At 41.4% G+C, this 1,071,254-nt stretch overlaps 20 protein-coding genes across 27 annotated transcripts; 6 read left to right on the plus strand and 14 right to left on the minus strand.

Annotated features, from left to right (window-relative positions):
• The first annotated feature begins 660 nt into the window (after window positions 1-660).
• Window positions 661-7,738, plus strand: mier3b (mesoderm induction early response 1, family member 3 b). 2 transcript variants are annotated; one of them, XM_041937264.1, is made up of 13 exons: window positions 661-666; window positions 1,476-1,500; window positions 1,821-1,966; window positions 2,506-2,628; window positions 2,804-2,927; window positions 3,865-3,938; window positions 4,041-4,113; window positions 4,250-4,398; window positions 4,610-4,691; window positions 5,710-5,804; window positions 5,912-6,039; window positions 6,180-6,334; window positions 6,515-7,738. In XM_041937264.1, exons 3-13 carry the CDS (start codon window positions 1,868-1,870, stop codon window positions 6,988-6,990), a joined length of 1,578 nt encoding a protein of 525 aa, XP_041793198.1. In that variant the 5' UTR covers window positions 661-666; window positions 1,476-1,500; window positions 1,821-1,867; the 3' UTR covers window positions 6,991-7,738. The 2 variants fall into 2 exon arrangements, with proteins under 2 accessions (XP_041793198.1, XP_041793197.1); XM_041937263.1 differs by lacking the exon at window positions 661-666 and having other exon boundaries at window positions 1,418-1,500.
• A 2,821-nt stretch (window positions 7,739-10,559) lies between these two features.
• Window positions 10,560-15,196, minus strand: elac1 (elaC ribonuclease Z 1). Its single transcript, XM_041937300.1, has 5 exons — window positions 14,904-15,196; window positions 13,185-13,391; window positions 12,457-12,515; window positions 11,852-12,062; window positions 10,560-11,170 (listed from the first exon to the last, which is right to left on the minus strand). The coding sequence occupies exons 1-5, from the start codon at window positions 15,058-15,060 to the stop codon at window positions 10,698-10,700; spliced, it is 1,107 nt and encodes a 368-aa protein (XP_041793234.1). The 5' UTR covers window positions 15,061-15,196; the 3' UTR covers window positions 10,560-10,697.
• Window positions 15,197-17,270: 2,074 nt separating this feature from the next.
• On the minus strand, window positions 17,271-32,308 carry me2 (malic enzyme 2, NAD(+)-dependent, mitochondrial). Of its 2 annotated transcripts, none has more exons than XM_041937624.1 (15): window positions 32,152-32,308; window positions 27,563-27,716; window positions 23,726-23,859; window positions 23,416-23,565; window positions 23,031-23,106; window positions 22,558-22,719; window positions 22,240-22,453; window positions 21,530-21,627; window positions 21,083-21,196; window positions 20,843-20,954; window positions 20,427-20,569; window positions 20,171-20,273; window positions 19,956-20,026; window positions 19,290-19,388; window positions 17,271-18,995 (listed from the first exon to the last, which is right to left on the minus strand). In XM_041937624.1, exons 2-15 carry the CDS (start codon window positions 27,674-27,676, stop codon window positions 18,834-18,836), a joined length of 1,752 nt encoding a protein of 583 aa, XP_041793558.1. In that variant the 5' UTR covers window positions 27,677-27,716; window positions 32,152-32,308; the 3' UTR covers window positions 17,271-18,833. The 2 variants fall into 2 exon arrangements, with proteins under 2 accessions (XP_041793558.1, XP_041793557.1); XM_041937623.1 differs by having other exon boundaries at window positions 27,563-27,719.
• Window positions 32,309-35,758: 3,450 nt separating this feature from the next.
• Window positions 35,759-47,093, minus strand: mapk4 (mitogen-activated protein kinase 4). The gene is made up of 8 exons (XM_041937554.1): window positions 46,727-47,093; window positions 45,955-46,130; window positions 40,611-40,755; window positions 38,819-38,901; window positions 38,455-38,533; window positions 37,973-38,192; window positions 37,173-37,338; window positions 35,759-36,706 (listed from the first exon to the last, which is right to left on the minus strand). The coding sequence occupies exons 1-8, from the start codon at window positions 47,091-47,093 to the stop codon at window positions 35,759-35,761; spliced, it is 2,184 nt and encodes a 727-aa protein (XP_041793488.1).
• Window positions 47,094-55,798: 8,705 nt separating this feature from the next.
• Window positions 55,799-62,702, minus strand: tspan36 (tetraspanin 36). Its single transcript, XM_041936876.1, has 7 exons — window positions 62,472-62,702; window positions 59,331-59,522; window positions 59,133-59,207; window positions 58,916-59,011; window positions 57,544-57,696; window positions 57,308-57,391; window positions 55,799-56,683 (listed from the first exon to the last, which is right to left on the minus strand). Exons 1-7 carry the CDS (start codon window positions 62,529-62,531, stop codon window positions 56,603-56,605), a joined length of 741 nt encoding a protein of 246 aa, XP_041792810.1. The 5' UTR covers window positions 62,532-62,702; the 3' UTR covers window positions 55,799-56,602.
• A 2,690-nt stretch (window positions 62,703-65,392) lies between these two features.
• On the plus strand, window positions 65,393-66,250 carry LOC121606651 (protamine-like protein). The gene has a single exon (XM_041937109.1). It carries the CDS (start codon window positions 65,434-65,436, stop codon window positions 66,031-66,033), a length of 600 nt encoding a protein of 199 aa, XP_041793043.1. The 5' UTR covers window positions 65,393-65,433; the 3' UTR covers window positions 66,034-66,250.
• A 2,749-nt stretch (window positions 66,251-68,999) lies between these two features.
• Window positions 69,000-71,963, plus strand: mpeg1.1 (macrophage expressed 1, tandem duplicate 1). The gene is made up of 2 exons (XM_041937209.1): window positions 69,000-69,498; window positions 69,863-71,963. Exons 1-2 carry the CDS (start codon window positions 69,049-69,051, stop codon window positions 71,537-71,539), a joined length of 2,127 nt encoding a protein of 708 aa, XP_041793143.1. The 5' UTR covers window positions 69,000-69,048; the 3' UTR covers window positions 71,540-71,963.
• Window positions 71,964-73,427: 1,464 nt separating this feature from the next.
• On the plus strand, window positions 73,428-76,873 carry prf1.5 (perforin 1.5). Of its 2 annotated transcripts, XM_041937705.1 has the most exons (5): window positions 73,428-73,702; window positions 74,013-74,288; window positions 74,493-74,764; window positions 75,387-75,528; window positions 75,696-76,873. In XM_041937705.1, the coding sequence occupies exons 2-5, from the start codon at window positions 74,019-74,021 to the stop codon at window positions 76,581-76,583; spliced, it is 1,572 nt and encodes a 523-aa protein (XP_041793639.1). In that variant the 5' UTR covers window positions 73,428-73,702; window positions 74,013-74,018; the 3' UTR covers window positions 76,584-76,873. The 2 variants fall into 2 exon arrangements, with proteins under 2 accessions (XP_041793639.1, XP_041793641.1); XM_041937707.1 differs by lacking the exon at window positions 73,428-73,702 and having other exon boundaries at window positions 73,984-74,288.
• Window positions 76,874-76,966: 93 nt separating this feature from the next.
• smarcad1a (SWI/SNF-related, matrix-associated actin-dependent regulator of chromatin, subfamily a, containing DEAD/H box 1 a) lies at window positions 76,967-91,038 on the minus strand. The gene is made up of 23 exons (XM_041936810.1): window positions 90,591-91,038; window positions 89,611-89,746; window positions 89,390-89,519; window positions 89,174-89,243; window positions 88,697-88,791; window positions 88,136-88,237; window positions 87,343-87,421; window positions 86,515-87,218; window positions 85,851-86,047; window positions 84,829-84,919; window positions 84,216-84,315; window positions 83,959-84,018; window positions 82,534-82,609; window positions 82,231-82,366; window positions 81,942-82,073; window positions 81,208-81,303; window positions 80,717-80,834; window positions 80,497-80,612; window positions 79,892-80,080; window positions 79,685-79,803; window positions 79,328-79,510; window positions 78,989-79,098; window positions 76,967-78,262 (listed from the first exon to the last, which is right to left on the minus strand). Exons 1-23 carry the CDS (start codon window positions 90,700-90,702, stop codon window positions 78,201-78,203), a joined length of 3,213 nt encoding a protein of 1,070 aa, XP_041792744.1. The 5' UTR covers window positions 90,703-91,038; the 3' UTR covers window positions 76,967-78,200.
• A 25,102-nt stretch (window positions 91,039-116,140) lies between these two features.
• On the minus strand, window positions 116,141-118,345 carry atoh1a (atonal bHLH transcription factor 1a). Its single transcript, XM_041937857.1, has 2 exons — window positions 118,075-118,345; window positions 116,141-117,807 (listed from the first exon to the last, which is right to left on the minus strand). The coding sequence occupies exons 1-2, from the start codon at window positions 118,343-118,345 to the stop codon at window positions 116,969-116,971; spliced, it is 1,110 nt and encodes a 369-aa protein (XP_041793791.1). The 3' UTR covers window positions 116,141-116,968.
• A 6,931-nt stretch (window positions 118,346-125,276) lies between these two features.
• grid2 (glutamate receptor, ionotropic, delta 2) lies at window positions 125,277-603,512 on the minus strand. The gene is made up of 16 exons (XM_041937698.1): window positions 603,425-603,512; window positions 519,732-519,887; window positions 326,299-326,586; window positions 311,329-311,534; window positions 287,220-287,273; window positions 276,488-276,661; window positions 271,185-271,346; window positions 267,361-267,480; window positions 233,578-233,679; window positions 226,668-226,865; window positions 222,497-222,809; window positions 190,432-190,570; window positions 182,877-183,072; window positions 153,110-153,276; window positions 136,443-136,683; window positions 125,277-125,735 (listed from the first exon to the last, which is right to left on the minus strand). Exons 1-16 carry the CDS (start codon window positions 603,510-603,512, stop codon window positions 125,277-125,279), a joined length of 3,063 nt encoding a protein of 1,020 aa, XP_041793632.1.
• Window positions 603,513-670,664: 67,152 nt separating this feature from the next.
• Window positions 670,665-789,814, minus strand: ccser1 (coiled-coil serine-rich protein 1). 2 transcript variants are annotated; one of them, XM_041937733.1, is made up of 11 exons: window positions 789,638-789,814; window positions 782,111-783,125; window positions 780,919-781,336; window positions 777,437-777,621; window positions 768,623-768,713; window positions 766,122-766,227; window positions 748,501-748,675; window positions 742,717-742,794; window positions 731,872-731,949; window positions 725,979-726,059; window positions 670,665-675,563 (listed from the first exon to the last, which is right to left on the minus strand). In XM_041937733.1, the coding sequence occupies exons 2-11, from the start codon at window positions 783,098-783,100 to the stop codon at window positions 674,778-674,780; spliced, it is 2,988 nt and encodes a 995-aa protein (XP_041793667.1). In that variant the 5' UTR covers window positions 783,101-783,125; window positions 789,638-789,814; the 3' UTR covers window positions 670,665-674,777. The 2 variants fall into 2 exon arrangements, with proteins under 2 accessions (XP_041793667.1, XP_041793666.1); XM_041937732.1 differs by having other exon boundaries at window positions 789,628-789,814.
• Window positions 789,815-790,965: 1,151 nt separating this feature from the next.
• trim36 (tripartite motif containing 36) lies at window positions 790,966-825,260 on the minus strand. 2 transcript variants are annotated; one of them, XM_041936815.1, is made up of 13 exons: window positions 825,178-825,260; window positions 819,397-819,631; window positions 811,568-811,914; window positions 810,646-810,792; window positions 808,589-808,684; window positions 807,613-807,750; window positions 807,268-807,383; window positions 803,952-804,073; window positions 798,422-798,539; window positions 798,114-798,319; window positions 795,606-795,789; window positions 795,049-795,162; window positions 790,966-794,364 (listed from the first exon to the last, which is right to left on the minus strand). In XM_041936815.1, the coding sequence occupies exons 1-13, from the start codon at window positions 825,238-825,240 to the stop codon at window positions 793,995-793,997; spliced, it is 2,256 nt and encodes a 751-aa protein (XP_041792749.1). In that variant the 5' UTR covers window positions 825,241-825,260; the 3' UTR covers window positions 790,966-793,994. The 2 variants fall into 2 exon arrangements, with proteins under 2 accessions (XP_041792749.1, XP_041792750.1); XM_041936816.1 differs by lacking the exon at window positions 825,178-825,260 and adding an exon at window positions 820,597-820,706.
• A 3,662-nt stretch (window positions 825,261-828,922) lies between these two features.
• Window positions 828,923-844,064, minus strand: pggt1b (protein geranylgeranyltransferase type I, beta subunit). Its single transcript, XM_041936817.1, has 9 exons — window positions 843,936-844,064; window positions 843,215-843,333; window positions 841,231-841,295; window positions 840,543-840,694; window positions 840,219-840,351; window positions 838,361-838,406; window positions 836,252-836,436; window positions 835,255-835,363; window positions 828,923-832,743 (listed from the first exon to the last, which is right to left on the minus strand). The coding sequence occupies exons 1-9, from the start codon at window positions 844,061-844,063 to the stop codon at window positions 832,577-832,579; spliced, it is 1,104 nt and encodes a 367-aa protein (XP_041792751.1). The 5' UTR covers window position 844,064; the 3' UTR covers window positions 828,923-832,576.
• Window positions 844,065-844,349: 285 nt separating this feature from the next.
• Window positions 844,350-851,084, minus strand: LOC121607019 (coiled-coil domain-containing protein 112). 2 transcript variants are annotated; one of them, XM_041937669.1, is made up of 14 exons: window positions 851,040-851,084; window positions 850,377-850,498; window positions 849,694-849,815; window positions 849,328-849,417; window positions 848,981-849,056; window positions 848,482-848,608; window positions 847,750-847,866; window positions 847,406-847,543; window positions 845,991-846,103; window positions 845,761-845,887; window positions 845,357-845,524; window positions 844,955-845,053; window positions 844,701-844,819; window positions 844,350-844,578 (listed from the first exon to the last, which is right to left on the minus strand). In XM_041937669.1, exons 1-14 carry the CDS (start codon window positions 851,082-851,084, stop codon window positions 844,548-844,550), a joined length of 1,494 nt encoding a protein of 497 aa, XP_041793603.1. In that variant the 3' UTR covers window positions 844,350-844,547. The 2 variants fall into 2 exon arrangements, with proteins under 2 accessions (XP_041793603.1, XP_041793604.1); XM_041937670.1 differs by having other exon boundaries at window positions 844,701-844,815; window positions 850,377-851,073.
• A 30,528-nt stretch (window positions 851,085-881,612) lies between these two features.
• Window positions 881,613-891,446, minus strand: fem1c (fem-1 homolog c). The gene is made up of 6 exons (XM_041936893.1): window positions 890,082-891,446; window positions 887,017-887,186; window positions 886,721-886,909; window positions 885,770-886,281; window positions 884,333-884,509; window positions 881,613-884,067 (listed from the first exon to the last, which is right to left on the minus strand). Exons 1-6 carry the CDS (start codon window positions 890,623-890,625, stop codon window positions 883,803-883,805), a joined length of 1,857 nt encoding a protein of 618 aa, XP_041792827.1. The 5' UTR covers window positions 890,626-891,446; the 3' UTR covers window positions 881,613-883,802.
• Window positions 891,447-892,656: 1,210 nt separating this feature from the next.
• tmed7 (transmembrane p24 trafficking protein 7) lies at window positions 892,657-896,622 on the minus strand. Its single transcript, XM_041936894.1, has 4 exons — window positions 896,556-896,622; window positions 896,048-896,251; window positions 894,896-895,141; window positions 892,657-894,090 (listed from the first exon to the last, which is right to left on the minus strand). Exons 2-4 carry the CDS (start codon window positions 896,204-896,206, stop codon window positions 893,854-893,856), a joined length of 642 nt encoding a protein of 213 aa, XP_041792828.1. The 5' UTR covers window positions 896,207-896,251; window positions 896,556-896,622; the 3' UTR covers window positions 892,657-893,853.
• Window positions 896,623-898,244: 1,622 nt separating this feature from the next.
• LOC121606819 (RNA-binding protein MEX3B-like) lies at window positions 898,245-904,242 on the plus strand. Its single transcript, XM_041937381.1, has 5 exons — window positions 898,245-899,032; window positions 900,267-900,505; window positions 900,719-900,764; window positions 902,177-902,904; window positions 903,523-904,242. The coding sequence occupies exons 1-5, from the start codon at window positions 898,396-898,398 to the stop codon at window positions 903,931-903,933; spliced, it is 2,061 nt and encodes a 686-aa protein (XP_041793315.1). The 5' UTR covers window positions 898,245-898,395; the 3' UTR covers window positions 903,934-904,242.
• Window positions 904,243-909,481: 5,239 nt separating this feature from the next.
• LOC121606328 (mothers against decapentaplegic homolog 4) lies at window positions 909,482-920,890 on the minus strand. The gene is made up of 10 exons (XM_041936570.1): window positions 920,641-920,890; window positions 918,839-919,255; window positions 917,722-917,896; window positions 917,140-917,394; window positions 916,762-916,869; window positions 916,602-916,652; window positions 915,454-915,637; window positions 915,096-915,264; window positions 914,591-914,729; window positions 909,482-913,817 (listed from the first exon to the last, which is right to left on the minus strand). Exons 2-10 carry the CDS (start codon window positions 919,076-919,078, stop codon window positions 913,606-913,608), a joined length of 1,533 nt encoding a protein of 510 aa, XP_041792504.1. The 5' UTR covers window positions 919,079-919,255; window positions 920,641-920,890; the 3' UTR covers window positions 909,482-913,605.
• Window positions 920,891-1,020,763: 99,873 nt separating this feature from the next.
• On the plus strand, window positions 1,020,764-1,051,892 carry LOC121606735 (transducin-like enhancer protein 1). Of its 2 annotated transcripts, none has more exons than XM_041937239.1 (20): window positions 1,020,764-1,021,494; window positions 1,021,830-1,021,930; window positions 1,023,032-1,023,095; window positions 1,024,792-1,024,836; window positions 1,037,889-1,037,951; window positions 1,038,093-1,038,197; window positions 1,041,193-1,041,409; window positions 1,041,721-1,041,737; window positions 1,044,007-1,044,120; window positions 1,044,254-1,044,307; window positions 1,044,451-1,044,600; window positions 1,044,709-1,044,847; window positions 1,045,341-1,045,540; window positions 1,047,143-1,047,219; window positions 1,047,434-1,047,683; window positions 1,047,818-1,048,065; window positions 1,048,443-1,048,590; window positions 1,048,710-1,048,860; window positions 1,049,129-1,049,205; window positions 1,049,735-1,051,892. In XM_041937239.1, the coding sequence occupies exons 1-20, from the start codon at window positions 1,021,471-1,021,473 to the stop codon at window positions 1,049,840-1,049,842; spliced, it is 2,352 nt and encodes a 783-aa protein (XP_041793173.1). In that variant the 5' UTR covers window positions 1,020,764-1,021,470; the 3' UTR covers window positions 1,049,843-1,051,892. The 2 variants fall into 2 exon arrangements, with proteins under 2 accessions (XP_041793173.1, XP_041793174.1); XM_041937240.1 differs by having other exon boundaries at window positions 1,038,093-1,038,167.
• The last annotated feature ends 19,362 nt before the right edge of the window (window positions 1,051,893-1,071,254 follow it).

Consider the following 1,071,254-nt stretch of genomic DNA (forward strand, 5'->3'; position numbering starts at 1 on the left):
AAAAATAACGACAAAGAAACATAGTTCTTGGTGACGTTTTGATGACACTATATTGGTAATTTATCATTTTAATTAGTTTTCTTAAGAGGCACCCCAGTGTTAAGTATCAAAGTGGTATATATTAGCATTATATTAGTGTAGGCTACACTTTATACTAAAATGACAGCTAATAAACAAAAGAATACAACAAATTGCTATGCTTACCCTATGTACTGATATAACTGATAACCTTACTAGTTTCATTTGAAGGCATCGTGAGCTATACATTTCTTACAGGAATATATAGTGCAAAAAATGTGTGTGTGTAAAATGCCAGGGCTGCTAGCTAAAACTACATTGAGGAGAACAGGAAATCAGCTGGGATGTTCCGAGACCATTCTAGGAATGTTCTCGTCAAATATCATTATGTGAGGCATTAACATGCTCAACGCCATGTTATTGTTGGATGTTAGGTTTGTCCGGGTGATCTGATTTCTAGATCTGTTAATTTGATATTACCATACCGTAGATTTACCTTGTATAAATTATTACCGTTAGTCTGATCAGTGGTTGGTTTGAACGGCGTCACGACTACAACGGTCACCTGGATCTCTGATTGGTTCAGAGCGCTGATCCGGGTACTGCGCTAGAACGAGCCCATTAGCTAAAGGTACCAATATGGCGGAGGTAAGAGGGAAAACAGGGGAGAAGCAATCGATCTTAAATCGATATTTTTAAATTTTGTGTGTTGTATTTTTCAGTTTTATGCTATCGATTGGAGAAACAATGCTTTTTGCCTTCTATGTAGCGTGTTTCGTGACATAATTGTTATTTTTATTCCTCTAAAATATGCTTGAATGTCTGGACTGATCCTTCACTACAAGGCCGCTGCGCCTTCGCTCTCTCAGCTGCTTTGGTGTAGCGGCTGTGTAAATTGATACGTAAATTTAACGTTAGCTTGTTGGATAAAGGAAATAACAGATTATATCGTGGTTGTTATGAATGGATATTTATTTTTCTACACGTGGGCTTAATTAGCGGCACCTATATTGTAAAGACCATTCAGCTCTGTCGATTGCAGTACCGCGCAAACGAAATTAGTGTTTACATTTTTCGATGCATAACGTTAACATTAGGCTTTGGGGTTAGCTTGCTGGTTAGCTAACTGTTACAGGAGCCGACATTGCGAAAGTCGTACTGTTCCCCTCAATATATTTCTTTATTTTACTTAACTCGTCTCCTACGAAAGGATTCATTTTAATTCCAGGGTTTTGAAATTGCATTTGGCTCCCAATTGTCCTCAGTGTTTAGCGTTGCGCCCTGGCTAACGTTGTAGTAGCCACCTATTTCAGGTAAGGTTAGCGGTAAATGCAGCTTTTCTAACCCACTATTTTCTGTGGTCATAATACAGACCACAAAGGCAGTTTTTCTTACTCCGCTTGATTGAATGTGCCAGTTATTGTACTTATTTATTCTCTGGTTTTATTCTTTTGCAGGCTTCCCTAGGGAGTTCAAGTCCAGGTAAGAATACCTTTTGCCATGGAAGTATTTGTATCTGCAGTATATCATGTACTTATTTAAAATGTAGCTATGTCTTAATGAAACAATATTGCATCACAGAAATATGAAGAAAGAATGATATAGTGCTATTGATATAGAATTTGTCAGAAAAAAGGCTTGAAATTGATTAAAAATAGTGTTTTTTTTATTCTAACATAGTAACTGTGTGACTGTATCTTGTCAAGTGTGGTGTGAATGTTTAATTTTCTGAGTAAAAAAAAAAAATATTTATGTGTTAAGACTGACACATTTCTGATTCTTTTTTCCATTCTCACACTCAGTTGGCTCTTTATCGTCAGAAGACCATGACTTTGACCCAACGGCAGAAATGTTAGTTCATGAGTATGATGACGAGAGGACTCTGGAGGAGGAAGAGTCTCTGGAGGGAGGGAGGAATTTCCGTTCTGAGATTGCAGATCTGGAAAAGGTAAACTAATAAATGCACAAAATGCCCTAAAACAGGATTTACCTGTGTAAAATTCTGAATTCAGTGATTTTAACATAGTCTAATCTGCATATGTGCATATAGAATATTTGTATGTATCGTAAATGTGGAAACCAGAGGGCACCATCTTGTTCAAGCAGTAGGGCTGCAAATATTGACACTGTGTTGTCAGTGGAAAAAAAAGCTAAGCTTGTAACACTAGGATGGCTTCACCTTATCATAAAGGCCACGCGCTGATGTGACCTTTTATGATGATGATACGGGGAAGCCGACTGATTTATAGCTGTAGATGCTACAATTAATTAAGGTCAGTAAAGTTTAAGTATATTTACATTCTCTTAATTTTATTTGTAAATTGGCTTTAGCTGAGATTACAGTCTGAGAAGGAATTGTCTTTTTGCTGAAAAAACACATACATACATACAGATCTATAATTAAGTGGGATGCACATGTTAGCTTTACTTAATCTATGATATGCTAAGTTTCCTTTTCTCTTTTTTTTGTTTTTTTTTTTCTGTCAGGAGGGAAACATGCCTTTGGAGGAACTATTGGCTATCTATCGCTACGAGGCCTCAGCAGGCTCCAGTATAGACAGCTCCTCTGGAGACCTGACTGATGAGCTGCCTGACATGACTTTGGACAAGGTAATTAATTACACTGGTGTTGTTATGTAGTCAATTAAGAGATAGTAACTGTGTGAAGAGATTTGGGGAAAATAATATGATGTAAATGTATCCATCCTCAATATGTAATTCAGTTATTCTGTTGATCACCTTTCGTCTGCCCCAGTATACAATGAATATCGTTTTTTCTCCCTAGGAGGAAATAGCTAAAGACCTGTTGTCTGGGGACTATGAGGAGGAGACCCAGTCCTCAGCTGATGATCTGACCCCTTCTGTCACCTCCCATGAGGCTACTGATTTCTTCCCAAGAACACTTCGATGTAAGTGACAGGTTACATGTACTAAAAAAAAATGCTTCTTGCCTGCTTTGCAGGATTGCAGGAAAACTCAGTTTTCTGAAGCCCATGATTAAAACATTTTATATCTTGTTTTGTCCAGCTAACAGCCTAGCACTCAAAGGCATTCACCATTATATGAGGCAAATTAAAGCAGCAAGTCCTCACAATTCAGAAGCTCTAACACCTGAATGGTTGGCAGTTTTACTTGAAAAATTACGTACAATTATACAATTATAGTTGCTGATTATTGTTCTGTCAATTGACTAATCGTTTCAGCTCTAGAAGTCGTTAATACAAATAATACAATCTGAAAATTGTGTGCTTTCCCACATTTCTAAACTTAAGTAAAATAAAAATGTGTCAGCTGCTCTCTTTTGGAAAATTCCTAAACATTAGCACTGTGTTAAGTATATTTGCCAATAATAATAAATAAGTTCTTTTGGGCTGTACAAGCACATAGTAGTACATTAAGTTAAATGTGCAGCTGATTGTTTTCATTATTGATGAGGTTGTCAGTTATTTTTTGAATAATCATTTGTCTATAAAATGTCAATTAGTACAATAAATGCTCATCACAACTTTCCAGAACCCCGTACAATGTTTTAAATCCTTGATAAATGTCTCATGTGATTACTTGCTTATTAAAAAAAATATGCAAATTGTTCATTATTTGCATTTCAGTACTCAGACATTTGCCATTGTACAATATGGCGAGGTCTTGAACCAGTTCTATGTGCAAACTTAGAGAGATTATAGAGATTTGGTTCAAGTTATGTATTAAGTATGGAGGAGGAGATTCAATGACCTATTTTAGTACCGAGACACCAGGTTTGGTAGGTAAAGCATTCATTCACCAAGGAGGTGCCACTGGAATTCAGTGGATGTCAAGGTATTTATTTGTTGTCTGTCTTTTCATCAGCCAATGCTATCTCTGATGGTGATAAAGAGTCAGAGTGCGATGAAGATGGCCCAAGCCCAGAGGACTCCAGAAAGGTAAATGAAACAATCCATTTTGAAAAATGTTGAGAGAAAGTTGAATCCACACTGATTCGCTATACACGCTCTATACCAACCTTTATTTGATTTTTATCATAGGAAATTATGGTGGGAACACAGTACCAAGCAGAGGTTCCTTCTTGCCTCTGTCACTACAAAGATGGGGAGAAAGGTGACTGCTGCTTTTTTTGTTTTCACCTGTATGCCTGACATGTTCTGTAATGTGATGGCTTACAATGTTTCATTCAGTATAAGAAAGACCAAGAAGACAGATAAGGTGACTAATCTTATCTAATGTACTTGCACAGTTTATGAGGATGAAGACGAGTTGTTATGGAGCCCAGGTACATTGCCAGAAAACAAGGTTAGGACTTTCCTGTCTGAAGTGTTGTTACGGACAACGGATGAAAAGACAGGATGTGACAAACCAGGGATGCATGTTCGAGACAATGAACAGGTCAGTCATGTCTTTTATGTATCAGTCCTTTCATGTTGTAACACAATGATGACCATAGTTTTAGCATGTACGTGAGCTCATGCAGCTGACGTCATTTTTCATTGACTTTTTTTTCCATCATGTCCTACTACAATTGTGCTTTGAATTCCTCAGATTATATTTTTCTAAGGTATGTTTTTCCAGTTTTAACCTCTCCATTCTTTCTACATAGGCCTTGTGTGAGCTCGTCAAGTGCAACTACAACACCCGTGAAGCACTAGAGAGATACTGCAGCCGTGTAAAGTCCTCAAAAGGTAAGCAAAGGAAACCTTGTGGGCTCCCAGCCTTGTAAAAAAAATAATGCTTAAATTGCAGTTGCAAAACTTCACAACAAATCTTTCATTTTCATTTGCATGTCTCGCACACATGATCACAATAAACCTCTTGGTTTGGCACAATTGATCAACATGTTGAAATTGCCCAGTAAGATTCTCTGGTACAATTATGATGTAATGTTGTACATTTGTTGTGCCAGCCAGAAAACAATTAAACATGACTCCTATTTGACACCAGTCTCATTTAATAATGCAGTGTGACATGTGCTAATCTTTTTGTGTTAGATTAGATCTATTCTTCTTTGGATCACATTGACAAACATCTCTGAATCTGATACATTATTGGTCCATGGCAAGATAAACGCAATCTAAATTCTACATTCAGAACAAATGGAGTTTTTACATCAGTAAAAATATCCCACCCCATTGGAAGTCAGTGTAATCCCTCTGTTAACAATTCCACAGTAACGTGATGGTCTGAGCACATCCTCTAACATCACTCATGATTTGACACATTTCACTTTGACTTTCACCTTTCACTGTTTGCTTACCTTTTCACATTTTCACAATGTGCACCTGTTTTAGCATAAAATAGAAGCATAAAGTCACTAATTAGAAAGCAATCCATGCAGCTTGCACTGATGCTCATGGTGAATTTTATGTGGCAATTAAAATCCATTCTATACAGGAACAAACAGTATAAACAAAAACTCATTGTGGTGTGTAGCTATACCAATATCTGTTGACCCTTTTGGCCCAAGGAGTGGCAAAAACACAAGAACCACTGTTATACAATCCAAAAAATCCAAAAATAGAAAACAATCCAACACCATAAATTGCCCAAAATAGTTACCTCAGTGTTCATATGTAGAAGTGTAATTCTGGCTTTCACAAAGATTCAATCCTGTGTTTTGATTTTTGGTGGGTATACCCTTTTCTTTGCAGGTGGACTGCTTGTGTGCCAAAAAGTATTAATTTATTCCTGGTTTTATTTCAGAAAAAACACCTCCGTGGTCAGAAGAGGAGTGCAAGAACTTTGAACACGCACTACAGATGTATGACAAGAATTTCCACCTCATACAGAAACATAAAGTGAGTCTCATTTCATGATTTGACGAGATCCTCCTCATGAAAAGGTACACATATAAAGCTTTGAAAGTGTCCTCACCCCTTTTAATGGCTCCTTCACCTCCCCTCAGGTCACAACACGAACTGTCGCAGAATGTGTGGCGTTTTACTACATGTGGAAAAAGTCAGAGCGCTTTGACATCTTTGTGCAGCAGAATCGATTCGGGAAGAAAAAATACAGCAGCTATCCTGGCGTAACGTAAGTGGCAGAACAAGTTTCAGGACACGTGTTTGCATTCCTTTTGTGTTTTTGCTTCTGTTTAATAAAATGAGCTCTGAACAGAAAATGCCTATAATTTGAAAGACCCGTGTAGATGAAACATGTTTCTCTGTATCCAGTGACCTGATGGACAGGCTGGTGGATGAAGCAGAGGGACTGGCGGTGGACAGTTCCTCCTCTGTGTGCTCAGGAGCAGGTGGAGGAGGAAGGCTGGAGACCACCGCAGACCAACAGCTCAGCCTGCTCAACTCCATCACCGCTAGCGACCTCACAGGTCAGTAATGCGACGTTGTTCTGCAGTTATGGATACAAACTTGAAAACAAAGATGATAATTGGATTAAAGGTTTTCCTCATTTGTTAATGTCACTCAGTCAGTCAACGTGTTTCTTTTCAGACAAGTCTCTTATTGCTTTCAGTCATTCAGTGTTAATTGAGTGTCCTGTCTCCTTGCAGCTTTGAGTAACAGTGTAGCCACAGTGTGCAGCCCTGCAGAGGTCAGTTGTTTGGACTCCTACAGCTTTCCTCCACTGGACAGTCTCCATCGTGGGTCCCTGAACCATGACGAATCCCTCGGGTTCCCTTCAAATGGCGCAGACCCCGACTGCCTCAACATGCTCGACGCCGGCTTCTACCACTCTGACCTGGGCCAGCTAGGAGGAGTGTGCGTCAACAAGGACTGCGAGCGGCCCTCCAAGAGACTCAAGATGGCCCTGCCTGACTCCTTTATCAATGACGTGTCTGTGGGTAACCTCGGAGTGGACTTTGAAGCACGACGGACAGCAGCGCACCACCACCGAATCACCGGCGCCAAAATGGCAGTGTCTGTCACAGACTTTGGGAGCTTGGCTGGCAGCGGCGAGCCCAACGGGTTTCTGGGAGCACATGCACGGCACCACACACAGCACACTGCGGCACTTCAGTCAGAGTGATCTTCCTCATTTTCTTCCCTTGTTCTTCCCCTTTGAAAGCCCTTATCCCGCTTGTACATAAGACTGACCTCACTGGAGAATCTGATTTGTTTAAATTCTATTATATATATATATATCTATATATATGTATATGAATATACTTTTTTTGTTTTCATTTTTTGTGTAATATGACATCAGTGATGTCTATCATATAGAACTAAAATCTTGATTTCTCTCAAGAGTTTATATAGCCATTTATTTTATTTTTGTTTTGCGGTCTTGAGATGTGTAACGTCCATGTACAGTGGGGCCCAGAGGCTGCAGTAGGAGAGTTGTGTATCTTCCTCCTTCACATCTACACACAACATCTTCAGAGCTACAATATGTTATCCTGCCATTCTTTCCAGCTGCCAAAAATGGCTTAGTTTTCTGCCTCTAGTGTTAGTATTTAGTTGCTTGTCTTTGTTGTTTGAAGTGGTACTTTTTTAAAAAAATAGTGTTTGGTTTACAGGTACTTTTTAGTAACCACGCTGGTGGAGATGGGTTTTATTTGCCCCCAAATAAGGCTAGACATTGTATGAAGAGCAACACTAGCATGGAGATTAGCTTGGAGATCAGGAAGTGTCATGGCTTCAGCTGCTAAGGCCTTCCAGTTTGGGTTTCTTTTCTTTTGATTTTCTCCTGTGGAAGCTGGTCTGTAGTTTGTCTGCTTGTTTACTTTTAAACTGTTCAGAGTTGCCAAACTGGAACATGTGAATGTTTGCAACAATTCCCTTTTTTTTTTTTTTTTTTTTTTTTTAAATCCCATGCAGTCAGACCCAAATTATAGTCCTCGATTCATAGTTTTTCAATTACATTTTTTTAAACCGGTGAAGAAGAATACCTTTGTGGAGTGACATAATGGAAGTCACTTTATTTTACAGTTGGATATTGGGCTTTTTTTTTTTTATCATAAATATATATATTGTTTGAAATCCTGCTTTCTAGGAGAGTATCAGTCAGACAAGAAAAACATAACAGCAATATTGCAATGCAAAGATAATGGTTTGGTTAATAGTCATTTAAATAGACATCATCAGGCACCGTAATGTATTTATTGCATATACTTTTACCTTTGTGAGATTTTGTTTAATCCTTTGAAATAATGCTTTCACTCATGCTACTATTAGGCAAGCTTAGCTATATGTCCTTTAGTTGTAGTAAAAACAAAAAAAAAAAATTAAGAAGATGCTCTTAAATTAAGTAATGCCATTTTCAGACCACTTAGCAAGCTTGGGTACACCTGCTAGCAGTATTATCTCTTTATTTAAAGCCACTCTCTTTTTGTATTTAACCTCTGCCTAACCTGTACTGTTAGAGAATGCCTTGTATAATCTGGTCGGCGATTTTTTGGAGTCTAGTAGCAGAAATGGAGCTGTTTTCTCTTGACTGAAGTCCATAATTGTGAATTGTAAAGTGTTTAGCGGGTCATCGTCAGTTGATTGGATGCAGTAGTAGTGTTTACTTAATTTATCTATGCATTGTGCTATGAATAATTAGTTTGTTTCAGGGGTACACCATGTTTGTCATGTCCATAGATCTTGTAATTCACCATGGTGTGTGTACAGACAGGATTCATGCCTCTAAACCATCATTAAGTTTGATCAAGTAATTCAGTTTCCAAGCCCAGCACCAGAGAAGATATTCACTTTGCGTTTCATGTAAATAATTAGCAAATAGCCTTTAAAAAGTCTATTAACTGACCTCTTACACTTGTGAATCTGTGTTAATACAAAGGTTTTAATTTGATTCCTTGTCAGAAGGCAATAATTTGTAGATATGTACAGATATTTGGGGTTTTACATTTTACTGGTTGACTTGGTGTTTTAATTTCTTTTCTCTCTTTGGAAAGTCATGATACCCAGACCCCCCCCCCCCCCCCCCCAGGACCCGGCTGAAACCACGCATGCCAGCTGTGTCTGTTTCTCAAGTGTACCACTGAAAACGGCTTTACCTGAAGACGTATTGATATTACTCAGTGTTGCAAATTTGCATTCTAAACTTGCAGCCATGTGTAAAAGACGTTCATCTTTCGTTCCTCAAAAAAATCTTTTTACATGTCGTCGTCTATATTTGTCTTGATGGTAAAGGGATGGCTGCTGCTCTAAGTATGTGGAGAGCTAGTTTCTCTTTTAATGCAATGTGCATAATGCAGTAGGTCCTCCAAGCTCTTCTAGCTTTAGCAGTGCAGTGATATTTATTTCACCTGTGGTTTGTACAAAGACTCAGAAACTGTCAGAATGTAAAGGCCATTAAGTAGTAGAAGTAGGTTTTTCACCACCCTGTGAACTCTCGAAAATGTGATATTTTATTGATATCTCTGGTATGAGACTTGTGTGTGCAAGCAAGCACTAAACAAATTTATTTTATATTTTGTATTGTGTTTTGAAGTTTAAAAAGGAAAAAAAAAATTATGGCAGTTGTGGTTTTGAAAAAGAAAACTCGAGTCCTTTGACGAAAACAAAAACACCTTTGTGAATAAAAACCTGCAAAACTTAAAAATGTATATCCAGAAATATAGACAATCAAAAACTTCACTATGAGAAATGTTCAAGAAGCTATCTTTATTGTTTATAAGAATTGTACATAAACATTGAGTTGTTTTTTTTTTCTTTTGTTAAACATTATTTTGTATTTTCTGTTGTACTTTAATACCTTGTGTACAGATCCAGAAATAAAGCTCTGGAAAAGGTTCGGAGACGATCGCATGTTCTTTATCAGCACACAGAAACTAAATTTACTGATTCATGTGGAAAGTTGTGGGTTTTATTCTGTGAGTTTAGTGTTGATATCGCAAACTGAAAGAAAATACCAGCAAGACTGAAACCTATGACATGATTATTCATACAGTTTCATTTGGAGAATTTGGACTAAATTGGATTGAAATTTTGACCTTTTTTTTTTTTAATGGAATCCAGTTTGGAGAATTATTTAATGCACTGTGGTATATTAAAAAGATGTTAGACTGTCCATCCTGTCATTTAACTTGACAGTTGGGAGTTAGACAGTTCATGACTGAAACGCTATGATACACAGTCTTCATCAACGTTTGCTCCGTTGTCATGGAATCATAGGTTGATTTTCAAACTTTCCAGCTTGGGCATCTCATTCATGTTGGCTTAAAATTTGAGCCTGACAGTGAATCTGGCGATGAAGGCCATGTGATGCTGTTAAAAGCCAGCACAAGCAAGTGAGTTTGGATTGTTTTGTCAAGGTCAAGAGTGACCTGTCCAGCTCAACTTTAAAGCCAAGGAGGATGAGAAGTCTTATAAGTGCTCATGGAAACGGAGCAAAAGCAAGTTGATCGTGAGCTGAGATTGCTTTGCCAGTTTACTCCCATTTAAGTCATTCAGGGTTTATCAATAAAAGACAAACTCGATTTTAAAAAAGCAGCAATTCTGAGGGTACCTGTACTTTGCTTGTGCATTTCCATTTTATAATACTTCTACTCCAAACATGCAAAGAGGAAACCCTTCACATGTTTTTTCCTCTTTTTCTGCTGTTTTAGGTAAGAAATATGGGTTGGCACATCGCGGAATGATAACCAAATCATGTTTGTAATGGCTGAGAAGTTAACTACCTTTTTTTTTTTTTTAAAGTAACTTCAATTTACACCATATAAGGGCGCCGACAGATTCAGTTAGATCTACTACAGGCAATATAAAAGCTGGACCAGTGGTTCATTACCTTCATCTTCTGAGAGGAATGGGCAGAGTCAGAAAATCCTCAGCTAGAGTCACTTCTACACCACTGTCCTGCAGAGCATCTTCTGCCTGTCTCTTGAGCTCTGAGACGTCATCCTGGTCCCCGTCCTTCTGCAGGGAGCAGGGTTTGTACCTCTGACTGAAGTGGTACAGCACCAGCCTCCGAGCGCAGCAGGCCCGAGCCACCGCCGCCGCCATGTCAGGTGTGCTGTGTCCGTGGTCCAGCGCTTTCTCTTGGTGCTCGTTCCCAAGGGTGGCCTCGTGAATCAGAACGTCCGCTCCGCCGCACAGCCTCAGCGGTCCTTCCCCAAGAACTGAGCTACAGTCCCCAAAAATGCAGACTTTCCTCCCAGGAATGGCTTCTTCCAGCACCTCACTGGGCAGAACCACACGCCCGCTCTCCAGAGTTACAGGCTGTCCAGATTTCAGCCGGCCATAAAGCGGCCCTGGTTTCAGGCCTGGGGGACACATTCAGGTGTAACAATGGATCAGATATTCTACGTAAAAATCTTAATTTGAAAAGCAACTACTTACTGTAGCTTTTTGATGAATGTAATGGAGTAACTAGTACTAGTAGCATAAAATGGAAATGCTGAAGTATAGTAAAAATACCTCAAAATTGTGCTTAAATACAGTACTTGAGTAAATGTACGTAGTTACAGTAATGTTATTAAAAAATACAAGCCCTACCAATAATTTCCTCATAGAATTAGAATTACAACAAAGAGTAGCTAAATAAATACATGAACTATCTCTGTTCATCTAATTAGCATGAATTAATATTATATACTACTACACAATAAATGGCAAAAAAGGACAAACTTGATCTTTCTAAACGTGAAAATCGCAACCTATAATGTCATCATTTTTTTTTAAATCATTTTTGACCTGCCCATGCATTCGCCTTCACATCATGTCCTGTGAACTGCAATTCTCTTGTTTTCTTAATAAATTATGTTGAGCTTTTATGCTGATCACGTCCAATTAGAAGCACCAAACTAAAGACACTTAGCTGTGAATCACGGACAACATGCAACTGGTACCGGAAAGGTGTGACTTTACACCTTCTTATCACATTTCTCTAAAATAAATATAAAACAAAGACGAAAGAAATATAAAAAGCTACAAAGTGCATTTGCCTATTTCCTTGAGGAGTTCAGTCTTCAGTCTTCCGGGTAGATCACGCTCTTGAATGCAAAACCCAAAGGAGGGGATGCGGTGAAACAGCCTGAAGGCTTTGACCACGAACTTCTTGTCTTCAAAGAGGAGGTAAGACTCGCTGGAGGCGTCCAGGGAGATCGTCCTGCCCGGCTGCTCCTGTGGGTGCAGAGGGCCGTGCTCCGCCGTCATCTTAACAGACACAACACAAAACACCTCAGATTACGCATAGGAGGGGAACACCATCATAACTCTTGGGCTGAGGAAATATTTTAAACATATCTTTAAATAAATGAGTGGAAGTCAAGTAGAACTTAAGGCTGATTGTCTTAATGGACGTTTAGACATTTTGAATATACTATCCCTTTTTTTGAAAGGGAAGGCATAAAGACAAACCTCCTTTGTATCACAGATTAGAGAAATCCAGAACTGAATCTGACATTTGCTAATAGTCTAATATTGGCATGATGTATCAATACACCAGTCCAGCCCTACTGAAAGTGTATTATGTTGTGCTTTTCCTTATACAAAGAGCTTCAGTGTGATTTATCACCACACAGGAATAACACCACAATCAGTCACATACCTCCAGGCTGAGCTGTCCCTCCTCTGGACTCTGGTCAGCTGTGGGCTCCAGCTCGTGTACTGCAGCAACATATATAATATACCATGAGAGCAGAGTACATTAGAATGAAGTGCAACAACACAACAAAGGCCAGAGGGCCACTTGGAGAGTGCGCCAATCCACACTGATATGCAAATCTGCAAGCGCGACCACTACGTTTGTCTGGATATATTTCTGATTGTGACGATGTTATAATCAGGATGATTGTCCCATGAAAGCGCTAACCACTACATGCATAGGCTACCCCAGAGGATTACTGGCACCTGTGAATGGACTGTGATACAGAGCCGTCGTATTTCTACCACTGGCTATGTTTTGTCACGGTTGAACTTCCCCACCATCTACTGGTTTAAAGATGTATGTCATTTATTTCACAGAGACCAAACACCTTCTCTCACAACGTTAATGAAAGTGAAAAATAATTTGGAATAATAGTAAGAATTTTAAACCTGCTTTTGCAGAAGTTACATGCTGCTCTATGAACTGAAAAAAACTTGCTGGGTGTTATATATTCAGTATCAAGGCATTTTTCTGGGCACGGGGGGCAGCACATTGTGTAGCATTCACACTCAACCTGCAGGGGATGTCTACTCTGCTGCTCAGAATCAAACTGCCCACGTACCATCAGTGTTTTCAAACCTGTAGTAATGTGGACATATGAGAGCTCAGGTTGTACATTCTGGACCTGCCTGCATAAGGGAAGAGCAGCTGTGAGCCCGTGAGGCCAAGCGTCACCCTGAGAAAGTGCCGGAGGCCTCGGGGTCCGTAGATGTCCACCTGGTTCAGGCTCTGCTGAGGGTCGGGGTTGGCGTTCATGCTCACGGTGCAAAGCAGACCAGGCAGACCAAACAGGTGATCTCCATGCAAGTGAGAGATGAAAACCTTGGTGATTCGACCTGGGTAGAAAACACAACGGCTGCTATAATGGAAATGTAGAGGAAACAGGGGACAATCTATCCAAATTAATAATGGGTAATAGATCATGGAAGAAAATCAGCCGACATCAATCATGGGAAAGCCCTCTCGCCCAATGACTGCATCCGCAGTGTAAGAAGAAAAGCGACCACAAGTCCTTCCTTCCAGCACCTGCCAGACTGTTAAACTCCAGCATCTTTTAATGTAGCTCTGTGCTGATGTTGTTTCTACTCCATTATTTTTGATATCATTTGCTAATATCCATTACACCTGTTCTATCTTCTGCAAATTACATATTTTTACTGTGCAACGGTGCAAAGACAGTGTATCTATTTATTCATATTGACAAATTGAGTCATTCTTCACAAGGCAATATTTTTTATACTCTTCTGTATATAATGTCTATTGTTGATTTTATTTTGTCTGTTTTTTGTTGTCATTTGTTGTTTTTCTAGTAAATTTCGCTGGCATGGGATCAGTAAAGTCTTATCTTAAGTAGCGATACTGGATTAAAATGCTGAAATATTATTGCATTAGTCCTTCATTGTTGTTCATAATGTTCTAGACTCTGACAGAGTTGCTGTAATAAGACATTGTGTTAATCATTTAGGTTTTCCTGAGAATAAAAAAACGAAACAACAGATGTCAAGGTCAAGCAGTGGTGGAAAGTAAGTAGATTTACTCAAGTGCTGTGCTTTTTTTTTTTACTTTTACAATTTCTGCTACTTTCTACTTTTCCTCCACTACATTTATTTGATCACTTAAGTTACTTTGCAGATTCGATTAATAACACAAAATATAATCAACAAATAATTTATGATATACTGCACATCTATCATGTATATACATAATATGGATAAGATGAACCCCAAGGTGAAATTCACAAGATACCAAATCTTTTCCGGCTATAATATTAAAGTATTGTCGTATTAATACATCAGTAATCATAATTCAATAATATAATATTGATTATTCTGAATGGTCATTCTACATGAGTACTTTTACTTTATGTACTGTAAGTATATTTTTATGCTAATACTGCTGCACTATTACTTAAGCAACATTTTTCGATGGAGGATTTTTACTTGTAACAGTATTTCTACACTGTGGTGTTGCTACTTTTGAGTACTTCCTTCTTAGCAAAAATACATTTCATTTTAAAGTGTCAGGAGTGAAAATTAACTACCTACAAGTACTCAAGTGACTAGTTTTGTACCTTTCCCATGTTTTAAGTACATCCTAAAATCCTCTGAAAACTGAGTTTAATTTGTTTAACTTAAATATTGAACTGAACTTTTGGAAAGAATTAAAGTTTCAGATAAGTGTCCCCAGCTCTAAAGTTTTCATTACACAGTGGAGAGTTGGGTGGTGGGTGGTGGGGAGTCTGAATAAAACTTTATTCAAAGCTGGTTTTCAGTCACTTTTGATATTTTATTTTAGTTTCCCAGGAGCTGAAGGCGAAGCGGGCTGTGTGAGGGGCTGCAGTGACTCACCGGCTCTGAGTTGGCTCTTCATCAGTTGGGTCTGGGTTCCTTCCCCGCAGTCAAACAGCCAACACTCGCCTTCTGTCCGCAGCACCAGAGCCGAGGCACCGCGGTGAGGAGACGGGTAGGCCGAGCCGGTCCCGAGGAAAGTCACATCCATGCTCATCCTCCCAGAGTTAGCAAGAACACCGGTCCACAAAGTCCTGACCACCACTGAAACAGTGCGCCATGCTCACTGTAAACAGGCACACGCTGATGACGCAACACGAGCGACGGTGGTGGGGCGTTCAGGCCAAGTTGGATTCCTTGGGACTTTCAAAGGTACGGTCAATTAAAATGTATGGCTCTTGACATAGGAACCACACAAAGACCAGCACTGGAGTCAAACAAATAAAATATAATATAAATATTTAACAGCAGGGAAAACGAAACTACATTTGGATGAACAAAGTTGCTCGGTCACACACACATTTAAAATCAGCAGCCAGAGGAACCAGTATGAAACTTTTTTTTTTTTTAATATTCTGCACTTTTAATAGCACATAGGTATAAGCGGCACAAACATGCTGCTCTCTGAGTACAAATGCTGAGGCAAAATACTTCTGTGTAACAAAAATAAACTTCAGAAACACAGACTCGAAGGACACAACACAATGACTATATTAACACACGCACTAAATTTTCCTTATGTGGACAATACTTGTGTGAGCAAACCAGTCACCAAATTCTTACACAACACAGCAAAACCTCATACTGGACAATTAGTCAGTTAAGATGATTACAGTCAGAAAGACACACACTCAATGGGGTTCAACTGTTTCTAAATAATTTCTTTTAAATAAAACTGGTTTAAAATGCATGAGTAGGTAACCTTGCCTATAAGAATGTGTTGAGTGTTCACAACCTCAAGTTGCACAGTCTTTAAGAGAAAAAGCTGCTATGTTTTGTTTTATACTCATAGTGCTGTTGAGTTGTTTCTCAGCTCTGCATGCAGCTTGCTGTGAGGTCTACATCATGGTACACAAAGTGACTATGAACAGACAATGATGTTTGTGCAGGCACTTCAATGCAGGTGGTGAGAAGGTCCTAATACAAGATCCTGAGATCACAGCAGCCTAGTATATATATCAAAACATATTTGAAGACTAATGCATGATATTCCCAATGCCACTGACAACAGTGTGTGTAAGGCAATATGACAAATGAAACAGACAAATGGTAGTTTTAATGTAACTGGCTAATTGTTCAGACTTAAACACATTTCAGCTGTGAGGTTGTGTCCAGTGTATACAGTCAGGGTATCTCAGTCCTCACATTTTACACTAAACACATCATCTTAGATCTTACTTATTATAACAGCCTGCAGCCAGTGTGTTCGAGCACAGGGCAACGTATAAAGGTTGACCGCCAGTACTATCTCACTGGAATAAGTGCAGTACATCAAACTGATATATAGACATGAAGTATTAGGAAGATCTAACTGTAATATAGTTCATAGGATATCTTGTTTTGTGAAATGCATGTAGGAGCTTGAGGAAGTTGTCATCTGCTATAACTGTGGCTATTTAACTGTATGGCTGGTAGGAGATCACTGCATTTGACTCAACTGTTGATGTATACAAAACTTAGACCTGTAACATCAACAAACAAACGTTTGTATCAATAGAGAAACGTTTATCTTGTGAAACTTGACAGAGTTAAAGCTGACTTGTTGGCATTACTGGGTTTAGCATCATCCCTTTAGAATCGAGACCGGTACATTAACAGTGCTGGTACGGATCTTTTCAAGACATGAACATAAGCACAAATTGTGACTTCAGAATGTGAAATTTTGTGTAACCTTTTCTAGCAGGTCTATTTGTCTTTTTCTGCCAATAATAAAATTTGTGAATGGTCCACAGTGTAAAATATGAGTAAACTGCATCATGCACCTCAAATCTGGTAACAACAAAGTCCCAAAAAAATGAGGTCTGCATTGATTTAAAGCAAGGCTTAATACTACTGTTTGACACTGCCTTTTATCAAATTAAATGTAGGACTATTTATTCATATCATGCACCAGTCAAATCTTCTGTTTAATCGTGTCTTATGTTATTTTGCTATTTTTTCTTTATTTTACACTAAATATTGTCTGTTTATATTGCCTTGTCTTGTTCTAACCTGTTGTTTTATGTACAGCGCTCTGAATTGCTTTGCTGAAAGGTGCTATACAGTAAGCTTGTCTTGCCTAAATTTCCATCTATTTCCCTCGCTTGCTATTCCTCCTTCTTGTGTTAATCTGAGATAATGTGACGTTGTTGTAAGTTATAATTAATGATCATGGGTCAATCAGAACAGTTAATAAAAGCCACATAGCAACCTGCCATCACACACGGATGTACTTAACACAACTTTATAAATACGCTTTCAGCAGACAGTCTCAGTTTCCACAAAGGGACAAGGATAGTGAACAAAAATAATCAATATAGAAAATAACATTTATCCGATCATTTGTTGCTGCACACTGTTTCTTTAAATATTTTAAGGATAGTTTCTATATCAAACATAAGCAAGAGTTCATTTTTAGGGATTTTTCTTACCACAACTCATTACTGGAGCGTCAATGACAGACCTTCTCATGAATTTAGAGCATAATGGCCAAAAAACAAAATAAAACAAAACAATTTAAATAAAATAAAAATAAATTTAGACATACATATAAACACAATGCAACAAGAGCATTCCAACAAATAAAATACTGGAGTGGACGTTGGTTCCTTAAGTGTTTTTAGATATACATTTCATTTAATTTCCCTTCATAAAATCTCATCATTTTCAAAGGTGTTTCTTTAAATACTCGCTCCATTTCTCCCCTGACTTATATTATCCCTCTTTCTTCCAAGCTTGAACACAAAGGACGAGTACTTCAACCCTCTGCTCTACTTGACTTTCTCTGATAACCAGTCTGATTTAAACACAGGTTAAAAAGGAGTCTTTAACCGTATGTCTTATACCAGGCATTGGGTGGATCAACACCAGAGGCCCATTTGATATGAGAAAGGCAATGTCCAATGTGTGCATTAAGTTTGGCTATCTCTAGGCTGCTTCATGTAGTCAGACTAGTTGTAAGTGGACTAACCTCTGCATCAGGAGTGTATATGACCAAACACTTTTGCATCAAACTAGAGCCATCAATAAATGTGGAGTGACTACCTTTTCAACTAGGTGAAAAAGATTGTATTATTGTGCATGGCATTTCCTACCAAAGGGGGAACTTACTCCCAGGTGATTTATGACTGAAAAGATAGTGGTTGATAATACAAACATAAATCATAGAATAACTATCTTGTAAAGACCCATTTTAACCTTGAGCAATGGCTCAAGTGTACAGTCTTTGCTTTACTAGCGTGATCTAATTGACTTCATATTTAAATTCAAGTTCAAAATGATGCGAGTTGGGTCTTCTGATTTCTGCTTGCTGAAATACATGACAATCACATAGAATTTCTAGTGATAATTTACTATAATATACCCCGTTCAGATATTTGTTATTTATTTCTTAAAATAGAGTGTAGATCATTCGAATGTATCTCAAAGTTTCAAGAATGAAACCACAGTTCCACACCACCGTTTCCCACCACCAGATGGCCCTCTAGGTGCACTGCAAGTTTACGTGAGATGCAGTCGTGATAAAGAACTGGGATGTGAAGTGAAATGCCATTTCCATTCAAATGCCCTCTTTCAAAAAGACTTTCCATTCTACCTTTTCACAGCTCTAATGAGACTGGTTTAGTGCACATGCAGTAATATGGCAGCAGTAAGGGACTTCTATTGCCTTTTTTAATTAGCAGATGTTTGCACTAAGATAAATATGACCATCTCAAAAGATCTGTGACTGAGAATGGAAAACGAGGAAGAGTGACATTGTAACATGGGGCACGGTGAGGCTCTGGTCTACTTCTAGTTAGTCTTGGGGCTGAAGCTGACACCTGGCCAGTTGTAGGTGTCTGGCAGGAAGGAGTCATAATGGGTGTTCCACACAGTAGAGCGTACAAGGTGGTTCTTGTCCGCGGGCTCAGGGTAGCGGAACGCCATGCCTTTAGCATAGACATACTCCACCACCTATAGCAAGAAAGAGAAAGTTAAGCCTTGACTAATACTGAAAGGCAGATACAAATAGAAAAGGCAGACCCACAAGCTAGACAGACAAACAGCAACAAGTTAAACTGGCCAAACATTACTGGACAACTACAACCAGATGTGACTGTCATCTTGAGAAGTTATTAAAGCTAACTAGCTTTGAAAATCAGATGATGGTAAAAAAGGCTAAATTTAAGCAGGAACAGATAAGGTTTGGCTTATCAATAGCTGTAACATTCAGTCAAAGTTGGCAATTATCATTTTCAGGAAACTTGCCTTGACAGCCATCTGGATAGAGACCTCTCTGATATTGGAGAGAGGAGGGTAGAGTCTGCCCTCTTCCAGCTCTTTATCTGTCAGCTGCTCTGCAAGAGTCTGGAATGAGTAGAAAAATACTTCAAAGCTGAAGATGAAATTCTAGGGTCCAAAAAACAGACATTTAAAAACTACTACTATTGCATGACTACAACACATTTATCTATTGTTTCCCATCAAAATATAAATAGGAATGTGCTTTTGAACAAGACGAAATCAGAAAAATAAGAAGTGTTAGGTGCATGCAAAGTGTCTTCATCAGACAAAACATTTCCATATTGAACAGAGTGCTGGCAACACACACACACACACAATCAGATTTTTATAATCAAATGCATTAATCAATATTATCAAGTCAAATGCAGCCCAGCGAAAACAGAAGAACGCAGATGGAAGAAATGCAAAGCAGGATCAGCCTTTAAAAAGCTCCTCATCTGTTAGTTATTAAGCCAGAGTCTAGAAAGAGAGGGAACAGGAGACATGAAAAGGTTAAAGAGGGTTTATATGACACTACACAGTCTATGCATACATAACAGAGGGCGGTGAGGGATGAGGGTGAGGTAAAGCTGAACTTGAACACGTTTAAAGAGGAGACACACAGAGAAATAGTTAATGGTGACTTCAGACCTTGGCAGCCTCTAAGAATACTGTGTCACTGATGTGTCTCACTCCGCTCAGGATCACAGCCAAGGCCACACCTGCAATGCACAAACAAGAATGTGTTTTAAAACAGACTGCATTTACTTTTTGTATTGTGTTCATCATGCAATGATTTTTTCCCCACATAGCAAAAATTGTGCAAAAAATGCTCATATAAGTATATATTTTCTGTTTTCTGTCACCTGGGAAGATGTAAGCGTTGTTCCCTTGTCCAGGAACGAAGACGCGGCCGTCACTCAGAGTCACCGGACCGAATGGACTGCCACTGGCAAAAAGACATCGACCCTGTGGGACAAAGAAACAAAGGGTGAAAGAGTGATGATGGTTGATGGGGAAAAATGAACGGCCGATAAGGAGGAGCGGTTTGACAGCACAGGAACTCTTAATGCTTAATTTCAGAAGGAAACAAAGGAAAGGGAAGCAGAGGGGACTGTGTACATCAGTGAGTGTGTAGGCGTCCTCTGCTGTGCACTCTGCTTTAGTGGTTGGGTTACTCAGGGCAAAGATGATTGGTCGTTCGTTCAGGGTTCCCATGGCTTTGATGACATCGTGGGTGAACAGACGTCCAGCTCCTGCCACACCTGGGAGACGGAAGAGAAGTGTTGGTCACCCTGTGCTTGTGATCCATTTTTACCACTAAAGCGGAGCCTCACAGCACACTGAGCCATGACAGGAAGATTTCAGATATACATTAAATAGACAGTTGACCTGGTCCAATCTCCTGCCTGAATAAAATGAAATAGAAAACATTGCAAACATGAGCATATTCATTATTTTACTCAGCTTTTGCATATTCCAAACATTACTGCAAGGCAGTGCAGTTACACAAATACAGAAAATGAGAAGTTCCTTACCAATGATGGCTGTGGGTTTGATGGTGTTCACAGCATCTAGGAAGCTCTGTGCATTCCCTGGACTGTCATGGACAAAGGCCTCCTGGTTAATGTCCATTTCCTGCGGTCTGTTCTGGAGTCACAAACAGTACATTTGAATCAATAGAAATATGATAAACCACCAACAGTGAGCCAGACAGGGAGCCACACAGATATCTAATATATGTTTTGGTCATTATTGTCTGTGTCACACGCACTGACCTTTACTAACAAGCCATGTTTATCGTACATCCAGATCCTTTGTCTGGCCTCAGCTTGGGTCATCCCTGTCTCCATCAAGGCCATGACAATCAGATTAGCAATACCAAGGGCAGCCTGAAGAGAAAAAAACCTCATCAACTGAAACATTCAAACAATAAAACTTTAACCCTTATTTTCAAAAGAATGGCTAAGCAGATACACCTCTTCCCCAGAAAGGTTCTGGTCAATGTTGAGAACACTTTTGATTCTTTTAATGATATTGGGCTATTATTTATTATTAATATCACCAGCTCTGGTCAGTAGAGGGCGGCATGGCTCTTACAAAGGGGCTTATTTTCTTATTTCAATATGTGGGACATTCACAATCCAAGTTGGGGAGGAGAAATAAGAAAAAAAAAAAGGCAAGCAAACTCAAATTGACTGATTAATGGATAAATATTATCTTACTTCTCCAGCTCCCAGGAAAAGCACCCGGTGTTCAGTGAGAGGTTTGCCAATGGCTCTCTGAGCTGCTAACAGACCAGCAAGGGCTACAGATGCAGTGCCTGGAAACATGCAGAAGAAGGCAACAGTAAACAATGAAGTCTCTGCCTTGAAGAATTAGGTGGGTGGGATGGGTCTCCGTTCATTTAATGAAATTGTTCAAGTGATTCTGTGCCTGTTATTCAGTCTTCTTAGTTTGACTTTCAGATGTTACAGCTCATGAATGCATTGTTTTCCAGCGGCCAATTCCAAATTTACAGTTGTCACTTTGAGTTTTCAAAACTGTTCCTGCTCACAGCTGCATTATCGGCAGGAGTAATGTGATTTAAAGGTCACTATGTGTTTACTGTAATGGATTATTTCATTCAAGTAAGTTTCAGGTTTCTGCTATTGTATTTTTGTGGTGAAATGAAAGGAAACCAACAGCAGGCTGGAAGGTGGAAAATGAATTAAAAAACATGCTTTTAAAAAGATCCCCAAAGATGAAATAATTTAAAGGACAGGCAATTAGTAGGGATGGGTGGGAACATGCACAACCTCCAGAACGGTTCTTTGAAGAACACCAACTGAACTGTGCTAAACTTACTTGAACTGTTTAATTTTAATGGAATAGGTAAAATGGCATTCCGATAAAGTACAAGTCCCAAGCGCTATGTGAAGGGCTGTGTAAGAACCTTGGATATCATCGTTGAAGGTGCAGTACTTCTCCCTGTACTTCCTCAGGAAGCGGAAGGCATTGTGGTTCCCAAAGTCCTCAAACTGGATCAGTGTGTCCTGCCCGTATTTGTCCACCACAGCTTCCATGAATTCATCGATCAGATCATCGTAGGCTTGAGAGCGGTCCCGCTTCTGGTACAGGCCCATGTACAGCGGATCCTTGAGAAGAGTCTGATTGGAGGGCAAAGACAAACATGTGAAGGATGATGAGGTTTCCTGCTTTACCCAAAGCACATGTACAGTATACAGAAAACATACACATACAGCCCTCCTACCTCATTGTCTGTGCCAACATCTATCACCACAGGCAGACATCTCTCCGGTCTAATGCCAGCACAGGCAGTGTACAGGCAAAGTTTTCCAACAGGGATGCCCATTCCATAAACACCCAGGTCCCCTAACCCTAAAATACGCTCTCCATCAGTTACTACAACTGCCTACAGAAAGAGAGAGGAAGAGGTGGAAAAGAAGTACATCAGTCAATTGCAGATTATCATTTTACAAGCACACAACCGTGAGCAATACTAAACTGGACATTAGCCAGGTAAATGTAGAAAATGTGGACGGTAATAGATAAATGAATCAACTTTCCCTCAATTTACTGAGATATTCATAGCTCTGATTTCTATCTATTAATACTTATATAGCCACAATGTAAGTGACGATCTCTATATTTACAGCTCACTTCTACAATGTTTAGTCTGCAAGTTTAAGAGTTGATAAGGTGGTGAGGTTTTCAGGTACTCACTGCGACATTAGTCTCTGGCCAGTTGTCCAGGATGGAACGGATGTGTCCTTTGTCCAGAATGGAGATGAACAAGCCTCTGGTGAGAGAATTAAAATGATAGTTGACTACTACCATTTAACAGTCATAGTGAGATTATGTCTACTACAAAATAGGAACAGAAGACATATCTCCACTGCAATAATTTCCTTAATATTGTTTTAGTCAAGGCGGTGACACAAATGAACCTGAGGCTGAATTCTCTGCACACCAGCCCTACAGCTGGCAGGAATTTAGAAATAAAGGCGTTAAGTCCACGTTTTCCTTCTTTGTGTTTAAGTCATGAGAGTGCAGTGCTGTTGTCTTGTAGTCCATTTTTGGTTTCTTGATAGCTTTACTACATACTTACTTAGGTCTTCTAAAGATGTGTCCATACTGTGTGCAGGCCAGGCCTACAGTGGGAGTATAGACAATTGGCATCAATTCCTCTATGTCTTCCATCAACACCCTATAGAAAAGCCTCTCATTCCTTTCCTGGATGCCCATCAAATAGACATACCTTTGCGTAAAAGAAGGAAAAATGAGGAAAGAGAGAAGAAAAGTATAGAGGAAGGTATTAAAGACAAATGTCTGATTAATAACAAGAGCTTCATAGCACAGAGGAGAAGATCATACTTTGGCTATACTTTTCCAAGACTTTATGCAAAATATATCCTTACTTCCCCAGGGGATCAGTCATCTTCTTGAGATTATTCTGAAAGCGCATGGCCTGGATGTCCTGAGTCTCCACTTTGGGAGGCAACAAACCATGTATCCCCAATATCTGTCGCTCCTGTAGAGAGAAGGCCATACCCTGCAGAGAAAAAAGTGTGAGTGAGAGAGAGGAGGGAGACAAAGAGAATGTACATAGGTATCTTCCTTGTTTCAACTACTCATTGTTAGAAAATAACTGGCAGTCAACTTCAATGACCTCAGAGTTCAACAGGCAGCATTGTTTTAATATGCTGTGCTGCTGCTGGGCAAACATGTAAATAGGGTCTGCAAACTCCTCAACTCTCAATTATTTCTAATCAGACTCATGTTAATTACACATATTTGTCTAGATTGAATCATACTATTTGACATGCATTCATCTCTGCCTACAGGAAATGACTAATTAAATCTAATTAGTAAAATACAATCTCTGTTGGACGATGACAAAAGAGCAGCCCCTCCATTGACAGTTGGTCTTACAATTGTTAAATATTTTGCCTATGACAATTCTTGTGGTATATCATAAAATATATACTACGATATACTTTATGCAGTATACTGTGTGGCAAGGTAAAAAAATTAGTATGATATAGGCATTTTATATACATCCACTTCACATGTTTAAATATAATCTCTCTGCTTCCAACACGTGCTGCATTAATGTTTCATACTTAAAATTAATGAACATTTCTTTATCAAAATAAAATAATTATCACCGAACCAATTCTCAGAACCACGTCCACAGACTGTGATGTAGTTTTGTCAGCAGAGGGCGCACTATTTTACCTAAGTCTTCACACTTAGGGTTGACATTTTGACACTTAACAGCAGAGGGGCAGCTGTGTAAAAGAGGGGAGACCACATGAAAGCAATTTTGCAGTTGGGGGAAAAGGAGGAAAACAGGCAAGAGAGGGGAGTAGCCTCAAAAGAGCCAAAGAAGAGTCGTCTGGGCAGAAACACCCCATGTATGGAAGAGAAAATGGAAGAGGAGGGGTACTAAGTGTTGCCTTGCAGTGTATGTGTATGTGTATGTGCATGTGCATGTAGGCTTAGAGGCCCATCTCTGAATGAAATATGGGTGTAGCACATGGAAGCCATAATGTCTGGGGCTGAGGAAAGGGCTGATTATTTTGTGAGAATGATGACTGCTAGGGGCTCCCCTGGCAAAATGCTGAGTCATGCTGATGGAGCATTTCACTCCACTCCACTCACCTATTCAGTTCCTCTAAACACAATGCAACAAGCTCCGAAACTCACATATCTACTTTCTGTTTTTCTCTTTCTGAATGGAATTAAATTTTTTTTTTTTGATTTGCTCAAATTGTTGTTTGGATTTGAGTTTTTTGCTAACATTAGATTTTGTGTATGTGTATGTTGAAAGTGAATTTAAAAAGATTAAAGGAATCACAGTCGTTTAAGGATACACAGCATCATCTTACAAAATCTATTTAAATTCTTTGATTTAATCTTGCTGAAAGTGTAATGTAATAAATAATGCATTTCTGCAACACTATGACCTTTACTGCTGGGTTATGATGGATCATGACAATGCAGTCTGCTGATGCCGGTCAAATCTCCTCTAGCAAATAATGTCCCTATGACTAACTAACATGCTGCTGTTATGGTCTTGCATCATGCAGTTTTTGTGTGTATTTTGAGATGAAAGACATGATAAACTAAATTGACTTTTGATGCTAGAAGAAATTCTGTCATCTAAATATAAATCACCACCAGAGAGCAACACTGCTCACAGAAGAGCAAGTCTTAAACCTTCTTCTCAAAGCTTTTCCACACTTTAGTTGGTTTTGCAACCCGAATAGATAAAATGAACACAATGAGGAATCAGGCCAGAAGTGTAATGCGCATACAGTATTTCAAGGACCATCAGCCATCTAGTCTGTGACCAGCATACATGTAGGTTGGAATGTCTATGTTTAGCACAACATGTGCAGTCTAGGCTAAGTTTAGCATAACCTGCACAGAGTAAGGTCACGTCACTTCAAGCAGCAACAGCCTTGTGTTTTAAGTGTCACTTGCAACTTTCACTAGTTGGAACAACTGGAGAAAGACACCTAAAAATGTGATACACATTTGCAAACACTACAAAGAAACTTACACCAGTTGAGAAATCATGGATTGTTTGTCATTTGAAGTCCCCACCTTGCTGCAGTAATGCATAAATGACACCACTGTTGGGTGTAGTTACAGGTGCATGGCAGGGCAGGGCAGGGCAAGACAAGTTTGTTTTTAAATACAAGGCATGTGCTTTACATAAGGCCTAACATCATTAATAAGGTCGTGAGAAGGAATAGACAGAGCTGAATGAAGTGAATAGAGACACACAAAAATGAGAGTAAAATGGGTGAAACAGCGCCTAGTGAGACCTCTACACTGCAGAAATGATAGTTAATAAGAAGAAGTTAGGTTTTTCACCAACATGTCAGACCACATCCAACATTCTGGGTGTGGTCAGAAATCAACAGACTTGAGAAATTCAACCAATGCTTTCTTGCCTTCTGTCAAGATACTCCTTAATCACAAATTATTTTAGTCTGAGCAAAATGCCAAAATGTATTAATTATAATATCATCTGAGCTTTGGGAAGCAGATTATGCCAGCATCTGTCAGTAATTCGAGTTCAAGGCAAAGGGCACAGAACAAATAAAAAAAGTCCCGGTCAGGTTTACGTCAACAAATATATCATTAGTTAGGGAGCTACTTACAATTAGGAATTATGTTGTCAGTTTTATTTACTTGTAATTGCATTGCTAACAATCCTGCTTCCAGTATTTTAAAGTACAGCTTTGGATAGATTAAAATTCCATGATATACTAGTTAAGCTTTCTAAATGCTTGAAAACCACCCCTTAAGCTCTCTACTTAAACCAATTGTTAGAAGATAGGCCAAGTCAGACAGCAAAGGAAAATTAACAGCAGCTGCTGGAAAACCTTTGGCTAGGGGCAAGTAATTCTAGTTTTTCAGTAGTATCAATCACTGCCTTGGAAGAGGATTAACTGATGTAACTCTTGACTGCACTTATTAACGAGACAATGTCTGCACTGCAAACAATTAATACTGCTCTGTGTAACTACATGTGTGCATGATCGGCTCAAACTGTTACTGGGTATTTGTTGATCATTACATGTGAATGTTGGACATATTCTACCTACTGTAGGTATTCTGTTCTTCAGGAATCAATTAAAAATTCTACAAGCCTGCAGAAATTTAAATATATGTGTTCATTAAGATATATAAAAGCATAGTCTTATTAAAGACAGTCTGTAAAACATGTCAGAACCTTCAAGTCAATCCCTCTCTGTCACACTACAAGACAGCTCTCTGCTATTCTTATCCAGGGATAACAGAAATATTGACAGCTGCTAGGAGATGGAGGAGTGTCAGAGAGTTGAAAGGATGGAAAAAGTTTAAGGAAGGGGTACAAGGAAAACTAACCATTGTTAACAGCCAAAAGCCTTGTAAAAAAAATGCATCTTTTAAAGAGACAACATTTTATACTGTGTATACTCCAGTGATAATTTACAGTCCATTTCTCATTATTAATTTATTCATCCTAACTAGAGAATATTATTAAATTCTGACAAGTATTTTGTGTGTCAGGGTAAAAAATAACTGCAATGCATATGCCAATTAGCCCACTGTATAACATGACATAACTGGCATGGATCTAGCACAAATGGGCTGACAAGCTGAAACACACGTTAATGAAGCTGCCATCTGTTCAACCACTACTGTGTGTCTCTTAAAATGCTGACACATACACACAATGTCAGTAATCCACTCACTTTGTTGGTGCGAGGGTTGAGCATGAGAGGCTTGCCCTTCTCTTTGGTGTGTGCCCATCTGCAAACAGAGACACAGGGCCGCAAGGACCAGGTTGTTCTCAACCTGGACAACATGGCGGACAGTCACTGGTCTGAAACGTCAACTGGTGGAGACCTGCTGAAGAAGGAAAGAGGAACAAAGTTGATCCATCTTGATCTTCATGCTTGGATGAATTACTGTTGAATCACAAAAGCTGACCATAATTAGAAGCTGAATATTACTAGCAGGTCTATATATATATATATATATATATATATATATATATATATATATATATATATATATATATATATATATATATATAGAGAGAGAGAGAGAGAGAGAGAGAGAGAGAGAGAGAGAGAGAGAGATATCTATATATATATATCTATATCTTTATATATATATTAAATTATTATATATATATTCTCAATAGATAGATAGATAGAATCATAATGGAAATATTCCTACTTGATGATGTAATTACATCATACTGTTAAAAGCAGTAACAATAAGCATGGCTGAAAGCAAAAGTAACATCGCTATCAGCATCAAGATGGAGTAGTTTGTTCCAAAACTGGGAATGATTACAATGGTGTGGAAATGGTTTGGTTACAAAAGATCAGATGTACAACAAACCACAGTCATTTGAGAGAAGTGCAAGAAGACTATAACAACAAAAGCAGGCAATACAACTAACTTTTTTCACCACCTCATGCAGAAGCACCAGCATCAGTAAATGGAGAGCCAAAAATGCTGCAAGGAGAGCTCAACAGCTATTGTGAGCTCTAAACCAAAACGATTTTTCAGTTTTTTGTCATATTGTCAAGAACATCATCATTGCAGAAATACTCGTGATATTAGTTTAAGGCCATATCAATCAAATTGTTTTGGCTTCTGCCTGTCTTCAACCCATTACCAACATGGACAATAAATTGTGAAACGTGAAATTGTGAAATGTAATGCTGTCGCTCAGAACTGGCTTACCGCAAGATTGAAATCGTAAAAAAAAAACACTCATCAATTTGAATGTTTATGGTGCGAATGTAAAAGAATATTAGTGTCAGCAGGTTGTTAAGAGTTATTGCTTTGACAGTTAAACTAGTCTTGTTTCTGACAGTTAAGACCAGAAGTGCACCACTATCACAACCTTTGAACATACAACATCATCAAAATCCTTATTGCACTTTGATATGACGTTAAGCCATCAGCAGTGAAGCCTGTCGGCCAACTGGGACACACACTATGACAGAAGCCTAGAAATGCTGTGTATGGACAGTGCCACACTCGAGGATTACAAATGCTGACGGCAGTGGCTGGTCATTAATCTGGATGTGGAGAGAAGTGATTTAGTGCGTGATTTGAGAAACGGCGCTTTGAAAGATTGTCATAATCCTTTCTGCGACGAGCTCCACAAGAAGACAAAGAACAAGCTCAATTGTGGTGACATCGGTCGACAGATAGGAATGATGGGAAGACAGATAACATGGATCATAGGACAGAAGCAAGGTCACAGAAATCATAAATGGCATCTGCAGAGCACACCTGAGGCAATAAATTATATTTACTATTCTACAAATGAAGAAGATAAAATAAGCTCCTAAATAAACACACAAAAGCATTGCAGAATTCCCTAATATGCTACCACATCACTTTACACATGAGCCCCTAACCTACTTTCAGTTGCTGTTGGTGGCCTGGAATAGTGTCTTCATTGTAAGAGCTATGCCATGCATGTGACCAGTGATTCACCACTACATTGTGTTATGCTGTGCTGTGGCGGGTGAAAAAAATGGCCAGCTAAAGGTACTCTGACATATCTTTAACAGCTTTGCTTCTCCTTGTGACAATTATCTGGTCTTCTTTAATGTCAAGACCTGACCCAGAGGAAATGCAACTGGACCTGTAAGCAAGTTGTGTGGAACAGCAACGTGAGCATTATTGCATGCATTTTCTCTTTCAGTTCCTTGTAGTGAAGTGACTCAGTCTAGCAGATCTCTGACAGAAGCACTGATTTGAAAATCAAGATACACAATGAAACTACAGTCCACTGCAGTCAGCTGTTACAAAAAAAGCAATTATAAGACAGTATGTTCCATTACAATTTAAACATACTGGCTGTTCACACAGAAAAAAGGCTTGAGCTTTACCTCCTTTGAAAGGTTTCATGGCCTAGAACAACATAAAACTGACCTCAGGTGACACAAAAATAAATCTGGGGCCAGTTCATGTGACAAACAGCACTCATCTGTGCTGTTAATGTTTTCCTGCGATCCGCCATTCCTCACTAAAGCATTCATGCCCGTCCAAATATGTCATCATAGGAAAATATAAATGAATGTAAAAGAAACAAAAGACATTTGAACAAGATGCAGCTACACCAAATAATGCTTGCAAAGGTTATTTTTTATGTGAATCCCTGTGTTTAATCACACTGTGCTGGTCTACTTTTGATGAGCAACTAAGCCAATTTATAAATTACCACTGACCTTAAAATTTCATAGCAAACGATGGGTGTGATTTCCCATTAGCCTATATTTGTTAAAGAACAAATTCAAAGGAAGCACTGTGGTGTGATGATGTGCCGCCTTCGTCGACCAAAATATCTGATATTACAAATAACAAGCATAGCTAGAGCAAAGCAGAGTCTTGGCTTACAACTACATATTAAGGACACATTGCCCAGAAAGCAGTCTTAAAGCGAGGGCCAATGTGGCAGACTGTATGATCAGAAGAGTCCACAGACATTTATATATCTCTGTTGATTTGATATTCAGAGGGGAAACAGCCTTTCTGCAGACTCTTTGAATTCCAGTCTTTGTTGTGTACACTGTACAAGAATATTTTCTAGCTAATCACATCTACTTTTACTTGCCACCTGTTTCTGGAAAAAATAAAGCCTGAACACCTGATGATGAAGTCAGTACTTGATACAGCGGAGCAACTGAACCCTTTTTCATTTAATTTCCTCTCAGCCTTTATTAGTGTGTCAGATCTAGGGAATCAAACGACCTGAGATTGCCTGTAATTGCTTGCTTCATGCTGTCTGCCAAGCAGGAAGATAATTCTGGCGCAGAAACCGCACTGAGCCAGCTTTGTATCACTGTTGGAACAACTAGTGTGAATGCAGTACCTGGATACCTTCCACAGTCAGAAACTGGTCTGGACTGTTTGTAACTGTAATTGTTTGTACACAAATAGTCCATATAAGCCGGCATCCAACCCACCTATAATTCTGCATCTGGATTTCTTCAACCTTAATCAAAATTATAGTGAACTGTTTCATCTAAGATTGTGATGAGATAATCCAGACAAACAAGAAATTAATCACATTTAAGAAGCTGGAATCAGAGAATTTTGACTTTTTTTCCTTTAAAATGTTACTCAAACCAATTAATCAATTATCAACAAAACTGGCAATTAATTTAATAGTTGACAGCTAAATGATTAATCGTTGCAGCTCTTACTCAGTGCCAGCTGAAATGTGACATTTCACTTCATGTATCTCATGAATTATTGGCTTTTTTAATTGTAAGCAGATGAGACAAACAGGACTCAAAATACAATATAGTCAGACTATTAAGTTTTGCATTACTATGTCTGGAGGCACTCTTAATATAGAGATCATTTGTGCAAACAATGACTGCATTGAGCAAAGTAGGCATAATGTAATAACAAAAGATTTCACTCCGGAACTGACTTCACAACACAAAGCCAGTGCTCTCTGCTAGTTACACTTTGCATCCTGTCTTTAACAGGCAATCCATCACACCCACCTGTTTTCATGTGTGAATTTGCATGGTCTGAGAGGTGAATTTTACCAGGATCAGAGTACACTGATATGAAAAAAAGCTACATAAACAATATTAAAGAGCAGTAGTATGATTATGTTACCTTAAATTGACACACAAATGTTAATCATAGTTATTGTAGAGCTGGGTGCGGCTTTACTGACAGATGTTATTTTCCTTCACTCTGGCACACAAAGACTTGCCCATCTTGTTGTCTTCATGTTCTTTTATGTTCTAATTGTGCTTAATTAATGAAATACAAGACATGATGTGCACCCACTCACTATTTCTACCTCAATCTTGTTTGGAGATGGAAGTGGACGGAAGGACTGTCACTGCTGAGTGTCAACATGTAACAACTACGTTTACACAGAAAGAGTACATGGACATGTCAAAAATAACTGTAGCTGCTAACTCGCTACAGTGGTAAGCTAATTAGTTAGCCTAGCAATCTCGTACACGACCACAAACAAAAAGCAGCTAACAACTGCTAACTACAAGCTAACATTTGGCTAGCTTACAACAAACACAGACCAAGCTTTGTCGTTATTTGGGCACCTGTTTAAGCGAACGTGTGAACGGCAGAAAAGCCCACAGTCTTGATGCTTGTAAATGTTTGCTAAACTGACACAGTACTGCGACGCGAAAGTTTTTAGCCTGATGGGTTGCGTGCTGTCATTCATTGAGACCCCCTGCTTGCTAATTCTTGGCTCAGAAACGAGAAGTTCTGAGATGACACACGGACTTTCCATTTCCGAGATAATAATGGCTCGGCTTACCTGCTCTTGAATATTAGATTACTGCGGTTACTTCCGTTAGATAGTTTAGTGTTTCAACAGCATTTCTATCTTCCTTAAGTTCGCTGTAAAACTGCTGCTGTTTGACCTCTCGGTTTGTCCCTTCACGGCAGCCACAGATGCAGCAGAGCTGTGGTAAGGAGAGGAGACTCTCGCGCAGTGTACAAGAGCTCTGCCGCTCACCCAATCACATGTTGGGATTTCCGTCTTGGTTACCGTAAATACTGCAACATGCGCAAGACATTTGGAGAGAAGTGTATCGGTCGTAGTTAATGTAAAAGAAAGTTATCTCACTTTGAGTATATGTGTTTTTAATATTTTTAAAAGTTAAATGACAGCTTAGTTCTTTTGACTTTCCGATATTGGACTACAATGTTGTACAATATCACTACAGATTTAAGTGCAAAAATTTGTGTTTGAAAGAAATGACCACAGCAGCATACAGGCCCACAGCTAATTTTTGCCCCCAGGCCCCCTAAAGAGTTAATCCAGCCATGCAACCTCTCTCTCATAGCACATATTACAGGAACAGTTAGACAACAAAGGGATCAACAGGATCATTTTAAATAGTTTTTAAAGAGGGGAATGATTGTCATTAGGTTTTTTGTTTTTCATTGCATTTCTCTCAGTGCTCTGTGCTGTTTTCTATGTCCTTTCCTGTTGAGTTATGTGTATTTGCATAACAGGCCACTTAGGGACCCTTCCCCAAGTGGCCTGTTATTGCAATCTTGCTTTGGCTATAAATGCTGTTTCAACGCCACAGCAGGAAACATGAGGTCAAATTATAGTTTAAGTATTGTTTTATTAATTTTCAGCAAAAACAGAAACTGCAAAAAGAGATACTATCAATCAATATTGAGCATTTAAAAACCTCACAGCTGTTCTGAAATGAAAAGCTGAGGTGTCCTTGAAGCATGAGTACAAAAAAAAAAAAAGAGCCCACAGAAAGATAACTGTTCAACAAAGTGATACGTAATAAAAACACAACTATTTGAATAGCTGTGAAAGCCATGCAGAAGGGAGGGGATACAGTATGTTACATTCAGCAAGCTGGAAGCATCAAGGTGGACTGAGGCACATTTTCTACATTGCTTCACACACTTAAAAGACTTAAGGTCGGCTCAGTAACCACGTGTTACAGTATGCTTGTGTTATTTGTCAGTGATGTTATTGCTGTCTTAGGTTACCTGCAGAGGAAACTGTATAATGTAAAATGTGATCATTAGACCTGTATAGGACGAAAACTAGACTCATTTAATTAGTCTGACTACGGCACAGCTTCTATCTATTCCTCTAAATAGATAACAGCTCTGGATCAGAAAATGGACAGTTTGCACTTTTTCTTTGCTTGAACACTTTTGTCAGTTCGTCCAGCAGTCTAGCCCAGGTATGGTGAATACCTTTAAGGTACATTATTAAGGAAAATAAACATTGACAATGGTGCCGTCTCAATAGTTGCTGACAAACCTGTATTTCTGAATGTGCTAGTGACTCTATATGTGCTTCATGTCTGTTGTGAATATAAAAGAATGTACCTGGCTTTGCTGTATCAAAGGTTGTACTGTTAGCAATTCTCACGTATGGCTCGACCCGTCGGAAGTCATAGTTTGTTGTGCAAGTATTGATCTGCTCACAACCTGGCTATGTTGGCTATAGTAACGGTGCAAATACTATGGAAGTCAGCATTTTACAATAACTTTCCATGAGTATTAATTGCTAACAGCAAAATATATATATATATATATATATATATTTGTCAGTTTTAACTTTTTAATGTCAGGGTATGAAAGACTGACTGACTGGAGGTTGAATGGATGATCACTCAACAGATAAAACTTATCTTATTCTGGGGTGTTGTAGCTGTGCTGGCAGTGTCTTACAAATCTCAGTATTGTGCCTGTGGCATTACCAATAGCTGGACCCTCATGTAGGTACAGCCCATTGACTGTATACAGTCTGTGGTGAAGCCCCAGCAGAGCACTGCATGTCAGACAGTGAAACCAGTGATGTGGAAGCCTATTTCTTCTTGGGGGCACATGGATTTAGCTGTATTTATTTTTGGCACTGGCTCAACAGAATCATTTTAATTTTCTCATAGTGAGCATATGGAAGTGGCCATATGCTCACTGTTATGCAGCTTTTTCGTTCAACAAGTGGCGTGAATGGCAGATGCAGTTGATTGAGAAAGTCTGGGGTTCGAGCCATCAGCCTTTATCAGTTCATAACTTATATTTGACTGTATCTTTTTACCTGATTTGGTTTACCTTGAAGGGAAAACATCAGATATCGGAATGAATATCATTCTGAGGGTCTACTGTCTAACACGCTGATTAGAAAAGTATCTGAAAATATATGTTTTGGTTATTTCCTGTTCCATATATTAATATGGTTACCGGGCAGCATTGAGGAGTTTTGAGTACAAATCATTTCCTATAAAGGTTGTAAAGGATCTACATTCTCCAAAATATAGGCTACTGTTGTTTGCATCATAGCTTTCTGTGGCTAACATATAGGTGAGCAAAATGACAGCAGATATCTGGCTGTCTAGTACAGAGAGGATACTATCTTTTCAGTCGGTGTGCAGCAGACGATGACCTTGTTTAGTGCATCAGGCAGACAGGATATGAAACTCTTCACGATTGAACTAGAGCAAAGTTTGCTGAATAATCATAAATTACTACCATAAAGCATTCCACATAAAAAAAATACAACTCACTCCAAATGAACAAAAAACTGTGCTCTAGCATTCAACAAAGAATACAAGAATATTTCGGATACAAGAATATCATTAACAACAGTCTTGAGAAATATACTATAGAATTAAATACGACAACAGTTTATACAAGTTTACAAGGCATGTAGCAGAGACAGAGCTCATTAAGTCACTGTGTGTTGAAACAGCAACAAAAGAAATCCTCCCGGTTCGTAATTTGACTGATTATTTTTCAGTTAATACATTCAGAGAAACTTGGAAAGCATTTCCCGTGTCGCTTTCATTATTCGGTGAACATCACCAGTGGAAGACTGTCTGACATGTGGAAAAATTACTGACTGACTGACTGGCTGACACACAGAAAGGGATTCAAAGCAAACCAAGTGATCCCTCTCCAGTAGGTTAGTTATCCAGCCCATGATAGCCTGGGTAACTCTCATCAACAGGCTGACCGTTTGCATCAGTCGCTGTCAAGTCACAGTTTGACCCGTCTTTAACTTGACAAATGATAGCAAACTGCAAATACCACAATCATTAATTAGCTGATTATTTCTGAGTATCCTCATGTAGAACAAATTCTTGATATTTGCAATGCAAAGCATGGTTATTTATATTCAACCCAAATGTTTTCTGACCTCTTATTGCCTGAGAGCACCTCTTGACAAAGCTGCAGGATTTCTTGTGGGGTTTTAGTCACAGCGTGTAGCGTTTCATTGCAATAGTGATAAAAAGACAACTGCTGCTAACACTAAAGTCTGATGTTTAAGCAGCATATTCAACCATGGACACCCCTCACTATGTGAAGCACTATGAGCATTTGGAAGTGTTAACCACGACGCTGCTATTCTGTGGTGGACCTGAAGCTGAAATTCAGCATCATGAGTTGGGAGTCTGTGGTGGTGGAGTTCTGTGCCCTGGAAGCCTGGGCACCATTTTGTTAATGTTTGGCTGTTTGCTTTCTTCCCTCCATCCTCCCTCTTTTCCTTTTTTCCCATCAGCTTTCTCCTTGTTCTGCCTGCACAGCTTCAGCGCTCTGGATATGAAGACGTCCAGGTCGAAGAGTCGCTCCTTCTGCTTGACAGGAAGTGACCCCAAGGAGTCATCATTTACTGGCTGGGAAATGGAGGAAGTAGAGGAAAGAGGTTGAGATACTCGGGGAGGAAAAAGCGGCGATGTGGGGGGAGATGCTGTTTGAGGGGACTGAGGAGGAAGTGGGGAGGTGGGAGATGAGGGGAGAAGTGAGGGTATGGAATTGGAGGAAGAAGTGACAGGAGGAAGTGGGCTGAGTCTGTCTTCGTCATAGTCGGCTGACGGTTGTCGTACAACTTCCGTGTAGTGGAAGACTGGAGTTGGGAGGTCAGTCGGGGAGAGAGGGAGAGGGGGCGAGGAGGTGTAGCAGGAGGGCGAATGTGGCTCCAAAGAAGGACTGAGACTGGGCGAATGCAGACGAGACTGTGTGCTCTCCACCCAGCGAGAGATCTCCTGGAATAAATCCCCCGTCTCCTCCTCTTCTGCTTCCTCCTCCTTCATCTCTCCCAGGTCCTCCACGCTGCCGCCAATAGGCTCAGCAGGCACAGGGAGGCTGCTCGTGTTACGCTTCCAATGAGACAGATCCAGGATCAGCTTGGGCTCTGAGTAGTGTTGAGGCTTGCCCTCCCTCCAGGCAATTTTATCCAGATATGAAGGGGAGCCCACTTTGTAGTCACAGGAGCGACCACAGTCCAGTTCCCCATACCCCAAACCACAGACCCGCTCCAGAGAGGAGTGAGAGTTTTCCAGGAAGCGTTCAGCTGAGCTGCTGTGGGAATATTTGCGTGGGTCGACCTACATGAGATAGATGGGGAGTAGCAGTTGTGGAGGGAGAAAGTGATAAATGGGAAAGATAGTAAAGTGAGAAATTAATTCCAGTTGTATTATGTCCTGAACTGCTTTGACTCTTTCTAATTTGTCACACAGAGCGGAGCAGTGTGGAGGATTACTTTATGGCAAAAAAACCCCCAAAACAAAACGTGATGTTCTCCTCCAAAGAGTGACAGAAAAAAAGTGTGCACAGAAAGAGTAAGGAAAAAGGACACAACAGGGTTTATGAGAAATGTGGTTAATTTTCAATCACTGCCCTGAAACGGTATAGCCTTATACCGTGTCTCAGCCCTGAGCTCATTTGTTGACATGGCACCTTCGTCCTAATCATCTTTACCAACTTCTTCACAACTCTCTTTCATTGAAATAAGATGGTTATACTCAAGTATAAATCAGTCAGTGTGGCGGTAAATAAGAAAGCATATCCAACCTGGGCCTCTTCTAACAGTGAGGTGGAACTGGCCCGGGGGTCCCTCTGCACCTCCTCGTCCTCTGTGGTGTCTCCCAGGTCAGAGGTGATGTGGCCGGGGGGCATGCAGCGACACCTCCCGCCCGACTGCTGCCACGACACATCTGTTGATAAACTGTTCTCGTACCTGCAAGAAGGCAGAAGTTAAGCATTTATGTTAGTCTTGCTGTATTTTCAGTCTATGTTTTGTTTTGTTTTTTTACAGCAGGAACCTGCATCTCATTGTGCTTTGCACCATTTCTCTGTTTAATAAAAAAAAGCACTTTAATTTATAATATAATATATTCTTAGACTAAACAGGTGAATTAGTAAAAAAAACAAAAACAAAAGAGATTCTTTACTAATTAAAATCCAAGTAAGACTTGTAGGCAAATGTTTGATGGATTAAATGATGGATAAAGTGGTCAAAATATTTTGGAGGCTCAGTTTGTCTCCATGCAAAACAATATAAGGTTGAAGGTTAAATTATTTTTAGACTTTTCAAATACTAAATTCTTTTGTGAAACACAGATTAACAGGATTACAACCAAAGAAATGTTTACCCACGTTTTACTACACTGTGTGACAAAAACTACAATATAATTGTGGATTAGCCTCAAAATAGTAATAGTATTTAGCTCCAGTAAGCAGAGAGTCATAAGTTAATTTTAGGAGAAATGCACCAAATAGACCAGACACTAGTGGACAAACTGTAGTAGTGACAGATTCTGATTAAAATATATTAAAAATGAACGAAAAAATGGCATCAGCTCACTACACACCTCTCCCAGTGGATGCTGGAGGCCTGACTGTTGCTGTTGCTGAGGCTCTGCTCGGTGATGAGGCTGTCCTCCAGCTCGTCCTCGATGCGGAAGGGATGCAACGAGGTGGGCTCGTCCTCTGGACAGGAGTACTGCTGGAGGAAGGGATGGGACAGTGCTGCTTCAGCCGTCAGCCGATCCATGGGGTTAAAGGTCAAGATGCGCTCGAGGAAGTCCACGGCTGAGAGGAGAAGAAGATGGGATCAGTGAAGGAGGAAGAGGAGAAGAATTAAGATGTGGTGGCCGTGAAGTGCTGTCTTTCATCATCACAGGGCTAAATTATATGTGTTAGACCTCCGAACCTCGACACACTCCTCTATCATCTCTTCATCCTTCTGTATCTGTGTTTCTTCTCCTCACACTTTCCATTACTCTTACTTGTCATTCTATTTCACACTGCTTGACCTCCCTCTTCTTCTTACTACTCAATTCCCACCGCTCACCTTGAACATCCATTTCAGGCAGCAATTCAGAAAAGGGTTTTTTGACTCTCCATCCATGACTGACGTATGAAGGCATCACCTGGGAAAGGAGGGATGACAGTGGGGTCAAATGTGTACATAATTCTGCTGTGGTTATTCGTTTTTGTACAATTCTTTAAAAGATTCAAGGTGCTCCACTGATTTAATTGCTACTGTAAAGCAGATTCTAGTTGAAAGCAACATCGGAAAGAATGCACATTTAAACTGCAGACTAAATCGTTCTCGCCCAAAGCTGCAAACTGAACATGACAAGGACACCCTGTTGCATATTTAAACAACCAGCTCGGAGACATATGACGAGCAGCAGCAGCCACTGAGGCGTCACCTGTAGCAGGTCCTGCCTGTCCTCCTCTCTCAGCACTGGCACGGTGTCGAGGATCAGCTGCATCTGCTCCAGCTCATGAGCTCCTGGGAGGGGGAGCCGACCAATCAGAGACAAGCAGAGAAGAGACTGAGAATCAGTTTATCTTCTGCTTTCAGTAAGCAGAAGGTGACCAATTAGAGTCAAAGAGAAATAACGAGGAGTTGTGAGCTGTCAAGTGAAAGAAATAGTAAGTAAGGAGCCACTTCAACTTCAACTCTGCTGAAATCACATAAAATGCCACTTCTTGCATCTTAATGGTTTTTTCTCCTTCTCTGTTTAAGAGTAAAACCACCCTGAATCAAATGCGAGTAGAATAGTAATGGTTGAAATTTCCAGCATGTCGTTTTTCTGGTCACACCCAAACTGTGCAACGACATTAGGTATTTTGTGTACTGGGGAATCTTGTTTCCACAGTACAACCTGCTGGGCAGCACTTCTTTGGAGGCTTTATACAAATCGAACATGCATCTAATACTGGCAGACATTTACCCTGATTATGATCCAGTTAAACCACTCTAACCTAAAACATCCATCTGAGTTTGTTGACGGAGATGCTGTCATGCTCAACTCTGGGAAAAATGCATTTAACTTTTGACAGCTGCTGGAGAATAGCTGTTTTAAAGCACCTCATTCGGCTCGGTGCAGAGCGGTCCAATAGCATCTCTCCAGCCAGTGCAACATTTTTCATTTAAATGCTTCCAACAAGCTATTGCACACCAGCAGGTGGTGCTATATCAACATATTCACCACTCCACAGGCAAGCAGTAGTGTATTTGGATGGGACTGCATCACTTCTCCTATGGTAAACAAAAATATATTGTGCCTTCTAAACTCTGGCGGTAAAGTGAAAAGCAAGGCACGCATTTCTAACAGTCGATGTGTGAAAGCAGAGAGTGAACACCAGGGAATGGATGACGCCATCGGAGTTTATGGCACCACCTCGCCTGTGGTGTAGAGGGCTGGTGGAGGTCAAATCTGCCTGTCAGGAGGAAGTACATCTGCTTCAGACAGCGAGAATTTCTCTATCATCATTGTTATTCTGGTCAGGCAAAGAAGTAGCCTGCAGACAGAGAATAAAGTATCTTTGGCCGAGGACACTCTGGAAAGACTAACTCTCCTTAGCTTCACTTGATGTCACCTTGCGATGTTGTCTTTAAGCACTTTTTTTGCATTCCTGCTAAAACTTTACATTAGTAAATGAAGGACACAAAAGATGTGCTTCAATACAACAGAGCTATCTGATTGTACTACTGTACTCACTAAGCCACTGATGTCAGTATTTCATCTTATTTAGGCAGGTGTATATTGTTGCTAAGATGGTCTGGCGTCACTTTCTCATTCGTGCATACCAATACTGAAGATAGTGATGCTCCAAATGTACACGCAAGAGTACAATGTTCACGCTTAAAAACTTTCCATGGTTATCTTTATTGCTAACATCACATTAAGCCGTCCAAATAAAAGGTTTCTTATCTTATCTTTGACGTGCACTGTCCTTTATGGGAGCCAAAACACAATCAGACCACACAGATGTGCCGAATAACAGATATTAGAAAAAGAATTGCCAGTCCCTTGGAACACATTATCCAGAAAGCTCTCAACTTTCAGTAATACAGTATTGCTGCTGAATACTGATGATATGATCACGTTTCATTATGTCATGAAATTAATGATCAGCAATGTCATAATGTTTCTGCAGGACATCAAGGTCATAACGACTGTGTATTGGCTGTATGACAAACAGCTGAGGTACCTGCAAACAGCATGCGTCCAGTGAGCATCTCAGCCAGTATGCAGCCAGCAGCCCACATGTCTATGGCCTTGGTATAGTTGTTGGGGGACAGGAGCAGACGGGGGGAGCAATACCACTTAGTTACGAGACCCTCTGACAGATAGCCCTGGAGAGGCAGGTGAGGGGGTGAGTGAGGGAGAAGCAGGAGAAAGAGAGAAAAAGAAAGAGGTGAGTTAAAAGACAGAATGATATACTGCAGTTATATTAGTGATGAGCATGCAACAGATTGGCTCATTGATACCATTCCAGCAGTGTACATGTAAGTCTGCATGCACGTGTATGAGGTGCTCAAGTTGCTCATATTCATCACCATCCAGCTGGCAGTTTGTTGGTAGTTATATTTGTTGGAATGGAAGCACCGTGAAGTCAGTAATGTCAGCTGCAAAATGAAATTAAAGCTCACAAAAGATATTTTGATTTCCAAATGCAAACACTTCATCATTTTATGTCATCTATGAGGGCGGACGCTGGCTTCTGGATACACTCTGCAGTAGACAACATTACCACGAGTCTCTACCTGCAGTTACCGAGTCTCAGCGAGCCTTTGATGCTCGGCTCAACAACAACACACGTCCTCTCATTAGGCGCTGCCCTGACAAGACCCTTCTCTGCCTTTTACATCTGCAAATGTTCACCTTCTGAATAACACAGATGACGCCGTGCATGGAGATGAACCGCACACAAGGGTACTCACACACAAACCGGGTTTATTCATAATGAGGTGCTTTTTGTTGCAATCATTAATGCTGCCTCTTACATGTCACTCCACCTCTCACTCTCTGAAATTGCTCCACTCTCGGACTTTACAAAATCTATATAAGTGTACTATTATATTTCCGGCCCTTGTATCTCTCCTGAGCCAAACTTTACTGCCCCAGGTTTTAAAACTTGTTGACAGTCATGATATTAGAAGACTAAACAGTGCACAGCAAAAATATGCTTATAATTAGACACATCTTCTCGCATTTTTATATTTCTTGACAGCTGATGGTTAACTTCCTTTCAATACTTTCCCATTTAACTGCTGTGAATTGCTTCATGATGACAGACATAATACAGAAACTGTGGACACATCACTTTTTTCTTACTGGCACACTATTTTCATGGCTGGAAAAGGAGTCCCAACATCTCTGTTTCCACTTTCAGTCTCACCGTTCACCTCTCTCCCTCGCTATCTGGTGCCTCTTGCAGAAGGACTCAATTTAGGACTTATGCCATATAGTCAGCATGGGATTTATCCTGGCCCAGATGAGTTTTCATACTCAAAAGGGATGTCAGAAAGTGATCCAGAAATGGACCTGGGAGTCTTTCCGGGCCAGCTTTCTTACATTACATTACTCCCCGAATACAAGATGTTACATGAGTTGCCTGGTTGTACAGCCCTGCTGAGTAGCTGCAAACATGAAGCAACTTCAGTTTCCCAGCTCTATTCTTTCTCTTCTCTCCCACTCTTTGCTCCTCCTGTGCCGCCTCTCCTTTTCTCGGTACCCCTACGTCATGTGTACCCGCTCTCCACTCCCTCTCTCTTTCCACGGCTCCTCGGCCCTCGCTGCACCTCACTTACCGCCCTCCCTCATCGCGGCCTGTTATCCTCTATGTGTGCCAGCAGATGACAGAGCAGAAACTGATGCTGAGTGCTCAATGATGGCCTGACAAACATACGCTCACCTTGTCGTCTCTCCGTCTGTCCCTCTCTGCCCTCTTCTCTGCTTGTTCCCTACATCTGAGCTCTCCTTTCTGCTTCCCGGCAAGCATTTGACAGATAGTGACTTTCAAAGGGTGGCCATGTTTCATGCCAAAGACCCAACATTTTCAGGATGACATATTATTTGATGATAAAAGTTAATCAGAAAACAGCTTTGGTTTTCAGAAGCTGCTTTGCAAAAGAGAAAAAAATATATATTTAGGCCTCAGTTCCAAGCTGGTTTTCAGCACTCCTTCTTTCCTTCCTCCTCTTTTTTCTTCTCCCAGCTGTCATCACCTCCCACTTTCCCCTCCATCCGCTCCTTTAATCTCAACTCACCTCAGTGTTTCTCTACGTCACCATCGACAGCTATGACTGTTTCCCCTCCCTTTCCTCTTTTCTTCGTGCTTCACCCCATCTGTCTCTTTCCGCCATCATGCTTCACCTCCTTTCTCACCTGTTCCATCCCCCCCTTCGCTTCTTACAGCTCTACTCTGCTACTCTTTACCTGTCTACCCCTGCTGCATCTTTCTGTATGTCTCCCTTCCCTTTCGGCCCCTTCTTTTCTCGTTCTCTTCCAACGTCCTCTCCTGATTCACCTTTCCTCTCCTTCTTTCTTTCCATCCTTCATCCAGGTCATGAATAATTTCTTCTGGGCAGATCCTGCGCTGCCTCAGCAGGTGACACACACACAGACAGAAAAAGCAAAGTTCCTACCGGTTTAGACCACAAACAGCATCACAAATAATGTTCTCTCAGGCTCCGTTTCCTTTCTCTCTCCTCTCAACCTTTCTGTCATCCCTCCTTGCCTGAGTAAATGTTTGTATGTGTAGTCGGAGGCACACATCTAGACGGCTCGTCAAACAGCCTCATTTTGATGACTGCAGAGTCCCAGTGTGCTGAGAAAAACCACTGTGATTACGCACGGACACTGTAAGATACTGTAGAAGCACTAAGACAAGGCAATAGCCATAATAGTTAACTGAAAAGAGGGAACATCATTCAGTTGTGAGTCTAAACTCTTACTGTCCAACATGACGTAATATAAAACCTGATTAAGGTTGACTGTGATGCAGGCACCCTATTTGAGAGCAATATAAATGAGTGACAAAAACAGAGCCACCAGTCTTGCTTTATGGCCTAATATGTCAGTTAATACTGTTTGTGCATTTTCATCACAGCTGAGGTCAATGCTGCCCACGTCCATTACCACAAAATGTTTGAAAAAATGGTGCTTTGGCTCTGCATTATTAAATACAAGAGAGGATGCAAGCACATTCACTGCAGGCATCTGCTTTGGTGTCAACACAGCATCACAAATAGCCCAGCATCATCTTACACACACACACACACACACACACACACACACACACACACACACACACACACACACACATAACTGTGATACTGTAATACAATCGTATGCTAATGAACAATGACAAACTGATGTTCTGCTGGCCAACAGACACATCAGCTGGGACAGACTCCGCTATGACGAACTCACAGCTCAGAACAATTCAAACCATGTCAGCAGTGCTGTCAGCAGTCAGGTTTCAAACTGGAGTGAAATGTGCAGCCAGCACTCTTACTGGTTATTAATGCATCCCTGTTATCAAAGCTTTGAGACTGAAGTCTGCAAAGGAAGAGGCTGATACTGCAGCACCAGGAGAGGGAAAAATACTTTCTGCAGGAGCTGAAATACTGTACTTGTCATGACCCTGGATTTAAAAAAAATCAGAAATGCCATCCAAACACATGCACAGAATGGGGAAGAGAGTGAAACTGAAACATTGTTTCGGCCGTCCTGCACAAACCAGACTACCTTCATCTTGTTTTTGTCCTCACTTTCCTTGTTCCTCCTCTTTGCACTTTTGCTCATCCTCCCTCTCGACCTCCCTTTCTCTGCCTTTGTACTTTTCACCTCTCCTTCTTTCACCCTTCCATGACTCAACATTCCTCACCTTTACTCCTCATCTGCCCACCCCCGACTCTCATCAACCCCTCCTCCCCCCTCCCTCCTCCTCTCCAAACGCACCCCCTGTGTCTGCACCCAGCTGATCCCCAGTCCCGTGTTCCGGGCAGACAAAGATCGTCTTTCACAAGAGCTCCTCTCCACATGCACAGGCCCAAAACACATACACACGCACACACATGCACACACACGCACACACGCACACACGCACACACACACACACACACACACGCACACACACACACACACACACACACATACTGCCCTGCTAGTGTTACAGTATTGCTGTGGGATCTTTGTGTATAATAGAGCAGCACAATGGAGCAGTAAATTGTCACATTAATCTCTCAGAAGCCTTCATCTACAATGGACAGGCTAATCGCAGGGTTTGATAAGCACAAAACCTGATACCAGGTTTAGGAAGACAACATTAATAGCAGGGTCGGACCCAATGTGAAAGACACACATCGGCTGCATCAGAACTTGGGGATGTGTAATCGGAGATGCCAGTCATAGAAAAAAAGACGACTCGGCTGTACTGCAGTCGCAGTATGTAGAATCCTTCGAAGAGGTGTTGCAGTTACACTTCTTGAAGACTGAGATTTTGAAATTCTGGCTGTATTTGCCAAAGCACTTTGTCAGAATCAGGCTGGTGATGTCTACGATGTCACCCAAGAGGACTCCAGACAGACAGATCAATTATTCTGAGCTTCAGTTGTGAGGTGCAGAAAACACGTGCGAAACCCCCTGATTTTCTGCAGGAGGATTCTTTCGCAGCAGTATCCCATCCCATCACGTATCTGTTTCTGCACACAGACAAAGGTTTATGCGCTGTCGGATAACCACACAGGGCTTGAGGAGTTGCCGTCTCTTCCTTGATAACAGCTCTACTTCAATAAGAGGGAGCAGAGATAGTCTTTAATATTACAATACTGTCCCTCGACTCATTCATCAGCAGCAGAACGGCTCACACTGCGTCGGAGCAATGAGGAGAGTGAAAAATCCTCCAAACTTTATCAACTTTTATGACTATTTATAGCATGATTAATTTGTGAAGAACAAGTATCAAAAAGTACCATTCTCTAACAAAATCAATGCAGCCAGAACCACGTGCGCAGGTCCACACTTCTATGCCGGCTTGTCCTCTGAAGATTATGAATTCATGAAATTAATCTAAAACTTGTTAAGAGAGCGTTAGCCTAAAGAGAGTAATGATCACAGGCTTGTTGGCCTCTAGTCAAAAGAACGCTTGGCACATCTGCTACATTTGCATGCCCCAAAAAAGATCACTAAGAGTAATTAGGTTACGGCTGGAAATATTTGTACAAGCATTGCTGATTATTGTAAACCCCCAGCTTATACAGTATGTCATGTTCGGTCATAAGTCAAAGTCTTGAGCACCGTAAAAAATCAGACATCCAGCTTCTAGTATACATATAAGCCAACTATCCTAATTTCTAAACCCAAGAAAGGACTTTTTGTGCTTAGATGGACATTTATAAATCAGATTACTGTTGAAAGCAGAGCACTTACAATAGTTTGTACACCACAGATTTCCGTGGCGAGAGTTAACACAGTGTGTAAATGTCCTTGCAGTGTATCACGTGTATGTGTGCAGTGGGTTTCCTTGTGCGTTTCTCCTCTCTCACCTTATGAGAATAGTGAGGGTCGACTATCCTGGCCAGCCCGAAGTCTCCAATCTTGAGCAAAAGTTGGTCTGTGTTGATGAATATGTTGGCAGGCTTCAGATCTCTGTGTAGGACATTAGCAGAGTGGATGAACTTCAGTCCCCTCAGCAGCTGGTAGAACAGCAGAGTAGCGTGACCTGTTCAAGGGCAAAAGGTACATATCAGGATACACCAAACTGCTTCTATTCTCACAATACTTAGTTCTCAGTCAAAGCATTTTAGCAATTTGCAAAACATACCTTTATTTTGGATTCTACTGTGATTTACTTATGTGATGATTAATTGAGTAAAGTTAGTAGAGTTAGATAACTATCCACATTTGAATCTGTCAAAAGTGACATCATTTAAAACATAACATGAATGAGTGAAGGAAAGACTTTATGAATGAGAACATCTTCTAATGTGTGGCAATGGGCAAAACTATTTTGCACATATGCCAAAATGATGTCTCACTCCAATAGTTACCTAGCATTTTATGAAGGCAAAACAAACAAGCAAAGGCCTGAATGACTGTAATGTGATTTTCCAATGTGTGAATTGTGGATGTGGATGATAAAGTACTGTCTCAGAAGCTTTGCTGCTAAATCCAACAAATCACAGTGTAAGCAAAGCCAGCAGGGCAGCGACAAAGCACCATACTGTAGCAAAAATGCAACTTTAACTCTCAAAATTAAAATAAAATAATTATATTCTGTTTATTTGCAATTTTCTATTTCCCTTCTGCTTCCCATACCTGTGTGTAGTGGTCCTTGTTCCAGCAGCCGTGCCAGATCGGTCTCCATGCACTCCTGGACGATGTACAGGGCACTCAGCTGGGTTGGGTCTCTGGGCAGTGGTCGTCCATATGGCGCCAAAACCTCGTGAACCCTCACCACGTTTTCATGGTGCAGCCGCCGAGTGATTTTGACCTCCCGCAGGGCGTGTTTCACTGTCACGGCATCACGCATCACCAGTTTTTTAATTGCCACCCGCTGTCCAGTGCGCTGGTCCAGAGCTGAGAGGACCAAGCCTGTGACGCCCATGCCAAGAGGCCGGAGGTCAACAAAGTGGCCACCCAGGTCAAAGCCATGGAGGAAGAGGGGGGCATCTTGTCTGGCCATGATAGCTCAATCTGGAGGTGTTAGGAACAGATGATAGATAGATTCAAGGTACCTCAAGATTGACTATAAGTGCTTTGTTATTGTTTTATGCACATAATCTTGCTGGTGAGTCCAGAGCTTCAACTAGAGACCTGATTTTCCTCTAGGTAGCTGGTGCATGTTAGATGTATGTTCTCATGTAGACCCACATTCAGTGCCAAAACAAGTCTGGTGAGAGGTGATGGCAGTATTAGGGGCCCACAAACCTTCCAGAAGGATTATTTTATCCAGAGAGTTTTCAAGCTGTGCTCTGTGTTGCAAGCAGGTTAAAAAAAGGAGTTATTTCCTTCAGGGCTAAGAAGTGTCTTTGTGCATCATCTTCACCTCCTCTCCGGGTCCTGTGTGGGCAGATTCTGATCAAATCACCCTTTTTCTGAACCAGCCGTTGTTAATGTTCTCCTGAACTCAAGCTTGGACAAGGAGTGTTTGAGCAACAAATGGGACGTCAGAAAGCGTTGAAACAAATTAAACCAGGGGAGAAGAAATGTAACAATGAGTTCGGTGATCTTGCAGCTACAGGTTTATTCGGGTGTTGGTAAAGCATCTACAAAACATGTTTAAAAAAACAGATTTTCCCTTTGTCTTCCTCTTGACACTTGATGTCTTTCTCTGCCTCCACACATGCTATTTAATGCTGTAGCCTGCTGCAGGGATGCACCTCTAATCTCTTGCTGTATTTTTTTTTCACGCGCAGATAGTCAGAATATCAGTGAGTCTTATTAACACAACCCAGGGCAGGGGTATCCATAGAAACAGCCCTCTGTGAGCCTGATCCCGCTCTTAGACATGTGTAGATGCATCATGGGACAGCAGCAGGCGGATGGTCGGCTCTGCACTCCTCTCTCCCTTCCGCTCCCTGCACGCTCCGCTGTGTTTCTTATAAGTCTTTAATCCTCATCGACCAGTCAAAGCCTTCGATAGCGAGGCAGGAGGAAGAAGGTGGGGTTGTGTGAGTTGCATTCAATGAGACTCTGTTGGCTCCTCCTCCTCTTCCATGATACCAGAGAGAGTGTCTCAGTCGGTCAGCCACTCAGACAAGTTCATTCAGTGTGAGATCCACAGTTGGACGGCAGTCAAATCCTGGACCTGCGGTACTCTCTGTGTGTGCATACGTGTGCATGCGTTTAATCCCTCAGTAATCTGCTTCCTGTTGCCTTCTCATGAATGTAGGGATTTCAGCACCAGGCTGAAAGGCTGTGGTCACTGTGGAAAGATACTGCTGTTAGCTGCGTCGCTCAACGCATCTGCGGCTGCTGCTGGGGAGGAAGGGAGGAAACAGAACAGAGAGTGACACACACACACACAGAGGAGATGAAGATGAAAGTTACACAGCAACAGCGCCAGCGTGTTAACAGGGTCTGTTGTCGCAAGAGAGTTACCATTACATAACACTGAATGGCAGTGTAACTTAACCTACACCAGCAACTCAATGTGCTTAGAGAGGATAATCAATGAGGCTTTAATATCTGCTATATGATGCTGCTGACGTTTCAGAGCAAAGAGACTATTGGACAGGATGGGAGGGATTATCACCGCAGCATCTCTTTTCAGCGGTGGTCTACTTTTCTGATTGCATCACACAGTCCAACTTTATTTGGTCTCATTTTAAGTTAAGCAATATAAAAGCGAACGAGTCTTTTAGCTTGTTTCCCACCCCTTGAAGGGTCGTATAGTGGTAGAAAACAAAAGCACTGACTTTCTCTAAGCCCTAGATCCCTGGGCTGTAAGACCTCAAACAATCCATCAATCCATAAAACAAACCTATCTGCTGTCAAAGGCCTGAGGGCAGGCGTGAGTATCAGTCCTCCCCCTCTGTTTATTTCTAGAAATAGGGGGATGTGCGCTCAATAACTGGAGTACAACTGCTCCTTAACGGCAGTGCAAAACAATTACAAGCCACACTCCGTGCTCATGTTAGCCTCAGTCTGGGCTGACTGCTGAGAACAGAGATACTGATGGAGAGAGGGAGCTTTGACAGTGGTGCTGGGTGGGAGGTGCAGCGCTGGGCTAACTTAATATATAATGCATAACCAGTGGGGATGGCGCTCGGTGTTCTCTCTGTGTATTTATTTTCTATGTTCCTTCAGGTTATGCAAGGAGAATACATATTATAAATGAGAATCTTTTGCAGCTTCTCGATGCAGTGCAGCAAAATGTTTTTATTTGCAACTGTGAAGCCTGCTGACAAAATTCTTAGAAATATCCCACTGCATATAAATAGCCTTTAATTTAGGTTAATGCAGATAAATTAAACTATACAATGAGCCAGTATGATGTCAACAAATAGGTGATAGATGGGAACAGACAGGGGCTGTACTGTGGCTTTGTGCAGCTGCCCCTGCGTCCCTGACTGTTTGCTTTCTCTTTTTCTTTGACTCTATTTACTTCCCAACAGGCGTTGAGGCAGTTATAGTTTAGATGGGAAACGCTGCATCCTCTCTGCACACTGGCTTCATGCAGCTGCCTTTGTGTGTCTACTCAGACTCCAGTAACGCCCCTCCGACAGAACAAAAACAGTCAGATTGAAGTGCATCTTAATAAAACATAAAGAGCCCATTTTCGAAAAAGTAAAAAAGAAAAAAAAAGTGCAACAGCGACAAAGAGCCCCGTCCTCCTTCTTTTCCCCTCCCTCAGCCAGCTTCACGTTATCTTATCTGCCTCAGTGTCTGTGCGATGTGCAAGAACAAGAGGAGGAAGAAAGAAATACATGCAAAGATAACAGCAGCCATCCGTACTCACGCAGCCGCAGCCCGCCGTCCAGAAACAAAGATCCGGGGGGAAAAAACGACAAAAGGATGTGAGGGATAGAGAACCTCGGGAGCAAAGAAAGTGAAACACGACCGCATTATGTGTGTGTGTGATTTAAATGATACGGAGGGGGGCACAGCCGGTACGGGTCGGCACCGGGGGCGATCCGCCGAGATGAGATAAGCCAGAGGCGGCTGCTATGGAGCCGGGCACTGTGGGCGACTGTCCGCTCTCTGTCAGCGCTTCGGAGGAGTGATCCGAGAGAGGGAGGAGAGGAGAGGAGAGATCACCCCGATCCAGATACATCTACGAGACCTGAGTGGCTCACACACACTCACGCACTGCACCATGGATGATTAATACTCTCTCTCTCTCTCTCTCTCTCTCTCTCTCTCTCTCTCTCTCTCTCTCTCTCTCTCTCTCTCTCTCTCCTGGACTCCCAGCAGCTACCCTGACCTCACTTAAACCTGGGTCGCTTTTTGCAGGAGTGCTGGACCTACTGATCTGCAAAACAGCCCAAACCAGCCTCCAGCTTATTCCACCTCGATTATAACCATAGTCATCTCCTGACATGAGCAGGATAGGTGTGAAATTCCTCCAGCGAGGAACCAAGAGTGGAGCCCTTTGTTCATAGTGAATGAGTGTTTCGTACAGCAGCAAGGATGCCACCACATGTTAAGGAGAATTAATAGTGTGTTCAAGTACAAGAGGTCTGGAGAAAAGTCGACACTGCGGGGAGACACAGTCATACAGGGAGAGAAAATGAAATGTGTAAGCTTGTATAGGCATGTAATCTGGGTGAAAGCGGAGATGCCATGCTTGTACTTTGAGCCAGATCTCACTGGAAAATGCAAATTTATGCACCACTTTTTCATCAACATAAAAAGAAAACGAAAAAAAAAGAGAGAAGCAATTCTTATTTGTTGTCTGATATTATTTTTAGTCGAGTCTATCTGACCTTATTGGCCAAAACCCCTGTTTGAAAGTCTCTGTCAGGCAGCAGCTGTATCTCTGACTCAGTCAGTTCAGACATGCTGTTATTCCACCAAACTCCATTAGCGAAATTAACTTTTTTTTCAGGTCAATGATCATCACTAACAAGAGGGGAACTTAAGACAACAAAACTGTGCAAAACTGTGACAGCAAAGGAAAAATCTACTCTTACAATTTGATTTCCAATTTGGAATGAATTTTGTAATGTAGAGTTTCAGTTCAGTTTGTAATTTCTTACTTTTCCCTAAACCATTATTGAGGGCAGCTCCAAAAAACTGCATGAACTTGATGTACTGTGTGGGCAGTCGGCCCTCGTGAAGATGGAGAAAGCAGGAGCAGATCAAAAACAGAAGTTTCCGCCATGTTTGCGATGTCTTATGGCTGCGTTGTATAATAGTCTGTTGACTTACAAAGTCCTGCAGCCTGTGGTGAGGAGAGGGGTCTCATGAGAGCCAGCGCAGCGAGCGAAGGAGAAAGAAAGAGGAGATAGGTCATGGTGAATGGAATGATGATTATGCTGAGGTGCTACAGGATTAACAGAGAGGAGATAGAAAAGAGACCTAAGAGCCACCCAATGTAATGAACCCAGAGTAAAGAGAAGAGCAGAGGAGTCACAGGGGTAGCTCTGAATTTTATGTGATATTTCTGTCTGATTAACTGACAGAAACGGAATCCACAGCATCATGTGACCCTGAGAGGATAGTGTTAAAGACGCTTCTCTGTTATCTCTCACCAACCAGGAGACCACACACCCTTTTTGCTCCATTTCATCACCCTTTTAGTTGAATTTTACAGGTGTGCTGCAGAAATCTGCTGAATAATCAGCTTAATGCGAGCCATTACATGATGGGTCAGTGGTCACATTGTGATTACAGAGGGGGAGGTTGTAATCAGAGAGCTGCTGCTGTTGGAAAAATGAAAGTGACAGAGAATTGTTCATCCCTTCCCCAACAGCATGCATGGAAGTGCTGTACCCCCTCTTCAACAGACCTGAGGTGAAGCTTTTAGCTTTACGTCCTCCAGGTGTGCATCTGCTCCCTCTCCTGTGCGAAGATAAGACGGGTTTACAGATGGAATGTAGTGAAGAGGAAATTGTCAAATACTTTTGTTGCTTCTGAGTCAGAGCAAAGTCTGCTTCCAGATGTTTGTGTAACATGGGAACTGCCATTTTGGGATAAAGGATGAAATCTTTTTTTTTTTTTTTACCTTCAAATTGCTCAGTGCTCGTATCATTACATGGCTTAGCGTCAAAATATCACTGCTGACCCAGTCTCCAGCCTCATGTCAGCATCTTGATTTGGTGATGTGCTTCTGTCATGACTTGGACTAATAGTAGTGCAGTTGAAAAGTATAATCGCGAACACTTCCTGGCGTCTCCGGTGTGTGTGTGTTTTGGGACATCTGCGATTTAGATTCCCAAAATCTCCAGGGCAGGAGCTGCAGAAGTTATGTGATAAGTCCTTAAAATGCAAAGGTAGCTGGAGGTAAAGGGGAGTCAATGGCCATTAAAGGTCAGCCAAGAACAAGCCTATAAAATCACTGGCATTCACTTTTAAATAACTGCTCACAAGAATACAAGCAGAGAAAAAGAAAAGGGGAGGGATCAGGAAAGAAAGGCAAGGAAAAGAGACAAAGAAGCAGTCAGGCTAGTGGAACATCTCTTGTAAATACTTAAGATGTGAAGATTAAGTTTAGAAAACTATAGATAATGTGGGTCATACGATGATACTGCTACTGCTCATTTAATTCTCTCGAGTCTTTGTTCTCTGTGTCTGTTTCTGTTCCTCTTCTGTATTTCTGCCCCCTCTAATTAACACTGATAGCATCTGACAAATGGAGACATCACAGTGCCGGTGGTGGGCGGCTGTTTACGGAAACACACACACACACACGCAGGCGTGTATGTTGTCAGCAGCACCTGCTCCTGGTCTTGACAGTGTGTGTTATTATTCATGGTTCTGTCCTGAGAAGAAAGCTGAAGGGAAAGAAATTCAAATCAAACCTTGACACAGCACTGATTCCTTATTTGTTTGTATTACTGTGCCCTAAAAAGCATAAAAAGTCCCTCTTTTTTCTTACATATGCAACAGATATGTAAGAAAACAAAACAAATCCAGACAATGCATTCAGCATTACAAATGTAACATGAGTCATTAAGGAATTGACTTGAGAGTCCTTGGATTTCTACTCAGACACACAGAAATTTCCTCCCTGCCCTTGTGTCGATCTGCCTTCAGCACAGAGTGAACAGCAGTATAGTGTGTGTCCTCCTCAGGTTACCGGCCTCCAACAGATCCCCGGCTAAGTAGGGAAGGAAATAAATAAATTAGAGGTCAGGCTGAAGTTTCCCTGTGACAACATCTGGCCTAGTCGGCTCGCTTGGTGTGCGTTTGTGCTGAATTTTTTTTTTTTTTTTCCAGAGAGGGGATGGCCCAGAGAGGAGACAGACGAGGGCTCATCTGTAGGTGTGCGAAGACGACTCATGAGGGAATAACAAATGCTACAACGCACAATCAGCTCTCACACCCCACTGAATCCAACACTTTTCAGTTCCCTGTTTTTACCTTTGATTGGACAGAAAGTGAAGGCCAAGCACGGTGGTGTATTATTGTCCTTGAAGGACAAATGCAATATTTAAACGTGCAGTTCCTTGATTTTGCTGATGCAATTCAGGCACTCTTCACTAGGGCTGCCTCTCTGGAAAGGGAGCGTGAGGAATTGGAAAGTCAGTAAGTGTGTACTGTTTCATGTAGTATGCATACAATTGGGAAATACTACTCCATCATAATATCGTGCATTTAGCTCGACAGTCATGCTCATATATCCATCGCAGTTCATAACGTAAAATATGAAGTAAAAAGAAAAAGAGGACTTTGTTCGAACCCTGCTCTTGTGGGTAGGAATAGCCAGAAGAGCATGCTGGCTTGCATACTGCAAAATGAAACCAGATTCAGTCGACCATCCTGGTATTTTCTGGCATACTGCATTTGACAAACTAATTATTAGGACTTATCAAATCTTTTTCTGGCACACCCAACAGTGTGGCAGCATAGGTTTTGAAATGCAGCATTGTTTTTAAGTGTAAAATTTAGATCTGAAAGCCAGCTTTGCAAACTGGAGGAGTGGAGTATGAATGAAGTGGGCATCTGGGGATGGAAGTGAGGGGCTGATTAAAAATTATCCTGTTGCATTATGGGAAATATAGGCTCCAGATGGTGATCCGGGAGCACGGCTCACTCCAGCAACTTGTTAGTACCTCAAATTTATGGAGGACTTTCTGGAATAACCATTTAATCAAGAGGTCAGTAAGGTGGATGAGCTTTTTTGGACAAGCTTGTCTTATTTTCCTGTATCTTTTTTTAAGAAAATCTTGTTTATAGCTTTCCAGTCACATAACAAACCAAGAGAAAAAACCCAAATAAGCCTTCGCCTCACTGGCCTGTATCAAGCAACCTGCCAATGTTTCAGAACAGAAAACCTATAAATATCTTGGTTTGTGTTCTTGCATAATGTACTGATAATCTACACTCAAAGACAGCTGCTCTGTTCAGATTAATTTGCATTATTCACAGTACATAGAGCATTACTGAGAAAGAGCACTATCTAGCCTGCTGCACCACCTGATATTAAGGGTTAACACTTGAGATACTACAGAGCGGGGGGAAGTTGAGAAAAACAAGGGCACAGAACAGAAAACAGATGGGTGGTCTTGGTAAGAGATAGAGATGCAAATACACCTCAAATGCAGAACACAAACAGGTAGAGAAAGACGCATGACAAGAGAGAAAAGGTGAGCTGAGAAACAGAGATAAATAGACAGGAGAGCGAATGAGAGACAGGAGGAACAGACAGTTTGAGGAAGGAGAGAAGAAAAGGGGTCTCAGAGCCGACAAGGTTATCTAGCCATGCGTGCGCCAACAGCTCTCTGTGAAAAGGACCATCCTGTCTAAATGTCAACACAGCCTGGAGCAGTGAGGATATGCCCTGAATAAGATATGCAGTCAAGAGATATGAGAGGGCCACAGAATGAGACAGGGCAGCGGGGGTCATTTACATCAGCGCATGTCAGTAACACAGCAGCACGAACACACACAGAGAAGAGCAGTTCATTGAAACTCAAAAGTACCAAGTGGCATCAAAGTTTAGTCAATATGAAGAGGATGAATAATTGATGACAAAAGGATCACTGAGTGTCACTTTAAGCACTAAAACATCTTATAATCATACTTAAACCATTGTTTCTAAACTAAATTCATGCAAATTGTCCTTAACTCTAACTCTAACAACTGAATGACAACATATGAACTCTTATATCTTCTACTGCCCCCACAGAGAGTACACACTCGTGCTTTTGAGCTCCTTCACTACCTCAACTGCTGGTTTAGACTTTAAAATGCAGAACATGTTCTCTAGCACCACCTGCAGGATGATGTTTGTTGCTGCACCTGAACATCCAACAGTGACAAACATCGAGTGTTGCAGTTGATGCTGATGGTTTCTGTGTATTACAAGAAAATGTGTTTGGTGCACAGCTGGTTTGAATTTATCATTGATGAAAGAGTTCAAAGGATTTTAATGAAACTAAAGGTTGAAATTATCTAACACCTCAACAATCCCTTCATCTGTGCTCCATGGTGACAACAGTGAGTCTCTATTTATTTATCGTTTAACAAGGTTTATGTAAGATGAACACTGCTATTTTCTGTATGTATGGCACTAAAGGCTTCTTTATCAGCAGAGTCATGAGGTGAGAGAGAGAGAGAGATAACCAGCATGTGTCACGTTTAATGTCATGCTCTGAATGTACATCTGCAACACTGGACTGCAGGAAAATAACCGTTTTCGTAACATTAAAAAAATTTGAAAGACACAAAAAACACAGAGGACAATACAATCAGGTGACGTAATGGCACCAAACTCGAGAGTACTGGGAAATATTCATCTGTTTAATTTAGAAACATAACAAACACAACCAAAGTCAAACTATGTAGTTAACTGACCATCACATTTTATATATGTATATATATATATCTCAACAAGGCATTAAACTGCTACCCTTGTGTTCACAATCACAAAAAGCTTAAAATATAGCTCGAAGTCCTTCATTATGGTACATTGCAAAGAATAATGCTCTTTAAAAGAGTTTCTACATGATGCAGCAGAGTGAGAAAACTCGGCAAGATTTCACCAACACAGTGTTCTTCTCTGTCAGCTTTTCTCTCCTGCGATGTGACGGCCGCTGCACCAGGTTGACAGTCAGCATTAGAAACTAAAGGATGCTTTCGAGAGTAAGACTTTGAGCAAATAGAATCCAACAGGGATCAACATTTTCTATCAATCACTTTCAAAATGGTATTTTGTGCTATTGTCACATGTGTGTTTTCCCAAAGGAAGGCCATAGTTGGGCTGAGAAAGTACAGAAACCTTGGGCAACCAAATGGAATTTCGTCAACAAGCCAAAAGTGAAAGCAATGTCCACATTCAGCAAAATGATTAAAGAAGTAAGATGAACATTTGTGCTGATTTCATCTATGGAGGCACGCTCTGAATGACCGCCTTCAGACTGAGACAAGGTTTGCCACATGTGTATACATCATATGTCATTATCTAAATAAAGCTTAAGGTCTGTGCAGTGATTGGCCCGGACGCTGCTGTGCACTGTTGAGTGACGTGGTCGGCAAACCTAGTCAAGCAAAATGAGGAGGTGGTGGGTGGATGCAGGAAGTGGCTCAGGCATAGAGAGGCTGGTACCCACTCCTCCGGTTTCCGCTTTTACAGGTGATGACACATACGCTCAGCATCCCAAAGAACTGCAACAGGAAAGATGAAGGCAATCAGACGCGAGCTCTTAAAATTAATCTTCTGGAGCTTCACGTGTTCATGGGACAAACTCAAGTAATTTCACCGCTGTCAATGAATGGGTTATTCTTGCATCTTGCAAGACGTGTCCTGCCGAACAATCAGGAAGTCATTCCAGTCTGAAATTTTTATCCTTCAGCTTTCTGAGGAAGCTCGCTTTGAAAAGCAGAACTCAATCAGTATCAAGTATAGCCCTGAACAGACCTATCATACTTTCACATGAGTAGAGCTCAAGACAAGAAAGGTTCTATTTGAGTACAGTACAGAACATTAATACCTACAGTCTGCTGCCTGTAACACCCAAATTTCGCTGGCTGGGGATTGATAAAGTCATATCTTATCTTACAACTTGGTTTTCCACTCCTGACAAGACATATCACACAAGTAGTGCTTGGTGAGGAAATCCATGCAGTTGGGATGTACAACATGGCATAGAAAGGAGTATAATATGTAGGATACAATCTCTCCAAAAAGATCCACCATCTGTTGCATTGACTGATGTGTGGCTCACTGCACTGTGCTAATAGAGAGAGGGATTTACATACAAAGGCTAAACTGTATGTGACCATTCTTACCTTGATGATGGCGAAGCCCAGAATGACCAGCATGGCGTAACTCAACACACCCTGCAGGAGGCTGTTCAGCTTGGGCTCACAACCCTAAAAGACATGCACACATACATACACAGTCAGTGCACATACTGCACGCACACACATGGGAAATTTCTGCTCTTGCTTTATTGCCTCAGAGGTGGGAGATAATTACATTTCGCAGATTTAATTCACTTTACTTCATTCAGTGTATGATTTACCTCTTGGTTAAGCAGGTCCGGTTGATCCAGTCTGCCAGTGCACTGTGTGGCGGTGGAGTTTTTACAGCAGGACAGAGGCACCGTGTTGTTGTGGCTGGTAAACCAGGTAGTGTTGGACCAGCTGGAGTAATTGCGGACACCACAGCAGTTTAGCTGTACAAGACAGAGAACAGACAGAAGTTAATACAGAAGCCAAGAGGAGTCCAAAAATACATATGAGTGACGAGTGACACCATGCTGGGCTCATACAGCTTTTAACGAGTAAAATTCAAGCACTTTTCAAGCACTTTCAAGGTACCTAAACCAAAAGTTTCCATCCTCTCAAAAATCCTTTACACCCACAGCAATCAATGTGCTGTACTCTGTCACTTCCTTTAATCTACCAGCTGCTCAAATTAACTTTGATTGTATGTTTGGATCATGATTTTTTTAATGTTTGCTGATTTTGAGGGCAGGAGACAACTAACAAATATGAAGACAGGATCATTTAATGTAATATATTAAAACTTTTTCTAACCCTTAAAATTAAGCATTTTCCAAATTTTCAAGACTTTATACAAAACCTGAATATGACACCATATCATCAAAGTATAATAGTGAGTGAGTTACAGCACTGAGGTTATTTGGGGATGCTTATTTTTCGACTTGCATGCTTTCAATCCACCTTCTTTGTCTTGTTCTTAAATGAGCAATTTCCTGAATGACTTTTGGCAGACACAGAGGTGTGAATTTGGAGCATCAACAGCATGTAGGTGGAGAATGATGCAGGAGGTTTTTTATGTCCTCATTGTTGAAGACATTTTAGCTGTGCAACAAATACCTCAACATTAGGGCAGGCCAGCATGAGCCATGTACCATGACATGTTGTATTTGACCATACACAGTACCAGGACATTGATATAAAGCATGTCAACAAACCAAACCAACAAGCCAAACTCTTTTCAGGTTGATGTACTTTTGCTACTGCATTAACACACAAGAACATTTTGAAAAAGAAAATTATTTGTTATAGAAACAGGTTGAGACTCAAAAAAGAGCATAAATCGATATAAAATCACAATAATGTGACTTCTATCAGCTCTACTCAGTATCATATAATGTCTACATCTGACCAGTTATCCACTGGAATAACTGCCAACAAAACAGAAAGTAGACTGTGCTTTTAGCTGTTGTTGTTTTAAGATGGTTTCTTTTTTTCGTCTTTAAAAGGCAAGAGAAGAAAGAGAGAGTGTGGAGTAAAGAGAAGGTACAAGTGAGGGAACTGAAAGCGGCCGAGCGGGTAAGGGTGAGGCCAAAGCAGAAGATGCGGAAGAGATTGAAAGTGCAAGTGAGAAGACAGAGTTATTTATATGCAGTGGAATGCAACACCAACGTTTGTCTGCAGGTAGTCCACAGCTTTGGTCTCACTGTTGTCTCCATTGTATTTTGAAAAGACGCCATTCATGGAGCCTTCCAGGTCTCCGCTGATCTGGAATGACGGAAAGAAACAAAAAAAACAATGTTGACTGTATGAATATGGCTTAATATCTAATACAGTTTACCGTCAGCAGCAAACATTGTGTGACAGACAACATGTATCTGTGACTCACCTTGTTCTGGTAGATGAAGCTAAATACCAAAGCAGCCACTTCAGCCGCAAAGATCGCCAGGATGATCAGAAAGAACTGCAGAGGAAAGAAAATGAGAATGAACGAGAGGACAAACAAAATCTAAGTGAAAACAATAACGAAACATAAAAGTTGATCAGTAATGATGTGACTGAAAATGCTCCCTCTACACACACTTACAAAGCTAAGGCCGACTTTGGACTCCTGGATGGTGGCGCAGCATCCCACCAGTCCGAAAATGAACATCACCACGCTGACGCCGATGATGATGGCGGCCGGGACCAGCGTGTACTTGTCCTGAATGAAGCTCTCAAAGTTGTCATAGCTCTTGATCACGTAGGTGCCGACGTAGGCCAACGCCGCTCCTGCAGCCTGCAGGGAGAAGACATCAACATGTCGCACGTCAGAACGGTAACTCACAACTAACAGGTTTGCAATACGGTTTATGGTAAAATAGATTCAGTATTAAAATATATCAAAGAAATTCTAATTAGATTACCATTAAATTCCCATTGTTTCTGTATGGTTTATATAGCTAATAATCTGGGAATAAACACAAAATGATGATCCAGTGAAATGGACACTACTGAACTGTATACATTTGTATCAGCGTATGTTTTTTAATTACAGATCATTCTGCACTAGGTAGACAGCTGAGAGCCAAATTAAGGCACACTCTCCTAATCTGGACGATTTCTGCTCTGGTTGTTTTAGGTCTGTGCCAAAAGAGTCAACAATCATTAAGTAAAGGATCATTGAGCTTTTAAAGCCTCTGCATTCTCAGACTGCAGACACAAACATGACAAAAAGAGGAAAGAGCTATTTTTCAGCGGTTTTGTTCTGTCTGCATGACATACTGCAGCTAAAAAAGACACGAGAGGTGAGAACACATGACCTAAATAGCATCAAATACAAAGAGAACATGGTAGAGCGTGCTAAAGCCCTGTTAGATAAAGCACAAAGAGAATTCTCTCCTTTGACTATCTGCTGTGATCTCACGTGATGAACACAGGCTGGGAAGGTCACCTACGGTCTGTCAGATGTGGATTAGGCATCGAGTCACACCATCATCACGACTTTTCAACGAGTCATGCTTCAGCAGTGAGCTCCCCGATCATAAGACTGCATGTATACGGGCCAATTGCGTGTGTATGCGGTACAGTGTTGTGACTGTGATCTGGTCACAACCCCCCCCCCCCCCCCCCCAAAAAAAACCCTACAGGGTCAAACCTACAGAACCTTCAAGAAGAGAGGAAACAGTTATGAAAACGATGACTCTAAAGTATTGATCTCATCATCAACACTCCTGAGAAACCTTTGCCCTGCGAAACTCACTGTGCCAGAGTGGCTTTAAATTCCACTGTGTGATAAAAGAAGATCAATAGTGTCGGGGTGGAAGAGAGACAAGCAAACAACTGCTGAGTGCTGAAAGCTCCAGTAATGCTTCAGAAGCTAAACTGCATGTTACTTTCTACTCTAATATGGCTGTTGTGTAAACACTGCCTGTATATGAGAATATGCGATCAGCTAAATGTGCCTTTCCATTATAGATGGAATTTTTGTGGCACTACCTGCTTAAAAAAAAAAAAAAATCCCCTACTTCTGGTGTCATTGTCAGTTTTACTTCCCCTGTAACGAGGCGATTTACAGATTGTGTGCTGGCTTTCGTTCATGCGCGAACAAACATTCATGCTGCACTTTAGCCTCATGACTCATTTCTCTTAATCAGTCCACAGTCACGGGATTCCTGTGGGGTAGTCCCCCCCCCTGTCTTGCCCCCATCTCTCACCCCTAATCTTCCCAGAAACTCTGATCTTGTGCCTAAGAAGCAGCACAAAGAGGCTTACACAGCATATAGAGCCCATGCACGGTGCCACCTCTCTGGAATGTGAGACGGCGATGCTTCTGGATCTGTGGGGCCGATTTCAGTGGGCCCCTGCACGAGAAACGTACTAGCACTGTGTCTTAGACCACACCACCACCTTTTAAACTTTTGATTTTCCACTTAAATCACCTCATTTGCTTAGGAAAAAAAGAGAACACCATGTTTTATCGCAGCACCAATTACATCAAATGGAAAAATTGTGATCAAGTGGATCATTTCAAGCACATTTTCACTCAGTTCCCTGCAAAATATCTGGTTCGGCAACTTAAAAAGACTTTCAGTGACCGTTTGTGGGTTTTTACAAATGTTCATGTGCATTTTTTTCCTAAAAAAAACATCTCTTCTACACCCAAGTTACAGTTAATCAGGTTCAAAATGTGCACATTCTCATAGTGTAAACCTTTACAGTTCATCCATGTCCTTAAGAGGCTGTGTCGGGAAATTCAAACAATGACACAAAAACACGACATCCCTGCTGTGTCTAACAGAATCTAACTGCTATTTCAGACTCTTGGACTGGTGAACCAGAGGAAAAACCAAACAGGGATGCTAACTTTTATATCCTAATACTTGTCTGGTTTAGCTCGACAGACTGCAGCTGCTGACTAATCCAGAAGTGAGCGACTTTTAGAGATGTAGTTGCATTTGAACCACTTCGCAACTAAAAACCTGTGATGTATGTGGCAGCTTTTTGCCGTATGGCAGGGATGTGTTGTTGTGTGTAAGGCCTAACTGGTGAGGAAAAACAACACACACTTAAAATCCTAGAGATGAAACTCGTGTTTAAAGATGAGGACAACTTGTGCGAGACAAACACCCAGGCAGAGCATTAGAGTGGGAATATAGAATAAGGAAGTAAATGTGTGTGTTCTCTTGCAAGTACGTATACACACACACACACACATAGGCCAGCTCTCTCTCTCAGACAGTAATCATATTACAGAGTGATCAGTCACAGACACGCAGAAACGTTTACTCTGACCCTTCATAACCCATTTTCCTGTGTGGGAGACAGAGAGCTGGTAACTGGTCGCCTGATATGAACTCTCGTCAAATGAGTCGAAGTTAAAACTGGCTTCAGACCAAATGTTACAGTAAAATCAGATGAATCAGCCTTCCACTGAACTCGGCTCCACTGAACTCACATGATTGGGAAATATTACTCACCGCCTTCCTGGAATGGATTTCTTAACTAATGAAATGCGCAGATTTGCCCTGTTTTATGGGACAAAAGATGCGAGGAAGTGATGGCGACCGTGCAGGCTGGAAAACTAGGCCAGGTAACCAAGATGTTTATCAAGTCGCAACTCTGACTTAAACACAACGCAGCGCACAAAACATTAACACGCAGCGACGATACTGTTCACTCCGTCCTGGAGAGCCGCCACCAGTATGAGCTGAAATCTCTGCAGGTGGAGAAAAACACCGCCACTTACCCAAAACACCAAGCTGAGGAAGAGGAGGATGGTCTTGGAGGTGAATATTCCGCAGTCCATGGTGTCGGACGGAGCTGAGGGAGGCCTGTAAAGCTGCTGTCCGGTTTTTATCTCGCACGGCGCCGAGCTGTTCTTGCTGCTCCGGTCACAAGTTCTCTCAATCCGTCCGTCAGGCTGCGGTGACTCTGATCACATGGTCACATGCTTCTGGGAGGAGAGAGATGGAAAACAGGTCTGTGCTGCCCTGCAGCTCCTCTGGCCCCCCGGCGCTGGGAGGAGGCGTCACGTTACGCACCACTCCCTCGGAGAAGGGGCGGAAAACGTTAAGGATGACACACAGACTTTAATGGTGGAGATAACGCTGAGGCTGCTGTTCAGTACTGGAGACCTTTTATTATGGTTTGAACTCTTGTTTAGGTGAACACGTTTAATACTGAGCAATGATCACACTTTCATATTGTTTTAATATGCATTAGGATGCACTTTCATTTGATATTTTTGATTACTTATTAGTTATTTGGTTAGTTAGTGCATTTTTAATAATTAATATATATTTTTTACAGTTCTTTAGTAAGTCATGACACAGCAAAAACCACCCCACAAACCTCCAGTATCTGCGCATGTATCCACTACACGATGGAGCAATGACGAGGCCATAGAAAGGGTAATTGATTGGATGACAGTGATAATCCCCTCCTCTGCTCCTCACTTAAAAACAAACAACTGATTATAATCTGACACACAAAAAAAGCGGACTTCTGTGGGAATTTAGCTCTCCAACACAGTGGTTTTATTAAAGCCACTTCAGTAGTGAGCCACAGTGGCTGAATGCTGGTGATTTAATCCACTGACACATTTCCATTCAGCAAAAGGAGTCACTTGCATTACATCACATGTGCAGATGTAGACTAGAGCACCATAAACCAATTACTCTTTGCTCAAGGAAGTTAAAGCTTTGGTTTGATTATGGGGGCAACATACCAGTAAACAAGCTCAGATCTAAACTGTGTCCACTGTAGTGTTAAAGACAGTGAAAGGGTGTGTGTCTGTGAGGGTCTGTCTCCCTGTGGAGATTCTTACATCTTTATCCGATCCGATGTATGTCCGCTTCATTCTCTGTTGTCCTCTCCAGCCCTGTGTCAGGGTGGACTTGAAAGTTTCCACACTCCTCATCTACAGAGAAGAGACTGCAGATAGTTTGAATGGGTGCCAAACACTCAAAACACTTTAAAATATATAGAGGCCAACTGCATTTTTAATGAACCCATTTTCACTCACTCCGTTGTATATCTCTCTCTCTCTCGCTGTCTGTGTGTGTGTGTGTGTGTGCGCGCGCGCGCTTGTACGTGTGTGTAACAGGAGGAGGCGCTATCAGTGCAGGACAGAAGGCAGCACTACATTTGGCAATCATCCCTCTCTCACACACAAACACACTCACTGTATCTCATGTATAAACACAGAAGGGGAAAGAAAGTGCGAAAGAGAGCCAGAGATCATTTAATTTCGCAATCCATGTGTCCACTGCCCATCTCCAGTTTAAAGCTGGTAATGCCAAAGAGGAACCCACATGCTGGGTCACGTTTAAAGATTTAAAGTTTCCTTTTGCAGCTCAAAGTCACAGAGGTGCAGTTGAAGTGCTTTAAAGGAACAATCTGTGAACTTTAAGGTACTAATGTTTTCTGCTGTTTATAAAGACTTGCTCTTGTCAGTAATGTTTGTAAACACAGCAGAAAACAGCCTGCATCTGTAATAATAATGATGATGATGATGATAATGATGATGATAATAATAATAATGTGAGAATCACAAAAGATAGATTTTTAATCAATAAGTCAAACTATTGAACCATATGTGTGAATATACCTGTAATTTGGTCATAACAAAACTACTGATTCACAACCACGTGAAACAACACAAAATAGTTGCAAATGATCTCAGTAAATACTGTAATTTTCATAATAAATCTGTTTATATGCTAAAGACACAGTGCGTTAAAAGCACATAATGGAGTTTTTTTAAACGTTTTTTATAGCACTATATCCAGTTGTCAAGCCATATACCTGCACTTTAATAACAACTAAACCCGTTTTAAAAATGCATACATGCATAATAACGTGACTAAATCCATCACTGGTCATTTTATTCAGAGCAAAACAGCTCAAAAATACCCGGGAAATTACTCATAAATTCGTTTCTCTGGCCGCCCCTCCTCACAGGCTGATAACTTTTTCTGGCTGAGGTCCATCTCCCGCCGCACAGAGGATACGGCATGACCTACAGAAATAATTTCACTAAGATATATGACATATGATGACATAAAAGTAACATTTTCTCGTGTTTAACTTTTTACACCTCATACTTCTCATTAAAACTATCCTGCTTCTGCGCTCCAGGATTGTCAGTTCAGGTCACACTACAGTGGGTCTGCAAGGCAACTGTGTTTCTTTGGTCATCTTCAAATGAATTTAATTAGCAAAAACGGCTGAAATGAAACTAAGTTTTAGAGCCAATACTTTAGCCTCATTGCTATTTAATCTTATTTAATTATTAAAGTCTGTAGTTGATTGTTTTGGAAGTGCTACTTTGTTAAAATGTTCAAAATACGCGTCTGAAATTACACTTTACAACTATCAGCTGTGTAATTACGCACAACAAACTTTAATACCTGTTATTAAATCCCTTAATAAAAATATCGATATAGAGAGTTAAGATCACACTGATTCTTACGATATACTTTGAATCTGGAGTTCTTACACTTTACGCACGGATTTTACGGAATAATCCAGATGTAGAAAGCACAAAGTTCGTCAAGTTTGAGTGGGAGAGACGAGCGCGCGGTGGTGGCGAGGCTCACTCTACACGGTTCTCACCATGGCTTTAAAAAAAGCAAAAGCTGGCAAGAGGGCCCGCAGAGATAACACTCAGACTTACCCTCACTCACAAGAACAGAAAGGCCAGTACAATGTCCTCCCCTGCGACTGCTTTGCCCTTGGCGACTCCGGCCAAATCTCCCAAAAAGAGAGCCAAAGAGAGGAAGAAGACGAGCCCCGCCGTGTCAGACCTGATACTGAAGGCCGTGTCCGCATCCACAGAGCGCGGCGGCGTGTCCCTGGCAGCCCTCAAGAAGGCTCTGAAGGCCGGAGGGTACGACGTGCTGAAGAACAGAGCCCGAATCGTCATCGCCATCAGGCGCTTGGTGGCCAACAAGTCACTGATCCAAGTCAAGGGCACCGGGGCCTCGGGCTCCTTTAAGGTGAACAAGAAGCCCCCCACACCTCGAAAGAAGAAGGTGGTGAAGAAGAAGAAGCCAAAGGCGAAAAAGGTGAAGAGGGCCACCGCCAAGAAAGCAGCTGGAGGTGCCACTCCAGCAGCCAAGAAGTCACCTAAGAAAAAGAGGAAGGCAAAGAGTCCTAAGAAAGCCAAGAAGCCTGCTGCGGCCAAGAAGCCCGCTGCTGCCAAGAAGCCCGCTGCGGCCAAGAAGCCCAGACAGCCCAAGAGTCCTAAGAAGGTCAAACGCGGGGTCACTAAGTCTACCAGGACCAGAGGTGCTGCTAAGAAGTGAAAACTCTCATGATGGACGCAGAATGCTGACCAAACGCCTCTCTGGTGGCGTTGAACTTATGTGTGGACTAAACTTCTTGAACTTGAGTTTGCTTTAGCTATTTTACAGTTTTTCTATCAAAGAAAACACTGAACCTGCTGTTTTTACACCCCTTCCCTGCCACTACCTGCGTGGTCTGTGAACACTTGAATTGCTAGAAATAATAAACCTATTTCAATTTGTACAGCGTATCGTGTTTTTTTATTATCTAATTTTTACACAACAACATAACTTTGACACACTGGAAATGGCCCCCATAGCATTTTAAATATCATCTGCTTATGCAAGAACTCTCTGTGTAAGAACACAGCCTGCTGTACATAACATTTAACGGAGGAAGTTGATATGCAATTCTATTTTTAAAAAAATCTACTGTGCATTCAGAAATCTTGTTGTTGTTGTGCGTCTGCGCAGCTGCCAGTTATGGTGCATAATGATCATGACAAATCATGGCTAAGGTGTTTGTCAGACTGCATGATGGGTGCATGTACTTACAACTGTACAGGTGTAGGCAGGTTCTTGAGACCTCTGCATATTACTCTCAACACAGAGTTGATTTTAACACACTACCACAAACCACACTGTATTCATTTGAAAGATTAGATGTGCGTCTGCGCATCTGACAGTTATGGCGCATAATGGCTAGTTAGCGTGTGTAATCTGAACGTGCTGCTCACGACTGAGTGGACTATCGAGTGTCTATTATATGGGCAGCAGTAAATGAACAAGTGGGCGATTTCGGACCCAGTCTTGATTTGCTGGATTCACACTGACGCTGGAGAACGCTCGAGCGCGCGCGGAACGTTTTCTAGTAGCGCCTTTACGCACCGTTACGCACGGGAACCAGTCCTTCCAGAACTGTTTATTCACGCACATTTTAAGACTAAAAAGTTTGCAGTGAAGCGGCGGAAACAAACAGCTATGGTGGTCACAAATTAGGGTGAATAAAACGTGTTTACGGTGCCCTTAAAGTGTCGATCTGTCACACATTTGCCCGCAGTACATTACAAGCTTTGCCGCGAGCAGGGAGGTGCGAAGAGTTTATTGAAAATAAACCTGGATTTGAAATCCTGTAGTGCAGTATGTAAAGTTGTTGTTGTTTGCACTGATATGGGAAGAATACTGGAAGGAAACAGGCCGGTCATTAAACTGCAGCTGTGTGCAAAGCGCAGCTGATCGAACAGTGAGACTGGACGGGCGTGTCAAGCTGTGTTCGTTGGTGTTCCTCTTATCTCCTGCAGACAAAACACACGGTGGGGGCTCAGTGCGGGGGAGGCGATCGTTATGCCGGGCTGATGAGTACAGGAATGCCATCCTCATCCGAGAATATGATGGAATTTAGGCAGCGGACGAGATAGTGAAGAAGTGAGGTCTCAAACCCCTGAAGTGAAAGCAACTTGTTCAATATGTGATGACTCACTAAGCTGTGGAGTTCTTCAGCTGTGTGGTTGCGTGTTGCCATCTAGCGGCAGGACTCTGTACCAGTTAATTCGCTGGATTTTGCAACGGTCTGTTGGATTTCTCCTCCGGTCAGTTTAAACTGCAGTAGAATCTGGAAGCTGCGCTGTAAGATGTTCTTGTATGCAGCCCAAATTGAACTCAGCATCGGAACTTCTAATTTCTAATGAGATATTTTATGTGGAGATGGAGCGAAAATTGAAAACAGTGTTTTGAAGATAGTTAATAGAAATGACAAATATTTCTGTGAGCTCGCAAAGATGTAATTTATCAATTCATTACACACAAAAATAAAGCAGTGACATAATAAAGTAATATGTAAAAAGGCTAATTAACTAATAGAACATGTAAATCAAGAGTGCAAGTATCTCACATTTGTTATTCTTGTACTGGCATTTTACAGTTTTTTCAATTAATATTTTGAGACCATTAATTCAGTCACTTCTTCCCCTTTATGATCCAGCGTTGAAAATCTGGAACAATAGCCTGTAGATAAGGTTAAATGTATCGGGGTACTTCTGTATTTTTGACCTTATCATCTGTGGTCATGTAAGTCTTAACTTGTTTTTCATAGGTGGAGTGTTGCAGACGCGGGGGGTGACTCAGCCAGAAATTCTCCGGAGATTCCCAGTGACATACACTCATGTGACAGTTTACAAACATGTGAAAACACAGCAGTACTTCCTCTTACTATATCTTATTTTCATATATGCTTTCTGTTCCCTTTGCCAAGAGGAAGCAACCGTTTTACCTTTTCCTCAAACCTATAAAGGCTATGTGAAGCAGATAATTATCAACCGAAGCAGTGCACCTTTAAGATTTTGGTCTGCTTGGTTTCATTTTAAAGTTCAGTTTCGTTTTTCCCTTTTTCTCAGTCATTCTCCTGGGCACATTTCAGCTTACTTTGTGTTTTGTCACTCATTTTGCTTTGAAACTCTGGCTGTTTTCTTGTTGGGTGGGGGAACAATGACATAGAGACAAAGTGAAGTAGAACTAAAACATGTTGTGGTTGACAGGCAAAAAAAAACAACTCCTGACTATTGTGATTCTATTCCTGACAAATCATGGCTAAGGTGTTTGTCAGACTGCATGATGGGTACATGTACTTACAACTGTACAGGTGTAGGCAGGTTCTTGTGAGTTCTGCATCTTTTAACACACTACACAATCCACACTGTACTCATTTGAAAGATTAGATACCATAAATCATGTAATTGAACACTGGTTTAAGGCTCATACGAAACCTTTCCTGTTTCAGGTTTTCTGAATAAGGAGGTGTATTTATCTTTTCTGTTAATAAGTAATAAGTAAGTAATAAGTAATAAGTAACCCTTTGCAGTGGTCTGTTTTAGGCAGATGCAGATTTGCAAATGAAAGCAAAACCACATCTTCCCCAGCCAGTTCTTAAACAAGGTGTTCCTGTTTGTCATATGATATTGTGCATAAGAGGAGGAGGAAAGGAGGAACTTAGCTTGAGCCTCATATTCGGTCATCCTAGCCCTTTCTGACACAGGCACCATGAAGGCAGCAGTGAATCTCCTGGCTCTCTTTCTCCTTCATGTCTGCTCTTCAGTCCCTGTCAGCCGCCCCACCAACTGGCTCAGACAATGTCGTGCCTCCACCAACCTCTCCATCACAGCACTGGAGGTGCTGCCAGGTGGAGGCTGGGACAATCTCCGGAACTTGGACGTGGGTCGAGTCATGAACCTCAGCTACTTTCAGTGCCAGACCACTGAGGATGGGCTTTACCTCATCCCGGATGAGGTGTTTGCCATCCCGCACAAGGAGACGGGCGTGGAGACAAACTCAGAGATAATCAGCTCGTGGCTGGAGCAGAAAAGCTCTACGTCTCAGACTATAAACGCAGACGGCTCCTTCTTCTCGGTCCTGAATGGCAAATATTCGACAGAGAACCAGAGGATGAAAACCCACCAGGTCAAAGACTCTTCAACTACAACCAGAGTGCAAGTAAGTTGTTATTTTCAATAGTTTGGATGAATCAAATAAAAAGCACATATACAGTAGCTGTGGTAGCAATTTTGGATCTGTGAAATATTTTGTGCATGTATAAAACAAGTACTACTCTAGCCTGGATTACTACTAAAATTGGTTGATAAAAATGTTTAGTTCCTTTATATATTTAACAGACGCAGTGCACATTAAACATTTTGAAGTAGAGCCAGAAAGCCATTTCTTATCTGTAGTTCCTGGTGTGAACGATGTCGCTTTAAAAAACAAGTAAAGAAAGGGAATAGAACATTAATAAGTAGAAATAAGTATGGCAGATGTTAAAGAAACAAACTAACATGATATTTAACCTTTTTTCTCAAAGGTTCGTAACTTCATCTACACAGTTAAGGCTTATCCAGACTTCACTCTGGACGCACGCTTTGCTCAACAAGCCAAAGAGATAGCCGACGCCATCGAAAACAACCAAACAAGGAATGCAGAATATCTCTCAGAGAAGATGGTCTTGGATTATGGGACCCATGTTATCACGAGTGTCGATGCCGGGGCTACTTTGGTGCAGGAAGACTACCTCCGTTCTACATATGTGACGGACAGCGTGTCGCAAAGTTCCACCATCACGACACAGGCAGGCTTAAACTTTTTTGACAAACTCAAGTTTGACATAAGCAGTCAAAGTACGCAGCAGAGCTCATCGCTTCAAACATATCAGTCCAATATCCAGTACTCCCTGATTCAAAGCCACGGTGGCACAGCTTTCTATCCTGGCATCACTCTGCAGAAGTGGCAGGAAAGTACCAGGAACAACCTGGTTGCTATTGATCGGTCTGGATTTCCCCTACACTACTTCATAAACACCAATACCTTCCCTGATCTGCCACAGCCAACAGTTGGCAAAGTGGCTCTTGCAGTGAGTCAGGCCATAGAGCGATACTACAAGATCAATACGCGGCCTGGATGTGTCGACGTTAACTCCAAGAACTTTAACTTCCAAGCCAACCTTGATGATGCATCTTGTGAAGGCCCTGCTACAAACCTCAGTTTTGGTGGTGTCTATCAAGATTGCACTCAACTCAGCTCAGATGCAGGTCCACTATGTGATGCCCTGGCCCAGAAAAACCCTGAAACAGGTTACTTCTCCTGTCGTTCGCCGTACACCCCCACTCTGCTGAGATCAGAAGTGAGACAGCAGGGTTACACTTCATATGATTGCTACGACCAAAGATATCATTGTGGGTTTTTAGGCCTTTCACACTGCCATCGCAAGGTGTGTCAGGACAACTACCATGTTCGCTCTGCTCGTATCAACACCTACTGGTGCTCCGTAAACGGAAAGGCCCCAGACAACTCAGGGTATCTGTTTGGAGGCATATACAGCCCCTCGCTCCTGAACCCCCTCACCAATGCCAAAAGCTGCCCCCCAAACTTCATTCCAGTAAAGTTCCTCTCAGATGGCCAAGTGATCTGTGTGAGTAAGGACTATGAAACTGCCACCAGATACTCAGTACCATTCGGAGGCCTCTTCAGTTGTCAGTCAAGCAACCCGCTGGCCGGGTCCCAAAGTCGCTGCCCTCCCAAGTTCAGTCAGCATCTCGCTACAGTGAGCGACGGCTGTGAAATTCTTTACTGTGTCCAGTCAGGACTGTTCACAGGTGGGCAGCTGCTTCCAATCCACCTGCCTCCTTTCACTAATCCTTCACTTATCAGCATGCAGTCCACAAACACTGTTATGGTGATGACTGAAGGAGAAAAGAGCTGGGTCAGAGTGGGGCAAACCAAGGCGTGGAAGCTGGCCAAACCAGAGGAAATCCAGGACATTGTACACCAGCTTAACCCAGAACTGAATCGGAGGTCTAGTGGGGAAAAGGTAGGGGTAGCCTTTGGGGTCATTGGTATGATGGTGCTTGTGGTCATAGTGGCAGTAGTCCTGGTGAAGAGGAGGAGGAGGCTGTCTGGGTTTATGAGAGCCAGAGGCTACGTGGAAATACGTGAAGAGGCAGACAGTGAAGAAGGAGAGGGAGATACAGGAAGTGAGGCTTAGAGGCTCGGCTCCCAGCGATGGAGGTTCATCTGGTCTGATGGATTTTGTTTTCAACTTCCTTGCTGATGGTCACCACAGAAATCACTGTCATGAACCTTACAGGAGTAGAAAATGTTCATGCGTTAAGGGCTCCTACTTTAAATCTGTTGCACTTTGAATGATTAATTATTCAACTGAAATGTCTATTGAACCAATTAGTAATTCACATTGTCACATTTTAACTGCTATGAATAGTAATTGTAACAGTTAACCAATACATTTATTGGTAGATGTTTTTTCAGACAGATGATGTGTACTTTAAGCCAGTGGTCCCCAAACTTTTCTGTACCATGGCCCAGTTTAATGTCTGACAATATTTTCACGGCCCAGTCTAAAGGTGTAGCAGATAAAAACAAAACAAAATGATAAGATCGGCATTAAAAACTGTGGTATTTTCTCTTAATAATAATAATTACAATAATAATGAACGTAAATCCACTTTTTAATCATGTCAAGAGGACCTGGCTGCAGACTGGGACTGTCAGGCACCTCCACTGTCAGTACGGGAAATTATTTTTTCTTTCTGTGCGGCCCAGTACCAAATGACCCACAGCCCACTAGTGGGCATAAGTAAACTTTGTATTTTGCAGCTACAAATATTTGACTACATCATACTATGATACATTTAAGAACAAGCAATGTGCTTTGAAATCAGCCACTGGCACAAAACAAAAAGCAGAAGTGACTTCCAAAGGCCACAGTGAACCAATACTGCCCTCATGAGGCAAAGCCAATGTCACATAGAAAATAAACATTATTATTCAGTTGAAGAACTTAAATGCTTTGTTTGACTGCACATTTGTAAAGCATGTTGCTTAGAAATATCTTTACAGATGATTGATAACATTTTGTGTATGTATGTCCATAAAACTCTTCTGCACCGCACTTAACCTCTAATTAAAGTTGTGTAAACCAATTTAATGGATCTATGTCTTCATGTGTATATTGTATTTATGCTCAGCACGTCTCTGTTCATATAAAATGCCGTAAATCCTCTAGAAATAACTCAGTTTGTGGTCACTCGACATAAGCGTGTCACATGTCTACGTGAGTTGGTCTTCAGCTTAACAAATGGAGTCAGTCACTGAGCTAAATCCAAACACATTTAGCTTCGTCTTTTGATGGCCAAATCATATTTACACCATAGTATTAGGGTTAGTGCAAAATGCAGAAGTCGCAGTTGAAGTGAACACTCTCTATAACAGCATGTACAAGTCTGTAAATGTGGCACCAGAGCACATACTGGTTCTCTAAATAAAAAGTCAAATCTGGGCAGAAACACAAATCTTCCTCTGTCTCATGTTGAATGAAACTCTTGCACAGAGTGCAGAGACTTTACAGAGAAAACCACCGACATTCCACCCACATCCATAAATAGACAATGGCAAAGCTGACCTCATGGTGTTGGTAAGGTTATCAGTACACAGACAGGCCGGCTCAGACGCTGTAAAAACACGCACACGCTCACTCTAACAGACACACATGTAGTCCACACATGTACTGTACACTCACATGCACGTACATACACATACATATGGCCGTTTCCCGTAAAGAGTGCATCTTTCCTCTCGTGGTAATACAACAATCTCCCTCCCCCAGACACACACACACACATGCACGTGCACACAGCTGTGAGGGATTCATAGAGCTGGGTCATGAACATCAAAACAAACCCACTCATGCTGAGGAAATTGCTAAGGCCTTGGGGAAAGGAGGGGTGGAGAGAGAGAGAGAGAGAGAGAGAGAGAGAGAGAGAGAGAGAGAGAGATGCATAACCCTGAAGCAGAGGAACTCCCTCCTTGGTCTTTTTCATAAGGCGGAGGACAGACAAAAACAGCGCACCCAGCAGGCTTTCAGCTCGGCTTGTAAGCAAAGCTGAAGCTCTTTCAGCCGTGATTTCATTTCCACCAGGATCAAGACTTTAGTCAGTCTACAGTTCATCGTTTACAGTGAGCCGTGCAATCGATGGGGTTAGCAAACACAGTGAGGCGCAACTAATGTATTTTTCTTGGCTGTTACAATCCGGAGAGGAATTTCATTTGGCAAAGGAAGCGACAGTCTGACAATTCCTTCAAAGAGGACGAGGACACAACCTGAAGGCCGGTGGATAACACACAGTGCAAGGTAAGACTGTGTGTTGTCTTGTATCCGTCTGTTGTGCACGTTTTTAGAGTTGACACAACATCTGTGGCAGGATTACTCCAGTTTATTAAGCTGAGAGGATTAGAAGCCCATCTACATTTTCTGTAGAACAGATATAATTCATCTTTGTTACTAGATAGTGTGTAACCAGCAACAACCCTGCAGTCTGCTCACTGGTAAACCTGTGCAAATGTGTTATAACTATAATACAAATAATGTAACTGCTTATCATTAAATCATTAAAATATAGACTTTCATGACTTTCTCACCCTCGGTGTGTGGTTACATTCAGGGAACCATGCCAGCAGCAGGATACCAATGGGGCAATTTTGCCCTGTTTACACTGGCTTTACTGGTCATGTTGGAGGTCTGTGGGGTCCAGGGCTGTCGCATTGGCTCAGAGTCTGAGTGTGAGAAAGCCCCTTTTGTCCCTGGCCACAACCTGGCAGGGGAGGGTTTTGATGTGGTGCGGATGCGTCGAACAGGGGCATATGTCATCAACGTCAAAGGTCAGCTAGCGGACAACCACACCTGCACACTGTGTCCAAACCGCTTCCAACAAGGACAGGTGAAAAGTGTAAAACTCTTCTTACTCTTTTCCATGGTCTTCAATCAAAAATTCCTCCACTTAATTCCATCCAAACCACTTCTTGTCTTAGTTGCTCCTCCCGTCTTGTGTTTTTCCTCCTTCTGTTCTATTCCACACTTCCTTTAACCATTTTTCCCTCCACCTGCATCCTACTCTACATCCTGCCCTTTCTCTCCTCCTCAGATTCAGAGGCTCCCTGCAGCAGTGCTCGACTGGCGTCCCTTCAGCCGCTGCAGCAAGCAGCTTTCCAGCGCCCTCCATCACTCTGTGGACTCCCTGCTGCGCAGCGCCAACTCCCTGGTTAACAACAACTGGGACCTGGGTTTGAGTTTAGATAATATCGGCAAGGCAGTGCTGGGAGGAAGCCGCTCAGACTTGGCAAAGTTTGCCCGATCGCAGCACAGTGTAGACAAGGCCACTTTTGCCATCCATGAAATCAGTTGCACCTACTACAGGTAAAGAGGAGTGGCGTTGGTAAAAACATTGTTAATCTTTTTTTTTTGCTGAGGGATTATGCATTTAGTGAGACTGATATTTAGCACCAAAAATATGTTATGGCTTGCAATGTAGTACTGTTACATCTATATCCATATTAGAGCATGTGAGGAATTCTGGATTGGGTACATCTAGATACTAAATGTGAATGAATATAGATATTATTGTGGATATATCTGTCAGCTTAAGAAAACCTGAATCCCATATTAATTACTAACAGGTATTAAATTCAAATGTGGCTCATTTAACATTAGAGTAATGCTATCTGCAGATAATAGCTCATTGTGTGTCTTTCCAGCATATAAAGAAGGCAAAGGTTTTGTTAGCATATGCAGGTCACAGTTTATGATTTGAGGGATAATTTAGATGATGGCTTGCACATGTTTGTTAGGTTGTGAGCAGCACAGATTTTGATGAATGGGTCACTTGAAATTATTTCAGGAACAAGCGGTCGACAAAAGAAACATTTTTTGCAAAGTTACAACAGCTTGAACTCAACTGTTTTTTGTCGGTCACATAATAGTCAAGATTATGTTCTCATAGTGTTATGGCTGAATTCCACATGCCTTTTGTTTGTTTTAGCTACAGGCTGGCTGATCATCCCCAGCTGAGTGCAGAGTTCACAAAGCATCTGAAGAGACTCCCACAGAGTTTAAATACAAGCCGGGACAGAGCTCTATATAGACGGCTGATAGACACCTATGGAACGCACTACATACATCAGGTAAGGTTGATACAGTGTACTTTTCCAGCCTTTCACACTGTAGCACTTGTGCTGCAGAGCATCTTTTTGGTAGTTAGGGTTAGGGAAGATAATGACGTTATGACATACGATGACCCTTCTTGGTTGATCTTTCAGCCTTCATTTCATTATTTGTTCATGTCTTTTAGGTCCAGCTTGGTGGGAAGGTGAGACGAATCACTGCCTTCAGGACCTGCCTGGCCACACTGAAGGGCTTCTCGGAGTCCCAGGTCAAAAACTGCCTGAATGTTGAGCTCCGAATGGCTCTTGGTTTCCTCCCTGCCAACGCGTCCTTCTCCAACAAGTGCGACAACCTCCTGAAAGGTAACATGACCATGGGCTTCTACCAAGGCTTCATGACCCACAAGATTGAGGTTATCGGAGGAGAGAGGTACTTCCCCGACATCCTCTACCAGCAGGACCCATCTGAGGCGTATCACAGCTGGATGAACAGTCTCCACGACAACCCTGACGTGGTCTCCTACGCCATCTTCCCACTGCATCATCTGGTGGAGGACTCACAGATCAGTGCAAATCTGAGAAGCACTGTCACAGAGTATATCAAAGACAACCAGCTGAAGGACGACCAGTTTGGTTTCAAGAACTGCTCCCCGACTCCCAACCTGGATCACCACTGTTGTCCTCTACGGGCTGGCAGAGGAACTCTCAGACTGGTGATCCACAGGGCAGCAGGTCTGAAGGCAGACACCTTCACGAAAACGGACGCCTACGTCAAGATCTTCTACAACGGCATGTACGAGGAGACGGAAACGGTCATGGACGACAATAACCCAGTGTGGAATGCCACTTATGACTTTGGATCAGTGGAGCTGGGTCAGGAGTTGAGGTTTGAAGTCTGGGATAGAGATGTGCTTTACAATGATGTAGCGGGTAGATGTGTTGTCTTTCCTGAGCGAGGAACTCGCTCTCTAAGCTGTCAGCTGAGCAAAGGTGTTCTCTACTTCACCTACACCATCAAATGTGACGCTCACTTGACAGGATTCAGGTGTGGACGATACTCCCCCAGTGCAGAGTAATGTACTAGATTACAGTGTGTTAATGTAGATTTTAGCATAGTTTTCATACGTTAAACTTTCAAGATCACATTTTCTGCATTTTAAGTGGAAACATTTGTCAACATAGGGGTTGCCGAACAAATTTACCCCCCTTTTGTCACATATAATTTCATAGTGAAAAATTCTGTAAGACTCCATCCAAAAAATGTCATCAGTTGTCTTCTAATATTTGTAATGTCTCAATATTTAACAGTATTAACTTACCAAAGTCAAAGCCCTTGTGCATCCATTGTACACGGCACAATAAAGTGATTTTGATTTGGGACATTTCCTGTTGTATGTCACTTTGAGTTGTTTTGAATTTCTGTAGGCATGACCACACAAATATTTATTCCAATTTTTTTATTCAGTTCAAACAGGAGCCTTAAAAACATACAAATAACTTCATTAAAGTTTTTACAGTAACACTTGGACACTCACAACACTTTAGCCACTTACACAGTACATGAATGCAGCAGCTACTTCCTCAAATCATCATCCTCGTTGTGTCGCTTGGCTAAGATGTTTAAAGGAGAAGTAAGAAACAATTCAAGCACCATATTTATTAAAGACATTCTATTTCATATTTTTGTTTTAGTTTTTCTAGTTTTATGCACTAGAAAATCTGGAGTATTTGCGTATTAAACACACCAACTACACTCACACAACCATGTATCTTCAGTCAAAAAAGGTCAATCGGTCTGCCTTTGTTGAAAAACTGCCTTAAAATATGACATCAGGGTGAAACTCAACACATTACACTTACAGTGACAGAGTACAATTTTCCAGATACTTGGCCGACGCTTTGATGCAACCTCAACTGTCAAAAAAGTTTGATAAGAAATGGTAGCGGAGGAAATCAATGTGAATGGCAACATTTTCAGTGCAGTTGTCCTACCTGCTGTTCAAATGCAAAAAAAGTTTTGATGTAAATTACTTTTTTCAAAAATAGCTGGCAAGACCCAACACTTCCTGTTATGAAGGATAGATAAAAAAAAAGACATTTTCCATTCTGCATGCATCGCCTCTTTAGAAAAGTAAGCACTATTTCCTGACTAGCATTTTGAATATTTCATCCATCAAAGATTGCCAGTGAGCTTCTTTTTCCTGACCAGCAAACAGTAACTTCACCTGAATGTGAATGATATAAGACTGTGTGGGTTCTCTGAGCTTAAATGGCGATACTTTCCTTCAGTCAACCACGTTTGAAGGTGTACTCGTACACATGCTGCATTCCTGACAGTTTTGACTGAACTTCTAAACGCCACCTTCTTTCAAGCTTCTGCAGCTTGAGACCACCGCATAACATATGGAGTGCATAAGATTTAGAAAGGCAAAATCTTTGTCTTGCCTCTATAATCAAAGTAGGAGCAAAAACTGTGAACATGTAAAAATAGTGTTTTAGGCACAGCTACCATGCTACACAGTAAAACAGATCTCATCCTCAGTACTTTTTCTCATGGCAGCATATGGTTCTCAGTAGTTTTCTAGTATAGACACTAAAGTATGTGTTCAGTCGGAACACTCAAGTCTGCCCAGAATCACAGGAATGCCATCAAAAACATATTTGTGCAGTCTCAGCTTTCACATGTTCGTGTATCACAGTCCCAGTGAGGCTTTGAGCAAAGATGCCATATCTTCAGGTATGGTCCCCTCAATACCTAAAGAAGAAATTATTTTTTTCCATTTGAATATAATTCAGAAGGTTAGGGTAAACACAAGTCAACTGGTTCAAACATTGTGTGTCAGTAAATATGACTAACAATTGCTACGTACCATTGATCTATTGCCTATAGTTCTAGTGTTCCAGTGCTTGGCGGCACCTGGAAGCTTCTTTATGTCTCTGTTCTCCATACTAATTTGTACTTCATTTACCTAATTTTGTGAACGGTTACTACACATTGTAATTTCACTATTGGTATTTCTATATAGTCAATATCCACTGCATGTCTGTGTTCTTCCTGGACTGATTTTTGACTGACTCCTTATATTATTTAACAGTTTTACACACTTATTGGCACTGTATTTACACAGGAAGATTCCTGGGACTTTACTCAGATCTTACAATGTTCAACCAACTAATACTTGCTCAGGGGTTAGGGGACAATATTTCATTACTGCCATCTCTAAAGGGTGAGGATGTTTTGTTCTTTTGTTACTTGATGAACTCTTAATCATTGATTTCTTAACACTGTTATTTGAGGAGAAAAGTTAAAAAGGGGGAATATTAAATGTTCTATAAGAAAGACTACCTAAAGAAATCACCATTGCTTTTTGTTTTTTTTAGTTATTTTGGTTGCCAAGTAAAATCTTATCAATTTTGTGTATTTATTAGAGAAACAGTGTGCATGCAGTCAAGAAAGTGTATGTGTGTGTACACATCTTACCCCGTTCAGCAGCGGTCATGTCCTGCTCCAGTTTTAGTTTCTTCTGGCCCAGCTGCAGTATGCAGTCCTCTATGCTGTCCTTACTGATCAGCTTAATCACCTGTACGGTCCTGACACCCACAGTGAGGTTTATTAGTCACTACAGTGATTCAACACATTAAGCACAGTTCTGAAGGGCGACATTTTTTTTAAAGGTCCTGTAAGGGCAATTAATACCTAATTAATCTCATGAGAATCTGCCGGCATATTGCAGAAATGCCTTTGGTCTAATTGTTGACATGATAGGAGTAACAAACTCATCTCCTATGATCAGACTATTATCTGCAGATTCCATCTTACCTTGTCTGGCCAACACGGTGACATCTGTCCTCGGCCTGTTTGTCATTGTATGGATTGCAGTCTATGTCGTGTAGGATGACAACATTAGCTGAGGTTAGGTTGATGCCCAGGCCACCAGCACGCGTTGACAACAGGAACACAAATATATCAGGATCTGTGTTGAACTCATCAATCAGCACAATCCTACAGGACAAAGAAATCATATTAGGTCATTACACGTGAGTCAATTGGTGAGTTGAAAGTTGAAGTTGAATATAATTTTTTTTCAGTGTAATAAAGAGATTAAGATTAAATGCTTCATGATTCTGCCTTGCTGGCTACAAACGATCTGACTTCAATGTGCATTACAACTCTGACCTGTCAGCTATGGGTGTAGATCCATCCAGTCTGACGTAACGATGCTTAAGATGTTTTAGCAGCACTTCCACAATGTCCAGCATCATGGTGAACTGACTGAATAACACCACTCGGTCTCCCTGTAGGATTAAAGGGAAAAAGTGATGCTACATGACATATTTCTGGGCAAGACTGCATGTACCACGCAGATGAATCATTTGTATTTACTTTGTTTTTCAGCGAGGACAGCAGCTCTGTGAGGTGATGGAATTTCCCAGAGTCAAGAAGTAGATCAGTTTCAAGCTGGTAGGAGCTGATGGAGGAGTACTGCTGGCACAGACGATGCAGCTCAAAGTCTGACATCACTTCCATGTCCTCCTGGATCAGAGCAGGATCTGCGTCAAAGTGAGTTGGCTCCTGTGGAGGGAAAGAAAGAATGGAGGGGGCATTTAATGTGAGGGGGCAGAGAAATACTCCAAAAATGTTGGAGAAGGAAGAGTAAAAAGAGGAACATTAGGGTAGAATAACTAACAAATGAAATATTGAATAATTCAGACTATACACATTGAAAATACAGTCTAAAGCTAACACAAAAATGCTTTGTCATCTCTATCTTGTTGCAGGGAAGTAAATTTGGCACTAACACTGTCAAGATGAATATTTATGTATCTATGTTATTTAACCATCCAAACACTTTCAGAATGCAAAGTGATTTGAATGCTTGTGTCATCAGCTAGCTAAGCCTCACAGCACAGCTCAGAGAAGACTGTTTACAAAACACAAAAAACAGAGCAGACAAGACAAACAGGGGCAAGTCAGGGAGTAGGACTGACCTTGAGCATGAGTTTGCTCATGGCTTTGAGCTTTTCTGTGGTATAGTACTGCCTATGGAGCAGAGGGTGATTGGCCATCTTCCTCAACTGCATCATCACGTTACACAACTGGCGCGCTGCAGAGAGAAGGCGCGAGGGGAATTATTAGCCACCCATCTTTTCAGTTATTTGTTCAAAATCATTCTGCATTGCTCAACAGCGAGCAGAAAATCAGGCTCACTCTCGCCGTTGGTGGAGGTCTTGAGTTTTTTAAAGAGGGTCTGGTAAAGAACCTGCTGTTTCTCACTCATTGAGCAGGACTCAACCTTTTCTTCCTTGCCTGGCAGCTGCTTGAGGACCTGGAAAAAAGAAAGACCATTGGTTTTTCACAATACTTACACAGGCACCGACATAAGTGACAAATGTTGAATAAATTAAGTTTGTTTTAATTGAGACGCCCTAATTCCTCCGATTAATGGACAAAATGCTCACTGTATTATGTACCATCACAGCTTTTAACATAGTTGAATGCAGGGGAACCAAATAAAACAGATAAATGAAACCTTTACCTATATTTTTAGTGCAGATTTTTAGAGCAAAAAAATGAAAGCATTTAAAATTTTTAACATGAAGACAAACATCATCTTTATGCCAGGTTTCATTACAAAACACACTGTACACACGCATAATATTTACAAGATACAAATGAGCAACTTTGCCAAATGAACTTACCTCGTTTTTGACTCTTCGGAGGATAAAAGGTTTCATGATGAGTTTGGCCTGAGAAATACGATCCCTCTCAAAGCGGCTCTGCTCCTCGTGGGATTTCTGACACGTAAACGCAAAGTTAAACACTTGGGACATATGATCCAAATAATTCCTAAAAACTATTGCATTTTTCTGGGCTGGTTATATAGACAAAACACTGTTAGAAAACAGGAAATAATGTCATGGGACTAAAGGACAGTGGGGGGCCTGTAGATACAGTCATGGTAAGAAGTCAAAGCAAAGGCGTATTTATAAGTAATATATGACTAATTATAATTAAACAGTCAGTTTACAACATAAAAACGTGGTGCGCATGAGGGTTGGACAACATGTAAAAATTTTACAACCGGCCACCATCAGCCCAACAACTGGTGATTGCCAAAGTTTTCGCACAGATGCGTGTCTCCCACGACCCACAAGTGGAGAGTTTGCCATGTTTCTGAGCCTTTTAATATATTAAATAAACAATCTTGACTCACAAAATATTGAGAAAAGAAATATTCTTAAACCTTGCACAACCAGACACCTTGAGAATTCAAGTTATTCTCTTTCACTGGCTTATCAAACAAACAACAACGTCCAATCGCCCAACTCAATCGTGCATGCAGTTATTTGGTGCCATCCAGTTTCAAATGACATCGCCGCCATCTGTCCAAACACATTGAGCTTACAGTGTAACACGCGTCTCTCACACTCACCATAGAAAACATTTTGGAGAGCTGTGTGGTGGAGCTAGAGAACAAAGAGGGCATGATGAAATTCAGGAGAGACATCAGCTCTAAGAGGTTGTTCTGTAAAGGAGTTCCTGTCAGCAGCAAGCGATGCTCTGCCTGCAGGGAAAGAGAGAAAGGGACATCCTCAGCTGCTTTGTGCAATACTTCTGGATATACAGTAAAGGATAGAAAGGCAAAGAATTCTGATGACAGATATGAAGACGCCACAGAAATTGGTGGTATAAAATACATCACAAAATGTCATCGAACTAACGTTAATAGCCATGAGGTGACGGTAACGCAGAGAGTTCATGTTCTTCAGCATGTGACCTTCATCAAACACAGCATACTTCAGACTCAGCTTGCGGAAAAGGCTGCGGTCGTAATCGTTTCCTATGGCCAAGTTATACCTGTAAAACAAGTCAAACGCAAGCAACGCAGGATAAAACAAAAGGAGTCATTCACTTTGTGTTCAGGTGTGACTGACGAGTTTCTCGAGGAACTGACAGTCTGCAAGGAGCATCTCAACTGTAATAATCTGTAAAATATGAGAGGGTGTGTGTGTGCGTTTGCTCACGTGGTCACAATGACGTTGAACTCAACTTCCCCGCTGAGGATGTCATGTCTGAGGTAGCGGCGGTCCTCCATGGATCCTGCGCAAAACATATGGGTGCATGCTCTACTTTTGTCTCAAAACTGCGAGAATCTATGAAAAGAGCCTGAATCAGGCCAGATACAGACCAACAACAGCACCACATCAAAACAATTCATGCACTGATAGTAATTTTACTGACACTATGTTCTATATTTGTTGTGTTGTTTAAATGAGAAAATCAATAAAATGTAAGTTCAAAAAAAAAAAAAAAAACAATTCATGCTTTCTTTAACTAGTATTGCCGTCTTACAGTTGTACGCCTCCACCAACCAGTCAAGTTGCAGTTTACGTCCATGTCTGTCCAGACTCACATTTTATATGTAGTGAAGACTTTGAAGGAAGTGTCATTTTTGGTGAAAAGGGGGTCATCACTATATTGACTATTTTCCAGTGGGAAACATGGCGTCTTGGCTTAGAGACTATTTTAACAGAGGAGCACAGAGGGCTGATAGAGAGCTTCATCACATGGAACAACAACAATCACGTGAAACTCAACATCAGACAAACCAATGAGTTTGTGGTGAACTGCATTGCTTCAAATATGGATGCTGCTACAAAGAGGATACAAACTGTTAAACCATGGATGCTTCACACACATCTTCAGCCTGTCAGCACTGAAGATCTATACAATCAGCTCAGTTCCAATGCAGACACCCAAGATTAGTGTCACCAACTCAGTATGTGACCAGATGTGAAAAACGGTTGCAATCTCCCCTTCTGTTCCTGAGTTATGGTGCTGAATAATGGCCAGAAAATTGTTTTTGCAGAACATTACAATGTCACAGTGAAGTTGACCTTTTGGATATAAAATGTCATCACTTCATCATTTTATCCTGTGAGACATTTGTGTGATATTCTAATCAATTCATCCCCCAGTCCAAGTGGATGTTTGTGCCAAATCTACAGAAATTTCCTCAGTGTGCTCTGAAAACATATTGCCTTCAGCCACAACAGTCGCCAGTGTGGAGGCATAAAATGGGATTCGTGGTGTCACAGAGGGTTCCAACAATGAGTGATGAAATGAGTGCACACACAAGAAGCTTAACCAGATATAGAGTCAAAATCATAACTTCCCTGAGATGAATACCTTGCTTCAAAGGAACACAAACTGCACTCTGGTGGCTCAGGGTTTCATGAGAATTGGACTTTCTGGTTTATGTTTTTTCTGCATACCAGCGCAGCTTCTTGCTGGGTTTTGTTACAGTGCTGCATGAACACTACACTGAATCCCCTGCAGCGGTCTCTGTGCACGGTTGAAAGTGAACACTTAAGGTGTCCAGATCAATTGCAGGGATCTCATTAGGATAGACAACACTTCATTGTGATGAGATGAATAAGGGGTCTTACCATAATAGACTAGAACTTTGAGGCTTGGACACCACAGCTTCAGCTCTCTGACCCAGTTGTCTACAAGAAAGAGAGAATGAAATCCACATAAATCACTAATAAATAACTGATTTTTAACCACAACTCACAGTGCTTTTTCCCAAAAAAAAAAAAAAAAAAAAAAAAAAATGCGTGTAAACAAGTTCTTCACCAACAGACACAACATGCAGTTATGCTAAACGTAATTATCCGAGTGTACACTGTCAGGAGATCATTACCCAGTGTGGAGGACGGCACAGTGATGAGATGAGGACCTTCTATTCCATTCTGGTATAGCTGGGACAGAAATGCAATAGCCTGGATAGTTTTCCCCAAACCCTGAGAGAGATGGAAAGACACAGAGTCACTCAGATATCAAACACAAAGAGACAGAGAGTTTAACAAAGAGCCAGGTGGACAGAAAAAAACAAGATATTTGAACATCTGTGTTTCAGATCACATACTACCTGTTCAAACAGCAAAAATCCTGACAGACTTCAACTGCAAGCAGTGCAGCTTGACTAAATCAAATCAAAGCTCTCACTTCTCTCACAGTCTTCGGGCTAAAACAACAAATTTTATATCCTGTGCTGTTTCTTTGTTCCCTGTACTTTCTCATTGTTTATTCACCTGCAGGTTTGCCATATATCTACACAAAACGCTCTGATACCAGTACAGCAACACGCATGGTGATTTAAACAAGCTGCGAGCGCCTGCTGTGCCGTTCGGCTTATTAAATGTTTACACTCAGTGTCTTTCATTTGTTTTTGACTTTGGGCTCATGATTAACACTTCACAAATGTTGGTAGATCACCCTGTTACTTCCCACAGGTCCCATGCTGGTTGCCTTACCATTTCATCAGCGAGGATACCACTCAGTTTGTGCTCATGCAGAAGCAGCAGCCACTTGAGACCAATCAGCTGATAGGGCTTCAGCTGGAAGCTGAAAGACAACCAGGAACAGCCTGAGAACAAGACCTGGATTCCTCACTTTCATGAAAACATGATGTAAGTCACTGATAAGTCCATGCATGCAATGCATTTATGGAAACAAAAGTGTAAAACTGTTGACACTAAGTGAAACAGTCGCAGGGCCCTCCCTCAACCCTCTCAACAAGGGAACTCAGGTAGAGTCGCAGATACAGTGATGGATGAAATTCATTGTGCTGGCCTCCCAAAGTGCGGATTTGAGCAAAAAATATTTACAAAAAATGTGGCAAAAAATAAAGTCCATGGGCAACAGTTCACATGTAAATAAGTAGATGTTACTTTCTCTGTAAGGCAGCAGAGACTGACCCCTCCACATATGAGGAGGCCTTTGTTCTACACTGAAAGATGACTAATGGGGATCACATACTCTGTGTGGGTGAGTATGTCGCAGTCGGCCGCCCCGTCACTGAATAGAAAGTTAATTGTATGAGCATGAATCACAGAGAGAACTCCTTAAAGGTCTAGTGTGTAGGATTTAGCAGTGAGGTTGTAAACTGCAACAACATTTGGAGTGAAACATCCTCTCAAGCTTGTCATGTCTGAGCTTAAGGCTCACTTACAAGGCTCATGTTTTTAATGAACTTTTTGTCTGATGTGGGCATTGTGATGATGTCAGAAAATGCTCCATAATCAAGATAAGTTAGAAAATACACAAGTTTGTGATCATCACATTTCATCTTTTATGTCATCGTATTGATGCTTCCTCAAAAAAACGTGCGACCAGGCTTTACAACAGAGCAAAAACAAGTCCTGAGTCCTGCAAACTCTGCAGACACCTCTGTGGTCATTTAAAGAGCTCTGGCTGGGCAGATGACTACACCTGCGATTTTTTTTATTTACTAGTTTAACCACTAACTTATGTGCATATGACGTGTTTTACTCACTTGCTGTTGAGTACGTGGGGCTGTTTCATGCTCCCTGTGCCCTTCTCCATCACCTCAGTGACCTGTTTGACCATTTTTGAAGAAATGGTCTCACATTTGGACATGAGCCCCAGGACAACCTTCCGCTCTTTGAGGACAACTCTGCAGCCCAGCAGTAAGTCCTCAGAAAGTCCATTGTCCTTGTGGAAGACATCAATCTGAAGAGGAAAGAATATGCAGCTATAATCAAGCATCTTACTTGATCTCAATCTTAATCACTGTTAGTAATTATTGGTAAATACTCCAATAAGTCATTTCATGACCTGACAGCAAATACATCACTGAATTTACTGGTGCATCCAAAAGTAGTCGGCCCTGCCTTACCAGGTTTATTATAGCTACGATCAAGGCAATAATTATTATGTACCATTACTGTTAATATTTACTCTCTACTGACAGATGCTTGGAAAACAAAATGAAATGATAAGTGTATGAGGTGACACATATCAAGGAACGCCTCTACACAGAAGACCATGGTGCAGTGCGCTCAGTAAGTTAATACAGTGTGAATGAAACTTCACAGATCACAAAGCCATTTTCACAAACGCGTGCTTTTTGTTGTATCTGACATGATGGAATCACCTGAATGGTGTCTATTTGATGAAACACACACACGCTCTCTCACCAGGCTTTGCCAGCTATCAAAGGGTCTCAGTTCCACAATCTTCTGGGCCTTTTTAACCGAGCATCCGGCAATCAGCGACAGCTCATCAATTGTTGCATTTTGGAAGAACGTGATGATCTCCTTCTTCAGTTCTGTCATGCCACCTTTAGAGTCCAGCTCATCATCAGAGTCCTCAAACTCACTGCTAACGGTGTCCTCTTCGCCGTCATTTTCCCCCTCAGAGCTGACATGTTCATCTGAGGCCCGCGCCTTCCTTTTGCTCTCTGCTGCCTGTTTTTTAGCTATACTGGTCCCACTGGCAAATCTGGACAGCATCTGGGCAGTAGAGGAGGAGGAGGAGGAAGAGGAGGAGGACGGCTTCAGGGAGGAAAAGGTAGTGGCTTTCTTGACAGAGGAGGACGAGGACGCTGAATCTGAACTTTTTTTAAGCCATGTAGACAGAGTGGAAGTGCTACTTTTCTTTTTGGAACCTTCTCTGTTGTCCGAGTCTGAATCGTCTTCACTGTCCTTTGTAGCGTCTGAGTCATCTATACTCTCCTCTGTTTCACTAATATTTCTGTGGTCCTTACGGTCTTTCCTTTTTTTGTTGTCTCTGTGATCTCTGTGGCGGTCCAACTTTCTGTGGTCCCTGCTTGACTTGTCTTTGCTCTTCGATTTACTGGATTTCTTTTCTTCCGTCTCTGGTGAGCTGAAGCTGGTATTATCTGACCAAAAAAAATACATTAAAAAAATCAACTTGAGCCTGAATTGGTATCAGAATCGGTGAAGAACACGCAAGTTAAAAGTACACATGTACAAGAGGTCAGCGAATAGCTGTTTTGTTCACACCTGGGTCTGAGAACATCTGTAGAACCTGCAGAGCATCCTCAACATTCCAGTCATGTTCCTGCAGCACCATCCGCAGCTCCTGCAAGAACACAGAGCATCAGTTTTCCTTTTCTCATTGTGGTCTGGCATGGCAAGTCATTTTCTAGAATAAAGCATTATTTCAAGCAGCTGCAAAACAGATGATTGAAAAGTATTCTATTTTTCTCATCACTGCATCATTGGACAAAGATACAACATCAGTTTTTGCTTAACTAGATTCAACTGAAAAGATAAGGCAGATATTCTGTAAATTCTGCCATATGAAGAGGCTTTGCTAATTGAAATTCAAGGTTCGCTGTTTTATCCTCACTGCCTAGATCTAATAGTTGATGATGAGGTTCAGATGATTGGTGTGTAGCAAACCACCTCAGCAAATCACCTCCCCACAAACGTAATCATTCACTGAATAATTCAGTCACACACAGTTAAGCCAATGATTGCAGTGCCAGATGACACACTGAAGAAAAAACAAATACACTGTTAAATAGGAACACGACTAAGTTGTGCATGAGTTGTCATAAACTGGCGGGAGCTGCTACAGTGCAAGGTAAAGCTGTGACGAGAGGTGAAGCCTTTTCTTCCTCTGGGCTTGAGTTTTATCAGAAACTCATCAGCTCAGTCACACAGCCAGTGTACAGTTATCATTATATGTAGAGTGTACACACAGATTGAGAGGGTGGGATCACATTGGACTAAAATCAATTTCTACATGAAATGGCTTTGTGTGTCACAGACAGGGACAGAGTGTTTTCACCTCCTTGTCCTGGTCTGGAAACTTTTTCTGAAGTCTTCTAACCATGGCTTCCTGCTTCTCCCAGCTTGGCTCTTTGCCTTCATCATCTTCTTCAGCAGAAACCTTTTGGTTTAAATACAAGACAAGTAGATTCATAGCTCAGAGGGAACAAGCCTTTACCACTTACATTCAATAACTACCAACTGAACATGCATTTGGCAGTGAAGGAAAAACCAAAATAGTTGTGTAGATTGCTTAAGTAATCATCATTAATCAATATCATTGATAAATATAATCATCCCTATTTGGAACTTGCAGTTTGTCTGCGGTGCATCAGCCTTCTCTTATCAATATTTGCAAACAGCTTGTTGGGCAGAAAGAACAACAAACCTACAGTAATGTTTTTATGCAGTGTATGATAAGTGTAAAATCTACGGTGTTATAATGTTGGAAAGATGCAACATGGCTGTAAAACACTTAAAATGGTTTTTCTAGTTCATTTGAATTCATTTGACAGGATCTTAAAACTTGTGTACATGTTAGACCATTGTTTTAAACCATGACAAACATTAGTGCTCTTACCACTGACGACCTCCTCTTCTTGCTGGGTTGAATCTCACCACTGTCCTGAGAACTGCTGGATCCATCCTGCTTTCTCTTCCTGCCTTGGTCTGGACCTGAAGAGACAAAAGAGCCAGTGTTCTCACAAGTAGGCAGCTGATTGAGAAAAGTAGGCAGCTAGACAGGTAAATTTGTGCTTTTACTTCAACATTTTTCCCATATTTGGATTTTCTACCTTTCTCTACTTGTGCACCAGGATCAGTTATAACCTCTTGTATAAAGTTTTGGATTAGCTTTATGCCCCCATAAATGAGCCAAACATTGTTGAATATATCATAAACAAAAAAGCATGGTTTTTGTGGGAAGCTGATGATTTTTCTCCAACAATAAACAAAGCCCTCTTTATGCTAGAAGGCCTACAAGAAAGTGTTTCACTCTTGTTCATGTGGAATCGAGCATGGACTGTCATTATGTGCTTATGAAAAAGTAATTACTTACCTTCTTTATCACCGAATTTTAAAAGGCATGCAGCTACAGCTCCGTCCAAAGTGCTCGTGGTCCCAATGACCTGAAAACAGAGTAGAACAAGGTGCTCTGAACAGGGAAAATCTGGAGATTAAAAGGGTTTGTTTCTTATGAACAGTGCCCAAATTATAGCTGGCTTATGTGTTCTGTGCTGAAAAGTTGCAATGCCGCTGCTCTGTCTTAACTCACCCCCAGCAGCTCCGTCCTCGTTAACTGAGGAAACATCTCCTGTAGCCTGCTCACTTTGTCCTCCAAGTCGTTGTCCTCGTCATCTGTATGATGCGTTTCCACATTTTTGGATGATTTCCCTGTGGAATTCCTATACAAGACAGACAACAAAACAGTAAAAGAGTACGACTCAGCATGAAAGAGAAAAAAGTAAAAATGTTGCCATTTTAGTTTACACTTACTTGCACTTCCTGGTTAGTGATATTTTGGTCTGTGTTTCAGAGAGCTCATCCTCCTCCAAGTCAATTGTGAGGACTTCTTCAAAAACCACTCCTCGGGCATGGGACTTTGGTGGGGCTTTGACAGGTTTCATCTGAGCTGGAAAGCAAAATAATATCATCTTGTCTTGCTCATTCGCAAAGTTGTGAATGTTCTGATCCTTGCCTTTCATGTGAGAGTATGTGAGAGATTCTGTAGGCTAGGCCTCTCTACTATTTTGATGCAACTGTTCTTGCTGCGAGTGGGATGATAACAGCAGAAACTGTTGCACCTGAGAATGATGGGCATGTCTTCACAAGTCAAAACCAAACTCCAAAGTAATGTCAGCATAATAACAGTGCAATTAAACTTCATTTTATTGGGCATTCGTCTACTCCAAAAGACCACTGAAGGTAGAGATTACAGATGGTGGATGTCTCTGGTAAGCTTAGAAAGCATGTAACAGTTGCTGCTTTGGTCAATATGCCCATATGTTTCTCTTTATGACCTATTTACACTACAATTGGGTGATATATTACAAGTGAGACCTCGTCGTAATATTGTTCATGCCAGTTATCTGTATCTGGACTTTATGGATGCCAAGTAGACTGACATTGTCTCAAGGCTCCAACAACCATCTCTGGAGTACCTTCACATTATTGGTAACTTCCTGACACACTGCTTTCAAAGTGCTGTGATATTTGACTTGGTCACTACTGACCAGCGACAACACAAGCATATAAACTCATAACAATAATAAAGACGTTGCAAATTTACAAAGAAAATTATGTGTATGTGGGTTTCCTGGACGTCAACCACACTATAAGGTGGGAAATAGTCCGTCTGACCTGCAGCAAAAGGGAGCATGTTAATAATAGCCATGTTAGTTACTACTGCTACTGATAGCATGCCTGACACATCTGGCTAACATCATTGTAAGCTAGCTTTAACATCTGCTACTTACCTGGCTTGTTCTCCTTCTCAGACTCGGGACTTTTGGAGCCGAGCTGGTCTTTGTTCGCTGTCGTCGCTGCCTTCTTGTCAAAACGAAAACGGTCTAGATTGAACCTGCTCATTTCAACAGTATGTTTCGTGCCTGACTGCGTCAGCCCTTTGTCTCTTTATTGCCAGCAGTATTTTCTCTGTCCTGTCGCATGAACCACAGCGTTCCCGTTAGCCAGCGTGACAACCTAGCAAGCTAACTAGCGTCGGATGTTAGCGTTGCAGCCAGGACAGCACAGAAAATACGGCGGTTTTCAGCTGTGTCACTGCTGCGTTTTCACCCGTAAGAGTTTAAAATGGTTCGATTAATGAGACGTTGGTTTTGTATCAAAGACAGAGTCCGACCAGAGTCCAAATAGGCTTAATGTATCGCGACTACAACCGGTTTCCCGCGAACTCCAGCGGCCCTGGAGAATGCTATGCCGGCTATGCTCATTGGTCAGAGCAAGGGGTGGGCGGAAACTCACGGGTACGTCAAGATAATACACTGTAGCCTACTTCCGTTTCTGCTCAAATTCTGTTTTCATTCATTAAAAAGCCTGAATCGCTGTACATCCATTGCTTGTATTTCCCCCCAAGACTTGTGTAATTTACTTAGCGTCGTTCAATATATCATAAGGTACTATGGTGTCACAGTGTGGTAAATGGTGTTTCTCATTCGTGGGGGGTAAAGAATTGGAGGTTAACTATCCTGAGTCGGTCCGACATCGCTTATGAAAGGTGTGTGGTGATGTAAGGAAATGCATTAAACCGAAGATGGTTTGTAGGACTGAGTGTCGCCTGATGTGTCCCCATTACTGGTCGGTATGGATCATGAACCGTATCCCGACATTTTCTGAAAATAAATAACTTCCCTCTTCGAAGTGTAGAGCCTGATGGTGGCGTGTAAGTGACAGGAATATTTAACCACGCCCACGGTTTCTATAGGTCCTCCCATCATATTGTGTAAACATTATAATGTATCGTTTAATTAGCATGTACTGTTTTTGCGTAAAATGTGTTCAGAAACCACATCCAGCTCTCAGTCTACAAACCTAAGAGTCAACACAGTGAGCCCCTTTAACTGCCTTCACCCTGCGAGGAATAGCATGTTGGGTAAACAGGGTGGAAACTCCACAAAATGAGTTTGTTCTTTTGTTTTTAAATGATAAGGTTTAGCCTTTGTGGGTACAAGACAAAAGAGCCACAATTCTGCAACAGGGACGTTGATCTTCTACACAGCAACAAGGGGCTCCGTAAAACTGCCCTGAATCTGTAAGAATTCAATCTTGCATCCTGGATGCATAATGAAAACAAGTGTGTTGGCAGTTATGGAGGAGATAGCTGGTTTTGTCAGTGAACAAAAGTCAGATGCATCCCTAATTTGCTTTTGGGAAGCTGAAGGAAATTGAACGTAGATGATGAAAATAAATCAATCTGCGCTGTCGTTCTAATTTTTGTCACCCAATTTGTCACATTTTCAATAAAATTAAATTAAACCAGTCTCTTTCAATAGACTTTTTCTCACAGTGCTCATTCTGACTTGTCAAACCAGAGTACCTAATAACACCAACAATGACATATTCCGTAATAGCATGGAACCACAATTGCAATAGCACACCTGGCAGGAATGCAGCCATGATCAATGGTTGTTTCTCCTGTGTCCTCTGTGTCTAAAACTTGACAGTTTTGTATGAAGTAAAACAGAACTTTTTTTTTTCAATTCAAAGAAACCCTAGACCTCTTCAGCAAAGCTACAGACTTCCTCTTCCATATTATTTTAGTCACATTCACCTGTTTCTATGTGTTGACCACTAGATGCCACACTAACATGAGAAACTGACCCTACCCTTCTGGTGAGTCAGAGGCTGTCATACATTCACTGATCAAAGGGGGGCAGCAGATAAACATTGTCTGAGATGGGATAAGGCAACGTGTGAGCATTGAATACTGCCCTTTTCTAACTTCTTCAACTGTGTATGGATGTGTTTTGTATGATACTTTTGTAAGGACAAATACAGAACAATAATAATTATACATTGTATATGGGGTCCTATACTTTTCTAGTGATAGCATGCTCTTACAGAAGAACTCTTATGTGCTGATGATGCCTTCTTCATTTAAGAAAAGAGTTGGGCACGTTCACTAACAGATTAGTCTGCTGAAGCTGATAACAATTACAACAAATTCAAATGAATGGCTTTTTCTTACACAGGACTGTATCAGAGTTACTATGTTAATTTTTAATTGTAATGGACTCATGATAATACGTTAGGCCTACTTCCCTCAGCCATTGTATCTCCTTCCTTCATACGGTCTTGATGGTCAAAGTCAATGGCAACCCACCAACCCCACCCCCACCCACCACCCCTACACACAAGGCTTGACTGCCTCCAGCAATTTACTCTTCAGTATTAGCGGCATTTCTCAAGATATCAAAAATAATAAAGGAAAAAAGCACTTCCGCTGATGGTTTGCTTGCTGATTTATGAGCCATTCTCTCTGTGTGATCAGGAACAAAATAGGATGAAAAGTTTATTTGTCTGTACTTCATACACAAACTTCAATCTTTTGATATCCGCTTCTCTAGAATAAACTGAAAGTCAAATTTATTTACAAAGTGATTGAATAAGACACAAAATCTAATATCAAATTATACATACATACAATGTACAATATATTTCACTCTAACTGCATGAGCCTCCTGTGTTGTCCCAACCCAGTTTTCACAGATGTGTAAACGATGAGCGTGCTTACACCTGTAGATTTCGCTCAGATACAGTGAATATATTATGATGATGAGGTTGGGTCCTCTCATCAGAACACAACAGCGCCATCCTGCCGCCTTACTGTCGCCCCCAACATCGTCATGGAGACCATGTAAGTTAATGCATGTGTGTATGTGTGTGTGTATTTGTGTTCTACCCAGGGCACAATAGGCAGACTGACACAGAGTCTGATAGGGGTCATGACCCCTCACAGCGGGAAGCTCAAACTGTGGCTCCTTGCCTTCTCCTGTCCTCCTGGTCAAGGTTTGTATGTGTGTGCCTGTGTGCATGTCTCACATCTGCATTGGGATAGACATTTAGTTGTTGTTGTTGTTTTTTGTTTGTTTGTTTCGTTTTATCAGGGTTGTCGCGTACGTGTCTGTCTACTATGTGAGAGTGCATGTGTGCATGGAAACACACACACCCATACGCTCAGACAAGCAGGCGCATAGACAACAACACAGAAATATAAATCACCAGGCCGTCCCAATGCTGAAGCAAGTCATTAACATGCAAACACACTCGCGTGCGCACACACACACACACACACACACACACACACACACAGTGATAAAATCAACAAATATAAATGGGTAGTGTGCATACTTTAATGTATGTTTTGGCTAGAGGCGATAACTGAGATGAAAGCCTGGAATCATTAGCACTGGAAAGGGGAGGCAGGTGATGATGACATTCTGCTGCTCTTGAAAACAAATTTTCAATCTAACATCAATAGTCACACGAAATGCATGCATACACATCACTATGTGCACACGCGCACACACACACACACTAGCACAGACAAACTCAGGTCCACTGTGTTGTAGTTGAGCATGCATACTGTATGTGTGATCAGTTCTCATACTGTACATGTATTTACTGTATGTGTATGCATGTATTATTCATAAAGCTTGCATCTGCATATCATTTGTGTTCATTATGTCTGCCTAACAGTTTTATATTTCAGGCCTATGTCAAGTGCATGTGTATCTTCATGTGCTTTTAAGGTTGATCCAACCATGGTGTCCCAGCGGACTCGTCACAAAGTCTGTCACCACCCAGTCACCATGGCGCCCAACTTGGCCGAGACCCGACGGCGGCAGGGAGCACCTTGTCACCGTGGTAACACGTCTGGGATGTTACCCCCACCCCCAAGAAATACACAGAGAGACGTACACACACCACCCCACATGAAGGCTCTTTCTAAGGGCAGAAGACATTTCATGTTAAAAATAATTGTAGCCCCAACTCTGACTGATATGGTTTGTGGTGAGATAGATAGATAGATAGATAGATAGATAGATAGATAGATAGATAGATAGATAGATAGATAGATAGATAGATAGACAGACAGAACCAGCACAGCACTGTTGATCCCTTGTAGTATGACAAAAATACACATCATATTTCCGCTGTTGTCATACAAAAATAAAAATAATAATAATAGGTTGGCAAATTTTACCAAAAACTCTTCTCTTTCCTTGTATTTGTATTTCTCTTTTTGTTGTCTTAACTTTACAATCTCAGAAAATGATCATGAGCACACACAAACACTGTTTTCCAAAAATAGAGACGAGACATCTAAAGATAACATGAGACCTGAGCTATCGTTGGCCAAGTTTGAACACTGAAAGTTACAAATACAAACCAGTGTGCTGTGCTGTGTATGCTGCTGGAGATAATGTTAAAAAGTGACTCCATGTCTAGCAGCTCCACCGCTGCTGGACTGTTCCCTGCATCCACAGCCGATGACAAGAGAAGCAATGAATGAATAGAAATGTATATAACTGTATTTGTGATGTACTGAGCATACAGGTGAATGGTGAACTGCTGCAGCAGCTGCGTTAGAAGTTTTCACACATGTGGTGACTCTTGGTTGAACAAGTAAACGACGGTAACTGACTGAGTCAAGCAGACCACAACTGCTGTTTTCTGTGGAGGCAAATCACTAACTTTCATCATCCGCCTTTCAAGCACACGGGGGTCAGTGCTGTGATAATGATAGAGATATCTGTAGAGTATCACTTTAACCACCTGTCTCACTGCACCACTTTAAATTTTGGCTAACAATATCATACCAGAACATAACTGAAGCTTAGTTCACGCAAGACTCGTGATGATTTTAGGCATGGTCTTGTGTATGATTAGTATGATTGTTGATCCATGAACATAACGACCACATAGCAACTGATAATCTGTGTATTTACTAACTCATACTTAATTCAGCCTATACATTAACTTTGCTGTATTCTAGGTAATTGAACAAAACTTCTCTCTCAACCAAAGGGACTTGAGTCCATAAAAGTTCCTCTGGATGCCTCCATAATTTACACGTTTCTGTGTTGAAAACACCCTCAAATCCTCTTCGATATCTGCTGTCAGATAACTTACTCATTTGACTTCTTTTGTGGCGCTTTTGTTAAGTCATCACTCATGCGACCACTCTCTCTCTCTCTGCAGGCAAAGAGAAACAACAGCAGGGGAGAATTCCCATGTTGCTGGAGGTGATGCTGCCGAGACAACCCACCAATCACGGAGAGACAATGACTGATCCTCCTGGCTGCCTTACAGAACATCAGTCAAACTGAGCTTTGTTAGCGCTGCATTCCTCTGTATTGTCCTCCAGCTTGCAAACCCTTAATCAAACAATGTTAATTTAATATACATCATAAATTTGACATCTCAAATTTCTTCCATGCATCCATATTTTGATGCTGGGAGCTGTTCATTTGTTTTATCACGATCACAGAGTTAGCTATGATTGTGGATTATTAGTTAGAATAAAAGAAAAGTCTGGCACAACTAAACATTTGCCCTTTGTTTTCCACTCTTTTCTATGGCAGCAGGAATCAGTGCTGCAGTCAACTTTGCTGCGTCTGTCACATTATCGCAGTGTTTTAATTAAACAGAAGGAGACGTGCAGAAAGACAGGGGGACAATGACTGATCCCCAGGCTGCCTTACAGAACGTTGTTCAGCCAGAGCTTTGTTGGCACTGCATGGCTTTGTCCTCCTGTCTGCAACTGTTTGAATCAAATGATGCCAATTATGTCTCTCTCGTTTCAACATATAACAGTGTAAGCAATGGAATTCAATATTCTACTTGGTGACGGGCTTAAGTGATTTGGAAAATGTATATATCTAACAGGGCAAAGCTGGATTGCTTGGTGTAATGCAACTCAAAACATGGAAAGTCAAGATATCCACTCCCACAAATGACACCAATATTCACCTTAGTTGCATTTCTCACTTTTTTTCTTTCATTTTTAGGCTGGCCTTGAGGTGTACTCATGCTCACCTCTGACCAGCAGAGGCAAAACGGCGAGCATGCTACCAGATTTTAATTGAACAGGCTTTGATCACTGCAGTGCGTGCAGGCCGACCAGCCAAACTCTTTTCACATCATGTCACAGCTCTGTTCATGGCCATGCACCATCGGGCACCAACGGCAAATGATTACTATTTGTCTATAATAGTCTTACTTTTGGTGTTCTGGGCTGACTTCTTTTTCTCCTTCCACTGCTACAAAAGCTCGTCCGTTTGGGATTTCACTGAACAAAGATACCTGGAGTCACAGCGAGCATACAGACATTTGCTTGCATTATCACATTTAACAGCGGTTTGAGGGACTTTCCAATCAGAAGGTCACTTCCAGTCTCATAAATGCAGATGCAGATGCAGAAAAAAGCGTGCATCTACGAGATGATGCCAAGTTTTGAGCTCATTTACAAAGTTGCCGTGTCAGAAGAGAAGAGAGGCTGACAGGAAGAGAATGAAAAACTCGTTAAGCTTTTCTTTTAACTGGCAGACAAGCTGAGACGACTGTGACTGTGTGTGTTTCTGTGTGTGCGCGCATGTGTGTGTCCTGCTCTCTCTATTCTGTAAACTGACAGGGAGGTTGAGACGACTGAGATGGGAATGTCAGCACAGGATCAGCATCCCTGCTGGTGGACACCAGTTGGGGGTCCGTCTCCTCTGGGATGCCGCTGCATCTAAATGCGTGCATGTGATAAGGCGTGTGAATGAGTGTGTGCGTGCATTTTGACTTATGTGTGTACATCATAAATACGTGCTCGTCTCCGTGAACGTTAGGGGCCAGTGTCTGGGCCTTTTGTGGGGGGTTGGGGGGGTTAGCGTGGTGACAGCCTCAGCTGTGTTGAATTGTGGGAGAAAAAGAGCTGACGCGACGGGAGTTGATGTCTGACATGACCCCTCTCAGCGGGCGCACCGCGGGGAGCTGGGAGCTGCCGCTGACTGAGTGTGTTTGTGTGTCTGTGTGTGTGTGAAAGTGAGAAAGTGAAGGGGAGCGATGGAGTTAGAAAGTGAGCAACAACAACAACAACAGAAAAAACTTTTCTGTCAGTGTCCTGGTACATTTTCCACCACGAATCCCGATTTCTCTGACACACAACACTCTCTCTGTGAAGCACCACCTTTGATGGACACGACACCGGACTTCGCCTGCTGTGTAACCCAATCTTCTCCGGCCCTTTCCTACCTCCACCTTCCATTTTCTCTCCCTCCATATCATATACCTCTCCTTGACCTTCTCGCTCTTTGTTGGTGTCCCCGTGCTCCCTCCTTCCCTCTCTCCCTCCATTCCTCAGCCTCTCCTGAAGGTGCATTCAGGGGGGTAAAGTGATCTACAGGGTGCTATGCTGCAGCTTGTTGCACTTGCCATTCTCTCTTACCCCATTTTTTCATCTCTATTTGTATCATACTCTTTCATTCCTCATCCTCCTCCACATTCCCAGTTCAACAAACACACACAGAAACACACACACACCTACGTCCCTTTCTATTCACCGTCCCTCCTCTCTGGGTCCACTGCTTTGCCATCATTCTCTGATAAGTGCCCACAAAGCCCCCACTGTCTAGTGTGACCCTCCATTCTTCCCCCATCCTCTCTCTCTCTCTCTCTCTCTCTCTCTCTCTCCTTCACTCTCCGTCCTGGAGCAGCCAAGCATGAGGTGAAGAGGAGGGGCCGTTTATCTTGTGCACACACCCCAACTTGTTTTACCTTCACCCCCTCTTCTCTCCTCACTTTCTCCCCATCATATTTTTTTTTTGTTTCCACTTGATTTATGCTCCGGTCACATCCTCTAACTTTTTTTTAACTTTCCATCGTCCTCTGTTTCTTTGCTCTCTCTTCTTCGTCTAACTTCCCTCCGCTCGCAGGGAGACTTTACCCCCCCGTGCTCTCACAATGGACGCTGATGCTTTTAATGTGGGACAATGGGACTGATCTGAAAGGTTAGCCAGCCCTTTGCACTGTATCCCCCTGCACTCTCCTCCCTCCACTGATCCTTCTCTTTCTTCCCACTGCCACCTACACCTGCCTTTCATCCCCACCCAACTCCATGATCCTTTAACTCTCATTCATTTCTTACTTTTATTTCTCCTCATTGTGCATTTCATATTTGATTTTTACTGGATTTGTTCTTAGTTTTATGTCAGTATATCATGACACATTTTGCTCATGGCAGACATACAGTATATAGGTTAACAAAAGACTTAAGTTGTGTTCAGATCAACACAGCCACAAAGTCCCCTCTTTCATTTCCACGCAGATGCAAAGTGCCCCTGCAAAAACAATAAATAAATGCAGGGCCGTCCAGCGAAAGATTTGAATCTGCCTCATCTTTTGCCGCAATGCAATGTGGCATCATCTGGCAGTCCACTGCAAGGGCATGTTCCTGCTAGATTACTTTAGATGATCACACAAAGATGAAAGCAAGAGCTGTAAAGTCTTGCTTCATAGAGTTTTAGAGTCTGATAAACCTTCAAACTCATGCACATATGACCCAGAATGGATTCTGATTTGGTGCATTTATAGATTCTTAGAGAAAACAGCAAGTTTCTATACAAACAAAAAGTCAAGTCAAAATCAGCTTCCAGAGTTAGCCCCACTGAAAACGGTTTATTTTCTCAAGTCTGTCGCAGCCTGGTCCTCTAGCTGTGATATTTGTAAAGCTTAATTTCCTCTACTAATCATTAAAAGTTAATTAATCCAAACCAAGTGTTTGCGCTCATCACGCTCATCAAGTTATTTGTTTGTGGAATCATTCTCTCGCTCCATTTCCAAGTCTTTCCTTTTTTTTCTCTCCTTCCCTTTCAGCCCCCGTCCACTCCTGTCAATCAGCAAGCCAGTCAGTCAGTCAGTCTGTCTGTCTGTCTGCCAGCCATCACTCTGAAAGTCTGAGTATTACTAATGGGTCTTGTTAGCCACTTAACTGCCTACCCTGCTCTCTCCCTCTGTGTCTCTAAGTATGAACAGAATAACCCTAATGGTGCTCGTTTGCCACTCCACTGCTCTCCCTTATCCGCCCATGGCTTTATCATTGCTGATCAGTGTACCTGGAGATAAGTCTCTGTGTGAGTGTGCAGTATCCTCTTCCTTGAGCTTTTATCAGTCCTGATCAGTGTACCCGGAGTTCTCTGTGAGAGACCCCGCCTGAGAAAGGTCATGTTTTCATTCGCCCCGATCGGTCGGCCGACCGATAAGACAATTTGTCAGGTGGAAATCGGAGAGGCCTTTTTTGGTCGTCTGGGGGAGACAGATGAAGGAAGGAGATGGAGCGGTGGAGACGGGGAGGACGTAACATGAGGTGAAAAGAGGTAAAGCATGTAGAAAGAAAAGTGGGTGTTTTCATGATGGCCCTGTGGAAATATTGCTGCTTACAGCTGACTGTTCGCTACGCTCCCTCCGTCAAACAGCAGCAATGATATATTAGCGTCCATAAGCAGTGCACACTGGTCTTTTCAAACAAAACAAAAGTTTAATGAATAGATTTTTTTTTTTTTTTTTGCTCTCTGCTGCTCGGTTGCTTTTCTGTTTAAAAGAGTGAAACCTGATGTTTGAAAATATTAACAGTGCAAACACAAGCATAAATCTAACATAACTTTTGTGTTGCTTGTACAGTAAGCAAGTTACAAGCTATTTGGGCTAAATGAGTGAAAGCTATTTAGCAATCATCATGCATCATGTGCATCTGCTCGTTCAATTTCAACTGGACTTCACTGTCTGCCTTCGCTAATCTCTACTGTAAACATTGCAGCGGCCATTTATCTTCTTGAATAGTGCTGTTGTAATTAAATTGCCGAAGCGGGTCCAGCAATTAGCCTGTGATGGAAGTTTGATATGTCAAACAGTTTAGCCACCTCATTATTATCCCCAGTTAAGCACAATGAGGATCAGGATCTCCTCTTGTCTCCTCTGCAGAGTAATGCTTGCTGCTGGAGGAAAAGATTAAAACCATTAGAAACTATGATGTCTGTCATTGTCATCTTCCCACACTCAGTGTCTGTCCTAGATTAGACCAAACCAAAAACAAAGCAACACGGTCACTCCACTGTGCCTTCTGATGCCTTCATGGAGAAGTGAGATGAAACCAGCTTAGCGTGTGAAAGAAAGTGCTACTTTTCGAGTGGTTACTTCTGGACCTTTTCATCAGTATTCACTCCCTCTCCCTCAGGCTTCCCACTCCGGCCGCCACAAATCTAATCACCTCCTCCGCAGACTCACACAAAGCCTCCAACAGTCCAGCCACGGCCCCTTAATCGACATGTTATTGCCCACAATCACATTTGCAGCACAGAGGCAAATCTGCACAGATGCGATTGTGTCGGCTGCTAATCCGATAACGCCCTGCTCGCTTTTCTTTTACTCGGCATCTTTCATCTTCTAAAACAAGGTGACAGTGTTTTAATTTTCATTCTTTGGGTTGCTCTCCATCAATTTAGCTCACTGTGTGTGGTGGAGTTTATGGAGCGAGACACATGTAGGTGCTGGTTATTGTTCAAGCTTTTATTTCTCTCCTGTGGGAAAATGAAGAGCAGGGTTTTTGGTTTAGATGTGATTAAAACAGGAGCTTTCTGTTATTGTTTATTCACACGGGCAGTGTCTATTGGATCATCCTGGTAAGATTTGTTCAAGTCTGGTGGTTTGGTGCTGATTATTTGGCTTTGATAACTGATGTCGGTCAATGGGGGTCAGTACAATAGTACAATAAACGTGTTTCAGAAGGCAAAGACCCCACTGCTGGGTTGTGGTGGGAAAGATAACCAGTCTTTGTACTCCGGGGAAGGAAAATGGCCAATGAACACAGTGAGGAATATGAAAACTATTTTGAAGGAAGCTATAGATAATAAAAGCAGAGCGTGTATAATTTGTGTGCCACCTGGACAGTAAGTCTTTTCACTTTGAGGTCTTCTGTACTTCTGTTGTCTTCTCGATGCGTTTACACGTAACGGTTGAAGAACAGTTCAGGACAAAAGAACATTCAGGACTAGATCTAAAAAAGAGAAGACAAAAAAGAAGAAGCCATTAAGTGCTAGCAAGACATCAAGTTGTCTCTCAACAATGCCTTCGATCTCATTTCCTAAATTCAACAAAGCCGCTGGTGGGAATCCATCCTGTAAGTCAGACCGACACACAGACTGACGAGAGACAAACACAGACGGACTTCAACAGCTACTGACGCTGTTATTTTCTGACCCCTGCCTCCAGTGGTCTGACAGAAAGGACCCTAGCCAGGGGTGTCCATTGTGCTGCCTGCAGGATTACTTGCTCCCCCAGGGGTCCTGCCCCTCTCCGTCTCCTCTCGTCCCACTGTCCCACACACACACGCACACACACACACAGACATGTCAGCACAGTTTAGTTCTTTATATAATTCATACATTCCGTCTAAAATATACAGCAATCATAGCTCTACTTGAATTGGCACAAATTTCTCTTCTTGTTACCACACGTGGCAAAAACAGTATGTTCATTTTGAGTTGCTAAAAATTGCCCTTGCTATCAGTGCTAACTATCTCCACACACTGTACAGCGCACGCATGTGCAAACATGTACAAATCTGTCAAGAAAAGAGAAAGAAAAACAATTTAATGTTCTCAATTTTATCATAGTTAGGAAACACTAGAGGTTCCTGTTTTAGTCCGCAAAGAGTGTGAGCGCACATACTCACAAAAAGACACACACATACGTTTACCTCGTCCTGCCTGGTAAAGTGGTTAGTCAGGTGGCCAATGGACCATCTTTTCGATGACATGGGTGGACCTCTCCGCTCTCTGGGGGAGGAATGTATGTGTGTGTGTGTGTGTGTGTGTGTGTGTGTGTGTGTGTGTGTGACCCAACCCCGGGTCTCCAGGTCAGAGTTCCTGACACACGCTCACACCCAGCGGGGCGATAAAATAATTAACTCTGACTGTGATTGACAGACAGTTCATCACATTGACACACACACACACACACACACACACACACACACACACACACAGGGGGAATTGCTTTCCCATAATCAGCAGCGCAGACAAGACAGATGAGCTGTGTGTTTCTTTGTTTCTCACAGTTTAAACTAAAGAAAATGACTCAACTATGAATTTTAAATAGTGAAATAAGTGACTGTAAAATAATGCTGATGCATTGTCGTCTTTGCTAAACAGATGAAAGATTTTTAGTCCTCGTGGGCTGAGTGTGCGGTAACTACCAACGTTATTTCATCTTGCAGTTGCAGCCAGCACCTCTAGCTCCGGCACAGAACACCATAGACACACATATAATTAAACAGTACATGCATTGTTTAGGCATGTGACTATGAGTAACCTCTGATATTTTGACCTTTGAGCGTTAATCTCCAAACTTCTCATATTACATAGAAAGCAGCGGAATGACTCAAAACCTCTTCATCACCCTGTTATACATGTCACATGTGGTCACTTACTCATAACTCTTGTTTCTTTCTATTCATCCTTGTCATATTTTCTTTTCAGACTGTCGCATTTGACATCTGTTAAATTCCTGCAACATTCTGTATCATACAGATAAAAAAAAAAAATAGAGATGCTGAATGACAGTCTTGAAATGCAAGTCTACCAAAGCCCATATTGTATATTGCATAATTCTCATTCAGCATTTCTTGTGAGGCTCACCCATTACGTTCAGCTTATATCAAGAAAATGACATTGTTTAAAATGTGAAGTGGCAAAGGAGCAAATGAAAGTGGCTTAAAAGAGAAAGAAATAGGAGAGAGGAAAAAAGGGAGTATCTTGTTCTTGGGGGTACTGTAACACAGACAGCTCTGTTTCAGATAGCATGTTCACCTTTGAAGGGTGCACTTAAAAGTGTGGGTGTGTGTGGGGTGGAGAGGAGGCGGCAGTAAAAGCGGGTCTGGGTGGGTGCATAGGGGGATAACCTGTGGATTGAAATGGTGTGCCTCCCCCTGCCCGCCCTCCATCCCCTTGATTCTGAGAGGCCGTTTTTCTCCGCGGCCACAAAGGGAGAGGGGTCGGATTGCGCCGGCGCATTCACCGGCCCACTTTGTTTTCAAATGGTTTTGTTTAGTTGTGACACCGTAGACACCCAACACCTTCCAAGAATCCGAACTCTTCTGTGGGGGAGTACAGAGGGCAGGTGGGTGGTGTGCAGGCGTGAGGGGAGAGGAGGTTGTAGAGGGGGAGGTATGAAGGGACCAGAGAGGAGGAAATTTGGGGTTTGGAATTTGTTTTTTGGGAATCTGGATTCAGCTGCAGCAGCATCTCTCTCTTACCCCTCACGCTGCCTCTCGCTCTTCCTCTCTCCTCATGGTTTTCTGCCCCGACTCTTCTCTAAATGATGTGTGTTTTATCTTTTTCCACCCCCTCCTGCTCTGGCTCCTGCGCCCCACCCTGTTCCACACTGCTCTCTCCCCTGCCCTCTCCTCCAGCGCTCCCTCGTACCCCGAGGCACTCACACTGTTTAATCTTTTCCACCTCTGAGTGTTTAAGCAGCTTAACACAGCAGGATCTGGACTGCTCAGCCTATGGTAGGCTGTTGCTTGACAGCTAATACAGGACTAATTCTAGGCTTAGCCCTCACTTTTACATGGCACTTTCTGCAAGATTATTGATGTGAGAGGAGAAACTCCAACACACATGTGCGCCGACACATTCTCCTCCAAGAAGCCCAAGAAACCCAGTGGTCTTATTAACTAAACCAAAATGAATTATTTTCTTGAACTGCTTTCAAGGGGTTTCTATTCCGAGCATAAGATTTTGCCTTTTTTCAAATAATTATTTTCACTATTCACACCTGTAGGTTGGGGGCACTGTAGGAGTAATTCTTTTGAATGGAAGAAGAGATGCATTTGGTGAAGTTATTTAAAAATGTAAATTACATGTTGTTTTATAAGCCCTCTTTTGGTTTATTAATGCCAAAAAACAGCATAATGTCACAGTTTGGCTTCCGAAAAGTGATAAAATGATAATAATTTGTGTACAGAATGCATTCTGTCCTATTCTATTCTACTCTACTCTGAATAAGCATTTTGTTTATAAATGTAAGGGTTTGTCTATAACATTATTTCTATTCAATAGAAATAGAAATAATCTGTACATTTAAATGAAAAACATCATTCCATAACGCATAGGGACAGCCTTTGTACATGCTTCTTGACATGCTTGACAAGGCAGCAATACCTGAGCTCACAGGGGCCATGGAGTCAATTGCTACACATAGGCAGTGCTTTGAAGGGCAGGGGTGCGTACCGTGCCGGGCTGGGGGTGGCACACACACACACACACACACCCACACACACACACACACACACACACACACACGATCCATTCCACAACCACACACACTACATCCCAAAGGGCGGATGGTGAAGCGGCGGGCAGCAAATCCGACCTTACCACACACCGTTCAGCCAGGGGCAGCTGAGTTCACCTGCTCTGCTGTTCACTCTTTGAGAGGAAAAAAAAGAGGGCATCTGTGTTGAGTGTGTGTGTGTGTGTGTGCGTGGGTGGGTGGATGCTTTTGAGCGAGACTGCAAAAGCAGCAAGATAGGAAAACTAAAAAAGATAGAAAAAAGAGAGAAAGAGAGTGTGTGTGTGAGAGAGAAAAAGAATGGATAAAGAGACACGGAAAGAGAGCAAGGGAAAGACTATCTGCTGCATTAACCTTCCCCTCCACAGTGCCAGTATAGAGCCTTTTCTGCACTCCTCTTTCAGCAGGGGGGGCCCAGGGGACGGTAATGCTAAGCCCCACTCCATTCTTCCACCAGAAACTTTGATTTCCTATTAGGTTCCTCCTGATGGGGACTGATGGAGAGAGGAGGGGAGGAGAGGAAGGAAGGGAAGGACGGACGCCGAGATGGAGGGCAGGGGTGGAGAAAGCAGAGCGGTGGAATAAAAAAGTCAGACGTGGCCAAAAGCGGGACAAAAAAGGAGGAGAGGAGCAGAAAAGGGCGGCAAAAAACAGAAAGAGATGCAGCGAGTGCAGAGAGGAGGAAGAGGGAGAAGAGTGAAGATGAATAGGGAGGGCTGGCCGCACATCACATGCTGTGGTGGCAGGATGTCCGCTGTGGGACACTGGCTGTCCCTGTCCTGGGTACCGAGGCCATTGTTTACACTCAGCCCATTTAGCACTGACCTTTTCTAGCTGGCAGACATGCAGACTGAGGGGTGGAAAGGCACACTGAGTGGCAGACAAGTCGGTATGCAGACAGACAGGTGAGAGACAGTGTGACAGGTTTGTAGGGATGCACAATACTCTCCAAAGGATGCAAACCTTTAAAAGCAGGTCACAAATATACAGTAAGATTTTTCTAAAGGCAAACTAATTAGAAGCTGTGCACCGCTACCTAAACAGGAGGAAACTGTAAATTGCTGGAGGACTATTGTATTATTAGGTGGGCTGTACAAGCAAGCATTTGTCGGACTGACTCAAAATAAACTACAGCGTCCAATTCATCATAATGAAGAAACAAAGCACCCAGTGCAGTCTAAACTATGCACGTTTAGACTGCAAAAACAGTTAAGCAGAAATTCACAGAAAACTGTGTGGATCATTTATCTGTATTAAATTGTTTTTTTGTGGAACAGTGGAGCTCAGTGGAACAGAGGAATAAGATAGATCAGGATTTAGCTGCACAGACACTTCCTCATGGATCACTTCATTGCTGGTTCTGGTCTTTTCACTGGATTTGTGGCAGTTATAAAAGTACAACCTATCACCTCAAATCGTTGCATTGCATGAGCGTACACAGTGATTTTTGCCTGAACCAAGTCTAGGATTGCACAGAAGCACTGAAAAGACCCATATTATTATCACAATGCATGGGACACACGTATGTGGCCTGCATTTTGTGTCACAGTACATGACCTCCCAAGAGGGCCATGCAGGAACAAAAACGCGATCTCTAGTTCAGCCGATCTCTATTGTCGCCTCACTTCTCTTACAGATTTTGCGTAGTTGACCCCATTATGAAGACATTATGAAGACAAGTATAGAGTTTTTCTGGAAGACTGGAGGATGTATGGCTGCTTTAGAGTGACACGTGGCACATTGAGAAACTTCCTTTTCGGGCAAAGATTCACCTCAGAAAGTCAGAAAAGTACCTGAAAATTACTCAACAAACAGAGATTAATACAATAAACTTCTGCAGAAAATAGATTTTGTGGGGGACAAAAGAAATGGGACCCTAATGGTTATCTATTAAAACAACGGCAGCTACTTGCTGATGGTTATAATTCACCAAAGCTCCTTCCACTACAGGCCCTGTTGATGAATTGCTCTGCAACATTTATGTGTGTTTTTATGATAAGTAGTTCCCATGTCATGTGTGGGAAAGAGGGATGAGACAGATATTAAAGTCGTGTAGGCGAGACAGAGAGATATGGAGACAGAGACATACAGAGAGAGACAAAGGGGAGCGGGAGAGAGGTAGTCAGAGGGAGAATGATTGATTGATGTGGTCAGTGAGGCGTCACTGATCCCCTCCACCCCCCAAATGAAGAGGATGTGGATTGGCCTTAATGGTGTGAAAACAGGCAGACTGCAGCACTAATCTGGGAGGAGGAGGAAGATAAGGACAGCCAAATCAGTCCCAAACAAACAGTCAGTGAGATCAGAAATTTCCCGCGCTTGCAATAAAGATTTTCTTTTCTCTTGTACCTTTAACCCTTTAACCCTTTAGTGTCATTTATTATTCTTTATGTGTTTATAGTTTAAAGCTTGCATCTAGTGGCTGCGATGGCATTTCATGTTTTCACAGAAAAAAACAGTCTAAGATTTATGCATTTTAATGACACTGAAGTATTAATACAAAGACAAATATCTCACTAAAAAGGCATTCAACAGGTGGAATATGAGCCCGATCTCACAGTCAGTCAAACAACCGCTGTTTATGTGTTTGTGTTACCCTGCAGAGAGGCTTGCTAATCCATTACAGCAATAGGAAATGTCTCACTATATTAGCTGTGTTATCCTGCTGGGATCTTGTGCTTCAGTAAGGGTCCTTTACTCTTTAAGACGCCCTGCAGGCAGCCAACAGACAACAAACATACTTAGAAATGCATAGAGTTAAGACCATCTTAAGGAGGTTTAAATTCAACAGTCATAATTCAACATTAAAAGCAGCTCTCGATGAAGACCTGAGTGTTGGTATTTCAGTCATTTTCGTGAGGGTTGAGGTTCATTTCCTGTCTCATTGAAAGGATCCGTGTTAATCCAATTCCTTCACTGTGGGAAGCAGTGTGCCGTTGTTTTAATCTAGCAGGGGGCTTGTTGTTTCTGAATATGCCCTGCAGTGATTGTTGTGTGTAAAAAGACCACTCAAGAAATACATGATAGCACCACTCCTCTGTTAAGTGGGTGATGCGTGTGATTGGGTGGGCTTTACCTCAGGACTCAGAGTCCCTCTGATTACTGAGGGCACAGATACACAAGCAACACTGAACCACACATAATTACTTTGGAGACCCTAAATGACCAAGATTATCTTTTATTATGATTTCAAATAGCTGTGTTACAGTTGTAGCAGTGGGATGGTACCAACTAGAGTTCATCATCATGATTCAGGACATATTATAACACCTGTTTGACAAATTTGTTTAGGCACTTAAGGCTTATACTTACCAAGTTTTATTAAGTCTAAGTCAGTTCTTTCCTATGAGGCTTCTGGTAAGATTCTCATATACAAACTTCCAACTTTGAATGGTTAATTAAACATTTTGTTGCAATGTGAAATCAAAGTGGTGACAATTATATTGATGAAGAATTTGTTATTGCTTTCAGTTTTCAACATACTGTACTAACTCACTATGCACGTTTAGACTGCTAAAACAGTTAAGCAGAAATTCGTTGCATTGGATTATAAATTACGGTGGCCCTGAGAGTCAAAACACAGCAACATTTCACAAAGCACAATGACAGCTCAGAAAACATGAGAAATATCATTGTGTTTGGTGATGTGCTTTACAGAATGGACCCTCAGAGCCACCGTAGTAACTAGTAATCCTATTCATAACAGGACATAATTAAATAGAGCCCAGCGGTGAGGATGAGCAGCACTTACATCTGTAATAGAGAAAAAAAAAACAACAATAACAGGGGTCTAAAACTAAAAGTTTAACACAGGTTGAAAGCATGACGATATCAGAGTTTTACATGACATGAGTTTACTATGTGTTGCCTTAGAAATCACAAATGGTTTGAGAATAAATATTGAATGTCCTGAGTCTGGTGGTGAACCAGCTGAACTTGGTTCTTGAGGTGAGACAGTTTAACACATCAGCGTTGGCATTGTTTGAAGCTTAATGCTGTAGCATTGAACAGGAACGTTATCTGATATACCTGGCCGGTTTATGCAGAAGGCCAGAGGTGTGTGAGTACATGGCATGTTGACAAAACCGGAGCCCAGACGGAGCTCATTCTCTATGTGATTGTGTGCATATGTGTGTGTGCTTTTGTGTGTGTGTTTCCACCTGTGTGAGTGCCTCTGCATTGAGTTTTTGTCCCCGTAAATGCACTTGTGCCATTCTCCATCTAAACTCCTGTGTCAATCTTAGTCACCAAATCTCAATTGCTTGCTTTTCAGTGCACAGAGATGGCTTTCCACGACCCCATTGTGGTCTGCCTCCTTCCCGGATCGCTGGCTGAATGGACAGATTGAAAAGAGGGGGGTGAAAACGATAGGACATGTATCTCTAATTGGTAAGATGGAGGAAAAGATGTGCATGTGGAGGTATGTGTGAGCATGCACCAGCACCACTGCTCAGGTGCACCAGAGAGAGGGAGACAGGCAAGGTGAGGGGGTGCGCTGTGGCTGTCTGTGCTCTGCTGTGTGAGTGAGGGAGGAAGGCTGTAAGCGATACCCTTGTCTGTTCCCTACTTGCCCCACTCTGAGGCTGCTCCACCCTGGCCAGCCCGGGAAAGAGTGGGGGTCCCCTGGGAACTGGACAGGACAGGGAGACGGAGGGGGGGAGCACGGAGGCCAGGCTTTCAGCCACTATGAAAAGGAGCGGAATCAAATACAAGCAAAATCTCCTTCAATATACTGTATCCCTCACCTGAGTAGGGCAGCTAGCTGAAAGGAGATCCGCAGGGGCAACTGTACAATGGGCCAAGGGAGGACAAGAGAGGAGAGAAGATGTAGTTAACTTAACAGGTGAGTGGGGGCAAAAAAAGCGAGAAAGGAGAGAGACCCATCCTCTGCTACCTGCTGCACATTTCACTTATTTAGATATTCTGCCTTTGGCCTTCGCACTGACACGGAGACAGAAGAATGGTGGTTGCTTCACGGTTACATATATGTGCTGATTTAAAGGTTGAACATCGATCCCGCTATCACACTTTTTTTTCCTCCTTCCTGGACAGGCCGCCAGTGTGTGTGTTCGTGCAACTCTGCAAGCAAATGTGCCAACCAGCCCAAAATCTCCAAGCCAAAGCAAAGTGGATCTGATTATGCGAAAGCTAAGACTGGGTAGAATCCAGTTACATCGATATAGTCGGATGCCTTTTTTCCTCAATGTTATAATACAATATTCATCATGCTGGTTTTGTTGTTTCACATCTTGAAGGTCAGAAATGGAGGATGACTTAAAAAAAAACCTTGAATAGAACATACGTTTATTGAAATTCTTCACATTTTCCTTTGCTTTAATTCGTAATTTAAATCACTTTAAATTAATTAATTAAACCTTTTTGTGCAAGCACCTGATATAACACCAAAACAGGGTTTGGTCACCTGGTTACAGACCTGACACTGGTGACTCATCAGACTGACACATGGCTCATGTTCTTGTACGAACACATGTTGGTACAGTACACGTGAATCTGGCAGGCTGCCAGGGGAGGTTACGTGTGGTCAAAATGACATGCGGTGTCGAGTGAGTGGGTGGGTGTGAAGGTGCTGGAGAGACGCTCACGCTCACGTGTTTGAGGACACACGTACACACACACACACATACGAGAACCGACCACTCTGCACTCTCACCCTCTCACACACCTCTCATGTTCCAAGGTGTGAAAAAGATGGAAAAGCACCTCCAGCCAAATCACTTCCGAAGCTTCCAGAGGTTTCTTTTCATGTGTGCAGAGTCAGTCAGAGTGAAGGTCTCCTCTCCAGCTGAGGAGGGCTGGCCGCACGCTCTTGGTAACCCGACCCTGCTGGAAGTCATACAGTGTCAAAGGGAGTAAATAGCCTTGCAGTTGAGGTGTTTCCTATTCAAAGTATCACTACACTACACACAGACACACAAGGGGTGCACACACACACTGCAGCTGAGGTGTTTATATTGCAAATATGATGCCAAAGAGTGACTATAAGAACATCACAAAAAGATTACAAGTTTTTGGAGGCGATTTAAAAGATACTGATGGCGCATGCACACAAATGCACACATGGAACAAAATGCACACACACACTGACATCAAATAATGTGCATGGAAAGACACACACATCAAATCTTTACATCCTCAAACATGCAAATCTACCAAATACACTTACTCACACACACACACACAGACAAACACACACAAAGCCATGTAACTGATTCCGCAGGAGCATTGAGCACGGTGGATAATTGGTAGCACCATTGTGCTGCTCTTCAATGGCCCGGTTACCCAAGAAGCCTCATGTCCGTGTTCATGTACATTTGCTTTGAAGGTGGCGGACACAAAAAGCCGAACCCTGCCCAGAACAAAGCCCTGGGAGACCCTGCTTCACCCACAGATGTCTTTCATGGAGAGAAGCGCAGAGATAAATGATCTTCTTCCTTGTGTCAGTGTGTGCGCGCGCTGTGTGTGTGACAGCGTCAGCGTGTGTGTGCAGGTGGACATGCTTTAAGGGACGGGCCGCTTGTCATCACTGAAACCGCAGGATGTGTTTTGTCAAAATAGTTTAACACCTCCTCAGAGGATGTAATGGTCCAACTTTGGGACCCTTTCAAAAGGTTGAGCTGCACATGTGTCACATATTTTAAGTTATGTCAGCACAGTTTTCGATTTCTCTTCATTATTCATTTTGCAGAAGACTTACTGTCATGTTGTTGGTTGTTGCATTTACATATATATTACATATAAAATATCGGATATTTCTGTAGTTGCTGATTACCCTCCAGTATTTGACTTGTTCTCTGCAGCAGAATGGTCATAAACAGAGAATTTGGGCACCCACTCTGTTTCAGCCATTTAGCAAACTTGTTGACAAACTTACTCCAAAGTTAGATTTTTTTAGCCATTCATTTGCAATGATTCTTTCCCAAATAGTCACTCCTGCAATAAATAAGCAGATATTTTACCTCTTCCATCACTTTTATGTCATTCTCAGTTTCTAGCAGCGGCTGTGTGCTGCTTCAGAGCAGATAAACCGAGGAGGAAAACGACTAAGGGTCGTGTTTTCTCGCTGTAATTAAATTGCTTGATTTACACATGATTTGATGAAGCTTCTTGTGCCTGTTTAAGTGTTTTATTTTTGATGAGCAGATTGTGCTGAGTTCCCTTTAAGTTGTGTTATGAATTAACTGAACTTTTTACTAGAACTGTTTGTTGTAACTGTCTTTTTGTTGAGAGTCTCTACTGATGATAATGTTTTTAGTTGTGTGTTTTACTGTAAACTTTGTCTGCAAACCAAACTTTGTTTACAGAACAAAAAAGTTAAATACTCAAATGTATTTTACATTTAGAATGAAGGTCACCATGGCAATAATAATGCTCCAAGATCATAACCAAATGGATGTATAAATCAGCTGATGTTCATTAGACATGATGAGTTTACAGGCTAGATATTAACTTGTATGCATTTTTGTCAAATATCCAAAAAAAGAAAAAGATCAGATTATAACATTTTGCAGTTTCCCATATAACGAACACTGACACCTGAGCTCATCAGAATCCAGTGTAACTTTTACTTTCATTATCTATGTGACTCATGCTCTTCCTCTAATTTCACAATAACAACATCTCACCAAAGATAACTGAAGATACAAATGCTACAATTTTTGTGACTGCAAGCCATGGCACGTCCAAGGAAACACATTAACAATTAATAGCATGACTGAGCTGGAACATGCAATGCAACAGGTGCTCATTGCATCACAGCTGCATTGTGTGTGTGTTTGTGTGATCACTATAGGTTACGCAACAGTACATCATTATATGGGGCTGTGGTGGCAAATGAGAGGTGAGGGTTTCAGAGTAATTTGAGGGAAAGGTTGAACAAAGGGGTGGTTATCTATCTATCTATCTATCTATCTATCTCTTGCTTACTTGTCGTCCTTGTAACCACCCATCATGTCCCCTGTTGCTGTTGTCTCCACTCTCTCTTTTTAACTCCTTCTCACTCATTATTCTGTCTCTATGTGCCCGTGGTGTCCTCACTCGCCACCCTCTCCCGCTCTCTCTCTCTCTCTCTCTCTCTCTGGGACAGCAGATGGAGACTATGGCCCAGTTCTACCTTTTGTTCTGGGTCCCCAGAGAGACCCGTGGCTTTTTGGACAGCACACAGCTCGGCTCCCCGTATCCCATACAAAATGCAAGCGCCTTTCTTTTCATTAAGAAAAGGAAGCTGTGGAATGCACATATTCTGAATATATTTATTGAAATGAACATGACTTCAGAGTCTTAAAACATATTCAACGCACCTCTTAACTTCAGATTGTTTGTCAGCTCCTGGCTGCACTGGAACTTTAAGTGCTAGTTTTTCATGCAGAAAACCAACTTTTATGTCTGATAATGCTAGTTATTTTATTTCCTGGGGTGATTCCTGCTGGCTTTGAACTGTCTACTTTGCATAGAGCATGCTGTCAATACCCTGTATGGTTGCATATTTGTAGTTGCTTTATATTTTCCACTTATTTGCCACAACAAGGAGTTAAAGATAAAATTCCTCTGGATACGTAGAGCCTCTGAGTCTGCCACTTGTTGTTAAATGCATTATGACCTGTGATGGCTAAGACTTGTCCTTATGAAGGTGTTGTGGTTTGTTGTAGGAGGGTAAAGCAAGAGCTGGAGCATACAGACAGGTAGAGGCCGATAAAGTCAAACAAAGACTGTGAAAAGACAAGGGAACCGTTGTGAGAGTGGAGGAGGTGTGCAAAAAAGCTATTCCTCCCTTTTCTTTTTCTCTTTTACTGGCAACAGCACACACACGCGTCAGTGCGCCTCAGGTCCTCTGTATACACCACTCTGTTGTTATTTTTCATAACGTCCGTGCGTAAATAATTAATGTGCGTGAAACCTCAACCTGACCAGCGTACCACCTGTTGAACATAGGCTGTTTTTACCTCCCACTTTCTATAGGTAGGCTACCACCGCTGTTTTAAGAAATAAAGCCTGTTAGCGGACATTATTATACAACCATCATTTGGACCGTATATATATGCAAGCCTATTATTTCAGAAAAGCGTTCAAACAGACCTAATTCAGCTTTCTAAAATTCAAAGTGAGACAAATGAAGTCACTCCATTCATATTAAACTGAGGATGTGGAGATAGTATCAGCCTGTTAGAATTTGCGCATCATGATTTTTGCGGTGTACCATGAATCTTAAACGCAAATATTATGCAAACTCGCTTCAAAGCACAGGCACTGATATCCACTCTCCCCTTAACCACATTTGGTGGTTTTTTATTTGCATAGCGAACGAACAAACAAAGTCTGCGCTGATAGAAAGGAAAATGAAGGGGAGTTCCAATGATCGTTCAGATGAAAGTATATTTCACTACTGATTGTGGCCTCATCCGGTTTTAATCATTTTAAAGCCCTGCTACGGAACCGCAACAGACACTGTGCTGCTGTTTTTCTTCAGCATCCCTTTAAAATGTTTACAGAAACTTGATCTCATCTCACCGCAACACGAACTCGCTGCAGATGGCTGTCTGATCATACCCAGATACACTTCTACCTGCATAAATTCTGTTAATAATTTAACACAGCATCCTCATTATATTTCCCTTTATTCCATGCCTTCAAGAGGCGAGCAAAGGGGCACGGATTGTGATTGGCTGAAAGCAGTGGGTGGGAGACAGGGCAGTGACAGGTAGCTCACTTTCATAAATAATTTCGTATTTTGCGTTTTGTTTTTTTTTTGCACCCCCGCCCCATTGTCCGCAAGAGTTTTGAAACACACAGATGAGTCGCAAAAAGTTGGAGAAACAGAGAGAGAGAGAGAAAAAACTAACTTCGAGACAGTTTGCCAGAGCCAGTGTGAGCGTGGTTCGCGCGTCCACGTCCACGCGCGCGTTTGTTTGAGTTGATGGAGAAAGAGAAAGAAAGGAGTAGAGAGCAGGAGGTGTACTGACGTGTGTGTGTGTGTGTGTGTGTGTGTGTGTGTGTGTGTGTGTGTGTGTGTGTGTGTAGGTCTTTCTTTAGTCGGGAAAGTGTGTTCCCTCTCGAGTCAGGTCCTCGGGGACACGGTGGGGACCCGCGAGCGCTCACCAGCTGACAGCGCGTGCTTCATTGAGGCCATCCAACACCTCGGCCCACGAGCCTGCCAACAATAGCCTGAAATTAATGCACACTCCCCATTACCAAATCTGGTATTCACCAAATGGACTACATGGCAACAGTTCAAGAACAAAAAAAAAAAGAAGTTTTCGCCGACTGCGGAGAAGATTGTTGCAAGAAAATAACGTTGTGCTGTAATTTAATGCAGCGTTTCTCTGTGTCAGAGCTACCACAAACATTACACTCAATCACAGGACAGTATAGGCCAGGAGGCGCGTGCACCTGCAGCATATGGCGAGCGAGCGCGTGTTGGACACGTTTCACGTCGCTGCTAGTTTACGATGAATTAGGTCTACGAAAGAGGAGATCAAATGTCGAAAGTTTCTTTAATTAAATGAAAATGTCTGCTTATGTGGCTTTGTAGCCTACAGATCTTTCCCCCACACCACTTTGGTCGACAAAAAGTAAACTTTTATTTGTTATTATTATTATTATCCCGAAACCCTACAAGGATATTAAAAGGTCTTAATTTACTTAGGCTACGTTTTAACAAACAAATAAATTATGATATTATACTGTAGAAGTGGATTTCTTTATATGTAATACATGCGATTCCGAGAATTAGGTGATACAACCGTTTTACTACATTTTTCATTAGTCTATTTTCATTAAAACTGTATTATTATTATTATTATTATTATTATTTTTACTACTACTACTACCTGTTAGTGGTCGCTATAGTGTTGAAGTCATAAGCCTCTTCTAGAATAACAAAACCTAATACTCCTGACTTCATTTACCAACCTTAGCTAACAACCAATTCGACCTAATATTATCATTGATATTATTATTATTGTCATTACTGGAAAACTTTTAGATGGAAGTATATGATCAAAATGTCATTACAAAACAATTGCATGTCTTTATTTTGATTTTAACACTGCAATTATAGAAAGGCGCGTGGAAACAACAGAGACAAAGAAAGATTACATTTTCATTTACCTTTTTATTCCCAAAATCAAATTACATTAAACATAACAATAAATGGCATAAAGATAGCTTTTCTTCCAGCAAATTTAACTATGGAGTTATAAAAAGCAAATCAAGTGAAAAATATCAGCAATAAATACATGTCAATTAATCTCATCCAGTGAAAGCAAAAGACACACAAGTTCATCTGAAGATACAAAAGAAAGTACAAAAGAAGGCAGCAATGATGGCTACATTAAATAGGCTATTTGTATGGAATTGGCAGTACTACACTAGCAAACAAAGCAAAACAATATCGTTTATGGTTTGAAAACAAAAGTCGCATTTCTCAAGCCTCTGGCTCGTAAAGGTATTTTTAAAGTGCACATCATGAACTTTTGAAGTTGTAAAACAAAATACATTATACGTACAAATTGACAAATAAAACATAAATCACAACAAAAATGATATTGTAGCTACAAAAAATGTTGTTGTTTTTTACATTATCAAATATAAGCAATTATCCATAAAGTTGTGATTTTGCGGAAGACAGATTTTTGGTCGGAGTAACGTGGGAGATACCCATGGCAGTGCTGCGCGCGACATGGCAGAGGGGTCTTCCAGCCACGTCTCCAGGGAAACTGGAAATTATAGGCTATACATCTATTGGCAGAACCGAATTAGGCCTATTTCACATAAAAAATAATGTTTCGACTATGCAACAAGTTGATAAAATAGAATTATTGTTAAAAATTGAACATGACTTTTTTTTGAAGGAGCACAAATTTCTATCTTCTTAAAATGCATTTTGTGAGCAACAGAGTATGATTGACACGGTTTACGGACATTACTTTGCTGTAGGCTACAGTGAACCTTTAATATAGTCTGTTATTTTTTTTTTATTTCTAATCATTCAGAAAGAAACAGTGTGGTGGTGGTGGCGGCTGCGAAGCTTCAGTTCTGAAAGGTCGTCTTCCTCACTTGAGTGGAGCTCCATCGCTATTTCATCCGAGTCACTGAAGTGGGAGTGTGGGGAAAACTCTCCGTCGCTCCGGGGAGACTCTTTCCTCCCCCCTCCGACCGGTGCGAGCGAGCTGCCTGCCCGAGTGGAGGGCGGCGGAGAGGGCGAGCGCATCGCTTCTTCAACCATGGCGGAAAACGAACCGTCGTCGTAGGCGGAGCGGAAAGGCATCCCGCTGATGTGGACAGGTAAGCTGCCACCTGAGACGGACGCAGCCGCCGCTGTCCTGCAGGTTGTAGGGGACGGGGAAGCCCTGTCCTTCGCCCCGTCAAAACCAGCGGCGGTCGACAACACAATGTCACACTTTGGCGAGTTGCTGTTGCTGTTTGCGACGTCGTTGCTGCTGTTGCTGGAGGAGACCGGACCCTGGAGCAGCTCAGCCAGCGCGTTGATGTAAATCTGCGCCATCTGTAAAGTTTCATACTTGGAGAGCTTCTTGTCGTTGTCAAACGCCGGGATGACGCTGCGTAGCTCGTCAAACGCGTGGTTAAGCCCGTGCATCCGCCGCCTCTCGCGCGCGTTGGCGGCCACGCGCCTCTGCTTCTGGACCCCGTTGATGGGCTTGCTGGACGGGGCTCTCTGTCTCGTGGATGCGTCCTCCTCGCACCCGGTGACCGTGCCTTTAAGACGGCACAGGTCCCTGACTTTGAGCGAAGAAGAGGAGGGGCTCTTGGCAGTTTTTCTGTAGCTGGGAGGGCTGGGATGGCCCGAGGACTCCGGGGAGCCACTTTCTGAAAAATGAAAACAACAACTTAGTGACCTGGCCTGGCTTGACAGCAGCCTTTAACACATACATAGGCTTATATGTGTCTGTTTCTAGCGCATAAAAATGTCTTGATTGTGTAAAATAAACTTTGCTGGAAAGAAATGCCTATTTGAGACCCTCAGTGCATGCAAAACGACCTAATCATTAAATTACCCTGTATGTGATGGTGCACTGCAGGTGATGTTGCTTTGAAATGTTGTCCTGAATGTCATTTCTAAGCAGCGTGTCTCACCGTGGTAGGAGCCGGTACTCGAACAGGGCGAGTGCCGCAGGTAGTCGGGTGAAGTGGCGTGTGCCGCGCAGGTGCCAGAAGGCTGCACCAGAGCCAGCCAGGCGCGTGGGTCGCTGCCGCTGTCCACGAGCGTCAGTCCAGGTTCGTAGCGGGACTCCTCGAGCTGCTGCTCTCCGCCCCTCTCCACCACTCTCGGGCTCTGTTGCCGCGAGTCGAGGACTGCCACCTCCCGTGCGCCTTTGCTCCACTCTTCCACGCTTCGGACATCCATGTTTCCAAAAAGCCCCAAAAGGTAAGTAAAGTTAAGCGGACTAACAATATTAGGGGGGAAAAGTTGTTGGAGGCACGCACTGCTGTGCTGTCGCAATGTGTAAATACGACTGTCGCGTGCGGAACTCCTTCTCTGGTGTCTCAAGGCGCGGCGTCGGTTTAAAAAGCGGCACGCGTCTGGGAGCCCCCCTCCTCGCGCTGGTCGCGTGTTGACGTCCAATGAGAAGTCTTGGTAAAGCCCGAGAGAGGTGATTATGGCCCCCTGAAGCCGCAGTGTTTATGATAACGTTACAATTTAAGGAGTGTTTAACGCAAGGGAGGTAAGGGGAACCTCCCACAGGACGCACGTGCATGGGGTGGTGACGGTTTTAGGTGAGGAGCGTGGACGGCGCGAGACGTGCGCAGCTAGGACAGAATTCCTACCTGTCCGCGTGTCTGTCTTCTCAGGAATGACAGCGGGAGAGAGGAAGAAAGGAGAGGGAGCAGAAAGGGTTATCCTCGGCGTAATGGCTGCGTTTCAGTTTGTGTGCATTGGCAGCAGTGAAACCACGATCAGTTCAACGTTTTTTCACGAGAAACCCCTGACTCTTCTCAGTTCAATACACCTATCACAGTCATAAATAGGTAAGACTCAAAGAAAATATTTTTGCTCAGGTCACCTCAAGGTAGCATATACAAGCTATACAAGCAGTATAGATTATTTTTAAGTTTAGAAAATAACTGCATTTCATCCATCAGTAGTGCGTGGACGAAGTTGTAGAGTTTAAGTGTAGTTTGAAAAGTGTGACCAAAACAAAAACAAAAACAAAACAAACAAACTTTGGCTAAGTAAAAATTGTCCAAAAGTCAGCTGGAGAAAAAGGATGCCCCCCCCCCCCCAAAAAAAAGGCTCCTGGGGCTCGCGCGCTCATTGTCAATTCATTCATTCTAAGATCATCTACAGTTTCCATTTTTCTTTTGTAGCGGGTCTAAAACCTTTTGATCCAGCTCTCGGAACGCCCTGTCGGTAAAAAGGGCTTCACAGGGAACGGAAACATGAGCAGGGGTCTCGCGCTCAACACTGTTTCCGCACTGACACGAGCTGTATGTGGCGCGCGGGTGCAACTGGAAGCCGTGAGGAGAAAGTAACACGCACGCGTGCACGCACACACAGGTGTACACACATCCACACACACAGAACACGATGCGCACTTAAGCTGTGACAACTTCTTATTTCCAATATTCACCTTGGAGTTATATTTTTCAAACCTTTATCGGACATTTTAATAACAGCTGTGAACACAAGTTGAAAGGAAAGAGTGTGTTGCTTCAGGCGACACAAATTAGACAAATTAGAGCTATTAAGGGAACCACCTGCAGTCTACTGATCAAAGTAACCATGCTTCGTGAAATGCAAACTTTAGGTCTAACCAGGGAAATGAACAATGGGGTAATTGCTGGGTAGAAACTGGCTATTTAACCTATATGCCACGGTCTATTTAGGAGAATACAGCCTCAGCTATATGCTGCATACAGTAGCCTAATGTGTGAGGCACAAAGACCGGGGGGGGGGGGGGCAAGGTTGGCCTGCCTGTTACTACCCCTGCAGTCCCAGTTTTGTCGGTAACATTAAATGACCTAATCACAAAATTCAGACCAAAGGAAAAGACATTATAAGCAGTAAGCCAAGACTATTAAAGAGGCAACTTTAAAATAAAAAATATATAGAATATATAAAATGTATAGAACTTCTTCTGAATCGTTAAAATGTGGGGTTTTGGTGGACGAGCCTCCTCCAACGAGCAGAATTGTGGGAAAAACAGTTTGTGGGAAGAAATCCTATAATTTCAGAGATAACCCGACATCAGTCTTTTCTATTTTTTATTCATGTATTCATCATGGGGACGTCTTGCAGGCTAGAGGTCTGGCGCCGAGCGTTCGCCCCCTCTTCCCACCTACAAGCCCCCCATCCAACGGGCCGGGCCGGGCTCCTGAAGCTACCGACAGGTTGGATATTGTAGCTGGCGATTATTAAAGTGTCGCAGCCACAATGGAGACTCTATGTTCCATTGGTCACGCCTGGGGGGCTCCTCGAGGGAGGGGGGGGGCGCCCATTCCAATGCGCGAGAGGAGTCTGCGTGCTGCCGCTTCTCATTCCCGTCTCCTGGGAGACCGGGGCGCGACGGGCACGAGACTGGAGTGAGGGAGTTCAAAACTTGACTGCAGCCTTCCCCAAATTCACCAAATCCATGATGCTGTTCTGGACACGTTTTTGAAGCTCTAAAATTAACTACAAGGAAACTTTCTTCTTGTCTCCAAACTTTGAGTTTGGGACAAAATCAAGATCATAAAGTTATTGAATATTTATTTTAGACAGTCATTAAACCGAAATATTGCAGTTCTCATTTTTACTCCCCTACCTTATTTGATTGTTAAAAACTTAGTAGTAAAAATATTATGTCGTACTTTACATACAAAATATATAATTAACCTACAAAGTATAATGTATTATTATGCATTCAAATATTACAATTAAATTCACCCCTATCTGCAAAATTAATGCTACTTACATGTTGACACAGTAAATGTTGATCAGTACTAATCCAATACTGTATGATTAAGACCTTAAGTACATTTAGCTCCTAATACTTCTGCCATTCTACTTAAGTAAAATTAGAAATGCAGGACATTCACTTAAGTATAAAAAAAAAAAAAAAAAAAAATCTAGATAGCTCTTCCACTATACTAAAAATCATTTATATTGTTGTGCCCTTAACAACTTTCTGTAGTCGGTGCTGCTTTTTCCCTGAAACTATTAAGACGTTTTAAATGCAGGTGAACTCTCAATCATAAAGGAGGGCAGAATGACTTCAAGTGTATAAGTTTACTCTTCAATGTAGGGGAAAATAAAAGATAATCATGACAATGATTACAGCTCTGTGAAGATGTTGAGTCTGGTCTCTCCTCTGACTTAGTTGTTGCTCACTTGTGTCCAGTTAGATTCAAAGCACCATCAACATCTGATTAACTTCTTTCATTCACTTTAAATATTTTTTTTGCCAATATCCGTCATTCATCTTGCTGCAAAGCACAAACTGAGTCATGTCTGAGAGAGAGACAGGGGGACCTCTGGCAGTCGGTGGAGCTAAATAGTGCCACTCTCTGGTTAAAATGGATAACTGCAGTGCAATGCTCCATTGAACTTGACAGCAGTCATCCTCAGCAGTGTGTCTATCCAGCTGTTAACAGCAGTATACAGGCCTTTGAAGTGATGGCCTATTTGAAGTGAAGGACACAAAAGCTTAGCTCATGCTTGAACGTAAAATCTATTGCACACATAAAATCAACCCAAACCCATTTCAAAATGGTAGTTGGAAATTGTGTTTACTCCTTTACTCCTACACCCAGCGCTCCCTCATTAAATCTATTAAGTACCACAAGGAATGACATCCGTTCCAATTCATTGTTAAATGACATCCTGCATGTGCTAATCAATTTTACTGGTGTATTTGTTTTGGATCAATTGGCTCGAATAAATGAAAGGTCAAAATTAACACTGTGACATGCAAGTCAATAACCCCCCCAAAAGCAAGGTTAGTTGTTATTACAGATGTTTTCTTTATCATTCTTCACACAAACAAATCAGATGTCCTTTGTTTCTTAATGATACAAGCTGATAAAGTAATGATAATAAAATAAAAGAGAGAGTGAGGGGAGAATCCATGCGAAAACTCTGCAGGTAAAGCTGTAGACTCACCAAAGCATGAATACTTACCAGTATCTGGGTCAACTTACCAGTAAGATGGGACTTGTCCAGAATTAGAAACCATTTCCACCGGAAAAAAGATAGAACACAGAACACTGCAGAGAGAAGACATTTCACCATCTTTTCTAAAACTTTCCATAGTTTTCTCTTCAGATTGTTTTGCCTCTGTTCACCAAAAGAAATCACCACTTGTTATGTGTGAGGAGCTTCAGTGTGAAACTTTACTTTTCTGAAAGGTTGGTCAGTAGTGAGGTGCCTGTATCTTTTTATTTTCTGGGAGTTTACAGATGTTTGAAGTGAAGAAAAGATAAAATACATTTAATGAGACAAAACTTCACTTTGAGAAGTCATTGCTGTGTTTTGAGGGTGGGGCCCCATAAGAGTATTGCATTATATTTGTGAAATGTACCACATTTTATGCAGTATATAGATCTAGATTAGCAAAAACAACAAATACCATCCCACTGTAGAAAACCTGTTTATTAGACAAATTATACACAGAAAGCTTTGCCACTTGTAACAGAGGCCCCAGTTTGTTCAGTTTTTGAATAATATGCAACACATACAACAAAATAGGCCTATATTAAATACTGTACATCATAAATTTTTGAAAATTATCAAGTAAATCCTGTAGTTCTATGTATGAAATTAAAAATGTTAACAGATAGCGCAAGAGCAAGTTTGTGCATGCTTTCTTTTTAATCAACTTGCCACTTTTTGTTATTTAGCCAGCAAATAATAAAATGAACTCAGGATGACATGAGAAAAGCAGTTTGTGTTGATGTGTTTATGTTGACCATGGGCGGGACAAGGGAAAACCAAACGCAGTAATGTGACTGCTAAACTCAACGCTAAAGCTCGTCATGATATACTCTTTTCTTTTTGTTAAACAAAAATAGCATCAACATGTAAAATATACATTTTTATAATGTCTCTTTCATTTATACTAAATAAAACCTTTTAAATGTCTGTGTCCTATTTGTCATTCAATAGCCATACTGTAGCCTAATATAAGAAAAGAATGCCTAAGAATGCTTGCTTCAAAACACTGTGGCTTGACTGAGTTCTCTACGCACAACATTTTGCAGTTTTAGTTCTTAAAGATAACAAACTGAAAACTTGTTCTAAACAACTAACATTATCAATTATTAATACAGTGTTAGTGAAAAAGATTTGGTTCCATTTTACCACCCCGCCCCCTAATCCACAAAATATTCCTTTAATGCTCTTAATGTACTGTTCCCCTCTCCCACCCCAAAATGCACCTTAATGGTCTCATTTTAATTAATTGGCACTTTAAAAAGAAAAAAAAAGAAGTTATATAAACAGTACCCTTAACATTACAGATATGAAATAGAAGTATATTTCGGACTCATCTCATAAAAGGCAGCCATTGGGTTTCCGATGGCCATTGACTCTTCGTGACATTCCAATGACCCTGAAGCACAACCACTGACTTGCTGCTCTAGAATGATTCCAGTACACGGTGATACTTTGAGTCGTCGGGAGGGTACCGCTAGCGAGTTGACACGTAAGGCCTGCATTGAAGATGCTGTTGCAATGGCTTCTCCTCAACACAAAACAAACTCCGTTTCACCACTTGAACCTGATACGAAGTGACTGATGAACTCGAACATGGCACGACCTCACAGAATGAGCTTTTATCTTTTAAACACCCGGGCCATGGCAGCACTAAATTAAGCAAAACAAAGAAAAACCCAAAGTGAAAGTTTGAATGACTTGATGATGCAAAACCAGAGACTACAGCACTCATTTAGCAGTTTTTCAAAGTTTGCTGAGAGAAAGGAAAACAAGTAGACAGCTCAGAACAATGTTATTTTTTGTACTTCCTGACCAAAACACATTCCACGCATTAAAATCTATTTTTTCCAAAAACAAAATTCAATAAAAGACATATAATAAGCGTAAGCTTTTTGAAGTCTTTCGGCTTGTCTTTTATGTTTTTTTTTTCTTTAAGTTGTTTTTTTGTATCATCCCTTTTTACTATCCCTCTGAGAGTCTGATTAGAGGATCTCACCTTGACTTGAAAAGCAGATAGCACAGTACAGGTGAGAAAAGGTCAGATCTACATACAATCACTTACAGGTCTGTGGGCACTGGTACAGTGCAGTGGGATTGACAAAGAGTCTTTAATGTGCATCAGAATGGTGAAAACAGTTTCAGGCTGATGCACCAAAATGGCAGAAGTAGTTTAAGATCGACACACCAAACTGGTGATTCTACAGTGTCATATTGTTGCACTGTCATGGCATTTCAGCAGATTCCAGACCAATGCACCATGATGGCGTCTGCACGTGTTCAGCTGCAAAGTCTTAGTCAGGCCACCGTGTGGACCGTCTTCGAGATGATCACACATTTAGAACCCCAGATATCGGTAAAACAACACCAGAGAAGAGAAAACTCAGATTGGACTCCCACATCGTGAAAAGGCAGAAACTGGAGAAGTGGAATCTTCAGATATCCACGGAGAGGGGGCCTTTTCAAAACTACAAGGGGCTGCTGTATGTATTCCAAGGGCTACAGACAAAACTATTGTTACATATGCCTTCATAAAATAACTGCCCCATAATTGCTTAGTAGTGTGAACCCCCTGGAGTTGTTTGATGGCTAAAGACACCATCAGTCATCCACCAGTGGCAGCCCTGGCGCTCACAGGTAAACAGAAGTGCTTCCTGTGGTTGGAGTACTATAAACTAAACCCTCCCAGGTGGGGTTTAGATAATAATAGTCAGGTCATTTCAGCAGATCTCCATTATATGAGGCAGTCCTCATATCATAAAACGGAAACAATAAAAAGAGATCCCCTTTCACACATATCCCTCAAAATAATCCCCCAAACAATCACAACAACAACAACAATAAAGCAAAGATTCAAGCCGCCCCCCGCCCACCTCCCTCTTTGCACCTCACCAGCATGGTTTGCAGGAGGATAAGAAACCCCAACAGACCTCCACCTCCTTCGCCTTCTCCACATACAAAATGGACACCCCGGGAAACACCCAAGCAGAAACTGAAAACATAAAGACTCCTATGTACACGGATCTCTATCTTCTGAGCCATATTGTATTTGTTCTACTATCCCATGACCGACCCTCGACACCTCGCCTCCTCCTTCTCTTCTACCTCCTCCTCTTCCTCCTGAACCAACCGCATCCTTAGCAACTCCTCATATAGAGGTGCCCCTGTCTGGATCATTGCCATATCCAAAGTTGGGTCCTGGACCTGTGGGCTGGTAGGGGATGGAGGACATTGTTTTAATGGGGCTGCGGAAGAAGCCACCGTTGGGGGCCCTCTGCCTGAAAGGGCCAACTCCGCCAGTCCGGTGGTCCTGGAGGACGCTGCCGCCACCGCTACCGAAACCAGCAGAAAATCCAGCAGCGGCTTTGGCAGAGAGGCTGCGGCTGAGGGTCTGGATCTGCTCGGGGATGAAGGTGGTGGTGGTGATGTGGGTGTTGCGGAAATCGCTGATCTGCTCGAGTGCCTGACGCGCGGCAGGCAATGCATCCATGTCAAGGGGTGTTAAATCGACGGAAGAGGTGGAGAATTGCTTGTGGGGGCTTTCATCCTCGGTGCACAAGCTGTTAACCCGGCGGTGTAGGTGCTCCAGGTCGATCTCCTTATCGTCCTGCAGGTTGGGAGGGGCAGGGAAAGGAGTAGGATGGAGAAGACAAAGCGGTGGTGGTAAATGGAAGAAGGGAAGAATGTGAGGTGGGAAGGAAGGATGAGAAAGGATGAGATAGCAGAAAGATCCAGGGACAGACAGGAGAGAGGGATGAGGGAACAGTAGGAGAAGGATACGAGAGTCGGAGGAGAGAGATGGCGAGAAGTAAGATGAAAGGGATGAATCAAGGAAAGTTGGATAAAGGAAGAAAAGGAAAGAAGGGAGGTAAAGGAAAAGGAGTGAGGGTAATGCAAATTGAGGAGTAAGGAAATGGAGAGTACAGTGAAGGAAACAGAGGAGAGTACGTGCAAAGAGGATATATTTTGAAAAAGAGTAAGTGGACAAGGATGGGGTGTATTTGTATTCAGCAACAGGGATGCCATCCATCCGACCAATATAAATGGATAGTAAGAATAACAGTGAAAGAAGGGAAGGCCGTTGGACAACGCACATGGTGGAATGATGAGGGCAACATGGCGTGCATGTGGCCAAAGAAAAAGTTTTGGCATGATAAAAAAAAACAAAAATCAAGTTTAATTTAATTGCAACAATTAAGTGTGACAATGAGAGTTGAGCGTGACACGAAATTAAAAGTAATGAGGAAATGTTCGATGGTCACAGGGTATCATGGACGTGACAGGAAGCAGGGAGAGCAAAAAGAGAGGAGGGGAAAAAATGGAGGGAAGGATAGAGAAGCACACTCTGAGCTGTGGTCAGGAGAGAAACATACACACACTTCTACAAGGTCTTTAAGGGAGTGCAGATAATCTGGAATACACACAGAAAGCACGCCGCCATCATGCTGTGTGCTCTGCGATTCCAGGGTGCTGGGCGCTATTGTCGATATAATAAATAGAATAGAGATATGAATGAAATATAAATAGAAAAATAACAACTTTCCTGCTTCTCGTTCATTCTGGCCATCATGCCAAAAAAATTCACATTGAGACTGACATCTCATTTTCAAGAGAATTTTTTCCAGGCCACATACAATTCAGCTCTTATGCCTTATTTATCGACTGCACCATAGAAAAGCTTATGTAACGTCTATCAAACAGTGTTTGACAGCCTTAACAATTCCACCTTAAGACGAAGCACAGACATTAACTTAAGCTTTAACTTAACTTACAGTATAAGTTAAATGAAACTTATTTGGACTATATTCACATGTAAATAACTTATCCACATAGTCTAAAGGATGGTGACACTTAGTGAGAGGTGTTGTCATGCTTTTACTGGATAGGGAAGGGTGGTGCAACGGAGCTGGGTTTGCAATGAATGAGGTGTGGATATAGAGAGGAGAAGGTCTAGGTGAAAGGTGTTGGAGAGAGTTTCCAAAACTTTTTTGAAATTTTTGCCACACAGACACACAGACACACAGACACACACACACACACACACACACACACACACACAGACAAACATACACAGACACAGACACACACTCTCACACACAAACACACATGGCAATGTGCTTCTCGAGCTTTGCGGATGGTACGAGTCTCAGAGGTAGGTGGTGGGAGGTGTGTGTGGAGGGGGGGTCACATTATTTTAGGTGTAATTTTGGTGTTTTACACTTCATGGAAATATTGTTTGAGTAAAGTCAAACAGGGTTCTGTGAGGAAGGGAGTCACATTACTAGGGGTAAAGACAGAGTTACTGACCGTGTCCTTCAGGTCTGGGGGGTCTGGAGGGGGCTCTGGACCTACTGTATGTAGCTCACGGACAGAGGGGACCGACAGCGGTGCCCCCTGGTTGCCATCTAAGGAAGGGACAGCGGAAGGAAGGAGAGGACGAGGGGGCGCTAATGTTTGTCGTGACACTATCATACACACACTGAACGTTAGAGGGAGGGGGTATCGAAAGGGTAGAGTTGGTATCAAAGAAATGACGAGAAGTGAGAGAGAAGAGTGAATCACAAATGGTCAGTCGGCTGTCTGTGAAAGGAGACTAATGGGTAGCTATGAGGAGTGACCGAAAGGGGCTGAGGCAAGGAAAAGCGGCAGGGCCTGAGTGCATTTGTATTACTGTGATGGAAGGTGCAATGTTTTCCTCCATTATAACGCCCACTGTATTACAGAAGAGTCAACACCATCACCCAAATGATAACGACCTATACTGACATAGATAAAACAATACATCTAGTCTGAAATGTAAATATACATCTGTAATTTATTGTGTTATGCAAAGGCCTTATTTTGGACGACAAAACCAAGTTTAGACTAAAAAAGGGTTCTTGGCTTCACTTTCTACTATGAGGTTTTGTAAAAAATCTCTATGTTACATAAAATAAACACTCCATTGCAGGGATATACCCGCACATATAACTTTAAAGAGTATGTAACTGTGATGTCTAGTCACAGATAAAGCTCTATTTGCCTCTAAATAGAGAGACAACACCCTCTAATGGCTGAAAGGCATCATTGCACACATAGTGAACTGGCACCATGCCAGGTATATAAACGATTTTGAAAGAGGTACACTTGCTTCCAGCAGAGAGCTTTGCTCCTCTGTGAACACCAAAGTTTGAGTCCTGCTCCTTGATGTCCATCATTTCTCTTGGTACATTATCATTCATATATTATGGCATGTCAAATAGCATCTATCTTCAAGCATTACTAACCAAAGATTTATTTTTATCCTCTATTGTATGTATAACCTTGGGGTGGGAGGTGAGGTGGTGAAGGTGGTCATTCTCATTTTGGGGGCGAGCTCGGAGGGGTTGGTGGGTTCGTAGGAGTGCTGCACGATCAGGGCGCAGGGAATGTCGCAGCATGCTGGGGGCTGGTAATGGGTGGCGGTGGGGACAGTGGTGTTGGCGGTGTTGGGGGTCTGGTTCTGGGTCTGACCGCCCAGGGCAAGAGGGTGCTCGTTGGGGCTGTGAGGGCACGGATCGGCAGCTTGCCTGGCAGATGGGCCATCTGCCTGCGTCTGGTGTGAGTGTGTGTGATGTGCGAGAAAAAGGAAGGAGAGAGAGAGAGAGAGAGGGAGGGAGGGAGAGAGTGAGAGGGTGATGGGAGAGAGATGTGGAGTAATTCATATAAATGTGTTTGTGTGTTTGTGTGCATGCAAGTTGAGTGGGAAGATTCAAACAAGCCAGAAAAAAAAAGAAGCCAAACAGACACACCGGCAGACACACAGGCAGATAAACGTCAGACGGGCGGAGACAGAGGAGGGATGAGTGACAGACAAGATCAGGCAGATGGAAGGGTGGCAAGGTGGAGGAGAGAGAGAGAGAAGTCAATTGGAGAGACAGACGGGTGGGGGGTGAGCGAGAAGAAAGACATGGCAGTCAGTCAGCACACACAAGTTAAGCAGGTCGTTCTGTGTTGTGTCCTCAGAGAGACATTCACACAGTCGTTATATACCTGGAAAGGGGAGATGTTTAAATGCCATTTTGTATTGCTCTCTCCCTCTCTCCCCCTCGCCCGCTACACCCCTCAACACAGAGTACTTATCTACAAAAACAAAACAAAAAGGCAATATGAGAGCTTTGAGCCACAGTGAGACAGATCATTATGTAGAGTTAGAACGAGTAGGCCGGCAATTCCCATCCGAACCACAAACTTCGAAGAGCTCAGCTGTTTTGGGTGTACCAAAGAGGATGATACACAAGGAAGTGCCCGCTCTTCTCATGCTAAATCTATGGATTATGCGAAATATCAGACATGGTCAAAACCACAGATGTTACCATTATGGAAGAGTTCTGACAATGACAATTATTTCTGTTCTGTCAATAAGCAGCATTATTAGTCAGTCTCACTTTTGACCTTTTGGAGATGCATTTGATTCCAATGACAGAACTCCTCCATACAAACCTCTGGTAGAACATATATAGGCCAAAAAAGGGTAAAGCAATACAGCCGCCCTGTTATGAATGAAATGGGCCTCAGACACTCATCTGGACATAGCTTATCAATAGAATCAAGATGTCAAATTTTTTGACTAGCTTCCAAAGCAGTGTTAAAGACACCATTTTTCCATAGATTCCACAGCACTATCATTATGAACATACCCAGGCACCAACCCAGAATGAGTTTGGATGCTTCTGAGCACAGTAAAAGAGTAGCAATACAGAGGAAGATGACTAATTTCCAAAAATGTAGGTAAAATGCATATTTATGTGTCACCGAATGGAATATATTCATGATATAAGAACTGTAGTGCCCTGTTGTCATCATTCATTTCTTTAATGCGTGAACGATGTCTGGATTTGTGAGTGCATGGGTGTATAAGCCCGGTAGGTAGCAAACTGTTCACGAGAAGCAGACTCGTAGATAAAGATGTCAGCCATTCCACAACACAGAACCAAAGCACAAACACAAACACTGACATAAAGCCCACAGTCAAAAGCAGCTACCACAGCGTTACAGCATACAGTATGAATGCAAAGGCATGTACAGACATGTAGAGTATGTAATTATGTTTTAGTATGTATAAGAAACACAGAGACACAAACACAGCTTAGTTGTATTAGAGTTTGAACAGCGGGTTGTGGGTTTTCATGTATGCAGGAAGCATGTGTGTGTGTGTGTATGTGTGGCAGGTGGGGATGGTGTTTTGGTCACAGTCTGATGGATGAGCGTAGTCATGATCGGTGCCGGTATTTAATGGTTTGAAGTGAACCGCATCCATCTTGAGTTGCGTGTCGTTGAGAGTAAGATCCTTGGCTGCCGCCAGTGGGAGAGGGGACGGCGATGAGCTGAAAACCACCGGGGCTTATGAAGCATGTTTATAACAAAGCCGAACAAACGCATGTCTTGCATTCATGGGTTCATGATATGGCATATCTGACACAAAGTCTGAGCATTCGTTATACTGACACAAGCCTGGCATGACGGAAGAGGCGCGCTAAATGTGAGGCAATGATAAAGTGTCTGCATGCAGGTGAGAGTGCGTGTGATACTGCAAGAGCGGCCATATTGGGGAAGCTGTTTGTCATCTTCGGGGAGGACAAATGAGGGTGAGTCTATTGATCTTCGAATTAGAAATGATCAGCACTGTCAGTGTACCTTTGAATTGATAACCCACAGGTCTTATTCAACCAACCCAGTGACAAAACTGCTCTCAATACGCTTCAGTCCATTTCACGTTTGTGCACTTTCTCATTTTAGATTAAGCCAAGAGGAGAGTTAGATCGGACAGTATGCAAGCTCTTTTAAAATGTTCCATGCAACACTGTGGTTTTAATGGTGGTTCAAATGGAATATTAAACTCATAATAGTGCAGAAAACCATGCAAATCACTATGTGGCTGGTATTAGCTTACACAATAAGCCTAAATCTGTCTATCACAATACGGTACCTCACTGCGTTGGAGTGGGGCATTGGGAGTAGAGTCCTCATGCCAAGTCTGCACTCCCAATTCATATTCCTCGTGCCAATGTATCTTGCTAAGCCAAGTTTTCTAGACCCACGCATAAAGAGTGGGTCACCAGGCTTTCCTATTTTATCCGAAGCTTGCAAATATGCAAAGAGATCTGCATTATCTTGGCTCAGTGTGGTGGTCTCAAGTGGTGCTAACATTCACTGTGACAGCAAGACAGAGGCCAACGAGTTCTTCATTTAAACTGACAGAGAACGAGGTGTCTAGCGGAGTTAATTACAAGCTTTATGGTTTGCTTCACTTTATTAATTTAACTTAAGGAAGTTGGATGACATTAAATACACTAGACTTACTCCACTGGCCATGACTAAGGCCAAATTGCATGCAGGGGCAGAGTTTTCCCCGGTCGATAAAAATGCAACATATGCAGTTTATCTAATTAGCTGCTTTGAAGTTGACTTAAATTTGTCTTCCTTCCTCCACTGAGTCAGGACATGCTGCAGTGGTCCCAGCTTGACTTTTCTCCTACTCGCTTCTCAGCAACCATCTTTGCAGCTGGTCGCCCACTTGGAAAAATTATGCACAGATGGTTTGAGATCTGAGTTTGGTAGTCCTGCTGTTTTTACATGTGACAGGATGATTATAGAAAGAAATAACAAGGAATATCTCAGCCTTATGCAAAACTTTGATGAGGTGAGTTGCATTTTTAAGTTGCTTTTACTGACAAGTTGTTGGTTTTATCCTTGAAAGAAAAAAATTTGCTCGACGTGTTGTCCAAAGTCCGAAGGCAAAACAGCGTCAGAAAACCACGTCTCCTCAAAGGCCTCCATGTTGTTGTGCTCGTGTTGTACACATGAAAAGTGATGGCAGCAGTTGAAGCAGCAATGAAAATAGAGAGCTTGAGAGAGAAGTTCACATTCTGCCTACTCTCTCACCCCCACACACCTGGCCACTCACTGGGTGAGGTGGGCGCGCTTGCCGAATTGCTGGTTCGGAAAGTTCCAAAAATTGTCGGATGCAGCCATCCCCAGCCAGAGAGCAGTGGGTGCAGGAGGTTTCAGACGCTGTTTGATGATCCGACAAGCACTTTGTTTGAAGCATACTGAGCCCTTGAGGTTCAGTGGTTACTCTGAGCCAACCTTGAGCTACACCAACAGAAATCAATAGCTCAATGCTTTGATTGGGTGAAGGATACATGTCAGGGGTCATCTATCAAAAACAACTACGGCTGACTGAGCCAACTTCATTTTCACCATGGAAGCACAAAAGGGGATAATCTAATGATGAAATATTACTTTGCACTTTAGTTGGATCTCCCATCGCTGTGCTCCCACTGCTAGCCCAATGCTTTGTTTTGATTTGTATTCAAACAAAATGTTGCTCTAAGCATAAGGAAACCAAGTAACTTGAAAAGCACAGGCCGCTTTTATCATCACTCAATGAATCACTGGACTAAAAAGAGCATAATCATTGACTGGAGATACATACATACGAAGTGCACCCTGTCATCCATTTGCAACTTCTAAATCATTAATCGTGATTTCCATATGTCAGTTACTGCCTGACGGTTTGTTATGCAAAACCTCGAACAAGATCTACACAGAGAATCAAAGACTATCACCGTTTAAATCCCTGCTGTCCCTCCTGCTCACTGTTGCGACGCCACTCCTGCGCTCAGTCAGGGGCTGATTCCACTGGCTGCTCTTAGTGGCTAATGAAGATGGTGGGGGGCGTGTGTGTTTGTGTGTGCTGCAGTTGAACCACACTGTGCTTAACATGACTTTGGGTTCAACCTAATGTTTGGTGTCTTTGTGGCTGCTCGGTGGCAGACATGACTACTGATCTGAATGACGGATTAAAGCTGGTAACTGAGCAGGGGGCTGGAGGTAGGGGGTATATGGTGTGTCTGTCAGCGTTGCTGCCTGATCAAGAACAAAATGTTAGTCGGGTGCCGGTGTTGCAGCATATAATGTCGGACCCTCCAGACATTATTATAAATGTTATTTTGTGACCCAACATGTTTAACAGACCTATTTCTGGCTGAGCTGGGAGCAGCAATGTGGTTTCACCTGACTGGGTCTCAGAATTGATGACTGTGTTTCTTATTATTGATTGCTTAGGCACAGAATCCACAGAGAGATGTATACTCTCTGTTTTAATCATACTATTGGATCTCTACATGATAGGCGGGAGCATGGACAGTAAATACATATATATAGAGAGAGCCATATCAAAGAAACTAAATTAAGCCTAAGAAGACTGAACCGCACTCAGTCGGCTGCTGAACATGTTGCTCTATTCTCACTGCAGCTTGTAGCCAGTTTAATTGCACATCAGGCCAGATGCACCGGGATCGTGCACGTGGAAAGCTGATTGAGATAGGAGGAGTCTGCATGTGACTTTACAGCTCCTGCAAGTCTAGCCTTAAACTAATTCACTTTCTAAAGAGGAAAGAGGAATCCACACGGAGCGCAAGCAAAATTAAACAATTAAATAAATCAATGAGCAAACAGCTCAGACGACAAGTGATCAAATCACTTGCTGCTGTTGAGCAGTTGCAAGCAGTTTGCAGGTGGTGTATTGGACTGCAGTCAACAGAGCTGTGTGAAACTTCCAAGTAGTTTGTGAAACAAGCCTGTTTACACTACAGTGGTCATAGCTGATAAGGCACATCAATTAATTCACCTAATTGAGTGCAAAACAAACCCATTTCAGTTTTGTTTGTCGTATACCTACAAGTATTTCTGTCTTTAATGTAAAAGATGCCACAGCCACTCAGGTCACATCATTACTATCCCTCGGGACAGTTCATTGACAATTTCTGAGTACAAGACATCTTACCCCAAAAGCGAAAAACTGTAGTGATGTAGCAATGCAATAATCCGAGATAATGGATCAATGTTCGACCAGGAGCAGCTCATTTAATCATTTGGAACCTGTGGTTCATCGAGTTTTCATGTTGAAACTTTCCTCTAAATTACTTTCCAGATGATTGGTGTTATCAGTCTTTTATCATGAAAAGTAACCTGATCCGACACTAAATCATCCAGGGTAGAGCAACAATTTCCATTCCCATCTTTTTGTCATCTTTTCTAATTTATTCTTGGTGGAACTTTAAATTAGCATGACACCAAAGATTAAGGAGATGGGACAGGCTTTTCTTACTGGTTTCTGGTAGTCAGAGTCATGCAGAGATCACTCAGACAGTCCTAATTAGAGTAATGGCCAACCTTTTTCCCCCATTAAAGCTCATTTTGGTAACCAGGCAACAATATCTATAACACACTATGGTAAACCATTTAGAACACCTATTGTCTGATTAATAGTGAATAGGTCTCATGATTCTAAGGGCTGGAAGTTGAATAATAGGTTCAGAAACCATTGTCCACAAGTTAAGATTAGCCTGCCTTTATCAAATGGCAGTAATTTACCTGATGGCAAAAATGTTTTCTGCTAAAATGAATCTGTGCTGCCTCATGCCTAATTTGTTACCAACACATAAATAATTAACTCTAAACTAAAAGTGAAAATATTATTTCACACATAATTACATTTCTTTCAGTTCATCAGAGGCATGTTTTGCATTCCAGATTTGCTACACTTTGCTGCAATTTCACAGTTCTGTTGAAAGTTATTTAGTTGAACACTTTCTCCCTCTGTGTTTTGATAAACATAGCAGTAGGCATGGGAGGAGGCGAGGTGGGGTGGCGCTGGAGGTTGAATTGGAAGGCTTGTCAAATCCCTTTGTGGATAAAACAGCGACTGAAATGGAGAGGTTGTAACAATGGCTAGCACTCTGTTACGTTCTGGTGAAAAGGGCCTGAGCTTGTGTACTTACAATCCGTTAATAGAAACGCAACTATACAAGTTGCCATTTGGGGCTTTCTTTGAAGATGTTACCATTCTCGTCTACGGAGGAGCAAACAAAGCCAGCGCATCACAACAGACTGCAGGGTTTCTACAAGGGGAAGATGTTGGCAGAGCCACTTTGATTGTCTCAAATGATATCCCTGCTGAGGTGATCAACCGCACATAGGCTGATTGGATATTTCACAGGGCGCTGCTGCTAATTTACGAGGTGGAGTGTTGCCACTGTTTTGGAGAGAACGCTGGTATAAATATCCATGTTTAATATTGTGAGTCAGTGTTTCTGACTCTGCCTTGGTCAAGGCACACTGCAGCATTCCAACAGGCCCTCAGGCTGTTTTTGTATTCTGCTTTTAACGTTGCCAGCGTCTTCTTTTCTCCCAAACATTCACTTTTCTGAAAAAATAAGTGGTTGATTACCCTGCTGACACTGACGCATTTGCCTCAGTTTGAATTAATCGACACCATCAAAATAGTATTAATAAAACATGAAAAGAAAGAGGTGAGATTATGCAGGACACCAGCGGTAGCAGACGACTGAATACATTACTGGATAAATGTAGAATAATGCTACTGAATTATCCATACTGAGGATCTGGATTGTGATTATGCATTGTCAGGCTGGAAAGAGATTTTTTTGTGTGGGTACAATGCAAAGGGGTCTTGGGAGAGTGTGTGTTTTCACTTTGATGACATGCAGCCACATCAGCTCATTCACAGTGCCTAAACTCCCCCACTATGTGTGTATAATGTATGTATGTGAATCATGGATATGTCACCCGGGCCATCTAATATGATGCCACAGCTAATGTTACATATCTTATTTGGCATCAGTATAAATTGTACTTTAGATCAACTAATGAGGACTGAGAAGGAAAAACACTTGAGTAAGACGAGAATATCTCTTTGCTCAATAATTTTGATTGCAATTTGCAATTTGAATGTAGCTTTAATTACGCAAGCAATCAGAATTAGCGACATGACAGGATGCTTTATAACCTGTCCTGTTTGACCTTTCTTTCCCTTACTAGATTTATATACACAAAAATATGCAAAGATCAATGGCAGTTACATCACTGGAGATCTAATGGAGCACCTCCAGGATTCTTTTTGACAGAATGTGCATGTGCTATCAGGATAGTATCGCTGATGTTGCATGTGTGCAAATTTAGTTCTGGGGAAGTGACATTGTGAACAAGGGAGGATTTAAGAGGTTTCAGATGCTGTCAGTGTCCCAACTCCATCATGAAGAAGACCTCATATCTCTCTCCCTCATGCATCCTGACTTGGTGGAGTTTTTTCATCTTTTCACCCTTGGCCACAAAGTCTAAAATTTGCATCAAGTAATTGCAACCCATAAGCTAAATCCATCATCAGTCCCATCGTCATCTGCCCACTCTTACTTTATTTTACTTGGGATCCATTGTGGGCCCTAAAACTCCCTGTGTTCCCCTCTGAGTCACCCATCAATGTCCCTACCTCCTTGGAGGGGACCCTGGATCCCTTCCTCCGTGACCACCAGCTCTCCACCATGGCAATGAGGCAGGAGAGAACCACTCCGGCTGCTAGGACGCAGAAAACGCCAGCGAAGCTGTGGATGTCCAAGGCGTTCCCGCGCTGTCGTGTCTGGACCGAACTGTAGAGGTCGCAGGGGCTGTCCTTGGGCCACCACTTGAGTTTCAGTATATCCATGTCCCCGTTCTGCTGGAGCTCCAGGATTCTAGGATAAAAGTAGGACACACGAGCATGTGAGCATAGAGCAATGTTAGCCTACATATCAGTCCTCTAATGTGAAATCAGATAGTTTACAAATCTTTGTTTTTTGTAACTCCAAGTTTCTGGAAGTTGAAGGAGGTCAGCACAAACAGTAAGCATACATGAAGAGGCAGACATACATGAATGAATGTTTAGATGCATGAATGAGCAACAAGCTAGCAACATTCAGAAGAGTAAGATTACACTGTCCAGAATGAGCATTGTTACTACGTGTGACAGCTGATGGCGTCTGAGTGTCATTTTCCAGATAAGAAAAACAAAATGCCTAAAAACAGTCATGGAGAATGAAAGATATTAGCTCAAGTCAATTGCACAGACCCTGACAACACTGCAGCTTTTACTGCAGTTGCTATAACTCATCTGCTCCATTTGAGGGCAGTGTTTGCCAGTGAAAATCCTCCCTGATCCCTGACAACCATATTGGGCTGTCAAACTCATTATGGCTAACATTAATATGTTTTGCAGCACAGCGCGAGTACACTGCCACAATGTCATTATGCAGCCGCGCTTTAGTCCCACGATTGATGGCTTCAGAGAGGATACAGCTCAGAGGTTGATGGGGTCCCTCTGTTAGCCTTCAGCTTATTATTTAACTGGGTCGTTCGTTTTGGTTTGGTGGAGAGCTGCACACACACAGACAGACAGGCGTACAGAGGCTCTGCTAGCATTCGGCTGGATATTTAACAGGCGATGGAGGAGAGAAGGGCACATGGAAAGGGAGAGACAAAGAGGAAAAAGGCACTCTGGGAATGTGTGGGTGTGCATGTTTATACATATACCTCCCTCATAGGCATAAACACACAAACACAGACAACAAATAGATGCAAATAATCCCTCATAGATACACTAAGCCACCACACTGGCTAACACCAACAGGGCAGATGCACATGAACAAAGTCACAAACTTGATTGCATGCATGGCCATGCAAACACACATATATGTGCATAGAGACAGATGTTTGCAATTATCCGCAGAACTTCCTGGGGGCAAACGCCTCCAATTTCAATGACAGCATGCTGATATGAATGACAGTGCCCATCTCTCATCTTCATTTTCTCCTCATACGGAATACGCAAATGGACTGAAATCAATCAAGAAATGCAAATGAGCCCTGTAGACAGTTTACATGATTAATTCCATCCAGAATAGCTGGAAAAAAAAAAAAAACATGGCTCATTTTAATGTTATTCAGCTCAACAGATTCAGCACGTCATCCCTTAACCACGTCACTCTCATTTAGGGACACCCTCTTATCACTTCCGGGGTTCTGCTGAGCTGTAGGAACTGGGTAGCTACATGGTTAAAATGCCAGCTGTGGTTGCAACTGATGGGAAGGAATGGAAATAGAGGAGAAAAGAAGAGAAGAGAGGAGGAGACAGACAATTAGAGAATAAGAAACTCACTCACAGCAAATCCATCAACAGTCATTCTAATAAGAGATCATGTCCGCCAACTGCAAGCTTGATTGCAGGATTGTTTGGCTCAGATCAGCAATGATTAGCGCCAAGATTGACTTTGTGTAGATGATATGCAATATTGACTCAAAACAAATCCAATCAAACAGATCTGCCATAGCGTGAGGCAGTAGTAGTATAGTGGCAGCACTGGCCCAGTTGTATGTCCTGGTTATTACTCCACTGGCATGAAGAAAAGGTAGTCAGTGCAGAACTCCCTCATCTCACATCAATCCTGCATCTGTTCTTTTTTAGTAGTGCAGTGGGCCCTGCTCCATTTCCGTTGCTAAGTTTCTTTTGGACTGTGATATTGTACTGTATAACACAGGACTTGTGCCCGAGTGCTGGATTGCTGGAAGAGCAATAGAGCAAAAACACTTTGCTGTTGCACGCAGGGCACACTGTTGATATGCCTGTTGACATGGATAAGTCTAGTTTTTTGAACAGCACCTGTGTTTAATCAAAATTTAAACAGCATCCTTACGAGTTTGTTCCTCTCTGATGACAGTATCACAGAAAAATCACTGTTTATGAAAGTTAAAACAAGCTTTTTCCCTCCCGAGAAGTGATGCTCCTTTCATACAGTACTGACCTTTTTATCTGTCACTTTGACAACAGATGCTTCACACACGCACACACACACACACACACACACACACACACACACACACACACACACACACACACACACACACAAACAGGCCTGCGCTCTGGCAGACGGCTTCAGAGGAAGACGGATTACAAGCAGGCTAATGAGATGGAATAAGAGCGATCCAACCTATCAAAGAGGCCAGGCAATGTTTTGTCAAAATATTTCGTGATTTCTTGCTTGGAGTTGAGCCAACGTCTGAAGATTCCTTGTCTGAATTGATGTCGTCTCATGTTTGTGAAAAGAGGAGGCACGCTTTGGAGTTGCCGCCTGTTATCTCTGCTCTGGAGTTGACTGTTCTCATGTGTCACAAATGTCATGTTGCACAGGTTTTTGTGTGGCACTTAAGGAGCGGCAATAAGCAGTGGCATTTTCTTGTTTCATCCACTTTAACACTTGTGAACACAATTACTATAGACAGTAAATGCCTTTGTGACAAAATTATACAAAAGATCTTTATTGTTGACCTTTGAGGGGAAACAAACACATACTGAAAAAGGGTAATTAACATTTCTTTGTTGCAGAGAGAAATAACGATACTGAAACAACCTTGATTCCAAAAAAAGTTGGGACACTGTGTAAAACATTTGGAAACTATCTGACAGTTTTACAAAGTGTTCTTGAGCCCATGTAGTAACATCCTTTATACAATCATGTGTTCACAAAGTGGTGAACCTCGCTCCATCCTTGCTTTTGAACGACTGAGCCTTTCCAGGATGCTCCCTTCATACCCATTTATGATACTATGACCTGTTACCAATCAACCTGTTTACCTGCGGAATGATCCAAACAGGTGTTTTTGGAGCGATCCACATCTTTCCCAGTCTTTTGTTGCTCCTGTCCCAATTTATTTAAAACGTGTTGCTGGCATCAAATTCAGAACAAGCAGATATTTAGTTGATGAAGTAGAACATTAAATATATTGTCTTTGCACTGATTTCAACTGAGTATGTGCCAAAAATGATTAGCAAATGATCTCATTCTGTTTTATTTATGTTTAACACAATGTCCCATTTGTTTTTGGAATCAGGGATGCAACTGTCAAATATCCCATTGGACGCATGATTACCTGATTTTAAATAGGATCTTGCTGCATGTTGAGGTTACTGGCTGTATCTAATTCACAATCTGATGTTCAAATATAAATTCAAAGACTTACTAAATGCCAAAATTTCCCCATCTTATTCAAGACAATCAAAAGGATGCCAAACAAAGCAACAAAGAATAACTAAAAGGCTCCCCAACTTGATCAAAGATCAAACAGATCAAAACATAACAACAAACATTTCCAAAAGAGTGTTTCATTAGAGGATTTTTAAGGCTGTGACGAAGCTGGGTGTAACTTTGAGGGAGGACAGAGCAGAAAAGATTTGAGATTCAGGACAGAGTGCTTTCTCTCTCCCCTCTATTACGACCCCGTCTGCCCAAGGAGCTTATCATCTATCATTCTGCTCTAATTGGCCTATCAGAGTTATGCAAAAGCTGCTTCCCCGACAAGCCCTCGAATCCAACCCTAACACTGACATGCATTTACAAGAACACACACGCAGGTATGCACACAATAGCTAGATTTACAGTGCCTTAGATTTATCTCACTGAGGCTAAGCTGCCGTTATCCTTCCCACAGACATGTAATAGCAGGATACTCACAGGAAAGAGGAGAGAAATGATGGCCATGCTGGCAATATTATGTGATGCTTGCTGTCAGGTTTTTTTTTCCTACCATCATAATTCTAGACCATGCCCAAGTTTGGACAGATGGTGCAAACCCAGAGTGAAGAGGAAGATGTTTACATGCTACACTACAGGGACCTTTTAAACGACAGCAATCCAGACACAATAACTCAGATCAATGTTATATGAGCTTGCCGGAGTAATTCTGCTTCTTCTGATTAAATGCACTAGTCCAGAGCTCGGTCACTTACAGGTTACGTGTGTTCAGAATGACCCAACACATGTAAAAACCTGCAGATCTTTATTAACTCATGGCAGCTGCTAGGCATGGAATACTACAAATTTGGCGGAAAAAGCAATGATTATTTCTAAACGCGCAAAAGAGGTTACCACTGTTCTTCATCTATCTCTATCCCATGGCTGACAGGCAGGATGAAAGGCCACCGTGAGCTGCCTGACAAAAACATGGGTTGAGTCAAAGGTTTCCTGCAGTACAACATCTGTCTAGATCTCTAATTTGTCTGCCGCTGTCTCACCAAACGAAATACAGCTTCCCTCGAAAAACACAAAGGCACCCGAATTTACCTGTGCACACACATATCTGCACACACTCAGCAACACAGACAGACGTGTAAATGTCTATCCACACACTCAAAGTACACTACAATCCTGCAAAATGACAAACTGACATAATGAGAGCTAGGAGTAGCTAATCAAAGTGTGTGTGTGTGTGTGTGTGTGCGTGTCACAGCCTTTATGTCCTCATGAAAGATCCACTACATTACACATAGTTTGATGGAGTTCACGAAAAAGCACAGGAGAAGAAATATGACAACTAATTTATTTCCTCACAACAGCAGCGCTTTCTCCTGCACAGTTATCCAAAACTTTTTCTGCTTTAATTCCGGTCTGAATATAGAGAATATTGAACTGAGGGAGGGTACACTTAGATGTGTCTCTTAGCTTTATTCTTCCTTCAGGGGCTGTTAGTTGTTTTTTGCTCAAGGCATCATCAGTCAGCACTCTGCTGCCTGCAGTATCAGGAAATAGACCACGTTAATCACCAAAAATAGCATCTACTATATATCATTGCAGTCTGACGGCATACAGTGCAATTACTAGTGTCATGTCCTGCATACGGGGGCTGCTGTTTTCATAGCAACTGTACATTTGCATCTAATTAAATGCATCATCGCCAACTAAAATGTACAGCAAATGTGAGTTTCAACCTCAGTGTCAGCCACATGCATAAGGGAAGTGACGTGTGCGTGATAGGCTCGGTGAAAAGTAATAACAGAATAAATGTCATTTGTGTGCCTATCTCACTGGCCTTTTTTGTCTGCAACAGCTGTCCTGTAACTGTGTGTGTATTATCAGATGACAAGGGTTTGGTGTATGCATGCATGCATCTTAATGCCTCTGTGAAACAGCTGGTGTGCTGTGCGATGCATTAAAACTGTGTATGTGTAATGAGTGATCACCTTGCTTTAAGATCGTTGACTTTGACTGGGGAGATCTATAATGACTGTAACAGTCCCACTGGCTGTTAAAGCAAACGAGCAAGGGTTGCCCGTGTGGTGCAGGGCAACTGTTGTTTGTCTGTGTGTGTGTGTGTGTGTGTGTGTGTGTGTGTGTGTTCGCGCTCTGTCTCTGCCTCCCCGTTCTCTCCGCAGTGGCCGTTACTGCGCGGACTAGATGTTGCCATGGCAACTCTATGGCAGCAGCCTTGATGACGGGATGATCACACGTTATTAGTCGACTCAAGCCATTGCCTCCCACCCCACACACACACGTGCACGCGCGCGCACACACAGACACAGACACACACACACACTACAGTGATTTGGATAAAGGAGTGAGGGGCAGAGGCCTTGAAGAGAGGAAGAAGGGGAAAAAAGCAGAGAAAAAAATGTGAAAGATGGTGTGAATTCTGTCAGGTGACAAAACACATTCAAGGTAAAAATATTATACTGAGATCACAGAGAGAGAGAGAAGGAGAGAGAGTAAGAGAGGGAGAGAGAGAGGGAGAGAGAGAGTAAGAAAGGGAGAGAGAGAGGGAGGGAGAGAGGAAGAGAGAGAGAGTAAGAGAGAGAGAGAGAGAGGGAGGGAGGGACAGGGAGTAGAGAGAGAGAGGGAGAGAGAGAGGGAGGGAGAGGGAGAGAGAGAGGGAGAGAGAGAGGGAGGGAGAGAGGAAGAGAGAGAGAGTAAGAGAGGGAGAGAGAGAGTAAGAGAGGGAGAGAGGGAGGGAGAGAGAGGGAGGGAGGGACAGGGGGTGAGAGAGAGAGAGGGAGAGAGAGAGGGAGAGAGATCAAATGAAAAATGCAGGAATATAGGGGATGTGTGAGTAACATGGAAGCTAAACTGCTGCTATCAAAGTTGTCAGAAGACAGTCGTGTTTCAAACAGGGTTCAGCCTTTCATGGTCGGAACGAGGAGAACCATCAAGTAATCTTCACGTGTTTGGCTCATCAAAGTATTGTGTGGCCCTTTATGACTTTCTGTTCTTTCTTTTACTTCCTGTGGAAATCCTTCCAAACAAAGACTTTATGATCATGCAAAATGGGGACATACGTCTCCTTATTACCCAAAGACCGGGCTTTTAGGAGCTAATTTGACTTCATCTGACAGAAACATCTATTCATAACAGTTTTAATGAACAGCCCCTAATGGTATAAATGATGTCCCTACTGGAGTGAAAATGGAGTGTTATGAGATTTCCCACTGTGTTGCTGCACCACTGCTGGAGTGTGGGGAGTGTCTTTCTAACTCAAATGGATGGTGGGGCTGTTCCAGGCAGAGGCTTCAGGCTACAAAGTAAGTTTTGAAAGCCTGTTATCTCAGCACCTGGCAAACTGATCCGTTGACTCATTGGTATTGATCAGCTCAGCTATCAACCCCCTCTAGATATATTATGGCTATTTTCTGCTATGGGGCAGTAAAAATTGCACTTATTGCCCCTTTAAATGCACTGTAACTCCATATATTGTGTTGATTCTGCAGTCTTCTCCCAGTCAAAGGCTTTTACAGCAGTTGCAGCCTGTTAAAATGCAGAGCCGTATGGGTTAGATGATCAAGCATAATATGAAACAGTTCAGTGAATTTCAGAACTGGCTAGATAGACCTCTTAACTGTTTCTGTGAGAGGTGTTGAGGCGTAGTGCGTCATCGCGGAGCACACTGCCATCTGAGGAAAGGCAGAATATGTCTGCAGCAACTAGAGCAGTCTTCCTCTTTTATAGGAATATTCTCCTCCTGTCACCTCAACAGCACACACATTTTTAAGTTGGAGACGGTGAAAAGTGGAAGTTGTGAGGTGAGGTGGGAAGAGAACACGAAGACGAGAGGGAGAAGAGATGTGAGTGAGTCGGAAGATGGAAAATTGAGTGAGAAAATGTGAAGCAAAAAAAAGAAAAACACTGGCAGTGTGCTCAGTCTGGATGGATGGCTGACAACAAAATAATGCGGGAAAGGAGAGAGGATAGGAGAAGAAGGCCGGGGAGGAGTAAAGAGAGGAGGATGAGATGAGCGAAATGAGCAGGAAGGGGGAAGACAAGGGGGGGTGAGAGACGGAGGTGTTACGCTAAAATGAGTTTGTTGCTTGGAGATGACCGTTGACTGTCAGCTTCTTAAATGAGAAGAACACTGGGTTGACAGCTCAGTTACTAGCTGAACACAAAGCTGGCAACATCAGCGGTCTCTGGCTGCCTCTCTGGTGTTAGCCTCACTGGAAAACATGATGGAGAATAATGTTCACATTATCAAGTCAAAAAAGTATCCAAAAGTAGTTTCGCTGTAGTTCTGATGAATGCAGGGTCAGCGTAGTTCAAAATTTTGCTCTCAGAGTACAAGCACGCCTTAGAAAAGCTGTGATTTGTTTGGGAAATTATGTGCACTAAAAGATGACAGACATTTTGGCAAAACCTTGCGCACAGATTTCAATTACTCTGAGTAGGTATGTCAGCAAACAACACACTGAAGTATCCTCATATGCTGAATCACCACAAGCTAAAGGTCTGCTGAACCTGATTTTTGACCTGCCGGCAGAGACGAGGGGGAATCAATAAAGCATCAGATTATCATCAGTACACTGTGTTGCAATTTGCTATGTGACCAGCCTCAAGAAACACGCCAAACCTGTCAAAAATACATTACAAAGGGGCACACAATCAGCTACATACTGACCTGTGCAGCAGTCACTTAGTTTATTTGACCAGATCTGTTTGCCACTTTTGCAAGCGGGGAAGTAAAGACCGCAGAGAGGCTCAGTAACATCAACGCAGTCAGTGACAAGCACCTGCTCATGATTATTCTCTCCTTGTGTTTTAGTGAAAAAAGAAATAAAAGTAAGAGAAGCTGAGACTGAAGCACACTGACCCACATCCACACATCAATACCCCAACGTCTGGAAAGTCTGTTTATTCAACCACAGACTGCTGGAGTTGTCTTAGACAGAAAAATATATTATTCCAGCACTGGTGGTGCATATTGGAGTTCACTTTTGAGTGGGTTTTATTTTGGTAGCAGATATAAAAGAGTGAACCACAGAAGTCTCTCCAGCGACCTTCCTAGTCATAGACTGGGTATTTTCACTGACTCATTTTAGTGGCAGAGATAACATGCTGACCTCTATCTCACAGTTAAAGTGTGCACAACTTGGTTGGATATTGAGGAAATTTGCTGATTTTCTAAAGCTGGGTACACATTACAGGAGAGCAGCAAGAATTGTAGCTGTCCCAGACACATTTGAGAGGCTGGAACATACAGTTGAACTGTCTCAGACATCCTGGTATTCTGAAACACTTCATTTTGACATTGTTTTTACAGAGGAGTACAGAGGAGAGCTTGCAAATGGTGCAACAACGATCACCTGAAGCTCAACATCAGCAGAACCAGTGAGCCACTGGTGGACTACGATGCTTCAAATATGGATGTTGCTGCAAAGAAGCTACAAATTGTAAAATGTGGATGCTTCGTGCACATCTTCAACTCGGCAGCACAGAAGATCTCACCACTGTTTGAAGGTGGAGACCCAAGATGAGTGTCACCAACTCAGTATGTGACCAAATGTGAAATATGGTTGCAATGTCCCCTTCTGTTCCTGAGTTATGGTGCTGAATAATGGCAAGGAAAGTGTTTTTGCACAACAATATGATGTCACAGTCAAATTGACCTTTTGGATGTAAAATGTCATCGCTTCATCATTTTAACCTGTGAGACATTTGTGTGACATTTTGTCATAATAATTGGTGTGTGAAAACTTGAGTTGTGGCCAAAAACATGTTCTTTGAGGTCACAGTGACTTTTGACCACTAAAATCAGTTCATCCTTGAGTCTAAGTGGAAATTCCCTCAAGACATTCCTGAGATTTCGTGTTCACAAGAATGTGATGGATGGACAGATGGGTTGATGGATGGACGGACAACCTAAAAACATAATACCTCTGGTTACGGCTGTCACCAGCAGGGAGGCATAAAAAGCAAATCCAAGCATTAGATTGTATGGCATACTTTTTGTCTGGACCAAAGAGTTCGTTATATACATCAGTACTTTGGTAAGACAAGAAATTAGTGAAACTGATGAGAACTAGCTTGAATGGACGTATGACCCATATCCAAGGATCCCAACATGCACTGGGGGATATCCCAACATGCACTGCTGCAAAGGCATAACAACACAAAGAGCACGGTCACCACAGGCAATGTCCCAACACAACACCGTCCTACTCTGTGCTAATCACTGAGCAAACATCTTGCCCTTTCAATTAACAGTGTGTCACTATAGCAAAGCTGAAGGAACAAGGTAAGGGAGGTCATTTACCCATGAATCTTTGGTCCCTCAAATAAAGTTTGCAAAGCTTAATTATTCCAATTAGCGCTCTCAGGGTTCAATGTCATATACTTTGTCAACAAAGTTTTCAATTAAGCATCATTAAGCTGCAGTGTGTGGGTGAATTGGAACCAATTATCAAGCTCAACTATGAAAAACATCAGACAGAAGTCAAACAGTCATTAACCATCATTAACACATCGAAAGAGTGAAGGAGAGATGGCGAGAGAGACAGAGAGAGAGAGCCACATCCCCATCATTAATTAGGAATAATAAAGATTTAATGAATGCACTAAAGTGTGTGGGCTGAGTTTTACTGTGATAGATTGGTAGAAAACTGACAGTTTTTGGGTGAGAAAGCTTCGACAAAGACAGAGAGAGAAGGAGAGCAACAGCAGATTGACACGTGACATGAACAATGTCACTTGTAGAAACACTAATGCACACATTTGAACGCATATGCACACACACAATCCATCTTTCTTTGCTCACCACCCTTGGAAAGAAATGCATTATTTTCCCCCATGGATAGTGATTTCCATGGATTGGAAATTGAAGGCTTCAGAGCCTCCAGCTTAACTTGAGCTGACTGCGTGGATGAGTGTGCGATGGAGAGGGAGAGATGGTGAATCAAATAACTCGCTTTTTAGCTGTTGCCTTCTTCAGCAGGAGCCTTGATCATGCCTTATTTCGATTATGCATGTAGCCGATGGTACTATGGTACTACAAAGAGCATTCAAAATAAGGTGCAGCCTTCTCAAAATAAACGAATGTCAGTTGTTTAAATCTAAAATCTAAGGACTATTCTTTAACCATTCTGACAGTCTTTGCATTGACTGAACTCATATAATATCTTTCCTTCCCATGGGATCAAAATAGAAATTTGAATTTTGAGTAAATAATACATATGACATATACAGAAATGGACAATACACTGAATTAATCTCTAAGAAAGAGAGTGAGAGAAAACGTTTCTCAAGTTACTATGTTCCTTTCTCAATGTCACCAATCTCATATACCTGAGGTTATAGCAGACTTCACTGGAGCTGCAAAGAACTAATATGATAATTATTCACTGTCAATTAATCTGCTGATTATTTTATTGGTAAATTGATGAACTGTTCGGTTATTAAAAAGTGTTTATAATGATTTAAGAGAAAGGGAAGCTGAAAATGTTCATATTAGAAATGCCACAATGACAAAATGTTGACATCTTTGCTTAAGAAATGACTTAAACAACTATCAAAACAGATTCATTTCATATCAGTTGACCAATGAGTTGAAGAACCACTTGTTGAAGCTCTAGTCGACTTACTGACCTAATTTTGGTTGCTAATTATGTCATCAGTTTTGTATAGTCACTACAGTGAGTTGTCACATGTGTGACTGACAGGCAGTAAGCAAAGCTCCTTAAAAAGAGCTGATCTGATTTACTTTTATGGCTCAGGTGAAATGAGACTATTGGCTGATCACAAAGACTTTTTTTGGGGGTCAGAACATTATATCTACTGTATTGACTCCTCTTGTCTCGTTAAGACGTTTCATCTACAGTAATCCTGATCAAAGTGGCTCTTCAAAAATGCCTTTATGAGAGAGAGCTAGTACCCCAAGCCCTCCTCTGTTTACAACCCTTCTGCTGGGACTAAAGTGTGAGATTTACATGCGCAAAGGCAGCTTTTAAAAGCATTTATATGTGTCCTTCAATGGTGCAATTTAGTTTATGTCGATCATATACATTTCTAAAATAAAACTCCACTACATGATCCATTAAATTTCACTTTCAGGTTCGCAATAACCAAACTTTCATAAGTCAGTTCATCAACAGTTTTTTAACTATTGCTGACAATTTTACTGCCATGAGTGCTGCTGAGAAAAATGCTTGGCAGAATACCGAAAGCAACACAAACAAACAGGTTTTATGAGTTCTTTACAGTTTACTTCGTATTCACTGGGAGCCAGAGCATTTTAGTATCACTTAAAAAACAACTTCTAGTCGAGGATTGCTTTCATATTGGTAACACATCACTTACTGTGGTTGGACTTCAATTTATCGTCTGGATAGGATATGAAATAAATGCATGAAAAAGGTAAGGTAAGGCCACAGAGGGAACAATGAGGAAAGGATGCATGGATTGCTGGATTTAAGACTGAGATAAAGACAAGTCTGCACCAAAGAGAGGACAAAAGGAGAAAAAAATAAAGAATGCTGATAGTTATTACACACATACAGGATGCATACCCCTTGACCTTGCTACCTTGTTTATGGGTTTAAACAAGTATCAATAAGGGAGACATACTGGCTGAGGTCTGCAGGAAATGACTCACATTATACCCTCAACAACACAATAAGGAACTTTATCAAGCCCTCTCTGACTCGAGACCTCAAAAAGCTTCAATCCCTCATAGCTGTCCAAAGTCCGAGCTCATTTTCCAAAGAAATCAGCGCTGATGGGCCATAGTTTTATTGTGGTTACTTTCATTCAACCCAGGCCATGAAATGACAAGCCACAGGCTAACAGGCTAATGTCATTTCTACAGAGTGAAGCCAGCATGTGCTGTACGCTCACAACAGCAATCTAACCCATGCTCTCTGAGGTATTATGTGTCTGTGATTGCGGCAATGATTTCTCGCTCTTGTACACGTCATTTGGGCCCTCAAGCGTACCATTCAACATTCACTGCCATGGTCCCCACAGAAATACAGCGTACCACCGCTCTATTTTAGAAACACTAAACTATCAGCCCTGAGGCCATGCTTGCCTGCAGCCAGGTAATAAAACAACAATATGAATGTAGCTTTGCTGCTGGATTTTATGTAACAAGTGGTGTGACCATCATCAAGTTCATATGTAAGATGTGGCCTCTTTGGTCACCTAATGTGAACCTAAATTGAAAAGTAGAATTATTATGAAAACAGCACTGCAGCGTGATATCGTACTAATGAGCATACAATTAATTTCCTCTGAAATGTTTATTCCTTCTGACATTTATCTTCTACTTTCACTGAATTTGCTGCCCTCCCTACACTTTAAATTCTGCAGTCCTGACCACAATCACTAACAAAGAGGCACCTCATCTATCTCGCAATCGAAATGTAAAACGCAATCATGTTCAGTATGCACAACAAAACGTCTGGCCTGCATCTTATCTTCTTAGACTGCAGCACCCTCAAGATGTCCATCTCCTATGGATTAAATCTTCTATTCTAAATTTTCACATCAATGCCCGCAGACTCACACAGACAAAAATAATAGATGCCTGAGAGGGAGGGCTTATTTTTATCTTATTTTATTTTTTTTACAATCTTGCCCCTTCAGCACTTCAAAACAACTTGTCAGGAGCTGTCAGTTTAAATTAGCGGACTAGCCCTTTACGCTGCTGTTTTCTGACTCTGGTAAATCTGCAGGCTGTCTCCATCAATCACTGAGCAGCAGTGCCCCCACACATGCAAGCACATACGCAGTCGCACATTATTTGCTCGACAGTACTGACAAATACACCCAGATCCACACACACGCAGACAGGAACACAGACAGACAGTGGTGCTGCACTTGTACTCTGGCAATGGCTTCTTCATAATAAACAAAGTGGTAGAAAGCGATGAAGTTGTAGCAGTCTGTCTATTTCTACAGACACTGCCCTTCTCTCTTTCTCTCCAAAGTGTCAAAGCAAATAAATTCTTTTTCATCTCATATCACCTCCGGGGACCTGCAGATAGTAAACACTCTTCAAGTATGCAGAATGCGCGCACACACACACACAAATACACACGCACGCACGCACAAAGTAAGTACTCCTCAGAGTTTGCTGATTCCCCCTCCAATCACACCATTCACTGACTATACGGATCTTAACAGACTGCTGGTCCAGTGTTTATGTTTAATCTCACTCACTTGTGATGGTAATATGTTGGAATAGCGCTGCCTTTCTTTTCTTTTCAGATACATTCATCAAAACCACATCAAAAATGTAATAAGAAACCTTAGAAAGTAAACTGTAAAGTTCCTCTGAAGAACAAATGTGTCTAACTTCAAATTGTGCTGAAATAAATTACAGTTCCAAAGTGCACATAATCCATATATTTGTTCTTTTCAGTTTTAAAAGGAGAAACAGAGTTCTATTTCAGTATAACAAAGTAATTTCTAGTTTATGCACTATGCGCCTCACATGACCATTGTCTGCTGTGGTTGTTACTGCTGTAATCATATCAGCTAGACGACCACTGAGGGCATGGATAGGAGCGGGAGCATCAACAGTTTGTGGATGTTGTTTTGGAGTTTAGGTTTTGGTGTATGATGGGTCAATGTAATACAGGATGGCATCATCAGCATAAATGAGAACTGGGAAATTACTACTACAAATTTAAAGTCAATACATAGGGACCCGATGTTGATTCTTGTGGAACACCTTTCTAAGTACTTCACACAAAACAATCGCAAGGAACCCATGGAAAGCAACTTATCTGAAAACAGCCTTATACAGATCTTGATATAAAACATGTTCTAAAACAAAGACAGAAAAGCTTGAGGCTGCAGTCAATATTTTTCTTCTGCCATGCCACATCAAGACATGAAGTGCCAATTGTAAAAAGACTAAAGAAGTGCCTGACAGAATATTCTGACGCAGGAGCTGCAGTGTCTTTACACTGAGACTGTGGTGTCTGACACCAAGAGCAGATACATGTGGCTGTACTGGCATCTGAGAAGGGATAGGCAGGCTTAGCAGATGTTAGCTGCTTATATAACTCCTCCCATTAGCTGCAGTGGTTCTGGCCGGCTTTTTCCCCATCCAGCCTGCAATGTGTGTTACTGCTTTAGAAATCTACTTTTAGTGGATGGGATCCCTACAGCACTCCACTGACAAGAACAAAATCATGCCCATCTCATTTCTGTAGATACTGCAGCTTGTGTCATTTGGTAGACTTAATAACACTCAGGCTTGTACTCTAGTTCCACAACATTTCCCCTCAGTATTTTGGAAAGGTGCCATCACAGCATTCTGGGCATGTTGCTGTGGACAGAGATCGTGACTGACCGCTGCCATCAGATTAAAAACAAAAATCCTCTCTTTCTCAAGTCTGTATATGCAAGACTAGTGGAGTGTTAGTGTTCAACAATAACTGTGGAGAAGCAGAAACCACCAGAAATGTCGATGGTACGAAAATTGATTATGTTCTGCAGTGGTGGTTGGTCTGGTTATTGTGAGGAAAAATACAATAACTCAGTAAACGATTTTATCTTGAACAAATAGAGGCGTGCCAGCCAACACAAATCCAACTGCAAACATTAGGTCTCTTGACTTGTTATGACCAGGCCACCAAAGATAATCTAGCCAAGTGAAAAATTTGTCTCCGTGCCATCAGGGCATGACCGCCAATACAATGCCTGTTAAACCTCCTCTTTGTGCTTCATTACTCTGTATAATACAGATTGTCAGGATGAAAAATCTCAAAATAAAAGCAAAGAAAAACAAAACAATTATACCTCTGTAATTATTTCTTTCTCCTGATACTTTCTGGCTGTTTTTGTTTAAACCGTGGGGACGAGTATGAGTTTGAAACTGTCTTCCAGAGAGACTGACATTGCCCCCGAAATAATAGGAGGGAATTGGAAACATGGCCTGTCAATTAATTGCTTGTTTATTTTAATAACAGCCATGATAGGCAATATTCTGAAGCGCAACACTCCACCGGATATGGAGCTATAAACAGGCAGGCCTAGTCGCTCACACACTCTGTAAAGTTCACACAGCTTGGCCCATGCACATAAAATGTGTTTCCATCTCTTACCACGCACAGACACAAAACAACACTGACAGACTATTTTACATAATATAAATTATGACAGCTTAATGAAGGCATTAGACATTTCTGTTTTTCCCTCCTCTTGAAATGATCTCATGCTTGCTCACAAATAAAACCAACACGACTCTCTGTTGGGATTCAAGCAATCCTTACATGGCCTTCACAGAAACACTTCACCTCATGCGAGTGAACCTGCAATCTGGTGATGTGGTTTATGTCGCAGCGCTGCGTTAAAAATTAATGCAAACAAACAAACAAACAAACAAGGACACTCGGCATTGTGAAGCAGCAGTTCAGCAGCTGACAGGAGAAGAGCGAACGACCTTTGTGTGGTTACCGAGCTTCCTAATAGTCATAAGGGACAAGATAAATAAGAATAACTTCAGATACTTTCTTGATCCATGAGATACCTTGAACAAACAAAACGTCCACTGTGTGCTCCAGCAACAAGACAAACAGCTGGGATCAGTTTGGCTACATCCACGCTGTTTACTGAAGACTTATTTGCGAGGCAATGTTGTCAGACTTGCTTAACCTCAACGTGAACCAGCGGTTTGTGCTGAGGCGAAGCAACCAAGCTGCACACAAGCTGTGAAAGTGCCATTCACCTACTTCCTCTGGAAGATAGATGTACAATTTAATCTGCTGTTTTCCTGGTGTCTGACCTACAGAGGAAATTTTGTAAGCAAGAAGAGGGGCAAACTTTATGGGAGTGGCCATTTTTTATTTGGCTGAAATGAATTTGGAGCAATAAAAACTTTCATGACTTCTCCTGAAATTATGCATTTTTTTCCTAACTCGTCACGAAAGTGGGGGATATATCTCAACCTAAAACTGAAGATAAAATGACCGTGTGGAACAAAAGCGGCGTCTCCATCAATGTGCATCTGAAACATGTCTTTCAAATATCAAATAAAATGTAGTCAAGGATGCTGCCGACTGTTGTTTACTGTTATGACTCTTACCTCTGGGAGAAAATGTCCCTGTAGGGGCTGCCGTGCTGCATGGCGATACCGTATCCACGGTCTGGTGCGTTGTTGCTGACGGTGTAGAACGAGCAGTCCTCATCATTATTAGCGACGTACTCCAGCACTGCTGCGTCCCACACAAAGCCAAAGCGGCCGTACTTCACCTGAGAGGAAACAAAAAAAGGAGACATTTACACAACAGTATTCACAAAGGTGCATCTTTACCTCAGGTCACAGAGATGAACCTTCCAGCCTCCAGAAAACTGACCTATGTAACAATTCTGTCATTTAATTTTAGAAACAAACATAAGTGGAGGCATATTTAACCCCATCCTGTCCTACTGTATATCTGTGTTAGCACTGTATGTCACTGCCTGATGTAGACTCACACTTTGACACAGACTTTTACTTGCAGCAGTATTTTATATGCATCTATTCCTTGTACATTTCATTCCTTTTCTCTTGGTTATATGTACTTACAGAGCTTGTACTTTCTGAGCTCTCCCTGTGTCTATATTTAGCTGACCTCAGCAAAAGGGATATGAGTGTATGAAGGTCTTTGATTCAGTGTCTAGGTGAGGCTTCATCACCGAAGAAAAGTGAATGAAAGGTACAGTTGAGAATAGTTTTTATTCGGTTTAGCTAAGCCTTGATCAATTAAGAAACGCTCTATAAACCTACTCTTTTGTGTGTCTTTGTAGATTAGCTGAATCACGGTTGAGTCCATTCAGCATAGACACTGTAGAGGTGATCCATGAGGACTGACTCACCCCAGAAGAGAGATATTTCATAACCATTGGCATTTTTAGTCCATAAATGCAGTATTGCACCAGCAACTGTAGGATGACAAACTTTACAGCACAGCAACTTCACTGTTTAACATTCCCCAGACTGTAGAAGTGTGAATGGCCTGTTGGCTCAATCATTATAGCACCCTATGTGGGATGAAAGTGCCGTGTGTTGGATATTTTTCTGTGCATGTCCTTGTTTAGTATGTGTATGTGTGTGGGTGCGTGTAAAGTGTGTGCCCGTAGCTTGTGCTCGAGAGGAACAAGAGGGTCAAAGTGACTCAAGGTGAGAGCCGCAGATTGTTTTGTCAAAGTTAAGGTGCCTGTTGTTGACATGGCGTCTCGTAAACATTCAATAAATCTTTATTTTCACGGGAAAATGAAAAGTGGAGAACAAACAAGCTGGCTGTGATATTCACATCCTGACACCTCTTCTGACGATTCACTCAAATAGGCACACGCACATTTCTTCCAACACATTACTTTGGACTTGGTGTGTCATTAACTTTAATGGAGCTTTATGAAATTTTCAGACCCCTCAGTCTTTGCTGTGTGTGTTTGTCTGTGTGTGTGTGTGTGTGTGTGTGTGTGTGTGTGTGTGGGTGTGTCACCTAAGTTCAGCTTATGTGTGATGACTAATGTCTGAGAACCGACAAGACCCTCTGATTGGGTAATTTCACAGTCTGTAGTCCTCTGAAGTGTATACGGTGTGTCAGTGTGTGTGTGTGTGTGCGTGCACGTGTGTGTGTGTGTGCCATAATTCACTGCAGGGCATCAGAATGGTTCATTCTGCTCTTTACAACCTTAAAAAGAGTGGAAAGAGCACTTTATTACTTTGAAGAATAATTTTATGGCTTTTCATTATTGCTTTTGAATTGGAAAGATTATGGGCTTTGTGGAAAGAAAATTAGTAAAAAATCTGTTTCAACTGCACTTTTTTCTCTCCACATTTGGGTGAACAGGGCTGAAAATAATCATTATGCACTGTATGTATGAAGCGACCTCTGATGTCAGCCACACAGAAAACACAACAAAAGCTGTGCTAATCTCATGAGCATAGTCATAGTCCTTTGGAATTAGTATACAAATTCCAACAATGGAGCAAAAAAAGTGTCCATACCAAGTATACTGCCTTTTTAAGAAGAAGTCAGTACACAAACACAGCTGCTTCAGCATGAAAAATGTTTTAATTTAAGCTAAGTTTACACAGTTTGTCTTGACAGGATTTCTGTCATCATATATAGTAAATTAAAGGTCTCTTTCATCGCTGTGCTTACAAAAACGAAACCCTTAAAAAGCATGAGAAAAACACCAATTACAAAGATTTACTTGTTACAAAGTCCCTGTATTATAAAAGACCTGTGGTTTGGTGGTGAGACAACACTTTAGTTTACAAGCCCTCATGTGTTGATGCCTTTCAGAGGCAAGGACAGAGTGGAATTAATGTGTTCAGTTCAATTCATGAGCCATTTGAGAAGAAGCAGAAAGGAAAATGAAAATCACTGGGATGTATACTGCTCTCTTCATTGGCCATTATGAAAAAAAGAGTATAAACTGGAGTCAACATGAGATGGAGAGAGTACTGCACGTTATAACAAACACCACAGGCCCAAAGGACTAAGGGTAAAAGAGAATATGTTTTTAAATGAATTTTGCTTTTCCTGCAATTACCAAGTCTCCTGCGGTTTCATGTGTTCATTTTTGAAATGAACAGCACAGGACTTAAGGGATGTGAAACCCTTCACTAGTATTTTCATGATCAAAAGGAGGAATCGTGATTAATCTTATATTATTTTCTATGACAGAGTCTTTCAGCCGTGGGTTTGGGATCTCACATGGGACCACTTGATAAGTGAGGAACTGTTCAAATGCACCAGTCTCTACGTCACAGGACTTCAAGTGCTGCACGTCTTCTCGCAGCTTTAATCCAATTAAACTGAACTCAATAAAATCATCAGCCAATGCCAACGTAGCATGCAATAGCATTAAAAGGAAGAATCCCTACAATGAAAATGATGCTGGAGCCTCTGAAGGGGAATGCTCTTGCCTGCAGCTGCAGCTGTGTTTTATAAACAGAGACAATGTACGTATCTGTGAAAAGGGACCACTTGATTTGATGTGCCAGAACAAGTACTCTACATGCAAAGCACCAGTGTAATATTGGCTCAAGTTTGATTAATTACTGAAGGCCAAAATCATAATCGGGTACCATAAAAGTGATGTGTTGAAGGTCAGCTCCCCCCTGTTGCTGTGCCGCCTCTGATTGTGATCGTGATCGTGAATATTTGAGCAGCTCCCCATTTCAGTTCGTAACTTTCTAACTGCTGAGAACTTTGGAGCTGAAAAACACTGTTATTGGGCAGAGCAGCCTGAGAAAGCCTCGGAGCATGTTCAATCTACTCGTATTTTGTTTTGCCTTTCTCTTTTTTCATGGCACTTCTTTTCCAACTGATCAACAATGCTGTTGCTTTGACATTCACAGCTCATATCCCTGAGGTTTGCAGCCTGCTTGCGTCCAAACGATGAAAAGGAAAGAGGAGAGCGTTGAAGAGGGTAGAGACTTAAGCTCCACCTTGTATCTGTCGCTGTAGGAAATGTAAGGTCACTGGCAAAAAGAGATGGATGAGCTCTCTAGTTTGGTGAGGACTCAGCAGGATTGTCGATGCAAGGCAGCTTTTTACGCATTTGCATGCACAGGGGAACCTGGCAATGGGCCATACTCCAATAAAGGTGTTCTGCAGGTTAAACAGTTTACATGCACCTTTGACACCCTGTGATAGAATTTTCAAAAGCTGCACTCTGGCATGTTTTTTCTGACACTCAAATCCGTATTTTAACTTTGTAATCATGAAGGCAGGACCTCATTTTCATAGCAGCTGAGTAACAAACAAATACACTTGAGAACAGTTGAATATTTATGAAATATGCAGATGAAATACAATATTTTGATGAAAAATAAGCACAACAACTTACATTTGTGTTGAGAGTTCAAATCTGATCTTTAAGTGTCTGTGCCAGAGGTGACAGTAAAAACCAAAAGTTGAAAGAGCAAGATGTTTACAGGTCGCAGTAAGTCTTTAAATACTGGAGTATAGTGTGACCTGAAAACTGTCATTAAAGTGAGGCGAAATGCTCATGCATCAATATGCATCTGTACAGAACCAGGTTACTTCTGAACATTTAAAAATAGTGACTGAGTTTTGGCTGCAGGGGAAACCACCAGACTCTGCAATCACTCCAGGGAGTATTCTGCAGGTACAGTATGAATAGATGGAGGTAAACACAGCTGTAGAGGAGGAGGAGGAGGGGAAGAGGACGAGGTTGGGATGTTTTTTGCTGCCTTTCAAATTGGAGTCACCGGTTTACACATCAGCAAACTGCAGATACTGAATTGGTGATTTGGGGCTTAAAAGCCATATTACCTGCATGAAGAGATTTCATGTGTCATTGGAGGTTCGTGCTTGAGGCTTGTGCTGGCTGTAAGATGCTGGATGGAGGGTCTGATCATCACAGATCAACACCATCCTCAAAACCCCCATCCACAATCTTTCCCCTTGTTACACCCTGCTTTATCTACGTACAATATGACATTCGCTTGCTTGTATGTTTGGTAGATCACATATTCTATTCATTTGTATTTTCTACTGAGGCACGTTTCCTCACACATGTCATTTCACATACTTTTTGGATCTTATCACAGAAAGTTCGCCTCTCTGCTCCAGAAACTACACACATAAAAACATTATTAGTTCTGGCTCTGAGTTTCTTAAGGTCAACCCCCCCCCCCCCACACACACACACACACACACACAAAACATTTGAAAACTTTTGTCTCAGCAGAGATGAATGTCTTTTTTTTTTCCACTTGCTCAATAGCTGGCTATTGCATCTGGTGCGCTGATCAAATCTAAACAGGGAGCCTCTTTCTCAGAGGAGGGGATGTCCAACAATAGAAGAGAACAGCCTGTTTCTCACTGTGCTCAACCCTCAAACAAAAGCCTCAATCAACAACTCCAAAAAGACTCTTTATGAACACAGCCCACCAGTGGGCTATGCTCATGAGGTATTTTGGTGCTAAACACAACCTTTTAAGTAGCATTTTAGAGTTTCATAAAACCCCCTCTCAAATGGGGGAGATGAGCTACTGCACTCCCGTGCACACTTGCACGCTATCATTAGATAGCATCGAGAGACCTTTTTAGCACTTTCATTTGCAGGTACATTTGAGTGTTGCAATCTTGGAGCCATGCAAATACAACAACCAATGTTATACTGGTTGTCGTTTGCAGGCCTTTTCTCAAGTGAACTCTTCATTAAGTTTGTTCACTTTGCGGTCCTCACCTGCCTGAAAATGTCTGTGCTTTGAGATTAGGTTATCATGCACATGCGGTACTTACATTATATGCATGCAATGTTTACCTCATTGCTGCATCTCAGATATGTGCATAAAATAACACACACACACACAACACACACTACACACACACCTTTACTTCTCTTCCGTGTCCAGGGTTGTGATTTCAGTCGTGCCAAGGTAATTATCAGAAGCTACTTTCCACACACACACTGACAGACACTTTTGGCGACAATCACAGTCAGACACACAAAAACACACACACAATTACCTGCAAACACGCCTCCTTCCAGACCCCCTCCCCACATACACACACCATCAAACATCCACCAATGAATCCTAAACACTGCATTGGATCTTGTTTATCCCTCTCATGAGTGTGACATGGACAGCGTAGTCTGATCCATAATCTCTGAAGTAAAGCCATCTCAGCGTCTCTCTTCCTTGTCCTTCCTCTGTTTTCTATCACTTGCATCGCTCCCTCCTTCCATGGGTGGGGGGGTATGGAGGTGGGGGGATGAGCCTAATTCTGTTCCATTGTTTACGTTATGTGTGTCTTGTTTATCAGCTTTTGTGATGGCTGAGCTCCCTTAATGAAGCCATAACACCACTGAACCATGAGCCTGAAATATGTTTGCTGCAGCACTGATTTATGTGTTTTTTTTTTCAGGCAAAACAGGAAATGGGGAGTAGTTAAAAAGAATCTAATTATTCATCATTTTCTTCTATTACTAGACCTAAATAATCTAGTACAAACACAGTTGTGACTAGAATGTTAACATGTTGTAGAGCATCATTTGAACACAGCCGATGGGGAAATTTATCAAAATAACCAAAATAAAACGGAAGAAAAGTACTCCAATGATTTTATGATAAAGTTAGGAAATAAGTATACCACTGCAACTATACAACAGTAAGAAGAAAAAGCAAATAGTGTTATACAATGCACAAACAACAAGTTTGACGTTGGAAAATGAATGGTTGGTCAAATTAATGATCCAAACACTACATACCAGACACAAATGTCTGGTAAAATGTGTTTTGTTTTATTCTGTCTGGATTCATTTGCTGGTCATTCAAAGCCCTGCAAAAGAACATTTTGACAACCTTCAATTAAGACATTTTGAAAATCTAAATGGTCGAGGAAAAAAGCTGCTCAGCTTTCAGCCAGAATCACATTACCCAACCCTGTCTCCTACAGCACTAATATTATTGTCCATGAAATTTTCATATCTCCATCATAGCTAACCTTAATCCTAACCCTCCACTAAGTCCACTATCTTTCCCTAACCGTCACCAAGGATTTACCTGCCTGACCTTAAACATACTGAATTAGATACATGAAGTTGCCACAACACAACCATAAAAAAAACAAAAAAAAAACAATGTAAATTTCAGGCGTGTCCAGTGTTGCTGTGAAAATCCTTTCAAAAGAGACATAAAAAGTAAAACAGCAAAAAAAGGAAGATGTAATTTCAGTAGCACACTATTTTCAGGGATTCTTCGCTTTCATCAGCAGTAACTTTGGATCGACAGAGTCGTTCAGAGTCTGAATAACAGAAAAAACATTTCCAAATGAGGTCCACACAGTCCACTTCCTCCTTGATCAGCCAGCTGGAGCAAAATGAAAGAATAAATAAAAGTTGATTCACTGGGGCCACCTGCACATAATGTATATACATACTCCTTGAAATGAACTCATACACATTATGACTTATAGACCTCTCTCCAGACGATGCTTTCCAAATATATTACAGAACCGAATCCAATGAGCGCCTTGGCGGGTTTCAAGAGGTCCGTCTATCTCATCCATAGTTCAAATAGTTTGGCTTCAGAGTCTAGTCTGCTTAAACTTCAAAACTCCAGAGTCCACTCTCTCTTCTCTGTCTATTTCTCTCTCCTCCCCTCTCTCAGAAAGATCCCTTCAAGGGCGCCCAACATGCAAAAGGAATAGCAGATTCTTCAACTCGCTCGAAGTTTAAACTCAAACATATCTAAAACTGTATTTTTCCTCATCCATAAATGACATCTTAGATTACAAACACTTTTAAAGTGGCACATAACAAATCGTCCCCTAGTGTGAAGTCAGTGTCTTAAATGTTCAGTATTTAGCCTTTAAGCAATGGATGTGAAATGTTTTACACATGGGAGGTTCTGCGCTTTGTTCTTTCCAGTGGGAGTACACTGATGAAGTGGCTGGAAAACAGTGAAAACTCATGGCCATAATAAAGACGGACATTTCTGCAGTTTTTTATTCATGCGTATCTTCGTTATTGAGCGTTATGTTATCCACATGGATTTGTGATAGCTGCACATCTTTATCCTCACAGCAGACAACAGTCCATACTCATTACTTTTAAATCTCAGAGTGAAATAATCAGATTTAAACAGAGCAAAAGCTGCTTTGATCACGGCTGGAGACTGGAATCTGTGAAGATTTTTATTTAAGTGTGGCATAATAAATTGATTGTTGTCGGGAAGTTTGATATTTCATATCTGAACATGGTGCTCATGCGTAATGACAGGCAAGATAGGCTGTAGTGTAGAAAGCACCAAGAAGCCCTCTGTAATTATTGCCTTCCAAAACATGACATGAATGTTTTATGATCTGACGCCGCTGCGGTTAAGGTTTGGTTAGATTTGAACAACTAAAAGTACTTGGCTAGGGTCAGTTTAGGGTCATGTTTAAAATAAATCATTGTTGACTGGTTTCAGTTTAAAGTCAGACTGACTTCCTTACAGCAGAATGTAACGTGACAGGATTTCCCAGCAAACCAGCTCATTCCAATGGAACTGTCATGATTACAGCATTTCCTTATTCATTCTGCATTTGATTATTATTTTTGGTGAACTATGACCCAAGAATTTACACCAATGGCAAGCCAACCTGACAGTGCTGACCTTTAAGGGAACGGAGAGCCAGAGAGTCACTGTAACTTGTTAACTGCTTGTCATCAGTTTATTTAACTCCGTCCAAGTATAATCAGCCAGTTATTAGACACGAGTCGTTTGGCCATTTCTTTAAAACATTTTAGTGAAGTTCAGTCCCGAGAAGACAAAGTCAGGGGGAGTAAACAGCACAGCACAGAGAGGAAAGGAGCTGGGGGAGCTGTTTTGACTGACTGGCGCTAGCATGTCCTGACTGGCTAGCATTTTGCTACAGTAGTTTTAAATATGTTGCAAAGATGGCTATTAAATCACCCTCCAAACACAACATTATGCCACGTCATAGGAACAAGTGTGGAGCTTTTGAATTACATGATGGAGACTATAAGATGCCAAGAGTTACAGTTTCACTGCAGGATTAAAGATGGGTTAAATTCAGGATCCTGTATTATACTCCAAATCTCTCTCTCATCTGTCTCTCTACATATCATTTCTATCGGCTCCAAACTGCTTCCTCACACCCTACACTTGCTGCATAACTCTGCATGTGTTTTCTTGCATCACTCTCCTTTGACTTTGATTTGTTTGATTTTGAGAAACGAGAGAGAGAGCTGATGTGAGACTGACACAGAGAGAAAGAAAGCAACAGCCCAGAGACAAGCTCACATCGACTTCTACTATCTTTGCATCTCAGGCCACAAGCAGCAAAGATCTGGAGCTTGTCCCAATTTATAAACATTACTGATAGTCTCTCTCCCTCCCTATCTGTCCCTCTCAGTCTCTCTCTCTCACTCACACACACACTCACACATACACACACATGAAGCACGGCCTTGCAGACCTACAAACGGTTTTGTTAAGCCGGCTCTCTCTCTCTCTTGGATTGTTCCCTCTCCGTCTTTTTCTCCCCACATGCTCTGTGCCGCCTTTTTTATTTGGGCCTCATTTGACAAATCAAGAGAGCGTTACAATGAGAGGCTGCTCCCCAGCCAAACACCCCCCCTCAGCCTGCGTCAGCTGGCTTCCTGCGAATATGTGAAGGTCTGAATAAAGATAAGATTAGTTGCTCGGCACGGAGGAGAGAGACGGCGCCTCCCCTTCCATCCCATCGTACTGCATCAGTGTACGTGAGGAAGGTTGTTTCAGGACAGTTTCTCTTGAAATGTATGAGAATGTGTAGTTGGAGTGTTTTATTAGCAATGATAGAAAATGAAATAAAGAGGATAGAGTAACTATGTACAGTTGCTACATTACATTTATTTTTTGTGACTGTATATTTTTGACATGGAAAATAAAATACTAAAAGCACTATAAGCAACATAAACATTATTTTTGAATTACATCAAACCCCTATCTATTTACAACTTTATTTTGTAGTCTGGTGTTTAGCAGAGAAGCGAGAAGTGCAGCACGATCCTCTCACATGCCAAAGTCAGAGCCGCTTTACTCGCCATTCTCTCATGATCAACGATCAATTATTTCCCTCCTCGGAGAAGCTAAATGCAAAAAGACGATGATGAACGCCTGGTGCGCAGGTGGCATTAATCCCTCATGAGGCGTTCTGGCCGACTGCTTGCTCTTGTGGCAACAGTCACCTCCATCCCCTGAGATGCACTATGACAACTTCTTCACTCCCTCTCCTCTGTTTTCTCTGTTGTTTAATTATCCTCAGCTGTCATTAGTCCTCTTTGTTTCTTCAGGAAGAGGGAGCAAAATAAAAAGAAATTAATCGCCTATTGCCACGCTGTATGCAAATCTTTGCTCAGACCCCGTTAAGCCGATGAGAGATGTGATAGTGGAGAGGAGAGGAGTAATTGGAGACAGATGTTGGAGAGACAGATCATCCGAGACGGATCAGTGAGTCAAAACTAAGATGCCACCCTTAATAGGATCTGGCAGAAAAATTATTATTTCTTTCTGTTTCCTTTTCATCTTCTGTTTGTTCAACTGTACTTTTCATAATGAAGTCTTGTGTTACGTTTGCTTGCCTCTCAAAAGTATGAATCATTCCGTTTTGTTCATGGTCTTGTGCACTTGTTTTCTCAATCAGATGATGTGGGTTCATCCACTTCCTGGGTACCTGCCTCGCTTGTGCCCCATCACCCAGCAACACAGCAGTAACAGCGGGAACTACACAGCCCACAATAATGACAACACAAAGCTTGTGAAGCTACTAATTACATTAATTATATCATATTCTACTTTATGTAACCTGAAGAACTGTTTAATCATGTGTTGAAATTAAACAATCAAAACATTTTTGTAACAAAATAAACTGAACAACTTGGAAAAGTAGCTGCCAGCTGGGTGGCTGGTAAAATCACATGATCCATATTTAATTATGTCTTCATATGCCTGTGTGCTCAGACCAGGACCTCTGCTTTAACAAAGCGTGTGAATGCAACCCCAGAAGGTCACTGCAGGTCAAAGGTTTAATTGGGATTTGCAAGCCTGAGGAAACTGAATATGTACGAAGGATGAAAAGCAGCAGGATTAATTTATCTCCAATTACATTTTCTAATTTGGCAACAAAATTATGTTGCAGCGCTCCCCTGTGTTAAACTGTATTTCGTACTTAAGAGGAAATTTTAATTGCATTGCAAGATTTTGTCTCCCTGAGAAAGTACAAATCTGGCGTTTGTTCTGATGAGTTGCTTTATGATGTTTTCTTCTCTTTTCTTAGGACGTATTGTGTGCTTTTATTGAAAACCTTGTCTGTGAACTACAGTCCTCCCACTGGGCAATAGTATTCCAGCTCAATCTATTCTGCATGAAGCAGCTTATCTGATGTGCATTGTTGCTGTACCCCAGGCGCATAATAAAAAGGCCATTTCAATAAATACGGACAATAATTTACTCCTCCACTGGTCGAAAGGCTAAAAATACATCGGTGCAACTAATCACCATGGGAGACTCAGGAGCAAATCACAGCTGGATTGAAGTCATTCAGCTGTGTCATGTGCAACCAGCGTTTGTTGTTCAGAGGAAGACAACTGGAGCAGAAAAGCTTCAGATGGATGTTGCACTGTGAAGTTTTCCAAGATGGCTGAACGACTGTAACACTGGGCGGTAACAGACCGGACGGATTCAAAGTGGGCAAAGTTGGCGTTTATTAAACAGTTTCAACGCAAAGCAAAGAATAAAAGAAGGAGAAAATCCAAATTCTTGTTGTTTCCAGAAGAGGAGCATGGTTTATCATTAAATGGCAGACTGTTGAGAGTAGTGGTAGTGGTGAAGACAGGATGTTAAATTGTTGCACATCTTAGACTATGGCTCTGGTCCATGGCTTTCTTAGCTTTTAGCTTCCTTCGTCTATGAAAGGAACGAGATTGAGACAGACAGCCAAGCACACAAGCAGAGAAAGCAACAAAGATGCGGCCTCACAGAGAAGTCTTAGTGTAACCGTCTCCGTCTGAGAGGAAACAGCTGATCTGTGACCTAACGTTCGTCCTCAAACAAATAAGTCTTAAGTAATAAGTAAAGCCAACAAACCAAAACATGAACAACACAAGAGCAAAAGTTTTGAAATACCGAGGCTGGCAAACACATGCAAAATGAGCACTTTCATTTTGCATTTAATTTTCTTTGTTTCTTTGATCTCCTCTTCAAAAAAAAAAAAAAAACAACAAACAGACAAAAAAAAAAATTAAAGAATCAACATCGTCAAGATCACTGCACAGCAGGGCAGCCAAGTGGAGGAACGCTACGGGGAACAGAAGCAGCTTGAAAGAGAGAGACAGAAAAAGAAGCGAAATCTGTCCATGACAAACAGACGGTGACAGAGTGAGACAGACGTGAGTGCAAGTTAAATGTAAAAGAAAAAAAAACAAAATACAAAGCATGTCAAGCCCTGCAGATGAGAAAGAGAAAGCTGAATGTGCAAGTCTCTGTATGGATTCATCTCAGAGTCATAAGCATATCAATAAGCTCATTACTAACACCTGGAAAATTCAACATTATTACTGCAAGAAGTGACCTTCAAAACATAAAACACAAGGCCGTGAGGGCGCTCACAATCTACACAGACAACAAACACAGCACCTCTATTTGCATGCAGCCTGTACACGTGACTGCTTTCAGGTTGAAAGACAGAAATGAAAGTGGTCCAGAGAGCTTTCCATCTCCACCGCTCGCCGCGGCGCCAGTTCATCTGTGACTGTACAGATGTGTTTTTTGAGCTGTCTCTCTTATTTTTTCTCTGTCCAAAAGAGTAACCAAGGCACTCTAAGGCGGCGCATGCTCTCTCCACAACCACACCGTATGTGGAAACTATGTTGTCCTGATTCCTCTCTGCCATGTGTACTTGAAATTCTACAGTGAAAAACACAAAGCCCTAAATCAACCTTTGATTATTGAAGCAGCAGTTCAGAGCAAAGGATGAGGAATTCAGACTCTTTAAGTCGACCAGACAGAACAGGTTGTGCAAAATGTGTCTGTCCATCCATGTATTTTGCATCCACTCATCAATGGGCAGGTCCTCCTCCAACTGGTCTGCCACTTTGCCTCCATCCGCTCGATCAAGCTCGGACACACTAAATGTGCGATCCGTGTCTGCCACCTTGCTCCTCTCAATGTGGAGGATCGGTAACTGGCTTTAAGGTCGCCCCAGATTATTGAGCACCTCAGCCTGAATGACTCCAGACACCCTGTGGAGGAACCTCATTTGGCAGCTTGCAAATGTCTGCACTCTGGTGCTCTCCAAATTTCATTGGTAAGTGTCAGAAAGAGTTGATTGAAACTTTGCTTTGTGGCCTCCTTCATTGCCCCAGTCAACCGCATCTCAGCAGTCACTGCACTTGACTGAAACCCTTTCTTTCCTTGAGGAACACAGGCCATCTACAGGTCTTATCAACCACTTTAATTTCACAATTACACCCTTGCTTGTGTTAAGGGTCAGCATAGATGCATGAAATCATCCACTGTGAGAAAAGGCCTGCTCCTGATTTGGAGGGCGCAGGACGTCTTCATCGAAGAGGAGCCGTGGCCTTTGACTGGAGAGGGCTGATCCCAAATGCTTCAGAGACAGCACTTCTCAGAGATCATAGTCCAGAAAAGCCTAAAGCCAGTGGTGGAATGTAATTAAGTAGATTTAATCAAGTACTGTATTTAAGTACAAATTTTAAAAGTTTACTCGAGTATTTCCATTTTATCTAACTTTAAACTTCTGCTCCACTACATCTCAGAGGCTAATATTGTAAGTTTTAGCGACTACATGTGTCTTGTCTACATGTTACCTCTCAGATTCCAGTTTTTCATACCGTTCCTGTCTAGTCAAAAACATGTATCTCCAAATGTGGTGATTATGATTAAGTTGTTTTTCTGATTAACTGCTAACCCATACAAATTGAAAAGATTCTCCTGCTTCTTAAGATAAATAATTAACATAAAAAGCCCATCTTGGCTTAGCTGGAAAGATGAAAACTGGCCTGTTTTTATGAGGGAGCATTTTACATATTTATGTGTGCGTACATACAAGGAATTAGACTTTTTAAGCATTGCACTCAGTCAAAGTACTCGCATCAGAAAAAAGCCTAATTTCAGCCCAATGAGGACAAAAGATTAAAAAAAACAAACAGAAGATTGAACAATAAGTTAAGAAGCACACAAAAAAACAGTATTTACAAAGAATGATGTACTTTTACTTAAGTAAAAGATCTGAATACTTCTTTCACCAGTGCTAAAAGCACAGTGAACAGTACTTTATGACACCATGGTGAGCACTGCAGCAGACAGGATCCAGGATGTTTTCTGCCAGTTTAACATCTTAGCTGCCAAAGCAGTTTTGAGAACATAAAGGCCTGATTAAATGTGGGCTGCATTGTTCAACCCACCACTGAGAAGCTGCTAGCTCTCCTAAATTAAGTTCATTAGCAATGGTTGAGTGGTGCCTTTTGGCGCCAAATGGTCTCAGTGCAGGCCCTCCACACCACCAAGGAATAACTACTAGGGAAAACACTGGCACATATTGCAGTTGGATTCTGTGCGCGCACCAAAAGTTGCTTGTTAGGCTGAATTTCCGTGGAGGCTTCGGGTTATCATATCACTTTTACATTAAAAAAAAGCCTTGCATATGTTAATATCGAAGCAACAGTCTGATTTGGAGGAGTTTTAATTGGAACCCTGGGAAAGAAACGGAGGCAAGGAGAGAAAATGATGACTGATACACTCAGATGCTTTTCCAGCAACAGATTTAGGTGCACAAGAGCTCTCACACCATCAGTCACTGTAGCTCTCTCTACTCCCGAGGGTAATTAAATGGAGTGATTTTTTCTCTCAACGTTGCTATTTATCCCAGAATAATTTGAATTTCAGGAGAAATTTCACCTGCGCAACCTGAAAATACGGTTGAAGTAAATGAACGTCAATAAGCCTGACACAGAAGACCAGACATCAGAAAGGAAAACCTCACTATCAGGCTGACTGACATACTGTGCCAATATTTCACAACAGTTCCATCAATGTGAGTGGCTCCATAGCTGCACTCACACAAAATTAATGAACAGCTGGTGTTTGCTAATATGAATCTTCCAGATCATACGGTCCCCTTGGTCCTCTGAATTTGTCTAAATTTTAAAGCATCTGCCATTGTAATGCTGCTTGGCCATCCTTTATTCACCATGGTCCTTCCAAAACCATGGTAATGTTAACACTGACCCCTCAATGGCACCCAGTCACTCTTGTGCAAACAGTGAGACAGAGTGGACATTTTCTCTGTCTTTACTCATCCAGTCAAACAAACATCTGTCAGAAGGAAAGAAGAGATCAGGCACTAGATTACCCAGAAATCATTTAGTTAAACGTATACTGTTCACAGAAACCTGCCTCGGAGTTCAAGTCAGACCTGAACTGAATGTTAACACTGTTGCTGCAAATGCTAGTTTCTGCCCTCCCAGGCTGTAGGTACACTCAGAGATGCAAGCCTTGCAGTTTGATGGGGTCTGCTGTGAGACTGGGAATGAGTTTGCACCGAAGGTCTGCACTTGGTCATTCCAGATACATTTCAATGTCCACACCCAGTGCACGAAGGGGGCAAGTGCAGCGGAAATGATCTATCGACAGGGCAAGTCCCTGTATGTGTGTGCGTGTGTGTGTGTGTGTGTGTGTGTGTCTGCACCTGCATGCATGTGTGGAGGTGCAGACAGACACATGCTTCAGATTCTACCCAACTTGAGGTGTGACCTTGACACGAGAGATTATTCCACCTGCTAAGCCTAAAGCTACAACAGTCTTCTCTCTCCTTTTCTTTCTCTGGAGATGCCTTTCAAATAGAATAACAGCTATACAGTGAAGTGTTGGAGAGAGAGAATGGATCAAAAATAAAGGACCACACAATGGATGTCACCATGTTGTGTGATTAGTTAAATTAAAACAGCCTGAGAAGCCTTCTGTTCTCTTTAGATGGCCAGAGGTCGTGCTACTGGGAACTTAAGTCTGATGGCTTTATGAGAAAAGTTTTGGAGAAGTGGTGCAGTATGAGCAGGGCTCGCCCGACAAAAAGGCTGTTCTATTTAGGCTCTCAAGTCATTTTTTTCCCCTCGGGGCACACTGACTGCAAATCATTCATTTCTTGGTGAGTTTCTATTAATATTCTTCAATTTGATTAGATCCCCATGGATCACTCACATTTTTTCAGAAGCTACGTTCAAGTTTTTTGGGAGGTAGCATTGGTGCCACAGAGGTCCAGATAATTATATAACAAAATACTTCACACAGTCAAAGATGATGTTGGATAACATATAGAGTTAAGATGTAGGCCTGGTCTGGAGTGTATTTTCAGCAGCAGACGTTATTGACTGAATATAGGAATACTATAGGAATACTGCAGGCAGCAGTGTGTCCCTATGATCCTTTTACTTTTCTTTGCAGTCTGTCACTTTGATGATGAAGGTGACACTACTCTATAGAGTGAACAGGCTACAATATTGCATAAAATTGAATATTTATGGTATATAGTTCAGAGAATATTATAGATCCAATATGAAAACTGATAGAAGAGAAAAACGCACAATTACAAAAGTGTCTGCTACTTCAGCACCACGGACAGCGGCATGGATTTATGAACACACAGCACAGTTAGGCTGCTGATATTTCAGTCAGCTTCTAACTTCATGAAATAAAGGATCAATGAGTCAGGACAGGGGGTTAACAGGGGGTTGCATTTTGGTCATTTTGCTGACAATTGAGATGCATCCACCCTTAAATTACCTACTGGAGACAGTATGAAATTGTTTGGGTAGGGAGGAAGGCTAAATCTCAACTTCGTGGCAAAAGCAAGACCCTCACAAACCTTACTCACAATTTATTTGGGCTTTCCTCTGACTGTATATGAACATTTATTGACTTGTAAGCTCCTTTATGCACAGCTGATTTGGCTTCTTTGCACGGTGAAATGAGCAGCTGTTACCACCGTGACTGAGTGAGTGGAAGTTGTTTTAAAATAATAAAAACAAACACGATGAGACGATACTGTAGCAGGTACCTGACTGTATGCTACAAACCAATTGCATGATGCCTGAATCTCACAGCTGGGTTTCTTAGAGACTCAAAGTTAAGTGGGGCACAATTACTGAGCGGATATTAAAAGGTAATATCAATGCGTTGTTGTTGTCCACTTGACAGTCAGATGTAAATTAAAAGCAACAGAGCCACAGTCTGATATCAGTACAGGGATGAGTAAGGTAAAAAAAACAAACAAACAAACTACATAATAACCAAGAATCACAAAACTTGCTGAACTAATATTGGTTTTTTTAAACAGCACGTCTTGTTAGCCATCGATGCTGCAGAGAGGGCACAAATTTTCTGCAATGACACCTCCCTGGCACAAAATGCCCGTTCTGTTTTTCATCTCAAATCTATCTTGAATTGTGAGATTATTCTTTTTGACTCACAAACTTCTGCCTCAGTCTTTTCTTTACGATATTTCTTGCCTCCACTGTCAATTTGTTTCTGGCTTTTCAGCCACATGCAGAAACACTGAATATTACCACGTCCGTCAGCTTCTTCCCAGTTTGCATGACTATGCCTAGGCTGGCTGATGAGGGTAAAAAATGTAAAGTGTTGTGCGGTGTTACATCTTTCAACGAGTGAGAATGGGTTACAGATCTCATTATTGATTACAGCTCCTGCAGACATTGGGACTTTTTCTCTCCTGCTCTTTCTTTTCCTTGTACTACTTTAGAGGAACCTCTGACTTTAATTTTTCCTTCACCACCACTCTCTCCCTTGTATGTCTTCCTCCATCTCTCTCTGAAACCATTCTCCCTTCGGCTTTACTCCAAATCCTTCCTCCCTCTCCCCCTAGTTCTCCAGACTGTGATGCATGGCTGTCTGTGTTTTCCAAAAGTCCATTAGTTGCTGGCACTAGGCCGCCTGCTCTCCCACAGACAGAGATAAAGACGCAGAGCATGGCTGCCCAGCGAGCTGCATGAAAATGAGAGGACAGTGGAGAGAGAGAGATGGAGGGAGACGAGGGAGGGAAGAGAGAGAGAGGTGAGGATGGATGAGAAAACACCTTGACACTGGCCCCATGCCCAAGAGCAGAGGGGTAGAGAAGTGAGTATAGGAAAAAAAGAAGTAGGAAACGGGAGGATGATGAAAGGAAAGACAGAGACACAAGAAGGAGGAGAGTGAGGGAAAGACAAAAGCAACGGAAACAGAAAGAACAGGGGGCAGAAAAGAGGGGAAAGAGGTGAGAGAAAGGGGAGTTGGGGCAGAGAGAAGACTGAGGGAATACAGAGGAAGAGAAGCTTTCCATTGAGAATGAGAGCAGTGATGACAGAGGAAGACAGAAAAACGAGGGGAGGAATGAGAAATGGAATGTGCTGAGAGTTCAGTGAGGATGAAAAAGGAGGGGTCAATTCTAACTAGATATCCCGCCACCAAAACCATTTATATCATGCCTCCTTCTTCCCCTGGCACCCCCTACTTTGTCCCCCTAATTTATCTACAATCCAGTAATTGAACTTCCAGCTTCCTACTCAAAACAAAACGCAGGGGAGCTACGGTGATTCATCCTCCATTTTTCTATTTTATCCACTTTTTATCTTGGAAATTAAGATGCTATCTAATGGTTAGCTTTAGGCCGCAGATCTGGCCAGACATGACACACAGCATGCAGATGAAAAATGTGTTGAAAAAGTTCTTCTTTTCTCTCTTTCTTTCAGCAGGGCCATTTGGTGCTTTGATTAATACTGTTGTCTAACTTCAGCAACTTTTCTCTTTGTGTTTCTATTGGCCTAATTGCTTTTGTGCTGTCCTCCATATTTCTCTCAGCAAATCTTGGAGTGCATTTTAATCTCCTACAGGCCTCTTAAAGTACTAATAATGTGTATCTCTCTATCTTGGACTTCAGTAATGGACAAAAAAAGGATCCAAGACAGTGACAAAAACTTTAAATCTATTGCCTATTGCCTTAAAAAAAGGTGGCTGAAACATTCTAATTGTATGATCAACAGCTGATTTAGAACTGAGGTCTACTTCCAAGTTCACGGTGTTGTCTAGCTTGAAAAATCCAAATTCCTTTGTCTGTATCGCTGTGTTTTTCAGGTGATGTGACTGCGTTTAAGTTTCTGTCTGCTTATTTTCTCTGAGCTATGTATATGTCTGTGCTACCGTTTTCTAGCCAGACATGGCCATCCAGCGTCCTTTGCTGTCTCATTAAGGTAAGTCTTGTTAAGGGTGTGAGGGATATCATTAAGGCCATGAAGCTCATTATTGGCTGTCTGCTACTAGAAAGAGATGCAATCAGAGTCAAACTAGTGTGTTTAAATCAAACAGAATGAATCACGACTCAGTCAGACTTCAGTCATCACTATGGAGCTGTTAAAATAAACCCCAATCACACTCTTACTCAAAACAAAAACCATACTGTATTACAGGTTACAAATAATGTTAATGCACTGAGCTGCGTCAATGCTTAGAAGTTTAAGGGTTCAACTTGTTTTTACTTTTTAGTGACATGTTAAAGCACACCAGCAGGACATACTCTAAATCAGGCCTTTGTGTTTTCTTTAGATTTTCTTTACAGCTTGTTTGAGTTACACAGCAATGAATCACTTCAACCTGGAAAAGTGGAAGATGAAATTAGCCACTCGCTGCTTTCCTGTGTTGTTCTGCACCTGATCAAGTAAAGAGTGTGAAACATGTTGGAAAGATTTAAGCTTGTGCAGAGGGAGAATTAAAATGCGAGAATGTTTGCTGCAGGGACTGCAAATGTATATGTGCACTGTTGTTGCAACCAGTATATCAATGCAGTAGAAACAGATTTAAGGAGACTTTGGTGTAGCTAATGTAGCTGATGGACTGTGCTGACAAGTTTAAACTAACAATGTCACCTAGTAAAATGAATTCTTATATTAAAAGTGCTTTGGCTTACTTGTGTTAAGGCCATTTCAGATCTCCCCTTCAAAATAACTATTTGAAGTGACTCGACCAGCATGGAGGCAAAGCAAAGCTACAACTCTGAGTGAACTCATTATTGAAGAAAGCTTCTGCACAACGGGAAGGGACCCATTGGTGTAGCACTGCTCATTAGTGGAGCCAGTGCAGGTTTACAGATGCACTGGAGACACCATCCTTTAATCTCTGAATTATTTGATTTGTGTTACTATAATTCTATTAAACTTTCCAAGACCGCCCCAATCCAACAACAGCACTGGTCCCTTGTTAAAACAGCAGCTTAACGCCAGCTGAAGATGGGTTTTTTTTACTTCCAGAGGTTTAATTGCTCACCCCGTTGCAGGTTGTGTAGGAGCACACTCCAGCGTGTACCAGTACACTGTGACTTCATCGGTGAGTGGGGTCACAGGTGCAGCAGAGTACACTTCTGACCACACCTAACAAAGTGATAACTGAACCACTGGGGAACACTGCTTTTCAGCCTGCTGTTAAGTTACACTTCAAAATAGGTTTACATGTAGAACATATTATCGTATTCATGGTAAATCTCTGAAAAGTGTAAAACTAATGTCAACCAATGAAGGAAAATTCGGCCAGATTTGGCCCATAGGCTGCTGTTTAGGCTGTCTTGTTGTGGATGGCTAGTGGAAAACAGAACAGAAAGAGAAAAGTCTTAAGTCTCTTATGTAGTAGAGTTAAGCAGAATTTCAATTTCAATGCTGCGTTCAATGCTTCCTCTCTTTCACTCTGTCTTTGAGTAGCCATAGACCTGTTTCTATAATAACTTCTATCGATCTTTAGAACAAGTACAATAACAGTACATCCCTGTAGGAGTATTCAATCCCCCAATCTTAGTTTATCTCAGTGAGACTACAGGCTGACGGTAAGCTCATTCTCGGCCGAGACTCACAGGATTGAGACTAAAAATACAGAGCCTCCGCTGTCAGATATTCACTGTGTGTGTAGGCATGTCTGTCTTTGTGCAGGCACAAGGCATGCACACACACACGCGCACACACACACACTCAATGTAAACATGCAAGTGCACACACACAAATGCAAACATACAAACACCTACACACGTGGAATAAAGCATCACATTAATTGCTGTCTCCATCCACTGACTTTCATTGATTTCTTTGTTAGCTGCTGTAATTATTACAGACACAAGGGGTACAGCACTGGACAAAAGGGAATAAGAGAAAAACAGGCAGAGAGAGTGCAACAGAGGAGGAGGGAAGAGGGAAGAGGGAGTGAAAAAGAACAGAATCCAGAGTAAGAAGATTGTGTGGGTGTTAGATGGATTCTTGAGTATTGGCCGGTAGAAGAGAGGAACAGATAAAAAGGCAATTAGGCTTCATTATTAGATATGGGGAGATAAGAAAATACAGATAGGAATACAGAAATAGATAATACAATTATTTCTTTCCATCCTTATTTCACTTCTTTGTGCGGTTACTAAAGCAAACATTTATTATCTCCTCGTCTCACTTCCCTCCTTTCTCTCCCTCTTGTCTTTTGACTCTATCACATCTCTCACAAACATGTCAGTTTTTAATCAATCGCCGCAATTGCCAAGGGTGGTTCTAATCTTTCTCCCTCTCTCGCTCCACTTTTTTATCGAGCGTCTATCATTCCCTTATTCCAAATGTCTCTTTCAATCCTTATAATCCCCTTTCTTTAATATGGGGAGTAAATTCTCCTGCTTCTCATCTGCTCTCCCTAAATCTGAGTCACAGCACAGAAACACTGTCATCACACAGGCACAGAATTGTAACAGCAGGAAAATATGTTTGCTGTTTGGGCTTGTTGTGTTGAATCCTAATGAGCTATCAGACTCTGCAGGAAAAGAGCTTTCTCTTATTCCTGTCAGGGTGATTTGCACTACTAGAAAATAGAAAATGAGAGAGCCCAGCAGCCAAAAGGCCATTTTCTGGTCTTAGCGGAGGCTGGGTTATTACAGAGGATATTGCAGCAGTCATACCCAGTGACAGATATATATCAAGCCAGCATATGCCTCTGCAGAGATCTCATTCAAATCCAATAAAATACATGACAAACACATAAATATGACATTAATTTTCAGAAATCTAATAAAAATACTCTTGTCCCAGTCTTCCTGTCACTGCACTGTGTCATCACACTGGCTAAGACACAAAATCCCGCAAGTATCTCCTGACTTCAAAAGACAAACCAAGAACAAGCGAGAAGGAAAGCAGGGAATTAAAGGGGCGGCAAAGAGGAAGCACAGGGAGGATATGGTATGTTAGTAGGCATGTTTTTTTTTAAGAGATTCAAGACACATAGCTTTAGGCAACCTTAAGACCTGAAAGCTTTGTTCATGAAAAGTCAGCCTCCCTCTCTCAAAGAGACAGTGAAAGGAATCACAAACACAGAGTCTGTGTCCTGCCAAACGAACACAGCTGGGCCACCCTGCTCGGTAACCTAGGCAACTCCCTGACCAATGGCTGGTTGGCGGGAGGTCTTTAAAGAACTGTGACACTGACACAAACACACAGACGCCCAGAGAGCACCGCTGCCTACAGATCTCTGTTGACTGTGATTTGAGAGGGTAAACAGGTGTTAGAGAGGCCTCTCTAAGTTGAGAGCACACCGACACATGTGGACAGACACACACACACGCACACACACGCACACGCACACACACACTGTGAGGCATCTCATTTATATGCTCTGTTTAAACATCTTTCCCCATCCATCTTGCTTAACATTGCTTGGAGATGGCAGCGCAGTGTCAAAATCCTGAGACGCATCTACATGATTTTACCTACGCGTTTTTTTTCCCCTCCATTAGGGAATAAGGACAGTGGTGAGACGACAGCTGGAGGGAAGAAAGAGATGGAGGAGGGGGCCGGGGAAGGAGGGGAGAGGAGAAAGATAGAAGATGAAGAGTACGGGGCCTGTGGTCTCTCACCATCACTCTCCCATGCCGTCTTCCCAAAGCTTAGTCTCTCTCTGTTGTGTTTACTTCCTAACAACTACTCCCTCCATTAATCTCTCTCTCCCTGCACTCGTGTCATCATTCTCACCAGTCTTCCTATTTCTCTTCCTTCTTCTCCTTGTTCTTCTGCCTGCATCCCTTTATCACCCTCATACTTCCTGTATTAGTCATTCTTCTCCCGCCTTCTGTCTGTCCATGTTTCAGCCCTTCTTCATTTATTCTACTATATTTCTTTCTCATCCTGCCTCTTACATTAATATAATAATATAAGATGCAAGTAGTGAAGTTTATAGTGACGAAAAATATGACCTGGACCACTTAACGCATCATTGTCATTGAAGGAGAGGGCTTATTTGTAGTCAGACAAATTCTGCCTCTCTCCGTCTGTCTCCCTCTAAATCCTCTCTCTAATGTCTGATTGTGTGTTTTTTTGTTCTTGTTTGATGGCTTTTAGCCCCACTGATTAATGCACCCAAGAATCCATTAAAGAGACAGAAAAACAAAGTTTATGTATTAGTAAAACATGGTGTTAAATCCACCCACATCCTCTGTCTCTGTGCTTGTTCTCAATCTCCTCTCTTTTTTCATGCATCTTCCACATTCTCATTCCCTCCATCGTCCTTTCCTACATTCCGACTCCATCTAAGTCTCTGTCGACAAATTCTGTGCCCCCATCCATCCCTCCATCCTCCCCTCTTCTTTCTCACCCATCCACAGTAGCTCCCTCAATCTACAGCCGTCGCTTCTCCCTTATTGCTCTCTCTTTCCACCTTAGATCTCCCAATTTCCTCCTTCCTGCTCCCCGAGCACCCATTCCCCATCCATATCATCTTCCCCTCCTCCCTCGATCTCTCCTCTGCTTTGTCTCAATCGCCCTCCGGAGTGCCGTGATGGCCTCACCCAGGGCTGAAGGATCTAAGCAGGCCTTGGTTGATTTACCATCGGCTCTATCTGTCGGAGGAATCAGCGTAATGTTTATCATCATCACCAAAGTCATTATGGCAAATTGGTGAACGCTTATAGGCCCACATTACACAGCTCCTTCCTTCCAGTTTCGAGACGTATGTAGAAGAGGTGAAGAAATGATGGTAATTTTATCATAATTTCAGTAGTCATTATGCTAAATGGGCAGATGGTGAAAGGGAGATATAAAGTGATGGGCTTGTTACAGAATTGAGATAAGCATACTTAAGACAAGGGAAGAAATTTGCCAATAGTGACGAGAGGTATCAGTAAATTGCCAACATTGGCCAGAAAGGTTAAATCCATGTCGCAGTGTCACAACATTAAACTAATTAAAGGAGGGATATATCAATTGAATATAAGTGATAATACACCCTGAATGAACCCTGTGTGTTTCTGCTGATTGGTGTGACCTTGTCAGGTGTGCAGGTCAGATCCACGTCAGCAGGCTCACACACAAAACACATTTCAAATTCAAATCAAGAAAAGGTTTTTTCTTGGAAAAGGTAGTTCTACAAACTAACAGAAATGTAAAGCGCCTTGACTGCGGTAAATTTCCTCCATAAAGTAAAATCAAAACATGTACATATGTATGAGGCATGTAGCTTCACACTCACTGCTTCCGACACACCACTGCCTCTTTTTTCCCCTTCTGCTTTCCTCAGTCTCAATTGCCTGTTAGATACATGCATGGGTGAAATTCTGAATTATCCATATTTGGCCAAAGGCTTAATTGTCCTGTTTAAAGCTGTTCAGTTCAAGGATATGTTGGAAGAATAGTGATTTCACTGCTGCCATATTTAGCCATCAAAGTGTTATATGTCTTTGTTGAAGAGGAGGACCTTTACCGTGCTTTCTTTACTTCAAGCCTTGACTTCAGTTAATGTTGCAGTGAAGGTTTCATTACAGTTTTTTCTCCGTTTTAAGAAGCTCCCATCAATGTAAGACTTGGGGGTAATGATAATATATTGTGCGCAAGGACATGTGGGAAAAGACGCATTTTCTAAAGTGGAACCTTCCCATAGTGCAGCAGAAAGTCACACAGACAGAAAATCATTCCAACTGGCACTCCACTCAACTCTAAAATCACTCAGCAGTCATCAGAGACTCTTGAGGCCTGTCAGGGAGTAGCTGTCATATATTCACACTGGGACACTTACATCAACTGAGTCAGGTATGTGTGTTCCTCTGCACCCACGTGTGTGTAAGCATGCAAATGTGAAAATTTTAGTGGTTTGTGTGTCTAGTGGTTTGTGTGTTTCTTCGCATATATACGCGTATACGTGTGCTGTGCGGTGTGAGGACTTAAAAGCCACTCAGAGGAACATTTCCATTTCCCATTCCTGTATATGTTATCGTCTCCTGTGGCAACAGCTGGAATCGACTGTGAATAGAAAAACATCATCATAGGATGAAACGCTTTAAAATGAGTGTGTATGTGGCACAACGTAGTGTTGCACAACTATGCTATTAATAAAAAACAGTGGAGAAGACAACTTAATTTTATGGTTCTTTGTTGGCTGAATCCAAACATAATGCATTCAGATCTATATGCATCGAATAACACATGCAACAACATGTTACTTGAACATAAAGTAGTCCCTTGTTGCAATATTGCTATAAGGTAGAGGACATATAACTACAGTATGTATATGGTAAAATGCACACAGAAAAAAAAAACAGTATGATATGCTGGATAACACAGAGCTGGCTTTAATATTATTTTAGCTGAGGGAGTTGCCATGTACTGTCACTATATTTTTTCATTTTTATGACACTTATGTGATGCCTCTTATTATTAGCACATCTCATTGTGGTCTGTGTCAGTGATTTACAAGTTCCAGTCTAGGGGTTTGCAGAGGTTAAGTAATTAAGAGGGTAAGTAACTGATACTTAATTTTAGTCATTACTTTTACAACTCAGCACGACAGTCAAATGCTGAGTTGTCAGAAGCTGCTCAGCTAAAAGGCCCGCCTAATAACATCACACGCACAAAAAGGACTGGGAGAAAAACACTTACTTCTCCCTCTCGAGACTGTGCAAGAATAAGTAGACAGCAAAGTTACGCATTGCCTTAAACGGAGGTGCCATTATGTCAAACAGTGACATACAGCACACTCGTCTTTGATATATATGTGACACCCAGTTAATGAGATATCAAGTCTGAGGTGCAACACCTCTTAGTTTATTGAACGCCTTGATCACTGACTGAAATAGGAGGGACACTTATATTACCCTGTGACAAGCCTCAACCTGCAGCATTTTCCTGGCCTTGTGTGTGTGTGTCAGTGCATGTATGGTACAGACGTGAGTGGTGTGCACATGAGTGACGCAGTGTGTCGGTGTATGTGTATGCAGCACGCTACTTTTCACATGTGCATGTTTGTGTGTGTGAGTGCTTGCATGCATGTGTGTGTGTTTGTGCATGAGCAGTACCAGAGACAGTCAGATGCTGACCCGTTCTGACATATAATATTATTCCGCTGCAGGGAATCGAAACTGAAAAGGAAGAAAATCCATAGAGCACAGGAGACAACGGTGACAGAGAGGAGCAAGAGGTTTATTGTGAAAGAGAAAAGGCCTGAGAGAAAGAGTGAGAGAGGAAGGCAGAACACTGCATCAGGAAAGGAGAGAGAGCATGACACTGAGGGGAGAAATATATCAAGTTCTTCACCTCACAGGAATCAAATATAGCAAAGGGACTGGATTGAAGCAGACAAACACATCGAAATAAATCAAACGGAGACAGAGAACAAAAGATGTCTGAGTCTGACTCACAGGCTCTGTTAATGACATCATGACCTCCCAAATAGCCTCTGGCTTGACAGTGCTATTCCAGGTACTGTTCACTGGCTTCCAAATATATTTGTCAGTATGAGAAGAAATCATAATAGGTTGAATGTCTCCACTTTGAATGATTTTTTTAGGTGATTGTTTCAGTTTCCTAGCCATTAGGTGTGAACTCAGGCTTAGTTTATAGGTCTCCTTTTAGCCGACCTTGTGAACAGCAGCTAAGAACAAGAGATCATTTAGCCTTTGACACCTCCTTTATAGTGGTAAAATATAATTACATTTTCTCTGAGAAGAAGATTTGTGTAAGATTTGAATACTGAAAGTAGAGGATGACATAACCAGCCCAAGTATAGTCAAGTTAAATTTACAGTGATAGTACTGTGTTTAGGAATCATCAAATAATAATAATTAGAGGTTCACTGGAGGTTTAAACATACAGTCAAAAGAAGCAACATTGTTGCTGACGATGTCACTGCAGCAGAGAGGAAACATCAGCTGGTGTCACAATGCAGCTAAGAGAGGGGGACGGGCATCAGTGTACCACTAGAGTGCACCCTGTAGCCTTTAACACAATGTAGATGAACGAGAGCCTGACAGACAGACTGAGGGTGATGCAGAAAGGCAACATATAGAGAGGTGGAAAAAGAAAGAGGAAAAAATAGAGAGGACGGCAAAGTTGGGTAAATAGATAATCAGAACATAGAGAGACAGTAACGCAGATAATCGGCGGTGCAGTGAAAAGAGATGCGGGGGCCAAACAACAAACACAAAGGCAGTGTAGAATAAAGAGAGAGGTGGGAAGAAAGCATCAAACCAAGAAAGGCATGGTGAGAGGATGGAGGGAGAGGAGGTCTGCCTCCTTTGTGCCTCCTCTCTCATTGCTGCTGTGCAGTGCTTGCTGCAACGCTGGAGGTGTCGCCTCTGTCATGTAGAATTTACCCATGAAAAGCAGATCGTCTCTCCGTCCTGCCTCTGACCAGCCTTTCATCCAGTTATGTCTCTTGTCTGTCCTGGCTGTTTGCACCCTGCTGCTGTTGGGGTGTTGGCGTTTACACTGCAGCACAGGAGTTCTGCACCCCTGGCAGGAGGAGTTTTTCAGGCTTAGGGGCGGGGACCCTGCAGGGCAAGCTGACAGGGAGTGGGGCCAGAATGGGCACCATAACTGGAGCCGGGAGGACCGGGCTCAGCAGCACTCCTAGTGAACACACCCACACAGGTACAGAAAACAGCCTCCTATACCAGCTCGTCCATTTGTCATTAAATCTTTCTCCATTTAGTCTGAAGCTGCAAAGACCACGCTAGTGCATTAGCAAACAGCAGACTGGGGCTTTACATTTCCCCAAATGTGATGTCTGTTAGTGTCACTGTAAGCATCATGCAAACTCTTTCCACGCCACACTAAGGCTGAGCTGACCTCCTGGATATTGCTGTTGTAGTGAAACTGCAGTCACCTGTTAGGCAGCGGTGATGCAGCACTGATGTACACACAGGGTGGAGCTGAGCTTTCCCACCATTCCCTGCAGCCAGCCAGTGGAAAACAACAGAAGGTTTGATTTCGGTCTTGTTGGCCTTTTGTGTGATCAATCATCACAAACCATGCCGCTTTCTCATATATTGCAATGCTGACATATTCTAACATGGATTTGAAATGAACAGCTAATCCAGCAACATCAGTAAATGACAACGTGCTAGTGTATGATGATGACCCGGCTTCATGCATGCCCACACAGCGCCTCACTTTTTTAGTCTTGCAGCAGAAATATTAAAATTTAAAAACTATTTTAGAAAATTCAACAGGATTTTTGTCACGCAGCAATTAGTAGATTTATTTTATGGATACTTCAAGATAGCTTGTAGGATTGCAAATTGCAGAATTCTGTGAGCCCTGCACTGAAGATATGAACATTTTTGTTGGTTATCAAGAGGACACACATATTTTGCTTTCACACACACACACACACACACACACACACACACACACACACACACACACACACACACACACACACACACACACAGAGACACACACATTTCTGTTTAGCAATGAAGACTGACTGAATGATCAAACTACTGATTAGTTATATGTGCTCAATTAACACCTCTGCCAACAGGCAATGTGCGTGAGTGAGTGTAAACAGTTGTGTGCTTTTTACGCTGTTCTGTGCTGCATGTCTCTCATCGCTTTAAAAACACCACCCGCCACGTTATTTACTCCTCCCAACACCTCCAACGCTCCCAATGCTGGCTACAGTTCAAGTTAAATGGGGAGGAGGGATTAAGTGAGACCCTCACTGGAAGACAGAAGGGCGAGGCAAACAGAAAGTAGGATGCGTGCAAATGAGATGCAGCAGTCAGGTATTTATGATGCTGGGTAATCACCGAGGGAATTAAGCATTTAACCATGCGCATGCTATCTGTGCATCATTAACATCATTTAGATAGATTTATCCCCGTCAGCAGAGACCCTGCAGCATGAGCTGTGTGTAAAAACAGGACTGAGGCTGAGCTATGTAAATAAGGACGTGCTTTATACCATATAAATATTCAGTCTGCCGTGACCACCTAATGTAAACAGTGGGCTGTATTGGAAAACCTCTGATTTAAAAAAAAAAAAGAAGACACATTTTATCGCAATGGTGAGTAAGTATTTTGTTGTTTTGCAACAAAACCAAGAAAGAAAGAAGAAACTTATGAGCAGGCAAACAAAGAAGCATGAAAACATTTGCTTCATTGATCAAGCCCTGTGTCTTATTATTTAAAAATTTAGGGGGGGAAAAAATGAGCTGGATAAACAAATGCGCCGGGTGTTTCTACTAGAGGAGACATTTTGGTTCTCGTCCCTACTGCTATCATTACATCATATAATGGTTAAATTATCCCTCTGTGCACAACAATGTGAAGGTATTTACCAGCTGCCCATGTTATTCAGTGACAGCAGCACTTGCACAGTGTGTTGTGCCTTTGTCACATGACTTGTTTTATGATTGGTTCAGACATTTAGCATAATGCTGGGCAGCAATGCTCTCAAGTGAAATTGCTCTCTGGGCGAGAGAGATGAATCTTCCCGCGCGATCAAACCTTGAGACCCATCTGGTTTTCAGGGCAACAGCGAATGTCAATATGTAGGAATTCTAATTCGATCCCTGCTCACTTCATTTGTGGAAAGGAGGTTTAATAAGATTGATTAACTGTAACTTGAATGACAACACTGGAAAGATGTGTAACACTGTATACACAGCATGTTAAAAAGACTCACTACAAGTTTGATTCAAAACTGTAAGCCGTGGAGACTGAAAACAGAATTTGTGCAAATGACAAACCTCCGAGACTGATGTGCTTTTGTCCTTCAGGTTTATTTCACAGTATAAACAAAGTAAATGTGTTCTAAAAACTAACAAGGTCAGATTTTGGCAAAATATGGCTTGAATGTGAATTCTTTGCACTGTGTAATGAATAATTGTTTTTGATGTTGCAGCCATCCTGCACCTGGTCCCCTGTATTCAAACCCCATAACAGGAGTCATTGGACTCCAGTGTGATTTTTTTCTAATCACAGTGATTTTACATGTGTCACCGGTCTGTAGTTTGGAACTGACGACTAATTAAAAAAACGACCTACCTTGCGAATGCCTTCTTTGGACTCCTCGACGTTATTATCTCCTCCTCCAGTGCGGTTAATCATGCGCCACATCTGGGAGTACATGGGATCTCTCTCGAAGGGGTTCATAGCCTTGGAGCGGACCTGATCATATACTGCGGAGTCCAACACTGTACCATAAGGCAACTCTGTCTGCTTGGATAAGTCCTGGAGAGACCTGCAGAGAGACAAGCAGTGAAAACAGATTTTTCCAGTTATCTACTCATTGTAAACACCGTGCAGACTCTGTCTGAATGGTCAGCTTCACATCGCACGTGAGGCTCAGTTCGTCCCCTGGACATTACTGCTGTGGAAAAACTGCAGTCCCCTCCCAGCGGTTCTGCTGTAGTTCTAGCAACTTAGGGTGTAGTAATGCCATGTATTATTTTAGTATTAGCATTAGTATTCCCACAGATGCGAGAGTTAGTTAAGCAACTTGATATAGAGTGTGGCAGTTTTGGGGTAATGGAATTCATGGAGGTCAGAGTGCACCTAAGCTTGGTAAAACGGCAGCTCTGATGTCTTGCTTAAGGACACTACAGAGCAGTTTCAGCCTCCTATCTGTAAACCTCAGCCTGGATTTAAAAACAACAAAAAATAATCGTTTAATGTATATTTAGACTAAAATTAGAATAATGCAAAAAATATAAAAAGTATGGCGACCGCTCTTTTGCCGTTCACGACCCTAAGCTCTGGAACTCTCTTCCACCACAGTTGCAGACTATCTCTGATCTTAATGCTTTTAAATGTCATCTTAAAACGCACTTGTGCCGCCTGGCATTTAATGCTTAGTCTCCTTCTGACTGTGTGTTTTTTAAAATTCTTTTTACTTGTTTTAAATTATTTTATTTTTTTGTTGTTTTTATTTTTCTTTGTTAAGCGTCTTGTGCTCCTTTTGGATGTTGGAAGGCGCTGTAGAAAAAAAGTTTGATTGATTGATTGTTTGAAGAAACAAAAAAGAAGAACAGCATTTGCCCATTAATTGACCTGATTAAATCCCTCTTAGGCTATGGCCACATAAACACATTTTCAGTTTAAAACAGCTTTTAAAATGGCACATGATTGCACGCTGGGCATGCACATGTTGGTGTGTGCTGTTTGCCTCCTGTGTATGAAGGTAGTGGCAGCATGATAAAACACAGAACTAAACTGCACAACAGCTGCTAGCAGAGACAACAAGAGCAGCAAAGTCTGTAATTTGTTATCCATGTCGAATTAACTGCTGGTAGTCAAGGCCCATATATATATATACATATATATATATACAGGTTGATGTTGTTTTATTTCTTCAAGAAAAGGGTCACGTGATAGGGGCTTGACGAATCAGGGAAGTGCACGTCATGACTGACAGGACCCAATCAGAAAGAGAGCGTGTGATCGGTGTCATCGTTCCAAAAGGCTGTGGATGTGGAGTGTGGATGCATCCTTACAGTATGCTTATAGGAGGGAACACAGATGATCAAGCCTTTGTTAGTGTCTTGGCAACCTTCAGTAAGATGTGATTGGTCTGTATCGGAGGCCATTGAACAGCATGAAGGACTCACAGTTGCCAGCTGCACAGTAGTTCACACCATCTCCTCTCCCACAAATGAGTGATTTTATCTACTGTAAACTCTCCATGGGCCAACAGTGGGACTTGGCAGTGACATGTAATTGACGTGGAATAAAAAAAGAAAAAAAGGAGATTGGGCATGACCAATGTGAGGAAAATGGGGGTGTAACACAGTTTCGACACCAGCAGTGAGTCAACAGTGCTGCACAAGACGGCATGCTAACTAGCACACTTGATATCTACAATTAGAGCAAGAAAAAGGGAGACACTAACAAAGAAATGGGAAAAAACACAAGTCAGTCTGTCTTGTGATTTCCTTTCTTATTTCTCTCTCCTCCCTCCTCTTTTGCGCTAGCCCTCACCCATAAATTGCCACCTCTGGGGGAATACACAAGCTATTGTTAATTATAACGCAACAGTGCTTGGGTTGCCTCTCAAAGAGTTTGGCCGCTGAGAAATGTAATGGAGAACCATTACAGGAACTAATTACGGCTTGTTTGTTAAGTAGCTGCTACATGCCACCCATGGATTTGAGAGTCACACATTTGTTAAAAAAAAAAAAAAAAAAAAGAAACCCAACAACAACAAAAACCATGCACAAAAAAGCACTCCTGTCTTGTTAATGAAGAACAACAAGTGGAAAGTATCGTCATTAACTCAGCTGTAATACACCCACAAAGCAGATTAAACAATAGGCACATATATAAGTAGGTACTGGTTGCATGACTACAAAGCTGCTCGCTCAGACAAAAACACATGCACACACTAAATAACAAACTGAGACTTTTTGAGGCTCTTGCGGTTCCTCTCCAATCTCTCATGGCCTCCTCAGCTATCACGCTGACCCGCTCCGAAAAAAGCGGCTTTGAAGATTTTAATGAACTTTGCTGTGAACATGAATCTTTTATCGGTGTCAATTAATCTTTGGCCTTAATAATCTCCCCTCTCCACCACTCCCCTGTGACTACGCACGCCTGTCAGCACACTCTTTGGCCAGGATTCCCCCTTTGCGAATTGGTTTCACTGGGTAGTAACTCTGATCTTGTTATTTAATGGTGTGTGCATGTGTAGCAGAGTGAGAGAGGGAGAAATATGTCATGTCTTAAACCTGGGTTTAGGTTTTAGTGAGACAAAAAAGAAAATCTGCATTAAAACTGCGTTTATAGTGTTTTCATCGAACCTTTAAACACTCTGACTACGAAAAGAACTTTGTTAACGATGGAACAAGACAAGAAGATAACAGAAGAAGATATAAAGAGTGTGTATGCTAACCAGACGTTCCAGATGGTTTGTTACACAGAACCATCTGGGAAGTCATCCATGGAAACTGTTTGGAAAAGAGCAGGCGCTTTCAAAAAAAGGTACTTGGCAGGTGATTGGATGAACCATCTGTCCATCATCGTCTATCATGAACTAACTTCAACCAATCAGAGTATTGAACCATTTGACTTAGTAGGAGAGCATATCTCTTGCCGTTGCCTGTCTGGAGAAAAGCGAAAACATATTTTCCATGGAGGAAAGTCTTCAGTGCTGTTCTCTGCTGCTCGCCAGTTCTGATATAACTGATGTTATAGCAGCATCAACGCTAGCCTCATTAGGAGCAGCCATTGTTCTTTTCAAACTAACAGCAGCTTCTCTGGCTGTCGACACACCTAAACCACGTCCGCCCGTAGCTGCTAGTGGTTCCTCACAGGGCTCACAGGCAATGCAGAGCTGGTTTGATTCACCTCTATTTAGGGAGACATCTTGAAGCTCAAACCCCGTAAAAACCTTGACAACAAAAACATCTTTAAAAATTTATCAGGGGAATTACGTTCTGCAGGTTTCAAAACCGAACAGTGTCTTTCCAAAATGCTCACCATAACATATGTGAGAAAAAAAAAGAAATATAGTACCAAATGTTCATCCTTAGATAACCCCAGGATGCAAAAACTCCTGGAAAAGAGTCGTAACTTTGTTGGCTTGCCCTGCTGTGGGTAAAAAAGCACTAGTACGATGGTGACTTCCCGTGACCTAGTGTGAATCTATGGAAATATGGAGGGACTTCATGCCATTTAAGGAAGGATTTAGAGAAAACTGGACAAAAAGAATGAGTATGAGAGGTGTTTACAATAATTCATTTTAATCAAACAATATTAAACGTCTGGATTTTAATTAAAAAAACACTGCCATGTTGTAGTCGGATTTATTACTGTGTGTGTGTTGTCTTATGGAGATATGTATATGAATTATGTGCTTAATTGTGTTTTGGGGTGTTCTGTGTGAATCTAATGTGTGTGTGTGTCTATATTTGTGCACATGTCTGTCCTGTGTGTATGCTGGCTCATTTTGCAACCAATTATATTCCCCCTAAGCAGCTCAATGAGCAAGTAAATGGAGTGAACAGCAGCTGAATGTATCTCATGACAAATAAGTGTATGTATGTGTGTATGTGTGTGTGTGTGTGTGTGAAAGAGAGAGAGGAGAGAGAAAGGCTAGACAAAGATTACTTGCATATTAATCAGTATATACAGCATGTGTGTGTAGCTGCTGTATGTTTTCCCTTTCCTTCTGCATATGTGATCATTTGGTCAGTTTTGCTGAAATGGTGATAAAATGCTGTTAGGAAAGAAAACTTTGCAAAGCTAAAATCTGTGTAAACCTTAAAGGGAACATTGCGCAGCACGGACTTTGTTTTTTCATTAGTTAAAATAGAAAGATAATGGTGGCTCTTCTGCAGGGAAATTAATTTGGGCAAAGGCTGTGGAGCCTTGATCAGTTCATTGACTTTTTAATAAATGACGTTTGAAGCACTGCAGATGGCTGTGCAACCTTGAACAACAAGCACAACATACAGCAACTATAACAACCACTACACATAACAAGGTCTTTAGAGCACACTAACTTAATTCCAAAGCTGCTTAAATACATATTATCTGTAAATTGCCTGTTTTCTTTGTACGTATCATATAATTTAAGTATTTGTAAGATTTTTAATACTGATTATTATTATCTATATCTTATTGTTGGTCACTCTGAAGCCTTTGTGTTGGTATCTACAGTTATCCAGTTGAGAATTATGTTTATTCTGTGCTTGCTAATGCATCAACTCTGTGAAAGGGTAAATGTCGACTGCTGCAATACTGTCACAGAGACCCTGCTGCAACAATCCCGGTCTCACCAACAGGGGGCGATAAAGTGACAGTAAATCTTGACTTCATGGCCCTTTAGGAAGACTTGCAAGACTTAACCAAATGAGCTGCTGCCAGTGAGACCAGTGGGACCATGCTGCTGTCTTGGCTGAAGACTGGGATGCCACATACAGAACAGTCACCAGACACCATGATGCTCAGATATACACGAGCACTGTAAGCACACAAACTCCTGAATGACTTTATTGGCAATCGTTAGCAACCGTCACAGATGACATCTTCTGGGAGACAGAAAAGGAAGATTTTTATTCTCAATCCATCTTTCAATCTTCCCACCCCGACCAGTTCTTCCGCTCCATCTATTTCCTCTCTTTACAGGTGCCACCATTTTCTCACTTTTTTTAACCACTTCAAAATCCATTTCTCATTCGGACACATCGCCACGACCCAAACCCTTCCCCTCTCTCCTTTTATGTCATGCTCCACTCCCCTCTTTTTTCTCCCTTCCTCTCTCCTAACCCCTGCCTCTCTCCTCCCCTGTTTCTTCTCCATCTCCTCCGCTCCTCCATGCCATTCTTCTCTTCATTTCCACTTTATAATGTTTATACCGTTTTGTCTCCCTCTTTGTATCTTGCTCTCTCCCTCCCTCTCTTCACCACTCTCTGCTGCCATCCCTCACTGTTTTCCTAAAGGATTCACACTGAAATTGAGGGAAAACATCCAAGCGTGAAATAGTCCAGAGAGGGTTCTGAACGCTCACTTGTTATTTCATTTCCAGGATGAAACAAGGGCATTAATACTTAAAAACCCTGTCTGTCCTGACGGCTCACTGAGACAGCGATGCCTCCATCCGTCCCCGGCCTTCTCTTCCTTTCCTGTCCGTGCATTCGCTTGCTTGCTCTTTTCCGTACTTTACTAATTCACTGTCCCAATCACTCATTCACAAAACCATTCATCTCTCAAAGAAGGTGTTGTTATGTTTTACAATTATTCTCCGTGTTCCCTCTCACCACCCACCCCACCACCCATCTTTGGAGGCCCAAGGCCATGCGGGTGCTTAGGGGATAATTATGCCACTAATGACCCCACAAGAGTCAACACATGAAAGATAATGCAGTAAAATTTATGGAAATCCTTAATTAGCTCAATGGATGCTGAATGAGGCGGTAAACTGAGTGGCACTCATTAACGACAGCAAAATTAAGCGAAAACAACAAAAAAAAGAAAGGATAGAGAAAGGAAAATAATAAAAGCGATTCACTTTAAATATCTTGTAGACAGAAGGACTAAAGAAATAACGGGAAAAAAGAGCAGAGAACAAGGTAAAGGGAAAAGAAGGAGAGAGAGGAATAGAGCAGAAAGAGAGGGGCAGAGAAAATGAAGGAGAGACGAACTGACAGAAACAAATTAAGAGACAGATAGTGATGAGATTTAGAGAAATAAATGTTGTTTATTCCAAAGCCAAGCACAATTAACTGTGGCACTGCCGGGCATAGCGGATGCTTCGGCATGCTGATTAGTCCAATGAGAGATGAGCGTTTCCTACTGCCACCAGGAGAGAAGCAGGCAAACATATTATCACAAGGATAGATAAACAGAGGGCACCGAGCTTAGGGAAATAATGTGTGTGTTATAGTGTATGTGTGTGTGTGTGTGTGTGTGTGTATGGGAGGGCTCTTCTCTGCCCCTAGCCCGCGAGGAACATGCAAAAACACTCTTCTTACTTTCTTCCACACTTTCTCTCTCTCTGTTTTTTCTTATCTTACTATCTTCATCACTGGACACATGCACCCCACCCACTCACTCACTCACACACACACACACACACACACACACACACACACACACACACACAGTCATGTTTCCATCACTTTTGGAGACGTCACATAGTCATTCATTTCCTGGAGACTGACCATTACCATGACCACTACTTGCCTAACCTTGACCCTTACCCTAACCTCAAACTAAACCTAACATTACTTGAACATTAACTCAAGTGTTCACCCTTAAATGTAATAATTCACATTACGGGGACCTACCCCCCAAGGAAGGCGAGTCCCCACAAAATGAGTAATACATGTCCACACACACACATGCACAAACGCAAGCACACACACACACACACACTCACAGCACACACATACACTGATATATCCAAACTTGAGGCAGACAGGAAATTACTATTCCACAATGGGGTGAAGGGGGAGGGGGGCACAGAGGGCGTGAAAGGATGAAGAGATGAAGGGAAGGAAAGGTTAGGGAAGTGTGTGTGTGTGTGCATGTGTGTTAGTGTGTGTGTGTGTGTGGTCATGTAATACTCATTTTGTGGGGACATAAATCTGTTTACACAGCCACACTGTGGGAACTCGCCTAACTTGTGGGGACAAAATGCAAGTCCCCATAACGTAAATCATTCCATTTTACACTTGGGGAGACTTGGGTTCAGGCTAGTGTAAGGGCTAGGGTTAGGCAAGTTAGTGGTTATGGGTATGGTCTCCAAGGAAACGAATATAAGTCTATGTAATGTCAAAAGTCGTGGAAATCTAACATGTGTATGTGTAGTGTGTGGGTGTGTCTAACTGCATGCATACACACTTATATAAAAAAGAAACCTCTCAAGATATATATATACATACACCTGTTGTGTCCTGGGTTTACATTCTTTTGCATCATGAAATGTGCAGATGTGATATGCAGCTTTAAATTCTAATTAAACATGATAGGTAATAGTTAACAGATTTCACTTCTTCATAATACCAACGCTAACATAAATTGCAGAACTTTTAGAAATTAAAGCTATGGAACCAGATTTTAAAGTCACTGACAACTGGGACAAAATGAGTTGGCTACTTACTGTATGGAGTTCTCTATGCGTGTGATGGTGAGGAAGGCTGCTAGGTTGGCAGTATACGAGGAGATCACAATAAGAGCAAACATCCACCAAACTCCCATCATCATCCTCGTAGCTAGAGTGGTGTAGGGCACCTCTCCACCTTGATGAAAAGAAAGAAAGAATAGAAAAACAAAGACAGTTAAAACCTGCGGTAACAGAAAAAAGGTGTCACATCAACACATACAAGCATCTCTTCGCTGCAGAAGGAAAAGCTGTTGAAACCGCAAAGCACATCCTGAAAGATTATGTCAGGATTAACAGATCTGAACTTCACATTGCATAAAGTGAGAGAAACTGCAGAGAATTGAATCTATGCTCTTTTAGAAAGACATCATCATTATCTTGATAATGTATGTGATGACATTTATTAGTGAGGCAAAGGTGGCCTGTGCAAACTGTCTTTAACTCTCTGGAAATCCAAAAAGTCTTCATGTTCAATCAGGAGGCATGTTTGGGACACAAGTTAAAAAAAATGTAGGCTGTTATTGCAAAAAATAACAAAATCATCTTCAAGCTTGATCAATTTGAACCGAATGTGTACATATATATATAAATTTAATCAAGAGAGACAAGGAAAGATTTTGTAATCGAGGGGCATTGCCCTCAGCAGCCAGATAACGCCCCTACCCGTGGTGTCCAGACACAGGTATTGGTGGTGGCTGATGAAGATGATGAAATGATGAAGCTGAAGATCTGCAAAGACTGGGTGGTGATGGGGAGATGGACGGAAGCATAAAAGAATTAAGGCAGAGAGAGGATCATAATGAAAAAGACAGCAGCGAGATGATAGGCTGAAGGGGGGGTCGCGACTGGGTAGATGTGACCAGCTGATGAGAACAGTTAATATCTCAATTGACAGCCACTGAGGACGACAGCTAAAGAAATTATGAGTGAGCTGTGAGATTGTGAGTGACAAGCTACAGGCCTAAGCATGCAAAAGAATAGTCGTTGTCACTGAACGTTTGCTGGAGCTTCACATATATATGTATACACACACACACACACACTTTTGCAATGATCCCTCAAATGTACATACGTACATAATACCCTGATCAATAAACTTCATTGAGAATTTAATAATTGTAAATTACATCAAACATCTTCTTCTGCATTGTTCTGTAAAAACTACCAACAGATCTGTGATAGGCCAGATATCAGCCAGGCTCTAAACGCTTGTCAGGTCTTCCCATTAGGATTTAATACCGCCTGGAGGACATCACAATGAAAAGTGGCATGTCCGTCTTCAAATATAAAACCTCCTTGCCCCCGCCTTGCGTTATAAACAGCTTATGCGGCCTCGTGCTCTGAAAGCTTGTTGTGCTTCAGTAAAAAGCTGACTGCCTTGGATTCGTGTGAGCTTCAAAAATGGCTGTCACTCTCACCCTCACAAAAACAGGATCTGTATATTTGTGCATTAACCAGGAAAGAAATAGCGCACATTTATCTCTGGCTTTCCTATTGTGCTCGGGGAGATTGTGGGCTAGCCTTTCGATTCACACGCAACCTCACACGCATTTATGCAAGCTTACTGACAGTCATGCATGCACACATTTAGGTATGCATGCCAAACACGTGCATATGCACAGAGTAATGATTGATTTGCAGCCACTGAGATAATCATATCTTTATTGAAGGCTGTTAGAAATTAGCCTCATTCATCCTCATGGCAGGAGATCACCGTTACGTCGACTCAGACCAACAGACGCTCTCCTCGCTCCCACTTCCTTCAGCTCAGACTCAATAATATATGTGACACCCACGTAATTCCATGTTCCCTTTATCTCACGTCCTTTCTCCACTGTATTCTTGCTTTTTCCATCTTCCTTTCAGGGTCTTTCTGCATTGCTTATAGCATTTGATTTAATTCAAATTTGTTATCTCTCTCCCTCTCTCTTTGTGGGTTTACTTTCTCAGGCAATGCATTTGTTGTTGACATCAGGTTTTACCACAAGCCCGAAGGCAGAATAATGTGTAGTACTGTACTCTACATTCAGTTCAAATAATCCCTGTGCATGTTCGCCTGTGTCCTATTCTCCCATATATCAGTTTATGCCATATGCTTTTATGCAGAATTACGTGATATCTTGAGTTCTGTTAAATGTAGTAAAAGAGTGTTGATCTTTTATGGTTCTTTGAGTATTTTCTCTGCAGAGAGCCACATGTACAGTACTGTGGTTATGAAATTATTCTTTTTGTTTCATCTGGCATTTATTTTATCAGGTATCCTAACTGAGATTGACATCTCTTTTTGAAGGCAGATCAGAGAAGAACAGAGGAAAAAGTCAAATCCGGATTTAGAAAAAACACACAACACAAAAGTGCAACTTCTAAACTGTGACTCACTTCATCTCTGCATTTCTCATTTAAAATGCCATTCAGGCTTATAGAAAGTTATGTAAGTACTTATAAACATAAAAAATAATAATGCAAAATATCTGCTTTTGCATCAAATAGCTTTCAGAGAAAGACGATCTACAATACATGCCTATCAATTATAATAAATATGTAAATAACAGTTTTGATAAAGTTCAAGCAGTTAACTATTCATGAGAAATTAGTGCAGTTTCAACCGTGGGAAGATGAATTGAATCTTTTCCAAGGATGAATGCAACCAGCAGGCACAGATGCTTTTTCTCATAATGTGGTCTGCCAAAAACGTCCAAATATATGCCAAACCGTGACTGCAGTATCTTGCACTTCAATAGCTTCTGAAACATGACCTTTGTGAATCATTCCACCCGCAGAAGGTATTTGGGGATTTTGGGTTTCACACTGGCAATATCCATGGAGGACCGATTTAGTTACCAGAAAAAACCTATTGTCAGGTCTCAGAACTATTTTCATGTTGATTTCTGGCTGCACAAGTGAGTTTTATAAAATATTTAATACAGTTGGGAAAATGGCTGCTGTGTTCCGGCATCTGAATGTCCCAAAAGTTGAAGGCGGGCAGACTCGTGTCAGGTTCTTTCAGATGTTTTATAGTTCGCTCTGTCCCTGGACAGTGTGTAAATCAAATCAAGATAAACTACAACAGACTTCTGGAAAAGGTCATTTCGTTTCCTGCTCTAAATATGAGTGCGAGTGTGTGTGAGAGAGCGAGAGAGGTAACATCTTTGTAAGTGATCGTATAAACTTGGATTTATGAAGCTCAATAAAACTGGACAATGAGAAGTGCATTGAAAAGTCCCTTAACATGATTTATTTAAAAAACGGTCTGGCATTGATTTTAAAGGTGCCAAAATGTCAGAAACTTCTCTCCCCCAGTTGTTTTCCGATGGACATCAGCTCTTAAAATGTTGCTAAAATAGTCAGTAGTACAATTGTTGGTGTTCCTGTCATGCTGTCGGTGTCTGTCTTACTCTTTGCTCCTGTTAGTGAAGAAAAAGCGTCCACAGTTGAATATACAGTGTAGCTGAAAATCATTCACAGCTATCCTTTCCCCAGGTGATCGTGGTTTTAAGGTGGTTTATTTCCCTATGGTTGACAGTGTTTCCATGGCGACGTTAACTTGTAAATAGTTCACGCATTAACATTACACTGAAAACTTGCCATCAGCTCCTAAATTGCAGATACACGACTTCTAAAAACCTGTTTAAATGTACTTGCAGGAATATGTCAGAATGCAGACCTTTGAGAAATAAGTTCGAGAAGCCCATCTTTCATACAGAGGAATACACCCAGATGGATGTCACCACTGAGCGAGAATACAGGCAGTCAGCGAATCCTGCATGTGGGTGAGCAATTGAGTCGTGTCATGTGGATGTGTGCAGGATGCAAGTATGTATAAATACCTTTCGTGTCTTTTCAGAAAAAACATCCTCTCTCGGCCTGTGACTAAGCAGCCCTGTAAAGCCATGCTGCTGCTTGCACACAACCTCAATATAGTCTGAACTCAAAATAAGGTTTCAACTTAGAGAGCGACCTAACCATCCTAAAAAGAACGTGCTTCCAGAATAGACGACATCTGATTGGCTGGAGTGATGACCATTACAAGGTAATCAGGTTAACTTGCAAAACAATACAGGTAAAAGTAGAGTGAGAATGCACTGTTGGAATAACTGTTTTTCTGTACGGTTCCCTTCAATGAGGTTAACCAGGACTCTTAATGGTAGCTGTACAGTGGCTTCTCTTTGTAGGACTTGAAACAAAGGAGCTTCTCTTCAAGTCGTCCATCAAGGCACCTTTCAAATCTTCCTGTGGCTGCTGCTGTCAAAGGTGAGTGAGTGTATGTATCTCCACTTGCTTGCATGTGTGTATATGTTTACGAATTCTAGAGGAGGCATAGGTAGCACGCAGCAGCTTTTGTGGATGCAAGCTCAGCAGCTTCAAAGGCACCCTGTTGTGTCCCCTCGATGTAGCTCTCCATTCTTACCACCAAGTCTCTCCTGCCTCCCTTCTCATTCTCTGCTGTGGTCCTCTGTGGCTGCGGGCAAACAGCATTTCATGTGTTGTTCCTACTCGAAGTGGAGAAGCAAAATCACTTTAAAATATCTGAACTTTGGCAGCTAAACATTTTGCATATCAATTTTTCATGTATTTTTCCTGACTTCAAGGTCGCCACCGGTCTTCATTTGTGTCACTATTGTTAGCAGGCCCTAATTGCCGACTTACTTCCTGTCTGCCTTCTTCGATCGACTGATTGACTGGATTGCTGGATGTCGACATAACTGATTGGTTGATTAGATAGCTGGCTGGCTGGCCGGCTGCCTGGTCCCTTGACTATGACAGTGACTGACTGATTGACTTGCTACATTGCTGGTCTCCGAGCTGGCCGACAGACCTGCTTTCTTATCTCGAGGCGCATGGCTCTGCTGTCTGAACTGACTGTATGGTGATCTTTTACGAAAATTCTCTGGTTTTTGTTTTTTTCTGATAGTGATCTGCACTTCTTCCTTTTTAATGGTAATCATTAGATGATCTTTATTTTAGTCATCCGGGGAAGCATATTGCTAAGCCTTTAATATCTTTTCTGAGTAATGCTGTGTTTGACATAAATACAGTTAGATAAAATCTGAGAGCTGCCCCGTACCATGACACGAGCTACAGTCTCCCACTCTTGGCCCCTAAGCAGTTTGGCTGGTAATTGTCACACCGCGGTGACGTCTGTCTCGTCATGGGGTTTTGTCTTGTCATTTCCTGTTTTATTTTGAAGGTCTAACTCTCCTCTCATTTCAGAGCACTTGCCCTTCCTCATGTGTCCCGTGTGTCCGCCCCGATCACCTGTTGTCTCCACCTGTTCCTGATTACCCTCCATGTGTTAAATAGTCTGCGTCTCCCTTGTCTTGTGCCAGTGTGTCTTTGTCCGTCAGCGATTCACCCGAGCCTGTCTTCTCCATTGTCCTTGCCACAGCCACAGCATTGATCATTGTCTCTTGTATCCTCTTCGTGAGTGTTTTTGGTTTGTAATTTTGATAAATTAGTTTCTGGTTTCTTTTCTTAGATTAGAGTTTAGCCGAATTGTTTTCCTCATTATTGAGTGATTTTCTGTTGGATTTATTTTGTTATTGTCATTCTAGTCCCTCTGTTTATTAGGAGTGTATTTTGAGTTTGTAGTTTTTCTTATCTAGCTTCGTTAAGTCATTTCCGTGTTCATAGCCCTTTGTGTTTTCCTCCTTCGGGAGCATCTTTTGTTTCTTAATTTTCATAGTCATTGTGATTAATTGTTTTTCCTCTTAGTGAGTGTTTTCTGTTTCTTTGTTATTTTCCTATATTATAGATATATTATTGTGATAGCTTTTTGCCTAGAATAATTTCATAGCCTATTTGTTTAACACTCAGCGAAGTGGTTCTTGGGATTGTTCAATAAAGAACTGTGTGAGTAAATCTCTGCGTCTGAGTCCTGATCTGAGTCCCAGCCTGACAGTAATTAGTAATTCCACCTCTCTCTAATCCTCTCTGCCTTTATTAAAAAATGCTCTCAGACATTTCATCAGTCTTATTTTTTTATTCTCATCTCCTAACTTCCTTCCTTTTGGCTGATGTCATTAAATGAACACACAGTCACAGAGTGTGCCACTGTTTCATTCCTATTATATGCAGTCTGAAGTAAAGAGGGAAAATAAAAGCTAAGGGAAAGATAATCAGGAATACTGAAACAGATGACTAATTGACTCAAAAAAAGCAAAAAATCATAATTAGTTTTAATGAAATATTGGAATCTACATACTTGTTTCAATCAAATCACCACAATATAGGTATCAAAGTAATGTGGTTTACAGGATAAAACTGTAGTACTGATTTCATTTCCTTTCCCTGATTGCAATTGATCCTACATTGTTAAACATCTTGCTGGCAGTCAAATAGGATAATTTAAGGGGGGAAAAAAACAAGAAAGAAATAAATTCATTCAGCCGAATTCATCTCTCTCACACATGCATGCATGCACGCATGCTGCACGCACGCCGCACGCATGCACGCAAGCACACACACCTGGATATTTAGCAAGCTGCCTAAATATCTATATAACAGGAATATCAAGGTATCAGATATATGACAGCACAGGACAAGGCCCTTGTCCTTTAGTCTTGAGACAAACTAATCAGAGAGCAAAGATGATTGGGCCTTGATCCTGGGTGTACTAAATCTGATGGAGTGACTCAAAGGTCAAGACATTTTGTTCAGAAAGTGGCACAAGGTGCAACTTCTTTAATTTGCACATGTGTGACGTTACTTTTACAGTATGCTGGCCCCGCACTAGAGGATAGTAATAATAGGATAATAATTTGTGGTCCACAAATGGCAGACACAGCAACAGAAGCATAAAATGCAATTGTAGACCCAACAAAACTATAGCTAATAAATAACAATATTTAAATAAGCAATAGGCTATTGTCCTAAATTATAAATAAGTTTACTTTTGATGATTACAGCAGCAGATGATGCAGCTCTGAGCTGAATACTGAAATTATTTAATTACAGTTCAGTGATTCAGTCAGTACTCTTTCAAAGGACAGCATCATCATTGATGCCCTGATGCCAGTTTTTATCCGACTGACTGCTGAAAAGAGTCTTTCAACAGCACAGCTTATTATGGATAAGGTGACGTGGGCCTGCAGGAGATGGTTCATTTTGGGGAATATATCAGTGGGGCATGTGCTGAGCACCTCAACAAGTGATGGAAAGGCCCTGTCTGCTGTGACCTTCACTACCAACACTTTATGTTCTGCATCTTCCACAGCTGTGGAAAAAGCATGTGCGAGTGGGCTGTATTAATGCATTGTCACCAAAGGTGTTTGACCGAGGCAAGCAAGCAGGTGCGACTTTCATAAACCTGTACGTGTCCGCCTTTAAAACAAGTGTTCAGTTCCATGATCTAGTAGAGTGTGCTGTCCTGATTGGTTGATGCCATTCTTCTGGTAACACCTGTTGACTTCTTGATTCTTTACCGAATGCTTCACTCGTATGCCCACTGGCTTTCTGGCGAGCGCTGCAACGGAAACCACGATAGATACCAACAGATGGCCCGTAGCCAACTCACCATGCGTGGAGACCAAAGCCCCAATGTCTCACAGAGCGCAAACAAAGCTTAACAGCCTGCTGAGGACATAACTAAAGAGTGGTCATTCCTATTCACTTTGAAAGAGCAACAACAAACGTGGAAACTCCAACAACTGAGCAACCAGTGGTGCGACTTCATCAGTCAGGCAGGGACAGACTTCTGCGTTTATAGGGAGAGGTTTATCTTCTCTCGCAGGAAAACATCCATGTTAGTATAAATGAGACAGAGGGGGGTCAGTGGCTGAACAAATTGGTGATAAGGACTAGCTTTGTTACAGTGCATGGCCTCTATACTCTCTATGCATGCTGTCAATGTAAACAAGCACCTTCAGTCACTCGTACATTGCGCTGAAGTGTGGTGAGAGGTGCTTGAGGCTTCCACTTGTCCAGACTCGTGGCTCTGCAATCTCATCCCACAATAGCATCAGCAGCAGCATGTTTGAATAATCAATATCTCTCTCTCTGCTTTCCTTTCTACAACTTTAGACAGCGCGGAGGGTTCACCGTGGCTGACCACAGCACTCTGGATCAACTTCTATCAAACGCAGCATCATTTTTTAAAATCTACATTCCTGCTGCCAACCGCTCTGAGGCTTCTCTTCAAAGTTACATCATCACTCTCGCTCATTCTTGGATGAAAGAAGAGCAGTTTATTAGAGCTTTTTAAATGAGGAAAGGAGAGTTGGAATATGCTCAGCTGATGTCAGCTCCCAGTTGGAATTACTTGCAATCTTGCAACAAAATGATGTAACTTTTTTTTTTTCCAACTACAATTTGGACAACCTCATTCTTTCACAGCTCTCAAAAGTATCGAGCCGAAGGACGTTTTGACTGCGATAGGTTCACCACAAACATTTGAAAATCCACTTGCAGGTCGATCTCTGTGAGCAGCAGGCAGTGTTGGCATGATGTGTTTACACAGAAAGTACATATCAGAAATAGAAATCAATAGATTTGATGTTTTTTAAATGACAAAGAGAACAAATGAATTATTTCTCAAAATACAGGTTCTGTTGTAAAAGCTCAATCGTCAAAATACAGATGCAGTACGCTACATGCACAAGAGCTGTGTGAAATGGAATATAAATTATAAGCTGTGTAATGATGGATCATTATCCTCTCAGTCAGTGACATTAGCCATGTGTTTTTAACAGCTGCACCAATCACAGTGGTGGTTGACCACACTGGCTTCTCCAACTAAGAGAACAATACTGTATTCCAGGAGGTTCAGACAAGCCATGCACAAACATGAGGCATTAAAAATATGCCACCAAAGGCAGATAATGTGACTTTGGATGTTTATTTACATTTCTGAGATACTGAACTTCTGGTCCTGTCACATTGTTTTTCATGCGTAATATTGCACATTTTTATTTTGTAACTCAATGATCCCCACAAAAGCTGTTACTGACAGCTACTGACTGTGTAGGCTATAATAGATTTAGAAGAATTGTAACAAAACAAAACAAAAAAGATGAGAACAGTGTTTCATACAGGCTACTAAAGCAGTGGTGGATGACAGTAGCTAAGAATCAGTCATTATTCTTTGAGTTGAATACAGACTCCTTTCCTTTACTTGCACTGCATTTGTAATTTAATGCCAATCTAAATTCACATATTGAATGGAGAGTTTTACATCAAAATCAATCAAAGGGTTTATTTACATTATTCAGAACACACACACTGCACACTGTGCACAGCACATACATACCAAAGGGACAGGCAAGCAGCATTTCATGGTCAGGAAAACACCACGTTCACTGTAGCACTGGCAGAAAAATACTGTGAGAATATTTGAATCTTAAATGATTGTCAAACGTAAGCATAAATCATTATGACAAGTTTCAAACTTTCTTCTGCTCTCTAAACAATCTGACACAATATACTTTGCCAATCATGCAGTTTATAAAAAGTGAAGGTCTTTATATTTTCTCTAAAGCACTGAAGGCAGCTTTTCACATAGAATTCTGTAAAGATGTTTTCTCAAAGCCTTAAGTCTCAAAACAAAATAACGATGTCTACAGTCTCTCACGCTCTCAAAAGACAGGAAGCTGTTTGAAGCAACAGCGTCTCATTAAAGAAAGCATTTCTTCATTATCAAAGCCCCCAAAGGTTCCATCAAATGTCAGAGATATCAGACATGATTACTTATACCGTGTGATCACACGTTGTACTACTTTGTCAACTTTGAGTGAAAGAGGGAGAAAGCAAATAACATAAGGGAAGTTAAAAGTTGAAACCCACAATGTGTGAGTAGAGCCACTTCAAGTCGTGAAAAACATGTTTTCAAGTCTAAGTCAAAACACTGCATTTTATCTGTGCTTTGGCAAATGCCATAATCTCCAATATCTGCAATTAGAGTGTAATGTAATTAACACTTTTCCAGCATCTCCAGGCGACACAGCATGCTTGATTATGATAAACCAGGCTCCTGAACTCATTCAAGCTCAGGTTTCAAAGTAAATAGAAATAACAGTCATTATAATGACAGTATTACCACGTGAATACCAATGAGTTGGAGGTGCAGGACTCAGCGTACCGAAGAATCTCTAACAGCCCTGACTGCTGGAAAAACATTTTGGGGCAGTCTGAATAATCTGATGATGAAAGAACTTTGGGCAGTCAAAATATAGGCCGTACTTTGGGTGCTATTGATTTCTTTTTGTTTGTGTTCACAACATCAGGAGCTTCACGAGGCAAACAAAATCAAAGCCAAACACACACGCACTCGCAGAAAAAAACACATAAACATAGGTCTACACGTAGTCATGCGTTTGTTTTGAGTGAAATAAACAGGGACAGCCGGAAACGGGGATGAAAAATTAGTGAGATACAGGAGCTGCTGTTTCCTGCAGGTTTGGCGCACAAAATAATTCTATAAGCCAACTCATCTGCATCAAACACATTTACCGTGTTTCTCTGCACCTCTGGTTTCTCCCCCTCCTATGCCCCCCTCCCTCCAGCCTTGTTGACATGCTGCAGTTAAAGGTAGCTCCAGATGAGTGCAGCTTTGAAAGCAGCCGAGCGGTGGGCACATCCAGGAGGGTTTTATATGTATGTGGCTTTCTTGTATAGCTTCAAATCTCACCACTGAGCAGGCACCTCCACTGCCTCAGATTATTCCCCTCCAGTGTCTGATGACTTGCAGGAATCGTCTTTTTTTTTTTTTTTACCATTTCTCCTCTAGCACTTCAATCACCCTCAAACTGATGGTGTCCCAGTGATTATAAACAACTCGGGAAAGACATATTACGGTGTTGGTGCCAGGGTGAAGAGGGAAAAAAGTGAGAGAATAGGAAAAGTGATGAGGAGGATGACAATGTATACACCCCTTCTCCAGCTCCTCTCCTGCCTCCTGCTCTTCAATCTCTCCACTGTACATGTGCCACCTCTAATATCAGCCAAAGCGAGGAGGGATTTTCCATGTGGTTAGCAGTTTTTTTCAAGCCATCAAGAGTCGTCATTATAAGGCTCCAGCAGCAGGCCAGTAATGTTGTGGATTTGAGCTAAGATGCATGAGGTTCAAGATTCTGAGACGTGCCTAATGGTATCTCCCCTCCCACCATGCTGTGCGATTTCCTATAAGAACCTTAGACCCTCATCAAAACATGAAGGAATATAAGTACATAACAAACAGCAGCATGGTAACAAGACAACATCTGCAAGATTTCTGTGTGTGTTTCTGGAATGATTGCTTTTAATACAGTTTCAGGGAGAGAGCTGGGATTAAGATGAGAAGTGTGAAGGCAGAAGGGTAATGATGATGGCTGTGTACACATGTAAATGCACATATGGAATATTAACTTTCTATTATCCGAAAGCTGGTGTGAAAGTTAGTCTTCAGCTCATGTAATTTCTAGCTAATTGCATTTATCTTTCCAACAGCAAGAGGACTTTTAAGAAAGGAAAAGTGATTGCTATATGAATGACATCCAACATTTTGATTGTGACAGGAGAGGTCTTGATTACACTTAGCATAACAAATACAAATTACAATCAGCAACTTGGCAACCAAATTTCTGTCAACTTGTCTCAGGATTTCCTTCCTCCGTTCTGAGATATTGACACTTCAGCTGTAGGCAGCACTTAAATACCTTGTGCGTGCACACGCTGCTCATACGAATGCACCAAATAAATCAATATTATTTACACACTAATTTCATTTTGTTATTTGACAGGGACAATATATGGTATATTGCACCAGATAAAAGCTAATTCTCATGTGTGGCCCTGAGCGGCGTAGAGGTTGATGCACAGCAGAGAGAAGTTTAATCTCTACTGTTCGTGCACATAAAGCTTACATACAGAGAATAAATATATATTATTTCATGTATAATTTATTTCCCTTTAGTACTAAGTGTAATGTGTGAGAGGAGTGTTGGTATTATGGTAATTGCTTCAATAAAGTCATTAATATTCATGAAGGCCGTATTAATATTTCATATTGGCAATGATTCACCTCTGATGTTGACAAATTGCTCTGGACCCTGTTGGTACTGACATGTTCACAACATACAGACACTCGTCTGCAGCAGCACACTAACACAGTAACATGTATTTGAATACACGCGTCACGTCTGCGCACACATGAAGTGCACACACACGCTGAGATATGCAGAAGTATGCATGCGCTACATGGTGAAAAAACGCCTACAAAGATTTACATTTCAGGCTCTGGAAATGATTGTGTGTAAATATATGAAATAAGAAGAGCGAGTAGGGCAGAAAAGTGTGACACAAGCAGGATGACAGTGAAAATGATATGCAAACAGGTTTGGAGACTCTTTACACTGATTTCTGGAGAATATTAATGGCATAAAGCTAAAAAGCAGGTGTCAACGACTGATGGTTACAGACCAATAATTTTAATAATTATTTTAATTTTGTTTTCAATATCTTTGCATATAAAGTATGTTTGGAACTGAAAACAGGAGGAGATCAAAGAGAAGAGAGAACCAATATGTACGTGGGGGAGGAAGAGGTTTTAGAAAAAGCCAAACTGGTGGGGAGACCAAACCAGAGATCATCTAAATGGATTAAATAAGGTCTGTGTGTGTGTATGTGTGATATCCAAGTGTTTGATCTAGTTGCATGCTGGGTAAACACACCACATTATTACTGCAGGACATAGATATAGACTTTTCAAATCACCTTGCCCCCCTTCTGGAAAAGTAATGTACAGAAAAATCCCCAAGCATCCCCGACCACCGTTCCTCTGATCGACTGACGTGGGTTGGTGAAAACTCTGAAAAGGCTGTGCAGTGTCAAGTGTGAATTATTTGGATGAGCTGAGAAACGCCCTGCAGAGCCGTAGAGCCTCCGCAGTGTGAGTTTAAACGACAGGCGGTGACACGTCGAGGGAGGGTGAAGATGGCCTTTTCTCTCAATTGTTCTACTGAACGAGGCGTGAGCTAATTTGAGTTTTAATGGTGATGTTTTGATAACCATACCTCGGTTAACATATTTTTTGATTGATGTTGAATATTTTTGGACATTTTCAACAGAAAAAATGATTTTGCTTGATTTTGTGTGCAGTTGGTCTTTGGCCTCCTTTCAGAATTGGAGCTGCTGCTCCGGGGGCTCTCCGGCTCTGCAGGTCAATGATATTGACAAAGCTACAAGTAGCAATAGCAGAGGCCGAGTAATCGACCCGTTCAGAAGGGGCGCTTTTTGATCAGGAACTGCACCAGTCTTTCCAGCAATTAAATCTTTCATTAATCTTCAAATGTGTTTTTTTTTTTTTTTTTTAAACAGTAAATGGGTGAAGCAGTGTCACTGGTTTGACTTTCTGTGGATTCAGGAAAATACTTGCAAAATGTAGCATCCTGATATGGTACTGAGCATCAGCAAAGTAATGAAAAGAATTAAAAAGTTAGAAATAGAAATCAAGTAAATAGAATCAAGTCAAAGCTATTATTATCTAAACAAAACAGTTCCATTATACAGACACAGAGTGGCTGATTGTAACTATATCAGAGGAAAGATAACAGTAATTGTAAAGTTAGGAAAATGACAATTGTACTCCATTGTGACTTCTTTGGCAATTCAACTTGGAAAAAAATCTAAATTAAACTCTGATTGTTTCACTGCAGAACTTAATTCATATATAATGCATTTGATTAAAAGCTTGCCTTTTTTTTATCACAATAAGGTGACAAACTGAACGTGATATTTCAAAGCTTTTTGTTTCATTTTTTGCCTCTTTCTATGCAAAAACCACACCAGTGTATTTTGAAGGATTAAAAACAAACCACAACAGACCATATTTTGACAAATACCACAGTTTGTAAAGCAGAAAGCTGTTTTGGTATATTTAAGATGTTCTGGAGACATACACAGAGTCCTGCAGTCTGTTCTGAGGAATGTCTGTCTCGACTCATTTCGGCATTTCAACTCCCAGAGAACAAGTTCCATTCTGGATTTTGAGAGTAATACGTCTTTACTTCTATCTCTGCAGAGTTGACGTGTCCAGAACATGACTTGAGTTGAAAACCCACAAGAGTTCACATGTGTGTATAGGGATATGAGTTTCAATATAAGTTCAACTGGGGGAAAAAAAGCTATTCAAATTTTAGAGAATCACCCTTAGGGGGGACGTTGAAATAGGGTTCTGTCCTCATTGCGGTTAGCTTGTGGAGGCCGGCTCAATTTCACAAAAAGGGAGCAAATTAAAAGATTGAAATGCAAATTATTTCCCACTTAGCTGCGCTTTGGAGCGTTCTCACCATGCAGATATCAGCTATGTCTGCATGTGTGCAAAATAGGGAGACTCTTTGTGCTTACGTCTACATATTGTAAATGTGTGTGTGTATTCAGGGGAAACAGATAACACTTTACAATATTTCATTTCACCCTTGTTCCTATGGAAGATAGTACAGTTCATGTTTCACATCAGGACGAAAAGGAGAGCAGGGAGTGTTTTGATGGCCTCTTGCTGAGAATTGAAATTAATTGGAAAAGGCAACTTTGTAAATCGATTTTTCCAGCCGTTTGCTTTGGGTCTCCCTCTCCTGCACCCTCTCTCTCGCCTTCTCTTGTTGGCTTTGAAATCTTGCTTGTAATGACGTTATTTTGGAAAAGCACTACATCGGGAGAGTCGCTGGAGCCCAGGCAGAAGCATACTGCGCCCAAACAGCTGCACTTACTCACCCTCTCACCACGACATAGACAGGCAAACCTTTCCAGTATTTGCAGCAATAGGACAACTGATTCCACAATTCTGTCTCTTCTATCACAGGAAAGGAGGATGCCGAACTCTGTTGCATCAGTTTTGGAGAGTTAAGTATTTTTAAAAAAGCTTGTTTTCTCCTTAGGCCCATCTCTGGCTGCACCAATACTCTGACGAGAGGTGTGTATATGGTTCAAGTGGGTCACACAATGCCAATTAGAAATGAGACAGAGGGTTTTGCACTGCATTAGCCCGGCGCGCTAACAATCAGAGGAAATGAAAGTAAAATGGAATAAAGGGAAACTTCCCAAAATCTCCTTTCATTCTGCGAAAATCAGTTTGACTTTGCATATCTCCTGAACATGTCTGCACATAGTTCTGTTCTTGGTTTTGACTCATCAGTCTTGCTTGACTGGCCAGCACTGGGAAAAAGCAATATTAAGCTTAATGGCTAGACATGAACAGGTACTACGGGTGGTTCATTATATTATTGTGCTAACGTGTCTGGCTGCTGATATGTGTGGTGTTATGGCCAAACATGTAGCCCAAGAGGAAAGGCTTATTGGCAATTATAAGCTAATTGTGCTGTGTGCTTGTTGGCCAGCTGCCATGTTGTGGGTCTAAGATAGATAATGGCCAGTCACATTGTAATTCTTATTAGTGAGGAAGCTTTATGGGTGTCCAACACCTGCAAATCATTCTCTCTGAAGAAGGAATGATTAAAATATACATCAGGCTTTGGTTTGGTTTGCAGCGTGCTGTCACTACTAGTTGGCAGGGCAAGCAAGTATGTTGGGCGGAGCACAGTTAGTCTTTAAACAGACCAGTTTCAAGTCTGAGCTTCATGCCAAAGCAGACCACATGTCTGTAGATGGACATTATTACATTTTTTTTTTTTGTTGCCCAGCGATGTATGCCTTCTTTCCTCTAGTTTCGTAGCAGATTTTACACAACAGATCTTACTACAGCTGTGCTCAAACAAACTATAAAAAACTTTTTCAGAGGCAAAATGTGCACAGCATACATCACCTCAAGATTGGTTTGTTTTTTATTTTATTATTTTTGTGACTTTAAGTTGCAGTACATTGCGCTTGCTTGTTAGATACCTTGTTTACCATATTTTCTACAATTTACTCCATTTTAGATCACGCTGAAAAAATATTTCATTTGCCAAAATGATCCGAAACTTAACTACACTCACACACACTTAGAGAACTTGTGTGTGTTCCCTTCAGAGACAACTTGCTGCATCATCACTTGTAAACATTCATTAAAACTGTCTGCTTCTTGGCCTTGGAGAGCTTTTTCTTATTCCCTGGGATGAATGAAGTTAGAGCAGCCAGCAAAGTTCCAGACTGCACTGGGCCATGTGTGGAGACCAGCGATAAACCCCTGGTCTTTTTCTGTGTGTGTGTGTGTGTGTGTGTGTGTGTGCGTGTTTGTGTGTGTCTGCATCTGTATGCATGTATGGCTTAGCGAGGTAACTTCCTAATGCCCTCCCAGAATGGCTGGGATGAGTACTGCTCTGAATACGCACGCTTCAGGGCTGCGCGTGTGTACCATATGCAGAAATTGCTTGACATTGGACTTATTACAGAAACGCTCATTTCTCCTCTTCTCTCCTCCTTTCTTCAAGCTTCATCAGCACTTTTGCCTCCTTTTCACAGTTGAAAGGAACACAAAAATGACAAAGTCAGCAGAAATTTATTTGAGCTTATTTACAGGCTGTGTTTCCCTGCTCGCCTCCTTATATATGGATCAATACAATCTGTGAATAGTATCAGGGTTACTACAGCCAGCGGGAAGTCAAGGCTGTGTGAGAATGTGCTCATGTCTATTTGGCACTTCTGTATACGTATATGCTTATTTGTAAGGGGGCAAAAGTAACGACTTTTCCTCCAGGAACAGAGAAAATTCACACACCAGTGTGCAGCCAATTCGTAATAGCTGAAGGTTGTTTAAAAAGTGGTGATGGATGGAACTATTTATTAATATCTTACCCTGACAGTTTTCATGGGAGAACAGGAAACATGAGCAACAGAAAACTGCGTGGAGGATGGAGGATTTCTTTTTAGTGACTGCCCATTCTGGAAGGCATGCAAGGCATATACTTTTTTTCCATTCAAACTGATGATGAATCAGAAAGCACGCCTTAAAAGAATGGAGCCAAAAAAAAAAAAAAAGTGGTGCAAAATAAGTTAAAAACAAAAGTTTGACAAAAACTATTCCAACTGTTGTGGGTGTCTGAAACCAACAGTAACTTGAAACTTCCTGTTAAACAGCAAACAAACAGACGTAACACCAAACCAGTCAGATTAGATCTCTCTAATCTCTCCTTCTATTTCTCACCCAAATACACAAAGTGCCAACATGCGTGCGTGTCCACCACGCACACACGTGCACGGGGAAATCAGCGAGCAGCTTCAGTGCTGTGGTCTCATTGAAGGTGACCGCATGCAAACTGTGTCGTGTTCTATCAAACCACTAAGACCATGGCTGCCTCTCTGAGTGCGACTTCTGACAGATGGCCCGCTCAGCAATTTTCCCTTGACTTGGGCAATCTGTGTCTGTGTCTTCCCTATGCGCACGTACTCGAGTCTGTGAGTGTATTTCTAAGCTCTTTCACTTGATAGTGATTGTGTTTGAGTTGCTCATATTCAATTTTAAGACTGTCATTCTCAATATTTCACACCTCGCACCCCCCCCCCCCCCCCCCCCCCCCCCCCCTCTCTGTGCAGACATCTTGACTTGCTCTTCCTCTTCTCTCAAGGGCAGCATGTCCACACTTACTGTGGATATTTAGACAGGACTGCAATTTCAGAGTTTTCCCTCTAATTAACCATTAAGTCACACATAGCACATACGACAGTTTTGCCGTGTTTGTGTCCCCTTTTGAGGTTTTGACCACAAGCAGCTTTCTGGAGCAAAATTTTGATGAGCGGGTTCCTGTTTTGTTTGTATCTCCTGTTTACCAGCACGGGCACAAGAATGAATGCAAATGCAAATATGAAATGAGCAGTGGCATGCATACCCACATGTGCGATATACCCATAATGAGACACACAGCACATCAGTGCAGAATTGTCACTGATCCTTGTCTTTTTGTACTGGCTACAAAAGTGTTTCACTTTTCCACCCCCGTCTCCAAAACAGCACATGCAGGACAGAGGCGGTGGATGACAGCAAGTCTATCACCCCGCTTCTCGACACCTCATCCCCACAAGCTGAGCTCTTACAATCTCCACAAAGTTTCTCTCTATCTCACTTTCTTTTTTTGCCCTCACTGTTCCCCATCTCCTTGTCCTCTCCCTGCCTCCACCTCACCAACCACGTTCCGGTTTCTCTGCCATTGTTCCACTGAGTTTTGTCAGAACAGACAAACATTATGACTCAAGAGCACAGAGTTTAAAGCGATATCGATTATGGAAACTCAGTTAAAAGTCACATGCTGCAATTAACGCTCTGATCTTCTTCTTTTTCAGAAGTTGGGGTGCATAATTGCATTTTGCCACATTTGATTAGGCTCTGAAGTGGTCCTCATCTCTTGAGAACAGAAAGGTAATGTGAAAAAGAACGTAGCTAGGTAAGACCTCAGAGAATAGTTTTAACAAGTGCTCTCTTTGCTGCTCTCTCTTCCCGTTGTTAAAAAAAATCCTACACTTCTAAATACTGTTTTCCTCTCAGTTTCTGTCGTGTTTATTTTTTTTACTGGGGACCAATAAAATGCAATTTACCATGCTCTCACCCTCCCTTCTCACCTCCGCAGACATCACATTTCCAATGAAAACTGATGTTTCCTCAGAGACAAAGGCAGAGAGACACACACACACGCACACACGCACGCACACACACGGTGCTGCAGAAAATCACACACACCCACAGAGCCAAATCTATCTACTGTTCCATGGGCGTAAGACAAAGGTTACTGGCCTTTAATTCAACTAGTTAAGAGGAAAACATTCTATTCATTATATTCCATCACTTTCCCCTCAATTTTAAATTTGTTCCGTTTAGCCCTGGAGCAAAAATGTTAATGCAAAGCTGTTTATTATCTTACAGTTCAGTTAGACACTGCTTTAAAAAGAGCAAACAACAGAACAGTCACGAAAAATGACTTAATTATTGTTATTACAAACTTCATACAGTCTAGCAGCAGAACTAGTTTCAGTTGAGCACAACGTTTTACTAAACAACATTAGTGGGCTTATGATAAAACACTTCTTTGATTTAGATTCTGATTGGATATCATAATTGTTACTCTCCTCACCCAGGAGGTTAAGTGAAGTACAGTAATCTACTATTTCAAGCAAAAAAGTACTTGTTGTGTACAGATATGCCGGTGTCCAATGTCAACGTTTGATCAAAAAGGAGACAGTTAAAGAACTAGTGTGTAGGATTTCGTGGTGAGGCAGCAGACTGCAACCAAGTTAATACCCCTCAACTCACCCCGCCCCTTCAAAGCATGTAGGAGAACCTACGGTGGCCGGGAAACGTGAAAAACCCTCTATTGCCAGAGTCTGGTTTGTCCGTTCTGGGCTACTGTAGAAACATGGCGGTGCGACACGGCAGACTGGAAGAGTACTTGCTTCCTCTGTAGAATTAAGAGCTCATTGTAAGGTAATGAAAACACAACAAATTGTTTTTTTTTAGGTGATTATACAATAATGGAAACATAGCTATGAATATTATGATATTCTATTTCTGCCGTATTCTGCACATAGATTCCCCAAAATCTTACACACTGGTCCTGTATTATTATTAGGATAGGATTAGGATTATTATTATTATTATTATCCTCAACTACTAAAATTTCAATTATCAGCCCCATCCTAAAAGATGGTTACACAAAAAATGTATGATGTGCAACCTCATTGGAAATCAAAAAATCGTTGACCTTGAAAGCCGGGTGAAAAATCAGCTTTCGTGGAGATTACCTGCATTACAGTAAACACAGTAGCAACAAAAATTAATAAATAAAATGTTTTTCTCAAGAAAAATAAAATAGGACAGCACTAACAAGGCTAACACACAAGCCAGATGCACCTTAGATGTGTGCAATAAATACATGTTCCAATACCTATTTTCTACTGCAACACAGATGTCAAGCAGAGGACATATGTTGCACAGCAGTGTGTACAATGCGTTCTCCACATAACTCTAATGAAGGCAACTGCACTTGCATTTACAGATACACATTTTACAACTCAAAAGCTGAAGAGACACTGCGTATCACACAGAGACTGACTTCACGCATTACAAGCTCCAACTCTCTGATCACATTCAGATTCACAATTCAGTCAGGAGGCAAGTGGTGTTACTCCTTCTTTGCATGTGAACCACATGTTGTCCCTTTAAACTGTCAGTATGACCTATCTGTGTCCGACAAGACTGATATAATGATGTACAGCAGTGTGTTATTATGTGTTCTGGTCTGTTCTTGCCCACGAGACGTCCTCTGTATCCACCTCCTTGCATCCCTTGTCCACTCTCTAGCTTGTAATGTATTCATTTCCAGCCGTAACACCAGCTAACATGTTGGTTTGTCCACTGTGAAAACTTCTGGCCAAACCACCCTTTTCTATTATTACATAGTCCTGCCTCAGCAGTCCCTATAATGACTGACTGCACACTAACAAGGTGTCAAACAAGGTGTGCAGCACTCCAGTCTCCTACTGTTTTATCTCTTTTGACTGACTCCTTTGCTCTTTCTTCTTCCATCTGGCTGCACGGTTTTGGAGTTTTGCTGGGGGCTGGCAGAGGGGGGACTGCCTTGTTAACATAAATGACCACATAAATCTCGCAATTATCTGGAATCACTGAGGGTTATTGAGGGAAATCACGACTCCATTCTTTGGCATGCCCTTTGTTGATGAACAAAAGGAACCAGCAGATCTTTGTCTCTATTGTCTTTTTGACAAGTGCTAGTTGAAGGTTGCATCATTCTCCATGTCTTATTGCTCCAGTAAGCGTCTAATCCATTATGTGGCATTTTTAAATATATTGTGAGCTTTTACAGGTTTTATTCAGGTGTCCGTTTCCACATTTATCCATCAGATACCCCTAAACAGCATGTAAATCCTGAGAAGGTTACTGTGAGCATCTATCATCTGTGAGCAAGAAGAAATTAAATCTATTGTTCATTCCACTTGCATTCTGCTCAAAGCCTGACCTTTACAACACATTCACTGGAATAAAACATAATTCACTTGGCCTGTTTATCGTAGGCAGTTAACAACAGAGAGCCCAAAATAAATATGCTTGTATTACAATTAAGCCGCCCTCCTCATTACTGTCCTTGCCAGCTACAGCTTCCCCGACTCCCTGGTGAAAGAATCTGGGTGGAAAAAGACAAGCCAATTTTAGTGTGCTCCAGGGTGGCTTTGACAGATATATATTTTATGGAAGGTACAAATCTTCAGTCTGCATCACTACAATCTGCACAGTAAAACACAGGCGAGGATGAGTCTTATATGAATCCTAATGTTTGCAGCGTATCTCTCACTCTGTCCAGGCCTCTGTTTGGGGTCTCCGGCTAAATGTGACATTTACTGTAAGAGAACAGCAGGAGACACTTTGCTCATGCAATTTAACCAGCATGATAAAACATTTAATGTAGAGAGAGAGAGTGAGAAAGAGAGCGTTCACAGCATGTGAGAGTCAATACATACATTACACTCTGACATGTATAACACATGCATGCTGGGTAATATGTAAGAAATGTTTTAGCCAGTGGTTCGGTGGCTGCACCTTCCGTCACCACCAGCAGGAGAGAAGCAGAGTAATTAAAGTTGAAGGCCAAATCTGTTGGCCTATGACAACAATCAAAACACAGAGAGGGGGCCCATTTACATTTTCCGATTGCTCAACATGCCTCTTAGTGCAAGGACTAAAACTGTTGAAATTCACATTGTTATGCATATTGAATCTGTCATGTCCTCTTTTATTTTTAGCAAACGCAGAGGCTCGAAATCCATGTTTTGTGTTGCAAATATTCACATCTTTTAGACTTTGTGATCAAATTTTGGCCATTTCCCATGTCACCTAATTATGGAGAACTCTTGAAAGTGGACTGAAGAGAAGTGCTAGTGGTGGAGGAAGAATTCAGATTCAATTATCACTTCAAGTGGCTATAATCAATATTCCTACATCAACAGGGGATTATTTGACTACTTGTATGTGAAAAGATTGCTCATGGTGACAAATGTATAGAGAGCTCCACCAGACTGAGCATCTGTTGGCACCTGTTCTTGCACCATGGACCACCAATGTGTGTGTGTATATTTTAAGCACTTGTCTTGTTTTATCTTTATTGGTGCCTTGTTCTCACCTTAATATTTTCAGACTGTGAGAAACAATATTTCGATCCGTAAGTCCTGTGCACACAGCCAAATCGACAATACGGCTGACTTTGACTTTGAGAATTATCACCTGACTCTGCAGTTCCCTTCAGCTCTCCAAAGCTTTGTAACATCTTTTTATGTTTGGTTTTTCCAGCTCATAACTTTACTGCTCTGGTTCATTCTCACCGCTCTATGGTGTCATTTTTGGCCACAGCAGGAAGCTTTTTCAGCAAAAAAAAGGCTTGCATATGCTGGCTGCTGAACGCCAAATGACAAACACAGATTTAGTGTCTAGCTTGTGCACACAAAATGGAGCATTGAGCAGTGAAAGAGCAAAATTTTCCCTCAGGAGTTTGTGAAGACCAAAGCAGAGACTAACAATTCATGAGAAGGACACAGACATGACTCCAGATAAATGCCAATGTTGCTTATACAAGTAAAAGTACAGAACATCAACATGTAGGCAGCATTTTAATGTTGTAGTCGGTCCCAGCGTTGCTAAGTATAACTACTTCAGAAATCTACTGTTAGGTCACTCACTCCTTAATAATGTATCATATTTAAAATGTTTCCATGGCTGGAAATATCAGTAAGAGTACAAGTACTATAAACGAGGAAATATACTTAGTTACTGGGGTTACGGCGGATGGATTTACAGACTGCATGGGGGCCAGAAGGGTTGAAAGCAGATTTGAGCGGGATGTGGCTGAACTAGTAACAGCTGGACCTCATCACATGTGAGCAGTAAGAAAGTAGTGGACAGAGGGAGGGCGAGTGGAAAACGGGGGAAGGAACGGAAGCAACTGTGACAGAAACAAGAGAGCACGGAGCGGAAGAAAGAGCAGGAGAGAGAGATGCATTTAATGGAACTGCTGAGAGACGGTCTCTTTTCACAGTGGCACATCTCTGTAGCCAGAGAGAGACTGAGAGGGACAGAAAGAAGAAAAGAGGGAGGATAGATGGAGAGATAGTGAGGCACAGCGAGGAGGGACGCGTTGTCCTAAAGTTGGGTCCACTTCACAGCAGCACAGCAGAGTCGTTAGAGAGGGATAATGGATTAGAGGGAGTCATAAAGAGAGAAAGAGAGGGAGAAAAAGAGAAGAAGAGAGCAGGAAAATGATGATAACGTTGGATTCCCAGCAGTATGGCACAGCAGAAGCAGAGATAATGATGGAGGGAGAGAACCATAGAGTGGAAAGAGAGAGAGAGACAATGGGGAGTGCTGAATGTGAACGCAGCTCACGTTGACAAAACTCAGCAGTAAGTAGAAAGAAGTAGAGAATGGAGAGAACTGAAGGATGAAATACAAAAGGAGGGAGGAAGGAAACAGAGAAACAATTTGGTTTTTTTCTATATGGTGCTCCAACAAGGCTGTGAAGAGAACACACACTCTTCCTCCCGCTCACACACAGGCATACTCACGCATACAGACGGATGGATGTGCAGCAGGGGACAGCGGGAAAGAGGAGCTGCAGAGTGTGTGAGAGGAAAATAAAAAAGAGAGGGAACGGCAGAGAGATATTTAGAGCAGCAGATGGAAAGATGAAAGTGTTGATTATGGCCTATGGCCCTGACTGTGTGTTTGTGTTTGTGTGTCTGTGCAATTTTTTTCATACAGTGACAACTAGTCATTCACAGTGTGTGTGTGTGTATGTGTGTGTGTGTGTGTGTATTCCCCACAAAGTTAGCTCTAATTGAGAGACAGCAGCTCTCACGCTGACAGTGGGGCGGCATGCTAAGATAGCACACACATAATGCACACACACACAAACACAGTCTGTTTCTCCTCAGTGGCTTTTTCCTCCCCTACTGGTTAGGACATTAATTAGGGGAGAAGACCAGAAAGCGAGACATAAAGAGAGAGCGACTGGGAAAGATTTGTGAAAGACAAATATTCAAAGTGACACCAGAGTTTTGCTTTTGACTGTTCTGCTTTAGCTCAAACATTGCTGGCAAAACTTCGGAGTCAGGACAAGCCAAGGAGGACGTGGAGAGATGGCGAGACAGATGGAGGGAGACAGGGAGGTATCGAAACAGGAAATGGGATGGCGGAACAGGGTAACGCGTCCGTTCTCACACTCTGTCTCTCTCAGTTTAATTTTTCTTCTACTTCAACAAGTCCGACTTGCATAACTGCACCTCTCCCCCTCCTACACAGGTTACACGTCAGCAGAGATGCCGCCATTGACTGCCAGCTTCCGTCGCCTGTTTGCACATTTCAATTACAGAAAAGTTCACAGTCCATTTGCTGACTGTGGCCACTTCAGCTTTCTTCTCGCACACAGAGTGCGGCTTTGGACCAAAAATGCATGAGGAAAAAGGAACACTTGAGAAAAGTATCGCCATTGTTGCCATTTCCAAATGTGATCTGTTGCACATGATCTCTGGCTGTGGAACACACAACCAGAGCAACACCTGAGGGCACTCCAGACGGTGGGCTTCTGGTGTCAAACTGGCCCAGACACCTCTCTCTACAGCAAGACGTTTTTCTTTGGACTGCTAAATTATCAGTCCACTGCTTTTACTGCTACTTCTTGGCTTTCTGGTGCTTTATCTTTCTTGCCTCCTTCTTTGAATTGTGTTTTTCTTGCAGCACTTTGAGGTTTGCTTTTAATGAAATGGATCGCAAATTAATTGCATCATTAATGCGTTTACTTGGGATATTCAATAGAATTCTCCAGATGACTCAAACACAGTAACAAATGGTCACTTTAATTTGCCTTTGGTTTTATTCTTCCTCCAATATCCGTAGAAAATGATGTTTAATCCACTTTACAGGCTGTACAATTTGAACAGCATTATCATCTTCAGTGATGAATAACACTTTCAATCCACACCATGTACTGTACAAATGTGTCCTCACAAAGGCTTTTTTTTTTTTTTTTTTTTTTCTTTCAAGCACATTCTTCTGTTCCTGCTGGTTTACAAATGCTTAAACCACCGCATGAAGTAGACACTTCCTTATCAGCACTTCTGCTCTGCTTGTCGAAAACTTTACTGCAGCTTTCTTCTGACCACCCTCCCCTCAACTCATCTAAACTGCTGCAGGCTGTCTTGTTTTATATCTTTCTGAATTCCTGCATGTCACCCTCATCCTGCTCCCTCCCCCACCTGACTGCCTGTGGGGGCTCATTTCAAAACCAAAACCTGGTGTACAAGACTGCAAATGAGTGCACATTGCCATCCCTCCAGGCCATGGTCTGTCCAGGCTCTACATACCAGCCAGGTATGCCCTGCACTCTGCTAATGTTGTCTACTTGGCTCTCCTAATAATGTGACCTGGTAATCACTCATCCCAGCCTTGACTCACCTCCCTCCTGGCTCAGAAAAATATTGGAAAGACCTTCCCACCTCAGCCAGGGCCAAAGAGCAACCCGACTGAAGCTGAAAATTAATCTCCTTCGGAAACATTTCACATCCTCTTTAAATCACATCCTCTCATCGTCCCCTCTGCACCCACTACTTACATACTTCATCCCGTCTTTAGCTCTTATTTAAATTTCGTGTGATCACCTGCAAATGATTTCCATCCCCATACTCCTGCTTTTTTCTCTGTCTGTGTTCACTGCTAAAACACACAAATCACACTGCGTTGTCAGCAATGTGGATGTGGTCTGCTTTGAAAAGAAGACCAAAACCACAATCAAGTTGTGAGCAACATCCAGGACAGGTGTGTGCTGACAGATGGTCTGTCCCATTGGCTGCCTCAGTTGCATGTTTTTGAGTTAAAGTTGCTCAGTTGGTATTCTACACAGCAGGAACAGCATCTACCTGCGTGCTACATGTTAATACTGAATTGTATTTCTATAGCCTTTTCATGAATCTTTTGAGACCACTTGACCTTACAGTTCTCTCCCTCACTATGGTTTATTGCTTTTCAGACTATGTACAACTTTTTGCTGATGTGGTGTCTGACCTTGTTCTGATGGAGTGTGCTGTATATCCACCTTTTATATCCTTTACCTGCTGGTTGCTTGTAAAGTTAGCATTGTACAAATTTATGTTCCATCTCCTTTTCTGCCTCTTTGGAGGTAAACGATCACAGCATTTTGTTAATTTTAACGTTGGCTCAATTACTAAGCTGACGTTGTAATTGTGACTTGTGACTTTTTAGTTATTCTTTCTGGATTCCTGCTGGATTTTAACAACATTTCTGTGAACCATTGTTTAATATTAATTCTTTGAGGTGTTTGAGGAGATACTGTATTACTCTTGAATAATAAAACTACATCTCTGATGTTGTGGTTGACAAAATATAGAACCGAGCAGCAGATTTTGTCAGATGCAGTCCTTCCCAATGTGTCTCTTTACTTCCTCCTCTCTCTCTTGCCCTCTTTTTGTCTCATTCACTCTCCTTAAGACCAATTAGACATACTCCATGGAGTCTAGACATTTTTTACCACTGTTCACATTCCTTCGCTCTCTCTTCCTTTATACATCTCTACGTCTATTGGCACAAACACACAAACAGCAGCCTGAGAGACCTATGGGTGAAGCTGTAAACAGGTACTCTAGCCTTGATAAGCAAGAGGCAAGGAGTGCTGAAGTAAAAAAGAGAGAGGAATCACAGAGACATGTTTGAGTATTCGCTCTCATCACTCATCTCCAGCTCCCTCCTGCTGTGTGTATGTGCGCGTCTTTGCATCTGAATCAGTTTTCTCTAAGGGTAATATTTCAGGGTGAAGCACAAAGGTCTGGGACATTATACAAGTGCTGTGAGAGAACTGCTCTGGGAATATTCACTGTGTATGTGTGTGTGTGTTTATACGCTTTTGACACTGACTTTTTGAACCTTTTTTGAACCTGCGTTTGTAGTTTTTCAAATTAAGCCTAATTTGTCAGTCAAGACATACAACCCCGTTTCCAAAGAAGTCCTGACGTTGGGCGATGTGTGGGCTCGGAGCTCAGCTTGTGAGTTCCAGCCAAGAGGGGAAGACACTCAGTTCAAGTGTTCAAGTTGTTCAGTGGCACACTTAAATCTCACAAGCACTCACACACTTTGTGGAAGTAAATGTTTGTTCACTGACGCATCCAGGCACACAGCCATGGGTGCAATGGTACAATTTTTCATAAGAAAAAAACATAAACAGAAAGTAGCAATACATCGCCTGTTCCCCTATAACACTGCCTTCCCAGGAGTGATTCAGTCCAGCTGCCCCGAGTGTGTCCAGCCCCTTCTCATTCCAGGGATGTCAAGTGCTCTGTCCCTGCTCTGTCATGCTCCTTGCCGTCCCATACAGACAGATGGTATCCTTTAGCATCTGTATGAGACACACTGGGCTTTTAACCATCTCCACTGTAAACCCATCCATGGCAATACCATACACCAGAGAGTCCAACATTATCTCATCCCAGAAACGCTGAAAGCCTTCCTGCTAGAAGGCCTTTCAAACATGTGGTTAATGTCATAAAACTGCCACAGTTTGACTAAGTTTAGGCAACAAAACTGCTTGGTTAGGTTTAGGAAAAGATTGTTCACTTTAGGTTTCTCACAGGACACTGACCCTGGTCTCCTGGGTGAAAGTTGGACCCCTCCATCCACCTCACTTTCCCCCATTTGCGAACTGTCTTGCTCTTTATACTACGTAACTTTGTTCTGAGCATTTTCCGCTGATGGGTTTTTATCAGTTAATCAAGGGTACACACATGGTATGCACATGGTACCCTTTAGTGTCTGTATGTAGTGTATTTATTGCATTGAGAAGGAGACCAGGCTCATGCGCAGTTCCAACCCTGCATACGGACCACTGTCAGCCACCCAGTGGCAGAATTCTACAGCCAAAAGGCATTCTGTCTTCACGAAAGGAGAGTAAGAGAGCATGCATGAGTCAAAATAGGCCTCACTACTTTCCAAGCACAGGAGTCAGCCTGGGTGTTACAGGAGGCAACATCCTTCTGGTTAAAAGCCATATGAATAGTGCCAGACAAGCAGAGGCCAGTAGATATCTATTCAAGGTCTTTCCTGGTCCCAAAGAAAGGGGGAGAAGGTATACAGCCCATCCTGGCTATGGGTACCTTAAAGAAGTATCTCAGGACACACATGCTCACACTGGCTGAGCATGTTAACACCGAGACATAACATTGCCTTACTGGGTCTGACATTGTATTTGGCCACTTACTTGACCCACCTGTCAGTCGAGAGAGCAGATGAATTTAGGTCCCACTGTGGCACATTTAGTCAAAGAATGAAAAAAAAAAGTGTTGCATGTTATGCATGTTAATGCCAGCCTACTGGGCTGTAGTGGTGTGTTCAAGAGCAGAACTGTGAATGGGGTTTTGAGCAGGCATCTCCATTACACCTATAACAGATATTTTGGGCTATTAGCAGTGTTTCTAATCCTAAAACACTGTCTCAGGTTACTTCAGAAGCACATGTGCTGGTGAGAATAGACAAAACAACTGTGGTGGCCTACAGTAACTGTCAGGGAGGTCTGAATTCCTGGCACTTGCATTATCTGGCATGCAAACTGGTAATTGTCAACTTCTCTCTTTGCCCTGTTGCACAGTGACCCTCCCTCTTAGGCAAATGTGCATATAGTTTACCCCCATCTGAAGCTGGTCACCCTGTGGGCCTGGCCTGTGAGTGGTTTAACTGGAGAACTACTGGGCTATTACAGAGGGTCATTTTCATGATGACAGAACGTCATTCGCCAGGTCTCCTTATTGCTGTGAGTAGAGAGTGTTCGAGGATGGTGTGCTTAGTCACAAGAAACTCCCTTTCAATGTTCAATTCTGTCCTCTCTATAGTACTGAATTGACAAAAATAAGTAATTTTCCACTATGATGGTAAAACAGCAGGCCAGCATCCCTTTGTTTGTCAGTTTATGAAAGGTGCACAAAGATACCAGCACCAAGCCAGTGTCACTCTCTTGGGATTTGACTGCAGTTCTGGAGGGCCTCATCAGCCTTTTCAGCCACTCGAACACACACATATGAAAATGCTTTCTCTAAAGGAGGCTTTGCTGTTGGCTTCAGCCACTGCTAGATGTGTGAGTGATATTCATGCTCTGTGCATCCTGCTTGCATGTGGTTCATCCCTGGGAACCTTGGGATCACCTTGAGGTCTAATACTGTTTTCATCCCAGGGGTGGTCAATCCTTACTCAATCAGTGGACCCGGCAGGTTCTCAGCCGCCATTTTACGGGTCTACGGGACAGCAGCAGCTGCATATGCTGTGTCCAGTCCGCACTTTGCATACTTATGTGGCAAGAACAAGGTCCTTCGGAAAAGGAGACAAGTTGTTAGCAAGCTAGATGGTCATCACCAGTCACACTTGAAAGGTCTTAAAAGTTGGATGTCATGTCTGCAAGCCTTGCTCAGGGCTCCTTGGTGGAACTGGCTAATCCACACGCTTCTGCGTGAGGGAGACTGGCGGTCAGTCATCGAAATAAGCTTGTCTAGCAATACGGCATGAGTGAGATTTCTCACTAGACGGGCCTTTTTCCCACTGAGGTGAAGTGAGAAGATGTGTGCACCCTTTGAACGATGAGTGACTGTGTCGGTCATTTATAAAGACGCTGGGTCCTGACATAAACCTAAGGTTTTTGTGTGTCTGAAAGAGGAGAACAAAATGGTTGCTGGGATGGAGGTAAACCACATTCCGGTTGTGAAGGTCAGCCCACTTAGCCTCGTGGAGGTAATCTGGTCACACTTAGTTAATTTTGTGAGAGATGTTTCTGGCTGGCCAAGTCAGAACTAAATTGCCTGTGGCTAAAGCACAGGTCTTCTCACACGAACAAGATGCACCTGATGCCACACACAAAGACACACACTTAAACATACAGTCCTGTACACACACACACACAAAGACAGGGCAAACCCACCCTTGAAGAATTAGATCCTTTCTCTCCCTTTTTTCTCTCTAATGATGCCATGACTAAAATGTTAATTACAGCTAAAAAGAGAAACGATTGCGAATATCAAACAGCAATTAGCATGTATCATCATCATCATTACCACCATTAGCTGCAGCACAAGATGGAGGATTATTTACCAAACGGTGGAATGCTCATCAGTTCTGTATTCAGGGCAAGAAATGTTTCACAGGCAGCATTAAAAACAAAAAAAAAATGAAAAAAACAAAAAAATTGTCCTCTTAAAATTTGCATAATTAATGTAGCTTAAAAAATTAACTATTGCAAGTCCTGGAGCATGATAGCAAGAGCACATTGTGCTCATTGGAAGATAGCAGTGATTTATTTATTAAGCTGCAAACCATACACATGCAAACATAACAACAGGCCTATGACTACGAATATATTTAGCATCTCTCTTTCATATTATACTCAATAGAGATATGAACACTCAATGAAACACATGATCCAGTTGGAAAACAGACATAATGTGATCTTATTTTTTCCCTCCTCCCATTGCCCTTTCCGCTCCCCGTCATGGCTCTATTCCTGCACTGATGAAATTTAAATCCTTCCCTAGGTGTCAATTGTCTGATCTACACACCTGAGCACGGCCCGATGGACTCTGGAAAATCTTTGGCTGGATAATCAGGACGGGTTCATTATCCTCCACTCAATCCATGTGAAACACAACCTCTCCTCCCCTTTTGTTCTCATTTGACTATATTGTGCTCAAACATGAAAGGTCAGTCCACACTTATGACACCCAGAGGACAGCTATTAAGCTCAAAACTCAGATTCTTGACGTTAGATTGCTTTGGCAATCACAATTTTTCTTCTATGTCTCCCTCCCATCCCATTATATCTCTATTTTTTACCTTTGTGATGGACCCTGCAAATAAAGTATGCTGCCGATGGGTTTACAGTGGAATTAGTTGAAAGCCTGGTGCACAGGGGGAGCCAGCCTGGGTGTTTCAGGAGGAAATATTTGTCTTGTTAAAAGCCATATGAATAGTGCCAAACAAGCCGAGGCAAGAGGGTTTCTATCTAAGGTATTTCCTAGTCGCAAAGAATGAAACGATATACAGCCCATTATGGATATGGGTGGGCTATGGGCTATCTCAAGACACACATGCTCACACTGGCTTTAGTTTTGTGGCAGACGGGAAAAATAGCATGTTAACACCGAGACATAACATCGCCTTTCTGGGTCTGACATTGTATCTGGTCACTTACTCGACCCACCTGTCAGTCGAGACAGCGGATGCATTCAGGTCCGCTGTGGCACATTTAGTCAAAGCATGAAAAAAAAGTGTTGCAGTCATGTGCGCTTGCACTTGACTGCAGGAAAGTTGTGACAACTGATGCCAGCCTATTTGGCTCTGGTGGTGTCTTGACGGCAGAACAGTAAATGGGGTTTTGAGCAGGCATCTCAGTTACGCCGATAACAACTACTTGGAGTTATTGGCAGTGTTTCTGATCTGAAAAACACTTTCTTACGTTACTTCAGGGGCATCGTGTGCTGGTGAGAATGGTCAATAAGACCACGGTGGTCCAGAGCAACTTTGTGGGAGGTCTGAATTCCTGACAGTGGCACACTCTGGCATGCAAACTGATACTGAAGAGTGATGCTCATCTTCCCTCTGTCCTGACCCTCCCTCTCGCGTCAATGGATGGATAGTTAATCCCCCATCCGGAGCAGCTCGCCCTATGGGCCTGGGCTGTTCGTGGTTTAACTACTTGGTATGTTGTTAGAGATGCTATGCTGCTATGGCAGAAATATTAAAAAACACAACTGTCCATCTTCTGTTTGCGGAGCTATGAAAATCTACAAGTCACGGTCGATGACTCCAGAACTATAGAGCTTGACTTACTTCAGTAAAAGGCAAACCATAATGTCTGTCAAACCATAATGTTCCAGTTCACCGTCTATATGTAATTTCATCACAACTGCACATTTTTTCATGCATAGAATCTCTAATTTGCACAAGAAAACTAGGCCACAAGTGTGTTATAAAAAGTATTGACAATACCATCACAGCCATCACTCGCTTAATGCCTGATCTAACCATTCAAAAATTATTCATTCATTAATTCATCAGGCAGTCCTCTTTTGCTTCCCCACTCTTTCCTTTCCTTCCACTCTCTCTATGCCATTTCTTTCTTACCTTGTTGTACGAAGGAGCCGTACACAAACCACATGGAATTGTACAGTGTTGTCGAGGACACAGATCCCATGGGGAGCCGGGGTGGGTTGAGCCAGTTGAGCAAGTACACAAGGATGCCAATGAGGAGCACGGTGCCCGCGATGCACGCCCACAGTGACAGGTCAAAGGGCGCCAGGCAGGCAAACATGTCCACAGTGCGTTCGGCCTTGCGCAGCAGAACACCCACAGAATAATCCATGTAGCGCGTGGTGAAGTCCACGACGCTCTCTCGCTCAGGCGTGATGGTCAGGGCTGAAAGTCCCACATCGGCTCGCTGCAAGAGGCAGAGGGTAAGAGAGGAATGTGAAGTATCAACACTGTGAAAATGTGTAGGTGAGGAACGCAGCTGAAAAATGTGGACTTTGGTACCCAGAGATAGGTAAGTGCTTTAAGTCCCACGATCTAGATTAATGCATTAACATGCTCAGAAACTTTACTTGACTTGGAGACATCTGGGCCGTTAGTAGATAAGCAAAAAGCGTTTTTTGAGAACAAAGCTATTGTCGACAATACATATTGTTTTTTGTCCAAAGTAAATGCAAAAATACCATTAGGGAGATGTCTTTTATTTTGTTACAAGACTTTCAAAAAAAGTTGTCCAAACACACTCGTATACAGACAAATGCGTAGGAGATAAAGGCTGGGTTCAAAGTAAAAGAATCAGCTCCTGCATACTGTCAACACTCTGAATGCAGAAAACATATTTCTCCTCACACAGACTGACAATGATTTCCAAAGTATTTTCAATATTTTGTGTTGCTATACTAGTAAAAGTAGACAGACTGACATATTAACAAAGAGAAAACAAAGGTTAGAAAGAAGAGCATGCCTTAAAGTAAGTGTGTGGATACTCTCATGTGCATTACCCTCCGTTTTGCTTCTGTACACCACATAAGTATGTGAGTACTGTCTTGTAATCCCACTGTGAGCCCAGCATGGACTAGGCATCTTTTGATGCATGACTTTGAATCATTCATTCATTACTCATTCATTGATCTGCTTTTGTGTCAGTATGCCTCCACAAACATTTAAACCATTTCTCATCACTTTGAATTGTTGGAATTTAAAAGAGACAACTAATGATTGCTTTAATTATTTACATGTAAGGCTTTAAGTAGGAAAAAAAGCTGCCAGTGAGTGTGTCTGCCAAGAAAAATGGGCTGAGCTCAGCTTAAATGCGGAAACAATGATGGCTAATTAAAATGTTTTCAGTCCCCAGTGCTTGGCTAGCAGCTGTAGACATCTGCTTGTACCATAACAAGGATTTAAGATGCTGCTGTGAGCTTGTGCATGTGTGTTTGAAATCCGTACTATGCGAGAGATGGCACATTTTATGAACTTGGTTGATAATGATATTTTCTTTGTTGCTACAAGTAACTGACAGTAGCAGGTTAGATTCTGTAGGCAAATGCTAAGCCCCACAGCCACAGCGCACACACACTGATTGCACGTTTACAGACACACACTGGCATGCTTACCCACCACACACACATTCATATCCCCACGCGCACACATAGACAAAACAAACAATATTTTTAATCCACTGTGGGCAAAAAAAATCTGCAAATTTCACAGTTGAGTGAGGAAACAAAATGCTTAAATGTGCAGAAATTGTCACTTACACTGCATAAGAAGAATATTGGGATAAACCCTGCAGGATGCCTGTTGGTTGAGACAACATGACGATATGCATGCACGTGTGTGTGTGTATGTAAGTATGGGTAGGGATGAACTGCCATGCTGACTGCTGTGGTCAGTCAACATGGAAACTTCCAGAGGGCGCTCTGGGTAATAATTATCTGGTATAATTGGGTTTTTGGAGAGATAAACCTTGCTGCTGACTGATGAGGAAAACAAAATTATTTGCATGTTCAGTGCGTGCCTGTGTACACATAAATATGCATTGTGCTTGAAGCATTTCTCTATCATTTCGGGGGGGGGGGGGCACAAGTATACAAGGTCAAGGGAAGGAGAGGAGTCTTAAAAATGCTCAAGCCTGACATGCAGCCAAAGGCGTGGAAGACTCGGGGGGGAAAACACTGGGGAAAACACTGTTGACTTTGACCTGTGGAGAGTGAACAACATGTGCAGCAGCTGAGTGCAATTCAGGAAGGACATCAGAGAGCTTTGTGCACACATGCAGATGAGCATGCACTCACACAAACAAATAAACGCAGTGGGAAGTGTAATTAAGACCAGCTTAGTCTGTATAGCAGAAAAATGTTTTTATGATAGTTAAATTGCTGTAACAGATAATCTACTTCCTCAACAGTAGGTTTGTTTCTATTGTTGCATTAATGTCAAAGTGTGCTCTATTTCATTAAAGGGATATCTCCCATCATGACAGCCTTTTGTGTGACAGATGTTTACAGTGGCTTATCACCTCGCTGCACTGACCTCTGTCAGTTAAAAGTCTGAACTCTGACCACATCTTACATTAGCTGTGTCTAAATTTCATTCTACATTTTCAGTGTGGTGTAGGTTCATTAGTCGTGAAAGCAATACTTTAGAAGTTAGTTTCGGGATTCAAGGTATTTTGTCTTCCCTCCATCTGGCAGAGTAAGTGTATAAAATTTCAAAGAAGAATTTAATTCCTATGGCGAGTTTAGCAAATTTACTTTAACTAACTTAATTTACTTACTTTTGGCATTAAATGAAAAAAAAAAAAAAAACACGAACAAAAAAATGTTATCGCTGTCTTGGCTTTTTGTCGCATCCCATTTTAAGAATCCATAAATTATTTTGGGGACAAAGGAATGGCGTGACTCCGACAAACTGAGGTGAGCTCAAGGCTTAATGCTGGCGGGCCCCCGCATGACAACACTCGATGAATGTTTTAAGGAACCAAGGCCCCAGAGGAACAGAGACGGTCTGAGTTATTCAGTTTATTGAGATGCTTCTTGTAATGTTTCCATGTGTTTGCTTTGCATTTGTCTCTGTAGCAAAATAAAATGTTCTCTGCCTTTTCTCTGAAAAAGAACAAGGTATGACAGTGAGCGCAAAAATCCTGCATGTGCTGGGAGTCCTTTAGGTTTTAGTGGAGATACTGATCCCAAAATGTTTGACTGATTGTGAAATAAGAATTATTGTCACTGAGGCACGATACACAAGATCTCCTTCATTTTGTTCTGCTTGCTTGCTACTGCTGTTTCTGCAGTAACCAGTCAAAGATGATTAGATGGATTATAATTTCAAACATATTTAGTACTTTGACAAAATAATCTTCAACATTCAGAACTGTTTGTCAGTGGCTACTAGAAAAGCTGCCAATGTCAGTGTTGGGATACAGCTACAGCATGTTGGACAACAGAAAGGTTCTTCATCTAAACTTAGGAAAATAAACCTGGGAGCACAAAAGATTGACCTGCAAGTTCACCAGCAGTGAAATTAGTACACTGTGCTAATGGATTTCAAAGGTGGCGCTCCCTCAAGTAACCTGTATGCTATGGCTGCTGTGTTATGGTTAAAGTGCATCCAACTGCACCAAGTTATTTTCCTCAAGCTATAGGCCTCGCTCCAAATTTATAGCTTCACTCTCTCTTGAGAAACAGATTTGCTGCTTTTCCATTTTTCATTGAGGAAGTTCAAGTGTCTGTCAGTAGTTATGCAACAAGTACTTAAGGATACTTGAAGCTAGTCAAATTATTATAAAGTTGCTGTGGTTTCACCAATATGAAATATTGCATCTTCAAACCTCTGAGTTCAGGCCCTCTCTAGTCCACTTTTGACTACATGCTGTAGGACCAAGTGAAAAAGTGTCTCTCTCCAATTTTAAGAAGAGTTAAACTAATTCAATGAATTAGCCTATTTCAAATGTGTGAAATGACACTGTGACATGATTCTAGTGGGAACGCTGAGATGGGACTCGAGACTGTGCAGGATCAACCTGAGGGAGGTTATAGACCTACTTAGCAAAAGCAATGGCTATGGGATGTGCATGCAAACACACTTCTCCTTGTGTACTGGTATAGTGTGTGTGCAGAAATAGGTAAAATGTACCCCTCTGCATATTCTCTCTGCAGGGTAAATCCTCATTTACCCAACCCATGCCATTGCTCTCCAATATTCATATTTATTGTTCTTGTATTGTAAGTGTGTGTTTGTGCATGTATGTAGATCATTTTCTCCTCACCTTGAAGACCAATTCACCCATCAGTCCGTTCCATTGACCGTCAGGCTGCAGGCTGCCGTATTTGTGGTCTGGGGCGACGTAGATCTCATACTTAAAGCCCAGATAGTTGGACAGAGCATCCAGGACGTCAATGGAATAGCCCTGGTACTTCTTCGGCTTTCCCAGAACATTTTCTGACACCATTACAAACGGCTCCTCCTGGAGGGCAAAGATCAATCAGTGCGTCAGTAAGTCAGTCAAGCAGCCAATCTATGCACAAGTCATTCAGGCATTAAATCACCCAATTATGTAAGTAGCCGTTACACCACCACAGATGCTCACCCTAAAGGTTGGGAGAATGTCTGAATGCCTGCATTACACACACAGTACAGAAAGGTCATTTTCAACACAGCCTTATTCACACTGCTAGTGAAATTGTAAGCAAGTTCACAACCATCCCTCTGGAGTTTACATTGTAAAAAACAATTTGTACGGTTGAATAAGTTCCCATACGCTCACAAAATTGAAGTCTTTCATGTTTTGCATGTTTTGGACTGCCTCACAGCTGTGTTCTTCTTCCCTTTTACTGACACATTACTATCTTTGAAAGCTACCTTACCGCCCCCGACCTTAGTATGCGGTACCATCTTGTGGGGTTGGGTGCAAATGGGATTTGTCACCCCTCTGACATGTGAAATGTCACAGCCCGGGTGAAATCCCACCCCTGTGGGTGAAGTGTGTATCACGTCTCCCTCTCAAGCATGGGCATCCTCGTTCCCTGATAGAATATGAGATGCTTGGGGAGTCATTAAAACACTGCTCTACAGTGCCTCTAGTGCCCAAAAACTTCACTGTCTTAAATGAGCAGTTACTACACTCTAATCAACAAGAATCAGAAACTGCAGAAATGAAATATCATTGCTAGCAATTTTTTCTTTTAATCAATATAATAAAAAAAGAGCACAACGCACAAGAGAATCAGCGCTGTTGCCAGAAATAACTCTGCTTTCTGTTGTTGCTGTGAGGGCAAACCAGATGCTGACAAATATACCAAAACAGAAACAACAACCTGCTGTACTTTATCTCTGTCCATGTGTGTAAATTCTTAGTTACTGTAAGTGCTTTCTCTTTTTTTGACTGTCTATTTACGGTTTTCAGGAGAAAAACAAGAAGAATTCCCCGATCTTTTGGCTAGGCTCCCAAAGTTCCTGACTCAGCTTTCTTTTCATTCACAGGGGGAACCGTGTTTAGTAATTTATTTAAAACATGAGCTATTTAACATTTTGAAGTGAATTAAAATGTTGAAAATCAATAATCGCATCATGCAATTCAGCAGATGTGTTTTTTATTGGTTCATTTTTAAATGCAGTTGGGACGGCTGAACCTCTTGTTTATCGATATCACCATGGCATTTAAAGGGCAGCTTCCTGTTGAGGTTAAATGACATCCAACAATGCTGGCATTTTAGGCAATTAAGTGAACACAGCACAAGGAGAAACAAGGAGAGCAGGAAGCGAGTGGGATGTTTACTTTTTTGTTTTTACTGTGCTTGGATTGAGCGTTCCATCGAGGTGTTTTCTCCTCAGCTCTTGTCTATTTCATGGCCCAAACTCCCTCTCCCCCTCTCACTGCTCTTTTTCTCTCTTCTTTAATAAATCCCTATTGATGAGTGAAATGTTTTAGGCCAATATGTCTTGCAGATTTATGAGGGTCTCTGTGTTATTGACTGAATACTGGCTGCACATTAAGCACACACATCCAGACGCACACACACAGGCGCAGGCTATGCTGCGCATTAACTTGGCTGTTTCTAATCCTTGCTAGCTGCCGCTGTTCAATAAGCTATTAGGCAGTGAGTGGACATGCATGCCAAGTCCCTCTCTCACTGCAAGCACCCATCAATCAAGGTAGGAACACCCACTAGCACACACACCCATAGATACTGAATAACTCCCCAAGTACCACTGATTGCCTACGTGGGTACCTTAATAAACAAACATAAACATGGAGGGGAAACCCCGTTGTACTCAGGAACAATAACACAGTCGGCCATTTGCCCAGGCCTTTATACTTCCAAAAGGTGAATGTTCACATTAGAAGCTCATTTCCAAGGTAAATCATGCATTACATTGCTATAATGGTGGGGTTTTTTTTAAACATAATTGGTACTGTTGAACACAGCATGGAATTTGGATATCAAGGTTTCATTATCAAGCAGCATACAGGTTGTAAGAATATTATACATGCAAAATTTTTCTGCTCAAAGTTGTATGTGTGTTCATGGCACGTTCTATATCTGAAGAAAAGGAAAAAATAAGTCTTAAGAAATCTAACAAGCTAGATAACTTGAACAAGGGGGATGTTATAGCTTTACCAAGCAATGAAAGAGGAAAAAGACTGAGACCAATTCAGCAGCACAGACATGTTTGATGTGTCTTGTAAAAACAGAAATCTGTGCCTTACAAAGTACAGAAAAGTAGTTGGTTTCACTTGTCAGGCACGACAGCATATTGATTGAAAAATTGAACTGATCCTTAAAAACCTCCATTTCCATTTCCTCTGCATGTTTTCAAAATAAGATTACAGCTCCATTTCCTCTGCATGTTTTCAAAATAAGATTACAGCTCATGTTCATTGATTGTATTCCAATTGGCATTCCAAGCACAGTGAAAACACACACATGCACCCGTACCCATACTGTACACATGCACCTGGATCCATACACAATGCCCACCTACATGAGCTTGCAAGGGAACCATTTAACACACAACCAATAGCAGCAGCAAATCAATACAAGGGAAGAAACTGTGCATGTGCAACTCTGTGTAGGTGTGCATATGTGGGGGTGGGAGTGTTTGAAAGTACTGAGGGCATGTTGGAAGGTAAAGGACTGGGAGAACAGAGTATATATAAAAGCATCTCGTGTCTCTCTAGTGTCTCAAAGCCTACCCACGATTTTAGCTTAGCTCACTGTTCTCTGGCAAGGGCACAGGTTGTTTGACACAGATGTCATTTCAAGTTGGCTGTACAATACATGCCAGTTCTCTCCCTCACTCAGACATCAACATGACCCGCTCCTACACATGACTAGACAAATGCACCACTAGCTGGACCATAACTGTTCTTTTTGGCTTTTTATCTCCACTGGGTGTAAGCCTGGAAGATATCATGGGTTTGGTCGTGTGTGTGTGCTTTTTGTCTTTCTGCAGCCTGTCTCGCATTCGACTGGACCCATCAGCCTAATATTTTCAGTGCACATTTATGCCTGTATGCTCAAGGACCTCTCATGGTTCCCGTGATTCACAGTTTTTGAAAAACCTGTTTCATGAACTGTTCTGTTTTACAGCGCTGTTATATACTCCTCACGCCTCTTCACCGGCCGGTTGGGGCTGCAAATGATCAACAACTGCTTCAGTTTGGAATCTTGTTTCCACTCGGGACAACATAGCAAAAAGCTTTTTAGCAAAAGGCTCGGCCAAAAACAAGGTTTACCTTGTCTGCTGCAGGCCACATTTGGGCTTTTTCACGGCTCAAAAAGTGACATCCAGAGAACGGTTTGGCTTCATCTTGAACCAGAGCTTCTGCAGATTAATTCCATGCCTGATGATCTGTACCACCGTCTTGACTGTATGCCTGGTGGAGATCTACAACTCTACTGAGAGCAATCCTCTCATTTAACTTTGCAAAACATGGTGGCTGTTTGGGGAAACATTGTCAATTCTCTGTGAAACTATGCAGCCAAATCGTTTCAAATAAATCTTAACTAAAATAAATTGGCCACAGAGTTGCTGAAAAAATGCATAATTTCTAAAAATGTGGTTTCAGGAGTTGTACAGGTTTTGACTTTTGAGAGGCAACGAGTCATGTAATCATCTGAACTCAGCCAGTGAGCTATATCTTTCCTATAGCTCACTGGCTGGTCTGACTTTGAGCTGCCGGGCTCAATCGATACTCAGTCGATGGTTTCCAGACTAAAATCTTGTAACGAAAAATTACCTTGTGAGATGTCGTCTGGCTTTGTGATGCTAATCTGTCTCTCCGCCGTCTCCTTTCTCTCTCTGTTGTTATTTTGCAGCCCCTTCCTTTCCCCCTGCCACCCACCAGCTGTGATACACACCATTTGGCATCTTTCCACACCGCAACGTCTCTCGATTTCCCTAAACATATGTCTGGGACACCTCTCTCCCTCCATTCCATCCATCCATCAAGGCTACAACACTTGTCATCCTTGCAATATCATCTAACATCCTTCTATATCCAGCAATCCCTCTCTCTGTCTTTCCAATATTGCTCCCACCTCCCATTCCCCTCCTCCCCCCTCCTCCTCTCCTTCCTCTAATTCCTTTTAAACAAGTTCATTCCCTGTCTCCTCTTGACTGGAAGTACCACATGTATTCTCAGTGCTGCTCGCTGTTTTTGGAGACATGACTGGGACCAGGAACGGCAATTTTCCACAAAGACTAAGTAATGGCATTTGAAGAGTCCTCTGAGGGAATGCTGGGAATGACAGTCATGTGGTGATTTGCAGCAGTGAGCAGTTTCAAAACACTCTGTGGCTTTGCCCGTGGAATTGGTGTAAACTATATCTTGAAAAGCTCTGCCATTCTCTTTAGAAGATTAGATTTCATATTGTTATAAAAATGAATTTTTCCTCCGTCTCTGTTGGATAAAGATGGAAGACATGCAGGGCAAATAACAGAGAAGCCATCCAGATTGGGATGCAACAGCTAAATCTTGAACTTTGTGACTTCTGATTTGTAGATGTAGATGGTGCACTGCGGGTTTTGCTCTTCATCCCTCTTTCAACATTTCAACAGGTGCCACATTTTTATCAACTGGAACACACTGCTGTTGTTAGTCTCTGCTGCGCCCCACATGCTTTCGCTGGTAAAATTGAAGTTTTCGGGGCGCCCCCATGGTTTAGGGATTAGGACAGAGACCATGAACTGCGATGTCCCTGGGACCTTTGAAACATTTCTCTTATTTTCATTGTCATCTCTCTACTTTTGCTATCTAATTAATCTAAAAAAAGGCCTTTTTAACAGGGGTAAAAAGTCCAAGGGTAATTTTTTTTCCTTCTACCAGGCCTCAATGCAATACAACACATTTTTAATCATAGTACAAATGTGTAATTAAATGTGTGGTTCTTGTGTGCTTTATCATCCTCCAAAGCAAAACTTTAGGTTCAATTGGGGAAAACACTGTGAGCACTTTTTCATTATCTCCAAAAATGTGAACTCCAGTTAAAAAGGGACATCTTTGGCCTTTGGCTGCATATTTGGGCTGCAGTAGCTACATTCACAGCTTGCTACTCATAAATGTGGAGTAAAACTGGAGAAATAAAAAAAAATCCGCAAAAAATGAAAACTCAGCTTGGTGAGAAGAAGTCAGTGAGAGGTAGTTTAGAGGCGTTCTGATTTTCTGAGTATTACATCTAAAGGAAATCATGTTGCTGTCTGGTACACATCATTTTAATGTGACTGTTTAAAGGCTTCAAATTAAATTCCCAGTTGCAAAATATCAATTTCAATCACATTTGTGACCAAAATGGTTACATTACTGAGCCCTGTAGAGGGACATAAACACATAATTATAGTGATGTAGCCATCCCTTGGTAACACCCATTATACAATCAATACAGTCCCAGCAAATCAATAGTATTGATTGAGAGTCATTGGCCCTAATAGCAGTATGATCTCATCACCATTTACCTAATCGATAACTGTTCAGCAGTCTGACTGACAGAACAGAATGAACACATTCCATCACAGGTTAATGTTTGTCTGCGTGCGTGTTCACACACGGTTGTGTCTGCGTTACCGGCTAGCCACTAAGCACGGTATCTGTGTGAGGCCGTTGCACCGTACAGACAGAAAACAGTTATATCAGAGTAGGAACAGCCCAGAGCAACACAGAACAATCTGTTCCAAAGGTCCCCTCAGAAACCGCACTTCATGCACACACACGTAGACACACAAACACACAATCAGGATGTGCCTTTCAACCATTCTCGCATAAAACAATAACAGTACATCCGGGCAGCACCCTGCACATTTCACACTGTTTCTATCTATTTCTGTCTCCAGGCCCTCATGAGGCATCAGTCACAGCCAGAGGTACAGAACATGAAGTGTAGAAAGAACAAGGGAACACAGAAGATAAATGTGGACATACATTACAACTATAGGAACGACCCTACACTGACGATGGGAAAAAGGGCGATACTCAAAAACACAATCCATATTCTTTTCCCTTTAAGGATGATGAAAATCAAAGACTGGAAAAAAAAAAAAAAAACAAAGGGAAAGAAAAAGGGATCGCCACAAAGATGTCTAGCATTATCTCTTTCTTCTCTGCTTCTCACTTCAAAGATGGGATATGAAGAATTTACAGCAGTGAATCTTTAAAGCACTCATGGGATGTACTCAAATCGCTGCTGCAGGCAAGACAGACCGAGCCGGAGTCTCACTATCATCAAGACTCTGACGGTCTCTCTCATCTAGCCGTCAAGTGTCAAAATGGAAGCTAATGAAATGATGACAGCTTGGTCCATTACTAAACTCACCTTGTTGCATTTTATTTGTTTCACCTTCTCTGACTCCTCACTTTCCTCTGAACACATTGTCTCATAAATGTTTGCCTGCCATTTTTATTCCCTCACATGAGCCCTCAATCTGTCCCTCTCTACATCTCCGCAGAGACAGTTGAGTGATGGGCGGAAAAGTAGACAAAAGGACGGATTTACAATAGAGCAAAAGGTTGAAGTCTGACATGCCAGCGCCAGCCACCACAGTCTGTCTTTGATTCTTCTGGGTGAACCGCAGGACAATTTTCAAACAGGGAACGCTGAAACAGGTCTTTTTTTTTTTTAACGTATGGCTGATTGTAAAACGCAGGATAATAAAAAAACAGAGCGGTCAGCTATACTCACCAGAACAGTTACAACTCGTAGCACCACACCTCTCATGTTATTTTCCAATTTCCTGTCTGTCAGAGTGCCGTTCAAGCCGTGGACTGGGTCCCACGTGGCCAGCTGCAATGGGCACACACAGAAACACACAAAACAGTCAGATTTGCATCGTGGATGCTGTGAAGGGTTTACAGACAAGAAAACAGCAAACGCACATCAGGAATGCTTATTTAACATTTGCATGCTTGCTCTAAAAAGTCAGAACAGAAAAGAGATGTTAAAACACACTCAGGTCAGCAACTTGATAACTGAAAATTTTATCTGCCAATGTCTACTTTCTATCATGTCCCACTTTTGCACATTCTGTAGATGTATGTCAATTTATTTTACTAACACCCAAATGAACTGTACCTGTGAAAATGATGGTGATTTTCTTTGATTCAAATGCGCTTTATGTATCTGACCCAGACTTGCATCATGACCTTCCAGTCTTTTCCCCCAGAGCACATTATTTAAGTCGCCAACCCCATTTTCTTCATCTATGTGCTGCCCTCTCTGTTCAATATAATATTTTTTTTAGCTTCAAAGATCAAACTAGCCTGGTTTCCCTGTAGAGAGCGAGGCAGTAGGAAAAAAAGAGGTGATTTAGCTGTCTGCTATCCAAAGACAAACACACACCACAACCACACATCCACACTGTGATACACACAAAATTGCACGGCGTGATTTGTGCTTAGAAGAAAACACAAACGCACCAGAGAGAAGCAGAGGGCATACTGCAGAGGGAAATATGGGATAATCCATTTTTCTAAAGCCTGAAGTTACTGTTGAATTTGCAATTCTCTGCCAATTCTGATCAATTCCCTTTTGGGACCGATACTTACAGTAAAGCTTAGCTAAAGTGGTTGCTTTTTCACGCCCCTCCATTTAGTTAACATTTCATATCCTGTTTGAAGTATTGTTGACAGAACAAAAAGCAACAGTTTAACTCTAGTAGGATTACTTCCCTTAGCATAATCATGAGCAGGTGTTTGCATGTAGTCAACTACTGCCTGATTTCATTGATTATACCTTTTCTCGGGCTGGTTGATTGACATCTCCACAAACTCTACTGTTGCACCTGTTGCAGTGGGACAATTTTTAGCATTTTTGTTTGTACATTCAAATCGGTGACCTCTTGTAATGTCCAGCAGAGCCCAGTTTCAACTTGAAGTAAAGTCTAATCAACTATAACTAAGAACAGAAGCGCAGATGTGTAGGACCTTTAAAAAGGTTTGTTCTGAGCAGGGGGTTATTTCCTTTGAGTCATTTCCCTGCACAAGCATGGCCCAATATATCCTTATATTCCAAATTATGTATTATTCCAATTATTATTAAAGCATTGCTGTGATTTCGAGGATGCTGCTTTTTTTCCTGCATTTTATATGACTCACACACACATTCAGGTAGATTAAACTACATATTATCCTCGTTTCAGCCTGGAGGGGGAGATGTGGAGCTAGAATCTGAGTGTGACTGCTCTCCCACACACAAAATCTGTATTCCCCATTTTTGTTCTTTCTCTATTTTATTACATGGAGAAAACAGAAGCATTTGTAATCTTCTGTTTGTATGAAAATGAGGCGACTAACCTTTATTCTATAACACAGACAAAAACTACTGCTGTATTCTTCTCATGACAATCCTAATGTCACCATAGGCCTTGATCAGAGTGAGTGAATGTCTGTGCGCAGCCTACTCTTTCCTCACAGATGCTGTCTGCAACCCTTGCCGGTTTTCTTACTGTATATATGTGCTGTGTACACACGTGTGTGCCAACAGTCGTGAACTTACAAATATGAGAACGGGGGTGGATGTAAAGTGAAAAAGATAAAAAGGAGACACAAAGAAGAGAGACTGGACATACACGAGAAGGCGAGAGGTAACATAAACAACACTAAAGCAGAGGAGACATGGGGATCTCAACAGACGAAGAAGATACTGATGCGTGGTGAGCCGTGATGATGAAAGACATTGTAAAAGGTGAATTTACAGCACGGCAGCTCTTCTAAGTGCTTGTAAATACATGAGCGTGTATAATCAATATAACATTAGTGGCGCAGCCAAAAGCGAGATGCTTTGCATTCTTACTGAAACGCACGTGCAGGAAATAAATCCTGCCATGCATGCACACATACTATACAACCACAAGCAAGAACTGATTCAGGCACACAAACACATACTTAGTAAGCCAAGTAGATAGTCGAAAATAGTTCAAATGGATGGTGCAGATTGGCCAAACATACACACAAATCAAGACAAATCACATAATTAGAAATCATGCAGTTAATGATGCATGATTTTCAGCAACTATTTTTTGGATTAGCAGCATGAACCATAGAGCTGACACGTTAAATTACTTAACATTGATCTGACTGCCACCGTGTTGATTTTCACAATTATAGTGTGACATAAGATCGCCAGAAACAGGTGAGCACGAACACAAAAGAGTTCAAGCTTGTTGCCCCCCCCCGGGAACACACACACACACACACACACACACACACACACACACACACACACACACACAATATGCCTGTGTTGTCCTTCAGTAACAAGCAAGTGACAAACCTGGTATGAACACTAAGGCTACAACACTGAAAGAATATATATTTGAAAAAAAATATATGAGGGAATGTTTGTCTCTTTTCCAGAACCTGCTGTGCACGCAGAATACAAGTCCAATAAAACAAACCAACTAAGAAGAAAACTGCATCCTATTGCAGGTATCTGTTACAGATCAGCTTAGTTTGGCGACAGAGAAACAGCAGTGACACCAGACTTCTTCGAGTGGGACCGTGGGAAGTGCTGATAAATAAAGAACGACAAATGCAAATTGAAATGGTGTTGTAGAGCGGCGTGCGCTCCCCTATCAGCCTATTCAGCTGTTTACTTCCTCAAATCGTGACCCGGCCTTTTGATAGTGGGGCTTATTTGTGGCAAAGCCCTGAGGAAAAGGTAACCAACAGTCAAATATCCGGGAAGTAAGTGAGCCTTAGCAAACACACCTTGTAACACGCTCTGTTACAGGCTTGTTCTGAGTTTAGCTTTGTGAAACTGAGTCCCAACCTGGAACCAGATAAGATTTATAGCTAATGACAGAAGTACAAAATCAAAACAGTGTGGTTTTGTTTTATTCGTCTTTTCTGTACAGCATCTGGAAAACAATAATTGCATTGCCTTCTGCCATAATTTTAACCTAAAGCAAGGAACTGAATATTGATTCCTCTGGACTGCGTTAATAAAATAAGGGCTTCTATAAAAGACCACTTTGAAAACTATGTTGGCCTCTTAAGCCTGTTGCTCCAGCTATTAGTCCATAATAATAATAACAATAATAAACAGTTGTTTTATGATGACCAGCGCATACTGTTGTAAAGCTGTATTATGTTTTACTAGAAATGTTGCTGCATCTGCATATCTCTGCAATGAATGTGGTGAAAAAAATGTTATCACTGACAGAAATGATGGCCTGAGGAAGGTGTACAATACAGAGTCACCAGCCATTTTAGCAGAAATTATCATTCAGGATTTTTATATACTACTGGACCTCTTCACTGATCCGTTTCTTTTGGATCTTTACTTGACCACCTCATTCATTCATTCCTCTTAGAAAAGTTCATTATAGGCGAGTGTAAATTGTGCAGAGACCTATCAACATTGGTGCAATTTCTTTTTAACCAAATGTTAATAAAAGCTACAAATCCTTTAATTCCCTTTCACACTGTTATCTGATATTATGTATTCTATAGTTGCATTTCACAGACCAACTTGCGAATGTGATTGAATGAGGAAGAGTAAGGAAAGGCACAGAGGGAGAGGAAAGCAAGTCAGAATGAAAGTGCCTCTCCACAGTATTACAACGAAATTGGCGATGCTACATTATCTGAATATCAATATATCCACTCTATATTTATATTGTTTTGACTTTCATATATCGGGAGAAAGTGAAGGCAGCCTTCTGTGTGTGTGTGTGTGTGTATGTGTGCATGTGAGTCCGGGGCTGAAACAGCAGCCTGGCTAGCAGAGTGGCCTACTGCCTCTGCTTATCTCCGTGGCTCCAGATAAGGGCTCATTTCCCCCCCGACAGTATGAAATAAATGTGCATTTGTGTGTGAGTGTGTGTGTGTGTGTGTGCATGTTAAGTGAATGACCCACTGAGCTTAGGCCATTACCATGTAGACTCAGGCTTCAAACCAGTGCCATTAGCATCCCACAATGCTTTTCTTCCAATTCATCTAGCACTATCGCTATTTCCCTTTCCTTACTTCCCTCTGTTGCTCATTTACTGCTCTCTTTCCTTACTTTCTTCTTCTTTCTCCCTGTTTTCTCTCATCTTACCGCCACCTTTCCTCTGCAACAACGTTTTGCTAATGTAATCACCTAAATCTGATTCTTCTTGTGTGCATGCACCCAACACACACAGAAAGATAGGTTCAGGACTCTAAACAAACCTCAAGGCCTTATAATCAGAAGCTGTAGAGACATATTGAGATGGGAAAAAATGTTATTTGCTAGCAAATGACCATCCCTATTTATAACCCAGCTATATTAAAGCCAGCCAGCTAGCTAGCACTATACCTAAACTTCACTCTCAGCTGAGATGAAATAAAAAAAATATACAATATGTTCTTACAGCACTTCCCAGTTTATACAGTACTACTCAGTACGCCAAACACACAACTTTAAGATAACGTGTAGCCAAGCTAGCTAATTAGCAAGCTGACAACTAAATTCACCCATCCGGCTGTTAGCTATGCTAGCTTACCCACCTTACCTTAAACAAATAAGACGTGGCACATTTTCAACTTAGTGGCAGACAGCAAGTGAGCTATAAATTGTATCCTGCAATGCTGCGAAATGCTAAGCTAACCTAGCTACTTATCGACTGATCTTCTGCTGCTAGCATCTATATTTAAATACTCAAACTGCGACCAGCTTTCAAAAGACTATAAGAAATTTGCTATTAACGTTACAGATCGCCATATTAAAAAAAAAGAAACCTCATTTACAGGCAGTTCTTGTCATTAATACTGTTCACTGCAAAAAAAACCCTCTCCCAAAGCTTGAATTCCATGAATATTAATATGCGTAAAGCCATCAAGAAATAAGTCTAGCTATTAAAATGTTTTTACTGTCATCTTTTGTGTCATTAGAAACATCAAGCTTAATGTGATGTCAATAAACTGAAAGACAAGACAATATGTAGCACTGGTAATTGTAACTTTAATGTTTTATGTGTTTCTCAGGGGGAATCAATGTTGCATCTGTAAGAACAAACAGATATTCAAGCAAACAATAAGATATAAATGTGTTGATTTATTCATCTCACTCTCACTCGCAGCCGATGTTGCCATTTTGCAGAAGTGATGAGTGAGATTTTGTACATCTCACAGCAGGGCATTATGTCTTTTCATCACGGCTTGATGTTAGTTCACGTTGTTTCCTCTAGTCATTCGTTTTCATTAACTTCTTCTGCAAACTTTGCAGCCAGGATTCATGTTTTTGTTTTGTTTTCCTCCAGGGAAGTCAGGGAACGATGGTTATGTACCAGTGGGGTAATTTGTCCACTTGTGTTTTGTGGCTATAAAACACCTGCTTTAAAATATTGCTCCAAATTAAGCAAAATAGCCAGTGATGCTACTCATCTTGGTGACTGTGAGTAGTGTGTTTTTTTTCACCATTCTGCATCACCCTTTCAAGCAGCCCACATTACTATAGCCTAATGCTGAAAAATCTGGACAGTAACCTTCCCACCATACACACACACAGACACCCAGACACACATATGGACCTCGGGCACTTCAAGGGATGTGTATCCACACACATTTAAAAGTAATTGGACCATCGACCGGTTCTGTGTGGGGGCCAGAAGAATCATTTGCTGTTACAACAAACCCTTTCACTCTACAGAACTCACCCACCCATCCTACACACACTCTTAGATGAGCACATGCACATATATGGACTCACAATCACACAGAATGTGCCCCGTAGCCTGATCTCACAATTACTCAGGATTATTTTGAGGCTTTGTGCATCTCTAAACTGCCATGTGGCAAACACATCAAAGCACACTGTGCAACAAACTGTGGCTTTCGGTCGGGTTGTTACATACATGAAACGCAATCGATAGCAGGTGACATTTTGAAGCAATGAGGCTGGGAACAGTGTATAAAGCACTGACGGAGAACAGCCACTGCAACTAAATCAATATGCACAGGATTTTGTGAGAAGTAAAACTATTAGAAAAGTATGAATAAATGTCAAAAATCTGTCCTCAAATTACTGCTGGTAGACAAAAAAGCAGCTCCCCATGAAATTGGACCTGGGCAATTGCCGTATTAGCCGGCGCACTTCCTCTCACCCCACATCATCAGCTCCACCAGTGGAGCGAGTGGGAGAGATTTGATTTTGGGCTTCCTAATGCAGTGCAATATTGAATTGTTAGTGCAGACTACTCTTATCTCCTTGTAGTTTATCTGCTTTTCACCAACAGCTAGGAAAATATGAGTTTTTATCCCTCCATTCATAAACTGTTTTCTCTGCGCTAACCTTATTTTATCTGCCAAGCACTGGTGTGTCGCTTCCAGCCTCTGTAGCTCTGCAACACTCCTTCTGTCGTCTCTGCCAAGCACTCATACGTCTGCCATTGCAGCAAAGAGACAGTAGCCAGGCACGGACACAGACAAGCTGCTGAGCAGTTTCACTACTCCTGTTTCCCACTCTCTCCTCCAGTGCCCCCCCTCAACCCCCTCTTTCTCCCCTGCTGATGAGTAACATGTGTGTCAGTGCAGTCTCCAAACAGCTTGCACACCAAGCGTCCCTTCTGTCCTCTCCCCTCTCTTCCTTTCCTTCGATCCCTCTTCCAATTCTTTTCAGCCCACAAACCCTTTCTCTATCTCCCCCCTCAGTGTCTCTACCCCTCCCCCCCGTCCATCGGCGAACAGAGAAGGGACAGTTTGTTGCAGCAGGCAGTCCAGGCTGCACTGGTATCAGTGCTCTGCACCACCAGCTGCCTGATCTCAACCTTATAGTCCTTGTGCTCATCCATCCTGCTCCCTAAGAAAAAAATAGTTCCCTTCCAAGCGTACTCTATTCTGCTGTCTCAGTGTGTGCCCACGCAGGTCTCTACCTCCATATCCGTGTCTCAAACACTTGTACGAAGTATATTGTCTTAATTCCTGCCATTTTGACTTGCTTGCTGTATTTGATAGTTTCTATTCTAAATTGTTGATGACAAAATTAGAAAATACAGAAAAGTATGTCCTATTATAATCATTGTGTCCTTGATAATGAGACTACTACCTGGAAAGCAATTATATTTGATAAAGCTACTTAGATAAAGTTCTGCCCAACTGCCTGCTTCCCGAATAGAGCTGAATTTCAGGGAAACAATTTAAACAGCAAAAAAAACATTTTGGGCAAATTACTGATAAACTGTGTAATATGTAAGCTAATGATGTAAATGGAAACATGGCCCATTAGAAAGGGGGTTGCATTATCTCCTCTATTGACAGGAAAAATAATTATATTGTAATTTTAAAAATGATTTTATAACTCAGAAAAGATATTGGTTGGATGTTTTCTGTCTGTCTGTCTGTCTGTCTGTCTCTCTCTCTCTCTCTCTCTCCTACACACACACACACACCCCAGCACGCACGCAAACACACACACACACACACACACTGCAGTCACTGTTGGAGACATTACAGACTGATTGATTTCCTGGAGACTTGCCTTTTATCACACCCCTGACCACAACTTGCTTCACCCAAACCCGAACCTTTAACCTAAGCCCCAAAATCAGCTGTTTTCCTATAAGGGACACAGCTTTCATCCCCAATTGGAGTCCCTAAGCTAAAGAACATTGACTGGTCTAAATGTAGCTTAAGTCAGAAACAAACACACAAACATCTTTCAAAACAGCCAGTAAAGGTGAGTTAGAGATGAAAATCATGGTATGGGATTAGACTTAAAAACAGTATAGAAAGCAACCCGCCACCTCACAAACTACCCAACACATCGTCATACACTATCGTCATACACGCCAGCTGATTTCACAAACTTCTGGAAGGATGGCCTCATATTTGTGAAGTCAGAGCACACACTGTATGTTTCTCACTGAATGTGCATATGCATTGCTGTAGTTTGACTACAGCTTTGAGTATATTTACCTCTAATTCTGGACAGTTTTTGCCTCCATATAATCACTTTTGGTGCTGTTGCTGTCATTCAATCAATTAAGTGCCTTTGGAGGAGCTCCACAAGGTAAGAATATCAAATCAAATCAAATGCAGGATGAAACTTTGCTCTCATAGGGCTTTACTTTGGAGTGGTACTCATATTCTGCAGCTCTGATTGGATTGCCCTATATGAAAGTCATTATGAGCTTGATTTGTGCCGTGTATATTATAAGGGTATGTTTGAACTGTCAAGAGCCTGAACTGAATTTTTCAACTTCCTCCCTGAATGTTTGTAGATTACATGAGCACATTCCAATCAAAAAGCTTAGTTACACTAATTGGAGAGAGAGAGAGAGAGAGAGAGAGAGAGAGAGAGAGAGAGAGAGAGAGAGAGAGCTAACCAGCATTTGCCCATCATTCATTGCTGCCAGCTCACAAAGTTTAAACTGGAAATTTAAATATAATTAAATTCACACTTGCTTTTAGGAAATTATTTGGATCTGAACATTGTGAAGTAGCAGCAGACCATATCAGCTACCAACCATAGCTAAGATTTTAACAATCAATGAAACATCAAATCTTGAATTATAGCTATATCTGAAGAACCTTATACAGACACTACTGAAGATAACTTTAGTTCTCTAAACACTTGTCTAAATACAAGTGTCCTCCTCCTCTGGTGTACTTGTTATTGTATTGAGACACTGTAGAAATGAAGTCCAAATTACTGTTCATATATTTTTGTCCTATACATTTGCTTTGCATACTTGGCACCATGATGAACAAATGAACAACTGATGGCACAACGGCATTTCTTAAGTCGACACATAGTGCCATATCTGAGCATGTTCTTTACTGTGTCCGTTAAAGTCCTCCTCCACTCAAAAATCTGTTTTTTCTTTTTGCTCCTGCAGTTGAATGTTTGAGCTTCACTGTGCAGACTTTCACATTCACCTATTAAAAGTGGAAAGCTTCTCTGTGCTGTGAAGAGGTGGGCCCATGGGCATGATTTGTGACATTTGGAAGCCAATCCTGGTCCAATATTCAACTTTCACTGGTGTGAGGCCTCCACTCCGAGAAAGGTCTTCTCAGTAGAGTAGGAGACATCTCCTGTGAAGTAGTTAAACTTTTGAATTGACAAATATTTGCATAATAACAGATTTAAGGAGGGAGAAGGAGAAGGTGCAATTTTAAGCATTTTTACAATATGGCAGAACTTTTTCTGTGTAAAAGCCATATCAGAAACACATTAGTCAAAGTGCAGTGTTTTGTGTACATCTTAAAACATGTCTGGAGGGGATCTTTAAAAATTGTCAGACAGTAGGAGAAGGAGAGTTGAGATGTTTTCCCTCTGCCTCTGCACATCTAGTTGACACAGCACCAGTCGTCAGAATAGATCTATATAAAATGCTGGACTGGACTGGAGTCGACAAGTCAGCTCACTATAGTTCACAAAAAGATCTCTAGCACCTTCCTATGCCCCACATTATGTCCTATGGCAAACCAGCTGAGGGTTTCAAAACTGTTGATTTTAACAATAAGTGTTAGTAATTGTAGTCACTTAATGTATGTGTAATGTTCTTTGGTGCTTTATGAATGTGGATTTCTTGTCTTATGCCTAGAGGGCTTTGGCTGTGTAAGAGAGGGTGCATGCAAATGACTGTAGGTCAGTGTCTGGATTTGGTACCGGCGAGACATGTTCCAAGGTTAAACGGTTGAATGGGGAATTTTGTGAATATCTTTTTGGTATTTGGTATTTCCCTTCCCCTTCTGCACGGCAGTGGTGAGAATATGAGAGCAGTAAGAGTTTGCAACAGAAGGAGAGCTGGAGTGTATTGATGGCAGATGATGTGTTCAGGACATGAAGTAATAAACTGTACATTTGGATATGCCGGATCACTCCTACACTGTCATTCACTCTCTCTGCCATGCACACGCACACGCACACACAACCACACACAAACACACACACACACACACACACACACACACACACACACACACACACACACAGACCATACAAATTGATCATTACAATAGCAACAACAGCAACTCCTGTTCTGATTTCCCAGATGAGCTGCAAGCTGTTTTATTGTTTGCTTGTATTGTTGGGAAGGTATTTGTGTGTGCGTGCGTGCGTGCGTATTAGAGAGGGATACACAATATTTTGTTTTGTGAGGATATACAATTCAAAGTTTCTGCTCTAACATGTTTTTGAACATCAAACTTTAAATGACTGAATTACTAAATAATTAAACTGCATTATCATTTAATATATTTCCTGTCTGCTTTTAATTGAATAAGAGGACAATGTTTTATTAATATTGCCTCAGTGGAACTACTGGAACATCTCTTTCAAATCAATTAACCTCTGTGTTTGAGATCTGTTTGGCAAATGAGAATATATTTGTTTGTGTCACAACTAAGCTACATATAAAAGAGTTTTGTGGGCATCTCATCACAGAGAAATGCATAGCAATTTTTTTTGTTCACCTCTGTGTGAGTTTATTGTTTTTGTCTTTCATGTTGTCTTGATGGGAGGTGAGAATAAGACAGAGGCAGACAGAAACTAAATGACAACTGGAGGGCAGACAGAGAAAGTAAGACAGAGACTCAGGGGTTAAAAGAATAAAAAATGAAACAGGGGCAATGTCATTTTAAAAAGATGTTTCCCCCATAGGAAAATGAGAGAAGAGGTGTCAGACTGTAGGGTGTACCGATGAGGAGAGTGATGGAGCACTGCTGAAAGCTGGAGGATCCGATGGGGAATATAAGTGTGACCTGAGAGGGGTTACCTGAAAAATTCTTCGATAGTGTTAACAGGAGGAGAAGTTCTCAACTTTGTCTCTTACACTTTCTGTCACTCTCCCTTCTCTTCCTCCCGTCTATTCTCCACGTCTGTCTGCCTGTCGTTTGGGATAAATGCAGGCAGGTAGACACATGGCTCTATTTACGTCTCTGTCCTCTCTTTGCCATCAGACTCAGGAATACATAAATTGCTCCCTTACTTTGGCATGACAGCGTGTAAATATCTACACCTGTCACTTGGTAAATGCCGCCTTTCTCTTGTAATATCTGTTTAGCAGGACTTTACACACATATAGCTAAAGAAGCATGCAAGCAGAGATTGCATGCAGATGAAAATGTATGCAAACCTACTTGTGTACTCAAACACACACACATAAAACACACAGAAACGCATGAACAGATGAAGAAGTAAATCCATAGGGAGTGTTAAGTGAAGATAAGCGCAGCAGGAATAAGCCAAAGTCATTAAATACCACTGGGTTATAAATAATACATGCCACATACATGTGGGGTTAGAAATTATACATGCACATACACGCTGCGATATCATAATGGAGTGAATGTAAAATGTCCATTAGAATTACGGTTTTAAACCATGAGAGAGGCGACACGTACAACATGATTTTACTTTTGTCTGCATAACCTTTTTTCAATCAAATTTGTGAGGGTGGTACTTGAAAAAGTGCCGACTAATCCGTGAACATGGGCAGGCTTTCATTCAAACTACCGCGGGCGATTTACATCTTCAGAAGAATTAAGGCACCTACCTGGATCGTCACAAAAACTTTGTGAATCACTATCTTAGAGAAGCAGAGACCCGTAATCCTGCCGAAACCTTTTTTGCAGGTACTACATAAAGCTCAGTGACAAAGCTTGAAGTGGATGGATTTCTGTTTAATAAGTAGCGCACCAGGCCAGTTTTACTGCGTTAATGTCTCCGTCTTCTACGCCTTCGTCTTTTTCATGCTCTTTTTTTTTATCGCTGCTACACCAGTTGATTATATATTGGAAAGGTGCTTCAAAAAACATGCCACAGCAGGAAGAGTTAATAAAAACTGAATTAAATGTGTATAACCTCCACTGCTCTTTCACTTTCAATCATTTTATTGAAATAAACAGTCCATAGGCAACATTCCTATAAACACAATCCAGCCTAGGGACATGTGAAAATAGGAAAAATACTGGGGCAAAAATTCTAAACATGCATGCATCAGAAGAGCATATGTTTAATATGAAATGTCTAAAAGCAGAATAGCGTACTACTTTCATTTGTTCACAATCATTCCTCACTTACATTGAAGGAAAATTCAAGAAAGCACTTCTAATTACATGGCTGCTTCGAACAACTGAATTACTTTTAATTGTTTTTGATTGTTTTATCACTTTTTCTCATTCAAGCTGATATTGTGCAACTATGCCTCCAGGACACACAAAGCACTCACTGTTAAATACCACTCACGAGCAATCTCAATATCAACACCTATTAGGTCCTGCATTTGCTGTGACCCTGCCCTAACTACCTGTTAATGATTTCATTTTCTCCGTTGAATCCAGCAGTCTTGCTGAGAAAGTAGAAAATTACATGCAGCAAGTCAATTTCCACAACGTCAGCTGCACTCTGACAGTTACCCAGTGTGTCAGTCAGTCAGTCTGACAGCCAGTCAGTCCATTCAGTGCTGTGGACTGTAACTCAGCTAGCCAGTAAACTGGTCACTCAGTCAGCCAGTGAGTGTGACTCAGTTGTTAAAACCTTGACAGGTCTGGTAGACAGCTGACTGCTGGGCGTCATGTACTGTACCTCTGAGGAAACGGACACTGACATCTTCGGTCTGTAAGAGTGTGACTGCGTGTGTCGCACGTGTGGACAGTTAGGGGCTATTTTGCAGCCATTCTGGCACAAGGATACACTTGGCGCCCTTCACGTCTCAGCTGTCCGGCCCTTACACACACACACACGCGCAAACACACACACACACACATTCAGCCCTGTCACCCGTCACTCTGATTCCTGCTCTTCACCGAGGGCCTGTCTCTGAGCCCCGTATGTCCAAAAGCAGTCGTTTCGTTGCATTAACACATCTCTTGACCTGCCGTTAACTGACACTTATCTATCAGGAAAAGACAGCAGGCACAGAGGAGCACAGAAAGCAGAGATCAGGAGGCTGGGGCATGAATGAATAGATGGATAGATGATGAGAGAAATGCGATAACAACATTCACAGGAGTAGACGCGTGCACTGGAGGGGTGAGGGTGAGGTCAAGGGACAGTCAACAAAAAGCTAGGTTAAAGCGACTAGGAACAGCGCTCTTAACAACACAAGGCAGCTAGGAGACAATAAAGTTGAGCTAATGTGGTATTAAGAGGTAGATCCACCTTTTCACATCAAAAAAAGAATTAAAATTCAGGACACATGATGCTCTTCCCTTTGTTCTCACTTATTCCCTGCCGACGGCCTTCCTGCCCAGAAAAACTAATTTATACTTCCAGGTGCGCTCCCCTGGGAAGGGCAGCTTTTACCCACTCACATCATGAAATGTTCAAGCAGTAAATGTTTGAAAAATGCTCTCTGTAACACTGATGAATGATCTAAATTTGAAGTTCATGTCCTTGAATAAAAAAAAAAAAACCTCATGCACCTTAGTGGATTCCAAACCCTAGCAAAGAAAGCAGCATGGTTTGACTCATTCAGCTACTCACAACCACATAGTATCTACTAGTACCTAGGATTAGGAGTGTGCACAGAAATGATCCTGATGGCATACGAAACACCATAATAACAAAATGTATCTCCATTGTGTTGAGAAAAGTGTGCTTTGCCGAAGGCACCGAAAGCTTCTCCTCCTTGGGTTCCTCCTTTAAGTCCCACTTCACCTTTTAGTTGCAGCAACTTAAAAAGTGCTTGACCACTGGCTACGGTTTATTTGACCACAGAAAGATGTTCACATTCACACAGAGTCATAAATTCACATTGGAGAGCTGGCTAGAACCACAATCCTTTGCGCAGTTCCACTGGAGCATTTAAGGTTTAACAACCCTGTCCTCTAGAAATTCCATTTATGTACAACTAATTTGTTTTGGTAAATATGTTTGAAAATGTAATTGGTATGTGGATTATGCACAACATTTTTTCCACAGAGCAAAATACTCCTGCGCCTTCATACTGCACAGAAGTTGCAGGTAAGCGGACGGGATGTCAGGATGGAAACAAAGCTCAGGACTTGCTCACTGAAGACTGGGCGTCACATACTAAGTCCTACATTTGGTCGGGGTTAAAAAAAGGTAACACAGAGTTTTACAGATATTGTGCGTTCAGTACGCTACAACTTGGTAGATGCATTCACTAAAGACCTTTAACCATCTGAAATTTCTAGGGGACAGGGTTGGTTTGGATACCTTACTCAAGCACAACCCAGTAGGAGATGTTGACAGAGCCCTAACAAATGTGTTATCCTTACATGTGTCCTTCACAACCTGCACTGAGCGGATGGAGGCAGCCAGCAAGTAGATGGAGGCCAGCTGGTGTAAACAGCAGCAATAATCAGGAGAGAAGTTGGGTAAACACACACGAAGTGAGCAGACTTAATCCTCCAGCGAGTTAGCTGTGGTAGCGACATGGGGAAGAGGAGGGAGTTAAGGAACTTTAGGTGGTGCCCAACGGTGATGGTGTTTGTGCACAGTAAGCTCGAGTGTGTGTGTGTGTGTGTGTGCTCAGACCGTTTGTGTACACAGTATGTGTAAGTCTGTGAGCTATGTCCATAAGTGTATTTTCTGTCTCCAGTGTTCATGTGTGTCCGCTGCTATGTAAATATCTCGCGTGTGTATGTGTGAGTGGCGTGTGGGTGGGTGTGTATTTGTGATCCACAGAGGCATGCAGTGCTAGGCAGACTCTGGCTGCTGTAATCCGAGGTTTACACGCTGTAATGCTGCTGAAAGCCTGCAGGCCTAGCTGGCAGAGAGAAAGAGAAGGAGAGCAACAGCGAGAGGGAAGGAGGGACATTATAGAAGAGACAAGAAGGAGCGCCGATGGGAAGGGCAGACATAAGAGTCAAGAATTAGATTGATGAATGGAGGGAGAAAAGTCTAAATGGACAAAAGAGAGACAGAGGGACATAAAATGTATAGTTAAGATGAATACATGCAGCAAGATTCATTTGAAGAGAGGAAGAAGGTGTTTGATGATAAGAGAGAGAGATACTATTAATTTCCACACTAATAATAATACTTTTTTAATGGGACGACAAATGGCTAAAAACATGAAGAGAAAGAAAAGATGGGGATCAACTTCTGGGCCCAAAAATCCAAGTTTTGTTGTTCTAAAATAAATATATTCACTTCTTGATTGTGTGTAATTTTTTATAGACTTAATCTGCAGTGAGTATATCTTAGTGACTGTGTTACCGTGCTTTGTTCTGTGGTTCCATTTAAAATGGTCACTAACAGAAACAGGGCAAGACCAACAGTTTCAATAATTAATGGTGATGCATTCCTTTGGTGTGTGTTTGTGTGTGTGTGCATATGCTGTTAAGCCTAGCAAGATAAGGAATAGTCAAGAATTAATTGTGACTGTTTCTTTCCTCCCTCGACCCTCCGGCTTCCTATTTTAGGTTGCAGGAGTCATGTGAGTTTACCTGTCGGAACTTTTCTGCCCACACACCATCTGGCAAAGTGCTTCAACTGAATGACGACATTACTTTTTCATTTTTTTTTTTTTTTTTTGCAGGAAACCCATTTTCTGTCTACCCTGACTTTCTGTGATCTTTTACTCGAGTTTGTGATTAAGCAACATCATTACACTCATGACATTACTGTATTACATTCATTTGGCATTTTTGTCCAAAGTAACTTCACGTTTCCCATACACATACTAAAAGAGCATGAGTTTAATGCTATTGGTAAAATAAGAAGAAGTATAAGAAGTATAAGAGTATAAGAAGTATACATCAGTGATTTGATCAACCCTTTACAAACTGTACTTCCTTGGCTGAAGCACAACTGAATAATCAGTAATACTGACGCATAAAATAAGTGGAAGTCAGAGGTGCCAGGAAGTTTTCTTCAAAACATTACTGCTACTATGACTGGACCGGGACAATAATTCTGGCCACATTCACTCCATTCACAACTGACCGTGTGTACTGTGAGTGTTTGTTGTTGTTGAAATATTTTTTCTGTTTACTGTTCATGCCAGTAACACATCTTCTGCTTTTAGTTTCCAAAATAAAATCTGTCTGCATTTCTTTAAAAAAGCCACGTCTTCAGTTTCAAGAGTTAGTCAATTGCACTTGCATAATTGAGGAAACAGGAATAAATATTCATATTATATATATACAGTACAGGCCAAAAGTTTGGACACACCTTGTCATTCAATGCGTTTTCTTTATTTTCATGACTATTTACATTGTAGATTCTCACTGAAGGCATCAAAACTATGAATGAACACATGTGGAGTTATGTACTTAACAAAAAAAGGTGAAATAACTGAAAACATGTTTTCTACACTCTTGGCCTTCTCTCGATGAGCTTCAAGAGGTAGTCACCTGAAATGGTTTTCCAACAGTCTTGAAGGAGTTGCCAGAGGTGTTTAGCACTTGTTGGCCCCTTTGCCTTCACTCTGTGGTCCAGCTCACCCCAAACCATCTCGATTGGGTTCAGGTGACTGTGGAGGCCAGGTCATCTGCCGCAGCACTCCATCACTCTCCTTCTTGATCAGATAGCCCTTAAACAGCCTGGAGGTGTGTTTTGGGTCATTGTCCTGTTAAAAAATAAATGATCGTCCAACTAAACGCAAACCGGATGGGATGGCATGTCGCTGCAGGATGCTGTGGTAGCCATGCTGGTTCAGTGTGCCTTCAATTTTTAATAAATCCCCAACAGTGTCACCAGTAAAACACCCCCACACCATCACACCTCCTCCTCCATGCTTCACAGTGGGAACCAGGCATGTGGAATCCATCCGTTCACCTTTTCTGCGTCTCACAAAGACACGGCGGTTGGAACTAAAGATCTCAAATTTGGACTCATCAGACCAAAGCACAGATTTCCACTGGTCTAATGTCCATTCCTTGTGTTTCTTGGCCCAAACAAATCTCTTCCTCTTGTTGCCTCTCCTTAGCAGTGGTTTCCTAGCAGCTATTTGACCATGAGTCTCCTCTTTACAGTTGTTCTAGAGATGGGTCTGCTGCTAGAACTCTGTGTGGCATTAATCTGGTCTCTGATCTGAGCTGCTGTTAACTTGTGATTTCTGAGGCTGGTGACTCGGATGAACTTATCCTCAGAAGCAGAGGTGACTCTTGGTCTTCCTCTCCTGGGTCGGTCCTCATGTGTGCCAGTTTCGTTGTAGTGCTTGATGGTTTTTGCAACTCCACTTGGGGACACATTTTAAGTTTTTGCAATTTTCCGGACTAACTGACCTTCATTCCTTAAAGTAATGACGGTCACTCGTTTTTCTTTAGTTAGCTGATTGGTTCTTGCCATAATATGAATTTTAACAGTTGTCCAATAGGGCTGTTGGCTGTGTATTAACCTGACTTCTGCACAACACAACTGATGGTCCCAACCCCATTGATAAAGCAAGAAAATCCACTAGTTAACCCTGATAAGGGACATCTGTGAAGTGAAAACCATTTCAGGTGACTACCTCTTGAAGCTCATCGAGAGAAGGCCAAGAGTGTGCAAAGCAGTAATCAGAGCAAAGGGTGGCTATTTTGAAGAAACTAGAATATGAAACATGTTTTCAGTTATTTTACCTTTTTTTGTTAAGTACATAACTCCACATGTGTTCATTCATAATTTTGATGCCTTCAGTGAGAATCTACAATATAAATAGTCATGAAAATAAAGAAAACACATTGAATGAGAAGGTGTGTCCAAACTTTTGGCCTGTACTGTATATATATTTGTGCATGCTGTTTTGCACTTGGCATTTGCTCAGAGCTCTTATTCCACCTGTCAGAAAAGAGTATTCCAGTATTCAGCCCTGCTAGTACGGTTCTACTGTTTTAAACACCAAACACATCACTTGCTTGTGAAGATATCTGTAATTTCAGAGCATTTAGTGGCACTGTCCTCCCAGGCTTGTCTGCTTCCAATGCACTCCCTCGCAGCTCTACCTGTTCTCTTTCTCTCGTGACCAATCATGTGTGATGACAGACAGAGATCATACCACCAGGTTAAAAAACAAGGCACAGTCTACAGTTCTGAGGGACTGTAGATGCCCTGTGTTGCTTTCTCTTTGACTGACCTATTTTAATCTAGCATTTTTAACACTGGCCTGACACTCCAGGCCAATCAGCCTGCCAGGCCAGTGGACATTCTCCCAGTTGTCCCAATCGTCAGTCCAGGTCTAACTGCTACATTAAAAGACTGCCATACGTGCAGAACGCCGACAAGCTCGCAATAATATGCCTCTGTTTTCAAAGACCGCAGTTTCCATCCTTCAAACTGCAACCTGATGCTGGCTTTTACAAAAGTGTGCACTTAGGAGAGCTTTTTTGAAGAGCAAGTTTTCAGGAGTGGAAAATACTGACTTGTTGTGAATGGAAGGCTAAATACAGAATAGGGTAAACAGAAAAAAGAAAGCATTACCACAGAAGCATTAGTGTGGATGTGGTCTGAGGCTGGAGGATTAAGACAGAGATAGACAGACAGACTATAGGCATAGCATAGATAGTCACACCTTTAATATATTTTGAGTTTTGGTCCTAAAAGGGCCTACTGCAAAGTCAGGGAAGGCAGAACGAGGAAAAAGCGAGGCACAGAATGAGATGACAAGAACCGAGATGAGAGGAGAGGAAATGAAATGAAATGAGAGAGGGAGGGCTGACAAGAGGTGGAAGAAGAGGAAGGAAAGATAGACGGCGTATCAAACCAATGCAAATCTGTTCCCCCGACTGTAATCACTTTAGTATGTGTAACCACACACACACGCACACACACACACACACACACACACACACACACACAAACAGGAGCGTACAAATCCTTCTTGCCTATGGTTGCTAAGCCACTGGTAGATTACTCCACGATATGATGATTGTTTGGTATCCAGTCCCATGACAGACTCAGATAGCCTATGGTGTGACTGTATGTGTGAGTATGTCAGGGAGGGAGAAACCAGGGGCAGCAAATTAAAATAGCAATAAAAAAAATAAAGACAGATTGATTTCTTTATTTTGTGGAATTTAACACAAATATGTGAACACATACTTTAGAGATCTTTTGAAATAAAGTGAGTAAAACTCTACGGTCGAACCGTACACATTCTTAGGACTCTGGTCTTATTTCAAGGTCAAGGCATTGCAGCGACTGATTGGACCAACAACACATATTGATTGACAGATGCATGCATTCACTATGGTTTAATTCATTGATCCCTTTAAGGGACATAGCGACTGCATGCTATCCAAGGTTACACTGGGCAGAAGGCAAGGAAAACTACAAGGACTACTACCCTGTTATATATGTTTACACTGACAATTGTGCCTACAGTATAGGCCCTTGTTTAAGGTCATGCTGCAGCTTTAATGAGGAATAGATGCATGCTGTGTACCATATCTTGGACCATAACACTATGGGTGTTTCCCTACTTATATTTTCTTACTAAAGTGGCTCTTTGGGGGTTAACTGCTGCCTGGGGAACTTTTATTATGGTAAGTGCATGTGTGATGAAAAAACTTCATTCTGGAAATGAGGGCTTAGTAATTATGAGGGGAATAATTGGCTGGTGTTCTTAATAGCTTTGGGCCAATATTTACTGATTATTCAGTGGAAGAGTGAAGGGGCCGTGATTGGCCTCTAGAGGCAGGATTACACCTAAGAACTGAGGTCATGCAGCTACACTTTGTTTCTCTAACCCTCTCTTTAGTGCGCTTGAGAGTCTCAAAATACTTCTTCCTGTCAACACTTAAGAGAGCAGTTTTAATTTCTTGCTGACTTCACAGTTTAGGATCACAGACATTATTTGAAAAAATTCTTGTTTTTACAATAGCGTTGATATTTATACACAGGGACAGAAATACTGTGAAGCATTTCCTGGAGTCTGACCATCAAGTCAAGACTTTCCATACAGGAAATGGCGCGAGCTGTCGTGATTGAGTGCCTTTCCTGTTGTGATTCACTGATGAAGTGGTGACTAAAACCTCTTGCTTGCTTGTTTTAGACAGGAGGATTACGTGCCTGGTAGTATAACCGAGTTCAGGACAGGATGTTGGAACCGAGACCGTGTGAGACTGTGATGGGTCCCATCAATTCACACAGCTCCTTCATCAGTTCCATCATTGCAGCAGCTTCTGTTGGTGCCGTCGGGAATACCTGTCAAAAAGCCTGCACGGATTTAGCTTGAAGAAAAGGAGGGAAGTTATGGGAAATTTGCCAATTTCATGGAGAAGTAAGGTAATGTCAGCTAATGCTATTCACTCATACCTAAGTGAACACCTGCCTAGTTCACCGCAGGTTCTCTTTATGCAGCTCAATTTCTCACTGTGCCTTTTTACTTCCTCACACCCTTGCCAATTTGCTGGTCTCTGGCAGATTTATCAATCAGTCAATTTAATATCATGAGGCTGCAATTGTCTGACTTGAGTATCTTATTTTCAATCTCAAGGAATTCTTTCTTAATTTTGCTTTACTTGACCCTTGTAGCCCCACACCCTTATTTGACTCATTGTTCCATTCTCTTTGTACCTTTCTCTGTCTTTCTACCTGCCCACTCGTCTGCCTGTCTATGTCGTTAGTATTCTTCAGTTGCAGGGCAGTGTAAATATTTCTAGCTGGGCGGCTTTGCAGTACTGAGCTTTGGCCTGGCGGTGTCCTTTTCCTGCAGAGAAGCAAGACCATATCCCTGAAAAGCACGATGATTCACCAGACCTCTATTTTACCTTTTTCCTTGCTCGAGCATTAGCATTAACACGTGTTCTGGCCTGCTCCTGTGCCATATTTGTCTCTGTAAACACTCGCCATTCTGTCCTCTACCAAGTTTGCCATTCACCTCACTGAATCTCTTTCTTGTTCTGTTGTTCTGTAATCCTTGACCAATACCTCTGCCCCTAAAATGCTTCTTTCCTCCCTCAAAGTTTCGGCTGAGTTCCCCTTCCCTCCCCTCTCTGCAGGCTGGTTGTCTGCCCCTATTCACAAAGCTGTGGTGTGTTTAACACGAGGACACAACCTTGGTGTCAGACGCCGCTGCTCTCTCACTCTCATTCCTTCTCCCACTGATCCCTCCCTCATTCTCTGCTGCCACCTTAGTAGTGCTGTGTTTACAACAGGGTCACAGGCAATTAGGCCTCCTCCTTATCTCTCCTTCACATCCCTGCTCCTGCCAATATATTCATCCATCAATCCATCAGTCCATCCCTTCAGCCCACCTCATTTCCCTATTCCTCTTTTTTCCACTCTGTCCATCCATCACTTCCCATCCTCCCTCATCCATCCATACATCTCCCTGACATGACTTAAATAAAAACATTAGCTTGAGGGCTGAAACATGACTGCTCCTTCATTTTTTTCTCCTCCCTCCCTGCATCCCTCCTCCTGTCCTCCCACCATTTCACACTGCAGTCAGACCAGCGCCCCACCAATTTCTTTTTATCTGCCTGAATCGCTCTTCTTCCAGAAATGCTTACTTTTCTCTCGACCTAACCCAAAGTAATGTTGTATTAATAGCATGACATCCCAGATGGAGAGCTTGGGTGGATTTCTTCTCCCTGCCTGAATGTCAACAGTGTTTGTACACAGTGGTCTGATGGCCAAAGGTCATAAACAGAATTCTACACGAATTTAGAGATGTATGTATGCTGTTTTCTGTCTACACGACTCAAAGATTCTTTTAATACTTCATGGTTTTAAGAAAGGGGCTGTTAAAATGCAGACAGGGACATCCCATACTTCACCGCAGGAGAGTGGAGGAGCAAATCAACGGGGTCAGGGTGGGTGAAGGTGGCTGGCGTCAGAGATTTATAATGCTGACTTCTTGAGCACTCTTCTGTATGCTCCTCTTTTCAGGCACCGGGTTTACACAGACAGCTGTGCCTACAATATCCCAGAAATAGGTAGAAAACAAAGACGCACCGCCATTCTTTCATCCTTCCTTTCTTTCATTCTTGCCTTCTTTCTTTCCACGAGACCCTGGAAGCACATTGACTCCCGGATTGTTTGAATGGTGGCACACAGCAGAAACTTATAATATGCGTGCACCTATACAGTAGCAGCGTTTTCTTAAAAATCAGCGTGTTTAGGCTCGGCTCGCTTATGTCACCGCACAGAATCTGTCTTGGCTGAGACATGAGACGGGATTGACGGCGGAGCATCTGGGGAATAAAACTTCTTCTGGCTTGTCTTAACAAACAGAGAAGCAGACGAGTGGCTGCCGGGCTAGTGTTTAATGTTACCCATACTGTTTACACAACGGGTGTTTTTGTTTGGCACCACAATGAATTTCCCAATGGGGTTTGTGTGACAGCAGGTAATAGTTAAAACTGCTGTGTCCCACTCCTCTGTGTTTTCATATTTGTCTGCTTCCCTTACTTGCTTCCCTTATTTCTCTCTAGCTCGCTTCCCATTTCTCTCCATCTCTCTCTAGGCTTTTTGATATCTCTCTTCTCTTTCACATATACACAGACACATACACAGCAAAAAAATTTGCACGCGCTGCCACACTTAGCTGATCCAAGGACACCGGAGGCAGTTTGTCAGCTTCAATTAGTGTCCGGTGTCCACTGCACTGTGGTCATCCAGAATATAACTTGCTGGTCAGTGCATGTGTGTTCACTCATGATTGACACGACCTTCCAGCTAAAACAAATCGGTGACATCAATCATGCCGCAAAAGAAGCCGGCAAATACTCAAGTATGCATGAGTTCACAGAGGTAAAAGCTGTTATCGCGAAAGGTTGTAAGAATAGCTATTTAGTACTCCTGCCCCAGCAGCACTTCAGAGAAGGGCAGGATAAAAGATAAGACTGAGAAACTGAAGCCTTAAAGGAGTACGCCAGCATTTTGGGAAATATGCTTGTTTGCTGTCTGACTGGGAGTTAAATGAGAAGATCAATATCAATTTAATCTCTGTGACTTCAGAGGCAAGATTGGTCCATGACAAAGCAGGGGGAAATGTAGTCAAAACAAAAACAATATATCTCGCCGCCATGTCCAGGAGTCACCTGGGTTTTGCTCCGAGTGTTTACAGCATGAAAAGTCAGCAGCTTCAGTATGAGACTAATGAGACGGTGCCTGCTTTCAGTGGGACTAGCTGTTGTTTGCCCCAATAGGTGAGCTAACTGTTTGTCTGCATGTATTCATGCAGAATTTTTTGAAACCTTTGATTGAGCTATACAAGCTGCTCGTCTGTAGCATTGTTTGTGCTTACCTCGGCTGCACATGTCTTGAACATGTTGTTTTTGTACTAAAAACAGAGAGGTGAAATGAATATCTATGCATTCATCTGACTCCACAAAGAAAAACACAATTATGTATGACAGGCTTACTCACTGTACATCAAACCTTTGCTGTTGCATTATCTCGTTACTGAAAATGGCTTTGCTAGTTTTTACTCACTTGATGCAGAGGTCGTTAGATGGCAGGGGTTCCACGTAAAATTAATGAAGGCTTTCTATAGCAAGCAGGAAACACTGCAGCTAAGTGTTGCAGTGAACGTAGAACTACATGTTCATGGCTGCAACATTGTGGACTGGTTGTATTTAATTGAAGGTTAATCAAAAGACCAATGACGGTAGGGAGCAATGAGTTCTTAAATTGACTGGTCCTGCATCCTGGCAGATTATATCTGTGACCAGATGGAAACAACCTGAAATCACTGTACAAACGCAAGGGTTGACAGGGCCTTTGTGGCTCTGACTTTGCACACCTGGGAGAGGTCATTCAGATTTGTGCCTGCAATTTTCCTGCACATTCTAACAGTCCCATCTAACTGTTCCTCTTTTTCAAGGTAAGTGACCCAAACTAACAAACAAATTAAACAAAGAATAGAGATTTAAAAAAAAATCAAGACTACAGCACTCTCAGAAAGGTGGTTTCCACATTAAAATTTCTTAGAAATAAAGTACAACAAGCACGAATGGGCCTTTGTACAAACAACGTCAGTATTTGGCTCAAAGGTTAACTTGTCATCAATTACTTTCCCCAAACACTTGAACCAATGACCATCTTCGACAGCCTGGCCATAAAAAACAGCTTCTTCAGAACGTCAGGTATCATTTCCTTTGTTTTAGACACATTTATGTCCAAGTGATTGCACCAGTCACAACATTCATCTACCATTGGACTACGGTCAGTTTCATCGTTGCTGAGCAGGGACACAATATCATCCATGAACTTGATGAGATTAATTCCCTCACGATGAAACTAGCGCTCTTTTGTATATGACACAAATAAAAGGGGTGGCTATTGAGTTTCACTTTTTTGAAACCTGTCAGTTACAAAGTCAACAAACAACAAATTAATCCAGGGTGGATGCTGTGGATGCTGGTCCACTAAAATGTGCGGTTGGATACAGTTAAATGCTAAACAGAAGTCATTAAAAAGCAAGAGTGCACAATCCAGGTGATCCAGGACCTTATTAAGTGGGATGCCTGTGGCATCCTCACACCCCCGTGTGCCTTGTAAGAAAACTGGAGTGGATCCAGTTTTGTCTGAGTTGTACCCAAAAGCTCCTCTTCTATAATCCCCTCAAGAGTTTTCATGACAACAGAGCTAAGTGCCACAGACCTAGAGTCAGTGATTCTGTAATACTGGACAAAGGTACAATCACTGAATCCTTCCAGAGACAGAGAACCATATGGATTCTAAGCAACTTCTTGAAGATGAAGGAAAATATATCAGACAATGGTTCTGCACAGTTCTTATCTGGACAGGGACTTATTCTCTCCTTCAAAGCCTTTTTTTTCTGTGATGGCGATTGTTCCAATGATGTTGAGACTTCATACATGCTTGGGATCATGTCAACCTTGATTGAAATGTTCTCAGCAGGTCAACATTGAACTGTGTGGCTCTTTGTTTGTTTGCCTCACCTCAACACCACCTAGACTCACCTTAAACATAAATAATCAAAGGAATGTCTCAGAACATAGCTAACATAGAGATCAATCAATACCAATGATAAAAAGAAATGAGAGTAAACTGGTTTTCATTCAATTTGTTTTTCCTAGGATAAATTTCAAACCATATGATGGTATTAGGCTACGCATTGCATAAAAAGCAAGGATAATCCAGTATGAGAGGCAGATATAATGGAAAAAAAGACAAAAATGGAGAAGATAAATGGAGGAAAAGGACAAAGAGACTCTCTGACTCTGAAAGAGATTCTCTGTGTATGTATGGAGGGGGAGACACACACACACACACACACACACACACACACACACACACACACACACACACACTCCTATCAGGTGAGACGACCGGGAGGGAAAGAATTGGAGGGGAAAAATCTGTGAAGCAGGACAAATCAATGACGTCGTCTCTTCCCTCCCTCTCTGCTCCTCTGTTCCTCCCTACTGTTTCTTTTCCCTTTCCCCATCTCCCTCTCACCCATGCATCTTTTACAGCATCTCCTCTTCTCCCACTTCCTGCTCCCTCCATTCTTTCCACAATCTCCCACCTGCCCTGGAGGTGAGGGAGACATGTTGAATAAAGATACATGCAAATCTACCTAATAGGACGGAAAATTGAAGGGAAATAGGGATCTTTCCCCTTGGAGATATTTTTTCTTTGTCGCTATCTTTTCGCCCATTCCCTCTTTGAGTGTTTTTACCCACATTTGCTGTCTCTTTTCCTCAGATTTATTTATTTAACTTTAGTTCCAGTCAAACTTACTATCTGTGTCTCATTTTTCTGACTCACATAATGCCCATCTCTCTTTCTGCCTTTGTTCTATGTGACTCATCGGTACCTCCTCTCTTACCTCCCTCTCTTTTCACATCATCCTCTCTATCTCGCCCTGCAGGACTTAGTTACATAATTGTAATAATCAGTTCCAGTGGTGATGCCCCTCATCTAACCTCCCTAAAATAACGCTGGCTTACTTGCCCTTTAGAGCTGCCTCCTCACTATTCTCCTCCATGATTAGAGCATGCGTGAGAGGCCACTGTACACAAGCTACATGCTGTGCGTAGAAAATCTCAATTTATTAAACACCTTATTATGCCCATTTCCTTGTTAGCAACCATGGCATATTAGATATTATCAGAAATCTTGATCTGGCCTTCAAGTCTTATTTACTACAGTTTCACTAATCTACAGTTTAAGAAGTTTACACAGACTGTTTATAGACTTTTTCATTAAACTATAGCAGACAAATGCAGCTACTTGTGTATACTTACAGTCACTGCTTCAGATGCACTGATGCACACATTTGCGTTTAATTTTGGATCATATCAGAACTCATTTTTAGCTATTCTAGCTGTATGGCTCGCAGGATGATGACGTTGGTCGGTCCGTCAGTCCATCGTCAGACTGAAAAAGCAATTGGATGGATTGCCAAGAAATTTTGCCCAGACTTTCATAGTGCTGACAGAATGAATCCCATGAACTTTGACTTTTCATCCGGTGCCAGCAGCAGGTCAAAGTTTTCCCTTACCCAGTGAAACATTTCAACATCTACCTGAATGATTGGCATGACAATTTGTACAGACATTCAGAGGATATACCCTAGTGACTCTGATGAGGTCCACGTTTGTGGATTTAGCTGAATGTCTTGACAGCTACTGAATGAAGAAATGGAATCAGGTCTAAATTTAAATTTGTCCAATACTTTCGTTTATCAGCAAATGCCTGAAAAACCTCAGCAGCACTTTCTGTTTTGTGCTTATCAGTTAATGTTTACATGCTAACATTCAAAACTAAGATGGAGAACACGCAGTGTTATTGCATGTTAACATTGTCACTGTTGGCATGTTAGCATCAAGCACTGCTGTGCCTACAGACTCTGCAGTGGCTGCAGACTCCAGGTATGGTAGGTAGCATTAGTTTGGCCTCCCAACCCAGTAAAAGTCACTGCAAATATTTCAGACATGTTGGATTTCACCAGCTGATGTCTGGATGTACTCCTGAACAATGAGTAGAAGGCAGCATCTGAACAGAGACCAGCTACAGGATATTAGTTCGTAAGGCAACAACAGGTGAGTGTTTGAGAAGGAACAAAAAACAGGGAGAAGCTGCTATCCACATGTCTCAGGGTTCTGCGTTGTGTCAGCAAAGGAGCTGGTGCTTCCTCCAACATGCCGAAACAACAAACATACAGTACATGCCATTCATTAAACATATCTGAGCCTGTTCCTACATGGAGACTGTTCTCATAGACTACAATGTCAATTCAATAGAGCTGAAACATGTTAATTAAACGATTTATCTCCTTCTGGGACAGGTGCTCACAAAAAGTCATGACTATTCTTGACACGAGGAGTTAAAAATACAGAGAAGCCTGTCTCAGATTTTGTTTCCAATCCCAATCTATATCGATCTATCAATCAATTAAACTGTCGCACGTAATCATATAAGGTGCAATCACATGAAACGTAATCCTTAAATTTGTGTATTGATTCTCCTAGTCTTATTCTTGCAGCACTTGGTGTAAATATCCTTTCGGCAGGGTAGAGCACCACCTATTGTATGCTCAGCCAAATGAACCACCCTCGCCATACCAGCCAGTGCTACTTCCTGTCAGGACATTCTCGATGGTGCAGTAGAGTAGAAAGTGCCTGAGGTGAAACAGTGAGTCAGTATACAGTGCACAGGTCAGGCTGTCCATGATGTGGCTACCAAGGTTCAGGAAGCTGTCCACCCTCTCCAGCGAGGACCCACTCATATTAAGGGAGGGCGTGGTTCCCTCCCTGCTTATTCTCAACCACTATCAGTCCACTGTCAATTCCTTAGTCTTGCTGACGTTCAGGACCAGGTTGGCATCCTAACACCAGCACTCCAGGTCCTTTACTGCCTTCTGTTAGGTGTTTTCGTTGTTATCTGTGATCAGGCCCACCACAGACACAAACTTGCAAGGCCATTGATAAGTTAATTCACCAGTCTGTGGAGAAAATCTAATCTCTGTGCCATTTCATGAAAAAGGAATTGAACAGTTTTGTGTGTAACTACGGCTTAGCCTTATGAAGGAAACTCTGTCAACAATAATGAACTCTGTTTGGACCTCAGTTGAAACGGGTGATGTCTGATAGCAAATCCTCTCTCCATGCATGCGTATGTGCTCAGTGGAGAGAGGAAACCCAGTCTTAGGTACTGACGGTCATGCAGGCTGACATTAATTGCCACACAAAGCCAAAAGGGTTAGCTTAGCATTTCCAAACATGCCAGAAGATTTATGAAAGTTTCTGTGTGTGTGTGTGCGCATGGGCTTTCGCGCATTCCTGAGTGAACCGCAGCTATTATGTGTGTTTGAACTGGTGGGCACATTAAGCCATCACATTAAAAAAAATGTCTTTGAATCGTTCAAAACATGTAATGGAAGAAATGTTTCTCGCATGATGACAGGACTGCGAGGGGGCTTCCAGGGTGCCACGACTCTGAAGTCACTTAGCGTAATTCACCACATTTGTCTGTCAGATGAGACTGGAGATGATAATTGAAGGTGACCTCAATTTAAGAGCACTGCAGTTTGCAAGGCCATTGATTCTTGTAAAGAGGGAGAATGTTTCTGTCCCTCTTCCAAAAGATGGAGAATATGTGCCGATGTGAGAGAGAAAAGCGAGCATGAGCATGTGAGAGAGAAAGAGTGTAATGATTGTGACTCTATCATGACCTGGTCTATCTCGTGTGAGGGATCTATAAAGATTAGGTCATCTGTCTCCTTTCTAACTGTCTCTCTGCCTCCTCTGCCAGTTTCATTTTACCTTTCTCTTCTTCACATGTCCTCCTTTCCTTAATCAAGCACTGTATCTGTCTTCCTCCATTCCCTCATCATCCTGCCTTTCTTCACCCCGCCTTGCCACAACCCCTTTTTTTTATTGTGCTGGTTCTAAAGTGGCTCTGATGCCATTTTTCCTTCTCTGAAGTCATTTAAGATGTCGCAGATAGCTAACAAAGCAATTACACATGACAGACTTGTCGCCTCTATATAAGAGAGCAGTGGAGCCTGGCATGCCTGTAGATGTATAGTGACAGAGAGATATAGGCTCCCATGTATTGCCGCTGAAGGTAATGGAGCAGAAAGTCAATTCTACCACAGTGTAGCAGTAATAATTAAGACAATCTCAGGTGTCAGCTATTATCATTATCACTAGACAACTGTATGCATATGTGTGAAGTATGATCAGGGTTAATGTCATAAAAACGGGATTGAGGATTGAAAAAGGTGGAAGCAGATTCGGGAGAGGGGAAAGATTCATAAAATGGCAGGAAGGATGGGGGGGCAAAGTGGGAGGGGAGTTTGTGCAAAAGAGAGAGGTCTGCAGAACTTAATTAAGGTTAGAGGAAAACAAAACCAAAAAAAGCTGGATTGTGTGTCTGTCATTAGTGAGACTCTCAGCAGGGATAAAAAAGAAGACTGAAAGAGGAGACAGAACAGTGAGGGAGGACTGAAAAGAAAGCTCAGGTTAAGTGGTAGCCTCAACAGAATGTAGAGTTAATACCATAATTAGGGGAGTATGCGTACACGGTTAATGGAGTGATCAGGCAGACACGCACTCACTTTACACCTCAGTATCCCAGTGGTTTTAATGCACAGTAGTGGTGCCTTTCAGGCTTTTTTTTTTCATAATTCAGAAATCTATGTAGACACTGAATGGCTCATCTATATAAAATGCATGGGGGATGCAGCCATTATCCATATTTTCATATGACACGACAGTGTTGTGGAAGCAGTCGGGTACAAGAGAAATACATTTGTCTTCATATGGTATGAAAGTTCATGCAAATGCTGTCGGAGCTATAGTGGGCAGAGAGAGAGAGAGAGAGAGAGAGAGAGAGAGAGAGAGAGAGAGAGAGAGAGACAGAGACAGAGATGATCTAAAATTTATGCAGAAAAATAACCAAGGTTGATTTAATCTCTAGTTCAAGAGTTAAGACATGTTTCTTCTTGGGAAGGTCATTATCAGCTGGCCACAACTGCTAAAAGACACAAAATTACCACAGACTAAAGGCTAAATAATGGAAGTAACAGAACAAAGATTGCCCCAAGGAAGGTTTGCAAATTGTGAGTATCAAATATTTATCAGATAAGCCTTCTATCATGTAACCCGTGGGGAATGTTGAATACTGTACATGCTCATGTTCAAATCTAGCACTGAACATTACATTTAAACTAAAGTATATTTCCAAGAGAATTTCAACAATTAAATGTATGAGGAAGCTAATACAGCAGCCGCTTCTCTGTGTGTGATTGAGACGTAACTACTCCTTGATCCATCAGGAACTTTTAGTGCAATCAGTAGGAATTAATTGAGAAATGTATTTGGCTCTTTCTGATATTCCCTGACCTGTGGCTACTATTTCGAAAACCCTCTGCATTGCGAGATGAAATACATCACCATCGCTTCAAACCATGTTATTAAAGTAAAGTGACTGCAGCTGCCGATCGCTTCATGTTGTTCATCGTGATTGCAAGCAGATTCATGAAGTAATACACTCACCAGCCACTTTATTAGGTACACCTTGCTGGTACCAGGTTGGACCCCCTTTTGCCTTCAGAACTGCCTTAATCCTTCGTAGCATAGATTCAACAAGGTACTGGAAACATTCCTCAGAGAGTTTGATCCATATTGACATGATAGCATCACGCGGTTGCTGCAGATCTGTCGGCTGCACATCCATGATGTGAAATCTCCCATTCCACCTAATCCCAACTTCGAGCTTTATGATATGGTGCGTTATCCTGCTGGAAGTAGCCATCAGAAGATGCATACACTGTGCTCATTAAGGGATGGACATGGTCAGCAACAATACTCAGGTAGGCTGTGGCATTGAAACGATGCTCAATTGGTACTAAGGGGCCCAAAGTGTGCCAAGAAAATATCCCCCAAACCATTACACCACCACCACCAGCCTGAACTGTTGATACAAGGCAGGATGGATTCATGCTTTCATGTTGTTGACGCCAAATTCTGACCCTACCATCCGAATGTCGCAGCAGAAATCGAGACTCATCAGACCAGGCAACGTTTTTTCCAATCTTCTATTGTCCAATTTTGGTGAGCCTGTCCGAATTGTAGCCTCAGTTTCCTGTTCTTAGCTGACAGGAGTGGCACGCGGTGTGGTCTTCTGCTGTTGTAGCCCATTTGCCTCAAGGTTCGACATGTTCAGAGATGCTCTTCTGCATACCTCGGTTGTAACGAGTGGTTATTTGAGTTACTGTTGCCTTTCTATCAGCTAGAACCAGTCTGGCCATTCTCCTGTGACCTCTGCCTTGTGGGCATTTTCGCCTACAGAATTTTCTCATTTTCTCTTTTTCGGACCATTCTCTGTAAACCCTAAAGATGGTTGTGCATGAAAATCCCAGTAGATCAGCAGTTTCTGAAATAATCAGACCAGCCCGTCTGGCACCAACAACCACGCCACGTTCAAAGTCACTTAAATTACCTTTCTTCACATTCTGATGCTTGGTTTGAACTGCAGCAGATCGTCTTCACCATGTCTACATGCCTAAATGCATTGAGTTGCTGCCATGTGATTGGCTGATTAGAAATTTGTGTTAATGAGCAGTTGGACAGGTGTACCTTATAAAGTGGCCGGCGAGTGTAGTTCACCTTATTACTGTTTTTCCAATAAACCAAGCCTCAGCAGTTTATAATGTAGTTAGTATGTTGCCAGATGTGTACAAATAACACTGAAAAAGACTGTTTACTTATGGCTCAAGCCACTTTTGTCATCACATGAAATGAAAGCAAAGGTATTACTGTCCTGGTTACCTCCAAGTGACTGCAGGGCGGAAACACTGCAGCCATACTGGACCACGATATTTGGATACATTATAATAAAAAGCCATCTCCACTGCACAGCGGTGATTCCTGTGATTAACCTGAACATTAAGTAGCGTCACTCAAACATTCATTACATAAGGCAAGACAGTTAACCTGGGGTGAGAGCTACAGGGTTACTTTTCATAATCATCAATTTACACTGAGGTCTTTTCATGCTAAGACTAAAGAAGAGAATAGAATAAATGATTCTGTATACGCAGCAGTTCTTGTCCATCACAACAGAAGGGGTCTGAACTGATATTTTAAAGGCAATTTCTTGAGCTTGACAGTTGCTCGTGCGAACATGGTAACACAGGTATCGGAATGCTTGAACAGCATGAGACGGCTATTTTCTTCTGCTGCCCCAGGACTTTAATTTCCTTTTAGCTTTTCCTTTGCATACATTAATACACAAACTGGGTTAACTAACCTTTTTTTTGCCTGCCTGACATACAGTATATCTGCACTCCTTTCATTGCAGGTCAGATGCCCTATATTAACACCATTTTTCAGGGCTCCACATTATTAGGACAGACACGATTCAGCTACAACAGTAAGCTAATATGCAGGCACTGTGAGAGGAATATTAGCCTCTCTTTAGTCATTTGATTCCATATATGAATTTAATTGAATCCCAATGACAGACCAACAAATGTTTGGAGTATTAAGGGAGACTGTGGCAGGAGTACTGTATAACAACTGCCTTAATTCCCTCAGAAGTAATTATGCTCTCTGATTAGGGAATTGTGCCAAAATGTAATTATGCTGTGCTTTAAAGATTCATTTTGTCTGTGATGGCATGCTGCGTTATGTTGGTGTCTCACCACATTATCCATAATCACAGCTCACTATCTCAACTGTATTTGTAAAGAGATCCCTGTGGTATGGGGTACAGACACTCTGTGTGTGTGTGTGTATGTATGTGTGTGTGTGTGTTTGTGTGTGTGTTTGTTTTTGTGATGTCTGTCTGTCTAATAGAATTTTATGAAGGATTATATATCGCTAGTCTGAGTGTATTTTAAGCCATATCGACTGTTTTCATACCTACAAGAGGAATAATTCAGGTAGTAGTGTGTCTCTACGATCCTCTCCCTCTTCCCCAACTACATGCTGGTACTTGTTACGCTGATCATGAAGATGATTGTACTCTATGGAGTACACAGGGTACCAGTATTTAGTATGCATACTATATAGTTTATAGAATGTTACAGATCTGAGAGAAAATTAACAGTAGGGTCGGGCCTTAGAGAAAAAGGCGCATATGCATACAAACACATATACAATCAATAAGCAAATAGTATCATGAATATGTGTGTGCGAGCCTGTGAGGGGATGTCTTTCATAAGGCCTTAAAATTATAATGCATGTGAAATAGCACTTGAAAATGCTTGTAATTAATCCAATTAACACCACGCTTTATTGAAGGTGAGGAGAGTTACTGGGCTCATGCTGCGTCTGACTGGTGCACAGAAAAACATACCAAAAAAAACACTAGGAAAAAAAAGTGCCCAGATACAGTAAAAATTACAGGAGAGGACTGTGAAACAAAAGAGACAAAAATGCAAAGACGCTTTAACTCCTTCTTTGCATTTGTTCTGCTACATACATAGAAGGTTTAGAGAAGAAAATCCAGAAGTAAATACAGAGAGGTAGCAGGGCTTTACTCTGCTACAGAGGGGTGACATCCACAAGGAAAGAATTACCTGAATAAATATGAGATGAAAATAATGTAGAGAGCAGGTGCAGTGAAATTCCCTGGTAAACCCAGGAATTATGTAAATCTACGCGTTAGAGCAGAAATTATTCCCCCTTCACCCACAGCAGTACAGTGCACAGGGGCTCTGTTATAACTACTTACCCTGCTGACTCCTCGTCCCCTGTCTTCTCCATAATTTGTTCCCAGGATTTCAAAGAAGATGTTGGGGTTAGTGCCATTGTCAGTGAACTCCAGGAAACTGGTGAGGCCGCTCACTCCGAACTGCAAGCAGAAGATGGAATATTCTTATATGACTGTTCATTTTACTATTATTGTTGTTTGGTGAAATTGATCACTGAATTGTAGTGATCATTGTTGGAATAATCCTAATCACTATAAACATGTCAGTTCTCATCAGTGGTGCAATATTCTTTTGGCTATAATGGGCCTCATCATTAATTATCCCTGTAAAATCTGACAATAAATTATGTTTTTATCCTTGCTGGAGACCAGAAGTGCTAATGATCACAGTGAAGCTGAGACATGAATCATATGTCTCTCCTTTATGAAATGATTATATCTCATCAGTAAGTACTGGCACCGAATAGGAGAATGTTTTTATTAAATATGTGTTGTGTAGTATGTCTGCACATGTGTGCATACTTTGTCTGTGTCCTCGGCAGGAAACATTTGGGGAAATATGTTTTGCCCTTGGTGGAAAATCCCACTTTAGATTTGTTGCAGTGTTGTGATTTAAGTACAAGGCTGATGAAGGAATCGTGTGTTTGGAGCCAGTGGATATGTTTTGCACTCGGGGTGTACAATGTCCTGTACAGAGAGGTAGATTTACTCACAAGCGTACACACAGACACACACACACGGTGTCAGTCCCCAACCTTTGCCCTGCCTCCCGGTAGTGTGACCTGTCAGTGAAAGTGACACTGTGCCTGCTTGGGGGAAGGCGAGGTGTTATACTCCTTAATATGATTCATGCTCTGTGTGTATGTGTTTGCACCTGTGTATATGACACACTGATTGTGCAATTTATGCGGGGCAATCTGGGCTACAGTGCACACATGTAGACATAAATAGACACGTGCATAGAACATGCACACCTTCAAATCATTTTTATTGTACTGCAGTTATCATCACAACTCAGAAATTACTCAAGGCACAAGGCATGATAAATAATGTTAAGTAAGTTAAGATGAATCTTTTCCATGTTTTTTTTTCATTATTATATATTATAATTGTACAATTTAATTGCATTTTAATTTTAATAGTTAAGTTTAATGGAAACAGCAACTTAGCAAGAAGCTACAGGAGCAAACAAACTGCGTGGTATCCAGTTATATATCCAGACATATTTGTGTGGGCACATCTCTGTGCTACCTTATGTTTGTGTGTTTACATGTCTCATAAGGGGGAAAAAAAACGGTTGCATAAGTATCTCATTTATGTGTGCATCTATATGATATAGTTAATAAATGTTGTTTATGTGCCATTTGGTATATATTATAACCATTCAAAATAATTTTGTTCCCTGGTGTCAACCAAACACACACACACAAACACAACCATACTGTCTCCCTCAATAAAATACATTTTTATTTGCTTCCTTGTAAGCTGGGCAGGGGTGAAACCAGCTCGGATACTGTTCATTGCCTTTCATAATTACTCAGTTAATTGATGTTGGCAGCTCAGTATTGGCACAATGCATTCACAACAATTATCTTTCCTTTAATTGCACCTGATTTAAAGATGCCACTGGGCCCCTTGAGACTGAGAGAAAAACAGAGAAATGAATAAGAAACAAGACTTGAAAGATGTTTTTTTATGTGTGTAAGCTTCTTAAAAATAAGATAAAAGCGAACAGCTCTGCTTTTTGTAATAACAGCAATAATTAATCTGGAAGAGTTAAGCTTGGACTTTGAAATGGTCTCATGGGCCCTGGCTGGACATCTTGGGTTGCATTGCAGTACTTACTGTGCCTTAAAAGAGATTAATAAAATTGTTAAATGAATCTGATTTACTGAACTGCTGGAGTCACTTTGACTAAAAGGTGGATATAAAGCAGCCAGTGACAGTGTAATGACATGCAGTCAGCTAACATCTTAAACACAGCGCGCACAGTAACAGCAGTTTCACCTGCTGTATTTTATTCTCTCCTCTGAATTTGTCAATGAACACTGAACAACAACATCAATAGAGCGCCTCGTCAACAGCTGCAAATTAGTATTTATCATTAACATAATGGCCCCACATACCAAAACGCTGATTAAACACACAGACACGCGCAGTAAGTAAAGCACACTGCTGATACACTGTAAAATGGAAGAGATGCCAGACTGTTGAACTCAACTCTATTAGTGCTTTGGGCTCTTTAACACAGTTCTGTTGAGACAGCCATCAGGGTTGGTTTAACAGCCGGGGCTGGCTGATGAAAGTGTTGCCAAACCCCAGCCTGATCTCAAGGTGAAATGCAGAGATAGATATGAAAGCCATTGCGCTGCATTTATTATTGTCTGACACTAATCCTAAATTAGCATTTCACTTGGCTTCATCATTCAGTCAAACTGCCATCCCTGGAGTAGTTTTTTTATTGATATCAAAACAGAGGGCATTGATCCAATTGGATTTAACAGTGATGAAAGTGTTGCCAAACTCCAGCCTAAAACTCAAGGTGAAATGCAGAGATTCATAAAATCACAGCTGCAGGATGAAATCCCCTATCTCCCAAAAGTCAAGTGTTCAGGAACTGAGCAAAACTTGCTGATTGATGCATGTGGATTTTTTTTTAAGGTATGCAGTCCTTTGAATTCGTGAGCACTTGGGTCATGAAGTCTACCGAAGTAATGAACAAAAATTGGATTTCCATGTTAGACGAACAATACAAAAATGGTAGACTTATTTAAAGCCTCCTCCATGTCATTCTGCATCCCTGGAGGGGATTTTAGTTAAGATGGCATTGTATAAATGAACTTGTGTGTGACTGCATCTTGGTGTTTCAACCAGAGTGTCTCAGCTGAGGAACAATAGTGCCTGTTCTCCAAAATTTCATGTAATGAGCACAATGTCTTGAAATGCAAATACATGCTCCCTAAATGAAAAGAACAAGAAATGTGTTTTCCCATCCCAAAAGATACACATCTAAAAATAGGAAGAAGTCTGAAATTGTACTTGCATGTCGTAATTGGGATGGGCATATGCTTTATTCCAACTGTAGTAATCAAGACTCAGCTCCTAACTCACACGAAGGCGTTTTCTGCTGCGAGTAAAGACTTCATTTTTGGCAGGTATATTGAGAATACTTTTTAGAATAACTACTCTTCTTTTTTTTTTCTTTTCTTTCTGAGACAAGGTATTTATAAGCTATTTTCAAACTGGCACGCACACACCTAGTACAAGCATCACACAGCGGCACAGCACTGCAGGAGGCTGATGAAACAGATGGACAGTCCACAAACTGAGATTAGAGGCAGGTGACTTTGGGTCGCAGAGATATCAACATTTCAAATAGAAATCAGGAAATAGGGAGCGTTTAAGCATCAGCTGAATTTTGTAAATCAGATTGCATCAATTGCCTATACTGTTTCTTTTATTTTATTAAAGACTCATGGTTGCATACTTCTGTACGTGACAGTAAGTGTTGGCTAGTTCAGCAATGCCCTGGTTGCCCCTGGATCACATTTGTTTAAAACCATAGGAAATGTTTAGGAACATAATAAATAAGCCATGGAGATGACTTGTACTGTTGGCCAAGATTTCTGTAATATTATTTTAAGGTTTTATCTGAGCCTACTTTTATAAATATGGAGGTGTTATTCAGTTCTCACCTTTCGCACATGTTCACTCCATGCCTGTGAATCTCATCCTTATGGAGATGATCAGGATTTTATAACTTACTGTTATACTCACTGTTGTTAGAATACCTTCCTGTAAGACTTGAGGGGAAAGTGTATGTGTTTTCTTCTGCATTCTCATACCTTTTTGACAGTATCCAGCATGCTCTTGCCTCCCTGCCATGGTTTGGAGTTCTTCCTGATGCAGCTCAGACTGGCCATGCTGTGCCACTTCCTATCCTCCAACTTTCTGTGGAAGGTATTGGCCAGCAGCAACACGGTATCATAAATGTAGCGGTTGGTGATCTACAGAGAAAGAAAAGACAGAAAGGCACAGAAAGAAAATGAGACAATGACGCAGATATTTTAATTTTTGCTGAAGATGCTCTGTTTGGGACATTGCTGTGATACAATTTATGACAAGAAACTGACACGATCATTAGTCCAAAGGGCCAGTGTGCTTCAGTTTGAGAGCCTACTTTTTATTTTTCCTTTGGTTATTGAGCTGGAAATGATGAACCATGAAAGAGCTGCAAATCTTAGAAGTAAGTGGGAGAAATAGGCCAACGAAATGAAATGAAAATGAGAAGTTAAATGCTTCACTTGCATTCATATCCATCTGCATTTCGATAAAAAGGGGAAAAAAAGCAGCCTTGCTTTGCAACTTTCTCTCTATCTGCCCAGCTCCCTCTGAACCAACAGTATGCAGTATGTTTCCTGCACCTGTAGGGCATTACATTGGTAATTTCACCACAAACATGGCTGTCTTTTGGCATATTTGCACATGTGCGCTCATACCTACAGACACACTCTCCCACAGCAGAAAAGCTTTCAGGATGACATTAATTAAAATGTATTGATAGGTCCTTGGCACCACAAAATAAGATAGAGAGGGGCGGGGGGAGATAAGGTGAGGAGTTTATTCAGTCTGTGATGGATCGTTGTGTGATTTACCGAGCCTCTTGTCTCCATGTTAATGAGAATATAATAAATAGATTGACTGCATGATGATGCTATGCACACACGCACACGCAAACAGACATGCGGGTGTCACACATACATATACACACTCGGATTAACATGCGCAAGAACACACAAACTTGATAGGAGCAAAAGCTATAAGGCTAATGCCTTTCATACATCAAAAAGAGGTAGGGCCTACACACTCCTTTTTCTTTTTTAGACAGAGATACTGACAGCACAAGCACATCCACACACACGCACGGGCCTACACAGAATTAACTGTATTTAGCATAAGTACAAATAAGTAAAGTTCAAATGACAAAGGTTATTCTGCATCTCTGCCATAAAAACTGATTAATTTAATAACCTTCAGAGATAAATACAAAAAAGAACTACCGTATTTTCCGCACTATAAGGCGCACCTAAAAGCCTTTAATTTTCTCAAAACCCGACAGTGCGCCTTATAATCCGATGCGCCTTTTATATGGATCAATATTGGTTAATTATGGCTATCGTGGTCAGGGGGCGTGGCCGAAGTAACAGCGGTAAAAGTGTAAAGGGCATTCCATTCTCTGCGTGCCGTCATCCTTTTACTGGCGCGTGCAGTCAGCTGTCAACCTGAATAATATTATGACTATTTCACTGAACTAATGCGATTTCTGCTCCTGAACCTCAGCCCACAGGGTCTGCCCCTCAGCGCTGTGCGCCGTCACCTGCATCTTTACGCAGGATCGTAAGCTGTCGTCTGTGAGCGCGCGTGTTGTTTGTTTCAAAATGAACAAACCAAAATAAAATACATTTTAAATAAATGCTCATTAATTATTTTCAGGAGCCGTGGGTTGCGACCCCTGATCTAGTGGATGCATAACGCAACCCCAGACACAGTGTTTACAGTGTTTAGCAGACAGTACACTGACATGACATGTATGCATGTCTACTTGAATGGGGAAAAACGCTCCATGCATCCACATCCAGAGACATCCCATTATTATATTTGCACTGTTGTGTTCAACAGGAACACACACAAACACACACAAACACACACACACACACACACACACACACACACACACACACACACACACACACACACACAAATTGCATTTGTAAATGTACCCGACTGAGAAATACTTTCTTTTTTGCATTCACTTGATCTGGACTCGCTCAAGGCAAAGTCTCGTTCTGAAGTCTCGCAAGATGTGACTTCTGCTTACTTGTTTGTCGAAATCAGCAAAATGTTCAGCCACTGAAAATCTTTCAGATAACACTAAGCTTTGTTCTCTGCACAACAAATTCTTGCCAGCACTCCCCTATCTAACTCTTACACACACTTCATTTATGTTTCTGTGGGGTCCTTTGAATGCTGTTGCCAGACACTTAGAATGTCAATCTGAGCTGACCATCAGCGGCTAAAACAAGCACTTTCAGTGGATGTACTCGGATGGTGTGTCATTGCCAGGAAGGATTACACCGCAGCCTGTTTGGTGGCTGCCGGCTGCAGCGCTTTTGTTCAATATCGTACCAATTTCAAAAATTGTTGCCCCCATTAGTCACTTAGACACAAAAACATGGGAAAATAGGGTCTAGGTTGAAAAGTGCTGAAGTTTCCCTTTAATTACGGTTCCTTGTCAAATAGTTTACTGACTGACAAAAGAAAAGCGAACGTGTCAAGTTTATCTCACAGCTAACTTTTCTCTGGCTTTCTTTCAAAGTATCCTGACTTTCACAGTTTTGTCTCCGTCTCTCTTGCTGTCTTTGTCCGTCTATCATTCTGCCTCACTGTCTCTGTGCTTATTGCTTTTTCTCAGAAAATTAAAGTAAAAATCTACTGCTCTATGGGGAGCTTGAATGATCAGTGGGTTCAGCACTCGAAGAGAGCATTATATCTCTGTGTGTGTGTGTGCTTGTGTGGTCAGCCTGAGTTGATATGCTTCAGTGCAGTGTGAAATTGGGCTTCTGGGCCACTCTCTGACCGCTGAGCTGATCTGCTTCCTCTCTCTCTCTCTCTCTCTCTCTCTCTCTCTCTCTTTCTCTCTCTCTCTCAAACTCAACCACTCACTCAGGCCTGCACACACACACATACACACAGGACACAGGACCGAACATGTGTACAGCGTGTTTCGACTGTGCATGCACAATACCTTGTTACTCTCACACAAACATGCACAAACACACATTGTCCTTGACTGAAATGAGTAACACTCACATGCGAACACACATACATAAACACATGCACGCCCTTGGCCCTCCACAGTAGAATGAACACGAACGGCTGGACCCCACCCAGCAAATAATGAACATGTCGGGGGGGCTCGATTCTTGATAATAGCTTTTCACACTTGAGAAGCATTTGATTCATATTAGCAGACACGAGGCAAGCCTTATTTACGTACATTATACCATGCTTCAGAGCCTCCAGGAGTTAACAATGTCTTTATTTTGCATATTGTATTGCAATGCTCGAACCAACTCTAGGCTTCAATCAACCTGTTAGATGATTAAAATAAAATGTAAAAAAAAATATATATATATATATACATACACACGTATTTAGCTGATTTTTAACCTTCCAGGTATTTTTTTTTTTGTTTATTTTTTCATTTTATGATTTTATTTTAATTCATTAAAAACGCAGAAACATGCATTACGCCCAGTGATTACAGTGGATGAAAGCCCAGAGGAGAACTGTCTCAGGACTTGAAAGGCAGATATCCACATAAACATTAAGACCACGTTTCTGTTTTCAGTGTACTCCCAACCTTCATCAAAAGTGTTCCCCTAGGGTCTCATGCATCCACATAAATCAACAGCACATTAATTCAATTTCATATTTTTGTCTTGACACATAAATAAGAGTGTGTTCCCTCTTCTCCGCTCTATTTGATGGCAGCTTGATGACTCACATACAAACAAAAAGGGATAATAATTGCATACATATTGCCACCCTGGGGGATCATATAAAAAAATCAAACAGGTAATAAGTAGTGAAAATATGAAAGTGGAGAAAAAAAAACCTGTGCTTTCCATGACCATACGATAAGATGGTCTAAGGTAAACATACATAAGGGTGTGAGCCAACTTTTCTCAAAATGATTGATGTTCCAGGTAAAAAAAAAAAACCTCACAGGCACAAGATGCGACAATGTCAAACCAGCAAGCCTGGTGTAATGGGAATCTGGCATCAGGAGACATGCTGAAGTGTCAAACTAAAACACTGGGAGCAGTTTTGAAAAGACAGAAATGGAGCACCAGAGCAGCTTTTAAATACATAAGTAGTTTGAGACTTTGAGTTTTGAAATGTTTTGAAATGAAAGCCCAGAGAGCAGTGTTTAAACAAAATGCAAAGAGAATCTGAGAGTATTTCAGAAGATGTGTGCATGTACATCTAAGACATACGAACAGATCTGAATGTCTTGATGGTAATAGGACTTTTGTGTTGTGTTGCATATTCAAAGCCATTTAATCTTACGTAAGGTAGAGTATAGGAAAACAAAATTAACTCTGTCTCATTTAAGGATTATTTAAGAAAACATGAAAATGCAACACGTCAAGAAGAAAAATAGCTCAGACATTTTCCAAATTACATGATGAAGTTGTTCATGTCCGTGTGAGTGATATCACCAAAAACCAAGTCCTGTTTTTCTTCTGAAGTCTTTCACACTGATGGACTGTGTTGTGCTGATTATAGAGCTGTGTTTTTATTGGGGGCAAAGTTGCCCTATAATGCAGTCGGCCATCAATTGACTGTATTCCCACTGGACAACTCTCTCTGCTTCAAGTAAAAGAAATGACTGAACCTAATTAAATGATGTCTTGCTCTTTGGTCATCTCGATTTAGACTGAGATCGTTTTCTTTTTCTGATCATCCCACCAGTTAATTAAACTGCAAGGGGACAAAAAGCCAAAGACCAGGCCAACAGCAGCTCCATACAGTTGCTTTGGCACTTTGGCTAGCACTGATGTTAGCGACTAAAGTTTTTCGTTGACAAGTCAGCCGGCTTTTCGGCTTGCTGTGCGATAGTGATAAACATGCACTCTCAAATTTTTAAAGTGACTTAGCATGTCAACACCCGGGAATGGTCAATTCAAATAAAATAAAAAAAAGATATATTTTTTGAGTGAGTCATCTGCAAAGACAAATAAGATGAATTTTGCATACTTAACAATATGTTGCAAGTGAATGGCAAAGTTTGTTGATTTTTTCTGGAACATTATGCAGTTATTTCAACACACAATTAATTGATGAGTCTAATTACTGTTGCTGAGGTCATCTGAATATTGTCACTTCTTTTTACCTACCTGCTACTTCCAATCCACAGCTTTCTTCAAAAGTCTCATAGAACACCGCTATCTTATTTCTAAGTGTTTGTGGCTGCCAGTTACCGAAGTCAGTACGAGACTTGAGGTTGTTTTGAACATAAAACCAGTATCTTTATTGGATTTGTTGAAAACCACTGACCTGCCTGATCACCAAACCAACTCACCTCCAGCTGCTGAGCCTTGGGGTTTTTAGGGTCACAGAGAGAAGTGTTAATCCTGTGGTTGTGTTTGACACAGCGCTGGGTCGTGTTCTGAGGCATGGGGAACGTCTGGCGCACCAACGTCAGTCGACCGATTGACTTCATAACTAACTCCTGCAAGTCGTAGTCTGAGATCTCCTGAGAGGGCGGAAAGAGGAGAAGGGTGGTGGTTGGGGCAGGTGAAGGAATGATAAGGGTTCAGAAAAGGAGAACGAGTCAGGGAGAGAGGAGAAAATCAACATCAGCAACCCTGATTTGTTTTTTGCAGAAGACTTCACAGTGATCATTTTTGACAAGAACACTACAAAGAGCAGTAACCAAAACAAATATTTGGTTGGATACCACTCCACAGAAGCCCCTGTGAAAGCTAATTGTGTCTAATACATACTCAAAAGACATATTTTTACATGATTTATGCCTTGTTTTATATGCTCTACATTTCCCATTATCACCACATTTCGCAGGTAAAGAACAATGTCTGCATCATCGGTAAAAATAGTTTTTAGATATGAAAGGGACATCTTTAGCAGATGGAAGGAAGGAGAGAGGAGAGTAAAAAGAGTGTATGTGTGTGCCTGTTATGTGCATACATGTGTGCTTGCACGTACTCTGCATGTCCTTGCAAAACCTTGGGGAGGAATCATTGCTAATTTTAGCCCTAGGACACAATTTCTCTCTCCCTCACCCGTCCACAGATCTCCATCCATCCTCTGCAAGTGCAGAGGGTCATGTGGTGACGAGATGAGAACTGACGTTTATCGTCCCTGGTGGAGGTAACACTGCCACCAACCGAGACAGCCTTTGCTTTCTTTCTATAAGTGTGCATTGATTGTCTGCTGTGTGTGTGTGTTTGACTGTGTTTCGTGTGTACGTGCCAGTTTATGTGTAAATCTGTGAGTGTGTGCATGTGCATATGTTTTCATGAGATTGTTCATAAGCCTTTCCATCAAGCAAAAGCCTTTTGATTCCGTTTCATTTGCACATGGCAGCCCACTTGACAGGATGGATGGGACTCTGCCCGCAGACCATACACATGTCATAAACAAACCATCTCACAGACCTGCTAACCTCCTGTTTTTCCCGGGATTCTCCCGAATTTTACCCTTCCCTCCCACTGTCCTCGTTTTAACATTTAACTATAAATCTCCTGTATTTTCAAACTTCAAAAAAAAGGCTGGGAGTAAAGTTGCTTGGAGACCACCACCTATGTGATGTGTTTCCTACATTCCCCTCCAGTACAGCAGGCGGCAGTACATGGAACATTAGCTGTAACATCCATTAATGAGGAGTCATTCAGTCAAATGGCAACCATGAATAAAACACAAAGAAGAAGGATGAACAAGAGACTGATGGAGCACCTGCCAAGAAGGCCCAAGGTTTGTGCAAGCATCTCTCCAAACGGGAGGAGGCTTACCCGTACTTAGCGAAGAGCAACATCACACAGAGGGAAAAGTGACAAATCTACCAAACATGAACATGCCCAAAAAGGCACAGAAACATGCACCACCAATGCCTGTATTTATACCATCTCTCTAATCCATTGGCGTTATCACCCTCTAATGCCAATTCACTTGCCAGTAGCCCCTCTCAAGAGTACAACAGAAGCATAACGTGAAAGTGTACATGTCCTTTACACATCAATAAACTAAGTGCTGAATTTATCTGCCCCTTTGTTTTTTCATTTATGTAATGCAGCATGTCACTTTCAAACAGGTACCTGATTCTGACCACCAAATTGTAGTCACTTAATGTAGGAACTATATAATCCAATCCTTGTTGCCCTAATACTTTAAAGCACGTTGTGACCTAGTGGTGATTTTAGGATTTACTGTGCGTACCCTTGTCTACATGTAAGCAGTATGTGGACAGTGGTAAGGGTGGTGAGATGGAAAATTTCCCTTATTTTCAAATCCCAGTGTTGACAGGTATGATTTCACAAACTTCATATTGGTGAGGGGTAATAATAAAGGTAGCACCAGCTCATTGACTAAGCTCAGTAGATTTTATTCGAGTAAATGCAAAGTTCATTAAAACCTATGAGTCTTGGAGGGATGTGATCAATGGTGATTAGAGGTGGTATTACACAGGCTTCATTGGTAGAGCTGTACTGATCTGCTTTCATTAGGCTGATATATCAACTTCGCTCAATATTCACAAATATGCATTTGCCTCTGAAATCAAACTGATGCTGTTTGGATCAGCTGGTTCTGATTGAAAGATTCACACAGAAATTGTGCCTCACCACTTTCTTCCTCTGCTTTCAAATCTAATTAGATTTTCTTGTAATAGTTCTGGGTCTACAATTCATTTGACTTATTTCAGAAAAACAAAAACAAAATAAATGTGTATCTATTCCTTGAAGAAAAAGTAAAATAATTGAACAGGTTTAACCTTGTATGAATGCCTGGTGCTCTGAAGTAAGCCTATCTGTTTCTAAACAGTTCAAGTAAGGAATCCATTTCCTGGCTTTCAGGGGTAAACGTGGCAAAAACCCCAAACAGTTGCTTACATAAAAACCCCGAAGGGAACTGAATTACAAAGCCAACAAAAAAAGATGCAGGACAGAGAGAAAATGCTGAAAATTGCTAAAAAGGCAGATCCGTCGGCCAAAAGAGAATTAAGATTCACAGCAGGCAGTCAAGGGCATGCAAAGAAACATCGGCAGGCAAGAATTATCCAGAGTAACCCACTCAGAGGACCAAACTCAAACTAATATAGATGCACCAATGCACAAGCATAGAAAAACACACACACAGACACACTCAACCTTGTACGGAGAGGATCATTTTAAGATTTGTCCTCTCATCAGGTGTTCGTCCACCTTTCGTCCTCTGTCACTTTCTGTTAGTCTCTTTGTTTCTGTCTCTCTGGGGCCAGGCTAAACAGACTTCACCCAGTATGACTTACACTGGTGGCGTGCTCTAAAAGCTGCTAGCCTTTTAACAGCTGAGGCAAAATTAATGTGACACATACACACACATTCTGACATGAAGAAACACACAAAATCACACATGCCGTCACGTACAGCACATCCACACACACACGGGGGTCCTTGGAGGGAGAAGGTTCTGCTGCAGAGTTGACATTCACCTCATATTATCAAACTGCTCTTTTTTCATTTCTCATATAACTTCCCTCAGGCCACTTTCTGTCAACCTTACATGGGCCTCTTCAATCAAATCAACACATTAAAATGAGGCCAAAATAAATAACATGTGAATGCTCTCTTAACTGGTCTAGTGTAATTTGGTATGTAAAAATTAAAACCTAACCCAAACCATTTTATTTGGCCATCAAAAACAAGCATGAATAATTTCTTCTGATTGTTTTGGGACCTCACCACATGGGTGAACAAAGGGAGGCCCACATGTAAAAACACAAGCCTGAACAACAAAATGGCACGAAAACCCTGTCAGGTTTCGCAAATCTCACTTGAGTGTGAGATTGGGCTTGGATCCAAATCCTGGTTTCCCATTGGATAAGCCCCAATGGACTCAGGGGAGTCCCGAAGACATCAAGTCACTACAGGACATGCTTGTTCTTAATCAAATGTTTGGGCTTTAACTAGCCTGGGCAACAGTCCCCCAACTCGCTGGACGAATAACAGAGTGCGTTGTGTTCATTGAACACACTTAGATCCTAAGAAAGATTGCGATGCAACCAGCGGTGTCAACTTGCCTGCAGAAGTAAGATACTGATTATACATTTTCCTCAAGAAAGATAACTTCTACACCCTGTTGTCTTTCAATTACGTCAACTCGCTGACTTCTCCGCTGCTAAATGAGGACCAGACCACCGGCAAACCCACCAGAAAGCATTGCAATGGCCCCACCATTGTCTGAGCTGACCAGACACAGGACATGTTAATCGCTCCCCAAAGCAGCCCCAAGAAAGAGGCTACTGTTGAGGCAGACAGGTTAATAATAGTGTGTTATTGTAAGTTTAATTGTTGTGTAAGTTTTACTGTATCATTGTGAAATTAACAGACTGCCATGTTGTTTTGTTAGTGTTTTTTTTTTTGTGTGTAAAGCCAGTAAGCTGAACTTTATCAGTTAAAGGACCAATGCCACGGCTGGCGAAACCTGAGTTCAAATGCTGGATTCATGAGTGAAAATTATTGTGTCTTTCCATCACAGTTTGGACTTCTTTTTCCTCACTTTAAGTGTCTTTCCCCCTCTTTCTTTTACTAACACACAAAATACACAAATCCACGTGCCTGTACACACATCCACACACACACACATCTTACATGTACAGATAGTGTGGTAGCATAACTCAGCTTTGCTCCACACCATCTTGTTGTCTCATTTCCCCCTCTCTCTCTCTGTCTCTCTCACACACACACACACATGCGCGCGCACGCACACACACACACACACACACACACACATATGATGTGGACAACAGATGTTTATTGAAGTATTATTGATTGTTGATTGGTGATGCTAAATTTCAATAAACTCTGTTGTCCTTTAAAGGAGCAGTTGTCTATGTGCTTATGTGTTGTAATAACATCTGGTGTTGGTGGTGCACTGCTCAGATTTAGCCCTTGACTGTTCACATCATAAATGTATAAAAGTACTCAAATATTGGCATTTAAAGTAAACATCCCTTTATGAGACTGTTTGGTTCTTGGTCCCTGATCCCAGTGTGGTGCAGCATAATTATCAATCTCTATTAATAATTTTGGTTACATCAATAACTATCACTGATATTTACTAATAACCACACTTGCCAAACTAGTTGCCAACATTGCCTAATTAACAGCTTGAGAAAATCATCATACCCACCAAGTGCCATATCTAGTCATGCCTAGTTTCCAACCTATTCAATCATTTAGTCCTAATCAGCATTTGAACATAAGCAGCATTACTGTTAGTCTACCCACTGTTTCTAGACAAAGAATAAATGATTAAATCATTCAGTGCTGAGGATGTTTGAGTCCAACTACCTGAAACCAGAAGCTTTATGGCTAAGTTGTAACCCCCAAATGCCCTGCAGTTTGTATCTGGAGTGAATCACGAGTTGTTTACTCCATAAACTTGAAGTTTTGTTCTGCAGGCATCCCCATCAACCTCAACCCATCACCTCTCTTTCCTTCCCTCCATTCCCCAAATCCTCGTCTTTGGTGTTTTATTTCAAGATGAGAGCCAAAAGTAAAAACACATCCATCATCCTCAATTCTTCTTGGCACTTCTTCCCTGACCCCTATACTTCGTCCTCCGCCCTTTCTCCCCTCAACCCCTCTCTTTCTCTACGTCTCCCCACGAGACACCAAATCCCTCCTCCTCTCTTATCTAAAGATGAGGGGGGAAAAGCTGGCTTTATTAATTCTTCAGCTCTTTCTTTCCCATTCTCTCCTTTTCTGTGAGAACACCAAATCCCTCTGTTTTGCTCGTATTCAAAGGTTCAAAGTTGTGAAAAACAAAACAAAGCAAATCTGGAAAAAGCACATTTCATTTCATTTGCCCTCTCTTCCCTCTTCTCCACCTTCAGCAATTTCCCACAACAATCCCTAAATGTCTCCTCCGGGTTTGACTCTTATCTGTCACCCTCTTGTTTTGGTGCTTTCCTCTCATGTTAAGACATGTATGGATTGGGTGACCTCGATCTGTTTTGGAAATACCCTGACTGGATGTGTCTTCATATCCTAAAATACTATCAAATGGAGATGAATCTAATAGGACAAGTGTCACACTTGCCTCAAGCAAGACACAAAATATCCTACAACTCCAGGAGAGCCGCTTAGCAACAACAGTATTCTTAGATGGCTGCAGTCACACTGGGCAACTTCAAGCTGTGCACAGAGTGTGCACAGCTTGTTCTCCCTCCGCAGGAACTTGTGTTGCTGTAAATAAGAATGCTCTTTAACTTAGCAGAGACTAAAGCCTGACATTACTGTCACTTTGTTCTTTCAGGATGTTTCCAAGAACAATGAATGACACTGACCACCATACATCTTTGGAGATGGTTCAATGGGTTTTCATAACGTTTGCAGAAGATGATATGATCCTTCAGTCACATTCAAAGCATGAACATGTCCAAAATCTCAGTTACATGGCTTTCATAGGACATTCCAGCAGTGATATGTGAAGAGCCAAAACGTCAGAAAAAGGCAGAATCTTGTCTCACCACATTACCATATACTTTCCCTTGAGAGACAAAGAGGCAGAAATGAATAGAGAGAAAAGGAATAATGAAGGAAAGATTGTGAACAGCAACAGGGAAGATCAAGAATGATATCATGACAGAAAATGAAAGACCATGAAGAGATTCAGAAGGAGCAGTGGAGTTACCCTCCAAACTTAAGAGAAAGACAGACAGAAAGAGAAGCCATGAGTGCCCCTTATTATTTCTTCTCCTCCTCCTCCTCATCCTCTCATCCTGAGCAGAACGAAGAAGATGGGGAAAGGAAGGATGATCAATTATGAACTGTGAACACCCCCTCAGTGGGGCTGTCTGACTGCTGGCTGTAGATAAAGCAGAGTTATGACAACCATACAGTGGCCCTTCATCCATAATAAACCACAGGGAGGGAGAGCACTTTCACACATAGGAATATTCATTCTCCAAAGAACCAGTACTAGAAGACATTACGTATGACAAAACATTGTAGCCGCTCATCCATTTTAAGCACTCTGCTAGAGGACTTCACACGGCCCATGGGGGGAATATTGTGTCTACAGCCGAGTAGTCTGTGACTAAATTTCAATCTTGATCTTGATAAGCAGATGTCATGAAAAAGAGGGGGTATGAAGCTTTTATTTAAATTATTTCAAGGCATTCATGATTTTTGGTAAAGTTATGGTAAGGAAAAGACAGAGCCCCATCATGCAAAGCTTCCTCATGAATGCCTTTCCTGGCTTAGCATAAACATACATATGTAATTCAAGTTGATTCATACACTACATGTCAGAGAATCCCATTATTCAATTTGTCTAGAGCCACAGCTGGGTTGCAGTGAAGCTGATGCAGAGTGAAAACAGTTATGGAGCCAATTTTCTAGGACTATAATGAAAAGAATCATTAGCTTCTTCTCAATATGACTGAGGAAAGTATGATGTGAAATGTTTTACAGCATGTTTACAACTCTTGTTCGCTCCGATCGCGGGCAGAATAAATCAGAAAAGTAGAATGACAGTTTACGGTTCATTGGCATCCTTCACTATTTAGAAAAATAGATCCTATAAAGAGATTTCAGAAAGTTCAGAGCAGATACTTATTCCAAAGTGGCAAAGCGTAAATTGGTAAAGTGAGATAACTTCATCTTATTGTACTTCACGTCACCTTGTTCCCCCTAATCTTCGAAAGGCTTCTCCCTTAAGCTCTCTTTCCTCCACCATCTCCCTCCTGTCCTTGCTTCACCTCTGGACATCTGCTGTTCTTCCACCTCCTTCTCCCCTCTCCTTCTCCTCTTCATTGCCCAAGTGGTCACCTCTGCTATTCCAATTCTCTTCTCTCAAAACTACTAAAAACACAATCCTGCCCATAAATACCATGGTGAGAGCAGCTGGGCTGAATATCAGTGACTAGCTTTCAAATTTTAGTTTGTTAAATGAGCAGTGTTTGTTTGCATGTGCAGCTCATCAAGCTATCGCACATACAGGCTACATTTTCAGAAAGTGCTGCAGCATGTGTACAGGCAGCACCAGAGAAGAGCGATACTAGAATGTAGCCTGAATTTAGACCCAGTTTTGGTCTCCTTCCATCATTCTCACTTTGCTCGACTGATTCTCGCTGTATTTTAAATGACTACTTAAACTGTGGTGTGACATTTTTTGAGAAGCAAGCGAGCAGAGTCTGGGAGCGTCATGCCAAAAACATGAGAGCTGTCAACGCTTTGGTGCAAATGGGCAGAGGTAGTGAAGTCGTCAGACAGTGGGACTTTTGAGACTGTAAGTGTAAAGAGATATAGTAGTTGATTTGAGTTTAACAACATTAACACTACCAGCCTCTACTGTTACCTTGCAGACTTGCCTGAGTAGGAGTGGTCAGTTGCCAACAACTGTCTTTTTGCAATGAGCTAACTACACGTGACTGTATCAAATGGTAGCCACCAGCTAATGCAATGCTGAAACCTACATACTTTTACAAGAATCGCAAAACAATTTAATCTGGTTGTCTCTTGACATTTGTAAATGGTCTGCACTTATACTGCACTTTTCTAGTCCACTTTGACCACTTGAAGCGCATGACACATTCACCCATACACACACTCACACACCAATGGGTTGAGTATCTTGCCCAAGGACACTTTGACATGCAGACTGCAGGAGCCGGGGATCGAACCACCGACCTGCTGACTGGTGGACAGCCCCCTGTACCTGAGCCACATTGGCCCATTTGTAACTTTGTGAAGTTGAAAGAAGCACAGAGAAGGAACACAAAGCTCAACTGTGGCATTTTATATGTTTTTCATGTTATTTTAATCTATAACTATAATAACAGTGAGAAAACATACTTCAGCAATGTTCTACCATTGATAAAACATTAACAACTGAGGGAGCATTGGCCTGCCAGACTGCATTTCACTACTGATTCCTCAAAGGCAGCAGGTACAAAGTGTTACAGGCTACATGCTGCTAGACATGCACGCAGGCTGCAGAATGACATGTTAAAGCTCCCAGAAAGCTAAGCAAAGAGCAGGTTGCTCCCAGGAAGCCTGAAGAGTGTTAGACAATACCAGATGCTTGACAGGATGCAAAGCAATATGAAGGCAGTCGATTAGACAGCGAGATGTGAATTTAGCCTACCGTGCAGTCGAGTAATGATAGACTGCTCAATAGGCTGCTTGACATTGCCATCTGCCAAAGTGTGCAAAGACAGTCTCTCAGGAAAGTGTACGACTCGCTTTTTTTAAGTGAGTGGTAAAGTCTCTAGTGTTACATTATGAATTGCACATTATAGTGTGTCGTCTATTTCAATTAGCAGAGGACACACATTTAAGTGGCATAAGGGTCCTCTGTGAAGTCAGTAACTAATACAGAGTGGTTGTTTGGAGCAGACTTATCCACATTTTTGCCTCTGATAAGTCTGCCATCTTTATTAAAGTGCAGGGGTGAGGCTCAGTCTTTTCCCTCACTCCCTAGATGTATTAGCATTTGAGAAAATGCAAAAACAATACTGAGAGGTTGTCTGAGGTACTTGCAGAGATTGTTACTGCAGCCTCTCTCACCCATATCAAATATGAAAAAATAAAAGCCTCCATATAGCAAGGCCGACATTCTAAAAGCAAACATCACAAAATAATGATTGGCTGTCCCTGCAGCATTAATGGATGTCATGCATACTAACATTTGCTTCAAACAGAAATACTTTCTTTGCATAACTGAGCAAGTAATAGGACTGCTGAGCCTTGTAGCATTTAGCAGCTTTGCAGGCTGTGACTTGAAAAAGGAACAGAGAGAGAGAGAGAGAGACTACAGTATACTAAAGCATCTGAGTATCTTTTCTTGTTTCGTACCAAATTAGGTTTTCCATTGTTCCTACAGTAAATGTTTTTTGCACTTCCCCAATATAATCCGCTTGTGTCTACGGTTGTGTTTGAGCACTTGCCCTTGTATGTGTGAGGACTCCCTGCTGTGTCCTGCCAGTTCACTGTACTGCCCAAGGCTACCAAGACAGCGCATTAGCTAGTGGTGTACATACACACCCATACACACCCAAACACACACACACACACACACACACACACACACACACACACACACACAAATGTAGCTGATCCTGCTGCTTTTGAAAAAGGCACTTCTCATGAGGCAAGATCAAAGATGTGTTCCTATTCAAAATTAATCTGAATTTACAGCCAATGTTAAAGTTTAATTATGTTTCTCTTATGACCCCCCCAAAAAAAAGGGAAATCACAGGATTAAAGGTACGGTGTCTGGGATTCAGTGGCATCTAGCGGTGAGGTCGCAAAGCAACTGAATGCCCCTCACCTCACCCACAACTTCCAAGCGTGCCGGAGAACCTACTGTGGCCACTAAAAAAATGTGAAAGGTGCTTTTCAGAGCCGGTGTTTGGTTTGTCTACTGTAGAAACATGGCAGTGCAACATGGCAGACTCCATGAACGAGGCATGGCTCCCTCTGAAGATATAAAGAGCTCATTCTAAAGTAACGAAAAAGCAGTGATTCTTACTTGCAGGTGATCAAACATTAATGAAAACATACTAATGAAAATGACATCTGATTTCTGCAAATATCCCCCCTAAATCTTACACACTGGACCTCTTAAGTTGTACAGTTTCAGGAGAGTGACTCCAGTATTTAAGTGGTAATACTGATTTTCAACCATAGAAATAAATGCTCATGCAAAGGAATTCCTCCAAGGTCATCTTTGTTCTGAAACCTTTGTTTGTGTATAGTGGATCGATCTCAAATAAGTGGTGAGTATAAACACTATAAAATCTTTATTGTTTTTGCCCGTGACGCACAGCAGCGGGTGCTCGCTGAAACAAACTAAATTGTCCCTGGTCATCAAATTTTGTGTGTTTTTGGATGAACTCCTGTGAAACGAAAAAAAAAAAAAAAAAGAGTCAAAAACTTTTTAAGCTCTCCGCTCTCCTTCAAACACCCAAGACAATGAGGAGAGTTCTGGATCTAAAAACCATGAATATTCCCAGGATAACTGAAACAATAAGGTGAACTGAAGGCACGCCCAGTCCAGGGTCTATAAATCATTTCCATGGCACTCACCTCATTAATCAGGATCCAGTGACAGTCGAAGGCCACCAGGTTGGTCTCCACCACCTACAACAAAACAAAACACACCATTGTATTCAGAATTGAGCCAAGTTTGCATTAATTTGGCAGAAATAAGCCGGCTTTAGATACACGACTGGTCAAAATAAGGATAGACAAGCAGTCTGTTTTTTTTTTGTTTTGTTTTAAAGAAAAATAATTTCCTCTTTGTCGCCTTTAAAGATATTTTCTGGCTCAGATAATGTGATTCATGCTACCTGAAGTGTGAATATTACGGAAAAGAACATTATGGAAATGTGCGAGGCTGAAACCCAGTGTGGAGCCTCGGCATAAGTGATTTGAGAAAACTTGTATCAAAGGTGCTCAAGGTATCATTCAAATATCTTTTCAAACACATGCAAATATGGCGACGCTCGCTTGTGTGTGACAGAATACTCACAAACACACACACACACACACACTTAAATCTCAACATTATAGCTTTCCTCACTAATTTATGCAGATTAGACAAACTTCTGAGGGAACTCACTTCACTCTCTTCCGTCTCTTAGTCACACATGTGGCCACAAATACACTCCTCAAAATAGTATGTGTGGCACAGGGAAAAAAGAAAACCTTTGCCATGAATTGTTAATGGTGCCACTTAAATATTTATACGTGTCAACTTTTAACCAGTGAGTACACAAATGTTAAACACTGCAGAGAGGACACTTTGAAACGGTGCTGCGTAGGTGACAGCACAAACAGGGCGAGGACATTTGGAAGTCCAGCCACACCGACGGGACTTTTGCACATGCATTTCTGTTACGTCATCCATTCCCTTTTATAGAGCAGCGAGAGCTTTCTTTTCGGTCACCCTCTGCCTGCTTCCCCCTGTTATCAGTGAACCCTGTCAGTGTCTAACAATCAATCAATCATTTTCTCTGACAAGCGTGAGGGTGACATCTCTTTACTCACCCCACCCTTCTCCTTACGCCTCCCCTTTCTCCGACACCCAGCATAAATACATACATAAGTGGAGCACATTGGGAGAACATCATCTCCTTTAACGACTGACAGTTAAGAGACCTCTCTCACACAGCTGGGAAGTGATTAAGTTTCATTTTAACAGTGCATATGCATTGTGTTGTGTGTAAAGGATGCATTTACAAAGATTTAAACCAAATAGAAAAGTTAGAAAATCTTTCTTAAGAAGAAAACACTACTGTTATTTACCCGCTCACTTTCTGCTCTTGCCTATCATCTCTATCGCGTCTCTTATCCTCTACCCACCTCTCTCTTTATAAAACCATTTCAAGGCGTATCACTCCATCTGTATCATTTACTTTTCAACAAGGATCAAGGCTCAGTCTTGTTACCTTGCTTTTGACTTTCTTTTGTCAGAAACACTTGTTTCTGCCTCTCACCTCTTTCGTCTCTCGCTTTCTCCCACCCAGCCCTTTAATTTTGTCCTCTCATGTTTGCTCCTGCCTCACTTCTCATCCCATCATCTCCACTCTCCTTTAATTGCTCACTTGTTCACTCACTGACTGCACCCGCTCCATTCCTTTCCTCCTTCTCTCCACCCTCCCCCACACTCCCCTCCTCCCTCCACTCCTGGTGTAAAAATACAGTGCCACTCGTATATCATTAGCTATAATTGTCTAGGTGACTATAGCACCGTGTGTCATAAAACACTTTTTAGCCGTAAACAAAAGGCAACAGCTGGAGAGGGTGACGGAGCGTGGCTAATAGTGGTTTAATCTCCCACAGAGTCTCTATAAAACTTCATCATTATAACAGCGACGGCTGCCGTAAAACACTCTGTCTACAGGAAACATTGTTGCGACACAGACAAGCAGCAAGGCAGGAAGGAGAGTGATGGAGAGAGATGCAAAACAAGATTTTTGCCATAATTTTTCTTGTCTGCCAACAACTCTGTCCGTCTCCCTCCCTCATACTGAACTTTGCATAACAACATGGCACGAAACTACACAATGAGAATCATCAGAAAAGTGGAGGCTATGCATCTTTTTTGTCATGTCTTGTTGTTTTTGTCTGTCTGTTGTGAAAACAGAAAGAACAAGAAGTAAAGGAGAGAGAGAGAGAGGGAGAGACAGAGAGAGAGAGAGAGAGAGAGAGAAGAAAGGACAGAGGTTTGGCAAGCTATTTGTCTGTTCTCCATTTCTCTGCCTGTTTGTCTTTCTAGCTTACCGTCCTCATCCCTGTTCCCTTCCCTGGGTGCTCATTAAGATTTTAAACAATACACACATGGGATTTTGGGCAAAACTGACTTTTTAAACACGATAATACAAAAATGAGCGTGTGCAATTCGGGAATGCCAGTGGGTGTGTAAAATAATGCAAATATGTATATGTGGATGTTGTTTGCTCGTATTCAAGTGCTGGTGGATGCCAGTTTTCCTGTTCTCCCATTATAACTTCCCTCTGGCAGCCGTCTGGACAGATGTTTCAAGCTAAAAGGGCAGGCTCCTAACGCTGGACGTGACTCCTCTGGGGCTGGATCTGTTCAATACACTGTCTCTCTCTCTCTCTCTCTCTCTCTCTCTCTCTCTGTCACACACGCACACAGACAAGCACGAAACACAGGTAGAACAAATATCGCTGCTAGCATGCAACACCGCCTCGTTTGTGTGCATGGACGCAAACTAACAAGCCACAACAGTCATGATAGCAACTCAGTGCCAACATGGCAGGTAGGAGTCACTTGGGCGTCGTTCCCTTAATGTGACCACAGTGATCCTTCTGACCTCTCTGCCAGCTCCACAAAAGCTTCATTCCTGCCCAGCTCTCACTCTCTGAAGACAGAAGATCAAACAAACACCAGCTCTGTGGTCCGGGACAAATCCAATCACTCAGTGTCAATATAAGTAAGTCTTTCCTTAAAACCTGCAAACAGACAGACAGGACTAGGACTGATCTGTAACATCATACCACTGTGCACAACAGTCTCACATGTGTTTAAGAGTGGCCACGGTACGGCCAAACATCATTTTGATCATATCACCTCTGTCCACCTGTCAGTCCTGAAGGGGTCCAATAAAGACAAAATCATTGATTCTGGCATGCAGAGTCAGAGTCTGCTGCTCATACCACGGCTTGACTTGAAGAAAGCAGGGCAGATTTCACAACATTGTCTTCACACTTTGCTGCTCACAAACATAAATAAATTACATCAATGCACATGTCAAAATTGAGACACAAGGAGACAAGAATAATTACAAACACAGAACGTCTCTACATGTTTTTTATGTCTAATATACACTGTGTAGTGCACAGTATATCCATGTATATGGCTGTTTGTTTTTCTGTGTGTGAGAGGGTAAGAAATATTAATGCAAAAGCAGATACTGCCTTGGTACATTGTGGGGGAAGCTTGAAGAGGGAGAGTGGGCGTTGCTATTGAATAAAGTGCTCTAAATTGAAAATTAGTTGTGTAATTTAATTTCATGCACTATTTGTGATCAAATCAAGCAAACAGCCTACAGCCCACCCTCCAAACTCGGAATATCCAAGCTTCACACTTAAACATGCAAGCAAAAGCTGTGAAAGTACGATCACACACACGAAAGTTACACAAAGACGAACATGTAAAAACGCAAGCGTGCACTTGCACAGAACCGTTTGTACAACTGCATTCCCTCACAGTCACTGATGCATTATTTGTTCAGAGACAAGTCATTTTCCTCGCTGTACTATAGTGTTTTGCATCCATTGACACAGTCAAAAAATGACCATGCTATCAACTTGGTCCATCCAAGCTGCTTTTTTGATGACTGTAATTAATCTGTGATTCTGTGTCTGCATATGTGCGAAGGAGAATAAGGTGGCTGTCTGGGGGCTTAAGGTGAGGAAGTATGATTACTGCTATCGTCTGAAACCCCTCATTCCAACTGAATGCTGGGAGATGGAAAGAGATAAATATACAGAGAAACTAGAACATCACAGAGGTGGCAACTGGAGAGACGGGCAGAGATGATATGCTGAGAGAAAAAGGAGAAGAAAGACAGAGGTAACTTGTGTTTTTGGCACCATAATATCCAGAAATTACAATCAGTAATCACCAATGTTGTGGTGTCTGTCTTTACTGGACTTCCTGTTGATGAAGTGCCAGCACTTGAGAATGCTACAGAATATGACGTGGATGGAAATATTAATATACACACGGTCTGAATATGATGATTCATGAAGATTCTTTGGAGAATGGAGCTGTTTATTCTTTGAATACTCGGGTAAACACTCAGCTTTTCACGTGAACCTAGTCCACCTAGTGTCCACTCTCTGTTTCTGCCTGTTAGCATGCATATCCGGCCCCTTCCAAGGCTCTTGACAGCTTCGTACCAATCAAGTTTTACATGTTCCCATTTAAACACTCCCTTTCATCAATTAGCGAGCCATGTAACCTCTTTGCGCCTTCCTCTTTCCTTCCTTTGCTCTCTCTCACCTGATCAAAGACTCTTTTTTTTCCTGTATCAAACTTACATGTCTCAGAAATCTGTTGCAAAACACATTAAACAAATACCTCTGCTGCACAAAATAAGGAGAGGAGTTTACCCTCTCGTCCTCTGACTTCATTTTGATTCAGCCCATCTCTCCTATTCAATCTCCCCCTCTTTCACCGTTCCTGTTTATGAATCGAGCACTTAGTGCATGCTAACTGCGGCATTTTCTCCCTAATACATCATGACTGCTGCATGTCACCACTGCCATTTCGGCTTAATGTCACTTGCCTCACTCACGTTACTCCCACAGCGAGCCTTATGCATGTGTGATTGTGTGTGTCTTGATATCAAGCATGCGTGTACATGTGTGTGCATATTTGTGTGTTAAAAAGAGATAATGCCAAGCTGAGGGCGGTTCATTATGACACTACTTTGCTCTATAGATTTTCATACTTGGCAAAGGAGCACTGAGTTCTGATTAATGGCGTGCGAACAGGCAAATACAAATACACACATGCACAAGCGGGCACTCCATTGGCATGTATTCTGTTTCCACACTAGCTGCTCAGACTGCTAATCTCCAAACCTTATGTTTGTTTTTCTGCTGCCATGTTATATGGATAAAAAGATACAAATGTGTATCCACATTTACACTAATATGCATCTCATTAAAAGAGATAATAGATAGAGCAGCTTGTCATGTAGAGACATAAACTCACCCAACTCACATCTGGGACATGACAGCAGTGGCCAAAGCAGTGAATTGTTGTGTTCGATAGTGTTTTACACAAGCTGTGCAGAAGGCATCCTGCCCATAGACAGCTAGCAAATACACACAGCCAAGAACAGCAAATATTGTGTTTAATTTGCAAGACATCTGTGTGTCTTGTCTACAGGTTATGCTCATGTTGCTTCATAACTATTCGTTGCAAATGGGATAATAGCCCACTCAGGTATAAAAGGTAAGCACTCATTGAGATAAATGGCATAAAATTAATAACTCACTATGCTTGATAAATCAACTATTTATAAAACAACATAATATGTTGATAGAGGTTGCCAGAGAGAAAAATCAAATTTAATGCAGATCACTCCTTTTGCCTCCAATAGCCACATACCTGATAGTGCTGTTGTGGAATATTTTCCATTTTTTATTTTGTTATTTTTAAACTTTAAACTCTCCATAACCATATATTTGAATATATTCTTTGAGTACATCATAGCTAGTTAATATGTGCCCTGATTTATCCAACAAAAATGGATGAAAAATAGGTCAGGTTGGCTCTGCAGACAGCATAGAACTTATAGAACTGTTTATAGAGAATGCATCCCATTTAAAATCTAAGATAGTCGAAAAACAGAGTTTTCTAAATAAAATTACAGGATAAAAAGTGATATTTCTTCAGGAAACAGAGGGCAATATAATAGTCTCGGTCTTGGATGCAGTGGACCATACCATGACACGAGTCAGAGGGGTGTCAGAGGCCTGTGTGATTCCTCCCAACAACTAATGACTCTAAATAACAACCATTAATGTCTGTTTAATTAGCCTGATACAGCCGTGGTCACACGTCAATGATCCACAGTGTCTATAAAGGTTGCTCTTGTATGATACTGAGGCAGAGAAACAGAGCGATATTGAAGAAGGCAGATTGCGTCTGCGTGTGTGTGCGTGAGTTTTTTAGTGATTGCTCAAGAACATTGTCTCTGTGCAAACCCCGTTTGATGAGGTCTCTTCCATCTCTTTCTCTCTCACCCTCACGCACCCACACCAACTCCAACAGAGAGCTGTCACACTCAACAAAAGCCACCAAAGCTCATCTTGACAAGGTCTCGCCCTGCTCACCAACACACCATCGGCATTATTGATCAATCACTCACTTTCTGATGAAAACAAGGGGGAAAAGAGCAGCAGAGTCATTCCCTTTTATTTTTTTTGTCCTTTCAGCAGACAATTCTCAGCAGTTATAAGTTTCTCTCCCTCTCTATTGCTGCCCATGTCTCCTCTCTTTCCCTCTGACATATAATATCATGCTAGGCCAGCGAAAGTCTTTGAAAGTATGTACTATGATGGCAAAGGGTAACAGGGCCAACATGCAAGACATCGATCATCCTTGAACTGCGTTTGCTGGTTTCTGTTTGTCTGTGCGTGCGCAGAAGCACACAACACCTTGTATGTGTGCGAGTGTCGGCCTTTCAGATTATTGATCAGACCACAGATCCGAGCTCAGTCTAATCCACAGAGAGAATTTATAACAGACCCACACACACACACACACATACACCACAGCCAGCCCCAGCAAATATGACGATATGCAACCTGACATTTAGATATGAACAGATCAATGGCTGGAACAAATAGAATAAGCTGTCCTGATAGATCTAAGGTAAACAGTTGTGCCTGTGTGTGTATGTGTGTGGGTTCATGTGTATGTGTGTATGTTCCTTAATTGATTTACGAACAGCTTCTTCCAGAAGAGCTTTTTTTTTCACCTCACACATTCAATTTTCATATCCATAACTATTAAACATTCATGTACCCATCAGTTACGTGCCCAGTTACAGTAGGAAACTGGCTAATACACTGATCCAGATTCAGGTCACAGTCTGCATTTAAAACCAAACCAAAAAAGTGCACTTTTGTTTGTTTGTCATCTAAATATCAACTGAGCCTCTCCAGGATGAGCCTTTCATACCCAATCATGATACTATCACCTGTTACCAATGAGCCTGTTTACCTGTGGAACGTTCCAAACAGGTGTTTTTGGAGCATTCCACAACTTTCCCACTCATTTGTTGCTCCTGTCCCAAATTGTTTGAGAATAAACAGATATTTACAAAAAGACTATTGAGTTGAGGAAGTAAAACATTTAAAATATTGTCTTTGTACTGTTTTCAATTGAGCATATGTCAAAAAGGATCCTCAAAAGATCACATTCTATTTCATTTAGGCTTTACAGAGTGTAAAATCAGGTTTAGAACAGTATATGACGTAAGCCCCCAACTAAAAAATATCTTTACTGCAAGCATTAACGAACTATTTATGGACAAGTTAATGATAACTAAATAGAATAAACATTTGCATGCAATGATTAATAAGCTACTACCAGCTCAAACTAAACACAACTCTTCTCTGTGTAGACTATTTGATAAATATTCTGCACTCTGGCTTCACAAAAAGCCACCGGGTTTACAACAGTAAAATGTTTAATGAGACTCTGTACGCTTAAGATATTTTATGAATCCAAGAACGAGCCAGATGTTGTTGACTCATCTTGATGCGATATCAATATAACTTTAAAAATAGAATATGAGCCAAAAGAACAGACAATCATCTTTACATCACAGGCTTTTATTGGCCTCTGTAAAACATCTTTATGACAACTGCCGCAACAAAAAAAATAGCCAGCATTAGCTCAGTGGCCCAGCTGACGGTGGGTCACGTCAGTGCAGAGGAACAAAGAGGGCAGAAGAGAAGAGAACACAGGTGACTTAACCCGGGCCCTTAAATATCAGAAGCCATACCATCTTAAATTGCCTATGGCAAGGTGAGATGAGAGGACTGAAAGGTTGCCTGGCTGACAGGTCTGTGGTGCATGTGAGTGAGACAGATGGAGATGGACAGATAGACAGACAGACAGGGAGAAAGAAAGCTTCTTTACCTTTATGTGTGCATGCTTGTATCTCTGTGGTAGAGAGGGAGAGTGTGAGTGTGTGCGTGTGCGTGTTGTTGTGTCTGCTGCACTGACCGAGCTGCTGAAGTGTTCCTGTGAGCCAGCTCTGTTTCTACAGGTTGACAAATCTTTGACCCAATATGAAATGATTCCTCTACCTCTTTTCACCCGTCTGGACTCGATCCATCTGTCCATCTGTCAACCCCTCCACCCCTCTCCCTGACTGCACTTTATGAATCGTACACCGCAGGTCAACTGTTCATGACACCAGATGTAGGTTTATCTTCACAAGTGTCAATCATACACAAAGGCACACACATACAGTGCATGAACGCAGGAAACTAAACCACACACACTCTTGCTGGAGTACAAAATGCACAATGCGCTGCACCTGTACACAAAGGGTTTCACCAGCTATGTTAACTATGCTATGTTTTTACAGAGCAGGACCGGGCAGACTGCAGAGGGCAAAGCGCTGAAATACACCAAAACAACAAATTCACAAAGGCCATCTATCCCCCTGCTGACAGATAATGAGTCCGTTGATCAGCAGCAAGACTATTAATCAGTGAGAAACTCATGATTAAAAATATCAATAAAAGAGAGAGCAAGCAAGGCACATCATTTAAGCTCCTGTTTTATATAATAACAAAATGCTAAATCCTTGATCATTCAGTTTCTCTTGCCCAGTAATCAATGAGAACATGTTTATCTCTGACTAAGCGAATCCCATTTTCGTGATAATGAATAAGTCAGCTGTTGTCAATCTAGTGAGGTCAAAGGGTAACGACAGGGCTTTGCCGAAAATTCAACGTGGGAACACCCAGGTTGGCCTAAGAGTAGTAGCATTTTTTACATGTGGGGTCATGATGAGTCATATTTATACATGGGCTGAAGGGTTGGCGTAACAAACTTACATGAGCCTTAGCAGCTTCCACCGGGAGGAGAGGGGTCATATTAGTTCACTCGATGAAGGGTTGGTGTTTGAGTGAGTGAGCTATGAAGGGAATAACCAGCTGTATATGGTGGAGGGCACCAGCTGTTATGGCCCTCAATTACACATCTGATCTGGCCTCCAGGGGTTGAAGCATATGCTGAAGCTGTCAGCCAGAGGAGCTGACCCCACTGCGCACTCCTGTTTTACAGGTAAGTCTAGAGGCTGACTGTAGCATAACATTTTAATTCATTTTAATTAAGAAAATATTTTTTTCTCAGCTTTAATTGATAAAAAAGCTTTACATTATAATGCTAGAAAACCATTTCAAATGGCCTTAGAAATGCTGAAAGGGGAATGCTCTCAGCTGTGAAATTGAGTGGCTAATTTCATATTTAATTCCTTAAATCTAAAATTAATTGACCTCTAGATATTGTTCTATTGTTGAAATGGTTTTGATACTTCTGTGATGTGCCTTTATTGCTTTGATCAGAGTTAATAGCCTATACAGCATCACTTTTGCTTTGCTGAGATATTAAGCAGCCATTTTGCAGCTAATTAACCTTTCCAGAAGAATAAAACTCTCAACCACATATGCCATTTTTTACTTTAGAGGAATTCATACTGGAGTGGGGATGTATTTCAGCATAATAAAGCAATTTTTAAGAGTCGTAAAAGTAATATGATGGACACCAAAACAGACCACCTAGGGCAATGACATAGTAATCTACGGTACATAACCCTGTTTATTCCATTGATGGACAGGGTTTTTCACAATAAACTATACTAAAAATCTCAGTGGATGTGCACACCTTTTTCTCTCAACTCACTGACTGGCTGAACTGCACATGTTATGCTCAATTATGCGAAGATACTGAACAACATCTGGCAGCATACTGATAGATTGCTGCACTGAACTTGACTGATGTAAGCCATTTAAAAGCTGATGCAACACAATTTGTCTGCAGCTCAATTCTGACATAGATCTGTAACAAGAGAAGTATTTCTAGCCGTTACCTGTGCATGAGTACTTTGTCATATGCCTGACAATGCTAACTTGTATATACAGCATACCCACTGAGATAAACTAAAAGATGTCATCAGTGAATTCAATTACACTCATTCACAATGGAGAACATGTATCCCTTGCTGAGAGCAAGTGGGACGTTTCATAAATAAGTTATTAAACACAACTCTGAAACAAAATGCCTTCTGCATAATCGAAGCCATGGGGCACTGTGCCCTGAAATCAAAGCAGAGCTGAGATAATAGATCAACTGACCCTGAAGACAGATTTCATCCTCTGCCCTCTCAATTATCAAATCATTTTATTCCTCCATTTCCTGCTGGGCCCTGCTGAAGGGAGACTATCTGACCCTGAACCTGACCCTATTAGAGAGAGGAAAGAGAAGGAGATAACATGACAGTCTGCAAGTGGGCAAACAGGAGTTTCAAGTGTGTTATTTGTGTGTTTGTGCAGTGGAGACAGAAAGAGAGACAAACACATCCTCAAGTATATACAGACGAGAGGAATCCACAGTGTTATCAAAGCACTGCCAAACAGTCTGAGGAGAGCACAATGGTGAGTGATGGGGACAGGAGAAAGTAGAAAAAGAGAACAAAGTGGAGGTGAACAGGGAAAAGAAGGCCGGACAGGAAAGCAAAGAGGCGAGGTGAAAAACTAAACAAGGCAGCAGCAAATGGGCTGACAGTAACAAAAGTGGTGACTGCTTTTAATCCACCTCATGGACCAATCACTAACTTTGAAAATGCTGAAATTGTGTTGCAAAATGCAACATACAGTCCAAGCTGTCTCAGATACCACACATGACAAACGGACTAATCGATACAGAACAGAATGAATGGGTAACTTCTACTTACAGAAAATCCATCAGCCACATACACACCACTCAAACCCTCACTTGTGCAGACAAAAACACACACTCGCGCGCGCACACACAGCAGAGGGTCTCCATGGGTCGCAGTGTTTGGAAATTGGACTGTGAGTGTGTGTGCGTGTTTTTCTTGACACAGCATAGCAGAGAGTTGTCAATTTTCATCATGCTTCAGACTTCAGTTCTAGCTGCAGTAAGCAAGATTCAAATCGGTTATACAGCAAGATGCTTGAATTGGACCATGACAAAAAACCACATACAAAAATGAAATGAAACATGAAAAAGGGTTTTGGGGAAGATTGCTGTCACAGTTACGAGGAAATCAAACCTGACTGTTGGTACGGAGACTTCAAAGCAAGGCGCGGTCTCTGGTGTAAAAGTCACACCTTGTTACATAGAGAGGACATTCATTCTCAACAAAAAGAGTCAAGGAAAGAAGGTTCTTCACAATTTCTTAATAATAATAATAATAATGATGCTTCCACAGTTAGACTATCTAAACTACAGTTCTTAGATCATGGTTTTCTGTCAAGGATCCATTAACTTACACACATGGTGCATGAGTCATGACGACATGAAAACTTGATTTAACTCAGCTAAAAAAATATTTTTGTTTTTAAATCTAGTAATCACAAGACAAACTCTTTCAATTACACAGGCGGTTCAGATATATTCAGATATCTGCTGGAGGTTTGTAAGGACAATATTTGTGCACTTTGCAAAACCTAAAAAAAAAGAAACAAAGAAGCACACAAATGTGTTCCACCAGAGTGTAGATGTCAGGTGCTTCTCTTAGAAGCTACTTCTGTTGTTTGTGGCCATTCAGTCAGACACAGTAAGAGGCTTTTGGAAAAGAATGCCCTCCTCTCTGTTGTGGGTTGTTAGCAAGGTACTGTACTTAGAGCAACTCTGTTGCTTCTATTGAAACCTTCCACGCTTTTATCCATTCCTGTTCCTTATCCCAGTCCATGAATATCTCCCAGTGTGTCCATTTTTCTCTCACAAAAACTGCCACTTTTTTCATTTTCATATTTCACTGTGCGGCATCTCTCTCCGATCTCCCTTTTTTTCACTCAAGACAAATCCAATTTCACATCTACTACATCTTCAATAGCATAAATCCCATTAAGAACTGAACACAGGAATTACCAGAGGACGCAGCAGTCCAAAACATGTTCCATAATCGAGGCAGCGGACGCACGGTGAGGATAGGACAGATGGAGGGAGGCCATTTATTTTTTTCATCCCTCTTATTCTGTTGTTTCTCTATAAACACCACACTCTCACCTCTTTTACCCATCTCATGAAAATGTATAGCTTTGTTGTATTTCTTCTGTGAGCCATCATTAGATATAATGATCCGTGGCCTGTCATAAGACCCGCACATGTAGAACAGTTACACAACAGTGTGTGTATGTGCGTGTGCGCACGAGGGTGAAGGGAGATAAATAGATAAAGGAAAGATAAGCTAATAGAGATGGAAAGACGATGGCGGAAGAGCAGGGAGCTAGAGGATGCTTGTAGGGCAAAGAGTCCATGAAGAGCGTGTAGGTGGGGTAAAGTGTGTGTGTGTGTGTTTGCACAAATTTGAGTGTTTAAGTATGTGGCAGGGAAACACAGGAGGGGGAGAGAGAAAAAGACAACAGATAAGCACATTGGCAAAGTGAAAAAAAAAAGTGTGATGATAAGCGCTCTCTGTGTCACACACACACACACACACACACACACACACACACACCACACACACACACACACACACACACACACACAAATCCGTATCATCTCTAAAGCACTTACTGGCATCCCCATTAGTGGCTGTACTAGCGGCAGTCAATAGCGCTAACCTTTGGTGCGTCTTGCACACACACGCACACACGCACACACAAACAGCCAACCTTTCAGTCCTTTAGCAGTAATGCTCTATAATCATTGTGCTTCCAGCTCCATGTGCACAGATAAAACCTTAATGTCATCACACATCACACATGCGCGCAAACACACACACACGCACACAAACACACTGTTTGTTGAGATAAGGACATAATGCCATCTCTGTCTGGTGATAAAGTTCAAGGAGGGAACTAGAGTCAAGCCCTTGACGTGCCCTTTAAATGCACTGGAAAGTAGAAGGTAGAGGATGCTGTCTGTCTCTCTTCATGGGTCATGTCCATTCTGTGTGTTTGCATGTATTCATATGCAGTACATATATGATGACACTGCCTTAAAGCTACGTGGACAGCCAGCGAACCCAACAGCCCACCGCCTTGCGTTTTAGCTCACTGCCGTAGGCGTGTGTGAACGGGTGAATGAGAGACACTGCGGCAGACAGTCGAACCGCCTGGGACGTCGCAACAAAAAGACGCGAGAGTCAGAATTTTCTTTTGCCTCCTCTTGCACAGTTTAACAGCTTTGATGACATGTTCTGGAGCAGAGACATGAGCAGAGCGGCACAACTGTAAAGATGCCAGAGCAGAAGAGAAGCGCTTTTGGACTGTATTTCAGTGAATCTGCAACCATTGAGATGTCATCCTCTGTTCAGGAGCATAATACCAAATTAATTACACCTATGGGTATGTGTGGGTATGCCGCACACTCCAGACTCGCAGAGTCCACCTTCATTGCAGAGTAACAATGAATAGATTCATATGTACAATACCATTTGTTGGAACAATAAAGTCTGTCCTTGTTATTTCCTCACAAATCACCTAAGTGCACTATGAAGGTAATGGAAAATCAGCAAGCTATGATTGGTTGGAAAATAGCAGGAGTTCTGTGATTTCTGACATTTTGTCTGATTGACGATATTTTGAAAATGCATTTCAATTAACTTTTCTGGCCTAGCTATCACGGTTGCTACCCACAAGCCTCTGGCATATGACTAACACAGAACATTTTGCTTATTGTAGTGCTATCATCAATGCTGTAAAAGTTCAGGATGACTACTTTCCGTACAAATGTGTGCGTGTGCTTTGAGGAAACCATACATGTTGGCGCTGATGATTGGTGTGTATATATGTGTGTGTTTGACACAATTTAAATGGCACTTTACAAAAGCTCCTTAAATACCAACATGCAGCACTTTGCTTTGGAAGACAGCACTGCCTCTGTGTGCGTGTTTACAATCTTTCATTGAATCGTCTTTGTTCTCTACTAAAGGGTATCCTTTTTGCTTCCACCCCACTACTATTTCTCTTAGCTATTCATTTGTTCTTCACGTGTTCAGCCTTCACACTCTGCATCATCCATTTATGTCTCCTTATCTGTCCCTCCTTTACGACCTACCCGTCTAAATCATTTTTCTACTGACCTCTTTCAAGGAACAAATACAAATTTCAAAGTCATTATGTCATGCATGTGAGTATTAATTGGAGATTGATGCAAAAGCCTGCAGCAATCTGTATTGTAGCTGATAGGAAGTCCATTAGATTGTCTGAAGTTTTGTAAAGTAAGTAAAGTCACCACATTTATCAATTTAAATGTATTTGACGAGACCTTAATCTTTGTTAATCCCTACCCCTCTTTGAGTCGGAAGCCTCCCCGTCATTTTTCGTACCTCACTTGATCCCCCAGCTTCCTTCCCTATCTCCCTACTTTCACTTAGCTTCATCGCTTCTCTTCTTAAAATGAACTTCAGTACCCTTCTGTCCTCCCTGTCTGTCATTCCATCATGAACTCCTCCGCTCTGTTCTCCTGCATGTCCCGTAATTACAGGTGTCTACAGTTGCTCCTCATGCTCCATTGCCAGAGCAAAGACGTCACAGGAACGACGCATATTCTGTGTAACCCAAAGATGAAGAAAATCTCAAAAAGTCAGGGAATTCAAACGACCCACAAATCATCGTGTTAATCACTGTCATTTTCTACCCTTCAATTTATTCTGACAGTGCCCGTCCAACCCACTGTCCTCTATAGCTGAGTGGTTAACGTCAGAAAAGTTCAGTAAGAGTTGACTGTAGACCGTTAACAATGGAAAACATATTGGCCTTCATGTGTCAGTAAGCAAAGCAAAAGAGGAAGCAAGGAGAAAGACACAAGAGATAGGAGCATTTCGAAGATTGGATTCCAACATACTGAACCATAGTGTCATCGACTTCTGGGCTGGAACGCCTCCAATTTCCCTCTATTTTAAAAGACACTGACATTTAGTCAAATAGTCCAGAGATACAGTTATTCCCAATGTAAGAGTACACGGCATAATTAACAATTATCAGTCAGACAGATTCTAAATCTACAATAAAGTTATTAAATCAAGCAAGACTATAGCACAGTGGGATACAAGGCGCTCCAATATAAAAGACTGAGAAACAAAATATTAATAAAAAGATTGGGGAATGATGTTAGATCAATTTGTCTCTTATCCCAGACTGCAAGATATAATATAATATAATATAATATAAGATAAGATAAGATAAGATAATATAATATAATATAATATAATATAATATAATATAATTTAATATAATATAATATAATATAATATAATATAATATAATATGTCTTGAAGAAAATGTTGGCCCTTTTTTGAATGTAACTGACAGCCCACATTGTCTTTCACAAGCATATATTTCATGGCCCTTGGGACCAAAATGAATCAGAGGTAATTCATTATAAATTGTGGAAAATTCATGCACAGGGTGTTGATAAGAAAATACATATTCATCAATGGCAGTGGAGCAGGGCAGAATCACAACATCTGATTTAAGGCTCCATTAGCAGTAGAAGCCCGCTAATCCCAACCCCTCAGGGATGATTGTCGAGAATGAATTAAAATGTATTTTAAAAGGTGATCAGATCTGTGCGAAAATTGACCATGACCAAGAAAATTGCTCTGCATGAGACAGATTTCATATTTAACACAGCATATTTTTGAGTAGGGCTTCTTTACAATACCTGTGGGTAAGGTTACAACTTCAATTTGAATATTCCAACCAAGTCTAGCATACTTTAGATTCATGATATGTCTCCCTATCATGACATGAGATTTCCTTTAGAGACCAGCTAATTATTACATTTTGTTCGTGTTTCATGTTATATTGAGGGTACTACAGTCACAGAATGAATGAATATGTGCTCTGAGTGTAGAGTGTAGATAAGATGTGTGGTGATGCTAATTTATTTAAATTGACCAATTATTTGCATCATCTGTGTTGCTTTCATTGAAATTGAAATCAAAATATGCCACTTGGTGGATAAATTCAGTAGAAATCAACAGATTTAACAATGAATGAGTCACTTTGGTCTTTCAGAAATACAAATTAATTGGGGTATGGTGGCCAAAATGTGGGGCACCAAGGCAAAAAAAACAAACAAACAAAAAAAAACAATGGTGCAATAACAATAAATTATAATTACATATTATGAAGACAAAACAGTATACAATCAACAATTGGAGACAGTGTACTGAAAAACAGCGTCAGATAACCTTATCAGTCTGGAGCAGCAATGTTGGGCTAGCTACTTGGAAAGTGTAGTGAGCTACGCTACCACTAGCTCTATATGAGATTAAGCTTCACTACAGCAAAATATAGCAAGCTAAGCTACTAAGATAAGTCACTGCTATTTCCATGAAGCAAACTCAAGCTTGCGTGTCTGTATTCCTCTGCAGCAGAGCCACTGCAGGCATGAGCCCAAGGATTGGTACGTGATGTCATGGTCGTGGCGTCACTTTAATTGAGACTGCAGAAGGTTCTGCTGTTTTTGAGCTTTAGAAATGCTTGGGAAAATGCAACTTTTGTGGATGCTTAAGCACTACTTGATGAATACAATAGCTAAGCTACTGAAAAGCTATCTGATTCAGAAAAGGGTGATGCTACCATCATAGTACTGAGACGTGCAGTTAAAGAAGAAACACTGCCACTTTTAAAGCTGGTGCTGCTCCAACAGTGTTTAGCAGCTACAGAGCGTAAAAAAAAACATATACACAACTTCTGAATGAAGCATCACTCTAGAAACACAAGATAAAATGTGTCACCTCAACTCCCTACCAGCATCCACTGGTTAGTTGTGCTATTTTAGTCAGAAACGACCCTTGGAGGCAAACATGCTGGTTGGTAGATCAGTTACACAGTGAATGGAACACCAACTCATAACACTATTAAATATTAATTAACCACGTAGCATTAGGTAAAACAATAGGGCATCGACAGTAAATTTATTGCATTCTTTTGGATTTTAATGCAAAGATATACATGCAATGGATGTATATCTATCAACAACTGAATCTTACTGAATGCCGTACACAGATAAGGCTCAACCAACCGAGTAAAAAGGGTTTCGAGTTTACGATAGTAACGAAGTAGCAGCTGTACTTTTAAGTCCACAACAGCCAGTTCAAAACAGGACATCCTTAACTTTTGTGGTAAAAGGGGCATTATGGCCACACCCCAGGGCATCCACGTTACTGGCTGCCTGGCGGTAGTATAATTCCTGCCCTGAGAACATCCACACACACTTCCAGGATGCCATTTTCTGTCCTCACAGTTACTATAGTAACTACTGCACATCTGCTGAATCAGTCAATCTTTCTTGTGCTGTTTGTTTGTAGAGAATATGATTGACAGTTAAAATGTAATTCTCACCTCAACAAATATTGTTGTAATAATTGTTTGATGTTTCATATACTCATACAGTAAATCTTTGAATGTCAGACCTTTCAGTGTTTAAAAGCACTCTGAAATTGAAATTAATTTCAGTGGCTCTTTGGAGGAGTACTTTAAGGTCTAGGCAGACAGGTTTGGTAGGATGTTTCATAGACTTAAAAAAAATCGTTATGACTTTAGCATGATGATCATTGAACTGGAACTGGTACACGGGGTGTTGTGCTACACTTTAAACCAAAAATGTAAATAAAGCAAGGGAAAAAGTGCACACACAGAGAGAGAAAGTACAATCCTGAAGCTATGACAGCCGACGAACAACTTTTTCAAAACACAGCTCCCAGTAGAGCCACCCACCCACCCCGACTGTAACGACAAAATTCCACCCACTGGTTCCTTATCTTCCAAATGCCTTTTCTTCAGGCTATTCCAGACATGGGAGGAGAGGATCATAGATCACAAGGCCTTTACCATTCCTGTCTGAGTCTGAGGACCTGTCAGCGAAAGAAGAATTAAAGAGGCCTGGAAGTATGATCAGAAATACATAAATAAGTAGAAAGCTGTGCCAGGTTGGTAGTACAATTCATCAAGTGACTGAGCCAAGGCAAGGAAACAGTCAGCAGTCTGAGATGTATGAAGATGTACATGCTGCATTTTGTGTTGTGTTGTCACTGAGTCTCACCATGTCCTGGTGACATATACACAACATAATTCACATGATATAATCTTAATCAGTCTCTGGTCAAACATTAAGACCAGCTCTATAATTGAGTATTTTCTGGTTCTTTCAGTCATGGAGGATAGTGGACAGTGTTGAGAGGAAGCTTTAATTAGGCAAAAACTTTTGCAGTGAATACAGCCATATTCAGTGAATACATTATTCAACATGTCTTATACAGAATATTTTCCTTCATGTTTCATTTGCGACATCTGTCATCTGTGGCATAATCTCCAACCCATTTGATGGCCCTTCAAGTAAGAAATGTCAGTTAAAGAGAAAATAGTCCCAAAATGGCAACGTTTTAAAATTTTAACGCCCTGAGATCAAATGGCAAAATTCATATTTTCCACTTCTTTGCATATCTAATATGAAGTCTCTCTGTGTGTGTATGCGTGTGTTTGTGTGTGAGAGAGAGAGAGAGCGAGACAGAATTCGGTCTGAACCAAATTCTGACTCAAGGCAATATCATCTAATTTTCAAATACTTGTGTTCATATACTCATTCACTCATCATTTCATGGCACTTCTGCCAAGAAAATGCATGAGTGGCAAGAAAAAAAAGCGCAGACTGAAACGCAGATGGACAGAGCAATGTTTTAACTTAACATCCTATAAACGCAAATTAACTTTGTTGTCTTTAAATCAAGGCGTGTGAAAATGGCTCTGGCAAGGCTGTGCATCTATTAGTCAGCTTCAGTTTAGGCTGCTATACTGCAGGTTACACTCCTCAAATCCTACTTCAACAAACACTAACAACCCAGAAGTCAAAAACACTACTAACACTATGGCTGCAGCTATAGTATTTTGGAATCCCTGGTATTGCCTCGACAGTATATTGCCTTTACTGCACGGTCATAGTCACCATGTGTAGGTTTTATGCATAATTCATGACTAGAATATGAATATGTATGAATTTACTCTGCTTTTACAGGATTATATACAGTTTTTGTTATTTTGCTTTGTGCTTCAGTAACTAAGCATCACATGAGAAAACCTCAAATCAACAATTACAATGATTTCCTTTTCTTAAATCCATCGTGTTATTGGTCTCTATGAGCTGAGTGATTCCATGGAAACCATTCATAACTCATGACAAGCAATATTCTTAATAAGACAATGGTCCCAGGGCAAGAAACCCACTTTGCTCCTCTTGCTACACGAAGTGGGAGGAACAGGGAGATGTATGAACTGACACGGAGCCTTGCTGGCAGAGGCTGGTACGCTCACCCACATGTACTAGCCCGAAAAAAGGCGACAGAGCAAGAAAATGTTAAATAATGCAGAAAATTGAATGAGCGTGCGGGTCCTGAGAGGATATCCGTGTGCTTGTGCTGTGAAATGCATGGATAGATGCATGGTGGAAGACATTCTACAAGCAGAATCAAGCAGATGTTAGACTATTTGTCCTGCTGGGCTGACATCACAACGAGGACATAAAAGTCACAGTCAGGTAGCGATGAACTCATGGTCACTCTCATTTGCCATCATGGTTTGGCTCGAAAACATCCGTTCTTGCATTTCTAGGTTTCCACATGTGGTCTTCATGCATGCAGCCATCAGCTACAATACTCACTCCCTCTGTTGTCCACCGTCAGTCCAATAAAACCTGAGTTTTGGCACACAAGCTGCAGAGTACGTCATGCGTTGAACTTTTTGTTCAACAAATGCATACAAATATTCAGCAAGTGCGGGTTGTTTTTAATCGAGAGATATCACAATGGTTAAAGACAGAATACCAGTCGCCTGCATTGATGGTGGCAGTTTAAAAAAAAAAATCTAAACAATCAATGCTTGTTCACCACATTTAGTTTTAAGATCTGAATTCACTGGATTATCTCCCTTCTGTATTTGTTTCTGTCTTTATCTGAAGATTACTTGGTCCTTTATTTTGCTTTGTTTCTTTTTATATCCTCTTAGCTAAAACACAGAAGTTGTCTTTTTTCACGGCCTTCAAAAAAAGGAAGCACATACTGTACGAGTTAGATTTAGGTGCGTCCTTACACTCTCTTCATTGTCTTTCATCCTCTCTTCACTCTCTACAGCCTGCCATATCTCTCACCCCCTCTTTCTCTCTCTCCTTCTGACAAGCCTCGTAATTTTGGAACCGCTTCCAGTTCATATCCAACATCAGGGCCTAATGCATCTGGATGGGAGGAGCTTTATGTGACAAATGACCCCACAAATAACTCTGCAAGAGAGAAAAACAAGGCCCCAGTGATCTCTCCCTGACTCCACGTGTCTCTCTGTCCATCTCTCGGCCCTTGTATTTGTCTTTCTCTCCCTTACTCCTTGCTGTCTTGTCAGGGAGAGACAGAGAGATACGCGATCATCAATCTTACCCACCAATCTTTACCATGTCCTGACACTTCATCTCAGAAACCCCTCTCCAGCTGATGTCTGACTAAATTAGATTAAAAGACTGCTTTGTCAACCTTCCTAAAGTAGGGAGAAAGAGACAGAGAGAGACAGAGAGAGAGAGAGGCTTGAAAAAACTCATTTGGGTTTCACTCACACACTGAAACGGAGGCCAACACTTCCGTATGGTACAATAGCCAAACCAATTTTACACACCTATTATAGATCAGATCTCATTGAACAAATGGAGTGATAGTAAGGATGCATTCAACCACCAGTTTCCAAATATATCTAGTCCTTTTCACTGGCCTTATTTTCAATTTAAAATGAGTGACCCAGTCATCTGTGTTGTTTTGAGGGTGGTTGGGGGGTGGGGGGGTGTCAATGAGGTGAGTCATGTGTAAAAGGACACAGATGACCAGAACTAGAGTCACCATGTCGGTGGAATTAGGTTAAAGAAAACATTAATTATGAATTTGCTATTCCATGTGTGTCCGATACAGGCAGTGAGTGCATACCTCATCTATAATACAAGTGATGACAGAATGGTCATACAAGTGAAAAATAACTTTCACAGTATCACAATATATCAGGGTATTTCTGCAATAACAACATTCTCGTTGATCTGACAGTTTTTCTTCTCTGATATTCTACTGAAGTCGCTCCCCATTTTGATCTAACTCCTCCATCGTAGAGCTAGTGCTAATCTTACTTTCACTTTCAGCCATGCTTGTTGTTGCTGTGCACCACGGTATGACACCATTATATCAACAAGTGGGAAAATTTTCATTCCCACGATATATATTTCTTTTTTTTTATCATATTAAACATGATCCCAATATTATCAGGAATAATATGATATGGCACACCCCTACTTTCAAGTAACTTGTTTTGTTGTTTATAATGTTTCTTTACTATTTTCTCATTTTGCATTTGTTTTATCAAAACATTTAGCCAATTTTGCTGCTGAGAACTTGGTGACTTGGTACTTGGTAAACATCCATTAGATTATTGCAGATGCACTGGTTCAAGTTTGACCTTCAGAACTGACTACAGTAAACATTTAAGGATGGCAAAGCTGTATGCACAGTGGTTATATGCAACAAGGAATACAACCAAAAGCAACATCTGATCGCTTGTGTGACTGATTTTGTTGACTTGCTCAAATGTGGACAATTTGCCTGTTTTAAGTGTGTTTATTGCTGATGTACGATCAGGATTCTGCACAGGATGTTTAGTTTTGAAAACTGACTGGCGGACAGCTGCTTCTGGGATGCTTCTGAAATGTGCTGAATCACAAGCACTGTCTGGAACGGCCGTGTCAATGTGATGTCGCAGTGTCGACTGATCTCACCAGTTCAGTTGCTGCTTAAAACACCAACATAACAACAACAAGAATGAAAACCAAGACTAAGATAATAAGACTCAAGTCATAAGGAATATTCATGCTGCTGTATCACTGCTGGACATGTATGTAAGTAGGTAGTCGCTCCCAACCTGCTAGTTAAAACGGATAAATAAAACGCTCTGTGTTGTGAGTTTGTTTTAGGGGTCTTTCTGCTCTCTAGCGTTCAAAAATCACTTAAGGCAGGCTTAAAGGTTTCCGTAGCACGTTGCAAGCGTGCAAAACCTTGATGAGACACATTGTCATAGTCCTCACAGGCACACAATAACACGCCATCTTTCACCCCCTCCCTGTCACGCCTCCAACCAAATTAGATTGTGATTGCTCTTTCCGAGGTCACTTTTAATTAAACTGAGATGAGAACATGACACATGGGATTAAGCCCCATCCTACCACGTCAAATTATGAATTCATAACTAATGCTAGAGCCTATTGCTTTCAACCATGACCTCCATATCATTTATGCATAAGAGCAAAAGGAACTCCCCAATTGTCTTCTTCTGCACAGATAAGAGCATGATAGGAGGGAGTCGGGGTGGTTTGTGTGTGTTTAAGGCTACATGTGTGAGTGTGGGAAGAGCGTCCTTGAAACATGTATGTAAGAAAATATATATATATCTATCTATGTGTGTGTGTGTGTGTGTGTGTGTGTGTGTGTGTGTGTGTGTGTGTGTGTGTGTGCGCACCCTAAATACAGAAGAGAAGCCTAGAGAGAAATGTTGCTATCTTCATTTTTCTGAGTGCCATGCCATGTTCAGGGCACAATGAATAATGCTCCACTGGACGTGGAGAGGAATGGCTGTTATAATTGGAGCTGATCTGATTCATTGTTAGAGACGCAGAGAGCTTACATCCATGGGACTGGTAGCATGATTAAAGCATGTATGGCCATATGAGGGAAAATCCCTTCAAAACACACTTGATAACCTATAAGACCTAATTGTCAAGTACAAGCAGGACAATTGTGTTAATGTGCACCAACTGAGCTTTGACAAGTCCGGGATATAAGCTCATGTGAGACATCTAAATTTTGACAAAGGCCGATCCTGCCTTACATCACTTCCTCACCGGAAGCAATGCAAACGAGGGAACATCAGATGAACTGATCCAACTGAAGATGTCCTAACCTCCTCTGTGCAGCATCTCTGCGCAGTCTCGCGTACTTCTTCTGTCTCCAACCTGCTCAAAGTCAAAATCGACCCTGACGTACATGATGTTTTCGTTTTCCCCTCCAGTCAGCACTCAACATGGATGACGAGAGACTTATTAACGGGGTTATGGAGGCGGCACATCTAATATGATCCACAGCACCTTTTTATGGGAAGTAAACTACCGGTATATAGGAACAAGGCTGAAAAAAGGTAACTTAGCAAATGTAAACTTACTCATTTGCAGAGGGAGAAATCACAAGTGGCACCAGAAAAAAAAAATCCCTACAGAGTCATATCAGCCTCAATATTAATAAATGCACACAGAAGGATTCACAAATGTATTTTGGGATTTACATATAAATGACTCCCTCCACATAGATATTTTTCAATTCACACAAAAAGAGTAATTGTTTTACATAAACGTAAAACAAATCCACATATAAAAAATAGGGTTTGCAAATGTATTTCTCATGCACACACACATTTCTTATTTTAAATAAACGTAGCAGCAACTCACGCATTATGTATTGAAAAGTATTTGTAATTTTGTTGTAACATTTATACACAACCTGCTGAAACTGCATTTACAAACTGCTTGTAATGTGTGGACTTCACTGCATTTGTGTGTGTGGGGTTTATGAGACTCCTCAATGGGGAATTATCTGTAGCCAATCAGACAGCTGCTTCCACTTCAGCCAATCACATTGATTTTTTTATCCAAGAAATCAATTCCTGATTGATTCCAGCCCAGTAGGAACTGCACTAAACTGCGTAATCCACAAGACATGCTAACCTCTCAACAAATAGGGCTGTGAGGGTTTTATCTGGCCACTCTCACACTGAAGAAGAAATAATAAAAGCTTCAACTGCTGTTTCTGGTGTATTCCACATTGTTAAAGAGAACACATGGGACCAAAAACCACCGTCCTTACCTCAGTGATAAAAGCCTTGGCAGTAGCTGGGCTCATGAACAGCACGGCTCTGCGTAGTGTATCCCTGTAGCGATGCAGCTCTTCCACACGCATTGTTCTGAAGAGACTCGTGATCATCATGTTGATATTTGACTCCACCTTCTGAAGGGATACGTCCATTCCCTGCTGAGAGGTCCTGTCCAGGAAATCCTCGATACCACGGATATCTGGAGAAAGAGAGATAGAGGTAGAGGTGAGACGCTAGCTGGGTTTCCGTTCACATGTATCGCAAATTTTAACCGACTTCCAAAAAAAAAACGGCAAAAGAATGTATGAATGCCTTTTTCCATCCAATACCATTATGTGATTATCAGGAGTTGGTTCATCAACTTAAGCAACAGGTGGTGCTAATTCTCCAGCTAGAAAACCATTATACCATTGCAGAAGAAGAGAGCACAACAAGATGACACAAAAAGCGTCAGTCAAACCTCAAAGAGTGAAAACTAAAGGTAGAAAACATGACGCATCTGGTTGTTTCATGCATTTGTGTGAGGAAGCTTACATCAGATCTGTGCGGAGCGATGAGGAGATGTTTGAATGTACAGTAACTACTACTTCTTCTTCTCTTGGAGCGGAAAAAGCTGATGAGTAATGTGAGTTGAATATTCGCTATGTCAGAACGTATTTGAAAAAGGTGTCTCCATCAGAAATGAAGCGCATTAACTTACATTCGGCCGTTTCCATCAACCTTTTCTAATGCGATACTTTAAAATACACATAGAAATATGTTGAGGGAAACACATCTGTATTTGGCTCAAGAGGAACTTACGCATTCCTTTGAAAGTATTAGGCAATAGAGGACAAGCAGAAAGACAGACAAACACCTGCTCAGACACACATATTTAACATAAATATCAAGATCATCACTGATTACTTTATACCATATTCTCAGCTGCAGCTGATTGGTTATCTCTCTGCATGAATAGGTTCAGTAAATATCTCTTACTGGCAGTGATTCCTTGCTATTTTATCCTTTGTTTCAATCTGAGATGAGACTTCTGTTTCCAGCACTGTACATCATCACTGACTCTCTCTTATGCATAAACAAACAGTCATGAGAACAAAAGCATATGCTGGTGACTCACCGGAAGTGAGAGGCATGCTTTTGCCTTTCTGGAGTTTTGATGTTGGCACTTTGGTCTATTGATGTTGACAGCAGCAACAGACATATAGCACCATTATGGTTTAAGTACGCTTTACGGTTGGAAGGGAATTAAATGTTTTTGTGGGTGTGTATGATTGTATTGAGTATAGAGTGAAATTGAAGTCATGTAACTGAAGAAAAAAAAAAAAACCTTAAGTTGGCTTTTATCACTTGAATTTCAGATAAAGAGAGTGTTTTGTTGTTGTGCTGAATATCTGCCAATATCCATGCTGTTCGAGCCAAAAAGTGTCCCATTTTGCTGAATCCCTTCTATAGCCCTGCCGGGACACTAAGAGAACAAACAACTATTGGCACTGTTAAGAGTTTTTCATTATAGAACCAAACCACTGTAATTATCTCATTTAAAAGTTATTTTTGTATGATAAATAAAGCTGGATGCTGGTGTCAGGATTTTCGGAGCCTGGACTCCTCTATTCTTAATGAGCTACATTGTAGGTCAAGGTAATCCTAATTAAGGCACTTTGGTTGAGACCACTGCTAATGATGTCGGAGGATGTGTGCGTGTGCGTGTGTGTGGTTATGTAAAGCAACTACCTAATGATGTATTTGATATGGAAAATGGATGACACTGTCGTCATTGCCCGTGTCATGGCTGAGCAATTAACTGGATTGATTAGACTTGTTAAGGGCCAGAGGGCTGGGGCGATGGTGAAATTGCATCAATGCCAAATTTTAGAGGTTTAACAGCGTATTAAGAGGAGAGAAACTATGCAACAGTACTGACTCAGAAAGGAATGAATTTAGAAAGAGGACAAATGAAATCCTGCGCCCACACATACGCACTGATCCTAACGAGGAGGCTGCGAGTTTAGAAGGTTAAGCAAGGGCAGTGGGAGACATTTTGGACAGTTTGTGTGTTTGTGTGTGTGTGTGCCAGATATCACATCAATGCCTTTTCCCACCCTGAGCAGATTAAGAGAGAACGTTTTCTGTCTTTCAGCAACAACAACATGACATGGCGAGGAAGAACATGACAGCAAAGTAATTGTTGTTCATGGTGGAAAGTTGGTTTCTTTGTCTTGCAGCTTCACTCCTTTCACATTTTCTTTTCCCACGCATGAACACAGCAGCACGGGCAGACAATACACAGACGACACATGCAGAACTCCAGAGGAAAACAGCTGGACGCCTAATCCGTTTACCGGGGAGTTTCAAACTGTGTCTCTGCGTGCAGATATGCATGTCATGCTATGTTAGCACGACATAGAATGAGTGAGTGCTATTTTTAGCTTTCATTTTCAGTACTGAAGTACTTAACCCTCATGGTTTGTCTATTACGTGTGACATTGCTGTTGTATCTCTTTGTGTACACGTGCTGATGAGAAGGTGGATGAGCAAACACAGACATCGAGATGGCATCTTTAATGGCCAAACAAGGCTGCTCTAATCAGTCTGGAGGCCGCAGAGTTATCAGATCATTAAGACCTAATTACTATTATTAATTAGCAGAAATAATTTGGAATAGCAGTAGTACTGTTTAACTATATTATCACTGGCAACACAATCATCAACACCAGTGGTTAGACTCCTAATGAGCTACAGAACATGAATCAGCTGTACAAAAACAGTCAAACACATACTGTACATGCTCTGTCCTTTACACCAGTCTAAACAGATTTAATCTTAGGTCTTAAATCTCCATATTTATCATGCCGTGGCCACTGCCATTCATAATCGATGGTGCCTCGCGACATAAACATTCTACACCGTCTGATTGTGTTCTCTGTGGTGAGAAAGCTTTGTTAATTAACAGAATCAAAAAGCTTTTGTCAACGGAGCAAGAAAAAAATGAAATCACGTAGAGAAACCAAACAGCATAATATGTGCCTGCTTATTCATATGCATGTTAGGCTTGTTCCTCTTCTTGTTTTACATCGCAAAATAATTTATGCCAATCCAGTTTTCAGGAACATGTGCTTACTAATCAACCTCTGTCTACAAACTTTGTCTTTGTCTGTGCTTTATGTCACGTCTGCCTATTTTTAGCGGCTGCATTATGGGCCACTTTGTCGCCTCGTACTTGTTAGTGCGCCTGTCAGCCATCCTCTCTGTCTCCTTGCCTGCAGACTGACTTAAGGGTCGCTCTGGCTTTATTTGCCATCATCAATCCTTTCTCCACCGTGGTTTAGAGTACAGGTTGTGTGTCTAATGCATTCGCTTTGCTCCACTCTGTGAGGAGCTTAAAAAACAAATCCAACTGTCTCGCTCTGTACAGCTCATTCAGATTCACTGTATTTGTAAATAACTTGCCCAAGCCATGATGTGTAGCTTAATGTGAGAACTACTGAGATGCATATCAAGCTGTAAACATCATTAAAGAGTAAATTAACACCCCTCAAGTTCTCACCTTGCTGCAGTGATGTGCTGGTGTACTTCCAGACCCTGTGACATCACTGGGCGTTGTTGCAGGTGCAGCAAAGCACATGTCTGACCACACCGAGCTATTCCGATCACTAATGCTGGGTGTGGTTGGTATTTCCAACCAGAGAAAGTGGCAAAAACATAGCTTTTCAGCCTGGTGTTAAGTTACTCCTTAAATACTTTGTCCAAGTATTGCAGTATGCATTACCATTAATATTAAAATGTATAAAAGTAATAGAATAATTACAATAAACAACAAAATTAAGGTGATCCTTTGCAAAAAAACACGTAGGACAGTGTGGGGTTTAGTGATGATGAGTGACATATTCGCTGCTGGAATGTTTATGACCACCACCTTGAAAAAACAAGGCAAAAAAAAGTAGCTGACTCTCGAATGCAGACATATATCGATCCAATTTTACACACAAAGCATCTTCATTTCCTCCATCAAAGTTTGGTTGAGCTCCTGCCTTCTGCCCTTCAAAGGAAGAGGCTTGAGCATGTACTCCCCACTGCTGAGCGGATCATTGGCTGTCAGCTGCCTTCCATCAAGGAGCTTCAGGACACTATGGCGGATAAAAAGATGGGTAAAATTGCCACCGACCTTGCCCACTCAGGCAATCATCTGTTTGAGAAACATTCCTCAGGGAGACAGCACTGGTCCATTAACACCATGATCACCCATCACCTCAACAGCTTTTTCCTCAAGCACTGTCATCCTACTCAACTGCTCCTCCAAAGTCTCCCCGCAGACATACTGTACACCGCCACAGTCCCTGGCCCTGGCCTCTTCATCCTCATCTAATAGCAATGACTGCATTACTGCTGCCATCATATTGCCTGACACCTAAGTGGTTGTTGCAACATTTTTAAAAACTTTTGGAGTGTCTGTATGACCCTGAGTCACTCCAGGTTTTCTCCCACCTTCCAACATGCCACTGTGGAGCATTGCTTTGGGTGTTGTGGTAAACAAGTGGAACTGAAAAGGCATTTTGAAAAGAAAAGTCAATCCGCTGGAATGGTTTCCATGATTCCTTATGAAACAAGGTTAACGTTTGTGTTGTGCAGTTCTCTGTGTGTCCCTTTCCCCAATTTGTCAGGCTTCCCCCACCGCCCCCCCATCCCATCTATCCTCCAAGTCCCTGGCTCAAAGTGAAAGCTAGAGTTAATGTAGTGTAGCAGCCAACAGCACGCAGGGATTTCACCTGCATGTACCGACCAGCTCAGTGGTACTCTGCCTGTGTTCCACCACTCCTTCCTCCCCTGCTTGCTTTCCCCTCATTCCTCTCTCTTCCCTTGGCTTTTCATCTGAAACCTCCCTCAGTTTCCCCTATTTGCTTTCTGTTCTCTTGGGCTGAATCTCACTTTGAGAGTGTGTAAGTCCAAGCTGTTATTCCACTCTGAGAGGCAGGCTCTGTGTCATGTGTAATGACTGTCAATTCCACACTGGAGACCAGTGTGCTTGTTTCCTTCAACTCTGAAAGTGATTTTTAACTGAACCTTTACCCCATAACATAAGGAATGGCTGACGTCTCCCAATGCTTCATCCAAATTTAAACATACTTTTTATGAAATGCAAATAATCTATTTTATCCTTTCCGATTTATTAAAAGTTAAATAGTTTTGCAATTAGTCAGTTATTTGTTTGTGCACTGCAAGGAAAAAAAGATTAACATCAGACTCTTCTTTCATTATTATGACTAGTCACCATAATGTACATGATTTTAGGTCCACAGATACTTCCTAACAGGAAATGAGTTATGGGAAATCTAAAGACAGCAGTTGCTGGAGCCTGCACTGACAAACCCCTTTAGAGGAAGGGAAGCAAAGGAGGAGAAAACATTAATATGAACTTTACACTGTGAAGAAATGAAATGGGCAGTCTGAAAGGAGGCGTTAACACATCCGGCATTAGAGGAGATTCCCCTGAGTGTGGTGTAAGAGGGAAACATCAAACATCTGCAAATGAGATTCAGCCTATGTAACTCCCTGGTTGTCTGTCAGAGACTGGCTGCTCCCCAGTTCTTCCTCTCTCACTCTCTCTGCTTGAATTACACATCTTCCTCACCTTCAAACAGGAAGGAAAATACCAAACTTTGGGATTGTACACTTTCAGGCCTTTCTCCTTCCTAACCTTCTGCTCTGTTTCTACGGCCGTCTCCCTGCCGGAGGCATTCAAAGTCTGGGCTTGTAACTTTTGCTATAATGCTGTTGGGGAATAGCCAAGCATAACTGGTAGTGACTTTATAAAGGACGAGGCACTGCCCGTCCATCCATGCATCTGTCCATAGCGACAGCTTGAAGGATCTACCAGAGCTACCGAGCTTTTCAATGATTGGCGTTCGCTCTCCTGCAGGGAGGGGAGCTTGATCGCCCATTGTCCACATCATAATTTTTTGCTACTGTGGAATCTGTGCTGACACAAATTAGTTTTGCTCAAGTGGCAAGGCAAGCGGAAGGAGGAGCAGGGGAAGCTAAGTGTGACCTTGCATCACTTTTTGATCCATTTAATGGCAGAGTGATGTTTTACATGATAAATTTGGTCGGGGCCAAAGTGGGTAGCAGGGTAAAAATCTAATTTCAATAGACGGCGGTACATTTAAATGTTTTGTATCAGTATATTTTTTTCCCCAGTTGTGCAGTATTATTGAAAAATTGCAATGGAGTAAAACATCTTCATCTATTCATTCAGTGTTTCCTGTTTCATTTTGATACTTACCTCTCCTCACCTCCTGTCTTTGTGTGTGTTTCTCGCCTGTTTATCTGCCATGGCCTGATTGATTTCAGCTGTTCCTCATTATCCTCCCCTCCCTGCTGAATTGATTCTGTGGGTACATCTCAAGTCTCTTATTTGATATTTCCTCGCTTGTCACTTGAACCTGAACTCTTTCTGGTCCGCCATCTTGCAACCCATCCTAAAGCTCTTATTTCTACTCCAAGGAGTGCCACGGCTGTGGCCATATTCATATTATATACTCTTTTTTATGGTGGAGAGACCTCTTTCCTGTGTGAGGGTGACATGTAGGGGTAACTGCCATTTCTGAGATAACCATTTTCTCTTGTTTTTGTTTAGTCCAGGGAGTTAAGACCTTGGATGTATTTTAGCTTGCTTTAGGGTTTAGGTAGAACTTTTGGGTCAGCAGATTGTTGCTTATGTTATTTTGGCTTTGATTTACCCTGAAGTCAGGCTTCAATGTTTGTAAATAGTACACTCACTGTGTGTACCAGTTAATTGCTCACTTTTTGCATTGGGTCTTGCCCTCTGTCTAAACTTTATGTTGTGCTTTCTGGTTCAAAATCTAGTTACAAAACTGTGTTCATCATAGGTCTGAACAACAAAAAGACCACAAAGAACTTGCTTTCTTATTAGAAAGATTTCTCTTCTCATGGTCTGTTATTTGTATAGCTTTTATTATTGAGACAGTTAAAATCAGAGAGAGTGGGAGAGCCTGTCTGTCAGTGATAATCACTTTTTATCACATCATTTATCATCATTTCCATTCAGTCACGTGTGAGGCTGATTGGGATATGGCTTACATAATTTTAATTTTACTTGAAACATTTAGCCTAATAAATTATTTCCAGTGTTCAAAAGACACCATAATCATCTTCTGGGTTATTAAATAATGCTTTCACATTCAGAATATCAATAAATACAGACGGAATAATGAATAAATAATATAAACGCTTTCTGCCAGTAGAAATGGTTCCCGTGCCTCTGAGCAGGACGTAGTGCACAGTAGAAATACAAAATGCAGGTTGTTATTCATGTGCAGGTGTTTGTTAAACAGGTAACAGGTTAGAGAGGGAAAACCGCGCTGCTCCTGCGCTGAAAATTCTGTTACTTTATTAGTATTGGTACAGTGCACATGTGCAGACACAAATGCATTAAAAGCTTCAGAAACGGACGTCGCATCATGTGATGCTTCAAAAGGGAAGGACGTCTCATTTCTCTGAAAACATATGTCTGTGTTCCTTCTCTCCTCGCACGGTTTCCTTGTGTCTCTCCATGCATTCTCTCTCCATGGGGGAGGGACTAAGAAGAAAGGAAAAGATGCAAGTGAGGGAAACAGGAATACAATTTAGACTTGGGGTGTTCCATGTGTGTTCCTCTTCCTATGTGCTAGTTCCTCTTTGTACTCCTTGCCAAGCTTTCAAGCCTTTAAATAGTGTTTTTGGACCTTTGCTATGTTTTCCCTGGACATGCTGGCATGCCTGCATTTGGACTCTTGATTTTCGCCCGCTCCCACTTGGATTTGTTTGCCTGCTGGAGCTGTCGTCTCTGGTTTTGACCCTTGCCTGCCACAATATCCTGTAAGCCTTTTGTACATTACCTTGTTGTAATAAATCACTTGAACTGCGTCAGCTCCCACCTCTTGTTTCCCTGGACCTTGCTTACACGAGCGTTACACGAACACGAGCTAGAGTTTAATTGCTCTTGTAGTTCCATTAATGACCAAATGAACAAAAACAAAAGTGCAGGTGTATTTAACACACAGCAGGTTTAATATTTGATTATTATATTATATTTTATATTTGATTATTTCATAACATTGAATATCAGTGGATATAATTAAGATTTAGTTATCCTGGCCAATAAACAGGCCTTTAAAGGCACCATATTCACAACTCAACCATATTTTCAGGGTATGCATTATGGACAGGGAAGATTAAAATCTTCAATAGAAATGTATTTTAGTGCAATTGCCTGTCATGCTATCTTCCTCCCGTTTTGTTCTGCTCTTAGACCAACATCCTTATCTCTCGGCTTTGTCTTTCCCTTCAGCCTCTACCTCTGGCTATCCTTATCCCTGCCTCAGGCATTTCACTGTTGTGTGGCTCAAAGGCAGTGGTTCTTAAAATATAGATTGAGCCGCAAATGGTATGAGGGCCTGTTTCACGTAAGCTTCATTCCTCAAGTTGTGGCAGAAAATGTTCAAGTATCCAGCCCTAGGGATCTGTCCCTAAACTTGGGAAGTTTACCTCCATATAGGAAATCAAATGCCTTCGGCCCTGAAGCATCGGTAGTCTTCCTGGCTGCCTTTTGCTCTTTAAATCCTCTATCGCTTCAGATCTAAGTGCCTATCTCCGTCCACCACTCCTTTGCTTTATTTCCGTCCTTTTCTTCCTCACTTCCACTCTTTCTTCTCAAAGCCCCAGGCTTTGCATTCCCAGAGTCCCCAAAGAGAGCTTAACCAACACTTGTAAAAAACCAACACCCTACAAACGGCTTGGCACCTTTTAGGTGTGCATCATCTTCCCTATCTGCCCAAATCTTCCCCGGCTTTTAATCCCCCTCCACACCCCCTTCTCTACTTCGACTTGCCTCAGCTGCCTCCCATTCTTTCTTCTCTTCTTCCTTTTTTATGAGCTATTTTGATCTTGACCTTCAAATGCCCTGAGCCATTTGACATTGTCTAAACTGTACATCCCATTTGACGATTATCAGTACTCAATTAGACTAAAGGATTTTAGATGCAAGCACATTCTCCTCCTTGTCGTCTGGCTCTGTTGTTGCTGCCGGAGACAATCAACTGCTATTCTAGTTGTTGTGCCACTGTCCACATCTATAAAGAAGTCAACTCCCCTCTGAATGTAAATAAATGTACATATTTTATTTATTTATTTATTTATTTATTTATTTAAGTATTGACTAGCTTGTTTGTGTATGTCACCTTTCGTCCTGGGTCTGTGAAGCAGAGGCGGCTGTGTTTTTCTTTCTGCTTATACAAACTATTCAGGAAATACAGATATGAGCTAAAAAAAACAAGTGCTGTTACAGTAATTACAAATGTAAACACAGTGATTGTTCAAGTTTGGCAAAACTTGAAAACATGTCAGTTGAAGAAAAGCACGTAAATTCTGAAACGCTTCCAGTGGACGCACAAACACAATAAAACTACATAGAAGACTAACCCAGGAGTTCCACCAGGTGGAGTTCATAACATCGCACATGCAATGCGCATTGCACATGCAAAGCTGTGCCACAACAGGAACATGAAGCAGCAACATACAGTGGACACCCTGTCTCACACAAGGTTAAACTGAAACAAAAAAACAACAAAGAGAAGTTTAAATGGCCCCTAGTCTTCAGCATGACTTGAGTATGGTAAAGTGAGACATGGCTTCCTTAATTCACTTCTCTCCTTTATGCTCAGGTTTACAAAAAATGTCACCTATGTGGCTATATGGAAAACTTTTAGCGTCTTAGGTTTTGTCCTATAAAAATGTCTTCAAAGTAGTCTACTGCACCTCCATATTCTTAATGCTGTCAGATCCTCATTTCTCTCCTTGCTTTGCTTTGGTTTGTCTCTCCATTAGCTTTCTCTCTTCACTTTTCATCGCTAAAGGCATTTCACCTCCAGTGTCCTCCAAGGATGTAAACTACTACTCTGGGGTCATGCCTTTTTGTAAAAGGTTTTACACCCTCTTCAGTTGTTTCAGTGTTTATCTGCTTGCCTGACTGCCTTTTCCTCTGCCCAACCAAATCTGCTATGCCTTTAGATCTCTGTCCCTATCCCCCTTCTGCTTTGCTCTTTCTGTTTTCTCTTATATATTCGCAATCGCTCTTATCTCTTTTTCCCTCTCTTGCTCTCCAAACGATTTTACTCTGGAGGAGACAAAGTAAGACATGACCTCCCTGTATAAGGCTTGTAGATCTTGGTGTTTGGCTCATGAGTGTACCGGTTTGCCTCCATTCCTCTGCATCTTCCTTTATCATCAACTTTCCCACGTCTCTGTTGGCATAGCTTTTATGTGTTTTTCACCTCCTGTTTCACCTCCCACCAGTGACCCCCCCGCTTCATCTCTGGGCTTCACTCCTGTTAAAAACAGATATCCATCTACACATCTATGCATCCATCTGTCATCATCCCTTGTTCTCTTTCCCCTGTGTCTATAAAAAAACTTTATGTTTGTCAGTGTCTTCCTGCCCTCTTCTATACTCCCTCACCTATTTTGTCTTTTCCAGTTCAGATGTAGTTCAAACATGGCAACTCATCACTTCCAGGTGAAGTCTGGCATCTGAGTAAAAGGCTTATGGATTTGCCGATGTTTGGCTCATCAACCCTCCTTTCTTTTTCCCCTTTACATTGTCACCACAAGTCACCTGTGCTTTTTGTGTCTCTATTGCTTTAAGTCATGTCCTCTCAAAATATTGGCTGTGTGACACAACAGGCATGCACCTGGCAACTTCAAAGATATCATAGTTTTAGAAAAAAAGGCTTCAACCTTCTCTATATTTCTAAACATGACAGTTGATGGATAATTTATCATCAAAAATATGATGTGTCAAATGTCTAAATATGTCAAATAGGTGACGATGTTAAATAGGTGAATTTCAGGAAAGTTTTCAAGCAGTGATCAATAATTTCACTCTCGTCTGTCCTTTATTCAGTATTTTTTCATTCAGTGGAAGTTGAGCCTTCACAAAAGGAAAAATCCCAGAAGTATCCTCCCCCAAGCACCTTCCTATTCTCAGTCTCTGCTTGATGTGCTCCTATATGAAGCCCTCAGATAGATCAAATGTACAGTGGCATTCCACCTACAATGAGTCTTCCTAAAATGAAACCTTGACATTTCAAATTTCACAGTGAATTTTTTCATCAGTGTCTTCACTCTTTCAAGGTCTACATGTGATCCGTTTAAGATAAAAATCAGCTTTTAAGCCCATTTCTTCTTTGACGACTTTTTCTCCTATGCATGAAGCATTTTCAAATTTACTTACTTCTTTCTTTCATTTTTCTCTTCCTTTTCTTATGTCTGTTTCTTCTGCTCATTAAATGCATCAGCCCTATCTGTCCTGTTGCGTATTTTTCTACTCCACCTCCACAAAGGGGCACATGCATCACAGCAAGGTGACACCAGCATCGGCAGGCACAATGCGCGACACGATCCCCATCTTTGCATGAACCCATGAGATCAGAGGTTGACATTTTCACACCGTCCACTTTGTGATGAAAAGGAAAAAAAAAGGAGGAATGAAAAAGGGAGTTCTCCATTGTTCTCATTTGGCCCATTATCACTAATGAGCAAACTGTTAAGAGGGAGTATAAAGAAGAGAAGATAGAAAGAAGGAGCTAGATTTCAAGGTATGAAATTTTGTTTTAAAGCCATTAACATGCATCATTAGGCAGCACAAAGCAAGGTGACAGAGACATACTAAATGGACATGGGAAACAACCTGAACTCCAACCCATAACACTTCTAGCACGTCGCACAGACCCTGAAAACTGCAGCACCTACGGACTGCATTATGACAAACCGGGCCTGGTGTAAATGCCAACGTCTTGATGTGGAGCCCAGTTTACCGTATTGATTTCACATTTAATTTGGAAACCTCTGCTAAAATATTTATAACAACAGACTCAATAAAAGAATATATACTCAGCATGCAGGTGATGGACAACAGACATGAGGACGCAGCTGGCATTTTTGAGTCGCCTCATTGATCACCACGTTCTCGTCTTTGTGAGGTGACTATCTGTATCCCATGCGAATGCATCTAACTGCTTTATGTTACAAAGCATTTGAACAAAGCACATTTGTCCAAAATATCAGCACTTATTGTTTTCTCCTAACGCAACCTAACAAGCATCACACTTTTAAAACGGCTCTTGCGTTCAGCTATAACCTTTTACTATTGTGCCTCAGGCCCCTCTCGTCATTGGCTAAAAGCAAAACAAAACAAATCATCTTAATGTCAACAGCGTTATTACCACTAAGTGGTACTTCCCACATTTGCCCAACGAGGCCAGTGTTGCTGTAGTTCTGACCGGATTATGGGCAAGGCAGGTACTCACAAACATTTTCAATACATATCAGTGTGAACGCAAGACACCTGAGGAAAGACTGAAAAGACAAAGAAAAAGAGTGGGAGGCAGAAAAAGAAAAGAAAAGAAAGGATGATGGAGCAAGAGGGAGAGATAATAGACAGAAAACATGTGTTCTCAGTGTCCGGAACGCACCAGTAGAGCTGAAAATAGGGATTGGGACAGTTGCACAGTAGCTTCATTTGAGAAGACACACTCGACTGTCTGTTCTCTAAAGAACTCTCCTTGTACAGAGACGAGGCCTTTTGGGAACATTGCTATCATCTTAAAAGGCCATCTCTCTACCTCACTTTCTTGCTCTCTCTCTTTTGCACTCTTGCTTTCTCCCTTCTCTCCTTGAACAGGGGGTTAGGCCATTAGGGAACAATGGTGATATCTTTAAAGGGCCTTCTGTGGCTGTGAGAACAGCACTGCCAAAACCCAGAGGATCCATGTGCTGAATCAGTGGTCACAGAGCACAGAGGGGATAGAGCGATTTAAGTGGTGTACGAACATGTGTGTGTTTGCATGTGTGCATGCGTATGTGTGTGTGTATGGGGTCTGTTGTGTAGATATTTTGTGTGAACTGTACCACATTTGGGGGATAAATTCAGGATTTAAACCCGTTGATTGAAGGTTGTCTAGCTGGGGAAGAACTGGGGCTCCTACTTTCAGTCTTGATCAGGGTTAGGTTAAGGTTAGAGTAAAAGCCTTTTCCCAACAGGCATGAATATATTTGTTGGTAATTTGCATGGAACTTTAAAGAAGTTAATTTCATGGTGCGAAATGGAAGCTTTCACAGTCCTGCAGAACTTTTGGTTCAGAGGGAAAATAACTAGGAACCACATCCATTGCTTCAGATTTCAGCAAATGGAAAAAGGCATCGGCCAACAAAAAATCCTGCAGATAACAGTTTGATTCAATAACGTGCAGTCAAGCACACATCCAAGCAAATGTGTGCTAACAACCTCTCTGCCATTAAGGAAAGAAGCTGTCAGATCCGGATTCAGCATGGTTTGAAGTACTCTGTGTGACAAGATTTCTAAATACATTTTTAAACATATGTTATCACATCATTCATCATGTGTCAGTCTGAAATTGCAAAGTACATTATATAGGACTATATTAAGTACAACAGTAATACACTTCAACTGTATTACTATGTTACTGTATACCTGCAAAATCTACCAATTAATTTAACAGTAAAAATTCTCTTTCCATGACCTGCTCAGCATTGATTTAATCAGTGTATTTACAACACTGACGTCTGAGGTGTGAGACTACCATGTCCAGAAGGGCCACATTAGCCACTGTTCAATATCCATCCAATATAAACTGCTTGGTAGAGCTCACTGGTTAGAGCACACTTTCATGACATATTCAATACACTGATATAATGCTTTAACGCCTTGGCAGATTGACTTTGAGCCTGCAGAATGTGTTGCAAAACAATTTCGCTGCAGAGATCTCATTGGAGATCAATGCACACAACATATGAATTGTGTTAATTGACTGCAATGAGTGAAATGGAGGCCCATTATAGCAATAAGGATTAAATCAACACTGAACCATACATCACAAAACGACTGTATTGCTCTCCATGGTCTGAAACTTTAAGGTGTGTTATACTTCTGTCCACCCACCAAAGAGTGATGTCACAGCTGGTGTTTCCCATTAGCTAACAAGATACTTGCGTTGATATCACTCATCGGGGGGCGATCTAAAATGTGACATGCTTTTACGTTTCAGTCCATTAGGAGCAATGCAGAAGCAGTGTTCCCCCCTGTATGACTCAGAGATTAATTATACTTACACATACAAATGACTGGCCAAAGAGGGCGGAGCAGGACCATAAGACCTTATTGTCTGACTGTCAGTCAAGGCAGGGAGTGCAAACCAGACCAACACATGCTCTTGACAGTATGACATGAGCGCTCTGTGAGTTTAGACCGAGTTTGTGACCCTGCTTCCAAAGAAACAAGATATGATGACGCTAATTTGGTTGGGGTCAGAAAGGACACAACATGCACAAACACACCGACACATTATGAATACACCTGTGCACGCACAGAAAACTGCAAAGCCATTTTTCTGTAGAGGGGAGCCAAGAGATGGAAGAAACAGAGTGGCACATTATAGGAAGGGACATAGGGTGTTGCCAGTCTAATGTTAGAGTTAATGGACTGGAAAAAGAGAGAGCGAAGGGAAAGAGAGAGACGGAGAAGTGCGGTAAAATGAGACAGCATACACACACGCAGGCAAACTGATGTGTCACGACAATGAAGATACATGTGTGTGTCTGTTTCTGTGCATATGCATAGACATGTCCATGTGGACTGCGTGCCTGGGTTTATTTGCCAGATACAGAGAGAGAGAGCAAGTTTCTATACATGCATCTGTTAACGCTCTAATGTCCTACCTGCTGAGAACCAAACCATTGATATTGTTACATTATTCATTCAAAATTCACACTTTTCATAGGTCTACTGCGTGTCATCTAACTCATGTCAATGATAGATTTCCCTATAATTGTCAATATAAGTATATTTTTAATGAACACCGGTAATAACGATCATTAGCTGATTATTTCCTTACCAAAATCAGAGTCATAGAAGAGGATGAACTTCTGCCAGCTGTACTCAGACACCACTTGCATGATGACCTCATTGAGATAGACAGGTGGGCGGACCATTAGGGTGTAGTCATCTGTTCCAGGGACGCGACCGGTTGGCGGGCAGGCGGAGCGGGGTGTTCCCGCTGGGGAGCGCTGGATAAAGAGGTGGGGGATGTGCATGGCATCGGCCAGAGTCTGAAGGCTGCCCGCTGACATGCAGCCGATTGAACTGACCAGAGCCAGGATACCACGGTTCATCAGCTCACAGGCTGGATGGAGGGGACAAAGATGGTGAAGGGAGGGGGACAAACAAAAGAGGAACTTGTTATTTTTCAAAGCAGACAAAGGAAATTATACTTCTCATTTTATGCCAAAAATCACCAGTGTTGAAAACATCTGCTACATCTGTGGGCAATACCAAGTCATAGTTTTGATCTTAGTAATTATTTGTGGTAAGAGCGCACCAAGGCAAATGATTCTCATTCTACAAGTCATCACAGTACAGCACCGGCTGAAAGAGTTCCTGCTTGATTCCACATGCACTGCGTAGTTATTTTGAGGACCAAAGCTGCGAGTCATACACAGCCCGCTTTGTCTGAAAACAGCAAGGAAGGAAACTTGATGCAGAGGTGTACATATATGGGTAAAGATATACAGCAGCAGTGCAGGATCATATTCGGAACAGGCAAAAACCCACTATGACACAAGAATGGATATTTTTTCCAAGCTACCACTATTGTGAGTCACTCTATAAATGACTCAATTAATGGATAAGTCAAGTCTTAGTCAAAACAACAATACATGTATTGGAAGAGAAACACATGAAACCTCTATGATACGATTTAGCAGTGGTCCCCAACCCACGACTGGTACTGGTCCGTGGATCAATGGGTACCAGGCCACACAATTATTTCCGTTTTATTGTTTTCTGAGTCCGAACAATCTTTTATTTTGAAAAATCTTTCATTTTGAAAAATGGCCAGACTCTCTCAGTTACATCTCGGTCACTTGAGTGCGCAAATTTAGCCCACAAGCTAGCAAAATGAGTAAAAAACAGACGTCTTTGGAAAGTTTCTTTGCGAAGTGGAAAAGGCCCAGTGAAGAGAGAGAAGAAGAGCCTATGACTTCCAAGAAAAAGAAAGCTTTTCACAGACATTACCAGGAGTCCTACTTGAAATATGGATTCGTCAAGACAGGAGATTTTTTAAAATAATTTATTTAGGGGGCAGAGAGGATGTTACCAGAGACTTTAATGTTATATTCATGTTGTTGGTGCAATGTAAAGAGGAAGCTTCTGATAAAGTTGCATACTTTACGTTTATTATTCTATTTATTGTATTTATTATTGTTATATTTTACAATAAAAACACTCTACCTACACCCCCTCCCCTCGGCGGTTAAATTGTAAAGCGTTGACCGGTCCACGGTGATAAAAAGGTTGGGGACCACTGTGATATTGGATTAATGCATCACCAAACTAGAGAATTTGTTGATTTTTTTTTTTGCCATTTTATATTCTTGAATTAGAGTCAAAGCAAAAAAAAAATGATAGTTTTCCTTGTTTCCATCCACTCTCTGAGCCCTGTTTCCTATTTTCCAAAAGCAACCATCTGCTCAGAGCAAACACTAGTCTAGCTATTGAATCCAAGCTAAGTCAGTCAGTGTGGCAGAGTCGTGTCAACATCCACATTACTGACTGACCTTCAGGCTACTTCACGAACAATAATGATACAATATAAAGCAGTGTAGTCTAGAAAACTATAAAAGCATGCTTCTATAAAAAGTGTTTTCAAAGCTGTTTTATAAAACCATGCTGTAAAAGATGCCCTTCTTGCCAGACAGACAGACTGTCCACAATCCCCCAGTTGTTTGTGCTCTACTGCCTAAATGCTCCTCAGCTCTGAGACATTATCTGTGCTCGTTTCTCCTTCTCCTACCTTCCCCGTTTCATCCTTCCTAGACCTCTAGTGCTGTCAAAAACACCTCTACCTCCTACCCTCTCAACCCACTCCCCTGTTATCTCCCTTCTTGTCCAAAACAGCCCCTCTGAGTGCTTACCTTTCAGCCCCAATCATTTCAAAGCTGCAGTCTTGCAGTGATTTTCATTTTAGTTGCCTTACAGCACCACTGAATGTTGTACACTGTCCTCAATTTGGAGTCATCTGCCTTCCTCTTCCACCTCCTTTCTAACATCCCTTCCTCAGCACCTTTTCCATTCCACCCACCAATCTTTTTCGCCATCTCTACTTTACTAGCCGCTTTCTCCCTGATCTCTTGTTTACCCTCATGGCAACACAAACAGCCACCGATCCTCTTTCCTTCTCTCACTTCAGCCATCCTTCCATTAATCACCTCTTTATTGCTTATTTTTTGCACACGTTCTTGCCTCTAAGTCTGCTCTTCCATTACTTTTACCCACAGGGCCAACCCTAACCCTTCCCTGACTCGCCACCCACATTTTGCCCTAATGCTCTTGGCCCCATCCCTCATTCATTCTCATCCTTATTTCATCCCTCACGTCTGCTCCCATGCTGCTCTCTGTGTCCTCCACTGTGTGCTAAGCACCAGAATGTGTTTATTTCACTTCTAGCTGACTAAACTCCTGCCACTGAGTCACTGAGTGAAACAAAAAGTAGTAGGGGAAAAAAGTTTAAAGACAGTACTGTCAACACAAACACACGCATACGAAGATACGCACACACAAATGGTGCAATGGCAAAGTACAATGGCAAGAAAGCACAATCTAAAGCACACAGTCAGCCTGAATAACGCCACACAGACTAATCTGTCGACACTGCAAAAATAAAGCCAGAAAAAAAAAGAGAAGAGAAAGGAAGAAAAGCTTGAGGAGACAGATCCATGGTGCTGAGAAAAGCAGAATAAAACCTTGTATGTGTGCATGCATGTGTGTGTGTGTGTGTGTGAGAGAGAGAGAGAACATGAGAGCTATACAATATGACAATGTCTCCCGTGTCAACTGGTTTGCTCAAAAACAACCTAATGAGCTGGATTTCAAAGCGGTTTGTGAAGATGAACCCACAATTGTGACGAATTCCGACCATGTCCATGTTCGTCTGTGCATGAATGATGCACAACATGGCGTCTGGTTAAATTCTTTTCTCGGTTAATTACATAGTGTATGCATTACTGGTTTAATTTGGATGCATTTGTTTTGAAATGTACGAGTCATACTTAAACTAAATTCACGTAACGCTTTGTCTTAAAGGGTCTGCTTTTTTTTAAACAAACAAACAAATAAAGCTTAATGCACAAGGTTAAAGACACTCTGGAGCTGGTGCACTCAAAAAAATCACAGCTTCTGAGGTAAACTGGTTACGGTTGTCACTCAAGACTTAAGTCGCTTGGTGACATAAATCTAATTTGGAGGTAATAGCTCTAAATATATGAACACAAAACCCATTCTGTAATTAAATGGAAATAGATTGTTTCCTTCTTAACAATAGCTAAAGGGCTATTTCATGCAGCCGTTTCCTCTTGCATTGATGTAGATGATTAATGAGTAGAAGCTAAAGCAGTTTCAATCTCACTGCCCATTGTGCAAGTCCACATTTTGAGGAATTAATTATAGTGTAACAATATATGATTAAACTCCACTAAGTCTCAGCATACTGCTTAGTCATGGCCATTATTCTCAAAACCAATGAGCCCGGGATTCATCTTCTCTCTACTATCATCTTAATGCTTGAGCATATGCCTGTGGGTGTGTGTGGGAAGGTACACCTGTGGATTTATTTGTGTGTACATTATGTGTGAAGCCACTTATGCATGTGAGTCTGCATTTCTATGAATATTTTAGCTGAATAAGCCAGTCATGTGTCATAAGCTACATTATACAGATTCCCCTTCCCTATCATAGCGGTCATGCTAACGCTTTAGCTGCCTTGCTCTAGTCTAGCTACAGCGCATTAGCTTAGCATCATCAAGGCTTTGGCTAATGGAAGGCTTTGCTAATCCTCAACTTATTAGGGCACTTTGGAGAATTAGTGCCCTCATCCCCTTTACATCACACACTCTTAATTCTGCAGGGGGCTTGTGAGCACTAGGCTCATTAATGCTTTTCGCTAATGACTTAAAGGGCCCGTTCACTAACCAAGCCCAGTGTTACATCACTCTGAAGTAAGCAACAGTTTGGAGGAGGAGGGGGTTAGAAATGCTGGTGCAGCAAAACATGTTTGACATTACAGAGAAAGAACACACTTACTTACATAATGAAAGACTTGAAAGTATCGAAAAAATTTAAGAAAAGTCCTGCCTGAGTGATTGAGTTGAATGTTAAGCTCTGCAGATGGATATCATTTCCTTATACCTTGCCAACACTCCACAGAGTAACAGCTGTGTACAATGACTGCGCTTGGAGCACAAAAACAGATTTGAACTACAGAAAGAGAGGCGTGTAGGAGGGCACACAAATACAAACCATAGCCATTTGCAGTTTTTCACCTATCATCCTGTTCCATAGCCACCTACTAAACCATACTTGCACACCACCACCATCACCGCCAACCCACACGCAGCCACACTCACGCATCTAAAGCCCTCCTGTACATGAGCCCTATACTGACTCATGATAAATCATTCTGGGATCAATCTGGCTGAAGCAGCTAGGCCCTGTCAAGCAGTCATGTAGAGGCGTTTAGTTGAGGGGTGTACATGTCAGTCACGCAAACAGACATGTGCACATTCAAGTGTTCGGACTGTCAGCCACAGGGATTACCCTAGGACTCATCTACTTCGTTAATTATTCTGCTCTGTGTTTATTCATTTGTCAAATTTGGGAGGTCAGTTAGGTCTATTAGGAACTCAACACCTTGCAACATAAGATAATTGAATCACTCCTCATGATTTTTCACATATTCAAATACTGTTTATTGAACTGCTACCTCACCACGGTCTTGTTAACACACAGACATTTCTTATGCATGTTCTGTATGTTAGTCTTCACTGTACATGTGTTGTCCTGCAACAGAGCATGTTATTGAGCTCTGTCTCTCCAGCTTGTTGGTCTGTCAGAAGAAATGGACTGCAAGCACTTCACCTGCATTCAGGTGTGACCGATTCCTCTCTCTATCTGCTTCTCTCCAAGCTGCTCTCCTCCCACCATACATTCACACGCACTTTATCACACTCATACCCGGTCCTCCAGTCTCTGTGGGCACAGCGACCAAGGATGGAGAGGAGAGGAAAGAGAGAGGGGTACAGGAAGCAAGGAAATCAATACCTGAAGAAAACCAATAAAAGAGTGTCTGTATGCCTGTGGCTGTACAACATTACTCGTGCAAGTTAGACACTATAAGACACTATATAGAGACAGCAGTTTTAAGGGTTAATATGTAAGATTTCCACTTTGTCTAAAAAGGAGTCACGTCAGATAGGTCCTCATTGGCAATGGTTTGTCTAACAATGAAGACCTTCTATGACCCCATGCTGCTTCACACAACATCAAACTACATCTTTTGCTTTCAAGGTATTCATTGTTGTGCATTTAAAGAGTAAAACACATTATGCATAATCCGTAAGACACTGTTTAGTTTGTAAAGTTTTCATTTGGTATACCTTGAAGTATCACTGGGCTGCTATTGGCCAAAAAGCATGAATAGGATGGCCGAAATTAAAAATACACTTAAACTGTGCCATACAGTAAGGAGTGATTTCATAACAGTAGCCACTTGCCTCATTATGACACCTGTGTGGAAGTACTTCAAGCTAAATGAGGGGGGAAAAGCTAAACCAGCAGATGCTAAGTGTTGACCGTGGCGAGGGTTGAAGCCACTGCAGCAATGAAGGACTTCAAATACTGTTAAAACGTTCAGATGAGTCAAGCGCATATCACTTTACAAGGAAAACACAAGTTAAATGTGAATGGATTACCAAGAGCATCATAATTTAAGTACAAAACAGCACACAGTAATGCACACTGATGTGGACATTTTGTTTCTAACACATTGAAACTTCTGGAACTTTAAAATAGATATTGGACCCCAAATGAGAGGCAGGTCTTCGTGAGGCTGGTTCTCAAAAGCTCGGCAACGAAACTTCAGTTTAAGGTCATCGTGGAATTTGATATCACAATTTGGACTTAATTTCTGATATATTACATTCTATCAAAACCATGTTGAGAAAGTTAGATTAAATAAGAAGACTACTAAAGTCTGTTGCAGCAGGGATAACTCAATACGTTTTCAACTTTCCAGGATCTGCTGGCTTTAAGAGGACTGCGTAATCACAATCAAGTGTTTGATTTCATCAGAAATTCACTGACAGAGCGAAAGGAAGTCCTAGACGGTGCCCACAGCACTGCCATAGCCAAGAGTATATCTCCGTGTCGAGAGCTGTGTGTGTGCTTGGATGACCTACTTGTGTCTGTGTATTGTTTCGTGTATTGTTCCACAGCTCCAAACTGCTGCCATGCATTGTGCCACACACAGCTAAGCGCTGAGTGGCAGAGAGACGCGCTTACTCACACCGCTGGCAGGCTGAAAATATGCTGTGCTCTATATATGCCTCTGCGTGTCTGTGTGGGCCATTGCTTTGCTGATATACACTCCTTGAGGGTATTAGCACTTGAATTAATGTGGTCAGGGAGGTAGAATGAGCAAACGATAACATACCCTTTTCCACTTTGTTTCTCTTGAAATTTATCACTCTAAGTTCTCTGACTTCTGGCACTTTCTGTTGCTGAAAATACCAGACCGACGATTTCTCGCAAACACAATCTGTTCTTATTCCTGCCCCCAGTACGCCTCCCCAACTCCTACCCCTGTTCCCATTAACATTTAATGGACCCCCGTTGGTCCCTTCATCTTGTCACATTTAACATCATCCATTCCTCTCTAGCTCTAGTCTTTGTGCCCCGGAGATGTATACATCCTCTCTTTCATCCCGCCTCTTTTTTTTCCTCTCTGTAACTCTGTCTGTGCCTCCTCTGCTCATTCCCTTCAACTGCCCCTCAATTCGTACCCTTTACCACTCCAATGTATTTATCCAGTTACTGCGCTCACCGTTATCGCACTCGCCAGATGAATGCCCCGTCTCCCTTTTTTCCAATCCTCATCTCTCTCTTTCCTTTAAACTTTCACTCTGCCACTATTCCTACTTGGCTTCCTCTCGTCCTTTTTTTTGTGGACAACCCCTTCTTTCACACTATTCATCTTTCTACCTCGTCCTATTTTGTGTTCGCTCCCTCCGCCACTCCCAGTATATTTTCCCTGGTTTTTAGCTCCAAGTGTTGTTGAGCAGAACAGAAAAATGCCTCCCTCTCTACACCCTGCTCTCCTGCCTCTTCTGCTCGCTGATCTCTCCTTCCTTCACCTTTTGTCACCCATCCAGACTCACTCAATCCTTCACTCTATTACCTGAGATTGCATGTACAGTAGATCATTCAGGGCCAGTTCATTTTTATCCTTCCCTCCATCCACCTATTCATCCATCCATCAACTCAATTGTTTGTTAAACCCAATTAAACTGCACCATGTGCACTTTTACCTCAAGTGCCTACTTCATTCTCTCTTATTATTCTGCAGTCACCTTTTCATCAGCCAGCCCGTACTATCTTTCACTTATCCTTCCTTTTTAAAATCACTTTATCCATCCAGTCCACCGACAGTAATCCACAAACCATTAACGGTGACACTTTCTATGAAGACCACCTTCTATGAAGTGTGTTATGGGGGCATTCAAAGTCAATTACAATGCATTCATAATGCTTTATGACTACACTCATAAACACACATAAAGCTTTATCAACGGTCATGAAACATTATAGATGTGACTTAAAGTGATTTTTAACCTCAAGTGTCTTATGGATGCTCTTCACTAGTTACAAACTTGAGGTTGACTGATGGGGCTTATGACAGATTATGACTAACACACCTATACACAACTCAGCAATCAACTGCAGTAAGGACACATGGTACGCTACAATAGTCATTCTATGCATTAAGTAAAATGAAGTACATACTGATGTATTTAATAATGCAGGCATCATCGTAACGTTTCATTGCAGGTAGTAAGTAGTGTAATGCATGTTCATGCATTTAAAAGAATCTATGCTACATCTTCAGTGATTATTACGTAAGAATCAAAACTTCATCTATTCTTCACATCTCTTTTGCTTCCCTTTCATTTCCCTCCATCTCTAAAGTGTCTGCTCCACATTCAAGACCTTTTTGCACAAAGCCCAAAGGGAAAAAAGGTGCAGTTTTTATGCACATTTGTCTTTCTCAGCAGGCCTTGTACAAGTTTTCTAAGAAAAGATCTGCAGAAGAAAAAAGACAAAGTGTAACGTCTGAACTTAGACCTCCTCCTGTGCTTTATGAAATGGGAGAGAAACTCCATAGCCTCCATGTAATTGTTTTCATTGTTTTCTGTCCTGCTGCCTTCTCTCCTTTAGTATCATATAGACCACTTTTTCTCCTGATGCTGATAACACACATTACACACCCACCGTTCATATTCTTCAGGTTGGCAGCAGTTTTCTGCCATGTGCTTTTTCCCAGTTCTGTACCTGCTACCCACCTTGTCACACTAAATTATCAGTGGCTAATGTTAGTGGCAGATCTTTTTCATGGGTCACACAGATTTTTATCGAGCACAAAGAGGGTCCAGAATCTAAATGAAGTGCACTATGATCAGACTTTGTGTGAAAGGCCTTGAATCTCTTTGGCTCACGGTGCAACAGTTTATCCTCTTTCTCATTTCTTCTTTCCTTAGGCGATTCCTCCCTCCATCCACCCTCAATCTGTTCAAAGAGAAATGACACTGTATATATCTTTGTGTCCGAGCTCTATCCATTGTGAAGTCAAGGAGATGAACGTGTCCCCTGGGAAAATCCACAGCTCGTCTGTTTACAGCCTTAAGGCGTTTACTGCTATTGCTTCACCAGGACAGGTCTACGCCCCTTTCTCTCTCTCTCCTCCCTCACTTCTCTGCATTTGCACTTTGATTTTTCTTTTTTCTTTTTCAAGCTTCAGTAGAATTTCCAGCCCAATAATAGATTCTAATGTGAACCACTGGAAGCCGTTTTCCAAAAAGGGAACACACACACTCACACACACAGTATGTTAGTCTGCATGTTTATACTGTACAAATTGACTGTTGTCTACCCACAGTCTCTCTCTCTCTCTCTCTCTCTCTCTCTCTTTTATATTCTCTTTGTCAGCTTGGGTAATGACCCATTTGTCAATGCTTTAATCATATTTAGAAAATGGATTGGTTGTTGTTCGCTGCTAATGACTCGGTGTGTATCTGTTTTCATTGCCTGTGCACACGGCAGATGTCATATCTCCCCCACTTGGTGTCTCAATAGTGAACTGCACACAGGTTTGTGCGCGCATGTGGGGAGCGTGTCTCTTCTGTTTTTCAATGTGCTTCCATGCCGGTGCACACACGTCATTGTCAGGAGGTGAGATTCTGACTAGTTTTTGAAGGAGATACTATGTGGCAGTGAGCTTTCTCTTCCGCATAAGTAATATTCAACTGGTCTTCAGCTGTTGACACTACCCACACAGACCAGCTGGCTGATTGCCCCCTATAATGAAATTGGGGAAGTGACTGTACATAATCATTGCGCTATTCATCTCTCCATCACACATAATATCTGATCAGATTTTGATAAAATGCTGGACGTGTTGCACCTCAATGACTCCAATCTGTGCTAGTAAACACTGCAGTGATTGGCCTGAGGGCCAGAGGAGGGCGGGACATGTGTGTTTACTTGCAGCTGATTGACCCAGGACTATATTACTCGTGGGAAACAACATTTGCTGATTTCTGAGTGGATGGATGTGTCTCTGTGTGGTAGTCCACACACTATATGTACAAACACAGAGAGCTGTAATGTTGATGGAAAACATTAGTGTCATACAGTATATTAAACATAATATTTAGAAGTGCTACCAGGAAAACATATTCCTCACTGCTATGCTGCATTTTGCACCTCAGACAGCAGCATGTTGAGTGATGAAACAACTTAATTAGCTGCAGCTGCACAGACATTTGGAAGAGAGAGGGAAGAAATTGATTGTGAAGTGGCAAGGAAGAAGATGAGTAAAAGAAGAAAGGGGATTTTTTATTGTTCTATAGAGAGAAAGTTAGGGATGTGCATTTCTGAAGAATTATGGAAATGAAGACTAGAAAGAGGGACGGAGTGATTTTTTTAATCGATGTATTACGGTAAAGAGCTCTGGAAAATGAAGGAAGGATTAAAGTCTGTAGAGAGAGATGTAGACAAACGCAAATCAGCGGCCAGGACATGGAGAAGGTGAAGGCAAAGAAAGGGGGGATGGAACAAGAGATGGATGAATTATGGAGAGACTGTGGGGAACTCCATAATTATACATGACTCAATCAGACTTACTTCAATGAGAAAGAAAATGCCTGCTCCCTCACTGACAGAGGTGGGAACAGAGTGAGAAACAATAGAGAGCAGTTGACATGCATGTAATGGAAGGTTAGAGTGATTAACTAAACTTAATTAATTTAATAATTTAAGTCTTTCTTTGTATTGAGTAGGAAGAGGAAGAGATCACAGTTTAATTCCTGTTGATTAGAATAAACAGCATGCAGTATGTTTCACACCTATATTGGATATTTAGCCACCATCTGATGGAAGTGTTGTTCACTGTACACAGCAGTTTTAACTGCTTTACGCCCACCTTTGAAAAATTTTGGAAACATTTTTTCCTCTGAATTTCCTTACTTCTCAAAATCATATATATATGTCGAAAATACTATCCAAACCATGAAATGGATAAATTACGTCATGCACATGCATATGTACAATTTTGCAAACACACACACACACACACACACATACACATACATACGCTTATCAGGTTTTGTGCCTGTGCACATGTGCAGCAGGTTCATATGGCTGCTGTTCTCAGTTGAAAAAGAAGGTTTTTAGAAGCAATGAGGTGAGTTGTGATATGATATACACGTATATATACACACAGCTGTGTTTCCATCACTTCAGAGGATTACACTGACTTACATTCATTTCCTTGAGACTTACCCAACCACTTACCCTAACCTCAACCCAAGTCTTTGCCCTATTTTTTTAATTTATGTAATGGAGACTTGTGTTGTGTTCCCATTAGGATGGCTAGTCCCCACAATGTGACTGTGTAAACAGATTTATGTCTTCACAACATGAGTAATAAACATAAACACACACATACAAACATACACTGGCAGAGCTAATGTATGCATCCAGCTGCCCGTGGCTGCTTGTATCAAATTCCAAATCCTGGTGCTGGCACACAAAACTGTGAAGGGATCTGTAGCCCCTTCCCTCCAGGCAACTATCCAGCAATACATGCCAGCCAGTGTCTTGTGTTCTGCCACTACAGACCTCTTTGCTCTCCTTTCTTTGTGCTGGGCTGGTCAGCACTCCACACGGTATCAACTGTTCTCTCTCCTGGCTCTCTAATGGTGCAATGACCTTCCAAGCACATTCAAACTAGCAGCCAGTCACCATCTTCCCCCAAAAGGTGAAAACTGCTTTCAGTAGAATCTTGTCAAAACCTTTGTCACCTTTGTCAAAATTAATGCTAAATTTTTTTATCGTTTCTTTTCTCTGGATTTTATTCTTACATGATTGCTCTACGGTCACACAGAAAAGGCACAACAACATTTCTTGTCCTATACATTTAATCTTAATGCATTTACTAAAAGACTGTAAGACTGCATTAGCTAATAATACTAATGGGAATGTATGCACAAAGGCTTTCCATATGTCAGCTATCACCCTCCATCTAGTCTAGTTCCAAGTTCTAATCATAAAGTACATTTGGTAATAGTTCTTTGTGGCTTTTTGTTTTGTCTTTAATGAGATGAGATTAAATGACACGACATAACATGACTGGTGTCCTTTTGTGAGATTTATCTTAACAGATGGTGAAAGACCGAGAGTCGAGGCCTGTTTTTTTTTCAGTGTTATCACGTTTTTATGCACTGCTTAAAATAATGAGAGAAAAAAGTAAGCATGTTAATATTTAAAATGAGCAGTTTAGTGAGTTTGTGAATATAATAATGTGGAATAAGTGCCAGAGAAAGTAAATAATGCATTAAATGTACTCTTTGACTCCACAGTCAATCAATCAATAAACATCTTGGTAATGGATTTCCCACCGTAACAGGTATTTTCACAGTACAAATATGCCGTCTTGGGTTTACTGTAAGAGAGAGCACAAGAATGAGTAGAAATAAGAATCGTTTTTTAAAAAAAGTTTAAGTATATATTTAAATAAAATAAATCCGAGCATTATCTTCCCAGAATTCAGTTTGCACCATTCACTATTAAAGAATTATCTCATTAACAGTAGGTGCAACAGCGCTGTGCTGTGCTGTAATCCTGGGTGCATGTGGGTGGGTGAATAGAACTCACAATAAAACGTGGCCATTACAAAGCTGTGAAGTGCCCTTCTCTCAAATGGGATGCAAGCAATTTCGAACAGCGCTGTTGCAAGTCCTGGCTGAACAGTGGAATGGAAAAGTTCAATTCTAAATGGAAGTCAGCCTTATATCCTCATTTTGCATCTGAATCTGCAACAAACTCAGACCTCATTCATCCGTTCTAAAAAGTGTGGCACAACGACTGAGAAATAGATTCCTAAAGAGTGTTTTGCCTTTTTACATGTGTCTAAGTATGTTAGTGTGCATGTGTGTGGGAGATAGAACAGGAAGGTCGGGGTACTTGTTGCAACTCTGGAGCCTCGTAAGCCAAATGAACAACTGAACATCAGTGTGTGGGTAGCACACTTACAGTAAGTGAAAGAGACATAATTACCAACCAGCAAGCACAGCAAGTTAACTGGATGGAAGCACAGAGATTATGTAAATTACTGAAGTAATAATGCATAATTAATTCTTTCCTTCACAGAAATGAACTGTGACAATACATCAGTTGCTAATTGACAGGCGCTAATCTAAAATCTATTATGTTAGCAGGAATTTTGAGGGTGTAGTTTTAGCTGAACTGTGTTGACACTGCTACCTGCAATACATCTAATATTAATATTAATTTCTGCAAAATGCATACCACTTTTAATGATACAGTATACTGTAAAAATCAGCTTTGTCTAGGTATGTAGCTCTGAGTGTTAAAAAAAGCTAACTTATTAATGATGACCTTTAGGCCTTTAGGAGATTTTTCTGAACGTAAAAATGAATAGAAATGTGTGGAAAATAAAATTGATATGGCAGTACTGAGCTGGTAGACTCTTTAAAAGTAGTTTTTATTTTTTAATTATGTTTTTTTTTGTTTTTTTTGGGGGGGGGGGGGGACTACATCCACCATACTGTGTACTTGGAGCCACATACCGTGCACTCCAGCTCTATGCTCAGTATTTTTTTTGCAACACCTGATATAAAAGCCTTCCCGATTGGCATCTATAAGAGATCAGACAGTGAGACAAGGGCCATCCGGTGAAAGGTTATTTGGGGTTATAACACTACTCAACCTGCTCATGATGAAAAGAGAGAGGGAAAATGAAAGGGCTTTGAAGTGGTCGTGCTACAGCTAAAGGCTACATTCACCTTTTCATTTACAAAGGAGTCAGATGGAGGGAGGGAGGGGAGGGGAAGGTAAAGAAAGCTGACAGAGGACTGTGTGTGAGAGAAACAGAAAAGAGAGAGAGATTAATACAGCCTGACACATATAAGGTTAAGGCAGAGGAAAGAGATGCACACAAATCAAGATATAAAGAGACAGAGAGAGAGGGAGAGGAAAACAGAGACAGCAGAGAGAAGAGCAAGACGAGATGAAAGAGCAGCACATCTGAGTAACTACAGGTACAGAACAGAAAGAAAGTGAGAAAAATGCTTTTTTATGATGCCTTCCAATAGTATTTGGACACTCTTGCAAGTCTGTTGATATGTCATTCATGCCAAAAAAGCATATTGAATTAAACTGAACAGGCCCCACTCTGGCAGATAGGCAGCACAGCACTACCCTCATTTCTGTCACATTTCTCTGCGTCTCATACAGACGCATAAGGTGTGAAACGTACAGAGCTTTCAACCTATCCGCTGCAATTCAGGATGCTCAAAGCAGTGGAAACGAAGTATACAGGAGTAAAAAAAGTCTGTGCATGGAGAAGGTCAGGGTCGGGGCTGATTTTTTCTAACTTGAGTACATAAGCGAACTTAAGCAACATGCTTAACTTAACATCACATACGTAAACTTATTAACTGTAACTCAAACCATGGTCTTTTCCTAAACCTGACCAAAGTGCGATGTTTCACATTGACCTGGGAATGAGAAGTTTGCTTGTTCAAAGGGGTGCGCACAGATGTGTGTTATGTATGTGTTTGTGAGTGTGTTCTTCAATGCACCACACTGCTTTTCTAAACTGCAGCTGAACTGGATATCTAGAGTAATACAAACTACAGACACAGAGTCTGGTACACAGCGTACACACACTGTACACACAACTGATGCCCCAGAAAACTAAATTGAGAAAAATATAAAAGAGTTGCACCACAGCCAAACCCATGCCATCACTTTCTCTGTCTCTCCCCCTCTCTATTTCTCTTTCTCTCTCTCCGCTGACAGCATGCGTGATAACTTTTATGTTGCTGTAACAAGAATGAATGAGCTCAGAGGGAGGAAAAAGTGCATGATCGTGGGTGTGTGTTTGCACATGCTTGTTCTCAGATCTTTCTTTTGTGTGTGTGTCTCTGTTCATATACTGTATACACTGTGTGCATGATCTGTGGCTGTGTGCAATGACAGATGGCAGCCCCCCCCGTGAGGACCTAGAGAGAAGAGGAGAGCAAGGGACTGATGTGCTTCAAGTTGAAAAGCGACAGCAGAATCTGTGAAAAGTACTCAGTAAAGCCCGTCCGCTGTCACTCTGCTGATCCATATTTGAATGAGCGTGTTTATAGCCAATCACACAGCATGAAAACATTAACAAACAGACATACTTTGTGTTTTCGGGGTCCTCAACTGTAGTTGTGTTTGATAAATATCCATTTTTATTAAAGCAGCTGTCTGATTTGGCTTTAATGATTGCAATGTAAATCTGCGATGATCACATTGTGATAGCTGTCAGCCTGTTGAAATGCTTGCACACATTCAGTCTGTCAAGGCCTTTAGCCTAGTCTGTTTTCTTCCCACTCTTTCTTTTCTGTCTCTGTCTGTCTTCTAGAAGAGCACTGAATAATGAACTGTTCAATGCCACACGTCATTCACTTGCATAATGAAAACTGACCCTGAGTTTGAGAGTCAAGCAAGTGCCGTTTCACTATTCTCTATCTGTGTGTGTGTGTGTGTGTGTGTGTGTGTGCGTGCTTGTGTGCCAGTATGAGGCAGATTGTCACTGCAGGAAATTGGCAGGAACACAATTTGTCAGTGTATGTTGTACAATAGTTGTCAATTTCAATGTTCAAGTCAACCTTTTTTTTTTTTTTTTAATTTGAAAAATCATTGAGGGCATGCCCTGGTTTCCAAAGATTAGAACAGCTAAAACAGCATAAACACACACAGAAGAGACAAATGAGTGGAGTAGTTTAAAATCATGGTCTTAAACTGACCAAGAGGTCAGGCGGTAAATTTGGCTAAGTGTGGTAAATTTAATAGGTGTTCAAATGTGTTCAGCACAAAAAATAAATGCAGTTTTCCCTAAATTGCTTGCATTTGCATGAAGGACACTGAACATTAGCCAATTCCTTGAACGGATCAAATCATGACTATGGGACCAGTTTAATAAGGAAGTGATGTATGATGGCATGTCGCCATTAAGGGCTTTAAAAATAAGGCGTAGGAAACCAATGCCTGTCCCATCTTACTGTCAGAGATGCCCACCCAACCTTTCCCTACACAATGCGATGAGTACAATAACTGTCAGCAGTAATGAATCTCAGGGCAGAGTGACAAACTGAATGTTGAGCTTTTAGGAGCGGTGGCAGAGACAGGACCCAGTATTGAACCTTGTGAAACCCCCTTTGACAGTGGTAGAAACTCAAAACAACCATTTCTCTGATCTCCCTCGCTGATTGCTAGCTAATGACTCCTGGACTTCAGCTCTGATTGAGATACTGGTAATTTTGGTGGAGACTTATTCAAATTCACATGCTCAACTAACATGTTTGTGTTATTGAGAATAACATTGCATTTAAAACAGACTGAATATATTCATTAAATTGTTTCAGCATGCTGTAACAAAAGGAAACTGTATACAGGTGGGTGTTTGGATCTAAGGCATGCAAAAGATTAATGGCTTATGCATTAGTCCTTACAAATGCACCTGTATGTATCTATGTGCATGTTAGGGGCTGTCCTTTGTGGATTGTCCTGTGTGTGCCTTGACTGCGTATCTGTAGTTTGGGGGAAATGTTACTTGCATTGCTTGAATGTGCTGGTGGGAAAGAGAGAGAGACAGCGGAAAAAAAAGGTTGAGCGTGCCAAATATATTCCCTACTGCATTATGTGCAGTCGCCATCTTTGGTGTGTACTTACTATGACTTAAATAATGATTGTTCTGGTTGTCAACTAGTGCAAGAAAAATCTTGTGCTTAATAATAACACTAATTTAATTTTTTATGGTAATGTGTACAAAATACTGTGTGATACATGATGATATGACATGACATGATACAAATGTAGTGTGAATATGGGTGAAGTGCATGTCCATGTAGGTCAAGTGAAGGTCAACACTGACAGACTGCTGCTGCCCTTTTCTTATCTGATGATGCGACAATAACCGTGTTTCCATTGTGGTATTGCAGGGAAATTTTGAAGTATTACATTAGAAAAAGCAGAATATTTGCTTTTTTAGACTTTCTTAATTTTGCTAAAAGGTTTTGGTGCTTGCTTGAGGTGACTTTACCTTTCTTGAAAAAGAGTTGATGCGCTTAATGCGAGGTGGAAACACCTTTTCCAAATAAGTTCTGATGTAGCGAACATTTCACTGGCAGGTCTGATCAACTCTTTCTGCTCTGAGAGAAGATGAAGAAGAAGCTGTCAAAAAACCCTGAGGGCCTCTCTCTATTTACCTCTCATAGACGGCCAAGCCGACTGGTTTTGTTTCTTCGTCTTCTTTGAGGTTTATCGCCAGTTGTCTAACAACTTTGTGACTTCTACTTCTTCTACTACTGTTCATTACAGCAATGCATATCAGAGCCTATACCGCCAATTTCTCATTAAACTGTGCTTCGCGTAGTTTTGGTTTGTTCACTCTAAACCAGTTGATGGAAACACACCTACTTAGCATTTTCATTTTTGCAACATGTCCAAAGTTCCCTGACAATTAGATGGCAACAAGGCTTATGCCATTAAATGTGTTCCTAAGCAATATGGTCTATAATGGCATCATAATCCAGAAACTCTCCAGTCTCTTGCTGATTTAGTGTTCACAAAGGCCTCCATTAAAACCTAAACAACACCTAAAACAAAAGCAGAGAATGGAATCTCATCAAGTAACCACATAACTTAAGGATCGCATTTGGAAAAAAGGAGAAGCTGCTGGTGGCACTTACCGGACACCACCAGCAGAGATTAATTGGACGAAGTGTTAAACTGCATGTCAGTAATGGAAACAGATACTCAATAACAGTTTGAGTTATTAACTTCTATTGAATTGCACTCCCCCACTCAATTGCAGCACTGTTTTCACAGGTTTGGGTGATATTTGTTCCTCAGACAACAGCAACTGGGAGCAACAGGAGTAGATGCGAACTGCTTCAACACAATGACAACAATAACAGCTTTTAGCGCTGAGCTGCAGAGTGGCACAAACAGCCAGGTGGAAGTGGGGTAAGGAGTGAACCTCCACTGCGAGTCAGACAGCTAGAAACACACACGGGCACTAATGCACTGACACACAAACAAACGCACGCGCACAACAATTAGTGACAAACATTGTAATCGCATCTCATAAGGGTAGCAGAGACTCATTAAAATAGAAATGGGGGGGGGGGCTACATCCACCATACTGTGTACTGACAGAGAATAACAAATGCCTTTTTTTGGTGCCTCATTTCTTAAAAATTAATTTGAATGTGATGTGTTTACCAAAACACTGATTGCTTTAATGAGTGCCACATTGTTGAGTGGCTGTTTGTGTGACCCCCTGACAGAAACTAATTGACTTTGAGGCTAAAACTTTGATTGGAAATGTTGTCTTACTGGAACGTCCCTCTGGCAGAACTGAATAGGGAGTTCAGTCAGATTTTGGTGAAAGTTTATAAACTGTTGTCAATGTAGAAATTCTTCATGTTGCTTTGCATGATGTGAACTGACGTTTGGAATAAAGCAAAAAACAAGAAGTAAATTGCTCTGGAAACTACGAGAGAGAAATTGATTATTTTGTCTTAATTTGTTATGACTATGCTACTAAGACAAAGCAATTAACAAAAGCAATCACACACACTCAAGGTCATTGTCTAATGTTGAGGCTATAAATCATTTTATATGAATGATTTTCATTTTGCTTGACTGTTTCACCTTTCTAAACAAAAAAAGGGTATAGTAGAGTGGTTATTGTCATGTTCATTCAATTCAATAATATTTGAAATAAAGTGAAAGGACTAAAATGAACTGCAGGTACTAAAGTGTGTTTTCAGAAACATGGCACTCATGGAATACGATATCCAAAGCTTTAAAAAGTCGATCAAAAAGCACTCAAATAGAGGCTGAAATCTTTAGTTATTTACTATGACTGCAGAGAAACTATTTTCATTTGAGACAAGTGCTTATTTTTAGTTGTCACTGCTTTAGAGTATATTTGATCATATTTTAAGTCTCTCTTGTGCCTTGTCAATTTGTGACTGCTGCTGTTCGCTGTTTGCAGTACAAACTCAACACTTCCTAAATCTCCTGCTCATCAAATTAAAACCAAGGCAGTGGTTCAGGGGGTGCAATTTCTTTTTGTTTTCACAGAAGGCTTTTATTGTGAAAGAGGTCATAATGAGCGAATCTTTGGTGAGTGTGGCATAACTATATTATTGTATTGATGCCAGTAAAGGTGAAAATCTGCTGAATTTACCATGCAAGCCATTAGTACAGGTGTCAATTTGACTGGTATCTCAGTGACTGAGGGGATCTGGTCCACGTGTGTTTGTGTGTGCACATTCAATGTTGAATGGCTATAAATCACAACTCAGGTCACTGCTGTTTCTTCTTCCATTAGCGTTAATCGCCTCATAATGCTACTGGATGTGTTGCATACTGCTAGATCGATGAGCTTGATTACTACACCCCCGGCTACATCACACACACACACATGCGCAAACACACACACACACACAGAAAGACACATCCACTCTCCGTTTGGAGATAGTCTGTCTCTTGTGAGCGCAGAGAGCTCAGTGAAGGAGAGAGATGACTGTGGGAGAGAGGAATGACATAAAGAAACAATGGAGGAGTGGAGGTGGGCGAGTTAGAAACTGAATGACAGCACTGTGACACAGTAGAGAGACACAGAGTGAGATGTGATAGCAGCTCAACAATGCTGACAGAGGGGGAAAAAAAAAAGACCAACCAATTAGGAGTAAAAATCTGGTAATTAAGACAAATCATCGAGAGAAAAGGCGATTTCAGCTTTGCTTTGAAGCAGAAACTTGCCCAAAAACAAAACGGGAGTTCTGAAGTTTGGCTACATCTGATTCACAGAACATAATGAACGATGAAAGCGGAGGAGGTCTGGCGTGTTGACAGTTGATGACAAGCTACTTGAACAGTGTAATGATTTTCTCAACAACGCAAGAACAAACAGTAAGGGTAATTGTACAATTATGTATGCCTATTTATACCATATACCAACATTACTGAATTGTCATTGACACACATATGTTTAATCTCAGGTGATAACCTGTAAACATAGTTATCCCTTAATTAATTATCCTACTTAATGACTTACTGAGTCACTGCTTCGTTACTTCATTACTGGCATAATTACTGGTTGTAAGAGTTATCACTCTCTACTTAATTTTCTCTCTGTCCATCCAGCATTATCAATAACAATCAAAAGCCTTTTTGTCTTTTTTTTTGTTTGTCACTTGCACAAGCTCATCAAAGGCATGCTGGAGGGAAGACTTGACTGTAAGGCGTTCTCACATGATTAACCCGAACATGGCGATCAGAAGCACAGGGAAACACAGCACAGCCTAAGCTTTTACAATAAGCTCAGAAGAACAAAAGCAGTCAATAACAGAAGAAAACATCTTGTGTTAATGTTGACAGTTAAAACCCTAGAAAATATTCAGGAATGTTCCTACAGTGGTTGCCAGTGAGAAGGGATGGAATTACAAATGAAACAGATTCGTGCAAGAATGGATTACAAACAGAATAATTCATCCAGCTATTTTGCAGGGAACACAGGGATTTTGAAGTGTGGCTGAGCTTCTGTTTGTCTATTGTTGCCTCACCTAAAATGGCCTGTTAATCTAGCTAATACTTTCTCACACATGTATGCATGCATGGGATTGTGTTTGCATGTGTGTCTGCAAATCTTATGTGTCTGTTTGTCACGTAGGGTGGAGAGATGACTGGTAGACAATAACGCCACCAAATGTGCTTTTCAGGCGACATCCTAATTTGTCACACTAATGTGACATGTACATATGTCACTGCAGCTTATGTCAATACAATATTCAAATAAAGATGAAAAGAGACACATTCTGAGCATTTACAAACGTGAATGTGCAGAGGAACATGGAAACATATAGACACTTTATATACCATCATCAGAAAACACAGGCAACAACACATGCAACTAAACAGAAATAAAAAACAGAAAATCTGAGGACAGTCTGTGTATACCAGCAGCCAAGTCTACTCCATCTATAACAGAATGACCAAGGCTTGCATGCAACTCAGCTATCATTACCATCTTTATCTCTCTGCCCTGAAGGCATAAACAGAGCTTGATTTTTAAACAAAGATTGGCAGAGGGCCTAATCTACATCATCAGTTTGACTAAAATCCAAATGGACCATGTGGTGATGAACAGCAGCATTTGAATCCCAATATATAATCTGAATGTATAATACATGCAAATATCATGCGATGCGGAATTTTACGAATGAACAGGTGCATTACTGCCGATGACAGTCAAATAACAATTTGCTTTTCCTGTTTGTGTCTTCAGGGAAAATAGAATGACCTCGCATTTCGCAGCACGCTAGTTTACATCCTCTCAGATACACTTATTCACAGCTAAAAGGGTCTCAATAGGTCTCTAATGGAATAGGAATCATTTCCCTGGGGACAACTTTGCGAGAGTATATGTTAATTCTGTATATAATGTATATCCTCTAAACGCATAGACTATGAGGTATTCTTCCTGTTCCTCTTATAGGCAAGTAGATGATAAGCGATAAGACTGCAACACCCTTAGTTTTGACACATTGAATAAACAGCTGGAAACATCACACGTGTTGTCAATAGAAGAGAGGACCATGAGATATCCGATTCCATGGTTAAAAAAAAAGTGTAATTAGAGGCCAATTCCACCAAATTTTAATTAAGTTCTGTTTCAGATTGACTCTTGATGGGACAGAAGTAATTTCAAAAGCTCACTTCATGGTTGTTCGCTTCTGCTAAAGTCAGTTCAAAATGCACGACGTGAAAGGCCTTAGGGATGCACATTGACATAATGCCTTTGTCATGTAATGTTATGTATTATAAACAGCACCATAACATTTATTTATCTATTTTTTTATATTGTTTTGTAGCTTGAAATGTAAAAACTACAGTCCAGTGCATGCCTCCATATTATTCACAATACTTACTTGGCTGGTTTATGCTTCTGTCCTTGCCTCAAGCACTTTTCACTTGAGAAATCAAATTACTTTGACATATTCAAAATTGTACATGTGTAAATGTAAATATGTAAATGAGTGTGCGTCCTGTAGTTATTTGCATGCTCGTGTGTGTATATGCTGGCATATATGATGATTGTATGCCAGAGTCATACTGAATCGAGGAGAATAGACACACACTTGCTGCTCCCGGTGCCCTAACCCCTGTGACCATCTTCACCTATTTCTGACCTTTGTCTCTCCCTATTATTCTATTCCTCCTCACTCCCTTCCTCTCTCTGCAACTCTTATGTTTCCTCACTGCTTTTTCTCCATCTTCTCTATCATCATGCAGCCACTGTTTGCTGTTGTTTCCCTCTCTTCCCACCCCCTACCACCTGTCTGTCTCCCTCCCTAAAATCTCTCCTCTATAATCTCTCTCCCGCTCACTCCCCTCTCCTGCCCCGCTCTGCGCAGAAACCAGACAGATGCTAAGGTTTAATGCTTTAATTTGGCTGGCTGTCAGCCCTTCAATCTCTTTGATACTTGTACACCTAGTCCCATCGAAGACACTGTGATCCAATTTGGGCAAGCTGGCATTCGCTCAAACAGACAGGGGTTTGTGAGACGGCACAGTTTTTCCTCGGTGCTGTTTGGGTGTGTTGGCATGTTTGTCGGGGTGCATGTTTGTATTTATTTCCCTGCATGTATGTGTGTAGCTGTGTTGGTGGGAGGGCAGAGACACAAAGAGGAAAAGAGAGAGATTTGCCATTTGGCAGCACAAAATGTCTCGTACACACACGAAAGCAGACACTAGCACTAAAAATACACATGTAATTAATGCTGCCAGTTTAAAGAGTGCAATGTTTGAAATGTTTAGAGAAACAAGTACAACCCTGGAGCAGCACAGCACAGTGCTGTGAGTCATCTAAAAAGGGGCTGGAACAGAGTAAAAATTCTCTATCATCATGCTGTAATAGGAGGAATACATGAGGAACAGGTGGAGCTGGGGCAGACTCCAACAATAGCCAATCGATTGAACTGGCTCTTGTAATTCAAAGGCTTTCAAAGTTGCGGACACCCGACTGTGACATACTGACAGTGTTCTAATGAACCAAGGAGAAAATCCTGGCCAGACTCAAAGAGCAAGTTTATGTTTTTGTCCAAGAGGTACAAAGTTCCAAGGTGCAATTTTTTTTTTGTAATTTATATACACACAATGCAAACAGCCTAAATATTCTTTTAAGGGAAGGTAACGCCCAGTTCACACTTGAAACTAACATTTCAATGAACTTGAGGGACAATGAACCATGTTTCCAGTGATTAAAGCCAAATGTTTTATAATTTTTTTTTTTACTTTCATACATACATTTTTGTGTTTATTTAAAAAAAAAATTGTGGAGCTAAGAAGATTGAACATGATAAGTCTACCAAAAGTCAAACCATATAGCAGGTGGTGTTGGGAAACCTAAATAGCAGCAGTCCAACCTTTTTTTGGTCCAGAAAGCACAATCAGCGTCTCCATGATGTCTCCATCCTTTAAATACACTCCTGAAGGTTTCCTCAGAAACTTGGCACCTCTTACAGGAGTGTAATGGGTTGGTGTGTAGAAAAGCAAACGCTTTGTGCATTTCTTTTTTGGAAGAACACATGCTTGTTAACTAGATTTAATCAAAGGAGCCACAGTGGATGGGTATAAATTGATGGATGGATAGTTGAATTACAAGCAGCTGTGTATGACAATATTGAAAAGAATCACCCATTAACCTAAATGGGTACAGAATCTGTGCTAGTCATATTGCAACTGAATTTTGATGCGCACTTAAAAGACGGACAAGGATTTGCAACCAATGTGGCAAAAATAAATTAAACCAAATTGTTATGTAATTTTGAATCAGTATGTGCTCCTCTGCCAGTAATAGCTCAGTGCACCTGTGTTTGCACTGAGATTGCTGGCCAGGAAGCACAGGCTTAGTTTCATTCCAATGCAGCGCACAAAGCAACTGTGTTAACAAATGCACAAACAGGTACAGACAACAGGAAATCAAATGTAAGTGTTGCAGGTCAATTTTGAGTTATCTTGATGAATACTAATTAATGAAAAGCCATATCTTCCCTTTTCCCCCTGGGCTTAACTACCCACTGTGATCCAAACAAACAAACAAAAAAAAAGTGTCTTGTGCGTGATAAAACTGGCAGGAAAATGGCGCAGAGACACAGAGAGACTCTGTTTATGTATTTATGTCCTTTTCCTCGGGCGTCACTGAAAGCTAACATTTTTATGTTCCAATCCATTTTACTCTGCATAACTTTCCCTTGTGTGTATATATGTGTGTGTTATTCCCACAAAAGACACTTTATAAACTGCCACAACTTGTTACGGCCACAAAAGGAACTTTTTACCTTATGATTCTATGTTTTTTTTGTTGTTTCTTTTCCCTGTCTGAATTAAGTTTTAAGCTTGTAACGGCTGACATACATTTTAAGTCCCTGTGTTGTTTTTCTGAATATGACAGCAGAAAAACAACTTTTCTCTTTTAGTTGTAGACATCAAGGCGGGAAGCTCATGTTAATAGGACAGTCCTTGTCCAAAACATCACAAGCAGAAGAAATGCTCCCAGCACAATAACATAAGAGTAAGCTTAGCTGGAATATGTGGCACCAACTAAATCATTACCCCCTGAGAGGCCGTGACTCAGTTTGGGCAGGTCGACAACTGCCTGGGGGCAGGTGTGTGTGTTTGTGTGTGTCACGGAGTGTCTCAATGTTTGTAACAAGGAAGGTGAAATCATGCCAAATCCAAATGTCAGAGAAAGACAAACTAAATAGCAGGCAGAGAGGGAGGGAATTTCACATCCAGTTCATAAAAACAGGATTCCAAGGGGAACCGTGCATATACAGAGAAGAATAATACTTCCAGAGCAAGAAAGGGCAGAATTTTTCTCATAAATCAGTTGTCAGCCTGTACATTTCCTGCCAACCTGTGTGCATCCTTCATTTCACCACAACCCTGCAACCTCAATACTGAGCAGTTTATGGTGGAAGGAATAAAAGATCTCTTCTCTAACAGTTGGCTTCACTGAAAAACATCCACCAATTCAGGGGAAAAACAGTAAGGTGGTTCTGAACAAATGAAATTCAACTGACAAATCTAATGTATAAACTATGCATATAATTTTACTGCAGGAATACATTTAGTCCCTCCACAGGTGGTAACCTGCACTAAAGATAATGGACACAACCACAAACTGGAGGTACGTGGCCGATGATGTGCCGGTGTACACTTGTGCACATGTTTTTTCCTCCCTGAGACTTATCTGTATTTTCTTAATATAAAACTGACTGTAACACAAACAGCATTTTTTATTGACTCTTTGTTTTAGCCTGAGACGTCTTGTTTACACACACAAAGCTTTTTAGCCATGTCAAAGAGTAATGGTATTCACTTGTTTTGTCTTGCTTTTTTCTTTAATTGCAGAATGAGTACTTAAGCTTTTAAGGGCTGATGTAAAAATTCTTCTTTGTTTGGGCTTTGATTGAAAAACAAAAAGACAGCAGGCTTATCTAAGAGAAACAACCCATGTCCAGGACAAATAGGCAGACTAGAGAAAAGAAATAAAGGAATATATAAATTAAACCACAAGGATGACTTACTACTTGAACGTTCAAAAATGGTGCCACCAGATATGAACACACATAGATATGGATCCTGCCTTTAGGGGATTGTGTTAACCCCCGCAACATGACAACTTTGTGTGGAAATGCTATAATAGCACATGAACATTACCTTGTCCCACAACCATGAGAAAATTTGGGATGCTGTGGGTCATAGTATGACTACACAATATGAAGAGAGAGAGGGAGTCTGAGCATGAAAGAGGGAAAGAGTGAGAGCTCTGTGTTGCCATGGCAATGGCATTTTTATTGTAAGTCCTACAACTAGCACAGCTGGAAATAAAGCATGTGGAAGTCAACTACAGTAAGGAAGAAAAAGGCAAGGCATCGTATTCATGATTTTACCCTTGGCGCTGTTGTAACCTAAATTTAGCCAAAAGGGAATAGTACTAACTCCATGTGTTTGGAACCATTCAACCTTTTTGCAGAAAAAAATGTTAAAATTAGGCAGCCTCTATAAGTCTAACTCTAACTGTAAATGTTGATGTGTCTCTCCGTCTACAGTGAGAAATGATGTTAATATGACATACCACAGATGTTTTCAGGGACAGAAGGAGGCACAGATTTGGAAAGGGACATACAAAAAAAAAAAAACATGCATGATTACCCAGAGCCTTCTTAAAAGGAGGAACCATGTTGTCAAGACCAAGACCACTTGAGAGAAATACAAAGGCTCCAAGCTGTGATACAACTTGCTGCCAAAAAAGAGATCAGTCATTCGGTCTGGCCCATTAAGCGAGTGGCAGAGCGATCAAATAAAAAGCCAAGTACAGGTTAATTCTTCATGAGAAAGTTCACTTCTGAAGACCTTTGACTGGGGAGCTGGCAATTGTTCCAAGCAGGAAAACCATCCAAAGCATAAGGCCGACTGTATATTGGAAGGGCTTCTTAGGACGGACCAGCCAAAGGCCTGTGGAAGCACAATACTTGAATGATAAAGAAAAAGAAAAAAAAAGGCATCAAATCCGTTCAGCTCAAATGGGACATTTGCACCTCCAGACCATTTACAAGCTACTTTTGAAAAACCTCCCTGTTACTTTGTTAAGGTCGAACACTGAGTATGCTTTCCACCTCGTAGAAAGTGCCAGACAAAAAGGAAATCGTTTTTCCAGTTTGGAAGCCATCCTGAACTAGTCATAAGTACCATGAGACTGTGAACCCATTCACGCTGTAGTGCCAACATCTAGCCATCCTCTGTCATGTACTTCAATTCACTCCTTTTCGCACCCGTCTGCATTTGTCGCTCTCTCTCTCTCGGGAGTTTAAACTTGTCATCCAGGTCGATGAGTTGTATTCCCCAGTGTAAACTGAACGGTCTGAACCATCAGCCTTCGGTAATTGCTCTTTGCTAAACACAATTTCCCATTTGTTCTAATTGGGAGCATTGTGTAATTGAATTAATTTTCCTAGTAATCAATCAGCTTGTGTCAATCAACGTGTCCAAGTTCATTGCATGTGTCTGCCCGTGATTCTGTCTGTGTCTGATGGTGTCCATGGCGATGCTTTTACAAAGTGTGGGTATGCTGTGTGTGTGTTGAGTGAGGCACGTGTAGATGCACACGTGGGCCCACTTTCATATCTGACCAAGGAATTCTTCAGCTTAAATGTTACGACAACGTCATGCCCTAACCTAAAATGATACGTAACTGTTGATTGTAAGACCGTCAGCAAATGAAATGCTTCCTCATGCTCACTTAAGCTTCAATATGTCACTGCCGTCTTTCAAGTCCCTTCAGCTGAAAGCGCAGCTCTATAGTGTGAGTGTCCAACACGAGTGTTCCTTACTTATGTTTCTCTAATGGGATGATTTTCATTGGCAAACTGTGCATAGTACTAAAAAGGATGCAGTGCTTCTCTTAACAGGCAGCAGCCCATCCTGTAAATCAACACAGACGAAGACAAGAGAAGATTTTCTGTTCTACCTTTTATTGGACCATGCTGAGGGTCTTTGCAGCTGCCTCTCTTTCCTTCTCAATCACATTTCCCCTGTTCCGCATTCCTTTAGCTTCTCCCCTTTCTTCCCCCTGTGTCAAACTTATTTCCTCACTTTTGTCTCTTCGCACAATGTAATGCTGAAATGCGATTTAAGCCTCCCCTACTCAGAGATTTGGAAACTGCACCTTGTGCCATGCTTGTCTGCCGCCCTCCCTCCCTCCCCCGATGAAGTAAGCCACATAAAAATTGAGCATCTAAGAGAAGAGGAGAAGAGCAAACAACTGAGACAATGTGTGGAAGCAAGAATGTAAAGTCTGGATGCTGGTGTGTGTAGCACTGGAGAGGTACATTCTTCCATTTCTCCTCTCTACAGATCAAAGGCTTGACCACTTATAACAGGTGAATAAGCTTCTGTCTGTATATGTGTGTGCATGCGTTCACGTGTGTGCTCCTCTGACCTTTTCATGTGGGTGTGTAATAGGTCAATGAGACCTTTCAGACATCTGTCTTCAAGACAACGGTCTCTTTAGCAGTCCGAGCATACACACACACAAACACACCTGTTTGAAACAAACTGACCATACAGAGCATAGAAAAGCTAAAGAGGGGAACATCCAAAGTGGTTTCTTTACCCAACTGCTGTAGAGATGTTTTGAATCACACTGAGTATTGGGTAAAATGGCTTTTGAGGGCCACAGTAATTTCTCCCATTTAGTCTCTAATATTCGAGAGATGGCTAATGGCTAACATTTAACTTCCAGGATGCGCTGCAATTGCCATTTGCTTGATTATACAAGATTGGGCCCTGTACAGACTGGATGAAACAGGATGGATACCACATTTTGAAGTCGAAGAAAATCAGACACTGTAAAGTCGTGCCAGTGTATTAAATTAAAGCCTAAAATCAGCCATTGACAGAGGGTAACAATTACCAGTATTATTATAACTCACACAGTATGGTACCACTCTAAAATAACAAAAAATGCTGTTTTCACTCACTAATTAATGTCAATCAGTTCTACTTTGCTTTCCTTTCATAATGAGCTACTGTCAATGAAACTGAACATTACAAGCCTTCCGGGATAAAGGAGGATTGTGTCCTTTAAATCAGTAAAAGGCTTTTCAAACATCAGTAAAGAAAGTGTTGCGTTTCATTGACAATAGCTTAATAGCAGAGAGATGACCAAATTGGGTAGTGAGAAACATATTTCTTTTAAAAAGAGAATTTGAGAGCAGAAGACTGGCGAGTGTGGCATGATAATGTTGTTGTAAAACTGTGCAAAACTAGAGAAATATTCTAAATACAACATCTGATTAAAACAAGAGCAGATAAGAAAATAGGGAGGTTCGTTTTTAGATTATGATAAAATATACTCATAAAACAAGGGAAATTAAATATAAAAGCCTGTCCCGAATATAAGTCTGGAGTCTTTTTTTGCAGTTCAGATAACAAAAAATCCATACTATTAATTTGTCAATTTCAGGTATGTATCATCACATAACAGTTGAGCCGGCTCCCACCATGAGAGGTTATATAAAACATATATCATTAAAATAAGGTAGTGTGCAACTGAAATTTTGGTTAGGTTGTGGCAGGTATTGTGTTAAACTTTCATGACATGGATAAATTTCCTGAGTCATATGAAGATTTCTACTGTGAGTTTTTCTTATTAAACCATAATTACCTTTTCCAGACCAAATTGTGTTCTGTTCCCAAACTCCTTAAACAAACGTCTAACAAGTATTTGACACAATGAACCAAACTAAATGGTGTATCTAATTTGTGCTCTTGTCATTTTACGTAATTTGTCATACTGTCACAAATTCCCATTCCCGGCAATGAGTCTTGTTCATTTCACAGCACTTTCAGAGATTCATTTGCATCCTCTGTATTCCTAATCAGTGTTTGGTTGTGCACTCCTGTGGTTTCCTTCCTTCTTCTTTCTTTCTATTCTTTTCTCCTGTGTCCATCGCCATCCATCTATCCTTCTCCTACCATCCCACTCCATATGTCGCTACAGCCACTTTATTCACCATTTGTGCTCAGTACATGAGCTGAATCTCAACAATGTGGAAACTCTTCACTTCATTGGGTGTCTTATCAGTGAAAACACAAGAGCTTTAATTAAAAAACAAAAACTTTGCCACACATAACTGCACAGAGATGGGCTGGAAGATTGGATGTACCTGTTTGTGTGTGTGCATATTTTTTATGTATCAGTGCAATTATGAAAACATTTACTTGTGTATTTGTGTGTGTTATTTACTTGTGTTTTGATGCATCAGTTTCATCTGTAGCATTTTAATTATAACACATATTTCTAATTACTTTTATATCGCAGCAAGCGTTATTATAATTCTATAAGTTGTCATGCATGCATTCCTCTCATCACAAGGACGTAATGTGTTGGTAGCGCGTTAAAAACCATCATGATCACAACAACATAGACTTGGCAGTGATTGAATGATGTCAAAACCTTCTCTTGAAACTCCCCATGCGAGTATTTTCAACATATGATTAACATGGTCAAGAGAAATCCATGTGTTTTGATGCATAATGGTTTTGATTCCAGGATCCTGACTACTAGAGACCGGAGAAGAAGGGAGAAGAGGTAGTAATTAAGAAGAAAAAGCCGACATGAATGAGAGAATGACAAGGCCATTAAGGCTGCAGTGAGGAGCAGAGAGAGGAGATAGGACCCAATAGAGCTGTCTCCTTCTTCTTAATGAACTTCGCTTGCCTCCACATGGTCTTTAAAAAAATACTGTCTACATCTTATTTTTTTCCAGTACCTTTCATTCTCTTTTACCCATGTTTATTTCTGTGCCCTTTATTGAACATATCCATGCCGCTGTCTGTCTTCATTGCTTCAAATGGCATAAAGGAGTTCTTTCTCTCTGCAAAATGAAGCCAAGCCAAGAAAACAGGTAATGAGCATCCACCGTGAACAGCTGCAGGGAGTAATTCAATGGAGAGATCACTAAACAGAATAGTGTTTGCTTTAATTTTAATTCAGGATCACTCACATTATAGTTAAAAGTGGGCCATCTACCGCTTTCATCACCGTCACTGATGTAATGCTCTGCCACGACATGGATTTTGCAATACTGTCATTATTATTAAAAATGATGTGCTTTACTGTGGCTGCAGTACCATGCAGGTAGAGGGCTCTACTGGAGTTATATCCATAAACTACTATCTCCCTCGCTATGTTGCTGACTCCAGCAAGACAAAGATGTAGAAGGGAGCATTACGAGCAATGCATGCCAATTTCTCTGTTGTTGGCTGCAAGAACAGCACGTTGACAGTCTTCACCGACTCCACACAACAGCAATGCTATATGTGTGCGCTAATCGTCTTACTGACTTTGAAAAAAACAAAAACCTAATGCAAAGAAATGCATCTCACCGAAGCACCCTGGCACACAGGTGGAAGCAGCGTTTGCCGATTCCATCTATAAAAACAGATTTCTGGGATTGTATCGAGCATTAGTCTCCCCAGTGACACAAAATCACACACAAGATCTGGGATGCAAAAATACTCCTCCTTAAAGGTAAGATTACCACAAACACAACAAATACACAAATTCATCAAAGCATGAAGACAGCAACTTTTGACACTGCAGGTCCACGCAGAGCGCAGATGATGAAAAATAAACAGGGTTGTTGTGCCTGTTTTTGTGTTGAACTTGAAATGATAATTTACTTTTGTGCCACATTTAAGGTAGCTTAAATGAATCCCCATTGAATCTCCATATATCCTCAAGCCTTGCGCATATGTTTGGTATGTTTGGTATCCTGGTCAGTTTAGCAATGACATTTTAGGTGTTGATGAAAGAATTATCAAAGCGGAACACATTAATATGCATTAATCTATATGGCTGGAATTAAACACATTTATGCTCATTAGTACAGAATGAGTCAGAAAAGTAGGTTTGCGTGCATGCTGGGCATCTTAAAAAAATGCTTTCCCCAGATTTTAGCAGTCATCAGAACATTTTGCTGGCTCAATTGGTCTCCATTCATGAGGGATTCATATTAGCAAAGTTCTCTTGCATAATTTTCGGGTGATTAGCAATCATTCTGTGGCTTGGGTCTGGTAAACACTACTATAATATTGAACTCATTTGTTTATGAAAATCCAGACAAATATTCCACAACATTATTTTCGCGCAGAGCAGAGGCAGAGTACACAGTGGTATGATATTAGCTTTGGGAGAGAGTTTTTCATGTTAACAATACTGATGAGAGCAAGATTTTAATTTTTGAAACGTGTGGAGCTTCCTTTTAGAGCTGGTAGCCTCGTTTTATTGCATGTTTACGTGTTGTCTACCAGTCCTTTGAGACAGTTAGCTGGCTGCATAGACATGGAGAAATGTCTACACATTAACAGTGTAAACATCTCAAGGACTGACAAGGTTTCACTAGAGACTTTAGTGTCTACACACACACACGCACACCCACCCACGCAGGCACTACTGGCATGCAAGCAGATATACAGTACGCATGGCAAACACGCTGACAAAGACATACACAAACAAAAATCATACATACTCCAGTTCAGTAGATTTGACCATCACTTATTCTGGCAGTTGCATTGCACGACGTGCCTATGGGAAACATTTCTAAATACATTGTGGAAAGCGAATGGCAATTCTTGCAATAATGAAGAGGAAAACATTTGCGCCTAGTTCAGATGCTTCTGTAGACCAAGAAGAAAAAACAAACTTAATTTGCAATGCTTGCCCTGGAGAGTCTTTGTGCCATATGGTCCAAACGCTGTTAAGGATGCCTTACAACACTGCCAAAAAACATTTCTCCAGGAAAACAGAGGTGCAAACACACACAGTTTGACTCTCACACCCGCATGTAGCACTCTGACTGCCCTGTTGTGTTTTCCTCTCAGCGCATGGTACCCTGCTCCCTCCACCAGCTCACTGAACTCTGCTCCTTCCTCCACTTGCTCTGCATCCCTCCCTCCTGCCCGTCGTTGCATCACTTTGGCTTCCCCTAACTCCCTCCAGGCATACACACACTTCCAGCTCTTTCTCCTTCTTTTTCAGTCTGATCTCACAGGGGAGCACTCCTGTCCTGCTACTATTCCTCCTCACGGTTTATTTTGCTTCAGGCTCCCCCCCCTCACCAGCTCAGCAGCTACACCTCTTCCTTTGCCTTCCTCTCTAACCTTCCACTTTTCCACCTTTCCACCAGGAAATGTCTGATCCCTTGTTCTCTCAGGTCTGTCTCCAATATGATCCTCTTCCGATTCTCTCTCTCCCTCTTCTGAGAGGCTTCCCCTCCTGGAATTGCCACCTTATTGGAGTTGAAAGGTTTGGGTGCCCTCATGACACTGTGAGCTGTATTGTCTGGAGTAGTAGTTCCCGGTAGGATCTCCTCTGGAAAATTGGTCCCAGGAGAACTGCCAGATGAAGATGCTTAAAGAAAGGACGTGAGCTGTATCGCCTGAAATGGGAAGACCAGAGCTCTCACCTGCAGCTGAGCCTGGGAGGTGTACGTTCACAGATGAGCACCAAGCAGTCAGGCGTTCAGTGTATGGAGCTCAGTTATGCTCTTCCCGAAGCAACACCGTGGGCTGGGAAAAAAGACACCTAAACTTCTCTGCTTAATGCGCTGTCACTACAATCCTGTCCTAGATAAGCAGACAAAGATGGATGGATAGAAAACCCTCTGTGTTTTGTCTCACTCTTTTCTCACATCCAACTCCTTTCCCTCCTATATTCTTATTTCATGTCTCTCAGAGTCTCTCTTTACTTGTTCACATCCAACAGCCTTCATCTCCATTGTCATCACATCATGAATGGAATGGCATCTCCTTACTTGTGCCTCCTCCCCCTAAAACCATTGACTGTATAAGAAATAATGCATGGTGCCACCGTGATCACCCATTCGTTTTGACACACCCTGTGCATACCCTACTTCCTCGTCTGTTTCTTTCTAAGCAGGACCATAATTTACAAAATGAACATCATGCTGTGTTGAGGAAGACTTCAAACTAGAGACCATAAATTTGTTAGGATTATGTATAATGAGGTAATAAATCAGACAGCGGATAGCTTTTTGCAGTGAGTGGAGTTGCCCCCTGCTGGCCATTAGAAATAATGCAGATTTAAGGCGCTAGCGCATTGGCCCTGCTTTTCAGTCAGTTTCTTCTTTTTCTCCCTGGCTTTCTTCCTCCCCTGCCTCCTTTCCATTGCCTCTACTTCACTTCGTTCTTTCCTAAATTCAGATAGAAAACTGTCATTTCTCTCATGACTTCACACTGAGCTACTCACCCTCCCACCTCCCACCTGCACCTCAAACACTGTGGCTCAACATGCATTCCTGCCCTGCCTATCCCCTTCACTTGTCTGCACACTCCTCTCTCCTCTCCAGTAGTTTTCTATATACTCTCTTGCTCCGAGGCTCATTCACACTGGGTGTGAGTTCGGCTGACTTTCTGCCCGTGCTAAGCATGCGCCACCGCTTTCTCTACATCCCTCTCTCGCACCCTCTCTCTCCTGTCCTTTGTTCAAGTTCACACTCAGCTGGCCTCCTCTTCTCCACTAGTTGCCACTTGCTGTGTCCTCTTCTGCACCTCCTGGTTATCACTCCTCCTTCACCATCTTAGCTCCTTAGTTCCCCCTCCGCTTTCTCACTTCGGTCTCTCATCTCCCCCTTTCTTCACCAGTGAGCCTAACACTTCACACTGAGCTGTTTTCTGCCTCCTTTAAATTTTCCATCCTTCATTTCCTCCTTCCATCCCTCCCTAGCTCCTTCCTTTGGTGAGAAGCATTCCACTTCAAGCAGTGCATGATAGGGGGCCAGACAAGTAGCTAAATGCACCGTGTACTGTTTGCAAATAATACTTTCACTCACTCCGTACATTTGGACTCCCTTCATATCAGACACTACACTTGCCTACACATACAAGTACACGCAGTACTGTAACAGCAAACTTTGCAACCCTTTGTCTTCTGTCACTGTCTCCATTTGTCTCTCATTCTCTCCCACTCTCAACAGCGTGTCCTGCTTGGATCGTCTGTCCCATCGCAATCATTACAACAGCGCCTCCACCCCTCTCTTTCCTCCCTTGGTGCTTTTATGTCATTACACAACTTTTTGTTTCATTTTTTAGAAGCAAGCTGTGCCCACCATCCTTCCACACAGGACTGCCAACATACCCTTGAGCAAAGTCATTTTCCGCCAACTGCTCTGATTGAGCTGCTAATGGCTATACTGGATAGCCTTCAGGTGTTACGTATGTGCATGAGTGCTAGTCATGAATTATCCTGTAATTTGAAAGAGCTGCAGAACATCACTGTTTCTAATCCTCTAGAAAACTCTATAATGTGTAAAAATGAAAACGGAATTTCCAGCCATATCTTGTGAAACACAAGGCATTAATCCAGTGTAAATCGGCATCTTCGTGATATTGGGATATATTTTGTTTGCTCGGATTTCTATTTTTTTCTGCGTTAGTTTTGGAAGCTGCAGTGAAAATTTGAATAAAAGCCCTGGTAGCATTTTTGGTGGAAGTTCAGAAAGCTCATCATCATGGCCAATTCAGTAAATCAATCACTAACTCTGTGAACTTGAGTTGAACACAGACTTAATGTGTTTGCGTATAGAAAATCCTAAATCACATGAACCCCTACAGGTAATTGCAGTCCAGAACGAATATGACTAATGTCTGCAAAGTGACTGCTATGACAGGACATCTGTAATGTTAATGAACAGTTTTAATGGAATTGGAGTTCTCTGGAATCAGTTCCTTAGTTTGCAGAGAACAGACTGTCTGCTGTATTTTTGAGCTGTTACAGGAGGAGGTTCCTCATGTCACCCTGCACAATTACTGACCCTAAGGTATTTCAGAGTTCCTGTGTTTGACTGATGTGATTTGCTGCTATCTTCTTATGTCCATGTGATCCTGAGGTAAATCACATCCCACCCAAACAGTGCTTAAGCTACCAGCTCCTGCAGTGGCAGAGATCTCCTCTGTTAAAGAGATGCCTTCAGGGGATGGACATGTTTTTTTCAGAATTTGGACAACGAAGCAAAATAATTCATATGAAGAGAGGAAATTTAGTAGCATGTGCAGCTCTGTGTGTGTGTGTTTTGTGTGCAGACATGGAAGGAAGTCCGCATGCCTGCTTCTCTGTATGTGTGGCCATCCTACAGACACGTTCAGTTAGTGCCCTTGGACACTGTTCACGACATTAACATTTCACCAAACTTGAAGTGACTAAAAGCACAGCAGAGTAACAGAAGAAATATTCAATTTTGAACTGCACTATTGGACCAGTGGTATTTCTGAGTATCTGTGTGTCCACATATCTGAGAAGTATGCATATGTATGTCATAATGTCCAAGCACTGGGGTCAGTGACTGTAACAAGATTAATGGTTGACTGAGACAGAAGTCAATTTTCTGTCTAAAAACAAGCTGACGGCCTGTAAAGCATCTCTCTCCTCTCATCTCTTCCAATCCCTTCCCTTCTCTCTCTCTCTCTCTCTCTCTCTCTGGTCTCTACTCTTATTATTGTGGATCCATCTCCCTTTCTCCTTCCATCTTTCTCTCTGCTCCACTCCACTGGGAGCTCACACAGAAAATAATCCCTTCTCCCACAAGCAGCGACATGCAGAAAATAGTTTAACAAAGCTAATTAAAAAGTGAAGATTGATGTATATGTTCATAGACTGAGTAAGGGATCGAGGTAGCAGAAAAAGGAGAGGGTGATTTGTGGGGAGAGGTTGTCTGAATGACTACAATCACTTAACTTCACTGCTTCCATGTGTGTGTTTGCACACACACACAAATGTTCGGCCGTGCATCGGCATAAACAGGATCACGGAGAAACAATGCTCAGTGCTATATGCTCACGCTGGTGTGCACTGTCACGCACACGCAGCATAAATGATGATATATCTTTTAATGAATGGGAAAGCATGTGAGAGGCAACAGTGCCATCACAGCAACCATGAATGCTTTATGGCTATTTAAACAAGTCAATTTCATGCTAATGTGACCACTGCTTACCATGCTAGAAAATTATAAACAACCTTCTGGTGTGGGAGGAGAGCTGCGAGCGGGAGGGAGCAAAGTGAGCGAAAGAAAGTAGACAGTGACACAGAACAAAGAGAAAGATGGAAATCTCTCATTTTGCCGTTGTCTCTGTGTGTGTGTGTGTGTGTGTGTGTGTGTGTGTGTGTGTGTGTGTTTGTGCATGTATGAGTGTGTGCACTTGTTTGGCAGCTGAACAATGACGGCTGTCATGAAATATAATAAATGAATGATTAGCTTCCTCAACACAACATCTTCCTGACTGTGTCTTTTGATTGTAATTCCCACTCTAAATGTATGTTTATCATTCTTCTTGTAGACACAGTCAGAGTCCACCAATAACAGAGAACAGAGTGCACTGCAAACACCACGGGTCTATTCTGTTCTCTTTCCCGCAGCACCTCCTACTGCGTCTTGTCTCAGTCCTTCTTCTGTCATTCTCTCACTCTTTCTCTCCTCTAAAAAAAAAAAAAATCCACCAAAGCAACTCTTCAATTCTACAGGTGAACTCACAGAAAACTTAACACAAACACACCTTGCTCGGGCTCTTCTTTATCACCGCAGCAAAACAGAAGGAGGGTTCTTAAATGTGCTGGAGGAGAAAAATTCAGCCACTGAATCAAAGAGGTAAGATTGTGACTGTGGAGAGAGGGGGGTTGGCGTGGAGCCATAATATGAAACAGCCGAGCTTTCCTCGAATCATTACACAGAAAGCCATGGACTTTTTATGAAAGCAGGGAGCTGGAAGAGAAGACAGAAACAAAGGATGGTGCAAGAGAAAGAGGGCAGAACTGAGAAAAGCACGAGATTGATATTCCCAAATACAGCTATGCAGATATAAGATGTGAAACAATCAGGGATCATTCTATTCTAGAGTGAATATTAGCAAGACAAATCATCCATGATATGCCTATCAAATCCCATTTGCTGATATTGTACTGTGTAACACAGCTCTGTGAGTAGAATACCATAAGGATTACATGGGTTCTTCTTGTTCTCTCTCTTATTTTGCTCTCCACCTCTCTCACTTTCACTCTCTCTCAGTCCTCTGGAGCCCTAACATTATACAGCATAATGGAATATCGACAGAGTCGCTCTATTGTGCTTTAGACACACACACACACACATTCACACACGTTGGTCCCCGTTTTCTATGCTAAATGGGAACCAATGTGCGTCTAATGTGAAGGGGCATTAAGAGTATGGCATGGTGTATCTGACGGATCGAATATTGCAATCTAAACGTTATCTTTGTGTGAGGTGCAGGGCTGAATCCTTGATGAGGGCACTGCACTCACTAAACACTAATTTGCACCGTCTCTCTTATTCTGTCTCTGTCCATCAATGTCTCAATGCTGCCTACCTCACAGACACATCTATGTTTTTCTCTCTCATCTCTTCAGTCTCTTTATCCCATTTCAGTCTGTCAGTCTGGTTCTCTTTACAGTGTCTCTTTTTGTCACTCCTCTCTCTCCCTGCAGATTGCCATGGTAACAGGTGAGAGAGGCTCAGGTTGAGACCAGAGGTCGTTGTCATGAGTGTGGTGTTAATTGGTCATTTTCTTGAGATTCTAGTAATGTGTCACATTAAAGTACCAGATTTATCTGTCTTAATGATTGACTTTAATATTGCCCTGTTAGCATTAAACTTTGAACTTTCACTAACTTTGAAAATATTAAACATCACCAATGAAACTTATACATTATAATTACACACCTAGATAAACGTGCAAATAGGGTGTAAATATATGCATACATAGTGTATGCATTTTACTTTCCATCATCCTTTGCACTCAAGTATAAAAATAGTAATCATTTAATGACTTTATGACTATGTTTTCTCAGTTGTAGAAAGGAACAACAAGTAGCATTTGATTGCACAACCCTGTGTTGTAAAATGATAAATAAATAAAGCCTGTATTATTGTTTATTTTTATACACACAGGCCAGTCATTACTCGTGCTACTAAAGCCTGTGCATCCGATAAATTAATTCAATATTTTGTCACATATGTATTGAGACTGATTGGATGCTGGTAACCAGGACAGATAAGTTGAAAGAAATGTATGTCTGAAAACAATTTAAATGAAGGGGACAAAGGAATCATCCTATTTTCACAAGGCAACATGTCAAAGTGAGGGTAAGATGATGTGACCCTTTACATACAGCATAATTGATCCATTGTGTCTCGGCTCTTTTAGCGATTTCACGACTCAGTCTCTCACAGTATGATGGGCAAATGTGTGGAAGCAAAGCAGTCGATTTATATAATTGTGCAAGCTAAGTAAAGAAAGGCTAATGATGATTGGGTCAAATGGAGCAGAATGGAGAGAAGGGTGTTTGTAGGTTTCTATGGGTCAGTCATTCTCTTACAGCAACAAGAAATGAAGAGGATGAAAAGTGTAGGTCAGTCACTCCTTTCATGCTTTCAGTGAACTGACAAGAGAAGGTTATTAGTTGTTTCAATAAACAAAACCCATTAAAAAGCCACATTTAACACATTTTCACATGCATTTATTAGTTCTATCTTTTAATGCTGTCAGTAGTGGTATATAAATACATTTCCCCAGGTATCATACTTAATTACAATTTTGAGGTACTTGTACTTTACTGCATTTCCATTTTGTGACTTTATACTTCTACTCCACTATATTTTTGAGAGCTTTAGTTGTCAGTTGCCTTGCAAAATCAGATTATTAATCCAAAACATAAATTAACTAATAAATCATGACACATTTTTTACGGATTAAGACACTTGGCAGTAAATAAAGAAGTCAAAATTATCCAAATTTTTAACCAGCTGCAACATTAATGATGCTTACACATTAATGCATCAATAAATATAATCCATTTATATGATATAAAATAATCTGAAATGGGTGATTCTGCATAATGTGTATAAGTATATTATGATGCCAACATTTACAGCCCAAATTCCAAAAAATGTTGGGACACTGTGGAAAACATAAAAAAAAGTGTGTGTATTATTTCTGTATGCATGGACTGTATGAGAGTAAGTATTTTTACACTGTGGTGTTTCAGTAAAATAAAAGATCTGAGTACTTCGTCAACCCCTGAATGTTACAACGCATAGTAGTTAGTTTTGCTCTGAGGTTTCATCTCTTGAAATCTATATCTGCAGGCTGTGCATTCATTAAATATCCCCCCTTTTCCTCCCTTACTCCCCCAGCCATCCCTCAGTTTTAACTTTCCCTCTGAAGGTGCTGTGTGCAGCTGTAATGACTTGTGAATCCTAAATATCCAAACCATCCATCCATTTATCTCTTCACTTATCTATTCCTCCACCCGTCTGCCTATCCATCCACCCATTTACACATTAATCTCTCCATCCATCCATCTCTTTGCCAGTTTTTCATTTACTTCTCTCCCTGTATGGGCTGGAAGATGAACTGTAGGCCTGCAGGATTAATGGTCACCCACGTTTATGATTTCCCTTCACAGTCACTGACCCACCCATCTCTCCTGTCTGTTCCCTGCTCTTAGCGTCCTTCCGTCATGTCCCTGCAACCTTTTGAATGCTTCATTTTCATATCCATCAGCATGTGCATGCAAGTGTGATTATGTGTGTGGAAGAAGCAGCAGAGAGGATACCGTTGTCATAGGGATGAGAGGAGGCACAAGAGGATGAGCTGATGAAAAGATGAGAAGAAAGAAGGTGTTAAGGTATGAGCAGGATAAATTAGCTGCAGGTGGGATATGAGGAGGGTTTATGGGATTTTCTTAATGTGTGCCCATCTGTTGCCTGTTCCAAAAGTATCATATACTTCACTTTACATGAAATTTGATTCAGGAAACAAGAAAAGGGCCCGAAGGATGAAAAGAGAATGAGTATATGCATATGTGTTGTGTTTATGTATATTTCAGTTGTTGCATTTCATTGAATTTGCTTGCACTGAAATGTTCCATACAAATTGAATTACCTTGGTCACTACTTATCTTTGTGTATGCTTTATGTTTGGTTTGTTGCTTCCAGATGTTTTGATTTTGTCATTGTTACTGTACACACTCCCAACCACCCCCAAAAGGCGCATGAACAAGCAGACACCTGTAAAACACATACAACAGGAGTATGTGATTCCAAAGCCTAATGGGAGTATATGTGAGTGTCTCTGTTGATACAGAACACAAGTTGTTATGTTAGCTCAATTTAATGCTTGACTACTCTATAATCTTCAGCATGTCAGGAAGAGTAAGTGGTCGAAAAGTGCGAGTTATTATCCCCGAGAGAAAGGTCACGACACAGGCCATCCAATACCAGCAGCCATGCAGGTTATGACAAAATATCTGTGTTATTTGGTGTCATCAGTTCTGAGCACACCTTCCACAAGTGCATATGAACTGTTGTCTGAGCCATGCTGAAAATGCATTTTATTGCCCACCCAGCTTTTACTCAATTCCTGAAAAGGTGGTATTTTGGAGATGCTAGACTTTAGCCATGATGATATAGGAGCAACAAAAGAAACACAAAATGCTGTACCCATATGATGAGCCACAGAGTACAAATGTGTACTTTATTGGTGATATTGTTGAATATTTTATTGTACTTTTGAGTGCAAGATTTAGTGTTTAACTGTTTATGTATGCATGGCCTGTATGTATGTATGTAAAAACATAGACTGAGTTCCTGTGGTATCATCTGTTTTCGGATTATTTCAGTTTTTTCATCATCTCTTATCAGCCCTTTTTATTTCTTAGCTATACATTACATGGAATATCTTCAGTGTAAGCAGAGGAAGGAAAACCTTCGGCAATTACATACATGCAAACAAGAACTACTTCCCAAGTGCTGCTATCTTATAATGAGTACCAGGCTCATGGTGCATGGCTTTACTGGTGGGTTTTTGTTTCTGCAGTATGTTTTTTCTCTCTCTCTCTCTCTCTGTGTTTGTGTGTGTGTGCATGGACTTGTTGCATGTGCATTATTTTGCTTTGTTCCAGTGCATTGGCCTTGTATGTGTACAGATCTGCTCTATTATGTTTTTCTTTAAATTTCTTAGTCCTTTTCTTAGCTATTCTTGGTATTTACTCTCAAATAACGTCATGCAAACCCAACAGCATGAGTTGTGCTTTGGTGCCAAGTATATAATCATTTTGTTTTGAGATTGATTGTTGATTAGTTAATGCTAGGTAAAAAATGTTTTCCTTTGTGAAGTTGTTTCGAGTCAGACTTGTGATAAAAGGGTGTGGTATATAAATGAGGAATTTAAATTAGACTATTACCCGCTCCCTGGGGTTTCCAGAGATTACTCCCCTGCAGAAATTCAATAATTTGTGAGTTACTTTTTATCTAATTATTCACAAATTGCATTCTCACCATAGCATATTGCCCCAGATGCTGCAATGCCTGCCAAGTTTTCCTTCTCTGCAGCATCTTTGCTTGCACACAGTTTGAGAACTATTATCTGACATGGCAAGGACTCCCGCGTAATCTCATCCTAGCCTTATGCTGACGCATGCCTAGCCAACCAATCGATGTGTACGTTACAAGGAAAAATTACCTACGGCTCACTCGAACAGTACTTGCTAACAGTAACTTGTGGTTGCTCTGGCACCAGCCTATCAGAGGGCCCGAGGCTAAACCACAGAGTTGTATATAATCCTTCCTATGATCCCAGTCTGTTACTCTGGGCAATGAGCCTCCTGAGATGATTTATGTATCTGTCTCTACCGGAGTCTGCGGAATCTTGCTGGAGGTAGTGAACGAGAGAGCTGGGAAGATTGAGAAAAGAAATTAAGTTTAATCACAAATGTGTTTTTCTTTCTTTTTTTCGTTTTCCTAAATCTTAACTTTCTGCCTAGAGGAGAAGGGCAAAGATGTGAGACAAAAGAGGATTAATATTAAAAATATGTTCCCCTCTCCCTCATATCTCTGTTAAACAACCCATTGAAAAATAAAAGCACTTTTCCCAAAAAAAAAAAAAGTTATGTAACTTTTTGAGTTAACATAGCAACCTTAAAAAATATTTGACAGTTGGCTGATTCTGCTTGGTTCACCAGCATTACTTGTGAAGTTGTGCTGTAAAGAGTTAGAGAGTTTTATTGCTCTCAAAGCTGCGTAACTTTTTATCTTACCACTTCAAGGACAACTCACATGGACACACACTGTCCTGCACAAGGACAACACCCAAATCCCTTTGTGCTCTGCTTCTTAGTAACTTGGCTATCCCTTGCATAGGGATTCTAAATCGGCTCTAATAGTCTTATGCTTGCTCCCAAAGGACACTGATGTGCTATTTGAGTATCTGAAGCACCCTGCTCGGTGCTATGCTAGTACCTAAGCTTTTGAAAAACCATGGGAAAAGCCTGATGATAAACAATGACCTAGCCCCAGCTTTCAGAGGCTTCTCACAGCTCAGTCTTGGAAAAGGAGCTGTTGATACACTTCTGAGACACCTCATATTCTTAGACACTGACACACACAAACACACACACACATGCACCACTTGGCTCTGAGGAGGGGCAATCGATAGACTTTCAAGCTCTGCAGATTCATTGGAGGTGATCCACATTTACTGTTCTATATTGTAAAATTAAGGAGACACAGACTGCTCTCACAGATGTGGAGTGTACTGACTGGGCTGCAGGAGGTGTGTGTGTGTAAGGAGGGTTGGGGGGGAGCGCTTGCAGACACAGCTGTAAGGAGGAGGAAGGGGAAGGGAAAACAAGGACGACGAGAACCACAAGCAACACGTGCAAATGTGCTCTCATACACATCTACTCATCTTTGCAGTATGTGGATTCACGCCCTCAATCATATTCCCTGAAGGAACATTTACACTCTTTTCAACACCATACATAATATACTACAGTCTGTTGAGCTCTATCTTGGAACCAGTACGCAGACAAATTAAAATAAATGACTATTTCAGTGTTTACTCCCGGTTTCGCCTTGATTCCACCCTCTCATTCCCACTGTCCCATATTTGACAGATAGTACAGCATCTTTCAGATTAAAACTCTGGAAAATAAATGTGAAAAAAAAATCTAATTCTCATCTGATTTTGGAGGCTGTTTGCAAAGACAGCTTTGGTGAGTTGGTTGCCAGATTTCTGATCACAGTTGCCAGGTGTTTGGATTACCAGTATTGTTTGCTGAGAAACAAGTGGATCAGTCCTGGGGTAGAGATGAAAAGAATATTGCTCAGTGGAGTTTCTCCTCACTTATTGTGTTATGGAGAATCAACAATGCAGTATAACCACTGCAAAGGAAAGCAGTTGACAACACCGAGTCAGACTAGGGTTAGTGTGTTGCCTAAGTTACTTGTATTTAATATGAGTGTATCCCCTTTATCTACATCGATTGCTCACATTAGCAAATATGACAGGGGGCATCCAGTCCACTCTAGACTGGTTTTACCAAATGGGTCTGTGTGGTGTGCATGCCACCTGCACTGGCCTCACTAGATGTCCATGCCAACCTGATGCAACTGGCACCAACAGAGATCAGCTGCCCTTTTAGCATGAAACTACAGAATACATTGAACACAAAGTGAGACAGAGCTGAACTTACTCATGTGGCACAGTAAATATGCAGGACGGAATATTTATTCCAAACCAGCCTTCACAATTTTGACCATCGGAGGAAAGTATGGTAATTTCAGGGAAGTAATAATAGGTATGGAATCGGAAAGGTACAATATGAAACCACAGCATTGACACAGGATATTTAAAAATGTCTATAAATATTTGATCTCCTCAGACACGAATTTTTTGAGGCTGGTGGCTGCTACAAAGGAGGAAACTGAAGACTTATGATACATTAAGATACAGTCTTCATGTTCATAACCAAAAGTCACTTAAGTCAAAAACTGGGAGAAAAGATGGCGAAGGACACACTCAGAAGGGTCAGACTACTGTGAACAGAGTCTAGAGTGTGCACTCTGACATATATGCCTGTCATAGAAAGAAAATCACAGGTGTAACTAATCAAATAATAACGGCTGTATTCAATTAGGTGCTTCAATTCCATGATGTTGATACTGTGCATGATATCACACTGGCATGACTTACGAAGACACTTTAGTGGAACAAGGCCATTGTGAATATGATTAGTTATATCTGCGCTTTTCCTGCTTTGAGGCTGCTATAACCAAACTTATTACCAAATTAGGTACAGTCCAGAACACTGTGCCTCCAGTGCATAATGTACCTGTTGCGCTACATTTCAGAGTGAACACTTTATCATTGCTTGAATAACAATAATGACTTTGGTTTACTTTTTCCCGGAGTTGTCTGGCATGGGAGCATCACTACAGTAAAAATCACGGATCAGTTTATTTCTGCTATCACACAGACTCATTAGTCAAAGCTCTCCAGTCGGAGAAATGAATGATTGATAAGTAAACACTTACACTGCATCCCCTTACTCGAACTTGCAGTGGGAAATCAATGTTTCTTAGTTCCTTTGAATGGAACTTTTCACATTCACACAGATCAATACCTAACACCCAATTACAATGTTCAATTTGACTGATTAAAAAAAAACTTAACTTGGAGCAATTATGGAGCTGTAGAAAAAGTCGACGCCACTCTGATGGCAATTACTTTCTAAATGCACGAAAACAGTCGCCCATTGAAAAGATGTGAGTGAGCATGAAAGGCTGTATAATGTGTTATCAAATTAAATGAGCCCTTATGCAATAAGATGAGTAAGCAAGCACAACGGCCTGCATTTGTTGTTTTTGTGTGCTTCATAACAGCACATTAAGACGTCAAAGAAAATCATGGTGATAGAAACAAACTTTCCATTGCCTCGGAGTTTCCTCACTGCTGTTGATTCGAAGAGTATGTACGTGTGCACGTATCTGCGTAAGCACCCTTTCAAATGATGCCTAGCCTGTAATGTTGTGCGATAGTCTAGACAAAAAGCACTCAATTAAACCTCTCCAAGATAAAATGCTCAGCATTTCATGCAGTCAGCTCTGTGCCTTTCTGTATATTAAATTCTTTCTTTTTGTTTCTTTCTTCTGAAATCATCCAATTGAATGAGAAATGTATGGCTCAGGAGGATTTGCAGAGATTAAAGTTTCGCACAGATGGTCTGTGAGGCATGCCGTATACTCTATACACACACACATATCCATACTGTTATGCTCACTGTGTGTTTGTGTGTTTTAAAAAACAGTGTTAGATCTTTTCTACAGTCCTAACAGTGTAACTTCATCACCTCCATCACTGCGTCTGAAGATCTCAGTCCCATTCAGATCAGGTTTGGCTGGGCCAGATCATTCCTGTTGTGAGTTAAAACATCTCTTATGTGACATCTTTCGTTGCTCTTTCATGTATAGTGTCGGGTGAAATATTTTGGTAAATGGAGCAAACATGTGAAGGTGGATGAATTTCTACCAATGCACTTCATGTAACACACTGCATGTGTATCTTGTCGCAACAACAGTAAACATATACCTGTCAAATATTAACCGGATGTTTGGTGCAGACTCACGGGATGAATCCATGATGCTAGAGTGCAGATCAATTGCTCTAAGCATGTTTTAATCAGTTTGTTACAGCTTTATTAGGCTCAGACTAAATCTGTCAGAATAACAGATATGTCTGCTGTCATAATGAATTCTGATTGACATATAGAGGAGTTTAATGTTCCTGCCCAACCAGAATCGGGATCTTGAAGAGCAAGATGTCGCCTGTGCAGCAGTCAAGAGCTGTGAGTTTCTGATGCTGTTAAAGGTTCATCACTGTCGAGAATAAACCTCAACACTTTAAGTTTTAAAGGAAGCTTGTTCAAAAGTTTTTGGCAACATGCAACCACTCCCTTCAAAAAAAAGCAGGGACCTGCTGAGAGCGTAGGCAGGCTGAGTCACAGGCAGCAAGTCATTTAGAAAACACTACATACCATAATGGTGCTAAAATTCACAAGTTAGAAGGAAACAATGGTAAGTTTTGGTAAAGATGTAAAAACTGAGATCCACTGTATTTAGAGGGGAGTGGACACGACAATGGAAGAGGCTTATATCCTGTGGCAACGTGTTGACATGACCATCTTTCTCAGTACAGTTATTCCTGTTTCTAAATATTTTGATTAACTGATATGTTCTTTGAATTTTCCTTTGTGTTACCTCTGACAAAAACACACCATCATTCATTTAAATTATAGTTTGTGTCAAAACACTTCAATGTCAGTCATTCCCAACTCCCACTCTTCTCTGAAAATGGACGTTTGAATCTTCAACGCTCAGTCTCAAGAGGTATTTTTAGTCCAAGTTGTCTTCCAGTGAGGTTCTGAGATCCTTAATGAATACAGCCTTGACCCCTGTCCTCCCATTGTACATATATGAAATGTGTGTGTCTATTTTCAGGTTGAAGAAATGCAGATGTGAGGCGAAATGAAACTAGCGAGCACAGAGCGGCTTACAGTCCTATATTTAGTTTGAACAGAAGCAGATCCAGAGTCCTCCTTTAAAGCTGAGGCAGGTTGACTCATCCTACTACCAGATCGTCTGAAAGCGTAGTTCACAACCTATATCTACCCACTGCACTACCTGTCTCTCCCAATGTTTCCTGTTTGTTGCTCTCTGCAAGGCACTTTGCACACTGCCAGCCAGTGAGTCATAAGCCTGTGCAGAGCAATTTTTACACACACAGCCTTATGCACACACTCTCGTATACACACAGAAACTAAGGTGGAAAAAATTAAGATGGATAAACCCAGACCGGCACAGCACAGCCATGCATATGCATACACACCCAACCACCCACATACCCACACACCCACACCCACACAGACACCAGAACATGCAGGCTTCACACAAGAATCCAAGCACTCCCTGTGTCACCTTAACCCAGATTAATGTTTGTTTGGCTGCACAGCTCAGTCGACCTTGCCAGGATTTTCCAACAGCCGGCCCACAGGTGCATCAGGTTAACACTTAATGGGTTTGATTTACAAAACAAGGCAACTTTAATAGCCGTTGCACTGATGTTGGGCTGATGTCTTCAAAAAAAAAAAGAGATCCTTAAAGAACAGCTGGCTCCACAATCAGTGACTCAAATTCTAATTTTACACACACGTATGTCAGGACAGTAAGAACACTGGTTGCTTGTGACATCCCATCTAATATCAGTAGCCACAACTCCATCCAGAGCTCAATGAGGAAACAGAAACAGTCAACATAAAACATACATACAGCATAAACACAGAGCTGTGTCTTCCCAGACATGCCCATTCACATCATAAGTCCTTCTACAGCAAGCCTCGGGTTAAGTCCCAAGTCTGAATAAGCACATTGCAAATAAGCACGCAGGTCTTCCAGGTTTCTAAATGCTGATCATGCACTAACTGTCAAATGAATTTTGCCAAGTTGTAATTGTGCTGCTGACAGTGTGAACACATAAGACATGAGAAAACACTGTTAGTGCGGTCAAATCAGCATTTTCTTTATATTGAAATAAACAAGTGGCTGTACTGGAACAACAATGAGTCATGCCCATTTGATTCAGTTCCTTTTATGTTTTTTTAAAAGCAGTTCGTACCCTACAAAGAAATAATGAATCATTATTAACCATTATTATTTATTTCCGGCCCGGGTCCAAACTATGGACTTCCGACGCTACAGGGAGGAAGTCACTTGATGACAGTACTCTCTGTAATATGTGGGCTGTTCTGATCTGGACTGCAAATACCACTGGTATTATTTCAGTCTTCATACACCACATCCTGTTGATTTTGATGTGTAGTACCTCTTTGTACGTGGACAACTTCCCTGTGACATTCAGAAAGGTGTTTCTTTTGGATGGTATTGCAATGCTATTATTAGTATTATTATTTGTATTATTAGCAGTAGCAGTAGTAGTAGTCGTATTGTGAAGGAAGTGACATGGCATGTGGAATTTCTGCTTTTGGATCAAGATACTGCACAGAGCACTTGCAGTAACAGTGATGGGGAGTGTGCAGAGAACGTCTCCAACCTTTTTCATGAATCTCAGTGAGCAACTGTGTCTAATGAATACACAATGCTGCATGTCACCATCCATGATTCAAGATAGCAGAAGAGCAGGCAGAAAATGTGATACTGAAACTGCACTGCATCATCTGATTTGTATCAACACTCCACCCTCTATTCTGCTCCAACGCAGCGCAGGCAATAGCATGGCAAGGTACAAAAATATGGAACAGGTGTCCACAGGGAAAAGAAAGAAATAAATCGTGTGCCACTTCACTGGTGCAAGGTCACTGCACTTGATCATGGCCAGCATGAAATGAGGGACCATAAAACAGCTTAATGCAGGAAGCCCCAAATAGAGCCATCTCTGTCTGTGCTTTAAAACAAATGCACAGTAGGAGCCTGTTTAAGAACTCCATTGTCAATCAGATGCTCCAAATTGAAAAAAGGTGGATTGCGTATTTTTCATACCTGAGTGACTCTGATTGGGTTGTCTGCCTGAATGATTGAATGACCGATTGGCTGGATGATGAGGTACTCTCTTTTTAACTTCACTGAGAGACTCTCCAGGTTGTGCAAGGTAGGAAGACGAAGGAAAACTGATTGCTGGAGTGTTCAGTAGTAAAATTAAATTATTATCTAGAGTATAAAGCGATTGATATTGCTGTGGTATTACCATTTTGATCGTTTCTATAAAACATGAATAACAGCACTCTCAAAAATGTCTAAATATCTTAAAAACAAAAACATACAATACAGTTATAAAAAGATCATGCCCAGAGAAGTCAGTCAGCTGTTCTTAAATAGTTCCATTCCGCTAAGTCCCTCTTTTCCTGTCTCTGTCTTTCCTCCATTGTGTTTAATCATAAGTCCATTAAACTCTCTAAGCCTCATTATGTTTTTGAAACAGTTACAGGAATACTCTGCTGCGGAGGTTCCTCCAGCCTCCTATTGTGGATGTCCAGAACACATGTTTTGGCTGACTGCCCACTGGCTCAGGCACATTTACAAGGTTTTTAGACTGGAATGAAATCCTGCGTGTCGATGTCAAGCCACTGCACATTATCAGGCAAAACTCAATATTTCATTTCACAACATGGGAGAGCAAGTGTGGCCTCTTGCTGTGAGAAGAGAATGAAAGGTCAGAAACTTTCTGAGATATCATTTTTGCTCCACTCCACTATATTTTCCCTCTACGGTGACAAGCTGCTGCAACAACTACCTGTGCACATCTTACCAATATTCATGTCAGAACATCTGCTGCACGGTAATGATGTGGTCTGCTCAGCTCTCCCCTGAGAAACACTGACTCTGTGCGCTACAGTTCCACTTGGACACGGATACAGATGGAAAAAAAGATCTCCTGCTCAGCCTGAGATAAGACGAAGAGCGGAACTGAGAGAGCTAGCGATGAGAAAGGAAAAGGTGATAAGGTAAAGGGCAGAAAAAAAGAAAGAAAGAAAGAAAGAAAAATACGGAATGAAAAAGGTGGCCGATTATCCTTGTGCCACGTGGAGGTCAGTCTCTGTCTTACTCAGTGTACAAGAATGAACTTTTATCCTCCTTTGAGCATTTAGGAACACCTGACTGCTATGCAAAACTCAAATCTGAATAATAATCAAGTTGACGCTTCAGGTGTGTACGTCGTGGTGTGTTTCTGGAGTTCTGGCAAGTCCCTGCTTGTTGATTCACTCTCCCGTTTCTTCTATCTTGCCTATAAATCAACAGACTGACACGGAACATCACATTTCCTAATCTGAATATGCCAATTATTTTCACTAAACAATAACATCCGTGTGTGTATGTGCAAAGGCGTGTGTGTGTATGTCGGTGCGTCCCTGCAGGGTGGTGTGTTTCTCCTGCTTCCCCATCTATTATTTAAGGCATCATACAATATTTATCTGAGGTTTGTCTCTCCAGTGCCACAGAGTGCCAGTGTGTTCCCCTTGCAGTCTGTGTTTGGTGCTGGTTACTCTGGCGCCTCTTGACAACTCTGTGAACTCACCAGCATGCCAACAGGTTTTCTCATTGGCCGAATGGGATCAAACTTAAGATAATGAGCTGAGGATTAAATGGCCGCATGCCCATAATGATCAGGTCATTTCTGAAATGTGTTTGCTCCTGGATTGTGAAGATGTCTGGGATAACGTCGGAACTGCACAAGCACAAAAGTGTTCATGGTTTGCAGGTCCAGGCTCCCAGACATTACTGGCCAAACCTTTTACCATAGCAAGAGGAGCATTTGTCACCATGTCAATATGGTGGGAAACTTGCAGTTATTTTGTCAGAACTTCACTGCACCAATATCAGGAATCAGACAACGGTTCAAGTTGAAAGAAAATAAGATGTCAGGATTTCTTGTTTTGCAGTTGGTCCCTTGTGGCCTACATTTTCAGTTGTCTCCAGTCCCTCTTTCACTCCACTTTGATGCAATTTAACCCAACTGTCCTGCACTTTCTTCGGTACAATTTCTACATTTTTGGGGTGGAATTTTGCCTTTACTCGTCTGCTACGTGTTGAGACAGAGGAAAGATTTAGATAGCAACTAATCAACTGGCCATAATACAGACAGGAAACACGTAATGTGCCAGAATTTACACTCACAAGATTTACCCAAATGTGTGAATGAACACACACACGCACATGCTTGCAGAAGACACACTGAGAGAACACACCTCCCCAGAACAATAGCATTGTTTGATGTAGTGCCAGTTCACACAGTTAACATGCTACCTTCAAGCTTAATTGCTCAATTAAATTAATGAGTTGGCTCCAGAACACAGAGAAAAAGACATAATACCATTACCATCCATCCCCTCAGATACTGTAATTATTGAACAATACGTGTCTCTCTGTTCAGTCTATTCTCTCTCTGTCTGTGTCTCCGCTGATGTCTCTCAGTGTCTCTTTTAGGAGGGTAGTCACTTTCTGGAAAACTACAGTGTGTCATTTGGAACAAATTTAGTTGAATTGTGTCTTGGGGAACACAGTCTTGGAAAAGTCTCAAATCTTCTAAAACCATTCCTGTACAATTAGCCTAAAATGCCGAGCCAAGACATACCCAAAGTAAACTGAAAGCTGTTCTCGAGCCATTTGGAGAACATGCATGGTTTTGGTCTCTTTTGAAATGTAACACTGTTTTATCTATAACAGTCGGAATCGCTGTAAGTGCTTCTGGCACTGACGATGAAGTAGAAGGTTTTCATTTTCGCCTGAACTTCCTTTTCATTTTTCTTTTTTTTTTTAGCAAATAGATGCCTGTAGATGATGATATCTAGGCCTTATTAGCTTGAAAACACAGTGGTTTCACAGCATGAAGAGTCACCATAGTCCAAGTTCAATAAAAACTTATAACAATACCAAAGAAAATGAATATTTTACACATTTATAACCGTTTGTCCAGGCATTTTCTAAAAAAAAAACAAAAAAACAAACAAACACAAAAAAAAACACAAAAAGCTTTCAATGGATTATTATAGTGTTTCGGAATAAGTATTTCACCGGATTGGATCGTCTGGTGCCAATGTGAGCAGACTATTTTTGTCTGAATTTTATCAGTCGGTGGATTACTCTGAGTTTCATTGATGAGATGCTGCAATTTTGTAATCGTTTGTTTGTTGGTGGCATTGATTGTACCTGCGTCTGCATCTGTTTCCAACAATGTGGGGCAAAGTACTTAACACTCCAGCTCGCCAGAGTGTTAAGAGTTTAATTGGGACTTCATAAGCTTCTCCTGACATACAACAGGGAATACAGGCTGGTGTTTATAATGAATAGTAATAAATGGAGCAGTTTCTCCATGCTGTCAGTGCCATCGCTATGATTTCTTGTGCACGCTTAAATGCATGTACTGGAACATTAGAAAACAAATACCACACATTTCCTCATATGTAAACTAATTAGTGAGCACTTATTGAAGAATCACAGAGATAACCTTTGGAGCTGTGTCACAGAGATTAATTAAACTGCGGGTTTATGGTCTGATGTTTTTAGCTTTTATAGTGCATTGTAAGCATTTACTGTTTTTTAAGCTCTCTCTTTAAGAAGGTATAACTATGAACCAGATAGTCTTGTTCTAAACCTGATGTAAATTTAAGTATAAATATGTTTTGTTCACAGATTTTACAGGCACAACTGATTCTCGCTGAATACCAGCAGATGAAACAACTTCACAAATGCAAACACTACGGTTGATGGTGTCGTTTTTGCTGTAGTTAGATTATGCAGATTGTTACAAAATGCAGATTTAAAAAAATCTGTTCAGCTTTGAAGGAAAGGCATAATAATTCATTTCAAAAAACTTACTCCGGTGCCACCGTGTATTAACTCAACTGTCAGCTTCTCTTTTGATGTTGCACACTAGAACCAAATAAGCATACGTATGGATGAAAAAGTATGCAAACAAACAAACCAATCAAAATCTCTTGATTAAGCCACTTGCAGAGTGGTTGCTCTTATACAAAATATTTCCAAACAAATCCACTTGGGGATGATGGAAAGAGCAGCAGCCAGCACGTAGTGAAGTGGGGGATTTCTACCATGGGTACATCTCAACTCTCTGAAGTGGTGTGATACGCAAGAGCCACTTCTGGGAGGGCTAAACAACATTTTTATTCTAACAAATTCTTTATAGGCTTAGCTCTTCTTTTCAACTTTGTTGTCTTTGAAGTTGAGTGTTTGTAGTGCCTTCTTTGTAACGGCTGCCATTACACCGCAGAAGCATGTAATCTGGACCTGGGAGATAAATACCATGTAAAATGAAAGCAGTCTAAATAAAGAAAATGAGAAAAATATTACAAAAGCAGTCCTCCCCTGTTTGTCACATATACAGAACCTTTAATCCTGCATGTGCTTGTGTGTGAATGCTCATGCATGTCCCTCGTGCCCTCTCACCCCTCACGTTTACTGGACAAACACATGGTAGTTTTCTCATTAGCCAGTCTCTCAGTGTTTTGTTCATGCCACGTTAAAGGCCCTGCAGCTCGCAGACAGCTCGGTGTGTTAAGTGCAGCGGTCATAGTACATTATAACACATTCATGTTCGACTGCAGTGCCTGTATGTGTGAGCGACCGAAACAAAGAAGGAAAAATTCAAAACGTCTGACAAAAACTCGCTTTTTTAACTGTGCTGGGTGTATGTGGCAGAAATATTTTGGAATTGTGATTTTTATATCCTGATTATAATCCTCCTGCACATTCACACAATTTTTCCTGTCACCATTTTTGTAACATGGCAACGACATGTCTTTATAAAAATGTAAAAACTGACCTGTTCAGTGGGTGGTTGCAACAAAATAATGAATAGTGCTTACCCTTAACAACGCTTCAGAGCACGTTTACATAATACATAATCCTGAATAACTTTGGAGGTCATTCAGAGTGCACATCCCCTCAAATATGCACTGACAACAATGCTTTTTCACTCTTTCCTCTCACACATTACACATGGTTCTTCACATCAAGGCTGATGTAAATGCACTCAACCACTCAAGCGTGTTTTCCACATACAGTTCTGCACAGTTAACTGGTTCAGGTACTGCCTTCTACAAATAATGTCTTTATGCTTTATGCTATTCTTAATGGTGTGTATATATATACATATATACGTGTATACACACACACACACACACACACACACACACACACACACACACACACACACAGAATGAAATGTGCACACACACACAAAAACAGACAGACCCGTTTCTTCTTTTTGTCTGACCTGGGTTTACTTTGCTAATTATAGTCAATATGGCCACACACACACACTCACAAACACACACTGCAGAACAAGGGTGCTAACTACTTCATATTCCTCATTATGGAAAACATCTCAGTCATGTACCATCTGGCCTTACACCTAATACCAGTCTATTGCCTGAGATCAAAGTGTCCGCATGCAAGTGTGTGTGACACTATAATAATGACTTAAGCTCCATAAGGAATATACTCTTTGAGCGTTGTGATTACCAGTCACACTACTTAAATATCTGGAGAGCTTTACGATGACAACATGACTCATTTGTTAAACTAACTCATTTGTACATAAAGAATGGTCAATATAAGTCATGAAAAACACTTTAAATGCAGATTAGACAGCAGGTAGTGATTACGGCCGTTTGGCACCAATGTTCCCCTGTATATCAAATGGAATTTTGGCATGCATTTCAGGGTTTGCAGTATATTTGCTGAAAAATTTATAAATGTGTCCCAACGATGTCTGAATTATACATCTCAAGTGTCACTTGAGGTATCTGTCATTATGGAAAATGTGCTAAAAATATACGACAAAGGTTAACTCTCTCCCTCCATTTGCCAATGATGGGGTTCGCGTGAGCATACACATCAAGTGGGTTCAGTATTCATGCCTGTGCTTGTATGTCTAAGCAAGATAATATGAGTCCAGATGGTCCAATCCTGCTCCTGTCTTGGAGCAGCAACTGAATGGCCTCATCACAAATCCTTGCATTAAAAAAGCACCTCTCTCTTTTTGAATGCAGCATGGGAAAATAATTGGGAACAGTTGTAATCCTTAAATTAAAAAATCCGGCAGATGTGTTATTCAAAGGAAAATACAAGTTTTGGCTTTGGCTTAGCTTAGCATTGCTGACTGACTCAAAGGTTATGTAAAAGGACAACCCGGGACAGACTAATGAAACACAGTGGGAAGGTTACAGGGCAACATCAATGGATGAGGTGATAACTTAAGAGCAGTCAGTAGGTTGCAGAAAGAGAAAGAATTGTAGGCATATAAAGAGATGAGCCTTTGACAGATCAGGCTCCCTTTGAAATGGTTCTTTCTACATACTTTCTTTTTACTTTAGCATCAGCAAATTTCTCCATTGAAAATACCCAAAAGTACAAGGAAACTTGTTGCATTTGCCATATTGCTGTGAAAAAAGAAAGTATGATATTTTGGGAGGTAATGCAGGTCAAACAATTGATTGAGTCTGTACAATCTGGTTCATCAATTAGGACAATATAGGATTGGTCTTCGTTGCATCGTCATTAGGCGAGTTTTAATATAAGTCATGTATTGTTACAGTTATTATTGTGGGGATGATTAACTCTTGAGCAAAAACATTTAACATAAAAGAATGTAGTTTTCCTTCAGCTCCCACTGCCTCCAATTTGGGCCTCTGAACACATTCATTTGGTGAAGCAAACCAAATTTTTCAACTAAACCATCAACTATATTTAGATTTTTCAAAGACAAAAAAGTACACTTCATGAATACAGACATTTAACAATTAAGAGAATCAAAAACAATTATAATAGAATAAGAATAATTAAAAAGAATAACCTGACATTGTCTATTTCATGCTTGAACCCATGGACACCAGCCAACTGTGGAACAGACACATTCACTCTGCAGTGGTCATGCACAAGTGAACACACAGAAGGAAGTATTTGTATTAAAACTGTGCCTGTGCAAACACAATCCTACACACACACACACACACACACACACACACACACACACACAAATGCAAGCTCAACCACTTACTTACTTACGCTTGTACATATGTGAACATAGAAAAATCTGTTTACAAGTCATGCACCACAAATGTTACCCAGCTGAAGTGATGCATATGCAACTTGCCAGATGGCATGACTGTTTTTCCAACATGACAGCCCAACTCCCGAGCAGTCAGCCAAATCTACCACAGCTTTAACCATACATAACACACTCATCACACATATATGTGTGTGCACATGTACACACGAGCACAAACAATGTACACTGCCCATATATTTTAATGTAGAGGCCATAATTCATGATTTAACATGTGTCAAAAACCCAAAATAAAATACTATATTTTGATTCAAGCATTACTTCTGTATCAAACCAGTGCTCGGGGAAAGACAGAATGGGTGCCTCTTCTTGGAAAAGAGTCAGATGATATCTCTTTGGCTGTGTGACATGCTGGATAATGTTGTGTTTTTGGCTTCAGGGACTGCTAGATTTTGCAACCGAAGAGGGAACAATACCCTCAGAGACGCGCATAGGCAAGCACACACGCAGGCATGGACAGGCGTGCACACACACTTCTGCTCTGGCCTGACATCCCCTTACACCCTCCCGTGCCCTCTTCGCAGTTTTGAAATAGCCTTGCAGTAGCTAGCAGATGTCGCTGCACATAAAATGACAGGGACACATCCGAGGGCAAGCTGGCTTTTCCTTGCTGACAGAGCTCTTTTTCCACCGTCTCGACACGCACACGCACACACACACACACACAAGTAGGAAAAAGACACATGATCCAACAGTGTGGTCATCAGTAGGTCAACAACAGGTCGTAAGTCCCTTTAAGGGATTAAATAATATATCTGCTATAGAGAAGACATACACAGGCCAAGTTTTACGTTTGAATACTGCCATGAATGAACGATGGACGACGCATCTGCACTTCCTCCCAGGATACAGATGCTGCCATCTTGCCCTGGTAATGTCATTAGGAGCCAGAGTTTGCATAGTAATGATCAGGGATGGTATCGAGGTCACGCTCATACACTGGCCGACTCAAGCGCGGGTTAGGATTAGCTGTCAATCATGATGTTACACCTCCTTATAGTATCAAATAAGTAATTAAAACCAAACGAATCAGAAATATTCACAGTTAAATGTACATTGGCATGATAAGAATGACTAAAATGACAGAAGCCATCTTTGGTTAGTTTAATATAAATTGTAGTGGGTAGTACAAAACAGTACAATGGCGGAGCATGTTTCCGTGCCTCTTGGGCACGCTAATGCCCAGGGAGACTTGTTGCAGTTCCCTCCACGGAGAACACGAAAATCCATGTAAGACTCCTTCTGTTTGGTGAGATACTTGCCAATCTTTTAGCCTTTTTGGCAGGTACTCTATCCCCCTCACACTCATTCTTCTTTTCCCCTTCTAGTTTTATTGGCCAGTGCCGTTTGAGTGAGTGACTTCTCGTCACTAGATGTTACAGCGAATCTCCGACTTGGCCTCTTGTCAACATACAGCCAATTTTTTTTGTATGTTTAGAACGGCTAAAAATCTGCAAGATTTATGCGAAAATATTTCAACGCGATTGAGATGTTTGGGTTTACTTTGAGGAGCTGTCATGCCGCTCATCTTTTTATACAGTCATTGGTTCTAATTATAATCTGTTTGCTTCTTCACTACATGACTTGATTGATTTGACTTCTGGAAGGCGTATGTGTGAATGCATTAAGTGTGAGTGGCAACAGCTTGTGATGGCAGACTATTAACCGCAAGAAGTTAAGATGATGGTGAACCTGTCAGAGGCTCTCCTCCCTCCCAACCAGCCATAAGGCTTATTACCTCGGGGCAACATAACATGTTACTTCAAACTTCACCTTTCTGCTGCCTTGTCAATAAACACATGAACTGGTACACTTCAGCAAATTCAATGGCTGCTTGGGGCTTGAAGGAGATACAATTTCCAGTAAAAATGATGCCCTATGTAAGCAATAATGCACAAAAGGATGTTCTTATAAATGCAAATCTTGAGCAAGATGGAGCTCAAGCTCTGTTTGCCCATGGTAGAGGCCAGGTTTACACCATGGTGGTTTCCAAAAAATAAAAAAAAATAATAAAGAAGGAGGAAAAAAGTTTGCCATCAGTTTAACTCAGAAAATGTATTAGTAATTTTCCTTGAAAAATGCGTACTGTTGCTATGGTTACCTGCACTTTAATATACCCTGTGTCTTGCTTTATAACAGAGGTTAAAGTATTAACATGAACTTTGTTTGAGATGTTCAGACATGCAATTTTAAGATACATTTGTCAGTCAATCACCAACATCTTTTTTCCCAGTGACCATGGTGTAATATGCAAATTCTGTCGAACCACGCCAATTATGCAGCCTAGTCAGGTGTGCTGCAATCTAGATCACAGCTCTGGGCAAAATCTCTTTAGTCCTGTCAACTCTAAAATTCATAATGAGGAAATTCAGTCGCTCCAGGCTCCAAACATACTTTCACTCTTGACATACAGCGAATGAGGACTGCTGCCTATTACTGGCCTTCTCACCGATAGTTTATTAATATTGCACTAAATGATGAAGATAATAACTTCTGTAAAAGATCCAACCACAGAGTTCCTGCTGTTCACCCATCCATCAAGTCAAGTGTGGGTGTATACAAGTGTGTGTGGGTGGATGGGTGGAGGATGACTCCCGAAGAAGAGTTTCTGCTGTCCCTTCATCCGTCAAACTAAGCAGCATTAGAGGAAGCTGTGTGTCCCATCAATTATTCTCCTCAGCACATCTATTATTGATGACTGCTACTTAAAATAAGACTCTGAAGGACTGACAAGGCACTGAGCTAAGTGAAGGCTCTGTGTTTGCTCGTGTGTGGGTTTCTGTGAGTGCGGAGAAGTTTGTGTGCTGGAGTGCATATGTCTGTGTGCGCAAGGACATGCCATTCAGACCTTCATGTGAGCTGCTACAGCAACCACTGGCAGGCAGGTTAAAATGAGAAGAGATGGCGAATATGTGCCAAACACCTGCAGTCTTCCTGCTGGGTCAGTACTTGTCAACAGTCAACAGTTGATGCTCCTCTAACTGTTGGGCAACACCACACAGATGAGAGCGAGCCATACTTGTAGATGGGCACTGTCCTACATCTGCTATGCCTGATCTTTCTGGAGTCTGTTTCTCTACCTCCACCTACGCTGTTTCCGTAGTCCTCACATAATGCAGCACAGACCTCTCTCTCTCTCTCCCTTTACTTTCTCTCATCCAATCCCCTCCTCACTTGGTCTCCAACCATGCAAACATCCCACGCACCTCTGTCTCTCTCCCTGCCTCGTTATGTCTTGTCTTTGAGCTTGCCTACAGTCACCTTCCTTTACCTGCCAAAAAAGGCAGAAATTGAGCTAATCGTTATTGTGTTCACGTACCTTAAAAAGCAGATCAACAGTGAAAAGCTGTCTGTTTCTCCCGTTCCAAGCCCTTTAATGTGTTTCATGACGGGGGGGGGGGGGCACCTTCTCTAAGATCACTGATTTTAGCTCACAGCTTCAGCAATTATGCTTAAATGGCTGAACTAGTTAAACAGAAGTATCACTCATCATCAGCACTGCTATAATCTTCAATTTACATGCAACCAGACTTCTTCTGAGCACATTAATTATGGTAAGAGTAACAATCCAATTTTTATATAAATCAAACAATTAACTTTATTTAATTTTCAACACTTACTTCTCCAATACCTCTTGAGTTCTTGGACCAACATCAAAATAGCTTGAATAACTTGCTTGTGCATTAAAAAAAGACATAAGTTAATCAATCTTTGCACTTTATTCCAAACCTGCTTTGCTCTGTCTGCTGTAAATCCAAATATTCCCCAGACATGCACAGTTGGGTTTCCAGCCACTGTTTTAGAACAGTGTGTGGTACAAAACAGGAGGGAAAACTCAGCTCTGTGCACACTCTCCTCCTGCTCTCCTTTCTTTTCTCTTTCTCTCTGTCTGCCTCCCTCCCTTCCTTCCTGTGTCTGGTCCTGTCTTGTCTCAAAGCATGCCAGTGGCCATGTCTCCCCCCGTGTGGCCAGCTGTGTCACAGGTGATCCATCACCACAGGTGGAGGTTTATTATTGGCCGAACCCCATGGGCCCGCCGATCCTGACAAATCAGCTGTAAATGCCAGCCCTCCGCCGAATGCTCTGATTGGTTCTGACAGGCACAGCGGGCCTTATGCCAGCTTCATGCCCCCTAGACCCCAAAAACCAGGTGTAGGCAGGTATGTGTGTGCGTGTGTGTGTATGTGTGTGTGCGTGCCCCTGCCTTTCTTTTCTACATTATTCAGCACCTGCTGTTTGGGGTTTGTGTCTCTGGTTTCTTTCTCTTGTTCCTTTGGCTCAACAGTACACAGTATAGTGGTCAGCTGAATGTGTGTGTGTGTGTGTGTGTGTGTGTGTGTGTGTGTGTGTGCGTTCACGTGCCCATGTGTAAGTGTCACAGCACACTGTACCCTTTACGCCGACATGCACATTCAGCACTTTTCTGCTAAAAACTCAACCCAAACCCAACTTTCTTATGTGACCTGGGTTTCCTCCAGAAAACTTTTCTGCTTACCAAACTTCAGGAGTTACACAAACTTACACAAGCCCTCGTCAAAGTTTGTCACTTTTGTCACACTGTTGACTTTTTTCATTCTGCTGCAAAGATATTACGAAATATTATATTGTGCATGGTCTGTTTTTTCTCATATTACTTCACCAGGCTTTTTTAATGTAGTTTCGTTAATATAAAGAAATGTCTTTGGGTAGTGAGAATTCTCTACAGAAACAACGCAGACATTTTAAAATTAATTTTCTCCCACCACAGGCCGATCTGTATGGAGCTCCTTTACGCCAGAGTTGATGATCCACTACATCAAGCCGTTTGCACAAGAAGGCAGGCATGGGACGGAAGTCACGCAGTGCTTCACATAAACTGCTGTGTTTACTGCCAGTTCAAACAGGAGCCAAACGATGTGGACAGTTTCGCCAACATGATTCCATTACTCTGTTTGACTAAAGGCAAGGTGCAATTTGTCAAAGAGAAGGGTGGGGTTGAAATGCTTTATTTGAAACAAGCGCCGTCCATTCACATACAACAGCAGTATATACATTGTAATACTTTTTTCCAAGAAATATTGTAAATGTCAGTCTTAATGTAAAAAGCCTGGTCCAATAAAACTGAAAGAGCGAGACTGAATGAGTCGCCCAGGGTACGAATCACACACAACCTGAACCTGTTTAAAAGGTGTATTTATTTTGCCTCTGTAAGGGGCTCAGGTGGATGTGATGTGGTTTGTCAGGTGGCTGCTGAATCTTATCGCTTTGCTGTGACATTTAAGTTTACAGCTTATTCAATCAGTTACAGATCCTGTAGTTCAGGAAAAAAAGCCATATTTGTTTTCAGGCCCTTTAAACACTATGGTATAGATTTCTGAGTACTGGTAATGAATATAAATTGTCAGTGCCATGGAAGTTCAAACCAGAGACCAGACTGCTGTGTCTGAAGGGAAGAACAATTGCTCTCTGTGGCTGTTTTGAGCTTCGGCACTTCATCCAACATGCTCTGTTGGCTACAAAATGCAAATATTGGTCAGGTTTTCTGGTCAAAAAAGACCAAAGGTGAAAACACTGTATTATGTTTGTCCCACAGGTAGTTCTTTGTTCTGTGTCAGCCTTTTTTCACAGAGAGGCTCACATTACACTGTAGAAATCGATGCTATACCTTTGAGGTGGACCATGTAAGCAGATCACTGGACACAGAAAGTATGTGTCTCTCACACTTACGGTGAGAACGTTTGGTTGAAAATAGGTAAGATATGACACAACTAAGTTTTGCCTTCTTAAATAAGCATTCGTCTCTGCATTCATTTGAGAACACAAAATGATACAAATGAAAGAAAATAAATCTCTTCATCCTGTAAGTGACAGTGTTCTGTGATTCTTTGTTTTCCATCTGTCTCCCATGCATTTCCACATTTTCCATACATTTTTACCGCATTATGCTCAAAGTGCTCAGATGTCAGTATTATGTATGGATAAAAGGGATCAAAGGCATTCCAAATTCATTTTAAAAGGCTTTCATCTCCTTCCTTATCATTATATGAAGTTAGAACCAGCCCTGTTTAGAGCTTTCCCTTCATGATAGCCTCATAGAAAAAAGACAGCTTTAAAGCTGCTTTTTGAGGGCCTATGATTCATCCGTTTCTGCAGGCTAAAAATAAGCCTCTCTGATGCCAAGTAAGCAATAAGTAAGTTACAGACCATTTACCAAGGTCCTGGGGCCAGGGAGGACGGCAGTCATCACAAAAAATCATGTGTAGGCTGAAATATTTCATTGTTTCACATGAATATGCCATCAATACGCTTGTCAAAAAAAGTGATTTATATAAGGGTTTTCTGATCTGCCACCTCAAGGTTTGAGCAACAGAAGCAACTTGGTTATGGGTCGAGACAGATCGTGGTCAGGGGTAAAAGAATGATGCAAGCTGTGATCCCTGGTGTCCAAGTCAATTTTGACACATATCCATCCACCCAGACCTCCTCCATAAGAGTTTTTATTGCACAGCGATAACACTGCGCAACTTCAGCTCTTTGCCCTTGAGAAAGAAATCATTATTAGCCTGACTCCAAGAGGCGGCTTGAGAGGAAAATGTAAATAAGTAGTTTAACAACGGTTTGAACGTGTTGGAGATGCCCTGGAAAGCAGTACGGCCCTGGCTTTGTCTCACCAAGTGCTCCTACAATAAAACTCTAACTTGGGAATGTGACACCAGCACATTCACACATCCCTCATGTGTGGGACTGTGTGTGAGTCAGACTTCAGCCCACTCTGGCAGCAGGGGGTCCCAGTCATATGTGGTGTTAAACAGTTAGACTTCTAACAGTGATTAGTCGCTTCCAGCAATGATTGCACCATGTTTTTATCAACTCTTCTTTTCAAAAAAAAAAAAAAAAGTGAAACTCAAAACTAAGAATCAAGGCCACCTATCCAAGTGTGTTAGTCAAAATAACAGCTTCTAAATGAAAAAGAATTAGTTGTCAACTCAAGGAAGTAGAGCTTGCCTAATAGTGTTTACCTGCTAATGCATGGCAGAGAGGGTGTTAAAGGAAGAGGTAAAAACAAGGAGAAAAATAATGGAAACACTTATCGTCTTCCTGCCATTTTGAAACATATTTAATTTTTCCACATCCTGGTGTTTGATCAGCTCTTCCACTGACCAGAGGCTGAGGTAAAACAAGCAGCATGTGTCATTTGTTTCAGAGCCATCATTATATCCAAGGATTGCAAATGGAAAGCATGTGATTTTGACACTGGAGATTGGGTTGAATTAACATTGATTTTCTTCTACCATGCCTGTGAAGCTTGCTGAGACCTAAGATGGAAAATCCTTTTAGTTGCCCAAATGTAACCATAATAATTGAGCCTGGTGTATTTTATTGCTGCGGATGGGTCCACATTTGAGTTAACTGAAAGCCTGCTGCATCTCATATAGAAGCTAAAGGGTGCCTTGTGTGTCTTTATGAGACAGGAATGAGAACAGATTGAATAATTGAGACAGCAGCTGAGAAAATACTCATATGAGACATTTTCTGGGCCACTTATATGGGTTACTTTTAAAAATCTGTAAGAAAAATTTTAGTGCTATGCAAAGATCTCAAACCTGTTAGGCCTGTCATGAGGCTTTTTGATTGGTGGGATTTATTCTGTTGAGATTTGGCTGCGTCTACATAACTGCAGACATGAAGTCAGAAGATCTTAAGGCCTAAAAGAGAAGCGAGCATGACTAATATTTAATAAAGGTCTAGAAATACAGTCAGGATGAATCGCGCCACATATTCAGTAATTTCAGTTGCTGGATGGATTCAGCATATGTTACTGATTAACACAGCAGGTGTCTAATGTCTTCCCTCCTCGATTAGAGCGGAGTGATGAAAATCACACAGAAGGACAACTGCTTAACTGAAGGGGGACAAGAAAGAAAAGCTTTTGCCTTCCTGTTAAGAGTAAAATTTACATTAGTTTTGTTTGAAAGTATAATGATAATGTTTCTTTCTATTCCTAATCAAAAAAAAACTAATGATATGGGGATTTTGGTCTGGAACCATGGAATAAAAGCTGCCACAGTGGTGTTATTAACTGTATAAAGGGCAGCAGTAACATACAGGGAACCCCTTAGTCCCCAGTGAACTGTTCCTGGTTTTCAGCCACATTGGTCCTCTATTCTCACTTCAAACAACAGACATACACTCACCCATGAACCCAAAGAACAAAGAGAAACACTGAGAAAACGTGTGAGCAACAGAGACTCGAGATTAAAGATATAAACGGCAGATAAAGACAGTGAGAGGAGCAGAAGGAGGAGGAAATAAAAAGGTAGAGGAGAGAGGGGTGAAGAAAAAAATAAAATAAAGAACAGAGACACAGAGAGAAGACAAGTGTGAGGCCATTAAGGGAATCAAAACTGCTGGCTTTGCATAGCCAGTGATGTCAGGGAGAATCACTGGGGTGATGAGACAGACAGCTGTGTGTGTGTGTGTGTGTGTGTGTGTGTGTGTGTGTGTGTGTGTCATTTGGGAGTAGAGCAGACAAACAGCTCCCTCAACAAAAATATGTCTTTTTCCGACAAAAAAAAATCTAAAACTGCATTTTGTGTCATTTAGCCAATATGTGTGTGATATATATGTGTGTGATTTTCTTGATGACATGACACAGTACGAGGTATAACTTGCCAAAGATTTGGCGGTGTTATGCTCAGCCAGTGCAGTCTGTCTGCCCGGTCTTCATGCACTTCTTAAACATAACCACGGCTTGTTGTACACCTGATCTTTTGTAACCAAACCTCTTCCACACTGCTGCAGTCACTCCCCTTTTATGGAACTAACTCTTCCACTGTGGAGCCGGTAGCAATGCTTGTTGTTTTGGTGCACAACGGTATGACTTTATTACATCAGCGTGTTGATATATTGTCATTTTCACAATTTTGTTTTAGCATATTAAAAATTATTCTGATATTAGTGCGAACAATCAGATAAATATGTCAGATGTGTACATGTAGCTGCTCATAACTGCATGACCACACAGCAACAATCTTGAACATCCTCATAAAATGAATGCAGAATTGTTCATTTGTTGCATTAAAAATGATGCAGCTGGCTTGATTTTACATGTCAAAGAGAAAAGGAGGAGGAGCTGAATAATGCCAGCTTTTTAGTGCAAGCTGAAGAGACGAGAATGTGAGTAAAATATTTTCCTCAGGTTCTAATTGTGGGAAAACATCAATAGCTTTAATCTGCTTTTAGTGAAGCCTTCTCTTGTTAAAGTCTTCCTAATGTTTTTAGGTTTTTCATTTACAGCAACCTAATCTGCTTTGTGCAGTCTGTCTAACATTGCCAGAAAATAGCTCTGTCAGTGCATTGTAGCCAGTAGATTTAGGCGTCAACTTCTTAATTTCAGAATAAATCAGGATTTTAAATTCCCTAACTCTCAATTTGTGGGCCTAACAGAGATTAAAAGAAGCCTGCAGTCAGCTGCACCCGGTATCCACCGTGAGTAATGATGTACTGTATTGTACACACTTTAGCTTGTGTCCATATTTGTGTGTGTGCAGACGCATATTTATGTGTCACTTTTCATCATAATAACCCTTTATCTATTGTTTATGCAGTGCATTATTCAGTTTAGAGATGTGTGCATTTTGTCTTTTTAAAAGTGTGTCTCTAATTTTGTTGACTTTCGCCAAGTTAAAAGCCAAAACCTGTCAGTGGAGATTAACTGGAGGCCTAATGAGATTGTTTGGGAGTTAAGTGACTAAAGGTCACTGTCTGCACAAGTCTCATCAAACAAAGAGGCTGTTAAAGTAGCAGGTTTTCAGTGAACTTTATAATGTGGCAACGTCAAGAAAGAAAATGTTATATTAAATGAAACAACCATTAAAAAAATGTCTGCATTCTGCACACTTTGAATTTAGGCTGCATGCTCTTAATTTGAGAACATAGTTTCTGCATTTCAAATAGCACACTATTATACCGTGCAGTGCTTCATTCAGTTTCTTCATCAAAGATAAGTACGGCAGATGATCATCTTAGGTAATCAGAACATGCCACGAGTCAGGAAAAGGGAAGTGTGTTTGTGTGTATGCAAATGTGTGTGTGAGAGTTGTCTTTTGGAACCTTTGCAAATCCCTTTCATGTGCACCTCGCAAAATCCCTCACAGCAGGAAGCAGAAACACACAGCAGAGGGATAGTTCTTGATAATACATGCAAACACACGCATGCACGCACAAACACACGCACGCGCGCGCGCACACACACACACACACACACACACACACACACACACACACACACACACACACACAGCCGTGTTTCTGTCACTTTTGGGGACATTACATAGACTTGCATTCATTTCCTAGGGTTGAACCTAACCCCTTCCCTGACCCTCACCCTTCTTCACCTTGAAATTGAATCATATACCACAACTCACCACAACATGAGTAATACATGGCCACACACACACACACAAACACATCTGTGGCACACCTGATATTGTCGCACTTACTCTTTTCCTCTGGTTTGCTTGAAAGGAAGTGGCTGAAGACTAGCGCCACTGTAGGGTGTGTGTAGTACTCATGTTGTCGGCACATAAATCTAGATTAGATTAGACTTTATTGAGCTCACAATGGAGAAATTCACTAACACGGACACATTGTGGGGCCTTGCCTCACCTGTGAGGACAAAATGCAAGTCCCCATAATGTAAATCATAAATTTTAGGGTGAAGACTTGGGTTAAGGTTCGGGTATGGTTATGGTAAGGTTAGGCTTAGGTTTAAGTTAGGGTTAAGCAAGTAGTGGTTATGGTTAAGGTTAGGGTAAGTCTGTGTTTGTGTGTGTGTGTGTCTGCGTGTGTGTGTGTGTGCGCGTGTGTTTGAATGATGGCATCATTTGACAGGACACTGAACAAAGAAAAGGGAGGCTATTAAATTGTTTGTCCTGATCACAGATGAAGAACAGTATTATATTTTAGCTTTAGCCAAAACCAAGAGCTGATTATGGGGACACCGTTCCAGTACATTGCTTATATGTTTTTTCAATCTAAAAGATAATTTAATTATGGAATACACCAAAGAGTAACTGCGCCCAAACAAATAACATTGCTTTCACTGCCAGCGAGGAGTAAGAACATGCTCTTTCCACATCCTGTGTGGTGGTGTGTAACTGGGTGTGGTTAACTGTAATCAGACTTACAACAGACAACTGAGTCGGTGCAGAAACGCTGTCCCCCCCAGACTCCCGCAGTAAAAGTTCTGTCTGAATGCTTTGTTAGAGGCAAACATCTTCCATGTAAATAAGCAAATGAAGATTCAGTTACAGCGTACCTTTTAAATCAAACAAAGCTCTACACAAACAAAACTATCAAGCACCAAACTGCAAACAAGCGGGGCAATGAATCACAGACAAAGAGCAAATGCAAAAAGGGCAATATAAGCAAGTCTTGATACATTTTTTTAAAAAAGCCATTGAATTGAGCAATCTAACAGTGACTCAACCTCATCATCCTCATCACACTGTTCACAATGTCTGAGGGCATGTGAGTAATATGTGTGAAAATGCTTTTTTAATAGGGTTTAGCGATGCACACTGTCTCAGCGGTTAAATGCAACTGCCTTCTGTCTGCAGGGAGGAATAAGGGTGGCATTCACACCTCAGGATACTAACATTCTCTAGTATATTGCTCTGACATAATGAGTGTAGGCTGGGTAGAGAATAATCACGACCTTTGTAAAACACAACAAAGTTAAAAAAGGGTGAGGACACGGCAACGCTGAAGTCATTTTATTTGGAAATATCAGAGCAGAGTGGAGTGGGCTCTGAGCTTTGTTTTGTTCGCGTCTGGTTCACAGGCAGCAGTCAAAGAGACACTTTAGTGCCTCTGAAGTTTCATTGTAAGCTAATAATGAAATGACTGCAGCTTGCAAAAAAAGTCTTGTTTCTGTTTATCAGGATTTATTCAGCAATACAGCAGGTTTTTAATAAGCTCTGAAGAAACAAAACACAGTCACAACTTTTGCATGAGCTGCTGCACAAGCCTCCACGGTGAAAGTGAGCGAGCCACTGAAGGCGATTTTTTCATTCTATATCATCCTCCTGAGCTGCTGATAAATACTTCCCAGATGAATATCACCTCTATCTGCTCAAACGTAAAGAGATTACCTTTCACTGGGGGAAAATGTTCACCCCACATCGCTCCCTTGATTCTCTTAAAAATACAGAATAAAGCGATCAGACTTCCTATCATGTACACAGCGTGGCTAAAATTAGAACCAACCTGTCCAGACACTGCATCAGCATATTTAAAATGGTTGCCACATGGCACAAAATGTCTTCCCTCCAAGGGGATGGAGAAATTAAGAGGCTCAAAATCCCAGCAGAAGCAGTAATGGCCTACTGATTACCTCAAGCAGAAGCTATAAAATGTTGGCTAAAGCCCACACACTGAAGACACGTGAAAGAGTGCTTTGACTTCTCGTCTGTTGGTGCAGACGTAGTGAAAGAATCCCACTGTTAAAGATAAGTTTGCTTGTGTGGGGAGAGCATGGAAACACCACGCTCACATGAGAAATCTGACAAGGTGCTGGCAGTGTGATGACACTACACTAACAGGTGTAGGAGACATTTGAACTCTTGGCTCTTACCTTGTTGGAGAGAAAAACAGGAAGCGATGGGACAAACAGAAGATTTGGGAGTGAGGGAGAGGAGAGACAAAAAAGAAAAGCAGAATAATGTTAGACTATTCTTATCCAGTATTGCACACAAATCAACTAATCACTTTATTTATCAATCCACTGAACAAAATAACACACATAGGTACAAGAGTGAGTGCAAACATAGATCAAGTTGCATTTGACCATCCGTTAAGATGATCCGTATTTTTGTAAAAACTTCTGAAAACTATTCTAACTTATTTAGTGCTTGCATACGAGAAAAGTTAAGCGTGACTTACAAGTTCAATTTTAGCAGAAAATCCGATGGATCCCATGGATGCATTATCAGGAACACCAAAACCTCCCCAATTATTAAATTAATGATAGAAGTAGTGCTTCTAATTGTTTAAAATACCATGCAGCTGAGGCAATGCTGATATTTAAATTTTCTGTACCCGTTCATGGTGTTAAGAAGCTGCTGTAAATGTTCAAATAAAAGGCCGCCCAATGGTTCAGAGTCACAGGCTGCCTCACAGGTTCACATTAAAATATACAGAGAACATACAGCAACGGTCGAGTACAGACGTTACGAAACAATGCAACAGCTACGTTTAAACCTGACACGAGAATAATCTCTGTAATTGAGATCACTGAGCCTGTCATCCTGCAGAGAGTATGGTCCTCCATAATTTGAGTGCAAATTGAGCCAGATGGTATCTTTAGCCCAAATGGCCTCAGCATGATGTTTTTCTACTCATTGTTAGCCAGTCACTTATTGCTGCATGGTCAAGGTTTCCTCTAAGGTATTAAGTGGACTGAGTTCAGACTAAAGGTGTAATTAACAGAAACGAAACCATCTGACGCCGTCGCGGGAAGTGTCCAGTAAAGTGAGATGGAAAGAGATACATCTTCAGTTTTCAAGGTGGTAAAACTTGTTGATCATGTATGCTGCTTTTCAACAGTTCACTGTTTTGTCCTCTGCCAGAATGTTGCACACACAGTCAGCACAACAATGAACCTGCACTTGAGGACTGGTAGTGTTTGACTCAAGGGCACATGGACAGCAGCAGACGCGACTACGAGCATGCACCGCCCATCCATTTTCTCGCTCATTCGTTTCCCCCAACCTGGGTATTCTGAGTGGAAGGTTGCTGGTTTTCTTTTATTCACAGGTCTGGTTCTTTAGCCTCCCTGAGCCTCATCACTTAGGTACCTAATCTAAAAAGCTTCCCAGACACAAAGGTGAGTGCTCACAAAGAAGAATGTAAGATAACTACGTAACCTTGCACTCCGCTGATTCACTGAATCATTCTTCTGTCTCTATTGTCAGATACCTTCAAAAACAATTCTCTGCCTCACTTACTGGATTTCATATCATAATTTTCAAAGGGAAAGAAGTGGGCTGGGAATATGTTTCCCAATTCCAGTTACTTTCTCCTTGTCTCTCTTGTGATTGCGTCTTCAGACATGATGTCAAGACACGATGCACAGAGTAACTCATTGACTTTCTTCTCCCTCTGGCCCAATACACAAAAATAGGGAATCGGGACAAATAAGCAATGTTACCACCACAAAAGTCCACAATACTTCTATAATGCAATCATTCAGGCACCTACCGTGGGACATAGCCATGGTTAACATATGTTTATCCAGGAGGACACATTCTTTGAAAGAGATGTTGCTTTGATGCAAGATAGGATAAACAAACATCAAACAATCAGGCATGCTCCTTGGTGTGTGTGTGTGTGTGTGTGTGTGTGTGTGTGTGTGTGCAGGAGTGCTTGCGTATTCACTAAATCACTGCATCCTTTCAAGTAGTCGATAAGATTAACATTACTTGAGCCCCCTGTCATCGACTGTGGCTTTCGTAGCCAGCATGTATGTTGAGGATGAAAGGCGTGGATCAGTGCTTTTCATGTGATTCAGGTTCTGCACAGATCAAGAGCTTCAAAGTGGATGTGAAGTTAAAGACGAACTCACGGGGCATGATGTTGTGTGCATGAGCTTGTTCTTTTTCATATACTTAAAGTGTAGTTGTGCATAGTTTAGTTAGGGGAGGTCAAGAGGTATAACCCTGGCACCTAATGTGTGTGTGTTTAATGTGTAATTAATGGAAGACAGCATGTAACAGATCATTGGGGGGAAAGTAACGCCACCTCTCACTTATCTGGGTATTTTTTCCGTCCTCCACGCGTCTCCAATCCCCACTGGTCCTGTTTTAGAAGCAGAGTGTTCCGCCAGTTGAGCTTTGTTGACTTGTTCAGATCATGTTAAATTGTTCGCTTTCTCTTGATTTTTGTGCTTCTACCAGGGGTAAGCAGGCTTCGCACTTCAACTGTTTCCTTTTTTTCTTAATTATGTTTAGTGTTGATGCACAGTCGGGAGTCTGCACAGGGTTATTTATGTTCCTGTGTGTAACCTCCTGTCTGGCTCGATCTGCTCTGTGTAGACTGACGTGTCGTCCATCAGAGTGTTGAAAAGCTTCTCGGACACTTCTGATGTGAAGATGCTACTCAACAGGTGGAAATGCACCCATTGACTGCAATGGCAGCGATTAACTTCGTCAAACCGTTACACGCCCAGTGGAAGTTGGGGGTTTGTGTAATTCCTGTCGAGTGTCCTGTTAAGGCTTTGTTACAGCTCAGCTATAAGTTCCTCTTTACAAAGAAAATTTTGTCAGAGAGATATAAATTTTATTGTATGTTTATTAGGTCACAGTTAGTGGTGGTGTTGTACTGCACTGCATTATATTAAAATGTGTTTCTAATATTCTTCACGCCTCATGTATATTAATTAGAAACACCTCTCAGTACAATGCAGTTCAGTTCCGCTGCATTCAACTACAAACTACAACTATCACAATAAACCTGTAGCAAAATTAGCACCTCTGTGAAAGTGAAACTGAACATTATTATTATCTTTGTGAAGGTGGAATTCATGGTTGAGCTGTTCTATTGGACTGCATTAGTCACTGACTGTATAATGCATGAATGTATATTTATATGCAGGAACACATAAACTGTAATGCTGGTTTGGTCATGCCTAAAGGTGGGGTGACTCGAATATCAATAATGTTGACAATGTTGATATTCGCTGAAATTCGGTGAATATCAACAATGTTTTTGTCCAGAATGACTCACTTCACCTTAAAAGATGCTGGCTGCATTTTCAGGTGATAGACATGAGTTCAGAATGATGTAAATAAAAAAAGAAAAATCCTGATTTATCTGCCCTGTGTTTTTAGTTTCTCACGCCTATATTCAGCAAATCTATTTTTCATGCTCATTGAAGTCATCAGTACATTTGTTTTTAACATTTCTTTGCCAATAAACTGAAGAAATATTCCAGTCCACTGGTTTCCTCATTAATAAACGCATACCCAATTTTTTCCTCATAATTGACAATCTCCAAAAGAAGGGTCCATGAAATTAATGTGTGAGTGATTGTGATAAATATAAGCCCTATCACATGCAGGTAGAGACTGCTATAGAAACTGAATGACAATCATGCAAGAACAGTAACAGCATAACAAGAAACACACACAGAGTCAAAAGTGCAGTTTATTGTTGTTCATCATTAAAATTGGATTTAAATGGATCATGATTACATTAAGTGCTGGGCCCACCGTATGCGAGTGAGTGAGGACGTTTATATCATCAATCAGGCAATTTACAGGCCAGTAAAGTGGATTGTTGAAGGAGCAAGTCCCTGTGGTATAGCTTGTGTTAGGAGAATTGAACACAAAATGCATTCATACCTCAACACACATACAAAACATTGACACAACTGTGTTCTGGCATGGGCATGTGGCCGAATTTATCCAATACAATGTGTATGTGATATCAGTTACATTACCGATGCCTGACTGTGGAGAATTAGAAGATTGCACATATGAAAGCAACCAGAAATATTGCTTCGTGCCTGTTGTGTTGCCTGTACGTGGGAATGCATTCTTCATTTGCATCTCTTATATGCATACAGGCACAGCACATCACACGCTGCATCAGAAATGCATTTCTCTCTTCAGCAAAGAGCACTGAGAAAGGCAATCCAAGCCAACGGAAAGTCACCCAGAAGAGGAGCAAAACAGGAAATAAGATAGCAAAGTTACTGAAAACTTAAATCCAGCTTGCTGATCCCATACAACCTTCTGCCCCCGATCAGAAGACCAAAATCACTTCAAGTCTGTATGCGTGTGGATGACAGGGGAGGGTGTTCAAACCTACTTCAGCAGTGTTATCTGTTTTAAAATGGCCCGTGGAGACAACACACACAAATTCACACACACATAAACCTCAAAAAAACGCTTGAAGTTGATGCATCTTAAATGTTTTAATTATAAATTGCTGTGGCATCTGAGGAGGCACGATCTGTGGACGGTTTCCTGTCTGTTGCCACTCAAACCGTACACTGGTGGCTTGAAGTACTTTGGCACTGAGTGGCGGAGGAAGAGAAAGAACAAGGAAGAAGGGCAAGAAGATGAAGGACAAGAAAGAGAGAGGCAGTTGATAAGTTGCTGAACCTCCTCCCAGTCCACCAACAACAAAGGGTGACAATGAGTGAAAGAGAGAAAAAATAAAAGGGATATTAGCCCTGAGCAGAGTGATAAGAGAGGGATGTAAGCGGCTTCCTCTTATCAGTCCAGACAGAAACAAACCCAGTCCATTCCAGCCCACAGCAAAAAGACAGAAAAAGCCCAAAGACACACAAAGATATACATGCACACATACACGCTTTTACTCCAATAGTCATCCAAAACATCCACAATATCAGAAGAGAGGAGTATTTGTTTGAGCTGAGTAAGCAAATACGCTTTTTTTCCCTCAAAATGAGCCGTAGATGTTTGACTGGGAGCTCCCTCAAAAGAAGCGTGAAAACAACTCAAATATGTTTATGTCTCGTACTATCTTGAAGAGATTGAAATACTGTGTTTGATGCCAGTTCCAGTGTGACATGAACAGCATGCATCGGGCCGAGTGTGGCTGTGCTACAAAATTGGATGTGGCTTTCGAGCGGCGGCGCCTCTGTGCTGGAGCGGTGAAGTAAGGGAGAGCCTGCCAGACTGCCCATCACACATACAGCATGTTTGGAGACAGAGGGAGAAAAAAGAGAATGAGAGCATGTGTAATGTTAGATCACAAGGATTCCATATTGATTTTAGTCTGGCGGTGCCTCAGGTGTACAGTTAAGATGAACAGGATCAATGCACTGTAGAGGTAAAATGGCCAGGGATGCAACCATTTATCCAATACATACACACCTCTCTCACTCCCTCACACACTGTGATGAATACTCAGTACATAGCAGCTGCATATATATGTGAGGAAAGTATCCCCATTTTAATCCCTTTACCATCAAAGCCAGTGTTCAAGCATGCCAATTATTTTTTAACTCTTTTATTATGTTCTTTACACATTAACTCCATTATGTGAATATTCCTCGAGGGTCGCTTTAATCTGCAAGGTCTCACAAATAATACTTTTACACTTGATAGCCAGTCAACCTGATAACAGGCTCAAAAGCAGTCTGGTAATATAAAAGAGCAATCAAGACAAGTTTAGTTCAGATATTACACATCTGGTTTTCACAGATGTTCCCCAAGTGATTTTATACACAAGTATAACACCCTAAATGACTGACTCACAGCCTTACAAGAGGATTGAGCCACATACTGTTTAGATTTTGAAACAGGAGAATCCTACTTATTAAATTAATCCTGAAATTAATTTAAGTATGAGACACTCAATTGTATTGAGTCATTTGTTTAGCCTAATCTTGTTTATATTGCAGGGACCTCAAGAGCCTTTCAGCTAACACAAACACGAAGTAGTGGCAACAACTGTTTGAACGACTGCTCTTTCCACACTTTTGTCACCCACCTCTATGACTGCCCCAGCCCTTCAAACACAGTAAGGCAGACACTGAATGGCTCACTTGAGGGCAATCTGCCAGGTTATCACAGTGGGTTTGGTCTGATTATCATCACCGGAGCCACTGCCGATCAGGGTCAGAGCCCTAATTGCAGTGGATTAAAAGTCATGAAGGCACACTTTAAAATACTTTGAGCTATAAAAACCACAATATAAATATAAAACACTGTAAGCCACAATCTGGTCTAGAGAGTAGCACTGCTGTGGGCACCAAGTGGTGTTTAAGCTTTCTTGTCAATGAATTCAGAATCAGAAGATGAGTATTGATGCCAAATTTACAACACATAATTGTACCTCTGTCTCTGAAATTGACTGACAACTGCTGAAATACGGTTTCTGGTAGTTTGGTTTAAGTTAATAATGTTTGCAATTTCAGGGATAAAACAAGCCTATTTTCACCTGTGGAGGCAAACATTTTCCATCCAACTAATCTACCACCCAAGTCTTCATCTATAAATGAGATTTATCCTTTTGAAAATATTACTAATTATTGATTTACTGTCTCACACAGGCAGTAGATAAATGCCAAGGATGGTGTTTCAAAAACAAGGGGTGAGTTATTGTTTCCCTGAGCCAGTAGCAGTTTTTAATGCCATATCACACAAAATATGAATTAAAAAAAAGTCTTTAGAGCAAGGAGTGGTACACATGCACAAGGCTCACATTGATCTCGAGCCAATAACAACAATAAAAAAAGCAAAAAAAAAAAAAAAAATGCTGATATGAGATTAATTTGAAAGAGGGAGTAATATAAACATGCATGTCTGGATTTTTTTTTTTTTTTTTTTTTACATGCATGTATGCATGAGTTTGCATATGGTTGTGCGTGTGTGCATATTTTGACACGGTGCACTTGGCAGCTGAAGCTAGTTCTGATTCTGTGTGCCAATCTCTTTTGAGTGGGGGTTAATAGCACAGAAGGCTGAATGACAGACCCTTCCAACATTCAATGGTTGTTTGGCTGCGGAAGTGTATCTCTTGCCCAAATAAGCTTTTCATCAGCCAAATCATGCAATGACAACTGGCTTTATCATCGCATCCATTCTCAGTGTTGTGCGAACTGCATCATATAGGAAGAGAGGCTGGCGTGGAGATTCAAAGCAGCTGCAACAGTTGAGGTTTGAACAAGCCAAATTCACAGTTTGTAAGATTCTTGCAGAGATGAGCACTTTGGTTTTACATGAATGTTAATACTGACATGATAAACAAAGGAATTTGTTTATGTAAAATGTACCATGAAGTTCTGGGGTTGGTTCTGCTGACCAGCGATTAAGAGTCATGTCATGAATGTTGGTTGAAGATCAAGAGGGTAGAGGAAATCTGTGACTCAGAATACGTTTTTCTACGTTCTTAAAAGGCTCTGCTAATGGACTACATCAAGGCTACAGGGGACAGATGATGGGAGCAAGTGGACACGCACACCAGTGTCAGCCACTGCCCAGCTTTTATCAACCAGCTGTGCTAGAAATCCCAATCACTATCTGCAAGACAATGCAAAGTCAAATGAGCCCATCAAGCCAACTGGCCTTGTGCCCATTACTCTCATCCCCCACTGTCAGTCTGCTGTGGAGTGCTCATTAAGCCCAAAGAAAAACGCTATGAGAGAAAATAAAAATGCTCCCCTGTGATTCCCCCTATTTACAATTTCAAAAAGCAGTGAGGGAATAGTAGTAGGTTGCTGCTGTATTAACTCAATTAGAGGCTCAGTGTGTGTGTGTGTGTGGTTGTGTGTGTGTGCGTGCACGCTCTGTCCATGCGTGTTTTGAGCCTTAGCAGACTGTCAACGTGCAGGAGATGAGCTGTAAGGTCAGACTGAATTGCTTCTCGATATGAACACATTTTCAGCCTTTGACACATGCTGTGCACCTGAGCGCCATTTGCTTTAATCAGTGTTTAACCATTGGTTCTGTGTCTGCTTTTACAAAACATGCTCATCTCTCAGCTTAAGCCACAAGTGTTGGAGCAGCTGTATGCTGTTTTTGATGTAGGCTATGTTAGACTAAATGCTGCTAATACATGTTAAACTTCATATTTTCAAATCAGCCCTTGGCCCAAAATCAGTTATTAACCACAATCTTTTACATGACTTTACGACTATGAATGATGGTTAAATCCTGTTTAAGCTTGGTTATAATTTATATAATTTACATTATTTAGTCTGAAAGTATGATTTCATATGACTTACATTAACATTCATGAATAACAAAAACAGATGGTGTGAACTGGAAACTTATTCGGATGAAACAAATATGATTATCCTCCACTTCTAGAAGTTTAAAATACTTTGGGTGTTAAGTTAGGTCTACTTATGAACTAGTGACCTAGAGCTTATCGGTTTACCCACAAACAAAAAGAAAGGAGCCGGAGCTTAGCTCAGTATCTCTCAACAAACTCCATTAAAGAAAGGCAGAGAAAACAAACATTCACATACACTAAGACGTGCATTCAAAGAGATACACAGCCCTGCATACATACACCCACAGTCACGTGTGTGTTTGTGCGCACTCTGTTCCGTGGTGGGTTGACAGAACTGGGACAACCAATTGTGAAGTTAAAAGACCCCATAAGGCACAGTGTCTACCACCCCATGTTTAGTGCTGGCGGCTGAACCAGGCCATGCTCTAAGTAATGATGGCAGCATGTGGCTCACAAGAGGGTGCTTTTAGAAGCTAGAACGTCTGCAGTGTAGTGGTTTGTCTTCCCACAGAAACATTTAGAAGTACACACACACACACACACACACACACACACACACACAAATTTGGGTTTTCAAGGGTTTAGAAATCAGTATAGTATCAACCTCTTTCTCAAGTATACACAAAGATCCTTACATGAACTCAGTAAATACACACAGACACACATACAGACTACATATTCGCCCCATACAGTTTATCCATAAACCAGACTGCTTTTAGCACTTTTTGCATCATCCTATGGACACAAAAAGGGACAGTTTCAAACAAAAAATGCTTTGTTATTCTGTGTTATATGCATGTGGTTTTTGTATGTGTGTGTGTCTATGTGTGTGTGTGTGTGTGTGTGTGCTAGAGAGGCAGAAAGATTTCTGTCACTGTATAGTTGTGTTTTCCATTATGTGCCCCGTGTTCAATGCTTCTGTGGAATTAATGTTATTAAACATATTCAGTTTACTTTCCCTCTATGGCTCAAAGTAGCAATTAGCTGCACTTTAGAAGAGATAACAAAAATTCAAGTACTCCTACATAAAGGGGTGGGTGGGCCTAAGGCACATTAAGTAACTGTGAAGGAGTGAAAATTAAGGTGATATATCATTATGTGCAGGATGAAAGGCTTTGTGTCTGAGGAAATAATAATTTGTGTCATCCCATAGGACACAAGCATTGATAGAAAAGTACGGTCATGTCAAATACAGCATCTAATTTTCCATATACTTTATGAGTCACAATACAACTAGGCTTCCTGCAGAGGCAGAGCTGCTATATTCTGTAAAGAAAAGGAAATACATCAGAATATCCATGTATGTGGCCAGTCATGGGTTCAGCAACTTTACCTCTTTTTGATTCAGAATGGAGATATGTCTAAATTTTAGACACGGGATGAGACTATAGTGGAAATACATTATCAGTAGGTGTGGTAGCAGCTGGTATCAGTCTCTCACAAAGTCGCACGGCACTGCTTGACCACTGCTGACATACCCCCTCCTGTACCGCGCCTCTGCAGGCAATCAAGTTCACAGCATGTCAACAAAATAGCAAACGGGCAGAGGTTAGAAAAAAAGGATGTGCACCTTGACAATAACACACCTTTGCAGGCACAAAGCCCTGTCATGTGCTGTATACCATTATAAAGATCGCTATGTGAGTAGCATTCACTTTGTAGTTAAAGGTCCCATGAAATGGCTTGGAGATTGTATTTTACTTCCATGGTGTGATGTTTTTCTGCATGAAACAGAGCATTGGAGGGTGGGAAAAGAGGCAGGAAGGGGAAAGACTACAAAGTACATACCAATGTGAACTCTCACTCTACTGACGGATCACTCGCTTTCTTTTGTATTTTTAACCTAACAGAGATGAGTTTGGGCATTTGTATTTCTTTCTTCAGAAGAGCAAATAGAATCTTTGCATTGCACAATGCAACCTTTTTTCATCATCATCATCTAGACACACCTGTAAAAATACAGAGAAACCAAGTTGTAGCTTATGTAATGTCTTGTACATGCCTCTCCATGCATATGATTTTCCAGAGTGACCCATCTGCTCATCTCTGTCAACGTTCATCTGACAAAGGTGGCAGGACAGTCTGGGACGATAACACCCAGGTGGCAAGAGAGGGGAGTTAAGGATACTTGTGTCCTTATCTGACACACAAACACACACACACATGCACGCACGCACACACACACACACAAACACACCAAACATATAGTTGTCATAAAAGAACATTTTCTATTTGGTCTTGTAAGTTGGAGGTTCTCACAGCAGATGTGCACATCACAGCAAAGCAAGTGTCAGCCACACACATAGCTGCCTGCGGTCAACTTCAACTGCAGTCAACATTTTTACACCAAGTGAGATAACTTATCTAGTCAGATAAAATCCAAGACTGAAGCATGTACACTGAGGGAACGTAATCAAGCTGCCAGTTCAATGGAAGCATTCCTGTGTTCATTACACTGTGAATGTATGTTTGTGCACAGATGTCTTGCAAGATTGCTGGCAGGCATAGACGTGGACCTCATTACCCAAACAAAGTAATCAGTCATTGAATGCAGCACATTTGGCATATGATTCTGCACATGCAATTATCTGTATCTATGCTACTCCATTCATTAGTTCTTACATCAGTATATGGTCATTAACAACCTTATGAACTAGGACCTTCTCTCAATGTAGAGGCACATCAATATTCAAATGCTGTGCTTTGCATCCTCGCTCTCTCACTGTGTGTGTGTGTGTGTGTGTGTGTATGCTTTTCTATCTTTCCATCTCTCTCTTACACCTCTCATCTGTTTTCAGATCCTAACACTGTGCAGTGGAAATCACTTCAGACAACCGAATCAGAACAATTCGCATATAGCCTATCAAAGAGGTCTTACGATTGCAATGGCTCATTCATATTCATGAGGTCACGGCCAGGCGGGTGCCCTCATTGGCCCTGTCAAGGCTCAAAACACGCCTCTGCGATCAGAGCTAACAGCTACTGGATGGCTCTTCATTAGCAACCATATCCCTGTTGACCCAGTTGCCAACGGTTACAGATTCTTTCTCTGGTTGCACACGTGGTGCGATTCAGGGTCCAAAACTGAAAGTGGCTTGAAACGAGGTGCTCTTGATCTAAACTGCAAAGTAGTTCTGCAGTATTATTCGTGAGATAATCTTGTACAATATGCATGAGGTGTTCCTTGTTGGCGAAGCTCATTATTTTCACCAAGCTTATTAACTTTAACACACAGTGCTTTCTTTATCAAGTAACTTGTGTGGTTAGATAAACTCTTTTAATGACTCTGCTAACCATTAAACAGTGATTGTTTTACTGTCTTCAACATCCAAAAACACACTAAATCATGAGTGATTTAATGCACTTATTGACTGTATATGACTGCACAATCAGAATCAGAGAGGCAAGATACAAATCTGAGCTGTCAGTTTTTAGTTTCAAAGTATATATCTAAATATGTCTTTGGGTGCGTCCTTGGTATTTGAAGACCTTATCTACTAATGAGAATGAGTGTTAGTTTGTTTTAGGCGTAATAAATCAGTGTGCAGTACAATGTGGACTGTATAAGCTGTAGGGACAGGTAAGAGTACTTTTCCATAGCCATTTCTATGAAACGCATGGAAAAACACCTGCAAACCCACCACCTTTCAGAACAGGCCACAGAGGGTGACCTCAGCTGCTTTAGAAACTTCTATTGAACAATCTTTTGGCATTTGAGCTTGGGTGTTGTGAGCGAATGCCATCAAAATTGACTGCACATGTAGTTGTGTGTTATGTGTTGTAAGGCGTTTAGCGTAGATCATAGACTTTGGTTTGCCCCAAGAGCACAAAAGTGGGAGCAACACCAAAGACAGTGAACAGGATATAATATGTGTGACATTTGTCTAATTTTTATGACTTACTGGCCTCGCAAACTCGAAAATCACTATTTTCAGTACCACCACAGAAATCAAACAAAAAGGCATCAATGTTGCTTTTCTGATAGTCAGTGGATTATAGTTATTCTCTTTTCATAACTGTGTGACAATTAAACAAGATTTAGTTCCGGTAGTAAGTATTAATTTACAAAAGGGAAAGATTTGGCTGTTCAGAATAAAGAGAACTCTAGGACGGAGTCCTCAACTACATTTTGGCCAGACATTCAAATAAAAAAATAATGCATTTGAGTCTAACTAACCTTGTTAATATTTTCACCTTACTACAAATTAATATTATTGCCATGACCCTATATCACTGTGAACATACTCCAAAGTATACACCAAAAAACAGGAAAAATCCAAAATGATAACCTGACACTAGAAAATGCTGTAAGGCTTCAACCAAGGAGGCAGTCTGCTAAATACAAAACCCACAGTTCAGCTACCGATGAATGAGTGCTTATCTTAACAAAAAACTCCCCTTCAGGATCCCAGAAAGAAAAAAAAAAGGAAAGAAACAGGAGAAAATCATTTTGAGACTCAATACAACAGTTTGCCAACGAAAATAATCTTGTGCCTAATAGACAAGCTTTGTGATGCTCTGGCAGCCCTGCTGTTACCTCCCGTAGTCTGGCCAGTACGCTGCTGTCAGCTCCAGGGAATAACCAGCCTGGGAGCCGAGCGTTGTGACGGTGGGTCCAGAGAACAGAGTATGGAGATAGAGAATAATTTGATTCTGCAGAATATGTGAACTATAAATTATGGATTTTTGGCTCGTCGTTGGCGATCACAATCACGTTCAGGACTGACTGGGCCTCTTCCGCTTGTAAGTAACATTAGATGTGCAAGTTTTCTAAATCATCAGTATTCTATGGGATGGATGCTTGCTACCTCACAGCAGCTGCTGATAAATTATTGCATCAACATTGACAAGTGTTTTCAACGTGGAGGACTTTATGCCTTTGTTAGCCATGGGAAACAATTAGCCCTCAGATTGGGGTTACAGTGCTGTGATTTGAACTATCTCTTGGTAACAGTAGCACAGTGATCTTTGTGTGTACGTTTGTTTGTGTGTGCAGCTGCATTATACAGTATGAGCACTTGAGCGTTGTGTGATGCAGAACACTAGCCTTGAGGAACATCAACACAACTCAGTGAACAATGAGGAAAAATGTGCTATCATTTGTCCACCTACTTGTGCTACACTGAATATGTCACCACAGCAAGGAATGTGATGCCTTTTGTCAGGAATATGAAAAGGTTTAAAATAACTCTATCATTCAGAACCTTCCACACAGACAAATATCAAGTGATACAGAAGTGGAACTTGAATACTGGAATGCACGTCGCTCACAGCAGCATACTTCGGCAGGATAATAGGATTCCTGCCATGGGGTACCATGTATTTAGAATAGCCCTGTGTAATCCTGCCTTACAGTGCCCTACTGTAGATGTACAGTGTAACAAAAATGGCAAATGCCCCATGCAGATGGAGCCCTTGGTGTACTTTTTCATACCTGCTACACTATTCACATTTCTATCCGAAGAGGAATTTCTAGCGGCTTCCAACCAAGTAATTACTACACAATTTCATATTCTATTACTGACCGCAGTAAAGAGAGTATAACATGATTTTTCTCAGCCCATCTCCTGGCAGTGGGGCCAGAGAAGCAATTGTGCAGCATCCATATATTCTATTACAAGAAGGGACTTCTTTAGTAGCTGTGCTTATTGAACTTGGAAGATCCTCACTAATTAAATGCTAACTCTATGAACTATGCAAGGAAGAGGGGAAATAACACACAATATCATACTCTCTTCAGAATATACTGCTAATAAATGTGACACAACAGATGGTATATAACTAACATGAATGTTTCTATTCAAAAGTTTAAGAGTGATGTAACAACTCGAATGACCTCAAATGAACAATGTAAAATGATCATCTGTTCAGAACGTAATCGCATCACACTTTCTCATGTTTCTATTCAGAGATGATCATTTGGGGTGTGTGTGTGTGTGTGTGTGTGTGTGTGTGTGTGTGTGCGAGGGAGAGAACGAGAGAGAGATGCCATCTCCAACATAGAGCCTTCACTTAGAGGGCAAAAATGCCTCAAATGCAAAAAGCAAAAGTTAATCTGAGCAGTGTGTTCAATTTCATACAACTAAACGCCTACGCTCCTGATTTCTGGAGGCACACGGTTGCTGAGTGTCATGGTTATCAAACAGGAAACACATGCGTGCATGCATGATATTTAAATGTATCTGATCTAGAGACTCTTAATCTCACTGCGAAAGCATTTAGGCCTTTTTGATAAAAGTGTTCACTTTTTCTATTTGTAGAAAGTAATTGATTTTCTTGCAGTGCCAGCATAATGCATTCTGCCTGCCTTGTTAGACCGTGCAATATGACTCATATCAGAAGATGTCCAATTCAAAGGTAAAGATAAGGACAAATAGAACACAGGATATAGAACATTGTCTGTGAAGGGACTGTAGAGTGTGCAAAACTATTATCTCCTCTATTTTATTCTATCCTGTTGAACAAGTTCTCTTCTGAATACCTATAGGTGCATAAATCAATGCATGCATATGTATGTAATCATCCAAATTTTACAACTATTGGTTGGATAAACCATTTTTATGTCTAGTAATACTGTCTTTGGTAAAAGGGCACAGAAAAGACAAACTTAATGTGAAGGAAAGACACAAAACATTGCTTATGAGCTGAACTTGAAAGCTCAGTAATGCCATTGGCAGCCAATCCAGCAATTACTCCTAACCGCTGTGGAAACCACTTAGTGCCTCTCTCATGGCAAATGAGTGCTAAGGAACATTGGTTGGTAGACTGTGATTTCCTGTTGGGAGAGTGCATTATGTATGATATTTAGTATATCTTGCTGTGCAATCTACTGCCATGTTTTGTGAAAATGGCCACTAAAGGGAAGAGGCAGCAAACAGAGGCACTGACCATGAGCTCACTGACTTTACCCTTATGCGGTATTCTAGAGAAATCCAACTCTAAGAGCAGCTGTATTCTCCATCTTTGTTCTTTTTTTCTCCCTCCCTTTCATCTTTCTCTCCTCCATTCTTAAAGAATAAATGTGGCTTCATTTCATGTCAGTACTTTCAGTGCTCAGTGGAGGGCTGATACCTGCAGGGAGTGTGTGTGCATATGTGTATGTGTGTGTGTGTGTGTGTGTGTGTGTGTGTGTGTGTGTGTGTGTGTGTGTGTGATTTGGGAGCATGTGGTAGTGGTGGTGGTGGGGAGGGCTGCTTTAGGAAACAAAATATGTTAAGGACACACAAGGCTTAACATGTAAATTCTCGGGTAAACCATTTACACGTGCCTCTTCACATGGGCTCAAATGACTCTTTTGGCAGCACCTTGTCTTTATCTTCTTTTATGTATCACTCTCTCACATTCAGGCTGCTTCTCTGTCGTCCTCTCGCTCCATTTTCACCGTCGCCTGCACATGCTTACTCCTTATCTACTTTTCTCTTCCGTCTTCTTTTCACTGGCTTCCTATCTCTCTGCTGATTTCTCTAATACACTCAACCTCTACACATAGTTTTGCTTTCTCTCCACCTGCCTTTCTTGCAATCTCCACCTATTTAAAGATGCTTTATACGTACAATGATGTGGCTTGCTGACTGATAAGCAGTGATTAACGTGTTGTGATACAGTGATAGCAGAGGATAGGAAATTACGTCAGCTAAAAACAAATTACACAGTACAAAGTACATGTCAGACCTTTTATAAGAGACAGTTGGGGCACACAGTGGATGCATTGTTGCTGCAGCATGGTCCTTTTCATCAAATATTTACATGCTGCTTATGTTTAGCCATCAGTGCTAATGCTACCATTTTCAGTGAGAACATAACTGTTTTGGGACACACAGACACCACTGGTATGCTCTTTGACCAAATAATGCATCATTTTATGAGCCTCAGCCACCCACAAACAGGGGGAAGTTTAATTTGTCACTCCCCTCTCCATGCCATGCTGAGCTAGGTGCTTTCCTGTGGAAAGTGACATGCCTGAAGCCTGGATGTCAAATAATAATGCAATAAATATTCTACATTCACCTAATAATCCATTCCACGAGAGTCAGAACTGCATAGGATTTCATTACTCTGTTTTCATTCTAAAGTGAATATTTCTAATCTTGCAGCTCATGTCTAGCTCCAGTAACAAACAGCTTTCTGTAATAAACATTCACTTGACAGTTGTTTGCAACAAATAAAATCAGATATTGTTTTTTTTTTCTTCTTTTTTTAGATATAGTGAGACACATTTTGTTTCTCAGACAGGTGAGTGTCATAGTGCTGACACTGTTATGCCATCAGTGGTATCAACAGTGTCTTAGGGCACTGAAAAGTAATAGTTGTGCCTGCTTCTGTCTCTGTTGTCTTTATAAAACCCTACATTTTAGTCTTATGCAAACAGTTAAGCATAAGCATGAGCATCTTTTGATGGAACATGCTTCAAATTACTATTCGGCACCTGTACAGCTTTGCTCAGGAACAGACTGTTCCTGTTACTATCTCATACATTTTGTAACAATGAAAAACTTCTTGCTGTCTCTCTACTTCCCCTCTCTTTATCTTTTCCTTTGTTCTTCTCCCTTCTGCAAAGTCTACCAAATGTATGAACACCTGCTTTGTAGCTGACATTTAAGAAACATCTCATCATGCTGCCAAGTCTGATCACAGCTTCAATCCTCACCATAATATGAGGGCAGAGCTTAGACACCCACCCCGCCTAACTTCCCTCTCTTGCAGCTATTTTAATTACACACTGACATTTACTTTTACGGGTATGAACACAGGTGAACACAGTGGCGTACACGTATGCATAGAGTATACATACTCGTGCATTCATGCCCATGCACAAAGCCACATGCACCCATTTATCCACATGAAGCCCCAAAAGACATCTGTAATTAAATGTCACATTTGCGCTGAGCCTGGCGTTCTAAAACATGGTTTGAATTACAGTAAAGCAGGTGGGGACCCCACTAACAATAACATCAGTCAAAGTTCGGGTTGTTTGCGTAATGGTAACACATTTTTACTCATAAAATATTGATGTTAATATATAAGAATTCAGTCAGTGTCATACTGGTGTGAGCACTGTTGCTTTGCATTGGCACATTTGAACTTCTCCAGTGAGCTTTTTTTTGTTTTGTCTTTATACACCAAGTAGATTCTTCCCATGAGATGAGAGTGCAGATCTGAGCCAGGTGTGTCTGAGGGCTGGATTGAGCAGACTGGGTCATAAAAGTGAACATTCTGAACAACAGTCGATAGGCTGCAGGTGGGTGAACAGCAGCTAACTTCATCGATTATTAAAATCTTCCAACATGCCGACAGGGTCAGTCAGGATCGAATGTTAACTGATGTTCTGTATTCTTCTACAAACAGTTCAGGTTCAGAGGGTGAAATTGTTTAGAGTAAAGCAGCCATCCTCCCGACAAGGTGAAAAGTTTAATTCTGTTTCCTGTTTTCTTCTGCCCTGTTTTGTTTTTAACTACAATTTTTATTTTTGCTGCTTAAATGTCCCACAAGATTTGCTGAAGTGACATAACTGATATCACTGGAAAAAATACTAAAATGACTGAAAGCAGCCTCTCTATTCATTTAGGTAAATGATTAAAGAAAAAGTCATACACCAATAGAACAGAGAAAGAAATCACTTGGACAGGTGTTTTACAGAAAACAAGAGGCAATATAGTCTACAGGGACCAGTAGAGGTAGAGTGGAATGTCCACGCAGGTGTGGGCTCAACATCGGAGAAAATTATTTGTTCTGGTGGGTGGCGGGTGGATGATTTATGCGTACCCAAGGGTTCGGATTATGTCGCAGCCGATTCATGCATCACCATCTGAGGGCATGTGAGTTGTTTATCGCTTGTGGCGCTCCTGGCCAGTTAAGAGGAGTGAGGAGTCAGTCAATGGTGGTTAAACACAGCAGCGTACAACGTTATTTTTACAAAGATTTTGAGTTACTGGAGCCACGAGAGGTCTTTGAGCTAACAGTCATGAACGTGCACAAAAAATGGTAGGCTGATGGGTGCAGCAGATGCGAGATTAGCAGCAGAAAGACATACATGTGGACAAAACGCATGATCCCCTCCAGGCTTACGGCTCAAGGGAGAAAATAACCAAATGGCATGGATTGAAAAACAACACCTCTGAAGGCAGACTGCGATTTGAACCCTATTCAGAAATAAGGAGAGAAAAATGCTGTGGGAATTCAATTATTTTTATCATGCCACTATCAGCTGCCAATTTAATGAAGACAGTGATCATAGTTCAAATTCATTCGGTCAAAATGGGCCGTTGTGGCTTTCACAGTTTAAATGAGAATGAAACAATTTAATCACTAAGACTGTATCTCGCTCCACACACATAAAATAACCGATACTTCTGTATGTTGTAACTAATGTCAAGGTTACAAATTCCTTATTAAGCCTAGCTGCCAAAAGGCATTCTTGCAACTACAGACCTTTTTCCTCATTAGTTTACTGAAGACAACAAACAGGTTTGAAGTGAATTTTCTTTAAGCACTTCATTCAATTCTTCAGTTGTCATTGAACAAAATGGTGCCAGTTTCTCTGCTGTTTTCTACCAGTGTGATCTCCCTCTGTGCCCTTCAGCAAATCAAGGAGATTTCCAGCAAAACAAAATGTGAAATATTCAAATAGATGCAGTAATTATTTATTGATTTTGAAATATACCTGTAGCATCTCAAGGCTTGTCATAGAAAAACTGACAGAAACCCTTCATTCAATTCTGACACTCCTATCTCCACCCCAAACACTGTTCTATTTAAGTCAGCCGTAACAAGTGGGAGAGACAGGGCTGCATATGAGTAACATGAGACTGATTGATTGGCCATTTGTCCATGTCGGCCTTCATCCTTTCTTTTTTTTTAGTGCGTCCATCTGTATGATGACAGCCTCTGCCTTATTCAGATCTATTCATCTGCATAACAACAGCACAGGCGAACACACACATGCAGTATATGAATAGTAATTTATTCAATCCCATTACATGGAAGTAAGGACAATCAGGCGCACACAAGAGCACCTGCAACCTTTCCGTCTCTGAGGCTCACCCGAAGCCCTCCAACTCATTTAAATATACATGCACACACACATACACGTGCACACACACACAGACAGACACTCAAGTAGCCACATACACAGACGGACAAACACAAACAAAGGTGGATAAATGGTAATCAGATTGTGATTATGGGTCTCTGTAAAACAATGGAGACAATGGTCAAGGTGTGCCAGTGCTTTCCACACTATTCTAGAAGCTAATTCCTATCTGTATCATGCAATAACCAGCTAAATAAATCAGGTTTGGTGTGTGCTTCTGTGGGTGCATGTGTTTTGTCTTTACGTGTGTGTATGACTAAGAGGGTGACAAGGTCTGAATGATTAATGGTCACTGTACAATAGGAAACATTAAAAGAAAGTCTGCAGGAACACACAGACACACTTGAAAAGTAATGAATGCTCAAGCAGCAGGTGTTTAATATTGACTACACACCCTGCATGTACACAGTTCTCTTATTTAATCTGTGGAAATTCTAATTTCTTCAACTGCGTCTGTGTGTGTTTGTGTGTGTGTGTCTGTGTAAGTAATCCCAAGGAGGGCAGAAGCGAATAACAGCTTTGAACATGAGCTTCATGCAATTAACTGTGAGCTGGAGCAGATAGACTCCACAGTCAATACCTCTTGTAATGCTGGCAAGGGACATAAATAAAAAAGAAAAACTGTTTCTCCCGTGTATAAGCGTGTGTGAGTGTGAGTGTGTGCATGTGAACGTGGACTGCAGGGAGCTGGCAACACCTCTCCAGGCTTAGGGAGAGGTGTGGGATGTTAATGGTTGTGTGTTAAGGCAAGTGCTGTGGGATGTGAGTAAAAGAAGTAGTACTCCTTGTGTGCACACAAGCGTGTGTGTGTGTGTAATCACTAAAACAACTCGGACAAGCCTGGAAATGAAAGTGAAACTGTGATGTGGACAAAGAAGAGAGGAGAAAATGGAGGTGGCAAACTGCAACAGCTGAAAAAGAAAAGTGCATTTTGTATTTTGATTGGGGAAGAAGAAAAGGACATCAAAGAGGAGAATGAGACCATGCGGTGAGACACAGAGAAAAGGTGAGCTACAGTGGAATAACGCACTGTAGTGAAATACAGTCTAAAATTCTTGTCTTGAGGGACACGAGTCCCTCAGTTTAAAATGCATGCACATCAGCAAAGCAATCAATTAAAAACTCTCTCTCTCTCTCACACACACACACACACCCACTGAAACTCTTTCTCTCATCCTCACATAAACAATCTGCCCTATTCTCCACTCTGGCCTTACATTGATTGTTTAGAGCTGTGGGTTCTGTATTGATTTCTCTTAATCAGTTTCAAATGAACAATTATGGCCATGTCACCAGCTGTTACTTGCAGCTACCCCACAACAGTCTGTCTGTCTCCCTCAACAATGGCACATATCCTGTGTTATAAACAATAAATAAATACATAGATATTTTCATGATTACCATAATTAGATTACTCCTGTTTTCTAAGTTACAAATGAGGACATGCTGTGTATTTTAAACAAGAGTGCAAAAAAAAAACCCAGTATTAGGAAGCAAGCAAAAAAAGTAAAATTTATTCAGAGCATTTTATTATCATAGATTATTATTTCTGAGTCTCTTCTTTTAAGCTTTACTACAGTGTGTGATTTCCTGTTAGAGCCTCCCTTTTCAAAGAGATTGGGATGAGTGGAGCCCACTCAGTAAAGCCACGGATGGATAATAGCCACTATTCATTTTTAGCATACATCTGAGGCAGCTGATTCATGTAGGGTACAGAACGCTCAGGTGCCTTACACATATCCAGTACATAAGAATGTCTAGTTATCTCTCTTTGTTTTTCTCCTTTAAAAACACAATTGAAGTGTGCAACTGAGATGAACCATCTTTGGCAATGAAGTCAAATCCAGATGGCACTAACTGTCAGGTAAAGTAGAACATGCCCAATAACATCTGCATTTATTGCTCTATAATCACACATTTCCAACCACTGAGGATGAGCCCTGATTTGGTTCGGCGATACTCACAGAATCCCAAACTGTGACCTAAAATATTATTGTTCTTTCAGTCTGTGCCTCAGCCTTTGCTCTGCGTTGTGTGCGCGTGGCAACACATTCACTGTTACACAAGCCCAGTCATATTTGTCTACCATCCTGTCTGCATAGTTGACAGCTTGTTTATCTGTCTAAGTCTACCCACAGTCTACCCTCCACACCTAACAAGCCCTATTCTAAATTCTAAATGTTATATTCTAAATATTTTTCCCAGCGATATCATACCGCTGTGTTTTATCATGCATCAGAGTTTGTTCCTTTCCTGCCTGCTTCTGCTGATCTTCATTCTTGCTAACCTGCCTGAATGATTGCCATGCATTGCCACCATTTCTTGCTCTCTGCTTAAAAAAATGTGGAATTTATAACGTATGAAGAACTGAGGGGAAATTACTGCTACTACTGGTTGCAATTGCAGGGGAGTACAGTCGAAAAAAAACCTGGATTACCCCTCTGATGTAATATATAAATGCTTTCCCTTTTAGCTGATTGAGCTGCTGAGTATTATTCTTTGTGTGTGTGTGTGTGTGTGTGCGCGCACACTCAAACACACACAAATGTGCATACATGTGCATCGCAGCACATTTGTTTGAGTTTGTGGGTATGTGTATCTCGTGTGCCGGCTGTGAGTGTGTGTGCGTGTTGTGTGTGGGTGAAAGAGAAAGAGATTTATCCCTCTTTCCAGGACCTTAGAGAGCAATTACTTCAGCAAATCAAGCCAGCCCAGGACCCAGGAACTGAAATAAAGTCTGATTGTTTTTTATTCCTCCTGTTGTTCTGTATTACTGCTCCCTGGTGAGAATGAGCGGCTAGCCACTGTACAAGTCCAGACTTACTGCTCTACTGCTGCATAATCCTACTTTTCCAAAGAGAAACTGTTTGGAATTTGAGAGAGATAACACACGTGTGCAAACCTGAACATATAGAAGAGAGAATGGAGAGTGACAAAGAGGTTATTTACTATTTTTATTGATGCTGCCTGTTACACCAAATTTCACCAAGCTTGGGATTAGTAAGGTTGATCTTATCTTATGGCTACATAATGTTCTGCTCTTTTTTTGCATGAAGAATGTGAACATGGTATCTGATGGTGAAAGCAAAAAAAAGCAAGGAACTTTGCTGAAAATGGAGCTGCTACAATTATGGTGGACAAAGTGTGAACATATGTAATGTTTGATTTTCTCACCTTTTTTCTTTCCTCATCTGTCAGGAAGGTGGGGACTTAAGGGGAAACTAGGAGGGGAACTAAGAGGGGAACTAGGGGTTGAACCCAAATGCAGACAAAGGGGACGTAAACTATGGATTCCAATTAATAAATGAATTTATTAAACACAAAACTAATTCAACATAAACCAAATCTCGGGGAAAACACAACTAACTTGGAACAAGACACTTAGGACACAGACGAGACTAGCAACTGATGTTAACATAAAACATGGCATGACAAAGACAATGCAAGAACACACATACATGAAACATGACAAAACTAAAACACTATGGCTACAAAACTAGAAAACCAAAAACGCTCCTGAAAGGAGGAAAGCACAAAGGGCTATGAAAAAAAGGGAACTGACCAACTGAAAGAACTAGATATGAAAAACTAACTCAAAATATCTTCCTAGAAAATGGAGAAACTAAAATCTAAATAACAAACGTAGTCAAACAGAAAATCACTCTTACAAGAGGCAAACAAATCGGCAAGGCTATAACTATGAAAGGAAAATGGAAACTAGATTATTAAGGTTACAAACAAATATCAGGAAAGGACTATGGGTTGGAAACTCAACTAACGCAGACAACACAAGGATGGTGGAGCACTAACATAAAACAAGGCCTAAACAGGAACAAAGACAAGAACAAGACAAGAAACAAACTTACGGGAATTGTGGCAAACAAAGGACAGAGATAAACCAAGGAGACAATCACACAATCCACGGCACAGACATGAAGAAAAACAACAAAGCACACTCACTTACAGGCTAGGGCTAAATCAAGGAATCATGGGCTACAAGAATACATGGGCTTGGCAAGAGACATAGACAAGGTAGTGTTGACGACGACCCGACAAGGACAAAGGGGAAGACACGGACTTAAATACACTAGGGAGGAACACTAATGAGACACAGGTGGAAACAATCTGACAATCACACGGGAGGGAAAACACAGGAAGTAAAGCAACCCAAAGACACAAGACATGAACCTTCAAAATAAAACAGGAAGTAACCAAAACCAGGCAAAGACAAGACACAATGGGAAGCTTAACAAAATACAAACAAGACATGGCAAGGATAGAGACTAATACAAAACATGGCATGACTGAGACAAAAGTAACTAAATGAGGCAATGGCAAGAATCAACAAGAGAAACTAAACAAAAACGCCGTGCATGGCACGGGTCATGACAGAACCCCCCCCTTAAGGGACAGATTCCAGATGTCCCAACATGAACAAAAACAAGAGTCCAAAAAGTTCAAATCCAGCAGGGTGGGTGGAGGGGGATCTGGAGGAGGGACTTAAAGTCACTCTGAGGCAAAGTCCAAGAATCAACAAGAGAAACTAAACAAAAACGCCGTGCATGGCACGGGTCATGACAATCTCACTTGCTGACCCTGACACAAATGCACTTACTTTTTGTATTTTCTGTCCTTTTACTGCATTCCTACATTGTGTTTTTAATTCTGCAATATTTAGTGTTTTTACATTTCTTGCTCAAAAAAAAAAAAAAAAAAGACTCAACATAGAGTAAAACATCAGGAGTGAAACAGTCATCTAATGCACATGTCTGACATACGTACACTGAATTAAAAGGCAATCACCAACATTGAGACCAGTTTCGGATAAACAGAGGATGACCTCAATCATTCCAGAACTGTACAGGTGGACTGAAAATTTATGTAAAGTAGGCAGCGAGTGAATATAAGTTGGAGTCAGGTGTCAAGGGAAAAGCAATTAGGGGGTGTTAGGGTTAAAACGTCTGTCGAACGCAATGATGAAAGGACTGAGCAGAAGACGAGAGGAGCAACGATAAGTGAAAGGGAGTAGACAGGAGGAGATTGAAAAAGGGGAGAGGAAGGGTGAGAGCATTGTCGGGAATAATTGTGAACAGGATGTAGATGGGCTTAGACCAGGCATGTCAAACTCATTCCATAAAGGGCCGTGTGGCTGCAGGTTTTTGTTCCAACCAAGGAGGAGCACACCTGGCTGGAATCAATTAATCAGCTGGTCTCAGTCTTCAGCTGATAACTAAGTGATCCCTTGATGTTGATTGGTTGGACTGGTGTGCTCCTCCTTGGTTGGAACAAAAACCTGCAGCCACACGGCCCTTTATGGAATGAGTTTGACATGCCTGGCTTAGACATTCCCTGCTGTGTGTGCGTGTGTGTGTGTAGTGTGTGTAGACCACCGCTGAAAACAGAAAGTCATAGAGGACACTAGGGAGGAAACTCAGGCAGTCATTGGTTGTTTGTCGCTCTCTTTCTTTCTCTATCTATCAATCGGTCTGACTTCTTATATGGAGCGTCCCTTTAGTTTCTCGGGGGTAAAAAACTCTCCTCTGTATCTCTCACCTTAATGTATTAACATTTGTGTTGTGTGCTATTACATTAATATAATTTAGTCCTCGGGGCTCGCTTTGGCATCAAAACCTCTCAGCGTTTCAAACGGCTCAATTTAATTTCAAATAAATGGATTTCAAATATTTTATTTAACTAAGCTGCAATCCTCCCCAATTTTAAAAGGTTAATATCCCAAACAACCATTTTTCTTGCTTCACCGTAGTATGAACTATTTTCACTGTCATTAATTATAGCAATTATATACTCATGTGTCAGCAAAATAATCTGTTGCAAACCTTAAATTTTAAGCAAGACGTTTGCTCTAAGTTTTGTCACTTAAGAGCAGACATGATTTGATAATGAAGATAATACTTATGCCTTCTCGGTGTCTTCTTCTCTCCTTTTCTCTCTCTCTTATCTTCGCACACACACACACTATAGTCAAGGAGCTGCCAATCAAACACAAATATTCCCTGTGCAATATGTCTGGCTACATAATTTGCTCTTTCTCAGGCTGTGAACCCCAATAAACTCTAATACCCACAAATCCCCCTGGCCTCATGTCATGCCTTATTGGCTGCCTAATTCACAGAAAGAAAGAGAAGAAGGGAGAGACATGGAGCAGAAAGCACATTAAATTGCTTAAAAGAGATAGAGAGAAAAAGAGTTTATAGAAAAATGATGCAGGACAGATAGAAGGAAATTAAAGGGGATCATCAAACCGTGAAGCACTCAGGGCACTGTGTGAGCACATCTAGCCAATCAAGTGCAGGCTAGCCAAAGGGGCCAGATTAGGACTGGCTGGTAGAACCAGGGTTATTGTTGGCCAATTAATGCCGGGGCGTGATTGTTTGGCAGGCTTCCTCCCTCTCTCACACCCACCCACATCTCCTCCTCCACTCTTGTATTCCCTCTGGTTGAAAAGAACAGAAGATGAGGCGGTGATGATGAAAGTGAAACATGGTGCCAACGTTGCAATGGTCTCGGGCTAAAGAGAGGAAGAAAGTGGGTCAACGCTGACCGTGAGAGAGGTTGGGTTGGGGTCAGCTGTAATCCAGAGTTTCTTAGCAGTCTCTGGAGGTTATTACTGGTCCTACAACTTGTGAGGGTACTTCTGTTTTCAGTCGTGTCCCAGGGATTATCTTGCACACAGATAGTATGGTTTGCCGTCTTAAAACATATGGGCCTTTACTTCAACAAGCAATGGGTTTCAAAAAACCACAGAGATGGCAGAGAGTGTCTTCCACAGACGAGACAAACTCGTTTTCTTCACATGGACCATGCTGTGATGCCAGATGAATTTTTTTTACCCCTCACATTTTTCCACAGCTCCCCTGAGAGGCAGGTGTTGCCTTTATGACATATCATGTTGCAAGCCTCATCTTTTCACCTGAAAATAAAAATATGGTGCTAAACACCAGGGACGTTCACATGTTTACTCCCAAATAACACTCTCCATGTACAGGGGCCCCAACCAACCAGTCTCTGGAGCAGCAGGAACGTGTGACGTAGCAGGAGGTATCCTACCAAAAATGTGGAGGGAAGCTTCAGCCCACACAGCCCTCAGTTTTTTTTTCATTAATTACTTTTGTTGATTATAATCAAAACTGCATCAGTTAGTGTTTGTTTTGACAAATAGCTATGTTGACTGCAGAGGGACGCCGGTTCGATTCCCCCACCGGACTGGCAGAGAAAATTGGGTGTGGTGAAGTCTCCCATCCCCCTCCATTAGCCGGCGGATGTGCCCTTGAGCAAGGCACTTAACCCCCCAATATGCTCCCTGGGCGCTTGATTGCAGCCCACTGCTCCTGTGTGTGGTTCACTGCATGTTGCATGTTACATGCGTTTCGTCAAGCAGTGATGGGTGAAATGCAGAGAGTAATTTCCCATAGTCGTGGGATTAATAAAATAAATTGAATTCAAATTTAATTAAAAATTCCTTTAGATATCTTAGCACAAAGCAAGGACAGACAGCTCTGTCATTAGAACCACTGAAATGGATATTACAAACGTGTAAAACACATCGTGAAACATGGAATCTAGGGTTGGGTGCTATCTTAAATATCTCTGACCTGACTGATCAGCTCAACAACCCGCCATTGCTGGTATATATTAACAATTGACCCTGCAGATGTTTGCCTGTTAGTGCAATGTTCTGAGTGGGTTTAACCTCCCACTGATGACAGTTACGCAGTGTATATGTCCAGGGCTTTTACGGTAAAAGGTAGAAAAATGGAAACGGTGAATCTATAATGTGCTTAGTAATGTTGGAAGCAGTAAAAAGTAATGATGTCTTGGTGATGTCAGACTACAAATCCTCTAGTTATTATTTTATCATTTCCTCAGTAACACTTTTACACATTTTCCCCTATTAAACAGAAAAATACAACTATATATGTACCTTCTGAATTCAAGTTTCTCTCTTTCACTAAACTAAGACGAGCTGAACTGCCAAGTTACCTCATCATAAAACACCCTTTATGAAACTCCACAGAAAAAAAAATAAAACCCAGCAAAACCGTCTTGGTTAGTCTTTCCACTGTTCTGTCACCGACTCTGGTTTGGTCGAAATAAACCCTTGATTCACTGACTTAAATGTGAAGATAGTCTGACTTTACAGTGCTTTCTGCCTCTCTATACCGTTGCTGTGCTACTGGGTTTGGTCACTAAACAGAGTCTGTGACTGCATCGCAACCCTCACATGGTCTTCAGAGGCAGATCATTAAATTAGGAAAATAAAGTGACCTTTCTCTGAAAAACGTGTGAAGCTGGTGTCTGAAGATCTCATTTGAAACATGGGAATTTGGATGATTTCGTTAATAGCATGTGGTTATTTCAGCTAACCCTTTGAGGAATATGAGGGTGAAGCTTTCCGTCATAGAGACACTGCTGCTGTTTAACAGGAGTGAATGGTACTGTAGAAACAAGAACTGCATCCTCTTCCCCCTGCGCTGCACTGCTCCTTGCATTTATACTGGAATTCAATCCAAATCAAAATGTGATTCAAATGCGCAGCAGAGTAATCAGGGCAAGTATGCACAGCTGTGCCTCTTTCCGTTGGCAGGACTCGGTTGTTACACCTGTTTTGCCTTGTAAACCAATGATCTGCTTAGTCAGGGTACTGGAAGGGTGTATTAATAGGCTATAAGGAGGTTCGAAAAAAGGGGAGAGTGAGTATTACTTCCCATCCCCGAGGAGAGAGGACAGCAGCGTGGGGGATGATGCCAAGTATATGCTGCATCTGGAAGCATGAGACAAGAACTGTGGGCATTGGATGTTGAGTGTCTGCCAGCTGACAATTGTTTAGACAAAGACAGACGGAGGAGAGCCCTCCATCTACAATCTGCTGGCTTTCTGAGATTGTGAGCTGAACAGAAGAATGCAGAGGACAGAGGAGGAAGATGCCAAGCTCTGCTATGCCAACTGCTGGATTCGGGAGCCTGTTGCATCAGCTGTGACTCAGTACAACAGCGGCTTGATTATTGCAAATATGTACGCGGCTGTATGATGCTTGTTGGTAAAAATATAACAGTTAGTCAGAACTAAATGTGTCACACGTGTTTATCCTTTCCAGAGGCCCTGGCACAGCTAAAGCCAAAGAGATGCACGCACAGATGATTAAAACAACCCATTCTATATAAAATGCACACGTTTGAGGAGGTATTCTTTTAGATTTTCCAGAACGCATGTAGGTATTGCTGCTACTCGGTCTAAAATAGATGTTCTACCTTGAGTTTAAAATTGGCATTTTCCCCCTGTGAGCTGTTTTATTTATTCTCTGTTTCAGTGTTTTAGTTTTAATGTTTGTCAGGTTGCACTTATCTTTTTATTTTCGCCACCTGTCTCTCAGTCCTTTGCATTCTCCTTGAGCTCATTCGCTCATCTCTCGCTGCTGTCCTCCCACCTTTCTTTCAATCCCTTTTCACTCTATATTACTCTGTCTTTCACACACACTTACGCCATCCCGCCTTTCCCTCCCATGATTAATAAAGTTTCAATCAATCTCAGTCTTTGCAACCATAGCATTAAATAAGTCCATGTTCAGTGGACAGTTCAGTATGGACAGTGTAGTCTATCCATGTGCATGTACGTATATTACGTGGATGATATTCTCCTTCTTCGTACATCAACGTGCGTTAGTGCATAAATGTCTGCAGGGAGCAATTAAGTGCTCTACGCAACTCACACACTTGAATGCTCACTGGGACGCACAGACAAGCACACTCACATACCTGCATTCATCAATCAGCCTTTATAAATAACTTCATCATATTGTGCCCTAACAACCAGAGAGCAATTGTACACATGCACATATACACATACACACACACTCACACACACATTTGCATTCTGGGCCCGAGCCACTTCAGTATACGTCTCTATCAGAGTGGTAAATGTCACAGATAGGGGGAGGAGTGAAGAACCAGCAGTGTGTATGTGCCTGTGTGTGTCAGAAGATAGTGAATGAAGTGAAGAGCTGGCAGACAGTCCATAAAGGTTAATTAATATGGAGACTACTAGCTGCTATTACACCAATAGATTTTTCATTTACGCACGCACGCTGAAATGTGGTCCTGAAGAAGGGGTCTCTCATCCGACACCTCTCCTGTTTGTATCAGACATGTTGTCCAGACAGATGCTACAGTGTTGGCAGAAGTGTTGTATTGAAATGCGTCAAATAACGGAGTGTTTACCACAGCTCTCACACCACCAAATAAACAACACTGATGCAGCACCAATTAATCATATAAACATTACTCTGCAGGGCAGCAGTTTCCATATACAAACATACAATTACAAATACAAATCAACAGTCTTGCAGGGTGGTGTTAACATTTTGATGTATTTCCATGTTCCTTTTGAAAATTCCTGACACATTCACACTGTTTCTGTTTCTTTCCTACATCTTGGGTGTAGCTGCACACTAGTGGAAGATATCAAATCCTACGATCGTGCCAGTGCGCATGTGTAGCTCGAGATGGCAGACAGGACAGCCTTTAAGTCATGGAAGTATTCACATTTTTTTGAATTTGTGGGTAACAGGGACAAGAACATGACAGCGAAATGCAAACTGCGCCTGGGTGATAAAGTGTCTGTCAGCTGCAAAGAGTTCTACTTCAAACTTGAAGAAGTGCCTGAAAGCTAAGCACTCAGGTATCCTCAGTTTCTATTTTCCTACATGCACCTCAAATAATTCATCTGTTTTCACTGCAGTTGAAATGCAAAAAAAATACATGTTGCAAGACCTTGTTAGGTGATATGAATTAAGCCCTGGTACCCACTTGATTATATGTTTACCTGAAATCAAACATAATCATTATCAAGACCTGTAAAGGGGATATTGCCTCTGTTATTCCTGTTATCAGTATTACAGATAACGGGCTGTAGCCTTGGCTATGCAATGACAGTAGAGATAATATATTTAAAAGTAGATGCATGGTAGGCTACATGCAATTTAATCAACATCCAAAAGGAATCTCAAAGGGATTTTGTTTTTTGTACTGCAAACGAGTTAAATTAAAGTTACTTTTTAATGGCAGTTATCTTGTAATGTACAAGTTCCTAGTTTAAAAGCAACATTAGCCAACACTGGACATCACACGTCTCCATCCTGGTAAACGGGATGTGCATGACCCAGGACAAGAAGGCTTTGTTGCGGGTGATGAAGATAGCCCAAAACATCACTGGAGCTACTACTGAGCATTGGTGATATCGGTGAGGTGCCTGCACAGAGCCCAAAGCATATTGAAAGACGACACCTACACAGCAACAGCCTGTTCACCCTGATGCTGTCTGGAAAATGATACAGAAGTATCCGCTACCTTACAATCAGACCACTGAGCCCTAAGCTGTGAGACTCCTCAACTCATCCACTGCACTCTACCATAATAATTTAGATTTTTTTTTTATTTTTTGTTTTGTGAAAAGCATAAAGTTACTACAACTAGCATTCTGTTATTCAACCCTGGGCTGGAAAACAAATAAATAACTGCACAGAGGCTCTTTCTGAGTGTGTGCGTGGGTGGTAGGTATCTTTCTGTGTGCTGAACATTTAATTTAAAGTGTATATGTTGTAGGAGGTCAAGGCATATTTGCATTGGGAACACTGATCATTCTCGTCCTCTTCATTTTCTGCGTTGTAAGGAATAATTATGTATCACAATGTGTAGGATGAATTATTTTTTTAGTGATATATATATTAGCAAGACTTGCGTTTGCATATGACAGTGGAGATAAGAGTATATGCAGTTATGTTTGAGGCACATAACCAGCATACAGTATGAACTGCTTGTCAGTGGGTACTGTATGGCATTTTGTGGAGATTATAGTAGGGAATCTTATCTCCAGTGGAAAAGCTGAGATGCAAATACTTTCACTGCCTTGATGTAAAACTTTCATTTTAAATTTACATACATGCAATCCAGAAAAGCCATTTAGAAGGTTTGTGATAATCAAATGGAGCGTGGACACGCAGCTACAGTCCTGTCAGAGGTTTAACGTCTGAACTGTCACATGGGGAGAAAAAATTGCGTTAAGAGCCAAATCCTGCATCAGTTGGGGTGGATGGAAGTCCAACATCACGGTTAGTCTTTGTTCAAGTGGCTTTCATTCCACAATGTATTTTTTCAAAGCAGGTTTGTTTCATTGATCTTCTAAAAAGCCAAAGTATCCTCTCCAGTTTTAGCTACATGGCTATTTGCACTGGCTACTAAAATTCTCACACCTTTTCATTTTGATTAATATGTGTAACAGCTACTTTGTTAGCATTCAACAGCTGCAACTGCCCATCCTAATGAAAGAGCGCTGTCGTTTTAAAAGCTTCTAAAAGAATAATTTAAAACTTGATGAGTGAGTGATCGCATTTTAAGTGAGCTTTTGGGGGCATGTTGTGTAAAAGGTTTGGACTTTACCAAGTTAAGAAAATGCAACGCATTTAGCTGTATTTAGTAGGTTGAAGAAATGTAGGGCCATATGATTTATGTGATGCATGAAACACGAACCAAATCACAGAATTTGATCATGAAAACGAAATCAACTGTAAACTGCAAAATATCGCAGAAATTGAGAAAATGCGGCTACAATTTATAGAAAAGGCTAAGTTCGATTTTGGTCAAGCATTGTAAACAAGAAGTGAGAGCAGCCCTCTGTCATACCTGCCAGAATTCAGAAAAACTTAAATGGAAAACACAGAATCTGGAGGAAATTAAAACAGATTCATGGGGCCCTAGAAACGCCAGGGACCCATTCAGCCTTCTAGTTGACGAGAGTCATGGCCAGCACTGACGTGGCTCATCCAAGGAAAGACCAGACCTGAAGTGGGAGGAGGCCAGTAGTCCCGAAAGTCAACAACACAGAACAAGAGAGAGGCTGATTGTTTATTGACACACACTGGCTGCCTTGGCAACCCACAGAAAACATTTTAAATCTAACCTTTTGCACTCTGCCAGACAACCTGTGAGCAATTTTCTACACTGAACCATCATTTATACAGTGCTGTCACACAATAGCATCATCTGCCCATTCGGTCCTCTTTGTTAAGATGGATACGCCTCAGACTGACTCATTGCCTTTCCCTGAGTACATTACTCCTCTCTCATACCCACAAACACTAAAAAGACAAATCCAGATGATGGACCGCCCATAAAAGTGTCCAACTAAGTTCACTGTACTTTTGAAATGCTAAAGGTCACAGTGAATCTAATGTTGGCAGCATAAAGTTGTGAAGAAGATTAAATCTATTACTGGCCATGTTCTAAGGATAAAAACCCTAAATTGGATCTGAAATGGATGAACCATTCACCACAGGTGAGAAAATGAACCATTTCTGCCATCTGAATTGCATTTGTTCAGCATGAAATATATCTTATTTACCAGCGGGCTGTTTTTCACTTGGGAATGGTCATCTGGTGGGGAATATGGTGGTGGTGAGTCATGATGGACCAAAATGGAAAACGAGAACACAAGCCGATGTGGGACGAACTCTGTGACAGTCTTTGAGGCACAGGGGAGAGAAGCAATGCATTTTTACTTGTTCTAATGAATGTCTTTTCCTGCATGCAGGATGTAATGATATGTAATGATAGTGTTGTTGATTCAGGAGGAAATTGTATTGGTTTTGCATAATATTTGATTGCTGCACCGTGCAGAAATACAGCCGCTCCATAATCAATGGAACAATTCTTTCATGTCCTATTTTGTGTCAGAATGTGGAAATAACAGCTGACGTCGTGGAGGCCTCACCGCAAAGAACTGCCTCACTATGTTGACAATCTAAATGAGACTTACTTCAACCATTTCCACCACTTTCCTGCTTTCTTGCCTACCTCCGCTTTGGCCGTATCACTTTTTCTCCTTCTTCTTCTACTCACAGGAATCCACAAAAAGATTATTGATAAAACAACAGGCTACTGAGGACCAATCTAAAGTTGGATGTATGCATTAAAACTATAGTCGGACACTGAAATGGGGAATCCCTCCAAATCTCCCTCATGTAATGAAGCAATCGCCTTGTTTTCTTTCGGTCCCGCCCCTGTTATTTCTCACAGGTCTCACTCTCACACTGATAAATGGGACTGTAGGTTGACAGATGAGAGCTGTTCCTGCTGCAATGTAAAATCCAATTCTTCACTATGTCAATGCAGCCAAACACATAACACACACTGCTACACACACATACATAGGGTCTATCCTTTTTTCGAAGTTGGATGCTAGGTTTCATCTTGGAGAGTTGATCATCAACTATCCGAGATTGTGTCGGGTTGAATTCTCTAAGTGTCACAAAACAAAGATTTTTCATACCTTTCAGAGGGTGTGAAGCATGGAGCTGGCAGGGGCCTGGCAGCGTTAGTTTATTAGAGAAAGGCGACGATGATGCCTCATCTTCTTGACACTTTGTGCTAATTTGGAGGATTCATCTCTCCTGTTTGCTGTGGCTCTTTCATTGTTTGACATCCCTCTCTCTCTCATCTTCATTTTTGTCTTTTCTCTTCCTGTGGAGCTGCTCTACCTTTTCTAGACTGGTGTTAAATACAGTTATATTCTAATGATGTGTATTATACACCTGTAACGAGCCACAGGTCTGTTCATCTTTTAAATCCTACTGAAAAATAAAATGTCATTTTACAAGCAAGTCGGCTTTGTTGTGTTACAAAAAGAGTGGTTTGTACCACAGGCCAGCAGCCAGAGAGCTTATGACACAATTGGTCACATAATCAGCCTTTAGTCATTTTAACCAGCTGCGTATTATTAAGTTGATAGAATATGCGTTTCTGCCAAACAAGCCGGCCAACAACTGCAAAAACAATGTGCCAACCGTCCAACCACTACCCAGTAAAGACTAGATTAGTCATAGAATGAAGGACTGTAAATGCATGCAGCTACCTAGAGCCTTCAAATCAGCCAGCAAAGCAGCCAGTCAATAAAAGTCAGACAAGCCAAGCAATCAGTGAGCCAGGCAGTTTCCTATCCTGTAAAGATTGGATTAGTCACAGGAGGCATGGCTTCAGCAAAGCCACTGTACCAGCTGCCCTCCAAGTTGGTAATGTCAGAAATATCTTTCAGTTCCAGCAAACCTGACAGCGTCTCCCAAATCAACCTTTTACCATGGCCAAAAATAGACAGTCAACACAGCTATAGCTCCTGTAGCTCAAAGAATGTTACACTTGATCTTCTTGAAGTATATACATTTTCTGTGCATAGCATGTTGGGGCTATAACTACATTTTGACTGTTTAATCACACGCAAAGTGATAATAATGCTGACCTTTGACACCTTTCCAAACCTATATACAGTATCTATGGGGTCTCACTGAGACTGTACACGCTTTAGCATAAAACACTATATATTGATATTGAGACAGAATTTTCTTTAAGTTTGATTAAATTTGACCAGTAACTACACCATCACTTTGCAAATACATTCAATGTAATTCAAATGACATTTCATTGACACCACTGAGTCCCACCAAATCACAAATCACATTTAAAATGAAAAGTTCGGACGAATGTCATGACTCATCTCAAATTCATTTTCAGTGAATTATCTCAAAGCCGAGCATCACAGAAAACATTGGAGATCTGCAGCAGCCTTCATAACAGAGAAGTATTATAATCTATAATGGATTCCATGCTCAATTATTTCTTATGCAAGAGGAAATGGAATTGGTTGGATAAAACATTTTAGAAACCAAATACCCTAAATTAGCCACTTTGAAGGTTTAGTTGAGACGTGTCTTTCATTTCATCATTTCAGTTGGATTCAGTGTCCCACCTCAGACTGTTTTAGATTTTGACCCATCAACATTGCGGATAAAAGGATTTTTCTCCACAGGGTGTCTGGGCTCATCCAGGGAGACTGAACGAGACATCTGCAACAAGTTCGGATAAAAATCCCAGCTCTTTGTTTTGAGGGGAGCCTTTTGAGGTGGTTTCAGGCATCTGATTGGGATGCCTCGTGAACACTTCCCTGCGGAGGTATTCTGGGCACATCAAACTGGGAGGAGAGCCTGGAGAAGACCCAGAACAGACCTGGGAATGCCACGGGATTCTGCAGGAGGAGCTTAATGCACCTGGATAGCCAGCGAGACAAAGAAATACCAGATACATTTCTCCTGAGTCCAGAGTCCAACTTGGAACACAAAGTAAGTGTTTGTTCTTTTTTTGTGCGTCACTCTTTATGAGACACTGCAAGACGGGAACAAGGGAAATCAATAGGTCTAGTCTCTGTCTCCGTCAGCCCTTTTCATACATCTTTTTCACTTCATTTTCTGTGGCGTCCTGCACTAACTGGTCATTCTACTGTAAGCAGGTTTTCCCTTCCATCTATCACTCATTTCTCTATTACATTTTTATGTTTTTACCAACTTGCCATGTATTTTGATCAGTTATCATGAATCATGAAGTTTTCTTCACAGGCAATGAATCACCAAGGATAAAGATGCTTTCTGTCATTATACACAGATAATATTTTGAAGATGTGCAGATGGGCAATTTTGCCGTCAGCCAGGAGGAGAATTACAACTGAGATAGCATCCACGTGGATAACAACAAAGAGAGCTATGAAGAACAAACCAGACCATCTGTTCCCTGCCTTACAACCATATTGCTGTGTATTGATGATTACAATACAACCTGAGCTAAAATACTAAAAATAAATAAATTAATAACTCTGGTCAAAACTGAGTTTGGCTTGTTGTTTAACAAGCAGTCTTTTTTGACAGGTGCCAGATGACGCTGCTTTGCAAGAGTCATGCTGTTGTTTCTCAAAGATAATTACTACAGGTCTATTAATGGGCACAGACAAAGAAACACACACACAACTTGTTCTTTAATTTTCCATCTCTTATGTCTGACAGAATGGCGATATTTTGCACTGAATTATTACCAGCAACAGCGACTTGCACACTTTCACTTACAGATTAGTGACATTGATTTTCTCTGCCTTGCTTGATTGAAAGTTGCAAATGAAAACATAGTTACAGTAAAGGCAGGTCAAGATACAAATCTTTTAAAGTATGTCTATGTTTGGATTTCTTGTTAAACTTGGAGTCTACATATCAGTAGTAACAGGAATGCTTGATCCTTTGTTCTATGTGTGTGTTATCAGCAAAGACAAGACAAGTGATTCAGCAAGCAGAAATGAGAAACATTATATCACAAAGCTTCAGTGTTCTAACTGGTGTTTTTATTGCAAATTAAGGATTTTGAACTCTGCATGTGGAACAATTCCAAATGCGGCATTTGTGCCTTCAAGACTAGCAGATGTCAAGAAAGTTGTTTGGAGGCTACTGCGTGAACTCTGTGGCTTACATGGGGCCAATCTTGCGCAGAAGAAGTACTCTTTTAAACATCTTTGATTCTCGTTTGTTTCGGGGCCTCTTTCTAATAACCACGGCAGGGCTTGCAGCAAACCATCCCAGACCTGAGGTCGAGCTCACTTCTCTCCATCACTCCATCAATGAGATCTTGACAAAGTAGCTGCTGGGATGGACAGGGTGATGAAAATAGAGGAAAGGGAGTGGGAGACTGAGCCAGAGAGAGAGAATAAGCTGTGCAGGGAGAGAGGTAAGAGAGACAACAAGGAAGAAAAAGCTATCAGTGGCACAAAAAAAAAAAAAAGGGAGGAAGACTGTCTGAAAAGAGAGCTTCAGAATCAGAGAGGGACTGGAATGGGCAACCGACAGGGAGTAGATAGAGTGATACACATTAAATTCTAGCTGTGAGTGTTTACCAGAGGAGCCCATGGCTAGGGGTTTGAGCTAAGTGAAAAATAACACAAAGCTCTAAAATATATGACTAATACATTGAAGGCATTTATTAAATACTATCATTTGACATTGCCAAGAGCAATAATGTTGTGTGTGCCCACCTCTGTTAAATATGAATGTATGTATACACATGATTACGCAGCTTTATAGAATGTATGCCCTTTTTTTAAAATAAAATGCTCTCATCAGTCTCTTTGTCTCAGGGACGGCTAATACTGACTGAAATGAACAGTGCAGGCCCATCCGCCCCATGAATGCATGCATCACGACGCACTTTTGACTCTCTCGAGGGTGAAGGCATGGTAGCTGTGTTAAAATAGCCATGATATACAGTATTAAGGCATCCAACAGAACAAGCATCAGGGCAGATGAGGGCAAGGTGAGTGACGGTGACAGGCCAATTCGACGGCCTCACCACGACAATCCCATTGCTTACTCCATCACTTCCTTTTTGCAGCCTTATTCTCAGTCAGTCTAATGTGCTCTTCCTTTTCTCTGTCTCTCTTCTCGTTGAGCTGCCCGGCTATAGACTATGCTTGTTTATCTTTTCCTAATTCCACTCGTCACTCACTCTCTCTCACAGGCAGACAGATCATTAGGATTAGGGCTCTGACACTGCCTATCCCATCAGATGCTGATCGGCCACAGTGGCAGAGTGTGGGAACCAGAAAATGAGCTCCTGGCAGATAATAGCCTGCTCTGTACCTTACATCAGACGAAAGAGATTGAGCGGGAGAAAGAGGGCGAGTGAGAAAGGGACGTCTCTTTGACACTCATATTTAGACTTTAAAGGACATTGCTGTTCTATTGAGAAGAGTTGTTTATTCATTGAGACGGCAGTGGTCTCGGCCATTCGTGGCTTCTCTTCATCAGTGACAGCAAAAATGAGAATGAATTACTCCTGCTTAGCACAAGGGAATTGGCAAAAGGAGTTTGTTTTTTTCCAGAGAAACTACAGCATGATTTATTTGTTTTTTGTTTTGCTTTTTTGGTTCTCCTGTGGGTTTAATGTTGGGAAGCCTGAATTTAACCAACCAGCAACCAGGTGTACACTTTCCTTGCTTTACCTTGAAATTAATGCAGTCCTTTTTAACCTGAATAATTTATAATAATCTATGCTGTCTTGAATTGTATTGTGTTGTGGTGGCTGTAGTTTTGGCCCACATGCACTAAATACATCTTTAGAGTATCTCAGCTCACCTGGTCTGGCTGTAAGACTATATAGGCCTAAGTCTCTCTCTCCCTTGGCTTCCACAATGTTAAATTTTACTGTATTTAGTTTGTCTTTACTTCAATTTCTTTTTGAAATATGATAAATAAATATACTATCATATTCTCTTCTCTCAACTTATGTGGTCTCTCCTCCTTTGTCCAGCCTTGAGCCGGGCTGTGACAGCACGCAAAGCAAACTCAATCCTAGAGCTTCAGGTGGAGCACTGAATGGTTTGTGATTGGCAACTGAATAATGCGAGCTGTGCCAAGACTAGAGGGAAGAGGAAAAAAGCAGATGCAATCAACTGATTTGAAGGAATCACTGGGTTGTATTTTTGAAGTTGGAGCGTATTATATAAAGCAATGTTAACATACTTGCATAAACGACTAGGCTGAAGCCAGCAACTACACAAAAGCAAGTCTCGTGTGAAAAGCATCCGGTCAGCCTAAAAATGTTTAATAAAGCACACACCCATATAGCTCAATGCAATGTCTATGCGATTATATAAATTCAGTCTATCCACAATGTATAGTTTAGTCTTTTTACTATAATAAATGTCTGCAGTCCTATAAGTGCAATACATCAGTTGCTCAATGACTGTTCAATGGCTTTACATATTGCCTCTCCCAGTCCAGTCCATTCCAGTTCAACAACAAGATCGCTGCTAAGTTAACTTTTTTAGCACAGTGTAATAGCTCTGTGACAGTGAGACCACTGCAGAGTAAATGGTTAGACATGTGCCTACACCGCACAACAAAATGCGAAGGCTTTGTTGATGGAACCAAGGTTCTGCATTAACAAAAACAAAAGTTTAACAAAAAAAAAATGATTCAACTTTCTCAAATGCAAGGAAAAGAAATGAGTTTCCTTTAAAAGAATGATGTGAGGGTTGGCTGTTTGTTAATCATCATTCAGGACCAAATTAATCTGGTCTTTGTTTCACAAGTAAAGGCAAAGCTGGCTCCGTCGGCCTGAATGGGAGCTCTGTGCCGGCGATGAATGGATGAGCTTTAGTGATGTTGTATACAGATTTGTGCAACTCTTTATGCACAGTAACCATGGATGAAATGGGACTGGTAATGGCATACAGGAGAGCACGGTGTAATGAGCAGGAGACATTGCACCTCCCAGCTGTGCCATGCCAGCTGACTAATGTGGCGTCCCTTGTAACAACCATCCACTGACTCAGTATAGCTCTAAAAAGGAAGGTCATCTGTGACATGAGCCGTGAACAGATGAAGTGTGTGTGCAAACATGTCTATGTGGCAATCTGCTAGTTGCGATGTTGTCATGCAGGGACATACTATATGTGCATACATGAAGTGCATCTTCAGCCTAGTTTGTGTTACGGTGCAAGAAGAAGCCTGCGAATTCTGTGTAGATATTATCTTATGTTCCAAATGACTAAAACGGTCTATATCAATGGCCTTGGATCAAAGCTTTCTTACTGGGAACTGTCTACAGCACTCACTCAAGATGTTCATTTCAAGGGGTCAGACCCTAACTATTCAACTTGGTGGTTTATTTTCTGAAGATCCCCCTTAAATACAACCAACTTCCAGATTACTAAGGAACTGTTGGCAGTTGGTATCTCTGAACCCAGTTATCACTGTCGAACGGCACAATAGCGCTATCCTTCATTAAAATACAATATACTAAAAAGTCTGCAGATATTTCACGCAAACTGTCAGCTAGAGGCTTTTAGCAAAATAGGGAGGAGCACTCACCTCACCCAAACAAAGCACAGAAGACACATATGTAAGTCTGCAACTCTACTGTGATGCATTCTGGAGTCCACAGAGGCAAACTTTTATATTGATGCTGGGCTAAAAAAAAAAGCTTGGATGCTAAGACGTAAGAAGGCAATACAAATTTTACATGTCTTTTCTCTTAAACAGGAAACTGTCCATGAGGCAGTGGTTCTCACACTTGGACCAAGGTTTGGGAGGCTTATATATAAAGACTGTGTGTAGTTCTAATAGGAATGAACACTATTTGTAATGCTCTATTATTTATTTATGTTATGCTTAAATTGGCCAAAGATGTTTCTGCTGGGAACACTGTCAGAAGTCATCAGTTACTTAAAAGCACAATGTACAAAACAACAGACTGCTTGATGGTGTACTGTGTTACAATCAGGTTCATCTGCGAGTCCAGGCCAAAATTCAGTATTTTCTTTGGAACCATTCTTTCATTGAACTACTTTGAGATTGCTCAATGATCAATATTAGATTTTTTTTTTCTCTTACTGAAGTATGAAATGTCAGTTATTAAATATTTTTGGTAAGCTGCCAAACGCGCAAACAGATTTCTAATTGGAAAGCCAGTTTAATTGATGAATAACAGAGAGCACAAGCCAGCAAGTACAGTAATTGAGCTATTTTGTCATCATTTAGTTAAATAAAGTATAAACACAACAGAAAATATTTTCCCTTCAGAAAGTCCCGCAGCACTTTTCTAACTACTGCTGTACAGATTTGTGAATGCATTTGCTTGATTGCATATTCCTGATCACATTATACTCACCAACTATGCTACAAATAAAAACAAATTAATTTTAAAAGTTTGCGACCTGTGACCCACAGCCAGCACCACTGATGGGTGTGGTCTGTCACTCTTGTATTCAATCCAACAGTGACATCACTGTGTACTGACTCACACTTAGACATCTCCGCAGTTTTCTCAAATCTCATCAAGGTAGTTAAACAAGGCCAAAAAACCTACTATACTGATCTGTGCACTGTATTTATATTTCATAATAATGATCAACATCAATGTTTGACAAAGCTTTCATGATCTCCACCAAGATAAAGATATGCCCTGTAAATCAGGATGAGATGGTTTTTGAGTTTAGGCCAATTCTCCTTCTACAATCTAAACCAATTAGGCCTGGGTGCACAATAGCATAATGTATGATAATATGAGCTTTGAACACTAACCCACACATAACTGCATTGTTCTCTAGTGCCTACATAGATAATAGCTACACTTCATTAGACTAGTCAAGACAATAGGAGGAGGATGCTTTTTAACATCTTTTAGGACATTTCAGTGCTGTTTTCAATCAATGAAATAAACTGATTTTTTTTTCCTTTTTGCAAAGCTTGACTAAGGTTTACACATAATCAGCCATCTACGTAATTTTACAGTGCATGTTTCTATTCATCTTATAACACCAAACAAAACAATCTTTTTGTTTTAAGCAAGCCTCACTTAATGCACACTCACACACACATGTGTATATATATACAGTATATATATATATAGCTCAGATTATGAGCTTTCTAGTCCATCAATCTTAAGTACACTGCATGGCAGCCAACATTCATGAAAAAATTAGTGACCTATCATCTGGTAGCATGATTTCTAACTCCTGTAACAACCAACTGAAGGTTTTGTTGCTTCATTAAATCCTTGCAAGAAAAACAGCCTACAATGATGATTAGCCTCTAATCCCTTAAGGCTAAATGGTAATTAATCATAAGCATTCATGCATAATTATGAGCTTTCTGAATGTTTGTTGTATCACATCAACCTTTTTTAATGTTCTGCCCCACCCGGGCAGTGATTGGGTGCTTCATGAAAAGTAACATGGACGATTGCATCAATTTTATGAGAAGTTGAACATATTTCAACAAAATGCAGTCGAGAACGCAACAGAGCCAGCTAGGCAAACTCTAACCTTGCTCTTCTTATCACTATTGTCTTCTGTTTCACTGCTACAGCTGCAAGACCTTGACTAACAGGTGATACGGTATCGCTGGGCTCAAATGGGCTGCTTTCTGCTGCCAGTGCCTTCAGGCTCACTAGGCTCAGGTGATTGACTGGTAACAGCGCGAAATGAATAATTTGTTATTTTAAAACATCAGCCAAAGGGAACTTCGACCTCTTCTCTCTCAGCTTTTCAGCACCACCTTGATGTTTTTGTCTTGCTCCACTCTACCATTTAGCCCAATGTTTAAAATTTATCCACCACAGGGATGTGAAAGGGCTTGGGTAAAGTTAGGTAAGTTGACAGATGTAACTTCAATTTCGGTGGACCGGCAGCTCACTTATCTGGGCCAGTCAGACATACAGTTGGTTATTTTCATTTAAGCAGAGCTGGGGTAATTAGTTTATTCATTTATCTGCCTACTAATACAGTACTGCAGTTCAATGGAGCGACCTGTGTGATCTTGATCAACACACAGATGTATAAACTTCAGCATTATGTATATATGTATGTATGTATGTATGTCATTATTATGCACTCAGTCCAAATTATCTAAGTATACAGATCCTCACATGTTGCTGGGAGAAGGATGAAAATCCTTGAGAACATTCAGTAATTTACCTGACTATGATCAAAGATGCCTTGCGTGGATCAATGCACCGAGAAAAGGGATGAGAGTTGGGATCATTATACACAAGATGAACAAAGTCATGTAGTTCACAATATATGGCTACTTCAACAGATTTAGCAACTGCAGAAGCAGCCCAGAAATGGCTGTGTAACATCATTAATGTGAGATAAAAACGTGCAAAAACATAATCACTGAATCTGCTATTCTATTAGCACTGGTTCACGAGGGGCTGCGACTGACAACACAACGCTGTGTATGCACAAACCTGTGCCCCTTTTCTGGCTGACATTGTTTCCTGTGTTTCTGGTGTTACACAATAATAAAACTAACAAAATAATAAAAATCTTAAATCATCAGGTTTATCACCATATTAGCATCACTTGCACCATAAAGGATTCAAATTCAGGTTTCTCATTCCTGTCCGACCTTAATTCTCTAAAAACTTGCTTGCATTTTACAGAAACTGCATTCATGAGCCATTATTTTGGATCCAAATTTCCCATTCATTGGTCATGTTTGCATTGGCAAATGCAGGAGCAACTGTGGAGGATGGAGTGGTACAATGGCATGCTATGTGTTTGCCTTCGATACCTGTCATCCAGGTAACCCATCTAATATGGCCACTGGCATTTTTATTAGCCTGGCTACAATCTCTTTAGAAAATGTCTTTTTTTTTTTAGGGTATTCAATATGAATGTCCTGTCTGATAAAAAGTTCTGCAAGTTGTGTAAGTTAAAAAAAATAAAATAAAATAAAATAAAATGTAATTGGTAAATCTGTGTCCAGAAATGCGGGCAGACCAAATTTCTCGTCCTCTCACTCACCACCTTCCCTCCTCCCGCCCATTTGCCCTTTATCTGTTTCTTATCTCACAATACCTTTGGAAAGATAAGTTTAAACATTAAATTTGGCATCTGTGTTGAATATATATTAAAAGCCAAGTGCCTGTGTGTGTGTGTGTGTATACGTGTGAGTGTGTGTGTGTGTGTGTGTGTGTGTGTGCATGTGTTAAATTATGGATGTTTGGGTTTCGGGAGGCGTAAAGGTTTTTAGAAGAGGTCTTGCTGCGAAGGCCAGGGGAGTGGTTTTGCCTTGCTGGTTTGTTTCAATGGCACACAAACACACACATCTCCCAGTACTCCTCCCAAACTGCTGATGCTCTTAAAGTTGCTGGCTCTGGGATACAAGCAGTGACAGTAGCTTTGCTCAAGAGGAACTTGACATGCTGCTAGTGGTGTTTGTTTGTGTGTGTGTGTGTGTGTGTGTGTGTGTGTGTGTGTGTCTGTGCACAGTGCGTTCATGTTTTGCTCAGTGATGTCAACCTTCATCAAGTCAAAACATTTTTCTAACCCTTAGAGCAGAATTTAGACTAAACAAACTTATACCCTATTGTACAGGCATTTGGCCTGTTGTTTCACTTGAAAATGTCATAAAATGTTTTTTTTTTCCTGTTTATTCCCTTAGTAGGCACCTTAAAGTTGTTTTTCTTTGCCATTTTCAAGTGTTGTTTGTCCTTTTATAATCACTGTGAACAGACTATTTAATAATTAAATAACGTGATTATCTTGAACAACTTTCCACATAAAATCCTGTCTTTCACATTGTGTATATTTCAGTCTAAACCTTACACTCAAATCTCACACACTGTATTAACACATTCAAATGTAAAACACAAAACACGGTAACATTACCTTCAGAAAATACCCTGATAGCAGCTTCGATGGGAGATGCTTTTATGCTTTTGATTACCACGGCAATGTTATCAATAGATCTCTGGCAGGCAAGTAGACTAAAGTACAATACAATAGAATGAAAGAAATGAGATTCATATCCACAGGGTTGTAAGAGGTGCACTGACAAATGGAAGGGTTCACGTGTCTGGTGTCCTATTCACTTCATGAAGCACTGTTGTCAGACACTGGAATTACAGACGCACAAACCAAGACATTCCTTTGAGTGACAGGATTCTCTGGAGCCTTTCCCAGCTTGTTTGTTGAAGAAACGCCAGTCTCATGTAAGTCTGATGTCACACAGTCGTCTTATGTAGCATCACTGAGACATCAAAGTTAAAAAATAAACTGTGCGAGCCCACAGAAATACATGCAAGCATACACACACATTAGGCCCTTTCTCCGTCTCGAGCCGTCCAGCCGTACTTGACAGCAGACACATTTGGCCTGGAAGATGGCCACAGTTATTAAAGCAGGGAAACTGTCATCCAGAGGAGAGAGAGATAGAGAGAGAGAGAGAGGTGTGTGTTGTGGACATGTAGTACTGAAGTTGTGGGGACATGAATCTGTTTATTACACAGTCACATTGTGGACCAAAATGTAAATCCCCATAACATAAAGTAAAAACTTGGGCTAAGGTTACAGTAAGGTTAGGGTTAGGCACGTAATGTCCCCAAAAGTGATGGAAACATGACTGTGTGTGTGTGCACGCACGCGTGTGTGTGTGTGTGTGTCTAATGTTATTCATTGGGGAATACAGTATCAGTGCAGTGAAAAGGTAAGTGTGCTGTTCAGTGTTCACAGCCTGAGGGCATCTTCTCTCTCTCTCTCTCTCTCTCTCTCTCTCTCTCACACACACACACACACACACACACACACACACACACAAACACACTCTAAGCACCCTCCACAAAGTGCTGATGCTCCCGATGTGCTCTTCTTAATACACTACCACTATCTCTGTCAATAAAGTTCTTTGTGTGTCAAACAGCTTTAGCACCTCTGGTCCCGTTAAAGGTAATTTCAGGAGCCGATAGTTTGAGAAACCTGCCTGAAATATTTCCGAACGCCCAAGTGCTATTGGAACCTTTTGCATTTCCTGTCAGAGCATCGCCCTCAACCTCGCCTTCCACTTTGCTTTTCTTCCCTGGAGAAAATGGAGAGCGTGAATGTGTTGAGTCCATTTTTCCTGATATTCTCAATTCTGTTGCTCATAAAGGCCCATTGAGATACATAAATGGCTGTAGTGCTCCAAAAATGGGTTGGAAAATGCCTGAACTGTCTTTTTCACTCTTTTAGGCTGTCTGTCTCACTCTCTGTGGCTCCGCCTCACATTGCATTTCAATAGTCAGGTAGAATGCACTCGGAGGAAGGGAAGGACAAAGCGAGAAAGAGCAGGGGGTAACAGAGTGATGAAGAGTAAGTGCCTCATACTGCATGCTAATGCTGACTTTCTCGTTGCTGTGGTGCTTGGACTGAATTAATTTATATGACTTACCAGCATGTTATGATCATATAATCTATAGATAGATTCATTTCTAAACATACATTTTACTTTACAGATGTACTATACGTTTGCATTACAAGACCTGTCAAATGATTTCTGGCTCTCATACATCATTTGACCAGTGGTAGAGATGAGATATATGTAAGATGTGTTTTTAAAATATAAGAACATAAAAACCTTTGTCACACAGAACTTAGCCTTTGGTCTTCTTGGGGTTACAGTATGTCGACACATAAAAAGATAAAACTGAATATGCAAATAAGGTAAAAAAAAAAAAAATACCACACAATATAAATAACAGCACAATGAGAGATAGACAGAGACAAAAAAGCCTGGAGTGGAGATCTATAAGAAGGTTTGCCTATAAAGATGCCTTTTTAGAAACTGCTTGAATCGATGGGAAACGATGACTCCAGAGGGCTGAGGCTAAAACAGGAAAGGCATGGGCGCCTTTTGTTTTGCAGTTGAAGCGGGGCATCGATAAAAGGCCGAGATTAGAGGATCGGCCTGGTCAAGAAGTGGAATACGGAACCACGAGATCAGAAATGTTACTGTGGGCAAGGTCGTGCAGAGCCTCATAAGTAATCAACAGGATCTTGTATTTTATTCTCAATTTTACAGGAAGCCAATGGAGGGAAGCAAGAACGGGATAATGCGGGAGCATCGGGTAGCTCAAGTTAATAGCCTGAACTAAATGTTCCCGGTTTAGAGCAGCTTGACTGAGACTGTGTAGGGAGAATTACAATAATCAAGGTGAGAGAAAATGAAAGTGTGACTCACTAGTTCAAGATCTGTAGAAGACAACATGCAGAATTTTTTATGATGTTTCTTAGCTAAAGAAAACAGGAGTGAACAAGTTTCGTCACATGTTGGTCTACAGTCATGTACTGATCAAAGGTGATACAAAGATTATTTGTGATATATTTCAAATTGGAGTGAAATGGACCTATAAACTGATCAACTGCGAGGGAAGAATTATCAGGACCAATAAAAAATGTCTGTTTTGTCAGGGTTTAAGTAAAAGAAATTATGAGATTTTGGTGGCAGCTAAGCTATCAAGAAGAAGGACAGTTGATTCAGGTTATTGGGGTTAGCAGATCTGTGTATCATCGGCATAACAGTGATTTGAAAGCGGCTAAATAAATTACCCAGAAGAAGCATGTACAATGAAAGAAAGATTGGTCCAAGGAGTGACCCCTGTGGGACACCACACAGCAGAGGGGCTGCTGTTGATATGGACATTCGAATATTTGTAAAATAGGAATGCAAACATTTTAAAGCTGTATCCAAAGCGCCAACACAGTTATGCAACCAATCAAGCAAAATGGCATTTCTAACTGATCTGGGAGACAGATCTGGGATTGAAACGTTGCCTAATTATGGATTTGTGGTTCGGAGACAGTATGCAGGGATCACTCTTTTCATCGATTAATTGTTTTTTTTCCATGGCATAGTGTTTGCCTTATCAGTTAAAGGTGATCTGTTATTCAGAAATGATCACTCCCTCCTGATGACATGAATCCATGGACCAAAACCTAGCAGTTAGCTTTTCTGGTAGGTAAGAATACACTGTTGGTAAAATTAACTGTTCATTACATTCACAGTTGTATATTAAAGTGACTGGGAAAACTACATGAATACTCTTCAGTTGGTAAAATGTTTATTTGAAGAAATACCACAATAGTTTTTTTTTTTTTTTAACAGGCCAGAATGCCATCCATCCATCCATTATCTTCCGCTTATCCGAGGCCGGGTCGCGGGGGCAGCAGTCTAAGCAGGGATGCCCAGACTTCCCTCTCCCCAGACACGTCCTCCAGCTCTTCCGGGAGGACCCCGAGGCGTTCCCAGGCCAGCCGAGTGACATAGTCCTTCCAGCGTGTCCTGGGTCTTCCCCGGGGCCTCTTCCCGGTGGGACATGCCTGGAACACCCTCCCAGGAAGGCGTCCAGGAGGCATCCGGTAAAGATGCCCGAGCCACCTCAGCTGGCTCCTCTCGACGTGGAGGAGCAGCGGCTCTACTCTGAGCTCCTCCCGAGTGACAGAGCTCCTCACCCTATCTCTAAGGGAGCGCCCTGCCACCCTGCGGAGGAAACTCATTTCAGCCGCTTGTATCCGAGATCTTGTTCTTTCGGTCATGACCCAAAGTTCATGACCATAGGTGAGGGTGGGAACGTAGATTGACCGGTAAATCGAGAGCTTTGCCTTTCGGCTCAGCTCCTTCTTCACCACGACGGACCGGTACAACGACTGCATTACTGCAGCCGCCGCACCGATCCGCCTGTCAATCTCACGAACCGCCACCTTATTGTTGAACCGCCACCTTATTGTGGTGGAGGGGTTTGAGTACTCGAATGATCCTAGGAGCTATGTTGTCCGGGGCTTATTGCCCCTGGTAGGGTCTCCCAAGGCAAACAGGTCTTAGGTGACGGGTCAGACTAAGAGCGGTTCCATAGCCCTAATGATAAAGTATAACAGACCTAGGAAGACCACGTCGCCCGGATTGGCGTTACCGGGGCCCCACCCTGGAGCCAGGCCTGGGGTCGGGGCTCGCAGGCGAGCGCCTGGTGGCCGGGCCTTTGCCCACGGGGCCCGGACGGGCACAGCCCGAAGGAGCGACGTGGGCCCGCCCTCCAGTAGGCCCATCACCCGCAGGAGGGATCAGAAGGGGCCGATGCGATGGGATTTGGGTGGAAGTCGTGGGCGGGGGCCCCGACGGCCCAATCCCTGGACTCAGAATCTGGCAATGGGGACATGGAATGTCAGGCCAGAATGCTTCACTGAAAATCAATGGGAAAAATAATCAAACTGAATTTGTACATCCCATAAACTTGCAACAAGTTGAAAAAATTGCTACAACTTAAAAACTAATCAGAACATTCATCAAGAAAAAAACACAGAAAACATGCTCACACAGAACATAAAAAACTATATATTTTTTTTTCAAACTCCTCATTGCTCAAATAAACAAACACCCAAACATGAGGTCTGCTTGACAGATGCAATTTGTTGTTTGCATGCATTAATAATCATCATGCTAATTAGTAGTCTGTGTGCATGTGTCTGTGTGCATCTGGGTTAAATGGCGGATTAGCGAGAATTAAATCTGTTCCTCTCCAACACGCAGGAGCCAGCAGAAAGAACACCAGCCCTTGAATGATGAAGTCGCAAATAATTCTTTTCTCTATTTTACAACCGCTCTTCTTACGATGACGCACTCAAATCATTTCTTTCTGCCCTGTTCAGTTTCATTAATTCCTGTCCTCTTCTTTTTTTAGGTTTGTTATGTTGTAAGTGCGATCGCCATGAGTAGACGCAATGAGATGTTTGCTACTTGAGTGACGCTCAAGAGAAGCTGAGAGAAGTGTGAGATGACAGCAAAACAATGAGATGGCAACACAGCTCATCTGCTTAAACAATAAGCTAATCTTTGCAACATTTTCTATAAAGTGAATCTAATACAGCTCAGCCGCTGCTTCTCTGAAACACTAACTTTTACAGAGAATATGTACTCACCTCCTTTCTATGTTGGGTATTAGCTGTGAGCTGAAGACAGGCTAACACGGGTTAACAGACAGAGCAGCGGTACAAAAACTTTTTACAATTCTAATCTCATCTGAATGGAGGGAAGAGAGAGGGATGGTAAAGACAGAAACATTGAGAGAGATGAGGGGCGACAGAGGAACAACAGAGGAAAGGATGCAAAAATTTGGACAATTTCGGAAAACAAATCAGAAAAAAAAAAGACCATCTGCACGCGTCCATATTATCACACGGGCACATATACACACATGCACGCTCACAGTATTGCGACTGGGATTTCAAAGCAGCGAGGACGGCCAAATCTGTGCTCAGATGATGGCACGGTCGATACACTGGCATGCCGGGCGTAACAGCACAGGGCGAGGCTTGCTGTGACTATATGAGCGTGTGGTGTGAGTGTGTGTTTGTGAGCTTTGCGTGTGACAGAGAGTGTGTCTGTGTGTTGCTGCCACAGCAAAAAGCGGTCAAGCTGTTGGATTTACTAGATAAGCATTCTGGATGGCTGCTCATGGCTGAGGTCTTTACTCGCACACAAACACGCCGACACACACACACAGGCTCCAGAGATGATGACAGATCTGGCTATGATACACATGCGATATGAAACCTGGTGTTTCAGCACAACAGAGGTTTTACTGTGTGTAGCCACTCAGATCCAGATAAGAACTTATTGGATTTGTGTGTCTTTGTGTGTGTGTGTGTGTGTGTGTGTGTGTGTGTGTGTGTGTGTGTATGTGTATGTACTGCTAGCATTTTGTTGTGACTGGAGCCCAGAAGGAGATGGAAATGGAAAGTCAGAAGTGTGAGTGCGTGCAGAGATTTTACTCTGCAAGTTTGAGAGATGTTTTAAAGACTGTGCTCCTCTCTCACTCTTTGTGGTCTTTGCAAAAAAGTATTTGTAATAATACCTTAAGTATTTTCTTAAATTATTTTCACTAAAATACACCAGCAACCATTCATTAATGAAAGTAAAGAGGCAGAAGCAGCCTAAGACGACAGACTTTGACCCTTCTCTACATCATTGCCTCAGGACAGATGGAGGGACCTTCTGACTGAAGAGCCGTTGAAAAGTATTTCATAACATTTTCTTTTCTTCCCCAAGCTCCTATCAACAGCTAATAACTGAAAATGGCACTAAATTAACTCATACACTGCAAAGTTATCCACACGGAAACACATAAAAATGACATTATCTCACTTTATTTAGCCAAAGTATTTGATGTGTGAATTCCTGACCACCAGAAGGGAAAACTGACACATGAGAGTCATTGTTAATTACTGGGACAGCCAATGATGGCAGTTCACCTCTCAGGAACTTCAAATGAGGATATAACTAGTGAAAACGGTAAATGTTGCGCCAAAGTGAAATATCACTTTAATTAGTTCAAAATGTAGTGCGTGTCTACCCGGAGGGAACACAGCGGAAAACTTTCAGGGCAGTTCAGCCTGATGATAAAAGCACTCAGCTGAGAATGTCTCCTCCTGTCTAAATCAACAGAAGACACAAACATGCACATGCACACACACGCACTCACACACACATACACACACACACTCAACTTCCAAAACCCTTTCCCCGGATGATGAGCATGGAGCGTTTTGTCAGGTGCTTCATTGCGGCTGCAATCGGACTTCACAATGAGCCACTTGACTCAGTAACTTTGCCTGACTTTATTATTTGAGACAGTAAGTAACACTGAAGCACAAGAGAAGTCAAAAGTGTTCTGCTGAGCTTTGATAGGGTTAAATATATGATAGAAAGCCTACATTTGAAGTTCACCCTAAAATAAAATAAAAGCATGCATGCTATGAGTGAATTGCAGGCTTACAATTTTAGATAATTCACTAAATACTGGGCAACTCACCTGATGAGGAGGACTGTGTAATATTACCAAAAGCTCCAGAACAGCTACTTAGAGGTTCAATGTGTAGGATTTAACTGCATCTACTGATGAGACTGCAGATTGCAACTAACTGAATAGTTGGAGAAACTACGGTAACCGTGAAAAATGCTCTCTGGAGCCGGTGTTTGGTTCGTCTCTTGTGGGCTAACTTGGCGATGCAACATGGCAGACTTTGTGGAAGAGGACCCAATCCCTCTGACATAAAATTCTCAGTCCAATAAAAACACTTTTATTTTCAGGTGAATGTTCACTAATGAAAACATACTTATGAGTATCATTTTCCATTTTTGCCATAATATGCTAATAAATGCCCCTAAATCTTACACATCGGTTCTTGAAGGAACCTCCTGGTGACATTGTTTTATCAAACTCTCTTCCTTATCTAAAGATGAGAACACAGGCAAGAATTGGTGGCAATTTGCACATTTATACATTGAATTTTATTAAAATCAAAAACAAACTGAAAGCTCTCCAGTAGTGTGCCTGCACTGTGTTCATGTGCTTAATGTTTTATCAAAGATTCTCTCAAAGGAAGCTGCCTGAAATTGCCAAATAATGCAGTTTCTTTATGGACACAGCCATGCAAACAAGCAGACAGAAACACACACACACATACAATTACAAGCTACACCCACACACACCAGCTGTTTCTGAATTAAAAAGAAATTAATTAAATTCAACCTTGGAATGGTACATTTGGAGAACACTGCTGGCGCTGTCAGATTCACTTGCATCCGGAAAATGCATCCACATAAAAAAACCCCCTTAATTTTACAAAAAACATCAACTGAGTCTTTAATTTTTGTAGCGTCTGTCACATTACATGAGTAAATATTGGTGTTTTTTAAATGGGATGCTTGATTAATTGAGTGACTACCCACTACATCTAAATCCTTAAGTAATATGTCAAAAAGCGTACTGCATGCGGAAATCTCTCTTCATAAATAACCTGTGACGGATTTTCTCTCACCATGCCGGTATCAGAGTGGAAATCTCACTTTAAAGAGGGAAAAAATAGAAGAATAACAATTTCCTCTTGGTTTGTGAGATAATGCGGGTTGTTGCCAAGGAATGATAATCTCCTATCTAAAAAATGATTTGGTTTTCCTGTCTGGCATTTCTCATATCTCATTTCTCTGAAGCAATATGTCTGTAGATGTTAGATTACAAGAAAAGAAAAAAAAACACAGATGGATATCTGGTTACAGGTAAGCACTTATCAGTTGTATGCGATGTCTGATCTTCATCCATGCATCATGCATGTGGGAGTGTCGGCAGTAAAGAACATGTGGACCGTGGTGGGTCTGTTATAATACAGTTGATGGATGAAAAGATTATTGCTCGAGGCACTGGCGCTCTGCTGCTCCGCATGTGTCTGCACATGTGTGTGTTTTCCTATTCATACAATAACGCTCAGACAATATACTAACTGACCTCCAAACAACTTCCTCTCCGCTCTTCCCCATCTCCCTATCTCCAGCTCATTTTTCTCATCCATGCCCCTGCCCTCATTTTTCACTCCTCCTTCTCCTCCCCGTCCACCCACACTTCCCCGGCTATAATATGACAATACCTCACAAAAGACCACACATCCCTCTGTCTCGCTCCGTCAGCCATGTTTGTAGCACCTAAAATGCGAAATGATCAAGTGACTATTAATGAGCTTCATCTGTTGAATTACCAGAATTCACACACTCGGATTGTTGTTTGATTGATTGAAAGGCTGGCTGTTCACTTGTTTAATGGTGATACAAATATCACTAAAAGTCAAAGCGTCACTGACTGGGGGCCACATTGTCTGCCAGGTTGCGGATCTGACTAACTGGCTAAATAACTAGCTGACTGAGACAGGAGAGGATGGTGGAGAGAAGATACCGGCTGACAAACAAACAGAAACACCGCCAATATCTGTCCTCTCTGCCTGACACTCGAGAGTGAGGGTCTGTCCGTATGATAATGGGTGTCAGACTGTGATTAGACGTAATGAGGTGTGCGTGTGTGTGGATGCGTGAATGATGTGTGCATGCCCTGTGCTTTGTGGTGGCATCCATGCATCCAAATGGGTAGAGGGGAGAGAGATGTCAAAGGGTAGATTTAAGAGTTCCTGCAGCAATTTTCTCAACCATTCCACATCTATTTCTGAATCTAGCTCTGGGGATAAATACCATACTAGCATTTAGCTCCAGCAAAACCCTCTTTCCAGATACACACGCACACAAAATATTGTGCCTCACAGCTAGATAATGGACAAAGCTTCAGAGTTTGATTTGTCAGTTGATGATTTAATAGCTGAAATGGATAAATGTAATTCTTGGAAGAAGAAGGAAAACACAGCCATTTTTGCCCTGAGAACAAGAATTATAGCAAGCTGTGATCTTTTTTCTGAGGAAATCAGATTATAATTATGCACTTTTATGTTTATAAGTTCTTGATGGTTTTTTAAGGTAAATGGATTGGGGGCTTCAAAGAATCAAGGCTTTCCAGGAGTTGCAACAGCAAATCTGACTTGACATACTATGCAAACAAAAATAAAAAATGTGTCATTTACAAATGCCTTGTTTGGATGGCAGTCAAAAACAGTACAGCTAAGCTGCAAACCAACCTGAAAATCTTATATATAAAGAAATAAAATGTCACAGCAAAAGAGATCCCTTCAGGGCAACTGCCCTTTCATGAGATGGCAGTGTCACAAAAAACTCCAATCATGTAGAGCAGAACTGACATGCAACATTTTGCCATGTTATGTTTCCATTTTAACTGAGTCATGTTTGATTTTGGCTGTGTCACGTTTCATACAAGGTTGTTTCTGTCTTGTGGTATGACTCATGGTCTAAACTTCCCTGTTGCAGTTTTATGCTCAGCCTAACAAGCAGCTGTATACACTGTCTCATTATGTTCTACAATGTGTGAACCAGCCAATAGCTAATGTAATAAGAATGCTCTCTGCCAATGATAGCTGTGCATTAGCATAATGAGGACATCATCTTACAGCGTATGCTTTTGTTGTTGTATTTTTATCTACTGTATGCACAATTATTTGCTGCAGCAGTGGATCAATGCAGTTCATCTCCCTGCCGAAGCAACAGATACCTCTTTTTAAAGAGGGAAATCTTGCAACTGTGGGATATGACCTCATGTTCTTTAAGTGCTATAAATGATTCTCATATAGTGGAATTATGATTTCATAACTTGAGGTCAGAGGACAAGAGTCTAAACATTTCATTTGGATTCTACAGGCTGGGAGAGTCCACCTTTTCCATGACATTTACAGTGTGCAGTAAAAGAGGAGGACACCACACCATGAAAACTTGCAAAATACATCACAAAGACCACACCTTTGTATTATGTAATTCTGTCTGCTAGCAATAGTTTATGGCCCAACAAAATAACTTCTAATACTTAGTTAATGAACTACAGAAGACAATAACTTCACAATACATGCAATCCAATGCAGCAACACTACTAACTGCAGCCTCACAAATGAGAGTTGAATTAACACTTCTCTGACAAAGTCTCAACATTACCGACAATAAAAAAGCTTCACAAAGGTTCCATTTATGACAGTGCTTTTGTACTGAACTGCATTAGATTCTACAGGTTTTAACGGTAAATGGAAGCCACCTGCTATCTTAAATGTGTCTTTGTACTGTAGCCAACTGTTGCATCACACAGCAAGGCTGTGAAAAAACTCATTAAACCATATACAAAATGTCTCAGATAATCTTATCTCTACCTTCCATAAATCGCAAATTTAATTATGTGGCGCTGACATCAAATTACCAAGGCAATGTATGTCAACGAAGGATAGATGAAGCATAAATCTATGGTGGGCGATGTCTGCCACTGCTTCATTTACCAAGTTAATCTTATACTGCCACATGTTTTTTCAGAACCAAACTGTTATTAAATGGAAGATGGAGTAAAGGCCAAGGCACAAACTCCTGAAGTTTGGGCTACACGCAGCACACTGCAAACAATATACACATGCAATGCATTAAGGCCTGTACGGTTGGTCAGTGCAGTGGTTCGTCACGTTGGCCTTGAAACTAGTGACATAATGTTGATGGCAAATGATGCTAATAACAAAAAAATAAACAGGTTTACTCATTAGTGACCAGTGCTAGTAGGCCTACGGGCTAAATGCGGAATTTTTACATCAAAAGATATTCTGGCATCGATGGTGTGTTTCCCTTTCATGTTGCATGATTTGTGCCCTATGAAGTCTCAGCCTTGACTGAAACCTGTCCTCTGGGTAACTGTCAGTTGACTCATGTTGACATTGAAGGCTAAGGTTAGCATAATGGTTAACTGAGTGTGATGATACACCTTAGGGCAACCAGTGATATGGAAGTTACATGAAAGCAGGGCACTTTACTTCCTTCCTACCAACCACATCCTTCAGCTGTCACCATATACTGTAGATAGCCAATTAATTGCTGGCCTTCATGGACAACAGGTTAACTGGTTTCACACAGTTGGTTTCCAATTAATTCCGTATAGTCTGGGGTTTCCAATTTGTCTAGTTTATTCACATGAAAGAACTGTAGTTAATAACAAAAAACAATCAGCAGCTCTGGAGCAGTATTGAATACAATATGGAAGACTGATGATGGAACTGTTGCAATGTTGTGGAGAAATTTGTTCTTCAAAACCATCATCATCATTCGATCATCAAAATGATTCAGGAAGTTAAGCTATTTTAAGATGTTTAAGAGACCATATTACGTTTTTGGGTTCTTCCCTTCCCTTTGTGTGCCCATGTCAAAGGAAGCCATTCTCTCCCACAAAAAACACTGTTCCTGAACTGCCTGAAAAGCCTTGTCAATAGCCCAGCCTTCATTTCCATTAATTGACTACATCTAAGTGCAATCAGAGCCCACTGGGGGGTGGGGCCTTAAGGTGACAGGAGCTAAAATGGAGCATTTCAGACAGAAGGTAATTTTAATGTGCTTCAGCGATGTACAGTTTGAGAAACGTGCATTTTTTGAACTACAAAGCATCAAAACCTCCACTCCAAAAAACCTGAAAATTAGCATAATATGTCAACTTTAAGGAGAGTGGAAAAGAATGAATAACTGACATTTGTTTTCTTCTTTTATCAACAGAAAACTACAGCAACAAATTATAGAATAGTATGCACAACTTTAACTGCTGATGCCGAGAGGCATAATCCATCCATCCCTAAAAGATCGAACGTTTGCTGGAATTTGAACCTGGGTCAACTGCTTTGTAGATAGCACCGCCACCTGCTACAATATACTGACATGCACACACACTCATATAGACACTAATACACACTTACCTTTGTTTGAGACCAGTGACATCAATGTAGACAGAAGGCATGAAAGAAAGAAGGAGAAAGACAAACAGAGGGTAAGATTAATTCAAATTCTGCAGTTCAGCTTTTCATAGACAATAATACGATGTTATTGATGCTATAGATGTTAGTCAACAAGCCTTTTTTATATAATGTAGATTTACATAATAGAAAGTGGCTGTAATGATATAGATAAAGCTGAACTTGTACCTTAAACACATGTGCAGACACACAAGGACACACACACACTCAATATTATTACAAGGAACAAACACAGCTTGGACTGATGTATAAGGTCAATGAATGATCTCATGTCGAAAGCAAATCTTGCACAAAGCACCAACTTTAACATACTAAATGCTGTTGACTGTCCACCCATCAGACATACTCATCGCCTCTCCCACCACAACACATTCAACACAACACCTATACATGTGTGTACACACCCACACAAACCACACAGACAGTAGGCCATTTGCGACATAGCCATTGATTTTTTTCCCGCAGCCCCTAGACAGTCAGTGTAAGGGAGGGAATCAGCAGAATAATTGTTAATTTCCTGCTCTGCTCTATAGTTCAGTGATAGAGAGGAAATTCTGCAGACATACACAGACAGACGGGAGGATACGGACACAGACTGGCAAACAAATGGAGAGATGAGAAGGATAATTGTTAATTTCCTGCTGCGGTCGTGACAGTTTGATAGACATTGTGGTACACGGATTGTAAATTTTTTTACTCGTCTCAACTTAAAAGTCATATATACAGGAAGATAACAGAAATGATTGGAATACTATTACTAGCATCTTTCAGTCTGTTACTGCTTTAAGCAATTTCCATCCCTTCATTTCCCTCTCTCTCTCTATCTCTTAACTTATTTTGCTCAGTCTCCCTCCCTTTGTTACACTGTCTGACCTTCTTGAAAGATAGAGATGGGATTGCTGGTAATGATAAATGTTTTTAATTACTACTCCCTCCAAGGAAAAAAGCGATTTCAATTCATTCTTCCTGTTTTTCAAAACCTTTGTCTTTCTTGTGCTTAACATACCACAATGCAAGTGCCTTGAAAGAAAAACCAAACCCTTCATAAACAATTCCTGAGCTCATACCCCCTGGGCTTCTCTCTATAAGGGATAGTGACTGTCTGACGGTGGAGGCCTTTTGATCTGTGTGCCTCTTTTCCCACTCCTCCGCCTCCCTCTCAATGCAACGGACTCACTTTTGCCAAGATGCAAACACCAAGACAGGTTTCATGAGCCCAGTGAGTTTTGTGGTTTGCTTGGCTTAACTGAAGCAGCCGCAGAGTCTCCTTCTCTGTGTCTCTCTGTTATGTTGTGGGGTGGTCATTAAGCGTGTGGGCAAGAGAGACATCTGTTCCAAGTCCGATTTCCTGGTTGTAGCTGTATATCTAATTGCAACGACTTGGCAGTGTCTCTGCCAAATGTTAAGAGTAGAGAGGACTACCGCTTTCTTGCGCGTGTGTGTGAGTGTGTGTTTACAAAAACTACGACAGAAAGCACAGACAGGGATACAACAGAGGGCTATATTTCCTTACAAAAAAAAAACATTTGAGTGACAAAGTGACCCGATTGCCATCTGAGGCAGACAAATGATGATGTCCAGGAGTGAGCGTGAGAGAGCGTAGTAATTATGTGTCAGTCTGAGTGTACAGGTTGTGTGGATACCTATATTTGTGCTGTGCTGAATAACATTTGAAAAACCGAACAGATTTCTAAACACTTAGACACAATGGAAAGCACTCAGGACCACTCAGGAGAAGAATTTAACTTTACATCTTCATTCTATTACTGTAATCATCAAAACACGGCAACTGTTGACCTTTGATAGCTAAAAGAGCTTTTGATGTAGTTAGTCCATTTGAGGGGTGGGGGAAAAAAAGAAAACAGTTTTTCATCATATTTCAAAAACACAGGAGGAAAAGTAGAAAATGTCAAGTTTTTTTTATCACAGGAGCTTTTAAGGGATAAAAGAGATAAGTGTTTCAAAAGAGGAGCTTTTTGAGAGAGTTAAAAAGAGAGAGAAAAGGAAAACCTCATATATACACTTCACTGTACTGCAGTTGGGTGGTCATTTGTTTTCAGTATATCCCTCTGGGGAAATCTACAGTTGGGGACGCAGTCTGGAGTTTAATAAATAGCATTAGCTAATAAAGCTGAGCCAGCATCTTTCACCATAGGATCTTTCACTGTTTTGAACTACTGTGTGTGTGTGCATGATGTGTGTGAGTGCATGTATACCGGCGTGTGCTCGATATGTGTGTGTGCAGTATGTGCACGTGTGAGAGTGTGCTCGCATTCAAGTTTTTGCAAGCACACCCTGTATTTGTGGTTGTGTATTGACATCAAACCAAGGTTGTAAAGTGCTGATGTGACTTCTAGCGCCGCTCATATAAATCACATGCGGGAACGCACGTGACTGCAACGATGGACTCCATATATATTTAATGTGCCAGTTCGCAAGGAGGAAAGGGCTTCAACAAGGGCAGCTCCCAAGTCAAGGTTAAAAGTTGATGTTCTCTTTGTTATCCTCTTCTAGCTTACTTGCATGCTAACACACACACACACACACACAAGTGTGTTGCTTTCTCTGATCTGCAAACTGTAATAGTGGCAAGGGTGCACTTACTGCTGCATTCTCTCACACACACACACACACGCACACACAGACACACACACGCACACAGGGATTGCCTTCAGATGATGAAACCGTATGAAATGGCTCTTTTTTGGAACTAATGATTCTACAGTTCCTCCTCAGAACTGATGGGTCCAGACGGTCCTGATGTGCACTTTCAGAACAAGATTTCTGAGCTCTTACCAAGTTTTTGGAAAGAGCATATAATTTACTATCTACTGATTGGATTTTAGTCAATCCAGATCATTTTTTCTCTGTCCGGAACACTTAAAGCATGCAGACAGTGAGACACCCACTCAGAAAAACATATCACAAACAGACACAGAACTGTTTTAAAGGATCACTGTGTAGGATTTAGTGGCATCTAGCAGTGAGCTTCCAGACTGCAGTCAGCTGAATACCCCTCGCCTCACTCGGTGGCCGCAAAAACCACTAAAGGCATTCACCAGAGCCAGTGTTCAGTTGTCTGTTCTGGGCTATTGTAGAAACATAGCGGTGCAACAAGGTGAACTCCATGACAGAGGACCCGATGCCTCAGTAGGTATAAAGAGCTCACTAAGGTAACAAAAAGACAATGATTCTTATTTAAGTTGATTGTACACTAATGAGCTATTCCATCCTAGCTTCCCTTTCACTCCCAATAGCACCTCCTTCAAAGAAATCACATTACCATCCACACTTTAAAGCCTCAGTGAAAATATATTAATAACGTAGACTCTCAAGGATTTAGGAAAGCCTATAATGTATAGCATTGCTACTGGAATTCCATTAAAATTGTTGCACGCAAGATGTCTAACACATGCAGTCGAAGACAGAACGGGACAAAATGTGTAGAGACATGATTATCCCAGTAGGTTATGTGATAAAGTAATTCTTCAAGAGATGAGAGCTTAGACAGAGTTTCACATATACTGTATTTACAAGACTGAAGGGGAACTCTCACAGTAAGATTATTATTATTATTTTTAGTGAGAAAATCTGTTGGAAGGAAGTCAGATCTACCCTCAATCACCACTGCAAAAAAGCATGTCTTGTCGGTTATGAAATCACACAAAAACAACACATGTTGGATTACCAACTCCAGTGTTGATACCTTCAAGGACATTCTTCTCAACCTTTACTTCTAAGCTGCCTCTGCTTGCATAAGTGTGGAGGTGTTTATTTACGGTGTGAAGATCAATGCTAGCCTCAAATCAATAGCTTCCTGGGAACCTGTACACTAGCTGCCTATAGATTGGGCTCCATCAATCTCTCTCATCCTCCTCGTCTTCTTGTTTCTACTCTTCTCCTCACTCATTTTTTATCCATTTTTCCTTCATTGTGAAATTGATAGTCTTCATTTTCTCTTGAGCAGTTTTAGACACCCTATTCATCTGGCTGGCCATCTTGAGACTGCTACTCATTCTTTTCTGCTCTGTTGTTTCACTTTCCCTCTAAGATGGGGACACAACACCGGACCGTCAGTTTCAAAACTACTCTACCTGTCATTTCCGCAGCAGTTAATATCTCTTGGACCTCATCATTTCCTGGGTGACATGGCAATAACAGTCACACCAATGGCTCTGTTTGGTAGTCGCGGTTCTCTGACTCTGACTTTTCTCACTGCGGCCACTCACATCGTTGGCATCCACAATAGAGTAAAAAACCCCTCTCAGTTTTTTTTTTCTTGTTATGGATTTAGTGGTATAGTCTTAAAACGCCGCACAAAAATCAATGAAGAGAGTTTTTCTCATTTTTTGGCAAGACTCCCGCCTGTACTATCAATATGTTGGTGTAGTACACAGGCAACAAAGGGAGATGATGTGAGAAAACGTAATGAGATTTCAAGCCATTCACTCAAACAGTAGTCAGTAAGATATGCAGGGGTTAAGTCAGTGTAGTTGTGAGGTGGAGGTAAAAGCAAGCCATCATTTTTACTGCCATTTATAACTTGAAACTCAAGTACCAAGGTCAGTGACGAGCAAAGATACGGATATTCTTCACACTCAACTGCAAGAATAAAAGACAAAAATGAGAGCATCCACAGTGGAAAAACAGGAATATAAGTAAACCAACACAGCTACATGCAAACCAGCATAACTGTACTTTGTTTATTCCGCCTTTCCAGACAGGAGGAGGAAACAAATTAGCTGACTGCAGCGTGTGCATATTTGACTGTTAAGTGGTTTGATTGTTGTATATTCGTGTGATTATCATGAAACATTGACCACAGAGAGAGGCCGATCCCTGCTGCTAACAATAAACGAGCCTGTGCACATTATCATTCTTTCAAGCACCAACACCCAGGAGAGGACATCACGGTCTGAGCGTTGTTTGAAATCAAGCACGGGCCCTCTCATCTATCAAGGCTGCATTGACCCATGCCAATGCCTTTGAAAAATGGCCACCAGGAAGTGATTGATCAGCCAGCTGTAACTGCAATCAATCGGTCTGATTGCGGGGCTAACTAGCGTAGAATATGCATGATGTATGCTATGGCAGGTCAGTCATAACATGGCTGGTGTGATCGAAAAAAGATCCACAGGTAAAACATGTTAACATGTTAGCGAGAAATGTTGCATTTTGAGACACGTTATAGTTACTAAAAAAGCATACTCAAGCAACCAAAGACCTAAAATTTCATAGGTGTAGGGTTAAGCGTAGGAACCAATGTCTTAAATGACTGCATCTTCATTAAACAAACAATCATATACCCATGCAGGAGGTTTACGTAGCCGCTAAGTACATGAAACGGGCATATTGTACGCTTTTAAAGGCGGGTTTTTATAGTCCAGTGCAGCTCTCTAAGTCTCTTCAAAAACACAACAACAAAACACACCCATAGATATTGTAGTAGCAACTTGTTTTACAAACTGCAGAGTTGCCATGTCATATGAAAGGGTCAATAGCTGCATCTGCTGGGTTTGTTGCTGCTGCCTTTGCTGGGTTTTTCTTTTAATGGAGTGGAAATATTGAGCTTGTAACAGGACAGTGAGTTGATGGGATAGACCCAGCACTCGCCACCTGTTCTCCAACTTTGTACTCTCTTTTCTCACAGCTGAAAGCACAACAAGCACACATGGTTCTGACATTGTCCCACACCTGACTCAGCATCCAGATTGTCTTCACACTATATGTACTTCATCTTCATTCATGCCTACTGATAATTGTTCATTAATAGAGAGATTGAATAAACATTGTGATTCCCATAAGGCAACATTACTTGTGCTAGCACTGGTAGCAAACATACTTTGGAACGAAAACATTTTTTTCTCTGAATTTTTTAGTTCAAGATGGCTTCAACGGGGAAAAAGACTTCTTATCTCTCACTTTCCTGATCATCTTGAGCATCTGCTGTTTGAGTTTGAGTCAAAGCCCTTAACCCCAGTCCTTCCTCCAAACAAGCAGGACCAACCTGAAAGAGAGGAACTGGCCAGCTGTCGAGGATCACTCCAAACAAAAGGGAGGCAGCATATCAACAGGGTAACCTCTAACTGCTGCTCACTATACTCTTTGCTGTAGCTATCTTTGGTTTTAGCAAATAGTTGCTGTTAGCTTGTTAGCTTAGTTAGCCATGCAGCTAGTGGCCTTACAAGCTGACTGGAGAGCTTGGAGCACTAGGGGATTGTGGGTGTTTACACCAGGCTCAGCAGCCTCCAAGTGAACAAGGCCAGATCAGGATTGAACACAGCCTCCAAGACCAACGAATGCCAGTTTGATTACAGGGGAAACGGTGCCAAGGTGATTTACAGCGGCTCCAACCATGACTCTGACTCCAGGGACGATGAAGTCATGGCAGGCTGGGAGAGCCGTGGACTGGGAGAACAGCAAGAGGAAGGTCACAGCAGTTAATGCAAGAGTAGTAAGACGAAGAGAGAAAGTGGCTTTGTTGAGTTTTATTTTGTGTTTGTCGAGTGTGTTGTACGATGAGTTAAACCTGGCAATTAAGCCCGTCTTAAAACAGAGAAACTTGAATTCTGAAGATGTACAGATTTGAGTTTATTTTGTTCATTTATTTGACTAAAAAAGCTGAGAGCTTGTAAAATATAGCAAACTCGCCACTTGCTTACATCTCTACCGGCTGAATGGACTATATTGTGTATCCCTCCTTGACTTACAAAGTAGTAGCATGGATGGGATGTATCTGTAACATTAATTTGGGTCTGACACATTTTACTTCCGCAACATAAAATAACGAGGTCAAAGCAGTTGAGGAGGTTTTTAAAAAATGAATGACATCGCGATTAAATTATTCTGTAGCAATTTCAGCGACTGAACTTCTTTGATTTCCCCATAAAGATGTCAGGGGATAAATCTGAAGGAAACAAAAACTAATATTTATGGAAATACCAAAAAATTCATACTGAAAACACTGCAAAACTACACACACGCACACACACATGGGGACAAGCTGCCCTGCTGGGTTATATGACTGAAAACCAACTTCAGAACAGAATGTTGATTACTCGGGTGACTGGAGAGATCACAACCACAGAGTAAGAACAAAAGAAAGCAAATAAAAGCTGGATCTGGAAGAAAAATGTTCATCTCCCATACTGTATGGTACTGCTTACCTTTATGTTTTTTTTTTCAGGCTACTACAATTGAATAACATGCAGGTATGGTTTGGCTAAAAGAAGGGCAAGTTATAGGCTCTACCCTTATAAGAAGTGCTTCTAGTGCACTTTTCTGGTCCAGTTATCTCCCGTAGAGGATCAGGTCAATACTAATCATTAATAACATGGTGATCCTGTTTATCTAGACCCTCCATCATAATACAGCATGTTAAAAAATTTTATTTAACCTTCCATATGAGCATAATTGAGGTTATTTCTGATTGGTCTAGCTGCGTATAGGGGTGTGCTATATCACATCATATCATTCACAATTATCATGGTATAATTTTTAATATGATAAAAAAAAAAGCATATTCATCGTAGAATATATCAAATTCATATGTGGCTGAAAGTGAAAGTGACACTGACACTGGCTCCACTCTGGAGGAGTTAGTTCCAAGAAAGAGGAGTGACTAGTGTGGAAGAGGTTTGATTTTAAAAGCTCAGATGTCCAACAAATCATGGTAATATGTAAGAGATGCAAGAAGACAAACAACCTCAAGTAGAAGCACCCAGTTGGGTACGAGCCAAAAATCCTGCGAGGCCATTGTCAGCCCTAAACAAAAAATATTTTTCAGTATGTTGTCATAACGATGTTATCGCAGAAATACCCTCAAATACCATGGTATTATCTTAGCTGCATACATCTATCACCAGTCTTACTGCTTATCAGCCACTCATGTTGTTAAGAGTGGCATGGACAGCATCATGGAAGAGAGGTCACATCTCCACAGTTAGACATGAGCCACTCTCAATCGTTGCTTGCACAGTGAATGTCCCTCACTGACTGACTGTGACTGACTTGTTGAAATGCCCAATGTGTAATGAGTCAATGAGTTCAATCAGTCACATACGAAACCGCCAAACAAATGTTTCATCATCAGATGAAAAGCAGTGGCAGACAGAAGACCCCTCTCCAAGGAGATCTTTTCAGTATCATCAGTGGTATCTGTATAGCTGCTAAAACTGCAGTATTTTTACAGTAGCCTGATGGCAAAGGGACATACAATCCTGATTCCAAAAACACTGGGCAGCAAACTAAAACAGAATGTGATCATTTCATGTCAACAACACTGAAACAGGTTGGGACAGGAGCTACAAAAGACTGGGAAATGTTCCAAAAACACCTGTTTGGAACATTTCACGGGTAAACAGGTTGATTGGTAACAGGTGATGTTATCATGATTGGGATCCTGGACAAGCTCAGTCATTCACAAGCGAGGATGGAGCGAGGTTCACCACTTTGTGAACACATGATTGAATTAAGAATGTCACTACATGAGCTCAGGAAGACTTCATAAACGCTATTCTTTTGCATGTGACTGCATTCTGTTTTTATTTACTTTTTACAGTGTCCAACCCATTTTTGGAAACAGGGTTGTACTATCTAACTGGATCCTCAGTCCACTGCATGTCACACCCCATTTCTCTCGCTACACATTTCCTGTCTCTCTCTACACTGTTAACTTTCAACTGAAGGCGAAAAATAAATAAATAACGTTTTGAAAAATTAAATGTAGAGAACCAGTGGGGTGTATCCCCCTGACAGGCTGAGTGACAAAGAGATTTCATACTTTCCAAAGAGAATTAAGTCATTTCTGAGAATGATAAGATTGATTTCATGCGATGTTATCCTGTACATGCTCCCCGTACCTTCTCCCTACCCCATGCTGCCAGCGACTCCATCACGTTCCTCACAAGTGGTTCACCCATCTTCCTAGAAAATGAATGGGAGGCTACCCTGCCATGCGTAGCTTCAGGCTCTTAATGGTTACTTTACAATAGGTATTGACAACATTATTAATAAAATGTCACTGGAAGTGGCAGATACTCTATTTACTACACTACATCTGCAGTCTCTGGCTTCCTCTAATAGTTGTCATGGGAAGCTTGCAGTCTATTTGGCAGTGTGAGTGCACAGATAAGTTTGTGTGTAAGTGAAGGTTTTTTGCCACATATATAATGGCGAATGGAGGGATAATCGCTTGAAGGGGGGTAGGTGATGTCCAGAGGGAGAGTCAAGGAAAACACTGTGAAATGGATCTGCTCAGGAGGAGGAATGACCTCCTCACCTCCTTCTCTCTCTCCCCCTCTCATCCCTCTATGACAAAATGTTGCCTTCTAAACTGTGCAATCTCTTTGTGTCTCTGGCTCTACATCACTGTCTCTCAAAGCCACTCACCCTCTCCAGCCTCTCTTTCCTCCCGGTCCCTTGCCTGATTGCCTTTCCATTAAATCACAGCAACACAGCATTTCCACATTTCATACTGGTTTTAATCTTTTAAGAATCTACTGCCCTCCGCAGCCCAGAAACATTTACGAGGGTGGTCATAAAAGGGCTCAAACAACTGCTCAGGGACCTGATCTCTCATGTCGGTGCTCATAATATGACACAGGAGGGGACAGAGAGGGAATGGCTAGAAATTATAATACGAGGAAGTCAGAAGGGAGGAGGAAGATCGTAAGTGTATTTTATATCAAGCTGTCAATCAAAGTGATTGTTGGTTTCAATGGGTCAGTGTGGCTGAAGTGGTCTTTAGAGAATATAGAGATTATAGCCACTATACTATTTTAGGCCAATCCTGATTTTGATAGTTGAGAATCTGATGATAAAACATTTGTTTGTGATGGTAAAATAAACAGGCGATTTTGCAGGTTGACAAATAAACTTGTGCTCTTTGGTGGCCAAACCATGTAATTAATACTAACAATTAACATTCACAATTTTTAACAATGATTGTTACTCATTATTACATGTTAAGACATTTCTTGGCTTTCAAAATGTTCACTGCTAAGGGATCCAAACTGCAACTCCAGTCTGTTTATTCCCTGGACAAAACATTTGACAAAATGTGGATAAGCTTGTGCTGCACTAGTTAGCATTCAGCTTAAGTAATATTTTCCTATTATCACCAGCAACAATTTATCATTCACAGTGGTAATTGCTGCTGTTGATTTGTGCGCATGAGAGCTGTGCCACATTGAATATTCATAAGAGACTGATAATAATACTGTATTCAACTTATTCAAATTAACATTTTCCTCTTTCACAAACTAATGTGGAAGGAGAATACATAAGCATGCTGCGTGTGCAAACACACACACACACGTCACTCAGTGAACTCTCGAGCAGAAAGGCTACGGCAGGAACTCAAAAGTACAATGTTTTTGTTACTAGGTGTGAAGTGGTGTCATTGAATAGTACTATTTTCACATAATATATGTACACAAACTGTAATACTTCTGCAATTATGAAACAATAAGGTACAACATATAATGCAATGCAATACTGCAATTGCTGGTATTGGCACTGTTTGTGGGGCTGGTTTTGCACACATTACATGTAATTACAGTAATCATAACTCAGTTAACAGAGCTGGTCACTCATCAATCTTTCAAACTGCTTTTGGACTGAAACAGATGGAAAACAGCCCATTTAAGAAGTTTTCAAATGCAAGGAATTTGCCTTGGTGTTGGGCTGCATAACAAATACACATATTATTGTAGCAGTCAAGCATTGAATATCTAATATGTAAAATATATATTATTTGGGGGAAAGCTATACAGTGTTTATGAGTGATAAGATAGAATGTGCAAAATAAAAAAAAGCTTGTGGTGAAGTCCTCTATAAATTCATGAGCAGGAGAAACACAAATTACTCCCTTTAATAGCCTGTGGCCTAACATGTGGCTTATAAGAAACAGTAATAGAATTTACTTGCAGAAATAAACTTGGCTGTCAATTTATGGTTCAAATGATAATTTGACTGAAGCACCCATAATGACAAACCCTAACACATTTATACAGTTATTACCAACAACATACAAGCATTGTTGATGGGTTACAATAGTAAATATAAATGAGAATTATATTTATAGAGAAATACACCAGCTGGACCTAAATTAATTCCCTATTAAGTTTGAACAAGGATTCACTCTAGGTAAATTGAAGTTCTCCTGCTGCGTGCTGCAGCACGAAAAGCCAAAATTAGAAATTAATTGTTGGTGTGAAAATAAATCACACAAACAATTTCACCAAGGTTTTAACAAATTGACCATTTGAATAATGTGATAACACACTCCAGCAAAGTATCTCTGAACCAGAGAAGCTTGCTCACTTTCTACAACATGGATATTGATGCATTGCTTCCACCACAGAGGCCAAATATGCTAAACTGCCACATTATGTCCAACTTTTTTCACGTTTGTTGTCTGCTTCTCTCTCCTGTCTCTCCCTCAGGTGTGGCACCTTCTAGCAATATTGACATCTAGCCTGCAGTATGAATTTGCACACACACACACCCACACACACACCCACACACACAGATGATTGTAATGGAGACAGAGTCAGCTGCTGCCACAGCCACCTTTCTAGACTAGTCATAAATAATTTGGGTTTCAATACCAGTGATGCCTGTAAGAACCTTTGACACCAGAACATGACTTTTCCTCCCTGACACCAACCTCTGAGAAAACAAGACACCCACCAAGAAAAGCAAGACATGAATAGCTGCCTCTTCTCATCTCTATAATCTCTCTCTACTTCTCTCACACTTTCACAAACTCCCTCTTTTTAGGCGCTTTATGCTCCCTCTCTCTCTCTCTCTCTCTTTATCTGCTGCTCACTGGGGAGTACTGCTGTATGGTCTGATTGAGGTGAAAATGTGGCGCACATACACTGATTCAAACTGAGGGCCAACAAAGAAATTCTCAGCATGTGTCGGCTGATTGAATGTTCAAAAAGGAATAAAAAACACCCATGAAAAAAACAGTTTCATGTATCTCAGTGGCCCTCAAGACAAAAAAATATTTATATTTAGGTTTGAACTCATGCAAATTGACACCTATGTGTCAATATAAATGGGATGTATCATATTTGACTCCTATTGACAGTAGTATGAATGCTGGTTTTTATTTTAGTTTTTTTTTTTTTTTCCCAGTGGAGAACGTGGACAACCACATACGCTCTGGGCTAATTATTGGGTTAAATGGGGTGGTGGGGCATCAACGGTCTAAAGATTTTATGCTTCCATGTAAAACCAGTCAATCCAGAAGCCCTCTTAAGCAGCGTTTCATATTCATAACATGTTTCCCATCTGGCTGCAGGGTGCTAACCGATTGAAATATCACACAGTCTACTCTAATCGCATTACTCTGCTCATAGAGCATTCACACTAGGCACACAGTGTGAGGCTCCAGCCTTTTGATGTTCTACATTCACTGACTGGAAGGCACAGAGCTTTCTGACTGACAGTCTGACTGAATGCATGAATGAGTGACTCTGTTTGGCTGGACGACCACTAAACTGTTTGACTTACAGACCAGAAGTTTGACTGTCTGACTTACTGGTTGACTGACTGGCTGTCTGTCAGTGTGTATCGGTGTACTGTACATGTAAACACAGGGTAGCTGGTGAGTGTGGTGATCGCTATCCAGTGCATCTTTCCAGATTGGAAGATATAAATATTTGGGTTCACTGGTAATAAAACGTTACATTTACAAAAATAACATATGTGCGCATTTAAAATATATATTCTCTCTAGTAGATGACTACTTTGAATCCCAAGATATCTTTGCCTGTCATGCTGACAACTTTAAGCTCCAGCTAAAATGCATCATGTTGATGGGCTCATTGTATGGTTTGCAGAAAACCTGTTAATATTCACAAACTACAGTGCATCAAGCTGTCAGAAAGTGCCAAGTATAATTTATTTCACTGAATTTAATGGGGTGAAATTAAAAAAAATCTATCGGCACGAAAATATTAAATGTCAGGATCATAATACACTTTGTTGCAGGACCACTGTGGCACGTGACATAAATTTATATACAGAGGAAGTTCATGGTATCCTAGTACCCACCAGAAACTCATCAATCACAACTCTGCAGTAAATGCCAAAGGAAAATTTGATGATTAAATTATGCTTCACTTCTCCAAACACACTGACATGTTTTTCATGTCCCTTGCTTTTTCTCTCCTCCTGAGGAAAGGGATGCTGCAAAAGTTAGTGTACTGTGAAAATAACTGAGTGTACCAAGAGAATACGCTTACTCCCACTAATAAAAGTCAGTATACAAGAACAGTTTTTCAAAAATGTCAGTGTTGGTGTAAATGTACCTAGTAGCACGACAAAACCACTAATCTGGCTGTGTATATACCGGATGACGGGTGGAGGAAAGCTCAGAAAACGCTAGCTGTGTGTGTTTGATTTTCAACCATTTGTCTCCCTTCCTGTCTCTGAGTACAATATATCTGTCATGACAAAAGCTACTCATTGTCTTTGGAATTGAAAATAATCTTAAATATTTTTTTCTTAATAAATTTGTTTTTTAATGACTGTTTTCTATAACAAATCCCCTCAGAATTGAAGAATTGAAAACGAAACACAACAAAAGCAGCGATTAAGACACCTAATTTAAAAATTAAACTGTATGTGCATTACTTGCCCAACGTAATATTAACACCTCATTCACAAACAGCACTCTGCAATGTATTTGTGTTTCTAAGGCTTGATGGACAAATCCCCAGTTGGATAGATCTCTACAACATAGAATTAGACTAATCCTTATATATCCTTCAGTGTAAGTGATAGTGCATGTAATCCAGAATTCTGCTTTATCGGTGCCAATTGAGGTCTTGTATTTACTTTATACCAATGCATAGTCCCAGATGAAAGGCTTTTCTAATCCAAGACTTGGCTGTCTATTTCATTGTTATATTTATAGACAGTTCCTTTAAAAAAGATACAAGCCTTATCATGGATGCACACATTCTACTGTTTAGCCCCACCTAATTTTGCAGTTCTCATTCACGGCAAGACTGGATCAGTGACAATGAAAATGCCAGTGCATCTCTCCAAAAACACACACACACAATGGAGTGGCACTAGCTGTAGTTGGTGCTAGCCTAGTGGCAGCAAGTTGTTCCTACTTTGTGCTCATCTTATCGTTGTATGTTGCTGTCATGTCAAACTTTCTTCCATTTCACTTCACTTGACTCCACTGCTGCGAAGTGAAAGTCAATATTGAGAAACTGGGAGGACTTTTTCCTGATTTCTCTTTTGTTTATTTCAGTTTCTGAACATGAAAACTACATCTGTGGCTATGGAGGTATATCTTACATGCCAGTAAATATGCTGGGCAAACTGACTCTCTTATCCAGAGCTAAGCCTCACACGGGGTGGAGCAGAGGTGGCAATCCCACATGGCCAGAGAAAGCGATACAGGCTCTCCTTTACCCCAGCCATCACAATGTAATTAGACACAAATGCTTGGGGATGGATCAAAAACCTTTAGATACACATAATCATATTTCCTTTTATTTAGACCTATAGCAGTCAGCTTTGGAAGGGATTCTTGTAAATATCTGGATTCCTGTTGGTCACTAAGGGCGTCCCACAAGGCTCCATTCTGGGCCCTGGTCTGTTTACCAGTTGTGTTGATAATATTGTCTTTTCGCCACATGAATGTCAAATAAATTTTGAACTGGTGATATGGTGCTTCACATTCACTCTTGTCAAATAACCATCATTTAATGCATCCTGTATGATACTTTAATGAATCCCATTTATGAAAATAAAATGATATCTACCATGCATAAAGATTCAAGCTATAGAATAGGGGTCGTCAACTACATTTGTTCAAGGGTCAGAACTTTCAAAATACATAAATAAATAAACACATTTATATAGGCCAAATTAGCCTGATATTGTTTGATATTTCCACTTTCTTACAAAAATAATGTTATTTTCATTCGCCAACATCAGTGTGAGCAGACTCAAAAAACATGGAAAGTCCATAATGATAACAGATACTTAACAAGAAAATGCTTTCAGAACTCCGCCAAGGATTCAGTGCGCAATATGATACAAAACAGAAATGAGCATGAGCTCCACTTCAGACAACCTTGCTAAAAGTCTGTGAAAAAAGCTTGGCTTCTTGTGCAAAGAAGATTGTATATAATTACAGTTTTCGTCTGAGTTCTGGATTATGGGAATCACAGATATGCAACTGCTTCCACTCAGCCTTCCTGTTTACCATTTCGCTCTTGGGTTCATTACTGGTGGTAATTACAACACTCATCACTGCATCTCATATGATGAGGTTGGTTGGTCTTTTTTGACAAATCCCTTGTCAGAAAATTGCCATCATACATCTCATCTTTGACTGTTGTAGAACTCTGGTACATATTAATGTTGCTCCAGTGCCTGGCTGATGCTTCAGGTACTCCATGCCAGAACTAATTCTAAGGATGTCTGTGTTCACAGAGACTACAGTGGCTTATTACATAACCTGCAGTCTCTACTAAAGACCAAAACACTTGATTATTTCAAAACTAATAACCCCTGAAACATCCTTTTTTTTCTGTTTGTGACTGTTTATAATATTTCTTATATTTTAGTGAAACTGCAAATAGGGATGTTCTGCCGACTTGTATTGTGTATGAATTAAGTAAATAAAAATACCCATTACTTTCACACCATCATAACCACCAACTTTCAGACTGAGTGGGAAAGTAAGAAAGCTTACTTTCGCTTGAACAAAATGTGATAAAACCTGCTACTGCTGCTATTATTATAATCATAACATATATGGTAGAACAATAACAAAAATTATTTAAAAAAGAGCACTACAGTTTGTGCTCACTGTGGTAGCTCTGTGCTTATATCATTTGCCAAGGGAATGTCCTTGTCCTGTTGTTTAATTTTCACTGGCAGGATGGTCAGTTTGTTGAGTGGTATGTGCTGTACTGTAAATATCCATGCTGAGTGCCATTTTTTCCCATCACCAATCAACTGATAAAGAAATCTATGCCTGTCTAAGCCATGTTAGCATGTCATGGCATATATTAGCAACAGAAGCCTCCAAATATATTACTGTTTCGGAATGAAAAGCCACTTTGGCACTTAAACAACACAACTTGATTCTGTTGTTTGATTTTTTCAGGGTTAGAACAAATCTATGCCATGTTTTCTATAACCCATTGTCTGGAAACATAAAGCTTCTAATAATTGAGAATAATTGTGAATGAAATCAGAAATAAATCCCTTGAACCCTGCAATGATAAAGGCATTATGCAAAACCTTTGGATTTAGTAGTATTATATAAACAGTATAAAGACACATCTTATTGAGACTATTATAAAACCCATTACTGAGAATAGTCAACATGTCGTTCACTACTCTGTCACAAATGGTGTCAAAGCCATATGAGACTTCACTATAAAGGGCACATGAGCACATATAAAGGAAACCATATTCATATAAACAGGAACAAATCAGAATGTCACACAATTCAGACAGTACGACTTGTAGATGGAGTTTTCAGCAGCAAAGCAAATCTATTGTTTCTACAGATTGACCCAAATGACCCCAATCTGAGTTGCCATGGTTTTTGCACACCATAATAATCCCATTTTAATCAACTCTCCGGAATAAGGAGGGGGAGTGGATTTTGTGTGTGTGGGTGTTGAAGCTATTTCTTCTTAACAAGTAATATGGTTTGAGAACACTAATCAAACTGTTTTGTCAGGGGCTTTTGGGCATGTGCTTTAATGGGCAGGCACGTTTCGATGTGTAAGTGCATGTGAGTTGCGATGTGTATGTGTTCATAACTACAAATCCCCACCCCTACACCACCACCGCCAACAAATCCATATCAGCCACGTGAGTGACAACATTCCTGTCTCTCTCTGCATATGTATGTGAGTATGGACACTACACTTGCAACCAAGGGTAAACATGTCATCAGCTCTCTTCACAAAAAAAAAAAATTTCAAGGACAAAAAAGAACCTTGCACTTGATTTTTGAGATTGAGATTAAGATCCAGTGGTTGATTGCACACTTCTAAATAATATTATATATATACAGTATAGTCAGTGATCAATGGATCGGTCTGTAACAACTCAATGCAAAGTATATGCCAAATGACCAGCATCTTTCTACAGCATCCCAGAGCGGACAAACCAAATACAAGCTTTATGGAGTTTCTTGGCCACCATTAATTCTCTGACACGCTAAAAAAGGGAAGAGTGAGGTGAGGGGTATTCAGTTGGTTGCACTGCATCTGCAATATCACCACTAGATGGCAGTAAATCCTACACACTGGACCTTTATAATATTACAAGAACGTATTAACGTGGGAGTGCCGTGTGGAAAAGCAATATAATCACTGTGTATTCATATATCTATTAAAAACCTTTAAGCTCAATTCAATGCATAATGCCACGTCAACAGAGCTGATAAGAATTTGCCTTAGTGCAAACACACACATTAATAGATAAAACATATGAAATAAGAATGGCAAAAACAGTTACGACATTTATACATTGAAACATATATATATATTACAGTACATATATGATCGAGTCCTAAAGTGCTCTGTGCTGCTACCTTAAAGAGATTGTTGCCTTGTGTTGTTACCTACCTAGTGTTCATTTGTCAAGTATCAAACAGCCTCAGGTAGGGATGCACGATAACTGTTTTTTTAAACCCATACAGATAACTTTCAGCTCCTAAAGGCCGATACCGATAACCAAAAACACACACATATACCTAACATCATGACATCAATACCACGAACAAAACCAAAAACAGTTTTGACTCTTTAAATGAAGAGATATTCATTTTTCAAATGAAAAACTATTGGCAAGCCTCTCAAACATGTTCTTAAAGCTATCAAACAAGCCTATTTGATATCTCACATCAATTTAAATAAGGTGCATTACTTACTGATGTAAAAAATAAAGGCCCCTTGAAATTATTCAAATACATGCATCAGGATTACAAACTGAAAAAGTGCATTCCAGAAGTTTACAAAAAATAAATATACATAGAAAATTAATGCACTGGTACAAGTTAGATTCAAACATTTCTATTTAAACAAACTGAAAAAGTGCATTCCTCAATGACAACAAAGATAATGCACAGTGCATATTGTACTGACAGAAGTTAGAAGACGGCGCTCTTAAATACTCAATTCTGATTGGTCAATCGCGAAAATTCTGCAGTGTTCCTAACAGTCGTAGACTAAAGGGGCAATCCCTTAATGTACCAAGCTCAATAACAAATCGCGAGCTGATTTGAGTGGCATAATATGGAGCATTTTCCGTGCATTATTTTTAATTTGTTTGGAGAGGACCAAACACTTGCAGAATGATGTCCCCAGCAAAAAAAGACGAGAAAAGTGAAGAACAACGCTGGACCGACAGGAGTAGCGATATTAAGACACAAAAGACTTGAGGACGCAGAGATTGACCAGATTGAAGCCGACAGACACGAAAAAACACCAAGAGAAACACAGCATGGACAATCGGTCTGCTAAAAGACAAAAAATTAAGACCGAGGGAAGGTCACAGCCAGTGACCTCAAATGGTGTGCGTACAGCTCTTTCGAACTGTCCCAGTTCAAGGGTGGTTTTGTTGTCACACCACACTGTGACTGAGAAGGCAAGGACACTCTCCACTGTAGCTCTGTAGAAGTGCAGCTTCACCTCTCCATTCACATTGAACTTTTTAAGTTGGTGCAGAAAGTGAAGCCTCTGGTGGGTTGTTAATTGGCTGGTGTTGACCCCCTACTTCAGATGGAAGCTTTGGTGTAAACTGCTTTATTGTATCTGCCATCTTCTCCCTGTTTACCATTTCGTTCTCAGGTTAACTACTGGTGGTAATCAAACACTCAGTGCATCTCACATGATGAGGTTGATTAAAATACAGAAAATTATCTATGTGTAGGTGCAGAATTGTGTACGTTTTTCATTGTTTCCACATTGACTGACAAATGGTGCATTTCCATGACTTGATGTAGAAAAAAAGTCAGCTGACAATCCCAGCTCTTGAAATGTTAGAATTACAAGGATATTTTAAAGAAGCATGTTGAATCAGTCAATGAGCAGGAACGATTCTGCATCCATTCCGTTTTGCGCCATTGAAAAAAAAATGTTTTTAGTCACTGGGAGTGCCACGTAAAAAACAATATCGGCATTCACACAGAATAATGGGAATGGAAGATACTCACTCCTTAAACATAAATGGGGTCTTTAACAGTGACAGGTCTTACTTCAAATGGAGCTGATTCATTTTGTCCCCATGCTAATAACAGTATATAACAGGAACTGACCGCCTCATTGATTTTTACTACTTTGTAGAAATTACACGGCTATTTCTTTAATCAAATTTACTAACCATCTTTTACAGTAAAACGGTAGCATGTGCATTGGGCTGTAGTGGCAGTTTCGTCTCCCAGCTTCCACATTAGAGAACGCTAAAGCCAGCCAGCCAAATCAACAGCACCTTATTAACCACTGGAACTGCAATACAAAGTATTCCCTGATGCTGCTCCTGTTGGTCCTCTTTCAACCAATCCAGACATATCAGCTACATTAATACCAACAACTAACACACGGTCTGGTAACTGGCATCAGCTAAAACAACACAATGATTATCTTGCCAGCTGTCTTGGATTTTTTACATCTGTGCCATTGTTGAACGTTTAATGATGTTTTAAGTTCTTAAGTCATGCCATATAGTCGCTTATACCACTACTACTACAGTCGCTTACAGTTGTTTCTACTAATCAAAAATCTCGTCCACCTTAAAAAATCTAAAGTATAAATTTTGTTCTTCTCCAGTGTTGCTGGACACACAGGGGCCATTCACTGAGGATATCCCACAGATCTAAAACAAAAGAGGAAAACCACAGGCATCACACAAACGTGACAACAACACACACACATACAGATAGAGATAGAGAGAAAGAGAGAGTTTCCAAAGAAGAAGAAAACCACAGGAAGAGCCCTGGTGATCTGGTGATTCACTGAAGAGGGGACACACTGTTCAAACTTTTTCCCTCTGCCCCACGGTCCGTCTCTCTCTGCATGAAGGACAGAAAAACACTGAAAGACCCCCTGACCACAATTCAGACTTGACAACTCCATTGAAGTCATTCAGCATTTTCTCCACATACACACATACACACATACACGAATACACACACGCATTCATGTCCACTGTCCACAAGCCGGAGAAAAGAGTAACTATTTAATAATACTCTTGTGTTCCCAGGAGATCTATAAAGTCTGTGTGCGTGTGTATGTGTGTGTGTGTGTGTGTGTGTATGTATTGATTCAGACTCCTCCGGTCTAACTGGGTAATTGCCTTTTAACCGTAAGTCATGACTGAAGGACACTGTGGGGACCTGTCATAAATGGAGTGAGAAAAGGAGAGGAAACGAGAGAAAGCAAGAGAAAGAATGACAGTGATTGGTAGAGAGAGAGAAAGAGATGGAGACACTAACAATAAGCCAAGGTCTTTCTTCATTCTGCCTCTGGTTTTATGTTAGCATTCAAAAAAGCAAAGGGAAAAAAAATCAGCAGTGGGAGGTGGGAGGGAAAGACGCTGAGGACATGTTGTATATGGACTGCTCTGAAAGGCCATTTTGCTTTTCATTTCCTCACTTTTTATTCTCCGCTTGCTTTGCTCTATTTTAACCATTCGTTGAATGGTGAACTTTTCTTTGAAATTCCTCGAGTTTGTCACTGTGTCCTGGGGATGTCTTTCACCTTGTTGTCTTTCTCGGCTCCATTTTAAAAACAGTGGCACCCTGTCTGTGCTGGCTTTTAAAACAGGTCTGACACATGTTCTGAGGTCTCATCGGCCCATCAGATGTGGGAGGGCGAGAAATCCTCTCTCTGAATCCTAAACGTCCAAACGCCTCTGCACTGATAGACCAGATGTAATGATGTATGAAGGGGGCTGGTAATTGGAAAGCGACACAGACTTGACCTTGAAGCCTCTACCGACAACGATGTCCAGCGAACTCACTGGATAAAAGGTAGTATTCAAAGCTACTTAGACAATTTGACTTTGGAGATGCTACATTTACATAAATATTCAAATTACCAGAACACATGTTTGCTTAAATGGGGATTTCCCCTGTAACCATATGTGACAGACATCTGCCTAACCCTTTAACCCAAACAGAAAAAGTGGTAAAACGACAGTCAGCACCACACATGTGTTGCGCCATGACCGATCGGCTTACAGTAAAGCAGCAGACATGCCTCTAAACCGTAAAATCACTTTAGCACTCCAATGCTAACACACGCAACACACATACAGACACAAAGGAGCATTCTGAGTACAGTAGTGGGCAATGCTATGTTAACTGCTTCTGCTTTGCTTTTGTTTCAGAATTCAGACTGTAGTACAGCATTCAGTATTTTATTATTTCACTGCAGTAAAGGAGCACGCATGCAGCCTGCTATTGCATTTATTAAGTAATGGATGTACATATTATTGTTCAGACCGATAAACTGGACTATTAATTATATGAGTGCAAGGGTTTGGTGCCATTTGAATTTGAATTATAACTCTAATTGTTGCACATAATCAGGTATAGATTTAAGACTTGCATGGTGGGCTGTAAATTAACAAGGTCACGTTACACAATTTGAAGATAATCTAGAAAAAATATATATATATAAACCAAAAATATGCATTTACCTATCAAGAGTCTTTGTCATTTTAAAGATAAAAGATTTTTAATTGACTCTTTCTTTTGAGCTTCTGACTTTGGTTCATAAGTAGCCTCATCCTCTTATGGGGTATCAGATAGTGGAAAAATCATTAAAAAGGACTCAGCCCTTTGCGGCTGTCCAAGAGATAAATGCTGCAGCTTGGTGGGAAGAGGTGACAAGGGAGCAAGCGTGCTCCAGGCTGGCCCTGTGGTATCAATCTGTGCAATGTTAAAAAGTTTCTCTAGGCTATGAAGCGTCGTTTGCACACTAGATTTTGGCTGCTCTGACCTCTTTAAGCATTTTAAAAGATCCACCAACACAGGCTGGGTACTGGGTATGAATCAAGCGGCAATGGGAAGATGGAATAGAAGGGGGCTTAGACGGAGAGCTTTGAGTTGAGGGGTCATTGTGAAAATCACAAATATAAAATTCTAGCATATTTCCCAACGACAGAAATCTAAAGGTGTAAAATGATCCCTCCAGGTCTGTATGGCATCAAAAAACACAAATCACTACTTAACTGTGATGTCTTTTATAACATTATGTCAAAAGCTGCCTTGCAACCTTCATGTACAAAAAGAATTGGACACTTTCTGTAAATTAGAGAAGACTTCATTATGTTTCAGTTGAGCATAAGACAGTAAGACATAAAGCAGCACTTAATTACGCAGCCCAGCACTGCACTACATCTGTCATTGGCCCTCAACCTTTTCCACAGTGGAAATTTGGACACTTCCTGGTAATTACAAGTCAGGCTCATAGCATCAAAGGTAAAGTACCAGCTCCAAAAAGGTTCTTACTGCTGGTTAATGTACTGTTTTAATGAACACTAAAGGCGCAAAGGGAATCTTGCTTGTATAAAATGTTCCTGTTCTTTGCAGCAGGAAAAAAAAAAAACCTTTGAGCTGAGTAATTCTCTAAAGTAGGGTTTTGCTATGTTTTCAATGCGGGAAGCAAACTGTTTACTCTAGCCTCACCATAGGACCCAATCTCATTAAAACACACTAGTAGTCACATAAAGAGAGGCCCCATAACCAGCCCTGAGATCCATTTTGGGTCCTGACTCACAGTCAGAGAGATGTTGCATTAATCCTCAGATAACAAGTCAAATATGCCCTCTGTAATAATTACTATATACTTAAAAGTTTACAATAGGGAGGTCAGAGCACAAAGCAAACTGAAGACCAGGGCCTCTGGTGCTGTGGAAATTGAGTGTCTTGCTCAAGGACAATTCATTGGGGCAAATGTGACAGTGCTTAGTTCCACCTGCTGGCTTATAATTATCTCAACACCTGACAGAGCGTGGAAACCCATATCTGTCGGCCTGTTTGGTCGGACTGTTTCATTATCTTCTCAACACATACTCTCTGTCACTACCCCCACATATGTCTCTCAGAATAGTCATTACACTAAATAAGTGTGGAACTAATCATCTGTTTAGTTGAGTGTGTCAACTTTAGTGTCCACAGTGAAGAGTTGCCTTGTCATATTAAGTAAAGGCTGTCTAACAAATGTAGTCTTGGACTCACACTCTCGCATTTTCTTTTTCTCTCTCACATGCACAATACCAAAAGTGTTTCCCTGACTATTAAACAGAGCAGTCAAGCATTGTACTGGCAAATAGGTGCAGAGAACGCAGGCTGTCTTCAGGAGAAAGGAATCATCAAAAAATATGTTTTACTACATTTACATAAAACCATACCTTCTTCAGATTGTAGTCATAAAACCTTTCCGTCTTAGACAGTGGAGGGCCCCGAGGAGGAGACACTAATCTCACGCAGGCCTTATAAAATCCTATAATATAATAACTTTGCACACTGTGATGATTAATTACAATGTCTTAAAAACTGGAATATGAACTCATAATGTAATGATACTAATAATGAAAAAGTGCCCATTAGCTATAAATTACCAGTGGATAATGTACTAACATGTCACGTTTTATCTTTTTATAATATAAAGCGAGTTTCAAGCTGGTGGTGAAAAATGTTTCATCATATGATGTGACTAGATATTAAAACATCATTTCTCTTGATATTTAAAAAAACATGTGACTAAATTGCCAGCTGGTCAGTGAATTCTGACCCTTAAAATTGAATAATAGGATAATAAACAGTTCTGGATGTGTTAATTATGGTATTTCAGGGCCGCATTCAAACAAAACAGGCCACAAAGTTTCACAAAGCTTAAGTCTGTATGAGTTTTTTCTCATATTCCAATATATTCATTGTGTGAGGGTTTAATTACATTATGCAGTTATTACAGTGGGTATTAAGGGTTATTGTAGCAGAAAGAGTTATTAGAATATTGGCCCATATAATAAGACCCTGATTATAAGTTAATGACCCCTATATTCTCTTTGCCAACAGCTGTTTGGGTACTTTTTAAAGGCCTCGCACAGCTGCAAGGCTGCTTTCACTTACCCAGGCTGATTTGACCTCTGCTCAGATTAAAGGTGCTGGGCATCACATGAAGTCACCAGACTCTATGTCCCAGATAGAGTGATAAAGGTAGAGTTTGTCCCACCCAAGCAGGTGAAACAAACCTAAAAGGAGAGTGAGGAAGACATTCTAAACAGGCCTGATCACTCAAATTAAATAATCAATTATTTAACCTGTGTGGGTATGCCATGGGTGGACAACGCCAGAACTCATTTGCATAAAAACAGCAAAGATGAGAAAATACACCCTGGTGGTATTTCAACTGGTGGGGTAACATACATGTAACTGTTATTTCCCATCACAACTGCCACTCATTTCTACCAGGAGAGAGACAGAACTGAGGAGAGACAGAGAAATACAGTGTAGCACTCATAGAGACACAGATAGTGACAGAGTCAGGCAGAGAGAGTGTGTTGAATAATGAAAGCACAAGTATGTCTTGTAAAATGTAACATGAACCCACCTTTTCAAGTGTAATATCCAGAAAAATAGACTTATATTCAGGCCCGCACGATATATTCTGAGTTGCCTGCAGACCTTGAATAAAACGAAACCCTAAAAACTAAATAATAGCCGTTGTTTAATAGAGTAATGCTTTGTAATCACCCTTTGGTCCACTAAAAACCTCTGGGGTGTCATTTGTTTTATGAGTGGAGTTTTTCTGGCTAGAACAGGCTAGAAAATTACTTTGCCCCAGAATACGAATGTGTAAAGATGCCACATAATTTAAAGACTCTCAAAAGAGTTTTTGTGTCTCCATCCGTGCACATACGCTTGCAGGTGAGTGTCTGCATTCGTGTGCCCGTGCCTAAATTGTCAAGGTGCACATCAGTGGAGGCATGAGTCAGACGTGTAAGTCAACACATCCCCCTGTTAACCAGTTCACCCATCAGTGAGAGGACTCTAATTTCTAAATGGTGCCTGCATGAAATGAGATGCAAGTGCATTAGGAAGGTGCATTCAAATGACTCATGGTGTGTGTGTGTGTGTGTGTGCACGCGTGTGTGTGCCTAGTGGGCAAGACACAAAATGGAATAGTGTGTATGGATGAGTGCATGTGTGACACTTTGTGAACCAACGCTATGCCTGTTTACCAATGCATGAGGTCAGCACCCAGTGAGAGCAATCATCAGGGCTCTTACTTAGAGAGAGGCTCGTCTCTGTTGGCCGCTTATTTGCCTTCACGTCTCCTGTTGCAAAGCACATGCATATTACTTGTCAAACTACTGGGCAAAACTGCTGCTGCTGCAAATTCTGATACCTGTATGTTAATGAACAGTCAAACTGCCAACTGTATAAAAAAAAAAAGATTTCAGGTCAAAAAATGTGTTTTTCACTTTGTTATTCTAATTTATTTTTCTTTTTTTATTCTAATGTCAGGTCCATTTCTTTTTTACAGTAAAAACTGCAGGAAATGCTTCAACAAAAATATTCTGTATTTATCTATTGTCATATCAACGGTTTAAATTCCTGAAAAACTGAATTTTTTGGGAATAATCTCATAAATAGTATAATACATAATCTTCTTCATGCTGTGTAAATTAAAAGTCATTAATTAAAATCAACAACACACACTGCATGAGTCTATATTGGTAATTCCAAGTGAGTGCGACTGGACTTGAAATACGATGCAGTCATAATCACTGTGAGACGACTACAAGTCTTCTGGTGGATGACCTTCCTTTCGTGGAACATGTGAGCTGCTACTCTCCAACAAGGCAACATATATTACAATACTCAAAAAACACCACTGTAAACAATCAAAATAGCCTAAACAAACTCAACAGATGTTCTCACCACCTCACCTGACACCAGCACAGCTAAACGTGTAGCTGGAGAATCAAGACACACAGCATCATTGAGTTATACAGCCTAGGGCTACTCTGAATTGGAAAGCTTTTGAGCTTTACAGCCAGGGCAGCTTATGTTTTTTAGAAGTAATAAGTGCTCTGAACCAGAAAATTTACCTTTATGCTCAGAAAATCCAGTGAGCGTTATCCCAATTATCCTCGTCAATTGATTCTCGGTGGAGATGTACTCTCATGTAACATCACAGATTTAACAGAAAGACAATTATACCCTTTCTGTTGTTGCTGCTAGAGGACAGAAGTGAATCCTCCCTGAGAGAGATTTAACAATCACAGAGAGTCAGAAAAATTATTTGAACACAGCAGGAGCTAAAAACAAATATGGTGTCGACCAATACTTCAATGTTCAAATAATGGAGTGGCCATTGCTGAGGTGGCAGTGTGGGCTGGTCAGTCATCAGGTTGTTTTTTTATCCCCTCTTTATCCTGCCTACACATCCAATTGCACTGAATCCCAGAATTTATTAGAGCTGCAACAAATAATTATGGATCAATCAACAAACAAAATTTTTTATTCAATCCTTTGGTTTATAAAGCATCAGCGAATATCAAATAAGCCAATCACAAGTTTTCAAAGCCCATGGTGACGTCCAAAAAGGACTTGTTTTATCCAACCAACAGCCCCAAAACCCAAAGACATTCAGTCTGCTTTCATAACCAGAAAATATTCAAAACTGGACGCTGGAACAAGACAATTTCTTGACATTTTGTTTAAAAAAATGACCAATTAGCCAAAATTAAAGGAGTTTAGGATCAATGACTCAATGAATCCTTTTAGCTCTACTCTCCTTCAGTGTCACTGCATGTATGTCACCTTGGATAAGGAATATGCTAAATCAAAGCAAAGTGATGTTAGAATACAGAAAAATAAATCAATAAACAAATAAAAAGAGTATGCATGTCTTTTTTTTACATCTTGCAACCAGCAAAAAGCTTATTATCTCCCACCAGATGAAGAAAAAGTGGCAAACAGTTCTGCATTTGTCTATATGTAGAGTCTGTGTTTGTGTGTGCTTATGTGCAACCGAGAGAGACAGAAACAAAGAGACACAGTGGGGGGAAATAAATTAGAGAAAGAGAAATTCAACACCGCAGTGGTCCACCCCAAAAATCATCTCATCTTTGTGCCAAAAGTTTTCCTTCCAGCCTCTGTGGGGACCCTCATCCTCCAGGTTGAAGCCAAGTCCCATATTAGATTTATCCAGTGCTTCATCAACAGTGACCACACACACAATCTCTTGTCACACAAGTCCACCGTGCCCTCTGAATGCCATGCACACACAAAGTTGACAAACAAAATTGGATTCTGTAACATGAAGATGACTGCAGACAGAAGCCATCTCTCCATGGGCTTTATGAGAGGTTCAAAGGTGATCCGGACCCACAGGTATGGACAGAGACACTGCTGCCAGGGTGGGTGTGTGTGTTCATAGTCTCATGTCTGCGTCTGTCTGCCTATGTGTGGCTCCTGAAGTGATGTCATGTGGCCGAGATCCCATAGTCAAGGCTGCAGAGGCTGTTGCCATGGTTTTAGCTTCTGAAGGCTGTTGTTTCATAGCAGAGGGAGGGAAATAAACACTGTATAGAGTGACTCATCCTGAAAACAGCCCTCTTTGCGGTGAAGCCACACAGTATGATAGTGTTTATGCATGTGTGTTTGTGCATGTGGGTGTATATAGATGTGAATCTCCTCTGAGCCCCGTTTTTAAAGTTTGACTGTGTGTGCGTGCGCTTGTCTATGAATGACTGTGTTTCTACATGCAGTATGTGTGTGCTCCCATGTGTGTCTGCGTCTCTGTCAGCCCACCATGTAGACAGCTTAGATAAAAGGAGATCAGAAAGCACAAAAGACAAAAAGACAGAAATGACAGCAGGGAAGAGAGTGGGAGTGAATAAACAGGGCAACACATGAACATCGGAGCAGAAGGAGGGAGATGGAGACAGAGGGGAAGGGACAGAGAAAAGGAAAAGAGGAAAGGAAAACAAGAATGCGAGAGGAAAACAGATAAAGTAAGGAGGCCAGAAGCGCAGAGAACACAGGAGGAAAGCACATTGAGCCATGAAGACTGAGAAAGAGAGAGCAAACAAATAGAATGGAAGAGCTGGAGGTAACAGCTCTCTCCTCACTGACCCTGATAACCACACAAACACATACACACTGCCTTGGACAAAACAGTGCTAAACCACTGAATCACAGAAAGATAGCTGCCAAACCCGCCGACCTGCAGGGCATTATCTGGTGCAGAAGGCGCCCTGGCACACAGAGGGCGAGCGATGGAGGCATTAACCATGCATAAGACAGAGAAGGCTATTGATACCGAGCCAAGAATATGCCATTCGTATTACCCTGACCTGTAGGGTCCAAGCCCCCACAGGCCGTGTCAGTGACTAGAACACCAACTCGGCCAAGCAGGTTTCTTGGCTTGTGACCCACAAAACTAAATTAATATATTGGTATCTACTGCCAGTGCAAACAAGCACAAGATGAGTAATTATACTAAACTATTTTGTTTCCATTTCTGCTCAAGTCAATAATTGAAGGCAGCCAAAAGGATGCCTACAGTATGTCAGACCAGAGACAAAAAAATATTTATGAGTTGTTCAAGGTGTGGAATGATTTTACAAAACACGCTTTTTTCCATTTAGCTCAAAAAAGTTCAACCCGAAAATATAACCTTGCAACCTCCTGCGCCACAGTAATTCCCAAGCTGATAACCGCTGTGCGAGGCCACTGCAGAACAACAAAGAGATTTGCCCCAGACGGAGGAAGCTGGGGTTAAACTACTGAGTGGCTGCCAGAGAGGTGCCAACACAGAGATGTGCTGGTATAGCCTGTTCCAACCGTATGCAGAACAAGAGCCCCAGTGGGCAGGAGTTATCATACTACCTCTGCCAAGAAGAGGCCAACATGTGCCAGGCTAGCATAGGGCAAGAGCGATACTGCAGAGAGAGAGGAAAGCTGTATCTCTGCATGGTATAAACAGCTTAACCTCTGCCAGGGAGGTGTCACCCTGTGCCAAGCGAACACAGAGTAAGGGAGTAGAGACGCGCATGCCAGGGAGGTGACAACCTCTCCACTGGCTACTGTAAAAATGCCACAGGGCAGAGACGGACAGGTCAAAGACAGCTCAACCCCTGCCAGGGACATGCTCACTAAGGTGGCAACTCTGTTTGCCTGAAGGTATAACCCCATTCCTGTCAGGGGAGATGAGGCTGCAGGACTCCAGCTGGGAGGACTACTTTCTGCAATATGTCACAATTTTCCATATGGACCAAAACACTTTCAAAACGAACATAAATGCGTTGATGTTGTTGTAATTTATGTACATTAAGAGTCAATTAAATCACAGATTAAAGACAAAAGACAAGCTATTTAGTGACAGCGTCACAATACGATGGCACCGCAGTTTAACAGAGACACTGAACTGGGCAGAGAGAAGGTTCCCTCTGAGATTTGGCCTTTCTACTGTGAGGCACTGCCAACTGCACCGAGGAAGGGAATGCTGCAGTACAATAGCATGATGTGTAGCTCTTCCTGGGACCCTGTGAATGTAATGCTACAGTGTAAAGAAAATGTAGACCAAAAAAAAAGTTACAACTTCATTTAACTGGTCCTACACCTGCAGGACTAAGATGAAGATGTAATTTGGAGCAAGACCATAAAATGGATTCACATGTGGATATACACACACGAAGGCATTATGTTTGTTGCCATGTGTGTCATTATCAAATGCCAGTTACAGTCAAAGGACCAGCCTAGCACAGATTCCAAAGAGAAAGGGCATTTTTCAACACAAGACATGGGGAAATGCCAATGAACTGGGAAGAGAGATGGCACCTTTGTAAGAAAAAATGACAAGATAGAGAGATTGAGAGATAGAGGGCCAGTGTGGATACATCCAGTATCATCGTCAGCCTGCTACTAAACGCTACAGCTAGGAGAGACCAGGTGGTAAGGAAAGGTCAGCGAGCTCCACTCTGGCAAGAATGCAAAGATGACTCAGTGTTTTCCTGTGCCAGCCTGGAATTAACTGGATACTGTCTTTACCAATCTGACATTAACAAGGGAGACTCAGGGTCAGATTTACGAAGTCTTTTGCACTGTGGTTCATATGCATTCTGCACAAAGAGATGCACATGCTATTTATGAAGCAGGTGCACCGGCCTGGAAGACCAGGTTGCCTGGCATCAGAGGTGCACCATGCGTGTAATAAGTAAAGTGTGCCTCTCTTCTTAATGCATATGGAGGATCACGAAAATGAGGGGAGGAGATGTGATAATTGGCTGATTGCACACTTCGCTGGAACAGAACATTTTTGAGGGTGAGTTCGACGTGGAAAAAGGATCTGCTTCAAAAGGGCAGGTGCAGAAAGTGCAGGAGCGCTGAAAGGGAGGTTGTGGTGGGCAAGAGAAAACTTAATTAACCCGTATTCTGAGGAAATCTAAATGATGGCAAACAAAAGGTGAGCGCACCACAAAAAAGCATCCAAGGTAGCTGTTGAATTTGATCATGAAAGCAGATTTCCAAGAAAAAGAGATCAGTAATGATGAATGGCCACACAATCTGACCATCTGCTAAACTTTTTAGTTGAGCTGTGCTTCACTTCAAAGCATCAAAAAACCTGAAAGGACTTTAATGGAAACCAGAAGTAATTCAGCCTTTTTATGTTCTTTATTATCTTTTATTCATTTTATCAACCAAGATGATCCTGATATTGTGGGTCTCATCACGTCTCAGGTGATGCTGCATTGTATATTCAAGCATGCTATGTTTTGATTCTCTGCTTCATTTACCTCATTCACAAAATGTAACTACTCCAAGTTGCTATTTGCAAAATAAGCCGCTGCCTTGGTAGCAATAACACAGTACAGCTTACTGTAATTTAACGCAGCACCTGAAAAAAATACTACAACTACTCAACAAAACTGGAATGCTGTAAGCATTGCAAGCATAACACATTCTCTGATTGTTGCTCTGAAACTGTACAGGTGTTCATGACATTGTGACCATCCTCTGCATGTCTAGATTTCTCCCATGGCAGTCAAATTAACAACAAGAAGTGTGATGACACTGGCTGTGAGGCACATCACCACATAGAGGCATCCTTCACACACACACACACACACACACACACACACACACACACACACACACACACACACACACACACACACACACACACACAAAGCTGCGATCCTGCTAATGAGACACATATGGACCTCTGATCACCATGGGTGTCTCTGACATTTGTCTGCCCCAACAGTCACTGAACATTTCCTGACATGCAAGCATTGCTATCTGTATTTGTCTGAACTTGCCAGAGAAAGACGGGAAATATTTTTATATCCATCAGTTGACTAAACAGTGTGAATCTCATCCTCTGCATTTTCACAATAAAGGAGAGGGAAAGGAGTCAAAAATTGAGGTTTGAGGCTTGAGGTGGCTATAAGACCAGCCAGCCTGACTGTGACCATGACTCATGACCGTGATAGAGACAAATGCACACACCTCACAAACAAATATGCACATTTGCTTCACAGAGGAAAAAAGAAGTAAGGAAGAAAGACAAACCAAGAAATATGTCCATGAGAGAAAATACAAAAAAAAAAAACAACGCAGTGTGAAAGTCAAAGGCTTTCTGACTGATATTGATTGATTATAGGGGGGTATGTATCAAGAAGCAGTCAGGAGGAAAACGGACAGGGTGAGCAACACATCCACAGAAAAGGGAGCACTGTGCAACTGAAAGGTAGGTTCATTGATATTGATTTGTGAATTAGCTAATGAGTTGACTGAGAAATGCTGAATTTATTAGGGGAGGCAGAGAGGCGGGTTGAGGGAGCACAGCTGTCACACATCCATCAGACCCACTCTGGGAAAACCTGGAGAGTGTAAATGAGTGTGTTGCGGATGTCTGCATGTGCTTGTGCAATTATATGTGGTTTGTTTGTCTGGGAAGTTCAGAAACAATGCCTGTGTCTGTGTGTGTGTATCCGTGCATGCATGCATGCATGTGCAAATGTGTGTTATTGCCTGCCAAACTCTGCACCTTCATCACTTGGCCATTTATCCATCTGACTGTCCATCTGTCCACTTGTCTCTCTGGCTGTTCATATATGGGTCTAATAAGGAGGTTTTTGAATATTTTGGTGCTGTATTTTGTATATAATAAAACCAACTAATTCAGGTCCTTGTGCTGGGATCCAAACACCCTGCTAGCACGTATTAGTGATAAATCTATACCTGAATTAAATATTAATAAAATCATGAGACACCAAAATTTGGTGCCGGAAGACAAGGCATTTTTCGATATTTGACAGCACTGAAGCAATTCAGTCAGTGCCATTAAAGAATCAAAGATTGGTACACAGCCCTTCATCTAACAGGTCCAGGAGTGTGAACATCTTTAGCACTAGTACCAGTGGGAACGGAACTTTAACCCTCGAAACATTAGCACTGTAATTTCCTCCTGAGCCATTTCATGAAATCCCATTTGAAATACAACCATCTCAAATTTCATTTGACTCGTACTTAAAATGTTTCAGAACAACACCTGCTATGTATCACTACAGTGAAGGTCTGGCAAGTCTCTATGATGCATCATCAGTGAGTAGAGGCAGTCTGGTGTACAAGGAAATGCATTATATGTCGGTTATACAAAGCATTTGAAAAGGTAAGTTTGATCTTCTGTCAGCATTTTTATCTGTTTAATATAATTTCTGTGCACTCTCCTTTCCTCTCCTGTCATTTTTAGTAACTAATCGTTTTTAAGATCTTGTGTGTGTGTGTGTGTGTGTGTGTGTGTGTGTGTGTAAGTGGCTGCATGCTTGTTCAAAGGAGAAAAGAGAGCAGAGAGAGAAGAGAAATGAAATATTGTGCGTCCTACAAAGTTTCAACACAAGAGCACGAGAGGATTGTGTATGTGTGCGTGTGTGTGTGTGTGCGTGTGTGTGTGTGTGCGTGTGTGTTTGTAGTTTGGGGCTAGTAGAGGATTGCACCAAATGCTCCTAATAAGCCACCAAGGGTGCAAATTGGAACACTTCTTATCTCTCCAACTGTCTCAGTGTCAACACTTTTCCAAATCTCTACAGCTGGGGATAATTTTCAGTTACACATAAACACAGGCAGTTAAAGACACAAAAAAACCACACAAAACACTGCAGAGATGTACTGGTGGTTATCCAAAGGCCAGATCATTTTCAGTTTGGATTCTGAGCCATATGATGATAAACCCCCTAGCACGAAACTTCATGTGGTCTTTTTCACTTTCCTTTATCCAGAAAAATGGGTATTCAGCCCTTTAATGCATACCTCCAGTCTTTAGCGATGGAATACATTACACCCAGTCTAATTAATTCATTTCATAGAATTAAGCACTAAACTCCCTGGTATCCCTCAAAGTATTTGTTTGATGTTCGAATGTCAAAATGTTTACAGAAAAGGGCCCACGCGTGAGCACTGAGGCCTGAGGAAGAGCTCACATATCAAAACATTGTCTGTCTCTTAAAGAGAAATAAATTCTTTATTTGGATCAAAACAGTGTGCAGGCCTTTCTCCTTTGTGACAGATGTCAAAGTGCCAGAAATTCTAAAAGTAGTTCTTCTAACTTATAGAGACCTGAGGTGTGAAAAGAGCGTTAAATTTTATATTCACAGTTTGCTGGAATGAAGTGATGGCGGGTACAACAATGAAAAAAACTTTGTTTATATTAGCTTACTGTCGCAGTAACATGGTGGTGCAGCACATGTGTGTCAAGTTTGGTGCAGAGCAGCATGTTTTTTGACACTGGTGGGTTCTGATGACTTACTCTGGAGAAAAAGATGTATGTGACGTCACTGTTTATTAATCAGATCATCGAATCATCTAAAAGTAGAACTGGTCTTAAGACTTGTGAAGCTGGTTCATACAACACGAGTTGAATGGATTGTTTTCTTGAGCAAAGTTCCAATTTGGGGACGCTAAAAGATCTGAGGATCCATGGAAAACCTTGGGCTTCGGCTGTTGTGGTTGATGGTGCCACAGCTTCCAAAAGATGAAATATGCTCTGAAATTCTAAACATGCACATGCATTTAAGGGTTAAAGTATTACTGCTTTATAACTGAATAAACATGTCACCCTATGAAGGTTTAAGAGGGCTTACAGTTAGTTATAAAAAAAACTCTTGACCTCATGAAACTCAACCAAAAGCTCTACAATAGTTTTTGATCCCAACCCACAATTTTAAGAAAATTACTACGTAGAACCCCTTCAATTGTTCAGGTTACATCAGTGTCACAAGGCATCCGCCCCCCCGACCAATTATCTCCTTTTGCACAAGACCTCCAGTTTCCATCCATCTTTCACACACACACACACACACACACACACTGGTTATCATCCACTCGAGCCTCCTCTTTCTCCTCGGACTAAAATGGGATTCCCTGAGATAAGCAAAATAAATTTCGGCAGCCAGTTTCCAATAAGTTGCACACTTAAAGCAGGAAAGACTACTTAACAATCCAATCAGGATTCTGCTACTCCCAGAGCTGTGATTATCTGATACTAGACTCAACCTGGCTTCATGTCTTTCAGCAGCATCTATTAAAAGGTCATGTCAAAACAATACATAAATATACATACAACATCCCGTTCCCGATCAATAATTAGTCATCTTTTTTCAGTTTCTCAATTTCATAATAGTCATATGTTGGAAACAACCATTATTGTAACTTATTTGTACTCAGACCAAAGCTTGTCTTTTTTGTAATATCTAGCTACAGAATGTCTGTGAATGTGTGTCCTATGAAAACCTGCAGCAGTTTAATTGCAGAGTGGCAGATGAGAGGGGCAGTGAGGAATGACGCATTGCTCACTGGACACACATGCATGTGTGAGAGATGTCTGTCGTACCAGTAAAGCATGCTTTGAGTTGCAGTGATTCATGTGGCTGTAGCAACCAGCAAAGGAATTAGATAGTTACAAGATGCACAAGCAGTTCGAGGATCAGCTTCTCAGCACAGCTCAACAGCATCACTGTCAGGTCAGAATGCATATTATGTGTCGCTGGCTAAAGTAACGTGACAATCCGTTCATACCAATGTTAGATTTACTGTTGTTAAATTACACCATTTATCTTCATTTAGCATTTAAAAGGGTGCTGGGTTCTGCATTTTGTACCAGTTTCTGCAGAAATAATGTGAACCTCTGTGTGCACCAAACCCTGAAGCCATCCAATGGCAGGTGAAGAGGATGATGCTGGTATTCAATGTGTAATACAAACATGCATCAGAGGAGAGACACATGACTGTCGAGACTCCCCCCAAGCCAACGTGAAATTACCAAAACGCCAAAGTGTGGACAAAAAGATGGGGGATATCTCTAAACAGATGCAAGAATCTGAGAAGAACTAAAATTCTTGAAACATTTTCTGACCACGTGTTTCAACAGGCAGTGTGGGAAAGACATCTGATTGTACATAAATGCCCCCATAATGTTGTAATAATAATAATGAAACATGTCATAAAATGAAACAGGTCATAAAATCATCAGGTTATAAAAGATACAGCTAAAAAGCATATAAAAACATTTAAAAAAGACAACAGGTAAATAGAAAAGAACAGGAGATGACTGACTTGCCGACCTGATGTCCTGAGGCAGATCAGTTTGGAGCCTGTATATAGGCACGACACACACACACACACACACACACACACACACTCCAACACTGTATATGTGACCATGGTCACTTATGTCCAGGTCACAACCTGAAGGCTTTACAGCACATAAATCATCTTCAGCTCCAATACATTTAAGTGGTATCGTAGCAACTGGAAACACAGGCACAATAGTGGCTTCAGGGAAGAGTTTGTAGAGGCTGATATTTTTCATAAAGTGCCAAAGCTTTTTCTAAGGCACCTCAATCTGATTCCAGCTGAAGAAGAAGGAGACACACTCACACACACACAACATGCAAACACACAGCAGACACATAGAGTACATGACAAATGAAGCTCCTTGTGCACGCCTTTTAAGTCACAACCACAGTTTCCTGCTGCCTCGAAGCTCCATCAGCTCATTTCTGTCTTCATCCAATCACAACCTGACACGCTCACCTTTAGCCAATTATCTGTAAGCTGTCTAACTTTCAATGTGCCTTTCTCTGCTGTCATTCAGCTGCATGTCAGCGCTGTGGACCTTCGGAGTGGAAGCACCTAATGCAGTGGACGGCTTCTTGTGGTGATCTAACTTCCTGCTGGGGCCCAGTGCCAAAGTTTATTCCGACCTGTGTGTCTTTACGGTCCAGTCTGTAGGATTTAGAGGATATATTAGCGGAAATGGAAGTATGTTTCCATCAGTGTATAATCACCTGTTTTCTTTATCTCAGAAGGAGCTGATCTTTATATCCACAGAGGGAGTGGGTCCTCTTCCACAGAGTCCACCATGTAGCATTGCCAGAATGGATGAACCAAACAATAGCGCCCTACAGAGAGCGTTAAGTGTTTTTAGCGGCCACCATTGGGGAGGGGTATTTAGTTGGCTACAATCTGCAACCTCACTGCTAGATGCCACTAAATCCTACAGCCCAGACCTCTAAGTGAATTAAGAAAAATCTATACAAATGCAAGGTGTTAATGGAGACAAAGATTCAGGATTTCATGTCAGTACCGTCTTCACTTTGACAGGATCCATAAGAATTGTCACTCAAAACTTACTGCTTGTTAAAAAAAACTGCACTTGTACCGCGCATACTTTCATATATGCAGCATCTTGACAGCATCGGCGTCAATTTGCTGTACATTTTCACAAAAATCCTGCGGAAGACGTTTTGACAAAACATCTGACAGACATATATGCCCACACACACACAGTCTTGCTTTTCCAGTTGAGAATGAGTGAGTAACGCGTGTTTTACAGCTCAATGTGAAAACTCATCAATCACTGTTTGGTGTGTTCTGGGAGGTAGAGAGAAAGACAGATCGTCTGTTATAGAGAAAATGAAAAGATATGAGCGGAGAAAAGAGAGAGCAAAGAAGAAGCAGAAAGAGGGCAGACAGGCAATGGGAGAGAAAAGCAGTTAAAGGCATGGTGCAACTGTAAAGTCATACACCTTGTCCAAATAAGACTACAGGGAAAATGTAGGCTGACAGTTATCGTGTAGCCTTGTTTGAGCTTGGTTTGGTAAGCAGACTATTCAGTAAACCCTTGGTTACCCTTTGTCAGCAGTAGGCGTGCAGCAATAATTCAATGCTCCTATTAAGGCCACATAATGAAGATGTGCTTAGCTCTGTTCAGAAATGTAGAGGAAAACAGACAACGTTTAGATGCCAAGAATCTCTCTGATGGAAACCAGGCTAATGAGTGTAACTCAGATGGCCCTATCTGGATTTATAGCAGCAAGGCTTTTTTCTTTGTTTGTTTGTTTTTTGTTTTTTTTTTTGGAAGCTGTGCACTTCCTGTCTGAGTCTTTATTAAAAACTAATCAAGTCAGGAGTCAGACTCAGAACTGCCAAACAATGCCAAATGTTGATGAGTTTTCAAAAATTTCCAAAAATTAACAATGGTGTCAAAGTAGGTGTGATGGTGTTGAACAGTGTTCAGAATCAGAGATTCAAAAATGCTACAGGAGGGTGTATTAACTCAAGTAAAAGCCTGATTCCAAAAAGTCTGAACGCTGTGTGAAATGTAAATAAAAACAGAACATAATCATTTGAAAACTAACTGTATTTATTGACAACTGTTTTATGAAGTGTTCCTGAGCCCATGTAGTAACATCCGTTATACAATCATGTGTTCACAAAGTGGTGAACCTCGCTCCATCCTTGTTTGTGAACAACTGAGTCTTTCCAGGATGCCCCTTTCATACTCAATCATGATACTATCACCTGTTACCAATCAACCTGTTCACCTGTGGAATGTTCCAAACAGGTGTTCTTGGAGCGTTCCATAACTTTCCCAGTCTTTTGTTGCTCCTGCCCTAACTTGTACGAAACATGTTGCTGAATCAAATTCAGAATAAGCAGATATTTACAAAAATCAAATGAAGTTGATGAGGTCAAACATTGAATATATTGTACTTGTACTGTTTTCAATCGAGTATATGTCAGAACGAATTCAGCAAATTATCCCATTTTGTTTAATTTATGTTTAACACAGCGTCCTTTTATGAAATCAGGGTTGTGTAACAGCAGTGCCATTTGGAGGCATATTACACACTGTTAAAACTAATAACATGGACATAATGGACTGGAATCCAGATCAATTTGATCAGAGAAACCATTTGTCCATGACTACTAAATACACACAATGCCTGCTGTTACCAAGGCAACTCACTCATTAACAACCTTGTAAGTGTACCATCAATGTTGGTTGAGGTTTCTTGCTTTCTTTATTCCCTTTTACTTCTTTTTATTTATCCAAAGTAAGGTGATGGACCACAGATGCACGCCCTGATCCACAGCTGTACAGATTTACCAAGAATATTACGGATTTTAACAGGCTATACTATATGTTTGTAAATGGACTAGAGAACGTATTTTTCAGCACTGTGAGTCTCTTATCTCCAGGCTTTTGTCACTCCCTCATTGTGTGCTTCAGTGTTTGATCTTAAAATACAACAGCTGCTCACCTGCAGTCACTCCTTCATGTAACTCACTCCTATTAACTACTATGGGAGCTGAGTGACCAAGCTTCTTCTTTTTTTTTTTTTTTAACGCACGCATGCACAGTCTATTCATGGTAACGGTGATAGGCTCTTTGGGACCATTTATTACAGGCTGACAGAGGACGGTAATGACAGCGGAGAGGAAATGATGTAAAAAGATACAAGAAATCAAAAATACAACAAACGCAGAGGACCCAGGGGTTCTCCGGGCCCACCGGCAGGACTTCTAACAATTCTCACAACCAGGTCCCCTTCTCACATGAGAGGAGGGGGGAGGGGAGAGAGAGAGAGGTGTTGGGGGGTACAAGAGAAGATGAAAGAAAACAAGTACAGCAAAAATGAATCATGTCTGCAAAAAGGAACAGGGAGGAAAAAGTGGGAAATGAAAGCGGAGCTGGATGATGATGTTGTACGATGACAAGTTGGATGATGATTAGGAGGAAAAGGAAAAGAAAGGTAAGAACAAAGAGAAGAGGAGGTACGGAAAATGAAAAGACAGGGACGAGGAGAATAACAGGTAAAATTGTCAGCAAGTCAAAAAGGGACAAAAACCATATAGACAAGAGAAAAACAAACAAGACAAAGAGAAGTGTGAGAATGATTCGCAGGGAGGAAAGATAAGGCCCAGACTGAAAATCACCTGCATCTGTGGCCCCAAGCGATTCACAGGAATACTCAGGAGAAATTTAGTGCCACCCATGCTGTGATCTTCCCTGCTGGAGTGACAGCTTCCCATATGAGAGTGAGGTGTGTGCGTGTCTGACAGGTGGACTGATTGAGGTGTCTTCATCACAATCCACTCTCTGATTCCCTCTGGCTCCCCAGACAAAAAGAAGCAAAGACCGAGATAAAGAAAATGAGACTGACAGAATTGCCTGCATTCAAAAGCAATAGGCTAGTACAAATGTGCAACCTCATTAGCATCATGACTAGTTTTAATCCAAAAAGGGGGAGAGAATGAATGAGAGTAAAACAGAGCAATGTAGCTCATGATTAGATGTACTTTGTCATAACCTTCACGGCAAGACGGAGACAGAAAGAGGGAGAGAGGGGTTTGTGAAAAAAGATGCATTGACTCGAACTAATGCAGTCAGTTACCCAGTCTCCTGAATGTGAAACAAAACTATACCGAGGTCTAACCAAATCACTTGAGAGGTGTTGATTTACCACATTGCTCTGATGAAGCTATCTGATCACGGTTCTACCTGGATGCTCTGTCAAACTGCACCTCTTTGGAGTTCACGGAGGTATCGGCTCATATATTCAGTACACAGGGGTTAACTTGTAATGCATGTCAATTTCAGCAGCGTTCCAAGTTATGCCACACAGCCATGACAGCTTCCAATCAGCTGATACACAAGGCATCCTCAGCCTGCTGTGCCAGCTTAATAAACCAATACTTTCTTCAGGTTTTTGGGCGGTTGACTCTAGCTATAGCTTGTCCTGGGGTATAGAAAAAAAGTTTATAAGTCAAGATCAAAATCTCATCATTTTCTGCTGAGGCAATAATATCTGCACTTCACAAGAAATGCCTACATGTTATTTACTATCACTATAAATAAAATCAACATTTCAATTTGTCTATTTTTATTTGAAACCTGGGTAATATTTCCTATGACCGTTCATCAACTCCAAATCAGAGATTTTTAAAGAGAAGAGCTTTTGAAAAAAACTATATACAGATTAACAACTGTGTCCTTTTGGGTACACAACATGAGCCTTAACCCTGTCATTGCAACTGCGACATAAGTCCTCTGGTGCGCTGGTTAGACAGTGAACATGACTTTCCACTCAGTACGACACAGGTTTCTTGAAGCAGACTGACTTACAGGACATGTTGTTTTTCTGCACACACCTCAATTCTCCCTCTGTTGTCTTTCAATTGGTTTAGCTCTTGAACTGTGTGCTCAAGTTGACCGAAAAATGGGAGGCCATCACAAATAGATGACTCACAGCTGCCCTCATATAATTAGGCCTGATATTCAGCCATTAGTGTTTTTGTTTGTTTTTTTTTAACAAATGAGCTTATTGATGTTTCCAGCTTTTACAAATTTAAATACATTTATAGAATCGTTCCTTTTTTTAAAAAAAAAAAAAGCTCTAGATTCTTTTGTTCCATACCTTTGAGAGATAGAAAAAGAAAAGAGACATGAACAGAAAACCTATCGGCAAGGTGTTTCCCCAATTCCTAGGATAGACAGAGATTCAAAAATTTAAATAAATTAAATTAATCTTGTATGAATATAAAATTAAATAAGAAAATGATGGTGACAAACACTTATTGAGAGAGGGTAAACAGAAATAACAGCACACTCCTTTATCTCCAGGAGTCCAGGTCTGTAGGTGATTGTATGTTACTGAGTCACCTAAGTGTCTCACAATGTTAGTCCGGAGTAAGTAATCAGTGGGTTCCACCTCTTCTTGAACACAGCCATTTCGAGGTTGAGCTTTGCTGTTATTTTTTCCATTATGTACACTTTGATAAGTCGCTCTTTCCATTGATCTATGGTCGGTGGTAATGGCTTACACCAGGACACAGTTATCATCTTTGCTGCCACTGCTGTAAGGATTTTGAGAAGGTACATTTTTTCTTTACATAGAAAATCATGGGGGAGCACTCCAAGTATAAAGATCAGCGGGTCCTATTTTATACTAATATGTAAAATGTTAATAATTTAGCCATTAGTCTTAATTGATTTATCTCCATTAGCATGGACAGGGCACTAATGAGCATCCTTGTGTCCCTTCATGCATTTGATAGAATACCTGCAACTGAATTCAGGTGAATTTCCAAAAGTAAAGAAAATGACAGTGATAGATAGATAGATAGATAGATAGATAGATAGATAGATAGATAGATAGATAGATAGATAGATAGATAGATAGATAGATAGATAGATAGATAGATAGATAGATAGATAGATAGATAGATAGATGTTCATTCTTTCTCAAGTTTGCTTTCCTCAAGTCAACTTGGTGAAACACTCATAGGTACAAACCGTAACCAATAGGGACTTATTGACTGATCTATTACAGATAAGGTAGCAAGGCATTCACAAACAGCATGGCTTCTGATGAATTTCAAAGAAATTCAACATCAATATTTTTGGTGTGAGAAAGTTTGCAACCCAGACTAAAACAAACCCAGCATTAATGTGTCCTAAGGCTTCCTGCAGACATCAAAGAACCTGTACCAGCCGATTAGACCTGGAGGTGGCGAGGAGACATGGTGGACCAACCAACGTTGCAGCACAGTCACATTTATGAGTAATCAGAGGATGGTTTGCATTGATTCAACCTGCCAGCACTCTAACTTTGCCATTACAAATTTTCATCAGTGAACTGCATAGAAAAATATTGATTCTAAGAAACTAAATATTGAGAGTGGATTTTTTGGAGAATTGCAGGCTACTCAAGTGAAAATGCCCTTTAATTACTGAGGGTCTCAATAATACATGAAAATCAGCATTAGTAACACATTTACTCTCTTGCCTCACTTCTGATGTTATTCTGCTTCTGGCGGGATTCAGGGAGCGTCTTCACCTCTCCTCCACTGAGCACTGCAAGCTGGCACATTTCTTTCCTGAGATCAAAGAATTGCCACACTGCAGACATTTCTTTCTTCCTGCTGGAAAAAAAAGTATTCATTGTCTGTATCAGACAGCTTCGTTGATCCCCACAGAAGCACTATGGGAGAGATGTCTCTTTGATAGTGCGGGTACAACAGACCTCCAGCAGACCTATGACCCATTTATGTTAAGATGGTTCATTCTCAAGCCAAAAAAGCTAATGACAAAGTCGTGTAATTATCACAGTAATCACCTCTTTACGAAATGTTCCTGCTGGTGGTATTTTCATGAAAACTGCCAGATACTGTTTGATGGAAGAGGCTTATTGGTTTGTTAATGGCTTTCAAATTACAACTGGTCACTGTTACAGGCCATTAAAGGTCATCAGTTCCTGAATGGCCTTTTAATGCGATTTGGTGACTAGATATTAGAAGATTAAATTTGATTCTGCTGTGAGCGGTCATATTCTTCATGCACAGCATGGCGTGGAAACACAGATTTGTCTAGGAGGACGGAAACAATCTGAAGAAATCAGCTTTTTATATTCGTACACTTTCCGTGACTCTTGGGGTACTTGTTTGTTTCTTTCCTGTGGTGATGTGAATTCCACTTTACAGTTTGTTGTGCTATGTGCTGGGCTGAGCCACACTAAGTCTTTTTTTCTTTCTTTCTTTCTTTCTGTTTCAGAAGTCTAAGGGTTGAAAGGCACAGACGCAGTGCCTGGAAATTGGAAGTCATGCTTCCTAATCCCCTTGCATTTGAATACACAGGGGAGAGTATAGAGTCACACGCACTCAGACACATGCAGCTACCTAACAAAGAGGGGCGCACAGAAAAAAACACTAAGGCATGTACCCAACGAGACACATCCAGACGATGCCGTTTTGAACATACTGATTAAGCACCCAACATTCACACACATGCAATAATGCACACAATCTGATTACAGAGGAAGCAGTGGATTTGGATGTAGCCAACAACAAAATTATTATTATGAATCAAAACATATTATGAGGGAGGGAGGGAGGAAGGATGGATGGCAGTAGGAGGTAGAGGGACAGGAGGGAGCAAGGGCTCAGAGAGGGGAGAGAGAGCCACAGGGCCAGACGGCGAATGAATGAAAAATCAAGAGTGAGAATGAAATACAGGGCGAGAGGAAGAGAAATATTGGCTTGCTTTCACACACACACACACACACACACACACACACACACACACACACACACACACACACACACACAGAGGCCTTATTGTGTTTTAATGCAGTTTAATGGGGCCCATTCTCCAGGCTTTGGGGAAGTGCGACCAATTCATTACTATGCTGTACACACAATCTTTCAGAGCCAAGGCAAGGAACTGAGAGAGAGAGTCAGCGAGGGCGAGAGAGAGAGAGAGAGAGTGCATCAGTTTTTTTCTCTCAACCTTGACTTATATTGTGGGCTTCTCTCCCTCTTTCTCTGTCTCATTTGGCCTTTATTACACAACCAAGGCTCTTCATGTCTCTGCTTGAATGACCACACTGGTCTTTTTGCATGTTTTATCCTTTGTATCACAAATTATGCATGCTTTCCATTGCTGCTGATCCATTTTCTAAAGAATGTAGTTGCATTAAGTTTTGCATAAGCTTTGTAATTTAATGGAACTCTTTAGGCTTCACAACTGACGTTTGTATGTCCGAGCACTGAATAGTTTCACGGAAATGTCTAGTGCTCATCCATTTTTCTTCTGTGACCAGTCTGCCAAGGTTGGCTTGGTCACACTCCACTTGCCTCTGCTGCCCTTGTCCCTGCTTAATCACAGCCCGACGTGTTTCATCTGCCTTGGCTCTGAGTGTGCTGCTGTCAGCACAGAAAACCCACCTGCACAGCCTGGACAGCTATTCCCAGCATTCAGGGGAAAACACCAATGTTTCATCTTTCAGTGCTCTCCTCTCATGGTGTTGCATTTGGATGACGGCAGCGGTGAGCAGTATGGTGATGGTCTTTCTGTGCCCTGCCTCTCAGACCATAAACTTGACACACCATCATTCCATGCCAGCAGGCAGAGGCCCGGGATAAAATTGTTGTGGTGCCAAGCCTGTTCTTTCCAACAAACACAAGAAGGCAGTGCCCGGGCAGCAGCGCAGCAAATGGAGACATCACTGCTCTTGAGTTACTTGTGGTGGACATTTCTGAATGACATTATTGCTGTAATGTCAAGGTCGACACATTCACTGGCTGTACACTTGCTAATTCTGCTAAGTGCAAGATCAGAAGAAGTCCATTCCAGCAATGAGGTGGGACCACTTCAGCCAGACCTCACCAGAAAAACATGAAAACCCATGTTACGTTTATCATCAGGTGGCTCCTCCAATAGCCAAACAAACACAGGACTTTGACCGAGGAAAGAGCTGTCCGTGTCAAGTGTGAAACCAAAAGTCAGTGCTGACTTATTTTAAGTTATGTAGCATACTTAACATTAATGTTCTTAACCCAAACCATGATCTTTTTCTAAACGAGCGTGGTTGGTTCGTGGGACTCCTGAGGCAGCTGACGGGTACCGGCAGGCCAAGCATGCTGCGGCACGGGCAGTTGTTGAAGCAAAAACCCGGGTATGGGAAAAGTTCAGGGAGGCCATGGAGGAGGATTACCGGTCGGCCACAAAGATATTCTGGCAAACCGTCCGGCACCTCAGAAGGGGGAAGCAGTACCCTGCCAACACTGTTTACAGTGGAGGTGGGGAGCTGTTGAGTTCAACTGGGGATATTGTCGGGCGGTGGAAAGAGTACTTTGAGGATCTCCTCAATCCCATTGTCACGCCTTCAGTAGAGGAAGCAGGGGCTGGGGACCCAGAGGTTGGCTCATCCATCACTCAGGCTGAGGTCACCGAGGTAGTTCGGAAGCTCCTCGATGGCAAGGCACTGGGGGTGGATGAGATCCGCCCTGAGTACCTCAAGTCTCTGAATGTTGTCGGGCTGTCTTGGTTGACACCCCTTCGCAACATCGCGTGGCACTTGGGGACAGTGCCCCTGGACTGGCAGACTGGGGTGGTGTTCCCTCTATTCCAAAAGGGGGACCGGAGGGTGTGCTCCAACTACAGGGGGATCACACTTCTCAGCCTCCCTGGTAAAGTCTATTCCAGGGTACTGGAGAGGAGAATTCGGGCGATAGTCGAACCTCGGATTCAGGAGGAACAATGCGGTTTTCGTCCTGGTCATGGAACACTGGACCAGCTCTACACCCTCCACAGGGTGCTCGAGGGTTCGTGGGAGTTTGCCCAACCAGTCCACATGTGTTTTGTGGACTTGGAGAAGGCATTTGACCGTGTCCCTCGTGGCATTCTGTGGGAGTAGCTTCGGGAGTATGGAGTCCGGGGCCCTTTGCTACGGGCTGTCCGGTCTCTGTATGACCGGAGCAGGAGCTTGGTTCGCATTGCCGGCAGTAAGTCAGACTTGTTCCCAGTGCATGTTGGACTCTGGCAGGGCTGCCCTTTGTCACCGGTTCTGTTCATTATTTTTATGGACAGAATTTCTAGGCGCAGCCAAGGGCCGGAGGGAGTCTGGTTTGGGGACCACAGGATCTCATCTCTGCTTTTTGCGGATGATGTTGTCCTGTTGGCTTCTTCGAACCAGGACCTCGCATGTGTTGGGGCGGTTGCAGCTGAGTGCGAAGCGGCTGGGATGAGAATCAGCACCAAGAGAGATCCTGCCTCAAGTGGAGGAGTTCAAGTATCTTGGGGTCCCCCCGGAAGAGCTGGAGGAAGTGTCTGGGGAGAAGGAAGTCTGGGTTACCCTGCTTAGACTGCTGCCCCCGCGACCCGGCCCCGGATAAGCTGAAGAGAATGGATGGATGGATGGATGGATTTGTTGGACCACTGACAGCAAAACTCCAGTTGTCAGCAATCAGACCCTCTCTATTAATGTTTGGGAATCAGCCAGGACAAAGACGACATCCTTTAGTGGTGAGCCTCTGTCTGGACAAATTTTAACACCTCTGTTTGGCTCCCGCAGATCAGCATGGAGTGAAGTCACTAACAGAGCTTTCCATGTAGACGGCCATTCTTGGATGATTGACCGACGTTCTCTCAGGATGTGGTGGAAGTATGCTGCATGTTTTACGGGTGTTTTTACTCAGATTGCACCTGTATGACATGACATGAGTCACACAGTTTCAGGCTGCTTCTGTGTTTCCCGAGCACTGCAGTGCCATCCCTCTTGAGAGGGATTTGTTAAGTGTCAGGGAAAAACCTATTAGAGGCAGACACTATACTATTGATGCTTAAATGATGATGATGATGATGATGATGATGAGTGAATTCTAACACTCAGTGGACAGAGTCAAGTCAGTGGACACAAGAAAGACAGAAAGAAAACAGTCAGCAGTAATGTGAAGTATACAGAATTTCCTATAAATGTGGTATAAATTGAAAATATTTTACCAAAATTGGTCATTTCTGGCTCTTAAAATGTTCTTCAAATCAAGTATAATGACAAACCAAGTTATATTTACACTGCAACACAACAGGGAAGGTATAATCACCTAACAAATACCTCATTACTGGTCTTCTTGTTGCTAGATTTTGAAGCTACCTGTTGATTATCCAGGTTGAATTAATCAAGGTCAGAGAAATGTTGTACAGGTAGTTTTAGCACAGATCTTCTGTGTAAGGAGGCCACCTTGGGGATGAATTTATCCACTTACTCTAAGAATCATGTTTGCCAGGCAAAATTAGCTTACTGAAAAGCCATCAGGAATTTGACTATCCATTAAAATGGTCATTTTTTATTCAGGAGGAATTAAAGTGGTGTCTTGCAGTGGTTCCCCAGCCTGGGAATTTGGACTCCCACGCGTGTCAAAACATTAAAAACGATATTACCTTGAGCTCAAATCAAAGAGGATGTAAAATGATAAAAGAATCTTTGAGGTTTTTCATTGGAACAAATCAAGTGAAAAGGCAGGAGAAAGAAGAAGGAGAAAATAAAAACAGTTCACTGGCACAGTTCAACACATAATGTATAAACTATTCCAGATTTTTATATTTGTGCAGCGGGGCTTTGATAGAATTTCACATTTCCTGACACAGTTCAAACAACTGATTACTGAATGTATTTCTTCATTCTTCAACAATTTCTGTAACAAATATAATGACGAATAAATTGTGACAACTATTCATTATGCTTATTTATATATCAGCAACTCAATTCATTAACTAATGCACACACACTGCATGTGTTAACTCACTGGTTGCTGAAACACTGTGCTGAAATGAAACTTTCAACACTTTAATACACTCTCTGTATACAGATGCTGAGCATATTGCTGCCTCAGGGATACACACACACTCTCACTAGCCACTCGCGTCTCTCTCACCGTCTTGATCTTCCTTCGACTTACACAGTCAGTGCACAAAGCAGAGTACAGGGTGTAATTCAATTAAGCTCTGCAGAGTATGAGAGCTGGCTGGTGGTTTTTATGACCCATCATCTCAGTCCCTCTTGTAGGGTTAGGGTCAGTGGGCTTTTTTCAAAGTCTTAAAGACTGGAGCTCCCTTCAGACAAAGCCCATACAATTATCACAGGTAAATCAATAATACTATAACAATATTGTTTGTAACTTTTGCTATATTTTAAACCTCACCTAATGGCATTCTGTGGGAGTAGCTTCGGGAGTATGGAGTCCGGGGCCCTTTGCTACGGGCTGTCCGGTCTCTGTATGACCGGAGCAGGAGCTTGGTTCGCATTGCCGGCAGTAAGTCAGACTTGTTCCCAGTGCATGTTGGACTCTGGCAGGGCTGCCCTTTGTCACCGGTTCTGTTCATTATTTTTATGGACAGAATTTCTAGGCGCAGCCAAGGGCCGGAGGGAGTCTGGTTTGGGGACCACAGGATCTCATCTCTGCTTTTTGCGGATGATGTTGTCCTGTTGGCTTCTTCGAACCAGGACCTCGCATGTGTTGGGGCGGTTGCAGCTGAGTGCGAAGCGGCTGGGATGAGAATCAGCACCAAGAGAGATCCTGCCTCAAGTGGAGGAGTTCAAGTATCTTGGGGTCCCCCCGGAAGAGCTGGAGGAAGTGTCTGGGGAGAAGGAAGTCTGGGTTACCCTGCTTAGACTGCTGCCCCCGCGACCCGGCCCCGGATAAGCTGAAGAGAATGGATGGATGGATGGATGGATTTGTTGGACCACTGACAGCAAAACTCCAGTTGTCAGCAATCAGACCCTCTCTATTAATGTTTGGGAATCAGCCAGGACAAAGACGACATCCTTTAGTGGTGAGCCTCTGTCTGGACAAATTTTAACACCTCTGTTTGGCTCCCGCAGATCAGCATGGAGTGAAGTCACTAACAGAGCTTTCCATGTAGACGGCCATTCTTGGATGATTGACCGACGTTCTCTCAGGATGTGGTGGAAGTATGCTGCATGTTTTACGGGTGTTTTTACTCAGATTGCACCTGTATGACATGACATGAGTCACACAGTTTCAGGCTGCTTCTGTGTTTCCCGAGCACTGCAGTGCCATCCCTCTTGAGAGGGATTTGTTAAGTGTCAGGGAAAAACCTATTAGAGGCAGACACTATACTATTGATGCTTAAATGATGATGATGATGATGATGATGATGAGTGAATTCTAACACTCAGTGGACAGAGTCAAGTCAGTGGACACAAGAAAGACAGAAAGAAAACAGTCAGCAGTAATGTGAAGTATACAGAATTTCCTATAAATGTGGTATAAATTGAAAATATTTTACCAAAATTGGTCATTTCTGGCTCTTAAAATGTTCTTCAAATCAAGTATAATGACAAACCAAGTTATATTTACACTGCAACACAACAGGGAAGGTATAATCACCTAACAAATACCTCATTACTGGTCTTCTTGTTGCTAGATTTTGAAGCTACCTGTTGATTATCCAGGTTGAATTAATCAAGGTCAGAGAAATGTTGTACAGGTAGTTTTAGCACAGATCTTCTGTGTAAGGAGGCCACCTTGGGGATGAATTTATCCACTTACTCTAAGAATCATGTTTGCCAGGCAAAATTAGCTTACTGAAAAGCCATCAGGAATTTGACTATCCATTAAAATGGTCATTTTTTATTCAGGAGGAATTAAAGTGGTGTCTTGCAGTGGTTCCCCAGCCTGGGAATTTGGACTCCCACGCGTGTCAAAACATTAAAAACGATATTACCTTGAGCTCAAATCAAAGAGGATGTAAAATGATAAAAGAATCTTTGAGGTTTTTCATTGGAACAAATCAAGTGAAAAGGCAGGAGAAAGAAGAAGGAGAAAATAAAAACAGTTCACTGGCACAGTTCAACACATAATGTATAAACTATTCCAGATTTTTATATTTGTGCAGCGGGGCTTTGATAGAATTTCACATTTCCTGACACAGTTCAAACAACTGATTACTGAATGTATTTCTTCATTCTTCAACAATTTCTGTAACAAATATAATGACGAATAAATTGTGACAACTATTCATTATGCTTATTTATATATCAGCAACTCAATTCATTAACTAATGCACACACACTGCATGTGTTAACTCACTGGTTGCTGAAACACTGTGCTGAAATGAAACTTTCAACACTTTAATACACTCTCTGTATACAGATGCTGAGCATATTGCTGCCTCAGGGATACACACACACTCTCACTAGCCACTCGCGTCTCTCTCACCGTCTTGATCTTCCTTCGACTTACACAGTCAGTGCACAAAGCAGAGTACAGGGTGTAATTCAATTAAGCTCTGCAGAGTATGAGAGCTGGCTGGTGGTTTTTATGACCCATCATCTCAGTCCCTCTTGTAGGGTTAGGGTCAGTGGGCTTTTTTCAAAGTCTTAAAGACTGGAGCTCCCTTCAGACAAAGCCCATACAATTATCACAGGTAAATCAATAATACTATAACAATATTGTTTGTAACTTTGCTATATTTTAAACCTCACCTAATGACAATGTCAATATATTAACACCGTTTATGGGTGCAGTGTGTAGGATTTAGTGGAATCTAATGGTGAGGTTGCAGATTGCAACCAATTGAATACCACTTCCGTCACTCCTCTCCTTACATGCATGTAAGAGGCGGTACTCGCAAAAACAAATTTGTCCATTCTTGGCTGCTGTTGAAACATGGTGCAACAACATCTAACTAGAATAGATTTTGAACCCACTAGTCTTTAAAACCTTCTCATGGTTTAAATTGTAACAAACCATTTAACTGCTCCCTATGAAGTTGCATGTGACGGGAACAAAAGTACATAATGCAAAAACACAGTGGAAGCGCTGTCATGAGCATGTCCAACCAACAGGCAGCAATATAATCCGAACCCTAAGCCACATTGGCCAGACTGTGTGTGGACGAAAAGCCAGAACGTATAGAAAAGGCTATGTTTTGGAAAATACCAGAGGATGTATTTGTTGAGTGCATTCTAGGTTCATACAGTGGGTCTCAAACACTGCTGTCACCTCTTGCACCCTCAATTTGGCCATGCTGTTTGATTCATCCATCTGCAACACAAACATTTCCTAAATGGTGTCGAGCATTTCTTTGTTTAGATCCAAAGGTAAAAGTGGAATGTGGTGGGCGACGGTGTCACTCAAGAGTGGGGGCTTGGCCACATACAACTTTCTAAAGGTCCCTAAGAAAGAAGACTTCCACAAAAGTGTTTGCAAAAAGCAAAAGGAGTCGGTATAGTGCCTTGGTTGCCTTCACATTCACTTTGAAAAATCCCACTCTTCATCACCCCTCTCTATTGTTGAAATGCCTCTCGTTCTGTTTGAACAAACCGTGGGTTTACATGCTAACTTGTCATGTTTGCCCTTAAAGCTGCAGTTAAGATTTGTAGGTTGCATGCTATCATTGGGTAGCACTTTCAGTGCAAATCAAACACTGAAACCAAAGTGAGAGACTTGAACAAGTCCAGGTAGTCCACATTGATTTGCAGTATTCATGACATACCAAAGTTTTCTTATGGCTGCTCTTTTCCGATTGCTGTGCTCCTTCTTTCAAAAATTGCACCATTCTGTTTTTTTGTCACAATTAGTGTGACAGCCCATAGTTAAAGTCTAAAACACCGTAGCCAGTCCATTCTCGTGACTGATGTGCAAACACTGATGCCTCACTTTCTTTAGAGCTAAACTTTCACAGCACATTTCCTGGCATTACAACAGAGAGAGTCATCAACTCACACAGAGATACATGAATGATTATTGACCTGGTTCACCGTGTCTCCACTTTGCTTTCCATCATTGTTGCAGAGTTTACCATATGCGCAAAAGGAAAATAAAACCAAATATGTGCAACTTTAAGAATCCAATTGATAATTTTATGGCCTGGGAGAGAGTGCCACACTGGTGTCAGTCTGTGTTGGTGAACTTGTGAGCATACGCAGTCTGGGATGTCAGCTACACGTAAAATCTGCAGGTGCTCCAATGCAAAATGAATCAGGACAGCTGGTAAAGGTGACTGACATCCTCTGAGGACAGAGTGCACACAAGCATTCTGTGGCTGCAAAAAAGTCCCTTCCCCACTAAGTGCCTGCAGTCTCTGCAGGACATTGATAAAATATGAATGAATTAGATGCTATACAAGGTTATTTCACACAAAATAAATGCCAGGTTACCTTTTAAGAAGCTTTACCACAGGTACAATTCTCCCAGAGGAAATTTGTGATCAAATCGCAGCTTGATGGATGCCAAGAACATGCACATACACAGAGAGAAACTAGAAAGCCATTAGTGTTCAACAGACAGCATATCAGAATCCTCTAACCACTGCGGTCCCATGATAATACATGGCAAACGCTCTGTGCATCCTCTTCTCCCATCCTCCAGAGTCGCTCTCATCTTCGTCCTCAGTCTTTCCTCCCTCATCATCCACTCCTCTCTCTTTGTACTTGTTTTCTCCTTTGTCCACCCAGTCATTTCTTCAGGTACTTCTCACTCTATTGACACTCCTTTTCCCAGACCTCTCCTGTCTTCCCCAAAGCTCCTACACCACCTACCCAGTCCTCTTACCAAGACAACTATTTTGCATCCCTCTCCTTCTTAGTTTTGTTTTTTTCCATTTTCATCCCTCCTTGCACCTCCAAAACCACCTTCCAAACTACTAATTTTCCTCTCAACCTTTCACAGTTGCAATTTTTACTGACTAAATTCTCTTTTCTCCTCTCACTTGCTCTCCTCTTCTCTTTTGTTCTTCGCTTTCAGAATAATATTGTACTTCATGTCAACTTTGAGCATTTTCTATCGTTGTCTTTGCCCTTTTCTCCTGATTTGTTAATGTCTTGTGTCACTGTTCGCGTAACTGAGGTGATGGGATCGGATACCTCTGAGGCAACACTACACGTCAACTTAAACCTCCATGTCCTTACCCCCCCCTCTTCAGACTGACACAGACACACACGCATGCACACACACACACACACACGTCTTTTCTGGCCTCTCTCCTCCTTTCTCCACCCATCAATCCTCTTCTGACTCATTCATTTAATTTTCTATTCCTCTATTCTACCCATCTGCTCATCTTCTATCGCTTTGTCTACTCTTTTCTCGTCTCAGGGAAGGACCCTCCTCCCCATCATCTTCTCACCACTCACCTTCTATAACCTCTCAACCCTCTGTTGTGCTCCTCTGTCTTGTCCTCCTTTCGCTTTCTCTCTCTCCGACTCTCATAAGACCTTCTGGCTAAAAGGTGTGAAGGAGGAACTAAGTGCTTTCTCCTGTCTATAAACAATGTCCTTTATGCCTGTGTGGCTCTGGGCCTGCCTGGATGTGGGAGGGAAAGAAGGGAGATGTCGGCAGAGATTTATCCATTGCTCAATCTCTTTGTCTCAATTTTTCTCGCACCCTCTCTTTCCCACCCTGTCACCTTCAAGTGAAAGAATGGCGAGCAGTGGAAAGAACAATGAAGAGGGCGCAGAGAGACAAGAAACCTAACAGCCTAAAGTTGTCAAGGGATAAGGGGACGGCACCAAGCACTTCAGCACACAGTTTAATCAAAGATGCATTGAATGGCTGGGCCTTGAAGTGAAAACAGTAAACATAATTATCACAATTATTATCATTTTTAACTCATGATCACAGAAACACTAACTGGGAAAAAACATTTTTGCATGAAAAATCCTTGATGGTATTTTAACATGTGAATTTAAAACTAGGGATTTATGCTGCATAATCAATGCAGCAATAACCGTGTAATTGGTGAGAAGAGATATTTGTACTTCTCAGGGGAAAATGATCAATTTCAGAGCTGTCGATTTACACTGGAGGGTAGGGCTAAGAAATACAGTCACAGTAAATACAGGATAAAGATATCAAGGTCTTATTTCAAGTCAGCGCTGCTTCCAGTGTTGAGGGTGCTCATCAAAGACACTTCAGCAGCAATGTGATTTCCCATAATAAAGTTCAATTCTAAAATCTGTGGGATTTGCACATCTGTGGGTATGTGTACACATTGTGTTGAATGCAGTGCTGACATTTCAATCATTATTGACGTCTTCATGCAGAAGGGCAACTAGTACAACTGGAAGAGGCAATTTAGCAGTCAAACAGCTTATTTCCCTCAGCCACTGTTCCTCTTCACCTCTCCCAGTTCTCTTCCACAAACCACAGAGGGTAAGGCTCATCTTATTTCCTTCTTCTTTTCCCCTCTGCAACTCACTCTTATTTCATCTCTCTGCATCTCTAACTCGCTCTCCTTATCTCTTTTTGTGCTTGACTAGGGCTGTTGCCACTGCATTGGCTCTTCCAAGCATTTCATTAAAGTGCTTCTCATAGCTCACTTCTCTTCACGTTCACCTGCCTGACCCTGAATCTCTGTTGTTTGTGGATTCCTGTGTGTGCGCAGTACCGGCATGTGTGCAACTAAACCCTGGGGAACAGCCAGCAACAGTTTCAATAATGGCCCAAAAAACAGGAGAAGTAGCCTGGATAACCCTCTAATCTGCTCGCCTCTTCAATTTCTGTCCATCTCAACCATTCTCATCCAGGTGATTTACACACATCACTTTGTCAAGGAGAAAGAGTAGTTTGAGCAATCACTCTGGTAACTCTGTGGTCTGACTGACAGTTTGTCAACTAGGCGTCAGACATGGGCCAACGGGAAGCCTGTAATAATTTCCATCGTGATAGATGGAAAGACACAGTGTAAAATGTGGAGGAGAAATAAAAAAGAAACATGGTCAGACAGAGAAATGAGTCAGACAAATGGCAATACACTCATTTTGTTCTATTTATGCAACAAGGTGAATGAAATTCTATGAGTTTGTTTTGCCATGATACACTTTTGTAAAATGGTATTCGAACAAGACTACAATTGAACAATATTCTTCCCATAATGAATCAAAGAAATCTCATCAGACATGTCCCCTCCTATGTGTGTAAGTCAGGAGCAGCAGTAAATGAAAATAAAGGCCACAGAGGGAAGCGTGACTGAAAGACACAAAGAGAGAGAGAAAAAGAAAAAGAGAGAGATATATTGTATAGAGGGAGACTGAGGTTGGGATAGTCTGGCAGTGTTGCAGCAAAACAATTAAAATCTCCCTACGGGGTGAAAGGGGTATGCACATGCACATGCACGCACACACACAGTCACACGCACAACAGATGAATTATTCTCTTTGTCCCTGGACACAGAGCATGTCCCCACATTTTTGGAACAGGAAGCAACTCTCCTTGTGTGTGTGTGTGTGTGTGCGTGCGCGTGTGCGTGTGCGTGTACTTGTACAGCTATCTTTGTGACAACCAATTTGAGTCTTAGACGTTGGGACTGAGGACATTTTTGAAAAGTGAGGGCCTGTCCTCACTTTGGGACAAACCTTCAAAAGGCCGTTTAGAGGTTGAGACCTAGTTTTAAGGGTTAGGTTAGAATTAGGTTTAAGTTATGATTGGGTATAGGCATTTACTTGTGGTGGTTAAGGTTACAGTGGGTGGGGGGGGCAGGGAACATGCATGTGCGTGTGTGTGCCAGACATTTATCTAGATGGAGACAGTTTCATGCACAGACATGAAGACACTGCCAGGCGCAGTGCGGATAAAATTCATGGTCTAAAACATGTCGATTATTTGCATCTCGGTTTTGTAATACAGTCAGCTCTCATGCCAATAGAGCCTTGAATTCAATTGTGCTGAATAAAAGCAGTGGGACCACAAGAGAGCACTTTATATCCAAAAAGCATCAAATCAAATCAGGAAAAGTTTTTTGGCTGCTCTCTGCCTGTGTAGTTTATGACTCTAATAAAACACGAGCATTAGAGTTGGGTGGCTTTCTATTTGTAGAGTGTATTGTGTGTTGATGTGGGTGCACTCGCTCTGTCAGAGTATATCAGTGCTGTTTATTAATTTATTGAGTATTTTGTCCACCGGTCAAACAGCCCTCCACCCAGCCAAATACTCTTAAGGGGGAGTTACTTTCAATTGATATTGTCCAGTGAGTAATGCTGTTTCAGTCTGTGTTGTTATTAGGGTGTGTGTGTGTGTGTGTGTGTGTGTGTGTGTGTGTGTGTGTGTGTGTGTGTGTGTGTGTGCACATTTTCATAGCTCTGTGTTGTGGCTTAGCAGATAATCGCATGGATACAGCAGTTTAAAAAAAAATAAATTAACAAGATTGTCAAGCTAAATCAAACACCACTTGAGATCATGTAATACACTCAGAGAGCTAAGATGAGTATTCAGATGTAAAATGAGTTGCTGCACAGTTTGCAAAACACCAGTGAGCCGTTATGTTGTAATGAAGATGTAGCAATGCTGTACATGCAATCAGATGGAAACAATTAAAGGGGCAGGCTCCCAAACAGAATCAAAGTGAATTAAATTAAAGCATTTAAGGGCCACTCAAATATACCACAAAATTCTTAAAACAAATTGCATTCACTTATCCAGCAACGATACATAGAAAGCCGGGACCATTTTACTGCTGAATCAGAACTTTTACTTTTGATGCCAGAAGTACATATTGCTGATAATACTTCCATACTTTTACTGAAGTATTTCTGACACACAAATATTATCAGTATTTCACCTTTAAAAGTGTGGCATTATTACTTTTACTTAAACAAAGGACCATTTGTGTTCAGCACAACAGCATCTAATTTACTTCTGACAGAAGTCCAAGTATTTTCCTATGACCTGAAACTCTGTTGGCTGAGATGCCTCAGGTCTGATAGCTCTGAGGGGATTAGTTAAGATTTGACAATTATAAATGGCTGTTGAACACACTTAACAGTTTGTTGGGCCATCTTGTTTAATACTTAAGTGACGCTGCCACCAACCTCTCAAAATTTCTCACAAAGGGTCCATGTATGTCGTTATGGTGCTTTGTTAAATGTTTTTTGTTAGCATCACTCGAATATGGGCTTGCTTGAACCCTTCGCCCTTCTTATCCACTTGCCTTAAATGCGACGTATTTCCAAACAGCACTCCAGTTTTCTTTGCCAACCAAAACTGGTCACCGAGGCTCTGCACTTGCCATCCTTAATGGCTAGCAACGTAACAAAGCCCACAGTATACCACGGCCTGCTGTGAGCTATATTCAACCAGAGCAAACGAGGCGAGGGATCAGAAGAAGACAGCACTGAGAGTGAGAGGAGGCGGGGCTGTGTGGGCACTGCAGCGGTGTGAGTGTCAACTCGCTGTCAGAGAGAAGAGAGAGCGAGAAAGTGCAGCTGGTACCAGCGCATCAATAGTGCAGAAAATGAGTATCGAAACAGCTTCAAATATTCAGAATCAATATGCATAGAAAAATCTATATTACACTATTACAGTCACAAATAAGGCAGGGCTTGGCTAATCTTTTAAACAGCTTGATTTGTTGTATTGCTCAATGTTACTGTCACAACATGCAGTAATATGAAGACAGGCAGATCAGCCTGGCTTACATAATGGAACCATGTACAAAACTAGTGAAACAAAAGCAATGCTGTCAGATGACTCAATTCTCAGATGCGCTTGTATCTCTTATTGTATTTTCACTGGATTGTGTTCAACACCGTAACACAGCCAGAGAGGAAACAGTGATGTCTGACAGCAATGCCAGGGACTGTTGTTGCTGTGCTTGTGCATGTAAAAGTCTATACATGTAAAGGTTATCAGCCTCCGAGTGCGGGGTTATTCATGACCATGTGTCAGTGCAATATGTCCAGCCGTCAACACCATCTCACGCTAGTTCATTGTCCATCTGCACTATGAGGGAAGGCGGGAAGGAATGATGTCACTCCAGGAGGTCTATGTGCTCTCTCACCTGGTCCAAAAATTTTTGAATGTGAATATAAAGGAAGTATTTCATGTGGAGTCTTAAGGGCAGGAAGAAAAAAAAGGCCATTCACAAAAATGAAATGTAGGTTTCAGTTGAAGGACAGTGCTGCTTTAAAGGAGAAGCCACAACAAAAATAATTTCACGGTGATCTTTTTCCATCTGCAGTGAAGGACTGTCTGTGTATTTAGGAGAGGGGAAGCTGGCTGTCAAGCTGCCACACAGACTGGCACAAAGACAGAGAGACAGAAAGAGAGAAAGGGGGTGAGTGCACTGGTCAATGCTCAGCAGGGGCAGGAAGGAAACCTTTCAATAGAGATGCACTTCTGAATTTTATTCAGATGACACTTTCTATCTAGCAACCAATCAATCGGCCTACCACCAACTGAGCAATACACACACACACACACACACACACACGCACGCGCACACACACATACACACACACACACACACACACACACACACACACACACACACACACACACACACACACACACACACACACACACACACACACTTCCTGGAGCCTTACCTAATCATAGCCATTACTTGCCTAACCCCCTTACCCTGACCTTAGCCTAAACCTAATCTTATCCTAACCGTAACTCAAGTCTTCACCCTAAAATTTAATGATTTAGATTATGGGGACTTGTGTTTTGTTCACCTAAGGAAGGCGAGGCAGCGACTGTGTGTAGGGATTTATGTCCCCACAACATGAGTAACACACACACACACACACACAGACACAGACACAGACACACACACCATTCAAAGCCTCAAATGTCTGGTTGGATCTGGTTTGTCCCCAGCTGTCAGCTGCTGGACTCAATCACACACACATGCACAAACAAAATAGCATCATATTGCCTCTTGTAAAATGTCAGTGTTGCCATGGCTACGCCCCTCTCCCAACCAACACCCCCTGTGATTAGTAGGGAGGTTAATTGAATTGATGCAATTTATCACTGAATAAAGACAAAGACTGACAGAGAAAATGATGAAGCTGGAAAGAGAAATGAGGAAAAAATGGATGTAAATGCATAAAGCTGAAAGGACAGACAGGTTAACATCTTTGTAATTTAGCTATGACTACTCCAGAAAAATGAAGGATAAATCTAGTGAAGGGTGAACAGAAAAAATGTCAGTGCATTAAGAAAGCCACCATGTGCTTGTGTGTGTGTGTGTGCCTGTGTGTGTTTGACTGTGCACACAGCTGTTTGTTCGGCAGGTGAGATAAATGGACAAATGACGGGAGGATGGCAGCAGAAGGAGGACTTCCAGGCTCCGAGTGATGGAATGGCCTCAGAAAATGAGATGTCTTTGGTCTCTATGGCAGCTAACGAGACTGTTCTGCGCATTCACATCAGAGAACGTGGACACAAAGATATGGAGGATGGGCACGGATGGAAACATGGAAGAATGACACAAGGAAGGACTATGTGGCATAAGATTGAAGGAAATTGGCTCCAGTTTCCACAGTAGCTAATTGTCATGTGTGCAACTGTAGTGAGGGGAAACAGAATGTTGAGGAGGGTTGAGAGGCAGAGAGGAAGGAGGGCAATGACCTACAAGATGGCTGTGTTGCTTTTTTAGATACAAGTAATAACATTAAGTCAGGATACAAAGGCAGCTAGGTACAGCTTTTAGTGACTGCATGACATGGATTGGCAGAGGAAGGCTAATGTATAACAAAAAAGAAACACGCTGGTTTACAGCAATGGGACGTCAAAATGAATAGAGATCAATGGTGTAGGTTTGCATGTATACGGTAGGGACATGTCCCTACCAATATTTTGGGAGGACAAAATTGTTCCTACAATATTTGCAAACTCATTTGCATTATCTTTGGATTGAAGTCATGTTAGATCATTTCAACGTACCCTCTGACAGGCTATTTGACTTGTTTGCTTAGCTGTGGTTTTAGGACGATGGACACCGCTGAGAGAGAACGGTGCCAGCTGCAAACAGCTGTCTCAACGCACCACCCCCTGCTGATTTTGACGGATAATCTTTCACACATTGAAAACATATTTAGCGCTCTGCTAGTGCTATGTTCATATGTGAGTGTTCTGATGAATAAATGTATTCTTTGACTTTAAAACAGTAGCCTTAGGGCTTGTGTCCATATAGCGTTTTTCCCTCTCATCGCACAAGTGCTTCATCCCAGTGCTCCCCAGTGCCCTGCCAGCACTTTTCTGCCAGAGAAAAAAGCTAAATGGACACACACTCGTATGTTGCTTTTATTTAGCTTTACTAAGGCGATTGCATGTTTGCTACATGGTTATTGCATGGTTACTGATTTGAATGATTATGGTCCTCCCGATGTTGAGACCACACCTACGGCCCTGCAGTAGATGTTTTGGTGTTTGATGGTAAACATCTTCAAATGCTACCATATATGAATACTGGAGTCTTGTCTAGGGAAAGCCTGAGAAGACCACAGTGTAGCTGAAAATGTGACAAATGTCTTGTGTCCGGAGTGCTTAAAGTCTATACTGAACTGCTATGCAAACCTAAGAGTAAACACGTGCTGACACTGTTTCCACAAATTATGCAAAAAGTTACATGACTAAGGAAACAAGGCCTCTTTTCCCACTTTGTCTTCTAACTTTATTGACTTACTTCCTCTCTCATACACATAGCCAGAAACAGTCAGCAGTCCGGTGCAATTTCATCTCCTCAGTTAACAAGTTCGAATGTGTCCTCTGAGCCATGTCTTTGGAGGACACTGAATCCTTGTTGTGTTAATCAAAAGTAAATGAAATAATGCTGATGAAGCATGATGGAGCCTACACATTCAACAGGGGGAGATGGTTGAAAGTACTGCATTTTTAAAATAAGGGCTTGGTTCAGTATATTAGGAAAAAGCCTTTAAAAGTAGTTTCCAAAGTCAAGTTTCACGACTAATCAAATTGTTTTTGTCTCTTTCCATGGGAGACTCGGCTGCACCCATTATGAGAACGCAGCAAAGTACAAATATATTGTAAATAGAATGTATTATTGCAAGCTCTCAATTAGGGGGTTTTTAACCTGCATGCTTGACATAAAAACTGACTCACTCTAAGTGCTGAACCACAGAGTATCAACAACTCTGTAGCTCTATGCAGCTTTTAGCCATGTTTCACTGTCTGAGAGCATGAAACGGCAGAGAGCTAGAAATAAACCGTGGCTAAAGACAGTTAAATATCCTGCAAGGTACAGACATACATTTTTTTCTCCTCAGGGGTGAGAAGGCTAATACGTACTTGGGCCAGTGGGATTCTCATGCTGCCAGCTGGCTGTGGAGACTACTGTTTTCACATCGGCCAAAATGAGTTGATACCCATAGTGGCTGTAAATGTTTAATTTAGCTTAAAGCTTTGTATCACAAGTCAAGTGTTTCTGATGAGGAGCATTCAACAGTGGAAAAGTGAAGCAGAAAAAGAAAGAACATTGACAGGCCTCTATCCTAGAGGTTTCCTTTTTCAGCAGCCTGTAGGTGCCTCATCCTTCTCTGTTCTGCTCGTACTGATACTTTTGTTTATGTCTGGATTACAGACAGGCTCCACTAGAGGAGGGGCTCTTTTAAATCTTTTAAACGGCACATTAATGTTTCATGAAGGGAAGGGATCATCTAGCACTAAAATATTCTGAGGAAAAATTCAAAATGCCTTGATTACAAGTCCTCCATTTCTTTGCATTCTGAATGAAAATCCTGCTGCCAAAACAGATGAGGATGGAGAAAGTGAGTGCCCTTATGGTACGTGGCTTTTGTTTTTTGTTAATGTGTTTACATTATCGCAGTGTACTCATCAAGTTGACAAAGTCTGACTTAGTTATTCTCATCACACTCATGCAGTCAAGGGTTTCTCGCACCCTTAAGGCATTTGCTTCGTGCTGACTTTAGCACTATATCACATCGTTCCTGCGAATCACAAAGAGTTCCACTGTGTCAGAGTAGATCAATTGAAAAGGCGACAAATCTTCTAAATATACATTTCAGTCACTCTAATCCATTGAAACTTTAATTAAGAATTTAAGAAGATGGAGCATGTTATTATCATTTTTTATACGCATTCCATTTTGCATTAGCAGCCCTAATAATTAATCTTCACCACTCCTGAAGCATTTTCATTAGGATCTTTTGTGTCACGTTTATACAAGCACATTCCACCACTTCCCTTGCTTGTGAATGTGTTTGCTGTTTTAGTTTTGTTCCCAGTGGAAAAGGTTAACAGCCCACATGCCTCTTGTCACTCTGTATACTAACACCACAGCATCCCATGTGTGTTTCCTTAGCTCTGCCTATAAATAATCATAGAAATTAATGTTCTACTAAAGCAGCTCTTGTAATGCCTGCCCAGCGTTACCACAAATACTGAGAGAGTTGTCCAAAGTGTTAAGATTTCAGTCAGACTTTTCTTAAATTAGTAGCACTGACGCATGCAATGGAGCACCTCTGGTGTCATGCCTGTCACTCAGCACAGAGTCATATCACTTGGAAAAGCGACAGGTTAGCAAATGAAAAACGAACATTTGGGGAAGGCCGTTTATTCGAATCGGTGTGCTGTTTGGTGCTGTCATGGTGCTGAATCTTCTTAGCAACCATTTACAGCACATGCATATGATGTTTCAAGGAGATAAAAAATCAAACTAACGTGGAAACAAATGAACACGGCTTTGCTGCAGGGCTGCAACTAATTGATTGGTCAGTTCTGTGTTTTGGTTGTTTTACTGACTAACAAATGGATGTTTAACCATCATTGATTTGTTAGTCAGTAAAATACAGCGCAGTTTGTTTAGTTTGACCACAGTCCAAATCCCAAAGAGATTCAGCTGTCAATGATATACATCTGTGAAGCTGGAACCAACAAATGTTGCAACCGGTTTTTAAAATTGGTGGCAATTTAAGAAGCCAAGCACGTTAGTATCTGAACACATTAAGGTGAGGGATGTTTATTAGAAAATATCTCTTCCCCTTTCATTGTGAGGATTTTTGTTCTGGTTTTAGTGCTGAATTCTGCAGCTGTCTACCCTGTCTGCTGTATAATCACTGAGGGCATTAATCATATTCTTAGATTTCTAATTCATGAGCTGTCTACCTTTGAGATTATTTCTTTAGTGCATGAAATAATAGTCAAAATTAAACTAATCCTCATTTTGATGGCAACTCCCACATTCCGTTTCGAGAGACAGGGGTTAAAAACAACAAACTAACAGAGTCATTGATGCTGACAGGGTCTGTCAAGACCACGTAGGTTTCAGTGCAGTGTGCGGCTGCGCACAGCCTCATGAAGGTGTGATGGGATTTTAATCTGTGTGTATGGCAGTGTGTGCATGAAAGTGGCTGTGTGCCCTGTGTGTCAAGACTAAGCGGAGATGAAAAATAAGATGAGACAACTATTGAGTTCCCTCCCTCCTGTGATCCCTCCCCCTCCCACCTTTCCAAAGACTGTTATCCAATTAGGCGATTCTCATTGCTTTAATCGATGGAGACATGAACGGGCACACATACTGGCAACCCCCCCCCCCCCCCCACCCCCCCCCCCCCCCCCCCCCCCCCCCCCCCCCCCCCCACCCCCCCCCCCCCCCCCCCCCCCCCCCCCCCCCCCCCCCCCCCCCCCCCCCCCCCCCCCCCCCCCCCCCCCCCCCACCCCAAACATACACACACAACTCCACCTGTTCTCCTGAGAAATGTCTAGCCTTGTTACTATGGAGATGGAGGGGAAAGGGTGTAGGGAGTGAAATGTGAATATAAGTGACAGGAGCAGATCCACAATTAAGCACCATGCAGGAGATAGAAAGGGACGGAGAGGGGAGGACATACATATACACACACACACACACACACACAAACACATACACACACACACACACACACACGACCCTCAGGGCAGAGAACACAGTAAATCATTTGGATAAAGTATTTCGATCATTCTTTTTAATTCTCTTTTTTTCCACTGTCACGTGGTCTGCATTGTTAGAGAAGTGGTTACTGTGATGTGCCATTTTATATTTCTCGCTTCAGTATAATGTTTTATTGCTTTGTGGATAACAGGATTTTTTTCTAGAAAATGGAGGGCAGGCGTAACGAAGCGCTGCAGAGACGTAGGCTGGACACAGATGGGGGCTCTAACTCTTTATCCTCCCAGCATATTTCTCAATTCAAACTAGAAATTATCCTGTAATAATCAACATTAATTTCTCTCATTGTGCCACATTCCACTATGTATTAAATTATACTAGTGAGTCAGAGTGAACTGGGCTAGTCATGCACCTATGAAAACCTGCACTTATTTGTGGTGATTAATGGACCAAAATAAATGGACGGATTAAAAAAAGACTCATAATCATAATCATACCGTGTCTGGGGAGTGGCGTCGGTGTGCTTGTTAAACACGAATTAGTTTGTTTTAGCAAGTTGAAGTTGATTAAATGTGAACTTGCTGAATAAACATGCAAATCACTCAAGGTACGGTATGCAATCACACTCTTTTGATCATACATTTGGCCACATTTGCCTCTATATTCTGAGACATCATCACATCTACAACAGTCCACTCTGAGCTTCTGCTAGACCTGTTGCTCTCTCTGCCTCTCATGGTTCCCCACACCAGATGAGAGGGCTTCATGGGACTGGAAACTAATCCCACCTCCAAACTGCACCTACTGAGCTCTGCTTTCCACAGAATGTCTCAAGTGCTGATTGCATAATGAGCTTCTGCCTTACTAAATCAGGTACTAATTACACGTAGATTGCCAGGACAAACTGAATGAAAGGCAAGGTGCAAATTACTGCTATATACTTTCATGTATGCAAATACTAGAGAGGATCTGTGGTTCATTCTGCTATTAATCACACTACAGACTGCAGCAGGTTCGGACAGTTTACAAATGAATAGCTATAGCAGTCCTTTCATTTGTGATTTTTCTAGCTACACTTTTACAACTTACTGCAGTATATTACATATTTTGTGAGCAGAATCTAAGATAGGGAGAGGTAACTGTAGCATGTTATTATTTCATAATTTATATCTACTTGCAGTAATTTCAACAAACAGATGCACAAAGGATGAGTCTGGAAATTTCAGTTATCTGTCTAATATAGGAGGTTCACAGATTAAGAGTGTTCAAATTTCAAAAATATTCAAATCATATAAACTGATGTAATCAACTGTTTTTTGTTTCTGCTTACAAGGGCACCAAGCAAAGCAACTGAGACCGTAGTACATGAGAGATAGACAGAGACAAAGACAATTGATTTGCCAGCCAAGTTACCAGTTAGCTAGACAAATACACAGATAGACAGGCCGATAGGGAGACAGGCAATCAATTCATCAGCCAGCTAACTACACAAACAGACGGGCAAACAGACAGACCGGCAGGCAGACTGGCATGGAAATGAGTCAGGCGGTCTGTTCAGTATCAGGAAGACAGGGAAGTATTCATTAACCCTCCCACAAATTTGGACAGACCAGTCAACAGGCTGAGGGACTTGGAGGCCTGCAGGAGTTTAATCAGTGAGGGATAAAACAAGAAAAAAATGTGAGGCAAACCTAGTTTGTCATTGAAAAGTAGCTGGTTGAATGTCATCTGTCCTCAATAAATCCTATACTGCCAATAGATACTGTACTGCATGCTCTCAGCTTCTCCTTATGAGCTTTCTACTGTAGCCATCATTACTAAACAGTGTTGTACCTGGCAACTCCGAGCTGTAACTGTGTCTATATTCATGAATGTGATGTATGAGACTGCTGAAAAAGAATGTGCACGATCAGCGAAAAAACATTCCCCGAACTGAGGAAAAAAGTTTCAAACAACAAGTTAAGGAATAATTCCGGCACAAAGGACAACTCAAAATGCACAAAAATGTAAGCCGGGCTAAAAAAGAACAGGAAAACAGAAAACGACACATACTGCAGGATTCGGGAACCTGCTGTTGGCTCAGTCTGCGCGGTCAAAGAGCAAGCGTTCAAATGCTGCCTCCTGCTGTGCTGTCACATCATACTTCACTAGCTGTCTCTTTTTCATACAATGCTGATATCCTAAATAAGATACTTGAGATGCAAGCTGCTCGCTGTCCTCAAAATGAAAAAGGAAGAAACAAACACAGACATTTAGCCCACGTGCACACAGAGCCCAGATAATAGAACTACTCAGGTTGGGACTTCAAAGAATTACAGCCTGACTACCAAACAACATTGCAGAGCCCTTGTATCAAAGCAACCGCCTTGTTTGTGTACCTCCTAGAGGTACACAAACAAACCCCCCCCCCCCCATACACATACAGTAAATCCACACAAGCTAATCTCTGAAGAAGAGCTACATGTTACAATGAGGCCACCATTGTTTCCTAAAAGGACGCATTCTGATTCCTGACTGAAATGCAAATAAGCTCACAGATGTGTTCTCCCAATGCTCTCCTTCACTCTCTCAGCCAAGGCTAATGTAATGTGTCTGTGTCTGTGTTTATTTCAGTGTGTAGACGGGTGTTGATAATGGGGTCTTCGTATTTGATTATCAGTTAATTAAATCATTGAATTGATACCAAGTTAGGGCATTTTTCATGTTGCCTCTTTAAATCCATTGGCTTTGGTTAATCCGAAGCCAATAAGACAATTCTGCCAATTGCTGAGAATGGCATATGATAAGTTTCAAGTCATGTAAGTGCAAAAATGTATGGACAGAAAACTGTTTTTGTCATATTTCTAATAGTAACTCCTGTTGCTACCCTCCTTCTTCACCAGTTTACCTTAATGACTGACTTTCGAGATATTCTGTACTGAAAGACAAACTGCTCATTCGGCCGTGCAGTTCAGGATGCAATATTTAAAAGCATTGTGCAATGTTGCATTTTGGAAACAGGCTTTGATACAATTTTTGAAAACTTTAAATGAATCAAAAAGTGTTTTGCTTGTCTGGTGGATTGAATCTGGTGCCAAACCATGGTTCACAAGAAATATTTGATGTGTCTACAGAGTCAGAAATAGATAAATAAAATGTGCTAGTGTTGGTGTTGGTGTCGTTCCTCTATAAAATGGCATCATTTTAAAAGAAGCACGAGTATCAGAGGAGGAGAATGAAAGAAAAAGCACATGAACAACGTGCAGCTGTATCACACCAAAAAGTAAGTACTGTGTTAGCATTCAACATATCATTTGCAGTATTTCAGGACTGAAATGGTTACAGGGATAAAAGTGAATGTGCCACTGAGAGTGGCTGTTTGATGTGCAGTTCTCCATGTAGTGCTTGCTGTGTTTGAATATGTGCAGAGAAGTGAATAGTTGCACTGCCCACAACTGCTCAATTGATTTCTTGTCACCTTTACTCACAAACCACAATGATTCTTCACTAAGAGTGTGCTGATGTCTCCTCACCTGTTTTGCGAGTGCTTCTGTCATGCCAGTCTAAATGTGCACGTATTTTGTGCATGCTTGCTTGTTTGCATGTTGTTGCTGTGTCTGCTCGCGCCTGCCCTGCAGTACTGAACACCAGATCACTGTAATGCCATATCACCACCCACACAGCCTTCCCTAACTTTCTGCCTATTTCTAATGATACATTTGCATCAGAACCAGACAGCATCATTTGCAGTTAGAGTTTATTTAAAATTTATCTGGTTAATGTGTTCACTTTCCTGTCAAAGTGAATGAAAAAAAACACTTTAGCTAAAGTATTGCAAGGCTCTCGTAGTCCATTGCTCTGGTGACCTCATTCATGATACATGTGAAATAAAACAGCTTCTTGTGAGGGACTTTTGATAAATTAATCAGATTTGAATATCAACTAAATGAAATAGAAAACATTTGCTGAACAATACGAGAGCACTGACCTCATGAAGTTTTGTTACATGAGATTCTTTCAAATAAAATGCTCAATTTAGAGTCAAGCCTGTTGGTTTTGCTTGTGAATCAGCTGCTACATTACATAACTGTTTGACAGGCAGGCATGAATATCCCAATCTATGTACACACAGATGAAAATGAGTTGTGTAGACTAGTGTAACCACTGTTTGACTACCATATATCAACATTCCTGAGCCAATTTCTTGTCAAAACTATATTTGCATAGCATAAACTGGCTGTCAACATAAACCACAACCGAAGTGGAAAAGGAAATATATAAAACACTGGCCTGTCCTCAGCTGACAGTGTGATGCAGGTCAACTCAGAGGACATGCAAGCCATGCATGAAAATCTAGGGAACATTAAAGGCAGAGGCTGATTTTGTGCCAACTTTTTGATGCTGTGTTTGATGCATGAATTCATTTCCCTGCCTCACTGTTCTCAATTTATGGAAGGGGTCAACAAAAAAAACAGAGATAGGACTGCAAGGAGGAGTTATGAGACTGAAGTTACTGAGACTTAAGTTCTGCATTCATACTAAGATCAAGATTGTCCTTGGACGTACTTTAGTTTAAACACATTTACATTTGTTTTTGCAATATTTGCACCGAATCCTTTTGGAGGTAAGTACACTGGAAGAGTTAGAAGAGCAGACAACCCACAGGGCTGAGCTTAAACAAGATTAGAACCAAAAATACAAAAAAAAAAAAAAAAAAACATCATGAAATTTAGAAACTGTGCAGGGATCAATGTTGAAGTAAGCCTTTTCATTTCAGTCTGACCCAGAACAAAAGGGAACTCTGCCCAGAAGCAAACTGATGTCCTCTTTTTGAATATACTTTTATACCAACACAAAAGCAACTGGAGAAATTTGACTTGGAAACTGATGCACCTGCTTGTTGCTCGAAAAGAGACAAGATGACAAGACAACACAAAGGTATTATCATCCTACCTTCTTGCACAGCCTGGAAGGGGTTGTTCCCATCAACGAATTCCACAGAGATGGTGATCTTCTCCGTCTCCAAGATCTCGTTGTTCAGATTGAGATCTGCCACGGCAAGGCGGAACACCTCGTCATCTTTCCGTGCTGACTCGTCAAAGATGGCACCTGTTGGCAAGGAAGGAAGCAGGAAAAAGAAAGAAAAACTTTTACTCAGTATTAGGGGACTTTGGGAAAGGAAAGACAGAAATATTGTAAGATGGAGAGGTTCAAAAGTATGGATCCCACAAAGGTGAGGTCTCAGGCTCAACCTTCAACTCCATCCCAGATGGTTTATCTTCGCAGCAACTTCAATCTAATTTCACCTTAGAAAGTCCCTCCAACATTTTTAAGTAGAAACATATTCCAGTTCATAGCAACATCAAACAGTAGAGAAATTTAGGTAATATATCTACATTGACTGATGACCACTTGAGCAATAGTTGAGTAAATATGAGACGGTATCTGGACATAAGGATGACATCTCGAAACCTCCTTTAAAAAAACAGATTTTGGGGGAAAAAAGCCACATGTTCTGCCACATTTGGAGGAACCTCTGATCTGTTATTTCATTCTCATGTGGAGCACAAGTATCTCGCCCCTGAACTGGGACCCAGCGTGAGAAAGTCAGGGTGTGAGGGAGAAACGGGTTGACATTATTGCTCATTCTAAGGTCAAATACTGCCCAAGGGCACACGGAGTCAGCCAAAATGGTTGCTGCACAAAGGGAAACAGAGGAAGAAAAGACTGGTGAGTGCCAGTATCTGTAGTGGCAGATAAAGTTCCCACAAGTCAATACTAAATTAGTCACCAAAATAAATGTCAACCTGCAGCATTGCTGAGACAGAAGAATAAGGCAGCACCTACGGCTGACTGGCTGGTAAGGATTTGGTCTCTGCTTTAGTCTGTTACACCCAATTAACCATGTGTTATCTATTTCTCTCTTTCTTCCCTTTTAGCCTCTCATTTCAACCCAGTTTATCCCCTGAATCCATTGGGCCACTAATTGTATAAGCCAGTGCAGTGAAGCGCTGCTAACTGTATTTCACTGACCAGAAAATAAGCGTCATATTGTTGTGTGTGTATGTGTATGTGTGTGCAAGACACTGGTTGCAAATTCCATTATTAACCAGGCAGGCTACATTGGCTGAGGGCTGTTTTGTACCACATTTAGAGGCCTGTTGCTGTAAATTGGTCTTGTATAGTTCAATGCGTAGAGTCTAATGCTAATGCTGCTGAGGTTATGGTCCAGTCCAAACAGAAGCCACACGTATGAGAAAATATGCTGTCTCGATAGCATTAAGTGCAGTACTTTGGGAAAAATCATTGTTAAAAAGAGTTTAATTGCTCTAATGTGATATGATGAGTATCCCATTTCCAGGGAAGTGTCTGAGAAATACTGTTTCTGCTAAATTAGTTGAAGAAATGTGTCAACTATGCCCTGTGCAGGTTACTATAAAGTAAACAAACAGTGCAGATGGTAAATTGAACTGGCATAGACAGCATTCATCCAACAAATCTGAATCTTTCATCCTCTCCTCTACTTCAAATGAACTGTTGATCGCATTTAACTTCTGAAAGACAATTAATTTCAACACGGCCTTTACACACCAAATTCCGAACCAACTGCTGTTTGAAGCAGTTAGGAACGGTATGCTAACTGCCACTTCATCAAAATGCCTCATTAAGTATGCGTCCTTCAATCATTTGATTCATCAGCATTTGGCAACTGTAAATACCCTCCCACTGATTGAGTCTTGGATGTTTTTATAATCATGCAGTATAGATGAGGTGAGACAAACAGGCCTGGACAAAGCGATAAAGAGTGAAACACAAAGGCTCATTAACTATTCCATTAGAGATAAATTATGAATGGCGTTCCAATCAGCTTGAAGATGACACTGCAGGGGAGGGATTGTACACATTTAAACGAGCTTGGCCACATAGTAGGACAATGTTAGGTTGTCTTTGTCTAGAGGACAAATGCATGGACAGAGGAGAGGAGAGGAGGGCTGTATATATGGCTTCAAAACTAATGCTTTAGAGAGGGAGTCGGACATTGATCAGTGTCTTTTGAGCTATGATTGGAAATTAAAAACCAGAACCTTTGAGAACCAGGTCGAATTCATCTGGAATCATGTGCCTTCAACCTTATCAATTCCTTTTATTGGTGCCAGCCTGTTTGAGAGTTGGACATGCAAGTCAATGACGCAAATGGCCACGTTCGAGAGGGTTAGGGTCTCTCTCATACACTAAAGTCCAATTCAGCCTTTCGTGCACATGTATTGGCGAGTTTTTTCCAGTTTGGTGCCTCACACACTTCAACATGAAGACAAGAGGAGGTGAGATCAAACAGCCAACCCTCATCCCGAGCCACAACCTCCCCGTAGTCAAACTCTTGCGTCTACACTGCTGGAAACTTGCAACAAGAAATTGTCCAAAAAACAGTCCAAGGTGTGGTTTCATTTCACAATGAACGATAACAACACTGTTCTAATGTCTGCAAAACGATTATTTCACATAAGGGTGGAAAAAAAAGCATTAAGCTGAAAGAAACATCTTTCTTCTCATCATGGACATAAATGATGGAAATGTGATCTATTTAACACTCTATGCACGAGTGCCACTGCTTCCCAATCGTGCAGCACATCCATCACAGAGGGTAAATATCCTTTGTTGTAATAACATGAGCACCACGCAGGCAGGCTGAGCAAATTTCTTCTCTGACTAACAAATCCTAAATGAAAATGCTGTTCAAATACTCTTTCATTTCATCCATTTCAGATAATCTCAGACTGTCGCTGCAGCTAGCTGTCAGGCTCTAGCCAGCTCAGCAAAAATTGATTATGAATCAAGGGAATCAATAAAGAATCGGAAATAAACTGAATTGATAATAGGGCTGGTATCAACAAAGTCTGATCACTTCCCATCCCCCTTAAAAAGGAGCAATATTTGCCACATTGGAACTGTCATTTTCCCTCCTTTCTTCTCTTTCTTCCATGTTTTCTTCACCACCTACAGTTTCTTCTCTTTCTGTTTGACAGCTGTTGCACATGTGCAGTGATTCATCAGCTACCTTTATGTGATTAAAAAACTCCACTGTTTAATCTAGAGACAGTGAGGAGGCATACACAGACAGAAATGCAGTTGTTAAAATAGACTCATCATTCAAATGGTGTTTTCAACATGCTCTTATGCCTGAAGGTATGTGGATAAAAAACAACTCATCCAGTAATCTAAACACGAATCATGGTGGTCAAGTGTGGCAATTTGGAATATGCACATAGCCGGTGTACGTTGGAAGTGGCTATATGGGCAGATATTCTAAATGCGTATTTAGTAATTCACATGTTGTGTGTGTGTGTGTGTGTGTCTGTGTGTGAGTGAGTGAGTGAGTGAGTGAGAGAGAGAGAGAGGGAGAGAGAGAGAGAGACAAGTAAAGAGGAGAAAGGAGGGTGGGTGAATGAGTGCTGTTCGCTGCGTGTTATTTTCGAACATCACTGCACGCTGATTTACAAACACAGACACACGTGCATCCGCACACAACGGGTCCTGGCTCTTCCTCCTCTCCAATAATGTGATTGTGAGCGCAAAGGCAAACGTCACCACATAAATCAACCAGGAAATAAAAGCACTGAATCTTGCTTTACACAGACGCCCCAAGGGCGGGCAAACAGGCACGCACATGCACAGACTTACCCTCACACACACACACACACACACACACACACACACACACACACACACACACACACACACACACACACACAGCATGTGGTCAGCAGCACTAAATCACCAACCAATTTCCAAACCATCCCTTCCATGACAACAGCATTGTCAACAACAGCCGTTTATTTGAATGGCCGCAGCATCCAAAATTAAAGGCTCCAAATTGTTTGGTGGAGAGGTATCGATCAAATGTCTGCCACTGGTCAAGTGTTAGGTATTCATTTCCTCGTTTTTTTCTACATCGATAAAGAGGCAATAAATAATGTGTTTGTCTACTTACTGCCAAATAACCTCTTGGGATGGATGAGGGATGCTAGAAGTAAAAAGAAAAATGAGGAGGCGAGTGTGGTGTCACAATGGAGCACAAAAACTGATAAGTCTGAGAATTTCCATCTACAGTCTTTCATTGTACTCTTAGAAATCAGTTCTGAATCTCAGTAATGTTATCTCTGACATATTATCTCTTTTTTATTTACAGTATTTAAGTTTATTTAGAGCAAATCCTCTGTAATTCATTATCTATCAGCCAAGCCTTTTATGCACTGATGAAAACATGACACAAAGGAAGCATCTGCATAAAATAGCTTCAGCACTTCCTCCTCGTGATTTCAAAATCTTTAAATACAAAACATTACCTCGCACCATCACCATTACATCCTCTTTGATATTCAATGAAACTGTATTAAACTGACAAGCAGACAAACAACACGGATGAAAAAAAACATGCTAGATGAAAGGATGATGACAGGCTAATGAGCCAATATGTGGCAAAGCAGGTCTTCCTGGGGCTTTCATATCAGCTTAATTCCTACCATAGCATACTGAGCCACGCGCTCTTAATAGTCTGGTTTCCACAACAGCAAGACTAAGAGTCAACAGCCATGCCAGCAGCTCAGTGAGGCAGTGTTTAGGCAGTGTGGTGCTTTGAGCTTATTGATAACATCAGCATGCTATCATGCTTAGAATGACAATGCGAACAGGCTGATGTTGAGGTGTAATGTTTACAATGCTCACCATGGGAGTTTCATGTATTTTCTTAACATTTGCTGATTAGCATTGAACACTCACTACAACTCAGACTAAGTTGTAAGAATATCATCATGAATACTGATATTCAGAGTAAGAATATCAGTAAACAAACAAAACAAAGTATTGGGTGAACGGAAACTGATAATGTCACCAGATGAAAAGTGAACGCATCACTGACGTGATGACAAGTGATCCTGAGAGGATGAATGTGTGAAGCAAATTTTATGATGAGCCATTTAACGGTTACATTGCCATTTAAAGGAAAAACCACAAATGTGAAACTCATGGTGGTGCTAAGGCATCATTAAAGTCAGCGGGAAACTTCCTCTAGGAACCATCCGATGCTTGTTGAGACATCATACAAAAAAAAAAAAAAAAAACGCCAATGTGAACATTTAGAAGTATTTAAGATATTTCAGTCTGAAGCAGTCTGAAGCAGTGGACCAAGGACTGACACCACCCTCCATGGAGTCATGCCAGAATCATAGCCAAAAGAGTTTACCCTGGCTCCTTTTATGACCTGCTGCACAAAGTTCCAGTTGGCCTGGAAGCAGAAACATGACTATATTAATTTTAATCTTAAATTTTTAAAGGGGAATAATTCATCCAGCTCAGCCATCCGAATAACTATATAAAATCAGATAATGGCATTCAGGCAGACAAAGACACATTGTTGAACGTACAAAACACAGCTCAATTTCCTTATTAAATGAACAAATTAGGATGGCACGTCATCCGATGCAGAGTTATTATGTTCCCACACTCTATAAAGACCCAGTAATTAAGCCCGCTCCTTCTCAGGATAGTCATTCGGCATGAGTGAGGGAATGATGGTTAAGAATGATTTCATGGTAAAAGGTGAAGGCAACATGGACGGAGCAGTCGTTAAAAACAATAGATGTTTAACAGCTGAAACAAAATGAGTCTCTTGTCATTCATTCGGTTCGACTCACATTTTTAAAGCTGGCATCTGCTTGTTTTTTTTTTTTCTAAAAAAAGGTAAAATGCTAAATCCCTCTCCATCTGACACTGTCTCTACACCTGCCTCCTGGCCCTATAGTCTCATTCACTTAAGCTCTTCTCTATTGTTAGACTCCACCCCCCTCGCCCTCCCTATCTGCACATGCATCTGCCTGCCTCTCTTTCGCAAAGACGACTCTAAAAAGGGCACTGATGATTTCTGAATTATTGTGGGGGATCCATTCTTCTGCCTATCAAACAAACTCACACACATGTTGTTGCAGGTTGGAGCTGATGACGCTAATGTGACAGGAACACTGACGAATGACAAGGATAATGACTATGGAGGAATACACACACACACACACACAGGTGATGGATCGCTGATTTATGACAAGGCTGGACCAAAGTGTTGCCGTCTCAATGTGATGATGAAAGCAAGGTGGTGGTGGCGCTGAGTGATGATGGTGATGAACTGGGGAGGTTATCGTCCTGCGGTGTCAAATGTCCACAAATGCGCACTCTCTCTCACACACACACACACACACACGAGAGAGCACACAAAGACTGTTATTTACAGCAGTGATGTGAGCTGGAAGGGAGTGCGTTTCGACACTTGGGAGGACAGCCCAGAATTAATGTGTGTGTATGTGTGTGTGTAGGGGAGGGAGAGGACAAAGAATTAATGGTAACAGGGGAGCAGAGCAAGCCAGTGGCGTTTGATAGGAACAGATATGAAAACACTTCTAACATTTATCATACAGGTTCTCACAAGACTCTCACGCACACAGTGTTCAGACAGTTTTGCCAGGTATAGGGAGCAGTAATCCATTGTGTGTGTGTGTGTGTGTGTGTGTGTGTGTGTGTGTGTGTGTGTGTGTGTGTGTAAACACGATATAGTAGGTCAGCAGAATAATCTTGTGTACTTCCGGGACATTTTGTAGCAGGAATGTTGATATAACAGCAGCTCTACCAAACACACTGAATCATCCCATACAATGTTCTGGACCTTTGTCCTCATGGTGTTGCAGATTTGAAAACATGATAAATCTATTTTGTGTCTTTGCAAGTGTACAAGGCATGTATTTTGCATATAATGCATATTATCTGTTAGAACATATGGGGTTGTAATTACCACACTATTGGAAACCAATTGTCAGCAGGTCAGAAGCCTTCGTTACTGTGTTAATGGGGCTTTATGAACAGCTTTCTGTATTTGAGCATACTTGACCTGTGTGTATGAATGCTGCTGGATGACAGTGGCACGCCTGAGATTCCAGTTTTTCCTCCTGTGTATTAATGGAGAAATCTCCCAGGTAACCTGATTTGTGCAAGAAAAATCATCCTCCTACATATTTTTCACCATCCCCCTCTCTTCCTCCCTCACCTCACTTCTTTCATTATAGGCGTTTAAATTAATTTTCCCCATCGTTAAGGAGGCGAGCAGCCAGGAGAATTTGTAGTCATAGTTCAGCAGCACTCCAGTCGTTTGCCACACTGTCACACAAAGCTGTGCCAAGGTCGTTGCTATCTCTACCACGTCTCTCTGCCTGCCTTACCTTTTCCCCTCGCCTTATGGAGACAGAATTCAGCCTGACTGTTTCTCTTCTTTGTTGAGACCTACTGTAGACATCCAGGGCTTTGCTTTCTCCCACACAAATGAACATACTTTGAGTAGGTGGAGGATTTATTTTGTGTAGCCATTCATTAGCCAGCAAGCTGAAAACATTTTGTTAATAACCAATTCATTGAAGGCACGTTTAGATTCAGTGGACAACTGACAAAACTATTTTTCTTTGTGTTTCTCTTCCTGTCAGTGCTTGGCTGGTTTTGGTCAGGTCTGGCTCATTTGCAAACCACGGCTGACTCAGCTGCAGTCCAGCCGGGCTCGCCTGGGATGTTAAAACAGTAGGTGGTGGCTGTGAGCCAGATTTTTGAGTATATCTAAGGCCGAGCCAAGGTATCAGTAAATGATAATTAGGGTGATAGCAATGTACCGTCTAAATGGCCTGAGTTGTATATTCAGTGTACCTGTGTATGCCCAGTATAGAACAATGATTACAGCGTTATGCTGCTTCTCTACATTCTCATTCATATCAACATGTTGCATAGAAACTAAAAGAAAATGTGCTTTGCAGCTTTGAATGTTCCTTTGTCTTTGTCAGCTGCCTTTTTCCCCTCATTCTCATTCCTGCTATAGTTGACCCCGTCCTCTCACTTTTAACCTTTTTCTTGACTGATTTCTTTCCCATCTGTCTCTTCTCTTCTTCCCTTTAATATAACACCTCACCTCATTCTCTTTGTTCTGCCGTTATGCTTTATAGTTCTATTCCACCTATGCTTCAACCAATTTCCCTTTCTCTGCTCATTTATCTCCACCTCCTTCCCTTTTTGCTCCTCAATTCTCCCCACCTCCCAGTTCTCCTCCCCCTTTTGTACATCCTTTTCTAAATGCTTTTATCCTTCCCTAATCATCTCTCTGCTCTCACTGCTCTCTGCCCTCATCCTCTCCAACTCCCTCTCCCTTCCTTGTTCAGTGTGACGCCCCGCGTGACATTTAATCCAAGCTTGGCTTGGATGGCCTTGATGTCTTTGAAGAAAGCTGTATGTATATACAAATGTGTGCATGTTTGTTAGAAAAACAGGGACGGGGAGAGAGAGATTTCATTAAGAATGATCTGACATTTGCTTTAAAAGTCATAAAGGTATTTGAATTTTTATATCATGCACACACTGCCAACCATTTTCCAAAGTATAGCTATTTGTGTTGTTCTAGCTGTTGAAGAAAAACACTTTTTACATGTCAAAATGAAAATCATCTTGCAGGGATCCGTAATCCATCACAGCAAACATGTTTTCATCTTTATTTTGCAACAGGTACATTGTCATTGTGTGGAAACACAGATTAAAGCCTTGACACCCTGACGGCTGTTCTCTGCTGTTACATGTAAGTGGTGGTTGGAAGCTCCAACAATAGGATCAGGTGGTAGAAATGCATTCATGCTATACTGTTGGCAAATAAAAGCCAAAGGGCGGACGACAAGCAAACCTTGATGTCAGTGCTTGGATGCGCTGATCCAAACCTGTGCTTTCAGCTGAGCTACCGTGCAAATAAAATGTATGTTTACTGGCTTCAATGCCAAGTAAATGTACATAAACCTGTGATGTTTTACTTAACTAGTTAAGCAAGTTTCTAGTTAGGAAGCCTTGGGATTGTTTGTTTGTTTTTCATACTGAGCTATAATCAACGGGAAAAATGTGTAATTCAGAGAGTCTAACTGAAGTGTTACGCATGGGCAAACAAAAGAATGAGAAGTGGACTTTAACATAAAAAAAAAGGTCATATATTTGCCTTTAACAATGTCAGAGGATTGTGACTGCAATGCAAAAAAGCAGAGAGCAAGCAACTTAGAGTGAAAGTGAGAGAAAAGAGACTGAAGAGAAACAACTAAAGGGAAGATGGAGAGAGGGCAGAGGATGAAGAGTGAAACGGAAACACGTGTTCGTCTTTCATTTTGTTTAAAATGTAAACATACCAAACCGTATGGGAACTGAACCTTCAAATCTGCTTTTAAAGCAAGAAGCTTGTCTTTTTAAGCACCTTGAGTCTTTAAGCTCACTCTCCTGATTAATGCCGAACATTTGGGAGGATTTTGCCTGAAGCGCTGGTAAGAGGCTCCAGATTTGTACACATCATAAATGTCATATTATATTTCAGGGAGGAATGGATTTTGTAGACCCCCCCCCCCTTGGCCTTATTCCCCTTGCATACTGCGTCTCTTCACCATCTTCGGCCTTTTATATTTCCTCCCTGGTGCCCTGCAACCCCGTGCTATCAAATCCTATCCTCTTCTCAATTTCCTATATTTTTAACTTTAAAACTTCTGAACTCTCCTCCCCTTTGTCTCTCTCAAGCTTTCTCCTCTTACACACTGCTCTCCTTCTTACCATTCTCTAACTCCTCTCACGGGCCTCTTTAACCTTCTCATCTTTATCCTTCCATCACATGCTTGTCCTCTGCCTCCTCCACATATTCACACTTTTTTTTTTCCATCCCCACCTGCTGACCCTTATCCTCTCATCCCATATCTTTTCAGTCCTCCTTTCCCTCCCACCCACCACCCTCTTCTGTTGCTCCTTCCTTCATCTCATCTTATCCCTTTCGTCTCCTCGCCGGCTGGCTCTTTTTCACCCCGTTGTGCTCATCCCCCCTGTCCTCCTTGCCCTCTACACCCATCGTGCATTCTGCAGGGTGTGCTGTTCATCATTACTCAAGCAGCTCAGTTGCTAAATTGTCCTCATTCCTTTCCCTGGTGATGCTGCTGCTGCAGCCATGCTCCTCTGGTGTAGCTGCGACTTTAAAAGGAAGGCAAATTCCCCACAGGTTTTACTGTGCACGAATACGATCAAGCGCACACACACAAGCACAAGAACACTTTCAAATCCAACTGAAGAAACACTAATACGGATGTGCATACAGCCACACACATACACCAACACAAGGGCACAGTTTATTTCCTTCATAAATAAGCCTCCCTGAACCTGGTGGCCAGCAGAGATATGATGGCTCTAAATAACCACTAAACAGATGGCCTATGATCAATATAGCAATACTAATGCATCATCAGTACTGCACTTATGTGCCTTAGCTACTTTTTTCTCTTTAATTAACCCTCTCTTACTAATTTGTTCTTTTTCTTTTTTATCATCAATCCGTCTGCCCACACACAGTAAAGCAGAGTTAGTACCACTTCCGCTGTCCTCATTTTCCCTCCATCACTTTCTCTTTCTCCCTCTATCATTCTATCCATTTATCTCTCCTTCGACCTCACATTCTTTCTCTCTCCTCTGCCCTCACTGTCCCTCTATCATACTCTCTCACCCTCTCTCTGTACCTCTCCAGCCCTTTTTCCCTCAAGGCCTCTCCTCAGTACACTTTCACCCCCATGGAATACCTTCTGTTCCAAACCTGCATCCACCTTGCTCAAATTCATTACTCTCTCTCTCACACACACACACACACGTTCATCACCAGCAGTGAGCAGTGACTCAGTTAAAAAGTCATAAAGAGCATAATAAAGCTCCTCCATCTGCAAACCTATTAGCAGTGGGCAATCATAGGGGTCACACAAGCAAGCACGAACTCACTGACATGTTCACACGCACATACTGTTCACACAATAAAAAAAAAAAAACATGACACACAGACTGTTTTCATGTGAGGTCAGGTGGTAATAATGGGCTCCTAATTAATGCTAGTGTTGCATTAATAGATTCATTACAGAGACATCACTCTCAATAAGGACATGGTGGATGGATTGTAAAGAAGTGATGTGTGTTGTGAGCTTGCAGGATCAGGATATAATTCAGAATTTATCATAATCAAGGATTCCTTCCAGTTTGAGCTGTGCAAATTCAGCAGTGACTAAAACCATAAGAGAAAGAAATGAAGTACAAATTACCTGCTTTGGGTCTTTCATTTGGGATCAAAGAGAAATGTTCGGCGGTATTCATACGCAGCGGGACTTCAGGACACATACCATCAAGAAAGAAGCAGCTAATGTGAATGTGACATGAGAAGCTTTGTGTGTGTTTACTGCACTAATATGACTGTGTGTATGTGATATCAGGTTAATAAATCCATCAGGCAAAGTCTTTAGTTGGCCTTAAGAGGTTCATATTTCACTATATGGCAAATTTTTTTCTTGCTGCATCTTATAAGTAGGGAGTAACAGTATCGTCAGCTAATGATACAAGATACAGAATTCACAGTTGAATGCAATCAAGACATTCATGCAAACACGTGAAACAATCTGTAAAAGATCATTTGCTGATTTCTCATTAGGGTGTGCAAACTATTGATTTAAAATTCTTAGTGGTTGTGGTATTCAGTGGTGTAGTGCAGGGTATATACAGGCATGTGTATACCCTGCACTACGTGTACCCATGTATTAATCAGTTGATATTGCTGATTGGCTTGTTTTGCCTTTGTTAGGTTTGGGTTTGGGTAAGAATATTACGGTAAGACAGGAAGTAGCTGGGATCCTTGGAAAAAAAAATAGTCTGCAGCCTACCTTCCCTGTTAGTTTACCTCAAGTATTCAAATAAAATATGGCCTGTTTAATATCTAATAAATGAAATGAACACAAAGATGGAGTGACATACTGAAACAAAAATTTGCTTTCAAACAATCTCAAGATGCTACATCGGTGCCATTAGGGTTAGGGGCTTAAATTAAGAGTATTACCACTTCTCCAGGCACCACTGATTGTAACTGAATCAAATCATCAGGATTGATTCTCGTGGAATATGTATTTAAGATGAAAAAGTGCAGTTATCCATCACAAGTTTTATTCAGAGACTAAGATCCATTTCAGATCTGAGCCCATGAACCCAATTTTCCAGGCAATCAAGTTGTTTTTTAACCATGTCAAAAATGGCTTTGTCAAAAAGGCTTGACAGGATGGAAAAAAAACAAAATTAAAAATCCTCCATAGCAGAAAGATGTTTCAAGCAATGAAATATTTGTTTTGAATGTTTTCTCGACTTCGACCACAAATGCTAAGGCATGTGAAAGGTGAATAATATCATGGTGAGTGCAGATTTCTCTCGACAGTGATCAGTCACTGCTGCGGCTGCTGCTGCTGGCGGCTTGTCAGGTAATTTTTTTCCAGGTTATCATGTATGCATGCAGACACGATGGCGAGCACAGGCACTCACATCAGCGAGGGCCAGAAGCTGCCATACTTCCAGCCATTGGAGTTCATTTAAAAGCCAGTACGTCAGCAGAACCTCTCGACACACACACACACATGCAACAGCTCCAAGTGGCTGTTGTTTTATTCATCACTGCAGTAAGGTGGGTGGCCCTCAGGATCCAACACCCACAGAGCAGTGTACATGAGGTATGGGTGGCAGAGTGCATGTCTGTGTGTGCATGTGTGTGTGTGTGTGTGTGGATGTATTTGTCTGCGTGTGTCCGCCATACATTCACACTGTGAATCACTTAGCACAATCTTCAATCACTCCCCTGCTTGTAAAAAAAAAAAAAAAAAAAAAAAGTGGGTGGATGGGTTTGCATGGCTCTGCAATTTACTGTCACCTGTGTGCTTCACTTGAGCCCGAATTTAAATGGAGAGGTGCTTGATCTTCATTATCCCACACAATGGAAGCTGTCTTTTGTAATTTTCTCTCCCTGGTCAGCCAGTGTCTGTCATTGGGGGGTCAGCAGGGAGACAGCTATCACAAACACATTTAGGTACACATGATAACCCCCCAAAACAACATGCTTCATCTTGAGCTTCAGAGAGACTCACAGCAGGCAGCAATGTCACCACATGACATAGAAGACTCTGTTAAGACTAACCAAACTTTTATAGCAAAAACAACACTTCAAGACCCATTTACAGGCCATATGCAGGGACAAGATGCCCAAAAAAAACACACTGCATTGTTAGACATTTTAGGCCTTTCATGATTTCACAGGAAGATAGTAGAGAGTTCAGTAAAAGCTACAAGGGGAATCACTGGCAGCTACAAACAACAGGAAAGAGCTTTTTTTCAAAATTATTCACTGATATGCTGAGTAGAAAACACATTAAATTGACACCATCTGATGTTAGGCTATAATATAGACAGCAAAATTGAAAAAAATACAATTGACCTTGATGTACTGACTGCATTCAAAACAGCTTTCCTGTTCAACCAGGAAGCCATTTATCAGAACAAAAGCTAAATTTTCCAAAGGAAGAAGAGTGAACAGAGCCAGAGGTTGTTGTCGTCTGCTCACATATGATAACATACAAGATGATAATTCCATGCTCAAAGTCACCTGTAGTGCTTCATGGGAGTATTTTACTCAGCTGTTTGGGGTCATCTGGAAGTACAAACAGAATCAAAAGCTGATCTTAAATTGAGGAAGTTTTAGGTAAAGTCTGGGGTGACTGCCAATGTATTCAAGCTTCCAATGCTCTGGTGACTACTGACCACTGATTAGCGTTTGGCATCAGTAACAGTGGGAGGCTGGTTTACAAAGGCTGATTTGTTATGTGAATGTAATGCAACTGTGTGGTGGAGGGAGATAAGCTGATTGCAGGTGGTGCAAATGACCTAATGTTCATGTTTGAACCTCATGTGCTTTCAGAGTCGTTTGTTGCCCCTGTCCCATCTTGTTCGAAATGTGTTACGGCTACCAAACTCAAAATAAGCAGATATTTATGAAGATCAGTGAATTCAAAAATTAAATATATTGTCTTTGAAGTGTTTCCAATTGAGTATATTTTCAAAAAGGATGAGCAAGTTATCATATTCTGTTTTATTTGTTTTACACAGTGACTCAACTTTTTGGGAATTACAAAAAAATCGCATGTAATTTCAGTATTAGATCCCTCTGCAAATGACTCCACATTACCCAGATAGGCAAATTATCCATGAAACTGAGCATTCAGGAGAGGGTCAAATTTAGGCCAGTAATTTGTGTTGGAATCACCTTTGAAACTAAAAACGAAATAATCTAATTTCACCTCCTTGCAACACGTGTACACACACATAGAAACACACTACAGAGATTGGCAAACTTGAGTAAGAGTGTGGGAATAAGGAAATTTAAGTAAAAAAAAGACAGAGAAAGGGAGTAGGGAGCGGTTTATGGAAAGACAGAGAGGAGGAATGTTATAGAGGAGTAATATAGCCTAATCCTAAAATGCTCCATTTCATAATTTAGGAGATAATCATGTGATACACATTTGTCTTTTTGAAACTCAGCCCCATGAATAAAAATAGCAGCTGAAAGCAGTACAGAGAGAAAAAATAAGCACCCTGTTTCTGCAACAATCGACAGACAGAATTATGTTGGAGGCATATTCATTTTGAGATTAGTGTATTTCCGAAGCAATCTGCTATGCACCACATGCAAATTAGTCCAGGAGGTTTGCATTTGAAATTCCAATCTGCTTTACCAATCTGTTTCGAGTCCAAGTTCTCCATCACATTCAGATTTAGTCTTTTTGGGGGGCTTTGATTAATTCCTTGACACATTACCCAAAGGAAATTCAAATTTAGTGCAAATGATACCCCCTTGAACTTGCCTTGTAAAGAGATCTAAGCTTGGCAAAGACGGTCAGAAGAGTTGGACATGCTAATGGGAAGCTGTGGAACCCCATGTCCATTAGACCCAGAATGCACAGTGCTGAGAAGCAGAAGGGCACATGGGACTCTTAAAAATCTGAAATTGCATTACAACACTACTCCTGATTTGAGCACCAGCTATATGGTCTCACAGCATCAGATTTAACCTTTGGGAAAACGATACCCCATATCTTGTCTATTCACTTCCTGGGAGTCCCAAATCATCTTGCTCATGCTACAAGATATTCCTTTCTCTCTCAAATGCAAGATTAGCAGCCTAGTTTCCCTGAGCAATTTCATCAACAAGAACACCTCAAGTCAATGTGTGAAAGCTGTGCAGTTTCCTTCATATATATAATTCAGAGTCTTTACAGAAAGAATTTTAGAGCAGGAACTTGCACAACCAACCACTTGGTTGAGGAATATGAACAGACCTGACAGGGAATACAGTCACACATACACAGGCATAACATTAACATGTGTCTTCTGAAGTGAAAACTCAATATTTTCTAGACAGATTCTCAGTCTGTTCCACTGGCAACATACATGACAATGAAAATGCATTGCAAAGCACAGATTTAAATACAGACCAGTACAGACAGTGCAAAATCAACTGGGAGCTCAAGGTGCATCCCAGTGGGACTGTACCGGACGGCTGGGCTGCCAGAATATACACTATGTTTTCAAGTCAATACTTACCACAAACCATGCAACACCTTATAATCTTTGATGGTACACTTTTAAGACATCGAGCTGAGGCATCACATCCAACAGCTGTGGGGAACACTACGACCACTAAAACAGAGACCAGCAGCTGTCTATGAACATCAGACCAGAACCTGTCACAGCATCGACTGAAGAAGTGTCGAAGTCATCACCCAGGAGTCAGTGGACGGCTGGAGAAAGATCAAAGGCCATTCTCATCCAACACCAAAGAACATCTTTGAACAAAGGCAGGATTTAAACAGAGACTGCTGTGAAACGAGATGCTGCAATAGTCATTTCCTGTATCACGTGGCTTTTAGGAGACCAACAGCAGGGCAAAGTCTATTCACACCAATGAGAGACGTGAATGTGAGCACAGACTATGACTGATTCTTTCGCACCATTGTCACCAAAGTAAAACATTCACAAGTAAGCCATTTTTCACAAGCCACACATTTTCCAAACCAAATGACGAGAAAATTAACTTTGCTTGAGCTCTGTCTCAGCACATTCTACCAAGAGCTGGGAATCTGGAACAAGCAAGCATACGATAGCACATTAAAACGAGCATCAAAATAGGGCGCAAAGTTGGAGAGGGGCCTGTACTCAATTTGGAGACACAAAGCGTATACCATCAAATACCACTGGCACAGCTTTGAAGGTGTCATGTTTTATTAGAGATCATCTTTGATTGAAACCACCACTTGTTTTCACATGATCCAAGTTCCACAATTAGATCATATAGTGACACCGCCCAATTCACTGATGAAGACCCCCCCAAAAAAGTAAGTAAACACAACTATTACACTGAAGCTTAAGCTATTATTCTCTCTAAATGTGAAAAAAATCACGCAGGTAGAGCCAATATTAATTCCAATTCTCTTTACATCCTTACCAAACATTCTCCTGTGTAATCAGTTTCTCATGCTCATTGTTTCACTAAATTTGGGGTTCCTCCATTCTCTCTTTACCTGTTGTGTCTAATGTGCCTTCTTTTCTCTCTGTCCCAGTTCTATTATTGCTCTTTCTTCTTTAACCACAGTGAATCTGTCTCCCTAATATTTCAGAAAGGCAACCTGTGTTGCAGGCAGCAATCGCAGATCAAAACAAATACAAATACTCATCACAAGTGTAGCAGTTGAAAGGCTGTCTCTTAAAAAGAGCTACCAATATGACCAGACACACACAATTTAATTCCACTAATGTCACCAAACTTCAGATGATATTTTGTAGATTGTATTTTATAGATTGCTTTGTTTGGCTTTAAAGATTTCCCTCCCGAGACTGAAAAACAGGTGCAACAAAAACCAAGAATACCAGCAGAAAATCAATTTCTGCCCTCACTCGAGCCGGCTTCATCTCTCTCTCTGTGGTTCCCTATATGATGAAATGTAATTCTAATTAGCGACTACTTACAGAGGATTAGAAAACCAAGGCATCAGTATCAAACATTTAATTAACAAACTGTAAAGGACAAAGTGTGCAAGTCTACTTCTGGTCTCTCCGGACATGGCTACTATTAGAGAGACGGAGACGTCACTTTGTTTTTATGTGGTTAAAGTTCCACAGAATCGTAGGTACCAGTGCTTAGACAATTTCTCAAAAGTACAGTGGGTACTGTAGCTTCTTACTCAAATATTAGCTCTTCCATTGCACAAAGGTTCCTGGACATGTTGGCAAAGGAGCAAAGCAAAGCTAACATAATGCTGGATGTCGCATATTTCAGTCTTTTGTCTGATGAAACACATGCATTTCCATTTTCACCAGAGTAACTGTCCACAGCAGGCTATGGTTCATACTTTGATGGAAAGCCAGTTAAGCCACATTATGCATGTTGTTCCCTCCTGTTTTCCTCAATATTAAGCCATCCTTGAACAGTGCTAATAGCTCAACAGTATTTTTTTTTTTGGTTGTAAGATTAGTAACGGTACGGAGTAATGGTAAAAGAAGAGGTAGCAGTCACTGATCAGACAGAGAGGTTACCTCAATGAGTGCTGACAGCAGTTTGTTTCCAACAAACGGTCACCGACATAAATGACACCTATTACTATTTATGCTGTATGGAAACCACTTGTGCCGTGAAGCTGTGACCACGTTTTCTCACAGGACTCCAGTCTGCCATAGTATAAACATGATGGTAGAAGGTGGCAATCAATGATTTCCCATTATATATGTTCTTGATACCCAAACCAGCCGTTCCTAATTTTACCCTCTCCATTTGTCTGTCTCTCTGTCACTTGCCCACATTTGCCCTTGCCAGCAACAGATTAGTTTTGTTTTTCACAGGCTGAAGGTCTAGCAGAGCAACTTCAAACCTACTCCATAATGTATGATGGCGAGAAAGCAGACATGGTGGGAAGGTGAGGGAAAAGCAGAATGGAGATCAAATCAGAGGACGAGAAAAAAAAGAGGTAAGAAATAAGAACTGGAGAAAGCAGAAGAAGGGAGAGATTTATTCGCCTGTGGGCCTCATGACAGACGCCAAACTCATGATCCAGGTAACACATGACACAATCAAGCAACTATGCAAAGTTGATTTCCTCCCTCTCTCTTCCAAGAGGCAGAGAATAAAGGAGTTCTACAAGAGAGTGGGATGCAAAGATGAGGCAGATGTCATTAAAAAGACAAGAAAAGTCAAAACCGTATTGAGAACATGGAGGGAGAGGAACAGGAAAAATAATTAAAGAGAAGTTAAGCAGAGTAAGAGGAGGAAGGCAGATCCTGGAGAGTAAGAAAGTAAACCAGGGAAAATGTCTTCACTCACTTGGGGTAACATTTGTTTGTGGGAATGGATCTGTGTATTTCCTCTTAAGAGCTGGTTGTAGCGCCTCAATGATTCAACTACAGAGAAAATGCCACTGTGCAGAAAGTCTGACAAATGCTACTGAGAAAGGTTCAGAAGAGAGCTTCAAACTGTCTACGTTATAGTTATTATGCTAGATGCAGCAAAACTGATTCTAATCGAGCCATGTTTGTCATCCGTCTAAATGACTGATGTCATGTAGATCAATAGATTAAAAAAACAAAAATATCTCCAAAAAGGCAAAGAACAAAGAATTCATGTGCTGTGATGTAGAGTTAACAAAATCACATATTTTCTAGTGTGTTTCCATCCATACTATGAAAATACTTTGGGTTTGAGTACTGATGTTCTCTGAAACTAATCCTTTGGTGGGTGATACAGTCTAAGACAAAACTCATCAGTAACCTGGATAGCCTATTTGTTCATTTCATCAGCTACTGTGTAACAGTAAAATAGCTTATTGTTTCAGTAAACTGTAATGCAGTAATGCAGCCAGGAAAGCCAGGAAAATGCAACAAGTTAAGATCACAGAAGTGTAATAACCACATTCCCAATGGATGTCTAGTTCAATCTAATGGAAGATCTGCACACATTACCTGCTGTTGAGTGTCCGTGCGATAGCAGAGAGCATCAAAGCAAACCTTCAATCAGGGATACATAGATGAATTTGGTGTCTCATCACTTATGGGACAATCTGCAGACGCTATCCCTTTCATATTCACTTGGTTTGCAAAGACAGTGGAGAAGCAGGAAGGGAGATGTGGAAGGGAAAGCTCTGGTGAATTCAGTCACAGTGTAGAGTCACGTAGCGGCAGATGCACAAACCATTCAACTCTGTTCTGTGAGGGAAACCTTTGTTTTGTGTGCCAGGCTCTGAGCATTAATAAAGGTGTTGCAATGCTGTAAGAGATGTTTTTGCCTAGTTCCTAGGCAAGTGGAATTTCAAAACTGCCACAACAGTTCCCCAAGTAGTAAGTTTTTTCTCATACACAGACACAAACAAAAAGATAAGCAAAACCGAGAATGCATCTCATTAGAACGCATATATGTAGAGGCTCTGACTAACTACTGCACTGCATGATAACACTGTAAAGATTGTGTTTGTGCTGGTGTTGATTCAGCCTGCAGCAGAGACACTTAATTGACGCTTCAGTGGAGACAGGAAATCGTACTGTACAGCTAGAAGAAGATAATTTAAAATATATAAAAAATCAGGAGGAGGATGGCTTTATTTCCACACCTCGCATGTGAGTCTGTCGATTATTGAAGAGGCGTCTTGAATAACAAATCACACACTGCCGTGTTCTTTTACCATTAGTGGTGTGAAGGTCTGCTTAGACGGAGGAACTACAGGCTAGCTTATGCTGGAACCACTGCATGTTTTTTTTTTGAGGTAGTTTCACGCCTTGAGCTTGCCTTCTGTTGTGAACAGAATCAGGTGAGAAAGTTGTGCTAAGTGCCTCTGGAACAAGCTCAGCACACATTAATTCTCAGCCATCCTCTGTATTCCGTTCAGCTGTGTTTTAATGGCCGATGGTGCTCATGTGGAATGGTGCTGCCTGTGCTGTAATGATCTGAGTTGAGCTGTGTGTGTCTGCGTGTCTATGTGCGTGTGCGTGTGTGTGTGGTGCAGCGCTATGTACATCATGAGTGTGAATTTGCGTGTTCATATGATCAGGGAGGAGACAGCTGAGGAAGGGCGAGTGTGTGTGTGTGTGTGTGTGTGTGTGTGTGTGTGTGTGCGTGCGTTTGACGTGAACCCTTCATGTATGCTAAGTAGTTCTTTGGTAGATTCTCTGCTCGTGTGTGTGTGTGCGTGTGTGTGTGTGTTCAAAGGAAGCAGCGTTCTCATTACACAGGGGCTTCTTTAAAGATCGGGGGGGGGGGGGATGCAAGCAGTCATGTTTTGTCTAGGAAACAGGCATGTGTGCCCACGTATCATTCTTTGAAGCACTAACCCTTGCATCACATTCTTTTCGAGGAGAACATGCAAGCGGGAGGCGATGAACTGGCACAATGGTGACACACAAGGTCAGAAATCACAAATGGTCTTTTGATGACATTAAATGCTAAAGACGCACAAGCTGCCTGCTGCTTACTCATCACAGTGGATCAAGAGAGGCGAATGGTTTTTATTGTTTGAGCTCATTTTAAGCAAAAAAGACTCCCCACTTCCTGCACAGCGTAACAATATTGTGCAGAATCCAACACACTATGACTGAGTACAAGATATTCTGGAGCATTTAATCATTGCGTGTTTTAGTTGTTTTCCCCCCTAGTGGTTTAGTGCACCATGCAAAGCATGCTGCAGCAAAAAGTCTGTGCTTGTTGAACTTCAAACCGCTCGTGTGCTGACCTTTGATAATGTAACCAATGACTGTGGGCAACAGTTTTGTGATCTACAGTAGCTGCTGCTCCCATTTAGAAAAGCTTTTAAGTACATTACCTTGAGCATTAGCAGACTGGATTTGATATATTGCCACACAGTGCATTAGAGAGGTTTAACAATACACTGTAGAAAGAGGTACAAGTTTATCAAGATCTTTGGTTTATCACAATATTGTGAACTTCTCATAACCCTTTCCCTTCTCATTCTCTTCTCCTTTCCCCCCTCGATCTTAGACATGTTTTTTCCTCCTCAGCCCTGATCTTACTCCGTCTGAGTCACACATTCTGACTTTCTGCCAGTTTCCTCCTTTCAACCTCTTCGTTTCTCCCCCTCTCTGTCTACTTTGCTCTCCTCTCTCACTGTCCTCCACCGTCTCATTTTTAACACGAGGATGAGACAGAACTGTGTCGAGAGAGCAGGTCGCAGTGAATGCTAAATTCACATTAGGACGATTTGCATCACGAAGGCACGCGAGAGGTTAAAAAGAGACCCGACCCAGTGTGACACAAGCAGACAGATTCATGTCAGACACATACTCTCCTTCCCCTTCACTCTCTTCTTTGCCCCCAACCTTAGACATTCTTTCACTCTGATTCTCACTCACTCCACTTTCTCTCTAGCTAACTCATCTCCCTCTCTTTGCTTGTCTCCCTTTCTTGCTATTCCGATCACTCTTTTCAGACTCTAATACCTATATACTATAAGCTATTTCGTAATGTGTTTTCTTCAAATAGGATTCCAAATAAATGTACACTTGGATAAAATAAATACATATGTATTCCATATATAATCCTCACTTTCAGTATAAGAAGCTATTTTCTCTGCTACAGTGGAAAAATTGTCAACACTGTTAGGCTGTGTAAGCAATGCAGCTTCTGTAAGCCGTAGTAAAAATCTCCTTTAGGAAACATCACAGCGGTGAATGCAGTGGAAGACATATAACATGCCACTGTGATTGGTTAAATTCTCTTTGCACCTGTTTAACAAAGAAATAAATAAAGGAAAAATAAATCTTAGGTAATATTTGGATGGTTTGTGAATATATTAATCTTATGAACCGTGGAACTGAATGTCATAATGTCTGTTCTGTAAAGGTAAGAAATGAAATTACTGACATTTTCAATTCTATCTGTTGGTCACTCATGGTGTTTAATGGCATTGCCAGGTAAGCCAGTGGGAACAGACTGTTTATTGTAAATATGAGTATTTAATCGAAATACTAATATGAGTTAGATGAGCTCTCCCTACAGTTACTGTACTTCACCATGAATTGTGGCCCTTTGCGCTTCCTGTGGCCTCTCATTATTGATTATCAATGCTGCATCTGTTTTAGAATCACTGTGTATAAATCACTTCACTGTGACGACCTGCTTTTTATCCCACTTTTGAGGGGAGATGTTCATAAAAAAAGCTGGATGGTTTGAAGCAAGGGACTGTGGGCTGAGGGAGAAAGTGGGTAGAATAGATTTTCACTCGGGCATAACTGCGATGCTTTAAGAGTGTGAGAGTAAAAACAGCAGTTGCAACAAGATTTAAAGGGAGGGGGAAGGAGAGAGAGAGTGCGTAAAAGTAGGGGAAAGAAGGAGTACAGTGGGGCAGGTTGAAGGGACAGTGTTATCCATCAAGTGAAGTGTCCAGCCCTATGAGTCAGCTTCCAGCTGCACACTGGATCTCCCTGTCGCTATGGCCCACGGAGCTATTTTTAGCATCACACATCCACCCTCAAGCACAGGCACACACACACACAAACACACACATAGGCATACTCACACACAGATGCATTGACGCACGCACACACACAAAGTCACACACAAGCAATCTCACATCCCAGATTCCTGCTGCCGACAAACAGATTCCAGTCACACATTGCCAGACACAAAGAGATTAAAACAGACATGAAGATTGATAGAAAAAAAGAGAGAAAGTCAAACACCCAGACAGAGATGAAAAGCTAAAACGCAGAGACAGACAAAGACCAAACTGTGTGTGTGAGACTCGAGGATAGCCCAAAATCAGGAAATCCTTTGAGAATTACACGACAGTTGTAACTTTATACAGCGGCTGTTCGTGTAAAGACTGAGCAAGGTGAGCAGGGAGCCATAATTAGTCAGTGTGCTTAACTACACTGGAAAGCAAAGAGAAAAAGGAGTCAGGGAGAGGGCAAGACCGGCTCATTTAGCGACAGACTGAGATAAAAAAGAGTTCTAATTAGCCAGTGTAACGCACAAGGACAAGACTTGTCAAACTATTACAGTAGCTCTGAGCAAAATTCAAAAAACAAACCTTGGACAAATGGTAAGCTCGCATTTCAAAATCTGTCTAAATAACGTTGAGACAGAGAACGTGTGAACCATGCTGGACCGCAAGAAAGTTGTCACATGCTAAGTTTCCATCCTTTCGTCAAATAAAAATAAGCCTAAATATCACATAAATGGTCTTATCAAAGAAGATCAATATATCTTTATCCAATTTGAGCTCCAACAGGGTAAATGTGAAACTAATCAAAATCAAGGCAAGTTGTGTAACTGCTTACTCAGTCATAATAAGCCCAACTGGTAACATCTCCCTCCAGTTTTTTGATTTAATAGGCTAAATCTATCAACTGAATCAGAGTTCAAAGAAGTTCCCAATTCCTCCTCCTTCTCATTCAAAAGAGGGCTACATGAAAAATCAGTCAAAACTTTATTCCAGTTATGTGTGTACAGTGTGTGTGTGTGTGTGTGTGTGTGTGTGTGTGTGTGTGTGTGTGTGTGTGTGTGTGTGTGAGTGCATGCGCTTGGGAGACCTCAGGCAAAACATCCCAGATGATGTTTCAGAAACCCTAAAAACCATTTAAAAGTAGAAGGCAGCTCATTTTCTTCCTTACTGCACCGCAGAGAGAGAGGGAGAGAGAGAGAGTGTAAAAGAGTGAGAAAGAGAGTGACCCAGTTAGAGAAAATTTAAATAGGGATTCCATTTAGAGGGCCACATTAATTGGAGCAGATGCCTTCTCAATTATTAAGAGGCCTCCAAGGGTGTTAGCACGAGCTAAATTTATCCCGCACGGCTTTGACTGGGCTTGTCCAATCTCATACAGCATCTGCAGACAGAGAGAGGAAACATGCATGGTGTTTCATACACCAGTGAGCACACGTCATAGGCATAGCAGCTCGCTCACTCACACACACAAACACAAAAAGAGACCAAACTAGCGCTGGCATCTTTTTATGTCCACTGTTTGCACTGATATATATATGCACAAGTGGCAGAAAAAGCAAAAAATATGGATGGAGACCTACGCACAACAACTCTCCTAAAACCTTAGACTGTGCATAGACTCACAAACTGCCCTAAAAGTATTCCCAAGAGAAGAGGCACATTCTAAAATAATCTCCCAGTGAGTCAATGGCCCATCTCCCAGTCTCCATCTCTAGCCATTTGAGCCATAATAGCTTCCTAGTTTCCACGAACCTGCGCTGTAATGAACCAGCAGGCAGAAACTCGTCCCGTGAGGATAACACTAGTGCCCCGACAGAGCACCGGACAAAATAGCAAGGGAGGGAGAGAGAGAGAGGAGGAGAGTGAGAGACAGTTCTGCACCATTTCATGAATTTATTAATACCTCTCTCTTCTCCGGTGTCATGAAAGAACGAAAATCTGAAGAGATTCAGAAAATGACAGGCTCAAGTCTGACATGAAGATGATGTGGGAATTTCTTCCTGACTGAAGATGAGAGGAGCAGTCAGTTTGTAATTAATTCATTGTCTCCATGACGCAGGCCGGTGGCCACAGGATGGTGAAGAGAACTGTATATAGCACGCCTCCATGAGAAACAATCTAAGTAAACTCGAGGCATCACTCCAGAGAAAATGCCTCCAGGAACACTAATGAAATTGTTTTGTTTTCCACTCGCCCCCAGCCAATTTTTCACCACCTAGTGCACAAATGCCTGCATTTTAAACAAGTCCAAAATTAGTTTCCAAGGCTTTCTCACAGGAACTGTTTGGTCCAATGGCTGACAAACCCATCGACATAAAAGTTAATGCAAATAACATGCAAAAGATTCCTCATGTGTTTGTCAAAAACAAATGCACTTCATTTCTGTTCATTTTTGGGGGTGACCTTTGATTTGTATGTCTGTTCTGATGTGGAAGAAGTTTGAGGTATCCAGCTGTGTCATGTGCCAAATATAGCAGTGAGCCAGGCCGTCACTATTTGGTACTCAGCATCAAAGAGAGGCATTGGGGTTACAGCAGACTTGTGTCATTCTAGATTAAACTGACTGAATGAATGAGGACTGAATGGGGAACACACCACATCAATTCTTTCAAAGGGCCAAGTAAACTATTTAAGAAGTCTATAACTGAGAAATCCTATGTTTGGATGAATACATTAATACATAATAAACACATTTTATCCATCATCCTAAAATTTCACAGGCATTTTCCTGTTAAAATCACAGTTTCAAATCATGGATATTTGCACAGAGGAAAGTTCACCCAGTCAATTCAAGTATAGAAAGTCATTACAAGAACACTTTTACTTTTTGTGCTTAAAGTATGTTTGACATAAACCTTATAAAGTGTTCTCCTAAATAGATGCCATTAAGTTCTATTTAAATGTGTTAAAAATGGATGTACTAATTCTGCAATTCTTAAAATAGTATTTCAACATAAGCTTATAAAAAGAAAATTGTAAGTGTATTGTAAATGGTACTTTCAAAAATTATACTAACTTATTCTACTCTTGAAAAGTCAAACTATTTTCAAGTCCTCTGTAAAATACTCATTAGCATGCTTGATTAAAGAGTGCTTCAATTTCACTTGATTTTAAGTAACTTTAAGCACATTTCCAACACACTGGTAATATATTACAATTGTACTAAAGGTGTCTGAATGCTCATGAATCATCATCAATGATTTTCACTAGTGCACTTCAGTATACTTTAAGTTTGTACAAAGCTGTGCCAATTTAGCAACTATTTACACTCAAGTATTACTCAGGTAGCAATCTAGGACTACTTGAGTACAATAAAGTATGCCTGAAGGTGACAAAAATAGCAGAAAGTGGACTGAGTACATTCTTCAAAAAGTTTAGGGTAAGTATTTTTTTCCCTGAAGCAAGGACTTATTGATCTCTTAAGTGTTCTAATCTTTAGCGTCTATCTCTAGAAAATGCAAGCACATTCCGACACTGGTGCACAAAAGGTGCAACAAGAAAAAAGTCTTAATCTTACATCCTCAGTTTACTTATTGAAAGGCATTACAAAATCCAGGATAGAATGTCTGGGAAAACAGTAGGTGATCTAACCACTTTAATATTTGACTAGCACGTCAATGACTAATTTGTGTTCTTTGCTAATAACACACCACGGAGAGTTCAGTCAAGGTTGTTAGAAGCTCTTTGTTATTAATAACGAGAGGAATTAGAAATATTTTCCAAAACGAGATGAAACATCTGTGCCTCATGCTGTTCTTATTGAGGAAATGAGCTGAACTGCCATACACTGAGACCCAGAGCATGATGTGCAATTTAATGCTAATTTTCCGCCTATTCACTCCACGCTACTCATTACATAGACAACTGGTACTCCACCTAGATTTATAGAAGCCAATTAATCTGTGTCAGGGAGGTGAACAGAAAGACAGCGCAAGGGAGACGGGAGGGCACACGCACTCACACATGAACACACAAACAGAAGAAGTTTGCCTTAGATGAGAGATTGAGAGAGCTGTGTTGGTAATGAGGCCAACGTGAGTCAATGTCTGGATGTGGGAATCAAAGTTTTCTAGGTTCTCTCTGGAAGCTGTTAAAGGTAGAGATGGAAGGAAATGAAAGTCTTTCACACCGACACGCCTGCCTTTAATCTAGCACACTCTTATTCTGATTTCCCCCCCTTCCCCTCACAGCCATTTTTAGTATCTCACACTTATCTTTATCCACTGTCTCTCTTCTTCATCCGCCAGTTTCTTTTTGTCTCGCTTCCTCTGCCATGTGAGAGGCATCCAGCAGAGTGGTGAATGAGGACGAGGTCAGCGAATATCTGGGCCATTCACCGCCTTTGCTTTAACATCCACTGTCCATTTTCTCTCTCAGCTCCTCCTCTAGACCTTGACCTGTTCCCCTCTGTCCCGCTCTGCTCCCCCTCCTCCCTCCTCCCTCCAACTTGCCTACTTCCCATTTTGGAGAGATTGATGACCATGATGCTTTGCTCTTGGGTACTTCATGAAGAAGGACTAGATAGTCAGGAGGCCTCACTCTATCTCACACTTTTTCCTCTCCTAATATACTTTGCTTTGGTATTGTCCGTCTCTTTCTTGCTCTCTCTTAGTCCTCCTACCTCCTCACCTCCTTCTCTGTAACCCTTTCTCACCCTCCTTCTCCCTCCTACACTGCCACTATCTGTCCTCTTCAGTCTTGGATGACAAAACAGCTGAAGACAATCAATGTTTAGCAGGGTGACATACTGTATCTCTCAGCACATCTGTGAGTACGTTCAACCCCCCTTCCCATTCGAGTGAGTGGCATGGCCGTAAATTTGCTTTATGTTGTCATTACTTACTTGGGGAGAGCAGGCACCCTTCATGGGAAGCGCTGGTGGCGTTCAGGACACATGAGTTACGACTAGGCGCAAGATCACATTTCCTGACATGTAAATGCTGCCTATACAGCTATGAATATATGTACACACCCTGACATTTACGCAGAGCGGCGTGCGAGCCAACTCACGCACACCAGGCGACATACATGTGGTCAGGTGCGCACACCATTGGCCATGTAATGCCATGTTAAGGGAGACAGAGGGTGGGTTGACAGGCTGTACATAAGTAAATGGTATTAGTTATTATGTCCATTACTGTTTGCCCTTGAAACTACCCATCCATTTTATTGTGTGTGTGTGTGTGTACATGTGCATGTGTTTAAGGATGTCAGCGAGTCACTTTTATGAATACGGGGATGTTTATGTATGCATGGGTACGCATGTAAGTTTCATATTTATCTATTTTACATTCACACAGATAGCACACATAAGCATAGCATTTTCAACCAATGGTCTGATTTTACTGATCACATTACTAAAAGCAGAAGCTAATTTGCACATGCTCGAGTTTCATCCTTGCCGTACAACCCACCTGCAGCCCAGGAGCTACCGTATCGTAACGAATAATGGTTATGGCCATGGAGGCCACAGCAAGTGTGAGAAAGAACAGACGACAGAAAAATGGCTTTAAAGGCAATGTCCTTAACAGGTTTATGGTTGGATAAAAAATGGGTTGAGAGGAAGATGCAAAGGAAAAATAGACAAAATTAATAAGTCTGTCCAATAAAAACCCCAGTCCAATGTAACACATGACAAGCAGTAACCACAAATCTCTTTGTCACTATAGGCAGCATATGATGAGGAGCGACAAGGAGAAATTGCATTCTGCACTGTGACACTCTGCCAGTTTTTGCCTCTTTGCTGCCTGTCTGTTGGCTTGCACACTTCTTGCCATCCACTGTCTGTGACTTTCACCAGCAAGCTGTTCATCACCCACAAGACTCCTGCTGTGTGATTTTTTTTTCTTTCTTTGACACATTAAAAAAAAAAACTGCCACACAAATTAATGAGGAAAGTTTTCTGATATAACTGAAATGAGTATCTATAATCAGGCCACATTTAAAGTTACTTGAATTCCTCACCCAGTGTCTGAAATGAACTTTTTTAACTTGCCAGTCAAGGGGACTGGTAGACGAAAAAATCCACTAATCAGATGTATATTTTACTGGTCAGAATGCTAAATGCATTTTCGCATTTTCGTGTCACATATAGAGTGCATTTGTTTCAGACCATCTCATTTAGACAATAAGGCACTATGTTGAATACAAAAAGAGGCCAGAGCAAAGTCTGACGGTTGTAATGAACTTAAGCATACTCATCAGACTCCTCACTCTGTACCGCCATCACCCTGCTCTTTGTACGGTCCATGAAGTCTGGCCTCCTGGTCCTGACACAGTCCTGGTGCCGCAGCATCACAGCTTTTGTGAGATCATACTCTCTGATCTTTGCAGAGGACAGCTGGACTCCTTGTAAATACTGCTATATAATAGCTATTTAATTAGCCTAATGGTGGCTAGCAGCAGACCAGAGGTAACTGGTAGTTTAGCAGAGTAGCTGAAGTCCCACAAGGTAAACGAAAGTAGAAGCGCCCAAGAGGCAGTGTTCATACACAAAGAAACACATTGTGTGTGTGTGTGTGTGTGTGTGTGTGTGTGTGTGTGTGTGTGTGTGTGTGTCAAACTCCCACAGAGTAGCAGCATGCCTGTACATGACACCAATACATGGGAGAGACTCTCAGCGATTTTTTTTTTATCACATGACATCACATATTGGTACATTTACCTGCCAGTGTGGCAGCCTTCCGAGATTTACTTGTCAGATGGAAAATCTACCCACATTTGGCGTTTGGCGGATGTTAAAGAAGAATAGAAACTGAATCTGTTTATTCAGATCTGTATTCATTAGCGTAACACACATATGGGATCCACTGTTAGTACGATACGGGATATTGTGCCTGCAGCACAGACAACTGAATGGAGATTTTTTTTATTTTCTGAAGCAACTCGAAACGTTTTTGTGTGTATGTAGCCTCGTCGTGAGCGCTCTTTTCAACCAGAGCGTCTGGTGTATCACCTTGGGTTATGTGGATAAAATTTTCGTCATTCTATATAATTAAATAGGTTTAATGCATTAGAGAAATGGCAGGATAAAAATGCAAGACATGCTTGTGTTTTATGTCAAAACCCCAGACACAGGTAAAAGGTGCTACTGAAAAGAAACAACATCTCCAAGGCTTCTCTTTTCTTTGCTTGAGAAAATAGAAGCAGGAGAGCACAAACAAAAAAAAAAGGACGATTGGGGGAGGTTGATTGAGACCAATACCTCTTCAAGACTTTGAGTCAATGACACAGCACCCTGCTGCAGATCTCTTACACCCCCTGCCTCCCTCCTCCATGCCTCGTCAATTTGTTCAGACTTCATGTCTTCGTTCAGTCTGTACACTTCATCACCCTGCTTTCACTCTGCATAGAAACGCTGATCTCCCCTTGTTTGTTTGTTCCTTCAAATCTTCTTTGCTTTCAACTTCTCTTTCCAAATCTCTCACTCTCCCTGTCTTGCTGTTTTACTACTTGCCTTACAATCCTATTTTTCTTTGCTTCCATCTTATCAGTCTCTGGTGTACTGCAGCGATCCCTGTTATTTCTGTACCTCCTATTCTCTCTGTTGTCTTTAGACCTACTTTTGTACTCCCACTCCTCTGAAGCCCTCATTTCCTGACTCACCCTTGAACCTCTTCCCTCCCTCCACAGTACCGATCCAAAACAAATTCAAGAACACACGCACAAACACTACTGCTATTGCTATGCTTGTTCCATATAATTGAATCAATTAAAACATGAGTTAATTTATACACTGTTCATGTCCCAAATCCACTAATTAAAGCTAACAAGATACAAAAGGGTGTGCTTTCATATGCTGACATTGAGCATATGCTTTTAAAGTCTCCATTTCTTTAACAAGTTTAGGTTTTAAGTTTTGGATCATAACAACATAATGTCTCTTATATATGAAAAATGAATCTAATCTAATCTAATTGTGTGCCAGCATAAAGTCTATAGTGCCTATTTGCATGCAAACAAACCCACTTGTGCTACTGCAGAGGAAGTTGCGTTCATGCAGAGAAGGGAGTGCTATCATGAAACTGGTTTTGGTATGAAATTTTTAACCGACCAAATGCATCGAGAACTATTTTCATGGTTTCAGTTGGCTCAGGTGCGCACACAGAGCAGCCCAAAATGATATGAAATCACATGGTCAAGAATTTCTGGTTTTATTTGTCGTTCATGTGTGACATTATTACCATGGCCACTGGCAGGAAGGTATTTCAAATCATTAGCATTTTATGCCAAAGGAGGAAGTTGCTGTGTGCACCAGCAAGTTTATCTAAACACTAACTCTGTTCTTACATCTACAACAAACAACATCTATCACATATGACACCATGAGGAAGTAACATGGACTTGAAGCATTACTTTTATTGTAGAATTTAGAAAATCGTACCAAAAATTGAGTATACAAAGTGTATAATGTATCTCCTAGCAGGCAAAACGAAAGTGTCAGAGGGTTTTTGGATACAATCAAGATCACGAAACTAAATCACAACATCAGTTTACACGTGAGTAAATTAATTCAATAAAATATAAGTGGTCACCTCAGACAGTAGACCATATTGACAAACATGGCTGATCTTTCTTTGCTTCTTGTTTGATGCGCTACTCGTGTGACAAACCATGTGTGAATCAGTTCAGACCCAAATCATGACTGTGTTTAGTTAATCAAAAGTTAGCAAATAAATGAAAATGTGTTGCTTCAATTTTTAAGGTGAATCTTCTGTCTGTTTCTGGCTGCCAAGGGATATGTGGGGAGATGACACAGCTGTGTAGTCATTAATGTAGTCCCCTGAAAGATCCATGTGAGAAACAAGTGTTGAAATAGCATTTTGTTGGTATTCTCTCTCACACGCTAGTTTCTAAAAATGCATCTTGTGAGTCAGCCATTATATAGACTGCAGTGTCTCCCTCGTGTATCAGTTGTTTATTTTATGTTCACACATGCTCCAGCATGACTAACAAAGTTAATTGTTAAACAGTTAAAATATAAATGTTGATTTTCAGTATTAGTTGGTGGGTGTAACCTGGCTGCTGATGTTGCTTCTTCAATAACCCGATTGCATTTCAAATGCTGCTGAATTGTGTGGCACTTTGCAGTGTGCATCAGGGTTTTGGTGCTGGTCCATGTGCCGGGCCACGTGTCCTGGAAGATTTTAATGTCCTGGACAAATAGGGGCAATTTCGGTCAAATATTATGCGTGTTTATGGACCGTATTTTCCCATATTGTTGTGTGTAAGTGACTAAATAGGACACAGATTTTTTTTATTGGTTCAGCATTGAACGAGAGAGCTGCAGTCATGAAAACTGAGTGGAACGTAATTCCTTGGAGCGTTTGCGCACTGTCAAAATATGTCTACTAAAAGTGTTTGTTTTTGCCATTGACAACCTCAGATTGTTATTCTAAGTGTCTTAAAGGGATCCTCTTCCATAATGTTGTCAAAGACTGCGACCCTTTTTTGTTAAACCAGGAACAGCCTTGACATCGCTCTCACTGAAGCCACCAGATTCCATTTAGAGAAACAGTCATTTTATCATGAACTGATTAAGAACTTAGGACAAAGAACAAAGAAATAGTGCCAAATCCCATTAAGCTTTGTAAATCACACCTGAGTACAAGATTTGCTTTGAATCCAAATCCCAGCTTCCTACTGGACAAGACCCACCTGGACTCGGGGGAATCCCTGCGATACAGCCATGACGTCATCATAGATATAAGATTCAACGCTCCTTGCTCTACTTCACTTTTTCCACTGCAAATCGCTAAGGGAGACTCCTGCTCCGACCAGACCCCAACACAGTATACATTTTATCTTACTTCCAGAAATGTTCCATGCAGCTATGCTTAACTGCAGAGAAGATGAGTATTTGGGAAAAAAACAACAACAACAACAAAAAAAGCGCAAACATGCAGTTACGCTCACAAAGCTAATTGTGAAAAAAAGACATATCAAAGAATTAAGAGCAATTTGTTCTCTACATTACTATCTTGAACAGGTTGGTGACAGGATTACAAACTAAAATGTTGAAATACATGTCAGTCATGATCAAAGTGGTTGGGGTCTGAAGCACAGGGGCACATTAGTGGTTTGAGCTCTAATAGTCTCTCTGCAGTCGGTGTTGAGAAACAATGAGAAAACGTCCCCACAGCTGCGTCACCTGAGCTAATTACAGATGGGAAAAAGTGTGTCGGAGCTGGATGCTGAATGATCATGCATTCTTTACCATCTTATTCCTATCTGACCTATTTCTGGTAAAATCATGCAAAGTGGTTGCCTGGTTGAGCTGTGTTTTCTTATTCCTCTTATTCCTACACTCCTCCCGCTGTGCCCCCTTTTCCTAGTAGCAGGGAATCGACAGGAGCAGTGTTAACATTTGCTTGTGTTTTTCTCTTGATTAATACAAACACTGTCCACCACAGGGCTGTGTGTATGGCACACACTGTGTGAGACAGATTCAAGAAAGAAAAAGCTGCTTTATGTGTTCAGTCCTTTGTGTATTTATTCATGCTACTAACACATGTCCCCCATGTGTGTTAATCTGCGTGGTTGCGTAGCCCTGCTGATGGATTTTGACCATGTCAGTTGCAGTGACTGTGGAGCAGTTTGCATAAAGAAATAATTAACACTCTAGATGGCACTGTGAAGTGGAACTCTGTTACTACCTGACCCTCTTTACCAAGGGACCAGCAAATTGATTTTTTTTTTTTTTTTTTTGCAGCTAACACTTTATTTATTAATGTCTGAATGTTAGGTAAGGTCCAAGTAAACTGATCTTCCAGCAGCTGCCTCTTCAGGGTCAGTTACACACATTTAAAATTTGGGATCAACCCACAGTCTTTTACTGTGGGCCACTGGGCCGCTACGCCGAAGCTGCTGAGGGGTTAAGTGCCTTACTTACTCAAGGGCACCACTGCGGCAGAAGAGAGCATGATTCATTCAATTTCCCCATCCAAGCCCAAGCCTTAGAGGTTCAAGGCTTTGATATGGAAACCTTCAAATTACAAGTGTGCTTGATGTAAAACTGCTTCCACAACAGGACAGGATAACACAGAAACCACATGAATATCATCTGAGAAACTAAAACTGTAGATCACAGTTAGTAATGGCAAGAAGTAGGTCTGGTGCCGTGTGTCAATTCCTCAGGCTGAATAATATCCTTTACAGAAGGGTTTTAAGGGTTCAACACATTATTTCTTTAACTGCATCATTACACTGCCAGTCTCCATTTGAGAGAAACACTTACTGTGCTGGTCCTGTGCGCCCTGCACAATTAAGCTGCTGTGCGTGTCTACAGTCGTACTAAACACTGTTGCTGTAGCTACAAGTGGGGCTGGCGAAATATATGATTTATGTGTTTCATAATCACCAAAACTGACAATATTGTAAGATATATTACAGGTGAACTCCTTTTTTCCATTTAAGTGGGGAATTCTGTGAGAATTCATTGAACCAAAGAGTACTGCAGCTTTTAGGAAATACTGCTGAGTTTTTGTTCTCTGCAGCAAAGGCCCTGAAGAGTAAAGAGGCTTGTGATGAAAGAAAACCAAGTCAGAAGCCTTTACTTGCCAAAAATTTAAATGCATCCTGATAACAGGTTTTAAACGGGTACACCTAAACCCACTGGTTATAATGCCGTAATATTAAATGCATTTACATTTTTCATAATACAATGAAATGCAGTGGTTTTCTCCTGTCACGGCTTCCTTTGTCAGCCCTTTACTTTCTGTGCCTGCTACTCTCACTCAGAAAGTGATCAAGCTCTCTCAAACTTTTTCAGAAATTTGACTTTGCTTTGAGGCCAAGGCCCTTTGAGGTCTTTGAACACTGCTGGAAATGCACCACTGTGTTCAATTTCTTTTCAGCCAAAATATCTGCCCATGACTAAGGTTTGAATAGTAAAAAAGGTTTGAAGATTCAAGATTATTCCTCTGAGTGAGTCAATTCCATTCACACCTTGAAAGCAGATTTGGGGGCTTAGTCTTAAAGCTTTGCCATGATTAAGGACTAGGAGGGAGAGGGACAGGCAAAGAAAGTGAGAGAACGAACACCAAAATATTTGATGAAATTAGAATTGTTGACCCTGAGTTATTTGCCTGGTTTGTTGATATATCTAAAGTCAGAAGCACATAAAACACACTGTGCACACACTGCAATCCCAGAACTATCAACCCAATCTGTCCGCCCTTCAGACAATCTACAGAGGCATCTTAATAAAACTTTTAAAAGCTGTAATTTCTTTGAAGTGGAAACTTGTTCTGTAGATGGCTTTGTATAATCCCCCAATTCACTTGCTTGCTGTACTGTGAAAAGGCCTGTTTCTAGTGCAGATAGTGAGTGCGTCCATCCACACTGAGAGCTTAACCACAACATCTCAGACCTCTCTCTTTCTCCACTCTACCTCACCACCTGAAACACACAAACTGTTGTGCCCACACACACATTAAATAAAACGTCCTTTTCTCTGGCTTTTACCCTCCGCAGCCACGCCTTGTGCTCTGTCCACTGACCAGTTTTTGTTTCTCCCACATGGTATCACTTGGTCAACCTGGTCTTATAAAAGATTCACAGACCGTTTACATGCACCAAATCACACCGCATGCATTATGCAGTGCAGCTAGCGGTGTAGCTCGCCAATCCCCTTCCCTTCTGCTCGTTGCACTTCTTTCTTCCTTCCCCCTTTATGCAGAGACCTCATGACTTCAAACCCTTTGGTTTCTTTGCCCCTTAACCCCCTCTTTGCAACCTATCATGAAAAAGCTGCTCTCTCTTCCCCTCTTGTACCTTCTTCTTCGCTGTTGCACCCTCTTTCCATGCAATTTTGCTTCCATTGACCCCATGCTTCTAATTTCCCTCCTACTTTCCTCTCTTCCTACAGCTAGAGGTGAAAAGTTAGACTCTAATACTGCTACATAAGAAAAGCTTCCAGCATAGAGCTAGACCACCCTCTGAGCTTGATCTGCAATTCTGTTTTCTCTCCTTCGCTCACTCTGTTGGCTTCTCTCTTACATCTTAAATCTCTTTTCTCATCTCCTTTCTGTTTCTCTCTAACTGTTTCCATCTGTGTATGACAGTGAGTCATTTTACTCAGCTAATATTGTTTTCTATCATTTCAGCATCTTCACTGGTTCATCCTCATCTCCACACAGGCTCAAACTGCAGAACACAATGTGAGATTAGTCAAACAAAGACAACAGACCCCGACAGCCCTTAGGATATCATTCATCTTGATGGTAATGCTGTTTTTGCCTGGTCCTTGGTGACCCTCTGTCTTTCCTGAAATAATGCCACAAACTGCAGGCTCCTCTACATGTACAGTTTAAGTTAACATGCACATCAGTGAAAAAGTCCTAATTCATGTTGAAAATGTAAATCTATGCACTCAAACATCATCCAAGACTATGACAAGGTATGCAAATTAATGAAATGTAGCACCGAAAAAAGTTAATCTGTTTTGCTATCTTAAAGATGAGTCTTGACCAATGGCTGACATTTAGGAATTAGAAGCAGGAGAACGAGGAGAAATTCCCATATGTTCTCATCCTCCTTGACTGTTACACTACTCAGAAATAATGTTTTCTTTTTGTTGTGACTTGCTGTTGCTGTTTATGCAAAACCATCCACCAGGTTGTTGCATTAAGAAGTGGACCAGAAAGAGTGCAGACTATATGTATAACACCTGCAATCACAATAGTTTCTCTTCTTACTGAAAAGAGGCCTCTACCGACTACATCAAGGTAAAAACAGGAAAACAGCGCCTCACAGATGGAAAAAAAAAAAAAAAAAAAAACAGCCTGTGACACTGCAGTGTAGGATGGATCTAACAACAATGGGTTCCCGACTGCAAGACTAACCGCAGGCCACAACCGGTCAGTCAAAGCACAGATAATAGATGAGACAGACTGTGACAGGTTGAGACAATGGAGTGTCGGATAGCCTCGGAAATTGGTCTATAAGCATTGGTCGTATGTGGTTGCTGGACACATCATGAAACATTAGACAAAGCTGTAACCTGAAACAGCAAACACTTGTGTGGATTTTCAGTTCCAATATGTAAAATATCCTATAATAGATTCAAATCTTCTTGCCATGATTGTATTTCAGTGTCCACACACCTTTGAAGAAACAGTAGCACTGTACTCTCGTAACAGCACTTAACGATATCAAAAATACTAATTTATGGATATGCTTTTGCTAAGCATCTTTGGACGTGCATAACAACAATACAATACATTACATACTTATTTTATCAGGAAATAAAAATAATCTTCAGGACAATTTGATTATTTTAGACTCATGATTTAATGTTACAGTAAACTACGATTTTAAATAAAAACCTAACTCAGTTTGGATTTTAGAAAACAGGACACGTAACCACAAGATTATAAAAAATCCAATTTTCTTCTTTTTTATCAAGGATAGTTTTAACTAAAATTATCAGATAATGGATTTGCTGTTGCTGTTGTGACGAATGAAGATGGCAGTGACTTTGCCCCCCGCTGCCACTGCTTCAATTCCCTCGATCCTGTCAATGACAAAAGCTTGTAATGAAACTCTGACTGCAGCAATCATTGCACTGGCCTAAGCTGACCCAGGGACAGAGAAATAGTTACATGTCACACATCAGATATTTCTCTTCAATCTGATGCTGGACCATCGTCGTCTTCCCAGGTTAAACGTGCCAGAGGAGCCATTTCCAGGCATGGGCCTACAAACATGCACAAAATGCCTGTCCATGTGTTCCCGCACATACACATTCACACTTTGTCCTTGGTGTAAAACAAATTATATAAAGCTCTCAGTGGGGAGTCCAAACAGACCAAAATGACGCATCTGCACACACACACACACACACGCACGCAGACACAGCCCTAGATATCACATTGGGTCATAGGAGTCCCAGATAAATGCAAACCGCTAATCAGGCCAACCAAAATAGAGCTCATCATCTTTGGGTTGAAATGAGGTTGAGACTGAGGTTATCTTTGGCTGTCCTCTGGGCAATCACGGAAAAATCCATTCGTACTGGAGAAGCATTGATGGCGTCAGTTCGTAATAACTTGTATGTGCTGTGGCACATAATTACATGATCTGTATCAAACTGACAATATTGCTCAAGCCTTCAGGTGGTTAGCTTGCACACCGAGGGAAAATGGCTAAATTGCTTTAAATTGACAAACTGCGCCAATAAGCCTGAAAATTGTGAATACAGCCAAACAAAATCGATTGCTTAGCATCATACTTTGTTAAGTTTTCTGAATCCCTGAAAGGCAGTGCTATCATTTTGTCTGACCGTCCATGTTTTACAGCAACGAATGAGAATCAACCAGGATTATATTTATGCAACCTACATACAAAGTTGGAGACATTTTGAGGCATAGCTATAGCGAGGCTAGCAATACTTTGTTGTGTAAGAGGCTATACCTGCGGCTCATTTGGGCTAGCAAGGGGGATTGAACAGTGATTTAGCAAGGAGGAATATTAAATTTCTCAGTGTTTTTTCTGTAACATAAAAGCAATAGGAAAAGGCAGAATACAAATGATTGTTTGGCATCACACACATTCTCCATGATTATGCCAGCAAAAAGGGGTTGGAAATAAGTATTGCTTTGTTTTGGGGTGCAGATAAATAGCCTTACTCCAGCTTTTTAAATGCCTAGAGACAAGCCAGAAAAGGGCAGGAATGTCATGAGCAGAACCATTTATCACGGTTATTCAATGTATATACTGCAGAAAAACCTATTTTGTTCCCACATAATTAAACTGGCAAAATGGTAAGAAAGAAAAACATGATTTGTCACTGTACTCCAACATAGACATGAAAGGCTAATGTTCAAAAATATGCTGCATTCATGCTGTAAGGGCTTTTCAATGAAATACTCATTTAACCATGAAATCTGTGGCCTTTGATTTGACGGCATATCAAAATACCTTCCAACAATGACCTTAAAAGTGGCCTAAGAAACCATTTTAATATCAGCTAACAAAAGCAAGCAACAACAGAGAAAAAAGAAAAAGAATCACCATTTTCTGACAAATGTCTCCACTCGTTTGTATGTAGGAGACCATAAAACGCACAGAGTACAATTTCTTGCTCAGATCTATATTAATTTGCATTATGTTAATATAAGAAATGTGCATCATCTGCTGACAAAGAAGCCTATACATAGTGATAAGAGGGGAACAGTGTATTAACATTTAGAATTAATGTACAAAATACGGTAAATTAAATAATAGCAAACTGCTGGATTGCTATGAAGGTTGTTTCTGCTTATTGCTATACAAATTAGTGGATTTACATTGTGTAAACTGTTTTAGAAAGGCTCATACTGCAAGTCAGTACCACAGCTAAAGCCTGATAACTAACAAGTCCAAACATAAACTAATTTTATTGAGGCTGGTCCAACATCGTTAATCTCTCTAACTCTCTTGTTCTCTCTAACTGAATCACCTCAGCTAAAAGCAACCTGCCTTCTCTCAGTGGTCGACCCAAACGTGAGGTCTGGCAAATATCATGCTACAGAGTTTATACAAATCAAGATCTCAATCAACTTTACTCCAGTCCGGGTGCTTAAAACGTCCTGGTCCTTTTGTATGTACATGAATCAGCGCTGAATCCAGTGTGTGGTCTCCTCTTCGTCTCATCTCATTTCTGAGAAGATTGGGTGGGTGTGATTTACGACAGCACTGTACATCTTCTTTATGTGCTCTCGATAAGGCAAAATGTCTCGAACAGACGTATGTAAATGAAGGATAGGAGGTTGATGGTGAAGAATGGAGAAAACAGAGGGAGAGACCCAGAGCAGGAAGGAGAAGGAGAGGCGGAGATAGAAAGAGGAAAGGAGGGAGAGCTCTGAGGTAAAGAGTCAACGCACAACCACCAACACTCTCAAAAACACCCGTGGGACTTGCTCCACAACCTCCAGTGTCAAATAACACTTGTTCAAGGCTCTTAAGCTCTTTGCTGCTCTCACACTCAAGACTTTCTCTCCCTTTCAATCTCCTTCACTCTCTCTCTCTCTCTCTGGATCAGTGGTTTTTCCTCTCACACTAAAGGGTGATTCATCCATTAAGATTATTGATCAAAACAATCAGAGAGCAACGGCGAGAACAAGAGAAAAGAAAGAGAAGAGGGAAAGAATTGAAGCTCGCTACCGGAGCCTACTAATCTCCCAGAGAGATGCACCCACAGCTTCCTCCATTAAGTGCCTGACGGAGTTGAACTGCTCCTGAACTTACAGCATGAGGAGAGCATTACATTTAACATCATCCGACACCTCAGAATGACGGAGGCACATCTCAAACTAAAAATATTCAATAACATGTGTTTAAAAAGGAAAATGATTTTGCTGGTATGGCTCCATTTTGTTTGTTTTTGAAGCCAAGATGATTTCGGGGTGGGGGTGGGGGTGGGAGGTGAGGAGTGTGCACCTAATACACACCCGTAGTGACTGGAATTTATGGAAGGTCCATGAAATACTGATAGTGTCAAGCCCCTCAAAGAAGAAAAAAAAAGTCAACACTATTTTGTGTACATTAATGTGTGTGTAAGTGGATGCACGTTCATATTGGACTATACACAGACAGTACACCAACAGCAGACATGCACAGACAATATACATCCCGCTTTGACTGAATGATAAACCTTTCAACAGGCTGCCGTGAATAAGCCATTCCATTAACGTTCCGTCTCTGAGCCGAACAATGAGCCTCCTCAACTATGACCAATAGAACTTCATTACTTCCTATTGTGAGAGAGCCGGGCTTCCTATAACATTACAGCAGCGTGACCTTGACATCTTGTTAGAGCTAACATTAAAGTTTATGGGCACCGCCTATGGTGTTTAACTATGTCTGAGATATATAGAGTCGGCTCGTATGGATATGAACGGGGGTGGGGTGGGGTAAGAATAAGAGGGGAGTCACGAGATCACAGATAGGCAATTTGGTTTAGCTGGTGCAAAAGACTGAAGAAGTGCGCCGTTGTGTAGAACAGAAATCTCATTTGTTTTAAAGGCTTATGAACCACTGAGAAGCTCTGAATTAAAACACCGACATAATACCCTGTCGGCTTGTCCAAGATGATTGCTCTCATCCACAGCCACTGGCCAGTATTTCAGCTGCTATATTGTGAGCTACTCAGCGTTAAGTTGCTCTCTGATGAATAAAGATGGCACATTACAAATACAAGATTGACAGATTGTAAAGCTTTCTCGGACAAACTCGTGATCTTGCGCTTTATAAATGAACTTGAACCAGGTACGTACGCTATAAACGCCACATAATGTGGAGCTAGAATTATGCCTCGAGAACTGTCACATTTAACTGCAGCTAATTTCTTAAATAATCAGGTTTATGCCACATTGCGCAACATAGAATGAACACAAGCCTTTATTAGTCTCTATGCCTCAGTCCCACTTGTTCGCAGCAATTACAATGAAATGTTGGCCTGTGATTAGAGACAAATTAAAATGCCAGTGTTGCAAACCAGAAAGAAGACTTCGGTATTGTTAAGTTGACAGGCACTGCTATATTAAATTTATATCACAACGGGCATGGGTTTATGAGTATTAGATTTATGCACTTATAGGCAGAAGGAAACCTGATTGCACTTTTACAATGTCTGTGGTTTAAAACAGGAAAAACCACCTGTGGGAATGAAAGTGGTGCGTACTTAAAGACTGTCATCGGCTACAGAACGCAAACGGTATCAACAAAGACTCTCATCAAGCCAGAATCACAAACAGAACAAATGTAAGAAAACTGAATTGGAGCTGTAGTACATTTCTAAGCACATGCCTTCAGAGAGTCAGTTAATATTTCAGTGAATCCAAGGGCAAGACTTGCACAGCTTCTGTGTGTTTAAAAGAAAATAACATTTACGTGTCAGAGTTCTCATCAAGTGCAGGCTGCGATCAAAGCCTGCAGAGCCGTGTGTTGACAGAAGAAGAGAGCAAATGTCAAGAAATGTCACAATTGTATTACACTTACAGAGCAGCGGTATTTCTGGCTCGGGATATACTGTGCAATTTTGTCACTGCTGTCAATTCTTAAAAAAAATATATTTAAGAATCAAATTTTCTCCGGTTCCTGCTTTATAGTTTGGTGTTCTGTGTTATTCCTGAGGTGTATGCTCAAGAGATTTGTGCTCTTTAAGAACTCTACAATGGTGGTATGGCTTTGTTGACGTGTATACTCTTCCAGTGGTGCTATACAGACCAAGGTTGTGTTTCTCTTCTCCTCTGCCTGCGTGTCTATTCCTCTGTCTGTCTTTTATAAAGCATGTCTCATGGCTGAGAGAAAGCCCCTGAAGGACACTAAAAAGTGCAGACATTTCAGTGTCTAAAAAGAAAAAAAAATTGCAAAGCATTAGCATCACAAAAGGAGAAATGGCAGCTCTGTTGAGACAGCGAGTCAGAGTGAGTGGGTGAGGGAGTGAGTGAATGAGTGAACTATGTATAGGAGTAGAGCACTAATTAAAGTGCCTGCCCACTCAAAAATGTTTTTTTCCTGTAAAGTCGGATGTTTGAGCTTCTTTGTGCAGAATGATGTATGACACGAGAAGGCTCACATTCAGCTACTTAAAGTGGAAAGCTTTAAGTCTAGTTCCACATTTAGTTCCAATCAAAGGAGGTGGGCTTGTGAGCATGATTTGTGACATCATAACTAGTCTGGAAGCCAATCCTGGTCCAATATTCAACTTACAGTGTGATGTGGAAACTTGAAGCCTCCTGTGCACATAGACTAAGAATGGACTTTTCAATGAAGTAGGAGACATCTCATGTCAAACAATTAAACTTTGGAAATGAAAAATATTTATGTATTCATAGAATCAGAATCAGAATTGTCTTTTTTGGCCAAGCATGTGTGCACATACAAGGGATTTGACTGATTTAAGCATTGCATTGAATCAATATACTTGCATATGAAAAAAGGACATGAGCTCAACAAGAACAAAAGACAAAAAAGAAAAACAATTAACAATAAGTAGTTCGAAAAATATAAAATATACACTAAACAATCTGAAAATGTACATAAGGAAGAAGCTTTGGATGTAATTTCAAGGGTTTTAGGTGGAGTATTTTTTATGTATCTTGAAACAATGTTTAAAGCAGTCTTTAAAGTGCAAGAACATGCTACATCTCCTTGGCAGTGTCATCTGTGTGTGAATTTGAGTCTCTTTCAGCATGGCCTCACTCAACTCATCCCTCTCTGAACATGAAAGCTTGTATTCCTAAACCTGCCAACCAGTCTGATGATGCATGGCTAAGAACACACACACACACATACACACACAGTCACACTGATGTGCGTGCACACGTGCACTGACAGCCCGACTCCGCTCTGGATGGAAAGTGGTTCTCAAAGAGCCCCGGGTTTTATTGAATTAGATTAAAGGGAATACAAGATTTGACATATCTGGATTTGGTGAAGCCGCAACAACAAAAGTGCACATTTTGCTAAGGCATTCTCTGTATTCAAATAGGATGTGGAGACCAAGAGAAAATTGGGCACTGAATCCTCTAAATAAATTTCAAAAGGCAGAGAAAAGAGGCCTGCTGTCTTCTCAGTTTTTGAATTCCAGTCACTTATGTTTAGACTCCCCAACTGTGTAATCTGGGACTGGCACACAGAGATGGGAGATTCTCCGCTGTTCAAGCATTTATCACATCGCTTTGAAGAGGAGATTTGGTGAATTGCCTCATAATTCTTTTAAATGACTTGTTTATACAGAAATGAACTCCACTTGACTTGATGGCTCTGAATACTTTTGATTGGTTAGTTTGGTGCCGACAGTTTTCTTCACATATATTAAAACAATTTTCCCTTTGACTGAGCAATAACGTGCTATATGAAGTCCCAGTCTTTTCAATGACTAACTTCCAATTTGTAACTTCAACCGCTGTCTATAATCATACGCACCCCCTGAGTGACTGAGGCTGATAAAATGTGCCGCATATTTCTTGTTGATGCCACATTCCACCTTCAGAGGGACAAAATAAAAATCAAGAAATTTGAAACGTTTTTTTCATCAGTGCAAAATTTCATTGGAAATATGACCAATTTTGCCTGTTTTCCTGTCTTTTTAAAATGTTTAAATATTTGTGTTGCAGCATATTACCTGAGGATTTATAGCATGGCTACACATAGAGGATAAACTTGAACTGCTTTAGTCTGTTACATTTTCTATATGTCTACTGTTATGTACACAGCCTATACTTTACAAAGGTACCGACAGCAATCATCCACAGTGAAAGGACTTCCAAATACTAAATCCACTACGAGCCTTTTTAAATGATAAACTAGATTCTGTCGGCACACAGTTGCAATGACAAATTTCAAGGGTATTAAAGCATCTCACCATTTCAAATGAAGATGCAGTTGGAAGCGAGACGATTAAACCTTATTAGTTCGGGGAAATCATTGGCAAGATTCCTCCAAAAGGGAATACGCTTTAGCTGTGTTCCAAGGAAACTACTTTCTACTTTCTCAACAACTCTCCTGTTGTAATACTAATTCAGACAAGGCATTTTGTTTGCTTGAATACTCACTTGATACACTTGCTTTGTTGGAGTACCTACTGACTACAGAAAACAATTTTCAGCATACAAGGCTTTCACCATGTTTATTGACTCTGTCAGCTTTTTTTTGCTCTACGCGTCATCTCTGGAGCATGTGGAAGCATTTGTGTGTGTGTGTGTGTGTGTGTGTGAGTGTGTGTTTGTGTGAGTGTGTGAACAGGCGAGTGTTCCTTTCAGTTTACTGCATTCACAATGGTATGTTGTCATAAGTGCAAAAGTGCAAACCAATTTACCGACAATCAATACAGATTTACTCCGCTTTATTCTTTGTTGTCACATTGGCTCTTGAGAGAGAGCTAGAGGGCACACACACACACACACACACACACACAAATGTTTTTCCTGCTAAAGAGACAAAACCACAGCTCTCTTTCTCCACTATCGATATTTCTACATGGAAAAGTCTATATGAAAAGGAGACGGGTCAGTTTATATTGCAACGTTTTCTTTAGATGATAACTTTAGAATGATCATTAGATACTGTGATATTGATGATTCTGTGGTTACAAAAGATGTAACATTTACCATACCTTCAGATGCCTGGATGTGAAGATTATGTGAGTAATACAAACTATACAAGAGTTGAGTTTTATCAGCTGTTTGTCTCATATGACAAGTTCTGGCAATTAGGACGTTGAAAACAATATGCAATCGAATGGCACCTTGTCCTTTTAGCGATATTTTCTCCATTCTAGCTTTGACTGTGGGAAATCAGCCTGCCAGAATAATATTATTGTGAATATGCGGCCATGTCTTAAGTTGTCTTGCAAGTCAATTGTGTTGTTGTTTTATTAAAGACTCTGTTGTGTTCTACAGGCTATAAATACAGGGATACGATGTGCTTCTCACAATCTTTACTGGCTCACAATTTCTGTGGCAAATGCTTACCGGAAAGTAATTTCCTCAGTTGACTGGTTTTCATTTTGTTGTCCATAGATTACCAGGCGGGCTCGGTGGCGATAATTTACTTTCGGCATATTGTGCTGGCCTCACTACTCTGTTGCTTCCATTTACGTTGTTTCGTTGTATTTGAGACCAACATGTTGGTTTCAGAATGGGTCTGGTCTTCAAACAAGTATCCCAGGGTAACACTGACTATTAAGTCCCAAGATGGACAGATTTTAAGGACTAGTGATAAAAATTGGACTGAATGGGAAATCCACAGTTGAGATATTTTATTGTTATCAATGTGCTCTGGAAGATGAAAGGAGGAATGATATTATTGTCGTTAGCAGCATATAACAGTCCCAGCCAACGTGTCTCAGTTCCATTTTGCTGCTCTGAACAGAACAGGAAGTAATGGCCAGATAAAGGGCTTTTCCCCCTGCACTCAATCTCTGTTTCGGCTTTCACTTCAGAGTGCATTGCTGGGCAGCAGTGCTCACGTTTCTCTCCATGGACCTGTATGATTAAGCTGCTGCTGTTCCTCTGCTACCTCTTACTGACAACACAGGCCAGGAGGAATACCTATCTTAACTGTACAGAAGAAGAACAATAAAAAAAAGTCTTATCTAAAGATGCAGTGATGCTGCCTTAAAAATGTTACATTAGTTACTTTAATGTCTTTGAAACTCCTGTGCAAAGCTGTACAAGCAGCACTTTTTAAGTCCATTTTAATTCTTTCTGACGTGTTTGTGCTGGGTCAATTTGCTGGTCTTTCAACTGACCATTCTTTTTATCGATCTTTCCCTGGCTGGTTCTGTTAGCTGGGGATTAGTTATGTAAAATTTGTTTTGTTAGCTGCAGAACACAGGTCTTTAATGCCCCCCTCTCTAGAGATCCAGAGGAAAGTATGCAAGGTTTGCCTGACCATCTTGTTTTTGTTTATTGGTACAGAAGGCTCACAGTGACTCGAAGGAGAAACACACATTACAAAGAACTGTGTTTTATACCCTCGTTAATGCTGATCCAGCATCAGTGTTTAATCTGAAGTCAATGTCATCTCGAACTAAATGGGGCTGCAAAGGTTTCCAGCATAGCAAGTCACAGAAAAAGCTGCTCTTAAATAAACCAAACCAATTAACATCAGTCTCTTCTGGTTCATGTTTATTGTTGAAATTTTCATTCCACACAAAGTACAACTGCCTTGTCATCAGGAATGTGTTTTATCGACTGATTGGAAGAGGTTTGATTTTCTTCTCTTGGCTTGGTAATTGTTAGCACTGTAAATTGCAGCCAAACTTAATATCAGACTAAAAAGAGCTGATATCGACGTTCTGCTCAGCTGGCAGGTTACCACAGAGTCCTGTTGAATATAAAGCAGCACTGATTTTATATTGTGTCAGTGTTAATTTGATGTTTACTCAATGAGTGAATAACACTGATTGAAATAACATCGAACATTGGTGGTGAATCAATATTGCTTCAGGGTGCAAAATAGATGGGAAATGGAAGTGTTGATGCATTTATACAAATTCTGTGATCTTGCTGATTTCATGTTACGCTGCTATTTTTGCCAAGGGAACAAACAGCCCACTTATTCAACTGTTGGGGCTGAAATGTGATCCTGATTAAAGGCAGCTGCAACTGTGCATGAGGTCGGGAAAATGTAGAAATGCGTTTGCTTCTCTGTAGATCTCTTGAAGCGTACTATTTTTGAGTATAATTAAATGTAATACAAAGTATAGCTGGTTTGACTCGTCATGCAAGGTTTCAAAGACTTTCCTCTCTTACAGCAGAGAAAAATAATAGAAAGCAAATTGGTATTTGAACCAAATGGCAAATTTCACACATTTTACAGATGTAAGCGTACACTTTGTCACCAACGATAAACAGGAAAGACACAGCCATACGCAGCTATTTTTGCAGAGGTTTTATTCCTCCTTCTGTGGGTTTAAAGCATTTAGAGAGGACACACTGACTCTAGATCTGTGCCAAAAGGCAGCTTTATCCATGACCCCAATCACATTGGGATTTCCTGTGAAAAGTGTAAACTGTTACAAAAAGACCTGTGGGTCACAGCTGTGAGCTGAATCAACAGTCAGAATTCCTCCAGGCCTGTTGAATTCTAAACAGCAAAGCATATTCACAGGAGTCATCTGTAATTTCAAATGTGGCTTAAATCTAAATCTTAAACAAAGGGCCATAATACTTGTACACACTGGGAAAGAGAGATCTATATGTACACATAGATGTATATGTCTGTTTGTCTGTCTGTCTATAACATAACTGATGTACTTTTTAAAAAAAACATCAGTTCAGCTCAGAGTTTTATTGCTGAGCAGATAAATCATAACTGCTAAGTTTCCTTTTTCCAGTATGATTGTCAACAGGTTCATAGTTCACATATGCTGAGAAGACGAGTTTTCATGCACTAAAATTGTGTGTCCAAACAAATTGAACAGCTGAAATCATATGAAAAACTAGCAGGAACAGAAGTGTTCTGAATTTATCCCAATATTATTAAAAACAAGTATACAACAAATATTTTTTGAATGGTTATGAGATCAGCTTGGATCCCATTCAAATAAAAAACCAAAACAAATAGATCCCAAACTCTACAACTAATTCTGCAGTGATTCCTCTCTGACCACCATCCCCACCTTCTCCTTCACGCCTTTGTCAACTCTGTGTTCAATCCATCTATCCATTGTCTTCCGCTTATCCAGGGCCAGATCGCAGGGGCAGCAGTCTAAGCAGGGATGCCCAGACTCCCCTCTCCCCAGACACTTCCTCCAGCTTTTCCGGGAGGACCCCGAGGCGTTCCCAGGCCAGCCGAGCGACATAGCCCCTCCAACGTGTCCTGGGTCTTCCCCGGGGCCTCTTCACGGTGGGGCATGCCCGGAACACCCTCCCAAGAAGGCATCCAGGAGGCATCCGGTAAAGATTCCCGAGCCACCTCAGCTGGCTTCTCTCAACGTGGAGGAGCAGCGGCTCTACTCTGAGCTCCTCCCGAGTGACAGAGCTCCTCACCCTATCTCTAAGGGAGCACCCCGCTACCGCCGGAGGAAACTCATTTCAGCCGCTTGTATCCGAGATCTCGTTCTTTCGGTCATGACCCAAAGTTCATGACCATAGGTGAGGGTAGGAACGTAGATTGACTGGTAAATCGAGAGCTTTGCTTTTCGGCTCAGCTCCTTCACCACGACGGACCGGTACAACGACCGCATTACTGCTGCCGCCGCACCGATCCACCTGTCAGTCTCACGCTCCATCCTTCCCTCACTCGTGAACAAGACCCCAAGATACTTGAACTCCTCCACTTGAGGCAGGATCTCTCCTCCAACCCAGAGGGGGCAAGCCACCCTTTTCCAGTCGAGAACCATGGCCTCAGACTTGGAGGTGCTGATTCTCATCCCAGCCGCTTCACACTCGGCTGCAAACCGCCTCAACACATGCTGGAGGTCCTGGTTCGAAGAAGCCAACCGGACAACATCATCCGCAAAAAGCAGAGATGAGATCCTGTGGTCCCCAAACCAGATTCCCTCCGGCCCTTGGCTGCACCTAGAAATTCTGTCCATAAAAATAATGAACAGAACCAGTGACAAAGGGCAGCCCTGCCAGAGTCCAACATGCACTGGGAACAAGTCTGACTTACTGCCAGCAATCGAACCAAGCTCCTGCTCCAGTCATACAGAGACCGGACGGCCCATAGAAGAAGGCCCCGGACAACTCTGTGTTGTTAACAATTATGTGCAACTGAACACAAAAAGTTAATTTAATAACAACATGAGTCTGATTTTGTATCTAACTTAGCATCATTATAGAGCTGGAACCTTTGTCCCTCCTTTGTGAAGCACCTTCAGCATCATTTTGCACATCTGAGCTCCATCTTTGGACAGTTCCACACAACTGTAAGGCAACATCTGTACAAAAGAGTGTTCATCTTTTGCATGCTCACAGCAGACCCTTCAACAGTTTGCATGAAGGGCTGGTCAATGTCAGGAGACCGCAGGTGCAGGCAAACACAATGACTAACATAGCAATGTCAATATCCAACCAAAGAAAGAAACCATTATAAGCCAATATCGACAGGCATGACAGCATTTCCTTACTTCTTTTTATCCCTCAGGATCACTATGACCATGCTGCCTCATTTAATTTCCACAATCTCTCTCTTCTCTCATTCTACTCTATCCTCAACAATTTTCCTCTGTCACCTCTCTACCTCATGACATTATGTCTATTTTCTGAACAGCTTCCCTGCTGAACTGCATCCATCTTTTGTTTACTGATCCCTCTATCCCTGTTTCCACCCGTCTATCCTTTTCTATTCAACAAAATTCCCTCCATCCCCTCCTGTATCATGTGAATCCATCTGTTTCTTTCAGTCTATCATCCACCCCTCATTCTCTGATCCTTGGTTTTTTATCTGCCTATCTTTAGCTCATCTACGCTCTGTCTATCCTGCCTGCTTTTATCTGTATCAGAATGCAGGGACCCGTACTGGCAAGTATGGCTCACTTTCTTAGCATCCATCTCTTCATAGATGTCAGTTGCAGACTTATCTCTAGTTGTTTTTGGATTTCTCTTTTGTTCTGATCTCTCTTTTTTCTTTTTTTCTTTTTTTTTGGGGGGGGGGGGGTCCTCATTCCTCATGTTCTCTGCCTGTCATCTGCTTTGTCCACTGTGACTGGCCACATTAACTTCTGCCCTCTCATGTTCTCTTTGTTTTGTTCACTTATCTGTGTGTTGTTCATTCAAACATTCACTTAAATGTAGTACTATGTGTAACAGAAGTTTAACTGGATTTAAGTTCTGTCCCTCTCTTTTTGCAATCATGTCCCATCTGCATATCTCGCCTACGAACCATCTTTCTCTTCAATTTTTCCTTTCGGTCTGTGCATCATTCTCAACTTATGTATCACTCTTCAGAAAACTGCTGTTTTCTTGCGGTGGATGAATATTCCAGTTTATAACTGTAGAGCTACATCATCTATTTCTGTAATTTGAACCATTCTTCTGACCGGTAGTTGCACTGACTGTGTAACATTGTGTTTACTACCTGTCTAATTGTCTTGTCCAGTCAGACTTAGTGACCGTGTTCACATATCTCAGCAATTGCTTTACTGAGTGCAATGTTAACAAAATCAATAGAAATTATAGCAAAAAAAAAAAAAAAAAATGGAAAGACCCAGGTTGCAATAAACTGGAATAAGATAAGATCAACTTTTTAAATCTGTCTGTGTGTGTGTCACAGTGGAAATAAAAATATACATGCATTGTGTAGTTTTAAGGAAAAAGGAATGTAATGTTGCACAGGTTATAGCATGGATGAGACAGAAGGATGTTGCAAAGAAAAAACAGTATGTGTGTGAACACAGTGCTACAGTTAGTCCCAAAAATATTTGGACAGTGACACAAGTTTTGTTATTTTAGCTGTTTGAGAAAACACATTCAGGATACAATTATATCATCAATATGGGCTTAACATGCAGACTCTCAGCTGTAATTTGAGAGTATTGACATCCAAATTGGAGCAAGGGTTTAGGAAATACAGTGCTTTAATACGTAGCTGCCTCTTTTTCAAGGGACCAAAAGTAATTGGACAATTGACTCAGAAGGCTGCAAAAAAAAAAAAAAAAGGCTGAATGGGCTCTTCCCTCGTTAACCTGTCGTCAATTAAGCAGTTAAAAGGTCTGGAGTTGATTCCAGGTGTGGCATTTGCATTTGGAAGCTGTTGCTGTGAACACGCAACATACAGTCAAAGGAGCTCTCAATGGAGGTTTAACAGACCATCATGAGGCTGAAAAAAAAGAAATCCATCTGACAGATAGCAGAAATGTTAGGAGTGGCCAACAGTTTGGTACATTCTGAGAAAAAAAAGAGTGCACTAGTCCAGATTAGACTTTGCCAAAGAACACCTGAAGAAGCCAGCCAAGTTCTGGAACAACATTCTTTGGACAGATGAGACTAAGATCAACCTGTGCCAGAATGATGGGAAGAAGAAAGTTTGGAGAAGAATTGGAAAAGCTCATGATCCAAAGCACACCACATCTTCTGTAAAACATGGTGGAGGCAGTGTGATGGCATGGGCATGCATGGCTTCCAATGGCACTGGGTCACTTGTGTTTATTGATGATGTGACAAAAGACAGAAGCAGCCGGATGAATTCTGAAGTGTATAGGGTCATACTTTCTGTTCAGATTCAGCCAAATGCAGCAAAGTTGATTGGATGGCGCTTCATAGTACAGATGGACAATGATCCAAAACATACTGCAAAAGCAACCCAGGAGGCCTTTAAAGCAAAGAAGTGGAATATTCTGCAATGGCCGAGTCTATCACCAGATCTCAACCGATTGGGCATGCAATTTCACTTTCTCAAGACAAAAATAAGGCAGAAAGACTCACAAACGAGCAACAACTGAAGACAGCTGCAGTAAAGGCCTGGCACAATCACAAAGGAGGAACCCCAGCGTTTATTGATGTCCATGGGCTCCAGACTTCAGGCAGTCATTGCCTGCAAAGGATTCTCAACAAAATATTGAAAAGCAACATCTTATTTAGGGATATGTTTATTTAACCAATTACTTTTGAGCCCCTGAAATGAGGAGCGTTTGTATAAAAATAGTTCTATTCTAGCATGCAATTCCTACATGCAACCCCTTGAATTAAACCTTCTGCACTTCAATTCAGTTGTAGTTGTTTCATTTCAAATCCAATGTGGTGGCATGCAGAGCCCAAATCATGAAGATTGTGTCACTGTCCAATTATTCCTGGGCCTTACTGTACATTATACAAAGCTTGAGCTGCATAACCTGATGGCTGTTGGAATGAACGACCTGCGGTAGCGTTCCTTCTTACAGGGCATCTGTATTAGTGGTCCAGTTTAGTTTGTTGTTGAGGTGCACACCCAGGTATTTCTACTCCCCCAAGGTGTCTATGTCCAAACTCTGGATTCTCACTGGTGTGATCTGTGACCTCTTCCTGCGGAAGTCCATCACCATCTCCTTGGTCTTGCTGGAATTGATGTGCAGGCAGTTCAGTCCACACTGATCGACAAAGTTGGTGGCAACTTCCTTGTATTCCAGCTCACTTCCCTGTGATGCACGTCCAACAATGGCTATATCATCGGAGAACCTCTGGATGTGGCAGCTGTCCATGTTGTGTCTAAAGTCAGATGTGTAGAGGGTGAAGAGAACGGAAGAGAGCACAGTACCCTATAGAGACCCTGTGCTGCAAACTGCCGCATCCGACACACAGTCCTGAAGAATGCCCCGAATGATCCTTCAGAGCATATCAAAGTCTGTGCATATATGTTCGTTCAGTATGTAGGTTTGACAGAGAGACGCAGCAGACATAATAGGTCCTTAAAATTGTTCACAAAAACTTGAAATTTAATATCAGCTCTACAGCATCCTTCTGGTCGGACTGTGCATGTCATGAATTCAAGGCTTCATCTGTGTTTCCTTGCACAGAAAATGAGAATCACTTCCTATTCACCTACGACTGATAAGCATGCCAATTTCAATGACAAAAGGCCCATCTTTGTTTCTGGAGAGTTGAAACTGTCATCTACAGTGAATAAATATCTTCTCAGAGTGGGTGTCTAAAGTGTGTGAGGCAAAGGGCAGGGTTATCTGCATCTGTGTTAGAGATGTGACCTGAACAGGAGGGGCCTTCCTTCCCTCAACCTCTCAAGTTGCAGAAACACGTACAAACTAAACAGCCAGACTTAAGCAAAGAGACAGAAACAGGCTGAAGCAGTTAGTCAAACTGTTTTGTCACTTAGCCGACAGCCACATTACATGCACTCTCATCTTGCACGTTTCCTTGCATCTCCTGTCGCATTTGGCTTCTCCAGTGAAATCAAAAGCCCTGTAATAAGATGGAGATGCTGCCAACTGCAGTCATCCCTCTGGCTCTGACAAGCAGAGAGACGGGCAGGCATGCACCCAGGAAATTACACAGACACACAGTGTAGATAGAGAAGCAGAAAGATGACCAAAAAAAAAACAAAACAAATATGCCAATATATCTATTGTGATGGTCATTTGGCTGTAACAAATAAGTACTGGCAGAATTTACTCTGCCTGCATGCTTAAACAACTAGACTTGTGGCTGCATAAGTTTTAACACATTAACTGCAAATTGTGTAGGCTTTGTATCACCCTTAAATCCTCCAACATCTCAATCTATGAGAACTAAGTTATAATTACCACCAGTAAAGTAAATGAATCCAGTTATGTAAAAAAAAAAAAACACACACACACACATTAGGTATCACTAAAAAAACGATGCTGAAATTGTTGAATATCGAGCTCTGTCAAGCGTACAAAGCAACATGCTCACATTAATGCACACACATCTACAGAAGAGAAGAGAAACACACACACACGCACACAAACTGGCAGTTCAATAGCCCATCTGAGGAACAGTGTTCGTCTAATCTCAAGTTGGATCGATCTTAATGTGACAGTTTCAGTAAACACTTGGTCCTGTGGGGACAGGGGCTGCACACAGCACAGCCTCACAGAGTTTTGGTTTATCAGAAGGGTAACATTACTTCACAGTATGTACTGTACACACTGACACACACACATTTCCAGAAGATTCGGTCTTTCCATACATCATTCCAAGGGTGTGACAACAGTTCTCTTTTGTTGTCAAAATTGTCACTGTAAACTAATGAAGGCACAATTCTGGTCTTAAGTCTGTATGCGCAAGCTAGCATGCATGTGCATGGCAGTATAGCATGTGATGTAGCTCTTATCTCCTGACTGTATGCAAATGTGCATGTCTATACCTAAACTATGTGTTTGGGAGTGAGTGAGTGTGTGTGTGTGTTTGTGTAGAACTGTCAAAATTCATTAAAGCTGCGATAGAAACTTGTGGAACATGAACTCTAATGGGACTATGAGACAGATGTGGTGACAGTTAGATTGCCAACTTGAAAATCAAAGCAGTGCACCCCATGTGCCAAAACTGATGGACAAGCTGTCACTGAAAGACAGCAATAAAAGAGGTGGATAGAAAACACAGCAAGCCAAAGTCTTAAAAAAAATAAATAAATAAACTTGGGACCATTATAGGAGCTGGATTAAAGAAAGACAACACGTCTACAAGTGTCCAGTGTCGACTCTGAAACTTGTTCCTGATGTTCCCTGGTGAGCGAAAATGAATGACACTGTTTGATAGACCCACACTTGTCAGACAATGCGCTGTTCAAGGACAGATTTCGGATGGATGGCTAGAGACAAAAACTTCATAATAGCTATCTAGAGACAAAACTTCATAATAGCAGCGCTGTCACTGATTGATGGAATCTTCCCTGATGGGTGAGACAGTCCTCCTTTCATACACGTAAATACACGCAAGCTCACATTCCCCTTTAGAGAAACACCCGGTTCCCTCTGACGAGCACCTGGAACAGCACTCCATACCTTATTCACTGCTAACAATGGTGACCTGAATATGTCGCTACCTATTCTGAGATTACTACGACACTGGCCACTGAATGATGAGCTGCGTTCTGAGGCAGAAGCTCAAATCATACTATGGATGCTGCCACAACTGCTGCTCTAAGCTATTCCGCACTGCAGAAGAACAGTTTTCTCTTCATTAGTGTGCATACTGGTGTCCTTATGAATTCTATAAAAAGTTAGACCAGTCAGCCGACATTCTGGGGAACCATTAGTTACAATAACACACTCTAAATTCAAAGCACTTTTCTCATTTTGGCTTCAAAGTCATGTTGTTGGGCCTCAGACAGCTATATAAGATGTTATGTGACAAGGAGAATATTTTTGTTTTGCCTGTTTAAAGGCTTTCATACAGTTGATACTAAGGTTGGATAAATTCCCTGTGGTCAGTGGTTAGGTCGTGTTGCCTCACAGCAGAAAGATCCTTGGTTTCAATCTGGTTTCTGGCCAACTTATTGTAGTGAGGAGTTGACATTGTATTCACATGGTTTCCTGCCACAGCCCAATTGACCTGAAGACTTAAAGCTGCCCTAGATGAGAGTTTGAACGTTTCTGAGTACCGGTGCTTTCGCTTATCTTAATCCTTTCATCAAATGCATGCTAGAATAGGCTCCAGACCCTGTGACCCTGAATAGCTAGCGGTGCAATAAAATGGCTGCCTAATGTACATCCAGGTGCTAATATTAACACCAAAAAAACTTGAAGTTGGAATTAAGAGTAATCATCTCTAAAGCATTTTTGAAAGCATTACAGCCAACAAAGTCCACGCAGAGTGCAACTTCAAAACTGACAAATTGAAAAATGTGCAGAAGTGACAGACTGTGAATATTAATGGGATATGATGTAGGTTCAAGCAGACAAGCTAGTGTTTTGAGTGTGTTCAAGTGTGACAGAGTGTCTATTGGATGACTATATTTAGTCGCCCCCCCAAGCTGTGACGAGGTTTGATTCCTCTGTGCTTCATTTTAAATGGACTCTTCTAAAAGAATTATCTGCTGTCACTACAATTCTCTATGGACACTGAAGACCGTATAAAACACTTTATCCCCCATAACACACACAAACATGCAGACACATTCGAGATGTTCACACACACACACACACACGCACACACAGACACACACACATACACACAACACGCACTTCATTTGTGCACACACAGCAATGTCTATTGTGCACACGTATGCGCAAAACATCACAAATTTCCCCTTTTCACAATATTACATGTCCAGAAGGTAAATGATACTGTAAACAACAATAAAATCAATGATTGTGTTACTGCAAAACATCATTGCAGTGGAAACTAACAGCTACTTCAGACTCTCGTTAGCTGTTCAGGAGATGGAAACTGTTTATTGCAACAACTTGTATCATTGCATTGGGTAAGCTATATGCTGACGGTGATATAAACTTCAGATGTGCCTCTCTTATTGTGCAGCATACAGAGCTCTGCAGTCCGACGCCAATTTTCTCAACCGCCACTGCACTGTTGCGATAAACGTTAAATCAATCTCTTCTGTTTTGTGTTGTTTGTTATGACACCTCCTCTCAGCTCACACCCAGCTTTCCTGGACCTCTGACACCTCACAAATAGAATTTTACTGAGAAAGCCGAGCGGGTAAGAGAGGGAGTACGACGCAGAGATAGAAAGAATGAAAGAAAAAGAGACAGTATGTGAGGGAAAGTGCAGTGGAGACTGAAGAACAGGGTGAGGGAAGAGATATGACAGAGAAAGCAGGGAACTAAGGCAGAGAGAAAAAGAACAGTGAGGACGAAGGATGAAAAACTCACAACAAAGAAAACAAATAGCTGATGTTGTGCTTACATTTCCGTCTCTCCATTTATCAACCCCTGGCATTCTCCCACAGTGATTAACTTTGTTCTCTAATGCTTTGTAGTTCTTCCTGTCAAAGCTTTTCTTTTTTTTACATTTAGGGCAAAGAACAAAATAAATAAACAAAAAAAAAGGTGATTTTGATGTTGCTGCTTTTCATTTCTGTTTGCCCCAAGCTGGCGACCTTGGCTTTGAAAATTATGCATTTGAAAATCTTTGGAAAGTAAACAAGAGAGACTAACAGAGGAAGAGAATAGAAAACAGATGCCGGGATATGACAGAGGTGCTGAATTTGGCTTTGGGAAACAAAAAACATTGATATGCTGAATTGCAGCCAGCACTGGGTTTATCTTGTATCACTGGGGATGACTGTTCCACATGGATTCACATCCATGTGTGTATGTATATATATATATATGTGTGTGTGTGTGTGTGTGTGTGTGTGTGTGTGTGTTTGATTAGACCTACCAAAGACAAGTGCAGACACCACCTACATGTACAAACGTACCTCTATTTAAAAACCCCTCCCTATCAGTATCAATCATTCTATTCTAAACCAAGCCACGCGTTTGCTATACGTATATATGCATAAACACAGCAGACCGAACTGAATCTTGAGGAGGGAGGAGATCCTGTACAAAGACTGAGCAGAGAATTACAGCCCGCATTGACAGCAAGTGAGCGAAATGAAAGAAGGAGAAGAAAAAAAAGAGGTCTCAGGTTAAAAATAGGGAGAGATGAGCACTACATTTACATGCGCACTAGAAACCAGGTTATTGGGAGAAATCAAGTTAAGGCAGGGACACGGAGAATGGCTTTACATCCTCTGCGATAACAAGGTTACTATAAAACCTGTGTTCACATGCAACGGGTCAGTAATCACATTTATTCCACTACTACTGTTATATAACACTACCCACTACTATTTTTAAACCAAGGGTGGCATATTTTGACTATATCAGTGATGTACTACAGTATATCAATGCACCGTGTATGATGCACAATGAAAAGCTTTTTTTTTCTTTTGAATAAAACCATTTCAAAACTGACAGCACAACTAATGGGTTTCTTAATCCCGTACCCCTTCAGGAAACCATGTTCTTGTTTTCTTGAGGTTTCAGAAATTACATTACTGCAGGAAGCCAACAATAACCAGGTTTCGTCAGTGCTCGTAAACACAGAGGGAGACAGAAAGAAAAATACAAAAACAGTGACATAAGAGAAGATGAGAGAGGTTTTAAAGCAGGTATACAGAACAGACAGAACTCCAGTTGATTTATTCTGTCATCCTCACATCACATTAAGTCTCATAAGACATTTAAATTGTTGTAGTCAAGTCTGATGAGAGCAGCACCCTTATTTCTACCATTATGTTCATTTTTTAGAGTCAAGCTTTGCGCTTTGCTACGTCAGGTTATCAAATTGACATATTCTAGTACAGTTCATTCATTGCTTTTGAGTCCAAGCTGTCTTGTATGAATTTATATGACATCAGACATCATATCCAAGCTGAACTAACCACAATAAGCTGTCCAAACATTGAGGTAAGGGTTAAGGGCAAACATCATTAACGGGTATGTGTTAGGTAATTCTAATTATCTAGAAATGCCAGCCTACAACAGTAACAAATGTCACCAGTTAGGTTAGCACCTTATGGGATGGACAGTCATTTTGACAATGCAAGGTTGCTTGCACCAACATGCAAGGACATATGTGATTTGACATTATAATCATCAACAGGAAGAAATATTAAAAGTATATATATATATATATATATATATATATATATATAAACACAACAGCCTGTGTATGACACTCACACTAAAATGTTATGCATGTGGAAACATGTCACCCATGGAGCATCACATTTTTAAACACACCCAGCACAGACTCATAAAGTTCATCCTAAAATGTTAATTTGATTCATAAAATTAAGTTATGAGGTAAAAAATAGTGCTGCTCTCACAAATAATAAAAAGCTTGATAAACTGAAATGTAAAGTTTGTCAAAGAAAAAAAAAAAAGCTTCATAATGCTACGACTGATAACTTCATATTGTTCATTAAGGGATTAATTAAGAAGCAGGGTTAATCTGATTCAGTGTTATCGGCTACATTCATGTCTTTGTTTGGTGTAATCTGGTCCACCAACTGCTGAGAACAATCCCTGGGATGCTCACCTCAGCTCTCTGCTGCTTTGTGCCCTGTATCATGCACAGGTTGTTGTTTTCCCTTTTACTTCCCACTGTGCAAACAACTCCAATGAACAGGGGTCCTTGACACTGCAAACTCCCTGTTGCTTAATTAAACCTACAGATGACTGTCTTCAATGGCCAGCAACATACATAAAGGCTTTGTTTCTTAATTACTTTTACAACCCACATTAATCAACATTTCTTTAAATATGGCAGTGTTAGCCAGCCAGGTACTTTTCAACTGCTGACCTTTGGCAGGATCATCTCAAAACAAATAAAGTTACAGGAGAAAAAACACTGACACGGCTTAACGAAGCTGACTCACTTTAGCTGCACTCCTTCTGTGCAGGTGTCCAAAGCAAACACTCGCAGTTGCTATAACAGCAAGAGACACGATCCCTCATCAGCTTCTCATATGCAAACTCTGACTGCTGGGCTATAGGTGCCATTCCAAGGCAACCATGTAACTCTCAGTGCAGAGAAAAAATAAATAAATAGCGGTGAAGAAAAAGCAGCTAAAAACTGCATTGTTTGGTGCTGGCCTTGATCCAGGCACAGGTCTAGGTTCAAGTTCAGGTTAAGGTAACAGAGGCTCAAAAGCAATGACACAAAGCAACATTGATGATCAAGTGGAAATGGGTTGGTTAAATACTGCAGGTCTGATGAGGCAAAGTGGTGATAAGCCAGCAGGTGGGTGGGGGAGGTCAGGTCACTGGGACACAAGGGAAAGTGGTTACTGCAGGGTAGGAGGGAGTGGCTGCAGTCAGAGTCAGTGGGATGACTGGGATGGTTGGAGGAGTCAGAGGGCATCAGGTGAGCAGGTAGAGAAAGGCAATGAAGTGAAAATGCAGCTGAAGAGGGGCAGAGAGGCAGAACGCGACCAAAATGTCGGGCACATGCTGGCAGACTGAACTTTGCACACAGCTTCTTTTTATGCTCAATGCACTGCGGCCAGGCATGTGCTGCATGTGGATATCTGTACTTTCTGTTCACTAGATATACCGGGTATATTATTTCTCACTGTTTTCATCTTCTTCTAAGAATCTTGCAGTTCGTGTCTGCTTCCATCCCGACTCTTTCATCTGGTGTGGACTCCATTAAATGGCAGACCTGGAGTTTAAGCAAAAAAAAAAAAACTGCCTTTTTGATCAGCAGCATCTTGACAATAGTCTGAAAACTTGTCAAATTCAATCTAGCTTGCTTTGTACTGCTGGCTGGGTTATGCTGGGCTGTATATTCACTACAGCACTACATATTTCCTAAATTATTTTCTCCCTTTAACAACAAAAGTATTAAATCTTCTGATAAAAAAATTTAAAAAAAATGTGTCACTAACTCTTCCTCCCTTTCCCAATCAAAGTCTTTCTTTTTTCTTCTAAATCCTTGGCCGATGACTATTTGCATGTTGTAGTCTTATAATCTGCAGGTATAGTTGAAGTGCTGTGAGAATGATTTCCCTGGATGAATCAAGTCTCTCACGGTTTTTTAAAGATTTTCTCACTCATGCACTTGAATGATGTGCAGAAACCTTCTGCCTAGTTTTCTTTCTTCTGTTGTGTGAAATGATAGAGCAGACTGACACAATACATTCATATATCTTATAATTCTAATATGAATTCGTCCATTTTAATATTAATCTGTTAATGACTTATTCATTCTAATTGCCCTCAGTTCTCCTCAGATCTTTTTAACTTTCCTTTTTCATTTTCTCATTTCTCACTCCTAATGTCTCTTTATTTCTTACCTCCTCCTTCACAACCCTCTCATGCCCTGCTCCATCTCACTTTTGTTTTCTCATCTTCTTCTACCCTTCCGCTCATCTCTCTTCTCTTTCTCTCCCACTGCAGTGAATATAACTTAGAGGTAGAGAGTAGAATGTGAACCGCTGACTACCACTGTGGACAAAAAAGAGTCTACAGTTTACTAGAGAGACAAAGTAAATTACAGGTATTTATAACAGAATCCAGAGTTTGGGATGAATTCCCAGATTAGCGCCCTCTGAGGCCTCAACCTGTTTATACCCATCAGTCAGTAAACAAAGGGAGGAGAAAGAGAGGACAAAGCTACTCCAGAGGCAATCATAATTTAATCCAAATTAGCTTTAATAAACACTGGGTAATCAGCAAAGACAGAAATAATAAACAAACCCACACTAAATGAAACCTAGTGCTATTTTTTTGCCACTACAAGAATGTCTCACTTTCACCATCTCTGTCAAATCTCTTCATTTCAGCACTTATTTGTCATTCATTAGTAGCATTACTGTTTTTTAATGAACACATATACGTTTTTTGTATAATGAAAAACAAGTGTGAGCCATGGTGAGCAGAGAGATTACAGTCAGCAATCATCAAACACATGCAGACAGACAGAACTTACATTGCTGCAATTTGAAAACCAATTTCGCTGTGAGACTGTGTAAATCTGTGAGGCCACCAAGGCCATTTCCTCCTTCTTCTCTAATGTTGACTCTCATTCCTGTTTGCCACAAGCATGATTCTTCCTATCCTTGTCAAATGTCAGTTTCACCTTTTTAATGACAGCACATGTAATCACATTTGTTCAAGAGATGACTTACTGTCATATGAAAAGAGCTAATCATAATGACGGTACACACCTGACTGCATATCTCTGCCTCACATACATTCATGTTTACAGATCTTTCATCTCCATCTACTCAATAATTGCTTTCAGCTTTTCTGCAAACAACTCTTACCCTCTTTTACTTCTTCTGTCTCCCTCTCTTTCCCTTTCCTTCCCCTCTCATCAAGTTACTTCAAGGACCACTCCTGTTGCTTAGTTACTTATGAGAAAACCACATTGAGAAATAATCTGTATTGAAATTAAATGAAATACATATAACAATGACACAACTATAGTTTTAGCAGGTCTAAAGTTAGAACTGCACCTCTTGTTTTGCAGTCAAAAACAATGAGCGGTGACAGTAAGAAGAAGATTCAAAGTGTTGGCTGAAATGATTACTATTGCTACTTCTGTGCTTGTGCCATCAGGTACAGGACTGATGTGAAAAAAAAAATTAAGAAGTAAGTGGGCAAACACAATGCTAAACATACTGTAGAAATGGAACTCATAGAGATGGAGGTGAGTATCAGTGAAGGGTTTAATAGTTAGTTGGTGAGGCAGACCACTGAGCCACCTTTTCTGCTAACTCATCGTGTTCCCTTGTTAATTTCCACTAACTTGATGCCCTCAGACATACCTTGAGTTTTAAATGAAACTTCTGGGAAGAAGCTGTACGTACATTTAGTTGAAAATCAGTCAGTTTTTTAAATTTGACATCAAACTAACATTTCTCATAGCCAAAATTCACATCCAACTGATCATCCAACCTCGCCTTTCTCGTTCTGCCCTGCAGCTGTTTTCACTCCATGAGCTATGGAAGTGGAGCATGTTTTCAGTCTGTAACATGGCTTTTGAGAAATTATGCATCATGATGGAATCATATGCTATCGAATATGGCAGCTCATCTTATCTGCATACTATGTGCAACATCAGCAAAGTCCCAACCTCGCGTTCTCTCTCTGCCAATCTCTTTTACATTCCCTCTCCTGTTTCTAGCTGTGGTGTAATACCCTCCCTTCCAACTCCTGGCTGGGTTTCAGTGCTTTATTTTTCAGTGTAACCATGAAATTATTCTGTGCAAGCAGCCATGTGGGTATTACGGAGTACATAAGAAAAGTTTTGAATAAAAAAAGAAAAATGAAATAAGATAAGTTTTCAAAGATCATGAAAACTAAAACTCTCATTGTTTCTCTTTATTTAAAGAACAGAGCTCATAAATGTCTTATGAGCATCTGCCTTATCTCAGCAAGGCCTGAATAAGAACTGAAGGACTGGTAAATTATTTCTGACATCTTTATAAGGAAAAGAAAGACCATGTAGCTGTATGAAGCAAATTAGCACTGTGTATTGTCAAGGAGATCACAACAATGTTCCACTTCAGTAGTGTGGGTCACATCATAACAACATTTGTTTTGGCACTGCTGTACAAGTAAGTATGTGCAATATGTTGCTCACGGCAGTAATTTGCTTTAAATTGACAATGTGTCTTAATGCAACATGTTACATTGCTATATTAGCCTGCAAATTTCTCTTTGGACATTAATAAAGTACCTATCTATCTATCCATCTATCTAGTGTTGATAAAGGAACAAATGGAGACATAATTTATTGTAATGACAGCACAATGCAAAATTCTCTTCTTGATGTCTTTCTAAACAGTATGGTAGTGGAGTACCCACACTGGAACAGCATCTGGGAGCTGGTTGTAATCTCATAAAAACAATGAGGCTACAAAGTAGGCCCATGTCCTACTTTGGTGAATCTCAGTAAATATGTCTGTGTCAGTAAATAAAAGGAGCACAGCAGGAGCACATTGCCAGTAACATTCATGCAGTGCAAAGAGCACTTTTGATGTTGAGGATGACCAAGCTTTGTACCTGTTTTCCCTACCTGCTCAAACCACATCAAAGGCATCTGATGCGTGCCAATACAAAAGTCTGGCCTGTCATTTGGTGGACGATCTATGCTTTCCTTCTACCAAATACAGCAGCATACAGCTCCTTTGGTGAAACTAATGCAAAGAGCCAAAGTCCTCTATTTTTCTGGCTAAACCCTGACACAATGCACTCTGCATCACTGAGTGTCATTCATTTGTGTCTGTCAGCATGAGAACTTACAACAAAGAAGCGTTTCATGAAAAACAGACACACAGCTAGAGAGATGTTCGAAAGAGAGAGGAAGAAGAAACAGGCAGACAGGTGATTCCATTCCCAGCCATGTTTCATTGACCTCAGGATGACCCTGTCAAAGATGCTATCAGACATACAGACACACCAAAGAAAACAGAAGAAATCTGAGAAGCTTTTTTCCCTTTTTCTTTGTCTCCTCTTTAACCCTCTGTTACCTTTTGGCTGTGCCTCCTTGTTAAGTCCACCCAACTTTTTGTTTGAAATTTTATGCCAATGAGAGACACTGACAAAGGGCAGACGAAAGAAAAAAGTGAAGGTACATTTAAAGTGGCGGCACAGATGAAAATCAACAACATCTGGTGGCGAAAAACCTTCAACCCTTTTCCTTGGTTCAAATCGTTTGTGTATTTTATTAAAGCTCCCCTGTGTTATAACATAGATGTGTTAGAAGTTTGTTTTTATTTACAGATTAGTGTGTTGCAATTCTACGTTTACTTGGCTGTGTTTGATTTTTTATGTGACAGTTCCCCCCTAGGACTTTAACAATTTGTTTAGATGCTTGCATATTAAAAATGTCACAAAGGCAGCGTGAATCTAATAAAGATTACATACTTTAGTTAATAAAGAGTTGACAGCTAACTTTGGCAGCATGTCAAAGCTAATATTAATATGACTGGCAAACATATGTTTGTGGTATTACCCTTGAGAATGTACACAGTGAGTGTGTTCAAGTACTGAGACATTAGGTCCATGTCATTGTGCCTAAATTCTTATTTGAGGAAATGACAAAAATTGCTACTCTGCACACTCTAAATTATCTTGTTGTGGGGGTGGGGGCGTAAACACCTGATGTGTTCCTCCATATGTTTTTAGATAATTCCTTCTTTCTCTTCTGTGCTGGAATTAGCTAAATTACTAAATACTACAATTGAAATAATGATCGTCAGATTTTTGTGATCTGTGTGAGCCACCAGCACTGCCTGGCTTCTGAACAATAGTCATTAAATAACAAGAGGACTTTCAAAATTTAGGAGCGGAAAAAAATGGTAGCAGCATCTACCTTAGACTGAAAATGATGAATTATCCTGTGCTGTTTTTGTGATCAATAGCCAAGTAAGGCAGATCAGGTTGGATCTCTTAATAGTCATCACACTTGATGCCAATGACAAGCGCCAGCAGCACCTAGCCTGGATGTTGGCAAAGCACGTAGCTGACAACGCCTCATCAGGTCTTATTAATGTCCTGCCAAGACAGATGACGGAAGAGACTTACCAGCCTCGTGAAATTGCAGTCACTGGTTACATTTACAGAACAGCCTCCCAGGTCAGCTGGGATGATTCTTCACGGAAATATTAACTGTAATAAGAACTCATTTAAACCTAGAATTTTAGATAAATGCAACATAGTTTCACAGGTTTAAAATTAATAACTTACACTTTGACTGGTTGTGTGCTAAAATGTAAAATAAAGATGTTTTGGATTGGTTTGGGAAGACAGCCCTTGGCAGATGTCTCTGCAGGACATTTACATTTAAAAGCTGTATTTGCTTTAAAAACACATTCAAAGCCTGGAGGATGAGCATTTCATTTCACAGCTTTCTTTTTGCTCCTTCCTGTTCTATTGGGCTGACACCTGTTAAAAAAAACTTTTTTCCTGTTAAATTCTTCACTTTATTGTTTCCTGTTTACTTCCTCGAGAGCCGCTTGCACCTTCAGGACAAACTACCAACTAAAAGGTTGTGACAACTTATACATGATGCCATTAGGTTAGTTTAAAAATATAATGAGGGAATTGCATTATAATGTGGAGTTACAGACAAAAATATTCCAACATAATGAAGTTATTAAATATTATGCTTTGAGCAGTGGTGAGATCTGTTACAGTCGAGGTTGCCCTCTGAGAGGATACACAAGAGGATGGCTTTTTCACATGAGGAATGTATTCACATTTTTTTCCCATCAAAAAAGGTCATGACACCCTCTGGATCTTCCAGAAACCACAATTCTGAAATTAAACTACTAATCCAACCCAGATACGTAATCACAGTCGAACCATGAAATGACCTATAAGTATCCTCCGCAACTGTCAAAATATTTCAGCACAGCAGGGTGTAGAACAGGACCTTTCAAAAGTTGGTATTATGAGAAAGAGGGTCTGCTTATCATTGCTATGCTGAATATTTCCACCCAAGGCAGCTGGCACAGGCAGAAGCCCAGCTCCACCGATATAAGATAGCGGTGCTGAAAGAGCATGTACTCTCCCACTCCTGTCTCACTCAGCCAAAGGCATTCCCCTCAGACTACAGTCACTATCCATTGCATAACAACCTAAAAAAAGCATGCACATAAACCAGAAACATCCAACCATATGTCTTAAGGCCACCGCACAAACATGTTGTTCCTTCTTGGAATAAAGTGCATGATATGTACTCATTTTTGGCTGTCCAGGACATCTTTTCTCCCACTGTGTAGTACCAACTAAATCAACGAAATCCTCCCAATACCTGCTGCTGTGAGATGACAATTGTTATGAAATGTGCATTACAGCACAAAACACTGAAAGAGAAAACTACTTCACAAGACTTTTTCGTACTCTTTTACTACAATATCTACTGTGTCCAGGTCTATTAATGCAATGAATAGCAATCAATTTGATTTAACACAATATCCCACAACTTTTTATAGTTCTTCTGCAGGACAGTCTCCATATGCAGCGCACTTACACAAGGTAAGTGGGTCTGACGGAGGCTTTTCTCACGTTAGGGCTAAACTCCTCCTTGTTTACAATGCTTTACCAAAAACAGACGTAGGTTTTTCACTGTTTCCAACAGAGTATCTGACTCCACGCATATAGCCATGAGGCCTTGAACTAACTGGCATCTTGCATCTGTTGGCATGGTTTTACTTCTGAGAGTCTGTGGAAGTGATGATCTCTTGCTAGCTCGATTGTTGTATGACATCAAAGCATAGCAGTATAGTCTGTTTGTTTTTTTTTATGGCTTAGGCACTGTGAAAAATGCTTATGTGATCGTGAAACCCCTAATTTTTAGAAACTGCATTCACATTTTAGCAATTTCCATGATATTCCATGTTTTACAGCTCTTTCCAGTTTTATAATGAAATTCCACAATTCTTACCATCGACAACAAAGCCACCACACTGTAAACAGCACTTAACTACCTGGGCCTCTCTTTCAGATTTTTTAAAACATGAATCGAATACAGAGATTCTTGCTTATGTCTCGTCTGACTTATAACTTCCTAGTTATTATAGAATACTTAAACTGAACCAGAGAGACAGGTTTTAAGATGCAATGACAAAAATGCAGATAAGGGTAATATCTCGGCCTGGAGCATAAAGAACAGGTCATTACCACCGTTGATTGTCAAAATGACAATGTGTCAAGTTCAGACTGCTGCTTTAACATCTCTTTGACGACTTGGAAGAAATGTGGATGAGGGCAAATCAAATGAACCTAATGGGAGCTTTTTTTAACATTATTTCAAATGAGCAGACTACATAATTAGCTGCTGTTTAGTCACTTCCCACTGGAATGCACAATGTTGGCTCACTTTTCACGTTTCATGTAACCTCTTACTTTGACACTTTCTCTCTAGTGAGGCTACATTTCAACAGTGCTGGAATGTCTCCCCATAGGAAACTCAGGCCCATTAACCATTACGCAGCTTTTTTTTTTTCACTTCTATATTGCGTATATTCACACACATATGCTCCATTGCACACACACACACTGACATGGACTGTACAATACATGCACACACATGCCAGTACATACCCAGGCACACTTTCATAATACATTCACAGTATGTTCAGACATGCAAGCACACACACATTCAAACATACTGTACAGGGCACCGTGCACTGAGGTGACCCTTATAGTACTCACACATACAGTATGAGAGCATGCACACACGCCTGATTTGGTTTGACTGCACAGTAATGCACTGGGGTTGGATGGCTGTCCAGTGTGCATAACCCTCGGCAACTACATGGAGATGGAAAAATAAGACTGTCTGTTCTCATATTCTGCTTCTCTACTGAGCTGCACAGCCAGACAGGACCTAGGACAGGAGTGTCTGTGTGTGTCCATAAACAGCTGACTGCCCTATGTCTACCACTCCTCGACTGGACTGTACATCTGGACTGTATTCATCCATACAGACACACAACAAATACACATTTACACTATACACAACATTTGCAGTTCAGCAATCACCCTTCAATCTAACAATTCCAGTCCCAAAACCCATTAGAAATTTGTTTTATCATTTTTATCACATTTGTTTTAAATGAAGGGAAATCATATTTCAAACTGCAAGGTTAAACTTTTCCATAATGGTGCAGCAAGCGGTGATGTATTGCTTCAGTACATATTTGTACTACCTTGATGTCACGTTAAACCAGGACATACTTAGTTGACATCATGTAGTAATCCACCTGAAGCCTTCTCCCGTGCATGTGAATGCAAATGAGCAGAACACAAATCCATGGCACAGTACACAAAAATGTTCACACCATCACTACAGTATGACCATCTGCAAAAAGGAGTTAGCATGTGATCATGCATTCATTTTGGCTCTATTTTGCCATCTAAAGTGAATTCCACTTGAATTTTGTGTACTGACTTTGGACTCTTGCTGCCTTGTAGCCACAATACATACTAATCCACTCTTGCTCTCCCTCTCACAACTAAACCTTTCCTGAATTACAGCATTGTCCTATTGTGCATGTCCCGTTCTAAGCTCTGCTAACTCCCTTAAATGTGTGTGTATGCGTGTATGCGTGCATGTGTGCGCAATATAGTTTTTGGAGAATGACAGATAGACGATTTGGGATAGGAACATAAATCAGAGTGACCTTTCCTTACAAGCATTTATATGCATATACCGGAAACGCCCACTCATACTCTCTCCTGCACACGCGCACACACAGGTCACCGGAAATCAGTGGAATTAATAGGACCAAAAACAACAATATCCTGGCGATTAGAGCTGGGACCTTCAGACTAAAGAGGATTTGCAGCTTAACTTTTTAAGATTTAGCTACAAGACTTATGCTCAGGACCACAGTGTAATTGAATAAGACATTTGCATAAGGATTACCAGTACCCAGTTCTAATTCTTTTTATTTAATACCGCAAAGAGATATTTTCAGTCAAGTGTATAATGGTTATAAATAACAAAGGTAAAGTAAGCACACACACTCTCTCTCCCTCTCACTTTGATGTGCGTTGAAGGGTGAAAAGAGTAAGCAAAATAGATTCCAATTACACTCATACGAACGATGCCTTATGGCTTATATTATGGTGTCCAAAATGCATCAGTGGTGATTTTACTTGGTGCATCTAGTGTAAACATTTCAAGGGTCCCACCTCCTCTTAAATGAAGACAACACATCGCCTTGAGTACACAGCTCTCCCTGGAGTCAAAACACAAAGGAAAGGCTACACAGCAGTATCATATAACTTCTCATTTTATGGAGACTATCCGCATAAACAAGGCAAGCTGGAGGCTCAGCAGGCAGAGACATGGGGAAAATAAAAGGCGTAGTACAAATAATTAAATACATCTGCATTAGTTAAATACAGATTTGAGGAAAACATGAGGGAAAAAAACGGACCTACTGTATGTGCATGTGTACTTTTCACTTTGTATTTTATTTGATTAAATAAACATTTTGCTTCATGATACAATGTGTTTTATTTCATTGTTATTATTGTGGAGCTGCATCTCACTGGTGTGGCTTCGTAGGACACTTAAATAAATCGAAGCAATTGTTAATGTTAGTTGCACTGGGCTGCTATTACAAGTGAAAATGTCTGTTAAAAAAGATCCACTGTGATCTGTACCAGCACAAAAATGTGCGAGCAAGTGAGCAGACCTGCACATTTCAAAACAAAATGGAATGATGAGGATGGCAACAATTATTTCACATTACTCACTATTTCGATATCAGTGTATCACCACCAAAGTTAGCAGTAACAGATAATTTAGTTCACTGCTCAATCAGTCAGGCAAACCAAGTATAATACTTAATTTCTGATAAGATCTCTCACGATGAAACCTGCAGACAGCAGGCAAATACAAAGACTAAGGAAAGGGTAGTGTGTCAGTACTGAAAAATAAATTCAGTAAAAGGTAAATGAAAGCCAAAAAAATTATGAACAGCTATGCCAAATGAAGACAGACAGGCAAAAAGTGGAATGACAGGGCAAGTTAAAGCAGTTTAATTCCTCGATTGTAGCATAAAAGAGAAGAAACCAAGGAGCCTAAGCCATTCATACTATATAGATTATTTTCTAAGCAGCAGTCTATTGTAATAAGTAGGGACCAAAATCTCACTTTGGAGCATATGCTTCTGAATTTAGGAGCACCTCTTCAAGCTGAACTCATACTTATACTGATACTCATACACACTGAATTATGTCTATGACAGCACTTTACAAGTGGTGTTTGTGATGTGATGATGCACGATAACTGTTTTTTAAAACCGATAAAAAATAATGCACAGTGCATATTGTACTGACACAAGTTAGAGCACGGAAATACTCAATTCTGATTGGTCAATCGCCAAAATTCAGCGGTGTTTATTTCTCGATAGACAATCGGCTGCTCAGGAATTCCTAACAGTCGTAGAGTAAAGGGGCAATTCCTTAATGTACCAAGCTCAATAACAAATCACCAGCTGATCTGAGCAGCAAAATATTGAGCATTTTCCGTACATTACTTTTAATTTGTTTGGAGAGGACCAAACACTCGGCTAGAGAATGATGTCCCCAGCAAAAAAGACGAGAAAAGTAAAGAACAACGCTGGACCGACAGGAGAAGCGATATTAAGGCACAAGAGACTTGAGGACACAGAGATTGACCAGATTGAAGCGGATAGACACGAAAAAAACAGCAAGAAAAACACAGCATGGGCAATCAATGTGCTAAAGACTGCTTAGTGGAGACAAAACTGGAGACAGATTTTTCAATGTATGATGCTGAACTTAGAAATCAGCTGCTGCGGGTCTTTTATCCATCAGTACAAAATAATGGCAAACCAAACTCTGTCGTCAGCAATGTCTCTCTCAGGTCTGGGATATCCCGTCACTTCTCTACATTTGACATGATTTCGCTGAATAACTGTAAAGATATAAGTTATCGTGCCTGCCGGCCTGCACACGGTGAGAGGCGGTTGCTTCGTGTTTACTTTCAGAGCCGCTGCGCAGTGAGAGCGGTGACAGACGAGAGTAGGCTCATTTTAAATCAATAAAATATGTTTTAATCACTTTATTGAATGCTTTAGTAGGAAGCCATGTTCTAAGCGGGATAATAAACCTCGACAGGATGACATCTTTTATTCATCCTGAAGGAAGATACATTATCCCTTAGACTTATATATGTAAACAAACTGAAAAAGTGCATTCCTCAATGACAATAAAATATAATGCGCAGTCATACTGTACTGACACAAGTCAGACTTGTCAATGTAAACAAACTGAAAAAGGACAGTCCACAGCAGAGGTCGGGAACTTTTTCTGGCTGAGAGAGCCATGAACACCACATATTTTTGAATGAAATTCCAGGAGAGCCATACAATATGTTTAAAACTAAAAATACAAGTAAATGTGTGCATTTTATGTAATTTCAACACTTTTAAAGTACAATAAGTCTCTGAATTCTTTTTAATAACATTGTTATGCTGTTGCTAATTAATGATGAGTATTTCTTACCATTAGTGCGACTTCTGGTTTCTGCATGGTTTTGCTGATGGCTTTGTAGTCTGGTTGATATGTGGTGAGGTTAAGCTTCATGCAGGCGTTGAGACTTTATTAGTTAATTAGTTAGCTGACAGCGGGATTAACAAGCCGTAGTGCGCCCCTTTGCTCATGCGCACATCGACCGCTATTTTCAACAGCAAAATACGGCAGCCTCACTTAAACAGTGCCTGTCACTACCCGATCTGCGTTGCCTTTGTGATTGATGGGTAGATAGATAAATAGATAGACACAACGACATGTATGTTTGCCACTTTCCCACTGAAATGACTGCGAACCGGCTTTCTAGTCGCTGGCTCGCGCGTGCGCAAAGGATTTGTCTGCGAGCCAGATGCGGCCGTCAAAAGAGCCACATCTGGCTCGCGAGCCATTGGTTCCCGACCCCTGGTCCACAGTAAGTCAAGAGCCATCACATCCATGATTAAATCTTCAATAACCTTAGCCCATGGGTCATCTTTGGCAAATTTCTTGGACTTTTCGAAAGCCTCGCCGATGTGTGTAAGTCCCCAGTGGCTTCTTTGCGGCTGGCTTGCCAATGTTAGCATCTTTAGCAGGCCGGGCATCCTCATACACTTTCCAAACCCGGTCAAAGCGGTGGTTATGTTTCAGGTGGCTGATCAGGTTTGAAGTATTAAAGCCTGTGCTATGTCTCCCTGCTTGTGAAACTCACTTGAAACGTTTGTGACGAATAACCAGTGAACTGTCTGTTTCGGAAACTTTGAAGAAGTCTGAACTCTGTTTATGTAAGCACGCTGTGCTGCATCCTGCATTCAAGGTGTAATGTACATTCCCACGTTACCTCGTTTGCTAGTCGTTCTTTCAGCCTATTAAGTTTCATGTTTCTATTTTTTAATGTGTAACATGTCGAAAAATACTGCAAATATTAATTCAAGTCAGCAACTAACAAAATTATGACAGAGTTAACAAGTTGTTTTTTGGCATGAGATGGTATTCTTGATTAGAATTTCACTGCATTCACTGCAGGCCATTCGGGTCTCATAGTGGGAGCGAGGCACTGCCGTGCTGACAAAAATATAAATGTTATCGAGGCTATTCGTCATGATATCGGACTTATCGGAATTACATCATAATTTCCTGTTATCGGCCCGATAATTATCGTGCACCCCTATGGTACTTTTTCAAAAATGATAAAATCTCTGTTAACTGTACATTTGCTTGTCAGATTTTCAGTTTTCTAGCTCAAAGTGGCACAGATGAAACAACAGGGAAGAAAATCAACTGGTCCTAAATCATTACGATTAAGATTATTACAAATGTGTTGGTAGGTGTTCTGTGACTTTTTCTGTACCAGTGTTGTGTGCAGGTTTTTTTGACAAAAAAAACTATTAGGACTTTTCTTTTTGCTGTGGCATCCAAAGAGGTATCAAAGTTTAAAATTCTGGTACTGTGACAATATTAATACAGAGATTGACAGGAAGCAATTACTCTGACTCTACTTGCAGAACAGACTTTCCCTCTCTTACTGTATAAATGAGTACAGCTATGAAATGTTCTGTCAGAGAGATCCAACACTATGTATGAAGCTGGTAGAGAGGAGAACACCCTTCAGGTATTCACTGAGAACAAAAAAGCCAGAAAAAGAATGTGCAAAAGAGAAACGGAACATACGCTTGAAGAGAAAACAGTGAACACATGAATATTCTGTTGATTGTAGGTCAACAGATGGTTAAAGAGCTTGGAGTGAAGACGGTGCATGTGGACAGGAGCAGTGTGCAGAGGAGACAGGTTGAGACTGTGGACTAAAGGAAAAACAAAAGGGGGGGTAAGAGAATGCGAATGGTTCCTGGTGTGGAATCATGGGGTAAACATCCCAATGTGATTCAGAAAAATGTTATGTAAAAAACGGTAGCAAATGGCATGACACATTCACGAACCACATGCATAAAAAAAAAAATCCACCAGCAAAACATTTCCCTGGACCCACCTACTGCACCTTACGTTCAACCCTTTTAATCTGGGTGCTGTAACTATTAGACTGACTGTGTAATCAGCACAAAAATGCAGCCATAATCAATGTGCTAGCCTCCTTGCTACCTGTCCCGATGGAATTCACTGCTGTAAATAACAATGAAGTTTTTATTCGACCTGCTCTAGGATACAAATTTGCAAGCTATTATAAAGCTGTGAATTATGTCACATTGGGGGCAGGTGAGAGGCATGCACTTGTAGATTTATTCAGAGCTACACACAAGAATTATACATCCACTCAGAATAACACATCCTGCATATTTTATAACAATACCTGTTGTGAGATACTGTTGTATGCTGATGAATTGTGTCTTTTACAAATGATTAGCTGTAAATCACACTTTTGAGACATGCCAGGATACAAACCTGAAACAGTGCAAAACAAACAAGCATATATACTGTATATCTGCAGCTATACAGTTAGACCTTTATCAATTCTTATCACGCAGTGTTTGAATGGTCCAGCACAGCCAGCTCTGGCTCCCTTCTGTTAATGTCTGTCAAACATATTTAGTAGAGCTAATGTTGCTTGCTCTGCATGTACTGTCTACATAAGCATTTCACAGTATAGCTTTTTAGCCTCAGGATCTGTGTTGTTGCAATCTACTGAACGCTGATCTGCATGGATGCACATAGAAGTAATTTGAGTGTAGTAAACATGTGGAGCAATATGTAGTTCACTCACCAAGAGTGTACATGTGAAGCTTTTATAACATGGAAGTCAGGGGACAAAACTGTGAAATAAATAAAAAAAGGGTACACTATATCCATTGGTACTGTATTTGTAGTGAATTCTAATATATCAGTTTTGGACCACTAGCAGAGCCCCTGGAGCAATGAATAAAAAAGCAGGTATCATCTGTTTTCCCACATAATGCGCATGTGCACAAGGACACGCATGCACATTATGTGCCTATGGGCACAGTGATTTGTGGTTTATGTGCACATTCCATATGTTTGATAGTACTTAACTCAGTGCAACCCAAACAATGTTTGCATACAATAAAAAAAACATTCAGAGTACAGTTATCTTTATACATGTGTCTTTATAAGAGATGTCTGTTGTTACATGCAAGACATACTCCTGTGCATTCAGTTTGCTCAACAACATCATTCTGATAAAAGAAAGTGTGAGCCCATATATAAACACACACACACGCACACACACAGATATCCAACAGTGCATTTCGCGCTCTGAAACCGCTGAAGGCAACAAAAATAAGTGTGAATGTGTTTCAGACATCCAGTTACACTTGCTGCAGTGGGTCACTTAATGAGGGCTACAGCTGCGGGGGTGGGGGTGGGGGGGTCTCGGAGTCAGGTCATTCCAGCCATGACTAACTCACAATTGGATTAGTTGAATCTAATGCGCGGTACAATACATTGCATTAACAGGACAGAAAGAGGCTGTGCATAATGTAGCATCCATTAAGTTCTCACCTTCTCTCTCATTTCTGATTTAAGAAGTTGAATCACAATTTATTCAGGTCAACATGAGTGACTAACCACAGTAATCTAATATTGCAGGCATGAAAGGTAGTGCCAGCCTTTAATAATTAAAATGGCCAAGAACAATAGTGGTCAGTTCTGTTTCTGCATGCTGAGGACATAATTTTCAAAATCCAAACATGCAAACCATATGCAAATGCGTGCTCTGACTGATCTCTCCCACTCGTTTTGTTGATTTTCTCTTTCAGACTTTAAAGGAAGACAAGATTGAAAGCTACATTCCAGATGGGCACATGCAGGCAGCTTTGTAACGTGTTGCCAAGTGTGTCAGACAAACAAACAAACAGCACATTACGATTCCATGACAGTGATTATCAAAGTGTTTAACACCTCTCAGTTCTGATGCATGTTTCTGTAATCACTGACAGCATATTAAATATCAAGGAGAGGGAGGGACTAAAGAGAGAGGAGAGTGATGGAGAGAGGGAGAACAGAGAAGGGGGGGGCGAAATATAAGAAGAGATACAGTACAGGTACAGATAATAGAACAAAGGAAGGATTGAGGCAGAGGTAAAACTCAAAGAATAGAAAATAAAGGAGAAAATGGACCAGCTGAGGGAGGAAGATGAGAGAGAATGAATAAGACTGAAAAGTGAGACTGAAAAAGAGTGAAAGACGAGAGTAAAATAAAAAAGTGAAGGAGAAAATACTGTAGAAGAGTGAACTAGTAAAAAGAATCTACCAGCACGGTGGAAATTCACTTGATATCAGGCTGGGAAGAAATGAAATGACCAATATTCAATAGGCACAAGAGCACACACACACATGAAGATAGACAATACAAAATGTACAGCTCATCCAAAGCAAATATAGAGCACAGCAGAGAAGTACATCTGGAGCTATGCTGAATTTGAATTTCAACTTAGTCATTTATTCCAACTACTTATATCATCCCTTTGCTCTGATCCTGTGTGTTTGTAGTCCTTCATATAGCAGGTGGTTTGCATCAGCAGTCTTTTCCCACAAGCGGTGCAGTGGCTAAATACAGTGTTTACTCAGAGAAGCTGCAGGCATAATATTTGCCATTTGCTATTTTTCATAACACTGATGTTTTGGATTCTCCATTCGCAGCAGTACAAATTATTGCTGAAAAATAACATTAAAAAATGATTCAAGAAGGAAGACCATAAGCTCGACCTTTGTCAAGTGAATGTGAATGCTTCAAAAAAAATTCCAAATGAATAAAGTAAAGAAAACACTGTTCCTTGGATTTAAAAATGTTGTACGTATGTGCATATTGTTTTGTGAATGTGTGTGAGTATTTCTAATTCCTGTGTTTGTGTGTGAGTGCACATGCTATAGTTTATGTGTGCGTGTGCACATAGTGGAACAAATGCGTCAATGCAATGCTTTCTGTGTTTTAGAGTGCTATGAAAAGCAGCCTGCCCATGATCAGTTGTAGAGGAAATAATTCATAGGAGAAGCACTGCCAGCAAACTAAGCTGGCACTCACATACACATACACGCGTGATGACACGTAAGTATACACACCCTCCCACACACCCTGGCAAGTGCCCATACAGAATGCAGTCCGAAGAAGATGTGCTCACAAACGAGCTTCTGAGATGCATGCAAGCTCTGGCAGTATGAACGCTGCTTAATGTATGACCATGCTCACACACATGCATGCCTGAGATGTTCAGACAAATACAGAACACACACACAAAAACACATTTCGTACACATTCAGGGCACCCTCTGCCCCAGTGAGACGCAGTGCAGATTGCTGGAAGACTAAAACAGCATTTGTGTCAGCAGAGATACGGCGAACAAGGCCGTGAAGAGGAAAGAGAGCGAGGGAGGAGAGGGCAGCTGTAAATACTCACTCAACTGCAAGAATGTAGGAAGTACAGATAGGAAGAACACCATACAAGGACACTTACACCCACATACAGCATATATGTGCATAAAGCACAAGCCACAGAAATGTACAAACACACACACACACACACACACACACACACACACACACACACACACACACACACACAGACAGACAGACAGACAGACAGACAGACAGACAGTCATGGTAGTGCTTAGTCCATGACAAGAAAATTCTACTTTACTTTAAAGTTTCTCTCATCATTAGCATGATTACATACTGTAGACCTAATGCACCAGGTATTACTCAGCTACATTATCCAGAAAACCCAGTAAATATGCATCCCAAAACAAGCCTCTATACTGGCTACGGTTGTATGAAGAGCAACCTTTCAGCCACTGCCCGGCATCTGTATCACAGCTATCTTTTCTGTGCCCAAGATAAACAAACAGAGCAGAAAATGTAAAAATGTCTTCGTTTAAAACACAACGTTAAGAATACAGAGCCAGAGACAAAACGTACCCTTACATTTTTAACATTTTGGATGAGTGTGTTTGTCGTATGTGTGTGTGTGTGTGATCTTTATGCTTCTGTGCTCACAGAAAGTTCAGGTCAATCTCCTCAAAACGAAAACTGACACTTGTTCTTGTGAACAAAGATTCTTGTCCTCAGATGACTTTCAGCGTGTGTGACTTTGCGTGTGACGACTGGATAAACACAAACGAACAATACAATCATCCGGGAACACGGGCATGTGTTGTACAAGTTCTTCCCAGGCCATCTGGTCTGTTCTACCTGCATCACTGACTGCTGCGGTGAGATGAAGCACCTTCGGCGGAGGCTGCACTGTCTCTCCTCACCTACATCTGCAGTCAACCTCAGACAAGCAATCATACTTTTTCTCACAGATACCTGTCAGTCCATCTCAACCTCAGAAATACACACACATATATTCTCTCTTTCCCCGTGTCTCTGTGGCCTGGTTAAGGGTTCTGCCTCAATGACCAGGTACAGACATCAGAGAGCTGCTGTCTGTCTCTTTCCTTCACAAGAGGATGCACAACAGTCTCAAGTATCACACAATCATACACAAACCAGACACACATTTTGCACCCCTGTAAATCATATTCACACACACATAAAACTCCACTGTTCATCTGTACAGGTGAGGTGCTAAATCTTCCCAGGAAAAGAAAGCATGGACCAGCACATCTGTCAACACTCATAGATACATAACTCAAAATATGTGAAGCATTTAATACACACTGCCTAGTCCCCACCCGTCTGACTCAGTGCGTAACTGCAGATTAAAATATGTGTGCATGCACACACACAAACAGAAGCTGAGAGTTCAAAAGAGGAAGCGATGTTGACAGCTGTGAAACTCGTAGACAAAACCAGGCAGGAACAGCCATTCACACACACTAAGATGTTTAGAAATCCTTCTCCATGGAAAAGACTAGAATAGCACAAGAGTGAAAGAAAAACCAGGCCGTGCCAGGACAAATCTCCCTCTCCGTCTCTCACCCCCTTTTTTCCTCACCCCACAAACAATGGAAACCTCTCATTCGCTCTTTCAACTCTCTCCATCTAAATGACAGAAATCCTCCTCTTTCAATCACCGCCATTTCGGGACAAAGCCCCGCACACATGCATGCATACACTGCATAGATCCAATAATCTATGGCTGATCCTCATCACCTTAACTGAACTGGGTGTTCCAAAGGATAACACAACTTTTTCTCTCTGTCCCCTTTCATCTAAATGACGTGGGTCTCCCAGAGCTTACCTTGTCTACAGCAGGAAGCTGAGAACGGCACTAGGTGTCAATAGATGAAAGGAAACATGACCAAGCATATTTCTGTTATGCTTCAATATGTACACGTGTTGACAGACACACAAACTGTACATAAATTTGAGGGCAATCTTCATTCAAATGTTGCTAAAAATGGATTACCGTTCTAATTTTGTGCATCATTAGTAATGTGGTCCACACACCATTTGTTTAATGTGCACCCAAAGAGTGAATCAATGTTTTGCAGATCTAAAAATGCCTGCAGTTTGAAATCTGACAATGAAAAGCCTAAAATTTGTGTCATCCAGCTGTCATTTGTGTTACAACAGACATTGTGGGTCAAAATATGAATGCTAAGCAACAGCACTAAAAAGCTGGCGCTGTAATAATGGATCTCACTGGACCCCAGTAATTAGTCTGATGTCACACTCGGCCCAATTCTGCGACCACACATGCTGGTTTTTGGTAGTCAAATCTTGACGAACTGCGTTATACAACACACAAAACAGCAAGTAATAACATAAATACACATGCACCGCTATCCTCTTTTCTGCAGAGCATCAAGCCTTAAATGCACTTAATTCACTTTTGTGAAGTCCTTTAATGAAGTGTCGAATGAGAGGTAACACAGTATGTTAGACCTCCAGAATATGATTTTCTCTGTTTTCTCCCACACTCAGTATTGCTTGCTGTACATTGTCACATCAAGAAAGTACTGTATTTAAGAAGTGTTGCAAGGTGCTTTTACAAATGATCTGACACAAACGGATGTAATTTATCAATGAATCTTCAAAATTCTGGGCCAGAAGTTATTTGGCAAAAAAAAAACAAAAAAAACAAGCAAAATGGTAAAACTCAACAATGGCTGATTCTGACATGAAGCTTTCTCTAATGCCTCTTCTCACACTGTGTGCAGTACAAATTTCACGGTGTACTGCAAGTTAAATGAAGGCCAATCAGTCTTGTATTATGACTTTAGGTATAACATAGTCAACAGAGCCTATGACAAAGCATGACATGACACAGGTCATGCAAAATCAGCTTAGACTCTCCTCCATTAGTAGCTGCACAATTGCATCATCTTACAAGCGGTTGTGGGGGATTGCTTGCAAGGAAGAAATGTTCTGCCTTTCTCTTTGTCCCAGTGTTCTTTCTTTTATTTTCTACTTTGCTGTGATCTAGCCAGGAGCAATTAGAAGAGACATAGGCCATAACCATAGAGGGATCTGTGATATGTTGCTATATAAGATAAAGACATTGTGTCACATGTAGCCACCTCATATTCATTTAAATTTTCCACATCCTTGGCATTTGAAATGTGTGAACAACTATGAATAGTATTCATCTGTAGGCTCAGACCAAGCATTAAATCTTGTAAGTACAGCCAGGACAAATCTAATATACTGTATCTCAGTGATTGGTATCAGAATTGTGCGTTGATGTGGTTGAGAGTGAGCGAGAAGTGTGCCAGTACACAATACATGATTTGAGCAGGGGTGAACCAGGCTCACTCGCTGGCTTCTTCCCCTCATCCGTGATGCATGGTGAGCCAGTGGATGCACTCTGACACACTGCGTAGCTAAAAACCAGTGCGGCTCCCAAGTGAGGACTTAATCTGGCTGCATAAATCACAGTGACTTTCCGAGTGTAACTAATCAAGAACACACACAACCCTACATACTTCCCAACTATGTCTCTCTGCATGTCTCCCTCTCCGTCCGTCCTTCTCTCACACACGTGCAGAATCCATACGAACCCCCCTCATAAAGCAGAGGGCCATTGCCATGCAGCACACGATGCAGTGAGGACCAAGAGGCAAGCGGACTCCCCCCTTCCTTCTGCATGCTGATCATTAGAGAGAGAGGGAGAGACAGCGAGAGAAAGACGGGCGAGGCAGCGGTGCCAGCTCGCCAGCAGCTCAATCACATTTAATGCCTGGACAGTGCAAGATGAAAATGTCTGGCGGTCACTGTCGTTAATATCGCCAAAATAAAGGCAACTCTGTGGTAGGACGGTACAGGTTTGCAGTATAGATAGCTATAAAGGGTAGATGATGACAACACAAACTCTAGCTTCACTCCCTTTGTTCCTCCTGGTTTCTCTCTGCCTTTTACTTTCAGGCTGCCATCTTTTCTCCCTTTGATATACATCTCTCTTTGCCTGTCTCTCTCACTCTCTCTCTCTTTCCATCTTTAGCAGCAACAAAGAGATTAAAGGGGGATTACTTCTGACATGTCAATGTGATGCGCCTGCTGGGTATAGTACTTTTTTTCTTTCTCATGCAGTCCTAAGTCAATATGATGCGCGCACACACATGCACACACAGGCAGGTCAGCATTGCCTGTGTTGGAGAGAAGATCGAGACAAAAAAAATGGACTTCATGGACGAAAATTATCTCCACTTGCAAAATGCTGAATTCTGACATGCAGAAACTACTGAATTGCAATTGTGGCTCCTATTTCGTTTAACAATACCACCTTCTGTGAGAAAACAATGACAGCAAATCATAATATGCTTGCTATACTTGTGTCCACTGTATCCACACCCTGGTTTATCTGCTGTTTCCAAGCTTTGCTGAAGACACGAGGATAAGGGGGGATGAGTGTGGGTGAGAGAGAGGCAGAATGTGAAAAGAGAAGTAATGTTTTTGGTTGATAACCTTTTGTTGTGATTCAAAGTACTCGTGGCTAACAAGGAAATGAACTATTGATTAGATTTAAGGTGGAGGGAAGAGAGAAAGAGGGGGGAAAAAAAGACACAATGATTGAAATCACACCAACCAACCGCCCACACTGGTCCTTTGTCCTCAAACACACAACACACTCATACACTTGCATGCACAACATACGCTTGTTTATGCAGGCGGGGCAGGGGGGGGGTAACCGATAACACATTGCTTAAATGGAATTGTAACTAACCAGAAACACAGTCAGCCAACCAATAAACTACCCACAGCATTCACTGTCTATTCTACTAATTGGAAACCACTCACTGGCTGGGTTTCCACTACAGGGTCAAGGAGGAATAGCTGGCTTTTCTTATTATCCATGTCACTAAACTCACTCCTTAAACATATATCTGGGATTTGTATGGATTATGTTGCAAACTGGATGTGATTTGAGAGCCTCTTCTTCTGTAAATCCCATGTTTGTTGAGCCTAATTTTACCTACTGACTCTGGGCTAATACAGTGTACAACACTATATCTCTCCATCTTTACTATTCACTTTGTATATAAATACTGTACAGACAGATAAACACAAAAACTGAATATTATCAAAGCACTGCATCTAGTTATGTTTGCTGTTGAGTATACAGTCTATATGTGTAGTATTTTGGGGTGCTAATGAACTGCTTACAGTTATACGGCAGACTTACAGCAGAGCTTAATATAAACATATAAATAGGTATTCTTATTCCTAGCTTTGACTGTAATGAATGCCAGAACCACCAGTAAGGAGTCATTTTAAACACCAAGCAAATTCATATTTTCAGAAAGGTTTAGGGGCTATTGCTCAATGAGAAGAACCAAGCTTGCACGTAAATATGCCAGTACAGCAGACACCTCAAGTAAATTTACATGGTATTGGTCAACCTCCTGCTGAGAACCTGGAGCCATGAGACTCCATGTGTGAACACTACAATACAGTACCAGTTGGCCTATATACAAAGAATAGACCCCAGCCAGTGTACATATAAAGAACCTTGACCCAGTTTAGGTTGCAGGGACCTCAGTGCAGAGAGCCCACATAGCTGAAGAGCCTTGGTAAGCTTAAAAATGTCTCATAACCATGCAGTTTTAGTCATCTTGCTGACAATCAAAAGAAACTTAGAGTCAGTGAGCAGGTAAAGTTTGAGTGTCTTGCTGTGAGACACTTGCAGAACATGTGGCTGCTGCTGGGATCAAACCATCCAGTCACAGGGTGATCTGTCGAACCAGTGGATTACACTGCCATCCCCCGTAGTGCTACAACCACAGCTTACAACCCTGTATGTAGGGGAAGGCTTCTGCACCAGTGTGAATTTACTACTCTTCTCCATCAGCACTTTCCCTTGTACTGCACTAACCTTTCCTGTACAACCTAATCTGTGTATCTTCAAACAAAAAAAAATCATCACAGTGGGCAAGCCAGTTGCACTATTCATTCATAACACAACACCTGTAATGCTTGGTTTCCCCAAGAAGAGGTTTCAACCTGGTTTGATTGGCAAGCCACGCTTTTTCCATTGTCTGCAAATGAGATAACACACATTCACTTTCTACTTGACCTGTGTAAATCTCATCCATTTGGCCATGCTGCTGTTGTAAGTCTGATATGAAGCATCAGCTTGGTCTAGAGCCCAGACACAAACACCTCGAACTGATCCAGCTCTTGGCAAAATGTGTCCAGGTAGCCACTAGATTGGCCTGGGGTCAGCTCTGTAAATCAGCTGGCCAAGGCCTAAATGGATCAAACGGGCCAGTCCTCCCTCCCTGGCAGGTTAATGCAGTGGCTTGGATTGGTGGTTTACAATGTGTGGCATGTGTGTATGAGCGTGTGCGCTTTTGTTGAAACATGGATGTGATCTTGGCAATGTGCATAATGCGGTCAAATAACAGTTCAACGTGGACAGGTGCTTATCTTTTTGCTGCTGCTGCGTGTGTACATGCCCATGTGCGTGTGTGCGCTGTTTGCTCTTCACTCTCACTCATGCATCTAACACTGCTCTCTCTCTGGTCTATCGCCCATTCGAGGCCACCGAGTTGTGCAACGATTATGTGTGCCCACCACCACCTCGCGTCCTCATCTCATCCTGCAAGACACGCTCTCCAGCGCCCCCCTCCCCCCTCCTCTCTCCCTCCCTCTCTCTCTCTCTCTCTCTGCCGGAGCCGGAGGCGCTGCTACACTGCCTGAAAGAATACGCTCCCCGATGTCGAAATCACACTCAACACAACAGTGCCACACTTTGCCGGTGGTGGTGGAAGGCGGAAAAGACGTTAGGACATAAAACGATTTTTTTTTTTTCGCTGGCGCTGCAGTACCTCACGATGGAAGGTGGTAATGCCACTGGGCTTCAGGAAAATTTATACGTAGAAAATGTGCTACCATCCAGGGTAATCCGTCTGCCACACAGGGCAACACCACGCCATCCTAAACCACCTGTTTTTCGCGCATCCTGTGCGCACACAGATACTCAATATGAAATTCTAGGGAAACGCTGCACTCTGTATGTGCAGTCCCTTTACGTGGCATGCAATGATTTTATTGATCAATTCATGTGGCTATAGATGCTATCACCGCCCGGAACTAACAACTACAAAAAACTGATGCTCAATAATCACCCAACTGGAATGCAAACTTCACTTTTGTAACGATGTCCATAATGGCGCATAACAGATCTAGTTCGCTATTTCACCAGTAATATAAAGAAGTGGATTTGCCAAAATCTCTGGTGGGGACCCATTCCGAGTATGGCATCAATCCCGTGACCGCAATCATCTACATTCATATGAAAGCCCACGAAATACCACAGAGCGTCAACTAAATCACCAGCAATGCTGCGCTTTCAGCAGCGCAGCGCATATCAAGGCTGAAGCATCCAATCTGTTCCCTGAGAGACGCACAGAGAGCCTTATTGTGGCCGCAAATTACAAGAGGGGAAAGGCGCAGTAACTCACCGATGTGGATGATTGAATCCGAGAGCGCCGACTTCCACTCCTGGCTCCAAAAAACGGCAGCGAGCAACATAGCCGAGATAACTTTCATGTTGTCCAGAGATATTTCCCCCCAAAACCAGAGAAAACCACAGCTCTCTGAGTGAGAGCGAACAGAGTTAAAATCCCGAGAACCGGAGCTTTTTTTTTTTAGTCCATCTGTAGGGCGGTCAAGGAAATTCCCTGAAATATCTGCCTTGAGATGTTCCTCTCTTGACGCTTCAGTGTGATGCTTGTCTGTAGAGGAAAATAAGTAGAGATTCCCGGGTTGTCACAGACTGGTACCCTGTTGAAATCCCTCCCAACACTAAATCATATTCTGGACGAGTGGAGAGACGCTGAGCCGCAGAGAAAACAAACCGCATCCAAACGCCGCCGCGTTAAGGCGAACTGAGGGGCAGGAGGATGTGGCCGCTCATTTAAAGGAATAAATCTTTAACCATTCGATGACGTGAGGGAAAACCTAGTTATCTTGAAAAGCAGGTCCTGCTATAATGACCCGTGATTCCCAGCCTTTCAGACCTGGCGACGCAGTTTCCCTCCTGCACCAATCACCAAACCAGCAGCGGCAGCCTCAACGGACCCAGCCAACGGCCAAAACTTCCATTTTCACAGGAAGCTTCTTATTTTTCCTTCACTTAGCCCCGCTTTCAATATCACCAACGCCGGGACACACAGACGAACACTGCGACTTTTGTTGGAGGGGGAAGCAATGCCAAATGGAGAAAAAGCCTTGTCACATGGCATTACCACGGAGAGGTACCATATTCCGAAATTGTCTCTAGTTTCCCGTAGAGATGAGAGAGACACCGGGATGCAGAGGACTCTGAGACACAGAATTAAAGAGCTCCAAAGCCACACGTCTTTCCTGCGTCAGGAAGGGGAAAATGTAGGCTCGGCTATCTGGAGAAAAATTAACCGAGGATGCGCGCAACAACACTCCGCACTCTGAATGCGGGTACTCGCGTCGGCGCCAGCACGCACGGTGGCTGGTGAAGAGGAGGTATGCCGCGTCCGTGTGGGAGAAAGAGAGAGAGAGAGGGAGGGGGGGAGAAAGGGAGAAAAGGAGAGAGGAGGGGCGGGAGGAGACCTAGGAGAGAGAGAGAGAGAGAGAGAGAGAGAGAGAGACAGAGAGAGAGAGAGAGAGAGAGAGAGAGAGAGAGGTAGCAGCAGTTGCCAGCCGAGGCGCGCATCCACTGTCTGGAATTACCTTGGAAAAAGAGAGAGTCGAGATGTGCCCGTCAGAGCGGGCGGGGGATGCAGAGGGGTGTCTAACAGAGAGACAGACAGATGAAGAGAGGGGGAATCTGCCAGTCGTAGCTCTGCCACGGGCACTCAGGCATCCATCGACCCGCTGTCTACCTCTCACCTCACCAAGAGCTGGTGACGGGGGTGCCGGTTGGTTATAACTCGTGATATATCAGGTTATCTGGGTCGAGCAACTCATGTCCATCGACTTCACCTGGCAGCTGTGTGGTTTGGGTACAATCCTGTACCACTCTCCCACAGATCACTTCTATTGTTTCTTTTATTTGAATCAAATATTTTCCCTGTATTTGTCCACCATATGAAATCTCCTCTCTTCATCCCATACAAACTTATTTATCCCTGCTGCACCTATCCTCCCATCCTTTTGTCCATCTATTCTATCCACACACACACACACACACACACACACACACACACACACACACACACACACACACACACACACACACACACACACACACACACACCTATCATCCATTTATCCATCCCTGCCTCCCTGGAGGTCTGGAGTCTCTAGGGTTCCTTTTAATCTGCCCCAGACCTTGGATTAGGGATTAGGATTGTTGGGAGCCTCGGGCTACCATTGGACTGACTGTTGTGTACGCATTCAAGGAATAGGAGATTAAACTGACAGTGATACTGATGCTGTGAAAGCTGCTCTCACTCCTCCTATTTGACGCTATTGATTTATTATTAAATGTTTATATAACCACTCACGTTGAAGGGGAACATCTCTTGTTCGGTGAGTGAGCAGTATCTGAAAATACAAAGATAAGAAAAAGCAAAAGGTAACGTAAACAAACACAAAAAAGAAAGATAAAACAGGATAAAATACTTCAATTCCGCAATGTCCAATGTTTGCACTTGCATCAAAATGAAATCCTTACAAAATGTGGACTCAATATCGTGATACTGAAGAAATGATTGACTTCTCAACAGTGACAGAAGGCATGCAATTTATTTTTCACTTTCGGTTCTTGTTCGACTCAAAAAAGACAAGTTGTAAATAAGTTACAAGTTTGTGTCTTTGTGGTCACACTGATTTGTTCCCACAGCCATGCAGGACCTTTCTAGACCTCTGAATAATATTCAATCACATAAGCATACAAATGTGCACACTTACTCTTTAAAGACCCCCTCCTACTAAAATCAACTTTTTAACCTTGTTAACATGTCCACATGGTGTTTTTAGATGCAAACCAGACAAACAGTATCACCTCACTTCAGGTGACAGTCTCACAAGGACTCAGACAGTCAGTAATTCATACATAACATACCTAGGAACCAGTCCTGTGAACTTGCGGGGAGGGCCCATGGTGAAATGAGGGGTATTGGAGGAGAAGCCAGGTGTAGAGATGTATCAGTATTGTTCATATCGTGGTGTTCTGTTTTTGGTTGCAAAGTTGGAAAAGGAGAAATGATGTGCCTTACCAGTTACCAAAGATTCTGAAAACCAAAGTGGCAAACTGTCGCCTGCAGTAGACTTTTTCAGAGCACCGTTTTACTACCAAATTTATAATGAATGTCCATCCATTTATCCTGGGGGCACAGGGGGTCCAAGCCAACGTGTTAGTGAGGCAGTAAGTTTATTTTTTCTGTCTTTATCCAAACAAATCTGCAGCATGCTAGATAATGTTAGCCGACGTTAGCCTGCCAAGTTACATGATGACTCATGTCAAATGCTGACAGGACATTTTATACGGCTTGAGAGTGTTGATGAAGAAAGTTACAGCAAACGTTACTCAAAACATTTTCTCAGATCACTCAGCCGCTGATGAGGTTTGTGTTTTATAAGTCGAAACTGCAGGCGAGCAGTGGAGGGGTGGTTGGAGGTAGACGGGGGCACTACTTACAGCCGTACATACTAAATGAAAGCAAAGGTGTAGAGTTTAATCTAAGACAAAGAAAGGTATGAAGGGATTTTTCTTCAATGTAAAGAACACTTCTAAACATGTAATTTGGAGGAGCAGAGATGAGTTTTTAGGGGTTTAATAAATACCTGGAGAGCAACTTTAAATTTATGCCACTCTCAGGCATGCGTACCAAAACTCTTGCTTATAAATTGCAAAAAAAACTATTTTGTGATATTCACATTATATCAACAGTTTGTCTACTGTACATGCCAATACCCTAGATTTACGTTTCTGTTTACCTCCTGTGGGACCATTTTACTTTCACAAAAGGATCTTTGAGAGTATGATTTTGTTTCAATAAAAACACCAAACACCAAATCCTTGAAAGTTGGTGTCTTGTGCTCAAGACCATTTGGGTAATACAAGTTTTACACTCAGTTAGTGCCTTACGGCAATGTTTTACTTTTACAGAGCTTTTTCACCATCTCGTAGACTCTCTTCCGTGGGGACCCATTGTCACCACCAGCAGCTCTCTCTTTTGCAGCTCTCACTCTTGATAACTGTAAACAAAATTAAAAAGGCAAAATTGTCTTTGTGAAAAGTAGGGCCATGGACCCAAAATGAAATCGGGTAACTCTCAGTCACACAAACACAGTCTGTGTATGTGTATATGTACATAAGCTGCACACAAAGGATAAAGTGTTGCATAGTTTGTGTCCGTCATGCAACATTAACTACTCAGGCTTTGTGCCATTAATGTGACATTCTTGTTCATTAAAACTGCTAATTGGAAGAGATGTGTATTAAAGTCAAAGATAAGAGAGGAGGAGAAGATGAAGGTACCTGCAATGAGGAAAGAATAGAGTTCAAATAGAGGTAAAAAATAAACAGGAAATAAAGGCTTGTGTCACCTGAAATCAACTGAAAGAAATGACAGAGACAAATTTAGACAAAAATATGTTGGTTTGTAACAGTGCATCCAGAATTATGTCTTCTGATTCCACAATGAATGATTATTTTCATATTTATTTTTCCCACTTGATTGGATTTACAAAATAGGTTATGCATTCCTCATAATTCCCCTGGATTGTAGTGTGGATGTACGTATTTGTTGGATGCTGGTAGAACATATGATTCAAAGAATGCAGAGAACCCACTTATCAAATGTTGCTCAACAGTTCCTTTACTGGTCAAAAACTTCACACTGTACCTTTAATGGAGCAGTTGTTTCAATACTAATGTACAGTCAGCAGTGGAAATTCAATAAGTACATTTACTATACTTCAACTTAAATAGGTTTTTGAAACATATGACTTTTACTTGTAAAAATAATAATAATAATAAAGGTAACAAAAAACTGGGATGTGTTCCATGTCTGCCAGTGAACATTTTCCCAAATGGATGGAACCTATTAGTTTCATTACCAATTACTTATGCTTAGTGTCCACTTCAATATATGCCATGTGAAATGCATCTCCACCTTGTTAGGGGAGAGACAGTTCTGGATGAAGCAATAATGTATGTTAAATGGTCTAATAGGTTATTATAGACATGTCAGAAAATGCTGATGTGAAATTTTACCGGAATACATGGTTCACTACGACTAGCTAGTGGGAATTTGTGGATACCATACGTGGACAGCACTGAGGATAATTCATATGGGTAAGACACCAGTTTCTTGTTTGTAGCAATTGCTTTTGCTGTGGAAACCATTTCTTGTAAAACACAGTGCTCAAAAGTAGTTCTCTAATTTATGCATAGGATTTTTCTTTTTAGCAAAATGACAGAAAAACGCCTGGAGCCTATTTTTCTTTTTAACATTCTGAGAAAAACACAAATATTGTACCAGTTCACAAATATGGAATGAGAATTCATATGTAGCATTCATATGTATATGATTTCAGAGTAGTGCCATAGTAAGTGTTTTAGGGTGCTGGACACTGTAAGTACAGCATAATTGTATGAAGCTTGTTTTTATTAGTTCATTAACCCACTAAAACATCTTTGATTGATTAACCACTTAATTAAGAGTACAGCCAATAAGACTGTTAAGTAATTAGTGAATTTCACACTGATGTTACAGAATACTCTCACTTTCCCACCCACTTTTACTGTTATTATTCACTGAGCAAAATACAAATGAGACAAACATTTTAAGATGAAAAGTCTTTTAAAAGTCTGTAGGCTCCTCCTTTGTTGTTAAACGGTTGCTGCCCTTTATCCTGTAAGCTGGTAGAAGAGTCACCTTGAAAGTGTTCAAGGCCGTGTGAGTGAGATTCTATCTAGGTGTTACAGAGGATATACCAGTAAAAGCCTTTTGATGGTCTTACAAGCCTAAAAAGGTAAACATACACACTGTTCAGGAAAAGCAGACAGACATGCATCTACGTCTCAGAGACAAAGAGTAATCCAGGTGTGAGCTGAGTGGCTTGTTAGTATGCATGCCTACTGCTGTCACTGCATCTCAAGGACATTATCTGCCTTGAGGTGGGGGGGGGGTGGCTACATGGAGGTCTGCATCTGTATATTCATATGGACATGGATGTGAGTGTGAGTTAATGTCAGATATTCCATACATTGTATAAAGCAACTATGGCTCTCTTTATGTGTTGCCACTGAAGCCATTAAGTGACAGGGCAGTAAAAGACAACATTACTGTGTCTAAAGCAAAACCTGCTATCATTCTGTGCGCGTGTGTGTGAGTGTCTGTTCCTGTGTACATGTATGTGTGTTAGTTTGTACGTGCTTTCACACGAAAGACCAGACAGCAATTATTAAGCCTGAGTACCATCAGACACTTTCAAATGGCCACTCACAACCCAGAGAGTTGACTTATTCTCACACGGAAGACAAATACAACAAAGATCATCACAACCTGATTATTTGTGTATCCATTAACAAAACCAAAGCAGCACTTTTGGTCTTTTTTGGGTTTTTATGTTTTTGTTTTAACTGCCAGTGAAAGTTGACATGTGTCAAACAACAGAAGAATGGTTGGTTTGTTTTGGTCAACAGTCGATTATTATCCCTTTTCCTTTTGTGTGGTGATGCAAAGACTACTGAATTACAAAGCGGAGTTGTTTGACACTTGCAAACCCAAACCCGATTCTCTTTGCAACTTAACTGATATTTAGTATCTTGGTAAAAATAATTTGGTGCTTGCGTAGTTTAGAGGTGGGTCACATACGGGAAAGAGTAATATCACCAAAGCCAAGCATGCTAGGTTATCCATCAGCACCCTTGCCAATGACTCACCACTGTTCTACTAATAATGGGATTTACCTTCTTATTTATTTATATTTTGTGTTATCTAGCAATATTTTAGAGGTGCTTTACCTGTCCACCTACCCATTGCTGTTGCCTGCTATGGCAGAAAGGGATGTGATTTGGGGCGTCACAGGGCCCAATCCAATCCCAAGCAACATGGCATTATCTCCCAACTGTGGCATTGAAATCACACATACACACACCACACAAACACACCTTTATCGACCCTTTCTACACACACACAGACACAACTTAAATCTAAACTCATCTTAAATGAATAATTGATACACTCAAACGAGTATTTCCTTATCTAAGAGTGGAGAGACTATAGGAGAAGGCAGGCAAGTGGAGACAGGCAAGGGAAGAGAACAAAGGGTGAGGTGAAAGAGCAGAAAACAGTCAAGAAATTTTGGTCTATTCTTTTTTTTATAAATATATGAGGTTTGGGGATATTTCTCACGGAGCAAGAAAAGGTGTGTGCTGTGTGAAGATAAGAAATGTGATCAACGCTTTGACCTCCATGTTTTCTGTAGGTACGTGTGTGCATTGTGTCTGTAGCATTTGCATAGTAAAACAGCCGGTTAGAATCTTGATTCCCAAGCATTTTGCCTGTCGTTAATTAGTTATTCACCTCTCCATCAAATGTCTGGACGTAAATTAAGTTTTCTGAAGCGAGCCATTAAATAAAATCCCTTTATACTCTTATTCCCCTTGACCCAGGAGATGAAGAAAAGGAGTATGGTGAGGAGAACTGGGAGGGTTGGAGTGGGGGTGGGATGGGATGGGTACTGGCAGGCAAAGATTGAAAGATTGAGAAAACATAAGAAAGACAGAGAGAAAGAGGTAGATCCTAGCCTGGGGCCTTGGTATTGAACTAACTCAGGGTGCCGAGTGTAGGTTCTCAGGGGTAATTATACAGGAACACACCTTTCTTTCTCTCCCTCTATCACTCCCTCCCTTTTTCCCTTGGATTTTCCCTCCTTGTATTTCTAATGTTTATGACTCTCAAGTGCAAATGAGGAAAGGAACATTTTCCCATTGCGATAATGAAACGGTGGATTTTAGTCTGACATAACATTTGCAGTTCAAATATGTGATCGGACAACTACAAGACTTCAAACTGGTCAAGTGTGTCCCTGTATTAATCCCTCATTTATTTTTCCTTTCCTTGTCAAAGAAGGATGTTTTCACTCAGCAAATCTGCTGCAAAGCAAAAACAAACAAAAAAAAATTCTAACTATTAAAGAGCTAAGGTTAAGGTCAGCCCTCTGTGGGCTCGAGGGTTAGAGGGAATTATTCACGACCCTGTCTTTGAGTGAAAATGATTATTTCAGCTCTTGCAGCATTGTCACAAGTCACAAATGCAGTTTGGGGAGCTGTCTTCATGTAATGGTGCTGGAACGCTCCGCTAGACTTCTGTTCAGCATTGAAGCTGTCCAGTGGGGTGGTGCTGAAATTGAACTGAAGCAGCCAACACCTATTTCCATAGAGCTTCAAATATCTAACATTTCCAGTATAGCATCTAGTATAGATCAATAACAAATACTATATAATGTTGCATATTAGACATGTATGTTGAATGGTCACGTCATTAATAGGTTTCAGTCCAGTTCTGGCCACTCCACCTTTATCTACCCCCTGTACCTCCTTCATGCGTCACGTCTGTCACATTAAGGGCTGTCCAAAACTATTTGGTAGGGAGTGCAAGTGGAAAATAAAATCATCTAACTGCAAGTGTACATCAGGGCACTCTTAACCATACTCCACTAGCCGTACACAAAGGCAAACCTGCCAGGGAATGGCCATGCACTTAAACCCTTCTCCTTACACTGTCTTTTTATGGTAGACAAAATCAAAACATCTAGTGGAGTTTCAAAAAATACATGCTGTGTACCACTGTCTTTGTACATGCAGGCATCAATCTAAGAAGTGCACAACTTAATTTATCACACAGGGTCACTGCTTTACATTTGAAACATCGAAGGGGGAAAGCAACATTATGTAATTGAAGCTGAACAACCGAGGTATCAGTATCCATGGTGACACCTGTCTGCTGCTCACAGTCAAGAATGTTGAGTGTGTCCCACACATAACCTTTTTATTCACACCCTCTTCTTAATACAGAGTGTCCTCTATCTGTGCAAGTGTGACTTCACGTGAAGTGACACTCCACATTGAAGTGCTCATGGGGAGGGACTGATTAGGCAAAAGGCCTGATGATGACTTGCAAAAGGAAATTAAGCTTGTGTTTCAAGCACTGAAATAGAATTTTATACACTGAGGTAACAAAATTTCAGTTAGCGAGGTAAGCTAAAGTTAGTGCTTGAAAACGGCTAAACTGTGTTGGCTTTGGCTTTAGGATATAGGACTGAAATACACAGTATAGATACTGTGTCTCTCTGTATGCCATCATCTCCGCCATAAGCCTATTATTAGGCTCCAGCAGTTAACAGCATGGGACATATCCAATATAGTGTTAAAACTGAGAAGTGTTCACTCTGCAGTGTTGAAGGGTAGAACTTTTTTATCAGACTCCAACAGCCCACAGCATTGGAACATTCCCATGTGGATGCTGTTGAAGTCAGGAGTGCTACATTCCATCCATTTAAAGTGACTTACAGCATCACAAGTGCATACATTTTACAAATGGTGCCCGGTGGGAATGAAAACATACACTGAACAGGATCATTGACTTGTGCCTGTGGGGTTACAACCACATGATGGTTTTCTGCATGCTCTCTATCAAACCAAATGTCCATCAGGTACTGTCAGGAATCTACCGAATGCATGCACACAATGTCAGAATGACGTTTGACTGCTAACATTCAGCTCTACTGTATTCAGTGAACTGATCAGCTTCTATTATACCGTGTAATGGAGAATTTGGCAAGAGGAAGCTTTTGCAAAAATATCCCAGTAGCCGTCCACCAAGGGTGGAAATTTAAAACCTCAACATTCAGAAATATCGCATAGGGAGCTGTGCTCGCTCAGTGGAGCTAAAATATGGTAATATAGGCCATTAACATGTGATATTTGGTGGATGCTTTTATGCTAAGAGGCTTACAGTTCCATGAGTGTGAATCTTTTAGCATGAGTGACCCCAGTGGGAGTTGAACCCCTAAAACTACAAATGCTATCCCGCAACCTTCCAGATACTTGGTCTGTGTCTTCAGTTGTCCTACAAAAACTCAGAATTTAAAAAGAGAAAAGGTTTTCTAGTTATCTTCTTAGCTTCATTGCTGACACAAGCAATCAAATAACACATTATAAACTGACAAATGCATTCACGTATTGAGTAAACATAACCTTGCAAGATCAGAACATCATGAGAGCTTGGTTATCTCTGTTTTATACCATGGCCATGGACAATTCTCAATTCTAAGTGGCTGGAAGTTGTGAATTAACTGTTTAAGGAATCCCGAGGCTCAAGAACGATATTATTATGTGTAAACGGTACAGAAAAGTCAAAATTACTTGTATGAGTAAATTAATGACTGATATGTTAGATTTGATGATATACAGCATTTTTGTTGGCAAGCAGCCATTGCACAAGCAGGAGAATACTCTCCAGGGCCAACCTTCGCATCCATGTCAGCCATTAAATGTATGGAACTTGTCAGGTGTTATCTCATGTGTCTGCAGCTGTCAAATGAAAAATAAATACATAAAGCTCTGGGCTTTAATGATTTGTGATGGACATTTGTGTGTTTGTATAGACTAAACAACTACTTCTAATTATTTAAAAATTATTTAAAAATACGAATATTTAAAAATATTTGAATGATTTAAAAAGGAAAATATTTAAATATATATTCTAAATGAATATAATAAAATCATATTCATTTTGAGCCCACTACTCTATATTTAATTTTGGTGCTCCATAACAACTGATGTCAGAGAACTGTCGACTGTTATTGGGTACAGTGCTAAAACAGTGAAAATATTCTTATTCATACTTTGATCCATGCAACCAAAGAATAAGGTTTACTTTATTGTCCTGGTTTTAAAAATTACATCATTTAAATTTCCCACTGTCAATCAATATGCATTCATACAAGGAAAATGTATATAAATGGCGCTGGTAAAAATGTAAATTACTGTAACTTGTTGGTAACTGTTGTCTTCTTTAAGGCTGGCATAGTGCGTGTCCAGTGTGTAATGTTGTTGCCATTTTAGTCAAACCCTGTCTGAGCAATGCATGGCTTTTGCTATTGCTGAAGATGATTCTTGTGTTGCATGCATAAACTACCTCAAACAAGAGTGCCACAATGTCAAAGTCACTGGCGTTTTAGAAGTAAATAGACATGCTGTATGATAAAGCCATTCTATATCAGTACTCCTACACTCAGGAGCATTAGAAACCATCCCCTGCTGCTCTCTGTCACAGCTCTATTGCAGTCCTTGGGTGTGTTGTGTAACACTATCCAATCTAAAGCCCATTATTACATTAAAGCAGCTCACTGCACAGACAGGACCTATAGAGATAAAACACACTCTTTATCTGAAATCTCTGTGCATGCTCAGTCGCAACAACTATGTAACTAACTGTAAAGCACAGCATGGATTATATAGAAAATCCAAATTTTATTATACATACAAAATAATTCTGACACAACCTTGCTTTACCCTCTCACCTATCGTATCACATCATTTGAGTTATTTCTTATGCTAACCTCCCACAGTTAGCATTTTTCCCCTGCCCAATCCATTGAATACGGAAGGCACCATAGTATCTTGGCACTGTGACTGCTCGGGCATTTTCAAATTCAGTACACTGAGAAAGCCAAGAGATCAGCGGGTACTGCATGATGTCGTGTGATATTCAAATGTCAAAACAGATGCAGGCCTTCATTCATGCAAGCATCACATGTCAGCATTTGTTCAGTCATTGTGCAATGTGGACAGAAGGTGTTAAGCATCTTGATGAATGCTGCTGTCTTACATGACCAAAAGCATCACTTTCTGCCAGTAAAAGCATTAGAGCCGCCTACTGTGGCTTGTGCTGAACAACAGATTGCACTGTTCTGTTCTGGTTAAACTATGGGATGAACTGAAGTGCAGCACTGTCCATCCTTGGGTATTATTGCATTCAGTTTTATTCAGCGTCTTTCCTCAATGTATGAACTACTTGACCAAGCAGAGATTGTTTACTGTACAAATAAATTCACGAATAATACCATAATGCATTGCTGTTACGATACAAATAGGCATCCCAAATGGAGATAAAAACTCTTCTCTTCAGTTGGATTTCCTGTGTCTATTCTATACACTAAGTTACTGACCAAAAATAACTTGCTAAACCTTGCAGAAATCCAACCAACAGTCCAGTAGGATCCAGAACATTTCACAGGAGCTCTGTCTGCTAGTGTTGTGACATTCACGAACGAACTGGTTCTTTTGAACGGCTCGTTAACATGAACGAAGGGAACCGAGTCGCAGCTGGGAACCGCCCCCCCCAGTTACATGGGGAGGAGCGCTGCTCAGCTGCGCGATGTTTATTAGATATGCAAATAGCATCACGCCACGTTGTGCACGCTGCCTTCACGTGAGTGTGCCAGTAACAAAACAAACAGACAAACAAAGAAAAAACAACAACACAGAAACACATGAATGCCCCCTGCCTTGGAGAGCCACAGCAGCCAGCGGTCTAAACGAGGAGAAGCCAAAATGAGCCAATTAAGGAAACGAAGCAGCATTTGGATGTACTTTTCTCTCGTGGCAGACAGTAAGGCTAAATGCAGTATTTTAAGTCAGGCTCCACAAATAATTTGCACAGAAATTGATTGTAGCCTGCTTTGTTTTTTAATGTTTATACGTGTTCAAGTCTTGGTTTACATACATACACAGAATTTGTACAAAGGGTAATTCATGTCACAGCAGAGTGATACGTAGGGCTGCAACGATTAGTTGACGTAATCGATTACGTCGACAATAAAAATTTGTCGACGCGAAAATTTAAGCGTTGACTAGTCATGTATGATAAAAACACACAGTCCGCTTCGTGCTCATATGTAACTTCAGTGCACTACAGGAAGGGGGGAGTATCGCTCGCCGTTTACATCGAGCAAGGAACATGAGAAAAATAAATGAATGAATTATGCCGGAACATTCAGAGGGAGAGGCTCGAAATCTCCGACCTAAACTTTCCAAAGTTTGAACATTTCACAGAAAATAATCCAGCGAAATACGTGAAATGTAAAATCTGTGAAGCTCAACTATCATTTCATGGCAGCACAACGGCAATGCACGAACACCTTAAACGACGACACGTTGCAGAGTAGATGTTTTTTATTATGGCTCGTAGGCCATAACAAAAATGGTGAGACAGGTTTGTAGTAGAGGTTAGAAAATTTACTTAAATCATAAACCAACTAGACAATGCTAACTGGTTAATTAACCGTCCGCCTATGATGCACGTACATAATAGGTTTGTGTCGTACGTCTATCAGTCAGAAGCTTGCTGAGGGAACGCTAGTTCACTCACGTTAATGCGTATTTCACGGCAGAAATCAATGAATCAGAGGCGAAGCTGCTTTGACATACATAATTTCAGCCCCTGTCGGTACTAGCGTTTATACTGAATTGTAAACATCTTTCACTTATCAACTGTGTGATTTGGAGCATATTAATTCCACATTTAAGCTGTAAAAAGTCAGTGATAATTTGTTTCAGGTATTTTAACTGCCAATTGTCAAAATGGATGTTTTGTTTTATTTATTTCTTTTTTTACTTTTATGGAATTAATTGCTTTAAGTAAAAGCAACTCCTTCATTGGTTTAAACAGTATTGTCTCTATAACCTGCAAGGCTGGTTAACTGCAGCTTTTTTGAGTTAGTTGTTTACAAAGATTTTTTGTTTAATACCACTTGCACTTTAAGTTTGTATTATTTAATTTATTTATTTTTTGTTGTGGTCACAGTGATATTTTATGTTCAAAAATATATCAGCTGTTACAGATACATGTTTTATGTGTCATTATTTTAATATATTTATTATATTTGTTTAAAAACGTAATATCGTAACGTAACGTAACGTAATCAATCATCATCAATAGATTAGTCGACAACAAAAATAATCATTAGTTGCAGCCATAGTGATATGGAATATTTACAATGAATCCAGATCAGACTTTAAAATCTAATCCACACATGTCAAATAAGGTTATAATCAATATTTCAGAATAATTCAAACTCATATTGGTGGGATATCTAAATTCATTCCTCCCAGTGATTATTTCCAAGATAAAACGAGTTAAGGCCAGACTGCCTTCTTAAAACTTAATAAATATAAAAATGAGCCAAATGAGCCAGTTTTTTGAACGGCTCCTTGAAAGGAACGGCTCACCAAGATCCCCTCAGCCATAAATCCCATCTCTACTGTCTGCTGAAGTATACTGTTGAAAATTGGATCTTACTGTCACCCTACTGTCTCATCTTAACTCTAACACCTTCTTTCAAAAAAGAAAAATAAGAAAAAAAAAACAGTGGCCATGAATAGTTGTTCAAACTCTTTGTGATGTTGACATGTCATTTTAGCTCAGAGCTGTCCATCGTGTTAATTTGTAAAAAAAAAAAAAAATCAATGGTAAGTGGTAATAGTGCAGAAGTTTTTAAACTGGGAGCTTTCCTACCCTCTCTTTTATCATGCCTAATTCCATTCTACTAAAAAAAAATTTACATAAATGCAAAGGGCTATTTTGCTTCCCCACCACATGACCTAGGGTAACTGTGACTGACAAGTGTTATGGACCACTGCAACGACTGGGTTGGACCATGAGCCCACACACATTCACAGATATATATATATATATATATATATAAATGTATGTGTGTGTGTGTGTGTGTGTGTACCCATATATACTGTACATACTACTATAAACATTCTATACTATAATATAATATATATATTATAATATTTTATTATTATTATTGCTATTGTTTATTTATTTATGAGTTTATAACATTAACAGCACACCATTAAGTCACATTCTGAGCCAAAGACCGATATCTCCCACCCACTTGTTATTATGTTTTCTGCTCTTTATTACGTCTTTATTTCTATTTCTTTTTTACTTTCTTTGTACTTTCCCCCATGTCACAGTTTCCTGTAATCTCACCTTCAATAAAAGAAAACAAAAAAGCAAAGGGCTATTCAATGTGATTGGAGCTGAACCTGGAGTTGTAACCTGCTGTATTTCTATGACACAACACCTAAATTATGTAAACTGTGCCACATATACTGTATGTATAATGTGCATCATAACAGCAATACATGTTGAGCATAAAATTGCTGGAATGTTTAAGCACTGCTCAATATTATTGCTAACTTTTCACTATATTGTTTACAGGACACTGGCTCAATTTCCTATCTTTAAGACAGTCAGAAACATAATGTAGAAAGACAGCTATGTTGGAAACAGATTTTCTGTCCAAAGTTTAGTGAACTTAGACAGCATACTGATTAGAGTGTATTGATTTATTTTGGACAGCCAGCTATTTCACCTCTTTGTGTGTGCACTCACTCACTGCTACTTAAATGCCATTGCTTTCTCTGTTTAATGTAGTCACAGCTGGAAACTGCCCTCTGTGATGTTGATGAAAATGAGATTATCCATTTTTAGAAACTAGCGGTATATAATATTTTCAAACTTCTCCCAAAACAATAGTAAAAAGCGTGTCTCTCTCTCAGTCTCTCTGTGGTGCTGAAATTTTTTTGTCTGAATGATACTGTCACACCAGGGTACTGTTTAGCCATGAGTGATGCTGAAACCCGGAAGTTAGCTTCCGCTAAGCAGCCACAAAACAAATTATTCCTGACTCCAAAGCCAACTCTGACTGTAAGAAGCACGTTGATCCAGGAACATCAAACTGGAGCAGCTACTCAACATGCTTTACTTGGTCATAAGTATAAAATATGAATGAAAATATGAATAGATGTCCCTAATGCTGAGGTTTTGAGACATTGTATGCATCATCGTTGTCCAATAAATTTTAATACAACCTCAGGGGGTCTTGTCTATTGTCCATGTCAACTGGCTTATATGAACCTATTACAAGATTTGCACTCCCTGCAACATTTAATGTGTTACTGGAAGGGATTTCATGAAGAACCCAGCTTGAGATCAGCACTCAAGACCAAATCCTGAAAAAATTTCCAAGCCTGCCTAAGGCACCACCTTGGCTGAAGTCAGCACTGACAATGTGTCATCAAAATCCTCTCAAGGATGGGATAGGATGAAAGTCGATTGGTATACCTTTCAAAATCTGTGAAAATAGCAACACTCCGTGCAAGTCCAGCTAGCGCTACGCAGAGAACAATGGTAGCAAATCCTTTTGGATTGATTTAAATGCTTTGCTTGCTTTTGAACCATGTCCTGCCCTGGTATTCCCAATAAAGTAGACTTACTGTTTTATAAGTCTTTTCTTTTTACTACTAGCAGAGCAGGCCTATGTTGACTACTTTTGTCAGAGTACTATAGGCTACAGTTTGTCTTTTTTTTTTATCTTTTTTATGTTACATTTTTGTAATCTGATAAACTAATAAATAAATAAATATGCATATGTATGTGTGTGTGTGTGCGCAATTGCAAAATGCAATTTTGCAAACCAGATCCAAACCACATTTGTAGGTGGCTTGAAATGCTTGAGATGCATCTCAGTCCGAATACTCTTGCCACATAAAAAAAGAAAACTCCAAGTCATCACTTGCAACACACAACAACAACGTCAAATTCAGAGTGACTGAAGTACATCAGAGCGGCTGAGCATATTCCACAGTGTTAACGAGCAGAACAGTGGGGAGGACAACACAGAGAACAACAATTAAGCACTGTGACTCGACAGCATGATTTTTTTGGAGGGCCAGGTGATGGATCTCCAATTCTCATGCTTCTGTGTTGGAACGCTGTGTTACAAGCATACATAGATACTGGCACCTACGTTGTTACCTGATCAACCCATGCAGTTACGATGGTGATGTCTGGACACACACATGCAATCAGTCACTTGCGAAAAAACAGTTCGGACAGTCACAGTGTGAACAAAGCCTAAATGTTCAAACTAAGGTAGTCACAAAAATGTTGCTTTTCAGGAATGCCTTTGTATTTGCCAGGGGCAAGGTACCAGTTCTTCTTTGAATATGTCTTAAAATTCAAAGCTACTTTAAAAAGAAAAGCTTCTAACAGGATTGGTGGATATTAGCAGAGAAATGGAGCAAACCACCAGCTGTACAAGAGAGAACAGTAAAAGCAAAGATGGCAATTCTCAATTAAATCAATTTAGGACGAGTGTTAAATATAAAATACTACATTACATTACATTTTTGATATGAAGAGGCATATCCAAATTGTTCTGTTAAATGGATAACGAGAGGAGAGTTTACTTTAGAAACATGATCCTTTCAAAATGATTTGCATAACACAGACCTGATCAAAGGTGTTATTAAAGCAAAAGAAAGGACATGTAGTCAATGATGAACACAGGTTGGCAGAGCCCAGGACAACAGATTGAAGCGCTCTTTACAGTCCCTGCTCCACACTGTTGCGCTCTGTTAATAGCAGGCTGCCCCAGCTTTAGTCCAGCTGCGGCCCACTTTCACTTTCATGTTGCTCAGGCACACAGTCCTGCACCTCCTCCATTCCTCCTCCAACTCTCCCTGTCTCTTTCTCTCTCTGCAGTTTCATATCTCTCATCTTTCATTCATCTTTCCCCATCTTGCTCTCCCCATCTATCCCCTCTCTAAACTCCTCTATTCTCCCTGTCTCCATCTCCACTGACCAGAGGGCCATTAGTTGATTTCATTAGGGCTATAAAACAAGGTCGCCCAAACAATGATGTTTAGGAGAAACAAAAACAGAAATTGTAAATACTATTGGACAAATGTTGATGATATCACCTTTCAGGAGTGATTTAATCTGAATCGTATTTCTAACATACTGAAGGTTTTTGGATTATGCTTTAAAGTTATTAGAATCCATAATTACCAAAAAATCTGGTACGGAACATATGATAAATGAATACAATCAAAACTAAATCTTTGGTGGATAAAACCAGAAGAAAAATGGTGAACATCCTGAAAGGCAGCTGACATGATAGAGAAAAATGGGTCATTTGCTAATTGTTTTTAGCCCTTGTGCTCTCACTCTAGTTTTCAGATTCATTTCAAATCTCAACTAAATTAAGGGAAGCTCACTGGTTAGTCCTTTCTTCCTCAGTCTTCTAGTACATCACCACCACAACTGGTGAAAGAAATGTGTGCCAGAGGAACTGTGACCCTATTCCCCTGTGTCAGTGACTCCCTGTGTCTACTCTGTGAGATGCACGCAATAATGGTTGTGAGGAAGCTAAATACAACCTACCAATCATATCCATGCTAGAGCATACTTCCTTTATGCCTTACATTTTAAATAACCAGCTCTTACATTAAAATCTTATTTTAAAAGCTATTATTTGAAAATGAAGCTGACATTTGTCTATTCCCGCAACATGGCTCTTGACCCCCAGCAGTCAAGCAAAAACCTGTCTGACTTCCCATGTTTTAAAGACGTCACAGACTTAGTGTCTGTCATCATGTTCTCCACCCCAGGCTGAAGAGGGTTTCGTTCTAATGTTTGAAGAGCGTGTATAAGGCAAGTTTCTCGAGAGATGGCTGATAATATTCACAAGCTAGATAATCAAACAATGCAGAAAGCTTCCATCCATCAGTGAGCTGGAAGAACTCTTGCTGGCAGCTGAGCCTCCTGAGGGTGGCACTGAAGAGAACGTAGATTTTGGTGAGCTGCTCAGTTTTAACACATCGTGCTGGAGACATGACATGTAGTAATATCATGCATCATGTCCTGACAGCTACATATCAGCATAATCTTTAAACATTAAAGCTGGACTGAAGTACAAAAATGTAATTGTGAAACATTTTAAAGGACATTCTATATATACTGAACAAAGCTTCAAAGCACTGACGTATTTGACTCAGCTGTTATGTTTATTAGAGTAGAAGACATTCTTGTGTTGATGCTGACCTGCTACTGTTTTTGTTTTGGATACGCTTTGGGAACATGTTGCCATCGTTGCAGATGTACTGAATTCTGTTGATGATCCACATAATTCAAGTTTGTTCATATGTATAATAACAACTTTAAAACTTCAAATCCCTTGGGCTCTAAAAGGTTGGACAAAATACACGCTATATGTTTTACGTGAAGGATTTTTACCCCAATCCTTAATTCCTCTTAATATCGATCTTAATAATCATTTGTGTGCTCCTTCGGGACATCATGCATTAAGGTTGTAATTCGATAATTATCAGTGATCTGAAAGTATTTAATATCTCTCAAAATGAATATATACTGTAGTATTTCTGAAAATATTTATTACAGCTGGGAATGTACTTGAGCTCCAGAGTAACACTGCATAAAAAGATGAGATATCCTGCATTTAAGAAACAATTTCAGACCACAGCCCAGGGCTTCTCAAAGTCCATAGGCCGGTCCTGATGCAGCCCAAACAGTGAGTCAATCCTGACCCAGCCCAAACTCAGTGATTGTTAATAGCAGCCCATGGGTCATATCCATTCTGTACAATATCAATAAAGTCCAAAAATACATGCGTCTAACTCACCATTGGAAGAGGTCCAGTCTTCACCATGAGTGACAGCTGACTAGCTTGCCAACCCCTGGTGACAAGCCAAAAAGCCCATAATTCATAGTCACACCTGCTCTACAAAATGGGATTATTCACTAACTTTATCCTCTGTATTCCGTAGACCCACCATCAAACCACTCCAAAGCCAGGCTGGGAATTCCCTGGAGCCAACAGAAGAACACTAGCCAGACTACAGGAGGTAACTCCAAAGTTGCTGAAGAATCACAAAGCTTGTCTATTACACGCAAGAGGTGTCAGCTGGGTTTATTTTCTTTGGCCAACTGTTGAATTGAGTGTCAAACTGAGTATTTGTGTTTGCTTCCTGGGATCCCTAAGAGGAATCTTTTTTCCCCATTAGTCATTGGTAGTTGAACTGGGTTTTTGTTTTTTAGTTGTTTTTTTTTTATTGAGCAGAGGTCAGAGACCTTTCTCTAGTTACGTATCTAGTTATTAGCATGGATTTTACATGTTTGTAGGAATCTATTCACACCGATACTCACAAAAATAACATTAATTTTGTTAGAAAGTGAAAATATTAAAACAATAATGTAACAATAATTTTATTAATAAGTTTGAGAACCCCTACCATAGACCATAAGGTGGCTTTAATTGTGGTTAAACATCCCAATTACACAGTATAGAAGCAAAACAAACAATGATGAATAGTTTATGTATCAGCCACTGACTGTTGGCTGCTAACAGCTGGCTAAAAGAATTTAATTCTGCCTGTTATGTACATACTTTCATTTACAGGTTGTCGCTATGACTCCTGCTCCACTGCATCTCTTCTCAATGAACTTCATTACATTTTTGGTGCTGGAAGTTATATCCACACTTAATTTAGACTGACAGCCACGCCAGGCTTGTTTTTTGACTGTTAAAAACACAGCATAAAAATCACATTTAAGATACACATTAACTTCTTTCTAATTTTTAGAAATGAGATCCGAGTCTATGCTGAACAATATTAAATTATTCTAACATGCTGCTTTTGTTAGAATGCCAGATTATTTGTTTAACTGATAAGAAATTTACCAAAGAATAAACTTAAAAGTCTGTTTTTACATTTGGAGGAAAATTTACTGAATTTACTTTTTTTTCCCCAAGCAGTATACTAGAAATGATGGTTGATTACTTAACAATGTATAGGTAAAACAGTTGAAAAATTGTTTTAGCCACTGTTAAATTAAAATGCATAAACCTTCTCTCAGAGCCTTCCTGTCTCTTGAGATATTGAGGTTTCTTTCACTCCTCTAACAAAGACACAAGTCTTTATCTTTGTTCCCTATTGAGTTGTTAGCTATCTAAATCGAATGGCAACAGATTGATTGGCCATTCCTGATTTGCTCATACTTAATCCCACCATGTCTAGCAATTACCCCTGCACAAATCCACAGGATGTATTTCTCTTTGGAGCATATAAACCAACTACAAATTACCATTTTGTCTAAACACAGAAAACACTGTATCCAATTGGACCATCGATTATATTCTGACATTACACAGACTTCCCATCTTTCCTTTTTCCCCACTTCACACATCAAAATTAGATGTTGAGTCAGGGAGATTACAGACTATTTTATGGGTCAGTGGTGTGGATGCTTGTTGCATTGTCTCATGATATGGTCTGCAGTCACCAGTAGTACTTTCAGCCAACAGCAGAGGACTCTGTTCCTGCTATGTGTCTGACTTATATCCTTAGTTCTAGTCATAAACACTATTTAAGAGTTGATGTATGGAGATAAACTGGGGGACACTCTTCTGTAAAATCTGTGAAGGACAATCCTTATGGCTTTCACCTTAACACAACCTGTAAATTATGTTTTTCTCTCTTTATTGTGGCACTTGAAAGACATCTGAAGGAAAACTATTTTCCTGATTACTACCCCATTTGTTAAAAATGGACAATTTGTGGAAGCAGAGTTCAGAGCCAAAGCTAGGAAACAGTCACTTTTCTCATCACAAGAGTAGTAAATAGTAAATAGAGGCCTTGTGATATTATCTAAACCTCTGGCCTGTTGCTTAGCACTTCAGATGAATACAGCTGACAAGAGAGGGAGCCAAATGGCGCACCCTAAGGAGAGCAGGAAGTGTTAAGCCTCTTCAAAGCCAATATAAAGCCTACGTGAAAGCATAGGGCACTCCATTCTTTTTTTTGTTTGGGTTTGTGAGGATTAGACACATCTACAGAGATTTTTTCTAAAGGAAAGCAATGCTCAATGTTCAGTTTACAAGATTCCCACACAAAGAATTCTGACAAGAATGGTAAGAACCAGGTATTTTAGATAGAAATAAAACCTATATTTATAATTCACAGCTGAAAAACAAACATAATACTATTTGAAGGGGTGCGCATAAGACTGACATGACTTTGTAATGATACCAGAAAATAACACCAGTCAGGAACATGAAAAAATCTGTATAGGTGCTTATGACTGTTGTAATTTAGTGTAATGCAGTCAATTAACCCTAATCCCCATTAAAAATGACATGACAGTCCAAATGAGACTTTATGTCACTTGATAGCAACAGTCAAACATTCAGAAAGACTCCTTCATGTTCATGACAGGTGTCATTTCATGGTTATTACGGTATCATGTCAGTTCAACCCTTCAGATAAATTTTCACCAAAACAAATTTCTCTGTCGTGGTGAAAACTGTGTAACTCACTTTATGGTAAGCTTTTTGAATCAAACCTATAACCAAAATAACATTTGTTTCTTGATGATAAGTCCAATCCAAATCTATTCATGAAAACATTAAAAAAAAAAATGTGTGGTTACAGCCACACAGTGACAGTCACTGACAATAACTGGATGGGTCCAGTGCACCATGACGACATAAACATGAGTTCTCTGAGATGTTTAGCTACTTCAGAAGGAGGAGCAAAAAAACAAGGAAATACGTTCCATGGCAATCAATAGTGCCAGAAGTAAGACTTACAGTTTCATTAGATGGTGAGGAGCCCAAAGATTTTGAGGTTTTAGAGAGAATCTTCAGCAGGCTGGATAAGTAAGGCAACAGCTTTTGGGAGGAAGCTTTGGAGGAGATGGGTGGTCTTAGTGAATTGATACCATATCCAAACTGAAGGTTTTCTTCACAGATGGTTGCCTGGATGTGTAATAACAGCACCAACAAATACTGAAGTCCAAGTAGCCATACTTTGACAAAGATTTAGGTCAACAAGTAAATAAGGAAGTTTGTTATACAATATAGCAAAGGCTAAGCATTTTTGTGCGTCCGTGCTGGTGACAGTTTTGGCCAGAAGCATTATATTTTTGGGTTGTCCTTTCATCCATTTCCCATGCATGCGATATCTCAAGAACACCTTAAGGGGATGTCTTCAAATTTCTACAAATTCAACATTCAATTGGACTCAAGGATGAACTCTTTAGATTTTAATGGTCAAAGGTCAAGGTCATCTCATTCTTGCAAACATGAAATCTCAGGAATGCCTGGAGGGAATTTCATTACATCTGGCACAAACATTTACTTGTACTCAAAGATCAACTGATTAGAATTTGGTGGTCAAAGGTCACTGTGACTCAAGTGCATAATTTTCATATGAAGAGTGTGTGAGTACTGAATAGATTTTGCCTATGGGTGTAAGTGCTTTCTTTTTTATGTGGAGTACTGCATTACACAACACTGTAGCATTTTTAACCTGATGGGTTTTCACCCTATGATTCATGATGATGTTATGTTCACAAGCAAACAAACAAATATGTAGATACCACATTGCTCAATTATGTGTCTTTAATCATTTTCATTTAGTTAATTTGCCAGAAATGACAACATTTAAGAAAACTGCTTTCTCCGTGCTATATTATCTGTGTGTGCATGTATGTGTTTTGGGATGACCTCTATACCGTATGACTCTCACTTCAACATATACAAGGGCAGGCCCTGAATAAATTACACGTAGATGTGTGTGTGTGTGTGTGTGTGTGTGTGTGTGTGCGTGTGTGTGTGTGTTTGCCATTAGTGCTGAGGCAGAAAGGGACACAGGCATACAGGCCTTGAAGGACTTTACAAGTAGCATCTTTCTCTTTCGTTCACTTCTAAAATCCATGGAAAGCTCAAATTTACTAACAGAAATATATGGTCAAAAAAAAAGTTACTTGCCTACAATGCATACAATGTATTATTACATTATGAACAAGAGTGTAAGAGTTTTTAAATGGTGCACAGCAGGTATGGTGTAAGAGACAATAGTTTTGTTCGTGGGAGGAGAGAGTTTAGTGTTGCGCTGACAGGATTTATATCCATGGACCCTTGACTTATAAAAAAGGGAAAAAAAGGCTAGTGTGGCTACTTGTGAACAAAATATACATATATTAATATTAGGATTTTAAGCGTTTTGGTACCATTTTGTTTGTTCCTGCAAAATAAGAAAAAGTGTCCTTCTTGCTTAAATGAAAAGGTTTAAAATTATTAAAGAAAAAAAACCACTGTAGGACAGTAAAATCAAAACATATGAGATCTCAGTTAGATCTACTCCGATAGAACATCATAAAAAGAACACTCTACAATTTGTATTTTTGCCACTTTTTCACAAAAGCAGCAGAAAAGCCAGTAGCAACACAATAATGTTTAGGGTTGAATGCTGGTTGTAAATCATGATGTTGTAACCTTATGTTGAAGAGGCAGCCTTAATAAGTATGACACTGCATAGACTCCATCAATGCTATATTGTATGTAAACAGGATTGAATGAAGCAGCTTCTAAAGCAATCCATGTGAACAAGTCTTAAGTTCGGTTAGTGCAGTCCGTAAACACAGAGTCTGTTAAATGGCCTAAAACATAAGCTCTTATTGGACATCATTCACCCTCTGAGCTGGTGCCAAACATATTGTATTTTATGCCTGAAGTTATCAGGACTGATGAATCATGACATTGCAACAGAGAAGTTCTGCTGCAGCCAGGGCGGCTGAAGTGACCACTTACTGTACCATACAGAACAATAAAAGGAAAATATTTTAAGTGGCTTGTCCTGGCGCCTCAGTGGCCTCGGGGCTGTATTTTGTAACTGATGTCCTGGATTCCAGTCTAACCCCTTGCTAGACCACTAGCGTATCAGACACGTTTTTCACTTGAACGTCACTGAGCCACAACCTCTATCCCATGTCATCTGCCTCCCTCCTCCATCTTCCCTTTTTCTCTATATTTTCAAACTTCAATGTCTATGACAGTAAAAAAAGAGAAAAAGAAAAGAGCAAAATGAATTGCCCTTGAGCCTCTGGCAGCATTGTCAAATGTATATACCACTTCCTAAACTGGCCTAAAAATTCCCTCCACTAATATTTAGTATGCCATTATTTCAAGGGCATTTACATTAAGGGTAGCGACTTACTTCGTAAGTGCTGATACATCAGGGGCTGTCTCTCAAAGGAGTTCATTTTCCAACAACATGCATGCAGGCAAACACACTCAATCATAGTCACAAACGCAATTGTCTGACAAAGCCAGGGGAAGGAACCTACTTCCCATTTAACTTGTTTCTATGCTTTCTGTCTCCTCATTGGCTTGACGTGATTAATGAGCCTTCCCTACCTCACAATCACTCAGGTGACTATGGAGTGTGTGCGTCTTTTTGCACGTGTCTGTGACGCTCTCTCAAGCACTGATACACTGCGGCATTAATCAGTAAAAAAGAAAAAGACTGAGATAGAAGTGTGTCAGAAAACAATGGATCAACTGTATTATTCATTCTGTACCCATCTATTTGTCATGATTCTGTTTTGTTTTGTCGAGTAACCTTTGCAGATTTTCCTACTTTAGGTATTATGCCCTTGGAGACCCTTTCTAAAGGTTGATTGTAACTGCAAACCAATTTTGCCCCCGCCCCCCACAACATACCAAACTGTTGTTTCTATGCAATACAGTACTAAGAATTCAGCCTTTCTACTGATTGTGTTCATGGTTGGGTTTCTTGTCATTATCTCTCTGTTTCCTTCCCTACTCCCTGTGCCTTTTTGCCCCAGGTCAGAGAGGTGGCTTTGGTATTTGGCCCACCTTGTGGATTGTAGCGAGGAAATGCAAGCCAGCCAAAACAAACTGCATCACCAGCTACTGGCAGGAGGAAAGAAATTGTGTACCCATAATTTGCTTATGGTTTGCAAATTAAGGGCTGAATTTGCTCCTAGCTCTATTCTGCATCTGTCTCTTCCTTTCTTTTCCCCTAGCCCCTCCTCCCCCTTGACGCCTTACTCCCTTTCTTCCTCTGTTTTCGAGAAGAGTTGCGAGGAAAGTAGGCTATTAAATCCTTGAATATATGAGGCAGAGAGGGTATCAAGCGCTCATGTAAATTATCCCAATATTTGCATCTGGGTTTCACTGCAAAAAAGGTCCCCACCACGTCTGCAACCCTATTCCAATTTCATCCACCGGATAATTGTCAATTCAACCAGGAGTGTAAATTTTACCAATACCCTCCCATCAATCCTCTCTCTCACATATAAGCTCATATTCCCTCTCCCTCGTTTGTTTGCCTGAATGACTTGTTTCAGAGAGAAGGAGGGAGGTAATCTGGTTTCAAAATTTACTATTCTCATTGCCACCCCTCCATTGTTATTGCTCCTTACTTAAAGATGCTTTTCTGAGGCGATGGAGGAGAGGAAAACGGAGGAATGCTGGATGTGAGGGGAAATATTTGTGCTGTTACTTAAATATGTGTGTATATATGACAGTTGCAGTCAAGAAAATTGATGGTTATCATACCGTATACAGTTGATAACCTGCGGTGTTGACTTCTACTGTATTAGCATTATTTTAAGAAATATTTCAAGCTATATTAAGTTTCATATCTGTCAGGGCATAAATGTATGTGAAATTATGATAAAGCATCTGCTAGACCAAAAAAAACCCTTCCGTTTTCATTCCTTTTAGACTCATTGTAACAGAAAATAATATTATATATATATATATACTGTGATATTTTCTGAGACGATTACCGTGAAAATTTCATATCATTGCAACCCTAATGTGTATGTGTTAAACCATAATACAACAGTATCAAAAGGGTATTCACCCTATTAATATCTTTGCCTTCAGGCTTTTTTTTCTTCCTATCCCTCTACTCTCCTCTGGTCGTTAAAAAAAACATATATATATACATGCTTACAGGCTTACAGATAGCTATTGTTCAGATCTGCTCCATTAAAAGACTATGGAAGCCTGAAAACAATATCCCCTGGTGTCCTTGTACAGTTTCAAGTTATCACACTGACAAAGACATAGTATACGGTACACACCCACCCACACATATGTATGCAGTGCCAGTAGTCCTCAGGTGATAGAGAGATGGCTTAATTGTCTGTCTAGCCAGCTGACCCTGAAAGCTATAGAAAAAGTGAGGGAAGCATGGCTGAAGGAGGAGCAGGTGAGTAGAGAGAAAACCAACTGTCTGATCTTTTGGGCCTCTGTCAAATGGACACTGGGATACACCGAAGTCGTGGAGGACTCAGTGATGCACACTGATTCCCAACCACTGATAAGAGCTGTGTCTACTGTGAGATTGTGGCTGAGGATAAGGGATAAAGGTTGGATGGCACTTTCTAGGTTTGACAATTGTGATACAGTTTTGATTGCAAAGAGATATCCTTTTTAAAATTGACCTAAACAGGAAGGTCAGAGTGCAGGTTTCATGTAAAGGGATGGTAGGGTTGGGTGACTGGATGACTATGCGGGTGATTGGCGAATGGCTGAGTCCATCACCAGCTGGGGCTATTGGTGATTTGTCATTTTATTTTGCAAATGCAGTGTTTTGCCTCTGAAGAAAGAGGTTTTTTTTGCTTCTGTTGGATTTGAGTGAAGTGTGTTTTACAACAACATCGACATAGCAAGGCAATTAAGCTAGTCTTAGTCTGGCAAAAATTACTCGAATTCAGGTGTATGATTGCATTTTTTTGTTGTTGTTGTTGTTAAATAAGGAACGTAAGTCTTACAATATCTCCTTTCTTGGCATTTTGTGAGTTTAGTTTGTTTATTCATTAGACTGAAAAGGCTCAGAAATGCAGCAAACCTGCCACTTGTGGGCAGGTGGTGGGGAGACACACCTGCACAAATACATTAGGCTTGTTGGGCTGACAGTAGCTGGTTGGAAAATCCTAACATTTTGCCCAACACTAGGGGATGGCAAACTATTTATTTAATAGGGCTGGCTCTGTAATTGAGCTAATTAGGCATATCAATATGCTGGATAAATTCATTTCTTTATATAGTCTACCACTGACCCAGCAATACACCTGGAAGTACAATAACAAATCCCTATAGGCAAATGAACACAAGCAGTGTGGATTCATTTGATAAGCTGAGCTGGCATTGTTCCACTTTGCCGTTTTAAGCATGTTTTTAACTATTAGTGTTAAGTCAAAGTATTTTAACAAACAAATACTTGTTCTTCACTAGAGAATATGTTTAATACATAATACTCAGTTTTCAGGACAAAGAATTAATAAGGAGGTGCACTGTGACTACAGACTATCTATTAATTGTTACCAAGGTGAATGTGGCAGTTAATTGTCGTAATGATTTTAGGTATTATTTCCCAGGCCTTGCATTAAATCCAGCTTGTGATCACAAGAATATCTGTTAATATGCTGCTTTACTTCTTACACTTAATGTTTTTTTTTATTTATATCATTCTTAAAATCCAAGAAATTAGTTTTGAGATTTAAAGTGTTTAAAAAACAAATCAACATTTGTTGTGCAAAAACTCTTTAATTACTTCAAGGGACTTACCCCTGTGTCTAGAACGCAAACGAATAAGACGTTTTTACTTGCACATGTCACACAACATATACACTCTCATTTTAATCTACGCAGCTGTCAGCACCAGCTCCATAGAATCAGCGGACAGCTGTGTAACAGCAAGCTGAAGTGTTCATTTATGACACAAGTCTATGTTTCTGACTTGAAGCAAAATAATCTTTCTGCAAAAGGTTCCTTGTTCTGTGATTCTTCAGCTGTCATGCATGCACTGCACATTTCAGGTTGATCCACAGAGTTTCAATGATGTTTCGGTCAGGGGACTGTGAGGGCCATGGTGACACCTTCCGTTTGTGCCTCTTAACGTAGTCCATTGTGGATTTTAAGGTGTGTTTCAGATTATTCTGTATTCTTATTTTCATCTTCAACTCCTTTACAGTTTGATGTTTGCTTCTAGAATTTGCTGGTACTTAATTGAATCAATACAAGCAGTTCTCTCTGAAAGTTTTCTTAGTCTTCCAGACGTCAACTTGACCTTCATCAATCCTGTTAACTGCCATTTCTTACTTACATTATGAAGTGAGGAAACAGCTACCTGAAAATGCTTTGTGGTCCTCTTTTAACCTTCTCCTGCTCTGTGGGCATCAATTATTTTAATTTTCAGAGTGCTAGGCTTGAGGAGCCAAAGTATTTATAGAGCTTTGAAATTTGCATCACCTGGCCTTTCCTAACGATGACTGTGAACAAGCCATTGACCTAACAAGCTGATTAAGGTCTGAGATCTTGGTAAAAGTTGTCTTCGAGCTAAAATCTCTCGAGGTGCCCAAGCTTTTGTATGGTGCTCCTTTTCTTTCACTAGAATTGTACAAAACAAAACCAATACACTACTCTTGCTTAAAATATTATAAAAGAATGTTAAATCTTTAACTTTAGGCCTTTTGGAGTTTGTCTTCCACTCACGTAATATGTTTTTTCAGTGTTTCATCATCATTTCATCTTTCATCATATTATCTTTATCCTCCTGTTATTACCTGACATTTTGTTTCTGATGGCATGTTGCATTTGCTGTGCTGTTGTAAACAGCAGCCTATGGCAATGCAATGGAGGTTGAAATATGAAAATAGCCTAATTTGCCATCAGGTTCAGTGATGAGTTATGAATGACATAACAGTCAATCACATGTATCAGTCTTAATGGGAAAATAGATCAGAAATACTCACACATATCAAAAGAAAACTGCACACAGCACAGAAAGTTTGGTTGTTCCTTTGCTGCTCAATGCTTTGAAATGTGAGGAGGAGACGGAACCAGTAGAGACAGTTGCTTCAGTATTGCATGAACGCTGTCGTCACATGAGCGTGATGATGACGCTACACTTGCACCCAAGACATGGGGCCAGACGGCGCATAATCAGGAGCTCATTTGCATTGTTCTCTGTCACTTCATTGTGTATCAATGTTGCAAAAGCAGCTTGTTTACGGTTTACTGTTCACTGATTACTCTTCCCTATTACCCCAGGAAACATCATCTTTAGGTCTGTGGTTATATCAGAATAAATGTTCCAACTGATCTATGCTGACAAAAATGATGAAAAACATCAATACAAAAAGGAAAATTATGAGTCTTATGTATATTCTTCCTTATATGAAAAGATGATTTGAACAGTGTTTGTGTTACATATAACTGCACAAAGGAAAAAGAAAGTGTTCCAGGTCACAATATGATATTTTGGGACTTTATTTTGTTTTTAAGAAGAACTGCACGATATACATGTTTTTTGATTTTACTTAGTCATGAACCGAATTATGATAATGTACAAGGTGAGTGAAGTTCTTTGTCATTAGAACCGTTAAATTCAATCTGACCCCATCCCTCTCTGATGTTTCTGCAATTGTATGTAAAGGGAAAACGGCGACTCTATATTTGACTACATCAATGGCTGGCCAGGTACACTCTGCCTGTAATGATATTGGAAGACTCATTCTGACCCCTGCCTGTTTCACTGAATACTCAACAATAAATGCAGTTAATTCCATTGTGCTTGGCACCATAGTTTTAGAGAGACTAGGGCTAAGCACGTGGAATGGATTTGTCTAGGACAGTAAACTGAACAGGATAAAATATCTGCTTAACTCTTGCAGACTTCTGGTAAAGTCAGGCATGGTGAAGCAGCTTATGATAAAATTAACTGTTGAATACATGCTGGATTGATTTGTCATGGCATATAGGCCTCAATGATGACAGCCAAGATGAAAAGTGGGCAGATCATAAATCCGTCTAACTACATTAGACACATTCAATTAGCAATATAACCAGTGCTGTTAACTTAATTTTAAATTCAAGTATGCAATATTATAGTGCTAAGGTTACTCAACTTGAAGAATTCAGCCATGAAGTAAGAAATCTCTGTGAAAGACAGAGACAGACTGGGATAAAGTTTTACAGGTAGAAAGTAAAAAATATGCCAGGAGCTTCCAACAATTGCTAATAAAATACAGGGACAAGTAGCTGGGGGGTGATCAACCCAGTAAGACCAGTCCAAAGGGTTAAAAATCACTGTCAATAATTAAATGATCCTCATATGCAGTAGAGCACTGTTAGCAAAATGTGCTCAATCTTTTCACACACCATCATGCCTTCACTCCTCTGAGTGAGTGCTCCATTTATCTTGTCTACCTAATGCACTCTGGTTAAGTCCTTTTTCCCCACCGCCTGGTGCATTTTCTTTTTCCCTGACTATATATTATGTAGATAATGAAGACAATAAGAGTAATGAAGGGGGTGAATCCTCATACCTTTAATGTGAAATTATATAACTTTTGTAAGAAAAAATAACACTCCCTCTTACAGAAGAAAAGTTGGATTCACAAGCAATAATATGAACTGTTGATCCATTCGATAGAGCCAGGGTCTCTGTCCTTAAAACCGTCTGTATAACAGACATTTAAGAGCCAGTTTGTTACTTAATGACTTCTCTATGTTTACAATACTATGTTTCAGCATTACAATATTACTGTGGGATTGAAGGAAGAGGGCAGCTGAACATTCAAAAATAAGAACCAGTCAAAAGCCCTCATACAGTGGCTGATTGAATAGTGCAAATTGTCAACATATGTGATATGATGACTAAGCAGATAAGCAGATAGGGCGTTAACAGTCAACAGAACATCGCTACTCAAATACATATCCTCAAAACCGTCAGACAGACTCCAATAACAAATATCCCCGGAGATATTTTTTATCATCATCCTCATCACAGTGAAAAAGAATTACCACCTCACAGTTATATGTCTCTGTCACCTAGTCAAGCTGCACTTTACATCCATGTCTGTTCAGATGCGTACGTACAACCCCCAATCCAAATTCATCAACTTGATTAATTTTTGCAACGAAAGACTGGGAAAGTGTTGGAATGCTCAAAAACACCTGATTGGAACATTCCACAGGTAAACAGGTTCACTGTTAACAGGTGATGGCATCATGATTGGGTATGAAAGGAGCATCCTCGAAAGGCTTTAAGTGTCATCTTCAAGCGATGACATTGCAGCACACTTTGAGGCTGCAGCGCTCTCACTAAATACTGGACAACTTTCAAAAATTATTATCTCTGTTCTTCACTTAGACAAAATAGGGTCCATTAACGCAGACAATATTTGACCCAAATTACTACCATTTGTACAGTACATTGAAATCTTCCAGGACACAACTGGCTGAAAGGTGTCCAGCATGCTCCTCAGGGGGAAAATAACCTGTTAGCTACCAGTTACCAGCCGAAAACAAAATGAGCTGACACAGACATCTCTAGCAGCGTCCTGAAGTTAGTGGTCAGACCAGTGGGAATAAGGTGAAACAAAAGTTTGTTTTGGAGGTGACTGAAAGACAACAACTTTAAAAGAGCAGGTTAAGAAACCTGCGAGGCCCAAACACATCATCAGCAGGGCCTTGCAAAGACACAAAAACACGCACATGACAGGCACAAGCAGTCACACACACACACACACGCACACAAATGCACAAATGCACATGGGGAGATGCACAAACACTAATTCACTCACTCACGCAGACACACATCAGATTAGTGGAGCCACAGGCTCTAAAGCCACAAACAGCAGGCACTTAATTGAAGCAGGCAGGAACCAAAGAATGTCCTGAGCGTGTCAAATGCTTCCCTTGCCACTGAGATTGTGACACACTTCTGAACCAATGGGTCATTATTATCAAATAGATGCATGACTCACTCGCTCTCACTCTCTTTCATCCCTCTCTCTCTTTGTTTCCCCCTTTCTTTCATTATCAATAAGACACATGACTGCTCACAGTTGCAAAGCATCAAGGGAGCCATAAAACAGGTCAAAATAAATATTCTCCAGAGACATGCTTTAGACTCAGAATGGGATAGGCTCTGATGGACTAAGGAGAGAAAAAGGTGAAGTCTGTGTGTTTGTCTGTATGTGTGTGGTCATGAAGGAAGGTGGTACTACACTGTGTACCCCAGAGAGTTTTACAACATTTTCATTGTCACTGTTTAACTTGTGGATTGGACGGTTAGACCCGTGGACAAAGACAAATCTTTCTAACCACTGACAGCAGCAGAAAATTGGTCTGTGAGTTTTTTGGCAGCTCACTCTACCAAGGTGATTCAAAGTACACAAGCAGTGTGTTCAGGTCTTGGCTGATGCTGTGCTGTTACATCTCTCTCTGTCCTCACATTATGATTGCTCTGTTATCGTGTAATTGCAGATTAGTTTGGTTAATTTAGTAAGGCACAGCAACAAAAGCTGACTGAAAATATGGAGAACCTTCGCATTACATTGTAACAATTTGAAATAAAATGTGGATAATATTACTTCAATACCAGTGATGGTCTATCTGATAATGTGTCTACTATTTCCCTCCCTGATTGCATTTCTTGCGGTGTCTGCATCCATCTCTCTCTGATGTGTCAGGATGTGACATACTGTACAGTGTAAATATTTCTTTATTGCACATGATTAGTTACTAATTTGATATATGTTAATTAATTAATTCTCATCTTACAGGCTCCCACTACAGTATGTGAGATAATGTTAACTGTCTCATGCAATTATTAATGCTATATAAATACTTTTTAGGTAGACTTCTTGAAATAATTGCTTTATACTGCATATGAATGAATACACATTTTCCATTTTGTTGTGATTCCTGCTTCGTAAAGCGGGAGACCAACAGCATTTACTGCTTTAGGTTGGCCAGCTAGACACGGTTAGTTCTCATACATAGTGAAACTCTGCACAAGCATATATTTGAACCAAGCAGATGGGATTAACAAAAGCAACAAAAGTTCAACATTTCACTTGTTTTGCGCTAATGCATTTCTCTTTGATTCATGCAAAAACCAAACCAGACCAGAGGGTGGGAATAAAGTTGTTGAGCTGGTAAAACAGGTTAATTCAAACACACTAAACAACATCAAATAAATGCTAGGTTGTGGTCTGAAAACCACAGCTTTTAACTAAATTGAATCATATAGATCAGTCCGAAAATGAATTACATTAGATCCTTTGATTAATCTCCTAATCAAACATGATGGACAAGCAACCACTGACTGCGGCGCTTTATCATACGTGAATAAATAAAGACTTTAATTGCAACAAGCACCAAACAACAGTGTAATTTAATATCTGTGCCCTAAGTTAGTTAGTTAATGATGGCCTTCAGAAGTTCATTGTTGCACAAATTATCAACAAAAAGCTGTAGCTGCCCCAGTCTTTAGCCAACACAAAATAAACACAAAGTCTGCACAACTAGGTGTCAAATAAGTTAAATTGTACTACGATAGTATACAGTCAATTACACACATGAGGTGACCACAGGCTGTTAGAGGGCTGAGGTGCTGTGCTACCACTGGCATTGTGTGTGGAGGTGGGGGGATTTGGGGAAGAAAACTTGATCAGATCAGTTTTGATCATTATTATTACTATTGATAATACCCATAAAGCTTAAAGACTAAATTGACAATAGCTAAATAATTGTTTTATTATTAAATTATATTTATTCATAAATTACATTCACCAAAAGTTAAAAACGACCGAACCGTCCCGTCCAGCCCGGGACTGGATTCCAAAATTGTGAGGATCAAAGAGAAAATATTGCGCGGTCCCCACTATTAAAGCAACTGAACTATCAGTAATCGCCACCATTTATGACTCTATTTACTTCCAAAATGAGGACAAACTCGCTGCACTGTTTAACATTTATTGTTTCACATTTCTTTTTTTACATAACTTTTCCTCATGCCTTTGCTTAACATTTGGTTTTTATTTCAAAGTCTCAACAACAAGCTTCAAACCAGTAGACTTGTCAGTACAATGTTGGTGACTACTAGTTTTATTTTCTGTTGCTCAGGGCAATAAATTGATGATGGTGCATACAGTAGATGGGCTATCGCAAAAACACTTGCATGTCATGAATTCACAGCGTAGAAAGTCTACGAAAACATTTACAATGCAAGCATAGTACTTAACTGACAGTCTTCTTGTACTTATTTGCTACCTATGTAGCAGTTTCATACTCAAATAGTGTTGAAGGAGTAAGTCCTACACCTGAAAATGAGCTAGCATTGTTGCACTTCCTTGTCTTGAAGACAGTGGGTTGTTGGACAGGTTTTTTGCGGTTAACACAATGCTTACAAGTGATTAAATGATGCTATAGGAGGGCCCAAAGATTTGTAAAAACCTGGGCAGCAGATGCAAGACTCAAGTTCATTGAAGACTTCATGGACATCCATCCCCCACATGATTGGACACTCTTTCTGATGACAAATAATATAACTCTTAATTAAAACAGAAAACAGATCATTTTAATTTTATAGCGTAACCTTGTTTTTTTTTTTTAAATAAAATAAAATAAATGATGTTCCATTTTTGAAGATTACCTTGCTGAACAAAATGTTAAAGTATCAACTTCTGTTTGTCACAGAGCTTATTTTCTGTAAAAATCCAAAATCCAATGTAAAAATCCCACTGTCGGGGAAACCAGGGCGATGCCAACTTCCGGGTCAGTCTACAAAAATCTGGCTTCCCTGCTGCACACTATTAGTATGGTGAACATCGTTTAATCAGTGCTTATCATCATGAATTAGTAAACCAGTTCCGACGTGATGTTAGGCACCGCTTTCTACTTTTCTACTTTTCAGTGAGATCTACGCCATTTCATCAAAGATTTCACCCCAGGCAGTGGGTGCCAGAAGCCCCCAAATAAAATGTAAAATGCTTAATTTTCCAATCCCGTGCATCCGCTCGAATAATGGCAGGAAAAACTCTAAACAAGTGAATTCTACACCAAGCAGTTATCTAATTGTAAATACCAGCCAGTAAGTTATTTTTTTAAGATGATGATCAAAAAACAAACTCATAAGCAATGAAACATTTTTCTTTATCCATTAAAAAAACTCAATACTATGGTCCCTACTTTTCCCCCTAAATGCATCACAATCATGGACAAGACAGAATGACTGAAAGCCGTTTTTGCTGGCTGACACTGCTGTTGACCACTCGACTGCAACTAAAGGCTGCAACTAAAGCCAAGGAAAAGCCCTGCAGGCCACCTTTTTGAACTAAGTCAAGCTGGAAATACCAACATGATTGTGGTACATTACTCAACAATCATATCAAATTATATTCTACCATTCCAGTTCATTTTCTAATGTGAAGCAATCAGTGAATAACAGATGTATGGCCATCACTCATTAAATATATTTGAGAGAAAGAGAACAAGAATGCTCACTAGTCACGACAGAATAAGGTGTAGTTTCGTTTATAGGTCAGTAAATCAGCATGTAGAAATATGTTGATTTTTGCACAATTAACAAGCAACAGAACAAGATTCATTAATCATCAATCAATTAATCATCAAAGTAAAATACTAAGGTCACTTTACAGAGATGTAATATGCACTGAAGTGATTTCAACAGAGGCACAGAGACATTCACTCATCATTTGGTAATAAGTGAGCATTCACTAGAGGTTGGGACAATTTTAGGTCATTGTCAGGTACAAGTGATTTACCTAAAATTCCACCACTGATTGCAGCCAGTGCCAGTGGGGTACACGAAGCAAATGGAGAGGACGTGTGGCACAGAGCACCATTTTTCAGACTGCTCGGTGGGGCTTTACATGATCCCTTTTTTTTTTTTTTTGTTGTTGTTGTTTTGTTTTTCTACAAAAGTCTATAAATACACAAAAACAGAGCGAATGTTCCATAACGGAAATTATTCACATGAAGCAGCTCTTTGGAAAGCTGTCACTGAATAACACAGTTTTGTTCTGCACCAGGCTAGTGCTGTTCAGTTTTTGACCAAAACTATTCCAGAGGCTTGTAGAGGCAAATGAATGCGTACATTTCAGCCATGAAGTTTGTGTGGATAAAAGTGATAGTGATTGATTTGGCCTGCTGCTCTGAGCAGCTCAGTCTATGGGAGGGGGGTCTGGACAGGGTGAAAGGAAGTATCACAAATAAACAATTAAAATCAGTTTGACATGAGCGAGCAAACATAATATACAGTCGATAGTTGGTAAAGAGCTACAGGTAGACTGAGTTAATCCTTCGACATCATATGACTAATACTCTTGTCTGTAGATGTGAACTGATCCGTGGATCACCGGCTAGATGACAACAGAACAAAGAAACTAAGAGACACAAGTACCACACTGGGCAGAAGATCACACACCACTGTATACATGTATCGCAGAAATGTACTCTGGTGCAACTCAGGATGTATAACACTGGGCAGCATACTCAGACATTCTTGCTTATGTAGTACTTTGTAGTTCATTTTTCAAATAACTAAAATAAAAATATTATTAGGTGAAGTGCCAGACGAAGGTCACTTTACCTGACAAGGTAGACCTGCAGCAGTGCAAGGTAGACATTTCATGTTTTGTTGCACACATTTTTTATAGTTTAAGAAGCAAGGACACTCAGTGGGGCCTTAATGATGCAAGGGCACTGTGACCGAGCTCCGTAGTCTAAAGCTGTCTTAGGGACCCTTTGGAAGTGCCCAAGCACCCATACCTCACTCTCCTTGCCTAATGCAGCTACATCACATGATGGAAGAAGCACACCTGAACAGACCAAGACCCCTCTGGACAATCCCTATTCATTTTTTGTCTGTGGATCAGTCTGACACAATGCAGGGAGTAATGGAACAAGAAGGAGCAGTCACAGTGGGCTGTTAGATAAAGGCCTGCAGGGGACAGGCTGCACACCCACAACTTCACAGCAAGGTAACAAAATGCTTTCAGTTTCACTGTGCCCTGCTGCTTGCAGACTCATCATAAAGTCAGATTATGGTGGGAGAAGGCCAATTGTAGCCTGTCTTCATTATTAAAAAGACAATAGTTTGCTTTACTGTCCCCAGAATTCTGTGACCTGTAGTCGACCTGTAGTCGCCAAATCTACCAGGACTGAAATCTGCCACTTGAACAGTGTTATTGCCTGTTGTGGTCATCTAAGAAAACATTAAATTGCCATACCATCATAAGGAGGACAAAGGCACAACTGTAGCTTCACAAGTGAGAGAACAGATTAAGGGGAGAAGGTAGATAAAGACAGAATGTGTCCTCCTGAATATTTTTACTCAGTTATGTAACATTTTGGCTTCTAAAATCGGGATGAGTGGGAAGTCACACATGAGAATGTTGTACTCTATTCAGCCAATAGTCCATCTTCACAAGGCTGTGTATTACTCACCTTAAATTTATCTTCAAAAACTTCACTCGTGCATAGAATAAGCTGTAATTTAATTTTATTAATCTTCACCTTGGCTTGCAAACATTTCACATCTCACATTCATACATTATAAACAGCTCATGGTGTGTGGTAGGTGCCTGCATGATGTTTGAGCCGTAACAGAGTCGTGTGTGTATGTGTGTGTGAGCTAGTGTGTAGGGGGGGATCGCGTGCATGATCTTGCCTAAAGCAGCAACACTGCAAGGACCACAGCATGGGAGGTGGTACAGGTAGTGCTGTATTTCTGGCTGTATCTGGCATGGTTTAATCTTGCTCCAGTTTTAAAGCAGTTCAGGCTCTGACAGCATACTGCAGGGTACGACCAGACTCTTTCCTAAAATATCGACTGTGTGATAGCTCTGTTTTAGATAGTGTGCCATCATTCTTTGTCTTCGAGTATTATGTTGCTGTATTACTGCTGGTTTCAAACTTGGATAAGTACATTTTAAATGTTACTCTGCATGTTTTATGATGTTTGACCGTAATGGACTTGGACAGACTGCTTGAGGTCTTAATTATGATTTGTTGAGAATAATTTGCTGTGTCTTTAACAGTTCATGTCTCTTTGCCATTTTCTGGCATACTGAAAATGTTGTGGCTCACACTCTGATTCAGATAAGAGACCTATAATCATCATCATCCAAAACAGACATCTGAACCCTTGTCAGACTATATTGAGTCACATTTTAGCAGCTGAACAAGTGCTTCATCCACACGCATTCACTTGCTTGATGTCTATTATTTCCTGAGACTAGCTGCCAGATGTGTAGGTTATCACAGTGGTTGTGTTTTCCAAAGCAGGGACACTTTATTATGATGCAGAATCAATCAAGAAACAATTAGTTCAATCACAGCTTGTTTTGGCACACAGATATGTCCTAAATATTGAGTCAATTAAATATTGACTACACTAGTGTAACAATCATCAAATTCAATCGATGCAGCTCATTTGTTTCACCTTTCTCTGAAGTGTACAGCCCGATCACGCAAGACTACCGTTGTTCTGTGATATAGCATCTGCCATTTTAGTTTAGATGAACTTTCCCTGCCTTAAAATGAAACTTGTATTAGTTTATTCTCACACATACTGAATGATTTGTCTTGCCTGTTTCTCAACACCAATGCCGAAGGACAAGAGATGAGAACTAAGAAGTTTCATACTGGTAATTAAAAAAAGAAAAATCAAGACACTGTACATCAAATCAGTCGGTTGTTTGTATGGACTCTTCTTGTAAACACAAATGAAAGCACAACATACTGAGCCAGATAAGAATGGACAAAAGACACAATGTTGGAGTAAAGAAGCCAGCAGACTCAAATAACAAGATGTAGTACTGTATGTTACAGCACACAAAGGAGGAGACAGTGAAAGAAAAAAAGCAATATTTCATTGAGAATGGCAACATGATGAGCAAAGATTTTAATATCTGTCAAACCAGTTCAGCCTTGTCATCTTTGCCTCCAGAAACAACACATTTAGATACAAGCAGCTGTTTTTATACTATCACTACAATATGATTTATCTGTGATAATATATATAATATTGACAATATGAAATTGTCTCAAAAACCATTATATGCTGATTATATGATTATGACCACATAATACTTCATTGGATATTTGACACACTCGCCTACAATGTGATATCTGTTTGTTTTTGACTTTGAACTTTGAACAAACAGAGTAGGAGTGAGAAAGTAAGACAGACAGGCAGAGAGAAATTATTTCACACTTGGGTACCAAAGCCTTAAGGCCCAGCGTTTCCATATCAGTGTGGAATTTTATGAGGAGAAAGTTGCAATAAAAACTATCTGCATTAAAAATCTAAGTTAGCTTTTAAGAACTGTGAAAAGGTAAGCCCCTCAATTTCTAATATTTATGAGATAAATTCAAAAGCACCTGTTGGCAACAGCTCACTGGCTACGAAGCATTAACCTTTGTCTGTAAGAGGTGGTGAGACATGATCAGTCTTCAATAAGACACACATGCTTTTTTAGTGGCTGCAACTGCAGCCGTCATGAAATCTAGAAAGTACAGATTACCTTGGACTTGCACAGCCAACCTTAATACCACCATATCAAAAGGACACAAGACTACGCAACTGCATACACACATGCATGCACACAAGCAACATTCTGTTTTACACACATCAAAGCAGAAGCAGAAGAGCCTGCGGTCCCACTCTTCTTATGTTTGGTGCATATCGATGTGCATGGGTATGAGAGTGAGAGTGAGTGTGTGTGTGTGTGTGTGTGTGCGTGCGTGCGTGCGTGCGTGCGTGTGTGTGCGTGTGTGTGTGTGCAGGTGTGGGGGATTTTCTAATTTCTCAGTGGTCCTTTCAGGCCTGAGGCTGTTTCTCTTTTCAAAACTTCCAAAAAAAGAGAAAGAAGTGGGTAGTCCATCATCTTCGTGGATTTTCGTCATAGTTACCAGAGGATATAGTCACATTAGCTCAAAATAACAAATTATGCATCGTTATTTCTTCAAAATAGGGACGGCTGTGTCACATATTTGATTTGGATATAGCCCATTTCATGAAATAATGACATAAAGCATGAATACTGTGATACATGTTTTTCTATTTGAATTATTCCCCTATTTCTTGCACAGATGAGAGACCATTTTAAACCATCTGTCTGACAACAGATCACCAAATTTGTCCAATTTGCAAATTATCCCACAGCTCAAAAGTGCAACAGTGTCCCTGTGTGACTTTGCAGCAACACTATGTGAACTTTCCAATCCATTAATCCGTAATGGATTACTGTGGTGGTAGCACTGACATCATTACCCTGGACTGAAAGCAGGCTATTTTACTCAGATTACTCTGATCTGTGTGTCTGGGTAGCTGTATATCTGTACCTTGGCTTCTCTTTCTGCCAAAATCCTTGCTCTACATCCATGCATGCATCCATCCATGAGATAAATAACTCTCCACTGTTTGACCAACATTAAGGATCACGAACTAGAAATTCATCAAACATATCGTGATGGACTGATTGGTGGATAAATATTTATTTGATTCAACTTGAACATGTTGCCAACACAGTTGCCTCCACAGTGCTAGACTGTCAGTGGCCTATAAGATTTCTCTTTCTTTGTCATCTGCTCTGTGGCCTTAGGCTTGATCTGACTTTGTGTTATAATGACACCATTCACACAAAGACACACAATCTACACAAATACAGATTCTGAACTAGCAGAAGCCATATGGCAGGTTACTGGCCTGCATAATTGGCTTAAACAAGAAGCAGTGTGTGTAGTGTGTGTGTGTGTGTGAGCGTGTGTGAAAGTGTCTGAGTGTGTACGTAGGCGGCCTTTCCTCTCAGTCGCAACAACCCCGTCGATAATCATGCAGCAAATGAGCCTGCTGTCACTGCTGTGGTCCCCTGACAGAGCTGCTGCAGCTGCAGAGCACCCCACACATACACAAAGACACCACATTGAATACTATACAGTGGCTCAATACACACTCACACACACACACGCACGCACGCACGCGCAGCTGGTCTTACCTGTTGTAAGATGTTAAAAGCAGTTCATTGATACTATGTTTTTACGGGATTGGTTAACAGCATCATTTAGGTCCTCCTTCCTGTTTCTACTCCAGATTTTGGAGTTACAGATTAATTGAAGATCATGGATGTCAGATTTGAAGATCAGAAGACCTTTTGATTAGAGGTGATTTCCCAGTAGACAGTACAGCAAAATAACCTCTGGTGGCTTTTGTTTTGCTTCACACATCCATAGACTCAGAGGTTTGACACTTTGTAGCAACTGGGTGGAATCTGGACGTTATCAAATCTGCCAGATGAAGCCAACTTTCTTTACACACGAAGATGGAATTTAGAGTTTCCATGTACAAAATAAAGACTGTCTATTTCGAGCTAATGTCACCAAAATATATGCTTTCTTTCTTAAATGTTTAAGTCACAGGTACAGAATTATAAGGAAAAAAGGGATTCCAGCACTGACTGATTTGCAGCTTTGAACTGCACAAACAAGCGTTGCAACACTTATTGCATCTTCATCAGAGTCAAAAATCATAGCTGTCCTCTAACTGAACAGCACCTGATTCAGCTGCATACTGCTGAAAGATGTGTTATAAATCTGTGACCACAAAAGATGTTTTCTTTTCTTGTCAAATCCAAATTAAAGGTAACATTGACCAAGTAAAGATATATAGCATCAATGATTCAGCAGCAAATCTAACTTAACTTCCTTGTTCAACTTATAAAATCCTGTTAATTATTTTTACTTCAAAAGTTAAATAGGCCAGAGGACATGGGTGGTGATTAAGTAACTGTCTTGAATTATGATTAAGTGTCCTGAAAGGTGAATATTTACATTGAAGTCTTCAAAGCTTTCTCCTGGGGGGTGGGGGAGCAGGACTTACGACTTCAGTATTTCTAAAATGCTGGAAACAGCAGGGAAAGAAAGACAGATTATTACGGTGACCTGAGTGGCAGCGGGTGTTTCTCTGAAATCAAGAATCCTATTTCCACTTCCATCTAAAAATCCACAACAGTCTTTATGTTGTTTCCAGAAAGTTTCTGCAGATGGAAGTTGCACCAGCAGAAAAAGTAAGGTCTGTTGGACTATACATTGACGCTCACATTATGCCAGCTGGAGGAGCAAGAGTGTGCTTGGGAACTGGAGGAAGAGAGGGCGAGAGGAAGAAATGAAAAGAGAATGGTAACAAAATTAAGCTCTTCAGTGTGCCAGTTTCCTCTTACAAGCCAAAAATGGCCCATTATGTTTAATATTTTGAGTCTCGGTGGGGGAGGAATAGAGCAGAGATGCCGAGTGGGCCGCCTGGAAGAGTCATCGGTGGTTAACAGTATCGTCAACATAATACCCCACCATCTGCTTCCTGTAAAAGCCCAGGCTAAATTTGTCTTGTGTTGTACACATGGTAGTCCAGTAGCAAAAAGCAGAGAGACACTGAGTGGGCAACATGAACACCGTAGAGTACGTTAACATAAAACTATGCCAACTGTGTTACGCCAACTGCCTAGTTCAAATAGAAAAAAGCCATTCTAAAAATGTCATCTGAAATCTGCTATGTGTTCCTCTGTATTTGGGAAGACAGCAGAGCAGTGGAGAGTCAAACGATGTCTCTGTGTAAAGAAGTCGACCCATATCAGAAAAAATCTCTGGTTTCACACGCAGAGGCCAAAGTGGAGAGTGGAAGAACACACTGTGGGCTGACAGGGCCAACAAATGTGAATCACTATGAAGAGGATGATGCAAACTTGCACATATCCTGAATTGAGTGCTGAGGGTGGTGAAGGATTGGTGAGGAAGCTCCACTGCTCGTGAGTGTGATTGAGCGCAGTATAAAGCCTCAAGCTGAATCATTTTGTGGATGCCAATGTGCCTACAAACAGCATTATTTGTGTAGTTGTAACAATTATCCTGCCTAAAATTTCTCTGTGGGGAAGCTCGCATGGCCTAGGAGCAAAACACTCGCCCACCATGCAGAGACCTGGCTTCAGTTCCCCGCAGCTGTGCCTCCAGCTTGATGGTGTGTTCCAACAAACAAAAGTTGGCGCTGGTCAAGGGTGAAAGTCAATACAGGATCATGTCCTCATTGAACGACTGATTCCTCCTAGGTGGTTGGGGCTCTTGTCCAAATGGGGAATATGAGTCGGAGAGCATGAACCTCAGCATGCATCACCCCCCCTCAGTGAAGCTCCCCACTGTTAGGTGAAAAAAAGCAGCTGGTGACTCCATGTGCATCAATCCCCAGGCCAACAGAGTTAGATGTTGTGACGATGACCACAATACAGGTAATTGTTGAAATGGGGAAAAGGGGAGTAACTGAATATTTACAATTATAAGACAAATACTTCATGGACTGAGTGGGCCAAACATTTTGCCTCATTTTAACATCTGAGCAATGAACTAAAAGTAGAGATCAGAGTTGTTAGAATAGTCTTGCCCACCACCAAAAATAAACTTATATATTTAATATTTTTGACAAACTGTAATCAGATTTAGGTTGACTCAAGTTCATTTGTGTATAATATTAAGAACCCCCTCCAATGAAAACCAAGTCACTTCATGATCATACTAATGATCAGAAAGAGCCAGGGGTTCATATGTTACATGCCTAAGGAATCAATAATCAGCTTGTGGGGTGGGGCTTTCCGAGGGGTATCAGGGGAGAAACCAGGTGCAGCTGCATGTTGGTATTTTGCAAGCAAGTTTCACCAATGGCAAAGACATGTTTTGTTTTCAGTTTCTAAGTTGCAAAAGGAGGAATGGTGGGCCTTCGTGTATTATCGAAGAATCTGAAAATCTGCCATATAGAGATTTTTTTTTCTATTTTCGATTCTATTCTTCTGCAGTGTGCCAGATAATGCTAGCAAAACGTCTAAATATGTAATTTTGATGAACACAGATGACTTTTTAGGGGTTTAATGAATGCCATTTGAACATACAGTGGAGGTAGAAAGTGTTCTACTGGCAGCAAAATGAATCAAACATGTGAGATGAATCAAGATAAACTTGCTCACTGAAGCTTGAAGACTTCCTTAGATAGAGCCAGTTTTACTGGGCCTCATAAATGTTGAGGCTGCGTGTCAAAGGGATATTGTAAACTAAGATGCATTTTACTTGCCCACTGCAACTTCTTACATCTTCTAGCCAGCAGTGATGTGTCTGTGTTGTTTGTACTGATACTGTGTCTGAGGCCTGTTGATAATTATTAAGCAGTATGAGTGCCAAATGCAGTGCCAAAGAGAGGCCACTGACTGATCGAGTCACTGATGAGAAGTAGGAGGTTAATGAGAGGCTTGTCATTGCATTCCTTGAATGGTAACTCAAATGGCTACTTGGGCAACCCACTGGACCTCTAACTGACTTATCTTGCCACTAGTGTGGTGCCTCTTCCAGGGGATAACAGTAATTGATGTCGGCACAGGTGGGCTAGAATTGCAGTCTCCTGCAGGGACCCAAAATTTAAAAGGAACATTTTTCAATTCCCGCCTTTCATTTTGTGTCTTTAGTGTGGCCAAGATACTCGGCACTATTACTTGTAAAGATGTATATAAACTGCTGAACAGCTTAATAGACCTTTTTGCCCCTTCACCACTGACTAGCTTTACACTACTATTAAGAAAATACTTCACAAAGCAGGAGCCAAATAGTTTCCAAGTGCTGCGAGTCTAATCAGAAAAATCAGTTTGCTTAAATACAGTTGGTAATCAATATTTTAAATTGCAAATGCTTTTCAAATTTGCATGTCTTATAACGTGAAAGTCATAAATAAATACATCATCTGCTTTTCTGTTTTAGTTTGTGTACCATGCCCTACTGAACTCTATTGTAAAGCAGTGGCTACCAGTGTGATAACAGCCTTATAACTCAGCAGTCCAATTGGTGTGGGAAATGTCAGTAGGAAAACTACAAAAACAAAGACCGATTTTGTTATGAAGCTAATGTTCATTTTAGCAATGCCTTGTAATCTCCTTGGACGTATGACTGAAATAAAAAAGGGAAACAGTTCCAATAATCACCTTCATATTTAGAGAGGTGTCTTCTATGAATCACATGCCATGCACGTCAGTGAGATCTCGGTGCAGCACACTTTTATCTGTCTTGAAAGATTGATGGGCTGCTTTGGGTTTAGGCACATGCGAAACAGCCAAGATTACTCATATGGGCTGCAATCATCTCACAGTCTAAAAGAGGCATGTTGAGGTAAAAATTATCCCTCACTCCTTATTCGCATCGCTTTGCAACTGGAAAGCAAACTATGCCAAGAGTATACAGATGGGCATCTCTTTGTGTCAGTGACAGAATTAGGACTAAACCAAATGCCTAATGAACAAAGTGGAGGTGATATCATCGTGAACAGTATGATGTGACACACCCCTAATCTACAATATATTGAGTTACAGTAACCTGTGTTAAACTTTGTTGCACCGATATTAACCAAGAGAGAGAGAATATTTCCAAAAGCAGGCTGGATACAGCATGCTAAGCTATTCACACTGAGAGGAAACACTGATTTTTCAGACGCCCTTGCTTTGATCTAAAAGAGGTATCAGTAATCCACATCCTCAGCAGTTTGCCACCTCCTCTGTAGCTCACCTACATCTTTAACAACCACACCATCTCTGCTTATCAGTGTCACCACATGCCAATAAGTCTGCTCCATTTTCTCTCACTGACTGGCTTTAAGTTCTTATTAAGGGAAGGAACGCATTTGCACATGTTGTGTATGTGCAGTTTGTTTCCAGTTGGATCTTTCAGGTGGCTTGTTCAGCACCTGCATTAGCTTGAGTTGTGTCTGATTTTAGCTCTCTTATTTTAGAGCAGCAAACTAGCCCGATTTTAAGTGGGCTGGCAGGGAGTGGGCCTGTGTGTGTGTAATCTCTGTAACTTCAGGCAAGAGAGAAGGTTGCGGCTGTGTACCAAATGTGACTGGCTGCCTGCTGCGTTGAGTGCATGTGTGTCTGCCTTTGCAGCAAAGTGAGCAATGCAATAGCCTTTTGGCCATGCAATGCAATAATAAGGTTTGCTTTGGACAGTTAGGGGGGACAACAAGAGTGATTTGCTCAAAGAGATAAAGAGAGAGATAGAGATAGGAAAGGGACAATGACAGAGAGAGAGATAGGGAGGAAGAGCAGAAGAGAGAGTAAGAGACAGATGGGGGACAAAGCTAAATGGATCCAACTCATCCCCACTGATTTTGACAAATGGCACAGTGACAGCGAGAGATGACTGCGATACACACACTCTCTTACGCTCTGTCTCTCTCACGCTCTGTCTCTCTCACTGTCGTAGACGACGCAACTGAAGGCATCAATGATCAGGTGTCACAATGACAAAAATGCTTTAAGTCCAAACTTAAATTCAACCAGAACAGTAAAGCAGATTCAAGTGGTAGGTAATTGAGAGCAGTTTGAGACCCGCACACACACACACAGATATAAACACCACCCACTTCCTTCAACCCTTCACTCCAGGCTTGCAGACATAAGGGAAGCGTGCCTGTCACAGCACACTAAGCCAACAGCAAGAAGCCACAGTCTGACTGAGTGGTCTGGCAGCGCTTTGGAAACTGTTATTGATCTGTCTAGAAGTCAACAAGAAAAGTACTGGACGAGGTAACGTCTCGTGCAACTGCTTAGATGGTGCTACTTATGTCCTCTTCTAACACTTGTGATGCATGGTGTGGATCCAAAATGAACAAAACTGAGGTTTAGGGACATATGTGATTTGCTGGCACCAGTGACCATACTTCAGCCTCCAGTGGGGCTGTCGTTTTTTTCACCTCACAATAAAATATGCATGGAAGTGTAAGCTTAGCAGAGGCAGTTCAGGTTAAATAACATGTAATCCTCGCAGAAAATATGAAATAATGGGTTGAGGAGAGTGAGTATATGCAAAATTAAGATAATGCAAGACTAAGGACTTCAGGAAAATTACTTATTATTCTTCAGACCACATCTGCACAGGCTCCAATCAAGCACGCGTCACAGACGTTTCCAGACAGACATTGTGTCTTATCACAGGACAAACGCCACAGGTGTAATTAATAATAGAAATTATGGCTGTATTCAGGAAAACACGGTATGCTTCACAAGTTCAAGCAATGTAAGCACGCAAACAGATGTAAAGTTAAGGTTATGGGGTTGGTCAGTTCGGCCAGCCTTCAGGAAAGAGGCACAGCGAGATAAGTGAAAGACAGGACTGTGTTTGCCTCACCTACCGTTGTCCTTCATGCCTGCAAAGTGTCCAGTTTCCAGTCAAACCTGAGGTCCCTCAGCACTGAAGACTCCACTGATATTTTGGCCAATGTCCAGCTCTCTCCCGTCCACAGATATTCCAACGTAGTCCTCGTTTTGTACCCAGACACAGTCCAGTTTCTAACCGGCCTCCCAGCGGGCTGTACATTCTCCGTAAATATAGTCGCCCGTTGCTGCTAGCATAGCTAAATACTAGCTAGCTAAGTTACCGTTAACTTTCCCCAAAAAACACGGCTCATTAGCAACGGCAGAAAACTCACTTACACTGTTGTTTCAGCTGTCTCACGTTCAATTTGTATGGGTCTCATTGGAGTTCAAGCTCAAAGTGCAGTAGCTTCTCCTGAAAGCTGTCCCCAGGAAAACAGTCCTGAACGCGGTACAGTTTGCCGGTGCTAGTGGGATGGAGTTACTCTGCTAATCAAGTCTGGTTCCCGCTCCCACAGTCAACGATAAAGTGGAAACGCCCCCAATCACCTGTCAGCATGTCGTCACTCCACCTGCTGCACCGCTGGAGACCTGAAGAAGCGAGAGGAAAACTTACAGTGTGGTTTTCAAGAAAGAAAAATGAATACAGAGACAACTGACTGACAGGACAGTCAAATTAAAAACAGGAAAGAAAACATAGAGTTAAATGACCCCCAATTATAGAAAAAATAGATGCAATAAATTCATTAAAATATTTAACAACCAAGTGGAGATTTAACTCAAGTTATTGTGATTACGGAGCTAAAAAAAAATGGTGGCATAGAAATTTGACAAGAAACTGTAAGATCGGTTTTTAAAATCAGAGACCCCATGGCAACATGATGTTTCATAAGCCAGAAGATATACAACAGACTTTAGAAAAATAGCTTCATCTAAATCAGCAGAACCTTCGGCCAGGACAGGCCTCATGGAGTCTCTAGATTTTCCCAAACAAAATAAATTGGTAGCACAAGAAATTACAAAAGCAGAGACTGATAATGCCACATGGAGACTTAAAGCAAAGACAATTAGGGCCTTACTGACACATATGCCTCAACAATGTTTCAACCATGTTCTTTAGACTGGAGAGACTTCAGTGTCTTGGAAACACGCTGGGATAGGCCTATTTGTGATCCCAAAGGTGGGAAAGGCGAGGACAGAATGCTGCTAATAGAGACCTATCTGGTAACTTGATGCAGAAAAGGTTTTCGACTCTTTTTATCAGGTGTTACAGTGTTTTGGCTTTAATGATGAAATTATAGGATGTCTTAAATCCATCACTCGCCCACTGACCAGATTAAAATAAATGGCGATCTCTCAGGGGCAGTTTCTCTAGAACGGGGACGCCATCAAGAATGGCACTTAAGCCTCACCCTCTTTGCATTATTCATTGAACCACTTGCTCAAGCAATTAGAGAAGCTGTTGAAATAACAGGAATCCCAGCACAGGACACGTCCGTAAGCAGATGGCTTTCTTCTGAATCCAGACTCGAGCCTTCTGAAACTCATGTTCCACTTTGAACAGTTTGGTTTTTATTCAGGATATAAACTACATAAAACCTAAACCCTTTCTTAGAATTACTCAATTTTGAATTTTGAATGAAAAACTAAGAATATTAAATACTTTGGTGATAACATACCAAATGATGTGATTAACATTTAAAATATAAGTTACTGGTCTATCAAAGAGGCAATAAAAACAAGCAATTGTTGTTCCTCTTTCAGTCGCTACCTGTTGCGATACTAATGGAAACTAATGATTTCCAGATTTATATGAAATGGCCTGAAGCTAAGGATGCGACTCAAAACACTAGTTACTAAAAGAAAAGGGAGGAATGTCTCTGCCATGCCTGGAGGATTTCCTATAAAGCAGCACAATGAAGATACTTAGTCTGCTGATGCAATGCTAATTACAATGCAAAATGGAAAGAAGTAGAATTAAGTCGATTGGATATCCCCCTTCAATCCTTATTGGGTGATAAAACTTCTAAGATCCCGCATTAAGATAAATTAAGTTGCTGGACAATTGCCCTTCTCAATATCTGAGACAAAGGATGGAAAACTGGGGAGAAATGCAAGGCTGTTCAAATGTGTGGCATGTGATAGAGATTTTAAACCTGCACAGCTGGATTTGAGGTTTAAACAGAAAATCTGGAAAGGCTTTACATCATATTGCTTAATCTCAATAATACAGGCTTGGAAAGTGTCTGATATCTCACTGACACCCACAATCTAGATAAACAGACGTTTACAGCCCAGTCATCACTTCAATAGAACTATTAGAATTAATGAGTGTTACGGCCACCTGGACAGCCCAGGCAGACGACAACACGACAATCAAGAAATGAACAAGTCACAGTGGAAGTGAAAAAAAGTGTGGTTTATTGTAACAAAAAAAACACTCAGGTGGGGGAGGATGGGACAAAGTGATTGTGCCGAAACAAATGAAATAAATATAACAAAAGTAGGCCTGACTGAACTGTCTAACGAAAATAAGACACAAACAAAATGCCTACCTGACTTGTCTAACAAAGGAACATCTCAAAAATAATACAGGGGTGGCACAACCAATATACCTAGTGAGTTTAGACAGTGGAATCACCTGTGTGTGTGTAAAAATGTATCGGGCACCCACTTACCTAGTCCCAAATAGAAAAGTAACCTCCCACCACAGCCAAAAACCACCACACAACTAAACAAATGCAACATCAGCACAAGAATGGCGAGAGAGCGAGAAGGGCCAGCAACGTCCTCCATTTTAAAAGGTCTTCCCCTCTGTGATAGGCCAGCAGGAACCAATCGCAAGCAGGGCCAGCCCACGCAGGTGTGTGTATTAGTACTGTAATCACCTGGAAAGAACACAGGGAAGGGGGAGAAGAGACACAAAAAACACAGTGCTGCTGTTGCACGTAACACCCCCACCCATATAAGTCCAAACATTAATGTTTGGAACCAAGCTTACAGCACCTAAGCCTATTCCCAGGCAGTCCCCCATCCTACTACTACCCAGTCCTACCCTTGCTTAGCTTCCAAGAGCAGACAAGATCAAGGGTGCATTCAACACCACTTACATACACAACTACAATGCACGTGACAAGGCATCAGCCAGGACATTCTCAGATCCCTTTTTATGACGGATTGTGAGGTTGAAATTCTGAACAATTAGGGACCAACGCATCAGACGTTGGTTGTGATTTTGCATCCTGGAGAGAAACACGAGAGGATTATGATCTGTGAAAACCTGGATAGGCTTCACACTGGACCCGAGATACACCTCAAAATGCTGCAGTGCAAACAGTAGGGCAAGAGCTTCTTTTTCGATGGTAGAATACTTGAGTTGATGTTTGTTGAACTTTCGTGAAAAGTAACTCACAGGATGAGCGATGCCCTGGTGGTCTTCTTGCAGAAGGACAGCCCCAGCTCCGACTGCACTGGCATCAACCTCCAGCTTGAAGGGCAAAGAGAAGTCGGGTGCGGACAAAACAGGAGTGCAACACAGAAGACTTTTCAGACTTTCAAAAGATTGCTGACACTCACTGGACCAACTGAATGGTTTTGAAGGACTGGTTAAGGCGGTCAGTGGAGCGGCCACAGAGGAGAAGTTCCTGCAGAACCGGCGATAGTAGCCAGCCATCCCCAGGAAACGACGCAACTCTCTTCTGGTGGTAGGAGTGGGGAACGTTGTGATGGCAGAGATCTTCGCATCCACAGGACGCACCTGTCCTCGTCCAACCTGTTGGCCAAGATAAAGCACAGTGCCTTTTCCAAATTCACATTTGGCAAGGTTCAGAGTAAGAGAAGCACTGGAGAGACGGGTGAAGACTTCCCTCAGTGTAGTCATGTGACTAAGCCAGTCATCTGAATACACCACAACGTCATCCAGATATGCTCTGCAGTTCGAAACACCTCCCAGTACTTTACTCACTAGCCTCTGAAAAGTAGCAGGTGCATTGCACAGACCAAAGGGCATTACAGTGTACTGGAGGAAACTGTCAGGAGTCACAAAAGCCGAAATCTCAGAGGCACACGGAGTTAAAGGAACCTGCCAGTATCCCTTTAACATGTCAAGTTTACTGACAAAGTGTGCCGGACCGATTTCATCAATGCAGTCCTCAATAAGTGGTAGCGGATGTGCATCAGGAACAGTGACAGCATTTACCTTGCGGAAGTCAGTACAAAATCTTGGACTTCCATCAGACTTCGTATCAAGAAGGCAAGGAGAACTCCATGGACTGGAACTTTGGACTGCAAAGCCATTCTGTAGGAGATAGTCAACCTCTTTTCTCATGATTTCTCTCTTAGTGGGATTGACCCGGTATGCATGCTGTTTTATCGGTGCTGGGTTTGTCAGAACAATGTCATGAGCAATAACAGACGTTTGTGAGGGAATGTCATTGAACAAATCAGGGAAATCACCGATGAGCTTCTGAACATCACAACGCTGGTCATCAGAGAGATGAGACAAATAGTGGGACAAATCGGACAATACTTCAGTATTACTGAGTCTTGCCCCCTGTGGTGTAGCACTGTGCATCACCAACTCATCATCACCATCTTCATCAAGAGAGCTCACCTTTGAGATGGAAGCCACAGGTGAGACAGCAGTCTGTACATTGTGATCTGTAGATGACTCATTCCGGGTTTCTCTGGAGCAGTATTGTTTCATCATGTTGACATGACACACTCTGGTCCGCCGCCTGCGATCAGGGGTTTTGATGATATAGTTTGTGTCACTGAGTTTTTTCTCTATAACATAAGGACCAGAAAATTTTGTTGAGAGGGCAGTACCAGAAACAGGCAAGAGAATCAGGACTTTGTCACCTGGCCGAAATGAGTGGGCTGTCGCTCTCTGATCGTAGTGTTTTTTCATCTTCACCTGGGAAGAAGTCAGGGCCTCTCTAGCCAAAGAACAGGCTAGCTGGAGGCGATCCTTGAGCTTAGCAACATATTCTGGAATATGTGTGACCCCTTTTTCTGGTGTGATCAACTGCTCTTTAAGGACCTTCAAAGGACCCCGGACCTCATGTCCAAACACTAGCTCAGCGGGACTGAAACCTAGTGATTCTTGTACAGCCTCTCGAGCGGCAAACAAAATGAATGGGACACCTTCATCCCAGTCCTTCTGAGACTCAAGGCAGTGCTTGCGCAACATGGATTTCATGGTCTGGTGAAACCTCTCAAGTGCTCCTTGGCTTTCGGGATGGTAAGGACTGGATGTCTTATGTTCAATGCCTAAAGTTTTAAGCACCTGGGCAAACACCTTAGACTTGAAATTGGTCCCTTGGTCTGATCGAACCACTCTCGGCAGACCAAACACTGTGAAAAACTTTACCAAAGCCTTGGTGACAACTGGAGCTGTTATTTTCCGGAGTGGTATGGCCTCTGGAAACCTGGTGGAAGCACACATCACTGTTAGTAGAAATTGATTTCCAGCCTTAGTCTTGGGCAATGGTCCCACACAATCAACAATAACTTTTTCAAATGGCTCTCCCGTTACTGGAATGGGGCAAAGAGGTGCAGGGGGGATAACCTGGTTGGGCTTCCCTGTAACTTGACATATATGACAAGTACGACAATGATGGACAACATCAGATTTGAGTCCTGGCCAAAAGAAATGTTTAAGGACTCTGTTGTAGGTTTTCGTCACCCCCATGTGTCCTGACCATGGATGGTCATGAGCTAAGGACAGCACCTGCGAACGATAAGCCTTAGGCACAACAACCTGGTAAGGTGCACTCCAATTTGCATCTTCCTCCGAAGCAGTGTTAACCCAGCGACGCATCAACAGGCCATCATCATAAATGTAGGCAACTTTCTTCATCTTGGTCTCCACAGGGCTGAGAACAGAAGAATGACATTTTGAAAGTGTGGTATCACCTTGTTGTGCTGCAATGAATTCATCTCGGGTAGCTGGTAGTTTCATAACCTCCGGACTGGAAGAGGAGGATGCAGCATCTGCAGGTTTGATAGCGTTTGGTAGCTTTACCCAACTTTCAGACTCTTCCATCACAGCATCAGGATCCTGCTCAACAACCAGGAAAGAATCAGACAAGTCAACACCATATTTCTTGGACTGGGCTCTGGTTACCACACATGCAGGAAAGATTTCACATTTCTGGGTTGTGTTGTCGGACTCGAGGTTTAGATCGGGACTGTCTACTACCTCGGGGACTGGCACAACCTTGTCTCCAGCTATGTCATTGCCAAGAATGAAATCAACACCTTTAATGGGCAAAGCAGGAAGGACAGCCACTTTGAACAACCCACTGACCAGGGAAGACTGAAGATGAATTTTGTGTAGAGGAGCAAGTACAAAACCCATTTCAACACCACGAACTACTGTACTTGAGTGACATGATGATTCAGATGATAAAGGCAAGATGCCCTCTAGAATAAGGGATTGGGCACTCCCTGAATCCCTAAGGACAGTTACAGACTGTTGATCTTTTGGATCTCCAGTAAGTGAAACAAAGCCCTCTGAGATGAAGGGTTTGAAACAGGGATCAGGTTCATCATCCTCCACGTCATCTTGTGACATTTCGGTGTCTGGAAGTGAAACAGTCTTAATCAGACCCATGGCTTTTGGTTGTGAGGAGCTAGAGGGAAACTGTTGCTTACGCTTTAAAGAAGGACAATCAGCGATGACATGACCCTTCTTGTGACAATAGAAACACTCACGAGTGTCTCGAGGGGTTGATTGTGGTACCTTAGACTTTTCAAAAGGAGCGTGGCCAGATTCGGGTCTCATGGGGCGAGACATTGTGACTCTGTCAGGACGGGAAGAAGACATGAACACATTTTTATGTGTTAAAACAAACTCATCAGCCAAGACAGCTGCTCTAGACAGTGTAGTCACTTTTTGTTCGTTTAAGAAAACCACCATCCTCTCAGGCAAAGCATTCTTAAAGTCTTCTAATAACATCAGCTCACGAAGAGATTCAAAACTGTTCTTGACATCATTAGCACTGCACCACTTGTCAAAAAGAACCCCCTTTTCTCGTGCAAATTCAACAAAGGTTTGACCACATGACTTTTTGTGATTTCTGAATTTCTGCCTGTAAGCCTCTGGCACAAGCTCATAGGCACGCAAAATTGACTCCTTCAGCACATCATATTTTAAACTATTCTCCAAGGAAAGAGACGCCACAACCTCTTGTGCTTTACCGACCAGCTTGCATTGAAGAAGGATAGGCCACATGTCCTTTGGCCACTCTAGTGCAGTTGCAATTCTTTCAAATGCACTGAAATAAGAGTCAACCTCTGCTTCTCGAAATGTTGGGACCAGAGCAATATTCTTACTAACATCGAAACTTTGTTTGTGGAAAACTGTTTGTGAAGGTGCCAAATTCTCAGATGTGTGTGCCATCACCTGCAACGAGGAAATTCTCATGGCCTCTACCTCAAGCTGCCGCAACTTGACTTCCTTATCAGCCTCTATTTCTAACCTGCGAACCTGCAGTTGGAGGTCATAATCTGCTTTCCGCCTGCTCTCCTTTTCCTGTGCCTCTAGTTGAAGGCGAGCTAAACGAACCTTTAACTTGGCATCGCCACTAAACCCATGACTTTCTGGGGAGAAAGGCTCAAAACGAGGCAAGGTTGCAGGAGGACCCTCATGGACAGTCTTATCCACATGAGGTGTGGTCTGTGCAACCTGCTGTCCCCCATCATCATCTGGCACAGAGGAAGCACTTGGTCTGGCCACAGAAACTTCCTCTGGAGGAGCCTCAGCCTCTGCCTGAACAGAAGCAAGAGGGTCTGTAAGGACCTGTAACTCCACTAGCTTCTCTAAAACTTTATTTTTGATCTCCTTTTTAACACTATACTTCTGTACAGGAATATTAAAGTGTGCTGCAATACATAACAAATCATCCTTGCGGCATGAATCAAGTTTTTCAAAACTAGGATCATCAATAAAGTCCTGCAAACTAAAGCTCATGCTTGCTCTCAATCACACAACCACTTTGACTCAACAATTCTGATTGTCATAGCTCAGGAAAAAAGTATCCCGGACGAGCCCCCAATTGTGTTACGGCCACCTGGACAGCCCAGGCAGACGACAACACGACAATCAAGAAATGAACAAGTCACAGTGGAAGTGAAAAAAAGTGTGGTTTATTGTAACAAAAAAAACACTCAGGTGGGGGAGGATGGGACAAAGTGATTGTGCCGAAACAAATGAAATAAATATAACAAAAGTAGGCCTGACTGAACTGTCTAACGAAAATAAGACACAAACAAAATGCCTACCTGACTTGTCTAACAAAGGAACATCTCAAAAATAATACAGGGGTGGCACAACCAATATACCTAGTGAGTTTAGACAGTGGAATCACCTGTGTGTGTGTAAAAATGTATCGGGCACCCACTTACCTAGTCCCAAATAGAAAAGTAACCTCCCACCACAGCCAAAAACCACCACACAACTAAACAAATGCAACATCAGCACAAGAATGGCGAGAGAGCGAGAAGGGCCAGCAACGTCCTCCATTTTAAAAGGTCTTCCCCTCTGTGATAGGCCAGCAGGAACCAATCGCAAGCAGGGCCAGCCCACGCAGGTGTGTGTATTAGTACTGTAATCACCTGGAAAGAACACAGGGAAGGGGGAGAAGAGACACAAAAAACACAGTGCTGCTGTTGCACGTAACAATGAGGAAACCAAAATGAGTCTCATCAGTGCTTTCATTGATGCAAATAACATCCACGAGAAACTGGCATCATGGATATACTCACATGTACAGTCTTCTGAGAAGCATTCGACTTTATATGTTAAAGCTAAACGGGAGAAGGAGGCAAACAAAACCCTGACAGAGCAAGAGTGGTTAAACATATAAAACACAATCCACCACCACCTCCAGTTCTGGCTGATGGAGAGAATTTTCATAGAAGAATATTGTCAGGTTTTTTATTCCTCCAAGATGAAAAATATTTACAGAATGATTGACCAGAATCTGGGCTGTGCTGGAGACGATGGAACAATTCAATGGCTTTCACATATTTTGCAAATGTCCAGCAATCCAGTCCTACTGGCCAGAGATAGAAACAGAAATATTCAAGTCAGTGCTGGGTTTCGAGATGGATTCGAGTTTTGTCTCTGTATACTGAGGTAATATTCCAAATGAATTTAACGCTCAGGACATATATCTTGTTAAAGTATGACTCGCAGCTGGTAAAAAAGCAATAACTGAGAAATGGACAAAGAAACAGCAAACAAAAGAAGGTGGACAACGGCTGCCAAGGAAATTTATGACAATGGAGAAACTGACCTTTCCTCTTTCCAAGAGTTTGTATTTTTAATAATTAAGTATTGGTCCGAACAGTTGTATGTCTGCAGAGAGAGAGAGAGAGAGAGAGAGAGAGAGAGAGAGAACAGATAATGTTTTCATTTTGATCTGTTGGTGTTGTCTTTGTATGTTTCTCCTTCTATTGGGAGAGTAACCCTTAAGGCTAAGCTAACGAGCTGTACTGTTTTACTCCTGCTGGCCTGTGCAGTTCTATCATTATGTCATTATTATCACCGCCCGCATTACTAATGCAACACATATACCTGTGAACCATCATCGGCTGTGATATCTCAATCATCATTATTAAATGTCAGAAAGATGATCAATGATTACTTAATTGCTCTCATATTGAAAGAGACATTGCAGAGTGTCTCACAACAAACAGGGAAACAATGACTGGAATGTAAATAATGTGCCTTTGATTTTCTGTAGACAGCAAAAATAATAATTCAATCAGTGAACGGCAGAAAGAAACAATCTTTTATTATAAGGTTTTGTCTCTGGAGTATGCTGAAGGTGTGCACATTCTCACTGGACAATCTTCTTTTATAAAAAACAGTTTATGAAGGAATAAATGAATTAATAAATCTTTATTATTGAGCGCCGCATATATCCATGCCCGGCCGGCATGGGCTTACAAGACACCATAAAGTCATACAAGCCAGGACCAGAGTGCAGCGTACACGTTTCCAACAGCTTCACAGCTAAAGCATCTTTCACGAACCAATCCTCAGACCATCATTGAGTACAACAAAATTCACTGACAGAAATGTTTGCCAATATGGTAGTGCAGGAGAAATCAGGATGAATACTGATTAATAATAATCTGTCTTGCTTTTTTTCCAGGCCTTTGTGTGGGAAATGGTGTATGCATGTTTTTTGTGCATACGAGGTGTTGATACATCTTGACAAGCCCGGAGGCACGAGGTTTCTGGACTCAATAATGCAGACCCACACGACAGCAGGGTTTTCAAAAAACAATGATAAATTTATTAACTGAAATCACTCAGGTTGTAAGACAAAATAATTTAGGCAAGATATCAAAGTACAACAAATTTGCGCTAAGGATAAATATGACTGGTAAATAAAACTAACTATGGTACAAAAAGGCTTGGAGAAAGGTAACAACAAAAGGCGCAAAGCAAGACTAAGCACAAGGGCTGGATAACAAAGTACAACAAATCTAGACAAATCACAATGGCAAGGTAGCAATGTTCAACAAAAGATATAACACTAGACTAATGGCAAGACTTACAAGAATAGCAGGAGACAAGGATCATGAACGCAAGATAGCAAGGCAGTACAAGACATGGCACGAGACAATCTGGCACAGGACAAAGGGAGACGCGGACTATATATACACAAGGTAACAATGAACAGGTGGAGACAATAAGGGCGGGGTAGACAATCAGACAGGCAGGAAACACACCGGGAAGTCAAGGGCCTGAAACGAGAGGAGAGTTAGGTTTCGCAATAAAACAGGAAGTGTAAGACAAGACATGACGCTTGTGAACAAAACACATTAACACATCTGACGAGACATGACACATCTGGCCTCTGGGCTTCACTTGACCTCGACCTTGCAGGTCGACGACCAATAACAGAAACAACACGACATACAGAACAGAACTATGACACATTATACAACAGCACATAACAAAGGAGGGGGGTATCCAGTACAGTGCCTCACCATTAATTAAAATTTTTATTTATTATCTGCATACATTTAGTTTGAAATCATGATCACAGTTGAAACACCTGTGCTACCCCTGTCCCTTCAGGTTGTGCGTGCTAATGGTTCTAAATCTACGATAAGCAGTAATGGAGACAAAGCACAGCCTCGTCTGGCGGAGCAGTCAAGCTGAAAAGGTGCTGAGATTAGACCGATGCATTTAGCTGATGAATCAGGTTCATGATACAGTGCTGTAATCCATTGTAAACACCTCAGACCAGAAGCATAAAAGAGGTGTGGTCACTCAATTCAGTCGAATGCTTTCTCCGAATCCAGTGACACTGCTACCACTGGATGCTGGAGAGAGCTGGCCACAGAGGTCAGGTCACATAGTCCCCAGAGGCCTCCTCATATTATTGAATTAATGCTGCCTATTTGGTCCAGGTGAATTAAATGGATGCAGCATTTATAGATGTTTTTCTAATATTTTTGCAAAAAAAAAAAAAAAATGTACCCAAATGGTCTTTCCCAGGTTTGGGCAGCAATGATATGATGATTGCCTGTACTGTTTTGTCTGTAAAAGTTTCTTTAAAGGTGGACCCATTTTTAAAACATGTCAATGCACGTAAAATTACGGCATGCTGTCATTTTCCTTTGAATACTCTATCATGTCCACTAAATCTGCCTTGTTTGTGTATATATAATGAAAAATAATTGTTTCTTAGAAAATGCTTTTCAGCATTACATGAAGCGTGTAATGCGTCTTGTCTAAATAACCTATTTTTTCAAATTATTTGCCAAACCAGTGCTAGATGGGTCAAAATACACTTTTTTATGTGCATGTCAAACTGATTCTATAAAGGGCCGTGTGGCTGCAGGTTTTCATTCCAACCACGAAGGAGCACACCAGGCTGGAATCAATTAATCAGCTGATCTCAGTCTTCAGGGATAACTAAGTGATCCCTTGATGTTGATTGGTTGGCCTGGTGTGCTCCTCCTTGGTTGGAACTAAAACCTGCAGCCACACGGCCCTTTATGGAATCGGTATGACATATGTGTTCTATCCAATCCAGCTCCTCTGACAAGAATGCAAGAAAATGCAAGATTGTCTAGTCACACCAATAAATGAAAACAATAAAGATTAGTTCAGGACAGTCTGACTTGGCAGTATGAGTTTGAGAGAGTCTGATGACGAGGCATCAATGGATGTGAGGTTGAAGGTTACAGCGAAATATCAGGATGACCAGTCGGAGTGTCTCTGTGAGCGGAGCAGTCTCTCTTTGTGAGCCTCTTCATAATATTTGACCTGCTCCTGTTTTGACAACTTCTTCCACTGTGGACAGACGACAACACACGGTCAGCACACACTGACAGTGTGCTGACAGTGTGCTCTGCAGTGCAAACTCCCACAGTGCAGTTGTGCCATGAAATGCTGAAAATCCTCAGTTTGAATTTGTTCTCTGTACATGTGACAATAAATGACAATCACGTCTGCATGCATGTCTGCAGAAAACTTTTACTAAGCTGTCATGAAGTCTGTAGCATGTCTGAAACATATACTGTAAACACACACTACCTAGTTACCTTACCTTTGAACTACAGATCATGAAGTGGTCACAAAAAAGGACATTTCGATCAAAACTGGCCAGATCTCACTTACACTGACCGGGAGGTGTTCAGTGGCGGAGCAGCAGAGAGGGAGCGAAAACACCTGCTGCAATTTGGCAAAGATATTTTAAGTAATAGAAAGAGTGTGTGTGAAGATACAAACTGAAGCCCAATAGCTTTGTTCACTTGTGTGTGTTTGCTTGCATGTGTGTGTGTGTGTGTTTACTTACATAAATCCACCAGGAGGCAGGTTCTGGTCCTTACCTTCAGGTGGCCTCACCACTGGCACACAGACTGAAGGCACAAACACACTCAGAACAGGTGATTAGACAAGCTGCAGTGGTGTCATGTGTTTACCAGGTGTGAGAGTTTCTCCTCTGCTGACTGCTTGAGCCGTAGTGACATGTGTGGAGTGACGAGACTCGGAGTCATGCTAGCAGCTGTAAATAGGCTCAGCAGTGTGCACATGAAAAGCTATGGGGCCTTGTTAATGCAGCATTTAATGAGTTCCAGCTTATTAAAGCTAGATTCTACCTCTGACCTGTTATCATAAATGGCCCAGTCACTTAAGTGTTATTTAAAACATCCACCTGTGAACTGTAACTTTTAGATTTCTGATTATTAAAAAAAATGATTTGGGAATTCAAAGTGGTCTGTAAATGCAATCACTAACGATTCCAAACATCAGTGGTGGATTTTACTGAATAACAGATGGCATTTTGGGTAACAGAATGTGAAGCCTGTTTCACATCCAGCCACAACACTAGAAGAAAATCTAAGAAAGCTAATTTAACCTGCAAGTCATTTTGAACTATAAGATGACACCTGAAAATCAGACAGCCTTGTTTAATTGTTTATTTGACCTAACAAATATGTGTATTTGAGCTACAAGACTGACTTCCATTGTAATAGCTCTAAAATGTGTGACTATTGGAGTCTTGAACTGTAACTGTAAGACACACATCCAGAATAAGATGTGTGTGTTTGTTCTACACACACTGTTTCAGCATTGATATCATTCCCTCACAGCAATGCTACTAAACTGCACTGCACGGTGTCCACAACCACACAGCGACGATAGTTCAGAGTGTGTGCGATTAACCAGGGTCGAGCTGGGTGTGGACGAGCAGCGGGGTGACTGGCGGCTGCTGCACTTGGGTCATCCTCAGACCACTGATACGGCAGGTAGAGGAGCGAGAGAAGGCTACAATAAACACGTTCAAGAAATTATTTCAAATACCAACAACACACAATTTTACTGTGAACTACCACAGAAGACAATTTCAAACGCAGTGCCCAATAAAAACAACATAATGAGCATCACAGGAACATATGTAGTCTGGAGGGATTTTGTTTGCTTGCTCAGATAGTTTGTGTGAATCCATCTTCAGTAGTCTTGTCCAAAGTGCTTGTGTGATAATGAGGAGACTCTGCCAACATACTGTACACTAAAGCAGTACTCAGAGGCTGATCACAGGAATGGGAAAGACACCATGATACAAGTCTTATGATATGCCTAACCTTTAGTAGCATCTTACCCACCCCTGGCTAGAAACACCTACGTGGCTGCACAGGTGATCAGTCTGCATGATGGCTAGAGCATACAGTGGTCCTTGATGATGTGAGCAACCTGCCCAGCGTTCAGTCCTGGAGCAGCCATTAATGAACTTGGCCGCTGAAACCTGTGTGGAGCTGTTCCCACCATACCCTCGGCTCAGATTTTCCACTGGCTGAGGGTGGGTGTCGAATCCTTGCCCACCGGGAGGAGGAGGAGGTGGAGGTGGAGGGATAGTGTGTCTCCTAATATTTCACCATTCCCCACTTCGAGCGTGGAAAGCACGTTTCCCCACTCCATCTCCTCCACAGCACGTTCAGAGCCTGCGCTGTAATCCATCTCGCCGGCAGATGTGTTGTGTGCTGTCTCCTCACAGTTTGTTCCCGCCGAACACGTCTTGAACGACTCTTGTCTGATTCCCTCTGAAGGTTACTTGGCTCCTGCGACACATGCTGATAAGAGGCTGCTTTTAAGGCCCTTCTGTTGGGAGTAACATTAGATATAAAAGCAGCAGCTGGAAACTAGATTCTCACGGCGAAGATGAGGAGGAGAAGCGTCCGCTGCTAAAAGAAACGCTACGATGAAAACAAAAAATGTTGCTGGACAGTATATTTCTCCGGCTGAGAGTGACAGACAGAAGCCTGAAAACTACTAATAACGACAATAATGACTGAATTAGTCATATCAGGAAAAGTAAACGAGTACAAACACATATGTGACTGCAGGGAAAGCTCCCACTGTAAAAGCATTTTCTTATGTACAATTATAAATTAATTATATTTCATTTCATTACCGAGGGAAAAAAAAGAAGCGTAGAAGTACCTACTTACCTACTTTTGTTGAGGCACATACATGTTTTACCTGACAGCTGGAGTAAACAGTTGCCTTACAGATTCAGATAGTAAATATAATCAAAAATACATTGTGTTATTATATGTTTAGCTACCAAGCAGGATATAAAGTAATTGAAATTTGCACAGCACCTCTCATTTATAAAATGCAGCTCAAAGTGTTTTATAAGGTGAATATAGAAAATACTATAGTGTTAGATAAGCCAGCATTGTCAACTAACTGTCATTCCAAGCTGCCCTTCCCAAGAAGATTTTTTCTTCTCTCCTGCAGCCAGGACCTGCACCCACCACTGTGTTAGGAGGTGGAGCCTCTGGGTTCAAGCCGTAAAACTCGGAGGGCCCGGCTCACTTGGAGTGGAAGGTCATTCTGACCCAAGCCCAATGCATAATGGAATATGTGGTTCAGCAGCCCAGTTAGATCATCTACCACCACATCTACTTTCAGGCCCGTTATTCTGAGCCTTTTTCTTCTGCTGCACGATGGCAGAGGAATCACACTTGTTTTGGATTATTGACAAGAGAATCTTCCTTTTTTAACTCATCCTTTACAGATCCATTTATGGGAAGTTATATATACTGTATGTGATCTTACATTTAATAAACACTCTACCCACGCTGTAATATAATCATAGTGATGTTTCTTTCTGTCATGAGTATCTGTCATAACTGACAGAACTAGTGGGGGCCTGCAAAGATGTACAGTGGTGGTCAGGTGATGATCTTATTTGTGATACAAGCAGAACTGCAAAGTAGTAGATTCTCTTCAGCCGTCACCTTCAATCTGAAGTATTCCTCTTTTGGCTCTGTCTGTTCAAATTGTCTGAATTATCCAGCTACTGAACATCGAAAGATGCTGTGTGCTCTGTGTTTAAGGACTTATTTTGTACTTCAGCTTCAGCTACTTCAAGCCACTTCCCTCTCAAATTCAAATCTTTTCATGAAACACAACAGCATCCAAATCCATCCAAAATGCTTCACCCTCAGGCATCATATGAAATGTTACAGACTGAAATAGTTACTTACTTCTTCAACTTCTTCCGTCAGACCAGCTGTCCACTTAGGTAGATTCATTCCCTCAGTGGTTGGACTCTGAAGTGTCGCCAGCTTTGAGAAAACAGTGATTAAAAATCTGACAAAAATAGCAGTCTCACTTTAAGACAAGATTTGTGTCATCTCGAAAAGTTTGTCAGTCTGTGAAACATGCCGCCAGCAGTCAGCAATCACAGAGCAAAACAAAATGAAATTCACACTTTTACACTCTAACTCAAAGCCACCTGCACCTATCAGTCTACAAAGCTGCAGATCTGAGGTCCTCAGCTACATTTTATTAGGGTCAGAATTTGTCTGAGCAGAAACTCAGGCTTCCTCCTCCATCCAGACTTTCAAATTTAAACAAACAAACAGAAAAAATTTAGACCTAATTAGCCTATTATTGATTCACATTTTTACTTTTTTTTTTTTTTTTTTTACAAAACCATTGGTATTTTTATGAGCCTGTATCAGTGTGAACAGACTCCTGCAACAAAATCAAATAGAAAATCCATGATGAGGACTAGATGCTTCATTAGAAAATGAAAAAACTTACACTTGTCCGCCAAGGAGGCCGTCAGTGCTCAATACAAAACCCACAGCTACCAATGAGTCCTTATCTCAACTCCACTTCAGAGAAATTTGCATGCAGCTTCTTAGTTAGGATGTAAAATGACAATTGGTTATTATTTGCAGGTTACAGAGGATGATAAATGTTGATTGCACAACCCTAAGGGAATCAGAAGGTTTCTGTCATTTTTATTGCATTTTTAATTGCTAAATTTCTCAATCACCAAAAAGATGGAGGTGTGGCTTGTATGGGTAAATGTATACGGGCTGTTTTTCCCAATTTAAGGTTGGCGGTAGAACTGTGTGAATGGGTGTCTGTGTTGCTCCCAGCCTTGGCAGCACACTTGCCTCGGGCATGTAAAGAGCTGACCCATTGAACCGCTGAGACAAATCCTTTTTAAACAAAGAGCAGAACAATGCGGGACAGCCCTGTACAAGGTGGAGCAGCCAAGCTGTGACCTGGGACTGCAAAGTTAGAAGAGAAAAAAAGAGGTAACACTTTCGTATACAGTAAGAGATTTACAGGGTCATTTTGTTGTATGAATAAGGTCACTAATGAAATACTGTAGTATAACGTGTAGCCGTTCTCCCCTTTTTCTTCTTTAATTACACAATAAGAACACAGTTGTTTACACCATTTTTCCCTAACTTCAGTTTTGCTGCACAGCAATGTACCCCATAGGTAGGAGCTTAATGAACTTTCCTTTAAAATGCTCAATTGTTACTCCCTTGCTCCCCATACTCTCGTTTTCTTCCACTGTACCCACATTTAAGTGTCAGTTGGAACCAGTCAGCACTTTATTGGTAAATGATTCATGATGCAATGTTTGCTGCAGGCGATGCTCTTTAAAATGCTTTAAAGAGCATCGCCTGCAACAAACACCCACATTTTTTAACCTATTTAAGTCAGGTCAGCTGCATAGTTTTACCTTCTAAGAGACACTACTTAGGCCTGATAGAGGGCCACGAGAAAGCTATTTGTTTTCCAGTTTCATATTGAGCATTTTATCGTCATTCTGTTCAAATTAAAGGTCTCATTTTGTGTTTCATTTTATTTTGACCTTTTTCTGTGCAGTCATTAAGCACAAAACCAGCATCCTGTAAACTCTCCTGCAGCATTCCATAAAAAAGGGAGTTTTGTGGCTCATGTGCAGCCGGCCATAATAAGGCTTGCCTGCTGTGCGCCGAACTGAAGTCGCAGACCAAACTGTGGCACGCCAAACAAAATCAGTAACGAGCCCGCTGGGTTTAGGCTGGGCTGCTTGATTTCAGTTTCACCAACTGTTGACTGTGAGATTTCATTCCACCTTTCATAAAACTTGTACTTTCCAATGGATTTTTTTCTAAGGGTGCAATCAACGGTTATTGATTCATATTGAATCCATTGATTTGTGCTGATTGTTCGCTTGTGTTATTTGTCAAAGTTTTCTTAATTAATTTTAATTTCTTAGTCTACATTAGCCATGTGTAGATTAGTCCTAGTCAAGTGAGGAAAACACTGAAAATCACCTGTAATTAATTTACCAGAATACAAAGTGCTACCTTTAGCTCAAGGCGGGCAGGCGATGAGTGTCAGAGCAGTGAGACTGATGGCAGGTGAGGATAAGCTGGGAGATGTTGAGCAGCAGGTAGGCAGGTGGAGGTTTGAACCTGAAGTGCAAGGAAGCAAGAACTAGAGCAAAAATGCAAGGAAAACTTAATATTGCAGACTAATCGATCTGGCTGCAAGTGAACCGGGGTTTAAATACTGCATGCTGAGGACATGATGAGGAGCAGGTGCGCTGGCTGATGCAGTCAGGAGGAGCACTGGAGCAGGTGAGGTGGGAAGAGGAACTCCACGCCCACAGACACTCAACAAGCACCGAGCAGGAGGCAAGGTCTGGGGCTGAAACATGAAGCCAATGTGGAAATATCAAAAACTGCAGTTTCTCGAAAGGCCACTTGAGGCCGGCTCCAAAAAGCTTAAAACACAAGACTTAACTGCAGAAATAAACATGATGAGAGTCTGAAGAAACAGTTCTGCTGTCTATAGCTTATTCCCCTGCTCATGAAAACTGTATGAGGGTGAATTTTTATTATATCTTACTTGATTAAATTATATTAAAGCTTAAAGTTATGTATAATTATGGGCATGACTGGTGTGAGTGACAGCAGCTGCTAGGTTTCAGCAACCAGGCTTCAGTCAGCCGGCCTCGCCTCCACCCACACTCCCATTTTTGGATTAACAGGGAGTTTGGCGGAGTCAGGCGCTGCCAAGGTGGCGATGGCCGGAGCCACCACACTGAGCTTCACAATGGCTCTTGGCACAGACAGGCAAGAAGACAGAGAGACACAAACACTGGAAACACCAGGGAAGGGAAAGCAGGACAAAGACAATGAAAAGGGAGGAAAAAAACCTGAAGCCTGAGCCATGAGCGTGAGGGATAGAATAGCAAAAAGCAGGCAATGCAAAGATTTGACGGGCTAGAAATGGCCCGTGTGCCATTTTTGCTTGATAACTCACTTGAACAGTTATCAGTGATCAATAATAATTCTGCCAATCAATGGATCAATTTATCCTTTTAGCACTTGACTTTTTGGACTACATACCAAACACCAGAAATGCTAATTTTACAGCCTACAAAGGATCCACCATCCACAGTAAAAATACCCATCCTGTCTGTATGTGGCCTGATCTGTTTGGACTTCAAAGCTCTGTTAATCAGTAGTGTGCTTACTGCTGACCTTCTGTCAGATCAATTACAGCAAGTTAGAATCAAAACTGCTGTTTCTAATCCGGTGTGCTTGTGTGTGTGTGTGTGTGTGTGTGCGCTCTAGTCAGCCAGTTATAACATCACCAACACTAATTGAGTGAATCCAGAAATGAGAAGCGTGCACGGGTCCTCCCTAAGGGGTAAACAGTCAAAGTCTACATCCCACACACACAAACGCATGCACAGAAAGTCATTCTAACGTAATTGATTTTCTAAACACTTCCATACTTTATGGTCACTGCCAAATGAAAACTCACTCAAACAGGTTGGAGGCTAATGTCAAATGAGGTAAAATTACTTCCATCTGCACCCGCTGCCGTGTGCAACCTTTTAAAGTCCACTCGGATGTTACAGCTGCAAAAGTTTTTCTCATCTGAATCTTTTAGAGTGATGGCCCCTAAGATTTTATTCTTTATTCATCACTTTGTTGTACGTTCCACTTTCAGCCTTTGATTTTGTTCATTCTTTTCTTCGGGGATTTGTACAGTGAAATCTACCCAGCCTGAGAGACGGAGCCCAGGTCTGATTGATTCGCTGCTTTATTGCTCAGCTCTTCTTTGGTGGTCGGCAGATTTATTTTCATCGCCTCGGTACATCCAATGAAAAGCACAACATTAGTGATGGAAAATCAAATCATAATCTCCACTAAATGTTTTCATCACTTTTATTTGTATTAAATATTAACAATAAGGAGACAGTGGACAAAAATCTTTTGATACAACATTTTTCATGTGAACTAACAACTGTGGTAATGACAAAAAAAATCTTGGACAAAAACTGAAAAGAAATACTTTGGGTAAACACACACTGCAAGGTTTTTTGGACAACAGATAAGCCCATCAAACAGTTCTTGTCAACAGACAAAACTTCTAAACTGCTAACTGGTCAGAGGCTCACAGTATGAGTTCACCCAAAAGTTTTATATGCCACAGACTTCATCCTGAACTGAAAAAAGCAGCTTAAGTAGATTATCATCATCCACTTTTCTGACACATTTAGGCAAAAGTTTGTCCTTCAAAGTCATCTCAAGCAGAAATCGTCATAGTGCAAAGGCTGGATTTCAGAGCAGGGACAGGTTGAATCAGCGATCCTACACCAAAGCAAGTCAACTGGCCTTTACATGTAAAATTTAGCAAGTTGGTCTGATTAGTTTTCTGATGTGTGATTTACTGTGTAGCCTGAAACACTTTGGTAACACCTTAGACCTCCCACTGCATTTGAAACAAAATCTTCACTTCTATTGTTGTGTTTTAGTCTGTTGTGTGCCAGCAAACAATGTTTGTGAACCCGAGTCTTAAGTGTCATTTACATGAGCCTGAAACGATTGTTTCCATCAACAGTGAGCATTAACAGTTACAATAATTTATGTACAATTATACAGTTCGGTTTCATTATTCACAGAATTCATAAAGAAACAAACATTATTACAGTGAGCACATTAAAAAGCTAAGACAGCATAATAACTGTAATTCATTAAAATCATAACAATAATATGATGATTATTATTATTGTCATTTCCATCATGATGATCATCATGACTGCTATCTTTATTTGTTAGTGCCAAGATGCTTTTAGGAAACTGGTTCTATGGCAATAAATATAAATAAGGCAGCAAACAATAAATAACTTTCCAACAAATAAAATGTCTTAAATGCACAACATGCTGCTAAATAAAGTGAAGAATTGAGGTTTGTGAGGTGTGCCTGCTTCATGATTACAGGGTTCCTGGACCCTCGTTTCCCAGCAGTGAAATTCAATATCAGTTCATTCTTACAATGTGACAGGGAGCAATGTCTTTTTAAAGACCTCAGTGCAGTGCCACGTTTGAACTGCCATCTCAGATGTGGCTTTTTCCCTTTCATGATATGTGACATTAACCAGCAAATTACCTCTGTGGTTTGCTGATCTGAACACAGCTGAAACGAGCACAGCTGTCTGAGACACGGTGAAAAAATTAAACCTGAGTGGGCAATGCAAACAGGGCCAAATACTCCCTTATGGTATTTCGCATGGTGTCAACTACATTATGATGCATGCACTGACACGGGATGTAAATAGCAGTTCTTCACAGGTCAGCCAGCGACAAAACATTGTTACCCTCGACCTGTAAACAAACCAAGCAGGGAACGCTCGGCTCATATTACAGCTGCGGTTCTCAGTCCAGATCCTCGGGAGTCACATCGCTGATGGCCGTCTAGCCTACCAGGTAGTTAATTGCATTCACCAGGTGTAAAATTATTCCCTGATTAGACAGTTGGAATGAAAATCAGCAGCGCTGCAGGTCCCAATGCACAGGACTGAGAGCCACTGAAACAGAGTCTGTGATAGGTACCCTGTATGACAATATAAGCTGTGGGTAAGCAAGCTAAGCAGGCGAGAGGTGGGAGAGAGGGAGAGGGAAGATTACGGATTGAAAAAGAAGAGCGGAATGTAAGTTTGCATGCAGGAGAGTGGGATGCTGCGAGACAGGGGCTTGGAAAGATTGAAAGGGAATGAGGAGTGGATCGATGCAAAATGAAGAAAAAAGGGGATAAAAAGAAGAAGCAGTGTGCAAGTGAAGCAGAACAGAGGGAGAGTTGTAACTTCCACCGGTGGGAGCAGTGCTGTCTCCCTTCAGGCTTTTCTTCACCTCTACCTTCCCTTCCCTTATGAGGTGTGCATTACAACACACACATACAAGCACACACACACGCAGACACACACAATTTATACAACCTCCCTACAGCCAGGTGCCGTTTATAGACAGACAAGGTCAACAACTTCTTCAAAATCTAACATTTTCTGTCGACGCCAGGAGCCGTGAACTTCTGGCCTGTGCTCAGCAGCAGGCTCCCGCCTCCCGGTTGACATTAAGAGATTTGTTTGCCCTAAAGCCTACGGGGAAAAAAGGGCTGCTCGACGGCCTAGTCAGTTGAGCAGAGCAAATATCATATTCAACAGTGGCAGATTGAACAGGTTGTTATCCAGCCCAGTTGTTCATAGATGTAGAAAAGGTGGGTTTTCTCACTTGTTAAATTGTGACATGCTTTGTCTCTAAAGTGTGAATGATGCTTTTCAAATCATGGCAGTTACAATTCATGTAAATCTCATTCAAAAAGCAGTTGTCCTACTGTCAAAAACAACGTAATTGCAAGCCTTATTGTACCAAATGGCGACTCGTAAGGTCAGTTTTTTTAAAAAAACCCCAACACATCTGAGATCGGGACGATAAAAGAAGGCTAACATATAAGGACTGGGTATCAGTTAAAAAAAAAACCAAAACCTGATGCTGATGATTTTACAAATGGGATAGTTTGTAAAATCATGTTTCTGTTTCTGTCTTTTCATTATTTGATCAAGCAGAGAACTTCCTTTGCAATATTTGTTTTGTCATTTCCCTGAAGCAGAATCAGACTCTACTCAATTGATTGCCTCAAGAAAAATTGTCACAGAAAACATGTCAGCCAGCCGAAATGCCATTACTTCAAACATGTTTTCGTTGAATCCTAAAAAATGGATAGTGACACTTGTCGTTTGGGAAAGCACCAGTAAGTATTCCTTTTCAATACCCAGCCCTTAAGAAGACCTGAAGGGCTTCATTCCAAAACCTTGATACTTGTTTTTTCCAATTTTGGAAAAAATACATAATGCTGCTTGTGCCAAATCTAAAACTCTTGTTGTCTTATGTGTTCAGTAGTGCTACTTACCCGACTCAAGTGTCATTTTGCCATTATACTGAAGTGCCTATTCAAATAGCAGACATCTCATTTTAGAATGAAACTCTTCATTTCAACTTCTGTATTGGACTAATCCAACACTGCAGATACACTGACTCTTGTATATAATGTGAGTAATATCGCAACATTGTATTTCTACAAAAAAGCGGTCCAGCATTAAACGAAAAGTCCACCTAATGTCTTATTGAAGGGAGCAACAGGGCAGACATTCGGCTCTCAAAACACTCAGGATTGATTCCCTTCTTGAAACAGCGAGGTGAGAGTTGATACTGAAACATTATGAAAAGACTTTAAAATTCACCCAGATCCCGCTTCTGTTGCACTACAAAATGCTCACCTGTGTTGTCCTTAAATTTTAAAAAGCATGCAGTAAAAGGGTCATGGTGCGGACGTTCCTCTAAACAGGTATTTTCATCTGGAGTTCTGTTGGTGGACATCAAGGAATGAAGAGCAGATGTGATGTTTGGCAATGTGAGAATATATCCTAACCAGCACAAATTATGGTCAATCCCATATTTCCTTAAGCAGCACGTGGTTTTAAACTGGTAAAAATTATCACATAAATGGATAAAAAATACATCTTTAACAATGCACACACAAATACATACCTCATCTCTTCGTTCAGTATTAACGGCCTGTTATTTGTGCAGATTGTGAGGCAGAGATATCACAGATGATGTCTCTGTGTGAAAGCGTGTATTTAAGTGTGTATAACTAGGTGTGTGTGTTTGCATGTGTGTGTGTGTGTGTGCGCGCGCGGATATGAGTTTGTGTGTGTGTGCACTTTCTGTGTCTGTGGGCGTAAGCACATCTAAACTGTCAGCATGACACAACGTGGGTGTTCTGATAGACGGGTGAGTGCCTTTTTCATACTCACAGTGTGTACATACTCTGTGTGTGTGTGTGACCTTGCGCATGAATGTGTGTTCAAGTGAGCGAATCCATGAACAAAATGTCAGCGAAGGGTTGGTCTGGATTGTAAGTGTGTGGTTGATGATTCCGGGAGTCAATATGGCTGCTCGTGTTTGGGATGGCGTAAATGTTTGTGTGCCCTCAACTGTCTCTCTGCGTCAGAGCTTGCAGCTCTGAGGTGTGTAGGGAATGTTGGAGGAAGACGTTTTTACGACTGTAGCTATGCAGAGACAGGGGGCCTCGAGGTGGTTGTCCTAAACGACCCGTAAACGTGGAGGAGGAGGAGGAGGAGGAGGAGGCTGAGGAAGGAGTAGGAGGTTGAGGGGCGGCTTGGACGGACGATGAGATGCTTTGAGAGGGGCTCCCTCTGCTTGCAAGACTGTGCAGGCTTGAGGAGGAGCTGGCCCCGACTGCACGGGGGATATGGCTAAGGGGATGGTGCTCTCCTCCTCCTCTCCTTACCCCACCTGACAGACTCATTCCACCTCCTCCTCCTTGAGTTAAGGACTCAGAAGAGGAGGACACCCCCTCTGGCTGCCTGGAGGACAGAGATGGAATCGCGGAGTGATGAGCAGCCGCTGAACCGGAGCCTGGTTGTGGATTTGAAACTTGAAGCTGGGCTGGAGTGGTCGGTGAGCCTTGAGCTGACACTGCAGAAGTGGTAGAGGACAGGCTGGAGGAGCCCGCAGCCACATTTGGAGCAGGGTTATGGGCTGTGGGCTGTGCCAAGACACCCTGGCAGCGGCGCTCCTCCCTGGCAGTGTGTCGTTCGGAGGCAGGAGGCCGGCCGTGCAGAAGTGGATGGTGGTGGGGGAGGTGCTGGTTAGAGTGGTCCCCTCCGAGTGCTGCCCCCGTACCCCGCACCACCCTTCGGTCCCTTGGAGGCAGGCTGCTGCCGAGTCCTGACCACCGGCCTGGATGACTGGCCTGAGAGAGAAAGACAAGGAGAAACAGGAAAGAGACGGATGTTAAAGAGACTATAGCATTTACTCTACCTTCTGTCTGCCAGTCAGTGTCAGATGTGAACCTGCCGTTTTTCAAGAATTAGTCACTCACCATGTCTCAAGAGAAAAAAATGAGACAGAGAGAGAGAGAGAGAGAGAGAGAGAGAGAGAGAGAGAGAGAGAGAGAGAGAGAGAGAGAGAGAGAGAGAGAGAGAGAGCACTGTTGTGTGTTCAGTATAGATTGTTAATTGGGTGACATTTGGAGAACGATCTCTCTGAGCTCCTGCAGCTTGTTCTAATTGTTTCTAAACCAACCGGAACCCTGCTCACTAAAGAACAGGCGCACACACGCAGACACGTACACAAACATTCAGAGAGAAACAGGACAATTTAACGTGTGCATGTATAGAGATATGCGCTCAAGGCATGCACAAATCCCACTCACAAAGCAATGGGATTTCACTCTCTCTCTATCACACACACACACACACACACACAATGGGGAATATGGCACATAAAGCTAGATGGCAGATACAGAAGCCACCTGTTCTCTTTTACACTCCACTGCACCCCCTTATGCAACATATCTCATCACTGTCCCCGTCTCTCTCTCTCTCTCTCTCTCTCTCTGTCTGTGTCTCTCTCTCTCTCACACACTCACACACACAAACCACAAACCAAAGCCACACTGGGACCATGCGTACAATGCTCACCAAAGTAACACAACATCTTCCGACATGGAACCTCATGGGAGAGAAAGCTAAGTTGACATTTGCAAACACAATGGATGTGTGTGTTTCCTTGTGTGTGGGGTGCTTCTGTATAAGCATGTGTTCTGTACAGAATACGCGCACGTACTGTGACTGTGCGACGTGTGTGTCAATACGCATGTTTGCGCGTATACACGTGCATATATTTAGTGCCCGTTCGAATGAATGCTTGCTTGTGCATGCAAATGCAATGTAATTACTGTGTCAAGGCTGTCTGCAGAAATTTGGCGTGAGAGCTAGAAATGTAATTAGCCAGAACACAGCTAGCTGAATAAGTTCAGTGGAACAGGGGCTATGCTAATTCAATGAAACTGTTTCTGTTCATGAGCTAATACGGTCAACCTGGAATCAAATTAAAGAAAAGAAGTGAGAGAGAGAGAGAGAGAAAGAAACTGGATAATTGAGCTGTGATGTATGATTGGCCAGTGTCACAAGCATTTCAAGATAAAACGAAACACGGAAATAAGGAGTTATCTAATTTGCACCACAGACACCTTCCTGCTGATCTTTTGATACAACTTAAATTTAGTCAGTTTCTTAGTTTTAATCTAATCTCATCCCACTTACTGACATGCGTTTTTTCTATGCATAAAGGTCAACGCACGCTGGCGGTGGTGTGTGCTGCGCTTATTTTCCTTGCAAATTAGCACTGGCTGTTTTGCGAACAGTCCTGTTTACCCGTGTCGACGCGTGTCAACACTTCAGACACGCAGCAATCTGCTTGCATTCACTCCCTGAATCAGCCCACCTCAGCTACCCTAATTCGACAACCTCCTCTGTCTGTGTGACACGTTGAGTGTGACTTTTTGGTGAACATTGAGCTTCGTAAGTACATGTTGTCAGTTTCATGCTGGTGATTCGGCTCAGCACTTTCTATACTGCTGGATTTTAAAGTACAAATTAAGGTATCATCTTTAATTAAAGCACACACTGGGTCAATAGATTAAAAAAATATTTTTTTGTACATGCTATACACCTTTAATGAATAATTGGACAGAATGATTATATTTAATAAAGCAGTCCTTTTCATAAAAAATGAGAGTAGTACTAATTATACTGTGTTGGAAAATTCTGTCTGTGCAATGGCTTGTGAGAGTTTCCAGCCCCTGAACACCACCAGACTTTTAATATCTTACTGTGAGGTGCTATTTCTAGCTTTTTTTGCATTTCAAAGTATGAAAGGATTCTATGAGGATTTAGCTGTGACTGTGGTGGGCTCTAATTTAGTCTGAGGCAGTACCGAGTACAGGGTGGGATAAATATGATAAATAAACAAGGTCACAATAACAGTCAAAAAAAAAAAGAATAATAAGTGAACAGGGTCAACTTTGCTTTAAACCTTTCTGTTCTCTTCATGAGAGAGAAAGATTTTCTTTTCTGTCTTAGGAGTAGAGAATTCCCTGATTTTTTTTTTTTTTTTACATAATAATGTGTAAGTCAGTTCAGTCAGGAATGTTGGCTACAAAGGCCTTGTATATTTGTTAATGATGCCTTAATCAGTTTATACTTCATGCCTCTGATGCTTGTACTTCACTACCTGCAGTACACAGAAACAGTAAACCTGAATTACAATCTGGTCTTTAAAAGCTGAGTCTCTACGTCCTTTCATGTCCAACTGTTGAAAAAAACCACAACAGCACTCTGCCAAAACATCAAACAGTGTGTCGCTGTCTATACAGCTTACTTAAAGAGCTCTGGGAGTGTGTCTCTGCTTTCTAATGGGCTCTAATGGGTGGATAAACACTACAAGACTTCTTGCCGATTCCTTGATCTAATTAAGAGGAGTGAGAATTTCCATTCCAGCCAAATTTTCTACATAGGGGTGCTGTGAAAAACATGAGGGAATTGCCACGCCGTTGAATATCCACTATGGTCGTGGAGGTTTATGTGGGACGGCTTAATTAGGGCTAAATCGCTAATCTTCCAAAAAAAAAAAAAGGAAAAGAAAAAAAAAATCTGGGGTGTTTTTCAACCCTCAGATATTTGAGAAAACAACAGAAGGTAAGGCAAGAACAGTAAGATACAAATTGGCAGACAACTTTGAAAGAAATAATTACCAGGCGCAGTACAAAGAGTTGGTTGTAAAGACACATGCTCTGTATCAAAGACACATCTCTTATCCAAGTGTGGAAAAAAGAAATTAATTAAAATACAACTGGAGAACTGGGGTAAAGCCGGGGCACTGTGTGTGTGTGAGAGAGCACAAGAATAAGGAAGGAAGAAGAAAGGTCAAGCCCAATGAAACAGAGGAGTAAACAAATTGAGAAAGAGATGAGAAGATGGGAGAAAAAGAGTAAGAGACTGGTGAGAAGGTGATTAAAAGCATAGATAAAGCAAAATGAGAACAACAGTAGAGCAGGCGACAAGGCGCAGAGAGGAAGAGCGCAGGACTGATTTACAAACTCAGGTGTCCTTTCTCAAGTACACGCTCTGCGGCAAGCAGGCTGCCTCTTCGCCAGTGACAGAACGGCCTGTGTGCGCGCAAACACTCTGGAGAGCCTCTCTCACACGCACTGTCCTATTAATACACACACACACACACACACACACACACACAGATACATTAATACACACACACACACACACACACACACAGACACACACACACACACACACACAGTCCTATAAATATACACACACACGCACAAGCACGCACGCACACACATAGACCTAGGTAAATCAGAGTGATTTAAGGAGGCCCTCTCCTGCAACCTTTGGTTTTATTGAGCAGTGAAGAACACAGCAATGTAGTAATGGCCAAGCTTGCATAAAAGAGCTCCTTAAAACCCTAAAACATCCCTGTACAATGTTTGCCTGTCTTAGTAATTTTTATACTGGGAGAAGAGAGGGGGTGGGAGATTTACTTCACAACTTTTGTTCCCCTTAAACAAATTAAAAATAAGTTATTATAGAGAACATAACAGACTGCAGCCAGGTGTAACACAGGCCCAATGTAAGCAGAAGTACTTCTGTAACTAACCATCAATCACACACCATGGCTCAGTATCCCTGCACCCCCACATCTAATTTTAATGAAGGCCATGGGGCTGAAATGAATTGAGCCCCAAAAGTTTCCCACTCTTCACAGTGAGATTAGAGAGGTAAAAGTTTGCAAATGTAAATTCTTTATATTCTTTGACACCCACGTACTCTGTGAACAAAGTAATCCGGTGGTTCTTTGAAAGTGTGAAACGTCGGGGTGTTCAGATACAATAACAGTGCGGTACACCCACACAGATGGTACTCTAAATCCTATTTAGAATATAACCAAATACATTTTCCAACTGTGATGCGTGAGCCCAAACCATCCCACTTCAGCCTATCTACCTTTATCTCAACAGACAGTCTCATTTATATTCATTTGCATATTTATGTCCAGTATGACAGTTGGCAAAGTGCAAAAACACAGGACCCAAACTGTAAATCTGATCTTGTCTCTTTAACCACAATGATACTGATGATATTGTTACAGGGGGACTCAAAAGACAAACTAACGTCATGGAGCATTCACAGGAAAGGTGTGTACAGCAGAGCCTCACACATCAACTGAAGACACTTTGCTGCATAAATCTGGAACAAACAATCAAAGAGTGACACTGCAGCCATCGCATACCTTTACTTTGAACTTGCCGGTTTTCTTCAACACACATCCCCTCATGGAGTGAGCCTCTTCTACAGCCTGTGGCAGCATCCTCACTCCCTCTCTATCCTCTGCCTCTCCTCACTGTTTTCCCATAGAGTCCTCCCAATTTTAAAACCACTGTCTCACTCACGACCTCACCACTCTCTGATTTTTACGCAAAACTGAACTTACATTATATGATACAGGAAGCACATTAAAATTCAGGAAATGCAGTAGTACAGTAGTAAATCTGCCACAGATCAGGAGAGTAATTCCAGCAAAGTAAGAACAGGAGAGGACAGAACAAAACAGGTGAATGATTTTAGGGGTCAGAATTAATACTGTGAATTACTGGACTGGGCAGGAAGTGCAGGAAAAGACACAAAAACAGGGCGAAGACAGAAAAGAGCATTGCACACTGCCATCTTTATTGTTGTTATGGTCAATGGACCATATTTAGTTACCGGAAATTATCAAGTTGTTGAAACTGAATTCTAAAAGCTATGAAAGAGCTGAAAATTAGGAACAGGGTTTGGTTGTTGACATTTAACAAGATTAGCTGATGTTTGTTTGCTAAAGCACTTACAATTCAGTATTTCTTTTCCTTTCAGTCAGTGCTAATGCTCAAGGGTTAAATGCTTTCAGCTGTTTGGGTATTTGAATGTTGGAGGTTTCGTACGCTAACAGCATGCCAGCATGATGTGCGATAACATTGTTCAATAATGCAATGATATGACTTAAAAATATTCAAATGTGCATATTATCTATACAGTTGTCTTCCTGCTTCCATAAGTACACTGCTAACATAGACCCCAAACACGGAATAGTCTATACCCACTAAATAAAGAAATGAAATTAATTATTTTGAACATGCATATATTTTTCGGCCAAAATGTATGCATATCGACTATGACTTTAGTATTTACTTATTAAAAATGCTGCAGTAAAGATTTAATTTCATTTTTAAAAGAAAATTTGCCCATGCAGAAATGAATGGGATTGTTATGACTTTAGCATCCAATTATTTCAAATGCTGTAATGAAAGAAAAATAAAGTAATGACAGCTGTAGGCCTATGTATTCCAACAAAGAAAATGAGACGAGATTTTCTCATTTCAAACAACCTTCGTGGCCATTCAAATATAGAGCCCCGGTTTATAAGGTGCACCTGAATGCATCATGAAGTCCTTGTGTCTGTGTCAAACTCGGGCATGAGAGCAGGGGCACCTGTAAATGTCACCAAAATGAGGTTGAGACTCTCAGCATCGCTTTTATTACACGACTATTTTGGTACACACATTAACCCGCCAGTGTGGAAAACAGCCTTCTGAAATGTACTCGCAAAACCGAAGCACTAGTCAACAGTTCGGCAAGTTGATGTCTGACAGCCTGATCAGATGGTCCAGGAAGTCCAGGAAGCATAAATATTGCCACCAAGTCTGCTCTCCTTCCCCATCTGTCCCTTCTTTCTTTCCCTTGTCTCTCACTATCTTCCCCTCCTTGACCTGCCTTCCTCTCTCATCTCTCACCTTCACCACCACTCTATCCTTTCTTTTTTCCCTTCTTCACTCTTTCTTTGTTATGTAACGTGGTGCTTAAGTATGCCAGCGGCAGGCAGGGCTGAGCAGAGCCTGACAGTTGGAGGATTGATGGTACGCTGCTGCGGTCTGGGGACCACACACACAGAGACAGAGAGAGAGATAAAGAGGTGGAGGGAGCTAAGTTTTGCTTTGTTTGTTTTTGGTGTGGGTGTGGTGACAGTTGGAGTGGGGTTGGGGTTGAGATGATGAAGAACGATGGACAGGACCAAAGTTGAGCTTCCATCGCTCTAGCTGTCAATCCAACCCCACACTGCAGCAAACCGCCAAGCAGCTGGCTGGATGTCACATCCCGGACCTTCCTGCTGGCGGCACTCACTGAGAGGCAGGACACTGATGGGATGTACTGCGCAGTTAATCGGCTCACAAAGTGACCAATCTTCAGTGCTGTCACTGTACTACTGCAAAATTATCTACATTAGGATGATGTTATATTGAATAACAGCAGCCAAGCAGAGTAACCTACTGCAACCCAAGTATCAAACAGGGGTGTGTGTGTGATAAATATTTAGACTTACAATATCTCAGACAGGACATCTCCACTGCATATCAATGTGGCTGAAGGCCTGAATATATTACACTGTCTGAGACTGAGTCATCACTTCCCTATTTCACTACAAAGAAATTTGGAAAAGAAAACAAACTTATTTACAGCAATAGCCTGGGGTTAAAGCTGCAAATCTTATAACCATATATATACAGTACATAAGCCATCACACGCACCCACAAATCAAACACACACTTGGGAGTTGTGTGAGATACTTGGGGGGTACATTAGCCACTGCCACAAACTTGATGCCTCTGTCATATGCCAGGTCTTCCAACAGCAACTCATGAGAAACTGATGTGCTGTTGTTGGTGCACACAAACATCAATTATTTTGTGTTTCTCATCTGATGCGAAGAATTCAGATTCAAAGCACTTCACACACACACGGTGCAACCCCATTCTCTGCTGAGCACCTGGGGAGAGCAGGGCCGGTGTGGCAAATACTGTATAATCAAAATGCAAATTAGTCCACTGTGTCCTCTGATGACTCTTGGTGACTTTTTGAGCAGCCATTCACCATTGTTCCTTTTTTTACAACTAGAAACACTGATGGAGACGTCGCTGAGCGAGAGAGTGACATTTCCTTCACCTGGACGGGCTAGAAGAGCTGAACAAACAACCTGTGGTCGTGAGCTCACTTTTAACCATCGATGTACAATTATTTTTGGCCAACTTAACTGTCAACAACAAAACAAGGACCAAAGCCAAATTTTTCTAATGCTGACCATCTCGAGGTACTTGATATCATCACAGGGAGGAACATTAGTGGGGCATTTGAAGTTTTAGTTGCATTTTGTTTGTTAATATTTTTGATTGCCTGAATATAAAACCCTGATTCTAAAAAGCCTGAATGCAGAATGTGGCCATTTGCTAATCCATTCTGATGTATACTCAGTTGAACGTACAAATATATACAATATATTTAATGTTTGACCTCATCAGCGTTATTGATTATTGTAACTATTTATTATTCTGAATATGAAGCAACAACGTTTCATACAAGTTGGGCCAGGAGCAACAAAAGACTGGCAAAGTAGTGGAATGCTCCAAAAACACCTGTTTGGAACATTCTACAGGTAAACAGGTTCACTGGTAACAGGTGATGATTGTATAAAGGATATTACTACATAGGCTCAGGAAGCTTGCAAATGATTGCATTCTGTTTTATTTACATTTTACACAGCAACCCAACTTTTCTGGAATCGTGTTATCTGTGTATCTTGCAGGCACACAACTGACTGACGGCCAATTACGTGTTGCTTCGCAACATCAAGATGGCTGTGGGGAATATGGAGGGGTGTCTGATGCGATCCCTGCCTAAGACTGGAGTTGCCTCACTTGGGTTTGATCAGAGGTTCTAAGTCACTACTTATGATTGTCGATGTTGAGAAGTGTATAGCCCCAGGACTTCAAATTCTTCCCAGAGTGGAAAAGGCAGGCTGGCAAGCCAGTGCCATGCTGTGGCCAGGAGGCCTAATGAGGTTTCTTGAGCAACTCTGATGGGCATAGCTGCTGAGAGTCTGGCACTGATCATCAACCACCATCCCCAACAGGTCTGTGCACAGACATACGCATGTGTCTGTGTGTGCGTGTGTGTAATCATGGCGAAACTCATCGACCACCAGCCTGAGCCAATATGCTTGGTGAACACTGCCCAGACCCATAAGCAAGAGAAGTGGAAAAGGGAAGTGATGAAGGAGTAAAGATGAGGGAAGGAAATGAGAGAGGAGCAAGGGAAGGAGAGATGGGAGGCAGAGAGTGAAAAAGAATAAAGGAGAGGAGGGAGAAAGGTGAAAGAAAGTGGGATTAAAGAGAGAAAAGAGAAATAACATAAGGTGATAAGAACGGGTCAAAACAATAAGGGGAGGGGATGACACGCAGGTAATAGTGAGGTAAAACAACAAAAGAAGAGAGGAGAGGAGGAGAGGATAGCAAGAGGGCAGATAGTCAGATGGATGAGGGGAACAACAAGGGAAAAAAAGAGTAAGAGGTGACAGCACAGACCCAAAGTTACTAGAGATGAAAGAGAGAGATAATTAGAAAGCTATAGTCGGGTATAAAGGGAAAAGCAGAGAGATTGTACGTGTAATAGAGGCAGCATCAATATACGGCAAGAAAGAAAAACAGCTGAAGTCATTTCAACAGGGAGCTACGTTGTGGACTCCGGAGCAACTAATGTGTCAACATCAATTTCAAGGGTCCCATTACCCTCCAAAGACAGAATCGCCTTCATTTTTCAATAAAATATCAGTCATGAAGCAGATTTTATACTGTCTAATTAGCAAACATTGACCTCATCACAAAGTTCAGCACATGTACACCAACATCCCTGCAGGGGTAACACCAATACGACCAAAAGCCTCTATCTTTAAAGGACTGCTGGGGATTACGTGCTTGTCGTGTGCTGCTGCTCATTTTGGCTCAGTGGGGCTGGCTGCCTGATTTAAGTCATAAAAGCTCAATTATCCACAACACAATTACCCATTAAGCCTCAAACACCCATGTATCCATGTCACCTTGAACATAAAAACCGCCATTCGCAATCCATTCACCTTTACAGAGAAAAAATAGACAACCGTCCCCATATCCATGCTTGAATCTTTATCTGTGTCTAGTTATACCATCTTGGCCCTTCTTCTCCCTTTTTCTGTTTTCTCTTAATTGTTTATGAAAAAATGGGACATAAAAATAAAGCACGACTGACATTGTACTGTTACTTACTCAGTCCAAATTTAACTGGCACTCCTCCCTTTACGTCAGGTGATGCTTCACTTCTTGGTTCTCAGGATTGTGACTTCTCTTGGAGAGCGTTGCCATGGCAGTTCAGTCTAACCTGCTTTCCTATCCAAAGACAACCAGGTCAGATGAACTGGAAACTCTACATGGCCTGTAGGTGCGAATGTGTTTGTCTGTCAACGTGTGTTAGCACTGTGACAGACTGGCACCCAGTCCAGGTGAGACCTTCCTCGAAGCCAATGAGTGCTGACGGACGATCCAGCCCCCTACGACCCTGAACAGGTTTTGCAGGTTTTAGCTAATGAATAAATGGTTTTATCTGTTCTCCTGCAAACAAAACCTCTGCGTCCACCTGACTTTATCTCCACACTAGCATGTGAGGCTAATTACCCCTCCTTCAACTGCACTTCAACTGTAACTGGATTGATTGCTGCACCAGGCTGCTCCCCCAGGTGTCAACACGGTCCCTGCTGGTGCTGTCTAATTATTGCAGAAGCTGCGATCTATGCTCAGCATTACTCCCAATATGTTCCTGTAAACTGTCACTACTGCTCACCATGTGCATACAGCTATTCCGTCTGGATTAATGCTCCATCACTGCAAACCTACCATTCCCACAGCTCAGAGATGTCACCAACGGTCATTAAATACCCCAAACTAACACTGTAACTTCTATCTGGACATCAGATTGTGTTGGCAGCATTGCTTTACCGAGGGTTATCCTCACAATGAGGAACCCTGGCCACACCTAGAGTTGGACTCTTTGTCAGAGTCCATTCCCTTGGCTTGACTTTCTTTGTCCAGCTGAGACCTGGCAGTAAACCTGAGATTATTCCACCTTAATCAGGATACCATTGTTGGCTTCTCCTCCTTCTACCAGTCTCACCCTCCTGGCTGCGGGGGCGGGAAAGCTGTACTGTCCCGCTCTATGCCCAAGGCTTCCACTGTAACACTGGAATTACCTGCATGCATGCCCATTAATCACTGACTATTGCGCACCCAAACATCTTATTGCACTTCACTGTAACTTCTCTTAACTTTTTAACTCTGGCTATTCCATGTCTTTCCACCGGTTTCCCTTCTGTGGCCACAAACTCGTCTTGTTTTGGCTCCCTGTCAAGCCATGACAGAAAAAATATTATTTTATTTAGACTCACTGTCACAATCCAACAGTGCACTATCCTTCCAGTTGAAGCATCTGGGCCTGGAAGTTTGTACTCAAAACGTATTCTGGCTGGTGCATCCTCACCGGACTCCTCGAAAAAACGTCCAACTCTTCCAAAACTCACTTCATTGTCATGTCTGATACACCGCACCCAACAACTTTAGGATACTCCAGATCACATATACCATGCACAAACTGGACCCCTGTACATCTGTCCTCCATAACTACAACCAGTGCTCACCATCAGTGGGCCTCCTGTCCACCTGTACCACCCAAATCTACAAATCAGTCCCTTTGCCTTCTGAATCCCAAATTCTCACCATCATTGTGCAAGGTTGACCCGTTTCAGCTTTACATAAAAAAAAAACACAATGTATGTCCTCCTTTTCTCTAATAATGGAAATTCTGTTTTAAAACATGGATAAATATGAGGCTGGTCTTAAAAGTGGGCAGAATAAGGTGTCAAGATATTATTATAAGGTAATGTTTCCTTCTTCATTTTTTATTCTTGCCATTAGTGTGGGATCAATAAAGTAATATCTTGTTTTATCTTAATGAGGCATTTGTATATATCAGTTAAAGGTTTTTACAACTAAAGAATAAAGGGAAAAATGCAAACAAAGTACAATAATACCAGAATCTTTAAAAAGCAAACATCAACAAGAAATTTAGTAGCTAAAGCACAGAACAACTCTTGCACACTCTTCTATTCAACATATTCTTTTGAAAAGGTATATAACGCAGTTTAAGTAGAGTGTTGAGACTTGTCCAACAACAAGCTCATTGGGAGGCCATGGGTTGGCAGTGTCAGTGTGAGAATTTTGCAGATGTTTACCTCTGCATTGTAGTATACTTGCAAATGTGTGTGGACAAATTTATGAGTGTGAAAGAGAGCAGCAAGGTATAGGGGCTCAAGAGCTTAAGAATAACAGGATAAGATTGACAACCTGACAGTAAGGAAAACAATGAAGATTGTAGCAATGACAGTAAGGACTGTCAGAGCGATACATCATGAGGGAGAGCTCAGGAACTGTAGCAGCAGTGGTGCTGATATGTGGCTGTAAGCATCTTCACACAGATGTGTACATCTGCATATACAGTCTGTGTGACTGTGTGTGTCTACTGTATATGTCTGTGTGTCTGAGAGCAGTGGGGCTTGCAACGCAATGGTGAGCGCTGATGGAGCATGAAGCTGACGGGAGCCAAGACTCTTTTTCTCTGTCTGCGTATATCAAAGCCTACACCAGACGCAGCAGCACACACACGTGCACCGACTGATTACAAATACTCATACACACCCATGCAATTATGTGCTCATACTGTAGCAAGTACACACACACAGAAGCAAGCGCCAAACCTTATTACCAACACATACAGTCTCACTACAACACACACACACACACACACACACACACACACACACACACACTCTACTACCCTCCTGTCAGTTGGCACAGCTGATAAGCTGCTTTCCCGGTTTCTCATCTTGTTCTGTGTGACAGCCCAGGAGAGCTGAAACAATACAGGAAATCTGCGAGGTGGGGGTGAGGGAGAAAAAGAGATATTGGAAAATGAAGGATGAAGAGGAAAGTAGAAATAGAGAAGACAAGAGAACTCAAAGGAAGAAAGAAGAAATGAGCAGATTTTCCATCAGATGTCTGCGCGGCCTGATGATAATGTTGCAGCTGCCACCTGTGTCATCACACTGAGAACAACTGACTGCCCTGCTGCACCCACACTCCACTCAAGACGACACAGAGAAGAGGAGAGAGAGGGGGGCTTCTGCCATGACACATTCAGGCAAGATATTTCACACAAGCTGCTCTGGCGGATCGACTTTGTGGCCACGAGTACAGTGCTGCGGCAAATTGCTGAAAATGTGCTTTATAATAGGATATCATATATTCCTTTCTTCTTTCCTGTTCGGGCTGGATAAAACATTATGCTTTACCTGCAGTTTATATAATCACCCAACGTATGAGAAATACATTTTCACTAGAAAGCCTAAGTGTATCACGAGGACACAGAGGTGAACATTTTGCTACCAAGCTCATTTTTGTTGGCATTCATATGATCCTTGACACCTCAGTCAATGGCTTAACATTAAAATCCACATTTTTATGCTTGTTTAGATAAAACGCAGTGACCATGCACTGGTGACCTCCATGATAAAACATCGATTTTCTCTTTGGTGAATTTGGCCTGGATTCTCTTCTCTATTATGCATCTGTCAGTGTGCCATGACAGGGAATGCACTGCTTTAAAAGAAAATACGATTAGCTGATTCGATTGGCTATGACTGTTGCCAACCTCTAGCACACCTACAATTAATTCCTCCTAATTCAACCCATTTCACATCTGCGCCCCCTCTGCGCCTCTGCTGCATCAGCACCTCGGGTCATGAAATTAGCGAGTACCTGTTTGTCACAGCTAAGTGAGCATGTCCACATTGTGGGTTTGTGCAACAGCATGGGCGCCATGCACCTTGATTCACAAAAACAAACAAGCCCCACTTGGTCAGTTAGCCCCGGAATTAGTGACTATTTGTACAGACAGTAAACACAGAAGACAATGTCAACAGTTTTTATAGAGGCCATTTCTTTGGTAGAAAGTAGTTTCAGTGAAAACTGTTCACAGTGACATCTGTGGAGATCCACAGTTACAGGGACATTCTGGAAAGACATGTTGCTGTTGAATCTTTTAAATATCATTTCATCACTGTTGTGAGTACCAATAATGAAAGTTCATTCACCTCCATATAAAACCCAAAGCACAGATAACACTGAAGGAGAATTCACACGTCTGGACAGGGATATATGGGGATGGGGTTCGACAGCATTTTATTGAATCTGAATCCAGCACTGAATCTACTTATGTTGGCATGGTGAATATAGTCACACAGTCAGTCTTGTTAAACACTGAGCTGCCTAGTTAGCATATTTGTACATGTTGCACTTTTTTTGCTTGTTTTTTTGCAGATGCATCAGAAAGAAGCAAAAACAACGATGAGAGATTGTGAATGAAAAGCTTCAGAATCTGGGTATTTTACCAACTTGGTACCAGATCCAAAATCGAACCAGCTATCAGAACCCATTCCAAGGAAAATAAATGATGACTTATGGTGAAAAAGATAGCAGTCTGTTTTTTAAGTCAATACAAATGGACTTGAGTTATGTGCATTCAGTCTCTGCTAACTTCTGTTGAATGCAGCCTACTATTGTATTTTTATATGAAAAATCTGTGACTTTTTATTCTTGACATTGTATTTTTTTCTTTCTTTCTTTCTTTTTTTTTTACTTCAAAGCCTGGTCTCGATATATCCCACAGGCCTGAGCTCCCCCGACAAAGATACTGGCAGCTTTACTGTGAAACATTTATTGATGAATGGTTGTTAAACAGAGTGCAACTGTCTGAGCACATGAAATACAATGACAAATTTAACTAGTTTGACTGTTCAGCACACAGCATTCGCAAAAGCTTGAAGTCCATTAGTGGATGCTTGTCAACAGTTTACTTACAGGGGTATATGCATGGGCTAATATTTCACTTTCTGTTTCTTTGTATGGGTGGACAAATAATACAAAAAGTTGTAACCGTGTTCCCTCATTATTTGGGCAATCCATCACATTATCTGTGTAAATAGAAACACCAAAGCAAAAAGTCACTGACAGGAGATCGACCTGTGCAGTCGTCATTGGTACATCAGAAAGGGAAGGACGTCTCAATTCATAAAATAAGTTTATACACAGTCTCTCCACTTGTGCAAGGAGAAGGAGACGATTACCACCTTATGAGCGCTGCAAAGACCATGGGGGCCTTATTACTCTGAACATAACACAAACACCCACTCACACACATAGACTTGTCCATGACTCTTCTATCATTTAATACAGATGCTCCAAAGGGGAACACTGTGTCAGACTATCCAGAGCAGCCGAACACTGGCACAAGCAATTCGCTGAAGGAAGAAAGAATGCAGTCAGACCATCATAAGCATGAATCATGAAATGAGGCCATCTTTTCGAGCAAAGATTTATGGCAGAATTTCATGTCTATAAACACAAACTATGCTAGGATGAGCTAAGCAGAATAGCAGTTGCACAGCTCCAGATACACTCCAGACTCCAGAAAGACAGAATTTTTCCAAATGAGACACATTTTCCAAATGAGGTTGGACACGGAAAATGAGTTTGCAAAAGTTATTTTGTTCTAATTATGTTTTAATGAACTATTTTTGTTCTGAATAATTGAATCTTTTCTCATATAGGAGCCACAGAGATCATTAGCCTACATTCTACATCGGTGTTGTCATTGTTTCTGGACTGTCCCATTTTTAGCCTGGTTATCGGCAGATGCATTAAAAGGCAGTATTTAAATCACTGCCCATTGCGTAGCAGTTAGGGTGGCCACAGACCAACCGGCCTCACAGGGAAGATTATCTGCAGAGAGCCACAGCGCAGCAGCTGTAAATACAAATCTGAGCAAAACAAGGGCTGAATAATTTTCCAATACCTGGGAAACACAGATTGTGCTCCATTCATCCAAATGTGAAAATAGCGAGTAAAAATCACACTGGCTATCTGGTCTGTCAAGGCATCGCATCTGATTCAGAAATATGGCACATCCATATCCGGCAGAAATTTTGTCAAACAGTGAGAAGAGAGTATTTAACAAATCTGTGCGATGCTGAAAAAAACAGTTTACAGATTAATCAAGTAATTACTGTGTGATATGTACAATAAATGACAACTCCTGTTATTATATGAGATAACTTTGAATAAAATGAAGTCGCTAAATACCAAATCTCTCAAAGAGACACGCAAAGAGAGAGGAGGAGGGAAAAGGACTGAGAGAGGAAACGATCTCTGTCCTCCAAGGCTCTTTGGAGTGGATCTGTCAACTGTCACTCCTGGTTTGAGTGGTGAATATGCTGCATATGAGGGTTTGTGTGTATTCGTGCATGTGTGCACACATGGGTTTGTGTGTGTGGTTGTGTAGCCTATGCGCGTTATCGGTGAGTGCAGGTGCACGCACCGGAAAGTGTCATGTCTCATATCTCTGAGTACCTGAGGGCCTTGAAAGTCCGACACTGACTATCTGTCCGTCTGTCTCTCTCCTGACTTATCAAACACAAGGAGAAACAGCAGCAAAGAGAACACAGACGGAGGAAAGAGGCAGAGGGACAACACAAAGAGAAGACAATAAAAGGCATGAAAGAGAATAGGTTTATGTGCATGCAAGAGTATTGATGTAAGAGAAAGAATGAGGAACGACAGAGATGGAAAGAAAGAGATTCATTCTATGATTAATCATTCTCATTGTGTCCCTGAAAAGCACCGAGGAAAGAGAACTGTGGGAACCGGAGAAACACACAAAGACACTGACTCACATACACATGCATACACAATCAAGCAGAGCCACAAAGGTTTATGAAAGTTTGAGCAGCGATGTTACTGAAAGTTCGTTAAATTCCCCCTGTTCTGAGGACAGGGCCAGAGTGACAGAACACACAACACACACAGCGAACGTTTCAGATGAGGTTGACCGCCTCTCAGTTTGTCATTGGACATATAAACACATTCACTGTGCACACTCTGAGTCTTGTTCTCTTTCGTGAAAACAAATTAGACCCACAGTTGATTTCTGAAGAGATTGCCCTTGAGTTTAAAAATGCTGCAAAACTTAGCACGTGAAGGAAAAAATAAAGCGCAGCACAGGAAGAGAATTTGCCACAATTAAACAGAAACGCAGGAAAACACAGAAAACACTCAGACACACTTCTCTGACAGATTGATGTTGATGGGAAGTCTGGAGACTCTGCTGGCTGCCTGGCAACCTCACAATGCCAACAAGACTCCAGGAAATCACTGTGCCCACCAAGAAATACTCCAGCACACAACCCTCCATAAAACCACAACTTGGAAGATATAATGTATTATTTAGTGAGCTTTAGAGATGCTGGGAGGCACCTTTTGATACCTTTGGACGCAGTCAGGCTGGCTGCTTGGCCCTGAGTGCAGTCATGGTGCTAAACTGAGCTAACTGGCTGAAAGTGGTATTGATAATGTCTGAGAAGGGAAGTGGATAAGCGCACTTCCCAGAATTTCAAATTATGTCTTTCAATAATGAATTTCACATGAACGTAAACTGGAATGGAGCAAAAGGATCTTTGGGTTTTCTGACTTTCCAACATGCTGCAGCTTCAACTTTAACCACCCACACACGAGCAAGCACAGGCAACACGAGGCATATCCGCTGGATAGTATGCTCCACATGGAAACTTCTTCTCTTGGACATTTGAAATCAACACAAAAGAACCAACACCTCGACAAAAGTGTGTGTGTGTGTGTGTGTCCGTATGTCTAAGTGGGCAGAGTTCCCTTGCTCAGAGGGGGACAACATGAGAGACCATGACAATTTCAGATTTCATGTCATCACTGAATATTCATTTGCAATATTTGTCTGTGAAATATTCCGTCTTTGTGTGTGTGTGTGTGTGTGTGTGTGTGTGTGTGTGCGTGTGCATGCATGTGTCTCACCATTTTGCCTTTAGGGCATCCGGAATGTGCAGATTCCAAAAGAATAGCTCATCAATATTCATGTGAGTTTATGCTTTCATTAATGTTGCAGCAAATTGTCTCAGATCAAACTCACAGCTTGTATCTGCGTCCACACTAGTGTATCTCACAGACAGACAATGTGTGTGCGTGTGTGTGTGTGAGAGAGAGGGAGAGAGACAGAGAGAGAGTATTACAGAGAGGGAGGGAGATGGAGAGAACAAAGAGAGGGCTAGAACTGCTACAGATGGCACTATGTTTCCAGCAGATGAAAAGGAGACTTTGAAAAAAGAAGGGAAAAGATCATACAGATGAGGGGAGAAGGAGAAGGAAAAAGGAGGAGGTCAAGAGAAGAAAGAGAGAAGAAAGACTGACTAGGAAGGAGAAGAGAGTTAAGTTCTAAAGGTATCTGTCCTACTTTGGTTTGACTAATGAACCCAAAGTGTCCTGAATCTGTCCTGAACCACCGGAGGCCCAGTTAGACCACCCGGTGCTGAGAGAGAGAGAGTGTGTGTGTGTGTGTGTGTGAGTGTGTCTGTGTTTCTTCTTCCATGTGTGTAAGCCTATGAGACATCTTGATGTGTGTCTGAGTGAGTGTTATGCTGGATGTGTGCTTGATTTAATATGCTCTCTACTGTATACCGAAGCTGTGTGTGTGATCTCAATGCCCTGCGTGTGTTTAATGAACCACTGTCCCTTCTAGTCATCTGGCTTCATACCAACATGTGTAAGTGAGCAACACACACACATTGTATTGCCATGTATCATTTGACATCAACTTGCTGTACGACCTACAAGGGTACATCTATGCCTGGGGTAGCACACACACACACACACACACACACACACACACACACACACACACACACACACGCACACACACACACACACACACACACACACACACACACACACACACACACCATCTGCAACAGAAATAGCTGGATCATCTAATGTCCAGGGAAAGAAGACAAATATACAAACACACACAGCACAAGTAAGGACTAAAGGGTCTTGTTGAACAATAGTGATAAAACAACCACAGTTGCCGGCTCCGAGTCAAAATCTCTTGTCAGCATTTATTTGTCCGCTCTCTGTATCCTTTAAACAAACAATCCCCAGCGCCTTGACATGTTTCTGCATGTGTGTGTTCATGCTTCCTAATCTCTACCCTCTTGGCACTCCGTGCATGATTAACCATGTTCAAAGAGGACGACTACGAGTTAATGAGAGTCATGTAATTGGCTTTCATGAGCTAGATGGTGGATATGAAGCTCAGAGAGAGACTGAAGTATTGCATCTCATGTTTGAAACAAGATGCCATGGTAGTGGCCTGGTTTCTCAAGTTTATACAGTGACGAAAGTCAATATTAGAAATGGTCTAAAGATCTTTGACAAGATTTCTCCACATTTTGTGTTGTTTATTAAGAAAAAGGGGCATTTCTGTGTATGATTTGTAGAGAATTGGTCTTTCAATGTGCACTGTGGTGTTGCTGTGATGAACTTTGATTGCAGACTAAAAGATAACAACAAAAAACTGCAACATTCACTCTACACTTTACTTGCTGGTCGAATCAGGAAAGTGTTTGGTAAGGTTTCGTTTTTTAAGCACAGTAGCAGAAATAAAATCACTTTGGGAAAGTACTCATAGCACCAGTTTTAAAAAGAAATTCATGGATAAAATGGATTTCATAATGTTTCCATCATAATTTCAGCTGTACCCACATTACAGGTAGAGGTGGTTCAGCTGACAAGATGATAAATCATTTGTTAACTGATAGCAAATCTTATCAGTTTTTCTGCTCCACTGAAATTAAACAATTAATTGGATTTAATGCCGCGAAGTATCTGTGGGTAACCAGCATCAATCAATCAATCAACTTTCTATCAGACACATCTATCTTTAACAATTTAAGCATATCCAGATTGCACTTTAGGCCCCAAATGTGTAACAAAAGGAAAGAAATGCAACTTCAATTAAAAGCTGTATGTTAACTCTTATTAATACAGTGAGCAGCTCTGAATAAGAATACTTTCTCTTTTCCATTTCCAGTACAGACGCTGGGTGGAAACTGGCTTTAGCTGGTTCTGACAATAATAGGCCATTTGTCTCTTTCTGTGTCTGAGTGCTGTATTTTTGTTCATAATATATGTCTTGCATCTTGTGCGTTGCCTCAGCTGGCATGCCAACAGGTCTTTCCACCAACCATCATCTCCCTCTGCCTTTTCTATACACACAGATGTCTTCAGGATCTTAAATGCATGAAGCTTATATTTTCTCCTCTCTCCTTTGAGTCCTCCTCTATACTTCTCCTTCTGTGCTAATATGTAAGTCCCATGGCCTTTTCTCCGGATCTCACAGATGAAGCTCAAGCTAATTGCTTTTTTAATAGCTTGGAGCATGGTTTATTGTGTGTGAGTGTGTGTCCCTGTGTGGATTTGATTGTATGGGTGTGTGCATGTACAGCGATATGATTACTGTAACTTGTGTAAGAGGCTGCTGGAGTTGAATGTTTTCTCATTTTTTGTTTTCTATCAACATGCTATTTGATGTTGCTCTAAAGCCTCATTGTGATTTATTTAGCAGCTTGCCATAGAGTGAAGTGGGAAAATATCATTTTTGTTTTCCACTTCTAATTCTTTCAAAATTATTGAATGTAACTCTTGGGGATGTCTGCGTGATAGAGTGGAATGAAGAGGATAATAATACGAATAGTTTTTCGGTTTCTTACAACTCTTTAGGGCAATATAAAATCTGTTACTTGTCTTAATCGACCTGCCTACATTTCTTCACAAAGGATACAGGATGAGGAAACTCAAACATTCAGTCCTGAGCACAGACATGTCAGACAGAGGCATGATATATTAATGTGAAAAAAAAAAAAAAAAATCATCATGGAAGACAAACGGGTGACAGAAACAAAGGCAATGTGTGGCAAGACAATGAAACACGACATAGTGTCACTCTGACAAAGAATAAAGGTATAAATAAAACACAACCAAGTTTCAAAATACATTTTTAAAATGACAAAAAAAAAAAAAAAAAGGATTGTGGTTTCAAGCAGTATGTAGAACAGTGTAGAGCTCTGATACGGGCCTCTCTTCAAAGGCAAATGGCCTTTCATCTCAGCCTGCAGAATCTCTAAAGCACTTGAATGCACACACATGCGCAGCCTATAAAAAGTATTTCATCCCCTTTGGACTTTTTCATGCGTTAATGTTTACAAAATTGAATCACAGAAGATGTAATTAGGCTTTTTTTTGGATAATGATTAAAAAAAAAGATTATTTGATGAGGTGAAAACAAATCTATACAAATGAACCTAAATTAAGAACAAATAAAGCACTAGATAACTTACTGCTTAGGTATTTGCTCTCTTTAGGATGACACACCTTTTAAATCACTGCACAGTCGTCTTACTCTGGCTGTTTGAGCTCACGTTGGAAATATTCTGGAGATTCTGTGTTGTCACCAAACTCTTTGGACTCAGAAAGATGATAAAGGTGTAAATTTTCACACGCTAACAAGTGCAACAAAGCTAACAGGAGAGTGAAGAAGATGTCAATCAAGCACAGTCTGTATAAACCCACACAGTAATTAGCTAGAATAATTGAAATCACCTGTGTGTGTGTAATTGTACTGCTATCTTTGTGAGAACCAATTTGAGTTATGGACCTCGAGCATGAGCACATTTTGGCTGGTCCTCACATTGGGACAGACCTTCAAGACCCTGAGGGTTCAGACTTGGTTTTAAGAGTTACGTTAGGGTAAGGGTAAGGGTTGGGGCTAGGGGGCTAGGGAATGCATCATGTCAATGAGTATCCTCAGAAGAAAAGAAGAATAGACGTTCCAGCACTTCAAAATATGCTTTTGAAAATCTCAGTTAAAGTAATGACAGGTATTTTCTGTAAGTCATTGTGTCATCTATCTTACACACACACACGCACGCACGCACGCACGCACGCACGCACGCACGCACGCACCCACACTTCATTACACAATTAATTTCTGTTTCTCTATCCTGCTTTTCTTTCTACCTTTTCTACCAGACCAGTTGCTTTAACTGTCTTGGAGCATACCACGGACAGTGTTGAAGATGATGCCAACCGATGATGATACAGTAATATATTGATATAATACACAGTTAAAGGCAGTGGCATGGAAAGGGTTGGGAACCTCTAGTCAGAATGTCTGTCACTGTGAATAGTTAAAAGAGTAGAACAACAAACGTTTGGGAACCCCCACGAGATTTGAGCACTTTTAACTAACCTTTACCACGGGTTCTGATCTCAATCCGCTTGTTACGTTTATGGTTTGATCACAATCATCGTAGGAAAAGGCTAAGTGACTAAATATCAAAGATTTATAAATTCCTCAAACCTTGTCGTGACAATCCCATGGGCCATGGGCTCCTCTAAGTAGATGCACAGCATTCTGAAAATTAAGATAATTGATACCCACAAAGGTATAAGAGAGGAACATCTTGATGAATTTTGGGAACAAGTCCTGATAAAGTTATACTAGAATGCTTTGGTTGCAGCCTTGTGTTGCAGCCTATGGCAAGGGGAACATTTCACTGGTAAAGGGAAGAATTGATTGATTTAAATACCAGCGAATTCTGCAAGCAAACATTGCACTGTCTGTAAAAAAAAAAAAAAAAGAAAAAAGTTAAAGGATGGCTTCTACAAAAGGATCCTAAACACACCTCAAAATCCAGAATGGATCACCTCAAGAGGCACAAGTTGAAGGTTTTGCCATGGCCCTCACAATCCCCCGACCTAAACGTCATAGAAACTGTGCATAGAGCAGTGCACTAGAAGCCCTTTGCAGGGAAAAATGGACAAAAAATACCCCAAACAAGAACTGGAGGCAACAAAAAGTGTTTGCTGCGATGCTTGCAGTATGCCAGTGCTTCAGTCCAAGCACCGGCCAATAACAGGCTTCCACTGCGGTTTCTTCCTGTTTTACTCCTGTTGTCAGGACTGTGGGCTGTGGCGCTCTCCAGGGTGCTGATCCTGCTGCTGAAAGCAACTAGGGAGCTATCCTGGGTGCTGCTTCACTCTCTCTTTCTCTCTCTCCCTGACCACACCAGCGGAAAGTTGCTTCTAGCTTAACTTAACTTGTATAATCATTGACGTCACCTGTTTCCCCACACACACAGTGTGCTGTTTTCAGCACTCTAGATTGACAGTCGCCAAGTCAGATTAGCTAGATAGCCTTGTTGGCTGTAGCCTTTTTTGTTTTGCTAAGACAATAAACTTCCTAAACACGTCCTCTGTCTCCTACCTTGCAGAACTGCACTTTGGTCCTCACTGCATTCTTACATATTTAAGGTTACTGAGAGGCTGAATCATATCTCAGAGTAAGGCAGAAGCCAGGAAAAACTCTTGAGAGATCCATCATGTGCCAAGCACTCAAAGCCTACTCATTATTCCAGCGCTGGGTAATTCAGTCAGAAATTCACATGACAAGCACATCTTCGCTCTATGGGAATAGAAAGTACCAGAGCCATCATTTTAAGTGATACAAGCACGACCAATTAACACGGAATAATTCGGGAAACCGTGAAGTCATGTAATAGCACATCCTGGTGCTCCTACCATTATCTGCATTGTTGTAAACCTTGCACAAAAAACAGCGCCTTCAAGTGCCTGCTTTAGGAAGTCTTTCTGAGGGCCTTCAGGTAAAACGCCCTGGAGAAATTTACAAGCACTGTATGCTTACACTAAAGGGACTGCAGCTTCCTTTCCACTGCTGCCCATGGCAACTCTGAGATTTTCCGTCTCTGTCCCAATTCTCCAGCTCCTTCTAAATATGTGTCCTAAATTCTCTTCCTTCCTGACAAAGTGGGTGCTCTAATTTACCTATGCTGCTCTTGTTTAATTTCTAACAAATGCCCGCTCGTGCCATTCCCTTTTATGGGAGAGTTAGTAAATGTGTGCGATTGGTGTGATCTCTTAGCAGCCTCATGTAATTTTACGCTTTTTAAAAACTGTGAATAAACAGCTAAAACATGAAATGCATTACAAATTGTTTGGGCAATGACACATAAACGGCTGTCCACTTTACCCAAAATGAATTATCCAAAAATTGCAATGATTGTTGTAATTCTATTCTACTCCATCTGTTCCCCATTTTGGGTCCCTTTGAGGACACAGTTCAATTCTATAATCTATTCATACAGAGAGGGGGGAAAAAAGAACCGACTTAGTTACCAATCTTATAACATTTGGGCTGTAAAGTAGTTCATACATGTGAATGTATGCATGTGTGTGTGTGACGTCAGCTCCCAAAAAACTTTCCCTGACTTCTCTGCTATATTAAGGGAGTCCTTTCAAAATAAGGGTAAAAAAAGGCTCATTAATGTCTGAAAGGAGCCAACAGACTGTCTCCGGCTTCTCCCTTCTCTCTCAATCACATGATAACTGCCTGATACCAAAGGAAACTGGAGAATTATTAATTGCTAAATTTTCTTCTTCCTCTGCTCAAACATATCCTTTTGAACTTCATCTCTGTCATACTAGTCTTTCCTAACCAACCACTGACTACAACCTCTGTATATTTAAACTGAGATTTCATAAGCAAAACCTTAAAGGTTATTTAGGTCGCACATGTACATGCATGTGCAATATTTTGTGAATCAAAGACAATGGAGAGTTTGCCATTCATGACTGAGCTTTATAAAATCAAATATGCCTTCATAGCTTGAAGGTGTTCTTGCTGTATCGATCTTCAATCATAGAAAAAAAAATCTTCCATGAAACCAAAGTGGGAATTTGGTTGTAATTAAGGCGGAGAATGATGATAATAGCATATGCAAATACCTTTAAAAGGATGGTAATTTGGAGATTTGTTTTTGTTTGTACTAAGAATATCAGTGTTGATTTGACCTTTTGAAATATTTTTCATCCATTATCTATCAATAAAAAACACATTAAAGCTCTTGAGTCCCATTTAGTCGAGAGCGTAATGAACTTGTCCAGAAAACCCACAGCAGCCGATGCACAATGACTCACTGCATCACTCAGAGTCGCATGAAACATACCAAGGGCATGCAAATTTGAAGACAGCCACACAGTAAGTGGGAAATCATCAGTACTTCCCAATGATGGTTATCTCAGGGATTCTGAAAGGGATGGATTGATGCTATACTGTGCAAGACTTTTATTCAAAATGCACCTGTCAGCCATCAACACAGAAGTGTGTCACCTTGTCTAATAAAAAGTATGTAAATTTACCTTAATTTCACAAATAAAATTCAGTGCCGATACAGTCAGTGATTGAAGATCCTCTCTGCATTACAGAAGGTTACTAATCGCAATAAAATATCAAAACACAAGACTTGCTCCGAAGTGAGCACTCTTTGGCGAGAAAGTTGTTGTCAGCAGATTTGAAATCTTCTGTCTCTCTTGTTGCTCTCTTGTTGCACATCAAAGTTGTTGCATCAAAAGAACAAGGACTCCCACACAACTGAAATTAGTCAGGGGTCACATCCTGCACAACTTTCATGAGCAATCTATGAGACGATTCAGGCAGATCAACACGACTGTTAGCTAAACAAGGCTTCCAGATGCCTGGGCAGGCCTGTGATTGGACAACCACGGAGAGGTGAAGGGAAACTGATGAATCTGTGTGTCCTGATTTATTGACTCCTCAAACATCCCTCATGCCTCAGCTGTCCATATGTTTACAGCAACATTTTGAAGTGTGAAAAATAAGAATGACTGGAGGATGGAGAAGAAAAGGGTTTAGGTGGCATCCTACTATATCTCACCCGGACCTGTGCTGCATCTTACAAAGAGCTGCACCAATACTACATAGTTAATCCATCCACCCACCTAAAGCCTCCCCCTCAAACTGACAGAGAAAGAGTTCAAAAGGGAGTAAGACAGAATTACTAACAGACCTCATGTTGCATTTTCAGAGAGTGATGCAAAGCAGCTTGACATCAGTTCTTTAACTGGAGCAACCACCCGTTTCAGGATCAGTGTAGAACTTACTTCTTAGATTTTGGAGAGGGAAAAAAGGATAGAACACTATCTGAAATGGGGATGTTGTCAGCATACAGTATTTTAATGTGAGAATATGTGAGTGGTACTACTAACGCACTGCCCATGAAAGGCCTTGACTGTACATCTTTAAATATACACATATCTGTATGCATGCACTGAGAGAAAGCTCTGCTGCACCTGCCATTTATTGAATGATGCACATAATGCTGCATTGAAAATGGCATGCCTTACTCCTCTCCATCTCTCGCTCTTGCATTCTATTTCATGATTCTTTTGATTCCCCTATTTCTTTTCCCCTGCTGTGTGTGTGTCACAGTCTTTCACTCACATGTCACACGCTTTCATGTCCTTTGCTTCCAAGACATTCTAATCTGTATATTCCACAAATAAATGAGTGAGTGGGTGAGTGAGTGGTGGAGTGTGTGGGTGAGTAGGAGGCCAGCTGAGTCAGTGGTTGAGTTGACAGGCTGGTGGAATTTGGTTGGGTGCAGATTTGGCTTGTGGGTGCAATGTAATGTCCTTGTCCTTAAAAAATAAAAAACCCAGGCAAGGCGGGTCAGTGCAAACACACTTAAAGTTGATTGTGGAGGGTTTTTCAAGCAAGTTCAATGTCTCTCAGAATTGATTTTCATGTCATACTGACATAAACTGTAAACAATGTGTTGCCTCAAAATGCCTCTTGAACCGACCAGAAGTTCAAAACCCAACATTCAGTTAACATTCAGGAAATCTTTATACTGGAGAAGCTGGAACCACAGAATGTGCAGCATTTGACTTCACAATTACTGTAACGATTACTCAAAATTACTAATATTGTCGATCAAATAATTGAATAATTGTGTAGTTAACAGATCAATGCATGGTTCTTTAACTCATGACAGTACCAATAAGGCCATGCCAGCAGTCTTAATTCAACACTTAAGACAAAAGCAGCAGTGGAGGTCTGAGGAACTGGGGCATTAAACTTGATCCCTCTGTGTCCTCATTCAGCTGTGATGTACTGGTGCGACTAAAGGAAATATGACATTAGACACGTAAGACATGCAAAAAAGACAGTACTTTGAATTTGTGTTTATGTGTCAAAGCTTGAAAGTGAATTAGCGCAAAAGCAAAACAAAGAAAACAAAACCAAACACCTGGAGGTGTAGCAGCACAACAGGTTCCTGCAGACTGACAGACCAAAGGTGTCTGATAGGTAACCTCTCCGTGTCTCATATCCAGACCTCTGTCCCTCCTCTTCACATGACCCTGTGCACCAATGCCAGCCTGTCTATCTCTTCCTCCTGCTCTCGCACTAATCCATCCATCATTCCCCTTAGCCTTACCCTAATTAATACTCTTTGTCTATCTGCTACGCTCTCACTCTCTCATCCATCTATCCATCCATCACCCTTGCTGGCCGGCCCAGGTCATTACCCACTGTGATGATGGTTTTGTTGCACTAATTAGCCTAATTATAGTTGTCAGTTATAACCTGGTCCTCTGCAGGGACCTTGTGATCCTACTGTGACTCTATCTGACCTTGGCCACTGAGTGTGCGCATGTGTGTGATACCTCTGCACCCATGGCTGACCTCAACACTGCACGGCACTCATTTTGTCCTTTTCTCTACTTCGGTAGTACTTTCTTTATTCGTCCTTCAGTTTATTTTATCTGCTTTGTTTTTGTTTCCTCGCCATCCTTTTCTGTCCCTTTTTTCCCACTTCCTATCATATCTGTCATTTGAGGTTAACAGCACAAACATTACTACTTCACTACTAGTCCACTCAGTTCTACTTTGTTCTGTGCTGCTGGTGTTTCACATTTTTGTGCTGCATGCTCTCTACCGTAATCTGTTTTATTCTTTCTATTTTAAGGACTATAGTGAATGGAAGTTGTGAATGTCGAGTTCAATTCATTCTATAAAAGGACTTTCAGGAAATGTAACACACCCACTGCCAGCTATAATGGAGGCCAGCAGCACTTGAATAACAATAGGTGTGAACAGTTTATTGCATTTTTTACAAGTACAAACTGGCTGTCTCCACATAATTCAATGGATGGTTAATTTTGGCCATAAAATTATTCTGCTCCTATTGTTCACTTGCTAACGCATCAGCAAATGTGTGTGGCTTGTTTGGGTTGCTAGCAAGGTCAAAATATAATAACAAGGCTCAAACTAAAAAAAGGTTCTCAGAAAGGTAAAAACAAGACAGGATAGTGTGTCAGAGTATCACGACATGTTGGTATTTTCATAACGAATGAATGTGCCTCTATTTTATAGAGGAGAGGTGCGACAGAGGAGGAGCTCATGCAAATGAAAAAATGCAAGGCGAGCTGTTGGTAATTTGGTGGAAACTGGGTTTTTGACCTGGTGCTGAGAAAATCCTACACTGCACCTGGTCTGTTCAGTGACAGAATGATGTGCAGCAAATACTTAATGATGCTGAGTGACAGTAATTTAGTCTGCTCTTTTAGAATGTATAGAGATTATGTGTGCTGCATATGCAGCCTGTGAAGTGCAGCAACACTACACATGATGAACCGTTGTGGTTACCTTTGGTTTAATCATGTACAATCAACACGAGTTCGCTGCAAAGTGACCACAGGAACATCTCTGATTCTGAGAGCATCTTACTGGTAGGGTAACTTGGTCGTCTGCCAGTTAATGCCGTGCCAACATTGGGTGAATGAGATGCATTAGGATGCATTAGAAACACACAGAGCAGGAAAAAACTGTTCACTTTCCTCCATACAGCAATGAATTTGTTGATTTGTTGTGCCGTACATTCACGGACTGAACTACACTTGAATATTACGTCCCTTTTTGGAGATGACAGTTTGTATTTTGTTATCATTCTGTGAGCTAGTTTTATCCTTTTTGCCACTGTTTTTGCCATAGATATTTAAGACACATGAGATGAGCAGTTAATCACCTCATCCCTCTGATTCACAGTTTATTCTGCCAGATTCTGTCCTGCTTTGGTGCACAGGGTGCTGCATCTATATAACAAGTACACTTAGATACGCCCTCATTGTCCTCGTGTGCCATGACCCTGTGCTTTGCGCTGTTCTTTGCGATTGCTCTCTCAAAATAAAGCCTCTGATAAAAACACTTTCATACATACATTCAACAGTTTTTCACAGAACTCTTTTTTTCCTGCCTGTATGTTTAACCATGAATTCTGCACAATTTCAAACTATGCCATGTTTTTTTAATTTAACAGTGGCTTTAGAGGGCAGTTTTTGCACTAATCCGTGCTACATGCCATAATTATGATTAATGAAATACTTTACAACTTCATACAGCCGAGCGCAGTGTGTGGTTGTGAGGGAATGTATGTCTGTGGCAGCTTTTTATGATGATATATGTGATGTGTATAAGTGATTTGAACACATAACTTCATGGGTACGAGAGCAGGGCCCCACTGCCACACTGTATCAATCTTTATGAGACTCTTGTCTAAACATGGGGCATCTCTTCCTCATTTATGTCTTTCATTTTTCCTTTTTATTTTCTCTTACTGCCTTAAACCCCCTGGAACCACCCACCATCTCTCTCTGTCTGGCCCTCACTCATTTCTGCTCTCTGCGTGCGCTCGTCTTTAGACCCCCTCCCATCCCTCTCTCTCCCAGGCATCTTTCTGCTTTCATGAAACAGATGTCCCTTCATTAATAAAGACCTGGTCTACCACAGTAATGAAGGAATGAGCAAGCGTGCATAGAAGAGAGGGGAGAGGAAGAGCACGGACAGATATTATTTAACACGCGCGCGTGTGCGTGTGTGCGTTATGCTACAAATCAGAACACATCGCACTATATATGACTAACCCACTTGCCTTTTCCATCCTGTAGGCAAACACACCAACATGTAGACACATTGGCTGGCCAGCTAGAAACAAGACACTTAATTTCCTGAATGTTTTAGCTCTATTCTAATTTTGTATGGCCTGTCTGGTTGCTCTTGAATGTTACAAACACATTTCCACACCCCTGTCAGCTACACAAAACTTTAAAACTGAGGAATTAATTATCTAAAGTGGGAATATTGTGCTATGTCAAATAAAAACCCTGCAATGAGCTTCACTGTCCAGCTATACAACAATGTCCACGACTGGAATAAATAACCAAATAGAGAACATACCTGAGGCTGAAGCATGCACGAATCCCTCGTACCCAGGAAAGTGTACCCTAGCTAAAGGAAGTCTTTGGTTAGTTTCAAGGAGAGTTAAAGTAGCTTCCTGTTGTGCTCTAAGGATAATCTCATGTCTTTTCCCCTTGAGACCCCCACACACTGAGACACACCAGCTGTTAGCCCACTCTCACACACCAACAAACATCTTCACACCAGCAAATACACAGGATGCTTGAAAGCACACACAGAGACACGCACACATGCATGCACGCAGTTGCACAAGTTTAAATAACTGCCCATGAAATTATCTGCTTAAAGCTCAATGCGCAGTCTACTAATACTGAAGATGAATCAATCGATCAATTTTTAATTCTAGAAGACTTTAAAGTGACTTGCTGTATGGCCAGAGGAGATCAATCAACCCATGAACTGAGAAGAAGGGGCAGGCAGAGGTGGGGAGTCAGGGGGAACTGAGGGCTTCAAGGGCCAAAACACTCAACTTAATATCGTGTGACCTCAGTTTTTATCTCCCTCAGATCCACTCTAATTCCAAAGGAGAGAGTCGAATGCCCCCGCTCTAATTTCAAAGAGCGACTTAGTGGCTTTGTTGTTATCTGAAAGCTGACTACCATTGTCTAGCATTGTGTTTGGTCCTCTGCATTGTTCTGCTTTTTATTTCTTTTTTTTTTGCATTTGTCACATTCAGTCAGTGATGCTGGTCTGTGCAGATGCACAGCTGTGTTCACTAAATCCTATTAAATGCAGAAATTGCGGCATGGTCCTCGTTACACTCATTATTCTCTTCAAGGTAGTCCGTTCAATTTCTCAGTTTTATTAGTGTTATATATGTGTAAGGCTACAGGCAGCACATATAATAGGCCTAGATTTGAGAAGCACAATTCAAAGTACCGATTTATTGTGTCCGCCTGCAAAAATCTAATGCCCCACCGTTCGCAATAGTTCTGCTGCTTGGTCTGTTCTCAGAGGTGAAATATTTCCACCACAGGCAGATTCATGCAGCTCCAAACCAATTACGCTTACAATCCTCCATGTTTTCTACAGTAGACCATTTGCCCAGCATTGTTCTGTGTCTTGACTGGACAACTGAAAAGCAAAATTAGACTCTGACAGTTTCCTCCAATACAGGCTAATGTGCAGAGTGGACCCTGTTATCTGCCTAAGCTCACTGTCGAACACTGTCTCATTCAGCCGATAGAAATATCATTAGAAATGGCTCCAAATTTACTAGATGACATAAAAATGATGAACTGAGGCTGCGATTTAGCGAGCTAACATTGTTGCTTTACACAAAAGTCACACAATGACCTTTTACATTGTACCTCTGCTAACAGTGTGATCTTCATTACAAACAGCGAATTCAGCCCAAACAACATTAAATAGACATTACAGGAGCTGATTCATACTGGAAGGGAAGACAAAGATAACGTAGAACAAGCATATCAACTCCTCCAAGGAACAAAACATAATCCCTTTGATGCATTCAGGTATGTCTGATACACATATAATGCAGCATAATGTGTACAGTGGCAACAGCAAACACAGATTTAGAAATAGTGACAAATTTGACTTGAGATGAGATATGACACCTAATTCTGCTAACAGGGCAATGCAATCACAGTTATGCAAATAACCTGCCATCACTCAAAATGGACAACCTGTGGCTTCACTCAGTATGTATTACCTGCAGACAGGTAGTTAGGGCATGCAATTCGCTGCTGAGTCACACAGATTGATTTCTACAAATCAAAAAGAGAATCATGTACAACAGACAACAAATAATAAATGTTGATTAGGAATCAACAAGAAATGATGAATGCTGATTATTATGGCTATTTTGAGTGCATCAAATTTGACACGATATAATCATCAAAATCTAATTTTCACATTGCATAAGCAGAGACAGCCGATGACGCTGGAGTCTAAGTTAATAAATCTATCTGATGTTTTTCAATTGACACGTAGCATGGAGCTCGGCAAAGATTGAGACTTGAAATCAGCATCTGAAGATTAATGAGAGTTGCTTCTATTATTATTTTACAGCTAGAAATCACCAACTTAAATCCCTGCTCAAATCAATAAAGGGTAAAAAAAAAAAGGGTCTCGATAGTCTAAAGTGGCTGTTTTGCTATAATCATCACTGTCTTCTCTTTTCTTTCCTCCTCTTTTCTGTATCCTTACACATACTGTTCGACTTTACATGTGGAATGTGACTTCCATCTTTGGAGAGGGAGGGAGGAGAAGAAGAGAGGAGAGGAGAGGAGAGGAGAGGAGAGGAGAGGAGACTTGGCAGGGATGAGAAAGCCACTTGAGAGCACTGAGACCTACATAGTATTAGATTGCTTTGGAATACACCCACGAGGTCACATTTACCATAACAAAGGTAAATCAAATGTTCAGCTGTCTTGATTGGAGAGAGAAACAGGCTAAGCAATGAATGGTTAGATAAATGATGGATAGATGGCAGATGGCACATACAAACCTGGGCCAGTTGTGAGCTTATCCCTGCCTAGAGGGCGAATAGACCATTACATAGTCTATGGCCTGCCAGACTAGATCAATCAATTACAAAAAATAATGGAAAGCTAAAAAAAGAGCAAGATTTCATATGGATTTCATACCTTATTTCTATGCTGGTGCCCTTCATAACAGATCTGATATAAAATATTGAACATATAGCTTGAATGCAGTAATTATATACATTGGGAGAAAACAATTTTCAGACCCAGGTTTGCAGTTTGACCCAACCCAGACACCCATACCTGTTTCATTCCTCGGTCATACCATGCTGCTTACTGCTTCCGGACAAATGGAGGTAGACATGTATAGATGAAAAACATAAGAGAAGACACAAGAGAAAATGGCGTAGTGAGATGAGTAGGATGGAACATGGGCATGGAATGCACACAAATGAATACAAGCACATAGATGAACATGGATTGAGAGCACGGAGGTGTGATGGAGTGAAGTAGGAAACAACACACACAATCCTGTACACGGACTGAAGACCGGATGCTCTACGTTAAATTAACTAAAAGCTCTACACATGTTGCTATTTAGAAAACATCACCAACACAGACACAGACAATAGTCACTTAAAAGCTTTATCAAAACAGCTGTGCTGACTCTGAGAGGAGTAGTTCAGGAGACTAAGTGTACTTGTTTATGTGCAGAGTGAATGCAATGAAGTGATGACACGTGAGCCATTAGAGATCTGTGTGATTGCCTGCTTGTGTACTGTATGTGTGCAAACCACATTTACCAAAGGAAATACAGCAGCCGAAGAAAATGGCCCGTTTTTTTATACACGTACAAAAAAGCAGTATGGTAAGAAGTGGGTTTAAATTGAATCTACAATACAGGAATGCTTTTATCAAGAGCAGTTAAGTCTGCCTCAGTTAAATGTACATCATTACCCTCAAACCTAAAATACACAAACACACATCCATGCAACACAGACGTAATATAATATATTCGCACAAGAACCACACAGAAAAAAATGTATCAGTAGTTATTCAGAAAACAGAAGAAGACAGGTGTCAGGAGTGATACTGATCTGAAAATGGAAAGTGAGGAATAAGAGTGAAGACAGACAGACATACAGACAGAGAAAGAGGAGCCATGAAAGGAAGCAGCACTTGGAGAGGATGCCAAGACAGTAGGAGGTCTGGAAAAGGGACAGAGGAGAACGGTGGCAGATGAGAGGAGGATCAAAGACCAGGATGACAGGATAAGGAGTGGAGATGCCAGCTCAATTTAGGATTTATGAAAATGGCCTCATACCCTATATATAGGTGATGAGGCACAGTCAGTACTTTCGTCAGTTCAGCAGTAATTCTATGTTATAGGCGCAAAAATGACTGTAGCTAAAATAAAAAATAGAATGATGAATATACTGCCATTTAAAATGCTCAAAATTGGTGAAAACCTTTAACATAAAATGACAAGCATGCAAATATGTCTGCTTAAGTTAATTATGAATAACAAAAGTTCACAGCTAACCACCTTAGTGACAAAGGCTGTAAATTTAGGCATATTTGTGGAAAATATGAGTGCATGGAACATACTGCACGTAGGGATGGATAGCAGCCAGCAGCCAACCAGACTGCGGCTCCCATCCTCCACAAAGGAGCAAGCTAAAACCGTTTCAGAGCAACATTCATCTTTAAAGGCAGGTTGCAAGTGCTCATAACACAAGTTCATGAGATTACAGCCGATGATATTTGAAAGAGAGCAATTCTCATCTGGGACACCCTCTGTCTTATTTGTCATTCTCTCTGGCCGATTGAACACAAACTGTTGCCACCACTTTTTCTGTAAGAGCTTGCAATTGAAATTATGTTCCTTTTTTGGTTTAGGAAATCAACAGGAGTGATAAATTTCAGTAATTTCCTTTTCCTTTTTTTGCACCTCTCTCTTGCTAAAAATGCATATCAATTTGATAGGACCAAACAGGATCATATAGGATGGGATATCTAGTCAAATTGACTTTTTCTTTCATGTATAATCTAGAGTCAACTCCTTTGTAAATACACCACTGATGGTGCTCAAAAGCCATATGCCCTTTGAGCTGCACTGATGTTCTGCTTCAATCAAAGGCACAAATAGAAAATAATGCAGAGGACAAAGTCTCTGATTGGAAAGAATTCTCATTACAAGTGTGGCCATTTCATTGTTGCACTCACAACTTGATATGTTTAAAGCTGTATAATATCCAATGACGAACCATTATGAATTAATCAATTAATCATTCAGTCACTGTTAATGTGTGTTAATGGGAAGATTACTTATGAGGAAAACATGACCAAAAAACACAGAGTGAAAATGAGCAAGGAGTGAAGGAGGTGAGGGAAGGAGAGAGAGGGATTCCTCTTGACGCCCGAGTTAAAATGTTAATCTGGTATCAACCTTTTGGAACATATCTAAAGGGGCTGAGAGCCAGCAGGCGCGCGCGCGCGCACACGCACACACACACACACACACACACACACACACACACACACACACACACACACATACTGCAGTCAATCTCTGGGCCCCTAATTATGTTAACCTGCCACTCAAATAAATTAATATCTGACCACAGGTGTTGTTGGTTGGAGAGTTGGGGAGCTGGGAGGGAGAGAGAAAATGATGGGGAGAAAAAAGGACAGAGGGGAAAGAGAAACAGGTGGCAGCTGAAAAAAAAAAAAAAAGGGGATGGAGGGGTTGACAGAGAGTTTGAGAAGGAGAGGAGAGGGAGCCAAGAGGCAAGAAAGACCTCTCTTCATTCATTACCGATAAGAGCAGTTATAGGTCACAAAATGACACATAATGCAGACAAACTTAGGGCCACACTTGGTAAGACACACACACACACGCACTGGGTCCTTGTCCTCCTAAAGCCTCACAACTTTGTCACTGAACAGAATACTGCTTTCATCTGTCTTTCACCTCGATTTTCCACATACAGTATCTGACTTGCCTCTTTTCTCTTCTGTCATGTTTTCCATTTTTATCGCCCCTCATCCTTACCCGCTCCCCTGCCTCACAGATCTATATCCTTCACCTTGTCTCTTTTTTCCCCCTGAACTTGAGTCCCTTTCCTCTCCTCTCTTTACCTTCCATTTCCTTCTCATACTCTCCTTTTGATTTCTCCATTTTGTTTCCACCATAACCCTGTCCAATCCTTTTAACTCCTTTGTAAGAGCTCTGCATGTAAAGCTAAAGGAGATCGTGGCTTGGAGGTTGTACAGCAGCTGCTGAACATTGATGCTCAAACTACTACTGGACTTAAGAACATTGGACACTAAACTCAATCAGCAGCTGTTGATGCTTATTGGAGCTCATCTGATTTTTACTCTTCTGCACTCTTTTTTGTAATTTTAAATTCGTCCTTCATTTCCTTTGTCCTGGACTTGACTGCTTCTCCTCATTTTCTTTACTTCCTTTCTCTCCTCACATCCCTCCCCCTTCCCATCCTGTCCCCTTCCTTTACCCTCTCTGTCACTCTTTCTCCCGGCCTTCTCAAATCCTCTCCTCATCTTTCCGATTTCCTCCGATGTCCTCCCTCCCAGTCTCCTTCTCCCCTCCTGTCCTTCTGTCCCCCTCCTGCCTACTCTGGTGTACCCAGTGTCATTGTTCAGATAATTATTTATTAACGTGTTTATGCCGCCACCATCCCTGTCTGTTGCTGCCATCTGTGCCCAGTTAGGTGCCCGCCTCCCTGCGCCGTTCTGCCCTGCCCGTGGGGGAGAGAGCCATACATGGGGGCACAGATCAGAGACACACAAACACATGCGCACACACTCTCTTTTTCTGTTCTTCTTTCTTTGACACACAAACCCACACTCAAACACCTTCTGCTGACAGCCCCCTCTCTCCCCTGTGCTGCTCCTGGGGCTAGGTGGGGTTAGCCTGGATGAGAGGCACGCAGCAGTAGCCACCACAGTCCCTTCTGTCCTGTCCTGTTCTGTTTGCTTTGTTCTCCTCTGTCAGCACTCGGTATAGAAGTAGGAGGTGGTAGCAGGAGTGGTATTACCTTGATAAAGTTATTTAGAGGGCACAGGAAGAAGGCACATTTAAAGCACATTAGGCAAGAAATTATGGATTGCCTGTGAATTTTTCATCAAGCGTTAAGGGCCATGTAAGGCAAGGAAATGCACTTTATTGTTGCTGCTTACTTTTTGTTTATTTCAAGTCTTTTTCCCCCAGTGCCAAAAAAATCATTGAGCTCATCATAGAAGCACAGCTGTTATTTAAAATAGATGTGCTAGGAAGCTGTAAATAGCTTGTAAAAGCTTGGACTGACTGTAAACATGAGAAGAAGAGTTGGCTTCCCTTAAACAAATCCAGATTTGGGTTTAATGCAGTAAGTCCTTCAGTGTTCAGCGAAAAGATATTTTGATTGAATACAACATATTGCAGTAATGTATAACATGTTAATGCAACCTGGGCCCAATCCTGAAGGATTTAAGCAACTGACTGAGTGCCATGCTCACCATGTTGTAAAATGACAATGGAAGGAGGAGGGGAGGGGGGCAAAGAGAGAGGAAAGAAAACACGGAGAGAAAAGAAGCAGGAAACAAGGAGAGGGAGGGAGACAGAAAGATGGAGGGGGCAGAGAAAGCCTGTGGGACTGCAGAGGGATTGTGATCATGCATCCTGGATCTCAATAAGTAAACAGAACAAATATTCTCCCTCTCTTCTCCTCCTTCCCTGCTCTTCTCACAAGCCATTCCAAGTCCCCTGCCGTCCATTCCCTCATCACGATCTCTATCTGTTGGCTTCTTCGCTCCTTGGCAGTCCTCTCTCTTATCTCCTCTGCTCCCAACGGCAGCTTTCTTTCATCCCCTCTCTTTTTGCTCCATTTCTCGCTGCATTTCTCCAGCTCTCACTCTTTTCTCAGCATCAGGTTTTTTTTCTCTTTACATTCCTACCTCTAACTAATCTTCCCTCTCTATGTCACTGTGTCTGTCTGCACGCATGCACAAGTGTAACTTTCTCTCTCTCTGGGTAGAAGCCTTGGAGGGAGGCTGGCAGAGGAGGTGGTCTTGGTGGCCTCTATCAAGAAGCAGAGAAGAGCGAGGAGTGTGGGTACCTCCTCGGGGAGAGTGCCTCATTAGTGTGAATGGGACACAGGAGAGCATGTAGAGACTGTGTGTATATGTGTCTATTTGAGTGCCTCTGTCTATAATTAGGAGTCACAGCAAGAAGGGCTGCGGATCAGAGTTAGATAAGTGCTCTGGCAGCTAGCCAGCATCGGAGCTAGCCTCATGCGAGCACATAAACATACACACACACACCCCACACAGACAGCTCCCACCTCTGAGGTTCTTGTATGGCAGCACAGCGTGGTTGTTGGGAATGGTTTCGCTTCCGCCTCCCTGAAAAGTACCACCTGCAGATGGCAGGAGCCAGTTGGATGCATCCAGTATTACCTTGACAATATCTGTCCCTAGCTGGAAACCACATCCACAGATGAACACACCCCGACACCTGTACTTTCTCATCTGCCCGTCTCAGGCAGGCAATAACAGAACCGTACTGGGTACCTGAAATAGAGGATCAAAGCTGTGATATATCCACACATGCATCCACGCACACTGAAACACTCAAAATAGGGAGTCGTTCTTGCCTTCATACAACCCCAGAAGGGACAACTCACATATGTGCAATACACACACGCGTACACAACACTTCCTCCAGCATGCAACCTCCACCTGGGTAAAGGAATCTTTAATCTCGGCGTGACTGCCACTGGGCAGGCTAGCATACCCACGCAGACTGACACAAACACCTGCTTTTTCACTCTGTCCTCCTGCTACCCCTTTCTACTATGTTGCCACTGTCCACCACCCTCAATCCACAATCATATACACTAACACAAGCACTGACTTAGCTTTGCAACGAACAAATGCAGATGCATGTTTACAAGGCACTTAAATGTATTCACAATTCAAATGAATTCACAACATTTCATAAAGCTGTGGTCCGTCTGTAGAGCCTCCTCTGTCCGGCCTTTATGAGGCACTGCAAAACACATAACTCGAATGTAACAGTCTATTACTTTAGTCAGAGTTTTAAGACTGTGGAATAGATGTAGTGTGTGCAGCTTTATGATGCCTGGACTTCAGGTTAACCTCTCAGTGCCACACTCTTATTTATCTGGAGGATGGAAAATCCAAATTTGGTGGAGCCGGAGGGGAGCTCAGCTGTGGTGAATGAGCAGAAACCACCACAGAAGACTGTCACTGCCTGAGAGGCAAATGTGGCCCCAGACTCTTTAACCCTGACGACTTCTTGATGGAGCTTTAATTTACAAAATGGTAACCAAGACATAGATAAAAAGAGGTGCAATTAGCCATCGCTATGAAAATAATACTGACTTTGTATTTCTAAAGAGAAGTCAGGGGTCTCTTCAATTGTCTCACAGTACATGCAATCTTTGTCTTTTTGGCAAAGCACCGTGTGGACATTATAAGAACTGCATCATGAGGCTCTTCTGGCTTCAGCAGTCAGCCATGGTGGTTGACATTTAGTTCCACCTTGCTGAATAAATGAGGTTTAGCTCATTTATACTTGCCCTGCAACAGGTCCAGAAGTGACTAATAATTCAACAGCACAGCATTACTGTCAGTCCTTGAGGAGTTTAATGAGCAAAAAGAATGACCAACACACACACACACACACACACACACACACACACACACACACACACACACACACACACACAGGATGATGACAGATTTCTTGCAGCAACTTTGGATGTTTGTGTAAAAATAACTCAACGACACATACACAAACAGACAAACATACACTCATACAAAGGCATGGAAGTGCGTAGGTGCCCTTGCGCAAATGGAGCAAACAAATGAAGCTCTAATGGCTCTTGCTGTCTCTTTACGCTTTAACCTTCACACAGGGGTTACTTCCCTGAGAAGCACACATGCGCCCACACACACACACAAATATGGGCAAACCACAGAAACAGGTCCTAATTTATGGTTAACATTAGATGTGTCCTTACTGAGTGCATGAATGTCTGCGTCTATGAATGTGTGTGTGTGTGTGTGTGTGTGTGTGTGTGTGTGTGTGTGTGTGTTATGCGAGTGTGATTGAGAGAAGGGTGGTTAAAGCCCATATGGAGGTCACGGGTCACACAGGTCAATAAAAGGTTATAAAGTGCTGTGACAGGTGGGGTTGCAGTTCGTAGTGCAATGGCAGACAGGGTTAAAGTTCACACAGGAAGAGAAGGGCTGGGACACTGCTTTCACATGTCAGTGCTCTAAACCCTAAAGCATGCAAGCTCAACTTCAGCACAATCCAGTACAGTGCAGGTAGGTAGGCAGGAAGCAGGTAATAGACATGAGAAAGAAAGAACACTTTATTTAGATTTCCTCTGTGGAGGCGTTTTCACTTCAGGAAATTCCTGAACTCCCCTGCAACATAATATTTTCTGTGCAGTGTTTCACACTATGGTATTCAAAATGCAAACTTTTCAGACAGTCTGCAGCCTGATATCATGAGCTGCTATTTTCACTGCAAAATTACAAGATCACGTCAAGAGCAATTCTTTTTTCTTTTTTTTATGTTGGCAGGTGGTTGATTAATTTCCATTAGTCAAAACAGTCCCACAAAAGGGAGAAAAAATAAAGTGCTGTGATTTGCAAATCCCCGATTAGTTGGTTAGTTGTTAGGATGCCATGTGCCAGTCTCCTTTATAGAACTGGACAGTGCAAATAGCATCTGATGAATACAGGATGTATGACTACAGCTAGCACATTGGAGCAAAAGACACATTTTGGTTCTTTTTACATGAGTTAGAATCTTTGAGGTGTGCTTTACTTGGCATTTGAAGGCTGAGCTTCAAGAATATGCAGACCGGAGTGCACTTCACCTTGTTCAATATCTGAAACCATGTCATTTGTCAGGATCATCGGCTTAGAACAGAAATGGTCTGCACCATCAAATTACACTAAAAAATAAATCATCTGTACCACTGACTTGTGCTTGAACAGAGATTTTTGTACTGACTTAAACCACTGACTTAAACAACAGACTATATTACACTGGCTTTTACATTGACTTCTAACAGACAGGGCTGTTTTGTTGCATTGACTCATACCAGAAAAGGGAAGATCTTGGCGCCAGATCCTTTAGGGTCACCATCACTTGGGGCAGGATTATTTAAATTGGGTACAATAGGCAGCATTCTTGTCTACATTACAGGACAAGGCAGTGCAGGTGGCATTCCTCGCTCAGAGGGTCTCCAGACAAGGATTGATTAACACATAAACTGGCACATCTGAACCTATCCACAATCATTTCACTTCACATAACCAGCAGTGGATTCTGTGACACTTTAGTACCATCTCCTTTAATGTACATAGGTCAGGCTTGTCAAGGGCAAGATATAACAGGATTTTTTGCTATAGCCTAAAGACTTTTGTAACACATTCTACATCAGTAGATATTATAGTATAATTCAACGTAAACTAGTTATTGATTAATACAGAACTTCAGTGTGTAAATCACAACTACACTAAGCGTCTCCAAAAGTAATGGAATAAGTGCTCTATTAGCTGATTTGTGAAGTAAAACAATTGTAGATGAGAGTTTAATCAGCCTGCGGAGCCACGTAGATTAATCAAGCCTCAGTACAAAGACCCCCTGTTCTCCCATCTAGCACGGTACATTAAGGTAGACAACTACAAGACACAGTCACGTCCAGTCAGGTGATATCAGAACAGAGACACTCACTCAGTTGTCTCCTTGACGACAAAGTGGCGCTCCCGTGCGCCTTGATGCCCTGGAAACAGAAGACACGTTGACACAAAGAGCAACCAATAAAAAAACAGAGGGGACGGAGACAAGGAGGGATTGTTGTTAGATCAGAGGAGGAAGCAATACTTTACTTTGGTATACTTCACAGCAATCGTAAATCAACCTCCAACACTGGCTGCCCCCTAAAGTGCATTTATCAGTGGGAGACTGTCATTTCCCATTACGTGTAAATAACGACAAACTGCTCTTTGCAAAGTGAACAAATACAAACAGTGTCACTGATGCAAAGCAGCTCATAAAGATGAATGCTTGTTCATTTTCTCATCTGTACGGTCACTGTTATAAACACACTTTTCATGTGACTCGCCCACATGCTTAGTTCATTCATTCATTCATTCATGCATTCACTCCCTCACTGCATCAGTACAAGTCTGCTACTGTCTATTAAAAGTCCTAACGATGTGCACATGCTACACACTGAACGAGGATTCTTGCCTCATTTCTGTAATACTGATGAATGGTGTAAGGTGCTTTGCGTCAGTGACACCAATTTTGACGAACAGAGGAAAAAATAGAGCTCGTGGGTGACAGTGCAGCAAAGTACAGGGTTTAAAAATACTGGTGGTTTGTTCTCATCGCGTTCCCACACAGGGCTGTTCTTCGTGTACCCACAGAGCAATTTGCTTGCCAATAACTACAAATGTTATTCCGATTCCACGACAATGAGCTTAGAGGCCATGCGACAAAGACATGAACTGCAAACATATATGCACAATGCCAAAATAACAGCATTTCCATGGTATTTTCCTCCACATAGTCAGCAATGTTATCCATATTCATGTTGTACCAGCAGGCAAAGGTCTATTGCTGTTCCTAATTATTATGTTTTCAAAAACTACATTAGGAAACACGATTAGTAAACACTGCGTCCCCTTTTAAGGTACCAGAGAAAGCACAGTTGGTCTGTAAACTTGCATTTAAATGAGAATTTATTATCCAGCTACTGTAATAGTAAGGTAATTTATTTTGAGGACCCCAATATGGTTTCTACATTAGTTTAGTTGTTTTTATTTTAAAGTATTTTTAAATAATATAAATAAATGTTACAGTATACAGTAACATAGTATAAGTACACCAAACTTGTATGGCTGTAGCATAGCGACTGTGTTAATGAAACTGTGGTTAAAGGATCAATGTGTAGGAATCACCAGACTAACTGCTAGCTGCTACTCACTATACTGTTTGCTGGAGTTACCTTTGGTTGTAGCTAGTAGCTGCTGGGAGGTGGTTATCTCTGTTGGCTGTGCAGTTAGTGGGCCTATTGCTGGCTGGAGCTCAGAGCACCAAGCACACGGCCGGATCGGGACAAAGCACAGACTCCCAAGACTGAAGGAAGCCAAAAACGGGTATTTCTTCACATTCCGTTGATAATGATTTTTGGAATATTTCAACTAAAATTTTGGCCATATTCAACACATTCCTTTGCAGGAATATTTTGTCTGTGTAGAAAAATAAGTATATTTGTATCCTTGACGAGAGTTAGATGAGAAAACTGATACTACTCTCATGTCACCTGAGCCAATAGCCTCAAAAGAACACACGCCCAGCTCTATAGCAGGCAGATGGAAAGAGGTCTTGAACAGTAAAAGTTGATGGTCACATAAAAGTACAATAAAATACCCTATTCCCATAGACACAGCCTTACTCCCATAAAATAATGATCCTTGTTTAATAAAAATAAGCATCATAACTATGACTGACCTTTCTTGTTTGTCTATTCCCTATCATTCTAAATACTCCCATAAGAATGACCTTGCGGGATGAATACTCCTGTGTGAGTTATGTATAATAATCATCAACAACCCCCCCTTAAATCATTTGAGTTAACTTATTCCCACAATGTGAACAAGTGAATGCCCGAACACACCTCTCTCACTGGGGCGTAAATATCAGTCACCAAACAAAGTAGAGAGTAAAAGTTATGTTCAAAAGCCACAACCAAGACTCAGTTCATGGCCTTAAGCAAGGGAGGAGAGGAGAGGAGAGGGTTAACAAGAGTTGGAGAGAAAATGTAATAGAGGATGAGCAGCGAAAGGGAGGGGCAAGGCAGGGTGAAAGAGTAACGGTAATAAAGGAGATGAGGGAGAAGTGGGAGGGAGAGAATGTGAATGGAGAGGTATACAGGTGAAAGGCCGACCATAAAGATGAGAATGTAGCAAGGCAGAGCGAAACGATATAAAGGAATGGAGGAGGAACATGTGAAAGAGGCATGATGGAAAGCAAGAGGGGAAAGATAGGAAAGGAAAGAAAAAGTAAATGTTTGAGATGAAGGACAAGCAGTCTGAACGTAAGGGATGGCAGGGAAAGGGGGGTGGGGTGAAGATAGAGGATGGAGGGAAAAAGGTGGTAAGGGGCAGGGACAGAGAAAGGAGGAGCAATATGAAGATGGAGAGTGATCAGATTGAGGAAAATGCATGAATATGTGCAGGGAGAAAGGATGGAAAATCAAGGGCATTTTTTACAGAGGGGCACAAAAGAGGAAGAAAACAGGGATTAAGGAAATCATAAAGAAAGGGAAGAAAGATGGAAGGACAGGAAGACTGACAGGCATAAAAAGAAGAATGTATAAAAAGTCTAAGTAGGGCAGAAAACGGCCTCTCTCGTGCTCAGCCCGTATCTCCTCCTCTTTCTCTCTATCCTTCTATCTTAGTAGCACCATTACTCAGTACAGCTGTACAAAATGATCTAGTTTACAGGAATAGGAGTTGGAGACCTACATAGTCACAATCAGCTCTGGACCCTCCATCCTCCTGCTTTAATTGGCACAGACGTAGAGAGCACTGATGACGCAGGCTCATATGATCTGTGTCATCATACATGTTGATTCAGGGTTCCCCAGCCCCAGGAAGATACACAGAAGACCAACCAGTGGCGTTCGTTAGGAGTGCTCTCTCAACGGGGGGTCTGCTGAACATGCTCTGTGTCAATAACAGGTGGACATACAGTAAGTTAAAGGCAAGCTATACCAAAGCCATCTCATTCCTCTGACCCTCTGGATCAATAACAATGGATAAAAACATCCCCAGAGCGAAGGCAAAGAAACAGAATCGATGGTTGTTCTGCTTTAGTTTGTACAAGTGTTGTGACAATAACTTTTCACACAGCTGAAAGGTGTTAGGAAGTGATATTACTGACACCGAATGAGAAAGCCTTTGTAAGCCGTTAACTGTTAAGGAGCATTGATGGATATGCAGCAGGGCTAAACTCAGATTATGTACCCTTTCATTTGTACTTCAGACTTTATCCACCTTTAAAACCTGAAAAAAAGCCTGAAAAAACTCTGACCTGAGTTCATGTACGATCAAAGTGATATTTACTGATCACAACAAGCATGACTTTATTGACACTTACTTGTTGAAAGTTGTGAGTGCATCAGTCATGAGGATTAGCAAATAATGAGGTACTGTGTAACATGACGACCTGACAAATAATTCCAAGATAAAAGACCACTGGGATTCAGAACAAATGAAGACATCTACTGCCAGCTGGGGACAAATCAGTGCAATGACAATTGTCCAGACAGCTTTAGTACAACGGTAGCTGTATTGGATGAAAAATGAAGAGCTGTGTTTTAACAGATGTTAAGCACACACTCCATTTTAAACTCTGAGGGAGCCTCTATGTGCTTGTTTTCTTGATAAAGTTGTTTTTTTCAAGACAACTTTAAGGGATTGTCCTCCACAGGGATGCAAAGTCATATCCTTTGCTCAAAGATTTCCATCTCGACCTTAGGTCTTTTGCAGGGTCACACGTGGACATATCTGATAATCCAGCTCCTATTTTTCATGCCCTGTCTTGGCATGAGCTGTCAGTCATCGTATGTTTGTCTAACATATCATTATATCTAACAATTTATCTGTCACAGCTGTGAGCAGTCTCGCAAATCAAACTGAGAAATCTGCTGTTTAGAATAACAACTGCTATCAAAACTAGGCACATATACAAATTAAGATGGGTATACTTAATGCACCAATTATTTTAACAGGTTTTTGTAGCACAGTTTTTTTTTTTATCTACTTACAACTAGTAGCTGCAAAATAACTATATTAATTTACTAACCTTAATATTTATACATTTTTATGATTTATAATGATGCCCTGAGCTAAAGAGGCATTCATTTCCCCATTTACACACAAATAGGCAAAGACTCACACACATACATCTGGACTCTAACCTGGCTTTTTTTGTTGTGTTATCCTTCATATGAAATTAATGTCTAGCCCAAAGAGCTGATTCCTTCGGCGCATACAATAAGTCACTCCGCACCTCACTTCTTTTGAGATGGCGAGAGGAGAAAAACGGAATCGGACACAAAGAGGGGAAAATCTGCATGATCTGCTTAAATGTTTCTCCATTCAAATGTAATGGCCCACAAACAGACGGTAAACGATCCGCAGCGATCCCTCCGCTTCTCTCATTCTTTTCAGCTACTAAGGAGAGAGGGGATGAAGAGAAGGGTGCGTGCGATGCCAGGAGAAAAAGGGAGGCGAAAAAAAAGGAAAGTTGCATAAATCTAGGGAGAATAGAAAACGACAGAGAAGAGAGTGAGAAAGACAGAGCGGGAAAGTGAGCTAACCATCAAGAGCTTTTGATTCCCATAAAATGTTCCTTTTAAGAATGCCCATGAAATTAGCTCGCTGAAAGAAAGCAATCTCAATCGATTCAGTCCCCTCTAAAAAACTTTCAAACAGCCACCATACCTCCAGCTCTTAAGAGTCTCTGCGGGACATAAAATAGCTTTTTGCCTTTTCTCTCTAACCCCACTCCTTTTTTCCTCTCTGTCTTACTCGTCTCAGTTTTCCTTTCACCCTACCTGCCATCTCTACGCTGGCGCACTGACAGAAAGTGGAGAAATCTTTCAGTGCAAAATTGAAAAATGGGGGTCGGTCAACACATTTCAATTTGTGTTTGGCTCTCTCACTAAACTGCCACTTGTCAGCTTCAGGTGGATATCTGGGTCTTGCTTAGTAGCGCTCTTTATGAGGTCGCAGAATATTATAAAGTATGTAGTGCCCCTGTTCTGCACACATTGTATCTGAAGACTGTTTTAGTATGTGACCTACACAGGGTCAAAACCACTATATATAAAAAAAAAATCACTTCCAATGTGCCCTGTCAGTGTGTACTGTCTGTAATACCATAATATAATAAGGAAACCAGTGATGGAAAGATACTGCATCTGCTGATGGATGCTCTATTTACATTTGAGGATTGAAATTTTTAATTGAGGTTGTAGATCAAATTCACGAAGCTTTATTTTGCATTAAGCCATTACAGAGGTCCCATTTTCTCACCTCACATTCTCACCCATTTACTGCTGCAATCTGCCATCATAAAATCAGATTTGGCTACATTTATAGCTGAACAAGGTCAAGAAAAGACTGGACTGACATCTGGTAGATTGAGAGGCATTAAGGTTTTGTCAATATACTGCATATTAAATTGGTTTATGTAGGCAGAAATAAAAAATAAGAAAAATATTGTAGGAGGAATGGGGAATATAGATGTTTGATAAATGCAGAATAGTCCATTATTACCTTTGAGAATGCAGCCAATTTCCATTTACTAACTACAGCTGTGAAAACTAACAAGACAATCTAAACTGTCATTGATCTGAGCTCAAAATTAAAGCAAACAAATCATTTAAAGCACATGAGGGTTTGTCAGTTAGGAGGGAGACATGCACCCCAGTAATCCAAACAACCTTTTCTTTTCTGGACCTTCCTAGAACTCAGCAATTGACAAGGTAGCCCTGTTAAAGCTGAAAAAAGAGGAACTTTGAGGTAAGTTGGCCTAAAGTTTTGGGATAGAATGTGGGGGCCAGGAGCTGTTCCTAGGACAGAGTGTCCAACGGTGGGGAAACCAGGGCAGGAGAATCCCTGATGGACTCCTGGAGCCCTGGAAACCTGGCTGAGGAGGAGAGGAGAGGAGAGGAGAGGAGAGGAGAGGAGAGGAGAGGAGAGGAGAGGAGAGGAGAAGAGAGGAACTTCTGAAAGCTAACTTTTGCACTTTCAGGGATCAGCGAACAAAAGCAAGTGGAAGACAAGGAGGAGGACAACGGAGTGAGGGAAAAGTAGTAGGACGTTCCAGAAAAGGAGAGTAAGGTAGAGGGAGAGAGGATGAGTGAGATGGTCGACCTCGTGAAGTGGCAGAGGTGGCAGAAATAGCTGCCCCACTTGTAGACACACTTTCTGTTGCTAGCCGACTGTCCTCGATGCACTGGGGTAGCTAACCCATATAGGCCTGCTCCACGCCGCAGCATGTCCCACACACTCAGTCCCTCTCTCTCTCTCATACACAGTCACGCACACATGGGAGGGGAGGGGGGAGGCTAAAATCAGGCCGCACATGCTGTAGGTACTGCTGAGTTAAGTCACCTGTGCTGCTAGCCTAGCTTGCTAGCGGGCAGCCAGCTGCTCCTCTAATTAAGAGCCCAACTACTCAAGGGGCCTGAGCATATGGAGCCTCTATAGCTAGGTACTGGTTTTATAATAGCAACGCCATACGGTGGATTGCTGGCCAGACTTTTTAAGATGGACATAGACTATTAGGAAAATAATGTTATTGTGGAACTGACCAAACACTTTGCATTTGAAGAGTTTAGGGTCAGTTGAGAATACTACAATACCTCCAACATACTTCCAATTCTCTGAGACTGATGAGAATTTTGGAGTATTGCCCGAGTCTTCTTTAATGCACCAATACGGTATATCTGGTATGCTAATATCATGCTGTTTTCCACCTGCAGAGTAGATGAGACACTTAGTGGCACCACTTGAATTCAAATGATTACCCGCCAATTAATCAAACCACTTCACATCAGAGAGGTGATATAATTGAGTGAATCTTCAAAGATTAAATCTCTCCTCATATAGACTGCTGTAGGAGCAAAGAGAGAGCTCCTTTCTCACTACCCTCCTGGTGAGGCAAATCAAGGTGAAATTCGTTTTAATCAAATTAATTGAAATTAATCAGAATGTCAGGGAGAAAAAAAAATCTGCAGCTTCTCAATATACCAGGCCATTTTTTCTCCCTTTTTGGCCACAGAACGTCTGGACAAACAGTTATAAAGTGAGTGAATACAGCAGTTTTACTAAATGCATACTCTGTTAGAGGCAACATCATACTGATGTGCAAATCATGCCATGTGAGGCATGACACACATCGACAACACATAAATACATACAAACAACCACAACATTGAATGAATTATAATGTCTGAGGCATATATGTGACCTATTTGACTGAGGTTACTTTGACACTTTCAACAGCGATTTTATTGACTTTGCTGTCCAAGGCCAGGACTAATGGCTGCTTCACTGAACAAACACAAACTCACACACTTGCACAGGCAGACACAGAGGCAATGACACATGGCCATGCATACAAATTTGCACACTGGAACAAACTACACAAAACAAACCCACACCTTTTCTTGTTTCAGCCTCCAGTACCAACATACAATTATGTGAGGCCATTTCAGGCTTCATTATGAGAAATGCATTTGTCAGTGATTGCAAACGGAGCACAGTGCAGACATATGCGTGTGTGTGTGTGTAATGTGTGTGTAATAATGTGTTTGCATGCCTGAAAAAGTGAAAGAAAGGAACCTTAAGCGTAGGGAAAGAAAAAGAAAAAGAATGATGACAGTTATGGGAAAATGATAGGATTCAAGGCTGAAACTTCATGCACACGCAGTCAGCAAAGTGGCATTTTCCTGAGGTGCAGTGAGGTGTCTTCCTTGCCTGCACCTGTTTTGACGACTTGTCATGCACCGCACAGTCAAAGTCGGGGGGCTTGAGACTAGCAACCCGCACTGCACTGCTATTTTGGTGTCAACATTGACTGCATTTTTGGCCATTGGCCTGTGTGGAGCTGGTTAATAGTGCACTGCGCAAAGGGCACCTAGATGTGAATCTATTTTAAAAATTTTAGTTACATGGACCTTTCTAAAATCACACAAACTTCTACTACAATATGTATGTTTTGTATTTCACTTTTTTCTTGCATGCTTCGAACAACAGACAAATTTACTGCATATTCATGACCAGAATTTAGTTTAATTTCTATTTTATACTAAATCTAGCGAGGTGAAGATTAATGTCTGGTTCTTCAACCCTGATCCATAACAGCTTGCACGTATACTGTAAAGGCCTATCCATTTAGCTGATTGACTCTCTTTATTGTGATCTGGGGATGGCAGGTACAGTATGTGTTCCATTTGTAGTCTATAATTTGAGTGGTGCACATTATTAAAGCATAGATGCACACACCAGATCCACTGTGAACACCTTTATCAGATCTTGTTCCGCCACCACCAGGATGTCACATAATAACCAAACAAAGTCCAAACATCAAATTGGTCTTTTATAGTTCGATATTCTACTCAGGCTGCAAGATTATGGAGTACACGACAGCCCATGGAGGCAGTGACATTTCACTTAGCTGCATGAAAAATGTGAAGACAATTAAATCCTCTTTTTTTCCCCTCTGAGTCAGAGAAAACACTCAGGACCTCCTTGTTTCCAAGGGGGCCTGGCAAATGTAGCGCCCAAAGCTTCGCATTTTAGTGGCAATAAACCTGTAGCTGCAATGAGCAACATAATGTGGCAGAGCAGAATCATAACTGATCATTTAACTGTGTTAGTTTATTTCATAGTTACTGTGTATGACCCTCCTCCGTATTCTCTAATCCACTGCAAAACTATCATCATCTTCATCATCATCATCATAACAATAACCAAACAATTTACAGCTAATTACTTTGTCCTATGATTTTACAGAACCAGTGCAGGTAGAGATATACTGCTGCTCACATGCAGGCATTCACATCAGGAGGATATCAGAATCCTCATATTAAGAATTTTACTGCTATAGAGCAAATTATCATTTTACTAAGTAAAATAATAGCGTTCTGTGTAGCAAAAAAAACAAAGTCACAGAAGTGGAAAAGTCATTTGGTGTTCAGCAACACATAGATGAAAAAGTTTTTCTGTTACATGCAAATAATGCATGTATTTTGCACTTTGACATTGCCTGAGAAAAGTCAAACATTACCTGTGTGTGTGTGTGTGTGTGTCTTTCTGTATGTGTGTGTGTGTGTGTGTGTGTGTGTGTGTGCGTTAGTGTGGGTACTGTGCACCAAACTTGCTCACACAATGACACAATTCTTTAACACCATTTCTTGCCACCTTTATACGCAGGATTAAAGGTATAAAAGAACTTTCTGAGGAGAAGATGAAAAAAATGTTTTAAAAGAGAGAAACAAAGAAACAGACCCCAAAGTCTGCTCCTGTTTTCGTTTCAGGCAGCCACATTTAGACACTCATCCATTAAGTCTGCTGCGTTCCCATACTGTCAGCCCCTAGTGAAGCCAAAGAGGCCATGTCAACTGAGGGCGTTAGGCAGGCAGGTAGGCAGGTAGGATGCAGCACAGCACCCTCTCTATGCACTGTGGGAATTGGGGAAGGTGTAGGTAGTGGAATATAATATGAATGTCACTGCAGTGCAACATCTTTAGAAAGAGTAAGATGGATTAGGGCTTTAGCTCAATGTGAAAAGATGCTCTTAAAGAGGTGGGAAAGAAAAGAAAGACCGGTGGAGAAATGGCAGCTGTGGCTAAGCATGAAAAACACTGCCACAGATAGGAAAACAAAGTAATGGGATAGAGAAGAAAGGGGCTTGCAATCGTGGTTTTTGTTAGAATCGAGCTTCATTTAGTGATATGTAATCTTACAGGTCCAGGCGTTCTTACGTAAAGCATGTTTTCAGTGATAGAAATGGGCAATGCACTGTTTGTGTCTCAGAGAGTCAGTGAGAGAGAAAGAGAGAGCGACAGAGAGAAAGAGAGACAGAGAGAGAGACAGAGAGAGAGAGAGTGAGAGAGAGAGAGACAGAGACAGAGAGAGAGAGACAGAGAGAGTGTATCTCACCTCTGGCCCCATGTGTTCTGTCTGTGTTGTGCGGTCAGTCATTTGGCAGTCTTTCATCTTCAGGACAGCTTTGGCACTCTCCTGCATACGAAACAAACATACACCCATCAGTTGTGTCCAAAATCTCATAAAGAAAGAACATCAAATACAAATAAATCAGAACAACTAAATGCTCTCCCAGCAGACGTATGCCTTGCCTCTGCTCACAACATTTAGTATAGTGTGCTTCCAAGCTTAGATAGCTATCAAAAGAAAAAGAAAAAAAAACTGCAAGTCTAAAACAACCTCAACAAACCCAAATCCCTTTTGGCTGCTTCTCCTGGAAATCCAAGAGGTCATAAAACTGGGCTGAATAGGGGAGGAACTTTTTCTACAGCCAAATATTGGAGCAGGGACCCTCCTCAAAGTGCACCAGTGGAGAAGAATTCATAAAAAGTGACAGCGAGTGCTGGCCAGCCTGCTAGAAAGGTCCTTCTAGGAGATAATTAATAGGTTTCCTCTGGCAGATTTATAGACGGAGGTGTACAGAGAAAAGCGTTGGTCCTGTCCTTCAAAATACAGCACTTTTACCTTGACCACGAACCTGCCAATTCATGTGTTACCTCTATGTGCTTATTTTGAAAAGGCAGATTGCAAACACTGTGAATGAGACGAACCCAGCACGATTTCCACCAGGAGCATTTTATGACGATGTCACTAATCATTTTGACATGCTCGCACTACAACGCTCATGGGCAGGGGAACAGAATGAGTAGAAAGTTGCAGTGCCTATGAAATATTGAAATTTATTAACTCTGATTGAAATTAATCATCCAAATTAAGACAAGGTGTAAGGATGGGTTAATGGTGAGGAGAATGGAAGAAAGTTAATGATAACATAGCTCTAAACCTGAATATATACTATCTTGTTCAAATCCAGCAGATCTGAGCTGACATTGAGTTCAAAATCTGTTTTCATTAGTCATGCCCATGCCTACATGAAAAGCAAGGGAGGCTATCCACAGCTAAATGTTGCAGTTGGAGCATGGTCCTTCAACAAAATGCACCAGCAGCGAGAGGAGAAAACTCATAAAAAGTGACAGGTAGTGATGGCCAGCCAGCTAGCAGGTCCTTCTAGGAGATAATTAATAGGTTTTCACTGGCAGATTTACAGACGGAGGCAGAGCAAGGAGAGCGTTGGCTATGAGCTGCCCTTTCCTGCACTTCAACTTAGCTGCGGCAGGCATAGTATCCCTCACGCATAGAAACACATACACCCTCACAAATGTTCACAAGTGAATGGTCCCACAATGCACAACTTAATAAATTTGAAGCAATGACAGAATGACCTTTGTTCCAAGGGCATACGGTGCAGATAAAAAATAAGGTTAGGCACCAAGGATACAGTTAGTAGTATTAGATAATCTATCAATACACACACAAACAGATGTATGGCTTTTTCTCACAAAAACACATACACACACACTCAAAGAATCTGTGCACGTTTGTGCATGCAAAAGCAATTGCATGCCCTAAAGACTGATTGCTGAATCCGCGTGTGATGTGGAGGAAAGAAAATTGGTGGCTTCATCATGTCACCATATGGGAGAAAGAGAGGGAGAAAGAGAAAAAGTGTCGGGGTAAAGAGAGAGAGAGAGACAGAGATAAACAGAGAGAATGATCAAACTGCATCCACTTAGAGACTTCTGGTGATATTATGTATTTTTTGGTATTATGAACAAATCTTATGAACAGACCAAAACCAACACTGATTTGATTCTGCTAACAAGTATTGTTTGTGTAGCCTGATCCAGTACAGCTTACTCCTTTGAGCCATAGACCTTTATTGTTGTCCAAAAACCATTAAAAACACATCAGTGAGCCACACTGTTGCGCTGGCTGACACGTTCCTCCATTACCATGAACACGAGCACTGTTGTTTGTTTTGATTAAATCCCCCCATGCTGCTGCTGTAAATACTCACTACCGCACCAGATCTACAGCTGGAAATAGTCCCTAACAATTTACTCACATTTGCTAAGAAATACAGTTCCTTGCTGTTTTTGGAAATGAATCGATAGATCTGTGACCTGTCAGTATCTACCTGTCCGTCTGTATTGAGAGACGGACTGCTAGACTGTTGGTTTGGGTCTTTTCACTGGACCTGCCAGGTTCAAGTTTAAATGTTAACTGTGAAGCTGCCAGGTTTGTTTTTTGTTGAGTATTAGGAACGTAATTTGCAAATGCACCCAACCTGTGCTTTAAATCAAGGTCTTGCCTTCCATCCCTAAGAAACCAGGTGAAGCGGATGACAATTACACAGTATGTGTAAAATCACAATTACAAGTAGACTAAAGGTAAGGTGAACTGTACAGTTAAGTAAAATGTCTAGTTTAAATTATACAGATTAAATAAAAAAGGGAAATTGTTCCGCTGTAAACAACAACCCATAGCAGGGGTCCTCAACTACACTTGTCTGAGGGCTGGAATTTCTCAGAGCAGACACTGTGGGAGCTGGAGCTGGAATTCAAGAAAAAAAAAATGTAATTCATTTAGGCTGATTAGCCTATTGTTCAATATTTTCACTTTCTTACAAAATGAATGTTATTTTTAAGAGCCTGTGTCAGTGTTGACAGACTCCTAAAAAACATGGATAATCCATGATGATAATTAGATCCTTAACTAGAAAATGCTCTCAGATCTCAGCCAAGGAGGCAGTCAGCACTCAATATCAATCTCAACAAAAAAACACCTCTTCAGGAACCCAGGGAGCAAACAAAAACTCTTAATTTTGAGACCCAATGCAACAGTTGGCAAAAGAAAAATAAACCAAAGTGACGAGCTTCATGTTTCTCCAACAACTCTGGAGTTACCTCCCGTACTCCGGCTAGTGCACTGCTGTCGGCTCCGGGGAAAGGCCAGCCTGGGAGCCGAGCAGTTTGATGGTGGGTCCACGGAGGAGAGAGGATGGAAGTGGAGAACAACCTGATTTTGTGGAATGGGTGAACTATGAATTATGGACTTTTTGGCTCATTGCCAGGGGTTGGCAAGCTACTCACCGATCTCCACTGGTGAGTTATGTTAGATGCAAGCATGGTCCAGGCCCAACGTCATGTTTATATGTCTGAGATTCACTGAGTAGCCACTTTATTAGTTACACCTGTAAAATCTAATGCAAACCAATACAACAGTTCAGACATAAATTCTACCCTTACAAAGATACTAATGCTCAGTTTTTATTGTGGTTCGCAGAAGTGCTGAACTGGACTGCATTTTATTGAAATATGTTTTTAATATTCTTCCCCCTGCGTGTCTGCCCATCGTTGGTGGGGAGAAAAACCTTAGATTGCATTAGATTTTACAGGTGTGCCTAATAAAGCGGCCGCTGAGCACAGATTTCCATTAACACTTATCTCATTCATAATCATGTTTATTTACTCCCATGTTTTCCATCTCAGACACACAGAGAGAGATTGAAACCCACCAAGTGCTTGAAAGAGACAGTCTGTGAATGTGTGTGGGGGATATTTCTGGGGACATTTTTGACAGTCCCTGGATCAGACTGATAAAAAAATATTAATATAACGCAGCCATAATTCCACTTGTGTTTTTCATCATCAGTCATTTGGTGCACCAGCCCAAGAACACATCAAAGTTCCTGACACATTTAGGGGAAATTTATTCTGGTTAATAACCTTCTTGATCACACCACTATAATCCTTTGACAATCTTAAATCTTTATCACAGCTAAAAATATAAGATCCAGCAGCCTCCAGACAGATCAATCAACCTGAGCCACTGAAGACTGCCCACATCACATTTCTTCGATAACTTCTAATGGGCTGGTTAGAGTAGTAATTTCTAAAGTGTTTTATTTAATGAATTCCATTTACTTGTGAAAGAAAGTGATGATTAAATGTTTAAGTCATTATAGATTATTACAGGCCACGATGTGTATTTATTAAAAATGGAACTAACTACAAGAAATGATTTACTGCAATTGAAAAGGTGTTTTATTCTGCGAGTGTACAGTATGTTACGTTTCCTGTCGACATGAATTTCAGAGAGGGAAATTATTGCTCGATGACCTGTTAACAGCTTAATACAGCTCCTTTCTAGAGTGGGTTTCGTACAAGAGAATAGCTCCAGGTCCCAGTGGTGGGTAACTGCAGAGAAACCTGTGTTTTGGGCTACCTGTGCATGTCGCTTTCTGAGAGATCCATTTAAGTCCTCAGGAAAGTCTGAGGTCTGAATACAAATGTGCAATAACTCCACCATTACGTGCACACTGTGCTGAATATAGCCCACAAAGAAAGAGGAGAGAGGAGGATAGGTTTTGCTGATAGGAAGGAAGCAAGAATGCTATCACAGTCAAAAGAGGACAAAAGACAAAAAAGGACAAGAGAGAAAAATGAGATGCGAGCGCCAGAAAGTGATCAAACAAACAGATGCCAAATGGGACTCAAGTCAGTGGGTTGGACTGGCATCTCTTACAACAGCACCATAACACTGGCACACTATCCTGCTGAGGCCTGGCATAATGTCTGCATTACATTGCTTTGATAGAACAGGTGACAAATTACAGACTTGTAGATGACAAACGATGAAAAACGTTGCCGTATGGAGCAGTTTTGCAGATGATCCAACTATCGAGCTTCCAACGGGGTGGGAAAAAAAGCACAGACAACACAATATATTTTGCATGTAAATCCCTACATTTCCTGAGTATAATTTGGTTATTCCAAACATCCAAACATGGAAATGACTCAATGCTTCCCATCTTTGTCTACAGGGACAAATTTGTGAGAACATTATACTTCTCTCTTGGCTGCACTGGAGTCGCAGTAATTCTGCTATTACATTAAGTTGGCGGGAACAAGCAGTTTACATTAACAAAGATGAAAAAGATGGGCTTTCTGGTGCCACGCCATGTGATATTGATGGTGTGACTTTGAGCCAACTATAAAGCCATTGTCACATTCATTTCCTCTTTGTGGCCTTTGATGGTCAGTCTTTCCCGTCACTCCCTCTGCTGTATATAGTCTCACACAGCAGAGCGTCAGAGGAAAGGCCGGGTTTGCTCATTCATTAACAAAAGTAAAACTTTCCAGTTCTTTGAAATGTTTTTTAACCTTTCTAAAAAAAAAGAAGGATTGTTTAATGTTTAAAAGGGAATGAAAAAAAATTGCGCTTCAAAGGCAATTAGTCTTTAATTTATACCCGTAAAACAAATAATTTAAAAACATTCAAGCTATTTCAATTATTAATTTCAAAGTTTAGAAAAACAGAGACTAAGAGAAAGAAACTGTGACAGAGATAAAATTAGATGAGCAAGCCTCCCATTTCTCAATGTCTGAGAGCATGAGTTGCTTCTCTTATTAGTTTCAAAAACTTCATAGCATTTTGGAAAAACATTTTGCTTTACTAGATTCTTTTATACTGTATTTCCCATAACTGAATATCCTGTGTGCATATAGAACCATTTGTTATACCAAGATGTCAAAACAGAGCTGTCATTTTTAGAGAAATCTGGTTTGGTAAATGCTTTGTATTTCTTTCAGAACTATGAAATAACAAAACTCCTGACAATAAAATCAACATTTAAATACATTTACCTGCCTTAATAGTACTACCAAATAAACACATGATCATTTTATTCTGTCTGGGCAACTTGTTCATCATATTTTAGCTCCCCAGTGAATACTGTGCAATGACTAACAGTCATTTTGAAGGTCAAAACACCAACCCAGGAAAAAAGTGTTTTAAAAGACTCAAAATGACTTTGCAGAAATGGTACACATGGTGCAAAGAGGAAGTCAGAAATCAATAAAAATGCTGATTATGTTTTGTTATGTTTTGACATTCAAAAACAAACCTTCCTGTTGTTATGTATCTGCTGGTTGATGGAGCTTACCAGTTCATTCTGCAGTCTGAGAATCAGTTCATCTTTCTCTCTCAGTTGTTGCAGCAAGGCCTCCTCTCTGCCGGGATCCTAAACAACAAGCAGCGAGACACCATGTTACACATTACGCAGGGCAATGCAGACAGCAGTGATTTATCCAAGGGTCCAGATTCCCGCAAAAGCAATACATAGAGCCTAAGAGGATGACAACATGGGAACGTGTTTGTGTGTGTGTGTGATTCTCTGGCTGTTCCCATAAATGTTTACGTGTTTTTGCAAGTGTTTTATGTGCATTTATGAGCGTTTGTTACTGGTCTTGCTAGTGTGTGCGAGTAATAAAGTTGTCATGTGGTGCACGCAGGACTGTGATCTCCTCTTTACTCTACGTCTCTGTGATAAACTTAGTGCGTCCTATGGCGGTGCCCCAGAGAACACAGCACTTTAACATGACCTTGTGTTGTCAGGGGACATTACAGTGGGGAGGATGGAGAAGAGCAACAGAGGCAGAAGACAGAGGCGAATAATAATAAAAATAACAACTTTATTCCTATTGCATTTTTCAAAGCAGTGCTTCACAGCAAACACAAAAGAAAAATGTCTCATTTTAAAATGTGTTTGATGTTTATGTTTTTTGTCTCCTTTGTCCACTGCACAAATAAGTTCCTCAAGTAAAATTAGTTGCCAATGACTTGTGTTTAAAAGTCACTGAAGCAAAAAGAGAAAATGCCCATCCAGATTTTCACCGTCAGGGTTTTCTAAAGCCCAGTCATCTTTAGACCCTGGCTGGACTGTCCAACACCCAAGGGGGGAGCTGCCAGAGGATCCCAGGCTACACACCAGCTCCAGGGGAGGTCAGAAATCAGAAATCTAAATAAGCTCCAGACGCAGCAGTTTTCATTAAAATATTCAACTTCATTCTAAAACACAGCAACACACAGTGAGGAAGAGAAAAGAGAGAAAAAAGAGAGGAACAAGAGAGCGAGAGAGGAGGAGCGATAAGAGGGCGAGAATGAAATGACAAACAGACAGACAGACAGATGGTCATTACCTCTTCAAGGACATAAAAGCAGGAGAGAAAAAACGAGGGGCAAGATAACAGGAGGAAAATGGGGGGGGGGGGGGCATGAGGAAAGGGGGACAGTGATAGAGAGAAGGAGAGGACAGAGAGGGCCTGAGGCGGAGCATGATGGTCTGAGACCGTGGGGAGCCATCTAGCTAAAGGACAGACAGAGAGTCAGAGGGAGACCACAGGGAACCATATAGCTACAACACCGTCCTTTAAATGACCTCTCTGAGGCACGGACTGCTACTCTGACATCAACATCCAGAAATGTAAAAGTGGAACTTGTAGACGGTGTGTCATACCATGTATGTCGTGATGTTGGTAAACAGCTAGGAATAGAAAAAATAAAATAAAATAATTAAAGAAGCATAAACAATGGTTATATTCACTACACAATAAAGACACTTGTTGAGTGAGGAGAGAGGCTGATTTTCTGGTTTTGTTCTATGACCTAAAATCCATCACTAAATACCCTATTTGTGAATTCTGAGACTTTTATAGGCATAAACGTGGCATTTTTTGGGCGATTTGTGAAGACTATCTTGCTGATCATCTTGCTCAACAAAACAAAAATTGTTCACGATATCACATTTGTTTTCAGTTTTTTACAGCAGTACATGACAATCATTCAGAATGATTCAATTATTTTATACAAACTGGACTCAGATAAGCAGCAGAAAATGGATAGATGGATTAACCAATGATTAATTCAGCCATTAAGTTCAACAAATCGGCACTTGCCTATCATGAGACAATGAGCTTTCCAGCAACTGTAGCCAGCAGTAGAGATAGCACTTGCTACAAGTCTGGCAAAAATGTCTTTGTATCCATTTTATGACTCACATGGCTTTCTACAGCAGGCAAGAGGAAACGTTTTTGTCAAGTAAGACTTTATTTCAAGGTCTTAGAATTCCAGGCGTTTTCATTTAATGTACACAACAACTTGAATTCCCTTCTGTTAAAAGGTGCCATATAAATAAGCTTGTCTTTTCTAGACCTGCAGATTTCCTGTTAAACCCTGCTTACGCTCTCGCCTCTGCATACCGGCCAATGCTTGACATGAGCCTCTGACTTTCAGATGGTTGGTTTCAGGAAATTATAGAATCTGACGTAGCCTCTGCAGTTTGCCGGTGTGGAGGGAGGGTGTGTCTACCACTGTTGGACCATCAGACAGCACTTTGTTTAGAGCATTACTGTGCCGTGAAGAGAAAATCTGGTCTCCTCAAAATTATATCAATATGCACTTTCCATCCTGACTTGACAGCTAAAGAGGTGGTGGCCATTTTTTCACAATTTTCATGAATGATAAAGGCCAATATACTCAAGACCTGCAAACGTCTCAGAAAGTTTTGATGGGTTTTGTTTCCTTGCTTCCTCAATTTACAGGTCTAATCGATGTCTGGGAGCTAACATGGGCAGAAGATAATGGTCAAGGAGGACAAAGCTAAAAGCTTCGCTAAGTGCTTCCATGGTGATAAAACCAATAAAAGAATACCTTTCCCACTAGGAAACAGAAAAACAATTAACAAAAACAAAACCCTGCGGCACTGAATCAAAATGAACTCTGTTTACCAGGCTTTACAGGGGAGGTACCAGTGTTTTTTTTCCTACTGCCAGAACACACGCAGACAGACAGCACAAAAATTACCAACATGAGATTTAGAGGGGACTGAAAAACCACTAACATGCTGTGACAATTACTACATTAGTCAGACTCTAAAATTAATCTCACCCGAATAGGACTGAAGGCTGTTCTAAATGAGCTGTCTGGCAACAACTGCACAGTGTGTCTGCTTCCGTGCCCTGTGTGTACGTGTATGACACTACATGTCAGTAGTCGTGTCTCAAATGTTCAGAACAGGCTTATGACTAAATCCATGTGGACTTCATTGACTTGTGTGGTTTGTTAGCGGGTCAGACAAGAGCTTAAGAGTATAAACAGCGGGAAAACGAGGGAGATGGCTATTTTAGGTAAAATAGTCATTGCTAAGCAGCCCTACCATGTATAACCCTGCACAAATCATTCAAAAGAGGGAAACACTGACAAAGCTAAGAGCAAACTTTACTGCTGAAAAAAGCACCACAATGTGCATTAAGTCACCCATCAGGTGGCATTCAAACCAATTTTTCAAGGCTGGATTGAATAGAAAAGGCTGTGGACGAAAAGTGGGGCATACAAATTTATTTGTAATGTGATTGGAATGGCCTCAGAGGGGATAAATCTGATCAGAATCATTGGAGTGCATCCACTTTATGTGATTTTGTATAGAGGTTGAGCCACTTTACGCTTGCAATCAGCAGCAAGTTGAAGAGGGTACGAAGATGAATAACATTTTCCTTGTTAGAAGAAATTATTCAATTTGTTAACTTTTTTGAGCAACACACATTTGAAAATATGAGGGCTGCTTTTATTATTTCAACACCATTTTCCTTCAATTTGTTTAGCAAATTGCCTATTTCTTGAAATTAGGGAACGGGTGTGAGAAAAAAACAACATAATGAAATGCCTTCTCCTTGTTATCTTTACACCAATTGACCCAACATCAATCTATCCATCCAACTTTGCACTTCTTGAACCACAAGTGCTTGTGATTCGAAGGGGTTAGAAGGGATGTAAAATGGTATAATCACTGAGACCATACATGACTGGAGTGTCACTACATTTTCCTACTTCACTTCTAACAGGATGACAACATACAAAGGCGTTTGGAGGTGTTAGCAATAATATATAAAACGTAACAAAAAAAGAACAGAAATGAAGCAAAAACAAAACACAAAACAAGCAGGGCTCATCTGAAAAGATGAGCTTTAAGCTGCTATTTAAAGGTCTTAAGCCCAAAGGGAGGCAGTTCCAGTGTTGTGGGCAGCTGTTTCAAATGCTCAATCACCTTTAGTTTTTATTGTAGCCTAACAGCCAAGAATTCTTGGTTGGAAGACCTAAAAGAAAACCCGTTCTACGAGTGGTGTAGAAACCACTGTAGGCAGAGACCACGCAGAACTCCATATGTGATCACAAGAATCAAACTGAATTCTAAGTCTATCAAATCAAAGGCAAGATATGTGAGCTATGATGATCTCCAGTTAGACCTGGATTAACAGGAGCTCCTGACATAAGTATATTAAATGCAATGAACAGAGAGAAATAATCATTTCTCAGCTCATCTTTATACATATTGCACACATGGCTTCATATTATATCAACCACCAAATGTTCCTTGCACACAAATTACTAATTACTTTATACAGATCTGACCATGTCTGAAAAAAATGCCAGCATGTAAATTTTTTTAAAAGGTAAATTTTTTTGAGCAACGCAAAGCCTGAAAAACAAAAAAAAAAAGTCAGTTTGAGCCATCAACCACCACTTTTTTATTTGAAAACTGTTTCTGAAAAGGCTCATTTTCTAAAGCACGTCACGTGTTTGTATACTAACTGTCAAAACAGTGCACCCTTAAATGAAGTAAAAAGCAACATATGTGATATCTTGTATGGAACTGGAGAACAAAAACTTGAGTACAGAAAGTGCTGAAATGTAGAATGCTAAAGCCACTGAACACTGGATCAGCGTGATACGAGCCTAAATCTAACACGGCAGTCCTCGGTGTGGTTATATGTTGTCTTGTGTGGCTGCTTGGACAACGTACAGTAAAGTATGTAACTCTTCATATTCATGGCTGGATGAGGAAACATACAATCTCAAAGATAAATGCACAAATCTGTTCACACACATCCAGCACTGAGCTGCCTACCTGCGGTTTGAAATATTTGCCCTGTGTCTGTATCTGCCTGACTTACTATAATTATGACTTTAACAGCATACTATTTATGCACAGTGACAGAAGAGGGCGAGTGAAGCAGCGTTAAGAGAAAAAAAAATAACGAGAGGAGGTGATGAAAAATGTGTCATTTGCACATACACATACGGTATCATGCCTTCAAGAATGTACAATAAAAAACTGTGACCTTTGTCACCTGTCTTTATTAATTACTGAGCTGTCACGAGAATCTAACCACCAGGTCACCATTATTTCTCAAGTATGCTATGATGGTAAAACGCTCATTAACACTTTAGAGCAAGGTACACATATTCACCATTAACGCTACTAAAATGCACGCTAACATAAGTGACTAGTCAATGGTGAATATGTGTACCAAAAAGTGCTAGCAAAAATCCTATACATCTGGACACTTGGCGCTGTAAGCATCCTATATAAACTGGAGGACATGTTGTGTCTGGTGAACAGCAGAAGTCCTGTCACTGATCTGTCCCAAGCACCTCAAAAGGCTGCAAAACTGACACCTCACACAGAAACAGTTAGATAACCTGTCAAACCCGCTCTGTAATATTTACGCTGTTTGAAACAGAGGAGAGATGGCACCTGCCTAGATGTCCTGAAATGTAGCCACTGAGCTGCCTTTTGTGAGGAATTATCAGAGACATTAAACAGAGCAGAAGAGGTAATAAAAATCATGCTAAATAAATGAAGTGAAATACTGTACTTCTATTGTATTTCATTTTGCAGACACAGGAAGCCACAGACACATCAGTGCTGATGTACAACCCCGATTCCAAAACAGTTGTGACGCTGTGTAAATCGGAAATAAAAACAAAATGCAATCATTTGCAAACCAGCTGTGTTCAGTGACAAGTTTTCCGAAGTGTTCCTCAGAATGTAGCATGTAGTAACATCCTTTATACAGTCATGTGTTCACAAAGTGGTGAATTGCTCCATCCTTGCTTTTGAACGACTGAGCCTTTCCAGGATGCTCCTTTCATACCCAATCATGATACTATCACCTGTTACCAATCAACCTGTTTACCTGTGGAATGATCCAAACAGGTGTTTTTGGAGAATTCCACAACTTTCCAAGTCTTTTGTTGCTCCTGTCCCAACTTGTTTGAAACGAGTTGCACCAAAGTCAAAATAAGCATATATTTACAAAAATCAATGAAGCTGATGAGGTTAAACATGAAATATGTTGTCTTTATATACTGAGTATGTGCTGTGTTGCACAAAGACAAGCTTTAACTATGGCTTAGATCTAACAAACAGCCAGACTTCAGAAATAACACAAGTATTTTATTGTCATTGTCATTGAGTGTTTGTCTGTCCAAGCCTTTTAATATATATATATATATATATATATATATATATATATATTACTAAGGCATAACTGCAGTAAATCTCTTTCACTCTCGCTCCACGTCCCAGTCATGTTTTCCTTTTATCAGCATGTATCATGGATTGTAATTTCAGAAACATAGCTGTTCAGTGCTGAAAAAGACTCGGGTAGGCTAGATGACTTGAAACTTTTTGGTCTTCATTTTTAGACAACTATCGCAAAGAAACATTTAAGTCTAAGAAAAAAGAGAAGCTAGACCTACTCTAACGGAGTAGCTCAACCAGCCCCAGACTGAACTCGCTTTTTAAGATACTGCCGTAATTAATAATTTGAGATGTAAAGGGCCTTTTCAAATTTCACTATAAAGGGTTTTGATTTTATCTCAAGAACTCTAGAGGACCAGACATTTAACAGAAAATGTGGATTTCAGGACAGAAAATCCTGAGAACTCTTTTGATCACCTCTCCCTCTCTTTCACACATTAACACACTTCAGTTTGTGACAGTTTGTGTGAGAAACTGGCCATCGTAGCTGTTTGTTACAAACAGGGTTTGGGGAAAAGGTTATCTGGAACGAGAAAGCCAAAAAAAAAAAAGACAAAGACGGAGTGAGAGATTGATGGATGAGAATGGCAGTCTGTTTTATGCTTCTGCTTTTTCTAAAATGCCATTTTCTTCATCTTTATATATGTTTGCATGAGTCAAACATGCATAGTGTGTATGCCCATGAAGCTTGCATCTTTAAATGTTCTCCTGCATGCATGTATATTTTTAACCCTCTCATACTGTTGCCGTGGAGTTGGGAACGGTCTATAATTCTAAATTTGCAGTCGTTATAATTATACATTATTAATTGCTAATCATGCAGCATCTGACACAATGATAAATGTTTCACTATAAAAAGATGTTCCTCATGTCTGCTAAAACAAAGGTGAACGTACACAAATGTCAATTAAGTATGGAGAAAAGTTGCTGTACTCAACTTTTTTTTTTTTTAACACACTGGTGCTCTGAATACACCTCTGGCAACAACTCTAGTGTGAGATTTTCAGTCTTGGAATATACAGTAGAACATTTTAACTGGGACAAAATCTGGCAGAAATCGTGTCATATGCATTGGGTCTAAATTAAACTAGGGCGCACTGTGACACTGCAGCCTCTCAGGTGGCTACCGTAGATTATTTTTACACCCGCAGAGTCGTTTTCTGGAGTGCCAGGACAAATTCTCTTCTTCTCGCCCCTCCCTCAAACCCTCTTTTTCTTCTTCCCCTCCTTTCCCTCTTCCTCCACCGCCCTCCTCCTCAAACTCTTCCCTCCTTTTCCCGCACTCACCTCCATCTCTTACCCCCTGCTATTCATTGTCTCCTCTTTTACTGAGTGATCAAACTTAATGTCATCGAACTGAATGCGTTCAGTTTTGTATGCACTGTCAACTACAGCTTCCACATTTTCCCCTAAAGCCTTTCTCCCTCATCCCCTCGCTCCTCAATCTATCTCACAGTCAAGTAGAACAATATCCTATTCTCAGCATTGCAACTATTTCCTCATATTCAGCTTCTCCTTATGCAATATGCCCTCTCCATCTTTATGTTGTTTCTTTTCTGTGCCTCCAGCTCTGTCAAAGGGTTAGCCTTTGCCTCCGCCTTCGTACTTATTCTCTTCCATATATGTGTGCGTGTGTGTGTGTATATATATATATATATGTATATATCTCATTCCTCTACCTGCTTCCATCTCCCGCCTAACCTCAATTCCTCCAACTCTTGCTGCTTTCGTGCTGCTCTTTTTATCAATCTCCATGCCGCTGCCACTCCCTCTCACCCTTTGAGAAAACCACAGTCCACTCCTGATCAGCTGAGCCGACATTCAGGATATGTAGGATGAATGCTCCATTGCTAATGGAGGGTGGGGGGGGGGGGGTTGCATCCTTACAATTGAAAATCAAAATAGAAGCTTACAGATTTGCTTTCAATCACTGTTTGTGAGCAAGAATTTTGTCCAGATTTTCTTAACACTTGGAGGCCAGCTGGTGCTTGTTCTTCAGTCAAAGTTTGGCACACACATAATTTAATAATCTGGTCCTCAGCTTTGTTAATATTGAACAATGAAGTGAAAAATATAAATCAAATAAATAAAAATATTCAAATTTCTTCCACCCTAACAAAGTTTCACTGAATATCCTGTGACATGTTGGAACATTTTAAAGGACTCCTTAAACGTGCATTACTTCACCAGAGGCATTCAAACCATACAGGATATATCCAAAAGCTCCAGGAACAGGTCAAGTAAGTGAACCTTGCTTTGAGAATAAATTTATTACAGATACTTAATGTGTTCCCAAAGTCAAGAATGGACCTCCATGCTCATTTCAAACCAGTTAATGGATGACTGCAATGCAAAGATCGTCCGCCTTTACTACATGGACTGAACCTTGAGATCCATCTGTATGACTGGATTATTGCACGTTTTCTATGTTTTATTTTGGTACTGAACTGAATTTATTGCCTCCAGGTCAAGTCTTTATATTCGTAGTTTGGGCCGTTTAATCATACATTTGCCCTCCTTTTTTCTAACCTCTCTTGATCCCACTCTCCCAGTTGTCCACCTTCCCTGTCTGTCCATCCGTACATTCCTGCATGGGAGAGTGTGGGCCAGAGCTGCTGTCTTCATGCTGTGTCCCATCCTACATTTTTAATTTTTCCTTATCATCCAGCTGCCACTAATACTCCATGTAGGTCAATAAAGAGGGCATGCACTTGAACAAACACCCTCTTTCATACACACACAAACACAAAATAAAGCACACAAACTAAGACACAGTGACAAACTGTACCAACAAAAGGTACTGTGTGTAGCCCTGTTTAAACACATGTGCATGCACTGAGTCACACACTGAGTACAGCAGCACTCTCAATAAACAGCCATGCTCAATATCTGTTGGCACTGTGTCAGACACTGGGGTTTTAGTTTGTGGTTGCGTTTTACTGGACTACATTTTAAGGGAAGGAGCAAAATATCAGGCTCAACTTTTAATACAATGCAGATCAATAAAACACCACCACATGATTTAAAACTGGACCACAGAGTTGAGGAGTCTTCATCCGTTCTGCTCCTATCTCCTCTAACGGTCGAACAAGAACTCTGCTGTCACTCAGCTAAATCTCAGAGAAAAGCCCTCCCCTGGTAAACTTTAACCCTGCTCACACACACACACACACACACACACACACACACACACACACACACACACACACACACACACACACACACACACACACACACACACACACACACACACTCCCCGCAGAGATTAATAAACCTCATCTAGATGGCACAGCTCTGATGGACTAGGCTGACAGAGGGGGTTTGGGGCCTGCCATGGCAAGCAAAGCACTTTGCTCCTCTCTCATTCAATTTATCTCCGCCTCACGCTTTTTATCGCTCTTCTCTTCTTTACATTTCCCTCTCCATGGCCCTCCTTGACTTGCTCCTCTACTTCCTTTCTTCCTATTTGATCTCTTTACGATTCATTAGAAGCTGGTGTGGAAAGAAAGGCTGTTAATTGTTGTGATAAGAGTAAAACCGAAGGAGACACACGGATCAAAGGAAGACTCAGTTTATATTTTTGATCACAGACAGGCTGCTGCGCTCTTTTAATTCAACTAGCTGGCTCAGTGTAGTTGAGGGCTGTGTGAGTAAATGCTGCCCAGTGTATAGTTTGATTCAAAGCACAACAGAGCTGCGCAAAAATACCACACTGAATGTGAAAAACCATGGCATAAACTATATTTTGCTGTCACATTTTAAAGCTGTGCTGACATTGTGCGTTTCTATTAATCTTTTTCTTCATTCTAGCACACACTACATGTTTTAATCAACACTTCTGCACAGCAAGAGCCGTCAACTTTTATGCTCACACTGTTCGCCTCAATTGACCAGTTACATGCTGCTCACAATGAATGTAAACATGGAGCCTCCAGTCTGTTTTGTCCATTGACAGTTCCTACAAAGTTTACTCAAACAAGATAACAATGTTGACAAAAAGAGAGAAAAGCTGCGTTCCTCGGTGCAAGTCTACTATGAACAGAAAGAAAGAAGAAAAGAGTGAACTATGGAGCTGCAGATGGCTGGAAGATGCAGACAATATGTTCTGTGTTCTGCAGCAAAGTTCAGTTTTATATCACAGCAGTCTCCTGACTACAGTTTTAGCTAGAACTTGTAAAAAACTACTGCAATAACAACAAAACAAGCTGACTAAAGTTCAGAACAGATCTTTTGACAGAAGCCGTGTAACTGTTCAAACTGCAAGATGGCTGATCAAAATTCCTGACCTGCCAGATATCCACCCAATCGTCCGAGAGCCGGATCATTGATCATTCAGACAATTAATCAGAGGTTGTGACGCCCCTCAAGCTGCTTGTCAAACGACAACTAATCTGGAAGAAATTCAGGCCAATTCTAAAATTCTTTGGGGGTGGCCAATTCAGGACATTAAATCTGTTACATCAGAGAAACTTGCTGACAGATGGCAATGATATGAAAGCTGGTCCAAACCACTCACTAAATACTCAGTAAACATTGCTCTTTTTCTCTCAAACAAAAACAGCCAAAGTTTTGTATTTGTATTGTCCATTTGCATAAAGCAACATAAAATTGTCTGCTTTAGGCTACCTTAAATGGAAGGGACTTTTCACTGCAAGGGCTGATGGGTAGAGACTGAAGGCTGCTGGCAGGACTCGTCTCTGTGCTCTGCAAAAGACAAAAACATGAATATAAAAACAACATCAACAGGGGGTTTGTGTAAATGCACTGATAAGCCAGTGATGTGCACAGAATGATCTTTGCAGGATCAGTATCACTCAATACTCATCTTGTAACAAAACTAAGGCATCTGCAAGTATTTTTGATTTTAATTCTTGCAGTTTCATTTAGGTGCTAAGAAATACTGGCAAAAACATTAGAGGTCTGGCTACTCATTCAATAAGAACATAAGAGGGAGCTGTAATATACTCGCTCTATGAAAATAGGGGTTCATTTAAGATGCAGCATCCTAAACCTTAGTGTAGTAGCAACGTTTTACAGAATATCTGCAGCGCAATATTACACTGAGTCCATTAATCTATGTTTGAAGCACCTTTAGTTTACAAAAATGTAGGATAGTTGGTTTCAGAAAATTTGGCAGTACATATCAATAAAACTCCATGATGTAACTTTTTTATTTTTCAGCATGTTTCTTACATAAGCTCTGTGTTTTCTAAAGCCAGCTGTGATCAAACACATTTTGGCTCAGCTCCTCAACAACACGTGTCTAGTGGGTAGAGAGCAGGGGCAGCTAGAGGGGGTTCCAAAACACACACACACACACACACACACACACACACACACACACACACGCACACACACACACACGCACATACGTGCACACACGCGTACACACGCAAATGGTGCGTGCATTCATCTGATAAAGGCTGCATGCACTGTCACATGCAAACATGCATGCAACCATGCACACTTTCATGAAAAAGAGCAGAGGCTGGCCAAACTGTCACCTGGGAGGACTTGATAGGACAGATGGAAAAGTGGGAAAAGATAAAGTCGTGTCTTCAGTAATGCATTCATAATGCAAGGTAAAGACATGACAGCACATGCAAGGAGCTAACTACAGGTTCCAAATACTTGGTTTTCTGATATGGTCTATTTCTTACCATCTGTTACCCTCTTGCAGATTTATAAGCTAGCCAGTCGTCGTGATGTGAGACAAATGACCATCAAGGCAATCAAGGAAACTTAAAAAGGTGCACTCTAGGTCAAAATTCTGATTGTTTGAGCATATTTTTGGCCTCTTGTCAGAGTTTCGATGGTAAGAAAAACATCAGAGCACAGCATAAACTTGATGGTTTATTGGTTTGGCTGACCTTTTAAAGAAGCATACCTCCCTATCAGAATTATAGGTGTGTTATGGCGTCAGGCCCTCAATGTGTCATCTGTGATCAATGCCTTTCCCTATGTAGAGAGACAGGCGCACACTCACTGACACCCAAACACACCCTCTCTCTTTTCTCTCTAACACACACACTCTCTTTAAGGTCACCCCTGTCCCACAGGCCTTAACACACAACTGTCCCCACAATTAGATGTGGTTCAGTAAAAAGCCTTTCAGATTTAAGAATGGGGAAAGCTGCCTGGGAGCTCCAGATTTAATGACTTGCACTACCCAGAAGCTAAATGTCTAAAGATGATGAATGGCCTTAGAAAGGAAAGCAGGTTTTGTAGTTTGATACACCCCTTTAATCACATTCATACATCAGTTAAATCAAGACACAAAAACCTTCAAATAACTCAAGGTGCATTCAAGCCCACTCACTCTCACTGACATTTGGCTTCTTATCGGTAAGCTGCACTATTAGCAACATACTGTCTTCCAATTTCGTAAGTTCTTTGGCAAACACAGGGTGATTGCTTTGAATATGAAATATCAACTCTGCTTGGGCATTGCTGAGTTTTCTCAGGAGTTTCTGTTAAACTAAGGCCTTCACCACACGCACACAGATATTTTGCAAACTGAACATTTCCCTCTGCCTGTGGGCCTCCTGTTCACAAGCAAACTGAGTTTTAGGTCACTAAAAATGAGATTTTTGAAAATGTTGTTAAGTGTAGATTTTTCAAAACTCTGGTTTCTGTGTATCTGTGTGTACGTGTGAAACAAATGACAATTGTTGCTTTGTGTAATGAGCATGCGTCTGAAACAGCAACAATGGTGGACAACTGGTCAGTTCACACTTGGTTAGAACTGTTGATGGGTAGCATACTAGCCAGCTACTATATGTCACAATTCCACTGCTTTCCAAAAGCCGGTGTAACGGTGGGTGCAGAGATGAATGGCAATATTTGAAATGTAATGAACAGCATTTTCTGCTACATTTATCACATCCACCGTTATCCAACACTAGCTGTTGAAAAGATTTGGTAGAGGCAGCAAGATTTAGCTGCTGCCACAAGTCAAGCAGCAACCAGGGGGCAAGAGTCACTGGGATGGACAGACTAACAACTAACTGGGCCTGGCGGTGCATGTGTGGATATTGCACAACCATGCCCACAGACTGTGTACTCTGTAACAAATGGGACCGTCACAGTTTTGCTAGAATCCACGGCTGACATTGACAAACGGGGATCACTGTGTTCGGCAAAACACTAATGCACACACAGACAGTGGCATTTTAGAAATGCTCCTCCTTTAACCAATGGGAGAAACTTCTGAAAGACAAAGAAATCAAGCATGGAGGCTCTACAGCTAGCTTAAAAATGCTCATTTGACGAATATGATGTCATGTGTAATGATCAGTGTTTGGGGGCAGCACGTTACAGTAAAATATTATTTTCCCAGTAAGGAAGGAATATAACAAAGCTACTTACAAGATTTGTGTAACATTATTCTAATTAACATATTGTGTTGTTGTTGCCACCAGACCAGACCAGGTTATGCTGAGGCTATAGTAGCAATAGCGTTTTTACAAACAGTAATATAATGCTTGTTGTGCTTTTGTGACTATTTTGGTGAAAGTAATGCAAAAGTAGTGTAATCAGTAAAGTAAATAGCTGTGTTCCATGCTCTGTGTAGGACACTCGCGTTCATGTCATTTTCTGGGTCATTCTTAAACCTTAACTACAGGCAGTAGAGACAAATGAATGAAAGAGACGGAGGGATGCATCAAACTTAGGTGGCCAAACTTACCCCTTGTCATAATCTTTTCTCAGCAACTGAGAAAGTGGCATAACTTTTTAGAATGTTTTCCACTGATTCCCACAACTGTGAGACTGTGCTGACAACTGTGAGACTAGTTCATGAAGATGGCTAAAACAACTGCTCTTAGCATATGCATTTCAGCATAAAAATGTTGTTTTCTTGTTTGCTGTCTCAGCTGGCAACAACACTTTAAATGAAGAAGAACAAGTAAATATGAAAGGTCAGTGCTCAGTCTAGCTTGAGACATAATAGATTACTTGGTTAAAATGCAAGAAGATGGCTACTAATCCCTATGTTTCTATCAAAACTGCTGCACAATCCTGACTGTTTGTTGACTTGTGTCATTGTATTTGTACATTGTACATTGTCACTTTGCAATTGGTATTTTCTTTTTTTTAATTAGGTTGTTAAAGTGGGCTACCATACAAAGTATATTTTAAGAAAGTTTTTGAAAGCATCTACAATACTTGCTACAGTTGTGACTGTTGGCATAAAATAGAACAGATGCAGAAAATCTGGGAGATAATGAGATAAATATTGGACTTTTGGCGCCTGGCTTCAGAAATGTTACATTACACTGCATGAGTCATTCATGGTAATGTTTGCCTCTTTGAAAGCATCTCCAGACTTTGCAGTTGTTCTGAGGATGACTGGAATGGAACTGTGCTGTGTTATGTGTGACATATGAAGCTGACCAGAGTCTTGACTGACATTTAAGAAAAGAGAAGAGAAGTTAGGGGCGATAAAGTTAAGGTAAACAAAGGAAAAGAACGGAAGATGTGGGCTCAATACCAGAAGGTCAAGCAAATAATATGCAAAGCATCCAGACATGCCGAGTCACCCTCCCCTTGCTGCAGAATGGATTACATCTACTGATGGAAGGTAACAAAATTTGCAAGTTAATGACACAACAGAGCAAGCAAAGAGGGCAAAGTATCTCCTCTTTCATATTCATGTTCTACTGCTGTGTACTCTCTCTCTCTTGCATCCCCTTCATTCTCCCCATCACTACTCTAGTTTATGTCTCTCTCCACTAATTATCATTTTATCATTTTCATGTTTCATGTCTCTCTCACACTGGTCCAGGGACGGGAAAAACAGAGAAATGAACAGTAAGGAGAGGTGAAAGCCATACATATGTCTCTGTGGGCTGTAATTCACAGCTGGCTTTGATCTTAGTTTAGAGGTACTAATGGCGGGGTGTTAGGGAAGGTCTGGTCACCCTTTTATATGTCTTTTTGTGTGTTTGTAATTGTGAGTGTGGGTCCGTATAATATCGCTGTATTTGGTCAGTCACCCATGTAGATTACAAGAAAACAGCAGCCAGACTAATGGATGTTCTTTCAGCTCAACTTCCAGAGTTTAAGGTGTTACGAACATCCCTCTTTTGTATGTAAATGTGTCATAAACCCTCAAAACAAAGTGACAAAGGGTGTTAGTGAAAATGTGTCATTTTCATTAAAAACAAGACAACAAAGTATATTAAACACCAGCAAACTCCAACTTCCAAATAACCAGTTCTATTGACGCTGTGCTTACACAACTTTGAAAAACTTGAGCAATTGTTTAGGCTTCAGCCATTTTCCAAAGGAGTGTAATTATCACTCTGGCCTGGTGTGAACTGTACTCTAACTAAAATTGGAATTTACATTTCTCAGTTGATTGTATAATTTATCATTATGACTGAGAATCTGCCCCAAGTCAAGCTCTCTGCAAATTGCAATTACCCCAAATAAAGCATGCGAATCACATTTATAACAATTTCGTGTTCTTTAAAAAAAAGTCTTAATAAATGATAAAAATTGAAATGTTCTACAAGTTAAAAAGCTAGAATATTATGATGTTCTATTTACTGCACATTCTGGTGTGAAACAATCCCACAGTTAAAAAGATTGCATGCACTGCACAGGGTGGCCATCAATATGGTTCCCTGGGTTTTACATTTAAACCCTGAGCAGCTATTTCAACGTGTCAGTGCTTTACTAAGTGACTATTACAGCTAATCACGTCTACAGTGGGCTGGATGTAATTTTACTGGTTTCCCAACTTTTACGCTGAGATGGCCTCATAGCCTGAGGTAAAACTTTAGCTTTAAGCAGGTTAAAGCATTTAAAGAGCAGAGTGATGCTCTGAAACAGGAGGAATAATGTGCGGCGTGTGAGTGTGTGCATATAAAGAATGTGATGGAAAACCCTCAAATAAGCCTCTCAGTTTCCTTCTCCAAATGTAGAATCTGATTAAATTAACAAAACAAAATGATTACAGAGACCTTTTAAAGGCGGAAAAGCATCCACTTTGAGATGATTTCATGGAGCTGAAATAGAGCTGATTAAAACACAGAGTGAAGAATTTGTCTTTAGAGCGCTGTACAGCCTTGGTTCCAAATGCCTATTGCTTCATATTGTTTGCTAACCCTTTACCCTTACTGGTTTAAAACAATTTGATGCATGTATAATTTAATCAGAGAAGGGTCTGTCAGTGAGGTATAAGAGGAATAACAATGAATTTCAGCTTCTAGTCGTCTTATTGTTGTGCTCTGTGACGCTGCATGCACCAAGTGCCACTTAACAGAATGGCATTCTGGGATGAATCTTCATCTTTGGAGTTGATGTCATAATCTGAGTATGAACCCACGTGAAGAAGAGTCTGTATGCTTGTGTGTGTGTGTGTGTGTTTGTGTGTGTGTGTGTGTGTGTGTGTGCATATCCCACCTCCTGCAGTGTACGTCTCAGCCTTAAAAGCAGGGTTTTGACAGCAGTACAGTCCTGCTGCATCAGTCTGAGCGGAAGGGTTTCCAGCCCTGGAGGTAAGGGCTCATCTTCCCTCCCTGAACCAGGCCCCAAGCTCCAGTCAGCAGGCAGCAGGCTGGTTGGACGGCTGGGCTCCCTGGAGGAGAGGCAGAGTGAAGGGGAAGGAGAGAAATAAAGAGATTTCATGTTAGTGTGAGTCAGTGTGAAAACCTGATCATTGACCTGTCTTCACTGCTGCCCACTGCTCTCCACAGGCAGCCAGAGGAATCTTTCAAAGGCTCACTGACTTTGGTTGTTACTGATGATGTGGATGATACATTACACAGTAATATCAACATATCAGCACCTTCTGAATAATCCAATAGTTCACAGAATCCAGTGCAATATCAGGTGAGTCCAACAAAAATGGCCTATTAAACAGTCAATTGCTCAGTAATATGTAACAATTAGATGCAAAACAGTAAACCATATAATCTCCTACAGGCTTTACATAAAACATAGTGAAAACACAAGGGAATAAGATCAACAGAAGTAGGATTTCTACGGGGGTGGTCGATGGGATAACAAAGGTCGGATGGAGACCAAGACCTGCAACATTCAGAGTGCATAGCAGCAGCTCCACTGGAGCCCCTAGGGACTCCATTTTAACGAGCACTCATTTCTGTAATAAGTCTGTTTTAAGATGATTTAAAACCGACGATACTGAGGTGACAACACACACCCACTCAAACGGATAAAACACTAACGGCGCATACAAATGCATGCATGTGTAGACACACGTACACACTAATGCATTCAAAGATCAAAGACCATCTTCTAATCCTACGTCTCACCATCATTATCAACTCAAAAGGATACTTCATTGTCAAGAGCTTTGATTCATCATAGCCCATCGCAGCTGTGTGATCCTTCTCACATTTTTTTGAGGATTCTTAATGTAGTGTTTTGTATTGTTGTATGCCCACAATTATTCTTTTGCAGGAACAATGCAGCGTATGTGTTTGTGCTTGTGCATCCAACTGATTGTGTGTGTGTGTGTGTGTGTGTGAGTGTGTGTGAAGCAATACCTTTTTAATTAACAAAGCTTTCGGCAGTGTGACAGACAGAAGAGATGAAATCTCTCTAAAACAGACAAGTTCATAAGTCATCGCCCAAGGCCTGATTATTAACAAGCCTCCAAGCCCAATGTGAGTCTCTATTCCTCTGCACAGCTGTGACACTCCTGGTGTTGCGTGAGGTTGGACACACGTGAACACAAACAACAGGGGGAGATCAACCGCAGCACTGTTTTAATTAACTGTCCCATTTGAGAGCACAGTCCATTAAACAGTAAACAGGCCTCTGGAGCAGTATGTCTTTGGTCTCTGGTGCATGGCCTCTGTTCCTTGTCTCACCTTCAACACCTATTTAGTGTAGCAGAGGACAGATACTGGGAGAAACTTTGAACAGTAGTCAGGGTTGATCAATGTCACAGGAGTCCTCATCTTTCTTTGCCTTCCAGCCAACAGTAAAGCTCAGCTGAAGCACCACAACTACAAACACCGACCTTATCTATAAAAACTATATTGTCATAGTCATTCATTGCTCGGAGCCCACTCTGCTTGTTCTGTTAGTTTGAGAGTTCAAGTTTTACCTGAAGCCTAATTTTTAACTGCTTCTGATGTAAGACTACTTTAGATTCCACCAGACATTAAGACAGTCTCAAAACAAAGATCAAGCTCTTCTTGTTTTGCAGTTTCAACCGTTTTGAAAGAAGTACAGCTGAATAACATATTTTGGTCCATTACATCTTGCCTGGCGCCTCAAACACTCAAAATGTCAAATTCATCGAGAGATCAAATGCAACAGCATACTTTATGATAGTTTTGTGCGATTATGATTGTCATTGCATAGCCATGTAGCTCTTTGTAAAAATAACCTCCACACTTGTTATTGAATTGCTGAAAACTAAACCTTTAAAAAGAGCCACGTGTTCTTTTTCCAATGACAACAATTAAAAGGCAGTCAGGTTTTCAGTCAATAAAATGTGAAGATGACCCTCACTTGGACCAAAGAGATTTTTCTAAATGTCAAAACTAGGGAGACAACAAAAGCCTGCTGAATCTTCAGCTTCAAGGCCAGTGGGCTCTGAATGGGGAAAACTATTAGCAATGCATAGATTATGTTTCTTCCTCAGAAGCACACAATGATAAAACTTAACTTTCAGTTTTGTCACGTTCATTGTGGTTTTGAACCCGTCGAAACACAGCAGCATGATATAAACTTTACTACAGACGGGGAACATTATCGAGTGCAATTAGAGCAATTCCTGATTACTTACTTAACCATAATATTAGAATGAAGCCATAAATGTTATATAAAAGGAAAGAAACAGTGTAATTTGAACAGCTGTGACCACCTGCATACATGTCGGTGTCTTCCTACAAAGTTTGGTCATGTTTCCTGAAGGCCACTTCCTCCACTTCACCCCCTATCTGCCAATTGGCATGAACAGTTAATCAGCTGTCCTTTGGCTCATAACCAACCATTCCATTGAATCTTCCATCGCCATGCCTCCTTTCAGCCATTTGGCATGAACATAACACACACCTTCAACCATACTCCTGACAGCAACGCCAAATTTTGGCCTCTGTGGGTGAAAACTGTGGCTGCCAAAGGGTGGGGAAATTTTCTCTGGATTGACCAAGCGACATGGCTAAAGGCTAAAAGTGACAGTGAACAACATTAGCCATTTCAGGTGGTAAAAGAAAGCTGCCATCAAGAAACTGGAAAGACAACTACAATTAAGCCATAGATAAATCAAACAGGTTTTAAAATTCCTGCATTAACATTTCTCTGCCAAGTTGTGATATTTTGACAGAGGTGCATAAAGGGGGACTGTGTATCTCACCTTCATTATGACATTTTCAAAAGGTGAGCTGCGAAATACCAACCTCCTGTCTGAAAACCACCAAGACAACTAGCAGGCTCACAGTCTGCATATCAAGAAAAGGAGGAGAGGGACGGTCGGCAGTGAACAGAGGCATGGGTGCTGAAATCAGGAGCTCTTTATCATTAAGAGACTGTGTTCATGTTGACTGATTGATGACCATTTAGACGGAGGTGGGAGGAAATTAAGATGCTTTTGTCCCGTTCTCACAGAAAAATCATCAAGTGAACAGTACGTACGAACATTAAGTCAGACAGCAAACTCTCCAGGAGAGATGTTCTTTGAGCAAAACAAGACCATATCAGTAAAATATCGATCAAAATAAGCCACTCCAAAGACGTCTCACTGGAAAGGTCAGACTGAATTCCTCCCTTATTTGCCCTCATGCTTTCTTCTTCACTGGTCCACCATCCCACCCCACTTTCTTCATTTCACTATCATTCATTCACCTTCTCCCCCCACCCCTCTTTCTCACTCTGTATTCATCAATCTGCAACCATGAACCGCTCCACCAAGCTCCCTCTCTCTTACGTTACTTTGTTCTTCCCTTCTCCACCCCAGCCTACCCAGAGCCCGAGCCCGAGTCTTCTATCAGCCCTCTCCTTGCCCCTTTGTCTCTTTTTTCTCCTTATCACTTTGACAACCTCTACACTAACCTGATGCAGTATCAAAGCCTAAGGGGATTCTGCTTAGCACCTCTGACAAATGTCGATGAAGGCTGCTGTCTTTTAAGGACAGGTGAGCTCCGTCTGTCAAGCAGCCACGGGTGCTTTACTCCCCTTTAAACTATATTCTTTCAAGCCTTTGTTCCTGCCTGGCATCTCAGGTTGGAGTAAACTTTCTTCATTTATTTCTCTGTTGCTCCACCCTGCTATCTAGGTGGGATGAACTGAGTGCAAATAAATGACATGCAATCAATCATGCCCTCTTCTTCCTGACAGCTTTTGTCAAGTGGCGCAGTGGTAGTGCGACAAGAAAGGTTTTTTTCCCTCTCAAAAGTTGTTTTTTGTTTGTTTGTTTGTTTTTGTTTTTCTATGTCTGTGTCTCTCTGAGCTTGATGTTCTTGCCCTCTCTCTATCTTTCACCAGGGTTTCAGGTTTGGGTTCTTCCTTAACCTCTGCGCTGCACATCAAATCCGCAGAGCGACAGGAAAATGAGTGGGCGAAGGGTTCAAACAACATTCTCCGCCTCTCCTGAAACAACAATCATAGAGGTGCCCTTATGCAAGGCATTTACGGTACCAGGAGACGAGAAGTGGAAAAATTTCTGGTTAAACTGAGCAACTGAGGAAAATGTGTTTTACTGTAGGCAACATGTTTTTTTTTTTTTTTAAATGGGAATACAGTATGTACCACTTAATAGTACCTTCATGGTCACTTCTGGGGCCTTTGTGATGCGGTATTGAGTGGAAGAAAAGGAATTTTGTACTATTTTGCTTCTATTTCAACAAATTAGTTGACCTTATTGCTTATGAATAATATCCATCTGATGATAATTTGCAATAGAATTTTATTGTAAGTCCTCGTAATATTAAGTGCGAATAAAGGAAATAGTTGATGTAATAAATCCTTGACTTTGACAACAAACACCAAGGTTCATGTTGCATTCTGTGCAGGAGGTCAGTTTTTCCATTTCCAATATATCTAAACACGACCACAATGTTGGCAGTATATCTGCCATTTGTACCAGCAATGGGCCACTTTCTAGACAGATGTTAGCACTTTCAGCGGTTTGATATTTTGGACCTGAAATCTTCCGTCAAGAGTTTCATCAGAATAAACTGAGCAGGATCCCTGTTAAACTGAATGAAACCAAGGTTTCATGGAGGAAGGAACAAAACATAGAACGGAGTGACTGTTTCAATGACAGCAGCCTTGGCGAAGACTGCCAAAGTGCCTGTGTGTGTGTGTGTGTGTGTGTGTGTGTCAGAGTATATATTTTTGACTGCAGTTACGGAGTAGACAAAGTCGTTTCCCAGCTAAGAATCGTCTGCAGATAATTACGCCACACATACGTGCAAGAGCACACATGCGCACCCACACCGACACACACGCACGCACGCGCACACGCGCACACACACACACACACACACACACACACACACACACACACACACACACACACACACACACACACACACACACACACACACACACACACCATGGCACGGCACAGTCGAAGACAAGTCTGTTCAGTGATGATAGATGTTATACAGGCAGGGAGGCCGTTCCTCTACTCAGGGTCATCTGTCTTTTCACTGTCATGAGCTGATAGGCCGACACACTCACCCCATTTCTCTTTTTTTACAACTTGTGTTCTCTCTCTCGCTCTCACACTCTCTTACTCACACACACGCACATGCCCACACATGCAGGCAAGCACGCACACATGCACACATACAGTCGCGTTTCCATCATTTTGGGCATTACGCAGACTTACATTCATTTCCTGCAGACTTACCCGAACCATATCCATAACCACTACTTGCCTTACCATAACCTTAACCCAAGTCTTCACCCTAAAATACAATGATTAATATTATGGGGATTGCGTTTTGTCCCCCATAAGGAAGGCAAGTCCCCATAATGTGACCGCGTGAACAGATTTATGTCCTCACAACATGAGTAATACATGGCCACACACATGCACACACACACAGCCCCGCTGAGTAGGTTGTATGTATGTGCATGCAGAGAATAGGACTTGGTGATAGAAGTTAATTAGAAGATTACACAATAAGACAACGTCCTAATTTTAATTTATATAGGTGTAGTAGTACACCGACTAGTGGCTGAAACTGGTACTGCATGACCAAATCAGTGTGAAGTTAATTACAAGTGAATACATGGCTAAAAGTGCAATTAAATACTTTCACAGCCTTTTCAGAATAATTACATAAAGGAAAGCAAAAGTAAGTGTGAAAAATGCCTCCTTCCTTTCCATTGTATTTTTTATTTTGCTCCATCTTCTATTTTCTTTTCTCCTTCTTGCCTCACCCCTTCATTTCTTTTCATCACACTTTCTTCTTTTCTTGCTCACTTCTTCTCTTGTGCTGCTTTCTCCTCACCTCTCAAACACGGTTTTTCCCCTCTGTTTTTCTCTCCCTTTCACTCCCCTCTCCATCCTTCTGGCTCACCCCTCTCCACTCAGAGGCCATTTCTCAACAGCAGAGTTACAAGTGATCCATTTCACCAACCTGAAAAAGCCAATTATCTGCGTTTTTATGGCTTTCATTATTTTACCACTCGCTGTGTTTTATTACTGGGCCGTTGGCTCCCCGCACTGACACATGCGTGCACACACTCGCGAGCACGCACGTTCACAAAAGCAATAAACAACACAGAGCCAACAACGAAGACACACTTATTGCTATACGCACACTTAGATGCATGCGTTTATATAATGTTAAGTTAGTGTGTGAAGTGACAATTAATGACTGCTACTCAAATAAATTACGTGTGATTGAAGTGCATTATCTTTAGCAGCAGTGAAGAGGGGTGGGCTGCACCCTTGTCAATCAGCTATATAAAGACTGCATTGTCTCATGAATAAAAACAGTAAAGGGCACTTTAACACTGAGACACGGTGATAAAGGCAGTCGGTTCCCTATGCCAACTTTTTCACCATTAAATTTTTACTGACAACCAGGAATATATTTATGAGGACAATGCAATATACAGTACATGTGTGTATGGCTGCGTACATGTGTGTAACGCAGACATCTGTGTGTCATGCATGCACAAGTATAACAGTATACCACAGCTATTGGAGAATGATCACCCTCATTTGTCAGTGCTTCTTTCCATCTGACAGACACAGTGTGCTCATCTTTATTCAGCACCTGAGGCTACGGATGTTTAATGCTGCCATTAAACTCATCTCCGACATAAAGTGCATCTGTGACTAAAGAGTGAGCACAAGCCAAGCTCCAGGCAGTGAATCTAATGGTGAATTCAGGTCTTCAGACACAGAAAGGGAGGGAATATAAAACAAATGTAATATGGCAGGGGTAACTTTCTGATTAACCTAATTGCCCTTTCTGCTTTCCTTTGCACTCTGCACTCTGATTCTGCACTTGTTTTGGAAGAAATTTGTACCGCCTTCCTCTTTCTTCAAGCGTTGCTCTACTCCTGCCTCTCACTCAAATTTTCTCTCGCTGACTTTGTATGTACTATCTTCTGAGACTACTGTCCACTTGTCCACTGCCTTGACCTCTGTGAGTATCATAATGCTAACCCCATACAAAGGGGCTAAGACCCACCACACTAGCTTTTGTGGGGGAGCAACCATCTGGAGTTATCAGAGCAAACTAATTACTATCAAAACTTCTTGTTGCTTGGAGAGATCTATTTAATACTTGTCCCATGTGTCACATTACATTTTCCTATTTAGGAGAACACTGCTAAGCCACATTGCCCAAAATTTTATCCTGTGTGAAAGCCTTAAAGCAATCTTCCACTAAAGTAGAACATTCTCACTTTTTAGCACAAAAACCCTGCAATTATTTCACAAAGACCATGAACAAAAGTGACTGCCCCAGGAAATCTGAGACATGCTACTCTATACATTTTTGTGTAAACACTGCAGGCTTTCTGCTACTGTTATTTAATGATACTAGTGTTTATTCCACTGATTTCAGAGTATCTGTGCCTTTTTGCAATTCTCAATAATAAGAATGGGCAAAAAATAAAGCATGACTGCCAAAGGTGACAATAGATCATAAAAGCAACCACTGGTTGACTGAGGCTGATTTTTTTTTCTTTACAAGCTCAAAAAAACAAATCCATGTTAAAAAATGCAAATTCTCCACCCAAAGGGAATCATTGTTTGGAGTGCATATTAATGTTCATCTATTCTATTCATGACTTAAGGACATGATAATTTTACGCTAGTTATTCTAACGCCACGATAATAAACGATCAGAATTTCAATTACGTTATAATGTGTTGTGGTTGTGTTTATTCAGGAAACCTCAGCCTCATTATATTTTACCTGACCCTGCAGCTACAAGAAGTTAAAAGTGCAAAAGCTGAGGTGAGACTTATTAGAAATATATCAGCAATGATACTGTACAGTATTTTCACCTTAGGTTGCTAATATGTATCACAGTTGTGAGTAGATAAGATTATACTGTTGATCCAACAGTGAGACGCAGAGGTCACATTGTTATACTATGCATTATAAATGTAGGTTTCTGTAGTAACATTGAGGAGAAGTACACTGAAGCTGCAAATTCCCAGTCTAGGGTATGTGTACGGTAAGTGGACAAGCAGAGTGTTGGCTAATGTTTTATGAGCATGGTCTGTAACAACATCAACGGCATCAAAATAAATGAAAATGTTCTCTCTCTCCTTTTTGTCTCATTTCCTCTAGTCACTGTCAGACTGCCTAATTTCCTTTCAGAGAGCCAAATATATTGTTTAAGATGAGTCATAATTCTGATTTGTTGTTATTTTGTAGTGGCATTGTTTTCAGCACCATGACAAAATAACAGCACCGATGAAGAAAAGCTCCCTTGCTGAGTCATAGCAAGGAACAGATGATTAACATGACGTCAACCCTGTATTCGTAATCTGCACTCAGGTCAGATCCATGTCAAAGTCTCACACTTCATATTCTCATTGACAGCAATTCTAAATACGTTAACCAATATCCCCTTATTAATTCTGCATCTTTTAACCTTCATGTTTTTTGAGTTGGTGCACACAAACAAAATTTCCTGTTCATAATCACCTGCATAAACTCTGATTATGATTAAATGAAATGGAAATATGCCAAGGCACCAGGAATAAGCTTCTTTAATCCAGGATATTGTGTGCTTGTCATCAAGTGGTTTCCATGGCAATACAAATATATGTTGTATAGTCATGTATAGAGGGATGCTGGTAAGCAAGATATGAAGATGCAAATAAATTGTTTATTCAAATTAAGACACTAGTTGCCTAATTAGGTATTATGCATACAGAAGGCTACAAAGACAGTAAGTGGAATCTTGCTTTGATAGAGTATTCTACATATAATTTACTGTATCCTTAGTGTGCAAAGCCAAGTTTACCAGTGCTGGGAAAACAGCTCTGTCTCTGTCGAAGTTCAAAAATACGCCCACGGTACCTCTAAAGCTCAATTAACACATTGTATCTCTTTTGTTTGATCTGCACACAAAACAGAAATGCAAAAACAGTACTGTGTGGTTTTCAGTGGAGTGCTATAACTGTTTCTTCATAAACAAAAGTTTATCCATCCATCCGGCACTTCTGTCTCGCATCTCCTGCTACAGCGTGGGTTGCCAGATATGATCAGTGAGCACAGGTTTTAGTTTTAGTCTCTGAACAGGCAAAATGGTACCAAACCTGGCAACATCATTGTCACGACAAGCCTTAAGGATGCTGTGCACAGTCGCTGCATCCAGCTGTTGTTTGCCAAGAAACAGTTACAGCACATCACTCCCCCCTGAATCACAAATTATTGTCTTTATACTTCTGCTCTGAGCTAGGCTAGCTGTCTCTCCCTGCTTCTAGTCTTTATGCTGAGCTACGATAAACATCGCTCCACTTGGTGCACATATGAGAGTGATATTATCTAACTCTCGTAAAGAAAGTGTAAAAGCATACTGTGCATCCTCAAAAGCTCCTTTTCAAACTGCCACGTACTTAACAGTGAGTGACAGGGTTGAATGAAACAAATTAAAAAAGAAAACAGAATGACTAAGATTATGTTTAAAATAAAGAAAATAGTGCTCATCTATTATGAACTGCTAGCTGCTACAGCACAGACAGCAACTAAGCCCAAACATGAATACGACTACAATACATATACAATTATATACATACAATTATATTAGTAACCAGTAACCAGTGCATGCTTTTGTTGTCAGTAATTTAAGGAATGCGTTTCAAACACAACAACATTTGAATGTATTACTGCAGAATAAACATTTTAGCATTTTGCTGCACATTTTCCTCTAATCTCTACAATATCAACAAAATCTACATACGGTATGCTAAAGTCCAGAACAAAAAGAGATGAGAGGCTGGCAATGCATGAAGAGCCAAAAAAAGAGTGCCCCTGTCTTTGTTATTCAAATATCCTCCAAAACCTGCGCACATCGAAGTTCAGGCAGATAAAACACTCATGTCATCTCTTAACAAACGAGAAACAGCGAATACCACTTAAATAATTGCTTTCATTCCTGGATAGACCACAAAGTAATGGAAAGCGAAGAAATGACTTATTCATTGCCAATCTGATGTTTTCCTCTGCGTTACAAATCAGAACCGCAAGTTCTGACTCAAAGCAAGAGGGAAAAACCCGGAAGCCAACACTAATTAGTCTCCCTGTGTTGAACATTTAATAAGCCCAACAGAGTAATGAAAATTAGAAGCTAAACAACAGCAATGGGCTACAGCATGACAAAAGACGCACACTACAAGATTTTTATGTTTAGCCTATTAGGCTGGTCTGAAAATTAAAAACGTCAGTGCATATAGCCATATCTTTTCCTCAGAGACTTCTGAAGAGCGTGATGCTCAGCTAGTACAAGTAATCTGTGGGCACGGAGTGTGAGAACAAACAAAGCCATCTCCTTAAAAAGAATGTGTCGGGAACAAAATAACAAATCTTCTTTCACATGCATTGTAAAAAAGTCCAAAAAACACAGATTAACACAAGATAAAAGACTAAGTTTTGTCACTGCTTGTTGGATTAACAAATTCCACACCATTATATACCAGCAAAACTGAACAGAGAGGGAGGGGGATCGACTCTGTGTTCCCTCCAACTCCCAATGTATGCTGTGTGTGTCTGAAAATCATGCTGCAGTGCATTTATCTGTCCCCAGCTCCACTCCAAGGCTCAGCTGGATTCTTTATGCTTGTCTATTTTTATAAAAGTGCATGTGTGCATGTGAGTGAATGTTTGTAAGTAGATGGCTTACTGTAGGAGGAGATGTGTGTGTGTGTTATTTTTGCTGACTATATTAAGTCAGGTGGGATTAGGGAACGACTTGGCTGATATACTTCATGAATCATATTAACATTAAACAAATTTGTTCCTCTGTTTATGTGTGTATGTGAGCAAATTCTATATAATCACGGATTACAAGTCTCGATGGGAGACTTCAGGCCCGACTGAGAGTACATCACTATGTGCCATATCAAAGCAAATGTGAGAGGGGGGTGTCTTTTCTAAGATAGAGAAGAAGACAGAGAACAAGCAGAGGCCTTCTCTACACTTCTCTTTGCTGCTCAGTGCTGCCTAGCTGCACAAGTACAAGTACAGTCTTTCTTATACTCCCCTCTCGGTTGCAATATATGCTACATTTAATTAACAAGACCCAGCTAATTCTGTTTCAACTGCTCCTCTTCTCTTACATCCTAATGGACACACATAAAAAACAAAAACAGGAAAGACATTAAACCCCCAAACTACAAAAGATGGTCACTCCGTGTACAATGATTGCAGAAGTGACTCTGTATAGCTTAAGGCATGTAGTAGGAAGACATTCACAGCTTTTAGGTAGTATACTTATTATGACTCGGCAGCCTGTTAAACGAAAGTCCCGGCAGTGTGATATCGAAAACACACCTTGTGCATTTTGGGGAATATAAACAGGAGAAACAAAATGTTAACTCTGAAGTCATCTTTAATTAAGTTGTCAGTGGAGAGGACTGGGATCTGTCCATAAATGTTGACATTTTTCTAGCAAGTCCTAAGATGCCAATGCAAGAACAGGTGAATGTTAGAGCTATATGGGGATTGAGACTTTCAGTCCTTCTACCTGCGCATTGACAGACAAGGACACCTCTTGAGTGTTTGCATGTCCTCTCCTCAGACTGTTTGTCTTCTGCAGGGTAATCAACGGCAGTGAAAAGAGAAAAGGGAAAAGAAAAGAGGAAGGGAAGAGAAGCACTCAACAGGCAGACCGCCGTTACCATAGAAACAGGCAAGCTATATCCCAACTGTCAAGATTTAATTTCCTCTGTGTCTTTTTCTATAGGAGAGACGAGGGAGAAGTCAAGTCAATTTTATTTATATAGCGGCAAATCATAACAGAAGTTATACAAGGTCACTTTTAGCACAGGTCTAGAAAGTCTTTACGTCGCTATCTTAACACAAAGCAGGTATGAAGATACATCACACAGACAAATATTCAGTAGTCACTGGACTAATGTACCCTCCGCCCCCTTTTCCACCAACCAAAAGGCACTTAGGCACACTCATTAGTGTCTTATTGTCATATAGTGAATATGGGCAATATCATCTAAAGTACTGCAACTGGCAAAACAGCTTAACACACCAAAGAGGGCTTTATGTAACACAGCACATTAAAATAAAATACTCATCGTGCTATATTTTTAAATATTTTTGGCTCATCTACATTATGTCAATATGTTACCCTGTATGCCTTCATTAATTTGGTTCTTTCAGCATCTAAATATGAAATGCAAGCATTAGAGAATAGCAAATGAAGCTGCTGTGTTACAAGTTCATTCGAGAACAACACTGCACTACTCTCAGCTAAAATCAACCTGACCCAAATCTGACTTATTCTAAAACCCCTTCTTCCTCTTTCTTTAATTGCTTTTCAACAAAACCTTTGTGGTGGACATATTTCTAGTCACGTGTCATGGCTGGTTTCCAACGAACGCAGATGAGATTTTCATGCCAAGCACACATGTTGTGTAAGTAGCAAATGTGCTCACGCCCACCTGTGCGCACATCGGCATGTTGGTGTTGAAATGGGATGTGGTTACGTGCATTGTTGGTGCATTGTTATCAGGAGGGAGCAGAAAGCGACTGCACCATTGGCCATTAAGAACCTGGTCTAAAGGGCCTGCTATGGCTCTGTGGGTAGGGTGGGTTGTCCACTAATCAGAGGGTCGGTGGTTCTATCCCAACTCCTCCTGCATGTTGAAGTGTCCTTGGGCAAGACGCTGAACCCCAAATTGCTCCTGCTGGCTGTGCTATCAGTGTGTGAACAGGCGTGGCATGTGTGGCCAGAGTTGTAAACGGTTGACCAGTCAGTAGACTAAAAAAAACCTCTATATAAATCCAATCCATTCTACCAATTAAGTCAATGGCACAGTATTTTACTGCTATTCAATGAGGCCATTATGCAGGTAGTAAGATCCTCCCAAGATCTTACTAGCTGAATACCTCAGGGAACTTTGGTGGATTCCTGCTGCTCCCATAAATGGTCTACTTTCACTTTGTGCAGGAGCAGATCTGATTCCAGCAGCATCTTGCAGAATCCGCCATTTAAACAGCAATGATCCAGGTGCAGGCACACCTGGCTTTTAAAGGGAATGCGAAATGACACTCTGATTGGTTTAATTCAAATTACGGCCAAAACACACCCATGATAAATATTTAGCTCATACCTTTGACTGCTATAGCTTTGTTATTGTGGTTATGAATGCTTACAAAGTAATAAACACACAGTAATAAACAGCGATTTAAATGCCTGCCATCAATATCATCCAACTGTCATACATCAAAGAGGAGGTGTGCATGCAAGACTGTGTGTGTGTGTGCATGCGTGCATGCGTGCATGCGTGCATGCGTGCTTGCGTGTGTTTGTGTCTGTGTGTGTGTGTGCCCACGTGCGTGCGTGTGTTTAGCAGATGTTGTGTGCAGCCTGTCAGGCAGCCAGCAGTATCCTGCAGCTGATACTCTCTCTGGACAGGCTGACTGACTGACAGGTGTGTGTCTATTTACATGTGCATGTGTATGTGTGTGTGTGTGTGTGTGTGTGTGTGTGTGTGTGTGTGTGTGTGTATTTGTGTTTTCTTGTGTGTGAACAGAAGGGAGCTTGCTTTGCCTCCAGCAAATCAATGTCCCCTCGAGGGAATGTGGAACCTGAGACAAAGAGCAAGAGAGACGGAGAGAGAAAGAAAGACAGTGAGGGAGAAAGAGCAAGCCCTGGGCAAACACATTTTGTGCTCTTTCCCCTCCCCAATCTGAACTTATTCACTCAGACTTTACCCATTTTTCAGTCCAATCTGTCTGAAAGTGTTATGTAAGGAAAAATCAGTGAGGATGTTGAGCTAACACACTGGGAAATTAACCCCTGCCAGCAGCTACGTGTTCATCAGGGTAAGAAACTTAGACCTGGCTCCATTATGTGACCCGTCGCAATGTTTTCGGAGTCAAAATGGATCAAAACATGTTGAACACTGGCATGGATTCACAACTCTGGGCTTTTTTTCCCCACTTTGAAATCAAAAGAAACAAGAGTCTGAAAGTCTGTCTATGCCTCAATGGTGTGATTTGTCTTCTTTTTCTTAGTATAGCTGCACTTTCCATCCAGTCTTTTTTTGTGTTTACTGAGGTTAGTCTGCTGCTCTGCACTTCAGCTACAAAAACTGCTCCCTTGCTGTGGAGAGGTTAACTGAACAAACTCTTCCTCCTAAGCCCACTGTATCATATCACTGTCTCACTAACAGTAGCACGCACGCACGCACGCACGCACTTAAGTGCAAACTGTTGGGTTGTGATACAGGTGGCACATAAAAGAGGAACTAATTAGGTCATTGAGATGAGAATTTACTGCATATCTTTTTGCCCAACCAGTCCACATGTGCTTTGTGGACTTCAAGAATGCATTCGACCATGTCCCTCGTGGCATTCTGTTGGAGGTGCTTCGGGAGTATGGAGTCCGGGGCCCTTTACTGCCGTCTGGTCTCTGTATGACCGGAGCAGGAGCTTGGTTCGCATTGCCGGCAGTAAGTCAGACTTGTTCCCAGTGCATGTTGGACTCTGGCAGGGCTGCCCTTTGTCACCGGTTCTGTTCATTATTTTTATGGACAGAATTTCTAGGTGCAGCCAAGGGCCGGAGGGAGTCTGGTTTGGATCTCATCTCCACATGATCTCATCTCTGCTTTTTGCGGATGATGTTGTCCTGTTGGCTTCTTCGAACCAGGACCTCCAGCGTGTGTTGGGGCGATTTGCAGCCGAGTGCGAAGCAGCTGGGATGAGAATCAGCACCTCCAAGTCCGAGACCATGGTTCTCAACCTGAAAAGGGTGGCTTGCCCCCTCTGGGTTGAAGGAGAGCTCCTGCCTCAAGTGAAGGAGTTCAAGTATCCTGGGGTCTTGTTCACAAGTGAGGAAAGGATGGAGCGTGAGATTGACAGGTGGATCTGTGCGGCGGCAGCAGTAATGCGGTCGTTGTACCGGTCCGTCGTGGTGAAGGAGCTGAGCCGAGAGGCAAAGCTCTCCATTGACCGGACAATCTACGTTCCTACCCTCACCTATGGTCAAGAAGATTTGGGTCATGACCGAAAGAACAGGATCTCAGATACAAGCAGCTGAAATGAGTTTCCTCCGCAGGGTGGCAGGGTGCTCCCTTAGAGATAGGGTGAAGAGCTCAGGAGGAGCTCAGAGTAGAGCCGCTGCTCCTCCACATTGAGAGGGGCCAACTGAGGTGGCTCGGGCATCTTTACTGGATGCCTCCTGGACGCCTTCCTGGGAGGGTGTTCTGGGCATGCCCCACCGGGAAGAGGCCCAGGGAAGAGGCCCCAGGGAAGATCCAGGACACGCTGGAGGGACTATGTCGCTCGGCTGGCCTGGGAACGCCTCGGGGTCCTCCCGGAAGAGCTGGAGGAAGTGTCTGGGGAGAGGGAAGTCTGGGCATCCCTGCTTAGACTGCTGCCCCTGCGACCCGGCCCCGGATAAGCGGAAGAAAATGGATGGATGGATGGACACTAGCAGCATGGCTGTGAGGATGGAAATGTCAGTGCGCTGGTGAGTTGGTCCACCACTCTGGTCCAGACTGAAATACTCCAACGTATCAACTATTAGATTTAAATTTGGTACACAGGGTCATGTCCCCCACAGGATTAATAGTAACAACTTTGGTCGTACACAAACACTGTATTTAGGGCCTTCATCAGGTCACAATTCAGATCACAGATTCAGCATTATCATTGCGAGCATGTAAGTGTGCTGACAGAACCATTTAGCTCAAAGCCCAAGTACAGTCTCACAAAGCCACTGGCATGGCTTTGAGTTTTGGTTAAAAATAAGTCTAAATATTATGGGTCATCTCAGAGTAGCACTACAAAGAGGTTTGAGCATTTATAGCTATACAACTCAGACACTATTCCTTCATCCATCCATTCATTCATTCATTCATTCAACCCCTTGATCCGCTACAAGGATACTATTATAATTCACTGTCTCTAATTTGATTGAAAGGGATGGAGCTGTCTCCTCATATTATGGCATTTCTAGAACTGCGAAGCTGCAGTCCAGGCAAACTCAATCAAATAGAATAAAAGTGGTTTCAGACAAAAGACATTTTAGCCTTGACCTTGTATACAGAGAGGAATAATGCAATGCAATGCAATAATGCATATTTGTGTGTGTGTGTGTGTGTGTGTGTGTGTGTGTGTGAGAGTGTGAGTGTGTGTGTGTATGTGGACATGAACGGTCTTCTAATGCTTTCAAAGACAAGTGGAAAAGTCAGTTTAAATGAAACAACCAATGAACGGTCTGACACAAACCTTGGATGGGTTGAAAAGGTTGACTCCCAACTTGCCTGATTCACTGACACTGTCTAGACACAGAAAATGTCTCTCTATTCGGTGAAACATTGAAAGAGAAAAAAAGAAGCCAAGGCCGAGTCCAGTGTCTCAATGGTGTAGTGTAAATCCTTCAACCTCTACTTCAAAACCGCCCACACAAGTTGACCCTCAATGTGTCTGCAAACAAAGTAGATCATAGCCAGTTTATTGAGGGGAGTACATGGATAGACACAAACTTTACTCAATGGGTGCAAGCAGAAATGAAATGAATTCGACCAGGGAGTAGAAAGAGGAGAACTGAAGGTAAAGTAATAATGATCTGCTGGCTTGTGAGACACATCACCGGATGATACTACTGTAATACAACTCATTTATATTACACGCTGACTGCATAATACCAAATAAGCCTTATCCACAGAGCTCCTGAGTGTGTGTTTACGTTTATGCATCTTTGTGCAGATGTGTGTGCCTATCCAGACCTATCCTGCTTTGTCAGTGTAGAGAAGAAACAAGTGGCCGAATCAGATATGGAACCATCCTTAGCATTGGCACTCGAACACACAAACAGAAAGTGTTGCCTTTCAGCCACCGGCTACTGGGACACAGAGGAGAACAGAAAGACAGCTTGCATATTCATTCGAAGAGAACTTATTTATGTATTTACCCTTCGTCTTTCTGAGCTAGAGTCTAATTTCATCTCCAAGGGAGAGACCAACATTAGATATTTTATGCATTTATAGAGAACATTCAATATCAGCAATTCAAAGAACTGACAATAACCCTTTCCCTCTTTTTCTGTCAAATGGCAAGGTAGTGTGTGTGTGTGTGTGTGTGTGTGTGTGTGTGTGGTGTAAAAAAAAAAAGCTCTATTGTAGCTGTAATGTTATTAAGATATACTGTACAGAGGAGGACTGCCCCTATGGCCAAGAGGGTAAGTGCATCAAAACAGATCCTTGAGCCATTCATATGCTCCAATTGTATGTCAGTGAATCCTGTTTTAGGGCAGCTAATGCTGACAGGCCATTTTTCTCCAGTCTTTTCTGCAAGTGATTGTAGTTCTTTAATGTCTTGCCCATATATACACAAATACACACACACAGACACATACACGCGTAATTTTTACATTTACCTCTGATTGTTTTCTTTGCCCGGGATGCGATCTCCTGATGGATCCATGGGGGAGGGGAGCAGATTGAGACAGGAGGCCAGGGACTGACTGGAGTCTTCTCTGGACACTGTGCACCCAAAACAAAAGTTGATAGTTGATATCCTAATTGCAGTTGTCACTTGAACGATGTATAAAACAAAAGTCATGTCACAAAGTAGCTTATTAAAATTCAGTATTGATGGGTTTGAGTAATGATGATGCATTCAGTTGTTTAAAAAAATGACGATATGACTGCTTTTAATAGCACATTTGACAGAGGAGTGTAAGAGAGTTTGGAATAAAAGTTGGTGGTGAAGCCAACATTTGGCATTTCTTCATGTCTTTTAAAGGTCTACAGTCTCTCTTTTTGTCCCTGTCTGATTCCACAGGGCATGAGTCACAGTTGCGCCTGGAACACAGAGCCCTGAAGATGAACACTGTTGGCCGTAAATTTGCTGTGAACTGCTTGCTTTTTAATAAAGGCTTCAACAAGCCACCTGAGAGAGGTAAAGTTAAGGCGTGCTAGTGAGAGTGTGCGGGTGCGTAGCATGGGTGTGTGTCCAGTTGCGTGTGTCTGTTTGTGTCTGCATGCGCCTGTACATCTTTATAAGTACGTTTGCATGTATCTGGTCCATCTACTTTGTGTATACTGCCTGAATGTGTGTGTACAGGTGTGTGTGTGTAAGTGTATGTATTTAAATTTGTCCCTTATTTCTCTGTGTGGAAGAACCTTACTCTTCCATCTCCGGTACAAAGTCTTAGTCCCTTGACTTTATGAGAACAATTCATCAAACCTTTAATTTCATGCAACAGTCTGCAAACCATTAGGTCTAATGACTGAGCATGCACACTTGTGTGTTAGTGTGTATATTAATGATTGTGCCTCCTTTAGCTCTGCATCATCCATAGCCGTAAGAGAGGTTTTAAATTTGTGTGTGTGTGTGTGTGCATGTGTGTGGGTGTGTGTTTGCGTGGGTGTGTGAGCACTCAGTTCAAACCCCTCCCTCCCAAACCTCTCCAGCTCCCATAAGCACAGGAAATTCAGTTTATGAGGTCTGAGGCTACTGTTGTATTCTTTAGTCCACAGTGCTTCTGAGCATTTTACTTTATTTGACTGCAACTGTAATATAGCGTGAGTTCATCTGGGACTCAAATATTGCCTGGAGATAGACGGATCTAACCTCGCATTTATATATAATTTGACCCTGAGATCTGTTAGATGAGAGTCGAAACTAGACATGCTCACACACATGATGAGAGTCAAGCTGAGGGTAAATGTACTATTTTTACGGTAAAGCATGTAATCCCTGTATCTGAGGAATGTGAAGCACAAAAATGTAGATTAACACATTTTAAACTTGTGTTTACTGAGCTGAGTCATTTTATTCATGAGCCACCGACTGTCAGAGTCAATGTATATATTTAGTCTTTGCAGTTTGATGTATGTTAATATGAAGCGAACATTTGTGATCTGAGCTCAACAGAAACATAATCAATACAGACAGTATATGCAACAGCTTGTAACTTTGCCCATGATAAAATAAGAATAGTGCTTGCAAACGCAATCACGCAATCACTTCATTTCACATACATCTACTCACAACAAGAGAACAGTGAATTCCTTCTTAAGACATGAAAATGTTCAGATAAATTGTATTAGGTCCCTCTCAACACATTAATATGTGGTGTGGTTACAGCTACCCACCTCACTCATTCAGTTAAATTATTTCTCATATAAAAGGAGGTGTGTGGCACTCCATGTTGAACTGTGGCAGAGCACAAGCAATAATTCTCCTTTGACAGTCACTTTTCAACCATGAGGCAAGTCAAGAGGAGTGTGACTGAAATGCCAAAACAACAAAGGAGATAAATCGCTGTAAATGAGGCAGCTACATCAAAGTTGTGTCACATGTTAACAGAACCAGGCAGAGTACTGGTTTCATGTTTTAAGGTGATGGAATAGAGGTGGCTTAATGAGGTAAAAGGGAGACAGAGGGGGAAGAGAGAGAGCGAGGAAGAAAGCGAAGAGGGGGGTGAAGAGAGGAAAAGCAAGAACGAAGGGAAAAAGAATGAGACAATGAGAAAATATGAGCAGACATCGCTTGAATAGAAGGAGAGATAGATGAAAGGCAACAGTTTGTATGTGACAGATGCTCTCAAGATTTGAATGCTCAGTTTTTAATAACTCTCAGCTTCTTTTCAGAGGAACAACAACGCACAGAGGAAAGGAATACGTCAGGGATATAAAACAAAAAAAAAAGAGGCCATGTATTTGACCCAGCTGCTGATAGCATTGATTCTGTATTTGACTTAAACCTTAAACCTATTGTACTACAGTAATCATAAAGTGAAAACCAGCACATTAGTATTTAAACAGATGCAGAAAATCAGCTTGCTTTATACAGTTGAGAGAGAAAAAAGTGAGCTGGTGTATCATCTGTATCTTCTAATGGTTTCCCCCACGCACTTGCCCAGAAAGTTACCGTGTCGATGTCGCTGATCATCAGAGAGGTCCAGGTCTAACATGAGATCATCTTCATCCAGCTCTGAGGAACCCAGGTTGTTTAAAACGTCCTGAAGAGAAAGAGCAAAACCCAAAAAACTTAAAACACACAATATATACCTGACAAAACTGTTGATAATAATAAGATTGTTCTGTATTTGCATAGAGGAAAAATACTTTTGGAATTGAACTTTTTGTCTAACCATGTCATTATGACCAACAGTTTTAATCCAGCACTCATCATAACATTCAGATAGACAACCAGAGAGATTTCATCAACATTACCAATCATATCTGTGTTATTTTAGTTATTAGGTAGGGTATTAGGATATAATTAGGTAATGGGATGTTTTTTCACTGTGCCTGCACTTAATGAGGTATTTAGTCCCTCATCATTGCATCCGAGCTCATGAAAACATATTGCTGCTCCTGTTATGTGGGGATCATTAGGGTTCGGTTTGAGAAAGCAATGAATGTGCCAAATGAGGATGTGGTTTTGTGCAACATCTGTCAACATTTCCAGTGCTTCTCAACCAAAAAAAACAAAAACCTGCTGAACAAGAAAAACTTTGCAAATCAACAGTATTTCGCTCTTCTCTCACACTGACAAAGAGACAAAGAACAGTAAGTATACATGTGATTTAAAATGGTATTCACGATCAAGACTTTCAAAAGCATTTGTCCCAAGACTTTAACTTGTCATGAATCGAACAAACTGCACCATCATGTTCATTTACCTCACAGAAAACAGGGTGATGTTGACCAACACGACAGCGCTGATATCCTTACTGAAAAAACTAATCTACTTCTACTAGGGCAGCATGTGCAGAAGCATATAGCATGAACACTGATCACGGAAAGGCTATATATTTTACATTCTAGTAACAAAAAAAGAAAAAAAAAGAAATCCAAATACTCAACATGAGAACCTTTTTCTTTAAAAGTTGATGAATGCCACTGAATTCAAAGTAGGTTATTCAGTTACAAGTGTGATGGAGTCATTGCAAAATAACTTCATTTAAAGTAAGATAATCTGGACATAACTATGTGCAAGTGCACTTTAGTTTGGTGTCTGAGTACCCAGTGCCACATACAGCAGATCCCCCTGTTGGCCTCATATCAAAGCCAGAGGTATCTCGTGAAAGACCATCGAATATAGCTTTAAATAAACTCAGGCGTCAGTGCCAATGTTCTCAAAAATCCAGCAATAATAATGATTCAACAATGCCATAAAAATCTAAACCTCCCTCCACCAGTTTTTCAATGTTAGAAATTACTGCTAAGATTTTCCCATTTATCCACATGACAGCTGGGAGTCTTGTTTAACCACTTACTGCCCACTACAAAATCTTCATTTATAATCTTTCAGTAAATGTGCCCATGTTTTTGATATTATCATGAAGTTTCAGTGTTGCATGAAGCCCCTTTCAGTTCAGTTGCATTTCAAAAGTCAATACTGCCATCTGATGGGCATCAAAGGAAAATCCACTGCCTAAAAAAAAGTAGCTACCAGAATAAAGAGAGCAAATAAATGATTAAAACACTACAAAGCATTCCATAAGAGAACGTATAATCATTGTACCTGTAAAAAGAAATACTTGTAGCAGGGAGCTTCACTGGTTTAAAAAAAAAAAAAAAAAAAAAAAAAGGCCAATGCTCTTTGGTTGAACATTTTCACTGAATTACATATGCATTTACACACACAGACACACACACACACACACACACACACACACACTGTTGACACACATGTACACACACACACATGAAAGGTGAAGAACTCTCAACAGCCAACATGAGCTGCTCTTGCATGATAATTTCACTATTAGGAGGTTTCTTTCCATTTACTCTGGACCCAAAAGGAAATAATATTTGCAGATAGTAGTCGTCCATGTTTGATTTAGTCTGCATACAATGTAGGTGGTAATAATGAGCACCACAAAGATGCTATTTTTCTATGCCATACGATACACTGAATTATCCCAATGCAGCAAATCTCACCAGTCTAGTTACTTCACAAGCCCAAAAGAACTCATTATTCATTATGAGTACTGCTTTAACCTGGTTCTGAACATATTTTTCCCCCTGAAACAACCTTTCAGACAAGGCGAAATGAAAATGAAAAGTGGATGATGCTTACTACAGGCTTTCAGAGCACTTAATATTGGTTTGAAAGGCCTTGTCTGAACCTTTGTGCACTTATATAACGACAAACTTCAAACAAAGCAAAATATCAACAGCCAAAATCTATTATGCACCCATCTCATGGAGTATCTGTTGATGCAGATGGATCAGAAAATCCAATGACCACCTCTGTTCCGCTCTCACCACTGTTGTTCAGACATAAAGAATCTCACAGGCACACCATGTATTGATCTCCTCCCATCTGAGTGCAAAGCCTCGATGCTTAGTGACATGCTTAACAATCAACCACAAGTCTGTCCATTTTTATGCGTGTGCGTGTGTGTGTGTGTGTGTGTTTGTGTGCGCGAGAGACAAAGATAGAGATGAAGGAAGAAGCATTTCCAAATAGCTAAATCAATGTTCTCTAAGGCCATGCATACATGAAGAAGCCATCGTGGTGTATGTATGAATGTGTTACTGTTATTTCACCAGATACTCTAAGCAGTAAACATCAGAAAAAAACCCTGAATGCATTTCAGTGTAATGCAATTGAACAGAAGACCTCATTTCAGGCTTTAAAGCTAATAGCTAAAAGGTATTGGAAAAGAAATGAAGACCCATGCCATGTGATACTATTGCACACAGACTTCATTTGAAGCTAAATTACCCATTTTAATGTGCCCCTCTAACCACAGAAATGTGTTAATATGATTTTATAACCCAGAGATGTCACCTTTTTACCTCGCTTATGTGATTTGAGTGAGTATAATCCTTGAGTTAATAGCGATAATATCAGATTCAGGTCTCATTAAAAGATGGCTCCATCTCTTAAGTGCCAAGCAGAGTGACATACAAAACATATGAGGAAGCGGAAGCAAGAGGGTCTTTCCATCAAGGCCACTGGTTTCTGTTCACATTCTGTGGAAATCATATATACAGTGTATGAAAATTACATTTATTTAGTGCTTTAGGGTGGCAAATGCATTAAGATCAAGGGTGGAGAGATTTGGCTTTGCAGCCAGGTATTATGGCTTCTAGCGATGGAAAATATATGGACGAACAAATTACTTTCATTCTGTCTCAGCAGACACTTCACAGTCAGTTGTGTTTACAATGTGCCTGAGGGAACAAAGGATTGTATGTCCAGTCAAATTGTAAATCCCTTTGTGGAAAGAAAAGAAACTGATTTCTTACACACATCATCTCAGTCACATCACTTGACATCTGTTATTTTTTTTAACAACTATGTACTCCTGTCAGCACAGAATAATCACTCATCCCAGAGCAAAGCAAACAGCCTTTTCATATTAAACAAGCAATGCAATTTAAAATGTAGGAAAGACCAATACTAAATCCCAGTGCTTTATCCTGTTGACTGACTTTGTTCACCACAGAATTCATATTTTCACCATGGTCGTAAATTTGAGGTACATATTTTAATTCAGGATTCCTCCCACATACTGTAAAGTCTACAACTTCATGAGAATATTGTGTGACTGATGCTGCTGAGGCAGAAAATATGACTACAGCCATGAGTGAGATATCTACATTTCCTACTCCCGCAATATGTAGTCTTGACGTGATGAGGATTTCTAGTAGATTAAGTACTTAACAGGGACATATTGGAAGGCGTCTGAATGTCTATTGACCTTTTTTACAGCGGACATTTTAACATGCAAAGAAAAGCACACAGAAAACAACTTCACTCTATTTGGTTGCAGTTTCCAGGCCCTGGTATCGTGCATGCTGGGTCAGAGGAACAGCTTAAAGTACAGCAAGGCCTGATTTTGCTCCCCATTTTTGTCTATGCAGAACGAGGTATGTATTCGCTTCCGGTTGAAACCTGACCTGCCTTTTTCATTTCCTGCAGAGCTCAGCTTGAACTTTGACCTGTGGAATCACTAGGTTCCTCAATGTCACACGAGCTAGAGAGAGCGGGCATGACTGACCTCTAATTCAGGATATACTGCTTGTTTATAGTCTTGTTTATAACTGCATAGTGAGATAAGTGAATGCAAGGACAGTGACAGAAACTCAAGACAGTGAAGTGTTTGATAAGAAGCTGTATTTTTACAGCTTTCTAGAGTGCTGCTGTTCACCTGCTAGCCGTGCTCGCTCATTTTATGCTCATAATCCTACTCACGCTACTTCCTATGCTGCCTGCGGTTTGCCACACCAAGCTAATAAATTTTGCCTGGAGAAATACAGCCTGAAAGCACTTTCACTTTTCACTGGGACAAACCATCATTTGTTATCTGTTATGCTACACCTGTGCCTGTTCTGCAATGACTAGTCAAAATATCAGCCATTAAAAACGTTATATTGTTGCCTCGGGTGGTCACAGAAGATGGAATGTAGATGTACGCTCAAAGCCAAGTAATACATTTTGAGCACTAAAAGTATATTTAATGAAACAGAGCCTTACATTTACTAGAACAAGGTAATACACAATACCAGCTTACAATTAAATCTGAAGAATTTTGAGCCAACTGTCTTATGAGGTTACTCTAGACAGTCATTTCAAAATAAAGCAGAAAAATATACTCTGAAGACTTGAGTGCATCAACATAACCAAAAAGCTATTAAAAGGATAGTCTTTGAGCTCTGTAGCCACACTGCTGTGAATGAAAAGAAGTTTCAGTGAATATTAAGAAACACTATTAAAGCTTGTTTCTGCAGCAGTGGTAGTCAATTCCAAGCCTCGAGGGCTGGAGTCCTGCAGACTCTTGTTCCTCTCTGATAGCTAATGAGCCCCTAATTGACTATCAACTCCATTCTTTCCAGGTGCATTTACCATTGTATTAGCCTCTACATGGTTCAAATTAACACATTCAAGAATATGAACAAGAAGTTCTTGACATAATCACTTTGATATACATTTACCTAATGAATGCATGAATGTATGTGAACCTGCTGTTATTCTGGTTACAAAATTGGTCCATATCTTAAAAGAGGTCGTTTAAGTTGTTCAGTAATATGCAAATGAATGCACTATGATGACTGTTTATAAGAACACAAAGTGCACAGGCGATTGTTCACTATACTCTGGCTTCAAGGGCCCACAGACCTTGATAGTGAAATATAACCCAGCTTCTGTTCATTTCCTGTTTCACAAGTTGTCAGGCAGGGCTGTATACTAGTCAAGAGATACATTTGTTTATCAACCACTGCTTTCAGAGCTGTGCTGTGTGTCCAGGTTTGAAATTTAATTTGATTTTATGTGTTTATGACAATTATTACTGCTTTTATGTGATGTCATTGTGCATAGTGAGCATTCAATACCTATATTTTTAAGCATCTTCATTGGTTTTCGATTTTAAAACCCAGCCGTCTGGTTGTGGTTATTAAAATTATTTTTTTTGGAGGAGTGAATCCTTATCTGTTGTATGATTAATACAAGTGTCACTGATGATATCTAGCCTTTACAAGGCAGCAATCAGGCTGGAGGATATGAAAACAAGAGGCGCCCTGCATTCCAACAGTGTCTAGCAAGCAAGCAAGCAAGCTGAAAAGCAACTGCTGATATGCACAAGTAACAGTCAAAGTAATGAATGAATTGCAGTTGAACTTTTCTGCCATATATGTCAATCAAACTACAAACAAATGTGTTTGTGTGCAGTTGACAAAAAAGAATTACTTAGGACGCTCCCAAGAAATTCTCTCTTATCTCAGTCAGCCCGCCTCAATATTATCATAGCTGTCATTGGGAAACTTATGAGCAACCAACACTGTGTACGCTGGTAAAATAAATCTCTCACAGCATCCCAAAGGGGTATCAAAACAACAATAACAACTGGAAATGAGATCACCAAACAGCTCAAGCAAACACAGCTTTGCTTTGCCTCACAGAGGTACCTCATATTTTATCTCTGAATTCGACAAAGTCAGTCATTTGTCACTGCAAAACAAATCTTCATTTGCTTTATGATAATTATATTCTGCCTGGGCTGTCATGACGCAGCAATAATAAAGCACATCCAGCATACTGTTTGGTATAGTGAGCTTTAGCCTGCCACTGTTTTGCTGTGCGCAGATGCCATGTCCCACAGGCCTCCTTAACACATAAACATCACAGTCAGCCACATTGTACATGCATAAACCATGAGCAGATGGTTCCCGCACTAGCTTTAGTTATGTATTTACTTAAAAGATATTACTGTTTGCATACTGTGACATTGTTCATATAAGCTAAAAGTGTCCTCTGCTAACCAAAGTTTTACAAAGCTAAAAGAAAGAGAAGTGGCAGTGCATAATTTAATCTAAACTCCAAAGCTCCTGCATCCTCTGCACGACTCAGGTCCCTGAAGAACCCTTCATAGGCTGGAAGAAGGAAAGGATGAGATTTCTGAACGTTTGGTGAAGTGTATGTCAAGAAGCTGAAGAAGACTAAAGTACATAGCAACGTGCTTATATCCCCACCCTTTTTAATCTCTTAGTAAAAGCCTATAGTCCCTGGTAAAATAAATGGGATTGGCTTTAACTAGCTTTCCTCCCACAGAGCCTCCTCGTGTGTGATGTAAGAAAACCACCCCATACACAACAGTGGCTATAGCCTTTCTCCAGAAACAAATGTGGATATAGCTACAGCATACATCAACAAAGACCAGTTCCATGTTTGTTAGACAGCCTAAGCTAAGAAACAGGATATACAGTAATGCTTAAATCCTACAGATGATTGAGGAAGTTTTTCAAAGTACTTTATCCACACTCGCACTGAACTTAATTTCAGGGCTTTGCCTTAAATAGCTTCAAATGTAAGAAACCAAACTTTTATTATGTGCTTTTCAGATTTATGTGTACTGTACACACTCAGGCAGCGGTATTACTTATTTAAAGATTCTTATGCTAAACTTGAGCTGTTGGATAACTGTACTGAGTGACACATTAAGACTTGAGCTGCCACTTTGTTATGGCAAAGTCAGTACAGAGCTGTTGATCACTGTGTGGGACATTTCCCACTTCGCTCTCTTTATAGTGCATTAAATTACTTGCACATCTCAAAATTAGGTTAAGAGCAGTCCGTTTCTGAGATTACCTGGATCCTTAATTACCACTAACACTCTTAATGTAAACAGTCAATTAATTTCTAAATAAACCCTTTTAGCAATTATTTCAACATTCTTAATTTAAAGTGAGTGAAAATTAAAAGCAATACTTTTGTGAATCAAAGCTGCACAATACCATCCAGTGCACTGTGGTCGGTTTTGCCCAGGGGGTACCAGAGCACCTCTCGTATTTACATGGCCAGAGGCATGGGGGACTTGGTGAGATTAGAAAGGATCCCTTATCATACAGTACATTATAAGGGAATTTGTTAGCAGCTGGTTATAATTGCGGACAATTACAGCGGCAATTTGGCGATCCAGTGTTGAGTCAGGAAATTAATAGTATTGTCCTGGATGTGCAGAACTGTTAAAGTTAAGGGCAGATGGTGTCTCTTTTTAAGATGGATTCAAGTTTGTGAAAGTATGCATCTGTGTGTAATTATGCACAAATCCCAAATGTGTAGTCACTTTATAAATACCATTATGCAATGCTTTATTTTTGACACTATTCTGCTCCACACCTTACCTCCCAGCACAAACTGTTCAGTGCCAGTCCACTTTTAAAGGCATCATTCTAGTCACACCATCAGTCACTTTAGGGTTAGGAGTATTGTGACACTGAAATTAACAGTGTGTTATGAACAATATCTGATTTGAGATGTTAGCAGGAACTGAATATTATTCAGTATTACTCAGTATTAAGGTCAGCTTAATATTCTGCATGCTATGAATGTTTGCACAGCAAACATTGTACATTAAAGAACGCAACTGAAATACTTAGAAACAGCGACACGACAAACAAGAAGCTCCTGTATGTACATTTCACCCTGATGACAGAAAGCACAGAAAGACACACACAAGTGCAGACAAAGACCCTTACACATGAATATGGCTTTTGTCCCCAATTGGACAAGCCTTCCCTGAGACTTTAGACTGAAATCTGTCCCAGAACGTAGGCTATGTCTAAAACACACCAACAAAGAAACATACATAGAGAAACAAACATGCTCTCCAACGAAGCTACCAAAGGTAAAGATGGATGGTGTGGCTATCCTTCTCACTTGTTTTTTTCTGTCTTGGACAGATTAATTTTCTCTCCTATAGTTTTATTTCCTTTATTAAGTAGGGCAAATTTATTACAGCCATGTAACTGCACAGCAATGGATATCCATCGGTCATTTTTATCTCTATTTTTATTCCATTTCTTTTTTCTATTCTAATTCATTTTCATATTCCTCTTCATCATGTCTTTAAATATTGTTGAAATGTATTTATTTCCCTTTTGTAAAGTACTTTCATTTGCGTCTTGAGAGGGTTTTATATAAATAAACTTGACTTGCTCTGCCTTGCCTTGCTGTGGGGACTTGGAGAGGAGGAAGTGCCCACACTAAGCTATTTAGTCGAGCTAACTACATGTGATTGTGTGAGTGTGTGTGTCTAGGGCCCAGTTATGCTTTACCTAAACAACTTAATTACAATGCAAACTGTTACACACACACGCCCACACACCGAGCATGACCTAAATTTTGTAAAATAATCCATTTAGATGATCAACTTCAACGGCACACACAAGAGAAAATCACACCGACACATGTACACACAAAGAGATAGAGCTCAGGACCTACCAGACTCCCCAGTTTGGATGATGAGGAGTTGTTTCTGTGTTTGAGCAGACCACATCCTTCCATGCCCGGGGCATCTCTGTGGTTTCCATGGATACGAGGCCCACCAGCCCCCTCAGACGAGGAGCGCAGACGTCTTTCCATCCGCATCACCTCATGATAGGGGCTGACACTGCTACACAGAGAGGCTAGAGGGAATCAAGAAGTACACAAAAAGTGATAGAGAGAAAAAATTAATAAAGGTGAAACTGTTGTAACAGTGATTCCACAGCCAACTGGTAGCAGTCAGCCCTATTTCCTGTAGGAAAATGTGTTGTTTGTTTTTATTAAACTCAATGACAAAGCAGCTACTTCTTATTCAGCATTATTCAGCATTAAAGTTAAATCTGTTATGAAGCTCTTTAGTCATACTGATTTTGGTCAAATGGTATTTATACCTGTTTTGTATGAATCACATTGCTCTGAGCACCACAGAGCTTGCTATGCAACAATAAAAGTGCATAATGAATAAGATTTCAGGGGCAATACTCCTCAGTCAGACAAACAGGAGATTGCTATAATTGCTCTTTTTTGATCTACTAACAGATCAACACATCCTCTCATTGAGCAACATGCTATAAAACATTTTCTGAAGACAGCACTTCATAGTCTCTTCCACTTATACACACATTAACACACGCACACACACACATTCATACACAGTTTCCGATCTGTGTATGTGTGTGTCGCCTTTCTTGTCTTTGTTCTAGTGTGCTTGTCAAAAATGAGCATGGATATTCGCAGTTTGGGCTTCGCACTGCAAAACAAACCTCTGCAGAAGACCCATGATCACCTCTGCAGAAGACCCATAATCACCATGTCTCCAACCATTTTACTAGAGGTTCAGACCATTTCAACCAGAAAGGAAAATCAGACCTACAACACATGGGAGCCCACATACCAGAGGCTAGTGACACTGTTTACCAAAATGAATATTTTAAAACTGTTGTTGCAGAGTCCAACAGACAAGCTCGACTGTTATCTCTGTAGTCTGTCAGTAGCTACCAATGCCTGGAAGCTAAAATTTCTGTATAAATCAAAATTCAGCACATATTGCAACAAACTGTGTGTGTGTGTGTTTGCAATCTGACATTAGGCCACTGATTCCACACTAAGTTACTGCTAGCAGGTGATTATGCAGTCATGCCAACTTTAAAATACACAACAGCACACATCGTACAGTTACATCAGTCCCAGTTACAGTTTATACAGCAGGATGAGATCAAACTGAGCATTTCAACTAGAACTCATACTTCCTGCAGCAATATCTGTGCTGGAATGTGTATAAATGGAATTGTAATCCTTGTTATTTTGTTGAATACTTTGACTATGATAGTGCTATGCTTGCCAGCAGAGCATAAATAAAGTGACATGTCTCTATCGACACTATGCAATTATCAGTTGCAGCAACTAAACTCTGATTCCTAATTACATGGTTACTTAGTGAAACCATAAATTTGCTAACACCCCTCATGAATTTGAATGCTCAATCTTTTCCTGAAAGGATAATAAACTCAGCCAGAATTTCATGATTTCCAGTGTTTGATCCAAGCGACAACCTTCAGGGCTGAAAATGAAGCCAACACGTTAGTGCCAAAAACTGCAGTTCCTCAAAGTTCCTGGCCACTTGAGGCTACCACCAAAAACAAGTCAGTCCCCACAGACCCTGGCATTAAAATGCCCCACTTTACAACCGAAACAAACATGTTTACAGCCTGGTATGAAAAATGTTTTTGTCTCCTAATAGCTTATTTCCCTGTTCATGACAACTGTGCAGGGGGTGAATTTTTATATAACTCAACTTGTTTAAATTATATTAAAGCTTAAAGTTATGCATAACGATGGACATGGCTACTTTCTAGCTGGCAGGTTTCTGCAACCAGGCTTCTTTTGGCCTGTCTCAGCCACCCACGCAGCACCTCTTTGCCTATTTTTGGACTGGTGGAGTCAGGTGCTGCCAAGATGGCGACAGCCAGAGCCACCATCACTGTGCTTCTCAATGGCTCTTCAAAAACCTGCAGGTGACTACATCCATGTTTTATACAGTCTACTGTCTGAGTAAAGTGTGCCATGATGTAAACAACTGTTGGAAAGTAGAGCAATGGACTGCAGCCTTATGGAGATTTTTTTTGTTTTGTTTCCAGAGAAGCAATATGTTATAGCCGCTGTCGAAGAAGTGAGGAGGACAGTGACAAATCTTTGGTCATAGAATACATTTTCAGTTTGACACACACGCTTTGTCTTCTGTCATCCCACAACTGGCACTGATTTATTAGACTGAGGCATTTCTTCAGAATAACTGTCTGATTTGCTACTAGTAGGAGGAGTGACAGCTACAAGAGTGAAGTTGTAAAGGATATTTGTCGAAACACTGTTGACTTTTACCAAACGATGAATCACTAAATAATTTTGAAGAGAAACCATTTAGTAGTTTTCACTAATCAAGTGGAAACAAGCTGAGTGAGACACAAATATGACAACACTTTGATTGTTATTAGGCCAGTTTGCATCACCTCCACGTAACGGTTTCCTGTGGGAATCTGTTAGAGAGGCTTGCTAATGAACTCCCACAGATTTTCATTTGCTATGTTGTTCACACTTGTGCAGTCGTGCATGAGGAGGTAATAAAAAAAAAAAAAAAAACAACACTGAAGGAGCAGGAGCGTGGTTTCACTTCAACCACCAAATAAATAACTTTCGAATTTTGGTAGAGATTATTGCGAATTTATTTGAAGAATATACAGATAACAGTGACATATCATGATATGGGTGATATCATATTTATGAATAAACACTACCAAACATATCACCGTTTGTTGTGTCAAAATGTAGAGTTTACAGGACTGCAGTGAGGCAGCACTGTACACAGTGATTTTCTTGATGTTTGATTAATTCATTACTTCATTAAATTCATATACAGTATAACTTTAGATATAACCCTTGGGAAAATATCAACATGTCCTCTGTTCCTCTTTAAACCACACAATGTAATTAATTTTTATGATAAATGTACTCATGCAATTCATATAAAAGTGAGCGGATGTGTAACCAAAGAAAGCATAACTTATGTGTCATACTAGCAAGCAACAGGCTACATATGTATGCAAACAAATCTAACTGCATGGCAAGAAGTCAATAGTGTTGCTGCCTTTGAGATGACATACCTGGTCAACAATTTCACGAAGCCCCCATCACAAAAGAATGTCAAACAAGCATTGCATTGCAGCTCCCATTGAGCACTGCTGTATGATATTTGAGTCAAGTCAGTTTTGTTTATAAAGCCCAGAAAATGCCTGAATGGGCTTTACAATCTGTACAGCATACAACAACCTCTGTCGTCGAAAGTGTATGTGTGTGTGTGTGTGTTTGTGTGTGTGTGTGTGTGTTTGTGTGTGTCTGCCTGTAAATCTGTGATCAACCAGATAGTGTTTGCATGAGTTTCATACCTGCATGTGGTTTCCTCAAGTGAGAGGACCTGGGTTCGTGACAGCCACAGAAGCTTCCTCTTTCTTGAACAGAGAGCGTGTTTCTTGCCCTCCTTTCCGATTGCTCTGGGTTAGAGTGGCAACCCTCGCTGCGCACCACGCACGCCTCGCTCTCACTTGTGGTCTCTGTGTGGTAACCTGCCTTCCTCTCCTCGACCATCTCCTTCCTCTGCTCGGCTGACACCTCTTCCCTCGCTTCCTTTCTCTCCTCCTCCCGCTCCCTCCTCTCTTCCAGTGATTGCTCCTGCAGAGGTAGGCAGGGTACAGCGGTCTCGGGCTCCGAGAGGGAAATGGCAGTCTCGTAGTCGGTGTTGTTGGCTGTGCTGGTGTCGGGGAGTAAAGGTTTCTCAGTGCTGGATTGGGCTGGAGTGAAGAAAACCTGTGGAGAGGACACTTCCTTGTGTAAAAACAGAGCAACAGCACTTTAAAATGTTACATTCAAATCCAACGACTGTGAATTTCAATAAGGCTAAAAGCAGTTTAGAGAAAGAAGAGCCTGCTTTAGAACTCATTTAGTAGGTGGTTATTTGTGTCCTCAGGCAGCAGTGCGCATGTTTAGATAACACAGTCATACAGTATTTACTCTTCAATGGACTAAGTAGAGAGCTTTGTCTTTGCAACTGCTACAGTGGGTAAATGGTTTCCTTCCTGGCGTTCCCTCCTTGACCAGGAAATAAAATAAAATAAATTCTTTGAAGAAAGAAAAGTTGTGAGGCACAAAGGTGTGAAATGTGGAGAGCAGTTTGCAGACATGCGTAGGTTTTATTTTTCATGCCTTAGCTCTTTCAATAAAAGGACTTTTCATGCCCAGTGCTCAATTTTTATGCTACATTTCACAGGTTCCACACAGTGGTCATAAATATTCCTCTTTTATGGGTTTCGTTCTTGACATCCAAGGGCACCTGTAGTTGTACTGTCTGTTCCTGAAGCACTAATACTGACATCTTTTCACAAATAATTTCCTGTTAGAACAAGCAAAAAGATTTATTGTTCGGATAATTTAGTATGCTTATCAAAACGAAAGACATCCTGTTACAGTGTGATTACAAGCAATCTTTTAACATGAAATGAGCTGTGTGTCCATACTGGTGATTTGATTGCAAAGCAACTTCAATGATTCAGAAAGACGGAGCAAAGAGCATAAACAAGTTACCTGAGAGGTAGAAACAGCCACGCTTAAGTTCTCTGGAGCAGGTGGGGGGTCAGGTGGAGCTGTGTCAGTACCCAGCCCAGGCACAGGGGCAGATCCTGGGCCTAAACCAGATCCAGGGCTGGGGGCTGGCAGAGCATCCACCTCGGATACAGAATCCTCCGTGATGGGGATGAACTCTGAAGGGGTGATAGCTGTGGTTCGGTCCTCTGATATCATAGGAGACTGGAGCGAGCTCTCACCACCAGCACCAAGCAGCTCGCCTGGCCATGACTCCGGGGTGACCCCTCCTGCCCCTGGAGTGATGGTGGTGGAGCTTGGAGGTTCCAGATTCACTTCTGGAGGTCTGTGGTGATCGGAGGTCCGGGAGAAGCGGTGGTGAGCTGAGAAAGATTTGGGCAGCAGCTGTTTCTTCTGGCGTGAAGACCGTTTGTTGGTATTACTGCCAGCACTGTAGTCATCGAGGAACCCAGAGTCGTCACCCTCATTGGCCCCTGAGCCACTGATGCAGTTTATAAAGACATTTCGATTGGCTGTGGAGGAGGATGAGGAACCATTCTCAAAATCCTCGGTCTGAGAGCGTGTGATTTTCTTCTTGTGGCTGCCGAAACCGAATGAGTGACGTGACTTGGGGCGTACACCACCTTCACTGAATCCTGTTGACAATGACGTTGTTATTGTCTGCTGGTTATTTCCGTTTGAGTCCGTGCCCTGGGTGAGCGGAGGTGTGAGGTTTAGGTTTATAGGCTGGACACGTGGTTCACTGTTCCGTTTAGCTGTGAAGCTGAGAGACGGAGTGCGGAAAAGGCTGCGGCGCTTCCCGGTGCTGCCAGAGCTGGAGTTGGTGCTGGAGGGGGATGAGCTGTGGACGCCATTTCCCACTCCGCCTGAAGACGGAGAGGAGGGGAGAGACTCCTGCCTCTTACTGCTGCTGCGGCGGAAGATCGGCAGGCGCGACACAAGCGTGGAACGGCGTGAGCCTGATTCACCCATCTAGATGCTGAGGCAGAGGGGAACTCTGAGGGAACAAACAAACATAAAACGTCATTTAACGTACGTAACTTGCATCAACATAGATTCACATTCAGCATGTACCCAAACAAAATCCTGGCCATTAAGAGTTTCACATCCTGCTGTTGGTAAGTGATAAAGCACTCGATTATTGTGACAACCACAAATTCAAGGTTCAATGATTTCTCATTCTACAAGACAGTAGTTTTACACAACACAAGACAAACAATTATTTTATGGTGGAGTGCAGAGGGTGAGTTGACGAGTCTCAGCCTGAGGAAAGAAGCTGCTCTGCTGTGGTACAGCAGAGGACATTTCAGTAGATAGCAGCAAAGTGAAATCTGAATTCTAAATCAACATTTGAATACAGCCTGGTATTTCTGCACAGTCGCAGATGAACATTAGGCTACAGTAATATGATTTGTATTATACTACATGTAGATTCAGATTTTGGTGTTGGCTGCACAGGATTGTTTCTTACTCATGTGATCCAGATTCCAATAACTCCAGAGTGTCCAAACGTCCAAAACGTATTGAAAAAACATAAATGTTCTCATTTCCAAACTTCACATGCTTTCATCTATTGAGATATTTAGCTTCAGTGCATATTTGTTGGCATCTAACCTTTTCTAAGAGCAATCTAACAGCACCATGAATTACATTTTTAAACCAACAATAACAAAAAAATCTGTTTCGGTTTACTAATTTAATCTGATGAATCACTTTATTCAAATTAAGGGTTGCTCAAGGATTTTCTCCTTTTTTTTAAAGTGATGGTATAATAAAATATGACAGACATTTTGAGCTAAATTCAAAAGCTCCAATAGCTTTGAATGCAAAAGAAAAATGACATTCGGCACAGCCCAAGTGAACAGGCAGTGGCTGGGGTGGGTATTGCCTTTTAATATCCTTTGTGCTCTGTGCACCTTACCGATATCACTGATGCCAAGAACTTGGCGTGGGCCTTCTTAAGTTTCCTTCAGAAGTGCAGCCATTTCTGAGCTTTCTTCACCTTTCTATACAAATTCAGATGACCATGACAGGTTCTCTGTGATGGAACAGCGCGTAGTATTTTATACTAGTTTTAAAAAATCAAAACAAGGAGCTTCAACACACGGACTGTTTGAAGTGAGAAATCGTATATTAAGAGATCACATTTCCCACGCTCAGTGAGTCAGTTACTGCTGCATCTTTATCCTGCAGATGCTTCTGTTGCAAATGGTGTCATATGTTACTTTTGTTATTCAGGCATTTGTAGTACACATGTAAACAAAAACAGTGAGGTTCACCCTGCTGCTGCTGCTAGACTCCCTGTGAAGTTTCTGTGATGAAAACATTTCAAAATACAACAGTCTGAAATTTTTAAGAAGCAAAACAGAAACTAATTTCCTTTTTTTAATAGATATAAACTGTGACCTGAAAATATCCAGCATACTGAAGATGCTTAGCTGAGGTGCAGTTCTGTTTCTGGTACATCCATACATGGTAAAAATAAAGATAAGGCTAATGTTATCACAAGGATGTGAAAGGTCACAGAGGCTGAATTTGTCATTCAATCAACTTGTATTCTGACATATTCTACTAAAAAAGAGACATCGCAGTTATTTTTTATATTTATGCTGAAGTGAAACAACATGATCTGTAACAAAACACAACATTTAGACAGGTACACAGGGCTTATGCTTATCCAAACATTGTACGTTCTAGATCAGTCTTAATCTGATGTAAATCAAGTGTGTAATGCATGTGACTACTGCAGGTATGAGACCTGGAGGGGTGACTTCTGTTGAACGAGGCCCATATTACAATTAACATTTATCTGACAGCTGAGACGTGAAGAGACAGAGCCGACCCACAGGGACAGCGAGAGGGACAGAGAAAGGGGAAGACAGTGAAGGCAGACTACTAATTATTCATGTGTTTGCAGTGGTTCTCACCACTCATACATACAAGTGCTGATTCTGACACAGCCATTTACTCTGAGTTTCCAAGAATTTTGTGTACGAATTGCTTAAATCGGTTACCGACTTTTTGAAAGCAAAACATGAAAAAAAAGGCAAAAGGCAAAGTGGGAGATTATCATCTTACACAAAAAGTTCCATGATAGAAGAGAATCTCTGATAAAAGACATTAATCATCTGGCCTGTGGCTCAGCTACAGTAGGAATATTAACTACCCTCTCAATGACATTGTCTCTCCCTGACAGTAAAAAAGCGAGAGTGTCAGAATACGACATTGTGCCTCATGTATTCTTCATTTCCGAAGGTCTCACAACAATTTCACTATCTGAAAGCCTTAGTAAACACTCTGCATGCAGGACTATTGTCTCACTGCTTGTAAGAACTAACCAAGGTTCTATGCAATTCCATGAAATTCATTTCGGTAAATACTCACATTTTCATTGTTTTCTGCCATTAATTAGCCTAACAGTGACTATGTAGTCCTCGTAACGTTGAAGACGCTGCCTCTGTTAGAGCTACTGAAGTGTTTTGTTTTCGATCTCTGTGTAATAAGCTTACATTAACACCCTTTACTGAAGTGGCTTAGGAGTGTGCCACCTCCTTGAAAGTAAATTTGATCAGGTTCTAAATACACAGTGAGGCAGTTTCTATTTTCATACCGAGTTACTGCACTGTAACATATGAAAAGGTCCACAAATATTATCAAAAAGGTCAATGCGGTTACAGTAATGACATAGTAAACACTGCAATGAGACACACGCACATAACAAAACGCTGCTACGCTTTGCTCTGTCTGTCCTGGATCACTTGAAGCTGCCTGTGCAAGTCAAAACACACTGCAGCTTAGCAAAGCAGCCTTGTCAACACATTTGAGACTTCCCTTTTCGGATGTTTAGTGGTGTTTAGCTTCTTATCACCACACCACCACCATTTGACCAGGTCATAACACTCTGGCCTGGCTCATTAAGCCAAGTTAAGACATCCAACTAATTGGACAGAAATTTAATCAGACTGAAAACATGTGTTATTTACCTTATATATCAGGATATGAAAACCCGTGGTCTCTAGATGCCAGGCCTTGTGAGTAGTGAAATGTCAGAAGGATACATGCTCACATTACTCTAATGGACATACAAACAAATGTATATGGCATTTTGGCACTGTACATAACCTAATGCAGCTACGTCACTACTTCATGCCATACCTCAACATGAATCTGCCCAGGATAGAGCTTACAAAAAGAGGTAGAGGACAAGTAAAACTACACAGATGCAGGAGTTTACTACCTCACTGCACAAGAAGTGAGACTACCTGTGTTAGAGAAGAGCAAAACTCAGTTCCTCTTCCCTTTGTTCTATACTGCAGTTAGTGACAGTGCTGCTGAGTTGAATAACAAAGTATAGAGCAAACACAAAGTGATTTGCTGTGTGTTTGCCTGACTTCCATTTGAATGTGGACTTAACTGAAATAAATTAAGCACATTCAGGGAGGACGAGACAAATATATTTCTAAAATTTACAGATACTGGCGGCAGGTATCTAGAGTGCTTCATTTTCTGAAGGAAGTTGAAGGAACTGTGCACATTCAAAATGATAAAATGCTAACCAAACGAATGCTGCTAAAATAATGGGTAAACAACACAATCCCAATCAGCACCGATATGTGGTGCAGCTTTGGCCAAATACCAACTTAAAAAGAGTTGTTGTTAATATTATCAGCAATTGTGCAGTACAATCATACTGATGATTATAGAGTTATTTTTCTAACTCAAGCACAGCCTGTTGCAGGGCTGCTCAATTATGGAAAAAATCATCCTCACAATTATTTTGGGAAATACTGAGATCACGATTATTTAGCACAATTATTCACTGATTTTGGAAACATCCTGCATTTAATAAACTTTCAAAAAATACTTAATATGTGTCTTAAGTTGTTTTTATTTGGCATTTAAAATCCGTTTTGAGGTACCATAACAGCACAGGCAGACGTGCATCAAAATCCAAGCTGCAGCTGGATTGATCAAGTTTGCACAAACAAGGGCTCACTAGACAAAGTGAACTGAACTTAACTTGCCTGGCTGAGAGTGAGTTTGGGCTTTCAAGGAGCGTTGTAAAGGAAAGGAGTTTACAACACAGGACATACGTAGAGCATCATTGCAAAACAGAATGCAGCACAATAATTGTCTGTCTGTTTTGTATCTCGATTATCTTGTTTTCATGACCACTGGAAGCCAAAAATGTAATTGAAAATAAAATTCAATTAGTCGGACCGAGTCCTATGCTGTTGCAATGCACATACAACAAACAAAATATGTTGGTAATAGATTGTTTTGAATTCAGCAGCTCTAGGAGTTCAGGGGAGCCTCCTGCCATGCCGCTAATGATCACAACATATGCCAAATAAACCGGCTTAGCTTGAAGTCTTTTTCCCTGCGCTGCTGTGTAGTTGGCATTGTCGTATCAACACACTCCACAGCCTGAGCCCACACAAGTTATATAATAAACCAAATTCCCATCTCCAGGCAATTTTACACTGATACATGATTACATGTCAGTTTGAAAGAATTAAAGGTGTGTATGGGGTAGGAATAGCAGGGTGTTTCCTATAAAACAGGTTCTTGATGGGATCTTTTTCACAACAATATCCACATTAAATGCAACGCCATAATCTTCTACTACATGTAATGGAAGATTAGGTAACACTGATACACATTGTACTGACTGAATACAGAAAATAATATGCTTCATACAAACTGGATAATGATATTGTATCTTGAGATTACTCTAAATGCTACACAGTGGCTCAATCATAGACTCTGTAAGTTTAAGTATTCATTTAGCCCGGGGGCATTTGCTTTTAGAGGCTGTTTATTTTCTTAGAAGGAGTTAGCTGGTTTTCCATGATGGTGTGGATGACATCATCAAAACTGAATCTCCCAGGGTACTTTGGCAGCTCACCTGGTAAAGTGTGTGCCCAGCAGCCCAGGTTTAATCCAACACTTCGCCATTTGCTAATGCACCCCCCCCCTCTCTCCCCCCTTCCCGTCTATCTGTAATAGCTCAAAAAATAATATATAAAAACCTAAAACAGTATTTTAGGTAGAATACTGCTACATTGAGACATGTGTAGATAACGTGGTAATATATATGGTACATCAGCTGAATGAAATTTACACAGGAATTTTGAGGAAAACAATATTACAATAATATGGATATGATGACCAAACAGCTGTTCATTTAATTCAAGACTACAACATTAAGATATCTGAGGAAATGAAAATTAAAAGGCCAGAAAATACAAAAATAAGATACATGTAAGTCTGCATATTAAACTAAGCAAATTCCAAAAATGTTTTATCATTTATCATCTTGACACTGTATGTGTTAACTATGAAATCTATTACAGCAAAGAGCTCAATGCAATGCAGCTGAAGAAAACACATGCAAATACACAAAACACAAGCAAAACACAAGCTAGGACTTTGACAACACATACGTCACATTGAGAAATCCATGCTGCAGATAAATAAAAGAAAACAAGCAAACTGAGAAGAACAATCACCAGTCTGACAACACATACATAGAGAAACATGCAGCAAACTGGAAAACACAAGCAGATACAGAAATGCTGGAACAGATTAACACAAAAAACCCAACAGACTCAACAACTACAACCAATTCAACAGGACACTGTTGGATGCACTACTGAGTTCTCAGAAACCATATTGCAGATGGCTCATGTTAGTGAAATGAACATTCAATTCACAGGCAGCAGCTCTGATGGACATTCCTGCAGTCAGCTTTCTAACTGCACGCTCCCTCAAAACCTGTATGATAAAACTGCACATTTTAGAGTGACCAGCCCGATGAACACCTGTGCAACAATCCTGCTGTTCAGCCAGATTCTTGATATGCCACACCTGGCAAATAGATGGATCATGTTGACAGAGAAGTACTCACTAACACTGGCTTGTGTGCACAGAAAAGTCTCAAATCTTTTATTGCAACTCGTGAAAAATGGAAGCAAAAGCGAAAGTGTTGCGTTGACGGTTGCAAATATAATGACAGCTAGCGCCTGGAGCTTACTCCACGTTTAATGTCCAACGTTACATCTAAATCACAACAAGGCAAGGGCCTTGGCATTTTGTCACTGTGTGCTTACAGTATTACTGCACACACAGTTCATTCTGTCAGGAATTAGCTGTAGCCAGTCACCAGATTATACAGCTATCATGAGCTGAGATGCACACATGTTAATGTAAGCAGCAGTCGCGCGGAGGGACACCAACAACTGTCAAACAGGAACGTCAACAACGCTTTGACGGCTATCGACCTTAAACCCGGACTAGCTAGCTGTGTCCGTCCACTGACAGTCAACCGTTGCGGCTACACTCTGGCGCTAATGGTGCCTACGACATTATGTCAATAAAATGCAGTGCATTGCTTTCTGCAAGCTACAAAGGTCACCGGAGGAAACACAGTAGCAGGCACCGACCGGTGGTTCAGCCGGGCTGGCTAGCAGGCAGCGGGCAGCCGTCAGTTAACGTACCGTACGTTACCTTCAGCGGATTCCCAGGGTCTCTACCGAGGCCGCTCAGTGCGGAAACAGCCGGTTATATCTTCTTTTTGCGGTCATACGACTTATAAAAACCCTACATGAGGACAGCTGGAATCGCACAATGGTACTGAAACCGTACTGAGGTAGCACCGTGTGTTGCACTGACGCCGATATTACACCTCAGTGACGTGGAGTCTCCTTCCCTTCTTCGTCTCTTCCGCGTTGCAACGACAGGCCGCGAGCGTGCACAGCGTGACGTCCCTCCTCCTCCTCCAACCGCTCAGCATCCTTCAGCAGGTGGATGAGCGGACAATTCACTCTCTCTTTGGCGAATATCATCAATAAACCCACCCTGAGGTGTGTCATTAAAATCAATTCTTCCCATCCACAGCCCATTAAATATTAGGATTTTGACTGCTGCCTTGTAGTGAATGGATTTCATATTCACTTTGCTTCCCAAAAATATCTATTTGTTCCCCTTTCGTATGTTAGGATATGCTTTGTTGTAGATAAGATGAACTTGATTGCTCCGACACACAGAAAGTGAAGTATCACTGCAGCCATAAGTAAGATAAAAATAGAAGACTGTAAAATGAAGCATGAAAAAAACAAAATAAAAACTACTTAATGCTATATACCAAACATGCATTTGAAACAAAATTGTTTTTAAAAATGTGATGAAATTAGTCAAAAAATTCAAATCAGGAGGCTGAAGATTAAATGCAAAATTCAATTTTTAAAACATGAAAAAAAAACACTCGTGAAGGACTAAAATCTCCAGAATGCATATAGCAGTTAGCAGTAATAACATCAATATACAAACACAGAATTAGCAAAGGAGTAATTAATTACATATGTTACTGACAGTGTGTAAAGACAGCTCCAGATCTTAAGGAATTCTGTCTAACCTAACCACTCCTGGATGCAAATGTCTAATCCCAAATGTTCCTCAAACACATGAACTAGTGAAAGAAGCTAAAGATTAAGGATTTACAATGCTTCCACAGTGCACAGGTATGTAAATATGGACGATCTGTGTTTAGAGCTCAAATATGCATTGCATGCAAGACATTTCTGAAGTATAAGCATTCTGTAAAGAATAATGGGGCGGGGAAATATTCTACATCTAAGAAGATTAGACTGTTAACTGGCATGAAGTAATGTTTAGAGGTTGTAATTTCTGCCAAAGGAGGTGTTACTTAATGGTACCTAACAGGCTGCCAGAACATGTAAATAAAAGAGCAATTATACATCTGCACAAACGTGTAAACAATATTAAAGAGACAAAATGGATTGAAAAACACACTAGTTTTATTTGACGAAATCCCCACACAGCAAATTAAAAAGTGTAGCGTTCCCAGGAATCAGAGCAAAGAACAACATTTCCACATCTTTACATACAATACATACAGAGACCCACCACTTAGCCTACACACCACATCCGAATCCCCTGGAGGAATCACACAGGGACAAATGCACTGTCACTAATTTAGAATTAAGAAAATTTTGAGTATTGCAGAGGAAAAACAAAACAAGTAGTGTTTAAAATTCACTTTGTATCAAGGAAAAGCCAATTTAAAACCACAAAATAAAATTGTTAACAGTGCATATTGTCTTCATCTATTCTACAAGCCTGTTTAATAATATTGCACACACATCTATGATACACACCTGCAGAGCCAAACAGTCGCTGACATGCTACAGATTTTTAAAGTGCTAGCACAGAATTAGATTAAGAGCCAGCCTGCAAAATATTTGGTTCTAGGTTCATCACTGAAAAGCAGGCTAGGATGCATTTTAATTCAAAATCAGATGTGTATATGTTGAGATTACAAGCCTTTTTTTTAAAATCAGATTTCTATAACTACATACTACTGTGCTGTGGCCCCGAGCAGAACAAAACCAATACAAGAAAACCACCTTAAAAACCAAAAAACCAACATTCAGCTGTATGTTCTGTAATTAAAAGGGATACATTCTGTGATGGAAATAAAACCTTTAACCTGCCCTGCCAATACATAAATGCATAGACGTGTTTTAAAGACGCTGAAACAGTCAGTTTTCAAATACAGGAATCAGGATTCAGGTCTGTGATCTCTGAGGGTCAGAGTGAAACAACGGATGGCGACACCTGTGAGACGAAATATGCGCAAAGTCACAGAAATCCAGTATTTCATTTTGAGACTGCAGAACATGTTGACCAGCTAAATGTAAGAGCATGAGTTTATTAAATGTTTTTAACCCGAAAACAACGAAAAACATGTGTTCCACACTCTATAACAAAACATTTAAACTGACTAATCAAACCAACACCACAAAAAGAAAGAAAAGGTTGTTAGTACCGTTTGAAAAACACTCCCTTAACAAAGGCAGCTGAACAAGGTTACATGTTTACAGTAATTTCCACCAATAGTGATACACATCTCTTTCAAGTTCACAAGCAAACACCGATTGATAACATTTAAGATGTACTTTATTTCACTGAAAATAATATACTCTGGATTAATATGTACATGGAAGTTAAATCAAACATTTTGAAAGACCAGCTTATTATCTGAGAATTAAGAGAAGGCGGAGATATTGAACTGACGGCCACGGACAAAGCTGCAAATCAAACCGAACTCGTTTCTGCGAGGAAAGGTACAGTAGTTAAGGTTTTCCAGGCCTGACGGATAGAGGTAGGTAGCACTAGGCCCCAGTCAGGGCCAGAAACCTGAGAAAACACACACACCGATTACCCTAACCCTCCAGAAATCAAAATATACATGAATGTACACACAAACCCATGTGCAGGCACATTTACAGTATACGTCTATACAAAAACCAAGTGTGGTTGCCAGGACAACAGTCTGTCTGGTGTGCTCTCTTAGACGGGAATATCTGAGCTGATTCAGTCAAAGCCAATAAACCACTTAGGTGTCTGTCTGATAGCCAAACTCACCAGTGATAACTAATTTGCTACACTTCATGCGTCTGCACTGCAAGTAAACGGTGGTTTTGATAGCAAAGGTACTGAACAGTGTGTTTAGTGATAGCACTTTCTGTAGGAACCTGAATAACTGTGTTTTTTGTGTTTTTAAACTGTGTTTAAAGGCTGCTGGAGACAGAGCTGTGTGTTGCACTTCGGACAGCACCAGAACCAACACGCTTTGGTTGTTAGTGACTTTGCAGCTGTCAAACTGATGTTGACTACAAGTACACGGTCTTCTGGTACCCGGCTGGTTTTGTGATGTTGAAAGTCACATTCAGTGCTGTGCAAACAGTGAGAGGCTTTTAAATCCAAGTAACTACTCCAGGATTCATGTTTACGTCAGCAAAAAGTGAGCGTCATTGTGAGACATCGATGTGCTGATTATGTCGGCAACACGTAAAGTGAAGAAGCTAACTAGGTAGTGATCAAAACGTGATGATTGTGAAGTTTATCATGTGCGAGGCTTCTTTCATCATATTGTGCAAAAACAGCTCAACAAAAACTGTGACGAGGGAGGAAAAGTAGTGTTTTTTGTGATAAAGTCAAGAGTAGATAAGTAACAAGTCAGAATGAATACCATTAACTGTTCTAACTTTGACACCAGTGTCTGTGATCAAACTACCTACAGTAAAAATTCACATACAGTATTTATGCTGATAACTATGTCCATAATGCTTGTGCAAAGACACCAACATCTGCTTGCTAGAGCAAACTAAGTGAGCCATTCCCTAAAAAAAAAGGCACAAAGGCACTAGCTTTAAAGTAGCTACAAGGCTCTCTCAGGTCCACCAAGATTACATCTAAACCTATGCTGCTACATTTAGACAAAGAGTTACAGAAAGGAGTCAAAGGAACAAAGATCACCCAATAATTAATACACACAAAATAATCTATAAACATAAACCCGGCAAAAGAGGAAGTGTAAGTGTAAGCTCGAAGGCGTTTCATGTTAAAACAATAAAGATTTAAAGTAGCTGCGGATTAACATTGCAGCCAATTCCACTACAATACCAGCTGATCATAGCTGGCAATTAAAACCAGGTCAAATACAATTAACAGATACAGAGACTTTGGTATGCAGAGAAGACCTTTCACATACCATACACCAGCCTCTGAAGACCTTTGTATGTGGACACTAATATTCAGTGTCATGCTCTTGTGTGTGGGTCATACATTATACATGCCAATTCTAAACAGGCCAGTCTATGGCAGAGATCCCATTTTCACATTTAGGACCAAGGACCCTGATCGCATCCGCCATATCTGACCTTCAGAAAAATATTTTGGATTGTACTCCATCACCCTGTCAATAAAACTTGCTCTTTCCAGAGCGTGCCAAAGATTAAATAGATGCAGGTCCTATTGCATCATCACAGGCCATCCCTCCTCAGAAGGTCAGTCTCTTGGCGGTGGTGAACTCTTCCAGCTGAACTTTGCCGCTGCCCATGAGGCCAAAAGCCGGATACATTGTTCCTGAACAATCCACCTGCCTCTCATAAAGGCACCTCATGGTGTCGGCATCGTAAAAATACACCCGGCATGCGTCGTAATCGAGACATACGCCCAAGCGCTGCGGCAAGGGAAGGACGCGGTTGCCGGGGTCACCGGGCGGTGCGCTTGCCGTGGAAACGGAGGAGGATGAAGAAGCCTTGGGGATGAAGAGTTTGCCCATGCCCAGGGTGAGGAGGGTGAAGGGCTGGGAGAGCTCGTAGCATGTGTCCTCACTGCCGCTGTCATGGCCGCTATCATGGTCATACCTGGTGAAAGAAAGAAGAAGAAGAACTGGGGGGTGAGATGGGGACAGAGACATGAGTTTTTAAGCTTACATCAAAGCCAGAGTCAATATCATGTGCAAAAGAGAAAGCAGAGTGATTATCTCTGCCACAATTCACAGTGATACGATTGGTCGATGTAGTTTGATAGAAAGAAAATAGTTTCTACATGAAAGTGCTCACAACAGTGTAGATGGATAAGTAGCACAACAAGTAAGACGGGATTTTAGGGTGAACCGTCCCTTTAACGTTAATATTAATATGTTTTTTGTTTTTTTGCTCTATTCCTCTCAAACAAGGGCTTCTCAAGTATTTTCTTCAGAAAAAAAATGCATGCTCAACCTTCTGATGACTAGGTGCATTATGAAATTGCCATAGAATTCGAATGTATTTGCGTAAATAATGTGTTCCTTTACATGCTTTTCCACGAGCTGATCCAGTGAGAAAGGCAGGCTTTGTCTGTGAGTAAGCTCTTTACGAGTTTATACTGGTTCTCTTACATCACAGGATTAGGTATGACTCAAACACACTTATCACTGCTCGCGTCTGTGTGTGTATGTAAAGATAAACATGATTTGTACAAGTTAGTCTCACCAAATGTTTAGTGATTGTGGAGGCATTGTAATTGATAGCGGTGTGTTGCATACGGAGGCATGTGCATGCGCTTACCGTGGGCTGCTGGTATCTCTGGGATTGTGAAACCATTCAAGCAGCTTTGAGTCAGAGGCCACTCCGACTTTTACCATGTAGGAGTACGGTTCCACCTTGAAGGCCCAATAGTGTCTGCAGAACAAACAGAGCAATTACATCTTTTTACTGCAGAGCCGTGAATTCTGACCCAATGATCCTCATTTTCTGCTTTGTCCCCAAACATCCCCGGTGCAAAAATCTCCTCCCAGTGATTAATGAAACATCACTCTTTCTGAAGGGAGGAGGACAGAGATGGAGCAGAAATGACAGTTTAATAATCCTACCACCTTGTGCTCGAAAATAAGGTTCCATCTTTGCTCCCTCTCTCTTGAATATTTTATATCCAGACAGCCCGAGATATTGATAGTCTAAAGAGTGCCACTAAGCTTCCACATTGTGTGCTGCGCTTCCTCTGTGTGCCTGTGTCTTCTATCGAGGCTCACTGCGCTACAGTAATTTGTTATGTAGCAAATTAAGGCTCCTGCTGGACACATCTTCTTAGTACAAAGTCCCAGTGTTGTCAGTTTTTGGCATACCTTCCCTGAGAGATGCCTGTGTCCCCAATTATGTAGTCTAGTCCGATGTAGCTGCCCGTCTGCACACGATCTGCTGCTAGGAGGAAGGCCATGCCTGCGACGTTCTCCACAGTGTCCCGTCGCTTGTTTAGAATGAGCCGCTCCGTACTGAAGCCACACTTGTCGCTGAACAGGAAGCCAAAAGCTGTATGTGAAGAGATAGAGGGGGAGCGAGCCACAGGATAGGCAAATGACAGGAGACAAAAGGATAGAAAGGTGGACAGAAAGGAAGAGGAAGGTGGAAAAAAGAGAAAACAACAACACAGAAGAAATTGGGTTCGTGCAAGTGCATAGAACTTGTGCAAAACGCTGTTTAGTCCCTATGTTAGAGAATCAAAGGGTTGGAACTAGGTAGGTGGCAAGAGCTGACACACGAGGGCGCTAGAGCACAATCTTAAGGAGCTACACAAAGACCTACTTACCCACATCATCACACCATGAAAAATAACAGCCTAGTGAAACTCACTAATTTCTTATGTGGAGCTACCATTTATATGTTTCTCATCTGGATACCATAAATGCATTCTATAAATAGTGTATGGGCCAAAGGCCACTGTTAACATAATCCAGGATACATGAAGGCTGGCATGATTATGCCTGTTCACTCAACCATCCCATGCAATATGAGCTCTACGCTGGGGAAGACCAGTTAATTTGCTATTGTTAAGGGAAGTCCCTCTAACAACTAGGTCATGATCATTATAATAATATAAGCCTGCCTTAAGGGTGACCAGACAACAATGCTGCAGTTTTATGTGAAGTTTTGTGGTACAGATGCACGAATACTGACAGCCATCCTGTCAGGCTAAACTGCCTCAAATCTAATGAGCAGTCAGCAACATGAGCAGAATTTTGGAACACATACAATTGTATTCTCTAATTATGAGATTTGGACTAAATTGTTTCCGTTTCTGGCACCGGTCATGTGCACTGTTCATCAAAAATAATGGATCAGCTTGGCCGATCTTGTAAGTGCTGCCTTTGAACTGGTTTCATTTTTCAGATGAAAAAGTGGCAGCTACATCCGTGTTGCAAAAGAACCGGCGACATTTGCTTAGTACTGCAAATTGATGCTACCAGTCATTTAATAAGTAGTAAAATGGGGGCAAACATAATTGATGCGGCGTGAAATTAGTCCCAAAGCAGCGATATTTTAATTTCACAGCCAGCAGCACCTGGGACAGAAAACTGTCTCAACCATAACCAGACCTTGAAATCTGCGTGTTCAGTAGCCATGGGCTCAAACCCACAACCAGCATTTAAACATGCTGGTTCCAGGTTAGGCTACTCACAAAATGACTCAACATCAGGAATGACAGTGCTGACAGGCGAAACTCCAAGTGCTTACATGTTGTCATGTCCTTCAAATTTTAAGCAAGGGTACGGCTGAAAAGAAACAGCGTCTGTGACGATCTCTCCTCATGCTGCGTCATGAGTAGCGGTGTGTGCATGTTTCGCCCGCTGCGTTTCACCCTGGCCTGAAATTTCACCTCATTACTGACGCACAGTGAATCCAACTGCTCCGTCTTACACGAGCCAGAGAGCACAGGAATGTGGATGCTCCAATCACAACGCTAATGACAAGGTTTGTGCAGGACACAGCCGTATCAGATCAGGGAGTGACGTGTCATGTATGCATGCGTGCAGCAGGCTGATTTTGATGCAGGCTCCTGCCCCAGGAGGGGAGAGAAAGAAGTGTGTCAGAAGTGACACTGGCAGAAAACGCCTGTGCAAACCCCAGACTTTTACATTCACAGTATGTATAATCAGCACAAGCATGCAAAAGTGAGGCGAGTATAATGATTGCCAAGGAGGATATGAATCAAAGAGACACAGTTCCTCACTGGGAGGATATGATTTGAATTCAACTTCAGCAGATGGTTGGGCGGATGATCGCTTTTAATGAATTCCACCTTGCGTCTGTCAGGCAAGCCAAAAATGTCGGCAACAGATGCAAGTGCAGGTTTCTTTTCCAAGCTGTACGACACAATCCGCTCCCACACACTCAGACAAAAGCTATACTGGTTTCAGCCATCTGAAACGCCGACGGCATCACCATGGTGATGAACTAAAACACCATTGTTGCTTCATTACGTCCGCCGTGCATGCTACAAAATTTAAAAACAGAGAAGCATCTGTCAGCTGATAATCTTCCAAAAATCGAGCCCGATGTAAAACACTCGGAAGTGCTCTAACAGTAAAGGGGATAGAGGAGCTTAGCTGCTGCCTTGGCCAAAAAGAGGCCCAATAACAGGGGGCGGTTCTCCGACACACAGAAGCTTAATCCTCTACATAATAAGTTTTTCAGTTAATGAGAGCGCTTAACATCAACAACAATAACACAGCTTTCATTTCATCTTTAACTTCACCAACATTTTCACGTGACACCTCCCTTTCTCCTATTCCCTTTTCTACTGACTTCCAACTAAAGTACACACGCACACCATGGAGGAAACCTCTCAGGCTTACCAGGTGCAGGTGGTGTGTGGAAGGTGACCTCGGGACTGTAGGGGCTGAACATGGAGTTCCTGCAGCTTCGGACCCTGAAGGCGTACAGGCTGTTAGGGTCCAGGTCACACACCACAGTGCTGGGGCCGTACACCCTGTCCGTCACCCTCCAGACACCACTGTCCTCGCCGTCCTCCTGGGACGGGGACTGGCTCGGGCCTCCGACTCTGGAGAAAAAGATTAGTCAAGTAATTTCTTCCACATCCCTGTGGCTCTACGCAGACCTCCACTCTTCTCTTGCTGTTATTTCTTTGGATGTTTGCACCCACCTGCGGTATTCGAGCATGTGGTGATCAGTTGGTAGGTGGTCATCGGACAGCCTCCAGCAGATTGAGGCCTCGTTATAGACTCTGCTGTTGGACAAGTCAATGAGAGGAGGGTCCGGAACTGGAGAGGGAAGAAAGTGGATGGAGAGAAGAAAAGAAAACCAAGTTAACCAGTTAGTAAAATATAAACCAGGGATGGCAAGACTGTCAACACAGGTCGTCCCCCAGCTGATTATGAGTAAGTAAACAAGTCGACATTGTGTTTTTAGTTGTGTTTGACATGTGTGCAATATGCAGCCAACAAAATCAGAATTCAAGACAAAGCCAAAATTGAGCAATACAATACTTTTTTTGTCCCAAAACAAATAGATACATACACATAAAATACACATGACAGATGTTAATGCTGGAAAAGTCTCTGGTGATTAGCAAGACATAACAGATCTTAAGCATAAAGGGAAAAGCTACTATGAACACAAGGAAATTCCAGTAAAATCTGTTGTGTCTTAATCATGCTTAGTGTAGTCTTTCAGCTCAATAACTTGGGGTTTAAGCAAATGCAGCAGTGTAAGTGTGGCAAAGATTAGATTTGTCAGGATCAGGACTATCCACTCAGGACAATGGACAAGACTGTTTTGCATAATGTAGCCTGTTAAGAGGTTTTTTACATAGACTCACTGCCAGGAAATGCACTTTGTAAAGCACCACCACTTCCTCCTCTTCCTCTCTCCTGCTTTCACCTTCACTTTCCACTTCCTCATCACATTTATTATCTTTTTTCTCCTCTTGGTGGTCGTTAAGTTTTCAGGTGAAGCATTAACCTGCTTAGCTCTGACTTTATATGCATCTGCGTACCGACAGCACAACTTCCCATTAGCCCTTCTCACTTATGTCAACAGCATCTGCTCTGTAATGAGTGTGTTCACCTCATCATTTACTGTTGTCTCAGCCCAGAGCTTGGTTTTCTCCAGAAAGAGAATCACATTACTGGAACCATGTAGGTCACAGTCTTTCCTCTCCAGGATCCAGGCTTTTTTCTACACACTACATTCACTCTCCTTGTGAGAATCCCCCTCCTCATCTCCTTTGTAATATTTCCTATTGTCTCCATCTTTTCACATTCCCACTCACTCCCTTTTCTCAAGCCCTTTTCCCTTTCATACAGATTCCCCTCTCTGACCAGTGTCACCACTGCCGCAGAGCTTTCTGAGCCTCCAAAGTCACTTGGCTAATCCTCAGTCTCCAAAGTCTTTTTCTCCCAGGAACATGAGCTCCTTTATGAGCTTGTGTCCTCTTATAGCCTCATGCATTTCCATGTGCAACGGCATCGCCATGTTGGGAACATCCTGTATGTGCAGATCCATTATAAAGTACGTTATTAGATAATGTAGGAAACACACAGATTTCATGGTGTCTTGCGTTCCTTCACTAGCCGTTAGATCCTCTTCTGTTGATTTTCTAGCTATCCCAAACAAAAAGAAAACTGGGGTGCAGTTTTCTTCAGATATGCTCCCAAACTGTGGAACGGCCTACCCAGAGACATGAGAGAGGCAGGCACTTTTAATCATGTATGTTTAACCTTTTTCGAGCACCACTTACGATGTGCGTGTTTAAGGTGGTGTCTCACATGCTGTTGCAGAATGACCTTTAATGCCTCTAAATGTCTTTTTATTTGTTGATTATGCCTTTAAATGCCTTGCTTTTGGATGTGTTTAAAGGTCATTTAAAAATCAGGCTGTTTTTAAAGGACCTTTGGAGCATTTTCTGTCCTTTTTATTAGCTGATGATGCTTTTAAATCCTTTATTAGTTGATCTGTCAAGTGGCTTGCTTTCTCTGCAATGCTAAGTACTTTTATCCTGACCTGCTTTTTACTTAATTGTGCTCTCTATTTTTATTCCTTATTAAATGCAAAGCACTTTGAGCTGAGAGTTTTGTATTGAAGGCGCTACATAAATAAAACCTCTATGATTATGTTTTTTCTTGTTTCTGTTGCCATGCCTGACTTTTGCAACTGTCATTTTATTTGATTTTTGGCGTGACAGGGAGAACGGATGGAAAAATAAGCTTATAAGCAAACTTTGCCAACAACTGGCTCCAGTCTTGTTTTGTCTGTTGACCAATGGGCAATTTATTTTTGAATCAGAGCACTCAAGACTTGTATTCCCTCCTTCATAACCCCTGTAACAACACAATTACACCTCCTCCTCACTCTCACGTTAGAGGAGTGGTAAGCATGGAAATGCTTATTGGGTTATATAAATAATGGGTTACCACTCCCAGTGTAAATCACATACAGGCATTCTAACAAGCAGCTACCCTGACATGTTCATGTTTTCACCTGTTTTCAACAGATGAAAGCCAAACAGGGCCTTTAGCCATCCAACACAGCAGGCAGCAGAGCAGGATTGATCATATACAGGACAGACTGCTGCCAGACAGACAGCACTAACTAGTTTCTCCCTTCCACTGCTCCCTCTAGAAACGTCAGAGGACTGGACTTTCAGCGTGTCATTTCCTTATAATCTGCTCAAATACACTTTTATCCCGTGCAGTAATCTCTTTAAGAGGAGGTGTCAATAGTTGAAAGAAGTGCCATTCTCAGCCTGAAGTTTTGAGGAAGTACCAGTTGGAAACAGAAGACAAATGGGCATTTACACTTGACAACACAGTCTTTCACAGACTCTCGAGAAGCAGAGCATGGGGTCAAAACCCGCAGCAGGGCCACAGCTGGGTTAACATGGGAGAGCACAAACACACCGTTATCCAAGAGGGGAAGATAAGACTGGAAAAACATGGACAAGCTATAAGGATTGAGGAACACACACGGCTTTATAGACCAACATAGATGTGGTTTCAGTTTCCAACATAATGGATGTACAGTATAAGATCTTAGGGGCACTATCCAGAGCCACTACAGTGATTCTTCATTGATGCATCATTTGCCAGGACTTCAATTTAATTACTGCAGTGTATAAATGCCTCCACAGCTTCTTTTGTCTCTATGCGCCCAGGCTAAGAGCATCAATATGACTGCCATCAAACTGCTGCATGCAGCACTTTCCCTAAAGGATGCAGGGCTGATTCATTTAGGGTACATTTTTAGATGAAAAGCCCATCTTCTCCAGTATAGGGATTATAGGAGAGGCTACAGAAGCAAACATATGAATATTCAGTCATTTTAAAACAGTTCAGACTGAAAGCCTAAGATGAGTAAATGATCTTTTTACTGTGTTTTCTCATGGTAATACTCATCTCAGGGTATTGTTGGACTGCAGAAAAGACAATGACAGTTTAAAATAATTCTAACATTCTCATGTGCAGGTTTTAATGACACAAACCAACACCACAAAAAAATCATAGAAAAATGGACAAGAATGAATGAACCAGAATCAAACTGCTGTATTCTGTGAAAGCTTTTTAGTTATTTCTCTTCACATCAAGTGTAGACTTCTTCTTTTCTTTTATTGGATCTGTATTTATTTCTAATAACTACTGTACACTTATTTAAAAGAAAGTACTGCATTTCTCTTCCACTGGCCCATGAGTCTGGACAGAGTCAACCGTAGCCTCTGAGATAAATCTCACATCACTGATTTTAAACAAACCAACAGGGCTGCTCTCCAGCGTAGCAACAAAAGCCCACAGTCACAAACCCATGTCACTCACAGCTTTGTTTGTCACCAACACTCACTGAGACAAACAGCCCCTAACCGACCACTCGAGGGATGCTGGCTCGACGCCAACGAGACTTCATCTTTATCTACGATGTCAGCGACGTTTAATCCTTCAATAATTTTAACCTTTTTTGAATGCTAAGGTCTGGAAGCACAGCTGCCACTCAAATGTAAACCATTTACACAGTACTGACACTGAAGTTTAACATTTACATCGTTTTTTCCAGGATGCCCCCAAACCTCAGACACTAGTCAACAGTCGCCGATGACTGAAAGAGCTGCCACGACTAACTGTCTGCAATCGTGACATTAAATCCTGCTCTGCCCCGAGTCACTGACACACATGTTGTCAGGTTAGCCGCACTACAGGCATCTGAAACAAGCCTCAGCCAGACGCAGCCAAGTGTCACAAGCTATCACTCAGTTGTAATGAGTCTCCCAATCCCATCATCATGCAGTTAAGGCAGGAATGTGAGTAAGGTAGATCCAATACAAACAGTCGCTCTGCTTCTGTTAATGCCATGATGTTCATCTGGAGTGTGCATAATGGTAGTGCAATTCCCCAGCTTTAGTTTAGCACGTATACAGAATTTTAGCCATGTTAAGAAACACCTCAATTTAACTGCGCTCAAGGTTTTTGAGTAAATGTTGCAACATGCATATCACTCCAGCTGTTTTATATTAAAGATCATGACCTTGTGAAGCTCTGATGTTGCCTCTGACTCATCTTTCAGCCATTATCTACGCCTCCTTATTAAAAAATCTTTGCAGCCTGCTCAATTATCTGCAGACTTTTGATCTTTGCTCTTGGAAACCTTTATTGATCATTTGTTGTTGTGTCAGATAACATTTTTTTGAACCTACCAAGCTGTTCAGCCCTTTATGGCTCTTTTAGACTCTTGAAATAAATGGTTGTTTGCACTCTGACAAGTTCTTTTCACAGCAACTCTCGGGAAGACACAGCTCCTGAGTTTGTGATGGAAAAAAAATCACCTGCGCTTTGACGGCTCAGTGCTATGCTGCAATATAATCACATGCACATTCCTCTTGGCTGAGCATTAGAGTCTGCTACAACGTCTTTATTTTGCCTGAAATAGTGTGGAGTAGTATGCCAATTTAGTCAGAAGTATGTATCCCTCCATCCCTGGGAAACTTCTACCTGAGCAGTCTTTACAGAACAAGCCTTTGTAAATCAGCAGACCAGAAGAAAGCCTCACAGGGCGGTCAAATCCCCTATGAGCGTGACCCGGGTTGTTTATGCAATTTAGATTCAAACAGGTGACCTCTGACCTCTTAGCACAGCACAGTTCACGGGGCTGTGCTTGTAATGGAAAGGTGATGACAAACAGCTTATTGTGAGCGTACGTCCGGTGCTATTTTGTTTTAGTAACTATCTTAAAGTGCCAAAGCTCTGCGCTACAAAGAAAGTTTTGTTGTGGTCTCGAGGACACGTGAACAAAGGCCGTCCTCATCTTCAGAGATGAGAAGAGGCAGAAAACGTCATCATATTCTGTGGACATGAAGTGATGGTCACTTTTTCCAGCCACTTGTGGTCAAGCTCTTACTGCAGCTTGTCCTTTAACACAGTATGTATCTGTGAGACATACTGTGTGGAAACACTAGAGTGGAACAGTGTATGAGAACATAGAACCCAGGTCATAAAACAGGCTGAATACATGCAAACGTTTCATGATTCAAATTGGGAAAAGACTTTCAGGTTTAATGTCAAATATTTGAGAGCATTTAATTAGCTTGTTCTGTATAACCCTGCAGCAGTAAATATGAAATCATCCTTGTTCTCTTTAGCTCACTTTCATTTTCATCTCACACCACTTATACTGAAATAAATGTGTTGTACCTCCGCCAAAGCACATCTCTTTCAGTAGAGTTTCCTCTCTGGACGTGTCCAGCACAAACTCATCAAAGCAGGGGTCAGCAGAGGGTTGGAAGGTCCTGAGAGACTCTGTGGCCTTCTGGATCCTGAAAGCACACAAGGCAGACATAACATGATTCGAATATCTATCACTGAATGGTTGTCTTAGCTCATAGAATGACTTTTGAGAATACAGCACCACTCACTGCAGCCTCTCAATTATTTCAGATATGTTCCACCATATTTTTAAAAACAATCTTGCACTCTTGCATCATTTATGTATTTGTATCTATATTTATGTTGACTTTCATAAGTGAAAAAAGATTAAAAATCAAGTCCATACCCACAGCAGAAAACTGTACAGGCCACAGTCGTATCATGCTCTAGAGAGCAAAAAGGTTTCCTGATTATCCAAAGCTGCTAATGGAGATCAATTAGTCAGCTTAGAGCAGAAGACACTCCAGCACACAGCGACTTGACTGGACACTGCGGCATAAGTCTTTCCTGAACTGCCCTTGAGTTTGGTAACCTCTGTGCACGTGGCTGTGTGTGTTCCTGACACACTCCAGTCACCCAAACACATAATCAGATTGATGCTCTCAACACTAAAATAAAACAGACCAAATCCCACTTATGAAATCCAGGGACACACAGGCAGGCATCATAATGAAGTGTACTGTATGTGGGCAATGCTAAATGAGTCATTACAGACTTCAGGCAGTTCAGGTAATCAGGTTTAGCTTCTGTAATTTGTAATGAATTTATATCTCGTGATCATTACTAAGCTGCTTAATTATTAATTTGACCGTTTAGTGCAGTTTACAGTCAGGAGGTTAGTGCAGAAAGCTGTGACCAATGATTTGTGGCTCAGCTTCCTGTTGTTAGGTTGATGGAGGACAACCTGAAGATATCAGAGAGATGTTAAAGTGCACTGGACTAGTCCACTCTAAATTACTGTGACTGACCACTGACAAGTACTTTGAGATTTTACGTATTATTTTACAGAAGTAGTACAAATAACTTACATATATTCACTGCATTGACGCCTTTAGCTTTTGCCTAGTTTGATAATCTCTAACCTCTATCACATGAACTTAAGCAGGTTGCACTGTTCATTGATCAGTGTTGTGATATGATTGCTGGCTATCATTGAATGTGTTGACATGCGCACTAGTCCTGGATATGACTGGATTTTTGGAGCATCCTATGTTTTGCACATGTAAACAGCTTATCCCGCTTTCAGAAACCAGCAAGCTGTGGGATGTGAACACTGTATCCAGCTTTCTGAACCTTTCTGAACCTCATAGTGGCTGAAACGGTGAGGAGACACAGCTGCTGGCAGATGATCAGAAACCTGGATACTGGCGTGATCATGAATACAGGAAGATGAACATGTTCTAGGGATGTGGAGATTCACCGATTCGTATCGGTGGTCCGATATAAACGTTTGCGATGCGACTGCACCGGTAGAATGAACGTGCATTTATTTACCTGTGAATTCGCGGTGCATCTCTTCTAGCCTGTCTACACCGGCAAATCCCATTGTTAAATCGACTATTTCTATCTATGTTCTAGTATTTTCAAGGCAACCTGAATGCACCATCGCGTCCCCAGTGACGCAAGCAGGTGTTGTACACAACAGACAAACAAGGCAAACGAGAAAGACGATAGCCGCAACGAGATATTTAATGCACCAAAAAAGACACATTAATCAAACGTGTGGCAATACTTTGGGTTTTTTTAAGCGAGGGGGTCAGCGAGACAAGACGCACGCAATTTGCAAACAATGCCGTGCGGCTATCAAGTACATTGGCAGCACGACGCAACAAGCGTTCCCTCTGAACAAGTGTTCAGTACTGCTGGTGACATAGTAATAATAATAATAATAATAATAATAATAATAATAATAATAATAATACATTTTATTTGGAGCACCTTTCAGAACACTCAAGGACACTTTACAGAGCGGGTAAAACACAAATAACAAGATAAATACAAGCAGAATAAAAAAAAAAATAGTGACTGCTCAGCGCACTTTGCTATTCCCAGAACATGTAGACCAGTTAATATTTCTAAAGAAAAACCTGAAACTAAGCCATATGAGGTAAATCAGTGAGGTGTTTGCAGTAAATGGCATTGTTTGATTGCCAGTAGTTGATGTTTTTTGCTTACATTGTGAGCAGTTAAGAAAGGCTTGTTAGGAAATGTTATTTATTTACATGTTCAATTTCTTATAGAAATTACACCAATACGTTTTCCTCCTAATACACAGGAGCACTATGGACATTGCAATTTGGAAAGAAATACCTCTATTTGAGCCCCTTGGTGAGAGTATTGTTTACAGCAGCTGTTACTGGCTGCCAGTTATAGTTTTATTTTTTTCCCACTTGATTCTGTAAAACATTGTTATTTGATTTTCATTCTTTGTAAGAAATCAGTCAACTTACTAAAACAAGCACATCATTCTGGCAGACAGTAGTATGTGTTGCTGGTCATGTTATTTGCACTATTCACATGGTTAATACTGTGCTTTCTGAAACGGTTTAACTGTGAAGTTTTATACATTTTGTATAATTATAGAGACAGAGAACATAATTGGGAGTTAGGAGTGCTAATTATAAATACAATTGAATGCTCTGTCTACTGAAATATGTCTTTTTTAAAATATGATTTATTGGTTACTCCATAAAAAAACAAATATTAAATACATCCCTCAAATCGATACAGAGAGTAAAGCAGAATTGTGCTATTGAGGTAAAAAACCTGATGTTACTATTACTCTCTCATACTGCAACTAACTGTATTGAATGATCACATCATATCGAAACATCCTTTTATAGTTAAGTCATATCGTTATCAAATCATTTTTGAATCGCATCGTATTGTGAGCAGGAGTGAATCGTATCGCATTGTATCGACAGGAGCTTCAGTGTATCGTAACTGTATCGTATCGGTGTCAGCGCATCGAGATGCATATCGAATCGGCCTCAGTGGTGGAGATATACAACCCTAATATGTTCATATGTTGCATGTAACGGCGTATCCTGAATATAGCCAAAAATAGGTTAAGGCTAAAACCAGGACACTAATGCACTTGTAAACACTTGTTTGGGATCATATTGTGACTGTGTAAGAGAATAAACAAAATTAAATCTCTCATGTGAATCAACCAAAACTATAACTATGTGTGTACAATCCCACATCTCAGAGAAACAAGCTAATTAAGAAAAAAAACTATGTATCATCATTCATTTCTATTAAAATGTTGTGAAATATGATTGTCAGCGTCAGCCAACTCTACCTGATGTGCAGCTGCTTTGCAGTCTGTACAAAGCAGGACTGATCCGTCTCTTTCAGCACCTCCTGCGCATAGCCCACTAGACCACTGTTCTCCAGCATGCCCTGGTACTCCTCCACCTGGGCAATGTTGATAAAAAGTTGGGACATTTTAGCATTTTGTAATTGTTATCATTAAAACATGGGCCTTTGTAGTGAATAGCGTCCTCAGTAAAAATAATAATAATAATAAATTAATAAAATGAAATAAGGCTATATTTCTACAGGTGAGAATATGATGAGTAAAGGATGCATGCATGTATGCAGAGGATAGTTAACAGAAATGAAATTCAGTCCTGATATTCCATACCTGGGCCTTCAGTTGGTCCAGGCGTCGGTTTCGAGACTGTTCGATGGACCTCAGCATCTCTGATTTCCTCTCCTGCAGCGTCTCAAACAGACGGTCAAAGTGCTCGTTGGCTCGACGCTCTGCTAGCTGGCCATTTTCCTTTAAGAAGAACATCATTTTGTTACGTTCTTCTCATACATGTCTCCCCAAATGCACACATCAAATTCTGATAACTGTGTATTAGGTGGTCATTCTCCTACAATGAAGCAGAGGCTCAGAAGGTCACATTACACAGCTAAAGAATAAAGAGAGACACATTAATGGATCAAAAGAAGTGTTTCAAACAAACACCAAAAGCGTAGGCGCATACGAATGTTAACATCAAAATGAAAGGGGAACAAAGCTCTGAGGCCGAAACCCAGACATGCATGAGGGAAACTAGTAGGCAAAGCCTGTGTTTCCTTGTTTGTGTGGTTTGCATACTGTTTGTTTAGTGACCTTCCTTATTCGTACACAGAGAGTGTGTAATTGTTCCTCAACTTCGCAGACTGGTTCTGTGAAGGCTATATAAATATTTGTATTCTGTGAGAAAAGGGATTACCACATATCATTGGTTCATCCTGCTTTCTGGATGCAACAAACTGACCATTTCTCTAAGAGTTGTGATTTTCACAGAGATAGGAAAGACTTTGGGAACTGCTCATACAACTAATGAGAATCCTCTGGGAGGAGGCAGAGTAGAGGGGGTCACAAAGCAGGAAATATTTGAGATTATTTAAGAAAATGGCTTGAAGAGACACCAAATCCAGACCTTTTGCCTGTTGATTGACAATTTCAATGATTCATAAATGCAAGAGTATTTTATCTTTTGGCAAGTAAAAAGATAATAACAATAAATGAACGATTTTTAAATGAGATAAAACCTCTGCAGAGCATGCTGGAGTAGAGAGAAAAAAGGATGTTGGAGTTCCAGCAGCGTGACTCAGCTCTCTCTCACCTCGGTCTGATTGATGAGCAGATCAAGGTCTGTAATCTGAGCCCTGACTCGGTCCTCTTTGCTGATGAGGTAATGGATACTCTTGGCCAGCTTCTCCTGGTGAGAGAAAAGACCAGCATCATATAAAGTGAGATTCATATGGTCTTAAAACACTGAAGGACGTCCCCACCCGCACAGCACTGAGATGACAAATAGGATATAATTTACACAACTGTTACAGAAGAGATATCTGCCCTGAACGCTGCATATATACAAAACTTTATTCAAATTTGTGCCATTTTAAGGAACAGAGTGAGACTGATCAATTTCTACTCATGTTGTCACGTTCCCAAGCATCAGCTGTGACATGTGTCACAACATTTTCCCTCTCATCTTACTTTAGGCTGCAGCTGCAGTTGTGAATATTGTATTTCCTTATTGACTACAAGTTCTGGACATGTGCAGAGTGTCCTATATGACCCGGTATGTCTCAGCGTGAGAGCCTGTTTCAGTTGGTGCAGCATGTCAAACAGCATTCAGTGCAGTATCACAATGATATGACATTGCATTACTGCTTAAAGCAACTGAAAGCAACACTACTTCCTGGCTGACGATGCATTCCGGGAATGTTTGGGACATCTGATACATCTATCGGCAATTTGAAGATACAATGCACACAAAATCATGGGGAACAAATGGTCTCATCAAATATTAAGCACCACATTGTTTGTGTCAACAGAAGACCAGCAGATTGAATTTCACACAGATTTTGTCTCAACTTGCTGAAGCACTGAGCATCACTTACAATAAACTGGAGAGTTCGTGCCAACAGGATTAAATTACTAGTTGATATATTTCTCTTAACACCTATTCTCGTCAAGGTTTGATGTGCGTTTCAGTTGCCTAGAGCTTCCATAGCAACCAAACAGTCCGAAAACACAATCTCCTGACATTTCTGTCTCCACATAAGCTAAACCAAACACTCAGACTGATCGAAATTAATTCTACTGAGTGGCAAAATCTGATGACCACACATGATACCAATTAGTTTGAACCCTGTTAGTCAGGCTGGGTTTCAGTGTCCTAACAAAGGAGTCTGGCACATGCCAGCACAGGTACAGGTCAGCCATTAATATCCCAGCAGGAGATGAGAGATTCAGGGACCAGTCAATGGGTGATACAGCACAACAAAAAACCTGCTCTTAAGGTTTATTGTTAAATAGTTCAGCTATGACCCAACACTAATCCCACTGAATGGGATGACATTACTCATGAACAGGCTTTTACTCAGTTTCAGGTAATTAAATGCGGTTCTGTAAATCTAGTGACACTGGGCTGAACTTCTGAGAATAAATCTGCCTTGAAGAGATCTGATGTAAATTAAAGACTTTAATTACGGAATAATGTGTAAGAACTGGCCACCTGTCCAAGGTTGCTCCAAGCAAACAGGAGGAAGCAAAATAAAAGAGTCACTGCTAGCTGCTCCTCTTTGCTGAAGCTATCTTTGGCTGTAGCCACTCTGCTGTTAGATAGTTAGCTCAATTAGCTGTGCAGCTAGTAGCACGAAGCTAAGAAAGCTTGTGAAATATAACATCGGCCAGCTGAAAGTACGGACTATGGAACTATTGCCTCTTGAGGAACTAAGTGGCATGAGAAGACAGAATAGGTCGCAGCTAGCTAGTTAGCATGCTAACTTCAGTAGATATCCCTGCAACACAATAGATATGTCTTTAACATATCAGAACTGTTGCTTCTTCATTTTCTGTTGATCAAATTCTGACCATAAAATTCGTACCTCTAATCAGTTTAGCGTCATATGACAACAAAGCCTTGCACACTCTATTGCACAATTGGCTGCTCTGCTTGCCAATGTCTCCATTTCAAGTCTTTGTTAACAGTGGCATTGTGTTCAAGCTCAGTTCAATCCTTCTTATCATGAGCCAGTATTGTGTTACAATCCAAATTACTCATCAGTCCTCACAGATAACAACAAAACAAATTCCAGTGTATTCAACAGATACCAACACTCACACACCCAGCCTGTCTTTTCTCAAATAGTAATCATCTGAATGGTGTACCTTGAGGATCTTGTAGGCACTGCTCATGGTGGTGACTTTGTGGTTGGCGTGGGATCCTCCCAGCTTACACAAGTGACACACGGGTCGTCTGCAGACCTCACAGTACATGTTCACCTTCTCCATCTCGTGCTCTGGACACATGAGCACCTGAAGCATTCAACAGAACGACGAGTTAAAGTCACAGACGAAACACACACACATTCATGCATGCACACTTTTACTGTATTTTAACAGCACTTGTAACTCTACGGTCATCAAAAACAAGCAGTAGTGAAACAGGAAGATGACCTTAACTTAAAGAGTATCTAGACTGCTCTATGTGAGCCATTTCCTGAAGTGTCTGAAAATAGAATTTAAATCAGCACTTTTTTTTGCTGCCAAGATCCTCATCAGAATTTATCTGACATAGCAAACAAACAGATTGGAAAGAGCAATGCAACGTGTTGACAAAGCCGATCCACTCAAAGCAGTCACAGGAGCAGATGTACTGTACAGAAAACTGTGACATATAATGAATTAATCTGCTCATATATTCTGATGAGACTATGTCAAAGTGGGGACATTTGGATGAATGTCTCTAGTGTGTGATTTAAGCTATGAAGTTGACTAATCACTCAACTACACCATGAATGGGAAAAAATCCTGACCAGCAATTAACAATCAGGAAAACCAGGATAATGGCTGATATCAAGCTGCCTGTATTCACATTCTTCTTTTCATCTGATTCCTTGTCAAACGTGTTCAATATCTGACCATTTAAAGACTGTACAAATCTATATATGACAATTTTTAACTCAAGTGACATCTTATCTCCCTTGGAGAAGTTCATAGTCCAACTGAGGAAAAATCTTGCTGTTGTGTCTAAGTAATAACAGATAAATAGAGAAAAAGGAGAAAAATACCAGGCAGTGGCAGTACTTGCCTTGGGCCTAAAGTTTGTGGTGGGACCAACATACTCATGTTGAGCCTTGGGCGTGCCCCACGGGTGGTGCAGCTTGAAGCACTCGTTGCAGTAGCTAGCCTTGCAGTCCATGCAGCTCTTCGTGGCCTCCTGCAGTTGTGGAGGCTTGCAGATGTTGCACATGATGGCGACGGCTGCGCGGGCGGCCTGGCGGTAGCGCTCGACGATGCTCTCCAGGGTGAAGTTACGGAACAGCATGCTGATGCCGCGCTCGCCGAGGTCGATGTCGTGCTGGCAACCCGGGCACGGGATGGTGGTGACCCGGGGAGTCACGGACCCTCTGCGCCACCCCGGGGAAGAGATGGAGCCTGGAGGCGGAGCGGAGGAGGAAAAGTGAGATGGTGTGCAATGTGGAATCATAGCCTTCGGTCACCCAGTTTCTAATATTGTCTGAGGCCCTATTTTGACACGTGAACAACAATGAACTTTAACTTGAAATTACACTGAAGGGAGAGTTTAAAGTCAGATAAGGGCTTTGAAAAATGAGAAGCCCCTTTGTGTTTAACAGATTCTGGGCTGAGATTCCCAATTTCAGCATTACATCATCTGCATGACTTGCCAAGTATGATCTTACAGCAAAAATGCCTTTCATAGTTGATAATGCCTTCACAAATAGGGCCTCAGTGTGTCTCCCTTTGTGCTCTATTTCCACAATGACCACCACTCCAGAAAGACACAGTCTTTCACATCAATGCAGGCAGTTTATCGAGCAGTTGTCATTCAGGGAAATAAGCCCGGGATGAGAGACTCTCCAACAGCACTGGGGCAGACTGAAGAGTGATGGGGTTCAGGATAGTCATGGGTGGGATGGCATCCTTGGAGCTTATAGAGACACTGTATGAGATTTACAATTCAAGTCAGTCACCATCACAAGAGTGAGGAGTATTTAAGTGCTCACAATGATCTGGACGAAAAGGAAATCATTCTATTTTCCTGAAATGAGTGATTGAGAAAATAAAAATATGACAAAACATCTTCTTCTTTTTTTTTAAATCAAGCACTGCAACTTAAATTATACTGCCATTGAACTTTAGCATCACATGTCCAGTTCAATGCATCAACACTTACTTTCACGATAACAAAACTCCTCTTAAAGCAACACGGCTTTCAAGAGCTTCTTACAATATTGTGCTTGTTACTGATGCAGCAGCATCGTAACAAGGCAGCAAACACAGGAGCATGAGGTGGAAATACAGGAGGTGTTACACAAGGTCACATCACAGGCACGGGCAATGGGGATCGCAAAACACTGTCACTACACGCTCAAATAAAGCCGGCAAACTGAAGACACAACACAGCAAAATAAATTACAAAAATATTGCTTCACGTTTTTGGGGGACAGGGGAAGCGAGGAGTGCTGGATTTATCTCAGTTTGCAAGCCAGAATTTCCACTTCGTTTCCGAGGACCTGGAAATTAAATCAAACACTCCTCAGGTAAGCGAAATACAGGAGAACTATTTGGGAAAAAAAAGGTGAAGCAGAGGGAAAAGCAGTGGCAGAACAGCAAACATATAAACTGTGTGATACAGGATGTGTAGCCATGTGCATGCCATGTGACATGAGCTGAACTGAAGACTGACAGTGCAGGGACAGTTTACTGCCTGGAGGCCAAATCTGTCTGATCTGACAGCAAGCTGAACTCCTGAGCTTCGTTTGCCACATGTTGAGCACCCTTCCTACCTGATTTCATATGACACAGGTGAACCTTGCACTGTGGTGTGAGACTATGACGAGAAGCTTGTCCCGATGATGGTGATGAAGGTGACATGGTCTTGTTAGGACAAGTTGAAATCACTGGATGTACGAAGAAATCTGGCACAAAGCCTTCATATTTCAACCAATGAATGACCCTGCGAGGACAGCGAGCGCATGTGCGCGTGTCCTTGTTCATGTGCGCGTCGGGATTCTGCAGACCGACTCGGGTTCTCTGGTCGCGTGTGTGAGCGGACAGGAAGCATACAGGAGATGCCTGCAGCCAAGTGTGCACGTGTGCGTTTGTGTGTTAGTCTGAGAATCTGCAGAGTCGAAGGCAGAAACTGACGAGTCATTGCAGAGCAAAAGGGGCTTGTTTCGCTTTGTTCCCTGCACAAATCTACAGACGCAGCTTGATGCTTGAACATTTTTATGATCGTCTGTCACAAAGGAGATAAAGTTTTACTGTAAATGCGATCGTGTCTGCACACTTAATTGAATACTTTTAAAAACGGCCACTTTGAGAGAATCTTGAATCCAGGGACAGTTTATCATTTAATTCTTCATTGAATGCAAATAAAAGGCTGTTTATTTAGGCTTGCTGAATGTTTTTTAACCATGCTAAATTTGTACTGACATTTAGTTGTGTCAGTGGCTGCTCGAAAGGGATTTGTATGATCGCAGAATCTATCAAAATAAACAGGAAATCCAGGAAATGTTTCCGCATTTCTTACCCAAATGTAAAATCTGAATCCTGTGTTAAATCGTTCTTTGATAGGCTGAAGGAATATAAGTCACTTAAGGTTTGAAATTAATTCTTATTTTCTCCTGATTTCCTTTTGTAAAATTTATATTGGTTATTACTGATGGAACTACGTCTTCATTGTTTGCTGCTATTTAATTTCCTGGTAGTTCCTATTATCATTTTGAGGGGATTAGTGTAGAAAGTTCATTTTGTGAGAGAAAATTTAAAATTTTCCCTTAAAAACATCCACTGAGCATGTCAAATAATTGCATTAGTTGGCCAACAAAACGAGTATTCAATCTTGTTTTACTTGGCTGGCAATCTGAAACTTCACAATTCATCATGCCCAAAATGATTAGAGGTAAGCTGAAACAGGTCTGTGTTCTTATAAACTGTTTCTCAAACACTAATGATTGTCGAGTGAAGCGTAAACAGCACCCTGAAGGCACAAAGATATCAGTCAGTAAAAGCCAGTTAAGAATCTTAGCAAGTCCAAACATATAGTAGGTTTTCCCTCAGTGTGTGTGTGTGTGTGTGTGTGTGTGTGTGTGTGTCTAACTCAGAAACAACGGAGTCTAACAGTTCTCCAGCTCAATAAAGCAGCTTTACTTGTCACCATGTTTTACGAAATGAATGCAAGGCTTAGCTAGTGTACAGAGACACACACACACACACACCGGGGGTCCCGGACACACTCACATACACATTCCTGTCCCACTTCAACTCCTTGGAAACATCCTCACCCCTTTCTCACTAATTTCAGTCTTTCAAATTCCTCTTTGTCACTTGCCAACCTCCCTGTCGAGGACTCTACCTCCCTTCGATCCTCCTACTTTACTCCCCCGTTTTAGTCGTCCCCTCGTATGCTGACGCACCATCACGTTCAGGTTTTCACTGTTCCTCTTTGCTTTCAGTCATTTGTTCCTAACCTACTTGCAAAAGTGAAAACCAAAGTTCAAATTTAACTTTCAAATGCCCTGTTAATCTGGGTTTTATAAAACATAGATCACTTTTATGCTCAGTGGACGTTTTTAAGAGGCACTGCCTTTTAATTAATTTAAACTATAATTACCTGGCATTGATCGTATAACAAAGCATTAAAAACATGCTTTGCAACATTAAATGCAGGAACTCGCTTGGAAAATCTACTTTTTGCCTCCTAGTGGTGTGAGGTTGCATGGTTGTGTTGCCAGGGCTAAAGTGGACTAAGTAGAGAAAAGGTAGAACCAAACTAGGGTTTCACAGGGGTTCTAGTAACACTGTACTCACTACTACAGCTAGTCAAAACACGGAGGCCGCGTCTACCTCGACTTCCAAACGACCTTCGCACTGTGGCTGCAAGCAATGAACAGAGAAGTGAGGTGAGACCAACAAGTAACATGAAACAATACAGAACGTGAAGTGACGTGTGACACCAGTTTTTTCCTTTAAAACATCGTGACACTGGAAAAACAAAGCCAACTCAAAATTAACTGAAGGAAAATCTGTTAAAAGAAAAAGCAGTTCAGAGTGAAACACAAAACAGAGCGCTTCAAATATACATACAGCATGTGAACAGTTATTAAAGCACAATTAACTCTTGATCTGTGCACTCATTGACACACGGTCGATATCTGTGTGACATTTTGGGAAACACGCTTTCAATTCAGTTCAATGAGAAGAAAAATATTCATGTTTGTGCACCAAATATGAAGCTAGACCCAGGAGATGTTAGCTTAAGGACACTTATTAACGTTAAGACTGGAAGCAACTAGCTTAGCAGTCTGAACAGTAAAAACAGCTTCCTACCAGCACAGATCAAATGAGATGTAGTCATTGACTGTTGTTCTATGTTTTAATACACACATTTTAAAACATTTAAAAGTAAGCCTGTGACAGTGTTTTTTAACCAACTCCTGGAGCTAGCTTTAGCTCAATCAGCTAGCTACAGCTTCTGTTCGTGACAGCTGCCATTTTAGCTGACAAAAAAAATAATGTTTGCAGCTAGAAATATGAAGCCTTACTACAAATTTCAGAAGGTAAAGCTTGACAGGCGTAGCAGCCACAACTACAGGGGCCAGGCTTCGTCATTTTTGTGCTACGCTAAGCCAACCATCTCCTGGCTGTAGCTTAGCATTTAGTATCTACATGCATGAACTGGTGGCAAGAAAACGAATGAAAATATTTCCCAACATGTCTGACTATTCATTTAGGAGCTCTTACGCCAACTTTAACGTGCACTTGTCAGGAGTTAGCTGTTGAACATAAATGCATCATGCTCACTTTGAACCCCAGAAACATAAAATAAGATGAAGCTGAGAAAAGATGCTGATGAAGAACCGTCTTCCTCTGTCCAAACACAGCAGGCTTGTCCAAGCTGCACACTGGTAAATATAGCCTTAAGTCTCCTCTTTCTCTCCCTTCACCTAATCCCTCATTCATTCCTTGCAGGCAGGTTGCATGGCTACCAGTGATGTGATCTCTCAGTGTTGGAGCCGCTTGGTAGAGTTGCTCAGCCGTTGTGTTTGGGAGTTGATGTGCTCATAGCGTACTTCAAGGTTCCCTAAATATTCTTAACACACGGGGAATTTGTGTTTTGTAATCTGCGGATTAAATGCACTTAACATGGGAACAACCTCACTTAATAATCCCCGAGGGAATTCCACTTGTGCAAAACAAGCGACTAGTTCACGTTGACAAAATGAGATTCTGCTACATAAACTACAAATGAATTGAAGTTTAAAATGTCTTAAAGCAAAAGAATGGGAATCTAAAAATGACAGAGACGAGCGCCATCTTTGTGCACAGGCAGGCTTTCAGCAAGGCGTGAGATTTGTTTACCCAAAGGCAGGATTTGATTATTTCCTACAGCCACAGATGCAGTCCTGCCCGTGAAGAATGAATTCATTCACGGTGGAGGGGGGGGGGGTCTGAATGAGGGAGGCTGTGTTTGGGAGGCCGGTCTCAGTGGATCTGAACCATGAATGGCTGAATAGCTCCCAAAAAGTTGTTCACCTCACTGTACCTCTGGAGATCCTTCTCGCTCTGGTTTAGATTCTTGGCGTTGCTCTGAGGCTACTTGGCACTCACTTGAAATCACTTGCTGTATCCCAAATCCATACAACACTATATAAACTAGTCTTTGGAGATACTGTTTGCTCAGTTAGCATATGAGAAATCAATATACTTAACAGTTTATACTGATAAGAAATTATCCAATACTTACACCATCAGACGTCCAACTCCAACTTGAATGCTACTGCAAATTATTCCTCACCAAGAGAATTATCTGGCTTCCTCAGGTGTTCCTAGAGTTCTTTTGCTGTTTTTTTTCCATCACCATCTATAGTTAGGTGTAGTTTTTTCCTACATTTCCTTTGTGCCTTAGTCTATACCAGCGCATACTCAAAACTCACATGTTTTCAAAGCCTGCTCAGACTAAGTGTGTGGTGTGGATCTGGGATTCAGCTACTGAATATGCAAAAGTGTCTATTTTCAGCACCAAGCTGAAAAATGCATTTTAAATCTTAAATCACCAGTAAAACTATAATACCAGTATATAGTTACCATTTATAGCCTCTCTGCTAGGTCCTGAGTGGTGTCCCAATTCCATACTAACTACATACATACATACATTATGTTATTACTATAAACCACATACTATAGTATACAGCTTTGAAGTTAGCACAAAATATGCAATTATGTTAATTATTCTATATATGACCATAAAATTATGTAACATGTGCAATGGCAGCCATCACTACCAATTAAACTTCAGAAAGAGATTTTTTTTTCTATTTGTATATATTGTTTTTAAGATATTTTTGTCTCACCACCATCGAGTAGCATGTCCTTCGTGCACTGCATTGTGGGACAATAGTGTACATGAGCTCTAAAATCCAATGTTTTTGTGTTTATATGTATGCATACTGACCATCCAGACCATACTTGTTGTCACTTTTCCAGTATGAACACTAAAAATCTGCTTGGAATTAGCATGTAGCCTGAGAGTCGGACACAACCGCGGTTTTGTCGGCAAGAGGACAAATGAGGCGACATCTTTATGGAAATGGCCTGCAGCCCAGAGCTCTCAGAAGGCAGAAAGGCAGCCTTGTGCTGCTTTCAAGGCTTGGACATTGACCTGCTCGAGCTTGGCTTGCCATGTGTTTAGCAGAGAACTTGAGAATATTGTGACAGGCTAACTTAGCTACCTGCACCCCCCTCTACCCCCACCACCTCCCTCACCACAGCTTTCCCCTCCTCCAGCTCAGCTTGGTTTTAAGAGTATAAAATGCCTTAAAGGAGCTTACAGATGTGCTTTGTTCACTTTTGTACACACAACACACACACCTATGGCTCCATATCCGATTAAAGGTGGGGTGGAAAATGATAGCTACTCCACTCTCTGTTCCTTAACCATTTTCAGCCCTTGCATGATTGAAGGGGATGTTTGATGCCCCTGGGCCATTAGAGGCAGACAGTGAGATGATTAGGGCTTGAGAGAGCTTGTCAACATTTCTTTTCTTTCAGCAGACAAATCTACAGCTTGTCAAGCTCCTCCGCCGTCTCTTCAATGAAGCCCGTAACAGCAGAGAGGATTAAAGGAAGAAGTGATGACTGACAATGTTATGGCTGAGCAGTAAATTTACTAAATCATTTTTATGTTTGTTCTCGCTATCTAGGACAAGTTCGGGAGGAGGGACTGTGTCTGGGCCAGGCTAAAAACACAGATATCACACAATAATGCTTGGCCCATTTTTTTTTTTGTCTCGCTCAGAGTTTCCATACGCTTAGTTGCCCTCAACCTTAAATTTGCATTGGCATTATTGGTTCATGAAATGCTCTTCACAGTGACACTCCACTTATTGTTTGTTAGGACATAGAATATGCCCTTCAGTCTCTATTTTTAACCACATATTTCCTTATTTGAGAAACATTTTCAAGCCTTGTCTATAGAAGGGTGGAGCCATTGAAACCTGTTGAATGCACAGATTGCAGCAGCACTCAAAGTTAAGGGAATTGGGAGGAAGACAATGCAACAGGAAGTTGGCATCAGTGATGCAAAACTCATACTGACATCCGTTAAAGTTATCACAAATGGACTAAGATGCTTTTAATACTTGCATATCCTGTGTAACCATCGGCCGATTATCAGCTTCCATTAGCTCACATAATCAGGCCGACCGATCGGCCTGACAATAAACGAGCACTGCTCCCTCTAATGCTTCGGCATGCTGCTGTGAACTGCTTTCAGCTTCAGAGATCCACCTTCCCCGCGCTAAGCTGCACATGATGAAATCCTCCCTGTGAAGAACACACTCATTCAAACTACAGGAAAGTTTGAGACTTTATGTTCCTTACCCCGAGACCCACCTGATCTCACAAGCCTGTCTAGCCTCTCCATGGAGGGGGAGGGCACCCTGGACCTGGGGCTGCCCGGCAGGGAGCACTCGGAGCCGGCATCGAAAGAGTCCTCGTGGTTCAGCATCAGCAGCTCCCTGACACACTTGTGGCAGACGCTGTGCTGGCAGGGCAGGATCAGCGGGTGGGTGAAGAGCTCCTTGCAGATGGGGCAGATCAGCTCCCTCTCGATGTTCTTGATCGGGACCTGGCGACGGAGGCATGATTACTGAAAGCGGCCTCATCAAATTGCACTTTCACACTTTTTTTTGCAGGAGGCACAGCTGCTGCCATCCTTTAACACACTCGAGCAAGAGAGGAAGAGGAACAGAAGGCATCACAGATCCCTGCGAAATAAACTCAGCAACTTCAGGGTTTGGAGGCAAGGATGCAGCTGTCTTTGATTCTTGAAACAATAAGCTATTATTAGGACGTTTCAGATGCAGCTGAAATGGGCCCATTGTCTGCACTGTGAGCTGTGGCAACATTTTGCTGTGTCACTGAGGTGGGGGCTTTGCTTTTAAGTGGGTAGATTCAGGTAAGTGTGAAAGGCAGGGCAGTTATTTCCTACCTGAGCATACATACAGCTTTACTTTCAAAAGCACTGACACAGTCACAATAAGCGCCTGGCAGGCTGTCTTTACCATGTTTCTGATACATTACATAAGACAGGATTAAGCCCGGCTAAATATAGACAAACAGTGAAATACACGAATCCAGCAGCTCACGTTTCAGCATTTAAAAGACGGGCGGAAAGGCGACAACTGTCCTCACATATTTACCGACTGATTAGTTCATTTACTTCAGGCGGTGCAACACAAAGATCCCAGTAAAGTCCATCTCTGCTTGAGCAGACGTTCATTGAGGAGGAAAAAGCCTCCGCATGTGCAAAAAGACAATACGAGAAGGAGAGAGGAAGTTTGAGCAGAGAGACACAGCGCTGCCCACAGCGAGCCGTTTCAGAAAAACTGAGGCTCGAAGCGGTCATGAATGGACAAACACTGGCTGCAAGTTCACGGCTCTGCTCATCGTGCGCAACTTTTGTTTAGTTTTTTTTTTCTACAATGTCCGCTCTGTTTATACGCGCAGCGGAGAAGCCACAGGCTGCTAAACAATGACGAGCCGAGTAAACGTTTGCACCATCTCCCACAAATCCTCTCCTTTCCCACTTACCGCAGTCATGCTGCCACGCCGCATCTCTGCAGACATGATGAGGCGGAATTATGTCTAACCGGCCGGTCTGTGCGAGTGGAGGACAAGCAGCTCCTTCTGCGGCGTTTCTGTGCTCAACTTCTCGGACGCCGGCAGGAGATGCCGACGGCGACGGCCGAGTGAATTTAAATAGAGTGACGCTGCTGAGAGAGGCAGCGCCGCGGTGAATCAGCAGCCGGGTCACCGCTGCGGTGCACGCAGGCAGGCGGAGCGCAGAGACGGGGGTGGAGAGAGGAGAGAGGGGCGGGAGGGGGAGCGGGGGTGGGGGTGGGGGTGGGTGAGCGAGCGAGATATACAGCGAGAGAAAGAGGAGGGGGGGTCTCCATGGGAACCACTGCTGCCTTCATGTGCACCTCGTAAACTTTAAGTCATCAGTCCCACTTGTCGCCCACTCTCTCATCAGGCTCAGGTGAGTGTCAGCGCTGTTTTGCATCTGATTAAAATCTGCGTCATTTCCCTTATTTCAATAACAGTAACAACTATGCAGCAGGAGTGGAAGAAATATTCAGCATCTTCTACAGACATAAAAGTAGCAATACCACAGTGTAAAAAATACTCTCGAACGACTGGATTCAAAATCTTACTTAAATAGGCCTAAAGCATCAAAATATGCAGAAAGTACCAAATGTAAAAGTTCTCCTTATGCAGAATGGGCTATTTCAAGATCATATATAGTTTCTCACAGGATTATACTTAGTCATGCATTAATGTGTTCATCACTTTAATGTTGCAGCTGGTAAATAATTCCAATTATTTTACATATTGTTAACCTATTATGATATAATATTTCTGAGTTGATTTCTATTTTTGTATTAATAATTTCAATCTTTAAAGTAGCAAGTAACGAAAGCTGTCAGATAAATGCAGTGGAGTGAAAGCGACATTTGCCTCAAAAATAAGCACACACGTAAAGAGGCATAAAGTGGAAATATTCAAGTTAAGTACAAGTGGCTAAAAATGTAAGGAAATGGACTTAGTTACATTCAATCACTGTCTTTTAGTGAGATAAAATGGCTGAACTTTATTTGAGCTAACTGCTAACATGAGCATGCACACATCAGAATCAGCTTCAGTGTGAGTGCATTCATGAAATCTGACTCCAGCTTTACGTTGCTCTCAATATTACACAGAGAACAAGTTATAGGAACATAGAAACAGACACACAGCTAAGAACAAGGACAGCAAAGCTCAACAAAGTTACAGAAAAACTGAACAGAGAACTATCGCACACATACAAGTAAGTATACTGATATTGAATCGGTAGGATTATTCCTGGGGACCATCAATATCTGGACAAAATGTCATGACAATCCATCTAATACGTGTTGGTATATTTCCTTCTCGACCAAAGTGATGGACCAAACAACAAATTATTTCGACCAATTGTAGGAACTTGAAAGGGATTCATACACAGCATTAGCTCCTCTTCTACACAGAATGAGTTTACTGAAACAAAAATACTTGCAAATATGAAATGAAGAGACAAACAAGGACATTTCAATAAAAAAAAATGAACTACAAAAATTGTTCTTGGGGGAATGGGAGCAGGTGTTGGGTAGAGTGTGTTGTGTTTGCAGGTAGCAGAGTTAGCAGCATGAAATACAATTCTTATACTTGGAGCAGCAAAAACAAAGTGTGTGCAGTTCTATGAAGCAAATACAGAAGTACACGAGGTTGGCAGAGGGACTGACGCATAGTACATTATTTGTTTTGGTCTGCTGAGGATGGTGGTGATTGAAGGCTTTATATAATATATATGTGTGTGTGTGTGTGTGTGTGTGTGTACTGTATATCTATCCACCAGCACTTAAAATCTGAAATTAAACCACGATATATGCTCTTATGTTCCACACATAATTTTACCAAGCATTTATATGAAATAGTCTACTGTTTTCAGAGTGACTGAACTGACTGTAGGCGACTGTATTGGACCCTCACATAAGATTTGTATAGTTTATAAAAGGGCCCTGTGTAAGGTGTAACTTCTGTTCATTTTATAGTCTCTACTGATTTCAGAGTAACTGCTATTATGTCAGGGGATTTATGATCTGCTGATCGCTTGCTGCAGTGGGTGCACAGTTCATTTTATTCTACACTGGGGCCCCCTAACAGGTCAACCCGACAATGTTTTGGTTAAAGAACAAAATGGACCATGTAACAGTTTTTTTTGGGGGGGAGAGGGAGGTGTAGTTCCTGTAATGTTTGAATTAATCTACTAGCGAAAGTGTGCACAGTCACTGAAGGCTGACTGTTGAGTCATTAACTTCTCCAGCAGCCTTTGTTGGCAGCAAACGATACAAAAAAGTTTCAGTCAAACCTCTGCAGCTGCACAGCTTCAATCTCACTGGAGGCAGCAGAAATTTCAACAATATCCAGATTTCTGTCTGATATCTACTTTCTTGGTGGGACCCATGGAAGTAAAAACAGATGGGAGAGGATATGTGTTTGTCTTCCTGCTAAAACATCCAATGGCTGCATCATTTTCAAAGTATGTGATCTATTTTCATTCTCAGAGCAAAAGATTTCTAACATTTTCACAACTGGCTACATTTTCTGGGCATGCAACAAAACATTATAAAGGAGAACTTTATCAAAATTAACATATATTTAATATATAAATGGGTTCATAACCACAGACTATATAACCCTTGACCAAATTCATTGAATATATTCTAATGTTTCACAAAGCCTTTTAGAAATTTAGAGGCACATTGTATTAACTTTTGAGAACCCCAGACTCTCAACAAAGTGTCATCAAGAAAGACACCATGATGTCTGTACAGCCTCTTATGCATTTAATACTGTAACATATAGAAAGAGACCCACCAATGAATCTCTCACAATATTACCATTGTTATATACTGTATTTATACTTGTCGGCATCTTAACTCTGCTTATTCTCGCTGATCATTCTGCGACTAGAACTAAGAGTAAACTCTGTTTCTCTTTGTGCACAGTGGGCCGATTAAATTTTAAAATATCACTGAATTCAGCGGGTGTAGCAGGCCACTGAGTCAGTCTCGTGTACAGTCTGCTCTGTTTTTTCATCTCACACATGAAACACACACATGAAACACACACACGGCTCATGCATGCATGGATGAATCTCAGAGATTGTGTGAGCAGGAGATGCATTTCAACACACTGCCAGTCTGAAGGGGTGAAGACCACCCCCCCCCCTCTCTCTGCAGACACACACACACCTCAGTAACCCAGTGCCACGTCTGACTGCACAGCTGCTGCCAAGTGTCCCACATATTGACAGGAGTCTGTGATCTGCCTGCAGCGCTATCTAACCATACCAACACACTCAACGACCGAAGCCTCTCATTAAACTCTTTATGTTCACTTTTTTTCTTTCCTAAGAATAGAAGAGAAGCCTCTAAGCCAAGAAGCCTAGACACAGAATAGAATACAATAGAGAATGTGTGGGTCTTTCTATAGGTTATTCTTTTTGTTAACAGAAAAGGGTCTATTAATACCTCAGATCTTTTTACAGTAACCGAATAGAGTGATGGGGGTATATCACTACTTCATAATATGATGTAAAATAATAGCGCAGGCTAAAAACTGCATCGTGTTGGCATTAATGTGATCAGAGTAGCAGAGGCCCACACCTGACATATTTTACAGGAATAGAACAGAATAGAGTAGAATACAATGTTACAGTAGAGTGCAAAGTAGAATTGAATACATGTAACTGAACATACCAGAATTAAGGGAAATATCATTACTTATAAATATACTATGAATATATATATATATATATATATATATATATATATATATATAGCTTCATAGCATTGCATTGGTTTGATATCAATATGATTAGAATAGCAGAGGCATACACCTGAAATCCTGTTATAGAAATAGAATAGAATAGAGTGGGTGTGGGTCTAACTCAGCTACAGACAATTCCATCGATAGATAATCTATTAACACCTCAGATCATGTTGTAATATTATAATATTGTAGATAGTAGTATGATATAATACAATATGTCAATGATATCAATGAATGGAAAGTGTTGGCACTAACATAAATACAATACAATACAATACAATACAATAGAGTGCAGAGTAGAAATGAACATAATTGAATTAAGGGATTTTATCATTACTTATCAATATACTATGAATCATGGTATAAGTGGTTAATAGAATTGCATTGGTTTGATACTAATACGATTAGAATAGCAGAGGCATACACCTGAAATCGTGTTATAGAAATAGAATAGAATAGAATAGGTGTTGGTCTAACTCGGCTACAGGCGATTCCATCAATGGATAATATATTAACACCTCTAGCTCATGTTATAATATCCGAATATTGTAGACAGTAGTATGATGTAATACAATAGAATATATATGAATGAATGGAAAGTGTTGGCACTAACATGAATAGAATAGAATAGAGTGGGCAGTGGTCCCTCTCCACTCCCTGACAGCCCTGCAGGCCGGCCCGGCGCTGCTGCTGTCGGAGCGCGCTGACAAACAGACCGCTGCTGTCACAAGGACCATAAATCATCCGGATGAGACTCACCTCGCCCCGCTCGATCCGCTCCACGATGCTGGCGAACTCCGTCATGTCCTCAGAGTCCGACATGGTGATGGATGTGCAGTGGGCAGGGCGGCCGGCAAACAGGGAGGATAAAAATGTAGAAAAACACACACAACGAACTGCTGCGGATTAAAGAAACAGGATCAGCAGCTCCACCGCTTCACGGGGGAGGTGAGATAACATCAAGAGGGAAGAGCCGCTCCTCAGACCTCCATCACCATCCTCTCTCCTCCCTCCCTGCCTGCGCTGTTGCCGTGGCGTCTAAGGTACATGCGCCGGCTGCAAGGAGCCAGTTTTCTTTTAGTTTGCCTCATCTTGGAGGAGAAACCCCGCCCTCGCCTCTCCAGCAGCCTACTGTACCATCTCCCTCCTTCTCCCGCTACATCATCCCTCAGCGGCGATGTCTCGACTCACAGAGCGCTTTGTGTCCTCCTGATCTGTCATTTATCAACCTGTTTTTATCCACCAGTCGCTAGAAATACTCACAGTAATCTCAGATGACAGATTAAAGGGGCGAGGGTGGGGGTCTTAAATCTGTCAGTGCAGCAGTCGGTCAACTTGGGCATTTACGCATGGCTGGCAGCGCGCTCATGTGTGCGCGATGCTTAAAGTGGGCCGATTTCTGCTCATTGCGACCCAAATATGAGGCTGCATCTCTACGGTCTCATTATGGTTTGTTTTCTGTGGTTGAGGACGACTGTGGAGGAACAAGCCCCAGCGCCTCACGTGTGTGACGGGCTCAAACAGGGACCTGTTTCACGCATGAGCCGGAATGTGAGGCGACTGACCGGGTGAGGCCGGATTAAGTTCGTGTTTATAATTTTTCTGGCAATGCCACTTGTTCCGCGTCACCAGATGGCCCCATGGCTTCATGCAGACATATTCCGCCCCATTGAGCACGTGGAGGGGGCGACAAACGGGCAGACCGCCCCGACGGAGCAAACGGTGCATGACAAAACTAATAACTCCTAACTAACTGTCCACAGCACTGAGATGATCACTGTTCACCAGGGTGGAGCAACATGGCTTGATTTTTGGAAAAGCGGTCATCTCCATTGTGAGATGGAAAATCTGAAAAAGAACAAAAACTGGGCTAAAATTCCACCACCTGCCACTTTCTGATGAGACGTCTCTTTTAAAGGTGTTCTATGTTGTAATTAATGGCTTTAAATAATTTACTAATGCTTTATAGATCAGTCAGCCATCATTTAGAACAACTTGGGTTGCCAGGTTGGGAAGGACACTGTGAGTCTATGCTGGCAATGCCAAACACAAAGTACAGCTGATGAGGCTGATAGGCAGGCACATGGTCATAAACCGAACACTGGACAGCTCTAAAGTCTGACCCGGTGATGCTCTGGATGAAAAATTGAAGGATTGCCAAGGTTACGAAGGAATCCCAGCAACGAATTTCTTGGGAATCCACCCAACGGTTGTGGAGAAGTTTCATGGCAAGGCAAATCTTAGAGGCACCACAGGGAAAGTCAAGGGATCACAGAAGTCACTGTGATTCATCGTCTGGGAACCATTGATGCACCCCTTTTTTTTTAAATAATTAACTCATCCAACAATTAACAGCTTATAACAGACCAAAAAGCATTATTAACTGACCTGTTAACCATTTATAAAGGGACTAGTAACAATCCTGAAACTCTGTGTGAAGAGGTCTCATTATTAAGTGCAGCATCCAGCACTTCATGAACCTTTCAATAGACTCTTGGGGCGAACATGAGCCCAGTGCTCATGTGTAATATCTGTGGAGATGACACTTGACTGCCCCATAAAAGAACCACATAGCCGAGCCACGGTGCCCCCTGCTTGACTGAATAATCAATAGAACGTATTGAGTAGTGTGTTTTACTAAGTAGAATTGATTCAGGTTAAATAACTACAGAGAGAGCAGCTGTTGCCTGAGCACGTGTAAGTCCATCCAAGGGCCTGCAGATCATTAAAAATGAGTCATTCCTTCACATGATGCAAAGCAGCAAACGCAATGTATTTGTGTGCTTGTGTTCAACAAACATCGAAACAACAGTGTGGAAACATCAAGTCCTCCTGGGTTTGCTTGTGCCTGACACGTGACCTTGATAACGAGGTTAGCATCAGTTTGTTTTTGTTTTTTTTTATCTGGAGTGGTTTGAACAGATCGCAGGAAACCAGATTTGAACTCTTTTTACTTTTCTTCTACTCAGCCTCTCCTGCTCGGAGGCGATATAGGGTTATGTGTCTCATAGGAAAGTCTGGCGCCACACAGGTATAAGTTGACTGCTCAACAGGGGACCAAAACCACACCCAAACTCCAGCTGCAGCTGGCTGTCAAGGCAGCCTCTCCAGGCGATTTTAATCTGGGTTGGGCTTGACTCACAGGGGAAGAAAAGACATTTCAAACCTTATTTTTCCTTTTTTTTCAAATTGCTTTCCAAACTTGAGAAAACATAAAATGTGTGATTGAGTGCAGTTTAAATTTTTAATATTCTGTTCATCCTGAATGGATATCTAAGTGCAACTACACATTTGTCTGGATCAGATTACCCAATCAGTGCCAGCAGTGAAGTCAGCGACTGTGCTATGCAGCTCCCAGGTGGGACTCTATGTGTGTTTGCATGTGCACCCTGTATCCAGTGCGACTCCCCTTCCCCCAAGGCTTTTAATTAAACCTTAGTCACTGACCGAGCAAAGAACAGGGGGGGGAAAAAAAACATCATCAGACTGTGTTACTGTGAAGCACAAGTCATCCACGTTGCAGATGAATGAAAGGCAAATTCAGAAAAACGCTGACAAGTTGTGATCTTTGAAGTTAAAAATAGAGCATCAACAGTTCTGTGACACGCAACCACACAGTCTACCATGAAAGGAAATAAGGACCGGAGATAATCATACAACACCCAAATTTCCTTGTAAAAGAAAAAGGACTGTGGCGTAGGCTACTTACATCTTGAACGGTTACAGAAAAGGATGAGCTGAAAGACATGGAGGCACGATACACTCCTGTTATGACACGTTAGAGATGCATGTAATGTCTCATTTCTGACTAGAGGCAACAATGCCTGCCTCTGATTTGACTTCTACATATTATCTGAGCGCAAAAGCCCAGGGCTGGAATTTAAGAATGATTCTAAAAGGACCAGAAACGGGGCCAAACATTGATCCAGATCTTATGGGTCACCAGAGGAATGAAGATATTTTATCTTTCTTCTTTCCGTTATGCAAGGTCACTGTACCTTTGGATGCAAGATGTGAACAGACCAATGGTTGTATTTAAAAAAAAAAACAAAAAAATAAAAAAAATAAAACATGATAGATTTCGAAGAACAAGTGATTGTCTTTTCTTTTCTTGTGGTGCAGATCTGGATTAAGATTTTGTTTTCGATTTGGGGGATTTCTTAAATGATCTGGTGACCCCATCAGGCCACGGACGAGGCTTCAAGGAAACAACCGGTCTAAGTTTCTAAATTTACTGTGGATTTTCATCGCTTGGTGATAAATCTTAATGTTTTTGGTGACTCAATGACCTTTCCTCGTAGGGCCACATTAGGACATTTAAAACAAGATTCAGCAAAAACTAATGGACATTTTGCTCTTTTACTTTGCACAAGATATCACAAACTAACTTTTCTGCTGCTCCCGAGAGGAGAAAACACCTTTGAGTTGAGGTCTGCTCAAGAGAGAGCTTGCAAAACATCTAAGTCACACACAAACACACCAAAAACAGAACAACTGTGAAAGTTAGTACGTGTTTTTATTCACCATAAATACAGTATGCACCGCCAAGCTAGAATCAACATGACTGCCCTCAACTTCAAAGCTCAAGTACTATAATACATCACATAGCAACATTTGCATATCCAATTCGCCTCACTGTCTCTCTGATGTAGCTGTAAACATTTTTCATCTTGAGCACTTGCACAATAGAAGTCACATATTTATAGACATTTACATATTTATCTACACTCAATATTTCTACAAAGCATAGAAAAAATAAATTCCATTACATTTATTGTTACATTATTTATTATTACATTATGTATACAGTATTAGTTGATGATAGAGCAAAGGTTTGCGACCATTTGTGGCATTTTGGCTGCATCTCATTAAGACTTTCACAGTCCTTTTAACATCACTGGAACCAACACAGCTTTCGCTGCAGCCATGTTAAAAGCGCAAATCCATGGTCCCCCGTTTTCATGCTGTGGGACCGAGAGCTTCGACAGCGTGACGTAGCGAAAAAAAGGGAGATGCGATATAACGACTGCAGAGATGCAGCCTTCATCTGCAGTAAGTGGCAGATCCATCCATCCAATCTTTCATCCCGTTTAAAGTCGAGTAAGCATTTACGAGTTCTGTCTCCATAAACTCTTCCCTCCGTCTGGAAATATATGATCGCAGGATGGGACAAAGCCAGATTCTGGTAAAAATGACTTCTACCAGTCAAGCTGATGTCTGATTGGATAAGTGAACTCTACAAAGACAGGAGGAGGAAAAACTGTTTACAGAGTAGGTGTTACACTTCCTGAATGTTTACAAAGAGCATACACCTTTCCTCCCCCCGCTCCGGAGAACACTTCTGCTCAGTGCCTTTCTTGATAGAAACAGCCAAGCTAAGCCCAACGCTGTACATTTCAGGAGCATTCAGAGAGCAGTGACCCAGAGCAATGCTAGGTGAGGCACATTTCAGCATCAAGTTTGAACGCCTGGTCTTGCTATATGACTCAGCCTACATAGGCTAAGGACAGGACCCGGCCGCTGGGAGTTGTGTAAGCAGTAAAAGTCTCTTCAGAGGATGCGTGGAGGACGTGGTCTTTCTTTCTGTGCATTTTTCACTCAGGGCGACTCAAGATTTACTTCAGATTTAGAACATTTCATAACTAAGTAGCAAAAACGACAGATACCAGAAATACTACATGTTGACTACTTCAAAAGCTAATTCTGTTGAGATGTAATTTCACATGATTTGTGTGTCTGAGGCTCCATTCAGCAGCTGCAATTAAGTCATATCTGAACTTTTCCAAAGGTGAAATTATAAAAAAAAATAAAAAATGGCAGAAATCGGCAAGATCAGTAAGTGTAGCAAAGCCTATTGTCTTAGGCAAAATGGTAACATAAAACATGTATATAAGTGATGCAGTTGGCCAAAAAGAATTTTTTTTTGCACCAAAACAAGGCTGTATAACACTGAGGGTTTGGTTGGGGTTCAGAGAGGAGATTCCAGCCTCTGACAGTTTACGTTTAATAATGGATGGGTCAGATTATTTATTTATTCACCTCTCCGCCCCTCTTCTCTCCTTCCCTCTGTCTGCCTGCTCTGTTTTCTACGTCAGAAAACGGGGGCAACCTGGCGGGAAGGAAGACGAGGCCAAGAACAGCTTCATTTTAGGTGGTGGAAGGGAAACCACAGAGGCCGTATTATTTTTAGATGTAGTCAGAATTGATGCTACACACAGTAGACTCCTGCAGGTAACGTGTCACCGTGTTTCTGACCTGCTGTGATATTGTCTGCTGGTCACTCGTCGTCTCGGGGAGCAGGTGTCTGCTGTGGCAGCAGTCTTATAATGAAAGGGTGTGGCTTCTGTAGGGGGAAATGTTGCTTGCTGGGAATTAGAGCATTCATGTGATGAGAAGGCAAGAACAGCCTGAGATCTGCTGAGAATCTCAGTGCCTATGTGTCACCATGTTTGTATCTTAGTACTATTTCCAATTTGTAGCTCAGCTAAAAGGCGAGAAGGCTGGAACGTCGCTACAAGCACCTGTGCAGACAGTGGGTCGTGCTTCAGAGAGTCCAGAGGTGCGAACCTGGCTCAAGTCTTAGTGGAAGTCAACATTTTACGACTCAAGGGCAAGTGTCCAGCACGCTGCAGAGCAGTTATTTTGTGTAAGCCGACTCTTGCTGGCGCATTCTGCTTGCGTGCATTGTTCTTTGTTTTTGCCCTGCGTCCTTTTATGCTCTGAAAATAACAAGTCAAATTCCCAGTGAGGCTCAAAAGAATACATTTCCCCAAGTTATGATACCACTGTCTCATCTTTTCCTATTGATTTCTGGCTGGCCGGTGCCTTGCAGGGATTATGGAAGCTGGTGAAGGAGGGTAGCTCGGATCACTTCAGGGTTTGCGAGTCAGGGGACGCGCTGATAAAACTGACAGCTTCTACCTTGCAGGAAAGAAGGGATGTTCCCCCTCTTACCGCATTCCCTTAAGAGGCCCAATCTATTTTTCTGTTAGCCTCAAGAAAAATTAGAAACCAAATTACATTTTCTGTGATCTGAAATGATGACGCCTGTAGTGGACCTCATTTTTTAAATCTTCTGTCTGGGATAGATAAGTCATAGATTTGGCCCTTGGGGTGGTTGTTGGCTCTTAGCTGACATTTCCACGAATTCCACCCCAGCAGTTCGATTATCATTTAAATCTGTGAACAAAGCCTGCAGTGGTGAAACTGAAGGAGATTCACCTGCCAGGCTGGTATCACCTTTGAGATCGGAGAGCTCAAGGCTTTCAAGAGGTAAGGATGGAGATGTTAGGAGGGGAGAGAGGCAAAAAAAACTCTGTACAGGGAGGACAGTGCCCTTTGTTGTCTGAAAATGTATGGATGCTAATCTAAAGGAAAGATATGGATTTGTCTCAACAGTTTCCAAATTTCCCCTCAAACTCACCACAGGGGCCGTACTGGTTTGTGAACAAAAATGAGGAACTTATTTGTTATATTTCTAAATATATGAGACATTATTCGGCGATAGCAAACACATAGCTAGTCGATTCACCTAAAACTAGACCAGCAAACTCAAAGAGTGAAGCCGCCAGTCACTCCTGAACCAAGACACAGTTTAGACGTCCCCTCCTCGGGGTCCCCGTCTCAGATTTTGAATCACGCTTACTTTGAGGATGCCTCTTACGTCCATGTGAAGTGAGTCAGTAGTGTTCATCCTTGGCTAGGAGGTTTACAGCAGATTGTGTTGTTGACTATGATGAGGCTGAGGAGCAGGAAGCTTCCAAAACATCATTATCGAAAAAGTTTGTAAAATTGAGGCATTGAGGAATTTGTTCAAGTCTCCAAAGACTCAAAAATTGACTTTCTGGCACATAATTTACTCCCACAAACCACAATGCACATTGTTATTTACTACAGTCTACGAATAAAAAGGCAGCAAAAAAGAAGTGTGGCATATATTGCTTAACAGAAAAGTCACTTTAAATGGACTTAAAATGAGCTCCGCTAAGTTACTTGTGTGTAACTGGAGCCCAAAAAAAACCTTCCTGATTCCTGAAATGATGAGGCCTCTCAAGTGAGGGGCCAAACGTCTTCAAGACACACAGCAAAAGTCCAGTTGCCTTTGACTGACTACTGTTACTGAACCTGTTCAGAGCCAGAGCTGTGGATCATCATGCTGTCAGTGCTGTCTGCTGCAGCTGCCAGTGTTGACCCTCCATGTCTGCTGCAGCTGCTGGAGGTGTTGAAAGGCTCTCTGGGTGATGTTAAGAGCTGGGTGGACCTTCCTCAGACTGGGTTCTCCGATCAGAGACAGACCACACAGCCCTAAGTAGGCATGGAGAGGGTCTGGTGGGCAGGAAAAGGAGGGAATGGGGTACAGGGGAAGACAAGGGGAGGAAAGTGAGAGATGGTTAACATGCATCACAGCAGAAGCACCTGGGTGTGACAGGCCTGTAAAGCCGATCATAGATAAGACGATGATGGTGTTTGTCACCTCGCTCTCCATTAGTGAATCGATAAAACTATAACCTAATTTCCCTTGAAAAACATTGTTATGCAGAAGAATTGTTTATGCTGTACTGCTCCTTTAAGATGATATTAATAATGTACAAGTTGGCCCCATGACCTTTGTGTCCCCTGGGACCGGAGTAAAAGCTGCGCAGGCCAGTAAATGGAGCAGTAATTGAATTATAATGAAATGACAGATCACTGGACACAGACATCAAAATCAATCAAAGCACCATTAGCTGCATGAATCAGGATTCATCAGGACTCACATTCAAGGTTGTACAGAAGACATGTCTGGATCAGGCCAAGGTTTTAGGTGAGATTTGATTAATAAAATATTTTTCAAGATTTAGATCACAAATTGTGATATATATGGCAGTTGTACACAAAGTGACAGATGAAACAATCAAATTTATGTTTTGGACTCTGGCTAGTTCAGAATAATTCATTTGAACAACAGAGCTTTGCAGAACATTAACAAAGTAAGACCACAATATCATTCCACTGATAGTTGCTTAATGATAATATTGAGTTATCACCCAGCAGCACTTCAGAGCATCGGCCATTTATCTTTTGATTTTGATAAGAATTACTTAAACCACATGCTGAACTCAATCTAGGATTAACAGAGGCAATCGTTCCACTGGAGGGGGTGTAAGATAAACAGTAATGGGCTCGTGCGCCCTCTTGTGGCCATCGGATCCGCTGGACTTCAGATCATGGATCCGATGGATTTTTCTAAACTCTGCGGTGAAATCAAGCCGTCAGTACCTGGATGGTTTTCTTTAAACTTGCAACACCTGATTTTTTTAGCCACTTGGGGTTAGCGGAAAAGTGATGAGCACAGCACTGCATTATACAGAGAGACACATCATCACCTTTCAGGTTGATGTGGTGAGCTTGTTTGCAAACATTTGCTTATTTACACATTCAGCAGTTACGGAGCAACATTGTCATTAAGTTGGAGTTTCTGTCCACCTGCCGGAAGTCCAATATTCACTCACTGTTACCTCTGGTTTTGGTCTCTACCAGCTTCTGAGGTAAATATCTGGGTCTTTAGCTGCTCAACCCTCCACTGTGTCCACCCGCTAGTCCCAGCTAGACTTTGTCAGTCTGCTGTTTGGTGTGAGCAGGTCATGCACATTGAGTTTTTAGAGCGTTTTTGCTGAAAACAGCTGCCTGCTGCGATCAAAAACGACTGCACGAGAGCGGTGAGAGCGAACCAAACAGTAAATATGTACACAGCAACAATGAACTGAAACTCCATATAAAACTTCATAAAGCAGGGAGGAGCTGCCGATTCAGGTTATTATTCTCTGTGGGTTCATCACTATAAGCGCCCTCAAAGCATTCCCTCAAACGTGCATCATTAAGGGATGGCTTTGTTGCTCATGATCACACAAAATTCACCATTGTTGGACCATTCCACTGATCATGAGATCCGACCTATGCATTTTGACAACGATAGACTGTCTGCTGTCATGGTTATACAGGCAGAGATGCTCAGACACAGTAAGGATTAGGCTTTCCTCCATGTTGTTTTGGTTGTTCGGTACATTTTCACCAAGCAAAGAGCTCGGTGCTGTGCTGTTTAGCGAAACAAAAACAGTCCCTTCATTTCCTAAAACTCACTTTTGTCCAGCAATATTTACAAAGCTTTGTCAGCGGAGCATCTGTTTTGCTTCATTATTTCTTCCAACATGTCTTCCCTGCGTTGTTCCTGTAATGTGAGCAGCTCGATCTCCCGTGTCCTCGGGCTGTCTACGAACAATCGCCTCATCAATTACACATTACAAGGGCGAGCAAGAACACACCACTGAAGTTTCGGGTTACAAGAGCTTTTCCACTGATCTCAATTGAAAACTGCCAACCACAACTCCACCCTGACCTCCCTGCACCTGTGGAGGGCAGGGTAGAAACTGTTCAGCCCAAAGAGAGGAAGAGGAAAAACTGAAACTGCTTAGTTCTACCACCTTTTTGTCCTTGAGATCTTTGAAGCTATGGAAAAATCAACTGCAACAATATATTGGCCTGAAACCTCTATGTAGTCTGTGTTTTGTATGTTTCCACCGCATGGACATTAATCATGCCATTCAACTCCACTCCACTCTTGTGGCCTTTACAGCAGTATAAAGGTACACAGGATTTGTGTCACTCTCACCTTGACAGAAATCCCCCTACAGATACAACAAATAGCAACACAGACACAAGACCCATATAAACAACCATGGCAGTATTCTGTAATTGGCTTTCCACTAGTCTCTTTTTATTTGCACTCTGTCTGATACCCCTGAGCGTCTACTGCCTGATGGGCCTGTAATAGCCACCTCTGCAAGCCAACTCATTTACCTGGATGGCTGTCCGGCCACTTGGCGAATCCCCCCACCAACCGATCCTGCGTGGACAAGATGAAGCTCCTGTTCTTGTCAAAATTCGTATACTGGAACACGTCTAACAGCTGGGACGGGAGAGAAAGTGAAAGAAGAGGGTGAGGGGAAAGGGGGGGTGATGGGGGAAAAATTTTAGCATGACAGTTGGGAGCAGACATTAAAACGAAACATATATACTTCATATAAATCAGAGAGTTGTTCATTATTTTGAAATGGTTCTTCTTACAGTTTAGAATATATTTTCAATTGCAAAGACACTGAGCATGTTGTGTTTCTCAAGCGAGATATTATTGCATTCAATTTTACAAAGGTCGGTGACTGCAATCAATGATAAACACGTGATATTTTCTATACAGGTATTCAGATACTAGTGGAGAGAACATCAAGTCTCACTGTTTGCCATACTGCACTTTTGCCATATACAAATATTTTGTATGAGTATGCACATTTGTCCCTCTGGCACAGTTTTGGCCCAGAAATTCACACTTTTCCTGCATTGTATTTGCTTATGTGTGCGTGCGTGCATGTGTGTGTGTGTGTGTGAGAGAGAGAGAGAGAGAGAGAGATAGAGTGTGTGTGCATCCCTGGCTTACTCATAGCTGTTTGCAGTTTAGCTCAGACTTTTCTGCACAGTGTGTGCATGTATGTACCTCTGGCAGAGTTCTGACCCACATGCTGAAAGGTTTACTCACAGTTTTTTTGGGTTGTTCATGTATGTGGGTTTGAGAAGTTAAGCCAGTTGTTTACGCAGTGCGAGCATATACAGTGCTATTTGAAAAAAATTTAATAAAATAAAAAATGCTCCATGTTATTTAGTGCATGCCGACTCATCTCTCACCCATGTGAAAATGCTGCAAAAGTGCTGGAAATCTGAGGCAAAATACTTTAATGCACTAAACATGTTAATGCAGGCAGGAGTGTATCTGCGAATTTGTGTCTGTTACACCAGTCTGTACCTCGAGCGTAGCTCCCACCCAAAAGGAGTAGCATGTGTCTACAGGTTTGTTGGGGCGCCCATGGAAGCCGGTCTGCTGCCTCATGATACACCAGCGTCGGATCCTGTCCAGCTCCCGCTGACTCAGCGCCTCCTCCAGTCGACCCATCAGACACAGAGAGGCTATGGCGCAGTACGTCCAGCCACCTGGACACACAGGCAAGCAGGTGCATGACACATCCATATGGTGGTATGGGCAATTTGTAATACAAATCCATTTAATCAAATGAGAGTACTGATTTCTGACAATGCATTAAAATTGAAAAGCCTCGGCATGTTTTCATGACTGACAACTAGATGACTACAGGGCACTGCAGTAAAAACAGAGGGTTTGTCTGCGTGTGGGCCCTTTCACTGCCAAATATTTGATTAGCATGCTGCTACTTTAAACCTTTCCTTGGGTGTTATCGCAACGTGAAGCGACTGTATATTTCCTGTGAATATACAGAAATGCATGCTGATGAGGAGAATGGCAGAATTTTAATACTTTCCTAAACAATAATTAGAGACTTCTGAGTGGAATAAAGATGCTTTAGACAGGGACTGATGGCAAAGCGTCTTTACCGCTAGAATTATACAAACATGAGTGTGTTCGTAGATTGATGACAGGCTGTTATCAGTACAGCCACAAGTAGCAGCTATCCATCACCTTCTACAACCCAACTGTCAACTGTTTTCATTGTCACCGAGCATTTAAATCATCCCTAAACGTTACCACTTGGCCTGGCTGCTTATCTGTGCTTGTGTGTGAGGGAGAGAAACAAAGACAAGGTGGGGTGAAGTGTGTGGGTCATGGGTGTAAATCTGCCAACGTGTTACACTCGCCTCCAATCAACCATGTCTAGCCTGCTATCTGCTGGAGGCACGGGAAGATCAGAGGGGATAAATATAAATCTGGATCAAACAGCTGTGGGAAATCCAAAACCACTTACTCCTACAGCAGGTTGGGGACAGGCATATGCTTTATAACAATTAAAATACATTTTAAATAAAAAAAAAAGCTGCTTTTTGGCACCCTTTTCTATGAAGATGAAATTCTTCACACCTAAACATCACTATTTTTCCTTATGGGCCACAGTACATTATCCATGGAAATTAACAACTGGGAATTTTTTTGTACATTTAAATTGCAAAAAAGTCTGTGTCTTCAGAAAACAAGATGACGCAGCCTAAAGAAGCAGAAAATGCTGGAAATATAGAGAACGCAGTGAGATAAAAGCAGAACACTGAATATGTACATACTGAGAAACTGAATTTCTTTCCCTGGCACTCAGCATCTGTGACACCATGTTGAACACGGTGGCTCAAACACAATTATCTACAAAAACAGTGTACGAGTCTTTGCACACTGTGTGGGAGGTCTCTGCGCTGAACAAACACACACTTCAGGGGTGGATGGGTAATGGGCATCTACTGTATATCTCTAGTGATGTGTAATCAGCCCCCAGACAAAGAGTTGGCTGGCTTGCAGAAGAGAGCCGAGTCTCAATGAAGCCTGTAATCATAGAAGTTTATCGCAAGGAAGGAAATTACCAGGAGGCACAAGGATCTGTCCCTTCAAGCAGTTTTTAATTCTACAGATTCCATTTATGCATTCAGTCCATTAACAGATACGCTTCCTGCCAAAAATGTGACTATGGATGTGTTCCAAGCAGTGCTTAAAATATGTGTGTGTGTGTGTGTGTGTGTGTGTGTGTGTGTGTATGTATGTGCGTAGGAGGAAGGCTTTTGTGTCACAATAATAAGGTTTAATTTGAGTGGGGGAGGCATTAATGAGGACAATGTATCTGCAGAGATTTTATTGGCTAATCCTTTAAACCAGTTACTCCCATCAGCCACTTTCATGCCCTCTACCATGACACAGCCAACGCACCCACAAACGTTCTGATCTCATATGAACCTTTTGGCTTGAAATTCAAAGTGTTGTTCATGAACCAGGCTTTTAATTGTGGGCTGTGGGCACAGTTTCACTCCTCTCCCCTGACCTGCCACACCACCTGATGTATGTTCAGCTTTCAAAGTCACATTTCCAAAATCAAAGTATAAACAGTTAGAAGATGATCGTACTCACCATGTGACTCTCGCCCAGCTCCCTGGCCAAACCCATTGTCGTATGACTGTGCAGAGCACAAAGAAAAAAGCCATTCAATTAGCAAACTATATTTTATCTGGCAAGAAAGGCTAATGAAAGAGATTAGTGTCAGAAGAGGCTGAACTGCAGACATTTATTCAATGCATTTATTAATACTGAACCTATATTTAAAAAATATATATATATATATATAAATATACACATTTTAACACCTACACCAATAGACCTTCCCAGATGTTTTAACTGGCTTCGTAAACTACAGAATTGCTCAAATGAGACGTGTCATTGTCAAAATGAGTCTCGAGGCTTCCCATTTGTTCCTACAAGTAAATGCATCATCAGCTTGCTAGCTTGTTGTATTTCTTTCAAATCTTACTTTCTTTCTTGTATTTTGCTGTGTTGCAATCGCATTTCAGCAGTTACAAATTGCATAATCTCATGAAGGAAAGAAGACCACTGAGAAACAGCACAGCAGAGCTCTGGGTCCTGAGGATGAGCAGAGAAACCACTTCTTTACAGATATTGGTAAGGTGATTAAAAATAACACAGATCTAACTTAATTTTTCATTTGCCATTGTTTAGCTGAACTTCCTATTACTGTTCAATCTCTTATTATTATTCAGGCTTTAGTTATCCACATTTGCAACCTTTTGGAACTGCTTTCTCAAAGTTTGAGCATCAGCTTGTACCTCTAACTCCAAAAATCTTTTGCAAGAAGTGGTAACGGTCCCAGATGTGTTTTTTCATTATAGTCTACACCTGTTTTTTCTTTGACAACTACGAATCAACTTTCTAAAAAAAGATTGCCTATCAAAAGGAGGACACACAAGTTCAAAAACAGATGGCTGCCACTTGGGAAAACCTAACAAGGTTGAGTCCTTGTCTGCTTGTGTGTCTGGTCTGATCAGATCATAACAATAAGATTGGTAAACGGATACCTGCCGCCACCCAAATGTAAGTGAAACGTCAGTGCAGCTGGTAAACTTGTCTAGTGTTCCTGGGCTTTTCCACACAAAGCCACATATCATCTGGTTTCTGCTTAGATGATAGATACTTAGATGCACCAACAACCAACTTGCATTGCCAAAGACATTTTCAGAATCCACCCACCAGCATGTGGCCAGTGGACACATATACTTTTCAGACATGATTCACAGTTATTTGTTAACTAATCAACAGAGCTGTCCCTCTCTCGTGTGTGTGCGTGTCTGTGTGTGAGAGAGGGCCTTACACACCCTAAGCTCAATAAAGAAACTACGTCACGAAACGGTCATGTGTTAATGTCAAACTTAAGCGAAAGTTTAGAGATGAACGGGACTATCTCCCAGCTGTGGGGGACTTGAGCTGTACAAGAGACTGACATGACGAGCGTGAAGACAATACCTCACACGAACTGCTTTGATGTACAGTAAGCCACATCTGATGGAAAACACAAACACTGAGGCTAAAGTAAGGGTTGAGTTGAACATCAGGCAACAATTGGACAAAAATATCACTCAAGTGCCACATCAGAAACTTGGAACATGTCATTTGTCTGCTAGTGGGGTGGAAAAACCTCTGCTGCAGCTTTAAGACCACGATGCACTGCTCAAATCCCTCCTTCCAGTTATTAGAAATAAAATATTTCTGGGCAGCGTGCCACTACTGAAGGTGGGTGGTCTATTCTCCCCATTCAAGTGGAGAAGCACTGCAATGAATGGTGCAGAAACAGGGGTTGTACCATTAGGGGGCAGTCCTGTTGGCCAGGAATACAGGTCTCATTGTATCCATTCATTAATGGTGCAGCAAAAACTTTAAATTCTCCCCACCTCATTCTACGTTTTTCACATCTACTCACCAAACTTCCTCTGATGTACTCTATGGCCTTTTGGATGTCCATGCCTGACCAGTCGTCCAGCATGTAACAAATACTGGCTGCGCAGTAGATGAACCGTATATCATTTTCACTTCCTTCTGGCACAGCGTAGAAACTAGAAGCAAGAAGGCAGACAGACATAAAAACATAGAGTTACAAGAACAGTTCAAAATCAGCCAAATGTCTACATTCAAAATTTGAGAGTTAATGTCAGTCCACATTAAGACTGCTAGTGTTCACATGACCTCAGGTGGATCTGAGTCAGAGTGCCAGTGCAAATTTGTGTGTGCGTGTGTGTGTGCTGACCTGCCATCCTCCAGCTGCAGCGCTCTGAGACCAGCCAGACAGGCCTGTTTGTTAACCCGGCTCAGGTCGTCTCCCAGTATTAGCAGCGAGCACAGTCCAGTGTAGGTCATGGCTACATGGCCACTGTCATATGGATGGAGCACACCTGGACCCTAATGAACATATGAAAATGAGATGTTATTCATACAATCACAGTAGACAGACAAAAAAACAAGAGATTAGTAGTTATTAAAACCAACATCTGGAGAAGAAAAAGCGGTTTAAAAGCAATAACAGAAGCAAATAGATCAAGTATTTAGCCAAGTACAGACAGCTAAAATAGACCTTCTGGGGGAAATCACTTGGGTTGACATTGCTGTTACATCTAAAAACTATGTCTTCATGGGGATAGAGAAGTATTACCAAATGTGAGAAATACATCTATTACAATGACTGGTGATATCACAGCTGCTGGGATGATGCTAATGAAACTGGGAATGGCCCAGACCCCCTGATGTGAAAGAACAGATTAGTACAGTGAGATTAAAATGGCTTAAAAATCAAATATTTTTAAACGGATTAATGCTAAAAAAAATAGAGAAACCATGGGATCCCAGCAGTCAATACCCAAAACATATCTCTAGGCACAATGTCTGGTCAAATTTGGCATCAGGTGTAAAAGCAGTGTTGGGGTAAGGAGGGGCAGTACCTTAGTGCTGTAAGGAATTCCAATATGTGACGATCCTCGAAACCCACAACGACTCAGGTTGGTTTCTGGAAGGCATAACAGGGGGAGGGCAGGCAGATGTAATGAATACTCATCATTGTGTAATGGTTAACTTCAGGAGAAACCGAAATAAGAAAGCACACTCTCACAAATAAGGTCTCATTCTTTGTATTGACCTTCAGCAAGGTTCTGCAAAGATGCTCAACTCGCCACAAAAAAGTGTGCTGCTGCCATCTACTGGCCATAGTAAAAAACTTCACATAGAGCAGAACCCAGTGAGGAGAATGGCATCAAACATCAAGGAGTGTACAGCATGCTGCAAACACAATTCCAACATATGACAACCTAACTACAGAATATTTTTTACATGTGTCAAAAGTCATGTGATCTGACCAACTTGACTGTCTTATAATACATGATCATGTTACACTAAATGATAGCAAGTGTTATGATTATGTATTCTTGAGTTTTTAACCTTCGTTAAAAAAACAGAGAAGCTCTACAACATTCATTTATTTTCAGTGTGGTAATGTTTTAAACAAAACTGTCTGCTAACTAGCTTTGATTTGAAAATGGTGCCTACAACATCATCAGGGACAGGGGGCATGTGGCGTCGATGCACACACACATTTTACATAGATTAACTTGACATACACATACTAATTAATTCAACACACCTGCGCTCAGTTGGATTGCAAAGACATGCCCATCAACAACTGTTAAAAAGTCTCAAAAGCTTCAAACGTCAAATGTACTTCCATACTGATGATGCATTTGGAAATTTTTAAGTGCCTCCCAAGCTGTATTTTCACACCTAATCACAAGAAACCAAGCAGACACCAAACATATGGCGGCAGCAAAAATGAGACCAATCAAGCACAGCTATCCCAACGTGATTTCTGTTGATGTCTTGAATAATTAACTAACTGGGCATCTAAACAGATGGCACAGAGTGGCTTGTTAGGGACAGAAAAAAACAAGTCATTAAATATTTAGAGTCCAACTTTCCCAGATGAACAGAGGTACGGTTGGAACAGGTTAGGTGAGGAGGACACCTGGAGGCCAGTATCTGTTTCACAATCCAAGAAGAATAAAACTATTTCACATAGACTTTGAAGTCTGACAACTCTGAAGTTGTCTGAAGCCCTCTAGGTGACCTCCCTCTCTGTCTGCCACCCTGACGAAACCATAAACCCTTGCACACACTCTCTCTCACGCACACTCTCTCTCTCTCTCTCTCTCTCTCACACACACACACACACACACACACACCAATTTACCTTAAATTTTGTCATTTCCATATGAAACTCATTTAAGCTTTACATGTTTTTCGTGATCTGATCGTTCACACACCACCACCTGCCCCACTTGAAACCTTGGATGCCTGTACCAAATGTGCCCATTACAGCAATAAAGAGCATTAGTCCTGCCCCTTCTAAGCTGGCCCCTGCACCACTAGTCTCTCTCCCTCAAAACATTTTTTTATAGACTGCTTCTTTCTTCTGTCTGTCTCAACAGCTGAAAGAATACTGAGAATCCCTGTCCTGCCAAGTGTCAGAAAAATCCAAAATCCTGGACATAATGACAAAGACAAAACAATGATTACTCTGTTTGATACAGCTCCCAGAAGGCTTTGACTGCTCTACCTTTAGACTCAGGGGTTAACAGCAAGGAAACTGGGCTGACATGGACTCAAGCATGCTATTCCAGCTTCATTTGCTCAATAAGGTGCTCAAGAAGTGTTTTTATGCAGAGGATGTGTTGTTAGCATAGCTGATCATTATGACAGCAGTTTTTTGAATCCCTGTGTCAGAGGTGATTACTTCATTCAATTTAATCACGATGGAGTTATTTGCTTTTGATTTGCTGCTTTGTGTTAACCTTTTTTGTGTCATTCTTATTGGCTATGAATAACTTCAGCTTATTTACAGTCAGGTGTAAAGAAATGAGAAGATATGAGACTTACGATCATCTGTGGGCAGAACCTGTAGTGAGTAGATCCACTCAATCAGTACATTTCTATCAATCACATCCAAAGCGTCCAGCACGTCAAGACCAGACAGGGCAAAGAATATGATAGTTAACCTGGAAAGAAGGCAGAGAACAGTCTTATTTCTTCTATTTAATACTGATGGATGTAAAGACACACATATATAAGAACCGTTACAAGAACGAATGCATGGTTAGAGCTAAGCAACAAATCAGAGGCAATGTAAAGTGTGGCAGTGAACACACACATGAGATTGCTGGGTGATAAAACACAACTCTAAACGATGTTTGTTTGTTTTTTTTGTTTTTTTTTTACAAAAGAGTCTGATTAGCCGATACTGTGGTTCTCCGTCTAACTGGAGAGATGTTTCTAAGTTGGCAAATGAAGAAACTGACCAACTTTACAGTCCATTTCGCATGGAGTTCACTTTCAAATGAATCTTATTCATATAATAAAAACTACTAACAATGACTAATGAGCTTCACAGGCCGTCGTGCCTGGCTGTACTATGTTTCCTGTCTCACTACATGTCGGTCTGTCATAACTTCACTACCCTAACTGACATTAGCAAGGACGCTAGGCTAAGTAGCACTAGCCTCCATTTAAAACGGTTGAACCCTAGCTAGCTTGGATGCTAGTCAAGTTCTTCCATAGAGCATACAAATTAGAGCAACATTTTTTATTCCAGTAAATGTACCTGGTTGTTTCCAGCGAGGCGTATCTCTCAGGTAGCACCTGAAGCGTTCTCTGGAAGAATCGTACATGTCTATCTCTTAAAAAGTCTATTTGCTCAAATTCTTCAAACTGGCTCTCCTCTTCCGCCATCTTCGCATCCGCACCTATGAGGAATCTTTTCCGGTACGGTTGTTTTTCAAAATAAAAGCTCACACAGCAGCGCAATGTAAGGAGAGATTTGATTTCTAACCTGTAGATATTGCACAGACTCATCTTCTTATATATTACTTTTGGACATTTTTTGAATACATATATTCAATAAATATTGCTTGAAAGCTGTGAAAATCAAATAACACACCGACTGTTACCAGTCCACCATTTTATCAGAGCCAAAATAGATCACCAGCAACAAGAAGTTGTGAAATTTACACAAAACTGTAATAACACGCTTTTATTGAAAATAAGAATTTTGCAAAATGTAAAATAATTTACTTAATGGATTGTACAAAACTACAGCAGCACACTGTAGATTCAAATAAAGGCACAATCTGGTTGAGGTACCATTGTGTAAATTTTAACTAAAATTGCACTGAATGTATTTAAGGACTGCTCAGTTGGCCTCCACAGCTGCTCGTCACAGGCCTTGTCTCCAGGTGGGAACAGCTCTGCAACAGAACAACAGGGATTTCAGTGATTTAGCAAGCAATCACACATTATCACCCAAAGCACTACTTAATAGAACCAGAACTCGGTGACGGTACAAAAAAAAAACCTGGTTCATTCAGACCTGTGAAACATCTGTGTCACAGGCCCTGCTCCTGAAGGTCCAATGTGTTTCATTCGTTCCTCCCATCCCTTAGTGGGACGACTAAGTCTGGAGGAGTCTCTGCTGACGTGACTGTCTACCTGAATTAAGAACAAATAAACATTGTAACCATGTTTATTAATGATTTTTAGATTTTGCGATTAAAACAGTTTTCTTCTTGTTCTTGATTCTGAGAGGAATTGTGACACGACTGACTAGTACACTGTGCAACTGACCTTCTCCTTCAACTTGGCAGCGATTCTCCTCTGTCTGTCCTCTTCCTCTTTTTCCCTCAGCTGTTTCTCCTGAAGCTTTGCCTCCAACTTGTGAAGATCCTGCAGAAAGACAGAGACAAGCTTTGTAATTTACATAGTATGCTTCTCATCTCCTAGCCTGGAAACCAGACAAATGTCCAAGCTCGTGTCTTATTTGCTTTGGAAGATGCATCTGGTAGCCCCCCCGGCTCAGACAGATTTCCATGCATCCGGGTCCGTGTCAGGGATATCACGACTGTTTATCACATATGGGTGGTGGAATTGGTCTGGTGATGCCAGATCACATCCCTGAAACACATCACAACCCCACATGACAAAAGCCATGCTGGTCTTGTGTTTCTCGGTGATCTCTACGATTCGTACCCTTTCATTAAAGCGTTTGATGCCCTTTGCTGCCTCCTTTCTCCTCCTCTCCATCTCCCTCTGTTCCTCCTCTCTCCTCTTCCTCTCCTGCTCCTCCTCCTCCTCTCTCCTAAGTCGTAGCTGCTCCTCAATGGTAAGCTTCACTTCGAGCTGGCGGCGACGCTCTTCCTGATAGACAGAAATCATTTTGATTGGTAAAGGTAAATATCCGCTGAGGGCACCAACCATACACCTATTTATGCCAACCTTTGCTCTGTGTGTGCATTGATTATCATGCTAAATAAATCACCAAACACTCATAAACACACAGATAAGCACGCAGCAATACAGAAGCACTATGTCTGCTGATAAATAGCCAAACTGCAGTTGAATGACTTCTCACACAAATACATGCACAGAAGCACCTTTGCCTGTCTTCTCATTTGTTTCTCCTCAGCCATTCTCTGCTCCTCTTCCTGCTCCTTGTTTCTTCTCTTCTCTTCCCTCCACTCCTCCAGTCGCCGGGCCGCCTCCCTCTTCTCCTCCTCATTCCTAAAACAGGAGAGGGCAAAGCACACTAAAACAAACGTGACACGTGGACTCAGTGTCTCCGCCTCGTCTTTCTGTTTTTAAATCTATTCTATTTCTAACTCACCTGTGTTGGCGGGCCTGGCTCTTGGCCTCCTTCTCCCTCCTTTCTGCCTCCTCCTGACTCTGTATCCTGGTCTGGCGTTCACGTTGCTTGTTGGCTTTCCACCGCTGAATAGCCTACGTATGGTAAGTGGTAAAAATGGAAACCACATAGTATTTATAAGACAGTACCACAGCTTCCAAAAAAGGTCTTTCTGATCTCCTGGCTATGCCATGTTTATACAGAATGAAGATGATTCTAATTAAGTTTAAAAGCACTGCAGGCATACTATTGGAAGCTAATCAATTTATAGTAAAGGTTATAGTAAACTATTTTTTACATGGTTCATACAGTTTTTTAAAGAGTAAAATTCAAGCACATTTAAAACTATTTCAAGATACCTAACCTACAACTTACCAGATCCTTGAAGCCTTTATCGCCACATCTATATTATTAAAATGAATGCAATTGCTAAAAATAAAGTTTGCAGAATCCCTTTATACCCACAGTAATCAATGTATATTGGCACTTTGTTTATTTTTCTAGCAGTTCAGATTAAGTTTGACTATATGTTTTGATCATGATCACTTAATGCTAGCGAATGCTAGTAAGGGATCAACCAAGGACTTACAATGAATGAATTGTTTCATTTTAAATATTGACATTATTTTGATTGTGAAGTGATTGTGACGATGAACACCAGATTCTGTTGAAAATCAAGCATTTTTCAAGGAGTATATTCAAATTTAAGTATATTCCTAATTTTGAAAACATAACAGTCAAACAAAAGCATTTTCCAAACCCTGGCCTTTCCAAACGACTTCATATGACCCCTGATTGCACTTCCAACCTGGTGGAGTAAAGATGACTCTGCCCATTTAACTGTTTTTTTTGTGTGCAAATTTGTCACTTTTCAAATACTCTAGTGAAAAAGCAACTTTGTCAGCCACCCACAATGATGCAGCTGTTCTTTGAGCCAATCAAAGGCATTACACAACAGGCCTTTGTCAAATCTGCAGTGATGGTAAACAGTTCATGGTTATTAGCACTCCTCCATTCTGACTTGAGGTGGGATGATAATAAAATCACTTCCAGGGTGTGGAATTTGGTTTGACTGCCTCCAACATTTTAGTTAGATATGCATTTAATTAGAACAAAATAGTCAACAACTGAATTTTGAAGGTATTAAAATTATATATATATATAAATACAGAAATGACGAACATCTGTTTGGGTTTTTTTATTATTCTGACAAAAATTGATTCAATTCACTTGTGATGTCAAGAAGCTTTAGCGTAGGGAAGGATGTTGCGCTTTTTCTTCCTCTTCATTTTCACATGCTAGTTCTCATGAGCTTGTGAGGACTGCTGTGTTTACCATGTACCTATCCAAAAGAGATTTCCTACTGAGCTCATACATGTTTTGTCACAGTTCTCTACCTCTCTCTTTCTGTCCTGCAGGTACATCAGCTCCCGATGCCAGTCCTCATGTTGCTCTATCTCCTCCAGTGTTTTAGTGGGAAGGTACAGTTTGGCCTCTTTCCTGTAAGCAGGTTGCCCACTGTGCTTTGTCCAGACCTATAAATCAAACAGATTAAAGTAAGTCAGACAGGAACCTTTGATTTGGCATCTGCTGAAGTTGCCTGAGGCAAAACATTGAGCGCTGTTTGTTTAAGTATTGGTGTTCAGTGCTTGTGTGCAATGACCTGCAAGTGAAAGGTGTCAAAAAAAATTCCATTGCAGCACAACTTATTAAAAGAGACCAAATGACAATAATGTCTTACTTTAAGAAAGGCTTGGTGGTCATACTGGTCCCAGCCACCACAGAGGCCTCCTGTCTTCTGCAGGAAAGCTTCCATTGCTCTGACTTCCGCAGGGAGGTCTCTGTCAGGGGGTTTGGTCTTGTGGAAAAGATTAAGCTATGATGAAGTGCTGCATGGCTGAGAATCACACACATGTTCTCTTTTGATAACACTTTATATTAAGGCACACATCATCACCATTAAATAGTTGCTTATTAGCATGCTTTTTTAGCATACTGGCTCTTTATTAGTCATCATAAACCACTTATTAATGTCTTATTCTGCATGACTATAAGTGTTTTCACTAAACAGCCTCCAAATGACTGCTTATTGATCATGAGAAAGGAAGTTGTGCATGAATTATGATCTTAATAACCTGATCCTAAACCTTATAACCACCAGAATAAGGCATGAATGACTGCTTTATAATGAATAATAAACAGCCAATATGCTACTAATATGCAAGCCAATAAGCGACTAATTACTGGTGAATACATGTATAATATAAAGTGTCACTACATTTTATTATGATTTCAGGAACAATCCTGCATGCAGAGACATTTTATATCTGTCTATGAGCCGAAATGCAGTCAAATCTTGTCATATTTATTTATCACACTTCTGTACTCAAGCAGAAACTTCATTGTCTTTTCATTGCATAAATGATAGACAACAGATAAAATACAGAGAGTGGGAAGATGAGGGTCGACAGACCTTTCCAGCAGGAGCTGTGGGTAGTTTGGGGTCTGATTTGACAGCAAGACTCCAGTTTTCAATCTTCTTCTCATAAGCTGTGATCTCCTGTCTGCATGTCCTCTCCTCCTTCAGAAGTTCCTCAAAGCTGAGAGGAGCAGGGAAACGCAAAGGAAAGCTATTCACAACATTTTTATTACACTATTCATTGCCAGTGTGAAGCAAACACTGAAGAGTAGCCATTACTTGACTGCCTACTTGGCTGTACTCACTTTTGTTTGCTTTGTCTAGGAACACTCTGCTGGGGTGTTTTTACTTATTTATCAGGATTTAAATATGTACTGAATTATATTAAATGTATTTATCTCATTTTTATGATATTGTGCTTTTCATGTACAGTTTATAATAAGCAAGTTAAGTTAAGCTAAATGTACCATTTATTATTGTGTTAAAGTGCATTACATTTTATAGGGTTTATACTTTTCTTGTTACTAAGTCAAATCATTCTATATCCCGTTACCATGACCGCTGTTCCTCTTTTAGGGTGTTAATTGAGATTTCCACCTCGGACATTATTTCCTTCAGTCTTTCAATCACTGGAAATCCAAATAGAAATGCAGAAACATTATTAACAATTGTATACATAAACATAAACGTATCTTATTTTCATTTGTACACTTATGCTATAACAAACACCATGCTTTTATTGAGCAGTGCATATCTTATATTGATATGGCAGAATGGCAAAAATATTGACATCAATAGTGACAAAAAAGTACTGATTGTCTCACAACATGGTTGAATGAAAAATAGAATAAAATTGCATGATTGTTTAAAAGGTATTGTGAAGATAGATACAAAACTTACACTCAGCTGTTGGTTTCACATCTATTAGCTGTCTCTGAAATTTCCTCACACCATTATGAATTTTCACTAGCTGCTTTTGAAGATTCATCCCTACAAAAAAATGCAAAGAACATTATGAATAGCAGTTTTCATCAAAGTGTTGACGGTGGATGTTCCCTTTAACATCAGTTTACTGCTATGACAAACCTTCCATGAAGCAGTCAGAGAGGGCCATCACAGGCAAAGAATCTAATCTAGATATAAGTCTCTTACAGTAGAGTACGTTATACCTCATGGCAATAATACTGACTCAGAGGCCCTGCCACGCTAGTACATTTAAATTTCTAGGGGAAATGTTAAGATATTGTAATGCAAAGAAAGACCCACTTTCAGCATTTCTTTCTTCCTCCAGCACTTTCTCAAACTCTTCCAGGTATCCAGACACATCTGTCCAGCCATTCCTTCTGCATTGAATACCCAGTGTCCTCTCCTTATCCAACATTTCAATTCTGAGGAGAAAGAGGAGAAAAGTGAAATGGTTATATTACATCACTGACCAGTGAAGAGACACTGATGTTTACTCTTCACAAAGCTCAAAGACTGATTTAATGTGTTACAGTCATTAAGTTATTACTTACATTGACACAGTACAAATAAGGAAATGGGCTTTTACTTTTCTGTTTTCAACTTATTATTACATTATTACACAATAGTATAACATGAGTGTTATATGTCTTGTTTACAGTGGTGACTCAGCAGCATCAAATCTGCCCCTACTATTGCTGAGCATGTATAAGAGAATAATACTTCTACTTCTCATACAAGGGATGTGTGTGAAATAATTGGAACTAAAAATTATATGCAAACACAGATGAAACACGGGGACTAAACCAAACAAACAAACTTATAATATTATGTGAACCAATGCAGTAATCTTGCAGTAAATGGCATCTTTTGAAGCTCATATGGCAGTTTTGTTTGGGACATTAATATGTGTGTGGTGCTGTTGGATACTGTATCTCTACAGTAAAGGTTAAGTTCATGAAGACTTAGAATAACTAGTTTCTTACTGCCTCCTGTTCGTCTCTGCTTTTTTGAGAAACTGTGCAGCTTTCTGTCTGGCCAGCCTGGGATCCACACTGTCTGGGGATGACGTGGAGGGCTGCTGGACACCGGAGTCTTCCTCTCCCTGCTCAAATTCATTCAGTTAAGGAACAACAGAAAAGCTAATCATAATGTAATATATAACAACAATCGCAGGAATAAATGTAATCCATTTTTTGATTCTAGAGTTCCCCGACGTTGCGTCCGATAATACAAAACTGCTTTCTTCGTCGTTTAGAACCAATGCACCGTATGTAACTAAGTAACAAACCTGGCATCCATTTTCGGACAGCTAGTCAATAATTGTAGTAATCCGCCCTTTTGCAAAATACCACGGAAACACCCCAATAATCATTGGAATAATAACAACTGTACATCGGATTGGCAACAGTATATCTGTGGCCAGCGAATGTATACTAAAACCATAAAGTTAGAAACCGGTTTCCCTCTCCTAAAACGAAGCTAACGTTAGCTAGCATTGGTTAGCTAGCTAATCAGTCGTTCAGCTGTTCCATGTCTGCTGCTTTCCCTGAAATTTTACACATTTGAGACGATTAAAATGTTGCTAACAGCCATACAGTATATGTCAGTTTAAGAACAAATGCAGGAAACAGCTCTGTTATAGCTACCGAACAACGTTTAGCAGGGCACAGAGTGGTTGCTAGGGTGGCCATGTTTAGGTGAATGTGTAAATAAAACAAACTTTATTTAAAAAACACACGCACGGCTGGCAAGCACTCCTGTAGTTAGTGATTCAAACCAGCAGAGGACGCTGCAAATGGTTAATCGGCTGTATGAGCCTGAAAGACTGGACCAGACTGGAACATGTTAGATCCAATTAGGGCTTGGTGATTGGGCTACATGATGAGAGGCAAACCTGCTGTAACCTGGAGACTGTAACCATGACGACAGACTTAGATTAACCAGAGTGCTTTACCTTCACCAAAGAGTTTGTTTTCATGACCACAATCTTTCCCTACCATTAACCATGTGGTTTTATTGTTTAGCCTGAACCCTCAGGCTCCTCCTGTAAGCTCACTTGTTTTCCATGAGATAATTAGACTGAATGGTTGTAAAATAAATACTGGAATCAGCCTTTAAAATACCCTCCATAAGTTTTTACTTGTTGAATTTTAACTCACACCAGGTTGCAAAACTTTTCCACTTGAAAGTGACATTTAATTTGATTTCTGCAGCCCAGTTCCTGAGAAACACCTGAGTGTACCCTGCTACAACTAGACGGTTAGAGTTACCTTTGCATCTCACTCTCTCAAATAACTGCCCAAGGCCTTGGTTATTTCTGTAACAGCCTTTTTATAATGGCCAACAGCTATAATTATTATGAGAGCTGGCCAAGCGACAGTCAGGGAGAAAAGAGGAGCGAGGAAGACAGAGTGAGAGGGAGTATAAATAGAAACCTAAATCCATTATTGAGTGCAGATTTTGGGGATGGTCTTTCCCTTGGGTGCAGAGGCAGAGTTGTCATCGCAACATAAATAGTAACTGCTCTCCTTAATGAAGAGTGTTACAGTTTCCTGACTTCATCATCAGCCAAGGGACTCACTTAATTCGATAAATGAGACAATCAGATGAACTTTCCACTGGTTGGCATAATAAATCAGACAAAACATGCTGGTGTAAAGGAGGGGATTTCCAGACAAGGCACAAAAATGGGCACAAAAATATAAATGTCACAGAGATATTAAATTCAGGTCAGCACTACACTACAAGTATACAATGGCACAAACTGGAAATACGCGAGTGAAGTACAAATATCTGAAAACTGTAATACATGAGTGACTATACTTAGCACCACTGCGCATGACAAAAAATTAGCTGAGTAAACTCTATCCTTTGAAGAAGATAGCAACAGTATAAAGGTCTGGAAGAACAAATAAATGGGTTTAGATTTCAATTTTTTTTTTTTTAGTTTAAAATTAATTTAGTTCTTTTTGACACTTTCTCTCACAAGAGGCAAAGTGTTTCCCTCAAATCTTCTCTTACACTGAGAAGAGAAGGTGATTTCAGAACTGGCCCAAAACTTAACATTCGTCTGAACTTTGAGTTGAAACACTTTATTCTTGACCTGCGGGGACTAATGTAGAATAGGTGATACAGGCAAGAGGCAAAGTGGGGAGGAAAGAAAGACTCAAGCCTATTTGGAAGTGTTATGAGACATGATCCCTGTAAACGGAGAGGTCAGTTTTGCATTCATTGACAGACGAACGCTGAGCTCCCCTCCAGCCATTTCTTTGAGTTAGGCCCGCTTATTTATGACATCTGCAACCGTGTTTATTTGTGCGTCTGAGTTGTGTCCGTACTCGTGCACCACTGAGTGAACTGAGTGTGTTAAATGCGTGTAAACCTTTCCTCTTGCTGGCTGTCAGACCGTTACTAAACGGGGGTTGTTTTCAGTAAACATGCCGGCTTTTATAAGGGTTAACTACGTGGTCAAACACACATAAACAACATGCACACATAAAAATGCACACCTGTACACACACACACACACACACACACACACACACACACACACACACACACACGCACAACTTGTTCTGACACCTGACTGGTGCTGTAATTGTATACAGTGTTAAAAAACATGATCTGGCTACGTCCTGCACATGTTAGTCATGTTAGACTCAGGCAGGCAAATGCACATGCACCCGTGAGTGTGTGGCCATGTTTTACTCATGTTGTGGGGACATAAAACTGGTTACACAGTCACATTGTGGAGACTCACCTTCATTATGGGGGCAAAATGCAATTCCCCACGATGTAAATCATTACATTTTAGGGTGAAGACTTGGGTTTAGGTTAGGGTGAGGTTAGGTTTAGGTTAAACTTAGGGTTAGGGTTGGGCAAGTAGTGGTTATGGTTATGGTTAAGGTAAGTCTCCAGGAAGCAAATGTAATGTCCGCAAAAATTATGGAAATACGTGCGTGTGCATGCGCGTGCAGATCAGTACAGTCCTTGAGCAGAGTGTGGTAGAGAGAGATCTTGGGAAGGCAGGGGGGAAGTGATCAGACTGATTTCTTCTCCTGCTGTGCATTCATACTTGTTCCCTCTCTGTTTCTCTCTGTGACGTCAACTCATCAGAGTAACTCATACTTGCAGCTAATTCAATATGTGTGCTTATGTAAGAGCACTGTCTTGTCACATGTCAACTGATGAACTTCCTGTCTGTCTGTTTCTCCAGCAGCTCGTATCTTTTGTCCTTATATATATTGGACAGTTTTACATCTTCAGACCTCTGAAAATGACTGAAATGTAACAATGTGAAGATCAACCTCACAACTCTGACTTTTGCAGCGCGTGACAAAGGGGTCTCAGGTTGACTTTGCTTCCATGTGAGGGTACAGACTGATGCAGAAAGAAATAACACTGCAAGGTTAGGAAAGATAGCCATGAATTCTTGGCATAGAGACCGTTATGATCCCCTGAGTTTGATTCCTGATTACTCCAGCAATCCTCTGACCTTTCATCTAACACCACCAGCAGGTCACAGCGTCCACTTGTGCAGCACTTCAGCTCATACAGGATAGCTGGAAGGGAGCTTTAGTATAAAAGCACATACTTATTACAGCTATTTGGATGCACCTGTCTTGAAATGTAGATTTTGTGGCATTTGCATGTATGTTGCAGCCCTAGAAACCTATTTAAAATTCAAGTAACAATAGCTTTCAAACATGCCCAAGCATCATTTAAGAACAAACACAGCAGCTTAAATATTTTCAACCTTTCAAAAACAACACATTTGATAACAGCTGTAAAAATAAAATGTATGTAAAATTGAACTGGTGATACATTCATTATTTCTTACTCACTGAAACTTTGAAACTTTATCCAAGTATTGAATTATACACCCAAAGAGTGAGCTACTGTATATCAGTGCTTCCAGGAAGTTAAGCCCAAATTAGAAGGAGCATGAGAGGCTTTTGACAACCCTGAATGTCACTCCTGTGTGAGTGAGAAAAGTGAGAGCGCATCACTCTTCAGGTCACATGACGTTTGTTTGGTTGATTGGATCAGGAAAGAAGCAAAACGTTCTGCTTATGATCAGAAACCTCATAAAAATGTCACAGCTTGGAAGCTGCACGGCTCCCTTTTGATTGCCATGTCACTTAAATCATCGGCCATTAAAGCGATGCTCTTACCCGGAGAGCCTCTCACATATACACTGTGACATAAGTCCTTACTTCACCCACACACTCCACAGTGGCGGCCTTTAACTGCTGTCCTCATACGCCCTGCTGAGATGATGTTATGTTCCTTTTCTAAATAGGGTGATGAGGTGCTCAATCTTAGATAGCATTTTTATATACATATAAAACAAAAGAAATTTGAGATTTAAAAGTTCATTTTTGACCCCAGATGCCCCCCAATAACATGCACCAAAATGTCTGTTTCAAGCTTTCGATCGTAGCACATTGTCTTTATCATCTTTCAAGACTTTTTACATTGCATCAAGACTCCCATGATTTCAGTTTGGTCTTAACGAATACTGTAATGCTCCTCATGTATTGTGCATCCAAGTTAATGAGAATCAGCACCTTTCCAGTCACATTCAGCCTGAATACAGTCTTAACTCAAAGGAAAAGTTTGATATCAAGAAATACTGTTATTCATTTTCTTGTTAGATGAGAAGATTATCATTCTACACCTTTCATGCCTGCGTTGTAGATACGAGGCTGCAGCCAGGAGACGGTTAGCTTAGCTTATTTTAGCATAAATACTGGAATTATGGGGAAAAAGATGGCCACACTCTGGTCAAAAGGAACAAAATCTGCCTACCAGCACCTCTAAAAAAAGCATGTGAAGCTCACTAATGAACATCTTGTGTATTTAATGGACACAAAACTGAAAAGTGCAAAAATGACAAATTGTGGATTTACTTCTTCTTGTGTTTTGCGTAACTGTCCCCAAATCAACGTGTCTTTTAAGCAATGTCATGTGAAAGTGTTTGTCCACCCAAAATGTCCCTGCTGTAAGTACAGTACATCGTCTTCGCTGACTTCTAGTTAGCACAGTAAATCGTATTAGAGTAAAATGTCATGCCGTCTGTTAAATAAATGAGCAGCTGCTGTAGCCTGGCCCCTGTCTGAAGGTATTCTACCAGCTGATTAGGTATTAACTAGAGGAAAGTGAATGAAACAGCATGTGGAGCCTGGGAGCTACAGCTCTGTCACTGAGCACAGTTAACTTCATGCCCTTCTTTATGTTTCTGTCTGTGTGTGTGTGTGTGTGTGAGAGAGAGAGAGAGAGAGAGAAAGAAGTGCTAACGTTACAGAGATGACCTATGGGGGCTTAGAGAGAAGTTGATTGCAGGCGTGCCACTCAGGGTTCACAGGGTGTACATGCAAGTGTCTGTGTGTGTGTGTGCGTGTGTGTGTGTGTGTGTGTGTGTGTGTGTGTGTGTGTGTGTGTGTGTGGTGGTTTAATGAGCAGACTGGCCACTTCAGTCCAGGGCTGCTGGTGTCACCCAACCCCGGGTGTTTTATTAGGAGGGGTAATGCTGCAGTCAGAGCAAGTTCCCCTTTACAGGGAGAAAGATAACATCTTGAAGATGGTTCAGCAGCAGGAAAGGACACTCTTATGGGTGGTTCCCATTTATTTTTAATTTAAACCCCCCTCCTCACTTTTGCACCTTTGAAGTCTGACAGAAGTTTGATCCTCCCTCTGTTCTTGGAGGAGTCCTTGCAGGTTTGTGTCTGTTCATGCCCTAAAGGATTTCCATGCCCTGAGGACTTCTGAGGTGCCAACACGTCAGCCACTGAGAGCAAAGGTTCAGCAGAAACATGTGAAGCACTGTGAAGTGCTCTGACTGACAGGAGCTTTGATGGCAACTTGGGATTCCTACTTTTATTCTGGCACGTGGGCAGATCAGCTCTTGCTCTCCTCCCTTTTGCCAGAGCCACGGCCTCTTTGAGGCTCTCTGTGGCCAGAGAAACAAACAGCAAACAAACGCAAGCAAACACACAGTACATGCAAGACACTGTCCACCTGAGCCCATGTAGTAACATCCTTTATCCAATCATGGGTTCACAAAGTGATAAACTCGCTCGATCCTTGCTTGTGAACGACTGAGCCTTTCCAGGATCCCAATCATGATACTATCACCTGTTACCAATGAAAGTCTGTGTGACTGGCCAGCTGGCTAGTTAGCTACTCCCGCATGCGCTTATTGAGCTTCCCAACTCCAACATTTTTTCAATTCGTCAACAGTTTTTGTAAATCTGCCAATATTCAAAATCTACACAAAAATCGAAACTTGCCTCAAAAATTCACAGAAGTGTATTTAGTGAATAGCATCCGGGAGATTTTTGCTGAATCAGTATGACACACCAGGCGCCTACATGGCATAGTACAGATTATGCTTTTGTTTATATACTGCACACTACATGCTACAGTTTGGCCAAATCAGTACGTACTGCTAGTTCAGTTGGTGGTTTCGAACACAGACAAAAATTGTTAAAAGACCATTCCGACGTAAAGACCATCCCAGAGTGAAGTAAAAGTGCCATGATGCCCCCTGCTGGCTACAAGCAAGAATGCACATAGCATGCATAGCAGAAGCACGTTAATTACTCGTGAAACGCAGGGTGTAATGTACAAAGTGTACATACAGTGGAAACATGTTGATTACACATAGAAACAAAAGACATTAATACATTTGTGACCACACATTGATGGCCGTCAAGAAAGCTGTGCCTGTGTTTGCATGCAGCCGAGGGTAAAGATATGAAGACAAGGAAAACAGCTAAATGAAGAGAAGAGAGAGGACGAAGAAAGGAAGATGCAAAGGCCTGGACTGAGGTATCAGCTGTATCTGTGTGATCATGAGTAATGGACACCAGCAGCAGGCTGGAGCATCTAGTTTATCCTCTGGACACTGGATCTGTCCCTGGCAGCTCAGGACCAGAGCACAACACTGTCAACGCTTTGTGTGTGAATGATCAACTGCCGATGAGTTCAGGACAGAGAGAGTGTGTTAGCGCAGTGTAGTGTACACATGTAAGTCATTATGTATCTGGGTACTAGAGATGCATGCCATCATTGTCAAACAGACAAATTAACAATATAGGACAAGGCAGAGGAACAAAACAGAACAGAATAGAATGGAAAGGAATATTAAAACCTATAACCGGAAGTTTAGATGAGCTTCAACAAAAATCTGCATAATGTATTCACACATTTGTTGCACGGCTGCAGTTCCGGCCATGACACAACTGCTCTTTTATCTGCAGCCACATACTCAGGTCTGTGCTGGACTGCAGAGGCCCCGTGAAACAGAGTGGAAAGGCGCAGTACGTGGTGATTAGATAGAGGAGGAGGCACCTTGTGGAATTCGTGGATTCTCAAACGAGCGTAGGCGGGCCCGATGAGTCAGTGTTGCTTTGTGGCAGATGGTTTGGCATTGGCAACAAATGTGGGCACAGCCAAGCATTTAGACTGATCAAGAGGAACTGCTGCTGTACAAGGTGCACTCTGAAAATGAAGGCGATTTTGTCTTTGTCGTAGCGCGAATGTGTTGGGAAGAGAGGGAAATCGCCTCATTGAAAGTAACAAATACAGATAATAACAGGAATGTTTTGGATTTCAGCGCTGATATAAATACCTCGGTCAGCTTGTAGAGATAAGGTTTCATGATAAGGGCAGACTTTGAAATTTATCCTCTCATGTTTGCTGAGTCATGTTATCTGACTCTTTCCTTCCAAGCTGTTTCGTACAGTAAATCATAATGAAAATACTTCCTGTATGTATCGTACGACCGCCGCTTCATTCTAAGTACTTTATCACTGTCAATGTCTGCAACCCTAACCTGTCTGACATAAAAACAAACCTAACAAATTATTTGTGATGACAAAATCAGTCCAACGAAGGATACAGACAGGGTCTTCAGGGAAATGAGTGCATTTTCTGTTCACCAAACTTCACACTTATATAAACTGAGGCTTATTTCATCATCAATTAGGCATCTACAAATTTATTAAAAATCTTGCAGTCTTGCATCTCTGCTGGACTTGGCTGGGCCGCTACAGACGAGGAGCAGTTTATAACTTACTTCTTTTGGAAGAAAACTGGCTGAATTTCACAAAAATGCCTTTGAAATGCAGGTTGCGTGCTGCCTCGTGTACATTTTTAAGGTAAAAACAGGGCGGTATTCCCCATTAAAAGTGACTTTCACTAAGGTCAGTGAACCCTCAGTGACCCTTCCAGGTCAACAGATATGTGTGCGAGTGAAAAGGAAGTGATGAAGGCAGGGTGATGAAGTTCATTTATGGTTCTCAGTATCAAAGCAGAAGTCCTGAGCTTCACACGGTGTAAATGACCAGCGCCTGGTTTCTAGATTGTGAAGTAAGAAATTCCTGATTAATCTGTGTGCAGAATGGCCACCGGGTCTGTCAGCGTCGCTGCTGCCAGCTGTCACTGTCTTCAGGCGATGCTTGAGTTTCAGGATGTGTACTCCTGCTTATGCTCGTGTCTGGACAGCCACCAATATCAGCTGCCCAGGTTACCCCAAATGCCCCATGTAGCTACAAAGCATCAGTCCATATTTATTGCCTCCTGAGCTGACTATCTTTAGTAGAGAAGGGGCAGCTTGCTCTCGATTTGCTTTCATCAGAATGAAAACTATCCTGGCACACAGGAGATCAAACGAGGCAACAGAGGTGTTAACAGTCCTGTTGTTACGGATAACATTTAAAGACCCTGACAACTCATTTCAGAGTGATGAAATATTTTCTGCCAGCGTTTTTGATAATTTCTCATGACAGATTTCAGGATTTTTTTTTTTTTTTTTTTTGTCTGTGCGCTCACTGGTTTGAAGTGGGCGGGGCTCCGATTGAAAAGAGAATGTCATGCATGCATGATTCTGCACCAATCAGGATTCAGCCACATTTGAATGTGAATCAAATGACAGTGGATGGGCTCTTTGGTCACTGCTGATCAAATCTGATCCATCTACTTATGCACAAGAATGATGAAGGAGATTTCTTCTTCTTCTTCTTTTTTTAAACTTTGATTGTGACTTTTATGGTCACGTAAAATATTTAATATCTAATTATTAATTAATTTAATTGTTTAATTTCAAGGACAAATACTGAAAGTCTGAATGAAGCTATATTTAGTTTATATTTATATATTTAAACTATATTTAGTTACCCTTTTTGTTATGTAAACATGGCAAATGTATTGTTAATGTTTTTTTATTAATAAAAGAAAGATTGATTGACAGCAGCTGGCTTCAAAAGGCGGCGCCATCATGAATCCCAAAAATCTAAAATATAACAGACTAAAAAGCCAAATCTTCAAGGATTTTAACAAATAACACAATAACCACAACTTTTGCATGAAATTCTCAATTAATGATGCCTATTTTTGTAATATGTAAAAATGAAAAATAAAGTTGGGGAAAAAAATAAAAAATTAATCAGAACTTATGTTAGAAATAAGGAAACAGCAGTCGTGCAACAGAACAGAATGGCCCTCGTACTGTAAGGACAGTTAAAAATCAACCCTAACCCTAACCCAAATAAAGACAACTAATTACAAGACAAAGCTAAACTAAATTACCATAACTAAATAACTAAAGTAGTGTGTGTGTGTGCGTGTAAGTGCGGGTGTGTGTGCTTCTACATGTATGTGTTTCTTCAAATTATTCCTTAACTGTCTTAATAATATTCCCATTGACTGAGCACTCAATCCAAAGTAAATAGAGTATCTGCCTCTGTGTGTGTGTTTGCGTTGCTTGCATATGTGTGTGTTGAATTTGTGTATTTGTTGCCATAATCACAGCCATGCCAGCTAATTCTCCCTCTATTTATATGAGTGTTGTTTTGACAGCTGACTCAAAGTGGAAAGTCTTGGTGCCAGTGTGCTTGGAGAGCAGCAATCTCTTTCTCTCTCTCTCTCTCTCTCTCTCTCTCTCTCTCTCTCTCACACACACACACACACACACACACACACACACACACACAAACACAATAGATAATTCATCGTTTACACACACACAATCAGCACCCTCTGGTCCAATCAGTAAGGATATGTGTGTGTGTTTGTGAGACGGGGAGCGAGAGCGAGGCAGAGGCCGTGGTGTCCAGTCCAGATCCGTATCAGATTCAGACCACAGTGATCCCCATGTTAATACCCTGCCTATCTATTTTAGCTGCAGGGGCTCTTATGTAATCGGTCACGTTTTCCCAACACCACTTTCTCAGTCACCACCTTCTTGTTTTACATTCAGCAGGTGCTCCTCTCATCCACAGCGATGCACTGTGCGAGCATTAAAGTAAGCAAGAAAACAAGGTGCAGCGCTCTGGGGAATCAGTGCGGAGGGCAGATCCATCTCCATCTAAATCCTGTTTAAGACGGACACTGTTGATAGATTTACTGCCCCGGGGCTGAAAGGGCTACAACGAATCAGAGATGCAGCAGTGTTCGAAACGAAGCACAGGCTTTGAGTTCAGCAAGTATTCACAAGGAGTTGATGTTTGTATTTGATCTCTGGAGGGTTGAACGCTCGGTTCATGTGAGCAAGTGAACATACGCTCAAACTGGTGGGGCACTTAAAAGCTGCACTGGGATGCCTCAACATGTTGGTCTGGGTCCTCTTTCAAGTCTAAGTGACGTGACAGTTTGATTTGTGTTGGAGCAGGAAAATAATGTGAAGCACAGTAAACAGCGCTGAAACATTTGGCTTTAAGGAAATAAGGAGGCAGATTTTGACATAGAAAAGTTAAAAAGTCCAGCATACTGAAGGTGAAACACTGCCACAGTGTATTTAAGATTGCAAGAAATGAATATTTTTTTAATTCAAAAACCGTGGGGTCATAACAAATGGCTTGTTTTGTCCAATCGACAGTCCAAAACCCAAAGACTTTCAGTTTACAATCATATAAAGCTGAGAAAATCGGCATATCCTTGTACTGCAGAAGCTGGGACCAGACAATTGTTGACATTTGTGCATAATTAAACAACTGCCTGTCAAATTGTTCCCTCAGGTCGATTGATTGACTTATCATTTAATAACTTGCTTTCTATTATGTCTTTAAACCCAGTTTACTGCTAAAATCCTTAAAAATCAAAGCAATCATGGGTAAACAACTGACCTCCTGCCCAGTATATACTGTGAATCTATGAAAGGCCATGCAGTCATCCAAAATGCTTCATCAAAGAAGAAGCTAATCTTCTCAACTAGCTTTGCACTACATTTGCACTGTGCACTAACTAACTAAATTTAACTGCATTTCTCCAATCAACAAACACATTATCACAAATCAGATTTGTGGGACTTAAGCGCTAAATTTAGCTGCAGTTCATGCTTTTACCCATTCAGTGCTGGAAGATACATTCTCTGACTGGGAAATTCACAATGTACCTTGTTCACATATTTGGGTGCATATCTTTTTACAGTATAAGCTCAAATGTATCCACATAGAAAATGAAGTCTCCTCTTTATCATGAGCGATGAATCTTTGTTTTGTTTGTTGCTCATTGTGAAAATGAAGGTGGGAGTTAACCATTTGTTGAGTCGTGATACAATAAATCTATCCACAAAGAGAGGCAAAATTTCTCTCCTGCTGCCGTGGTGACCAAGGACACAAAGAGTGAGAGAGAGAGAGAGCGAGAGGAAGGTGAGGAAAAAGAGAAAAGATGGAGTGTGAGGAGGTGGCAGACAGAGCAATAGACAATGACAGAGCCAGATAAAGGTAGAGAGTGGAAATAGAAAAAGTAAGGAAACGCTTAACGAGACAATAGGCTTAATTTCTTTAATTCTCTGCTTTGTTGCTGCTCTCGGGAATGTGCGTCACCATTATTCTACCTGTCCGTCATGTCAGTAAAACCTCAGTGCGCTGAAACAGGCTGAGCGGCACATGGAGACAGGCAGAGGCATGGGGAGAGGAGAGGTGTCTGGTGACTGGTGACTGAGGCGAGTTCACCTGCAGGTATTCGGAGATGGAGGAGCACGATTAATGTAGGACAGCTTTCCAGCAGGGCATTATTCAGCCCTAAATATAGACAGGACAGAAGTAGGCTGAGCTAACAGCGCTGCCAAAAGGCCACGAAAATAAGCCATAATGTGGAGACTTGTGTACAGTGAGTGAGAACTGTGTCAGATATGTTTTAGTCTGGAGACTCGGGTTTAATGTGTGCACTCATACATTTAACCCTTGTCTTTGTCTGACTTTATTCAAGCCCAATATATGGAAAAATACTGAAGTGGTAACTTTTGCTTTGCCAAAAACTGAGCTGGCAAATGATGATGAAATGAGCATTAAGCGTACATCATAACAAACTAGAAAATTCCCCCTTGGAAATTTTGAAAGGGACACGGGGTGCGTTCGAGCCGACAAAATTATCTACGTTTTAAAGTTTGAATGAAGTCTCTAGGACAAAGTATGGCCGAGCAGCGGACAATTGAAAAAGGCTGAAATTTGAGGAAATTTCCCCATTCATTTCTTATGGGAAATTTATCGCAGTTGTTTGCGTCTTACGTCGGCCTTCGATGGTCATAGCTCGAAAACCGTAAGAGATATCAAAATGTGCTGAGGGTCATTTTGAGCCGACAAAATTATCTACGTTTTAAAGTTTGAATGAAGTCTCTAGGAGAAACTATGGCGAAGCAGCGGACAATTGAAAAAGGCTGCAATTTGAGAAAACGGCAGATATCAGAGGTAGTCAGTCCCTGATTAATGAATTGCTCTCAGCTGTGTTTCTGTGGCTTTCTCCTTGTCTGTCTCTGTTGATCACCTCAGCTGTCTGTGTCTGCTTCTCTCCTCTGCTTCATGTCTCTGTTAACATGAATTAATGAACTGAATCAATAAACATGAATGGAGCTAATGCTAACGGAGCTAACAGAGCTAACACTAACTGAGCTAACAGCTAAAGGTGCGAATATAGCTAACGGCGCTAGCGCTAACAGAGCTAACTGTGCTAACAGAGCTAACGGCGTTAACAAGGGGGCGGGGGGATGGGGTTTTCATTATGCATTTGTCTGTGTGTGTGTGTTTATGTATCTGTCGTTGTGTGTGACTGCGTATGTGTGTGTCTTCGTCTGTTTGTGTGTGTGTGTCTGCTTGAACTACACAAGCAGCCCAACCAGCTCCTACATGGAGATGTGTCTGGTATATGTGTGTCTGAATGTGTGTGTGTGTGTGTGTTTGTTTGTGTGCGTGTGTAACTTCTGCCCCACCTGCTGATAATTACCTCTCTACCTCTCCCACTTTTTACCTGTTCCTGTTCAGTTTTGACGTGCTTGTTTTTAATCACTTTTTAGCTGTTGGTTAGCCCTGCTTGTGTGTGTGTTTGTGTGACTACTGTCTCAACCTTTTTGGCAAAGCGCTTGGTGAAGCTGAGTTTAACTGTTTGTTGGATGGAGATTGTTTTCAAACAATGCCCTTGTTTTGACTGAGCTCGTTAAGATAATCATTCTCAGGCTTGTTGTCCTGCAGATGTGTGTGCGTGGGTTATTGACCGGTGTGTGTGTAAATGACAGTTGCACCTGTTAAACTCCTCCCTTGAAAAGCGGCTTTTTCGCTGTCGGTTTCTTCCGAACAACTTGCGATTGTGTCAAAACCGTAGCTGCTATCAAAAAAACCGATTACACTGTGAGATGCGGACAAGTCTGGGCCAGATGTACGTGTGTTTTATGTCCAGATATTCTTTAGAAAAATGACAAAATGGTCGACTTAAAAAGACTCTGCGACTCAGAGAACAGGAGTTTGTATTGTATGCAGTGAGATTTGGGTTCGGCGAACCTCCTGAACTAAATCCTCTGGTGAGAGAACCGTACCTCGTATCAGAGTGTACTATAGATCATCGGACTCCCGAGAACTTCCTGAGTCCGGCCATCTCCTCGTTTTATTCCTGACACAACAACTTTTCGTTTTATGGCGATCTAAAGACAGGAGGCATTTCTGCTTTGCTCACAAAACAGCTCTGAATTTTAACATGGGACTTAATGGGAGAGCAGGAGGGAGATGGCTGCACAAAACGTCTCACTATTTAAATTCAGTAAGTCTCTCGGCTTTTTCGAGGACATCACACGAAAGAGGACAAGTTTGTCTACAAAATGAGCCCAAAATTATGCGTGTAGAGTGTAATTTGTGGCCGTAGCGACGAGAAAAAGAGAAGATTTTCAGATCGTTTTTAGACTCTGTGCCACTCTAGCACGCACTCTAGCACGAACATTCCGCGCAATACACACCCATTATAATCTCAAAATTTCCCGCCAAACGATCACTGTCATTGAACAGTGACTGATCAAAAACTATAGGACCAATCAAAATGTGGATGAACACACCAATAGACCAGACTTGGGTCTACATTTTAAAGTTGAAATGAAGTCTCTCGGTGAATGTATGCCTGAGCTACAGATGTTTGAAAAACTCCAATTTCAATCTTGTTTTTTTCACCGGTCCCATTCATTTCTTATGGGAAATTTATCGCAGTTTTTCGCGTCTTACGACGCGAAAAACTGCGATAAATTTGAGAAAAGTAATAGCACACCGATCCCGAACAATACGCACGTTTTGATATATAATTTGCGAGGGTTTTCTCAAAGCTGCGGGGCGAGTTTGAGGACGAAAACTTGGAGGAAGATGAAAAATAATAACTAGAAAATTCCCTCTGGGAAATTTTGAAAGGGACACGGGGTGTGTTCGAGCCGACAAAATTATCTACGTTTTAAAGTTTGAATGAAGTCTCTAGGACAAAGTATGGCCGAGCAGCGGACAATTGAAAAAGGCTGAAATTTGAGGAAATTTCCCCATTCATTTCTTATGGGAAATTTATCGCAGTTGTTTGCGTCTTACGTCGGCCTTCGATGGTCATAGCTCGAAAACCGTAAGAGATATCAAAATGTGCCGAGGGTCATTTTGAGCCGACAAAATTATCTACGTTTTAAAGTTTGAATGAAGTCTCTAGGAGAAACTATGGCGAAGCAGCGGACAATTGAAAAAGGCTGCAAATTGAGAAAACGGCAGATATCAGAGGTAGTCAGTCCCTGATTAATGAATTGCTCTCAGCTGTGTTTCTGTGGCTTTCTCCTTGTCTGTCTCTGTTGATCACCTCAGCTGTCTGTGTCTGCTTCTCTCCTCTGCTTCATGTCTCTGTTAACATGAATTAATGAACTGAATCAATAAACATGAATGGAGCTAATGCTAACGGAGCTAACAGAGCTAACACTAACTGAGCTAACAGCTAAAGGTGCGAATATAGCTAACGGCGCTAGCGCTAACAGAGCTAACTGTGCTAACAGAGCTAACGGCGTTAACAAGGGGGCGGGGGGATGGGGTTTTCATTATGCATTTGTCTGTGTGTGTGTGTTTATGTATCTGTCGTTGTGTGTGACTGCGTATGTGTGTGTCTTCGTCTGTTTGTGTGTGTGTGTCTGCTTGAACTACACAAGCAGCCCAACCAGCTCCTACATGGAGATGTGTCTGGTATATGTGTGTCTGAATGTGTGTGTGTGTGTGTGTGTGTTTGTTTGTGTGCGTGTGTAACTTCTGCCCCACCTGCTGATAATTACCTCTCTACCTCTCCCACTTTTTACCTGTTCCTGTTCAGTTTTGACGTGCTGTTTTTAATCACTTTTTAGCTGTTGGTTAGCCCTGCTTGTGTGTGTGTTTGTGTGACTACTTTCTCAACCTTTTTGGCAAAGCGCTTGGTGAAGCTGAGTTTAACTGTTTGTTGGACGGAGATTGTTTTCAAACAATGCCCTTGTTTTGACTGAGCTCGTTAAGATAATCACTCTCAGGCTGGTTGTCCTGCAGATGTGTGTGCGTGGGTTATTGACCGGTGTGTGTGTAAATGACAGTTGCACCTGTTAAACTCTTCCCTTGAAAAGCGGCTTTTTCGCTGTCGGTTTCTTCCGAACAACTTGCGATTGTGTCAAAACCGTAGCTGCTATCAAAAAACCGATTACACTGTGAGATGCGGACAAGTCTGGGCCAGATGTACGTGTGTTTTATGTCCAGATATTCTTTAGAAAAATGACAAAATGGTCGACTTAAAAAGACTCTGCCACTCAGAGAACAGGAGTTTGTATTGTATGCAGTGAGATTTGGGTTCGTCGAACCTCCCGAACTAAATCCTCTGGTGAGAGAACCGTACCTCGTATCAGAGTGTACTATAGATCATCGGACTCCCGAGAACTTCCTGAGTCCGACCATCATCTCGTTTTATTCCTGACACAACAACTTTTCGTTTTATGGCGATCTAAAGACAGGAGGCATTTCTGCTTTGCTCACAAAACAGCTCTGAATTTTAACATGGGACTTAATGGGAGAACAGGAGGGCGCTGGCTGCACAAAACGTCTCACTATTTAAATTCAGTAAGTCTCTCGGCTTTTTCGAGGACATCACACGAAAGAGGACAAGTTTGTCTACAAACTGATCCCAAAATTATGCGTGTAGAGTGTAATTTGTGGCCGTAGCGACGAGAAAAAGAGAAGATTTTCAGATCGTTTTTAGACTCTGTGCCACTCTAGCACGCACTCTAGCACGAACATTCCGCGCAATACACACCCATTATAATCTCAAAATTTCCCGCCAAACGATCACTGTCATTGAACAGTGACTGATCAAAAACTATAGGACCAATCAAAATGTGGATGAACACACCAATAGACCAGACTTGGGTCTACATTTTAAAGTTGAAATGAAGTCTCTCGGTGAATGTATGCCTGAGCTACAGATGTTTGAAAAACTCCAATTTCAATCTTGTTTTTTTCGCCCGTCCCATTCATTTCTTATGGGAAATTTATCGCAGTTTTTCGCGTCTTACGACGCGAAAAACTGCGATAAATTTGAGAAAAGTAATAGCACACCGATCCCGAACAATACGCACGTTTTGATATATAATTTGCGAGGGTTTTCTCAAAGCTGTGGGACGAGTTTGAGGACGAAAACTTGGAGGAAGATGAAAAATAACTAGAAAATTCCCCCTGGGAAATTTTGAAAGGGACACGGGGTGCGTTCGAGCCGACAAAATTATCTACGTTTTAAAGTTTGAATGAAGTCTCTAGGACAAAGTATGGCCGAGCAGCGGACAATTGAAAAAGGCTGAAATTTGAGGAAATTTCCCCATTCATTTCTTATGGGAAATTTATCGCAGTTGTTTGCGTCTTACGTCGGCCTTCGATGGTCATAGCTCGAAAACCGTAAGAGATATCAAAATGTGCCGAGGGTCATTTTGAGCCGACAAAATTATCTACGTTTTAAAGTTTGAATGAAGTCTCTAGGAGAAACTATGGCGAAGCAGCGGACAATTGAAAAAGGCTGCAAATTGAGAAAACGGCAGATATCAGAGGTAGTCAGTCCCTGATTAATGAATTGCTCTCAGCTGTGTTTCTGTGGCTTTCTCCTTGTCTGTCTCTGTTGATCACCTCAGCTGTCTGTGTCTGCTTCTCTCCTCTGCTTCATGTCTCTGTTAACATGAATTAATGAACTGAATCAATAAACATGAATGGAGCTAATGCTAACGGAGCTAACAGAGCTAACACTAACTGAGCTAACAGCTAAAGGTGCGAATATAGCTAACGGCGCTAGCGCTAACAGAGCTAACTGTGCTAACAGAGCTAACAGAGCTAACGGCGTTAACAAGGGGGCGGGGGGATGGGGTTTTCATTATGCATTTGTCTGTGTGTGTGTGTTTATGTATCTGTCGTTGTGTGTGACTGCGTATGTGTGTGTCTTCGTCTGTTTGTGTGTGTGTGTCTGCTTGAACTACACAAGCAGCCCAACCAGCTCCTACATGGAGATGTGTCTGGTATATGTGTGTCTGAATGTGTGTGTGTGTGTGTGTTTGTTTGTGTGCGTGTGTAACTTCTGCCCCACCTGCTGATAATTACCTCTCTACCTCTCCCACTTTTTACCTGTTCCTGTTCAGTTTTGACGTGCTTGTTTTTAATCACTTTTTAGCTGTTGGTTAGCCCTGCTTGTGTGTGTGTTTGTGTGACTACTGTCTCAACCTTTTTGGCAAAGCGCTTGGTGAAGCTGAGTTTAACTGTTTGTTGGATGGAGATTGTTTTCAAACAATGCCCTTGTTTTGACTGAGCTCGTTAAGATAATCATTCTCAGGCTTGTTGTCCTGCAGATGTGTGTGCGTGGGTTATTGACCGGTGTGTGTGTAAATGACAGTTGCACCTGTTAAACTCCTCCCTTGAAAAGCGGCTTTTTCGCTGTCGGTTTCTTCCGAACAACTTGCGATTGTGTCAAAACCGTAGCTGCTATCAAAAAACCGATTACACTGTGAGATGCGGACAAGTCTGGGCCAGATGTACGTGTGTTTTATGTCCAGATATTCTTTAGAAAAATGACAAAATGGTCGACTTAAAAAGACTCTGCGACTCAGAGAACAGGAGTTTGTATTGTATGCAGTGAGATTTGGGTTCGGCGAACCTCCTGAACTAAATCCTCTGGTGAGAGAACCGTACCTCGTATCAGAGTGTACTATAGATCATCGGACTCCCGAGAACTTCCTGAGTCCGGCCATCTCCTCGTTTTATTCCTGACACAACAACTTTTCGTTTTATGGCGATCTAAAGACAGGAGGCATTTCTGCTTTGCTCACAAAACAGCTCTGAATTTTAACATGGGACTTAATGGGAGAGCAGGAGGGAGATGGCTGCACAAAACGTCTCACTATTTAAATTCAGTAAGTCTCTCGGCTTTTTCGAGGACATCACACGAAAGAGGACAAGTTTGTCTACAAAATGAGCCCAAAATTATGCGTGTAGAGTGTAATTTGTGGCCGTAGCGACGAGAAAAAGAGAAGATTTTCAGATCGTTTTTAGACTCTGTGCCACTCTAGCACGCACTCTAGCACGAACATTCCGCGCAATACACACCCATTATAATCTCAAAATTTCCCGCCAAACGATCACTGTCATTGAACAGTGACTGATCAAAAACTATAGGACCAATCAAAATGTGGATGAACACACCAATAGACCAGACTTGGGTCTACATTTTAAAGTTGAAATGAAGTCTCTCGGTGAATGTATGCCTGAGCTACAGATGTTTGAAAAACTCCAATTTCAATCTTGTTTTTTTCACCGGTCCCATTCATTTCTTATGGGAAATTTATCGCAGTTTTTCGCGTCTTACGACGCGAAAAACTGCGATAAATTTGAGAAAAGTAATAGCACACCGATCCCGAACAATACGCACGTTTTGATATATAATTTGCGAGGGTTTTCTCAAAGCTGCGGGGCGAGTTTGAGGACGAAAACTTGGAGGAAGATGAAAAATAATAAGAAGAAGAAGAAGAAGAAACGCGCGGGATAGTAATAAGTGACTCGGGGCTACGCCCCGAGTCACTGGCTCCTGCAGCTATGAAATAGCTGTAGGAGCCAGTGACTCGGGACGTTGCCCCGTGTCCCTAATAACTAGAAAATTCCCTCTGGGAAATTTTGAAAGGGACATGGGGTGTGTTGGAGCCGACAAAATTATCTACGTTTTAAAGTTTGAATGAAGTCTCTAGGACAAAGTATGGCCGAGCAGCGGACAATTGAAAAAGGCTGAAATTTGAGGAAATTTCCCCATTCATTTCTTATGGGAAATTTATCGCAGTTGTTTGCGTCTTACGTCGGCCTTCGATGGTCATAGCTCGAAAACCGTAAGAGATATCAAAATGTGCCGAGGGTCATTTTGAGCCGACAAAATTATCTACGTTTTAAAGTTTGAATGAAGTCTCTAGGAGAAACTATGGCGAAGCAGCGGACAATTGAAAAAGGCTGCAAATTGAGAAAACGGCAGATATCAGAGGTAGTCAGTCCCTGATTAATGAATTGCTCTCAGCTGTGTTTCTGTGGCTTTCTCCTTGTCTGTCTCTGTTGATCACCTCAGCTGTCTGTGTCTGCTTCTCTCCTCTGCTTCATGTCTCTGTTAACATGAATTAATGAACTGAATCAATAAACATGAATGGAGCTAATGCTAACGGAGCTAACAGAGCTAACACTAACTGAGCTAACAGCTAAAGGTGCGAATATAGCTAACGGCGCTAGCGCTAACAGAGCTAACTGTGCTAACAGAGCTAACAGAGCTAACGGCGTTAACAAGGGGGCGGGGGGATGGGGTTTTCATTATGCATTTGTCTGTGTGTGTGTGTTTATGTATCTGTCGTTGTGTGTGACTGCGTATGTGTGTGTCTTCGTCTGTTTGTGTGTGTGTGTCTGCTTGAACTACACAAGCAGCCCAACCAGCTCCTACATGGAGATGTGTCTGGTATATGTGTGTCTGAATGTGTGTGTGTGTGTGTGTTTGTTTGTGTGCGTGTGTAACTTCTGCCCCACCTGCTGATAATTACCTCTCTACCTCTCCCACTTTTTACCTGTTCCTGTTCAGTTTTGACGTGCTTGTTTTTAATCACTTTTTAGCTGTTGGTTAGCCCTGCTTGTGTGTGTGTTTGTGTGACTACTGTCTCAACCTTTTTGGCAAAGCGCTTGGTGAAGCTGAGTTTAACTGTTTGTTGGATGGAGATTGTTTTCAAACAATGCCCTTGTTTTGACTGAGCTCGTTAAGATAATCATTCTCAGGCTTGTTGTCCTGCAGATGTGGGTTATTGACCGGTGTGTGTGTAAATGACAGTTGCACCTGTTAAACTCTTCCCTTGAAAAGCGGCTTTTTCGCTGTCGGTTTCTTCCGAACAACTTGCGATTGTGTCAAAACCGTAGCTGCTATCAAAAAACCGATTACACTGTGAGATGCGGACAAGTCTGGGCCAGATGTACGTGTGTTTTATGTCCAGATATTCTTTAGAAAAATGACAAAATGGTCGACTTAAAAAGACTCTGCGACTCAGAGAACAGGAGTTTGTATTGTATGCAGTGAGATTTGGGTTCGGCGAACCTCCTGAACTAAATCCTCTGGTGAGAGAACCGTACCTCGTATCAGAGTGTACTATAGATCATCGGACTCCCGAGAACTTCCTGAGTCCGGCCATCTCCTCGTTTTATTCCTGACACAACAACTTTTCGTTTTATGGCGATCTAAAGACAGGAGGCATTTCTGCTTTGCTCACAAAACAGCTCTGAATTTTAACATGGGACTTAATGGGAGAACAGGAGGGCGCTGGCTGCACAAAACGTCTCACTATTTAAATTCAGTAAGTCTCTCAGCTTTTTCGAGGACATCACACGAAAGAGGACAAGTTTGTCTACAAAATGAGCCCAAAATTATGCGTGTAGAGTGTAATTTGTGGCCGTAGCGACGAGAAAAAGAGAAGATTTTCAGATCGTTTTTAGACTCTGTGCCACTCTAGCACGCACTCTAGCACGAACATTCCGCGCAATACACACCCATTATAATCTCAAAATTTCCCGCCAAACGATCACTGTCATTGAACAGTGACTGATCAAAAACTATAGGACCAATCAAAATGTGGATGAACACACCAATAGACCAGACTTGGGTCTACATTTTAAAGTTGAAATGAAGTCTCTCGGTGAATGTATGCCTGAGCTACAGATGTTTGAAAAACTCCAATTTCAATCTTGTTTTTTTCGCCCGTCCCATTCATTTCTTATGGGAAATTTATCGCAGTTTTTCGCGTCTTACGACGCGAAAAACTGCGATAAATTTGAGAAAAGTAATAGCACACCGATCCCGAACAATACGCACGTTTTGATATATAATTTGCGAGGGTTTTCTCAAAGCTGTGGGACGAGTTTGAGGACGAAAACTTGGAGGAAGATGAAAAATAATAATAATAAGAAGAAGAAGAAGAAGAAACGCGCGGGATAGTAATAAGTGACTCGGGGCTATGCCCCGAGTCACTGGCTCCTGCAGCTATGAAATAGCTGTAGGAGCCAGTGACTCGGGACGTTGCCCCGTGTCCCTAACTAGAAAATTCCCTCTGGGAAATTTTGAAAGGGACACGGGGTGTGTTCGAGCCGACGAAATTATCTACGTTTTAAAGTTTGAATGAAGTCTCTAGGACAAAGTATGGCCGAGCAGCGGACAATTGAAAAAGGCTGAAATTTGAGGAAATTTCCCCATTCATTTCTTATGGGAAATTTATCGCAGTTGTTTGCGTCTTACGTCGGCCTTCGATGGTCATAGCTCGAAAACCGTAAGAGATATCAAAATGTGCCGAGGGTCATTTTGAGCCGACAAAATTATCTACGTTTTAAAGTTTGAATGAAGTCTCTAGGAGAAACTATGGCGAAGCAGCGGACAATTGAAAAAGGCTGCAAATTGAGAAAACGGCAGATATCAGAGGTAGTCAGTCCCTGATTAATGAATTGCTCTCAGCTGTGTTTCTGTGGCTTTCTCCTTGTCTGTCTCTGTTGATCACCTCAGCTGTCTGTGTCTGCTTCTCTCCTCTGCTTCATGTCTCTGTTAACATGAATTAATGAACTGAATCAATAAACATGAATGGAGCTAATGCTAACGGAGCTAACAGAGCTAACACTAACTGAGCTAACAGCTAAAGGTGCGAATATAGCTAACGGCGCTAACGCTAACAGAGCTAACTGTGCTAACAGAGCTAACAGAGCTAACGGCGTTAACAAGGGGGCGGGGGGATGGGGTTTTCATTATGCATTTGTCTGTGTGTGTGTGTTTATGTATCTGTCGTTGTGTGTGACTGCGTATGTGTGTGTCTTCGTCTGTTTGTGTGTGTGTGTCTGCTTGAACTACACAAGCAGCCCAACCAGCTCCTACATGGAGATGTGTCTGGTATATGTGTGTCTGAATGTGTGTGTGTGTGTGTGTTTGTTTGTGTGCGTGTGTAACTTCTGCCCCACCTGCTGATAATTACCTCTCTACCTCTCCCACTTTTTACCTGTTCCTGTTCAGTTTTGACGTGCTTGTTTTTAATCACTTTTTAGCTGTTGGTTAGCCCTGCTTGTGTGTGTGTTTGTGTGACTACTTTCTCAACCTTTTTGGCAAAGCGCTTGGTGAAGCTGAGTTTAACTGTTTGTTGGATGGAGATTGTTTTCAAACAATGCCCTTGTTTTGACTGAGCTCGTTAAGATAATCATTCTCAGGCTTGTTGTCCTGCAGATGTGTGTGTGTGGGTTATTGACCGGTGTGTGTGTAAATGACAGTTGCACCTGTTAAACTCCTCCCTTGAAAAGCGGCTTTTTCGCTGTCGGTTTCTTCCGAACAACTTGCGATTGTGTCAAAACCGTAGCTGCTATCAAAAAACCGATTACACTGTGAGATGCGGACAAGTCTGGGCCAGATGTACGTGTGTTTTATGTCCAGATATTCTTTAGAAAAATGACAAAATGGTCGACTTAAAAAGACTCTGCGACTCAGAGAACAGGAGTTTGTATTGTATGCAGTGAGATTTGGGTTCGGCGAACCTCCTGAACTAAATCCTCTGGTGAGAGAACCGTACCTCGTATCAGAGTGTACTATAGATCATCGGACTCCCGAGAACTTCCTGAGTCCGGCCATCTCCTCGTTTTATTCCTGACACAACAACTTTTCGTTTTATGGCGATCTAAAGACAGGAGGCATTTCTGCTTTGCTCACAAAACAGCTCTGAATTTTAACATGGGACTTAATGGGAGAACAGGAGGGCGCTGGCTGCACAAAACGTCTCACTATTTAAATTCAGTAAGTCTCTCAGCTTTTTCGAGGACATCACACGAAAGAGGACAAGTTTGTCTACAAAATGAGCCCAAAATTATGCGTGTAGAGTGTAATTTGTGGCCGTAGCGACGAGAAAACGAGAAGATTTTCAGATCGTTTTTAGACTCTGTGCCACTCTAGCACGCACTCTAGCACGAACATTCCGCGCAATACACACCCATTATAATCTCAAAATTTCCCGCCAAACGATCACTGTCATTGAACAGTGACTGATCAAAAACTATAGGACCAATCAAAATGTGGATGAACACACCAATAGACCAGACTTGGGTCTACATTTTAAAGTTGAAATGAAGTCTCTCGGTGAATGTATGCCTGAGCTACAGATGTTTGAAAAACTCCAATTTCAATCTTGTTTTTTTCGCCCGTCCCATTCATTTCTTATGGGAAATTTATCGCAGTTTTTCGCGTCTTACGACGCGAAAAACTGCGATAAATTTGAGAAAAGTAATAGCACACCGATCCCGATCAAACCGCACGTTTTGATATATAATTTGCAAGGGTTTTCTCAAAGCTGCGGGGTGAGTTTAGGGACGAAAATTTGGAGGATGATGAAAAATAATAACTAGAAAATTCCCCCTGGGAAATTTTGAAAGGGACACGGGGTGCGTTGGAGCCGACAAAATTATCTACGTTTTAAAGTTTGAATGAAGTCTCTAGGACAAAGTATGGCCGAGCAGCGGACAATTGAAAAAGGCTGAAATTTGAGGAAATTTCCCCATTCATTTCTTATGGGAAATTTATCGCAGTTGTTTGCGTCTTACGTCGGCCTTCGATGGTCATAGCTCGAAAACCGTAAGAGATATCAAAATGTGCCGAGGGTCATTTTGAGCCGACAAAATTATCTACGTTTTAAAGTTTGAATGAAGTCTCTAGGAGAAACTATGGCGAAGCAGCGGACAATTGAAAAAGGCTGCAATTTGAGAAAACGGCAGATATCAGAGGCAGTCAGTCCCTGATTAATGAATTGCTCTCAGCTGTGTTTCTGTGGCTTTCTCCTTGTCTGTCTCTGTTGATCACCTCAGCTGTCTGTGTCTGCTTCTCTCCTCTGCTTCATGTCTCTGTTAACATGAATTAATGAACTGAATCAATAAACATGAATGGAGCTAATGCTAACAGAGCTAACAGAGCTAACACTAACTGAGCTAACAGCTAAAGGTGCGAATATAGCTAACGGCGCTAGCGCTAACAGAGCTAACTGTGCTAACAGAGCTAACAGAGCTAACGGCGTTAACAAGGGGGCGGGGGGATGGGGTTTTCATTATGCATTTGTCTGTGTGTGTGTGTTTATGTATCTGTCGTTGTGTGTGACTGCGTATGTGTGTGTCTTCGTCTGTTTGTGTGTGTGTGTCTGCTTGAACTACACAAGCAGCCCAACCAGCTCCTACATGGAGATGTGTCTGGTATATGTGTGTCTGAATGTGTGTGTGTGTGTGTGTGTGTTTGTTTGTGTGCGTGTGTAACTTCTGCCCCACCTGCTGATAATTACCTCTCTACCTCTCCCACTTTTTACCTGTTCCTGTTCAGTTTTGACGTGCTTGTTTTTAATCACTTTTTAGCTGTTGGTTAGCCCTGCTTGTGTGTGTGTTTGTGTGACTACTGTCTCAACCTTTTTGGCAAAGCGCTTGGTGAAGCTGAGTTTAACTGTTTGTTGGATGGAGATTGTTTTCAAACAATGCCCTTGTTTTGACTGAGCTCGTTAAGATAATCATTCTCAGGCTTGTTGTCCTGCAGATGTGTGTGCGTGGGTTATTGACCGGTGTGTGTGTAAATGACAGTTAATGACACACCTGTTAACTGAAAAGCGGCTTTTTCGCTGTCGGTTTCTTCCGAACAACTTGCGATTGTGTCAAAACCGTAGCTGCTATCAAAAAACCGATTACACTGTGAGATGCGGACAAGTCTGGGCCAGATGTACGTGTGTTTTATGTCCAGATATTCTTTAGAAAAATGACAAAATGGTCGACTTAAAAAGACTCTGCGACTCAGAGAACAGGAGTTTGTATTGTATGCAGTGAGATTTGGGTTCGGCGAACCTCCTGAACTAAATCCTCTGGTGAGAAAACCGTACCTCGTATCAGAGTGTACTATAGATCATCGGACTCCCGAGAACTTCCTGAGTCCGGCCATCTCCTCGTTTTATTCCTGACACAACAACTTTTCGTTTTATGGCGATCTAAAGACAAGAGGCATTTCTGCTTTGCTCACAAAACAGCTCTGAATTTTAACATGGGACTTAATGGGAGAACAGGAGGGCGCTGGCTGCACAAAACGTCTCACTATTTAAATTCAGTAAGTCTCTCGGCTTTTTCGAGGACATCACACGAAAGAGGACAAGTTTGTCTACAAAATGAGCCCAAAATTATGCGTGTAGAGTGTAATTTGTGGCCGTAGCGACGAGAAAAAGAGAAGATTTTCAGATCGTTTTTAGACTCTGTGCCACTCTAGCACGCACTCTAGCACGAACATTCCGCGCAATACACACCCATTATAATCTCAAAATTTCCCTCCAAACGATCACTGTCATTGAACAGTGACTGATCAAAAACTATAGGACCAATCAAAATGTGGATGAACACACCAATAGACCAGACTTGGGTCTACATTTTAAAGTTGAAATGAAGTCTCTCGGTGAATGTATGCCTGAGCTACAGATGTTTGAAAAACTCCAATTTCAATCTTGTTTTTTTCGCCCGTCCCATTCATTTCTTATGGGAAATTTATCGCAGTTTTTCGCGTCTTACGACGCGAAAAACTGCGATAAATTTGAGAAAAGTAATAGCACACCGATCCCGAACAATACGCACGTTTTGATATATAATTTGCGAGGGTTTTCTCAAAGCTGTGGGACGAGTTTGAGGACGAAAACTTGGAGGAAGATGAAAAATAATAATAAGAAGAAGAAGAAGAAACGCGCGGGATAGTAATAAGTGACTCGGGGCTACGCCCCGAGTCACTGGCTCCTGCAGCTATTTCATAGCTGTAGGAGCCAGTGACTCGGGACGTTGCCCCGTGTCCCTAATAATAAGAAGAAACACGCGGGATAGTAATAAGTGACTCGGGGCTACGCCCCGAGTCACTGGCTCCTGCAGCAGAGCTGCAGGAGCCAGTGCCTCGGAGCGTGCCCCGTGTCCCTAATAAGAAGAAACGCGCGGGATAGTAATAAGTGACTCGGGGCGTAGCCCCGAGTCACTGGCTCCTGCAGCAGAGCTGCAGGAGCCAGTGCCTCGGAGCGTGCCCCGTGTCCCTAATAAGAAGAAACGCGCGGGATAGTAATAAGTGACTCGGGGCTACGCCCCGAGTCACTGGCTCCTGCAGCAGAGCTGCAGGAGCCAGTGCCTCGGAGCGTGCCCCGTGTCCCTAATAAGAAGAAGAAGAAGAAACGCGCGGGATAGTAATAAGTGACTCGGGGCTACGCCCCGAGTCACTGGCTCCTGCAGCTATGAAATAGCTGTAGGAGCCAGTGACTCGGGACGTTGCCCCGTGTCCCTAATAAAGAAATATTCTAAGTTTTTTTTTTTGTTGTTGTTGTTGTTGTATGGTCCACACATAAAATCCAATTTTTGGCCAAAAAGGCATACACACACAGTGGCTTTACTTATGTTTGGGGTCAATTAGTCCCTCACGAACGTCTTATGCATAAACTATTATGAAACTGCACTTACATTAGATTGAACACCAATCACAGATGTGCCATATTTAAGCATGTGTTACAGCTGGAGTCTTTGAGAAATAATGTGATTTTCCATAACAGACTCGTGACACATGCCATCAGTTCAAAGTACAATTTCTAAGCATTTCTCATAAAATAAGGGAAAGTTCTAATGTTATTGCTGTGATTCAACACAAACACATCTTAAAGGATAGTTTCACACTTTTGAAGTCTATCTTTCTTACAAGCCATACGTGCTTCAACACTCTGCATCCACTGCATCTGTGCTCCAGATAATGACAGGGGTCTTCCTTTTTATTACAAAACTCCCACTTTGTGCTTCCACAAACAGCTGCAACTGAAGAATAGTATGAAAAGAGGGGATTTGGAAACAAAATAACAAGTAATTTAGAAGATGTAGAATGTCAGTTAAAAACTCATATTTATCTTCAGCTGAGAAACTTCAGCTGAAAAAATGCATTTTTACCTTAAATGTCCGACCATCATTTACATTGAAATTACTTTAAGAGGAGATCTCTTAGCCCCTGGGATGCATTTCTTTGTATGGCCACTTGAGGCTGGCTCCAACAGCGAGTCCGTACCCATAGACCCCATATTGAAATACCCGGCTTTGTAGTAGTAACAGGCATGTTTAGAGTCTGGTGCAAAAAAACGTTTTGCTCTCCATAGCTAATTTCCCTGTTCATGATAGCTCACACGTTAAAATTATATTAAGTCTTAAAGTTATGCTTCGTGCCTGTTCATATCTACTGTCCATCCTTTAACACCAAATGTATCCTGCTCAAAGACAGCTCAGTGAGGTAGATTCTCGCCAACTTCATGGCTGGGACTTCATGGGCAACCCTCTGACTCACTACGCCCCCTCCCCGCTGAGCTGACAAGTGATTTTTCTCAAAAATCTGGCTTTTATGCACACAGTCTTCCTACATACGCACCTTCCTCGGGTGGCACAGAGCTCATTGCAGCAACACTCCTCTCTTTCTCTCTCTCTCTCTCCGCCTCTTTTAATCTCTCCCTCATTATGTCATCATCTAGTTCGACACAGAGCTGATGGCACTGTTGACCTCCAGTGCCGGCGTAAGTGGGGCTGCGCCACGCGAACACTCACATGTTCTGCACTGTGCATGACAAGCCTCGACTTGTTCCAGGCACTGAGACCCAGAAACACTCACACTATATACTTCACAATTACTATCACTGAGAGACGTTAACATTCCAGCTGGAGGAAATCTAGGTTAACTGATCTTAACACAACTGAGAGAACAGGTTGGAAACAAAGAAGAGCTACGGAGATGAGGGTGAAGCCAGATTGATTTTGCGACTGGCATACTTCCCAGTAATATGTTACTCCTCACACCAGGCAAAAATAAATAACCATGTGTCCCCTTTCACCTCGTAATATCCTTGCTATCTTTAGCACGTAACTCTGGGTGAGGCTATGATAAAGCAGAGCAGCACAGTTCAATGACACTCCACAGAGTGTAAACCACATCAAGTCAAAAACACATCCAGGAAGCATCCAGTTTATACCCTCATCTCTTTACAGCTGGTTTCCTCAGGTTAGCTCGGTGAAGTACAAGTTGCAGTTGTGTTCCTGTTATGAAAGGCTGACAGTATACAGTATGGTTTCAAAAGGCTGCATGTTCAAGTCATCAGAGGTTGAAGAATCCTAGTTTAAAGATAACAGAAAGGACTCACAGAAAGGTTTGTGATGACACACTCAGATGGGAAAAAGCATCTACCCAAACCTGCTCTGTTCTACCTCTGCGGCCCTGCACACATACCTACAGTGATAGTGACCCATTAAGAAATTCCCAGTCTCCACTTAGCTAGAGATCCTGCAGTGACTCATCAGGGAACATTCAGGATAGGTGAGACATTCTGGGCCCGACTGCTGCTGCTGCTGCTGCTGTACATGTGGAGGAAACAGGTGGTGAGATTCTTGCTGTGAGGGAGGTGGGGGTGGGAAAAAAAACCTCATGCATTTGAACTTGTTGATGATCAAGACGTATTCCCATTGTGACTTTCGGACAGGATAAGGCTTTTCTCAATGTGAACATACAGTACATCTACAGCAATGGCAGTGCTGAAGCACAGTGGTGCTTTGAGTTAAATGCTAACACATCTTACTTTAGGATGCTAACATTTGCTAATTATTATGACCAAAGATGCTCTTTGACAAAATCCAGATCATTTGGCTCAGCTCAGCAATACGGCTCTTTGTTTAGTACCACTTCTGGTTTCTATAATTCAGCCATATTTTGTGATGTATGTGTGCTCATATATCACTTAAATTATTCAGTGTAATTACACTAAACCAAATAATTTTAAGAATACCATAATTTTGTATTATACTTGATATAAAAAGCTTAAGTAGTATCAAAAAACATCAGAAACTAGTAAACACATGAACTGAATGTTTTATTGGTTGTTGGAGACCAGCGCTGTGCACACAAGTGTCTCACCATGCTTTAGCCTTAATATCATTACCATTACTATCGTATTAAACAAATATATTATTGGATCATCCTCCTCTGTTTGAATTTATTTATAAAAAATAAAGAAGGGAAAAAAGAGAAATCAGCTGTCAGACGGGGGGTCTGACAGATCTCGTTCACTTGCTCACAGAGTCGACTGGTTTCACTGACAAAACAGGAATTACAGGTAAGGACGATGGGAGTGAGTTCATTTTGCAGGTATTTGGTCATAAACCAGTGTCGGACGCATTAAATCTCTGACACGAAGATGCTGTATGAAAAATGACGTAATGACCAAAGTTAAAACAATTCACCCAGAGAGGAACAGGAATGTCTGTACCAAATATCATGATAATCGCACTAATACCACCATTTCACTGAAAACCACAAATGTGCAACAGCTCAGTGTTTAAACATTTTTGGACAACAACAGAGCTCTGCAGCACAGAGGGCTAAACTTCTATATATCAGGCATTAAATGCAGTGTTTGTTAGTAGGGTCAGTACAGTTTCGGTCTTTTCCTGGGATTTGTCGACAAAATGACAATGATAGAGTATCACTAGCCTTATCATTTTGATCTCATTTGTCGTATCTGTGCCGAACAGCAAATTGCTTCTAATTTCTTGTACTATGGCCAAAGGTAAACATATTTGGTTAGTTCCTGTGACCGAGTGGGCAAATAATGTCAGTCAATCTCTCAACAAGGAACAAACAGTCCAATTTCTCTGCAGAGCACCCAGATAGCCACTGTTGTTGTTGTTTTATTGCCTTTAAGGAGGGAGTCTTAAACAAACAAGCCATAAATCTGCATGTTTTTATTTGGGACACTTCTTAGAAGTGACTGGATGCACAACATGAGCAACTGGCCCCCCACAATGTCAAAGGTTTCTCTGGACACATTCCAGTCCAGAGGGGTCCTCTGTCCACCCACTCCCAGCTCAAGTATCTGGAATGAGTCTACAGCTCAGTGACTCTGCAGTAAAAGCAGCAGGAGCGTGGAATGGAAATCCATAAATACAAGTAGTTAAGAGCACAACCGCCTGTTTGAAAGGTAACACGTGGTAATAAATTATTTTTTCTGCCTGACAAAGTTATAGTTGCTTTTGAATATTTCTGTATTACTATGAACCTTTGGAAGCAATACATTTTGTGTACACACTGATCAAACTAATTTGTCAGTACCATCATATGAATTTCCCTCAGGACTGATCGCAGCCTTTTTCCTTAGGAAATACTGTTTTCCTGATGGGAAGGAAACGTGCAGCTTGACTGTCTGCCGTCCAAATGAAGCCATGGGAAATTACCGTAAACTCAAGCTGAAATGTAGACACCTGAACAAGTCGAAAGACATCATCCCATAGAAACCTAAACCTTTGCTGAAATTCCCATCTACGGAAACAGACAGAATAAGGAAATAAAGACATTTGAGAAGGAGACATGTGCAACATGGGTTTATTGTCAAACTGGTTATTAAGACATGAACTTGATTAATGCCATATCAAATCATAAACTCCACTGTAGTAAAGTGCAGATTCAAATCAAGTTGCCCTGGGAGTCCTCATACATTTTCTATGTCTGCTTTTGAACTGTCAGATTTAATAGACTGCAATATGAAACCTACAAATTATGAAAAGCCCTTTTTTTTCCAACCCACACATCTAAAGCTAATGTGCAAACAAGATAATTCACAAGCTTTACGATTCTGTATGTTGCGGCGTCCTCCCACTCGTTTGTGTCTTCAGTTCTCATACAATTGGACGAAGGTTGTACAAAATGAGCAGAACTACCCTAGCTGTAGTCTAGTTTGGAGTCTAGGAGTTCTTGTGACAGGTTTTCTGCAGTGACTGGTTGGTTGATATGCTGCTGCTGCACATGCACAGTGGGCCAATGTTGGTAAGTTACTCATGAAAAGATCGACAGCATTTAAAGGTATACTATGCAGGAATTGTCAGTTACTGTCTGTAAACAAAACATCCAAACTTGGCCCCTCCTCGTGGGCTCAACGCCACCAAAAGTGCACTGCTTGTATGTATGCTGCAAGCAACTGCTGTAGAAACTTTATCTTTGTTGTAAAAAAAAAATAATAATAATAATTCTGCGCCGTGTCCACCATTTTTGTAGCTTCCTCTTGGATGTGTAGCATGCTGCTTCCGGTCTGTCAACTACTAGCTACCTTTTTATCAAGTCCTGACCTCATCCGTGCGCTGTTATTAGCTGGGGGCTAGACACCCACTGCCAAAAGGTTGAAGCCCAGAAAGAAAATACAGGCAGAGGGTAGGGTCTCTGCAGATGAATACACTATCACACACTTCAGAGGGATTACTTTTGTATGAATCTATTCATTGTTTCTGGGGAAAATCCTGCATAAAATATACCTTTAAAGGTCGTCCATGTACGAACGTCCAGAGGTCACTTCTGTGTACCTGCACGCTCCAGCGGCTGTAGACAGTTAGTTTGGCCACTGTGGTTTTTAGTGGCAGTCATGTGCATTATGGAATCTCCATGAGCGCCACCTCACCAAACTCTTGTCTTCAATTTGTGTAAGCTCAAAAAAAAACCAAAAAAAAAAAAAAAAAAACACTCTGCATACAAGGAACACCTGTGTGGCAGTCACTCTTTCACACATACAAACACAATCACTCAAATTCATTCACCCTTCTTACAACAATCAGTACAATGGTTTTGCATCCCCCCTTCTGAGCGAAGTAAGGGACACTGAAGCAAACGGCAGCAATGAGGTAAACACAAACTCATGAGATATTGCACAGACAAGTGCCGGCACAGAATACAACAGTCTCTCTTTCCAACAGCCTAGCCTGTGCATAGGAAGAATAAAGCACTTATGGTGTTCGCAGACATTAAACCCTTCTTGTAAAGCTTTGTTATACACTAAAGTGGGAAAGACAAATGAGTCTAGAATCCACACACCTTGGCAGATATCCAGATTTGCATGACAAAAACTAAATGTATTGTAAAAGTACAAAAAAAAGAGTAACCTAATGATGACTGAGGAAGGGTCCATGACTGTTGGCAACAGTGATGGGACAAACAAAAAATAACCTGAAGTCCCAGCATATGTAGAAATGCCTCAATCCTTGCTTTGAGAACAGAGAAGCAGGCAAAGTTGAGGCTGGGTTGGAGCCAGCATGGAGAAAAATCTCTCAAGTTTCATTCAATAAATAGCATAGTGGAATATGCAAAAAAAAAAAAGAAAAAAAGAAAGCAAAAATACGTAAACCCCTTGCTCAGTTCATCCAGACATACAAACTGTGTTTGTCCATGTTGCAATCCACTCCTAATATATCCCCACAGATCGAGCTGTGACCAGTCAGAGCTGTGGCTCAATGAAAGAGCAAACACAGGAAGAAAATAGTAGCTCATTCCTCCATTTACTCCAGTCATTTATCAGTTTATCCTGGTTGCATGAGGACATTTTGTTCACACATATCTTCAACTTCATAATCTTCAAATTGTGTTTGGATTGCAAGCCAAACCCACAAAATTGTGTCTTTCAGCACCTCAAACACCTTGTGGGTCAGGCGTTGACCTCCTCAGTCTGACTAGTCCACTTGATGTAATCGCACCTTCTCTTTTCATCCATCCATCCACTCCCCTCCACTTCTTCATGATCATTATCTGTGGAGCAAGACGAAGGCCTCTAGTTTCTCTGGGATGTTTCCCCGGTAGTCGAGGCTGTGCTTGATGATAGCCCTGGCGGCTAGGCACTGCAGCGTGGTGTGGTTTATGGGCTGGATCACATTCCTAGACAGCTCCTTCTCGTCCAGGAGGTCGCAGGCCGTTTGCTGGAAGGCATTCGTGCTGTCAAAGTGAGTCCCGCATGAAATCAGCAGGTTCATGATGTCGGGGTGACCATTGGATGCGGCGATGTGAAGGGGACTGGTGGGTTAGAACAGAGCTGCTGTAAGATTATGCTACAAAACATGTTACCATTAGTCTGGTTTGACATGTTCTTGATGTTTGTTTAACTGGTGGCTGTCTTGATGGTATATGATGGTGCAGTTCAGGAGCTTATTAGGAAAATTTTTCATTTATCTTTTCTACTTTGTTGTTTTTATTTGCAAAAATTAAAACCAGGTTAGGGAATGAACACAAAATCATGAGAGCTGAAACTAGAGTAGTAGGAAAATTAAAACAAACAGACCTGTTGTCATCTTCATCGCGGCTGTTAACATCTGCCCCACACTCGAGGAGGATGGAAGCGACTGTGAGGGATGGGAACTTGCAGACAGGATAGCGGCCCACACAGGTGGTGTTGCGGTCAACTGCCAGGTGTAGTGGACTGTAGCCATTCTTACCACATGGCTGGAGCTTCAGGAATCTGCGAAGATGTGGAAAGATATCAACTTCTCAGTCAAGGAATAGCAACAAGGTGACAATGCATTACAAACATCATGATAACAGCACTACGCAAATACAGGACAATGTCCCAACTGTGTAACAATGTGGACTTCAGGTCTGATTTAACTATTGACACAGATTGAGACAAAAGTCATCTTTATGTACATGGTTCATTGTAGAGGTGGGTGGGGGAAAAACACATAAGAAACTCAAGTCTTACCTCCTACAATTCAGAGCTGATTCAAAAATCAATTTTCAAAATGTCAGTGTGATGTTGATGGAACGAAAACGCTGGAACTCAACTAATCTTCAAAGAAAAATGCACTTGCGAGCATTTTTAGATTTAATGATTAAAAATTGCCTTTGTGAGATGAAAGCAAAGTATACTGTAAACTTTCTACGCCATCACTCAGAACCTAAACTCAGTGAAGCAGTGATAAGCAGTAACAAATGAGAGCAGCTGATCAACACACACTGCGGCATTAAACAACTTAAACCAATTGAGGTGAAGAAAATAACTGTGCTCAGTCTGTTTCACCTGAAAAACCCTGTGCCTGCTCACGTCTTGTACAATGACGGCTTTCCTCAGAGCAAACGGTGCAGCAGAGAGGCTGCTCGCCACTGCTGGAGGCATAACATTAACAACGCAGCGAAGCGCTCCCCCTCATTTTGTTATGCATACACAGCCATGAGAGTGTAAGATGCTTTTAATTTAACCCATTGTAGTTTTTTCAAATAAAAAGGTGGCAGATCATTTATCTTAATTGCCATTTATCTTTCATATTGTATTTCAATGGACTAAGGACACCAGTGAATGGTTTAGCCCACAAAATACTGGAGCAAGACACAACAGAGAGAAAACAGTGTTCTCTTGTCGAGTCATTCAATCGAGAAGCTAATCTGAATTGAATTCGACACCCAATAATTGGAATCGAATTGAGAGACTCCCAAACATTCACACCCACAATTAATTGATACTAATTCACAAAAGGCCTGTGGCAAAAGTGGAATGCAATCATTAGTTCACTGACACTCTCCTATTTGCTGAAAAAGGGGATGTAAAAATGCTCTCAGAGACGTTTTCAGAAACGAGGTCAAAGAAAATCACTGCCACAAAACCAGAATTCCCTCAGAACTACCATGGATGACATCGTCAAAGTGGATGACGTTGCTCAACATTTGAAGATTGTCCTCACTGAAACAAACTGTTGCCAATACAAGTAATTTACATAGAACCCACCTATAGATGGTTTCCTTCTTGAAGTGGTCCTGCTCCGCAGTACATGGCACCTTCTCTAGAAGACAAATTAGGTGCAGGATGATTGACAGGGCCTTGCTGAGCTGGGCAGGGTCAGGAGGCATCGGCCCACTTTGTTTAACTGCCCGCTCAATCTCCAACACACTCTTGGAAAGAATCCCCATCAAGTCCTCAAATGACACAGATGTCCCCAGGAGGCCCTTGGCCCTGTCCTGCAGCATGAAGGAGAAGAGCTCAGCGAACGATAGCAGGCTGGAGGCGGTCATGGGGCTGAGGGGGTCCAGGTTGCTCTGCTGCATGTCCAGTGCATACTTCCACAGATTGATACAGCGCTCGAAGTTCCCAGAGTCGGCGTAGACAGCGCCTCTGTAACGGATATAGTAAGACGTGTCTGGATGTTGTGGGCCAAGGATTCTCTCACGGATGAGCAGTGCCTGCATGCGCATCTCATCCGGGTCAGATATCAGCCCATCCAGCTCTTCTCCATTTGTCACCTTGGAAAAGGATTACAAGGTCAAGACAATGGCAGGGTGCAGCAGTTTAGGCAGTCTATGCGATATGCATGCGATGAAGTGAGGCTTTGAAGAAGCAAAGAACTTTCAGACCTGATACTGGACTGCTGCAGTGGTTTCTTTGATACACACAAATCCTGCATAATACATACTTTCTCCCTATGTGCCTGAAAACCTTTTTTTTTGTGAAAAAAAAACAAAACAAATATGTGCAGCCTCTGTCTCCAATGTAAGGAATATAATGGGCAATTTTCCCTGTACAGTGAATTAAAAAGCACTCTGCTTGCTTAAGTGTGCCTTGACCAAAATATGACAACGTCAGCAATAATATAACAAAAAAAAAATCTCAGGAGCATTTTATGCAATGCAGAATCACACAGGGGTGGCGCAAGGTGAAAGACAGAATCAAACTAATTCTCACCTCCCTGGCGTAGTCATAAGCCATGATCAGCTGCTTGGGTTCTGGTTTATGGACAATGTTGTTACTGTCCATATACCTGAGATCCATGGCTCTCTTCCAGTATTTTAAAGCTCCTAGCAGATCTCTCTTCTTGTCAACAAATGTGGCTCCCAAGAGCTCCAGGGCATCAACACGTTCCATGTGGCTTGTCTGCAGAGGAGAGAACGTACTTCTTAACTGATTTAAAACATCATGCCTTTCACACAAACACGCACACACCTGTGCAGACAAACTCTCCAAGTGACAGAAGCCCTGACCTGCTGGTGTGTTGTCAGATCATCTACGATGTTAGTGTGGCCTGTGACGCTGGCAGAGAGTAGGGGGGTCATGCCATAGCCGTCCTGCTCCATGGACGCTCCATACTGCAGTAACATCCGCATGATCTCTAGACTGCCCGATTCTGCACAGTCATGAAGTGCTGTGTTGCCTGTGAACACAAGGGGACACATGTCTTACAACAAGCTACAGACTATTATGATTTGTGAATTCAGACAAAGACATGCCACTGCACAGAAGCTGGAGTTCAGAGACGAGTATTTTGATGCAATGCAAAGTTTGTGTTTTTATATTTTAATAAGCACTTAAGATTTACTTGAAATATACTGAAACTCTCAACAGTTGACTGTTTATGGTGGCCTTTCTGCCACAGGCATAGTTATCAGAAACAAGTAGTGCTATACGACCTGCAGACACATTTGAAGAATGTATATCCATGCTTTGGGAGAAAGCAATTAAGATAATATTTTTGATTTTTTGGTGCTAATAATTGGAGCACTAATTGCAAACTGGTCATTAGTAACTAGAATATGATTAGATGTGGTATAATAAAAATAAACTCAGAAAACATTGTTCTTGTTTCTACATAGAGACGCAGAGAATCGTGGAGCTAGAAGCCAGCTGTTTACCCAGGACACTGTCTTTTCTCTTGGAATATATTCAAAATGGCTGCAGACCATCTGATACCAGGATTATCGTGGATGCTGCCATTGAGCTCTTTGTTACATGCTCACTTCCACCCAATGATTACCCATTCTGGTGCAACTCAGGTCATACCACCTCTAGTTGTAGTATAGTGGGTAAACCAGCTGAATAGAAGCTTTTTCAGGGGGAATGTCAGCTCAACTGTGAAAAGGCTTTGCAAAGATTTCTCCATTAGATAATATACCATCATCTGGCACCGTGCAACATTTTGAAACAGTCTTTGAGCTGTTTGCTTTAACTTGATGGGTGTGTCAAATCATAGGTAAAACAGCCTACACATAGGTTGCCCCCTGACATCTTTTCAGTGTTTTATGGATAAAGCAATAAGACCTTCTGCATCCAGACAAAGCATTAGTGAGTAACACTTAAGTTCTATATATAGTGTTTCATAACAATTGTTACATGAACACAAGAGTCTGGGTTAGAATACAACTAAGCCTAAGCATGTCTTGCCTGTCCTAGTCCTACAAGCTTATCTTTCCAACAGGTTACTCAGTCCTCAGGGTCAATCATCAACAAAAACATTGTAAAATTAAAGATTTCCTCAGCTGGCTCTTCCTGGCATTAAAAACACAGGTAGTTATTGTTCTGGAGGAAAAGTTCTTGATTCAATGAAGTTAAAAGAATCATCATGTCCATCCTTACAGGCCTATATATTAAATGTACCACTTTTGCGTAATACAGCTTTGCTTTCACTTGCCTCTAGTCTGGCCACTCTCACTACACTGAGGCTAATCCATATTCACGCAGACGAGACCAAACAGGATAAATCAGGGATTAACAATTATTTATACTCTAAAGTTTCTGCCAAAACTAAACTGATTCTTTTTTTCATCTTACTCTTGACAGAAGACAACTTGGGGACAGCTGCACTGCAGCTTTTCCTGCAGTTTCCTACAGATGGATGGGGCAACCTGGGTTAACATTGTAGAAAAATTGTTGAACATTGGTGTTATGGTTTTGGGTGGCTAAACACTTTCAAGTGATAAAACATTTAACGTTTTAATGATTTTAAGATATTAAAAAATGTCTGCTCCAAAGCAATATTATACTATTTCATCATTGTGCTGCAATACATTTTCCAAAGTGCCTTCTTTGGGACTTCCACAAAAACAGCTTCCAGCAGAATTGACGATTTCTTTGGTAGGGAGGTATGTTCAACATCAGTAGTTTTATATGGTGCAGGAAATTTGTTGAGCTTTACTTGTCTGAGTGATAAATTCACTTCCACAAACAAAACAACTTAATCCAGAAACTTAGGAAATCCTTTCCACAACCAGGGATGAGTCTGAATACTCAGTATGTGCCTCCAAACAGAATTTAGGCTACCTTAAGGTCAAGTAAGGAGGGCAGCTTTTTAAACAGTTCAATCGGCTGCGATTGTGGCGCCATGACCATTTTTTTCCTACCATGCTTGCCTCCCTCCATCAACACAATGTCCATTGTTTTTGGAAATTTGCCACTTCATATCTAATATTACACATCTACTCCATCCTGTTGTTTCAGCTGTCATGGGAAAGGCAACAGTCTGAAGAATGGGCTAGTTAAGAGTGCTTTCCACCACATTCATCACACATGATGCTGTCAAACTCATTTGTAAGCACATGTGCTGGTTTGTGCACATTAGAGCGCCTGTCTCCTCCTGGTCAGTGTGTGTGAAGAAAATTGGTCACTTTTGAGATCCACTGTAACAAACATGAATTTAAGATAACCACGGCTGCTGTGCTCCATGGAGGAAGGAACAATACACAGTTTCCAGCCTTCTTAACCATCTACAGCGGGGCCAAGTGTTTAATATACAGACTTAATTTAAGATAGGATATCACTTAAATGATTTTCTTTTCAAGCAGTCCTGTGGTCTTATCCCAAAAAAGACAATACCCAAAAAACAGATGGACATAAATACCATCTAAGGAGAGAATAAGATATTTCAGGCACACCCATAGAATCAGTCCAAGCTGACCTAGTTATCATCACAGCTTTCCATTACGGAACCAGGAGTTCATTTTATTCTGTTGAGTCACTTCAAATGGAAACAGGCAAAAGCTTTCATCATTATTGTATACTGTTGTTCCTTACTGGTCATAGCAAAGCGTACATTTAGATCTGTGCGCAAAAGCCGTTTTTTTCTTTGATTTTAAAATTCCTTGCTATGAGGTCAGGTCCACACCTTTATCATCTATTTAGCATTTGTCAAAGTGACGGTAGAATAGAAAATTCAAACCATATTGAACTCTGCAATATACAATTCTGCTGAATAAGTTTCTTATTTCAGGGTCAGTGATATTGCGAATAAATACTGTTGGGTTGCTGCTGACAACGGAGTGTGCAACGCACTCACCTTTTACACTTTTCCTGTTGACATCTGCACCTTTCTCCAGCAAGTACTGCGCTATATCCTTGTGTCCCTTGTAGCAGGAAATCATAAGACACGTGTGGCCGTGTCTGTTGGCCACCTCCAGGTCAGCTTTGTGCTCCACCAAGTATTTCACAATGTCCAGGTGACCATCAAAGCAGGCTGCCCTCAGGGGTGTAGAGTTGGTGAGGGTCGTGCTGTTGACAGATGCTCCGTGGCCCAGCAGGGACTGGACCACCTTCAGGTGACCTGCCGCCGAGGCGGCCCAGAGAGGGGGCGCTCCTTCGATGGTCTCCCCGTCAAAGTTCACTGACCCACCGACCTCAACAGGAGCGCTGCAGCACTCCAGCAGATACTCTACCAGGTCCAGGTGGCCGTACCGGGAGGCCATCAGGAGCGGGGTGGCCCCGTTTGTCTTCTCGCCCATCAACTTGGTCACCTCGTGTCCATCTTTGTTCTCCAACAGTTTCTGAAGCAGACGGAGCTTACCGTCCCTGGCTGCGTTAAAAACCGCTGTCTTTAAATCCATATCTGTGAGTTACTTTTACTGTTAACGTTAAATAAAGAGACAATGGCGTCCGTGGAACAATCGGTCAGCGATAACTCAAGGTGTAAATGAACGTGGCTATGGGCTGGTGGTGCTCGGGACCTTTTGTTTACAAGCTCCGACTTCCTAGCTAAAGGTAAACCAGCTAGCTAGCGTTTTGGTTAAAAAGCCCACAGCAATTCGTGACTTTCTAAACTTCGGCTTTCAAAAATAGCATCACCTGTCCGTTATAGGAATCTCTAACTCTATTAATAACTCAGACGTTTGAGACGACCCTTGGTCCAGTAATACATTTGTCGCCGAGTTAGCAAGGTGGCTAGTCAACTTCCTTGATCAATTTAGCTAACCGACTAGCTCTGCTTACCTCAAATACTTTACACCTCTTTATTGATCGTTCAACCGATACTCATCCGCTGACATTTCTTCCCCTCCAAGAAGCTCTCCTCCACTAGCTCTGCTTCCTATGTATGTCATTGTTTCACAACATACTCCTGGGACGTTATTTATTTTTGCTTGCGGAGGGCCGAAATACAGAAATCCACCCCCACCCGTTACGCCGTGCTGCTGTTAGCTTAGCCTGGGAAAACGACGTTCGGTCTCTCGTTCGGCCAAACAAGCAGGGGATATCCCCGGTATCTGCGTGGTTTTTCTTTCGCCCACACGTCGAGAAGAAACAACAGACGCTACCCCCAAAACAGCGAATAATAGTCGTCCATGTAGCCGCTCAGTAAACTGGCACGACAATATTCTCGGCGAAGGAGAAGGTAAATAGGGAATGGCTATCCACCCACGGCTCAACCGGATGATCACGACTCAGTTTCTGTCAAATCGTAAACCCAACGCAGTCTTTTTTCTCCACTAGCGCAAATGATTGACGTGTAAACGACCAATCACAGAGCTGGTACACTCTTACGTGGCCAATAAAAAAATAACAAGAAAATTGTTGCTTTTTTAAGTTCCAGTGACTTTACATAGAGATTACTACGAATGGAAAGAGGAATACGACGTCAAAAATATGTTCAAAGACGTCCTCTGTGTCTGTCGGATTAATAAATATTTTGAAATATTGAATGGATGCAAAGATGGCTATTATGGCCTTGAATATACCACTCCCTACAGGAAAAAACAAGCATGACCAAGGGATGTACTCCATTAATCAATCCCTCACTGAAATCCAAGTGTTTATTAATGATAAGAAAATCAAGGCATACCCCGACATTTTAACAGAAAGTTTATTCAGCCAATCAAATAATTTAACAAGCTCCCAGAATGCCTCAGAGCTTATGTCCAAAAATGACGTGCCAGTGCACTAACCTGTAAATGCACCACCTACCAAAGCTTACAGTGAACATAAAGCAAGAGGGGAAAGCATAACAAAGGAAGCAAAGCCAAGCCAGAACTAATAAATGGTAATAATAATAATAATAATAAATATGGATCTAGATAGTTGTTTTCAATGTCTCTGGAATCAGTTCTGACAGTCAAACAACACCAAACTATAAAGTCAAAGTAGTGTCATGTTTTTGATCTTCTCCAGTGGATTAAATGCAAATCTAGTTTGTTGTAAATACAAAAGTTGTATTTTTGACCAATTTCTCATGCCTTCCGCCTTGCCAGAAGATGAGCTGATCTCAGTCAGATACACTGTTTTGTACTGTAAAAATTCTACAGGTGAACTTCAAAATGACCACATAATACCATGGCTGTATTTAAAACCTGTCAGATTTTGTTTGCAAATTAGTGGATAAAGAGAGAAAGAATGACACATTGACTTTCACATGAGTCCCACCTTAAGCAACACTACCAGGTTGAACTAAGTCTAAATCTTAATGAAACTTGCATGTTTAGAAGTTTTCTTTCAGTATTGCTGATTGAATCAGATGATGAAAAACTGAAAAATGACATTCATATTATACAAAGACACATTCGATATAAGCTATCCAAATCTTTCTTCCTGCACCTTTAGAAAATTGAGTAGTCAGAGGGGACAACATTTGAAATTACAACTACAACTCAAAGTTACTAGAATGATCTTATATTCAAGCAATACCTTGCAAAACATCAATTTTACAACAGTGCTGTAAAAAACAAAGAGGACAATATCAGCCCACAAGATAAACAAGTTGTTACACTTCCAATAGCAAAGGCAGAATTAGATTTAACATTGCAAGGGAACCACTGAAAGACAAAGATTTCATAACAAGTTGGTGCACATAAAACTGCCACTTTAGACCCAAAATGTGTCATCTTCAAACACAAGAATAATATGAGTTATTTTTGTCCCCCACCACACTGAGTCACAAAGATGTTATTAAGAAAACCCAACCTATAATTAGAACGTTTTAGGAAATAATTCACCTAGGTGTGGTCAACTTGGCGCATTACTTTCCCCCAATGTATAATTTAGAAAATTTAATCTAAAATGCAAAAACTGACTTAACCATCTGCATCTCTAAATTCAATCCTTCAACCCAAATACAAACCATTTCACTATTATTAAAGGATGGCTTACTCTCTGTATAGCACACTCCCCTCTCAACTCTCCTAAAATGGCAAAGCTGATAAAAGCAAACACAATATCTAGTCTCTCACTTAATACAGTGTGGTTTAATAAGAAAGAAAAAATGCAACAGATTTTTAATAACCAAATCCTTTGCCTTGCCTTGTTTTAGAGACCCAATGAACTGCAGATACGAAAAGAAATTCTCAACTCCATACATGACACATTAAGTCAAAACTTTCACCCCCTTGGTTCTTTCAGTGCACAGTTTGGGCTGAAAAATGGAACAGATCAGGGGGAGAGAGGGTATGAGATGATGGGGGTAAAAAAAGACACAAATAAAATAAGAACACATTTAGAAATAATTTCAAATATTTAAAGTATTTAAGGTTTACTTTAACTATATGACCAGCTGCTTGAACTGCCTCAAATACAGATAGTTACAAGCGACATAAACAAGCCTTTCTCCAAGCTTTCTCTTTTACCCCTCAAAAACATTTTAAACACAGATAACCTTTTTGCTCAACACTCATTTGCATAAAGTTGGTAAGAATGCCAGTGCTGAATGAAAATGACATGTCAGATTGTACGACCTGGCCGTTTGATATGATCCAATTTCAGATCAGCACTGATATTCTAACTCACTCTAAGCACACGAGCCAAGGTACGGATAAAGACGTGATGAGTCAGATCCCAGGGTTCAGAGAGTGTTACGATCCAACTCGTGTTGTAGTGGTCTTCTTGTCAGAGAAGAAGCTTCTCAGCAGGACCACCTGACTGATGCTGACCACCAGAAGGATAATGGCTTCTCCGATGGACCAGAACGCCACACGGGTGTTGAGGTCCTCTGCCCGACTGCGTCCCTGGGCCTCACGGAGGCGGAAGTGTGTCTGGTAGTCGATGACGGACTTCAGCGCCTCATGGATGGACACGCAGGCTGATTCCATCTGGAAATCATAATAAAATGGAAGCCAAGATCAATACAAGATATTTAAACTGAGTCTGGAAATGAATGATTGACCAGCTAACAAGAAGACAATTTTAACTTCGTTTCCCAGCTAGAGGGAACTTAGGTAACAAAAAATTCCAATGTTAAAACAACCCACAACAAAATGAAGCGACATAAATTTAAGCTTTGGATTTGGTATCAAACATCTAACTAGTGGCTATAAATGGCCAGGTGTGGTAGTGAGTGCAAAAGCCTGTGAAAATATAATCAAATGTCCAGTTTGGATCAGTCACTACCATTAACACTTTGGTGAAAACATAATGGGCACATAAAACATTATAAATTGTGTTTACTGCAGTAAAACCTGCAAGAACTGCAGGTAATAAATGATTCGTACTTAATAAAATTATGTCCATCCTCGTTAAAACTCTAGATACTCGAATCGACGACTAGACAACAGAAGATCAGTATATAGTGCCGAGCACACCCAGACAGGTGTTTCAGTCATATAAAGCAGGTTAAACCTCTTTTCAGGTTAAAATTGGGTGGAGCTTGGCTGGGAATTTGCAGAGGTCACAAAACGACACATACTAGTAGGAAGTGTAAAGGCTTTACTTGTTATGAGTAAAAGAGTTGTCGTAAAAGAGTATCTTTTTCCTGCGACACATGCTGTGTAGAAAATGAGTCTGTAGTTTCTTACTCAGATAAAATGAACCAAATATGGTCTTCTGTCAGAGCAAATGTACAAGTGTATGCTATATACTCAGTGATAAACCTAAGCTTGTGCAAGTTTATAATCTTACCTGGGTGAGAGCAGTGACTCTGTTCTCATTGGGGAACAGAGGAGGGTCATCACCGACCTGGAAGTCAAAGTAAACCGTCTTGTGTGTGAAGGTGGAGAACTCATTACTAAAGCAGAACTTGTAGGTGCCATTCTTGGCGGCTGTGAAAGTAAAACTGTCATATTGCTTCTTCATCTCCTTGTAGAGTGTAGTGCCATCTGGGTCTTCCAAACGACAATCCACATCATAATGGCCACCGGTCACCACCTAGGAGAACATAAAGACAGGATGACCATACCTTTAGTAACATAATGACAGTGTTTTTTCAAGCCAATATGAATTGTGTCAAGTTGTACAGACACCAAGAAGATGGGCCAGACAATATTTGCAAATCTCATGTTGTGACTGTCCCGTCCAAAGCAGTCAAATGTTACTATAAGTATTTTACTAGAAAAAAATTCTATAGATTTTTTTAATATATGTTTTATAGATGTGATAGTTTTAGCCATAGTTAGGCATAAAAACTGTGAATGACAATATATACATTCATATATAATTATGTCACCATACAATTTATGAAGAGACTATGAACAATATAAATAATAATTTATTATTGCTCAGTCCTAGGAAAGAAGCAACACAGTGGCCTGTGGGGGTTTGCTATTGTGCAATATCAGTAATGATGGCTCAAATGAATTGGCTAAAGGCCAAATAATGTTCTAAGGCAGGTGCAGCAGACAACATGCTGATTCAAATTACTTTAGTTTTAATATTTTCTGTGAAATGACTGCGTTGCAAATTTCGTCTTATTACAGAAATGGAAAAAAACAACTAAGAACTGTGCTGTTAGATCACTGGTGTGAAGACTACAGGACTTGAAAATACATATAAATAATATGATTTACCTTATTGTAACAAAATACACAAAAAAACTAACTACAACTGGAGCAGCAATTATCTGACTGATAAATTATAAGTATTTATCAGTCCGATAATTGCTGTCATAAAGCTGTCCCTAGCCGTGGGATGTTAATGATCTTTCTGTAATCTCTGAAGCCAGGCATTGCCTTCAAGAGTACAGTCTTGACATTGTTCAACTCATGACAAATAACAACTCCCCATTTAGGACGACTGATAAAGACTTGGATTTGGGCCCAGAGAAGATCCACGCACCTGAAATTCCAGTGTACACTTTGTGCCGATGATGATGTCCTCGTAGAAACACTGCTTTGCGTTGTCTGGTAGCTCAAAAGTTAGCTCGGAGCCCAGCACCCACCCACAGAGAAGCTGGGCCCACAGCACCTGCAACAACACCCGAAAGGATCCGTACATCCTGAAGACCGAGAGCCAAGCTTCAAAGTAAAAACCTGAGGGAACCTGCCGACATAAACATTAACAGATGTCAAACTAAAACTAATACCGAGGGTGGCAAAAACACAAAAATGGTGACAAAGCAAACCCGGACATTGATACTGGCGACAAGTTGTTAGCTTAAAGCTAACTCGCTAGCGGGCTGGCCTTCATATTCCAGAGACAGAAATGCCTTTGGAATTTGAAAAGGTTTCTTAGGGCTAGTGTACTCGTGTATTATACGCGCATTGTGGTCATTGAAGGTAAAGTAAATTCAAACATTAACATTTCGTAATTCATTATTTTGTTTCAGTCAGTATTAGCTACTCACCACAAAGTGCTCACCCGGATGCGACTAATGCTAAGAAACGTATTACAAACGTGACACGGCATTGGCTGTCATCCGTAAAAGCCCGCCCTTTGCTCCCTCTCATTGGTCAAAAAGAAGAGGAGGAGCGTTCGTGAGATCATGTGGGTCACGTCCACGTACTTGCGAAGCGTATGTTCCCTCTCGCAGTCAGTGCAATCCAACGTGGCTGTTGTGTTGGGCAATTTAGACAGACGATATCATAAATTTACGGAAACCGCTGGTATATTGACACGTATATGAATCAACAAAAATCTACAAATGTAAGACCTCAAATGATTTCAGTTGTGACTGTAGTAGAAGTCCAGAATCATTATCACTGTAATTTAATATTTCCTCCAGTTTTACCTGGGATCCCCAATATTATTTTAGGCACGTTTTTATATGACTTTTATAGGCTACATCCACATGAAGGCATATGCTCTTGATACTTTGGATAACTATAAATGTGTCTCCCCATATTGCTATTTTTGGGCTCTCAGAAGGCTTCAACCATACATCTCCAAACAATTAGATGTTATAGCTTGCACTTCCTTACAGGCAAGACGTCATCTTCCCCCTCGCTGGAAGTCGACTAATGCTCCCTCCAGGCTCAGTGATATCATGTTCTTTCTAAAGCAAGGCAAGATTTGCTTTGCTTTTTGTGGACTTCGATTTTGTCTTTTATGGAATTACCTGTAATTATGGCTTGTTTTCTTTTGATCCACTGATATGCACAGTACTTGGATTGTATTGTTTTTAAACTGCTTCTATGTTTTAACTGTGATTCTCATTGTCAAGCTGCCACTGTATTCTCCTTTTCTCATGAGCCATATTTCTGAATAAAAATATTAACAAAAAAATAAAGGAAAAGAAAAAAAGCCCTGTGCTTCTAAGAACTGATTGTGTATCAGATTCTACTTTTTCATTGGATGTCTAGCAACCCAACAAACTTCAACGTTCTCCTCAGTGGATGAAGTTCCTACCTGTGGATGGCACCTGTGTTGGGGGCTGGCGAATGCTTTGTCCTCTAAAGTCGTGGTCCTACTTGGTTTTCTTCGCACCAGCATTTAGTTACAAGGGGAACAGTATCTCTGGAGACTTCCCCAGAAACACCCGTGTCTGAGAAGAAAAAGAAAAAGAAGAAAAAAGAGACTGCTGACTAGAGAATGTCATTAAAGACTGAATCTTTATTTTTGTGTACAGCTTATTTTTACTCATTTTACTCTTCATCTAAAGCTAGTTGATGTAAGCAGCTTTTTTGTTTTTGTTTTGGCAACAAAGCAGGTTGGACTGCAATGAAATGCTTATTGGTAGCCATGGTAGTTGACATTAGGTCAGGCACACACTGGTTTATAAGATGCTTCTGCATAGCTATCATATACCATCCTTGCCCTCAAAATAAACACTATAATAAAACTTTACTCCTTTTTGTTTTCTCTTTATCTCTCCTAGTACGACTCTGTGTAGAGTGTATGCCAAAATGTCTGTCTCTATTCTCTATTCTGGCACCCATATATGTATTCAAATATTAAACTACATTTTTCTCATGACACCAGACTCCTGCCTGATGCGCGTTAAGTGCGTCTTCTTGACAGTTGTGAACACACGACTGACCCGAAAACAAAGTCTCGCGCGAACCACGTTCGAGATTACAGTGTAGGGAGGGCTGCATGGAGAGCTGGAAGACAAAACAAAAGCCACACATTTCAACCAACAGGCGCTGGTCGCTTTTTAGGTTTTATTTTTTTATACATCAAGACAATTTCGATCATTTATCCGCATAGATTACTGTTTGGCGACAATAATAGAAAAGTGTTGCATTATGCCTAGTAGCACGTCTTTGCTGGAGGCCGACGAGGGAGAGTCCGAGGTCCCGCCGCCGCTAGTGCACGCTTTCGCCGGTATGGGCCTTGAGGAGCACCACGGTACCCAGAGCCAGAACCCCGAACAAGCAGACGAAAGCCTTTCCTTTCACCACCCCCACCAGCTCCCATCAGTTTCTCGTTTCAACCTCCTCGGTACGGTCCTAGATTTGAAACCCCTACCTCTGCATCGACCACCCTCGGGAGATGAAGCGAACATAACGGCAGCGCCCGAGGACGAAGAGCCAGAAGTTGTAGCCGACTCTTCGGGCTGCACCGGTAGCTCATTGCTAGCGCAGGCCCACCTCCACCGTCACCTCCCATCGGGACCGAGTGGCTCCGTGATGCCGTCCGGGATGGAGCCGCCGCACGTCGAGACGGTCTTGTTGTACAACGGAGACGAGCGGGATGATACTGTGGTCGGCGGCACTGCCATACCACCGGCTAGCAGCTTGGCACTGCTACCCTCTGGCGTGTACGGGGAGTCGGGCTACGAGGCCGAGCCTTCGCTGTTGTGTCGGCGAAAGAGCGTCAACACAACCGAATGTGTGGCCGTGCCGAGCTCCGAGCACGTCGCGGAGATCGTCGGCAGGCAAGGTGAGTCTTTGTTGTCTTTCGAATGGCTTTGGTAGGATTCATTTGCTAACGTGAAGTTGCTAATGGGAGTTTGGTGCAAACTTGTTGGGAAGATAGTTCAGGCAGCTCTCGAGTAAGCAAAACAAAATATACCCAAGATTAAAAAGAGGACAGAAGTTGAATGTAAAAACAAAATGATTTAGTGATTACAAACTTATGCTAGAATATAAAGAAAACGTAAAGTTACTATGGAACATATAGCTAGCGAAATTGTAGTTAATTTTGTCGCAAGTGATGATTAACGTTAGCTGTCTGGTTAACTTGTCACTCGAACTGCTAGCATCAACGAGTAACTAACACGCTATTTTGCATAATTAGTTAACATCTTTATAGGTTACAATTTTCATATAAGACAACTGGATCGTTATGTATAGAATGAACATAAAATGACATAATTAAACTAAACTCGGATTTAATTAAAATCTCCAGTTTTGTTACAAAAGTCAACGTTAGCTCAAAATCAGCTAAGTTAGCTTAGCACTCCTCCTAACTGGGTCAACGGCACCGTCGTGCACCCTTGACAAAAGTTTACATCACAAGTTTTGTCAGCCAGCCGTTCCCTCTGTGTCTTCTCGCTTTAACAGCTCGACTGTATTATGGATGTTTTGTCTGTGCTTCACTGACAATGAGCGTGTCCTCAACATTGCCTTGTCGAGCTCAACCACGCTCGGCTTTGTCTCGGAGGAGAACATGAAGAGTTGGTCACCATTGCTTTGCCACATCAGCTGTAGGTTATAGTTAGCTCCGTGACTTAACCAAAGACTTCTGAGATCCACTGACCACTGCTGGCTTTTCTGAGATACCCATCGCTTTTATCTGGTCTTTCACATAAACTTTACATAGCTCAATAGTAGGGTTGGGAGAGTGCTGTTATGTCGGATTTGAGACCAGTTGGGGGAGGGTGCACAGACTGCTGTGTTGACAACAACAGGAAATGGCTCTGTTAATGATGTTGGACTCTCAACCACAGCTGAAAGGAATATTTAATTTATAAGCTATGCAACTTTTAAATGGCATTAGTGACTGCCAACTGAAATTGTGTTTGCCATGATCCTTTATTAGTTTATCTTGGCGATATTGAATATTAAACTTCTGTATATGTATGTTATGTAATTTGGTTAATAAAAAAAAAACGGAATCAGAAATAATCAAACTTCCCTGTCTTTCCTTTTCTCTCTTAAACCTGCCCCAACAGGCTGTAAGATCAAAGCACTTCGAGCTAAGACTAACACCTACATTAAGACACCGGTGAGGGGAGAGCAGCCTGTCTTTGTTGTGACAGGGCGCAAAGAAGATGTGGCTATGGCTAAGAGGGAGATCCTGTCTGCAGCTGAGCACTTCTCCCTCATCCGAGCGTCTCGAAACAAGACGGGCCCTCTGTCTGCTGTCACCGGTCCAGGGACCCCCTCTCTACCTGGACAGACGACCATTCAGGTCAGTGAGCTTGTCATTATGAGTCATGGTGTCCTTGAGTGTTAAAGACATGAAACGGACATTCTAATGCAGTGAATCACATCAAGAGCAAATAAGTGCTGTGTATGTTACCATGCAAGCACATTTGTTTGATAAAAGAGGTTCTCTCTTTTATGTTTTCAGGTGTTTGTCATTTAAAGTGTGTGTACTTACACTGTCATTTCAAACCTACAGGTGCGGGTACCATATCGTGTTGTAGGGCTGGTCGTAGGTCCCAAAGGTAGGTGTTTAATTTATCCTGTATTCAGTTAAATGTTTGCTCTGGTTGCTTGACTTCATGTTTGAAAGAGAGTTCATTAGATTTCAGCTTTGGCATTGGTTTTTATTGTACAGATTTTTATCGTGAATGGAAAAACAGCAAGCTTTTATGACACAGGTGTGTGTCAGCATACACCAACAAAGCCAAATTGTAATTTAGTCCAATATAGTCCATACGTAGCAGTTTTTTGTTCCTTTCCTAGCATTTAAAGGCAATTGTGAATTGTCTAATGGATAACCTAATAGCTTACAGCTTCTCAAAGCATTTTAACATGCTCAGCCCCACTCCTGAAGGTTATGTTTTACTGTCACCCAGGCTATAACCCCTTGCCCTGTTGACATTACCACCTCAGTGTCAGAAAGCCCTGGGGTTGATTTGTAAATTGAACTGCAGCGGTTCTCAACCATGTGCCATTATGTTGGAGATGGTGAGGTAACAATTCAAAATGACATCAAATTAGAAAATGATGATGAATCGCTATGCCCAGCACACAGAAGCAAGAGGTAGTGAGTGATTTTAATACTCAATATTTAGTGTTTACAAGCTTTGTGATAAAGTGTCTTTTACTTGCCCATTAATTGTGCCACATTTATTTTGAGAATGGACTCCAGGATTTGTTTCTGTGCTTCTGTGTTTAAATGTTTACCATTGAGCCACATGTAGAGGAAATGTAAGACATTCATTCTTGTTCAAATGTATAGTGTTGACATTTGAGAAGATTCCTACACTCGAGTGGAACTCACGGTCTTGTGGCTGGGTGGTATGTGCTTTAGCCTGCTGAGTCACCAGGACGGACTGCAGTTCAGAGCTATAATTATTGCACAGCTGTGCTTCTTCCAGTTTCAATGTCAGATATCATTGTTATAAAAAAATAACAAGTGTGATTACTGAAACTATATAATGCTGTTCATGTCACTGTGCAGTCCTTAGTATTACTCTGCCAGGATGAATTTTGTCAACTTGACACAATCAGGTCAAGCTGTAGAAGAAGTGACAATGAAGCACACAGATCTGTTCTTTTTTTTTTTTCTTAAATGCCTTCCTTTCGGTGACAGCTGTGCTGCTGGAGCAGTTATATATTCAGGTTGCCCGTATGTACTGTGCGCCCATCCCATTCTTGTGAACGTGATTTCTCAGGAGTGCCTTGAGATAATGTCTTCAAATTTGGCACAAACCTTCACTTGGACTCGAGGATGAACTGATTAGAGTTTGGTGGTCAAAGGTCACTGCGACCTCACACACACTCATTTTTGACCATAACTTATTTCATATTTTGTATTTTTTATATTTTCCATTGCCTTTGCTGTTTGCAAGGGATTAATAATGTAGATCTTAACTTAAGAATTCATGCTTGGTCTGGTCATGTCTTTCAGGGGCAACCATCAAACGTATTCAACAACAGACCCACACTTATATCGTAACGCCGAGTCGTGACAAAGAGCCTGTGTTTGAGGTCACCGGGATGCCGGAGAATGTGGATCGGGCGAGGGATGAGATAGAGGCGCACATTGCCCTACGCACAGGAACCTGCGGAGGCATTGAGGCTCCTGGTGTAGACAACAATGACTTTCAATTCAATGGCACAGACGTCAGCTTTGAGACGTCTGCAACACCAGTTGGGTTGGGGGAGGCTGGGTGGCTTCATGCTGGTGCATCATCACCGGGTGGTGGTGGCTTGCTCCCAATGAGCGTCAACGGTACTCAGCGAATCAATAGCAATATTAACAGTGGTGTCAGGATGTCTTCCACCTACCGCAACGACAGCTCCAGTTCCCTGGGCAGCGGCTCCAGCTCAGTTGATTCTTTCCACGGCAGTGGGAATGGTAACCGGATGGCAGATTTCAGCCCGACCTGTGTGTTTAATGCCAATGCTAACAACAACAACAGCAATGGTGGCAGTGCAAGTTTCTGGTTTGGTGAGAGCCTTCTTCCTGTGGGGTCTGAGGAGCTGGGCACCCTAGGAGGTGGGGGCTCTTCATCTGGATTTGACCCACTAACCATATCCACTGCCCAAACCTCACACCCTGGTGCACAGCCACACATCTGGAGCCCCTTTGTAGACCACCAACCCCTCCAGGCCTTTGATGCTCGTCAGCCTCAGGTATGTGAATTTCAATGTGGGCATGCAGTAATGGCCTCCTGTGTAGACAGTAAAGAGACACCCCACAGGTCAAAACAATTTCAGTGTGAGCATTTTTATCTTTTGTTGTAGACAATATGAATAAAATTCAAGCATCAGAACTGTGATTACTATTACAGTTATAGATACACCAACTGATCGTCTTACATACAAGCAATCTCTTAATTATCTTAAATATGTAATCGGAGAATCAACAAAACATTCGGCCAAAGTCTATCTGACTGGCATGTACCTCTGTATTGCAGTTTAGTATTTTGATGAAGTTGAGGCCGTTAGTATTCACGATAACATGTATTTCTATTGCTATTGCTAACTATCTTAATCACAGTATTGTAAACTCAGATTTGGACACATGCATGGATTGGGTAGCTGGTAGTGCTCAACAAATTTTAATTTTAACAAAGATATTTGGCTAGTCCATTTGTATCTACTGTAAAACACTGCAGTGACACTGACAGCACAGAAGCAGTAATGATCCATTACGTTGATATTTATGAAACATTTGTTTTGAGGAATTTGAAGATGCCGTGTTTGTTATGAAGATGGTCATCTAATGATTGTTGTCATCGATGTCTCCAGACCAGTCAGCCCGGGACGCCCCGGCTCTCTCCAACATTCTCTGGGACAGAAGCCTTGGAGCACCCTCAGGCCCAGCGTGTTCACCGAGGGCCCCTTGGCACGGCTGGGACCCTCGATGCCCACAGGTTCCCCTCTTACAGCTCGGCCTTCTCCTCTTCCAGTGAAAGCACCGCCTCCTCTTCCTCCCCTCCTGAATCCTCCCTCTCCTATCGGCCGGGGATCGGATCAGCAGTGAGAGGACAGGAGATATGTGTCCACTGTATGGATAACCAGGTGATCGCTGCCTTGGTTCCCTGCGGCCATAACCTCTTCTGTCTAGATTGTGCCACCCACATATGCCAGGGTCCAGATGCTGTCTGCCCTGTGTGCCTGTCCCCGGTTACACAGGCCATTCAGCTACGTAATATGTGATTTTAATCCATTTACCTTGATGGCTGATGAGGGATCAGCCTCCCCAACACTTCCAACCCACAGTATGCGTGGGGAAATTACAAAACTGACCCCAAATCAGTGTCTAGGTTTGTCCTCACCCCGGTTTTGTCCAAGCTGGTGTTTGACAGAGGTGAGGAAGAATAGGTGAATAAGGAATGATCTGTATTTAGGGCATGGGTTAGTGTGTTCAGCCCGTTCATGTGCCTGCTATTGTGAAGTCTTCTTCCTTAATTGATTGAGTGATTGATCAGTGGGAGGGTTGGAAATCCTCTGTGTAGCATTGGGTGGGGTGGGATGGATATATATATATATATATATATATATATATATACAGAGAGAGAGAGAGAGGTTTTTTTTTTGTTTTGTTTTTTTGCTCATGATTTTTGACTTACATTTTCTTCTCCCTGGAAATCTAGTTATCAGTTTCTGCCTGCCTATATTTTATTAAATTTTTAATGGATTCTATTGATACATGATGTTGACTTTTTGGTCAAAAAATATTTTTTTTGTCTGCTACAGTTGTTTTTATGTGCTAAATTATGTCCCAGCCCCTTTGCCTTTTTATTATTGTGCTCATGGCAGGAAACTCTGAGACAAAAAGAGGAGGTGAGCATGTTTACATACAGTAAGTCCCACATACGAGTATGTATAAATTGACAGTGTTCTCCTGTTTACCACAGAAATTGAACGCCTACTGTAGTAAACTGGATATGCTGTGCACACGCCACTGTATCCTAGACAATTTGCAGAAATATTATCAGGCTAGCGACGTGTATCTGCATTACTTTAAACAGGAGTCGATGTTTACATGCTCCAGATCATAAATCAGAATTTTTGAGCATCGATAAGACTAACAGCACATTGACACGCGCGCAAACACACCCACAGAGTGGGTCAAACCCGCAACCGCAAAGATGTCACACTCCAATGGCAACCTCTTCTTTCCCAGATTAGAACCAACAAGTGGGTAACATCTTTTTGTAGAGTACCAGGATGTTACACCACTTCAGTATCGCCGCGTTGCTTTCCATTTCTACTTTGAAAAAAAAAAAAAAAAAACTGTTTACAGTAAAGTTGTGCCTAATTCTGTTCCAAGTACATAAAAAGAAACAACTGGTTCAGCGGACACAGTGTTGCTCTGTCTTAAAACAAACTTGTGGCCTTTTCGGAAAGCCTGTAATTATCTGACAACACTATCTACAAATCCAGATTTAGGCTCAAAAGAACACAAGCATATAGACTGAGGTCTTAATTTTCAATCCCTTAAATGAATCTTGGTGGAACCAAGGTTGTATCACTGGGATGTTTTCTTTTGCTTCCCATTTTGTTGAGCTTTTTTCAAGTATTTAGCGTCTTTTTTTTTTTTTTTTTAATCTTTTTAGCAACAAACACTCCCATTTAGTTTCTCTTTAATATTTTTTCCCTCTTTTTTTTTTGCCTTTATCTCAGTTTCATCCTTGTTTGGGAAACCATGTGCCGGTTTTCAGCTAGGAAGATATGCACAGCTCTTACCTTTTGGTAACATTCCTCCTCCCCATTATCGCAGACACTTTAATAGACGGTTTAAGTTTGTCTACTTAATAGTTAAACCTCACCTGGGAGCTAAAAGAGCCGTTGTTCTTATTAAACTATGAAGACAGCCGTCATCTGGAACAAATCCCCGTGCTGTACGGACGACTCGCTGACTTTTCAGCCATCCTTTTCTTTCACTTGAACTGCTCCACCATGTGGCTGTGTCGTCACAGCCATTTTGTGTCCATGTTGGTCAGCAGCCAGCAAAACAATTCCATTGGGATGCAAAATCGAGAAGAAGGCCGCTCATGGCTTTACTCTGTTTTTATGCAATCCCATGTCTTGTCTACCAGGCCTATGCAAAAATCGTCTCAGTATGTTAACTACTCGAGGAAGCACTAGATAAATGAAACTCCTCGGGTTTTAATTACAGAGCTCAAACAATCTCGGGCTTAAGTTTGTAGACAGACATATTTTATTTTTTTTTTCTACCACATTTTGGTCTGGGTTAACTTTCGTTACCTGCTCAAATGCGCTGATGAAACGTTTCAGTGGTACACACTTGGATACTTCATCAGCCCATTTGCTGTTGTCCTGTGCCCTACTAAACACAGCGTTCCCCCATATCTTATCATACTATTGACTGGAGGGACGCAAAACACGCTATGATGTGTTGTTTTGCCCTCACCCCTTCCACATGTGTCTGTCCGTTCCTCTGCCTGAAAAGTGAAGAAAAGGTACAATTTGGTGGAAATCATCTCAAATCTTAGCTTTAAACACCAGTGTCTCTAGACTTTGTTTTTACAGGATTGAACAAGTTGACGGACATTTCGAAGGGGACGCGGCTTCATTTCATCTCGGACTGTGCTGACACCACATAAGGTCAATACTGTTGCTTTACTGTGTGGACATTGAACCGCTCCCTCTAGGTTTCCAGCTGTAAACAGTATTTGGGAGTTATTCCATCACTGAGCTCTGTTTCCTAAATATCGCCTCTTTCGTGGATGATTGAGCCGTCTTGAGGAAATGGAACCATCGAGTCCCAAAAGTGCAAAAAAACCCATCTGCTTCTGCCCCCTCTGGTCTTCTCTCCGTCCTTTTTTTTTTTTTTTTTTGACTTCTCTCTGATCTACGAAGGGTCGATCTCTCTTTGCTCTTTCTCCCTGAGGGAATGCAATACACTGTCAGCCCTCAGTTTATTGACATGAATCTATTGACATTTTTGTGTATGTATTATATAATATTACTGTTAATGACTGATATACAGAATTATTTTTATTTTGTTACATTTCATATATACATAAATACAGCTATATTAAAATGTTTACAATAAGATTTTTACTTTTTTTTTTCACTTTTAGTGATTAAGTGAATGAAGACTTGGAAATCCAGAAATGTTGCAGGAGGGTATCAGTGCTATCTGCTTGTAGTCTAGTTATTAGTTTACAGTATTGATGATGATAATAGTATTGATAGCTGCCATTTAACCTAGTGGAAAATGGAATGTGCATCACAAGCATGTCGTCATAATGTACCGCCAATGTAAAACGTCACACTGCAACTGTAAAAAGGCCAAGGATTCAAGCTGCCTGTCATGTCTGTACGCCACCAAATTAAGAACGGTATACTGTAAAATGTATCTTAGATTATCTATATATAAATACATATATTGTTAAGTTGTACCAACAGTTCAAAGTATTTGCTAATTTTACTACACTTTTGTTTTGTATATGTAGGGGGAGTCTTATGGCATATAAATTCTTCAAATTGAGTCAGGAGTTTAAAAGCAGACTATATTTTATAACGGCCTTTTAAGTTATTGCGGCCAAAGCACTGATATTATATATTTGCTGTAAAGAGAATTTAAGAGTTTTATTTTTCTGATATTAAAGTTACTTAATAAAGACGGTTTCATTTAAAGCCATGTCAGACCACTGTGATTCTTTCATTATTTAAAATGCTGACTTCACACTGCTTTTTGACCTATTTCGCCAGGTTTTCAACACGAGATAATTTCCTCTCCCTCATTTTGACATATTTCACTAATAAAAACCAGCTCTGTACTTAAAACCCATGCATGAGCATGTGACAGCCCTGTAGGACTTGTGAACATGATGTTGCCACCGTTCTGTCTTGTGAACAGTGCTTGCAGAAGGCTTTTGTAAAACAGGCTCCTGGCTCGGATTCTGTTTCTTTGCTCGTAGTTCCTACCACAAGACAAAGTCGCTGTAACCAAGAAGTAGCTTATGGAGTTTATATTTACATGTCAGAGGGACAGCTACAGAAAAGTGCTGGTATTGAGCTTGAAGTTAGCCACATGACACAGTGAGGGTTTGAATCTGAACCCTGCTGCCTTGGGGCTCCATCAGTATGAATACAGGGACACACAATGTCCCAGTTTGGCTGTGAGAACTCTTAAATATTGCATGAAATATGTTCATGTGAACTTGCAGTGTGTGAGGTTAGGATTTAAATAATTTCACATCCTGATTGAGCCTCAGACAACTTGAAGCTGCTGTGATTCCATCAGGCATGTTTCAGTTCTAGCTGTCATATAGACCAGTCGGGGCATGATCCCGTAGTTGAAGCTGAACCATGGAGAGCAGAACACACTTCTTGTTTGTTTGCCTGAGCTCTGTCATCCCGTGCTGTCAGACTGCAGGCCTCTGTCTACACAGAGTTAAAAAGAAGTCTGCAGGGCTTTTTCCTATCATGCTCTTTTTCTCTGGAATCACTTCCCTGTTGGTATTAGACAGTCTGACTGTGTTGAGGCCTTTTAATCTAAGCTTAAGACTAATTTTTCGTCTCAGCTTTCAATTAGTGCTCATCCTTCGATACCCCAGACCTTCATCCTCTGACATCTAACAATCTGACAATTTTAGAACAGAAGACCAGATGCACATGACTGAGATTAAAATGAAAGAATTTTGACCAAGCCATTTTTGAGGTAACTGCGAAAATGTGATTGTTACAGTGTCACCTTGTGGCCAGTCAGTGTCATTACATGTGCCTGAGTTGTGGGTGGAACTTGCCCACCCGCCATTCATTGTGTTTCTAGGTCTTCCATTTTTTGTTGCGCAATAGTCCATCTTCAACTTGATATGCACCCAATGAGCACTTGAAATAACACCACATGCCTGACTCGCCACGTTGTCCGAAAGTAGGACATGGCCACCTGAACCCTCGACATCTGTAACCCCCTGAGATAGGCACTTACTGACCGCACCACAGGGAAAACATGGTTTCCATACACCTTTCCACAACTTGATGCTGTGGCATCACATGTGCAAAACTGGGGTATTTTTCTCTATTCAAAGTTAAATGCTTACATTAGGCAAAAAGCAGGTTTCAGGTCTATTGTCAAATATTTGGCGAAATAAAAAATGTGCATACCGTACTAAATACAGTGAGACACTGAATGTCACTGTGGACTCACCATCTGACTGATCTGAAAACCATTTGAAACGTGATATCTACCATCCAAAGAATGGCTTAAGTCAATTTTGGCAGCACCTCAGTGTAGATTTGAAGATATATTAATTGGTTTTGCATAGTTTGAAAAACATTGTGATGACTACTGAATTGACCATAGATTGCTGTGACACAACATCACACATCAATGTGTGAATGCGCTGAAAATATTTCAGGTCTGTAGGACGTAAACATGATCTTTGGAGTGTGAAATATCTAGAAATTTAGATTTATTGTAAAATGCCGTACTAACTTTAATCAATCATTAGCAAATTTTATGCATTTTGTGACTGTAGATTTTGTACATATCCATGCAGCTGATTACTAGATAGAAACTTTTCGCATTTGTGATGCCCACTAGTGGCAGAATATCCCAAGACTGTGCAGTGAAGCTTAGACCCAGTATCAGAACACTTGCATCAAGTTTGGTTTTTAAGTGCTTCTGTAAAATTGAACTTAAAGACACAGGTCCAAAAATGTAAACCCATGTCACCCTCGTGAACATGCAACCTTGTTGAGAAATTAAACAGGTCACCACTTAGAGAATACCACTCCATGTTTAATTACAGACTCTCACATAAGAAATACAGGTAAAATTTATATCTGCAATCTGTCATAGTAGTCAACATCAACTCAATTGAGCTGTGTCTTTAGGCTCCTATAATAACTGCAAGTAATATAAAAACATCTGTCCACCTTTAAGCACAACAGAATATAACATATTTCTCAGAACTCAGAACTCAGAATCACTTCTTTCAGTTAAACATATAATCATAAAATCTTCTGTTTCCTGCCATTCAATCAATCAGATGCATAATCATGTGAATAAATCCCAAAGTTGGACTCTTTCAATCCCTGACGTAGGAAAAACTTTTTTTTGAAAATACCATTCAAATTATAGTGAAATAATCAAAGATGGGATGCAAAGAGGGGCAAAGCAAATGAATAGCAAAGTGGATCATTTCCTGTGACAAACAGACCCCAAATTCAACTAAACCTTGAACAAATACAATTTGTCTTTTTCTATTTCAGCTGTTACAAAGACAGCATGAAAAAAACTGGAACATAAATGCAAATTCATTTTAAGAATTTAACAAGATTACCAGAAAATAATATTCCATCTCACAGTTTGGTGTGAAAAAAAACAACAACAACCAGGAACAGAAGTTTGCGAGTAAATGAAATGTGGATCCAAATGAATACAGTGGAAGCAAAAGTTTGAGCACCCCTGGTCAAAATTTCTGATAGTGTAAATAGTTAAGTGTTAAAAAAAAAAAAGAAAAAAGTTTACACTCCAAGAGATTTGAGCTCTCAGATAACTTTTACCTTAATCAGCTTTCTGGCTTGCTTGTAACAATCAGCAGCCATGGGCTCCGCTTAGAGGAGCCCATGGCTGCCTAGCACTCTGAAAAGAGAAATAACTGATGCCAGCACAGCAGGAGAAGGCTAAAGGAAGACAGAAAAGCGTTTACATGTAGCTGTTCTTTAGTTCATAATGTAACTAAGAAAAGGCAGTTAACAGGAACAGTCAAGGAGGAGGTCAATTTGAACAAGAACGCTCTCTGAGAGAACTGCTCGTAGGTTTGCAAGAAAGGCAAATCAACACACCTCAAAATCCACTATGGACTACCACGAGGATCAAGCTGAAGGTTTTGCCATGGCCCTCACGGTCCCCCGCCCTAAACATCATTGAAATTCTGTGGATAGACCTGAAAAGAGCAGTGCACTAGAAGCCTTTTGCAAGAAACAATGGACAAAAATCCCCCAAACAAGAACTGAAAGACTCTTAACTGGCAAACAAAGTGTTTACAAGTTGTGATACTTGCCAAAGGGGGTGCTATTAAGTATTGACTGTGCAGCTGCCCAAATGTTTGCTTCTGGCCCTTTTCCTTTTATGTTATTTTAAAACTGTAAAAGATGGAAATAAAAGGGCAATCTTGCTTAAAACAATGAAGAATCTGTCATCTTTAACCTAATGCATTCTGGAAATGAGGTAATCTCTTACTCACTTAGTTGATCACAGTAACAGAAATTTTGACCGAGGGTGCCCAAACTTCCTCATGCCACTGTATGTGTAATCTATAACAAATGCCTTTAAAAACAGAGTAACAGTTGTATCACATGCAGGACGGGGCAGAGGGGACTCGTGTCTAAATCAAATGATTTCTGTGCCTCAAACTACCTTCACCTGTTTCAACACCTGCGAGAGAGAAAATATGCTTGTACTCATTTTACCTCCAAACGCAGGCTGCACACTAATAACTGATGAGTTGCTGCATTTGTACAAAATTAGGTCTTGGAAGACAAGCTGCCTTCTTTAGGAGCTTAGCTGCTAAAATGATGCGTTTATATCATTAAATTAGTTAATTTACATCAGTTATGACAGTTATTTCCCCCTGTGTGCCTTTAATGCTGTTCTCATAAACCAGGAACACACAACACACCAGTATACAGCAGGCACTGGTTTCTACTCTCCTCAGATAGTCCAGTCCCCCTGTGTAATGCAGGGCAAAAGAAGTACTCCATTTTAAAAAGGGGGGTCAGGATAAAGGGGTCTATTTGCCATTAAAAAACATGCAAACATTGACATGCGTTTCAAAACAAAGTTATTTACATGGATTAAAAAGAAAAAAAAAACTGCAATCAAAAAGAGAAGGACTGCAACTCAGAACAGCCAAAAGAAACCCTACGGATGTGTAAATGCCTACAGAGTGAAAGGGCAAAAGCAGATTTTAAAAAGGTGTCTTAGTGTTACATATGTTTTCAATACAAATGCATCACAATGTTGCCTCTGCTCACAATCCTACATCAAATATAAACCAGCCTACTGACTCCCTTATTCATATCGCAGGACAACCACCTCACAATAAGGGTTACTGAATTAAAAACGAGGAAAAAAGTAAAGTGCTAAAAATATAATACAAATCAATTAATAAAAGTAACAAAATAAAATCAAGAAAATATATCAATATTGCTGGGAAACTGTCTTAAATTCTCTTATCTTTGTAAACTATACACAAGAGACCTGGATCAAGTAGTATATAAGTGGGCTGCAAGTCATAACATATTTTAGTACAAAGATTCTCAACTGGAGAGTGTCGGGTATGCTTGGAGAAAAAAAAAAAAGAGTAAAATTAATATTAAAATCAATTAAAGGAACCTGAAAATTAAAGTAACAGGGGCAAAGTCCAGCAGCTGACTGGACATCTCACTCTCATGATCATACCACACTCACAGCATGTTTCTGAGCAATTAGTACTTTGGTTTGCCAAAACTTTGATAAACCCTGTTCATTGACCTGTGATTAAATCTCAGACACCGAACATCAACTGTCCTCCTCTTCTCTGCTTTCTTGCTCCAATCTTACTGAACCAAAGGCAGCTGTTTTTCACTCTCAGTGTTAAAGTGAAAAAAGGCAAACAGTTTCCAGTAGCTGTATGAGATTCATTCTTTGTGGCAGCATAAAAGAGGGCGTTCTCCAAAACAATAAACATACCTGAAACAGATGGAGGCGACCATGGTGGAGAGTCACCAGTGATGGATGAACACTTCAATGAGCATCTTGTCATCACTTATGGTTATTTGAAGGAGTGGAGAATTGATATAATCACTGTAAGTCAGTGAAAACAGATATATTGTATTATCAATGGGTAGGATGCAACGATGTCATAGCACCCCTAAAAAACCTGCATTAGTGTAGCTGAGAGGTGTGGAGGACATTATTGTCTGACTTCAACTGCGGCTCAACCTTCAGTCCAAAATATTGTTTGAGATTTGAGAAGGGGGTGGGGAAAAAAAGATTTGTCCTCAGACACCCACCAAATCCACAGCCAGCCTCTTAGGTCCAAACCTGTAGTTTGACAATGTCTGACCAACAATAGTCCACAGTCTGTGTGTCTTTTCATTCTCTGTGATATTCGTGGATGGCTGTGAATGTCTAGCATGACCGGATCCAGAGGGGTGGTCCCCAGTCCTGTTCAGTGGCTGAGAGGCAGGGATCAGCATGGTGTCGTGCTCAGAGTGCTGCTGCTTTTCTACTCAGCCTGACAGCTGACTGAACCTGCTCGTCATCCCAGGTGTAAAGCAGTCCTGTTATCAGCTTCAATGAAAACTGACACAGCAGAAAACCAGCAGTGCTCTGGTGCCCAGACAGTGGACATGAGAGCCTTTCTGCACAGCATCTCACCCCGACTGCCGCAGGGCGCTCAGATGTCCTTGTATTGTTCGGTGAATCTAACGTGTCAGTAGTTGGTGGTTGTGGACTCTGGGGACGCCAAGTGGTTGGTGTACATTCCAGTTTCATGGGATCTGCAGGTCATCTATGTGTATGTTGTGGTGCTTTATAACTGTAGTTATATGTGACGTCTTTTTCTAGTCCTACAGTTCATCATTCTAGTCATCACAAATCAAAGCCATTTATTAAACATATAGACAAATATATCTTTAATATATGGCTTTGGCTCATTTTAGTGTCACTCTTGCTCAGAAAGTAAAAGTAGGGGCCACAGTGCACAAAGGTGCCTCAAACACACCTGAAAGTATTTTCCATGTGGTACAGCTTCAGTGTCACCAGCTGTTTCACTGGCCTTTCCATGCAAAACAGTTCACTGAGGAAGACTTTCACACTGCAACTATATGTTGCAGTGTGATGCTGCAGCTGTAAAGACCTCAGTCCAGAGGCTGTGGATCTGCTATAGGCATAGTGTGCAGAACCTCGTCCAGTAGCTGCAGGGCTCTGTGCAGGTGGATCTCGATCCAGCAGGGGGTCTCCTTGATGCTCTGGCGAGGGTAGTCGGGCCCCCAGCCCTTAACGAAACTCATCCTGAGAATACACAGCCTCCGGAGGTCGTCTACCCCAATACCGGCTGCTGCTGACAGACCTGAGAGGACGGGAGGAGAGGCATTCAGGTCAGGTTGATGGTGCGCATGTGAGAAACAAACTCAACACCAGATGTGCTTTTCATTCAGATGTGAATAAATATTCATGTAGTCATATTAACCCAAGACCCAAAAACCAAATCAAGTGTGATTTCAAATGAGTAGGTGAATTATTTGTCGATCAATTGAAAATGAATCTGCAATAATCTTTTTTGACAATTTATTAATAGTTTGAGTCAACTTTTCGGGGACAAAAATCACTAATTGTGTCTTCGCAAATGTAAATAGTTGCTGATTTCTTAGACTTAAATGCCAATAAAGTGAATATCTTTGGGTTTTGGACTGTTAGTCAGACAAAACAAGCAATCTGAATTTGTCGTTTTTTGACACGGTTTTCTGAAATTATAAAAGACTGAATGATTAATCAAGAAAGTTATTGGCAGTTTAATCAATAATGAAAATAGTTGCAACCCTACTGTTAACCACAATGAAAGAAACAATTTAGAGGCAAACAGGATAGGGAAAACTTTCAGCTTCATTTTTTGGCGCAATGACGCACCAAACACTCCAACAGAAATCAATATAATCCTCTACGCTGGAATAACAAATTGTTTTTGCCAGGTAATAATAACTGAATGCAAATAAGGCTGAACATATGAGAATTTCTCATTTCTTTTCCTTCGTAAGTACACAGCTGGAACCACTGCCACACTGCTTCTACTTCCCACTGTCTGTGTGTGACTGTGCATCTGGATTTGCAGTTACAGTATCTTACTAATAGCTGGAGCGATCCCTCCTACTGATCCAGGCCCAGGTATATTTCCAGCCACAGCAGCTGCTTGTGCTGCAGCTGCTGCTTGAGCTGTAGCAGCCTGCTGTTGCATCTGTCTGTGGCACTGACGGAGGTCAAACACCTGGCAGGAGAGAAGAGACTTTAAACACTGTACATTCAGCAATAACCCCCCTGCACAGGAGAAAAATCACCACCACAGGCTGCCAATCACCCCATTTAGAGCTGGGCTGTGTGGAACTGCACAAATACCTCTAATAAGAGACATGAGTGGAAAAGAAGGGAAATGTGGCAGTATGGGGAAAATGTTTTGTAAAATACACACATCTACTGTATAAAACCAGTGTCAATAAAGGGCAGAATGCCTGAAAAGACTGAATGGAAAAGGATGTTTGGAACTTGCACTTAGCAGTTTCTCCAAGAACATTTTAGCAAATGTCAACCTTGAGTGATGTCCTCTTTTTTACAGTCCAGTGAATCATGTCCCTACCTTGATGTAAGCGCTAGGGTAGATTTTGTGAACAGCGTCTCCAGGGGCTCGGCCTGCCTCTCTGTCCAGGTAGTAACTCTGAACAAACACTGCGTGGTCACTGAGGCATCGCACCCACACATCTCCCTCGCCCTTACACTCCAGCTGAACCCCCTTGCCAATGTGAAGTCTGGGAGCGAGGAAAGAGGACAGGGAAAGGAAAATGACAAAGACGTCACATGTTAATTTTTGTTATCAAAGGAGCCTGTTTCTATTAAAAAGAAAAGCCCTTTAAAATGTAATGTTACTTCAGAAAGTACATTAGCAGTAAGGCTTTAACTGTTTCGCTCTGAATACTGGGGCTAATTGTGCCACCTACCTTGCTCTCTCAATAGCCTCAGTGCGATGTACGTTGCTGAGCTGGCCCAAACAGAACCTGTCTCCTCCTGAGGGGTCAACATATCCGTCCACTGTAACTATGGGGCAAGAGGAGGGCACCTTAAACGTCTCCCCAACTTGAACGTCCATCTCAAAATAGGCAATGGAGCACCAGTAGTCAGGAGCTGAAACAGAGGGAGGAACCTGATGTCAGTGATTTTAAGGCACAAATGATCAGCAGTGCTGCCACTTGCTCCTTGTCGAGGTAATCGTCAGCTTTTGTTGAAGAATTTAAATGAAGGAAACGAAGTAACATTTCATATTTAGAAAGTCTAATGACTGAATGTTTGATGTTTTCATTTGATAATGGTATTTTAAGTTAGTCCATTTAATTTATATAATACAATTTAAACAAAAATACTAAAAACTTTTGATTGACTATATGCCATAACATAATGGTAACGTGTAAATTTGCCATTTAGCCAATCAAAGAGTTTTTGGCTTGTGATGACAGCGTCTGCGCCATCATCTCCACTGTTTAGTCAAAGCGATTTCTTGTTGTAATGGCTGTGGCCAAAATAGTGCTGGTGCTAACTTTACAGTGAACAGGACTTTTTAAATGTTTACACATTAATGTACCATTACTCTTCCACGATATGGAGGAACAGAGAAGACAGAATGCACTACGGAGATCACTGCTACATGATATATATAAATATCCGACACTTCCACTGCACAGACCCCACAGCCAGCATTGGCGGTTTTGGACGGGAGCCTGTTGGACCAGTACTTGCAGGTAGCCTTCCCGTTATTGAATTTTTTCAGGCTTACAGGCCCATGTGGCTTTAGGTTGAGGGTTATATCGTTGCCTGTTGGTTTGACATGATCATGACACGTTTTCATATGGATGGAGATTTTATTTAAACAGTGCTTATGTGGATGGGAGTTTTTTTTAGAACACAGGTGGAAAAACCCCATTTTTAAAATACCTGTGTATGTGTGGACCAGGCCTTAGAGGCAGGTGAAAGGCGCGACACTGCCCTCAAAGAAAGATGCACTGTTTGTCAAGTCTGTTCACATGTTCTCTAAATACCAGGACTGAAAAGACTCTCTCCAGGATTTATATATTGGTGGGATGTGTCTTCTCACCTGGATGATTGGATATAGGCGGTTGAAAGGCGAGCTCATTATGCACGGGCCCTGAGAGAAACAAAGAGTAATGTCAGCGATTAACCACTTTGCAAAATAAGAAATGCAAGTATATAATTTTGTCCGTTAACTTGCATATGTAGTAACAGTGTGTACTTACAGTAGTGTGTAGGATGTGGCATAGGAGGGTGGTGCTGTAGATGACCGTTAGTGTGGTGGGGTATGTTGGGGGTGAAGCTGCTGTTCCTGGACCAGGTTGAGCTGGCACCTGAGGAAAAAAGGAGAACAGAAGTCAGGCATCCAGAGATGGACTGATAAAGAGTACAACTCATAATATGCTGGTCTCACCTTCACTAACATTCACGGTAAGAATTCAAGAAACCGAGGCAGAAAATTACTTTTAAAAATCTAAATTCAAAGTAAGATGACAAAATCTTAGACTGTCAATGGCAGATAAATATTGCATGTACAACCATCCACTGACACATGGACAAACAGACAGGCCCGCACAGAGGGTTATTTTAAAACTGTATCATACTGCCTGATCCTGCAGCGATGGCAGGGAAAGACGATGTTGAAGCAGAAGTGGAGGCCTCAGCAGGTGGGAGCAGGTTTGGGCTGGCAAATGACTCAGACGGGGCTGGGCGGCTACCGGACGGGGGGTGCTGGATTGTCTGGATGGAGTGCCCTCCCTCGATGGAAGGCAGACTCTGTGGCCCATCAAAATCATACTCATCCTTAACCATCAGTGCTGAGCTGGGTCCAGAACTGGTCAGTGTCAGACCTGATAAATCTGTGGACCGGAGAAAGGAAAGAGGTGGAACAGGGAACTCACAGTGCCGGCTTCTTATCTACATCACTGATAAACATCCCTTGTGATGCAGACTGTGGGCTGGCTATGTCTAACAAAAAACAAATGACAACAATTGCTAAAACACAGCATTTATATAAATTTCCTCCTTTGAAAGGTCTCAGTTCACTTCAGTGTGTTGTAACAAACACAAAAACTTGGGACACAAAATTTCTTATAGTTCTGTTTAGTTTGAATGGGTTGTATCGAACCTCTTGTACATTTTAAAACATTTTACAAACACTGGATGAAAACCTTCCAGTTACTCACCTATTCCAGGTGACACCACTCTCTCATAGTGATAGGGGTTGACACACACATTGTCACACTTGAGGTCAAAGGCAAACTGGCAGTATTTGACGTGCTTCAGTTCATTCTTATGCAGGTCAGGCCACCGCCACAGCCGGGCATAGATAACATGAGGGAAGCCTTTACGCCCAGCCACCTGGGAACAACAACACATGAAAGAATAAAAAACAACAGAGTTCATTGGCTTGAAAACTTACTGTCCATACAGCTGAGGTCAAACACTCACTACACTGTAGTGGTGAGTGGCATGTCCAACTAGACAAATACACACAGGTCAAAATACTTTTAATGATGGCTCCAGAGCAACTTTGGTTAACTGAGAGGTTTCCTGAACCTTCTGATCTTAGCTTTATCCTGTTAATTTTTGTGCTAAATTTATGATTATTCCCTTTTAGAATCACAGCTTGTAATGTTTATATTGGCAGGTTTTTCATCTCACATTCTGGATGCTGTTAGAGCTGAAACAGTAAGACGGGTGCCAGAAAACTATTTTGCCAAGTTATCGTTTCTGTGATTTTGCAACCAAAAATGCCAAAAGTTTAGGGGTTCCAGATTCTCAAATGAGGGGATCTGATGCTTTTCTTTGCAATTTATGATAGCAAACCGAATATCTTTGGGTTTTGGACTGTTCTTAGAACAAACACATGCTATCTGAATATGTCATTGTTCTCCTTAGGCTCTGGGATATTATAATGGACATTCTATGATAAAAATAACATGCACATGAATCTTTACTGTGCTAAAAATAGTCAACAGATGTAGTTCTAAATGTTTTGCTACAACAATAACTACACAATACAACACAGGAACTATTGTTAATGAATGAAAAAATCTGTAATGAGGCTAAATGGTATTTGATGTTTTTGTTGAAATGTAGCTTAATAGAAACTGATTCTGATGCTTGGATAGTTCACTGTAGGTGAAAAAGATGAGGAAAAAATCTCCAAACATGAGCAGATGTATTATTTACCTGTGGCTGTCAAGACTAATCAATATCACTGAGCAGAAAGGAAACTGCATTCGTATTTATGTACCTGTATGTATTTAATAAATTATCCAGATAACAGTACTGTCCTACCTGCAGCCGTCCATCAAGCGTCCTCTGAATGGTGACACACTTGCTGGGATGGGCCCCATTGGTGGTGATAGCTGTGATGAGGGAGTCCAGCTCGTCTTTTTTCTCCTTCAGCTTTTTCACCAGGCTTTCGATGGCCCGCTTGGCAAAGGTCTCGCTCTCACCACCCTGTCTGTGGCACATCAGGCTGTGCACGATGCTCAGGCAGGCGTCGTTGCTGGTAGGTGTGTTGGTGATGGACATCTTGACTTCTATCTTTGACTGCACTTTCTGAGAATATGTATGTGGTTGACACACTTTCACATAATCAGGAAGCCAGGACAGAGGTGATGGTGGTCTTCAGGGGATTGATAAAAAACAACTCAGCTGTAGTGCCTGTGACCAGAAACCTCTCAGCACCAGGAAGACAGGTGACAAAATCTGAAAAGAGGGGATAACATGCAAGTTTGTGATGAAACGTGTTGATTCAACAGTATGCTCGTTTTGAAGATACAGTTTGTGGTGCTGTTGAGTTGAATCTCGTTATACTGAAATATCTTCGCAATATTCTGCCAACCTCAATGAATATAAACGTTTGAAACACCTGCACGTTGTACGTTGGTGCAGAACAAATCCAGATTAGCTTTCCGACGAAAAAACGAATAACACTGAGCTATGGTTAATGTTTTGGTTGTGAGTCTCGGGGGTTGACAGAAGGCATGGACCACAAAGTATAGCTCTATTTACCTAAGTTGTTAGCCGTATAATTACAACGCTAGCTCACCAACGACCTGATGACATGACGAAGCAGCAATTTTTACATTTGCAGCTGAATCTAGAAAAACCCGCAGCTGTTTTGGGGTAAAAAATAAAGTTGAAATAGTTGTACTCGCTCGCCTCTTCTTAGCTAGCTAGCGGCGCCACTCTGGCTGCTCGTAGACCAGGGAAGCTTCATGAAGTTACTGCTACATTAACCGGAAGTCAACACGTTTTATCGTCAAATTAAGGTGACTTTTTTTAAAAAACCGACAGCACAAACCATGAAGCGTACTTAGCAACATGAAACTCGGTTGCTGGTGACAAACAAATATTTAGGATATCGAACGTTGTGTAGAACACAATAGGAGGCATATTACGACATTTGATATCAACAGCAAAGATGGTCATACACGTTACAAGAGGTGCTTGTTTTACAATCCATAACAGTATTTTCAAACCATCTACTGCAGGCTGTCGGTGCTCTTGAAGAGACACAGAACACCATCACAAAACATTAGTATACCGCCTTCTTACCATGATTACAAAACCTGACAGTAAATTAATGGCTTTGTATTGCAACTATGCCTAGCGAACCTATTTAAAACTACTTACACATTTAATATAAAAGGTAAATCACTCACAACGTATTTCAAATCATTTTTACCTACGACTAACATCTATTGTAAAATTTCTTTAACTACTCTATGAGGAGTTTAAGATGCTCTGCGTATTAACGCGCAAGTAGGATTTTATTTTGAAGAGCCTAACCGGAAATATGTGTTTTCATTAAAAACATTTGGCATTCAATTTAGTCGCTAACTGCTACTGAAAACATCAGCTAGCACTGATTGTTGATAGCTAACGTAGCATGCTACTATGAGGTTAGCAGGCGTGTTTGTTTATAATGGCCAGTTCCGCTGCACAATAATTTGCCGACCATTTTGTTTAATAGCTAACAACAAAATAATTTCATACAATTGTGAATCACTTCGGCTGGTACGTCGTCGCTATTTAGTTTTAAAAAGCAAACTCATTAAAGCTATGTGAATACCTAGCACTTAAGCTACCTGGAGTTAGCTGGTGTGGCAGCTAGCAGAAGAGCCCTGCTTCTGTACCAAGTTACCGTGCCGACGGGGCCAGCGGTGGGGCTGTGTGGATCCTGTAAACTTGCGGGATTATCCTCATATATTTCACCCGCTGTTTACAAAACCATGGTGAAGAAAAAGTCCTTGTCCGCAAGCTGCAGTCTCACATCCTCAAAACTCATGCGCGAATCAAACCACAGTCATAGCTCAGATTTCGTGTCAATGGTCAAGCCCCGACCCACTTCACTCGCTTCTTACACTATTGCCTTCAATGGCGCTATGCGCATGCGTGAAACGAGAGGGGGTTTGTCAAGCGTTCACACGGTTCGTTGTTAATAAATACTGGAATACCTCACGTACTGTTCTAGCTGTGAAATTATATATTTCTATTATTTCTGCAAATTTCGGTATTGCTATTACCACCGCCCCGACTTGTATTGCTTCTGCATCCACTTTTATTACTGCCTACAATCATGGCATCTAATATTATAACTGCTACAACTCTTTTAACCACATTCTTCCTACATCTATTTACCTGCACTTAACTGTCACTTACCTACTACCTTAAAGATAATGTTTTCTTTCCTTTAGCTGACACAGTCCAGATGTCTTTTTGCCTTCCAGTTTGCCACTGGTGTTGTACTGGAAATCTCCCAGTAGCGGAAAGCAATTCAGCAGATTTGCTGAAGTGCAGACTTAAGCAGTCTGCGCTTCTGGGGCATGTACTTCACTTAAGCATTGAATATAATGCTACTTTATACTTCTACTCTAACTCTGGTGTACTATTTTCTACTTTAACCCCTTTTGAAACAAACTTAAAGTTTGTTATTCACTGTGGTCCTTTGGAGTGGAGTTTATTCTCAACGATTCACACACAAATCTCATTGTGGACAGAAATGTTTCATGCGATTTAATGTGAATGCAGAACAGCAGTGTCTGGTTTGTTCCTAACTTCAAAATACTGCTTCCAAGACTACAGTAGATAAAATGCAGTATTGTATGTCATACTTAATGACAGTTTCATATAGAAATACATGTAATATGACAGAAATATATATGATAGAAATGCAGTGGTTAACGCAGGTTTTTTTTTTTTTTGGCTCCACAGACCTTTTATCTTACAATATACCAGTCGTTTTCGATTACAAAAACTGTTTAAATTCACTAATTATATTTCCTATAGTGATAAAATGAGTAATTATATTATCCATGTCTTATAAACTAATATTAGAGTACATCTACCTAAAAAAAATCTATGATTCAAAATGATTGACACTAGTGACATCTGTGGTGTGATGGGTCAAAACCGAGCTGCATAGATTTATGATAGGATAAAGACAAAAACTCAATTCCTTTTCATAAAACTATATTTATTTTAATCAGAATTGCAAGTGCAAATTGAAAATTAAACCATAAACTGAACATTGAAAACCAGTATGGTGTCAGGCAGATGTGTGTAGTTGTGTATGAACCATAAACTAAACACTGAAAAACAATGTGTTTTGTCTGAACCACAAATTGGACTTAGAGAGATAATATTTTGTGTGTGGTGTGTGTGCGTATGTGTGTGTTGTTTACATGCATGAATCACAGTATGTGATGGTTTTAGTGTGCTCCTTGCAAGTGTGTTTCTTCCATGTGTGACAAGTGGTGCTGGTTTTCCTGTCCTTGTTGGAGGGGCAGGACTGGCACCTTTTTCTCTTGCTCCCCTGGAATCCCCTGCCTAGTTTCTATTGCAGGATGCTGGTATGTGTGTAGATATGATCCAGTGCCTCATAAACAGTATACCTCTTGCTCATGTTGACTGATGCTCCAACAGAATGCAACTGATAATATCTCACCCAAACCCTGTTTATATATGCCAATGTTTGTTTTTTTTATTCAAAATGTATTAATATGCTGAGAAAAAGTTTGAGTTCACGTAAGGTGAAGAGGGTGTATGTGTGTGTGTGCGTGCGTGCGTGCGTGCGTGTATGTGTGTGTGTATGTGTGTTGTGGGGCACACTGAGCCATATTTGATCCACAGCAACCCACAGCTTTTCAGTAAGGCATACAACAGCCGATATTCTATGCTGGGTCAAATTTGACCCGTAACACCACAAATGTCACTTGTTTTTTTGACCTTTAGAATTTACTAAAATGGTGAAAATCAATTTTGTTGCATTAAAGTAGTTGTGTCTGAGGATTAGATGAAGCCTCGTTCCAGTACAAAAAAGCAAATGGTACTTTTTACACCTAAACTTGAAAACGGGTCAATTTTGACCCAAACATCGTATCAGGGTTAATTGTCTATCATCTGTGTTTGTCTTTGTTTCCCTTTGTTATTGCTCCCTCTTTAGCTCTCTCTTCTCTGTTTCTTTCTTTCTAATAAATAACTGTCACTGAGGAAGTCCAGAAGGCAGTCATCTTCTTTCAGCTCGCTGTGCCTTGCTGTCCTTGTCACTTGTCAGTTGTCCTGTATTCCTTTTTCTCTTTCCCACTCAAAGTATTGCTCATCTCTTTCTCCCTCCCTCTTAGACCAGAAATAGCCACTTATTGCTTGGCCTTGTTTTTGTTTCCATTGAGCATGTGCCAGAGAGAGCGCCACAGAGAGATAAATGAGTTGGATGCAGAGTTGACAATCTTGATGAATCACATGAGACAGGGGATGCAGAATAAGAAGAGCGAGAATTTGTCTTTGTCACAAAAACAATGCACAAATATGTTGATAAAAGGCGATGTGGGCAAATTGGAAGACAAAAATCCCTCCTGTCAAGGTATAAATACATACAAATACTTCCCCAGGTGACCAGCAGAGGGCAGTAACCACCAGCAGATAAGCTCTGCACTGGCGTCCTCTGAGCAGGGCTGGTAGAGATCAAAAATCAAACAGTGAGATAATTTTATGGTGAGTTTTATGCTTAATTTGGTGAGAAGACAATTGGAATTAATGCTCTGTCTTCTGTTTTCATGCAGCGAATGAGTCCGCTCAATTGCGGACAAAATTCTTCCATTGTTGTTTTGAATCGGTGCCCATGAGTAAAACTAACACAGAGATCAGCGTCAGAACAGCCGTGTGGATTTACTGATACGGCGCTGGAAGGTTGAGCATAAATATTCAGCTTTAGATTTAGTTAAGTTCCGCTTTTCAAGCCAGTTATTTCATTTCTGGCATATTTTTATTACATTTACGAATATTTTTACTTTATTCTAGTATCTTAATGTTATTTTATAATCTTTCTTATTATCTTGTTTCTAACATGGGGGTTGCAATGCAAATTTCATTGACATGTCATGCTCTATGACAATAAAGAAATCTTGAATCTTCAACTCTCCGCTGCACCGTCATCAGTACAGCCAGTTGTGGAAGAAGAACTCAGTAGATATTCTACTTCAGTATAAGTGGCAATTCCGTGGAAATATTCATATAAAATGTGAAATACGTGTAAAAATACATGTAAAAACTCTGCATTCAAAATCTAACATAAAGGAAGTAAGTATTAGCATCAAACGCAACCAAGCACAAATTAATTATGTAAAATGGATCGTTTCAGAATGATATTGATCACTGCATTATAATTATACATGAATTTGTGAGCACAGCTAATGTTGCAGCTGGTCAGAGCAGGGATAATTTCACCAGCTTTATATAATATACAGCGAGCTTTATCCAGAATAACACATCATGATTTATCAGCTTTTTCATTAATAATATGTTGAATCTGAAAAATAACAAAACTGTTTCTCTTGACATTTAAATCAGAAATATCCTTTAAATATAGTTGTTGTTGCACATTTATTTGATATTGACAATGCAGATATAAAGAGAAGATGGCAGCTGAGGTGGTGCAGTGAGACGAAGGGGCTCAAGCTGCTCCATCATCGCTGACCAAGTGGCGGACCTCTGTTGTTTGTCCAGCCAGTAGATCTGTGGCCAGCTGCAGTTGTTACACGAAGGCGTTGCTGCAGTCTGTGTGTTAGGCGAAGAGTTCCATCACATCTGTGTGTGAGGCGAAGAGTTCCATCACATCTGTGTGTGAGGCGAAGAGTTCCATCACACCTGCCTGTGAGGCGAAGGGCTCCATGACATCTGTCTGTGAGGTGAAGAGTTCCATCACATCTGTCTGTGAGGCGAAGGGCTCCATCACACCTGTCTGTGAGACGAAGGGCTCCATCACACCTGTCTGTGAGGCGAAGAGTCCCATCAAATCTGTCTGTGAGGCGAAGGGCTCCATCACACCTGTCTGTGAGGTGAAGGGTTCCATCACACCTGTCTGTGAGGCGAAGAGTTCCATCACATCTGTCTGTGAGGTGAAGGGCTCCATCACACCTGTCTGTGAGGCGGAGGGTTCCATCACACCTGTCTGTGAGGTGAAGGGCTCCATCACATCTGTCTGTGAGGCGAAGAGTTCCATCACATCTGTCTGTGAGGCGAAGAGTTCCATCACATCTGTCTGTGAGGCGGAGGGTTCCATCACACCTGTCTGTGAGGTGAAGGGCTCCATCACACCTGTCTGTGAGGCAACGGGCTCCATCACACATGTGTGTGAGGCGAAGGGTTCCATCACACCTGTCTGTGAGGGGAAGGGCTCCATCACACCTGTCTGTGAGGCGAAGGGCTCCATCACACCTGTCTGTGGAGTGAAGGGCTCCATCACACCTGTCTTTGAGGCAAAGGGTTCCATCACACCTGTCTGTGGGGTGAAGGGCTCCATCACACCTGTCTGTGGAGTGAAGGGCTCCATCACTGCTTTGTGCACGGGGTTCACACGCAGTCTCTTGGCTTGCTGACTGACGTTCCTCCTCGTCCTCTTTCTCTTCTTGCCCTACACAAAAACAACACATAAGACTGAGGTTAGTGGGGAAGAACAAAACTATTTTCAGTAACTTTGTGTCATCAGCTGCTGTGGTGCGAGGGAAACATGTGTGAGTTGTGTGTTAGCACTGTGTACATACATAATTATCTCTGGATGACCAGTCGGGGTGCAGCTCTGCGTGGAGCCGTCGCTCTTTGTCCGCCTCTTCATAATATTTGGCTTGCTCTTCTTTGGATAGGGACTTCCACTGTGGATAGACGACAACACGTGGTCAGCACACACACACTTAAAAACAGGACTTGGCCACACACACAAAACGGGAGCAGAAAAGCATAGGAACAGATGCATAAATGTGCTCACAGATCCACATTAACGAGTGCAGGCTTGTCATAGTAGAGGAAAATCTGTTCTGGGAGCCTGACTGCAGTCTGTGGCTGAAGTCTGTGTAACACTGAATGTCTCAAACATAGAAAAAAATACTTACCCTCCGTCCCAGGACAGTGTTCACCGCCGCACTGTCAGTGATGTTCAGCTCGGCCACCACATTTGGCCTCTGCTCTTTCCTGAACAACATGAAGGCATTGGGTGGTTTCTTGATGTGCGGCTCATCTGCCGGTTGGTTTTCATGCTTTCTCTTTCTATAGGAATACAGGGAAAAAAACAAGGTAAGCGCACACACACGTAAAACTGTGCGAAAAGAAATAGCAAGCAGTGAAGCAAGCAGAATAACACAACACAGAGGTAAAACTCACACTCCTCTGAGCAGTGTTGTACATTAAAACCTTTTAAAAGAGACGTATTATAAAAATATTCATGCTTGTGTTTTGGTAGATGAAGAACACTTGCAATCAGCTGCAAGAAATCAAATATTAAGGTGACTGTAATTCTATTATATGTCTGGTTTATTTATGGTCGTCCAGTTGTTGACCACTGCCGCAGATCTTGAGTCAGTCATCAAAAACAAAAGTGGATTTTGATCAAAACTGTGCATATCTCACTTACTTTGACGCAGAGGTGTTCGGATGTGGAGCAGCAGGGCCAGATGTAGAGAAAACATTTGCTGTGAGCTGGTACAACACCTCTCCATTCCTACACACAGAAAGAGAGACAGATGTATTAGATAATAGAAAGAACATGTGTGTGTGTGTAGATAGATAGATAGATAGATAGATAGATAGATAGATAGACAGTGAAATAAGTGAAAAATAAGACTATAAAGAACAAACTATACATAATATAATATAAAAATAGCGAGCAGTAAAACGATTATATACATAATAATAAAATAGCCAAATAGTAAACAGTAGTAAAAGGATTGCACAAAAAAGAATATCAAATGCAAAATGAATATCAAAATAAGAATATCAAAAGCAAACATTAGTGGTAAGAAGTATTGAATTATTATTATTAGATTTTTTTTAGCTGTTATTTAGCTGTGTGTGTGTGCGTGTGCGTGCGTGCGTGCGTGCGCGTGCATGCGTGCGCGTGCGTGCGCGCGTGTGTGTGTGTGTGTGTGTGTGTGTGTGAAGATACAAGCAGAAGCTCAGTAGCTAGTGTTCACTGGTTTGTGCTTGTTTCTATTAATGTGTGTGTTTCTTACAGCGTTCCAACAGGAATCAGGTCGTGAGGGTCACCTGGCTGCATGATGTTGTGATCGTACAGCAGGGCCCCCCCCTGGTAGATGACGGGAGCAGCTTGGCCAGCGTTCACTCCCGGGGCAGCCTTCATTAGGTTTGGGTGCTCCAACCAGCGTGGAGCTGCTTCGACGGGGACGCACCCACCGTTTCCCTGGCTCAGATGTTGCCCTGCCTGAGGGTGGGGGGCATATTGGGGATGAGATGGAGGAGGTGGAGATGGAGGCGGAGTGATCGGTGGCTCTCCCAATATCTGTTCAATCGCGGCCTCCAGAGGGATAAGTTCTTCAGATGGAGATGGAGGCGGAGTGATTGGTGGCTCTCCCAATATCTGTTCAATCGCGGCCTCCATAAGGGAAAGTTCTTCAGATGGAGATGGAGGCGGAGTGACCTGTGGCTCTCCCAATATCTGTTCAATCGCGGCCTCCATAAGGGTAAGTTCTTCATCCCACTTCATCCCCTCCATGGCGGCATCAAAGTCCGCGCTGTAGTCCATTTCCGATCGTTTTCTCTGTAAGCTCTACTTGTTAAATCCTCTCTGTCTGAAATGTGTAGCTCTCTAGTTCTCCTTGACGATACTCGCTGTTCTCTCTCTGTAGGTTGTAGACGCGCTGAAGCAGTAGTAGTATCCAATCGTCGTACAATTATCGCAAGTTGGGTCGTATTCATACAACTCTGGCTTAAAATCTCTGACGTCATACATCAAAGTGCCTGCGCTCCAACGCTCCAGCTGGTTGCCATGGTGTCCAGCACCTCTCCATCCATGGTCAGTTCAGGCAGTCAGTGATGGAAAGTAACCAAACACAGTTACTGAAGTGCTGTGCTTAAGTACAGTTTTGAGGTGCTATGCTTTTTACCTCACAAGCTGCAACATTAAAGTGGTGCTTACACATTATAGCGACTTCAAAGAACAAAGAGTCGCTGAGAGGCTGAGGCCGGCCTTCCGCTTGTTTGACGAGCTTAACGGAAAAAAAATCACTGAAATACGAAAATATATTTGACCTTTTTATTTGCGAAAAAGAATGATCAACTTATGATATCGTGCACAAACTCATAATCAAAGTGATCACAGTGATCAAAGGAAATAGCGGTCAACAAAAAATACGGCGATCCTGCTCACCCTCCCTCACTCTCTAGCCACACACGACAAAAAAAAAAAAAAAAAGGTGAGCAGGGGCTTATGTGTAACATCCCCGCCCATATCCACTTGACCTACATATTCACTTATCAATAGAATCACACAAACCTAAACAATAACAAACACCAATATTTCAACCAACACACCAAGGAAATCCCTTCAAACTCATTCATGGCTCCCACACACATACACAGGCCTACCTATTCATTCAAATCCAATAATATAATATAGAATTTTGAAATGGTTTGTTCGTTTCAATTAAAGTTTCTGCTCGTGCATATTCACTCTCAAAAATCTTCACTGTGGGAAAATGTGCTAATACATTATAATAAAGTTGCACCGCATGGCAGCAGCTTTGAGTCGACACTCAGCCTACGTTGCTGCTGTCAGCTTGTCTGTTATCATCTGCTCCGGGTTTGTGGTGATGAAGGATCACATCGGGTCTCATAGCCTTTGTCCAAAATAAATATGTCAGGTGTATGAGAGAGAAGTCAGTCTCCTCTGGGTCACTGTGCTGCTAAAGATTTCCTCATCCTTTCTGCTCTCTAATGCTGCACCATACCCCTTGCAGACAGGAAATGTACATGAAATGAAAGGAAATGAGGCACAGCTAGCTGTGTGTCCAGTGATTATTATCAAAATGTTCCAAAAAATCTGGGACAAAACGCTGAAATATTTACAGGTGTTCAAATGAAATGCACCCTACCTTGAATAAATTTCCATTTCTCTAGAGTTGAACATTGTTGGAAACATTTGGCATGATTTTAGTACACAAGTAAACAAGATATATAAGAAAGGTCAAGTCGTTTTTAGACATTTTAATCATATCTCTCAGTAGCAGTAACATACTGTATCTATCCATGAATGGATATGAAATAAGTTGATTTAAGAGCTGTTAAATCATCTTATAATAACCTGTACAGCTGCATTCATCTCATTTTCCAGACCTTATTCTGTCCCTGTTTTATGAAGGATGTATTTCTGACTTTCTTCTCTGACAAGCTTTGCTTTCTTCATCTTTGAGTTTGATCAAATGCGATGAAAAACCAATCAGCATCGCGCATCGTGTCCTTTGAGAAGAGCCATCCCTCACCTGTTCGTCAGCTGCCGTTGCTGCTCTTCATCCCCTGATCACGTACCAGCACAGCAGCTCCCTGTGAGCAATTTGCCTCATTTATCGTAACTTATGCAGCATTAAAGCTGTTTCTCAAATCATATAACATACATGTTGTCACCGGAAAAATGATTGTTTCTCTTTTTTTCTTTTTGTAATAAACAGTGGACGATGTTGAGACAAGCTCCAGAAAACGACCAAAACAGTGTGTTCCTTATTTGCTAAATGGTGGATTCCTGATCGATCAGTAAATAAATTATGACCGACCTAAATCCTCAAGTTTATTTTGTTGTCTTTTGAAAACGCTAAAATAAAAACACAGCAGTTTGCTGTAAACTGTTTCCTCTCCACCTGAACGCTGGTCTCACTCCACAGGTGCGTTTGTTTGCATTTTGAGTCGGTGGATTTCAGCTTTTTTACCACCAGCTTCAAGGTTATAATACATGACAATTAAGCAGGAGTGTTACGACAACAGTATGTTCACATACAAGTTGACACTCCAAATGTAAAACGAAACCTGCTCAGGTCTTAATGGACAGGCCACTAATTTCATCCCTTAACACACAGAGATCCAATATTCAACCGTTTTTACATTAAACTGTGTTTGCTTGCTGACTGATATTTCGATCCTTGACTCCACTTCTTCCAAACTCCTCCAAAAGAAAAAACGTTTCAGTGTTCAAAATCCAGATTATAGACTTCATATAAAAGCCAAAATATTCACATTTTTATAGTCAGAATATGAGCTGACTGTTAACACAACTGGCTACAAGTGCCTGAAAATTGCACTGTACTTGTTCACATTTAACCACCAACACAGATCAGTGCTGAAACACTGCGCGCAATGCGCACAGTTGCGCAAACATCGGCTCCAGCGCTGTGGCTACAGTGGAGTGACGCACGGCGCTTTCACTTGTCGTGGACACAACATTGCGCATACAATTCTGCTGCCGAACACACTTAAGCGTATTTAAAATCTATTGATTTGAGATGTCCGGCACTAAAAACACACACTGCGTGACACTGGGAGGATAATTCACTAATTCATAAAAGTGGTGAAGCGGCAGAATAAGTTACTTTTCGGATTAAAGGTTGAGTCTTTTGTACTTCGGTTCCAATCACCCAAACCCTGAAATGTAATGTGCACCATAGTTTCAAACAAAAGCCTGTTTGAAGTTGTGACCACACATCGCGCTCATCATAGAGAATCAAAGCTTCACAGCCTCTTTCTTCTGTCTTTTGAGGACAAGTGTGCAGTTTGACTTATGAATGAGATCATTAACGTCAACAATGTCCCTTTATTGTTGCTGCTGCTGTCAGTTAGCATGTCAGGGTTTAGACTCGGGTGGTGTTGAATGAAAAACTGATCACAAATCACCTAAATATTGATTGTCAGATCAGTAAAGAGCCATGGACGATATTATAATTTTTACATTTGCTTCTATAAGAACAATAGTGAGTTTTCCTTTATTTAAAAAGTTAACCGTAAAAAAGACAGAAATGTCCAGTTATTTATATATCCTGACATTTCGCTTGTTTGTTTATGTGGCACATTAATTTTTATTGTTCATGTTTTCTGTTATTGATAATAGTATTTATAGAAAAAGTTCAAATGGTCTCTTGTTCGATTTATTATTATTGTTGTTGTATATTCAGTGGGCCACTGGATCAACTACTTTTTTAAAAACAAATAGCCTAACAACATCTTTGCTGAATATTTAAGGAAATGATATTTATTCATATCTAATCAGCCTCAAACGTATTAAATCCATGCACAATAGGCCAACAATGGCAGGATCAGGCGCTTGAAACTTCAATATAAATCAACCAGTAATTAAAATGCAGAACTGAAAATATCAATCCGGTTTTATTTCATTTTTTGGACAAATTATTGGTCGATGCTACTGTAACCCTCGTTATGTTATATTAACAGAGCACAGGTAGGTGATGATCAATGAAAGTAGCTGGACCAGTATCAGAAGACACTAAGCCGTCAACAGCCAGTGTTTATGAACATCAACAATGACACAGAAAACCACGAGCTGAGTTTTTTCAATTATTATTAGAAATAACCAAAACAATTTTTAATACAACAATACTTTGAACAATGAACAGAAAATAACAAATTTAATAATAAAGCCGGCAACGAAGAATAAGAAACCCTGTGTTCCCAACGTTGACTGTTCTTTCGTTGGGGCCTTTTCGCAGTTACCATCAGTGTATCAATGTCTACTCCATCTTACCACACAGTCTGTGAGGGAAGGGGGAATCAGACAACTCTGCACACCTTAAATAACAATGGTTCACTTTGGCTCACCACCCAGTTCACACTGGGAATCTCCGGTTCTGGGATCTAGGACTGAAGTTCATACAGTCCCCAGCAGGAAAGTGATGGGGTATGGCTCCAACCTTTTCCAGCCGACCGACGACACCAACACACCACGAGGGAATCCTGGGTAAACCTAAGAAAAAAAACGGACCTGTAGATAGGCCAGACAAGACCCAAAGGGCTTGTTACATTCATTTAGTGTCTGTGCAAATCATTTTAATTTTCTCTATTTCTCCATGAATTGTTACCAATTAAATCCACTCCATCTTGTATTAACCCTTGTATTGTGTTAGAAAGCTGCCCACGTCTTTTGTGTTGGCAGGTTTTTTTTTTTTTTTGGCTCCACAGACCTTTTATCTTACAATATACCAGTCGTTTTCGGTTACAAAAACTGTTTAAATTCACTAATTATATTTCCTATAGTGATAAAATGAGTAATTATATTATCCATGTCTTATAAACTAATATTAGAGTACATCTACCTAAAAAAAATCTATGATTCAAAATGATTGACACTAGTGACATCTGTGGTGTTATGGGTCAAAACCGAGCCGCATAGATTTATGATAGGATAAAGACAAAAACTCAATTCCTTTTCATAAAACTATATTTATTTTAATCAGAATTGCAAGTGCAAATTGAAAATTAAACCATAAAATGAACATTGAAAAACAACGTGTTTGTGCGTGTGTGTGTGAACCATAAACTGAACATTGAAAAACAGTATGGTGTCAGGCAGATGTGTGTAGTTGTGTATGAACCATAAACTGAACACTGAAAAACAATGTGTTTTGTCTGAACCACAAATTGGACTTAGAGAGATAATATTTTGTGTGTGGTGTGTGTGCGTATGTGTGTGTTGTTTACATGCATGAATCACAGTATGTGATGGTTTTAGTGTGCTCCTTGCAAGTGTATTTCTTGCATGTGTGACAAGTGGTGCTGGTTTTCCTGTCCTTGTTGGAGGGGCAGGAGTGGTAGCTTTTTCTCTTGCTCCCCTGGAATCCCCTGCCAACTGATAATATCTCACCCAAACCCTGTTTATATATGCCAATGTTTGTTTTGTTTATTCAAAATGTATTAATATGCTGCGAAAAAGTTTGAGTTCACATAAGTTGAATGGGGTGTATGTGTGTGCGTGCGTGCGTGTGTGTGTGTGTGTGTGTGCATGCGTGTGCGTGTGTGTGTGTGTGTATGTGTGTTGTGGGGCACATTGAGCCATATTTGATCCACAGCAACCCACAGCTTTTCAGTAAGGCATACAACAGCCGATATTCTATGCTGGGTCAAATTTGACCCGTAACACCACAAATGTCACTTTTTTTTTTGACCTTTAGAATTTACTAAAATGGTGAAAATCAATTTTGTTGCATTAAAGTAGTTGTGTCTGAGGATTAGATGAAGCCTCGTTCCAGTACAAAAAAGCAAATGGTACTTTTTACACCTAAACTTGAAAGCGGGTCAATTTTGACCCAAACATCGTATAAGGGTTAATTGTCTATCATCTGTGTTTGTCTTTGTTTCCCTTTGTTATTGCTCCCTCTTTAGCTCTCTCTTCTCTGTTTCTTTCTTTCTAATAAATAACTGTCACTGAGGAAGTCCAGAAGGCAGTCATCTTCCCATCTTCTTCAATTCTTCCCCAGGTGACCAGCAGAAGGCAGTAACCACCAGCAGATAAGCTCTGCACTGGCGTCCTCTGAGCAGGGCTGGTAGAGATCAAAAATCAAACAGTGAGATAATTTTATGGTGAGTTTTATGCTTAATTTGGTGAGAAGACAATTGGAATTAATGCTCTGTCTTCTGTTTTCATGCAGCGAATGAGTCCGCTCAATTGCGGACAAAATTCTTCCATTGTTGTTTTGAATCGGTGCCCATGAGTAAAACTAACACAGAGATCAGCGTCAGAACAGCCGTGTGGATTTACTGATACGGCGCTGGAAGGTTGAGCATAAATATTCAGCTTTAGATTTAGTTAAGTTCCGCTTTTCAAGCTAGTTATTTCATTTCTGGCATATTTTTATTACATTTACGAATATTTTTACTTTATTCTAGTATCTTAATGTTATTTTATAATCTTTCTTATTATCTTGTTTCTAACATGGGGGTTGCAATGCAAATTTCATTGACATGTCATGCTCTATGACAATAAAGAAATCTTGAATCTTGAATCTTCAATTAGTTTCTCTCCGCTGCTCCAACACCGTCATCAGTACAGCCAGTTGTGGAAGAAGAACTCAGTAGATATTCTACTTCAGTATAAGTGGCAATTCCGTGGAAATATCCATATAAAATGTGAAATACGTGTAAAAATACATGTAAAAACTCTGCATTCAAAATCTAACATAAAGGAAGTAAGTATTAGCATCAAACGCAACCAAGCACAAATTAATTATGTAAAATGGCTCGTTTCAGAATGATATTGATCACTGCATTATAATTATACATGAATGTGTGAGCATAGCTAATGTTGCAGCTGGTCAGAGTAGGGATAATTTCACCAGCTTTATATAATATACAGCGAGCTTTATCCAGAATAACACATCATGATTTATCAGCTTTTTTATTAATAATATGATGAATCTGAAAAATAACAAAACTGTTTCTCTTGACATTTAAATCAAAACAATCCTTTAAATACAGTTGTTGTTGCACATTTATTTGATATTGACAATGCAGATATGAAGAGAAGATGGCAGCTGAGGTGGTGCAGTGAGACGAAGGGGCTCAAGCTGCTCCATCATCGCTGACCAAGTGGCGGACCTCTGTTGTTTGTCCAGCCAGTAGATCTGTGGCCAGCTGCAGTTGTTACACAAAGGCGTTGCTGCAGTCTGTGTGTTAGGCGAAGAGTTCCATCACATCTGTGTGTGAGGCGAAGAGTTCCATCACATCTGTGTGTGAGGCGAAGGGCTCCATGACATCTGTCTGTGAGGTGAAGAGTTCCATCACATCTGTCTGTGAGGCGAAGGGCTCCATCACACCCGTCTGTGAGGTGAAGGGCTCCATCACACCTGTCTGTGAGGCGGAGGGTTCCATCACACCTGTCTGTGAGGCAAAGGGTTCCATCACACCTGTCTGTGAGGCGAAGGGCTCCATCACATCTGTCTGTGAGACGAAGGGCTCCATCACACCTGTCTGTGAGGCGAAGAGTCCCATCAAATCTGTCTGTGAGGCGAAGGGTTCCATCACACCTGTCTGTGAGGCGAAGAGTTCCATCACATCTGTCTGTGAGGCGAAGAGTTCCATCACATCTGTCTGTGAGGCAAAGGGTTTCATCACACCCGTCTGTGAGGTGAAGGGCTCCATCACACCTGTCTGTGAGGCGGAGGGTTCCATCACACCTGTCTGTGAGGCGAAGGGCTCCATCACATCTGTCTGTGAGGTGAAGGGTTCCATCACACCTGTCTGTGAGGCGAAGAGTTCCATCACATCTGTCTGTGAGGCGAAGGGTTCCATCACACCTGTCTGTGAGGTGAAGGGTTCCATCACACCTGTCTGTGAGGCAACGGGCTCAATCACACATGTGTGTGAGGCTAAGGGTTCCATCACACCTGTCTGTGGGGTGAAGGGCTCCATCACACCTGTCTGTGGAGTGAAGGGCTCCATCACTGCTGTGTGCACGGGGTTCACACGCAGTCTCTTGGCTTGCTGACTGACGTTCCTCCTCGTCCTCTTTCTCTTCTTGCCCTACACAAAAACAACACATAAGACTGAGGTTAGTGGGGAAGAACAAAACTATTTTCAGTAGCTTTGTGTCATCAGCTGCTGTGGTGTGAGGGAAACATGTGTGAGTTGTGTGTTAGCACTGTGGACATACATAATTGTCTCTGGATGACCAGTCGGGGTGCAGCTCTGCGTGGAGCCGTCGCTCTTTGTCCGCCTCTTCATAATATTTAGCTTGCTCTTCTTTGGATAGGGACTTCCACTGTGGATAGACGACAACACGTGGTCAGCACACACACACTTAAAAACAGGACTTGGCCACACACACAAAACGGAAGCAGAAAAGCATAGGAACAGATGCATAAATGTGCTCACAGATCCACATTAACGAGTGCAGGCTTGTCATAGTAGAGGAAAATCTGTTCTGGGAGCATGACTGCAGTCTGTGGCTGAAGTCTGTGTAACACTGAATGTCTCAAACATAGAAAAAAATACTTACCCTCCGTCCCAGGACAGTGTTCACCGCCGCACTGTCAGTGATGTTCAGCTCGGCCACCACATTTGGCCTCTGCTCTTTCCTGAACAACATGAAGGCATTGGGTGGTTTCTTGATGTGCGGCTCATCTGCCGGTTGGTTTTCATGCTTTCTCTTTCTATAGGAATACAGGGAAAAAAACAAGGTAAGCGCACACACACGTAAAACTGTGCGAAAAGAAATAGCAAGCAGTGAAGCAAGCAGAATAACACAACACAGAGGTAAAACTCACACTCCTCTGAGCAGTGTTGTACATTAAAACCTTTTAAAAGAGACGTATTATAAAAATATTCATGCTTGTGTTTTGGTAGATGAAGAACACTTGCAATCAGCTGCAAGAAATCAAATATTAAGGTGACTGTAATTCTATTATATGTCTGGTTTATTTATGGTCGTCCAGTTGTTGACCACTGCCGCAGATCTTGAGTCAGTCACCAAAAAGAAAAGTGGATTTTGATCAAAACTGTGCATATCTCACTTACTTTGACGCAGAGGTGTTCGGATGTGGAGCAGCAGGGCCAGATGTAGAGAAAACATTTGCTGTGAGCTGGTACAACACCTCTCCATTCCTACACACAAAAAGGGAGACAGATGTATTAGATAATAGAAAGAACATGTTTGTGTGTGTGTGTAGATAGATAGATAGATAGATAGACAGTGAAATAAGTGAAAAATAAGACTATAAAGAACAAACTATACATAATATAATATAAAAATAGCGAGCAGTAAAACGATTATATACATAATAATAAAATAGCCAAATAGTAAACAGTAGTAAAAGGATTGCACAAAAAAGAATATCAAATGCAAAATGAATATCAAAATAAGAATATCAAAAGCAAACATTAGTGGTCAGAAGTATTGAATTATTATTATTAGATTTTTTTTTAGCTGTTATTTAGCTGTGTGTGTGTGCGTGTGCGTGCATGCGTGCGTGCGTGCGTGCGCGTGCGTGTGTGTGCGTGTGTGTGTGTGTGTGTGTGAAGATACAAGCAGAAGCTCAGTAGCTAGTGTTCACTGGTTTGTGCTTGTTTCTATTAATGTGTGTGTTTCTTACAGCGTTCCAACAGGAATCAGGTCGTGAGGGTCACCTGGCTGCATGATGTTGTGATCGTACAGCAGGGCCCCCCCCTGGTAGATGACGGGAGCAGCTTGGCCAGCGTTCACTCCCGGGGCAGCCTTCATTAGGTTTGGGTGCTCCAACCAGCGTGGAGCTGCTTCGACGGGGACGCACCCACCGTTTCCCTGGCTCAGATGTTGCCCTGCCTGAGGGTGGGGGGCATATTGGGGATGAGATGGAGGAGGTGGAGATGGAGGCGGAGTGATCGGTGGCTCTCCCAATATCTGTTCAATCGCGGCCTCCAGAGGGATAAGTTCTTCAGATGGAGATGGAGGCGGAGTGATTGGTGGCTCTCCCAATATCTGTTCAATCGCGGCCTCCATAAGGGAAAGTTCTTCAGATGGAGATGGAGGCGGAGTGACCTGTGGCTCTCCCAATATCTGTTCAATCGCGGCCTCCATAAGGGTAAGTTCTTCATCCCACTTCATCCCCTCCATGGCGGCATCAAAGTCCGCGCTGTAGTCCATTTCCGATCGTTTTCTCTGTAAGCTCTACTTGTTAAATCCTCTCTGTCTGAAATGTGTAGCTCTCTAGTTCTCCTTGACGATACTCGCTGTTCTCTCTCTGTAGGTTGTAGACGCGCTGAAGCAGTAGTAGTATCCAATCGTCGTACAATTATCGCAAGTTGGGTCGTATTCATACAACTCTGGCTTAAAATCTCTGACGTCATACATCAAAGTGCCTGCGCTCCAACGCTCCAGCTGGTTGCCATGGTGTCCAGCACCTCTCCATCCATGCTCAGCTCAGGCAGTCAGTGATGGAAAGTAACCAAACACAGTTACTGAAGTGCTGTGCTTAAGTACAGTTTTGAGGTGCTATGCTTTTTACCTCACAAGCTGCAACATTAAAATGGTGCTTACACATTATAGCGACTTCAAAGAACAAAGAGTCGCTGAGAGGCTGAGGCCGGGCCTTCCGCTTGTTTGACGCGCTTAACGGAAAAAAAATCACTGAAATACGAAAATATATTTGACCTTTTTATTTGCGAAAAAGAATGATCAACTTATGATATCGTGCACAAACTCATAATCAAAGTGATCACAGTGATCAAAGGAAATAGCGGTCAACAAATATACGGCGATCCTGCTCACCCTCCCTCACTCTCTAGCCACACACGACAAAAAAAGGTGAGCAGGGGCTTACGTGTAACATGCCCGCCCATATCCACTTGACCTACATATTCCCTTGTCAATAGAATCACACAAACCTAAACAATAACAAACACCAATATTTCAACCAACACACCAAGGAAATCCCTTCAAACTCATTCATGGCTCCCACACACATACACAGGCCTACCTATTCATTCAAATCCAATAATATAATATAGAATTTTGAAATGGTTTGTTCGTTTCAATTAAAGTTTCTGCTCGTGCATATTCACTCTCAAAAATCTTCACTGTGGGAAAATGTGCTAATACATTATAATAAAGTTGCACCGCATGGCAGCAGCTTTGAGTCGACACTCAGCCTACGTTGCTGCTGTCAGCTTGTCTGTTATCATCTGCTCCGGGTTTGTGGTGATGAAGGATCACATCGGGTCTCATAGCCTTTGTCCAAAATAAATATGTCAGGTGTATGAGAGAGAAGTCAGTCTCCTCTGGGTCACTGTGCTGCTAAAGATTTCCTCATCCTTTCTGCTCTCTAATGCTGCACCATACCCCTTGCAGACAGGAAATGTACATGAAATGAAAGGAAACGAGGCACAGCTAGCTGTGTGTCCAGTGATTATTATCAAAATGTTCCAAAAAATCTGGGACAAAACGCTGAAATATTTACAGGTGTTCAAATGAAATGCACCCTACCTTGAATACATTTCCATTTCTCTAGAGTTGAACATTGTTGGAAACATTTGGCATGATTTTAGTACACAAGTCAACAAGATATATAAGAAAGGTCAAGTCGTTTTTAGACATTTGAATCATATCTCTCAGTAGCATTAACATACTGTATCTATCCATGAATGGATATGAAATGTGTTGATTTAAGAGCTGTTAAATCATCTTATAATAACCTGTACAGCTGCATTCATCTCATTTTCCAGCCATTATTCTGTCCCTGTTTTTTTAAGGATGTATTTCTGACTTTCTTCTCTGACAAGCTTTGCTTTCTTCATCTTTGAGTTTGATCAAATGCGATGAAAAACCAATCAGCATCGCGCATCGTGTCCTTTGAGAAGAGCCATCCCTCACCTGTTCGTCAGCTGCCGTTGCTGCTCTTCATCCCCTGATCACGTACCAGCACAGCAGCTCCCTGTGAGCAATTTGCCTCATTTATCGTAACTTATGCAGCATTATAGCTGTTTCTCAAATCATATAACATACATGTTGTCACCGGAAAAATGATTGTTTCTCTTTCTTTCTTTTTGTAATAAACAGTGGACGATGTTGAGACAAGCTCCAGAAAACGACCAAAACAGTGTGTTCCTTATTTGCTAAATGGTGGATTCCTGATCGATCAGTAAATAAATTATGACCGACCTAAATCCTCAAGTTTATTTTGTTGTCTTTTGAAAACGCTAAAATAAAAGAACAGCAGTTTGCTGTAAACTGTTTCCTCTCCACCTGAACGCTGGTCTCACTCCACAGGTGCGTTTGTTTACATTTTGAGTCGGTGGATTTCAGCTTTTTTACGACCAGCTTCAAGGTTATAATACATGACAATTAAGCAGGAGTGTTACGACAACAGTGTGTTCACATACAAGTTGACACTCCAAATGTAAAACGAAACCTGCTCAGGTCTTAATCTTAATGGACAGGCGACTAATTCCATCCCTTAACACACAGAGATCTAATATTCAACCGTTTTTACATTAAACTGTGTTTGCTTGCTGACTGATATTTCGATCCTTGACTCCACTTCTTCCAAACTCCTCCAAAAGAAAAAACGTTTCAGTGTTCAAAATCCAGATTATAGACTTCATATAAAAGCCAAAATATTCACATTTTTATAGTCAGAATATGAGCTGACTGTTAACACAACTGGCTACAAGTGCCTGAAAATTGCACTGTACTTGTTCATATTTAACCACCAACACAGATCAGTGCTGAAACACTGCGCGCAATGCGCACAGTTGCGCAAACATCGGCTCCAGCGCTGTGGCTACAGTGGAGTGACGCACGGCGCTTTCACTTGTCGTGGACACAACATTGCGCATACAATTCTGCTGCCGAACACACTTAAGCGTATTTAAAATCTATTGATTTGAGATGTCCGGCACTAAAAACACACACTGCGTGACACTGGGAGGATAATTCACTAATTCATAAAAGTGGTTAAGTGGCAGAATAAGTTACTTTTCGGATTAAAGGTTGAGTCTTTTGTACTTCGGTTCCAATCACCCAAACCCTGAAATGTAATGTGCACCATAGTTTCAAACAAAAGCCTGTTTGGAGTTGTGACCACACATTTCCACACATCGCGCTCATCATAGAGAATCAAAGCTTCACAGCTGCCTCCACCTCTTTCTTCTGTCTTTTGAGGACAAGTGTGCAGTTTGACTTATGAATGGGATCATTAACGTCAACAATGTCCCTTTATTGTTGCTGCTGCTGTCAATTAGCATGTCAGGGTTTAGACTCGGGTGGTGTTGCATGAAAAACTGATCACAAATCACCTAAATATTGATTTTCAGATCAGTAAAGAGCCATGGACGATATCATAATTTTTACATTTGCTTCTAGTGAGTTTTCCTTTTTTTAAAAAGTTAACCGAAAAAAAAAAAAAGACAGAAATGTCCAGTTTTTTTATATATCCTGACATTTCGCTTGTTTGTTTATGTGGCACATTAATATTTATTGTTCATGTTTTCTATTATTGATAATTGTATTTATAGAAAAAGTTCAAATGGTCTCTTGTTCGGTTCATTATTATTGTTGTTGTATATTCAGTGGGCCACTGGATCAACTACATTTTGAAAAACAAATAGCCCAACAACATCTTTGCTGAATATTTAAGGAAATGATATTTATTCATATCTAATCAGCCTCAAACGTATTAAATCCATGCACAACAGGCCAACAATGGCAGGATCAGGCGCTTGAAACTTCAATATAAATCAACCAGTAATTAAAATGCAGAACTGAAAATATCAATCCGGTTTTATTTCATTTTTTGGACAAATTATTGGTCGATGCTACTGTAACCCTCGTTATGTTATTTAACAGAGCACAGGTAGGTGATGATCAATGAAAGTAGCTGGACCAGTATCAGAAGACACTAAGCCGTCAACAGCCAGTGTTTATGAACATCAACAATGACACAGAAAACCACGAGCTGAGTTTTTTCAATTATTATTAGAAATAACCAAAACAATTTTTAATACAACAATACTTTGAACAATGAACAGAAAATAACAAATTTAATAAGAAAGCCGGCAATGAAGAAAAAAAAACCCTCTGTTCCCAACGTTGACTGTTCGTTCGTTGGGGCCCTTTCGCAGTTACCATCAGTGTATCAGTGTCTACTCCATCTTACCACACAGTCTGTGAGGGAGGGGGGGAATCAGAAAACTCTGCACACCTTGGATAACAATGGTTCACTTTGGCTCGCCACCCAGTTCACACTGGGAATCTCTGGTTCTGGGATCCAGGACTGAAATTCATACAGTCCCCAGCAGGAAAGTGATGGGGTATGGCTCCAAGTTTTTCCAGCCGACCGACGACACCAACACACCACGAGGGAATCCTGGGTAAACCTAAGAAAAAAACCGGACCTGTAGATAGGCCAGACAAGACCCAGAGGGCTTGTTACATTCATTTAGTGTCTGTGCAAATCATTTTAATTTTCTCTATTTCTCCATGAATTGTTACCAATTAAATCCACTCCATCTTGTATTAACCCTTGTATTGTGTTAGAAAGCTGCCCACGTCTTTTGTGTTGGCAGGTTTTTTTTTTTTTTGGCTCCACAGACCTTTTATCTTACAACATACCACTCGTTTTCGATTACAAAACTGTTTAAATTCACTAATTATATTTCCTATAGTGATAAAATGAGTAATTAAAGTATCCATGTCTTATAAACTAATATTAGAGTACATCTACCTAAAGAAAATCTATGATTCAAAATGATTGACACTAGTGACATCTGTGGTGTTATGGGTCAAAACCGAGCCGCATAGATTTATGATAGGATAAAGACAAAAACTCAATTCCTTTTCATAAAACTATATTTATTTTAATCAGAATTGCAAGTGCAAATTGAAAATTAAACCATAAAATGAACATTGAAAAACAACGTGTTTGTGCGTGTGTGTGTGAACCATAAACTGAACATTGAAAAACAGTATGGTGTCAGGCAGATGTGTGTAGTTGTGTATGAACCATAAACTGAACACTGAAAAACAATGTGTTTTGTCTGAACCACAAATTGGACTTAGAGAGATAATATTTTGTGTGTGGTGTGTGTGCGTATGTGTGTGTTGTTTACATGCATGAATCACAGTATGGGATGGTTTTAGTGTGCTCCTTGCAAGTGTATTTCTTGCATGTGTGACAAGTGGTGCTGGTTTTCCTGTCCTTGTTGGAGGGGCAGGACTGGCACCTTTTTCTCTTGCTCCCCTGGAATCCCCTGCCAACTGATAATATCTCACCCAAACCCTGTTTATATATGCCAATGTTTGTTTTGTTTATTCAAAATGTATTAATATGCTGCGAAAAAGTTTGAGTTCACGTAAGTTGAATGGGGTGTATGTGTGTGCGTGCGTGCGTGTGTGTGTGTGTGTGTGTGTGCATGCGTGTGCGTGTGTGTGTGTGTGTATGTGTGTTGTGGGGCACATTGAGCCATATTTGATCCACAGCAACCCACAGCTTTTCAGTAAGGCATACAACAGCCGATATTCTATGCTGGGTCAAATTTGACCCGTAATACCACAAATGTCACTTTCTTTTTTGACCTTTAGAATTTACTAAAATGGTGAAAATCAATTTTGTTGCATTAAAGTAGTTGTGTCTGAGGATTAGATGAAGCCTCGTTCCAGTACAAAAAAGCAAATGGTACTTTTTACACCTAAACTTGAAAACGGGTCAATTTTGACCCAAACATCGTTTAAGGGTTAATTGTCTATCATCTGTGTTTGTCTTTGTTTCCCTTTGTTATTGCTCCCTCTTTAGCTCTCTCTTCTCTGTTTCTTTCTTTCTAATAAATAACTGTCACTGAGGAAGTCCAGAAGGCAGTCATCTTCTTTCAGCTCGCTGTGCCTTGCTGTCCTTGTCACTTGTCAGTTGTCCTGTATTCCTTTTTCTCTTTCCCACTCAAAGTATTGCTCATCTCTTTCTCCCTCCCTCTTAGACCAGAAATAACCACTTATTGCTTGGCCTTGTTTTTGTTTCCATTGAGCATGTGCCAGAGAGAGCGCCACAGAGAGATAAATGAGTTGGATGCAGAGTTGACAATCTTGATGAATCACATGAGACAGGGGATGCAGAATAAGAAGAGCGAGAATTTGTCTTTGTCACAAAAACAATGCGCAAATATGTTGATAAAGGGCGATGTGGGCAAATTGGAAGACAAAAATCCCTCCTGTCAAGGTATAAATACATACAAATACTTCCCCAGGTGACCAGCAGAGGGCAGTAACCACCAGCAGATAAGCTCTGCACTGGCGTCCTCTGAGCAGGGCTGGTAGAGATCAAAAATCAAACAGTGAGATAATTTTATGGTGAGTTTTATGCTTAATTTGGTGAGAAGACAATTGGAATTAATGCTCTGTCTTCTGTTTTCATGCAGCGAATGAGTCCGCTCAATTGCGGACAAAATTCTTCCATTGTTGTTTTGAATCGGTGCCCATGAGTAAAACTAACACAGAGATCAGCGTCAGAACAGCCGTGTGGATTTACTGATACGGCGCTGGAAGGTTGAGCATAAATATTCAGCTTTAGATTTAGTTAAGTTCCGCTTTTCAAGCTAGTTATTTCATTTCTGGCATATTTTTATTACATTTACGAATATTTTTACTTTATTCTAGTATCTTAATGTTATTTTATAATCTTTCTTATTATCTTGTTTCTAACATGGGGGTTGCAATGCAAATTTCATTGACATGTCATGCTCTATGACAATAAAGAAATCTTGAATCTTGAATCTTCAATTAGTTTCTCTCCGCTGCTCCAACACCGTCATCAGTACAGCCAGTTGTGGAAGAAGAACTCAGTAGATATTCTACTTCAGTATAAGTGGCAATTCCGTGGAAATATCCATATAAAATGTGAAATACGTGTAAAAATACATGTAAAAACTCTGCATTCAAAATCTAACATAAAGGAAGTAAGTATTAGCATCAAACGCAACCAAGCACAAATTAATTATGTAAAATGGCTCGTTTCAGAATGATATTGATCACTGCATTATAATTATACATGAATGTGTGAGCACAGCTAATGTTGCAGCTGGTCAGAGCAGGGATAATTTCACCAGCTTTATATAATATACAGCGAGCTTTATCCAGAATAACACATCATGATTTATCAGCTTTTTTATTAATAATATGATGAATCTGAAAAATAACAAAACTGTTTCTCTTGACATTTAAATCAAAACAATCCTTTAAATACAGTTGTTGTTGCACATTTATTTGATATTGACAATGCAGATATGAAGAGAAGATGGCAGCTGAGGTGGTGCAGTGAGACGAAGGGGCTCAAGCTGCTCCATCATCGCTGACCAAGTGGCGGACCTCTGTTGTTTGTCCAGCCAGTAGATCTGTGGCCAGCTGCAGTTGTTACACGAAGGCGTTGCTGCAGTCTGTGTGTTAGGCGAAGAGTTCCATCACATCTGTGTGTGAGGCGAAGAGTTCCATCACATCTGTGTGTGAGGCGAAGGGCTCCATGACATCTGTCTGTGAGGTGAAGAGTTCCATCACATCTGTCTGTGAGGCGAAGGGCTCCATCACACCCGTCTGTGAGGTGAAGGGCTCCATCACACCTGTCTGTGAGGCGGAGGGTTCCATCACACCTGTCTGTGAGGCGAAGGGCTCCATCACATCTGTCTGTGAGACGAAGGGCTCCATCACACCTGTCTGTGAGGCGAAGAGTCCCATCAAATCTGTCTGTGAGGCGAAGGGTTCCATCACATCTGTCTGTGAGGCGAAGAGTTCCATCAAATCTGTCTGTGAGGCGAAGAGTTCCATCACATCTGTCTGTGAGGCGAAGAGTTCCATCACATCTGTCTGTGAGGCGAAGGGTTCCATCACACCTGTCTGTGAGGTGAAGGGTTCCATCACACCTGTCTGTGAGGCAACGGGCTCCATCACACATGTGTGTGAGGCGAAGGGTTCCATCACACCTGTCTGTGAGGGGAAGGGCTCCATCACACCTGTCTGTGAGGCGAAGGGCTCCATCACACCTGTCTGTGGAGTGAAGGGCTCCATCACACCTGTCTTTGAGGCAAAGGGTTCCATCACACCTGTCTGTGGGGTGAAGGGCTCCATCACACCTGTCTGTGGAGTGAAGGGCTCCATCACTGCTTTGTGCACGGGGTTCACACGCAGTCTCTTGGCTTGCTGACTGACGTTCCTCCTCGTCCTCTTTCTCTTCTTGCCCTACACAAAAACAACACATAAGACTGAGGTTAGTGGGGAAGAACAAAACTATTTTCAGTAACTTTGTGTCATCAGCTGCTGTGGTGTGAGGGAAACATGTGTGAGTTGTGTGTGAGCACTGTGTACATACATAATTGTCTCTGGATGACCAGTCGGGGTGCAGCTCTGCGTGGAGCCGTCGCTCTTTGTCCGCCTCTTCATAATATTTGGCTTGCTCTTCTTTGGATAGGGACTTCCACTGTGGATAGACGACAACACGTGGTCAGCACACACACACTTAAAAACAGGACTTGGCCACACACACAAAACGGGAGCAGAAAAGCATACGAACAGATGCATAAATGTGCTCACAGATCCACATTAACGAGTGCAGGCTTGTCATAGTAGAGGAAAATCTGTTCTGGGAGCCTGACTGCAGTCTGTGGCTGAAGTCTGTGTAACACTGAATGTCTCAAACATAGAAAAAAATACTTACCCTCCGTCCCAGGACAGTGTTCACCGCCGCACTGTCCGTGATGTTCAGCTCGGCCACCACATTTGGCCTCTGCTCTTTCCTGAACAACATGAAGGCATTGGGTGGTTTCTTGATGTGCGGCTCATCTGCCGGTTGGTTTTCATGCTTTCTCTTTCTATAGGAATACAGGGAAAAAAACAAGGTAAGCGCACACACACGTAAAACTGTGCGAAAAGAAATAGCAAGCAGTGAAGCAAGCAGAATAACACAACACAGAGGTAAAACTCACACTCCTCTGAGCAGTGTTGTACATTAAAACCTTTTAAAAGAGACGTATTATAAAAATATTCATGCTTGTGTTTTGGTAGATGAAGAACACTTGCAATCAGCTGCAAGAAATCAAATATTAAGGTGACTGTAATTCTATTATATGTCTGGTTTATTTATGGTCGTCCAGTTGTTGACCACTGCCGCAGATCTTGAGTCAGTCACCAAAAAGAAAAGTGGATTTTGATCAAAACTGTGCATATCTCACTTACTTTGACGCAGAGGTGTTCGGATGTGGAGCAGCAGGGCCAGATGTAGAGAAAACATTTGCTGTGAGCTGGTACAACACCTCTCCATTCCTACACACAGAAAGAGAGACAGATGTATTAGATAATAGAAAGAACATGTTTGCGTGTGTGTGTAGATAGATAGATAGATAGATAGATAGATATACTTTATTTATTCCAAGCTGGGAAATTGCAGTGCAGCAGCAGCATTACACACAGTGAAATAAGTGAAAAATAAGACTATAAAGAACAAACTATACATAATAAAATATAAAAATAGCGAGCAGTTAAAAGATTATATACATAATAATAAAATAGCCAAATAGTAAACAGTAGTAAAAGTATTGCACAAAAAAGAATATCAAATGCAAAATGAATATCAAAATAAGAATATCAAAAGCTGTTATTTAGCTGTGTGTGTGTGTTTGTGTGCGTGTGTGTGCGTGCGTGCGTGCCTGCGTGTGCGTGCGTGTGTGCGTGCGTGCGTGTGTGTGTGTGTGTGTGTGTGTGTGTGAAGATACAAGCAGAAGCTCAGTAGCTAGTGTTCACTGGTTTGTGCTTGTTTCTATTAATGTGTGTGTTTCTTACAGCGTTCCAACAGGAATCAGGTCGTGAGGGTCACCTGGCTGCATGATGTTGTGATCGTACAGCAGGGCCCCCCCCTGGTAGATGACGGGAGCAGCTTGGCCAGCGTTCACTCCCGGGGCAGCCTTCATTAGGTTTGGGTGCTCCAACCAGCGTGGAGCTGCTTCGACGGGGACGCACCCACCGTTTCCCTGGCTCAGATGTTGCCCTGCCTGAGGGTGGGGGGCATATTGGGGATGAGATGGAGGAGGTGGAGATGGAGGCGGAGTGATCGGTGGCTCTCCCAATATCTGTTCAATCGCTGCCTCCAGAGGGATAAGTTCTTCAGATGGAGATGGAGGCGGAGTGATTGGTGGCTCTCCCAATATCTGTTCAATCGCGGCCTCCATAAGGGAAAGTTCTTCAGATGGAGATGGAGGCGGAGTGACCTGTGGCTCTCCCAATATCTGTTCAATCGCGGCCTCCATAAGGGTAAGTTCTTCATCCCACTTCATCCCCTCCATGGCGGCATCAAAGTCCGCGCTGTAGTCCATTTCCGATCGTTTTCTCTGTAAGCTCTACTTGTTAAATCCTCTCTGTCTGAAATGTGTAGCTCTCTAGTTCTCCTTGACGATACTCGCTGTTCTCTCTCTGTAGGTTGTAGACGCGCTGAAGCAGTAGTAGTATCCAATCGTCGTACAATTATCGCAAGTTGGGTCGTATTCATACAACTCTGGCTTAAAATCTCTGACGTCATACATCAAAGTGCCTGCGCTCCAACGCTCCAGCTGGTTGCCATGGTGTCCAGCACCTCTCCATCCATGCTCAGCTCAGGCAGTCAGTGATGGAAAGTAACCAAACACAGTTACTGAAGTGCTGTGCTTAAGTACAGTTTTGAGGTGCTATGCTTTTTACCTCACAAGCTGCAACATTAAAATGGTGCTTACACATTATAGCGACTTCAAAGAACAAAGAGTCGCTGAGAGGCTGAGGCCGGGCCTTCCGCTTGTTTGACGCGCTTAACGGAAAAAAAATCACTGAAATACGAAAATATATTTGACCTTTTTATTTGCGAAAAAGAATGATCAACTTATGATATCGTGCACAAACTCATAATCAAAGTGATCACAGTGATCAAAGGAAATAGCGGTCAACAAAAAATACGGCGATCCTGCTCACCCTCCCTCACTCTCTAGCCACACACGACAAAAAAAAGGTGAGCAGGGGCTTACGTGTAACATGCCCGCCCATATCCACTTGACCTACATATTCCCTTGTCAATAGAATCACACAAACCTAAACAATAACAAACACCAATATTTCAACCAACACACCAAGGAAATCCCTTCAAACTCATTCATGGCTCCCACACACATACACAGGCCTACATATTCATTCAAATCCAATAATATAATATAGAATTTTGAAATGGTTTGTTCGTTTCAATTAAAGTTTCTGCTCGTGCATATTCACTCTCAAAAATCTTCACTGTGGGAAAATGTGCTAATACATTATAATAAAGTTGCACCGCATGGCAGCAGCTTTGAGTCGACACTCAGCCTACGTCGCTGCTGTCAGCTTGTCTGTTATCATCTGCTCCGGGTTTGTGGTGATGAAGGATCACATCGGGTCTCATAGCCTTTGTCCAAAATAAATATGTCAGGTGTATGAGAGAGAAGTCAGTCTCCTCTGGGTCACTGTGCTGCTAAAGATTTCCTCATCCTTTCTGCTCTCTAATGCTGCACCATACCCCTTGCAGACAGGAAATGTACATGAAATGAAAGGAAATGAGGCACAGCTAGCTGTGTGTCCAGTGATTATTATCAAAATGTTCCAAAAAATCTGGGACAAAACGCTGAAATATTTACAGGTGTTCAAATGAAATGCACCCTACCTTGAATACATTTCCATTTCTCTAGAGTTGAACATTGTTGGAAACATTTGGCATGATTTTAGTACACAAGTCAACAAGATATATAAGAAAGGTCAAGTCGTTTTTAGACATTTGAATCATATCTCTCAGTAGCATTAACATACTGTATCTATCCATGAATGGATATGAAATGTGTTGATTTAAGAGCTGTTAAATCATCTTATAATAACCTGTACAGCTGCATTCATCTCATTTTCCAGCCATTATTCTGTCCCTGTTTTATGAAGGATGTATTTCTGACTTTCTTCTCTGACAAGCTTTCCTTTCTTCATCTTTGAGTTTGATCAAATGCGATGAAAAACCAATCAGCATCGCGCATCGTGTCCTTTGAGAAGAGCCATCCCTCACCTGTTCGTCAGCTGCCGTTGCGGCTCTTCATCCCCTGATCACGTACCAGCACAGCAGCTCCCTGTGAGCAATTTGCCTCATTTATCGTAACTTATGCAGCATTATAGCTGTTTCTCAAATCATATAACATACATGTTGTCACCGGAAAAATGATTGTTTCTCTTTCTTTCTTTTTGTAATAAACAGTGGACGATGTTGAGACAAGCTCCAGAAAACAACCAAAACAGTGTGTTCCTTATTTGCTAAATGGTGGATTCCTGATCGATCAGTAAATAAATTATGACCGACCTAAATCCTCAAGTTTATTTTGTTGTCTTTTGAAAACGCTAAAATAAAAGCACAGCAGTTTGCTGTAAACTGTTTCCTCTCCACCTGAACGCTGGTCTCACTCCACAGGTGCGTTTGTTTACATTTTGAGTCGGTGGATTTCAGCTTTTTTACCACCAGCTTCAAGGTTATAATACATGACAATTAAGCAGGAGTGTTACGACAACAGTGTGTTCACATACAAGTTGACACTCCAAATGTAAAACGAAACCTGCTCAGGTCTTAATGGACAGGCCACTAATTTCATCCCTTAACACACAGAGATCCAATATTCAACCGTTTTTACATTAAACTGTGTTTGCTTGCTGACTGATATTTCGATCCTTGACTCCACTTCTTCCAAACTCCTCCAAAAGAAAAAACGTTTCAGTGTTCAAAATCCAGATTATAGACTTCATATAAAAGCCAAAATATTCACATTTTTATAGTCGGAATATGAGCTGACTGTTAACACAACTGGCTACAAGTGCCTGAAAATTGCACTGTACTTGTTCACATTTAACCACCAACACAGATCAGTGCTGAAACACTGCGCGCAATGCGCACAGTTGCGCAAACATCGGCTCCAGCGCTGTGGCTACAGTGGAGTGACGCACGGCGCTTTCACTTGTCGTGGACACAACATTGCGCATACAATTCTGCTGCCGAACACACTTAAGCGTATTTAAAATCTATTGATTTGAGATGTCCGGCACTAAAAACACACACTGCGTGACACTGGGAGGATAATTCACTAATTCATAAAAGTGGTGAAGCGGCAGAATAAGTTACTTTTCGGATTAAAGGTTGAGTCTTTTGTACTTCGGTTCCAATCACCCAAACCCTGAAATGTAATGTGCACCATAGTTTCAAACAAAAGCCTGTTTGAAGTTGTGACCACACATCGCGCTCATCATAGAGAATCAAAGCTTCACAGCCTCTTTCTTCTGTCTTTTGAGGACAAGTGTGCAGTTTGACTTATGAATGAGATCATTAACGTCAACAATGTCTCTTTATTGTTGCTGCTGCTGTCAGTTAGCATGTCAGGGTTTAGACTCGGGTGGTGTTGAATGAAAAACTGATCACAAATCACCTAAATATTGATTGTCAGATCAGTAAAGAGCCATGGACGATATTATAATTTTTACATTTGCTTCTATAAGAACAATAGTGAGTTTTCCTTTATTTAAAAAGTTAACCGTAAAAAAGACAGAAATGTCCAGTTATTTATATATCCTGACATTTCGCTTGTTTGTTTATGTGGCACATTAATTTTTATTGTTCATGTTTTCTGTTATTGATAATAGTATTTATAGAAAAAGTTCAAATGGTCTCTTGTTCGATTTATTTTTATTGTTGTTGTATATTCAGTGGGCCACTGGATCAACTACTTTTTTAAAAACAAATAGCCCAACAACATCTTTGCTGAATATTTAAGGAAATGATATTTATTCATATCTAATCAGCCTCAAACGTATTAAGTCCATGCACAATAGGCCAACAATGGCAGGATCAGGCGCTTGAAACTTCAATATAAATCAACCAGTAATTAAAATGCAGAACCGAAAATATCAATCCGGTTTTATTTCATTTTTTGGACAAATTATTGGTCGATGCTACTGTAACCCTCGTTATGTTATATTAACAGAGCACAGGTAGGTGATGATCAATGAAAGTAGCTGGACCAGTATCAGAAGACACTAAGCCGTCAACAGCCAGTGTTTATGAACATCAACAATGACACAGAAAACCACGAGCTGAGTTTTTTCAATTATTATTAGAAATAACCAAAACAATTTTTAATACAACAATACTTTGAACAATGAACAGAAAATAACAAATTTAATAATAAAGCCGGCAACGAAGAATAAGAAACCCTGTGTTCCCAACGTTGACTGTTCTTTCGTTGGGGCCTTTTCGCAGTTACCATCAGTGTATCAATGTCTACTCCATCTTACCACACAGTCTGTGAGGGAGGGGGGGAATCAGACAACTCTGCACACCTTAGATAACAATGGTTCACTTTGGCTCACCACCCAGTTCACACTGGGAATCTCCGGTTCTGGGATCTAGGACTGAAGTTCATACAGTCCCCAGCAGGAAAGTGATGGGGTATGGCTCCAACCTTTTCCAGCCGACCGACGACACCAACACACCACGAGGGAATCCTGGGTAAACCTAAGAAAAAAACCAGACCTGTAGATAGGCCAGACAAGACCCAAAGGGCTTGTTACATTCATTTAGTGTCTGTGCAAATCATTTTAATTTTCTCTATTTCTCCATGAATTGTTACCAATTAAATCCACTCCATCTTGTATTAACCCTTGTATTGTGTTAGAAAGCTGCCCACGTCTTTTGTGTTGGCAGGTTTTTTTTTTTTTTGGCTCCACAGACCTTTTATCTTACAACATACCACTCGTTTTCGGTTACAAAAACTGTTTAAATTCACTAATTATATTTCCTATAGTGATAAAATGAGTAATTATATTATCCATGTCTTATAAACTAATATTAGAGTACATCTACCTAAAAAAAATCTATGATTCAAAATGATTGACACTAGTGACATCTGTGGTGTTATGGGTCAAAACCGAGCCGCATAGATTTATGATAGGATAAAGACAAAAACTCAATTCCTTTTCATAAAACTATATTTATTTTAATCAGAATTGCAAGTGCAAATTGAAAATTAAACCATAAAATGAACATTGAAAAACAACGTGTGTGTGCGTGTGTGTGTGAACCATAAACTGAACATTGAAAACCAGTATGGTGTCAGGCAGATGTGTGTAGTTGTGTATGAACCATAAACTGAACACTGAAAAACAATGTGTTTTGTCTGAACCACAAATTGGACTTAGAGAGATAATATTTTGTGTGTGGTGTGTGTGCGTATGTGTGTGTTGTTTACATGCATGAATCACAGTATGTGATGGTTTTAGTGTGCTCCTTGCAAGTGTATTTCTTGCATGTGTGACAAGTGGTGCTGGTTTTCCTGTCCTTGTTGGAGGGGCAGGACTGGCAGCTTTTTCTCTTGCTCCCCTGGAATCCCCTGCCTAGTTTCTATTGCAGGATGCTGGTATGTGTGTAGATATGATCCAGTGCCTCATAAACAGTATACCTCTTGCTCATGTTGACTGATGCTCCAACAGAATGCAACTGATAATATCTCACCCAAACCCTGTTTATATATGCCAATGTTTGTATTTTTTATTCAAAATGTATTAATATGCTGCGAAAAAGTTTGAGTTCACGTAAGTTGAAGGGGGTGTATGTGTGTGCGTGCGTGCGTGCGTGTGTGTGTGTGTGTGTGTGTGCATGCGTGTGCGTGTGTGTGTGTGTGTATGTGTGTTGTGGGGCACATTGAGCCATATTTGATCCACAGCAACCCACAGCTTTTCAGTAAGGCATACAACAGCCGATATTTTATGCTGGGTCAAATTTGACCCGTAACACCACAAATGTCACTTTTTTTTTTTTTGACCTTTAGAATTTACTAAAATGGTGAAAATCAATTTTGTTGCATTAAAGTAGTTGTGTCTGAGGATTAGATGAAGCCTCGTTCCAGTACAAAAAAGCAAATGGTACTTTTTACACCTAAACTTGAAAACGGGTCAATTTTGACCCAAACATCGTATCAGGGTTAATTGTCTATCATCTGTGTTTGTCTTTGTTTCCCTTTGTTATTGCTCCCTCTTTAGCTCTCTCTTCTCTGTTTCTTTCTTTCTAATAAATAACTGTCACTGAGGAAGTCCAGAAGGCAGTCATCTTCTTTCAGCTCGCTGTGCCTTGCTGTCCTTGTCACTTGTCAGTTGTCCTGTATTCCTTTTTCTCTTTCCCACTCAAAGTATTGCTCATCTCTTTCTCCCTCCCTCTTAGACCAGAAATAACCACTTATTGCTTGGCCTTGTTTTTGTTTCCATTGAGCATGTGCCAGAGAGAGCGCCACAGAGAGATAAATGAGTTGGATGCAGAGTTGACAATCTTGATGAATCACATGAGACAGGGGATGCAGAATAAGAAGAGCGAGAATTTGTCTTTGTCACAAAAACAATGCACAAATATGTTGATAAAAGGGCGATGTGGGCAAATTGGAAGACAAAAATCCCTCCTGTCAAGGTATAAATACATACAAATACTTCCCCAGGTGACCAGCAGAGGGCAGTAACCACCAGCAGATAAGCTCTGCACTGGCGTCCTCTGAGCAGGGCTGGTAGAGATCAAAAATCAAACAGTGAGATAATTTTATGGTGAGTTTTATGCTTAATTTGGTGAGAAGACAATTGGAATTAATGCTCTGTCTTCTGTTTTCATGCAGCGAATGAGTCCGCTCAATTGCGGACAAAATTCTTCCATTGTTGTTTTGAATCAGTGCCCATGAGTAAAACTAACACAGAGATCAGCGTCAGAACAGCCGTGTGGATTTACTGATACGGCGCTGGAAGGTTGAGCATAAATATTCAGCTTTAGATTTAGTTAAGTTCCGCTTTTCAAGCCAGTTATTTCATTTCTGGCATATTTTTATTACATTTACGAATATTTTTACTTTATTCTAGTATCTTAATGTTATTTTATAATCTTTCTTATTATCTTGTTTCTAACATGGGGGTTGCAATGCAAATTTCATTGACATGTCATGCTCTATGACAATAAAGAAATCTTGAATCTTCAACTCTCCGCTGCACCGTCATCAGTACAGCCAGTTGTGGAAGAAGAACTCAGTAGATATTCTACTTCAGTATAAGTGGCAATTCCGTGGAAATATTCATATAAAATGTGAAATACGTGTAAAAATACATGTAAAAACTCTGCATTCAAAATCTAACATAAAGGAAGTAAGTATTAGCATCAAACGCAACCAAGCACAAATTAATTATGTAAAATGGATCGTTTCAGAATGATATTGATCACTGCATTATAATTATACATGAATTTGTGAGCACAGCTAATGTTGCAGCTGGTCAGAGCAGGGATAATTTCACCAGCTTTATATAATATACAGCGAGCTTTATCCAGAATAACACATCATGATTTATCAGCTTTTTTATTAATAATATGATGAATCTGAAAAATAACAAAACTGTTTCTCTTGACATTTAAATCAGAAATATCCTTTAAATATAGTTGTTGTTGCACATTTATTTGATATTGACAATGCAGATATAAAGAGAAGATGGCAGCTGAGGTGGTGCAGTGAGACGAAGGGGCTCAAGCTGCTCCATCATCGCTGACCAAGTGGCGGACCTCTGTTGTTTGTCCAGCCAGTAGATCTGTGGCCAGCTGCAGTTGTTACACGAAGGCGTTGCTGCAGTCTATGTGTTAGGCGAAGAGTTCCATCACATCTGTGTGTGAGGCGAAGAGTTCCATCACACCTGCCTGTGAGGCGAAGGGCTCCATGACATCTGTCTGTGAGGTGAAGAGTTCCATCACATCTGTCTGTGAGGCGAAGGGCTCCATCACACCTGTCTGTGAGGCGGAGGGCTCCATCACACCTGTCTGTGAGACGAAGGGCTCCATCACACCTGTCTGTGAGGCGAAGAGTCCCATCAAATCTGTCTGTGAGGCGAAGGGCTCCATCACACCTGTCTGTGAGGTGAAGGGTTCCATCACACCTGTCTGTGAGGCGAAGAGTTCCATCACATCTGTCTGTGAGGTGAAGGGCTCCATCACACCTGTCTGTGAGGCGGAGGGTTCCATCACACCTGTCTGTGAGGTGAAGGGCTCCATCACATCTGTCTGTGAGGCGAAGAGTTCCATCACATCTGTCTGTGAGGCGAAGAGTTCCATCATATCTGTCTGTGAGGCGGAGGGTTCCATCACACCTGTCTGTGAGGTGAAGGGCTCCATCACACCTGTCTGTGAGGCAACGGGCTCCATCACACATGTGTGTGAGGCGAAGGGTTCCATCACACCTGTCTGTGAGGGGAAGGGCTCCATCACACCTGTCTGTGAGGCGAAGGGCTCCATCACACCTGTCTGTGGAGTGAAGGGCTCCATCACACCTGTCTTTGAGGCAAAGGGTTCCATCACACCTGTCTGTGGGGTGAAGGGCTCCATCACACCTGTCTGTGGAGTGAAGGGCTCCATCACTGCTTTGTGCACGGGGTTCACACGCAGTCTCTTGGCTTGCTGACTGACGTTCCTCCTCGTCCTCTTTCTCTTCTTGCCCTACACAAAAACAACACATAAGACTGAGGTTAGTGGGGAAGAACAAAACTATTTTCAGTAACTTTGTGTCATCAGCTGCTGTGGTGTGAGGGAAACATGTGTGAGTTGTGTGTGAGCACTGTGTACATACATAATTGTCTCTGGATGACCAGTCGGGGTGCAGCTCTGCGTGGAGCCGTCGCTCTTTGTCCGCCTCTTCATAATATTTGGCTTGCTCTTCTTTGGATAGGGACTTCCACTGTGGATAGACGACAACACGTGGTCAGCACACACACACTTAAAAACAGGACTTGGCCACACACACAAAACGGGAGCAGAAAAGCATACGAACAGATGCATAAATGTGCTCACAGATCCACATTAACGAGTGCAGGCTTGTCATAGTAGAGGAAAATCTGTTCTGGGAGCCTGACTGCAGTCTGTGGCTGAAGTCTGTGTAACACTGAATGTCTCAAACATAGAAAAAAATACTTACCCTCCGTCCCAGGACAGTGTTCACCGCCGCACTGTCCGTGATGTTCAGCTCGGCCACCACATTTGGCCTCTGCTCTTTCCTGAACAACATGAAGGCATTGGGTGGTTTCTTGATGTGCGGCTCATCTGCCGGTTGGTTTTCATGCTTTCTCTTTCTATAGGAATACAGGGAAAAAAACAAGGTAAGCGCACACACACGTAAAACTGTGCGAAAAGAAATAGCAAGCAGTGAAGCAAGCAGAATAACACAACACCGAGGTAAAACTCACACTCCTCTGAGCAGTGTTGTACATTAAAACCTTTTAAAAGAGACGTATTATAAAAATATTCATGCTTGTGTTTTGGTAGATGAAGAACACTTGCAATCAGCTGCAAGAAATCAAATATTAAGGTGACTGTAATTCTATTATATGTCTGGTTTATTTATGGTCGTCCAGTTGTTGACCACTGCCACAGATCTTGAGTCAGTCACCAAAAAGAAAAGTGGATTTTGATCAAAACTGTGCATATCTCACTTACTTTGACGCAGAGGTGTTCGGATGTGGAGCAGCAGGGCCAGATGTAGAGAAAACATTTGCTGTGAGCTGGTACAACACCTCTCCATTCCTACACACAAAAAGGGAGACAGATGTATTAGATAATAGAAAGAACATGTTTGTGTGTGTGTGTAGATAGATAGATAGATAGATAGATAGATAGATAGATAGATAGATAGACAGTGAAATAAGTGAAAAATAAGACTATAAAGAACAAACTATACATAATATAATATAAAAATAGCGAGCAGTAAAACGATTATATACATAATAATAAAATAGCCAAATAGTAAACAGTAGTAAAAGGATTGCACAAAAAAGAATATCAAATGCAAAATGAATATCAAAATAAGAATATCAAAAGCAAACATTAGTGGTCAGAAGTATTGAATTATTATTATTAGATTTTTTTTAGCTGTTATTTAGCTGTGTGTGTGTGCGTGTGCGTGCATGCGTGCGTGCGTGCGCGCGCGCGCGTGTGTGTGTGTGTGTGTGTGTGTGTGAAGATACAAGCAGAAGCTCAGTAGCTAGTGTTCACTGGTTTGTGCTTGTTTCTATTAATGTGTGTGTTTCTTACAGCGTTCCAACAGGAATCAGGTCGTGAGGGTCACCTGGCTGCATGATGTTGTGATCGTACAGCAGGGCCCCCCCCTGGTAGATGACGGGAGCAGCTTGGCCAGCGTTCACTCCCGGGGCAGCCTTCATTAGGCTTGGGTGCTCCAACCAGCGTGGAGCTGCTTCGACGGGGACGCACCCACCGTTTCCCTGGCTCAGATGTTGCCCTGCCTGAGGGTGGGGGGCATATTGGGGATGAGATGGAGGAGGTGGAGATGGAGGCGGAGTGATCGGTGGCTCTCCCAATATCTGTTCAATCGCGGCCTCCAGAGGGATAAGTTCTTCAGATGGAGATGGAGGCGGAGTGATTGGTGGCTCTCCCAATATCTGTTCAATCGCGGCCTCCATAAGGGAAAGTTCTTCAGATGGAGATGGAGGCGGAATGACCTGTGGCTCTCCCAATATCTGTTCAATCGCGGCCTCCATAAGGGTAAGTTCTTCATCCCACTTCATCCCCTCCATGGCGGCATCAAAGTCCGCGCTGTAGTCCATTTCCGATCGTTTTCTCTGTAAGCTCTACTTGTTAAATCCTCTCTGTCTGAAATGTGTAGCTCTCTAGTTCTCCTTGACGATACTCGCTGTTCTCTCTCTGTAGGTTGTAGACGCGCTGAAGCAGTAGTAGTATCCAATCGTCGTACAATTATCGCAAGTTGGGTCGTATTCATACAACTCTGGCTTAAAATCTCTGACGTCATACATCAAAGTGCCTGCGCTCCAACGCTCCAGCTGGTTGCCATGGTGTCCAGCACCTCTCCATCCATGCTCAGCTCAGGCAGTCAGTGATGGAAATTAACCAAAGACAGTTACTGAAGTGCTGTGCTTAAGTACAGTTTTGAGGTGCTATGCTTTTTACCTCACAAGCTGCAACATTAAAATGGTGCTTACACATTATAGCGACTTCAAAGAACAAAGAGTCGCTGAGAGGCTGAGGCCGGCCTTCCGCTTGTTTGACGCGCTTAACGGAAAAAAAATCACTGAAATACGAAAATATATTTGACCTTTTTATTTGCGAAAAAGAATGATCAACTTATGATATCGTGCACAAACTCATAATCAAAGTGATCACAGTGATCAAAGGAAATAGCGGTCAACAAAAAATACGGCGATCCTGCTCACCCTCCCTCACTCTCTAGCCACACACGACAAAAAAAAGGTGAGCAGGGGCTTATGTGTAACATCCCCGCCCATATCCACTTGACCTACATATTCCCTTGTCAATAGAATCACACAAACCTAAACAATAACAAACACCAATATTTCAACCAACACACCAAGGAAATCCCTTCAAACTCATTCATGGCTCCCACACACATACACAGGCCTACATATTCATTCAAATCCAATAATATAATATAGAATTTTGAAATGGTTTGTTCGTTTCAATTAAAGTTTCTGCTCGAGCATATTCACTCTCAAAAATCTTCACTGTGGGAAAATGTGCTAATACATTATAATAAAGTTGCACCGCATGGCAGCAGCTTTGAGTCGACACTCAGCCTACGTCGCTGCTGTCAGCTTGTCTGTTATCATCTGCTCCGGGTTTGTGGTGATGAAGGATCACATCGGGTCTCATAGCCTTTGTCCAAAATAAATATGTCAGGTGTATGAGAGAGAAGTCAGTCTCCTCTGGGTCACTGTGCTGCTGAAGATTTCCTCATCCTTTCTGCTCTCTAATGCTGCACCATACCCCTTGCAGACAGGAAATGTACATGAAATGAAAGGAAACGAGGCACAGCTAGCTGTGTGTCCAGTGATTATTATCAAAATGTTCCAAAAAATCTGGGACAAAACGCTGAAATATTTACAGGTGTTCAAATGAAATGCACCCTACCTTGAATACATTTCCATTTCTCTAGAGTTGAACATTGTTGGAAACATTTGGCATGATTTTAGTACACAAGTAAACAAGATATATAAGAAAGGTCAAGTCGTTTTTAGACATTTTAATCATATCTCTCAGTAGCATTAACATACTGTATCTATCCATGAATGGATATGAAATGTGTTGATTTAAGAGCTGTTAAATCATCTTATAATAACCTGTACAGCTGCATTCATCTCATTTTCCAGCCATTATTCTGTCCATGAATAATAAAGCTTTGCTTTCTTCATCTTTGAGTTTGATCAAATGCGATGAAAAACCAATCAGCATCGCGCATCGTGTCCTTTGAGAAGAGCCATCCCTCACCTGTTCGTCAGCTGCCGTTGCTGCTCTTCATCCCCTGATCACGTACCAGCACAGCAGCTCCCTGTGAGCAATTTGCCTCATTTATCGTAACTTATGCAGCATTAAAGCTGTTTCTCAAATCATATAACATACATGTTGTCACCGGAAAAATGATTGTTTCTCTTTCTTTCTTTTTGTAATAAACAGTGGACGATGTTGAGACAAGCTCCAGAAAACAACCAAAACAGTGTGTTCCTTATTTGCTAAATGGTGGATTCCTGATCGATCAGTAAATAAATTATGACCGACCTAAATCCTCAAGTTTATTTTGTTGTCTTTTGAAAACGCTAAAATAAAAAGAACAGCAGTTTGCTGTAAACTGTTTCCTCTCCACCTGAACGCTGGTCTCACTCCACAGGTGCGTTTGTTTACATTTTGAGTCGGTGGATTTCAGCTTTTTTACGACCAGCTTCAAGGTTATAATACATGACAATTAAGCAGGAGTGTTACGACAACAGTATGTTCACATACAAGTTGACACTCCAAATGTAAAACGAAACCTGCTCAGGTCATAATGGACAGGCCACTAATTTCATCCCTTAACACACAGAGATCTAATATTCAACCGTTTTTACATTAAACTGTGTTTGCTTGCTGACTGATATTTCGATCCTTGACTCCACTTCTTCCAAACTCCTCCAAAAGAAAAAACGTTTCAGTGTTCAAAATCCAGATTATAGACTTCATATAAAAGCCAAAATATTCACATTTTTATAGTCAGAATATGAGCTGACTGTTAACACAACTGGCTACAAGTGCCTGAAAATTGCACTGTACTTGTTCACATTTAACCACCAACACAGATCAGTGCTGAAACACTGCGCGCAATGCGCACAGTTGCGCAAACATCGGCTCCAGCGCCGTGGCTACAGTGGAGTGACGCACGGCGCTTTCACTTGTCGTGGACACAACATTGCGCATACAATTCTGCTGCCGAACACACTTAAGCGTATTTAAAATCTATTGATTTGAGATGTCCGGCACTAAAAACACACACTGCGTGACACTGGGAGGATAATTCACTCATTCATAAAAGTGGTGAAGCGGCAGAATAAGTTACTTTTCGGATTAAAGGTTGAGTCTTTTGTACTTCGGTTCCAATCACCCAAACCCTGAAATGTAATGTGCACCATAGTTTCAAACAAAAGCCTGTTTGAAGTTGTGACCACACATCGCGCTCATCATAGAGAATCAAAGCTTCACAGCCTCTTTCTTCTGTCTTTTGAGGACAAGTGTGCAGTTTGACTTATGAATGGGATCATTAACGTCAACAATGTCCCTTTATTGTTGCTGCTGCTGTCAATTAGCATGTCAGGGTTTAGACTCGGGTGGTGTTGCATGAAAAACTGATCACAAATCACCTAAATATTGATTTTCAGATCAGTAAAGAGCCATGGACGATATTATAATTTTTACATTTACTTCTATAAGAACAATAGTGAGTTTTCCTTTTTTAAAAAAAGTTAACCGAAAAAAAGACAGAAATGTCCAGTTATTTATATATCCTGACATTTCGCTTGTTTGTTTATGTGGCACATTAATTTTTATTGTTCATGTTTTCTGTTATTGATAATAGTATTTATAGAAAAAGTTCAAATGGTCTCTTGTTCGATTTATTATTATTGTTGTTGTATATTCAGTGGGCCACTGGATCAACTACTTTTTTAAAAACAAATAGCCTAACAACATCTTTGCTGAATATTTAAGGAAATGATATTTATTCATATCTAATCAGCCTCAAACGTATTAAATCCATGCACAATAGGCCAACAATGGCAGGATCAGGCGCTTGAAACTTCAATATAAATCAACCAGTAATTAAAATGCAGAACCGAAAATATCAATCCGGTTTTATTTCATTTTTTGGACAAATTATTGGTCGATGCTACTGTAACCCTCGTTATGTTATTTAACAGAGCACAGGTAGGTGATGATCAATGAAAGTAGCTGGACCAGTATCAGAAGACACTAAGCCGTCAACAGCCAGTGTTTATGAACATCAACAATGACACAGAACACCACGAGCTGAGTTTTTTCAATTATTATTAGAAATAACCAAAACAATTTTTAATACAACAATACTTTGAACAATGAACAGAAAATAACAAATTTAATAATAAAGCCGGCAACGAAGAATAAGAAACCCTGTGTTCCCAACGTTGACTGTTCTTTCGTTGGGGCCTTTTCGCAGTTACCATCAGTGTATCAATGTCTACTCCATCTTACCACACAGTCTGTGAGGGAAGGGGGAATCAGACAACTCTGCACACCTTAGATAACAATGGTTCACTTTGGCTCACCACCCAGTTCACACTGGGAATCTCCGGTTCTGGGATCTAGGACTGAAGTTCATACAGTCCCCAGCAGGAAAGTGATGGGGTATGGCTCCAACCTTTTCCAGCCGACCGACGACACCAACACACCACGAGGGAATCCTGGGTAAACCTAAAAAAAAAACCGGACCTGTAGATAGGCCAGACAAGACCCAAAGGGCTTGTTTCATTCATTTAGTGTCTGTGCAAATCATTTTAATTTTCTCTATTTCTCCATGAATTGTTACCAATTAAATCCACTCCATCTTGTATTAACCCTTGTATTGTGTTAGAAAGCTGCCCACGTCTTTTGTGTTGGCAGGTTTTTTTTTTTTTTGGCTCCACAGACCTTTTATCTTACAATATACCACTCGCTTTCGGTTACAAAAACTGTTTAAATTCACTAATTATATTTCCTATAGTGATAAAATGAGTAATTATATTATCCATGTCTTATAAACTAATATTAGAGTACATCTACCTAAAAAAAATCTATGATTCAAAATGATTGACACTAGTGACATCTGTGGTGTGATGGGTCAAAACCGAGCCGCATAGATTTATGATAGGATAAAGACAAAAACTCAATTCCTTTTCATAAAACTATATTTATTTTAATCAGAATTGCAAGTGCAAATTGAAAATTAAACCATAAAATGAACATTGAAAAACAACGTGTGTGTGCGTGTGTGTGTGAACCATAAACTGAACATTGAAAACCAGTATGGTGTCAGGCAGATGTGTGTAGTTGTGTATGAACCATAAACTGAACACTGAAAAACAATGTGTTTTGTCTGAACCACAAATTGGACTTAGAGAGATAATATTTTGTGTGTGGTGTGTGTGCGTATGTGTGTGTTGTTTACATGCATGAATCACAGTATGTGATGGTTTTAGTGTGCTCCTTGCAAGTGTATTTCTTGCATGTGTGACAAGTGGTGCTGGTTTTCCAGTCCTTGTTGGAGGGGCAGGACTGGCAGCTTTTTCTCTTGCTCCCCTGGAATCCCCTGCCTGGTTCCTATTGCAGGACGCTGGTATGTGTGTAGATATGATCCAGCGCCTCATAAACAGTATACCTCTTGCTCATGTTGACTGATGCTCCAACAGAATGCAACTGATAATATCTCACCCAAACCCTGTTTATATATGCCAATGTTTGTTTTTTTTATTCAAAATGTATTAATATGCTGAGAAAAAGTTTGAGTTCACGTAAGGTGAAGAGGGTGTATGTGTGTGTGTGCGTGCGTGCGTGCGTGCGTGCGTGTATGTGTGTGTGTATGTGTGTTGTGGGGCACATTGAGCCATATTTGATCCACAGCAACCCACAGCTTTTCAGTAAGGCATACAACAGCCGATATTTTATGCTGGGTCAAATTTGACCCGTAACACCACAAATGTCACTTTTTTTTTTTTGACCTTTAGAATTTACTAAAATGGTGAAAATCAATTTTGTTGCATTAAAGTAGTTGTGTCTGAGGATTAGATGAAGCCTCGTTCCAGTACAAAAAAGCAAATGGTACTTTTTACACCTAAACTTGAAAACGGGTCAATTTTGACCCAAACATCGTATCAGGGTTAATTGTCTATCATCTGTGTTTGTCTTTGTTTCCCTTTGTTATTGCTCCCTCTTTAGCTCTCTCTTCTCTGTTTCTTTCTTTCTAATAAATAACTGTCACTGAGGAAGTCCAGAAGGCAGTCATCTTGTTTCAGCTCGCTGTGCCTTGCTGTCCTTGTCACTTGTCAGTTGTCCTGTATTCCTTTTTCTCTTTCCCACTCAAAGTATTGCTCATCTCTTTCTCCCTCCCTCTTAGACCAGAAATAACCACTTATTGCTTGGCCTTGTTTTTGTTTCCATTGAGCATGTGCCAGAGAGAGCGCCACAGAGAGATAAATGAGTTGGATGCAGAGTTGACAATCTTGATGAATCACATGAGACAGGGGATGCAGAATAAGAAGAGCGAGAATTTGTCTTTGTCACAAAAACAATGCACAAATATGTTGATAAAAGGCGATGTGGGCAAATTGGAAGACAAAAATCCCTCCTGTCAAGGTATAAATACATACAAATACTTCCCCAGGTGACCAGCAGAGGGCAGTAACCACCAGCAGATAAGCTCTGCACTGGCGTCCTCTGAGCAGGGCTGGTAGAGATCAAAAATCAAACAGTGAGATAATTTTATGGTGAGTTTTATGCTTAATTTGGTGAGAAGACAATTGGAATTAATGCTCTGTCTTCTGTTTTCATGCAGCGAATGAGTCCGCTCAATTGCGGACAAAATTCTTCCATTGTTGTTTTGAATCAGTGCCCATGAGTAAAACTAACAACTATCAGCGTCAGAACAGCCGTGTGGATTTACTGATACGGCGCTGGAAGGTTGAGCATAAATATTCAGCTTTAGATTTAGTTAAGTTCCGCTTTTCAAGCCAGTTATTTCATTTCTGGCATATTTTTATTACATTTACGAATATTTTTACTTTATTCTAGTATCTTAATGTTATTTTATAATCTTTCTTATTATCTTGTTTCTAACATGGGGGTTGCAATGCAAATTTCATTGACATGTCATGCTCTATGACAATAAAGAAATCTTGAATCTTGAATCTTCAACTAGTTTCTCTCCGCTGCTCCAACACCGTCATCAGTACAGCCAGTTGTGGAAGAAGAACTCAGTAGATATTCTACTTCAGTATAAGTGGCAATTCCGTGGAAATATCCATATAAAATGTGAAATACGTGTAAAAATACATGTAAAAACTCTGCATTCAAAATCTAACATAAAGGAAGTAAGTATTAGCATCAAACGCAACCAAGCACAAATTAATTATGTAAAATGGCTCGTTTCAGAATGATATTGATCACTGCATTATAATTATACATGAATGTGTGAGCACAGCTAATGTTGCAGCTGGTCAGAGCAGGGATAATTTCACCAGCTTTATATAATATACAGCGAGCTTTATCCAGAATAACACATCATGATTTATCAGCTTTTTTATTAATAATATGATGAATCTGAAAAATAGCAAAACTGTTTCTCTTGACATTTAAATCATAACAATCCTTTAAATACAGTTGTGTTTGCACATTTATTTGATATTGACAATGCAGATATGAAGAGAAGATGGCAGCTGAGGTGGTGCAGTGAGACGAAGGGGCTCAAGCTGCTCCATCATCGCTGACCAAGTGGCGGACCTCTGTTGTTTGTCCAGCCAGTAGATCTGTGGCCAGCTGCAGTTGTTACACGAAGGCGTTGCTGCAGTCTGTGTGTTAGGCGAAGAGTTCCATCACATCTGTGTGTGAGGCGAAGAGTTCCATCACATCTGTGTGTGAGGCGAAGGGCTCCATGACATCTGTCTGTGAGGTGAAGAGTTCCATCACATCTGTCTGTGAGGCGAAGGGCTCCATCACACCCGTCTGTGAGGTGAAGGGTTCCATCACACCTGTCTGTGAGGCAAAGGGTTCCATCACACCTGTCTGTGAGGCGAAGGGCTCCATCACATCTGTCTGTGAGACGAAGGGCTCCATCACACCTGTCTGTGAGGCGAAGAGTCCCATCAAATCTGTCTGTGAGGCGAAGGGTTCCATCACACCTGTCTGTGAGGCGAAGAGTTCCATCACATCTGTCTGTGAGGCGAAGAGTTCCATCACATCTGTCTGTGAGGTGAAGGGTTTCATCACACCCGTCTGTGAGGTGAAGGGCTCCATCACACCTGTCTGTGAGGCGGAGGGTTCCATCACACCTGTCTGTGAGGCGAAGGGCTCCATCACATCTGTCTGTGAGGTGAAGGGCTCCATCACACCTGTCTGTGAGGTGAAGGGTTCCATCACACCTGTCTGTGAGGCAACGGGCTCAATCACACATGTGTGTGAGGCTAAGGGTTCCATCACACCTGTCTGTGGGGTGAAGGGCTCCATCACACCTGTCTGTGGAGTGAAGGGCTCCATCACTGCTGTGTGCACGGGGTTCACACGCAGTCTCTTGGCTTGCTGACTGACGTTCCTCCTCGTCCTCTTTCTCTTCTTGCCCTACACAAAAACAACACATAAGACTGAGGTTAGTGGGGAAGAACAAAACTATTTTCAGTAACTTTGTGTCATCAGCTGCTGTGGTGTGAGGGAAACATGTGTGAGTTGTGTGTTAGCACTGTGTACATACATAATTGTCTCTGGATGACCAGTCGGGGTGCAGCTCTGCGTGGAGCCGTCGCTCTTTGTCCGCCTCTTCATAATATTTAGCTTGCTCTTCTTTGGATAGGGACTTCCACTGTGGATAGACGACAACACGTGGTCAGCACACACACACTTAAAAACAGGACTTGGCCACACACACAAAACGGAAGCAGAAAAGCATACGAACAGATGCATAAATGTGCTCACAGATCCACATTAACGAGTGCAGGCTTGTCATAGTAGAGGAAAATCTGTTCTGGGAGCATGACTGCAGTCTGTGGCTGAAGTCTGTGTAACACTGAATGTCTCAAACATAGAAAAACATACTTACCCTCCGTCCCAGGACAGTGTTCACCGCCGCACTGTCAGTGATGTTCAGCTCGGCCACCACATTTGGCCTCTGCTCTTTCCTGAACAACATGAAGGCATTGGGTGGTTTCTTGATGTGCGGCTCATCTGCCGGTTGGTTTTCATGCTTTCTCTTTCTATAGGAATACAGGGAAAAAAACAAGGTAAGCACACACACCCGTAAAACTGTGCGAAAAGAAATAGCAATCAGGGAAGCAAGCAGAATAACACAACACAGAGGTAAAACTCACACTCCTCTGAGCAGTGTTGTACATTAAAACCTTTTAAAAGAGACGTATTATAAAAATATTCATGCTTGTGTTTTGGTAGATGAAGAACACTTGCAATCAGCTGCAAGAAATCAAATATTAAGGTGACTGTAATTCTATTATATGTCTGGTTTATTTATGGTCGTCCAGTTGTTGACCACTGCCGCAGATCTTGAGTCAGTCACCAAAAAGAAAAGTGGATTTTGATCAAAACTGTGCATATCTCACTTACTTTGACGCAGAGGTGTTCGGATGTGGAGCAGCAGGGCCAGATGTAAAGAAAACATTTGCTGTGAGCTGGTACAACACCTCTCCATTCCTACACACAGAAAGAGAGACAGATGTATTAGATAATAGAAAGAACATGTTTGCGTGTGTGTGTAGATAGATAGATAGATAGATAGATAGACAGTGAAATAAGTGAAAAATAAGACTATAAAGAACAAACTATACATAATATAATATAAAAATAGCGAGCAGTTAAAAGATTATATACATAATAATAAAATAGCCAAATAGTAAACAGTAGTAAAAGTATTGCACAAAAAAGAATATCAAATGCAAAATGAATATCAAAATAAGATTATCAAAAGCAAACATTAGTGGTAAGAAGTATTGAATTATTATTATTAGATTTTTTTTAGCTGTTATTTAGCTGTGTGTGTGTGTGTTAGTGTGCGTGTGTGCGTGCGCGTGCGTGCGTGTGTGTGTGTGTGTGTGTGTGTGTGTGTGAAGATACAAGCAGAAGCTCAGTAGCTAGTGTTCACTGGTTTGTGCTTGTTTCTATTAATGTGTGTGTTTCTTACAGCGTTCCAACAGGAATCAGGTCGTGAGGGTCACCTGGCTGCATGATGTTGTGATCGTACAGCAGGGCCCCCCCCTGGTAGATGACGGGAGCAGCTTGGCCAGCGTTCACTCCCGGGGCAGCCTTCATTAGGTTTGGGTGCTCCAACCAGCGTGGAGCTGCTTCGACGGGGACGCACCCACCGTTTCCCTGGCTCAGATGTTGCCCTGCCTGAGGGTGGGGGGCATATTGGGGATGAGATGGAGGAGGTGGAGATGGAGGCGGAGTGATCGGTGGCTCTCCCAATATCTGTTCAATCGCGGCCTCCAGAGGGATACGTTCTTCAGATGGAGATGGAGGCGGAGTGACCTGTGGCTCTCCCAATATCTGTTCAATCGCGGCCTCCATAAGGGAAAGTTCTTCAGATGGAGATGGAGGCGGAGTGACCTGTGGCTCTCCCAATATCTGTTCAATCGCGGCCTCCATAAGGGTAAGTTCTTCATCCCACTTCATCCCCTCCATGGCGGCATCAAAGTCCGCGCTGTAGTCCATTTCCGATCGTTTTCTCTGTAAGCTCTACTTGTTAAATCCTCTCTGTCTGAAATGTGTAGCTCTCTAGTTCTCCTTGACGATACTCGCTGTTCTCTCTCTGTAGGTTGTAGACGCGCTGAAGCAGTAGTAGTATCCAATCGTCGTACAATTATCGCAAGTTGGGTCGTATTCATACAACTCTGGCTTAAAATCTCTGACGTCATACATCAAAGTGCCTGCGCTCCAACGCTCCAGCTGGTTGCCATGGTGTCCAGCACCTCTCCATCCATGGTCAGCTCAGGCAGTCAGTGATGGAAATTAACCAAAGACAGTTACTGAAGTGCTGTGCTTAAGTACAGTTTTGAGGTGCTATGCTTTTTACCTCACAAGCTGCAACATTAAAGTGGTGCTTACACATTATAGCGACTTCAAAGAACAAAGAGTCGCTGAGAGGCTGAGGCCGGGACTTCCGCTTGTTTGACGCGCTTAACGGAAAAAATCACTGAAATACGAAAATATATTTGACCTTTTTATTTGCGAAAAAGAATGATCAACTGATGATATCGTGCACAAACTCATAATCAAAGTGATCACAGTGATCAAAGGAAATAGCGGTCAACAAAAAATACGGCGATCCTGCTCACCCTCCCTCACTCTCTAGCCACACACGACAAAAAAAAAAAAAAAAAAAGGTGAGCAGGGGCTTACGTGTAACATCCCCGCCCATATCCACTTGACCTACATATTCCCTTGTCAATAGAATCACACAAACCTAAACAATAACAAACACCAATATTTCAACCAACACACCAAGGAAATCCCTTCAAACTCATTCATGGCTCCCACACACATACACAGGCCTACCTATTCATTCAAATCCAATAATATAATATAGAATTTTGAAATGGTTTGTTCGTTTCAATTAAAGTTTCTGCTCGAGCATATTCACTCTCAAAAATCTTCACTGTGGGAAAATGTGCTAATACATTATAATAAAGTTGCACCGCATGGCAGCAGCTTTGAGTCGACACTCAGCCTACGTTGCTGCTGTCAGCTTGTCTGTTATCATCTGCTCCGGGTTTGTGGTGATGAAGGATCACATCGGGTCTCATAGCCTTTGTCCAAAATAAATATGTCAGGTGTATGAGAGAGAAGTCAGTCTCCTCTGGGTCACTGTGCTGCTGAAGATTTCCTCATCCTTTCTGCTCTCTAATGCTGCACCATACCCCTTGCAGACAGGAAATGTACATGAAATGAAAGGAAATGAGGCACAGCTAGCTGTGTGTCCAGTGATTATTATCAAAATGTTCCAAAAAATCTGGGACAAAACGCTGAAATATTTACAGGTGTTCAAATGAAATGCACCCTACCTTGAATAAATTTCCATTTCTCTAGAGTTGAACATTGTTGGAAACATTTGGCATGATTTTAGTACACAAGTCAACAAGATATATAAGAAAGGTCAAGTCGTTTTTAGACATTTTAATCATATCTCTCAGTAGCAGTAACATACTGTATCTATCCATGAATGGATATGAAATAAGTTGATTTAAGAGCTGTTAAATCATCTTATAATAACCTGTACAGCTGCATTCATCTCATTTTCCAGACCTTATTCTGTCCCTGTTTTATGAAGGATGTATTTCTGACTTTCTTCTCTGACAAGCTTTGCTTTCTTCATCTTTGAGTTTGATGAAATGCGATGAAAAACCAATCAGCATCGCGCATCGTGTCCTTTGAGAAGAGCCATCCCTCACCTGTTCGTCAGCTGCAGTTGCTGCTCTTCATCACCTGATCACGTACCAGCACAGCAGCTCCCTGTGAGCAATTTGCCTCATTTATCGTAACTTATGCAGCATTAAAGCTGTTTCTCAAATCATATAACATACATGTTGTCACCGGAAAAATGATTGTTTCTCTTTCTTTCTTTTTGTAATAAACAGTGGACGATGTTGAGACAAGCTCCAGAAAACAACCAAAACAGTGTGTTCCTTATTTGCTAAATGGTGGATTCCTGATCGATCAGTAAATAAATTATGACCGACCTAAATCCTCAAGTTTATTTTGTTGTCTTTTGAAAACGCTAAAATAAAAGCACAGCAGTTTGCTGTAAACTGTTTCCTCTCCACCTGAACGCTGGTCTCACTCCACAGGTGCGTTTGTTTACATTTTGAGTCGGTGGATTTCAGCTTTTTTACCACCAGCTTCAAGGTTTTAATACATGACAATTAAGCAGGAGTGTTACGACAACAGTGTGTTCACATACAAGTTGACACTCCAAATGTAAAACGAAACCTGCTCAGGTCTTAATCTTAATGGACAGGCGACTAATTCCATCCCTTAACACACAGAGATCTAATATTCAACCGTTTTTACATTAAACTGTGTTTGCTTGCTGACTGATATTTCGATCCTTGACTCCACTTCTTCCAAACTCCTCCAAAAGAAAAAACGTTTCAGTGTTCAAAATCCAGATTATAGACTTCATATAAAAGCCATAATATTCACATTTTTATAGTCGGAATATGAGCTGACTGTTAACACAACTGGCTACAAGTGCCTGAAAATTGCACTGTACTTGTTCATATTTAACCACCAACACAGATCAGTGCTGAAACACTGCGCGCAATGCGCACAGTTGCGCAAACATCGGCTCCAGCGCCGTGGCTACAGTGGAGTGACGCACGGCGCTTTCACTTGTCGTGGACACAACATTGCGCATACAATTCTGCTGCCGAACACACTTAAGCGTATTTAAAATCTATTGATTTGAGATGTCCGGCACTAAAAACACACACTGCGTGACACTGGGAGGATAATTCACTAATTCATAAAAGTGGTTAAGTGGCAGAATAAGTTACTTTTCGGATTAAAGGTTGAGTCTTTTGTACTTCGGTTCCAATCACCCAAACCCTGAAATGTAATGTGCACCATAGTTTCAAACAAAAGCCTGTTTGGAGTTGTGACCACACATTTCCACACATCGCGCTCATCATAGAGAATCAAAGCTTCACAGCTGCCTCCACCTCTTTCTTCTGTCTTTTGAGGACAAGTGTGCAGTTTGACTTATGAATGGGATCATTAACGTCAACAATGTCCCTTTATTGTTGCTGCTGCTGTCAATTAGCATGTCAGGGTTTAGACTCGGGTGGTGTTGCATGAAAAACTGATCACAAATCACCTAAATATTGATTGTCAGATCAGTAAAGAGCCATGGACGATATTATAATTTTTACATTTGCTTCTATAAGAACAATAGTGAGTTTTCCTTTATTTAAAAAGTTAACCGTAAAAAAGACAGAAATGTCCAGTTTTTTTATATATCCTGACATTTCGCTTGTTTGTTTATGTGGCACATTAATATTTATTGTTCATGTTTTCTGTTATTGATAATAGTATTTATAGAAAAAGTTCAAATGGTCTCTTGTTCGGTTCATTATTATTGTTGTTGTATATTCAGTGGGCCACTGGATCAACTACTCTTTGAAAAACAAATAGCCCAACAACATCTTTGCTGAATATTTAAGGAAATGATATTTATTCATATCTAATCAGCCTCAAACGTATTAAATCCATGCACAACAGGCCAACAATGGCAGGATCAGGCGCTTGAAACTTCAATATAAATCAACCAGTAATTAAAATGCAGAACTGAAAATATCAATCCGGTTTTATTTCATTTTTTGGACAAATTATTGGTCGATGCTCCTGTAACCCTCGTTATGTTATTTAACAGAGCACAGGTAGGTGATGATCAATGAAAGTAGCTGGACCAGTATCAGAAGACACTAAGCCGTCAACAGCCAGTGTTTATGAACATCAACAATGACTCAGAAAACCACGAGCTGAGTTTTTTCAATTATTATTAGAAATAACCAAAACAATTTTTAATACAACAATACTTTGAACAATGAACAGAAAATAACAAATTTAATAAGAAAGCCGGCAATGAAGAAAAAAAAACCCTCTGTTCCCAACGTTGACTGTTCGTTCGTTGGGGCCCTTTCGCAGTTACCATCAGTGTATCAGTGTCTACTCCATCTTACCACACAGTCTGTGAGGGAGGGGGGGAATCAGAAAACTCTGCACACCTTAGATAACAATGGTTCACTTTGGCTCGCCACCCAGTTCACACTGGGAATCTCTGGTTCTGGGATCCAGGACTGAAATTCATACAGTCCCCAGCAGGAAAGTGATGGGGTATGGCTCCAAGTTTTTCCAGCCGACCGACGACACCAACACACCACGAGGGAATCCTGGGTAAACCTAAGAAAAAAAACCGGACCTGTAGATAGGCCAGACAAGACCCAGAGGGCTTGTTACATTCATCTAGTGTCTGTGCAAATCATTTTAATTTTCTCTATTTCTCCATGAATTGTTACCAATTAAATCCACTCCATCTTGTATTAACCCTTGTATTGTGTTAGAAAGCTGCCCACGTCTTTTGTGTTGGCAGGTTTTTTTTTTTTTTGGCTCCACAGACCTTTTATCTTACAATATACCACTCGTTTTCGATTACAAAACTGTTTAAATTCACTAATTATATTTCCTATAGTGATAAAATGAGTAATTAAAGTATCCATGTCTTATAAACTAATATTAGAGTACATCTACCTAAAAAAAATCTATGATTCAAAATGATTGACACTAGTGACATCTGTGGTGTTATGGGTCAAAACCGAGCCGCATAGATTTATGATAGGATAAAGACAAAAACTCAATTCCTTTTCATAAAACTATATTTATTTTAATCAGAATTGCAAGTGCAAATTGAAAATTAAACCATAAAATGAACATTGAAAAACAACGTGTTTGTGCGTGTGTGTGTGAACCATAAACTGAACATTGAAAACCAGTATTGTGTCAGGCAGATGTGTGTAGTTGTGTATGAACCATAAACTGAACACTGAAAAACAATGTGTTTTGTCTGAACCACAAATTGGACTTAGAGAGATAATATTTTGTGTGTGGTGTGTGTGCGTATGTGTGTGTTGTTTATATGCATGAATCACAGTATGGGATGGTTTTAGTGTGCTCCTTGCAAGTGTATTTCTTGCATGTGTGACAAGTGGTGCTGGTTTTCCTGTCCTTGTTGGAGGGGCATGACTGGCAGCTTTTTCTCTTGCTCCCCTGGAATCCCCTGCCAACTGATAATATCTCACCCAAACCCTGTTTATATATGCCAATGTTTGTTTTGTTTATTCAAAATGTATTAATATGCTGCGAAAAAGTTTGAGTTCACGTAAGTTGAATGGGGTGTATGTGTGTGCGTGCGTGCGTGTGTGTGTGTGTGTGTGTGTGTGTGTGCATGCGTGTGCGTGTGTGTGTGTGTGTATGTGTGTTGTGGGGCACATTGAGCCATATTTGATCCACAGCAACCCACAGCTTTTCAGTAAGGCATACAACAGCCGATATTCTATGCTGGGTCAAATTTGACCCGTAACACCACAAATGTCACTTTTTTTTTTTTGACCTTTAGAATTTACTAAAATGGTGAAAATCAATTTTGTTGCATTAAAGTAGTTGTGTCTGAGGATTAGATGAAGCCTCGTTCCAGTACAAAAAAGCAAATGGTACTTTTTACACCTAAACTTGAAAACGGGTCAATTTTGACCCAAACATCGTTTAAGGGTTAATTGTCTATCATCTGTGTTTGTCTTTGTTTCCCTTTGTTATTGCTCCCTCTTTAGCTCTCTCTTCTCTGTTTCTTTCTTTCTAATAAATAACTGTCACTGAGGAAGTCCAGAAGGCAGTCATCTTCTTTCAGCTCGCTGTGCCTTGCTGTCCTTGTCACTTGTCAGTTGTCCTGTATTCCTTTTTCTCTTTCCCACTCAAAGTATTGCTCATCTCTTTCTCCCTCCCTCTTAGACCAGAAATAACCACTTATTGCTTGGCCTTGTTTTTGTTTCCATTGAGCATGTGCCAGAGAGAGCGCCACAGAGAGATAAATGAGTTGGATGCAGAGTTGACAATCTTGATGAATCACATGAGACAGGGGATGCAGAATAAGAAGAGCGAGAATTTGTCTTTGTCACAAAAACAATGCACAAATATGTTGATAAAGGGCGATGTGGGCAAATTGGAAGACAAAAATCCCTCCTGTCAAGGTATAAATACATACAAATACTTCCCCCAGGTGACCAGCAGAGGGCAGTAACCACCAGCAGATAAGCTCTGCACTGGCGTCCTCTGAGCAGGGCTGGTAGAGATCAAAAATCAAACAGTGAGATAATTTTATGGTGAGTTTTATGCTTAATTTGGTGAGAAGACAATTGGAATTAATGCTCTGTCTTCTGTTTTCATGCAGCGAATGAGTCCGCTCAATTGCGGACAAAATTCTTCCATTGTTGTTTTGAATCGGTGCCCATGAGTAAAACTAACACAGAGATCAGCGTCAGAACAGCCGTGTGGATTTACTGATACGGCGCTGGAAGGTTGAGCATAAATATTCAGCTTTAGATTTAGTTAAGTTCCGCTTTTCAAGCCAGTTATTTCATTTCTGGCATATTTTTATTACATTTACGAATATTTTTACTTTATTCTAGTATCTTAATGTTATTTTATAATATTTCTTATTATCTTGTTTCTAACATGGGGGTTGCAATGCAAATTTCATTGACATGTCATGCTCTATGACAATAAAGAAATCTTGAATCTTGAATCTTCAACTAGTTTCTCTCCGCTGCTCCAACACCGTCATCAGTACAGCCAGTTGTGGAAGAAGAACTCAGTAGATATTCTACTTCAGTATAAGTGGCAATTCCGTGGAAATATCCATATAAAATGTGAAATACGTGTAAAAATACATGTAAAAACTCTGCATTCAAAATCTAACATAAAGGAAGTAAGTATTAGCATCAAACGCAACCAAGCACAAATTAATTATGTAAAATGGCTCGTTTCAGAATGATATTGATCACTGCATTATAATTATACATGAATGTGTGAGCACAGCTAATGTTGCAGCTGGTCAGAGCAGGGATAATTTCACCAGCTTTATATAATATACAGCGAGCTTTATCCAGAATAACACATCATGATTTATCAGCTTTTTTATTAATAATATGATGAATCTGAAAAATAACAAAACTGTTTCTCTTGACATTTAAATCATAACAATCCTTTAAATACAGTTGTGTTTGCACATTTATTTGATATTGACAATGCAGATATGAAGAGAAGATGGCAGCTGAGGTGGTGCAGTGAGACGAAGGGGCTCAAGCTGCTCCATCATCGCTGACCAAGTGGCGGACCTCTGTTGTTTGTCCAGCCAGTAGATCTGTGGCCAGCTGCAGTTGTTACACGAAGGCGTTGCTGCAGTCTGTGTGTTAGGCGAAGAGTTCCATCACATCTGTGTGTGAGGCGAAGAGTTCCATCACATCTGTGTGTGAGGCGAAGGGCTCCATGACATCTGTCTGTGAGGTGAAGAGTTCCATCACATCTGTCTGTGAGGCGAAGGGCTCCATCACACCCGTCTGTGAGGTGAAGGGCTCCATCACACCTGTCTGTGAGGCGAAGGGCTCCATCACATCTGTCTGTGAGACGAAGGGCTCCATCACACCTGTCTGTGAGGCGAAGAGTCCCATCAAATCTGTCTGTGAGGCGAAGGGTTCCATCACACCTGTCTGTGAGGCGAAGAGTTCCATCACATCTGTCTGTGAGGCGAAGAGTTCCATCACATCTGTCTGTGAGGCAAAGGGTTTCATCACACCCGTCTGTGAGGTGAAGGGCTCCATCACACCTGTCTGTGAGGCGGAGGGTTCCATCACACCTGTCTGTGAGGCGAAGAGTTCCATCACACCTGTCTGTGAGGTGAAGGGTTCCATCACACCTGTCTGTGAGGCAACGGGCTCAATCACACATGTGTGTGAGGCTAAGGGTTCCATCACACCTGTCTGTGGGGTGAAGGGCTCCATCACACCTGTCTGTGGAGTGAAGGGCTCCATCACTGCTGTGTGCACGGGGTTCACACGCAGTCTCTTGGCTTGCTGACTGACGTTCCTCCTCGTCCTCTTTCTCTTCTTGCCCTACACAAAAACAACACATAAGACTGAGGTTAGTGGGGAAGAACAAAACTATTTTCAGTAACTTTGTGTCATCAGCTGCTGTGGTGTGAGGGAAACATGTGTGAGTTGTGTGTTAGCACTGTGTACATACATAATTGTCTCTGGATGACCAGTCGGGGTGCAGCTCTGCGTGGAGCCGTCGCTCTTTGTCCGCCTCTTCATAATATTTAGCTTGCTCTTCTTTGGATAGGGACTTCCACTGTGGATAGACGACAACACGTGGTCAGCACACACACACTTAAAAACAGGACTTGGCCACACACACAAAACGGAAGCAGAAAAGCATAGGAACAGATGCATAAATGTGCTCACAGATCCACATTAACGAGTGCAGGCTTGTCATAGTAGAGGAAAATCTGCTCTGGGAGCCTGACTGCAGTCTGTGGCTGAAGTCTGTGTAACACTGAATGTCTCAAACATAGAAAAAAATACTTACCCTCCGTCCCAGGACAGTGTTCACCGCCGCACTGTCAGTGATGTTCAGCTCGGCCACCACATTTGGCCTCTGCTCTTTCCTGAACAACATGAAGGCATTGGGTGGTTTCTTGATGTGCGGCTCATCTGCCGGTTGGTTTTCATGCTTTCTCTTTCTATAGGAATACAGGGAAAAAAACAAGGTAAGCACACACACGTAAAACTGTGCGAAAAGAAATAGCAAGCAGTGAAGCAAGCAGAATAACACAACACAGAGGTAAAACTCACACTCCTCTGAGCAGTGTTGTACATTAAAACCTTTTAAAAGAGACGTATTATAAAAATATTCATGCTTGTGTTTTGGTAGATGAAGAACACTTGCAATCAGCTGCAAGAAATCAAATATTAAGGTGACTGTAATTCTATTGTATGTCTGGTTTATTTATGGTCGTCCAGTTGTTGACCACTGCCGCAGATCTTGAGTCAGTCACCAAAAAGAAAAGTGGATTTTGATCAAAACTGTGCATATCTCACTTACTTTGACGCAGAGGTGTTCGGATGTGGAGCAGCAGGGCCAGATGTAGAGAAAACATTTGCTGTGAGCTGGTACAACACCTCTCCATTCCTACACACAAAAAGGGAGACAGATGTATTAGATAATAGAAAGAACATGTTTGTGTGTGTGTGTAGATAGATAGATAGATAGATAGATAGATAGACAGTGAAATAAGTGAAAAATAAGACTATAAAGAACAAACTATACATAATATAATATAAAAATAGCGAGCAGTAAAACGATTATATACATAATAATAAAATAGCCAAATAGTAAACAGTAGTAAAAGGATTGCACAAAAAAGAATATCAAATGCAAAATGAATATCAAAATAAGAATATCAAAAGCAAACATTAGTGGTAAGAAGTATTGAATTATTATTATTAGATTTTTTTTAGCTGTTATTTAGCTGTGTGTGTGTGCGTGTGCGTGCGTGCGCGTGCGTGCGCGCGCGCGCGTGTGTGTGTGTGTGTGTGTGTGAAGATACAAGCAGAAGCTCAGTAGCTAGTGTTCACTGGTTTGTGCTTGTTTCTATTAATGTGTGTGTTTCTTACAGCGTTCCAACAGGAATCAGGTCGTGAGGGTCACCTGGCTGCATGATGTTGTGATCGTACAGCAGGGCCCCCCCCTGGTAGATGACGGGAGCAGCTTGGCCAGCGTTCACTCCCGGGGCAGCCTTCATTAGGTTTGGGTGCTCCAACCAGCGTGGAGCTGCTTCGACGGGGACGCACCCACCGTTTCCCTGGCTCAGATGTTGCCCTGCCTGAGGGTGGGGGGCATATTGGGGATGAGATGGAGGAGGTGGAGATGGAGGCGGAGTGATCGGTGGCTCTCCCAATATCTGTTCAATCGCGGCCTCCAGAGGGATACGTTCTTCAGATGGAGATGGAGGCGGAGTGACCTGTGGCTCTCCCAATATCTGTTCAATCGCGGCCTCCATAAGGGAAAGTTCTTCAGATGGAGATGGAGGCGGAGTGACCTGTGGCTCTCCCAATATCTGTTCAATCGCGGCCTCCATAAGGGTAAGTTCTTCATCCCACTTCATCCCCTCCATGGCGGCATCAAAGTCCGCGCTGTAGTCCATTTCCGATCGTTTTCTCTGTAAGCTCTACTTGTTAAATCCTCTCTGTCTGAAATGTGTAGCTCTCTAGTTCTCCTTGACGATACTCGCTGTTCTCTCTCTGTAGGTTGTAGACGCGCTGAAGCAGTAGTAGTATCCAATCGTCGTACAATTATCGCAAGTTGGGTCGTATTCATACAACTCTGTCTTAAAATCTCTGACGTCATACATCAAAGTGCCTGCGCTCCAACGCTCCAGCTGGTTGCCATGGTGTCCAGCACCTCTCCATCCATGGTCAGCTCAGGCAGTCAGTGATGGAAATTAACCAAAGACAGTTACTGAAGTGCTGTGCTTAAGTACAGTTTTGAGGTGCTATGCTTTTTACCTCACAAGCTGCAACATTAAAATGGTGCTTACACATTATAGCGACTTCAAAGAACAAAGAGTCGCTGAGAGGCTGAGGCCGGCCTTCCGCTTGTTTGACGCGCTTAACGGAAAAAAAATCACTGAAATACGAAAATATATTTGACCTTTTTATTTGCGAAAAAGAATGATCAACTTATGATATCGTGCACAAACTCATAATCAAAGTGATCACAGTGATCAAAGGAAATAGCGGTCAACAAAAAATACGGCGATCCTGCTCACCCTCCCTCACTCTCTAGCCACACACGACAAAAAAAAAAAAAAAAAGGTGAGCAGGGGCTTATGTGTAACATCCCCGCCCATATCCACTTGACCTACATATTCACTTATCAATAGAATCACACAAACCTAAACAATAACAAACACCAATATTTCAACCAACACACCAAGGAAATCCCTTCAAACTCATTCATGGCTCCCACACACATACACAGGCCTACCTATTCATTCAAATCCAATAATATAATATAGAATTTTGAAATGGTTTGTTCGTTTCAATTAAAGTTTCTGCTCGTGCATATTCACTCTCAAAAATCTTCACTGTGGGAAAATGTGCTAATACATTATAATAAAGTTGCACCGCATGGCAGCAGCTTTGAGTCGACACTCAGCCTACGTTGCTGCTGTCAGCTTGTCTGTTATCATCTGCTCCGGGTTTGTGGTGATGAAGGATCACATCGGGTCTCATAGCCTTTGTCCAAAATAAATATGTCAGGTGTATGAGAGAGAAGTCAGTCTCCTCTGGGTCACTCTGCTGCTAAAGATTTCCTCATCCTTTCTGCTCTCTAATGCTGCACCATACCCCTTGCAGACAGGAAATGTACATGAAATGAAAGGAAATGAGGCACAGCTAGCTGTGTGTCCAGTGATTATTATCAAAATGTTCCAAAAAATCTGGGACAAAACGCTGAAATATTTACAGGTGTTCAAATGAAATGCACCCTACCTTGAATACATTTCCATTTCTCTAGAGTTGAACATTGTTGGAAACATTTGGCATGATTTTAGTACACAAGTCAACAAGATATATAAGAAAGGTCAAGTCGTTTTTAGACATTTTAATCATATCTCTCAGTAGCAGTAACATACTGTATCTATCCATGAATGGATATGAAATAAGTTGATTTAAGAGCTGTTAAATCATCTTATAATAACCTGTACAGCTGCATTCATCTCATTTTCCAGACCTTATTCTGTCCCTGTTTTTTTAAGGATGTATTTCTGACTTTCTTCTCTGACAAGCTTTGCTTTCTTCATCTTTGAGTTTGATCAAATGCGATGAAAAACCAATCAGCATCGCGCATCGTGTCCTTTGAGAAGAGCCATCCCTCACCTGTTCGTCAGCTGCCGTTGCTGCTCTTCATCCCCTGATCACGTACCAGCACAGCAGCTCCCTGTGAGCAATTTGCCTCATTTATCGTAACTTATGCAGCATTAAAGCTGTTTCTCAAATCATATAACATACATGTTGTCACCGGAAAAATGATTGTTTCTCTTTCTTTCTTTTTGTAATAAACAGTGGACGATGTTGAGACAAGCTCCAGAAAACGACCAAAACAGTGTGTTCCTTATTTGCTAAATGGTGGATTCCTGATCGATCAGTAAATAAATTATGACCGACCTAAATCCTCAAGTTTATTTTGTTGTCTTTTGAAAACGCTAAAATAAAAACACAGCAGTTTGCTGTAAACTGTTTCCTCTCCACCTGAACGCTGGTCTCACTCCACAGGTGCGTTTGTTTACATTTTGAGTCGGTGGATTTCAGCTTTTTTACCACCAGCTTCAAGGTTATAATACATGACAATTAAGCAGGAGTGTTACGACAACAGTGTGTTCACATACAAGTTGACACTCCAAATGTAAAACGAAACCTGCTCAGGTCTTAATCTTAATGGACAGGCGACTAATTCCATCCCTTAACACACAGAGATCTAATATTCAACCGTTTTTACATTAAACTGTGTTTGCTTGCTGACTGATATTTCGATCCTTGACTCCACTTCTTCCAAACTCCTCCAAAAGAAAAAACGTTTCAGTGTTCAAAATCCAGATTATAGACTTCATATAAAAGCCATAATATTCACATTTTTATAGTCAGAATATGAGCTGACTGTTAACACAACTGGCTACAAGTGCCTGAAAATTGCACTGTACTTGTTCATATTTAACCACCAACACAGATCAGTGCTGAAACACTGCGCGCAATGCGCACAGTTGCGCAAACATTGGCTCCAGCGCCGTGGCTACAGTGGAGTGACGCACGGCGCTTTCACTTGTCGTGGACACCACATTGCGCATACAATTCTGCTGCCGAACACACTTAAGCGTATTTAAAATCTATTGATTTGAGATGTCCGGCACTAAAAACACACACTGCGTGACACTGGGAGGATAATTCACTAATTCATAAAAGTGGTTAAGTGGCAGAATAAGTTACTTTTCGGATTAAAGGTTGAGTCTTTTGTACTTCGGTTCCAATCACCCAAACCCTGAAATGTAATGTGCACCATAGTTTCAAACAAAAGCCTGTTTGGAGTTGTGACCACACATTTCCACACATCGCGCTCATCATAGAGAATCAAAGCTTCACAGCTGCCTCCACCTCTTTCTTCTGTCTTTTGAGGACAAGTGTGCAGTTTGACTTATGAATGGGATCATTAACGTCAACAATGTCCCTTTATTGTTGCTGCTGCTGTCAGTTAGCATGTCAGGGTTTAGACTCGGGTGGTGTTGCATGAAAAACTGATCACAAATCACCTAAATATTGATTTTCAGATCAGTAAAGAGCCATGGACGATATCATAATTTTTACATTTGCTTCTAGTGAGTTTTCCTTTTTTTAAAAAGTTAACCGAAAAAAAAAAAGACAGAAATGTCCAGTTTTTTTATATATCCTGACATTTCGCTTGTTTGTTTATGTGGCACATTAATATTTATTGTTCATGTTTTCTATTATTGATAATTGTATTTATAGAAAAAGTTCAAATGGTCTCTTGTTCGGTTCATTATTATTGTTGTTGTATATTCAGTGGGCCACTGGATCAACTACATTTTGAAAAACAAATAGCCCAACAACATCTTTGCTGAATATTTAAGGAAATGATATTTATTCATATCTAATCAGCCTCAAACGTATTAAATCCATGCACAACAGGCCAACAATGGCAGGATCAGGCGCTTGAAACTTCAATATAAATCAACCAGTAATTAAAATGCAGAACTGAAAATATCAATCCGGTTTTATTTCATTTTTTGGACAAATTATTGGTCGATGCTCCTGTAACCCTCGTTATGTTATTTAACAGAGCACAGGTAGGTGATGATCAATGAAAGTAGCTGGACCAGTATCAGAAGACACTAAGCCGTCAACAGCCAGTGTTTATGAACATCAACAATGACACAGAACACCACGAGCTGCAGTTTTTTCAATTATTATTAGAAATAACCAAAACAATTTTTAATACAACAATACTTTGAACAATGAACAGAAAATAACAAATTTAATAATAAAGCCGGCAATGAAGAATAAGAAACCCTGTGTTCCCAACGTTGACTGTTCGTTCGTTGGGGCCCTTTCGCAGTTACCATCAGTGTATCAGTGTCTACTCCATCTTACCACACAGTCTGTGAGGGAGGGGGGGAATCAGAAAACTCTGCACACCTTGGATAACAATGGTTCACTTTGGCTCGCCACCCAGTTCACACTGGGAATCTCTGGTTCTGGGATCCAGGACTGAAATTCATACAGTCCCCAGCAGGAAAGTGATGGGGTATGGCTCCAAGTTTTTCCAGCCGACCGACGACACCAACACACCACGAGGGAATCCTGGGTAAACCTAAGAAAAAAAACCGGACCTGTAGATAGGCCAGACAAGACCCAGAGGGCTTGTTACATTCATCTAGTGTCTGTGCAAATCATTTTAATTTTCTCTATTTCTCCATGAATTGTTACCAATTAAATCCACTCCATCTTGTATTAACCCTTGTATTGTGTTAGAAAGCTGCCCACGTCTTTTGTGTTGGCAGGTTTTTTTTTTTTTTTGGCTCCACAGACCTTTTATCTTACAATATACCACTCGTTTTCGATTACAAAACTGTTTAAATTCACTAATTATATTTCCTATAGTGATAAAATGAGTAATTAAAGTATCCATGTCTTATAAACTAATATTAGAGTACATCTACCTAAAAAAAATCTATGATTCAAAATGATTGACACTAGTGACATCTGTGGTGTTATGGGTCAAAACCGAGCCGCATAGATTTATGATAGGATAAAGACAAAAACTCAATTCCTTTTCATAAAACTATATTTATTTTAATCAGAATTGCAAGTGCAAATTGAAAATTAAACCATAAAATGAACATTGAAAAACAACGTGTTTGTGCGTGTGTGTGTGAACCATAAACTGAACATTGAAAAACAGTATGGTGTCAGGCAGATGTGTGTAGTTGTGTATGAACCATAAACTGAACACTGAAAAACAATGTGTTTTGTCTGAACCACAAATTGGACTTAGAGAGATAATATTTTGTGTGTGGTGTGTGTGCGTATGTGTGTGTTGTTTACATGCATGAATCACAGTATGGGATGGTTTTAGTGTGCTCCTTGCAAGTGTATTTCTTGCATGTGTGACAAGTGGTGCTGGTTTTCCTGTCCTTGTTGGAGGGGCAGGACTGGCAGCTTTTTCTCTTGCTCCCCTGGAATCCCCTGCCTGGTTCCTATTGCAGGACGCTGGTATGTGTGTAGATATGATCCAGCGCCTCATAAACAGTATACCTCTTGCTCATGTTGACTGATGCTCCAACAGAATGCAACTGATAATATCTCACCCAAACCCTGTTTATATATGCCAATGTTTGTTTTTTTTATTCAAAATGTATTAATATGCTGAGAAAAAGTTTGAGTTCACGTAAGGTGAAGAGGGTGTATGTGTGTGTGTGCGTGCGTGCGTGCGTGCGTGCGTGTGTGTGTGTATGTGTGTTGTGGGGCACATTGAGCCATATTTGATCCACAGCAACCCACAGCTTTTCAGTAAGGCATACAACAGCCGATATTCTATGCTGGGTCAAATTTGACCCGTAATACCACAAATGTCACTTTTTTTTTGACCTTTAGAATTTACTAAAATGGTGAAAATCAATTTTGTTGCATTAAAGTAGTTGTGTCTGAGGATTAGATGAAGCCTCGTTCCAGTACAAAAAAGCAAATGGTACTTTTTACACCTAAACTTGAAAACGGGTCAATTTTGACCCAAACATCGTTTAAGGGTTAATTGTCTATCATCTGTGTTTGTCTTTGTTTCCCTTTGTTATTGCTCCCTCTTTAGCTCTCTCTTCTCTGTTTCTTTCTTTCTAATAAATAACTGTCACTGAGGAAGTCCAGAAGGCAGTCATCTTCTTTCAGCTCGCTGTGCCTTGCTGTCCTTGTCACTTGTCAGTTGTCCTGTATTCCTTTTTCTCTTTCCCACTCAAAGTATTGCTCATCTCTTTCTCCCTCCCTCTTAGACCAGAAATAACCACTTATTGCTTGGCCTTGTTTTTGTTTCCATTGAGCATGTGCCAGAGAGAGCGCCACAGAGAGATAAATGAGTTGGATGCAGAGTTGACAATCTTGATGAATCACATGAGACAGGGGATGCAGAATAAGAAGAGCGAGAATTTGTCTTTGTCACAAAAACAATGCACAAATATGTTGATAAAGGGCGATGTGGGCAAATTGGAAGACAAAAATCCCTCCTGTCAAGGTATAAATACATACAAATACTTCCCCAGGTGACCAGCAGAGGGCAGTAACCACCAGCAGATAAGCTCTGCACTAGCGTCCTCTGAGCAGGGCTGGTAGAGATCAAAAATCAAACAGTGAGATAATTTTATGGTGAGTTTTATGCTTAATTTGGTGAGAAGACAATTGGAATTAATGCTCTGTCTTCTGTTTTCATGCAGCGAATGAGTCCGCTCAATTGCGGACAAAATTCTTCCATTGTTGTTTTGAATCGGTGCCCATGAGTAAAACTAACACAGAGATCAGCGTCAGAACAGCCGTGTGGATTTACTGATACGGCGCTGGAAGGTTGAGCATAAATATTCAGCTTTAGATTTAGTTAAGTTCCGCTTTTCAAGCCAGTTATTTCATTTCTGGCATATTTTTATTACATTTACGAATATTTTTACTTTATTCTAGTATCTTAATGTTATTTTATAATCTTTCTTATTATCTTGTTTCTAACATGGGGGTTGCAATGCAAATTTCATTGACATGTCATGCTCTATGACAATAAAGAAATCTTGAATCTTGAATCTTCAATTAGTTTCTCTCCGCTGCTCCAACACCGTCATCAGTACAGCCAGTTGTGGAAGAAGAACTCAGTAGATATTCTACTTCAGTATAAGTGGCAATTCCGTGGAAATATCCATATAAAATGTGAAATACGTGTAAAAATACATGTAAAAACTCTGCATTCAAAATCTAACATAAAGGAAGTAAGTATTAGCATCAAACGCAACCAAGCACAAATTAATTATGTAAAATGGCTCGTTTCAGAATGATATTGATCACTGCATTATAATTATACATGAATGTGTGAGCACAGCTAATGTTGCAGCTGGTCAGAGCAGGGATAATTTCACCAGCTTTATATAATATACAGCGAGCTTTATCCAGAATAACACATCATGATTTATCAGCTTTTTTATTAATAATATGATGAATCTGAAAAATAACAAAACTGTTTCTCTTGACATTTAAATCATAACAATCCTTTAAATACAGTTGTTGTTGCACATTTATTTGATATTGACAATGCAGATATGAAGAGAAGATGGCAGCTGAGGTGGTGCAGTGAGACGAAGGGGCTCAAGCTGCTCCATCATCGCTGACCAAGTGGCGGACCTCTGTTGTTTGTCCAGCCAGTAGATCTGTGGCCAGCTGCAGTTGTTACACGAAGGCGTTGCTGCAGTCTGTGTGTTAGGCGAAGAGTTCCATCACATCTGTGTGTGAGGCGAAGAGTTCCATCACATCTGTGTGTGAGGCGAAGGGCTCCATGACATCTGTCTGTGAGGTGAAGAGTTCCATCACATCTGTCTGTGAGGCGAAGGGCTCCATCACACCCGTCTGTGAGGTGAAGGGCTCCATCACACCTGTCTGTGAGGCGGAGGGTTCCATCACACCTGTCTGTGAGGCAAAGGGTTCCATCACACCTGTCTGTGAGGCGAAGGGCTCCATCACATCTGTCTGTGAGACGAAGGGCTCCATCACACCTGTCTGTGAGGCGAAGAGTCCCATCAAATCTGTCTGTGAGGCGAAGGGTTCCATCACACCTGTCTGTGAGGCGAAGAGTTCCATCACATCTGTCTGTGAGGCGAAGGGTTCGATCACACCAGTCTGTGAGACGAAGAGTTCCATCACATCTGTCTGTGAGGCGAAGGGTTCCATCACACCTGTCTGTGAGGTGAAGGGTTCCATCACACCTGTCTGTGAGGCAACGGGCTCAATCACACATGTGTGTGAGGCTAAGGGTTCCATCACACCTGTCTGTGGGGTGAAGGGCTCCATCACACCTGTCTGTGGAGTGAAGGGCTCCATCACTGCTGTGTGCACGGGGTTCACACGCAGTCTCTTGGCTTGCTGACTGACGTTCCTCCTCGTCCTCTTTCTCTTCTTGCCCTACACAAAAACAACACATAAGACTGAGGTTAGTGGGGAAGAACAAAACTATTTTCAGTAACTTTGTGTCATCAGCTGCTGTGGTGTGAGGGACACATGTGTGAGTTGTGTGTTAGCACTGTGTACATACATAATTGTCTCTGGATGACCAGTCGGGGTGCAGCTCTGCGTGGAGCCGTCGCTCTTTGTCCGCCTCTTCATAATATTTAGCTTGCTCTTCTTTGGATAGGGACTTCCACTGTGGATAGACGACAACACGTGGTCAGCACACACACACTTAAAAACAGGATTTGGCCACACACACAAAACGGAAGCAGAAAAGCATAGGAACAGATGCATAAATGTGCTCACAGATCCACATTAACGAGTGCAGGCTTGTCATAGTAGAGGAAAATCTGTTCTGGGAGCCTGACTGCAGTCTGTGGCTGAAGTCTGTGTAACACTGAATGTCTCAAACATAGAAAAAAATACTTACCCTCCGTCCCAGGACAGTGTTCACCGCCGCACTGTCAGTGATGTTCAGCTCGGCCACCACATTTGGCCTCTGCTCTTTCCTGAACAACATGAAGGCATTGGGTGGTTTCTTGATGTGCGGCTCATCTGCCGGTTGGTTTTCATGCTTTCTCTTTCTATAGGAATACAGGGAAAAAAACAAGGTAAGCACACACACCCGTAAAACTGTGCGAAAAGAAATAGCAAGCAGTGAAACAAGCAGAATAACACAACACAGAGGTAAAACTCACACTCCTCTGAGCAGTGTTGTACATTAAAACCTTTTAAAAGAGACGTATTATAAAAATATTCATGCTTGTGTTTTGGTAGATGAAGAACACTTGCAATCAGCTGCAAGAAATCAAATATTAAGGTGACTGTAATTCTATTATATGTCTGGTTTATTTATGGTCGTCCAGTTGTTGACCACTGCCGCAGATCTTGAGTCAGTCACCAAAAAGAAAAGTGGATTTTGATCAAAACTGTGCATATCTCACTTACTTTGACGCAGAGGTGTTCGGATGTGGAGCAGCAGGGCCAGATGTAGAGAAAACATTTGCTGTGAGCTGGTACAACACCTCTCCATTCCTACACACAAAAAGGGAGACAGATGTATTAGATAATAGAAAGAACATGTTTGTGTGTGTGTGTAGATAGATAGATAGATAGATAGATAGATAGATAGACAGTGAAATAAGTGAAAAATAAGACTATAAAGAACAAACTATACATAATATAATATAAAAATAGCGAGCAGTAAAACGATTATATACATAATAATAAAATAGCCAAATAGTAAACAGTAGTAAAAGGATTGCACAAAAAAGAATATCAAATGCAAAATGAATATCAAAATAAGAATATCAAAAGCAAACATTAGTGGTCAGAAGTATTGAATTATTATTATTAGATTTTTTTTTAGCTGTTATTTAGCTGTGTGTGTGTGCGTGTGCGTGCATGCGTGCGTGCGTGCGTGCGTGCGCGTGAGTGTGTGCGTGTGTGTGTGTGTGTGTGTGTGTGTGTGTGTGTGTGTGTGTGTGTGTGTGTGTGTGTGTGAAGATACAAGCAGAAGCTCAGTAGCTAGTGTTCACTGGTTTGTGCTTGTTTCTATTAATGTGTGTGTTTCTTACAGCGTTCCAACAGGAATCAGGTCGTGAGGGTCACCTGGCTGCATGATGTTGTGATCGTACAGCAGGGCCCCCCCCTGGTAGATGACGGGAGCAGCTTGGCCAGCGTTCACTCCCGGGGCAGCCTTCATTAGGCTTGGGTGCTCCAACCAGCGTGGAGCTGCTTCGACGGGGACGCACCCACCGTTTCCCTGGCTCAGATGTTGCCCTGCCTGAGGGTGGGGGGCATATTGGGGATGAGATGGAGGAGGTGGAGATGGAGGCGGAGTGATCGGTGGCTCTCCCAATATCTGTTCAATCGCGGCCTCCAGAGGGATAAGTTCTTCAGATGGAGATGGAGGCGGAGTGATTGGTGGCTCTCCCAATATCTGTTCAATCGCGGCCTCCATAAGGGTAAGTTCTTCATCCCACTTCATCCCCTCCATGGCGGCATCAAAGTCCGCGCTGTTGTCCATTTCCGATCGTTTTCTCTGTAAGCTCTACTTGTTAAATCCTCTCTGTCTGAAATGTGTAGCTCTCTAGTTCTCCTTGACGATACTCGCTGTTCTCTCTCTGTAGGTTGTAGACGCGCTGAAGCAGTAGTAGTATCCAATCGTCGTACAATTATCGCAAGTTGGGTCGTATTCATACAACTCTGGCTTAAAATCTCTGACGTCATACATCAAAGTGCCTGCGCTCCAACGCTCCAGCTGGTTGCCATGGTGTCCAGCACCTCTCCATCCATGCTCAGCTCAGGCAGTCAGTGATGGAAAGTAACCAAACACAGTTACTGAAGTGCTGTGCTTAAGTACAGTTTTGAGGTGCTATGCTTTTTACCTCACAAGCTGCAACATTAAAATGGTGCTTACACATTATAGCGACTTCAAAGAACAAAGAGTCGCTGAGAGGCTGAGGCCGGGCCTTCCGCTTGTTTGACGCGCTTAACGGAAAAAATCACTGAAATACGAAAATATATTTGACCTTTTTATTTGCGAAAAAGAATGATCAACTGATGATATCGTGCACAAACTCATAATCAAAGTGATCACAGTGATCAAAGGAAATAGCGGTCAACAAAAAATACGGCGATCCTGCTCACCCTCCCTCACTCTCTAGCCACACACGACAAAAAAAGGTGAGCAGGGGCTTACGTGTAACATGCCCGCCCATATCCACTTGACCTACATATTCCCTTGTCAATAGAATCACACAAACCTAAACAATAACAAACACCAATATTTCAACCAACACACCAAGGAAATCCCTTCAAACTCATTCATGGCTCCCACACACATACACAGGCCTACATATTCATTCAAATCCAATAATATAATATAGAATTTTGAAATGGTTTGTTCGTTTCAATTAAAGTTTCTGCTCGAGCATATTCACTCTCAAAAATCTTCACTGTGGGAAAATGTGCTAATACATTATAATAAAGTTGCACCGCATGGCAGCAGCTTTGAGTCGACACTCAGCCTACGTCGCTGCTGTCAGCTTGTCTGTTATCATCTGCTCCGGGTTTGTGGTGATGAAGGATCACATCGGGTCTCATAGCCTTTGTCCAAAATAAATATGTCAGGTGTATGAGAGAGAAGTCAGTCTCCTCTGGGTCACTCTGCTGCTAAAGATTTCCTCATCCTTTCTGCTCTCTAATGCTGCACCATACCCCTTGCAGACAGGAAATGTACATGAAATGAAAGGAAACGAGGCACAGCTAGCTGTGTGTCCAGTGATTATTATCAAAATGTTCCAAAAAATCTGGGACAAAACGCTGAAATATTTACAGGTGTTCAAATGAAATGCACCCTACCTTGAATACATTTCCATTTCTCTAGAGTTGAACATTGTTGGAAACATTTGGCATGATTTTAGTACACAAGTAAACAAGATATATAAGAAAGGTCAAGTCGTTTTTAGACATTTGAATCATTTCTCTCAGTAGCATTAACATACTGTATCTATCCATGAATGGATATGAAATAAGTTGATTTAAGAGCTGTTAAATCATCTTATAATAACCTGTACAGCTGCATTCATCTCATTTTCCAGCCATTATTCTGTCCATGAATAATAAAGCTTTGCTTTCTTCATCTTTGAGTTTGATCAAATGCGATGAAAAACCAATCAGCATCGCGCATCGTGTCCTTTGAGAAGAGCCATCCCTCACCTGTTCGTCAGCTGCCGTTGCTGCTCTTCATCCCCTGATCACGTACCAGCACAGCAGCTCCCTGTGAGCAATTTGCCTCATTTATCGTAACTTATGCAGCATTAAAGCTGTTTCTCAAATCATATAACATACATGTTGTCACCGGAAAAATGATTGTTTCTCTTTCTTTCTTTTTGTAATAAACAGTGGACGATGTTGAGACAAGCTCCAGAAAACGACCAAAACAGTGTGTTCCTTATTTGCTAAATGGTGGATTCCTGATCGATCAGTAAATAAATTATGACCGACCTAAATCCTCAAGTTTATTTTGTTGTCTTTTGAAAACGCTAAAATAAAAGCACAGCAGTTTGCTGTAAACTGTTTCCTCTCCACCTGAACGCTGGTCTCACTCCACAGGTGCGTTTGTTTACATTTTGAGTCGGTGGATTTCAGCTTTTTTACCACCAGCTTCAAGGTTATAATACATGACAATTAAGCAGGAGTGTTACGACAACAGTATGTTCACATACAAGTTGACACTCCAAATGTAAAACGAAACCTGCTCAGGTCTTAATCTTAATGGACAGGCGACTAATTTTATCCCTTAACACACTAGATCTAATATTCAACCGTTTTTACACTAAACTGTGTTTGCTTGCTGACTGATATTTCGATCCTTGACTCCACTTCTTCCAAACTCCTCCAAAAGAAAAAACGTTTCAGTGTTCAAAATCCAGATTATAGACTTCATATAAAAGCCAAAATATTCACATTTTTATAGTCAGAATATGAGCTGACTGTTAACACAACTGGCTACAAGTGCCTGAAAATTGCACTGTACTTGTTCACATTTAACCACCAACACAGATCAGTGCTGAAACACTGCGCGCAATGCGCACAGTTGCGCAAACATCGGCTCCAGCGCTGTGGCTACAGTGGAGTGACGCACGGCGCTTTCACTTGTCGTGGACACAACATTGCGCATACAATTCTGCTGCCGATCACACTTATTTAAAATCTATTGATTTGAGATGTCCGGCACTAAAAACACACACTGCGTGACACTGGGAGGATAATTCACTCATTCATAAAAGTGGTGAAGTGGCAGAATAAGTTACTTTTCGGATTAAAGGTTGAGTCTTTTGTACTTCGGTTCCAATCACCCAAACCCTGAAATGTAATGTGCACCATAGTTTTAAAAAAAAGCCTGTTTGAAGTTGTGACCACACATTTCCACACATCGCGCTCATCATAGAGAATCAAAGCTTCACAGCTGCCTCCACCTCTTTCTTCTGTCTTTTGAGGACAAGTGTGCAGTTTGACTTATAAATGAGATCATTAACGTCACCTTTATTGTTGCTGCTGCTGTCAATTAGCATGTCAGGGTTTAGACTCGGGTGGTGTTGCATGAAAAACTGATCACAAATCACCTAAATATTGATTTTCAGATCAGTAAAGAGCCATGGACGATATTATAATTTTTACATTTACTTCTATAAGAACAATAGTGAGTTTTCCTTTTTTTAAAAAAGTTAACCGAAAAAAAGACAGAAATGTCCAGTTATTTATATATCCTGACATTTCGCTTGTTTGTTTATGTGGCACATTAATATTTATTGTTCATGTTTTCTGTTATTGATCCTTGTATTTATAGAAAAAGTTCAAATGGTCTCTTGTTCGGGTCATTATTATTGTTGTTGTATATTCAGTGGGCCACTGGATCAACTACATTTTGAAAAACAAATAGCCCAACAACATCTTTGCTGAATATTTAAGGAAATGATATTTATTCATATCTAATCAGCCTTAAACGTATTAAATCCATGCACAATAGGCCAACAATGGCAGGATCAGGCGCTTGAAACTTCAATATAAATCAACCAGTAATTAAAATGCAGAACTGAAAATATCAATCCGGTTTTATTTCATTTTTTGGACAAATTATTGGTCGATGCTACTGTAACCCTCGTTATGTTATATTAACAGAGCACAGGTAGGTGATGATCAATGAAAGTAGCTGGACCAGTATCAGAAGACACTAAGCCGTCAACAGCCAGTGTTTATGAACATCAACAATGACTCAGAAAACCACGAGCTGAGTTTTTTCAATTATTATTAGAAATAACCAAAACAATTTTTAATACAACAATACTTTGAACAATGAACAGAAAATAACAAATTTAATAATAAAGCCGGCAACGAAGAATAAGAAACCCTGTGTTCCCAACGTTGACTGTTCCTTCGTTGGGGCCTTTTCGCAGTTACCATCAGTGTATCAATGTCTACTCCATCTTACCACACAGTCTGTGAGGGAAGGGGGAATCAGAAAACTCTGCACACCTTGGATAACAATGGTTCACTTTGGCTCACCACCCAGTTCACACTGGGAAGCTCCGATCTTGGGATCCAGGACTGAAGTTCATACAGTCCCCAGCAGGAAAGTGATGGGGTATGGCTCCAACCTTTTCCAGCCGACCGACGACACCAACACACCACGAGGGAATCCTGGGTAAACCTAAGAAAAAAAACCGGACCTGTAGATAGGCCAGACAAGACCCAGAGGGCTTGTTACATTCATTTAGTGTCTGTGCAAATCATTTTAATTTTCTCTATTTCTCCATGAATTGTTACCAATTAAATCCACTCCATCTTGTATTAATTGTCTATCATCTGTGTTTGTCTTTGTTTCCCTTTGTTATTGCTCCCTCTTTTAGCTCTCTCTTCTCTGTTTCTTTCTTTCTAATAAATAACTTTCACTGAGGAAGTCCAGAAGGCAGTCATCTTCTTTCAGCTCGCTGTGCCTTGCTGTCCTTGTCACTTGTCGGTTGTCCTGTATTCCTTTTTCTCTTGCCCACTCAAAGTATTGCTCATCTCTTTCTCCCTCCCTCTTAGACCAGAAATAACCACTTATTGCTTGGCCTTGTTTTTGTTTCCATTGAGCATGTGCCAGAGAGAGCGCCACAGAGAGATAAATGAGTCGGATGCAGAGTTGACAATCTTGATGAAGAGGAAGACAAAAATCCCTCCTCTCAAGGTATAAATACATACAAATACTTCCCCAGGTGACCAGCAGAGGGCAGTCACCACCAGCAGATAAGCTCTGTCCTGGCGTCCTCTGAGCAGGGCTGGTTGAGATCAAAAATCAAACAGTGAGATAATTTATGGTGAGTTTAATGCTTAATTTGGTGAGAAGACAATTGGAATTAATGCTCTGTCTACTGTTTTCATGCAGCGAATGAGTGAGAGGCAGGAGAAAGGAAAAAGAAAGCAAGCAAACACAAGGTACAGTTCTGTACTGTGTGTGTGTATACGTATCAGTTTTAAACTTACTGAAATATCCAGTGCTCGCGAACCTTTTAAAGAAATGGAGCTAAATCAAAGACAGTGCATGTAAACATGTGCTTTAAGCTACTTTTATCAGTCATATCATAACAGACAGGGATGTCCAGCAGACATTTTCAGAAAAGGCTTAACTTGAAGGGAGAGTTAGCTATAAAATGATTCTCTCTCTTAACGTCAACAAAATCACAATTTCTGTCCTCCTCTGGGACTGAATAAATCTGTCTGTAGGCTGGCAGCTATTTTAGTTACATTGCTGTAAACTCGTTAGGCCAACAAAATAAAGTCAAAACAACATGGCCTTCAGAACAAACATACAACTACAGGGGTTGACTTTCCTCCAGGATAACACTCAACTGTAAGACTTTCATATTATATCCAGTTCATGTTTTAACCTTGAGGTAGTTTTAAATCCATGTAAAACTGGAATGAATGGCTCCATTTTCTTGTAATAGCCCTACAAATTCAATTTCAGTCATTTCAGCTCCCAGCATGCCTTAAGAATGAGTGTCACAGGAGCAACCGCAACATGTTTCGCATTTCGGTCAAAATCTGAACTGCAAAGTTGCAGCAAAAATGCATTCAGCGTGATGTGATCGTGAAGTGAAATGCGTCCGTTGTCCTCATGACTGCCATTCATTCTGCATTAGATGTAGTGGATGTCGTTTTGCAGATGTTTGTCTGGCATTAGCCGGAGCTTTCATTAGCACGGAGACCATCTGAATATCACATGAAAAAACAACGAATCACATGTAATTTCTCACGCGGCTGATAGCAATCACCACGTAAATGTCAGCTGTTGCCAGGTGATCCTGAGACTTCCAAAGCAGTTTATGGTCAAATTGCAGTTTAATGATTGCGGAGCAGCTGGTGGCTAATTGATTAGGAATTGCCTACAACAGCACATATTTAGGAACACATAAAGATTTGCACAGCATAACAGCACAAAGTGAGACGCTGTGATTGGTTGAAGCTGATTTTCTTCAGGGTCTCCACAGTGATGGTGCTGAGGTTGATCCAACCATTATACATCACCTTGACAACCATCACTCGGAGGCAACACACGACTGTCGTGTGTGTGTGTGTGTGTTAATGTTACACTGTACATCCATCAACAGAGTCATAAACGTCAATACAAAAGGACAAGCAGGAGAGGAGCATAAGTGATGTGATGTGACTGTCTCCCTGTCAGACTCTGCTGAGAAAAAAAAACGCAGTGTAAAGTGACAGCAGCTTTCCAACTGAACACACTGGGTCACTCGCTCATAACCTCCTCGCTGCTCCTCCACCTCTTTTTATTTTCCCCTTATTCTGAGCTCTTCTCACGTGGCACACATACAGTTTACTTTGGTAATTTGCCGCTGACCGAAGCAGGCTCCTCATCGCTAGCCACTGACCGCCGATTTTCTTGCCTGAAATGAAAACCTGTTAGCGGCTGTTATCTAGCTAGCTAGCTAAGCTAACTTTAGCTTCATGATTTGGTTGAAAATGCAGTCTCCGGCTGTCTTTTTAATGTTTCAAGCTGACTTGTTTTAAGGTGAAAACCCTGTAAAAAGGTGTCTTAAAGGGGAACTGTGTCGATTTTATACATCTAAATCTGTTTACAGGTGTCGAGTCTGCTGTTACTCATACATTAAAAGTTGTATAAAGCCTTTAATAGCGTATGAAACATTTCTGTCCACGGGGAACCGTGCGAAGTCTGATGAATTGTAATTTTGTTTTAACATAACCCTGTTTGTTTGCCTGGAATACTATGTTCCCATCATCCTTAGCTGTAGTTTGCATCTAGTGGTAATTAGCTAATGTTAGCATGCTATCACTAAACTGCACTACTAAGTACAGCCTTGCAGAGCAGCTAGCATGGCTGACACTCACTTAGCAGTCTTGTTAGTATATTCTAATTTTTACCAGAGAAAAGGCTTTTGGGATAAAGACTAACGAGTGCGTCTGATTAACGTCAAGCTACCTGAAGTGTCAGTCCAAAAACCTTCCACACACCTCCTGCCCCTTCTCCTTTCCTCTCCTCCTTTGGACCCCCTCACCCCTTCCTCTGAAGCCTGAGCACATCACATGAGTGGGGGATGTATTAAATCTGAAATCTTTCCACTTCAGTGGGATTCAGGAAATTGTCTACCCCGCGGGGAGAAAATGCAGATGGAGGGATGGGTGGATGGATGGAAATAGATGGAGGAGTAAAATGGGTGGAAGGAGAGATGGGAGGGTTAGATTGAGAGAGAGAAGGTATTTGGAAGATGGATGGATTGGTGGTGAGCATCAGAGAGACAGAGTGAAGGGAGGGAGGAGTAGAGAGTCGGAGGTGTGGGAGAGGAGATGGCTGAGCTGTCTGTTTGAAGATAAATCAGAGAGGCAGTGTAGTGAGGAGGTCTGGATCCATAAACGCACACACGAACAGATGTGTGTGTGCACTCACGCTTGAACTCACACACATGCAAACACGCAACAACACAAATACACTCACTTCCTCGGCTTGCGCACACTCTGCCCCACGGCGAAGTGGTAAAAGGCCACGGCCCATTGGGTGCTGCAGGCTGATTTTGCCCCGAGTGGCAGAGCAGTGCATGTTGGGATGTTTGGATACAAATGCAGTCATCCATGAAGACATGAGGTAGGTCACCCCGCTTCTCTCCGTCTCTCTCATCCCTCCTTTTCCAAAACATCTCCTTATGCTTTCCTTCATTGCATCATCCTTTGCTCTTTGTTTTTCAATCCTGGCTCTATACCTTCCACATATCTCCCCAAAGGGCTTTTCACTAATACACCTCCAAATCTGCCCTCCTCTCTGTTTCTATCAATCCATCTTTCATACGGAAAGTGCATTCTCTCTGGGTATTAACAGTAGCTCTCAGTCCTCCTCTCTTTTGTCTGGCTCGATTCATTTCCATCTGTCTTCCATCTCTCCCATCTCTCTTTATCTTTTTCTAGCTTGACTTTCCCTCCATCTTTCCCCGCCTGCAGCCCTATTCTCTAACACGCACACACACGCACACACACACACTCGCCCTGGATCCCTCCATCCCCGCAGTGTAGTGTGCTAACAGAATAATTAGTCGTGCTTGATGTCTCTGACAGTTCTAATCCTTCTAAATGGCCGCCACATGCCTCCCCTCATGAGCCCAGGGCTAGGCACATGCACACACAAACCACACACACACGCTCATGATCGTACACACACACACACATACACACGCACTGCTTGCAAATAGGCATAGTTACAAATGAGGGGCTTCCATCTGTGCTCAGAGTAGTTTCGAGATGCTTGTGTGTTAAAGATTTTATGTCCCAAACATTAAAACCAGTAGACGAGGTAACTGACCACAGCTACAGACAGCCTTCTTATTTTATTAAAAAACAGGAGTTGGAAAGATGGCCAAGATGCAGATGAATACCTGTTACACTAAGTAGTACTTAGACAGCGTCATTAGGAATAATGCTGTTCCATGGGGTTGCATCAAAATAAATGCTGCAAATAAAGCTCTATGCTAGCACAGGCACAGTAACACATTTTAATATCTCAATTTGCTGCCTGATGCAAAACTTGAAAATGTCTGCTTTTTGGCTCTCCCTGCAGGACGTATTAAAAAAGACACTCTGTGTTAATTGATAAATGGGTGAAAAGCAACACATATGCCTCTGATATGCTTGCTTGGCTAGCACTTTAGCTGTGCACATCCTTAGAAATCTTTAGGGCATTCAATCGTTCGCAACTGGACCTCGTCAGTTTGTCTTAGAAGACGTTTCGCCTCTCATCCGAGCAGGCTTCATCAGTTCGTACGCAACCAGACTAGATAGGACAGCTCTAGTCCAATGCAATGATGTTAGGTTCAAGTATTTATCCCCTGAGTGAGACCAACCCACAAAAACAAGAATGGTATCACTCTGATACGAGTGATACCATTCTTGTTGTTTGTCAGTCTAGTCTGGTTGCGTACGAACTGATGAAGCCTGCTCGGATGAGAGGCGAAACGTCTTCTAAGACAAACTGACGAGGTCCAGTTGCGAACGATTGAATGCCCTAAAGCTTACAATTACCTGGATGAATGAGAATATTCACAGGCATCCTTAGAAATGAATACTCCACAAGATGAAGTTCAGCTTGTTACCAGTGGGGGCAGTACATCAGAAAATGAACAAAGGTCAGCAGCAGCAGACTCTGAACAAACAACAACAGCAGAGAAACTAATGTATGATGGCAATGCTCCATCATCTGAAATGATGATGCAGTAACTTCCTTTAGTGTTTGGTATTTTTAGTTTTGCAAAATCTGAAGCTCTCAAGGAAGCTGTTCCTTACACTTTCTATTCCTCCAGGTGCACACAAGGAACACAGACACGTTTGTGAACTATGCTGACAGTGTCGCAGCTGCAAAGATGGTGTCAGAGTAATTTAAAATTATTTAAAATAAAATGGTTCAAAAAGTGGCTTTGAAGATGAGAAGATGAGCTAAAAAATGCAAAAATCGAAGCAGTAACTTGTACCTTGTACAACCATGAGAGAGCATCCTTGCTGAGAGATGAAATATAGCTCTGAAGAGATAATGAAACCTCACCTCTTCTACTAAGAGGGTTTACCTGCACATGGTTTGAAGCTGCGACAGCTTCGTGCCAGGACAAACGTGTTTCTTTGCTGCCTCGAACATTTGTGTTAGTTTGAAACTCCAATTTCCCATATCTGTTTCGTGTCTGTGGTTTTCTGCTTCGATACCTCTGTGTGTTTTTGCCTCTGTGTAAGCCTGTGTGTGCATGTGTATGTGTGTGCGTGTGTGCGTAAGCTCATTTTTCCCAACGGAACATGACAAGCATCATTAGCGTGTTGCTCAGAGTCAACATGGAATAAATACAAACAGATAGATGTGTTTTCTCCGTTTCGCTCTATTACACATGCACACAAACACGCTGCTGTGATGTAAGATTGTGTGTGTATATGTGTGTGTGTTGTGTCTTTCTGTTATTCCATGTTTGCATGGCTGTGTACTGTGCGTGTGTGTGTGTGTGTGTGTGTGTGTGTGTGTGTGTGTGTGTGCGTGCGTGTGCTCTCTGTGTTCGATAAATCCTGTAAGGATGTGATAGGAAACAGAAGCCGAGTCATGGGGGGTTTATAGCTTTGTCCTGGTCCTCTGTGAGATTTCCCCTGAGAAAAGACTATCAGCACAAGAGAACCACTGGTGAGAAACTGAGAGAACACATAAGAAAGGGGGGAGAGAAAGAGACACCTTGAGAGAAAGAGAGAGAGAGAGAGAGAGAGAGAGGAAAAGAAAAGCAGCAGCAACCCCAGAAATGTTTCATAGGGGCCACTGAAATAGTAATACATTGCAGTAATGCATCATCTTTTCCCAGTAACTAATATAAACTAATATAATGCAATGGTTCCAAAATTCTGGTAGAATTATAGATTCCAATAAAATATTAACGTGTTGCACAGTGCTTTACTGCCGGCTTTAAACGCACAGCAACGAACAATGAAGTCAGACCTTAAATACACTTGACAGAGTGGACAAGAACTCAAACACATTACATTAACATTAACACACACATCACAAACACTATACAAAGTAGTTTGCATTTGAAAGTAACTTCCCTAACAATGGTGATAACAATGCTGGAAATGATCCAGAGCGTCCGTTTCAGTATTATTTCGAGCTGCTTTGCCAAGACTTTTAGGTCTTTTACAAGCATATTGAATATGAGTATGCAGCATATTTATGAATGATGTTGTAACTGATATTTTGTTGCTGTGCTTGTTTTAATTATTTCTATTTAGATTTCCTCTCATTAGCAGAAAGACAACCTGGTTGTCTGCTTAACAGACTACACATAATAAAACAAACAATAAAAGCAGTTTTTCCTGATTTATGAAGAAACAAAGTCAATAAGAACAATTGTCAGTTATGGCTAGTAAGCACAGGTCTTGGTGGTACAAAACATCCCCCTAACTCCTCCTAACACAAATTTAGCAAATGTCATGTATATCTTTGCAGGTGCTTTATTCACTCAGGACAGAACAGGCTGGCTTCTTCCTGCTGCTTCCAGTCTATATGCTAAGCTAGGCTTAACATGTCTGATTCCAGAGGCATATTCAACATGAAGACATGGGAGCGTTGTCGATCTTCTCATCAGAAAGCACGTTCAGGGTTTTTCCAGCACTGCTGAACTGTTCTTCAAATGGGAGGATGTGATATATATGAGTGTGAGAGCATGCTGTCTTAGTTTTGGAAACACTCAAAACAAACGGAAGAAACGAGAAGCTCGAGCACATGCTACACGTGCAAAGTAGGTTAAAGAGTGTACAAGACAAACATTTCCACGGCTGACCGTACACAAACAGTTGTCTTCAAATACACGCTTTGTTTAGTGTGTTTTACACACAGACAGTCACATGTCTGAGTATGTTGCTGCACAACACCCTCATTGTGGCCATGACCATCATCACCATCATCATCATCATCATCATCATCATCATCATAATCATCTGTGAAAACACAATGTCTCCACTGGCTGTGCAGGTGTATACAATAACACTTGCACAGGTGTTGGTTGGTCTTTTCATAGTGTATCCACTCAAATTATGTCTACAGTGTGTGATGTGATTGAATTGTTTTTTCAGATGCAAAGGAAGTTCACAGTTTTTTTTTTTTTTCATGTTGTTTTAGTTATCAGTGTTGTTGTATGACTTCTGGGTTTGATTTTGCAACACCGGAGCTCATAAACGCTTTTTTTATAGGCAATTCACAAATGCTGAAAGTCCAGACCAGGAAGTGTACTGCCATGTGCATGATAATAGAAAGTAAGGGGAGTTTGGAGAGGTTTGTATAGTACAGCGAAATTCATTAAAATATACTGTACACACTTTCTAAATGTGCCATACAAACCCACCGTAGGATCCTTTGAGTCCACCCATGTTTCCACATTTCAGCTGCAGGCTAATGTTCCTGGACTGATAGCTGTATAGTAGTTTGCTCAAGAACATTTCTTGACTTGCATTGCTCTGTTTTTGTGTGTGTGTGTGCGTGTGTGTGTGTGTGTGTGACTGACCATTAACCCATCACATGTGTAAAGTGAACGTGTGACCACACACACCGTGAGCCCCTCTGTGACTCAGAGAGCTTGTGGAGATCAAACACTGGTGCCGTCATATGGCTTGAATTAGGGTCAGTCTTCATGTTTCATCATAAAACTTCAATAAAGCAAGACACACACACACACACACACACACACACACACACACAGACACACACACAGGCTTACACAGGGTGTTTGGTTTATGTGAGCAATGTTTGTTATGATGTGTGTGTCACACGATCAGGGTGTTTTCTCAGTGTGTGTGTGTCTGTGTATGTAGTCTGCTGTGATGTGTGTTGTGGTTACTCGGCGCACGCGTGCGTGTGTGCATGCGTGCGTGTGTGTGGTTGTGGTTCGGAACATTTTTTCCTAAACCACTGACCCATAAGCTATGAGAGGTTGTGGGCTAATGGGCCCACCCACAATCAGGAAACATATACACACACATATAACCGCACACACACACACACACACACACACACACCTGCACAAACTCATTTGATGATGTTTTACAAAGAAACATTATTTAATCATCCCCGTTGTTTTAGTGTTTAATAGGATACTTTTGTGTTTCTGCAGTAAGTAAAACTGCTGTTGAGGAGGATCAAACACCAGAGAAAACGAAGGCAGGAAAGCCATCATGTTATTAATCAGAAATGTTCTGTTTAATGTTTTCAGCACAAAGTGGGTCATGCCCACATTTTAAAATGCTTTTTTCTATATTTTTTTATTCTTTTGTGGTGTTGAATTCTCTTTGGTTCTGCTTTCTGTCTTCAGAGGTCCAAGTTAAAGAAGAGTGTCAGGCTCTCCTTGGCCTCTGATCTCATCCCTTTTCTGTCTTTGTCTGCAGTAAGGCTCGTGATTCACAGCTAACTCGAAAAACCAAACCGGTGACTGATGGAAGAGCAGTTGCATCTTTCAGACGTGCAGCAGTGATTTCTAGGACGAGCATGCGAAGCTCTAAAAGAACCCCGGACATCTCAAGCTTAACAACACAACACAGAGCCATGTGCTGCTGGACAGGTTTTCAGGACAAATGACATCATTTGTGGCTCCAGACATTTTCCCACAGTAAAATCTCTTTTTCCAATTTGATAACTGACTTCAGTTTGAGCGGGAAAGCTAATTCTAACTCGATGCCTCAGTAAGAATCGGTCAAACTCCCCTTTAAATGTAACGGTTATGTGAGTGCCAGCATCCCCAAAGACAGAACATCCATGTTTGAGCACTTTCACCAAAAAAAAAAAAAACCCAAAAAAAACACTTTGACAATTCACTCCATAAAGGTTTTACCAGCTGGCATGTCAAAACTTTGATTCTCATCACTCCACGGAAACATCTCAAACATTAGAATTTTAAGATCATAATGCGTCAGTGTCAGGATGATTTCTGATGCCTTGGACACGGCTTGGTTGTCTGGACTTTCCTCTTGGACGGTTTTTTGGTGTTAGGAAAGCATTTTCCCTGATGTGGGGTTTAGACTCAGCACCGCTGGTGTCACATGCATCATTGCTAACCGCTCGACCATCCAACCCTTCTAAAGTGCTCACAGCTATCAGATTGTGACCTGAGAAATGTGGGTTTTACCCCTCTCACAGTTTTATCAAACCGAAACTTGTTTTACAAAACAAGAGTTTCTTATTTTCTTACATAAAAGAGACGAGTTTTAAGGGCGGCAAAAGTCATTAGCATGTTGTCACGCTACCTCAGAGTCTGCCTGGGACTTTAGTCTGTCTGTCTGCCTTTCATTAGGCCCTAATTCCCTAAGGAGTGTTTAACACACACACACACACACACACACACACACACACACAAACACACACACACAGACACACAGAGCTCCACTTAATGCGTCAGCAGTGTTTGCTGCCGTTCTCTCAGCCACTGTACTGCTTTGTTCTCGACATGGAAAATCTTTTAACTACCGCAAGTTCAACGGTCTCTCTCTCTCTATCTCTCTCTCTCTGTCTCTCTCTCTCTCACACACACACACACACACACACACACACACTTACCACTGTACAGCTACTGCTCCAGCTGCTGCTTCAGAGGATGATTAGGCAGCAGCAGGGCGCAAATATGATAAGCACATATGCTGCTTGCATGCACGTTTGCACACATGCATTTTATTATCCTTCTTATGACACCCATTTTGCTTGCATTAGAATTCCCTCGCCAGTAAATCTGACCAACAGAGGCCTTCCCCTAACGGTTAGCCCTAACTGTAACCAGCCCTTATTCATAGCATCCTGGGACTCACTTGAAGACTTTCCTGTAAAATCTGCATAACATGAGTGATGATTCATCCGAACACTGACGTATAATCACGTCTCAAGTTGATGTGGTGAACTTGTCAGCAAACAGTTGCTTATTAACACATGAAGCAGCTATGGAGCAACATAATTGTTCATGTGGAGTTTTGCTTCTGTCCGCCTGGAAAATATAAATCCAATATTTGCTCTCTTTTAGCTCTGTTCTTGGTCTGAGCCAACTCTTAAGGGAACTATTTGTTGCTACCTGTTGTAGCCTGAAACTGTGATATGAGAGCCGTGAAAGTGAATTAAAACAGTCAAGTTGTGGACAGCTAAACAATAAGCTAAAACTTGCTGTAAAGCTCCATAAAGCTGAGGGCAGCTGCAGATTCCCTGTGGCTTCACCATTGTCACAGCATCACTGGATATGCTGCTGTTATAAAAATATCAAGTCTAGCCACTTTAAATCACCTAGTTTTCAACAAGCTGTCTCACACACTGCTCAAATAGGAGCTATAAGCCCTCCATCATTCGAGCCGCGTCATTGCAAACACAGGGCAGCAGCCAAACATCGTTCAGCTGTATAGAAATGTATTTTAAATTTGACAATTTGAAAAAATATTTCTGTCATCTGCATTTGTTTACTACATGATTCTGCACAGTTTCTCACAGGCCAGCTTGTGCTTAGGAAAGGAAAGTATAATAGCAGCAGAAACTTAAACCTGCAAATGCGGATGTGATGATTTCACCACCTACAGGCAAAGCAAGTGACACCAATTTAGCAATTGTGCCACCTTTAGGCAAAATGATCCATATGAAAACTCAAGGGTTAACATAAAATACATTAATATGTCTAATTAATATGTCTAATGGGAAATGTAAGGCGGCTGTCAGACATCAAGAGGTTATGATTAGGATTACTTTTCCAGTCAAACTTGGTTTGCAATCTCATTTTGAGGCAGTGGTGCAGAGGGTGCATTTGTGCAGACTGGCGACACCGAATGGTTGATAAAATGTTGCTTTGGGACACTTGCTAAACCAACTGATGCTGTTGTTCTTCTTTTTCTGAGTCGTGTTTCATTAGGTGACCGCACTAATACAGCCATGTACCTGAAATGCAAAGTCATCTCTCAACGTAGATGCTTAACATCTGTTTCCGCGTGTGTAAATGTGCTTGTGGAGCACTGGACAGTTTGGATGTAGCACTCTGACATGCTGTCACTCCTTCACTTAGCATGCGGGAGACTGCAGCTCAGAGTTCCTTGTTTTGCCTCAGAAAACCGTTTTTTACTGATGTGTTCCCTGCGTTTATCTTCACAAATGAATGCTGCCTTCTACTTCTACTTATGAACTGAATCTGGGAAGCGAATCAAACTGTTTTGACACGCCACTTTACAGCTGTACTTTGCCTCAAGCCTCTGAGAACAATGGTGGTGTTTGTTGACGGTAGCATCTGATGCTTTTCTACCTCCACGACCTTGGAAATGCATATTTACAGTCCTACTGGCAGCAGAAAAGTCATCAGTAACTGATCAGTAACAGCAGACATACCGAGACACTTTGTGTTCTTGTAATGTCATGCTGATTACGCAGCGTGAATAATCACTGTTAGGCATCGCAATAATCTTTTTCTACTTTCTGGAAGTCTTTAGCCTATTTTTTCCATGACAGTGTTCCATGTTGCTTTCAAATGACAACTTGCATGATAAACATCTAGTCAGGGGGATGTTTTATGAAGTAAGATTTAGTGCAAGTTTATGAATGCATATAACTGAGGTTGTTTATTAGATTTAATACTATGATTAAGCCATGCATATTGGCAGCTGATAAAAACGAACATTTCATGAGATATCAAGACATTTTAAAAAAGTTTAAAGATATCTGATAGATACTAATGATTGATATATATATATATTTTTAAAAATCAAGGAATGAAAAACTTGCTTAATTTGTTTTGTAAAGTACCGCCCAGGTTTCAGAGGCTGTAACTGAATCTCCGTCCTCTTCAGCATGCCATATGTTAACAGTCTCTTTCTGTATCCCTCGGTCACACTTAATGATTTTACACAGATTGTGAGCCTGATTTGACCATTTCAGCCTGTCAGTTAAATTATGTAGCATGAAAGAGCTCAACATCTGACATATTTGCCCTTGACGACTTCCTGCCTCCTGGAGCTTGACATAAAAGAGAAGATTATGTTCATTTGGCAGACGTTTGTTGAAGTGACTAGATTTTCTTTCACACGTAGATGTAGATTGAGATGCTTGTCACATTACATTTCACTGTACATCCTGAGTGGTAGTGTGACAAATAAAAAATCCTCGACTACTTGTTGAGAATATTTCAGACACTTTGACATGTGAACAGGCCGGGGTTGAGCCACTGAAGTTGTGATTGTGACGATGAAACAATAAACCCTCAGTAAGAATAACATTCGGATGTGAGAGGACACAAAATAAGGTGAAAATAATCTTAAACTAATCTGTCTCTGTTGCACCTCTACAATGATCGACTCAAAATAAGTCTGTCTTCATTTCTGCTGCCTTTAACGAAAAGGCCCAGGGTTAGGGTTAGGGTTAGGGTTAGGGTAAGTTCAGCCTAAACACAGCATTGCTCTCAAGTTTTCTTCAACGCAGGCAAACAAAACAAGTAGGGAAACACGTGAGCAACATTCATGCTTTGAAACTCAAAGTCTACAGCCATGCTAATGGCTATATGAGCACAGAGGTGCTTTAAGCTAAATGCATCAGCGTGCTAACAAGCTAACATGCATGCTCATCAGGAATAATGTTCACCATCTTGGTGTAGCGTGTTAGCATGTTAACATTTGCTAATTAGCACTTCGAAGTACGGCTGAGGCTGATGGGTAATGTCATTGCAGGTATTTAGTCATTTTGTCCTCATAGCTGCGTGCAGGTGCCAAATGTCCCGGCAGCCATCCAAAACATTTCCCTCAATACCACAAACGTCATCTTCTTGGTGCCGACAGAGGAAAAGTAATCACAGAAGTAATTAAGATACATCCTCCGAGAACCATGAACGTCTGTACCAAGAACATGTAGAGATGCTTGACTGGATAAACAGAAAGTTTGACCTGCTGTTGGTGCTAGAGGAAAAGTGGGGGATATTACCGAGATTATTAGGCTCAAAACACTGAATTAACAAAAACCTTCATGTTAAGGAAGTGAAATTAACTTTGCATGTTGATATAAATCAAGAATGCTACCGTTTCACAAGCCTTTTAAAAACAGTTTAAAAATCTATTTAATATGACAAACGTTAGTTGCATTGACCCTGGACATGGCTGTTTGTGAGGCTCAGTGACCAACTTCACGTGATGGACTCTGATAAACTCACCAGAATACTCCCAGGACGTGTGTAGCATGTACAAACCCGTAAAGAAAACCTCTGTCTCCTTTCCAAACTCTCCCTGTGGCCGTTACTGCAAACACAGATGTGCTGTCAGTTAGCTGCTCTGGTTAAAAAGGGGCTGAAAATTTGGACTGCGGTTTTCCATTCAAAACCACAAAGCTGCTGAATTCTCCCCTTCATCTCTTTTCTTCCCGTCTTGCCTCTTCTTTCCCGTCCACCTCTCGCTCGTCCACATTAAAGCCGCGCTGCTAATTCAGAAAAGGTTTGGCTTCTGCTTTTAAGTCTCGCGACTCGATGGCTCAATATCCTGTTTGAGCTAGAGGAGGAAGGCCGGGAACGGAGGGTGTGTGTGTGTGTGTGTGAATGAAAAGAAAATCTCAATCTTCGGTCTGATCTTGTCTTTGAATGTGCCTTTTCTTTTTCCTGTAACTGTGTGACCTACATGTCATGTTTATTGTCCAGTCAATTTCACTCCTCTCACTGCTTTTATCATGTGACTTTCTCCGGGCTTCGTAATTGGCCCGACCGCGCTGACCTTGTTAAATCTGCCTCGCTTTTATAATGGCTTTTAGCACTGGCCGCGGGGGCTCTAATGCCAGCGCTGGCATTAGCACAAGTCTGTATTTACACCTGAGATCCCAGTAGATACAGTGCTTGCCATTACACACTGCCTTAATGCTAATCTGTTCTAATAGATTTAGCATTGATCTGTGAGGCTGTAAAGCAGTTAGCAAGGTTAATAAAAGGTCAAAGAAAAGTGCTCCTGCTATGACGAAGTGGTTAGCTGAGGCCGTTGTGTTGACCTCATCCTATATGTGGATACCAGCGCTGCAGTCCTAAGAACATACTCAGACACACTGGAGATTTTAGCTCATTTTCTGTATTGTCTTTTGTGTTATGTCACTGAGTATTTGCTGTTTTATCCCTTCTCTTTGCTGCTCTGTGTTGTGCTGCTGAATGGAGAGCATTTAAAGGGAATTTAAATGTTCCAGCAAAGAGTTTTCATTGTCTTAAACTATGACCAAAGACGGACCAAAGTTATCTAATCACTTGCTGTTTCTCTCTTTGTTTCAAACTGGCTATACTCTCTCTCTCCCTTTCTGTGCGTTCCATAAAACAGGGCCACAAATTTCACACGCTTAACACAAACACATTTAGATAGATGTTGTGCTAAACCCAAACATGCAACATGCAACAGTAAACATGCTTCAAAGTCATTAGAGGAAATATAAAATGAATGACCACGGAACAGTCAAATGCACATCAAATTTTGCACGTAATTGTGTTGTGGGTCCCTTATTTACCCATATAATCCCTTTTTAGACAGAGAATATGCAGCATTGTTGGCTTCATCTGTCTGTTCAAGTCATTACTTTTGACATTCAGACAGTTTTCCATTACGTTGGTGTTGATATAGGCCATTAGTCCGACATGGCAGGAGAATTTTAAAAAGAACAACCGATTCTAGCACCATATATGACATGTGCCGCACTGGGGCTGTAAGAAGTATCAGTGGTTCCTTAAATATAACTGTGGCTTATTCCGACATGAGGCTGACATGGGAAGTTTTCATCACATTTACATAACAAGCTGTGTGAAAGGGGCTGCAGTTTCCTCACAGGGGATGAATGCACCAAACATTAGCAGGCAGAGCGGCCTTTCTGACATGACCAGCAGTAGAGATGAGTAGATAATGCTGGACACCATAACGTGAGTCATTCAATTCTAGGGTGAAGACTTGGGTTCAGGGTGGGGTAAATTTAGGTTTAGGTTAAAGGTTGAGAGTGTAGGATTAATCCGCTGGCAGAAATGTAAAATAATACTCTGTTATGTTTTAATTCGTGTATAATCACCTGAAAATAAGAATTGTTTTCGTTACCTCAGAAAGAGTGTTTATTATGTGTTTAATTTCTACAGTAGCCCAGAATGGACAAACTGTACCTGATCCTTTAAAGATAGGGTCAGGGTGAGGCAAGTCGTGGTTATGATCATGGTGAGAAAATGAGTCATGTAATGTAATCTCTCCACAAGTGATGAAAAAAAACTGATTGTGTGTGTGTGTGTGTGTGTGTGTTTGTGTGTGTGTGTGTGTGTGTCTACCTCTTCTTGCCCGAGACTCATAAAACTGTTCATATTAAGTTCAGGGGCCACTCTTAGTTCAGCCTGATTCACACTGATCCTGTTGGCAGTTATGCAAAAGCCAGACTGCAACTCACACACAAACACACACTGGTGAGGTCTGCAAGAGGACAGTCAGATGATGACAGACAGGCGAATGTTTGTGTGCGTGTGTGTGTGTGTGTGTGTGTGGTTGTGTAGGTGGGAGCGATGCTGGAATCATAAGCCTCTTTAACATCAGTGTTGAATAACTCAGTTTCAGTAAATCTTCTTAGTCCGCTCTCTCACCCACAGCCTCCATCCCCCTCCATCAGTTCATCGTCTCTCACCCCCTCCATCCCTCCTTCATCTCTTCACTGTCACTCCTTCTTTCCCTCATCTTTGTCTCTCCCACAGTCCTCCTCGTTTTACACACAGAGCCTCATAAACTTGCACATACATAGACACAATGTGTCGCTTACGTCAAAAGCATTATCACTTTAACAGCACAGCCACCAGAAACGAAGCCTTTTTGTGTGCAGAAAAACTGTAAATTGAAGAAAATCCTGTTGGTTCTCAGAGAAAACAGAGAGAAGAGGTGTTGGAATAAGACACAGAATTCACTTTTAATTCCGCCAATACTGGAGTGTATTTTTTGTACTTGGTATGTTTGGTAAGTTTCCCCCCTGTGTTCTCACTAATGTGGTGCTATTGGCCTTAGCATAATATCTGTTAATCTACATTTAATGACAATAATTAAGTGATATTTTCTTAATCCTGTAGGGGAATTATCTTGCCTCCTTAATTATTCTGTTGCATAATAATGTATTATCCACGAGCCCTGATGTAACCTGTGGGCATTCTGTGTCTTGCTCTGGGACTCATAAGCAGGGTGGATGCCTGTGTCATGAGGGCTTTAACCATCTTTGTTCTTACTCCACCACCTGATTGGCCTTTGACGTAGAAGTCCTTCAAGGACACACGATCAAAACCAACGCCACCACAACTGAAAAGGCATCCTTGCCAAGAGGTTGATGTGAGGCTCATACAGTATATGAGTATTTGTGTGTGCGTGTGTGTGCGTGTGTGTGTGTGTGAGAGAGGGAGACACTGAAGCTTCTTCTATCTTTATCTGCTCTCTCAATGTGTGTAAGAGCTCAGTTGTGGTTTAACAGTATTAGTGCTTACTTAAAGGGTCGCAAGAGTCTCAGTGTCTAAGCCTGTCTCTTGGATTAGCACGACAGCCGAGGAGAGCCTGCACACACACACACACGCACACGCACACGCACACGCACACACATACACACACTTCTATTTGCATTCCCATGACCATAACAAGCCTTTGATTATCACTCGTGGTGGGTATTTCCCCCGAGCTTGTTTGCATGGCTGTTAAACAAACTGGGTGTTGGTGTATCTAGAGAGGCATCTTTGTTCCTTTTTTCACACAAAGGCCGAATCCACGAATAACCCGCATCCACACGTCGTTGTCTGATAGCGCTCGGTAAGAAAACACACACCTGATGACCATGAATACCCTCCTGACACCTCCTTCCTGACACACACCCACAGGCAGGCAGCCTTGCATGAACAAAAGAAACAAATGTGGAAGACTCGCTCAACAGCAACAGAGTTAATGCAGACACACACACATGCACGCACACACACACACACACAACAACAACAACAACAAAGAGAATGCATTTAAACAGGCAATACTGTCTCAAATTCAGAGGCTGCAGAAGTAGATCAACTTTATCTTGCACTCTACACCCGACATAAAAGACTTCATGTTTTCGTGGCTGAGCGACTTGGCAGCTACAATTCTGCTTTCTGTTTTATCCTTGTTAAAGTGGGGAGGAAAACTAGAGGAGAGTGCATCAAAAAGAATACACAGATCAAACAGGCAGATCAAAAAGACAGATCAAAATACTCCAGTGGTATAAAGTTTGACTCTGCTTTAGACTTTGAACATCCCTAGCTGCTGTAAAATCATGAGATACTATGTGGAATAACATTAAGCGAACATAGATGTGGAAGACCCTACAAAGCAGCCTGAGAACATTTCAAGACAAAAGCAGAGACTCCGCTTTTGATCTCACTTGTTCTCGAGATCTTACGCCACAGAGGGCACTTGGTGGAGGACTTTGTGTGAAGCACTTAACATGACGATAAATGTACAAATTCTAATTGTGATTTAAAGCCTTTACAGCCTGAATATTTTGCCAGACAGCAGGACATTTTAGCTGCACTTCTGGAGAACACTCGCCTGCACCTCTAAGACAAGGTATCTGGAAATTCCCGCAGTAATAGAGCCTGTCAGGCGAAGAGTATAACAAGTATTACTGATTTCTAATTCTTCAGACAGATGTGTCTCTAAGTGGGCTGGGACTGTACTGGGGTTACAAAGCAGAGCTGCTAACAGTCTCCTGGTCAACCTAATTCATCTTGGAGTATCTATCGTGCTCTAATATGTGAAATAATGAAAAAAAGAGGTAAAAACCTGATCAATAACGATAACAATACAATACTTGCTTAGACGATGCTCGGTGCTCATCGTCTTCTTGCAGCAGGGGACACAGCATCTGTCAGTGCACAAGGAAAATCCTGGCGAAAATCATTTTAAATCAATCATAAAAATGTGTAAAAAACAAAAACTAGGAATCTTAAGAACCCCTCTCACAGCTGAGTGAAACATGTTTATCTGTATCCAGACCAGGGGAATTCACAGCGTCATCCAGGTGCAAATATGTCCACGTATTTCGTGATGTTTCTGTTACTTACCTGGCACCTGTTGGGACAAAGGATACAATAATTGCAGCCATGATAGCTTTACTAGTTGCAGCATCCTGTCTCATAGTGTTATTAAACCACTGTGCAATGTTCTGACGTCTGATGAGACTTCAAACTTATGAATCTGCTCCTCAAACCAACCTTCATATGCCCCCCTGGGGCTTACTCAGGGCTCATTTTGGTCTGAATGTCGGTCATGCCACATTTGAGGTGGTGAGAGGATATTTAAGGTTGCGTAAAGTCAATATCCAAAGCAAACACTCAAAACATCCTTTTCGGATAAATCGTCATATGAGATAATCCATAATTCACTGCTTTGTTACAGCAGCACAATCGTGTCACCGTTACAAATCGAGAGCATGTTTGTCCATTTCGCTGACATGCATTCATACGGTGCTAATAGAAGTCTCTTCCTTTCTTTCGAATCAAGCGCTACCAACCAGATGTGACCAGATGTGGTTTGTGCTAATCGCTGTATAATGGCTACAGAGTTTTATGATGTCTTCATCGAAATTAATTTTTCAGCATTTCAGCATCAGATTTGTAATGTTTTTATCCACCGTGACATACACCATAAGCCACGCTCCTCCAGCACAACTCTTTGAACTTGTGTGTGTGTGTGTGTTTGTGCCTCGTTTGGCCGGCCTTCGCTCAGCCATCTGCTGTAGATCATGGCTGTGACTGCCACTACACATGTTAGGACACAAAGAGTAACCGCCAAAACCTCTTAAATACAAAAACATCCACACAATGCACACAGTTCCACACTCTTTGTTCCCTCCTGGTATCTAGTCCTGTTCCTGCTTGTTGTTTTTGTGATCAGAAACACAGACGGACATCCCAGTGGCTCTGGGCCAAGACACACAGCAGACATTGTGGGTTTGCAACCGGCTCATCTCCTTTGTTGCATATCACCTCTGTTGTTCCTATTAGACTTCGCTAAAACAGGAAAGCCATGAAATAAAACAAAGGGACAGAGCAGAGGAGAAAAGATCCATCTAGAGGCTGCAGCAATATATAATGTAACAAAGCCGGATAAAACAGAGCAGAGGCGCGCAGGTCTGGCTGACAGACTGAAACCCATCTGGACCTGATCTTCTCCGCAGCACCACAGTTCTGCTCCACATGCTGCCTTTGATACGACTCCGCTCGCAGCTGGACTTGATAAAACTGGAGGTTTTGTGGTACGTAGGTTTACGTGCGTGTGTCTGTGTGCAGCCGTGCTTGTCTCTGTGTGTGCGTTTATGTGTGTTTGCAAGTTTTTATGTGTGCTTTTTCGCCTCACACTGTGTCACTTCCACATCGTCTAGTTGCAACTCCCCCACACCTACCCAAACACGCGCACATCCACCCACCCACCCACACACACACAGTCGCACGTGTTTTCCATTTAGGTTTTAATTTCCCTCCTTCTCCCCTTTTCCTTTCGTCTGTTTAAACAGCCGGCAAGCTGCCTGTAAAAGCCCTGATCTGTTTACATGATGGGCTGCCTGGTGCTAGGCTGTTTAATGCACAGTCATAAATTATACAAGAACTCTGCAAACTGGGAATGAACACCATACTGCGGCTTCAACAAATGCCAGAAACCTGTTTCGCATAGCTTGGATCCGGGACACCCTTGAACTATAGAATAAGTGGATTTTCTACCCCACGGATAAGAGGAAAACCCTTACAGTCACTATAAAGTCCCATACACGTACTAATACACCGATTTAGTAAGAAATTAGCCATACATGACTGATTATTTATCTATAATGTAATTACAATCTAGAGCACATTCCTTTTGCTTCCTGGAAAACAAGCTTTTGTCTGTGTGCACTTCACGGTGCTGCATTCACTGTATATAAAATACTACAATTTCAAATTATAATGAATCACTTTGTATGATTGTTATCAGCCCAGCAAACTATTAAACAGTCCCTCCAGGCAGTTGAGTCCGTTTTACAAGGAAATACGGTGAATTATACACGCACAATCAAAACAGTGATTGCTTCAGGTCTTTATCGTGACCTTTTGTCAGAGTTGTTCCTTCAGGGATCAAAAGAGGAAACTGGGGCCAGGGTCGAATGAGAACCTACACTGCAAAGATAAAGCGTAGCTCATAATGAGGAAAAAGCTTTCACAGTGAATAGAGTAAAGCATAATAAAAACATGAAGATGATAAAAAACAGCAGTTGAGGATTTGAACATATTCTGACTTTTATGACGGTGAAACAAGACCTGAAATATTGAAAAACCTTCCTGATAGGTGATCTTCCTTCAGTGAAGTTTGCTCCCACTTATGTAGGCGTTTCCTCCTTTCTGATGAAAATGTATATTTTGTATTAGCATGAATAAACCGACAGCCTTGATGAGTGAAACCCAGCCTTAAACCGTGTTCACATATGTTATCTCCATCATCTGTGATGCTTCAGTTGTGGTCAGCGATCACAACATCACTCTCTGAAGGCTTGAAACCAGAGACCGTGGGGATGACGTCATCTGTAGACCAACGCTGAGCGCGAGAGACTCGGTGCACATGTGACAGCTGTGATTTACTGAAGATACGCGGCAAGCGGGGGGGATTGAGTAGGAAAAAGGTTCATACCTGTAGGCAGTGCAATAAAATCCAGCAAGGTTGCAGTAAGTTCACCACCACTGAAGTGCTCATGGTAGAGTAGAAGAAGGTCTGCCGTTACTCGCATGAGCTCAGTGAACGTTGCCTGGGACAAAATTTGAATGACATGATCTGATAAGGCCCGATTGGCAAAAAGGCAGCTACTGTTACATCTGTTATGTTAAAATGGCTCAGCAGTGACTTTCAGTTTCACATGGGAAACAAAGAGCGGCCTCCTGGCTGAAGGTCCTGTGTTTTTTATGGACCCATCCATCCACTCCACCCACCTGCTCTCTATAGTGTGTCACCTGACTTCCTCGTTAGCTCCCATCATATCTACTACAGCCACTAGTAATTACATAAATATGTGGTGTGATAACCTCTTGAACAGTCGACCTATACAGTCGTACAAACATTATATAAAAGTTAACTTTCTGATTGAAAAGTGTGTTCTCAGTGTATGTGCGCAGGAGGTTTCAAGTTCCTGCATCACATGTTGTATATTGAGCCACGATTGGCTTCCAAGCTAGCGGGTATGTCTCACGTGTCACGCTTGCATGTGCACGCCGTAACTAAGATTTAAGTTGAGCACAGAGAAACTTTCAGCAGATTAATGTAAAAACAGCCTTTGAGTGTCAGACATCATTCTGCACAGTGATGCTCAAAGACACAATAAATGGAGAGTGAAGTACTCAATACAAATGTGGTAAGTTTGATGTGAGGACAGCAAAGTTTTGATAGAGCAAAGTGAAGCAAGCAAAGTAAATAGACTTGGTCCGTTTGCATTATCAGTCCTCTCTGGCAACAGGTTGTGTTGACACTACAGATTAGTGCCTTTGTCCCCGGCATGGTTCTGATCTCTAGACGAATGTGGCCAAATGTTGAAATGTGAAGTGTGCCTCTTCATGAATAGGTAACAGATTCAGACCTACATCTTCCCGAGGATTTCCCGTGTTGAAATATCGCTGGCTCCTCTTCTCCTCCTCTCGGGCAGAACTTCAGTCCAAATTGGGTACAAGAAGACTGGCTTTGGCACAAAAGGACTCAAATTCTTCCAAAGAGGAAACCAAGCAGCGCCCCTGAGTCCCGCAACCAAAATACAGAGAGAGCGGCAGACAGGCGGGGGTGATGGTATTCAAATGATGTCCTTGGTTGTCCATTAAAAACAGAAGAGTCAAAACAAAACAAAAGGGGTCCATGGGACAGCTCAGCCAGAACCCTCACGCAAATCATCTGCTATTGACACACACACACACACACACCACCTCATGACCATGAATACACCCCTTAACACTCTCTCTTGACACACACACGCACAACCACACGCACGCTGAGACTAACCAAACTAACCAAATGCGCATATACACACATTCAAATCGTGCACAGGCCAACAAAACACATGTGTTTGCATATAAGCTCATACGCACGAAGACACGCACACACATCACACCAACGCTCTTCTTGTGGTAAGTGGGACGAGAGTGGGATCACTCCATTTGTCGTCCCACACAAAGCTGCTTGTTCAGTCATTATCTGGGAGAGCCTCTTCTCTCCTCTACAGGCAAGATGACCGGGTCACAGCTAAAATAGCCTCTTCTCCCTCATGTCACTCCTCTTCCCCTCTCTCTCTCTCCCTCCACTGCTTTCTCTCCCTCCTCTTTTATAAACAAAGCTCAACCATTTGTTTTAGCCACTAAAATCAGAAAGAAATGGGACATTTGCAAACCAAATGAGGCTTATATGGCAGGTTCTTGTACCCCATCCAAAGCAGAGGCTAATTGTGTGCTTCTCCACTCTAAACAAATGACTGGGAGGGAGAGAGAGAGGGGGGAGAGTGAGAGACTTTTGAAGTGAATGAGGGGATGGGCTATTTGTTAAGGAAATCAGGAGGCCAGTGAGCTCATGTGCAATTATCCATTTGCCTGGTGACTGTTGCTGTCTGTTCACTAAAGCAGAACACAAAGTATCACTGCGAACGTTCGGAGCAGTTCAGCAACACACAGCGTGGAAACACGCACTTCATATACTGTCCAGACCTTCTGTAACACATTCCTGAAGAGGGCCTATATTCTCGAACTATGTAAGGCATTAATGGTTTCCTTGAAGTCTTAATCCGATAATCGTATTGTACTCACTGCACAGGCTGGAGTCTGAGTTAACAAAATGTGCTGCCAACATGACCTTAAGTGGACTTTCACAGCGTTCCGGGCAACTCAACACGTCCTCATAACTAGACGACTGAACAGGTCAATTTCCAACAAAAACAAAGACATATGACTTTCAAAACCTGACCACCGGGGAGTGCTAGCGATAGGCCTTCTGGTTAACGTTGTGAAACACAGTTCAGAGTTTATGTTCGGTAGAGTAAACGATCATGCTTTGGGCTGGAAACATTACTGTTACATATGCGATGTAACATAAGTATGTTACGTAAGATTCAAGATTCAAGATTCAAGATTATCATTGAGCATGACATGTCAATGAAATTTTCATTGCAACCCCCATGTTAGAAACAAGATCATAAGAAAGATAAGAAAGATTAGAAAGAATCTTTCAATAGTGTTGACTTTTGTTTTTTTTTTTTTGGCCCATACATCTGCCCCTCCTCCTCCATTTGTCGACTTTCTTGCGTGTTATGCTACGTCACCTGACTTCCGATTTTGCGCCCGTCATGAAAACTATGGCCACTAGAGGTCGCCGCCTAACAATAAATGCCAATATGTGTCGTAATTAACTGCATGCACAGACGACCCGTGTTACCAGTTACATAACGTTGCTCTTCATTAAATTGAAGGTCCTTCGTACAGACTGCTGCTGATTTCAGAAATAATAAACCATCTCAACATACGTTGCATCTTTGCCTTGCATAGCACAGACCAAGGTATAAATAATAACGGTAATAACACTGACAAAAGCCCATTTCCATCTTTTCACTTTCTGTAAGCAAAACATATGAACACTGTATACTGTTCTTATTTGTGCAGTAACAAGTATTTTTCCAAGTAAAAGGTGTGAATATTATCCACAATCCTATGACCCTTTCAGTTTGCCATGTTTTATCAGCCTCATAAAAAGGTCTTAAAACTCTTTGTGTGCAGAGAGCATTTTGTGACTGTTGTGTGGTTACAATTTAATGATCATCATAAGTCTGCATCACGCCATGTACTTAAAATAAATTGCTGAATAAATCATTGAAGAGTAGAAAAAGCACCAAAAGGAAGCCCTCATCTTTGCTTTGCTCAGAAAACATAGTTTAGCTTTCACTGTCAGATTTACACATCTTGATGTTCTTTGGTGCAAGGAAATGCGATGTTACACTGTGTTGCTTTCTTGGGCCAGTAGCCATTTTCGAGAGGATTATTTCTGAGTGATGTGTGGTCGGTCCACAGCTAACTTACTGCACCTTGATGTGTGACCAACTGCTGCAGGGTGGCATCGGAAGATCTCTGTTTTGATAGGAAACTTTGAGGTGAGTTGAGGCGAGGTGTGGAAAAGACGTCATTTGGTGGCTGCAGATGTTGTGTAGTTAAAATGACTAACTGGACTACGACAGTATCCAGAAGTGATACTGGCCAGCGGATGCTTCCCTGTTTTGGTGAAGGGGAGACAGACAGGGTTTAAGTTCCAAGTGTAGCCAGGTGGTTCTAGCAGTGCACTGGTTCCTGAGCAAACCTCCACAACCACAACAACACAATTTTACTATTGCATCTGGCATCTGAAAAAATAAGGCACAAGAACTATGCCAGTTGCATTTTAGACCTGTGATTACATGCAAGCCCTGAAGTATTTGGGAGAACACGAGAAGATGATGCAAGTGGAATGGATCCGTGCACTGTGTGCACCATTCTGGGCCAATAACCGCCTTGTTTTTTCACATCTTAGGTTGTAATAGTACAATGGAAACACGAAAGATAAACAACAAGCCCTCATACCCAGAGGACAGGATAGGTCATTCGCCAATAATTCCTAAAGCCAAATATATGACCATTGGACAGTACCAGTGACAGATGTACTGGACCTTTGTCATCACTAAGTTAACACTGTGAAACAATTGCAGTTTGGTTCAACAAAACTACTTGGTTAGGTTTAGGAAAAGATTGTGGTTTGGGTGAAAGTAAGTAAGTTACTTACATAGGTTACATTAAGTTATGTTAGCTGCACTACGTATGTGATGTAAGTTAAGTCTATTATGTAAGTAAAATTGAAATAAATCGGCGGTATTCTGTGGGAAGTCCTGTATTTGGCCCATCCATCCATCCCGATCTCCTCCTCAGGGGGACTTTGTCGCTCTTTACTACGTCACCTGGCTTCCTCCTGTTCTCCCATTATACTTACTACGCCCATGAGAGGCCGCCACCTAACAATAATTGTAAATATGGATTGTAATAAGCTGCTTGCACAGACAACCTATGTCAGACATGTAACCTTTACCTTTAATGGAAATCCACTATATATTCAGACATCTGTACTTATGTGTGAGCCCCGCATCACATGAGCATCATTTAAACAACAAAAGAGGTGGACAAAATGCCCAAAATAATTCAAGATTCAAGTTTCCCTTTATTATCATTGAGCATGTCAATGACAATAATTAACTAATTATAAGAGCACGCCTGTTAATCCTTTCTGCTCAAAAAGAAATGAAAATGGGCACGTTCAGGTACTAAGTCATACTATGTAGACCAAAATACCAGACTAAAAATAATCAATAGTAGTTGACACAGCAGACGATTTCTGTGTCTGTCCAGTTTGGACTGTGAATGCAGAAAACAGATAAACACTGTGACTGGCTTATATTATGAGACAATATTCAGCACATGGAGGACGGAGTGGGGATGGGGAAGGTCAAGACAAGTGTTAACAAACAGAGAGGGAGACAAAATGGGATCAAACATCCACACACACACACACACACACACAAACACATGTGTAGTGGCACACGCACACCACTGTGATTAACAGTACCACCCACTGAACAGCACCTGTGTGTGTCTGCATGTGTTTGCGTGTGTGAGTGTTTGTCAGAGCTGGGTAGAAGGTCACCACCGGTCACAGTCAGGAGTCTCTCATATGGACTGGATCAGCCGCTGTAGAGGTCAGAGGTCACAGGGTCAGGGGTTGAGCTCCCTAAGCCAATCACAGGTCGGCGTGGGGCTGAGGGGCCTTCCATGTGAAGAGAGCAGTGCTTAGATGGGATAAGTGGAGCACAGAAGACCCCGAGCCAGCTTTACGAGCCAGTTTCAACCACCTCACAAATCATTGCGTGGTCACTTTATCACATCTGTGGTTGCAGTCACTTAGTATTTCATCGGTTAATTATCTGGTCAGGTTTGTCAGATCTTACAAACACAAAAAATACATACACAAGTCTGGGACGAGTCGTGGAAGCCACTCATTTAACATAAGCACACAGCATAAGCGTGGAGAGGAGTGTGTGTGTGCGTGCACTTGTGATAGATCATGGGAGTGGGGACACTTTTGGAAAGTAAGGACATTTTGGCAGGTCCTTACTTTGGGACAGACCTTCAAAGGGCTGTTTGAGGGTTCAGACTTGGTTTTATCGTTTAGGTTTAAATTAGGATTAGGGTAAGGGCTAGGTGTAAGCATTTAGTTGTGATTTTTAAGGTCTGGGTAAGGGGCTAAGGAATGCATAAAGTCAATGAGTGTCCTCACAAGAAAAATGTGCGTGTGTGTGCTTGTGTGTGCGTGTGCGTGTGTTTAAGAGTGTCTGTGTGTATTGCAATGGAGTGCAGATCTCCGCACTCATGAGTACCCTATTCTAGTTCTGGCTGTAGCTGTTGGCAAGGAGGATTAATAAATCAGGACATCTTCTTGTCTTGTTTCCCCAAATAACATTATTCATGATTGTTATGTGCGAGGAATTTGGTCTTGATTTTAGTGGAAGTTTGGGATCCCCCAACTGACCTACTGACCAACATACAGGCAGGCATCTGCTTTGGCTATATTAGAGAGAAATATGGAAGTTAGAGTCAAAAATATTCCATTATTATGTGTTTAACATGTCTATCTTTACATATAATATAATCACCAATGTTGTTTTGAATTTACATTTTTGGCCATATAATCGTCATGTCACTCCCTGCTTATTTCTAGAGATTAGTCAACATAAGCATCTTGATGGGGTTGACTGCCTGTATTTGTGCACAAACTGAGCATATTAAAATATTTTTTTTCACTTTTATGCACCCAGCACCTCCTCTCAATTTTTCCGTGTGCACTGCTGACCTTTTTTTTTTTTTTTAAGTGTTCTGTCTGAATTTCTGTGCTTGGAAAGCAGAAGACCATTCTGTGAACTGTATTACTACAAATCAGGATTTCCCTGGCAGGTTTCCTTTCTTTGCAGGGAAGTAGTGTTCACTTGGACCTGGTACCAGACCCCACAATGCTACATTAAAGCTACGGTTTGGGGTTTGTTCCTGGACTCCTATTCCTATGAGCCATCTCTGCGGATCGCCCTAGACTGACCGTGCTTGTAGATGAAAACAGCAATAAACTGTAGTGACCAACAGATGAGCATCATAATTAGATTTCGTTTCTTTTAAGAGGAGAGGAACACAAAGTGAGTTCTAGTCCTACTAAATAAATTTGCACACTGTATATCACATAGATATTAGAGAAGAGGAAAACAGAGGAAGATTTGAGTTGATTCGCCATGACACTTGTTAGGAAGGTTCACAGCAGCGACAAAGAAAGACAGTATTCCTGTTTTTGTGTGTGTGTGTGTGTGTGTGTGTGTGTGTGTGTGAGGGCTGATTCGTTTGTGTACATGCCTGCATCTGCGTGCCCACGTGTACGTGTGCATGTGCACGCGCACATCTTCAACCCCGCGCCTGCTGAGCCCACGTTACTTTGATTGACAGGTGAGACTTGCCTTCACCCACCGCACTGCCCGCCCTGCGCGCCTCCGGAACGGCAGCTCCATGCTATGCTCTGATTGGCCAGAATTCGCGTAGCTCAACCAGGTCAACGGACTCGGGGCAGTTTACAGAACGACTATTGGTCAGCAGTATAAGCTACATTACTATCCCCACGTGGATCGTCCGCCGTGATTGGTCTGCGGCCGTTTTGTGGGCCGTTCTGCAGTTTCGGTTAGCTGGGAGCGTGAAACCGCGTGAGAAAGTTGCCATTGAGGTAAAGCAGAGCTAGACGGAGGACTGTAGCCGCAGCTGTGGGAGTTGTTGCTATCAAAACTAACAACATCTTTCCTCTTTTTTTCGTGAAATCTATTTTGGACGCAGGTTTGCATCCAAACTCAGCGGGGAAGTAAATATTTCTGTTTTTGTGGACTGTTCAACCGCCAGCTAGCGACCACGGCGAGTCAAGTGGGAACTCTTCACTGCAATTAACTTGTGTGGATTTGTTTCTGATGCTCCGGCCGAGAGCCGACAGTTTGCGGCTGTCTGTTGAGGGTCTGCTGGCTTGAAATTGTTCTTGTTTGTTTGGTCGCCTCTCTGTACTCGGAATACATCGGATCCTAAGCAAAACAAACGCTGGAGTGATTGAGGCGGCTCCAACCCGTTCATTTCTCACCTGGTTCTTGCCCTCCTCCTCCCCCCTTTAGCTGCCCCCAGCTAATGAGCCGTTTCCCGTGTTTTTCCGGTTGATTTACGGCCGCACTGCCGGTTTAGCGGAGGAGAGACAACGACCGAAAGCCAGCGAGAAACAGAGGGGAGCGAGGACTCAGATTAAACGGTCGGTGAACTCGGACGGAGCGCTCGGTTTTGTTTTAAATTAACGACAGCCGGTCCTAAAAATAACGGCGGATGGATTCGTCTCCGTGATCTGGTGCTCCCCACATCTTCGCTGTACCCTCAGTCGATCCCTCGAAACTGGGATTTAAGAAGGAAACGGTTGCATCCTCCAGGAGATAACGATGTTTCCCCAGGGGCGACACCCGGTAAGACTCCCCCTGCTTTAACAGTTGTTCACCTGTATGAAAGCGGGTGTCCACAGCCAGAGAGGATAACATTACCTCTTTGTCTGACCCGCGCCTCTTGTTTTAGTTTTAACAGCCCGCAGGCTAAGCACATGTTAAAGTCAGGCTCTTTCTTCTTGTTAATTGGGCTCTGCATCTGCCCCGAGGAGCAGATTGATAATATTGTTTGTCTAATATCGGCTAATAATTAAAAGTTGTTGACATTACATTTGAGCCTGGAGAGGATCAGATGCATATTGAATGCCACATAATGAGGCACTATGATGGTAGCAATCGTGTTTGTCTGTGTGTGTCAGACGCCCCACCAGGCTCCAGGCCAGCCCTTCAAGTTCACCATCCCAGAGTCACTGGACCGCATCAAGGAGGAGTTCCAGTTTCTTCAGGCACAGTACCACAGGTGGATTATGCAAACACACACATTCAGTGGGGGGCTCCTACGTCCTGATGGGCGGCATGGTGACCAGTTTTCTCATTGTCATCTACCCTGTAACGCTGAACCTCACCCTAACCACAGTCATCCAACCTACCATAATGAAGAAAACCCCAGCTCTGGCCTCATGCTAACCCATAAACCTGGATTAGGTTCACATACGCTCATGCACACATATGCAGCAGACCCAGGCATCAGTGTTAGTGCTCACACTGCGGTAGGTCTAAGTCTTGGTGATGGGTGAGAGCCAGAGGGTGGCGTGCGGGCTCAGGGTTTCATAAATCACCCCTTATTTTCCCCTGTGTGTCTGTGTGTGTGTGTGTGTGTGTGTGTGTGTGTGTGTGTGTGTGTGTGTAGTCATGTGTTGGGAAAAGACTGCTTGTGTATGTCTGCAGTTCTGTGTGTCTTCATTTGGTGCCTATGACTTTTACTCATTTGTGTTGTCACAGAATGTTCGCTGCAACAGGTGAAAAGCTACTGACCTACAAACAGGCTGCATTTTTTTTAAACTCACATCCTGAATCATGCATGCAAAGAGCAGGGTTAAACCAAACAACCTACAGCCAACAGACAGTGGTTAGAATAATTTGACAGGGAGATTCATCTTCTCCATTTCACTTTCATTCTCTTAAAAACCATCTCTGTGCCCTGAGCTGTTTAGATTCGTGTTTGCATTTGTGGGTGCTTTAATCAGTGAGCAAAGGGAGAGAGGGGTCATAGGAGACTTTAACATGTCTGCATTGTTAACTATGTATTTTAGGAAAACAGCTGGAGGATCAGCAAACAGCTTGTTCAACATCCTTGCTGTTTGTTCTTAGTTTGTGTAGATGCTTTAGACAGAAGACGAACACTCACACATGATGTCCAAAATACTTTCTGATGTTTATTGATCAGCAGTGAAACTTGTCAGTACTATAATACCACAGCCAAAACAATAAAATGACCATCCATATGTTTTCAGTCTTTGGGAAACGGAGGTGCTAGTTTACACTGACTGGCTTGGGTTGAAGGCGATCGAATTTGTTGAGCTGGTGGAGTTTTAAGTTGGTGTATTGTTGTGTTTTTCAGTCTCAAGCTGGAGTGTGAGAAGCTGGCCAGTGAGAAGACGGAGATGCAGAGACACTATGTTATGGTAAGATCTGTGTGACGCTCAGTTCATTTTCCCCACAGCATCATCTAGTGTGCCCCTACCAGCTCCATGTGTTCTGCAGTTGAACGTTCATCTTTTCCAAAGCCTGACTGTATTATTTCAATGAAGGGAAGAAGTATATCAAAAAAACTGGACAGCGAAATGAAAGTAACACTTTTTACTGTGTGCAGTTGTGCAAAGTTTTCGGACTCCGACATGCTCATGAAGATGATTAGTGTCAGATTAGACCGTGTTACGACTTTGCAATTTGTGAGTAGGCAGATTTTTTCATTTTTGAGCAGATTATTTCCTGTGAATATTGCTTCAGAGATAGATAGATACACAGAGTACTTTATTGATCCCCTAAGGGAAATTGATATTCCCCTGATACAACTTTTTATACAATTCTCTCTTTGTGTTATGTAGTTTTTATGTTTCCAACAATCGTACATACTCAATAGGCCTCTTTTTTTGACAAAAAGTATTTCTTGGTTGTTTTTTTTACTGCATAATTTTCTCATGAAGGGTGAGGCAGTTTAGCAGAGGGTGAAAGCTCTGTGAATGTAGCTCAGGTTGTCAGGCCAGGTCTACACTGTGCCCTTATCCTGTGAGATTTTTTTGAAGTCTATACATATTAATCTAAACTTTGAAAATAACAATTTCATTTAGTTTTTCTTCACAGAAATGAATGAAATATAGGATATAGGCCTACTATGTGGTTTTAATAAAGGTTTTCTTACACCTGTTTACATCAAGAATGCTTCGCAACCCCCCGCAAAGAGACTGACTGGTCATGTATTAAAACCACAAGCTAAAACAGCAGACAATGCGGGGAGGTGCTAAGCAGTTAGCAAGGTATGCCGGCCAGAGAAATAACGGTGGCTACTTACTTTCCTGGAAAAGTCTAACGATTTGTGGTTGGAGTTTTGGCACATCCCCTGGCGGAGATAAGCACTGGCTATGCAGCATTTGGAAGACTGCACATAGCTCCAACCAACAGGCTAAGAGGCTACTGGCATTGGCTGTAAAGCACTGATGCTAGCTAATGCTAACGACATACTCGATCTGCGCATTTAGGCGAGAAGATGAAAAGGATGAGAGGTGACCACATTACAGGCATTGGACTATGCTTTGTCATTTTCTTTTATAGAATGAGGTCACACTTTACTGCAGGTTTTTCTCAGTGTTGTCACATGCATTCTTGTGTCTAAACAAACCACCACACAGTTGTGTTGGTGCCTGACATAGATGGGTGCCTGACTCTTGGCATTTGGGATTTGGTTCTAATTTGGAACCAAGTTTTGGTTGCCAACCCTGCTCTTCATTCTGTGAAAGTGAAAAATGAAATTCTTCTACACAGCCATTTTATCTCAAAGAATGTGAGATCAAAGGAGGTTATTGCATGTAGACAGTAGTGCCGTTCTGAATTGTTTGAGAACATACAACCTCTGTGGTGACCTTCCTGTACAGGTAAAATGATCAGATTTGGATGCTGTGGCTTTTAAATGTAGTTTGATTGCTCTTTGAGAATGGTCTGGTGTGACACTCCATTCAGTATCATATCTGCATGTCTGATTGTTCCGGTAAAACAACCTTTTCTGTAAGGTTGCACATGTTCTCTTAGGTGTGTAAGCTTTTTATGTCAAAGGTTCAACTTTTCTTTCATACATCCAACCATCTGTCTCTCTGTCCTCCTCAGTACTATGAGATGTCTTATGGCCTGAACATCGAAATGCACAAACAGGTATGGATGCTTATCTGTCTGCCCCTCTTGTCTACTCTCTTCCTGTTTGTCTCTCCTCTCTCACCTCCTCTCTTTTATTCTCCTTCTCTTGTGGCAGGGTTTGATGTATTTGGTGTATGTGCTTGTTGATGTATGTGTGTGTGTGTGTGTGTGTGCGTGTGTGTGTGTGTGTGTGTGTGTGTGCGTGCAAATGCATTTGTGTGTTCATTCATTTGTGTGTGTGTGTGTGTGTGTGTGTGTGTGTGTGTGTGTGTGTGTGTGTGTTTATTCGTGATCGATGGGGCTCTGTCTCCGTTTCCCCAGTTAGGGCCGGCCGCCTGAGCCCAGAGGCAGGATGAATGGCTCTGTAGATTGATTGGTGCTGTCTAGGGGAGCGGCCTGCTTTATTACATTAGAGGGGCAGGGCTGGGGAGGGCAGAGGAATCGATCACAGTGAGGCCGACAGAGGAGAGACAGTGGAGCTCCCCCTTTTAGAAGCAGGGAGGCAAAAACACACCAGCACACACTTTAGTAGGGCAGGGTCACAAGTGTGCAAACATGAAATATAGAAAGGACACTTACCTTTTGTAATGTAAGACAAGGACATTTTTGTCCATCCATAAATAATGCATGCAAACACATGAGGACGGGTACAGTTGAACACATGCACAGTAATGTACACACAGACAGAAAGTCAAACATGTTTATGCATGAGTACATACACGGAGGCACTGAAAGGCAAACATGCTGTGTAGACACATGGATGAGGAGCGAAAATTCTCACTCGCTTTCTCATGCACACAAACAAACATTTCCCCACAGGAGTGGTGCATGGCTCAGAGCGTTTACCAGTAATTACCACAGCTATCGACCAGTCAGACCAGAGGAAATTGGAGGTGGATTGGCCTTACTGCCTCACTGAGGAGTTTGGATGCTTCCTTGACTCTCTCACACTCCCTCCCATTAGTTTCTTTCTCATGTTCTCATTCTCCTGTGTAATTCTCCTCTTTTTACAACCCAGGCTCTCTCCTTTTTTTTCTGCCTTCCTCAGTCGCCATTTAAAATGTGAGATCTCTTCTTCCTTGTGCTACACCCCCACCCCCGTACTCAGTTCTATTTTCTGGGCTCCTCTTTCATTTTACGTCCATGTGAAGCTACTGTTCTTTCATTGTGAGGGAGATGCATCTCTTCCTATTATCCACACACACATAAACCACACACACACACACACACACACACACACACACTAAAGCTCCAGGGGAGGTCATTAGCTTGGGGCTGCAGTTGTCAGAGCAACAAGCTTCTGTTGGTGGGGGGTGTGGGGGATGCAGAACAACCCACCTCCTGCTGGGGAGGTACGGGTGTGTGTGTGTGTGTGTACGTAGTGTGGCAGTAATGCTCCAATTATATGTTTAATGGGAAGCCTGTTTTCTGTTAACACATTGTGTGTGTGTACACATCCACACTCTGTATCCTCAACTTCTGTTTACCTACTTTCTCAATTATATGAATATCACAATGTGGACCACCATAGAAATTCTCAGATGTTGTTATTCAGGAGCTGATATGAACTTTTGTTATAAGCGAATGAGTTGTGAGTTTCGATTACCTTCGCCTGGTCCCCTGGTTACGATTGGTGCTGATGCCCCACTTATGGATTGTAGCTTGGGGTATTTGTGGCCTCGTCTGCTTGAACCTTGTTAGTTTTGTCAGTAAGCTTAGTTAGATCAGCTGAGCTGACCTGGTAGTAGTTGGTCAAACTATTCACAGACAGCCTAATTATTGAGTCTTTATACAAGGCTAATTATAGGCTTACAACTCAGGATTCTGAGAAAGGACTAGCAGGTATAGACTGCCTGAAATAGCTCTTTATTTAGAGCTTTCTAGGTATGGAATAAGTTTGACATAATGAGATTGAGTTACAGTATGTGCAAGTCAGCAACTCGAGAACAGCCAGGGTGTAGGTTTCTGCTGAAAGTCGACTCATTCTAATTCATTGTAGAATGGTTGCTTTAATGGGTACATCAGGTACATGTACGCCTGTACAACACTAATATACCACCACAGATCACATAAATGTTGCACAGACAGATGTGCAGTTGTCCACTGATAGCTCTTCACATTATGTAGAAGGTTGAATCTTGCCAAGAATTTCATTTCTTCAGTTTGTTATCCTTGTTATGGGTGGAGTGGTTGTTTTTAGTTCAAGGCTCATTCTGTTAATTTAAACACAAGATACTTGTGCTCAAAAAGAGGATTCATTCTCAGTGAAGAACCTTGGAGCTCTAATCTGCCTCTATACCTGCCAAAGAGCAGTGATTCCTAACACGTCTCTGGGGGTCATCAGGTGGAAACCTCCCTTCAACAGTGTTTCGCCTACTTAGTCCCACTACACCTCCAGGAGGTTAGGCAGTGAACTCCGGCGTCCCAGAGTCACCCCCCCTAGTGCCAGTTCACACTGCTCCTACACAATCCAAACAGCACCGCCACGTTCAACTGACCCAGAGATGCTCCAGGTAGTGGCCAGTACCGATGCTACCATTTAACTATTGCTAATGCTACTGCTAACCGCTAGGAAGAACAGAAGAAGACAATACAGTTCCGATGCTACCATTTAGCTAATGTTATGTGCTAACCGCTACCTGCTAAGAGGAACAGAAGAAGACAATAACGCTAGATTCACCTATACTGTTAATGTTAATTGCTAGCTACCAATACTAACTGCTAAGATACTATCATACTCTCACCGCTTTAGCTATTGTTAGCTGCTACAATGCTACCACAGGCCTAGATGCCACATGTAACTGCCGATTGCCACACTACCATCATCTACCCCTGCCTCTCACCAACTGCACCAAGAAAAAAGCGGGGTGGGAATACAAACCCTGGTTCGGGTAGGGGATAGAAAATAAAGAGGTAGAGTCAAAAGATGAAAGTAGGGATTGGATACAGACCCTTGTTCGGGTAGGGGGTGGAAAATTTAGAAGGTGCTGAAGGTGGAGGCCTAAACCACAGACTAGATTTAACAGCCTCTTCTAACATTTCCTTCAAGAAGCAGCAAACCCTACCATTTCCTTCAAAAAGCAAACAGAGCAGGAAAACAAACCCTAACATTTCCTTCAAGAAGCAGACAAAACAGGAAAACAACCAAAAAGATCAAAAAACAAGCCAACTCTGTGTCTTACCACGCAAACTCACCTGAACAGGCCGCATGGTCCCAAAGAGAGACTCTAGCTGGCCACACCCCCCACCTTATCTAAACTTCCTGGTTCTCTTCCTATTGGCAGAGCGAGAAGATGGGGCGGGGAAAGCAGAGCAGAGGAGAGGTGTCTTGTTCAGACTTTAACCTCTTCTCTTGCCGGGTTAGGCATGCATGTCCTCTGCCTGCCCCCCCACTGTCCCTATTTCACCCCCCAACTACTATTATTTCTCCTGATCCATATCCACTGACTAGACCTAGCAGCCTCATCTGACATCTCCCTCACTGTCTTTCTTAAATTTTGCCCATGCACTCCCAGCTCCCTCAACAGTGAAACAGCTGACCCTGCAACAAAACCTCTACACCCCACTTCAACCGGACAGACCCTGGTCTTCCATCCCCTCTGCTCAGATTCTGTCTTTAAATCTGCATACTTAGTCTTCTTCCTTTCATAAGCTGCCTCCACTGAATTTTCCCAAGGGACTGTTAACTCAATAAAATACACAGTCTTTTTACTCATGGACCATAAGACAATGTCTGGCCTCAGATTACTATAAACTATTTCCTGGGGCACAACTAGCTGTCCTCCCAAGTCGACCTGCATTTGCCAATCATCAGCCCCTACCAGGCAGCCACCTCCCTGCTTTCTCCCTGACTTAGCAGCTTTATTTTTCTCCCCCTCTCGAACAAACTGCACATCTAACCTCTCCTTTCTAGAACTTCCAGAATTCACCTGCTTCCTTCTCTCCTCAATGCCTGCGGCTAAGCTTCTCAGCACCTGATTATGCCGCCATGTATACCGGCCTTGTGATAAGCTAATTCTACAACCTGACAAAATGTGCTTTAAACTTGCTGTACCTGAGCAGAGTGGGCACGATTGATCGCCCTGTACCCAGAGACTTAGGTTCTGCGGGGTTGGCAACACATCGTATGTCGCCCCTATCAGAAATTTAATACGGCCTTCCTCCATATTCCACAGGTCCCTCCAACTAAGTTTCCTCTTCTCAACACCTTCCCAATTCAACCATTGTCCCTGTTTGGCTTGACCAACTGCTTTTGCCCCTCTTAACAACTCCTCCTGCCTACGCACCTGTTCCACTACAAGCTTTCTTTTCTCCTTTAGACCTGCTTTATTCCACACTGGTTTGCCTGGGCCAAGCCCCAAGCCTCCCCGGCCAAATTGAACATTTCCTACTATTTCTGCATGCCTAAGAGCTGCCTCTGCCTCCTGCACTGCTGCCCTTGGGTTCCATTTCCTCCCCCCAGAAGGATTCGGAACCACATTGCTAACTAACATGTCCTTACTCCCAGATAATAAAAGTTCTGTCCTAACCTTAGTGCATTTAAACTCCTCTGTTAGACTGGATACTGGCAGCTGAAGCATTCCTTTCCCATACAAAGCTACATTGCTTAAGCACCTGGGAGCACCCAACCATTTTCTAATATAAGAGCTAACTAGCCTTTCCATTCTCTCTGCTACAGATAATGGGACTTCATATACTGACATTGGCCACATTAACCTAGGATACAAGCCAAACTGCAAGCACCACAACCTCAGTTTTCCTGGGAGCCCTGATTTATCTATTCTCTCCAGCCCTTCTGCAACATCCTTTCTAAATTGCACAACCTGTTCAACATCATTCAGGTCCACATTGTACCACCGTCCTAGACTCTTAACTGCTTTCTCCCTAATTGTTGGGATTTCCTCACCATCTATAGCAAACTTTCTATCACTTACTTTCCCTCTGTATATTGAAATACTCCTTGACTTACTAGGCTTAATCTTCATACTAGCCCACTTGAGATTCTGATTGACTTTATCTAACAACCTCCTTGTACATGGCACTGTTGAAGTTAGCAGTGTCATATCATCCATATAAGCCCTAATTGGTGGAAGACGCATTCCATTCTGCCGTCTCTCTCCACCTACGACCCACTTGGAAGCCCTAATAATTACCTCCATAGCCATTGTGAAAGCTAGCGGGGACACTGTACATCCTGCCATAATACCAACCTCCAATCTTTGCCAGCCTGTTGTAAGCTCTGCGATACTTGCACACAGTCTGATGTCTTGGAAATATGCTTTCACCAAGTTAACAACTATCTCCGGCACTTTAAAGTAGTCAAAGGAACTCCAAATAAGGTTATGTGGCACTGACCCAAACGCATTAGCCAGATCTAAAAATACAACATTCAAGTCTCTTTTCTCCCTCTTAGCTGTCTGAATCTGATGCCAAATCATGCTAGTATGCTCTAAGCATCCCGCAAATCCTGGTATCCCTGCTTTTTGCACTGTCGTATCTATCATACCATTCCTTTCTAAGTATTTAGCCAGCCTCTGTGCTACGATACTAAAGAAAATCTTTCCCTCAACATTTAGGAGAGAAATCATCCGAAACTGGCTAAGGTCCGATGACTCCTTCTCCTTAGGGATGAAGACACCTCCTGCCCTGCGCCATGCTCTTGGAATACTTTGTTTCTCCCAAACTATTCTCAGGTATCTCCATAGTGTCCTTAAGATGCCAGGTGCACTCTTATAGACACGGTAGGGGACTCCATTAGGCCCTGGGGCCGAAGAAGCCTTTGCACGCCTAACCACCTCCACCACTTCTCTCCACCTAGGTGGGCTCACATCCATCTCCTGCTCCACTTCCCCTAATGGTGGCATGTCAGGTGGAAGACCTATGTTCCTATTCTCCTTTGAATCTGAATACGTCGACTTCAAATACTGTTCAATCTCTGATTTCGTTGCCTTAAGTTGCCCTCCTTTTTCTTGATTAAACAAGCCTTTCACAAAATTAAAGGGGTTCCTAAAAAATGCTGACCTTGCACGTTCCTTCTTCTTTCTCTTCTCCCTAAGGTGTTCTGCCCTTCTGAGTACTGCTAACCTGCTTCTCAGTTCCTCCTGCAACACCTTAATTCCCTCCCTTTCTTCTTCTGTCGCCTTCCTCCACTGCTTTCTTAACTGCCTCCTTTCCTTTACTAACTTCTCTATTTCTCTTTGCCGCCTAGACTTGCCGACCTGCACCCTCTCGCCTTTCCTTTTGACAAGCACCCCAAATCTCTCTCGACCATAGGAGTAGATCACATCTCCAATTTTATCCAATTTCTCCACTACATCTCCTCTAAGCCTGCTTAATATGACTGATAAATCTCTATCAACTGCCTCCCACTCTTTGCTATCATTAGCCCTCGGCCACTTAACTCTAGCTTTCTGCTCCATGCTTCTCTCCTTGGCTGGCCTGTTGCCCTCAACACCAACTGCATCCCCTCTCCGTACCTCCTCCTCTCCAGGGATAGTGTTACTGATATCCTGCGAACTGTGGTTTTCTACCTGTCGCTGGACTTCATCCGACTGATTCGACTGACTTCTCAAGAAATACTGGTCGATGCGGCCACTCTGCCCTTCCACCGCTAAACACTTCCTCCTTCCCTGATGAGTTCTAAGGCCTCGGATTGATGTTATTTTCTGCCAGCCACATGGGCAAACTTGAAGCTTCTTATCCTCTGCTGCACAACTTTTGCTCTCCTTAGTTGCCTTCCCTGTCACCTGAGTACTGCTACCTCTGGCCCTAAGAGATGGGTCCGTGCCCCCATCCCTCACTGAGTCATGTATCCAAGGCATAGTCATATCCGTTATCCTGTTCGTTACCATGCAATCCACCTGTGAGTCATCTTCCACCCCTGCTCTCGCTGACTCTTGGGGTATTTTCCTTATATTGGTTGTAGCTAAGTCTGGTTGTAGCAAGGTTAAGGCTTGCCACTGCTGCCATGGGTTGCTAGCCCATACCAGCACCTGTGGGGTCTTTTCCCTCCTGTCAGCTGTCTTTCCAAGCAGTCACATGGTCTTTCCCATGTTGTCAGCTGCTCTATTCACAACAGTCACTAGCCAAGCTAGTTGTGAGTTAATTTAAACACAAGATACTTGTGCTCAAAAAGAGGATTCATTCTCAGTGAAGAACCTTGGAGCTCTAATCTGCCTCTATACCTGCCAAAGAGCAGTGATTCCTAACACGTCTCTGGGGGTCATCAGGTGGAAACCTCCCTTCAACAGTGTTTCGCCTACTTAGTCCCACTACACCTCCAGGAGGTTAGGCAGTGAACTCCGGCGTCCCAGAGTCACCCCCCCTAGTGCCAGTTCACACTGCTCCTACACAATCCAAACAGCACCGCCACGTTCAACTGACCCAGAGATGCTCCAGGTAGTGGCCAGTACCGATGCTACCATTTAACTATTGCTAATGCTACTGCTAACCGCTAGGAAGAACAGAAGAAGACAATACAGTTCCGATGCTACCATTTAGCTAATGTTATGTGCTAACCGCTACCTGCTAAGAGGAACAGAAGAAGACAATAACGCTAGATTCACCTATACTGTTAATGTTAATTGCTAGCTACCAATACTAACTGCTAAGATACTATCATACTCTCACCGCTTTAGCTATTGTTAGCTGCTACAATGCTACCACAGGCCTAGATGCCACATGTAACTGCCGATTGCCACACTACCATCATCTACCCCTGCCTCTCACCAACTGCACCAAGAAAAAAGCGGGGTGGGAATACAAACCCTGGTTCGGGTAGGGGATAGAAAATAAAGAGGTAGAGTCAAAAGATGAAAGTAGGGATTGGATACAGACCCTTGTTCGGGTAGGGGGTGGAAAATTTAGAAGGTGCTGAAGGTGGAGGCCTAAACCACAGACTAGATTTAACAGCCTCTTCTAACATTTCCTTCAAGAAGCAGCAAACCCTACCATTTCCTTCAAAAAGCAAACAGAGCAGGAAAACAAACCCTAACATTTCCTTCAAGAAGCAGACAAAACAGGAAAACAACCAAAAAGATCAAAAAACAAGCCAACTCTGTGTCTTACCACGCAAACTCACCTGAACAGGCCGCATGGTCCCAAAGAGAGACTCTAGCTGGCCACACCCCCCACCTTATCTAAACTTCCTGGTTCTCTTCCTATTGGCAGAGCGAGAAGATGGGGCGGGGAAAGCAGAGCAGAGGAGAGGTGTCTTGTTCAGACTTTAACCTCTTCTCTTGCCGGGTTAGGCATGCATGTCCTCTGCCTGCCCCCCCACTGTCCCTATTTCACCCCCCAACTACTATTATTTCTCCTGATCCATATCCACTGACTAGACCTAGCAGCCTCATCTGACATCTCCCTCACTGTCTTTCTTAAATTTTGCCCATGCACTCCCAGCTCCCTCAACAGTGAAACAGCTGACCCTGCAACAAAACCTCTACACCCCACTTCAACCGGACAGACCCTGGTCTTCCATCCCCTCTGCTCAGATTCTGTCTTTAAATCTGCATACTTAGTCTTCTTCCTTTCATAAGCTGCCTCCACTGAATTTTCCCAAGGGACTGTTAACTCAATAAAATACACAGTCTTTTTACTCATGGACCATAAGACAATGTCTGGCCTCAGATTACTATAAACTATTTCCTGGGGCACAACTAGCTGTCCTCCCAAGTCGACCTGCATTTGCCAATCATCAGCCCCTACCAGGCAGCCACCTCCCTGCTTTCTCCCTGACTTAGCAGCTTTATTTTTCTCCCCCTCTCGAACAAACTGCACATCTAACCTCTCCTTTCTAGAACTTCCAGAATTCACCTGCTTCCTTCTCTCCTCAATGCCTGCGGCTAAGCTTCTCAGCACCTGATTATGCCGCCATGTATACCGGCCTTGTGATAAGCTAATTCTACAACCTGACAAAATGTGCTTTAAACTTGCTGTACCTGAGCAGAGTGGGCACGATTGATCGCCCTGTACCCAGAGACTTAGGTTCTGCGGGGTTGGCAACACATCGTATGTCGCCCCTATCAGAAATTTAATACGGCCTTCCTCCATATTCCACAGGTCCCTCCAACTAAGTTTCCTCTTCTCAACACCTTCCCAATTCAACCATTGTCCCTGTTTGGCTTGACCAACTGCTTTTGCCCCTCTTAACAACTCCTCCTGCCTACGCACCTGTTCCACTACAAGCTTTCTTTTCTCCTTTAGACCTGCTTTATTCCACACTGGTTTGCCTGGGCCAAGCCCCAAGCCTCCCCGGCCAAATTGAACATTTCCTACTATTTCTGCATGCCTAAGAGCTGCCTCTGCCTCCTGCACTGCTGCCCTTGGGTTCCATTTCCTCCCCCCAGAAGGATTCGGAACCACATTGCTAACTAACATGTCCTTACTCCCAGATAATAAAAGTTCTGTCCTAACCTTAGTGCATTTAAACTCCTCTGTTAGACTGGATACTGGCAGCTGAAGCATTCCTTTCCCATACAAAGCTACATTGCTTAAGCACCTGGGAGCACCCAACCATTTTCTAATATAAGAGCTAACTAGCCTTTCCATTCTCTCTGCTACAGATAATGGGACTTCATATACTGACATTGGCCACATTAACCTAGGATACAAGCCAAACTGCAAGCACCACAACCTCAGTTTTCCTGGGAGCCCTGATTTATCTATTCTCTCCAGCCCTTCTGCAACATCCTTTCTAAATTGCACAACCTGTTCAACATCATTCAGGTCCACATTGTACCACCGTCCTAGACTCTTAACTGCTTTCTCCCTAATTGTTGGGATTTCCTCACCATCTATAGCAAACTTTCTATCACTTACTTTCCCTCTGTATATTGAAATACTCCTTGACTTACTAGGCTTAATCTTCATACTAGCCCACTTGAGATTCTGATTGACTTTATCTAACAACCTCCTTGTACATGGCACTGTTGAAGTTAGCAGTGTCATATCATCCATATAAGCCCTAATTGGTGGAAGACGCATTCCATTCTGCCGTCTCTCTCCACCTACGACCCACTTGGAAGCCCTAATAATTACCTCCATAGCCATTGTGAAAGCTAGCGGGGACACTGTACATCCTGCCATAATACCAACCTCCAATCTTTGCCAGCCTGTTGTAAGCTCTGCGATACTTGCACACAGTCTGATGTCTTGGAAATATGCTTTCACCAAGTTAACAACTATCTCCGGCACTTTAAAGTAGTCAAAGGAACTCCAAATAAGGTTATGTGGCACTGACCCAAACGCATTAGCCAGATCTAAAAATACAACATTCAAGTCTCTTTTCTCCCTCTTAGCTGTCTGAATCTGATGCCAAATCATGCTAGTATGCTCTAAGCATCCCGCAAATCCTGGTATCCCTGCTTTTTGCACTGTCGTATCTATCATACCATTCCTTTCTAAGTATTTAGCCAGCCTCTGTGCTACGATACTAAAGAAAATCTTTCCCTCAACATTTAGGAGAGAAATCATCCGAAACTGGCTAAGGTCCGATGACTCCTTCTCCTTAGGGATGAAGACACCTCCTGCCCTGCGCCATGCTCTTGGAATACTTTGTTTCTCCCAAACTATTCTCAGGTATCTCCATAGTGTCCTTAAGATGCCAGGTGCACTCTTATAGACACGGTAGGGGACTCCATTAGGCCCTGGGGCCGAAGAAGCCTTTGCACGCCTAACCACCTCCACCACTTCTCTCCACCTAGGTGGGCTCACATCCATCTCCTGCTCCACTTCCCCTAATGGTGGCATGTCAGGTGGAAGACCTATGTTCCTATTCTCCTTTGAATCTGAATACGTCGACTTCAAATACTGTTCAATCTCTGATTTCGTTGCCTTAAGTTGCCCTCCTTTTTCTTGATTAAACAAGCCTTTCACAAAATTAAAGGGGTTCCTAAAAAATGCTGACCTTGCACGTTCCTTCTTCTTTCTCTTCTCCCTAAGGTGTTCTGCCCTTCTGAGTACTGCTAACCTGCTTCTCAGTTCCTCCTGCAACACCTTAATTCCCTCCCTTTCTTCTTCTGTCGCCTTCCTCCACTGCTTTCTTAACTGCCTCCTTTCCTTTACTAACTTCTCTATTTCTCTTTGCCGCCTAGACTTGCCGACCTGCACCCTCTCGCCTTTCCTTTTGACAAGCACCCCAAATCTCTCTCGACCATAGGAGTAGATCACATCTCCAATTTTATCCAATTTCTCCACTACATCTCCTCTAAGCCTGCTTAATATGACTGATAAATCTCTATCAACTGCCTCCCACTCTTTGCTATCATTAGCCCTCGGCCACTTAACTCTAGCTTTCTGCTCCATGCTTCTCTCCTTGGCTGGCCTGTTGCCCTCAACACCAACTGCATCCCCTCTCCGTACCTCCTCCTCTCCAGGGATAGTGTTACTGATATCCTGCGAACTGTGGTTTTCTACCTGTCGCTGGACTTCATCCGACTGATTCGACTGACTTCTCAAGAAATACTGGTCGATGCGGCCACTCTGCCCTTCCACCGCTAAACACTTCCTCCTTCCCTGATGAGTTCTAAGGCCTCGGATTGATGTTATTTTCTGCCAGCCACATGGGCAGTATACTAGTACTTTATTTAGCTCATTCATGTACATAATTGGCTGAACCAGGGTCAGTTGTGTGGTGAGCTAATAGGTGTGTGTGTGTCTGTGTGTGCGTGCGCGCGTGCTTGCATGCGTCTGTGTGTGTGTAAGTGGCATAGAGGTCCAATTAGAGCAAGTATGCTACAGCTAAAGAGGATGTCTCCACAATGTCATAACTAGTGCTAGCTGCATGGCTTTAAAGGTGGCGGTGTCACAGATTGCACAGACAATCATGGTCTTCAGAAGATGAACCACACATGCTTAAGTGGTCCCATTTTTCATCATCAGGTCAAAGTTTTAATATGGCTAACCAAATACCCACGTTCCCATCATCTACTAGCATGGCTGTATACAGTTAGTCTAGTTGAACTGCAGTGATAATCTGATGGTGGAAGGAAACTGATGTATTGTTAAAGCTGGAACAATCTATGCCTCAAAAGTCTCTTGGAAAGAGTAGGCACAATGTATTATTACTGTAATTACTGATAAAAGGTGGAAGTTTTCCGTAGTATCCAGTTATTTCTACAGCCGTTGAAGTTATGTTGGACCAGTTAAACCCCCACAGGTGGTCGCTCTGTGCTGTGGGATGCCAAATGTCCTTTCAGCTTGATGACTGTATTTTGATATTGTTCAGAGTTTTGAAAATTTTCCATGAATGTCATTAGTTTTCAACACATAATAATGTCAGTCATCCAGCCTTTCTTAGGCTTCACCAGCAGCACATAGCCCTTTTAAGCTTTCATATCCAGCGTGTGTGTCTGTGTATCTTTTTATATGGGAGGTGTGTGTCTGATGAGCCATTACTATGTTTCATGGCTCCTCCAATTCCCTCTTCACCCTGGCCTTCTTCGTATCAATTTGATTGGATGATATGTAATATGAGTCCCCTAATCTGATTTGGTGCCACTGTGGGGGTATCTGGTTTCAGCCAATTGTTGCCACCTCCGGGGGTTTGGGGGGCAGGCGGATGTGTTGGCATGGATACTGGGGGAGAGCAAATGAAGTTAGTCGCTGATGAGATTATGTTGAAGTGCTGATGGGAAGAGGGACAAGAGCGCAGAGGATAGAGAGAGAGCTAAAGAAATACAACAGGCAAGAGAGAAACTTGAGCTCACACTGATGATTAGAAAGGAAAATCTCATTGTACTGTGTGTGTGTGTGTGTGTGTGTGTGTGTGTGTGTGTGTGTCTGTGTGTCTGTGTGTTAGCAAGGCTGAAAATGGCACACACTGGATTTGTGTGTAGAGGGAAAAGATGGGTGTTGTTATTGTATCTTAGATTTGTGTGTGTGTGTGTATATGTGTTTGTTGGCTTGCTGTGGAGACTGCCGTTTCCTCTGTGTGTGTGTGTGTGCTTGTGCGTGTGTGTGTGTGTATTTCTTTATTGGTGTTACTGAACAGCTGTCTTTTCTAAATGAATGTAATTATGTTATTAACAATTAAGTCTCTTTCTGTCTCTGTGTGTCTCTTCCTCCCTCAGACTGAGATTGCCAAGAGACTAAACACCATCTGTGCACAAGTCATTCCCTTCCTCTCACAGGAGGTAAATATGTGTGACTTTGAGCTACAGACAGTGTTCTTTTATGCCATTTATATACTCTAGTTGTCGCTGCTAGCTTTACCGATAAATCAGCCTTTTACTCTTCGTCCTCTACAACATTGTGTTCGTCTGTGCGTTTTGCAGCATCAGCAGCAGGTGGTCCAAGCCGTGGAGCGAGCAAAACAGGTGACCATGGCAGAGCTCAATGCGGTCATTGGGGTACGTGGACTGCCAGGCCTTCCACCCACAGTGTGTATTCTTCTACTTTTTACTTAAATCACCTGTCTGCATGTCTGTGTGTGCTCCTCTGCTGTTTGTTCAAAAATCAAGTTTGCTCCATGAGAAATACATTTCCATTATATTTTGATCTGCAAGTTGTGTAATTTTGACCAGATTCTAGTTGCCTGCCACAAATGGAAAATACGTGTAATTATTTGCCTGTGTGCATGCCTGATAGTTAAAATGTGAGAGATAAACATTGTGTGTATGCTTATTTAATATTTTTGTTTGCTTTGTAATTAATTATTTGCTGAAACAAAGACAAAACACACCACCCAAGTAAGTCAAAGTAATTCTTTAAGTAAATATTTTTTGCCAGATTTACCAGACACAAGACCTTCAGAATCTACTGAAGCTTGACTGTGGTACTGGTGTGTAAATTACACACCTGCACAAATAATTGATTTTTACATTGTAAGCATATAGCTTTATTTTAAAGGAAATGGAATTTAATTCTTGGATCACTAAACTCGTTTCAAGGTCACAGGCATATATACAGTACAGGGCATATGAAGTAAGTAAATAAGAGTTGGTAGGAAAATGACAAGAAAGAAAAGGAAATTAAATAAATTTAACCCTAAGGATTCAGTTAATCTCTCTTTTTTCTGGACTGTGGGGTCTAGAAATGAAATGGATTGATTGACTGATAGAACCGATCTTTTTCACGGTGGACGGGCAGAGAATGGAGGATATGAATCAGTGGGAGAAGTGTGATGGGAGGTGTTTATTGAAAAGATGGGGTCAGCGTGTGATGAATAGGGCATGACCAGCTATTCAGACTTGAGATGAAAAGGGATTGGCACGGTGAGTGTGAAAAGAAGTTGCAAAAACAGAAACTTTTCCTCGCCGTTTCACTGTGACGTTTCGGTAAAAAGAGCGACGGAGTTGAGCTGTTGGTGGTGACTTTTTGGGTGGGATGGGAGGTAGTTGAGAATACCCCACTTTATAGGAGCCAAAGGGCTTGGCTGGTGGGAGGTGAGGCCAGGTTGGTGAGTTGAAGGGGAATGTGGGGAAAAGGGGGGGGTCTTTATAGCTTCAGCTTAGCAAAGAGTGGGCAGCGGGTTTGCAGAGTTAAATGTGAGGTGGGCTTGTTAGTTGGCGTGGACTGATGGGGGGGGGTCTGTGTGTGTGATGGGGGGAGAGGTGGATTTGGCAGTTGCTGTTTGAGTCTTAATTGCAGGATTTCAGTGTTTGTAAAAGGGGGGTCACGGCGTTGCCCTTACACTCCCCTCTTCCCCTCTCCTCCCGTCTCCCACGCCAGCCTGTCATTCACCCCGTTTGTGAGTTAAATGAGTGTAATGAAGCATGTTGCCCCTACCTCTGCACACACACAACACATACACATACATGCATACACACCAGCTCACACTAACATCTCATGACAAACCGGGCTCCCTCTGCCTCCACCAATACTTCCCCTCCATTTACTCCCATCAGGGGTCCTGTTTGTGTATCTGTGTGTGTGTGCGCGCTATTGCATCTGTTTGTGTGTGCGTCTGGGTGTAGCAGAGCGTGCATTTCTGTTATCCCCAGAAAACAACAGGCAGGGGTAGAATGGTTGAGTGAGGTTGTGTGTGCCTGTCTTGTTTATCTAGACTCTGTGTATGCATGTTCATGTGATCAAGTGTGACGTGTGGGTGTGTTTATGTTTGATTGTTTGGCAGGCGAGCCAACTCGGGGAAATTGTGTGTGTGTGTGTGTGTGTGTGTGTGTGTGTGTGTGTGTGTGTGTGTGTGTGTGTGTGTGTGTGTGTGTGTGTGTGTGTGTGTGTGTGTGTGTGTTGGCAGGCATGGAGGCTGAGGCTAAAAGACTGTTGCGTTGTTTTGCTTTCATTCATCGGGGCAGGACGCAGAGAGTGAAGGATGGATAGAGAGGAAAAGAGAAGGCGGTGGCTAAGGAGAGGGGGGAGTAGGTTAGTCAATTAGGTGAGATAAAAGTCTGTTTGACCTTCAGCGCTCCTTCCACCCCTGCCGAGTCGCCTCCTGTGCCCCCCCTTCTCCTCTCCTCTCCCTCCTTCCTCCTCCCCTCCCGGTGGCGAATCAGTGAGCTTGGATTCCCGCGGCTACTGTCTGAGGAGGCAATAATGATGTTTTGGAACACAAAGGCATTTCACGCTCAGACGAGCGCCTGATTTGGTGTGAAAGAGAGAGCAGGGCTGCCAGCCAAACTCTCTCTCCCTGACCCTCTTCTCTCCTTCTCTCCTCCCCTCGCTCCTCAGCCGCCTCACTCCCTCACAAGACCTGACAGTGCGGGCAGCAGCTGGGGCTCTCAGCTCTCTCCCCCCACTTCTCCGTCATTCCTCCTTTTCCTCCCTGCCCCCCCCCACCACCACATCCTCAGGCTCTGGGCTGTGATCCCAGCTGTCAGTATTGTTCAGTGTTTGACCCCAGAGGGAGGAGGGTGTGTGTGAGGCTGCGTGGAGGGGGAGAGGATGTGTTCACCGCCTTGTAGACTGCAGCAGCTTGTTGAGGTGTTGTAAACCCAGACACTGAAGAAACTGTCCCATCTGTTGAAGACTTGAATAGGGCCAGAAATCTCTATTGATCAGGTTGCAGAGTGCTATTGATTTTTTTTCCTATTGACGGCTCAGTTTCATTCATTGACACTTGAGTTTTTGGTGTCAGGTGTCGATTTGTTTGTCTACATCCAGCGAGCGCAACTTCACATCTTTTTTACTTACTCGCCAGCATTGTGCACTGAATCACAGATATGATGATTTAGGCTAGCAGCATGCTCCAAACAAAAGTAACCTTGGTGTGCTTTCTGCGGCTAAACTGCTGGTGAATATGAACCTGTGTACACTGGAAACTGAATCAAAGATGCCACTGCTCCACTCCACTTTTTTTTGTATGTTGTATTTTCAGCTCACTCAGCTGTGTGTTGCAGCACCCCTGAGTGTTCCACATGGTTTCTCTCAACTCAGCTAACCACCTCTTTCTGTCTTTCCTCTCTGTCTCCCAAGCAGCAACATCTATCCCATAACCACGGTGGTGCCCCCGTGCCCCTCACTCCTCACCCTGCTGGCCTTCACCCCTCTCAGCTGGGTGGGTCAGCTGGTCTCCTGGCTCTGTCGGGAGCACTTGGAGCTCTTCCTCCCCACCTGGCAGGAAAAGATGGTGGTGATAAAAAGCCCCACCTGTCCGGGCCAGACTCACACTCTGCAGGACCTGAGCACCTGAGAGGTGAACAAACACTTGACTTGACTTGAAATAGAAAGAGGAATCGTCATCATTTGTTAGTTGGCCGGCCTGAAAATTTTGTTATTAACAAAATTATGACTGTTTTATTCTTTTTTTTAATATGGTGAAGAGCTATATTGTGCTGCTTCTCCAGTCAGTTTTCTATGTGAGCTTTGGTTCTTATTTATAAATGCAATTAAATGCAAGCTTGACATTTGTAACTTCTCCTTCCTGTCCTTTTTTTTTTTTTTTTGCTCTGCTGAACACCCAATCCAATGACCTCAACCGCATGTACACATTTCCAATGGCAATAGAGCGAGAGCCCGGCACAGTAAGTACTTCCTCTTTCTGCAGCAGTGTTTACTGTTCTGACAAACCACTCAGTTTATTTTCTTGTCTCTCCTAAAGGGATAGTTTGGTTTTGGGGAATTTGGCTTTGTTTTTAGATGAAGTTTGCATGCAGTAAGATTAGTCTGCCTTAGCTCAGTTGATATATGTCTGTGGGATAAGCTCCATGTTATGATCTATTTGTTTGGATTTGTGCCGAAATGATCTACCCCTTGTTATGTAGCAAAAAGCAAATAACAAAAATATAGTGCCTGATGCCTTTAATCCCTTTTGTGACATAAACTTGGTCGTCTTTGGCCAACGATTCAATTATCTCACATGTAATGGTATTTAATTGAAAATACAGTCACAGCACATTTATCCTTAGTCACCTGTCAACTAAGACTTGGAACTTAAACTTATATTCCAGGTAAAGTGCAACTGTTGCTGAGGCAGGCTCATTTTTTCATATTACTTTGTCAGCCTATTTTTTGCTGCTATGCTGACCCAATTCCCCTCAGGGATCAATGAAATTCACCTCACCATGTCATTATGTATAAAAGCATCACACTGTTTTTTACCTCTGTTTCACACCCAAATAGCTTTCATCCTTTAGTTGTGTATTTTTGACTGTCAGTTTCAAAGTGTGTGCGTGTGTGTTTGGGGGTCTCTCTCGGGTAGAGCTTTGGCCTGCCTGTCTAGTTCTGCCCTAGATCTGCTCTGAACTGTTAGGTTTCTTTTCTCCTCCAAATGAGCTTTTTAGCATGGTCACACACACACACACACACACACACACACACACACACACACTCCTCCAGCCTAGCCTGCATTGTTGTGCCTATTTAACACCTCAGTGAGCAGATTACCCCCCCCCCCCCGCCCCTGATCCCGCGCTTAAAGACTCTCATTGTGTTTAATATCACCACCACTGAGAGGGGAGGGCTTGGGAAAGGGAGGGGAGGGGGGGGCAGCAGTCATATGACACTGTGTGTGTGTGTGTGTGTGTGTGTGTGTGTGTGTGTGTGTGTGTGTGTGTGTGTGTGTGTGTGTGTGTGAGAGAGAGACAATACTAAAAGCGAACAGGGGAGAGACGGAGGGGGGAAATTGCTTATGTTTTGCGGGTCAATGCTCCTGTGCTCAGCTCACTAAAACCTTTCAATAAAGGGGGAGGAGGTGGGAGGGAGGGAGGAAGAGGGGAGGGTGTGAAGGAAGGGGCCTTTGGCAGAATACAGATTTTCACCCCCCCCCTTCCCTCCCTCGTCTCTTGTCACCCTTTCTTCTCCTCCACACTCTCACACCCTCCTTCCAGCCTCTCTGTCCTCTAATCTCATCCCCTCCCTTTCCCCTTTTTCTCACCCTCCTCCTCCTCATCTCTTAGCTATTCCTCCTTCATTTACCCTCCCCCCCCCCTCAAAGCCCATGCGCGCAATATGCACGCGCATTTGTGTTTGTGTATGTTGGATGCACATTTCATTGACAGGCTGAGACTATAATGGACTCAACATGAAGCTTTAATCCATTAACAATAGGATCCGTTGGTCAGGAGGCCAGAGGGGGGCAGCTGTGTGTGTGCGCGCGCGCGTGTGTGTGTGTGTGCGCGCGCGTGTGTGTAGTCTTGGGACACAGAGGGACACAGTAGTGTTATGAAAGTAATACACACACACACACACACACAGTCTGTTACACACTTGGTCATACACACAGGCTTTTACAGTCAATTACACTTTGCGCACACACTGACACACACAGACACACACACATAAGCACAGCCAGTGCAGCTTGTCAGAGCCAGGAGAGGGAGCACTGATAGATTTTGAGAGCCACTTAATGTAATCATCAACTTCAGAGGCGTGTGTTTGTGTGTGTGGCTGCGACTGGCTTTGGTCAAGTGAGAAAGAGGTTGCTGTTTAAGTGTTCATGCTGCTTAATTCATTCGTCTGTGAACTATTAACCTATTTGCTAGCAAGAGTCTGTTTTTCTAACCTGCTCTGCACATGGCTGAATAGCTGTTGTAATTAGTGGTAGATGGATCAGACGGTTTAGCGAGCTCATGCCGAATGCACACACAACAAAGCACAACCTGAACTGTAAATGGCCACATTGTCTAACCTCCGCAAATCCTTTTTTTTTCCCTCTTTGTCCTCCAAACTCTCCTTTTGCTTTTTTCTATTTTTCTTTCTACGCTACCTATCATATTTCTCTAATCTCTCCTCCCTCTGCTCTCCTATCCCACTGTGTGCTGTCCTACTCCCCCTCTCTGCCTTTATCTGCAGAGTAACTCATTGCTGCCAGAAAGTCTTAGGAACTCAGATAAGCGGCGCAACGGACCTGAGTTTCCAAATGACACCAAGAAACGCAAGGTGGATGACAAGGACTCCAGCCACTATGTAAGAAATGGTTCTGCTGATAGTGTATGTTTAGTTTGTGCAAACGTCTAAGTGAAGAAAAATAATTTAGAGTTTGTCTGTGGTCCAATCATAGAGTGATAATGGTGTGCTGACAGATTGTCCATCTTTGCAGGATAGTGACGGGGAGAAAAGTGATGATAATTTAGTGGTAGATGTCTCGAATGAGGTCAGTATGTTTTGATATTTTTTTTGTATTGTTCCTCAGTAGTGTTGATGACTCCAGTTGTTTTCATGCATCGATGCACAGCATCACTTTTGTGCAGTGATTTTGTTCTGTGGTGGTTAACTGAGTCCCTGTCGCTCCACCAGGACCCTGCTTCCCCGCGTGGTACACCTCTGCCCTCCCCTAGAGAAAATGGCCTGGATAAAGCACGTCTTCTCAAGAAAGACCCCTGCAGTCCAGCCTCTACTGCATCATCAGCTAGCTCCTCCTCCCTCAAGTCCAAAGAGATGTCAATGGTACGGACGGACAAGGCAAAATTGCTTGAGTCATTTTAAATGAATACATATGTCAGTAGTTACATATTTCTTATATATTTCTGAAGTGTCTGTCTCTCTCTCTTTCAGCGAGACAAGGCTGGTACACCTGGGCTAAAGTCAAGCACACCCACGCCAAGAGGTGACTCCACCCCTGGTCCCAGCTCCACCCCTGGAATCCGGCCAAGTCTATCAAAACCCCCCTCCATGGAGATACCGCATCCACCCAGTGAGTTTAAACATTTGAAAATTAATTGTAGAATAGGTTGTGTTATTTTAATATTTAATATTAATTATTGCCTGAAGGCAATCAGTTGTGTCTTAAGTTGCCTGAAGGAAAATTCATCCTCTTAATTATCAAAGGGGCTTTGGATAGATGATGTTAGATTTCCAAAAAACAGTAAGTGTAAGTCACTAATGTTTCATGGCACACCTTTACTTAGAAAAACCTCATGCATGAGCAGAGCTCCCTATAGACTTCAATTAAATCTGATTGCCAGCAGTTTCAATTAGAAATGTTTGCTTATGCTTAACTTAAATTTGCACCACATACAAAGAAAGAATTCTAATCAAGTGTTACTTGTAGTGTCAGATGATTCTGTGCTAATGATAAGTCTATTGAATCAAAGCTTTTATTGTTATACATTTATGGGACTTGAATGCTTTCTTGGTGGTTTCTAGCTGTTTATTTGTCGTGCTTCTTCCTTCCCTTCCCTACTCAGCTGCAGGTTTGCGGACCCCCCTGGCTGTACCAGGCCCATACCCCGGCGCATTTGGTATGTTGCCCCACGCAGCAGGGATGAACGGGGAGCTGGCTGGTGCAGCGGGTGCTGCAGCATATGCTGCCGGACTGCACAACATGTCACCTCAGATGAGCGCTGCTGCTGCGGCTGCTGTGGCTGCGTATGGCCGTTCACCCATGGTGAGTGGAAAAGGGTGACTCATGTTTTGGCATTTCACCTTTTATATCTCTGTGTGTCCATCTGTGACTCAAAGAAGAAAGCAGAAAACATAAGCAGTTTACTGTAAGAGGTTTTATTTATACTGTATATTACTAATTGTTGATTGGAAAACCCATAAAAAGTTGTACCCACCCTTTGATTTATTCATATTTTATTGTTACAGTATTGAATCACATTGGATGTAATTAGGCATTTTTGACCATGATCAGCAGAAAAATCAAAATGAAAACAAATCTCTTCAAATGCATCTAAACTAAAGTACAGTTATGTTTCACAAAATTTTTCATTCCACAAGTTTTTACCTCCTTCAAGATGGTATTCAGACAACATACACTATTAGAAGCTCATTTGATGGGAATTCCAGCCTCCACTCTGTGTAGACAGATCAGTATCAGGTTTGCACACCTGGACACTTGTTTTCCTAAAACTTCTCAAGCCCTGTGAAGTTGCATGGTGATTGTGAGTGAACAGTCATGCCTTGTACTTCTGCTGCCTTCATTTGAGTTTTTTCAGCAGTGGCTTCCTCTTTGTTGATCTCCCCGAAGTGCCCGGGCAGCGCTTGTTGTATGCATAATGCTCACAGCTCAGCCATGAAACCCTGTAACCTGCCGCAGGCAGATTTAAGGCTGTGCTGCAGTATATTTTATACCATTTTTTATGTTTGACCTTATACTACTCTGAGTCTCAGTGTGTTTGAGAGTTTTTTGTATCCTTCCCATGATTCATACTTTTCAGCAACAGTAAGTTTGCTCTTTTGTCTTTATAATGTGGCAGCAGTAACGGTTGCACCAGTTGTGCCATCCAGGCATTTAAATTAAAATCCTCTTCTCACGCCTTGATTAAACACAGGTGATCTCCATCCAATTAATCAAGGAGCGTCTAAAAACTGCTACGGCTGCAGTAGTGAATTAATAAGAAGTCAATTACTTTGTATTTGATTTATTTTAGATCTGTTTGTAGAATTTTTACTTACAATCTTCATTTTTTTCTGTTTTGTTGAAGAAACCCATTCCATCCACTGTAATTCAGTGTTTAAAAAAAATAAAAGATCAGGAAGTCAAGGGTTGTGAATCCTTTTCATGAGCACTGTGTATTTTATTTTGTGGAAAGTGTCAATAGTTACACAGCTGTATTTCTCTTGTCTTTGTGATAGTATTTATACAGTGCGTACGCTGGTGTGCATTACGTTCAAGCGCCTCATCACTCTGGGCTGTATTTGCGTAGTGTTCATTACACTGTTTAAATAGGTTTAGTAGACTCACAGCTGTGTATGTGTCTGGGCAACACTTGATAGAAACTCGGGTTGTGTACTCACCAGCTGTGTGTGTGTGTGTGTGTGTGAGAGCACAAGTACTGACAGCTCTGCCTCTGTGTGTTTGCTGACTCTTAAACTTGTCATTCAAATGTGGAGAGTGTGTGTGCTCGAGAGTATCTGTTTGCTCTGTGCTCATGAGTGTTTGTGTTCTCTTCCACAGGTGAGTATTGACCTGTGTGCATTTCGCCAATGCGCCTGGGTGTGTGTTTGCACTGTGCTTAAATAATGTCTGTGTTTTCTCCTCAAGGTTGGTTTTGATCCTCATCCTCACATGCGAGTTCCTGGAATGCCTCCCAGTCTGACAGGAATCCCTGGTGGCAAACCGTAAGTGTGTTTGCGGTTGCTTGTATGTTTGAGGACTGATTGAATTGCCCTGTGGGACGACTGATATGCGCCAGAAAAACCTCCCCTTGGAAAAAAAAATGATGACTTGATCATTCTGCACATTCTTCCACTTTCCTTCTGAATTCTTTGTCCTCCGCCTCCTTCACATTTGCCGTCATGTTGAACTTCCTCCCATCCTTTTTTGTATCATCAGCGCTTACTCCTTTCACGTGGCGGCCGACGGACAGATGCAGCCGGTGCCGTTCCCCCCGGATGCTTTGGTGGGCCCGGGGATTCCTCGCCACGCCCGTCAGATCAACACACTGAACCATGGAGAGGTGGTGTGCGCCGTCACCATCAGTAACCCCACCCGACACGTTTACACAGGAGGGAAGGGCTGCGTCAAGGTCTGGGACATTAGTCACCCAGGAAACAAGAGCCCAGTGTCTCAGCTTGACTGTTTGGTGAGTGAGGTGGTGGGGGGATATACAGTATACAATGCCCTTTTTGAATAACAGAGGTGTGTGTTGTATTAAGTACCTATACAAATTATACTATATGTGTACATGAAATATATTTTATGCGTGTGCCACATCAGAACCGAGACAACTACATCCGCTCGTGTCGTCTCCTCCCTGATGGCCGGACGCTGATTGTGGGAGGTGAGGCGAGCACGCTGTCCATCTGGGATTTGGCCACACCCACCCCCAGGATTAAGGCAGAGTTAACATCATCAGCACCAGCATGTTACGCTCTGGCCATCAGCCCAGACTCTAAGGTCTGCTTCTCATGCTGCAGCGATGGAAACATCGCCGTCTGGGATTTACACAACCAGACTCTCGTTAGGTAAGAGAGACGTGTGTACACATTGAAAACGGAGAGTTTGCTTATTTTCAGAGTCATTCTTTGCAGAAGATCAGCCCAAATACACTTGTGTTAGGTGAATTTTAATGGCATCTTCACTTACTGTCTGGCTTCTCTAAGCACCTGTCAGCCACAGTATTGACCTTCCTTAATTAGCACAATCTCTGCTGATTTCACCTTTGTGATTACGAGTTGTAGCACCAAGCAGCAGAATATTAAGCAATAACACTACAAGAGTGGCTGCTGATGTAAGCCCTTCACATTTGGTAGACGGCGATGCGTACCAACTGCAAAGTGTGTCTTTGTTTAAACATTTCTGCCTTTATTTAACTCAGAATGTATGTTTGTGTATCCTGCAGGCAGTTCCAGGGCCACACAGATGGAGCCAGCTGTATTGACATCTCTAATGATGGCACCAAGCTGTGGACCGGAGGCCTCGATAACACTGTGCGCTCCTGGGATCTGAGGGAGGGACGGCAGCTGCAGCAGCATGACTTTACATCACAGGTACGCACTCGTATCAGCAATTAGTGCTTCATCCACTCACATTGAAAAACTGTACAGCGTTTAGTAATTTATTTTTCAGTATCCCCATCAAGACTGAATTTTTTCTCTCCTCTGTGCAGATCTTCTCTCTCGGCTACTGTCCGACAGGAGAGTGGCTAGCTGTGGGAATGGAGAGCAGCAATGTTGAGGTCCTTCATGTCACCAAGCCTGACAAATACCAGCTTCATCTACATGAGAGCTGTGTTCTCTCTCTTCAGTTTGCCTACTGTGGTAAGAAACTGGCTGTCTTTTGTTTTGTTTTCATATTTCATTGATTAAATATGATAGTACAGAGGTAGACAGGAAACAAGAGAAGAGAGGCAGGTATGAAATGGTTAAATGTAACCTTTTTTAGTTAGTTTTTTCTGTTCTATTGTACACAGGTCTTTCCTTTTTTCACTGTTTAGCCATACATGTTATGATGGGATTATACCTTTTCGTTTTATCCTGAAATTGCTTATTGTGTTGTGTGTTTGTGTGTGTGTGTTTCTTTACCCAGGTAAATGGTTTGTGAGCACGGGAAAGGACAACTTACTGAATGCATGGAGAACACCATATGGAGCCAGCATATTCCAGGTTGAGACATCAGATCTCTACATTCATTAGAAAATATATTTACAAAGCTAATGTATAAAATTGCCCCCTCAGGAGTCGCTGGTTCAGCTTTAACAGGTCAAACTACATTTCTGCCAGCACTGCATTGCATCAGTCACTGGACACCGTGAAACTGTCATGGTTTTGTCCTCAAAAAAAGCCTTCTCTGCTGTACCCTTTGCAGTTTTGATGACACATTCAAGTTGCAAACATGTCTGCTGTTGGAATATGCAGTGAAATACTGTGGTATGGTGTGGTAACACATCCTGTCTCATGTGCTGCATCAACATCTAACTTGTCTCTGTGACAACATTATCGAGCATGTTGTGAAAGCTATTGTACCTCAACAACATTCAGCAATATTGAATGAAAGAACCAGACATAATTATATTTTCTTAGAGCATAAAACTTTCAGGTACTGTACCATGTTCTTCTTGTGTTCCATTACAAGTTGTTCTTTATTTGTGACTGACATTTTTTTTCTTCCTATTCTGTACCTCTTTCTCTTCAGTCTAAAGAATCATCCTCGGTGCTAAGCTGTGACATATCTGTGGACGACAAGTACATCGTCACAGGTTCAGGGGACAAGAAGGCCACCGTTTACGAGGTCATCTACTAAAAAATGTGGAAAGAAAGCAAGGACATTTGTTCTTTCCCACACACCCAATGTGTTTCTAGAGATTTTCACGTGGAGACGAGAGTGACCTTGATGGCACCTTCTTATTTCTGTCACATCTGCTGAGGAGACACAGAAAGGAGATAAACGTTTTACATGCACACATCTTGTGCCTGTATACTTGACTCCATATCAGCTGGGAATTAACTGGAGCAGCTGGATGTTAATGGAAAGAGAGGGACTGTTTGGATGTTTGTGTCTCTAATACTTTCTTCTACGGACTGCACTGGGATCAGTTAGAGGGACCGGACGATGACTGAACCAAAGGAAAACACTGTACTGAAGATCAGATTGTAAAACAGACTTGATCCAGTGTCTTGGCCAGAGGCAGAGACACTGGGACGAACACTCAAACTGTGGCTCGATGTGTAAAGGGGCAGACTGAAAGAGAAGAGAATGTGGACAGAGACTGACAAAACAATGGAGAGACGGAGGAGGAGAAGCAACGCAGTGAATCCTTTTGTATTTTGTTCCAGACAGATGATGCTCACAGCCTGTTGATCTCTCAGCTCTGACTCTCTGACCTTAGAACCTCAGCTTGCTGTTCTGACATGCCTACACTGTCTGAAAAGTACCTTTTCTGTCTTAACAGTAAGTCTTATCCTCACTAACTGCACTGTAGTGGTAGCTGTCCACCTCCACGCTTAGCCCACACACACAATGACAGTTTTAAACACACAGAAGGCCGTGTTGACTTGTCTAGCATCGCGCTATTGCTGACTTCTGTGAGGGGTTAGTTTGGTCCTCATGAGGCGAGGTACGTTTATCATAATTCAGAACCATCTCAGATGCCACCAAAAAGTATGTAAGTACTTTGGAGAAAAAATAGCTCTCCAAGCCAAATAAGCTTCCAGGACAGGAGAATATACCTTAAATGATGTTACAGGCTTAACTCTGCTGGTTTTCATCTTTATTTTCTCCTCAGTTTCCTATGATCCTGTTTGAAAGTACAATTTAGGAGGAAAAAAGTCTCAGATTGACTTAATCCTCAAATTCCAATGATCCTCCTCATCAAGTGTACCTGTTTCAACAGATCATTCCCCTACTTCCCACATAGCTGTTACTCCACAAGCAACATAAGCCTTCATACTGGAATTTCTTCTAATTGTTTAGCCCTTATGCTCTGTAATTGAGCCGCAGTGTGTGTCATCAGCTGCACGTGTTGGCAGAGTGAGCCCCACCTTTACTCACGCTATTGCTGAAATTGACTTGGCAACATTTAAGAGATTGGGAATTGGTGAGCTGGTTGTAGCTTCAGATTTTTATAAGTAGCCTTTTTCATGTAATCCGGTTGAAATCTGGACATACCCCTCCTGTTATTTAGTTCATTTGCTTGGGGTCTCTTTTTGTAAGTTCATAAGCATTAAAATTAATAGTGTTGAATTTCAGTTTTCCATTCATTTGAAAAAACTTGTAAATTCACCCCGACCCTGCCTTTGTCGCTCTCTCACACAGTGTCTCACTGTATGAGACGGCGAATCACGCTTCAGACCAGGGACCAACTACACTTCATAAAAAGATCATCTCGACAAGTAAATTAATCTTGTGTTTAAACGTGTGACAAGTCCTTTCTACCTTATTCACTAAAACATCATCCTATAAACGGGACTGCCTTTTTTTATGAAATACTTTCATTTTTTCTGCTAATGTTCTTGAATGTGGGACATTTGTGAAATTGCCTTTGAACGCACAACCGTCTCAAGCTGTTTTCTCTTTTTACTTCACAGTCAAGTTTAAGAGGACAAGCAAGATTAAATTATTTGTCAAGATGGTCGTATAGAGAAGGTTAGTGAAGGTGCAGTTGTTTTTCAGATTCAGGAAGGAGTCAGTTTCAGCCTTTTTAAACTCATAAATTTCATGACCTTGTGCTTAGTTTTTTTTTTATCTATGTTTTTTTTTGGAATGTTTGTAAAAATGTATATATGTTTTTTTTCTTACAGGACATGCTTTAGAAATAACAAGCTGTTTTTGTACGTCTTTAACATGGAAAAGAAACGTCTAATCAGGAGAAATACTAAATGGTCTTAATGCTAGCTAATCTAAAATGATTGAAATATCTAGACAATAAATGTGTTTTTTTGTAACTTGAGTGGCCTTTGACTTTTTGGGTTGGTGCGAGAACAAGTCAGGACCTCACTGATGAAATCTTTTGGATTCATTCTAAAAAACTGTGATGGAAAGTGTAAACAGATGGTAGTTTCAAAGTATATTTCACTGAGACTGAACTGCTGCGTGGCCAGCAGAGGATCATGGTTGCCCTCATTTGGCTTTTTGCGGATGAAGCTTTGGAATAATGCATTTATTACAGTGTAAAGTCATCATACATGACATTTTGGTACATTATTTATGTTTTCAATCAAAGCCAAAATCAGAAACACACAAATAAGTCACCTGGGGTCTAATTATTTATTGACGTGTGTTGATGGAGAAAGATTAATGAAATAACTTGCAAATAATGGATTTGTATTTATTTATTTACCTCGCTGTGAAAGTAAGAAACTCGCACATGTCTCTGAATCCTGTTTGCTTTGTAAAGCGTCAGCAACCTTCGTCGTCGTGAAGGTGATTTTTTTTGGTGTGCTGACACAAACTGAAGTGAGTCACACACAATGCAAGTCCATTCAGTCACATCCTGCAACATCTAAAGGTGAAGCAGTCTGTACAAACATGAAATGACAAGACAGATGGCACTGATGCGGTGTTGCACGTGATATTTTGGTTTGAACGTGCTCTGTGTAACACCTCATGTATGCATGACTAGCTTAACCCTTTGAGTGTGAGATTAGCAGCATCCGGTAAACAGGGAGCCAGTAAGGGCTGCAACTCACCTGAAGGCGATCCAGCCTTTGTAGGTATTAATGTGAGTGTGACTCCACTTGGCACAGCAAGCAGCGTGTGAATGACTTCTGATGGTGTGTGGGCAGCTTGAAAGGCCCCTGCTGCACGTGTGCTGGTTTGCTGCTGCTGCTGTAACATAATTTTAATGAATTCCCTCAGCTTGACTGCAAGTGCTACAGCTTGTACATTACTAAGCATAATATTTGTGCATTTATTCTCCCAGATTTTCACGTAAAATGTCTATAATCAACTTTTCTCTTATGCTGCAACTTACATGCAACTAAATCTCATTAGTCAAATGACTGATGACTAACTTGTTGATACTTGTTTTCTGATCATATGAGCTTGTTTACCTTTCACAAATAGGCTGTTTCCTAAACTCAGAAGAGAATGGGAATGCTGAGTGCTTTTCTCATCATGCATTTACATACATGATTGTTAGTGACTACATGTACAAATGCTGGCAAGAGAACATATTACATATATTGCAAGTAATCAACTGTGAAATTTTTCACATTTTTTGTGTGGCAGTGTGATGACTTTAAGCAGCAGTGCAATTCATTACTGCCAAAGCGAGACAATATAACACATTCCACCAACGTCATTCCCAATTACCTTTACTACCGAGGTCTTATCACACCCAGCTGTAGGTATACATGACAATCACGCTTCTCCAGCAGCAATCGCACAATCTCAGCTGGGTTTTTCTCAGGCTGAAACAGAAAGCCTGGTTTTGCTCATTGCTACAGGCCCTGTACTAATTTTGTATCTGTGTCTGTCCTGTGAAAGCACACGGCACTATCTGCGCTGTTTTCCTGCTTTCTCGCCTCTGCTTTTAGGTTCAGCTCCAGCCTCTTGTGGGCCTGAATAGCTTTGTAAAGGCTAAGAATGAAGAAGCTGGGTGGCCCACTCAGCCGACCAGTGATGTTTCAGTCTGCAGGAAGAGAAGGTGTGCAGCGCTTTTTTTCTTTTTTTTTTTTAGCCTGTGTGGTATTGATATGGAGGTATAGATAGTAGCAGAACAGAGCAGCTGTTCAAATCAACTGCGTGTTAAATAACCAAGTCCAATCCCCTGCTTAATACTAACACCCACAACAAACAGACTAGCTCTCTCTCCCCTGATGTAAACTGTAAATCTGATTAATTACTGTGAATATATAATTCTCTGTCTATCCTCGGCCCTCGTACACAGGCACTCACACACAGGCAGTGCGGTACAGTATGAGGTGATTACGTGGCAATTACAGCAGTCACAGTGACAAAATGAGAGCTGATCCTTGGAGGAAAAATAGGAGAAAATGTCAGTCCAACTTTTCAGTCTATCCAGAGATTTCTCAGCTCTAAATCACGACGTTCTCTTTTGATCATCACCGCTGCTGCCTCTCTCTGATACACAGACGGATTATTCGCCCTAAATCTCCCAAATCCCTAATCCTATTTATCTCAACGCCACACAAAAAAGGTGCTCTCTTCCCACTGCTCAGCTTATGTGTACAGTATGGTTGTGAGTCAACTTGTATTTCTACATTTACGAGGACTGGTTTCAGTCTGTGCTCACACTGAAAATGCTCTGTTTTCAGATTTTACTTTTAATGTGGAGGTAGAATCTGGATCCATTCTGCTTATAGTTATACAATACTGGGGCTCCATACTGGATGTGATGGAGTGTCTCTGTAAACAAAATACTGTGAAACCAACTTCATAATGCACATTTAGGTGAAGTGCATAAAAGTTCATTTCCACAACTAATCATAAAATAGATATTAAAATGCATGCATGCATCAAGAATATGTTTTATTTACACTTTCAGCATTCAGGGAGCAGACAGCTGGTGTCTCTGACCACCTGATGAATGAAAGTCCAGTATTCACTGTTGTGTCAGATGTTTCTTCCCCTTTGGCTCTTTACCTCATAAATGCTCCACGATTGCGGACACCACGACCATTCATTAACTTTTCTCTGTCAGCTGTTTGCCGCTGAGCAGGGACTGTACTTGGGATTTATCAGAGCTTTCTGGTGAAAACAGCAGCCTGCAGGGGTGGAAATCAGTAAAGCTGAGGGCTGGAATATCAAAACAACCAAAAAGCTGCTAAAAAGAACTCCTTTGAGCTGAGAGGAACACTTGGGTGATAATTCTCACTGCGAGCGACCCTTTTCACATTACATGTTAACGCAAGATTACTGATTAGTGCAGCTTTAGGTTGATTAATGAGGTTGAGGCGCTGGCATATAGACCATAGTGTTGTCACATGAGCACCCATATTTCTGATATTGTCTAATGTCTTCATTGCTCATTTAACCTTGATTGTTTGAGTGGAAGTCAGACCATTGTCGTTGTGCTGTTTAGAGTTTCTTCACTGAGTTTCAGGACGTCACATAGACAATAGAACAGGAGAAAGAGGAACAGCTACAACACACCCAGGCTAAATTGAATCCACACAAACACGAGCAGGGGATAACGAGTGCTGCCGCCAGCATGAATAAAACCGGGCCTTTAAAACCATTACATCTTGTTATGCTGTCTTCAAGCCTCCTCCTCCTCTTTTCCTTTCTCTACCTTTCTCTGCTCCTCCTCTCTGTCTCATTTATGTTTCCCTCCTCCCTCTGCTCTACCTTCTTCCAAAGCCTTCGTCTACCGAGATGTTTTTTTCCTCCTTTCTTATTTCCTTTCTCTATTCGTCCCTACAGACCCCGCACTCCCTCCCCGCCTCATCTTTCTCTTTGTTTTCCACAAGTTCTTGGTTATCTTCTATTTGGTAAACCGATTTTCTCTCCTAGCCTCTCAGAGAATATACTCTCCTTTCCTCTCCTCTAGCTCCCTTGAGCTTATTTCCTCTTTTCCTCATGTTTTTTTTTTTTTTTTGCCCCAACCTCCCCAGGTAGCACATTGTGGGCTCTGTGTGTGTGCGCTTTGCATCTGTGTGTGTGTCCCTGTGTGTGTGTGTGTGTGTGTGGGTCCCTGTGTGTGTGTGTGTGTGTGCACGCTAATGAGCTTGGAGCTGTCTCCCTCCCAAGGTGAGGTGCCATGCTGAGGTGATCAGCACTGCTGGAGCTGCAGGTATCAACCACAAACACCTGCCAGGTTGAGCACTACCACCCACCCACACACACACACACACACCAGTCTCTCTCTCACTCTGCACAGATATAAATACAGAATAAATCTTTACTTTCCTCTCTCACATACAGTGTACAAACACACACACATTAAATACAGTATGTTTTTTCTCTCTCTCTCACACACACACACACACACCCACACGCACATGCACACACAGCTAACTGCTGCACAAGGGCGATAGCACAACTCTGTCCTGTCAACATGCAGGATAATCAGCTGCTGGGGATTGTGGGTAAGCTGTAATAATCCCTCGCATGGAATATGGAAAGCATCAGAGAGTTATTCAATAGGACAGAGATAAAGGGGTGTGCATGTTCATGTGTATGCGTGTGTGTGTGTGTGTGCGAATGAGGTTCCATCTTTAATATGCATCTTCACCTGAAGCTGACTGTCAGCTGGAGTTACTGAAAAAAGAAAAAACAAAACAAAACGCACATCCGTCGACACCAGCAGCTAAACATCAGCCCAGCCCCCTCCCATAGAGGCTGCAGCTGTCTGAAATGTTCCCTGCCAGAGCCACTAAATCTTAATTAAGAATTACATCCTGAACAAGCCTCATTTAGCCAGAGAATCACCAGAGGATACTGCATCATATTTACCTGTCGAGAGCCACACTCTCCAGAACAGAGCCCCTGCACTCACATCTTCATCAACGTGGTGTCACAGTGTTACAGTCAAATTATGATGTCGGTGAAAGGAAAGGAAATCCGACCACGCTCATGGGCTGCATGTGAATCCTTTTTCTCCCTTTCCACTGTCCCCTTTTTGATCTGTCAAAGAAGAAGAAGAATGTTGAAACATTTTTACAGTGAAAGGGTTTAAGATATCGCTGTTTGTAAAGCCTTTCCACGGGATTGTCAGCAAAAATTCATGTCTTATTAGTCAGTAATTCTTGGACTTTGTCTCTCTGTAGGAACCATTGTGTCTGGAAAATAATCAATTTTCCGCAGGGTATTATACAGCTGGATTCAGGAGGTGAAACTGTACTGGATTATTTGTCATAATCACTATATGTACATGTGATGTGCTCTAATTCAAAGGTTCCTGCACTGTAAATAAACCTGAGTCAGACTGAATCACATCAGTGGTTTGTACAGCAAAGTCTTATTCCTAACACCTCAACTATTAATCTGTAATTATTGTACTTGTAATTGGAAATCTAAAAAAAATACACTGGCACTCATATTTAATGTGGTTGTCAGTGTCTGATTAAGGTTAAATAATGAGCATATTTTCATAGATTTTCATCCATCTGCTGATATCCACACTATAGTTTGTGTGTAAACACAGAGTGAGGTTACAGCCAATGTTTCTAAGAAGTTGTGTTTCTTTATTTCTCTTATCTTCTGTTATTATTTCATTGTACTTTCACCCCTTTTCTAATTTGTACATGTGCACTGAAATCCCATCTTGTCCTCCTCGTACATGAACCTTATCTACTGTTAACCTTTTGTGTTTGTCTTTCAGTGTGTGCCATTATAAGTTCCATCAATAACTGTGATTTATGAGTCTAAACTGGGCTCATCCACCCTCTCAGTTGTGGTGGAATTGATCAGAAAATTGGCGAATGGTTTTCAGACACACAGCTCCAGGACTGTTTACCCCGAGGACTGGAAACTCATCATCTATTGATCACCCAGTTGAAAGCTATAAACTAGGGTCTGCTGATCAGAGACATTGATTACCTTTACCATGAATCATTCCAAATAACGCGACTGAACACATGCATTCACACACAAGCGTTTCTTTCTTTGAGAGTGCCACTTTTGATCCCAAATGCTGCATTTATAGTTTTAGATTAGAAACTTTCTTTTTAGAAACTGAGTAAGAAACTTTCTCATCAATCTTCAGGATGCAAAGGAAATTAAAACTCATTAGTCTCCTTTGGGTCATACTAATCCTCTATCGTTATTCTTTTAGCCTTGGCGCTGCGACTACACACACACTCAGAGGGCAACACACAAAATGCATAATTATGCCGCAGGAAATAGCTAACAGCGGATACAGATCCTAAACGGTGTGGGTCCTCCCCAGAGTCTGGATTTTCAAGGGTTTTAATCAGTTAAATATGTGCGTGGCTACGTGGCTAATCTGCTGGTTAATCTCACTAACACTTTTTATGGGATTGCTCACTGCGGCGAGGATTACCGCACCACAGATCACAACCTGATTTCCATAATCCTCCTCTTCTGATAAAACTCTGTTTGTCCCCCATCCCGTCCTTTTGTCAGACTGTGAAACATCACCCATTTATTTCATTGATTTTTGGGTGTAGTTACTCTGAAGGCATTATTCTTTAGACTAACCCAGTGTCTCATGCTCACAATCAAAGGGAAAAGCAAACAATAGAAGTGTGGATGGAATGACAACTGGGACATTAATGTAGAAATGCTTTACCTCATCATAATTATAATCATATCGGAAGATAAACACCATATTCTAATTACTTTCTGTCGTTGTCTGGTTTCCATCTCTATACATGTGCAGAGCAGAAAAAGCTGCGTCATGAAGTGAAAGAAATGTTTGTTATTAAGTCACAAATTAAACCTATTGAACAAATAGAGAATAATGTCTGATTAAATCACCTTTCATGTGCAAGAGGAGCATTTTCACGTCTCAACCAATTTCTGACATTGTGAATCGTTTTGCTCACCTCTGTCCTTGTTGTGAAGTGAAACGAGTCTGATCTAACAGGAAGTCAGCTCTTATCTGTATGAAAACCAAACCGGTGTCCATTTTTGTATGATTGAATGTTTTTATGTCTGTCCTTCCAATTTTCTCCTCAACCGTTCATCCAATCAGTTCCACACTTGGGTGGGTGAGACCCAAGGAAGCGCAGTGTCAAGTGCAAGCTCTTCAGATCTATTGGACATATTTATAAGTAGTGCTCCCAGGTTGACTGAAGCAAGGATAACAAGGGTGACGTTAAGTTTCCAAAGAAACAGAAATACTGGAAGGATGAGCTCCAACTCGGGTTACGTTTGCGGTGAAGTAATGTGACAAAACGCCAGTGAATCTGGTTCCTTCCAAACCTGCCCTTCATACCTGTAAATATCAGCAGAGCATGCGAGCATGTTAGCATGCTGACTAAAAACAGCTGATATTTCAGCATCTTTTAAGTAGGCCTACGTCCACACAGAGCCATTAGCTCTGGATTCTTAACCTAGTGTGAACAGTAGTTTACACCTGAAAAAGTGGTTTAATTTACACAAAAAAACCCCCCACTAATGTTGAACAGTTGATTTTTAGGGAATTTATTTCATTTCAAGCTTTATGTTTACAACAACAAACACATGTAAACTTTCAGTTTGTCTCTTTGAAAGCATCATTTCATATGTATGTATGTATGTGTGTGTACATGTGTGTCTGCGCAACATATTTGCCAGCGTGATTTTTTTTTTTTTTTTTATCTCTTCCTGTCTCTCTCCACTAGCCTCCATTTTCTGCTCCGAGGGTCCGGAGAATCCCCTCATGTGGAGAGAAGCTATGATAAAGTAAGCAGGAGAAAAGTGGGGGGAGGGAGGAGGAGGAGGAGGAGGAGGAGAGGGGGAATGAAAAAAATAAAGTGGAAGGAGGGGAGGTTTGGGGAAGAACTGGAGAAGGAAAGGCCGTTGGAGACAGAGGAAGACTGAGAATTAGGCTGGGAGTTGACTATGATCAGGGGAGGAGAGACAGAAGAAAGGCGATTGGGAGGAGGAGAACGAGAGGGGGGAGGTGTGGGGGAGGGGGTCAGACGTTCAGTGGTGATGGCGGTGGAAATGGGGCTTTAACTGTATTACACCCTGGCAGCTCCATCTCCATCACTTTGCGGGTGAGTGTGTAAGCCTGTGTGTTTACTTGAAGACCCTGCGTGTGCGTAGGCGCGCGTGTGTGTGTAAATGTGTGTGTGTTCGTATCACACCCATGGGGCCTTTACTCTGTCAGTGCTCAGCATTAATCAGCCTCTATCTCTCTCCTGATCCATCTCCACCTCTATGTCTCCCCTGCTACTATCACTCACCCCCCAGCTCTCGCCTCACTCCTCCTCCTCCTCCTCGTCCACTCTCCCTCACACCCACTCCTCCCTCTTTGCACACACGCGCAGTGTAGATTTGTGTGTGTGTGCGAATCGATTCAGCCTCTGCCCTTTCTAAGCACTCTACAAGCACCATTGGCCTCTCACTCTCCACTGAGCAGCATCTGTTTCACACTCCACTACTGCTGTATGCCATATCACTCCATCTCTCTCTCTCTCTGGATTCATATGTCTCTCCGTCCTTCTCCGTCCTCTCTCTTTTGTCTTTTAATGCCACCATCATTCTCACTCGCTGTTTTGGAAATCTGATTTCTTTCCAGCCTACTCTGTTTTCCCTGCTCTCCAGTCCCCCACACTCTATATTGATTAATGCTCAGTTGGTAGTCCAGGAGTTTACAGTATTTCGATAATAAGGGCTTAACTGTTGTTGGGTTTTTTTTTTTTGTGGAATCCTGGATTTAAAAAGCCCAATTGGTCAATGGACAGATGGGAAAGACTGTGGTTTCCGTTAAATGTCAGTTCAGTAAACATGTCATGTTTCCTGCTTTAGGTTACTGTTGACCTTTTCAGGATTAAACCAGACCAACAATATTTTCCTCACCACAACCTTAAGTGTTGGCTGCTTGAAAATTACTTAAATAAAATCAAGTAACATTTGGAAGATCCATTCAGTATCAACATTTTTCAACTTGGCAGCTTTGTTTAAATTAAAAAAGAACTTGCACGTTGTTAAAAATTGACTTTAACTGCCCCACATCATGTTTAAAATATTATAGTATAGTATATAAGTATATAAACACAATTTGTCGGAGACTGAGTTCTAAAACAAAGGATGTATGTAACTGTGTAAAACACGATACTTCACCAAAGCCACAATTGTTCCACAGCTCAGCTTTGTATTTTACAATCAACGCCACCATTGTAACACGACATGGATGTGTTGAACTTGATTAGACCAATTTGTGTTTTAATTATACAGCACCAGATTTGAGTCTGGCTCCGAAAGCAAGTCTCTGCATGTCCCCATATTAAGATTACCAACTTTACGGCAAAAAAGCTTACCAACTGGTACAAAAAACAGTTTTGGTCTCTACAGCAAATTTTCCCACTTATGATACCTATGAGGGGTGAATATTTATATAACTCACTTTAAATTATGTTAATGCTTAAAGTTATGCATAATTAGAGTGACAGCTAGCTGTTGGGTTTCAGCAACCAAACTTCATTCGGCCCACCAGTTATGGATTAGGTGGCGATGGCCGAAGCCACTGTTACCATGGTTCACAATGGCTCTTCAGAATCCTATGGGTGATGTGATGAGAGTATTTTAACGCTTTATGTAGTCTACAAACAAAACCAGCCACAACCACCAGGAACTCCTGCATGGCCTGCCAGTACTCACTATGTCACCAAACTTTCAGCACTACTTCTTTTGGGCTGGCGTCAGAATGTGTTTAGCTATGACAGTTTTGAGCATTGTCCCTTCCGAGAGGATCTTGAGGTCAAAAGCTGGTCTCACCCTTCACTCCTCAACTGTAGATTTGTAGGAACAGTTGGATTTATGGTCTACAAATCACCATGAGATTTATATTAGACCACTGCTAGTGCTGGGAAACAGTGATGGCAGCGACGTTTGCTCTCATATATCATAACAGAACAGAAAGGCTTCCATTCTGTTATCGTGGCGCTGTCAGGTAGCACTGACTCTGAATAAAGGCAGTTGGTGTGCATCTCTAATTTCCCAGGGAGAGACCGCAAGACGGGCTGTGACTCACAGCTCAGAGAGGAGATAATTACTGTTTCCTCCTCACCTCTCCTCCCCCTCCATCCCTCCCTCGACTTTCTGTTTTTTTTTTTTTTTGCTGCTCTTCCTCTCCAGCTGAGTGATTACCCCTCATTAAAAATCAGAATAAAACATTGTTAGCGCAGATCGTTAGGGCGCTCTCTCCCGCCTTTCTCTCACCCACTACTCTGTCGTTAGCACTCAGCGCCGGCACTAAACGAGCGGCCTTTGAGGAATGTTATTCTAATTCCAATTAGCTCTTCAGGCTTGGAGGGAAGCCAAGTCGACGAGAAAAACACTAAAGCTACGGGCACGCGCGCACCAACGAGAAGCAAAATAAGGGGCACGCACACAGAACAAGCACACACACACACACACACACGCTCGAATCAAAGCGCACACACATACATGCATAAATACACTGAAGTGACGTGCACGCTAATTTTCAAGAGACCAAACATACACACACACACACACTCAAGCAACACACACTGAATACTCTGAGAATAGCAGCGGCTAATGGCTTTGGCAGCACTCTCACAGGGACCTGAAGAGCAATTAGGCTCCAAACTACACATTGTAAATCCCCTCTGATTACTGCATGTGTGTGTCTGTGTGTACGTGTGAGTGTGTGTGTGTGTGTGTGTGTGTGTGTGTGTGTGTGTTAAGCGCTGTTTATCTGCCACCAATTACCTCACCCTGCCACAAGAGACGCTCACTGGATAAATGGGAATCTATAAACACACACACACACACACACACACATACACTGAATGCACTCAGGTAAATGTGCACAGTCATACAGCAAGCAGGACACACACACACACACACACACACACACACACACACACTCACAGAGTAGTTGTCTTATCAGTATATGTTGGTGTGAGGATTTAGTCACATGACCTGCAAGACAGGAGCAGCCAGGCGCCAAAACTAATTTCCACCTTCAAAGACTCCCTTATCTCCTTAGACGCTGTGTGTATGTGTGTGTGTATGTGTGTGTTTGCCTACATATGTATGCGTGAGTGTGTGTGTGTGTGTGTGTGTGTGTGGCTGATGATCTGATGTCCTCTGACAGAAAGACTCGCTGCAAATCATGTATCACTGTCTCATCTGCATCAGGCAGGCATGCACACACACACACACACACTGACACGCAGACTGACACACAAACTGGTTTATATGTGGAATGTGGACCAACCTTTTTACCATTATTTGTGGGGACTGCCCATCCAAACATACACACAGAAAGCAGAAAGACAGCAAGATAGAGAGAGACAGATAGATAGATGGACGTATCAAGAGAAAGGACACACACACGCACACACACACGGACGCACACACATACAGTGCAGCGCAGGGGGAGGTGGAGACAGTAAGAGCGAGGGAATAGCAGATAGGGCAAGTGAAGGATGTGAAGCGTGGAAAGAGATGGTGGGAGAGATGGATTTAAAGAGGAAGGGAGACACAAAGAAGAGCCACATCTGATTCACTGTCATATTTCTTTCGGCCCCAACAAAGCCAAAGTTCAGGAGATGCGGAGACGAAAAGACAACAATCTGTATTCCAACAGCTCGTGTTTCACAGATGCTTCCAGGGAAGCAACTCTTATCCGACCTGTGAAGGAAAATATCAAAGGTGGGCATGAGCAGAAAACAACCCGTTCAAAAACACCACACCTGGAGGTACGAGGTTTTCGAGCCACAGCAGAAGCAGCACTGGTGGTGGTGTGTTGTATATTTCATGGTGCTCTTTTGAAGTTGTCCCTACATTTTCCACTGGCTCTTCAAAGGTCGAGACTGCAACTGTGTTTCATCATCCCACCCCCCTCCTCCCCCGTCACACCACGACTTTCTCCCTCTCCTCACCACTCTCACTGATGTTTCACTCATGCTGTATTCTCTCTGTTCAGCCCCTTCTTCTTCCGTCTCTCTCTCTCTGTCAGCAGTGATTTCTCTCAAATCATTCAAAATCAAATCATATTTAATGCTTGGTGACCGATCTGTGATGCTCAGAAGAGGCACAAAGAGAGCAGACACAGGGAGTCGAGAGGAGAAGAGCATGCGCCTTCTTGACCTACGTGATAAACCACGAATCAAAACAGATCAGAGGACAATATAATGTCTGCGTGTATGTGGGTGTGAAGGCCAGAGGACATATGCTTTGTGTGTATATATGTAAATGCTCATGTTTAAGTGAACATGTGTGCATGCTGGATTAATCACATGCAATCAATTACCTATGTGAAAATGTGTGTATGATGTAAAATAATTGCAAATGAGCCAACTGCTTATCAGGTGACTCAGAGTGACGACACCATCATTAACTTTAATTGCCCTGCTAATGATACACACAAAGTCAGACAGGGGTGATAGTGTGCAATATACTATATGAGTGTGTGCAGGATTGTGTTTGTGTGAGTGTGTGTGACCTATTTGTTCATGTGTGTCCTTGTGCATGTGTGTGTGTGTGTGTGTGTGGGTGGGTGTGCATTGCTGTGTGCGATTTGTTGTCCACATCATATCCATTAGCATCCTCCTGACCTGGAGCTGTTCCAGCCAATCAGATTTTAGTGTGCTGTCAGCAGGTGTCGTCAGCTCGCTGTGAGATTTATCAAAGTGACGGAGCGCACCGCACAGCACGACAGCAGCATTTATCTCTCTCTGTCTCTCGCTCCCTATTCTCCATCACTCTGCACCACACACACACAAGCACACACACACAAACACACACAGACATACTGGAGCACCGCATGAGAATCACATCAGCATCACTTTATTTACTGCAGAAGCAAAAGATGCTCATGCTGAAGAAGAGGAATACTGACAAGTCATGTGCAGAGACATTAAAACAAACAGGAAGAGAAAATGATGTAGCTTAGAATGATTTGATGATAGAATGAGAAACAAGAAAATGGTTGACAAAAATAAAAAATAAATGTAAGCGATGGTCAGGGAGGGCACAATTAGATCAGGGGGCATGTGGGTCCTTCCTCAGAAAAGAAAGAAAATAATTCAGTTTTCTGCAATTTGACATATATATGTGAAGACGTGAGGGGGATCATTATAAACGTCACTAAATCAGTGATCTCCCACTTTAGATTACAATGTATTTATTTAGACTTTCATGTCAATTATTTGTGCTGTCGTGGTTTTTGGAAATGGCACTTATTCACTTACTTCTACACTTCTACACTAGCTTCTACACTGCAGCCACTTTTCTTGAAAAAGAGCTCAAATCAGCCACATACATAAATAAAATAAAAATATCAAAAATCTTTTGGGGCTTGAATTGACATGATGCAATTTTAAACAATTTTAAACAAAAGCACAAAGTACGATTTTCCTGTGGAATAGGGGATTTTTATTGATTCAGTGGTTTAGATAATATGGATAACTAGCATGTTTATGGCCTATAATCTGATTGACTAACTGCTTAGGCGATGTTGCTATGTTTTCAGAGCTCAGCAATTACTAGTGGGTACAACATTATCCTAAACAATATATATGATGGTCAAAAATACAAAAATAAGACCAAGTAAGTAGGACAACAATACGCTTTTGTAAACTGGAATCTTCCTTTAAATTATGTTATTCCACTATTCCTATAATTGACAAAAGCTGCAACTTTAAATCTTTAAGTCTTATAATTGGTCAACCAACCTTTATATGGTTTATTAATTCTTATTGCTATGGATTTGTTTCAGTCAAAAAAACTGGTTAATGCAGCTTTAAATCTGCCAACGATTTAACAGTTTTACCAGAGTGTGTAACAAATGGTCCATATCTCAGGGCTGCATGCCTTTTCAGAATAGACCTCATAATTCCAAGTTCACAATACAAAGAGGCATGAATGATGTGTATGCTTTATACTAGTCTATTCTGCTCCATATAATATGTCAAATTCTCTAAATACAGCCTCGAATTGTATCTTTGACATGTAAAGGCCTTCAGACAGATCTTTTTTTTAGGTTGATCGCTCACAAAATGCTCTCATATTCTCAGAATTTCCCCCTGAGGACAGTCCTCACAGTGATACACACAATCCCACCACACACCATGCCACACATGACCTTTGACCTTTCACTGTGCCACGACCTCATCATGATGATGTACAGCAAGCTCATCATCTCCATGGTAACATGAACTAGTTGCACAGAGCAGTGCCACGGGGGAGTGTGTGCATGTTTGTGCGTGGGTTCAGTCAGTGAAGGGGGAGGGGACTGGACACACACACACACACACACACACACACACACACACACACACACACACACACACACACACACACACACACAGCCTAATAGGACTCTCCATCTGTCTACGTAAATCAATCCTGACCTTTGCTGAACTCTGGCTGAGCAGTTTGACAGTTAATCACTTGATAAGTGTGTTATATGTACGAGTGCCCATGTGTGTGTGTGTGAGTGTGTGTGTGCATGTGCATAAGCTATTGTTTCTTGTTTAGTGTAATTGAGTATAGAAAAACAGCAGGCCACCAAACCATCAAGCAGAATAGAAGTAGCCCTGTGTGTGTGTGTGTGTGTGTGTGTGTGTGTGTGTCTGTTTGTGTGAGAGAACAGTAAGATGCTGATGTTTTCTGACCTTGGTGGTGAGTCAGACGAGTCATTGGCCTGTCTATTTGTGTAAAGAGTAGAGAGAATGATGGACACATTGTTTGTTAGTGAAAGCATCTTCATGTATGAATAATTCACATACAGTAACAATGAATGAGTTAAAGCAGACAGCTCCTTTCTTTCAGTTTTTTTCCATCTGCATGTCTGCCTATTGGGAACAGTGTTTTTGATGTTCTTCTTCACTTCTGGGTTTGGAAGAGAGAGTGTATAAGGTTGTTGAACACATGCTCAGAGACTAAATCAGTGACTGTCTTTGTCTGCCATGACTAACATGTTTGTAAGAAGTCTCAAATTATAGCAGCCAAGCAAAATACAAATGTGCTGGCCTCTAAAAATATGCTGATCTAATCGAATCTGATCTAATGTTCCATTGGCAATGGAGGAAAAAATAGACACTTGAAGAAGCGTTAAAGGTGCAACATGTAAGACTTGGCCACCTGTCGAGGGTCACTCCAATACAGAAGGTGTGTGGTTGTATTTTCTGTTTATTGAGGAAAATGTGTGTACATAATATTTCCTTTCTTGACATTTTGTGAGTTTATTTTGTGTATTTATCAAACTAAAAACTCGACACACGCAAGTCTGCGAGCTGAAACTGTGAAGCTATACCACTGGACAATCACCTCTTGAGGCACAAAGTGGCATTAGGAGACAGGTCGGGCTGCAGCTAGTTGGTTAGCATGCTAACGTCAGTAGATATCTCTGCAATGCAATACATACATACATACAGAACTGTTACTTCTTCACATTCTGTTGATGATGTTACTTCAATTTTTGAACTTTTTAAACTAAAATGCTGTCCATGTCTTACATATTGCACCTGTAAAGGACAGGCTGGCAATATTATGTATGTTTTTAAATGTCAACAAATCCTATGAAAACACCCAAACTGGCAATAAATCCTGGAATAACTCCACAGCCTGATAGCTTATTTCTCTACATTATAGACTTGCTTTATTGTGGAAAAAACTTCAGTACTGAACATGGACACTGTAGTTTATATTGAGTCAGTCCTACATATGCTGTCCTGCTGCTGCAAATAATGACTACTGCATCGAATGTGCATTAAGGCTGGAAAAAATCCCCAATAAATAAATCATTTTCCTAGATTTTAGTAACGTTTGCTAAAAAAATATGGCGCCCAGCTGTTGCACAGGCCTTTTGAAAAAAAAAACAAAAAAACAAGCTATGCATTTGTAAGATTTATGGTTTAAGTTGTGAATGGGCTTGAGTGCCAGCGACAGGGGAGAGACGTTGGAAAGTATTGAACGAGAGGATTTGCGCATTGTTGGTTTTGACCCTTTCACAGTGTTTGTAAACAATAAGTAAAATATCGAATAAATCTATAGTGTCACCTCTATTATGTTTACCTTCAGGAAAGTAGTATTTCTGATAAACTAGACGGCAGCTGCTCTAAACCAGATCTAGGTTACATTCCTGTGTGGACAAAGTGTCGATATCGGCTGCTCTCATGTGTGACGAGTGTGGTCAATAAGTCAGTACAGTTTCTAGGCGAGATCTCTATAATGTTGTGTGGGTTGGGAGGGTCATTATGTCAGAGGGTGCCTGCTTTGTATGCAGGCGCACTCACACACACACACACACACACACACACACAGATGTCAATGGACTGCAAGTGGATTTGATAGATGAATGTAATTGTGCACAATATGTTTTTACGCTTTGACTCAGATAAAGCACATGAATTTTGACTTTTAGCAGTTAAAATGTCGTTCTTAAATTGCAGTGGGGACGCGGCCTCAGACAGGAATACTGATTTCTGGTCTCTGAAGGGGATTCAGTTTATAGAGAGAGACTCTGTGGGCATCTACTGCAGCTGGATCTTATTGACAAGACATCAACCAAACCCTGTTTAGACACTGTGAGAAATACAACCCGGCAACCCCCGACATCACCGGTCAAATACTCATATCACATCGACTTTGAATCTTACCAGCAAAGAACTCAAATGCACTGCATGGGGTTTTGAATGGTATTACAGTGGAGCCTAGTTATAATACACAGAGACTCACACACACACAAATGTTCTCAGATTAACCTAATCAAGCTAATCTGTCAGATTAACACACATTATAAAACAGCCACTAATCCCAGCCCGTCCTTCCACAGAGCTAAGAGAGCGGTCATTGAGATAAATAGACCTGCAGCATCTCTTCTGTCATTTGACTGAATCACTCGTCACATGAACAAAAATGTTTCCCGCCGTTGCTCTTCTGTTTTAGTGGTGTAACATGTTGAGCTCAGCGTGGCCTGTCTGACTCACTTGATGTCAGATGGAGATGTTGGACTTTTACTGCAATATTATACACAATGTCTCATGTTTTTCTTTATATTAAATCTGAAAATAGAGTTTGAATAAAACTGAAATGTGGAGCTGATGCTCAAACATAGAAACTGATTCAAACCTGGAAACAGACAGATTTCTGTATTTGCTGGTGAAAGATGATATTCTGAACATGATGGTTTTTCCTCTAACGTGAAATTTTAAGTGCTTAAAATGCAGTAACTTTAAACTTCGCAGGCACAATGAAATTTGAAATAAAACATATTTTACACATTCACATGTTTACATATAAATTCTAATAATGACAGACCTTTAATGTATGCGTCTGACACAACAGCAATAAAAACTATTTTTTACAGTAGCGTACAAGCACACCTATAATACAACAAGCCAATCTCCTGTTATAGGAGGCTGCTGCCCTCTTGCCTGCAGAAGTGGAATAGCATACAGTGTTTGCAAAAACTCAGAAAACTGATGTTTACTTATTTTGTTTTTGGATTAAACCTATTTACAGTAAAGATGTAAATTTAGGGAGCAAGATTGATTTTACAGCTAAAGATGTGACACTATATCTCATTTATTTTTTAATTCCAAGACAGTAACTTATAAGATGTGATTACGACATCAAGGGAAAATGTATCACACATGCATATGCACAGACACACACACACACACACACACACACACACACACACACACACACACACACACACACACACAGCATGGGCCAGATTGCAGACATTGCTGCTTGATTTGATGTCACTGTCAAAACCAGACATGACAAACAATATGACATGCATCGGGTGCACCAGACTGTGTGGCCATGTGTGTGTGTGTGTGTGTGTGTGTGTGTGTGTGTTAGGGGTGGCAGTGTGTGTTCACTTGTGTCTGTCTGACATGGAGGTGGACTTGGACAGACAGTCTGCCATCCCAGATGTCATCAGAATGACCAGTGGTCCCGTTTTCTGACCTCTGACCTTTCCAGATGGTGACACCCTAAGCTCCCTCAATCAATCAGTGCGTGTGTGTGTGTGTGTGTGTGCAAGACTTCGAAATAACTGATGAGGTTTGAAGGATGTGCCACAAGGGTTTAAATTAATTTAAGCTCTTTTTTCTTTTAATCATTTTTTTGGTGACACAGGAAACAGCTGTTTTTTACCTCAATAATTCAAAGCATTTAACATCAAAGCTTCAATGTGATGCCCGAGTTTATATAGAGCTGATGCAACGTCTTCATTTTTAACCAAACTTGATCAGAAAAAAGCATTATGTTTCTTCCATCATTTGCTTTGGAAAGAATATTTCACCAAACTGCACAGAAAAATTAATGGGAACTTTTAGGGTTTGTGCTACTTTAGGTTTTCTGAACCTGCAGATGCAGAACAGCAAAGAGAACCTGCTCTCTCTCCTCTACACTAATATATTCATTACTGTCATTAACCTTTCTGCTACACAGTCCCCTTATCTAATTATCCCCCTGTTACAACACACACACACACATACATACACCGTTCTCAGCTGCTGCTCTCCACACACCCCACCCTCCGCTACCCCACATGTTGTTTGACAAATGAGTGGTCTCGCCTCATCAAGCGCATGACAATGTAAACAGATGGGAGGTGGAGACAGGGACCCGTGCCAGCTTTAAACACACAAGCACACACACACACACACACACACACACAGACACACACACTTGCACACTAACGTACACAAAGTGCAAAATCCCTAACATATGTTGTAGTTATTCAAACAGCTATGCTCAGAGACACTTGCAGACGCACGGGGAGTATGGCTAACAGGAGGGCCTTTTAGAGCAGCAACCACAGAGAAATTATCTGATTTATTGATTTGTCTCCTTCTTTGTGCCATTATAATGGAGATGCAGATTGCTTGAGTGTGACAGACAGACAGGCAGAGAAGACACTACTACTGCGTGTGTGAAAAGACTTGTATAAAGCTTTTAAGTGTTCCAGACAGAACCGTGTGAAATCTGATAAACGTCAGCTGGGGCTGACATTAATTTAACATTAAAATTTTAAAGATCTGGGGAAGAAGTGATCTTCTGAGACTTCTGTAGTACCTCATCTCTGCTTGAGGCTAATGGCTCAAGGCCACATTAGCCGCTACTAGCACAACACATCTGAATCTCCCACAGAACTAAAGGTGAGTCGAGTTGCATTGTGGGTAATTCAGGCACCAGATTTTGACAATTAAGGCAAATGAATAAAAAAGATATCTCTGGTTCCGCTGCATTGATTTTATGCTTGAATAAAAATAAAACACCCATGGAGAGTCTTACAATGTTATCCAAGTGCAAACAGTAAACCATTGGAGTACTTTTTTTAAGTACAATTTTTTGGTACTTTATTTGACTTTACTGTTTTCATTTTGTGCTACAGTATGCTCTTACTTTATTACATTTCAGAGTGTAATATTGTGCTTTCTGCTCACACTGCAGATCTACTGATAATTTGATGATCTCTCATCTACTCTCAGGTTCTGTTCTCAGATGTCAAGTACTACTGACGGCTGAGAGGTGGTGATGACAGCGATGGCTGCTCACATTGCATAGATGACTTGCTTTAGTTCCAAATTAGTGTACTGTTGTTGACAATTGAAAAATGCAGCACCGCCTGTGCCAAGTTTAAGAG

The sequence above is a fragment of the Chelmon rostratus genome, chromosome 5 (genome assembly GCF_017976325.1).
Source record: "Chelmon rostratus isolate fCheRos1 chromosome 5, fCheRos1.pri, whole genome shotgun sequence".
Taxonomy (NCBI): domain Eukaryota; kingdom Metazoa; phylum Chordata; class Actinopteri; order Chaetodontiformes; family Chaetodontidae; genus Chelmon; species Chelmon rostratus.

What these genes read in the sequence shown, in the direction of transcription:
- mier3b (XM_041937264.1), top strand. Translation starts at nt 1,868, where the DNA reads ATGTTAGTTCATGAGTATGATGACGAGAGGACTCTGGAGGAGGAAGAG. An exon ending in AGCAGCTATCCTGGCGTAAC is followed by an intron (nt 6,040 to 6,179) that starts GTAAGTGGCAGA and finishes CTCTGTATCCAG; the next exon opens with TGACCTGATGGACAGGCTGG. An exon ending in CACCGCTAGCGACCTCACAG is followed by an intron (nt 6,335 to 6,514) that starts GTCAGTAATGCG and finishes GTCTCCTTGCAG; the next exon opens with CTTTGAGTAACAGTGTAGCC.
- elac1 (XM_041937300.1), bottom strand. Translation starts at nt 15,060, where the DNA reads ATGAGCATGGATGTGACTTTCCTCGGGACCGGCTCGGCCTACCCGTCT. An exon ending in GCTGCTCTTCCCTTATGCAG is followed by an intron (nt 12,516 to 13,184) that starts GCAGGTCCAGAA and finishes ATGTTGCTGCAG; the next exon opens with TACACGAGCTGGAGCCCACA. An exon ending in TGAACTCCTCAAGGAAATAG is followed by an intron (nt 11,171 to 11,851) that starts GCAAATGCACTT and finishes TGTGTCCCCCAG; the next exon opens with GCCTGAAACCAGGGCCGCTT.
- me2 (XM_041937624.1), bottom strand. Translation starts at nt 27,676, where the DNA reads ATGTTGTCCAGGTTGAGAACAACCTGGTCCTTGCGGCCCTGTGTCTCT. An exon ending in TCAACCCTCGCACCAACAAA is followed by an intron (nt 23,860 to 27,562) that starts GTGAGTGGATTA and finishes TTTTCTCTGCAG; the next exon opens with GGTATGGCCTTCTCTCTACA. An exon ending in ATGTTGGCACAGACAATGAG is followed by an intron (nt 22,454 to 22,557) that starts GTAGGAGGGCTG and finishes CCCTCCAATCAG; the next exon opens with ACTCTTCTCAAGGATCCGCT.
- mapk4 (XM_041937554.1), bottom strand. Translation starts at nt 47,093, where the DNA reads ATGGCCAGACAAGATGCCCCCCTCTTCCTCCATGGCTTTGACCTGGGT. An exon ending in ACAAGGACCACTACACACAG is followed by an intron (nt 46,131 to 46,726) that starts GTATGGGAAGCA and finishes GCCCTTGAACAG; the next exon opens with GTCACGCTACTCTGCTGTTC. An exon ending in TCCAGCATCCACTGGGAGAG is followed by an intron (nt 37,339 to 37,972) that starts GTGTGTAGTGAG and finishes GCCTTCTTGCAG; the next exon opens with GTACGAGAACAGTTTATCAA.
- tspan36 (XM_041936876.1), bottom strand. Translation starts at nt 62,531, where the DNA reads ATGGACTGCGGAATATTCACCTCCAAGACCATCCTCCTCTTCCTCAGC. An exon ending in CCAAAGTCGGCCTTAGCTTT is followed by an intron (nt 59,208 to 59,330) that starts GTAAGTGTGTGT and finishes TTTCCTCTGCAG; the next exon opens with TTCTTTCTGATCATCCTGGC. An exon ending in TGGACTACCTGCAGACAAAC is followed by an intron (nt 57,697 to 58,915) that starts GTTGGTGTTGCA and finishes TGTCTTGTACAG; the next exon opens with CTAAACTGCTGTGGTGTCCG.
- LOC121606651 (XM_041937109.1), top strand. Translation starts at nt 65,434, where the DNA reads ATGTCCTCCCCTGCGACTGCTTTGCCCTTGGCGACTCCGGCCAAATCT.
- mpeg1.1 (XM_041937209.1), top strand. Translation starts at nt 69,049, where the DNA reads ATGAAGGCAGCAGTGAATCTCCTGGCTCTCTTTCTCCTTCATGTCTGC. An exon ending in CAACTACAACCAGAGTGCAA is followed by an intron (nt 69,499 to 69,862) that starts GTAAGTTGTTAT and finishes TTTTTCTCAAAG; the next exon opens with GTTCGTAACTTCATCTACAC.
- prf1.5 (XM_041937705.1), top strand. Translation starts at nt 74,019, where the DNA reads ATGCCAGCAGCAGGATACCAATGGGGCAATTTTGCCCTGTTTACACTG. An exon ending in ACCGCTTCCAACAAGGACAG is followed by an intron (nt 74,289 to 74,492) that starts GTGAAAAGTGTA and finishes TCTCCTCCTCAG; the next exon opens with ATTCAGAGGCTCCCTGCAGC. An exon ending in ATCAGTTGCACCTACTACAG is followed by an intron (nt 74,765 to 75,386) that starts GTAAAGAGGAGT and finishes TGTTTGTTTTAG; the next exon opens with CTACAGGCTGGCTGATCATC.
- smarcad1a (XM_041936810.1), bottom strand. Translation starts at nt 90,702, where the DNA reads ATGAGCAGGTTCAATCTAGACCGTTTTCGTTTTGACAAGAAGGCAGCG. An exon ending in TCACTAACCAGGAAGTGCAA is followed by an intron (nt 89,520 to 89,610) that starts GTAAGTGTAAAC and finishes TGTCTTGTATAG; the next exon opens with GAATTCCACAGGGAAATCAT. An exon ending in AGAAGAGGAGGTCGTCAGTG is followed by an intron (nt 88,238 to 88,696) that starts GTAAGAGCACTA and finishes TTAAACCAAAAG; the next exon opens with GTTTCTGCTGAAGAAGATGA.
- atoh1a (XM_041937857.1), bottom strand. Translation starts at nt 118,345, where the DNA reads ATGGATGTCCGAAGCGTGGAAGAGTGGAGCAAAGGCGCACGGGAGGTG. An exon ending in GAGTACCGGCTCCTACCACG is followed by an intron (nt 117,808 to 118,074) that starts GTGAGACACGCT and finishes TTCATTTTTCAG; the next exon opens with AAAGTGGCTCCCCGGAGTCC.
- grid2 (XM_041937698.1), bottom strand. Translation starts at nt 603,512, where the DNA reads ATGAAAGTTATCTCGGCTATGTTGCTCGCTGCCGTTTTTTGGAGCCAG. An exon ending in CGGCTCCTTCGTACAACAAG is followed by an intron (nt 190,571 to 222,496) that starts GTAAGAAAGAAA and finishes CTTTTCATCAAG; the next exon opens with GTGGAGAGGTGCCCTACACC. An exon ending in AGGGACATTTTCTCCCAGAG is followed by an intron (nt 136,684 to 153,109) that starts GTAAGAGTCATA and finishes CTTTTATCCTAG; the next exon opens with AATCCTGGAGCTCCAGCAGA.
- ccser1 (XM_041937733.1), bottom strand. Translation starts at nt 783,100, where the DNA reads ATGGGTGAATCAGGCTCACGCCGTTCCACGCTTGTGTCGCGCCTGCCG. An exon ending in CATCCAAACTGGGGAGTCTG is followed by an intron (nt 768,714 to 777,436) that starts GTAGGTCCTGAG and finishes CTTTCTCTTCAG; the next exon opens with GACGTTTTAAACAACCTGGG. An exon ending in GGCAAAGAAAACAATCAGAG is followed by an intron (nt 748,676 to 766,121) that starts GTAAATGTAAAA and finishes CCTCTCCTCCAG; the next exon opens with GGAGCCCAGCCGTCCAACCA.
- trim36 (XM_041936815.1), bottom strand. Translation starts at nt 825,240, where the DNA reads ATGTCGGACTCTGAGGACATGACGGAGTTCGCCAGCATCGTGGAGCGG. An exon ending in AGACAGGCTTGTGAGATCAG is followed by an intron (nt 811,915 to 819,396) that starts GTGGGTCTCGGG and finishes CTCCGCCTCCAG; the next exon opens with GCTCCATCTCTTCCCCGGGG. An exon ending in TGCTCATCAATCAGACCGAG is followed by an intron (nt 807,751 to 808,588) that starts GTGAGAGAGAGC and finishes TTCTTCTTAAAG; the next exon opens with GAAAATGGCCAGCTAGCAGA.
- pggt1b (XM_041936817.1), bottom strand. Translation starts at nt 844,063, where the DNA reads ATGGCGGAAGAGGAGAGCCAGTTTGAAGAATTTGAGCAAATAGACTTT. An exon ending in GCCTCGCTGGAAACAACCAG is followed by an intron (nt 843,334 to 843,935) that starts GTACATTTACTG and finishes CCTTCTTTCCAG; the next exon opens with GTTAACTATCATATTCTTTG. An exon ending in AGTACATCAGAGGAAGTTTG is followed by an intron (nt 838,407 to 840,218) that starts GTGAGTAGATGT and finishes TGCTCTGCACAG; the next exon opens with TCATACGACAATGGGTTTGG.
- LOC121607019 (XM_041937669.1), bottom strand. Translation starts at nt 851,084, where the DNA reads ATGGCCACCCTAGCAACCACTCTGTGCCCTGCTAAACGTTGTTCG. An exon ending in CCACAGCTCCTGCTGGAAAG is followed by an intron (nt 847,867 to 848,481) that starts GTCTGTCGACCC and finishes CTTTTCCACAAG; the next exon opens with ACCAAACCCCCTGACAGAGA. An exon ending in CTGCCAAGTTGAAGGAGAAG is followed by an intron (nt 844,820 to 844,954) that starts GTCAGTTGCACA and finishes TTCTTAATTCAG; the next exon opens with GTAGACAGTCACGTCAGCAG.
- fem1c (XM_041936893.1), bottom strand. Translation starts at nt 890,625, where the DNA reads ATGGATTTAAAGACAGCGGTTTTTAACGCAGCCAGGGACGGTAAGCTC. An exon ending in AAGAAGGAAACCATCTATAG is followed by an intron (nt 884,510 to 885,769) that starts GTGGGTTCTATG and finishes ACATCTTCGCAG; the next exon opens with ATTCCTGAAGCTCCAGCCAT. An exon ending in CGCGATGAAGATGACAACAG is followed by an intron (nt 884,068 to 884,332) that starts GTCTGTTTGTTT and finishes CTAACCCACCAG; the next exon opens with TCCCCTTCACATCGCCGCAT.
- tmed7 (XM_041936894.1), bottom strand. Translation starts at nt 896,206, where the DNA reads ATGTACGGATCCTTTCGGGTGTTGTTGCAGGTGCTGTGGGCCCAGCTT. An exon ending in AGTGTACACTGGAATTTCAG is followed by an intron (nt 895,142 to 896,047) that starts GTGCGTGGATCT and finishes ATGTTCTCCTAG; the next exon opens with GTGGTGACCGGTGGCCATTA. An exon ending in GAGTCACTGCTCTCACCCAG is followed by an intron (nt 894,091 to 894,895) that starts GTAAGATTATAA and finishes TATGATTTCCAG; the next exon opens with ATGGAATCAGCCTGCGTGTC.
- LOC121606819 (XM_041937381.1), top strand. Translation starts at nt 898,396, where the DNA reads ATGCCTAGTAGCACGTCTTTGCTGGAGGCCGACGAGGGAGAGTCCGAG. An exon ending in GGAGATCGTCGGCAGGCAAG is followed by an intron (nt 899,033 to 900,266) that starts GTGAGTCTTTGT and finishes CTGCCCCAACAG; the next exon opens with GCTGTAAGATCAAAGCACTT. An exon ending in TTGATGCTCGTCAGCCTCAG is followed by an intron (nt 902,905 to 903,522) that starts GTATGTGAATTT and finishes CGATGTCTCCAG; the next exon opens with ACCAGTCAGCCCGGGACGCC.
- LOC121606328 (XM_041936570.1), bottom strand. Translation starts at nt 919,078, where the DNA reads ATGTCCATCACCAACACACCTACCAGCAACGACGCCTGCCTGAGCATC. An exon ending in CATCGCTGCAGGATCAGGCA is followed by an intron (nt 916,870 to 917,139) that starts GTATGATACAGT and finishes TTTTTTCCTCAG; the next exon opens with GTGCCAGCTCAACCTGGTCC. An exon ending in GAGGCTATTGAGAGAGCAAG is followed by an intron (nt 915,265 to 915,453) that starts GTAGGTGGCACA and finishes CCTCGCTCCCAG; the next exon opens with ACTTCACATTGGCAAGGGGG.
- LOC121606735 (XM_041937239.1), top strand. Translation starts at nt 1,021,471, where the DNA reads ATGTTTCCCCAGGGGCGACACCCG. An exon ending in TGCAGAGACACTATGTTATG is followed by an intron (nt 1,023,096 to 1,024,791) that starts GTAAGATCTGTG and finishes TGTCCTCCTCAG; the next exon opens with TACTATGAGATGTCTTATGG. An exon ending in TGGTAGATGTCTCGAATGAG is followed by an intron (nt 1,044,308 to 1,044,450) that starts GTCAGTATGTTT and finishes TCGCTCCACCAG; the next exon opens with GACCCTGCTTCCCCGCGTGG.